A 1,116,842-nucleotide genomic window follows, 5' to 3' on the forward strand; every position below is an offset into this window, starting at 1 on the left:
AGTGCTGGACAATGGAGAGACAGCAGAGCCCTCTGAAAAATTAGCTTAAGATTGTGTGAGCAGTTAGATATAGATATGTTCAAATCTGTGCTGGTTTGAGCTTGGGAGTGTTCATTAGTGCAGGGTGGATAAAAGCAAATGCTTTTCTTTCCCAGTTCTGGGAATCAAGTGCTTCCAGGAGGTACAGCAGACACCCTCTGTGCTCCGGCATGCAAAGGTTGCTCAGCAGCACGTGAAATCAGAGCCTTGGACAAGCTTCCAAACTGCCTGAGTGTATTGATTCTGGCACCTGCTTTCATAAGCAGGTGCTCAGGTTTATGTGTCCAGATGAAGTTACCTCTTAACATCTTAATTGCATGTCAGACTAGCTGTATCTGTTGTGTGAGTAGCACTGGGTGTTGACAATGGAAGCATGCCAAGAAAACTGCAACAAAATTAAAAACAAACAAACCAAAACCAAGTGCTTTTTTTCTAAAAGCATATATCACAAATTTCTTAGTCTGTGATAAAATAACATTTGCATAACATTATCTACTGAATGGAACCAGAATTGCAAGTCCACCAGCAGATGAGGGCATCCCTCAGTACAGCTCATGTCATATGCAAGGGGTTTCACTTCTCCTATTGCCTCATAGTGCTGGAGCAAGGCTTTGTGAACTGGCACTCTGTTAGGGTGTATTGGCAATATGTGTTTCATTCTGTGCGAATTAAATGAAGAGTTGGCATTTGAAAATTGTATTGACTAATCTGGCCTTTAAAATCATGATGAGATTTTACAGGGCAAGTTTTGGCCTGTTTATTAACACCCATCTGACATCCTGCACATTGCGAGACAAAAGACATGTAATAATTTTCACTATACCATTATGAAGGTGGTTGTAGTACCTTTGACAAGGCTGGTAAATGAGACTGCCTTGATGATATTCTGGAAAATCAGTGAGAACAGGACTTTTCTTGGGTTGAGTGATTTATTATTGAGGTAGGAGGGGTTGGGCTGTGGTTATTGAAGCTGCACGGAACTCTCTGCAAGAAATTTCATGTCCAGTATCTCTCTCCTCAGAGCTGCTGTTGTGATTTAACTGGATAGGTGGGTTAACACCACACAAGTGGACACCCACCCCTGTGGGATGGTGGAGAGAACAGGGGCAAGAAAAAATAGTAAAAATTGTGGACTGAGATAAAGACGGTTTAATAGGACAGAAATTGAGGGGATATCAATAATAATAGTGACATAGAAATTAGAATGCACAAATCAAGTGATGCTCAATGTGATTACTGCCCAGCCAGTTCCCAAGCAGCAGCCCCAGGCCAGCTTTCCCCCAGTTTATATACTGGGCATAATGCCATATGGTCTGGAATATCTCTTTGGCCACTTGGAGTCAGCTGTCTCAGCTGTGCTCCCTCTCAGCTTCTTGTGCCCCTCTCAGCCTCCTCCCTGGTGGAGTGGGATGAGAAGCAGAAGTCTTTGAATTAGTGCAAACACTGCTTAGCATCAGCTAAACCACTGGTGTGTTATCAACATTATTCTCATCCTGAATCCAAAACCTGGCACTGCACCAGCCTGCAGGAAGAAAAGTAGCTCTATCCCAGCTGAAAGCAGGACAGATACGCTGAATTTACTATAACTGATTTGTTTTGTGAGCCTTTGGTTTGTCTGTCTGTACTTTGGCCAATATCCACCATTCAGGTAGAAACTTTTCTTCCTTTGGCAGATGCCCATTCAAATGGCAGGAAACTAGTGGTGGTGGGAGAATAGAGGCAAAAGGGGATCAAGAAAGGTGCTAGTGCCACTTGGGCACCTCAAGAGCCAAATTTAACACCCCTTCCCAAGGTCATGCTGCTTGATGAAGCTCAGGCCTCATGGATTACTTCCTGCCACTTCCCAAAAGTCATGGGTCTGTGGTTTCTCTGCAGATTTCCAATGACATTCCATTCCTCTGGTTCCTTTGCCCAAGCCCTTTTGAAAGTGAAACACGTTTCAGTTGTGGTTGTTTTGGTGATTAAATGCATGTGTCATGCTGATCTCTTTTCCCTGCCTTGTGCAATTTGTTTATTGTTCCCTTAGACATTGCAGAGATGGGGGGAATGAGGGGGGAGAAAAAAGGAACCTGAAGTACCCATTTATTTTTGTATTTCCTCTCTGTTCCTCCAGCTTTATGATGTTCAAACCTCTGTTTTCACCTTCACATAGAAATGCACCTTCAAGGACAATTTTACACTCTGGTTGGTCTCCAGGTAACCTAAATTTTTCATTCCCTTATTATTAAACCTAAGCTTGTAACTGGAACTGAACTCTTATCCCTTTTCAAATTAACCCCTTGGTGCAAAATGTCAAGGATTTTCCAACTCTATCAAGTAGAAGTCACTGAAGCTGGAAACCTATTGACACATCAAGGGGTTAAATCTACAGCTAACGCTGGAGATTATTGTGACTTACTGACCCCACCACAGAAATGTCCAAGAGCTGAGGTTATTAGGTCTTTTACTCAGAGACATACTTGGGGAGAAAACCAAACAACTTCATAGCTATAAAGGAAAAGGAAAAAAGGGCCTGGGAGTGGAAACCAGCAGTAACCAGAGAGAATGCATCCCATGTTAACAGCCCATAGGGCAAACCCCACTACAAATTATAAAGAATTCCTCCAGTTCTCCAATCTCAGTGCAGCTGCAATGGGATGGTGCCTGTTGGCACCACAGGGCTGGAGTGGACTGGGCAGACTGGTGTGGTAAGGCTGTTGGGTTTGGAGACATCTCCCAGCTCTGGGCACATGTTGCCCAACAGCCAGTCTGGCCATGTATTTGTGTGTCCATGGGGCCCGCAGGACGAGGGCAGGTGCCAGGGTCAGTGAGAGCACATGGATGCTCCAGAGGGCCAAGCCAGGACACAAGAGCAGCAGAGGGCTCCAAGGGGACAGAGTGGCTGGAGAGCAGCCAGGCAGAAAGAAACCTGGGGGTACTAATTGACAGGAGGCTGAACAAGAGCCAACAGTGTTCCCAGGTGGCCAAGAAGGTCAATGGCATCCTGTCCTGGATCAAAAATAGCGTGGCCAGCAGCACCAGGGCAGTGATCCTTCCCCTGTACTCTTGTGTTGGTGAGGCCACACCTTGAGTGTTGTGTTCAGTTCTGGGCCCCTCAGTTCAGAAAGGATATTGAGGGGCTGGAGCAGGTCCAGAGAAGAGCAATGAGGCTGGTGAAGGGACTGAAGCACAAGTCCTGTGGGGAGAGGCTGAGGGAGCTGGGGTTGCTTAGCCTGGAGAAGAGGAGTCTCAGAGGTGACCTCATCACTGTCTAGAACTACCTGAAGGGAAGTTCTAGCCAGGTGGGGGTTGGTCTCTTTTCCCAGCCAGTCAGTAATAGGACAAAGGGGCACGGGCTCAAGCTCTGCCAGGGGAAATTTAAGTTGGAGATCAGGAAAAAATTCTTTTCAGAGAGAGTAATCAGGCATTGGAATGGGCTGCCCAGAGAGGTGGTGGATTCACCACCCCGGAGGCTTTTCAGCTGAGATTGGACGTGGCACTGAGTGCCATGATCTGGTAAAGGGACTGGAGTTGGACCAAGGGCTGGACTTGATCTTGGAGGTCTTTTCCAACCCAACTGATCCTTTGATTCCATGATTTTATGATTCTATGATTCTGTCTCTGTGCCCTTGCTCCCAGCACAGGAGCTGCTGACAGATGGTTGCATGTCTGAGAAATCCACGCCAGGATCTCTGCAGCTGCGCAGGGCACCCCTGAGAGAGCCCCTCCTTGCCAGCTCTTAGCTCAGGTAACACAAACAAGGCCAGGAAGCAGAAAAACAAGCTTTTCATCTGATTCCACCACCATGTGCTCCTTCCCCATGACGCATGGGGTGGAAAGAAGAGCCGTGGCCAGATGGTAGGGAGGACCCCAAGGGTGCAGGCAGCTCTGGGACAAGCACTGCCCACCCCTGCTCCCAGCTCTGCACCACGATTTGACTCCTTCCCTGCACTGCTCATATATGGACTGGGAACACAGCATCATTCCCTGGCTACACAAATCACACATCAGTTTAAAAAGCAAACTGTGAATGTGATGTAGCACAGAGAGATGGGCAGGGGAAGGGAGGGAATGTGGCAGTGAGTTTGGATTTGCAGGGAATGGTAAATCCTTAGGCATCCAGGTTTTTGGAGGAGGAGCAGGCTCAAAGAAGATTTACATGTATTTTTTCCTCCTCTGTGAAACACGGATTACAAGTAATTCTATGGTCTGTAAAGCTGGAGACTGGCAGTCTTGCCTTATGTTATTCAAAATATGTTGTTTTCCTCTTATTGTTGCCCAGTTTTCCTTCTACAGAAATGCCTTGACAAGATCCTGCAGCAATTTTCCCAACAGATCTGATAGCTCATCTCTACCGGATTTAGAAGATATTTGCTCAAGGAGGGAGCATTCCCTGTACCACCAATTCTGTGAAAGTACTAAATTAGAGTATTAGTTATTAAATCCGACTACACAAATTACCATTCCTATAATTGTAAATCCGTCTCTACTGAGCAACCATTTTTATGGTGATGATCTTAATATTTACATAAAAATTGCAGTACACAAAGTAAATTATGTATTTCAACCTGCAAATTTTGCCAAGGATTTACACATGCAGAATAACTTATTTTCTCCTTCTTAAGCAACAGTAATCATAAGTAATGTGCAGAAACATTCATAACCATGGTCTCGCATGAAAGCTGCACTTTTCCCCCTCTGTAACCTGCTGTAAATTACAGTGTACATCAATTCCACCATAGGTAGATACACCAGATTTTGTTTTCCCCTTTTCCTCATGCAATTTTAATGACCATCCTTGCTTAGAATACAACATTTTAAATTAAAAAATTAAAAATTTAGAAGTAGATTGTTTCCCTGACAACAGCGACAGCAACATTTAATTCCCCCCTGTGTCATTTGTAAATAAATATATACAGTTGCTGATACTGGTGAGATAAACACGCCTGAGGCTAATTGTGCCATTACAAATATTTGAAGCCTGAGCTTGATAATGCAGGTCATGGAACTTAAATATGTATGAACTGAACTAATTTAACCTTCTTGCTGTTTACCAGCATATTGAGAGAACCTTTGGTAACGTGCTCATCATGCAGCTGAGTTGTGGTTGGTTGGGCATTGGGGAGTTTGGGATTTCTTTGGACTTGTAGTGGCAGCTCAAGGGAAGAGGCTCACAGGGGACCATGGGGGTTGTAGATCAGATCCTGCCATCTTTCTTCAGGCTCATGGATGTCTTCTCCTGGGTTCCACTTGTGAAACACTCCAGTTCAGCACGAGAGGTATGTAACAGAGCTTTGCCTGAGTAAGCCCTCAGTAAAGATGGCAGGCTTCACTCTGATTTATCATCCTCTGGCATTGGTCCCAAGAGAAACTCTATGTGTGGGTTTTGCTCAGATCCACGAGTGGGAATGCACACAGGTTGCATCTGCAGACTGGGACTCTACAGTACAGCTGTGTCATCACGTTGTGCTCATCCCCTGATGGTGAGGTTGGCCTGGACATGGCCAGAGGCAGGGATCCTGCAGGGTGTCTGACAAAAGCCCAGCTGCTGATGGTGAAGCTGGCCTGGACATGGCCAGAGGCAGGGATTCTGCAGGATGTCTGACAAAAGCCCAGCTGCTGATGGTGAAGCTAGCCTGGATATGGCCAGAGGCAGGGTCCCTATAGGGGGTCTGGCTGGAGTTTTGGCATTGCACATTAATGGTTTATTAAGAGAGAAAAAGGTGAGGGGAAAATGCCAAGCTATTTGGTCTAATCCCTGAGTCTTGCCCTGTGGCTATATGTGAAATCACTGAAGTTTACAAGCTCTCTGTATGAAAGTTGTTCTGCTTGCTGTGAACTCAGCTCTCAGTTGTGTCCTACTAAGCATCGAGCTCAGCTCTAGTGGAAAAAAGCCCTTTAAACCCATCGATGAGCATTGCTCTTAAGCTCAGGACTGCTGGTTTAGCCTGTAAAGAGCTTTGGCCAGGCTCAGGGGTGCTTTGCCTCTCAAAGCAGATTGCAGCTGGAGGAGAGCAAAGAAGATTCCTTGGATCTGATCCTCTGATCTCCAGGTTGGGGCTTGCTGGGGAGTGCATTTCCTGCAGGGCTTTGACTCGGTGCATTCCCTCGGGCTGGTGGCAAATGAACCCTTGCAACATCACTGAGAATCGAGTTTGGATATGGATACAGTGAAACGTTTAAGCGTCTTTTAGATTCTTATCTCCAGTTGTCAAGTTCTTTCATAGCCAATTAAGCAGGTGCTGAACCAAGTTAAAATTTACTGGTGGTGCAGCTAGTGCTAACCTCAACTCCAGCATTAGCAAGTCTCGGAGACAAAATTGTGGTCACCTCCCTTTCCATGTGGCATCAGCTCATCTGCCCTAAGGCTTCTATGTGTCAGCTGAAGGCTGTACCAGCACAGCATTCATGAATTTGTTTGGAGGCTTTGGTGGCTCGACAGGTCTGTTGTTGCCAAAATCTTCAACTGGGGTGTCGAGGCTGGCTCTCATCCTCAACTTGCCCCTGCTGCTGGAGCTTGGGCACAGTCAGCAGCTCTGGGGTGTTTTATAGAGTCTGAGGCACTCGCCGTGTGCTGTGGGGAAATATAATCCTGAAAGTGGCATGTTTTAGGGGATGCAATTTCAGCAGCGCAGAGCGCGGCTCCTGCAGGGCTCTTAGCTGGGAAATGCGCTGCCACAAGTCACCTAATACAGCTCGGGGCGGCGTGCTGTGATGAACCGTGATGGCAAGGAGGAAAAGCAGACATAAAGGCAGAAGGAGTAATGAGTGAGAAAAGGCTTGGAAACCCGACCATCATGGTTCGAGTCACACTAAAAGGATTATTTGGTCATGAGTAACGGGGTCAGAAATTCTGTATCTCGCTGGAAGAACCATGCGCTGTCCTATTAGAGCAAGCTCTGCTTAAAACTTTTTAGATTTAACGTGTTGAAATAATGTTACACGTAGCCAGCTTTGGTCCAAGCCAGCAACTAATGTGATGCAATTAATCCATGTAGAGATGACACCTTTTGTCAGCAACAGGTAATCCTTCGCTACCAAAGGTAAAGCTGAGCAAGCAGTTGAAAGGGAAATCATTAGTGACATTCCTCTGCTACCGCAGTTTGTCTTCACAGCCTGTTACTCCCCTGGATGGATGAGCTAAAGGCAGAGAATAACAAAACAAGAAAAAGCCCTTTGAGACCTTCTGAAGCTGTTCTTGCTGGAAAGGAAAAGCTTTCCTTTGTATATGTTTGTATTGCTTAAATGAGATGCTTTGATGGTCCCTGGGGGATTCAGCTCGTCTCACAAGGAAAGTGGAAATTAAAGGAATTATATGATTTGTAAGACAATCGTATTGTTTGAAGCAAGATTGGTTACAAGAGCCTTTGCTCAGTTTTAGCACATTTAGGCATGTTTATGTCCATGACTTCTTTGCTGAGTCTCTGTCAGAAATATGGCCCCCATTTGTGTATCACACAGGATGCAGCATTAGACTGTTTTCCACAGCCTGGGCAGCCAGCACTGCTGGAGACTGTCTAGGGACCTCTGCAGAAACGTCAATTAGCCATAAAAGTTCTGCAAACAAGCATTATGCCACCTCCTTATGCCTCCCCTGCTGCTGCTCACAGTCACATAGTAATGTCCAGAGCTAAAAGATGGATGTCAGGGGCTTCTGCGGCTCCTCCGATGCTCCAAGTTCCGTGTGGTACTTTCTGGACAGGTTCTCACATGGAAATTGGGTTGTCAAACTGAAAATAGAGGATTTAGCCACTGGTATCCTTTCTCAAGGGATGCTTTTCAGATTGGAGTGGCTGTAGTTTGCATTTAATTCCTCTTGAGGCAAACACCTTTGCTTTCAGTTCCTGTCTCTGCTTTTCTCTAGGATGGCGTTTCTGCAAATGATTTGGGAATTCCTCTGCTCCTGGGGATCAGCAGGCATTACTTACCATTTCTGTCCTCAATTCCTCCATGTATTTATTTATTACTGCAATCCCCTTGATTTTAAAAAGGAAAGCCCAGATGTCTGAGCAGTGCCTGTCGTTTCTCTGCTATAATTAATTATCTATTCAGAGTGCTGCACAGATTGCTCCATCAGGGGCTGTGTAACTCAGGGAGGTTTTCCCAAGTGGAAATCCCTTCCCTGAGAGGTATGAGGGAAAGAGCTATGGATCTTTCCTACCTATCTGAGGTGGAAAGAGAAGTTCAGAAGCCTTCCCAGCACTGCCAGCATGCTCATAGCGCTGGGGTCAGAAAAAACATACACCACCAATTACCACGTCGGGGACAGCCTTGCAAAGGAGATGAAAATTAACAGAACAATTAAGTCAGGGACTGAGGGTGTTCCTGCTCACTGCTCTGAAGCACCACCTGGAAAACACGTCCTGCTGTTGAGGGTCAAGCCGAGGACTTGGGGTAAACCTTTCCTCCACTGGGCAAGTGCTTTGGTACCAGATGTTGGGATGCTTCCCGCGAGTCTGAGATAAGTCTGTAGGTGACTTTTCCTACCCATCTCCTAACGGAGGGCTACAAATCTGACGCATGCCATCCACCTGGCACTGAGTTTCTCAGGTCACATGGTGGTTGGGTTGCAAGCTGAGAAGGGCTTTTCTGAGCATTGTCAGCACTCAGGGATGTGCAGATCTGGTATCTCGTGCTCCTTGGCATGGAGCTGCTTCCTCCCTTTTGAAACACTCCGTGCGCTCCACAGATAAAGGGTGCTCTGGGCACACCCATGCTTGTTACTTAGCTTAGCTCATTTGTTCTTTTAATCGTTCATTATCCAGATGGGAGCAACTTCAAAGTGCTGTTCCCAGCAAGACGCGTTCACCCCTATCAGCTGAATATGCCCAAAGCCAGTTTCCTGTAGGATTTAGCTTTTTTTTTTTTTTTAAGGTGTAGTATTTCAAAGCTGCTTTATGGTTCGACCAGGATCGCTAGCAGTCGAATCTGTCACGATCCAAATGCTATAAACGATCACCCAAATAGCCAATCATTTGGTATAAAGGGTAGTTTAATCTTATAAATAATGAAAGCTACAGAGTAAACAGCGCGGCGCTGGGTGCACTGGGAGTCTCCGCTCCATCAGTGACACCCATTTGAGCTCGCAGGCTCCTTTTTTACACAGTCAAAGCAGGTTTATTTTTAACCAGTTCCAATAAATGATTTCCTTTTTGAGATCCTTTCATCTGATTCTTCCTGTTGCTTCTCCATGGTCGTGGGGGCTGGGTTCTTCTTTGGTGTGATTCTTAACTTAAAATTTAACTAGAGACAATCTTGCTAGTTAAGCCTTATCTGTTGTTTTGAGATGTTTCTTCCTTGTCTTGATTGGGTTTACTTCTCCATTGTATTTAGGTATTCTTGGATTATCTTTGGTCTGCACTGTATTTATTTTACTTCAAAAGGCTGATTAGTTATTAACTTGAGTTCCTTTCTTTTTCTACTTTTTATACATTATTTGATAAACTCATAGACATTTTGTTGATAATCTTTACTGCATCAAGCTAAACAGAATTCTTGTTATGTTCTTGACACAAATTAAGTCCTATATTTATTACTCAAAGGTGTCTGAGGGCATATTTTTCCTAAGCCTGGGTGCAGGCAAAAAGTCCTCAGCTGCAGAAGGCCTCCAGGTGCACCTCTGCTCCACATAAAAAATAATAATGAATGTTTTCATTAATAAAAGTGCAGACCATCTTTTATGCACTTTTAATCCTGGAGTAATTAAATGGCTGGAGAGAAGGATGATTCATACCAACACTCGCTGTGCTCAAGGGGTTCCTCTTCTGCGTGTTTGACTGTGTCTCTAAGAACAAATTTGTTATATCTTGTAAATAATTTATTATTCCCTTTTTAAAAAGCTGCTTTCTGGGGATTAAAAAAAAAAATCCCTGTATTTGGTGGTGTATGTCGTGGTGTATCACACAAACCTAAGGGTGACTGGTGAGCGTTCAAAGGGAGCAGCGTGAGATCTTGCAGAAGAGCATTCCTGGGAGAAGCAATCCAAGGGTGAGGGATCTGCTTGCAATGAAGACACAGCCTTGGAGAGGTTCTGCTTCTGGGAGCTCCTACTGTGTCTCTTTGGATGTTGGGGGTTACTAAACACCTCAGCATAAGGAATTTTTCAGTTCTCTGTGAATATCAGCTTTCATCAAAAAAGCATTTTATTTCTTACTTTGGTCCTCATGACTTAAGAAAAATGGTCACAAATGTGGCCCTGCAGGCTCAAAACTCCAGCAAAAAGAACTGAGGTTGACTCAACATTTATCTCGTGATTAATATTGGGGCTGACTTGCCAATTTATACTACTTGAAAGGCCAACTTAAATAACCTGTAGCATTTATATACTACCCTTCAGATGTGGATTGAAAAGCCCTTTCAGATGTGAAACTCTGTCCCCTGTGATATACTGGTGATAGAATGTTGCTGTGAATTTGGGCTAATTTGGGCTCATTTTTCTATGGTGATTTTTCTTAATTCTGTCTCACTTTTCTGTGAGCGATGGGCTGTACAAACAAGTTGCTCTCACTGGGATCTATAGAACCCTGCAATATCTAGTGATTTCACCACAAAATTATCTGGCTGGGGATTTCACCTGCCTGAAAGCTAATCTGGAGAAGGGTATGTGTACAGAAAAGGACTGAAAAATGAGAGGTGATATTAAGAAAACTGAGCCAGGAAATCCCCCAGGAAGAAGAGCAGCTCCATGTATTCCCCAGCTGAATTAGCTCATAGGTCTTCAAGAATATATCCAGCTTGGGAGCAAAACAGAGTGCCTTTCTCCTGCTACCTTTTTAAAATGATTTTTGCTTGAGTAATGCCAAGCTGCTTTGAGCTAAACATGTATAGGAATAAAATCACAGAATCAGCATAAAGTGGGTTGGGTTGGAAGGGACCTTAGAGATCATCTAGTTCCAGAGAGGCCACCTACTAGATCACATTGCTCAGAGCCCCTGGCCTTGAACATTCCCAGGGATGTCTACCATGATTCTATGATTTGTGAATAAACACGCACCTATTGGGAAAGGTTGGGGTGGTCACCACGAGTTAGCTGGCCCAGAAAGGCTTGGAAGTGATCAAACACAACCTCCAAGCTAATCCTGTGGCCAGATTCCCTCAGCATCTCATCCCATAGCTATTCTTTCCCCACTTTCTCAGAAATAACAGTCATAATTTTCCACTGAGAGATAATTTATAGGGCAGCAGTAAGAACTAAGCAGTACAGCCCAGGAGCCTCACTGCTGCATGGGAAATGTAGCACCAACTGCTGCTGTGCACTGATGTTGGCATCTCTGGCTCCACTGTAAATATATTTTCCTACCACCATTTAGGAGGGTATTTTCTCTGAGCTTCTGGCAGCTCAGCACAGTTCCCTTACAAAAATCCTGTCACTTTTTGCTTTGCATTACAATCCCCCAATGCACACTCACCTTGTGCACCCCTAAACAGGGTAAATGTTTCGGTGATCCTCATGTGCCTGACCCTCTCCTTGCAATACTGAGCTTCTTTCTGCTTCAATTTTCCTCAGCTCCTCAAGGTTTTCTAGTTCATAGAATCATAGAATCATAGAATCGATTGGGTTGGAAAAGACCTCCAAGATCATCGAGTCCAATCCTTGGTCCAACTCCAGTCCCTTTACCAGATCATGGCACTCAGCGCCACGGCCAATCTGCGTTTAAAAATCTCTAGGGATGGGGAATCCACCACCTCTCTGGGCAGCCCATTCCAATGCCTGATTACTCTCTCTGGAAAGAAGTTTTTTCTGATCTCCAACTTAAATTTCCCCTGGCAGAGCTTGAGCCTGTGCCCCCTTGTCCTATTGCTGAGTGCCTGGGAGAAGAGACCAACCCCCACCTGGCCAGAACTTCCCTTCAGGTAGTTCTAGACAGTGATGAGGTCACCTCTGAGCCTCCTCTCCTCTTCTCCAGGCTAAACAACCCCAGCTCCTTCAGCCTCTCCCCACAGGGCTTGTGCTCCAGTCCCTTCACCAGCCTTGTTGCTCTCCTCTGGACCTGCTCCAGCCCCTCAATATCCTTTCTGAACTGAGTTCTTCATGTTTAGGGCTGTGATCCACCTCTGTGCTGATAAAGCCCCTGATTTTCAGTTCATATCTTACTTCCCAATGGATATTATGTGTCTGTTTGAGCAATCACTGTTGACTCCACCTGTCCTTCAAGTGTCCCAGACAGAGGTGCTGGGGAAGGGATAAAGGGAATATGCTCTGGGAAGCTGCCAGGGGATTTATGTGGCGATGCTCTGAGCACGTGTTTGAGAAGCATAAAGTGTGTTTGTCGGGTTTCAGGGCTATGCTTAGAACCAGCCACCTCAGAGCATGTGAAAAATAAAAGGCTGATTTATGAGAACAAGCATTTTAAAAGCAAAGCAGAACACGTGTGTATGTGTGAGATACGTGGCTTGGGAATGTCAAGTGCTCCCTGGGTTCTGCCTCGGGAATGCCAGCCTGTTCCTAGATGTGTGTGGGAAAGGGAGTTGTGTGCCAAGGCTTTGCAGGGGCACAAGGTGTTTCCCTGTGCAGCCCAACGTGAGTCACACTGTAATCGGCTGCAAAGGATGTGCTTGGGGAAGGGGTGATATTTAATTCATGCGTGAGCATAATTAAAGCAGATTCAGTCTGCAAAATCAACTTGGGAGAGCGCTCTGATTTGCCACCTCTCTGCTCCTTCCTGAACCTCCTCCTGGATAAAGGCACAAGGTAGAGATGGTGGGAGCTCTCCCTTCATCTGCTGAGATTAAGGTGTGATTTGCCCCCGCAGCCCAGGTGAAAAGTATCACTACCCAAATCAGATTAGAGAAAACAGCAGAGCAAGCAGCACAGCTGCAGGAAAGGTGGGAGCAGGGGAGTTTTGAAGTCTGGAGTTCTCCTCCCAGGGAGTGAACGGGACGAGATGAAAGGATGAGATCAGTGAACAGATGAAGTGCAGAAGTTGATCAAATCCTCAGACTTTACAAGATTGACCTGAGCCTATTAAAATGCAGCAGGTCTCCCTCACCGGGACCACGGGAATGAAAGCGTGATTGGCAGCGCAGTCAAGCCTTTCACCTGAAAGCAAAATTAGGAGGGCATGGAAAATAAGCAATGCTGGGCCTTGGAAAACCCTTGCAAATGACTCTGAGGCAAGAACAGGAGCAGGGATATTCAGTGTGAATGCCAAATCAGCGTTATTCACTGTGAGGGTGGTAAAGGGCTTGGCTGTCCTGCTCAAAACCGAGTGCTGCAGGCAGGGTCTGCTTTGTCACAACAGCCTTGGAACTGGGAGCCGTGCGGATGCATCCCACGGAATATTTCCTAATGCCTTGGTCAGAAACCTGGCTCAGGTTTATAGAGACGCTCTGAATCCATTCTTAGCCCTGCAGACAGGAGCCAGGACTTTTCACAGCTGTGCTGTCAGCTTTGCTCACCTCCAGGGATGTAACTGTGTCCTTGCTCTGTAGGGCAGGACTGTAAATCACTACAGTGCAGTCACACTGCCAGGGCTGGAAAGCATTGCAGTCCCTTGTCTTTTCTCCTGTCCTGTTGGATCTGCTAGGCTTTCTTTATATTGATTTTTAAAAAGATATTTTTAATTTCTTGGCTCATCTCCTTATTGCAGTATGTACGTTTAACTCAAAAATAATGCTTTGGAATTAGTGTCAAGAGAATTAACCACACTCTTGTGAGAAAACCATTAGCACAAACAGTGAGGAATCCAGCACAGGGACTGATAAAAATCAGGAGTCAGAGAGCTCAGGAGAGGAGGCTTAATTAGCCGTGAGGGTTTTCTTTAAAATTCTTTAAAAATTAGAGATCTTTTCCATGCATTTATTACAAGCCCCTGGATGACTTTCATTTAGGGGCTTAAGGGTTTGACCTAAATCTTGTCCTTGTCACACACCAGGGGGATTGAGGTGTTAAGCACAAGTAAGCCTGAAGATGAATTTTCCAAGAAGTTGACCCAACTCCAAAGACAACACAGTCAGAATCTCTTCCCTTGCAGGAACAGGGGGGCTCTGAAGCCAAGTTTTTGGTTTAGGAGTTCTGAAAGGGGAAAAACAAGACTAGAGGCTGCTTTCCCAAGTTTACATGTTGAAGGCGATTTAACTGGAGGCTGCAGATGAAAGGCTGGATTTGCTTAGTCCCTGTCTCCTGGGAAATTGCTGGAGTCTTTGAGGAGCACTGCAAACCTCTAGGCAGGCACTCTTTGTCCATCTGGACACTTGGCAAATCTGCGTTTTAGACTTTCAGGTTGTTCCTAAGAACCTAAATAGGAGAAAATCATGTTTATGAGAATGTAACACTTCCTCAGAGCAGAGGGGTAGCTGAAACGTTGAACACCAGCCAGGGGAGTGGAGAACAGGCAAACACCTTGAGCCTGGTGGTATCAGCAGCATTTTCTTTCTTATTTTGTGTGCATGTGAAGAAATTAATTACTTAACCCAACTGCACTGCAATTTGATTCCTTTAGATAATGTCATTGAAATTGAAACAGGGGGCATTAATTTTTGCTTGCTGTGAGTATTTTTCAACACAAACACAATAAAGTCATGTCATATCATGTGGCACAGAACAGCCAGTTTCTACTGGTTGACTAAGTTGGCCCTTGATAGGAGCTGACAGGGCAAAACCAGTCCAAAACAGCCCAGCAGTGACCTGTGGTGCTCAGTGACCCCTCTGTCACAGCAAGACACTGTGTCAGTCACTGCCCTGTGAAGGATGCTCTGCTCTGTCTCCCACCCTAAGTGGTTTGTTCATTTTGGTTAATTAGGCGTCTGGGCACAGTGAGCTCCTCAGTTAATTCTCTACATGCTGAAGGATGTTTATCACTGGGCAGCATATGCTCAAATTTCCCAAATATGCCTTTTTTTTTTTTTAGCAGCAGGGGCTTTACATATCCTTCCTGGTTTTCTGATTTTCCAAGTGGCTTTCTCAAAATGGAGTTTTTTAGGGACATTCGTGGAACCTTGGTGATGGTACCACTTTTCTCCCTCTTTTACAAATGCTTTCTCATTTTGTTTATTCCTACCATTACTCTCTTTTTCTGGAATCTTTTTGGAAGACATCTTTTTTTCACCAAAATCCTTCTTTTTTTTTCTCTTTCACACACTGACAGTAGGAGGCCTTTCTGCTTCTTTGTCTCTTGTAAAGTTCATGAGCACTGAGCAGGTTGGCTTTCTTTTGATTTCAGTTGTAAAAACCTGATCTTGCATTTATACAAAGGGGGAAAATGTGTCAGTCTGGTTGTTAGAGATCAGGGAGCTGATTGATTAACACCCAATGCAAGAGCTGCACTGAAGTGTTAGCACTAAGCACTTACCACTAATTATTCATCCCAGGCAAACTTTACCTCTGGCTCAACATCCCAAGATACAGGGAAGATACAGAGTCCCCTGTGGGTGGAGGAGGTGGGGAGAGTTGAAGAATGAGGCAGCATCTCATGTTTTACTCTATCCTGCTGCCCTGGAGGATCTGAACAGGATTTGATTCTGCACTCTCAAGGCATTTTACTGCAGGAAAACATTTCCCATCAGCCTCCTCTGCCATCCCTGGGCTTTGTTGGAATTTGCTGGGATGCTGCTTTTCTCTCCTCTGTTAAGACACTGATGTGTGAATAGAGAAATTCACATTGAGGAAAGACAACACTCATAGAATCATAGAATGGTTTGGGTTGGAAGGGACCTTCAGGCTCATTCTCCCTGCATGGGTAGGGACACCTTCCATCTAGAGGGGCCAGGGGAAGGAAGCCAGAATGGTGGTTTGGGACCTAAATGCAAACAAAATATACTTTATTTTTATTCTAGTGCTCTAACACTGAAGATAGTCTGTGCTGTTGGTGTCCTTTCTCCTGGCCACTGAGTTGGCCACTGCCCATGTGACAACCAGAAGTTCTTTAGTGAATAAAAGCCTGCAGCTGCCAGCAATATCTCCGTGTCAAATATAAATACAAGATGTACAGTCACCTGGGTTTCACGTACTTTGTTATACAGCTCTGACCCATTCCCCTCATGCCAGCTGTGCACATCTGCTCCCAGATCCACAGTTACATCAGACAGGGCTGCACCAAGCTGATGAAGGCTATGGAAGGATGAAGTGGCATCTAGAAGAGTCAGAAAGAGGGGATCAGATCCTGGGGATTTTGAAGGAGCTCACCTCCAGCTCTCTTGCACCAACAGCACCTCTCAGCTCCTCAGAAATCTCACGTCATATCTGGTACAGATTCCCTCTGGATGTGCCCTAGGCTGATGGTACCTCACAATTTTTTTAGTGTGTTAAGTTGTTTGTACCACCTTTATTAATATCTTTGACCTTATCTCGTGGTCTGCTCTGTAAGAGTTTGAAAAAAAAGTTTAAAATAGTCTAACCCATCTAATGGATGAGATGGAAACTTCATTGACTGACTTACCCAGGAGAGATGTGTGAAGCTCATCACACCTAAATTAAATTATATCTTGAGCACCTTTCCTTTGAGCACTGTCATTTTCCTCCAAGAGGCTGTATAAATTGCTTTTTCATTTTATTTGATGTGGCAAAAAGCCAGGACTGGAATCTATCATTCTCCAAATCCTGAGCAGTGGTGATGGGTCAAAGCAATCTAACATGAAGGTTATTATCACAGGGTGTGTGGGTTAGCACGATTGGAGAAAATAATGTATTTGCCTGAATTAACACCTAAGTGTGTCCTGACACAGAAACTCTGTTCTCTTAAGAACTTTTTGATTCAGGAACTCCTGTGAACTTCATTGATTATCTCAGCCCTTGATTTCCCATGAGTGACAGGGAAGGCAAATTAAGTTTATGGCAGAAAGTCTTCTAAAGATTGTGTAAATCTTTATACTAATTCTGTTAATGAAATAGGTGGGATAAGCTCAAGCAGTGCATACTGGGTGAAAGTGAGTCAAACCTTATGAGGGAGGTATTTTGACTCACTTATAAAAACATGAGCATTAACATCAGAATTTGTGGAAGACTAGGTGGAAGAAAAATGCTAGTCTGTTATTTCTGTGGTGATCAAAGCTCTTCCATCACAGGCTGCACATCAAGTGCCACACTCCAGATCTGCTGCCCCACCAACCTGGAGATCTCCCACTGCCACAGATTTGCCTGGCATCTTCCTGGGGGCAATGGGTGCATTAATGTTTATTTTAGTGACCCTTAGTTGTACCTACCTGAGCCAGGGTACACAGTGCAGATCCCTCTTCCAGAGCCTCTTTGAGCATGGCAGCAGCTTCATGGGCTGAAGTGAAAAAGAGGCAGGAAATGATTCTGCTCCCATCTGAATGCCTTGCTGCTCCAGAGAAAGAATGCACCTAAATCTGTGTGCTCTGGGGATCCCAGGGCAGGCAATAAGAGACACTCAGGGCTCACTCTGCCAGTGGATGATCAGTAATTGCACTTGCACGGGTGCAAATTCAGAAGGAAATCAAGCCATTGCTATTAATGCAAAAGGGCTTTGACTAGCTGGTTAGGATTTTAGTTTCTTTTGTCATATGTGTATTTTTATACATATGTATTCACCCAGAGAAACACACACACATATGTATGACTCCTGCATCAATCTGACGTACTAAGAAGGTTGGGACCTTCTAGTTTGAACTGAAAGAGGTGAGAGTTACAGAAATGCAAATTATTTCTGATGTTCAAGTATTTTTATTAATAGTACTTTATAGTTAAAACACAGCTTATGTCTTTTAAAGCACCAAAAATACTAAAAAATGCTGAAAATAAAATACTGAAAACCCCCACAACAGCTATGGAGTCACTGACCATTATTGTCCTATTGTTGTTTAAAACTAATGGATTTTTTATAGTTTTCTATGTTGGCAAGAAATGAACAAGATATGTTACAGAGTGATCAGATCCAAAGGCCTTTAAGAACAGTGAAAAGATGACCACTGACTGCTGAGCCTTGGATCAGACCCTAATATTTTCTTGGAGACAATTTGTGTGGCACTTCAATCCCATTTATGTTACGTTGCTTCTGGTTTATGGTCCTTCTGGGGTTTGATTCAGTAAAGGAACCTGCTAAGGATCAGAGTTGTGGCTGCTCATCCCACTCTGTATCCTCACAACCATCAGAACCTCACAACCATCAGCAGATAAATCCATGTGAGTTGTCTCCCAAGATGTTAACAACATGGACATCACCTACCACTGGGTTTTGTGGTGTGGATGGAGCTGATGGACAACCCATGAGTTTTCCAGTCCATTTTGAAGCATCACTGAATTTTGAGGCTTTTCTTTCATATTACTCCTGCCCGTCTCCTGGCAAGCTTTTCCAAGGCTGACTGCAGAGTGGAAGGAGGTTTTCTTCTGGGCCTCTCTTAATTTTTAACTAATCAGTGAGGTTTCTTTCTGGCTTGTGTTCTTTCTAGCTCCAGTGCTGCCATCTCATTAATTGCAGCCAGTTAGCACAGTGGCCATGCAGCCAAGTGTCAGCTGGTGTGTGCTTTTAGTCTCTTTTTTTTCAGCATAATTAGAGAGCATTCACTGACTCTCATGTTGCTCAAACACACTCCTTTGTGGTGTTTCCTCTATTCTGGAGCTGTATCTGATGGCCCTTTGGCTGAACTTTGGTTGCTGCAGTGGGGAACGGCGTCTGGGAGGAGGGTTTGTTCTTGGTGCTAAATGAAATCATGGCTTAGGATATAAAAGGGAAAGATTGCAGACATGAGATTGATGCCTTAGGATTTTAATATTTTTCATATATTTGTAGATTTTAGTATAGATGTATAGTTTCTCATGCTTGAAGTAGGAGGTAACAGTTTCTAGCTGTTTCTAAGCCTCTTTCTCGTGGTTTGTGGTTTGTGTTACGTTCCTGAATTTCTCTTTAATAGTCTTTTCAAGGAACAAGATTTCAGCAAGGACAACTTGTTTGGGACATGTGCGCCTGGACTGGAACAATAAGACACATATATAAGGCCCAGAACTCTTGGGGCAGTTCTGAGTGTGCTACCAAGGACAAAAGATTTGGGGGTTGGATGTACCCATTAGATATGATAATTAAGCAGTGTTATAAATTTGTAAGAACCCTATCCTGGGTGTGTGCCTATGTACTCCGTGCACCTGAAAGCTGTTATTAAAGAACTGCTCTCTACTTATCTATACTACTATTGTTTGGAAGTCTTTTTCCTCAATTTTAGGCAACAAGATTGTTGCTGGGAAGCATTTTCAGGCAGAGGACAGCTGTTTCCTTTGCAATGCAGGACCTGCTCACCCAGTTTCATAATGGCAAGGCATTGTCCTGATACTGGGAGCAGTACTGGGGTATTTGGGGTATTTTATTAGTGCCCAGGGTGGCCTTCTCTGGTCTCCCCAAGGCATGTCAGGGACCGCTTGAGGGTTAAGAGGGGCTGAGCACTTGCCTAACAGGAGAAACCCCAAATCCAGGTTGTGACTGGGTGGTGGCTTCGCCCTTTGCCTTTATTGAGTAGTGGCCTGGGAATGGCCAGCAGGGAGGAACAGCCCAGGAGGCTTTGCATGAAATGTATCATGCTCCCAGTTCTGGTGAATAATTTTAATCATATTTCCCAAAGTCTCAAAGGCAAGTGGCTAATTTCTTGTTGCATGAAATATTTCATTCATATCAATTATGCAGCAAAATAAGTGAGGTGGGGTTTCTTAGGTAGCCTGTGACCTCCCAAAATGCTGGTACCTTGTGCATTGGATCCAGTCCCATTTCTTCTCCCAATCTGTACATAAAACAAGAGCAATCCCTGCTCATTATAAACCAAAACTGAGACAAGGGAAAATGCAAACCATCCGAGCTCTTCCCTCCTCCAGCACCAAATCCTGGAGCTCCTGGACTGCTCACATCCCTCTGCCCTGTCAGGCATCTGCTCACCACTCCAAACTCTACTTTTGGTGCACAGTCCTAATTATATTTTCCTCCTTTTTCTTCCTTAATTCAGAAGTGGTGCCTCTTCCAAGGTTGTGAGTTACACTTCATCTCCACCACGTGCTTCTCTCTATTCTCTCCTTGATCAAAGGGAGCAGATGGAAAACTTTGCAAAGAGAACAGACATCTCTTCTCCCCACTGCAAGGCAGGAGGAGGCTCAGGTGTTATCCCTCATACTGTGAGCTGCAGTTAAATAAGTTTGTCCAGGGGATTTGGGAAGAAAAGGTGCCATTGCCAGGCATCTGCATGTGGGTAATTTGTCTTGATATGTTTTCGGTGTTAGTGATGAGAGAGGGAGATGAATGCTTAATTAGGGAATTAACTGTCTTTTAAAAGATTAAGTTTTCTGTGAACACATTTATCAAAAAGAGAAGAAGAAAGTGCTGCAAACTGTTTGACAGAAATCTCTTTTCTCAATGTGAGTGAAAGGATGAACAGTTAGAATAAAAGATGAGCATAATTCCTAGATAAACCTAGGACTACACCTGCCCTAGGGAAGTACTGCTTTCCTTCACTGTGCCAGTTCCCTGTGCTGGACCTGTTTTTGTTCCCAGACAAACCCCTGGGAAAGGAGAGTACATGCAGGTAATCCTGATTCTCCCCCATCACATCACACAGTGTTTGCCTTTGCTCCCCAAATCCTTCTTCCCTATCCAATACCTGTTACCTGGACTGGTCCATATAGTGTTACGGCACCCAAATACTTTTGAGGGAAAATGGGAGCTTGAGCACGTGCAGTCACAAAAGATGTTGCAGGTACCTCAGGGTGACATGCAAACCATTTATCTGATGCAGAGCTGCTACTTCTCACAGCCATATCCTATGTTACGCCTCAAATCTTGAAGTCAATCAAAAGTTAATTAATCCCTCTGCTATTAATGTGGATGAATCCAGTTTGATATGTGAGAGAGGAATAACCTTTTTCCCCTGGGATGAGCACCAGGAGCAGATAGGTGTGCACACACCCAATACTCCTCTGTGCATTCCTCTGGGTGAACTTTAGGATTTTGGGTGATTAAAAATGTTTACCTTTTACAAGCAGAAAATAACATCGTACAAAGTGTGACAAGGTTTTTTTCCCCCTCTGTGAGCTAATCCTGTGTATCAGTGGATTTTTTCTCTTAAATTCCTGCTTGGCACTTTGTGGAGATTCTCTAATTCAAATTGACAGGTGCTTGTACAGCGGCCTGAAACGCCACATAACAACATACATTTTACATCTTTATGCATGTATGAGTGGAATATGAATTATTTCAGATTTATTGGGGGAATGGCAGAGAGACAGACAACGTGGGCTACCCTTTTCTTTGTGTTTCTGATGTGCTTCATCTGCCCCTGGCGAACCTCAAAGAGCTCACAGCTATTAGTGGTTTCCATTTGCAGCAAGGCGACAACTCTGATGTATCTAATATTTGCCAGCATTTGGCTGGAGAGTGGGAATGATTTTTGCCACTCAAATGCCACAATCAAACTGTGCCCCAGGCCTTGCTTGGAGGCTTCATGTAGCAGAGTGATGGCACGCAGCCGCCCGCCCGCGGAGCCTCACTGGCCCTGGGGCGATCCCTCAGTCTCATCTCCCGTGTGTCTCAAGTGATGATTTCATTTTGCTCTTGGCAGGAAAGGCTGCTCTCGGTGGCTTGCAGGAATTCTGCAAGCCCACCCCACGTGGGTGCTCCTGCCCACCGTGTCCATGCGTAGGTGGGTCTGTCATGGTGGCACTTTGGGGGTCCCCCAAGGGCTGTGGGTGAGACTGGGGGTGCTGTGCAAATTTGGGGTGTATGGGCAGGTTTAACAAGGCCAAGTGCCAGGTCCTGCACTTTGCCCACAACAACCCCATGCAGCACTACATGCTGGAGACAGAGCGGATGAAGAGCAGCCAGGCAGAAAGGAACCTGGGGGTACTAATTGACAGGAAGTTCAACAAGAGCCAACAGTGTGCCCAGGTGGCCAAGAAGGCCAATGGGATCCTGGCCTGTATCAAAAATAGCGTGGCCAGCAGGACCAGGGCAGTGATCCTTCCCCTGTACTCTGCGTTGGTGAGGCCACACCTTGAGTATTGTGTTCAGTTCTGGGCCCCTCAGTTCAGAAAGGATATTGAGGGGCTGGAGCGGGTCCAGAGAAGAGCAACAAGGCTGGTGAAGGGACTGGAGCACAAGTCCTGTGGGGAGAGGCTGAGGGAGCTGGGGGTGTTTAGCCTGGAGAAGAGGAGGCTCAGAGGTGACCTCATCACTGTCTAGAACTACCTGAAGGGAAGTTCTGGCCAGGTGGGGGTTGGTCTCTTCTCCCAGGCACTCAGCAATAGGACAAGGGGCCACGGGCTCAAGCTCTGCCAGGGGAAATTTAAGTTGGAGATCAGAAAAAACTTCTTTGCAGAGAGAGTGCTCAGGCATTGGAATGGGCTGCCCAGAGAGGTGGTGGATTCACCTTCCCTGGAGATTTTTAAACGCAGATTGTCGGTGGCACTGAGTGCCATGATCTGGTAAAGGGACTGGAGTTGGACCAAGGGTTGGACTTGATGATCTCGGAGGTCTCTTCCAACCCAACTGATTCTACGATTCTATGATTTTATGAAAGGAATCACCCTGGACATGTTTGGATGAGTGAGTGTGTAAGCAGATGCCCATCAGATCATGAGCAATCTCACCATGGAGTTCTACTTTGGGAAAACCCCATTTGAGCCCCTAACTCCAGGGACTCCCTCATGGGACAGTCTGGTGGAGCCCAGCAGAGAAGACCCACAAGCACATCTGTGCCAGACCTCCCTTCTCTCCTGAAAGCGTTTTTCAGGCAAACAACCATTGCCTGCACCAGAATGGCAACCGGGAGGTATTTGCAGGCCAAACCCCAAATGTTTGCAAGCGTGCTGGGAGTTGTCTTAGGAGTCCTTGCCACTTGCCTGCAGAAAAAAACCCCCACCAATGTAAAAAGAAAAATCAGCATAGCTTCACTGCAACCCAACAAAGCAGCTATATTTGGCTGGAAAATTGGAGCAATCACTGGCAAAAATAGCTTTTTAACCTGATTCAGTGCTTGTGAACACCTTTGTAAAATAGAGATAGGGCCATGAGTTTTCTTGGATGTGGCACTGGAATTAAACCCTTTGTGACTACTCCTTAAGCTAACAGAGCAACCTCAGTAACCCTTGGGCATACTAAGAGAGCTGAAAGCAGAACTGTCCCCAAAACAGGGAGGTGATGCTCATGTACAGCAGCTGGGCCTCATCTCCTGAAGGCCATATCCTTCGGGGCATATGATTATTTTAGGATCATTGCAGTCATATATGTTATTTAACAGGAATAAATTAGGCTGTTTTCAATCTGTATTCATCAGCATTGGAGCATTGAAGGGAGCCACAGCTGGAGTTTATTCTTTGGTGAAAGCTGTTAACAAGGTGTCCCTGTTGAGTGAGGGCTGCTCCGCTGCTAGAAATCCCTCACCTCAGTGGGAATGACGCTTTCATCTCTCCTCCCCAAAAAGTTACAGCCAAGACTGTGTTTCCCATGGAATAATAATGTGGAATCATTTAAATGAGCCTTAAAATGAAAGGTCTGTCTGGGAAATGCAGGCTGTTGACAAGGTTGCTGGACTGATGGAAAATGGCTCTTTCTGGCTGTAAAATGGGGCTTAGGCAAGTCAGAGCCTCTGTCCTCATACGTAGCCCAGAGTAGGCTGAAACTAAAGGTGTTTGGGTGATATCTGAGCTGGCCTTTTGAGTGAGCTGTGAGCTCATCCTCACTCCAGCTCCTGCAGAAGGCTAATCCCAAGTCTTTTTCCCATTTAGGAAAACCAAAATCAATGGGACAGATCTATCAGACAGCTAATCCATAGCGGTGGTCCCAGCTCCAATTCTCTGTGGGCAACACAGTGATGATTAATTAAAACACCCTGACCCTTTCAATTAAAGTTTTCAAAGTGCTTGCTAAGCATGAATTTCAGTAATGCCAGGAGAGAGAGCAAATTATCAATCCCAATTTGCAGGCAAGAAAGCCCCAGTTTGGTAAAGGAGCTTGATTTTAAAACCAGAGCAAAAATCTTCATCTTGTGCAAATCAGTGTTCAAAGTCCCTTGAAGTTCAGTAGAACCAAATTTGTACTTAAGGGACTTTCTGTCCTCTGTAACCACCTCAAACAAACATCTAGTTCCAAATGTGAAGCAGAAGAAAATTTGGTATTTGCTTCAACATTTTGAATAATTTTCCAATAACTAGTGATGAGGCACCTGTAATTACTGTCTGGGTTTAATTTAGAGTAGGTATTTACCAATCAAATTATACCTGACACAGTTCTTGAAGGGATGGAAGTTATCTGAAAAAAATAAAATCACTATGTGCATCAGTAATATTCCAAAAATCAATGTGGTTTAGCAAGCCATATTGACCTTCTTAGAAGCTGAGGTTTTTTAATTACATCTCTGAAATAAGATGAAAACCTTTCATTATACCTGTAGGATTGCCTTAAAATAAATAAATAAAAAGCACTAAAGCATTTCTTATTGATTTAAAAGTATCTTGAGTCTCATAATAACAGTCTTTAAAACCAAACAAATCCAAATGAAAAAAAACCCAAACAGCCAAACAACAAACCCAGGAAAACTCCATTATCTTCTGCATAGGGGGGGAATGTTAAAATTTCACTATATTTTATAGGGGACATTAAAATTTCATATATTTTGCAAATGCTTAATTAATGGTGCTTTTTTGTTCTTTCTCCTTTAGATGTGCCAGTTGTAAAACCTGCCCTTGAGCTCCTGAGGCCCCAGCAGAGATGGCTAATAAATGTTATTCTGGCACCTGAAATGATACAGCAAGTAATGCAGCTCTGTCAGCACCGTTGCTGACATCTGTTGCTCATGAATCATCGCTCATCGTTAGAATGCAGAGCTGAGGATTTGTTTAAATAATAATTAAAAAAAAACTATTGCACTGTGCCCCGTAGTTCAACAGCAGCCCACCCTGGGGCCCAAGAGGTGTGAATGTGCTCAGAGAAAGCAGGCAAAGAGAGAATAAATGACCCAGGGAAACTGAGCTGGCTTGCAGGTTTTCTTTAGAGGTTTTAGCTGCTCTGAACCAATCTGGCTGTTTAGGCTTCTCTTTGCCCCTGGGGCAGACCATGGCTGTGGTGTAAATGCTGCTCCTCTGTGTGGCTGGGAAAGCTACAAATATCAAAGAGATGATGTTAAAATAAGTCATACAAGCAGACAGATTTGTGTGTGGTTTTCCCCCCAGGGTGATTGTTGGGGAAAAGCAGGAATATTTTCAGGAACGCTGAAAATGTTCACATTCAGCAGTCACTTGACAAGTAACTGAGGATGAAGAAATGCTTAAGTTTTTACATTAATATTTTTTGCTTTGTTTCAAAATGACTTTTTTTTTTCCTACTTAAATACTGACTTAAAATCTGTTTTCTGATACTAGCTCTAAAAGAGCATGAACAGGCTAAATGAAGGAAAGAGCACAGGGAAAAATATCCTGGAGATAATGGGAAGATGTGCACATGTGGCATTTGGGGACAAGGTTCAGTGGTGGGCTTGGTAGTTGTGTGTTAGTGGTTGTACTTGATGATCTTAAAGGTCTTTTCCATCCTAAATGATTTTATGATTCTCAGATGCAAACAGTAAGAAAAAACACGCAAGAGAGAGATGAAACTGCTGTTCCAGGGATGGAGGTTCACTGAGGAGTCAGGAGGCATCAAAAGGCTTCACCAAGAGATAGGTTTTGAGGTTTCTCCTTTACTCTTGCAGCACCAAATGTTTCCCACTTCTTCAATGCTTTGGTTTGGAATTCCTGCGCCAATGCAGGTGCAAAGTATGGTGAAGAGCAAGGCATCCTGATGTTCCTCCTCACAAGCTAAAGAAAGATAAAGCCATTTCTGGACAGCAATTCTGAGCCTTTGGTCTTCTCTCAGCATCTTCCCCCTCCTTTCACTTGAAATATCACCAAAAATGTAGTGTGTGTGCTGGTGTTGCAGATGGTGAAGACACCCTTCTCATCCGAGCCAGCAGGGTGAGTGCTTGTCCTTCCTTTTTGTTGGAATCTGGTCCACACGAGTGAAGGAGGAAGGTGCTGGTGCTGGTGCTGCAAATGCAAGAACAGACTAAAGAAGCTGAAGAATTACTTTGAGGATCCTTTGTCCTTGACACATAGCTGGTTTTAAGGGCAGTGTCTGTTCATTTCTCAACTCTCTGAGTTTTGCTTTCTGTTTCTACATCTCAGTGTAGTGGAAAACATCTTTAAAGTTCTTTTTCACGTGTGTGCATGTGCATGCTGTTGAGGTAAATGGTGCACTTGCAGAAATTAGCTTGGAGTCTTGAACCAGGATTATTCTTACCAGCACTGGTGGCACCAAGGTCACTGTGCTGGGACTGGTCTTGGCCAGGGTAGCATAAGAGTAACACCAACACTGTTTGCTGGCAGCTTAGAAGCACAAAGTGTGAGAAGGAAGATCTTCAGGTAGCAAACTTGTGTGCTGGAGAAGGATGGTTTGAGACTTTTCACCAGAAAGCTGTGTAGAAATTGCTTCTTGTGTTGGGAACTTACCTGGATCCTCAGGACCATGTTGGTGCCTCCAGAAGGAAGTGAGAAAGCATGATGTTTTCTTCTTTGTGCTGTTCATCACAGCACATCAGCCAAGGACAGCTTATGCCAGCGTTGCACAGAGCTTTCCCTCTGGACCTGCTGGAGGATGCTGAGCTTAGTACTCTCTTTGCATTTCACAACAAAGCATTGGTTTGTGCTTCAGGAGAAGCACACTTGATAGCAAAACTCATCTTTGTTCCAAGGTGTTGAAATATTTGGGCAGTAGCTCATCCCAAAGACTGTAAGTTTCTTGCTGCTGGAATAACTCTTTGTTTTTTATGCAGGAGAGGACTCACATAACAGAGTCCTGCTCCTCAGGGCTTAGAGACACTGAGACAGCACGAATACAAATAATAAGGAGTAATAAGTGATCCCTGTGAGAAATGCCACTGCCATTTTATGGTCCCATCTTCTGGAAAGCAGATGTGAAATGAATTATTTGAAGGACAGATTAGCACAGTTTGTAGTCTCTGCACAGCTTCCCTGGCCCCCTCCATGGCCTCATCACATCTGGCACTGCACCCACAGCACTGAGACTTGTCTCCAACCACAGGGTGCTGTGCCAGGTGCAGATCTCAGATCTCTTGCACCTTTCTTTGTCTGTCATTTTACCTGTGGTGTCTGGACATGCTGTGGCAGCCCCATCACACAGCTCCTTCTGGTTTGCTCCCTCACCTCATAGCACAGCTTGTGCCAGGTGACATCCCTGCAAACAGCAGAGGGTGAAGTCAGGCCACCTCCTTTCCCTCCTCAGAAGAGCACACGCAGTTCCTGTCTGTATTTAAGCACCCTTCAGTGAACCCAATGCAGTATTCATACCCCAGACTGCTCCCGCACAAGGATGAGCAGACACTGTCCTTGTTTGGAACGTGGTCAGTGGTCTGTGGACACTGCAGGGCCTGGCATGGTGGCTGAGATACACAATGACCATCACCACAGGGGCCAAGTTCATCTGCAGAGAAGCCAACACTGCCTTCTCTGGGCTCGCCTCTCTCATAATCACAGTGCCACACATGCACAGAAACAAACACAAATCTGCCAAAAAGGAATCCCAAGGTGAACAGGCAAGTGCCAAATGTTCCTGACAAATGTTGTTGATGTTGTCATGACCTTAAATGGAGCTACATTATGTAAGGGAACAACTGATTCTTATCCCGCGGTTTTGTTTTGCCAATATTCGGATTTGCACAGCAGCTTTTGAGCACATAGAAAATGTAATAATTTTGGATTTGCAGGCAGATTGTAAAGGTTAAAAGGTGTAGAAGTCAGGAACTTGTAGCCCTTTTTCACTGCAAGGGATGTCTCTGTCTTTGGACGTTTCAACAGGAGTCCCAGTTTTCATCCTTGCAAAACATATCCTCTCATCATTTCTCTCCTTCACCCAGTTTGTCACAAATACCTCTGCCCTCAGCCCTGTAACCTTCTTGTTTCTCTGAAGCTGCTTTAACAGTTTATTCCTCCTTTTGCTCCCCCCAATGTAACTCCATTAATTGCTGGAAACACCATTAATGTCCTCTGCTATACAGCAGCATAAAATAAGACCAAGGACCTGAATTGTGCTGAACACAGCTTACAAATCAATACATTGTCTGGCTTTGAGTCTTACCTACACCCCTCAAGTCTACCTTGGTGTTTCATGGTTTCAGATGGGCCAAATTGGCTCTAGGAACCTTTTTGTTTTAGTGGAGAATCCCAACGGTTCAGAAAAGTCAACATTTTTCTGAGGAAACATCCCGCATCTTAAAGAAATTGCATATTTGATGGAGACATAAAAAAGCATGTACAATTTTCAAACAGCTGCAGCAATTTTAGGAACCTCACAATATGTTGTTTTTTCTTCCCAAGAGGGGCCCTTATTGGTTTGAAAAAGGAGCCTGTAATTTGATTATCTCCTAGTAATTTTCCTGTCTTCCATTTCATACCTTTAAAGATGTAGGAGGATGTGTGCGAATCTGTTCGTTTGCAGTTATGGTTTGTTTTGGTAGTTTAATTTAAGCAGTACTGAAACTCCAATAGAAATTGGTGTGAAAATGCTGTAGCATTGTAGAGACAGTCTTGAAGGGGGGAAAAAAATCCTTTCCATGTTGCTAACTTCACTAGGGAATTTCCTCTTGTGTTCTGAGCTAATCTTCTTTAGATTATGCCTCCATTGTTAAACATTTAAGGACCCAGGCTGCAAAGAATTGATTAAAAATCTTGGCAGTTGCTGCGTGCCATTAAACTTCATTTTTTTGCTGTAACATACTTTGCTAATTTGCTATGATGTGTTTGATTTAGTAGTTCATTTAGCCATTGCCAGAAGCGTTAGAGGAAAAGGTAAATTTTCAGCTTGTTGACTTGTTTAATAAGTTGATTTAGTCCTTCTTTGACAAGTTTACACGATGGCAGAAAGAGCTGTTACTACTCAGTCAATACTTGAGTTTGCCCTGCACTAAGAAGTACTTTGGGTCAGGCTTGTTTGTGACCAAAGCTTTCTGAACAAATGTTGCAGCAACATAATGAGTTCCTCAATTTTATTTTTTTAAATTAATTCAGTACTTGTAAGCTTCTTTGCAGAAACAATCACACACACTAGGTCCATATTAATTACTTTATTTTCCTTATTACACACAGGCACAGCTTTAGTGAATTGCAGAGGTGAGGGTTTAAAAGGCAGTGTTCCTTCAGAGGGGCCATGGGGAGGACACACTGTGAACAAGGCTTGGGGGAAAAGGACCTTTTCTTAGGTTAAGTTAGGTACACGCAGCTGGAAATTGCCTCTTTGCCTAAAGTAAAAATAGATCTGTTTCCAGCCTTTTGCAGTTCACTTGCCATGAATGTTAGAGCAATTGAGTCTGGGAAAGAGAAAATTTCAGCACTCAAATATTTATGAATTTTAGATATGCATCTAGAAGTGCTCCTAGTAGACATGGTGGGTTTTTCTCCAACAAAATGGTTACAAATTACTAGATGAGTGCATTTATAAGTGCTTTACAGAAGGCTAATGGTTGGTAGGTGTTTTATGCCACAGCTAATCAGCTGTTACAAGCAACCTAGCCAAGTGATAATCCATTGTGGGGTAAAAAGCACCAAACCCCTCTGGATTGAAGGGAATGCCAGTGAATGACTGTAGGATTCACTATGTCTGACAGAACCACAAAGAAACCACTGTGTCATTTTGGTTTGTACCCAGGATGTTGCTCGTGCCTATATAATTCTGTAATTCTGTAACATATATATAATAGATATATCTGTTTGTTTCATTATTTAGCAGTAACTACATCATGAGCAGTAGAAAAGTGGAGATTGATAAAAGTGCTGGAGTTGATGAGGGGAAAAACTGTGACCTGGATCTAGTGCAGGCATCTAATTTGTGATTTGAAGTCCCTGTTGGAGAGACACCTTGGTGTTTTGAAGGTGTGCAGAAGGAGATCCTAATTTAAGCCTTTTTCCTGAAGATGACAAGCTGCCACTTTGAGGTCCATATTTCTCTCTGTTGACTACCTAAGACCCTGCTTCTCTGTGTCAAAGGAGCTTTTTCTCCCCTCACGTGGTACTTCTCATCACTGGCCCTTCCATTTGGTTGCTATAGCTGGCTGGAAGACATAAAATCCATTTTTAAAAAAATGAAGAAATCAGGCTCTGCTGAAAATCCCTGCTGGACAGGTTCTCCAGGGATGTCCCAGTCCAATGCTGGAGGCAGGTGATGCCAGAAACACCAGGATACACCAGATCCCTCTGCAAGCAGTCCTTTTAATTATGGAAGGTTCATTTTCTTTAAGTAAAACATTGGGTATCCAATTATAGAATCAGATAACGTGCACAGAAGAAAATCAGGAAAACAGACCAAGCTTGCACAGATACTTGAGATTTCGCCTGTGGCCCTGTGGTCTCACAACACCAATTTTACTCCATGGCCCTGTGGTGTTCTGTGGAGAGAAATCCTGTCTGTGGGCTCCTCACTTCCGTTTATATTCTGGAATTCCACTGCTTTTTCAGAGTTGTTGCCATGTTTCAAACACACTGTTATTTATCTCCTGATTCAGGTGCTCTTTCTTTGGTGAAGTTCCTCTTTGATGTCTCAACATCCAGAAGATGTTGAAGACCCTTCTGCACTTATGTGAATACTCCTTTCATTAGCAAAGGTGGATCCTGAGGGCCACAGAGCCATAGGCATATACTGGAGAGGTTTAGATTGGACATTAGGGAGCATTTCTTTACCAAGAGGGTGGTCAAACACTGGAACAGGCTTCCTAGAGAGGTGGTATCTCCATGCAGCACTACAGGCTGGGGACAGAGTGGCTGGACAGAGGCCAAGCAGAAAGGGACCTGAGGGTACTGATGGACAGCAAGCAGAACATAAGCCAGCAGTCTGCCCTCGTGACCAAGAAGGCCAATGGCATTCTGGCCTGTATCAGGAATAGTGTGTCCAGCAGGAATTGATTCTTCCCCTCTTTGTCCAGTTCTGGGCCCCTCAGCTTAGGAGGGACACTGAGGTGCTGGAGTCAGTCCAGAAAAGAGCAACAAGGCTGCTGAGGGTCTGGAGCAAAAGTCCTATGAAGAGTGGCTGAGGGAGCTGAAGGTGTTTAGTCTGGAGAAGAGGAGTCTTAGGGGAGACCTTATCACTCTCTACAACTCCCTGATAAGAGGTTGTAGCCTGATGGGCAGCAGGTTCCTCTCCCAGGGAACCAGCAACAGGACAAGAGGACACAGTCTTAAGCTGGACCAGGGGAGGTTTAGGTTTGACATTAGAGAGAATTTTTCACAGAAAGAGTGATTGGGCATTGGAATGGGCTTCCTGGGGAGGTGGTGAAGTGACTGTCCCTGGAGGAGTTTAAGGAAAGACTGGACGTGGCACTCACGGTGGTGTTCAGTCATAGGTCGGACTCAATGATCTTGGAAGTCTTTTCCAATCTGGCTGATTCTGTGATTCTGTCTCAAGCCTGTCAGTTGTAGTTAGACCTGAAGTGGGTAGTTGTAGGTCATTTCCAACTGAAAATATTCTGTTCCATTCCATTCCATTCCCTTCCATTCCCTTCCATTCCATTCCATTCCATCTATGCTATGCTATGCTGTGCTGTGCTGTGCTGTGCTGTGCTGTGCCATCCCATCCCATCCCATCCCATCCCATCCCATCCCATCCCATCCCATCCCATCCCATCCATGGCATGCTCTGGATGTCATTAGGGAGAAAGCATTACTGACACGACCTTTTCCCAGCCTCTCAATCCAAGCCCCGCTGTGGAGTTTCCAAATAGTGCCCGTAAAATATTCGGATCAGTTACTGACTTGGCGCACGAGTGCCTCAGGTTTCCCATTGGTGAGATTTAGGGCATTCTGCCACCACCCATTAAAAAGCTGTGGGACAGAGTCCTTTCCAGAGCCATTCTCTCAGGCTCTCTGAGAGAATTACAAAATCATCATTGCATTGATGACTCCTGGGCCACGTTTTCAATCTTTTTTCCGCTTTAGCTCAGTAAAGCCTGGAAAACCATTTTCCTTAACACTTCATTGAGTCTCCCTGACATTTTCTTTAGTGCGATGTAATTATTACAGCTGCATATGTTCATCTGATATCCATCCTTTCCCATTCTCCACCTTGATGTTCCTCTGCACGCAGTCACTGCCGTTTCGTGCTGACTGGGTACGGCACTGGCGCCAACAGCTTGGTGCATTCAGTGGTTCACAGGCTTTTTTTTGGAAGATAATGCCTGAAAGCACTTTCAGATACACTTGAGAAACTGAATGAGATCCTCTATTTCCAGCCTCAGAAGGGAGGCAGGGCAGTCTTTAAATCTTTATGAATAAGCTGGGAGCAAACAAGCAATTAACAGGACGCCGGCGTGCCGAGAACGCGACGCTGAGCAGGCTGTGCTGGGGCACATCACAGCGCCAGGGCTGGTGGCAAGGAAGGCTCTGGAGGAATGAAAGACCCTCAGAGGTGTTGGTTGCTGCCAACAGCCTCTGCTAGACCTGGCCTTGGGGCAAAACCATTCAGAGAAAGAGCCAATGGATTAGATGTTACCATCACTGAGTGTTTCACTTACGTGAAAAAGCAGTTTGGAAAGCAACCCAGATTTTGCATCTCTTCTTCTAGCAGAGGTGATCAGCTAAAAGAGGAGGAAGGATGGCAGAGAAATGTCTTAAAACCCCTAGAAAACTGTGGCTAGCTCACCTCCCATGAACTTCTGGCCACCAAAAAATAATTGTCCACATGCCCTGTACCTTCCAGTCTTGTATGCTCCACCTTTGGAGAGAAAAACTTGGAAATAGCACTGAAATAAACTCTAAAAGTCAAAAATCATGTGGCAACCCTAGCCCCTGTTGTCTTTTTTTATTAATTTTTTTAAATTTTAACTTTTTTGACTCGTCTTATGATAAAAATATGACTTACAGGTTTTGGAATTAGCTATGCTCCTCCACTGGGCAGACTATAAAAGCAAGCCACACAGAACTAGTCAGACTTTTCTTCTGCAGAAAATACTTGTGAGGAAACATACTATAAAGACACCTGGTAATTTGTTTTAAAATACAGTTTCAGTGGGCAATGGTGATTTTATTTAATCCAAACTCAAAGCACAGTTTTCCCTCACCTATGAAGTGAGAACATCCTTCAGAAAAATAGATAAACCCATACCATGTTCCAGCATATTTGTGCTTAAAAGAAAAAATGAGAAAAATCTCATGCTGACCCTGGGGAAATATGGCAAATTCTCTGGGGAATCTGGGAACTTCCTTTTCAATGAGTTTTTTAAATGGGGTATGAGTTATTGAAGGTTCTTGCTTAAATTCACTGCCTTCTTCACCTTTTTTTTTTTTTCTGCAGATCAATGTTGGAGAAGCTTTGAAGGGAGTTGGAATAGGAATCAAGGGAAGTGACAAATTTCTCTGAAGGGGAGCAAGGGAAGAAGCCCCAGGAGAACATCTGCTGGCACAAACACTGCTCTAAAAAACTTGCTGACACCTTTTTTTGTGGGCTACAGCCTTTCATGGAGCATCCTTGGAGCCTGGCTGGACCATTGCTCTGGTCCTCCCTGCCTAGGGCTATGCTGCAGCCCCTCTGCATGGTCAGGCCTGTATTTCAGTTGTAGTTCCTTCAATGAGCTGCCACTGTTGCTATGACAATTCTTCTGCAGCTTATTAATAAGGGAAGAGTCACAGTTAATTCAGGGAAAATGAAAACATGAAATATTTATGGCTGACTTCTGTTTTTGTTATTGCCAAATTTCTTTTTTTTTTCCTATTTTTTTTTTTTGTTTCCTATAAACAGCAAAAAGAATACCTAGTTTGTGAAAGGACAGACTGGATTTCTGCTTGGGGACTGCCTTATGTAATTAATTCATAGTCACAGAGCAAAAAAAAAATCTAAAAATTATGAATCCAACCTTCCAAAAAAGAACAACACAGAGGATCAGCTGAAGCCCAACTTATATGATGTTTTGCGTTGCGTAACCGTACAATGCTCCTACTGAAAGGGTTTATTGATCACTCAATAATGAAGGAACAAGACTAAGCTTCCAAAAACGCAGCACACAATCTATATGGACTGATAGACATAATTGATTCCTTTCAGCGTGGAGGTGTTAACGTAGGAGAAGATTAGGTTATCTGAGAGGAGCAGTCTGAATGTTTAGATTGCTATTCAATAAAGGCTTTGTACGGTCCCGGCACTTCGAGGGGCTGTTTCATATTTTCAGTCTTATCTGTCAACAGCTGTGCATAATCCGCCACGGGTGGATCAATGCGAGCCAAAGGTATTGCGTTACAGGGTGCTAATTCCTCCAAAAAGAGAGCGTGCATTCAGGCTCCTTTGATAACACTGACGGCAGCGGGCAAGCTAAAAGCTGCTAATTATCCCTCCCTCAAACAATGATTATTTCAAAGTTCCCCTGGCTTAGCGATAGGCGAGGCACAGGCTGCGTGGAGGCGACAGGCGGAGGAGCAGGTGCCTGGCACGGTCCGCTTGGGGCCAGTGTGCCCCATCGTGGCCAAAGTGACCGCTGGCGTGCACGCGCCTCAATTCCGTGTGCTGGGGAAGGAAACCTCACTCCACACTGACCTCTGATGGGCATCGTGTCACAGGTCTACATGCTGCTGGAAGAACTCTCACCCTGCACACGGCGATGCTCGACATCAAGGGGATCCAACAGCATGACCTGTACCCTCTGGGCTCTCTGCCTTCAGAGCTGGCGTGATAGTGCCTAATAGAAGGGGTGGGTTTGATGCTTGGTGTCTCTTTCGTGGGCGAGTAAACACTGCTGCCAGAGTTTTGCCATCTGCCCATTGGTTTTCAACCCCAAAAAGGGCGCAGTGTCAATCCTGCTGTGAGGCAGAGGAGGGGGAAGCAGCGTTATTTGCATGCTGTCTCTGAACCAGCTGTGGCTGAACTCAGCCCCCTGTGACCACCAACATCAGCAAAACAACCCAGACGTTACTTTTGAATCCTCTTCTCTGCAAAGTCTTACTCCATCCATCTCTGCCAGTATCCTGGATCCCCTTCCCCAGTGGTTGAGCTGGAGTGGATGGTGCTTTCTGGCTGTAGCAGAGGTAAAATATTCACTTGCATTGATCCACCCATCGATTTTTTAGGCTTATCTCAAATATTCACGTGTCCAAGCCCTCTCATGAGGAGTCATGTAATCCACAGCCTCACTCAGGAGCAGCAGTGTGCTGTAGTGTAAAGCATCGAGTTTGCTGCTAAATTATAGGTATTGTGAACTAAAGAGGACTTGCATTTAAATGCATGTGTTTATTTTATGACACGAGGTTTTATTCATAAGAATTGTGAGGTTGCCCCTGCTCTTACTTAAGCAAAGAAGGCAGCTTCCAAATGAAATTCTTTTTCAGTGGTGACCACAAAAAATAATGAAATAACAGCAAAGCCAGTGCCTAGGTTTTTCAGACTGGGGCTCCAAACAAGATCTGAGCAAGAGTGTTCAACTTCAGAGAGCCAGCAAAGCAAGGGCAGCAATATTCTAATGCCTTGCAAAGGCCACAACACTGCCCTGAAAAGCTTGGGGACAAAACCATACAATCTGAAAAGAGCTGAGCTGCAGTGGCTGAAAGGAGACAGTTTTTTAAAAAAAATCCATTTCTGCAAGATCCAAAGTCCAAGATGGAGTGATTCTGGCATCTTACTCCCTGCCAGGGGCGAGGCAGCAACGAAAGACCTGGCCATGAGCCAGTGCTGGCACAATGAGAGGAAAGCCAGCTGCCTCTCCTAACCCTGAGCAGGGATCCCTTCTGGCATCCTGCTTTCTCATCCATCAGCTGCTGGGGAATCTTTTGCATCCTAAATCAGCTGTTAGGGGGGATTAGGTGCTGGGCCTTCTGCAGCAGCAGGGAAGGAGCATGTCCCCGGTGGGATGTCAGGTGAGGGTTTATGGTAATAACTCTTTGGCACTGCACATTTTTTATCCATTTTTTTCAACATTATTCTTCAAGCTGCTTAGTTTAATTAAAGCTCCCCAGCATGGGATTCTCCCTGCAAGTATTCAGTGCTGCCTTGAGGTCTTTTGGTGAGCTCACTATTAATTTCTCTAAGTTAATCTGTGTGCCTGCCTGCTCTTTTGCCTCAGGGGACGGGAGGTTTCTGTGCTCCCTGCTGTCCCATCAGTCACTCGATATCCCTCTGTGGACAGAACTGCCATCATCAAACCTTCATCTGTTCCTTGGTGCCCAAGGGCTGCACCCAGAGGTGCTGCTGGAGAAGGTACAAGTCTTCCATTCCTCTTTCTAAGGAGCTGAGAGGTGACCAAGAGCCCAAACGATAATTTATTTGTCTACCTGTTGTTTTAAAAAGCAAACACACAAAGGAAAAGCCTTTCCCTGGTTATATGTAACTATTTACAGATTTAAAACAGCCAGCAAGGCAAGTGAGCACCCACTCCAAGGTCAGAGCCAGCCTGTTCACTTCTCCCTGCCTCTTTCTTCTGAAGTTTTCCTCATTTCCATATTTATAAGTCCCACTGAAGAAGAACAGAGCTGCCTCCTTCTGTCATCGAAATGTCAGAAAAAGCCTTTATCTCCTCAAAAACTAATAACCAATATGCCGGGATTGTTTCGCTCCCCATCCCTCCTCAGCAGCACATTAAGCAGATGTCACAGCATGCACCAGCGAGACACACAGGGGTAAGTGGTGACTCTTTGGAGTTTTGCAAAACCGGGAGAAGGAAAAAGAAGCATGTGGAGGAGCTAGTCAAGACCTGACACCAGGCTGTGTTTGGGACACCTGCCCTTTCAACAGCAAAATTAACTGAAGCCTCAGAGGCACTTGAGTAGGGTCTTGAATATAACCTTTGAAGAAAGCTAGACCTGGTTTCAGAGGAGTCTACTCTCTCTAGGCACACATCTGGGTTGAGAGGGATGGAACCAGTTTGCTTAACTGCAGAAAGGAGTCTTTGATAGCAGTGTTTCTGACTGAGTGCCTCTTCTGGAAAATAATCTGTAGAGATCATCTTCAAAACTTGACACAAACCTCTCCCCCTGCCCTTCATCCTGAAGATCTCAATGCAACAGGTCTAACAAAAGGAAATGATAGGTGAATGAATGAATGAATGAATGAATGAATGAATGAATGAATGAATGAATCATCAGGTTGCACCCCTGGCTAGAAAGTGCAGAGGTGTTGATTAGAGGTTCATATTTTGATTTGAGATGCTGTGATTGTGATCTGATTGAGAGTTCGGGATGTATTTTGGCCAAGAGAACGTGTCCACATGAGGATACGGATTTGATGTAAAGGAGCTATAATATGGATGGTCTACTCTACATCACATTTAGCACTTACCATTTCTGGGACATCTCTTCATGAACTTGAGCTCATCTCAAGAAAACCATGGCTGTGTCACTGAACTAATAGTGGTAAAGGCAGTTGTCCTAATGAGATATCAGATCAAACTCTTTCAGATCAAACTTCCAAGCTCCTTCAGCTGGCCAGGCCACTGGGGTTGCATACTTGGCAAAGACTCTCCCTGCCAGTGGTGAGCTCCTGGTGGCCAACTCCCATGCTTGGACTCTTCTGTTTAAGGGCTTTGCCATTCAGGTAGGATTTCACCAGAAAAGCAAGAATTTGCTGGAAGCTGATTCTGCCTTCAGCTATAGTATTGTGCTCTTGTGTCCACACAATAAAAATTCTTGAGTGGTCCCTTATATGCCTTTTCTGGAAGCCATGATATGTAACATCATTGTTGACAGGCCATTACTCTTTTCTATAAGACCTTTGATGGTAGTTCTGCCATACAAAGAAAGGCTTATGGTTGTAGCCACAAACCTCAAGGCTGCTTTTCGCATCCCACAGGCACCCGCTGGCTGAAGCACTCTGTCTACAGGCTTTGCTCACTCTTAAATCTCTTTTTTGGCCTAATTTGAACTGATGGTCCAAGTAATGAGCTTTTTCAGAAAGCCTTGAAAAGCTCTGGAAGCAATGTCAGCACTGGTGGGAGAGACCAAAAGAAAGGTGCATACTATAGGCAACCTGAGAGCAAGAAGTGACACAGCTCTGCCTCTTTATAATGAAAAAAATGCCTCTTTATAATGAAAAAAATGTTAATCTAAATCCTAGAAAGGGTGGTTTCAAAAATTAATTACCTATTTTGTCACAAATTGAGGACAAGAAGCAATATTTTGCAAAGGCTGAAGATCTGTGCCATCATCTGCTTGCTGGGTTTGTGGCAATCTCTTTTGAAACTAGAAAACAAATTCCTCTAATTCCCCCTTAAATGAGAGAGTTTTCTGCCTGTTTTTATTTGCTGCTGCTGCTGGATTGCCATCGCTTTAATGTATCCTGAGGTGAGAGAGAAAATGGCTCAGGTTTGTCAAGGTGGTGATGGCAAAGCCTGACGTGGCCACACTGCAGCCTGTTTGAGCTCCTTAATGCTTCAGAGCCTTGCACGTGGAGTGAGGCACGCCAGAATAATAATGCCACATCTTGCAATTCATTCTCATCAGTTTTAATGAAGATAAAGGGGCTCACTTTATGAATCCACTTGGGCTTAACAAATTAAACATGCTGCTGAAAGGGTACATGTGAACAGAATATTTGTCCTTATAATGTTCATTTAGGTGGACAAAGTTAACTAATGTTATTCCATATATTTTTGTTTTCTTCTTGCTGCCTGAGGAAGGCCTCACAGCTACACAGTTGGCTCTGATCTTGTTCCCTGCTCACTAAACGAGTTGTTTTAATTATCATTTTACTCCTGTTCTTGAGGCTGCAGCATCATTTTGCTGTGAAGAAGTACTTTGGGTGCTCACCAGTCAGAGGGAAAGCCTGGCAGGGAGAAGGGAAGAGGGGAAAGCATCACAAGAAAATCTCCCTTGTATTCCACAGCAGCAAAATTCACAACCAACCAACTAGTCCCATCTGCAGACAGTTCTCCAGCTTGTCTGTGAAGCTTCATTTCATGGTCCTGTGTCTATTGATCGCTGCCAGACTGCAGCAGCCACCTGGAAGGGAGAGCACAACCCTCCCACCTTGCAGGGGAGGTTGGATTTGGTCTGCAAGTTGCTCGGGTTTGTTACGAGCAGATGCTACAGGGGCAGCTTATGAATGACACCAGCTTTGCCTCCAGGAACTTGAAAGTAAAGCAAGCAATATCTGGTCATAGAACACCTCCTTTCTGCAAACCACGGAAAAGAATAAGTTAATGAATACAAGAAAGGAGGTCAATTAACACCCTGACAAGATTTATTTCCAGCAATAAACAATCTCCTGCAAATAGCCATGGAAAGGTTGCAAATACTCATTCGCCTGGAGCTGTGACCTTGGATAAAACACAGAGCAGAAATGGAGAAGCCAATGGGAAATAACTCTGAGTTGTGCTGGGAAATAGCATTTATTACTGCAATCTGGGCAGCAGGGCAGGCTGTGCACAGGTGGGACCAACAGCAACATCGGGATGAGTCCCCAGAGAAGCTGTGTCATGAAGCAGGTACAGTCCCCATGATGTCACTCCTCACATGCTTCATTTATATGCTCTGGGGAGTAAGTGGCTATGGGGAGTCACAAGTAATCACTTGGCTTTGGCACTAAGCAATACCATTTGGCTAAACAGGATCTGTGACCAGCTTTGACCTCTCACAGACACTCAACAGCATTAAAAAAATTATTTTCTTTTTCTTTTTTTTTTTTAAGGAAAGGAAATGCCCTTGACTCAGCCATCTGTTGACTCAAAAGGATGGCCCAAATATCTCCTGGAGAACAGGAGATAAAGTTAGAATCATAGAATATCCTGAGTTGGAAGGGACCCATATGGATCATTGAGTCCAGCTCCTGGCTCTGCACAGGACAACCCCAAAATCCCACCATGTACCTGAGAGTGTTGTCCAAATACTTCTTGAAGTCCGTCAGACTTGGTTCCATGACCACTTCCCTGAGGAGCCTGTTCCAGTGACCAACCACTCTCTGGTTGAAAAACTTTTTTCTTATTTTGAAACCAAACCTGCCCTGATACAGCTTCCTGCCATTCCCTCAGGTCCTGTCACTGACCACCACAGAGAAGAGATCAGTGCCTGCCCTTCCACTTCCCCTCACAAGAAGCTGTAGATTGTTGAGAGCTCTTCCTTCAGTCTCCTCTTCTCCAGGTTGAACAAGCCAAGTGACCTCTGCCACTCCTCGTAAGGCCTCCCTTCCAGACCCTTCACCATCTTTTGGATGTTCAAGTTACTTGACCAGCTCAGCAATGAGTTGCTTTGTTATTAAGGGCAGATCCTATATTCTTGAAAAAAAGCCACCACATGCAAGTGCCAAAAGGAGAGATGAGAACACTGACACCAGAAAATGCAGCTTCCCTCTCCACTGCTGTCTTTTCCTTGCAGTTTTGTTGCTGAAGAAAAATAAGCACAGTGTGTGGTATTATCAATCACTAAAACCCTTGGTCAACATGTACCAGCATCTGTCTGTTCAAAATACTTCAAGACTTGGTTTTGGTCAGCGCAGTTGATAGAAAAAAAAAGCCCTGACTGGACTGGCAGAGTGAGACTGCTACAGGAAGGAGGTGAGGATGAGGAGAGGGAGGAGGAAGAAGGGAAAGCAAAGGACATGCAGAGCAGCAACGGGACCACAAGCGCCCCCCACAAACCGACTTCAAAGATTGAAATTAATTCAGTGGCACTGACTCACAGCAACTCACACTTCTTTATAGGGGATGCCTTAAAACACCATCTACCACCAGCACAGGCTGCTCCCAGTGCTACAGGGTGAATTGCCTTGAGATTTTCAAAACTAAAATCAACACCCTGTGGAGCACAGACAGATTTCTGTGGCCACAGCACTAGAGGCAATGGTATTAAAGTCAGTAGCTCATAAAGGAGCAACCAGACTAGAAGTTAAAGTACTTATTATCCCAGCAGTTATTTAGTTATTTCTTCTAGGAAGCAGCAAAGATTTTGAGGCCATTATTTAAGAAAACCTGTCTGTGTCTCTTAAGAAGCAACCTTTGAGAAGAGATGACAGTGATTATTTTTGAAGATCTGTAATTTCTCACCAGTCATCCACTCGCAAAGAGAACAAAGTTTTCTTCTTTTATTGTTGCCAGTCTTGTCTTTTCAATTATAAAATACTCCCTTTTTTTTTTTTTTTTGTCTGGTGAAAGCTTTTATCAGCAGGAATTTCTTATTAACTTGATAAGACAGCTGTCCCCTTCCTGAACCATTTCAAATGTCCCTGCCCAGTTTCTGAGGTGCCTTCAATCTTTAGGTCACACCACAGCATTTCATCTTGTAGGCATGACCATCCAATTCAGGAATAAGAAAATAAAACATCATGAATAATAATAATAATAATAACAAAAAAATACATAAATCTGACTGATGCCAGAAAGAAGTCCCAATATTCTGTGCCTGGTGGGGTTAATCACAGTGCAGATCAACCTGACCAGCGTGATGCCTTCCTTTTCATTTCCCTTTCCCCAGAATCGTCTCTGAAAGGACATCAGACAAACACAGCACAGTTGTTTGCGTGCTGTGTGCTCTGGCTATTTTTGATTTGCTTCACCATCTTTGACCTTTCAATATGCAGTGGTCATGTCTGAACAGATTTTGCCTGGCGAACCATTGCAGGAAGGAATTGGCTCCCGTACCCCTTCCGACATTTCTGAGCCAGGGTGGAGGTGCTTTTATTGCCCTCCATGGGGTGATAACACATTAAAACCCCTCTTTTGGCATCTCATTTATTACCTGAAATGGCATTGCACCGAAACATTAGAAGATCCAGCATCCACTGAGATAGGCTAATTTTAATGATTAACTGAGGAACTGTTAAATTTTACTTCAGTGCTCTACTGTCATTATGGAATTAGTATTAACGGCCATGTACTGTGAGAGATGTAATGAGACTGGCTGGAAATGACAGTGCCAGGGAGCTGGAGCTCTATAATTATAAACTTAGCACATATCATAAAAAAAAAAAAAAAAAGACTTAAAAAACCCTCAAGAGCCTCACTTCATTGCCAAATTGTACTTGGGTCCCTAGAATGTGAAGTCCAATAACTTTATTTTTCACCCCCCCTTCCTCCTCCCTCTGTCTCTCTTGCTCTCTCTAGTTGCTTTTAATTAAGCCTGGATAAAATTAGCAGACAGAAAATCAACACTTGTAAAAATGTCTCATTACATGATGATGCCGGGACAGCTTCCTGAAAACTCCAGCAGTTTTTCACTGCTGTGGCCATAAAGTCTGCAGTGGTGCCAGGCCTCCTGGAACGCCTGGCATGGCCTCTTGGGAAAGCAGGTGAGCAGAAGAGACAAGTACACACTAAATCCAAGACTTCTGGTGTTGCCTTTTCCCCTATCCCTGCTGTCCATTGATCCATTAATGGGCACCTTGCTTTGGTGTCGCTCGCTGCTCCCGCACATGAAACGCGGCTCCCTCTGGTCTGCACCAGTGCTGGACTCTGTGTCATTTTAGTCTGGCCCTTGGCTTCATCTCTGTCTCCTTCCCGCTCTCTCCCCAGCCCCCTTTTGAACACCTTCCTGCCTGTATCCTTTGCTTCAAAGCATCTCAATCCTCCAGTGAATAGCCTGGTACTCTTTGAAGATCTAAGCTCCCCCTTCATCACTTGTTTTGGCTGTTGTCACATTTCTGTCATGAGCATCTGATCCACCCACTGGAGCTTCCTATTCTCTGACAGCCATTTATGCCTCATTATCTCCTTGACAGTTGCATTTTTCACTCCGTCTTCTCTACTTGATCTTCCCAATCCTTTTAAAACATTTGTTTTCAAAGTTATTTCAACTTTCTCCATTTGTTTTCATGTGCTAATATCTCATGCCCTTACACCATCTTCAGGGCAACCTTTAAGGGCTCACCTTTAAGGGATAATCTGCCTCTCATCTGAAGAACCCCCTAGCAGGCTCTCATACATCCAAGAGCAGAGCAAGTGACCCTCTGGACAGATTAATCAGGTAGGAACAATGTTTCCATGGTGAGTCCTGGTTCTTTTCTGCCCAAAAGAACATCCTCTGGATGGCAGATGATATAAAATGGAGGTTCTTCCAATACAGAGGATATCTCAGGGCTTTTTTGTTTTTCTCTCCAATTCCTTTTTCCAGCAAGATGCACAAACATAACCCTTATTGTTACTATCAGTTCATAACACCCATAGGGGCTGATGTGCCACTTTCTGTCCAAAATTCATTTTTATCTCTAGTCCTGCATGTTTTCTGCTATCTTCAACACAGGAGTTATTTATCACTGACCTTGAATAGCAGCTCTTGCACCAAAAAATTGCTTCCTGCAACTTTACTTAAATTTCAGGATTTTCTTTGGCACTATTGCAGTGCAAATTCCTGCTCTGTATACCACGTTTGGGTTTTTTTAAACACTCTTCTTCTTTGGCAAGGTGCAGTCCATGCAGTACTTGGTTACCTGCAGGGAATGCCTTTGGGATGCTCTTGCTTTCCTAACTGCCCTCTAACATTTACAACAACCACATCTGATACTGGTTTAAGCTTTTTTTTTTTTTAATATTTTAAACAAAAAACATGGGAAAGTATTTTTAATCATAGAATCGATTGGGTTGGAAAAGACCTCTGAGATCATCAAGTCCAACCCTTGGTCCAACTCCAGTCCATTTACTAGATCATGGCACTCAGTGCCACGGCCAATCTCAGCTGAAAAACCTCCAGGGATGGTGAATCCACCACCTCTCTGGGCAGCCCATTCCAATGCCTGAGCACTCTCTCTGGAAAGAATAATGTTTTCTGATCTCCAACTTAAATTTTCCCTGGCAGAGCTTGAGCCCGTGCCCCCTTGTCCTATTGCTGAGTGCCTGGGAGAAGAGACCAGCCCCCACCTGGCTATAACTTCCCTTCAGGTAGTTCTAGACAGTGATGAGGTCACCTCTGAGCCTCCTCTTCTCCAGGCTAAACAACCCCCAGCTCCCTCAGCCTCTCCCCATAGCACTTGTGCTCCAGTCCCTTCACCAGCCTTGTTGCTCTTCTCTGGCCCCACTCCAGCCCCTCAATATCTTTCCTGAACTGAGGGGCCCAGAACTGAACACAACACTCAAGGTGTGGCCTCACCAACGCAGAGTACAGGGGAAGGATCACTGCCCTGGTCCTGCTGGCCACGCTATTTTTGATCCAGGCCAGGATCCCATTGGCCTTCTTGGCCACCTGGGCACACTGTTGGCTCATGTTGAACTTCCTGTCAATTAGTACCCCCAGGTCCCTTTCTGCCTGGCTGCCCTCCAGCTGCTCTTACCAAGTACTTCTCTGTGGCTCCTCTTCATGGAGACATCTTTTCTGGGTGGACAGTGTCTATAGTGCATCTTGGTAAAGATGTCCTGAGCTGTCCCAGAGCATGCAGGAGGTGCCACTGTGAATGTGTTAAAACTGATTCGAGAGATGCCCTTCAAGTGGCCACACTGGCAAAGCTGTTGTCAGGAGAGCTGGCAGCAAACCACAGCTCCAATTGTGTAATTGTTGTGGGTGTTTCTGTGGCTCTTACAGAACCTTTGCATCAAAACAGAGGCAGAACTGCACAAGGCAATGCAGTTCAACAGCTGTGTACTTCATCTCTGGACTAGGAAGGGATTAACAGACTTTTCTTAGATGAATCTGACCTGTGCCTTCTCAGAGACAAAGTTATGACTCTTTTTTAAGTCAAATAGCTCTGGGACTTCAAATAGTAAATTGGCAGTGATATCATAATGACAGCATAAAACACCACAAGGACTGAAATGGCTGCTGGGATTCATGAATTTGGGCCCTCCCCTCCTTCTTAGCTACAAATGTCTTCCTTACACAGAAAAATAAAAAGTAATAATACCTCTTGACCCTTTTCATAAAGATCCATTTTCTGTCAAATGCACCTTAGATTTATCCTGTTCCTGTTGCTCCTTATAGAACCAAGATATTGCTACATTAATGCTTTAAATGCTGCAATTGAACCTGAGGATTCAAATGCCTTAAAATCCTCATTAAAACTAATTTGAAAACCCAGCTTTAGGTCACAGGCACTTATTGATTTTTTTTCCTATACAACCTCCCCCTCGTGTTCCTTCCGTTAGAGGAATTTTTCTGAAACAGTAATATCTTGCCACCATAATTAAGCAGACCTTTAAATTTCTGCAGGTATTGCAAACTTTCAAACCAATCTCATGGTAATCATTTATCCTAATAACCTGCTGGCTTTCCAGGGTATTGATCTGTTGTCTCATCCTCCTGGGGTTCCTGTTACATTCTGTGGCACTCCTGTTGTCTCTCAGACTTGTGTTGGCACACCCTTGCCTAAATGTGACACTGTTAAAACTGACTTCATAAAAATGATATGAATATTGCAACCAAAAAAAAAGTGAATTAAAACACAATCCTACACCTCCAAAAGTTGAGCTGCCTTTCAGGAATGCAAAGGAACTCAATTTGCCCAATTTTTACCTTTGGAAATTTCCCTTTGACTGTGGCACTTACCTCCCAACCTGCAATAATCACAACAGCTGATAACAATGGGAGGTTTGCATTTCATGTCATCTTTTGTTCACTGCATCTGCAGGAAGACAGGCTTATTGCAGTCTCTGGGAACTTCCCTCCCTCAGCTTTTCTGGAGTGATTTCTTTTCCCAGTGCTGCCTGCCAGAAGCTCTGGGTTGCATCCCAATGAAATGTCTCCTGTGCAATTTTTCATGCTAAAGGTGGGTAAGCACTTTCTAAGACAAAGCTGCCTGTGCTATTTCCTGGAAAGTCCTGTGTTTTCCAAAAATTTGAGTTCTCTTTCTAAACCCATTGATGTATTTTAGCAGTATATGTTCACTAAAATCTCTTCCTTTCAGAAAACTGTGGATGCACTGCACCAACTTCCTTCTGAGGGCAGTGGCTTTTAGACACCACCAAGCATTGCTCCAGTGCTCCAGAATAAATTAGCCAGTTGAAAGAATGTGGGAAAGTTGTAGAAAAAGAGCTGATTTGAGACCTTGCTGAGTCACTGGATAACTTTTATCCATGTACAGCCATGACATAGTTTATGACTACAGACCTCAAAGATTTACCTTTTTTATTTTACTAATACTGTGGCCTCTCACCCAGAGGCCTCTCACCTCACAGGGATGTGAGAATTGGGTTCATCTTGATAAGCAGTGACACTCTGAGCAAGGGACAGTATTTGGACCACAATAACAATTTTATGGATTATCTTGTTTGTCACTGAGCTTTCCAAAGTCAATTCAAACAGGGTCCGACTTGCCCAAATCGTTGCTGTGGGATTTACTATATTGTTTATACAGTGATCAAAATATCATCTGGAATGAAGAAAAGCCCAGATCATTATGATCTAGAGCTTAATATCCAACAGGAGGAAAAAGAAAGAGAGGCAGATGTCTGGCTGAGATACTCTGAGTGGTAAAAGAAAGAAAGGATGGCTTAGGAGGGATGTCTGCATCTTTATGTGTTGTGCTGTAGACAGATCAAATGGGTTGGAAAGGAGCACAGTGGGAATAAAAAGATGTATCTGTGTGAATGAGAGTAAGACATTGACTATTTCTATGTAACAATTAGGGAAAAAATAAAAGAGTGGGCTCAAGATTTAAAAAATTACTTTCAGAGTGGTTGCACATTCCATAAGACTCCAGAAATTCAAGATGTCTGGCCTCACTGATACCACGAGTTGCTTTGCCTTCAGTGGCAAGAGAGCCAGAGTTTCTCCCCTGAATGTTGGGTGAAGTGTGCCTGAAGCAGGTACAGTCTTGACCACATTGTTCATCTTCTGACATGTTGACTCAATCACCAAATCAGGAGGAAAACATGACAGCTCTGTCATTGTTTAGTGTACATTGGATTGTACATATGCTGTCTCCAAAGAATCTGTATTGTTGCTGAATCTGATGTACTTTGCACAGAAAACAGAAGTACAAATAAGACCCGATTACTATAACTGATCCAAAACGGATCACCAGATAGTTTTATAATGCTTTGGCAGCTTTCTGTGGAACCAAAGGAGCAAGTTCCTAGTCTGAGGATTAACATATTTATAAAAAAGTCTGTGCTCATGCCTTTGGAGTTCAGAGGAACCCCCCTACTCAAAGGTCCCAGTGGGGCTTTGACCTCAATTAAAAATGAAATGTGTTTTCTCATGTGGCAAGTTATTATACCTTGTCCAAAATCAGGCTGTTAATGGAAGGCATAGAAATGATAGGAGAATCTCTTTCTAAAGACCATGAAAAACTGAGTCCATTTCCCAATATTTTAAAGATTAACCATACACCTTCTTACAGTTTTGTGGTTTTATTTGAACATTGACTTTCCCAACATTAAGTCATTCATTAAATCATTGCAGGGTATGTCATTTCAGCACACCAACAGCTACTCCTTTTCCCAAATGAAAAATATAAAGGAATTTTCTAAGAAGTTAGAAGTTTTCTGGAACTAAGTCACATTTTCAAGAAGTTTTCTCAGGGGCTTTATCCAGCAGGGATGAAGTCCAGATAAGTCTGTCAGTTCCTTCTCAGCTGCTCTGAATTAGGTCTGTCTTGCAGGATACCTTCCAGCACATCTCAAGCTTGGTGATAATTTCTGTCTGTGGAGTCAATACTTCCAAGAGCTTTCTTCCAAAACAAGCACATTTATCCAGTTTTTGTTTCCTGTTGATTTTTTGAATGCATATTGCTTGGATCTCAAGCTTGGTTAGCATTGAAGGCCTCGGTTGTCTTCGCTGCCCACTTGTCCAGCCCACTGGCTTTGCCCCTTGCTAGCACAAGCAGGAGGGCTCTGTAGAGAGGACCCTCTTTGGGGAGCTGCCATTTTATCACTTGGCCTTCTCCCTCCCTTGTTCTGCTACAGTCTCACACGCCAAGTATTTGAGGACCAGCTTTGGCTGAAAACAAGGCTCAAAAGTTAAAGAAAGCTGAGAAAGCATCCAATTTGTACCAGAGGGAGCCTCTGCAAATCGTTTTGTTGGAAGAGGCATCCAATCAGCAGTACACATATGGCGTAAGTGTTCGAAAAGTTCTTAGCCTGGCAAGCAGAGCCACACCACTCTCTTCCAAGCTGGTGGCAAAGAGACTGGTCCATCTGTGAGCAAAGACCGTGGGCTGGGGGCTGTTCTCATCTTCCATTTCTGTTTAGTTTGTTCTTTTTTCCCCCCCTTCCTTCATTGTCATTTTTTAAAAGGAGTAACAGCATTTCAAGAAGATGGTGCAGAAAGCACAATTGGGTTTATAGCATTTCCACTATCTGCTTCTCATTAATATTGATTTTTTTATATATATTTCATCACTGGCAGCAAGCACAACTCTTACAAAAAAAATTTAAAAACCTACTCTTCAGTTCCCAGCTTTTCATGAATGGGAGATAACGTGCCATACTCGCTCTGAGAAAAACGTTTACTGCTTCTCTATATGGTTAATTACAGTTTTTCACTTTATTGCCTGACACTCCTAAACAATTGCTGAAAGTTTCTCACCGAAGTCTGCAACTGAGAAAATAATTTCTTGAGAGAGAACTGTGTTCACCAAGATAAATCATAACATGGTGCTCATTTTTGTAGGCTGCAAGTCTTGTGTAATGCTGGTGCATTATAACATGCATCATGATTAAAAAGATTGAGGAATCCTTGGAAATGAGCTATAGAATTGTGGGTGGCCCATCTCTGGAAGTGTTGAAGGCCAGGCTGGATGTAGGGGAAAAGGGTATGTACATGCCTGTTCTTAATGCCCAGTAGATATTTTTAAATAACAGAGATTTGGGGAGGAAGGGAGAAATCAGATGGGAAACACTGAACTTACCAGTCTGTTTTTTCCCCACTCCAGGGCAGATAAATGTGTGTTCAGAGAACTACGATGAGTCTGTGATCCTATCTCTCCAAGAAATAAGGTCCAATGAATTGAAATAGAAACTCACTTTTATTGACTGTTTAAGACTCTTCCTTTTCCTGTCACAGGCCAAACAAAATACAGACTAGGCTACCGTCAGTAAGACAGTTCTCTTCTTGCTTAAAAAAAAAATCCCCAGCATACCCAAATTAAAAATGTCAATCCTTCTTCATAGGCCTTCCCATTCCCACAAATGGGCATGTCCTTTAGAGAAGTTCTGTGTCCCCTCTTACTTCAGGTTGGGGGGCAAGGAGTGTCTACTCCCCAAAGCAGATTGAAAACCTCTGAGTACAGATCCACTGCTTGCAGCCATAGCTGAAAAGTGCATTTAAGTGCCATTCAAACATCCACACAGCCGAGCAGACATAGTGGGGTTTTCTCACCACGTTTCAGGCTGATTAACCAGTGACCACTCTGCAAATCCCCCCAAATAAGGGTGAGCAGGGAGGACAGGAAGAGAGATGCAGAAACTGGAAGGAGCATGTGGTGTTACAGTGCCGGCAGGATGGGATTGACTCCTCGTTGGTCTCTGGCTGTTTGAAAAGGGGTTTGAACAGGTGTGAAGTTACCAGTAGCTGTCAGGAAGTGTTGCCTGTGTTTGTTGCTTCACTTCTGGCTTGGTACTTGACAAGGAGAGATGGATTGGTTTCAGCACACGCTGTAATCGATACAGCATGTTTGGACAAATATTCCAGCTTTCCACTTTAATTAGAGGTGACTCGATTGTTTAGTATTTCAAATCAGGAAAAGGATCATGTCAGCGCTCTGATTTCCTAAGAAGAGAAATATTGCCTTATTTTTCTGGTATTTGCTTTGCTTTATGCATATGCATCCTTATTTCTGCATTTGCTCGTGCTATTTGCTTTAGCGAATATGCTTTAGTGTTTTTGCAGGCTAAGACTGAGCAGAATTTGTCTTTGAGCAGAGATTGACAGAAAAAGTTTAATTTGCAGCCAAACCCTGTATTTTTTCTTTTTTCTCATAGTGGTGTAAACAGAGAGCAGAGTAATTGCACAAAGCATGGTCATTTTACTCTGGCAGCAGCGAGAGGTGCTGCCAGCTGGCTTTTGGCAGCGTCTTTGCAAGGGTCTGTGGAGCCTCCAGCTCTTTCACTGACTGTCACCATTCACAGCAGTACAGAGACAACATCTCAAAGCCCAGGGCAACCCTTAGTTAGGGCTTCATTTGTGCCATGATGTTTTAATGCCACTATAAAATGCCAAATGATGCTCTAGAGCAGAGTGATTGATGTGCACATGTCTTGTGCCCTGAGTGATCCTGGCATTCCTGGGGCTGTCCTGTGGCCTCTCCAAGAGTGGCCTCTCCAGTTAGATGACTCTCCAGCACACACTGAGGATGCCTGAAGGGAGTTTGTGCCTGCTAAAGCTGTCCTTGCAGGGAGATGTGTTAGTGAATTAATCGGGCAGGACTCAAGTACACTGGCAGAAAGGAGAAGGTAAGGACCCTGCCCTCACAGGGACTTTCAGGCTTAGGGGTAGAGGTAAATGCCCCAAATCAGAACTTTAACAGATTTTAAGTGCCTAAACCCCATAAAAACCAGGTCAGGACAATGTGATCTAGAATCAGGAGAACACAGTGTCTCTGACTGCCCAAGTGCACACCAGCAATACTGGGACCACCAAGGCTGTGCACGGTCATGCTCATGCCACCCCACCTAATTTCATCTACCCTGTGGGAACAAGGAGGCAGGGAGTATGATCCTTGTCTTGCAGGGACTGGAGAGGGTATAGATACCTGAGGGGAGTTTTGCTGCCACACCAAGATGAAGCTGCCTAAAGATTCATCCTGGAAGCTCTCATATCATCATGTGGATGACACAAACAGAGAATATGCTGAGTTAGAAGGGTACAACAAGGATCGAGTCCAACTCCTAGCCCTGCACAGGATTATCCCCCAAGAATCCCACTGGGTGCCTGAGAGCATTGTCCAAACGCTTCATGAATTCTGTCTGGCTTGGTGCTGTGACCACTTCTCTGGGGAGCTTGTTCAGTGCCCATCCACCCTCTGGGTGAAGAATTTCTTTCTAATACCCAACCTAAACCTCCCCTGACACAACTCCAGGTCATTCCTTTGGGTTCCATCACTGTTCACCCCAGAGAAGAGACCAGTGCCTGCTGCAGCCCTTCCTCTCCTGAAGAACTAGATCTTACCCTTTCACAGTTACTGGAAACCAGAAGGTCCTGGCATGGCTGAAGATCATCTCGCCCAGATGCCAAGATGGATATGGCTTTGCCTTGCCTGAGTGCAGGGAGCATTTGCAGAGGCACTGTGCAAGAGAGCAACTGATGAATGGACCCAGGGAGGCGTGCAAAGATAAATGAGCTCCATAATCCTTGGCTTTGTCCACACTTCTAGTCTTTAATAACACTCCAGATGAGTGTTGATGCAGATGAGGTTAATCTGCATCAAATGCCTCCAGAGCATGCTGAGACAGTCTGTCTGGTAGCACACCTCATCACAGGTTTTTTCCTGTCACAAAACTATTTAAGCTTGATGCCTGGCAATTAGCTGCCAATCAGTTTGTGTGTGTGTGCATATATATATATATATATATATATATATATATATATATATATATATATATATATATTTAAACCTAAATACAGTCTTACCCTCTCTATACAGTTGGGTCTGTCCAGCTGTGCCCTGGCTATGAGTGCTTCCAGGCTCTCCCCTGGTGTACCCAAACCCCTAAAGGGGTATATTTCCCCCAAAGGGAATTAAAAAAGGTAACAATCCCTGGCTAAGCTGTAATGGAGCCTGCCTGGTGTCACTGAGCAGCAGCCAGCACAAAATGCCTAAGCAAGTATCCTGAGCTGCTTGCTGGCTTCTGCCTTTGGCTTCACAGCAGAAGCTTCCAGTCCTCCCCAAATTGTACTCTGTGAGAGGACTCAGAAAAGGAAAAGGGAAAGTAGGAAAGAAAATTACAAGCAGAGTTTTAATTGCTGATATGTCAAAATTTGAGATACTTCAATTACTTCTCAGCAGCGCATTGGAGATTTTGAGTGGCCCCTGTTGGCATTTAAATGTGCATCAGGGTGTCAGTGGAATCTAATTAGGGGCTTTTTAATTGTGATGATGTTGTCCTGAGAAGCAGCGATCACTCAGAGACCACAACAATCTTTGGGGCAAGCAAAGAGAGGGGCTTGCAATCAGAAAGGGGCTGCAATTGCTCTCTGAGAAGAGAGAGATGAAATTGGACCATCCCTCATTTCAAAATGTGATTCCGTCACCCACAGGTTACCAGGACCAGGCCTGAAAGTGGTGAGCACTGGAGATGGGCCATGATGAGATGATGGCAACTTCCAAATGTTTCTTTCATTGTAATGGCTTGAAAATCCTGTGAAGCTGTGAAAAGCTTTTTTCCTTTTTCTATTTTTTTTTTCCTCTGAGTGATTCAGACTTCAAACCAGGCTTTTCCAAGAGGATTTTTTTTATATAGGATTGGCCTCTTTTTCATCCCTTCTTCTCCTCTCTCTCTTGTCCCCTCTATAACCCCTCTTCTGTGCCTGTATGATCAGCATGTTATGTTTCCCACACCATATGTAAGGCAACAGGGAGGAGAGAGCATGTGTTTTTTCAAGGGCAGAAGTTGCCAGGCATTGCCCACCAGCAGGACCAGATCTCACTGGCTGTCCCTGTGGAGACCCAGGTGAATTCCACAGCCCCCAGTTCCTGCTGTGTCTGGAGGAAAGCATAGAAAGAGAAATTAAATTCAACTTTGAATCCCCCTTAACCCTATAGGTCTGCTTGCTTTCCCTAAATCATAAGACTTAAGCTGTCATCAACAAAATCTGTAAAACCATCATGAAACATCTCTCCAGAGCACGGCAGGTGAGCCTGTGCTTGGCTTTCATCATAGAATCATGGGTTGGTTTGAGTTGGAAAGGACCTTAAAGATGAGGTAGTTCAACCCCCCTGCCATGACCAGGGACACCTTGACACCTTGCTCAAAGCCCTCTCGAAACTTTCCTCTCAACATCTTTCTGATCTCTGTGGTTTTGATAAGAATTAAATCATCTAAATTCCCTTGTGGTTTTATTTCCATGTATTGATTCCTGGACAGGTATGAAGTTTAAATTGGAGTGATGGATTGGCACCGCATTAGCTCTGTTCGATATGGCACCTTTAAATGAATGTAGTCATCTTGCACTTAATTAAGGATGACTTGGTTATTTCTCTGAGCATTTCATGTCAGGACAGGTCCCCAGTGCAGCTGTTCAGCTCACTGCAAAGGAGAACGTGGCCAGAGGGTGGTTCTGATTTGCCTGTGGATGTACAAAAACAGATGGAGAGAGAGTAACAGTAGTTTGGAAGGGAGGATGTCCTGGATATTTGGAAGGGAGGCAGGAGAGCAGAGCAGGATTAAGAAGGGTACCAACCCACAGCCTCTGTGGTGTGGTTGGTTAGTGCGATAACTGCCAACCAGACCTCTGCCTCATTTGTTGTGCAAACAGCTTTTAGAAGATGGTGTGTTTTTCAAGGAAACAAAAATTTATTTGGCCCACACTTAAATGATTTTTTTAAGTGAAAAAATAGGGTAAGATGCCCGTGTGGTTATTAATTTCCACTTAATCTATTTGGCAGCATTTGTGAATGTTCTGTTTCCTCATCCTTGTGATCTGAGGATTATTGATGTTGGGGGAATAAGTGTAGGAGCTGTATCCCAACATACAGCTGGGCACCAGGACAGATATCCCCAGTGCTCTAGAAGCACTGTGGTCCCTGACCCAGAGGACTGCAGAGAACCTTGGAACTGTTACCCCTTCTCCAAGCAAAGGACCAGGTTGTCCATACACCTCCAGGTGGCACAGACACCTCCAGAGGAGCTTTCTGGACACTGGCATCCCTTATTTTGGGGGTTTACCCAAGGTGATGGGAGGAAAGGCTGGGTCCAAGGCCAGGCTGGGTCCAAACCTAGGCCAGGTCCTTCTGGGATCAGTTTAATTCCTCTATCACTTAGCACTGGATATTTAGTCACATATTCCCTAGTTATGCACAGGCAAAGCACAGCTGAGCACTCGTCAGGCATCATTATTAAAATTTTATTATGTAAATTAATTGCACACAGAAGCACTGGCACAGCACACTGGAGCGCAGGCTCTGCAGGCTCAGTAACTGCCTGCAAATTCTCTGGCTTTACGCAGTTTGAAAATGTTTCCTTTCCCTTCCAGAAGCACCAAAGCACACAAATGGGTTTTTCTTACCCTGGGGCAAGGAGATAAATCACCCAGCACAGAAAAAGGGCATCCTCCATAAGGCTGGAAGGTGCTCGCAGCTCCTGGGGGCAGTACTGTGAAGTCCCACCACGCCATCCCATTGCCAGTGTGCTTTCTGAGGCATATTCCCCAGGTTCAGACCAAATAGCTGAAAGTCTCCCTGGACCCTCATGAATTATTTCCAAGTGAATCTTCTCTGTAGCTTGGCCATATTTATTAATGTTAAAATGTTTTGCCACATTTGCTCATGCCATTTGTTTTCAGCTCCCCCACGGTGACTGGGGGGATGTTTCTCTGCTGGTGTTGGGTGGGCAGCTGTTCTCCCTCCTGGACCACATGTCACAGGGAAAGGCTCAATCTTGATATCTGTTGGACTGAAAACTCCTCAGGAATCAGCTCCAGAATGCATTTTTTTCCCTCTGCAGATGTAATCCCATGTCAGGTGGAAACAGTCCAACTGTGCCAGGGCATCTCCAATGTCAGCTTGATTGTGACTTAACTCTCTGGGAGCCTTTCGTCAATGCAGGGGCATGCAATGGTATAGACCTTCCAGTGGAGTAACTGCAACCTGTCTGCATCTTCCTTTTGCTCTGTGTCAAAAGAAATTATTGTGGTAGGAGCATTCCTTCCCAGTTCATGGAGTTCATGAACTGGCTAACGTGATTCATGTAAATAAAATAGAATAGAATAAAATAAAATAAAATGGAGTAAAATAAAATTAAATGAAAATAAATTTTAAAAAATAAAATAAATAAAACAAAACAAAAAATGAAATTAAATAAATAAAAGAAACCAAACTATAAAATAAAATAGAATTAGTAAAATAAAGTAAAGTAAAATAAAGTAAAATAAAATAAAATAAAATAATAAAATAAAATAAAATAAAATAAAATAAAATAAATAAAGTGGAGGTGGAGGGCAAACCAGGGCAAGAGGATGGGAGATGAGCTGAGGACATGCAGGCTCACAGGTGGGAAAAGAGCCCCTGTGTGGGCACCAGCGCCAAGGGAGGTAGGAAATGAGGGACCCCTGCACAATGAGGAGCCAATTGTTTGATAAATTACTAGGCAAATTAAAACAATTAAGCTACCCTTCCTGTCATCTGCTTTCAGTAATGAAGTTTGACACTAACAAAATCAGCTATCCAATTTTCCCCTACCCTGTCCTGGAGGAAAAGCTGTGGGAAGGCACAATGAGGGAACCAGGATAAAAATTAACTCCATGCACGGCTTCATCCCATGGTGCCAAATTCCCCTCTCAGTGGTTGGGGTTTATTTTTTTAACTTATTTCTCACATGTTTTGTCAGAGTGCCACCCACCTCACCTTTGTGCAACCCAAATACAGGAACAAAAGGAGCACGTGTTGGTAATTTGGGATAAGTAAATTTAGGATATGGGAAAAGTGGAATAAATGTAGTCAAATGTGTTTGGTGTGATGGGGTTGGGAATGTCTTGCAAGGTCATATAGACCTGTACCAGTGATTCTGTGGTGCTATAGAGGATGGCAGATGGGGGACGGGCCCAAGACATGTTTGTTCTGTGACACATCCCTTCTTAATCCTACCCAGGTCCCTCGGCGCTCCTGGGAAAAAAAAAAAGAAAAGTTTAACGCAAAATCATGAGAATAAAAATAAATAAATAAATTTGAAGCGTGTCAAAAGCCAGGCAATAAATAAAGCACCTCCTCCTGCACTCCTCCTGAGAGCTGGCATTTGTATGCTGGGACATGAAACCTGCCTGTACCGCTCCTTGCACACCCTCACCCTTCAAGGTCAAGTATTCCCTCTTGAGTGTATGAAATACTCAGACACATGCCTGAGAAGTGGCTAGAGGCTGTCAGCTTTCATGAGTGATACAGTAGGAGCAGTAAAAGGGACTCCAATATTGTGATTCTCAGGAATAAGGAGTTCCTTGCTGCTCTGGGACAGCAATTTCAGGTTCCCTTCCTAAAGAATCCCAGTCCTCCCACGTATTCTTTTGTCCCATGATCTGAAGTCTTCTCCCAGGCACTCAGCAATAGGACAAGGGGGCACAGGTTCAAGCTCTGCCAGGGGAAATTTAAGTTGGAGATTAGAAAAAAATTCTTTGCAGAGAGAGTAATCAGGCATTGGAATGGGCTGCCCAGAGAGGTGGTGAATTCCCCATCCCTGGAGGTTTTTCAGCTGAGATTGGCCGTGGCGCCGAGTGCCATGATCTGGTAAATGGAGTGGAGTTGGACCAAGGGTTGGACTTGATGATCTCAGAGGTCTTTTCCAACCCAATTGATTCTGTGATTCTATGGCAGCAAAATCTAACTCAAAGGATGAGATAGATGGATGCCTGTCTTGTCTGATGTCCTGGGCTGCTGCTGACCATAGCCTGGAGGGTGACCTGAGGAGGTTGAGCTGCAGATGGAAGCTGCTGTGAATCAAGGGGACTCAAAGCTAAGATGCTCCTGGCTGGAGGTAATGTGTCCATTGTGAGACCAGGAAACCATGGGGGAGAGGAAGGCGGGAGGAGGAGGTGCAGTCAGGAATGCTGTGGGAATGTCTGGGTCCATCCTAGGGATGAAAAAGCCATCCTGTCACTTTGGTCAAGTAATCCCCTACAGTGGCACTGCCACTATGGTTTCCCAGCACATGCTGGGATAGGTTAAGTAAGCAGCAGATGGACTCTAACAGAAGTTAGAGTCAAGAGGGTTTTTTCGGTATATCTTTATTTTTAATCTTCTTTTAAGCGGAGCCACTCAAAGAAAGCCATAATAATTTTAGTATCTTTTTTCCCCTTTCTACTCTGCTAATGCACTTGGCTTTGCAAGTCTCAGGTGCAATTCTTTGGCATGAACTTTTAAAATATTTATTTTAGATACATACTTAACAATGTATTTGCCAAACAACAGGTTTTTTGTTTTTTTTTTTTTTCATTTTTGTTCTTTGTTTTCTTGTGAGAGATACAAAGGCTGCCATAGGCTATTATGGATCAGTGAGATCTGGCATGTAATTCCAACCCTAACTCTGCTTTTCACAACCCTGACTGCCCTTGGCCATGGCAGCAGACGGTACTGAGATCTCCATCCATTGGTTCTGCCTTCTCCCTCAAAGGCCAAACCCATCCTCTGTGGGCACCCATTCAGTATAATCTGGCAGGGTTTGGGGGAGTTCCCTGCAGTTCCTGCAGGATTTCATGCCCTTCCTGAAGCAATGAGACATTTCTGAAGGAGCCTGAGATCTCTTGACCCCATGGATACTCCTCCAACCTTCCCTGCTGAACATGTTTGAATCATTTTTGTTCTGGTTGCTGCTGAGTAATGCCATAAAGATAACATCTTCCTCCCAAGAGTAGGGAAAACCTAAACCTCAACCCCTCGCCTGTTTCTGCTGGGAGAGCTCATGCCCCACAGGTGCAAGCAGTTCCCTAAAATGAGTAGCACCTGGCAGGGCAGGGTGGGGCTAAGTGGCCACAGCTGAGTGAGGCAGTGGAAGTGCAAGTTTGGGTTGTGTCTGTTCTAGTACGGCTTTGGAGGAGGACATTAGCCTGGGAGAACAGTTCTGTCTTGGTGAGCTAGACTGAGAGCTGCTGTGGGAACTGTGTTGATGCTTCATCTCCTGCCAGCCTCAGGTAAGTGTGGTGTGGCTGATTTTTAGTGGGTTGTGGGTGTTAAGGCCAGTTAGAGTAGCATGTAATAAGTGCTGTGGGGGTGTGGGAGGTGTTTGTGCAGCTTTGTGTGTCCACAGATGGATGTTAGACTTCTAGTAAAGTGTCTGAAGTAAAAGGCCTCAAACCCATTCCTCAGAAAATGTGACTTCTCTGAGCAGTTTACAAACTTGATTCTTTTCCCAAAGATGGAGGGAGATAGAGGAAAGAACCTGTGTGTGATTTGAGGGTGAGAGAATTGTGGTCCTGGTCACCTAAGTTGCATATTTATTCCTCCACCTGGGCATCAGGTACAAAGGTTCCTTTCTTTCTAGACAAGCTGCTGGTTGTTAGAAACAGGAGGAGCAGAAGTAATGAAGAAGGGATGCTGTGGCGTAGCTACAGGAGACACCTGGCTGCTCATATGTGAGCTCACCCAGGCTGCTGTGAGGAGAGGTGCTTCAGGGAGCCCTGCAGGAGTCATGGGCAAACTAGTGATGGTCTCTGTAGCCAGCCCTGCTTCTTGCTCATGTCAGCACAGCCCAGAGCATTCTGGCCCTTCCAGAGAGCTGATATGGGGCTTGGAGCAGTGGAGTCCCCCTGCTCTGGCTCTCACTCGTGATTCATTTTAACACTGCATTGATGGTGCTCTTGAGTGCTGGTTTTGGCTGGGGTAGAGTTAATTTTCTTGATGGTGGCTAATAGGGATCTGTTTTGGATTTGTGCTGAAAATCATCAACAGTGTTGATAATAAGTTTTTGTTATTGCTGAGCAGTGCTTGTATAGCATCAAGGCCCCTTGTGCTTCTCATATTGCTGATAAGGTGACTGAGGGTGCACAAGAAGTTGGGAGGAGACGCAGATGGGACAGCTGATCCCATCTGACCAAAGGGATGTTCCAGACGACCTGGCATCATGCTCAGCATATAAAGTGGGAGGAAGAAGTGGGGGGGATGGTGTTTGTAGTTTGCTGTTTGTCTTCTTAAGTAATATTACATGTAATGGAGCCCTGCTTTCCCAGGAATGGCTGACCACTTGCCTGTCCATGGGAAACAGTGAATGAATTCCTTGTTTTGCTTTGCTTGCATGTGCAGATTTTGCTTTCCCTATCAAACTGTCTTTATCTCAACCCACAAGTTTTCTCACTTTTACCCTTCCAATTCTCTCCCCCATCCCACTGCTGGGGGAGTGAGAGGGTGGCTACATGGTGCTTAGTGACTGGCTGGCTTTAAACCATGACATCTTGTAGATGTGCCTGCCAAGCACTTAGAGCAGTTTACTGAAGAGAAGTGCCTGGTGTGACCTTCAGCTGTAGGGAATATGTTAAAGCCAAGACATGAGTGCTTCCCCCTTCCTGGTGCTTTGCTGCTTGTCTGGATGAGTGGCAGCAGCAGTGACCAGAGGAGAACACATGGTGTGCCAGGGGAAAGGAGACTGACCACCAGCCGAGCTCTTCTCCAGTTTTCACCTCTCTTGCTAACTATCTATATAAAGGTTTTTACCTTCTCCTGAAATTTATGCTTTTTTATATCCAAGGGCATGTGGTAGACTTGCTTGACAGACCACAGCTCTGTTTTGTGCCCAGCACATCAATCTGTGCTAAGTTCAAAGGTTGACATCCAGGCTGTAATTTTCAGCCACTGTGTGTGTTGGTATGATTTGTATTTGTTTTTCCTTCTCCTCTTTGTGTCTCCTCTCATGCTTGCAGTCCATAAGATGCCTCACCCCAAGGAATAAATAAGATATTTTCAAGTCCTTCTCCCCCCTGACAACTGATGCTATGAGAGACCCAACAAATCAAGAATCTGAGTCAAGTTAGTGTGGGATAAGACAAAAAGTGAGAGTCCTTTAATATCAGGCCTAGGGCCCACAGGAATACATATTGACATGCTCTGAACACTGATTTCTATGGTTTTTTTAATATGGTCCACTCAATCCCCAGATCACACATCTCTCAGTCCAGCCCCATCCTGCCCCTGGTCACACCTCCTCAGGATTTGAGTTAGGGGTCAGTGGGACCCTGTCTTCATCATTTTCCTCTTCCGCAGCACACATAGGACTTGGAGGTTTTCCAGTGTTCTTAGACCCAAGGTTGTTGGCTTATGTTTATTTTTCATTCTGCAGGCTTTTCTGATAGTCTTCAGTTTTCTGCTTTGAAGAGAGTCTAAACAACTATAAGAATTTGAGCTACTGATATATGGCAGAGGTTAGCATGTATAAACATTGAACTTAAGCTTCTAGAAATATTAACACATTAAATTTGCCTTTTACTACAGTTACAAGTACTTCTAAAATCTATAAAAATGAAAAAATCAAAAACCTCTTCAGTATCACAACAATGATGAATTTGGCCCAAGGTACAGATATCAAACCAGGTGGGAAACAAAATTCAAACAAAGACATCACATCCTTTGTGAAGGCATACTGAGCCTATGGCACTGACTGCTCCAAGGAAGCAGGGAGGACAAGAGCTTAACATGACTTAAGCTAAATACCTTCAAATTTTGGTGGTTTTATGTGAAAATAAGGAGTGTCAAAGTATACAGTCATATACTTCTTGCTTGTTTAGATTTTTGTGTGTAAGAAGTGGGGAGGCAAAAAACATCACCTCCCTGAAATCCTGCCCTTGTCTTGTTTTCTTTGTTCCCATCGTTCCCAACCCCACCTGTGCTGGAGGGAGGCAACTCAGCCTCCTCCCTTATCAGGCTCTGCACTGATGTGTATGCTGAGGTCACCATTTCAGCCAGATTTTGGGACTGCTGTTTGCTGCTCCCCTCTTAGCTCTGCTGTGTTGAGGCTCATGGGAAGGCTGGGGGAGTGATGCTGGGTCACTAGAACTGGTGCTTATCATGTCCTGTGCTCCTTTCCCAACTCTGTTGCTCTTTCTTTAGTCCCAGGGCTGCAAATCCCGGTATCTCTGCTTTCTGCAGTCTTGCATGAACATGTACCTTTTCACAGGTGCCAGGGACACCTACTTGTGCTTGACCTGTCCCTAACAAGGGTGCCTTTGATTTATTTAATGATTGACACTACTCCAAACATCTTTATTTATGGTTTTATGGGATCAAGGGTTGCTCCTGACCCCACATGTTTTCTGGATTTTTCATGCCCCTGGAATGCCCCGCATTACAGACTGTAAAGGCAGAATCAGGAAAATCAAAAGACAGGGTGGGGTCTATTTTTTCAGTGTGAGGTGATGCAGCTTCACGGAAACAAGTGGTTGGTTTAAGGTTGGTTTTTAAGTTGTTGGTTTATGTTTGAGATGGCTGTAGACAGACAAGTGTTGGGTTATGCCAACTGAATGTCTGCAACATGGACTTTTGTCTCTTTTCATACTGGCTTGAACACTGTGGCACTACAATCCTTTTTGACATTTTTGGGGACTTGTGACTTAGGGTACCAAGCCTGAAACCATAACCCTTTTCTAAGTCTCTCTTTCCCAGGAGTTCAGCAATGCAAATCAGAGCTTTAGCAAAAATAATTTCAATTATAGTGTCTCCCTTGCTTGACACACAAAAGGTCACTCATTGCAGAGAGGGTCTAGCAGGTTGTCTTCACCAGCAGAAGAAATTGCTGGATAATTTTGTTGAAGCAAAGGAAGAAATGATTAATCTTCGTCCTGTTCTCTCCATCCACAGCCAGGCTAAAACAGCAGGAGGCATTTTCATTGCTCACAGCTCCAGATCTCTTTTTGGCTAACTGGTAATGAAAAGCACTTTGATTTCTTTTTTCTTTTTTTTTTCATTTTTTTTCTTCTTTCTTTGGGGTCACACTGCTGGGGCTGCCATGTGCTCTCCATATCTGGATCAATGTCTGTCTGCCACTGTCAGAAGTCCACCATCCCCTCCCCATCCCAGGCACACAGCTATCCCTATCTGCCTCCCACTCCAATTCTCCAGCCTCCTGCTGAACCTTTGGCCTGAATTTTGGACGAGGGATGTTGTTTCAGAGCCTTTGGCACTGTAATGGAGTTAGAGGCTGGCTGGCTTGAGCTCCAGAGCTGCTGCAGTGCCTAACAGGCTAAAGAATTTTAGCTGCCCCCAAGTCTAATACAGCCAAGGGGAAAAAACAAACCAAAACACACTCCAGGGCCCCCTTTGCATCAGGAGAAGAAATAAGTGTGCAGCTTTGTCAGACTGTTTTTCCTGTATCACAGGTTTTGTCAGACTTGCTCTGTATGGCAGGGTAAAACCAGAGGGGATTGCAGATTTTATTTTGTTGGTTTTTAAATTAAATTCTACTTTTAATCTTTTACATTTGTCAGCAGGCTTGACTGGAAACAACAACAAAACAACAACACTCAGAAGTGCTGCTTGTTATCATGGTTTTTAAAACTTCAGTTTCTGTCTTTAGATCATGATAGAAATAACAAACAGGAGTCTGTGAAGTTTCTCTGATTCCTGTTCTCATGCAGCACACGCTGTATTATATAGCTATGCCATATATCATCTAATAATACTGTTCTGACAAAAAATTCCTTAATAATATTTAGTGTACACTGTATAGTCTATAAGATACATGTGGATTGCATATATAAATAGGGAAGTATTCGTAGAGAGATCGTAGATGTTACATAAGACATTTTATACAGAATTTTTTTTTAATTTTATTAAATGGATATACTACAGAAAAAGTCTACAAGGACATAATTCATGTGCCATAGAGACATGCAACATACAATGTATTTCATATACTAAGAACTATATAATTACTGCTGTATTGTATGGTATAAACATGTAATATGTTCATACTAAATAGTATGTGTAGTGTAAGCTTTTTTATAGCTCATATATCATTGTGTAATGTATCTTGCTAATGAAATTTATTAGACAAAGTAGTATGAGATCAGTCTTAATATGGTATGATACCAATATAATGATACATAGCAGTATTACACTTATCAGATTATAGCATAGGGATTATAAACTACATGACATTGACTGTCCTGTTGTGTGCAGTTACATTTATGCTACATAACATACCACTATTGTGTTGGAGTATAAGTAGTTACATACATATTGACTATTAAATAGTATATGGTTATCAAGAATATGTGGTCTAAAACACAGTAGTTGTAGTAGATTGCTGGTATTTATTATCTCCACAGTAGAAGGTAGCTGGAGTGTTTAGTTTACATAATATACAGTACATTGTATGTAAATATTTACTTTATAGTGCAGTTTTTACTTGTGTTTACAATGTATAAAACCAAGTCTTATCCAACACATTTTCTGTACAGTACACAGTTTAATCAAATTAGATGTAGGACATGTACAGTGTTTACTAATACACACTACATGGTCTCAAACACATTAACTACACATCATAAGATAGATAAATACAGAATATATGCATGCAATGTTTTCCATGAGACAGTATATACTTTCTAAATCATGCACGTTAAACTAATTGTCTTACATAAATGTGTATCTATCTAAATGCATTAAACTAGAAGGCCAGAGGTGAGGGTGGGGCAGAAGGTGCCTCTTTGTCTTGATGGATCCTTTGCTTGGTCTGGATCCTTCCCAGGCCAAGGTGTTCTTGTGGTGCAAAGGTTCAGCACAGTCCTTGGGTCTGTTCAGGCACCACCTGTCCCAGCACAGAGGCAGCACTTTGGGTGCTCACCATTCAGAAGGCAAACCCCTCCCCATCCAAATGGCTTTGACTGGGGGAAAGTGCTAATTGGTCTCTTCAGTTTAGCCTTTCCTGTGAAAAAAATAAATACACACCCTGCTCTGGTGTGGAGGTGCTGTGAGTCATATGGCAGAGAAGGGAGTTTTCATTTTAGGATGCCCTTTGGTTTGCTTCTGGGTTTGTGGATCTTTGCTGCTTGTTTCACGTGTTTTGTGATTTGATCTGTTCTCTGTTTCCACTTTTATTTCTACACTAATTTCCTGCCTTGTTGGGGTAAAGCTAAAAAAAAAAAAAAAATTGAAGTTTAGGCTTACATTTCCCATCCCTAAGGGCACTTTCAGGAAGCAGGTGCTTGGGAGTTGGTGTGAAATGAGTAGGAGTGGGAAGTACATGGCACGGAGCAAACTGGCTCTTTGGCCTCTGCAATATATAGTGGCAGCACTGCTTCCCAGACTTACACTGAAAAATATTAATAAAAGATGTTCCATCCTTGCCTACATTGTGCTACTCTGTGACACCAAAGTAGTTCTCATTGGATTTGGCCTCCTTGCCCTTTTATGTGAGCATTCCTATTACCTAAGCACCATTTCTAAGGGACAGGGGGAGCTTTTCTTAACAGTGCTGAACACCCTTTCTTTCTGGTGAAAACCAGTCTTGATCTTGGTGGCATTGTATATAGGTGAGATGCCTCCAGTGGCAAATGCTACACCTGTTTTCCAGCATCAACCAAGTGCACATAGTATGTTCTTCTACTATGGAGAGGGTGATGCTCAGCAGCTTTGAACTGGAGGAAAAATCTCAGCGAAGTCATGCAATGGGAAGTGCCCCCCCAAGCTACAAGCCCTGAGCTGCCACCAGATGGAGCAGCTTCCCCAAGTACCTCCTACACCAGCTGTGTTTTCATTGGGAATCCTTTTTATTCCTCTTCCCCCCCCCCCCCTTTTTTTTTTATTCTGAAGGAATTCATTATGATAAATGTTTTATCAGTGAATTCTGAAGCAATTAATAGTGGTTTGCCATTTACTTTAAGGGGTTGCAGATAATTCTAGTGGAATGAGAAATTAGGATATTTAAATGTCTCTGGACAATTTTACTTCTGTTTTAAAAAAAAAAAAGTAAAGAAAAGCCCAACCCCAAGGCAACTTAAAATCCCAAAGCACAGTTTTCACCTTACAAGACAGACTGAGGTCATAATGACTCCTTTGGAAGCAGATGTGTGAGGGGGGCTGGGGGAAGGAATCAAAGCCAATATGAAGCATGAGCATAACCCTCAGAGGAGGTTCACATGGAAATCCTAAAAGAGAACTCAGTAAAAAATTAGTATCTAGGCCTCTGTTTCTGTTGTCTTAGAGTGACATCCAATGTTATCAGCTCCACAAAAGACTTCCCCAGGAACAAATCCACCACCTGGACACCTTCCCTTCTGGTCTGTCTCACCTTGAGGTTGGCTCGCTGCTACTAAGACCATACATACAGCAAAAAGGAAGCCATTCGCTCCTATCACATGTCTCCTGTGCCTTGCTCTCTTCCATTCAGGAGTCCAAAGGTTGTGTACAAGAAAAAGTTAATTTTCAGAGAGGGAGTCCATTTGTTGGAAAGCTTTGAAACCACAGAGCCAGCCTTGCAGCTGCAGTTAGTGACAAATCCTTGGCCTTGGAGCACAATAAGGCAGGATCTGTACACACATTTTCATCCATGCTGGTGTTAACAGACTAAAAAGCCACCTTTATGATTTTTGCAGTATCTTCTACCTATCTGTTTCTGGAATTAATGATGGCAGAAAGGGCAGATAACATCTAACATACACAATTTTCTATTGTACCTGTGGATTGCATATACATGGAGTATTCTTTGACAGACAGTAGATGCCAGGATGGGTTCTGTAATATCTTTGGTGCAGCAATGGGACCGACAGAGAGACTTTTCCCCTCTGAGCTGTAAAATCCCTCTCCTTACCTCTTGGTGATGGAGTCCAGTAATCCCCCTCATCTCAAGGTATCCTGTTCTCACAAGACTCCACCATAAAGTGAATGATAAATTTAAATGATGATCCAGCTGCACACACCGGTGATGGTCCATCCAAACCAAAATGACCTTCACTGACAACCAAAATGCTGCACCATCACCACAGTGAGGAGGGAATAAACACAGGAGCAGCATCGCCATGTTTTCAGGACAAGCTTTATTGACATTTGGCTTTCACATGGTGGTATGAAGGAATCGGTTCTTTACGTTTTCCAATGAGTGGCACAGACAAAAGGAAAAATAACATGGCAGACAAATTCAGCATGTAAATGACAAAGTAACAGAAAAGGCATGTGTTAACCCATATAGCTGCTAGACCATCTATTAGAAGACATTTTGCAAGCAACAGTCTACATTTCTTTGCATTGAAGTAAAAACTTTTTAATTTTTTTGGTCAAGAAAACTACCTTTTATAATTTTTATATTTTTTAAACTTTATATTATATCAGAAATGTCAGGGTAAGGCAAATCCTGGATGAATCATGGTAAAAATCCCTATTCCCCGAGAAAATAGATCCACATACTCTGTTAAAGTTTGCAATTTTAAAAGCAAAGCCAGCATGCACTGCATATAGAGAAAAACTCTTTTTTTTTTCTTTTTTAAATATAATTTCATTCAAATGCCTAAAGCAGAACAATGTTAATTCACAGAAAGGCTTTCTCAGTGCTTTATAGAAAGATTGACAATTAGCTGCAGTGAATGTGTGACCCATTATTACAGACTATGTCTCAAGCGTTGCCTTTGGATGGAAACAAACTCATTCATCATGGGAGCACTCACCAGCCCGAGGAATGTCGTGTCTAATGGTAGGGATGAGCACTTTCAGACACAGGAGAAACAACGAGCAAGCAGAGCCTCATACTTTGAATGCAAACATCAGCACCCAAGGGCTCCTACTCCCTTTGTGCCACCTCTTGCAAATGCATTTTGGATTTAAACCAAAATCCTTGACATAAATCCCAGTGGGGCGATTCTCCATCTGATGCTTGCTCTTCCACAGAACCAGCTCCCTGCCTTTCTGCAGCTCCAGCAAGAACAACAGAGGGGCATGGCTTCAACCACGACTACAAACGCAGCTCAGAACTCACACTGCCAAACTATACTGACTTTATGAGTGGTGAAAAGCTCCAACAACTCAAACCAAAAACCCACACAAAGAAAGACAGACACAGACATGGCTGCAAATTGTCCAGTAAGGACTTAATCAATTCCTGCATTTCCTCACTTTACACTTCACGCTTTGCCGCCGCATCCTTGGCCAAATGGTTTGTGGTTGCAAAGACTCACTGCTGTCAGAGGATCAAGGTTAAAGGAAAAGCACAATGAAATTACTGTCAGGGGTTAGAGGGTGTCTAAATGTGATACATCTTTGCAGTTAATTTTTTTTCTTTAACTAGCAGTCAGTCTTCACAAGGCGTTCAAGGAGTCTTTGTCTCCTTCTGAACCATCACACCTCAACAGCCTCCTGTGGAGCTATTCCTTTGGCTCCCTTGCTAAAACCAAGGCTGGCAATGGAAGAGGGACATCTAATAGGTGGCTAATGGCAGCTAACACCCCTGTTCATGTTGTCCATGGGCAAGCACAATGGAAACAGGTACAGAACTATATTCAGAGGACTGGATACTGTGTTGACTGAAGTTATGGCAGTTATACTATCCTCCCGCGGTGTTTATCCATTTCTGACCCACCTATTATGACAGCCTGCTTCAATCAAAATGACCCAGTATGGAAAATAAACAGAAACATACAGGATGGATGTGCACCATGTAGAGGTACTGCCCACAAGGCCTCTCACTGCAAAACTGCTGAAAACCAGGTGAAGGAACTGCAGGGGAAAAAAAGCCCACATCCCAGAAGACATGTTCTGTCAAGCATGACCCCAAGGATGGGAAAGAAAAGCAGCAGAGGCACCTCAAGGAATCCCTTCAAGGGCACTGAGAGAGAACAAGGGCCACAGAAAGTCCTTAGCAAATTTAGGTAAACTTAGCAAGGTTATCAGCCCAAATCACAGGCTTACATCTGCTCATTTGCTCCTTCCACAATAGACCCCATTCAGAATTATGCACCCACTGACCTCCAGGACAACCAGATGATGAAGAAACTCCTCGAGATCCTCTCTGGTGCCAGTGTCAGCTGGGTGAACAAACCAACTGGAGCTGGCACAGGGAAATACTCTTCTGATTCCACCTCAAGCAAACATACTGGAGGCCCACAAAGAGAGAGAAATGGGGGGCTGCTTTTCTAGGGCCTTTACTGTCCAGGTGAAATCTGGGGCTTTTCTGATTTTCCTTTGTAATCCTTGTTTCTCCTTGACACCCTTTTGAATTAATGGCAGCCACCGACTGCCGTAGCCTGTGTTGGTGCATTGGGGCACACCAGCACATGATTTATCATCAAAACTACTCTAGCTGGCATGAACCCACATCACGGGAAGACAGAGATACATCTTACCTTGGTTTTTACTTTATTTTCATTTTTTTTCTTTGGCCAGATTTTAGATACATATTTTGGGATTCATGCGTACTTTGGGTGAAGAAAAAAACCCCACAATCAACTATTTTGCTTATAATGATCAAATTAGAATCAGTTAATTTGCTCAAAATGATCAAATTATTCTTAGCAGCATTTTAAAATACAGTCAGTAGCACATCCTACCCTGGACATGGGTTGTGTGCTCTTCCATCCGGTGTATTGTCCATTGGTTTTGGTTACAGCACAGTTGGGAAATGTATGTGCAACCCTTTTGTTAGTTTTCTACAAATTTCAGCGCAGCATTTGCTGGCAGAACAATTGACATATGGTGAGACATTCTTATCCAAATAACTCTTAATTGCTTTAAAAAAAAAGAAAAAAAATCATGCATATGCAGTGGAAAATCTAATGAGGGCTCACACAAGGTACAGTGTGAAGCTGTTAAAGCCAAGAGCTGTATTTAAAGATGCCTCGAATGCAGAGCATCTGCAGGACTGAGGAAATGTCTGTTGCCTACCTGTACCCAAAGGTCATACTTACGGCACTGGTTTTGGGATGTGCAGAGCTAACTGGAAAAAAGCAGGATGGATTTGGGGTGCCGGCAGTTTGAGGCCATGTGTGCTATTCACATGTAGGGACATGGCACAGCATAGGCTGCTCATGGGAAAGAAGATAAAGATGCTAGAATAGGGATGGGCCTGGAAATAGGCTACTGATGATATGATGCAGGAGAAAAAGAGACCCAATATAAGACAGGGACTCAAGTTCAGAAGAAACTGTTGTAATTGCAAGGATAACTGCAAAACATTGTTAGAACTGGGAAGTTATGATTCTTTCCAACAGGCTTACAGAACAAAATGCAATGAAGAACAAAGAGAAATTAAAGCAAAGAGTCATTCCCCCAAAGCTCCCTCCCTCCCAACCCGTGGAGCATCTCTGTGTGCTCTTTTCTGCCAAGAATGATGCTGTAGGATGTCAGCGCCTGCCCGTCGCATTTCCTCGGGTCTCTCCTCTCCTGCATCCTTCCTTTGCCACAGCGGCGGAGAGAAGAGGAAAAGAAAAGGCAAAATTTCAAATATCTGCACAGAACCCAGGTCTCATGTCTCCAGCACAGATGCCTACAGTTTCTGTCACGTGTGTATGTGTCACACAGCTTATAGATAATAGCCACTATTATTTGATGAGTTTATTGACTGTGCTTATCATGGTTTCTGGGTTTTCCATTGCACCATGGTACCCAGCTTGATATCACAGAACCCCAGCTCTGATGGGTCCTTTGGTGCTAAAAACAACACATTAAAGTGCTAAACATAGTAAGCAAAGGGATCTCCTTGGCTCCAGAAGACCCTTGTGAGATCCTCTGAAGTTTAATCCTCCCTGGGGACTTGCTCCTTGAAATTAAAACAGCAGCAGTGGGGTTGGGAGATTTTGATAGAGAGATGCAATGAATTCAATGCCTGCTTCTAATCCTGTGCATCCCATTGAAATGCTGGGAGACACATGGTGCACCCTGAATTGGGTCCCTTTGCTTCAGAAGGGTGCCTGCAGAAACAGGTTTTGCAGTGGAAGTGAAGAAATTTATTAATTAATTGCTAATCTGTGAGCAAAAATTACTTTGGCCTTGAACATTTTCAGATATTCATTTCTATGGGAAAATGCAGCATGAAACACAGACTTCTTAAGGGCCACATGAAAGCTGTAATAATCATCAAATACATTTTGTTAAACTGAGGAAGGGTATTAACCTTTCCATGTATTTGTAACAGTGAGGGTTTCATTAGTTCCTCCTCTTTTTTCAATGAACAACATATAACCAGAAGCTAGAGGAGGGTAAGGAAGAGTTGTGGACACTATTTTAGTAGTGAGGGTGCATCCTATTTTTACTTCAGTACTTTTTACCAGGGACCCCGTCAGGGCTATTTGTCACTCTGACAGAACGGCAGCACATTGCCTATATGCTGACAAGGATCAAGGGCCAGGCTCAGTAATAAGACCTTGTATTTTAGATCTCTGTGATTTAAATCTCTGTAAATGGCTGCTGCTCTTGTACAGCCGCTATATTTGCTCTTGAGCTACATGAAACCCCATTACAAGTGTAAACAGAGCATCTTGCTGTCGATGATATTGGTATTCCTCGACAACCCTACAGCAAAGGAAGCAATGTGCACTAAAGACTAATTCTAAGGGAGAATTGGAAAATGCTTCTTTTAACTGGGGATGAGCCTTGGATGTTTCACTTCCCAGCAAATTATTCATTTTTCTCTAAGGGCAGTGCTGTTTATGACAGACTCTGCCGCAACAACCACCACTGCCTGCTGCAGCCACAGCACCATCATTTAGTGTATAAAACAAAAACAAAGCTCCAGAAGGCAGCTTTCTAACTTTGCCTTCTTTTTCAGTGGTACTGCTACAAGTGACGTTAGGCATTGGAGAGCCAAGGGCAACAAACCCCTCGTGACGTGAACCTGTTGTTGCCAGAATACAGCTCGGACAGAAGTGAGCTCAGTTCCAACCAGTATGAATTATCTGTCATTTTCCTAAGCAATGCCAAAAATTGTTCTCTCAGTTACTCTTCTGTTCCTTATCTCAGCGCTGTTTTGCCTGGGTATTTGCTTTTTTTGATGTAATATGGGCCATATTACACAATTTCTTTTCCTTTGTATTGTTTTCCTTTTTTTTTTAATTTTTTTGGTAAATTCTAACTTCAAGTAATTTTTAAAGCAAGTTTTCAAACAGAAACTGACTGGAAAATAGGAGAGGAAAAATAGTCATGAAGGTCTTACCTGTTACTTAAGCTTTCCGCTCTGTTTCCATAGGATCATTTATATTTTCAACTTGACTATTCATTTCAGCTGAAAAAAAACCAAGACAGTCAGCAAACTCTATTCGTGATATTTGATAAGTTTAACACATGGAATAATAACCACTTCTGACCCAAAGGAGACATTTAATGAATTAAAGAAGTCTCTTTTGCCATCAAAAAGGTCTCTTAAGGCAACCATTCTGACCTGCAGTTCCATGGAGACCCTGACAAACAGTCCTGCAAGGTTTTAGCATCACTAGAAATGCAATTCTCTGGCTCTAGATTTTCCCTTTTACCCACATCCATCCAGTCTGGCTTTGGCACCCAACCAAGGTGCCCAGATCAAGATCTCAATGCCTCTCCTCTGTTTCTTTGCTGGAACCTAGGGGAGGATCCAGAGGCAATGTCATTATACTTCTACACATAACAGTTTGCTGGCATACTATCCATTTACAAAACCAACCTTATTTTTATTTAAAATTACTACAATAATATTTTAAATAGAAGGCTTAAACTCATTTCACTGTGACCTTTGTAAAAAATATCATCTAAAGTATGGCAGGTGTGATTGGCCATATCTGGGCTAAACATAAGTACCTCAGCACCTGCATTTTTAAGATTAGTATCTAGTATTTGTTCTGCTATGAATTTGAATGAAGACATTGTATTAAGAACTTTTTTTTCTTTCTTTAACCTTGCTGTGTGTTGTGGTATCAACAGCAGATTATGAGTCATTTGACATGGGTGACAGGGAAAAACCTCAAATCTGAAGGGAGATTTGGAAACTAAGGAAAAATGGGAGAGGGGAGGGGGAAAAAAGCCAAAAATCAATAACGATGCTACTTCCCGCAAGGCAGCATGATCTCTTTTCTGAATCAATACCATGTCAATACACCTGGTTAGGATTTTGATGAATTATTTGTAAATTATTCATCATCCATATGCAGAACAGATACTGTAATGGCTTCCTGGATGTATGTGATGAATAATAAGAAAAGTATCCACTCCTGATTATGGCGCTCTGATGCGCATCGCAAAGTTGTGTTCTTTATCCACATTTGCACAGCAAAGACAGGATGCTTAATAAATCACTCAGTGTAGCTGCAGACTGACAGCTACAGCCTCTCCCTGCCTCATTATGCTGGCCAGCTTCACTGGCTGCCTTTGCTGAAAATACCATCAGCCTTCACTCACGTTTTACAAAGACCTCCTGCAAAATAAATCTGGATTTGAAACCAGTGGTTAGGCTCTATCAGCATCCCAGACGAACCTTTTCCTACGTATTACTAAGCTCAGCTCTTAGCAGCAGCTCTGGTAGACATAGGAAGATCTGACTGAAGGATAAGTTTCTACAGACCACTGAGTTAACCCCAACAGATGTCACTATGAGGCCACCTACACAATCCTCTCTGTTTAGCCAGAAAATAACACAGCAATTGTCGGGTTCTGAAATTCAACTTCCAAAACCAAGAAAACTGACAAACTTAAACAGTAAAATGTGGTCAACAGAGGCTGAGACAAAAATCCCATCACTACAGACAACAAGGGTGTTGATGTTCAACCATACTGATTACCTGCCTCCGGTTCCAAGACAAAGATGGACTTTAAGATGAATATTATCAATTCATGTTGAAACCCTTTGTTTCTCTCTTCCTCTCATGTAAATCCCTGAGATAATAGAACAGTGACTGTTTCTGTAACTTAGCAAAGTATTGTGTAATTCTCTAATTGAAATAAGCTCTCCCTGGATTACCATAACCCTTCTTCCCTATTAGCATGTGCTGTACAGAAACCTTAAATTGCATGTTGCATGTTCAAGAAAGGATTCCAGTTTTCTTCCCCATGACTGGGGTCATAGTTATTACTGACCTTCACAATGAGTGAAGCACAGACTGCAAGAGCAGACAGAAGAGCTGTCACCGGGTAAGGGGGGATGTGACTCGCAGCCTTTGGTGCCTCCAAGTAGGAGGTGGTGTCAGAATGGCATCATTAGCCCTGAGTGCTCTACACCCAAGCCAAAACTGGCCTTCTCCCTGCTAAACAAGGTTTTTAGAGGTGTTATACTGATAACTTGCTTTACCAGTCTTGTGGCACCTCCCATAATATGCTACGTCAACCAGCAGCTCAGCAAAGCACCTGGACTTCAAGGAGGTCCATGTCTCCTAAATTCAGTTTTACCTGCACCTCCTTCTGCACCTTCATGCAGGGCTTTTTGTGCCAGAAATGAACATCTCCATGCAATGGAAATGCGTGCTTTCTCTTAAATTTTGGCCTGTTGGGGGCCAAAATGAGCAGCTCTCAAGTGATGACCAGGGACGATGACCCCAAGAGAAGAAGAAACAACCCAGCAAATAGTTCCCATCCATCACAGCACAGCAGTTGCTGCTGACCTGGGGGATATGCAGCGTCCCTCCTCATCCCAGCAAGAAAGCTACGTGCTTAAAGGTCAGCTAGCCAGGAGTTACAGCACAGCATGTAAGTAGAGAAGACAGGCAGACAGGAGACTGGAGAGCCAAGTTTAGAGTCGTCTGCGAGAGAACGAGTGCATCTCCCCACCCCCAGGATATTATGCTGTAGACCTGGATGGCAGATGACATCAAAATATTACTGTCTTGATTTGAATAGGAACTTGGTCAGGCTTTTTCTTGCAAACTATAACTATTCCTTCAGTCACTTCCTAAACAATGCACGCCCCTTGCATCCACATAGTTATAGCACATTCAGCTATAACTAACTCCACATTGCCTAGAAAGAAAACCATCCACCTCGACCCACAGCGCAGTGATGAAACACATGCAGCTCTTTCCTTGACAGATAACTTGTTTCTTGGATATTACACTAACACCATAAATAAAAGCATGAGGGTGTTAGCTGTTGAGGTTGTGCTTTTATATAGCTTTGGGGAACCACGTGAAGGTCAGGTTGCTGACAGTGCATTCGTCAGCACAAGCTTTAAAAAAAAAAAGAGGGAAATTTCAGGTTTGACACTGCCCTCATCTTTTTCTTTTCTTCTGTTGGGTCAGTAAGTCAGGATGCAGCTTTCCACTGGATTGAAATAAAGAAGGAGAAAGAGCAACCCCATTGTGAAAGGAGTGAAGAGTTTGATATGCCTAATGCTGGCTGGAAACGAACAACTACTATAGCAAACTACACAGCTTTGGTGGCAAAAATAAAACAAACAAAAGAAAACAGAGAAGAAGTAATAAAAAAAAGGGCTGCTGGCAGGGAAACACCATTTAGGAAACCAATCACCAAAACTGGGGTTTGTCATCATTACAAAATTCTAATTAGCAAATATCTGTCCTGGGTAACAGAAATTTCATACCCAGAGGTCTTTGCTCTGGTGGTTGATGGAGAGTGCCAGGACAAACCTGTGTCTATATACATGTCTTTATCCAGGCTTACAGACACACCTTCTCACAGCTTTCATGATGGAGGATCACACCCAGCTTTCAAATAATAGTCATTTCTGAAATGTATCACTATCACCGCCCTGCCCACCGGCTGAACCAATATCAAGAACCATCTAAACTATCTAAGCTCCCTGCATCTCTAAAGTACTTTTTGCTGTGCCATGGTACATGAAATTAAAGCACAAGGGCTGGGCTGCCAAGGGCGAGCTGGTGATAGATGCTTGTGCTTTCAACTGTGAAGCAATGAGCTCTTCTGGGGCGGAAGGAAGGGGACCAGAGAAAAAATAGGCAATTTACATAAAAATTACTGTCAAAGGGAATGAGTTTGATCTTTCCTCTGTTCTTTCTTTTTTTAAACAAGCAATATATGTCCACAAGAAGAAACACCCGGTAATATAATCCTAATGGCAACTTAAGCTGTATAGAAACAAAGGCTTCCCTGACTAGTGAAGTCCTTTTCTGCAGCCTTAGCAAACACCCTTTTCCTGTCTTTTCATACAACTTGGAAAGTTCAAAGAAAAGGAAGTTATAAGATGAGTCATATGTAGACCATATAAGATAAGACCATATAAGATAAGCAAGATTTGAAATGGAGAAACCTATCAAGATCCTCATTTCAGAAGCAGCCACCTGATCCAGCTGTGCTGTGCTACAGCACACATTAAAAAAGCTACATGATCACTTTTCATTCCGGCTGGAAATCCCTGAAGATATTCCTTTAGTAAATTTGGATTTGTTCTCACTAAGTAACCCAGACTATTGAAGGGATTCACAATTTAAATATTTTAATGTGACCATGACTTTTTGGTTTGTTTGTTCACAGGATGAGGAGAGAAGGCTGCTTTGGCTTTATTCTGCACATCTACTAGGAATAGCATAATCTCTAGTATCTTTTAAAAAAGGAAAATTCATTATGCACGCTTGCTTTTCCTGTGCTTGCAAAACCTTCCCTACAGGCCAGTATCTAAATCAGTCACCGACTCAAATGCTACAGCACAATCTGACATCAGAGAAAGGAAATCAGCATTAGATTCTTTATGTAACTAATGGCAAAAATATATATAATTGGTTTGTTTTTGAGATGTAAAAAAGTGTGCCTTGAATTTATGTTATGTCAATGCTGAAGAGGTTAAAGAGTTAAAAAACAGCCTCCAGTACAGAGAGGAGTCCAAGGAAATAAAATTGATCTCCAATCCCAAACCCACTGCTGTTTGGAGCAATAAAAAAGACCTGTGTAAAAACCAACAAAACACTGCATGTAGCTCTAGTATGCTACAAGAGCTGATCCAGAGGAGGGATAAAGGGTCTGCCTCACCAAAGCCTAAGCACCAGGATGATGATTCCATACCTTATTTCTTTACGCACAGGATGAGTGAAGAAGGACAAATTTTTTTTGTTGACAAGGATGTTACGCCTTGCAGAGCTCAAGCAGCTTCCTCGTACTCAGCCTGTGCTGGGATTACCACACAACTGGGTCATTGGCTCACTGAGGTCAAAGTCAAAAGAATCTCATTTCCAGGTCAGGAGACTCGGGTTGATAATGTCTACAGACCTGACTGGAACTGCTGTTGGGTCAGCCAAATTGGGATTGTTTTATTAACAGTAAATGTCCTAGTGAGAGAACTTTCATCTGCTACCAGATAGCTACATATGGATGCTGAAGAAGGAGCAAGGGGAATCAGCTCTGAGCTAGTACAAGGCAACACACAAGTTCAGAGTGGCTATACAGCCAACACTTTCCCCTTGATGGAGTTGGGCACCAGCACAGAAATTTTCAGACATGTCTTCTGACTCCTGTATGAGACTCATTATTGGCCAATTCCATATCAAAATAAAAATTACAGTGGGTCTAAAATACTACTTAGTTAAAAGGCAGGCAGAGTGAGCACATAAACCCAGTCAACTCAAAGAGCAGGGCTACAACAGTGAAATGTACATCCACCAGACTCCCAAGACAACAGAGATGGTGTCAACTCTTGAGAAGAACCAGTTGAAGAGATTATAAATCTAACTCAAATATTTTAGGGGAAGGTGTACAAACCAACCCCAGAAAGGCAGGTTACGCATCCACTTCAGGACAATTCTCAGAATCATAGACTGGTTTGCATTGGAAAGGACCTTAAAGACTAACCAGTTCCAAACCCCATTCACCAGATCACGTTGCTCAGAGCCCCATCCAACCTGGCCTTGAACATTTCCAAGTATGGGGCATCCACAGCTTCTCTAGGCAACCTGTGCCAGGTCCTTACCACCCTCATAGGGGAAAATTTCTTACTAATATCTAATCTAAACTGGCTCTCTGTCAGTTTAAAGCCATTATGCTAAAAAATGAATCTAAAATATTAGAACAACATACCATCCTTATTTGAAACATCTGCTGCTTCACTTGCGAGGTCAATTTTCATAGGCTCCACAGAAGTTTCCTCTTGCCCTTGCATCCCTATAAGACAAGCCAAAGAAGGAGAAAAATCAATATTACAGTACCCGATTAATATATAATTCTCAGACTCCATATGCCTGGGTTTTTTTACTTTTCTTCTGGTGTGCTTTTACCTTTAGAGACTCCACTGCTGCACAGTGGCACCCAATACAGAAGAGGACAGAGGATATAGAGAGGAACATGGTTTGAAAATAATTGCCTAACTATTTGTAGCATTTTGTGTTCTTTTCTAACTGGGATTGTTAAAACCACATCCCGGTGTGTGCTTCTGCCTCCCTGCCATTCTTTTCTCATCACTTTTAAAGAATCCCTTCTGCTTATAAAATTCAACATATGACAGGGACCTAATCACACTTATAAAGTTTCTCTAGCCAGCAGAAAAGAAATAAATACAGTGAGAGTTCAAATACACCAGGTAGTCAGACACAAACTAGAATTTGAATGTAGGAAAACGCATTTTATCACTATAACTCAATGTATTTATCTCTTCTGCCTCAGGCTTGTCTGGAAGTTTAGATTCAATCTCCTAACAATATTAGAAATGGAAAAAAAAGTGGGCTTGCTGTTTTGTACACAATTCTCCTAATATTCTGATATTTTGGGTGCTGAGAAGCCAATTTTTTGTTAAATTTCATCATGCTACTTTCCTACTTTTGTGGTTGCTGGAAAGCCTGTTGTGCCCATCCTGCAGTTGAACTACAGGATGTCAGGCCACTATGTGATCCAGGCATTGGGTGGTTTCTATGAGACAGTGTAGTAAGGCCTCAGACATTTCAAAAATGTTTTATTCTGAAACTGAACTAATTTACCTCTTCAGCAACAGAGATGAAACATTCACCATTCCTCAAATGCCTTCTTTCCCTTCCTACAGAAGTCTGAAGTGGGGCTTTTAAGTGCACTGGAGTGCACTACGTTTATTTTGTCCATAAAAATGTATCTATTACTGACATTTTCAGCCAGGTTTTCCTCCTAACTGTATCTGCAAGCCAATACAGTGCCATGGAGTTTCCTCTGTGCTTGCTGTGATTCTCAGTGTTGACTTCCAGCACACTACCTATAGAACCACAGAATCATGGAATTGTTAAGTAGGAAAAACCCCTAAGATTCAGTCCAATTGTTAACCCAGCACTGCCAAGTCCACCACTAAACCATGTGGTCCACTTTGTGGTCCTCAAGTGCCACATGCACTCATCCTTTTGAACAACTCCAAGGATGGTGATTCCATCATTTCCCTGGGCAGCCTATTCCTATGCCTGGCCTATGGTCCTACTAAGCATTAAAATGCTAAAACAAGGACCCAGCACATACAGAAACCAACAAAAAGTATGCACCAGAAAGCTCAATTAGCCAACTCAGTGAGCATGGGGGATGGAAGACTTTACAGTGATGGAAATGTTACCCATCATTTTAACAGATCTTTTTTCTCATGCAGAAGTCTTTCAGTGGATTGTTGTAACCCCACTGCATCTCTTCCTCACTGGTTTAACATCATCTCCCCGTAGAAACAAACAAAATGCCTGCAAACATCTGTGACTGAGAACCCTGCATGTCAGTGAATGCCTGAGAAAGCCCCTTTGCGGCTGCATCAAACTCCGGATGCTTCTCCAGGGAATTCAGGAGAGTGAGAGTGGTTTTCTCCTGAGATTTCTTATGCACCAACGTGCCCAAGCTTTCAGGTGCTCACTCTGGGAAAAATGCTCTTTTTGGCTCACACAAAGGATAAACTCAGGTCACTACAACACAAACCCACACGTATATGGTAGGAATCTGTCAAGTACAAAGCAGAGCAGTTATGTTCAAAATCTCTGTCTGACTCCTCCTGGCAAAATCAATATGAAATTTGAGGGACTGTGAAAGCACTGATTAGTCAAAGAAAATACAGCAATATTCAGGTTGTGCTACATTTTGATTAGCTGAGGTAAGAAGCTCTATGAAAAGTAAAATCACAGAATCATAGAACGCTTTGGGTTGGAAGTGACCTTAAAGACCATCTAGTTCTAACCACCCTGCCATGGGCAGGGCCACCTTCCATTACATAAGAGTGCTCAAAGCCCTGTTCAACCCAGCTAGGAACAATTCCGCGAGTAAGGCATCCACAGCTTCTCGGGGCAACCTGTTCAGGTGCCTCACCACCCTCTCTGAATAAAGAATTTCTTCTTAATATCCAATCTAAACCTACTCTCTTTCAGTTTAAAGCCATCCCTTATTGACTGTCCCTCCATGAGTGCAGCCTGCAATTGATGCAGCTCTTCCCACCAAGACACTCTGATGTCAGGATTTGGGATCCCAACGGGCTCCGACTGGCAGCTGATGTGTCTGAATCTGACTTACCCCCTCCAAACCACCATGAATTACCCCAAAAAAGCAGATATGACATGACAGGTTCAGTCTTGGCTCCCAGTTTCTCCTGTTGTTAGTGCCTGAAGATGCTGACGAGAAGTTCCCAGGCCTTACCCCAAAGTTTCCCATTAAGTAGCTGGCATGCCTGACTTCACCACACTGCTGAAAGGTCCCTCACTTTCCATTTCAGACATCTCTCACGCAGCTGGCAAGTGCAAAGGATTGCTGGCACGGTGCTAGGTGATGACAGAGGCTAATTAAAGAGATGGCATTTTGTGGACACATGTGCGTGTGTAACTGTGTGCAAATGTGCTAATTTGGGCTTTGTCCTAATTTTGTCCCATTTTCCCAATCCCATTAGGGATGAAATCAGGGGAGGCAGCTCTAGAGAAAGGCTGAAAAGAGTAACAACAGCATCAGCAAATCTGCAAAATTACTTTTTCAGAGATATAGGGTCATAAATATTGTGAGAAGAGTTGCTTTTGTTCTGCTTTTTCACCTTCTTTCCAAGTTTGAAGTGCTGATTCCCCATCCCTTCTGGGAGGGAACACTGCAGGATCGGTGTTTTTTTACACTTCAAGTAGATTGCTGGATATCGTCAGCAAGAAAATGATAGTGGGAAACAACATTCAGGGACAAACAAAGCAGAAGGTATTTTAAACCTTTACAAAGCCAAGCACTGCTGCAAACCTTGGGTGAAGGCTTACAAATTATACCATCCCATTTTTGGGAAGATTTACAAATTCAGTTAATATAAATCTTAATTTCTTCCCTCGCTGTTACTGTGGGAGGGAGGCAGGAACATTCCCTATACTGCCATGCATGTGGAAAGCTTCTCCAAAAAAGCTTCTCCCCCGCTGTGCAGTCAATCTGAGTGCCACGCTGAAATGAGCCCATTTCACACAAACAGCAGAACTTGATCAATACCAGAACCACCTTGACAACCAATTTATTCTCGAGGCCTCTCCCTTGTTTTGATTGCTTCAGGTTAGAGCACAAACAAGCGAAAGATTTCAGGTCTCGGCGCAGGAGCTGAGAGTTCCCAAAGGGGAGGGAGCTTGGGAGATACCACTTTCAATTTCAATTCCCATTTCCAACTGCACTTCTGCCAGAGCTCATTACCTGAACCTTTTGCCGACTGGTTACACAACCAGCACTAGCAAAAAGCAGGTTGCTGGCACAGGCAAGAAGGGCTCCCAGCTTTTTCAAATGCGTAAGAGAAGTGGATATCAGGAAGACAGAAATCTCTGTACTGTTATTGCACCTTTTAATTTCTTTTTTACCCTTATAGTCACAATCTGTCATTAGTTCCATGCGCTTACAGCCAATACATTATTTTCTCTAGAGAAATGTGATCCTTTTTCCCTCTAGATTCATGAACAAGACTTCACAAGACTTCACAAGACTAACAGAAGATGTGGTAGTTGTTGGTACCTTAGCATCAGTTTTGAAAGTGCCCAAGTACAGAGGTCAGACATCTATTCTCCACATCCCTGATAAATCCTAACAAGTAAGAAGTGTAACCCTTGTCCTCCTCATTGTCCTCCTCTTCCCTTTGCACGAAGTTTATATCCATCTCAAGCGATGAAAGCAGGCAACGATGCAGGTTAGAAGCTGTAACACAGAGCAATCCATAAAACTCATTTTTACCTGATCATCAGTAAGGCTTTGCTATGCACTGAAGAGCACTTTTGTAATCAGGAGAGAGAAGCAAGCTCCTCTCCCAGGTAATTCAAAGCAGAATCCCAATAGAGTCTTCCTAAAATCAATGAATCATTCCTGGAAAGTGCCTGAACTGAGTTTCTAGTCTGGACTGCCCACTTTAAGGGAGTTTATTTCTCTTTGATGACCATCAAGGGGGAGTTCTCTTGGCAGAGCCCAGCCTTCAAGACCAGCCTTGTCTCGGGTGTGGTTAAGGCATCATTGAGTAGGCTCAGAACCAGGAATCTGGGTTCCTGCTATTAGTTTCTAGCTTCTTATAAGGCCATAGACCAGCTTTAAAACAAACAGAAAAACAAATTTCATGTGTATATGAGTTCTGTCTGTGCAATTACACAACACCAAGACAACTTAAATCTTAAAATATTTCCCAATTTTAGAAGTTTTGCGTAAGTGGGAAATTCTGGCCCTACGATCCTTCTGGATATTTCAGGAAGAAAAGGGTTATCAGTACTACAATGATCTAGAAAACTAACTACTTTGAAGGTGAAATGGCAAGGCCATTATTCCCATAACATGTCTGCCTAGCAATTTCGGGTGTTGCCACAGCAATTTCAATAAAACACTGACCTGCCCATGGACAATTTTCAAGCAGAGGAAGTTCATTAGTTGTAAATTAGTCATAGAGCAGTTGCTTCTACTCATGTTATAAATACTTTGAAAAAATCACCTCTGTCATTATGCAATAGGAAAACCACATTACAGTTATTCTGAACAAACCAGATTTCCCTGATTCATATTCACTGAATAAAATCTATTATTTTGAGTTCAGCTGTAAATACGCTTCCCCTAACTGGAAGACTCTACGAGACAGAGGCTTGTTAAAATCCAAATTTCTCTGTTTAAAAGTTGAAGGCACCATTTTTCATTTGCAGCAACGAAAACAAAAGACAAAGCTCTTCTGACCCACAGCTCCGCTGTCTTATCTGTCAAAACCAGTTCCATTTTTCTTGCTCTGCAAATAGCCAGAGCTGGTTTTTTTCCTTCTTTCCAGTCATTTCATTGTAGCTTTTTGCTAATGTGACTGTCAAGCCTTCATGTACTTTGTTTACCACTGAATTTTAGTAGCATTATAAATGCTGCCTTACTTAGAAACTTCCTGTGATATAAGGGTTCTGTTTGACTTCTGTCTGACACCTCCATCTGGGATGACTGACCCTTTTAACCAGACCGGATTTTACCACATAAAAGGTTTATGCTTTCTTCTTGTATGGCTCTACGTGCAAAACCACCCAACCTGCTGCTCTCAGGGCTGTAAGAAAAAACCCAGCAGTCATTGTCCATCTGTACTTTGTACTTTTTGGAGGGCAGTTTTCCCCCTTGTTATCCTTTTGCAATGTGCAGGTTGAGCACAACAGCTCCAAACCTGCAGGAATGGCACTGCCACCACAGTGCTTCTTGCTATTCAGCTCAGCTTAGTTAACAGCAAACACCTCCATCTGTTAAATCAGGAATATTCCACCTTGATCACTCCCCCCCCCCGCAGCCATTAGGCACCACAGAGATGAAAGAAAACTCGAGGATGCAGATTTCGGAGTAGGGTGTGCTGGCCAGGGCACCAAGCTCTGCAGGGCTTTTGAAGGCTCTGGGAGAGCATAATTCCTTAATGCCACACGTGGGCTGTCAGGATTCACGTTGCAGTCCCTTCATTGTTAAATGGAGTGTTTACCCTCCCTTTTGGCATTTTGGCTTTGTCTCCCAGAGTAACCCAGCACGATGAATCTCCCCATCCCTCCAGTGCACCGTGTATCAGCTCAGCGCTCTGTGTTTGTGCACGCAACTGTACCTAAAGGTATCGTGCTGCTCCCAGCCACTGTTATTTCCAGCTCAAGCTGAACTGCAATTTTTTAACGCGATTTAAAGGTGTCTAAGATCCGCTTATCCCTATCCCCTTCCAGCCCTTTATTAAACATACTGTTAGTAAATCTCATTATGCCTCCTTTTCCCCAAAGGTGGGAATGGGAGGGTAGTGAGGGTTGCAGCTCAGCAATATGGCCCGTAAGAGCCATACAAATTGGGCGTATCTAAAATCACTAATGCCCATCAGGAGCTCTTTGTCTCTTTTGTCTCTCTGTAACAACAGGATAAACCTGCACACAGCAGGCTTTTGATGAATACAAGGGCACATCGTTTTAAGAAAAGCCTTTTGATTTTTTTTTTTTAAATTCTGGAAAAGGCTTAGCTGTGTAAAAGGCCACTTTGCTGTTTTCCAGACACTCTTTCTGCAAAAATTCTCATCAGAGAAGAAGTCTGCAGCATGGAATGTCTGAAATGGAGTACCCAGGAGCTTTCATCTCATCCCTCAATCGCCGGCTGTTAACACAACTAAAATGTGTTGCCTGCTTGTATGCAAACTAGTAGATCACCTGTCCTGAATGGCTTCCAAAGCACTTCTGATCCATCCCTGCCTACAAATAAGACATGCTCAGTGGCAAAATGAGAAGTGAAGGGTTTCTGCATGAACTCTCTTTGACATTTGGTCATTTTTCCTGCCATTTATGAAACTCATCAGCAATTTGTTTCAGTTCCTGATCACCACCTGCCTGATCCCAAAAAATTGCACAGGTGTGAGGAATTAGAGCACTAGTGGATCCTTTTATGTAAGCTTCAGGACATCTCCAGACCTCCTCTAAGGCTCACCTTTCACTAGAAGGTGAATGTTTTCTGAATTCCATGGCCATGGGACCTGGCCTTCTGAACAATTTCTGGCTGCCAGAACGATCCCTGCACCTTCACTTCCATCACAACATCATGTTCTCAGCACACACACCTGGCTCATTACCACGTACCTCGTACCACGCCAGTTCCCTCCAGCTGTCCTCAAACAGCAGCTTTAATTCCTCTTTGCACCACTAACCTGCACTGAGGACTCTTGCCCTTAATTTTGAAGAACTGTTGAGGGAGCCCAATGGCTTTAATAGGACTTTCCCTTGGGTCAACCCACTAAACCCATGAACAACTTAATAGCTCTTGCTGCTGCTGGATTTTCCATCAGCACATACTGTGCCCCCATTCTATTTCAATCTTGCATCCATTGTATTTTCCGAGCACTTCAAATGATCTTGAGGCAACTGCAGAAAAGCAACAGACTGTGAAAGCAAAGATGTCCTGGATCTCCCAAGCAGGACAGATTTGTCAGAATGTCACACTGTTTGTTTCAAAAAAGGCAAAGTAACTTTCCTTTTTGCTCCAAAAGAGTCACTTCAAACATTAGAGACCATGCCAGTTCTCAGCCCTGAGCAGCTGCATAAGAACGAGATGGGTGTTGGAAGGGAACAGAAATTATATTTATAAATGAAATTAGAGGAAAACATGGGGAAAAACCTGAGAGGGCACAAATAGCAAACTACCCAAGAGCTAGAAGTTTGAAAAGTTCTTTTCAGACAAGCACAGTCATCTTTCACAGAGCCTCCACTCCATCCATGCAGGGCAAAGGGAGGCTTTGCCTGAGTTTCTGATAACATATAAATGGGGCTGCTCACCCTTCTGGCTGCAGCCATTTATTTCTGGGGTCACTGCTTCTGAAAGAGGTTACTGCTGAGCCAAAGAGTAGCCTTGGAAAATATTTTGCTCAATTCTTTTTCAAGGAGACTATTGCCAAGTATATGAAGAATGAGCTTCAAAGTAGCAGGGGACAACAGCAGAGGTGCATGGATCTACCTGAAAGGCAGTAATAATATACAACATAACAGAAAGATTCTTTCCTGTTATTTATGTGGGGACCCAAACCTAAATTTTGCATCTTAAAAAAATAGAATATTTACAACAAGGAGAGGCACATGAAGTTTAACGAAGTTCTGCTAATAGATGGAATAGGTAGGAGTAGGTGTGCTGAAATTCTCAAACATTTCATGATATAAGGATACAAAAGCCAGAATGCAAAATAAAATCAATTTAAAAAACCCAAACCAAATAAAATCCATCACAAACCTAAATAAAATTTGGACATAATAAAATTTTGAACATAAAGCACATTCAACTGAAATATCTTGCTCTATGGAAAGAGCACTTGCCTTTCTGAAGGCTCATCACCTCCTGACCAAGCACTCTGTTTTAATTTTAGCAAAGTGTTGGCTTCTTAAAACCAAGCTGGACATTATTTCATAGAACCACAGAATCAGCAAGGCTGGAAATTACCTTCAAGATCATGTAGTCCAACTGTCAGCCCAGGACCACCATAATCACCTCTAAACAATGTCCCCAAGTGTCACATCCAGATTCCTCTTGAACACTTCCAGAGACAGTGACTTCATCATGTCCCTGGGCAACATATTCCAATGCCTAACCACGCCTTTCAGTGACTTTTTTTTTCTAATATCTAATCTGAACCTCCCCCTGGCACATTTTAAGGCCATTTCATCCTGTTCTTTCACCTGAGATATGGTAGAAGAGACTGATCCCCACCTCAATACAACCCCCTTTCAGGTAGGTGGTCCCCCCTGAACCTCCTTTACTCCAGGTTAGACAACCCCTGTTCCCTCAGCTGCACCTCACAGGACCAGACCCTTCACCAGCTTCTTTGCTCTTCTCTGGACTCACTGCAGCTCCTAATGTCCTTTTGAAGTGAAACTCCTGTGCTGGTAAAGAAGCAGTTAATTGACAGCACTGAATAACAAAGACCTTACAGATGATCCTATCACATCTTTTCCCCCTACCAAGACATGTTCAATCATGGTCATTTTTCAAAAACAATTAAAGAAATGTACTCATTTTTTTCCTTAACTGAACCCTGCTCTGACTCCTTCAAAGCCAAAATTTTACAATCAGCTATAAAATATGGTGATAAGCACAAATCTGCTCTGAAGGACTCATTTTCCTACTGAGGTCCTCACCTCTTCCAGTTCTCGGGGCTGTTTTTTTCGGATCTGGATGGTGACTCATCAAAATAGAACAGATGTTTAAATAAAGCACACAGAGAGGCACATTTGTGTGTATGTGTGTGTGTTCAAGGGCAGTAAGCAATTTTTCATAAATAAATGGCTGGAAGTTGCTTTCTCTCCTTAAAGAAGGGAATAGCTGAGTGATGGATGGTCATGCTAGATGTGTTATCTGAGGTGATGCTTCCCATTCTGCTCTAGAAGCACCATGGACAGAAGCCTTGGATGAAATCTGGCTCGGGGACATCTGTGTGGCTTTTGCTGTCAGAGGATGTCATTAATGCTGATTGCTGCCCCCATTTCTCCCGTGAATGCCTGGCATCCTCCTCCACAGCAGTGAGCCAGACCACATCAGTCAGCCTCCGAGGAATGGGAGGGAAAGCAAACATATTGCAAGTGCTGTATTACCTCCTAAGCGTTGGATGCTGTTTTTAATTTCTGCTGATAACTGGATGAATGTGAGAGCAAAATTTTACAACGTTGACAGGGAGTGAGATGTTTCCCCAGGAAATAACAGGACTATATCAGAGCAAGGGGGGCTCTAACTGCCAGCTGCTCTATGCCAGAAGGGAATAACTACATCCTGCTTTGAACACAGACCATATATCAGTGAGCCATGAGAGGACCAAAATCTTGAGTAGTAATCTGAGTCACCAAATCAAGTGTGGTGAGGCAGAGGCACAGCTTACCCAGAGCAGTGATGGACACCCCATCCCTGGTAGTGTTCAAGGCCAGTTTGGATGAGACTCTAAGAAACCTGGTCTAGTGGAAAGTGTCCCAGCCTGTGGCAGGGGAGTTGGAACTAGATGGTCTTTAAGATCCCTTCCGACCCAAACCTCTCTATGATCACAGCACTTCCAGAGAGAATCACATGCCACTTATTCCAAAGAGACAAGCCTAAAAGAACAACTTAGATTCTATGGTGGGTGTTTCAGCTCCATGATGACAGTCATGCTCTTCTGCCCATTTTAGTGCTGTATCTCAAGAATCAGATTTTACCACTGACATTTCGGGGAGTGAGGGAGGTGGAAAGCACAGCAGTGATAGAGTAGCTGGTGCTTAACACTTGAAACACCCACCTGTCCTTCTGACACTCATCTCCTCACATGAATACAAGAGTATTTCAAAAACACTGAAAAGCACAATGGAGAAGATAACTCCTGTGGGTTGCTTTAGAATCAAGTCATCCACCAGCCTGGGTGTTAACATCTGCACCACAGGAGCATATTGCCACAGGACAGGCTTGGCTAGTATTTCCTGGCCAGGCTAAAGACTGGATTTAGATTAGCAAGTCAGTGAGGTTTATTTTCTCTGTTTCTTGGAGAAAACTTTAAGACCAAATTCAAAATTCCCAGTGTGAAATAGAAAATATTTGCCCATAACAGAGCTTCCAAAGTAGCAGGCCAGGAAAACCCAAGTATCAGTGCTGGCAGTCACATACTTGCTTCTTTTCCTTGCAGAGAGCCATTATGCAGTGTTTTCTAAAATTGTAAATGTTCTTTCTGGCTCACAATAGGAAACAACACTAATATGCATCACAGGGTGTGAGATAAAATGTGCGGTGCTATTGTTGCCTTTGATTTGCCTTCCATTTATATCAGCTCTCAGTAAGAATTACGCAAAGACAGAGCTGCAGATTTTTTCTTCTCAACTTTTTCATGTTTCATCCTTTGTTTGGTTCATAAATTCTAGGGTCTAACTAGGCCGTTACATCAGAGACAGGAATTTACATTTAGATAACATAATGCAAAGAATACTAACAACCATAATCCCCCTGCTATGAACAGCTCCAGCGTACTTGCCAACTGACCTCAACTTTGTAAAACAGGGATCTGACTTATTTGCTTGAAAAATAAATGAAACTGAACATTTCTCTCTCCTTCTCCAATAACCTAACAATTGGTTGATTTTTTGGGGGGTTATTTTTATTAGTGTTTATTTGGTTTTGTCCTGTCCCTCCCCGCTTTTTTCTTGATTTTAAGGAGTCTCACTCCATGTGCTGCTGCTGACTTAGTCTCTAGCTATGGACCTGGCTCCAGTTTGTAGTCTGGGAAAAAGCCTGGCAAAAGAACCTGAGCACAGTGGTAGCTACGAGAGGAAGGCCACTGTGTTTTTGAGAGTCACCCAAAAAAATCAGGTAGCAGACACCTCCAAGAACAGCTTACTGATTGCAGGATGCTTAAGAGAGGCAATTTTTCCTCTTCCCAGCCCCTGTGCAAGGACTCAAGTAGTAGTGGGCAAGCAAAAAGCCAGCAAAGTGCATCAGAGACACACTGAATTGCTACAGAGAAGTCCTCAATCAGGTGCATCAGCTCTGACATTTACCAGTGTTGACATCCAGGCCCTGTGATTTATGAGATTTATAGCTCAGTTTAGGTGGAGGGATCAAGTACTGTGGGCTTTTTGTTTCCCAAACAGCTTTCTTCCTAATAACACTTCCCCTTGCACAAGCTTGTTCCCACCATTTGAAGAGGTCCATCCTGCTGTTCCTGGTCATTCTGGCAACTTTGTAAGGAGGAGAACATGGGGTCAGAAATTTCCACTAAGTTTCACTTACACCAGACACTTCCTTGTATCAAAAGTAAATTCACACAGCAAGTTAGACCCAAGACTGGCTAGACCATTACTGTGATGTTGGGTAAAAATTGGAGCAACTTGTTTGGAAAGCTTAAGCACATTTTTCCTCAGCCATCCTGCCTTCTCTCCAAGTTATTGAAGATTCTTCAAAGTTCTGTTACATCTCCAGGCACCAAATAGAAACTGGAGGCCAAAACCACATAACAGAGTCTGAACAAATGTGTCTTTAAGAAAAAAAAGGAGGGGAGGAAACTGTCTCAATATGTTTCTTATCAGAGGATACACATTCAAAAAGACCAGGATTTTTCCCTTTAGCACAGGAGATCATAGCCCCTCTTTCCATCAAACATTCTTTTAAAAGAGGTTGTTCCAGATGTCAGCAGACATAGGTCAGTATTTTCAAAAACAGGTGACTAACTTTAGGAGCACTTTAAAAGGGAGTTTAGATCCTGGCTTTCAAAAGCTCCAAACTCTGAGCAGCTCCAGATGGCTTCAAAGGGGCTCAATTCATAAGGTGTTTTGGATGGGCTCAGCATTTTTGAAATTCAGGGCACTCATTTGGAATCCTAAACGTGGACTTAAAAATTCCATGCCAATTCTCACTGCACTAAGGATGACACCACCTCTCTAATCTGTGCTTAGAAAGCTCAGTGACATTATAACCAACACTATGGCTTGCCCCTTCTTTTTCCCACTATAGAATTTACAGAACTGCTAATAAAACTGGTGTCTACCATGAAAACTGGCAGACTTGAGTCTAACAAGATAACTGTAATTTTCCTTGAAGCTATTGTGCAAGTCAATAACACCTCCCCAAATCTTCTTAATAATTGGTGATTAACACGGGTTTCTTACAAGGAGGTGTCCTGAAGGTCAGCCAGAACACATCAGCCAGGGCTGTGGGATACTCAGAAATGCCACAGGTCATAGAAAAGCACTGAACCCCAGGCTGGCACACTGCAGTATTTAGCCCTTCCTGTAATTCCAGCCCTCTGCTAGAGTGCCAGAAAACGTCAATACTTATACTTTGGCATCTTAGCACCAAAGTCAAGACCTCTAACAATTAAGCCAGAAGAGAATAATTGTATTAGCAGTTGATAGCAGCAGCCTTCTGTCCTGCTAAAGGAGAATGACACACACACATTAAAAGCATTTCCTCAAGCTAAACTTCTTCATATTGCTGGATTCGGACAACGTTTTATGATTTATTCATAACGAAGAGCTTCTTAGCTCATGAACTTGCAGATGCCCAAAGCCTTTTCATTATACAGATTTCAACTATTCTGGGCTTTAAAAATAAAAAGAAATTGATATAGTGGATCCACCTTTGGGTGGATCAGCAGCAACATCACACCTCTTCTTCTCCCCTGGGGTACCCACAGCAGGACAATAGAGAGCTTTTAAGGGTCAGACTTAGAGGCTACAGATGTGCACTGTACAGATGTGCACACGGTCCAAGTCTGCAAGAATTTATATGACATTGTTCACAGTCTCCACAAATACCTTGGCATCTGTTACTTCATGGGAACTACTGAAGCTTTCAAAAGAATGCAAAAAGTGCTAATCCCCTGGTGCGAGTGACTTCAGCCCTGACAGACACCTTCTCAGTCACAGATAAAACTGAAGGATTCAGCCATAAAGGATTAGGAGTGGTGTCACCCAGAATTAAGTCACTGGCCTTGAACCATGTTTTTGTTCAGTGCTGTCAATAGCAAATTTCACCATCCTAAACCCAAGCTTTATGGAGTTTCTTTAAATATATATGTATACATATATATATATATATTTCCTAAGTAGGTTTCTCTACACTTTTGTGCACTAAAAACCATCAATCTGGCAATCCAATGAGACCAAATTCTTTTCACAACTGCACACAGAATATTTATGTACATAAGGAAAGACAGGAAATAAAATAAACACTTTGCATGGCTCTCTTCATATAGAATCTATTTTAAATAGTACAGACCCTTGAAGAACCCTTTTTCTGTGACACAGAAAATTTGCCTTTGCCTAAAAAGTTTATAGCTCACAGAAAATCTAGAGAAATAGCTTGCCTACTTAGCTGCCCTGTTATTCTGATGTAAGCACCCAAAACTGGTCTCTACATGAGATGTGCTCCAAGTCAAAAGCCTCTGGCCTTTCAGCGGGTGTTGAGATTATTTGGGCTGTTAGAGAAGAAATAAGGCTTGCGCCTTAAAGGGTTGTTTCAGTCCACCTTGAATACCTATGACAGTACTGAACACTGACTGAAAATCTTATGAGGGTCCCAAACACTGATCCTCAGCCTGCTAAAACCTGCCAGAATTTGGGAGTCTTGTGCCTGGCTCAAGCTGGAGTCTGACCAGGCAGTTGGCAAGAGCCCCGACACCGCAGGCAATGGGGTGGTCCTGCTGCACAGAGAACCAACTCCAAAGGCACATGTGAAGTCCATCAAAATATCTCTAACAAAACCTTTTCCTGAATCAAATTACAATTTTTCCCCCTGTTTTAAAAGAACAGATAGTTTTATGGGAAATATTGTTTTCAGGGAGTCACACAAATGTATCCTGTGCAGACTGAGATTTCCAGAGAAATGTTGGTGGCTCTTGCCAAAACTATGAACTGAAGCTATCAGATTGCCTTTAAAAAAATTGAAGAAAAGTGAAAACCCTCCCAAATTTAAAATGAGTATTTAAATGAGTATTTTTGATACTGTAAAATATTTTCATGGAAACACGAGCAAGAGGGAAGGGCTTCTGACTAACCAGCAGAAAGAACCTTTGGGTGTGTGTACTGGGCATTCATGCCACAAATACTTCTGGCAGAGCCAAGCAAGCTATTCTTTCAGCAGCAGGAGCTGGAGGAAGCCTGTTGATGACAAAGGATCCATGTACAATACAGTGATGCAACTGTGCTGGCAGTCCATGAAAGGGATGCTCCAATTAGAGTGATGAACATGCAAAGCCATGGAATTTAGGCTGTGCATTCCTAGAGTAGAGACAACTGTGTGTGGCACTTTGCATGGTGCTCCCAGTTCAAGTTTAGAGACTGTACAGCAGGGCTATATGGCAGTAATGATTAATGATGATAGTAACAATACTAATGAGCAAAAAGATCCTGTTTATCCTTCTGTATGTTCCCTGACAGCAAAATTCTTCGCTTAAGTTTCATTTCCTTAATACAGAGTAATTCATACACCAAGAGCTGACTTAATAGTGTACCTATTACTGTACTATATATCTAATGATAATAGACCCAAGTTAAAGCTTGCTAAGTTCAGTTTACCAACCCTTCACTCTCATGGCACATTTGCTACAGCATCCTGAAGAGTTCAGATCCATTTTATTTCTGCCTGCTCTCAAGGTTTACAAACACAATTAATTTCCACAGCCCAAACATGAAAGAACTCTGCAAATAGCTGAACGAAATGATAAGGACCCAAGGAGCCACAGATCACACACTGTCCACAGAATGACTTCCCCAGAGAAGGCCCACATAGCAGTGCTTTGCTGCATCCATCATTACAGCTGAGTCCTCAGAGCGCTGCCTTTGTGGCTCTCCACTCACAGAGCAGTGCTTCTAACCAAAGGCCATCATCCCTCCCAAGGGGAACATAGCAGTGATTTGAATATCAGGTCTCAGGAAAGGTGGTTTTGTTTCAAACACTTTACAAAGGGCTGCTATTTGGCCAATCAGTTTAAGCATGTGATGGTTTGTAGCAACAGAACTGTGAAGTCTCCAGAAATTAGAAACTGGTAAAATGTGGGGGGGAAAAAAGATGCCTTCTTGCCAAAACAAAATTCCTGGTGATATAGAGTATCGGATCAAAGACAAAGTATTTTGCAGAAACGTGGAACTTGCAGACACCTCATCACGGAGGCTTTGGGGATGCTGGGTGGCAGCATCTCTGGTGTCCTTGGCCACCCTGGATGAGCAGAGCCAAGGCTGGATCAGCTGCCTGCCCCTTCCTCCAGTTTCCTTATGGACATATCATCCAAATTCTGATTTTTTTCCCCATGTGGGGACACAAATCACCAGCAGCAGGGCTGTTCAGTGAGAAACTGGAGAGCCTCTGCTGCTCCTGGCAATGCCTCTTTGGCAACTCCCAGAAGTGAGAGGACAAGTGACATAGCAATTCCAAAGGGTGCCTGTCAATTTGTACCTGCTGTAGCTGCTCTCAGGGGATTGGAGCTCACTCCTTCATTCCCAAAGCCTGCAGCAGGCCTGACTATTTCACAGGGATACAGCAAAGCATGGAGCAGCTTCAAGCTTTCTGCATATGTGTCCCTTGGGTCCTGGGGTCACAGAATAGCTTGGGTCAGAAGGGACCTTAAAGATCATTTAGTTCCAACTCCCCTGCCATGGGGCTTTGCCCAAAGATTCTTCCACTTCCCAATCAATTAAAAGAGATTGCAAAAACCCAGAGAAATGGCATTTCCTAGCGATTCTGATAAACAAAGTATATAACCAGCTACTTTAAAAGCAGGCTTTGAAATGCCACTGGCTTGCTTTGTTCTGAGCACATTCCCAGGGAGAATGTCAGGTCGCATAACTCATTTGTTATCTTTACACAGAGGAGCTCCGCTAAGCGCCAGCCATCATAAAAATACTAACATTCCTTTTTGTGGAAAACAAATAGAAAAGAAAAACGCAGCATCTCTCTTAAAAAAAAAAAAAAGAAGAAAAAAAAAAGCCAGTTAGCACTTCAAAGATTGCCACACGGTGTGTAAATAGCGATGTCAATACACGGGGGAGCAGCGCTCCTCTTCAACGACAGCCTGAGTTACTCAAACGGAGGGAGCATCCTTACAGGGATAACACTTCCCAGCGACACAAAACTACATCGTGCATTCATTTAGACACACTCTTTGCATTTTATTTCCCTCGATGGCTTAAAAAAAATACCAAGAATCAGAATAGCATAGGAATAGCATTGCAATGTAGCCTTGCATGAAGCACTGCTCTCCTCTGGGCAGCGAGCACCCAGTAACAACAACTTCATGTATGCCACTAAGGGGAGTGTCAGGGAGAAAACTGCACTAATTGAGGTCACAGTGTCTGTGTTTGCAAAGAAAACCCCTCCCTCCCACGTTTTTCCCCATCATCCAAGGACATTTCCATGTATTTACAGCTAGCCATTTTAATGACATCTAAATATTAATCTCCCAAGTGGCTAAATTAGTAGGCATTTAATTCTAGTGATGTAAACACCTGATGGCAGGGTGATCTCATTTGCCTCTAAACACACAACATCAACCACTCAGTTCAATTATGTGGCAAACGTCCACAGGTACCTATGAGGTATCGGAAATCCCAGACAAAATCTGCGCTTCACGTGCTTAAGCATATCATGCTTTATAGGGAGGGAGGGAAGAAGGGAAAGAGCTGTGTGTTGGGTCTTTTTTTATCTCATTTGCAGTTGTATAGCTAAAGCTTGGAGATTAATAATAAAAGTGGCTATGTGACAATGCGGAAACAAATGCTGTTCAATGTCAAACACAAAGCAAGATGCAAATTTGTTTTTCTGTTAATTAACCAGGCTTTCATCTCAACTGCTCTGATCTTGTAAATAAAGCTCACAAGCTAGTTTCAAGCAAGTGTGGGAATTAAGCAAACAAAAAACACCCTCAAACCCTCAACCAAAACACCCCGACTCAACCGCCTCCTAGCACTGGTTGGCTAATTATGTTTGCCATTTTTCATTCAGGGAGATATAAACAGATTAAAACAGGTTAAAAGCAACAGTACTCAGGCACTGGCCCAAGCGTGACAGCCCTCTGAATACCACCAGCCAGTTGCTGTCAACCACTGCCAAGAACCAAGGGGCATCCCTGAATGTTCTGAGAGGTAAGAATGGGAAATACAGACAGAAGGATGGATGGATAAGAGGATAGACAGAAGGAAGGGAGAGAAGAAAGAACAAACAACTTGTCCCCAACACTAAGTAACATGGCATTCTCCTGCCTAACCTCTAAGGATTTGCTTTCCAAGCTGTTTATTGAAATTGTTCAGGTCCTTAACTGATCTCCTAGGGGGCAAATCAGGGGGGCTGAAAAGCCCTGAGCTAATTAAGCATGGCTGAGACATGCTTGATGAGATGGGAAAAATACAAAGCTTTTGAAAGGGTGAAAAATCTCCGACCATCTGGTAGTGGCATTGAGGAGAGAAGAAAGCAGAAGGACAAAGGGGCAGCTCTCTGCAGCAAGGAGGTACAGGACTCCTTAATTACTGGGTCACCGAGACCATTACTGCTCCAAATGCCTGTGAAAGCCCACAAAACAAGCTTAGGAGGCTCAGCAAAAACAACAGCTCTTAGCAAGAATAGCATCTTCAGGAAAGCAAATGGGAGCAGCTTTCCCCAAGATACATCTGCTAATTAGAAATGATGGGTAATGGATGGGGGTGGCAAGGCCTCCAGATCAGAACAAGAATTTTCCCAGCGACCTCTCTACCTGTCTCCTCTGACTGCTGCTCTCCAAGGTCCCAGAGATGGTGCTCTCTTTAAATTAATACCACCCCAACAGCCAGAAGGAAGCTTCTGCTGTACTTGGCAATACAGGTGAACAGCCTGCATTTAGGTTTCAAAGTGAATGCCCCAGGTGTTCCAGCAATATGGCAAGCAGCTGATGTGCTCCAGCCTCTTCAGGCCTGGATAAGGCTCAGCTGTGTTTTCCTGTCTCTAAGACCAGCTAGAGAAAAATCACAGCATTCAGGGGGCAAACTTCGCACACTGGAGCAAAATCTGAGCTATCTTTGCTCTAAGTGGCTTTGTCAGCCATGAGCTGCAAAAGTGCTGGTGCCATCCAAATGAAGAGCTCTGCCTTGCCTTCTCCTCTTGGGGGAGCTGGATATGGCTCTGGCTGATTACAGGTGCAGCCTTGCAAGGAGCAAGCTGGCTTTGACACCCAAAGCTGCAACCAAACCCTTGCCAAAACTCAGTGCTGTGCTCGCTCTCCCTTCGGGATGTGAATATGTGCAGCTGATTTCCTCCCCTCCCACACGCAGATCCTTCTCCAGTTATTTCAGCTGTGTGCTGTGATCCAGTCACAGTCACAAGATGGGCAAGAACAGGCTATATCTATCTCTGAATGGGAGACCTCATTAAGAGAAGGAAGTGGTTCTGGCAACCTAATGCCCTGCACAGCACTGCTGTTTCCCGCATCAGATATAAACCCCAGGTCTTGGCTACCTGTGATTGTTAAATATCCAATAGCCGTTGTGATAAGAACAAATGGCATGGACCATATTTTCTGGCCAAATCTTGACATGAATATATCTCCCCTAGGCTTCCCTTGAAGGTTCATTTGGAAAGATTTCCTGTGCCTTAAACTATCACACCTCTAATTCAGTACTGTAAAACATTGGCTGCGTTTAATGCCAGAGGGAACAGTTTCATGAGCAGATTCTGTGATCTCTGTATATATCAGTTTCTAAGATAACTTGGGTTCCTTTAGATAGGTACCAGATATATATGTATTTCTTATCATCTGCTTTTCATGCTCACACACTTCAAGAGCCAGCTGGATCTGCAAGCAGAACTGTATCCAGGAAATCTATTCCCTTTCTTGTCCTACGTCATGCTGGAAGGAGGCAATATTAGAAATATTGTCTGAAGACTTTTACTTTCTTTTCTTTTCTAAGTAAACTTGTCCATGTTGCAGGGCCAGAAGGTTCACAAGCATCCAAACTTTTGGACACTTCCCTGAAAAGCAGCTGTGTTTCAGCTGCAGGGGCCTGCAGTACCACTGTGTGGTTGCTGAGACATCTCAGTAACCTCCCAGTAACCTCAGCCATCTGCAATTCAAGACTCAGGTTTCTATGTGCAAGCAGATTTATGATGAGACAGGCATTAAAACACTGACAATGGTTTAAAGGGACCACAATAGCTGTACCTACCACACACTGCTTTGGAAGACACAGAGATAAACCAAATCCACAGAGGATGCCAGTTTTGCCAGTCCGATACCAGTTAGCAACACTCACGAGAGCGGAATTGTAAAATATCTGCTGTCCCAAGGAGGAAGTCCCAGAAAATGAGAGCACAACTCTGGTTCTCTTTTGGAGATCCACCTTTGAAGACTAACATGACCACCAGAGATAAGCTGCTGATATCAAAGGAAGAACTGGGTGTGCTGGTAAGGATCACACCGAAACACCATGAATGTGTGAGGTGAGATGACAAGAGGCAGGGCCAGGGCTGAACAGAAATGTGATAGCAACACCAGCTTGGAGCCACAGGGTGTCAAAGCATCCAAACCCATGTGAGGGAGTGGGACCATGTGCTTACTATGGGCCTCATACTCTGTTGATCAGAGCATGCTGGAAACAAACCTGAATTAATGCTGGAAGGGCTCAAGCCCTAATCTTCATGTCCTAGAGATCCATGGAAGGCAGACATGAGGGAAACTCCTTCCATCCTTTCCATGCGTGCTGGGACAGCATTGACGAGAATACGTGACGTGCAGAGACCTTTCAATGCTCAGAAAAGAGCAAAATATAAAGCAGTGAAGCTGTTGTACACTCAAACCAGAAAATCCTGCTCAATTTTCTGACCTCTCCAGACCAGCTGGGCTGATGGAGGCACCACCCAGAGTGAGGGTGATACTCAGACCCAGCCCTTCTGACTACCTCCCTGTGAACTTCCTGCTAATCTTCTCTCTAAGCTTGGACTGCTGGAAGAAGCAGCCAATTTAATTTCCTTGACTCGAGCTGCTGGAGTTAGGTAGTGATTTTTCAGCACATTGACATCTTATTTTGAAGCACCTGAGGTATCTCCATTTGTGCTCATTTGACGCCTTTGTGCTACATTTCAGGCTGACAGACCACACAAACACATCCAGCGGATGTGCTCCAACTGATGAAACACCCTGTAGCCGTGATAGCATATTGGCCACAAATTGGGAATCTCAATGTTTTCCAGGCCCTGAGACAGTGATTTTGCCATCCTGACCTCCTGACTATATACCATTGTTAGCTGTAACCAGGGGGCAATGGAGAAAAGATTATTGACTTTTTCTGCTCAGAATCCACAACACAGTTTAACTGATTCTCTATCCAGGTAAGAATGGTACAGCCTGTAAGTGACTGCTTATTTCCTCCGCAGAGAAAATGCTGAACGTGTAAACACGCTGCCTTTCAAGGGCTGTCAAGTAATGTAGGTATTGAGTGGTTTTTGACAGGATGCTGTAAATGGAATAAAGACAGTTTTGGCCTCTGTGGTAGCTATGATTACTGGCACAGCTATGCCCTTCACACTAGTGACTGGAGCACAAACAAACAAACAATAAAGGCTGTAAATCCACAAAGCAGAATAATGAGACAAATGGCTCACGTGTCTCAAAATTTCAGGGTAAAGGCTCTGCACCAGTGAAACAATAACAAAGGGCATCTTGTGGTTGAAGTTTGCTGGCTACAGAAAGCAATGGATTTTAGAAGTCACAAGGAAAGGCTGAACCCGGGAGGAAAAATCCTTAATAACTGTTTGAGCAAAGCACAGTGCTACTCACGTATGGAACAATTACATTATGAGTATCCAAGCATGTGTGCGGGTAAGTAAAAAATACCATTCCATATTCTTCATATTTCTCTTGCATCTCTAAAATAAAACCAAGTGCTTTTACAGTTGCCTGTAGACTGTCTGCAGCTGCAACTCAAAGTGCATCATTCAGAGCACAGCTGCAAACACATGCACAGCACACAGGAGTGCCCTGGGAAAGGACCTTCAGATTGCATGAAAGACCCCAAAAAGGAGATGCTGAGCTTTGTGTGAAATACCAGAAAGTCCCAACTAGCTGCACTTCTGCACCAACACGTTGAGATGACACTCCTGTACGATTTAAGGTGCAGGTGCAGTCACAGAGATGCAGGAGGCGACAGCTTTCTCCCTGGCAGGTCCCTCACAGTGACTAGAGACAGGGTCAGCGTGGGCTGTTGGGCTACCACTGTGGGCCAGGAATGCTGGTGGTGACCTTGCACGCTCATCTGGAGGCAAAATGTGATGAAAGCCAACCAAGCGGAGGAAAACCGTTCCAGACGGCAAGATCTGCTCGAGAGAACACTCACCTGTCAACCACATTAGGGAAAGGTGAGGGGACAGAAAACCTGCTGCCAAAACATTGTGGGTAATGGGCAGAAGAAAAGAAAGAGAAAATACAGTGGTATGAGAGAAGCATTATGCTTCAAAGATCTGAATGAGATTGGGTGAGATTTTTCCTGCTCTGGGTCTGCAGCAGTGAGAAGTAGATTTAATCTCAGTTGGGGTCATGCCCTATCAAGGCAACTTCCATTTTACAAGTTGTACACACATTTCCCTTCATGATGTAGCAGTCCCTCCTTGTACAGCTCTGGCTTCCCTGACCAAATGCCAGAAGCAAGGGCACATATTAAGGCCTGATATGCCTCCCTGGCAGAGCCAAGAGTGGCAATGCACAGAAGAGAAAAAGAACAGAACTGAATAAAAAAATGTGCCTCTTGACCCACCTGACAGCACACAGAGTGAATAAATGCCACCCTTCTCATGTGAGAACAAGGTTCACTCCTCACCACACCACTGGGCAAAACTACAGAAATAAACCTACTGACAGCAAAGTGACAATCTTTTCCCCCTGCTTCCCCAAACAACAAGCAAGTGAATCTTTTAACTGTAAGACAAATGATGTTTTCTTTGAATTTGTTCCTGTTCTGTACTTGAAGCAAAAGACAGTTGTCCCAAACCATCCCTTCTCCACTCTCACTGCTTGTGGTTTCCCCACACCTAGTTATGACTGGATTCCACTCTATCTTATGAAAATCCCTGGCTAAGAGCAGTTTGTCTCTCTGCTGCTCTAAGTGTGTGGCCATTTGAGTTTCTGAAACAGCTGTAAAATAGTGCTACAACCTGTGCATTGTGATACATCCATCCATAACCTAAGCAAGTGGGAGCACAGAATTTCCAGTTCCAGAGCTGGCTCAGTTGGATCTGTGCACATTCCATCATATTCAGACTTTATTGAAAGAGGTAAGATTCCAAAATCAATCAGTGCTTAACAAAATCAACCCTCCTGTTTCAGCAGACAGGGCACAAGAACATAACATCTGTCCATGAGGGATTAAATTCCTTCCTGGTGAAACTGCTTGCTCTCCTTTGCTCTGCTGGACCTGTTCTAATTTAAGACCAAAGTTCTTACTGTGGCAAACAGGAGCTAAACTCACTGATCAAACAGATGCCTCTGTAGCTGTACAGTATATTTAAAAATGGTGCCATATCTCTGGAAGTGCTAAAGCTAATTTCCAGATATACTGTTGACTATGATGCCATCTGTAACAGTGCAGTCCTTGGCCAGTGAGCCCTATTTTTTCAAGATGTTACAGGAAAAATTTCTAACAAGTCAGCCTCTCTCCCATAGTCCTTTAATTCATTCCTTGAGTGCTATTTGAGATGCAGAAGGCACTGTTGCCTCTCTGGAGAGGTGAGCTAAAGCTTGGTAGATTTGGACCCCACCACATGGAATATGGATTCCATTATTTTCCCAGTGATGTTTATATGTGAAAAGGGTGTTATCAGTATCTTAAAGCTCCTCAACCCTTGTAGCTCGCAAGTAAAAAATATGTAACATCATGTCATACTATTATAAACATGTGAGGGCTTAGAATGACTTCAGAGCATCTGATTTTCAGTGGGATTTCCTGACTCTATATTTTTTGGCATTCTCACCATGGAAAATCAAAATTAAAAAGGCACTTCAAAATATTCCATTAAAAATATCCAGTTTCTCCTCCAGCTGCTCAGAAGATTTAATTTCTTTTCTTTTTTTTTTATTTTCTGGATATGGAAAAGAGTTCTAAAACTTCTTTTACTTGATTTAATGCTGAGTGTGTTTCAATTCAGTGCTGTAACATGAGTTAATTAAACTAAACAAAGGCCACATTGTCAACACTTTCAGCAGGAACAAAGAGATGATATTTTTTAAATGAAATAAAAATCGCCAATTCATAATTTCTATTGTGCTTACTGAAAATGAAATGAAGAAAGCAATCAAATACAGACAATAATCCTTAAACACTATCATTGCTGCAGTGTTCCCTTTTGTTTTTTCTTGTTTTCTTTCCTTTTGGTTTTCTGTCTTGTACCCTTACCATCAAGTCTGATAACACAAAGTGACCGTGACAGCAAGCAAAACATTTAAGCTGAAGAATTCCTTACATTTTCTACCTTTTTTATTAGAAAAGCACATAGGAAAAAAAAATAAATCGTTTGTCCTTGCAAGAGATGAAAAATAATTAAAACTTAAAATTGATCTTGCGCCACCTATTCTTTACATACGTTCAGGCTGGACTCTGATATATGGAGAGTAATGAAAAGAAACAGATTCCTTCTGTGGCAGGAAAAAAATATGACTTTTTCCCCCTCAGGAGACTGAAATCAATATCTAGAGCAGAGTACTGACAGTGTAATAACCACCCTGACTGCCAATGCACAGGGCTGGGCAGCATCCTTAGGGAAGCACCCTCAGGAAAGCCCTGCAGGGGGTCTGCATTCCATTTGCTGCCCCATCTTGCTGAGACTGCACCATCAGTGAAGCCCCCTTGCTGATGGAAGAGTCTGGAGACCTCCCAGTTTTGAGATGACAAAGCCAACACACCACAAACATAAACCCACAGACAGTGGGACCAAAAACCCCACTCCTCTTCTGCAGGCTGCAACATGCAAGTGGAGCAGAGAAGATGCTCACACAGTCACTCACAGGCAGCTCAGCCTCACTCGGCTACTTCCACAAGGCACAGGAATTACCTGGATATCATTTACTGCCACAGCTATGATGCCTTCAGAAGGGAATGTGGTTTGCACTGGCATTTATAGACCAAACAGCCCTTGGACCACCACAAAGTGACCACAAGCAGAATCTGCTCACAAAACCTCTTCATCCAACTGATACTGCAACTGCAAAGTTCACTGGAGTTTCCTGCAGATCTCCAGAAAATAAAGGCATGGAAAGCAAGGCTTCTTCAATCTGAAAGGTATTCCCTGGATAAAGGCATTTCTTTGGCTTCTCAGTTTCAGTCTTTCTCCACATCTCCAGCTACTCCCACCTACTTGCTTCCCAACAGTCCACCTCTCTGTGTAGCAAATCTTTCTTTGACAAAAACCAATATCTGTCAGAAGCAGATTTTAAAGCTCCACTTCATTTTTAGCATCAGAATGTGCTGTAACAACCCCCCAAAATGGCATCTGATCTGTTCAGTATGGGCTGCTATCAAAAACCAAACACACTGCACCTGGTTCAGGGTACTTAGTCCTCTCTTCGTTGGGTGACTGAATAAAAGAAGTTGGAGGTTTACAGCAATTCTTCAGAAGCCACAACACTCCAAAACACTTTTGTATTCTTTTCTTTCCAAACACAAAGAAATTATCTTTTTAGAGATACATAAGGAAGATTTTTTAAACCTCTTTTTTTTTCTTTCTTTCTCTCATCTCTCTTCACTTGAAGCCAAAAAGAAGTTTGGTTGAGCAATAAAAGGTAGCTACAATTGCCATGAGTCAAGAACAAAAATGTCACATTTGTCCAAAAAGATCTTTCTCAAGAACTGTTTCATTTCTTTGTAGCCACAATGTCATATCAAACAAAGTCATTATTTTGACATTATTTATGACTGTACCAATGCATAAAAAAATCCAATAAATGCCTGAGACTGAAACGATAAAAATTAGAGCTCTTTTCCTCAGGTTTTATAATATTTAATTCTCTCCAAGATTATGCCTTAAAATTTTCACTCTTGCTAAAGTACAATGGGCACATGAAAGATGGACAAAATTATGACCACAGAGTTATTCATGTAACAAAGACTGTTGACCAAAACTTGAGCTCAGCTAAAACAGAAATTAAGCAAAATTCAAATTTACAGTAAACAAACACTGATCAGAAGATTGACAAAGGAAATCACATGTACTTCAAATGGTTTAAATTGTGAAACTCCAGCCTGCTCCCAAGGCAGCCTTAACACTGCATGGTTAAGGTGAGGGCCCTCCCCAACCACTCTAATTTGTTTCTTGGGTGGAGAAACATCCCAGGTCAAGCTCAAACCATGTTCCAAACAGCACAGCAAGATAAAATAATTTAGCCTAAATTCAGAAGACAGAAAACAGAGAAATAACAGAAATAACTTAATTTTCTAGGGCTCTGACAGAAATCTATCCCTCCAAAGAGTGAAGCAACTTCTAAGGATGATCAGTGAGGGAAATTATCATATTTTGATGTCTTGATGAGGAGAGATAGAAAGAGATGGGAAATAAGATGACAGAGGGAAGAGCGGGCTTGGAGGAGGAATTGGCTGCTTATTCACACAAATAAACATGGAGTTTATTTCCATGTGCTGCAAATTGTGTTGTGGAATAGGAGTGCTGATTAAAACTATGGCTAAATGCTGAATGCATGGTCATTACAACACACCAGGACTATTTCCAAGTGTACATGTAAAGGGACTGCCAAATGGTCTATTAAAAGCATGTACACTTACCTAGTCAGCAAATAGGTCAGTGATCACCACTTACTCTGCTTTTTAATAAAGGGATTTGACAATATTCCCTAATCTTATAAGGAACACAGATTTTCATTATTCTTTTGTGAACCAGAATGAGTGCATTATAGTAGCTGGGAAAAAAAAATTAAAAAGGCATCTTAGTTTGCCTTTCTTCTTCAGCTGCTCCCTAGTAATATATAACTTTAAGTTACAGTAGGGGAAAAAAGGGAATAAATTGGCACATGTGATATTTTATTACTGATTTTGGAAAAAAGCAACAGCAGGCTTTTTATGAAACACACACAGTGCCTTACATTGTTATATTCTTCAGGGTAATCTGGCTTGGTTCTTACTGCTGGCAGTGGGAAACAGTGGTGAGACTGCCAAGACTTTGATTCTTCATCCCTCTGGGCTCCTGGTGCCCCAGAACCTTGAGAGCTCCAGGATCTGGGATTCCGTGGAAACACACACTACTGCATGACCCTGGAGTTGTGAAGCCAAATGAGCTACATAGAAAGGACCCTGAAAACCCTAAAATCCCCCAAACCACAGAGATAAGCTGGTAGTAGAACTTGCACAATTCAATCAGGAGCCAACCTATGGTTTGTCAGGAGTTTGCAAAAATTGAGACACATCTCAAATGCAAGAAACAATCATTTTTTCCACAGAAAACCATGTCACTGAAAAGATTCCTAGCACACTTCAAAGCCACAGTCAGCAGCTGAGCAGAAATCCAACTTTAGGTTGACCTTTGCTGGTCATTTAGTGGCTTACATAGCTCCAGTGTTGACCACATGGTTCAGTTGATTCCCATGAATCTACTGGTTCCCAGTGAGAAAAAGAGGGGAAAGAGGCAGTTGTGCTACCCTCTGCTCCAAGATGAGCTTGATACAAAAAAAAAAAAGTCAGATGTAGAAAAGAAAGATCAGGTAGTTTGCAGTTTAGTAGTCACTACATTTCCCTATGCATAGAGATCCAGAAACAACTCAAAACAATTCAAAACAACTTAAAATTTGTGTACTTCTATTTAACAGGACTAGCAGTCCTGTTAGCTTTCCCCCCACATGTTCCTAGACAAAAATATGCCATTTGTGTCTGCTGCTGAGAAACTATTCAACAGAATTAGTTTATGAGGTAGCACTTGGATTACATAAAATAATATTACTTATTAAATCTCTTTCATGCTAGGTAATCTCTTTCCATTAAGAGAAGTCTCTCATTGGGGAATATCTTATTTTATCAGGCCGAACTTCAGCTGATGTTATTTTTTTGCCTCTTTTTGTCCAGACCCACCTCACTTTTCAAAACTTATGTGGCAGAGTATGTGCCCACCAGAACAGGAAGCATCTAGTGAGATGCTTACACCCATAACAATGAAACAAAGCAAGGGAAAGCCTTAATTTCCCTCTCAAAACCCTGAAAAAACATCCATTTATTCTTCCTGATTAAAACACAATGTGTTTGGAAGAAGCTGAAAAGAATATCTATGCTGTTATCCCATACTTAAACTCAACACATCATCTCCTCTCACCATGGAACTTACCAAAAGCTCACTTTAATTGATGAGAGTCCTTCTGCGTGAGGAATCCTGCACAGGAGCAAAGCCTGAGCCCCCAGGTAGGAACATGTTCCAAAATATTTAGAAAGAACTTTTTACTTACTTAAGTATTTGAACCTTTTAAATCAGGGGCAGGAAAAGGAAAAGTGCCAAGAACAACTGTATTCTGACATTACCTTCTTTCTCTTAATGTTATGTATTTTAATAGTAGGTAGAACAGATGGTGAAATATAATCTCTCTGCTGAGATCTAAATGACAGTCACTAGCTGCTGGAGGGGACACAAAAGTGGTAAAGAGGAGAAAATGTACAAATAATGAAAGTACATTTTGTCCAACTTGCTTATGATGAGGCATAAAATGAAATGTAAATAATTCCTATTCAGAGGAAATTAGCATAAAGACATTGGTATTTGCAATCAGAGTGAGCCTGTATTGTATAACCTGGATTTGCAACTGAGGTAGTGAGGTACCATTTACCTGGACTTGAAAGGAAGGATTATATCAATTCTACCTTTATCATCATTAATACAGCACAAACCCCATACCATTAACATGAACAATAATAAGGAGATGTGATTAGTCTCAACTTGGATAGGCAATTAAAATTAAAAAAAAAAAAAAGGGAGGGGAAATGTTGCTTAGCAGTATATGAACAAAGAGGTTCTATTAACCTGGCTTTGCAGTGAAGAAAAATGTCAATATTGCTAACACAGGTTTGCAATTAAGCTGGTGTCAATGTGGCTGGGAAAAGGAGTTCATAATTAGGACAACACAGTTAGTATTGACCTGAATTTTCAATAAAAATCATGTCTGCGTTTTAATTTGGAACCGTAAAATTCATCCCCACGCTCTACAAATGACCATATAATTATTAACTTGCAGTTACTTCAAAATTAGAGAATTATTTACATAATACATGATTTTTTTATATAACCATGTGCCTGTTGCAAGTGGGGAGCTGAATGCAGGCTTCCCAAAAGCATCCAACACTTAGGATTAAACTTTTACATTCCCTTGCGAAAGCATTCCTAAGGATTTAAAGACTTTACTCCCAGAAAAAATTACTGCTTTAGCAAGACTGCATTCCCACTCCAAATATTGGTTTCTTCATTAGAATTACTGGTTTTAGTTAATTGCTAGTTGAATCTCTATTAATGACCTCACAAATAATCACCATACCCATTTATTTTAAATACTCTCGATGCTTCGAGCAAATGTGATCAAGAGTGTACCTAAATGGACATAAATTGGGTGTTTAATCAGCCTTATGCACTTAAAAGCAGAAAACCAACAGTAAGAAGAGTATTTATTTTAAAGTCATTTTTGAACCCGAGTGTGCACTTTTTTGCACTTATTTTCATATGCAAATTCAAGTCCAGTATATCAAAACAACACTCAAAGATAAGACAAAAAAAGAGTTTTTCTTAGAAGAAAAAAGCTTTTATGTCCTCTTTTCATGTTTTCTCACAATAGAAAACATGAGTCCAGCAGCATTCTCTGTCTCAATCTGTTTTGTAAGTAGACTCACCTTCTTCTTTTCCTTCTTCCTTTTCCTCTGCACCAGGAATCAAAGGTGTCTCAACTTCTGTTGTGTCTTCTTGGTTCAACAGTGTCTCTGAATAAATTGGATAAAAAGAAGACGAACAGTGAGGCTTTTCAGAACAGACATAAAAGGATTAACATCCACCAGAGACCTTGCCATTAAAAACTCTGGCAGAGGAAAAGGATCCTTTTCCCCAAGGGTACAAAGACAAAAGCTGTCCAAGGAAATCCAAGGGGCTGCAGTTGACAGCAAAGCCTCGACCCTTCAAGATGCTCAACTTTCTGGGGTTTAGCACAAAACCACCATGTGCCTAGGGCCAAGCATGGCTCGTCACTGGGACTCATAGCAAGCCCAGAGACACACATACTCCACGCTCCATCGCTGGAAGTATTGACAGCCAGGTTGGATGGGGTTTGGAGCAACCTGGTCTAGTGAAAAGTGTCCCTGCCCATGGCAGAGGGGTTGGAACTTCCAACCCAAGACATTCTATGATTCTGTGATTCCATAACAGTGTTTTTGTCTGTGAATCTTGCTCTTTGCTTTCAAGACACATGCAGTACCTTCTATTTCCATGCAGGAGCTTTGGGAATCTGCCCCAGTTTTCATCTCCTCTTTTGCAGAAACCTCCTGTTGTCCTGTTAACACAACAAACAAGAAATGGCATTAGGATGATGCTCTGTGCAGGCAATGCTAAGTTCATCAAAACAGGACATAAGCCTAACACACATCATGGTACTTCTCAACCAAACACTGCTGGTTTTCTATTAGGTGAAATGTTGGACTTATTTTATATATGAAAAATATCACTTGGCAAACTCTAAGCATTAAGTTTGTTAAGTGGCTGATCAAAACTGACCCTGCATCACTTAGATTTTTCCTTCTTTTGTAGCTCAGCCTTGACACCGTTTCTCATAGGAGCTGTTGTAAAGCGCTTGCTACTTGACAGCAAAAGGAACAGAAACAGCCCACAGGCTTTTAGAACAACAACAACAACACAGAAGGACAATAATAACAATGCTATGCACCCAGGATCAATATGGCTAAACCCACACATTTGGAGACTTGTCTTTTCCAGTAACACCAGGGATTTCCACCCCACAACCGGCTGACACACAACCTCTACCAGCCAACAGCATTTCCTTCAGGGGCCAGAGGTCAGCCTGAAGCCCACTGGATGCTGCAACTGGAAGAGCTCAAGTTCTCAACTGGTTCATTATCTCTGCCTTAAAAAAATTGGATATCAAACTTTACCTTCGGCTTGATCTTGTTCACAGGGCACAGGATGCGCCAGATCGCTCTCCCATGTGCCTTTGGAGCCTTTCAGGGAGTCTGAGGGAAGAGCAAACAAACAAACAATTCCTGAAGTGGTTTTCATGCTGGAAAAGCCTGGTAGCTACTGGAGTTAGAGGTAGCCCTTAGGTCCCAGCTTCCTATTTGGCATTCTGATACTCTGACAGATTTTCTATCTGTTTAACCACAGCCCTATAAACTATAGAAGTGTACTCGTGGGTTTCAATTATTCAAATTGATTTCAGAACCTGTGCACTTACTGAGCAGTTTTTTGCCTGCAGTAGTAACCTTAAACAAGGAGCTGGCAAGGAAGGATGCCTAAGAATAATCAGCAGCAATACCAAGATTTTTATTTCTAACAAATGGATTGGCACAAAGGTATGAGAAACAGCAGAAACCACCTACTTGCTAAATAAAGTGATTTATTATTTATTTAGAACAACATTTTTTCAGGGTTGGATTTTCACAAGCTTGACAAACATTAAATCCCATAAATCCCAGTGCAAATCCTAGCCTCATGTCACTTGATGACAGAACTCCCAAGGTCATTATCGTGGTCCAGACTGCTTTTCTTTTTTGGGGCAGACCATCAAAATGAACTGCCCAAAGCCATCCTCTAAAACAGTGGCAAAGTGAGGCTTAAATTAGATGACATAAAGTCCAATTGCTGTGCTAACTGGGATCTTAATAAACACGGGGCATTATTTTGTGGTGTCAGACAGCATTTTCTGACAACAGCCACATAGTCTGGGGGAATGGAGAAATACATAATGCATAATTCCATTGAATTCAGGTAATACAGCAACACAGACACCCGTTTCAGCTCTGTTCATCCCCTTAACACGCAGCTTTCCCTGGATAAAGAGCTCTCTTTGAGCCTCGTTAAAAACCACCACTGATCTAAGTGGACATTTCTGCAAACTACAGGGATTAAGTCCACACCAGGTCATAACAGTGGCAACAGATAATCAGGATTTGTGTTCCTGAGTGAGATGCTTTCTAAAATGCTCCTCGATGGAAAACGTGACGGTGCCAGAAGATCTACAGGGTGTGATAAAAAACTATGTTATGACAGCCTTGATAAGGCTCAGCTTCAGGAAGGTCCCTTTCTGCAACACAGCCAAGCAAATCTTACAATATACCCAAGGATACCCCAGTAAAACTCTGTTCCTGAAACTTTCCAACTATAATCTCTGATGGATAAGTGAGAAAGCTGGGTTGTTAACATCTGATCCAAATTTAATAATCTGTAGGAAAGGTATGCACTGAAAGTGTGTGGCTTTAATTAACTGCAAATAATCCCCCAAGGCAAATATTTAATTACCTGCACAGCTTCTCGCCTCTTTCGTGGCATGACAATAAGTTTATAAATCCAAGTTTGAAAGTAAAATAACTCACTGATGTACAATTTGCTAAACTTTGCCCTTGTTGTCCTTTTTTTTCACCCTACTGTGGACTTAAAACACTACTCACTGTTCTCAGGTGGACCACGGCATCAGTCTTTCATACTAGGATGCCACTTCGTACTATAAAGTACAAGGGATCACCCTATCAGCCTAAATCAGAGCAAAACTAAATTAGAATTTCATCAATTGCAAGTTTAATCAAAAAGCCAGTGGAAGGATCTCTTGGTATAAATGCAAATAGCACTAAAAATCTGTAGGGAATTTTTCAAGCAAACTTCAAATCCATTGAGCAACATTCTGGCTTTGCTGAAGTTCTGGATAAAGCCAAGACTTGTAGCCCATACCTTCAATTAATATATGTTTTTTATGCTTGTAGAAGAAACTGTACTACCAAAGCTGGAATTAGAAGTCCTCTGCCATAAGTACCGTGAAGCCAAGACCCAAATACAGCGTTTTAGGCAGTCAAAAGTGATGATAAGTGTGATATCACCTGCTAGGGGAGGGAGAACTGCATGTGGCTCTGCCTCATCAGACCCTTAGAGCCACCTTATCCCACATGTATTGCACAGTGCTTCAAAGTCCCAGACCGGTGCCTTTAATCTCAGTTCACACACGCCACCTTCTTTAGCCCAGAATGAGGGATGACTCCAATTTCATGCAAAAATCAATCCGCAGCATCAGAGGCCCAATTACAGGCTGTGGTCAATGATAACAAATGGAGTTTAAGGAGCCTCGTGCCTGGCTGATGTATGTGCCCCACCAGGCTCCATTTAGGCAGAGCTTATGAAATACTGCAGTTATCCCACAGTGTGGGTGTCATTGCTATTCCCACCTGCTGGCACAGCTGCCAGTCTGTCCCCACAGGCTTTATCCTTACGGGATTGCAATTTTCTGTTAAACTTTCATTTTTGTCATAAACAGTTTTCCTATTGCTCCAGGGTTTGAGAAAGCAATTTAGCTGCACAGAATTCCAAGTCATCCCAGGCAATACACAATAATAGTTTTACACAAGTTGTTTTTGGGGTTTTTTTTGGCAAAGTCTATTTCTGAAAAGAACAGACCATGGGCAAGAGCTACTGCCTAGCTGGAAGAGTCTGCTGCTCTTATTCCAGCAGTAGGAAATCAGTCTTGATTGGTGTCACTGTGTAGATTCTGAGTTTCAAAATCCTTGAGGTCAAGACCATGTCAAAGATTCCTTCTTTTCAAATGCAAATACTGCATCAAATATTCAAGCCAAAAGCTCCAAAGACAGTTTTACTTCCAGGATTAATGACAATGAAATAAAGCAAAGGAGTAAACCTGGATTTATCAAGAAAATCTGAGCCAAGCAAGAGTGAAGTGTAAAACCAAAAGCAGTGGTCAGTAAAAATGCTGATGAAACACTATTTCCTGCATGCAAGTTTTCAGTAGGATAAGTGGTATTTCTATGACTCAGCTGGTCCTCTGCACTCCTTCAGAGCCTTTTGGAACTGGGCATAAGCCCAGTATTGTCGTCCTAAAGGATTCCAGGGTCTACAAGAGCTCTGGCCATTCCTAATGCCTTTGGTCACCTCTGATCACTAGGGAATTAACTCCTGATGTTTTTAAATGGCATAAAGCAGAGTTAGCCTTCTTCTAACACAGCTACCTATCTGTTCAGTCATACCAGGGAATCCAAGTCAGGATGTTATTACACAGCACAATATTGCTTAGTTTTTTGATAACACACATGCTGGGCACTATTTACCTCGGGTAACTACAAATTGGAACAGCAAAGGTTAACACTCCTCCAGACAGGACTGAAAAAAAATCAGTGTTTCTGACACCACACTGGAGCACAGTTCTTAATGCCACCACTGATCACACGTGAATGAACCAAACACGACATTTAAAGACATAAATGAACCAAAGATAGGCCACTTTTATCTAGTGCACATCAAGCACTGAAGTGCTCATTGAAGACTGAGCATCCCTTAGTCCCCTCAAAACTCTTCCTTGCTGGCTGAAGAGGCAGTGTCCCTGTCAGGATTGCTCATCTTTGCACTGAAACCAGTGTCTTGTGGGACTGTGTGCTTGAATCCACCTGGGAATTAGCCCCAGCCTTTAACAACCCTTGAACAAAACATTTAGACCTTAAATAAGCTGATCAGAATACTCCCCAAGTATATTCACTCCTCCAACGTATCAGCTCTGTGTTGAATTCATCTCCAAGAAAAGCATGTAGCTTGCAATAAACGATCAATCCTTCCCTTCCTGCCAATAATCAGACACTATTTTGTCTAAATCCTGCATAAATCCCTGCGCTTTTCCATGCCATTCATAATTTCTTTTGACTGCATAAGGCGATGCTGCTCAAATAAAATTTTGCAAACGCTAAGGAAGAGGGGAAATGGTAAGAACTGAATGTTAAGTGGTTTTAATGATCTTTTAAAATTCACTTCCCCAGCTACACTCTGCATGGCTTATTTACTGAGTCGTTTCTAATGTGCAACACACCTGGGTCCTGCACACAGCATAGATAAATCACCATGTTTTAGGGGGCTGTAAGAAGATTAAAGAGGGAAAAGCTGGTCATTAGGAAAGAAACAGGTTCAGTGCATTTTATTTTTTAAGCATGATACTGTGAAAAATGACTGGAATAGTTCCAGACTGAAAGAAATCAAGCAGGCGTCTAAAATTACAGGTAATGGTGTGCACAGAGGCTGCCACATGATTAGGGTATTCTTTTGCCTCATAAACCGAGGAAAATGTGTTAAAATGAAGTACTATAAAATGGTGATTTATGAGAAGTTGGGGAGAGATTCTTGAGCTTTGACTTTAAAATGTTATTTTTATATCCACCAAGATTTCATTTTAATCTATCTTTATGACAGATTAGATTTATTGGAGCCCAAGTTTATATGGATTGGTGAAACAGACCCTTTAAGGTGCAACAACCTGTAGAGATATTTTTGCAAGTTTTTAGGTAGACCAGTCAGTTCCTCTCTGCAGGTGAGGTCCCAGTGAGTACCTCTCAGCCATTTGTGCTTTGAGCTGACAGAAGGGCATCTCCTTTAACCTCACCTTCTGTCCACCTGAGAAATTCCAGGCACAGCTGGTGTAACAACCGAGGGCATCCTGCTGCTGCCATAAGGGGCAGGACCTGTTGTACAGGGCTCTGGGAAAGGAAAAAACTGAGCAAAACCTGACTGCCTTGGTTACAGCCTCCCCAGGAGAAGATACTGAGAACAAAGGTTGGAGGGGGGAGATGGAAAGAGCAGGATCTCGCACTGGACTGACAGGAGCGCAGCTGGATGGCTCCAGGTCAGCTAATATTTAAAAATAAGTAGGATTTAAATAAACCAGCTAAGTAGATTAGTGTTCGCTGTTGCAGCTGCCTGTACTGGCGAAGGGTAGAGCAGAAATATCTGAGTAGTTCAGGGGCTGGACCCCATCTGGATGTGCAACTCAGGTCGGATTAAATGTGAAAAAGTGAATAACCCACATTATGTGCAGCTCGAAGTGACCCTTGTGGAGGATGTTAAAAGAACAAGTGGCTGGTTGGATGGTGGTGGTTGTGTCCCTGGTTAAAAACCCCCAATCCCCCAAAATTAGCTTGTGTTAGCCTGTTTGCTTTCCTGGCAAGCCTTCCATCCAAGGGACAGAAAAATGTTATCACCATAGGGGGCAAGCAGAGCCACAGCTATGGCTGGGGGGGCTGAAACTCTTCCATTAGAAAAGGTTTCTTTTTCAGTTACCTATAATTGAAATTTTTCAGGCTGAAATTTTCCAGGTCTAATCATAGCCCAAGGGTGAAGTAAAAACATTTCATTGGTAGCTGCTGAGCGCTCAGCACTTCTGAAAATCAGGTCATTCATTTAGATGTCTTAATATATACTTAAGAGCTGATTTTAAACACTTCTTTCTGAGCATATTGGCCTTCCAGTCAATCTTTTTCACCCACTTATCAATGACTAATTTACGTTGATTTGCACAGCTCCCCTGCATTTAAAATGCTCTATCTTTCAGTTTGTCCCTTCTCAATCATTTACGTCTTTAGGACATCAAGATTTTTTCAACAGTGAGAGCTACATCTGGCCAACCAGGAATTTATACCCATTATGGTTCACAGGCAAGATACTTACAGGCTTCTGGGTTGCCCAAAGCCAGGTTTTAGGGCTAACCCCCAGCCAAGGTATGTCCCTAATTCTGTTCCTGACAAGCCCTCCAGCTGACTGAATCTGACTCCATCTCAGAGAACAGAGAAAAATAGTGACTTGCTTTAAATGGCGTTCCCACAGGAGCCAGACTTTGGTGCACACCTGGAAATAATTAATAGCTCCTTTATTTTTAAAATTAATTAGCATATGATTTAATTTAGTTGACCTTCAAATGAAAATTCAGTTCTTTTTAAGTGGTAATGAATTAAAATCAATGTATTGTGCACAGAAACTCTGCTGTGATTGCATAATGGGGAGTTCTGCTTTACCTGTACTAAATCCAGTTCCTTTATACATTTGCCTGACAGAAAGTCCTATCATTAAATCAGGTTAAATAGTAAAGAGGCAACTGAGATGAAGATGCAGAACACTCTCACACACACACATGTGCATGCACACATACTTTATTTAGCCAAGAGTAATCACAGGTTCAAACCAATCTACACATAGTATATGGTCCATTTAAAACGAGTCTGTAGCTCCAGCACAATCTTGTACAGGCAGGCACAGCAGACTGAGTGCAGCCTGCCTGATACGTGCTTTATCTGCTGCATAAACATTAATGGCTTTAATCACTTTGCTCTGCCCTTACACTTCATAAAGAGAAGCATCTCTCACTTGAAACGCGCCGTGGATAAAGGATCTACTTCCATATGCACAGTAATGAAGCGCCGTGAAGGTGCTGCCTGGAGATGTCAGCTCTCCCCCCAAGAGATCATAGTTAAGCATGAGACTTTTCAAGGGTAAAATTGCAACAGTTCTCTGCAGGCAGTGGAAAGAGAAACTTGGCACAGACTGGAATAGGAGGATACTTCAACAGCACAACACCAAACATCGTGATATTCTTGGAATATGGCTGTTCTTTTTTCTTTTTTTTTTTTCTTCTGACAAGCAGTCAAAAAATTCAGTTTGCTCAAAGGCCATGTACAAACTGGGCCTTTGTGTATTTTTTCTCTTCTATTGCAACACAAGAGAGATAATTTTACATTAATGTGAGATTTGTAATCTCACAGGAGGTTTTCATTTGAACCCCTCAAAACGTGACTCCTGCACTGTCCCACACTCTTTATCATGAAAATCCTCTTCCCCTCTCCTTTAAAAAAACCCCAAAAGATAAAGATGACTCAGGCACAACAAAAATACCAGATCTTCATGGTAGCAGAAATGCATGTGTTCTGTTTTGAATATCACCACATTTCAGAGCAATAAATAACTATGTCAATATGTTTGCTATATTCTGATCCCAAAAATATGAAGGGAAAAAAAAATCAGAAAAATCAGTAGTCAACTCTAATCAGACTCAAAATACTTGTTTTGGTGCACTTACCAGAGCTGACATTTGAAAGACTGTTATACTTCCATGGCAGGCATGGAAACCTCCCATTATGAGTGGTTTAAACTATGCATTTTGGGAATATGCAGCCTAAACTTATTTGTCACAAAACTCCCTTCATAGTGATTAGGTGGAAGGATTGGGAAAACATAATTTCTCTCAATGCTGTACATTCAGTTCATTTAGTTGCAGATAAACTACAGAAATGAGTATGTTCCAGAACCTGGCAGGTTTTAGCTGTGTTAACTCAGTGGGCAAACAATTTGAAGGCTGAAATTTATTTTGGGAGCAGCAGGTGTTTTCAGAAATGCCAGGATTTTGTAAAAGTGCCACTTCCCAAGCGGTAGCAAGTTTTTTTGTAACACTAAATGTTCATTTAAAAATAACTCAAAGCCTAAAATCATAGAATCATCGAAAAACCACAAAATGGTTTGAGTTGGAAGGGATCTTGAAGATCATCTCATTTCAGCTCCCCAACAGGGACACCTTCACTAGACCAGGTTGCTCAAAGCCTTAAAGCCTGGCTTTGAACACTTCCAGGGGTGGGGCATCCACAGCTCCTCTGAGCAACCTCTTCTAGTGCCTCACCACCCTCAGAGTGAAAATCTGCAAAGGTTAAAGTCTACTGATGGAAATAAGGATTAAAACCATGGTCTGGTGCATTCAGTGCCCTTATTGTCCAAAATTCTTGGTTCCATTAAACAAACCAGTAAGCACATCCCAAAACATTGTCTTCTCTTTTCTTTTTTCTTCCTACTTGTATAGTTTATAAATAAAATATACCAAGGAGAGTCTGTCTTGCTCCGTTTTCCTTACCAGATGCTTTCCATCTTACTTACAAGGAGAGGTAGGACATCAAAGAGATAATGCTCTTTGGATCTCTCAGGGCACTATCTCTCCATCAGACTCCCAAAAGAAGTGAGTGAAACACTATTTATATTCTTAATATATCATAGCAAAGTGAGACCTATAGTGCCAACATGACTTCTTTCCTGAGAAGAGACTATAATACAATGGGGCAAAAACCTGGAGGGGTTACACATTGCAATAGCCACTGAAAAGCATATCAGAAGACAGTCATCTTTTTAGTCAAGAACAAGCACTCAAAGCAATACCAGTTTGTTGGAATCTTCAGTAGGACTGCAGACAGCAAAGGAAAACCCAAACCCAAAGCCTCACTGTGACCCTCATGCTGCAAAACATACCAATACTCCCATCTGATGGGGAGTCTTACAGATACAGGATACATAAACAGGCCAAATGTCATCAAGACAAGAGAAATTAATGGCAGGCAGTCACCAGCCATGCTGGGATTGAATCCATCACTATTTCTGCCTTCCTCTAGCCTTGCCACAAACTTCAATCTGTGAAGCAGCAAAAGCCAGTGCTCCAGCAAGGGTTTGTGGGTTCTTTTTTTTCCCCCTTGCAGGATCAATCAATCAGTTAAAAGAGCACTTAAATCAACCTGCACAAGGCTTTGAACTCATAATCAGGTAAGTATGTGGGCTCTCCAGCACGTGGCTTTGGAACAAAAGGGCAGGATCTCACACCCCATCACACTTATCTAGAAAAATGAGAAGAGAGTCAAGCAGCGACGCTGAATTAAACATTAAGTCTTTTAAAATAAATAAGTTAATGGACGTTAATAATTATGTTATCTCAGTAAAATGCATTAAATCTTCTGCTGGTCTTTCTTGTAGGTTCTACTGAAGGACTGTATTTATTATAGATAGCATAACTCCTGTTTTGCATTACCAGTAGCCAACATTTTATATATCACCCAGGCTTTTTCCTGACGTACCCCCACAAAAATGCCAAATAATGTAGACTGGCACAGCAATTAATAGTGTGATTATCACAGGGTATCAAAAACAGTACAGCTGTGCACTGGTTCCTATCTGTAAACCAACAACTCCACAGGAAAAATCTCAGCTTGAAACATTTAAATTAGATCATCTCTCTTGTTTCCTAAACTCCCTGTCATTTGGCCCTGTGACACTTTTAAATATTTATCACAAACTAAATGATCTGAGTGCCCAGCACAGTCTGCACAAGATAAACATTACTTGCTCCCTCTCCATTATGACTTCATCTCCTCCTGTCTCCTCCTGATGTGTTTATAGCTATTGTGTTTTTCTTTTTGTGCATGAGGAGAGCCCTGAACAGGGAGCTGATTTTCCTGAGATAGACACGCACACTTAACTCCACGCCTGTGATTTGCCCCAGTGAGCCCAAGCTTTGGGCTGATTTTGGATATGTCATGTATGATATTTTAGTATTAATTCCATAACAAGGGGACTTAGGAATTCACTGCATCACTCCTGCCAGCACAACAGCTGGTGCCAAGTACTTCATTACAAAGACTTTCCTAAATGGAAATCCAAGCATTTACCTATTTCTAAATTGTTTAACTGCGATTTGGGCAATTTCCACACAAAAGAAAATAAGACCTCATGAAATGTCCTCTTGGGAGAGGTTATTTCAAAACACAATTTCCAATCTGTACCTTTATCCTCGCTCAGTTCTGTGTCTTCTGGCGATGATAGGCTGGCTACAGCTGAAGGTTTTGTCTCATCTATAAGAATAAAGGAAATGAAAGAGAAGTTATTCATTAGATAGCAAACTGATGGACCACTTTACTGAAAAAAGGTGTTATGCCTTATTGAGGCAAGATATTAGACCTGAATTTCATTTACTGGGCTTCCATCCATTCACTGGCCATTACTGGTCTGATTGTCTTCCCTAAACAAGAGGTAAACTTACATTCCAATACTGCCAGATCAAGTCTGTATTTCAATTTCTCACAATACAGAGAGAGAAACAGCTATTGGTTTCAAGGGTAGGCTGGTGTTGCTATTTGGTCTGAAACTCCATTTTTCATTTAATCCATCTCTTTTGAGAAAAAACAATTATGCCATTCTTAACTTTAACCATGTCCATGAGTCCCACTGGAATCCAAATGATTAAATGCAAATGCTTTCCTGAAAATAGAAGCTTTCATGAATCAGGACTGAAATCTAGCAAGTTCCTAAAAACCTCTGGCTGGGAGTTTTTTAATGGTAGAGAGAGCAGGTAAAACTACTATAGATAACAGATACAAGTGGTACCTGAACTTAAAAGACTTTTTAAACTTTCACTGTTGCATTTTCTTGGTAATTTTTATAGTTCTAAAACATTTATAAGCTTTTGTTTTCATTTCTAGACTTCCATTTCTTTCAAAAGACTTGCCTCTTATGATTCTGACATTTTTTTTCCTAATATAGCCATCAAGTATTTTTAACTACCTTGAAACAAGAACTCAGAGCCACCTGCCATGCTGTTTTTCCATGTGTTAAGTTCATCGATGATAGACTGGAGGCCAGACTTTACAAAAACCCCACACAGTAACAGCTGAAGATTTAAGTCTTTTCAGACCACTACTGGTTTTTCCACTAATATAGTTTTCTATACAATATATATTTTATTTTTCTCTATAATATTACTATATTTTTCACTATATCAAGAATACATAAATCTTTATGTAATGGATGGGGTAAGCATACAGTGTCAATTTTTTTGTCCTATATTTTCTTTCACAATATCAAAGTATATGATTTGCCACATTCAGATGAAAGTTATGCCTTTTGATGTAGAAAATACAAATAAGAACTTTAACATTTAATGGGACTGCTCCTAACAGCGATCACTCCTAGTGTTCAGAAATGTTTTAGATGTACACTGGGTATCCTGGAAAACCAGATAATTTCCTACTGCCAAGACAGGGCACAGAAGCAGCAACCTCAAAGTTCCTGGTGATGCTTTGTCTCCGCAGTGCACAGAGCAGAAAGCAGCAATGACTCATTAGGTGGATGTAACTAACTCGAGGTAATTGTGCCCCTCTGTTCCTGTCACTATGTCAACCAGGAGGGATAAGTGTTAAGCCAAATTATTTTTTTCCTGTAACACCATGTGCCTGTGGTCAAGGAGGTGACTAATGGGCTGTGCGTGGGCACAACACTCTCTTTAGACGTGTACCTAAACCACGTTCCTGAGGTATGACATTTTCTGGACCTGGGACCTTAAATGTCTGGATCTTTTCCATGACAGTCTCCATGAGAGTAACCAAACATGACTACCAGTGTAAGATAGCACAAGAATGTACCTCATGGCTCTGATAAACCAGCTCTGGCAGCTCGTATCACTACAAGTTGTTTTGGAAAAAACACAATGCATTGAAGACGCCTACAGTAGCACAGCAATAATTTGGAGGGGTAAATATTCCTTAATTCTCTTGGGAAAAATGAAATGCATTTCATTCAAACTGTTTTGTGAACCAAAACACCAGGGAAATACACACCCCATCAGAGTGACTATCCCTGACAAGCACAGTGGGTTGTATTGGGCATCTGCGGATGCTGTAACTGGGTTTAATAGGAACCTGTACGACTGCAGACAGGAGCTCTGGGCAGTATCAGCTTTTAGGTGAGCTGGCAGACAAGCAGGACTTGGTTTTGGTTAAAAGCTCAATATTTCTTGGAAAAATATATGCCCCAGACTACTCAGAGATTCAAAACAGAGCCTCGATTCAGACAGAACAACTCATTTTTCTCCCTGGTCCCCTTTGCCTGTTTAAAATATGACCAGCACGAAAGTGAAAAACCCAGGAAAGGAAATGTGGTTGCCCTCCAGCACTCACAAAACACCACTGCATGCTTATCTCATGGAGGATAAAGTTTGCTAAGGTCTCTGAGAATCCAGTTTATTCTGTAATACTGTGTGCCTGAGGCTTCACCTCCCACTGCCTGCCCCATGCAGGGATATACAGAAGAGGTGATAAAGAGGACATGAAGCATAGAAGGACTTCAAGTATGTGTGGACAGCATCAGATGTTAGCACTCAGCTGCAGAAGTGTGACCTGTGGAGGGCACTTCCACATAACACAGTGTCCAATTCACAGGACAAAAAGGAGGACCCTCATCCACTGGATTCCTCGTTACCCCAGTGAAGAAAGCAAACCACGTAAGTCAAGAATCTAGGCCTTCTAAACTTACCTGCTGTGTTTGCTGACTGGCCTTCTTCCACTCTATTTCCCCATATATTGAAAACAATCTGATTAAAACAATCTGGATAAAACAATCTGACTAAAACAATCTGATTCAAAAGAAGTTCCAAAGAAAACCATTTCAGTCTCCCTGTATTAAGTATGTTTAAGCAACATTCTGCACTACAGTGAGGAAAAAACCCAACCAAATGAGAAAAGCATTGTGTTTCATGTAATATTATGCTAAAAGAAATAAAGAAATAAGGGGATATATAGAGATTTTGATTGCCACTTTTGGTAACTGATTCATTCTAGCTGTCTCTTGCACTGAACAGAGGTGGGTAGGATGAAAAAACCATAAAGAGAAAACCAGAAAATCTATTGTGAGCACAGAGAGACACTGTATTTCAATATACTGAGCTCACTATAATTTATAAATATGTCACCTGCAAAACCCCCTGCTCGTGAACTCTGACATTCACTCATGGCATATGCAATATCTTTCTGTATGAATTTAAATCTTCATAATCATTGAGAATTGTGCAGAGATTGTTTAAAATCTAGAAGATACCTCTTAAAATCTTCCAAAGTTGAGTTTGCATCAAAAGGAGCCTTCTGCCTGCTTTCCTATTTCTCCAGATTTCCTATTCCCTCCCTCATTTCTATTCTATGCAGAGGGAAAAAAATATTTCTTGCTAGTGAGAAGATTAGACAGAGGTTCACCTTAAAGGGAGAATGTGGAGCTGGTAAGCTGGAGAGGGAAGTCTACATTCCTGCACTGCAACACATTCATTCATAATGAATGAAGTTTCGGTCTCTAATGGGAGGATTGCCAGAGACCTGAACTAATCTGGTGAAAGTGTACAAACATTCCTCTTCAACAGCACTGACTATAGTTATTGTTCACTCAGGTGGATAAAGCCTAAGGTAGTCCTTTAAGGGGCTGGGCACAAACCTGCTTCTTGGATCTGGGCCTCAGTTTCATCGGTCTTTTGCTTCTCCGCTGTGCCATTACCACCTATTGAGAAAAACACATCAAAATTATTTACAATATATCTTTTTATCGGGAACAGCAGCAGCAATTTTAATTGTAACCAATTCAGCACAAGCTGCTAATTTACAGCAAGGCACTGGGATAAAAGAGGAGAGATGTAAACTGAAAAACCCTCCCAACAGGTCCAGTTCCATTAAACCAGTCACGTTTTCATATCTCAAGCTGAGGATTATAGATTTTTATCTCAATAGGCTCACTGGAAATAATGATACCAAATAAAGGGATGCTTCCATAAACACTGTCTGCAATAAATGAAATTCTTGCTTGAACTTCATCTATGTATTTTATAAAGAGGTTTTTTCCTAGGATTATTTTCCTCCAGTAACATTTCCACCGGATTCTTGAAGGGGCTGTGTTTCTGACTTGCAAAACTTACTTTAATGCCCATGGAAGGTAAGAATCACCTGAACTGAATTTTAAAGCAAAAACCACAATGCCACTTAACATAAAGTATAAAAATGCATCACAAATGGCTGTAAAGAAGAGAGCAAATCAAACCAAAGTAAGATTGCTAGGACTGAATGCATTTCCCCCCTTTTTTTACATTCACATTCATTCCCAGTTTTCTCCACTACCTCGCATTCATTATCCATTTTCTACCCTCCAGCTCCCTTTTGGAAGGCAGGTACCAAACAGCGAATTACCACTGAGAACAGTAATACCCTGGGGAATGTCTATGGCTCTCCTAACCTTTGCTTGCCCTGGTGAGAAATATATCTGGAATTCTGTATTTTCAACCATGGAGAAGGCTCTTTTAGCTTCATAATAATACGAGAGGCTGCAGTGCAGCACATGGGATCTGATGCTATGGCCACGCTCCCTCCTTTCCAGCATGACAAGAACAGCTGAGTACCAGCCTTAATGAGGCATTTGAAAAACTGACTGCTGAGCATATACACTGGGAGAGAGGAAATTCATTCCCAGGCCTGGAAATAGCTTGATAATGATACACATATTTTTTTTCTGTGATCTTTGCTGGCTCCTGGGTTTTTCTGATTAGAGCTTCTCTAAAGCAACACGGCTGAAGTTGCTCGTGTCGCCGCCTCGCTTTTACTTAACACGTGGAACCTGGGGAAGGGAACAGCAGTGGCCCAAAAGCCATCAGGTGGATGGAAGGGAAACAGAGAGAGCAGGCAGCACAGAGAGGCAGATGTACATCTGGTGGCACGCCGCATCCAGCTCACATTTCAAGGCTGAGGTATGATGCTTTCCCTCTTTCCAGCAGGCAATTCATCCTGGTATCCAGCAGATGGGACTAGTGGAGAAGTATTTCCAAGGCTGACCCTACACAGAGCTGCTCTCAGGAGGAGAGGAGATGGAGCAGGAGTTTGACACCCCTCGTCTGGGAGGGGGGAGGTGGGCAGGGGGCAGCTGATGGCCATCAGTGGGAACTCAGGTCTCCTGCTCTGCTGGTAACTCTTTGTCCTGGTTCTAACCAGCCTTAATGGATGACTCACTAGAGTGATTTCTTAGCATATTAGTGAGCTCTAACCTGTAAAAAATTGCATTACATGGATGACCAAAATGGCTTGATAAAACCTGCTGGGTTTTTCCTTCCCCTGCTTGTAATCAAAAAGTTATTTTCAAAAGCAGGGTTTTGCCTGTCCACACACAAGAGAAGGGCCTCATGCAAAATAGAAATGTAGCTGCACTAGAAGGTAAACTTTTCTGTCCCCCTCCTCTTTTCTCTTAAAACACTGGCTTAGCACTCTGCAAGCTACGCAGCATTCAATTCATAAATAAGGAAAAAAAAATCTTTTTCATCACCAGGATATGTTTGAAAGAGATAAAGTCACCCACCTCAGCAGCTGCAGAAAGGAAAAGTGTGCTTTAACACAACCCTGTAACACAACAGTGCAGTGGCACCGGAAAAATCTTTACCCAAAGAGATTATTGCATCACTGTGAAACGAGCAGTGCCAAAGCATAAAGGATTTAATTATGGTCAAGTGCACCATGTTTCACTCTGTGCAGAAAGACTTTACATTCAGAAAAAGCAGATCAGGCATAAATGGTAACTACTAATACATCACTGAAAATCATTTCAGCCATTACCCTTCTGCATTCACAAGGCAAAGCTCCATTTCCAGATGATACTTGTTTCTAAATCCATTGTAACAAGTATGGCTGTAGCCACGAGTTATTTGACTAAAACTATTTATTTCAAGAGTTCATTTAGGTTTATTGCCAGTGGACTGTATCTCTTGTATAAGTCACTTACTCAGAGAAAACTTTAAATATAAGAGAAAGCTTAAATGATCATCTGGTCCAGCAGACCATCAGATAAACCACATTTTTGTCAGTCCTAAATCTACTGTTTCACTGGACATTCACTGTTTAAAGCTGGTCTAAGAGAACACTAATTACAGGATTCTCAACATGCTTCCATCTAACACTTTATTTTGTTCCTTTAGAAAGAAAACTGTAAAAGACTTTAAGCAAAAAGTTCACCTCTTGTACTCTGACCCAGTCCAACAGACTGACTGGATTGTGACATGAAAATTCATGTCAGTCAGCACACTGAAACTACATATTGTGCCTGTGAAGTGATTTTGACAGAAATAGAGAGAAGAAAATGCTAAAAAATTTAAGAGTGGACAAGCAATGCTCAAGTAAATGACTTACAGAAGGAAGGGTTAAACTCTGCTTGGCCTGGAGAATCTCTTTATCTCAGCAGAAAGGGACAAAGCAGAGCACCAATACCCTGATAAGAAAGTGAACTATAGGGTGGAGAAGTGACTGTTCCCAAAGCCTCTGACAAACAGTTTTTCCCACTTTTAAAAAATTCTTCTAATGAATCTCTCTCTGAGTGTCTTCTACTGATGAAGAGTCTTTCTTTAATTATTGCTATCCTTTGGAGCTGGGTGCAGAGCAAATGGAAAGGCTTTAAGTAGCACATGCTCAAGGCAAGGCTAAGAGCTGGAAATATATTTTACAAGAGTAGCCAGCCAATTTTTTCCACCATATTTTTATTCACCCCTGGCTCTCCTTTTCTCCAGGCAGAAAAGCCACAGCCAGTGCATTTCCCTTGAGTCTTCCCCATGACATTATTTATAATAAAAATGTCTTTTCCACTGGATGGCTTCTAGAGTATCTGCCATCCTTCTCTTTCCCTACTGCAGCAACTGGCAATGGCATTTCCTTTAGGTGAAAGCTGTCCTCACAATATCTGCTTTTCTATTATGCTGGTAATTGAACAGCAATCTGTCACTCACTCCAAAGGAGATACAAAAAGTGGCGAATGACACATCGTGTCATTTTAGGCCAGCAAATGTAAATGATTTTGAGCCACATCACAAGACAAATGGGAACATCTGTTTCTTTTCCCTTGGCATGACAGTCAGTTGGAAAAAAAAACAAACGCAAACCAGGAGATTGAGAATTACAGTAGCACTGTACAAACCAAATAAGCACATCAGACACTCAAATACCTACTTCTGGCCATATATTTTGCTTTCTCTTGCCAAGCTGACTACAGCCTGAGAGAGGCTTGCTCCATCCCCTGGGCATTTTCTTTGAGATCATCAAGACAATCCATGCCTGTGTCCCTCCCCCTCCCCCAAATTATGTATTTGGTAGAAAAGAGGCTAAACAAGGATCAATCAGCACGCTCAGCAAGCTGGCAGAGCGAGCAGCACTTCTAACTCAACCAGAAAAGCGGATACTCCGGGAGTGCCTGCCCATTTTCTGTAAAGGAAAGGCATTTAGCATGCACAGTGAGGTGCCAGCTGCAGTAGCAGCCCCCAAACGAGGCAGATAATATGATAAATAATAGGCCAGCAGTCAGATGGGAGAGAGCTGGGACAAGATCCCAGTGAAAGGCCAGAGGACAAACTTTCAGAGCAGGTTTTAGTATTCTTCCCATCTTCTTTGCAAGAGCATGAAGGTACGTGGCTTTTTACATCTTCCACTGTTCTTGTAACAAACATGGGAAGCCAAAAATATTAATAGGCTGCTGGCCTTTTGGCTCTGCCCATTTCAGAGCTAAGTAAGTGCTCGGTTTGCTCATACACCTACTCCTCCTCGGCAGCACCTTTCTTCACAAGCAGTGATGACATACTTAGAGCCAAGGCTGAAGACAAAAACTAGTGCAAAAAGATATTTTTTGGAAGAAAACAAAATTGCAAATAATGGGGTTTTTTTGTTTAAAAGGAGAAAATCTGAAAAACCAGAACAAACCTGTCTATTTGTACCACTCCGGCATAGAATCATAGGCTATCCTGATTTGGAAGGGATCCACAAAGACCATTGAATCCAACCAAACATAGATGTTGTTAATAATAAAATTCTTTTCACTACTGAGAAAGCTGTATTTATACCATCCATAGGGTGTCAACTCCCAGAGGAAGGTTTCTTCAAACCTTCCCAGAGTAGAAATAAAAGTGACAGAGGGCCAGCAACTCAGGTTCACATCTTTATCTGTGCAGGGACCACATCCTGGAACACCAGGTTTGATCCTGCTCTGCCATACAAGTCTGGGAGCATCCTCTGGTTCTCCATGTGCCCAGCAACCATGGCACAGGACAAGGGGGCACAGGCTTAAGCTCTAACTGGGGAAATTTAAGTTGGATATCAGAAAAAAATTCTTTCCAGAGAGAGTAATCAGGCATTGGAATGGGCTGCCCAGAGAGGTGGTGGATTCCCCATTCCTGGAGGTTTTTAAACTGAGAGTGGACATGGCACTGAGTGCCATGATCTGATAAAGGGACTGGAGTTGGACCAAGGGTTGGACTTGATGATCTTAGAGCTCTTTTCCAACTCAGCTGATTCTATAACTCCATTATCTCTCCATTGGTCTAGCCTGTGCTTCTCTCTTCTATGACAAATACAAACTCAAACCAAGATCTGGCAGAAAAGGGATGCCAGTTTTGAATTATCTGTTGTGCAGTACAAAAATATTGCCACGGTAATCATACTAATGGCATAAAGGTCCTTATTGGATAATGGGGAAACTAATTAATGGGAAAATTAAAAGTATAGGCCTTGCTCTTACATCTGTTACGTTCTGCACACAAGCAAACATGCTGGCATCAGTGAAACTCCTAAAATGTGAGAAGACAGCACATGTGTATCTGTATAGACACTTAAGATTATACAGCCTGCAACCACTTTCAAACTGTTCCAGTGGCAAAATGATATCAAACATAAACCAAGAAGCACATACACACAAAGGCTGTTATTGCAGAACTACAAACACATTAAAATGAATCATTAGGGTGGTGGCCTGAGGTTACCGAACACTTACAGTTTGCATTTTAATTTCTTTTAATTAAATTATGATTTAGGTCAGTTTTAATCACTGCTTGTATATAACCCCTTTGGGGTAAATTTTAAGAAGGGTTAGTAACGAGTTATCTGCAGTAATTGTTTAATGGAGTTATGAGACTTCTTCCCTCTGCGCTGCCTCAACAATTCACCTCGCAGCAGACGCAGCCCTGTGAGTGCACCCAGCCCAGAGAAGCTGTCAGCCCAATAAATAACAGGGTCTCATTTCCATGCAGCATTTAGTCCAGGAGTGTGGGAAAAGAATGACAAAACTGTAGCTTGAGTGGATTATCTCAGAGGTTAAAAATAACACTATTGTGTTTCACCTATTTAACAGCCTGAGAAATATAGGAGTGTCAGCTAAAGCCCACTGAAGTCACCAGGCGTGTTCCCTCTTTGCTTCACTCCTCCATGGGTCACACACAAGGCAAGTAACTTGGCTTTGCTACCCCTTTCCTGGCTCGGGGAGAATCAGGGGACAACAGCTACAGCAACAAATTAGGTGCTTGGGAGACCTGAGTGCTCTGATTTATCCCAACCCACTTCACACCTACAGTGGGAACACCGTGCTTGTCTGGGTTTCACAGGGTGGAATTCTCCATTGGCTCCAATAGTGCAATACAGGCACCAGGCAGGGGACGTTGAACATTTCATTGCCAAAGATGCTGAGCATCACTAATTCTGTGACTGTTTAAAGCATTTATAAAAGCAGATATCTCCTGGACATTCAAGCTGACCACCATAACCAGAATAGGGATGGACAACACACCCCAGATGTCATAGGCAGCCCGTGTAGAGGGCAAAGATAGAATTGCTGTTTGGATGCAAAAAAATACAGACACTGTGCTGCACAGGTATTATCACTGTTATTGTGGCGTATAAAAGAGGACAGAAATCACCCATGTGAGTTGCTATATGTTCAAGAGCAGGTTGAGGTGGTGCTCAGAGCAGTATGGAGGAGCCCTGACTCCTGGTCCCACAGCCAGTCCTATCCAAGAGACAGAGAAAGAAAGGGACCCCCTATGTGAGGGTGCACAATCACAAATGTTATCATTACTGTATCAATTTACTCTTTGTTCAGTGCCTAAGGACTGCCTAACTGCACACCACAAAGGACAGCCACACAGCTTCTTTTCCAAGCTGTCAAAATAAAACATGAGACCTATTACAATTTTTCACAAAATGAAGAAATAGACAGAGAAGCCACAGAGGAGACTACACTCATTAAAAACAGCATAAAATGAGGACCAAAACATGGATTACTTTGCATCAGTATTTCGGAATGAAGGGACCAGCTCCACCTCCTGCACTGGGCCTGAACAATCATGATGGTTTACTGTTATTCACATCATGCTTAGAAATGAGCAATGAATTCCTTGACAGATGAGGCCCCTGCAGGTACGCTGGTGTGTGTCACCGTGCAGAATTCTCCTCTGACAACATTGCATTAGTCACTTTAGTAACTTAGTATTTTTCACCTTAGCTCATCTCAGGAGGAAGAAAATCTACTTTGAAGCATCCGGGGCGAAAACAGGAATTGCAACTGTTTGCCTGGTGTGGTTACACAGACGTACATTCGGTTGCTAAAAGAAACCCAAATGGGTAAATGGCCAACACAACAGGACTGCACATCACCTGCAGAGGCCAAAATAAGCTGCATTTCCCAAGTCATCTTGTGCAGCCACTGCACGGCAATTTAATGGAACAGCAGCAGCCACTTCAGCGATGAAAAGAATCTTCTAAGAGGTGTTTGCTCAGAGAGCAAATACAACTGAAAATACAGATAACATCCTGTTTTACCCCTGGCTAAGTGGAAGGTGACCACCCAATATTCTGAAAGCTGTAATCAGTCAAGACAGATGGTGGACTTCAAACCAGAAGTGAAAAGAGAAGTTATCAACCACAGTGGACAGGGGTTAATAGCCACCCTTTAAATATAAGCCATCTGCATTAAGGTGAAACATTTCACAGACATGTTTGATACACATGCTTCCCAGGAAATTTCTTCTGTAGCACTTTATCTTCATTTAACATTTTATTTAAGGATTAGGTTTGGTGGCAAAAAGAAGACAGCAACTTCTAAGCTATCTTAATAAGAAGGAGCACTTTTAAGGCTGAATAAGTGACTGTGTGCTTTTTGAAGTATAATTATGTGTCTCGATGTTCATTTTTAGTAGATTATGAAATTTACTGAAGAATATGACTGCCCCGTGGGATGTGAAGAAGGAACGTAGCTACAATTTATCAAATTATAAAAGACTTGCTTGCTATAAACTGTAGAACATTTTAAAACTAATCAGAAGTCGCATCGAGTTAATATTAATTCATACCTTAAAGAGAGAGACAATCAGGCCTGCACAGTGTCAGAAAAGCCTAAAAACAGATGCTTTGAACATCCCTGTGTAATGGCAACACAGAGCAGCTGCTTTACACATGCCCCCAGCCCCAGGGAGGATGGAGCCCACCTCGGAGGAATGCAGCACGAGCCAAGTGCTGTGGGCTCTGGTGGGTGCATACACTGTACCCCTCTCTCTGAACCTGGGGAGTGAGCAGCATAGCTGCCAAATTCATGGAGTATAAAGAAGCAGCAAGAGGAGGCCTTATGTTAATCCCACATTTAAAGGACTAAGCCATGTACTGAGTTTTATTTTCTAGCCCCAAGACCACATGCTTTTTATCTTTGCACAAAAGCTTTTTTGGGAGAAGGGATGAGGAGGTCAGGGTGTCTCCCTCTTGGTGAGTATCACACTGAATGGCCATGACCTGCTGGACCCAAAGAGTTGTCAAGATAAGATGCAGTTTTGTTTCACCTCATTTTTGCTGTGTACACCAATCACCAGACTGACATCTCTCAGGGACAGAGCATCCACCAAGTCAGGCAGGTGTGTCTGCTGATGAGCCTGGACTCCCGACACTGCCAAGCAACTTTTCAGACATGTCACGTTACCCGTGAAAGACAAGAGCACAAAGTGTGATGACCCCATCAGGCAAAGGAACCAACTCTATCAACTCGCTTAAAGGTGATTTGTGTTCATTTTGACCTTCTTGCTTTGGCTTATCCATCAAACTCTTTTCCTTCCCACCAACTCAGTGGAAAGCAGGCAAAGTTGATCCTGGATGAACAACTCCAACAGACCAGCTCTTCACACAGACGCTGAGCCTCAGCACAGGTGATCATGGGAGACCAACAGCCTATCAATCTGTCAAGAGGAATCTGGGCATCCATCTGGGGACCAGCTTATGACAAAAGCTGAAGCAAGACAACTTACAGAGACTAAGTTCTGTCTTCACATCCCTTCAAGGAGGCCAAGGAGGATCATAATCTCAGGAGGCACAGAAATAGCTTTTGCTGCGTGGATTGGCTATATTTCTGCTGGAGAAGGAGAAAGGCACTTGTGCTGCTGTTACTAGATGTATTACTCATCTTTGATACACTATTGATCCCCCACAGACCATGTGAGAATGAATGGGACAGTTCTTGGGAAGACTCCGTTTTATATCTGAGAAATCCCATAAGGAAGAAAGGGGCAAACAGTTTTGCTTATGCCACTATTGGGAAAATTTATTGCACACCCCGTGCTATTCATTACACACCAGGTCATGTGGGGAGGTAGGGAAGAGAAACAAGGAACACTTTAAATTTTTGTTTTGTTAGGCCTTTGTAAAAATGATTTGCTTTTGCTTAGTGAAAACAAATACGATGAGAATGGGTGACCTGTGGCATTTGTGCCAAGTTGTGGCTGCTATGTTTGTTACAAGCACTGCCATCTTGTCTACCTAACTATTTCAGGATTGTGTTATGAAGTTACTGAAGTAAGACATGCTCAGTTTTTTTTCAGTGCCAAACATATTTTGCTCACCTGAGACTTTACAATCACTCAATCACTGAAAGCACCTGACCGAGGGAAAGGTAAAATTATCTCTGGCTGCTTTTACTCTCCCAGGATGCAGGAAAGGAGAGGGAGGAAAAAAAACTAGAAAATTACACTGCATGTTTGCACATGTCAAACCTGAAATACTGCAGGGAACCTGGGAGTTAAGGATGTTTCTCCAAGTATCCAGTCTATCCATTTCCCCAGACAATATCCCTACAATGAAAAACTACTCAATACAACCAGTGACATGAGAATCTGCTGTGCAGCTCACACTTGCTTTTCTCTATCAACAGTCTGGAGGAAGAGAACAATATATCTAATAGCATAATAACAGACACCATTAATACTTTAGAGGTTCAATATAAAATTGCTTTCATTAGCATGTCAAGTGTTTATTTTAGCTTACTGCAAAACAAGCTCCGTGCATACAGCCACTTACTCAACTTTTCTTGGTTGCAAGGAGGGTAATAATGAAGGGACCTACTTTTCCTGATCTTCTGTGGAGGTTTTCACATGCATTGAAAAGATATTGCTCTATTACCTCTGGCCAATGAACCAGCCTGGCATGCTGGAGAAAAATATTACAGTAGAAATATTACTGAACTCGGTGGAATAGGTTTTAGAGACTGTCACGAGGGCAGGCCTGAGGCTGGTAAAATTGCAAGTTGTATTCCCATCCTCAGCCTAAAAGGACACTGTCAGCCAAGCAGAGAAAAATATATTGGGTTCTGCCTGTGCCTAAGTGTATATTTGTTAAATATTTTATAGCTGGTCATGTTACCAAGGGGAAAATAATATGTTAAATGTAAATACCTTTGGACTTGCTTTTATTGCTAAAATCTATGGGTTGGGGTTGTGTGGGGTTTTTGGCTTCATTGTTTTTTTGTTTTCTGTGGGGTTTTCGGTTTGTGATTTTGGATGGGTTTTTGTTCTCTCTCTATTTTATTGTTTTCTTTTATACTTGGGGTGCCTAAAGCATGTGAACCTTCCCAAAGTCAAAACACACTGAACCACAAAGCACTTCAGTTTTACTATGAAGGAAATTCAACCAAGTTGACTTCAGGAAGAGTTTGGCTTTATTGTGTTTTATTCAAGACTGTTTATATGCATTAGCTACTCAATTTTCTTTTAAAAAAAAAAAAAAGAAAAAGGTAGCCTTTTGGAAGTGAAGACATACTTCTACCTAAACAAAATTATTCAGACATGTAGTTGTGGTTCAAGTCACATAGTCAGAGCTTTCATAATCTCCAAGGCTCCCCATTAAAAGTTCTTTTAATTAGTCAAAACCAACAGCTAATAATTAGACGAGGAGAAACTAAATCCTCTTCTCAGACAAATGTGTGCAAATCCCATTTACTTCAATGGAAATGGCTCACAGGTGTGATACATTAGACTCCAGCCACCCGGCAACTTTATAGGAATTCAGTGTCTGGAGCCCAACTGCTTTGTCTCCTCTTCCAGAGGCACAGGTAATGCCACAGAAATCCAATCCAGGTTTCTCCCCGAGCCCCTCAGCAAACACTTTAATTACCTATTTCTCGCACATTACAACAACTCTCGAGTCTAAATTTAGACTTTCAATCCCAACCATTACATGTCTGGTTCCTGCCTAAGGAGATGAGGGCTCCATCACTGGCTAGATTAAATCCTGCAGCAGTGATTATGTTTTACAGACCTCAATTCTGCATCAGCAAAATCTACTGTATGGCATCAAATTCAAGGAGTTCAGGCATTTTACAGCTCGAGGGGAATGCAATCATTCTATTGCCATACTATTCACTTCGCCCTTCCAATGCATTTATGTGTGCTCCACAAAGTGAACTGGAGGTCACCAGGAAAGATGGACAGGCACAGGAAAATAGGAAACTGTATTTAGTGAGCCACAGAAACAGTGTTAATTTTCAAATGGAAGGGAGACCTTACAGTTTTGCAAAACTTTTTTTTCTCTTCCTTTTTTTTTTTCTCAAAGACGCTGATACAATGAAAAGTTTTAGCCACACTCCATGTAAGAATATATCATAAAACGATTATTGTTTTGCCTGTTTAAGAATATTGGAAGTGACACCACGATCCCACCCGCTGGTTAGCCTGCATACAAATGGACATGTGGTTTGTCATCACTGAATTCTCTAATCCAAACAGAAAATTGCTATTTTAATATCATCTGGGGTTGATGCAGCATGAAAGGAAAGACGCCCAGGCGGGATGAAATTTCTTGGGTCCCCCACACCTTCCAGGCGATGACAGCTATTGCTTTAAGTACTTGCCATTAACAACCAGTCACAATGTTAGTGACAGGATGTTACTAGCAGTTACTTAAAGTGATAGATGTTAACATTTTTCTGCTCTTTATGACTCACACTATACCCCAGTCAGAATATTTTAGGAGCTGAACACACGGGGCTAGGTCAAAACGCTGAAGGTTGTGGAGCCACTGGTTGAGGTGCAAAATGAGATGTGCCATTTGAGGAACATTAGGTCAAAGAGAATCCATGATAAGGAACTGTCATGGATTAAAGATTAAGGTTCATCCTTTTAACTATTTCACAGAAAGGGAATTGCTCCAGCACTGGGGCGTTTTGCTCTTCCATATTTCTGAGAGCAACGTGAAACTGTGCATTCTGAAATTGTCTTTGATGTTAACGTTTTTTAACAACTCCAGCAATGAGATACAGATTAGGAAAAGACACTTTGATCCCATTTTAGAACAACACAGACCACATTTACTGCTGTACACATGGACAAGCTGCCCTGTGAAGACCCAAGTGCAGGAAGTAGTTTTAGAAGAACAATGATATAGGCATAATGTTAAGCACCTGTGACTTCTGACCATGGATAGATGTACTGCACTGCATAAGGTCAAGAGAAATAAACACTATGCAAAGGAAAAGGATCCAGTAAAAATTTCTTGTGGAAAAGGAAAGCAGGAATTATATTGCTCTGTGTTTTGCAGCAGGTACCTCACCAACTTAACAAACCAGATTATGATTCAAGCCCTGCACAATATGCATTACATTTGGTTTTATTAATTACATAAAGTCAGAACAGGTCAGAGATAAAGCAGGAGCAATTTGTCAAGATGTATCAGCAATAATCAGTAGCCCATCACATAAAAACAGCATTTGTAATTGTGAATCTTCCTTGGGATGAAATACACTTCAGAAGGTTTATAATCTCATGATCTAGGCCAGGAAGAACTTTACAAGTGTATGCAAACAGGATTCTTAACTGAAAGTTTTCCAGTTCTTGCCCAAGAATTCAAAGTAAACTTTTCCTTCAAATGTGAAATTGATTAATAGCTCTGAAAAGATGTCAGACCACCTACCTTCAGCATCGTCCTGCAGGTCCTCAGGCTGCTCTGCTTTGCTCTTTGTGGGAGATGGAGTCTGGCTTTTCTGTTCCAGTCCTTATTTAAACATAAAAAATTATACATTTGTATATATAATTTTGAAACTGTTTTATTATATCAGACATTACCATGTGTGATAGCACAACTCTGAGTATATTTTATGTCAGCACTCCATTCACTCTCCAATGCATATCTTTCTCTTATTAAAATTAATTACTTCATCATCTGTTACAAAAGTCATAATAGGTATCTTTCAGTTGGACTTGACTTTCCCTGACTTTCATATGACAGCAGTGAAGAAAGGTCACACTGAAATAACACACTCCTTCACAAGCTCTTAATCTCTTCAGAAATAGCAAAAAAAAAGAATAACGTTTTTATTTGTAATTCTAAACATAGTATTTATTTTACTGCATTGTGGAATTGTGGAGAAATAATTTGAACAAAATGATTTTTCCCTCCATTCACTGTTGTAACATGGTAACAAGTGACCATTGAGCGAAAGTATTAATGAAATGAATGGTAGGGAAGCAAGTTTGATTGTGCAGTAAAGTTAAGGAAATGAAAGTTTTACAAGATAAAAATGTTCTGCCTGAAAAAATCCACTCCACCCTTTCAGCCAATAAGCAATGGAGGAAAAGGAGTAAAAATAAGTAATTGAGGCCAGTTGAGTGTGAGATGTCCCTTATTTGTAGGGGGCTAAAGTTCACAGTGTTTAATGTAATATCATTAAACTTTAAAAATGATGACATTTTTCTACAACACTTTCAAAATATCCTGTCATCTCAACATAAAGGATGAAATTACTGTTTGTTTGCTACGATAGACCTCGAGGCACAAACTGGTAGCACAGAAACCCTGTTAGCAAAAAGAGAGGCCACGCTGGAAATTAAGCATAAAAGGTATTCAGAAATGAAGACATTTAATGAAAGCACGTTCCCTAATTAAAACATTCTTCAAACACTGTTGCTTAACCAGGAAAGCAGTGACTGGCAGACAATTAAAACTCAATTCATTGCACCTACTGAACGTATTCAACTGTGACGAGAAAATGACTTTCTGTCATTTGACTTTCTGTCAAACCTCATGACTCCTGGTGGCCAAGAGAGGGCTTGGGTGAAGGAGAAGCCAAAAGAAAGCGTTGTTTTGTGCGTGCTGGAAAGAAACCTTGACCACTTGTGACTGGAAAGTGTATGAAGCCGTGTGACCTTGCTTGACTCACCCTTACTGCCACACTATGAGGCAATAAGAACCATGGCATTACTTCAAACTGATTGGCTAATTAACAACTGGGAAAAACTATCTACACTTGCATTATAAATTGCTTAAGTGTTCTGACAACTCCCAGGGTCTCTTCTGCTGCCACACACAGCCCACACAATCATCCACTCTTTATGTTGTTGGAGTTTTAAACAGCTCTTGGCAATCAGATGTCCTGTTGTCCTAGAGGACTTGGCTCTAAGAGCTGTAGATTCTTCCCTTTTATCCTCTACCCTTCCACACATACATATATCTAGAACCAAACTACTGAAAGTTTCCAAACAAGAGGTATGAAAGTAGTAAGTGAGGATGTGGAAGGGAAACTTGCAGAGTCAAGGGGTAGTTGGACTCAATGATCCCCTTTGGGTCCCTTTCAAATCAGGATTATTTTATATAATTCCATGAAAATTTTGTTCATTCAAGAGACAAAAAGGGAGTTAATTGTTGCCTTTGCATGGAGCCCAGAGAAGAAAGAAACATCCTCTGGCTGCCTTATTGCAAAATTGATTATTCTACTGCACTTCTGCCCAAAAAACCCAGAAGAACCATGGATTGGGAAGGTGACAGGGCAAACTGAGCATTGGTATTACAAACTTCTATTGCAGTGGAATTTCTCTTTCTTTCTAGAACTCCATATAGCTCACAGGGCCCTTAGCAATTGGTAAATAAAGCCAGTTACTGCACAGCAGAACCAGGTTTGAGGTTTGGCTTGGTACCAGGTGGTAGAGTGTTCCTGACAGCACCTAAGATAGGACAATGTCATGTGTCATGTCATCATGTTTGCCCATCTGAATCTGAAATTCAAACACAACATTTTGAGGAAAACAGAGTTTTCAAGTGCTAAGAGAAGTTTCTTTCTGGAGTGGTGAGAATGAAGAAGCAACCACTGGAAATACTGTGTGGAGAAAAAAGGGCAAAACCTGCCAAATAAAGACACGCTTTGTCAACTCTTTAAAGGGGTTGCTCAGGAGTAACATTGATAGAGCTCAACAAGAACTTCAATACAAAAGAGAGATCATGAAAATAACCAGAATTGTAAAGACTGATTCCTGCCAACACTCTCTTTTAAAAAATAACTTGAATATTTACAGTGGACCATACTAACATATGGCTTCTTTGGTTGCAATGGCATACTGAACTACCTGCTATGCTCCCTTTTTTGGTTGAGAATGATTCACACCAGGGGACTGAATCAATAGAAATGCTTCAATCAATGCTTGCCCCTCAAGTTATGAATTTTATCATCTAACTGATCTGTGAAGCTTCCTCCAGTCCCACATGTCAAATGTCAATCAAGTTTAAGTGCAAATGTCCAGCCAGGTCTTTCAGGACTATCTGAATACTTTAGATAATATAACCAACATCTTAATTGACAGCACAAAGACGAAGAGGGAGGAGGTGTACAGTCAGAACTGTTACTATCTCAAAAGAAATGATCTTTCTGCACTCTCTAAAGAACCTTTAAAATGCTCACAAAAGGATGTAAAGGCAGTGTCCCAGGAGAAGAAGATTTCAATCGCAATTGCACTTCTTTTTAGCAGATACCCCTCATTCCAGCGACAGAAAAGGGTTTGTGTGGGCTTCAAAACAAAATTTTTTACCGTGCTCAAAATATAACTCTTAACTCTTTCAGCTTCCCAACAGTATTTATGTCCTTCAAAACTGTTAGCCAAGTATTACAGCAGTTTTGCCTGCAAATTTGTGTCTGAAAAGAGCACACCAAACAGGTGTCTGCACTGATCATATTCAAAGCTTTCCTAATTGTGATCACTTGTGCAAAAAGGTTTCTGAGCTCTATCATTTGGAGAAATGTTTCTTCTTTATAGGCTAATTCAGAGTGTCAACGAGTCACTTAAATCTCACTGTCTGTCTCCAGTTAACCGATTCCCAAAATCCCTCACAACCTGCAAATTCGCCTGCTTGCAAGTGATTCTATTTTCATCTCAGGAAAAAGAAGAGTCTTCCTCCAAAAAACAATATCCAAGTGTAAGAGTGTGAACACAGTGGAAGAAACAAAGATATTCTGTATTTATACAGTGATTATAATAGGGCTTCCCTCATCAGAGTGAATGAGATCCTTCATCTGGCTGTGGCTTCTCAGTGATAATAGGTGGTTAATTAGGATGCTCAGGATAGGAGCAGGATAAGCAGCAGGGCATTTACTAGGAACAACTATTTGATGGGAAATGACAGCAGTGTGGCAACAGACATGCAGATGAGGTCAAAAGGTTTTGGCACCCAATAGAGAGTGAAGCTGAACAGTTGAGGGAGAATACAAATTCAGAACTGAAACTCCTTCCTGCATATTTTTAAAATTTTTTTTAACAGTAAGAGAATTAACTGATGTCAGCGCATAACAATGTGATACTATTGTGTAAGAGTCTCCTAAATAGCACATGCTCCTGTAATTTCCCCTTGCAACTGCTGCAATTCTGGCAGTATTGGGCTTATTTTGCATGTTTCTGGGCATGGATATGTGAATCTATGGGTACAAAAGCAGAGTCCTTCAGAAGTTAAAGTTTAGAATAATCTTCCCTTAACAGAGCTTAAACCATTAAGCATCATGACTCTGCAGTGTTAAATCACTGAAGGGAAAGGAAGACAAGACTATTGGGTCATCTGGTCCTTCTCTTGGCTCACATAGGAAATCATTTACAAAGGAAAGCCAAGATGTAGAACTGCACAGCTCTGTACCCACTATGACTATATCTGCCCTTTTGACTCAAACCATTCTAACAGTAACTGCATGACATATGATAACGTCAAAGCACTTGGAATTAAACGGTGCCATTAAATCAGCAGCTGCTCCAAGACACAGCATCCAGAATAACAGACTGATGGGTTAAAATCCCGTGAGTCAAACCCCATTAAAAAAGTGGTCTTGAGTGTGTATATTTAATAAGACTGGATTATTTGTATTTTTAAATGTTTTTCTTATTCTAGTATGTCCAATACAGGCAGTGACGTTATGTGATTAACTCGCTAAAATGATTATTTGTGCTTGTTGATTTTATAGCATTAATGCAGATATTAATGGATATTATCTGGCACATGTAATTAAGATACTCTCTTATTTATTTTTAAGAAGAATCATAGAAAGAAAGGCCTTTCTGTGTGTAATGAGATATTTGCACTTCAGGGTGGCAGAAACACAAGATAGATTACTCTCATAATGTATCTATCACTCAATAATACACACATTTGGTCATCTGTTATTCCTTACTCCCAGTTAATTCTCTATTCCTAAAGCATAATCCGGCGTGCACTGAAGCCAATGGACATATTCCCACTGCCTTCAGCTGTCACCAAACTAGGATCGGGTTTTTTATCCCTCTAGTATTTGCCACTGGGTTTAAACTAGGACTGATCCTGTAACCTCCACCTCACCATTCTGGTACCAAAAGGTGTTTGATACACACGCAATGAGACTTCACCTCCTTTATGTCCCTGTATTTCTGTTTTCTCTTGGTTTGATATCAGCCCTCATAAACACCCAAAAGGAAGTTGAAGGCACAGGAATTTAGGTAAGATTTAGAAGATTTCAATCTCTGCCAAAGGTCCTACACATGTGTGTAGTCTGCTACGTGTGCTCTCCAGGAATCCAACATTTCTTTTTCACTGTAAGCACAAGAATTGGAGAAAAAAACCCCAAAGCAGATTGGCTATAGGCAGCTCAAAAAACCAGGGTCATCAATATTGGTGCCAACTGCTGACTCCATCTGCTGCAGTCATGAACCATGAAGTCAAGTGGAATGAAGAATGATTATTCAATTAATATCTTGAAGTGGTGACTAGAAGTTACTACTCTATTTTCCTCTTTGAACAGTAAAAAGTAGATATCCTTCAAACTGGTAAAAATCTGAGTATAAAAATGAAAACTTCCCTCAATGCAGAAATTATGCATGTATTTATAGTTCCAGTAAATGCAACCTACAGTCATTAAGAAGTCCATACAGAAATAGGTCAAATTGGAATAACTTTTGTGTATCTGCCACACTACTGGAGCAGATACACAAGAGACACTTATTTTTAGCCATATAGGCATTGATTGCTGACAGCCAATGCACTGATTCCCAAAATACCTCCAACTGATAAAGAAATAACCAAAGACATGCTGACAAAGCTCACAGCAGACCTGTGAGGACAGTTTTGATCTCATCTATCTCATACACACAAAGAAAAGAGACAGGTAGGGAAATATGTTCCTCAAATGACTTAATTCAGTGATAATTTCCCAAAGTAGCGATGTAGTTTCACCTAAATTAATGAAGCTGTGAAGCATACAAGGCAAAAAAAGAAGAGACTGGCTATTAGTGGAATTGCACTTCCTTTTAATTCTAATTTGAAATGGTTGAAAAAAAAAATCTCCACCACTGTAATTTGCATAATCTCCATAAAAACAAGGCAGCAAAAATGCAAAATAATTCAACTTATAAAAGTATACATGCCATGATAACTACAAAAAATTAATTTGGAAATGTTAGATGAATGCTGAAAATTTAACTGTAGGATTATCTTTGGCAAATGTTTGTTGTTTAATGACGGTCTTTATTTTTCTACTTTTATGTATGTACGTACAACTAGATCAATTACACTAATTGTATTAAAATTTCTCAAAGTTCCTATCCAGTAATCTTGACACCAAAAAGTCATTATAATTATATGTAATAAAATCAACAGGCTAGAACAGCCATAAAAGGATGTGCTAATCCATCAGCATAACACAGATCTATCCGCGTATATCCATGTTTTCACATCTATGCATATGCACCATTCTTCAAGTATTTCTAATTTCTCAGCTAATTAACTGGTTGCATAAATCATCATAATCCATTTGTCTTTAGGACAATCTTAAACAGCCAGCTTACAGCTTCAAAGGCTTTCACCTCTGTTTTCTGGCTGGTGTATGATGCAGGGAAGACTTTTGATTTTTGATTTTCACATTTTATATATTTTAAGAACACAGTAGCTGCAGCAAAGTAGATCTAGTGTGTTAATATTTCTAGCAGCTTGAGTTTAATGTCTTTCTATCGCTACCCCTTGTCCCAGAACACTGAACTGAGCTCAAATTCCTCAGCTGTTTAGTCTTTTTTTCGAAGGTAGAAGGTTGAAGAATATCCAAAAGGAGACATAAACACGGGGCAGAGTGACCCAGAAGTCAGAACACTGGAAGAACTCTAGAAGCCAGAGGAAGAGTAGAACTGATGAAGAGGAGGTCTCACTGGCCTCAGACTCAAATCCTGAGAGGGTGGAACCAGGGTGGGACCAGAGCGGGGAAAAAGTTGAACTGGAGATGTGTAAAATAATGATTGGATGGATCATTTTATAAAAACCATGGAAATCAGAGCTTGCCCATGCGGGCATCGATGTATTCCTGGGTGAGCCTGGGTGCTCATTAAAGTCACTACCCTCTTATCTCCTACCAAAATTTGGCTTGGAGTCTTTTTAGGCATCATGTATCTCTGTCTTTCTCCGTGGGGTTCTCCTTTCTGATCCTGTATTTTTTCCAGATGTTCCAGCACAGTCATTGTACTACAATGGGATGAGGGTCACAGAGACCAAGGGGATGGTGCACATGGTTGGTGCTGCCACACTGGGTACTAGCTGGTTTTGAAGGAGAGGCAGAGGAGTGCAGGGAGCTACACTGCACATAAAAGGAGGTCCTTCAGTGCTCAAAAGTCCATCTGGAACAAGAGATGTTCCCAGAGAAGCTCTAGGTAAGGTCAGAAGGGAAAGTAACACAGGATGCTGTGGTGGAAGCATGTTACAAAAAGCCTGATCAAGAAGATTAAGTGGATGAAGCTCTCTTGAAAAAACTAGCAGAAGGCTCTTGAATGGAAGCTTTTGTCCTCATAGGAATTGCCTAATCCTCTGTCCTCTTCTTTTCCTTAGGCCTTTCTTCCCCTTATACCACCAATCATTTCTATTTCAAGTCTCTCTACATCCACAAAGCCTAAACACTGACACTCATTTTAAACAGCAAACCAGGAGGACCAGGAAAAAACCCCTCTGAAATGTTGACCGATCGAGTTCAATGTACTTTAGAGTTTGCAGGAGAGTCTTGCTACTGTTTTCATTGCAAACAAATCATGGCCACTAATCAGAATGGCAAATGAGTCAAGAATTGCTCAATTCACCGCTTTCCACAGAGACTGAAGAATTGTAATTTTTTCCCATTCATTCTCAAACTAGTTATTGATAAAAAGCTTTGAGCATCACCCAGAGGCTCATAACAGATGATGACACTAAAAAGGTAATCTCAGCCATTCTTACCATGCACTATTTATTGTCGGGAGTGGTTTACTCTTATGTTGTGTTAAACCCCAGAGATGTCTGCTGTAACATTGGCAATAAATGATTAGCACTGCTTATCTCAACCAAGGCAATTAGTTTCTAGATTTTTTTCCAGTTTGGTTCATGCTTTGGAGAAGTGATACATATTTTAGCATAAAATACTTTTTACTCACCGGTCTCTTCACTTAGCTCAGTCCCTTCTTCATTAGCATCATCTGTCCAAAAAATTGAAAGAAAATGGTGACTAAAAATACCAACAAACATCTAAAATGAAATAACCCATGTTTCAAATTGTCCATATCTCAATTTGCTACCCGCCATTTAACATTTTGCAGTGAAATCTGGAGGTGAATGGGAAAAGAAGGTTTTGATACTAGACTAGTTACTACTAGATACAAGAGATGCAGAGGATAAAGACAGGGAATAAAATTCTGCCTCATTTACAGAATTGTGCAAATTAAGACACATATAATATTAAATTCTATTTTCTTTCCTAGCAGAGGTTTTGGTTTACTTTGTAAGTTTCAGTTTTCTTTGTTTCCTTGGAACAGCTGGTTTTGTTAAGAAGAGAACTAACTACCCAGAAGTTATACCACATCAATTTGCCAGACAGGACTTTGGTTTAAGACCAAAATGATTCTGTGAAGACCAAACTGGCTAGCCAGGAACAGATCACTTCTAATCATTAAGCTGACAGAAAAAGAAAGCAGATTCTTTTTGCAAAAAAAAGTATTTTGGTAATAATTTTTTTACCACAAGTTGTTTTGCAGAGAGAAAGAAAACAATTAGCCTTAGTTAACATCTTAGTAGTTTGATGTTCTAGAGCCTTAAACATCTAATGGAGAGCTCACTGACCACAGAAGTTTATGTCAAATATGCCCCTGATTCATGTAGACTCCATTTACAGCCTTTTAAATGGAGGTGGTGCAGGACTTTTTACCAGGACAAGAAGGAATGGCTTTAAACTGACAGAAGGCAAGTTTAGATCAGATATTAGGAACAAATTCTTCCCTGTGAGGGTGGTGAGGCACTGGGACAGGTTGCCCAGAGAAGCTGTGGATGCCTCATCCCTGGAAGTGTCCAAGGCCAGGTTGGATGGGGCTTGGAGCACCCTGGTCTAGTGGAAGGTGTCCTTGCCCATGGCAGGGGGTTGGAACCAGATGGTTTTTAATGTCCCGTCCAACCATTCTGATTCTATAGTTTGGGGACATGCAAATTCTGTAGTGAGCCTACAGTTTCTGTCTAAATCTTAACATCTTTCAGACTTGCATATGTGCATATTATGACCGACCACCATGTGAGCCCAAAGGAGCTTTGCAATCTTATGAGCAATGCTAATGGAAACAAACAGCAGGACTTAGGTCCCAGTTTACAGGGTCAGATCTTTACACCATAAACTCTGCTAAGATCCAAATGGCTGTGACACAGGCTATGAGGATTAAGCTTTGCTTGCATCAAGACTTAGAGCCTGAAATTTTATTTTAAGCAGCACAAGAAAAGAACAATTGGTTAATAGCAGAGACCTCCACTGGGAATTATGTTTGCCATAAGGATTGAAATCATGAGCATGAGAATTTTCATGGATGCTTGTGAATCCACAGTAGATGGATCTGCATCCATCCTTCCCCTGCTTCTGTCTCATTCCAACTCATGATCTGGAGGGCAGAACTTTCAGAAGTCACTAAATGACAGCAGATTATATTTCTCTTGAGTACACTTTAGTCTAGCCCAAAGGATCAGGACCCAAAAAAGTCACTGCATATCTTACTTCCTTTTTCCTTATGCTGCAAACAATTGTTTTGGAGGTGAAAAAGGTACACGGGCATATGTAAATTTGTACACAGAAACCTTAAGGACCTTTGACACATAATTTTTAAGATAAGAAAATGAAAACTCGTGTTAAAGCCTATGGGAATTCTGCCATTGACTTCAAGGGAGCCAGGATGTTCAACTGGAGTCCTGACATTCTCCAACAAATCACTGAGAAAACATTTGGTTAACACAGAGATTATTAATTATTCAGTTTCCAATAACATGTTCTTTCCATGGAAGTGTTTATAATGAAACCAGCATGATAAAATTTCAAATTAATCTAAGACTTGATACTAAATCAGCAGAATATAATATCTTAACATACATATATCACCTGATCTTCTGTGGAAGTTCTTAATTATAGTTCTGTAAGTGACTTGGAATACGAAATTCCCAAAGCAACAGAATAGCTTCTAAGCTGGTGATAATGGACACAGACAAGAAATCTGATGTTATTAAAAAGCAGGGAAGTCATTATGCAATGTAATTACGCAGAGGCAAAGACTGCTTTTGTGAACTAATTGTGAATTAAAGGCTGCTTTTTTCCCTGGGAAAAGGAACCCTAGGCTCTCTGAAAGGCAGTGAAGTCCTTACATCATTTCTGAAAATGGAAGTTGGGCTCCCAATCACTTGGTGATGTGATCTCTGGGTCATTGTGATGTCTTTGAAAAATTTACCCCAATCCAGATCTGAATCTGAGTTTCATTTTGGCACACAGCAGTCCCCAGTCACTTCATGTGTCTATAATTCTTACTCTTTCACTATTAATGCATCTGGTGGAAGCATTTCCCTGTTAAATATAAAGCAGTCTCTTTCACTGACCTTGGTGTGGCTGACTGAAGTGATAAACACCGTGTTTAGCTGACAGAGCTCTATGCCAAAACCAATTATTTCTGATAAAAAACAGTGTTTTACAAATCTATATTCAAAATTCCTTTACCTCCCCCCTAAAAAAACATGGTATTACAGGCAGTTTCTTAGTTACTGGTTCTGAAGCAAAAGCAAGTAGAAATAATTTTACTGATGTTCTACATGATTAATATAAAGCAAAATCAGTACCAAGATTGCTACAAATTAGGCTTGTTATACCTAGTTTTGTTTGTTTGAGGGTTTTTTTATGCTTCCTATACATTTTCTTACCCCATCTAGAAGAAGCCTTCTAGAGTTTTGATATATGCACCACAGACAATCCCAAAGCAAAACTGAGTAAAACCACAGAAGAACACAAGAGTGAATCTTTGACAGCAACAAACATTTCTTTAAAGACATATTGTCAATATTTCTTGTCCAAAATCCCCCACTGAAAAGACCAGGGGTGAGATTTCTCTGTACCTCTCACACTTCAAAAACTAAGTGACTAGGAAAACATACTGTACTGTGTGCACACATCTCCCCATTCTTGGTTATTCTTCTGGCTGGAGAAGCAGAACACTGACTTTCCACATGGCTTCCCCATTAAATCCCTGGATTTTGGGAAGACCTACCAAGATGACCTTGCTGGAAAAAGAATGACAGGCTGTGCAGTCTGGAGCAAGAAGAAAACTGACACTGATTCCCAGCAAGGGTCAGTCCATCCCCAAGAAAAGTCAAATCAGTATTTAGAAGGCTTAGGATACCAGGAAACCTTCTCATCCAAAATGTGTCCTATGGCTGAGAGCACAAAGTTTTCCAGCTTATAAATTGAGTTACAGCACATAAAATTAAGGTATGAGATGGGTAATGCATGGGAGAACAGTTTCCACTCAAGTACAAAATAATTTACAGTTGAAAATCAACTTCTGACTGAAACTCGCCCTCTAACCCCCAGGGCAGTTATCTGGGGTACCTGTAGCTCTAAAGATCAGAGAGCTTTGCATTTGGGAGCAAGTTGCTCAGAGCACACACATTTGTGTAAGTCACAGACTCCCTGGTGGGGTCATGTACCAAGTGGTGCCCGTGACTTTTTCATTGCCCTCTCCCTTGTTACCTGCTGAGCTCTGGGAGACAGAAGAATTGCACCATATCTGCTCTTACTGACACTGGAGAAGAGGATGCCTTTTTTTGACAGATCCTTTCTTTTTCCTTTTGCCTTGCTGGTCAGGTTCTTTCTCTGTCTCCCTAGTCGTGCCATACAAGCAAACACAAGCCAGATGGCTAAAACCATCAATCTGTGTTAAGATTTATGTTAGGAACAGAGAGGTGAAAGGCTCTAAATACCACTGCTAATCCCCAAAGCCACTAAACCGCCTCCTCCTTGTTGCTCACGCTTCCATTTGCATTCTCCTTCATGTTAGCACGCGGAGAGCCAGCGCTGTACAAACACCTTTTATTTTTAACTGTGCATGCATTGAGGAGCTCTTACACCAGAGCCAGCTCCACGTTGCAGGAGGCTGCTGCTTCATCTGCATTCAGGTCCTGCATCCCGGGCTGCCGGAGCTCCCCAGCAGCACTGCATGCTGCTGGCTCCTCCCTGCCTTCCTCTAACCTTTCCTCGGTCGCCTAGTCGCATCCTTCAGGATTTGTGCCTTTTCTCAGCATTTTCTGCTGTTTCACGATGTACAGATATTTCCCTGTTTCCAGCCACCCCATGTGTCTCAGTCTGCTCCTCCTTGCAAGCGTGGCTCTGTGTACTGACCATAACCAGGGGAGAACTGGGAGGGCACTGTGGGACTGGACCAAAAACCCCTCTGCAGCCTGTATGAACATGCTCCGGCAAACAGAGCAATGAGATGGGCGGAGCTGTACAGGAGGCTGAAGGGACAAGTTAATGATCATACTGCTGATGCCTTAAAAAAACCCAAACAAACAAAAAAAACCCTAAACCCTTTCCACGCTGAGATCTACAGCCATTGCCTTGAGCCTATTTGCTATGCAAAAATATGGGTCTGGCCAGAAAAGTTCCTGCTGGTAAGTATTTCCCTAGCAGGTATTCCATGACCTGCTGATAGAGTTCCTTCAGAATAACAGAGGATGAGCAGTGCAACAATCTCACACCTTTGAGGAAAATGAATCCCACTTGGAGTCATTCTCAAAAGGTTTCTGATGTCCAGCCTCAGAGCAGCAGCAGTGGGGTGGACCAGGGTACCCACCTGATGCAAACCATCTAAACATCAGGTTTTCAGCAGATGAAAGGACCAAGCAGATTCTCACTCTCCACATTTCTGCCTAACACCAGTCTTTCCCAAACTTTATCCCAAAGTTTCACCTACCTGACTACATCATCATCTTCACAGCTTTAGGGAGCTTTATAATCATGTGTCTTAGGTCTATTTACAATCCCTAGTAGTTGAAACCCACTTCTTTTTGGTTGCTTACAACCACAGCTGATACTCAAAAGGAGTTTCATGACAGTGTACAGGCTCTGTGTCTACCTCAACCTAAGAGACAATGTTGTTGTAGCACAATAAACCCCACAAGAACACATGAAGGTTCCATGAAGCCCAAACCTAAGAGTCAATGCTGTTGTAGCACAAAAAACCCCACAAGAACACATGAAGGTTCCATGAAGCCCAAATCTACACATGTGAGGCTTGCAATAACTTAGGATCTCACAAGCTCTTTATGTTGTTTTGATTCCTCCAATTCAGTACTCCACTGGGAGAATGTAATAGACAATCATAGCACAGAAAAAGGCAATGTTTTCTTTGAGGAAAAGCAGATTTGGAAATGTCGGGAAGATGAGATCAACTAAACCCAGGCCTGACTCTTTTCTCCTTTACCGGTCAAAAGTTCTATTTTCTATAAAGCTTTCCCTCATCCTCAGTGCTTCTAAGATGAGGGAAAAAAGGAAAAGGTAAAACAAAAAGACCCTTAAGAAAAAAGTGTTTCTTCTGCTTCGGAAGAAAAAAATAGGACTTCTTTTGGCTCTGAACATTTGTATCCTTTAATCATGAAATCCAGGCACTATATAAGCCCCTACCTGACACTGAGTTTAATCAATTTTTTTAGACTAATTATAAAGAAACTTCCACTGCTACACTCTGTGCATCCTGGACATACTGCAGCACTAGTGGTGTTTTCCTTCCCGTGTTGCTTAGTTACACCAGTCCCCCAACACCGGAGCCTCACGGAATGTAAATGCGTTTGTAGCTTTTGAAGCCATATCAAATAGAGATCCTTAGTACCAATCTCCTAAGAAGTTAGGCACTAGTGTTGTTTTTTTTTTTTTTGTCACCACATAGATGGCCTCTTTTATGTATCATATCACTTGATCTGCTGCAAAATACATATACCCATATGAGGCTCAGCTGCACATAAAGGCTACACAGTAGCTGCTGATCCCACTGTGAGGGAACTGGACAACATTGTTCCAGAGCAGGAAACGGTGCTCACAGCCAGGATCAGATTTGGATTTCTATTTCCCAGATGATTCTACCTTACAAAAAAGGAATGAGGCACGCCTTGGGAAAATAGGTATCAGATTTAAAAAAAGGAACTTATTACAAAACTTCCTTACTTCCTCTATGCCCTAAAATACTGGATATCACAAGGTTTTGTTTACAGTGCTAAAGTGCTAAATTGGATGCTTATGTAGTAGTCACACACAAAATGGTATATTTTGCATGTGGTGATACATTTCCAAATACAACCTTCTAACAAAATCTCATTAGTAACATAAGGCAGAGCAATGAAAGGGAACAACCCCAAATTTAACTGCATCCTTTGGAATCAGAAGCACTTGAGCACATGAAGGCACTCCATGTCTGTGGCCAGAGAGGACAGGTTATTTTTTATGATGACATAAAATGCATTTGGAACACTTTACATGAGATGCCACAACATACAACAAAGCAGGAAGAAAAGATCCCTGATCAAAGATGTATTCACAGAAGGTATTAAACCGAAAAAGCTTCTGCTTGTTCATTTTCTGGTGCCAGGCACCGATGTGTGAAGGGCTGAGGACAGAAAACAACAGTAATACACTTCCCTCTCCCTGCACCAGTCTCTCCCTGAGCCCAAGGTTAGACACAGGCCATGGTGATTAACATCTGTCATTAGACCAGTCCTCTTTTTAACTGCATTTAAGATCTACAGGCTCCACAGCACCTCATAGCAAACATTCTTAGATCTAACTGTGTGTTAGGAGAAAAACTACTTCCTTTTGCTTGTTTCCATTCTGTTTTATCATTTCCTGGGACATCCTGCACTTCTTGTGTTACAAGAGATGGTAAATAACTGCTCCATATTCACCTTTCTATTTACCATGCTCATCATCTTGCCTGGACTCTCCCACACTTTTATCACACAAAGCAGCCTGGTACTTGCATCTGCATGACCCCTGTGTTTTCAAAGGCATCCTCATCCACCTGCCACTTTGCTGTTTCAAAGCAGACCTTATCCAGGTGTCTCCCAGGGGCTGGAAAGCTCAGGGATTTGGAGTGAGTGGAGAAATACACAGAAACAGCCGATTCCCCAGACTTCTGGATTGAATGCAAACAGTTGTCAGTCTCACAAAAGAAGACAAGGAAAATGTCTACAAAATGCTACTGGAGCAAAGAAGAGGAGGCTCCATTTAGCAAAGCAAAAGCTCTTGAAAACAGCACTTTTATAGATTATGGCCCCATTGCCCATCCATACCCTGCTCCAAGCTGTGACATTGATGCCATCAGGAATGAGGAGGCAAACAATTTTCCAGGTCATAGTGCAAACAATATCACAAGTCTCTGTCAAACCATGCTTTGAGGTGACCAATACCTGCAACCCGCAAAGTCTAAAGCAGTGCTCTGTCAGCAGGTGGCCAGGAAATAATTCTGATGGCATCATACCAGGAAGTTTCATTGTGATTCAAAAGGAAGCAGGAAACTGCCCATTAACTTTTTATTAGGTACTGGAAACCCACTGCCATGTTAGAAGGCCCTGGGAACCATCTCTTCATCTGCATATCTCCTAAGGTGCTGCAAACAGTGTCTGAGCCATCAATTACCTACTCTGTCTCCCCAGCACCCCTCCTGAGCTGGTGCTGGATCATCTCCCTGCACTACACTGAGACATTGGCAAAAAGGACAAAACAGACAACCCAGTGAGTGGTAGGATTGGCATAGTCATTGTCATGGCAAATAGAGACAAAAAGCCATAGCAAACTTTTGTTTCACCATTTTACAAAGACTTTTAGCTTTTAGTGACTTTGAGATTTTCTGAGGCAAGTTGTTGCAGAAGCATTTTGACATGGACAGGTGTTTCAAGCATTGTGGCTATGACTGAGAACAACTTTTACAGCATCCTATTTACATTGGGAGGGTACTTTATCAGGATCCATAGGTGCTGTGAGAGAGAACTAGAGCAAAGCCAGCACTCTATTCTGGTGTGCAGGCTCCTCCAGTTCCACCAGCTGGGCAGTGCTTTCCTTGAAGCCTCCACTGCTGAGGGGCAAGGAAACATCATAGGAAGCAGCAGGGCTGTGCTTCTCCCCAACAGTTTGGAATTAATTCCTTCAGCAACAGGTCTAGCAGAAGCCATCTGAGGATGATATCCTTCAATGTAGAGAGCATTTTGCACTGATCTAAAACCATCACTGTGCCACAGCTCCTCCCAAACCACTGTTGCCTTCCACCCCACTGAAACACTCTCACTCGTCTCTGCCTCTAACAAGATTTCCTCCCCAGACTTTCAATCTTCAAAGGCTGGCATGGAGTCCAGAGCAGGCAAGATGGCTGTGAATGCATAAAATACTGAGTGGTACCCTGGCATGCTTTCAGTGGCTTCATACATATGATGATCATACACCATCTCATTGCATATTCACCACCTGAAGAGCCAAGCAGGATCTCCAAGAGACAAGACAAAACTTTCACAAGGCAGAGAAATCAGAGAGTCCCCTGACCATCCCAATACAACAGCAAAGGGACTGCAGCTCCATCAGAACTCCAGGGTCAGACAAGTGAGATCCATTCAGCTCCTTCCAGCAAACAGCACCTTGCAAGCTGTGAGGGAAAGCAGTGAAGTGAGGAAGATGATGGTCTGACTGACAGTTTCAGCCTGCAAAAGTACAGGCCATTATCAGCTCTGGAAAACCTGCATGGAACGGGAACAGGAGCTGCAACCAAAACCTTCAGGATGGCCCTGATGGATCAGGAGCAGGAGGTCAAAGTGATATCAAACTCCCTCATACCTCACTTCCTAAGGTCCACTTCCAGGGGACTTTGAGCCCTGGTGGTCTTTGCATACCAGCCCTAAACCAGTTGGAAAACCCAGAGACTCCTGACTTATGAGGCAAATGACTGCCCAGGTGAAACCTCCCATAAAGGATATTGGGCACTTCCAGTAAACTGCCTGGCCCTTATCCACAGAGTAAAATAAAGCCCATGAGAAATATTTTGTGGAATGCATTCAGGTGATGAATTAGGGAAACGAATCGGCTCATGAACGCTGCAAATGCAAATAGAGAGGCTAAATTTATCAAACGAATTACCCATTTGATACAGGATTACTTACTAAGGGCTAACTTACGACTCCTTTGCTCACAGGGAGGACTGCTCCAGCCCCAGTGCAGTCTGCCATGGCAAGCTGAGAGGGAGATGCTTCTCAATACCAGTACAGAAATTACAATCCCTGCTTAGGAGTTCACTCACGTATTAGTGCAGGGATCTGCCTTTTTAATACAAAGCCCTTCATTCAGCCATTTAGACAGTTTCCAATTTGATTCCAAGCCTGGGAGATCTCTTAACAATGAATTTCCTCTGCAATTGTAATATATTTGCACATTTATGCACAAGCAGGATGCTGTGTATCCTCCTGAAGTAGCAGAAGAATTAATATAAGGCAGTAGCTCTTATCCATATGGTTTGGGTAGGGGGGCCAGTGTTTTCATCAACCAGGATGAAAGCAGAAAACGCATTAAATGTCATAACCTGGAAGAGAGGGGAAAGAAAGTTTTCTCAAGATGAAGCAATTTCTCTCTCTTTTTTCTAACACCAACTGATATGGCTCAAAAGAGACAAAAAAAGAATAAAAAAGAACAAGCTCTTGTGCTCAGCATCCTTTCATTAGCTCTGAAAGGACAAGAGTCTGAAAGCATATCTTCCATCTATCAACTGGTCTAATCAAAGTGCAAACCTCTCTCCAACAATTTTTGTGATGCTTTAGTGAAGTAATTTTGTTACTCTGTTTAAAGTAGCAAGAAGTAATATAACCTTGAGGGCTGCAGCTTCACAAGGCGTCCCCTTTATAGCATTATTTTTGTCTAAAGAATATTTTCAGAAAAAATGGTTCTCCTCTCCAATCCACTGATAACAGGTGGTAGATTTAGAAATACTTTAAGCATTACAATTGAAGATAAACCTTTCATAATATACAACAGCCACCATGAAAAATAAGCATTTGCCAAAGGTCCTTACAAGATTATCTGTCTGACATATTAAGTAGCTTGGTGTACACAGTATACAGTAGGAAAAAAAAAGGTATCTTTGCCTCCAGCTGGCAGCTGTTTACAAATACTCCTAATTTTCCTCCTACAAATAGTATCCTAGAAGTAGGTATCACTGTAAGCTAAATGTTGGTAAATCTTGCTTTTCAAGGGGGATTGGTTTTATATCATTTGCTGGTCAGTCTTATAAATATATATATTTAGCAATAAAAGTAACGGCTAGTGTCTGGGCTCCATGTAGAATTCTATTGGAAGAAACAATGCATTCCAAGAGAAAAAAATGGTCTGAGTAGCAGCTCCTTTCCCGGAAAGCTCATTCATACTACTAGTAGCAATGAATCCAGAGATGTAAGAACTACATGTCTGAGCCAGAACTGCAGGCAAGGATATTTCATTTGCCTGAAAGATATGTAGCAAGACATTCTCTCAGAATAAGCAGAGAGAATGTTCCAACACAGCTGAAGGGAGAATGGCTGGGCTATTTCATTTCACAAGGAGATAGGACTCAGTTTGTAAAAAGAAAAAAACCCACCACTGTTTGCTGCATCTAATATGTTAAAACAGTGATCCATTTTAAGCAAAGAAGATTGGTTTTTCTACTGCAACAGTCTTTCAGCCTTGCTCTTTTCCTACTAGAACATACAAAAACTTCTCAGCAAAACCCCAGAGGTTCAACAGCAAATTCTGCCTGGACCAGGATACTTTACTTTCCAAAACAGGACTTTTCTGGATAACCAGTGGGATGAGATTGGACGTCTGAGTTAAAGACAAGTGGTGCTCTGCTTCCCCTTGGAGTGTGCTGGCTCTGGCTTGGGTTCTGTACAGGCTACTGATCACTGAGATTGAATCAGAAATGCCGAGACAGTGACAATTGCTCTGTTACTGCACAGCTTTGCTACACTCCTAAGACACAACATTACTTTGAAGTCTGTCTCTTCCCCCTATATATTTAAAGTTTGCAAATGGCAAGGCTCTTGGCAGTTGTCTTAATATCAATATTATTACTTGACTAATTTCTTTGGCATTCCACTTGCAAAATAGGCCTAATGATATGTTCAACTAATGGAACAATTTCCCTATATCTATATTCCACTTACTCTAATGCACTGAGGTGTAACTCCAGCTTCATTTCATTATCACTCGACTAGCTCAAGCACTTGCATGTCTTTTTGGATTTATTAATGCTCTAGGTTTAAAGTAATAACTATTTATGTATATAACTCCATGAATATATTCTTCTTTCTAAGCATTTTTGTCCACATCTATTAAAGCAGATATATTTCATAATGTTTCTGAATGTGAGATGCACTTTTAAAATGCCTTGATGTTTTTTCTCTAAGCTTAAAGCAATACTTTAGTGTTATTCTCTCCTGGGAGCATTGAGGTAGTGTCCTATCAATTTAATTTTAGGGCAAGTCTATCCTTAAAGACTTTCATTTCCCTACATTAATAGTTTCACTTAAAAACAAAACCAAATCACCAGTTTCATCTCTTCCATGGTCTAAATATCATGAATTCATTGCCAAAGGTGGAGGCAGTTGCTAACTCCTTCACTAAATCCTCTGTGCAAGAAACCAGTCCTGCAGAGAGATGGGATAGCTCCACAGTGGGAGAGTCTGCTGATAACTTGTCCAAGTCTGCTTTGTTAAATGCAGATGGCAATTCACAAGAGACCCCAAAAGAGGAGCAAACAGCAGATATGATGGTCGTCTGGTGACCTCCATCCAGACCTTCAGCTGATGTTCTCACCTGGAGGCATTTTAGAATGGGGCTGACTTCAGCTGACATCTGTTAAAGGGGTGGTACCCTGTGGAAAAGTGTCAATTCAAGACAGCAAAGTAAGTCTGGAATTGAATAGTAATTCCTAGGGCACTCTTTCAGGAGGGAGACCCAGATCCTGATCATTTCTCCAGGGACACTACAGGAGAGTCATTTGGGAAGCATGTTTCTGTCCTGCCTTTCCCTGTCTCCTCACAAGTTGAAGATCTAAGTGACTCCTATAAGAGCATACCAGACTTGTATCTTGGTGACATAAGACACTAAAATAAGACCTCTGGAATCCCTACCCACAAAAAATCCTTCACTGAGTCAGTAATAAAGTTTTAGATGCTAAACTGATTCCTTTTAATGCTCTGGCTCCCCAAACAGTAGGTGCTCAGGTCCTTCTGGTAACTAGCAACATTGAGGCGTATCAAATCAGAATCGTTAGTGAGGAGAAAATGGCAGCAAGGAGTCTATGAAATGGGTCCTAGGGTCTTTTAACAATCCACACCAAATTATGGATGCTGAGAACTAAACCATCTTTCTCTGGACAGCTGTAAGCTTTGGATCAACCTTTTGCATAGTCACATACCTGGAATACACTGGATTTAGAGGGTCCTCCACCACAACCACTCTATGGTCACATAATCCCACTTTTAGTTAGAGTAAAAAAACTGTTCAACCTTTCCATGCATGAGAATGAACATTTAAAACTATGATATGACTGATCATCTATATAATATGGTGTAAGGCAGTTATGGTTTTCTGTAACATGAGATCAACCACACAGGTTCTCTGCAGAGAGAATTTCAACAATGTCAGGTTTTTTAAAAAAACAGAAAATAAATAAATCTTCCACCTTCCTTTCTTATTGCCTTTGGGCTTGTCATACTTCAGCTCGGAAGCATCTTCTTGTCTCACAAACTTTCAAGCCCAAGTAGGTTTTACATTTAGAACAACAATACAAGGCTTTAAAGCATGATTTCAAAGGCCTTGATGATGAAGGTGAGCATTAATACTCTTGATTTGTTGACAAATTGACATTGTGTTCTACTCTTGCTTAATCTGAAGGGCAGGGACAGAGCCAGCAACAGTAGGCAGGGCACTGCCACTTTATCCTATGGGTTGGGGTATGCTGCCAAAAAAATAAAATCACACAATGAATGGATTAGACATGAATGCAGCCTTTGAAATGCATGTTCAATGTGCTCCAGACAAAAATATTATTAAGCGGTTAGACACCACTCGATGCTACCTGAATAATTCAATAGGTCTTTAAGTTTCAGCTGCCAATCATTGCAAACTGGAGATTACAAAGTCATCTACAAAAAGCTTTGTTCTAGTGAGATGAGACAGAAATATCACAATTTCCATGCAACCAGCCAAAACAAAAGGAAAAAACCACTGTGGCTACTGTGACAACACATTCCTGTAGAATTAATAGAGACTTAGAATACAGCAAAGCTCTGCTTCCTATTACTCCAAGGCCCTTACCAGGAGGCAGACAGACAGCATGGGGAGTATTTAAGCAACTGCCACATCTGAAATGGGTGATAAAACAAAATACTAAAACCTGGATCTTGTCACACAATAGTTGGACTGATGTCAGTGCAAAGGAAAATAAAATGAGAGAAGGTTTAGGGTTGATAAAATGAAGGAACACATATTTCTAACGATATATGATAAAAATAAATCACGGGCTTACTGGGGGGAGGAGGATTAACAAATATACTATCCACCAGGTTTTCTTAAATTCTAGAAAGCAACCTCCTGTGTGAAATCTAAGATGAATGGCTAACATTTCCCAAGTGCTCCAGTGAGAGCCATCTTTCTCCCATTCATTCTTGCACAGGGACAGCTCAAGTTTAAAGTCCTCGTTCAGACACAGTTGGGCTCTAACCCCTGCGGTATCTTTTCAGACCCAGAGAAACCCTACCAGCATTGTTAATGAAAGAGCAAAGTGTGTACAAAGTGTATGGAAAAGCACTATACACTGGGAGTTATATACATTAGTGCAAATCATTCTCTTCTCAAGAGTCAGGAGAGCCAGTGCCACGCACCAGGTTTGGGGAGGAGATACAGATACAGCTGTACAGAGCACACAAAAGCTGCACCACAAGTAGTTTGAATGGTTCACACATTTTAAATGTCTGCATTTGTCCAGGATCTGAGCCTCGAAGTGCAGCTGATCTTTAAAGAAAGTTCACATTTCAATATTTGGCTTTGGAAAGAAGAAAGGATGCCAGCTGTTGTCTTTTTGCTGCATCCTTTTTTGAAGTCAGATGGTACTTGATTGCTACACCTACCTAGAGGGAAAAACTCGCCCATTTTCTTCTTGAAAATTTTGTAGTCAATCTCCAAAAAGACGCAGAAAATGATACGATCCACCTGTAAGAAACAAAATGATTCACAGTGAAACAATTGCAATCATCCATATTGGTAATAATAGTCCATAAAGGCAAAGAAACTTTTCAGCCAACACACTTTTATGCTCCAGGCAAACAAGGAAACATCACAGGGATGCATGTTTTGACTTTATTGTGCATCTGTGTTGTAATTTATAAAATAACCTTTGCAATTGCAGCTCACAACTGTATTCTTTGTTAACTGCCTCCTGTTTATGCAAACTGCTCTTGAGCACAGTATAAATGACTTCTGGCATTCCAGATGAGTACTGGGATGCAATGTTTGATGAAAGAGTCACATGGGGGGCTTCTAATAAGCATACAAAAGAGTAAATGGGTAAGCAAAGAGCTCTTTTTCCAATCCTTGTCCGACAAACCTATTTGCAAACCCATTTAGTATTTTAAAATGGCTTTAAAAGGTTTCATGCAGTTTTAATTTACATGAAACCACTTACTCTCACTATAATACAAGCAGAATGCAGCAAAAAACAAAAGCTGATTAGATGACAGGTAGCACACGGGGTAAATAAAACATTTAATATGCCATCTACTTTAGTGAGGCTGAGCATATCAATGAAACCACAGCCCATAATGTATGCACCACCCACCAATGAGTTCAAATAAATTCTTTGGGAGATCACTGTATGTGAAAAGCTTTTCTAAAAGAGACAAAAAAAAAGGAAGCTAAACAAAACAGAAAAATGAGAATTCTAAAGCCTTTAAGTCTGCAAAACACCCACACTGGACTTCAGCCTTGTAATTTCTTTGTGTTATCTGTTTGCATTGCCCAGCACAAACTGTCACTGCAGCCAAAACCCAGCTCAGAGGGGGGCTGAGGAAGGCAAAAAGACCCTCCCACAGCTGAGCTGAGGGACCTGCAACCCAGTAATCATCTTTTTCTCTGAAGTGCATAAGAGCTTAAGCAGAAACGGATGAAGCCCAAGCAACAGGAAATTCAGCATCTTGTCCTGGTGTTCTCCATGGGCAATAAGACAATCTGTCATAGCAGAACTCCTCAAGAGCGCCTTTGCACTTGCTAGAAAAAGCATCAGCCTCCCCCTGCAGGGAAACAGTGGGAGGAACACTCTCAAAAAATGCTTTCTTTCCCTTATCTTCAGCAAAAAATGCTGTCTTTTTGGAGGAGCTGCTCTTAGAAGCCAAGTCCAAGCCTTGGCTTCAAAGACACCGTTATGCTGAACAGCTCCGGACGTCATTTCAGAGCCCATTTTGGAGCATCCCAGGAGAATAGAGGAGGGGATGAGAGCAGGCAAACACCAGTTAAGCTGGAAAATGCCAGTAGCTACTAACGAGGACATCTCTGAAACAAAGGTAACTACAAAACCTGAACGACCAAACTAGGTAGGAAATGTCACAACTAGTGATAGGACAAGGAGAAACAGCCTCAAGTTGCTCCAGGGAAGGTTCAGGTTGGATATTTGGAAAAATTTCATCACTAAAAGAGTGGTTAAGCATTAGAACAGGTTCCCCGGGGATGTGGCGGAGTCACCATTCCTGGAAATGATCAAAATAAGAGTGGTGTGGCATTTTGTGATATGGTTTAGTGGGCATGGTGGCATTAACTCAAAGGCTGGACTTTCACTCAAAGGCTGATCTTGGAGATCTCTTCCAACCTTACTAATTCAGTGATAACTATATGAGACTGAAGGTACAGGCTCTGTAGGTGTTAAGGGAGAAAGAAGCTTGTGAGCAGAAGAGAAAGCAGCAGGGCAGAGAAGGGAAACCTGTTGGCAGATTTGTCAGCAAGAATACTGCCTGTTGCTGTCTGCTCATCTGATGCTCATAGAACCAAGCTGTTCTGTGCAGCCCTCATAAACAAACCAGGCTAGACCTTAAAAATATGCTGGACTGTGGCATCAGCTACTCTTCACAAAGTATATAATAAAGAACTCCACTAGTTATGTGCTCAAATCAAAAAGCCATATCCATCTTTGCACCCATAAATTCATAACATAAATCATCATTGGACAGACGTGCTGCATTCCACCGGCATGAAAGTTTAGATGATATTTCAGGTCCCTACCAACCCAAACCATTCTATGACTCCATGATTCTACCCAAGCTGGGTGTTTTCAGGAAGGAGGCTTTAGTCAGTGAGTGCTTAGATTACATTTAATGTGAAAACTGGATTAGGATAGTGCTGGGGCAATGCTAGATTGTCATCTTCTATCTCTGCCTTGTGAGTAGAGCAGATATTCAAGAGTTACAAGTGATAGGCCCAATAGATGAACCAGAGCAGACAAAAGAGCAAGGATGGAAATGTATAAAGCAGAGGAGGAATGATATTCCCACGCAGAGAAGCTCTGAGCCTCATATAGTCTCATATTCTGTGCTGTAAATCCTACAGACATGTGCCTCATTCTATACAGTCCAACTTCTCAAGGTGTTCCCTTCACTTTATTTATTCAGTACAGCTGACAATGATAAAACTTCTGCAAATGAGAATTTCTACTCCTTCTAATATAATTCCTTAATTTAAAGATAGGGAATCTCTCCAGAAACAGCAGACTATTTCAAAATTTCTAGCCTCCTGACTATACACATCCTATATATAAACCTGTTCCATTTCTTCTTGGTGTGAGAAAAAGTGCTCTATTTTTAAGTATGCATAAGATATTGTGATGACAGCTGAAATCCTGTGTTTATCTGATTGAATGGCATGTGTTGGCAGATAGTAAATCTGAAATTAAACCATATTCTATCATCCTGCCAGTCATTGACTATTTTATCTAACATCCCCAGCTAAAATAACTTGAGATTAGGTAGGGAAAGTAACCCTTGTCCTCACTGCTCCCATTCCAGCTACAATAGGGAGAAGTTTAATCCAAGTGGCTACCAGCCTGCTTTGCCTGCTGGCCCACAAAAGCTCAGCAGGACTTTTGGATGCGCACTTAGGAAAGCTGCTCCTTATTCAAAGAGGAAATCTCTCCTCTCACGTGGCTTGGAAATGCCATCGTGAGTCGAGTGTCACACCACCCCTTTAGAGAGGGCAAGGAATAACCCCCAGGAACTCCCCCGATTGTGTCCAGGGAGCCCCCAGTGCCTGCTGTAGATGCCCCACTCCTCCACAGCTTCTCCACAGTTGACCAAGCACCACTCAGCTGCAGCAGGAGTGCAAAAGAGCTCCAAGCTGAAGGTATTAAAGCTCTTCCTTGATTGACAGCTCTTTTTTGAAGGCCAGTATTAAAACCAACCATCCTCTGTCAGAGCCTGATTAAATTCTGGTCGCTTCACGGCTATGAATAGGTGGATCAAAGAACCCCAAAATTAAGTGCACTGCAGCACAGGAAGAAGGGAGTTAAAATGCATGAGCTGTTCATTTAGAAGGCAGCTTCACAGCTCAAGGCTGTGAGTACATTTGATTTCTTCTTTCTTTTTTTTTTTTAAATATATATTTCTTTTCCTTGGGACCTGCTCTCCTTGCCAGGCTGTATTTCATTTTGATGGGGATACCTTCCAGGTGGTTTTGTTAGCTACATCTGATAAGAATTAGTAAACTTCTGCATGGCTTACAGGGCTCAGGCTGTTTTCATAGAATCACAGAATGGTTTGGGTTGGAAAAGACCTTAAAGATTATCTAGTTCCAATCCCCCATCATGGGATACCCCATCAAGCAATACCTTCCACTAGACCTGGCTGCTCCAAGCCCCTTTCAACCTCATCTTGAACAGATTTTTTGCAGTAGAATGGACCTTAAGATCAGGGTTTTAAAAGGATACAGACAAATCTCATGAACTGAAAACCACTCCACTGGGTATAAAAGCACTGTTGGTCTAATAGCAGCAGCACTGACCTTAATGTAAAGAAAGCAGCAAAAATATTTCCTCCTGGTTTCTGCTCATTGGGGTTTTGTTTGTTTGTATTTTGCCTGGTGACTTTGAGAGCACTTTGCATCTTGTGAGTTTTGAGTTTATTGGCAAGTTTCTGCACTTTGGGACAGTTCACTCATAGACCACTAAGGGTTTACAAGAGCTCCAGGGGAGGCTCAGTGGGTGCTCTGGGACTAAACCATCACTGCAGCACAGGAGTGATGAAAAGCTGTTGAGGGTTCCACAAACCCTTCCTAAAGGGCCCTTCCCTCTCCTGCAATGTGTGGGAGGACACTGCATGCACATCTCTCCATGCAGCTGCTGCTATAGGAGGAATTCATCTTCTACAGATGTATCTATATAAAAAAGATGGAGAGGGATTTGTTACATGGGCATATAGCAAGGGGGAATGGTTTTAAACTAAAAGAGATTTAGATTAAATGTTAGGAAGAAATTCTCTACTATGAGGGTGATGAGACACTGGCACAGGTTGCCCAGAGAAGCTGTGGATATCCTGTCCCTAGAAGTGTTCAAGGCCAGATTGGATGGGACTTTAAGCAAACTGGTCTAGTGGGAGTTGTCCCTGCCCATGGCAGGAAAGTTGGAACAAGATGGTCTTTCCAACCCAAGCCTTTATATGATTCTATACATATTTTAGCATCAAAATTGTCTATGTTTTTATCTCAGCTCTTTTGCTGTGCCTTCAGGCAGGCTGTCTGATTCCTCTGACTTAATTTCCCTATGTAGGGGACAGGAATACCTAGTTGTGCAGTTATGCATTGCTTCAAAGAGCTATTGCCAAGCACAATCCACAGGATGTGCCAAATGTTGTCATAGGTATAGCTGTATGTATGCCCATTGCCAAGCTGGATATATCAAGCACAAATCTGAAGCAGAAAACTGATCAAAAGGCATTCTAGACTATTTCATCTAATGAGTGTTTCCATGTCATTGCCACCCTGAGTCCTAACAAAACAACAGCTCACAATGAAAACAAACCCAACTGTGTTGCAGCACTCCCAAGTATTTCATGCTTGTCCCCAGTAGCACAACATTTACCCAGAAGGCAGTGACTGCTTTTTATTATATGTGACAAGAAGTTTCATCATCATTTAAATCTTACCAGAAAATACACAGTAGAAAAACAATGTGAACTTGTTAAAAATGTTCCCCAATCCCAAATCATATGAATGGTAACAAACAAAGAAAAGAAAGCAGCTTTTTGCTCTTCGTATGCATAGCAAATCCTTTTTATGAAACACCCCTGCCTGATCCCATCAGAACCTACTGTCATAATGTAATGGTGAACACCAGAAGCTTGCTTAAACCTTTTTAGTTTATCAAAATTCCATACAGTTAATTCAAAACTCAGTGAAGCCAGAGATTTTTTTATTGACTTGAGTGTGCTTGGATGGGCATCTATACTCCGTAACACCAGACAGAACATTTTCCTCCTTAAGAATTCAAGTTCTTCTGATAAAGACATTTCATCACCCTAAATGTTAGATACTTTCTCAAAGATATCCTTGAAAGTCACAGTTGACTGAACCCATTAATACACCTTGACCACAGTGCCTGTATAGAAGGAGCCCTGAATCTTCAAGGCCAGGCTGGATGAGGCTTTCAGCAACCTGGTCTAGTGGAAGATGTCCCTGTGCGTGGGAGGAGGGTTGGAACCAGATGGTCTTTAAGGTCCCTTCCAACCCAAACCATTCTATGATTGAACCATGCTGCAATCTCCCATTTTGCTTCCATTTGGATTGTGACTGCTCAGGCAGCCCTGCTGGCTTTAACTGCCTGACAAGACTTCCCTTGTGGGAACAAAGCCACCTAAGACAGGTTTCCAAGGCACACTCTCACACAATCAAAATCTCAATTGTAGGAAGCACAGAATAAAGAGCAAGAGATTTTTAATGCACCACAGGATCTGGCTAGGAGTGTCCTAGCTGGTCCCTGCACACCACGTAAAATGTCTTCAATTTGTGTTACAAGGGCTTAGTTTGATGTTCTGAAAGCCACATCTCTGTCTTGCTTATCATCAGGGACGCCATTTGCCATCTCTTTCTTTTCTGTTTTTCTGATAGAGTTCCTCCCTGCTGATGCACTGAACTGATTATGTGCAGAAGTACACTTCAAGGAGACCAGCATGTGTTTCTGCTCCCATAAAGAACTGGTAAGTGATGCTCTTGGTGCTGACAGTCTCCCCTTCAGTGTGGTCTGATCCTCTAGTAATCCTATTGCAACCAACTAACAGATGGAAATACCAGCTTTGCAAAATAGCACAGGCATCTGCCATATACCTCACAGCAGCTGTGATCCACTTTGCCAGAGGTGCTGCCTTTCCTGTGCACCATGCACATCTGGCCAACTGTCCAGACAGCAGCCTGGCTGACCAAACAGAGCAGAGAGGACTGCATGTCTCCTTGGAAACCAGTCCTGGTCGAGTCCAGAAGTTTTCACACACTCCTTCCGAAGGTGAGTGCTTCAGACCCTATAAAAACTACTCCTTTCATAACACTTTAAATTAAAATTCAGCCTCCTGGTATTATTACTAATATCACAAAAACCATTAGAGCATAGAGCCTAGCCGACTGTCTGCTCCTTCTGGCATGACATCATGGTCTATGATTGCAGAATTACTCTCAAAAAGAACTTCAGTCAAGTATTAATGGCAAATACAAAGCTTTGGCACTGCCTCCACCCTCAGAACAAGATTTAAGCAGGGCAGAGGTGTCAGACTGGAGATACGGTGAATTTGACAACCAATGAACTGTGTGATGATGTTCACAAAGCTATTCACCTAGTCTTAAGAGCTTTACTCTTGGCCCAGATTCAAATCCACTGCAGACCTGAGCCAAAACACCCCGTGTTTACTTGACCTTGCAGTCATCCAAATGAGCCCAGCTTCAGGCAAACAGGACATCTCTGGATCACCCTTCAATCCAGGGAGAGAGAAATGTATTCTCTTTGGTTTCCATGGATTTGAGTTTTGAGAGTCCTTGGAATCCAAAGCAAAACCCTAAATAAAAATCTACTTTACTGCAAACCTCCTGCAAGTAATGGTATTAATGGAGCGTTATGATATCACATCAAGAGCAAATACCCATTGAGGAGTAGCTGTGAAGAAGCAACCCTTACTTAAATCAACATATTACTTAGGCAGCCATTGGAGGAAAAAATAATACAAACCACATGTATTATAAAATGATTTATGCTTATCACAAATAGAGTGGAATGGTTTCTAGGGTGGTCCTACTGTAGTTAAAAAACAGAAACAGAAAGTTATTATGAGTGCTTTAATATCCTACTTCCATGATGGAATGCATACTTTGTTTGGAGTGAAAGATAATTAAAAGTCCAAAGGCAATTTAAAGAAAAAAATCACAAAGCAAAACAAAAAACCCAACCAAAAACCCACCAGAAATTTATTACCAGTTTAAAATATTAATACAAACAACATCCCAGTACATAAGGCTTTGCAGCAATCCCTGCCTCTAAAACAAAATGCAGTAGCAATGCATTTAGCAATGAAACTCAAGATAAATTAAAAATACAGTCAGAATGTCTCTCCTTGTCTTTTGTGCCTGTTCCTACAGCTCTGTTCATATGCAACAGCTGAGGGCAAATTACTCCCTGTATCACACTGGTACCAGGCACACCAGTGCAGTTATCACTGTGGCCCAAGCCCATCCCCATATTACTGAAACACATTAAACCCCATAATACTTCTCAGTGGAGAACCACTTTTACCCACAGGCCTCAAGCACAGGCCAGCATTCCAGTTTTGTGATACCTTTGATAGAGGTGGAGATTTGATGTGCCCAAGGTCACACAGAACAAGAGCAGCAAAACTAGACCAGGACCCTGGTTTTTTTTTTCCCCTCCTGTTCTCTCTCGACCAAAGATGTTAGAGATGAAAAAAAAAATACCATCAATGGTCACAAGCAAAGTTCACAAGCTTCACTGCACACCACTGGTTTCCCTCTGGTGGAAATATCCTTTCAATGTGCCCATATATTGTGAGAATCAATAACGTTAACTCTTTTTCCCTAATGCATTGGTTGTTTTTTAAAGGTTACTTATTCTCCATGAAAGAATTCACTCTGTGAATACCTTCAATACCTTTTTAATACAGTGTATTATTCAAGGGCAGGTAGAGTTTTCCCTTTTGGAACTCTTTGTGCTGAGCTGTTACCTTTTTGTGTGAACAAAGCACCTGCCTGACAAGCAGAATGGTTGTCTTAAAGAACGAACCTGGATCTAAAATAGGAAATTACAACAACATTTTTTGAGAAATTCACAATTTTTTTTGCTGATCATTTGTATATGTCCCAGTTACTTATATATTGCATGGTTATATGACAAATAAGATGTGATAGTCCTGCAGTGCCAATATAAACACAGACAGGCTATAAAATAACCAGTCCTTAATATTCCACATGTGGTTTCTTTCTCAACGACAAAAAGTTTTTCAGTTTCCTAAAGGTGAAAAAACCTGTAAAACCAGCCTAGAATTTAAGGGAATGTCTCAGTATATTTCTCTTGATGGTCACTAAAACTTGTCAGGGAAGGGGCAGGAGAGTAGTTTAAAAATGCATTTATTTTTACCAAGATATCCATCAATCAGCACAACTCACTTTTATGCCACACAAACATGATGACATAAAGCCCATTAATCTTTTCCAGCTTAATACCTACTGTCCTTTGAAGATACATGTTTGGAATATCTGAAGGCGACCTCCATTTTTCACAGTTCCCAGTCATAGGGTAGCTGACACAGCCAAGATAATCCTGTATTCAGCGAAACCAGGGGAATGAATGGATTCTGATGAATGTAATTTGCTATCTCAGTGACAAATGGCAAATGGGAAGAGAGGGTGTGCATGCAAATATAACTGTGTTAAATAAGGGCTTGTGAAGGATAGTACTCTGAAAATATCTGATAGGCAGTTTTACAACAACCATGCCTTTTGGAGGAGATAAATCATCAGCTTACTTAGAGTTATCATTATATCCTCATTGTGGAGCTTCGCTGAATAAGATGGAATTGTGGCATACAATCAAGCAGGGCGTTGTGATCCCATAAGCCAAGTTTTTACATCACGTTTTACCTTACAACATCAGTTTTTCAGTATCCTTTTGGTACAGCTTGGACTGAAATACCCCAAAGTTCCCAATGATTATGAGCATCATAAACCTGCCTGGGCATCCAAACTGTAATGTTACGTTCCACTAACACCAAAAGCTCTTTGCTGGATTGAGGTGTCACTGCAGAAAATTCTTGTGTCTTGATGGTTTGACCTGTTCCATTGTAGTACCCATAATATCTACCAATACAATTTCCACTCCTTCCCAGGACCAAAAGGAGAATCAGCACCATTTGTTCAGAGTTCACCACTGAAAAACCAGAATACGCTTGAAAGCAGAAACATAATCTCTGCCTTGCCATCACCTTAATGGCTGCTGCAAGATTCTGAACAGAAAATAGCCACAGGTTTTAAAACCACAGAGAGACCAAGTCCTGGTATCTCCTGCCCTTCAGATAGGTATGAGCATCACAGAATCATAGACTAGTCTGGCTTGGAAGGGTCCTTAAAAGACTTTCACCTCCCTGCCATGGACAGGAACACCTCTCACTGTCCCAGGTTGCTCAAAGCCTCATCCAAGCCTGGTCTTGAACACTTCCAGGGATGGGGCATCCAAAGTTATGAGTAATTTAAGTTTGGATGCTACAGCCAGCACCAGGAGCCCAAAGAACTGCCCAAAGCTGGGAACCAGCAGGGACAGCAATGGGGGTTCATGTCCTGGAAAGAAAAGCTCCCTACTTCTGTGCTACTGAGGGATGGCAGCCACTTCCAAGCATGACAAGTCACCAGGTCCTTGAGCAGTGGGAACCACATGTCTGCCAACAGCTCTGCCTCCCATTCTCTTCCTTGTGACAGGGGTGGGCATCCTCTCCTGCCCCAGGAATGGCAGCACATTGGTGTCTTGTGCCTGGGATGAGAACATTGCTTTTTGGCTGTGATGCTGAGAAGTCCTGAGCAGGCTCCTGAGGGCACACAATAAATGTTTGAACTGCAGAAAAAGGACAGGAGAAAGAGTTCTTGGAAGCAGCAGACGATGGCTTAAACAATTTTTTAACTGTGCTGTTACATGCAGGGTAAAATGGTAGTCATGATAAAATCTGCAACAATTTTCTCACTGAGGTCAAGCAAAGGTTTGACCTCACCTCAGGGGCTGGGGTGTATTCCAGCTGCTGACTGCTGTCACTTGGGCTTTCCATGTTATTTTCTAAATTATTGACAGAGGAAAAAAATCTGGCTGGATCTTACAAAGTTAGTTTCAAATTCACCTTGTTTAGGTATTTCCATTTAGAGAGGCCAGATGACCCCCACATACAAAATTATACAAGGATCTAAACCTTGAAGGTTTTACTTCAGAAGGTTTTGCATAACATACAATTTGATGAAGTTGCCCCTCAAACCTAATGCATTTGAGATCAGTCCCCGAAGAAAAGTCCCAGTGAAAATTCCTCTTATTTGTAACCACTTCTTTAATCATCTTACCTTCTTCCTACTTTAATGTTCACATCAGTCACTCTTTATCCAAAACCCAATGACTTCTGAAGGGTTTTGGACCAGTGCAGCCAATTTTTCCCACCCTGCTGGGAAGATGACAGGAGGACATTGGACACCAATTTTGTCTGACTACATCTAGGTTACCAAAAATTCAACAAGTGTCATAAAACCTGCACTGTTAGAGGATGAAGAGCGCTCACTTGACCCATATCAGCAGCAATGTACTGCAAGTTCTCCTCCCAGCAAATCCATATAGCCTCTGTTTGAGGGAGAACATGGGTAGAGAGAACACTGATGCAGAAAGTTAATACCTCCCCAATGAGGAAAGTTAAAATCCCGCAGCAGAAGTCAAGAGAATGGGTAACAGATCTGCTACCCAGGTTATAAAGCAAAAATATACACACACAGTTTGCAAAACTCTTATTCAGAAAGTTTTAGGGAAAAAAGAGCCCTTCTAAACTACAGAAAAAAAATAATTAAAAATGCCTTCCCAAGAATATAGGCCACATAGCGTAACTTGAAACAGCTCTGAAACCACTGCTCTTACTAAAACCTGTACTGAAACTCATTTATGTAAATATTACCTTATCTCTCTCCTTGAAGAAAATGTTTTACGATTAAGTTATCTGTCATTTAGAGATCAAATTAAACTCATTAATGCAAGCTATTAAAGACCATTTTCCAAGGACAAAAGCTGATTTTCTCAAATACTGTATGTGTCTCATTCTAATGCTGAAGACAATCTCTTTCCCACCAGAAAAAGACAGAACCAGGCAGAAGAGGAAGCTATTAAATTTACAGTACTGCTAGAAAAAACACTTCCACTCCCAGGATGCTCACTCTAGTGTCTCTTCCAAAAAAGCAGATTGATTCAGGATCATTTCCTTACTGCATGTCCCCAGTCAAACCCAAGACACTTGGGTAGGTTCAACTAAATAATGTGGGTTTTGTTAGATAATGATGACTGTAAAATGAGTTATTTTCATAATGGTTGATTCCCAGCATCCTGAAAGAAACCCCAGTCAAAAAAAAGTCAGGAGTCTGCATGACCTAAATGCAACCTCTGCATGTTTCTTGCTAATCAGAAAGGAGATCAGGAGGAACAATGAGCAGCGAGACAGGAAAGGTGGATTGAAAATACTTATTCCCAAAAAACTCAAGGACTCGAGCTGGCAGCTGGTTCAGCTCATGGAATGCCTGCACTTCCGAGACTGTTTTTGGGATATCTGCACCTGTGAGAGGGTGGGACCAATAAGGAAGATCTATGTGACCTGGGACAGCAACCCAGCCCAAAAGCCCTCACGTAAAAGGTCATTAAGTCAGCTTGATAAGATTGAGGAATGCCTTCCACAGAGGATACTGCAACTCTAACACAGGTTGTTTAAGAAGAAAAAAAATCCAGTGGGATATAAATGTCGATTGTATGCCAACATTTTTCATAAGGATCGAAAAGAGAAAAACGAGACTCGTCTCTAAGGGATCACTCTTAAATTAATTTTAATAGATGGTAATAGGCTGACAGTCCTCTGAAAATAGCCAGCAGATGTTCCAGTGCTTTACCAAGTCCCGGTGCCTAACCTTGGGTACACCAATTCCACAAAATCCATCTTCTGGGCGGACCTTTGCTTCTGCAGTTGGAATACTAATGATCGCTCAGTGGTTTTTGACTTCTACCAGTGTGTTTAGTTCTGTTGTGGATTGCAGGGCGTGAGCCACAGAGGTGAGCAAGATTTATGCTCTATTAGATTTATGCTCTATTAGAAAGGACAAGAAGTTACCTTATTTATGGTATGCTGCTATCTACAGATAACCTTCACTCTATCTGTTCATCATATGGTAAAAAGCATCTAAATTACTAAGATGCTGCTCAAACACAATTGAGAGCATCAGCACAATTTATACGATGCTGCTCAAACACACTGATGCATATAAAGTCTACAAAACCATTTATTGTCAAAATGTCAATGCTAAATGCACAAAAATGTAACTTATTTTATTTCATTAATTAACTAATGTGTGCACAGCACTTTGAAAATGTAAAAGCACTTTGAGCACTGAGAGCTAAGCAGTATTATTTTTACTCGTGTGGATGCACTGTATGAATCATACATAATAATCACCTCTTGTGGAAAGTATTTTTGGTCCACAGCCAAAACCTAACCTAGAGATTTGGCACTTTTGTTCAGTAAAGCATCTCTAAATGGTCCTGTTTGGGTTCCAGCTGGAAATTTTCTGCAACACATTCATTACTGGGTCCTTCAGAATGTATACCAGGTAAAAAGTGCCTTCACAACTCTAATTAACATTGTATAGCAAGACAGCAAACATGGCATTCTCCTTATTTGCCTAAAACATTTGAGAAGAGTGGCTCACTAGTGCTAGCTGTGATTTGACTCATTCTCTTTGATCTGCACAAGATCTAACAGGCGTAATGGATATAACATAGGACTGGGATTCCCTTTCACCTTCATGAGAGCTGTAGCTCTCAGATCATTTTGTGATCTCCTGGTGAAAAGCATTATGTAGGAACTCAATGGTATCATCATTATCCATCCCCATGCTGAGACTTCTTCCTCTCTGATCTGCCTCTGTCTGGGCTTTGTTTTTCCCTCTTACCCTTTGTGATTGAGAAGATTCCATGACCTTGAGTTTCCCTTCCCAAATGAGAGCACAGAGAGCTTTCACAAGGTCACATTTCATACCTATAAACACATCTGCTGCATGAGCCTTGAAAGAAAAAAATACACACAGCTATCCCATCCTTGCACAAAATTGCTTCTCCATGATCACATTCATGGGGGAGAGTCTAAAATAACCAGAAACCAACAAAACTTCACCATTCTCCTGTTGTGATTAGTTAACAGGAACAGTGATGACTTACAGCTGGCCTGAGTACCACCTGTGGTCAGGTTGGCCTCATGTTTCCAGAGGTTTTGGCTTTCTGGCTGACCTGGTGGTGATACACTCCATCCTTGTTATAGCTTTCAAATCAGGACATATTTTATGCATGCCTTGTATTTGTTTAAACACATGCCTATCCATAATATAAATTAGTCTGTGTGGAATTAAACTAGCCAAGAATTTCTCTTTACAAATATGTCCGGATGTTCAGATTTAAAGAGTTTTAAAGAACCTTGTCTGTAACACAACGCACCCATCCCTATTAACAGCTCCCCTACCATACCCTTGATAGCTGATAGGTATATTTATTCAGCACCGGTTTTTACTTTCCAATTAATGGAGAAAGAAAAACAAGAGTGGGAAATATCTGATGTGGTTAACATTGATCTATAAAGCTTGGTCCGATTTGCTCCACTTGAAACGGAGCAACCAATTTGGAGATTTTTTAAAAGAAATAAAAGAAAGGAAAGCTATTTGAACTGACTGACTTTGAACAGATGAAACCTTTTACAGTGTTTACAGTGTCAGCTTACAAACCTTTCCCGGGGCAGCTACACTGCATATCTTATCCATAAGGTAAACACAGTGAGATCCCACACCGGCTCCCAGCGTGGCTGTGCAGGATCCGCACGGCAAAGCTCGGCTCTGGGGGGCCCCACACTCAAAGCAAGGGGTGCCCTGAGCCCATTGCATTGCTCAGCACCTGCTCTCATTCTGCCTGGCTCCGTGGCAAACTCTCAGTCTCCCACTCCCAAAGCAACATCTTTATCTCATTTTAGCCAGACAGAGACAGGGAAAGAGCAGGGGAGGCAGAGGGGAGTCTGTGACAGAGCTGGCCCTGGGACAAGTCAGCGCCACTGCTGGAGGACTACAGCGCTCTCCAACAGCAAAGCCTCTCACCTGGCACCTCACTTTCATGCAGTTCCTCCACAGGTTCAGTAATACTTGGTGTTAAAAATCCATATGGCACAGGCAGGATTCCAGAGATATACATGATTCAGTAGTAATAAGCTACGGACTTATGTAATACTCTCCACTGGTTTTAAAGCTGCTGTTAGGTGGAGGGGGAACAAAAGAAAGAATAAAAGCATATCTCATGCAAATGTTGTAAAATAAGCCATTTCAACTTAAATATCCAACTCCCATGACAGACATGAGTCTACCTGGCACCTCTTTTTAGTGACTTCCACCTATTTGCAGTTCTCTGCAACCTCAAGTTGCAGAGGACAGGGAGTGTCTAATCTCACAGAAGGGATAATTTACGGCCCTTTTCCCCATCACACAGCCAGGACCTGACTGTAACACCTATGGAGCCAAGCAGCTCCATCCAGATTCATTACTTCTGACTTCACCTGTAAGTTCAAATAGAGCATCCACAAAGCTGATCTCGGAGATGACTCCAACTGATTTAGCTTCTGACTCCAACGTTCAGTAGTCCCATGTTAAACCCCACACAGCATGTCCCTGCATTTACATTATTCATCATTATCAAAACCAAATTACTACTTGCTGTGGATCCCATCACACCCACCCAAAGCTCCATATTCTTGTATCTGGTAACTCACTCAGATTTCACTTCTGGAAGTCTAATGTGCTGAGTGATAACTTGAACACGTCTAAATCTCTGAAAAGTCAAATCAATTTTCTCACATATTTTCTGTTACAAAAGTATCTGCTCCAGGGTTGTGATTTTTATGCCAAGTTTCAAAGCACAACCACTGTATACAGTTAAATTACAGCCCTCTAAAATGTGGATTTATAATACATATAATGGAAGTACTATAACTGCAGCATTTCAAATGTGACATCTCTACAAATGTCAGTTTTCAAGGGATGTTATATGATGGTTTGAACTGCCTCTTGTTCCACAGCAAGATGATGCTTTCCTGGGGGAGGAAGACTTTCCTTATGTGTTTATTACTGTACAGGATGAAGATGTACAGGATACCTTCCTCCTTAGAAGGCAACTCTGCCTACTCACATGAGTTTCTGTTGGAATGATTGAGCTTCTGTGGGACTAATACAGCATTCAGTTCATTCTGCCTCATTCTGTCTGCAGAACTGAAAACATACTGTTGCTGTAAACACCATATTTAAATCCTTAACCATCCTAAATCATGACAGCTTAAAATAATCACAGCATTTCACAAACTAATAAATGTGGGCATTTCTCCTGCCTTGACATTTCTGAGCTTTTGAGAGCTCAAGTCATGCTTTCACCTGTGTTTCCTAACTACAAAACACCAGAACACATTAAAAGCATGCACACAAAATAGCTTTAAAAACATAAATTCTGTGTCTTGAATGCCTTCAAAACTCAGGCTTTGAGGAAAACATCAAATATCACAAGAAGTGCCAACATTAAGACTGATATCCATTCTTCAGAAGCAGAGGAACACCAGAAAAACACCAAAGCAGAGGCACATGGCCTGGTTCAAACTCCCTGATATGATTTGCAAGGTTGCTCTGGCTCTGACCTGTTCACACTGAACTCGGTCGGCATCTTTGATTGTGAGGGGACTGAGGTCAGGCCCACCTGTGATGGCCCTTGCACACTTCTGCCTCCATGGAAGAGGACAACAGGTCACATCCCTCCTGCCACTAGCTGTACATAAGTGTCTCTGCATGGATATTTTCTCTTTACTGTGCTGAAAAGGGAGGCGGTGTCTTCTTTTGTAGAACGGGCCATTTTCTCCTGCAGCATCCAAGAAGGGGCTCTGATGATTTGAAACAGCAGCAGAAGGAACAGCTCTGGGAATGACCCTTTTTTTCTGCTGCACTTTTCTTGCCATGTGCCTCGGGATGTGCTGTCACTTGGATCTGTGTTTCTAGGCTTCATTTCCCTGCAGAGCTCTTCCACTGGAGCCTGGAATGTGGCACTGGGGAATAACCCCAATGATATGGAGGACCTGCTGGAGCATTGCTGCCAGAGGCATGGAGATATAGCTGGCTGAAGCTCACAGGCACAGGGCTACCACTATCCTAACCCTTCCTTCACACATTAAAAAAGGGACAAAAAAACTCAAAACCAATTGAGAGGCTCTTGCCTGCGGACTTAGAAGCCTCTGTGGGGCTTCCCATGTATAAGGTTTCAATCTGACCTATCAGGTTTATCTGGAAAGTTAATTACTCCAACAGTATTGCCTCTTGCCAAGTCCTGTGAGCGTGAGTTGGTTGATCTGAGGGTCCAAGACATGAGGTGATGAGTGGGGAGGTGCTGCAGACAGGATTCCTTCAGTGAGCATCAGTACAACTTGAAAAGAAAATACTGTTTTCAATGAAGAGTATACCCATGGACAGGTTTTAAAACCTAAAAACTAAAGAAAGTAGCCATTAAAAATATTTTCAATCAGAGGAATCAAAATGTGCTCTCTGTTGAAATGAGGCAAGTATACAAATCACAATTTTTAGGAGTTTTTATGGGGTTTTTACACCAGCATAACATTCAGAACTATCTACTTCCTTTATATTCATGTTGTGTTTATTTAAAAGGTTCAATCTGCCTTAATTCAGAGCAATTTTGATTGAATTTTTTTTTCATCCTTCTTTTATGTGCTATTCTTTTTCTTTTCTTTCTTTCCTTTTTTTCCCCCTCCTGTGAAGCCAGGCTACAGCAGCTCATCAAAAGGAAGCAAGGCAGCCTAAATTTTCTCTTACTTGTTATTGTGATACAGCTACAGTGGGCAATCTGATCTCATCATGAAACAATTGCAGTAAAGATATCTAAGTGGATGTCACAGCTCTGCTGAAAGATAATAAAGTGAAATGAACCAAAAAAACAATCTTTCCAATACAAATCACATAGTTAAGTTGTAGTGAGTTGCAAACAGAATATGAGTGCGGGAGGAGGGAGATAGAGCCAGAAAAGCCCAACTAACACTTTTATATTATTTTTATATTATTTTATATTACATTATTTTATATTATTTTAACACATTTGGGGAGTGCACAATTAAGGGATTTACAGCATTAAAACCTGGAGATGTTGCAGAGCACTGCATTGAGACGATCAGTAACAAAGGAAAGAGTGAATTACACCACCTTCCACTGCAGTTTGAACTACTGTCTCGTAAGATAAACACTATTGATTGCTTTTAAGCCACCTCTCTATTAGAAAGAGACTTCTAATTTTGGGAAATCAATAATAAAAGATAGTGGAAACCCCCCAGATTCTCTCCACATAAACCTGCAAACAGGAAAGGGCAGAACCTCACAATAAATTGGAAGATCATCCCTGATGTGCAGGGTGGAGGAATGGTCCCTTGGGCTGCATTCTTCTTCAGTCTTGAATCTGCAGCAGCATCCACATACTATTGTTTTAATTTTCTGACAGAAAAAAATATCTTTCCATGAATGTTTTAGTATTTTTATTATTATTTTTTATCTCAGCTCTGCCTTCAGTGCCTGAAAATTAACTCCTTAAGTAGTTTAACTAATATCTTTCCTTTTCTAAAGCAAAGACTTTTGTTTGAGACCAAAATAGCATCAGCTTTCAAGCTGTGGGGTCTTTTCTACTTCTTTTGTCTATTTAACAGCAAAGGAACGGGTAGTGGTATTGAATTACCAAAGCTGATGTGCTGGGAGGCAGTTTGGATCTCTGCTTTCTGGTGGGGATTTTTTTTGGAGGAGGGCTGTTTTTAAAGGCCTATACTATGTAAGCCCAACAGACAATGCCAAACGTCTAAGAACAGATATACACAGAACACTTCATAAAGCATATTTAGGCAGACATTGTGCATTTTATACCATGCAAGATGCCCAATGCTCCTTCCAAGAAAAACACCAACACCGACTGAACCCAGGCCAAGGATTTTCTCATTAGCATGAGCAGAGGTTAGACAGGCACACAGAGTTTCCCCCGTCTGGTTCCATTTACAGAGGCAACCACTCCTAGGAATATTATACCTAATACACAGCTGGATAGTCTACAAAGAAATAGTTGTGGGTTTTGCCTGACTTCTGCCACTAAACTCCTGTCTGCTTGGAATTCACATGATTTCCTCTGAAACTGGTGAGGTTTACCCTAATGTGACACCGCTTTTCTTACAGTCTAAGAGGAAATGGTCATCCCAGGTTGGTATTAAAACAGCAATTTCTCTGGTGACTCTTGTTAAAGCAATTACCTGTGGCCATTATCTGGATGCACCACTTAAGTCTTTAATGGCAAAATGTTTAAATAAATAAGAGGAAACAAAAATAGCTAGCAAATACCAGGAGATAATTGTGTGGTTAACCCTATAAATGACAGTGTCATGAGAACAGTAGAGGAATTTCTAATAGAGTAATCACAAACAGATTAATAGCTTGGAAAGAAACAGGGGATTTTCTCTTCTACAGCAATGGGATTTTTAGCAGACTCTAACCAGTTCTTGTCTAAGCAGAAATGTGCTTATCTATATCCATCTCCCCTGATCGCCTCAGTCCTCACCATAAAGGGAAATCAATACGAGGACTTGTTATTCAGAGGAGTCTCAAGAGTCAGGCACCACGATCACACCTCTAATCCTGCAGGAATCTATTTCCAACAGCTACATCATCTCCAGTGCAACAGGCACATTGTTTACAGCTGCTCTGCAATGCCTGTGGTACAGGGAAGGGAATAAAACCAGACATGGGGTATCCACACTGACCTCCTGCCTCTGGGTCTGACTCAGTACCAAGGGTGGTTGCACTAAAACAATTCTTTTGATTGCTTGCATTTCCAGGATGGAGAGAAAACTCCTTGATTCTCTTCACACTGCCTGTGGATGGATTTCTCTCATGCTCATTGGGCTGACCAATTAGGAAAACAAGGGCAGCAGAAGGGTTAAACATCGATCTCCGGGTTCCCTTGGCATGCCAGGGAGCTGCTGCTAATAACACTGGTGGCAGTTTCCTGAGCTGTAACTCCCAGCGTGATGAGAACAACTTCTGATCTGATGAAAATTCCTCCCTCGCTGCAGCAAAACACCCCATCGTTTAAAAGTTTTGAATGTGCTAACAGCTAATTTATTAAAGGAACTCCTGCCGTGTCCATGTTTACAAGGCACAGGCTGCATACAAAGGGAAAGCCTATTCCAGGCACATAAGGGGAGCAGGAGTGAGCTGTATTTTTGGAAAGGCAGCACAGTGTGCCAGAAGAAGGGCTGGACTGATGAAAGGAACAGCTATGATGTTGCATGGAGACCTTTTTCAGCCTTGACTAAAAATGAGCCCAGTTAGGGTTTGGAAAAGGAGAATAAATGAGAATAAGATGTAGTTTACAAACAGCGAAATAAAGTGAAGGCTACAAGTCCTGAAAAATGTAAAAGTTTCCTAGATGCTCACATATGGTAATGAAGGTAAATGTGCATTTTGAGCAGACATTTTAACCACTATCTTGTAGAGCATTTTCTCTTTTTCGGAAGGTTAATACTATAAATCCATATACATCTCAAAGTCTATGTCTTCAAACCACTGGCATAAAAGGAATGAAGAAAAAGGGAGGCTGCATCTTCCAAAGACTTCTGCTTTTAACCAAGAAAATAAGACACATTCCACAAATTTTGAACAAGACAAATCCCCCATCTTCTGCCCAAAAACCCCTGTAAGAGACATTTTCAGCCATCTCCAATAACAATCACATTCCAGGTGTCTCTTTGACAAGCTGTTAGACTGCCAAAGCCTGAAAATGGAAGAAGGCCAAGAAAGAATGAGGTGTCCTCCACATCTAACAACATTACCTCATTACCTGCAAGTAAATATTAGGCAATAGCCTGGGTTAGAAAATAAGGCTAAGTGCAAGGAGCACCTGGTTAACAAGCTAATGGGCTAAATAATTCTGTATAATTTCCAGACACTAACACTTATGTGTTAGATTTCCTCCTCCCAGCTGTGTCCTTTGGCTGAGAAGTATTCATAAAATAATCTTAACAACTTTACAGTATTCATTCAATTTAAATATACACACTTCAGCTTTCACTAAAATCCCATTGTTGTAAGTCAACCCACTCGATGTGTTGTCAAGTGACACTCTAATGAGGACGGTTTTTAATGGGCTTTAAGTAGCGGAGGGGAAAGAAGTAAAAGCATGGATGGAACACCAGGCTGAAGGTACGTGTGTTTGTTTGAGGCACTGCCTCTTCCCTGGGCCTCTGATGTATGCTCTGTGAAAATACATGTTTCTGTAATCAGCATGCATAAATATGCTGACATTACCTTTTCCTTACTTCATTCCGCCTATTTTTGAAGTATCAACTTAGAATATATTCACAGTATTTTTGGCTCTGTGAATAAATTTACATATTAAGCAGCACTAATTGTAAGCAGCAATGTTCTGCTCCTTGCTGTGCAGTCCATAGGATCCACATATGTCTAGATTAACAACTACCTGCTTTGGTGGGACCCCAAAACAAATGGCATGTGGTCCTTCCAGCACAGCACAGAGACATGTGTGATGGGCTGCTCTGTGCACAAGGTCTTCCTCATTCGACTTTACCTTTTACCTATACCAAAACATTCTAGCCCCCAAAATCTCTTTGAAAGATACAGTGTTCCTAAATCCTTGCCAGCGTTCCTAAATCCTTGCATGTGTACTATGTTTAAGCCTTTCTCTCTTCCAAGGAAGTTGTTCACAGCACTGCTCCAGCTGCTGAAGTTTTGGTCCTTCTCCATTTGCCCAGGCTGTGATCCTGCCACTGCCTAGTGCTTCCCCTGCCTTTTGAACTAGTCAGGTCTCAGGGTGTTTTATTCTCTGAATTCCTGTTAATACATCCATTTACCTCAGAATGCTTAATAGCCATCGTCCATCCATGATTTTCCTCCAAACTCACCTTATAAACAGATACATATCCAACTTCTCCACCAGGGGCTCACTTATCTCCTGAAGTTGATCATCAGTCTTTCCAGTGCTTTAGCTCCCTACACCGGAGAGGTGCTTAAACAACATTTCCCACCACCACTGTTCTCAGGGAGGCACAGTGAGACAGTTTTAAGGGACCCACGAGGGATGCCAAGCTTTGGATTTTGTGCTTGCTAAGCTTCACCAGTCCCTGGTATGATCATCAGATGTGGCTCCACATCACCATCAGGAAAGCCGAGTGGTGATAGCCACTGTGGGGATACTGGAAAAAAACTTAAAAATCGAATAAAAGTAAAAGGGACAAGGAAAAACTAACCTTGGGGAACACACAGAAGAGGATTAAACCTCAGTGTCTGATTGGTAGGAGACCAGCACTCTTCTTACTGCAGTGCCAGGGCTGTGAAGTCACTTCAGGGGTTATTTTGATGCCCAACCTATGGATCACTGTGCTTTGGCAGCTATGAATGCACATATCTTTCTCACCTTGTCTGCAGCTTGTTCACTGTGATACTGGCTGGTAGCACTACTGGGCTCATCATCTCATTAGTCATCACATTACTCTCTCTATTAAAAAGCATCCTACATCATCATTCTTCTGAGGTTTCTTAGTTTGCTCCAAATATTTTCCTTATAAACAACTCTGTGACATTTGATGTGAAGTTACCCATAATTATAAGGTACTGAAAATACATAAAAATAACCCAACATATTTTTGGTGTCTGTACTCTTGCAAGGGTGATAATATGGATGCACTCGGCTGAGAGGCCAAAATATTTTAATATCCATTTGCAACGGGCCAGAAAACATCCCTTATGAAGGTTAGGTATTAAATTAAATGAAGAAAAATTCCTTATTTATGGATGATACTGGCATAGAAGTCACTACAAGGCCAGAGAAAGAGGTAAAAAATATTTTCTACATCACCCTTCTAGACTGTAAAAAGGGAAAAAGTTGTGATGTGTCATGAAAAAAGCTGTGTATGCAGCAATTCTGCTGTCCCCTCCCAATGCAGAATTTCTGAGGACTGTGGTAATTTCACCTGATAATGCATGCATCAATCTGAGATATTCAAAAGAGCCTGAATTATTTTGAAGCACCTTTCTGATGTGCTTTCAGAAGCTCTGCCACTAACAAGCTGCTTCCTTCGGTGCTTTTGATTATTTTTCCTAACCTGCTGGAGGTTTTGATGGCAGCCATGAACCAGTTTCCACAACCAATTTCAGTCCATAAAAGCAAATTAGGCAGAGAAAAATTCTCACTGTTTACTGGTATTGCATTTTCCTGTTATATATTCCAGGAAATTCTGGTCATCCTATGGATCATAAAGGCTAAGCCTGTCACTGTATGAGGATGTAGACATCAGCCTTCAGTGCTGATGAGGAGTCATAATTATTGAATCCAAATTGGGGGTTGTGGTTATTGGAGTTTTTTTGGCTATTTTAAGTTCTACCTTTTGTTGACAAAAAGGGAAAGCTTCAGTAGAAATCAGTTATTTCCAAAGGTATATTTAAGTTCAGGAGTCAAAGCACTGATTTTTGACAGTCTCAAAAAATGATACTGCAAACAGAAACAGCAGAAGCAATATCCAGGGCAGTGTCTCTGAAGAGACACGTCAGATTTGTTCACCAGCTAAGTCCAGCAAATTCTGCCATCCTTTGGTACAACAGAGATGTCTGTCTGCCTTCTCCCAATAGTTAAAGAATATTTAAAGACCCGTTACTTATGCTCTCTCTAATCGCCTACTCTGTGGCTGGGGACTAATTACAGTAACTACTAAAAACCCCAAACCATATATTATGCTGTGTATTTTCCTGAAAATACACTATAATGAATTTCAATGGGAGAAGAAAAACAGGGTATTTAAATTTCCTGGCAGAAATGTGGTTTTATGAAAATCAGCCCCCAGGATAAGGTGAGGAGAAGAAAGTATCGGTACCTATATGGTAACAAAATTTCTGACAGATGCACTCCTGTGGATCAAATTACTGGCCAAAAACCTCTCAGACCTGGGACTGAACTTGCCCTTTAACATTTGGGGAATTGCTGACTAGTTTTAACCTGACAAGTAGTGTACAAGACTGGGATGGGGCTCTGAGAAACCTGGTCTAGTGGAAGGTGTCCTGCTCACGGGAGGAGGGTTGGAACTAGATGATCTTTGGGATCCCTTCCAACCCAAACCATTCCATGCCTCTATAAGTACAAGCTGATGGAAAAATTATTCTCAGAGAACAAACAGAACTTATGAAGTTTCACGCTGCTTTAAAGGACCCATGTGAGGATTAGATAGGAGTTTCTGTTTTCTCCAATTCTTTTTCATTCCTTTTTATTTTTCCTAAAATAAAAGCAGGATGTATTCCCCCATTTCCTCTGGTTTTAGACAGCTATAGTTTTCTCTTGGACCTGATGGAGGGAAGAGAACTTGTAATTCATAACATATTGTTGTCAAAATCTTCATGTCATACCTGGCAGATGGCTTGATAAACAAACTAGGAACATCAATAAACAGAGAAAAGAGCTGTTCTTTAAAGGGGGAAGTATGGTCCCAGTCCTTGCTAGTGTACACAGTGCAGCTCTGGCATATGCAGAGGACAACCCTGAGATGCTCTTGCTTGCCCCAGTGAGGAGCTTGGCTTGCTCATGCATCCCTTCACTTTATCAGCTGAGCTGCCTCCAGTGTATGCAAGGAGAAAACTCTCATGCAAGAGGGATCCTGGGGAGCTTTGAATCCCTATCTTTCCATACAGGAATGTGCTTGTGAAGAATTGAGTCCGATATGGGTCCCTGAAACCGCTGGGGACTCAACTGATGTGACTCACACTGCCCCTATTGCTCCATTTCCCAGAGCAGCTTCTCTAGATTAACAGGGTTTCTTTGCTTCTCTTTGAGCACTAACAGCCCCAACCTGTATTGAACTTTGACCATGCAAACTGAGGAAACACTTTCCTCAGCCTCTATGCCAAGCTGCGCAGAAAGAGAGGAAAATGTGCGCCGGTGTCAGCCGGATGCGAATGTGAAAAGACCAGGTGATTCTGAAGCGTGGATTTACAATCAGAAAATTCCGTCCTTTTACCTTACACGTTAGAGAAAAAAAGAAAATCTGAGAACGAAGAAGGAATCATTTCAGCTTTCCTGCACAGAAGGGTAAAAAGCAGCTTTACCTACCAACTTCATTATTTTTGCAGCCTTCCAAATTACGGCTCAAACAAACTGCTCTCAGTTCTAACATTTGTTTCTGGTTTCAGACTAGTAGAAATCTAATTTCCTTCTCCCCAAGAGCAAATGTCAGCACAAGCGGGATCTGAAATTTGTTGCTTGACACCTGCAGCAAAGAGCTAAATTGAGAGTAATATTTCAAAGAGGTACTTGGGAGGTATGCGCTTAAATTTGGTTAAAGAGCAAGCAGGCTTGGGTACGGTCCTCCTGCACACTGTCTCTAAAACTTAGGCCCCATCCTCCTGGACTGATCCAAGGCAAAGGAAAGGGAGCTGCTAGAACCTCATTGATTGGAACCATGTGGGCCAAATGTGGTGGTTTAGGAAATTTCATAAGTCTAGCTCAGAAATAAGTATTACAATTTTACACTTCTAAACACACAGGCCAAAAGAGCCTGCCCAGTTTTCACACAGAATCAAATGGTTTGGGTTGGAAGGGACCTTGCAGACCATCTGGTTCCAACTCCCCTGCCATGGGCAGGGACACCTTCCACTAGACCAGATTACTCAGAGTCCTATCCAGCCTGGCCTAGTACACTTGCAGGGACAGGGTAGCCACTACTTCTCATCATCCTACGTAATTTGCAGGGTTAACAGTGAAAACAGTTGTCAACTAAAATGAATGTCTGATATTTGTGATTCAGGATCATTCCAAAGCCAAATTCTGATGGTGACACACAGTCAGCATCCTCAGTCCTCCTAGCCCTGCTGTGGTGTCCAGATTTCTACGCCACCACATGCAACCTCCCTCTTGAGCTTCCAAGAAGAAATCAGCAGCCAGGTTGTGAGTTACTAAATGCAATCCAGGGATTTCTGGAGAGTTTATGACACTCAGTGCCCTATAAATAACTGTTCAGAAATCCAGTATTTAAATGGGGCAAATCAGAATATACCTGTAATGATAAGTACTGATATTCACTCTAGTTCATCTGCAAAATACACTATCCCAACCCGATGCCTGGGCAGTGCAACACATGAGCTACCTTGTAGTTTGGTAGTCCAGACTGACAGAGAAGGCCAAGTCCTAGCCAGTTGTGATTTCAAGTAACAAAGCTCCCAAATTAACTGTGTTTTACCACTCAGCTGGTGTGGCTTGTGCAATCCTCGTGGTTCAATTGCTTGGCACAATTCTGAAGTTTGCGGGGCAGCTTTCTCATTTTGGGAACAGGTGCCTGAGCTTTAAGCCACACTGGCAACTTCTGTTTGAAGAGGTCAAAGTGCATTTTCAGTTGCCACATAAGTCTAAATAGACACGCATTTTATTAATGTATAAACAAATGCACAGTCAGGACAACCGAGCCACGGAAATATAACCAGGGAACCAGGTAAGATTAAAAATCAAATGCAAATCAAATTGTCTGCCTTTTTGTCCTCTGCTACAAACACAGGATTATAAGAATGTACGAAGCATTTTGACTTACTAGAGCAGAAACGATGCAAATTAACATTGCTTCCACAACGCAGAAGGACAAACCAAAACTAAAAGGATGCGACAGATCTTAAATGGATCTAAAATGGCACAGCTCTGCTAAAGTCGGGAGACCAAGGCTGGAATTCAGTCATCATCCACAGAGAAACAGTAATATTTGGATAGGCTAATAGTTATAAGAAATTCCACTGGCATGGAGTTGCTTTAATCTTCAAATCAAGCGGTGTCTCAAAGGCGCTAACTGGAAGATTGCCATTACTTTCAGCACCCTCTTCTAAAGCCGCTACAGAACCAATAATTAATGCAAAGGGCAGATTATGCACATGCAGTAGTACAAACATATTAAAAGTTCTGATTTAAGTAAGAAAAAAAAAGATTGCCTGTGGCCTGCCACCCACAGGGACCATTCTACTATTTTTAAGTCAATTAGTTCAACTTCTCTCAAAAGTCAGCCCTCTCTATCCTCGTTAATGGTGACAAACACAGTTTACCACACTTATTATTCCTTTAACAGCTCATTAGAACTGGAATACATCAGTGCCAAAGGATCTAAAGGTCATTTATCATCCATTTCTTCAAACAGAAAACAAAAGACAAAAGCCATTCAAAATATGCAGAAGGATTGCAATTATTGTAAATAGGATACATCAGAAAATTGAGGGAAAAACCCAGTGACATCTGTATTTGTGGATCATTATTACCGAACTAAAAGAAATGGGGAATCACTTTTTCCTACCTCCAACAGAGAAAAAAACAAATTATATTTTCTTAACTTTCAAAAGAGGAAACATATTCAAAACCCAGTAGGATGATTCTTAGACACTGTATTGATGAGGAGCACTGATGTACCAACAACAGGGAGCATCTGACCCATGGATACTTTGTGATGCATTACATCCTCTTACAAGAAGCATCATTCAGAAAATGCCATATTCACCATAAAATCTGGTTGTTTTCCAGGACAGCAACTTCACAGATCTAGTAAATGTCCACAGAAACCACATAGTTCATTATTACTCACTTGTATTTGTCTTTTCCATAAATGTCGTATTATGATAAGAATTATCAGATGCATTTTAGGAAAAACAGTTAAGCTTTCTGCATGAAAAATTAATCATTATGTATAATTACAACATAATAATAGGAATTACCGGATAAATAATCTCATCAATTCCTATAAGGAAAATGCCTCTAGATGCCTTTAGCTGAAACTAATTGAGTTGAACAGGAAAATAGTCTGAAAAGCTGAAGAATTTATCAGAGAATGACAAGCTTTTTATATAGTTTTGAACCATCTTATGATTTCTATCCCATGGGCATAACACTCTGTGCTTCATTTTTTAAAAATACTTCTGCAGAAATATTATCATTACTTCTTATATTTTATGGTAATTTTTCATAAGGGAAACAGTTTCACATTTGGGGAAATATTTAGTACATAAAAAAGACTTAAAAGTGTATGCATTACTCTGGGAAAAAGAAATGAAATGGGCATTTAAAAAACAGGAAAATCAAACCAAATGGAAGTTCTTAAAGACACAGTGGAACAAAAATCCTACCCAAAATGGATCAAGGAAAATTGCCTGTAGCCTGAGATAACAGCCCGGGAGGCTATTAAAAACACAGATATAATGACTAGACAAATACGCTTTTAGATATCCATGCAGACTAGTTCTAGTCTGGCTTTGCATCAGGAGTATTGCCAAGGTCAGAAGGGAGAGCAAAGGGAGGAATCCCAAATGCCAGCCCTGAGAGCATCGAGTGCTCCCTCCCCTCAGACAGCAGGAGCAGTGGCAGCTCAAGGTTCACAGCCAGCCTGTGAAAACCTGGCAGAGGGTTGAAGTGGAGCAGACAGATGTCCTCTGAGAATCTGGAGACTTTGGAGAGCACCCCTGTGTCCTGCTGAAAGCGTCCTCTGCAGGTCAGAGGTGATTTACTATCGAGCTTCTCTTAGTCATAAAACACGATACTTTTTGCCGAGGCTGAGATTTTACAGTTGAGAATTTAAGTTAGAAGCAAAGGAAGGTGATCAAGTTAAGGCAAGTTAATGATTTCCAGCTCCTCACCAGAGCACAGCTGCCCATCACTCTCAGCACCACACATTTGTGAGTGAAACACTAACTGGCAGCACAAGAACCCCATAACTTTAATTCAGGCACATTTATTGTGGATTTAAAATGGAGCATTACGGAAACAGCCGCATTTTTTTTAATATGGACAAATTAGATCCATTGACAGGATCTTATTTTACCCGAACCTGTGCAGGTCAAAAAGACAGTTTTGTAAAAGCATTAATGGTTTAATGCTCTGAATTAATACGGAGAAGCCTCAATTAGTCAACTTCTTCCCTTAGGGAAATCTCTCCTATGTTTATTTTAATTAAATACCAAACGATGTCACTAAAACACATCCCTGGCACTGTGCAAGAAACAATGTAGTTAATCTGATTTTTTTCCCCTCTTTGAGGATATAAAGACAAATGCATTCAGAGGAGGAGATAGCTGCTTTTAAAATGCAGCACTGATATTCCTTACCTAACATAATAAATTGGAAAACGCGAATGCAACTAATGCATATTTATGAAAGCCAGCATTTAACTGCTCTATAATATTCTGAATAAAACACTGTGGAAGGTCTGTGAGGCGGCACCACATGTATGCAAGAGCAGAGGTGCAGACATCACAGGTCAGGTGTCAGGCACGAACCAACAAACCTCTCTGCCTGTTATGGAGTAACAATAAAGGATGGCAAAGGTCCCTGTGTGGGCACCTGCTCCTGCACGCACATGCTCCCAGCCCTGCGTGCCCAGCGCCACACACAGATGAGACCATCGGTGTATACAACAACAGGTACATTATGTTCTTCTGTCCTTCAGTATTCCCTCCAACTTCATAAAAAAGTGAGCTTGTTGTTCTCAAAAACGGTTTGAAAAAGCCACTTTTCAAGACAAGTAGCCTGAGACATTTCACAGGGCCCAAGTGTTCGGCATTATTAATGTTCTATAAGCTTTTTCATCATGTCGTTACTAAATAAAACATCAGCTGAACCCTCTTACAGCTCTACAGATATATGAGGCAGTTGTTAACTATATTTATATGGGACATTTCTGCCTTGCTGCTATAAACTATTCTGACTACAGCAGCTTCCGAATCAGCACTTTCAGGTGTAAAATTCATGCAAAAAAGAGAAAATCTGGTTTGTTAGTTTCCTGTGGAAACAGTAAGGAAAGTCATGCTTAATTAGCTTGGGCATAAACACATTAATATGTAAGAGCACACATCCACACCTGAGAAATAGCTGTGCAGCAGTACCAGCCAATGAAAGGGGAAAAAAAAGCCAAAAATCTTTTTCACTAATACACAGAGTTAGTAATAAGGGTCTCTTGTAATTAAACCAAAATTACTAAAAGAGTTGCAAAGACAGCTACTATTCCCCATATATAGGTATATATAACTTAAAATGTATATTCTAATATAAAACAGTATGTTCTATTTAATATATATTTTAATCGTATTTTATATATATTTATAACAAAGTCAAATTTTATATTTATTATTATTTTATTTTATATCTATCTGTCTGTCTATCTATCTCCGTGTATTATTACCCATGTCCAGCTTGTCCACCCACTGCTGGACACTGCAAGTGTTTGAGGAAATGAAGATGATGCTTCAGGTTTTTAAACTGAGATTGGCCGTGGCACTGAGTGCCATGATCTGGTAAAGGGACTGGAGCTGGACCAAGGGTTGGACTTGATGATCTCAGAGGTCTTTTCCAACCCAACTGATTCTATGATTCTATGCTTAGTACTCTGCAGTGGCAGCTTTGGCTGGAGAGGATGCAGTTCCCATCCAACCTGTGCTTTCTCTGCAAGGGCATCAGGAAAGATTTCTTTCCCCTTTGCTTCTCTTCTCCAGGCTTTGAGCAACCTCGTCTAGGGCAAGATGAGCTTTAAGGTCCCTTCCAACCCAAATCATTCTATGATACTAAAAAATCCCAAACTCTGAATTCTTCAATTCCCTGAGTTTAGTTCAAACCAGTTTTAGAATTAAGGCAGTTTTGCATTTAGCAGCAATCTCACTAATAGGTGGCCCCTGACCATGGGCTCGTGTCCAAAGTATGTGAACTTCAGCTCTGAAACACAGGAGCTGCTACGTCAGAGCAGACCAAGAGTCCAGCATCCTTGTCAGTGCCAGATGCTTCAAAACAACTTAGATTCAATTTTGCTGCTAGCAAGATTAATTCACATACTAATCAACTCAGCTGCAACGATGGCAGTGGTGAGCCCCAGACCAGATTCTGACCCTTACTGTACAATTTCCGGCATGAGAAATAAGAAAGATTTCTTCTGAACACAACAGATGATGCCCTGGAGCAAAAGTGACTGAGAGAAGATTGGCACGTAGCGGTAATTCCATTTAAGCTACTGTAACCAATTTGGGGTTTTGATCTTTGAGAATAATGGCACAGGATAACATTTGCAGAAGTGCCCCCACAACCTTAGCCCTTTGGCTCTGCTGGCTTTCGGCAGGTTAATACACTAAATCACCCAGAGGCATTTGAAAACTTTGCCAATTCTACATGGAAACCAAGAGAGGCAGCCTAGCTTTGCACTGTGAGGTCCATGGGTCTTTTTCTGAGGGAAAAGAAGCACTTTTTACTTCCATCCCTGGTCCACACCAATTTTTCCCAGCCAGCAGAGCAGCAGTTGTCACACCTCCATGGCTTTACCACACTGCATCAGGAGACACATGGGAAATGGGAGTCTGCTGGAGGAAAGATGGACAAGTCCCCGGTTTGTGCTCATCTGGCCAGTTCCAGAATGGACCAAACACATTCCTGCTTTCTAAAAGTTAATGGGAATTTTCCCTGGGGCAACCTGATTTTTGTTTTCCCATCTCCTCTTCTGGCATGAAGAGATTTTAACAGGCACATTGCAAAGAGGCAGAGTATGCCATGCTTAGTGCAAGGGTAAGAAATGCATCAGAAATGCAAGGCAGTTAATTTCCAACACTTTTTAATTACAGACATTTCATTATTTATTTTGCACTCTGAACAGCTTATCAGGATGATCCATTCCTCATATCATTAATTAAATTCCTTTGGCATAACGTAACATTTCAGATCTCTCTGTCTGCTCATTGTGTGGCCACAGATATCACCTCATCTCTTTGAATCTTCATTTCCTTGGAATTACAGGCTGTTTGTTTTCTTTAATTCACCCAGATTCTGCACCCTGAGTTTTCTTTTCACACTGAATGTTGAAGTGACATACCCAGAACAACACGGTGTATCACTCCTGGTTTGCAAAGCATATTCCCAGTTTGATGGATTGGGCAAAACTCTCTTTCAGGTGGGAATGTACTGCAGATGGACCATTTTTCCTGTGGTAAAGCAACATGAATATGGATATCCAGCTGTAGTGCTTAGGTGTAATCAGGGAGGGAGATGCAAAACCACAATGACAAGAAGGTCAATATGTTTTGCCTAATAACAAATCCTACTGTTGGTGCAGCTGAAGGGAAAGGCAGGCATTAAGAGAAATATATTTCAATAATTACTTCTTTCTGGGAAATGTGATAATTGCATATACACACAGTAGCCACCGGAGACCAATGGCAGAGGATATGTTGGTTGGAAATGCATTAAAAAAACAGATTAATACACATCAGATAGTGAAAAGATGTATTAAACGATGCATCAATTACAAGAAATATATAATTTATGTGTATCTAAGTATTCTTAAAATCGGGGAAAGCCTTGCATGTTCACACACACATACACCTCTGGCTGCAAGTATAGTCACACCCAGCCTGGGTATGCTGACAGGTTAAATATTAAACGAGGCACTAGAAAAGCTCAGCACAGGAAGATTCAGCTGGGAACAGCCAAATCCTGGGATTGTGTAGCCAATGTAATGGTATGCCCATTGCCGTGACCGGCAGGTGCTCCTGGAATCAGCCTCATCTTTCCCCTGCCTTGGCCAAGATGTCACCAGACAACTCCGTGGTCTGTGGAGGACACAGGGAGCTCAGTCCTACATCCTTCTTGCTGCAGCATCATACTCAACCCTGCAGGTTCCCACACAGCAGAACTGAGCGGATGGGGCAGCAATCCTGAATGTCCATCACACATGGAGGTGTAGGGAGCCTGTGCCACTGCTCTTTGCATCAGGGCTGAATAGCACCGTGGCCACACGGTAAGAACAGAAGACTTAAAGCAAACAAACATCTTATTTGTCTTTCTCCATGACTATCACCACAACAAAAGTAAAAATGGAAACACTACAAAGCACAAAAAAGCTACATAAAGCCTCTTCTCTGGGCCTGCAGAGTCAATGAGAACAATACCATGGCACCACATTTCACGTGTTTAACAATTTCTATGCTGTATCTGAATCCGGAGAGCCAAAAAATATTAAAAGATCCCACCAAAAGAACAATCTGTTTTAAAACACTGAACTAGCAGCACGACTGGCCCTGTGTGAACCTCCATGCTTTTTGATACCCCACTAGCCACAAACTCTGCCTACTAAGTGCAGCAAAAGGCAAAACTGGTGACAGTGATTTACAATAAATCAATTCACCGTTTAACTAACATATATCTCCATACAACTTCAATTAGCCCTGTGAACAAACTGACACCTGGCAAACAGAACCATAAACGACCCTTTGATGTTATCACATCCTAAGCTGAAGGACACAGGGGGTGTTTATTTTACTACAGGGTCCACATTCCTGGGTATACTTTACAAGAAAAAAGGAAGGAAAGGCATTATTACCACCTTTGTCTAAGGGACACTTCCCAAGCTGTTAGAAAGTCCCTAGTCCTTTCTTCCTTAGAAAGGAAGAGAGCAATAAGGAGGTGTCACCTGAGAAGCCTACCACTGGAAGAGGCATGGCAAATACTTTAACATCATAAAGTAACAGAGAATATGGAAGTGTGGAGATGTTTTCTCAGCACCCCTTATACTCACAGCAAATACATAATGAAATGGAAAACAAAACAACAACAAAAAATAACAAGAAAACAAACAACAACAACAAAAACATAAAAAAAAAATCTGAGTGTGAAGTGTTTGAAATGATGAAAGGCAATGAAGCCTCACAGCCAGGATAGTCCTGGATTCCACCACTTAATTGTTCTTGGGGAAAACAGTACTTAAGAGTCCATCTCTTAATTTGCAAACCCTCATAAGAGCAATTCGATTGAGTTTGGAGCAAAACACTTCATATTTAAGAGATATAAAGTTCTTTAACAATGTGAAGGAATCCTATAAAATATCATGGTTGCTCAAACAAATCAATAACCTGAGTAAGGCAGAACAGCCAAGGACTGAATCAGGGAGATGAGAGATGGCAGTCCAACACAACAAAATACAACACTCTATTGATATTTCTGAAGCTCTTCCATTGTGACAAAGGCCTAGAAGGTCTAAAAGTTCAGAGTTGACTTTTGAGGCTTTCACACTGAATGCTAAGCAAGCAAAGAAGTGACAAAGCCATGACTCAGCTTTTATGATGACAGAAAGTTTCATCTGTGTTGAACACTCTCGAAGTTGCTTCCTAAATCATCCATGGCAATTGCTCCCTAACCAACCTTTAATAACAGAAAGTCATTTGGAGCAATTTTTAAAAAGAATTTAAGTGTTAGATATTCCTGAGCTATATCCAGGCTTTTGTCCTCTTTCTGCTTTGTTTGGTCAAGTTCACTGCCAAAGAGCCTGAGACATCAGAGACTGAGATGTCCTGGATAGATTTTGCGTTTCTCCCTCTCAATCAAAACATCTTCTGGGATAGTTTAGCATTAGATTAAGTGTATCTTGCAAGTTAAACATAATGCACTCAATAATTTATAGCATGTTACGCTAAATCTGTTAAAAGAAAAACAAGCAACTAAAGCATTAAACCCCACAACATACATTGAAGATGAATAAACAGAGAGAGTAATTAACAGCATACTCTGCTAGATAATTCCAAGTTTAATCGACCCAGAGGACAAAATGACAGACACAGTATTTCACCCACACTTCACAACCAGAATTTCTCCTCCAGGGCAGCATATTCTGCAAAACTCAGCACCAGAGAAAAATATAACCTCTCTGACTTTGAAGACTTGAACTCAACTCTCCAACCCCCTTGTTTTTTAAAAGCCCCACTCTTTTTCAGCCTCCAGCTGAAGCGGGGCAGGCCAGTCCCTCAGCTGCAGTTAATCAGCATGGCTCCCCCAAAATCAACAAATCTGTGCTATTTAACACTAGCCCAAGAACTGACCCTCTGTTATTTCCCAGTGTAGTGTCCTCAGTTGGGACTGCAGATGTAATTATTTTGATTCCAGCATCTGAAATATTTGATCAAGGGTGAGTTAATTAGGTTACTGCCAGTAGAGTGTCTTAAACTCCCATCATTTTTGATGTTCCCTAAAACAATACATATTCTGCAGCTGAGTAAATATTTCTTTGGGGAATGTAACGTAACATAGGAATTAGTTCTCACTCCAGATGTAGATTGGATTTATATAAATTTGCACTGTGGCTTTGATGTGAATCCTCTCATCCTGTGTCTGGTCTGTGACAACTGAATGCCTGCAGACTCACAGCTATATCAGTAGGAATATTCCAAACTTCTATAGTGCCTTTTTCTCCCATTAATGAACTAAGCCACAAGGATCCCTGTGGGGTAAGAATTATTCTATTCATTTTACATATGGGAAATTTATGATGTAGAAAGATGAAGCCACTTGCCAAGGTTGTGTGAGAAACCCGGAGTAAAACTAGACAGAACTGCAATCAACACTTAGGAAAAGTTCCAGCCTCACTGAACAGGGATAAATGTTTTCAGAATTCAAGCCACATTTTTAAAATATTGCAAGGTAGAAAAGTGTCATCCAATAAAAAATTAAAAAAAAAAGAGTGAAAAAAAACTCGTGCCATTTTGCTGAAGGAGAATTAAATGCTGTGCATATTTACTGAATAGGAGAAGTTGGGTTTTTTTCCTCCAGGAAATCATTTTCCTAAAAGACTTCAACTTATATATATTGGAATTTCCTTTGCTGGGGAAAAAGTCTCCCTGACTGCATTCAGCAATAAAACAGCACAAGAAATAATGATTCTGGGTGGAACTTGCTGGCATTCATTAACAGCATTGGCTCAGATGTGTGACATTTCTGGAAGTGCTGGAAAAGCAAAAGGGCGTTTCAACCCTGACTTCCCTGACAGCAAAGGTAGAGCAGTTCTGAGCTATTTTTAAAATCCTGTCATGACATGCTGAGGAACAACAAAAACATGCTTTGCTGATCACCCCACAAGAAATCAAATTCTGATGCCTGGATTGTATTCTCAAATTAAATAGTGCAAAAGGATTGCATACAGATCTTCAAGAGGGTACTACAGATCACACAGCTCAAGTCAGGCAATGTTTCCAAATAACAATGGTTAAGTTGACAGTCAGTGAGACAAATAACTACCCGTGGCATCAATGGCTGTGGCTGCAGAATGAAATGCTTGGGGACCAAACAACCCTTGACCTCAGCGTGGCCCTGACTTCAGAGATGAGTATTACAGAGTGTTTGAGAATTGCTGTAGGAAGGACTCCCCTATCATTAGCCATACAGGCTCAGGCTCAGTGGTTATAAGGATGGCAAGGGAGATGCTGGTTCAGGAAAACTTCCTCCTTCAGAAGGGAAAAAAAACAAGTCGCACTTATTTAAGTCAGTGGATTTCATCTTGTGCCTTCGAGGAGCTTTTGGTGGGGAGGTACGAGGTGTCCTATGTCATCTTATAACAATACAGAAGAAAATGGCATCGCCTATTTAAGGAGTGATGAGATTAAACAAAACAAACTTTCTAACAACTATCTTTGCTCTGCCATATGTAAAAAAAAACAAAAACAACTCAGCCCGTATATCAGGTTGAAGTAAAAAACCATTGAACATTTTAATTACTAGATAATAGTCTCTCTTTAGCATGGAACTCTCTCTTTTCCTAGCTAATGTTCTCTATTTCCAGTAGAAATAAGACAATTTATTGAAAATGAGATTCTGGTCTTGTACATTTTCCTATTTCAGAGGTCAATTTGCATACTAATCATACTCCTCTCCTCTTCCATATTCCACAACACAAACAAGTTCATTCACAAAATGTGGTACAAATTGACAAAGCATAACAGCTTCTATTAAAAATACCAATACATGAGCACTGTCAAGTTACAGCTTAAAGCAGGTCTTTCTTTTTGGAAATGTCAATTTTCAAATAGGGTAGTCACGGAACTGCTGGAATTCATGGTCCAGATAGGATTAGAAGAGGAAAAATTTGTGAAGTGGAGAAATAAAGATGCCAGGCAGCACAAGAAAACAGGGAATGGCACTGAGAGAAAAAGATGGAGAGGAAAAAGACGTAGAAAGATGCAGAGAGATGAAATGAAATGAAATGAAGGGGAATGGGATTAGAAGCAAGGCTGGTGTTAAGCACAGAAGGAAGCATCTCAGAAATAAAAGCTATTTTTTGACTGCTAAGACAGAACCAAATAATTCATTAGTATTGTCTGCTCCATAAAGAACTACTTTCAAATGTGTCCTTTCATTTTATTTATTTATTTATTTTAATAGCTCTTCCACTGGTGATAAACACTGGATAAACCTGACTTTTCTAATGCTCTTTTCTGACAAAAATAAACAAAAGAAGAAAATTTCAGGGTTTTTTCTTTACTCACTCTTCAGTGACAAAAAGACTAACTGCTCATAAAACACTAAAAGGAAAGCATCACAGGAGAGTTCCTGCATGGCTGAAAATAAAACCTAAAATCACATCAAAAGTGTTGGCCCAAAGTCATTTTCAGTGAACCACAACTGTTATTTCTCATGCCAGCTGGGAACATAAAGAGATTTTATTAATGCATGATTTCTGCGTTTACCTCATATTTCTAACTTGGAATAAATTAGAAACAGACTTAAAGGCCCCATTCCCCAGCATGAAGTAAACAAATGTGTTTTACTATATCTGCTTTTCAGAATGAATTAAATTCACGTGGCATTTGTTCAGCCTGCTCGCAGCAGACACCTTTCATTCTGCACAACAGCCTGTAAGAAGAACAGACAACATAGGGGAGGCTGCACTTAACCTTCAAACAACAAGCAGCCCCATCCACTTGTGCCTCCTTCCCACCTCTGCTGGGTCACTGCACTCAACAGCAATGGAGCTCACTGGATTTTTTCAACAGTAAATGCATGTCTGTGACTGCCACCTGAAAATACAACTTCTATTCAGCACCACGTTGCTAGGCAGGAACAATGATATCTCATAATTTCATAATAATTGGATGCAGGGAGAAAGATGGGAATTAAAACTCCTCGCTCATCTCTACCACAAGTTATGCGGTAAATGGGAGCAGCAGGAGACTTGGGATACAGTGGCTCTGCAAGGCTGGTGGGTGCCCACAACTGGTTCCACCTCATCCTTAAGTTTCATATCATCGCTTGTTCCCAGAAGAGCAACCCAGGGATCAACAGATCACATGTGATCTGTTAACAACACTAACAAGAACCTCCACTCCTATAAGCAAGCTGAAATAGCTCTTGAGGAGGTTTTTTTGTGGGTGGTTTTCTAAGTTGAAGATAAAGAACATTGCTGTTTCCAAACTCGACTCATGAGATTCTTTTTCCTTTGTTGAAAGAGGAACACCAAATTCTCCTCCAAATTCAACCCCATGGACCTGAGGTTGAACATAAAGGAATGAAAACCAGATCAGGATCAGGCTGAAGCTTCAGCCTTCACTTGGAAGAGAACCCAAAGCATCCCTGCACATGCTCCTCGGGCCACTGTTAGCAGGCTCTGCATTCACTATGGGACAAGTGCTGCATGAAAACATAGCTCAGAAATGCAATAACTACCTTATAATAACATCTGAATTGCTTCTGTGAATGAGAAAAGCAGGTTATGCTACATCAACTACATTTTTTCCCCAACCCAGACTTTCAAAACATATTTCTATCAGAGAGACTAACTGATGATGCCAACCTCTCACTGCAATTGAAAGCAACTGCTGCAGTTCATATGCACAGGACGTCCAGCTATCAATCAGGTAAATAACTTGAACAAAATTTCATCATTGGAATGGAGTTTGGATTAAACCTTCAGAAGTGAACCAGCAAATCACTACTGTACAAACCATTTTTGTATTTTTGCTGAGCAGCACTTTGCTCTTCCAAAAGACCCCAAAAAGTCAATAAAGGTGAACTAAACAAGTTTTTAAAATAAACTCATAATCTTCCAGCTGGGCCAACACCACTAAAGCTAAGTAATGTCTCTGGAACAGCATTTATGTGAAAAGAGAGGGTAAATCAGCCATCAGTGCTCAATTCTTTTCTCATTTGGTGTGGTGGACACCTAAAATATCTTGGTGTCTCTCCAGTAGAAATAAAGGGGTAACTCTTACTTAAGCTAAGCATGAGAATTAGCTTAAATTCAGAATTTCCACACTAATTATGGCTTACCATAAGACCTCAAAAATACCCACCATGATATGTTGCTTAGATGTCAGGTACTATTAAGGAAAAAAAGTATGGAAAATTAATAATTCTGCGACACAGAGATGTTGGAAGGTAAATGCATAAGCAGTCCTTACAAAATATATTGTCCAAGCTGCTTTCATGACAATTTTTACAGACATATGGGCATTTTAGTAGCATAAGCACAGACTTCCATAAAGCAATTCTTAATCAGATTTACAGCACCTTCATTTGTGTTTCCTATCAGCTTTTAACATCGATGAAAATAATCTGGCTGTACTGGTTAAAGACTGGGTTCATACACTGGGGTGTCTCAATGTGAGTTATTAACTTATTGACAGCAGTTTATGGTCCAAAGGAGATGCACAACACATAATAAATACAATGACAGGAGGTAAAATAAGACAAAACATTAAATCGTGGGTAAGTCCCTCTGGAATAAATATATTCAGACGTTCTCAACGATTAATGAATCGTATCGTCCGTATAAATCGCTCCTTTCTTAAGTGGAGTGTCTGTTTAGGTCCCATGGATTCTGCATTTATGAATAAGGAAAAGGGTTGTACATTTTGTCCCTCAACACTGTGTCTGACCTGGTGTTTTCATGGAAAATAAGATACATCCCAAATGCAAAAGCAAACCCAGAACAAAACTCCACTTGAAGGTACAACAATCACATTAAGGTCACTGAATTCAGCTGTTAAACAAACGTTTTAAGCAACCTTTCATTGCCCTGTCGCACATATCCCCCCAGTCATCACTGGCAGTGGCAAGCTCCTAAGAGGGTTTAAGTAATCTGCCCATCACTATTAAAAGTATTGTGAAAGCCTAATGCCACTCATTCCCTGCTTTTATGATCCATTCCAATCAATATCAGTTCCCGTACAGTTTGCAGGCAGTGCTGTTTTTCATGGAGCAAAGGAGATGGCATCTTGCAGGTGTACATAACCTTTTGGTAGCTGTGTATGTTAAAACAACCTGCTCAGCAGTGCAATTATATTAGTGAAAAACGCTGTCAATCAGAGATCATTTCTATATATGACCTAAGGGCAAGAGGAACAAGGGGGTTTTGGGTAAAAATTCTGGCTCCTGTTCAGGAGAGCACTTTAGCAAAGCCCTGAGCTAAGCACTGAGGGTCTTTAAAGCCACTGGACCGTAAGCAAATGCTTAATTACAGAATTAACTATGTTCAGAATTGAGTCCAAACAGCTTGATCTTGCAGTAGCTAAACACCATCAGCTGCCACTACACTGAGAGTTGTTAATGCTTGGTGCTGAGGTGACTGAAAAGTTTGGGTGTTCACATATAGCTAGAATCCATCTCCAGCATCATGGAAAAGAGGCAGAGCTGTGCTAAGGCTGAAGATCAGATGATCTTCCCTTAAAACAAATTCAGCACTTTGGAACGTGGTACATCCCTTTTTTATCCCACGAGTAAAGAAATATAAATAACCTCCAGGCTGTATTTATTTATATATATATAGATTTTCTTTAAACCTACAGAAGGATGAAAAACTCAGAGAGAAATCCAAAAAAGAGGCAAAAAAGGTTTAGGATGGCAAAGTAGGTTTGAAAACATTATCCTCTGTGGCCAGGGCAGTTTGTCTGTAGTGACTTCTGCAAGCTAAATGGATTTTAAGTGTTTTAAGTGAATTCTAATGAAAGCCTCCTTTTCAGCCCTACTTTGCTTTTAACAGTATTATTTCATTCTTATTAGTATTCAAGTTTATTAATTGTCCATTGCATGCCTAAAAGTACTTTTGGGGAGTGATAATGGCAGCACATTCGGTGATGGAGGGAAGACACTGTTGGCACTTAAGCACTTGAAACGTGTGAAGTGGTTTGAGAGTGAAGGAACTTCAGCCCTGAGTGAAAGTGTAAGTGGATTCCAGAATATCTGACAAGTGGGATTTAGAGGCACAAGTTTAACAAGTGTACACTAATGCAGCTGAATGTCAAAACAGAAAGAAGATATGTCACCCTCAAAATGGCTTTTCTTTTTTAACTGCTTGAAACTTCAGAAATGCATATTTGATTGCTCATTAAAGTGATTATTGTTACAGAGTTTCTTAAGCGCATAATGTTTCTTCACAAGATTTTCTATTTTCTCTTTGTTTTCTGTTGAAATAACATTTAAATTATTTAACAGACAACTGGCACGGTCTGGTGGCCAAAAGTTCAGAAAAACAAGCAGAACTTCTAATGAATAAATTGTAGAAGCAATTTGAAAATTGCAGGGCTTAAAGAACATCACAAGTCTCATCTGAGGAAAAAAAAATCTCCTCAAAGAATACTATTTATCATTTCAAACACATTTTCTTGCCTGCTGAGGAAGGAAGGAGGGAAGGAAGGAAGAAGTCTGAGATCTCTAAGACTGAGCAAGTGGATGAGATTTTGTTATAAGAATAGATTGCACAATTGCAGGAGCCCCAGCCTCAGCTTTCAAAGCTCAAATGTTTCCTGTTGACAATTTTTGTACATCACAGAGGCCAAAAACTTAATACACAAGAAATGGGCCCAAAAATCCTTTCTTAAAAGAGTACATATATGTCTTTCTCTCCTTCTTTATATATGTTGATTATGCCACAAATGCATTAAGCTGTAAGAAGATGCAATCTCTACCCTAATTGTACCCTAACTGCCTATAGAAATAATGGCAGTAATGAGTTACATACCCAAGAACCCCCAAATTAACAGTTTATCTTCCACAGCTTGCCTAAATAGGAATCCTTATAAAAAACTGTCTAACTGTGGAAACCAAACTGTAAGAATTGGGTTCTTTGTGGCTTACACACAGACAAGTCAAGGGGAAGGTAAGGAACAACTGAAAGCAATCTGAGGATACTAATTTACAGAAGGTGGTTTCTCTCTGTTTTCTCTTATGGATTTCTTGTTAATAATTTACAGGAGCTACAGCTGAAGTTCAGTGGGCAGTATATTACACACAGGTCCACCACATCAAAAAATCTGCTTCTATCATAAGTAGTATTAATGAGGCCAGCAAGGGTCGCTCATTTTACATGCAAAGATTACTCTCACATTACTGGCAAGTTTCAAAATAGAAGAAGCTTTTGCAATATGTTTACGTCTTCCTTCTAAAAATGCAGAATTACTTTTCCACACAAGTGTACTATCTTGAGCACTCCTGTGAAATTCAGCCACGGTGCTGAGATAGCTTTGCTAGTCAAGGAAAGGTTATAATTTTTCAAAAAATGGCATTCACACAGATGGCAAGAAATAAGAAAACTGCTTCTAGATTCCTAGTTATCATGAGCACTGCAGACTTGGATTCACAAAGACACTCAGCTTTTCCTAATATTTCCCAAGGATATACCAAACAGGCACCGAGGCAATATTGTTAACACTACCCATCAAGACTTCTGCAATGATAAAGTTTACTGTTTCCTCTGCTTGTACAAACTAATATTACACCCAAAATGTTTATCCAAAACTGTTATCTTCCTCATAAATAGACTGTGATTACAGGAAATTGACATCTACAGTTCTTTAAGTTGACCAACAGCCACATGCTGAGCTTCATAATATCTTTCTTAGCCCTTATTCTCAGCAGATTGTATGGATACAGCTCTGGGAAGACTTATAGCACCTAAGGATTTGTTGCTCACAAATTAATATTTACTTTAAGTTTCTTCAGCTTTTACTCCATTATCATTTATAGGTTGGAAAAGAAATCACTATGTTATTAAGTGTAGAGACCACAGTCACCCATTCTAGTAGAGTCACTATTACAACCAGAATGACATCATCAGATTAATAGTAAAAGTACTGTATGAAATCATCATTGTAATTATTTTAAACTATTTATGACTGGAAAGAAAGGGAAGTGAATAAAGCCCTTCTATGTCTATGTGCTATCCAGGTCTGTCCCTTTGGTGATGACAAGCCAAGACACAGACATGACAACTAATGGCACTGAGTCCCCATCCTCATTGTTTCTGCTCTTCCTTGTCTGTGAAACAGCCATGCCATTAACATCAGCCTTTTGTGAGCCTCCTGACTATTCAACTTTGTGTCTTACAGGAGTTATTTACTATTGCTGAGCTAGTCACTGCTGGGGGCAGTGTTCCCCCAAGTCTCCCTGTCTGCCTCCCAGCCCTGCCCTACTCTCTGCAGCCAGACCAGGCGATGAGCACAGCGAACAGCAGCGAGGAACTTATCCATCACGAGACAGATCCAGCAAAAAACTGTGCTTTCTCAGCTGCCAGACATGCAAAGTGTCTGTCACAAGAGGCTGTGCTGGCCAAATGGGTTTTCCCTTCGGTTGGAAAGGTGAGCTCTGCGTCCAAAGTGGAAACCTCTGTGGGGTATTCCCTGCAGACTGCTGGCAGCTGCACTCAGCCAGCTCTTTCCCTTGGTAATATGTCCAATCTGGACAGCTGGCTTTGAAGGAATAAAGGAAACTTGCCTAGCTACAATCTGGCCTTTTCTTTCTTTACGCCATGCACCGTACAACAATAGCAGTTTTCACTATCTGCCGCCCTCAGCCAGGGCTTAAACCTTGGCAGTAGCCAGCAAATCTTCCTGAATTTCACTTCCACAGGAACTGCAGCAGCCAACAATCCTACTAAAGCTCGTTACACATTTCCTGGAGATAACTTATGAACACCACCAGAAGCTGCACGTGTGTGTTGGAAAGGAGCTGCATCCCACTGCCCGCTCTCCATCCAGTTGCCCATGGCAGGGAGGGTCCCCACGGGGAGCTCCGATACCCACCGGACACACAGCAGGCAGTGGGGCAGAAATAGCACCAACCCATTCCCTCCTTTGCCTCTTTGCAGCTCATTTCCTTTTCACAGCTGTTAAATTCAAGCAAGGAACAGACTTGTTGAAACTTTGGGTGACTCTGTCAAACAAACTATTTAAAGACTTGCTAGTGTACAGCGTGATACCAATTCCATAATTCTCCCCCAGCTCCTGGAGTTTACCTGTTTGAGTAAACAAGACAGACTACCCACAGCTTCCCAACACAAATCCCAATCTCCTTCAAAGCCTAGTCTTGGAATGATAAAATACACACATGGTATGTGCTGCTCATCTGGGGAAAGTCCCATAGACCCACTTGCTTGAAGGAACGTGTGTTACTCCAATAACAAGAACCAGGCAATAATCAACAGTTATCAGAAGTGATGTCTCCTTGTTATTGCTCTTTGATGTTTTTTGCAGGCACCTGGGTTTATGTTTTATATGATACCATCAGCTGTAGAGAAAGTCACAGCACTTACAGGCACCTTTACTCTCCCTGGACATGAATACGCACTAATAGCTTAAAACCCCTCAGATCCTAGATAAACCTGGGCCCTTGGAGCATCCTTCTGTGCTCTTATCTATGGTCTATCACATGGCTAAAACCTGCCTCAAAGCAGGTACGACACTTCTGCCTAACAACACTCTCCTGCTGCTTTTAAAAGTGAATTTATGTGAATTTGGGAATGCGCTGGTGAAGATGGCATGGTGGGGACGAGCAGCTCAGCTCCTTCCCAGAGACTGGGGCTGAGCTGCACTGTGATTTTTGGGAAATCAGCTCTGCTAAAGCTGCATAGCAAGAAATGGAAAGTAATAAAAGCATATTAAAAACCAGGGGGAAAGGTGGCATTTGGAGCAATTCACAGTCTCCCGAATGGTGGCCTTGGTTAACAGTTCGAGAAAGGTCACATATGGAGATACAGAACCTGCCAGCCCACAAAGCAGGTTTAAAATGGCTGGGGATTCCCAAAAATCCCACCTTTCAACCCCAGAAGTGCTGCCTCAAGCCTGCAGCTCTCTAGGCAGAGCAAATTACAGAGGGGACATTTTAGGGCATGGGGTCTCCTCTCATCCCTCTGGTCCTGCACACTCCAACTAGAAGCAACACTGATTCCTTTTCTCCTGGGTAATTCCAATGAAGACAGAGAAATCATTAGAAGATGAGAGGATGAGGGGAGTAAATACATGTTATTACCCAACTCTATTTAGCAGTAAAGGAAAAAAGATGAGTAAATCTGAAGGTTTTATGCATCTTTAAAGCCAATACTGGTGTCCTCCAGACTCTCATAAGCCAACGGTGGTGTTTTAAACATAATTATGATATACTTATATATCATCTCTCTGTCGCTCCATCTGAATCATTAATGTCACAATGAAAAAAACAGTCTTACTTCCTAGGTAATTACTGTATATCTATTAAAATGAGTTAAGTCACTATTGAAAAGGCTTGTTTGTTCCATATCCATCCTGATAATGTGTATCTTTTCCTTCATTATATCTGGTAAAATGTCAAGCCTGCTATGTTGGGGAAATCAATAATTAAAGAGCTTTACAGTAATTACTCCAATAACACACATTCCTGCCACTTAACAATACAAATTAAATCCACTAAATTAAAATTTACACTCACAACAGACAAAGATGGGCATGTCAAGCACTAGGACCTCAAAGAGTATCTACACTGCTCAGAAAGTCATTAGACTCAGCGACAAGTTGCCTGCAGAATATTTTATGGAGTATTTTATTTGCTCATTTGTCTTTATCGTCAGCATGTTTCAAGATATGAGAGGCAAGTCAATACAGAACCACGGCAAACAAGGAAAAGAGCATGATTTTCTCATCCAGCACAAACAAATTAGTGTCATTTGCAAGTCATTTCAGTGTAACTGACCTGCCTGCATCTGATCCAGAATTTACAGCAAATGCCTATGTGGCCACATATGAATTATGAATACAATTTTTAATGTATACATGCAAATAAAATACTTTTCTACATTTATTCATAAGTGTATATTCACTGGTTTGATGACATGCATGATCAGATGCATAAGATACCAGGCATTTTTCTTATTTCAGGGGGGTTCTTTTAAAATGAACTGAATATTGCTCTGAGAAATAATATTTTGGCATCCTCTAACTGAATAAAATCTACATATAGATGGGACATACATACACATTCATACCAGGTTAAGCTAAATGCTTAAGCTGCAATAGCTGACCTCACATTATTAATCCCCTAATTACAGGGGAGATGGATCGCAAATTTTAATACTATGGGTTCAGGGACACAAGAGTTGCCAGCTAAAATATGAAAGCCTGTCCTCTCTTGCCCATCCCAATCACTTTCCTATTCCTGAGTCACTTCCACCCCGACACAACCTTATTGCAAAATTGATTTGGGATCAGAAAGGTTAACTTTTATCATTCACATTCACCATTTTCCAAGGGCTGGAGTGAGGATGAATCACCATCCCTGGAAGTGTTCAAAAGGCATATGGTTGTGCAATTTGGGGGCATGGTTTAGTGGTGAACACTGTGGTTAATGGTTGGCCTCAAAGATCTTAGAGGTCCAATGTTCTCCAACATTAATGACTGTGATTCTGTGAAGGGTGGGCAGGAGCCAGGAATGAGTGTCAAACTGCTGCTTTGCAGGGTGGTAGAGACAGAAATCCTGTCCTGACAATCCGAATGCTCCAGACATTGTGTTTTCCTTTAGGCCAAATTCTCTACCCAAGCAGTAATTTTAATGGCTTAGGCATATCTGCTGAGATATGAACACTTCTTATTTTCGGTTGTTATTTTAGAATAACCAATATTTTGGTCTCACCTACCTCAGGGAAAAAGACTTATTTTTTCTACAAGGGGAAAAAAAAAGCAATCTGAAAACCCAGCTGAAGTCATGGCATGGGCAAGAATCCTGCAATTACTTAAAAAAACCCAAGAAACCTTGACATGAGTATGCTATATTCAAATCTACTCTCATTTTAAGTATCACTTCTTCATAGTTTGCAACAGGTGTCTGTGCCCCACATGTGGAATTAACCAGCAAATCCCAACTGCACTGCAGTATATATTAACATGATCTTCATTTTCCTATTATCATATATATAGCACAATATTCCTCACTGAACATCACTACCCAGGCTTGAAGCACAGAGGGATGTAGCAGAGACTTCAAGGTCTCTGGTTGGTGCAATGCTGCTTGCTGGGAGGCTTTGTGACATGCTCCTACAACGAATTGGAGATCAGGGCCCACAGAGTTATTTAGGCTCTTCTCTCATTTACGGAAAATAGGAGATTTTCTCTCTTTTTTTCTTTTTTATTTTTTTCCACTCAGCTAAGCCATTGATATTCAATTTTTGCTGAGACGTTTAAAAAATAATCACTTGACATTTCACAAAATATCACAGTATTCTTCCTTCGAAAATAAGCTTTGCTCATATCTCAGACAGAAGAAATGGATGGACTAGACTAGTGTCACCAAAAGACCAAAGCCTTCAGTCCAGTGCATGTACCCTTTGAGGGGGCAACGACAACTCCTTTTAGTCTTATTGACACGACTCCTGGCCTTATTGATTGAACCTTGACCACTGACAATGGAACTAATTTCATGGCTGTATTACACAAGCCTATACAGGATTATTTTAGCTACTGACATGCAAAATCTTTAAGTGGGACACAGAGGGAACAGGTGCTATTTTATCAAAGATTTATAGAATTCTTTGGGTTGGAAAGGACCTTAAAGAACATCTAGTTCCAACTCTCCTGTCATGGGCAGGGACACCACCCATTAGACCAAGTGACTCAGTTCTATCTAAACTAGCCTTGGGAACTTCCAGGCATCCACAACTTCTCTGTTCCAGTGTCTCATCACCCTCATAGTAAAGAATTTCTTCCTAATATCCAAACTAAAACTATTCTGTTTCAGCTTGAAGCCATCTTGTCACCACCCCAGCTTGGCTCTCCTGTATGTTTCTATTTTCACTCTGCCTTGGGCTACTGCTCATACTTCCAAAGTGTGTTTTGTCAGCAGGGAAGTGATTCTCTGGAAGAGCCTGAGCGTGAGCTCTGCTGCCACTGAACCCGAAGGAAGTGCTTTGCATTAAGGTGAACGAACTTGGGATGAGGTCATTCCACATGCTCAAAGTACTTTCAATATCACATGGGTCAGGAAAGGCTAAGAGGTGTGGAAGAGACCAGAGAGGGAGTGAAGTGCAATCACAGGAAGAAAGGGAGGGGAAATAACCCAAAAAGGCAGCCAAGGGGTCAGTGACATCTCCTGTGAAAAATGCTGTTATCTGTTGATGCTCAACATAGAGCACTGCTTGCCTCTTTTTTATAATACATGTACTTTCTTCTTTGTATGCTCCAATTTATATTTAAGAAGACCTTTCATTCCCCTTTTCTGCACCCAAATAATAAAATAAAAAATCAAAAATGAAAAAGGAAAGCCCCACTGAGACTCAAATGAGCAGCCAACACTTACACGCTCCTGATGGTAAAGAGACCAACAGCACCATAGTCTCTTGACCTACATGGGAAGCACTGCTATTGCGCTGAGGCAGCACAGAAAAAGAGATAAAATGCTTTCCCTTGAAACAGCTATGAAATAATGCAGACTTTGCTGTGTGCTAAGTGTACAGCTACTGCTGCTCTGGCAAATGCTGGAGTGTTTTTCCCCACGCATTGCTTCAGGAAATAAAAATTTAAAAATCCAAGAAAACACTTGAAATAGAGCTGAAGTTGATTTTTTTCTGCCTTTTCAGTTTTGATGCTAGGTACATGTTTGACATCTCCCTTGACTGCATCTGTGTTCCTCTAATCCATTATTCTCACCCAGATTTTAAATTGTACATTAATTAAGAGGATATGGCAGCAGCTCCTGAACTGGTGCCCTGCTTGTATTACAGCTGGGAAACGTGATTGTATCAGCCTTCAAAAATATAAATAGTGTGTGAGATTTGTAAGTTATGAATTATCCATGGCTACTAAATTAACAACAGATAAATGAAATGTACCCTTTTCATCATATTCATCCAAAACCCTTAAAAACGAGTGCCAAGCTGCCATCAGTGGCATGATTTTCAAAACAAAGCCATACTTTCTGAATGTCTCATATTTGTGTCACATCATGCTACTTGTAAGCTGTCTGTCATTTTGGGCCATGTTCTCCACAGACTGGAATCTCCTCTGCCCTCTCCACACATACTCACTTATTCTCCACAGAATGGTCATTACTTAAGGAGGGCAAGAATATCTTGTTGAATGTTGTTAGAGCCAAAATAAGAGATGTAGTCATGGACAAGCATTTACAGTAGCAGAGAGCTGATGATAGAGATTGCCCTGTGCATGTACAGGACAGAATTGATGGTGGGGTTTTGTCCTTTGCAGGATTAATGAGACTCCTGGAATCATTATTTTGCCAACTTGAGAACAGTTTACTCAGTCACTGAAGAACTATTTGATATTTCCCTAGTGAACAAAGACAACAATTAGCTCTTTAGATAATGTTAGTTCCAGAGCTGGGAATAAACATGTGTTAGTCAGCCCATTTCCCAACTTTGTACCCAAATCTCAATCACTGAGTGCTGGAGACCACAGTGCACCTCCTCTCTTTGACTTAAAAGAACTTTTTTTAGCACTTTTAAAAATACTATGAAAACTATAAAAAAACAGAAATATACCTTGAAATATGAAGCATAGTAGTGAATGTCAAATTTCTTTAAAAATATAATCCAGATTTTCTGTGAATTTAGTTAGGGTATGGATTTTCCAGGTGTCAACCCAAATATTAAATATAAATCATAATTAAACATTGTGATGGTCCTGCAAGACATAACAAATACCTGACATGGCATGTTCTCAGTTTTTACATTGGTAAAGAAAACATTCATTTTTTTTAATTACACCATGTCACTTATTTCACTTGCAAAAGAAGAGGAGAATAATGAGTGCTCACAGAAGCACACCAAATTTATACCTTTTCAATGCCTGAGCTGGTGGTTATGGCAGCTTCCCAATAAAGGGGATTTGTGGGGTGACAGCCTCCATAGCCACAACATACAGCTATAAAGACCAATGAAAGAAATCCTTTGTTCAAGCCAGTTCTTAAAAGTAACGATTACAGAAAACGCAACCTTGCTTTTTATATTATGAAGTGGCCCCTTCAAGCAGTGGGATGGAGCTGTAATTTTTCTAATTAAAATATCATTATTATCCTATGCCTACTGCTTAGAGGAGCTTGAAAATGTCAAGGTTTCTGAAGAGAATTTCTTACTCTTTTTGCCTACTTACATTTTATACCTGCCTACATACCTTTTATACCACCAGTGAATACCCAGAAGTCATTCAGTCCTCATGAGCAGCAGCCTTACACCGACTGCCCAATTTTTATAGTTAGATGAATATTTGGGTAATAGAGTTTGCCTGAAGCCAAATTAGAAATCAAATAAATGATAATATGACATGCAATAATTTTCAGTGTCTGATAGCTTAATAGGAAGGACCCATTTTAATGCTATGCCAACTCCATAATCCCACAAAATTGCATACATCAGAATGCATACCTCCTCTATTATATTTAGCTAGCAACTTGCTAATATTGTTCATCTGTTCCAGTATTTCCCTAAAATCCTCTGCTTGGAACAGGACATTATTTTATGATTGAAAAAATCAGCAAAAATGAAATGAGCAGCTGTTAACCTCAGCAATCACAGACCAGATGCAACTATAAATGCATAAAGCACTCGGTTTTTTAAAATTACCTATTTTTTTCATTTCTCTCCGTTTGCTGGAATCCAAGTTTGGATATACCAAGATGTTGCCAATTAATCTAACACATACAGCAGAATGATCACTTAGCTCTAAGCAAATTGTTCATATTGCACATTACATCCCTGCTCATATTTACTGTACAGCTTTACATTTGGCCATAGCCAATAACCTCCTCAGTAGCATTAATGGCTCTGATATTTATAAATCCAGATCAAGCAGAATGGACTGCAGTGGGAATCCACAGAACCATTGAAAAACCACTGGGCTTCACACTTCTCCCATCAAATCCCTGCCAAGAACATTACTTCTAAATGTCGATTACTGAAGAAGGTTTATCCAGTGTCAGAGTCACTGGCACATAAATCATTCTAAAATAACTACTTGGCTCTCGTTTTAAAGAGTACTAAAAAAAGAAAGAAAGAAAGAAAGAAAGAAAGGAAAGCATGCTGATGAGAAACTGAAATAGCATGTGGAAATGGCTCCATGAAAGAGGAAGGGGGAGGCAGATCTGTCAGGATGGCAGCTCGGAGAAGTGGGCTGGCCTTGCTCTGCATAAACATGTAGGCACTCCATGGGTAAATGTAAACTGGGAGAGGAGAAAAGCAGCTGATACAGACTGGTAGCACATGAAAAAGGTGGCTACAAACATGAGGCTGAAGAACAAGACTAGGATTGTGGGTGCAAAGCTCATGAAGGGAGTTGGGAAACTCAGAAACAAAGACCTGGCTGCAGTAGGCATCAGGAAAAACAACAGGGTGGGAATAATCATGGGACACCACAAATGACCAAGTTAGGGGATAGAGCAGTTTCTCCTGCAAGATGCCTGGAGGAAGAGTCACTGTGGCATCTCACCACGCTTGTCTACCAGCAAACATCCCTGAAAGACTCCATGGTGCCTCTGACAGCAACTTCTGCCACCAACTCCTCTCTCAGCAAAGTACAGAGGGCCCTGATGAGTAACAAAAGGCATCAAGTGGATGCCTCATCCCAAGTTCTTATTTTAAAACTGTAGGCAGCTGCAATTCAAGACCTACACAAAAGAACATCAGAAAGGCTGTCATCACCAAAAATTTAAGAAATGCATGACACAAATGGCCCATACAACCTTCCTTCAGCTCCCTCCTCCATATGCAGGTGTCGTGACAAGAACACCAGGGACACAAGGCAGCTGGACTCAAACTGGAGAAACACTTTCAGTGTGGCCATATCTTAATTTCTGACTGCTTTGCAACCAGAATAAAATTGCTTCTTTCAAACACTGGGTGCCATAATTACAGCGGGGTCCTCTGAATGCCATAATTACAGTGGGGCACGAGCAGGATCACATTCTTTGTACCTGCTCTCTGAGGTCCAGTATCGAAATGGAAGCCCCTTGAGATCTTCAACCTTTTTGTTCAGTGTATGTAATCTTTTCTAATATGAACTTTTACGTAGGTTTTGTAGCATAAAATTCCTTCAGGCACACACTAATGCTTTTTCCTCCTGGACTAAACATTTGGAATGAGCTGCTTTGAAAGCTGTCATGATGACATAAAACACTCTATCTGCCTCTTCCTTCACTGCCAGTGGGCAATATTATTTCATAAACAGTCTAGTTCTGGGCTGATGTTGCCCACAGTAAAAGCAAAAAAGCCACAAAGCCAAAAGGTAGTCTTTTCAAAACATACATTTTAAGCATCCCGTAAGGTCTAACCACATGTACAGTGTCACATAAAAATAAATGGGAATATTTTCACGCTACAAATGAAGTAGCTGGTGGGAGCAGAGGAGAAATGGTGGCAGAAGAGTTATGGAATCTGGCTAAAGAGGCAGAGGGGTTTTCCAGACTTGTGGCAAAAGTTTCTCCCTGCTGACACAGCCATAATGGGCACACACGTTCCTGGCCTCAGGGAAATTGTAGTTTCACCAAGTGAAATGGTCTAATGCCAGCCACCTCAGACACTTTGACTTTCTGATCAACAATGCAGTCAGGGAGTATTTGTATTTCAGGCAGGACTCATCTTCAAATAGGAAAAATAGTTTTATGCCAAGTCAATACTTCTCCAAAAAGTAACCACTTTGTAGATATGCTCCACTTTTGTTTTGTGAAAAAGACTCTCTTCTGAGAGTGGAAAGAGTCAACCCGTACCAGCCATGGAGCACCGATCACACCAGGGCCTTGGAGGAGGAGCTGCTCATCATCTCCTGCTCTCAATTCTTTGTGCTCTGGACTCCCAAACCAGAATACAGCAGCCCATTTTTAATAACACCTTATTATAATGATGGGCCCATAGCATACAGAGACAAATGAAGAAAACTTGCTATGAAAAGCATCAGCAAACTTTTGGACACAAAGCCTTTTTCCCTGAGATGTTGACTCCTTCCCCAGAGAAAAGGAACAAAAGAAGAACATAAAAACCAAATAATACAAACTGCCATTCACTGAGGTCTTTTCCAGCTTTAACAACTCTATCATTCTACACTTTCTCAGTAAATTTTACAGACGGATCTTTAACCAGATCATCTGAAATGGTAAATCACAACTGAACTTCAAACTTTTTATGATGATATACCTTTCTTCAACCTCTTGCTCATCAATGTAGTATCTACCTGCCTGCAACTGCACAGAAACAACTTAAAAAGCCAGTAATATCTTGATCCTGCTTTAGTCAAATGACTGCTGCAATTGAAAGGAAAGCCAGAGGTAGATGAAAACCTATTTTCACTAATGCAATAACAATAATTCTATAAACATATTAACAATTTCCTGCCTCACTCTTAATTTTATTTTCTCTCCATTACATTCATTTAGAAGGATAATGATACCATTTGTTATTCTGTCTAATCTTTGTTGAGCATCCAGGCTAGGAGAAAGACAAATGAGATTGTTGGCATTTAGACAAAAAGGCAGCTACTGTGGGACATAATTTGGGTATAACAAATTATTGGGCAGGTACGTACCTGTAATTGGCACTTAGTTCTGCAAGTTTATTAAAAATGGGGTTGCATTTGTAATGGGTTCACAATGTGCTTCCAGCTATTACTTGAGAGAGTAAATCTTACTCAGGCAAGTTCAACAGGATTCAAGGCAACTCCTTGAAAGCTCAGAGAAGCCAGTGCTGCACGAGTCAGGATTGATCAATATGTTCAGAGTAATTTATGGGTGTTTTTGTTTGTTTGTTTGTTTGCTGAGTGGTGTTTGTTTGGGTTTTTTGTTTGCTTGTTTTAACTTTATTACTTCAAATTGAATTTATCTGTAATTTCGTTTGTAAAAATTGGAGACAAACCATTAAACCAGCATGCTTTCAAATAAATCCTAATTATGTACAAATGCAAATGCATCAGCGAGGCTTGGACATGCAATTAGATAGCTAATTATTATAAAAAAATTACTACTGCAGATGGTAATACAGGTCCTGTGTTATCAAAACATAGTCTCTTCTTTGAGTGGTCTGGGAAGATGCTTTTGCTGTTTTTCATGGGATATAAGTGATGGATGGAGTCACCAGGGGGATCAATAGGAGCCCGCACAGTGGGAGGTGGTGATGTGTCAACTTGTGCTTTCCCCTGGCAGGAGCTTACAAGAGGAATGAAAGAACTGGGATGATGGTTAGAAACATTGCTAAGTTGCAGCTTTCTCCTGGGTGCTGACAGCTGCTCCTGGGCTCCCATGGGAGTGACAGTGAGATCATAAGGACAGGGCAAGAGGCACATTTGCCCAGTGCACCATTTCAGTATTCTCTTGGCTTAGAGATTTTGAATGAGGAGCTCCACTGAAATTAATGTATTTTTACAGTTGTGCTTGTCTTCTCTATGAAATCTTTCCTGGATAAGTCTCGGTCAGGTCTGCTCGTAATCCTTTGAAAGTCTCATGTCTCTCCTTACAGACACATAGAATGACCCAGCAGCACCACCCCAACAACCACCCAAAGCTGGGACAAAGGGAAACCAAAGTGTTCCAGAGTAATTTCCATCCTCAGACTGCTAAAAGAGCACAGAGCTGACAGAAAGGTAATAAAGAAGAAACCTTCTCTGCATGAGCCACCAATCAGCAGAACATGATTAGACCAAGATCATGATAAAAACAGATTTGCCAAACAAAGGATCTCCAGAAGCAATAACTCACTAATGGTACACCTCACGAGTTGCTCACTTGCTGAAGTGAGGAGCATCTTATTCCTCCTAGAAAAATCAGCAGAATTTAATAAAAAGCTATGTTTAGAAGGTTTTTTAAGCCTTTTCCTGCTGATAATGTCTCCCCGTTTCCAGATGTTTTTGAGACTTTATATATCACGGCTCTGATAGCAATTAAGAGAATGCAACACAAATCCATCTGACATAAGTTATCTTTTTGTGCCAGGATTTTGCCACATGATATTTCCAGCTGCATTCTTTTTGAATTGCTATTACTGCTTACAGAAAAGCAAAACAAATCTGTCATTTACCTTTTTTCCCCACTGTACCAAACACACAGAAAGAATAAAAAGCCTGAAAGAGTTTTAAAGCATTCCTAATTCGCTTTGCCTGCAAGGAGCTAAAACAGTTTTCCAGATCAGCCCATGAATCGAGCACCAAAATGAATGCAGATGGCAGCACTACTCAGTGTGCGTCCATCCACACCAGCCAACTTCCCTGCTGGACCACTCCACTCACTGGCATGAGATTGCTTCAGCTGACAGATTCGGCTCATTCCTCGAGTTACACATAACAGTAAAAAGCCTGAGCAGAGATGGAGGCAGGAGAAGACAGGAGCCAGATGAGCCTTGCTTTAAGTTTAGCCTATCAACCTCAGCAGAGGCAAGACAGGATTTGTCATAAATACCTTTAAATCCCATATGACTGGTGTGAGTGCACTCAGGAGAGAGAAAGGCTAATGCTGGCACCTGACCTAGGTGGCACTTGATGTACCCAACTCTGCTTCTGCCCCCTGGGATTTTTTAAAAGCCCTCTCCGGGATTTCCATGCCTACATAAACCCCTCACAACTCACTTGCCTTTTTTGAAGGCTGTGCTTTGAAGCAGCTGCTCAAAATAAATAATACCCTACTGTGTGAGTTGCCCTGTTGTATGCAAGGACACCATACCTAAAGTGAAGCTGATCACAGGGATTAAAGGATTGCAGCACTTTCTCCTTAATCAGCCCTTCCCAGTCCTTTTTCTTTCCAGGTATTCAGTACGATGGTTACTTTAACTACAGACTGAGACACTTTTCCTCTCAACAGCTCCTTTACTTCTGTTTCCCCTTTTTTCTCACACTTTCACATTATTTCTGTTTTCACAAAGTTCAGTTTGGCTATGAGACCAACTTCTGTTCCTATTCCAATATCCTGGGGTGTCATATGATTTTTTGTTTCTCAACAGACGAACAGAGTCAAGTCATACCAATTACAGTCACCAAAAACATAGACTAGAAAAATGCTTATAGTTGGGATCCACAGGGAAAAAGTTTGAAATGCTATATAGACTGGATATATACACTATATATCCAATGTCCCACCCCTGCTGAAATCTTTGATTGTTTAGGCAGCAGTCTATGTCAAAATCCATTTCAATAATACCCTAACTGGCTCAGCGGCCTCCTCTCATTTAGCAGATTCAATCACTACTTGCTGATGGAAGGCAGAAATCACAGCTAAAAGATGCCATTTACAGTACATTTCTCTTATGACTGTAATGTTTTATCACTTACAATCTTTTGGACAAGATTCCATATCTTGCTCAATGTGTCATGAAAAGGGAAAACAAACGTGAGGCGGCAGAAGCGGCAGCTTTGTCACATCTTTACTGAACTCATTAATCAATGTTTGTACTGTTAGTGAACCAAAAACCAGGCAGGCCACCAAAGACCCAGAATGCTGCTTGCAGCCTTGGGGCTTTTTTTCCCCTCAATGCAAATAATTTGCCTTTTCATACTCTATTATTCAATTATTCAAAATACTTTGGCATAAGCAATTCATATTTTATGAGCCTGGAGTAAAACCAGGTTAATTGGATTGTGTCAGATTATAAATCTAATCCAGGTACTCCAAGCAATCAGGTCAGATTAGCAATATTTCACTCCTTTCTCAGAAAAATGCATTACATTGAAAGGTCCTGATCCTGTACAGTTGAAAAGTGTGGGAACACTGTCAATAAACTGAATGAGAACATTTTCAGATAATAAAACCCATCCAATCTTCATTGTAGAAGGAAATAAATTTATATAATCAAGAGTAATTTAAACATCTCACATATCTCTTTTCCTACAAAACAAAATAAAAACTCTGAAAATATTTGGAAAGCGTTCATTTACAACAGAAAACATTCATTTTGAGAGTCCTTTGGGGTTATATGTATTTCTGGCTGCTTACATAGATTATTGAAACTAATTTTCTTTCCCTGCACATTCTGTACACTGAATGGAGGAGGAGGCAGATCTGGTGGGTTTTTGCAGTAAGAAGCAGTCGCTTGAGAGCGCCCTCAGATGTGTTTATGGCAACATCACTAATGACTATTCATTACATCAAGTGAGCATCTTTTACAGATTGCTCCCCAGGTCTGCTGAAAAGATCAACAACAAAGCCATTAGGAAGAGTCTAAAATCATGTAAGTACAACCCTCTCTGGAAAGCCCCAAATGACCTAGACTTCCCAGATAGACTCCTTATTTCTCATAGGGAAAAGCCCTGGTTGTCAGAGGTGTTAAATATCTATATATCAGTCAATAAAATTAATGCTGTAGGCTCAAAACTGAGAACAGGTTCTGTAAAACTATTACAAATCCCGCAATATTCAAACTGCAAAGGTTGCTCTTCTTGTTATCTTGTTATATCTTCAATTTCCATGACAAAAATGCAAACAAGACATGAAGGATGGAACAGATTTAGGGCATATCTTCCAAGGACTCTACCTGGCAGTAAAATGCAGAGCTGGATGTTGCTTAATCCATGGAGTGTGCACAGTGGCTGGAGTTGGCTTCCTTTGACCTCCCCTTTCCAACTTCATCTCAGCTCTGCTTTCCCCTTTTTGCAGCTGATTTCTCACTTACCTCTTACACTACCTATGGACTTCACACTAAGGCTGAAAAAGCCCAAGAAGGGGTCTTTTAAAGGAACTGTCTTCAACATTTTCTTGCAAGAAAGATGAGAAGTCCCTAATCCCTCTACATAAAGACTGAGTGCTTATTCTGTGAGAGACTGGAAAGACACCGAAAACTCCCAAGGAAAGATCAGACTCTCATTACTGCTGTGAACTTTATTGAAGCTCAGATTTAGATAAGTAATTAAGACAGAAATAGCAATTATCATAATCTATTTTTCTACTCACACCTAAGGCAAAAACCATTGGATCACTGATGGTCCTCAGTATCCCCATCCCTTCCTTAGTCTGACTCTTTCAATGACTAAATCTATTTGTTCACATCATCAAGAGTCTCAGAGAACATTATTTACTACTATTTCATCAACTGTACCTGATTTTTTATCACCTTCCTAGATCAAGTAAACCAAATAATAAGTACTCAACAAAGGCTGATGGTCATGAAGGAACAGCCATTTCCAAACAGAACTCCAGTATCACTTATATTGTTAATTGTCATATATGAAAACACAATCAACTGCTTGACGTACAGCCACTCTTTCAGAAGGGAAAAAGAAGGATCTTGCCATCTCTCCATTTTGGTGATGCCAAATGAAAGGGCACAGGCTCCCAGTAACAGCCAAATACACACCCTGTATTTGCCACAAGCAAATAATTGGCATGCAGATGTGACACACTCAAATCAGTAAGTGCCCCTGTAGGGATTCTGCAATTCCTCCTGCTGCAAGACAGGGCAACTGCTTATCCACACAGGGTGTGATTACCCAGCAGGAAAAGGAATTTAATGACCTTGCAGTGCCCTCTCTTTGATAACCACTTGCTCTCTGTGATCAGGAGTACGAGGCTGCATACCACACCACAGAGTTAATAAACAGTTTCTCCAGGAAATCTCTTTCCAAGCACCCGGAGACTACAAATTTCAACGCATACAGTTGACCTTTACATAACACTAGATTCCCCAGGTGGTACCTGAAAATGATGGACCCATCTGTAAGGTCGTTCTTTCACCAAATTGAATGTTTGACAGCATCCAGCAGATTTAACTTTGGTCTAAACAGAGATATAGCAACCTGCCCCGTTTTCAGCAGGCTGAAATTTGAAGGTGAACACACTGATTAATTATCTCTTTTCTGAAGCCATTGCCATTTTTAAGATGGAGCTTCAGCTATCTAGTGAGGAATATGCCTATAAAGTAAGGATTAAAAGAAGCCTCAGAATTGAGTAGATGCTTTATTTGAGATCAAAAGATAGGCAGGTGTCAAAATTCATCTTTGATAACGCACCATCCATCAACTTGGAGTCTCCTCCTAAAGTTTACATTTTTCTTTCCAGTGCTACCGTAATGACATTTCACACATCATGCTACACTTTATATTCTCCTATAAAAGTGATTTCCAGTCTTGTTTCTCAGTTTGTATCCAAGCTTAAACTTTGCATTTTTGATAAAGTAAATCACATAAAAGGTACACAATTGGCAAAAACACGTTATTTCCTATTTAAACTCCCCAGTGATTACTAGCAAGAGGCACTGCATACCCCATTAAGAAGTATTATGCTTCTGTATACAAACTTTCCTCCTAATGGCTTGTTCTTTCAGAATAAGATTACCTCATTAGCATGGTGGAATGAGTTTGGGTAAATGAATGGTACCTATATTGTCAGTAAAGCTGAAATACTATTACATACTTACTTCTCTAGGGACATTCAAGTAAGATTTAAATCAATTCACAGCACATTTTTTATTATATAAAAGGGGGAAGAAAACTGGTACATCTGGTGTGAGCTGACCTTCCCTCAGGACACAAAACTATTGATCCCGTTTTCTCCAGCATCTGTTAGATGTCATGGTAAATGCAATTAAATATGTGGTATGTTGTAATTCTCATTTGTCATGCCTTCCTGCAGGCAGAAAGCACCTTTCCAAATTCTAATATTTTGCCCTTATAATATCTGTGCCCACTGTCAAGTAACAACAGCTGGACCCCACTAATCATGAGGAAAGTTCACTTTACATTCCCTTCTCAACTCAGACCTCTGATGTTTCTCTAGTGAACAGATGACAAATTCTTCTCTTCTTCATCATCATCTGATTTCTTTATCATCTAGAGGGCACTGACCAGCTACACCATCAAGTTCACAAGGGCTATTAGAACAAACTCAAACCATCTAATCCATATAGAACATCACAACAGAACAATTTGAATTAAAAAAAAATCATACCAACACAGAGAAAAAGTTGTTATTAATATGTTGGAGGAATACCTGCATTCACTAACATTTCATAGGCTGCTTTTCCAGATTTAAAATAGACTTGGTATCACAGCTCCAAAGGATTTTAAATGCAAACTTTGCTTCTCTAACCATTTCGATGCTGTGTGCATTATACAGATAACAGTGGGTCTTTAATCTGAATTCCAAACAGAGATCATGCTCCAGATAACTTCATTATTAGCCAACAATACTCACACTGAGCTTTCTGTCTTGTCTACACAGATGAAAGACTTCAGACCTGTGCTATATATCCATGCCATTCAGAGACCATAACCTCCATTAATCCATGAAAAACTCCACTCACTTCTTAGTATTTGGTAGCCATGAAGCTCCGAATGGACTGAAAATCAACCTGTATCAGCCACATTATCACCAATTAATAAGCCTTTTATTAAAATGTCTGATTTGGGGTTTTTTTGGAGGTGCAATTTTGAAGTCATTCACGTAACAGTAGAAAAGAAAGTCAAGAGGAGGATGTTTCAAAAGGGTCACAGTCTGGCTGGTTTTTGAAAGAGTTGTTAGTCACTGCGAAGAACTAGAGCTCAGAAAAAATGTGTTGTTTTCAAATAAAAAAAAAAAATGGGGGTTTTTTTGGGTCTATATAACACACATATCGCTCCCACAAGGGTTTAGCAATATCTGTATTGAATTTTGACTGCAGAGATTACAAAGTAATTACCTGTAGAGGTGACTTGCTTAAGGTTCATGTCTAAACACATTCCATACTCCTCCTAGAAGCCCAGAGCCTCCAAAAGTTCTTTCCAGAAGGTCTGTGCTTTGGTGCCACCACTGGGTTACAAGCTGAGAAACAGATTCCTCACCACTTAACAAAGGATCCCACCTCTGACATTTCATCAGGAACCTCAGTCTGCATTTCTTTGAGCACTGGAGCAAAGGTGGAAAGGCCTGGCCATGTAGGTGGCATATGGAATCTTTCAAAATACACTGACCTGCTCCAGGGCAACCTCCAAGTAAAACACCATAATTCTGTCTTAGCAAGAGCTGTTATTCACAACAGCTTCGCTCAACTTCAGGATGAACTTTCAGAGAGATTTACCTATGGAGAAAATCTGAAGGTTGAAAGAAGCCAGACTTCAACATAAACATTCCAGTTCCCAAACGCGCTGGATTTTAAGATGCACCCTTCCTTCATATTTTAATAGAACCTCAGTTAGATTTAATAAATCTCAGACAGATTTCTGAACGACTGCATGTGAAGTAGAGCACCACACAGCAGGAATAAAGCTCTGACACTGAGTGATCTGTAATGTAAAAACTGTCAGACTTTGCAGGTTTTTACTAAATCTTCAGCCTAAATTACTTTGTTCATCAGAGCTACAGAGAGATTAATATGGCCTTAGAGCCCTAGAGCAAACGGAATTTGATACTACCAACTGTCCTGTCTAGTGAAATGTTTTTGTGTAGTTTTTTTTCTTTTCCCATCCCTTGCAGATGTTGAGACCACTACAGGAACCTAAGCAGGATTACCACTTCTGTCAATCCAAAGTGCAGAAAATCTTTGCATTTCTTTTTGGTGAATATGAAAACCAGAATTCATCATTAAGAAGAAATTCTTCACAAGGAGGCTTGTGAAGCACTGGCACTGGTTGCTCATAGAAACTGTGGATGCCCCATGCCTGGAAATATTTAAGGCCAGGCTGGATTGGGCTTGGAGCAACACTGTCTAGTGAAAGGTGTCCCTGCCCATAGTAAGGGGACTGGAATCAGATGATCTTTAAGGTCCCTTCCAATCCAAACTATTCTACGATTCTATGATTTGAGAAAACATTTCCATCATCCCAATCAAGCCTTGCCCATTTCTCATTATTTTTGGGGCAAAGATACAAAAGTGGGCTCAAATTACTCCTTTACGAGAGAGGTTGCAAATAAAGAATTCTGGTGCTGGGGTAGCTGATTATACCCATCTGACCAGTACAATGCAATGACCACACATTTAATACATGAGCTAGAACTAAATTTCTCATATAAAGAGCCATCCTTCTGTTCTCTCTCCTTTTGCAGAGAAAGGGTTTGGGAACTTGGCACATTTGCAGCACACATTGGAGCAACTTCTTGGCAGTCACACAGGTTCTGAGATCCAGCTTGAAGATGATGAAGGAGTGGTTGCTGACCCAAGAAAGCACTTACATGTGCAGCAATCTGAGTAGGTTGGTTTCAGTGAGCTATGACTTTACCACTAAACCCCATCTATTTCAGAATATGCAAAAATACTGGAGGTGCCTTCATGCAGCTCAGCTGTGCTTTGCAAGGGGTTGGGGACTTTTTCCCTTTGCTGATTTCCCAGTTGAGGACAAGGAGGGACACAACTTTGCTTCCTGACTGAAGATGATGACTGGCAACTTTGCACATAGAAAAACACAATTTGCTCTTTGCTGCTCAAAATGAGTTTTGAAAAGAAGTGAAAAGACTGGGAAAAGATGGTTTGGTATGAAACATTAAGGTTTTATTCTCAGTCATCAAGTTGGTTTTTGACAGGAAAGGCAAAGGGTAGCCTAGCAGACCCAAAAGTGATAAACAAGTGAGAAACTCCTCAGGACAGCTGACTTTCTGTTTAAGTAGAAACACCGGCTTGACTGTAAACTCTGGGGATCCTGATCAAAGCAGGTCACCCGCCTTTGCCAAACAGACCATCTGATCCCCATTTTATATCAACAATAGATGAACTGACAAACTGGCCACAAGTCTGACATAATAAAGGCAAAAAGCTTTCAGCCTACAAAAAACTTACCTTGAGGCTACGAGAATGTTGTCTTTGAATGTTTTCTGGCATTACTTGATCTGTCTCACCCAATTAATACTAATACACTACCCCAGCTAATACAAGGACTTCAAGGATTTGTAGCCTGTCATCATGATGCTAACGAAGCATTCAGCACAAGATAAGAGTGGTAAGGTGGTTTTGTTCTGGTTTTAGAAACATATTCAGTGGAGAAAAATCCCAATATTATGCTGCAATATGATTTTATTATGTGGAGGTTTGTAAGTTCTTCTCCTGCATTCTGTTGCTCAGAGCTCCTTAAAAACATTATTAAAAAAAAAAAATTAAGCATTCATCTGCCATTCACTCTCAGCACCTTTTTTTTAAAGAAACTCAGTTTTAGATACACAGACATATATATCTATGCATAAAGGGATATACCCATAAATATTTATTCAATTGGTTTATAATTGCCAGTATTGCTATCAGCACTATCTCAAGGAAAACATTCTGAACAGATTTATTCTGGAAAGAAAAAGACCTTCATTTCTTCTGTATGAGAGAATGTGAGATTTTCAAAGTTCTTCCAGAAACGTGCATGCACGAGCAGTCCTTGCTGCATCAGCATGAAGGTTCATTTACCTTGATGAAAACCAGGGCAGGGGAATCTAAGCAGAGTCTCCATACACTTCCAGGGCTAAATAGCTCCTCTAAAGCTTTTATCTACACTGAACTCCCACTGGGAGTGTCAACATACCTTGATCTCTTTGTACTCTATTCCCCATCTATAAAATGAAGATTAGTCAATGCCAAAAAGGGGCTCTGTAATATATTAGAGAGTGTCAGGTTCTTCCATCACATGAACCACAAATTCCTAAGTACCACTGCACAAATAAGCTCACTTCTGAGTCCAGAGCAAAAAGTTTTGGGCTTTAACTCAGTGTTGTGTTTTAACATCTCTTTTTAAAAACACAGTATCTATCTTCCCTATAGCATCTGATCAAAAATAATTTCCTGAGCTAGCTGCAATCTCAGCACAGTAATTGCTGCATCTTTTAATATGCTGATTTTAAAAGGTACACTTAGTGAGAAAGGAACTGTGTGATCCCTTGTGTTTGGCAGTACCATAAAGTGAAAAATAGTGATAAGAAGACTACAAATGCATTTTATGGCCAGAAAGAAACATAGTCTACAAAACTTTATCTTATTATTTTGCATATCTCTAGACACTGGATCCGCTCTGTCATAAATGCTCTTACCGCCAGCTAACCTTTGATTTTAACAGGCAGCCCATGCCTGACATTTAATTAGTGACCCAATTAAATCTTTTGCTGTTCTCAGCTTATTTTATCATTTAGAAGCAACAGAAAGAAATCAAGACAGGCTTCCACGAGGAAGAAATTCCAACTGACTTTATTAGCTGTTGGAACAGTCATTCCGGCAGTACAGCGAGATAAGGGCTTTGACCATTTCCTCGATATTGGAATGTTTGTCTTAGATCCTCAAAACCACTCCCAGGGATCCTTTCACTAGTTTTATGGGAACGAGGCAATTGTACAAAATGAAGTATCAACATATTATGTTCTGGCTGTAATACTACTACAATATTAACACATGGTTCACCTGTCAAGTTATGAGAAAAATTGTCCATCAGGACAAAGGGCTGTTGTGAACGCAGAGTGAGTACCTAAATGCTGATCTGTAGAGTTCTGTGTCCTCTTTTCAGTTGAATTTTACTCACCCTACAAAGATTTTACCATTAGCCACCTACACACTGTGGTTTCTCCTCAGGGTGGTTTCACTGTGCTTATACAGTTAACTAATAAACCTGCATATCTGCAATAAGTACTAAGCTCCTTTCCCCTTCTCAGACCAGGAGGGGAAGTTTTTTGTCCAACTGTCCTCTTTTTGGATACCTTTTCCATGGTGTTTTGTTTCTGGAAAGATGCAAAGAGAGGAAAAGTTTTCTGGAAGTCACATCTTTTATGGAGAAGTCATGGGAGAAGGTGTCGATGCAATGTCCATGTGAGCAGCAGCATCCTGAGCTGGCTGCCTGCTGCCTGCCTGAACACACTTTTCTAACAGTCTTGAGACCCACTCCATGCAAATGGATGAACTGAAGCCTAATTCCATGAAATCTCTCCAGTCATTATTGTTTTGTCCCATCCTTGTATATCATCCTTTATACGGATTTCAGCATTCAGTGGCACCACAGGGTTGGCCCAGAATGCAGTGGACACCAACGACCAAGAACTGAACCCCTCTGCTTTTTCAGGCTAATGGGGGCAAACTGAAAACCCCCAAGGCAACTCAGAAGATCCAGCAAGCCACATCACCCAGTTTTACTCTTGGTGTGCATCAAATGTGTTCACGTGAGAGCTAAAGCAAAGCAGGTAACATTCTGTTCCCACCATGAGTTACTGCACACAGCCATCCCACACAGACCAATCCAATTAAGGCCAACTGAAATCAATCATTCCCCTCTTGCTAGCAGGGATCTGGGATCTGAGACTGATGTGCATCTTCAGCAGGGAGGGAATCTGGGCAGGATTCCCCACTAACTTCAGGTTTTATTTATGCCATTACATTTATTTAGAAATCAAAAAGAATTTTCTTTTTTTTTTAAATAACTAATTACAGAATTGTTGAGGCAACAGCCAGAAATGTCATCAGTAAAAGTCTGTGGTAAGGGTGTCTTATTAGAAGATCTGTTTATAGATTTTTGAAAATTATTTATCGTTCTTTAAATCAATTTCAAAGTGACTAGCACCACATAATTTTCTATTTGTACTAATTACAACTAAAGAGCAGTATTAGGATGAGATGGTTATAAATAAAGCTTGTTGAGCAGCATGTTGACATTATTTTATAAAGCTCAAGTTGTGCCAAGTTAATAGATGGAACTTGGAGCACATGTGGAAAGACACAGATTTAGTTAACCCTTGCTGTGCCAGTAGCTGAAGACCATTTCTATTTCATGAAAAAATGCTGTGCTACACCAGTATTTACATCATTCTTTTGATGGTGGTCAAGGAGTTAACCAACATCTGGAATGTGCCTCTTTAAAGATCATGAACACATTCAACCCACTTTTATCTTGGAAGTGATTCCGTGTATCTGATCTACCGCGGGATAAAACTGGAGGGGCTGTCACACACAGCAACTAAATGGTTTGAAGGGAAAAACACTTCCAGCTGTATCATACAACAGTTTCCATATAACTTGAAATACATTCAGTAAATGATCTTTTTCATGAGAAAGGGGATAAGATGTATCACAGAATTGAAGGACAGCCAATGAATATGCACTAAAAGTGGGATTTAAAATTTTTTATTGGGGATTTGACAACTGGATTTTATGAATTATGAGCACTGTCCTTCATTTACTGAACTACTTTTCCTTTCTTTACCATGAGCAGTAATAAAGCTTTGAGGGGAAGGGTTTGTTCAAATAGTTTTTCTGTCACCTACACCATCTATACTTAACATGCTTTGAGCAGAATCCAACAGGCAACTCGCTGGTGATGGTAAATTCTCACACCTACACAAGTTAATAAGATCTGAGAAAAGAACAAGAGGCCCAGCACTGCAATGAGTTCTATGGTGCAGAAATCCATCAGTAGACTCACAGCACTGCAGATCCCTTGAATCACAGCCCGCTGAAGTTCTGGCTGTCAGACTTGCCCGTGGTTAAACACTGCAGACTTTGACAGAGTGTCAATGCATTTTCACTACATATTGATCCATACACATGCTCTCTTTTGCCTACCAGGCATATTTACAATCCACAGCTGAGTTGCAAAACCATAAAGTGATGCTGGGGTATAGGAAGATGGTCCTGTCACTTGGGGTTGGGGAAATTAACAGCTGCCCATCAGGATGATGTGGAATTTTGCTGAAGCAGAGTGATAAGCAAACACCTTGCTAGGGAAACACTGGGGTCCTTCCTTTACTTGGGGGAAAAGAGGGGTGACCCACTTGGTGGATTTGTGTCACAGCAGGCTATCGTTGCACCTGCTGTTTACAGTTAATTTACAAATAATTAATATTTGTGATATTCTACAATGTACAAAGGAAAGTGTTTTCTGCTGGACTTGGCAACTTTCTCATCTGTGTTTTAGGACATTAAAAACCTCACACTGCAATGAAATGAAACTGTAAATAATGTCACATGGTTTCTAATTGAATACACACATGGCCAGAAAAGCTGTGCCCCTTTTGTTTTCTTCTGAAGAACGTAACCTGTGTCCCAAAATACTTCTACCTGAAGCTAATCTGCTTTATTCCCCTGCATAACAACTGCATATTATTTTCTCCAAAATAATTTGGAACTGCTTACTGCTGGTCATGCAGTATTATGTTATACCTGGAATTAGCAGGTTTGACAGTCCTCTTCCTCCCAGTTTTCAAAACACGACAGTAAAGATTCTTGAAAAGCATTTCACCACCCTGATCCAATATTAGGCAACTGATCCATTTGAGTTTGTCCTCAATGGATAAACTTGCAGAATTTTCAGTAAAAAAACTACACAACACTTATTAAGAGGTTTTTGTGATATGACTTCTTTTGTAAGCCACTTCCTCTGTCATGCTGTGTGATCTTACCTGCTGCAAGTCCCCGCTTCAATTGACTATGCCATATTTCTGCCTATTGATTCTTAGTTCTGTGCAGCTGATGAAACATGTTTATCTTCTGGGATGAAACAGCTTTTTTCTAGTACTTTTTCTATGTGAGGAAAATAAATGATAACTTTGTCGCTAAAGACACTCATAGCATTCTTTATGACTAATCACTGTGTATTTTCTCCCACTCTTTATTATATGCCAAATTATTCCATTATTTATCACTTTTTCCTTCCTTCTAGAGATTGCACCCTTTGATTTGCCATATTCTTTATTTTCATTGTTCCCTTCTTCCTTCAAATCCCTGTTAATCTGCATATTCAGAAGTCCCTGTTGGTCCTTTGTCCTCATCATTTACTTTCTCACATCTGCCAGTCCCAGTCCTGCTGCCCAAATTTTCCTCCCTTTCTCAGATACTTCCTGCAGACCAGCAGAGTTCACTTATAAATCCAACTCTAAGAGGAAAAATGTCTTCAATTCAAAAATAAGATATCTGTACATTGATTAATTCCTTCTTAGCTATCATTTATTAAGCCTTGAGTTATACTCTTCCAAAGTTCTATTTGTTCTCCAGAACACAGAAAATATTCTCAGTGATTTCCTAGAATTTCACTTCATTTTCCTCCAGACTGCTTCAACTTTCCCTGAAGAGGGAGAGGAAGAGGGGAGCCAGCCTGTCAGCCCCTCCATGCTGGGAAATCATCTGCCACCTGCCTTTTTGGTTGCTGGAGCTTTGCTCAGTTAATCAAGCACAGAGTAAGCTCTGAAACCCCAAGATAGCAGCTGCCATATCTAGAGAACATCCTTCTCTGGCTGACATGTAAAACAAGCTGCCAAGTCCACCAGAGCAATGAAAAAGATCTTGAGCAAGTTTTGGCCCATGCCCTCTAGTAATTAAAGTCATGGTGCACTTTCCCATTTGCTCTCCAGAGTTATTAAGAAAGCAGCAGAATCACTTGCTGGTTCACAAGGCTGCAAGATGCACAGGGAGGAAATACTAACTTCAGTTTACCTCATAGCAGCATTTTTACTCTTTATTCCTCACTAAAGGTGAGGAATATTCTTTTAAACAGAACTTCTCTGCACTCTGTACACACAGAATTGACACGGAAATGAGGCTGCAACACACTCGAGGTTGGCAGAGCAAAAAGCAGGTCTCTGTTCCCATCAGTCTGCCAACACCAAAAAGAACCTTCCATATTTCAATTTTAAATAAAAACTTTAAATGGTCCACAGGCTTGCTCCAAAACTCTTCTAAAGAAGAGCAAAATTTTATCTTTCAAAGGTTATTTGTTTTTCAAGTCACTCTATAATAATAAAAAGTCATTCAAATCTATGCCTGAAATTAAATTTCCCTGACAAAGGAAATAAAAAGAAATAGTTGATTTTTAGAAATGCTCCCATTTCTGGCTGGCCTGATTTCTAAATGGTGCTTGTACCACAGATGCATTTCACTGTCTGAATTTGGACATGAAAAGCTCTCTGGCTGTTTCCAGGAACCAGCTGCCTCACAGGTCTTATAGAGCTCCATTGCATGACTCTTTTACACCCTTGAGAAACATTTCTCAGTTGCCAGGTCTCTCCCTTTTCCTCCTCATCATCATGAAGAAACCAATGCTAAGCCAAGGTCCTTCTAATGTTAAGGATTCTTAAAGTTATGATCTGCCACAAAAACAAAATATTTGTTGAGGAATCAGCAATGCTGCCACTAATAGACATTTTTAATTACATTTGAAACAATTTATAGGTACTAAGGAAATTAAAGCTAAATGCAGACAGTCTAAAAGTAAGGGTAGAAATGAAAGTAAATTAATATCCAACATAAAATGCCACAGACACAAGATTTACCCAGGACATGCTTACACTGCAGTTCTTTGGGTCAACTTTGCACCTATGTACTATTGACACCATTAACATTAGGAACCAGGCAAAATAAAATGGGGACAATTAATGTATATTAAAAAAAATTGAAGAGCTTGGATTAAACAGCACTTTCTAAGCACCTGCTTGAAGGATTGATCAAAAACATTTACCATTTCAAGGCAGACAGTGCCAAAAAATACCATTAGTCTCTTTTGGGAAATACTTGATATACAACTTGTCAGATGTCACAATCAATAAGCTATCTTTCATTTTAACATGTTACACTAGTGTTTACAAATGTAATCTTTTTACTGCCTCTTTGGAAAGAGACTTGACAGAGATAACATTACACTGTAATGCAGAAACCGGTATAAACTGGGTCTTGAGATCCAGCTGAAATGAAAACACTGGAAAAAACATCCTTTATGAAAAAAAAAACAAAAAGAAAAAACAAACCAAACAACAATGTGCAAGTCCACCCACAGAATAAACACTCAAATGCCTTATTGTCTTTGAGAGGAACAGCAAGTCTGCATACATAAAGCTAATGAAAGGATTGCTCAATTTATCCGAGCAGAAGTGCCTTTAAAACCTTGATAGAACGTGCAGATACTCATTAAACACTGCGAGCAGCTCACAGGCAAATGGGCAGAACTTTCTCCCATGGGAACAGGCAGCAGATGATCAAAGACAAGCAATGAAGAATAAAACTGGCTAATATGACAGTCAAGGCTGGAAGGATTTGCTGAGATAAGAAATGGTTCTCAGCGTTCTGGCAAGGGTATTGTTGTCAGACGTTCGGCGCGTTCCATTTACACAGAGTTTCATTGCTCTTTTTTATTTCCAGAATTAGCATATCAGAAGATGAAGCCCGAAGCTTTATGGTGTTTTTTTTTGCTTATTAACTAATCAAAAGCATGTGTTTCTATACCTTTTAATTTGGAGTACAAAGAAAAAAAAATGAAGAATTCTACCCATCTTTCAAATTTCTTGCTACCCTGAAAAATACTTACAGGCTACCTCGGCTGAGGAAATGACATAAACCCTGCTCAGGTGATCAGAGAAGGTGGAATGGTGAGCATTAAGTGAATGTAGTTTCACAATTAATATCACACAGTGGATTTGTGATAATTTTTTCAATGCAGCCATAAATTATAGGGGCAGTTTCCCCAGAATTTTCAAAAACTGAAAAACTCTGGAAGTTTATACAATGGTAAATTCAGCATTAGATATTAACAGGAAAAATAAAGATAGACTGAGCACATTTCAAAAATCTTGAGTGCCTTCATGGAAACAATCTAGACATGGTTATTTTTGTTGTACAAAGAAAATAATCTGTAATAGTTTGAGGCTTTTTAAGAAGAATGATTTCACCAAAACTGAAAATGTTTATGTACTAAGAAGTGACAAATAAGGAGACTGAGTATGAAATATGTCAAATAATTAAAAACTGTTTAAATACATCACCAAGGGCCTCATAACTCAAAATCAAGAAAGATGGCTATCTATACACAGGGGGAAAAATGGCACAAGGAAGAGGGAAAACAGCTCTCCGTGAATAAAGAGACTTGGGTATTCAGAATGACTTCAGCAGTGAACAAAAGGTGTGGCCACTAAAATCATGAAGGAAAAAAAAAATGATTCCGTCTGTGGATATGTACAAGCCCTGCATCACCCTCCAGTGTAAAGGTGTGGAGATAAACACAGAAATAAATTCCATTTTTCTACATGATGCATCAGTAAGGCACTTCACAGAGGTAGTGATGCACTGCAAGTAGGAATTAAAGGGAAAGGAAGAGAAGACAGAAGAAATTGGCAATTATTAGATACAGGAGTAATAAAAGGGTGTTTTTTTTTTAAGCTGTGCTAGGAACAAAACGAGTCACAGCAATTTTGCTCCTTGATTAGTGAACAAAAATGATTAGTTGTTAATAATTATGTAAAAGGTAGAATCTCTCTCTCCTGTGTCTGGAAAATAAGGCAGAAGACATAATCGTACCATTTAATGATGACAACATTTATCTTTTGTTCTCAAAGTAATCGAGGGCAATGTTAAAAAGAAGCTTCTAAAGTTAGACCTTTTAAATGCAGCAGGTCTGCTCAAGCTTCAGGGCAACACCTTCAAAGACTACTTTTCAAGGAGTCATTTTTACCATCAACATCAATTTTGAATAACTCTTTGAACACTGAGGAAATTCAAGAGGTTTGGAAAAAATGTAAACATGCTAATATAGCAAAAAGTAAGTAGGTAGAGACCTGCCACCTGAAATGAGTCCTGAGCAAAATTATGGAACAAGCAACGCAGCTGGTTTTTAAGTAAGTAATTAAAGAAAGTCTATATAAATCAAAAGTGTTTATGGCCTTGTCAATCTAACTGGAGATCTGTGCTGATGACATTACTCAACATAAGGTTAATAAAGTTAAAGGTGCTGAGATGATAAACTTCCCTGAGGTATGCAATTCAGCACTGTGTAGTATTTTGTTTCAGAAATAAGAACACTACAAATTTAATGTAATACATTAAATATATGAAAGATCAGCTAACAGTCAGGTTTTAAAATTGAATTGGATGTTTTCCAAACAGAGGCCAAAAAGGACCAAACCTCTTACCCAGCTGCTACTGAACATAAATCCAGAAACAAAGAAAAAAGCCCATATTTAAAGAGTAAGGACGTTATGCTAGAAAGCAGCAAGTGAGAAGGACATGCTGCTCATCATCAGTAAGGGTGTTGCTAGTGCACCTTCAAAAACTTATGACAACTGTCTCCACCTCCAAGGGAGAGAAGAAGGTTACAAGAAACTACAGACCAGACAGCCTCACCTCATTTCCTGGGGAAATTATGGAACTAATCCTCCCCCAGCCACCTCCAAACACAGAAAGGACAAGAAAGGGCCAGGAGAAACCATCAGAGGATCACCAAGATCAAATCTGGCCTGGCATACCCGGTTGTTTTCTATGACTCAGAGGACAAAGAAGGACTATTAAGATGACTGGTGGCCTCTATTTCAGTAAAGCTTTCAGCACTGTCACTCACTATAGTATCCTGTGTAATTGGATAAATGCTCTTTAATGTGGGATCTTGATCCTTGGAAAGATTCAAAACTCAACTGGACACAGCTTAGAGCAGGACTTTGAGCAAGGAACTTGGATAGCATGTCTCCAGAGCTCCTTTCCCATCTGAATTACTCTGATTCTGTTCTATAATCAGCCAAGCATGAACTCCTAATACAACATTGTAGAGTCTTTAACCTTGCAGATTAAAGTGAATGGGTAAAAGAAGAAGTTCACTAAGTTCAGGGCTGGGCTAGAAGTAAGGGGCAAAAGTTAACAGCAAAGTAACTAGAACTTTAGTGCCCTTACCAATGATGGATTTTCTCAGAAGTATTCAAAAATTAAGAATTAAAGTCAGAGTACTTCCATGTCTTGTCTCTTCCAGAAGGCCTATGAGTTCATCACGACCCTCTTCTCCAGCCTTATAATCTGTGCATCTTTGACAAGAAAGCAATATTTTCCCCCCATTTTAATTCTTAGGAGAATTATATTCTATTATCCCAGTGATGGAAGGAAGAAATAAGGGAAGGTGAAACAACTGGAGTGCAAATAAACCAAGAGTAATGTTCCAGCATCCCAGAATTCAAACACTGAAATTAGTCCCGGCAGAACATTAAATCACTGCTCCAGGATGCCATCAGAAGTATAAAACTGGGTAAACTATTAGGAACTCTACAATTACAAGTATCACTTGGGGAGAAATTGTGACAAAAAGAAGTGATAGACACATCATGATGTGAATATACAGCATTACTTCTTTAATGTTTATATGCCCACAGTGTTTTGAAAACAAATGCTTTGTGCATAAAGAGACATAATAAAAATTCTTACTACTTCGTGAGACCTCATTTTTTGTGAAAATATTTATCCCAATAAACGTTTGATGTACACATCTGCTAGAGCTAAAAAAGTTAGAAACTTAAAAAAAAAAAAGTCACGGGTAGTAAAACCTTCTAAAACACAGAATGCACTCAGGGAGTAAAACTTTGCCTGTTGTGTTTATACAGACCCCAAATTACAAGATTTCCAGGATTCCTTTTGTAACCCTCTCCATTGAAAACAATATTTTGGAAATTTTATTTTTAATTATGTTATTCAATGCACTGAAGTGCATGGATGCAATTTTCAAAATAAAATTAATTATGATTGGTCATAGCTACAGAGGCAATTTGAAGAAGTTAATTACACATTCAAAGTGCCTCTTTCTCTCTTCAAATTAAAAACAGAACTGACACCAGCATTACTTAACAGTTTATATAACATAATTATATCCTTTTATTCATGCATAGACTACATTTTTGTATCACTGATTTTGACCAGTGTGGAAATAAGTTCCTGTGATCAAGACAGTTCCACCATAAGATTCTGATGGGGTTTTTTTCCCAAATAACAGAAGCAAAGCTCAGTGGATTTGAAGTATAAAAACCCAAGATGCTGCCAGATTTTTAGAAAAGAGCCACGGAAACTGATGCAGCATCAGCAGCTCATCCCTATTTGGATCTGCCCTCTCTTACACTCAACACTTAGAAATACAGTTTCCACTTTAAATATAGTTAAAAACTCAACTGCCACTTGCACTTATCTTTTATCCCCTCTCTGCTATCGGATCCTCCTTTCATCTCTGACCACCCACACAGCCTGACAGTTTGGATTGCAAGAGAACAGACATTCTGTAATGTCCACAATATATATAGTTCCTGCCATATGCACTTCTGTTACCACTTCGTAAGGACTTTTCTAACACCACTTCATGACAATAGGCCAAATGTTTCCCCTCCTGCAGAGAAAAAGCAAAGAGGAGATGGGAGAAAAACAGATCCCAAATCCCCTTCCTTGATGAAATGGAAATGATTTCCCTGTAACAAGTAGCAAATCAGCCAACTGAAGACTGATAAACCCAAAGCAAATGTGGAAACTGTGGCCCAGACATGAAAACATCTGGAATGCCACAGGGAAAAACACACATGCCATTATATGCTCTAGGTCCTCACAGGAGGATGTATGAGCACAGCAAAGCACACAGAGTTTGATCCAAGCAGAGTCTTCCACAGGGAAATTCTGCCAAATGTTCTGCTAGAATTCCAAGATGAGAAACATATTTCCCAGATTTTTTTTTAAATTTGCTTTCTATCATACTCATAGAAAAAAACACCAAGCCAACAAATAACAGAGAGGTAGAGAGCATATTCCACATACCTATTGGATTTTCCTGACTATCATGCAGAAAAAACAAGTTATTGCGTGGCTACAATTCCTGAAAAATGGGTTATGAGCCTGACAGGGATCTGGTGTGAGGATATAAAATGCTGCAAGAAAAGATGCAATAAGAAAAGAGCTTGTATATGTGTGAGATGGAATAAAAGTGAAGCAAAGCAAAGATCCTTTACTTATAAATACTTTAGTAATGGAGAAATAGAGACGCACTCAATGCATTTTTGCTTCACCCTTTCCACTGTGAGCAAATCCTTAAACATAACCCATTTCAACAAAGAAAAGGGATGAAAAAAACTGAAAAAGTCCATCTAGACATGTGCAAGTAAAAGAACTGACAGTGAAGCTTGCTGAAATCACTCCAGAGAGTCCAGGGGAATATTGACCACTCTCCTGAAAAATTCACGGATGATGGGAGAAATCCCAAAGGACAGGTAGGAAACAAGGAAGGGAAAAATGAAGAGAAGGAGGGGTTAGGTAATTACAGAGCAATACATTAAATTAGAAACATTGTAATCTAGAGACATTTAAGCATCCCCAAGTAAACATCTAGAGAATAACAAAATGCCTGAGGATGGCCAGCACAGAGCTGCTAAAGACAAACCAACCTAATTTCCTAAAGTGGGCCAGAGGGAAAGCATTGAATGGGATCTACCTTGGCTTTAGTCAGGCTCGTGACATATTCCACATGACATGCTCCTAAGCAAACCACAGAAATGTAGGTTAACATGAAACCACAACAGAACAGATGCAGGACTATCTGAAAACATGCTCCCAGGGACAATTACCAGCAATTTCTGGCAAAACTAAAATAAAATAGATCAACACAGGCATCAGTGGCTGTGTTCTGGGCTTTGATGCCTGACTGTTGATACCTTTAATGATGGAATGAACACACATACAGAACTGGAGGCTGAAAAAATAGAGAGGAAGAGCAGTTTACTTTGAGGATGAAGCTAGAAACCAAATCTTGCTGAACTGGAGAAGCAATCTGAGATCAAAGACAAGCAAGAAGCACTTTGCCTACAACACACAAATGAGAAATACAAACGGTCAGTGCCAGCTTATGAAAACAGGATTTGAGGAACTTAACATGCATCACGGGGTAAGTGACTAAACAACATTTTTCTAGGAATGCACTAAAAGGAGTAATTTGCCATATCCAGAACAATTTGTGCATTGCTATCACTGGTCCAGCAATGAGGAGGTCTCAGGTAGAGCATGAGAAAGATAACACCAGGTAACCTGGTGACAGTGCAGAGAACACCATAAAGGAAATTTTTAGAAAGGCTTGGATAAATAAATGTGTGTTTTCAACCTATGAAAAGATGACTGAACACGCTCCAGCAACACAGAGACATGGCTGAGAGGACAGTGACCATCAGATGTTCTGTGCATCTGCTCTGGGGAAACAGCAGCTCATCAGCTGAACGTGCAGCAACATAAATTGAAGGTACTAGAGCAAATTACCTCACTGTGCATTAGGCTCAGCATTGGAATCTAAAGAAACAGCAGAATCCACATCAGTGGAGTGTTGTTTGCAGATCCAGGTTAGATCAGAGTCTCATGATTAAGTGCCATTTCTAGGACTTAGTATTTACTAATACTCTGCTTTCTGCTTGAAGCTGTTACTGGGATTTACCAGTTTATTTCCCACTTCAATGGGACAAACACATTAATCACAACACACAACTGGCAAGAGCTCAGCATCAACAAGGCTGATCAAAAGAAAAAAGTCTGAAAGGAAGATATGGGGCTGTCAGTGTGAATGTGTGGCACTTTCAGTAAGTACCGGATTGAATTTTTGGGTTGATTTTATTCAGTTTGAGTTACAAATTCAGCCAGCAAAATCAGAGTACAGATCTTAGCCTGTCTCCTAAGGGTGAGAGCAGTAAACTCTGCCTGCTTGGGCAAAAGGTAGCAATAGAGAGCAATGCTTCTTTCTACTCAACTTTTGAAGGCTTTTTTTTTAAAGATTCCAGAACTAGAAAGCTAAAATGAGCATGTGCCTAAAGCAAGTACAGAAATAGGATCTCTCAACCAGTAATTTATATCATACCAATCTTCTGCAAGGGATGTAAACAAAATATAAAGTGCTATTTTAGCATACATGCAGCCTCTAGGGTTTGTTTGTAAAACGTTCTGGATCAGATTTCCAGTATCAGATGCATAAGTTATGCCAGGGAATATAAAAAAACAGAGTGCAAAGCAGACTGCACTGCATGTAGTTGTCCCTTCCAGGCACGAAGTGGATTCTGCCACACTCAGCGACCTGTCTTCAGAGTGTCACTCTCTATTTCTCACAATTAGCAGGGCATCAGGCCAGGGAAACACAAAAATATGTCCTTTATCCCATTGCCTTTGTATTTTTAGATACTTGGCTGGTGAATTTGAAAATCTGCATGCTAATTCTAAATGCATGCTGCCATAGATAAACTGGCCAAGGAATAAAATGCAAAGCAAACCCCCCCCCAAGCCCCAGAAATGACAAAGATGCACACTGACTGTATCTTTCAAACAGAAGAACAATTGTAATTAATTCTTCTTCCTCCATGAAAAATTATGTTTGAACAGATCTTAAACACCAAACTGCTGATCCTTTGTGAGAGGGGTAAGTATCCCACTTCATTTTATAGAAGCAAGCAGAGACACTTCAAGGTCCAAGCTGGAAGTATTTACTCACCAGAGTCATCACATTGTTTCAGCACTAATTTTGTGAAATAGGTGCTCTGATATGGAAGGAAAGGTTCACAGGTGGGCTTGAAATGATTCTCTTAAGTTCACAGTGCAAACCATTATCAGAAATTCAATTTAATCACCGGAGCTCCCGAGGGTGTTTTATATGCTCAGACCATTAGTGTGAGCTACTGTGAGGAACAATGATAAGGTAATAAAGGGGCACCTGAAAAACTTATTAAATGTGCTTTTTGTATTACTGATACCCACGGAGATGACTGAGTTTTTCAAGATCAGCATGGCCTTCTACAGATTGCTTTACACAGACAGGGTCACAAATCTACTTTTGCCCTTTAACTGAAGGTCTATAAACAATTTGAAGTGAAAAAGTTTCATTCTGGTATTATGGTCATCAGGGACAGGGATATATAGGATGAACACAAGGCCTGCAGAAAGCAAAGGAGAAGGGCACAAGCTGAGAATACAAGGGGAAAGGACTGCCTCAGAGGGACCACATTATGTGCATGCACCATATGAGGTCCATTTGGAAAACAGAGCAGGCTAAAGGAAAGCCAAATTGCAGCAGATGTGGAAAGATACACGAGAAGACTTGTGGTCCAACCAAAATTCCGACAGAGTTCTGGTGCTGGCATTTAGATGAGATGTGATGGTTCCTCCCGAGCCAGAAAACCCTGAAGAGGTCAGATGTGCAAAACAGAAAGACCTGTTATATATTCACAAGCAACTGCTTCATATTTTCATAGCCTTCAGAGATGCACATGCCTGAACAACATCCCCAACCTTTAGTGCTACCGCTGGGGAGGGCAGCCTCCCTTCTTCTCCCTCTGTAGCTGCATGTCTCATTTTTAACACCATCTTCATATTAATTTCAGCTTATTACACCCTGGCATGTGTTCAGAACCTGGGCAACCAGGCAAGGTAATGGTTCCTGAGAGCCACCTGAATTCCCAAGTTTACAAATATCTATCTTTTTCCACTTGAAAACCTGTTACTTCTTTGGATGCAGCTCTTGGCAATTCTCTTTCCAACATTGCTGCACCCAGAAAAAGGGCTTTCATCAGGCTGTGTTGCACTAACCAAAAGAAAAAGGTTGCCAACAATTTACTCAGTTTGCATAGCTACTGGAAATAGTGCTTAAAATAATTAGCTACAAAGTTATGAAAAAAATTATCACTACAGCTCAGGCAGAAATTGGGCAGTAGTTCAGCACATGCTATTTCACACCCATCCCAGCGTGGCTATTTTCTGTCAGTGTCACAGGTGTAGATCAACGTGTTTGAGAACAGGCCAAGCACTGGAAGTGCCTGGATTTACACAGGTAGTTGGATCTGAGGAGCTGAGACTCCACAAGAGCTAATTTTAGGCATCCAGAGTCTTTTTCAGCAATCTGTACCCAGCTGGGATATTCCCTTGCAGAGAAGACACCCACAGAAGAGCTCAGGGCAGGTCCTTGCTCTCAACCACCATAAAAACCTCACTGGCTGCTAAAAAAAGCACCTGGGCAAGGAGGTCCACACCCTGGAGCAGTGGAGAATCCACAAATTCACATTTGCAGTCCGACCCTCTTTACACCCTTGGGCAAAAAAATCCATTAGAATAAAACAGTTTTCAGGCAAATAAAAGCCCCTCACAGAGAGAGGACCATGGTCTGATGTCTTACTGACATCACGCTGCCTTGTCTGTGCTGTGTATGCCTCTAAAGGTACCCATAATATTTAAGTCTTGCAATAAGAACTGTGAAACAGGGATTCCAGATGTTATTATTTCTTAAATCCTGGGTAGCATCCTCCCCCCAAACATTGGAACAATTCATTCTCAAGTTATGCATGCACTAAAACAACTTCAATCTGTTGTCAACCGTTACAATACAAAATTACTCTGCACTTTATGATAAATGCTGAGAGGAGATTAAGTAACTGTGCCGCTGCAGCATCACTCCTGCCTGAAAAATCGTGGAGAAAACCATTTATTTATTGTTGTCACTCTAACTAATGTTTATCCATGGTGTTCAATAAATTCAATACAAGTTTTGAAGGCAAGCAAAGCCTGTGACTTCTAAGTATTACACAAGCTATCAATTAAAATATTGGGGATAAGCTGTTAATTAATAAGGTTTATTGTTACACTCCAAAACCAACTAATTTTTGTCTCTACTGGTCACTTTTAGAAGGAAAGATGCAATATATTAGTAATAGGGCATCAAGATGCTGACAAGAAAGCTGCGATTTATGGGCTTTAAATAAGATGAATAATGAGAATTAGCACCAAGATTTAGAACAGTTGGCAATGACAGAGCTTGAAAAATTTAATACCTTTCATTTTAGATGTGCTTATTACAAAATAATGATCTCTTCTGAAAACTTCACCAGATACAAGTGCCAACAAGCACTCCACTACACAAACTCCACTAACGCAACCAGGGAAGGCTACACAAGAAAGGTTTCTGACAGTAAAATATGATGAGGAAATGTTTCAGCTTATTGTTTACAGTAACTCAAAACTGTCACGGACAGTGAAGTCTCAGGAGGAATTAATGAGATGTCAGTCCTTGGACTGCAAATGGTAAAAGTCAGACAGGCACTTGCAGTTTCTTACAAATTTGTTGCAGGTAAAGCAGACATCTTACAGTTTAGACAACTCCTTTTGCTGTGTTGCTACTAGCAACCCTATATATCTCTATCTATACGTTCTTGAATCCCATCCCATATGAACACGGGAGATTTAGTCAATAAAATTTTATGAATCTGAAAGCCTTATGCCGGACATGATGCCACTAAATCTTATGTTGCTCCCTAAACCAGACTATGAGGTACAGTAGTAACTGTTGGGAGTGTCAAGCTGAGAAAATAACATACTTTCTGTTGTTAAAATGTCAAAACCCCAAAGCAGACAACATTCTCCTCCATCATTAATATAATCGGTCTGCACGAGTCAGGCAGAAGGAGATTTTATTAGTTTTCCCTATTTCAGATCCTACTCCCAATAAAACCAGTGCATGTACATGCCTGCAAAAAATTCATTGTCTGTAACAAATCCAGATGACTTTCTGATTATTTTGTACTTTTCTGTATTCACCCATCTTTATTTAAAAGAAAGTAAAGACATAATTTTCAGTCATTGTACCCTGGAAACCTCAGGGTGGGAGATGTTGGTTGAAAACATTATTTTTGTGACACAAATCATTGCTGCAAACTGTTGCCAGTTATTTTCCCTCTCCTCCCTTTCTTCAAACTGCAGTTAATCCTCCACATCATTTCCTACATCCATCCATTCCCTCTTCCTGCCCTGAGGATAAATCTCTCAATCTGCTTCTAATCATTCATCATCAAACTCCTTCGCTTGGCTATTTTGTACCGAACCATCCCCTACACAAAATGATTTCATCCAATTTTTCACTTCTGCTCAAGACTTCATAGACATTGATCTCAAGTTCTCTATTTATATTTTATAACTCTAAGCAAAGCTATGGATGGTCAAAAATTAAATTTTGTTTTGTTGTCTCAATTTACTACCCAAAATGGTGAGCAGAACTTTGAAATAAATAAATTCAATGGGTTGGGGTTTATTTTTTCCCCTCCCTCCATCTTTAACATCTCTGCTGGTGTCATAAATGGTGGCAGACACCCATGTAATGGGGAAATCAGGGAAAAATACAAAGAGTGCAGCTCTAGAAACAATGATAAGCAATGGCAAGATGAGATCCTACCATTGTACTGAGGTCCCGCTGACCTTTTGTGCTCTGATGTGAACAGTGGATTGCTGGGGGTAAGGGCACCATTCCACTGGTGCCCTCCTGTCAGCCACGTGGCAGCAGTGGCAAAGCCACTTCACTTCTCTCAATCTGCCTCATCTGTCAACAGGCACTTTAGCAAATTCACCTCCAGTTACCTTTTATTCTCCCTTTCAGATACTCAAAAATTATGAAGCGGCTTTAGACAGCAGAGTATTTTCCATATAAACTGTGTCCATGACCACTTAATGGAATTAATACAATCCAGTGACCAATCCTCAGCCCTGTCCAAACTGCAGAAAAGAGTAGAAAGACACATGGCCCTATCATGCCATTGATTTTTAAAATGAACTCTCAACTGGAGTCAATAATGAAATATGCTTAAAAATCAATGAGATGCCTACTATGTGGTGATTAAATCTGTAAAATGAAGAAAATCCATTAAAACTTTGATACTTAAACACTCCCTAGTCACTCACATCTCTGTTTCTGAAATTCATCTTGATTGCATGCCAAGACAATATATTTGACTCAACTGCAGCAGTAGAAATTCATATTACAACTTGCAAAAAAAGTCCCCTAAAGCAATTTTTTCCAAAATATGTAACATAGAAAGGTAGTGCATAAGTGGCCTCAAAGTGCCTCAAGGCCACCATTCATACTTCAAAAAAACCCTCTTGTTGCAATGCTAAAATGCAAGGGCAGATGATGTCTGGAATGATTTCTCAGGATGAAACTGCTGACTGATTAATATTAGCTGCACTTCTCTGTCTAATCATCCATTTTTTATTTCATCATGACAAAAATTCACAGCAACCTTCAGCCTTGCCCCGGGAGGTTGTTGGTACAAATTGTTGATGTCAGACTGAAATGGCACACAAAACACTTGTAACTGAGATAAAACCAGGTCCTGGCTAAACCACCTGCAGGAAAGCAGCACTGAGAAACATTGGATATTAGCCAAAATTAGAAATGGAGTGATTAGTTTGCACTGATGTCCCAGTGCTTAAAAGAGAAACAATCTTTAGTTTCAGGTTGTGCAGCTGTCAGGGATGAAAGTGAGATAAGCTGGATAACTGCTTTGGTCCAGATTGCAATCTCTGTTCCTATGGTTTTTGGAATGCCACTAAAAACAATGCTGCATTGTTCTCTTCTTAACAAAGAGGTAGGTAAAAAGCATGGCCCAACAATGATTTACTGTACACAAGTGTACAGCAACCCTCAATTACCATTATCTCTGGTTTTTCCAGGTGTAGCCAGTAGCAAAAAGAACCATTTTCAATTATCCACGGATTCTTCCTTACAAGTCAAATACCACCACCCAAGTCCCCACCCAGAAATGTGAGAAACGTTGATAACTTCCCCTGAGCAATCTTTATAGGTAACACTTTACTGAATTGTAGGGTTGCTTCATTGAATTGCAGGGTTTAAAACACTAAGAGTTCTGCTGGTAGGTGGGAAAGGAAGAAACATGAGGAAAAGAGAGGAAAATTAGTAAGTAATAAATCAGCATAACTCTTTCAAGTGAGTTTCCAGTCCCCAAGGGAATCTGGCAATTGTCTGTAGCTTCAGCTCTCCACCCATGACTTGGGGTGGTTGAGGATGCAAAACTTGTCAGTGTCAGTTGCTCTTCACCACTTTTTCCATGCCCAGGTGCACATACAGAAGCCAAGACTGTTGGAGGAGCCCAGAATTTAAGAAAATAACTCTGGCCCTAAAGGATGTGCAGCTTGGGCAGGTCCTTTACCATCCCACCTAGGGAAGCAGCTGCAGGATTGAGCATCCCCTGCCAGAACAATTCAGATACACCTTTATTTGTAGATCTAGCCCTGTAATTCAGAGAATGCTTCAGTATTTTACTACACTTTATCCTAAACTCCAAGCTACATCACCACTTTGTCCTCCCCTGCTGGGCCTGAAAACAGGGGAATTTCTGGAAACAAAAATGCAACAGGTGAAAGCACTGACAATGGGAGCCCTTGCCACCATGGAAACCATCTCCATCAAATAGTATGTGTCCTCTTAGTCAGCCATTTGCTTGCCATTCTTTCTGGCTTGCAGTGGTTACAATCATGACCATCCAACCTTGGATCTTGGATCTTCACCTACCAATGACCAGTGTCCTCTCTAGGGTTTGTTACTTCCAAAGGATTTTGAATCCGCTTCACCAAGAACACCAGAAACTGATTCTGCACTTACAAAGCCATTGAATCCTTTCCAGGTCATAGAAAATTGAAGATGGACAGAAAATTAGGCCCTGACTTGATTTTCATTCAAACCTAAGAGATTTGTGTATTTCTATAAACAGCACACTCTTAACCAACCAACAGCAGCATCCAAAATATTGCCACCAACAGAGCACCATTTGACTTGGCTGCAATGGTTTCTTCTCATGTTGCTGGAAAAGAAAAGGGAGCTTGTACTTTTAGAGTAATTCTAAGACTTCACATGGACTCAATGGCTGATTGGAGATTGGAACTAGATGATCTAAAGGTCTCTTCCAACTGCATCCTCCTCTTCCAGTCACAGCAGACAGGTCTACTTACCACAAAGTGGCCCTGAAAAGAAATGCCTTTGCAATGTGCCCCCAAGGCCAATGTAGTAGGTAACAGGAGGTGAATTTTAAATGACATGCTTTACAATAAGCTACTAAAGCACCTGCTCACCACTTACTTCTCCTAACTTAGTTTAAATGATTTGTGGGGTCTCTAATGTTAAAACATATATAAATGTTATCTCTATTAATGTTAAAGCATATATATTCAAAACTGAGCATCAAACTTGGGGGATTGTCAGGAATAGTGTTCTTTTCCCTTTGACCATTCTAAAAGTTTGGCACAAACTAATAGTTCAGTTATGCAAATACTGAGCAGAGGTATTTTTATATTTATGTATTTTATAATCAAGTTAATTTACCTCTGATCTTTGTAACTCAGGTATATATTTGGGATACATCAGCTGACTTGGAAACCACCCAGAGTTCAGAGGTTTTGTTGGCATTGACCAAAAAGATTGGGTAAATTATAGAATCAATAAAACTGCAGAGATTTGTACTTTTCCAAACTAGTTGCTGCATTCCTGATTTATTAGTGAGAACTTCAAAGGTTTGTCATAAAGATAAATAAAAGAGCATGAACAGGAGCATAATACACAGTCTCGACAGCTCTAAAATACACTGTTTACAGTGAACCGGGAAAGAGCAACATTTCAGGTCATACTTTATACCTTGCAGAGCAAACCATCAGAACTGGTATAACTGATAACTGCTGTAAAGAGTGCAAAACCATTTTCCCCAAGATGGAAAACCTTTAGATACAGCTGACCAGTGTCCAGCTTTAAAATAATCTAATGTTCGCTGTGATCCCAGACCCTTCCCAACAAAAATCAATAGCCCTTTGGGAAGGGCAAGGAAGCAAGATTTCCCTCTTAGAAATAACCTTAGCAGAATGTAAAAATGCAAAAAGTAGGACAGCAAAATCATTAGGAGTATTAGTGCATCAGAAAAAAAATGCCCCTTGGCCATCATCTCGATAAATTCGGGACAACAAAGACGAGGATACTTTATCCTTCAAAACTCTCTGTCTGTGACCCACACGCTGCGATAGATGGAACTGACAAAGCTGTGTGAGCAGGGAACAGACACGCAGAACAAGAGAAGCAGTTCAGCCAATTCTACTCCACAAAGAACAGAATCAAAGCAGACAGTGGCTCACAAATGACATTCTGGCACCCTGGTAAGGTCAGCGCCGACTCTGCCTTCAATTTGCTGCGGTCAGGCTTTCGCCATGTCCCATCACATCGCTTCTTGGCCACACATGCCAAATACTTTTTCACTTTGAGGACCAAGCTGTCATTTTTCACTTTGTTACCCTGCCCTTTAACTGTCACTAAAGTGACACTGATGTATATCCCAGGAAACAGAAGGGCAATTTTTTAAATTATGATGTGCCAGGAACTTGTTCTCTTTTAAATATTACAGTTGCCAAGTTGCTATTGCCTTGTACCTTATTAAGGCTAACACTGACAGTGTTGGCAGGTACACAGTACACTCATTAACTGGTTTTGCAGTTATCAAGTTTGAAGTTAGTATTTAATTGCCTGGAAACACTGTTTTTGAATTCAAGTTCTCCTCTATTCATACTACTCAGACTTAAAAATTAGTATATCCAGTTTCACAAGCATAAGCTTTTGTTTTGTTTTGTTTTGTTTTTTTTGAATCACTAAAACCAATTAACTGAGGATATATAAACCAATACTCAATTTTAAAATTATTGATGAAAAGTGACTTTTCCCCAAACTTAAAAAAAAAGGCTTCACATGAAACACATCTGTGATATAACAGAAAAACTATCGCTAAACACAGTGAAGTCTTGGTCTGCCACAGTTGATTTCTGGATAGAAATAACAAACAATGCTCCCGAAATCATGAAAATCATTGGCAGATAAAGTACATATCAATTAATTTAGGGGATGTTTACCTTTTAAGGGATAAGATTCCAAGCAGGACAGCCTTGTCTTGAGAGCAGAGGGGCACAAAGCTCTTGCAGCCTGGATGGGTGCAATGGCCAGGGCAGCAGATGTTGGTGGCTGCAGGGGATGCTCCTCATCAGCACCTGCACGGAGCTTCCCATTTGCATCCCCACAAACCAAGACTTTATCCAGCTCTTTAAGCTCAGTCCCCAGTTAGCCATTCCCTACCAGGTGTGACACACCATTAATGAAGATGCTAATAAAACAGCAAAGGTCAGATCCCAGAATTCATGCTCTAGGGGATCTAACCTCTAAATTCCCTGGCACCACACCAGTTATTTTCCTGGAGAGCAGTGCTCCCTACCTGCTTTTAGGCATCAGCAAAGACTCCTATACCTCTCACAGAAGGTTCAACAGCTGTCAGCAACTTGGTGGTCTTTCAAAAAACATTTCCATTCTCTTGAAAATCTTTTTGTGCCCTCCATTTTCAAATTGCTATATGTCCTTTTTCTTAATCTAAAGACAGGACTCTCCAAACTGAGAGGAAATGGCCTTGTGTTGCCCATGGAGATGTTTATATTGGATACTAGAGAAAATTTCCTCGCTACAAGGGTGGTCAGGCATTGAAAGAGGCTGCCCAGGGAAGTGGTGGAAACACCATCCCTGCAAGTGTTCAAAAGGTGTGTGGATATGGCACTTTGGGACAGGGTTTGGTGGTGGCTTTGGGTTAACGGTTAGACCTGAGGATCTCAGAGGTCTTTTCCAGCCTTAGCAACTCCATGATTCTGTGACAGACCCTCAATACTTAATGCATGGAGAATTTTTACACCTGTTATTGCCATATATCAGCAAAAACCCTGGTGGGGTGGGTTCCTCTCACTGGTGACCACAAAGTTCCTGTGTGTGGCTCAGACCTCCAGCACAGAGAAGAACAGGCTCCAAGCCCTGGTCCTGGGAAGGCCAGTTGCTTTCAGCTCCTCCAGTCAGAGCCACGTAATTAGGAAGCGCCCACAATAATTAGGAACATTCCTGGGGAAATTCAGTCCCTCCCTATACTGCAGGCACCGAAGAGTGACATTCCCTCAGGCTCCCTCCTAATTTCCTCCCCTTCTATCAAGTACATTTTGGGCTCTAGAAAGGAAAACCAACCTCCTGGCTCCAACCTATGTTCTAACAGTTCATTTCAACAACGGTTTTGACAATTCACCAGGAGATGTGGAATCCACTACTACACACTTCCTATATTCTCCAAATTTTACTTCAATGGGGACTTTTTTTATTAAAATAAAAGAAGCTTTCAATGGCTCTTCTATTTGAATAACGATGGAAGTGGCATATTATGATTCTGGCTAATATTTGGAATGAATAATGGTGTATTTACTTGGCCAGAATTTCCCCACAACCCAGAGATCTGATGTTTTCAAACTTCAGAGCCCATAAATATGCACTGATGTTCTCAAAGCCTCTAGAGTAGCCAGGCTGAGCTCACGGAGCAAAGTCAAAGCTCAAAAAGTTTAATGCAATTGTTCAGATACTAAAAACTCTGTAACACCCCTCCCCCCCCCAGCTTGTTTGAGAACAATGCCTCAATTTGAAAAGTTCAGCTGATGAGAAATTCTATGAAAACTAAAAGTCTTCCAGCTAAGTCCTGCCTTTTCCCTCCTCCTTTCCCTAAATACTTTTTAACAGTCACTGCTCAGAAAAGCCAACACGGCCCCAGGTTCAGAAATCTGCCCAAACCCTCTACAAAAGCCACCACATTTCAGAGCAAAACCAACTACCAGACTGTCTGCCCATTTCACCACTGACCTCTGTCAAACCTGTGCAGAAGAGAAACACGAAATAGCAGCAAAAATCATGTGCCCACTCTCTGACAAACTGTTCACTTCATAAAATTGGCCAGCAACAATATAACAATTTTCTCTAATTTCCTGTCTGCTCTCAAGTTCAAGTGGTCGGGTCTAAAGCTTTTAAACTTTTTCAGTTATTTCCCCTGCATGACTAAGACTAAACATACCATACAAAACAAACTTTTAGGACTCAAAGCTGAAGCTAATCTTTGGCCATGATTAAGAAAACAAAACAAATATTTTCTGAATGACCCAATATAGTAAGTGCAATGGTCCCAACTGAACCTTTCATTAAAAATCTGAAATGTCTCTTTGTAATTTTTTTTTCATGTAACAGTGAACAGTCAATGACAAGTTCTTTGCTACAATAAAATTAACACTCTCCAGAACCATTACAATTTTGCTTGTGCCAGCATTCTCACCAGCCTGAGGTGTTCTGTGACATGGAAACGTGTTGCTCCCACCTGAATGCTCTACTGAGGACCACAGGCATTTTAGAAAAAGCAGAAAAGAAGCTAAATTAAAAAAAAAGATATCTTCAATTTGAAAACTTGCCTTTTTCCACTCAGACAAAAGGATAGAAGAAGGTAGTGAAGAAATCCAGTGCTGGGAAACCAGGATAAGCAATACCAAAACTGCAGTCACATCTCAGCTTCTAAGAGACTTTATCTCTGGATACGTAGTCCAATATTCTGTACTTATTCCACTCAGAAAAGCCAGAAACAGAAGAAATTGAAGAAAAAAACCCCTTGATAATTGAATAGAAGCCCTATATCATTTTCTCCTGTAGCTTTGTGCTCAGGTAATGAAGTGGGATGACACCACTATGGTTTCCTGCCTGTCACTATTGCTGAGCAACACGTTGCTCTCCTAATGGCTAATGCGCCTGAGTCCCTAAAGATAGTGAATATAGTGACACTCATTGCAGAAATATACATTTTCATGAAATTGAGCCATTTTGCTGTCTCTCAGCCTTGCATTCTGTATCATTAGTTATTTTCAAAGCCACAGGACTTAGAGATTTAGGTAACTTGCAGAAACTTGAACTAGAAGATGATGCATATTTGGAGGAATTGCCCTCTGTGCCATTCTCCTCTCGGTAAGCAATACTCATCAAAGTTCTACTTCATGACATCTCTAGCACATTCCCTCCAGTAGACTGGAAGATTGAAATATTCCTAAAGACCCAATTCTCAGACAAAAAAATTACATTCTGCTTCAAAGTTAAATGCAGCAAAAATATGATATGAAGACGTTGAGAACATTTATGTCGCCAGGCAAAGGCACTTGGACTTTGGATCAGCTAAACCCAGTAAGGTTCACTTGCTGCCTCCTCTGAAGGCAATCCTGCTGCAGTCTGAAATGATGCTACACAATCAAGTTGCCTATGCAAATTAGCACCCCCTAATTGTCAGAAGCTGAGCTTAACTTCTAATGAGCCAATCCCATCGTTTATGTCTGCTGGGATTGAATGTTGGAGCTAACAGTGTTTGGAGTTTGGGTGGCTTGTTTGCCTCCCCCTGCCCAGAGAGATTTAAGGTGGCCTCAAAGTAAAAAAAACTCAGCTAAATTTGTCTACAAGGTATTTGTCTCTAACCTTGATTTTAGAAATGTTTTATTTGAACACTTTATAATTATATTTTTTAAAATAGAATTTTAAAAATCACTCATTCTCAAGAATCACTCATTCTTACACCCAAATTGCCTATTTGTCCTTATTCAGGATCTTTCTCATTTTCTCTGAATCAGATTAAATAAAGCATCAGAATTTCTGTCTTCTGTGCCATGGCCCACAGTCTAGCCTGGAGCACGTGGCTTCTGTACCCAGTGGCACTGCAGTGAACAAAGCAATTATTATTTGTGGCAACTTTGGCCTCTTAACCTGTGTTGACCAGCAGTTATCAATACAGAGCTCAGAGTGGGATCAGTCTTCAGCAAAACATTACAACTGGTTTTTCAAAGTGTCCTAAAATAGGACCAATACATGTAAAAAAATGGCTTTAATATGTGTATTTGTATTTGTAGCTATGTTCTATATAAATACATAGATAAATTTACACACATATAAAAGTAAGACTGATTGAAACTATTCAGAATTTTGATTTTATCCATTTTGGCATTACCCTGTACTGATGTCTTTGCAAATAAATCCACCAATTCAATATAACAGCAGTTACACTGGACCAAGACAAAGGTCTACCAAGGACCCAAATTCACTGCATGCATCACCAGCCAGTAATGGATGCTCATAAGAGAGAGGATGAACTCCCATGAAAAATCATGGTACATCCCCTGAACAGCATTTCATTAGCAGCAAAAAAGCATTTCTAAAGACCAACAACCTTGTGGTGATTTGGCAGCAGTGGAATGTGCCAGCAGGCAAAGTGGTGACAACTCATCTGTGGAAAAGTTCATCTGTAACCACATCTTGACACCACCAAACTTTGATTTCTTCCTTCTGGAACACACTACATACCGCAATCTGCACATCAAATCTTTCCACTAAATAGTATTTTACTGCCTTCCCAGGACCCAAAATGAACCTGTTCCCATGTGCTTCCCCACAAGTGGGAAGGATTTTGCAATCTGCTGGGTGGCACTGCGTCAATCCAAATAACGTCATCTACACAGCACTTGGAAGCTCCACAGCAAAACGAGTCATTCATTCTTTCAGGAAGGAATTTCACACTCAAAAGCTCTGTTTGTTATGAACATTTGCTTTCTGATGCTAAGAATTTGGAATCATGGAAAAGTCAGATTGACTGGTCCCTGGAAGAGAAAAAATGCCTTAATGCAACGCTGGTAAATGGACCGTGGGTATGGGTAGAAACATCTGTTACTTGAGCAACTTGGGCTTTATTTTTCTTTCAATGTGGTAATATGAAGCACCAAAGAGAAACGACATCTGGCACTGAATTTCACTGTCAGCGAGACCTTTTGTGACTTGCAAATGCACTTATACTGGGAAAGCAGAAAACAAAACTAACAAATAGTTTCTGGAGTGAAAAGCACTGAGTGGAAAACAGATTAAGATACAGATATTATTATTTTATTTTCCTCTTTTTACCCTTTAAAAAGTACAATGTCTTTCTCCTTTCATACCCCAAATGAGGACTTTAAAATACTCTGAAAATCAAAACATTCCTGATGAATTTGTTTGTGGAAGGAGAGTAGGCAAACATCAAGTGACAGCTGGCACCTGAAATTTTGTAGAAAATACCAATACTATCAGTCTTCTATATTGTTACTGACCAGATGGTTATTTCCAGGCCTTTTGACCTCAATTTCTTTTAAACTGGGAGTAGTAGAGTTGAACAGAATAGAAGATAAGGGTAATTATTTTTAAAGAACTGCAATGTAAAACCAGAGCATTATTTTCTTCCAGACTGACATCAACTTCAATACAAACCAAAGGCAAATTGTCTGGCAGGAAATGAGACCATTTCAACTGCCGATTCCAACTTTTACTTCACATTTTTTATTTCCCTAGGTAGAATATATCAACTGTGTAAATCATCACCAAATTTTGCTAGAAATTACCCCAGAGAGTGCTCAGTCTATATAGAGGAGTAAAAGATTTATCTTGGTATTATTTTGAAACCACATGGAAGTGATATTGGTTAAATGCAACTTCTGTTAAAGGTGAGTTTTAAATCACCTCCAAGCAATAGATATTCAAATAACAGAATGTAACTATGTTTTCTCATCTAACTAAGGCAGTGTGGAGGTTATAGTACTTCTAAATGCATCTTTTCAGACCCACTCAAAGCCTGGTGCTTTTATAAAAGGAGAAATATTAGTTCAAAATGGATAGTACCAAAGCTAGATAGTAAAATCTGACTGGATAGCTTATCTTTTTCAGCAAGAAAGGAAAAAAACTGGCCCTGAACACACACTGCCACTAGAATTACAAATATGAACACCTACACAGCTAGAGCTCCACTAAGACCACGCATATTTTACTAGAAGGAGATGTATCTTATGCCATTTCACCTTTTCTTTTGAAGAATTCCAGACTTTACTGTATTCCCTACAGCCTTATCCCAGAGTCTTTTCAGTGTTGTCTACAGTGGTATTTTGCTATTTGTTCTGTAAATCCAGCAGAGAAGGCCTGTTCGCTTCCAGCTCCCTGCAGATGTTACTCTGGATGATCATATTCTTTAAAAAAATTGATGTATATTTATACTGATCACACCCATTCTAAAGGAGGCCAAAACTCTTGTTTCTGGTTCATTCTGAGAGAAGAGGGATTGAAACTGAAATTTTATCAGCATTGCAAAATCCCTATTGTAACTGAACGGTTTCTTGTATCATATCATGGAACCATAAAGTGGTTTGGGTTGGAAAGGACCTTAAAGGGGGGACCTTCCAACCCTACTGCCCTGAGCAGGGACACCTCCTACTAGACCAGGTTGCTCAGAGCCCCATCTAGCCTGCCCTTGAACACTTCCAGGGATGGGGTATCTGCATTTTCTCTGGACAACATCTTCCAGTGCCTCACCGTTGTCACAGCAAAGAATTCCTGATATCTAATCTAAATCTTCCCTCCTTCAGCTTAAAGCCATTCCCTCTTGCCCCATCACTGCATGTTTTGTAAAAAGTCTCTCTCCATCTTTCTTGTTTAGTCAAAAGAATTTAGCATTGTAAGGCCTTTTAAGATGTTGAGAAATGAAAGCTTGATGGATGAAGGCACTGCCTGTGATCTGCACACGTTCACATGTGCCTTTGTAGGTCACACACACTCCTGTTTGCTGCTTGAAAGTGGCAGTGTAGAACAGGATCCAAAGAGCGGGAATAATTCCACTGGCACTCCTCTCCTACAACCTGCTGGATGAGCAGGAATAGACACATGTGGGAGAAGATACCCAGTATTTCACTCACAGAAGTAACAGTGAAATAGCTAGGGAGGGGATAACACGCATTGCCCGTGTCTATGGAGCAGTTTGTGGCGGGAATGGGTGCACTGGAGCTGGAATGGCAACTACAGCAAACACATCCACTGAAACAACCCAGGACCCTGCCTTATGGTGGCTCCATTCCCTATGTTGTCAGGGAGAGAAAAGCTACTCCATCTGACATGCCATAAAGAAGAGGGCACAACATGAGGAAACAGGGCCTATAAATAAGCATCCCTCAAAATTTTGTCAGCATTGCAAAAACCCCATTGAAAGCAAACACTAAATGGAATCACAGAGATATGGATAAAACAAGGGAAAGTTGTTGATATGATAAGTAATAAAACCAACCTCCAGAGGCAGGAAGAAACAGAGCAACAAAGAAAAAAAAGCCCAATATAAGACCACGAATTCTTGCTCCCCCATAAAACTGCCGTGGCTAACTTTATCATGTTTACATGGGATGTTGGCTGGAGTTTAAAGGAAGCATTCACTATACTATATATAGTTGGCAAGAAAAAGGGTTCTCTCCAAAGCTTCTGGGAGCATATGTTTTCCTGAATACACGGAATAAAAGTAGTGATTTGTACCATTAGAATATATACTCTTTTAAAATGTGCCTGCATGGCTCAATCAGATTTCTTCATTTAAAAATATAATGCAATGTAATTTTATTCAACTTTTTAGAAGTGAAACACAACCCATGAATAACCCCTTTCAAATCTCTGCCATGAGAGCAAGTTCTCAAAATGTTATTCTGAAGCACCAGATAATGACTCCCAGCATCTAAACCCCAAACCACTTGTGAAAATTCAGCCTTTCAAAGTGCTCTAACTCTATTACTTCCAGCTGCTTGCATCTGCCCAAATGTACTGAATCTCACACACAAAGCCTGTAAATCAAAGGAGGAAAGTGGTGGAAAACGAGAGTAACAGAACTCTAAAAGACACGGACTGCAAAATAATTTGCTGCTATTAGGGTCTACTGAATTGGACATATTTTCAAAAACGCCACCAGCACTGAAGTTCCTAGACAGCTCTTTCCACAAAAGAAGCCATTTCAATCTTAAACGTGCCTGATACTTCAAAGTAATTTTTCCTCTAAAACCTGCCCATTACCACAGTCAAGAATGATTCTCAGAGAGATCTCACAGTAAACATATATCCTCATGTGTGACGCTTTGAACGTCTTTATATACACAGCAAGTAGCATAAGGCACCTGAAACTTTTACACTGCAAGACAATATGCTTTATAAAAGAACCTAAACTACTTACAGAGCCAGTTCCAGTAATCTGCACACTCCTCATCAGATTCAAAGGGCTCAGTAAAAATTAATGTCAGGTTTTAGTAACTTTGAAGACAAATAGCTTAACAAATGGGTGCGAGTTCTGATGCTTCATGATTTTAAGTATCACACAACAGACTGGCAAATGCTCGTGAATCTGTTAGAACATTTAACAAAGGTTTTTTGAAATGTTACAGCACTCTTGGTTTCTTTTCTTTAAAATATTTTTCTAGCCCTCCTGCTTATTTGAAACACAAGAAATTGGGATGGCAGGATTTCTTCAGTCACTTTCATCAGATTTCTTTTAAACAAGTATGTAACAAAGCTCATATATGGAATCACCAAGCAGGTCACCGTGACTGGACACTTTACCTTTTACCTCTAAAACATTGGTCTGTCCATCACCAGAGCTAAAAGTCATTTGTTCCATGTGGCAAGAATAGCAGTACCCTCATTGTTGGCCACTGGAGAACAACCTCATTCACACTTTAGAGCTCAGAATGCCTCTTCCTACCACCAAACTGTGCAGTCCTTTTTGTACAACTTTTCTGTTTTACAGGGGAATTTCATCTCGGACTTTTCTCAAAGGAAAACCTCAAATACAGTAAAATTCAAGGCTGGAAAGAGCTTTTTAAGATAAGTATCTCATAGGTCTAATTTAAAAAATCTTAATTGTACCATTTACTAACCCAAATTAATTAGTCATTTTAATTATATAACTGTCTTCAGACGGGAGGCATGTATGTCCATTATCTAGATAAATCATACACATGGCCTAGTTTCCCCTGTACTTTTAATTTCACTGTATTTTGCCAAATCTGGCACAATGCTTTGAAGCACAGCTAAACACAGGAAATAAAACCACAGTTTCACTGAAACCAGAAAATTCTCTATAAAACTCCATGGGAATAAGATTTCAGTTTAAGGGCAGGCCTTGAACCAAGAACAAATTAAAACCACAGACTAAACCAAGTTGGAAACAAAACAGAATATGCTTCAAATGACCAACCTCCTTTTAAAATACACCACCAGACTGCCAGACCTCACTGCTGCAGCTTCTGTGCCTCTGTATACAGTGTGTACACATGAGCACAGTATCTCTTTCAGATGCTCCTCTCGGTTAGAAATAGGATCATCTCACTCACAAAAGGTAATTGGTGAGGTGAGGGGCTTTTATGGTGGAATTTGTAATAAAAAAAATAAGTGTCTCACCGAGGTAGACTAGACAGTAAAGCCAAAGTAATTTAGACAAGAGGTGAAAACAAAGTTTCAAAGAAGCATTTTGACTGTGTGCAATCCACATTGACTTAAATAACTGAATCAGCACTTGATTGGTTTTGAAAAAAGCTGACATATTTAAGCTGAAGAATTTTTTCCTCTTCAAAGGTGCATTTGGTCTTGTCAAGTGGTGTCTTACCCTTGCTAACATTCAAAAAATAGAGAAGTCCAGTCTAAACAAAAAAAGACAAATGGCATCAAATGAAGCCTAAAATGTCAGTGTGAAACACTTCTTCTTCACACAACTTTGACCATCTCGACATTTGCAAAACTTGCTGTTTCCAATAGAAAAAAAAAAGAAGGATTAGAGCCACAAGATAGCCAGCTAAATTCCTGCACTTGCAATCTGCTTCTCTGCTTGGAATCTCAGGCTTCAAGCGCCTACGTGGGCAACATAAACAAGCTCCTACAGGGAGGGAAATGCCCACATTGCACTGCAGAGTGTGATAAGAAAATGTTCTTTATTTAGCTTCAAATGTAAGGCAGATAAATATTTACGAGATGAACTCAGCACAGTTAGCACAAGACTTGCGGAAATTTTTTTACATTTAAAGTTACAGTCATCACTCTGGACAAGGAATTTCTGAAGTGGAGGAGAATTAAGAGTGTCTTCTCACTCTCCATTAGCAGATTTCATCATGTGCTTAAGTGCTTTAAGTTTTGGATTCATTCTAAGAGTTAAACTACTGCTTTATTCAGACTTTATTCAGCCTCTAAAATCCTTTTCAACCATATACATATGCAGCCAAACATCTAATTATATTTTGCCATACAAAGTAGAATGAAATAAACACTCACTTTAAATGTCATTATCTTAATTAGGGTAATGGCTTCAGGAGAAACCCACAGAATTATGGCTGATGATATTAGTCTGCTTAGTCTTCGAAAATAATACACACCCAACAGCTACATAAATCTCATAATGACAAGAAACAGCAGAGCAGAAAGGTAACTGTGGCTGAAACCATGCAAACAATTTAGTGAATTCTGCTAAAATCAGTGGATAAAGATGGATAAAGATGCCCTGTTTTCAAAGGAATCAGAGTTCAGCCTAGCTTTCCAAGTTAAGCTAAGAGAAGAGTTCTCACTTTTATCATGATAATAAGAATGTCGGTTTTCCTGCTCCTGACACTCCCTGCCTGACCAGCATAACTCAGTGAGGAATGAAGCAGATTCCAAGAGAATAGAAATCCAGAAATGCTTTCCAGCCTATGAAAACAGGCTGCACTCCACCAGGGAAGATGATGGAGGAGGAAACCAAAACAGGAGAGGCAGGAGATGGAAAGATGGTGTGGTGATAAACATAAAGGATCTATGACTAGAGGAAAGAGAAGAAAAAGAGATTTAGGAATGCCTTTACTCTGTGTTGATGCTGTTACTTTGCCCCTAATCTAGTGCCATTGCGCTGTGCCTCTGGCAGATGTCCCCTTGGCATAACAAAGCATAAACACCATGAATGATGCAACCACATCTTGTTTTAGACTCCAGTTTAAGACTTGATTTCTTTCCTTGTAAGAACTACGATAGAACGGGCTGCAGAAATAGGTCTTAATAAATCAGTTCCAGTTCACTTTAAATTCCTGATGGTTTCTTTGCTGCAGTGATACAGGAACCACTGTCTGTGCACCAGCGAGGGACATGCACTGGACAGCAGGACATGTCCAGCCCTGTTGTCCCACACCTGTTGAGTAAATCTGATTTCCTCAGGATGCCTCAGAGGAACTACACTGTTCATGCAAAAGTCCCTCGAGTGTGTGCTGTTATTGGGAATTAATGAAAAGATGCAGATGTGGCTCTTCCTAGTAAATGGAAAAGGCTTTTGATCATAGTGTACAAACGGATGGCACTGTTGTCACATCTTAGAGAAAGACATCAGCAGCTCTGGTGCCATTCAGCTTTCTGAATCTGAGAGAATCATCACCTCTCTGTAAATACCTTGATTTCGGTGTCACCTTCAACTGCTAAATGCCTGCTTAGCATTAAAAGGGCACAACAGCCGCTAAATACACCTAAAAATTGCGGGGGTTTGTTTACACAATGATGATTATCCCATAAAAGCACACTTCTTCCTTCTCTTCCTTCCAACGACTTACACTGAAATGCACAGAGCAGATTAGACCTCATACAGTTAATGATGAGATTTGATACTTCCAGCTGCAAATCTCAGCCTGTTGTTCTCAGAATGAAGAACAGCTGTTTATCTACGAGGTGTACTTTGTGGATTGCCAGGGATGTTATGTATTGTATGCTCCAGCAAAGCATAAGGAGATACAGTCTTCTCACCATCTGGGAACCTCCCTCTGGTGCCATTTAAAAATAGGTTACACAAAGAGGGTGCTAAGGGCAAAGACCTGATAACAATGCACGGGGAGAAACCCCTTCAGTTATCAACAGCCTGTCTGGCCCCGACAACAGAGGTCACTGCAATGGGCAGGTCTGGCTTAAGAAATATTGTGTGAACTCAAAAAAAAAATAGCCCTGAATTTTACAGCCTCATTATAAAAGACAACAGATGGATGCAGGGAGATGTCAACTACTTGGCGAGTATTATGCCAAAGGATATTTTAAGGAAGGACTTCAAGGGTTTAACAAATTTTAACAAATGTTTTCAGGGAGAACAAGGGGAATAATTTGCAGGGTGCACAAAAGGTCTTATCTCAGAACATAACTGAGAGGCTGGCCCAGCTGAGGAGGTGACTTCCCAGCCTGGAATCATAAGGAAAAAGGCCACAGAAGGGAACACATCCATCTGTTGTGCTAGAAAAGGGCAGTACAAAGCAAAATAAGAAAAAACTTAAAAAAGGAGTAAGATGGCCAAGGCAAGAGATAAGGATATGACCTTTACAGTAGCATCCCAAACAGATAAGAAGAGGCCACAACTGAATTTATGAGATCCACAATAAAAGATAAAGGTTGCTGGAAACAAAATGTTAGATGATGTTGGACCAGAGTTTCAGCTCTGTGGCCAGCTGAGGGGCAGCAATTTAGGCTGCAGTGACCAGTGAAAGAGACAGAGGGAATTATTTTGGGAAATGTGACTCTTTAGGAGCTGAGACAAGGACTGAGAAACAGTTAAAGCTCATGCTTGGGTAAGAGAGCTCACCCTCAGTTCTGAAGTATGTGATTTAAACAGGTTTCTGAGTAACAGACAGAAATCACCCAACCTCAAAACAGCAGAAAACTGCTGCTCCCTCTCCCTCAAAAACTAATTGGGCTGACAGCACTGGTGCAGCTTTGTAACTAGACAGAATTCTAATAGTTTATTGCTAGGAGAAATGCTTTCCTGAAACTCCCTGAATGCATTAAGCCTTATGTGTTTCAATCATAAAGATGCACAAAGACCATGAGGGGAGAGCAATGTATTTTAGGCAATTAGACACGAGATGACATCGCTGTCATTGCTCATTGACTGCCTTTGACAATATCTACTGTGAATGGCACGGATCCCTGTGGAAGTCTTTCAAAAGCTCACAGTATTTAATCTGCAGGCATTTTAATTAGAAATAGAAGTGATATTTTCTTCAAACAGTCTGAGAATAGGGTGAACAACAACGATTCAGACAGCCTTAAAGCATTGCAGGATAAGGTGATACACTCGGTGCATGTTCACAAGCCATGTACATAGCTAGAATTTCAAAAGAGTGAATGGGAAAATCAGGAATAAGCATCTAATGGCATGAGAAGAGGGTGTTGCTTGATTCCTTCTCCAAAGAATCTGAATATCTTGTTTAGCTCAGAGACAAAAAACAGAGGGGGAAAAAAATCAACTGAAAAACTCCAAACCAAAAAAACACTCTGTTCCAGGACATGTCTAGAACAAGTCCTGTCTGGCACATGTTAAGGCGTGTTATTGAGTAGAAACACACTGTGCCCACATGCTGCTTACAGAGATGACCCAACCAGTAATTTTGGAGTAATTTTGCCATCCTGTGGAAGAGCTCTGAGAAATCAGCTTTGAGGGAACATCTATAACAGGAGGGGAGGATGGAAACAACGGGGAGAAAGCTCTAGCCTACAGTCCTTGGTACTCAGTAAGCAGGTTTTCTAGGCTGAGGATGAAAGAAACCCTCATCTTCCTCCCACACCAGTAGTCACAGTCCAGTGCTGTGGTGTTGATGACACAGAGCACAAGCCTTGGGTGTTCAGCTTTCTGCTCAGTCAGCCCTCCTGCCTGCAGAAATCAGCTGCCAGGACTTCAAAGAGGGATGTCCTGATTGTGTTCCATTTCCACATTCATCCAGGTTTTCTTTATCCAGGCTACCCCATCCCGCTACCTCTGGAGAGCACAGTGGTGATTGTCTTGGGTGGATTCTCCCAACAACTCTCAGTTTGGACATCTGCTGGTAATTGGCAGCCCAGCAGCAACAAAGAGGGTGCTGCTCTGTCATAGTGAGCTATTCGTCCTTTAGCATCACTTGCCACGTTCCCCCCATTTTGTAACAAATTCCAGACAAATTCCAAATTCTGTCTCAAGAAGAGACACAATTTACAAAAGTCACTCTGTTTCTATTCCAGCTGTGCCTCCTCTAGGGAAGGAAATTCCTTGCTTCTGATCAAGGCATCAAACACTGAGCCCCTGAGAGTGTCTGGGTTATGGAAGCAAACAATATGCATAAACATGCATGGAAACAGGAGGGGATTGTCACACTGATTCGGAATCAAATTTCCATCTGGAATCAACTGAGTGCTGCAGGATGAACCAAGGGAACCACATAGTTTTCATAAAGAGGGGATTTTCAATAAAGCCACAAGGCTGCTGCCCCTTCTGTGGTTTAGGATGCTAAGATACAACTTCTGACATGGGCTTTTCACAGTTAAGCAATCCTTTCATAACTTACATATTGAGAAAATGAGGCACACGGATAAGCCAAAGTCCAAGCAGATGAGAAGCTTTGTGGTAGACTAGAATTTAAATTAAAAAAAGACCAGGATTTCCCATAACAGGCCCAGGTGTCAAATTTTTGCAGACTCCACTTCTAGCATAGCAAAATATTAATTTCTAACAGAAAGGCACTGCAGTGAGGGATGCAGGCTGGGCAGCAGAATCGCAGGCACAGCAGAAATCTTTGGGATTGGTTTTTGTCTTAAGCCCAGTAGAGGTTCTGCTTCTCCAACAATTTTCAGTTCACCACTCTATGCTGTGTTTCTGAGCAGCACAAGCCTCAAGATTTTTCCTCTGGAGAAATCTTGCACAGATTGCTCGTACCAGTCCAGCCACAGGCTGAGCAATCTGTTCTGGGTTTTTGTTTTGTTTTGTTTTTTTCTTTCTTGGCTTTATCGCAATGAGCTCTTTAAAGGTACCACAAGCTGTTTCCTTCTACAGCAGGAAAAAAAAATAAATTGTCCTGAAATTTTAAGTTCACCCTTTGAATTTTTATGTTTCCCACCAAGAAATACATGCTCTAAGTGGATGTTTAGCTAAGCAGAAATACACTAGCAAACATAGATTGCTACCAGCAATTTGAGCATTTATCATTTTTGACACAAGACCTTGCAGAAGTTACAGCCATACAAGAGTGTAATTTTGATAATAAATTGCAAAGTGAGTTCCTAAAAACATCTTTTCCCCTGTTATAGACCTCGGGCATTTTAGCTGCTTTAGGAACTTGCACCAGGAATCTTCATGAAATCCGATGACAAGTATGCTTAGGTCATGTATTTTCCCAGATCCACCAACACAAGTCTGGAAGCCTATTGGTACTGCTGAGGGATCAACAAAGAGGTTTGCCCTCCTGCAGCAGTCCAAATTACTGGCTCATGGCATGACATGGGATGCAGAGAACTTCCCAGTCATTCTCATAAAAGGGTGTCAAAAACAGCCTTGGAGACTTCTAGAAAAGAAGACTTTAAACTCGATGCATCCCAATTTTCTGATGGATGATCAGTACAACACTGATGAGAGAGGAAAGGATCCAGAACACCTTTGGTTTGTCCCAGTCTATACTATGTCCCCACTTTACAGACAAGAATGATTATTTCATTTAGAAACCCCAACAAAGCTGAGTCAGAAAGGACACGAGCCTGCTGGCATCACTGCCCCACACACTGACCATGAACATTCTCCTGCCATCACCTGCTGTCTCTCAGGACTGAGCTCTTCACACATAGTCACAGAATCCTTTTTCATGCCTCATAAAATGCAAATTGCTTTTTTCAGGGATTACCTGCTTTTAAAAAAATGTAAGGATGAAACTAGGGAGCAAGAGAACAAACATTTCTAAGTATAGATGGCTTGTTCCTACTCCCATGTACTGTAGGACAATCTAACACTGATCTGTGCCAAACGTAGGGAGGAAGCTGTTCCACTTTTGCTGACAATAAGCATGAACTGTTTTTCCAACAATAGTTTGGGTTCAAAGGGGCCTTTAAGACCACCTACTTCCAACCTCCTGCAATGGACACGGACACCTTCCACCAAACCAGGTTGCTCAAAGCCCTGGCCTCCAGTTTTTAATGTAAAACCACAGGGGGGAAAAAGGGAGTTGTCTTGACTAAATTAGATTAACTTCAGATAACAACATGTGCTCATCAGGCAATCTTCAAAGCCACAAATAATACTCTTCTCTAATTCTTTTTATGTTTATTGATACATCTGAGCATGCAGTTAAAGCACTTTTCATGCCATATGTTGTAAATGGGACATTACCTCACAAGAAAAATTTTCTTTCTTTTTCTCATGTGAGAGGGCAGGGCCAGTGATCAAACATCATCCCAGATTAGGAAGATAAGATATAAAGCTTATTTGTTAAAAGGGGGTTTCTTGGTGGGTTTTTTGGGTGGCTTTTTATTATTTTTGCTCCCTCCTCGAGGCACAAAAATATATGCTTTTAATGGAAATGAAATTAAAGAGAACATGGATTTAATAATGGGAGAGAGCAGAGGGAGAAATTCACATAATTCAAAACTCATTTTGTGATATCCAAAACGTTTGGAACATGTTTTATCTGCATTACAGAACTTCAAGCTGTACTAAGTTCCCCTATCCCTAACTCTAATTGTTAGCTCACTAAATATTTTCCCAGAAGGAATATGAATTAAACATTAAAGGAAAAATTCCACTAAATACAGCCTAGAGAAAGCAGGTGCAGTTCTTAGAGAAGTGCCTGGCCCCAGTTCAACTCAATGGTGTAAATTACATCTCCAAAATCCACGTTGCTGGCATTGAGTAAATTACGAGCGGATTCTACGAAACCTAAAAAGTTTGCTGATGTAAAATTACGATAAGAGAAGGAGAGCTGGGAGTGGGGAAAGAATGATGAGAAAATGTGAATGAGCATGGCAGAATAATCTGATGTATATGAACAAACAAAACCAGTATGAGTTATAGGCTCCATTAATTCCTTTCCTGCCTATATTTACTTTTTTTGCCTAGAGGGAATGTAACATAAAGGAGAACTCCTTGTTTCAGATTATTCTTCTGCTACCCAAAACAAAAATTCCAGAACCAACGTGAGTCTGGAGACTTCAGTAATTGGACCCATACATCACAACGGGTTGTCAAAACAAACTTTCACTCTGCTTTGCCGAGCTGGTTGTTTCAGAAGTGAAGACCTAGGAAGGGACCGATAGTAAACAGTGCCGAATGCCCCCCTGCAAGGTGTTAAGTGCCTCGAATGTCCATTAAACAAGTGCGAATTGAGAGCAGCCCGCGATTCACAAGAGATGCTAAAACGCTTTGGAACACCGAGCTACGAATATGTCAGATCCCGAAAGCTTTTTTTTTGTTGGCAGTTTGTTTGGGTTTTTTGTCCTTTCTAACAAGGTCTGCACGATACCACTTTCATCTGTGTTCTTTAGAGGTGAAGACAGCACTGGAAATGTGCTTGTAACAGCACTTTGGCATCTCATATCCCCTCCGGTTTAGTTGTAACCGGTGTGCAGGAGCAGGGCCCCCATTTCGGCACCACATGCACCCGGAGCAGAGTTGGAACCTCTATTCTCCCCAGGGCCAGTGTTTTGGCGTTTTAGAATGAGCTCAGGCACATTTCTTGGCTTCCAAATTCCAGCGGGTGCGTAAGACATCCCGCGGGAGCCAAGGGCACCCTCCACGCTGCAAATGGCACCAGCCACACTCTCTCCCTCTCCCTGCACAAGCCGCAAGTGGCGCTGACTTGCTGCCTCCATCCATCGGTTCCAGGCTGAGAGGAACTTCACTGGAACACATCTGGGACGTACCCATCCTACGTGCACAATGGCAAACAGCACGAGAAGGGAGATCTGCATTAAACCCCAGACATCCAGGCACAGCCGACAAGGGAGTAAGTCCCTCTTTGTGACACGGGACAACTTAAATTGCTGGATGGTGACAGTTAACAGTCCAAACATACAAACCATCAAATACATGAATTTGCTATAATCTGACATTTCCAAATGCCTAGCTATGATGGAGTGGGGGATTTTTCCAAGGAAATGCAGAAACAGACATTGGCTGTGGTGGATGGCATAATGCAGGGCACTTTCATCTTGTATTATCACAGCTTGTCACATTAACACAAGTACTTATTTCAATTTCCATGGTTTGGAGCAGCCAAAGAGAAACTTGCAGCTAATCTAAACCCATGATGTAGCCTGAATAGCTTTAGAGCAGGCACAGCATTTTCAAAAAGCAAGTACAAGTGTTTTCTGTGAATAGAAAAAACACTGTTGTGACATGACAGACCCAATCCTTAATTGCCTCTGCTCAGGACATGAGAGTTTGTCTGACATCATGAACATCAGGAATAAAGCAAAGAGGAGATCCTCTGAAACCAGGGGTAGACACAAAAACTACTTCAATGGACTCTGAACAATTTCTTGCCCACTGCTATTACAACGATCAATTAGACATTTCCTGTAGGATGCTGTACTACACAAAACAAACACAGCAGCAGTCAGGGCTCACTAAAAGAAACAGACCTTTAAAAAAAGAAGCAACACAATCCATTCCCTGAAAATGCAGGAGAAGGAGGGAGAAGGAAGAGAAAGGAAGGGGAAAAGAGGATGATCTCTCTTCAATTTGACATATTATTTACATAAAGTTAGATCTAAGGCAAATGTAGAACGGGATGATTTCAACATGTGATTCCAAATCATAAGCTGCCTGATATATCGTGATGGGGCTTTGAAAATATCCCTTTCTAAAGCACTGGTTCTAATTAATTGACTTCCATTTAGTGCTTGCTGACACAAAGCTTTCTTAACTCTTTTCCCCCTTCAAACATCTGTCAAGGAACAGAAATCTGCTCTTATGCTTTTGTTTCTCTAGAAACTATCTGACTTAGAGTAGAAAACGGGAATTGGTGAGAGAAGTGCAGATATAATTGGGACCTGCATGATCTCTGTTGGTACGAACATCCCAAACCACAACCCAGACATTAATAATGTAAACTGCAAGGTTTGGAAGGCCGAGAGCATCTCCTAGGATATCTCCTGGCATACAGTCATGACCATTTCAGCGATGAGCACCACCGGGACCATCTGCTTTTGGGAGGGCTACGAGCATGAGGCTGCTTGAGATTGCGAGTGACGTGAGGCAAGTGCAAACTTGCAAAGAGAAAAAGATGGTGCAGAGAGAAGCTGAACAGGATTGGATGGGAACAGGTTCATAACGCCTGACTGTCTTAGTAAAAACACATGCCAGAAAATTGGGTGGTTAAAGCAAAGACATTGAACATTCATTGTCAGGCTGGAAAAAGATGATCTATCATAGAATTATTTTATTTGATAACCAGGTTTTAAATAGCTGGAATGTAATCGCCTACAACACATCAACCCTACTGGCTTACCTACAATGCTTTATTCAAAGTACTAACATGCTTTTAACAACATTTATCTACTAAAATTAATTCCCTGAATTTCTTTAAGTCAGAATTTGGCACCTGGCATCACACCTGTAAAGGTGATCACACCTGTAAATGGGACTGTGAACTCTTGGAAAGGCAGGTGCAGCTCTGCAGCACAACTTGGCTAATGTAACTCCTTTCTCCCCCACAGCTAAGTGTGATAGGCACAGCTCTCTAAACCTACACTATCAGATTAAATTAAAGCTCTAGAGGGCAATTCAGCAGCCAGATTCTGGCCAAGCAGTTGGAGATGGACAGATGATGGGGGAAAAAAAGGCCCCAACCTTACTGCCTGACTTTCTCCACGAACCCAAAGCAGGATGGGGAGAGTTCCAATAAATAAAATAAAAATGAGAGAGAAATTATCTAGCTGTACGGTCTTAAGAAATGTATTTCACAGAGCTTTACAACAGCCTTGAGCACTGGGAACTGAAGAAACAGGAAGGATTTGCAGGAGTAAACACAGTGCCATGCTGTGGAAGACGAGGAGGTGTTCTGCAAACCTGGTGGTGTTACCTGTGGTTTTAAGGATAAATACTCAGCAGCTGCCTAAACAGGGGATCATATCCCATCTCAGTCATAATGCAGCACAAGAAAGAAAACTTCTCTCAGACTCTGAAGAAGAACTAATACAAATGAAAGCACAAACCCCCTCTGTGATTTATTTTTAATTACTCTAAAGGCAGACTACCTACAGATGTGTGAAAAAATCCAGGTATAAGACACACAGGATGAATGTATGGAGCCCTCCACACACGGAGTCTGTTTATGACAACTTGCATAAGAAAAAAGCATTTTAAGCAATTGCTGCCATACCCAAGTCAATCAGAGACTGCATTTACTGTCACGAAGCAGATGTCCTCATATCAGCATGGTAGACATAAATTGTGACCACATGTGTACAGCAGAAGCACAGACATTTCTACATATTGGTATAGAATTATTGAAATTACACTGTTAAACAGGGGTTTTTCAGCACAGCACACTATTAGTTGAGGCCACAAAAATAGCAAAGGTTAAGAAATAAATCCTGACCTAAGGAAGCCACTGACACCATTCCCATTGGAGGCAACAGAGCTGGAGTCAGCCTAAAATCCCTGCTGGAAACAGCTTTCAAATTTAGATTCTTAGCAACAGCAGAGATAGAGCAGCATAACAATGGTTGGACAGTCAGATGAGTTGAATGCAAAATACATCTGCATAAAACAATGGGAAGCTAAACAGACTGAACTCACAATTTTCAAAGTACTAGTATTTTATAAATCTTCCAGGTGAGTCAAGCTCAATGGGTATATTTTACCTCCTAAGCAAGGAAAGATAAGTAAAAGATTATGATGATATAAGAGATTTTCAATTCACTACAGTTCTTCATGTGATAAGGTTAAAGAAAGAGTTCAATTACAGTACAACATTCCAGTTAACATGGAGATAACAATGGGCCGGTACTTGTTACCTGATTAGCTGAACAAAAGAAAAATTAGTATTTGCAAAGAGGGGGGGAAGGATTTGGTAAAAAATAATTAATCTTGAATACCTACGCAAGCGTAGGTGACACTTCATAAGCTTAGTCATTAGAACTGCAGAAACATTCTTTTTTAAGGAATTTACTTTGTTGGGATTTCTAGACTCACACGTTCCTTATTCTCCCTTTCCCTTAAAAGAAATGTGAGATTTTTCCCAATGATTTGCTCAGTAATGAGAATTTAATGATTTAATATTATTTTGAGACTGCTCTAGTAAAGTGAAAGATAGCAGTGAATATAGCATAGAAAATAGCTGATAAATTCTTTTGCATGTTCCCTGTCAGTCTTTTCACTTTGATCAGTAGGAAATAAGAAAAGGTAATTAATTCTCACAATCTATACCTACATATAAATGATGTATTGCCTAAGGGCAGTTAAAGAAAGAATTTATAGTGGGAGTTTGTATTTCCCTGATCATGCAAAAGGCAAATGTCTCATTGCAGGATGGCCATGAAGCAGTAAAACAGAGTAATCACTACTATTTACCACAAAAAATAGAAATACCTCTGACATAGAATCACATTGTTCCTAATGAATAGTAGTTTCATTTCTCAAATAAGTGCAGGAGTGTGTCCCATTCCGTTGGGTATTTAAGGAAATGTATGTGATGTGCAAACAAACCCATTGTTGATAAATATGGTTCAACAGGAAAGGGCATTTTTAGAAAACTGTTTTACTCAAATTATTGTCTCTCACTGTAGACCTGACTGGGAGATAATTCTGATCATGCAGTATAATTTAAACTTTTTAGCAGAAAGGAATGCTACAAAACCAGCATAGTAGCCCTTCAATCCAGTGCTCAGGTTCCTGCAAAGCTCAACATATTCCCACAGTTACAAGTTGCCGGATTCTTAAAATTGGATGCTCTTGTCAGGTGACAATATCAGGGGAATTAAAGCTCAATCAGGCAGAGCTGGGGAGCAGGAAACTGTGCCAACTATTGGCTTATCATCAGAGAGAAAAAGCTTGTGTGTCCTGTTCACAGAAAGCAACATTGGCCATTGCCTCTGCAGGCTTTTGTCAGGCTTAAAACTTGCTAGAGATTTCCAGCATTCATTTACAACAATCTTCCTCCTTAAAAAGCAGGACAATAAAATTCTAGCATCAGAGTCATCATCCACCAACACATTTTTTAAAATGGCAGTTTCAGAGGCTGCTGTTTCTGGGGGTGATGTCAAAGAGCACAATTTCCGAAATACATCCGAGTTTTCCGTTCTCTACACTTTGGGTGTCAGAGTGCTGCCTTGCAAAAACTCAGGGATTCAGGAGTCTCTGACCACTGAGCAGCCACTGAAACCTCCACTTCTATTTGGTTCACCTCTATTTGCTAAATTTTGGGGTAGAACAATAAGGATGGAATATCAATCACATTTATTGTTGCCTCCCTTCATCAGCAGAGGAAAACCAGCTAATAAAAGAAGGTCACTTCTAATGGCTTGACTTTGAAAGGATTTCCTCAAGGGCAGTGGCCCTGTACTGATGTAAAACACCTTCAATATTAAGGATCACTCCTGAATAAATACCTGGGAAGCCATTCCAGCTCAAGTGATATGATACTCAGCTGAAATTTATTTGATATTATCTTCTCAGTTCTTGGTGCTGCTAAGGGTGCCCGTGATGGGATCTGCTGAGCTAACCCTGCTCACAAAATTAACTGATAATTCCAAACATGGGTAGGATAGAGAGCTAATTGGAAAGTCCCCCAGCATTAAATAATTCCCATCTGTCTTCAAAAGCATAGTATCAATCACAGCGACTGCCGCACTGGCCTTCCTTTTCTGGCATTCTCCAAAGAGGAAATGGGAAAAGTACAGAACATATAAATCATTTTGATATAAAAAGAAAAGTGCTTAGGCAGCCATGTAATGAATCCCAAGCACTGTCATCTAGGTTAAAGGCCATGAAAAGTTTTGTAAGGTCTTGAGTATAAACAGCACAGAATAATGGAAAACTGGTTTACAGCTTCACAGAGCAATATGAAACTCTATCTTAAGCAAACACACAAGCTGAAATATAAATAAACCCATAAACCAATAAGCAAGGTAAGATAAGGACTAAGCTGTATGTCTTATTCAGAATCTTACTTTGGTTTTTACATTTTAGCGGCAAATATTGGATTGCCTCTCAGATTAGCCATTTGTGATTATTTCTGTATTTTGAAAGATGCCTGGGTTGTTTTCAAATAGTCCTTCTTGCTTTCCCACTTATTTTAGAAAGCAGCAACTCAAGCATTCAGTGGAACTCAGAATCCAAAGGTGATGCTATCTCCCCCAGCACAGGACTGCAGGTTAGCATTAATCATGGAAACCATACAGAAGAACCATCAGATAAAGAATGAAATGGCTTGTACCTTGTTCAGAACAAAAGCATGCTCCTCCCTGCTAATAAAATAAAACAAAATAAAAACCAGGTAGGGCTGTTTTTAGAAATGAACAGATTTTCTCCATCCTACTCAACACATGCCATCCTGGACAACTTCTGAGTTGTTTGCTGTGGACTCTGCAGTGCACCGTCTGTGTGTTCCATCGCATCCCGATTATTTGTGTTTGGGCTGTTTGTGGTTTCTATACTTATGTTTATCTAGAACCAGCACCTTTTAATGTGAACTTAGAGATGACACATACACTAAAATATGCTTGCCCTTCAAGAAAAAAAATTCCAAAAAAAGTTTTGTTTGAGGCTTGGGTGAAGAAAAAGAGCTGATGTCAAATGAGGTTCTGAAGGGATGTGCAGATTCCAGGTGGGTTTTGCCCTCCCATCTGCAGCCCCCCTGCTATTCCTGCCCCCAGGGACTGAAGAAATGGGCATCTTCATCTGCCCACTCTGGTGGCTTGCCCTGTATGCATCAAGCTGAACATATGGCAGAGGGCGTGGAATAGATGGTGTTTAAGGTCCCTTTCCACCAAAACCATTCTATGATAATGAGATATATTCATATATTTGCACCTATGATGTCCTCAGTAATAATGGTTTGTTATTTGCCAATTAGATTACAATGTAAGTTTGCATATTAGTAATAAAGTAACATAAAGGAATATTTGGATGTTGGCTTTTAGGAGCCCAAAGTATGATGCAAACAATAGACAATTTCAATAAACATGAATATATTAAGCAGAGCATTTTAAAAGATACAAGAATTTGACTTTACATAAAATTATCATGAGAGTAAGTACTGATTAATTTTTTAAATTCAATATAACGATGCTGATTTCTAATATACTTTCCATCAAGCTGATAAATATTCATGTTACTTTAACGCTGTCACAGAGAGATGAACGCACATGACATGCAGCTCACCAAGATGCAAAGTCTGAGCATTAAATGTATGCATTAGAGAAAGGGCATTCAACTATGACTGTATAACTCTCAGCTCCATTTAGTGTGGTTTAAGAAGAGATAGGCAAAGAGCCAAGGATATTTAATAACAACATTAACAAGGGCAACAAATTTTATTTCTGTTTCCTGCAACCTGGCAGCCAATTCCATATTTTAGAAGTTATAAAGATCCCTCTGTCTAAGCTGTGGACATCAGTGGAGTGCTTACAAACCTGCAGATTACTTACATCAGCTTGTAAACTTACATTTTCATCAGCCCTTCTGAAATTATAGATATTTTTATGTACCTACTATTCTTGCCTGATTCCTCCCTGTAGGATTTTCAGTGATTGACCTTTAGCATATTCAAGTATACTTTTGTAATATACTAAGTGGATTTCTCCAGCACTTCAGGAATTTCTTTGCTCCTTTGTCAGACAAGTGAAAATAGCCTTAAAGCATTTCTGCTATTGACACCGTGTTGACGTTCAAGTGGGACAATCTGATTCAGTTCCTGGGACACAAATCAAAATAATATCAGTAATGAGGGATTAGAAACTGATGTACATTGGAATCTGAGAATATCCTGAGCTGGATAGTTGTTGGGTAGACAGATCCCTGAGACCTGTGGGATAAATAATATAGAAAATCCCACCCAGCGTTAAGTTAGGAAAGCAACACCATGATACAAAGATTAATTGAAATAAATTTACTCCACAAGATCCCACTAGTCAAAAAAAAATTTCATGGATTAACAGTTCCACAGAAGGCATTAAGCTGTATTAAGAATTAGCTGTGTTTTCACCTTCATTCCTAATAATTTAAGCTATCATAAGCTCCATATCACATAAATCTACACCAGACCAGATAAAATCTGTGCTTCTATCTGATGCAGTAATGCACAGATCTAACATTTACAGGCATAAAATTGTGGTCAAAATTTAGTTCTAATTGTTAAACACCATTTAAATCTAGTTCCAATAGTTATTTATCCAGGCAGCAATTTCTCTTGTTTTTCCTTATTTTTTCAGAATTATATTGATAATTCCCATTGACATCATCAAAGATGATTCTGAGCTCCATCAATGTTCATGTAACACAGGTGTCCACACAGTCAGCCTCAGGAAGGCTCAGTGCCAGGTAATCCTTCAGTACAGGTCCCAAAGATGCTCAGAGGGCTGGAACACCTATCCTATGAAGAGAGGCTGTGGGAGCTGGGATTATTCAGCCTGGAGAAGAGAAAGCTCCTGGAAGACCTTACAACACCCTCCCAGTACCTAAAGAGGGCTTATAAAAACATGGAGAGTGACTTTTTACATGATCAGATAGCAACAGGACAAGGGGGGAATAGTTTTAACTTAGAAGAGGAGAGATTCGTATTAGACGTTAGGAAGAAATTCTTTATTCAAAGAGTAAAGAGGTCCTGGCACAGGTTTGCTGGAGAAGCTGTGGATGTTCCATCCCTGGAAGTGTTCAAGGCCAGGCTGGATGGGGCTTGAAGCAACCTGGGATAGTGGGAGGTGTCCCTGCCCATGGCAGTGGGGCTGGAACTAGATGGGACTTTAAATGCCTTCCAACCCAACCATTCTTTAGTTCCGTAACTATGGAGAGACAGGTCTACATAGAAATCTTTTTCTAAACTCTCAGGCTGAGGAACACTGAACTAAATGCACAATAAGTACATGGAATATTTGAGTATTTAAGACAATTTTCAGTCAGGCTGGTTTAAAATTAACACACAGCATGCCTTTCAAAGGCATAGGCCAAAAATACTGTATCTCACTTGGAGGGGACTTCCTAAAGAATGAGCAATAACTTTCACTATTAAATGAAACCTCTAGTCTATAAAGCTTTTGCTATACCTTTCAAAATGTAATTTTTCTATGAGTGCACTGCATCAGCAGCTACTCATTGTTGTGGTTCCTTTCACCTAACTCAAAGTGGTACTGCCCTTCTCTGCCGGTATTAAAGGCCCCACAGTAATTGCTGTAGCTGCTTGGGATAAACATGAGAATTGTCCTCAATTTTTATTGCCTCTTACTTGCATTCACTTTTAAATTTGGCTTTTGATCACAGCGTTGCTAACTATCATTTTCACTGCTGCTGGAATCTTAAAATTACTATGTTTTCTTTTATTTTCATTCTAATTTCCACTATGAAATTTAAATTTCGAGATTGATGAGACTTAAAAAGAAGCAATCCCAATCTTGGAACTGCTCGACTGAGGTGAATAGAAGTGGTAATACACTTGCAGTTCAGGGATACATTTCAGTGTGTACACTTGTGGGCTGTGATGGTTTCACTCACTGGGACATTTGACTAATCAGGAAAGAAAAATGGACTTAGGACTGTCACACAGAGTTGTTATTCTTCCCCTGATACTCAGGATCCCAGTAAAGAGACCAGGTGAAAGGAGACAAGCAGAAAGGCTTGTAACTCCCCTGAGCAATCATCAGTCTTTAACTGCTCTTGACCATGTTGAGGGCAAATAGGAGCTTGGAACTGGCTGGTTGTAGTTGTAGGGCCCATGAACAATTTTTCCAGAAAAAGAGCTGTCTTTTCCCAAAGCAAGGAAGGTATCTCACGTTCTTCTTATGACAAAAGACATCACACAGGGCAAGTAAGCTTCATGTGTACTCACAGCTCAAGAGGAAAGAGGGCTTAGGGCAGCCAGGAGTCAAAAGTCAGAGGTAAAAGAGAGCAGTGCTAGTTGTCTCTTTCCTCAAGAAAAGTACCAGAGAACTCAGCTTCTCTCCATTGCAGAGTATGTACTAAGCCCTTCCAAGCCCTGCAGAGCACAAAGCTCATGCCAAGTTATGGCCATGTAATATCCAATCAAGCCTGACATTTAATCCCACATGAGAGACTCGTGTAAGCCTCACCTGAGCACCCGAACCAGCAGTGCCCGAACATCTGGCTCAGCGTGGCTGATGTTACTGCAATGCACACAAACCACAGCAAAGCTCAGTTCCTTTGGGTCAGGGGGTCACTGGCATTTGGCAAACACTACACTGAGTGTTATTGATCATACACAGGGAAAGTGGTACAACACAGGGACGATGAAAAGGAATTTGGCAACCTGACAAATGCACTGTTTTATTTGAGTTGGGCCCCTCATCCATACGTGACATCTCCACACACCAATACCTGAAGGCAGGATGGCAACAGCCTTGTAAAGAATAATACCAGTATTTTTGCCAGATCTTTTCTTTCTCAAAAACCATATAAAACACACAAGAGAACCTGAAACTACAATTACTGCACTAAAAGCCTACAAATTCCTACTGTATAGAGCCTTTGGCACCATTTCTCATCTTTTATGTGTTACTTTAACTAATTTAAAGCCCATGTTTAAAATACTCTGAAACAGGCAATCAGCACTCTGCATTTCAGTTGTCCTACTGAATGTGTTACCTGAAGAATGTCCTCCTACTTATATTGTTCATCTTTGTACCAGCTGTGAGAAAAAACCAGCACTGACAGCTTATTTTAAGATTTAGAGGTTTGGTATTAAATGAAGCTGGGTTTAGAAAGAGATAAAATTATGGAAAAAGTTTATAAACTATGTGTTAGCAATTATTAAACAAGTAATTTCTGTTTGCTATACTACTTCTGATAATAATCTGAAATATGGGAAAACCTCCTGAAACCATGAAAAGTCATGAAATTGTCATTGTGCCATAAATCCCTGTTCTCAAGTAAGTTTTTCAATTGCCAGCTTTGCCAAGTGGAAGATATATTATTTGTTCTCACAGCAGGATTAGAAAGCTATATCAAAACACTTATTATCTGTGGGGTTTCTTATCCACATTCTTTTACTGTATCTTAAAACATCATCTTATACCAAATGGTTGTTGCTTAAAACTAAATTATTGTGTGTCACGACAATTTCAGGTTTCTTCTTGTTGGCTGGAGATTCAGATCCAGTTTCTGTAAATGCACAGATGAACTGAAAATACTGAGATTAATCAGAATCATTAAGCTTGGAAATAATGAGGGGCATTCACCAAATCATTAATCTTCATTGGTTTGGGAGCTACAAGGGAAGAATTATTTAAGATTCATTTTGCGTGTGCAGGGCTTTGAAGACTAATGTGGTTTACCCACATCTGAGAACTGTACATACTCCAAGGCACTGCTTGATGCTTATGTAGTCATCAAATCTGAGCTGTCTTACATTTGCAAAAATGGTCAGAAAGATTTTTAAATTTTGTCATGTATCTCCAATTGAACAAGTTCAGTAGCTTCATATGAGTTTTATTGCAAAGAACATGATTACAGGGATACTTTTAAGTCAAAAAATGCACTGGCATACCAAAAATTCTCACAGCACTGTGTTAGCTCTGTGATCCTCAAGAGATGCACATAGTTCTATACTACATCTGTTGCACAAGTGTAGCTCTAAATCACTTGATCTGCCAGAGTTACAGTAATGCAAGTGACTTAGCGAAGCCCAGGTAAGAGGTGACTTAGCAAAGCCCAGGTAAGAGGTGACTTAGCAAAGCCCAGGTAAGAGGTGACTTAGCAAAGCCCAGGTAAGAGGTGACTTAGCAAAGCCCAGGTAAGAGGTGACTTAGCAAAGCCCAGGTAAGAGGTGACTTAGCAAAGCCCAGGTAAGAGGTGACTTAGCAAAGCCCAGGTAAGAGGTGACTTAGCAAAGCCCAGGTAAGAGGTGACTTAGCAAAGCCCTGGTAAGAGGTGACTTAGCAAAGCCCTGGTAAGAGGTGACTTAGCAAAGCCCTGGTAAGAGGTGACTTAGCAAAGCCCTGGTAAGAGGTGACTTAGCAAAGCCCTGGTAAGAGGTGACTTAGCGAAGCCCAGGTAAGAGGTGACTTAGCAAAGCCCAGGTAAGAGGTGACTTAGCAAAGCCCTGGTAAGAGGTGACTTAGCGAAGCCCAGGTCAGAGGTGACTTAGCGAAGCCCTGGTCAGAGGTGACTTAGCGAAGCCCTGGTCAGAGGTGACTTAGCGAAGCCCAGGTAAGAGGTGACTTAGCAAAGCCCTGGTCAGAGGTGACTTAGCAAAGCCCTGGTCAGAGGTGACTTAGCAAAGCCCTGGTCAGAGGTGACTTAGCAAAGCCCTGGTCAGAGGTGACTTAGCAAAGCCCAGGTCAGAGGTGACTTAGCAAAGCCCAGGTAGCTACAACATGGCAGGGTCAGCCTGCCTCTCTGTTGCCCTTGGTATTCAGATTTTTTGGCCCTAAAAGTAACTCTCTGGTCTTCAGTGAGGTTCCCAGGGCTGGCAGCAGCAGACAGTGCTCTTGAGCCATGGTCCTTAACAGCATGGAGAGAACTGTGGTGGGTGCCACCACCAGCAAGGCAACATCACAGAATCATAAAAGTTGGAAAAGACCTCTAAGATGGTCGAGTCCAACCATTAATAAACAGCTGAAGAGGCACAGCTATTTCAGTAAACCCAACTGGAGGAAAGGGAAAAGGTTTTCTTCTCCAATTCACTGAGGGCAAATCGTACTTTTGTTCCTCCACTTGACTGTTGACACGACAGAGGGAGTGCTATGAGAGGAACAGCACGTGTGAAGTGCCTTCTATCAGTAGAGGAGAAACAGCAGAGACCTGAAGAAAAAGGCTTTTCTTCTCAGTAATGAAGATGGTGACAGAACTAGCACAGCATAGTTCGGCAGCTTCTCTAGAGTAGCTTCAGGAGTCCTGCTGCCATAGAAATCAGGGCACAAATCAATCTTGGGAATGACAGGACAAAAGTCCCATCAGGACATGTATTTAACAGCAGCTGTAAATATCAGAGATGCTCTTTCTAACACAGAGAAGATTAAAAAAAGCCTATGCTATCAATCTGCCTGGAGAGACCCAGTGTGAGAGAACTGGGTGGTGCTCTCTCTCTGCATGAGATGATGATAACATGCAAAGACAACCTGGACATAAGTATTTTAAAATAAAACTAAAAAAAATTTCTTTCTCTTAAATAGACAAGGAGATGAGGAACACCAGACTAATTCCACAAGGAACTCCAGCTACTTGGTGCTGCCCTTGTGCCCTTTTGCTGCAGCAAAGACTGATGGACCCACATGCCCTGGTACTGGGATGCAGGACACTCCACTGCAGCTCCCAAATCCTGCCCTAAGTTCAATGAAACTGCTGAACTGTCAGAGATGTAGCAGGACAAAAAGAAGTAGTTTTGTCCTTTCCTCATCCTGTTTTTTCCCGTTTTAAAATTGGAACCTCCAGGACAGGGTTTATGTTATCGAGACTGTTTGGGCAGTACCTGATGCTTTTGGTAGGAAGAGCAAGTACTACTGTAAACTAAATAGTAAGAAATTACATAAATATACCCTTAGAAATGCTATACCCCAGCTTGCTGATTTGGCCCTGAGGATTCAAAATCCATTACAAACCTTCCTCTTCTTTTGCTTTGCAAGCACCCATTTAACAGTAGTCACAATCTAATTTTTACTGTAAAAATAGACCAGCAAAATTTGTCATGGATTCAACTGAGAACCATGTTTTAATATGAATCATACATTTTCTAATCCCCCCCACATTAAATTATTCTCTGGGTAACAAATCAGACATTCTTTTATTAGCATATTTCATTTCTAAGCCTTTCAATACATAGAAATAATATTTTTTAGCAAAAGACAGCTCTTAGACAATGAAAAGATATTAAATTGTAGATTTAAAAATTCCCTTTTTACTGAAAGTCCATATATATATTGAGAGGGTAACAGAACAATTGTGCTACCTCAAGATTCATTAACTGCTGATCTCGCTCACAGACAGGCAAGAGAGAAAACCAGGAAGGGAACCTTTTGAATATTTCATTAACTCTGATATTCAATTATTATAACAATGCCACTCAGGAGGGCTTGCACTGAATTTCTGTTAGAGATGGGGATTTTAAGAAAATGATAACTGACCAATTTGAAGACTCACCAAATAGTTTTTTGGTTTCATTAATAACATATATTACTCATCCTCCCTTCAGAAACCAGGAAAAAAAATGTTTAGATTGCATTAAAATCTGTACAATTTGAAGCAAGGTCACTTCGAAACACAATTGGAAACTTCCCTGTTTTGACATGAATAATGACAGATGTATATACAATTTCTGTAGTTTTCCATAATGGAATTTATATGAAAAAAGGACTAATATTTTTTCTTTCTTTCTTTAAACTTACCAGAACCTACTTAGATGATACGGTGGCTTTTTTTCATGTTGTTCCTATTTTTCACATTATTATATTTCTTCTCAACATTTTTGACATTCAACTATTGACATTCAACTATTATCCTGTAGATTTTGGTAGCTTGCAGCAAGTCTTTTAATTATTAACAGGCTCATTTTTATTTTTCATTAACTAGGCATCTACAATATAAGCAGGTCCCATGACATACATGCTGGCCATGTCATTAAAAGCCCTTGGCAGAAGTCATCTTTAAATGGCTCTTGTAGAGTGATGCTGCAGTTTCCCCTTCTCTACTTCCCACCCTCCTTAATATCTAGAACTTCAAAGGAAAAAAATGCTGGTTTAATGACTTTCCATTGAGCTAATTAAAAGAAGAACTGTTAATGAATGTAAATTAAGAATAACAGCTAAACAATAGACCCAAAGAAAGAAATCCTGTATCTCAGCTGATGGAAAAGCACTGGTTAGTCAGAGGCACAGCAACTGAGTTGGAAAAAATTTACACTTTCATTTTTGTAAGTGAATATCAGTAAGGGGTTCCCAAAGCATGTGAATGCTTAATATCCACTGGAATCCACAACTGTTTGGCACAGGACTTTGAGCAACCCGGTCTAGTGGGAGATGTCCCTGCCCATGGCAGGGGGCTGGAACTGGATGATCTTTATGGTCCCTCCCAACCCAAGCCATTCCATGATTTTAGGAAGACTCTGTAGCTTGTCACATTTACATTTCCACAGTTACACTCAGAGTTTAATGTGCATATGAGAAAAGACAGGAGGTTGGTGTTCTCCACATTAATCTTTACATCTCAAATGCTAATTATTCTGCAGTCTCCTATCACATCTTTGATAAAAAGATCAGATGTCACAGCCACGAGTGCTGGTTATCCAATTACACACAAAGCACATCTCTCTCTGTTTGGAAAAACAAAGTTAATGCACATATTTCACTCACTGAAAGTCAATTCTCCTCAGATTCACTGACTTCAGCAACAGTGCATGAGAGAAACTGCCCTTAAAGCACAAGCAGACAAAACCAGCCCAAGACAATGCTTTTATCTGCAGCTAACAGTTATGTGCCATTAATGTCCTCTGAAAAAAATTCACCCAAATCCCACACTGAAGCTCACGTGAGACACAATTATGTTCAGCAGAAGTGAACCCACACATGAAAAATGTGTCTCTCCTGCACACAGCTCTAAATTGAGCCCAGGCTGCCATTTATGAAATTGCTGCTAACATTTCAAAGGGTTTAGAACAAGCTTTATTCCAACATTCTGACAATACTCCTGAAGTCTCTCCAAAAAAACCCATCCCAAACCAAAAAAAAACCCCAAACCCAAGCACAGGTGAGTTCAGATGCTCAGACAGCTTTAAGCAAAGTCTTAAGCTATTTGTAAATCTAAGATGAAAATACCCATGTCACCTACCAGGGCTGTCAGAAATTTCGTGGCTAGTATTTGTGAAGAGCCAAGTGCCAAAGTTGCCCTTTGATGCTGATTTTGTCAACATTCTTACTGTCCAAGGCCACAGCCCAATAAGGCTTGAAAACAAACTGCCCACTGCCAGACAGGACACAATGAGACAGACTGCACTTGAAAAACAGCTTTAAAGAAACTTTTACATTTGCAGGTAACAGGATTTCTCTCCATAGAATGATTGTGCTTAATTCCTGTTAATGTAATAGACTTTTACTGAAAGAATTAAATAGATACAAATTCATCTGCTTTTGTCACAGAAAAAGTTTTGCATGTGACATTGAAAAGACAATTTTTTAATTATTTTTTTTCCTTAACACTGTTATTGGAAAGATATTTAGTGCAAAAATTAGATACCTATTCCAGTTTTTCTCCCAATAGATAAAACCAACACACAAACCTATAAATTCCCTTTACTTTATTTTCAATATAACCCTTTTACTTCAGCTAAAAACATGTTTATTAAAGGTTCAATGATTGAAGATAAACCAATCTTTAACTACTGTTGACAAACGGTTGCTCAGGGACTCTTGCTCATCTAATAAAGTGAATCTGCGCTCCCCACATTTCTCCTTGCCATCGCACCATAAACCATCTTTATAGCATCTCCTATGCAATGCATCACCAGGCACTTTACATTATAAGACTAATCAGCAGATAAAACACCACTGGAGCTTATAACACTGGCATAAAATTCAACATTGAGTAAAGGCTAAATCAAAAAGATAAGTTTTCTGCATCGATTTGCAAACTAAGAGAAACACGCACTGCTTGCACTTGAGGATGGAACAGAAGTCCAGGGATGTGGAGCAGGGCAATTCAAAGCTTACATTCCAAACAGATTGCACCCAAGCACTTAGAAGTCACTTTGAGAGATTTCAAAGAGCTCAGCTCACAAAGAGTGAAGGTGTTGGATGCCAAGCCCATGTAATGCACATTCAGCACCCTAAGAACACAGGTTTTACGTGTGCATTAGAGCCTTGGCCAAAAGAAATTACAGTTCTTTCAAAGCTGCCTGACAATTGCTCGTATTATCTCTGTTTTGGAAAGTAATAAGCAGCTGTTTCTCTCACTACAGGAGTGGTCAAACTATTTTATTGAACCACTGAGAAAGCAGAGAGGTAAAAATGGCTTGGAAGGTGAATTTCACTTAGCAAAACCTGATGAGAAACAAAACCACCCAACCTTTAAGGTGTCTTGAAAATAACTATCTATTGTCATGGTTTATTTCAGAAATATTTATCAGGTTCCCAGTATTCCTGCCCTCACTTATCAGGATTTGTGTCTATAATTACACAAAGTCAAACCAATCACAGACAGCAGTGAAGTATAGAGAAAAAAATTACCTGTGTCAACTTACAGTAGAAAGAGATTGCAATACTTGTCTCAGGGTCAGTAAAAATCCTCATCTATAGGAATAACACTCCTGCAGTAGTGATTACCGGCCAGGTTATATGGGCAGAATTAAAACCACATATCAATCAATCTTTAGTGTATTTCAGGGAAGAAGGACCTTTAAGAGCTCATCAGCAATAAAATAAAAGTCAGGACTTGTGAAAGTCCAAGACACAAAACAACTCTATTCCATAGTTGAGAAAAGAAGAGACTTTTAGCTATAATACCCTGAACTATACAAGATTTTAAAATAAACAGTAGCAAAAGATTCACTTCATGTTGAAAAACAACAGCGTAGCAAGTTCCCCAGTGTGGGATGAGGATGCATCACAGGCATCATCACAGGACTTTATATAGAGCAAACATCATTAGGTGGGCTGGATGTGTTAACAAAACCAGCCTGGAGAGTTTCCATACAAATTGGCACATGGGAATATTTTTAACTTGCAAAGTCAAATGAAAAGACTTCCCCCCAGGAACAAGTAATAAAGGATCAGAGAGGGAGAAGGGATTTGAGACAGTGTAGTTAAAGGATGGCCAAGCTTATTATCAGTGATAGAGCCTGCAATAACAAGAACTTCTGAGGTCTACCTTCAATTCTAATTTATTAAGCCACTGAGAAGGCAGAAAGGGAACAATAGTTTTGAAGGCAAATTAACTCAGCCAAAACCTGATGCAAAACATAATTATTCAATAAATTATTTTTAATAATAATTATTGAATTATTTAACAACCTGATATTTATAATTAAATAAAATTATTCCATTATTAAAGTATTATAACTGAATTTACAACTCGACAAGTCAACATCTATTCAGTCATACACTGCAAAATTATAATTTTATACTATAAATTTTATTCTTCATAATTTTATAATTATAATACAATTTTATTCTTCTAAATCCAACTAAAAAGTTGCAGGTACCAGTCAGTCCCAGTGAAGTAAAGGTCTGTAATTACTGCAGTCACTGTAGTGCTTGGTTTATAATAAAATTCCAAATCATACTTGCAATACAAAAAAAAAAGTATTAGCCCATCTAATACACATATATCTCACTAGAATTTAAAAAGCAGAAATTTTTGCACAAAACCCAGTCTGCCTTGACTGTGCTTCCCATTCCTCTGGTGGAGAGGGGTGATACAGTGAAAAACAGGATTCTGCAGCCAGCAAGGGAAGATGAAACTCCAGAGTAATGTTTGAGCATTTGACCCTATTCTGGGCAGCTACTCCATAAGCGCACTTTGAAATGAAAACCAAGAAAGTCTCAATAAAAAAAAAAGATGCCTTGATACATGGTTTAAAATCCTTGCAAAATAATCCCCAGTCCTTTTGTATTTCCTAGATTTAATCCATACCGATCACAAAGACAACAACATCAAGGGAGTAACCTTGGATGTGGCCAAACAATCTTGCAAGACACAGCAAGGATATTCCCACTGCAGTTTATAACCTTGAGAGGTCAAAAATAAATGAAGCTAAAAAAATGCTTCAAGGTATGGCTCTGCACCAATCTTAAACAATGGAGGCAGCAGACATGGTGACTGCAGCATCATCTGCAACAGATGGGGTGAACTGGATTGCTGGGACGAGTTTCCTCATAAAGAGACAAAATAGGGCTGTGAATAATTATAGGGGAACAAGTCACTATTAGAGGGAGCGTGGCCTGGAAGTTGAACACCAGCAACAAAGAGCTAGATTGCAAGGCTTTGTGCTCAAGAGCGACTCAAAACCCCTGCCTGCAAGGGGGAACGTGGTTTGAAAAGCTCTGCCTGAATTGGCCAGAAATTTGCATGATGATCAAAGGTAAAATGAGTTGAGCTGAAGAACAGCAGAGACCTGCTTCCATTTTTATGGGCAGGGTGGGAAAGGGAGGCACACTGCGGGCAAAATGATGGGAAGCAGCCAGGGTGTTGCAAATCAGGGTTGAGATATTTGTCATTGGATCAAAAATACAGCTGCACTTAAGGTTCTTATTGATATGCACGTGTTCAGTCACTGTCACATCAAGGCTTGGGATGTCAAGCAATGACAGGACTGTGGTCATGACCCTTGTACAGAGGATACAGGATGCAGAAGCAGCAGGAGAGCCCAGCTAGAGATCCCACTTACAGAACTGGAGGGCAACGGGTCCAGAGAGTACTCCTGCTGCACAACTCTCTCTATTATTGCCAAAAAAATTGACTTAATTGGTGCTTCAACAGCACAAATACAGAGATCTGTACATGCAAAAACATGTGGGTGTGAAGGGTCCGAATCAGCTGCTCCAACATTAGCCACTCCTGCCCCACTCCTCTCCACAGTCAGAACTCGCCTTGCTCTGCTCAGTAGGACATTTCCATTAATAGGCAGAGATACCACATTCAAGAATTCACTGTACCTTCCACCAAACAAAGAGACCAGAATTTTAATACCTCAGGGACAGCCCCAACCCTTAAGTGTCTCCTTGGTAATGCAGAATGAAAACAAGACTCTGTTGCTGACATAGACCTGGTTGTCTTTTACATATTCCAGATCCCATGTTCACTAATTAATTAAGTGCTGAACTTTCATTCAAGCTGGTGTTCAGTTGTGTTAGGTTAACTAGGAATAGGTGGTCACTCAGCTCACGCATGCTCAATAAACTGAACACCAGCAGAATGTGGAACAGATATACACAACCACATGGCAAGAATATACTTGGAAGGCTTTAATGGTTTTGGGAGAGGCAGGAGGGTGCCAAGAGATTGTCCTAAACTCTGTGTCCTTGAACAGCTTTCCATTGAAGGCCTTAAATGACTTTACAAGTGAAAATAGTAAATCATCACATATCTGAGGAGCAGAAGTACCTAAACACACTCGCTTCCTTAATTATGATCTAGTCAGAGAAGTACATTTTTAGGTATCAAAAAAAGTCTATAGTGAGGAGAGTCATTATCCGGAAGTGCACTGGGAAATGGGAGGTGGCAGCCAATAGCTGCATGCATAATTCAAATTGAGAGCTGGGATTACTCACTGGTTCACATCCTCCTGGGCCCGAAACATTCACTCTAACAGTCATCAAAATGGCAAGGCAACAATACAAGTTGATGAACTCACAAAGGAAAATCATCTCACAACTGTGAATAGCCATTTACTAATAATAAAACATAAAGAAATGTAAACTCAGGACAGTGTTCAGTCTAAAATTTCTAGGGAACGTAGATGTGGGAGAGGAAGCATCTCCAACAATTCTATTCTCAGAGACCAAAAGTTCTTTGACAAAGATTGTTTCTAATTTCAGCTGCTACCTTGTTCCCAGTATTTGGCACACTCTGAGCAGATGATGAGGAGCAGACATACGACCCTAGGTCAGTACTGAAGAATACAGCAGTTACAAAAGAGTCACATTTCCTGCAAACCCCAGTTATTCCTGCCTGCAAACCTGCAACGTTTTTGACGGAGTGAAAAATGTCTTTCCAGTGTAGATGGAGGAGCTCTGACCTATGACTATCAAATATAACATTTCCCTACTCTGACAAAGACAGCAGAATAGAAAACATGAAATTAGATTCTGATTTCAGTCACAAGAGTAAAACCAGAACAATTCCACCAATGTACAGATAGCGTTTGGTCCTTTGAGTACAGAAATAAAACCTGACATGAGAGTAGCATCCTTCTGAAAATCACAGCCTCAGTCTCTTTTTAAATGAGCCAATGCTGACTGAAGCCAAAGAGGATCCGTAGTTACAGCAGATTTTCTGATGGAATCTGACGGAAATGTGATGCACCTGATGGGAATTCCTCTACTTGTGTGTGACATCCGTACAGACAGTAACATGCTCTCTCTGTTCGTGCTTCAGTTAATACTCTTTCTCAGTTAATGACTTTAAATTCAGAGTAGGTTTAGACTAGATATTAAGAAGAAAGTCTTTACTGTGAGGGTGGTGAGGCAGTGGAACAGGTTGCCCAGAGTTGTAGATGTCCCATTGCTGGAAGTGTTCAAGACCAGGTTGGATGTGGCTCTGAGCAACCTGGGACAGTGGGAGGTGTCCCTGACAATGGCAGGGGGGTTGGAACTGGATGATCTTTACCAGTCCCTTCCGGCTGAAGCAATTCTATGCTTTGCAAGGCATTTGGGTTCTCAGAGTTACTTAGACTAAGAAAGAATACTAGAAAGCTGTAAAAGACGACATGGACAACAGAGTGTACTCTTAGTGAAAGAGCAGAACCAATATTTAAAGCAACTGAGAGTGAGCAGTTAGTAAAAAAAGAAGCAGTGAAGAAAAATCCAAATTAAAGCATTCAGTGCAACGTGAGCTGCCTCTCAGCTGGATTGGAAGGCTATAAAGAGGAGGACTCAGCTTCCAAACTGCAATGCAAGTGTTTCACCAGGTTCTTTCTCAGAAAAGATAATTTTACTCTTGCAAAGGGACATAAAAATTGAACTGTGGTGTTTGAAGAGACATTTCATAGTCCAGACAATCTACAGGCAAGGCCACCTTCATCTGAGATCAGAGAAATATTTACAGGCAAGGAAAAGGGAAAAAAAAAAAAGGCAGCATCTCATATTATCGAATCCCTGATTCAACTAACATTTCATTTTAAGAGCATGGAGTTTAATTACATGCTAGGCTGAAGAAAGTTTAAAATAAGTTATTGTATGAACTTAATGAAGAAAACAAGCCTGGTTTGATGAGGAGATGGAAATCTGGAAGGTTGGCTAACTGTTATATCATGAACAACTAAATTCTTCCATGCCCTTCAGCTGCATTTGCCAGCAATGAAAATAATTTCATTCCAGATTTTAAGCACGACATCCTGGAGAGCTTGATCTGTCCCTCACAAGACGTTAGAGGCCACTAACTGCATCATGTATGCAACATTAGGCAAAATGCAGGAGGGGAAAAAGTGCAGACTTAGGGTAGTTCACAACTCCTTTAGCTTCAGATGCTTCCAAGGAGAAACAATGCAAATAGTTTTTAAAAAAAAGTCCCATGTCAATTTAGAGGATCATTTTTTTAAAGTCATGTCTTTCACTCCTTCCATGACTTGAGGCATACGTCGACACCTTCCTGTAAAATCCACTTAAAAATCCATGCTCTGCACCCAAAACCTGCCAGAGGTTAGGGAAAGTAATCTTCAGAAAATAGAAAATAATTTTAAAATAGGTTCCCTCTGTAGAACTCTTTGTAAAAGAAAACAGACTGAAAAATGAATTTGTGAGATTTCCCTTAAAAAGTAGGAAAATTAGGGTCTTTCATTACTTCAGCCTTTGCTCCTTCACAGGCTTTCTGCACTGTTAGTCTTTGCTGCCTTGGGGAATGGTAACCATGATTATACAGTGCAAAATAACTAGCATTAGCCCCAAGGTCAGCTGGAACACCTAAAAATCTCTGACTCCTTTCAGGGTTATGAAAATGTACACTGACTTTCCCACTCCTCCCTTAATAAAATGAGTAAGTTGTGCCTGAGGCCACTCAAGTTCCAAGCAGCTTAACTAAGGAGCCTCGCTACAAGTGCCATTACCCATTGGCTTCTCCTGGATGGCCATTTGGAGCTGCTCTGCACATATCAAATATGCTCTAAAAATGTGCATGTGTTGTTGGTTCTTCCAATAAACCTGTCCTTAAGCTCACACTGCAACACTGCAGGTGCTAATTTGTTAGGCTGCATCACATTTTGGGGGAAAACCTGACCTTTTCTATTTTTCAAATCTCTCCATTATCAACAAACAGACATCCAAAACCAACCAACCAACCAAATAACACCCCAAATGAGTATCCAAACTTCACCCCATCTTTCAGCATCACAGAACATGCTGAGAGGACCCACATGTGGAAGGGACACAAAAAGATCATCAAGTCCAACTCCTGGCCCTGCACAGGAACAAGCAGTGTAAATCTATGGAATAATGAATGCTGACTGTCCTTTTAAAAAATGAAACATGGAGAAGCAAAGGAAGACTTAATGATAGGTTTGACTGCACAGGTTGGTAAAAGATTAATATTATAAAGAAACAATAAGAGTTGCCCAAAATACTACTAATTTGGTGTAAATGCTCTGTGTGTATCGATCTATATAAGTGGTTTTGGCAGGCACTCATTGCTGTAACATAAAAAAAAGTGTTACTGTCTCCTCCCACAACTTAATATCACACTGCAGGGAGCATCTGCACAGTGGAAGCCCAAATCCTGATCTGCTTTACTGCCAGAAAAGACAGTTTTAGCAGAGGAGGTTCATGAGTTATCTCATCTATACCTGTTCCAAACCTGGGCACGCATGGTGCAGTGAAGACAAGAGATATTTGCAAGTCCCATTGTAGGTTTGGCATGTCCACAAGCACCTGATGACATTGCTCAGCTTCTTTGGATATTGTATATCATGCACTTAAATAAATACATGAGGATGGTCCACAGCATTCACCTAACACTGTGTGTAATGTATGTATTATTTTACAGAGCCACTCAATTTAAATTAAGCATTAGTTTCAATGATACTTCTCTTTGCCCTAGGGAGGGAACTTGCAACATTTTAGGAGGTTATCAGAATAAGTAAAAATGAAATATTTGACAGGCAATTATTACAAACACTTTTTTCAATAGAACTAAAAATGCCCTGCAAGTAAAGAAGAAAACATATTTTATCACATTAATTTTTACAGCTTCACAAGATAATGCTCAGATCAATGGAGGAACAGTGTAAATTTTGGCTAATACAGATAAAATGAGGAAAGGACAGCTGGTTTTGGCAAACCTGAGAAAGAAAGCGAGGCTTGCAGATCCTGAAAGCTTTGAACAGAAAGCCATCACACACACACAAAGTGAGCTCTGACAAGGCAAGAGTGGAAAACAATCAGCAGCTTGTCTCAGCCTCTCTAGGCTGGATGAATTCAAACAGAAAACAGCACAATAAGATTCTGCCCATGTATATATTTTTCACTTCAAGGTCCTACCAAACCCTCTCTAACAAACTGTGAATTGTAGGTTATGGCTCTCTCAGTGGAACAAGGCTCCCAGGTAAAAGCAGAGCTTGCCTTTTACTACATTCAATTCAAAGTTCTGTAATGAAACTATAATAGAATCAGGCCAAAAGCTCAGTCCATTTAATCATCTTTAAGTCACACTTGCTGGAACCAAATCCAGATAAATCACAGAATATCCCTCAGCTCAGTGGTTTGGCCATACTGTGCTCTCAAAGTACAAGAAAAAGATGAGTAAAATAACATTTAGACTAGCAGCATGTGCAACGTGCTCCCTGAAGGCTTTGGATTCGTGCAGGCACCCTGATATTTTACCAAGATGTGCCAGGCTCATCTTGTGATAGTCCTTTCTCTCCTGACCCCCGTGGTGCCAGGCTTTCCCATCTGGCTCACGGAGCTAAAATGGTGCTCCAGTTTGAGGACAATTTAACACAAACAAAAATAAAAGCATTTTATTTAGAATATCCAAAATAAGCAGCACAGTTACATGAGTCTATAAAAGACAAAGGTAAAGAAATGAAAGGAGAGCAATGCTTTAATAATTCTGTCTCCTTTATACATCTCTCTGCTCACTGTAGAGTTCCACTCTCTGTGCATAGTTTATGCCTGAGGTTGTATCTGATACACAGTGCCTACACCTGAGTTTTGTCAGAAAATTTCCCTGTAAGGGATTGTTTCCCCATGGAGAGCTTCCAATAAAAGAAAACCCTTGGAAGCACCTGTCAGAGTTCAACCTCATGTGACTCCATCTTCCCTTCAAACTTTTACAGCAAATCTCTCCTTTGAAGTTTCCCAGTGTCAAGGCAGATCTGATCTTTCATTCCAAACTGCACTCTAATCTCTCCTTAACCAGAAGGTGGTCTTACTATTTTTCTTCTAATAAAATAATCATTGCTTTCGTCTCTTAGAGATGCAAATGTCTTTGTAAGACACAATGCCAGCTCTGAGTGGTTATTGAGCAACTCTCTCTTTTTACAAAGGAAGGAAACCTTTCTCTGCTTTCCTGACTTACTGCAGTGCTCCTGTATTAACCAGTACAACTACATCAGATACAAACACTTAACATGTACACAAGCATATGCAACCCTTAACTTGACTCTGGAAAAACATGATGCTAATAAATTTCTTTGGGGTTATAAAGAGCTTTATGTGACCTTTTAGAGGGTTTTGTTCGTGGTTTTTGTAATACTACATTGTGTCTTTATTCTTGTATTTAGAGCTATACTCGTGTTGTGCCCACATGGTCAGAAACGTGTCCTCCCACATCCAATCTTGTATTACCCATTGCCTTTCTCAAATTTTGGGAACAGCACTAAAATGTATCCCACTTATCTCAGGAGCCATCCACTTGATCCTTCTGAATAAAACATACTTCTGAGGTAAACACCCTGGAAATTCACCACATTTTCAGACACTTCTTCAAGCACTTCCAAGGACTAAAGAGAAGAATGTTCAGTGTGGACACCTAGTGGGTAGAGATGTTTAACTACCTGTATATGCAATGCTGTCTGATGGGCAGTAAGGGCTACAACACATGATACTCACTCCATTCTTCTTCCCTTGGATCATACCAGTCCTGCAGTTTGAGAAATAGGACTCAATGCTCATTCAGTATCCAGGAAAAGATTTCTGTAGTTGAATAGACAGATGATAATTGGAGCCATTCTGAACTCAGACCAGGAAAAGCGAGAAGAGGTACTAAATACACAAAGCCCTTCTTATTGTGCTCGTGTGCAAGCACAGGCTTTGCTGCTGTTAATGAACCTCTGCACGTCACATGGACTCTCCCCAAGGTGAGGGAGGGAATGACTCATTCTTGCAGCAAATCTTTTCGATTGCCTGGGAGTTTTAATGCAGCCACACAGTTCTTGTGTGTGTCCTGTCCTTTGGTAAGCCCATAACATTCATTTGGCAGCCCACACTCCATAGCACAGCAAGATGATCCACCCCTTGCCTTCAAGAATGCACCTACACAAACCTTTGCTAACTTCCTCTTGACATTGTCCTCCCTGTGGTGTATCCCCACGTAGGAAGTTTCCAGTTTGATTTGTTTACTGCCTTAAACACACACTAAGTCTATGAAAACAAGATAAATAGGTTAGATTATACACTTATACAATAACATAACTGTTTTTCCACATTCTTCACCCTTTACCTAGAACCCAGAATATTAATGTTCACAAAACAAGTACAGGTTGAATATTCTGTACCTCTGAACAAGCTGAAGAACTGAAGAGGTGAAGTACCCTTTCCCCACACTCCCACCTTGCCAACTGCATGCTATGAAAAATATTCTTGAATGAAGCTAATATCCAAGTATGGTGTTTCTCCAGGCTTTAGGGACATTCATGGACTGAAGGCAGCGGGGTGAACAAGCAACTCTGCAATACAACCTACAAGCAGTGAACTGGGGACAGCAAGAAGGATGAGCTAAAGAAATGTCCCCTATTTTTGAGAGACTTATTTGGGGTAAGTTAGATTCTCACTAGTGCTGACTCTAGTCGTTCAGCTGTTGAAAGCCAGACCTTAATATTTCTCCTTGGACACGTCAAAGAGTTCTGTTGAAGTCATGCAGGATGACTCATTCACAGGCCCAGACAGGCACCAGTTCTCAAGGCAGCTTTCTTGGCCACCATACGATCCTTCCTCTCTTTTACAAGCATCCATAATTTTTTTTTTCATCTTCTCGATTCTGCCACATATGGTGTGACACAACATCCTTATGAGGCTCCTTGAAACAACAGCATCTTTTTCTACTTAGCTGTGATTTGTCCAAAGCACATGCCATCTGTTCATCCTGGAGAGAAAAAAAAACCTGCAGCTAAGCGAATGCCTGGCAAAATTTTAAGCAATGGAAAGCAGGTCATAAAATGGGACATAATGGGCTACGTTGACTATGTATCTTGAAACCAGCCCTCCCTAAATTATCCATGCTAGGACATTATATGTTAATTTTGCTGTTGCATATTGATGTGATGCACAAATATAACCACAGATATAGCCAACGAGCCACCACCATCACTACTGGTTTTTGCTCTGCTGGAGATTTGGAAAGGCATACGAACAAAGTCCAATCCCTTTCACAGCACCCAAACTATCCACCACAGATCCAGAGGGTCTGGCCCTTGTTCCTTAATGAGTACAGAGGGACTTCCATGTAAAACACAAGTAATTTCACTCACTGAGATTAAAGGAAAGAGAGGGGAAAAAGAATCCCCCTAACACTGAAAGTTAGAGACAGGTTTCCAGGATGCAAATGGACCCCAGTTAACATTAAAGCCATCTCAAGGTTTTTATTTTCTATGCCTCTTAAAAAATTAAAGTGGCTAAAAATAAATGACAAAAGCCTGGTAAAGAAACACAATTCATCCACTTTTATGACATGGAGCTTAACGCTCTGCCAACATGCCTCTCCACAGAGACCTCCAGGGGTGACCATTCCCCCCCTGACCATTCAATCCTTCACATCTCCTGCTGCGCTGCCGACAGGCACGTTAATTGCTGCCAACAACGATAATGCTTTCTGTGTTGTGAAATGGATACCTGGCATGGGACTATTCAGCTCATTTCACAGAGGCCAACAGTTGTCTAATGATCGTGATTTCTGGCCACTACAGAAAGAGCCTCTATGGAAAGCTCTGAAAAAAAAGAGGCATAAGACAGCGACATAAAGAGAATGACATAAAACGTGACATCTTCTTGTCACCCTGTTCTGCCTCTTTTCTCCTCTCCTCTATTAAATATGTAGCCTCACAAAAACCCAATCACTCCAACCATTTTGCTGTGCTGCTGCCTGGGGCTCACAAGAACACAGCTGGTTGTGCTGCCACCTCAGCTGAAAGCAGAGGCCTTGGAAGCAGCAGCCTCTAGACCCTCCCAATCTCCTTGTTTTCCTGATGCTAGACCTGAAAGTGAAAGGGGAAGGGATGGGATTACACAAAAGTTATCTATAACAGCTGTGAGGATTTGAGGAATCACTATGGTCTTTTTTTTTTTTCCTTGATTATTATGGAAGCATTTTTTTTTGGGAGTGAGTCCCTAAGAACCAAGGAACAGAGCGGAGCATATGTCTAAAAGGTGACGAGTACTGTATTTTTACCACCAGACTGCAGAAATTCGGCCCTTTTCCAACAGAAATGGTTTAAACACAATGACTTTTCAAAGTTTTACTTTATCAAAACCCCTGCATATGAGCAGAGTTTGCCCTCATTAATGCTGCTTAAGTGTACATACGTCCTTGACATTTTGCCACGTTTGTGCAGTAACATTTATTTTTTATTAAACTCTCGATTCCATTTTTCAAATATTTGAGCCACAGAAAACCCGCTTCAACATTACCATGCAAGATGATTCACTTAGAGCACCGTCTTCTGTTAAAATTATTCAATTCTGCACAAACAAAACAAGCAAATAAAATCCCTCTAGAACACCACCCGAGCTATCAGCTGGCATAATAGAAATGTTTTAATGAGGACATCTCCATTTCTCTTCAGAAGAGTTGATTATAGAATCCCACATTCGGTTCCTAGAGCATTTAGCACATTTACGAGTTGTCCTGGAAGACTCTTTTATCATTCTTTCAGTGTTCACCTATAGGCAACCTCCCTTGGGAATGCTGAAAGGAAATTTGCATTTGTTAAGCCTTCTGCTCAGAAACCTTTATTAAGGAGGTTACAGGTTAACTGACAGGTTAAGTGGAGCTGCTGACAACTGGAAAACATTGAATCATTTATAAAAAGAACTGTAAAAATACTATGTGTAAATAAAGCTTTTATCACAACAGCAATCTACTCTTTGTTCCTGTGATCTGCAGCTCTGCTAACCAAGGATTATGGTACCATTCACCAGCCTTTTACCAGCTTTATCAGCAGTGCAACGTCCTTAGCACCTGGAGTGGTTTAGAGCTTTATTCTGTGGGATATAGTGATGTGCAGGAGCAGCCGCTGCAGGAGCAGGAGGATGTCTAAAATAAAAATACAGTTCGATATGCAGACAGTGAAATGGCACTGGGGAAAAGAAGGCAGACTCATTCATATCTGCTCTGGTGGGATAAGACACATTCGTTTCATCATTTCTAATTTTTTTACATATTCTACAGCCTGGAACAATAGAGGACCTGCAGGCACTGTCTGTCAATGCCTGTCACAGTCAGGTTGTGTGTAGCAACCTAGAAGGAGAGCTACTCAAATGTTCTAACACTTCTTAGTGCATTTTTTCAAGCTGTTACTGCTTTGGGGCTGTATTTTAATATACTAACTGAATACCTTTATTGCTATGATTTAAAGTGATAGCAAAGGACAGAGCAACTAGTGGAGCAAATACTCTTTCAGTGTCACTCACTGAGCTGAGAGCATCTGGAATAAATGTGTGTACAAGGTGGTTTGGGGAATCCAGTTCAAGCAAAAGTGTTGGCTGATATAAGTTAATTTATTAAAATCTCTTTTTTAATACCAAGAAATTGTGTAAAAACAAAAGAATGGGGGAGAAAACCCCCAAACCAAACTAACCAAACAAACAAAAAAACCCCAAAACAAAACAAACCCCTGTTCTTTCTTTTGGCAATGATCAAACCAGACCAGTGGGATGGGGCATAAACTTCCCTTCCCACATCCAGCCCAGGATATACACATGGAAGTGCAACCTCTTCCAAGCTAACTACCCTCTAAATGGTTGATTGAGATTCTACTCCAGTCCAGCATAATGCTCATTTTTAAACTCTGGAGAATGATAAAGTATATTATCTTATCTGTATAATCACTTCATATTTCTTCCACTCTAGGAAGAAAAATTCTATTTTGTTTGGTTTGTTTTTCTTCTGGGGGAAGGAGGTGAGTGCTTGATTTTTTTATGGGAAGGGGTGGGGGAATGATGAAAAATATTTTGATTTATCAGTTTGATATTATTTTACTACAAAAGTCATTAATTCTGTCAAGATTCAGAAGTTGTGTTTTGTAAGGCTGATTGAAACAGCATATTAAAAAAACTAACCCAGAATGTAGAATATGACCATTCAGAACATTCAGAAATGTCAGTGTGTACTTGCCACCAGTCCTCAGAAAATTACAATCCTGTACCAGTACGCTGTATAGGTGGAACAACACTGGGGATCTGACATACCCATTCTAGTAACTGTAGAGATCCTAGCAATGTGTTTATCTATAAATATTACCTAAAGAAAATTAGATAGAACAGTTTTATTTCTGTTAAAAAACCGAGGTCAGGTTCTGAAGCCCCATATTTGGCTTCTGTGGATTTATGATGCTTAATTATTTTGCTGCAGCAGCAGCAGCAGCTTTTATCGGTGTTAACCCCTTCTTTGTGTCTATATACAAGAAAACTCCATTTTTATATGTATCTCTCTAAACCCAAGCAGGTGCCAGTACTTTCCAGAGAAATGAAAACCCAAAACTCCTGATGATCTCTAAGGTCCCTTCCAACCCAAACCATTCCATGATCCTTACAATATTACCATCTTACAATCAATCACAATGGTGTGCTGATTTTAAGATCAGGTTTCTCCAGTGTTCTTCACATTATGACTGTGTCCCTATTTTTACTGGAATATTTCATACCATCCCTCCTAAGACTCCATTTGCCTTGGCTCTGGCTTCATCACATTGCTCATTCTCAGCCATTATGTGATTTAATAATCCTGAGTCCTTTTCCTCTGTCATTTCCAATTGATGAACCTACCTCATATAGCAGAAAATTTTATTAACCACAGTGTCTATTACCTTACAACTGCCCTGCAAATTTAATCATGTTTCTGTTAGTCAGTTTTCAATGTTATCTCTTATTGTTATGGACAGGAAAGCCCCACAATTTTCATCAACAAATACCATCTAACTCTCATGCAGAAGCCTTCACTGGAAATAACACAGAAAATCAAAGCCAAAGTTTGAGAACTGTGGCCTTTCTCTGCCTCACTAACTGCTGTAGGCATCTCATCACCTTCACAGCTTGGGTTATCATACAATTTTCTACAGATCTTCACCTTCTTCAGCTAATGAAAATGTCCTACTTAGTATTGGATCATGTGTTTTATCAAAATGCAGGTAAGAGTTAACATTTTCCCTTCAAACAGGACATCAAGCCCCCTACCAAAGAAAGAAGGTCAGTAATATCTGAAACAATATTTTTGTCCAAGTCACAATTGTATTTTATCCCAGTTTTCCATTAACCTCTGTGCCTTTCATTACTTTTCATTTTCTTTTTCCTCAAAAGATCTGCATGTTGTTCAGAACAGATTCACAGGTTTCTATTTGGCCAGATCACTTCCTCTTCCTCTGTTGATTGGGCATCTCTGATTTGAAGGATTTCTCACCAACCCTTGCTCTTAGAGAGGCCATTTCATATTACCAGGTCTTTCTGAATTCTGGAAAGGAGATTATGTTGATTCCTATGACTTCAGGGCATTTATGTAAGGCCTTTAGAGCCTGGCTTCCACCTTCATTATGATAATATTCATTTCCATATATGAATTCCTGTGAGGCACCCTGTCTCTGCCCTACTTTCTCAGGGAATGTCTTTATTTGAAGAGGATCTGTGCCAGCTGTAATTTTGCAGAGAAGAGTATTTCCATGATGTGGTCAACATTAATGAGTGCAATGATGCTGTGCATGGGCATGCCGAGGATGTGTTACCTTCAAAGTGATGGGGACATCAGTGGAGCTTCTCACAGAAATGACTTGGTGTGAGGAGAGATAGGAAAAGGCTTTTAAGATTTACTCTGAGAAAAAGACCAACTGAAAAGCATCTGTAGGACTAGAAGGAAAAGAAAATAGTCTCTGGAAGAAAAAATAAAAGCAGAAGTGTAATTGCTTCCACACCTCTGGGACAAGCACAAGTAGAAATGGGGATCCTTCTGCCAGGTTGTTGGAAGGAAGGGTCAGGACAAGAGACACTTACCTAAATCAAAGCCTGCACCTCTCAGAGATAGGAAATAGCTCAGGGCACCTGTCAGGCTGCATCGCACAGGGAAAAAAATGCTGCATTGCCAGTGCCTTCCTGTGGTCTCCCATTCTTCTCCCAGGAGGGAGGAGAGCAGGGAGTGTGACAGCAGCCAGGGACAGGCAGCGTCTTGCTGGGTCACAAATATGAAACTAATCTATACTTAAGCCGAGAATGTGAAACTAATCTATAGCAGGAGGAGAGCTGCCGACTCGGGCAGCTACAAGTGACAGTTTAAGATTCGGCTTCTGAAGGTGTGAACTAAGCCGGGATGAGCAGCACTTTTATAGCCAAAGGTGTGATCAGCCACTGCTGGGAAAGGAAGGCTGGAATGAGGAACAGGGAACACCAACCCGTTAGGGCAAGAAAAAGCTGTTCAGGATGTAGGAAGGCTGAGAGCTCCTGCTGTCCGAGAGGGAGTGCAAAGCTTGGTGATGGCACCGAAGACACAGAGTGAGAAGAACAAGAGTGAAGGAGCAAAGGCAGAAAGGAGAGAAACTGCTCCTACTAATTAAGGCAATATAACCACAGTGGTGGGAGATAGAGTATATCTGGAACGGAACAAATTCTCAAAGAGGTTTTATTTTCCTGGCCTTGGTCATTAAGCTTTTCCCATGTCCATGTCATTGAAAAACCAAGGTATCAAAACACACAAAAGGACAACTGCATCTATATTCTAACCAGAACACAGCAAACAGTGATGGCATGGTGCAGCACAGATCTCCAGATGGGTTTAGACTGCATACTAGGAAAATATTCTTCCCTGAAGGGGTGGTTAGGCATTGAACAGGTTCCTCAGGGAAGCAGTGGAATCACCATCTCCAGAAGTGTTCAAAAAATGTGTAGATGTGGTGCTTTGGGACAAAGGTTTAGTGATGAGATTGGCAGTGCTGGGTTAATGGTTGGACTCCATGGTCTTAGAGGTCTTTCCAACCTTTGAGATTCTATGACTCTTTCCAAAGCATTGCTGGCCAAAAGAGAAAATTGCCTTGAAACTGAACCAAGCTGCACTCTCTCTCTCCCCCACTTCAAATCCATCCTCAAGACTCATCTCTCCTTTGAAGCCAGAAAGAAAAGCCCAAAACAAACCCAACCCAGATAACCAATTATGGCAAAGCTGTACTTTGGAACAGCTGATTAAAAAAATTAAGCTTTTTGCAAAAAATGATGCTACAAATTGCCAGTGTAACAGTGCAATTTCTGTTTGCACTATTTGCTGGTTTCCCTTTCTGCTCCTTTCATTTGTCACAACTTGCACTTCAAACCAGGCTGTTACTTCTTTACAAGGAGACGTCTAGCTCTACAGCACGATGATCTAAATGGTGAGCATTTTGAAATAAAATATAATACGTGCTCATGGCATTAAACAGGTACTTGTTAAACATAAAGATGTCAGGAAAAGATTCTGCAATATCTCTTACTACACCATGTCTTGATATTTCTTTTAATCCCTTCAACATTGCCCTGGGTATATATTGTTACAAAGGAAAAAGCACCTCAAAGCCCCTGTATGTGCCAGTTTAATGATAACTGCTGCTAAATAATTTAGTGCAAACAACAAAGGCTAGAGAGTTATCCGAAGATGCCACAGGAGCATTCTGTGCACCTTCACCAGCTTAATTTCAGTGCCAAAAGATCTTGTTTGATTTTTATCCAAAAGCCAAAGGCAAAACCCTGTCACTGACAAAGAGGTGCAAAAACCCGCTGATTTCAGAAAACAAAGCAACCCTGGTGATGACAGCACTTAGCTTTGGTCTAGTGGTGGCAGACATGTCACTTTTATACAACTTCATGTAGAATACACTAATAAAACATGATAAAAGTCTGCTCTACTTATGGTGGCATGCAGCTGATGATAACCCCTAGTGGAAAGTTCAGTCTTAAAAGTCAGCATTTTAATTCTGCTATCTCCTTTTTAAGAAGTGCATCTTCAGAAAAAATATGATTAGTAAAACTGTGTGCTCTGTGTTGTCACTTGTGTTCCAAAATACACTGTTATTTCCAGCCAAATTAAAACTTGCTGAACATTATCAATCATATTATAATTTATTTGTGAAAAAGCAGCATACACTGAAACAACACTGTTGAAGGGAAGTTTGTCAATACAGTTTAGTGTATCCTGCCTGACACAAAATATGAGCACCAAAACATTCCAAACTTCTTCAAAGAAAATGACCAGAAGTTGGAACTTACCCCATTTTCTGCCCTGAATGAAACAGGCCTGATAATCTGACAAGAAAAGCTCTTCTTATGTAGTTTGGAGCTCTAGTTGGATTCCAGCAATAAAGAAATTCAAGACATGTAGGATAATGACATACTTTGATGGTGAGAGTGACTGAACGCTTTCCTGTTCCCCCAATGTTCCTTTTTATTTCAGGGATTGAATTGAAAGGCTATTCTTATTCCATGTGAATCGCACCTCTCACATTTGCCTATCCACGGGAGAGGAAAAAAATATATAAAATCTAGTGGTTTGGGGACCACTATCTGGCAGAATTCTCTAGCTGGCAGAATTCTGGCAACCAAAAGTGGATCATGCACACTTACATCTTATATAAAAGAGCCCACATGCCTCCTCACACTAAAATAACAGCTCTGCTACACTCAGCATAGTGTTCATCCTTGTCTTTTCAGCAAAGCCACGGCTGCGGGAACAAGCTGAGCATGGGGTGTTTTAATTGATTTATAGGGACTAAATGGGTTTTTTGGCCACAGCAATAGAGAAAACATTCTTCTAATGCATCTAGGCAAATGCTTTAAACAAATAAATAGCTTGCCAAAGCCTTTAGATCACCTCAAATATCAACTCCAACTCTGAAAATAGTAAAGGAACAAACCGCTGATTTCTTAAAGGCGAGCAGGTATTTGTGATCATTATAAACACAGCACTTAACATTCTTCATTCACTTCTGTGCTGTTTGTTCTCTCCCCAGATCCAATCCAATTTCCCAGAAAAGTTGTGCTTTTCCTGTCTCATTCATGTCCACACTGCAGCATTCAGAAGGCAGGAACATACACTACCCAGCATATGCTGATACTTGCAAATACCAGCGCTGAAAGCCGTGTACTACAGAGCACGCTGCTGAAAGAGGCTGCAGTGAATCACTCCAGCATCCTCATTAGCATTTTTACTACTTTAAAATTTCAACTTTCATTTTTTTACTTCATCTTAATGCACTGCTCTTTCCCACTTTGGCTGCCTGAACACCACTGTAACTAAAGAATTCTTTTTCTGCCTTATCTCTGACTGTAAAGTAGTTTATGATGTTCTGCATGGTGAACAGAATATATAAAAATAAATTGTATGCTAAATATGCTCAGGAGGTAATGTGATAGCAAATCAAGAAACAGGAAGATTTAAACCTCCCTTGCTGCCCAAAGGACAAAGAGCTTAGCAGAGATGAGGGATATCAGCTTTGCTTCAATATTCCACTTCTCCTCTAGGATAAATATTTACATTATATCTGTGGATATTATGTATTATGACAATAAATAGTGTTTCATGCCACTCCAGAATACCAAAAAAGATAAAAGACTGGACAGGCAGCAGAATTCTGATTCTATTTTGTTTGATTTCAGCTCTTCCTGCCATCCAACATCTAAAGGAATGAGGCAAGGCTCAAATGACATTGTGCAATGGGCTCCATCACATGTTCAGAGGGGCTAGCAAGGGCTACAGGCACATGTAGAAGTTTTGCACGTGCTTTAGGACTTTGCTGGGTGGAGGACACAACTGTGGAGCAAGGCCACTGCAAACACTGACCTTCCAATAGTTATTCCCAGAGCTTGATGATGGCTCAAGCATCAGGTGCTCTCCCCCCACCTCATCATCCTCTCCCAAATCCAAACCACTGAAGAAAAACTCTCCATTCTCTAAGAAACGACTTTCTGGAGTGTATAATATGCAGAGGGTTAGAAAGTGTTTGTGTATCTGTGCACACACTATTTAGCAAACTAATTACAGCAAGATAAAAGAGCATTAACTTTGAACCAGGTCTTCTGAAGTTAAAAATAGCTATTACACTGTGCTACACACTTCACTACTCAAGATCACTGAGGAGGAAACATATAACCGTAAATAACACCCTACATTTAATAGGGAAACTGTAAGACAGCAGTATATCAAAACCTGCTATTTACTTGACACAACTCGCACAGTAAGCTCATTTTTGTTGCAAGTAAATCACCTCAATATAAACAAGGACCTCAGAAAAACAAGCAGGAATTCATAGTCTAACTCAGGAGAATCATAAATCTGAATGTTTCTGTATGAAAAAAAAATGACACCAACCCACAGCCTGCATCAAATTTTCAGCATCTCAGGAATTCACCTTGTTCTCATGCATCATGTCATTACAGTGCTATTCAGCGAGATGCCAGAACTGAAGACTCCCCAAACGGTTCAAACTGGACAGATGGGTAAAGCTTTTATCATGTTCCCAGAATGGCTGTTTTCATGACATGCCTGAAAGAAAACACAGAGTTCTGTGACCCTGTTTAATTTGCCTCCTTGGAGTCTGTGTGAACGAGACCGAGTTCAGCAGCAGGTCTGAGGGAGTGATGAAAGTGAGTGTTCTGTCCATGACTCCCGAGAAAGAAAGATCAGGGCAGTGGATCCCAGGGAAACCACCTTCCCTCAGATACTTGTTCTCCATCTGAACACTCTGCAGAGCTGGAAATATCACACTTGTACACCCAAATTAATTTGCAGAATTGCTTCAGGTGAAGGATCCAAGATAAGCGTAGGCCATAAACCTGAAATGTCAACGGTTCTCATCAGCATCTCGCTGGACCTTGCGATGCTCACAGTAATTTATTTTTAGCTAACTAAGAAGAGCAAACCTTCCTGCTTATGATACCATCTCCATGCCACCATCCAGTAGGCTACTTCACTGCAATGACTTCTAGATTAAACTGTATCGATAAGGCGTGGAATTGTTAATAAGATCACAAAACGAATTTATATTCTCAATAGCTGAAACCACAGAAGCAGAGAACTCCAAGCCTGCATTACATAATTTTACTTATCTTCCTCCAGTTGGAACTGTTATTCAAAGCAATCCAACCCAAATTCTTACAGCCAAAGGAGGAAATCAGTAATGATGGAAAACACACTCTGCAAATACTCATTTCACAATACATTTCTGAACATCTATTTTGTGCTCATTACCAACAAAAATCCGAGGCACATGAGTTTACTCACTGTGCTACTCACCAACAGCACATTTTGATCTTACAAAAAACATTCAGAAGAATATAATCTACAGTACATTCACGTGCTGACTCTGATTCATGCTGAGATGGCTGTTCATTCAACCCTGGAACATCAACATTGCCACGTGACTTATAAGTCTAATTAGCACTTCACAAATTATGAATGGCAAATATTCCCAGTAAACTGTTCCCATGCACTCTGAGGACTCAGATATAAACACAGAAGAAGTTTTTTATGACTTTTCATATTTAAGAAATGGCTTATCGGGGGGAAAAAAGGATTCTCTGCTATTTATCAGCTGAAACAGTAGCTCTGGCTACATTAACAAGTACAAAACCCCAAAGAATAAGCAATGAGATGAAGAGATTTCCGTTTATCTCTTTAGGTTTGTGACTGTACCACTTTGCCTTCCCATCAATGTGTCCTGTTGGGCACTAAAGAAAGACAAGTCAGAGCATTAAAACTTGGAGCTGAAGATTTTGCAATGTCTAAGGATTAGGAAACTACAGAAGAGCATCTACTTTCCAAGCAAGACAACTCCATCTGAAAGCACCATTGCCAAGGCTACCAGGCTGATGGGATTAGCATTTGGGTTTTTTCTTAAATTGTATAAGCACTTGTTCTCTCCTCTTGCCCTCAGTGCTCCTTAAGCAAAACTTCAAAGAATGAAACCTGAAGGCTGAGAAATTTGTGTGAGGACTGTTCTTCAGCTGATACATAAGCAAATGTCCAGTTTAGGACTGAAGCATGAGCAGCTTCAGCGAGGCATTTGATCATTTCATAACATCATTAAACAAGCAAACCCCAGCACACTGAGTAAACCAGAATAAAATTCTATTTACCCATGTAAGTGCAAAAACTCCTATACAGCTCCTGTTGATGCTGGAGGATCTATTAGTGTGAAGGGCTGCTTGGAAAATAAATATTCATAGATGCTCTTGCCACTACTTGGTATTCCCTGAGTAAAATCCCCTACAAATTGAATAAGGGATAGCAGGAGACCCTCATCCACACTGTGTGAAGTGTGTATTTCCTGGTTCTTCTATACAAGTTCACATTTAGCTTCCCTGTGTCAAAACTCTGTGATTGCTCTGGCACATGCACAAGTGAATACTTAATAGTCAGTTTACATCAAAGAAGCTTCATTAGAGCCACTGACCGGCGACAAATAAATTTCACGCTGCCAACACAATCCAAATATGTATCAATCTCTGGGTTTTGCAGGCAGGATTGGACCATGACAAAGGACTCAAGGACAATCTTAAATCTAATACAAAACATCCAGTACTTTGGTGAAAGTTGATTATCTTGTGTTGCCAGTCCAACAAAAATAAATCTGGGAGTACCAAAAAGAATGACTACGAGAATCTGGCAGAATAAAACAGGGAGCTGGGGGGGAACACTTTGTATTTACCCCATTATTTCCTTTTTTCTTTTAATCCCCTTTTTTATTTTCTCCCTCTCCAAGTACCTAGCATTGGTCACACAGAGAAACAGAATGGGACCAGTCTGACATTTGGGTTTAATAATTGTGATCATTTCCCGTGACTGGTGTTTCTTTTCTCTGTCTCTGTGTTCCTTTTACCCTGAGTCTTCGGTGTCCTTCAAGTCACCAGATAAGAAAGACTCTTTCCTTTTTAAGAATCACATAGGAATCTTAGCTTTTATTATGTGATGCCAGGATCCGAGGCTTTAAGGTGAGCAAACAATGCAAAATTCATAATAAAATCAAGTTAGCAAAAACCTGAAATTACCAGAAGCAACAATTAAAGTATTTTTCCTGAGATATCAAGGTCACTTGGCATGTCTGGGTAACATTTATTGCTGTGCAGAGGGGCAGCATAAAGCCTGTGAACCACTTCAGTCTCATTTAAGACTTTAAATTAGGACTTAAGTGATGCATAGGTTTTCAACTGGCCACGAGCAGGGAGCTGCATCTTACCCACAATGGATATTGATCTCATCAAAACTGGTGCTTCTCTTACATTAGGTGTAAATTCATGCATAATTCATTTTAGATAAACAAAGTGATTCTACAGCTACCAGGCATTAACTGTCTTGCTGAATAAGCCACGAGAAAATTCCATAAAAAAATGAAGCCAATTTTTCAAACCCTTCCACATATAGTGGAAACAAAGTGCTCTGTACTACATGAGCTTCATCTTGTGATTCCTTAAAAATCCCTGTCTATTAGCACATGCCAAGGCAATAAAGCCAGAATTAGATATTTCCCATTGTTATGCCTATAGCAACTAAGCAAGCATTCCATAAAAGAAAGCCTTTGCTGCCACAACTAACACTGATGTGTGATAGGGATATCCAAGAGTAGCTCGAGACCCTTTGCACGTATTATAGATCACTTAAGGATTTATTGGGGCAGTGGAGAAAAAAAAAAAGTACTGTTTTTATCAGGCAGCAACACCATGTGAAAGCAATGCAGGAATTCTGATGGCATTCCCTTGGTTCTGAATAGATCCTTCTATTTACTTTGCACAACAATGTGGGACCCGAACTGCTGCACTGTGCGATGTGACAGGTGAAAAGGGAGGATCCACCTTCAAAACTGGACTCTCAAAAACTCACAGGGACTACAGTTTATGCCAAATTGAAAAGTTGCCTTTGGAAACTGCCAGCCAAGTGCCCAGCAGTGGAGAGGGCTAATGGAAGACAGCGATGTGTTAACTGTGTGATATATACAGAGGCGAGTTCAAAGCTGCAAGTAAAGTGCCTGAGGAGAGTGGCAAAGAGCCAGATGCTGCTCCTGGCAGAACGTCTGGGAACCATGGCACTGACATCCATCAGGAGAGGACAGCATGTCAGGAGATAGGGATGCAAGCTGAGCTTCCTCACATCAAACACCTGAAGCTGATTTTGCCTTCCAGAAAGATTCATTAAGGAAAGGCTAATATTTGGACAAAGAAAAAGATAAACAGAGGAAATACTGGTATGAAATTCCACAAAATGGCACTGTAAACAATGGGGCAGGGACTGCTCATGTCAATGAATGCCAAGTTGGATGGGCCCCATTCAACCTTGGCTAGGCTGGATGCTGCCCTGAGCAACCTGGTCTAGTGGGTGGCATCCCTGCCCACGGCAGAGGGGATGGAACTAGAGATGATCTTTAAGGTCTCTTCCAACTCAAACTATTCTATAAAACTCTTACCAGTAAACCTTGTGGTGGCCAACTCCACCTGAGAATGAAGTCTGGCTTCATAAAACCAGAGATACTGAACCAATACAGTTGCTTGCCACTGAATTTGGATTCAGCAAAGGAACAGCCATGAGGCCATGGAGAGCTCACATATTTATGGCAGTGCAGACAGAAGTGGCCCTGTAAATAGATACACCCTAATTAGGTTCCTGATTAGAAATAGCTGCTAATTTCCTTTCTGGGAACAGGATGGTGTTTCCATTGATGGTTCAGGCTAAAAATTATTCCAATCCCCTTCAGCAATAGGGGATGGGCAGGAAAAGGTATTACAGTGATATCGCCTCGTAGAGCAGCTCTGCTGGTTGACTCTGCAGGGGACTGGGGATGGCAGGGTGTTCACCCAAAACAGTAGAGGAATATCCTTTGCATTTATTCTAAAAAGAATGGGGACATTTTAGAAGGGTTTTTTCTGGCTAAAGCTAAGAATTTCTGGGTTCTTCCATCCAAGAATCTGACTCATTTTTGCAGTCTGGGGAAAGGCACAAGTATGAACATTTGTAGCTCCTCTTCCTCTGTGACAAGATCTGTAGTTGACTCTTCCTAGTGGCAAGAAACATTTGGCTGGAAGACTGCCTGGGAGGAAGGAAGTGAACATTATCTAGTCTGAGCTTTCTGTACCAGCCCTTAAAAGGGGGAAGAAGGAAAAAAATCCCAACCATATCCAGGGTTTAGTTCAAGACTCCAGAATCAAATTTAATGATGTGGATTTTTTTTTGTAATGCTATAACTTAACTTCAATTCAAGATCTGTAATGGCTTAGAGGTAGCAAAGGAAAAGGAACTTAATACCAAAGTGAAAGATCTACTCTGAATATGTTCAGATAAAAGCAAAACAGAGAGTGAGAGAAACAAGCTTAGATGAAGACAGGAATGCAGCTATCCTAACACAAAGCAAATTCTATCCTAACACAAAGCAAATTCAGTAACAATAAAACTCATTTACTGAAGAGAATAAGATAGGATACCTTCTAAAAAACAATACCTAAAAATGAAATGGCAGAGGAAACTCAGAAGACAAAGACTAATGCAAAAATCTATGGTCTATATCAAGCATTTTGGTCCACAATAACTGACAGCTTTGGTATGAACTCTCAGAAAGAAAAAGGAACAGTTTCTGACAAGTTGTTTACAGCAAAACACTGGAGATGGTCACATTTTGACACAGGAACTCTTGGTGCAGCTATTAAACTTACAGAGAGCTAAGAAAAGCTACAGGCTATTTAGTTCCCAAGGTAGCTCCCATAATTTCACTTCTACTGGTAATATTTAAGACTGTAAAAATTTCTTTAACAAAGCAATCATTAAAAAACCCTAACTTTACTTTGTATGTTAACATTTTTGAACTGGCATTAAACACTAGAGAATCAGTTATTCAGAGCGAATCTTTATGACAGTGACATCACAAATCAATCAAATCCTTCTTTCCGTGCCAAATCCATAGAAACTATCAGTTGGAAGCACAGATAACACACAAAGGCATAATCCAAATATTTCACAAACACACATCCCAAAGTTACGAGCACATTTACAAAGACTAGCAAAGCAATTTTTTTACTTCAGTGCAGGCAATGGGGCACAGATTGCTAAATCATGATATTCCATCATGTCCTCTGATGCTAACTCCCAAAAGAGAGCCAACCCACATTTAATATAAAATATGATGAGAACTGTAATAACTTTATAAAATGTTTATCCAGCTATGCACACACACTTCTCTCTCCCCAGTGAAACCCATTCAGCAGATGGCTTCATCTAAGCTTAAAAGACCACTGCGGGGTGATGGATTCCAGCACAAAATTAGAGAAGTAAGAGTTAAACAGATGTAAAAGGCTGGCCACTTTTGCCAGCCTGAAGGGTTTGATCCTACTGAGAGAGACAAGTACTCCATGGATTCATAAAGGCAAGAGATTTATTCCCCCAAGCTGCTGTGCATGTGCCCAGCGACCCTGGGGGGCCCATTCTCTGAGCAACCCAACTTAGGAAAAAATACCTTTTGGTTTTCTTTCTTCTGGAAGCTCAGGAAGAAGAGGAGCTTGGATGACAGTCTAGGAGAGAGATCTGCTTACAACGGAGAACTAAACTGTTTGTCAGGATTACATTAGATGCTCAACAGGAGTCTCACGTAACCAATTTGCAGCTTAATATTTACCTTGTACCACTGATTTACGGGCACACAGGTATTAAGTAGACTGTGAGCATCCCATGCAATTCTTTCATCTTTCAATGTGCTTCTTGTATGTTTGCCAAAAGTCATCATTTTCCAGCATCCTGGATAGCTGCAGTGTCAAATGATAAATGCTTTCTCAATGAAGAGAACGTAATTTGATTGGATTTCTCCTTAAGCTCAAGCCTCCCTAATAATAAATATATTGATTAAAATTCTGCCTGCTTGGAAACAAAGGATAAATTAAATAAGTGCTTCACTGTGAGAATGTATGTGTGTGGGAACCTCCACCTGTATATGCAGCTTCATTGGATTTGGTGAGACTTGGTTCAAAAAAAATGGACAATACCCACAGATGATGCCTCTGCAATTCAGGAAACCATAAATCATGAAACTTGGGAGAGACAGAGCACGATGGCAATATGCTTTAGTTGGTTAAAAGGTGTATCAGCTGTCAAATATTTAGCATGTATTCTGCTGAAGAGACACTGTTTTACAATAAGGAGGTTTTTAGATATAGCTCAGTGAGCTGTCCTGCTCTGTAAGTCACATAATTTGCTTTGGTTGAGGCAAATCTCCAGTCACATTTCACTGTTATGCACAAAAAGCCACAATATGCTGCTTCAGAGGGCCTTTACTCTGAAAATGGGATATATTTGAATGAGTTGCTTCATGTAAACAATGTTGATTGTTCCAGTACTGGAAATGGGCTGTGGGCAGCCTGGACACAAACCTGACATAACAGATTTACACTAAGATTCCTCTGAGACAATCCATGAGCCAGTCATTAGTCCAGACCTATCTACTAATACCAGCTTCATGCCAGCCCACAGCATTCATCCATCAACCATGGACATCGACCACTGCACCAACCAAAATTCCCCAATGGGGCAATGTGTACCTGGCACCCCAAAACCTGCACAGTAAGTTACAACTGTTTTAGGAAAAGCACTTACTAAACCCCAGCATTAGTTCAAAGATTTGGAAAAATCTGTCTTCAGAGCACCACAAAATGATGACTTCCAACTTGTCTTTAGTGGAAGGCCTGAATTTCTGACTCTGATGATTTTGTAATATCAGGTCTTAAATGTCAGTGATCCCACAGCAAAGCACTGATGTGCTCTGGCACCGGTTCAGCTCTGTATGGGTATGTACCAGGCCTCACACTGCCTTAGTTTTCATTACCTAAAATGTCATTTTGAAGGGTTCCCCATTTAATATATAAATGCCAGGTGCCAAAAAGATGCTCAGTGACCTTCCGAAATCAGAGTGCTATCATTTTGCTTTAAGGTACATTGGTTTTCTCCTGGGCACGGTGCCCACAAACCAGCCTACGACACCACAGCACCAGTACAGGATGATATTGGTGGAAGCAACCTTAGACTGGAAGTGACAGTGGCCATACGGTGACAATTACTCTGAGGCACAGTCTTGGCAGCTCAGGAGCATTTGTATTTCTATGAGAGGAATCTGAGTCCAACAGAAATAAAACTGTCAGAAGTACTTCCCTGTCTGGGAGCTTCGGTTACATTTCCAAAGGTTACTTAGGCATTCAGGACACCACCTCTGATGGAAAGCTTTGGAGATTTCTCACCGAAAGTTAACGAGACTTTGGCTTCTATAAGTACATGAGTTATGCTTGACAGAAGACTTGAAAATTTGAGTAACATAAGCATATGTAAAATATTTACCTGCATTCATTCAGAACTTAGGAGCTTAATGGCAAAGTTTCAAAACATCTGGTAAAACACCCCAAATTTAGTCAGTTTTACTGGGTCACTGAATCACTGTTTTTTATAGATGTTACTCCCTGCATCTGGAAAATGATGACAGTATTATAAAAGCATTTCAAGCTGATACGAGAATGAACATAAAATAAAACCAGTATGAAGGTACTCAACGTAGTGTTGATGCTGGATGATACCTGAACCTCCACCCAAGAGATTTCGCTCTGGCTGAAATTCTTATAGAGTTCATGCTAGTCTCAACATGCAGATGATAAAGTCTTTAAAAAAAATCTTGTGAAGAAGAAACAGTATTTTAAAGTAAATCATCCCATGACATGATAACCTGACACACTGCTTCTAAACAGAGGTGAAAGAAGGCACTGCAGGAACACTTTTATTTCATTATCCTCCAACTGCTTGCATGTCCATCTTGCATAGCTCAATTCAGGATGACTTCTAAAGTGGCCCCAGTGTTCAGGAAAAAAGGAGTTTTTCTGCACTAGGCAATTCAGTACAATCCTCCCCAGTAAAAGGGAAAGGTCTGAGACACAGAGCATCGCCCCTTCTACCTGTGAAAAAAGTTTCTTTATCTGCAGGAAAAGGGAGATCTCTGTGCAGCTGGACAATAGTTAACCCCTCCCCACCGAGTCAGTGGTTTGGGGAAGAAATAGTGGGGAAAATAGTGCTGAAACAGCTACTGATTTCAACTAAACTATGTCTAGTAAAACCACTCTCTATCTCTGGAGCATCATGCTTGTACACATATGTTCTCAATGTTCTCAGAAGAATGTGGTGACCAGTGACAGGATGCAAAGAAAAGGCCTGAAGTTCTGTCAGGGGAGGTTTAGTTTGGATATTAGGAAAAGGTTCTTCATCCAGAGAGTGGTTGGGCACTGAACAGGCTCCCCAGGGAAGTGGTCACAGCACCAACCCTGACAGAGGTCAAGAAATGTTTGGACGATACACTCAGGCACATGGTGGGACTCTTGGGGATGGTCCTGTTGCAGGACCAGGAGTTGGACTCAATGATCCCAATGGGTCCCTTCCAGCTCAGCATGTTCTGTGATCTCAAAACCCAAGAATATACAACTTCCAGGGTTATCAAAACATATACATGACACACACAGATCCGTGGAGACTTTCAGCACAGAAAACTGAACTATTTTTAAACAAAGAACTGAAACCACAACATCCTCCACCCTATACAATCCAGTTTTATCTGTGTTTTTCAGATAGACTTACAAGCTGTATCCGCCTGAAATGATGAAGAAAAAAGGGATAGAGGACTACCCCAAAACTTCAGCAGTTTCCTCTACATCTCAACAGACATTTTAGTAATCCTTTGGGAAATTATAAAAATAGTATGACATACTTATAGCTGGAAAAGAATAATTCACTCATGACACCACTCTATTGTCCACTTATGACCTTTTGTTACATTGATGGGATATAAGTGCCAAGAGGAAGAAAATATTTAGAGACAACATCCTCGCCAACATCAGCCTAGCAGTGGAAAAGGTCTTGGATGCCTTGTCTGGGAGCATGGAAAAATTCCTACAACACAGCAGAAATAGCTACAGTACAAGTGAAGTTGGCAGATTTGTCAGTGTTATGTCCAGATTCCAGGGGCTGTCCCTCAAACCCACACTCTTAACGTTCACCATCATCACCAAAAACAGAGACGATGTGCTAAGCTCTACAAATTCACATTTTTAAATTTACTCAGCTGTTCATTAGCTTAAAATAGAACCAATGTTGCTTTTGAACTCTGACTTTTTGATTAGGAAAACTCATTAAGGAAGATAAAATGGATCAGATGAAATTCATAAACCCTGTTGAAGAATCACCCTGGACACCTAAATATGTCTCTTGTTAGAAGTAAAAGAAAAAAATCTTATGGGAATATAAAAAAGTACTTAGATTTCTCATTCTAATTTTATATTTGAGATGAGAAATGTTAAATTATGTGTCCTGAGTAGGGCCAGGTCTTCGGGTATGATAAAGTTTCCAAGATTCACTGATAGAGCTGGAAAGCAGCACTGATATTGCCATCATGTTTCAGTGGAACTGCCTTCAATTTTGTTTTGTCTCCATATATTTTCCAAAATTATTATTTCAGAGATAATACATTTCATACGTTCATATATTTTTATTCTGTTTTTTTTTTATATTTTTTTAATCCCACAATTCAAGTTTCAAGTCAACTTCTTCCACTGTTTGGCAAATCTACTTTTCTATTACAAAAGGTAGATTGGGTACATCTAGATTGAAATAACTTCCCTGTCAACATCTCTCTGAGATCTTTGATGTTACTCAAAAGGACATATCCAGCATCATGTTTTTTCATGGTAAGGCTCGGTCTCAAGGTATGTTTCCAAATTAGCATCTGCTAGAAATATTTTCTGTGTCACTTTCAAAAGAATCAGCATAAGAATTAAATTATAAATCTGCCTGGACAAGTAATTATCAGTTTGTTGTAGAATCCTTCCATAATAATGACAGTACAGGAGGACTTAATTTGGGATTTCATCAGAAGGGAGATTGCATTTAGGTCACTTACAGCTAACACATTTTTTTGAATCTTTTATCATGCAAGTGTTACTGCTGCAAAATGGGGAAGGTATCTTTCCCTACATCAAAAATAATTAGAATTATACAGAATCAATAAGCTTCATAACTTTGCACCACACAATTCATAGCTTGTTCCCTAAAATAAATTTTAATTCAAGAATGAAAAAACTTTGCATTGCTTAGAGCAGAAAACAAAGTTTTGAGATATAGAAGTAGTCACTACACACTCCCCAGATATATTTAGCCAGAAGTAATTAGGAGTGCTTTATGAAATAAAATATTGATTCCAAAATCAAGTGAACACTCTTGATGTGTTCTTCCCCTCACTTGCTGACCCTGCACTCTACTTAACCATATTAATAATGTACCATTTTCAAAAAGCCAAAATGGTTAATACATTCCTCCTAATCTCCCAGTCCTGGAAGCTAAAGATAGTATAATTAATGTTTGTGATGAATGTCAGAAAGCTGCTGCTTTGTTTCTCTACTTCTATGGAGGAAAACGAGACAGGAGGGAGGTATAGAAAAACACTGAAGAAAAGCCATTGAGCCCTTTAATATGTACTCATTTTCTTCTTTTTCAAGCATCTGTACAGAAGACCAGCCTCTGAAGCACAGGAAATAATTGACTCTCTTCAGTGTTTCACAGAACAAGAAATGAGTGCCTGGTCTTGCAGGGCTGTCACTGCACAGCAGAGACAACCCCTGTGCAAGAGATAAAGAGCCTGTGCGTTCCCAGTTCACCTCCATGTGAATGAGGGAGAGCAGAACCAGAGGCTGAGGCATCTTTATCAACCCCTGCCAGTCACTGCTGCTTTGCCATATGCAAATGCAGCATTTGCTGAGCTTGTTCCTCGGTGCACAATTCTTGTGGAATCAGAACTGGGGCTGAGAGAAGGAGCTGTCATGTGGAGCACTTTGGAAAACTGCCTTAAACTGGCTGCCTAGTGTTGTTTTTATTTGCAATAATAAACAATACCTTGTGTTCTTCCATTCTCATTCTGGAGAGGCAAATTGCTATTAACATTCTGAATTCCAGAGAATAGCTTTTGATCTAATTTTCAAGGGCTGTCTTCTCTTAAACATTAAGGTTTTTGCCATATGGTGCACATTGCAAATTGTAATTTTTGTATTTTTTCCCTTTAAATTGCAAAATTTGTAGGTGTTTTGGCAATACCAGATGTAAAAATCCTGACACCATCACCCAGAGACTCAGTACAAAAAAAAAAAATTACATAACTCTGTGTTCATGCAAATCCACTCAAAACTGCAGGCCTCTGACTCCAGGACTTTATCATATGTAACCACCAGTATTCCTTTGTGAACAAGCCTCTGACCTCTTTATTGACATATTCTCACTGAAAGTGAAGCTGCAATATAGCTAATCAATATCTTCTGTATTCTAAAGAATAGCTGAATATCACTGGTCTCAGAAAACACAGGGAGTTTCACAGGGGTGGGGTGGGGGGAAGCCATAGAAATAATCATATTTTAGTATTATTTATAATATTTTCTCTTTGCCATAGTAATGTCTCTAATCATTCAAACATACATCTACAATTGGTCCTTGCAGAAGTATTTTTTTTGCAGCTGACAAAAGTATCTTCAGCAAAGAGGCGAGACATAAACTAAAGACTTGGGTCAAGAATGTATTTCCACTTGGATCCTGAACTGCATTTTATATTTGTTCAGACACCTCCCGAACTCGTGAAGGTTGAACAAAATGTCCTGCAGACATTGTTTTAAGCCCAACTTGATATCATTTGAAGCAAAATGACAAGAACTAGAACCAGCCAAGGCACAAAGCTCGACAACCCATTTTTTTTTCATGCCACTTTCTGCATTGCTTTTGTTTTTAACTGAAACGTGATTTGCCAGCAAATGAACAGCCAAACAGTTATTGTCACCAGATCTCTGAAGTGACAAGTCTTTAATAAGGCTGCCTTCTGCAATAAGCCCTTTTTGTAAGAAGAGATGAAAATTGTCCCTCAAAACGTATTAGATAGATTGGATTGATGTATAAAACAGCACAATAGAAAAACGAGTGACAAAGGATCAAATAATTATCTTAATAATGTCCACTACAGCGAGGAACTGAAGCAGTCTGTACATTAGTAGGCTATTTATGTAGCCTGTGATTGCATTAGGTTTCACTGCCAGTAGGCACCTCAGGAATGCACCACCAGTTCTGGAATCCACATCACTTTGTGATTTGTTACTGAGAGTGCAGCAACTAATATTTCACTTTCTTCCCAAATTTTAATACAAACATTATTTTTTGGCTTTAGTAATCACTAGTCAAAGTATGACAGAAGGAAGCAGGTAATCTATATTATTTTTTTCTATAATATTTTTATATGTATGACAAAATATTTTTTGATGTTTTGTTTTTCAACCCTTCCCAGATGGGTCATTTCCAGACACAGCTACATCCCATCCTCTTTCCCACTGCCAAAAAAACCTCCAAAAGTAATTCATGGCAAGCACAGACCACATCTGGACTCATAGAATTACTGGAACATGGAGATGCCATGTTGTCCACTTTCCAAACTGCTGATGGACACCCACTGTTAGCCTGGGTGGCCAAGAATATGAAATAAGGGGAATAATGTCAAAATCCCACAGCAAAGGGCATTCCCAAGCAAATGGTTCTTCTAGCATTGATAACAGCTGAGTACAGGCAGCAAAAACAAGCAGTGCTTCCCTTTCAAAATCAAACTTGGCAAGAGAAGTAAAACCAGAAATAATTGTTTCCTCTCCTGGATGATCTGCAGCACTAGAAGAGCATTGGAACACCTCTCCTTTGGAATAAGGCTGACAGAATTGGGATTGTTCAGCCTGGGAAAGAGAAGCTTTAGGGTGACCTAATTGTGGCCTTCCAGTACCTGAAGGGAGCCCACAAGAAACATGGAAAGAAACTATTTACAAGGGCCTGGAGTGACAGGACAAGGGGGAATGGCTTAAAACTGACAGAAATAAGGTTTAGATTGGATATTAGGAAAAAACTTTTCCCTGTGAGACTGATGAAACACTGGCAGAGGTTGCCCAGAGAAGCTGTGGATGTCCCATCTTTGGAAGTGTTTAGAATCATAGAACTGACTGGGTTGGAAAAGACCTTCGAGATCATCAAGTCCAACCCTTAGTCCAACTCCAGTCCCTTCACCAGATCATGGCACTCAGTGCCACATCCAATCTCAGTTTAAAAACCTCCAGGGATGGTGAATCCACCACCTCTCTGGGCAGCCCATTCCAATACCTGATTACTCTCTCTGTAAAGAAATTTTTTCTGATCTCCAACTTAAATTTCCCCTGGCAGAGCTTAAGCCCCTGCCCCCTTGTCCTGTTGCTGAGTGCCTGGGAGAAGAGACCAACCCCCACCTGGCTAGAACTTCCCTTCAGGTAATTCTAGACAGTGATGAGGTCACTGGATGGGGCTCTGAAGAACCTGGTCTAGTGAAAATCCCAAGGCAAGGGGTTGGAACACTGTGGTCTTTACAGTTCCTTCCAAACCAATCCACTGTATCACTCTATGATTAACAGAGACATACTGAGGTCCCCAGAATGAGGACAGATATGCAGGGTGAACTGTTGGATTCACAGAGCCTTTTGGTGGCGTTTTCTGTTCGGTTAGTTTTTTGGGGTTGATGTTCTGTGGGTTTCTGTGATGTGGGTGATTGGGGGGTTTTGTTGTCTTTGCGTTTTTTTAACGAAGAAAAGCACTGCCATCCAAAGCTGCAATCTAGAAACGCTCCTGAATAACAGTGCAGATGATGAATGCGGAGCACTCTGAAGAAATGGAGGTATAAACAGGTTAGACTGAAACCACTGCCTGTGTCCTTCAGTGGTCATTCAAGAGTGCCTATTGCAGCTTCAAGTTTCCCAGTGTATCTCATTCTCCATCCAAAATGAACTGCCTCTTTTTACAGCCTACAAATGTACCTCAACACATGGAAGTCTCTTGTAAAAGGCATTAAGGTGCATTTAGCAATATTTTAATATATCTATCAAGGCATCTTGTATTCCACTGACACCACAGAAAAATGAATTGATATGTTTTGTTTAAAATAGATATATTTTCTTTGTCATGGTTTTATAATTATCTCCCCATTTGTTTTCACTTAGATACTGTTAAACTTGTTTGGTTTTAGACAGCCTTTGAGAAATGATTAGTGATAAAAACATTTAGATAATGGTTCATCTGGTTTTGTTCACACTGATAGCAGACAGATATGCCATTCTAGGCTGGATTCTGGAAGGACAAGAACCAGTGTTGCACAATATCCACCACCCCCCAGTCTTTTTGTTAATCATCCCTAATCAGCTGTTGCTTCACAAATCAAATTTTTTAGTCCTTTTAGGCATGCAGTGTGATGCTAATGTGTGGCAACAGAATGTTGATTATAGACCACTGGGTAGCACTGGCTGCCCCATTAGTGGCATCCAGCTGTCCAGATTCATGCATGAGCAGGAAGGATTTAATAAGTTAAAAGATGAAGAGCAGCGAAATGCCTGTGATGCAAATAAGGGCAATACAGAAATAATTAGTGTGAGACAAAGCATCTTTTTAAAGCTTAAGGTAAATGACTGTAACTTCATTAATCACTAGATTAGACATTGGTATTTTCTACAGTATTTTTAATGCTTCTTTTAACTCTGTTCCTGGCAACGATGAACATAAAAAAGCAGTGTGCAAGAAACTGGGCATTCCAAGGCCTACAGAGCCAAAAATATCCATGAACAGCTTGAGCACAATTTGAAGGATTAACTGTATTAAAATCATTTAATTAATATAGAGAGTGCTATTCATTTGGGACCCCTGTGTTTTCAGCTGTGGGAAGCATAAGAGTAACACTGACCTCAAACTTAAATGCTTGATAGCACGGGAAAGTTGGTATTTTTAGTGTCATCTTTTAGAATCAGAATCTGGAAGCTTGCGTATGGAGAGTTTCTGTATTTTTCAAATTTAAAACTTCTCCATGCCTTCTATTTTTCACCCTCTGACCATAGATTACAAAGGCCAAAATCCCCCTCCACAAGTTTTTCTCCAAATTGCAATTCCATCCCCCAAACATCATGGCAATTCTTTTCCTTCTGCACGTAATTGATCCAAGTTCTAACAAGCTTCAAACAGAAGTGCTGAAGGTTGAAATTAGCCCATCATTACTTAAAAAGTGAGCACGGTACCATTTTTCTTACTTTATACATCTTGGCCTAAATTTCCTCAGGGTACAGAACTTGGCTGTGTGTTACTTTGGTATAATAAACAGTCAATGGTTCCATAAACACCAGGGTCCAGCTTCTGAACTGATGCAAATTGACTTAAATAGAGCTAAGCAGCCTGACACCAGCTGAGGAAACAGCTCTGTAGATCTAATTATACACACAGCAAAAAAGTCACTAAGAGCTCTATCTCGGTTCAGCCTATTTGACGTAATTAACTGTACAATAAAACGTACCGTGATCAAATAGCTCGGCTCCTTTGAAGTACTCACTTTCCATTTCCTTCAATAAGCACATCTAAGAAGAAATTCCTTCATATGTCCATGAACATTTGAAACTATCCACACCAGAGCCTGCCGGTTTCTATTTCGTGCCTAATCCCAAACACTCGAGAATGAAAAGCAAACTCCAGCTGGGTGCTGTGACAGCAGAATAAGACTCTTTAAAACCATAATGTCCATCAGCACAACTCGAGTCATGTCAGCTGTGATCAGGACCAAAGCCACGTTCTCCAGTTCATTCTACAGGGGCCAGACTAGTGCAAAGGCTGGAAAGCTCTTAGGCATGGACAAAATGGTCTGGATTGGATTGGTGACCTGGGGGTGAAGGACTTGCTAAGTCCCCTCCACGGCTTCAACTCTGCCTCTCTTCTCTAGTCCTCACTCTGAAAACAAAGATGCCTTTATTTGAAGCTCTGTTAACCTTGGGAGGGGGGGAAGGCAGTAATTAGCATGCCTCAGTTACATAGTGGGTTCATTCCTTTAACTCCTTGTCAATTCATTACTCCAATTTTTGACAAAGAAGCCTGGATTAAATCCATAAGTAAATGGATTTATGTCGTTTAGTCACTCAGGTTTTAAAACACTCTGGAGCTTCGCTGCATTGCCCTACTCCTACAAGAGCTGATGTGCCATTCCCACAGACAAAATTTATTAAACCCATTATATCATTATTGTCTAAATCAAAATTCTCCATGTATTTTAGTAATTTGCCTCCTAGAATCAGGGAATACAGAGCTGGAGAACTGTTAAGTTAAACAACTTCTCCTTGGTTATCTCTGCTTTATTCCTCCCTAGAAGCCTTTAAGCCATTCACAGCAGTCCCTGACAGAATGTGCTGGAATACAATAATATGTCAATTAACTACAGTCAACCAGCTGCTAATACTATTTCTCCAAAATGTCTTCATTATTAATGGCAGGCACTGTGGTGTGGCAACATGCTCGAAGACAGACTGAAAAAGAAATTATGACCCAGTTCTATGAATAATTATATTGCATTTCCTAACGTTTTCCTATCACATTAATTAGTACAGTTGTGGTTTTAAGTTCACAGAACCAATTTGACCTCTTTTAGCAAAAGCCCACAGAGGCCACCCAAGCCAGCAAAACCTTGTACTTGTCATATATTTCCATTTGATAAAGCTTTATAAAATATAAACAATCTACAGCTTCACATTCATAGATGTTTTCATTTAACCACTGAATATTTGTTCCAAACCACTTTCTGGAGCATTTAGAAGAAAATAATCTGGAAGAGAGTTCACAGTTCTAAATGTCTGTGTATGGAATTACTCACATGGGTGCTAATTAATCCAGCTGAAAACTGGGACATGACAGCTCTGGAGGCTGCTATAACATATAGAGCTCTTATTGCTTGTCCATCACGAGGTCACAAAGGCAGCGCAGGTGCCACATATCTGGGAGGGGACGGCAGCTGGGGCTGCTTGGTGGCCCTGAGAGTGTCGGTGCAGTTCCAAAGCGACACGTGTCATCAGCACAAAGCCACCCCTGGGCCGACACGGCGCTGGCAGCCCTGGCAGTGGGGCACGGGTGGAATGGGGGCTGGGATTGCTCTGCTCCTTCGCTCCCAGACGTTGTCATCTCAGATAACACTGACATCTCAACACACCCACAAGCCCAGCAGACTCTTCATCCCTGCACCCTGCTGGGCAGCATCATTACCTTGGACAGCAAGGAAATTACTAAAATACCTTAGATGGAGTCTGTTTTCAGAGAAACGCTCCAATTGCATTTAAATCCCATTACTTTTCTAAACAAGTTTAAGTTTGGGCAGCAATGCAGTGCATAATAAACCACAATATATCATTAAAACACAGAATCACTGCATTATAGTTCAGAGATAGGGAATGGTTTGATAACATTTCATGTTCAATTTTGTTTTAAATAACAGCTGTCTGTGCTTCTTGCTGTCCCTGCAGGAGGAAAAATCAAAGCTAATGCAGGAAAAAAAATACTACCCCCCTCCTTCTTTCCGAAAGGAATTCTTAAACTATTCAGTCAATTCAAATCTAAAAATAAGTCAAAAAAATACTTGGAAAGAAAAAAGAATGCCTTCCTAATTGCATATTAATTGCTATACCCAATTGTAACTTTATTTTTGCACTAGCAAGTAACATCATTTGTGCCATTACAAGGCTCTGGAGAATCCTGCCAACAGAGGATGTGCATGTCAAATAATTGATTCAACCTGCCACTTCCCCGCAGGGTCAATAAGAAGCAGCTGGACTTGAAATCCCTACCTCAAAACAACAGCTGCAGCACATGAGATAGACCCAGAGCAGAGGTACAGCCTTTGTTTTCCACCTCCTGATCCAAAGCGCTCCATTAAATGCCCAGGCAATAAAGCAGAATATGAAGAGACAAGTTCCCCAGTCACTCAGAGGGCAGAACAGGGATAAGTTGGAAGGATAAAAACTGCAGATAGAAGGAAGCTACAAAGGAGAAGAGAGTAAGGTGTTCTGGAACCTGCCAGATCCCTGTACCAGCAGCTCATTTTTACTCCATGAGACTGCTCTGGATACGTAGGACACCCAAACCTCAGAAAATTCACTAGATAATGGTGCACTTACAAGGTCTATTGCAGCTCTCCCTTTCAACTAGGATCTGGGAACTAAAAATCCAGATCAAACGGCTTCTCAGCACTTCACTCCTTGTGTCCTGGGAACACACTGGGTAAGAGTCCGTGTCAGCCTACCTTGTTCCTGCTTACCCCCAGTCCTGGCCAAAGGGATAAAACCATGCATGCTCTTCATGGTTATCCACAGCCCAACACCTGCTCCTCTTTGGCCAACAACAGCAGGATCCCTTTTTCCCCACATACACAACAGAGGAGGTGACTATAAATTGCCAGGCAAAGCAGGTTACTGACCATTTCAGTGAAAATCCCAGTTCACTGAGCAATCTGACATTGAAGCAGTATTTATACTTGGTATTATATGCCTGTAAAGAATTCTTTATTCTCGTAATAGTCTCTGAAAATTTTTACAGTTACTTATTTCCCCTCTCAACTTCTGCTATTTGGAGGCATCATACGAGCTAGATTTATTTTTGTAGTGCCATGGCTATAAATTGCATGTGATGGGATTGTCCCTCAAAGACATCTCTGTCTCAAAGCGAGCCTTGCAGAATCTGAAATGCCATTCTCACACCACCACAAGCTCTAGTAAATATACCACTGCTTTTCCTGCATATACTTGTGCTTCCAGCATGGGAGCTAATTCAGGTTTTTCCTCTACCTCCTGGAACCAACACTATCATTGGCATCCTGGCTGGGTTTGATGGTCCTTGTGGACCCCTTCTGACTCACAGGTTCTGTGATTCTATGATACTAATGCTCATCCTTCCTCATTAGCAGCTGTGATGCAAAAGTTCTTTCACTGTAAAAATTCCATCTCTGCTAAAATTTAGGAGGGCTTTGAGGACTAATGTTAGTCTATAGAAGCTTACCCTCTGGATTTACACTCAGAGGTTTGAATTACAACTATCTTTGATCATCTCTGGTGCTGCAGTTTCTTATATACACAACTTCACCTTGCTAATAGGGCCTGCAGTACCAACAGCACACCAGGCACTTCCCAAATTCCCATGAAGACCCAGACCCCATGCTGAGGAGCATGCACACATAAGCAACCTGTAGTTATAATGAGATTTTATTCTCTTATGATATGCCCCATAAAAGTCACACTGGAAAAAGAAATGCCCAGGGTATTCTACAAATCCAAATATGCATACTAATGAGATCTTGCACTTTTGCTATATAAAGCTGTGCCAATGTTCATGGAATCCCACAAAAATCAAGGGCAGTGGTGCCTCAACTGTCCGAAGGGAAATATATTTGCTTTGTAAATATTAATGAACTTAATATGATGTCTGTGGGGAGAGGTTTTAACAGGGAACACAGTCAGCAGGACTAAAGCACGTCGTTTCTGCTGTCCCTTCCGAAACATTTCTCACCAGGAGGTCATCATGATACAGATCAGACATTATGAGCATGCAGTCCCAAAGGGAGAGGTTTGTTTCAATGTCCACAGGGAAGAGGTTATCATCCAACAGGCCTCAGGATTGGACTCAGGGGAGTCAGAGTGCTGTGTGATAAGTTGGTTTCATATTAGGGCCAGGTTTCGGCATTCACTTCAGAACACTACACAGTGCAAGTTCAAAGGCTCTCTCCACACACAGAGGAGATTATCTGACATGCACTTTTGCAAAACAAAGTGAAAGCAAAAAGAATTAATGAAATTAATCAAGTAGACTGTATTTAATCTATAAAACAATAGCCATACATCACTATCTCAGTTGAAAGATAAAACTATCAATATGCAAATAGAAGACTAAGAATTTTTAACCTTTTGGCTCACAAAACCCACAGGGACTTTAAATCAAAGGTGAAATTTCCAGCAGAAGAGGCTGAAAATCACATATAAAACCTTTTCCCCCAACCTGAGAATATGTAAGTGGATTGAGGCTTAAATACTCAGTCTCTCCTAAGTGTGTGGAAAAGCTGAATGAAAGAAGCCAGAAGAGAATACAGAAGCTGAAAAATCCCTTCCTCGCACAACATCAAATCCAGGACATTTGGAGACAGTCTCCTGAAAGGCCCTAGTTTCTGTGCAAGGGGGAGACCGACTCCTATCCCCTGGATTTATTGTGCATTGATCATGGGGATGAACATGTAGCAACTGGTTCTCAGGATTTCATTTCAGCCTGCAGTGCTGAAGAGTCCAGCAGTGTCCAACCATGCAGAGCCTTAAGTCTAACAGTAAAGACAAGACAAGCACCCTGGCTCAGAGAAATTCAATATTTCTGGTTCAGAAAAGCATCCTAAATTCACTTTTGGTAATCTGAAAATGTACTACTGAATCAGGATAAAGACAGAAAAGCAGAGAGACACAGGCAATGCCAACCAACCTTGTTATTTACAAGGCATAACTGTAAGTCAAAGCTGTGCTCTGTGCCACGATGACTTCCATTTCAGCTGTAAAATTACACTACTTTTAAAGCTACTTAATTCTGCTTTTACTCTCAGCCAGTATTTATCATGTAACCACTCGCTGTTTTCCAGTTTTTACTAGTCCCAAAGCATATTCATCCTTACTCTTTTTTTATGTAAGAAAAGATAAAATAAGGCTTCAGTAACTTAATTCTATTTAGATTTAGTAGCTGGTCAAAGTTACTCTTTACTCTGTTATCTCATGAGAGATCAGGTTAGACGTAAAGTGAGAACCTGAGTAAGTCGTTGCACGGTGTTTGTTCAGTAACTCCTCCCAGGAAGCACTGTTTATTCCTATGGAAAAATTTCATAGCTCACCTAATTTATTTTCTATTTTTTCATTAATCCCAAATAAATGAAAGAATGGTGTAATCTGTCCTGAAACCTAAGTAGGAAGGTGATATGCACTCTTAAACTGTGCTCACATTTGAATTTAAGCAAGTTGTTCTGTATTAATTATCAGGTATTTTATCTTGGAAGCCAGCCAGTCAATTCCCACGTCTCCACAGGTCCTCATTGTCAATGCTCCCCACATCCAAAGTGCTCTTCTCATCTATTCCGTCATTTCATGTATAATAGACAGACCCATTTTTCACCTTCCCAGGAATACAGTAGGATACAGAACCTATGAAGTATGTGGCCAATATCATCTAACCTATTAAATGTCAGAATCATATATCTCAAACTATATGTCAAGATGCCAAAGTCTAGCAGCCATAAACTCATTTTGTTCCTCTCAGGGAATGCACTCTGGCCATAAGGATCCATGTGGATTTCCTTCTGTGTAAGTTTGACTGTGACCTACTGTTGATGGCTAATGTGGTTGGAGATGATGATGGGAGTTTGCCAGTTAAAATCTCAGATGGGAAAACAGAATAAAACTTAATATTCCCTTCACAATTACCTAGCTCGTACTAGTTTGGTCCTTTGTAGGGTGAGCCAATGCTTGCTCCAGTATAAGACTCACCTCATGTATTTTTTTATATTTTAGTATATTATTTCACCTTCACATGCCAGGCTGGACATTCTGCTTTGGGGGAAATTGTAGGCGACAGAACTGAATTTAAATCCAACCAAAGTGGCAGCTTTCCAGAGGCAAAGCAGCGCCGTGAGTTTATTGGAAACACAACACTCAGAGAAGCCATCACACGCTCTGCAGGATGCCAGGCAAGTGCCAGCAAAACCAAGCACGTGCTCTTGGCTCCTGTGGAAGAGCTGCTGCCCATGCCAGCAAAGTGGCTTTTCTCTCACTGGGGACTGTGGCTGGGCCGGCAGCTGGTACTCGCCTGTCCCACCTGGGTTATTTCTGCTGGTGCCTGCCAGCCAAACCCACCCTTGGCATGCAGCTTCAGCTGTAAGTGGCCCAAAACAGTGTCTCCACAATAGGAGTCTCCTTGCAAACCTCCACAGAGCAGAAGGCAAACCTTCTCCAGCCTCTCCTCCCTCTTACTCCATCTCAGCACAATTCCTGCTAAGATCCAGCTATAATTCACTGCTACAAACACCAAAGTATAGCCCAACATAAGTCACAACATCTTTACTAATGTGAAAAGCTCAGAAGAAAAACAAAGAATTCTAACAGCAATTTCTCTGTTACTCAAGAAATATTTTATCCATGAATCTCACTCGAGTTACATGGATTGCTATTCCTCATTTATTTGTCTGTTTATTCCTATGTACACACAGGGGGGAAATCACAAAATGATTTAATGTTCCAGAAGGGTAGCAACACTAACTGAATCTTTCCAAAATGAAGGCTGGACACCTTCTGCATTGGGCTGATTTGACAAGCCAGATGAAATTATCAGATTCCTGGCTGAAAGCCAGTACTGAAATAAAGGGATGTTATTCTGATCTTTTTTTGTCATGCAAGAAGTAACAGAAAAGAGAAAACTCCATAGTTTGTATTTACTTTAAAGGTTGGAGTTTTTTTCCCCACACAGCTTGCTACAGTAGCAAGACCCCTTCAAATACAGAGAAATCAGGAGGAAAAAAATAAATCAAAGAAACAAGACAAATTCTCAACCCTGCAGTAGAGACAATTCTGCTAATTTAGCTACACTCCTGTAGAATTTTCAAGCTATTCAGGCTCCTGTTATCATAACTGCTATTAAATTGTAAGGATAAAAGGAATAAACACTTTGACAAATTTCAATTATTAGATAGTTAACTGCTGTAAACACGAAAGAACCCATGCAGAGCCCTTCTTGTATTAGTGACACTCATTAGCTGTAACGGAGTTACAGGAGGTGTTATTGATGCAGCACACTAAAGTTAGATAAACCTTTCCATGTTTTCCCTGAGTACATCTACATTATGCATAGGAATGGAATTCCTTGATCCTCCACAAATTTTAGAGGGAAGAGGTGACAGAAAGACACGTTTCCAACCCCTTCTTCCCAGTTTTATCTGGGTCACAAGTGAGTATGTCAGAAACCATCACACAGGACCAACAGTCACCTGGGACATTCCGAGCCATCACCAGCTCCAACATTTCTTACCAAAAGGGATGCTTCCCACCTTTCTCTCAAGAGCTGTAGCAAAAATACCAAAACCTGGTTTTAAGTTTAATAAATAAAGTATCATGTGCAATGAAGACAGGCTTTGTCCGCTTCGCTTTATCAGCCTTCTACCTTAACAGCAGCCTGAAGAACATATAGGAAAGCGTCGCTGCCTTGGCAGCAGGCTTATCATTTCAGAAAATGACTTGTCTGTTGGGATGATAGTTAGATTTGGGCTTTGGGGGCAGCACTGAATCTCTCTGAGCCCGGTGAGAGAGCAGCTACACAGAGCAAGTAAATCATTTTAATTTGGTACCAAGTTGAAAAGCATTTTTTCCTCGACTTCAGCGAGATGACAGTGGCATGATGGCTGATTTTCATTTCAATCAGAGCAGCATATGATTACCACCTAATTAGAATGTAGAAATAGAAAGGAGATCATTTTTTAACCTACCCAAGAGAACGGTGCTGGGGGAGGGGAGGAGATTATGTTAATCAACTGATACCAGCATATCAGAGAGACCAAAATAGCCGCCGGAATTTTTATCGGCACCCTCACTGTCCTTGAGGATCTGTCAGGGGCTTCAATCGAAACCTGTATTTTCAGGGCTTTATCTCTGAGTAATAAATATACTTTAAAATAAATACATGTCACTGCAGGCCCAGACTTGTCGTAAAAGATATCACCTTAGGCATCAATACATATATTTTTTTGTTAGAATTTCACATGGTTTTGTTGACAGCTGTAAAACTGTAAGCACGAAAACCAGCCAAGCAAAACTAAAAGTAATGTTATCTTAGGGGGAGTTGTTTGCATTAATATATAGTTTGGGTTTTTTTTAAATTTGTTTTCATTAATTAAATATTGTCAGCTATCTACTCCACTCCTTTCTGGAATAAATGTAGAAAGTTAGTTCCTCTGTCCTAGGGGAATCTCACTGAGGTTACATTAAATGAAACTGCATCAGACAACATTTTCCAAGACACATTGACTCCATCTGCATCCTTCTGGACAGATAAAGACAAGACCTCATCTCAAGATGCCACTTTGTTTAATTGTCTCTGAAGAATGACGAGCCAAAATTAGATTGCTGAGACCACCAGAGGGAGGGGGAAAGAGAAATTAAAAACAAAATTAATAATGAAATGATCTTTCAGGCAAGTCTGCCTTGTGCAATAGAGAGCAGTCCCTCTGCTCTGTCCTCCCAGGCAGTGGCTGTCCATCATAACATTTCTCTCCAAATTAGGCACCAATACCTAGCACATAAAACACAGTTCCACTAATTCCCACCTCACCAGGATTTTGCTCATCCTGTTTTGCTGAAAAATCTTTTTTTTTGGCTGAGCGATGATACATAACTACCTGCTAAAACACAGGGACCTAAATCTCATGTACTTCAGGAAAACTAAGAAAACATCTCTCTTTGGCAGTGAGTGCAATGAAAAGGAATCAGGAATGTGTTGATTTATTTCCCATTTATGTGCTTTTAATTTGCATCAGTTATTTCAATGGCACATATATTGCCATCGCACTCTCCTGGCTGTTGTTCTACCGGGGCGAGTAATAAATGTTTTGAGATATTGTGCAAGAGAAAGAACAATAGTTTGAACTAAATGTGCTGTTAAATTAAAGTCTTTTCTTGAGCAGTGAAAAAGTCCTGAGGCTTTTCTGTCAGTGACATAAGGTAAGGCATACACTGAGCCTTTTTATTTTTCACCCTTTTGAGAAGCACAGCAACGTAAAAGATAATTTCTATCATTGCCAACATTCAAAGACACCAGCTACAAACCCCCAAAGATAATTCTCTCCACATCATCCTCAAAAATGTAAGGGGGTCCAAGTATTTAAAGGTGTCACAATTTTTTTGTGATACCATTATGGGGGAAATCTGGTGGCAACACCTCAAAGCTTACCAAAATCATCACAGAAAGAAACATTCTGACCTGTTCAAAGAGCTTAATGTGCATTTTTAAATTAATCTCAGTATATAATTTCATAAAGGATGGACTCCAACTCTATTTTGTGCTCTGAAGAATTCTATTAAAGCTCTAGAGTGCTTTCTGAAATGTGAAAACACAGTTTGCTAAGGAGATAGCCTAGGTGGTCTGCAGTAAATTAACCACTACTGCTGACTGTGGCCATTCCAGGGAGTTTGCTCCAAGGGATTTCTACACTTACAGCATAACACCATTTACCAGCTTCTAAACTAGATTTGCCCTCTGGCTGCAAGTCAGCAGACCTTGGTGTAAAGCATGGCCAGAGATTAGTTTGACTAAGGGCTGCATTTCAAGACCAGAGCAGTGCTGCTGTTACACACAACTGAGTCCAAACCACTGCTGGTTGTTTTCCCCAGTGGACTTTATGTAGTTAAATTTTAAGCTGCTGGACTAAGATGGCTGTAGGTTCACTAAATTACAATAGATTTCCCTCCCTCTCTGTTGCTTTGTAACAATTAACCTCAGAAAGGAGCTAACTCCATTTGCATGGTAATGAGACATTCGTCTGAGTGACATCAGAGTTAAGCATGCTAATAAGTTTTTATACAAACACCTGAGGGGTCAAGCACAACCATGGGCTTGGATAAGAAAACCTTTTATTAAATGCAAATCACTTGTCTTGTAAATACTATGACAGAGAAATTCACAGGACTCCAACACAGCCTGCAAGACAGGAGTCATTCAGGTTATATTTTCAGGCCCCCAGGCTGACTAAGGAATGTAGCAACTGGTTTATTTATATTTTGAATTAATATCAGTGTGGATAAAATCTTCATTATAGCATCAAAGGAAAGAAGTACTACAGGAAGGCAGAGAGGAGAAAACAACAATATTGCCTTATCTTTCACAAATTTGTCACAGATTCCTGGCATGCAGGAAGGCAGAGGAGACACGGCTGCTGTAGAGCACAACAAAAGACTTGGAAAATTGTCAGCTTTGGATCTTACTCACCTGCCTGGCTCTGCCAGGTGTATTGCCATGGAAGCAGATTCCCTAGTGAGCACACTATCATTCTGCTCTCTACCTTGCACTAAAACTTCTCCAATTCATTCAATCAATTCCCATTCTACAATCCAAGGGTTTGAGACCTCAGTGAGTGGTTGGGCCCATGGGCATAACTGGCTGCCAGACACCTTTGGGACTAAAGGAGCAGAAAAGAACCTTCTCAGAGGCAGGCGGATTGCACAAGAAGTTGACTTTAATTCATTCAACTCTGGCAGAGCCAAGTGCAGGAAGCCCTCTTGCTCAGGAGAGGCTGTTAGCAGGACACACTGAGTGGTCCTGACAGCACAGGCAGTGTCAGGGGAGCAGTCTGGCCAGTGATAACAGGAGTGAGACGTGGGCAGCACTCTGAAGAGCTGCCCTCGTGCCAAATCGTTAGAGGTTTTGCTCCCGGACTAGAATATGTGCATTTAAATATCCCATGGGTGTAGTGGGAATTGCTCTGTCTTTATGACAGACGTTTATAGGAAGGACTCTATCACAGGCCTGTCTGCACTAAGAGGAGACCATAATGCTGAAACAAAGAAAGTCCTTTTCGTTCTGTTGCTGCTTGATGGGCTACTTGGGGGAGAAGTTTGAGTGATGTATAATATTACTACTCAAAGCCCACAATCTAATTCAAGAGACCAAGTGTATACATTGCCAGAAGTGTTCAAGGCCTGGATGGATGGAGCCCAGAGCAACCTGGTCTAGTGGGTGGCATCCTTATCCCCAGGGCTGTTCGAATGAGGTTCCTTCCAACCCAAACCATTCCACAATCCTGTGTTGGTATAAAACGGATCAGACTGATATCTGGCACAGAGCTACATCAGCTCTTTTAAACCAGATGAACTATGCTGACCTTGCTATACACATTAAACAACAGCATCCCAGCAATGGTATGCTTCCCAAAGTTCCCTTTTACTGCTGTCTTCAATAAAATTAGCCATCTTTATTTTGCTGCTGTCCTGTTTATGATATGTAAAACTTGCTGGTATGCCATAGTCTAAAATTCAAGCAAATAGATTGTGGAAAAACCTTACAAAGAGGGAAAGCTTCGTATGTGAAAGTATAAAGCCATGGATAACTGAAGCCTTTAAATATATCTTGGCTAAAAACTAGTACCTTCCTTCAAAAACCAACAAAAGCTCTTGGGGATTAGCTCTGAATTGCCATATTCACTGCTATGCAATAATTTCATCAAATGCATCACACAGATGTTTTCAAGTGCATCAAACAGTGTGAGAGCTCAGCTTGGTGAAGTTGGGATTCAGGGTGTTAGGAAATACTTAAGACAACTATGAGCTATGCTAGTCCAAACTGAACTAACAGCTGTGGTGTAAGCTCAGTAGGATAATTTTTAACAATTGCTTTGTAGTCAGGACAGCTTGGACTCCTTTCACTGTGCAAACATTGTAAACCACAGCTACTTATTTAAAAATAATTCTGGTTAAATTGGAGTTTGTAGGGAGCAAGGCAGGAGGTGTATATACAATGCAGAGTCAGCTTTTGAGGAAGAAAAGCTTATTTCCAGAGGGAAAAAAATGTCCTGTTTTTTAAAATTATGTGGTAAAAATCCAACTAGGAATAATTATAAGATGATAAAGCAGCACAAACACAGAGTTTCTATCCTCATACTTTAAGGACAAAATTACAAATTAACAGACAAGATCCCCAAAAATACAGGTCTAGAGCTAAGATGATGACATTTAGGCACCTATAGTGTTAACAAAGCCTGTCCATCCAAAACTCCTGCTTCACTGCTCAGATCCCTAAGTCACAGGAAGTGACTGTGACAGCAATGAAAGCCACAGCAACCAAGTACTCAGAGCTATAAAGAACCAGTGTCCTAAGATGTTTGCACCCCTTAGTGAACCTCCACTTTGGAAAACCTCAATGTACTGTTCAAACCTCAATGTATTATTTCCTTCCAGTTCAAAGTTGGCAAAACCCAAACCAAACAGCATAAAACTGTTAAATTCATACCCTCAACATATCAGATGCTTGGGGAAAAAAGGCCTCCTGAATACATTGCTAGAGGAAAAATACTACTAATTATGTCCCTGTATGCAGTGCTCCTCCACTGGATGCTTTGTTCAATGTTTTCAGACAAAATACTGAACAACTCTAGCTGTCTGAAATCTGCTGCCTGTCATCATGGGGAAACAGGCAGATCGTCAGTTTAAGACATGATTATTTTATTTGTTTTGTCATTTCTTTGCTGCACTTCTCCAATCCAGCACCAGGCACTCTCAGCCTGCTAAGAACTCAAACCACACAAAGACAAAAACTAGAAAGGGGAGGGATGGAGATCACTCTACTGAAAGCATTCTTGTTTTTTTGTCTCGTACAGATAATCACTATCCAATGTTGCCACTGGAAGACGACCTGTCCTGTTAAAAATCCACATATTTAGAGAGTGTTTCAGCGAAAACAAACAATTTACTGTAAACAAACCGAAAATTAATAAAAATAGAAAATATCCTACAGCTCTTTACTGTAAAGTGACCCCTGGCACACCACTGACCTTTGGTGGCTGTTTCTACTGACAACTGGCATACACACTTCCTTTCCAAGAATCTCCTCATTATTGCCCGAAAACTCTGACACTCACAAACAGCTTAGGAAGAGAATAGTCTTTTGCTTTGCCAGCAAAGATTACAATGCACAGGAAATGCACAGTATGGTTTCAAACAAAAGTATTTCCTTTCAACTCCAGTGTAGCTTTTAGATACAACAATCTTCCCCCGGCTACATTGTCCTGACCTGCCTTCACTGGTCTCAAGACTAAATAATAGAAGACTTTGAGGCTCAAGACTATGTTTACTCTTTTCACAGTTTCAGAGTCAAAGACCATAATCTTAACCAGAAATTTGAAAAAAGAAAAGTAAATTTATTTTATTCCATACCTCATTGTGATTCTTGCTTAACCATTCCTTAATAGTGTTAAGGGCAATGACAGCAGCAGGCTCGTTTGGAAAACCTAAAGAGAGAAGAAATGAGTGATAAATAAAAGGCATACTTTTTTTTTTAGATATAAGAAAACAAAAATCTGGATTTTTTTTTCCTTCCAATTTTTTTGAAAGGTTTTGAAACTACTGCTGATCAACTCTCTTCTTCACAGATTTTTTTATAAAGGTTTTAGGTAACATCAATTTTTTTTTCTGCCCAGTGAAATAAATTGAAAATAGGCCCAGTGATGTTTTATTGGATTTATTTTTATTAGTTTACTTAACTCTAGTTAGGAAAGCTCCAGCACTCAAGAGAAGAAACAATAGAGAGCTATACATGTGTCATACTAGGCAGGCAACCATATACCACATATATCACAGTAACAAATACTGGGCTTACATTGCATGGCAGGCAAGAAAAATTTACATGTTCCTTAAGGCACAAGGGCTTTCTTAAGGCTTTCTTTCTTTAGTCCATCTGTCAGCAAAACTATACCACACTGACCCCAATGCCACAGGCTTTATAAAGATAGAAAGGTTTGAGTTGGAAACCTCTCAATTTATGACCTAAATCATAACAAACAATGTTGGAAATTAAAAAATTCATGGAGCATAAGTGTATGAATTTAAGGCCTGATATTCCATAATATACCAGCAATAGTAACTTCCCCCAGCATTAAACAATATCAGAAATTTTTCCAGGAACACAGAACTTTTTGCTTTGATGGTCTCTATCTATCAAATCCAAAGATACTTTCATTACTTAGGCAGCCTTAATTTAATTTTCCTTTAAATTCCTAACTTAAGGGCAGCAAATCATTTATGTGAGGATTTAAAAATAAAAAGCCATAAGCTCTATGAATGGCTCTCAGTAGGTTAGATTAATAGAACAGGCTTTGAAGAGGTGGAGCTGCAGGCACAGTGGACAAGTAAGCAACAAGGCTAGAAAGAAAGTCACGAAATTTGCTGTACAGCTGTGTAGATACAGCCTTTCTCACATCACACCTCACCCCCGCACCATAAACTGAAATGCAGACGCTGCAAAAATTAGAATTGGCCAACTTTTTCACTCATGTCCTCTTTTACCCTTTTTCAGAACTTGTGCATTGCAAGAGTAGGAAAAAACCAAACCAAAGTCCTTCTACTGTGTCACATCCTGAAAACATCACTCCCTGCAACTGGACTCCACAAGGATTTGGTCCAGCAGCACAGGTACTGTTTTGAAGTGAGAGATGACAACCGTCCAGCAAGAACAGCAAGTAAAATAGTTAATGACAACCATCCAACAAGAACAGCAAGTAAACCAGTCAATCTTTAGCATGTGCTTCCTTTGTGCACGTTTTTCAGTAAAGAATATTTTTACATTTAAAAAATATTTTTACAAAGTCCATGATGGAAAAATTAGCTTAGACCCTACAAATGTTACAGTAGATGTGCTTCCATTGCTGCTGGGAAAATATATTTTTGTGACATTTAACAATGCTGCTGATATCACCAAGGCATATGTTTCGTGACAAAACCTAATGACCATTAACAAAACCCAAAAGCAGGGACTTCCAGCAGCCTCATTTTCACCATATAAAATAAGAGAGCTCGAAGGAGACTGTCTGCTCAAATTAGTAATATCCTACCTAAGAAACTGGGACTTTTTCACACAGAAACTCTCTTACCCCGAGCGTGGTAGCTCAGCCTGAACATACAATGAACACCATGCAGAGGGACAAATGCGTATTTCAGACAACTGATATACCATTGTTTATGCACTGAATGGTTTATTTTCAGAACAATTCTCCCTCCAGCAAGATTAACTTTTCAGGCTTGTTTTTCACTCCCTTGCAGCAGGGTATTTGCCCAAAACTGTGATAAAGCACTGGTGATTGTATAGAACCTCTCCATAAATTGTATACTATTCAGAAAATGGCTGCCATACTAACCAGTCTTAAATAGAAGCTTATCTAGAAAACTGGTGTTCAATTACTAAGTCACCACAATGTAGAGGAAGCGGTTCAGCAACCAAAATAGAGGACCTTGAATTCTGTATATGATTCCAGAAAACATGTTGAAATCCCTAAGAGTCTTTTATGATCAGTTACCACCCCAAAAATAACAATCTAATTAGCATTTTACACACATTTCTGGTAATGTTAAAGAAAGGATTATCTTACTGGCTCTATGCAGAAGCAGGATGAAATTCAGCCTCCTGTTCTATACCCTGCACCAGCACAAAAGACCCTATGTCTCTGATTCTTGAACAGAAAAACATTTTGGTCTATAGGACTGGGTTAAAGGAAGATAAAGTAAGATGGGATCTTTTAAAACATGTTTTTTGCATTGCTTTTATCTCTAAGCTACATTTGCCTGCCACAACATTTCTGGTCTGCTCCCATCCACACCCCCAGCTCCCCTCTCAGCGAGAAAGCAATCTCAGGGAGCACGTGGGAATCAAATTACTTGAGAGAAATGAGCTCAAGGAGCCTCACAGTTAACCGACTGCTGGAGCAGCAGCTCAGGCAATTCTGGCTAAAGGCTCAATTTCACAAAAGATAAAACAGGTAAAGTAATGAGTGACACTGGCCCATGTTACTGCAGTGAGTGCTCCTCCAGCATACTGAAAAGGACAAGGGCACAAAAGGCACACATTAGCCATGAGTGGTGCCTCCACAGGACATCACTGGGTTTATCTGGCTGGAGAAAAAGAGATGGTTATAAGTCCTGCTTGTATGTCTTGGGCAAGTGTGTGGTGAAGTCTTCCTACCCACAGACACAGGTCTCCAACTTGGACTGGGTTTCTACATCCTCTATTGGCAGAGCAAAAATCTTGGCAACAAACCTCGTCATACCACAAAACCAGCACGGGCTTTGACTGGTTCCTAAAGAGCTGCTTCAGCAAGTGAGAATTTTACTGCCCACCCTATCATTTTGCAGTGCCTGCTGTTCACATCTGACTATCCATTACCAGGATTCCAACCCAAGGCATTGCCTCTGGGACCTTCCAGTTCAGGAGCCCTGCTCTAAAGTACAGCTTTACTCCTCATAGAATCATAGAATCCATTGGGTTGGAAAAGATCTCCAAGATCATCAAGTCCAACCCTTGGTCCAGCTCCAGTCCCTTCACCAGATCATGGCACTCAGTGCCACGGCCAATCTCAGTTTAAAAATCTCCAGGGATGGTGAATCCACCACCTCTCTGGGCAGCCCATTCCAATGCCTGAGCACTCTCTCTGGAAAGTATTTTTTTCTGATCTCCAACTTCAATTGCCCCTGGCAGAGCTTGAGCCCGTGCCCCCTTGTCCTTTTGCTGAGTGCCTGGGAGAAGAGACCAGCCCCCACCTGGCTAGAACTTCCCTTCAGGTAGTTCTAGACAGTGCTGAGGTCACCTCTGAACCTCCTCTTCTCCAGGCTAAACACTCCCAGCTCCCTGAGCCTCACAGCAGATGCCACAGTAGGTGCAAGCCTGCTAAGTCAGTAGAAAAGGGGATGTGTGGAAAGCCCTGCATGGTTTGCGAGATATGGTGAAGCCCTTAGAAAAGTGACCACCATCTTTAACACCAGCATCAGCAAGCCATGGCTGAACTTGGAAACTTCCTCTGCTGCTCTTTGCACGCTGTTGATGTATATACTGTGACACCCCCTAAGCTGAATGGCTGTGCCTTCACACTACAAAAACCTCACCCAACTACTGCCACATAAGTAGACTTCATCTGAACTCTACTGCTTTTAGTATGTCCTTGCACAGGTACTACCCATAGTGACAGCCTAGGAAAGCTTTAAGAGGCCTCCAAACTTAGGAGCTTTTGCAACTCCTAGCAGGGCTTTACCACCTTGTTCCTGGAAATTGTAACCCTGACCTGTGAAATGGCTGCCAAAACAAGCTTTGTGCTGTGCGAGTTCTTGGAGTCATCACGGCTATAACTTTCCAGAGAAGGCATGATAAGACCTGGCAGAATTATTTTGACATATTTTATAGGAAATAAATGTGCTGTTTTAGAGAAGAGTGTGGAGGAGAACTAAGATAGTAGCTAGAGATACACATTGACGTTCCCATTACATTTTGTATTTATTCCCAGGAAAGAAACTGGTAAGAACCTAAGTCCCCCTGTTTCATCAACGTACAGAAAATATGCAATGAATTCCCTGTTGTTAGGCACTCTAGTGCAAATGCTGAGCCTTTTGTGCTTGGGGAATTCAGCAGAGAAACATTCACTCTAATGTGAGTTTCTCTTACTCTATGCCTAATTTGTCTGTGCAGTATCTGAAAAATGTACACATGTAGTTCATAGAATAAGAGAATATCCTGATTTGGAAGGGACTCACAAGGATCATAACAGTCCAGCTCCTGGCCCTGCACAATGTTCTTCAATGAATAACTGTGCAACAAGGATTTTGTGACACAAAACTAACAGAAATCCATTTCAGGGACTCCTAAATTCTATGGAGGTGCTGGGAGCTTTATCTGCCTCTTTTACTGCGCTCGATCCAGTGCTACATCTTACTAAAAATGTCTAACTTACAATCAGGTAAGTGCCACCTCCCCATGAAATGCCCATTAACAAAATATAGGTACTAAATAATCAACCTTTAATATGATCTAGCCGAGGATGATGATAACAGATTATAATAGGAAGGTTATAATAGTAACAAGCAAATGTCAATCCAGAAAATCACTTCAGTAGCTGCAGGGGTAAGTGTTGTAATTTGTCAGTTTAACTGAGAAGCCTAATGTTTTCTGTAAATCAGCTCATCCTGGTTAAAAAAAAGGTCTATCATTTTTTGTTAGCATAGCCTAAGTGTTAGACAGGATATTTTTCATTTAAAACATGCTCCCTTTTCCATGGATTCTAAAAGGCTCATCGCAGGCTTAATACTCTCATTTGCCAGTTTTAATGGTTTCATTTTGAAGAAAATCATGAAAAGAACCAAATGCACATCAACACAAATACTCATTATGTGTTTTCATATTTTCTCAGAAAAATATCTACCCTGGCATACTTGTGCATATATCAAGATGTAACAGTTTGCAGACTGTTCCTGTGTGCTACAATCAACCCCGAGCCCCACTGCTTAATCAACATGACTGTTAAAGTGGAATAAATTCCATGTATTAAGTTTATAAATTTCCCAATATGTTTATTGATCTATAAATGATGCTCTTCAAATAGTAGCTTGTCACATTTTTAAACCGTGGAACTGTACTGAAGGCCGTCTCTGCAGTCAGCATGACAGGGTATCTCCTCCATGCATCGAGCACTTGCTATGTGGGAATCAGCAGCACCAGATGGCATGGACTATAAAGATGTTTCAAGGCAAAGAAGAGGGGGAAAGAAGATGGAAAGAAGAAGGGGGAAGGAAAAGAAAAAAAAAGCTTAAGTATGTATTCCATACATGTTCTGAAACCCAGTATTATCACTTGTGCTGCAAATGCTTTCTGAATCACAGGAGACATGTAAATAACTGCTTCATTGTGGCCATGTGGGTTAAGGCCACCCATTAACAACACACCGATCACAGTCCTTCAACCTTAGCGCTTTATGACAATGAAAGGGAACAAAGAAAAGGAACCAAATGAGATGCACAGCCCAGCACGCCTGAGGTAGGGTTAACTCAATACATCCACTTGTCCTTCAGCTGTGAAACGAGCAGTATAATCTTGCAACTGATCCCATATAATCATCTTGTCAAAGATGTATTTTAGTAGTCAAAATGAATTCACTCATGCTAGGTTGATTCCCATTAACATGGCAAATCCGGCCCATTTGGAAGCAGAGATGGTTATACTCTACCAAAAAGCTTGTTGTGTTGCTATTCTTGAGTTTTTTTCTTTTTTTCCCCCCCTCTCTCTGTTTTTTCCTTTTTAATAACCACAGACACATAGTGATTGGACAAACAAGCTAAGTTGCAAGCTTGATCATTTTGTGGATACTGGTAACCGAGAAAGAAAGGGCCTTCATTTGGATCAGCTACACTGAAGTGTAAACAGAAGAGCCATGAATCTTCTGCTAAACAGCCCACCTTGCCTTATTGAACTCATTCAGCCAGAGAAAACCTTATTTGCTGTCCAATGAAAAAGTAACTCTAGGAAAGGCAGTGAAATTAAGCACTGTGAAGAGCCAGTAACCTTTCTGCTACCCCAAGAAACCTTTTCACTGTATCCTTGGTGGACTGTGCTGGAATAATTAATTAGGATCAAGGGATAACCAGAAATTTCCAAAATGCATAAACAAAACATTCTTCTGAAGAAAGCCTGATATGTTTCTCAATTCCTCCCAAACAAGGAACAAGTCTTTTCATTCTCAAATGAAAAATTCAGCAGCAATAGAAAACTGCATGCAGTTCCTGAAGAGAATAATTTCCAGTTGCATTCAACTGACATGACAGAGGCAGCTGGTGGAAGGTTTCAATAAAGAAACTCAAAATAAGCATCTAATGCAAGAAACAGAATGCCTCTGCTCTGAAACAGTGACACAAAGCAGGGAGAGAACTGAAATAACAGAGAGCTCTTCTTCATTCACCAAAGTGCATTGGGTAACTCGGTGATACACTGAAATTATTTAGGTCATGTGAGGAGAAGCTTTAGATTCCAATGAAGAAAATCTAGATGTCAAGCACACTGAATTGTTTGATATTTAGTAGCATTGAAGTTTTAGTAAAAATGCATGAACACTTGGACTGCTGAGAAGGAACAGAGCTTCCCCATGAGTGCTCTGCTGAAGGATTTATCATCGTGCCATTCTGCAAGAGACCTGCATGCGTGCAAGATATCACTTTTCTGCAGCAGTCAGTACATTATTAGAAGTCAAAGTTTTGGGTTCATTTTCCCAGCATTTATAAAAGAGTAGGCTTATAGGGGAACCACATCATGGATAAATGGATTCTCCAACAGTCTAGTGAAAAAACAACATAGCAAGCAATACTCAGTGACTCTGAGAAGCAAACTGCATCATAGCTGTGCTGTTTGCTGTGTGATGGAGCTTTTCTGTCTGTCAGGGTATTTCTAATGCCCATGTGGAACATTAAGGCTTCAAGCCGAGCATAGTAGGGGAAACAGCAGAAAGACACCAGCACAACACTGAAAAGATCTCACTGGTCTGCTAATTAGCATTCTCCTCTGGTAAGAGAAAGTATACACAATGCAAAAGCAAGTGGAAGTGTACTCACACAGGTAGCTTTGCAATTATAAAATCTACCTAAGAGAGATGCAATGTCTGTGTAAATTACACAGCTGTTCAGACACGCGTGCAGCTGTTCCTGGGCTCAAGCACATCATTCTCCTTAAAACACGCTCTACACCGTATCCAGAATTGCTATTCCTGAAACAAGGGTTGTACAGTGAAATGTTAATTGAAAGAGGTTTCAAAGTGTACATGAGCTCCCTAACGCACAGTATTTCATCTTCTACTTAGCCATATACAGCAAGCAAGTTGGGTTTTTAGGGTGGCAACACAATACAGGCAAAGTAATTTGAAACAAAGTGTAAAGCACTAGTCAACTGTGAAATCTCCCATCATACACTGAATTGCACAGCAATGGGATATTGGCTTCAGTGTAGTTACAATTCCAACAAGGTTAAACATTTATTCTACCCACTGATTTAAATAAAAATGCCTTGTTGTTCTCAAGTGAAGCAAAGTGTAGGGAATAAATCCTCCCTTCCTGAAGTGCCTTGATAATGCCACAAGAGATAAAAAACAACACCCACACAACCACGCAACTCTGGATACCACTTGAAACTGGTACTTTCTCCTACAAAACGTGGTCCAGCGCAGTGATGTTTAACTTTCATTGTGACTATCCCAGGCCCTCCTTGACACACACTGCCTCTAAGCACTGTGGGAAGATCTGCTATTCAGCAGTGGAAAGAAACTTCTGATCCTGGACCTCTCAAAGCCTAGTTCCCTATGGAAATGCATTTTCCTATTGATTTCAGGCTCTAATTGAAGGCTCCCCTGAAGGTGAGATATTCTTGACGTGGCTCTCCTTGTTGGGTCCCTGATGTCTCCAATACATCTGCCACCAGTTTAGGCAGGGGAACAAGGGGAGGAGTTGCTATGAGAGTCTTTTTCTTCTTGCTGACAGGATCTTTGTGCAGGCAACAGGAGTAGGGAAATACCCTGAAGTGTGGCAGGTTGGGGTGGAGGAAGAGGAGGAGAGGGAGGGAGCACAAGAAGGGGTTCAGGATTTTGGGGGGCTGAATCTGACAGAGACAATATCAGGACTGTTGGCTTTGCTGGACCTCTCAGCACTTTGAGTAGAATAGGCAGCACATGGTGACAGGAGTTAGAGGAACCTGAGGATACAGAGGTAATGGACATGAGCCACCACAGCAAATTGAAGGGAGAGGGCAGTGTAAAAAGCCTGAGAAACTTCAGAGGAATCAAACCTACACAGGCAACAGAAAAAACCCCAAAGTCACAAAGAACACAGACAGCGTTGCCAGCCCAGTTCTAGCCTTTAAATCACTTCCACCATGTTCAATTGCTGTGACAGATGCAACCCAAAGACCTCGCTGGATTATCTAAAACCAACAGAGTACTTGGGGAAGGCCATCCACGTACAAGAACAAACAAAGCAATCTGACATTATTTCTACTGAAGCTCTGTTCTTATCTCCTCTCTGAGGGAAATCAAAGATTTCCGAGGAGCACATAAAGAAAATCAGCTGAAACAACATATATTTACTCCTTGTGAAAGAGAAAAAAAGGGAAAAAAAAAGGTAATAAAGATGTTCTTTTATCTTTTCCCCCAAGAGACATATGTGGAAGAAAGTTAGAGGGCAGGTTGGGTGAAAAAGCAAGATACTGTGTCTGGCATATTTAATCTACTTAAGTTTAGTCTTTTTAACAAATACATTATTGATTCTTGGTTTGTGTTTATTATTCACACTGGGGATTTTTTTTCCATTCTTGCCTCAGGCAGCGATAAACCATCCTAGAGGGTCACAGAGACCAGCAGAGATTGTATTCAGGAACTCTACAAGAGCTCAAAACTGAAATATTTCCAGCCAATCTGGAGTTCAAAAATGCCAGTACATTTGGGAGGAACTGAGAGGGGGGCTGCATTTTATATTTGATGCTTAATGGCTTGTTCCTCATTGTACAGAAAGGCACTTCATGCTACTTGAACACCCACAATGTGTGTGCTGCTAAAACAAGTGCTTGTGCAGGATGTTGGGCTTGACACATCATTGCACTATCTTAACAATTTTATGCATTAATTTTTTAAGCAGCAGTATTTTTTTCCTCCATGCCTAGATGCTGCTTCATTTCTGTAGCAGTCATTCACCTGGCAAGAGGTGAGCTCCTCACAATCCTTCTTTTTGTCCAGCAAAAAAAGGTCATAGTGGGCCTTATTTGATTTTATGCTCCTGTTCTATCAGCAACCAGCCAATCTACTCTACTCAACTTCATTTCAGGATGTATTGCACCAATGTGGTCAATAAAAACTATGTGGAAGCCACCAGCAGCTCTAGAACCTTTCTCCCAGTGCTTGTTCTGAGATCACAGCAACATACACAAAAGGAGAAACGTCATTAGAAAAGGTTTTAGGATGGGATTAAGGGGAAAACTGTTTTAAAACAAGTGTGAGGAAAAATTTAAAACTCTCCTTGCAGCGAATCTGCCTGGTTGCAACAGTTCCAATGCTCTTAGCAAGACCTCAGATGCTAAAGAGTAGAAAATGAAACATTAATGAGTAAAGTACAAAAATATCCTAATCTCTTGTAAAACCTTGGCTCTTCTTCCACCTTCTTTCTGTTTTTAAGGACTCATTTACTCACATGCTGAATATATAAACCCACACTGGCACCCCTTCACTGCAGCACTTCTTTTGACTGACAATTCCCCCCCCAGAATCTGTTGATTTTAAACCCAACACCCTGAGTGGATCAGCAAAGTATCCTAGATCTCATCAGGTTCTTCAGTGTGGCAAAAGACCATGGTGTTAATTGTCAAACAAGTATTTGTTAAAAATACGATTTCTACTAACTACTGTAATTTGCATTTCACTCACAATTATGCATTTACTGAGTCTTGAGTACTTCAATCAAAAAGGAAATTAAGTAACTAGTTAATGCCACTTCCAGTCCCAGAAATTCAAATCCAATTTAGTCTTGATATGAACTTCAGGTCTTATTAACACTTGTTTTAAATAGCATTTTCAACATGTACTCTGATAAGTTGTCAGTATGTTGGGGGTTTTGAATTTATTTTTAAATCACTATATGAGGAAATGTGTTCTGTTTAAGCAAGGAATGGGAATTCCTAAAGTTTAACAAACATTAACATTTCTGGTTAGACCAACATGGGTAAATCCACCCTTAAAGTAAAATGATTTCATTTTCCAAAATGCTACTCTTCAGAGGGAAACAGAAAACATAAACACACATGTTTCCCAAGGAATCTGGAACAATATTCAAATTGAGATGGAAGAAAAAGCAATGACAATTACTGTAGGCAGAAGCAATGCCCAGATTTCAAACAAAGGAGCCGATGCTATGGTTGGTCAGATTGGGCAGTGAAGGATTTGGAAGACTAAGAAATTTCTTTTCTCCAGCAACGCAGTACAAATCAGAAGCTGATCTGGACAATTTAAATGTAAATTTCTTACCACCCGTCAGACAAGTGAGATTTAAAGGCTTCCACTTAAAAATCCAGACATCTCCAACCCTAGTCTTCAAGTGAAAATTGACCTCCCACCTCAATTTCCTTGTAAAAGTGGCCCTGTGGCAGCAAAGGGGGGGTTTGTTCCAGTGCTTTATTAAATTTGGGTTATGTGTACGGTGGGCATGAGATGACCCACACTATGCCTGGGCAAAATGACCCATTTGAGATAGATCTCTGGGCTCCACACCACAGCCAAACACAACTAATCCTACTGGAAACAAGACATCCCAGGCAGATTAGCAGAAGGTGTATGGAAAAACTTTAAATGTATTGCACAGAGAAACCTCATTGATTGCTAAGCAATGAGGCAAATGAGGGAAAAGATCTTTAATCGAGGGATACATAAAAAAGAAGGTGGGTAAATTCAAAAGAACTTGTTACATAATCAAAACTAAATCTAGGCATTAGGAAGCAGCTTTAGACAATGTGATTTCCATTTATTTTATCAAAGGATCCCTTCTACATGTACAATTACTCTCAATATAGTTTGCATTATAAAGACAGGTGCACATCTCCAGACTCTGAAAAATACCACTGCAATAGTGAGTCAGGCTGGGATTATTTCAGAGAATTATCAATATGCAAACACCAACCTCTACAGCATATCTCTGGGGACAGAAACCAGTAAAAAACCCCATAACTACATGAAAGAGGGAAAGTTATCACTGTATGGGTCAGAATCTAGAAAGGGCAAAACAGTGCCTGTGAGTGAGGGGGGGGAAAGGAGTGAAAACCAGTCCTGCAATCTATTTCTTAATTATTTAAAAGGCAGGGAATGGAAAATTAAGGCATGAGAGTACTTATGATGGAGACACCAGTGTAAGGTATTTGGGAACACACACTCCAATTCTAATTAGACTTTTCCAGTTAGATTTACAAAACTAAGAAACCGTCATTCTACAAGAAACAAGGTTGATTTTTATAGATCAGTTGCTGAAGAAAGGACTTCCCCTGCAAAACAGCAAAACTCACAGCACTGATGAGTCAAACCCAATGAAATCAATACCTAGGCCTATTTGAATTATCCATATTTATATGTGAGCTTTTCAAAATAATCTCATGCAGGTTGGTCCTGATGCAAATAAAAGCTGCTGAACTTCCAGTAACTACCTGGAGACAGAAAAAGAATGAGAGACTGAAAGTTTGTGGTGTTATGTCACTGAAAGTCTGAATATTACTACTTGAAGTTATTTCAAAAAGCAAAAGTGCAGTTGTTATAAAAGCCAGTTAAGAATAAATCAAAATAAATTACACTAGCACTGTGATAGATGCTAATCAAGCCTTGTTGAAACTACAAAATAACCAGCACTCAATACATAAAATATTCTAGGAATAGAGAAATAAAGTGGTGGACATTGAGAGAAGCATATCCAAAATTCAGAAGGGTCAAAGAAGAAGGATTTATATTCCTTAGAAATAAAGAGATCACAAGTAAACTTCTAAGACACAATTTGAACAAATAGAAAGACTAATTGCAGCAGGTTATCTGAGTTCATGCAAACACCAAAAGAAGGGAAATTAAGTCAAATTAAGAAACCCCCTCTCCAGTAGGGATTTGGAAAAAAATCCTCTATTATACAGATTGAAAGAGCAGGAAAAAGGAAAAAAATGCAAAGGTTAACAGTCAGACTAACTTTTTTAAACAGTTTCAAAAATGCTTAGAACAAATTTCAAAGAGTTAGTGTGCAAAGGTAGTGCTAAGTTAAAGGAGGAAACAATGAATGTGGGACCTTCTGAGATGTTTCTTGTGCTGAAATTTTAATATGACTCTTGTTTCCTATCAGTTCCCATCAGATTCCACATCTACCTGTCTCGTGTGTTGTGTATGTAAAAGTGGGATAATACCACCAGGAACACACTGAAAAAGAACTGATGCTTCAAAAGGATTGAGGTACCTTTGAACATCCAGTAAACAAATGAAAAACTCACAAACAAGTTTTAACAAAGCAAGTCCAGAGTGTGGAAAAACATCACCTTCTAAACCCAGTTTTAACAAATGAAGATGCTGCTGCCACCTCCTTGTCCCCCAGGAATTATGGCATGCTCAGATCTGGTGGCTGGAATATTTCTGTGGACATCCTTTGTGTTTTGGTGCAGATCAGTGGGAAGGGCTGGCTTCAATAGCTTCAACCCAGTGGGGTTTTTCAATCCAGCCACACTCCCTGGGATTGAAACTGATGCAGGAAGGATTTTTGATTTTTTTTAAATTTTCACATTTTGTAGATTTTAGGAACACAAAAGTAGCAAAGTAGATTTTTAGTGGGTTAATATTTCTAGCAGCTTAAGTTTAATGTCTTTTTATCGCTACCCCTGACCCAGAACATGGAGCTAAAATTCTTTAGCTGTTTAGTCTCTGTTTCAGGGTACAAGTTTGAAGGGTATCAGAAGACATAAACATGGGGCAGAGTGACCCAGCGGCAAAAACACTGGAAAACCTCCAAGAGCCTTTTGTGTGCTGAAGAAGAGGAGGCTGATGAAGAGGGGGTCTCATTGACCCCAGACCCAATTTCTAGAGGGGTGGGACTGGGGCAGGACAGAGTGGAACTGGACATGTGTAAAGTGATGACTGGATGGATCATATTATAAAAGCCATGGAAATTAAAGCTTGCTGACATGTGCATCGATGTATTCCTGGGTGAGCCTGGATGCTCATTAAAGTAGCTACCCTTTATCTTATCTCCTGCTAAAATTTGGCTTGGAGTCTTTTTTACAGACTTTTAAGGCATCAAAATGATGAGCAAGGAGGTGGACTGACAGACCTGGGGAGGCTGTGAGTCCTGGATTGGGAGGAACAACCTCACAGCACATGGAACTGGAGGGGCCGCATATTGCCGAGATAGGGCTGTCTGGGTGTTTCTGTGGTGGTGGCTTTGGTGGTTTTTTATAGAGCAAAGTATCTTTTAAACAACTGCAGTGATGATACTGTCTGAAGTGCTGAAAATTATAGACAGATAACTCAGGATTGGATTGAAGCCCATGATTATCTCCCAGTGTTTACTAAGTGGATATTTAGATTTGTTGGGAAGGAATAGGAAGAGTTTCATCATCAGTCCTGACATTTTAAGGGAAGAGAGGAGCCTTATAATTTAGAGATTCTCCGACATTAATGTATTTAGTAGGCAGTGACAAAAACAAGCAATAAAGTTACCTAAATAGCAGGGATCGTACATTAAAAGTTACAAAATTAAAGCTACACATGAAATTCAGGCAGAACCATTTTGTTTAGTAAGTAGAAAACCAGTGAAATATGTTGACAGTAAGAGTCATAAAAACAAATAATAAAAATAAGTAGATTAAAAAAAATTGTGGAGGTAAGAGAAAATTTAAGACATCAAGAATGATAAAATGTGGAGCCAAGACTGAAATATATTCAGTGCAAATATCAAGGTGACCTCTTCTTAGCAAAAAGCTTTGATACCATGGAACTTAAATGATTTGTGAAACTGATATATGAAGTAAACATAATTTGTTATCAAATGCAATTTTTTGAAGTAGATAATTTCTTGAAATCATATGTAATTTAAACTTAATATATGTTTATGAACTTCAAGTCTGTGTTTTATCGGCATTAGTGCTGATGGAGAAATGTTTCTATCAGTTCCTTTTCAGAAAGTGTTCAGCTTAGTTAAGGTCAGCATAAATGCCATGTAATCATCATGGGAAACTCAGAAGGTCAATGACTAGGAAAGAGTATCTTGAAAACATGAATCAAGTTAAGAAAGGATGTGGAAGTTCATTCTTTACCACCAAATGCATCAAATTCCACAACCAGAACATCACTGACTGTCCTTGGTGAATATGTTGGAATTATAAAAGAAATTATTAAAGATATTTGATAGCAGAGCAGTTAAATATTTTCATGTCACTTGTCCATAATTTTGAAAAAAATAGGAACTGAAAATATATATGGGGAGCTGCTAAAACCTTGTGTCTACACATAAACTAAACAGTTAGAGATTCTTGTAAATTCAAGTTTGTCAGTTGTACATTCTCTGCCTGTGCTGCCAATCAGGGTAAATACAGTCACTGCTTCTGATTACCTATAGTCAATAAAGTGGTGACAACTCATTAATCAAGCCACAAAATAGAGAGACAGGTATCAGGTTCCACAACATGAAATCCTCCTTAGCAATGACACAGAAGCGCTGCCAATATGCACCCTCATTACCTGCATCCTGGCTGGCAGCCTCACTTAGAAGGGAGCTTTGAATCTCACACCTTCTTTTTGGAATCAGGAAATCATTGCTTTACTGAAAACTAGTAAAATTTAACTTACCATGTTGACAGCAAAATAAAACACAAGGTTCTTAGAGTGCTTACCAGCATGGTCAGCACTTAAGTAGAGTCAGTTTTCTTCTATATTGTATTTAGTGGAGCGGAAAATGTATCAACTTTCTGCTTGCTTTCTCACTTTTCAAACCAGACCAAAAGGGAGAAAAATCATCTCTTAATTAAGCAATGCTTGCTTAGCAATGGAATTGTTCTTTTCTTTCATTCCCAAAGACAGAAAAAAAATCCCCCAAAGAAGACTACAACCAGCCAGCAAATACAGCTCAAAATGTCATTGGACTTACAGTAATGTTCCTAATGGCACTCAGCTAAAAAATATGTTCTGGGCTCCTAAGGGTCTGCTACAGCGTGTTTACTGCTGCAACAAAAAGAATGGTTAAAAACCTATCAGTGGCAGAATGTTTAGCACCTATTACGGACACGAGTGTAACTACCTACAGTAATTAAGGGCATAAGAGAATGATTAATGTTCTGGAGCCATAAAACTGCATCAGTTCAAAAGCTATTATGATTGCACTGTCTGCAGCTCACAGCCTACACTGGGCAATTTAGCCTGATACACATTCTGCATAAAAGTGATACTCCATTTTGTCCAACGTTGGATAATGAGCTGGTACATAAAGCTTAAACTACACACCACACACTGGTCACTGCTGGAACAGTCAATTTACTCTCATCCTGTCTCAATCTCAAATTTAGATGTTCCTATTCTCTATTTTTCTCATCAAAATGCCAAGCAGTTCACGCTGTCATCTCCTCCAATTTAGAAAGATGCTTTTGATCATCAAAACTGAGAAAGAGGAAAATGGATGCAGAGAATACCCTACTAAAACAATGTGCTCACATTTATACTGGCTCTTGTTTAGCTCAGGGGTGCCTGAACCATATTCTTCCCAAGCAGGATCAGCATAAAATTAGTCACATTGAAGAGTACCTTCATCAATGAGCAACGTGCAAGTGCTACTCAATTGGACTGAGCGAGCCAAAAGTTGTTTGTTAACAACAGCAAGTCACAATGTGTGCTGAAAGATTGTATTTTCCATATGGGATACTTCCAGCTCCCTGAAAATGAAGGTTTAATATTTGTATCCCAAAGAGCAATGAAAACAGAAGGGGACAGAAAGTCTTTTCCTGTTGCAGTGAATTATCACCCTTTAAACAGTATAATACATTATTTCTGTTAAAGGGTTCTTTCAAACATCATGCAGAGAAGGGAAGAGGGGGATGGAAGTGATATGTTGCATTGTTCAAAACTAAATTGGAAAATTATAGATACAATTTATCATCTAGTAATATATAGGAAAGCAAGCACTTCCATTCTCTCATATGCAAGCAATATATTGAACAGAATAAAAAGAGACACAAATCGTTTACAAATCAGACTTTAAAGCAATGTTCTTTTCAAGGGGCTAGATACTCTTTCAAAAAAAAAGTAAGATAACAAAGTCTTCGCTGCCCAAAATGAACATTTTAAGAAAGGTATGATACATTGGGCCAGATTTCTCCTCTGCTGAGCTCAATTCAGTTGGAGTTAAAGTGAATCAGGTCAATTACAAACAACTACATTTATTTCTCAGTGCACTGGAATATTTCACAGCTGGTGCAAACCACCATAGTTTCTCTGAAACCAACATACTCCAGCTCTGTTTCCATTTTAGTAACCAGATGAAAGCCCAAAAAACATTATTATGTAAAGAATGTTATTATGAGTAGGCCAGTTAAAATAGGGTCTCATATTCCTAATATCACCCTAGGAACCACACAAAGCCTGCACCATTCCAAGAAATAGGTAAGAAGAAAGCTAACTAAACATCTACCAAAAGATCTCAAGTTCTCTACATAGCTGACAGAGTAAATCAAGTTCTTTAGGCTGCTGTTTTTACCTTTCCATTGGAACCAACCTATATGCTGGGAGAAATTTAGAGTCTGTCTGAAGCTATCACTGCTCAGACCTGTTAGCAATAATAATGGAACCACAGAAAGGTTTGGGTTGGAAAGAACCTTAAATATCATCTAAGTTCCAACCCTCTCCAATCTTTGCTCTTGTACAGAAGCCATAACACATCCACCCAAACGAAGGAGGCATTTCGGTTCCAACAGGATTAGACACAAATTCCCTCCTCAAACACCTTCTAGGCTGCTCTGTCTCCAGGGCAGGATCGTGCAAACCACCGCACAGCGACTCTTCCTCCCGAAGACTAATCCAGGAGATCACCATCCCACACCAGTGATGGACGAGGCGTCGGGATGCTCTCAATAACCTTTATTGCACCCGCCAAGCCCCATCACTGAGACTGAGCAGTTTGTTTATGGGCAGTGCAGGTGACAGGCACACCAACAAGTCCCCTCGCTCAGCCTAACGGGGTGAATTGAAGGATTAGTCTGTCACGCTGGCACAGGGCTTCATTTTTCTTCAGCACTACGTGGGTCACCCCCTTCCCGCAGCCTCTATTTGATGGTGATTAATTCGTCAAGGCTGCCTATAGCATGGAAATGAAGAAATGGATTGCCAATTACAGTTAGTCTTCTCACAGAACACCCCTTGAACTGCTGCTATTCTGCAGCACTGACTGCTCAGAAATAAACCCAATGCAGCTCTATTGAGCAGAAACCTGACCCCAAGAGTGTTTGAAAACAGAAGGTGACTTCCCCCCTGCCCAAACCAAGCTCTTCAGTAAGTGGTTGACTTCTATCCTGGCAGGTACACAAAAAGCCCATCCACATTTATTTTCTCAGTCACCCTGTTAAGACGGACTGCACTTCTGACTTAACACTCCTCAACAAGGTGCTCATTTGTTTCTGCTTGCCTCACCCTGGGTAAGCCTGAAGGGGAATTTAATATGTATACCATTACTGCCAAGTAAACAAACCCAGCAATGACTCTACTCTGTACAGAAGCTCTGAAAAGCAGTCAAACTTTCTCTCCGATGGTACTCACAGAAAGGTAGACTTTGACTCCTTCTGCATTTCTCTGCAGTAAACAAACCTCATGTGTTCCCACAAGCTGTGTAATATTTCACTGATAGAGGCAACTAGCTTAAATTGAATAATCAGATTCTGATAGATTAATCAAACTGGAATTAATTCCACAACAGCCTGGTTTTTTATTAATAGTTATTAATATGGGATTTGAGAAATAACACCTCAGTCCCAGTAACACATGCATGTAATTCATTTTATGCACTGCATCGGCAAATTACTCAAGTTGCATAAATTCAAAGCATGTGTACAAAACTAACTTCTTATTACCTCAGAAATTACCAGTTAAAAAGAAAACCCCTTTTCCCACAAGAAAATTCAGACCACTGTAATAGATGGTTCCTTCCATTGTTGAAATCCACTGTATTTTATACTGCTGTCCTGGGCATCGCCCCTCCACACCGAGGAAAGGTGAATGTTTTTCCAACAGCTGGTGGCACAAAACAGCTTGAAATGCATTCCCAAGACAAAAAGGCACAACTAAGTCTCTTCCAGGCCCAAAGTAGCCTTCCATTAACCCAACCACCAGCAAGCCCTGCGGTGTGCAGGACTGCACAACACGTTTTACAAACAGGATTCTGGCTTAGAAATAGAGCAGTCATTCATCACACTGCATCATCCAGCTCTGCTGTTCTCCTGCCTCAGTGGCAGTCGCCCTTTCCAATGATATATGGCAGTATTCCTGTCTAAAAAAGATGCAGGAAAAAGGACAACACTATGAACGACCCTCGGAGGCAGAGACACCTTTAGCTTGTCTTTCAGGTACTTTAATGAGACTCAGAATAGAACATCTGTTTGGTTGGTATTTCCTTCCAGTTCAGAAGACAGAGAAAGTTACTTGCCCCAACAGCATTACATTTTTACCTTTCCCAGCCCATCTAAAAGCCCCAATATTCTCATATGTGCTTCCTCCAAACTTCTTGGAGTGAACGAAGATAAGAATGAGGGATGGCATTGGCAATGTAAATTTATGTCTATGGGGACTTAATTTTTATAGTGCAGTAGCATTAAGGGTCTCCAACACTGACTAGGATCATTACAACAGATATCATATAAATAAACAGTAAGAGACAATATCCACTATGGAGAATAAAAAAATAGGACAAATAAGGGCAAGCACCATAATATTCTGTGGCCAGACATATCACTCTGCGCTAACAATAAGGAAAGAATGAGAAAAAGAAAAAACAGTCAACACCTTTGTGGTAAAACTATTTGATATACATGACACCACAAATACTGTTCCTACCCAACTTCAGTGTGCCAGGACTTTTAAAATCTCCTTAAGGACATTCAAGCATGGACTAGTATGACTATTCTGTTCTCAGAGAAGGAGTTTGAAGCTGTGAGTGAGACTCAACCAAATAGACTCAGAGTCACAGAATATCTCAAATGAGAAGGGAACTACAAGGATCATTGAGTCTGATCTCTGCTCCTCACAGGACCACCTAAAACTAAGTCATAGGACTAACGGTGCCATGTTCATCTGGCTTCATTACAGCTTCCTTCTGTTAACAGTCTACATTTGTAAACTCCAGATAAAATGATTTTACTGTATTAAAATGATTGTGGGTGATGAACTAAGACTAAAAATCTTACTCTAGGCACTTTTTTGATCTTTTTCTAGCTATTAGAGTATACAGAATGTGCATTGTATAACTAAGATTGAAGACTGGTTATGTTGCAGTGCACAGGTAAATGAAATCACTGCTAACATGACACACATCACCTCTAGTGCAAGTTTTGAAACCCAGGAGTAGTTTTACAGCTGCCAAGATGATAGCTATTCTTCTCTAACTAGATTAATTTTATATTAAGTTCTTCCTTTCAAGGAAGCTCAGTTGCATCCTGAAATTTGACTGAAACCATTAAACTAGCTGTCTGTCTTTTCACAATGTGTTTAAAACTCGGAGGCAACATACTTCAAATACATTTTCTGTAGAAATGAGGAAGGCACAAAAAAGATCTTCTTATAATGACTATGTTTTCATACTACATCTAATAATGAGTATGGTTAAAAGACACCCACGACAACACAGTGGAGTTCACTAATGGATTGGGCTTCCAGTTAAGTTTTAGAGACGTGCTCTTTCCTGGGGGAAGGGGCAAAATGACATCAAAGAAAAAATTTGGATAGCGATAATTGGGCCTTTTACCAAGAAATATTTTATACTTCATGTATCATGTTAATGTAATGTCTCGAGGACAAGGTCTGTATAGCTTTATTTTCTTACTTCAATTCATTTCTTAACAAATTAGCTTCAAAGAGCTTTAGCTTTTCCGGAGTGTAAAGCCACAGAACAAACACATCAGATTATCTTGTTGACATCAGCCAGGAAATTTTAGAAAAGGTAATTAAGTGATTCTGGTGGTATACAGCAATATAGAGTTCTAACTTTCATCATGGTAATTGAGACATTCCTAATTCTTTGAATGGAAAACCACTAATAGGAAAACAAATAATACATCTGACCAGTTCAAGCCCTGTTTATGAGACCTGCAATGTGCTTTCTGAATACCAGAGAACTTTTTCAACTCTTTTATGCTTTGCAGAATAGTTTGCCTGACAAAAAATAATAATACAAAAAGTGAAAGGAGAAAGGGGGAAAGTGCCCAAAGTGAGAAGTGTTTTTGATGTCTTTGGAGATGTTACTGGCTTTTCCTCAACAGTCTGGAGATACTTATAAAGCTCATTGCAAAAGCAACTAGAGCCATGCTAGGAGCTTCAAGATGTAAGACACGATGAAATGAGAGCAAAACAGCACAGAAACAATTGTTTCTTGCAGAGTAGAACCCAGAGAGTGAGGTTAAAGAGCGTGGGCAGACATTGCAGGATTGAAGGGGCAATTAATATAATAATATATATCTAGTATAAATAGGTATGAAATATAAATAAAATTTAAAAAGAAAAAAGTAGCTACATAGACTTCCTGTCTCTTCCTAAAGAGAAAATGGAAAAGACAAAAAGAAAGGCCATGAGGCAAGTGAGTATTCAGGGTTCAACAGTCTAAGCATTCAAAAGGAAATTTTTAAGGACAGTCACTAAATGCCATTTTAATGAAGGACAGGATTTGTCCTCCAGTGTTCAGGGGACATGCTCTAAGTTGGACTAGTCAGCAAGAACTTTAGAAGAGATAAAATTCTAGATAGTCTAACTACATTATCCATAAAATGCCAATTTCCCCTGAAAAAAGAGCTTATTAAGTCTCTCATCTGGAATCAAGGCAGAGCTTCTCCTTGCTAAATACATCATATGAATGTTAATTTCAGACTGTTGAAAGCTCATCGATTTACATGTTCCTATAATAATTTTTTTAGTATTTAAATTATGGGAAGAGACCAATTAGTACCATGGACACTACACTAAAATAAGAACACTGTTAAATAATGAACGCAACAAATTTTTATACAAGTAGTAATTAGATTTTTAGGATTACTTGAATATTATAATAGTCATTCCGTAGCTGTTACTATTATTAATTTTAATAATAATATCAGTTAACTGGTGATCAGTCCCACAAGAAGCTTCAAAGAATGAGTTCTCATATATCTTCATTTCTGCTAAAATATTACATTATGCCAATTATAGAGTGAAAAACAAAATGCAATTAACTCCCCAATGAGTTACAAAAAGTGTCTGTTAAAACCACATGGTGTCACAAATTTGATGTGTCTGAGTTGAGGGATGAGGAACTGCTGATCAAGTTAAAAACCTGGCTTAGTTATGAAAATCATCTTAATGGGAACTTTCCTCATGTGACCTACGGGATTATTTTTCTTTTTCATCAGAGAGAATTTATCTGATAATATCCATTTTCCTAGGTCACCTTAATTGACATCCCAATATCCAAATGCTGATGATCACGTACAGCACATCAGGCCTTTTTGATGGTGACAGGGACTCAAACACCAGGCTGGAGATAAATACAAGACTTCTTCATGGTTTCTTATTATACATTTGTGTGGAGTGGCTCTGAAAATGTTGCAGCTACCTCCCTTCCTGGGAAAGATGACAGTGCAACCCTTATTAGAACTGCTCATTAAAGAAATATCTATCCTAGAAATGAAACGCCAACAGAGAAATGAGGAAAAAACGCTGATGAGAAAGATGGAAATAGATGGCCTCAACCTTTAGCCCTGTGTCAGGAATTTATTCTGCCTTTGAAAACATTTGGTTTAGTCTTCTGACTCAGATTTTCAGAGGGCTTTTATAATCCTTCAGCAGCGCACCTGTCGGGTAATCCCTTGTTATAATCTATCTTGGATCACCTCACGGGGAGAGGAGCTCATGGATATGCTCCCAGCCCTCGATGAATCATCCTTTAGACACTGAGCAGGATGCACTGGGGGTCAGGACAGTGGGGACATGAGCCAACACTACACCAAGGGACCATATGCTTGTATTTTTTATCCACACTCCCTACTTTACTCTATTTTTATTTTTTTCCCTTTTCAGTCTCTCCTTTAGCAACACATAGTAAATTAAACCTTGCAATGTTCTGCCACGACCAGGCCAAAAGCTAAAAGTGACCTGATTCTACAAGAAACAAGGCTTACTCCAGTGTAATAAAAGTGTTCAAAACGTGGTGAAACCGTGTGCTTCCACCACCTAAATCACCCCAGACATTCTGCACTTTCATGGCATTTAGTCTTTTTCTTTCTTGCTCTCTGTGTTTTATTTCAAAGAAATACAAATATAAATTCATAGCAAAACTAAAAGCTGCCATTATTTTTTTTTCTCAGAAAGGATAGATGATATAGTTTTCATGAAATCTAGCTAAGGTAAAACATACAGCTATATTGATGTTGAGACAAAAATACACACCAACTGGAGAATTCGCCTAAATTACATCTTTTTACCCTCACTTTTTTTTTTTACCTCCTATGTTTAAAATAACACTTAAATACTTGTTTATGTTGCCAGAGAGCAGCTATGTTGCCAACATGAGTATCTAGAAACAGAAGCCAAACTATTACTGTAAAATAACAGTAAGGAGGTAACAAATAGGTGTGTATAGACTGCAACATCTTCAATCCCTTCCATATGTAGCCTATCCCATAATTATCTCTCAACAGAGTATTGTGACAAACATGAAAATTCTTGTCTCCTCATACCCATCTGTGGAGCCTTGTTTTAATTTTGTGGCTCAGAAGGTTTGTAGCACCATATCAGACATCCTTGTTCACTTTGCAGGCTGCAAACACCAGGATTTCTGGATACCTTCTTAAAGGCATTATAATGAGGTGTTTTTCCATAAAACCTACTAAAGAAAGTGGCTTTTTTTTCCCCCCTCTCTTCTGGCAGTAGCTCAGACATAACAAGACGGTAATTACGGGGAAAGTGGACATGTAAATGGTGATCCACTGGAGTAACATGAAAATCTGACACACTACAGCCTAAAATAACATACAGATTTGTCTGTAGATTCTTTTTTTATCCCTTTTCATTTTTTTTTTCAAACAGATAGTGAAATTGTGTAAAAAGAGAAGAAAATTCCTAAACATCTAGCTGGCCTAGGGAAAAAAAAAGTGTGATAAGGTTAAGATTTCACTGTGGCTCCTGTGTGGGTATTAATAAACAGCTACTAAGAATGTGCAGCTTGATACTCCAGTGCCTCCCTAATGCCATGGAAGTGAAGCAGATCTTCAGTCCTCCTCTTGAAGCACTTTTATTTAGGAAACTTCACTCTCTCGATAGAAATGAAAACATTTGTTGCAACAGAAAAGAGTAACAGAGGGATCCAGGGGGATGTGAGTCTTCACAACCTTTGCTTTCTTAGACTGATAAGCAGTTTATAAGCTTATTAAAGGTGACATGGATCTCTTAGGAAAATATATTGAGAATTAGGGATCTTGTAGGGAATTCTTTTTTTCTCAAAGGGCCTGTGGGTAGACCCTCATTTGTTTTGTAACCCTTACAAACACTCAGCACTGGCTGCTTTCTATGTCATTTTTTAAAGAAGCAGCCCCTCATTTGATGCTATCAGGTTTCTAAAACAAAGATCCCATGTGAGTGAACTTGTTGCCAGTGCTCTTTGAATAGGAGCACGTTAAAATCAGGGATTTGACTCCTGGCATGGGGCCTCAATGGCAAATGGTCCTCTCTGAGCTGTAACTTGTTCAAGCTGGAACATCCACAGGGCAGTGAGTGGAGACAGAGCATCAGGAAAGTGTTTGGGGAGGAAACGCAGACACCTTTCCCATGAAAAGCAATCTGCCCTTGGCCAAGACCTCAGAAAGAGCCTTGCTTGCTTATTTTCTTCCCAGTTCTCTTTTTATGGGAGTAAAGGAGTGCTCTGCAGTGATGCAAACAGGAAAGGAGTGCTCTCCAGAGAAGTGTGACCACTCTCCTAACGATAAGAGGAAAGGTGAGCAATCTAAACATTTACAAGAGTCTGGGGCAGAACTCAATCCAGATTCTCAAACTGGACACGCTCAGTTGATCCCTTCCAAATGTCTCCATTTCCATTTGGAGGAGAAACTCCAGCATGAGCCAAGGGTTTCTGAGGGGACAGCATTTGTTCATATGGAACTGAGGTTAGGAATCAACACTGGGTTCCTTCAAAAACACTTTATTGGGAGAGTCCAGTGTTACGTGTACGGCACAAAGATACCCTAATCAGCTTGGCCACCAGGAATGAGGTTGATCCACTTGCTTGTCTAGACGCTGCCTTGATCTAAAAGAATGTGCCTGGGTAAAGGGGAAAGCCCCAACCAAACCCAGAAAGATGAAAGCATAGTTTTGTGGGGTTTGGGTGTACTTTGCACTGCAAATACACCACACACAGCACAACTTTAGCAATGCAACTCCTATCAAACATGCTTGAAAATACTGACACCTGAAGCCTGATGCAGAGCTGCCTGTTTAATTACTACTCTCGGACAGTGCATCTGAGAGTCTGGAAAGAAGGAAAGCTTTTTTTTTTTTCAACTGAGGAATAGAAAGTATTTATTAAAACATAAACAGCACCATTGATCAGAGACTGTATTCCCAAAACAACCAAACAAAAAAAGCAACCTCAGAAAAACAGTATTTTAGCAGAAATGCATCTTAATTCATTTCCAGTGGTGGAACAAGCAAACAATTACAAAAAAAAAAGCATCTGCCACACTATATAATGTTCCAGTAATGCCACAGCTACCTTCAAAAAAAGCCTCCAATAAAACACATAAACTCACTATTCCAACCAGAGATCCTTTCCAATTTTCTTAACTAGTTTCAGGGAACCATATTCCTCACCTGCTGAGACCTTTTCTATTAACTAGACCAATTCTAAAATAAACTATTATTATTTGTACATCCCACTTACTAATAATTTACAGATATTTACACCCTGTCTAGCTTGGGGTTCTAAAATAAAAACAAAAATGAGTCTATGTAAAAGATCAAGATTTAAGCCAATGAGTCAAGGACTCAAATGCAGAGCTCCCCTCAAAGTTCAAGAGGGGGATCAGAGCTGAGAACAAAGGTAGAGCTTTATCTGAAACCAGAGTCACGTTCAGCCAATTTTAGTGTTTGTGGAAATGGCATCTGCACGTTCTGCTGCAACAATGAAAGTGCAGTTCAAGTAGAAAAGAACACAGCACCCAAAGTAAATTAGATTCTACCTTCTGAAGCCTAATTCAGATTTACAATCATCAAAAAATTTTAAATAAGAGGTCCTTGTAAAGAAGAAACAACCCGAAATATTCCTGTCCCCCTTACTCCACCTCTTGCATCTGCAGTATCTAATTAGTCAAAGCTCAAATCACTTTATGTAAAAATTACTCTGTTAATTTTCATGCTGCAGCAGTTATGTCATGCAGCATTGTTACATGATGACTGATTTTTTTTTTAAATTTATTTATTACTGCTTAGCATAGAATCACAGAATGGTTTGAGGTGGAAAGGACCTTCACCCAGTTCCAACCCTCCTGTTGTGGGCAGGGACACCTTCACTAGTGCAGGTTGCTCAAAGTCCCATCCAACCTGGCCTTGAACACTTTCGAGGATGGAACATCCACATATTTCTTTAAAAAAACCCCTTATTTAAAAACTTTAAATTGTATAAGTAATCAAATCTACAACCATTTCTATGCATTTACTGAACCTAAATGAAAGGAAAAGCAGCTTAAATTGTTAAATTAAAAGAAAATCTATTTGCCCCTTAGGTAACTTGCATGTCCTCTCAAATTTCTCCATTTTTTCCTAAACATTAACCTGCTTGTCTTCTTCCTCCTTCAAATATCATGCCCACTTCTTTCACAATGTCAACCAAAAACCAGTTGACTATCAGTGATGGATTACTTTAAGATTACAACAAAGCAAGTGACAAACTTTTATAATAACCCTTTCCTTCCAGTTCCTTCAGGCAATATTAATTTGCATGTAAATTAATAAACTAAAAGCGTGGAAGCAGAACTCAAGGGAGCTAAGACAATCTAGCAAGTTGGCTTGAGAAAAACATCTTTTTTCCTTCCCCTCCCAGTCTTGGGCATTGTGGCATGTTGTTTTCCTTGAGGATGGAAAATTGTGCCAGACCCTATTTTTCCCTGCTGAAGCCACAACAATGTTTTTAAGAGTTACTGCAGAAGTGTAATCACAGTTGCAGGTCTTGGCTCACGGGCTCTGAGGGTTTTGCTAAGGGTTGCACAACACTATCCCACTTCCCAGTACACCAGTATCCAGCCACAGCCAAAGGCTTTGGGCCTCTGTTATTTAACACAGGATAAATAGACTGGCGAGACATCTGATATGAAATATCACTGTTTGAAACAGCAATAAGAGGAAAAACCGAGTAAGAATAAGCGACATCTAAGGTCTTACTTACCATAAATTCCAGTTGAAATACAGGGAAAGGCCTGTAAAACAAATGAAAGGGAAAAAAAAAAATCAGTGGGATTTCTGTTTGCTGAACTTTTTATCAAAACCAAGAGCGTTTGTAAACGTCTATTTTTCAACACCCAAAGATTACATGTTGTAGCATTCACTGTTATGGCACTCAAATCACAGGCATTCTCATGTCATTATGTGAAACATATTCCATATGTTTTCCTTGCTGCCATGTTAATAAAGCTGCATTCTTTTTCTCATCTTGAGCTATGAGCAACATTTGAACTCAGAATCATTCTTAAAACTGCTTTTTGAGCTAAAAATTAATGCCATGAGCTAAAAAATTAATGCCATAAGCTACTATAGTAGAAAAAAAAAGTCATATTATCTGGGTAGAGTTAGACAATGTTTCTTCAGCAGTAAAATAAGCTTGGCCAGCTTAAACCCTGCCCTGCCTCTTTGCCATGCCCTCATTTACTGTAACCTCCTTTTTTGATCCAGAGCCTTTCATTTTTAACCTCAGTTCTTTCAGACATGTGGTTTATGGTGTGGCCCAACACAGCTGGACTGCCACAAGCCAAAGGCTTGCAAACTGGTGCAGGGGGAGGAACTAGAAGATGCTGGGTGAAAAGAAAGGGTACATTTTTGAGTCAGTCTGGACACCAAAGAAAATGCATCACAAGAGGTATTACAGTCCGGGTGCCAGCAAGAACAGTAATTTACATTTTTTCTAGCTGTACATGTTGTCTCCAGATTTGCATTTCTCTGAGCCAGAGTCAGTTTTCCACCAGGAGAAACCAAAGCTGTGGTTTCACAAGAGAGACAATTTTCTTTGTGTTCAGCTGATATGTGATATCACCTTTGCCTCCCACCTCTGAACTGACAGCAAACACAGCTCAAAGGTATGAGAGCACCTGGGACCAAAGTCTCAAATATCCACCCTGAGGCTCCTTCCAGATCCCCCAGCCATGAGTCATCATACAAAAGAAAGGAATTCTTCTTTACTTAATCACACAGGAAAACATTATTCAAAGCTAATGCTTGCTTTATATTTAACCAGGGAATTAATTAGGGAATGGTGATTAAGAAAAGAGAGGTCTAATGGAAAGAATACATCCTACCCTCCCCTCTGAAAATACTTAAATAAAATAAAGTGGAGGAGAATTATAGTCTCATTCCTTCTCACAACCCACTACAACTTACATCCTGAAAAATACTTAGCTTTGTAGTTTGTACCCAATAAATCACAGTGAATCAACTCTTTAAGGAAATGAGGAATGAAGAAGGAAAAAAACGCCAACACAACCACAACACAGTTCCAGAGCTCAGGCTGAGGTGCCAACAGATGCTCCAGCAATAAGAGAGAGGGATAAAGGACGATTTTGTCTGGTTTAGAAACAGATTCACCACTGTTTAAGTTTCAAAGTTAAGAGGTAATTGCTCCAAACAAGTGTTTTGTTTTCCATTTTTTTGCAGAATTTGAGCAACAGCACAGTATTTAGTTACCCATTTGCCTCAGGACTGTTCAAGCCTCCTTCTCTTACTGGTTCCACAACTCTGGTAAGGGGAAAATACTCCTTTGACACCTCCAAAACTCCATCAATCTTGTGGCTCCTTGGGCAACACCCCACATGGTGCCTACAGGAAGCAGCACCACTACTAATTTTGTATCCCCACCTGTGGCAAAGCAACCCACTTGTGGGGGGACTTGGGCCCGGGTGGCTCTGCAGCCCCTGGGGCAGCAAAGGGCACCGTGCACCAGCTGTGCCCACACCAAAGGGTGCCAGGCTGACACGGCATCCAAGCAAGATAATGAATCATTAAGGTTGGAAAAGACCTCTAAGATCATGGAGCATCATCCTGGCTAGGCTTCATGAACGAAGATTTTGGAAGGGCTCTCCCCACATGGGTGTACCCTTTTAATTAATCTACTTAAAGCCCTGATGGTGATCTTGAAGGGATTTACAGGACAGGCGGCTGCACTGCAGGACAGGAGCAGCACACACTGCCAACATCTGGCACCACAGCTGGGTGTTGGGGTGCCTGGAGCTGAGTGCCTGTGGGCTCCAGGGGACCAGGCTTTGCTTGGAGAAGATGAGACAATGCATTTCCAGCACTGCATGGCAGACACTTGCCAGACACTTGCCGTGTTCGTTCATCTCCACTCACAGAACGCATCGCCCCGAGGCTGCCCAGCAAGCACTGGGTGGCAATTTGTGCGTCTCACGTGTTTCTTAATACTTTGAAATTACTGTGCAGACACATCACAATCATTACTTTGCTTTCGGTTTCTCTCGTGCAGCTGAAATGCATCTGGAATGGAGCTAGAAGAATGTATAAAATCCCATCAAGCTCCTTTGGAATACGGGTCTGTGCCATAACTCAGATGAGCTCTGCCCTCTCCCTCGTTCAGAGATGATCACAGCACATAACCAGCAGATGTAATTTCGTAAAATGTGACAGTGCTTTTATTCATTCAAGAAAGACCCGTGCCCAAGATCACATATCAACTGTGTTTCCTCTTGGCTCCTAGGGAGACAATTTAGTCTAGATGCCAGGTTGAAATTACTGGCAGAGCAGTAATGGGGAATTCACAGCATGGATATCAACATACTACAATATTTGGCTTATGGACAAAAGATGTTAAGGTTTCTAACCTTTTCTGTGCATAATAACTTAATTATATATCTGATTTCAATAAAAAAAAATTCAGTTTCACAGTAGGAGACATTCATTCCTATTTCCACAATAAAATCAACTCTCATCTTAATTGTTGCTGGTAACTGCTATTTATTGGTGAACCTTTAATTTCTTTGCCTCTGAAATAGCATGTTTGCTTCACTTGGGGACAAATATTAAAGCTACCCTGACAGCACCCAAGCCAGACACAACTCTGGAGTTAAACATAAGTAAAAAAGGCAAGAGCTTCCTACTACTGCTATGGTTCTGCAATCGTCTAGAGAGAGAGGCCAAATTAAATCAGCTCTGTGAATACTGTAAGACTGGAATTGATTTAATTCCTGTAGGAGAGGATGTGGGCTCTCAGCCTCTGGTTCTTTTTAATCCAATGTTTCTTTACTAAGGCTACAGCAGCAGTGCTAATTAGGATGAAATGTAATGTAGCTTCATGAGGAACATTTACAATAGTCACCATGCGGAGGCCAAGTTGGACTCTAAGACATTTCAGTAAGAAGGGCCTGGGTATTTAAATACTTAAGGGCTTATCCACATCAAGGGGTTCTAGTTCACACTGAGCTGCAATGTATTAACTGTTATACATTAGATGAATACAATTGCTATGTCTACATGACCAGATGCCTCCTACTGCAGCCCTAATAATTGCTTCCACAGAGCAAGGACTTTCTTCAAATTAAGTGCTCGATGTTCCCAGTGTCGTTTTTGCCACAACCAAGCCACATGCACAGTAAGTGATTCTCTTCCAGCATGTAACACAGCAGACAAAAATTATATCAAACTCAAATGAGTCCTCTCTGATTTCACTGCATCATCTCACAAAGAGGACTAATTCTCATGTTTGAGAGCCATTCCTTCATGCAACTTGCATTACTGATATTCCTGTTTATCAGCCAAGGCTGAAACACTTGAGTGACTTCGATCCTTTCCAAAATAACAAGCTCTATAAAAACACCTAACTCCAAAAAAACCACAGTAAACATAAACTTCAGGGCCTATTGTACCTCTTTAGCTGCACAAAGTATTCATAGAATATATACATATATACTTAAAATATCAGTAACATCAAGCAATTCAGAGTCAAGTTTTGCTGCTTTTACTAAATTAAAACTTATAAACAAAATTATGTTATAAACCACTAAATATCCTGTTCTCTTTTAAAAATCCTTATACTAGTAGCTGGAAGAACAATCAATTAAAAACTAATTTTCCAGTCCATCTCCTAACATTAATTCTATATTTGTCATCATTCTGAACTGTATTTTAACAAACACTAAATTTTGCAAATAACTATCGCTCAAAGTTATGAATAGAAAATTCCAACACAATTCCCTACACTGAAAGAGGAAAAAAAAAAATCACATGGAAGAATTGAGTATGAGGATGTTTAAACTCAGCTTTCATTACAGACAATATTAGCTTGTTTATTAATGTGCCTTTAAAGAATGCAGAAGTAATTATCGCCTCAAAAATGAGTCAATGTCTCGAGCACAGCAGGTCACACACGAGCCTTGAGGCATTTGTAGGAGCTCCCTTTTTCACACACTGGCAGGTTCTCTTCATCAGAGTCAAATACTGGGCATGCAAGTGCCAAAAAAAAAAAGTTGGAGAGAATTTTGTGGTTGAAACATAAGCACCCAGCTATTTTACCAAGTAGAAGTTTACACAGCAGCAATAGGGATGTTCCCAAAGGATGCTGACAGCTGACAAAGCGCCGGTCCAGCAACTACAGTTGAAGTTGAGATCAGACCCAACATGAAAGATTCCCTCTGGATTGTGGCTCAGGGCTCCTCTGTGCACCTTTATTTAATCTAAGTTCATATTGCACAAAAGGACAATGGGTTTAGAAAGTGATCAGAACAATAACCAAATTTGAAATAAAAATCCAACAGCTGTGTGGTAAGTCGTTATTGAAAGAGCAAACCTGCCACAAAGATACTGACAACTGACTGAAGGGCTCCCGTTTAGTTAAAATGATTTGCAAAAAGCACATAGAGGACTTCACCATAACTCAGAAAACACACAAATCCAAAACAAGTATCTGTCAGGTTTTCAGAGGATCTCCCCAAGTTTCCCCTCCTTGCTGGTGACACCTTTCCAGGTAAGTATTTACTGCAAAGGCTGCAGTTTTTCTGTTTATTTACACAAATGGACAGCTACTGAAAGAGGCAGCTTGAGAGGTTAAACGGGCAAAAAGAATATTTTTAATCTTTCCTGTTAGTCAAACTAAACAGACCAGGGGCCTGCAGGGGAGGCTCTTCCTTTGATAATTCTTTGCCACTCCTCATTATCAAATTATGTATCTCATCTCACACAATGAAGGACAATTTTGTTCAGATTTTTTAGGTTTTTTTATCGAAATAATCAACATTTTCAGCTAAACAATGAATGTTCAAAAATGAATATGGGGAAAAAATATCAAAGGTATCACTGCCAAGATTTACAAAGTATTTTTAGCATGTTTGTATTCCAACTTTGTGTGTTGAAGACACCAAAACCAGCTGCAACAGTAACCTATGGAAGACAGTATAGCACTGTAGTACGGAATTAAGACAATCCACTATTTGGGGGATCTCACCAAAATTTTATTTTAAAATTTTCAAATTTATCATCTTTCAGTAATTATAAGTAACAGCTCAATTAACTGCCTGGATAAAGGTCTGGACTGAAAGCTGGTCAAATAATTTGATTTCCCCACATACAACCTCAGTGGTGGGGTGGGAGTTGCCTGGGCTTTTTTTCTAAACTATTTGAATACTTATAGTTAGAATGAAAAGCTTATAAGGCAGCTACAAGTAACTATCAGTTTAGCACACATTTTTTAAAATCATCATCCTTTATATTTAGGAATACTTAGATATGAAGCGCAAACACTCAAAACGGGGCCACCTAAAGTCAGTCACCCAGAACCATGGCCAGCAAGGCTGGAATATATCCAAGGATGGAGACACTACAATGTCTGTGGGCAACCTCTTCAGCTCTTTGACCAACCAAAGATTAAGTGATTTCTTATGTTTAAACACTGGTTCTCCCAGCTCTGTATTGTCTGAAGACTCCCCAGGTTTGTAAGACAGTGTCTGTGTAGAATGTTCAGAAGCCACTGCAGTTGAAGCACCAATTAAAGTAGAAAAAAACCACAGATGATAAGGAAAGAATAAAACATCAAATGAGAACTTAGAAGAGATTTATTTTTTCTTTCCATAGCAGCCCATGCCAAAGCAGGTTTGAAACCAATTGCAAACTGATTCTGAACCACATCTGTGATATGCTTTTAGTCCCAGTAAAGAACACGATGAAGAGCAAGAAACTAAAATTCCCCTTGACTTTTTCCAGAAGAGAAAGGAATATTCACCTTTGTGCCCCACATTGCATCAACCCACAGAGCACAGAGAAGTTGCCTTTATAGTCCCTGAACTCTGTGTCTAATTACTCTGGGAAGAGCAGCTTGAAAATGCAACTTCCTTCACAAGAACACCACAGATACAGCCTTTATTACTTTTTTTCCCCCTAAATGAAGGTTATAGACCATTTTCAGAAGACTAATAATACTGTTTAATCACACTCACTTTGAAAACACTTGTTGGATTAAGGGATTCCATCCCTTCAGGCCCCCTGCACAGCAGTATTTGGGCGTATCACTCCCACTGGAATATTTCTACTGACAAGATCCCATGGGATCCACAGACCTCATCTTCTGTGTGTATCACTGAGAGGAAAGCTGGGATCCAGCTCCATCTCTACTGAGCCATTTTGAGGCTGGACTTCTGGTCTGAGGTTCTCTGTCTCCAGTTAATAAAGAGAGTAATTCAGCTGTTTCAGGTCAAATAAATGGCTCTCGTGGGGAACTGCTGACTACAGAGCGAAGCTGGATACCCAAGCTAAATTTAGGTGAAACAAATCTTCCCCTGAGCACAGGAAATCATATGTGCTTGCCAGAAAGCAGATTCAGGAACTCTCTCTTCTCTCCTGAGTCCTAACCACAGGAATATTATTCCCATTGATCCAATATAAATTTACTTTTAATGAAAAACGTTGAGCCAGACTCCAGTTTTGTGAGATGATCCTGTATGGTAGTCAGCCTCACAGGTGTGATGGCAAAGGAGAGCTTAAAAACGCCCAGGAAAAGACCTGTCTGGCACAATCCTGCCTCAGACAGGGATACTCACATGCCAGCACTGAGCAGGCACCTCCAGGCCAGAAAACCCACTCTGTTTCTCCGCAGGGCTAAGGAAGAGCTACACAGCATCCTCAGTTCTGTGCACTGGTCTCAACTCCAGGGGCACAGCTGAGAGAACCAGATCTGCTATCCCCAGGGCAGGCTTCTCATAGTCCAGGGAGATTCCACTCCAGGAGATGCCAGTGCTGGGCCATACACTGTGCTCAGAAAACACAGGCATTGCAAGCCTGGCTGGTATGGGTAGGTAGGAGAGGACACACCTAGTGCAGCATCAGCACTGCCAGCATGCAGGTCATTAATACTTACAAATACCTTCTTAATGAGCTCAGTTACAGTGTCTAGGTTTTGTCTCATTCAAATCAATATTGTGCCACAGCTACAGAGCAGTACTAGCTTTACATTTATAGTATTTCCAAAGGAAAAGAAAAAGAAATAAGAACCCACAAGACTATATTAATATAAAAGCATTAGAAAGGAAATATTCAGTGACAAAAGTATTTACTGATCACAGTGACAATAACTGCTTCATCCTCGACAGCAGGTTAGCCTTACTGATTCATATAAACTAACATACCCTGAGAAATACTGCTGCACCTTTACTGTGGTTTGATTCAGATCTGAGCCAACCTTGCAAGAAAAAGTCATTAAATGACATTAACATAGTACTGAGATCATACCCTGACAACCAAGAATAATGAGGTAAATTAAGGGCAGATGGATGTTGAGGCTTTCCTCTAAATGTCCTTAATTTTGTAGGTTTTAGACATACTGTCTCCTGAACCTCAGTGCAATTTTAGTTTTACTATTTGCGATATTTATAGCTCCCATTTATATAAGTAATATGTAATTTTAATGCAGGTCTAATAGTTCCAACTGCCATTGACACAGATTGTAAAATGAAAAAGGGAGAATACCTCCTTGGGTAAGATGCTATTTTATATCCTCCCTGCCACCTTAACCACTGCAATACAGTGGGTTAATGTCTTATTTGGATTCCAACCTTGTCAACACATCAAAGATGCTCCCAGGTGAAGAGGAGCAGGGCTGTGCAATTGATCTCTCCCAACCTGCAACGTCTGTGTCACTCTGGTCCAGGGTGAGCGACTGAAATGTGTGTTGCTTTTTGAGAGAGGGAAGAGAGATGCCTTGAAGAAGTACACGATGATGAAAGGTATGAGACAGGAGTAGACCTTGGGAAATGTCAAGGGAGATCACAGTCAAAATTGTCTTCTTTATCCCGAATAAATAACAGCAGTTGTGGATAACGCGACTGTAATTCAGTGGAGGAGGTCTGGTAACATAAATCACGATACTGACGACTTGAGACTCTTTTTTGAAGACCAAGGAGGTTATTCCTATTTTTTAACTTATTTTCTACTGTTCCCAGGCACACTCCCTACAGATGTTTCTATGGCTATTGTGAGTCCTCTCATCCCAGTATTTTCCCCCTCCCTATTTATTTTCTGCTGTCACCCCACTCCAGAGTTTTTTTCCTTTCCATCCTTCCGCTCGCTCCCTCCCGATGACAGATTGCCGCCATCCGCCCCGTTCCAAATTCACTGCTTCCATTATCACTTCCCTTACAGCTGGGGCACATCTGCTCTCAGATCCACTTTATGATTTTTCCTAAGGCCCTGCCTTGCTCTCAGCATTGCTGGAATGCCTGTGCAAGGAGAGCAGCAGCTCCAGGAACCTCGCCACCATCTGCGGCTTGATTCAGAGCCATTGCAGGCAGCAAGAAACCCTCAGCTGCAACTGCCATCCAAATCCTATACCCACTGATTTTCCTCTTTCAAACTGCTGTTGAATGATACAAATAAACAAGTCAAGCTGCACCAGTATTGCCAAAATATGGGTCAGCAACTCTGGATACCTCGTTTCTGGTATGAGAAGGTTGGTTCAGAAAAAAACGGTGAAAAAAGGCTTTGGAAAAATCACTGACACTCAGAAAATGAGGAGTCCTGAAGAGAGGCCAAACCAGGTTTGCAGGTTCTGACACGTTTCCTCATTCTGAGTAACCCCAACAGTGTTCCTATCAAGCTGAATGAATCTGCATAATGCTTCGCTTGGCACCAGTAAAGTGTGTCAGGATTTGTCTCAATAAAACTTCAATGTCAATGCAAGAAAGGCCACCACACATATGGGAAAAGTAGGAAGAAAAAACCAAAATATGAAAAAAATATGTCTATTTTCTCCAAGTTTTTTCAGCTTTCATTCTCTTACACACATTTGTTTCTTCTCTTGAAAGGTGCTGCTGTAAAAATACAAGGTTAACAATTTTAAATGGAAGTGCGACTTTAATTTTCCCTTTTCTACTGTTTAATATAATGATCCAGACAGGTTTTTGTATTGGATTCAAGTAACACTTAATGCCTTGTCAAATTCTTCCTATTTTCAAGTGTTTTGTATGGAAACAACTAGTAGATGTATTTTTAAAATAGCAGAAACAGCAAAGTGGAGAAAAGGCATAAAGACTTCTCTCTCTTTTAAAATATATATTTCCCAAATGAAGAAAACTGCAAAGCATAATCAAAATGAAACAGAGAAATACAGTTATCACTTTGATTTCCCTGTCTTTTCTGGTTGAGTTACCCCCACATGCCCTTTTCAATTTTTTTTAAAAAAGCATATTGAGATCCTTGTGCCGTTGCTTTGAATTCCTTTTTTTTTTTTTAAAGCAAAGACAGACATGTAAAAGTCTAAAGCAGAGACACATTATTCTTATTCAAGAAATGTTACAAGGAACAACCACTTGCATTACTAATAGTTTATGATTTATGCAAACGATTTAACATGAGAGACAAAAGCAGCCTATATATGTAGATAGAGGTAGATTAGATTAGATCAGATTAGATCAGATTAGATTAGGATAGATAGATAGATAGATAGATAGATAGATAGATAGATAGATCGATCAAATACAGTCCACAATGGGGGGGGGGAAACCAACAAAAGACCAAACAGAAAAACAACCAGACAAAAAAAAAATCAACTCACACCAAAAAGTCTCAAAGCAGGAAGGAAAATGAATGAAATTAAAAACTTGCATCTGAGGATGGTAAAGGTTTAACACAGTTAAATGTTTTTGCAGTGTTTTCCTTTCAAGTACCTTGAAGAGAGTTAAAAAATAACAGAAAGGTTCCATACCAAGTGTTATGGTAAAAATTGTATAAAAACAAAGGGGAAATGTTAGTGTAACATTAAGGCCCCACTTCTTTCTGTGTTTTCTCAAGCACCCATTGATTTCAGTTTTCTGCACATGCAGTGACTCCAGGATGGGGCTCTAATTGCTTGTTTTCAGACTGATGCAAAGGCACTAACATGAATTAATTTCCATTTGTGTTAATGGGATCTGTATGGCCAATGCTGCTTGTTTTTCCCCCCCAGAACCCTCCCCTGGTTCTCGTTCTTTTGAGGTCTGCTCCAACAGAACGCTTCTGTCTTGCATTAAAACGCAGTTATGAAATTCATAACTAAACAGTACTTTAAACCATATTGTTTAATCTATGACTTTTCCTCTGACAAGTGTGAAAACGTGTGCAATGTGACAGAAGGTTTGCTATAGTAATTGCATGTTGTGATTGAATGGGAGAGTAACAACCACCGAAATAACTGTCTTGCTGAAATTGCTGCAGAAGGTAAGTTGCTCCTGTACAGTTTTAAGTTATGCACCATCTGTTTCCCTGGTCCTTTAAATGTTCCTTCAACTAGTTAAGGGATTTTATTGTTGTTCCTATAGGCATTGCCACATTTTCTCTGACCTTTTGCACGTTGTTCTTTGGAAAGAGTGTCTCTCCATCCCTTTCTGTCCCTCTCTCCCCTCAAACCCTACTCGCTGGGACTCATTCATGCACCACCCACATCTGACAGACCTCCCACCCATGTTTTCTAAAATCCTGCCACATTAGCTAGCAAGGAGGAGATTATATACGGGCAAAATGCGTAGGTCCCTTTGTGTATTTTTCCAGTAGATGGAGACACAGTGTTTATTTCCCTAGAAGCTGACATTATTAACTATCAGTTCAAGAATCAAGTAATATTCAAAAATTACTGTTATAGTCAAGATTTACCCAGTTGCAAAAAAAGAAAATATATTTGCATAATAATCCGACTGTAGCCTTGAATTACAGTTCTAAATCATTTGCAATATAGCACTAAGTAGAACTACATTAAACTCATCAGTTTATCAAGATTCTAATTCTATATAAAGTTTTAAAAGCTGAAGTTTTAAAAATAAAAAAAGAACAACAACAAAAAATTCTCAGCTAAATAATGTGCATTGTCCCCTTTACACATTAGCAAAGCACTACAATAAAATGCCCAGCACAATAAAACTGTGTTATTATAGTGTGGCACGCAGTGACAGTCAGTACATTATAACAGTGCAAACTAAGGTTCCTTCAACTCAGACTTGGGGATGGACAACAAAAATAGGGGCTATCCAGATGAAGTCAGTGAGTTGAAAGTTCAAAAGGAGATGCTTGCTCAAATAAAGCAGTGTGGGTGCCACACAAATGAGAAAAGGGGAGTTGAAAACTCAATATTACAAATTCACCTTAGAAAAAGCCAATGAGGGATTTAAGGTAAGATGATAAAATTTGTGGATCAAAAAGTCCCTGAGTGGTGAAGTGTTCTGACAACTGCCATTAAATCCTTGCCCTGCCCTTACACTTCTCACTGAGCATCATCTCTTGGCCAAAGCCAAGGCAAACAGGCGAAAAGGAATGTGTCTCACACTAGCCAATGCTGATTATAAAAGGAACTACAAATCCTCCTTATCCCTGTGAGATTTGCCCCAGACACCAGGCAGCCTTTCTCACTACTCTTGTGCAGCCTCTCTCCCTGGTCTCTGTTGCTACTTCCAATGTGCTGCTGGGGGAGGCTTTAGGAAAGACTTCATCCTTGCACAGTGAACAGCTCTCCCAATCCATAGATCTTGCTTTATGACAAAAGAGGTGCATTTTATATATTGTTCATTTCATATATTTCATATATTGTTCATAATATTTTAAATATTTGGCCAATCTCTACTACACTTCTGCTGTATCCTTTTGGTAACTCACTGTTCCATTCGATAGCAGCATTCACATTATCTATTCCCCTAAAGAACATATCACCCAGCTGAGCATTTGATTTGCCTTTCCAGCCTGCACTGTTTCCAAGAAGTCATCCAAAATCACTTTCAGAAAATTTTTCCCTGAGGAGTTACAACTAATTAAGAACCCAGGCATAGTTTAGTCATTTACATGATTCCATTGTGGATTCTGCAATTTTTATCTAAAGTCTTTGAAGTTTATATATAATGTCAGTCATTCTGAGTCATCAGCAAATTATAACCCTCTTTACTGCAGTGCTGGAAATGCTGTTAAATATATGGAGCAAAACTGGCCCCGACACTGTTCCCCTTAATACTACTGTTAACCTCTTTCATCAAGAGAATGGCTTTTTTATTCTTTGTATTCATTTCCCATTTGCTAATTGATTTTTAATCCATAACTTCCAAAGGCTATCAACTTCTCCATCCCATGAATCTTTTCCGGTCTATTATTCGGTCAATAAACAACGCTGCTCATTTTCTCAACAATACCCGGGAAGGAATGGAAGGGCAATTGCAGCACAAGCCTTCCTGGTCTGGTTGGTGACAGAAATAAAGTAGGAGACTTTCTGGAGCTTCCAGACTAGACAGTCAAGACTTTCATCCTTAGCTCAGTAAAGGGGGCACACACTGCCCTGGACAGATGGGTAGAGCTGGGCAAAAATAGCAATGCCAAGTGGAAGCAAACAGAAAACAGGGAGGCCAGTAAATGTGGCTTTTCAGTCAGGTCTTGAGCTGTTCTAATAATAAACAAGAGAAAAAGCTTGAACATGTCATTGAGCAGAGGTCCTTGACCTTTCTCAGTCCATACACCACAAGTAACATCAGCCCTTGCTTTCCCTGCTACATGGGGCACTCTGAGAGCAATTTCAGCTCACTGGGTCCTGTGGGCACAGGATGGAGAGCATTGCTGAAGGTTTTGGTGTTTCTTCTCCTGAAGAAAACGGTTTATTTTACAAATGTTGTGACAGTAAGCAGCACTCGTAAAAAGAGGCAGCACATTGACTAATGATACATCAAAATACTGTGGTTTAAGCTGAACGTGGAATATATTTGAGGTGATTTGGCTGACTACCAGCGAGGGAGGCACAAAGCTGTCTCATTTCTCTCCTCCAAATTATTCCTTCAAAACCAGTGCCTGAAACACTTGACAAAACATAACCTGGTGTTATGCTGTGTCCACCTCAAACCACAACAGTTAACAATACCTCTTCAGTGGGACCTGGTCTTTAAGCAGAAATCTTAAATACACCAGCAATAAAAAAGCATCAGAGCTATGACTGATTTTGTCTCTTCAGCTGCTGGGGTCAGTCCAGACAACCCATAAATTCTTTATGAACTAAAAAGCAGAACATTAAAATACACAGATTAAGCTAAACCCACTTTAATACAGTTCAGGATTTTGGCTGCCACTTCACCTGTAATTATTATCAAGACTAGTATGTTTGACTCTATTAGAACCAGTATGGCCTTAAGTCCAGCATTATGATATGGAATAAAAAGTGGGCAGCTCCGTAATGAGACTCAGAGAAAATCTACATGTGATCTGGCAGAAAGTGTAGTCCTTTCCCCATGCCCATCCCTGCAGCTGCAAAACCCACCCCTTCAGGGGGTCTCAAGCCCCCAGAGTTCCATGATATGGCTGTGCCATCACTCAGGATAGTGAAGGACATTTGGAATGGTTTGCCATCTATTGAAAAACCTTGTCTGAGAATTGGAATGTTATGCAAAATTACGGAAAACTGGGGGAAATGGAGGGTAGGAGGGGAAAAGGACACAAGTTTTACTTTTAGTTTCACCTGTCAGATCAAAGAGTTTCAGAGAGCATTTCACTGCAATTGCAGACACTGTAAAGCATAAATTTATCAGTGTTTTATTTTAATGTGGAAATTTCAAGAACAAACAAGTAGCAAACTTACTTCATAAAATACTAACACTTCCTTCCTGCAAAACAATCTTCCTCATTACATGTAGCTGTGTGGACAAGTAAGAGAAGGAGGAAGGAAAGGATCCATGCCCAACTTAAATTTTTAGGAAATTCCCAGAAAGCAATATGATTAGAAGCATGTAGAGGGAAAAGATAACTTGTTTCAAGTTTTACTTATTTCCTTGTGCAAGCTTCACTCTGATATAAAGCCCCATTTCCATTTTAACTATCAAAAAAGTTTACTCTTAAAGCAACATTAACTATTGCAAAAATCTGCAATCCACAGTATTTTATTCTAATGACTTAGATGAAAAAAATAAACTAACAAATGAAGAAAATTTACTCCACAAAAACAACTGCTAGGCAATACTTGACACCACAGTGTAGATCCTACATTTCACAATGAAATCCGTATATAATGGTCCAAATTCTGGTCCTAGGCTATGAATTATTATGAAAACCAGCATAAATTAAGTTCTGTCATCATAAATTAGAATAAGGCAACTCTTTGCTCTTAAAAAAAAAACCAACAACATAAAAACAACAAAAAAAAGCAACAGCCCCCTCTTATTGCACAAGTCATGAAGGGAAAATCCATCTGTGATAGAGACTGGTAGTATATTTGACAGGCTGTGCCCAGAGTCCAGTGCTGAAAGGCAATACAGCACTCAGAGATGGACTCCAAATCTTTGCCAAAATGGAATAGGCTGCAGGATCAGCAACAAAATGCCTGGGGATGCAGAGGGATGGCATTCCCAGCACTTGCCTCTGCTGACACTGAGTTTGCTCAGACTTGAGTGGTCAAGTTTGGCAAAATTGGCTTTTGTGTAGTAGAAAGAGTGATCTCCTCAAAAAATACCAGGATTGCACATTATTCTCTGTAATTGTCCCTGTTGTGGGGGTGAAGTCAATCCTGTCACACGTGGGACTGTCAGTGGCTGTGTCTAGTGTGGTCTACTCTGTTCTCATGTCATTGAAACACTTTACTGGAGCTGCCTTTCTATCAATACCTGTTCATTCACATAAATTGAATACACAGAGGTAGTTTAGGCACAGAAAATAAGATTTTCCATCTCACTAATATATTCAGTTCTCTCCTGATAGAGAAAAACTGAGGAGGAAATAACGTTGAATGTGGATGATACATACTACATGAAGATCAGCTTCACGTGAGCTTTGTTCTATATTCAACCAAAATTTAAGGACAAAAAGCTAAGGTTTTGTCAAAATACCATAGTAGACTCATAATAAACAGAGCAGGTTAGGCATTTGGAAACCCTTCAGAAAGAGCACACAAAAACCTTTGCCTGAAATAAGTACTTTCAACAGAGGTACCTCAGATATTGCTTATCTTCTTTCAACTCTGATATATAAAAATCTGATCCTGACCCAGGAAGTAGTCCTTGAAATGTTAAAGCTAGTGGCCTGTTCAAGAAAATCATATTTCTGTTTCTACCAGAACTGTAGCAACAGACTTCAGTGAACATACCTTGATCTAGGAGCCATTTTCCCATGGAGATACTGCAGGCAGCAACATCAACATTGCTTTGTCTGGGATAGAGTTAATTTTCTTCATAGTAGCTGGTATGAGGCTGTGCTTTGGATTTGAGCTGTTTTGATGACATAGGGATGTTTCAGTTATTGCCAAGAAGGGGTTAAACAGAGCCAAGGCCATTGGTGCTCCTCATCCCACCCCACCAGCGAGGAGGCTGGGGGTACACGAGGACTTGGGAGGGAACACAGCCAGGACAGCTGCCCCCCACTGTCCAAGGAGATATTCCAAGATTTTATGGCATATAAAGCTGTGGGAAGAAGGACGATAGAGGGGACATTGGGAGTGAAGATGTTTGGCTTTCCAAGCAACATTACATGTGATGGTGTTCTGTTTTTCTGAGGGTGGCTGAATACCTGTCTGCCCACCAGGAGCAGTGACTGAACTACTTCTTTGCTTTGCTTGTGTGTGCAGCTTTTGATTTCCCTGTTAAGCTGTGCTTATCTGACCCCACGAGTTGTCTCACTTCACTCTCCTGATTCTCTCCCCCAGCCTGCTGGTGGGGAGTGAGCGAGTGGCTCTGCAGGGCTCAGTCACTGGCTGGGGTTACATCACGACAATTTTCAAGGATTGAAAATATTACAAATACGCCACTCAAACAAGCCTATCTGCAGCATACCACAATAAGGGATTTTACTGGCTCTGTAAAACCTGCGAGCCCCAGGAAGGCTGCAGCACATTGACTAAGCCCATTTCTCCATCAAGGATCTATTTACATATAAACAGGCTTTGCTACAAAGGCATGCCATGACAAAGATAGAGGGAGGGGAGAGAACAAGTGTTGGTGAGACCAATTCCAAATACAAGCATGGCGAAATATTTCTATCACCAAACAACATAATTTTTGTTCAGCCATCTCTATCTCTTACACATTTTTAGAAAGATAAGCTCTCTGCGCTACCAATTACATCATTTAGTTCCTGGGATGTTATGTAATAATACTCTGTATATAAAGACAGGTTTAAAAGTCTTTTTTAGGGCTGCCAATGCATTCAGAAGTCATAAAACTCTAAAATTCAGATTGTTTCATATCTCTCATGTATTTACTCTCCCATGGATACACTTTTTACAGGTTAATGTCTTTCTTTCTGCTGAGCCCCAACTCATTCAGTTCATAAAAGCACAATTCACGTTATCAGCATGAGTTAGGTCACTTTAAGCATTTTCTGAAGTGTGTACCTCAGCTCCCTGGGCCTTCCTGACTCTCCAAACCACACCTACAGCCAAACAACAGACTCTAGGAAAGGCTTTGTGAGCATCTGGATCCATCAGTGGCATAAACTCAACTGTGATTCTGATGGACTCAGCACTGCGTTTCAGCTGAAGGAGCCAGAACACCACATACAAAGTTGCTGTTGGCTTTCAGCTGGCTGTACTATAGCAGACAACCTTTAATCCAGCACAAAATTAGTGAGGTGCAGAGAGGTAACACCTAATATGACAAGGTTTCAGAAATTGAGCCACAGCATAATGATTTTATGCCAGACCAGTGCTGTTGAACATGTGGCTGTGGCAGTCTTACCGCAGCAGTTAGAGCCCCCAAATAGATTTACTGTATCATCAAACCACAGCTGAAAATGAAACAACTTCATTTCCTAGCATGGAATACTCAAACGTGAAAAAGAGAATCAGTATCAAAGTTAAAAGTGGAGCTGCCTGACCCATCTCCCTCTTGGTTTAGATTTTTATTTTCACATGAGATTTGTATCTGGGGAGCAAATTTTGTTGGTTTTTTTTTTTTGATTGTTGATGAACTCCCCTTATATCCAGCACTGTAGAGTTAGATCAGAAGAATAAATTGTGGAAAGAGCAAATGTCTGTCCTTCAGTTTGGCTGAGCAGGAAGGCAACCCTGCAGCACATCACACAACTGCACTGCTCCATCACCAGTGCAGCCAACCTCTCTGCTCCCAGCAGCGATGGAATGGAATCTGTACCTGCGTATCAACAGCAGTGATGCAGAGGAAACACTTCTTGACAAGCCTTAGGTTTTATTTCCAGACTCACAGCCTGAGCACTGACCTATCACCACCTGGCTCATGAAACCCGGCTGTAGCCCACAGTCTGAGGTGCTCAGCCTCCAAACCACAGTGACACTGCTCCCCTCAGCCCTGCTTGCTCAGTGTGTCTCCTACAGCTGCCTCCCAACGACACCAGTTTTCCCACTGAAATAAATTCCTCCTTTACAATTCCAAAGTGGTGACTTCAAAACTGTTGTCAAAAGAATCTGATTTTTCAGAGCAAAAGTGAATTCATGAGACACAAAGAGAACAAAAAGCACAAGAAACATGTCACTGCTGGATTTCTAAAGTTCAACACACATTACCTCCTCCAGGATTTGCTTCTCTAATTGTGGGAAGTCCCACTTCCAAATGTCCAGTGCCTGTTGCTTCTCAAGAAGCAGCTCATGGGGCATGGGCTGGAATTCTGGTAGTTCTGGTGACTTCAAACACCAATAACCTAATTGATCAGACACATCTTCCAAAGTCTGCAAAGTTCTATAATCTTCCTGTTTTTTAGTGGTAAAATGATGTCCATCAGCTGCTCATTATAAAAAACTGACACACATTATCTGCCTTTCTATATTAACAATGTAATACAAGGAGCACTCAGAGTGAGAAATACTTTTGGACAGACAATGTCTGGTTATAGAGCACTAAAAGAAAACATTCAGCTACTCAACAAACAAACCAAACCAACCAACCAAGAGAAAGGCAAAAATCTTCTCATCAATAGCAGAATACAGAGGCAAGAAATGTTAAAATTAACTTACATTTTGGTACACTCCTAAATTCCAAATTAAATTGCTTTTGTTACCCTGATCTTTATTAAATATTCCATTTTCATTCTTGAATTGAGGACATCTTATTGTATATCAACCTTTGGCTGGAGACAAATTTAAAAAACAGAACTTGTCCTACTGGGATCTAATTACCACAGCTGGATTATGTTTTATCAAACAGACACTTGTAGATTTTTCTCCTTCGCTGTTTCTTTCTGGGAAAGACCTCTAATATCCTTTTGGAAGTTTCCCACGCTAGGTGTACTCTGCTAATCAAACCTCACAGAGTGCAGAAATAGCCTTGCATGCTCTACCTGCGAAAGAGTTTTCTGAGTTTATATATTTTGGAAATGTATAAAAGGTCTCTGAGCAGCTTTTTCAGACACTCCTTGCTCTCTGCAGTCTGCCCTCAGCTCAAAGCAAGGCTAGGGCTTCACAGAGTCATTTTCATGATGCCATAAATTAGCAACATGAATCAGGTACATCATTACCATAATCTTGTTAGTTTACAAAAAAAATCCACACATTAAAATCCTGTTTCCCTAACAAAGCAGAAACACACAGCCCCAGGCAGCTCCTCAGCCAGCAGTCCCAGGCCTGCAGAGGCAGCCAAGGCTGCAAGGCTGAGCTGGTGACTGGCTCTCACCCCACAGCAGATGGGGGCTCCTGTCCTAGAGCAAAGCCAGAGTCATGGGCCAAGGACTAAATGGCGACGTGGCAACACTGCACAGTGGCTTCTGCTGGAGAGATGACTATTAGAAGTTCTTCACACTATCCCAGTGCCACTCTGGGAAACTATCACCAAAAATTCCACCTGTCTAGTTCCACTTTTGGTCACATCCACAAGCTTTTCTTTTTTAGGTCTCATCACCAAGTACATTCAAGTTACCATCAGTAAATCACCTCTTGCATTTGCCAACAGCACTTCTCATCTTTTAACAATACTGAGTAAAGACAAATTTCCAGAAGAACATCATCTCTGCAGGATGAATTCCCCTGCCACATCTCTTTTGCCCCTCCGGTTGTGAAGCCCCATGATGTAAAGCTTCCCCTCTCTACTCTCAGGAGGCATCAAGCAATTCTCCCAGGCTTTGCTGGATCCTGAACTACAACACTGAATGCTAGAGAGCCACCAAAATCCATGTATTCCTTCTACTCCTCCTTGCAGAGGTTGTGGCCAGGTGAAATACCAGTAAAAGCTTTCTCAGAACAGATGTGTTCTTCAGTTTTAGGTGTGGGATCAATACGCAGCTGCATCATGGCAAGCATTTCCTGTGCAGGGTATGTGAACCAGCTGACACACCAAAGCTGAAGCTGATGTGTTGCTGACTGGTCCACAGGGAAAACCAGAAGACCCCAATAAAAAAAAAAGCTGAGAGAAAAATGGCAAAATGATTCTTTATCTCCCACTGTTCTCTTTCCTTTGAGCTCAGTCAGATTGGGCTGCCTAGGCTTGACAGTAACTGCTTTTCCCTCTTCTGATCTGTTATTAATGGGTTCAAATATAAAGACAAGCATAAAGATCACTAATCTTATATCAGCAGCTGAAGTTTACAGGCTCCATATCCATCAACACCCTCCAGCTTCAACCATTAAAAGCAAAATACCTCAGAAAAAAATAACAATGAATAGGGTAAAATGGGAACAGCTCCAAAATGCTGACATTCCTCCCAAAATATTTTCCCATTGTCTAGTTACAGACACAGCAGGTTTCACCAGACCCATCTTTGTAATCTGACTGTTGTATGTGACAAAATTTCCCATAACAACAGATATATCCATTTTAAAATCTTGACAGTAATCAGAAATTCCTGCAGTTATAATTGTGCAATGCACTATTATTAAACATACATATATATAGTTACCATCCCAAAAGGCTTTGTGCTGGGGAATGGGATGGGACATGGATTCACATCAGCTGACCTACAACTCTCTGCACTCCTGAATTATCATTTTTTAACCTTGGGGAAAAATTGAATTCCGCTACTGAATAAATTTAGCATAGAGTCAACTTAATGATCACATTAGTCCCTGTCTGTTCTCCCAATGCCCATTCACTATTTAATTAACCTATTTTTGTAGGTTACTTTTTGGAGCTATTTTTAGGTAGTTTAATCTAAGTTGTTCCTTCTCTGAAGATGGTTACATGAGTTACCTTTCTTCTACCAACCATGTCATCACCATTTGGATGTCAGCAGGAACATGGCTATGCTCTGACTTCATTTGTCAGTATATCACTGCCCAAAATTCATGAGGGTTTTTTTTTCTGGTTCATTCCTGGGACAACAGAAATCATTCCTGCTACTTCACCAACCTGCAAGAAGATGGATTTTCTTCAGTGAGACTAATAATGCAATCATCATCATCACGGGCTGATTTAATTATAGGAGGGTGGAAAAAGAACCTATACATCATTTTTCTGAAAGCAAGACCCACTCACCAGAGGTCTTATGACAAAGCCCTGGTGTGCCAACCCACACATAGACTGCAGCTGGAGCAGCCACAGGAGTGTCTGGTGGGGAATACACTGACAGAAAAACCTCATTAACCAGACTGGGGAAGTGACGTGTATATTCCCTTTATCTGCAAAGGGTGGACATGACTAACAACCAGAGGGTTGCTATTGTGGTCTGTTTGCCACAGTGCACAATTAAATGTAAAGCTAGAAAGCAGGCAGCTAAAAAAGGCTGAAATAACCACTAGGGCAGGAGCCCAGCAAAGGCTTGGAAATGGACAGAATTGCCATTTGGAGCCTCAGATTTGCCTGAACTGTTTGGAAAGGGAACCTCAAAAAACGAGATCCTACTGGCCCAGCTGATCCCTAGAGAGACTGGGCATCTTTTGGAAGGAATTTATAACTACCAGGGTAACATTTTCAGAGACTGTGATACTGGCTGTCAAGATCCCACGTGTCTTTAGCTGTAACAGATTGCTGTAGACTACTCTTTGCCTTTGCTGAAAGTATGTCTGAGATTTTATCTGGGAATAACAAACCTGTTTTGTTCTGTATTCTTAGTGCAGTTTTGACCAACCTGCTGGCAAATCAGCCTTTCCAGCCTTCAATCTCTGCCTATTGAAAACACATCAAACAATTCCTTATACCTCTAATGGGTAAGAGATGATGGCTGAGGCTTTCAAGTTCCTTTTCCAAAATATTCCATCTATGTTTTAGTGGAAAAGCAAGCTCTTGGGACTTGGGGGAAGGGGGTGTCCCTGCAGGAGACCTCAGATGTCTCAGTTATTCTAATAAAGTCAGCCCAAGTCCCTTAAAAGTTAAGGGGGGAATACAATGCACTCTGTGTAGTGGAGAATCAAGCTCCATATTCTCTTTGCTCTTCCAGCACATCCTTGAAGCAAAAAGCAAAAAACAAAAGATCATTTCTAAAAAGTTAAGAGGATTAAAAAAGTTTTCAGGTAAGAGCCAGAATCATGGTTGACAAAGATGAAAAAATAACACAGACAAGGAAACAATAACAAAAAAGACTAAGCAATGGAAGAGATTATTAATGATCACAAAGCCTGACCTACAACTAAATGTCTTCAAGTTAACTCAGCATAAACATCAAACATTTGCCTTTTCTAGCCTTCATCTAGCAAAAAGGAAGTTCTTCTGAAGTGTTCTTATACATACAATAACAATCATATATAATTGTTAATAAAATAATTGCTGTTTTATATTACAGCTATTGATTATATGCCATTGCTAATAATATCTAATTGTTCTTTCATATGAATCTTACATATCATGTTAGCAAACAATCATTTATGGTTAACCTTGCTCTGCCTAAATTTATCACTACACCACTGCCCATTTTTAATGAAATAATATAAACTGCTAAAATGACAATTATTTATTAACAATGATATATAATTGGTATTTCTAATACTGTATATGTGTGTATAAAACCATGCTTCTAATATAGCACTTTTTTTTCACCTTATGTGTGTTTTCAACAACACTGGGCTCTGTAAGATACAGAATTTCACAACAAACATCTTATCAAGGAAGCGTAACACCAGCTATGAAGTTTTCTTTAACTATCTGCAATGTTTTGGTCAATAACAACATGAAAAAGTTAAATACAAAGTAAATGTAGTATAAATAATTAAATTAAAATGCTCAGTTTACTCAGGATGGGACGTTTACAGGAGGAAAACAAGAGTGTGCATACCACAACCATCCTATTTTTTTTTTGTATTTACTTAGTTTCCAGTATTCTGCCAGGATCTTTTTAGATGTCACCCAATTCATCTTAGGAGACAATGTAATCATTAATATCCATGATGGATCCAGGATTTGTTATGCTGTTATTATACTTAGCAACTGCACAAAGCAAGAACCTGGGCACTACCTGGAAAGTGCTCAGTAATTGCTCTGAGGTGTTTTTTTTCCCAGTGTACAGTGGAACACGTGGCTGGCTGCAACCCCTCAGGTGTCTGACTGCACCAAGAATGCTTTGCAGTAGAAAGTGCCCTATTGATACACGAACTGCCCGCAGATGTGATCCTGGATGATTTTTTTGTTTCATCTAGGAATAAAATTAGGTGTTCAAAACGATGCCTGCAAGAATGAAGAAAAGTTGAAGCAAAACAGAAGCCAAAACCAGTACTGAAAAATGGAAGGAAATCCTGAACTTCAGGGTCTCAAATTTCATGTTATCAGGAATACTGTCTCTAAAAGAATTACTACCTTCCCTCTCCAAAAAAAAAAAATCATACCAACTTCACCAAAGACAACAAATTAAAGGAAATTAAATAGCACCCAATTTAGGAACACAGTTGTTTTTTACCTTTTCCAATTTTTGCCCTGAATACCTTTCTCTTTTAAACATATATTTCTTCCTGATAACGGCCTTAAAATACTGTAAATATCTTTTAAAATCCCCATTGAGCTGTAAGATTACCTTTCAGCTCTGCTGCAAGTTGATATGCTAACAACCAGCAAGCAGTAAGCTTTCTTGACCTTGAAGGGACAAGCTGCTGCAATGAAGTGAAGGGCTGTATTTCACCAGAACTGCGAAAACAACTCCAAATCTTCATTTTCCCATCCCCAGCCCGGGTCTGAGGTGTTGTCTCAATGAAATTTGGAAATTACATGTCACAGGAGCTTTGCTAAGCCTAACACAAAGACAAATTTCTCTTCTGTAGGAGCTGACAGAGAAAAGATACGGTGCCTGCAGTGCCCACAGTGATAGTGCTTTTACCAGTCTGAAAATCAGTTCAGAACTACTTGTTGCTCCTACGATCTGAGCTCTCCCAAAGGGACTTCTGGGAAAGAAGATCTTTAGAAAGGGGGAATCCTGAAAAACAGTGCTTGGAGGTCCATCTGAGAATGGCAGAGACGGCGATATTTTCATTGCTCTCACTGAAAGTGTTGATCAAAACCCCCTAAATTCACAGTCTGCCTAATGACTGGGGAGGTTAATGGGACTGGGGCTAAATCTGTCATGGCCATGCCAAAGCCATGTTCAGTATGCTCCTAGAATAACTGGGAGAGCTCTGGCTTTGTTAGGTGCTACTTCTATTAGGGGTTAGGAGAGAGTTTAAGGGGATTACTGGGGCTGGTTGATTGGAAATATTGATTTTTGTCTATGGGGCACAAGTTGTTGGACATAGCACTGCCTGGTCCTTACTCAGAACAGTATTCTGAAGCCCTACTGCTGGCTATCTTTTTTTCTTATTCAGATTATGGAGAAAGGGTACAGAGAGAACAGCAAGCCCTCACATCCTCACCTGATACCACGTGAAAGTGCTGGTTCTCCTCCCTCCTGGCAGCACCCAGAGGTCAGTTTTATTTTCTTCAGTGCTCACTGCCATATGCCTGCACACACCTTTATGGCATTAAGGAAAACATGCTCCCATGCTCCAGAGCTGGATTAATACCACAATTGCAGCAATGATTCTGCCACCCTGACCAACCAGAACCAGGCACCCCCTGCTCCCTGAGGCACCCCGTGCAGAGCTCCCTGCAGCTGCTCTGTCACACCACGGTTCTGTATCCACATGGGATGCCAAAAGGAACTCCTTGGATACTTTGGGTGCTGATCCATGCAGCATCCACAGCACAAACTGTGGGGTTTTATGGGGAAACCTAGAGCTGCTGAAGTAACCACACATTTGAATTTCTTCCTTTTTCCATGCCCTCAAGGCAAAATACTTTTATAAAGTTACCAGCGGTCCAAACCCAGAAACAACCACTGCAATAAAGTATTCTGGCCACACTGCAACACATCTACAGCATTTTGTTGAATAATATTTATGATGCAGTCAGGAACTGTAATTTCCCAGAAGACATTTCTGGAAAGATATTGCATCTTCCTTTAAAACTTCACTAGACAGAGCTTAGAGAAACCCAAAAGTTAATTTTTTAAAAGCAAAGCAAACCCCAACTTTTGCAGGAAGCCATCCAAATTAACTGTTTGTCCCTCTGATTCCCTACCCACCAATCTGTGGCTTCCAGTTATTCCAGGTATTTAAGTGGCAGGGGGCTGGTGTTTATAGCTCACAACTGGACAGTTGAATGGGCATCAATTTCATCCCATAGGATTTCTTGGTTTCAGGTTTGTTCTTAAAGAAGAATTGAATTGAACAATCTAAATTTTTCCACCCTGCTGCCTCCAGTGATTCAGGCTCCTGTAATGGATGAGGGCTTAGCCTGTAAAATCTATCACAACAATTTGCAATCTCTGTGTCAACCAATTTGCCCTATCATCTAAAAGCATCAGCACGCAGATTAGAATGACATCGTGCTCTTATGATGAGAGTTTTGCCTCTAACTTTAAGAGGGGTGGGTTGTACCTCTTGTTCTCATTTTTTTCTCAGCTTCCCCCAGGGATAAAACTCAAAGCCATGTAAAATTTCAGACAACTGGCTCATGTAGACAGCTACAAGAGAGAGACAGAGGGAACACAGATGTTATACAGAAAACCAAATTCAGCCTTAGTAAAGCAGAAGCAAACACAGCCCTTAAATTTAAAAACAGGTGGGTGAATTTGCAGAACCCTCTGCTGAGATGAAAACTTTTACATTTAACAAACTTCCAAAACCACACTAGTTACAAAAAAGCATGAAAAACAAAGTCTGTCCACAGGATGCATGCATGACCCATGCACTGAATCATGAGAACCATTCATCACAGGACAAAACCAAATTATGGGGCCTTTTATTCTGTTTGAATAAGACTTTACTCCACCAACAGTCCTTCCAATGTCCAAAAGAGGGAGAATGATGGAATCAGTCCCCCAAATGGCATGTAAAGCATTGAATTTCCAGTCTGAATAGCTCACTACATGCATTGTCTATTCTTCAGGATAATTGCTACAGGATTTCTCTGTAAGATCACTGCAAGAAGCCTTTAGAAAGCTGACCAACTCTGACCAATACATTAGCTACAGTTTCAATTACGCTGTTAATGTGAAATGTTTTTCAGCATGCAGCCTCACAGAAACCAGTTAGCAGTACTATTAACTTCACACTTAGTGGGTGAAGAATTGAGAAAGATTAACATTCAAGCAAAGTAATGTTTAGCTGACTTATGCAGGTAATAATCATGAGCACATAATTATGCCAAATGGAAAAGAAAGGAAAAACACACACACAAAAGTAATGAAAATGCCAAATCTTAAAAACAATCCTATAATGAATAGTAAGGCACAAGATATACTATTTGTAAGCAATGCTGGCATACAAATGAAACACACTGAAAGAAAACTATCCAACACAGAGTGCAATTGGGAATGTTGGTAAAGTGCACTCCATAAATTCAGGCAAACAAAAGAAATCATTACAATAACTTTGTTTGCCAAAATCAACACACAACAATACATCTTTGTTTAGACAAATTCTCCTTTGCTATAATAAATAGCTGTGTAGCCAGCAATGCACTGAGGAAAAGAACACGGTAATCACTGCAACCCAAACCTCACAGTTCCTGCAGTAGTAAATGTCCCTTTAGAATGTATCTTATTTGCTCTCCATATTTAAAATATAAATGCTTTTTATCAACTGCAGTATTCTTATAATAAGTCTTTTGAAACGGTTATATTTACTCCAGCAACTGAATAACTGTGAATTAACAGAAGTTTCTGCTGCTAGTTTTCTTCTTTTGTTAAGAAACAACACGAGCTCTGATTGGGAAAATGACTTAAATTCCTGCATTGTGGCCCAACCCTGAACAAGGCATTGAGGTTCTTGTGTGTTTTGCTAAATCACGATGAAGTTAAGCACATATTTAAATACTTTGCAGAGTCTGAATACGGCGTTTTGCTAAGCCCAACTGCACAAGACCGTGTCTGCTGCCAAGCTCCTACAAGCTGGCCTGAAAAACTTTGTTCGTGTGCCAGGGAAGGTTTGCCACAGTGTGAGCCTTAGACATTTATTTAGCAAACTTTGTGTACCAAAGACTAGGTCCTGCTGGCTGCACAAGGTCTTTGCTCTGTCCAAAGTAAACAGGAACAGAATATGTTTGAAAGACAGTCAGTAGCCTGCAGCCTTTGTTGAGCACAAGAACCTCTTCAAAGATGTTACACCAGAAACCCAGAGCACCAGCCAGCTCAGGGGACCTTCATTCAAGTCGTCATTCTGCCTGGACACTTCACCTGTCTTGCTTATCATCATCCTCCCTATGACAGGTAGGACATGTCCCTTGAGCTATAGCTTTGATGTAGAGGGATGGGCATCAAAATAAAAGATAAGAGTGCTTCCTACAACAAAGTATGAATTGCTAGAATATGCTTGGAGAAACCTCCTTCTCTAAAAACCATTTTGGACTCATGGCATCACCTGACATTTAAAGATCATAGAATACCATTATAAAAGATAACAGAGGACTGAAATCCCTTTACCACTAAAGCAAAAACTTTCCAGTCTTTGACCTCATGGGATTTCCCAGTTTCCAGAATGACCCACCTTCTGCAGAACATGCTGGCTGGATGATACTACACAGCTTTCATCTTCTGTTACCACTTCCTTATCTCTCTACATTCATGTTCTCTTTACCTCATTTTCTTAGCTCATCTGCCTGCCAAAAATACTCAATTCATCTAGAATTCAATCTGCTTTCTTGTTAGTCAGTGCAACTCTGAGCTATTCTATCCCAGAAAACCCAAGCCTGGCATGCTGTGCAAACCTGCTGCCCATACAGCTGGGGGGACAGACAGACTCCAGAGGAACAAGGGCCACCTACCAAACCATCCAACCCACTCTCCATGTGCCTGCAAGTACACAGATTTTTTTCCTTGGAGGGCTTCCATCGAGGCCTCCTTAGCTCACATTGCTTAAATCACTGCTTTGCACTCCACTGCCGTGTAGGAAACTACTGCACATTCCTGGGAGGCAGAAATCAAACAGAACTGCATTTCTTCACAAAACAAAAAAAAGATTCTTTTCCTGTCAGTGAAACAGTTTCAAAATGTCTTCAATGCTCCTCTCCTCCCATCTGCAGCTCTGTTGTTTTTGTTTTTGTTTTGTTTTTTTTAATTGGACTTTCCAGATAATTTGGATGCCAGCAGAAATTATTTGGCAAAGGCTGGGCTGCTGGCAGGTGGGCTGCTACTCTGGCAATTTCAACTTGGACAGGAAAAAAAAAAAGAAAAAAATTAAATCAATCTACAAAACACAAAGCAGCCAAACAGATTACTCATTGGCTGGTAAGCCACATCCCCTCGAGGCTGTTGATCAGGCTCTATCCCTGGCTGCCAGCCTGCTGGAGTACAGATGGAAGAACTGGCTGCCGAAACGCTTCTCTCGCCCACAGCTCAGCAGGAGAAGGGATCCCAAGCCCTGCTGGAGAATATTTCCTTGGTAACTTATCTTCTACTTATCAGTGCCTTTCCACTGCAGAAGTGGTATTTCTTTTCCTTAAGCGAAATCCATAGGAAATTATTAGCTATTTTCAGTATTTCTTTCAAATCAGTTACTCCTTGCAGAACACTGAGCACAGTTAATTGAAATTATTTCCTTGCTCAAAGATTTCATCTTCACTGCAACACAACTGGAGACATTAAAGATAACAATTTTGCAGCTGCTATTTTGTGGGCTCAACTTATTCATTTCCAAATATCATGTCGTTCTCTTCTGGTAGTTTTGACAAGGTCCTACCTGTGTTTATACTGAATTTGCAGTGTTTATATCTTACATATTACCTGTATATTTCTGTAATAAACAATATGCTCAAACCTAAATAGGTTCTATATTACATCATAATGAATCAATGGATTCAAATGTAATTTTATTCCACAATTCCCTGTGTGTATTTAGAAAATGCATTATGGTTGGTTTCAATCATAAAGATTTGTTTACAAGAGCACTGGTACCATATCGTGTACACCCTGCATATGCCTGGGAAAGGAGCAAATCCAACCCCCTGTTATGACATGCCCAAATGTTATGACATAGAGATTAATCAGTATTTTTCCAATTTTAAGAAAGCCTGCAAATGTAAGCAAAAAGGGAAAAAGAAATTTGTAAGTGGTCAAGATTGATGCAAATAACACTCAAAAATATGCACTCATAAGTGAATTCCCCAAGCACCAGAAGTAAAAACTCTCAGACTTCAAGAATTACATGTGACAAGGCTTTGCTTTTTTACTTAATTTGTATTGATAGAATCGCACAATGGCTTGGGTTGGAAGGGACCTCAAAGATCATTCAGTTCCACTCCCTCTACCACAGGCAGGGACACCTCCCACTATCCCAGAGTGCTCAGAGCTCCATCCAACCCGGCCTTGAACATTTCCCAGGATGGGACATCCACAGCTTTTCTGGGGAGCCTATTACAGTGCTTCACAGTAAAGAATTTCTTCCCAGTGTCTCGCCTAACCCTGCCCTCAGTCAGTCTGAAGCCATTCCCTCTTGTCCTGTCACTCCATGCCCGTGTCAAAAGTCCCTCCTTCAGCTCTCTTGGAACCCGTATAGGTACTGCAAGATGTTAAGAGGTCTCCCTGGAGCTTTCTCTTCTGCAGACTCAACAAGGTTGTATTGTCCCACATCTCTCTCTAGCACACAGTATATAACACACAAAGAAGAGTTTGGTTTTAATTTTCCAGTTTAGTGAGTTTTCCTAACAACCTCCTGCTCTCTCATCTCCACCAGCTTGTCTCTCATCCACTCTTTGATGGTGTCCCATGGATCCAGCACAGAGGGAGCATTTCACAGGTCAAAATCCCTTCTCCCAGCCCCATCATTTGTTCCAGTTAACTGTCATGTCTAATCTCTGTGCAGAGCCAAAGGCATTACATTAATCAGCCGTTTGTTACATCTCTTTCTTCTTAAATTCTATTCTCTGCCTTACCCAGACCTGCTCTGAGCTGGCAGATTGAAGAGATGACAGCTGGGGGTCTCTCACAAGTGATGTGCCTCTGAGAGCCCCTCATCCCATGCTTTGGCAGTGGGGATGTGCCAGGATGCAGGCACAGCCAGCGAAGCAGCAGGACGCCCTCCAGACCTGGAGGGACGTGCCAGTTACTGAGCTGGCAGCAGCACCACATCACGTTGATGTCGTCTTGCAACTTTATTCCCAATCTCCTACCAAGTATTTAATTCTCACTGTAATCAAATCAACTTCATTTGGCCTTGACTCCCAAATCCTGGATGGCAGAGATGTCCAGGAGCAGGGGCAGGTGGGGAGACCTCAGATCCCACAGGAGTTGTCACAGCTCTTTTTCCTAAGGACAAAGGGGCAGAGCCTATGGTGCCACCACTCCACACATGTTGTGTGGCTCTCCAGAGCCACAGGCACAGCCTTCCCAGGAGCTGCTAAGCTCACCCCGGGGACTGCTGGGACCAAGTGCCAAGTGTGTGAAGAGCAGCATCCCAGCACAGATGTCAGGCTGGTCTTCCCTGACAGAGAGCTGAAGAAAGGAAGTTCAGAGGTCCAGGAATAGTCTCATTTCAGATGAGTTTCTCCCTGCCAAGAGTTATGAAGGACAGTTGGTAGCAAAAGGGAAAACACTTTGATGTCTCGGGTAACATCGGCACAGCAGAAGAAAACAAGCAAACCTACCAGAAATTCCTGAGGCAGTGATATTGGAGCACAACACAGTCCATGTTTTCAAAGGGCAAGTAGAAGGCAGAGAAAACAAGGGACTGTCATAACCAGAAAGGTGATGGAGATCATAAAACACCCAAGAAAGCTGTTTCTGTACTACAGCCAAAACTAAACCCAGGCTGTAATAAATCTTTGGGGAAGGTGCCCAGGGGAAAAAAAAAACAGTAAAAGCACTTTCTCAATCATTTTCATTAGGAAAGGCAACCTCAGGACTGGATAAGGGTATGTTTAATATTATTTTTAGCCAAACAGAGTCAACTGTAAGCTGTAGAGTGAAAGTAGTATAAGAAAGGAAAAAATAAAATTCCTTAAAAATTGTGAGGAAGTGTAAACAGAAGACCAAATTATCAGCACAAGAAGAGTTTTGTCAACAGACAAACTCATTAATCCCCTGACTAATATTTGTAAAGGCACAAACCCACCGTAAACAGAGGGTCTACCAACATAATCTGATCCCTTTCTAAGTGGCAGCTTCACACTGAACTCCCAGACTGGGTCTCTTGCTCCTTGCTCTTTTCCCCCAGCACCACATTTGACTCAAGTTATTACAGTGAGCCCATGGCAAGTATTTTTGGCACCAAATGTCCGTTGCAGGTACTTGGCAGGCACAGCAGAAAGCGGCACTGATTGTCTCGGTGTTGCCTCTGTCACCGAGTAGAGACAGTGATGGATTTGGCCGAGCTGCTCCATCCTCCTAACGCTCGCCATCCATTCATTCTTAAAAGCAGCATATTCAAAAGCAATGTGTGAGACAAAATGTATCACCTTGGGATCTCCACACAATGTGCTCTCGCTGCTGAGCACAAATGTGCTCCGCCATAAAGCAGCAACGAGCGGCGGCTCTCGGTGTGCCACGCGATTGAAACGCTGGGGCCGAAAATGAAGTGCTGAAGGAAAAGCAGTTAGAGAAAAGGCAGGAATGCAATGGGACTGTTATTATGAAGCTCTTTTAAAATAACTTGTAAACCATAAATAATAAAGAACCAAGCTGGTTTAGCAGCAGCATGCTGTTACTGCTGATTAGGAAGCTGGAAATGTATCTGTTAAGTCTGTCCTCGTCTTATGCTCCAGATGTCAAAAGCTTTTCCTCTCCAACTACTTTTAAAGCTTTCAAGTTTTCCAGGTTACCCTTTACCTTCACTGCATCACCACTCAGACACAATACAAGCAGGAGAAACAGCTGTAAAAAAAAGAACCCCAAACTTCACCAAACTGTTCCATACACTGCCATTTCCCCTCCATTTTTTACAGAGGAAAAAGGCCCAGTAAAGCATTACACAACCATGTGCTGAGATGCACCCAGGGCAGCAGAGCTCAAGAACAGGCTCCTTCATCATTTTAACACCTATAATGAGAACAAAACATAGCTGGCCACCATGGGCTTGACTTTTGGAAAATACATGCAGAGGATATTGCAGAATTTAATAGTGGCAAGTGGGGTAAGCAGGAATGTCGAGTTCAAAGAGAAAATAAAAGATTTATGTTCATCCTAATGTATAGCAGCATTCCAAGAGGGCTCAATATGTATCATAAATCAAACTGAGCTATAAGTTAGACAACATAGGTGCTTTATGGTATAAAATAATTACAGCAAGTGACCAACTCTACTTTCATAATAGTAACCAACTCTATATGCTCTTCAACCTTCTCTTTTTCTCTTGCCAATAGTAATCATTTGTAAGACACTGTTGATGAGAAAGATACCACTTAAAAGAAAAATCCATATATCAGGCCCACATCAATTCCACAATTAGAAAATTCATTATATCATTGTTCCCTGTCTGTTCATGGGAAGTGATACCACGTGGGAAAAGTTTGTACCTTTTACATCTCAGAAGCAGCAAACGCAACCAAATGTGCTGCAGGGAACAGGCAGAACGTTGTGTTTTAATGGAACTGAATGGAGCACAAGCATTTTCCTGCCTTAGAGATCTGCCTGCAAGTGGCTCCTGCTGTTGTTTTTGGCTTGCCCACGTGATGCAAAGCTGCATGCCAGGCCAGGAATCGCCTTCACTGCTTCAACCTGGGATGACCCCTCTCTGATCACTATCCTGCCGGACAGCACAGGAGGCATGGAGGAGGAGGAAGGCACGCAAACAGTGGGGAATATAAGAACAAATCACATAAATATATACTAAGAATTTCTAGTCCCTCTCAGAGATCAAAGTGGCAGCAAATAAAATATGAAAAACAGTCCAAAACACAAAACGAATCGGTGCTCATTTGGTTGGTTTTTATGCAGCAGATAAACAGCGTACAAAAATATCAACTAATAAATTTGAATGCAAGATAGCTGGCATTATTGCAGAGGAGATGCCGTGTCCTTGTGCATGAGAGCTGAAGCTAGACACTTCTAAAAAGGGATTAACAGTAGGGCAGGGGCAGGATATCCCTTAACTGTGCGCCCCAGGCTTTTTAACTTGCTCTTCTGAAGCGGCTGTCAGGACTAACCTTGAAATTAGATGGACTTTCACTCTGATCTGTGAGGGCAATTCTTGCCCAGCCCCAGGCACAGTGCCAGGAGCTACAGGCCCTTTGTAGAGCCTTGCTGATACATAGAAATCTTGATCTAAAGCACACCCATTACTCCAGTTCTAAACTGCTCCCAAATCATGTCAGACTGGGTGGTGGTTCTGCAATGTCAACAAATGCCAACTTCAGGCTGGCATTGCTGAATTAACCATCTCTTTTCATCAAAGGATTTAGTTTTTTGTAGTGAAAGACTAACAACTAACCTAAAGTTTCTGGCAAACCTGGCAGCACTGCATGTCATTTGGTAGCTCAATCTCCTCTCTCCTGCTCTCTGAGGATCAAAATTAGGCTAAATAAGATGTGAGCAAACTGCCAAGAGCACTACACACAGTGATTTTAAATGGAAAGCAGAAACCTGAACTAGGTTATTTCTGCATGTTGCACAAGTCTCACTGCAATTCCACCTAAAAAGTGCTTCTGTCTATATAAAATATAAATCGATTAATACATAAAAATCCAGGTATGTGTGGATTTATAGCTCCACAGTAACTGGAAGGCCTTGGATTGATGCAAATGAGGAATGCAGGAGTTATTTTAATTATGTGCACTTCTCCGTCTGGTTTCAACAGATTAAGTCTTAAAAGAAAAAAAAAAGTAAAATTCTTTAACCAGCACATAAAAAAAATTTTAAAAAATAGTCTTTTTTGGCCATAAAAAAGCCATTAAAACTCTTCTTCTAATTCAATCAAAACTTTCAGCTCTGACAATGCTAAGAACAGCACACTTCAGATCTTTTCCAATTTCCTAAGCTATCACAATCAATTACTTTAAGACCTGGAACTTATCCTAATTAAGATCTTTGCTTTGATATGACTGAGAATGACCTCAAGGATTCATTCTAATAAACAGCAATGATTCCTGGTAGTCTGCAGTCCTCAAAAGCTTGGCAGCAGAAATCAGTTAACTCATTCTGTGATAAAATAACTGCGTGGCTCATTCTGTCCCAAACAGTGTCTCTAACGCACTGACATCATCCTGAAAAGCAAGATGTGGGTTGCTCAACTGAAATGAAAGTTTCTCAGGGGGAACCATTTTCATGTTTTCCTCTTTCAATGTAATTTTGACAAATAAAATGAATCAGCCTCATCAGTGGAGAGGAAAAAAGAACACATTCTAAATGAAATGACACCTTGCAGAAGGAGGTATCCTGATTCATGCCCTCAAAAGGTGCAGTGACTCAGTCATCTCCATGGGCTCAAGACTTCTGATCTCACTCAAGCTGACAGGGGGATTTTCACAGGTTTCATCTCAAAGTACCTTAATTACTACAGCCAAGATGATATACAGCTCTGAACAGTTACTCATAAACGCCTTTCCTTGTGTTCAATAAAGCCAATGTTGTCTTCCCACCCTAAATTAACACTTCCCGAAACTGTAAACTTTGCATAAAAAAATCACTGGTTACCTGCTGTAACAACATTTACTGAGAGGCTGGTCAAACACCAAAGAAGTTGGTCAAGAAGGTCATGGGTACCCAGTCTTTCTAGACATTCGTACCCCAGCAGGACATCATCCTGAGCCACCTGCTCCAGTGGCCATGCTTTGAGTAGGGACCTCCACAACCCCTGGCCAACCTCAGCTCTTCTGTGATTGTGTGAAAAATATTCATGAATTATAGACAACACTGCACTGCAGTCTACAAAAGATCACATTAATTTTAGTCTGCATGTGGCTCATTAATAAGTAACTGCAATTCAAAATATAGGCAGATTTCATAGGGAAGAAAATCCACGGTCACAGAAACATTTTCACACACACATCCCCAAACAATTCTTTATATCAAGAAGTTGCTCCAAACTTCAGTTTGTTCTTTATGCATGCAGGAAAAAAAGTCAACACCGAACAAGGCTTTGTCAAACATCTTTCATATGTCACTGGAAAGGATAAGGTCATATTATTAAATAATAAATCGTATCTGCTTTTACAGATTCTACAGATTCCAATATATTACTGAAAACTCATATGAAAATGAGAGACCTTTGAGCCTCTGTTAATGAACCACACTCCAGCACCATTCTACATTTTACTGAGGTGATTTTTTCCCCCTCCACTTTAAAAAATAAACCTCAAATAGTCTTATTTTAGAAAAGAAAGACAAGACAGCACTAAGAAATCAGGTTTTCATGTAATCCCCAACTCCCAGATTACCACCAGGGGAGCCTACAAATGTGCTAATATGAAAAATCACCTCCATTTTCTGCTGCCTCACAGAGAAAAGCAATTTTATTCTGAATATTCACTCAACTCTGGACATGTCCAAGTGCACAAAGGGACAACAGTATATTCATCGATTGAGAAAAAGTGCCAGAACTGCTTCTGGATGATACCACAAACCTTCTGGTTATAATTAATGGATTGGGGAACAAGGGGATTGGAAGGCTTTTATTCACTATTGCTTATTTCTTATGTCTATCTCAACAACAAACAGGTTTGTTTGCAATTTTCTGTTTGGTCGCTGAATTCCCATTTGTAATCAACCCCTTTCATTGGCTCTTAAAGAAAGAGATCATTCAAATAGCCCTGCAGATACTTCTTCAAACTTGCAAGCCATTGACCTCAATAATGATCTGTATAAAAATTTGTTATAAAGTGGAGAAATGATTCCATTAAGCATGAGCCTCTAATGAACACAGAAACCCACCAATTCCATGCATGTGTTTGAGGCAGTTTATCCAGAGATCAGAGTTGTGATCTTCAGGCTCATTTCACATTGTAATATATATTAAGACACAAACCACAAATACATCATTGAGATATGGTGTCATACCACCCCATTCATATTTGTGTCTCTCGGGGGCAGTTCAGTCAGTGCAGCTTTCCCACGTCCATGTAGGTGTGCCTGACAACAGGAATGGGAGAAACCAGCACCTGCTTAGATAATAAAAAGCTCAAGCCACCAACCAAGCCAAAAATGAAGTATAGATTTCCTTCCCACACTCCAGCAGATTAAAACTCAGATTTGCTCAAATCTATTTTGAGATTTCAGTAAATCCAGTTATCTCTGTTATGCATCCCTGCTGTCTTCCCATCATACCTCCTCCATGGCCTAAAGACTGGGTGAGGAAAGGGCAGATGGGTTTAGATCTCCAAGGAGGACACAGCGGGTCACGTAGAGCCCTGCAAGGGAAACTGCACATCTGGGGGTCCAGCAGCAACACCAAGGGGAGATTTACTTTCACAGCCATATGGGAATTTCTGAAAAACACCATATTCCCCATTGGCCACAAAAACATTAAGAGAAGGAACTTTCAGTACCTTCTCAGCCCTACTCTACCCATTTGTTATGAAGTCAGGGTAGAACTGCAATCAACTTCAGTGAACTTAACATATTTAACATACTCCTTCAACTGGACCCTTGACTAAAACTATTTTTAACACTGGTCTAAGATAAATTACCATCCACTGACAGCAGAATAAACCATGCAATGTACAATAACATTTATGCATGTTTTTCCCTCGTTCCAGGCATATTATGTTGTATTTTTAAGCTCCTTTCACTGCATCTGTAGTGTCTGCAACACTTTGACCACAACAGTTATACAAAAGCTAACTAGCATCAAACACAACTCGAGTATTTGGGGATGGATACATGCCAAGCACAAAATGTAAATGCAATTTGTTGTCACTATTGCAGTCACAGCTAAACCTGACGGAAAACAATAACATGGTGCTATGACATCTGAAAGGTAAAAACTTCACCAGCACCTTTTATTCTCCCCATTTGCCATAAACACTTCTCTCACACACAGAGTACACATGCACAACTAACCTCATTTCAAAGGAAAGGGCACTGTTCATAAAAATACCTGTGTTTTTACTTTCAACACCACCACACACAGTCAAACAAATAGTCCTGCACTCAATGCAGCACAGCACGTGCGAGGCTCCGAGGTAAGTGCTTCATGTCTATCAGACTGTTTAGAAATTGCTTTGATATTAATGGGATTCTGACATTTCTAGAACTCTGGAGGAAAGTCTTTAACTAAGAAAGCTACTGCCAAAATTAGAGAGAAAGGAGGCTGACTGGTGGGAACTGTCACAACTGCATGGAAATGGGATGGTGTGTCTCCACCACTCATTTCCAAAGAAGTTTCACAACACAAAGGTATGGGTATTTCCCTATCCCTGGAAGTGTACAAGGACAGGTTGGAGGGAGCTTGGAGCAACCTGATCTACTGGCAGATGTCCCTGCCCTGCCCCTGCCAGGAGATTGGAACAAAATGATCCTTAACGTCCCTTCCAACCCAAACCATCTATGATTCTTTTTCCAACCCACTATCAATTCAGAGCTTAAGTCAGTCCAGCATTTCATCTATCTGGGAAGTATCATTTCCTCAGACGGTAAGATTGACAAAGAGATAGACAACAGGCTAGCAAAGGCATACAAAGCCTTTGGAAAACTCCATAAAAGAGTCTGGTCCAATAAACACCTGAAGAAAAGCACAAAGATCAGTGTCTACAGAGCCATTGTACTCTCTACTCTTTTATATGGGTCTGAATCATGGGCCATCTACCCCCACCACCTGTGGCTTCTCGGACACTTCCATCAGCGCTGCCTCCATTCAATCCTAAACATCCACTGGTCTGATTACGTGACCAATGTGTCTGTTCTTGAACAGGCAGGGGTCAGCAGTATCGAGGCCATGCTGATGAGAACGCAGCTGCGCTGGGCAGGGCACGTCTCCAGGATGGAGGATCACCGCCTTCCGAAGATTGTGCTCTATGGTGAACTCGCCACTGACTGCCGCAAGAGAGGAGCCCCGAAGAAGAGATACAAGGACTCCCTGAAACAACACCTCAGCCTTGGCCATATTGACTGCCACCAATGGTCCACTCTGGCCTCCAATCGGGATTCATGGAGACACACCATTCACGACGCTGCTGCTTCCTTTGAGAATGCACGGAGAGTCAGTCTGGAGGAGAAAAGACAACGCAGAAAGAACCGTTCCTTGCCAATGTCACTTAGGGAGACGTTCCGCTGTGCCTTCTGTGACCGGACCCGCCTATCCCGTATCGGCCTTTTTAGCCACCAGCACGCTTGCAGCAAGCGTGGGTAGTGCCCTTCTCAAATCTTCGTTCGCGAAGCCTAGCCATGATGATGATGATGATGATCATAACAGAGTGATGAGATAGCTTAAAATCCTTACCTTATGTGAAATTTGCTTAAAGTCTAGGATATACTTTTTTTATGTAATAGTGTTTTAATACTTCAGGAGTCACCTTTCATTTGTCAGAATGGCACATTAGTAAAACACTGTTTTAAAAAAAATCCATCCATCAGGCACAATCTCTTTCATGTTATATATAAATTCATATTCATATATCACACATAATGATGTAGGGATACATAGACATCCTTTCAGCCTGAAGAGACTAAAGGAGAAGAGAAAATGCAGCCTTTGCTAATTCTGTGTTCACATTGAGCTTCGTAAGTAAAAAGGAACAGAAGAAAAGTTACAGCAACCTTGGCAGAGAAATTCTCAAAATGGATGAGGAAGATCTGGAACCAATTTTACTTTTGAAATGTTCTGCTTTAAATAGCATTATGTCCCCCCACAGCATTAATGAAGCTGAATTTATGGGTACTCCTTACGCAAATTTTAGCTCACCTCTCTTTCAGGTTATTTGGTCAAGATTTGTCTTATTAGATAATGGCTAATAATAAAAGGTCTTGTCAAGGCAAAAAAAAAAAAGCCCTTGTAGTTAACAGAGACTTGGTGATTTAAGTAATGCGATACAATTATGCATCTGATTCACGGTGTTAAGGTCGGAGCCAAGATATACAGTAAGTAAAGACAGAGAAAAAGATGTTTGGCCTTAGAAACAGGTGCAGGAGCATCAGCAAAGTTGGCTCTGCAGACACAGTAACATGAAATGCAACAGCCAGCCCAAACACAACTGGGCAAGAGGAAAAAACCTTATATATCTGTTTGTCAAAGACTAATTGCAGGCATGCAATGGTTAAAACAGTTCTTAGCTATTCCAATTAATATTTATTTGGGCACTAAATACAGAGGAACTAAAAAAAATGTATAATACCTTATTTCAACTCTGATTTATATTAAGTGATTTCACAAATAAAGTGGAACAAAGAAACCCAGTGAAATGGAGGATATGAATTGGTGAATGCACTGGCAGAGAGCAGCACTTGAATACACACTGTATGAGCTAGATTTTCATTTATAAAGGACAGTATGGAAGAACTCCCTCCAATCCCAGAGCTCCTCATGTGCTGGGTCAGTCCTGGTCAATGGGAAGTGAGGCACCACAAATAACTTGCAGATGCTCCAGCAAATCACATGAATCGGTGACACTGACACATCCGGGCTCCAAAATGTTCCACAAAGAAGGATGAAATTTTTCCTCAAACTATCACACCCATTTCCTCATGAAGGTTTGTGAATTACCATCTTGGATGTCTATCAAATGAGTTACATCAAAAGTAAAGGGAATTCATGGGCTTGCTTTAGTTGAGTCTCAACTTCAGTGCTACCATCACTCCAAATTCGAACTGTAGCACTTCAGCCTAACAAAAACTTTGTTCCAAAACAAAGGTTTAATGCCTCAAATGAAGGTCATAACTATTTGCCCGTCTCTAAACTCAATTCAATATTTTCTCCATGTGATTTGAAAAGATCAGAACAAAGGTTTTAGGGTATATCATAAAAAAAAAAAGCCAGACATCACTAAGACACCTGCCCTTTACCCAAGCCTATCTAATCCTCACTTGTGTACAATAATATCTTAGGGAATTAATATTCTGTGTTAACCAAAACAGAATCCTACCTTAATTGTTTGACAATAATCTGAAAATATTTGCCTGGAACCAAAAGCAAATGAAAGAATAAACGGAAATTGGATTCACTCTTTCCCTGAAGAAAAGGTTTTCTTAAATGTCATCAAAACTGCTTACTGCAGTCAAGATAAAACACCAGCTCCTCCCAAATTATTAAAACAATTAAGCATCACATAATTTTTAGTAATTAGACTCATTAACATTCCTTAGAGACTGATTTGATTCATTATAAGAAATACACTCTCATCTTACAAAGCTTGTTTTTTGAGCCCAAAGGAAAACTCTAAACAAGTACCAGAGATAGTGAATTCTGCCTTTCAGCATCTTGGATCTAACTTCCAGGGAAAGAGCAAAACAGTGCCATTAATATGCAATAGTCTTCAATTAAATCCAGATTAAAAGCAGCTCAACATCTAACAAAAAACCTTATGCATATTTGATTGACACCGCACTGAGCTCAGCACACTAAAAGAAAGTGAAGCTGTTGTGGAGCAAACAATCGAATTATATCCAATCTTGCACAAAACTCAGACTCCTTCCCAGCCACAGGAACAGCTGGAAGGGCAGCACAAAGCAGATCAATAAAGGGGTGACCTATTTGACATCTCTCTCCAAATCATACAAGTTTCTTCTTCTGTCACACAGAACATAAAGCTTCCTGCTATGATTGACTGGAATCTTTAGATACACAAATCAAAACAAGGGGAGGGTCTTCTAAAACCTGGTGAGAACCCACAGATATTTTTTGCACGTTCTCTTTGTAAACATTCTTTCGGTATGACAGAAGAGCACATATCATGTAAGGTGAAGAAAACAGTTAAATTCCTTTTCCCACATATTTCAAGAACACTTCCTACCTAGCAGATTGAGGAGTTGGTGTCTCTCACTCAGTCTGTCCTGTTGAAGCTGCTCCAGTTTATACAGACAGCTCAGAGAGGGTTGGACAGACTGTTACAGGGAACCTGAGTCTCCCACATGCTGAAAAAAAATCAGTCTCTCTCTCCGTATCAAATATTCAGCCAAATGAATATTTAATTATCTGAAATAAGTAAAACAGGGACATCAGGAGAAGCTGAGGAAGAGGCTGACAAAGCCACCTGAGCTTTAGGGGACAGCTGTGGTGCCAGGGAAGCATGGATTGCTCACAGTTCAGGAGATTAGCCTGTCTATGAGGCTCTTGCAAGCCTCAAGCAGGGTTCCTACATCTTGCTTTGTTTAGGGAGAAAGGTTTTGGTCACAAACACATTTTTATTCAATTTGCAATCTAGAAATCATTCACAAAACTGGTCTCTTGAGCAGTTCAATTATTAACAGCATTTCATTATCTAAGAGTTTTAATTAAGCAACCTTCAAAATTAGAGGAAAAAAGAAGTAATAGCCCAACCTTAGAGCTTGTAATTGTTGGCAGAGAGATCTGACAAATTGTTAATAGATTTATTAGGAGTTTGTCAGAGATCAGCTGCTTAGTTATCTGTATATTAAATAGCATCAAATTTCAAGAAAATGTCCCTGCTTCTTTATTTACAAATAAAAAGTAAAGAAGCATAAGGATCTTCAACATCATGACCCAAATCATTAGCAAAGGCTTTTACTTCTTTTTAAATAGCTCAGTAGTAGAACTGTTACTCGGTAGCACCAGACACAGCAGTGTTAGGGCTGGGGTGACATCAAGTGATGCAGTTGGGCAAGTCCCATCTCAGTACTGAATCCAGAGAAAGGGACAACAACAGAGCTGTGAAAGCCTGGTTGTATTTTAGTAATAAAAATGATATTTAAAATCTCTCAGACATTAAGAGGTCAAAGGTTGGTAAAAAGAAACAAGATCAGAAAGAAGCTAAAGAATGGCAGAAGAGACATGAACAATATGGGCTGGAAGATTGCCTGAAATATCAACTCCAAGCCATTTACAAGTTATGCCAAGACAGGTTTAGTGCAGTATCAGCAAGGTAGTGCTGCTCTGAAGAGCTGCAATGCATTTTTGTTACTGACACTCCATAAAACAGGTATCATCCTCTGCTGAGACCCTGGAAAGGCACTTTTGTGAGGACGAGCCCACAAACACAGACAACAGGCAGGTCTACTAAACAGGCTCTGCTTCCTTTCAAATGGACCTCACAGTAATATCTGCACTGAAGTGATTCAGGACTGAAACCGCATGGAGAGAACTGAGAGATGCATTTCATAAACACACTGATAGTACAATGCACCAGGCAGCAGAGCTGAGTCTGCAGCTCCTGCTCCTGGAAGCACATGTCAGTCTTCTTTTTTTCCTAAATAAAGGTTTCTTGCAGTTCCAAGGAGAAATGGTCAACCAACAGTGCCCAAGCAATGACCTTGTGTGAGTGCAGATCCCCTCACTGGAAAATATTTCTGGGGCTCAACCTACATATGTCCAAAAGGTTGTTAACATCCCAAACTACTGCACTGCTGGGTCCTCTTCTAATCACATGTCAGGCAGCAAGCAAGGATTAATTCAGTTTGAGTTACCCACTGAAGTGGTTTTATCTCTAAAGGTGAGGATAAACAGCCCAGGAGCAGGAACCTCTCCTGCAGACTGGAGTGAAAACAAAACAAAACCCAAAAAGAGTATTTTGCTTTTCTAGTGGTTGAAGAGATGCAGGGTGTAAAATCTGGATGTACCAACAGCATTCCAGCTTTAGAGATGCAGGATCCCTTCCCACTGTCCAGCTGACTCACTACGGGTGCATCAATCAGATTAGTGACAGCAAAACTATCAGCTACCAAAATGGCTGTAAAATTTAGAAAATGTGAGTGAGTCTGTAGGGCCCACAGAACCATGTCCCAAAGAGACACTGGCAGCTTCATGGCAGAAAGGGAAAATGGAAAAAAAACATTAAAAATTTGAGTCTAAAAGTTTCCCCTGCATCACATACTACCCTTGTTCAGTTTTACATGTATAAGTTAAAAGAGATTTTTACTTAATGTTTGAGTCCTGATTTAGCAAGTTATTTAGCTTGATACAATCTCTTCACCAACGTATGCTCTTGCTAAATGGAACTTTACAGATTAATATTACACCAAACTCACTCAGATCTTTATTATGGATGGAGGAGCATGCAGAGAAGTAGCTTTAAGATTGTGTAAAACCCCAGCATTTCTATTTAAGACAATTTCAGTTTCAATACAGTCTGAAATTTCCACCTATTGGGCTATGTCCTAAGATGAATTCTTCTAGGTACTTGAAAGAAATTGATTCAACCACTTTTGCATGAACAGTCAAAACACATTTTTCAAGAAAAAAATATAATTAAAAAATCCTTTTGTTCAACTTCTTCAGTACAGAAACAGCTGGGAGTTAAAAAATTACATTTATCTGCAAAGTATCCTTCAGCGATAAGTAATTAAGTTTTCCAGTGAACAGTATTTTGATTTCAGGGAGCTTTTTGAAACTATTCACAGAGGATGTACATAACTCTTAAGAACAGTGACAAATTAAATCAAGTCATTTTTCTCCAGGAAACCATAGCCTACTGCACGGGCAGGTATTTGATAACCTAAGGTACCTCGTGCTCCCTCCTACCTCCAAGCCTCATTGTCTCACTCCTTATATGCAGAGAAGATGTCACTGACTGGAAATCATTCAATGCCCAATTTAACACAGGAAAAAAATGCCACCAGGAACATGGCTGGGAGGGTTTGGGGTTGTTTGGTGAGGTTTTTTGGAGTTACTGTTTTATTTTTAACCCTTGGAGAGAAGGAACTTCCACAGTGCAGACATTCCTGTTTTCTAGATCAGCAGACAACAATATTTAGTTTTATGTCTCCAATCACTTTATTTTGCTTACTGTGTTTGTATTTATACACATTAGATAGGAAGACACTTCCTCTCTTGCTCTTCTTTCACCCCTCCAAAAGGTTGAGAACATACCTACCCCCTAAGAATTTATCCACTGCATACCCAGAGGCACCACCTGTGCTGAAAAGCAGCCACACAACCATCACATGGCTTTGGCCATGTCCAGATGTGTCACTGTGGAAAAGTTGCCAGTTACAGCAAACCAGCATGAATCTAAGCTTTTATTTCTGAATTAACAAATACAGCATGTTAGAGGGAGCTCCCCCAAGAGGCTAAATCATTGCTCACTTCCCAACAGCACTGCAACCTTTTAAGCACTTAATTTGATTCAAGCAAGACTTTGAGCAAAGGCTTGGGGGGCATGACAAACATCAGCCTTGGGTTCCTGCTGTTCTTGTTCCATTTATGTGTGACACCAGAACTTAAAACATGACCTAGATCATGCAGCATTTATCAAGAATAGGGGTTTTTAAATCTCACTGGGTTTGATTACCTAGGAGACTTGGTGACATGAAAATGTGAACTAGAACTGGGAGGGAAAGATTTTTCTCTTGGCTCACAGCTTCTTCAGATGTCCTCCCATGTCACAGCAACCACTCATCCTGTCCTCCTGTATCATCTCACGCTGTGCAGTGTTGGTGTAGCTAATGAAGAGAATGACCCCTCCCTTCCAACGTGCATCATCAATAACACGATGCCAATGCAACCCCTGTGTTTATCATATTGTTAAGTGGCCACAAATCACCATGAGAAGGGTAATCCTTCCAAGCTATCTGTTCAGGCTGAACACTCCACAACTTAGGACAAACAATCCTTCAAACCTACATGTTAACATTTTACATTGTTCTTTTATACTTATTTAATGGTTCTGAATAGAAAAATCTATAAAATGGTTTTGGCCATAGGATGTGCTTTACAGCATTTTAAATAACCTCATTTGCCTCACTTAGAAAGCAGTTAGAATATTGAAATTGCTCTGACACAAATATTTTACACCTCCCCATACAAAATGCTCTCTGATAATTCAACTGTACTGTCATAAGTATAAAAAATGGTATTTTCTGAGTAACAGTCAACATATTGTGATGACTATATACAAAAAAGTAAGTAGGTGAACCATCTGCTTGGTTACTTTGCTGTCCCTTTTGCCCAGTGCAAAAGCCCGTTACATTTTAAGTACATTTACATACAGACCTAAACAGACAATTAATCTGTGCTATGATTTTTAAAGGACAAGGTAGCTCAACAGCATATGCCACCACTGTACAAACCAAGAGGGATGGTATTTTTGAAAGAGTTTTGCTTTGGCAATTCTGTCCTCATCTTAAATCATAGTTCCACTGAGGAAATCCCATTCTAGAAATACAGCACATTGTGACAAAGGCTTCCTCCATATTTCAAATTTCTCTAAATCATAAAAAAAAAATCTATCTTGAAAAAGATCTTTCTTTTGTTTCCAGTCCCACCTTGCAGATTTTTGTGTGAGTACACACTGACCTCACAGCATAGGAGAGGATCAGACTTCTCTGGACACAGCAGAATAGGAAAGTGAGAACATTCAGCTTTAAGGAAGGGGGAGAAAGTAGAGGAACAAGCCATCTAAAGATATTAGACCACATTAAGCATTCCACTAAAGTTCATGGACTGACATTAATAAAATCAAGTTAACCCAGCGTTAAAGATAACAAATATTTCATAACAGTTCCTATGTATTTTGATATTGCAAAAATGTTAACAAGGATCGCTGCCACGGGGAAAGCTCTGGAAACATCGGGGCCTGCAGCACGCAGGTGTCAGCATGGGTGATTTGAGAGGTTATGAGCAACCAAGCACCACCAAAAGCATTTTGTAGAATTAGAGAGGGTTCAAAGCCTCCTGAACTGCCCAGAAAAGCTCTTGTGGAAAGAGCCATTTCCCTCGGGCTGCATCGACACCACGTGGGGCTCCGTGCAATGAGGCAAAGCCAATCCAGCTGTGTCAATGCCCACTCACTTCAATAATCCCTGCACTCATTTGCCAGAAAGGAAGATGCATAACAAGGAGAAAGACTGAAGTGTAGAGATTAATATAGAGAAAAAGTAAATTATGACTTTATTTTCCTTTTTTCTTTTCATATTGCTGCAAACACTCATCTGTGGAACTCTCAACTGTGGAACTCCCCACTACAGGACAGTTCAAAAACAAATTTCCATGACTTAGCCTTCTTGCCAAAGGTTTGAACACACCTTGAATTTCCTTAGTATTAAATAAAAGAGAATATTCACATTGATTCGAAGTTTAGAGGGGAGTTCTGGGGATGAATCGGGGATGGGGGTCTCTTGTGGAGGTTAAAGAATCAGAAATCTCTGATGCACTAATGGCAAGGAACAATAAAGCCAATGACATCTCTGAACAGAAACGGGACAGAGTGATGACTGTTTCTCTTTCACATTGGAACAAGACAAACACATCCATATGGGCTTTCCCATTATTAGGAAAGACTATTTCTTCTGTGATGCTTATTCATGAAGTTGCACCAGGCAGCATTTTCATTAAGCCTTTCTTACTCTGCTTGACAACCACTTTCATTCTCCATATTTTTTCACTAAGGCACCTCACTGGACTAGCATGACATTTTCAATCATCATTGAATGAGAACTCGAAGTAGTTGATTTTTAAAAGAAATAACGAGGCTTGCATAAACTTAACCCCTCCCAAATCTTTTAACACAGAATTGCAAATCTATCCATCACTGGAATCACAATGCTGTTAAAACTCCCAAAGCTTTCAGCTGGACCAAAATATTAACTGTTAACACCCAAGTCCAGCAAAATGGAAGCCTGTAGTGCCAAAAGAAGCAGGACACCTCTGACTACCCTAATTCTAATGGGTAAAACAGCAGTAAAGTGTGATTAATAAGGCAGCTAAACTGCAGCATCTTTCTGTGGTCCTTCAAAAATCATTCCGAAATAAAGAACAGCTTTTCCCTGCCTGCGAGATCAGATTTTGAGATTTTTAATGAATTTTCCAAAATCCAATATTCCTGCCAACTGCTTTGTCACAACCTGTTTCTACTTCAAAACCTTCTGTCTATCACTTTCCAGCAGTGAGCAAGGATTTATATGCATCAGAGAAAGCTGCCCAGTCATTGGGTTTGTAAGATTTCTATGACACAGACAGATTTAAAACTGTGTGTCCTTGACTATGAGCATTACAACAACTTCCCAACTCTCTCACATCATTTCGGGACAAATTAAAAGTGGTAAGATTATGAAACTTGCATTTAATTATCAAGAAATGTAACTGCTAATGATTAAAAAAATCTTTATTAAAAGTTCCCAGTAACAGGAATAAAACTAGAGAAATTATTAAAGCTATTATTTAAAAACTGACATTTTAATTGTGTTCTGTGGCAAAAGATAAATTGTCAAAAAAAATTGTGTCATAATTATTGAGAAAATAAGCTGTCCCATGGTAGTCACTTAAATGACTAAAGCATTCAGTAAGTTTTTTTCCTTCCAAATAAATCCCCTGTTAAACCTTTCTTTGTATTTCTTTATCAATTTATGAACATATAAAATCTCACATGAGACCTTGATAGTGTTTTGAAGCACCACTTAGCCAGGGAGGAGAGAGGACAGGGCTTTGGTTTTTATTTGAATTAGCTGTTTAAGAGCAGGAAATGATCAGAAAAACACAGCTCCACATCTCAGTAACATCCTTCCTTATTGGTTTGTGCTTGATGTCCATTAATGAGTTTCCTTAACACCCACTGTACAACACTCTTCTAGGAGAAAGTTTATTTCGAAGGCACATAATAAAATAATTAATAACACAAATACTCCTCACAGTCCTCATCAGATTAACAGAATTGTCTCTAAGGAGGTAGAAAAGTGTTGCTTCTTCCCAGGCACACTCTGATCAAACCAGATACATCTGGCCAGAAGATTTACACAAAACATCTACACTACCTAATGGGAGATACTTAAAATTAATTAAAAAACCCCAACAAGCCAAGCAGCCAAAACCAACTCTTCCCCACAAAGCCAACACAATCCAAATTAATGATGCTGCCTAAGATGTGTAGTTCCATTTTTCCCCCCTCCTGAGAATACCCCACCACCAATGTGTGGCATTTCTTCCCAGGAGACAAATAATCTTTTGACAGTAATGTTCTTTAGACATTCAGAAAGACAAAGAAGTAAATGTTAAGCAAAGCTCACTTATTATTTCCCACCAGCATTCATTTGTTGAGTCACACTCCCCACTGGGAGTCAGGCAGCCCAATGTGTCTCATCAGCATCCATCTACAAAAGCTGACAGCAGTTCAGCTCAGTTCCCCACGACCAAACTCCACAGCCTGGTTGCTACGAGCAGCTCACCAGAGATGCCTTTAGCCAGTGGCATGGAAGAGGGATGTGATGAGAAACTCTTCTTGGAAATCCAGTGAGAAGGGAACAATTATGGAACAAGCATGGCCAACAATAACAGCACAAGCAGTGATATGAGCAGAAAAGGCAGGCTGGTCTCAGAGCCAACAGCACTGTGCTAAATTATAAACTCTGGCAGATTTAGGCTATGACCTATCAAAAGGGGTGTCTTGTAGCAGAAGCTTTAACTCCAACCAAAACACCTCCAACATCTGCAAGGGGGTATTGTCCCTGATCCTAAAGGTATTTCTATAAAAAGTGAAACCACATGACAGTTCAGATGGGCCTGGCAAACGGTGAGGACTTTGTGGAGCCAGAAAGCCACTTCTAACTCTGTTAGAAAGCTCCAGTGAACTCCTTCAAAAACTTCAGCCAAGAAATAAAAGGAAGGCAAGGAAGCTCGGCCAAAGCTCAAAAGCCTTTCTAACAGTGAGAGATGCAGCTCAGCCCTTAGGGAAATATTCTGAAGAACTACAACACTTAAAACTGATGCCCTGGGACAGTCACACCACTGTCACCTCAGCCCCAAGGCTCTGCAAGGACATCCAGCAGCCACAGAGAGAACATCCATAGGCCCACCACCAACTCTGCCCTGGGGCAGGGACCTGTGCCTGGGCACAGCTATTCAGGATGGCTGAGAAACAAATCCCACTGCAAACAGTCGTGAAAAGATGCCACAATAATTGACTGCTTAGGTGATGAAATGGCAGATGAAATGCTATGTTGACAAATGTGAATTAACATGCATTGGAAAAACATTCCTGACTTTACTTACACAATGATAAGCTGTAATTTAGCTATTAGAAACAAGAGCTTGGAGTTATACGTGATTCTGAAAAAACATCAGCTCAGTGCTTAGCAGAGATTAAGAAAAGCAAACAAAGATTAAAAAAAAATCATACTGCTGCATGCTTTTCTCCTTTGCTCATACTTTTCTCCAAGTATTTGCTCTTGGCCACTCCTCGAGAGCAGAGTTAGCAAGATCCATGATCTGACTCAGCAACACATTTCTGGTGCTCCTGCTACAAGAACAGCACAATTTGATAAAGGGACTATGAATTAAAACATTATTAAATTTACAAGAACCTCAATTTAATAGCATCAGCACTAGATAGGCTATAAAATGCTTTCCTGATTGTTACATGTTTTATTTACAGGATGAGCCAGATGGCTCAACAAAAACAGAAACAAATTTGGAAAGGTTTATTATTGTATATTGCCATTGCAGGCCTAAAGGAAGCAAAACACAACACGTTAATTTTCAAGGTGCCTCAACACTCTCTCTAACATCATGCTTATTAAATGTGACCAAAAAAAGGAATATATAATGAGGACAGTTACAAATCTCTTTAAAAGGACTTTTAGCTCAATATGGACTTGTATCAAATCCCCCTGAAGTCAACAGGGTGGGGAAACTTTTACCTGCATAAAAAATTCAGAACACACAAAATGGTTACAGAGAACCAGCCACAAAAACTTTGAAAAAATAGAGCAATTATTAACTCAGTTGTTGAATTAAGTGTTAAATGAGTTTTCCTTACATTTACCACTCCCCCAAATATTTTCCATCAGGTTATCGAAGGAAATGCATATGAAGCAACAGTCCTCTTAAGAAACCTTCCCAATTGATCTGATATAAAAAAAATCTCTTGGGAACTGAGTTTGTGATGGATCTCTAAAAAAAAAAATCAGCATTTTAAAGATAACATGGCAAATAGCTTGCAGTCATCATGTTGCTACAGGTGCTGTTATGTTATTTGTTTGCTCAAGAAATTCTTTTCTGGCTTCCAATTTTACGGCACACAAATTTCAAATTACGAACCTGAGATTCTACTTTCTAATGTAACAAGAACAAAGGCTCTGCAGCTTCACATGAGTGTTTTGACTGGTTGCAATATTTTCCCTTCACCACATCCAAACAGTTGCAGAGAATGATAACTAAAGTCTATCAGGAGCTACTACTGTCAAGACTGAATGAAGCGGAGAAAGACAAGTTTAGTCCTATGATATTGTCCAGGGGAAAAACAAAATGAAAAAGGTCCTGGAAATCTTCTTCTCGCGTTCTTTAACAGCAGAGTTGTTCTGAAAAGCCATTAGTTTAGATAATCTTGCATGAAACCACAAAACTGCAGCTCTTGTAGCATATGTAGAACCAAGCAAAATTGCCAGGCAGAAGTTAGTCATTCAAAGAGTGTGACTAAGCTTTATTAGCTTTTTGCTGAAGTCACTTCAAAGTGTACACTTTTTTTGGTAAGCAATACTGCCAGTGGATTACTCCAACCGATCCCTTAGATGTGCTGCTATTTGTATGGCCAAACTTCGCAAACGAAGATTTGGGAAGGGCTGTCCCCACGTGGGTGTGCCCTTCCAGCCTGCGCAGTGGATTTTGAATGCCATTGCAGCCTCTACTAAACATGGAGCTGCTCTGAACAGTCAAGTTAATTTCAAGCAAAAATTATACAGACCTATGGGTTAGGACAATTTTTAAAACTTTAAGCTTTTTAACCTGAAAAGTCAAAACTCTTCCTTTTCAAAAAAACCCCAAAACCCAAAAATAACACAACATACCACTGTTGTCCAGAGACAGTTAAATTTAAATACTTAACGTTTAGGGAGTCACAGTCACATGGAAAGTCTTTACTCAAATTTCACACACCACAAAACATCAAGGAGCCCAGAAGGTTCCTCAGTCAGATAAAACATGAGAATTTGTAGATATGGCACTTGGTGACAGGGTTTAGTGGTGGAACTTGACATTTTCAGGTTAATGTTGTAGCCCATGACCTCAGAGGTCTTTTCCAACCTAAATGATTCTGTGACATCAGAATTCCCTTGCATGGGTGTTGATGCTCCGATATCCATCCAGGTGGTCCATTTTGTCTTGGAAGGGCCTCTCCTTGCAGCCTTCCTCAGTCTCATTGCTCACCCAGACACATCTGCAAAGTTAATCGCCCTTCTATGATGCAGAATTAAGCCAGCCAAGGCTGCAGCCATCAAAAAGGGGATTTTTGAGCAGGGTTTTTGGGTTTTATCTAGACAAAGAGAATCAGAGCTGGGGTAACACAATACCCTGGCAGCCCAAACAGACACCCCGTCTCCCAGATTGGGATTTACAGCTAGACTTGACTGGAACCATCCCTTGCTGAGTGCAGAAAGCAGAGTTCCTTAAATAGCTGATCTGGCAAGCACCACTCATTCAGGCTCATCTGGCACAAACAGCATCTGCAAAATCACTGGGAGTTAATAACGCATTCATCGGCACTGAGAATGAGTGAAAACTCCCTTTTCACTTATTATCCTACCTCTGTACCATGTTTTAAAAGGAGTTGTAATTACCATTGTGCACTGTTGTCAGGAAAGAGGAGATCAAAGCCGCCCTAAAGCAGCAGCAACAGCCCCATCTCTCCTTTGCTCTTCGCTAAACAACAAAAAACAAACGTGTGCCTTGAAGTGATTGCTCCGCAGCGAGGAGCGACTCCCGGCAATGAATTGCAATGACCTTGTGTTGTTTACCGGGGAACTTATCAGAGCCACCACTTAGGCGAGTGCAAGAGAGATGTGATGGCAGCAAACTCAAAGGGTTATATCCACAACAAATAGCTCTGTACCTTCTGAAACGTCCATGGCAGTGAGGCCTTAAAAGTCTGTAAAAAAGACTCCAAGCCAAATTTTAGCAGGAGATAAGATAAAGGGTGGCGACTTTAATGAGCATCCAGGCTCACCCAGGAACACATCAATGCACATGTCAGCAACATTTAATTTCCATAACTTTTATAATATGATCCATCCAATCATCACTTTACACATGTCCAGTTCCACTCTGTCCTGCCCCAGTCCCACCCCCCCCTAGGAACTGGGTCTGGGGTCAATGAGACCCCCTCTTCATCAGTCTCCTCTTCTTCAGCACACCAAGGGCTCTTGGAGGTTTTCCAGTGTTCTTAGTTCTGGGTCACTCTGCCCCATGTTTATGTCTTCTTCTGATACCCTTCAAACTTGTACCTTGAAACAGAGACTAAACAGCTAAGGAACTTGAGTTCCCTGTTCTGGGACAGGGGTAGTGATAAAAAGACATTAAATTTAAGCTGCTAGAAATATTAACCCACTAAAAATCTGCTTTGCTACAGCTACTTGTGTTCCTGAAATCTACAAAATGTGAAAATTAAAAAAATCAAAAATCCTTCCTGCATCAGCAGCCTGGCAAAGGCAATCCCTGCTCCCAAACTTTGTTATGTTTGGAGTGATGCTTGTTTGATGCAGTTCACATCTGATCAGAGAACATTTCTCCTTTCCTAGGAGAAATGGTAATGTTAAGCCTACTTCAAATTTTCAAGAGCAATAAAATAAATGTAATAAAACCACCCAAACTGACCACTCCCCGCAGGTTTTTGCCGTCAAGACTTCGAATAAAGTGGGTAAAACATGGAGAAAACACACAGCAACACAAGATTCTGCCACTGGAAGGCTTTAAAGAACGCTGAGCAAGTCACCTATTTGCAAAAATTTAACAATACTGTTGTGGGTAAGTGGCTATAAATATAAAAGAGTAATGGGACATAAAGAAGAGCTCTAAACAAAACCAGAAACGTTGCCTGACTGGATTAGTAACCACAGCTAAATGTGGTTTTGATTCACTGGTAACTTATGGGTCTTTTATCTTTATGAATATAATAACTAATAGGAGCCAGAAAAAAGATAACAAATGCTAAATACATATTACTGTACAATAATGGTAAATTTTCCATATGCCAAAAATACTTAAAGTGTCTAGGAGCATTTAAAAACACCACCAATTTCTCCTTTTCTTGTAACCACATTTAACCTTCAGAGGGAATTAAGGCAAGACTAAATCACAGTTTCCTTGCTGAAAAAATATGGGAAAAACAAACCTTTGAAGAATGAATGCTTTATGCAATTCAGGTACTGAAAAAATGAATATGGTATTATTATAAAATTAATAGCAGGGAAAGTATCAATAAGGAAATTTTATATGCAGCAATTTTTTAATTTCCTCTTATGCCAGAGGGTAGAGGAGCAAAATGGATCCCATTTTCACTGTTTAATAATAAAGTAGCAAAGCACAGCTCAAACAAGCTTCATTAAGGTGAGTAACTTATGTGCTCTCTTTTATCCTTTGGTAGCCTGTGTGGTCTGTTCCTAAATCAAATTACCAGACACTGTGTGAATTACAGATTACTGTAACATATGCTTATGCCAAGGTTGGCCCCACTATGGACAATCAGAGCAGTGACTCACAGCCCAAAAGTGGAAAGATGATGGTTTGGGAGTTGGTTAGTAATTAATGACTTCTAATCAGCCAGATGGATCACTTATTTGATGCCCCTAACTAGCCTTTTCCTGAAGATGAAATAGCTAAGAACATCGCTATATACTACATTTCCTATACAACATGTCTGCATTGACTGCCTGTGAGATATAGAGATATATGCCCCTTCACCTCGACTCTGTTCACCAAGAAACACATTCAGAAATGTGGCTCCACATGACTCAGGAGCTGTGTTTTCCTGGAGGAATAAATTGGTACTAGCATCTCCCCATCTGATAATTCTCCTCCATCCAGCTCTGCCTGGCTTACCTGGAATTACAAACTGCTGAGACTCAGCATGTTATTTTCCCTGCAGTATTCAGCTGTCAAAGATACTGATCTAGAACATGCTTTGTTATTTAGCCTTTTAAAACGTTCTACAGTCCTCCTTCCCCCTGAAAAACAAAGCTTTCTTTTCTAACAGGAGCCTTCTGCTGCTGAGCACGTAACCAGGCTTTGTGCTGTGAGTGGCAGGTGGTCCTGGAGCAGTGTGGGGACAGGAGGCAACCTGAGCCCCCAGCAAAGGGAAAAACCCACTCAAGAACCCAAATGGCCATCCCAATGGCAGAGCAGGACCCCTAAAAGATGCTTCCCACCCTGCCACAAGCCATTCCCAGAGCTTGCCCTAGCCTTGCATTTTCAAACTTAGGGCTGTTCAAAGGCACCTCATAAAATCACGTTCTGTAAATGCTTCCAGTCTGTCATCTCTGTTGAAAAATTGCAACCTCTAGTATTTAAATATACATGGAGTAAACCAGCATTTCATGCCCCAGTGGTCAGCAGTTTAGATGGCATTGAATCGTTTCAACACAGCAAAGCTTCCTGCATAATAAGGAAACCTGAGAGATGCTAAAAAACCCATTGGTGGGTTCCTTTCAGCCTCACCTGTCAGAGCACAAGCTCAAAGTTGTTTTGCTCTCTATGAAACAATAAAAAAATAAGACACTATTACATTAAATTTTTTTACATATACCTCCAGAAAGTACCTATTCTAATTGCTTCAAGGTTTGTGGAAGAGGGAACTGCTTCAAAAATTAATAGTCCCAAAAGAGAAAACTTTCAAGTGTATGCAAAAGTACTAACGTCAAGTGAAATGTTCTAAACATTTTTCCCCCCACTATATAGATGTTCTGTGGAAACTTTTTACTTCTTTGAAACAAAAGCTGCTTTTTAAAACACACAAACTATTAAAGAACAGCAAGAGAAGTCACTAATGGTTCCATTGAGAGTGAAATAAAAAGCATTGCAGGGGCTGAGCATTATAAGCTTTTTCTCTTTTTCCCTTACACCTCTTTTGTTGTCTCCGAATGTGAAAGGAAATGTCCAACACCATCACATACAGGTAGACATCAGCTCATTCTGTGAGAAAAATCATCAGTTGATAGTTATGGGAAGTTCTATTATTCAGATGTCAAGCAACTGAATTCTATATTGCAACCATACAACTGCTCTTAGAACAATATTAAAAAAATATTGGCAGTGTAAGCCTTAAAGGCAATTGTCTCATATATTCTCATACCATCCTGCAGCAAACAGCAGCTATACCAATTTATAAGGATTTCAATCCTTGCAGTGACTGGAACTGACAGAATGTATGGCATGCAAAATGAAATGGTTGTGCTTGATGAAGGCTGCACCTTCTTTGAACAGTGAACCAACTGGGATTAAATATTCTAATTCTCAATCATATAAAACACTGTGATGGACAGCTCTGTCAAGCTCATTAATACTAAAGCAACTGCTGATAATTGCTCCAGGTTTCAACCTCTAATTAAAGCTAAGTGGCTCCATTTGCATATAGTAAACAATAGAAGTTTCTTGCAATCACACTCCCAGAGGCCTTATCAGCTTCACAAATACAATATCATTAAAACTTGAATGCTAATTACAGTTAATTTCTCAATGCAAATAGGAGTAATTCACTGGATATTTAGGTCTTTCTTGCTCAGACTTAGCACTGTAGTTTATCTAAATGCACCCCAGACACTTACCAAAAATAACACACCAGGAAGAACAAAACATTCCACCACTCTCCCTTCTCCATCACGTTTAATGAAATGATGTCAAATGTTATCAAAAGCATTACCATAAATTGAGCAAGGTAAATCAATTAGCCTTTCTCCATTTGTTCCATTTATCTGGATAACAATGTAGAAAAAACAAAGCACTGCTAATTAAAAATAGTTCAGGATAAGCTACGTTGCTCACATTACAGACTTTGGTAGTATTATAAAAAGACTTCCCCAAACTATCCTTATTTTAAACATTGTCTATTTAATGACAAAAATAACAACAATGCTGAAATCTGCATCTGTTGGGAAAACATGTGAGACACATTAAACCATCCAACAATAACATGCTTCTAATGCATTTGTAATCTCTCCTTCAGCCTCCTGTGTCAACTCTAAGTGGAGGGAGCAGGGGAATTAGAAATGATTAGAAAGCAGCAGGCTCAGAACGGAGATTTGTGTGCCACCTGCACAGTCCTGTGGGTGCAGAGGGTGGGGATGCCCACGCACCCCGCGGGAGCAGCACCAAGAGCTGAGTCCCTCTTCCTCAAAGAGCAGCCCCACTGCTCGGCAGCACAGCAGTGGTTGATGTTCAGGATGTGCCAGCCTGTTACCTCAGGGGTTTCCTATTCATCTGCTGCAGCAAAGTCTCGGATTCCCTCCCCTCTGCTGTACTTCAAAACTCGGCGTGGACTAAAGCGCAAGTTTCTACAGTGGAGCGACAAGTCAGTGAAGAGAAGCTCATCCACAGCCTCTCTAAAAACACCAGTGCAATGCTGACACTGTCACTGGCTAATTACTGCCTCCAAATGTGCCAGGGAAAAGGTACAGTCTCCTGCCTGCTGCTCCCAAGGCTGCATTAATGAGCCAGGTTATGATTTCAATTGACAGTCCCTACTATTTTTACAGGCATCCCTGTGGGCTTCCACACTCCTTCAGCCCACAAGAGTTAAGGAACAGGTGGGAAGGGAGTAATTAGGACTCAGAGATACCTATTTCCCAACAGCTGCACCATACAGAGAGAAGTAAACTTCACTTTCCATGTAAATATTTATGTAGGTGTTTAAGTGGCCTCTAACAGGGTCACCAAAGCACTCCTGCATTGCTTTGCATGGAACCATCTTCTGCTCCAGCCTGTCCATGTCTACACCTGCCTGTCTGCTTTTCCAAGAGAAAAGAAAATGAACTTCCAACTTGTACCATGAAAATATTACTTGGTAAAACCTCATTATCTTTTCACCTTTTCCTTTTAGAGAGCTCCCCTTTTAATTCTTTCTTCACTAGCCTCTTCCCCTGGCCTTCGTTATAGAGGATTTAACCTTCAAGTCACCTCCCAAAACAACCAAGATTTTGTTTTACTTTGACTCAAAAGTCGTTTAAAAAAAATCCAATACTTGCTATCAATTCTGCCTCCTTCCTGTTTCAAGGTACTGTGACTCAAACTATGTTCTGCAACCAAATAATTTTTTAAATTACATTATTTTTTACTCTTTCTGTTGCCATCATTGATTCCATAATCAGACTCCCTCTACATTTAATTTCCTATGCTCTTAAGTGTGTCTTTTCCCATGCTGGACATTACTACAGGAATGTCTCTAAGTTCAAAGTGTGCCAAGGTTTTTAACCCACTCTCAGTCACTCCAAGCATGACACAAACCACCCTCCACAAGGCTCTCACACTCTGCTCTGTCAACCAAACATACACATTCACGTTGCTTTGCTTGGAAAAAAGATTAAAACCAAGGCACGGAAAACAGAGCAATCATAAGATCAGCCTTGGTTCTCTGGGCACAGTCTTACCTGCTAGAGGTTATGAACCCAAAATGTACCCATGTCAAACATTTCCCTGCAGCCAGGACGTGTCTTAGGAGGCAGGTTTAGTGCTGCTCCCAACTCTGCAACTCCTCCACTGCTGGGGCTGTGTCCATCACTCTCTTTAAGGCACACATCACCTATTAACTTTCAAAATATACCAGAACTTCGGCCTTTTAAATTATTACTTGCCCTAAGTCTTTGGTCATTTTTGTTCCATTGAAATGATTGGAAGGCAAGGGACCATGATCTGGGATAAGCACATTTAAATGGGTTGCAGCAACAGCTGAAGTACTTCTGAAGTGAAACCCCAAGTATATCATGGCTGAGGTCATAACAGATATGAAAATTTATAGGAAATGGGGTAAGTCTCTGCAGAAACTTAATTTTTTGTCACTGTAGAATATTGCCCCACTGATAATTTCCACTGGTGCTGTTTTCTGACATCAACACTTGACATGTAATGCACCACAGATTCCAGAGCTTTCCCTTCTCTAGTTTCAGACCTGATTATTACTTATTGATGGCAGTCATTATCCCAGCTGAAGTCATTTTAGGTGCTGAGAGTTCAGGAGAGATTTATTTCAGATACACAATGTGGGAGCTTGACGCCAATAGCTTCAGCTGAGTCCAAATGTTTCATCCCCAATAGCTGGGAAAAAGCACAGTTCCAATTAATCAATTTGAAGTCAAATGATTTTATATTTGGGGTGGGAGTTTTGGTTGGATTTAATTTGTAAAAACAAGCATTTTTCAAATGTATATATGCAATTAATGCCATTGTGTGCAAGAGCCTTTGACAGATTTTATTTCTTCTGATGTTTATTTCTTCTCAGAAGAGGACAGTGGTGTAGCTGCAAGCCTAATTTTCACCACTAAGAGAACCTGCTGCATTCAAGGTGTCTCAATTTTGTTCTTCAGGCTAAAAAGTCACAACAATATATTCTGGAAAAACTTAATAAACATACTTGGAAAATCATGGGAGAAGTAGGAAAGTGGTCCATTGGACACCTAACCCTTCTATTTACAGATTCCATGCCTTCCAAAATTTTAGAGAAAACAGCATTCTTATTCCAAGTGAGATGCCATTTAACATGAACTTAGCTCATTTACTCTAATTCTCAGTCTTTTAAGACAGTGCTTTCCTTGGTGTTCACAGAACCCAGAGGATTTACACAAAACATCACCTGAGCCATTCAAAAAGAAAAAAAACCCAAACAGTACAACTTAGAGTATAAAGGCACAGAAAGTTTCCTGATACCTTTATAAGGCAAAAATCTTGACATAAGTTCATAAAAGTTTTTTATCAACATAAACCAGCTCTTCCTACTGATTGAGAAACCTTTGCACTGTTAACAGTGCCACTATGGCTTACTAATTTTTAGAGGAGCACTTCACTTTGATCAGCTGCCATTTCTCTAATGAAATTCAAGCTCTTTTGCATGCCAGAAGACACTAAAATGAGGCACACAAACATCTCAGTGAAAACTTCCCTGCTGACATTGGCACTGTCATGCTCTCAGAAGAAACCAAGGTGAAAAACAGAAGCACCACCAGGAAGCACCAGGAATCTCTCCCTAAGAACAGTTTAATTAAACACCATCACTTGTATGTCCATAATTCCACAAGAAATGGAAAGGTTATATGGCTGATTTTTTAAGGAGATAAATATATGCTTTTAGGAAGTCTTTGACTTCAGCCTTCCCAACGCCTGCCCCCAGTCCTGCTGGAACTCCAAAGGACTAAGCATCTGCTTCTCATTAGCCTCTCCACAAGTGTTCATCCAATTTGCAAGTTTGCCTTGGGTAGGATTTTTCAAGCTCCTCCTGACCTATACTTAAGCTGCATTCACGCCTGAGTATTCCTGCCTATTTGCTATTCTCCCTTCTGGGTTTTGCTGCTGAAATAGGTACTATTCACAAGGCAGAATTACAAGGGAGTTGTTATCCTTAACTAACAAAACCTTTCACAATTCAGCCCAAACCACCTAAAGCTTTATTTGGCTGAAAATGCTTTTATTAAGTCCAGGCTGTTATTTAGGTACTAGTGAGATTTTAACTTTGCATTTTCTACTCCAAAGCCTTTTCTGGAGCCCATCATTTAACCAAAATCTCCCTGGCTCTTTTGTAGCATTCCATTATTTTCCCCAAACTGCCTCATAAAGGCTTGCAAGGTGCACACATTTGTTTTATAACCATCTCAGCTCTCCCTCCTCTGGCAGGACTAAGTACAAAGGGATTCAGGAGAATGTCATTTTGTGAAAAGATACTTTGCATATTTATTCAGAGAAGCCCTTCACTTGGGGAAAATGCAAGGGCTGGTTCTCTTTAACAAGGAGATAATAAAGAAAAATGGTTTCATTTACTCAAAGTACATCTGCAGTGCAAAAAAAAAAAAAGGTTTGATGATAAATCGTACTAACACATCCAAGCTACTCAGTTCAGAGATGGTGCAGCTGTGACAGAGCTCTTTTTGGTTCAAATTCAGGAGGATTTAGCCAGAATACGATCAATTATTTCAGTTGTCTCTTGTACCTACAGAAACCCTTCGGATGACGTTGGTAACACTGGATTAGGACTTCCAAAAAAAGAAAAAGATAAAAATTCAACTTAGGCCAAATACATGAGAACAGCAAAATATTTTCCCCACTCCCAGCTATAAATGAAGAAAGCAGATGTACCACTGAAATGATGCACAATAAATGGTGATGAACAACACCAGCAGCTCCTGCTTTTAAAAACATCGATCACGAGCAATTTTAATTAAAGTCAACACTGAAGTAGGTGATTTGGCTCAGCATCCTTGAATTTATCAAGTGGGATGTTTCTAACGACTGATTACAAGCTGTAGTCACTGCCACCATCAGACCTGAGCAGAATTAGCCATCATTAACGTCATTAGCTTGTGGGGGTGAAGGTCTGGGATGAAATATGATGGATATACATCATTTCAAATGGCAGCTCATTCAACTGAACCAGTTTCAGGCAGCATCGCCACCTGCCAGGTTTTGAGCAATATGGTTCTTGGACAACCAGATGGTTGGTGGTCTAATGAAACTATATTTTTCTTTTAAGAGCACCATTTTTTAGCAGAATTGTTGTATATTATTTCAAATATAACTGGATATGGTGCTATAGGCTTGCTTGCCTTTCAAAGAAAACAGGGAACTGAACTAGGGAATTATGAGCATTCAGATAATAATGCTACAGCAAGAATTCAGCTTGTGTGTCACGTTCCTCATCTCTGTGCCAGGCCAGTGGAGAAGAGACATGTTAGGGAGATAATCAAATAATCATCTTCCCACATCTGCTGTTTTACTTAGGCCTGGATACAACTTTGCTTCTATTTAACTCAGCAGCTCTGATAGTCAAAGACCCTTAAAAATACGAATGACTCAAAAGGGGTGAAATAATGAAGACACATGAGAGTAAAGAATAAAAGGGAGGAGGAAAGAGATTGGAAAAACCAGATAAATAAACGTCCTATGGAATTCAAACACTATGAAACACACTTCAAGGGATCAAAGAAGGGAAGTTCATAAAGACTTAAATGAAACAAACAGACAATAACATAATGACTCAAGACTGCAGTAAGTAATAATACCATGTTTGGAACAATGTGTTTCTGTGTTAAAGGAAGAAAATATGGCACCATGGTACGTAAGCAGGGGAATTAGAATGCAAGGGAGAGATTAATTCAACAGCAAGAAAGAAAAAGCAGCAGTTTGATGAATTAATTTGTCTTGAGCTTGTACTTGTCATCAAACTTAGTCCTGGTGTATTCAGAAACGGAAGAAGGAAAGGTCAGATGGGAATGCTGACATGTAACAGAGGTGTGGAGAATGCTTTGGACCATGGTGTATTTTGCTTTGAAAACCAAATTTCTGATCTGCAAGTATCTGATTGGAAAAAACACACTCGCACAAGGACTTGGGAAGGACATGAATGAGAACATGCCAGTGATCCAGAATCACTAATGGCAGCGTTTCTGCCTTGTGCAGGAGAAAGGACATGAATGAGAACATGCCAGTGATCCAGAATCACTAATGGCAGCGTTTCTGCCTTGTGCAGGAGAAAGGACATGAATGAGAACATGCCAGTGATCCAGAATCATTAATGGCAGCGTTTCTGCCTTGTGCAGGAGAAAGGACATGAATGAGAACATGCCAGTGATCCAGAATCATTAATGGCAGCGTTTCTGCCTTGTGCAGGAGAAAGGACATGAATGAGAACATGTCAGTGATCCAGAATCATTAATGGCAGCGTTTCTGCCTTGTGCAGGAGAAAGGACATGAATGAGAACATGTCAGTGATCCAGAATCATTAATGGCAGCGTTTCTGCCTTGTGCAGGAGAAAGGACATGAATGAGAACATGTCAGTGATCCAGAATCATTAATGGCAGCGTTTCTGCCTTGTGCAGGAGAAAGGACATGAATGAGAACATGTCAGTGATCCAGAATCATTAATGGCAGCGTTTCTGCCTTGTGCAGGAGAAAGGACATGAATGAGAACATGTCAGTGATCCAGAATCATTAATGGCAGCGTTTCTGCCTTGTGCAGGAGAAAAAAACATGAATGAGAACATGTCAGTGATCCAGAATCATTAATGGCAGCGTTTCTGCCTTGTGCAGGAGAAAGGACATGAATGAGAACATGTCAGTGATCCAGAATCATTAATGGCAGCGTTTCTGCCTTGTGCAGGAGAAAGGACATGAATGAGAACATGTCAGTGATCCAGAATCATTAATGGCAGCGTTTCTGCCTTGTGCAGGAGAAAAAAACATGAATGAGAACATGTCAGTGATCCAGAATCATTAATGGCAGCATTTCTTCCTTGTGCAGGAGAAAGGACATGAATGAGAACATGTCAGTGATCCAGAATCATTACTGGCAGCGTTTCTTCCTTGTGCAGGAGAAAGGACATGAATGAGAACATGTCAGTGATCCAGAATCATTAATGGCAGCGTTTCTTCCTTGTGCAGGAGAAAAAAACATGAATGAGAACATGTCAGTGATCCAGAATCATTAATGGCAGCGTTTCTTCCTTGTGCAGGAGAAAAAAACATGAATGAGAACATGCCAGTGATCCAGAATCATTAATGGCAGCGTTTCTTCCTTGTGCAGGAGAAAAGGACATGAATGAGAACATGTCAGTGATTCAGAATCATTAATGGCAGCGTTTCTTCCTTGTGCAGGAGAAAAGGACATGAATGAGAACATGTCAGTGATCCAGAATCATTAATGGCAGCGTTTCTGCCTTGTGCAGGAGAAAAGGACATGAATGAGAACATGTCAGTGATCCAGAATCATTAATGGCAGCATTTCTGCCTTGTGCAGGAGAAAAGGACATGAATGAGAACATGTCAGTGATCCAGAATCATTAATGGCAGCATTTCTGCCTTGTGCAGGAGAAAAGGACATGAATGAGAACATTTCAGTGATCCAGAATCAGGTGGGTACAAAGCTTTCTGTATTGTGCAAGCACTCAGATGTGGAGCTTCAGGGATGTGACAATCAGGGGCACATCTCAGTTCCAACATGCCAGAAACACAAAGAAGCACATTTATAAAGGTGGCCAGAGACAAATCCAGGGCAGGCAAAAGTAACAAGCACAGAGAAGTTGTACTGAAACAGCACCATCTGCTTACAAAGTAGGAGGATTAATCCCATCACTCTCATGCTGGCAAAATTCCCTGCACAAAGTCTGACTGTCTCTGCTTGACTCGGGGAGGGATGCATTCCACAATAAATAAGGAATACCAACAGGTAACAAACACAAAAACTTGTTGGGCTTATGCTCTCTCACCTTTCATGGGGGCTCTGACACACTTTCAGCTTTCCTTTTTCACACAGGCAGGGAAAAAACTGTCCTGTGTTTATGGAAGTGTGGACTCAGATCAGCTGCTCAAGGACATATTAGTGGGTAATCCTGCCCCACCACAAGACCCAAAAATCATGGGTTCTGTCCAAACTACATCAACCAGCATGAAGAAAACCCACTGTCTCCTGTCTGCTCCTCTTTAGAAATGCACCGTTCTGTGGTCAAGAGCTAATTCATAAAGATTTCATTCAGCCAGTATATGTCAAAGAAAGTTCAGAAAGGTAGGACAGCTCATAAAAACCAGCAATACACTGATTTAGCTCCTTAGGAAAAGTTTTGCATAGAACCCATTTCCTATCTCAATGCGAATAGAACAAATAATAATTTTTAGTAAGATCACTGGTAAACTAAATGCACTCAAGCCAACTAAAGTCCACAGAAATGTGTGTTCTTGGCTTACAGATTTCACTTAGTCATCTTTTAGGAAAGGCATAATGAGAAAATGAAAAATTCATTTACCTGTGACTTTCCCAATTTAAAAGAATTCTCACCCCAGCAGTGATGTCCTTCCATGACAAACCACAGGAAGTCATACTACAATAACCCATCTTTTAGATCTTATTTTCCTTTACCAAAGCTACTAACTCTATTTGTTATATTTGTTTTCCTCTGCTATGCATAAACCTCTAAATCCTAAGTGACTGACATCACTAGGAGTTGGTAAGTGAGTCGGCTTTGAAAAAATGAGGCTGTTAAACTGTTTACTTGGATATTGCCCACATGTCATTTATATTTGGTGAGAACAGTTTTCCAGGTGAAAGAAATGAATATTTCATCAGGATAAACACTCAAGTACCAGTCATATTACTTGAATTATATTATTCCAATTACAGTGGTTTTACACTGTAGAGGCTTTAAAAGATAACGTGACATCATCATACTGAAATAATATTAAAAAACCTCTCAGGTGAGGGTATAAATTTTGCAGCTGATGACTGAACATTGCTGTTTCTTTATATGCAACTAGGACTTCATATATCATTTCTCCATAATGTAAATGGCTCCAAGCAACTACTAGCAATTCAAGAAAAAACATATTTAATGAGCTGGCAAATAAGGCTCACAAAAGCATGCCCCTCCTGATTATTCCTCAAAACTACTTTCCAATATATTTACTCTGATCCTAAATACATATTATGCTGTAATAAATTACTTTTTTTTAACCTAGTTAAGTATTATGATGCCCATCTGACACACAGAATCATTTTTGCTTTTAATTGCTCATTTCTTTGCTTCACCTTAGCTATGGCAATATAAAAAGAATGTTCAAAATCCTCAATTTTTTAATTTGTTGTTTGAAAAACAGGCTGATTTCAAGTAAAAAAAAAAAGGCAGATACAAGTTTCATACTATAGTTTGTTCTTCACATAGATAAATTAAGGTGATGTTTAAAAGATGCAAAGGGGATGTACAGAAGTGTCTCAAACTTATCAGATGAAAAAAGCCAAGTGACAGGGACCTTCTAAGCACCACAAAGTGCTAAAATGCAGCATCACGTGTTCTCCTCCTCACCATCAAATTGTGATGGGGGAAAAAAACCTTGTAGTGACAAATCACTATCTGCCAGATAGCCCTTCATACATTTTTAGGCATCACAGAGGTACCTCCAGCAGGACAACCTGTGAATAAGCAATTTCTAATTTCAGCACAGTTTACCTCCACTTCTGGTGATGGGAAGAGTCACTGCAGTGAGTGACAAAAAAAAGAAAAAAAAACAAAACCACCCAAACAAACCAACCTTGTTTCAACTACTATTTTCCATTACTACTCTTGCTGTGAATCCCGTGAGTGTTAACAGGGATTGCACTGACTGCTCTTACAGAGCAAATACAAGCGCTCCCCAGGAGCCTACGAACTGCCAACAAGGTGACAGGGCAGTGAAAGAAAGCACTGCACAAGGACAACAGTGGCTTTGCACAGAGCCTGAGGGCCTCAAGCCCACTGGTTCTCGGGATTTGATAGGAATTTGTATCTGCCATCAACTTTTCCTATGAGTTTCCATTACAAAAACCTGCTATTCAAATAATGACAAGCACCTTCCAGGCTTGGCTCTGCACAGCTGAGATCTGCACGCAACTCCTCTAGTCCATTTTTACTACTTATTTTTCCCTTTTAATCCAAATGAAGTACAATTTCCTCTGCTCAAAAACATCAAACATTCCCTTCCTCTGCATTTTATGGTGTAGACTTTCCAGCAATCCCTGGCTTTTATGAGCTGTCTCTTATAACCACCATTGTGGTCCACTGTCTGACAGATCTGTGCTTTGTCCTTCCCTAATGAGACAGTTCCCCAATTATCGAGCCAACAGGCAGTGTTTCTAGAAGGTTTCACCCTTTTAAGCACAGAATCCCCACAGGGTGATTGGCAAATTATCACACATTAAACCCATCACATACACAAACTTTCAGAATTTATTCCTGAGCAAACCATTTCCTTTTTTATTCCACCACTTCCCTTTCTATCCCACCAGTTCAGGGTGTTTTTTGTTTTAATTTTCCAAAGTGTAGAGTCTCATTAAACCCAACAAAAATAACTCACCTTTCTCCCTCTTCCCATCACAAAAATCACAATCTTGCACAACAGCTACAAAAGTAACATCACAGAACAACCAAAGGGAGCATTGAGACTGCCTGGTAACACAGTTTACTAAAGCACCACTGTTACTTCTTTATACCAACCAGACAATTGTTTGTGGTCAGGCAGAAGATAAACCAGGTGGGTGGAAGGGCTACAGTGACTTCTGTCTTGTGTTAATGTCCCTTGTACCAGGAAATAAGCCCCAGTATCCCGAGAACCATCTGTCAGGAAACGTTCAAGCATTTGCTCAGTTTGGGGCTGTTCCTGTCCCTGTCTGTACTCAAAACACTTGTGAACACCTAAGTTGGAGGGATGTGGGTATTCCCTATTCAGGAGGCATCGTATCATACTTAACAAAGGAAGAATCACATCAGGTCATACCCTCATCACTGTTACCACAAATAATTTCTATCTGATGCTTTGCTATAAAATGTATTTACAACTAATCAGTGTATCCCTCCGAGCTGTTTCTGCCACTCTTGGCCATAGAAAGAAAACACTGTAAAACATTGCAAGCATCAAATAAAATAAATTCACTTCCTCCTAGGAAATACATACCCCATGTATAACCATACAGTGGTAGAAACAAAATTCAAGTGCTAGTGATGGCCCACCTACACACATCAGTGGAGCCACAACTTTCCTAAACAATTTTCCCAGTGCTCTACTGTCCTTTCAGCAAGGAAATTCCTCATCTTCTCTAATCTAAAACTCCATTCCTGTAAATTCAGACTGTTCCTTCTTGTCCTGTCCCCAGCTAGACAACAATTTATTAACTTTTATTCCTCAACAGCTGTTTCTGGATTAGAGTTTTCTTCCTTCTTCCTCTCCTCACCTTTAGTCTTCCATTCTTTGGACTTTGATCCCCCCCTATTTTTTATGCAATTCTAACTCCATAACAATCCCTGACCCAAACACTGTCTTCTCCCAGTTCCCCAGGCTGGACAGAGTGGCACAACAGGAAAATCCACAGATCTTCCCTGTTTAATTGTCACTCTATAGCTGCTCCTTTCTTGGCTTTCCCACCACAGGGTAAGCTTGTTCAACTCATCCCCAGTGCATGATCCACTACAAACTCCAGCTTAATCTCTGAGGAATCTCTGCCTAGTGCTTCAATCATTCCTCAGCCTTTCTCAGCTGAATGAGCATCTCTGTTTAGGTGTAACGATTTACCCTTGATCTCACTGAAGAAATCTCATTTAATGAAATCCTTATTGAAGAAACAGGGTTGCAATTCAATCTACCAAGATCATTTTGGAAGAAATGATTGGGAGCACATCCAACATAAAGCAGCAAGCCCTGGGTTAAGAAAAGAATGGCCAGCTATAACAACTTCTGGAACCACAAGGAAAGATCACAACCCTCCTCATATGATGCTGATGTAAAAAGCCAACACGATGATTAAGGAAAATTAACATAGATTAATTTTTAAGGATATTATCTGTAAAATATCTAAGAGAGGAGGAAAGAAAAAGAAAAAAAAAAGAAAGGCTAAGTTGGAGAGAAAACTGAGTCTGAAAATGTAACATCAGTCATATCACAGCTTACAAGTTAAACAAGTGTTTCCAAGAAACAAATTAAGTGGATTTATGATACTGCGGAAATTTCCTTCCAAAGCAGCTCTTCTGATTGATGGATATGAATCTCTATCAGAAAACCAGATGATAGAATAAAGTCAACCTTTAGGAATTTCAGATTTATAACTCATTGCTATGGCAACATTCTCAGAGAGAAATAAGCTTCCTTGAAAATAAAAAATAAAAAAATCACTTTTCCCTAAAACATAACTCTGGGGCATGAGAGAACAAGGCAGGTAAAGGTATGACTGCAAACCAAACTGTCAGGCCAATACACTACAGTGCACCTTTTTAAGGCCCTTTCTCTAATTTCAGATAAAACTCCTCTGTCATGAATTTCATAATTTAGAACAGGAGGAGCTGAGAACACTCTGGGCTTGAAATTGATATTAAAAATTTCAGCCCATGAGTTACAGTTGATTGAGGCATCCCAAGGGCTAATTATGTCTCCACTCAAAGCTCAATGAAACTGTGCAGCCTATCAGAAGTACAGCTTCCTAGAAAAGGGGGATGCAAATACCAGGAATATCAGTGCATTCCTGCACAGTCTATTTTTAAAATCCCCAATTACAGGCAGAGACAAATATCTTAGGCAATTACAAAAAATTGTTTCTTTCTTAAGTACTATTAACAGGTAAGTGGCAGGTACCTTCCCTGATGTATTTTTATATGCTGCTTTGAAATGTTATTAGTTTGTGCTTCTGCACAAGCAAATTATATTAGCATTTGTATTAACATTGCTAATACACAGAAAATCAATATAACTGAATGACCCTTGTTTATGAAAAACAACTACAAAAAGGATACGAGTTGAGACTCCGTGTTGATTAAATTAATATTTACATAGAAGGAATGTTTATCTAGCAAAGCCCCAACTAATACTTGAATTTCAAAGCACTGCAAATGCACAGCCAGCAGCATGCATTGTGCACACCGACTGAAGAGCCCAGAATGGGTGGCAAAACTTGCATTTCAAACAGCATGGCCTGATCCTGTTTAACATACTTTTGTAATAACCCTCCCCAAAAAAAGCTCTGTGCACAGGAGGGACACACTTTAGTCTGGGTTCAAAGAGACAAGCTACTCTCCCAGAAATATCCCATCATTACAGGTCACTGGCCATCCCAGCACCAAGTGGTGGCTTTTCCACTCGACCTGATGATGAGCAAGTCAGCCCTTCAATGGGCCTCTCACTGCTGAGTTATTTCTAGATGGCCTTTTGCCTTTATGTACTTCAGACAGAAGGAGCAGCGTGTTGTGCTGAGGAGTAAAGTCCAGCTAAGAGGCTTTCCCTGGAGCAGGACTTCTTTTTGCATCCATAGCACAAACACCCAGGCAGAAAAAGACTGATATTTTTGATGTGTGTTTTCTATGCCACAGCAAGCTAATCTAGTGATGCTCTAGAACAGCATAAACTCTTCCCATCCTGAGTCTAGGGAACCAATAGAGAAATTTCTGTATTTTGTGTATAGTGTATAATACATTTGTTGGTGATAAGCAGAGCTCCTTCTGGAACTCACAAAGCCACATTCTTTGAGGATTTCCTCCTGACCCCCAAGAGCCATAATTCTCCCTCGAGGTGAAGGTCAGAGAGCACAGACTGAAAGAAATGCTTCTTGTTAAAGCTTTAAAATTCACCCCCTGCCAACAAGAAGTGTTCCTGAAGGCTGCAAATCTGAACAGTCCTGAACAACAGCAGAGCTACGGTCCCAAATAAAACTCCTCCAGTTCCACAACCACGGCAAAGGAAAGCTGTCCTGCCTTCTGGGTGAGGGACCAGCACCAGCTTCCCTTCCCTGCAAACACACTGAAACCTTTTTGGCTTGGATCTCACCTACAGCAGCAAACAGCATCTTTTTTCATGTCCTGTATAGTTCAGAAAGTGCCTGCCTAACTGCAATCCTGCCTCTGACTGACAGCAATTGATGGAGATTGTTTTAACCACAAGCAAAACCTGAATGAAGTAGGTGGCAGGGAAGTGCTTGATGTTCAGAAAAGTTCCAGGGTATCAGATGGCTTCAAAGCTGTGTATGCAAAGGAAAAGAGGACAAGAGGTCCCACGAAAAAGTCAGAGCACACAGAGTAAATAATTTCCAAGACTGTGTAAACAGAAGACCAATTTAATCGCTGAAAACAGTGACTACAACTACCCCAGTCTTCCTGATAACCTAAGAATTAACTGGGCTGTAAGACTCCTATTTTGAAAATCAGTACAGAAAAAACAGAGGGAAAAAGCAACTATTTTTTTGTATCATTTCTTCTTTCAGTGAAGATTTGGTGCCCATGTCATATTTTCAGTGTTTCAGACAGCAGAGATGTAATTGATGCAGGGTAGCAATCCCTAGTACTGTGCTAAACAAGACCAACATCAAAATATTACTCTTTTATTACAGGAAATGATCCTGAACATTTAAGAAACTTAATTTTATCAAGCGCCAACTATTGACTCTCCTTGTATTCCCTTAAACATTTTTTTCTTTCAATTTGTACCAACTTCAGTGGAGATAAACAGAAACAAGCCTCAAGTATCCTCTTAAGCAGACAGCATTGTATAAATAAGACTCATCCAACACAAAAGGTTCACTCAGCACCACCCACCACACAAATAGCCACAGAGCAGCTCAAGTGTCCTCCAGTGGGCACAGCTACATAAACAAGAGCTGAGGGAAAAGCAATGCAGGGGTTTGGGCATGCAAGATCACAGGGACAAACATAAACCTTGGGAGCCTAAAAGGCAGATGGAGTAGATGACCTGAGAGGGACTAATTGTGTACAAAATAGCTGATACGGCATTTGAAACCTCATATTGAAAATAAAAGGTTGGAAAAAACAGGCTCAGGAGACAAATGTCAGGGGCTGTGTGAATGCTCTGAACAATCCTGCACACGATCAGATTTGTTCCCGAGGCTTTTCTTCCTGCCTTAATGACTATGCAGATCCTCACCCACAGCTGGGCTGCTGGTGGATTATGAAGCTTGGCAATCACACTGACTGGCATTTCATTACATCCCCTCATCTCATTTTTGGTTGTACCCATCGCTTTTTCTTTTGATCCAGAGGTGATAACATGTTCAGATGAGATGCCAGTGCTCCCTCAGGAGTTAGCACAGAGTTGCTCTCATCCATGCCTGGACACCTTGGACATGAGCACAACCCAAATCAGCCACACCACATAATTGCCTTTTTGTCATACACACACTGACATTGTTCTCTCTCCCCCTCCATAACACTGCATCTCACAATTTGCTTCCTTTCCTCAGTGTGTAGAACAACTACATACACATGTGTATAAGAGAATTTCAGTCTACTTTGAATCCTATTCCTGTTCTCCCCAGTCCACTATGAACTACCACTTCTTCTATGGCATCCACCATCTCTCTCAACTCAACAATATTTCTTTCAGCTCAACAATATGGAGTAGTGAAACAAATGACTGCTGTTAAGTATATCTAATTTGAGGCTTAATATTCAAGACCACTTCCTCATTGTGCTGGTTTTCCAACACACTTCTCTCTTTGACTGCTTGTGAACTGGGTTATTTTTCCCCACAATATGCTACTTCATCATTTCCCGTGCTGAGTTCCACTGTAGCTGTCAGCTCCAGTTCTGACCTCTCTTCCACTGCAACCAAGGCAGAAACTTCCTTCTGGTGTGGAGTGGATGCTGGATGAGGTTATATTTGCAGTCTCTAATCAATTGTCATCATATATCTCTGTCCTTTTCTAGTGTTTGCAACACTGCTTAATGTAGTATCATTTGTAAATGTAATTAATGAGCTGTTTATGTACTCTTCAAAAATCATTAAGATGTTAAATTAAACTGTGTTTAGTGGTGCACCCTGAGTCACCCTGCCTGCTTCGGTCCAACTCGATACGTTGCCATTCATCATTACTCTCCATTCACAATGCCTCCAGCAATTCCAACTCCTATGACACAACTCAGGCTCAAAACAATTTGAATTGTGGGGTTTTTTTCCTCTTTTTGCATTAATTTCTAGACTTGTTGCCCTTTCTGATTTGAAGGTAATGCATTTGTACTGTTACAATCCTTCAATGTCTTCCTTCTCACTTGCTACAACTGCTAACACTCCAATGCTGTCTGGTTCAGTTAATTCTTTTAGTGTACTACAACTTGCTAACATCAATATCTATTTATTTATGTACCAGAAACATACTGCTTTTCCTAATCATCTGTTTTAAAAGTCCTAATTTTTCTCTTTCACATACTTATTTCATTTTCTTGTTAAAGAGGCAATCAAAATACACTGTCCACCAGCACAGCTAATTTTCTCCTCCTTTTTTTACACAGGTAACCCTTTTCTCTTTTCCCCATTTGTTGTCTATCTTCTCCCTACTGCAAATATATCTGTTGCCATAATTCAGTCCACACTTAGATGCTATTTGAGCAAAACCGAGTCTTTCTGCTCTCTGAAAGCCTCAGAAATACATAGATATTTTTATTAATTTTCATTCTTTTCCCTCTCTGCCCACTTTACTGGATCTTGGGAAACCCTCTTACACATTGTGTTCTTTTCCTTCAGACTCACAGTAATCTACCACTCCCTAATTGAATGAATTATACATTTTACTTTGCTCCAGGCTTGATTTGTTCATTAGGACAGACACTCAAGTAGCCTCTCCTTCCCAAGGCATCCCTGAAATCACAGGACTTAGGGCTTTTCAGAACAGTCCACGATCTGTCATGTGGACTTTAAAATCCATATTGCTTGCTGAGCTTCTTAATACTGGTATGAATGAATGGCTCTTGGCTGCTGTTCAGCTTGTGCAGCTGTGTCCTGCAAGTCTGGGTGTTGAGGATTTTTTATCTCAAACAGGTGCACAGTCAACAGCTCTTAACCAGCAAGGAAATAACCCATGGATGATTTCTCCTGTGGTCATCTCATTAAAATATCAGGCCAGTTTTCATGACACCCATGAGTAAGCCCCCCCCTTTATTATTCCATGTTAAATACCAAGCTCCCACCTAGAATGTCCTAAAAGTTACAGACTCCCTACAGATACAAACATCAGCACATGAGCAATGCCCACCAAAGTTTTCCCTTTGTTATTTCAATATTCTTTTTTTCACCCTTTGATATTATTTTATTTTTTCCCTCATCATGTTAGGCACGTCACTGTCATGCTCCAGAAGCAGCTCCTGCCCAGAGCAGGCACAACAAGGAGCGATGTAGGAGCAACAGCACAGAGATCTTACAGGCTCTGATGAGAACCACATATGAAGTCAGGAGAAGGTATCAAATTCCTTGTTGAACCTATAGGGAACTCACCTATGGATAACTAAAGAGTTTAGCTGCAACAGTTTGAGCTACAGAATCAAAGCTTCAGAGCCAGAGAGAGAAAAGCTCCTTTTCTTTGTGGACCTTGAAAATGTGGCTTTTAGAGGTACAAAACTGTAGCATATTTCAAACCATCAAAGAACCCTTATAGTTCAATGAAATACCATCTAACAGGCTATTTCATGATTGATTTTGGTAAGGGTGCTATAAACAGCAACACTTGACCAATATCTTTATTTTTGGGAACATTCAAGGGCAGAAAAGGCAACAAATTAATCACTTCTCAGCTATTTAGGAAGTCATTCTGCATGCAGTTATCCTCCTGACCAGTGGCTTCTTAGATATTTTTTAATAAATAATACAGTATAAGACTCAGCCATGGGACCAGCTCCCTCCCTTCCCTAAGAAGAGAGCTGCTTGTACTCCTATGACCAAACACACTTGTTAACTCCTACAATAACCTTATTCCTTTCCTTCAGCAACTCTTTAGGCCAAATCATGTTTAATTTCTTGCTTTTTCACATCACAGACAGCAAGAAATACTTCTGGTAGCTTACAGTTATAATTATTGCACATCAAGGAAACAAAGATCCAAATGAGACAAAGAAATAACCCATTTTCACACAAATACTTACAATTGATCTGATGTTGTTTTCCTTTGCCAGCTTCAGAGAGGATTTATAGCAACTTGCTAAGTTTTCTTTATGAGTGTCAGTGAGGTGACCTCTTGCAATCGGCCCAACAGTGTGGATCACATCTGCAGGAAATAAAAATAAAGAAACATTAGAGATCATACTATATCACACACCAACCCAATCTGGACTTGTACCTTGACACAAAGGTAGGAATTACAATGGAAGAAAATGTTTCTAACTGCAAATCATATAATGAGCTACACGTGTGCTAATTAAAAGCAAAAAGAGTAAAGGCTAAATCTTGAAGTATTTGGACTAAAGGAAAAAATGAGAAGGATGCACTAAACACTTATCAAATGTCTACTGCAATGCACATGCAGGAGAGATGAAATGTTTTCACGAATCCTCTGAATCTTTCGGCCTCTATAATGGTAAATACTATAAACTTTGAAACAGTTGTTCTCACTCCTTGAAATCCACTCCCTGGGAAAGTTGACCACACAGAGCCTCAGCACTTCAGGTTGTCTTTGCTTTTTCTCAGCAACTGTTTTAAGAGAAGAAAAGTTGTGACCTATGAATGTGCTAGTCCTTCAAAGGATGTGCTTTCCTCTCACCTCAGACAAAATGGAGACGCCACGCAATAAAACAAAATTTTCTGTTGGAAGGAATTTATAATGAACAAAAAGAGAAAGCACAGTCCGGGAATATCTCAGGTATGATGCCTCTGGACTCATCAAAATCAGACACTGCAATCAATCAAAGTCTCTCAAGTGATACAAGGAAAATGAATTTACAAGCCTGGGGTAAAAAAGCCTTTAAAAGAAATCTACAAACTAAAAGATATCATGATTTTATTATCAGGAAGCACATTTATTTTTTCAATATTATTCTTCTATAGTATATGTGAGCACAGTACAATGAGTAATGGTGGTAGCTACACTTTTTTTTCCCTACCTTTCCTTATCACTCCCTGCAATATACAGATGCAATAAACAGTGGCACTACTTTTATTTGCAATGTTGCACAAACAGGGAATAGGGCAATGCTTTCAATTGCAGTCCCCCTGTTCCCATTGGTTTGGTTGTGTTTCTCTCCCATATGGGACAGGTTTCCAAGCAACATCTGCTGTTGCTACACTCCAGAATACTTTAATTTACTCTCAAATCCTACAGAATTCACACCATTATTCTTCCTCCAAGCTGCCTTTGATTATGTCCATCCAACCTATACCAAAGCATAAGGGAAAATGGGCAAACTAACATTAAAACATGCACCTATTTTAAATCCAGACACCATCTGCCAAATCCTGCTCTCTGCTACTTAATAGGTGGCTTATATGCTGAGGCATAATGTTTTGAGCAATCCCAAAATTTTTCTTTACATTAGCCACAAAGTATTGATAAATCAACAAATAAAAGCACATCCCAAACCCAGAAACACCGAGGAATCAGCTGTGATGGAAACTGAAACCTACAGAAGCTAAACTTCCCCAACTGCTACAGAAACCTCCCCTCCTGAGAAGTAAATCAAAGGTTGATTTTGATCACAGTAATTTTCTCCAGTTGTGGGAGCAAGATGGACAGATTGGATAATTTCTGTTGAACGTCACAGCTGCCAGACAGAGACTCCAGCGAAGCCTCCCTGCAGCTGAACCATCACGGAGGTGCCGAGCCCGAGGATGATAGCAGGGGACTAAAACAACCCGGGATTTCAACAAAGAGTTATGTTTTCACACATGTTTTAAGCTGCTATCATAAACTGAGAACTATTAAGACCTAGAGAAAAAGAGTAAGCTAGTTTAAAACTTGCTTCTGTGCGCAGAGATAATGTTCTACGAGTACTTCCATTAGGAAAGACCATAATTACAGCAGGTCCCTTCAAGGTCGAAACTTTCCAAGGAATGTTTTTATTTGGAAGTGTTGGCAACTTAGAAGGAAGACAAAAAACTTCCCTTGACTTTTTTTTCTTGTTCTATATTGTTGGAAGAGGCAAACTGCAACTAAAGAGCAAGGGATTTGGTTTAATAGTGGACTTGGCAGTGCTGGATTAATGGTTGGACTCAATGGCTTTAGAGGTCTTTTCCAACCTAAATTATTCTCTGGTTCTGCATGGGAAGGAATATACTCAGGAATCTGATCTCAAGTTCATTCTACATTTATAGAAAGCAAGATAAGAGGTATCGTGATGCATTTCAAATTCACAACACCCACCAGCCAACAAGCAAATAAAGGAATGACTATAAAATCAACTTAAAAAGAACATGCAATGGATGAAAAATAAAAAAAAAAAGAGTCATAAACATTCCCTCTTTCTGCTAAGGCTGAGTTTTCTTGCACTTCAAGGTGCAGTTGCTTGAAAGCTGAAGTATAATGGCTAAAATTATTAATTTATTACTTAAAGACAAGAAGGAGTTTTGGGGAACAGCCCAAGTACTAAACTTTTGCTCATGCCTTTCTGCATAAAACTCGCACAGTAACATTTCCAGGCACATTTCACTCATTAAATGTTTAACTCCATTCCTTTAGTCTTTCATTATTAAACACAAGTTTTAAGAATTCTCAGCTCAATAAATGCAAAATGTTTTTCTTGTCATCTTTTTTCCAGAACTTCCCAAGTTAGTATTTTCATGGGGCCTTGTTAGAACCCTCTATTGCTGCATCAGACACTTCATGTAAATAAGTAACATGTAAAACAGTTAGGAGCTTTTATATTTTTATTTTTCCAAGTCCATCATAGGTGGCTCTTTGGACAGGACCCTGAAAATGGTGAATGGGCCTTGACAACCTGACCTAGTGGAAGAAGCCCTGCCCATGGCTGGGGCACTGGAACCAGATGATCTTTAAGGTTGCTTCCAACACAAAGCATTCTATGATTCTGTGAATTCTTTTACAAAATATCACACCTATTGTAATAGTTTACAGCATATTACTGGCAAAAAAAGAAGTTTTTCTTAGGCACATTATTATTGTGAAACACGTGATAAAGACTTTACTAGCAGGGTAGCATTAATAATATGCCAGTGCTTCATGGTCAGCACACAAACAAGGAAATAATAATATTATTGTTGTGCTTTGTCAATAAAGTCAATGTATACACACATTTCCTAAACTACACATTATTCCGCTCAAGCTATTTCACACCACCTTAAGGTTTGCAGGCAGGAAAAACCCTTTGAGATTATACAGACATAAAAAGCAAACCAGAAAATAAAACAGCTCTCCCCCCTCCTTCAGCCCATGCAGTTACTACATCAGGATCAGACTTCACAGGCTGAAGCAGAGCCATTTATTTTTAATGTATCGACCAAGACTCTGTCAATCTTCAAGCCTGCCTGTCACAATAAAGTTTCCTTTCTGCTCATACATTTTACCTGTACAGAGAAAGAGAAATATGTATTCTATGGAGCTGGAGGATGGAGGGTGTGATGTAGGGGAGAGGCATTTGTCTGCAAGAAAATTTGGGGCAGAACTGCTGCCCTGCTGCTCTGACCACACACCACAGCAGCCAGTCTCAAATGCAAACCTCCAGCACTGCTGGAAAGGACAAACCACGGATGTGCAAACCATGACTGGCATCTTCCACACCGGTCCGTAACAAGTATCCACTCTGGAGTAGAGGGCAGCCTTCCTGAAGCAAACACCATGGTAAAGGACCACCACAGGACACGGGCACAGGGTTGAGCTTCACCACAGGAGACAACAAATTGACTGCCCAGGGCAACACAGATGGGAGCACAACAACAAGCTGAAGACACTCTGCGCATGCAAGGCATGAAACAGAAGCGGTCTCATCACCTAAAGACTTTTAAACGGGGGAAAATATGGAGAAACTCCAAAAATATTTAGTTTGTCTGGAAAAGCCTGGTAGAGATCCCTGATGTCAACCAGCTCCTGTTCTTTTTGCTGTCTGAGCAGTTGTTAATGAGGTCAAAGAGGAGCAAACATTTCCCAAAAACCAAAACACAGTTTTTTGGTCTTCAACACCAGGCAAACAGAGCAAACCTGGGACCAGTCAGTGCTCAGAGAATGCCCCACTCGCCATTTGTAGTATTTTAACTTTTATGTCGAGTGAAGCTGCCAGCACTGCTGTGAGGCTGCTGATTTACTGTGGTCAGTCCTCTAGCCAAGCACACTGATAGGAAACTTCATTAAAAAGAAAGCTGCAATCCATGGGTTCGTAAATCACTTTGTGTACACAGAGCAGGGATGTTTGCTTACATTTTTAATAGTACACCGAGGTGGAGAGCCCCCGAGGAAGGTATATTCTCATCTGGGACTCGGGCCACAGCAATGGATCAAACTGCTTTTAATGCTAATGAAGCCGTTTAGGTTTAAAGCACTGTTTATAGGGAAAGCAGATATTTCAAAAATGAAGCTACATCTGCTGTAGAGTACAAACTAGGTGTAAAAAGGCCAATGAGGCTTGTTTTCTCTGGTCTTTTTTATTAAAGAAGTCAGCCCATACATCTTAACATGCTGTTTGCAAGCTGGGTTTTTATCTGCACTGCTATTGAGAAAGGGCAAAGCAGCATGGGCAAAGATGGAACACAACTTCCAGTTGGAAAAGAAGAAAGACAAGTGACTGTGCTTCAAAAAACCAACCAGGAGGACAAATGTAAATTACTTTTGTAACAATGTCATTTACTCTTCCCTTTGATGCCGTGAGAGACTCCCGCAAAGCAGGACTCTGAGCCAAGTTAATGTGGGATAAGATAAAATGTGAGTGTCCTTTAATGTCAGTCCTAGGGCCCACAGACATATATATTGACATGTTCTGAACACTGATTTCCATGGTTTTTATAATATGGTCCACCCAATCCCCAGTTCACACATCTCTCAGTCCAGCCCCATCCTGCCCCTGGTCACACCTCCTCAGGATTTGAGGTAGGGGTCAGTGGGACCCTGTCTTCATCATTTTCCTCTTCCTCAGCACACATAGGGCCCTTGGAGCTTTTCCAGTGTTCTTAGACCCAAGGTTGTTGGCTTATGTTTATTTTTCATTCTGCAGGCTTTTCTGATAGTCTTCAGCTTTTTCTACCTTGGAGAGCGTCTAAACAACTAAAAGAATTTGAGTTACTCATATGCAGCAGAAGTTGGCATGTATAAACATTGAACTTAAGGTGTTAGAAATATTAGCACGCTAAAGTTGCCTTTTACTAAAGTTATAAGTACTTCTAAAATCTATAAAAATGAAAAAAATCAAAAACCCTTCCTGCATCACCTTAATCTTTGTAAACGTGATACTAGATGCTAAAAATACTAGTGCAGTGACTTTTTCCAAACAACTGGAAAAGTACAACTAAGGTCCTCTCTTTCCCTTACAGACACACGGTTAATGAACCACGGCCACAATCAATGACACATTTCTCTCCTTCACCCCATTCCCACATTCTGAGCCACAATCAACCCATCTCCCCAGCCGCATAATGAAGCTGCGCCCGCCAATCACAGCCCGAACCGCCGGAATGTTAAGGAGGAAGAGACCGCACTGCGTGTGCCGCTGAATTAAACAAAAAATAATCTGACAAAAGCTCAGACCATTAAGGGCTCCATTTGTGAATCTTACCAGTTCATTTACACAATAAGCACCCACCATATTGGTGCTGGAAAGGGATAAGATGAGGTTGAGTTGGTGGGAAACGGAATTACCTCCTGTTATTCTTATCTCCTGACTCTCCCTACTGTTCAGGAAGGAGCACAGCCCAACACTTTGGTATACAAATTGCTCAGCTTGCTCATTTTCTATTTCTAGTTACATGCACTTGCACATAAAATGTGCATTTTCGGTGGGTAACAACTGTTAATTCAAGTTCAGCTTAAATGAATCCCACAGGACCACGGTCTAATTTAACTTATTTACTAATATGTGCCTCCAAAACTAGATTAGGAGAGTCAAATATTTTAAATGTAAGACACCTTTTATAGATCACGGCTTGCTCTTTATGACTTTGTATGACACAGTTACTCGGTTCAGAAGCATTTCTTTACTATATATACATGTATATTGCCTTTATCAGCAGTTAAAGACGCAGTCTCAGGTTTTTAAGCTCAAGGCAATAAGCACAGCTCAATCTGAACTTTGTACCTTTTATAGCTGCCTTCAGTGATTAATTAGCTGTTTTGGGTGAACTAAAAAAAAAGTTTCATTAGCTGCAAAGGCTATGATATCAAGAAGTCATTCGTGTGAAATATTTCAGCCATTTTTCACCTAAATGGCATTGTCTGCCAAGAAAAAGTAAAGAATACGTTTATTGTAAATGATTAACCAGCATCCCTTGTAGTGGGTTAGGTGTATATCCTAACCACGAGACAGCACAGTCAGAAAACAATATTCCCAAAGGGAGAGGCGAAGGATTTGCTGAGCCTGAGAGCTCCTTCGGGGAGCCCCAGGAGGCTGCGCTCAATAGGCTGCATTTAGCGGAGCGCGGCCGCTCGGCATCCGTGGGAAGCTGGAGAAACACAGGGAGCTTGTTCCCGATGGTTACACCACTGCCTCGACAGCCAGCCAAGAGAATTAAGTCACACAAGTCGAAGCCCAAGCCTTTCTGGCACTCGTGCCTGTCATAAAATACAGGGCCTGAGTATGTCTGTGTAATCCCAGAGCAGTGCCCCTCCCAGCAATGAACTTACAGCATCGCTCTGCCATCAGGGCCTCGCCATTAACGGCGGAAACAAAAGTAGGCTCTGTTCAGGCAGGAGAAGCAAGTGGTGCAATTAAGAGACACTACACTAGATCCCAAAGTAATAGGTTTTACAAAGCAATTTAGTGCCACGATGACAGATGTCAAAGCAGCGGCGAGACAGACGGCCCCACAACCTCCATGGAAATAATTGCCTACGTGTAAAGTTAAAAGGCAATGGCTCCACTTGGGATATTCACAGTGTGAGATGAATGAACATGAGATGAACACAACATGACTTAACATGAAATCATGACACCCATGACTTGTTATTTCTGGTTCCTCTTTAAATCTGGACGGGAAGAATTTGCAGCAGAAACGCTTGGATGTTATCCTTGTTGCCTTCTACACATCAACCACCCAAATATAGACTTCAATATACTCAGGAAAATGGAACAGATGAAATTATGCTGCCTCAAGCAGATTTTGTCCTCAGCACACTGGAGCACACCTCACTCTGCTGCAGCAGCAGAGGAGCTCAGCCAAGCACTGTCCTCATCGAGCAGCTCGTGAAACACATACCAAGTGACCCCCTTGACTCAAGCAATGCTCTCCACCTTTCACTGACTCCTATTCTTTGCAAGGGGACAAAGCTACAGAAAAAAATGCCTTAATCTGTCTTTTGGTTTATGTTTGCTACATGTAGGAAAGCATGAGCCATAAAAATTCTCTGTTTTCACTAGGTTGAACAGCAAAAGAAGTTATCATCTGATAAGTCAAAAGGCTTTTCAGCACTCAAAAATAAACTTGCTTGCCTTAAACTGAGAGTGCTCATTCTTAAGACATTAAGACACAGTTTTAGTTCTGTTCCACAAAAATTTTACACCAAAGTACACAGCATGGTGAAGGATATAACAGCAGCAATGTAAATTCAAGCTATATTTAACCCCACTTGATTCTGAATTCAAAGAGAAGCTTGCAAATGTTATCCACAAAAGCGTGCAACACAAGTTCTAAAATTGCAAATGGGCTTTAAGTCAACTCCAGTTCTAGTTTTGGAATTGGATTAATTACAGGGGCACCGAAATCAGAAATGAGCTAATTAGCGCTCTCAGCTTCTCAAAGCACGGACCCCTTGTCACACTTGGGCTGTTCTCAGTGTCCAACATGGTTCAGTTAAAGCTGACACAGTTACCTCTGCTGGTCTATAACACAATCAAAGCATAAAATGCCCTTTAGGAGAGGAGGAAAACAAAAAACACCCCAAAACAACCCAATCCCCAAAAAGCCTCACTACAAAACATAGTACCACACTATTTTTATCCAGAAAAGATTAACACACAGAACCTGAATTTTTTCACTTTCCTCTGAGTGTTGAACAGTGCTCTGATAATTTAAAAAGTTATAGCAAAAGCTCTTTATTTCCTATTTTAAGGATTATTCCTGTGCAAATTGTTTCAATAACTTTATTAGCATTACTTATTAAACTGCTCTTTATTATTTGGTCAGGATCATTGTAGGGACAATCAAAACCAAAGAAGGCATCCCAGGAGTAAGAAAATAATCCCACACATCATGTTTGCCATGGCCAAGGCACATTTGAACACAAGCAGGTCCCCTGATCTCTGTGCCAATACTCCAAGGCTTTCTTGCCCTTCATGAAATTATTGAATCACTCGAATTATTTGCCCTTCACATGGGATTTAAGAATGTCAGCATGAAAGTTTACAAAACACTGATCTTCATTTGAAAGGACTGGTGATGATAGCAGAAAGCTTTCAGAAGAACAAACCAAACAACCCTTAATTACACAGCAGAATGACCTCAGGTGAGAAGGGAAACTGCCAGCACTGGTTTTATCTGCCCAGTGAAGGGATACACATTTTTTTAATCAGATCCCTTCAGGTAAAAGGGCTTTTAAAAATCAAACTGAAAAAAGTGTTTCTTTAATAGGAAGTTTTATTGGCTTCTTCAAGAGGCAATAAAGAATGACTTAAAGTTTCAAGGAAAAATGTATTATATTCATAGCTCACTGGTGCATCTATTCCTTGAGGGCAGCACATTACAAAAAGTTACCAAATGCATTTTTTCATTTGCTATTTCTATATGTTTTCTTGAGGATAAACAACTTTTTTCACCTCAAAAACAGGAGCACATCTTTTTCATTTGACACTTCTCTAATCTACATATCACCCACAGCGGAAAATAGATACTTTGCTAAGGATTTTGTATGTCTTCCTCAAGAAAAAAAAAAAAGTGATAAAATTACAGGTCCTCCACATATCTTCTAAAGAAACCAGGGGCAGCTAAAGCAGCCTGATTAACTTTCAAGTTTAAACACTTAAAATCAAGCTAAAGTTTAGTATTTCCCTTGACACAAACACAATGTTCTTGCAATACAGATAGGAGGGACCTGTACAGTCTCTTGGTACCATTTATCACCTCAAAGCCAAGTGGATGCAGAAGGAGGAGAAAGTTAGAAATTGGGAAACTGAAATCATGAAATATTTCTGTAAATACGTGTTCCCAGTTTAAAAAGACAGAGTTGAGGAGATGTGTGGGCCAAGCTACTTGACTCCATTCTATAATGGGAATACTGTATTTTCCTCACAGCAATAAATACAGTGTTTATAGCTCCAAATGGGAGAATTCCCTTCCAGCCTGGGAGCAGTCCCGCTGAAATCAGTGAAACCAACCACTGCTTAGAGATAACAAGGATCCAAACACCAGCAAAGGAAGCGAGAGCACATCTCCAGCATGCAGGAATGCACATTTATCATTTTATCTTTTAAAGGGCATCACTGAAAAATCTCACTCTTACTTCCTTTTTACTTTCACAAAAAACACATACAGAGTCTCTCTAATTTACTTGACCTTAAGTATTTCTCTTCTGTACTTTTCACAAGTCTTTGTATACAGTCAGCTCCTTCAGAGACAGTTTTCCCTGCTACACCCTATGAGCCCATCACAAAACAACAAAAAGAGGAAAAAATTCAATTTACTAACACCACCTCTCTCTCCCAGACTCAGGGAGACACAGTCAAAGGAAAAAAGGGACATACAATGCAGCACCCAAAAGTAAGCCCAGCTCATTTTTAAAAGCTGACTAGATTTCAAGTTGGCAGTGCCACTGTAATTGCTTCATAGAAGTGTGATAAGCAAAATAACTGGACAGCTCTTTGAACCGTAGCATGAGACTTCATGCCTAGAAGAGGAATCTCACTTCCTATCATCAATTGTATTTTAATTTTAGGTGGCTGAAACCACAGCAAAGCCCCCTCTCCTGATATCAACATATTCCAGACACCAAGTTGTGGGAATGCACTGCATGCCAAGCACCCGTGATAAATTCCTTGGGCTGTTTCCTCCCTGCCTCTTTCCCCACAGACACTCTCTAGTTTGAAAGACAGTTTAGTTTCATCAGCTGGCAATGAGACAAATATTAGCACTTGGAATCCACTGCTCTGCAATCCATCCTAAAAGCAAACCCAGCAGATGATGGGGGCAGGGCATGAGCAAGCCTGATCCTAAAAAGCAGGGAGGGAAATAAAGACATGTGTCTGCACAGACTGTGCTATAGATACAGAACAGAGAAAAAAATAACAGATTTAGAGAAGAACTTCAGGGCTTCAACCCTGCTACCTGCACACTTTGTTGTTAAGCTGCTGCTACTTACACAAATACTTTAAACAATATGAGCAAAGAGGCTGAATTATGTTGGATATAGAATTTCTATATACACCCTCTCAGGGGCTGTGACCAGCTCAGCCAGGCTGCTGTGGCAGAGGAGCTGCCCTTGGCTCACCAACACCATGGGTGAGCACCAGTGAGGTGGAAAGGAGCTAAAAGTCTCCAGCAAACGTGCTCAGAATCGCTGGCAGCCACAAAAGCTAAACAGAAACATGAAATGCATCCAATGAGGATATTTAGAGAAAATTGTGGTATGATATTTTGCACAATATGTAATGCTCCTGTGGTTCCAAGTCAAAAACAAGCTTTGACAAACATCTTGAGAGTGTTTTGCATCAGTGAAAGTTGTAAACAGTTGAATTTGCAGCAGGAGCAAACGCTACAAAATAAAAAACAGAGAAACTACTCTTTTTTTTTTCCCCAAGATAAAAAAAAATGTATTGCAAAGTGAACTGTTAGCAACTTGCTGAGGCTTATTGCACTGCTAATGTTCTCCATGTCAAAGTCGCTAGGAAGAGCCCTTGGAGAAACACTGGTGTCACCTCTTGTTCAGCTCAATTGAGAAAAATGTACTTAAACAACCTTCTGGAAAGTCATGTAATGAGCTAAAAGAGCTGCTGAAGGACAAGTCTTGAGCTTCGACTTTCTGTAAAAGAAACACAGACGTAAAAAACGTCAACTTATGCTCTCAGTTACATCGTAGCATCTCACTAACCTGTCACAAGCACTTCACAGTAATCCAAGTGGAGAATTTCCTACTCAAGTATCTCAAACAAGGCAATCAGGGTTTTTAGGAACCAGAAAGAGTGGGGATAGAAAAGGCAGCAATAATTTGTAAACGCAGCAATGCCTTTGAAAAACATGAATGTGGAGATGGCAAAGCTCAGCAGGGTGCCCAGTGGCAGAACAACATGCCATTTCCAAACACAAGACTGTCCCTTGCTGAGGGGAACTCCTCAGTGTCTGAGAAACCATACTGAGAGAAAAAAATGTAAAATTTTATTGCACTTCTTATTGAAGCAAAATGGTTATTTTGCCACCCATGGTGTCCACAAGTCCAACAGCATAATTTCTTCAGGAAAAGAGGAAATGTCTGCAAAATCACATTATCCACTTGACTGCCAGCTTGAGGATGAGGTGGAATTTCTAGGAGTCCATGTGCAAAGTTGTACTTCACAGCACTGTCTCCCCTTCCGTGGGTTGTTGGAAAGACAATAGTGGTATTTTCAGAATGAAAGCAATTGCTTAGAGAATCATGTCAGCATTTACTGTTCACAAAGAGCCAGAATGGGAGCACGTGAAGCAGCAAACCACTTGGCTGACCTTGCAGCTGAGCAATATAAAACAGCCAAGCGAGCAAAAACATGTTGGGCAAGACAGCAGGAAGGAAAACCAAACACAGGCATGTGCTTTCATATGTTCCTAGGAAACCACTGCACCTTTTTTTTTTGTCCAAAGCAAGCCAAATGCCTGATCCCAACCAAGGCAAACCATCCCACCTGCACACATGTGAGTGTTTTCAGTGTGGATCCTGTGCCTGAAGGTGACAGATTGGCAAAAGTAGATCCCAGCGCTTCCCTGGTGCCATTTCCATGGTCAAGTGTAAAATCCACCCAGGCCATGGTGTGACCTGGAAAATCACTTTGCTGTTGGTGCTTTAGGGAGTTTCAAAGAGACAGTACCTGTGCTGCTGCAGCAGATGGAAGAGGCCAAGGACGAGGAATTTGGGGCAATGACCTCACTACATTTGTGAAGTTTCAGAAAAAAGCAAAGCTTCTGCGTAAGCACAAAGGCATCTTTTCATTTTTAAGGAAACTCTAGAGGAAACTTTTTTATCCCATATTTGTGCTGACAGCGTTCATGGTTTTTAATTTCAATATTTGGCTCAGTAGAAATGTCATGTTTCAGAGAAGACAGGTTTCTTCTGCATATTCACACTAAACCCTATTAAAAATTACTAATTCAAAACCTCACAACCTCTAGTTAAAATATTGTGCTTTCCTCTATAGTTACTTTTGGCTACTTTCAAGATTTTCTAAACTGATATCCTTGGCTTTAGAGGAATAAAACAAGGGCAAAGAAAAGAAAAAAAAAAAGAAAAAGACACCCCACAAAAGTAATCCCCCTTCCCAAATTCCCACAGAATAAAATTCTAATATATCCAAACACTCCTTTTCTCCTGCTTCTCTTCTCAACAATGAAAGTTCCATTGGGAACTTTACCTCATTAGAGTCCCCACCATCTAACTAACTAACATTCAGCAATAACAAAGAACCCTGTCATAAAGCTTTTGATGGATGTTTCGCAGCCAACACACTACGGTCAGGATTTATGGGAACGATTTAGAAAAGGAAAAAAAAAATAGGACTGACTATCATTTAGCAGAGAAATTACAAATGCAAATTCAGAGGAAGACAGTATCCTTTTCTTCATGGAGACAAATTTTAAACTAGTTTCTGGAAAGGGGTACTGTATAATAAACTTCTAATTTCAATAGTAACATTAGGTAAGGGAAGGAAAATTACAATAGGCCAGGTACCATGTCAGCCTTGATATACTACTACACTTCTTTATGAGCACATTACAATTCAGAGAGCTAATAATAAAAAGTGATGCTGAGATGATGAATTGATGCTATGCAATTAGACCTATTAGAATTCACAAGAGTCGACAGGCAATAATCAAACCACTTTCATGCTGCCCATTGCAATTATCTTTGCACTTAAGAATCAACAAAGCACATAATGACTTGCTCTCGATTAAGGAATTCATGAGAAATGGAATTTTAATTAGTGTGTAGAAAATTTGGGCCATTTATTACTTTACAGGACAACAGTTTGTAAAAACTAGTTGAGTGGCTCTAAGTGTTCAACAAACGTTCAGGTCCAAGAAGAACTCACTGATGCTTCCAAAAAGAAGTTCTTAATCACATGCCTCGAAATGGGATTGCCAAAGTGCGAGCACATTCACTTCTGCTGAAAACTGGAGGAAAAATCCCAAAAAGAAAAAACCCACAAACAAAATTGTTGGAGCTCAAGACTAAAAGGAAAACCATTGCTGATGTTTCCAATAACCAGCTGATGAACAAGAGTTGGGTAGAATTACACTTGTTTGTGGTATGAACCACAGATACCAGAAGGTCTAATTCTACATTCTCATCACAACATGAGTAGGACAAGACAGTTACAATGCACCATCAGTTAAAATAAACAGAGTCTGAATAGCAATTTGAGTGCAGATTTAAGTTTTACCAGTCCTTGTATAGGAAGATTAGTTAGTTTCAAACAAAATTATTCTCAGCATTTGCTGATCTTACAACAAAACAATTTTCTAATAATTTGAACAAATGCATGAATTAAATTCTGGAAGTGGAGCTCCTCAATAGTATGAAATAGAGCTTGATGGGGAAGTTGAACAATTATGCTGAACTCAAATGTTATGAAATGTGCATTTTTAAAAAAATACAAATAAAAATCCCCAATTGAAGTGTGAATGCTGGCAATACAGACATGGCTATAATGTTATGTGCCCACAGAAAGGAATGGCAAGTCTGTATGATATTAAATAATACATCAATTTCCTAAAAACATAGTACTTATTTCCTGCACGTGGGTTAGCACAACCCCAGGCACAAGACTGGGCAGAGAACGGATTGAGAGCAGCCCTGAAGAGAAGGAACTGGGGATGCTGTGAAGCAGGAACTCAACATGACAGCAGAGAAAGCCACCCATGTCCAGGGCTGCATCCAGAGCAGGGTGGGCAGCAGGGGAGGGAGGGGATTCTGTCCCTCTGCTCTGGTGAGACCCCACCTGGAATGCTGTATCCAACTCTAGGGTCCCAACATAACAACATGAACTTTCTGGAGCAAGACCAGAGGTGGCCACAAAGATGCTAAGAGAGCTGGAGCTCCTTTCCTTTGAAGACAGGCTGAGAGAGCTGGGGTTGTTCAGCCTGAAGAGAGAAAGCTCCAGTGAGACCTTAGAGCACCTTCTAGTACCTAAAGGGGCTCCAAGGAGGCACAGCATGATAGGACAAAGGGGAATGACTTCAAACTGAGAGGACAGGGTTAGATTAGATATGGGGAAGAAATTCTTTATTGTGAGGCACCAGAACAGGTGTCTCAGAGAAGCTGTGGATGCCTCATCCCTAGAAGTGTTCAAGGCCAGGCTGGATGGGGCCCTGAGCAAACTGGTCTAGTGGAAGGTGTCCCTAGTAGGGTTGAAAATGTTGAGGGTTTAAAATGTTGAGGGTTTAAGGTCCTTTCCAAGCTTAAATCATTCTGTGATTCTATTCTGACTTTTTAAAAAATACTACTAGAGGCCCAGAATAGTTTAAAAAATCCCAACAAATACTGGGTCATTTGGATTATTCACAATGAAGTAATAAAAAAAGAATAATGTGTGATTGTTATCTGAAAAACTGTGCCCCATGCTTTGAGCCTTCAGAATTTCCTATTTTGCTATGGATAAGCAACTGGGTATTTAGTGCTCAAAAATCTATGAGAATGACCCTCTTTTTCCATTGTCAGGGAACTACTTCAATGTTTCTGGTTCTTGGTTCTGTGGGGGAGCCCTGTCTTTATAATGTCCCCATTAAAAAAACAAAACAAAACAAAAAAACAACCAAAAAACCCCCAAAACATTCACAACTACCTGAATGGCTTCTTATAAGTGATAATACTTCAAAAGAAGGAAGAAAATAATTCACACAGGGATTCATTCTTAAATTCCCCTACGTGCTCTACCTAGCGAGAGCCCTGGGAAACAGCAGGGAAAGCAGCAGGCATTGCTGCCCCAGGGCCATCCCTCCCACTAAGGCAACATTTGCACACTGCTGCAGAGCCACCATCTTCACTCCACGCTGCATTTGCAGGGAAAGGGATCTTGTAGACATGCCCTTCTGTCTCCAGCACGCTGGAATTGCCCCTGGGGAGCAGGGAGAGCTCGGCACAGGTTAAAGCAGCTCAATGTGCTGCTGTCACTTCGCATCAGTCGAGGACCAACCATGGGCTGGCTCAGACATGAGGGTAACAGAAAGCTGGCACTGAACCCTCCCTGACTCACTCCCCACCTTCTGGTCTGGTGTCAAGCAGAGGCTGTTTCAGTCAGTGCATCTCAACCACGACACCAAGTACCTCCTGCCCAGCACTCATTCCTGCAGCCACAGGAGAAGGACCTTGGGGAAGTGGCAGAACTCACTGCAGTTGCTAAACACGAGTGGTTTCTGTGAAAATAATACCTGCCCTGGCCTAGGGACTGCAGCAAAGATGCTTTTGGAAAGGATTTGAGAGCAGTGAATCCCCTTGGAGGCCCAGGGTGAAGAGTTCAGACATACCGGGAATTTTTTTATCAGAAAGGCAAGTAACAGTATCGTTGCTTCAAAAACATAACATAATTAATTCAAAATATGCTTACAAGGTAAAGAACACTGGTACTCCAGAAAGGGCTCCTAGATTAACATCAAAATCTGTTAAACAGTCATAAAACACACCGTGCTGCTGAGGATTGTTACAACTGAACCTGAACTAAGTGATTCTCTGTGCTGTAGAATTTACAAGACCATGGCTCGGTACCTCATTAAAATTAGGGTTCTGTTAATTAAAGCCTGCCTTCAAGTGATAGATGGCTACTGTGGATATAAGCTGTGCACACTGCTAAAACTTCATATTAAGAAGAGATAACACACATAAAGCACATAGCTCTGGGTGGAAATAAAGTTGGGGTCTGCTCCTATGGCAGCAAAGATTTCTGACACTGCAATACACAAAGAGGGGGTACATGTAGAAGGTTCTGCAAAATTCAGGAAAGTCGTGATAACACTCAACTTTGTTTGAAAGTCTCTGAACTAACAGTACCCTTTTCACAGGTTTCCAGTCCTGCCAAAAGTCACAGAAAGGTTTTATGAAGAGATAAAGCCCCATGAGTAAACTTTTTTGCATCCCTGGCAATACTTTAAACTGAAACTTTAGTAACTGTGTATTCATAAAAAGGCACAATGATGAAAAAGAAGAAAGGATAGAGGTGTGGTTGACATAGTTATGAAGACACAGAACAACTTATTTTATCCTGAAAACTCACCTAAAACCTCCTTGATTTCAAGGAAAACCTAACACTATTTTTTAATGCTGAAGAGGACTTCTGGCAGTGGAAGGTTCAGAGAATGAACCCAACACTCCTTAAAAAAAGCACAGAATGTCTTAGGACTTCTAGAGATTGATCACACAAAGTCCACTTACAGCAAGGAAGTCAATGAGGCACCTCTAAGGTCAGGGAAATGATAAGAAAATATGCAGCACATTTTAAAAGCTTATTTTTTTAATGAATAAATTATAAAATCACCAAGTATATCTTCTCGTTATACAGGCTTTTTTTTTTCCATTTTAGTAATTTCTTAAAGAGAGCATTTGATAAGACTGTTCTGTGCTATTTGGATATTCAAAACTAGTTTTCATCCAGCTGACCCTTCCAAACACCATATTTGATTCTTTAACGATTTTTTGGTTTCAGAGAATTCAAACTTCTTCCTTATTTCCATGACTGAAAGAAAAGTTCAAACCCCAAAATTTGGATTACTAAGAAATTTAGCATGTGTAGTTTGCAGCAGCAAAACATAGAGATGTTTTTCCCTTCCATTTCAGAATGAGAAAACAATGAGCCATGAACCATATTCATAGTCACTAACAGCTCTGAGCCAAGAGAAACCAATGCCCCTTCCACAAATACTGTGAGCTGGATGTCTGGAGAGAGTTCCCAGAATTAGCTACAACTGATGGGACAACCCCTGGGTCTTATTCGTGTTTTGACCCAGTAAATGCCAAAGGTGAAAGGTGCTGCAGACCTACCTTATTTTTAGAATTTACTCAGTTTTCACCCTTTGAAGTGTCAGTACTTGCATGTGGAGCAACTAACACAGCCATCGCAATAATTAGCATGGCAAACCCACAGCAAACAGCCTGATGAAGCAGTTATTATGTGAATTCCTGCCTAATGCACAGAGAGCTGGACTTCCCAGATGGGACTTGGAAGTTTCTGTACCTTCACCTGGTATCATCATGATGAGAAGCTGTTCCTCCCCTGCTTCCCCACAAAGGAAGCCATGCTGGCTCTGGGGAGCTAATTCCCTGCCATAGCTCAGGGCTGTGCAGAAAGAAGTCCCAGCAATTAGACACAGCTATATGAGCCTTTTCAAAGAGTCGATGCTTTCAGGAAAGTGAAGAGCCAATTGGGTCTTGTTGACCAGAAACCAGGACAGTAAAACCCTGGAGAGTTGGTACTGATTGACTTTTTATTTTTGTGTTTTATTACAAGGAAACCAGATGAATGAAATGCAGCCAGACATGTCCCGACCACAAAACAAATTCATTTAAACACAAAATCTCTACCTTGTGTTTATCTCTCTTCTGTATAATGGCATCTCTTCCTTTTTCATTCTGCCCCTACCCTTCTTCAATAATAAGCTTGTGCATGATAATAACTTCCTGAAATACAGAATTAAATCAAACCATATCATAATGAAAATAAATGGAGCAGAAGATAAATAAATCAATACCGAGTAGCATTTTTTACAACTTTCCCAGAAATAAAACAATTAGCACATTAGCAGTGAAAGCAATAATAAAATTAGCCAATTAGGATATTTAAGTGATTACCACATTGAATCAAAAGATTAGCTGAAATAAATATGGATAAGCTCTGCTGAGATAGGGAAGAGCCTGCACTGTCCTCTCCTGTGTCAAGTAGAGCGTTTATGCATCACAGTGGATTTATTGCCATACAGGCAACCTGAGCTGATCTTTTACTCTTGCTGCTCTGCTGTCTGAAGAAGAAACCTTAAAAGCAAACGAGATTATAGTTATGCCCATGTTAATTGTTGCTGTCATGCTATTTGCAGCATCCTTTGACACCAACTAGAGTTGCAATCAGTTCTTTAGGAATGCTACCAATTCTAAAAAAAACCAAAAAAACCCAACAAAAAATAAAAAATCTAGGAGGTTTACATATTAATAGCACTTCAATGCTCCTCTCCCAGATGGCAACACAGCTGACTGCCATTCCCTCCTATAGCACAGCGCTGTTTATCCCCTGAATGTCCCCAATATAAAACCATTTTAATCTTTTGTTGCTGTTGTAAAACTTGATCTACTGTGGGACAACATAATTAAATGTCAACTTTTGGATATATGTTACAAAAAGTAGATGGAAGGATCCACCCTGTACATCACCACCAATTCACCTCACGGCTCGGCGATAATGGCACTGCAGATTATTTGCTGAAAGGTGAATTTTACCCCTCACAGCTCAGGATAAAGGTGCAGTTCTGTTGCACTTGGTGCATTCCCTCGCTGCTCCCTCTCCTCTTCCATTAGGCTGCTCAAAGCTCTGTGGCTGAGCTGTGCAGTCAACTGGAATGAAACAGCACTTTGATTACAAGTGCCTGACGATCTGTTAGTTCTTGTAGAAGTTATGGAGCCGTTACGAAATCTAATATATGATGTGGAGGGAGATTAGCAGAGGAATGGGATTTTGATTCAGTAATTTAAGGAAGATGAAGGAAGGAGAGTGAGCAATTAAAGCACTTGTTCCTGTCTGGAGTATGAACACCCATACAAATCTGGACATCCACATTATGCCTCTCTGCAAACATGCACACAGAGTGCCTAAGGAGTGCCATAAAAAGCCATTATTTACCATCTATTTGCTATCCCTACAATAAGGAGTGGGAATTAATCATACACTGTGTTAGAAAATATGCAAGAGTATCTACTACATGGCTATTACTAGATAGTTATAAACGCATGCAACTATAATAAGGCTACATTAAAGTGAGAGAACAAGGGGAGTGGGAGATTAAGGACAAGTAGAAAAATTGAAAAAGAACATCAGTACAGAATAATATATTTGTTGAAGCAAGCCATTACATACTGTAGGCAAATTACTGCAAAACAGCAGCATGCTGAAAAAGTACACGGCCATCAGAATAGTCATCCCCTGCCATTACAGAAGGGTTTGGGCAACCTCACTGCCATGGGCAGGGACATCTCCCAATAGACCAGGTTGCTCCAAGTCTCATTGAACCTGGCCTCAAACTCTTCCAGGGATGGGACATCCACATCTTCTCAGGGCAACCTGTTCCAGTGTCCCACCACCCTCACAGTAAAGAATTTCTTCATAATATCTAATTTAAACCTGCCCTCTGTCAGTTTAAAGCCATTCCCCCTTATCCCATCACTCCATGCCGTTGTAAACAGTCTCTGGCTCTCTTGTAGCCCCTTCAGGTACTGGAAGGTGCTATAAAGTCTCTCTAGAACCTTCTCTTCTCCAGGCTGAACAATCCCAACTCTCCTACCCTGTCTCCATAGAGGAAGGCATCCACCACTATGGATCTGCCACAATCACCTGGTACCCTGTGAGAAGAACCATGTGGTCACAGTGACACTTTTCTTCCCTTTACACCTGAAAGATGAACCTCTGATCCTGAGGGCATTGACGCAGCAGGATTGCATCCATCAGCCTGTGCCACATAAATAAGTTACAGGAAGGACAGAAGGATTTGCTTCACTGGCACATAACCTCCACCTAGAGCAGTTAACCTAATGTGTTTGCTTTATTACCCACAATATGCATCTGTCCAAAGATGCTGCAGTGTGCTATTTAAACAGAGACCGTTATGAATATTTTTACAGCCCTGCTATTCCCCCTCCCTGCCCCAGCACGTATTATTTCCATTTCAGCTGGGTAGTTTTCTCAAGGAAGGCTCCTTGATGTGGGTCCACATGGGAACACCAAATGGTAAGACTTTAAATCAAGCTCCTTGTTAGTGGAAGTATACAGCACTATCATCCAGTGACTTGATATTCCTTCTGAAGAGCAGGAGGTCAGTTCTCTGTGCTGAGTTAATACCTCCACAGAATAATTCCCCCCGGCTGGCATGTCAAGAGGAAAATCACCTCACTCCGTGTCTCAGCCCAGGCCATGGGGACTCTGAGTGACCCTTTGGCAGCTCCCACCACACTCAGATCTGGGCCTGATGCTCCATCACATTTCACCAGCTCTTTCCACACATTAGCCCAAAAAGCTGTTGCAGAGAAAATAAAGCTGACTATGCCAGAACAAAAAGCAGGGCAGTGTACCAAGGAACCAGGCAGGATACTGTTTTCTTTGATGCTTTGAATCCAGCAGGGTTATGCATCTTAAAACACTGTTTCTTTGCATAGATCTGGTATTTAAACAATAAAGCCAATTAGTTTAAAACAGTTTCTGTACACAAAAACAACAAAAGGGAAAAATATTTTACTTTCTTCTGTGTAAGAAAAACCCCAAAATTAGACACAGAGCAACACAGAAGCTGCTCAGTTCTACAGATTTCTTCCCTGTATTGAAATAGATGCTCAAACTGTAAATACACCTGTACATCCAGCAGAGCACAAAACCATGTCTTTTTATTTCAATTCTACCAGAATCAATCAGCTGCAATTACAAGAATTTGACAGTGCCACTGTTTAGTATTGAACTGGATTTTAACCTTAATATTGAATTCATTTTTGCATTGGTTTCACACAGTTCTAAAATAAAATAAACCATAGTCCATATCCTTGTAGAGAAAAGCATTGTTGTACCAGATTTTGAGCAGTACAACAGTAGCAAAATAAGGGTAAGTCATTCAAATTCATCCAGTAATTTTATAGCCACCCTTGGACCATTGTGCTTTTGAACAGATTATTAGCCTTATAACAAAAAGGTCTTAACACTAAGTATAAATCTGAGAAGCTTGACATGATTAACAACACTGGGCCCCTCACACTGATAAAAGGTAAACTGCCATTATTAGATCCAGTAACAAATGACACATTTTCTCTTCTCAGACACTAACTAGTGAAAGAGCCTTCTCACCAGAAACCTCAATTTTCATCTAAATGAACTGAAATCAATGCATCACCCACCATCTGATTTATTGGACCAGATATACTGATGATACTTACAAAACACCCCTTTTTTAAAGACTTCAAAACAATACTGTAGAATCCTATTATTATGGATAATTACATTGCCAATTAATGAGAAACAGCCTTATACAGTTAGAAGGGTGAGATTTAAAGATAAAATATTTGGAACACATGGAAAAGAATGCCAGCCTACACATGATGACACGGGTAGAGGGTTGGCAGATGCTTAATTGTAGGGTTCAGACACCAGAGATTGACCATGTCACACACATGAAAAGCTTCCAGGATAGTAAACACAGAAAGCTTTTGAAAATACCATTTTATAAAATGATATGCTGCAAATAAAAGAGTAATTTCTTTCCCTTCTTTTTAAGGCAGATTTGCAACCCTGAACTTCAGTGCTTGCAAAAGGACTGAGGCATTTTGCTGAATCACAGAACCAATGCCCAGTGACAGAACATGTTTTGCCCACGTTCCAGCTGGGATCACTCGAAGCTCTGGAGTCTCTGCTCAATCCTGTATCAATTCCTCCTTGGCTTTCTGGCAGCACTGGTTTTGAGGGCTCTGCACCAGTTCACATATTGTGAACATGTGCCACTTGGAAACCAAGCTGGATTTCCCCCTCTTCAACTTCAGTTGGGCCTCTGCAAAAACATCTGGTACTGAGGAAGAGCTAAACATCTGTTGACCTTCAGTAGAGAAAGGTATTTATACTATCATGTCTCTGAAGATGTAACTTTTTTCCCCCCACCATCTGACCATCCCTTTGAAAGAACCTGACTGGTATTCTGGGAAAAGAAATCATTCCTCCTACAAAAATAAGCCCAATAGGATAATCTTTCAGTACAAGACTAGTAGTTTCTGACTGGGTTTATATTACATTAAAGTGAACTCCCGTGCACCCAAAGCTCCAGTCTGAGCAGAACTGTTTAGAAACACCCCCATGCCCCATCCACGGACTCCAGAACTTCCAAAGTTGTGACCAGAGAACACCCTGCCAACTCTCAGGAGCAGACTTTGCATTTTCATTTCAGAACTCAAAGCACTGAATGAAAGGCAAACTTCGAGGACCAGCTGCCTCGGTGCAAATGCAGAGCGTGTTGTTCTGTCCACATTGGAGCAAGTTTTTTGGACATTTCCAGCACAGATGGATTGAAGCTAAGATAATTTATTTTGTGAATAAATGGAACCAAAAAAAATGAGGATAGCAAGCCCCTGACAGCACTGCCATGAGTCAGATGCAGAGCTCACAATTACAGATTGCTCGTGTCTTGCACTCTATTTCTGCTCAGCACAGAGCACTGCTCAATGCCAAAATTATTGGGAAGAGTTAGACAACAGATGTTAAGATCCCCAAAACCCTGTCAGCGGAGCTTAGAGGGATGATTATGATCTTTGACTACAATGCTGTTTTACTCTGAAAGATCTCCACATGAGGAGGCATTGCTGTGTCTATGAGCCCTGCATTTAAATCCTGACCCCATTCTCTTACAGGCTGCATGCCACAGGTGGGTAAACATCACGTTAGGAACAATCTAGACCCAAAATTAGGAACTGACAGTCAAAGAAATTGCATCTAACTAAATTCATACCCAGTGTAAATTGCTGTGATATCACACTCTGCAATTATTTGATTTTTAGTTTTTATTTTTTAACTGGAATACTGAAGTCTCGCATGGGATTGTTGTCTGCAAATGTCTCTTACTGGCAGATTCCATTATTTTCACATATATTATCAGCAAAAACTATAATTTTCAGGCATAAAGTCAATACACTAGATAAATAAAATCATTTCAACAGAAATGAATATGACTGACAATTACAATGCTTAAGACAAACTGTGGCTAATGTTTTTGAATACCTAATGACATGTATATTCTCCTCTCTTTCTCAGCAGCCAGTATCTTCATAGCAAGCTGTTTGGGCTTTTTTTTTTGGTTTGTTTTGAGAGCAAATCTCCCATATTTTGAATAAAGGATTTTATTTTTATTTCAAGCACAAGGATCTATGTGTTTGTGACCTCTTCTGCTACATTGCCAAATGCAAAGCAGAGAATTGAAATGGTAAGTCCAATTGCTACATATCTTAAAACAGACACTTCATTTGCACTTACAATATATTAAGATGTGTTAATATGATAAGCAAGAAACAGTTAATTGTGTCACAAATATGTAGTTTTGTACAAAATAACTGCTTTTTAATAAAAAAAATCCTTAAGTATCTTGCATGTCCAAGTACAGTAAGACATAAAAGGTTTTACAAGTGTGTCTTGCACAGAACAGCAGCTCTTCTTCCTCAACGCAAACGCCATTCAAAGTTATAATAAAGGTGCAAAAGAGAAAAAAAATGAGAATAGGGATCATTGCAGAACACAATCCACACCAAACCTATCAACACACAACTTCCAAAAGGAACTTTCCACTGGCAGACCCTGGAGTAATATCTCACAAAGAGGAATTGCAATTCCTGTGCTGATGAAGGATTACAGTCTCAGCGCAGAATCAGACGCTGAGGTGCAGAGCAAGGGGAAGTCTCATGCCAGAGAGAAATCCATCATTTTAAAAAACACCAAAATCACCAAGGTAATAAGCTGGCCACCCCTATCTCCCTGAAGATTATGTTTCAAGGAGTCCCAACAATTCCTTGCCAAGGGACACCTGGTGAAAGGAGAATATGAGTCTTAAAGGGTCCAGAGTGATTCAGAGGAGCCTTCGCCCAGTTGGAGGGGAAATGAGGGAACAGCAAACGACTCTCTGTAAACCCACCCCATGCCACCACCTTATTCCTTTCATTTGTTCTACCTGTCTGCTCAGATTACCTAATGTGAATCTCAAGCTGTAATTACACTGCTGGCCAAGCCACTGCGTAAATGACTTTTGACGGAATTAGGAAAATTGTGCTGTAATTGGGTGTTCCTTGGTGATCCATGTGGGACTTTGCCTGATAACCACACTGAGCTGGAAAGGAGATTTCAGGCCTGCTGGGTATTCTGTGCCAAGACGAGAAGATTCCTGCAGCTCCTGGGAGCTAGAAGCAAAATTCCTTCCTCACACCATTAACTAAGCTGCTTCCTAGAAAATAGATGTAGTACTGGCTACAGCCATTGGGGATCTCTGCCAAAGGTCTCAGTGGGATGAATAAAAGTGATAAAAAAGATTGGTTCAATTTAAAACTATATACCCACAGAGACCACAAAAGGTAAAGATGCTTCCCAGCCTGGGGGTAACCAGGAGACAGAAGCAGAAGGGGTAGCAAGAACCCACCCAGTGTAGGTTATTCACAACCTGCCACTGCTCTTCCTGCCAAGAATCATAGAATATCCTCAGCTGGATCATTGAGTCCAAATCCTGATCCTGCATAGGACAAGCCCATAATTACACCACATGCCTGAGAGTGTTGTCCAAATGCTTCTGGAACTCTGGCAGGCTTGGTGCTGTGACCACTTCCCTGGGGAGCCTGTTCCAGTGCCCAACCTCCCTCTGTGTAAAGAGCTTTTTCTTGATATCCAGCCCACCCCCTCCTCCCTGACACAGCTTCAGGCCATTCCCTTGGGTCCTGGCACTGGTCACCACAGAGAAGAGATCAGTGTGTGACTCTTCTCCTCCCCTCAGGAGGAGGTTGCAGACTGCTGTGAGGTCTCTCCTCAGTCTCCTCCAGGCTGAACACACCAAGTGACCTCAGCCACGGTTCTTGTGGCTTCCCCTCCAGACCCTTCACCATCTTTGTAGCCTTTCTTTGGCTGCTGCCTAATAGTTTTATATCCTCCTTATCTTGTGGTCCCCAAAACTGCACATGGAAAGTGAGTCCATCCATGGAAATGCCCATCAGTGTATATTTTCCTACCTACTTGCCACACAAATTTCAGAGCAATATGCTCCTCCCTGAGATTGCATCTGAGTTCACAGAGACCAGGGCAGAGTTTGGGCCATGTTTTCCTCACAGAAGGACAACAAGAATATTGGGAGACAGCTAAAAACGGGATTGCAGAGCCTGCAAGTGGACTCTTGAGCTTTTTCAGGTGATTTGTTGCTGATCTCCTGAAGGAGCAGAAACTAATGAGAAAAACAAAGTCCCTCTAATCTGCCTTTGCTTGCAAATTCTTTCCTATAATCCCCATCTTTGTTCCCTCCCGGTAGGCCGTTCACTAAATTTACATTTCAGAGTCTTCCCAAACATTCCTTTAGTGCTGCTACTGACACAACATATAATCACCCTACCTGAGCCTACTACTTATAAACAAACAAAAGGATTGCCAGCTTTTTTGTGTGCCTTTGAAAAACCTAATTGATTAAATATTGAGAACATTCAAATATTTAACTACACACTCAGCACACAAGAAACGTCGATATTTACTTTTCCAACAGGGAGTGTCTCCCATTTCAAGTGACTTGGATGGCAAAGTGCTACAGGTGGATTTTCGCTGCTTAAAGTACATTTACAGATTAAAGAGCAAGCAGTAGGAGGTGACAAAAAGCATTAACTACCATATAAGTATTAAAAAGTAAAGGGAATAACCAGATCTGCCCTGAACTGAGGCACTGAGATTGGTTTAGAAAGGGAGGTGACCCAAAGGTGAAAACTCAGTAATTTACATTCCTGCATCAGATGTGAAATTCCAGATATGTTATAGGGATGAAAATTACTTAAGACAATGTAAAAAAAAAACATGGATATGCACGGAGGGCAAAAGGAAGCAGGATGTTTTGATACTAAAGCATTATAGCTGTCATCACTTGAGCTAAATATTGCTATTAAATTCACAGAATAGTCTGAGTTGGAAAGGACCCACAAAGAGCATCGAGTCCAGCTCTAAGGTGAATGGCCCATACATCACCTCATCTCACAAATTAAAGAGCTGAGATCACAACAGTCCATAAAAGAGCTATAAATCAGTTAAGGACCAGAATTACTTTCATGCCTATAGATACACGAAGCAAAATTAACCCATCTAGTCCGATCCCAAGTGAAAAGGAGCAAACAAACACAGTGTTCATGTGCTGGGCTCCTCTCTGGGACAGGTCACTGAGCACATCTATCCCCCAAGCCCCTCAGGGGCTGTCTGAAAACACACAGACCAGAAAACATCTCCTCAAAATAGCAACACTCAGCAAACAGCTTGTGTCCTTTTGTCTCGCCTCTGCTTCAGCATCAGCCTTTAAAAAGGGGAGAGGGAAAGAAAAAAACAAAAAAAAAGCACATTTTTCTCTGTGTAGTAACTGCTGCAGCAGAGCTGCACTTGAAATTCTGCCTGAGATACCTTGAAGATTGAGGGGGCTGGAAGAGGTCACGGAGATGAACCTTGGATAACCAGTTCAAATGCAACACAGAGAAAGCCATGGATGGATTGCAAAACCTGACCCCTGCTGCAAAAAAGAAATTTCCCTCACACTATGACTGTATTAATTTTCTAAATTCACTATTTAGGACTTTCCCCCTTGTCCTGGGGGTCAGGTACATTAGGGCCAAAAGGAAGAGTTTCCCAGACATGTGGCCCAGCAAACTTTATGGACACAGCACCAGTTATTTCACTTTTTGTGACCTACAAATGCTGACCTCTTTTTCAGCACCTAAAGTCTCTGTACAAGAGCCATTGACAAAGAAGAGTTACTGATTAAAAGAATCTCTTAATAAAACCGATGACTTATTAGGGGGAACTGTTAATTTTAAGGTGGTAGGAAACAAGACTTTCAAGGAACACTCTTGTTATTTGAAAAATATGGCTTTGAAGGACACATTTATCACACACTAGAGGTTCACTTCCCATTGCTGGGCAGCAGAAGAAATGATCACTAGGGAATAAACATTAGGTCTGTTTGCCAGGATGAATATTTAGATTCAGTAAGAGCACTAAGGGCTACTGGGGTTGTGCCACAGTCCCAAATTAAATCTATTAAATCTTTATAACAACTGGCATTAGCAGAAGCATTTGATTAATAGGCTAATGAATACATTGGTATTCTCTGGTACTACAGTTTTTAATCATCAAAAGGTGATTCTTATCCCAATTCCCAAACTCGGAGATATCTCTTTGTTTGAATATTAGTGCTGGTGATCATAGCAATATCAAACAAACTCAGACAGCACCATAATCTTTCAGGGTGAAACCAGAATAAAGAGGATTTACGGCAGTGTTTCTCACAACGGTTTCAATTAAAAGAATGCAACAGTGATACCATCAAACTAGAAATTGGTTCTGCATGACTGGAATGAAGGCCTACTGCACTCACTGTATTTATACTCAGTTATTGAGCACTGACCCTTGACTTTCTGAGGAGGCAGACAGCCAAAAAATTGCATTAAAACATGGCTTGAAATCCAGCCAGTTTCCAAAATTCTCCTGAAAGGGAATGAACTCTGTGTTGTGCAGAATTAGATTAATTTGATGATGGTCTTTTCACCCATACTCAGTAATTGTGGCCCTTTTTTCTGCTGGAAGTTCATTCTCCCAGTTGCCAGGTCTAGTAAGGCACCGCCTGGCATGAAAGAAGCAGAGAAAACACAAATCAGTTTAATCAGAAATCACCCCACCTCACTTCAACATTTTTCCCCCTTCTCCCTCCCCAGACTCGGAAGATTTTCCACCTGCCTCTCAGTTTACTTTTCCCTCAGCAGGTTACTGTTGGGTTTTAAAAAAGCCACACGTACAGAACACATTTTTATCCCTACACAGGTGTGATTCAGGAATTAATATCCAGGTTCCCAGTGCAGCCAGGGCCCGACAAAGATTTAAGGCACAAAGCACACACTCGATTTGTTATCGTCATCCCGACAATTTGTACCCGAACCAGGCCTTGAACTCGGACATAATTCATGGGAATGGTGTCCCAGGATTATAATTTACCTGCTGCAATATAAATGAAATTAGCACCCACCACTAAAAATGTCTTTGACTAAGAAAGCACATGCAGGTTACACATCCTGTCAAAGCAGAATAATAGCATTGTTATTAAGCACATTTAACACTTAAGTTTACAGAGCTTAAAAAGAAATTAGATTGTTTTTTCAAAAGCATTCCATAGTCCTGAAATGTTTCAGATTTTTATTACTGCCAGAAATACAATATTTCTGTAGTAGCAAAGACATCTAATTTTAAGATTGCAAACAACAAAATTCTACACTTGTAAAATAAAATGGCTACAAACTGTTAGAAACCAATGGAAACATGCTGTGTCTATTGCTATTAGAGACAAGATGTACTTAAATAGCATCAGAATTAAATGGTTTTTTGTCATATTCATATTTAATTCTTACACTGAACATGGGGATGGGATGCTTGCATTTCATTAGAAATTGTCAACTGAAGTCAGTGGGAGGATTGGGGAAAAAAAACCAGCACTTTTCTAACACCACAAGATTTTCAAATTTAATTTTTTAACTCCTCACTTTTCTTGTAAAGAAATAGCCAAGCAGATATAGTTGGAAAAGTGCCATTAAAAGAGTCTAGCACATAAAATGCTGGCAAACACACAAATAAATACTTAAATATAATTTTAAAATATACTTCACTGGCTACGTTTACAAATATGCTTAGAACATTAGCAAAAAAGAAAGTATTTTGTCCAGAGCCATGTAAGTATCTCATCCAAAAATATATCATGATGATATCACAATATAAAATAAAGTATATGCATATACCTGTGTGTGTATATATATATTTATGTATATATATATATGTGTGTGTTTTTCAATGTGTGTTCCTTCTTCATCACACACACAAACACATTTATTTTGAAGATACACAAAACTTTTCTTCCCCTAAGCCTTGTTGCATATGACTGAGCAAACACAATGCAAGAAGTTCACACTAAATGTTTCCCATTAAAGTTCTGCAGAAACAGCAATAAAACATCAGGCTGCCAAACTGTCTGAGCAGAGCCTTGAGCAGCCCAGGGCGCTGGAAGGGTTTAACCATTGCAGGTAAGACCTGCAGTGGGCTTGGTACAGAAGTGACAGCCTTAGATGTGGCTGGAGGTGGCCAAGTCTCAGCTCAGCTGCTCCTTTGATGCAAGCCTGGGGTCTGGGCCATGATCCTGCAGGTTTGATGGGATAAATAGCCCAGAAATTTCATGATGGAGAGCATGATCTGGACCAGGTTGCTCAAGGCCCCATCCAGCCTGGCCTTGGACTCTTGCAGGGATGGCAACTTTATCCCCTCAGAAAAGCATTTGTTTACAGAAACTACCTGACACTGGTTGTGAGACCCTGATATTTTGAGCTCCTTCAAACTGTGTCTAAAGCCACAAGAATACCCAGGGATTTACAGCTGAGATTGGAGGGCTCTTGCTCAAATGGACATGCAAATTATCCCAACCTGGATTACGACCACAGCTGCAGGTCATTCCTTTGAGTCACTCCCATGCTGTATTTGGCCTGGCATCAGAAAAGAGCACGACTACAGCTGCTTTCTTCTCAATTACCTCCCATACTAAAAGATGCAGCTGAATGGCAGCCTGTTTATCTTGTGATACAGAGTTAGAAATACCTAAATTTCACTCTCCCAGATCATAGAACTTTTTTGCTGAAACAAGGTCAGCAAAGTTTTTGCCAGCAGCCCCTATAGTTCATTAGGACTGTTCCCAGTCTCCATAGGGTTGGTGGCAGGCACAGGGCTCTTGGGCAAAGCAAGCCCAGTCATGAGGCTTGCAGGGGATGGGTTAAGTCTGCTCAAGCTTCTGTTGGCAAAAGCAACTCTCACCCAATCAGCTTTAAAATTGAAACACCCACTTAAATGATGCTACTGGCAGTTATAATATTTTCATAAATTTCAAACCAGATCCATTTATCCTATTAATGCTGATCCAGCTTTTTTTTTTTCCAATGTACGTCAGCAAACATAAATCATTTCCTGCTAATGTGGTACATAGGTAATAATAGAACAATTATAGCTGCATTATTGCCAATGAACACAAATCTTATTACACCTTTTTCTAATCATATATTACCTTATTCAAAGAAAACACAGGTATCTCTACAGCAGACACAGCTATCACTGTTAACCTTGCACCTTAACTGCTCTCTGGTTTATATCCTCTTCCCCATCTGCTTTTTGTTTCTGTGAAATAAAGCAGATGACTCTCACAAAGTTTAAATCTTCTTAGCCAAAACACAGAAGCCAATCAAGTCTAGTCCTTTCTCCCTCCTTCCCTCTCCACCCCAATCCCCTGATGATAATAGCTGCAGATGGAGCCCACAGAGATAAAACACCAGATGCTGGTCCAAATGACTTGTGGTTACCTGACTGCAATTGAGTGCATATTATTCTTCTCCTACATGGAGAACATGCCCCCTTCCCCTTGGCACACTTTACTTGGACAATTTATTCTAATATTTGTCTGTGAAAGGGGGATGGAAATACTGCAGACCTCTTTGGAGACTTCCAGTCCAAGCTCTGAAGATCCTGGGTTTGATCCTCTGTTACTGTTGTATCTTGTTGCACTTATCTTACCTTATTCAATAAGGTCAGTCTGTGTTCAACAAGGAGGCAAAGGACTGTGCTGGTAAATAATAGGGCTGCTCTCAAAACAAACAAACAAAGCCAGATTTGGCAAAATTTCGCTCAGACTGAACAGAAATCACAATAGAGTTTTCCTGTGACGCCTGGACATCTGTGATTCCTCTGCAAATATCACAGGACAAATTTTGTATCCTAAATATTGTCCAAAATCATCCTGCTATGGAGGTTTATGTCTTTCCTTCCACAGCCAGTTTCTAAACTGTTTCCCAAAGTTTACAAATGGTTTCAGACATGATTAAAATATGAAGGGGAAAAAAATTCATATACTAAACATTTCAGCTCTAAATTGCCTGTGCAAAATCAAACCCCATGTATACTTCAGAGACAAATTAAGGAACCAAAAATATTGTAAGTGCTGCACATTTTACCACGCGTGTCAGCTAAAACTGCTCTCTGATTTGCCCTGAGTGTGATGTAAATTACCATGTAACATCCTTTTGACCACCGATATATTGCAATTTCATCAAGCAAGCATACAAATCGAATAGCCTCCAGACTTCCTCAGCATTAATGAAAAAGCATTTGTTTCCAGGCACACAGAGTATTAACTTATTAGTATTAACAGTGAAACACACAAGTGACAGATGATTCTGAGGAAAGCTTACATCTCTAAAACCCCTCGACTTTCTTTAGAAGCTTTAAAGCAAGTCCCTGTGCTCTGTGGCAACATTGATAAGGAAAAGCTTTGCCTCTGGAGCTAAGCCCTCCATGGGCAGCAAATAGCAGTGACTGACAGACCCAAAATGCTGAGGAGCCCAGACAGGCTTTTCGTTTTCTTTCCAACCTGTCTTGGGGTTGAGTTTGAACTTCTCTTCCCCTTCTCTGATATCACCTTTTGGTGAGGGAAGGGGGATGAGGGGGGTGCCTCGTGTGACTGACCCCAGGCAATGCTGACCCACCAGCTGGATCCAATCAAAGCACCAGGCACACCAACCAAGATTTCAGATACAGGGGGCAAACATGAGGATTCACAATCAAAAAAAGAGACTATCTGTAGGACGCCCACTGAATTCACAGGAGAGCTAACAAACACTCATCTGAAAGCAGGAGAGTGAGGGGAGACCTCACTGCAGTCTACAACTTCCTCATGAGGGGAAGAGGAGGGGCAGGAACTGACCTCTTCTCTATGGTGATCCAAGGGAATAGCCTGAACTTGTGTCAGGGGAGGTTTAGGCTGGATATTAGAAGAAGGTTCTTCATTCAGAGGGTGGTTGGGCACTGAACAGGCTCTTCAGGGCAGTGGGCACAGCACCAAGCCTGACAGAGCTCAAGAAGCATTTGGACAATGCTCAGGCACAGGGTGTGACTCTTGGGAATGGTCCTGTGCAGGGCCAGAAGTTCACACTTGATAATCCTTGTGGGTCCTTTCCAACTCAGCATATTCCGTGATTCCTGCTATGGGTTCAGGGAGTTCAGATCTTGAATGTTTTCTCAGCATCAGTAAAGCAACCCAAAACCCACCAACTAAACAAATAAAAAAAAAAGCCTACACAATGACCCCCACAAACACCTTACAGCAAGACACACAAGCCTAAGCACTTATGTGGAGTCCAACAATCAGGAATCATAGTTAATTTCTTGCAGAGCATCCCATACACTGGAAGGAAGAGGGTAAGATCCCACCCCTTCTTTCTGTTCCCATTCTCTGGCTCTGTTTCCTGAATGGAAACAAACACTCCACAAACAGATCTGATGCCATCTGGGGCACTGGTAAGTCATGTCCACCAACCCCAGGTGGGAAGCTTGCCCCGGGGCAGCAAGTGCAACACTTGCCCTCTCCAGTGGTCCTCGGCATTAATTATTCACCCTGCAACTGAAAGACCTTTCACCGCCTGTCCCAGTTGGCTCCTCTCTTTTGAATCCTCAACAGAACATCTCCTCCCACCCCCCAAGAAGATTGTCATGGTTAATCCTCCACTTGCAGAACAGCATTATCCCTTTGATGAAGCAAACTTCTTCCAGCCCAAACAGTGATGCGATTGTTTAATTTCCTGTTCGCTCAAAGCTGATTCTCTCAGGTCCTGGGCGTGTGAGCTAATTGAAAATTTTAATGAAAATAACATGTTTCATTGAAGCTGAATCATTTCAGAGACACTTTTTCAAACTAACTTTCAGGGCTAGACCAGAAGTATTTGAGTTGACAGGTGAATTGCTAAGAAGATGTCTGGGCTGGATTCAATCCTATATATTGTCTAATTTTGCAACTTTTGATGAAAAAAAACCTTTGCCTGCTTGACACAGATCAGGGACTTGATTTTTCCTGCCCAGCTCAGTAGTGGAACCATCCATCCGTCTGTGGGGCTTAGACATCTTCTGCACACACAGACTTTTGCAGCTCAGCAGGGGATGAAAGCCAATTGTGAAAGTTGGAGAGGTTCCATTAGGAATCCTCGGAGCACCCTGGATTCCAGGTGTATTCCTTTACAGCCGGAAGGGCTCCGTTACCGTCTCGAGTGACATCCTGCACGACACAGGTCACGACGTTCCTCCCTGCCAAAGCCTCTCTGTCTGGCCCAACCACTTGTGATGGCAACAGAGCGTAAGATGCAATTTAAATGCTTGCAGTGATGGACAGTTTCACAATGTCTGCCGGCAAGTTGTTCCAAGGACTAATTACCCTCTCTTAAAAATACAGCTTGCATTTCCCGTTTGATCTTTGCTGACTTCAACTCGCAGCCGCTGCGTCCCGTGGCTGTGCCTGCTCGCTTAAAGAGTCCTTTGCTCCAGACATCTTATCCCTCAGTGGGTACTTACAGACCATGATTAAATAGCCACTTAACCTTCTCTCCAGAAAGGTGAGTCCTAGGAGAGCAGATGGTGCTGAGCACCTCTAAAAATTAGCACTGCAGCTATTTCTGTCGGTAAATTGCCAGCTGATTGTTGCGTTAAGGCTGGTTATGGAGGGAGAGCTGCTGGCACCACTGACAGAAATAGCAGGTGCTCAGCATGGGCCAGAATTTGCTTTTCATACCACAGCTCCTAAAGGGCAAAGGACACCATCTCCTGATGTTCCCCTAGTCCAGTCCAACCTCTGCACAGGAGACACATGTCAGAGAGGACTTAGTGCCTCAGGACTGACACAACTTTACCTCCATGGTCTCTGCAGTGTTGGTAGTGAATAAATGCCAAAACCAAACCTGCTGCCTGTTTTTGGCACTCTGGGGAAAAAAGTATGATCTTGTATCACTAAAGGGAGAAACTGAAGCTGCTCAGCATTAAGGGAGAAACCTGAAGTGACTCTACTTCACAGAGGCTTTCCTGTTTCCCCTTGCCTTGACTGTGGTACCACAGCAAGCACATCCTTTATTGGGACACTAAGTAACAAGACAATTACCTGTATCTTCTCCCCAGGGACTTTAGGAGCAAGATTCAACTGTTGCAATTCCTCTATAAATAGGCTGGTGGTATTGGTGTCAAATCTATGAAAATATCTCCAAATTCCTTTGCTACTGCTGCTGGCCCAAACACACCTTGCAGCTTCAGCACCTCAAAACCTCCGTAAGAGGAATACGAAAATGGCTTTGGAAAAAAACCCTCTTCATTCACATAATACTAAAAAGATGGCCTTCTTACTAAGTAATAAAGGAAATTGCATGAATTCATGGGCATAAAGGGATAGGACATGGGAAGAATTTTGGGATATCAGAAACCTACAGCTTTGGTCCAGATGGAACATGCAACTTCCCAGTCATGGCAAACTTCAAACCTTAAAATATTTTAAACAATAAATAAAACCCAATCCATCATCACACTGAGCCCCCAGTCATTCCTCATTCTGCTATTTTTAGCTTCTTGCAATTTCTGATTAAGTGCCTTAATGAGGAAGTTGAAAAGAAAGGACCCAAACATCACATACTTTAAACTGAGAAGTGCCCCCCTTTCCCTGCCATTTAAACCACAGGTAACCAAAGGCACAGAAAGCACATGAAATGTCAGAAGAGAGACTGTATTATTCTCATAATTGACAGTTAATTCTAATGAACTGCATTCAGCTCTAATCTGGATGAAACAATCTTTTTATATCCAGTGAAAGGAGAAAGAGGGTTGCAGCTTTTTAAACCTACCCCTCCCCAAGCAAATATGCACACAAGTGTGCACAGATGAAAGGTTCAAACAGGACCAGAGGACAGAGAAGAGAGAAAATGTAAATAAGGAGGAGGCAGGCTATAGGCCTCTGAAATACTCCCCAGATTTCCTGCCAGTAAACATCAACTGAATACGAAGCTACTGAAGTATAATTACCTCCTTGTCAACCCTGACATTAACATTTTCCTAACTCTTCAATGACAATCACTTCTTTCAACACTCCTTAATAACAATTCATTTACTGATCCTTTCACGGATGTGTAGGATTGTCAATAACTTCACATCTTTAAAGCCAAACTGGAAAGCTGTGGATCAGAGAGGGCTGCTGACACTGAACCGGATTTCTCCATAGCCAGGATTTTTCAGAGGGGACTTTGCACTTCTTTCAAACACCAAATACAGGAAAAACACTTTTTACAAAGTTACTTTATTCGTTATTTTCTCTTTGATTAAGGAAAATCTAGAAAACTAGTATTCAAAAGGCAAACATTATTATGGATAAACAAGCCTGTAAGATCCATCCCTTGCATTTCCTTTCAAGCAGCTTAGGAAGTATTTATTTCTTATATATGCAATAAAGAACACAAGACAATCCATTTACTGTTCAAGCCTTTAGCACTGACAGGTTGCACGTCTTGGACAAGTCACATAGCACACACCTGCTGGCTTTTCCCAATCCATGAAACACTAGAATGGCATTCACCTTCTCCAAAATACCAGCAAGAGTAGGAAAGGAAATTCAATATAGTGCTTTACAGGGCATCAACTCCTACTGATCAGGTCACAGCAGCAATAGGATATAACGCTTATTAATGTTTTCCACAGTCCTTCTAAGCCACAAAAATGTGATTAATTTTTCTTATTCAAAGTAGTTGGCTTTAACATCCCATTCTTTGCACATCATATCTGTGGGACTTGCCTTCCCATCTTCCCTTTACTTTTTGTTAAAATAAAGTTCTAGTCCTTCTGACAACATATGTTCAAAATACAAACCCAATTAATAGACTGTATAAAGCAGAAGAGCTGACTTTTCCCTGGTTTTTCCTCTGGAGTTATCCTTAAAGATTGCAGAAGCTCCTATGTCCACGCCACAGGAAAAGGTATTTGATCACAGAACATGTTGTTCACCGAGGAGCTGCCACAGTTGGGTGTGAAAGCAGTAGAAGGGGCACACCAAGTAACCAAATGAAACAAAGGTGAAGCAAGATCCAGAGGAGACTGCATATTTAACCGCTTCTTGTGATCACCACCAACTTAGAAAGTAAGTCTGTATGCACCCAAATAGACTATAGAAATATGAATTTCATCCAAAAAAGAAAAATACCATGATATGAACAACATTCGCAAGTGTGAATCTCAGCCCATGAATTAGTCATACGTGGCCCCACTCTTAACAACAAGATATGGACCTTGGTTGCATCGTGATCTTCTTATAATTATCCTGCTCTCCATTCTATCAACTCTCAGGTGGCATATTTAGCCAGTATAGCTAGAGAAATATAAAAACACCTAAGCCAGCTCTCAGCTCCTCTCAGTGGATCATATCTCTGCCAGGGGCTTATCAGGAAAAAAATAATCTGGATTCTTGTTGCTTAACAGGCGCCTGCAGGGTCATGTGGGAGAACTCCCACGTTAACTGGTTAGGAGGTTTGCCCAGGATTGCAGGGAGAAATTTCTGGGAGTAAGCCTGTCCTCATAAAGCAAAAACAACTTCCAAAATCCCCTCCAGAAAATGATTTCTGCTCTTGATGCCCATCTCCAGTGCACAGCAGCTGCAGGGTCTTAGCTCTGATTCATCTGGCTGCTTCTTTGCCAGAGCCATGGGCCTGATTATCAGGAACTCTAAGCAACCATCAGTGCTCAGCATCTTTAAAACTACAACTAATACTATGCTGTTGGGAAAAAAGGCTTTCAGTAAATCTCCCAATTTCACTGCATCTTTCATTTATTACACATAAAATAATAATGCCAATTAATAAAAGCCTTATGAGAGCAGCTGAGCAATGTTGTGCAGCAGTATAAAACTTCAGCATTAATCCTGCAATGAACCCCCACAGGGAAGAACTCCCTTTTCTGTGTAGATGTCAGAGAGAAATCTAAACAGTTAAATATTATCCAAAAGAAAGAAGTGTTAGGTGTTTTCTATTAAAGATCTGCAGCCAGCTCTCTCACCTTGGACTCCTTGTTGAAGTCAACAGTAAAACTCCCATTGACTTCAGCAAGAACAAGGTCATGGTCCTTCTATGCTGCTGACTGGGTGATAGCATGGTCATAGGGCCTGAATTTAAAGAAGAAAGAAATCAATACACAGCCTACAGCTGTCTGGTTACATCTCCCCAGCTACCTACAGACTCACACCGGGGACTACCACAGGTTTTTACTCTCTGGACCAAAGGTTCTTATGACACTGTGCGACACATGAGGTTTTATCTGGACTCTCAGAGGGGTTGTAATCAAAAGACCACTGAGATAAACACGACTTGCCAGTGTCTGGGTGCCCTGCTGAGGAGGCTGTTCCTTGTATATTATCTGCAACCCACTGGGAACACAGAGACAAACATAAAGCTCTCTTTTATGGAGCAGCTAACGTCAACAGTGCTGCCTGCACCACATGATTCGATACAGCAGGGGAATCCAGCCCAAACACTTCCTACGTGGCACAGAAGAGGTATAAAAAGTCAGACCAGATGACTACAGATATTTTGCTATCTGCTTCCATTCATGCAAAACTAAGCACAAAGCTTGCCCTCAATATGTCCAAATACAGAACTACCTTGTGTTTTGAAAGAAAAAATAAGAAAAATATAAAGGAAATAAAGGCCATCTGTACGAGCATGCATAGAAAAAATGCAGGCCCTCTCAATAAATATACATTCACACATATAGAAATATACATATAGTAAGGGGATCTCCATCTTCTGATTTACAGAGAACTGATTCTAATTCACAGAAACTTCTGTTGCTCTCAAATACTTTTTAAAATGCCTCATTACATTTAGTGTTTCCTTTGCTTGGCATCAGAATATTATAAAACCAATAAAACCAACAGCATAAGAACGGTGATAACTGCAATCTAGAGATACAAATGAATCTTCTAAATTGCCAGCATCAACTATTCTTTTGCCTAAAAAACCCAACTGTTTAACAAATGAGCACTTAAATGTGCTTTTACTAAACTTCAGCATAAACTGTGCAGTGTGCACGAGGTAAACTTTGCACTGGGGTTTTAATTAAAGCCCCCAGCCGTATAAACTGCACTGTTTCTGCTGCTTTTCCCCCCCCCCTCCTGTATTTGTCAGCTTTCTCTCGCCCCAGCTTTAAGTGAAGAGGCAGATTTGTCTGAAGCTCTGGCCAAAGCCAAAGCAATCAAAGCCAGTTGCATTTCCTGGGCTGGCTGCGAACACGGTTTCCAGCGAGGAAATCCACCCCCGCGCATTCTGGATGACCTTGGGAGCATCCGCGCCTTGGCTGCGCTCCTGGCAGCGGAGAGAGCTGCATCATCACAAATCCTCCCGAACACGGAGCCACACGCGGGGCTGGCAGGGAGACAGCGATCCAGCACGCCCGGCAAAGGCAGGTTCAGGCAAGGAACAAAAAGGAAAGCTCGTGCTTACAGTCTCCAAAGCTGCCAATCCTCTCTCGTTTCAGCCTTGCGAACTGGCAGGAGCAATACAGCATTTCCCTGCTGCATTTTGCCTTTCCAAGAAAACTTTCCCCCAGTAATCCTGCAGGTATTAATACAGCTACACAATCCATGAAAGCTGGTGGAGGGCAGTTTCACAGAAACAGACTGGCTTATCTGGAGAACTCTTACCAAGAAAAACTGATTGTTTTTTTTCCCCTAACCATAACAATGACATTCTTATAGTTCAAATATGTCAATACTATGCAAATGTTTGCAAAACATTATCCACTAGATAATTCATGGCAGATCAACAGAGAAGCGAAACTTAAATTGGAATATACTGATTGCAAAAGGCAACATCCATAATTTTAAATAAGCAGCTACAGAGGTGACTTGGGAAAAATCTATCATGTTGTGATGCACTAAGCATACAACCCTTTACTGAATGAAAACTAACACATTTGACTCTTTTGCAAAGCTGTTTATGAAATGCTGATCACCCAACTAGCAAACTGTTTGCATTTTTGTCAAAACCTGTAATATATTGCCCAAAACTTTAAAAATTCCGTATTAGCAATCCCCATCAAAAGACCTGAACTTTCAATCAAACACTGTCTACAAAGGAGCAATGAGGTAAATTAGGCAACGGTAATTTAACGATCAATCCTTGTCATTTCAGCATGACAGTAATATTTGGAAAAAAGTGAAAGAAAAATGGATTAAAGTGCTAAAATAAAGACGCTTTGTTCATCTGAATAAAACATTTGTAACTGTGGTCTGAGAGGTTACTTTCATTTGCAGCCAGTTTGATTTGCCACTCATCTTCCTTTGGGAATCATTCTGTTTCAAGTGCATTAAGAGATGATTTATTTGCATAAGCCAACAGAGGGTTATTCTTTCCTCAAAAAAATCAGAGAATGACATTGCTGTACAAATGAAAGAAAATGTTAACAACTCCTGAAAGTTCTCATAGGTGATTAAAGGCATCATGCCACATAGCACAAAGTGATTAGCACTGACGTGGCATATATTACATTTTAAGCATAGTTGAGCTTCTGCACTGTTTCCCCAGCTACTAATAAACTTCTTTTTGAAGACACATTAGAAATATCTGATTTTCAGAGGCATGTTTTAAACTAAGGGAAGAAATTACTATTCATCACTGAAACCTTTTTTTCTATATTTTTAGGAAATAAGTAGCATCCCTACCTATTTATTTTGACATTTGTCTTGAGAGAGAAGACGGTGAAGGTGAAGCTGGTCTTTAGTAATATCATGTTGTTCCCTATTTCTGGGGACAGAGCAGTGTCACAGCACAGAGGCAGCTGCCACCAACCTACTGTTGCCAGGCCTCCTGTCTGTGGATGTCACTATTGCACTTTGTAATTACAGATATTAAGGGTGACACTGTCTCGGGTGGCAGAGGATACTCCCACAGGAGTCTCCAGAGCATGCTGGTTTACTGAAGCAGCCCTGGGCACGCTCAACCAGCACCTGCTGCAATAATGGAAGCATCAGGCACTCTCTCACACCAAAGCCCATTTAACAAAAACATTGACCCAAGGCCTTCTGTCCCTCTGCCTCTGACCTCGCTGGAACATTCATTGCTTCCTACAAACCTTTTCATGAGCTTCAGCTCCTTTTGGCTTACAATCACATTGGTTACTGCACAGCTGGAGTCCAATTTGAACATTAGCTTTATCACTATGCCATCCATTCCCTTATTCCTATCCCATACTCCTCAAAAAAATCTCAACAAACACTCCCCAGCCTCAGAGCAAGGCAGCTTTTCAAGCACATCCAGAAGGATCATGAGTTTGAAAGTTCAAGGTTTTGGCAGAGTGTTGTATTTATGGAGCCCTCACGTGCTCAGAACAACACCCAAACCCCCCCCTCCAGCTGAGGTACTTCTGCTGAACAACAAATAATAAATGTAGTAATTTTCTGAGGGATTCCAACACAGTTGAAGCACTCTTTGTTTGTTGGGAGCTGAGACCAGCTCCTTGAATTCCACTGGGTGGTCTCTGAACACAACACTGAAGGACAGTGCTATTGAGAGGCATCTCCCACAGATAACTGAACCTCTCTCATTTACAAAGGTGCTGGCAATTCTTTTTCATTTTTTTCACATCATCCAGACTGTCATTCCCCTCCTGGCAAGCCCAAGGAATTGGGCTGCTCCTTTCAAGTACGGATTTTTTCAGACAGTAAACCTCAAAGTAATACTTCCCCACTTTTATGTTCCTGACTGGAGAGGTATCATTACTGTTCTTTGGATTTTGTAGGAAAAAAGTGTGGCAGTCACTCACTAATTTCTCTAGAGATGTTTTTCCATACTGGAAAAAATAAAACTTAGAATTTATATTGTTTTCCCTCTCTATCACCAGGTCATATTACATCAAAAAAGCTGCAAGACAGTAGGGTACAAGTATGAGCTTAGTCTAAACATCTTTAAAGCATCACTTCTTTGCAACTAAGAATCAAATATATTAAGAAAAAAAAAGAGGCAGGGGGATGAGAATATTAAAAGTCATGGTTCCACCTCATAACTCACCCAGGGCATAAGCCCAAACAATTATGGAGAGACATATGTTGATGGTAGTAAAACATTTACTTTCATTCTGTGCCTATTTTAAATATTAAGTGTTAGCAGCATGTTACTTAGAAAATTAAAAGCCCCCAAATTTTAGTTTCAGAATGTGTGAATAAAGCATCACACATGGAGCAAAGTTAAACCCAAACATTTCTTTGTTTGCATATTGAATACCTATAATATCATGTAATCAAAAAATTATGAGCCTAATACTGTAACCCATGAGCAAAATTTGGCATTGAGGATGACCATTTATATGCTAAAGTCTGATTGTACACTAAAATATGTAGATGCATAACAGCTTATCTTTTAAACATCATACACTACACACATAAATGCAAGTGCTGGATCTAATTTAATGAATTTGTGGTTATGAACACATGGACACCAAAAATCCAGCATGAATGGCAAGTTACAGTCCAATGCAGTTCCAGCTGGCTAAATAGAAATATTCCTCCCCAAATTGCAGTTGCCAGTAAACTCTGTACAGAAAATTTAATTGTACCTACAGCAAATGCTAGTTTAATACTATACTCTTTCCTAAAGCAATGCAGCTCTGCCCCAGAAATAGGGAACAAGATAATACCAAAGTACAGCTTCACTCCCTCCTTTTTCAAGCTGAATGACAAAATAAATGTGTAGGGACGCTACTTATTTCCTAATCATATATAAAAGAAGATTTAAATGAGAGATAGTGATTGTTGCTCTCAGTCTGAAATGTGCTCCTGATAATTAAATATTTCTATTGTGTCTTCCCAAAAACAGTGGGCTGACTCAGAAGATGGTGAGTGTGGAGGTCAGGTCTGTGGCTGGATTTGATCTCACTTTTATTCTTTAGCACAAGAAGCATGTATGTAAAACAGAGGTGGAAAACTACTGCAAGAGGAACTCAGGTAAGAGAAGGATGTGCTGTTGTAGCAATAACAGCACATTAAGGGAGTAACAAAAGCAGCACCAGTTCCTCGTGTATGGAACAGACATAACATACACTTAATTGTCTTGGTGTAATGAATAATAATTAATTTGCACATTGGCGCCCACGTTTAGGCAAAATGCAAAGCATTACGTAAGACAGCTTGCCCAGCAAAATTGATGTCATGGTGATTTTCTATTAGGAGCACCTTCTTAGGAAAAGCAATAACTCTTCAGTTCCCAGCAAACATTTCTGACTGTGTTGTTGTCACTACAGCTGTAAATTGTAGCACATTGAACGTCAAGTTAAGCACAGCAACACAGGTGAAGTCCCAAGGACTGATCTTTGGTATTAACTTTTGGGTGTTTCAATGTGTATTTAAAACCAAACCCCACTGCCTTGTTTTAGAAGCCTTGTGGCATCACTGCAAACCATCCACACTGACAAACCACCAACAGCTCAAGGATTTGGTACCTAGGAAACAAATCCATTTGTTTCCCCCTTATAAAAGAGACCTTGTGAAATATTGCCTAACCCAAATTTGAGAAACAAAAAGTTAAATATTTATAAACAAGACACACTGAAAAGCCAAGGAAATCCTCACAGAGGACACACTCCAACGTGATTGACTATTCATGTGCAGAGTGTGACATATGATGGAAATGAATAAAAAGTAAACAACATACTCCATTACTCCCAACATCTGCAAAGCCTATTTTAAACTTCCGAAATGACACAGATGTAGCAGCGTGGAGCTCTTAAGCCTCGAGTCCATATTGATGGGATCGCATTTCTGTTCCTGTGATCCTGAAGTGAACAATTAAGGAACATACATTCTGTACCGCAACTGAACAAATCCAGGAGGTTGCTGTTTCCATTTGCAAGGCTGTCTGACGTGTACAAACTGCAGCTTGCCAGCATTTCACCAGGGTAGGTTTAATACCCCTCTTAAAAATATAGATTTTTAATAAAATTAAGCATATTGTGGCAGAGACCTTACAGCAAATGCTGAAATTCTTCTTTAAAACACACAACATCTCACACTAATGGGGGATAAGAGAAACCCACATAAACATGTAATAGCAGAAATAAAACAAATGGCACCAAATACAAAGGTGACTTACTCCCCTTGGGGGAAAAAAAAAAATCCCAGGTTTTACCATCTCATTTCAACCTCCAGGTTTTTCTCTCTCCAAACGTTGTTCTGCATCATCCTGTCCACAGTCCTTCAAGACCAAATCTCACACTCCTGCCCAATCTGAGGCATGAGAGAGGTGAGACTGGATGATCTTTGCAAACTCTTGAATTATCCCACTTGCACAGGTGAAAAGGTGAACCCTGCAGCTAAAAACCAAGGCAGACCTTTATCAAAAAACAACAGTCAAGCAAGAGCACGCAAACACACTGACCCCAATATGCATCCTCTGATTGAGGTCATTAAAATCTGAGGACTCCAGAAAAATGCTGTTATCACAAAGACATTATTTCACACAAGTCACTTTTTTTTTTAAATTTTGGTTCTCACAATGTTCAAAATAAGAGGCTTTCTTCATTACCTCCTCTTTTGCAATTCCCCTGATGTGAAGTCTAAAAAAAAAAAAAAAAGAGTGCTATTGAAAGACAGGGCAACATGAAAGCAAATCAACAGGAAAAAGAGAGAAAATGCTGCCAATTTATGTGTTCCTCCATAATAATCCAGAGCCAAGCAGTAGACACGCTATCCCACCAGGAATAGAGCACTCTCTGGAAGGAGGAAAGGAAGTTCCTCAGTGGAAACAAGTTTTTGCAAAGCCCCGAGTTCGAGACCACACAGTAGAAGTTAGACATGCCTGGAAGTCTTGATGAAACAATCTCCTGGAGGAAAGGCAAAAATTCCCATCTGTCACAAGTTTGAGGCTCTGGGGGGTTTGTGTTGCTCTAGAAAGTGGCACCATTGTTGATCCACTGGCATCAGCTGCCAAGTCAAGTGCTCCAGGAGTACTACCACAAATGAGTGATATTATGCATTACAGAAAATTCAGTGCAACAGCTTTGTAATACTTTTATAACTGAGGCCAAATGACAACTTTGATAGGCAACACAACCAAATCTTTCTTTTTTAACCTAAGTAATCCTTTTTCCACCACAGTTATCAATTCAGCTCAATGTTGCTCCAAATATAGATCACACCAATGTAAAGAGATGAAGTGGGAATGTTATTATTATTTACCTTTGTAAGACTTTTCACTTACAAGGAAACAACAAACACTCCCCAAAGTTAATCCTCTTTTTCCTCAAGCATCACTCTAAACCCAAATGTTAAATTCAGTAAGAAAACTCAGTATTTTTTCATATTAAACAACCAAGACTGAAAGTGAAAGTTATTTCTCAAAAATCACTGGAATTCTTCCTTACAAAGTATATTGGGGGGGTTGAAACCAGATGATCTTTAAGGTTCCTTCCAACCCAAGCCATTCTATGATTTATGACAACTTAGTGCTACAGACAGGATTTGATGCCCATAGAATGCTACAGGACTCTGCAATCCAAGTGCAGGGCAGTGAAAAGATCAAACATCCTTTAAAACCAGTGAAAATGAGTTTCTCCAATGCAGAGTCTTTGTTCTACGCTCTGTGTGCTGCCTCCAAAATGCAACGCTGCTATGATGTCATTCTAAGCATCAGAGCCCTAAAAGCCCGACAGAAACACTGGTTTCAATTTCTTTGTGGATTATTATTTGGAAAACATTTTGGAAAATATAATGGGCCCAACAGGAGGCTAAAAATCCAACAGATCCTGTTGTCTGCCTTTGTGAGAAACCACAAAATCTTTAGCTCGAAGCTACTTGCATTACACTTTCCAGCCTTTCTTTGGAATGGCTTCTCATTTTCCATACCCTGCTTCTATCGATAGATTTTTCCATTCAGTAAACTAGGAAGCTCCTGCTCACTTAGAAAGTGACCTTCAAAGGCTAACAAGAAAATCTACAGCCACCAGACACAAAAAAAGCAACATAATCCAAGCATAAGAGCACACATGGGAATGGTGTTTTCCCTAAGAGACATCTCAACACTGTAAATACCAGTCACAGCTGTGACAAGGCTTAACAGGAGCCAACATGTAGGTTTGACAAACCATTCTCAAAAATCCAATACTGTATTATTGCTGCTCTATATCTCTCATCTCCATGGGGGATGAGACAGCCCTCCGGGAAGAGGCATCACCATCAAGTTCATGTTTTATACTTCAAGCAGTTTTCAAGTGTTCCAGGCCAGGCTGGATGGGAGTTGGAGCAACATGGTCTAGTGGAAAGTGTCCCTGCCCACAGCAAGGGGATTAAGTGATCTTTAAGGTCCCTTCCAAAACTAATCATTCTATGAATTAGAGGGCAGGTGACCATCTTGCAAGCAGGAGCCAAAGACAGCATGAAAGGAGGCATCTGTTAAATATTCCAAGTGAAAAACCTGATCATAAAACACAACAGCTTTTCTATTCTTTCTTCTCACAACTGTTTCATGGAAGTTTTTCTAAGTCTTTTCTGGGTGACTTGATACCAAGCACATTGTTTTAACACATGTGGTGAAGGCAGATTGATCTTTCTGCTTCACAAACCCACCATGTCTACATGCTCCTGAATAATAACGTGCTCTGACATATGAGAACAGACTTGGTCATATTTCCAAGGTCTGCACTAAGTTAATGAACAGCAAGATCACTTGCAACAACAGGGAAATGAAAATGCAAGAGGAATGATTCAATATACAGAACTAATAGTCAGCACTCAGAAAGTGTTGTTAGCCCTATAACATTACTGTCATAGGAAATGACAAAATCAAAAGATACAAGTGGACTTGCTAATTTAAAAGGAATTAAAATTCCTGGCTGGAGCAGACAGGGAGAAGCAATGTTTTATTTGTCTTCTTTTTATTTATTTTACAAATTTGATTACATGAGTGGGAGCCTATAATTGAAATAGTTTCCGTGGGCAAATTAAACAATAACATTTTGTTCTATAAATCAAGCATCACACATTAATGTGGAAATTACTTTTATATTTTAAAACAATCTGTAGTGCAAAACAAGTATCTCCTTGCAAGAAATTCTGGGGCCACACAGCCAGTGCTGCTGACAAAGTAATGTCTGTTAGTCTTCAGCAATTAATTACATCTGTATACATTGCTCCAAAAATCCCAAACCTAAAACTTTTAGTGCAGAATGTCCACTGGAAATATCTGCCAGGAACCACAAACAATTACTTTAAAAGGCATAACTGAGGCAGGGAGTTGGAATAGTTTAAAATACAAACATGGATGATAATGTCCTGCACTGCGATAGCATGAGGTGCCACAGTGGTTTTGTTGAGTTTGGCTTCATTTTTTTTTTAGGGAATACATTATTATGGATTCCCAGAGGAACCCATGTAAGACCAGACATCTCAGTACACTTTTGGAGATGTAATTACAGGATTTCCTCATGTAACAAGACAGGCAGTATCCCTTCCAAAAACAAAGCCAGCCTTGGCACCCTGTAGCCAACTTGCTAAAAAAAGCAAACAAACCCCCCACAGTTTGTTACAGACCAATTCCTGCTCCCCTGAAAACACCCAGTTACTGGAATCAAAACCAAACAAAGATGCATCCAAAACATCAGTTTTGAAGTGCCACCAATCTGCTCCTGGGGAGCTCCAGGGGCTCCCCAGGCTGGTGAGAAACCAGCACAGGGCTGACCCCCCCAGGCTCACCCAGTGCCATGGATGCTCCTGCCCCAGTGCTGCTGCTGGGCTCGCATCTTTCCCTTTGCGAGTACAACACTGCTCGCCCACTGGCAACACATCTGTCATGGAACCAACCCCAAAATGCAGCAACAGCAACTTTCTGTGCACTTACTGATCCCAGGGGTGATAAATCTGTTTATTTACTCCTGCCGGGCAGAGCTGGTGGGAAAAGGGAAACCGATCAGACTGTTAAGTGGCTCAAACTCCCATTAAAAATCCAATGATAACATAATCCCAGGAATTGCCAGGATATAGAGATCGAAAGCGCCGTAGTGCCCAGGGCCACGCTGGCATCGCGCCAACAGCCCGAGGGTCAAAGCCATTACTCTGCATGTAAATCTACATAAATTTACATCTATTTTGCATAACAAGTAAGCACAGTATTAAATGCACCTTCTAGAGGACCATCCTGGACTAGCTTATCCACCCTTGCAAGAGCAATTCCCCTTAGTTTTAACTTCCTATATAATATTTAATTCAGTTTTACAAAGCAGCACATCAGTAGACTCGGGTCCTCACCACAGGAAAGTTACTCCTTGGCTAACAAGAGGATGAGTGTAACCAACAGGGATACACTACTTAGTTATTTCACTGGAAGGGCAGATCCCTTTCTCCTGTGAGGAACAGTAGGAAAATTTTTAACTGTCTTTCTGCTTTACACTTATGGCTCATCCCAAATTCAAGTTGTGGATTCAGGTACAGAAAGGGTCAAGAATCTTCCTATCAATATTCAGGATGAGGGAAAGGAAAAAAAAAAGAAAAAATAAAATCAGAGAACTTTGTATCTATTCCCCTATGGACAGAAACATAATCTTTACTATGGTATAAATGGTTATATACAATCACTTCTACGTGTTCTGCAGAGCCAGAAAGCATTTCCACAGCAAGAGATGAAAAAAGTAATCACAAACACACTTTCCTGGAATAAAAATGTGGATGTGCCCTCACATTACGACACATAAGCTCAATCAACTCCTCTGCAGCTACAATCTGAGTAATTGCTTTCAACTGGTTTCGTGGGATGTTTCACTTTTTGAAACTATCAGAGTTCAAATATGTCAAACTGCAAACCATGCAAAAATGTGAGTTCCATTATTGTTTGCAGAATGTTGTACAATTTCAGAAAGCAACTAAACCTGAGCTATGCATAATATTTTCTTTAAAAAAAGTATTACTTTGTGCCACATTTCGAGACTTTAATCTCAATTTATCTCTCGTATAATACCCTTCAGTCAGAGATTCAGGATTGGTTGTTTCATAAAGCTGTCCAACTCACTCAGACATTTCAAATGTATAAAAGTAACCCAATGCTTTCTGATATTATTGCAAAATAGGAAGTAATTATCTGGCATCAGAGAGGGCAGACTTGCACAAACAGCAGAAAACAGCAGGGGAGCTACAGACAATGTGCTTTGGACTGCACATGTGAAAAATCTGGATTGAAACTATTATCCCTTCCTAGTTTAATTATTTGGGGAACTTCTTCAAATGCTAGAATATCACAAATTTCTAATTATGATTATAAAGAGCAATCCTGAAAAAGGAGCAGACTATTTTTACAGTACATAACTCTGATTCCCCAGTTCCAGATCTGCCCTCTCTGAACCCATCCTGCCTTCCATCCTGCAGAAACAGACACCAAATGCCAAACAGGCATTACAGCCTTCAGGACATTAAGCCTAGGCTATCATTTTTCCCTTCTTTCTTCTTTTTTTCCCCGGGAAGTCTGTCTCATTTTGTTTAGAGATTCTTTTGAAAAGCTCATGTTTTCACAGCACCTCTCACTTTGCAAAACAGCCAAGCAATGAAATCTCTTCAGAAATCCTACAATAACAAACTATGAGGACAGGAAAGAGGTTGGGAAATTTGGTAGAGTAACAGATTTCCCATTTAAGCTTCCAGGGAATTAGACTAAAGCAATCAGGTTGGTTTTTTCTTAATTTCTAATGACAGTTTCAGACATCATCTGTAATAAGAGTAATTGAAACACTTTGCTTCTCTGAACCAATTGCTGCTGGGAAATGAAACCGATGCATCTCTTTAGAAAACCACACGCTTTGCCACACTGCCATGCATTTCCCTCATCCCTCCACTCATTTTCTTCTCATCTCTCCAGTTCTATGTCTCATCAGCATCAACTGCCAATTTGTACCATCCCAAACTCAAGCTGTATTACTTCAGTGAAGTTTATAAATTCCTTATGCCTTCTTATACTCTCTGCAAAGAATTAAAATGACATTTGTCTGGACAACCATCACATTTAGCATGTTAGCACAGTTCTGCTCTAGCAGGCAGTTCATCTTTTCACTTCCAGGCCTGTATTTTAAACAGGAGGAGATGTCTTAATGCAACTGCAGAGTCTCACAGATGCAGCAGCAGCAAAGGCTTTATTTTCCTTTATGTCAACCTATGTAAATAATACATAATCTGGGTACTTAGTTTTCTTCTGAATGCTGCCACTGAATGCAATGCAAGGAGGGGAAGGGAGGGGATAAATCCTTGAAGGCTGATGGCTTGTGATTTCTTCTGCTACTTGTACGTACATGGCAAGAGACACAAAAGGCAAGCTCGGTGGAATTTAATCTTATTATGGTCCCTTTCCACTCTAACTTCATAGCCCTGGATGTAAACCAGACACTTATCTGAGCTGTGTCAGTCCTTTGCAGCCCATCTGCACTTCCAGAAGCAGCAAATTTGGCGTCAGCATCGAAGGCAGCGCTGCCTGAACCGCCCCGGTGCAACAGGGACCCTTTATCCCTCCACAACCTGAGCTGCTGAACCACCTGAAATATTTCTATCACTATCTGGGGGAGTTATCAGAGAATTACAGACCATACTCAGGAATGAAATACGGTGCAGCCTGATTGGCATAAAAGCCCAACAGACTGTTTGGGGAATAGTTTGTTCTTCTAATGTTGACATTATATCATTTGTTGTTGGCAGCTCAACACCACAGACAAGTTTCATCTTCTTCAAATTGTCTTGAAAAGCTTAATAACTCTCTTTATTTGGCATATCTTTTAGAAGAAAAAGAAAATAGATACATTATTTGTAAAGCAGCATATGCCTGATGACTTTGATCTGTGCTGATGCAATACCCTTCAAGGATAAAAGCGGAGCTGTTTAAGAGGAGGAGTCATCAGATAAATATTCTCTTTCTAGCAGCTTTTTGAAAACACATTTCTACTCAATTAGCACGTACAGTGATAGCTAATTTTAGATATTAAAGCACTGAACTTTCTGTTGTCATTCTTTCAGGCTACAATCCTCTCCAATTAAAGCAGAATTTATCCAAAATGTTTCCCTAACACATTTTATGTATTTTTCTCTGCTTAAAGCTGTCAGCTTGACTACATTAATACACAAGCCAGAGGCTGAAATACAGGTTAACAATTCAGCTGTTACATTCCTACAGAAAAGTGAAATTAGGGAATGGCATGGGTTAATACACACTGCAGAGCTACAGCATCATGGGGGACACATTATTGCTCTTTATTTGTCTGTCTTGAGCCAAGAACTTGTTGTGATTCAGTCTCAGGCATTACAATACCTGTTTCAGGATTTCTGACTATTTTTAATCTGATGTCAACTTTGAATTCCCCATTAAGCAAACATATTTATGCCATTTAAAAATGAGAGATTCAGGGTTAAAGGGTTCTCAGGGCTGTTTTTTGGGGGGTTTTAAAGTGCTGTAAACCCCATGACAAATAACATATCCTCCTGCAGAGGATACAACGCAGCTACACATGTGCTCAGCATTCAAGTTTACACAGATGCTGACCCTTCATCTGGGTTATGCTTTGTCTTTCATTTTGATCATCCCAGACTGTTTATATGAAAACTGAAAAGCATTTTTAAAAATAAATCCTGCCACATTTCTCTGCCCTCCATGGCTGTGCAGTTTATGTACAGTACAAACCAAGTTCATTATGAATACATACACCATCGAGAAGTGCTTATGAAAAACAGAAGCGGTTCAGCCCTTAAAAAAAACCCTGAGGGATTTTGCGCTGGTCAGAAGATGGGTGCACTGAACCCTTCAGAACAATGATTTCTTTCCCAACTACAATAAAGTTCTCCCCTTAAAATTAAAACTTCAGTCACAAAGCCACCTAAAATCTGTGTAACAGTCTAAATCCCAATCCTAGATATAGTTGGCTTCCCTGACTGTACTGGCTGGATGTGACTTGAAAACAAGATCCAGACTCTCTAAACAGCTCACAAAAGAAGTGATTTATATCACATCCTTTTTCCATGCACTGTGTATTTATGCAATTTTATGAGTCTGTGTGACATTAGCCTTTTAGCAATTGGGTACAGATACATCACTATCTTTATTTTGGGGAAGGTGGTTTTTTTGTTGTTGATAACTCTGGGTATCATCTTTCCTATCTCTCTTTATCTCCATATTTTGTTACCTGTCATATTAAGTCAGAAAATTCAGCAGCCTTATGGGACACCAGCTATGTTGAGATCGATTTGAGAGAAAATGGATACATCACTTTTTGAATTTTTATGCTGAAAATAAAAATGCTCTTCTGACTGTTCCATGCACTTGGCCAAGTTCTTCTAAAAAGCCACCTTAATGTGCCCTTTGTGGCCACAGTTACATGATGGGCATCTTCTCTGGACTTCAATCCCTGTTCTCAGAATCATCCTCTGATTGTTCAGTCAAGTTTTTAGGAAAACTACCCCACCCTTTTGGATCTATGGTGAGACACTGAACTGAAAAGTGCAACTCTGAGGAAGCACAAGTGATTCACTCACCAGTATAACTGACTTGCCTGAAACTGTGAGATGCCATGTCAGATTTTTCTACATCTCATTCCAGGAAAGTCAATTATATTTTTGAAGGGCATCCTTCCCATAGTCAAAATCTTTTACACTGTGTAAGCCACATGTTGACAAGTGCATAACAAGGAACAGGAATTTGCGTCCCCTCTACAGCTGCCTTTCAGCTATTTGCAAAATGTCTTTGGAGTTGACATTGTTTTACTGTACCCAGGGATACACTGAAATGGACTTTGATTGCATTTCTCTTTCAATACACATTATGATCAAGCAACACGTTCATAGTTTTCCCTTAAAAACACTTGGGAAGTTTTGGTCTTCTGGTCATTACATCCTCAAGAGTGGGGTTTGCAGGCAAACCTTTAGGTATTCCATTCCTGCCTCCACAGACATCACAGAACACTTTGGTTTATTTGAATAACCACTAACACTTCTTTTTCCATATAAAACTGTGTCTTATGTATACTCAAGAAGTGACAATACTGGAGGCATTTTTTCCCCATTTTGGTTTCTTCTGCACTGTTTGCATTAGCATTTCTTTCACATGAATGTTCACAGCCAGGCAGTTCATTTGAATCAGTTGTGCAGCTTGTCTTTTTGTGCTCTGCTACTTTTTCCATCAGCTTTTCCACTGAACTTTCATTTAGAGATCAATAGACTTAGTTTACTGCAACGCAAGACTTTCCACCTACTGCCACTGTCATTTTAGTCACCTTTAGTGGCTTACAAATTCAGTCTCATTTGATGAAACTCAAATGGGTTAACAGGTAATGCATGAATGCAAAGTGTCATTTTCTTTTTAATGATATATTATGAATGCAAAGACTTGAAGGGGGCAGTTAGTAGCTGTGCCCTACAGTAGGAAAATGGATTTATCTGATACATTCCATTATGCTTCACAGTCCCAACACAGTAGCCTTGAGTTTATTTGACTAAATCTAATCAGGACTGGTGCTACTGCCAGAATAGCAGTAAAATTCAAATGTAAAATTTGAGACCCTTCTTCCTCTTCTAACACTTTATATGGGAGCACTCAGCATCATCAAAATGATGCAGCACAATTTTCAGGAAGCAAATATGATTGTAGTATAAACTTCCCAAGAAATCCAAATCTAATCATGAAAAGCAATGGCTCCGGGGTGGGAAAAAAAATCAAAATATTACAAAAGCCATTTGTAACAATGGCCTAACAGGAAAATTCTGCCTTCACTTGGACCAGAAAAAGGCCCCCTCACCCCTTGTGTGAAAGGCAGCCAATGCCAAAACATGCCTGGCAAATCGTTGGCAGTTAAAAACCTAATGCCACCCCCCTCCCAGCAGCACAACAGTTAACACACACAAATGCCCACTAAAAATCAATCGCCTGGAAACTAAGAGGGATCCATTTAGTTACCGGAATGGTTTTGCATCGATTTCTTCCCTTATCATCTTTTGTATGTTAGTGTGTGAGCAAAATTGAGACAGCACTGCATATCCAAAATTGATATTTCTTCTGTTATCTAGAAAACCTGCTGAAAACTTTTTTTTTTTTTTTTTGTGAAGCAAAACCAGACTGAATTCCATCTTTGGATATGGATAGATCTGGGTGCTTTGTTTGGGTTTTTTAAGACTGCATTAATGTGAAAAAAGTAATCCACACACACATCAAAAGCAGCCCTGGCTTCTTTCACATGAGTTTCCATTAAAGCTGATGTTTGCTGGCCTAAAATCCAAAGGCCCTGTCAGTTCTGGGCAGTGTGATTTAATTTGCTGGCTGCAGCACTACAGGTGGAGTGGCACACACGACTGAGTGATCAGCTGCCACCAGCCCACGTCTGAGTCAGCACAGGGGGGGACTTCACCTTGCACTTGCAAGGTCAGCAGCCAACAGTCCCCTCTTCCCCCTCACCACAGCAGCAATCATTGCACAGAGATGTTGAGCAGTTGAACTCGCTGGAATGTCACAACTTCAACCTTCTCCGACATGCGCTGGGTTTGCTCGACATTGCACAGACATGACATTTCTGTGCTTTCCCCAGCAACTCTCTTTCAATAATCATCAAGACACAGAATAGAATAAGGAAATGGGGGGGAAAAACCCCCCTCTACCACAGAACAATGGGATGTTATGGCTCCCTTTTAACTCATAAGCATAGGACAAGGTGATGCATTTAACCATTAAGGCAAGTAAACCTTTTCTAAGTCAATTATACAATTAATCACATTTGTAATGAAAATAAGAAACATAAAACTTTCCTATTTAAAAACAAAAATTGCAGGAAAAAGCTGACAACATAACTGCAATGGTCAATCCATCATAAATTTGAAAAGAAAATAAAAACATGAAAGAGGAAGAAGGAGAAGCTACCAACTTGAAACTACCCTAATCCCTTAAGATGCAAAATGACTTTGTTCCTATTACCACAAACAGAATTCTTGCCTGAAAGACACGATGGGAACCATAACTGAACGAGGCACGTTGTGCAGTTAAGCAATCACAAATGACACTGAATTTTGATTTTAGTGGAATGTCTTGAAAATAGAAATTAAACATCCACAGCTCCACAGAGCTTGCAGCCAGATTTCATTTCAAATAATGTTTGGAGCTAAGGAAAACAGTCATGACAAATGTCATTTCGTAGAAAAATGTATCTCAAAGTTTACAAGTTTTAAGCACATCTCTCAATATATTTTACAAACCTTGTATGGTTGCTTAGGAAAAATAAAGAAACAGCACAGACCAAAGGACAGTTTTCTGTTCAAATTGTATTTGAGTTACAAAGAAATTCTGTGTCATGTTCGTGGATAGCAGGTAATGGTGATATTTCAGTGTCTTAATTTGGAATTGGAATAGGAGAGCACCTCCCAGGGCTGTGCAGAGTAAGGCTATGGGGGAGCTGAACCTGAAACCCTCTTTTGGGGGGAGCCATTTAGTGAGTCCCCTGTGGCTCTGCCTCCTCAAACTGGGACCCACCAACAGCCAGAAACCACCCAGAGCTCCTTCCTAAGCAGCAACCACAACGGTTTCCTAATGAGCCCTTGCAAAATAAGGACTATTCAGCTGAAGAACAGACTAGTACAACCCCCCCTCCAGCTGAGGAGCAATCCAAGCCACTGCATTTGAGAATTTCCAATTGTGTAACTTTAACACCAGCTCAGAGGTGTAACAGAAGAGCATTTAGCATCTGTTGGCTCAAATCTCATAACCATTCCATGATTTTCACTTCCCCCCAGTCCTAGCTGAGGTACCTGATCCTTCACACTGAATGGCTTCCCTTGGTGTCAAAATTTCTCAGAAATCAGTCACCTTAACACAATACTCTCCAAAGCTTAGACAGGCCAAGGCAGTGAACTGCATGAAAAACACTAAGTAAAATTTCAGCTCCTACCATTAATCCACCAACCACTATAGACAGCTACAAGGAAACAGATCTGGAACCACGAAATCCCAGTGTCCTGTCTCAGCCCATACCACCACCTTTCCATGGTCCTTGCACACAGCTGCAAGCACGGACTGTTCTGATCACCTCCCACTCTGTGACTCTTGAAGATCTTCACATACTTTCCCTCCCCACAGAAAGTGGATAATCTAACCTATAACTGACTTAAACTCCAGTACAAAAGCATGTTCACTGTTTGAAATCCTACTGGAATTCAGCACTGGTAGATACAGGGAGATGAAAGCCATAGAGCTCCCAAGTTGTGTATGTAACCCACCCACTGTGGGCATAATCCCTAAACTATGAATAAAGAGCTGGCTGCTTCAAAATCCTTTTCCCATTCTCCCTTGGCTCTGGGAGGGGCTCTGTGCTTGAAGGGGTAACTCATGCACACAGAGTGGCAAGGAAGCAGCAGCTTCTAGACCCAAAATGTCCCTTCTGGATTCACACACAGCAGCTGCAAAAACACATGTTGGCCAACCCCACTGGATGTCCTGCACTTGGCAGACAATCACAGACACACGGAGCCACCGGGGAGTAGGGAACAGCCGAAGGAAATGCAACAAAACAGGGGAAAACAAATCCTCAGAAGAGAAAGGAACAATGGAAAAGGGTGAGAGGGGGAAGATGAGAGGGTCGCTCCAAGGCAAAGAAAGAAAAGGGCAAGAGAGTCTGGGAAAGTGGTGAGATAAGTGAAGCATAAGAGGAAATGGGCTGTGAGGAAGATGTCCCACCACCAGCACATAAAACAAGGCTCCTGCTGGAAGATAGTTGGGAACAAATGACCAGCAGCAACAAAAGAAACCCAACAAAAACAATTCTGCAAGACACAAAATTGCTCAGTCACATGTCAGTAACCAGAAAGGCTTTCCAGCCCACAGCTACTTCTGTGCTGATAACTGAGAAAGCAACACATGGAAAGGTTTGGACATTGTTGATGGCTGAGTAAGTAGGTTAGGTTTGAGAAGAGATGATGCATATTGAATGCAAAATGGATAAAATTGAACATTTATTGACAACACAAACAAAGTTAGCCTTAGCTTCCAAAAATACTGAGCAGTATCAAAATACAACTCAACTCCTGAGATGGAGAGAAAGCCAACTGAGCCTCCTACAGCTTTTAGCTTCAGTGCTATTCCTTCAGGTCTTTCATGGAGCCAAATTAGCTCTTCAGTTCCTGCTGACTGCTAGAACTGCTGCAGTGGTGACTGTTTCAATTTGCCCCAGCTGGGCTGCTGCCAGCACAATGGGTGTCTCCTCCAGGAAGGGCCTGGTTCAGAACAGGGCACAGCTCCTCAGGTCGGGGAGGAGAGAAACACAATGTTGTTTCCCCAACAGGTAGGAGAGCATTTATATCCATGTGCTCCTGCTCGGAGAAGGCAAATAAGTGACAGCTTTTCTCTCTTTCACTAAGAGACACCCATCTGGCTGCTTAAACCCAGCAAGCTTCAAGCTGAACAGGGCAAATAAAGAACTGAGGAGAAGGCAGAGGAACAAGGCACTGCTTTTCCCTGCTGGAGAGGGAGATGCAGAGCTTTATATAGTGAGGTGAAAAAACAGGTGAGAAAAGACTCTTTTGTAAGTTGGATTCACTCACTGTTCATGTTACATTCTTTTCCACATTTACAGCAACTTGGAGTCACAAAAAATGTAAACTCAAACTGCAAATTTCCTGGGCCCTAGAAAACAGATCAGCTGTTCCCCAGCCCCCACAGTGCAGAGTTATTCCTGCTCCCAAGCTACACAGCACTCACAGGCACACAAACCCCATTGTGGGTAGGAGGGAGAACTGCATTTTTATTTGCTCAGGATAATCTGTTGCTGGATTCCCCCCACATCCCCCAGCTGCTTTTGTCTTTGTCTCCAGGTTAATAGATGTGGTTGTGCTGTAAAGGTACATTACAGTGACACAGCTCACACCCCCTCCTGCCAGCACTTACCCTCCCAGCACAAGTCTGGAATGGTGACATGGTTGTCACCATGCTAACTTAGCAAACAGATACCCCTTTTTTCTTTTTATTTTTTCTTTTTTTTTTAAACATAGACAAGGCTTCATCTCTAAAGGAAAAACAACCAACATTTATTTTTATTTTAATTTGTGAGAGAGGATTTCATGCTACACGATTTTTTAAACTGTGTGATTTAAGCTTACTTACAGTTAATCCATTTTTCTAATTACATTGTTTCTCTCACTTTAGAGCAACAGTTGATTAATCAGACTCTTCAGCAAAGCAGCAAGGTGTCTGACCTTCTTACTGGCTGTATTTGTAATGAACCTCATCTCATATCCTTCAATGAAATAGAAAAACCTCACCATCTCCTTCCAGCTATCTTTAGGATGTCTGAGTGACTACAGGGAGCTCATCAGGAGCTCACCTATGGGCCAGGCTATCAACTTTATTCTCTATCATCTTCTTGACAAGTCCTGCATCATCCTACACCCTCTTGGTGTTAGCAAAGAAAGATTTCAAAAGCCAGTTTCTCATAACTTCATCTGCATTTTCATGTGACAATTTCGTAGCTCCCCTGCTACAAAACCCCCTGGAGCACAAGGGTTTCCTAGGAAGCTGAAAAAGACCTCCTTTAGTTATGGAAAAAGCTGTCACCACTTCTAAGAGATGCAAGAACTTGCATTTCTTCCATGTGGAATGGCTGGACTCGATAATCTTAAAGGTCTTTTCCAACCTAAATGATTCTGTGATTCTAACCTGCAAAGTGATTAAATACACAAAATTTCAGCAAGTCTAAGCCCAATGATTTTGTCACATTCCCAGGCATTTGCCAGTGCAGAAATTCCCATCCACACAAAACAGAGACAGAATAAAGGACCCAATCAGAGAGCAGGGCTGTCAAGGACTTTGGGAAGTTATTTCCCAGCTTTAAAATAAAAGTCAACTAAACAAGATGCCCCTAAAGACTCAAAGAAAGAACTCCACCACCTTCCCATGTTACTTTATTTTACCACTTTGCTACTTTTATAAACAGGAAGTTTTTCTGAGACTTGAACTATCTTTTACCATGTTGCTGCTCTTAGTCTTCACAAAGACAAACCAGGTTATTCCATTTTTCTTTCTCACAGAATCACAGACTATTCTGAGTTGGAAGGGACCCACAAGGATCATCGAGTCCAACTCTTAAGTCAATGGCCCATACAGGGGGTTGAACCCATGACCTTGGCATTATTACAACCAAGTTTTAACCAACTGCATATTTTAAAAAGAATTCTTACACCTCCTTTATTTTTTTCTTAATCTCCTCCTGTTTATCCCAAATGGAGTCACATTTTCTAGATCTCCAATCAGTAACCTAGGAATGTATTACAGCTTTCAACTGTATTACATCTTTCAACACCTCAGAACACCACAGAATTGGGGCATCATAATCAACACCTTTTCATGTTTACCCTATGTAGTCCCATAAAACAATAAGAAAACAGGATATTGGATCAGTATCCACCCAAAAGATGCACATGTGGAATTCAAACCCCTTTCTCCCCATCTTAAAAACACTTCAAAATTGGCAAGTACCAACACTAGCAGGGTAAAGTTCCTGTAAACTACCATGGTTTGAGCTAATAACTGAGGTTATAAGTTAAAAAGCCTGCAATTAGAGGAAATTCTCTTAATTCTGCTTTTGGAAAAAGCTATATTGAAGTAGCTCTTTGTTTTGGCAGACTTATTTCCTAACATACTAAAGGACCACTAATACAGAAGAACTGAGGTTTGGTTTTTGGGGCTTTTTTGTTCCCAAAAGAAGATAATGCATGTGTAAGGAACAAGCACACTGGGGAAGGAATACTCTGGGCTAGCCCTAACCTGCTGCTTCATTTGTAAAAGCTGCTTTATTTGAAAGCTCTGCTCTTCCCAGGGCTCTGCACTGACATTTGGCTAACTGACTCATTGAACATCCCCTTTAAACTTACATCCTATCAATTAATAGATTATGGAAGCCATTGATTTACCTTTAAAGTTCTTTATGATCTCTGATCCTCTAGGAGGTGAGTGGGTAACTGTGTAGTGACAGCTCACATCTTCATCAGCCTACAGCAAAGGCTTCCTCTGCAGTCACTGGGGTAAGACTGAGGGAAAACAGGACTTGAGCTTCAAATACCTAGTTTTCCAACAAGGAGTTTGGCTCACCTAAAAACCACCTGATTCTTGTTTCTATTGGTCCAGTATTTCAAACTCAAAATCACATCAGTGTAAGAACGTGGCATGTTCTGCAAATAAACTAAAGCACCACTAAATGGAACAACTGGTGGACTATGTCCAAATTGTACCCAGGTTCAAACCAAAGGCACTCTCAGATATCCAGTCCATTGAAGGGACTCCAGCATGATCCTGCTGCTTTCCCACTCATTGCCTGACTTTGGGATGATCAGGGGCTCCTGGTCTGGACCTTCATGCACTCTCCAAGGCTCACAGCAGATACTGAGCTTTGCTACCACAGCAGAACAAAATCTCACTGCCCTTTGCCAGACAAAGTAATGCCTGAAAATTACAGAGTGGCCATGGGGAAGTGGGAGCAATATGAATGCTAAAATGTAAAATAATTAAATGGGTATTCTAAATGATGCTCTTTATTGATTTTCTTCACTTACTAAGCACCTGTGCAATCTGCATATTGGCCTTCACCCACCCTTACAACTCCAGCTTCTTGAGCCAGGCGTGGCAATGGCAAACTCAAAGCACCAGTTGGCACCAAATCCAACCAGGACACAAAGCAACATATCTGAATATTTAGTCACTTATTACAGCACTTAGATCGTTGCTCCAGCTCACATGCCATAGTTTCTTCCATAACAGTGAGCATTCCCTAACTGCAGATTCCTGAAAAACTTTCTAAAATGCTATGTTTATTAACTAGAAGACTGATATTTTCAAAAGCTTTGTTCTTTAACTGTAAGTTAGAGAACTTAATGAAGCACCTAAAGGGATGTTATTTAGAAGGGAAAGGCACCACTGCAGTATTAGCACAGCAGCTGAAGGAACCTCACTGGACTGAGTGTTACTAAAGTCACCAAGTTATTTTTAAAACTCTTGAAAGATACAGACAGGGTGATTATCCTTCCCTTCCAAATCCCATCTGCTTTGAATTCTTACAGCTTCAAAATAAGCACACAGTTCTAATTAATTTTAATGATCCGTGCTGAATTACTTACCATCTAAACAAAACTGTTTAATTTGTTAGTGGGTTTGAATTTTATTGTTTCATCTTTGCTAATTTAGAAATGCTATTCATAAAGGGAAGCTACAGTTCACCTTGAAGGAGGCACTTTCAAGTGTGATGTGTGGCTCTGCACAGGCCTACTGCGTTCAGGCATCCTGGCAGGGCCATGCTGAACCCAAATTAATGCACAGGGTTTAAATACACATCACTTGGTGCTCTCTTTTATATGATATTTGGAGGAATTCAGGTCTCCAAGTCAGAGCAGGGATAGCCCAGTTAAAAGACCAAACCACATTCAAGTGAACTGAGAGCAAGCAAAGAGAAAATCACCATCTAGCAAACTTATATGTCTCAGTTAATTTAATCATATCTCATTAAGGAGAGCTTGCAAGTAAAATGTTATTCAAGGATTTTGGTTTAAGATACACTGTATTCAACAACCCAGTTTTCTATGGTTGTAGAGGGATACAAGGAAAATAAAAAGATTTAATTCTGACTCCAGACTTGACATGAATTTTGCCATTTAACTCACCAGGACCAGGGTCACTCCCTGGAACATGCCTGGGTAAACAAGGAAGTAGCCCATGACCTTTAAGAGTTCCTTTTATATCCCTGACCTTAAATAATACATATACTGCTCAACTCCAATGTTTCTCCCCATTTTAAGTTAATATTCTGAATATTACAAGCAGAATATTGGCAGTGCAATCACTAACAAACCACTGCCTTACTGGTCTGGGCAAACATTGAATTTTGACCTAAACATCTACCTCCAGGATAATTCTTACAGAGTTCTACCAAACCCATGTTGAGATAAGGTACATAAGGAGTTCCCAAATCCACATCATCATTTTCCCCCACCTCACATCCCTCCCTTTTTTCCTCTCAATCCCCTCTTTTGCACTAAAACACACCACAGGGCATAACTCAATTCTGTGAATTTAAATCAATGTTAAAACACGATCAAACAATGGGTTTGTTCCCCCACCACTACCACCCCCTTTCAACTCAGGGTTAACTCTGAAACATCTGTCAGGTCCTGCTTTGCGTTTTATATTAAAACCTTGTTCCTCTTGCTGTCTTTCAGTTTGCAGCAATGACAACTTGCAGTTAATAATTAGTTTCCCAATTTCCACGAAAGCACTCAGACTGCAGAGAATCTGACCTGTGGGTAGTTTGCATACAGACACTTCACCCTCACTGAAGCTTTCTGGGAAAGGAATGGCTCATTACTATGCAAATTAAGCTAACCCATGTCATGGGCTATTATAAATTATTTAAAAAAAGTAAATCCCAAACAACCACCAAAATATTCTGCTCATGAGTCTCTATGATTTAATGTAATGGATATACTACAGTGAAGTCTTAGGTATGATATGAACATCATGGTTTTTTCTGGCTCTAAAATCTAAAAGTTTCCAAGCACTATTGACACAACTTCTTCCCCAGCTCCCCCAAGCAAACCTATTTACTTTCAGAAATATTTCTTCTTCCAAAATCAGCTTCAGTGTTTGGCCCATCCACACCAGAAAATGTAGACATTGCTTCGCTGAAAACATACAACAAACCCTAAAAGGGCTACACTTCTCTTATTTCTCCATGTTTATTTGTATGATGCAAAGGAAAAAATCATCTGCATACTAAACTAAGAAGATCAGAATACTGGGGGAAGAGGTTGCATTTGTATAATAAAGTGTTCGTCTGCTTTCAAAATATTCTATATTAATAATACATTATGCCATTAATAATATATTAATGACCCCCCTCTTCCCTCTCCTGGAAGCTTCAGCTACTGAAGACAACAGGCAGAACGTGGCAGGAGTCAGCAATGTGTTCTCCATAATTTCAGTTGACTATGCCAAGAACTGTGTAAATGTGGGTGATCTCTTATTCATAGAAGTTATTCTTTAGCATATTTACAAGGGAAAAGAGATTTGTTGCAATTTGTTTGTTATCTGGACCACATCCCCTCAGCTCCACAGATGGGATTTGCTCTGCCTCAGATCAGCTGAAACACTCGGTATTTCTGCTGGTAGCAGAAGAAAAATGGATTATTTCTCTGCAACTCATTTGACAAGACCATCACTATTCATCTTCTCCCTTGCAGGTGCCAAGGCTATGTGGACTTGCTAAGAATGATTTTGAACTTGACATTGTAGCATTAGAGATTACAGAATAAGTCTATTAAGGGCCTGCATTTTTCTCTTTTCCAGAGGGCTACGAAGTAGCTCTGAAAACAGATCCAGGGCCAACAAATAAAAACCTGAGCAGAACTTCATGCTGTATTCAATGAACTTCACTCACAGAGCATGTGCCCGTTCCAGAATCAAAAGTACTGTCCCACTTCCTTCCTTATGTTGTTTTTTTTGTGAGGGTTTTGCGTTGCTTTTTTTCTTCTGTTTTATTTTCTAAAAGGCTTCTCAAAGCTGGAACCATGATCAATTGACTATTATTTCTCTGGTGACTCGTGCTGCTCAATTATGACATTTCATTTCAACCTTCCTCTCCCAACACCTTGCATTAATCCACCCAAATAACTACTGGCGACGTTTTCAAGATGATTGATTCTTCACATCTGAAAGACATTTGTTCTGGTATGCTAACAGTAATAAATGAGAGAGGGGCCTTCAGGAGTACAGAATGAAGCTGAATGCCAAGATAAATGTTACATTTCAAAGTATAATGACTGAAAAATTTCAGATAAACATCCTGCTTTTTGTGAAGAGACTTCTTGTTTTCTCCCACAATGTGTGTGTCTGTTTGTTTGTCAGCAAGGATTTGAATATGGCATTATCAGCATGATTAGAAACACAAATTGATCTATTTGTCATATCAATAGCAGCTATAGCCAGAGGATCAAATATCTGAATTTGCCCTTGCTCATCAGAGAAACCTCAAGAAAGCAAACCAATATTTCAAGAACTCCATAGGGAATACATGACAAATTAAGTCTACAAAATAATTACAACATCCCAAAGGGAAAATGTGCTTCTCTTGCAAATTACTCCTAGACTTTTACATATCTTTTAAAACCCATTTTAAAAGGGCAATACTACCATAATTTACAATAGATCATGTTTCCAGGATCTCAGGGTTCATGTTTTGAAGACCTGAAATAAATCCCCAGCTCAGGATGTACTTGGAAGTACGATCAGGATTCTTTACTCTAAAAGGCCACTCACCTTCCCAGGAAAGTTACCTTCTATGGACTTTATTTTAAAAGCCATGGTCTTGGTATTTGTAGTCTTTTATACTTGTGTTTATGTTGATAATTAATAAACCTGGGGACCTAAAATATGGGGTGCAGAAATGTCCTTGTGTGCACATGGAATTCACACACTGGGTACAAAGCTGCATGAGCAGCTCCCAGGGACTAACTGTGCAAACAGGAAAATAGGTGCTGGTCAGGAAGGGAAGATAAGGGTATAGAAAATACTGAAATAATGGCTGAAATTCCTGGAAATCACTCCTACTTCGGAGGGTGGCAGAACCACATTAAATGATGATGAGCTCACTCTCTTCCCAGCCCTCCAGTGAACTGTGGCTTAGATCTGTTGCTTAATATTTACCTGGGGGAGCTGCATACATTTTTCAAAAGAGAACCATTAATTTCTCTGCAAGAGAGGCCAAGCAGTATTCTCATTTCTTAAAAATGAATCCAGGATAAAGAACAGAGAAGCCCAAAATAAAATGTGTTGGTCTTTTAAACCAATCCTATAGGTTTAGTGTCTATATATACACCTGCAAACTGTTTTCTCTTATTCAAGTTATAAAGGTCTGTTGTCTCAACCTTAATCAGAAGTCCAACACATGAACAAATTTTCAGTCAATTACTTCTCCAGCTTTATATTATTTTCACTTCAGTATAGAAAGGAAGGAAGGGAAAAAAGATCATTTGGCAGTGCCAGAGGCACCTTCACATCCAAAAGTAGTTAGATTTGAAAATATCTTTTTCTACAAGTCAAGGAAGAAAAGCTAAAGAAAAACCTCTGTAAATCCCACTGGCGAAATACTAAAAGCAAGGAGTAGGACTGAAGTCCATTAGCTGGTAGCAGGAATGCCCCAACAGAAAAAGGGTTGCTGGAGCTTTTCTATGTTGTTCTATGAAGAGACTTTAAACACTCTTGTGGTGCCAGCTTATAAAGCACAGTGAGACTGAATTTTTGGAAGCCAAAAAAACCCCAAACCCAACAACAACAAAAAAAAAAACAACAACAAAAAACCCCCATGAAGTAGGTGAAGCAAGAAAAACATCACATCGTTCAAGGTTTTTAATATAAAGAGATCTGATGACTGTCAGGAAGAGGAGGGGGGTTAAAAAAGCAATGTAACTAAAAAAGCCATACCGATTTTTCCATGTACTCTATGGCTGTTCTCTCTCTCCCCATTCCCTTTAATGGCTGTGTGCTTTCAAAGAAAACACTTCTCATACAAGGATCAAGGATGAGCACAACACTCACCCAAAACAGCAGGTTTATGAATGGATTGTTTAGGTATCACAACTATATGTGTGTCTTATGAAGGCCCGAGAAGCTTCTGTATAGCTCGAGTGCAATAACAAAGCCTTTAAGGAGACCAGAATTGATACCAATCTGCATCCCAGGATGCAAATTCAGCATCAGAGTGTTCAATAAAGGCACTCCAAGCATCCCTGGTATCCAAAAAGTCTGGAACTGGATGGAGCCTTAGGGATTCTGTCTTGTTTCCACACAGGACAATCCACAGCATTTCCACACAACCCAAACCACAGCACTGCCAGCAAAGCAACAAAACCCTACTAAACCCAAGCAGCTTAGCTATGAATTTAGGAAAGCCTCCTATTAAACCACAGGTGCATTTTCCCAAAAGGACAGAGGCAGACTTCACAACGTGAATCAGAATAAATTTTGGCATGCATTTTACTATTTTTAAATGAAAAAACTCCAAAAGTTATAAACCCCATAGTAATTATTCACATTTTCTGACATCTACTTCCATTCTACCATTTAAATACCCTTTAAAATTCGGAAACTCAACTTCAGCAGACTTCCAATGCTCTCAGCACAGAAGTATTTTCTAACTACTCTTGAGCTACAGCCATCCAAGTTCCTTACAGCTCATATTGTCTTAACAACCCCACAGACTTATGAAATTTACATCACAAAGTGATCCAAGCGAATATTGTGTATAAGGCTGAAAAAGTCAAAGTGTGTCAACTCTAGCACTGTTCTATTTTCTATTCATGGCTCAAAGGTTCATGCATTTCTTTTATATCAGCCTAATTTCATTCACTCAAGCACTTTTGGAAGAACAGCACCCCATGGCTGGATGCAAGAAAAGGCCAGTCCCATATTTAAAATAAACTGCCTCCTTTCGCCAGTTCAAAGCTGCTTCTGCACACAGGCATCACTGCCTTGAAGCACACTGAGGTATTTGAGAAGGGCAGCACTGAATCTGATTGGCACAGCAGTGCTTCTAGATAAGCTTTTTATTTATTTTTGGTCATTAAACACACAGACCATCAGCAGCAAAGCACAGCCTGATGGAGACACTCAGAGATGCGATTGTATTTCACAGTTCTCAGCCAGAACTGCATCAAGCCCTCGGCAGGTCGGTTATCCTCTACCTTAACTTCTGCTCTATTAACAAATGAACTAAGAAATAATACTTATACACGTCCCAAGCCTTCTTCAGGAATGGATGTCCTCATTTTCTTCCAGATACCACATCTCCAGGGTCATGAAATTGAGACAAAAGAGCCAGAACTTGTAACATTGCAACTGCTGCACTGCTTTTGAGCTTATAAACTTCCTAATGCTACTATAAATACTGCTTTGTTTGTCATGATGTGTATTCCTACCACAAAGCTCAGTCAGCCTGGGGGGAAAAGGAGAGTATCAGCAGTGAACATCATCTATTCTGTTTGTGAAAGACTTGGTTGCAGCCTCAGAGGCCATACACGTGCTTAATTCCCATCAGCATTAGGGTAGCTTAATGCAGAATTTATAGAGAAAAATGAAGGGTTTGTATTAGCCCCAGTAAATGGGTTGCTCTGTCTTTTGGTCCCTCTTAATGAAAAATAGCAGTTGCTTTTAAGCATGCTTTGTAGTTAGACAAGTCCTTGTTGCTGCAGAGAAATGTAAATTTATGGCAGTAACAAAACAAATTGATTAGTGACATGGAAACCACTTAATTCTTCCTTCCCAGATGGGAGACTGTTAAGCAACCATTTAACCTATTTGTATTTAGTGAGGAAGAGGCAAGTCTTTAGCTGAGATGCTGAACATTCCAAACTATCCTCTTTCATTTAAACCTGCCTGCAGAACTGCAGCCTCCTTGGAGCTCCACATGGGGTGAGCCCTCCAACTCTGAGTTCTTAGAGCACAACTGGACTGTGCTAGAAAGCAGGGAAGAGGGCCAAGAGTCTAATTTAAAACAGCTACTAATTGTTGTTTTACATTACACAGCCAACTCAAGGCAGACAAAACGATCCCTTTGGAGTACAGCCTATCCAGATCCAAATATCTGAGAGTCCAAAAGCAGACTCACATATAAACCATGTTATCTTTAACTATGCTGTGTACAATAACATGCACATTTACCTGCTCCCCTGGTTTTACATACAAAAATCACACACTGGAAACTCCCCCTAAATGCCACATACACATAATTCCCAGTGATCAGAAAGGGTTTCATTCACATCCATATCCAAACACTTTTCCCAACACATCTCAATGTGATCAACAAGCATCAGACACTTTGCTTCCTCAGTTCTGCCATTTCATAAAAGCAAATTAAGCAGATTGAATCCACAGGCATTTCAGAGCAGAATGTAGAATTAGAGATGTTACAAAATGCCAATATGAAACTGGCCCTTCCTGCCCAAACTGCCACACGTTTATCACTCCCCTACAAAAAGCTCAGTATTTTAAACCAGAAATACAATAGCAAAATATTGAATTGACACTTATGATAAAATGCATTTGATTAAGACTTAATAAAGTAGTCTGTATATTACCAGTGAATAATGTACCATAAGATAAAGGTAGACACAAAGCAAATAAGAGTGTCAAACCTAATTCCAATGTGCATTTTTCAGACATATTACTTATTTTATTACTGGATTTTAAAATGCACAGGGAGATTTCAGTAAGTTGTTTTGACTTTTTTTTTAACCAAATAAAACAAATCCCTTGAAGGAATTTACCTGATTTAGTCATGTTGCTAAATTAAAATCAAGGCAAAATTTCCAGGAAATTAGTTATGTTCCTTGTCTGATTTCATATTCTGAATAGCATGGCTTAGGAAACAGAACATTCAAGAAAACTTTCGGAAATAAAGGTGGAACATTTGGTTTTTTCCCCCCCTCCTGTACATCAGGAAAAACAGAATAATAAGAAAGAGCATCATAAGATGCCACTGATTAAGTTTTTTAGCTGAAATAAAGTTTCCCAAAATCTTTTCTTAATATTCCACATGAGCCTTCCCAAACTGACAAGCCATAAACTAATTGTCTCGATAGATGATATTGCACATGCTGGATGTTGAAGCACACAAGCAAACACTTGAGGCTTATGTAAATGTATCTTTTTCCATATTGGTAGCAGGGCTGGTCTTAACTGAACCACAGCAGTAAAGCCAAAAAAATACCTTTCCAATAATTAAAGTTTAAAGATATTTGCAAAGGCAAATATTTGTATGCAAAGTCAACAGCGCATTGCTTGGAAAATACACTTTATATTCAGGTTGGGAGTTTCAGAAGTGAGGTGCCCAGAGCATCTCCGATTTCCCCAGGTCCCTCATGCAATTCTCTGCTGAAATTTTCACTAGAACTTTAACCCAAAGTTGACTATAGCATATAGAAAAATGGCTGTTAAATGAAAAAATTACTGACCCACTGTCTCCTACAAGCCAACTAAGTTCAGGAACCCCCTCCCAGGGCAGCAAAGCAACACCAAAAAGGCTGAACAAAGATCTGCTTGGTCCAAACCCTGCCCTGCTGCTTTCACTACTTTGCAAACTCTGCAGGAACAAATCATAGAATTGATTGGGTTGGAAAAGACTCCAAGATCATCAAGTTCAACCCTTAACCCAAATCCAGTCTGTTTCCAACATAAGGAAGGATCTCTGTGGCATGTGACAGTTCTGTTTCACCTTTAGGTCCTCAAGGGCTGGGAATAGGGGCAAGATAAACATGCCCGAGAGGGAACTCAGCCTTGGATCAGGTATCAGAGAAAAGCAAGACAAAGCACTGACACTCTCAGGCAGTAACACTGGTAACAAGGCTTCAAATTGCTTCCCAATGTTTTCATTCTGGAGAAGTTTCCCTTAGTTTTCCAGCACAGCAGGCTCTCTCCCTGTCGTTTTCCATCAGCGAAACTCCATCCCTGCCTTTCATCTTCCTTTTCATTTGCAAAGTTAAAATTTCCCTCTCCCACACGTACAGATAAATACAGACAGTAACAGCAAACACCACTCTCTGCTGGCACAGTAAAGCCCTTGATTTCACCCTGTGTTTTTCTTACTCTGGAGATACTGCCACCACATATATATATTATCATCCTCCTGAAGTCATGAAGAGCAGTTTAGAATTCAAAATGTCACAGAATTTCAGGATAAGCCACCAGGCCTGTCTATGTTGCCACTGAATTCAGTGACTCTGGTTATTTATTTTACAACTCTAATCATTGCATTTGATGTCATGGTAGAAAAGGTTCTGATGCACAGCAATATGTCATTTCTAGAAACCTTACTCACAATAACCCCAAGAGCTTTAAAAATGGAACATTTTAAATACTGATTGTTCAATAGGTTATGTTGTCTCACAAGATGTTAACTTGGTTTTTCCTCTGAATAAATCCCAGAATATTAAAGGCAGATTACTGAGAACAAAAAAAAAAAGGCATTCTCTCTGCTTCTTGCCTTTGTTTCTTTGCTTTTTATTTTAAGCATTCTGTAATACAATGTGTTTCTAGACTTTCATGGTACAAGGAAACATTTTCTCATATCCAAGACAAACTGGGAAACATTTTTGCTCAGAGCCTGAGGCTTCCAGGGACTGGGCCCCTTGGTGAGCACAGGTCACTCCTCATCCCTGAGCCCTCTGCATATTCCATATTGCCAGCTTGCCTTTGATTCCATGTACAGCTGCAGGGAAAGCCCCAATACAACACTTTTCCCTCCCACACTGTGCTGAAATGGAGCTTTTTAGTGATGAGCAAAGATGATACATTTTAGTAAAAAAAAAAATCTATTGTTTCTCTCTAGTCTATGTAACAGAGGGGTAAGAACAGCCCCAAAGTATTATTAACAAACTTAGTCCTGTAAAACCCCAAAGGAGCAACAAAAGCATCCTTGTTTATAATTATTAACTCTGGAACAAGCACAGGAAGATTTGCTTCTGTCTATTTGCAAGGAGTGGAGGGAGGACTACACACACCTCCAGCCCACTGAGTCACCGAGCCACATCCTGGGAAGTCCTGCTGAAATGGATACTGCCTGATTTGAATCAAAATGTAAATTTGTTGTCTGAAAACCAGACCAAAAACAAAAAAAACCAAAACCAAAATACATAGAATCATAGAATCAATTAGGCTGGAAAAGACCTCCGAGATCATCAGGTCCAACCCTTGGTCCAACTCCAGTCCCTTTACCAGATCATGGCACTCAGTGCCACTGCCAATCTCAGTTTAAAAACCTCCAGGGATGGTGAATCCACCACCTCTCTGGGCAGCCCATTCCAATACCTGATTACTCTCTCTGGAAAGAATTTTTTTCTGATACCCAACTTAAATTTCCCCTGGCAGAGCTTGAGCCCGTGCCCCCCTTGTCCTATTGCTGAATGCCTGGGAGAAGAGACCAACCCCCACCTGGCCAGAACTTCCCTTCAGGTAGTTCTAGACAGTGCTGAGGTCACCTCTGAGCCTCCTCTTCTCCAGGCTAAACAATCCCAGCTCCCTCAGCCTCTCCCCATAGCACTTGTGCTCCAGTCCCTTCACCAGCCTTGTTGTTCTTCTCTGGACCCGCTCCAGCCCCTCAATATCTTTCCTGAACTGAGGGGCCCAGAACTGAACACAACACTCAAGGTGTGGCCTCACCAGTGCAGAGCACAGGGGAAGGGTCACTGCCCTGGTCCTGCTGGCCACGCTATTCTTGATACAGACCAGGATACCATTGGCCTTCTTGGCCACCTGGGCACACTGTTGGCTCATGTTGAGATTCCTGTCACTAAGTCTCCCCACATCCCTTTCTGCCTGGCTGCTCTCCAGCCACTCTGTCCCCAGCCTGTAACACTTCATGGGGTTGTTGTGGTCAAAGTGCAGGACCCAAAGGGCAAATATACCTCTTTTTAAGAGAGCTCCTATTAAAAATAAGACCCCAAACACTCTGAAGAAAAGAATATCAAAGAGTTGCAAATTTAATCACAGAATGGTTTGGGCTTGAAGGAACCCTAAAGACCGTCTAGTCCCAACCCCTGCACTGAGCAGAGATACCTCCCACTAGAGCAAGAATCTTCCTGACACTATTTCCCCCAAGTACATGATCTTGTTGTGAAACAGTGATGTGTTGTGTTTTGATCACTAAACCCCAGCCTAGGAAATAGTAAACAGAGTTTATGAAAACAGCTTTGTTCTCCCCATCTCCAAAGCAGGGAGCAGCAGCCCAGGAGAGCAGGAGCAGGGAGCCTGAGGCTTCCCTGCCATTTCCATGCACAGCCCTTTGCACAACCTCAGTCTCCAGGGCAGGAATTACAACAGACTTACAGAGTGCCTGCAGCTGAAAGTGAATTTCAGTGCATTTTCTCAAGGACCTACCACAAGAAGTAACTACTAATGCACATTTAAGTAGCTCTCTTGGTAAAAGCAAGAAAAAAAAAGCACCAGAGGATCAGAGAAACAGAGCTGGAAGAGATTATGTAGTCCCAAGCTTTCTATGGAAATACATTTCCATATAACTTCTACAGAAATATATTTGCATATCTACAAGGCTTCTTTAGATCACCAGATATGTATATGTGAATTCTCTTCTAGAAAGGAAATTCCATTAAAAATTATTTTAAGTCTATGACTTCGAATAAAGTTCTCTTACATGCAAGGAAAACCATCTTTCCTTCAAATTAAGCCAACTGCTTCTTGAGCTCTCCCCAAAAGGCACAGAAAATTAATGATGACTATATTTGAAAAATGGAAACCTTTCAAAATGAAATGCCTGCTTTTTCCATGTCCATCACACTGATGACACTGTGCTCAGCAAAACATAACTCCAAAACCACTGTTGATTTTAGGAGCCTTTCCACTCTCTCTCCCTGACCATGGGCAGCCCATGACAACTTCATGCCGCAGTGACCAGCTGAGTGTTTGCTGCACATTTCTACACTTCACATCCTTGTTGCTTTTGTCCTCCCAGCAGCTGCTCTGCAGTTCTGCAGCTCAGCTAAAAGTACTGCTTAATAAATATTACTTGATATTTGCAACAAAGTCACAAGGAGATCTTACTTTCTTCCCAAGCCTGTCTTTAGATGTATTATTTGAGGTCTCAAAGGCCGCAGCTTTGATGTTTTCTGAGTTTAAACTTATTTATGTGTAGTTTTTTATATCAAGTGATCTGACCATGGCATATTACTTGCTGGACAAGATGTATGCTAACCCATAGAAAATTCCCTCAATTTGGGCATTTTATTCCCAACTGCAAACCTTATAACTTGCCACTACCATACAAGATGACAAACACCCCTCAGCACTCACCCAGCTCATTCACCTTAGAAACCCAATAAAGAAAAGTTGTCCAAGTAGAAATATATATGTATTTTAACTCCAGAAAAGAGAGATTGTACTATTTGGTTCACTTGCAACTGTAATAATTTCCAACAGGCCAACCAATCTGCTTAGCAGAAACCTATCAGAAAATTATACACTATTTTCCCTTCAATCTCACACATAAATATGAAAAAAAAATAACCTGGCGCTTCTAATCTCACCCACTTTCATCACAAAAGAGTAATTTTTTTAGATAAAGATCATTAAACACTTTAAGCCAACAATTCAGGACTGTCCCAGGAGCTTGAGCAGCAGAGCTGCTTCAATTCCCAATGCTTTACAATGGAGCTGGACCTGACAGGGCACATGGAGACCCTGAGGATCTTTAAAAGAAGTAATCTGGAAGGGCAGTAAAGCTGGCCATTGATTCAAAACCTTGTCGTATAATTTACACTTAATATTTCAAACCCTCACTAACGCAATCAGATAAACAGAATATTTAATTAATCCCTCCCCTAACACAATTTCTTCTGAGTTGTCAGGAACAATCAGCAAATGACAAGTTCTACATCGTTAGTCTTTCTCGTGATTGTTTTCAAAACAACTAAATTGTGATCACCAGAGGCTCTAAAATACTGCTGGTCTTATTGATTATTGCTGTGCAAAGACATTTTTCTTTCCTGTGCTCTCTTTACAGCTTTGCACACAAAGATAATTAAGCAGTAAGACAGAGGAGTGCTGATAATGCACATCCCCAGTCAGGCAGCTGAGAGAGAACCTTGAGCTCACACAAGTGTGAGTTCATCAGCTCTTGGCTACCACAGAGTCCAGCACTTGTCTCAGAGTGCAGCAGCTCCTCCTGAATCATAATGACACAAACTCATGCTATTATGGAAAATAAAAAACCCCAACAAATAGATTAAAAGACTTCTACTGGAAACAGCACTCTACACCACCAAAGTGTTTTATCAGTACTAATTTGTCGGGCTGTCAATTAGATTTTTTAAATTTAATTATGTTTTCTCAAACAAACATTGTTTAAAATGGTAATTAATGAACTGGGTTTGAACATTCTGTGAACTTGCAGTTTCCAGCCTGAAATGCCATTTTGGGTTAGGTATAGCCATGTTCCTACTCCTTTGACTACTAGTTAAAAAAATGTTGATTAACTGCACAGAAATGTCATTGGGATGTTCCTCATGCACAACAAATAAAAATAATTACAGTGCAATAATCCAGGCTTTCTGTGAGTGGAGAGAGAACAAGGAGTAGCAAGATGAAAGAATGGCTTTCTGTAGGAAACATTCTGCTGCTTTGTTTTGGTTTTTCTTCTGTTTTAATAACGAGCTGGGCTACATTTATCCAACTTATCTGCTCTTTTCCATTGCAAATCCATGGGGGAACTGCTTAATGCTGCTGCAGCCCATGGGGTGGAAAACGAGGGGCCAACTCAGCAGTTCCTCAGGTGGAGGAGACACCAGGCTCACCCCCAGGTATTCCTGCTGAAGGTCAACCAGCTGTTTGTTCTCCACCATTCCAGAGTTAATTGGGAGGAACTCCAGTAAGATGCCCAGGAAGGGCTCTCCTTCAAAGCTGGCATCAGACAAAACACTAATAGGTCTGTGCATTGTGTGAACTGAACAAAAAATAGTAATAGTAATAATAATGATGCTTTAAATATTTCCCCTCCACTTTGCAAACACAGACCCAAAACAGACAGGAAATCTCTCCTGCAATTCAACTCACACTGGATCAGGGAACCTCACACGGATCTGCTATGGGGAACATTCCTATAGTGTAGAATAACTACAGTGGAATAGAATCCCTATTTCCTATGGTGAAATAACTGCCTGACCCTCTCCATTTTAACTAGGAGTTGAGCTAGAAATGTATTTCTGTTGGCAACACTAATTCTCCTTGGAATCTGTGTGCATGAGCTATTAAAAGTTTAGATAATTTACAAAAAAATATTCTCCTGTGCATTCAACAAGCAAATAATGTGGATGAACAGGGAATAAATGTGATTAAGTGTAAAACTGAAAAAATCCCAGCTACTTAGCAGACCTGATTTGTAATTTTCCAACCTCCACAACTAAACAGATTTCAGTACAATTTCAACTCCGTTTTATTTAAATTTCATACCAGCTTTAATAAGTTATGAGCATAATTGTATGCACAAATGCTCTTCAGTATGGCGTGCCATCACCAGGAAAAATTCTGCTACTTTCAGATTGCTGTAAACATCATTAAATTTCAGCTTCCTATACTGTTTTATAAAGTAATATGCAAATTTCACTAGTGATACTGAAAGTTTCATATGATGTATAAAACAGTAAAAGGATTTGCTTTTACCTTTAAGGATAGCAACTTGTTAACATGTCATGATACAGCATTAAAAATTAAGCAAATGTACATTTTGCAAGACTTGCTCATCTACAAAGTAAGTTCATATGCTAAAAATATGTTTTTTTTTCATAACAAGTTATAGAGATATTATTTGCAGTATCTCAACTTATGTCAAGAAACAGTTCCCACGTAATGCCTTTCTTTAAATACAACAGCCATTCCATAGGACATCCATGAAAGCTGATGAAGCCAAGAGAAAGCCAGAATAAAGCATCGTGCATTTATTGGAAATGAAATGCGTATTGGATATCTTACACACTTCCACATACTTCTGGCACTAAACATCAAACCCAAGCCAGAACACAGCGTGGCCTCTGTAACAGAGAATCACAGAGTGGTTTGGGTTGGAAGGGGACACTGATTATGGGCAGGGACACCTTCAACTAGACCATGTTGGTCAGATCCCCATCCAGCCTGGCCTTGAACACCTCCTGGGATTGGATAATATGCCAATCCAGTGTCATCATTCCTGCTGGACAACAGTGTTAATTCCTATTATTCCATGCATATTCTGCAACAGGACAAGTGCAAAAACCTCCACCATTTGAATCAGAGGCAGCAATGGAAAGTGCTGGCTCAGTGATAAATGTGAAGGGAATACATGCAAGATATAAATTCCTTATTATAAGATAAATCTCTGCTCAAATGACCAGGAACTTCTGCAAATGGACAGGGCCCTGTTTAGTAGATGATACAAAGGATTAAGAACATTCTCTGCCTCCCTTTTAGCTATTTATTTCCTTCCTTGGCTCAATACTATCTCCATATGAAAGGGCCGAAAAATACACAACTAAGGCAATATATGTACAATCTTTCAGGGAAACAACATTCAGTAATGGCAACGTGCTCAGCCCTCCTGGCAGCACAGACCCAGACATTCTTCCTGTTGTTTTTACTGTGTACAAATAACTACTGGACACAGCTCATCTTTTCCATATATTTATACATATGGGTTTAACAGCTTAGCAACACTCCTTTTAAAAAAAACCCAACCGAACAACAACTTTAGGAAATTAAAAGGATGAAGAAACGTGAAACAATGTCTTGATGTAAAAATGAAAACAAGATCATCCAGTAAAAGGCAGATCTACATATGAAGGCACAGAAAATGAATGCTGAGAAGGGAAATGGAAAACAGGGCAGTGAAGAAGGAAACAGAATTCCCTTTGGTAACAGAACATCCATGGAATCAGGGGAAGTTGGACTACTTTGTACCACACAACCAGCATTGCTGATACCCTCCACGATACGTACATCTGCATTAGCTAACAAATCATCCCCAAAACTTGCAGGAAAGCAAAAAAAGAAGCTCAGAAGAGAATCCCATCTTAAGTTAGAAACATCTCATGAGGCCCATTGGACAACATTAGGGATGCAAAGTTACACAGCAATTTTTGCATTATTCTATTTAAATTATTTTCGGTGGTTTTCAGAACCTTAAATTGAATTTGAGTGTTTTACTACCAAAACAGGATCTTACAAAGCAGTAAAATGCAATCTACCTTTCCTCAGTTCTTGGCTTTTAAAATCTGTTCCGAGGGAAGCTGCAAAGCAATTGACTCCAATTCACATGCAGGGGAGTCAAGAGCCATGTGCAGGCTGGCTCACACTGCCAGTCAGCAGCAATCATATGCTGCACACTTCAATTATCAGCCCTGCCCTGAAAAGTGCAACTAGCAAGAAAAAAGAAGAAAGGAGCAGTGGAGAGAAGAAAAGGGACGAAATTCATTTGCTTTCTGTCAATAAGCCTATAAACCCAGCAGCCTTGTTAGCACCTCTTTAAAAGTGCATTTGGAAGCAACAGAGCTGATATCACCTGTTTTTCTTTTTTTTTAATTTTCATTCCTTATGCAAACGACTGAAATAAGCCTCCTTTGTAGCAAAAGAATATAAAAGACGTTGTTACAAATAAAATTTATTAACTCCATTTCGTTTTCCTGTGATACAAACACAGAGAAACGAGAAACAAAACACTTGAGACGCAAAAAAATAACAATCAACAACTTGAAGCTCCTTACTTCAAGGTTAATGTGAATGAAATTTACTCAAGTTGAACATCACACCAATTACAAAAGAAAAAAAAAACCGGTAAGCTCTGATTTCTAACAGTAGAGGTAGACACACTGTTTCCAGAATGCTCATTATAAACAGATTTAGGTTGCTCCAGGGACTGATTAAGGCTAGAGATGTTCTATCAATACCATTAAGCTCACTAAGATGCAGTTCTGCACTCTCAATGCATTTATCCCTTCAAAAATGAGGACACAGCTACAAATGTTTGAAAGTATCACATAATGCCATGATTGCTCTTTCATCCTAAAACTTCAGGGTAAACCATTTTAGGTATCAACTATAACAGACACAAAATGATCTCACCTGGATTAAAAAAACAGCAACACACAGAACCAAGTCCTTGGCAGGTTGCTGGCGCAGTTGGTCCATTATTTTAAAGGTTGGGTCAGAAACCAAGAAAAATACATCAAATTGAACAGTATCTCGAAATGACATCTTCAACAAGGCTGTGCTCTTTGAGAATGTTACTCAGCCCAAAGCTGGGTTTTTAATGATTATTTCATTCTACACCGATAAAATGACTTTTATACCCAGATTGACTATTACAAGATTGGCCTGTGAAGAGGCACTTTAGATTAAAAAGGAAACCCTCACAAATATGACCTTATGCAATTTGAGATTAGTTCACCTTCATGTGAAATGTTCTCATTGCTCCTTTGCAATGAAAAAGCACTATCTAAGTTTTTCCCTCCCGAGGGATAACCACAACACAGTTGAAGACCATTCTGCTGGTGACAAAAACTATTTGCCTTTATAAAAACAATCCCATAACACACAACTTTAATTTAGGAGTGTTGTTCACAAGCCAGGGCATCATCTCAGCTGCCCTCCTGGCCAGATATATTGAAAAACTGGGTTAAACCCATTTGCCAAGAACAATTCCATTTATCCAAGAGTAAATTTTACTTTTTTTAAGTACAGCAAGTAACTTACACACCTGAGAATAAAGCTTTCTTAATAAAGAAATTCTGTGATGATACCCCTTCAAAAGAACCTTCACACCTCTGTATGAAAGATTCAAAGTTCAAGTTACTTTCTGTATTAACCAGATTGCACTATTAGAATTGCCAAATTTGGATTCACTTCCTTGCATTTCAATGAGAAGATGCTGCCATCAATTTAGGACTAACAGGAAAAGTTATTTGAACTCATCTTTCAGAGATGACCTCTCCACAGCATTTCTCTCAATAATTTCCAGGTGCCAGCACAGGCAAGAGCAACAAATTATATGTTTATTTGTTCATCCACCACAAACTATTATCCACCTACATCAAGTTCAGACACATCCTTGACACAGCAAGCACTAGGAAAGGATTTTTAATTTACACAACTGGAAACATCTGCAGCTCTGAGCTGATGTTTACACACCTCACAAGGGCTGTCTGTGCAAACTGCACAGCTTCCAACGATGGGCCAACCAACCAGAAACAAACAAACTGTTTGGGTTTTTTATTTATGTAGAGTAACATTTCCCAGTTATTCTACAAAAAAACAAGGCCATTTTCATCTTTACAGCATGCCTGTGACAAAAATACATTACAATGCCACACAATACCAAAGCAGCACTGCCCTGGGATCCCTTCCAAGCCAAAGTGTTTGCACAGGGGGAAAGCAGAAGGGGAAAATTCATTAAAGAAAATTAAAATATTTTAAGCCTGGAGAATGGGGAAGTTAAGTCTTTCAGTTTAAGCAAATTGTGTGTATTCTTAGAGGAAATCAAAGTTCTCAGATAAGCTGTTTCCCATTATCCTTGAGAAAAATAAAATAGGATCACCTTTTAGTTCCTGCTATTACTACTATCTGCTTGGGAATGTTTAGTTTCTTGAATGAAATCAGATGTCTTCTTGGATCCCAAAATCACTTTAAAGACATGCAGATGGTCTAAATGCTTGCTTTGCTTTTAACCCTCCTGTCAGCTAAGAAATGTTAGCCCTGTGATGGCCAGACCATTATTAACAGTATCAAGCACTTAATTCCTGTGCATTTAGAGAGTCTTTCCTGGCTACCAGTTTTCTTTTTCTTATTTTTTTTAAGAGCCACAGGGTTTAGATAATAATTTGATAAATTATCTGCTCACTAATCATGGGGGGGTGAGCAGTTTGACCAGGGCTGTGGCTACTTTCAGGAATGAAGGTAATTAAAACCCTTGTGTCACCAGCTCCACAGCCTCCTTCATAGAATCATAGAATCAATTGGGTTGGAAAAGACCTCCAAGACCATCAAGTCCAACCCTTGGTCCAACTCCAGTTCATTTACTGATCATGGCACTCAGTGCCACATCCAATCTCAGTTTAAAAACCTCCAGGGATGGGGAATCCACCACCTCTCTGGGCAGCCCATTCCAGTGCCTGATTACTCTCTCTGGAAAGTATTTTTTTCTGATACCCAACTTAAATTTCCCCTGGCAGAGCTTGAGCCCGTGCCCCCTTGTCCTATTGCTGAGTGCCTGGGAGAAGAGACCAGCCCCCACCTGGTTAGAACTTCCCTTCAGGTAGTTCTAGACAGTGCTGAGGTCACCTCTGAGCCTCCTCTTCTCCAGGCTAAACAACCCCAGCTCCCTCAGCCTCTCCCCACAGCACTTGTGCTCCAGTCCCTTCTCCAGCCTTGTTGCTCTTCTCTGGAGACTCTTCTTCAGACTGCCAGGTTTCCATTACACATAAGGTGAGGTAGCTGGAGAACGGCAGAGTTTACTATATTTAAATAAAAATTGCATGATTTTTAAGTTGCATACAGTAAATATACTCATTTTCTTCAACCTTCACTGGTTAGCAGATGACCTTCCAGCACATCAGGAGGGGCCATTCCCACTAAGAAGAGAGAAAAGCTGGTCCATTAACTACTCTTGTAAACAACCAATTAAGAAATCCTGAAAAGCATGGAAAACATTCTGAGCAGTGCTTGGTGCCACAGACATCACAAACACAGCAGCCAGAAGGCTTTTTACCCCCACACAACTTTCCCCACCAACAGAGGAAAGACTCTCCTTCTGCAGGAGATTACCATTAACTCACATAAAAACTACTGCAAAATGCTGATGCAGCCAAAGAAAATTATACAATAATTATTTTCTTATTAAGCAACAAATATATTCTTTTTGGCCTCTTCCCAAAAACACTAATTAATGTAGATGCTACAGAACATTATGAGAACTGGAGAGGCAGCTCAGCCTTGCAGGGGTTTTAAGAGCTGGATGAGCAGATGAATTAAGATGGGTGTTTTCTGTTCTTCACCTCTCTATCTGCTGACTAATATGAAGCAATCCATTAGTCATCCAACTGCCAGTCCACACAACATGCTAAATGAAATTTAACACATCAGGGGCTACCACCCCTGCCTTTTTTCATTGTGAAAAAGTCACTTTTCCATTTTTGACTTGCCAGGATCACTTGGCTCTCAAGGCTGTTCTTTCAGAGCAATAAAACTGCAAAAGAGCAGTCAGTGATGTGTATTAAAAAACGCACAGCCTACAGTTTCACCCTGCATTTGTTTAAAGCACAGGTGACTAAAACAGGCACATGCACTGAGCTTCAGAACTGAAATTCTCTGAATCCCCATGGCCTTGAGGGAAGTGGCAAGGAAGAACTTTCTTATGACTTTGTCTCCAAAATGCATCCCATTCACCATCTGATCATTACAGTCATGTTGACCACTTGGATGCAGATGACAAACTCAAGCATGTAAAATCCAACACATTTTATGCAGAATTCAGCACTTCATTTTTACATACAAGTGGAATGTACACTAAACAAATCAGAATTTCTGTTTTCACTGTCTAATAGCAAAGCATTCCATTAAGCTGCTATGAGTAGACTGGGATCACATGCCTTGTTTCCATTAGTTTAGGATAGCAAACAAGTCTAAACCCTAAAAGGTTTTTATTTCTCCTTTCTGGCTTGGTGTTTTTACTAAGAAACCCACAGGGGAGCACGTACTTTATAAGTTTACTCACAAACAGAAATGTTTCATCTATTACTACATCGGAAGGAGAATTTCAAGGTAAAAAAAAAAAGAAAATATTCTTACTAAAGTACTTAATCTTCTCTTCTGGCACATCCTCAGAAGAAAAGAACCAGGGAGCAGAGTATCTGACCCCTAACATTACTTGTCTTTACAAATATCTAGAATTTTTAATATATTGCAGGGCATGGAAAATTAAATTATTCTAATGCATCCCCCACTTTAAACCGATTTTAACTGGGGGAATTTCCAAAGCCTTGTAAAGTCAACGGAAGGAAGGAAAAAAAAATGTTGGAAGTGATCACCGGCTTCCAATGGACTTCATATTAAGCCAAAGAATCATTAGTATAGGTTATTATCAAGTCAAATCTTATTTATAAATTAAATGCTACTGACTTTTCCATAAACTTCAGCATATTTTAAAACAGCATTCCCTAAAAATACATCTAAAGACAGTGATTCTGTTCAAAATTGAACTGATGATGAATAAAACTGAAGGGTCACATGATAAACGTTTTGCCCGAATAATTTTTTAAGCCAGGTGGCTTCTTAAACAGAAAACCAGCTTATATTCAGCTTCATGAGAACATTTATCTGTAGATCCTCCTGGGAATTCCCATTCGAGTTTTATTTTCATTTATTGTAAGGAGCAGAACATCAAACAGCATCCTATGGACAATACCACTGGTGTTCTGAAAACACTGCAAAATCAGGAGTTGAGAAATTCAGATTTACACAGAAATTTTCCCAAGAACAGCAGGGGAAAGCACTCCTAAATTACAGCATGCTTGTAAAGCTGTAACACTGCTAACGTGGGACATAAACCTTTGGGAGAGAAATGAGCAGCATGACAGAAAAGCACATACTTGATCATATATGCCTGAAAGCAACTATATAAAGTAATTTGGAATAATTAAAGATACAATAACCTCTGACAGCTGTGCTGCTGTGTAGGAGGAAACAGAGAGAACACTGTCTGGATTTGGCCCCCATGACATAAAAGCTTTATTCCACAGTCATAGAATGGTTTGGTTGGAAAGGGATATTAAAGCTCAACCAGTTCCAATTGCTCTGCTGTGGGCAGGGACTATCCCAGGTTGCTCAGAGCCCCATCCAACCTGGCCTTAAACACTTCCAGGGATGGGGAACCCACAGCTTCTCTGGGCAACCTGTGCCAGGGCTTATCCACCCTCACAACAAAGAATGTCCTCCTGATACCTAATCTAAACCTACTTTCTTTTAGTTTGGATCCCGTCTCCCTTGTGCTGTCACTCCATGCTCTTGCAAAACATCCCTCTCCGTCTTTCTTGTAGGCTCCTGTTAAGGAAAGTTCCTGGGCTGACCATTCACAAGACTCTCTGGCCATCACACTGGCATCAGAGACTTTCACTGCTGGGACTAAAGCCCCTTCACTGCAGGCAGCTCCAGTGAGCTCATGGCACCTCCTCTTGACACCCCACACATCCCACACTCAGACCAGGTCTTCTCACCAGTTCAGCCCCAGGTTTCCCTGAGCAGTCTCAGATGTTTAGTTCCATAAAGCAATTTAGTCCTGGCACAGTAATACAGCAACAGCTCAACCCGGTGCCTCTGAGGAAGGATCCCAAAACAAGGAACCCCTGGGCTTTTATATCCTCCCAGTCCCACAGAGTCCCCAGCTCCTGCTGTGTCTCCGTGTCCATTCCCTGGCTGTGCCACCGCTCCCCATGCCCTTTGTCATCCAAAGGGTTGGCAGTTCACAGCCTCTTGTCTCAGAGTCACCTCCGGGCTCAACCTGCAGCTGCACCCTGAGCTACCTGCACCAGCTCGACACTCTCTCTGGGTACTGGAAAGGCCACCCCTGAGCCATTTCTTTTCCAGGCTGAACAAACCCAGTTCTTTCAGCCTCTCAAACCCACTTCTCTCAGGACTTAAAACAGAAATAGGCCTGCAACATTTTTTGGCATTGTTTCACTTTAGCCAAGAGCCTCAAGGAGGAGCAGCAGATTTACATCATTTTGGTTGGAGGACACAGACCAGCCCAGGCTGCACTGAGTGTCACCAGGCACAGCCAACACTCACCTCATGCTGAACCAGCTTTAATAAGCATTCACCTAGAAATCAGTTGGGGAACTGCCTTTTCCCTCTCCCCACGGGAAGCTCGAGGTACTAAGTCTGGTAAAAGCCTCCTGGCAGAACAGAGATGTAGTTGAGCCACCATGCTGCCATCAGCAGAGCAGGGTGGCACTGGCACAGCTCTGTCTGCCAAACAACAGCCACAGGAACCGACCTGACACCTTTGTTAGCAAGAACTTTTCTAAACAGAAGCCAAAGACTATTTTTCCTTCTTTAATAAATATGAGCTAGCCTGATTCTTCCCAGCTGTTATCACAAGAAACAGCAATTTTTTCCTGGGAGAGCCTCTCTCTCCACTGCAGGAACAACAAAAGCTGAAGTGTTTTGGTTTAGATCCTAACAGCTCATGAGAGCTGTATTTTCTTAGCTCTTTCTCCTCTATTTATCCTTCATCTCTCCCCATACACTGGAGAGGACCTTTGTGATCCCAGCTGACTGAATCACTTGTGCTGACACTCCCTTCATCCTGAGGTACTCCCTACACATACTAAATGGAGATGGTGAACATTAAGAGGCAAAAAGAAGATGATCTGGAAAAAGCAAAAAGCCAACAAGTCAATATGCCACCTTTGCTCCACCTTCCCAGGCAAGCCAGGTCATTCAGAACACATCAGAGCCTCCCCATCAGCCTGATGGACTCAGCTCTCTTAGAAGTGGCCAACAAAGTAACAACATTGGAAAGGAGCTTAACATCATCTTTAAACTTAAAAAAAAAAGAAAAAAAGCATTTTCTTTTGAATTTCAAATACCAGTAATACCTCAGACTTAAAGAATGCACTCTACTCACATGAGGATGGCCATAATTAGTAGGAGCAATCATTTACTGTCAGAAACTAATATCTCCAACAAAGCATATTAAATTTAATATATTTTCATTAGTTTCAATAGACAGAGACTTGGCTTTTAACTGACATGGACTGTATATTTATTGTTTTTGCCAGCACCATAGAAGATAATGGAAAAGTGGGTGGGGAGAAATGGAACATTTAAAAACCACCATGAAAGGAAGGTCTCGTTTTTTCTCTGCCCAAAAGCTCTGTAAATCACCTCTCTCAGTCTGACAAGCTCTCTGCATTTTTAATCAGGCCTCCTATTAGCTGCTATGAACATACAAGGAACCTGAATACACTGTAAGCCAGAAGACTTATGTTTTAATGAAAAAATGTTATATTCAGCAGCTTACAGAAGTAAACCTACTTCAAAGAATTCTCATATAACTGTGATTTCAAAGAGAAGTGAAAATAATAAAAAGCCAAATTCATTTGTGACTTGAACCCAGTAAGCTCCAAAACCATAAATAAAAGTACACCCAGACTCAAAGCATGAGTTCTTTGGCACTGCTGATACAGACCTGCTGGAAAAAGCCCCATGCTGCTTCCTCACAGAGCAGGCAGCACTTCATCTGCTTATTCCCCCTGCAAAAAGTTATTCCTGTGTGGATCTATCTCTTTAAAGAGCTGGAGAATTAGCCATTTGCAATTTCCAGCCACCATACAGAGTATTCATCTTCTCGTGTGATACTGTATTACATAGGAAGGCAATTATTGGAAATTAATTATATGAAATGGCTCCCATGAGAATTACTCCACACATCCCACAATTATGAATATTTTTGTAGTGCCACTAAATATGGAAGATACTCTGTGTATGCTGATGTATTTTAGATAATAATCCCCTGCCACAACCCATTTCTTTCTAAAAAATCTCTTTATAAAGGACAACTCTGCGCTTAGAGTGTTTCAGCTCCCTTCCATTACACCCCATAATGATTGCCAAATAATAGAAATGATTGCATGCAGAAAGAAAAATACAGAATTAAGGGCATAACAACACACTTAACTCTGCTGGAGTGGTTGTTGGGTTTTGGTTTTTCTTCTTTAAATCAACACTTGTTATATTTCATGATTTGATGACATCTCCAAGTACAGTATGAAAAAGCAAATAAATCTGCATAACTGCACAGAACTAGACTGTATATAATTTACTTCCACCACTGCATCAGAAAACAATAATCAGTACTCTAACAAAATAAACAAATGACCATTTGTTATTTTTAGTACACATTTTTGCCTCATGTTTTGCTCTTTTAACTCAGCCCATGGCACTACAGCAGCCAAACAAATTCAACCTAAAGTTCCCTCAACAAAAGTAACAGCAGCAAAAGCATACCTGAAGAACACACTCATTAAATATTTTGCAGTATATAAAAGGCTTCTTCCTTGAAAAGGAGTTTTCCCTTAACATAGTAACTAGTAGAAGTAAGTACTAAATTCTAATGTTAAGTACTAATGTTAGAACATTAAAAGTGGCCTCTAAAAACATGACAATTCAAAGACAACATCACATAACTCCTTTCACAAACTTGTCATGTTCCATCTTCCCTCCCTCCCCAGCACACCAAGCCAACACCAGACCCAAATTTTGGAAACGTTTTTGTGTTCAGACAAACAGGGACATGAGCATTTATCTCCCTACCTGACATCTGTCCATCCTGCACTGGGGGACAGCTCCTTCCTCCAGCAGTCCAAGCACTCTTTGCTGTCCCCAAGAACTCTCAGGTGAGACTCCCAGAAGGTTCCAGAAGTTGCCCTGGGGCTCTCTGGGGTGGCACTGCCCCTTACCAACTGTGCCCAGCTGTGCCTCGTCAGCTCTGATGAGCACCTGCTCTCCAGGGGCCATTGGGAAGCAAGAACACCTGGGGCTCTTCTGCCCTATTAGCACCAATCAGCAGCTGCCTTATTGTTCTTCCACCCTTTAGCTCTTCTTACTCATGGAACTCTGGAGCAGATTTTGCTGAGTCACCCATGTATTTAATTTGTCTCATGTGACTCGGGACAATTCCAGGCTCCTACACCCACCTTCCAAAACTTCCAGGAAGCTGGAATGGGGCTATGAACCCAAAGTAACACAATAAAATCTGGTTTATCCCTGATTTCTTTATATATTAATTTTATATATATATTTCAATTAAATAATTCTATGATTTTATATAAAAATTAATTTATATATAATAGATATTTATATAGTATATATAATATATAGATTAATTTATATATTAAAGAAAAAACTTGTGATAAATGCAAAAAAAAGCTCTCAGTATTCTCTGATTTCACCATGCCACTCTTTTCATTCATTTTACATAAGGGGAAAAACTCACTGCTGATCTTTTAAGATCTATTTTTAAAGAAACACTGAAAATGAGCTCATTTAATGACCTTAAAAAGTGGGACTTCCACTATGAAAGCCCTACAATTCTTCCCAACTGTTCTTCCCTCATAAGAATAGCAGTGACTGTACTAACTCAATACACATGCAATGAAGAAAACAAACTTCTTTATGTGCTGGTAGTTAAAGCATTTTCCTCTAAATTATCAGAGTTTAAAAGGCCCAAGCTGCAAAAGGAAGGACTTCTATTACCATGAATGGGGTGTGATAAACGATGATGTCTCTCTGGTCTTGGAACAATGTCCCAATTGGATGCATTTCTGGGGCAAAACCAAAACCAGACTCCAAAATAACAATGCTGGGGCCACAAATGAAAGTAAAAAATTACCTGGCCCACCACTCAGGAGCGGGTGCTGGGCTGGACATGGACCAGCCTGTACCTGTGGAGCCCAAAAAGCTGCCTACAGAGAGAGCACAAAGCCACAGAGTCCAGTTCAGGTGCTGATTGTGCAACAGGAATGTGGGAAAATGTCCACAGTTCTGCTCTGAACAGGAATTCTTTGTACCACCTCCTTCTTGTTGATCTGTGAGTATGGAGGGGGGCACACAGGGAACAAAATACCCCTACTGAGAAAACATCTGAGCAAGAAGCTAAGCAGAGACACACTTCCCTGCAATCACTGACTAGGAGCCATTGCTCAATTTAGCAAAGCAATTAAAGTCAGGATTATTCCGAACTGAACTTCTATTCGAACCATCTGAACTTCCCTTCTGCTTATCGTTATAAGCAGAGCCTAAAGAAAGCAGGCTGAAAGAAGTCATATGGATGGGGTTTTTGGAAATTATTGACGAGCAAATTTGTAGGGCTATCTGTCACAACAAGGGACACAAACATGTCACATGGAAATGAATCTAAACAGTCACCGATTTGCAAAATCTTTGCCGTTTTTGCATTCAGAACGTAACAAAATTCAAATCACGAGCCAGGATGATGAAGTTTCACAGGAAGAGCGAGATCAGCTTTTGTCATTCACAAACTTGTCATCCACATGGGATCTTATTTTCAATCTCCTAAGGATTTTGCTGTAGCCCGAGTGGTTTGCTCACTGTGCAACACCACCAGGTGGCAATTTGAAGCACTGATGGTTGGATTGTCTTCATGTGCACATTATTATTCCCCAAACAAGGCACCCTGAAAATTCCTTGCACCAGAAACAAATCAGCTCCTTACTGCTAGAACTATTACCTCAGAAAAATCTGTATTTCTATTTTAGACAATGTTTTTCATACAGGAACTTTTATTGCTATTGGTAACCATTTCTGACAGTTCCTTTAAAATGGGTGCAAAAGATGTTCAAAATCTTTTACATATGGAGAGTTTGAAAGATGAGGAACCCAGTTTGGATCCAACAGAAAATGGATTTTGCTACTAATATATCATTCAACTTGGAAGCCTCTTTTCTGAAGGTGGGGGGAAGCAGGACATGGAGACCTTTGTGAAAAATCTGTTTACAGTTCTACCCCCAGGTGTCTTGCTCTTTTAAAAAGTCACTGAGCTGGGTATGGGCATGAAGACCTGCCAAAAAGGGAAAGAGCAGCATCATTCTCCAGATTCAGTAGGGTGACTTAGCTGGAGAGTTTCAGGAGTCTTTTTATTTATTATTCCCTCTGTATTTATTTGGAGAAAACATTCTGTCATTTTCTTATCACAGATTTCAAGCCTGTGTTGTCTGTCAGGTAATTTTACAGCCCTAATGGCTCGAGTCAGTTGGAATCTTTAGTGATAGGAAGTGAAAATGTAGCAACAACAGGTTCCTTGTTTTACTTTAACACTTCATCTCAAAGGCACAGAAAATCTGTTCACATTAGAAATTTCACTACATCAAGCAATAGAACACACAGGGTTTATGCTGCATGCCTCCTAAAATTAAAGGCATTTCTACAGGGAGGTCACTTTTAAAAGAACTAAAAAAAAAAAAGGAGTTAAAATTAACTTTCTTTGCCCCCCTCCAAAAGCCTTTGTGAAAATTTGGTCAGGAGAGTTTCACTGAGGACCATCGACTGGCATAAGCTGACTTGAGTTCAAGACCTGGTCATATTAATTGAGAGAAAGCATTTAAAGTTAAAAAGCCAAAGTCACTTCAATTTTAAAAGTGCCAATAACTGTTAGATGTCAAATGGAGTCAAACAGAATAGAGAGGACTTGGCCATCGCTATGCAATGGAGGCCTCTTCAAAAGCTTCCTTTAAATTCATTTTCATGCAGTGCTTTGTACTGCAAGACCCAACTGGAACCAGGGACTGCACTGGGAAAAAGGGCATTTTGGAACTCCCTCCTTCTGTATCTTCACTCCACAGGAAGGACAACCCTGAAATACTCCAAGCATTTGCTTGTGTGGAACACTGCTTGTTTCTGAAGTATTTTTAATGATGCTTTAACAATTAAGGCATTTTAGTGTTATTTAAGTGTTACTAGAGGTAAGAACAGGCCATGAAAGACAAAAGAATATCACAGAATCATAGAATCGATTGGGTTGGAAAAGACCTCCAAGATCATCAAGTCCAACCCTTCGTCCAACTCCACTCCCTTTACCAGATCATGGCACTCAGTGCCACAGCCAATCTCAGTTTAAAAACCTCCAGGGATGGGGAATCCACCACCTCTCTGGGCAGCCCATTCCAATGCCTGATTACTCTCTCTGCAAAGAATTTTTTTCTGATATCCTACTTAAATTTCCCCTGGCAGAGCTTGAGCCTGTGCCCCCTTGTCCTATTGCTGAGTGCCTGGGAGAAGAGACCAACCCCCACCTGGCCAGAACTTCCCTTCAGGTAGTTCTAGACAGTGCTGAGGTCACCTCTGAGCCTCCTCTTCTCCAGGCTAAACACCCCCAGCTCCCTCAGCCTCTCCCCACAGGGCTTGTGCTCCAGTCCCTTCACCAGCCTTGTTGCTCTTCTCTGGACTCGCTCCAGCACCTCAAAAGTATGTGGAGACCAGACTAATTGATTCATTTGAAAAGGAAAATCCTGAGTGTGTAGTTTAAAGCTGGCAGACCAAAATCCCTACAGAGGGCTGAGCAAATAAGCCACAAAAACACTTGGACAACAAGCAAAAGACAACAGTGTGCAAGAGAGTCCAGAGGCAAGCAAAAGAATGGCATCAAGAGAGAAACAGTTACTTTTCAAAGCAGTCGAAATATGGAGAGTAGGAAAGACAGGAGGCAAAGTAAAAATTAAAGTAAGGCAAGAAAAATCAAATGTTAGGAAATGGATAAACATAAGGGAGAGGAAATACAAGTAAGCAAGCTATGCTGCAAACAGAATTACGTATAAATGAGGAATTTTTTAGGACCAGTGCTGAGTGTTACCTGAACTTTGGCACGTTTGGGTTCTTGGAACAGTTTAAGGGAGCAATGGCACACTTTCACCCCTGGATTCTGGTTTACATTGGATCCCTACAAAGCTCACCCACATGAGCAGCATTTCTTTAGCAGACTTCAGCTGATAGCACTCTCCAGTTTATAGAGAAGCCAAGTGCACTGGGATATTCCAGCTCTCTGCCACTAGACATGTAGGTCACAGCAACACAGTATCAGACTAAAGGAGCTAAGCCTGATCTCTCCTTTGTCTCACAGATTACAAGCTATTCCAGAGCCTGAAAGAAGATGTGTAAATCCTGATTAGTCAGGACTGCCAGGAGTATCGGTTTCTTGCACAAAGGAACACCTGGCACAAAATAAACCTGAACAGGGCTGATGTGAATATTGTGTTTAAAGGACTTTGTGGGGAATATCTTCTGTCTCCAGCCAGTACCTTCCCCACCCAACCTTCCAGAGCTATGGGGAGCTTAAAATATCATTTAATGAAGGTGGTAGATTAGAATAATTGTCTACAGAAAGCTACTCTCCAGCTTGCACATGGCTTAAAACCTGATTCTTTGCTCCCTCACTGGTGATCTGGACACTGATTCTCCTGCCAGAGAGGGACCTCTAGAATTAATACAAAGCTTGTGCAAAACGTGGCTGCTCGGAAACATTCAGTAGCATTTCTTCAACTAGAAGGGATTAATTTGTTTCACAGTCCATTGTGAATATTATTTTATGCTTCTGGTGGTTTCCAGCCCACATTTATTCAAGCTGAAAGCCTCGATCCTGATCTCCAAGGCCATCCAACAGAACTAGTCCTACCTGTATCAATCCAGGGCTGCACTCCTTGGGAACTGAGCAGCCCAAAGAGCACTTGGGGGGCTGCACATCCCATTCTTGTTTGAAAGGATTCACCAAATGTATTTTTTGAGTCTGAACTGCTTCACAGCTTTCCTATTCAAAAGAGTCCTTTCACAGTACGTGGCACATAGAAAATCATTGCTCTCCAAGCTTGGATTTCCTTACCTAGGGGACAGACCAGACTGAAATACTAACAGCAACTGAGAAAATGTAATTTCCTTAAGTAATACTTAAATACTGTTTTGCAAGAATAAAATCAAATTATAATATTCTAAGTTATACTAAAATAATCAACCCATTGGCACATTTAGTTTACAGAAAAAACTTGTAATTTTTGCTGCTCTCTTTCAACTGCCTGGATATAGAAATCCAAGAGACCTTGACACAAAGTGTGATTTCCAACAAAACATGATTTACCAAACAACAAGAGCTGCTAAATTCAAAGGAAACATCCAACCACATGATTGGCTTAAATACTCTATGCAATTTCCCTTCCTAAATTTTGGCTTGAATACCATTTGACAGATTTCCAGCAAAAGGCAACAAAATGAATTCTCCACTCGTGCCCTGTCCAAGCTCTGTGATTTACTCAGAGGAAATAAAAGTTTTCCCAAAGTGTTTGATAATGGACCCCCTCCATCAATCACTCTGGCATTCCCCTCCCTGACTTCCTGAGAAGTCTCTCCATGATCCTGTTGCCTCTCCATCCCAAAGGCAACGGGAGTTTTGTTTAACCATAAAACACAGCTCTTCTGGTGATCTGTCATCTACTAATCAAGGCTCCATCCGGATGGGCCCTGAACATCCATTAGCAGCTGGAATGTTGCATCCAAATCCTGCTTCCTAGCAGAGAAATGACAGAGTTTGGAACTATTACTGGGCTGGGATAATTCTTCTTCTGCAGATGCAGGTGTTTGTGTGAGTGATTTTTAAATACAGCAGAAATCCCAGGAGGGTTAATGTAGAACCATCCCATTCAGTGCTCTGCCAGGAGAAGCTTCCAGAACTTTGCAAGGAGTTTCAAGGGTATTTATAACAATGTTTCTGGCATAACAGTTGAAAACATGGTACCTTCTACTTACCAATACAATGCTTTTGGCAAAGAAAATCAGTTTGGTTTGTGATGGTTACAGGTAAAATATTGGTAAATACAAGTAAAATGCTGCTGTTCCTGTCTAAAATGATAGATAAACCTTATCATGAGAAATGATAGTTCACCATGTAAACAAGAAGGTTTACCATATTTTTTGGAAGAAAGTGGTCCTTCCTAGGGCAGATCAGCAACTACACAACTTATTCTCAAAATCTCCACATGGCACAAACTAGGTTATCTTACATAACCTTTATTACCAGCACCTTATTCACAAGGGACTAATTTTGCTCTATCCTGACATACAAGTTTTGCTCAATTCTGACTTTTTTCGTCATTTGTCAAGTGAATTCAGATCTTCTCTGCTCTCAGTGTTTTAAAGAGGGAACAATGAAATTTTACATAGAACTTTATCTCATTTATGCTGTGCTCTCTATACATTTTAAACCCATTTTTTGACAGTATGATTTTTTTCCAAACTTGTTTCCCAGAGCTATCCTGACAGTTCATGCTACTTCACAATGGAAGAGCAGTTGGGCACAGTTATTTTACTACCTGACATAAATGACCATGAAATGATGGCATATAATATAATGACAAGGATGCAGTAAATGTCTCTTAACTTTCAAAGCATAAAAAAGTCCACCCAATACACACACACTCCCAAACACCTGCAATTTCATCAGCAGGTAATGGGCTAAAGAACAGAATATGTAACAAAGTACATGTAACAACTACATTTCAGGCATTTTACGAATATGAAGATTTATGACTGTCACTTTACCCCAGAATTCTCCAACATCAAAGTGTGGTGTTAAAGCTCGAGTGACAGCCAAGGCAAGAGCTGGATGGATAAAATATGGTTGCTGTAACACCTCTCCTCTTGAAGTAAAGAAGGTCAAGGGATGCTGCTTTCATACCAGGGAGTTCTGGGTGGCCACAAGTTCATCAGCAAAGCCACCTTCAGGCAGGGGGGTTTGAATAGTCACTGTTAACTGCGTGGAAAATAAGCATTTTAGGAGTGACACAGGGGGGAAAAATCAAATCTCAGCTTTCCTTCCCTGGCACCGTGAAGATTAAATATTGGGAAAAGCTGCCGTCAGAAGTTCCTGCTCATTGGGATTCCACACATGAAAATCAGGAGCTTTCTGGAACTCTGGAAGCTTAGTCCCCAGTTCATAGACAAGCAGCACACAATATTGCAGATGAAAGACTGCTGACTGCTGTGCAGCTAAACCCACTAATTTACTTAGCATATTCTCCCTTTCTGAGATCTCCTTGCAGCTGTTCGTGGCAAATGATCCAAGGCAACATTCCCATGCTTGAGACAAGCATGGCAAATTTGAACTAAGGGAACACTTTTAGGAAGAGGTGAAAAAGCATCTGAACTCGAGAGGAAAAGATGAACGCCCCCTGGTTCTAAAGCATTCAAAATGTATGTGCTGATTTTGTAGTTTCTACTAAAGATAAAAGCTGGGGCACGAAACTTGAAATTAGAGGGATTAAAGGGTAAAGAAATTATGCTTTTCTTCTAGAAACCAAGGGCAAATGTGAGCCAGGGAATTTACACATATTATTTTGTCCCTGTTGCATTTGCATTACAGTTACACTGAGCTCAATTTTCCTTTGGGGAGTAAAATTAAATAAAGGTGAGTGCCATTATTAGGTGGGTGAACAATTACTGAATCTGGTCTAGAGAAAGTGAATTAACAGTGGATTAAAATACCCAAATTAAAGGAATTTGAGAGAGGAAGATACTAGGAAGTCATCTGGGAGCACACTCTCATTTTTGCAGTTCCTGGTCAAAGGTTTGGAGATCTCCAAGCCCACCTGGCACCAGGGAATTTACTTGCAAAATGGGACTAGGAGGTGGTCAGGTCACTGGGGCACAACTTGGTGAACTACAATTGGTATTCCCAGAGCTCACCAACCTGCAGTGACTTGGAGGATCCTGTTTTCTGGCACCCTCAAACCTCTGCAAATTGTTTGGATTACTAAAGTTTTGGGAACCGAGTTCTGTTTAATTTTGCTTTCGTGAGCTACAATTCAGAGACTTGAGAGGCAAAGTAATTAATAATGAAGATTTTAAGACTTGAATTCTCTTTGAATTTTGCTCGTTTCATACTGTATAATTTACCTTCCTCCTTTAAAAGCAGTTTGTGCCTTCTTGCTTCCAACTAAGCCCGTTTGCCTGAACGGAACATGAAATGAAACCCAGCATGTTGAATATTAGGGCATGCTTCACATAGGGATTGCTCTCATCATTTTATTTAAATATAAACCCTAGAAACCTTCAGAAGAAAGAGCTGTTATTGTTAGTGGCACCTCACAAGACGCTGATATGCCATCAGATGTGCCCACATGCTCCAGAGCCTTGGTGCACGTCTCGTGGTGAGGACTCGCTGCCATCAAGGCACTGATGCAATCAGCCCTGCAGCTCTGTGTACAATATTTCTTTCCACTCTTTTCCTAAGTCTCCCACTGTTATTTCAACCTGCCAAGCTGTCAGGGAAATAGTGTCAGCTGCAGTTTTTTATGTTATAACTAGTCATGGTATGTACCCAGGTGCTCTCGAGTTTCCTTCTGTATAAGTTAGTACCAGCTCAACCTCTTTCTTCTGGCAGGAGTTGCTGAGGGAGATAATCCCCAGATTTCCTACCCCTTACAACACCTCACATAAAAAATTAATAACCTGGTTGCTTAAATCTGCTCGTTTCTCACAGCTCCTTCCTTCTGGGCACCCTGGGTTACAAGGCCTTGAGTCTCCATGGATGACACATGTACCATACAGCTTTGTGATATCAGTCTCTACTTTAGACATTCCAAGAGGTAAAAGAACCTAGAAAAAAAAAACCCTGAACATCCCTCCATCCCAAAGCCGCACTTTTCTCACTCCTGAATGACTTTAGAATTTAGCAGAACCTTCTAGTGATGTCCTTTGGCACATTGTTTTCTGTCTGGGCAACAGTTTCCTTCTGCCCTCCAGCAGTGTTGCTCCATCTCTCCAAGTGCTTCTGAACTATTTTGCTTCTACCACTAACTCTGATTTCTTTGCTCCAGTTTAATAAATTCCCTTTCTTCTCAAGACTCCCAACTCTGCAGCGGAAGAGGACACAGGAATCTCTAGTTTTAAGTACAGTCCACCTTTTTTTTCTTTTTGTTTTAGGTAGAATTATTGCCAGCATTTGAGAAGACACCTGTGAGCAGTAAACAGCTCAGAGGTGACAGCTCAGACCTGCTCTCTGAAGGGGCAGAGAAACAGAGGTCAGTTTAAAAGCAGTCACTCAGCCCAAATTAATTATACACAAGGCAAGGAGCGAGGAGCAGAGTGATCTGCTGGGAGCTCCTGAAGGCAGCCTGGCTGACCCAAGAAGCAACACTGCTACATTTTCCCCTGTCCTTGCCCTTTCCTTCTGGCCAGGCCATAATTGCCAATGATGCAGTGCAATTAAGTGCCAAGCACCTGGTCAGTGCCATTGGAAAGGTGTAAGGGAGAGGAGAGACACAGGTTTTAACACTTGTCCCCAAGTTCACTTACCCACATACCCCACTTTCCCTGTGTAAAGTAATCTCATAAAACCAAAATTTCATCCTTTTAAACACCATGTTCTAAATAAATAAATAAATAGATTCTATGCAGAACAAACACGTTCTCAGAGATGCCAATGGAAAAAAAGGAAAATTGATTTTCAGAGTTTCATGCTACTCTGCTATTGGTCCTGCACCTAAACATGATATTGTTCAAATGTACACCAAGCTAACGCTGAAGGGCAGCTCCCTACTCAGCAGATGCCCTGATTTCCATATTATTTTCTCCTAAAATACTTCTCCCAAATCTCACAAATCTCATAGAGATATCAGGCCTGTATCAGTGAGCCAACTGCCTGCTGCAAACATGACTCACTCACCGTGTGGAGCAAAGCCCTGCTCTCTTACAAAATTCACAAACAGGAAGAAAAAGGAGGTAAACTCAGAGTTCCCACCATGGTAACACACAACCTGTTTGCTCTGTACCTGTTGGGTAGTCTGTGAAGTCACTGCACAGGATTCTCCTCTGTGCATATTGAAGACACACATCTAACCCCATCTCATTATTGGCAACAATTAATTGACAGCAGAGAGTTCACTGTAGATGCCAAATCTCTCTCCATAACTTGGCCTGGGGGAAGATTCTCAGAGAGAGACCTGTCACTCTCTGACCTGTAAAAGCAGCTGCAAAAGCTGCCAAAAAGAGGTTCTTTGGTGATTCATAAACGTCTGAAGTTTTGTTATGTTTTCCTGTGCTAAGTGCTCTTTTGCTCAGCAGATCATCTTTACTTTCCCCCTCTGCCCCTTCCCTTCAATTCAGTTTCAGTGTTTATTCACGTCTCCCTCGTCAGTGTCATATTTCCTTTCAACTATCTTGCATCTTCAGAATGAATTTTTCTTCTCCCTGTTCTCTTCTCTCTCCTCTCTTCAAACTGCAGCTAGTCTGATATTTGCTGACATCAACTCTTTGTGGATTTTAACATAAAATTCTACCAATGTCATCCAGTCAGAATATAAAACCCTCCCTATGTGTTTCTATGTCACCAATAAAAGCTGCTCTTTAGGCATCACCAAAATAAACAGTATTAGCAACAATTAGATCTGCTTGGTTCAAACCCTTCCAGGTGTGGTCACATCATAGATTTGCTCAAATCACATATGCAAAAGAGCATGTAAAGTTTCATTATTTTAACTGACTCAAAACCTCACACTTTTTGAAAGGCCATTGAGGAAAAATCCCACAAACGCATTTCTGAGGTTAAATAATATTGCTGTTAAAAGTAAACCAGGCTTAAAATAAAAAGTTGGCATTTTAAAGACCTGCAAAAGGGATTAGATGTGCCCAGTCTGTACAAACATTAATAAGTGGGGCTCCATTCACAGCTGATGTGTCTCTGAGTCACGTGAGGAGCAGCAGAACTCTCCTTAATTTGCAAGGAGAAGGTCTGGAGGTTGGAAGAGGTAAAACAACTCAGCAGAAAGGTTCACCAGGACACAGATTAGGATCTTACACTTTCAAACCTCTGTTTCTGTTGGCTGCAGCTCTGTCTGATCTCTGCTGAGCTTGAGCGCTTGCCCACTTTACATTTTTTGCGCTATAAAGGCATAAAAAAATGGAATTTTTTATCCAAGCTGGTTCTCAGCCTGGCACATCCTAAGCAGCGGGTTTCTGGGCTAGGATATTTCCTCCCTCCCCACCCACTCTCAACCCCCACCAGTGCTGAAAAATGACATGATAGTAGTGATTTAAATGACACTCTTGTGCAACTGTTCCTATTTTTCAGTACTATAGACTGTTTCTACTGAGTAGTCCTGGCTCATGTTTTCTACAATTCCCTGCTGATATTCTCTGGAATGTTATCCTGCTGTAAGCTACTCGTGTGAGAAGCCTCTGCTCCTCCGTGGGAGCCACTGGCACCGTAGATCACTGGATTCTGGGAAGAAAGCCACTCCTGGTGGAGAGCTTTGTGCTGAAGGACGTGGGGGAGTGGATGCATTTTAGACACATCTCTGCCCCTCAGCACAGCAGAGCAGAGATAAAAATCAAGAACAAGGAAAGTTTCTTTTGGATCTTGGGTTTGTTTGTCTGGGACTTTGCCCTTATCCGTGCTAACCAGTGAGAAAACCTGCAGCAAAGATCAAAATCCCATCTCTGGGTTTCAACAGGGATTCATCCATACGAAAAAAACAAAACCAAAGTGCAAAAGTTTAGGAGTTAAAAATTTAGTGAAAGTTTAGAAATGCCTAAATGTAGCCTGCAAGATATATAATGTAAAAACTGACAAAGAGATGGTAGCAATACACCAGCAAATCCATTGCCAAAGTAAATGAAAAAGTCACCCGGGCAGATAACATCTGGATATGTGCAACCTCAATTTAGTCAAAATCCTAATGTAAACAAGTCCACTGATAGCAGAAGGGTAGTTAAACATTCCTCTAGCTTTGGATAATCGAAACCATCTTCCTCTCCTAAAAAAAAAACCAAAAACCAAACTTTTCAATTATCAAACTCGGAGGAAGAAAGTGACAGCTATTGGAAGGATGCCATTAAAATTTCAGCTTTTCCCTTTGCACACAAACAGCTCTGCAAATAAATTTTTGTTTGTAGAGAAACTGCAATAGCTCTCAGAGGGCTTAATAATGGTAAATACTAGTCATATACAGTATAATCATTATAAATAATATAAACACATTGTATTTTGATCTGGTTTATTACACTGAGGCAGAGCTACACGTTCTGCTAACTCTAATAATGGTATTATTATTTCCTGTGATACCAATATTAAAATAAAAGTTGAAGGGAAATGTATTTGCAGCTGAGTAACGTGGAATTTTTTTAACATATGCATGTCCTCTGCAAGAATCCTAAAAAAAAATAGTAGCTGTCACTCTGGGAATGGTAACAATGCAACAAGGGAATTCAGTCTCAAACAGATTTCATTTAAAGGCTGTGGAGGATCAGTGGAAACGTCTCACGTTACACCAACCTCATTCTATATTGCAATAGTCATTCAGTCAACCCCTATGTCAACCTACTGCATTAGTACATTCTCACTGATAATGAAGTTTTGACAGTAATCTGAAACATCTGCAACAAGTACCATCAAAGCCATTGAATGCAGAATGGCATTAACAAAATAATTCTTTTTTTTTTCCCAGAGCTAACAACTTAATATAGTTCTGGGGCGAATGCCACATTAGAAATAATTGTAATCATGTATGAATCACCTTGCTTGAATGCATATGAAATGGAATAATCTATACAATCCAGCAGAATCCAAGCAGTTTCACTGCAGCAAAGCTGAAGCTGATACAGGAGGTCAAAATCAAATGCTCAGGAGCACTAACAGGGTTAGGAAGCACCAAGGGGTTACAAGAAGAAAAAATTTCACTAAGTTCCCTTGAAAACGATAACAATTATGACGAAAATATCATTCATGTATTCCCCAGCAAATCCTAATGGCAACAAATTAAATAATAAATTCTAAAAAAACTAAAATTCCGTTCTCCTGTAGCTAACAAAGCTAAAAAGCTCATTTTTAAAAATAGGTCAAGTCTCTCATCTCCATGCAACAGTGACAGAAGTATTAAACTGGTTGATTTAAAAAGAAAGGGATTATCAGAACCCTTATTTGCACACAGTTATGCAGAAAAAAATCACCTAAAATGAAATTCCACAGAGCCACATTATGCTGAGTAGAATACACAAGTAAACCTGACAAACAACCCAGACAACCTGAAAATAGGCTATGAAGTTTCATAAAAAACCAAAAACCAAACAAACAAACAAAAAAAACCCCCAAAAAATCAAAGAGAAAACTGTATATTTCAAAAGTTAAAATGTGCAGAACTGAACAGCTTTCTCACCAACAACTGTCTGGTTTACATGGAAATAAAAATGCTACATGGTGCATAAGATGCTCATTGATAACTTCATTTTAAGACATATCACACCCTGACTGAGGGATCAACTGGCTTACTCAGCTCTCATGTAGTGCAGCAGGTAAAACAAATATGAACTAGCTTTTGGATTAGGGCTGGAGATGAATTTCAAAATACGGAACCCCGAAATCGATTGGCACAGCACAAATCACATCGCAGTCCCATTTAATAATGAAGGAATCTGGAAGGGATTATCTGACTTTTCCTGCCCCAATACATGGACAACATTTTCATAAGTGCAAAGATGCAGGGATTTAGCTTTCAAGACAGTCACCAAGACAGCCTCAAAATTAACCATTTTGAAGGTGTTATTCTATTGCTTTGTATGAAGCACAGCCAGGGCACGTTCTGAATTTCAGCACTGGTGAGATGTGAGGGTGTGAACAGTGCTGCACCAGACATCAATGACATAGGTCCATCAGTCAAAGTCTTTGTGCTTTGATCCCATTTTTTCTCTTATTCTCTAATGTTGGGATGCTTAAATCTTATCATTCTAACCACCAGGAGACACCAAGCAAGAGGACTCAAGGTGTGCATGTTCCAGCCCTTCACACTCCTGCTACATTTTGGCAAGGCATTGCTCGTCCCCTGCCACTGACTGTGGCTGTACCAGGGAATGTTGTATTGATTTTAAATGACTTTCCTTCTACTGAAGGAAATAAAATTCGTTCTAAAGTTATTTGATTGTTCACAATGATGCTGGCCATTAAAAAAGGGATTACTTATTTCTGCTGGAATGTTCAGTTTCCAAGACAAAAACCTAAACCAGAAGCTCATTAGTAGACCTACTGATCTCAGGTTTTGAGAAAGAGGGCATGTGCAGAGTCCCTGCTTTTATCAGATATCACAATTCAGATCTTTGAATTAAAGTACTGTGTGCATTCATCCTTAGTTTTATGTTAATACAAAGGCAGGTTGGGGCTGTTAAGCTGCTGCATCCTTAATTCAGCCAGTTCATTTAAGTGGCACTACCAAAATAATACCACAGTGTCCCACTTGAGGGGTTCCAGCTTTGGAGAGTGCTCAGAGTTCTCTTTTGAATGAACATGGTGAAAAAAATACTTCCTAACATCACCCAAAGTAAATGCCTCCAGCTCAGAGAGTGAAAACTCCAGAAGGGGAACTTCACATCCCATCAATGGTCACTCCCCCTCTCCTTGCCTTGAAATATTCCAGGAAAAAAAAATAAAAACCCCCAGTGAAATGAAACACATGTCATATTTGAGAAACACCAGTCTGGAGGACATTCATGTACCACAGAGCTCATTAACATCTCTGTGATTACTCTTCAATAGTCGCAGTGCCCCATTTCACAAATAACATTTCTGGAAAAGTATTTATACAATGTTGAACTTGGATCCCCTGAGCCATGCACTGAAGGTAATCACCACTACATCTGTTTCTGTCATATTTAAATTCATAGCCTAATTCAATTGCAAATAATTAGCTATTTATCACCATAAAGTTCACATTATAAAATCAAAGAGGGTCGATAGGCTTCTAACCATTTAACAAAAGATACAGCCCTTAAAAGAAGGCAAGGGGAGAAAAACAAAACAAACCCCAGTAATGAATCCCCCAGTAAATCAAATACAATCAGTTCTGCTTGCCCGGGACAACCCAAATCCCTTTGGTTTTTTCACAGACTTACAGAATATATTGCCACACATATCAGTTAAGCCCATCTTTCACTTTTATAGCCTGAAGAGGAAAATTATTTAGTCAAAATAACATGAGTACACAGCTCTCGTAATACTGTTGTGACCTCGGTTTCTAACACCTACATGGGAGCATTACTATAACTCAAGAACTTCTTTTTTCACTTGCAAGGACATCTTAATTATCCCACCCGTGACATGAATGTTTTTGGAAGATAAAGTCTGTAATTAACTTGTTGCCAAATAATATGTTTACTGTCCCTGAAGGTCAGTTCTGGTATAAAGACATAAGGACACTTAACTTTGGGAGATGTGTGTTGGAACTGCTGTCAAACATTAACCAAGTGGTCATCCATTATCTGGAGCAGGAAAATATTCCAAGCACCATAAAATGACTGTGTTAAAATAAACCTCTACTGAGGCTTGCAACAAATAAATACACCCAGAGAGACAGTGCTTCACCCATTGTAACAGGACTTGCTAGAAATTCCACGCTGTCTCAGGAGTCAGTCAAAAGTGGGAGAATTGGCTCAAGACAGTCAAACAATATTGCTCATGTATTGTCAAAATCTGTGCTGACCGCCCTTGTCAGGAGAAATGAGGTTTGGAAACTGCTTTTAAAGATTTTATCAAAACAATTGTAAGGAATCCTTGCTTTGTTTAGCTCTGAATTTAAATTAGAAATTTGCATACGCAAGTTTGAATAAGAAATCCGTGATGTGCAAAGGGCAGAGGTAGGAGGACACACAAGAGTAGGTATAACAAGGGGTTTCGCTGGCTCTGCAAAGCCATGAAGGGCAACTCAGCACTCCTGGGACAATTCCTGTACCAAAGGAGTCCCCTGTTGCAGGCAAATGAGAAGATAACCATCTTTGATTAAAGATCTCCTTTAATACATCAATTAGTTGTATACATAAACTGGGAGAGGTACAAAGAGAAAAAAAAAGGACAAACAATGGAATACAATAGAGGAAAATGACAAAAAATATATATAAAGTACTTCTGTGCTGTTGTGCCCGGTGTTAGTCTCTGACTCACATCCCTCCTCATTATCCTGCATTTCAGCAGGAAAACTAACAGACACTTGGCCCTTCTTTGCTTTAAGCTCTGCTTACAGTCAGAAACAGATGGAAGGAATGGAAGGGAAAGAAAAGCAGCTAAGAACATCAAGGAGGAATAAAATCATCTTTGCCCAACAAGGCACACTCTGCTCATCCTACGCTGACAGCACGCACTCCTTCGCGTGGAGGGATAGGTAACAACTGAGAACGTGTGTTTGCCTCAAAGTATCGGACAATATGGGAACAACTTGTGAAGAAATGGCATATGGAGGAACCTAAACATGGCAAACAGGCAAGAGTGAAAGGAGTAAACAGGGAAAAGAAATCTGGATGAGAAAGTAGAAAATCTGAAAATGTTGACTATTCAGGCAAAGGAGAGGAAGATTCAGCTACAGAAGGGAAAATAATAAGAATTTTGAAGGGGAAAGAAATGAGAAATCTGGAATGGCAAAATCACTGAATATGAGAACTGGAGGATGAAGAGGAGTTGGGAGACATTCCCATCCAAGTGTGGCCATCAGCACTGCAGTGAACTAGTAAATAAAGAATTTCTTTTAGCATATCACAGGCCATTAAATAAGGTACTTTGCATTTGTTCTTTTGTGCAGAAATAGTTGATTCAAGCCTGTTTTCTTTGAAAAACTCTTCTATGTCAGCACTTAGATGCTGGAATAGCTTGTTCGTGTTGAAACATGGAATATTTGCTGTTTCTCCGTTGAGAATAGATTAGATTTCAAATCCCCCCCCAGGTTACCAAAAGCTCTTCCATCAGCTGGAAACACTTTTCAATCCATCTTGCCAACTTTTGACCTATGCTAGTTTCTTTTGGAAGGTGAAACCCGCCAGGATCAGGCATGGATAAGCAATTCTCCACTGAGAGCATGTCAAACAGACACACAGCCTGCCCTGAGCCAGAATATAGCAAATGTGCATTTCTTGAGAGTGGACACTTCCTCAGAGCTGCTCATGTGGAGGCAAATCACAAGAATCTGTGTCACTCTGCAGTTTCTCTTGTAGATGAGCACAGGCATCACACGTGCTGCTCATTTTCTGGAATAACATTGGAGAGTGCTGTTTATATGCTGCCTGTAGACCAGCTAATTTAAAGAACAGAGCATATTAAAGCAATTGAAGAAGTCATTTGTTTCTGCAGCACAAAATGAAGACACTGATTGCCAGAGAAGATAATTGACATACTGTTACACTACACACATTTGCCTGAATACAATGGTATAATAAGCCATTATATGATAAGAGAAGGATTCAGCTCATCTCAGCCCAGGAACATTCCATCTCCTTCCTTCACTGCTGTCAGGGATGCCCCTGAAGTGCCAGCCAGGTGCAAGTTGATTTTTGACTGAGTTCTCCCCTTTGCGTGTGAAATGGCAGACAAAGATCTGTCCCTGTGGCTGGTTGGCAGCTCATGGCACCTGATACCACTGCAGTACCATCCCTACAGTGCTGCAGATGGAAGTACACCCAAGACTTTCCTCACATTCTTCCCATCATTCCCCTTCAATATCCATCCACAATTTCATTTTTTCTTTTCAAAAACAGGTCACCACAAGTCCAGGTCTGGTGTGTCTCTAATTTCCCAGATGATGTGCTGACTTACTTGTTGCTTGCAGAAGGGAAAGCTTCCTGCAGGCTGGTTGCACCCAGCAGAGAATACAGATGCTTTGTTGCAGCAGGAGGAAGAAAATCAGAGCCGAAGTCATTATCCCCTTCCCCACCACCACTCTCCATCCTCTGTGTAAACTCCCTGACAGCATTCCCCTCTTATCTTCTTCTACAGTGTCAAGCAAAATGAAAAGGTTAAACTTGAAGGCTTGTACGTGGCCTTTGGGTTAGACATCCAAGTTTTTTTTTAAAAAAAGCCCTACACACAGCAAAATATTTTTAAAGTCATGGAAACATGAAGGTTCAAGGACTAAATTTGCTACCTTAGCTGAATTACATGTACTCTAATACTGCTGCCCAGGGAAATACTTAGCATTATGCTTCCTAAACTGACTAGTGGAAGCCAAGCTCAGAACCAAAACCCCATTCTAGTAACCAACAACATGTCACGGTTGTAAATCCCCACACTTTGGGGATTTCCATGCATGAAGCCCCCACCATGCTCCTTCATGTTCCTCTCTTCATACAAAAATGCTAAAAATGGAAGAGATGATTATCCTCATCTTCAAACTGGCCAAGGTTTTCCTTTTTATTTTCTGTATTTAGTATTTCCCTGTTCAATCCTCTTTGCCCCTGTCAAATACTCAGTGCCTTTAGTGGAGGCTGTTTGGACAATCAGGCAGTAAGAAGTGCAGACAGTGCTGTGAAACCCTCTTAAAAGCCTGGTGTGAATCAGACTCGTGGGGATCACAGGCTACCACTCAACTCCACTCACAGCAAGAGCCTGAGCAAGGTGAAAAAAAAAAAGAATGTTACTAAATATTCACCTCCAGTGCGATGTGCCAGCACAAGTCCACTGGATGATGGATTGCCCTGCAGACTCCTCCACAGCAGCCACCCATGGATCAGCAGTGGGTTGTTACCCCAGACTGGAGCCTGCTAAATGGAGCAACTTTTAAGAGTGGTTTGTAAGCCTCTGCACAACATCAGCTTTTAGGCTTTCAGTCTTCTACAGATAATTCAGAGGTACAGCATCAAAATATATGAGCCTGGGTTTTGCATTAACACCATAAATGATCAAACCAACTCGTTATCTAAGATTCATCTGTTTGTCTAGAAAATAAATGTCAGTACTGTCAGGAAAGGGAAAAGTTTATGATTAAGCTCCAGCAATATCATTTCTCATAATATCAGCCTGAAGATGGCAATCAGAAGCATTTTTAAAAGATTCAGCACTTGATTTTTCATCCACCTCATGGAAATGGTACTGCAGAGAATTCATACAAAAGAACACTGATGTAGAAACACACACCTTTACAGTCAATATTGGTATGTGCAACCATTTTTGCAATTAGATTAATTTAAGGTAGAAAAATAACTCAACAGAAAATGACTCAGGATGACCAGACTAAGCACAGAAAGCAATTTTGTTTAAACACATGTAGACATCAAGCCAACAATCTGCTGCAGCTCCATGCAAAGCTTGTGCACCTCTCTGTTGTCTTAATGGACTGTTTCAAACACTGAGAGCCTTGACCATTTCTTCTGTGTGAATTTTTGACGTCCCCTCAAAGAAACCACCCAGTTCTCCAGCATGTACAGAGGAACTACGCAATTCACATCATGACCCCACTGATAAAACCTCCCAAAAGGTGAGGATCACTGAGGGAACCCAGAACTAGAGTCACTGTGGGATCCTTCATCTACCTCATGTTCCTCTTCATTAGTTCAAGGCACAGCACAGAGAGAGCAGGAACCCAGGTAGGTCCCAGTGCAGAGACCACATTCCTGCCTCATGAGAAAAGCTCTCAAATGAGGAAAGAGCTGTTACACTATCGCAATCTAAGCTAAAAATAACAATAATAAAATACTATACCTTTGGGTATTTTGAACATGGAATTAAGTTATTTATTTAAAGTATCACGTAACAGCACTAGAAACAATAGGCACAGGCACTTTGTTTTTTTTTTTCCATGTACAAATGAGTTTTGCACAGAGACACTGAGTGTCTTGCCATGTCCTGACTGCAGAACGACAGCAGATACTTATCCGCTCAGCCTTAATTAATTTACTCCCAAATGAACACTGCATTTAGAAAGAAATAAATTGTAATTTTATCCTGGAGGACCATTTCACACAAATGGGACAAACTGTTACCTCATCTGATTTGTATCTACTCTCTAATCACACGGAGACTTATCATAAAGGAATTTAAAATTATTCTAAAAATACACAGCTGATATTGCATATAAATGTTGCATCTTCCTCTCTGGATAAAATCCTTCTGAGGGGAACAGCAAAGTTGCTTTAGGCTTGTTTTTCTTGCATATCTCACATGGACATGCCTCAAGCAGTCATATCACTGTTCCATCAAATTTTACATCACCTATGTGGAAAGATCTACAAGTTCAACAATGTTTCACTGCTCATGTTCTGCTATTCTGGTGTTTTAATTATGTTACTTCACACAGCAGAACCAAGTTTGACATTCCTATTGAATCTCATAAATCGTCACTTTAAGAAAATGCATTCCCTTGAGGAGAGGTAATACAGGCCATATGAAAGTCCCTGTTTGAGCTTAAAACCTTCTCAAACAATCTTAATTGTTTTCAGAAAGTCAATGGCAGGATTGTGCCTTCTGAGGCACAGAAGAAGTAAGGTATAAGTTAGCTCATTTTTGTTTGTTTTTTTATCGAGGTGAAGGGTTTTTTTAAAAACAGCATCAAGAGTCAAAAATAAAAAATGAAATGAAATGTGAATTCAACATTAATTCAATAGTACTGACTCTGGAACAAAAGCATGATAACACCCTGCTGGAGATGTACAGTGCTAGAGGTGCACAACCTCTAACATTTTCTTATCCTTTTCCATTTTTCTTTGTTTCTTCAAAACATTCTAGGAAGGAAATGGCCAATGCTGTAACACAAACACCACTGTACAACAGAAAAACATTAAAAAGTAGTTTCACACTGATATCCAGTAATTCAGAAGCTTACACACACTCTAGAGGTACCAAAGCTTGACATGTTGAAATAAACTCCACTAAGCTCATTCTTTAGAAAGCTAATTGTTGCTTTTGTTATAGTAAAATCAAGACCCTGTAGGTTTCACTCTCCAAAGGGAACTCATCGATATGGTCTGACTGCTAATTGATTATTTGAAGTTAAATCTTAACTTGGGACAGCAGAAATTTTGCACTTGCATGACACAATTCCCACAGTAACATGGGCTTGAATCCTGCATGTGGACACAGATTGGGATCAAACACTGTGACAGCAGCAGGCACATGTGGTCATCTGCAAAATTTCTGTGTCTTAAGAGAGGTGCAATGAGAAGGAAGTGGAAATGTGCAATTCTTCAAAGAAATCTGTCCAACCCTCTGTTGTTCTTGCCAGTTCTTTCAGTTTGTGTATCAAGGATATGTTACTGAGCCCCTTTCCAAGGATTCCCCCAGTCAGCTGAGGAGTGGCAATAGCAGTGGATGCTCAGTTTTGCAAACATATTCTCATGCATTACCTTGACACTGCATTCTCCTTCCTTGCTTTAAGCCTATTTAAAAAGGGAAGGCTTCACTATTGCCAACCTCTCTCCCTTTTCCCCAGTGCACTGTGCAAAGGATTTCTTGGTCCCTTGGTCTCAGCTAGACCACCTGGGTTTAGAGTCCAGAGCCACACTAGAAGGGAAGGTGGACAGGAATGAAGGCAAAGAGCAGCTACTACTTTTTGGCTAGAAAAGAAGCCTGTGATCCTATTTCTAGAGCCTCATGAATGGCTATTTGATACAGCGGCCCATGATTTCTCCCTTGCTCTCCAAAAGCACCAGCATGTATGTGCTGACCTGGGGGTAATGAAGCAACTTCTTGAATGTGACCTTTGTCACAGGTTTAAGTAGCCTGAGAGGTCCTGAGCTGCCCTTACCTCACCTGGGTGCATAAAACTCACACTAAATTAATTTTCTCAGAGAGATAAAAGAGAGAATCAATATTTATCCCAGGATCAAAATGCCTTTTGCCTAAAGAACTCAGGGGTCTAGAAAAATGAGGAGCAATCATTTTGTTCCCATGACAAACAAAAGCTTCCTTGCCAGTAGACACTGTATATTGACAATAACCTGGAAGCATCATAGCATGCATAGTAATAAGATGGCATTTTGCTGCAGTGGATTTTTATCATGTAGATACTCCTTTTTTTTTTTTTTGGTTCTAAACAGAAATACTAAAGAATCAAAACATGGTATTTTTCATCAAATAGTAACATTAAAATAGTGAGAATCAACAAACACTTAATGCCACCCCGCCAACATCAGCTTTACTTAAATACTGAGGCCATAAATAATGACTTATAAAATCATCAACCAGCTCAAAAAGCAAGGAATGTAAAGTTTCGGGGGTTCAGGGGAAACTATTATTTTATTTCACTGCAATTAAGTTGGTAGTACACCCAGCTACCACCAAAAATGTCATACCAAATTAACTCTCCTCTTATTAACCATGGCAGGTCAAATAATTAAAAAAGTGAAGGTGTCTTAGTAATGAGACTTAACTCAAGGACACTAATTTACAATGACACAGGTTCCCTCTTTCTGTGTTACCTCACGTACTTATTAAAAAATCCTCAAAGGGTCAAACTCTTATGTCATCCAGAAATGATTGTGATCACTCTCTATCTGAACTGTATTCATTTGGCTTCTAATACAACTCCCAGTTTTCCCCCTGTCACATCAACTTGGCCTTTGGTGGCTTGATTCTGTTTCAGAAGATGTCATGAACCACCCTCGTCGTCACCTGCTGCTTTCCATGGACCTCGGCGGTAACTCTGTCACAGGCCAAAGAAAACCAGCTCCCATTGGCCACCCACTGACTGTGCCATGTATGAGCAGCTCTGGACCTCCAGTTTATAGAATGGACTAAGCTGGTATTTAATCAAGCAAAAATGTTCAAGTGAACAGCAGCTTTCCACAGTTTTTGGCCTATTTCTGTATTTGAAACGCTTGTGTCTACAAACAACAGTGTTTCCTCAAAGGTACCCATCACATTTGGTCTTTGATCAAACCAAATCAAATCCTGTATGTACCCTTTCACTATCTTGCAGTACATTTCTTCTCTTTCAGACTCTGCAGTTATTTCTGATTGCTGTTCTACGGCATTTTTCAGAAAAACAGCACCTGGAGTGGTCAATCAAAATAAAGAATACCAGTGATGCAAGAACTTGCTCTTCAACACAGACGAGATCGAGTGTAGCCTCACAGTAAGTACAAAGTATTGCCCACTAGGGTAGTCCTGAGGGTGGTAATCTGATGTTTTAATACTGGACATTGCAAAATGGATATTAATATGGATTGAGAAGACACTGAAAACAAGATTAAAATGCAATCAGAAGTGTTATTTTCTTTTATTTTTACAGGGGGTTTATGGAGGCCTGGGAACCCCCTGAGCTGAAAATTGGTGGGGATTAAGAGAACACTGTGGAGAGGCATAATCTTGTTCTGTTCCTGCTCTTCCCTTTGCACTCTTTTATGGTCATTAGGGGACTTGTTGCTTTTTTTCCTCCTTCTTTTCACACCATTCTAGAAAACACGGCTTCATGCACAGAGAGGATGGCGTGAGCTCCGAGAACATTTCCCAGTCCCCGATCTCATTTAATATAAAATCCTCCAGTTGAGGACATAACAGATATTAAACTGATAAAAACATATGCTGCACTTGATCTTTGCCAAAAGGTCAAGAGGCAAACACGAATCAGCAGAGTCGGTGGTTTCTGGGTCTGACTCAGTGCACACGCTGGGACTGAATCATCCCAAGATTTTAACGCCGCGGTAGCAACAATTACGGAGCATCAGCACTCAGATTTATTTCAAGAAGCTGCAGACAGACAGCAGACCCCAAGAAACTCACTCCAGGACCTCAATGAGCTCGTGATTTTGCACATGCAGGAATTGTTCCAGAACAGGAATTTGGCAGAGCTAACAATGCCATGTCCAGCCTCTCAAAATATTGATCTGAGTATTTCTTCTATGGGAAAATAAATAAAAAGAAAAAACACCCAACTTTTCCCTCTAACCCCCAAATTCCTGCTGTCCCCATATTCCCTGCTCTAAACAATTAGGGAATTTACTTTCTGAATCCTAACAGGGTTATTTTAGAAACACAGTCCCACTACAGATAGTATTTCACAAAACTCTAAGCAGTTGAGGGACTTCTTAATAAATAGCAAATTAAAACCAGAACTAAACACTGCAGTGCATTTTACTAATCCTTGCTGGACTCATTAGAGCATCTTGCACGCTAATTCAAAGACTACATCTCAGTCCTGCTAAAGCGTGATTTTTAATTACTCTGTATCAAACTCCACCATAAATTAACATAGAAAATGTCCACACACAAAGAGCACTAAATCAATACTGCTAAAGCTTCAAAAAAAATCATCCCTGTGCATGGAAAATAAAAACGCCTTTTGAAGTCCACACATAATAACAAAAGATACTTGAGTAACTCAGAACGAGACAACAATTTCTTAAAAGTTATTCTCATTTTCAAGAACACTCGGTAAACAAGTTTGGAAACCTTTTTATTTCTAATAGTATTTTCAAAATGTCATTATAATCACTAATTATGGGTAAGAATACAACAGTAGGTCAAAAGTAAAAGGAAAAGGATTGTCAGAGCAGAAATACCCAGCTCATATCCTGATGTTGGGGCTCCAAGGTGCACAAGAGAGTCAGCCAACTATAAGATAATCCTTTTGCTCTTAATACAGAGCATTCAGTGGATCAGTATCAGCAAATCTACTGGATTTTAATGAGTTAAAATATTTTAATAGCATAGCTTTGTTCTTTAGTTTAATCACCTCTCCCTAAGGCTCGGAACAACATTTAAGCATGTGTTTAATTTGCTATTGAAGTCAACAGAACTATCAGGGAATGCTGAAGTTAAACATGTGCCTAATGAGATTTACTGAATCAGAATGCGGAAAACACGATGTGAGCAAAATCAAAGCCCAGAGGCTTTAGCCAAGTCCACCCCCAGTTTCCCTAAAGACACAGGGCCCCCAAAATGCAAAAGAAAATGTGATATTAGTGTGACCTTCTACTGCACATCCGTAATTCTGAAATGCTTACGTAGCAAAACACACACCAGACTTTGAAGTAAGAAAAGAAAAACCTTTGGATTTGCCCTAAAATCTTAACTGGAAGCTTTTGTGGAAGTTTGTTTGGTGTCAGTAGTTCAGCAATACCCTTTGACATGAGACAACTGTTGACTTGTCTCATGTTTCCTTCGAAAAGAAAATGTAGTCTAATTAAAGTGTTTTGATTTGGGGCAGGAGGGAATGGAGCGATGGAGCCAACATATATATTTCAGCTCCCCATTCCTCTGTGAAAAAGAAGGAACCTAATCCCATATTAGTATCTCACTTCCTCAGTCACTCAGGCAAACTCTGTAATCCTCTCAAACCTGCATATGAACATCTGCATTGTACCAGTCGATACTTTTTTCCAGATTAAATTAAATGAAAATAAATTACCTGCATGCTTTTAAACCTTCTTCTTTACTACCAAAGACAACCCCTTCTTCCTAGTGTGGGGGAGTTTAGTTCAACAAAGAACAACTCAATGAGCTTTGAATGGAGCATATAAAACATAAAACTGTTCTTTACTTTTTCGTGTGACATTTAAATGGCATAAGTGAACATTTAATTGAATTGCAACTAATAAATATTTTCTTGACAGCAAATATTATAAAAACCGATTTGACTCCAAGAGAAAAATTCTTCAGATTCCGCACTCACTATAAATGTTCAAATCTGAGTTAACAATATTTTAATTCTTTCTCTTTTGGCCTACATGGAGTATCTTGTTTATTTTTTTTCCTCTGCCCAGAAAAGCTAACAGTGTATTGGAGAAATATTTAGCACTTTCTCTTAAAGAAATATAGTCACCAAGTCTTTCTCTAATACGCTGTCAAAATCAGCAAATTTCTTAAAGAAAAAAAATTAAATTGAAATGGTGAACATAATTATTACTTAAATATGGCAGCCATTAGCATAGAAGGAGTTAATCTTTCCCACTCCTTTTTTAAGAGTAAAAAAGGCTAGGAACAGCTGTCACTCAGGTGATGAATACAAGCTGCCAGCCTTTTAAACAGCAGGTACAGCATTTGAGCTCGGAATTAATTAGCATTCAGAAAGCCTAAACACCGCTTGATAACTCGGCAAGATGATTTTTGTCCCTTCCTGCAAATTAATACTGCTATTAAGATGAGCAAGGGCACAATGCAGATCGTAATTGTACCCATTAAACAAAGTTTCACAAGTAACAAATTGGAGGCTCTTGCCAAGAATGCATCAAGTCAAATCCAGCCTCGCTGCAAAGAACGTGCAGGGATCCATCTCCACTTTGCCATGGCAGTCCCAGGATGGATTCCTGGGTGGATGCATGAAATGTTTGCTGCACATAACCACAGGCTTCTCAAAAGTTCATGTTTCTAAACGTTTAAATAGTGGCTTTGTCTCACAAACGTTCAGGCCCCTTCCATACAAGAGCTGCTTTTAACATGCCCATTTACACTGAAATGACAAGTTAACAAGGCCTTGGAGATTATACTTCTAATGTCTTAAAAAACAAGGCCTCCCTCCACCAAATGCTCCTGCACCTTTGCATCAAAGTCTACACAACCCGTGTGGAAAATCTCCCTCCTATATATGTCACTTCCTTTAAATGATCAGCATATTTTATAAAGCACAGAAATGATTGATATCAGAATTTAATGATGTTTAATAAGTAGCCATCTGTCAACAGTCAAGGAGTAAAAAGGAAGCACATTATTATTTCCCGAAAGACTAGAAATATTGATGCTAATTAAAAGGCACATTATCATTATCTCAAAGCAATGTCTAAACACTAATCAAACTTCAGGTTCAGGGAAGGGGGGAGAAGGGGGATATGAGCACTCCCCAAAAGGGTCACTGGATTTGACAGCCTCCAAAGTGCTGTTATGGTAGTGCAAGATCAGAACTTGGCAAGGAGCTGGTAACTCCTGACTGGGTGGGCAAGCAATCAAACCCCAAGCTGATGGAGGAAAGGTTAATTACTTTAAACCCAACTCTTCAGAAGAGATCTTTGGTACATTTTCACAAGGAATTGTGAAAGAAGAGAACTATGCCAAATGTGGCATTTCATTCTTTTTTCTGATTTTCCATCCACTATATTTCAAAACAAAATAAAACTTGGCCTCTTGGTGCCCAAACATGACTGATTTTACCATCCTGAACTGCAACATGCTCTGTGCTGTCAGCTGAGAAATGGATCGATGTCACATACACATGAGGGACTTACATGGCCAGAGAGAACTGAAACCTACCCACAAAGGAACAAAGCCTAAGAACATGGTGTCTGTAAAGCACTTTTGACTCTTTGGGCTTTTAAGAAACTCCTCTGGGGTTTGGGGCTGCTTTAGCTCCTCATGCTGAGTGCTAAGGAGGAAGAAGGTCCATAAAGGTGGGTGGTTCAGCCTGCTGCTAATGTTTGCTAAAGCTCAGCCTTCAACATTAATTTCAGTTTATTACCTTTTAAAATGTGGTATTTATTGCCATTTTAATAATTCATCTTGATCACAACCTCTCTTAAGCAAGCAGACCTCTACTAACCTCAAAATCCATGCTTCATGTTTGCACTGAGGCAGCCAACAGCCCATAACATGCTTTTTGCCTTAATATGTAAAAAGCTGACGAGACTCTTGGCATTTATTGCTTGCAGAGAGGCACAGTCAGAGGCCACTGGCAAATGTTTTCCTGCCCTTGGGATACAGGAGATGTGTGAGCAAGATATGACTGATCCCACCTCCCACGTGGTGGAAACTGTATGTGCAGTCCCAGGTTTAGCAATACTGACTCTGTGAGCCAGTTCAGCCACTTTCTGAGGTCAGTGGGTGAGTTTTGTGATGTCAGAGGAAAGATGAGGGTGAGCAATGCACAAGATTCCAACACTGAAGACAAGCAAAGTGTAGGGAAAAGAAAAGGCGTGCTGGGAACAGGTGGAAAAAACAGGGATGGGAGAATCACACCAAATGTATGGAAAAATGGCCCACTTAAAGCTTTCCAGCCGTGGCTGCAGGAAACCACAGCTACTCCAACAATCGAGGCCCAGGGGCATGAGCACCATACCTAATTAAGACCAGTCATTTTTTTCCACCTTATTTTTACCGGTTAACTCTTTCACCTGTAATTGCCACTATCAAATTACCGCCTCCACAGCGCAAAGCCACCTCTACTCTTCCTCCTCAGGTCAAGGAACCCATTCATCACCGTCAAGTGAAGCATATTTCTATTTTTACCTGTCATTTTCAAACCATCACTTCACACAGGTGTGACCTCTGATCCCGATTTTCCTTCCAACACTCCCCTCGCTAAACTCTCATAGTCCTCCATTATCTCTTCCCTGAGAAATATTAAAAATCTTAAAGAGAGATGTCCCTGGCTTTGATTACCCTACTCCAATCTAACTCCTTGATCTTCAGCATAAACACTTCAATCATCCTGGCATTTTCATTGACTCAAATTAAATGCAGAGCCAGTAATTATTTCACAATCCCCTTGCCCTTTCATACACAGGTCTTCTGCCTTGTACAATGACAAAGTATTACCTCCCAGACTCTTAAATGGTTTAGATACTTCCAGATACGCTTTGGATATGAATTTGACATGAGGGGACTCTTAAGTAAACCTTGTGAGGCTTACCCAGTACTAATCGTTAGCAATTACAGTGCTTTTCTCATGTTGAGCCCCAATGCTCAGACATGATGTGAGCCATAGAACTGTACAATAGTTGCACTGATTAACAGGTTCCTCGGGGTGAGCATGAGGTGCAAGATCCCCTGCATTTTGCAGCCTGCTTAACAGAAATTCAGCAAAGCTGACATGAACATGGACATTTACAGTCCCGTGCAGGTAAACTGGAGACAGAAATTAAAACCCCACCACCACTATCCAGTTTTACTTATGTTATTTACTTCCACACTCACTGCATTTGTTTTACATTGGCACCAAATTCTCTTTGTGCCTCACAGATTTGCCTTCTGACTCTGTGCAACTGTTGTATATTGTATAGCTGTCAGAGCAGAAGTGGAATGTATGAAAAGCTGGATAATTGTAAGTTAGGGCATATGGTGCTGCAGAGAATGTAGGGGTTAGTAGGAAGAAGGGGGTTTTGTTTTGATTTTTTCAAGAGCCCGGATATGACTAAAGCTTTTTCCGGTGGGCAAAGAAAATATCCCTTGTTTCTCTCTGTGTCTCCACAATTTGAAAAGTTCCTTGCTGTTTTTCTACCCCTTTTTTTTTTTTTGTGTGTGTGTGTGTGGGTAGAGGAAAAAAGAAGAGAGGAAGGTATGTTTAACATTAATACTTACTTACATGACAAATAATAGACCTTCCCTCTGATTCTTTTTTTCTCTCCCAAGGAAACACATTCTCCAACAGCATGCATAACATTGAGGTTTTCACAAAAAAAGCCCCAAAACGAGCAGGCTGCTGTGTAAACACATCAGGCTTTGGAGCTCACATGCATTGAAATGACCAGCACAGTTCATTCTTCTTAAAGGTATTGCTTCAAGCTGATTGCTGACTCAAGACAAGAACACAACCCTGGTCACAGTGAGTTTCTGAGTATTTTCTCTGCAGCTGCAGGGTATAGAGGGTTTTCTGTTTGTTTTGCTTTTTTCCCCCCCTTTTTCATATGAAACCTCAGATTCTGGAGTACAGTTTGGCAGCACCAGGCTGAAAGCACTGCCAGTTTCCTTGGGTACAGAATCTCTAACAACACAAAGCCCTGACTATCTTCTTGCCCAATAAATAATCAAAATTTCGCGCCATGATCGTCCTCAAAAAATATGACTTCTTTTTATCTCCCTGTTGCAGCTAATCCTTCCTGTCAATGGGGTTTCATCCATAACAACTCATATTTAGTCCCAATGCATCTCTTAACAAATCCACCTCCCATCTCAGACCGCACAGGTTGCAAAAAGGACCACGGAGACAAAGCCTCTCTCCTCCAATGGGATGGGAAAGGCTGCATTTCCCATGGAAGATGCTCAGCAGATGGGAGGATGGGAGAGACAGCACCGGCGGGGAAGTCCCTGCTCACAGATCACATTTCTGGTGCATGAGCAGAACAGAGCATTCCCAGGATTTGTATTCCTGAACGGCTCTTCTGCCAGGTTGGATTAGTGGCCGCTTGTTTATTGCTGTCACGCTGACCCAAGCGAGGTTTGCTTCATACTCAGCGATTTTAAACAGTGTTTTTCTTGTCTTTTAGGGCTGGCATTGCATGACTTGCTCCCTAGGACTTGCCCTTCCTTTTCTCCTCTCCTCTTCTGTCCCTGCCTCAATTTGACTGCTTCATTTTGCCCAACGTAGCACAAGGTGGTAAAAACTGGACATAATGTTTTTGCCAGCAGTGAATTATCAGAGGCTCTCCTTGGTCTCGCAGAAGGATAATGGGAATAAACTCAGTAAGAGCTGTTTGTTCACCCCACTTGGTGCCTGCCCCACTATTCACAGCAGTCTGTGCTTGAGGAGCAGCTGTGGAGGGGAGCAAGGTGACAAACACCAGCTTTGCCCTCCTGATTCCTGTGGGAGAGGACCTCACCTCTCCTGCAAAATGCTGTCAGGGGCCCCTTTCTTCCACTTTCTCAGGGAAAGGGCTCCATTTTCATCCCCCTGACAAGGAAATGAAAAGTGCGCTCAAATTCACGGGAGGGACACTTGACACCTTGGGGGTCGTTTCTTCATTTTATCTGGAATTTTAGACCAGTTCCCACAGGGCTTTCTGGACTTCTCTGAAATCTGCTGTCAAGCCAAGAGTTTCAGTTCACTCAGCAACCCAAAGTGCTGCAAAAGCTGCTCTTGATGGGTGTCAAACTGGTAATAACCGGGGGGATTACAATGGCCATGAAATCAAAAATTACAGGGACTCTGGTTTTGTCTTCTGAGATGTCTGAGAAACAGAGTGGGCCTCTGTCTGCGTCCCAGATTCTCGAGTAGAGTGAAACCATCTAAGGAGGACACTTTGAAAGAGATCTGTTATTCAAAACATAATCTCTTCTTGGAGCAATTTGAGGGTGCAGCAAAACAACAAAACCCAGAGACTGACTGTCAGCTCACAAGCTGCACCCCCTTAAACCCTTTCAGATCCAGCATCTCCTATCCCCTCAACAAATACTAATTATAACAACTACTTATCTGTAGTAACTTCTCAAATAATTCTAGTACTTGTACTGTGTTTGATGCAGTTAGTTCATGGTTGAGACTGGTTGAGACACACTCCAGATAACTCACAAAATTTCACCGTGGGCTCTCTGCTGAAGTGTTGGCACTGCCAAATCTCCATGGGACATCTGCACTAAAGTAAATACTGTTGCAGGCACTTTAGACAAATTCACACACACCAGTCAATTAATATTGTTTCCTACATAGAAAAACCCAAATGAGGCATTCATTAATAATGTGCATTAATGGGCAGAAATTTCTTCTTGTGGACTCAATAAATCTTCAAATACTTTCAAGATGAAGACTTTGCTTTTGCATAATGATAAATGACAAAATTTTGGGGTTGATGAAACACTTGGACCAAATTTTCATTAGAAGTATATCAAAGCTTGTACCAAGCATAAATGGGAATAAGTATGAATTTATTTAATGGTCCCTTTCCTGTGTTCATCGCAATATAAATTTAGATTTATTGTATTATTGTAACTAAATTTGAGAACCATTCATCTGGGCAAAACATGCAAGGAACACCCACATTCCTGAATGGATGTTAATTGTTTGGGTAAAAGCAATTAGGCCACAGCCACCCTACACACCTTGTAATTAGGTGAGACAAAACTCTTCCTCTCATCCGAGCAGAGGTGCCAACATATGCTATTACTTCAGGGGGATACTTTTCTCTCTGAACAATAACCCTGCCCCACCTAATAGCTGGGTTTCTGTGCTTATATGCAGTAACTGCAGCTGAATTTAGACACCTGTTTAACTTTTTTTATTTTTTTTTAAACTGAATTTGAAAGTCAAAAGCCCTCCTTAAAGGCACCTTACAAGTGAATCAGATCTATTAGAGGAAGACAACGGCACAAAGGACAAACAGGAAAATTGCACAAATTCCTTGTAACAGTCAAAACCTTCAGCTTTTCAAGGCATCTGGTGATCTAAGCAAGTCCACTGGGACCACATGGCACGTCAACAAATTCACATTTTGTCTAAATGTCAATCAACAAGATCTTTCCATTCAAACCCAGTTCAGCTGCACTGGCAGCTGTTAAAGTGGTGACACTCCTGGCTTACACGGATGCTTGGGAGTGGGTGGAAGCACCACTCTGCTTTTAAAGCACCTTCTAGAAGCTTACACTTTACACTGTTCAAAATTGATGCCAAAAAAAGTTACAGCAAAATTTCTGGGGGTAAATCGTTTCCTCCATCCGCTTCTCATTCAAAATGTTGGAGGTTAAAAACCCAAATCTTTTAATTCTGAACTGCAACCAGTGCCATTTTCATACATCACTGTGCACTGCTCATCATCACTGCAGTAAAACACTTTAGACACAGTTTTACAGGGCAGTGACATCAGGCAAACCCTAGATAAGAGGGAAAACACTGGCATAAAGCACCCACCACCAGATCAGACGGTGCTTGCAAAGAACCCTGTTAGATGACCCTCTTTAAATTCTTGGAATTTGCAGAAGGGTAGCACCTCGCCACTGGGGCAGGCAGGGAATTCCAAGAAATTCTGGCAGGTAATTCCAGCGAGGGCCATTCAGTGAATCTCCAAAATCCTTTGCTGAGGGTGGCACATACATATAAAGGCTGAAATATGCTCTGAGGGCATACTTGGAAGGGGTGGGGAAAGGTGGTGGGGTGAAACCAGGGAGAAAGCAAGCCACTCCCCAAACCAAGGTAAATAATTTTCTCTTTTTTTTTTTTCTGTTACTGTTTATAAAAATTTTAAGTATTTTTTTAAATGAGGTTTCTTTCAGTCTGAACAAACACAACTTTGCTAAGAACAGTTTAGATTTGTTATGAACTGCAAAGAACACACTCACAAAGACACTGATTCTTCCTCTTAGCCACATAAATAGACACGATCAAGTTGCAGGTGATAAACAGGAAAGAACAACAAAATCTGGTCTACTTCACTGTGAGTGAACAAGTTATGCTGATAATCCCCTTCCCAGATATCCTGTAGCACACTGTACAAGAATTTTAAAATGTGTCACACATGACGGTTCTCCTAATACCGTTAATTAAAACAGTACCAGAAGTTATAATGAAAAGGGATTACTTCTTTTTTAATACACTAAAACCTCAAGCTCCTGTTATTTTACATTCTGGTAAAAAGGAAATGAACAACGAAGCCACATTTTGGGATTTAAGATAACCATAAGATTTTAAGTTGAAGGGCAGGAAAGAGGCTTCATTTTGAAATTTGCTTTTAAATTTGCCTTATGTTCCTTTAGTATGACAACGACTCTAATTTAAAATGTCACCCTTTGAAACTCCCATTTATTCACAAGCTGCATCTTCCTTCTGCCCCAATATAAATGACAAACATGGGGTTTCACTGAATGAAAGGAAACCAGTTAATAATTAGCCTTATTGTGATTTCTGGCTGTCTTGTAACACCCTTCTGGATTTCGCTCTGAATGCAAAAGGCTTAATGTAATCAAGTTTTCCTGGTGCTCAGCACAACTAGCATGTGACTGCTTAAAACAGAGCTATTGACTGTTTGCAAACTCTCCCACTCCCATCTGACAAAGACATTTTCTTGTTTCTGGGATAAAAGCTGGAATATGGGGGCACGGTAAGAGGAAGGCGAATTGACTCCAAGATTCCTGCCTGACCATGTGAAAAGCCACCAGGTCCACCCACTAAGGGCATTCAGCTCTTGTTAGCATTTTATGAGGTTCAGAGCATCCCTCCCTTGATTTCAATGTCAGCTGGAGGAACTGTGGCTGCCCAGGCCTCTGCCTCTTCCCTCTGGGAATGGGGATGGCAGGAGAAGAGGATGGTGGCCATGCAATAAGACAAGCATTGGGCTTACCTCTTCTCTCACACAACTCCCACCTCATGACTTCAGCGACTAAATGAGACACAGAGCTCCTTCACAACACAAGGCTGATTCCTGGAGCCCATCACTTCCTGCAACCAAAAAATCCTGTGGGCTCTGTGATCACATTATTAAAAACTAAGACAGACAATAGAAAAGAACTAAGCAAAAGTATGCAAGTGATTATAACTCTCTGAGCTTCTTTTAAGTGTAGCTTAAGTATGCAATTTCTGGGATTTGGAGGCTGCAAAAAGTATTGAAATTGGTTCGTTTGGATTATTATTTTTTTTAAATGTAAACTGGTTGGTTGGATTTGTGTTTGTTTCTGTCAACCAGAAAGCCAAACTGATATCCCACTGCAGAGCAGCACATTGATGCCAACAGGCATGGCATCAATTACAAGATTCTCTTATCAAAAACCTGGTCCCTAAACTATTGAAGTAAAAGACAGAGGTAGCAGATTATCTTTTGTGATAACAGGACGATGGCACACATATCTGCTCCTGTGTTTCATAAAGTATTTGCTAACAGCAGAGAAAAATCATGAGTTCAATTGCAGATTCTTGATAAAGGTGCACTTATTACAGATCCACCCCATCAGCTCCATCCCTCCTGTGGAGCACAGCTCATCTCTGCTGAGCATGAGACAACAGGGGCCTCACTTTGGGCAACTTAGGCAGATTTTTACAACAAAACCCCAAAACCTAATTCCTTAAGAATTTTCATACTCTTGCTCAAAGCATGAGCTCTGCTCCTTAATAAAATAATGAAAGAAAAGCCTATGGGACAACAAAGTCCGTGTTCTGAAGGCATTTCATGAATGTTGGCCTTGAAATCATACCTAGATAATACCGCAGTGCAGCTCCAAAGAGAGCTTGAGTGCAACTCTGACACATGAAGCACTAACATGCCACTTAGAGACACAAAACCTGATTTAAGATTTAGCAGATTGAAATAAATTTGGGATGTAACTGCAGTTATGATGTGAGACAGCATATAAATTCATTGCCACTGCCAATACATTTTGCCCAATCGCTCTGAAAAAGCAGCGTGCACGTGTGTGCATGTGTGTGCACATCTGAGTGCATTCCACATGCTCCTCGTGGAGCAAGAACACCTCTGCAGGATTGATGGCCACGGACAGTATTTCTAATGGCCTTTTTAATTGGCACTATGATGATTAATTGGGGCCTTCACACGACTCCAGGAGTGCTCATTACCAAGCAGCGTGGTGTCCTGGCACAGTGTGGGTGACCGTTATTGCTAAATAGTCATCAGATCATGAGGCACTGATAAGATGAATTTTATACAAGACTATGAACCCCAGAAATTGAAGCCTACTACTGAGGCAGCGGGAAAATTCTGTTTGCCCCTTAATATATTATTTCAGCAGTGCCCATATGCTCCAAGAGAGCAGAAGATGCCTTGGGAAAGGTATTGAAAACATGTTCTGTGTGTAATAAGGATTAAATACTCTGTGCAGTACTTCTTGCCATTGCAGGAGTTTGTGTTTGCTCACAGCTACACATGGGATATTGCAATTACCTCCTCAGACAGGAGCTGCACATGTGAGATTGGTGGGAGAGGAGCAGGAGTGTGCAGGAATGGCCATCAAATACCTCAACTACACTGTACCTGAAGGACACTGTGCTGCTGTCATTGCCTTTCCCTGAGGGAATTGCTGATGGGCTGCTCAGTGCTCAGGACCCAAGGCAGGGGTTGGCTGAGGCTGTGACCCACCACTGTCTGTCCTGAGAGCCATGAAACAACAGCAGAAGGTGTGTGGGGCCACCTGGGAGGCAGAAGGTGTGTGGGGCCACCTGGGAGGCAGCAACATGGAAGGAATCTCAGTGGTATCTGCTTCCCCCCTTTAGGTTCAGACAGTTCTCACCTGGCCACAGAGAGGGACCTGGGGGTCTGGGGGATGGCAAGTTCAGTATGAGCCAGCAGTGCCCTGGCAGTGTGTCCTGGGGGGCATCAGGCACAATATTTCCAGCCAGGCAAGGGAAGGGATTGTCCTGCTCTTCCCTGCACTGGGGCCGCCTCACCTTGAATTTTGTGTGCAGCTTTTGGCATCACAATATAAGGAAGATAAATAAGAAAGGTATTAAGCTATTAAAGAATGTCTATCTCTTGAAGAGAAGCCATATCAGGAGTGGCTGAGCGCACTTTGTCTGTTCAGCCTGGAGGAGAGGAGACCTCATTGCAGTTACAGCTTCCTCGTGATGGGGAGAGGAGGGGTGGGCCCTGATCTCTTCTCTGTGGTGACCAGTGACAGGATCCAAGGGAATGGCCTGAAGTTGTGTCAGGGGAGGTTTAGGTGGGATGCAAGGGAAAGGTTCTTCACCCAGAGGGTGATTGGGCTCCCCAAGGAAGTGGTCACTGCACCAAGCCTGACAGAGTTCAAGAAGTATTTGGACAATGCTCTCAGGCACCTGCTGTGATTCTTTGGGTATTGGACTCAATGACCCCGATGGGTCTCCTTACACTCAGAATATTCTCTGATTCCTTCACCTGCACAGCCCCAGCACAGAGTGCAGCACCCACCTCTGCCCCACACAGCCCTCCCCTGCTCCTGCCAGATTACTGACAGTCTATTCACTCATCCAGACCACAAATGTCACCAATACACAACAAGAAACATTTAGCCATTTAAAAATATTCTGTAAATAATCTTGGATAACACTAACACCATCTTAAATTCTGTGAATGATTCAGGATTTTGCCGTGTGCTGACAAAGGGCTCATTCTCATTAGAATTCTGTAAAATCTTCTTACACAAATCTCCTGTCAGCTTCAATCCATTAAAAATAATAAAGGTATGCTCAAAAATTGGGGACCAAAGCAAATGTTGTTTAGGCTTAACAGATTCAATTTACTGTGCTGTTAATTGGATAGCACTGGTACCCTCCTCCCTTTGCCTTGACAACAGGATCTAACAGGACGTTTGGATCCATCTCCATCACACTACAGGTCTGCATAACACTGGTCACAACACAGCACAGATTCAGCCCCTCTGCAGGTCACAGGGGGAGTTCCCAGGCAAGAGGTGCTCCCAAAGCACTACCCAACCTGTGTTCATACCCCTAAAATACCCTCTCCAAACCCAGAACCTGCGGTAATGATCGTCCATCAGCCAGTGCAGAAGAAAAGTCTTGATATGTATTCACAGACTATTCTGAGCTGGAAGGGACCCACAAGGATCATCAAGTCCAACTCTTAAGCCTGTAACATCCCCTGCCCAATTAGCTGGCTCTTCATTCTCTTCCTTTCTCAGTCCCATTTCAAAATAAATGAAGGGTTTGCTGCAGCTGAAAAGGCTCTCTTCCTAACTGGAAGAGGTCAGGTAATAGATATGATGTCCAGCCAAATATAAGCCCCATGAAGAGATGGGAACAGATGCCAAGAGGACATTTCTTAAAAAGATATAAAAAACCACTTAGGGGCCAGGTACTGTGGCACACCCCAAACAGGTGTGTGGCACACAGGTTTGCTCTTAGTTGCAGTGTTAGAAAGCACACCAATTCTCTGAGGAATCCATCTCCCCCAGCGCAGCTCCAGCTGATTTGAACCAAAAGGATGTATTGCATTAAAGCATTTGGCCATCTCAGTTTGTGAGCTAAGTAAAGGCAATATCGAGAAAAAAAAAAAAAAGAAAAAACAAACCAAGCTGACCAAACAGTTTTCAGGAAACTGGGCTTTTTCAGCTGTGACAGTAATGCTGGAGTAAAGTGGCTTTGAAAGATTTCTGAGTGTTGTGTTTTCGATTGAGGATTTTATGAACCAGTTTTAAATGTATTTGGATCATTAAGAATTAGTTTAAGTTGTACTTCCCTGGGAAAGTAACTAGTGTAAATCAACCTTGTTCTAAATACACATGAACAGCTTAAAATTGCATCGTATGCCGTTGCTAACATGCATTAGCTTCCAACTCCAAAGCAGATTTAAGTTTTGCTACAGAGCTGAGGATATCATGTGGAAACAGATGTTAAAGTGTCAGGAAAAGCAACTGTCTCACTGAATAAATGAACCTCTTTACAGCATTTAAAGAAAAATTAGACAGGTTAAATAATAGATGTCCTATTCAACATTTTTAGCTGGTGTAAATAGCCAACTCTGTGAATCACAAATCATAAGAAATTGCCATGTTTCTGGAAATGGATATTAATCTCCTGGAAACATGGGCCCTTGCACTCATGATGCACAGCAAACTTTCCCAGTAGAGGCTTGTGGTAAAAAAGAAAAAAAAAATCAGAACTGACACACATAACACATTTGTAAGAACAACTGAATGGGTGAATCACAAATCCCAGCCTTTTTCCCCAAGAGCACAGGAAAAAAAAACAAGAAAAAAGAAAACAAAAACCTACACAAAAAACATCCCAATAAAATACCTCTGTTTTGAAGCTCTTTTAGATTTTCTTTTGGACTCTTTTTAAACTTGAAAATGATTTTATATTGGCATTCTAAAGAAATAAGGCTAATAGCACACTATCTGTGCTTAAAATGAATCTTTACTTGCACTCTGATTTAATAAGGTGTTTGCAAAAATACTGTGACACAAATGAACTCAATATGTTCTCTTCCTTGGCCTCCAGTAGACAGAAAATTATATTTCCAACATCCATTGACATGACTCAAATTGTCTTGCCTCTAGAACTGTTATGGTTTCAGACATATCTGACACATCAGTTTTGCTCCCCTCCTGTTCACTCCCTCCAATCATTAGCGGCATCTCCGTGTACAGGAGGAAAACGCTAAATTAAAGAGTCGATCTCAGTTTTTAAGCCCCAGGGCAGAGAAGGTTGAGCACATAACAGGGAAAATGCATTTTACTTCCAACTTGGATTGCCTGTGCTCTCATTACACCACCTCAGCGCCCCTTCAGCTGCTGTGTGAAGCAGAGGTCTATTAAGCTCTGAAGGGAGCTCATTCTTCTGTCCTATGAGCTAGAGAAAGACATTTCTGGAGCAATGAGAACGGCTTGAGCAGGATGGAGAAGACATTTGAAAATGCCCCATGGGGTTCCAGCCCAAGCAGAATAGCACTGAAAGAAGGCCAATGGGATCCTGGCCTGGATCAAAAATAGCGTGGCCAGCAGGACCAGGGCAGTGACCTGTACTCGGTGTTGGTGAGGCCACACCTTGAGTGTTGTGTTCAGTTCTGGGCCCCTCAGTTCAGGAAAGATATTGAGGGGTTGGAGCAGGGCCAGAGAAGAACAACAAGGCTGGTGAAGGGACTGAAGCACAAGTCCTGTGGGGAGAGGCTGAGGGAGCTGGGGGTGTTTAGCCTGGAGAAGAGGAGGCTCAGAGGTGACCTCAGCACTGTCTGGAACTACCTGAAGGGAAGTTCTGGCCAGGTGGGGGCTGGTCTCTTCTCCCAGGCACTCAGCAACAGGACAAGGGGGCACGGGCTCAAGCTCTGCCAGGGCAAATTTAAGTCAGAGATCAGAAAAAAATTCTTTCCAGAGAATAATCAGGCATTGGAATGGGCTGCCCAGAGAGGTGGTGGATTCCCCATCCCTGGAGGTTTTTAAACTGAGATTGGACGTGGCACTGAGTGCCATGATCTCGTAAAGGGAGTGGAGTTGGACCAAGGGTTGGACTTGATGATCTCGGAGGTCTTTTCCAACCCAATCGATTCTATAATTCTAAGAGGTGTAAGAAGAGCCCCAGTGTGGGATTGGTGCCAGTCACGAGAGGTGTGAGAGGCATTTGGCACAGACAGCAAAAACACAACAGGAAAATTAAAGTGAACCTCTATCTTTTCCCACTGTCTCTAAAACTACAGAACCCAAAACTACTTAAACTCAATCAGGACAAATCCTACATACCAAACCAACCAACCCCGTTCCCACTCCCATCTCTCTTTCCCTCTTCCAGCCACTCTACAATGAAAGGAAAAAAGCATCAGATCAGGTACATGGAGGCTGGGGCAGAGGGAAAAACTTTGAAAATGGTGAAATAAGAGTTACCTCTCCTCATTCTGTACCAGCTGAAGATACACTGTGCAATTTCTTTGGAGATTGATACATTACAAGAGGGGGCAGTGAAAGAAGGCTGCCCAAGGTATTTCAAATTCATTTTGAAAAATCCACTCAATACACCCTGCTTTACAAAATACTGGCTTTTCATGCAGCATTTTCTAGTCTAACTCCTCTGACGAAATAAATTCAATTTAAGAGGGAGAAAAGGTATAATTTTCTGCAACTGGAAAAGGCAAATCAATGCTTCCTAAGTACAGTATGTGCTAAGATAATTAATTTTCCACAATATGCTCAAATCTCAGCAGTGAAAACAGTATAAAACCAAATTAATGACTAAATATTCTACATTCTAAGAGCAAGAAAACACCCTCTCATTCTTGTTAAATAGATTAAATAGGAAATGGTTTCTCTGGCTGTCAAACTGCAGCTGGTCTGAACACCCTGGATTCTGAACCCTATGGATAGTACCATAATTGTCTTTTCTTAAGGGTTTGTTAGAAGCTTCATATTGTATCAAAAACCTTTTTGAAGGGAAAGGCAACCTTTAAAGGTCTCCTCCATTTGGGCTGGGCCTCATTTCCATTATTCCCAAAGCTCACGTAGATTTTATTCCTCTCATTCTTTGCAAGGTCATATTTTTCTGTCATTTTCCTCGTTACATCCCGAGCTTCGAGATCAGCAAACACAGCCTTAAATGCACTTCACCCTCACTCTTAAAAAAAAAAAAAAAGAAAGAAAAAAAAAAGAAAAATCCTTTAGAAAAGGCGATTTTGACATTGGCTGCCTGCAGTTTGACTCCCCACCGCTTCGCAGTGAGATCAAGAATAATACTTCACTTTCTAATGCTCACCTCGAGATTGCGTCAGTAATGAAACACTCCAAGCAGGGATCAGTTAGAACAGCAAATGGCTTTAACATTTCCAGGGAGCAAAGGAATTGAAACATACCACACTCCATTTCTGCAGAACAAACAGGGGACTAAAAGATACAGAGATTAAAAAAAATAAAATAAAAATAATGACAACAACAAAAAAATCCTTTGTGGTGGAATGCCTTGAAAAGAGGGAATGTGTGTGGCTGGAGGAGCTGCAGTGATGCATAAGGCACTATGGTTTTGTTAACCAGAGCTTAAATCTACACTAAGTGCAAGATAAACTCTCACTGGAGTATTTTCTCTCAAGTATTTCAGCCTATTTCCACATTTTCATAAAAGCAAAGGCATGACCAAAAAGGAAAGTGTTGCACTGCAATGATTTCTTCGAGATTAGTTGCAAATTTATTCCCAAATTTCCAGCACGGTACACACAGATGTACACAGGGAGTTCAAAACTACAGAGAGCAAGTGCACAAGTAGAAGCAATAAAGTAAAACCCAGTCATAAAACCTGCCCCCCTCTGAGTGGGATTTCACAGGATCTCAATTGGAGGAAAGGAAGCAATAAAAGCAGATCCGTGGGTGTTCTCACTGTACACAAGAATTTATGCAGGTGGATCTCACTGCATGATATACAAGTTATTTCCCTGGGAATGTCACATCTTCTGATGAGTCACCCTCACAGACCAAGAATGATCTAATTTGGGTCATTTCTGACAAGGTATTTTTATATAGTGATGCAAAGGTAGAGTCCAATACCAGCCTTGCATCACTGGAGGGCAGGGGAGAAAGTGTCACCTGAGGCCACGTTCTCTTTGAGCGACATGGGACTTCTCCCCTCATTTGAACCAAAGCAGAAGCAGCAATTTGATTATCTGGAAGTTCTAGCCAGGTGGGGGCTGGTCTCTTCTCCCAGGCACTCAGCAATAGGAGAAGGGGGCACGGGCTCAAGCTCTGCCAGGGCAAATTTAAGTTGGATATCAGGAAAAAATTCTTTGCAGAGAGAGTAATCAGGCATTGGAATGGGCTGCCCAGAGAGGGGGTGGATTCACTATCCCTGGAGGTTTTTGAACTGAGATTGGCCGTGGCACTGAGTGCCATGATCTGGTAAAGGGAGTGGAGTTGGACCAAGGGTTGGACCTGATGATCTTGGAGGTCTTTTCCAACCCAATCAATTCTATAAATCTATGACTCTATGATTATCAGTTTTAAAAATTCTCAAGTGCAATTTTATTCTGGAGGGTGACAAGTTGAAGTTCCTTCCTCCTATCTTGAGATCTCCTGAACGTGCCTTCAGCATTTAGTCTGAAGCCAGACAGGGAGATAAGGGAGAAAGGACAAAGCCTGACTCTGCAACTCTTGGAAGAACAGCCAGTTACAGACAAATATTTGGATTTGTGTGCACGACATTTAATCTGAGCCACTGAGACCAACGAAATGCAAAAATTTTACATCTACAATTGACTTTTCAAAGCATGAGCACGTCCCTAAAAGAAGAGGGTTTAGGACTGTGCTCTGCCATGCAGGGAGTTGTCATCAAGCTAAAATGGGGCTGCAGGGATGATAATCTGGGGGTGTGAAACAGCTGCTCATCAGGACCAGGCCAAAGCAGATCATAAAATGCTGCTGGTGATGTCCCTGATGACATCCCTCCTCCAGCTCAGGGGCTTTGGCACTGCCAGTCTCTAACTCAGTCCTTGCTGAATTTGCATTGGTTTGAACTTTAAAGTTTCCATGTGCATTTTAAGACTACTTAAGGAGAAAACTATAGTATTAAGGTTTGGAGTTTTTATTTAAAAGTATCAACCCATTTTCTGACAAACTGAGTTTGAAGTCATTCAGAGTAATCACTGGAAACTGGAAAAAAAAAAAGCAAAACCCAAACCCTAATTCTTGATTTTGGTATTTGCAAACTCGAGCTAACACAAGGACCACTACCCACTGTCAGCCACTCAGACTTGTCAGTATTCTTAAAAGGCATATAAATATTTTAAATTGTAACATAATGATTTAATATAGATATATTTTCCATCCTTTGTATACATTTCTGTTCTGTAGTTAGAGCAGATGTTTTGCCACATGTTAGTTTTCAGACAAGACTGAATGTATACTAGCAGGAGGGAAAGTTTTCCATTAAAAAACATAATATTGCAAAATCTAATAAAAATACCTTCAGAAAGTCCACAAGGATTTTAGTTCAAGGCTTTCTTATTACACTATTAAATGATTTAATGTCCACTCTGTGTATGAAGCAACGTTATTTATTGCATACCTTCTTCCAGAGGAGCACTTGAATATTTGCAGAGAAGTACAAATACATCATAAATTTTCCTGTAACTAACATTAAAAATGAAAACAACTGCTTTGTATTAAAGAATTACCCACTGCCAAACAATGAATTTGGAAGAAGAACAGCAACATCACTTAAACTGGATCTTTACTGGTATGCTTCAGTTGCATTTTGTCCCAGGGTTAATGTCAACCATCTCAGATTATTTAAAAGTGATGAAAAGCTACATTATTTTCTACTGATTCTGTGTTTCTGTTCCCATTGTTGGATGCAGCTACCAAAAGTTTCTCTGTCTGCTGAAAATAATATGTCAGGCTCCCAGCCCACTATCTTGGGGCAGGTGAACACAAAGCTGGTTAAAGGAATTTATATTTCTTCAAAGGCATCTTGGGAGTTAATTTCCCAATCAAAAGTGACCTTCAGCATAATAAAATCTATCAATGCACACACTGAATCACACCAGGGCACTGCTGAATCACACCAGCTCTGCTTCAGAGTTAAAACTCAGCTTCCTACAACCCAGATATGGTATAATTTAAGAAGAAAGAGGAAGTCATAACAGTATAAAAGAATGATTAGAACAAAAAAAGAAATAACAGGAATGTCTTAAGTGTCAGAACTGTGTATTACAAGCTGAAAATCTAAAGCATCACATGCCACCTTCCCACAGAACTGCCTCCTTGGGAAATGATTTGTAGTGTTGTGTGACACCAGGAAAGAGGAAGGGATAAAGAGCATTCCCGGAGGGCAGAGATGGGATGCAGCTACCAGGGACTTCAGTGGGAGACATCAGACTTTCCCAGACTTCAGGCTGGTAGTGGAGTATTCCCATCCCATCAGAAAGTCTTCTGGGGAGACTCAGAAAGGACAAACTTGCTGTGAGGGAAGGTGGATTTGGGGGCTGAGCAGGAGCCCAACCTGATCCCCAGAGAGTGGTTTGAGTTGACTGATTCCACTTGGAAGGGCAACGCTGTTGGGAAGAGGGACAACTTCAGCAACGGGAGCCTGAACTGAGACTTTCCAGCATATAAATGAACACCAGGGACTGCAACAAATAGTTCTCAATAAAGCAGATTAAGAAAAGCCACAGCTCTCTCTCAACCTCTGTGGGCAGAGCCCAGGAAATTGTATTATGATACATGGGGAGCTGTGAATGTTGTGCTGTTGTTGGGAAATGTAGAACTGTAACTTCCTAAAAGGGCTCTGCCTGGTCTCAGGGCTTATCCTGCTTAGCCTAAGGGATTATTTTACCACTCCGAACAGTCCTCATTCATAGAATTAACTCCTGATTTTTTAAGAGGGTCAGGTACTTGACTATGGGAGGTTATCTCTGGGGTGGGAAATTACAAGCTGGGATCACTTAAGGAGGTTGCTGAGACTCCTCCCAGCAGAGCTGTCAGCACACAAACCCACGGTCAAACACAGGCTGAAGAGTAATATTTGCTTACAGCTGGAAATATTTACCAATAAGGGCTGGGGATCCTTGACAATGAAGATTTTTGGACACTTGGAGTTTGTTCTCAGTTTACCACCTTTTACTCTGATTTTCATAAAGACGAATTATAAACCAAGTTTGTGAAGAACTCTCAGAATACACTGAGTCACTGGAAGGAATCTTTTTATAATTAATTAAAAAAAAAGGCATGAAACTTGAACTGAGGATTTGATTGGGCTGCAATTATCCTCTTGAAACTCAATTCTGCCGGCATCCCACCTCAGAGATGAGCAAAACACACCGTCACTCTGTGATTGAAACCTGTCCGACATCAATCCACATAACTGCCTTATACTTCACATGGACCTGCTCATCTTGTCAAGCAAAGAAAAAACATCTCATAATCAGTTTTAGCACCCCAGAGCCCTTCCAACTCTCCAAGTAATATTCCAAACAGCTCAAGTAGAGCACAGCAACACACAACTCGGCAGCCAAGCCATTGTAATGCTATGAAAGAGCAGAACTTTGGGTGACAGAGGCCATAAATTTACAAAATCCTTTTAAGGCCATCCATGCTGCAATATGAAACTCAAATGAGTATTTCTCCCAGCTGTTTGTTATGGGTTTGGGTTTTTTTTTTTCTGGGAAGAACTGAAAAGGACAGGCAGAACCTGGCATTGTAAATCTGTATGTTAGAAAAATATATCATGTACTCCTTTAGTCTGTGCAGCAAGATAGAGGATGGGCCATAAACAACTACAGGCAGCTCTCAAATCCTGCTTTACCTGTGTGTGAACAAGCACAGGAGCACAAAGGTGTCCTTGGAGTGGGGAGACACCTGATTTCCTACTAACCAATCCCCAGAACAGCATCAAAAGAAGGATATCATAACCTATAATTATGCTGTGAAAGTCGTATATTTCCATTGTTTTGAGGAACATCTTCTGGGTAATAAATGCCACCTGACTGCAATGTAATGTATTTATTATTAAATATAAGCATTTCTAATACTTAATGATAATTAATAATTATTAATATAATTTCATTACAGTCTGCAAATTAAATCAGCATCAAATACAAGCAAAGAACAACTGATCCACAGGTTTGGGAGAACCTGCAACTGGGAAAAATGCAAAATACCTGCTTTTGGATTTGTTTGATACTTCTTAAATCAGCCTGTTCTGCATTTTTTTAATTGATGTTCAATAACATCGCTATGGTAGAAGCCCTAAAGGCACCTTTTGTTTGAAGTGTAGGGTTCAAATTGCTAAAGAACTGTTAATCTTCAGTATAATTATACCAAAATTAGGGTGCAATGGTTACTCCTGATGATGTTTCTGAATCCATAAATCACATCTTAGAGCAGGAGATGGAGCACAAAAGATAAAGAACTGAAACTTCATGGGATAGGAAAGAAGCAACGCTGTTTTAACACATTCTTTTCCACATCTGGAATGCAGCACTGGGAGCCTGAGGAAGGGATTAGGAATTAATAATTCCAGATCAATATTTCAGCGTGACAACGAGCTGTATCATCTGGCTAAAGAATGCCTCATTTAGGGAAAGCTTAAACATCTGTCACTAACATTAATTTCTGCACATATCTTGTAAAGCTCCTTTAAACTTTCATCTGAAAGGAAGTTCAGCACCAAATACTTTGGCTATTTTTCTAGAAAACAAGCTAGCAGCTCTCAGGCAGAGGGAGGTGAGGGCTTGGGGGCTGGGTTTTTGTGAAGGGGGTTTTTGGTTTCCTTTTCTTCTTCTATTCAAAATAAGGCCATAAAGTTGTGCCAAACTGTGGCCTGGAGGATGAATATTCTGGTCCTTCTTGTCTCACTTGGGTTTCTCTGCAGCTGAACCCTTCCAGCTCTTTGCACGCTGCAGGAAGAACTGGATTTGCTTCTGTGAGCTTTGCACATGAAAGGGGTGGTGCAAGGAACTACTGAAGTGGTGGTGGAAATGATGGTCAATGCCCTTCCCAGGGCCTTTGTCATGTGTGGAGTAAGGTGGAGTTGCACATCAGAGTGCAAATATGCAAGTGCAGAATGGGGTGGAAACACCAGCACAGGAGATTCACTGCTCAATGTTTTACTGTTACAACACTGGTGCAATCAAGGCAGCAAATTCAAAAGAGACAGCAGGAAAGGGGCAAAAGAGCAAAAGAGAGACCAAAAACTCAACACAAGCGAGGGAATTAGAAAAAAGCTTGCAAAATTCCATTTCTAGAGGACATGCAGCTAATAAGACGTAAAAAACATTTCCAAATATTTAGCTGCCTATTTGAAAGCATCCATGTTCTAGAAATCTGCATTTCATTCTTAATAAGATACAGTAAATCTGGCTCAGAGACTTACAGAGAGTGTGGAAAAGGAGGTGAAGGAGACACAGTGGGGAAATGAAAGCTGAACATTCCTGTGGTCCTCACAGGGAGCCACAGCATTTTCCTATGGAGAAACCCTGAAAGCACAGGTTATCTTTATCCAAATAACTCAGCATGTGCTTAGTTCTTAATATAGGTGCCATTTCAATGCCATTTGGTAAATAATTATACTTCACCTTTGTTAGAAGTGCCAAACTCTAGATTAAACTCTGAATCAAGGCTCTTGCCAGAGAATGAATTTGAATCACATGCTTTAAACCAATTCCCACCACTAAACTTTCCTCTTAGTAAAATCAAAGACAAGGACTCAGTTCAAATACCTGGAGGGCAATGTTTCAACTTACTTTTAGAGTTCAAATTAAAAGTGTGCTTTTCTGCCTTTACGACACGATGCTAAATTTAAGTTTACCACAATAAAACGAGAACGACACAAATCTTACACAGCCGTGGTATCTCTCCAAAGAATTACTGTTTACATGTTAAATTAATTGCCTGCACTTTGGAAATGAAAAGCCTTCTGCACTATTTCACAGCTGAGCTACTAAATGAGCATTACCCGGTCTTGCAGGTATGTCATTGAGCCACAACATCAGCGTGTTTTTAAACGTGAGTGCAAAAGGCTCCCTAGGCCAGTTCATAGCGAGGAAATCGCTTCAACCAGTAAGGCAAACCTGTCCTGACTGGAGACAAGCCCTCATTAGGCTCTATTGCATTCTAACAAATTCCTAACAGTTCCTAATGAAACACTTGCCATCCAGCAAAGGAAGGCGATGGAGTAAACAGCGCTGCAGCAAATAAAATGCCACGAGGAAGGGCTTAATTGCAGGAGCTTGCACTGAGCGCTGAGCCCCAGGCGAGCTGATCGGAATCCGGAGCCATAGGAGAAGAAATGGAGCATTCTTAAGTATTCCTGCACTGTACATCTAATTGCTTGTGGATGGCAGCTAATGAAGTCCAAAGTACACACAGCAAGCTGATGGTGGGTCTGTGGATGTGTGCTGGCAGTTTTCTTAACCCATATAAAAACCACATCCCAGGGTTGCACAGAGTGTGCATACATTAGGTCATAAGCTGATATATTTTCACAGCTGCTGCCCTTCAGGTCTCCTGTTTGCATATGCAAATGTGATGAAAACCTGCACCCAAACAAATAGTGGGCCAGCCCTGCTAATCAGGGAGGAAGGAAGCTCACATCATCTTTGGGTGCACACGGGCTCAATAGAATCATAGAATCAACTGAACTGGAAAAGGCCTCTGAGATCATCAAGTCCAATCCCTGGTCCAACTCCAGTCCCTTTATCAGATCATGGCACTCAGTGCCACGGCCAATCTCAGTTGAAAAACCTCCAGGGATGGGGAATCCACCACCTCTCTGGGCAGCCCAATCCAATGACTGATTACTCTCTCTGGAAAGAATTTTTTTCTGATCTCTGACTTAAATGTCCCCTGGCAGAGCTTGAGCCCGTGCCCCCTTGTCCTATTGCTGAGTGCCTGGGAGAAGAGACCAATCCCCACCTGGCTAGAACTTCCCTTCAGGAAACACACCAACTGTTGTCTTCCCATCCTGGTCTCCACCCACAGCAGGTCCATGTGGGCACACTGAAGCTTCGAGGTGGAATTTTCCTAACAGTCTAAATACTTTGGTCCCATCTCTCAAAGATGCCAACAGAACCTCAGGGTCCATGAGCTGCAGTCATAATGCACTTCAAAAGATTTGAACGTTTTTCTTGTTGGATAAGAACAACTTTCTCGTTTTCAAGTCGTTTGATGACTTAAAAAACTAGAGAGTTCATTGATCTCACCAACAAACTTCTCCTTAGCTCAGCAAAACATCAGAGCATCTGCTGTTCTATGAGACTTTGCAGAGCACATTTTCCAAGTGACAGCTCAGCTACTGTAGGTGCTGCAGATCAGCAGCCAAGCTCTGGGATTGTTTTCCCTGGAATGCAGAGCCAGACTTCCAGACAGACTCGGCCCTTGATGCATGCAGTAAAGGAAACTGCTCCTTGTGGAATGAAACAACACAGCTTGAGAGGGATGTTTTAAAAATAAACAAAAGACTGAAGGCTTGAAGAGGCACTGTGGTTTTGGAGGGTTATCCTCTTCACTTTGGATAATGACAAGGTGGAAAACCTGCCCCACCTGCCTGCCCTGCTGACAGTCCACCTCAGCCAGGGCGAGCTGGAGGGGTTTGAAGCACTGGCTGCAGCAACATCTGAACAGGAGCTGTGGAAGAGTCCCCATGAGATGTGTGGACTGAGCACCTCCAGACCACCCAGGCAGGGCCTGGTGAGATAAATCTGTGCTGTCCAAGCTCCTCCTTCTGCTCTTCCAATTGCCACGGACACCGGAGTTTCTGCAGCAGAGCAGGGCCCCGCTTGGCTGAGCTCTGCTTCTTTTCCAGCATTCCCTGGGAGAACAAAACATGCCACAAGCTAAACAATTATCCTTCCAAGACAAATGGAATGGGCTGGGCTGATATTCCAGGGTGGCTTCTGATCTGCCAATGAAAGTGAGCTGTAGTTGCAAGTCACTCCACCAGAGTGAAAAGAGATGAACTGAATACATAAACTGCCTGATCCTTCTGTGGAACTGAGCAGGGGGATTTGTGGGATCTGTAATCCTGGGATTCAGGTCTTTCCTTGCGCCTGGCAGAGATGTCTGACTCTGTTTCAGGCATGTCACACAGCTATTTCCAGCTGACTTCTTCAATGCTGGAGATTTTTAACAATTTCTTTGCAGGCAATATTCAGGTTCTCTGGACATTAAAGATCACAAGTGTTATAGGCACATGCCTATAGACATTCCATTCCCCTGGGAGGAGAATATTTACAGCACAGTAAATACTGGATTCCATCCTTTGTGGAGATTGTACAATTGTGATATTACTGTTTTCTGAAAGTCTCCCATGTTTGTCTATAAATCAAAACTGCCAATATTATAGGAAAAATTACATAATTTAGGGCTGTCACTTTGATGTTGAAAATACAGGTATTATCTCCATATAGAATGTAATGTGAATAATATACATGGTATGTGTGTACATAAGTATGAAGGTTCATGTTTAAAAAGTCACTAAAATAATGGTTTTGGCCCAGAAATTAGGTTGGAATTTTGCAAATATTTCACTCAATCTAACCAATCAATCTACAAATACATATAAAAGAGCAAAAAGCCAACATCACAGAACTCTTCAGTTGGTAAAGGTGCTTGAGGAACCTACAGCTGGTGGCTTAAGCCCTGGAACCCAAAGCAGAGCTCCAGGTCGTCCTGCAAGGAGGGCAGCAAAGGTTGTGAGAGGCTCCCTAAAGTTGGATGAAGTTCTAAAATACATATTCTTTTAGCCATGGATATTGTCACTGAAGCAGAGAATCACTTAAATAGTATTCTTGAAGAGAACTACCTCATCAGAATGGTTACCCAAACAAGTCTTGCTACTATCAAAGTGAGTTTTCTTATATATAAATAACATGAAATCATCAAAAAATCAGATTAAACTCACAATATTTAAACCATGTTAGACATATCTGTTCTTTTATCAAAATTCTCCGTTAATAGTCCAAAATGCTCTCCTGGACCTTATAGAGAAAGCAAAATTACTCATACAATAAAAATAATTTACAAAAAAACCTCTATTTCCTTGAAGCACAACTTTATTAAGTACAACATTAACTCTTGGAAAACTATTATCTAGCCTGTTACTATTGATATTCATGAATGTGCAATTTATTAATGCATAGGAAATGCAGTTCATATTGGTAAATGACTATTTGAAAGTTTCAACGCAAAAATCAGCATTTGGGGCAGATTTTACCAATTCTTTTGCATTTCAAAACCTGGAGACTGGTTAAGACCAAACCCAACACTTGTAAGTGACAAGCTCTAGATTTTTCTTACACTGTTACCTTTCAGTAATATTATGCTCCAGTTTCAAAAGCAATAGATAAAAATGTGCATGAGAATCTGCAAAGAGACTGAGATTTTCTCTGAAGAAATAAGGAATAATTACATTATCATAAGGAAGTGACAGTTTTGAAAGCATCTTTGTCAAGTTATTTTGAAAAGTGTCATTTCCAGCTCACTGTCAGGAGAGGGAGCATATACTTATGTGAGAGTGAGGGAATGCAAAATATTTAAATATTTCACAGGACACCTTAGACCTCCTGCCTCTTTGCTCCAAATCTGTGCATCAGAGAGCCTGGTGTTAGCCCATAATATAAGATCAATGTTGTTTGGGGAAGTAATTATGAGTAAGTCCAGGAAATTAAACAATTAAAATCTAAGCACCAACCTGGCACTTCCAACAGACACAGGTACCTCAATTATTGGTATAAATCAACCATTCTCTTGGGTTTCCCATGAAAGAACTCCTTTAAGTCCATTGCTTCCCCATCAAACTCCCAGCTTTACTCATTTTGTTACACAAAACAACAACTTCCTGATTTAAAGGAGAATTGTAGACAAGCACAGTTTAGGAATTCAGAATTCTGTCATGCCATGGGAACATTTGTTCTTTCTTTGAAGGGTAGATAGATAGATAGATAGATAGATAGATAGATAGATAGATAGATAGATAGATAATAGATAGATAGATGATAGATAGATAGATAGATAGATAGATGATAGATAGATAGATAGATTGATTGATAGATAGATGATAGATAGATGATAGATAGATGATAGATAGATAATACATAGATAAATAATAGATAGATGATAGATAGATAGATGATAGATAGATAGATAGATAGATAGATAGATAGATAGATAGATAGATAGATAGATAGAGTCCACATTCATGGAATATTTCCTTCTCTCCCATTTCCATGATGTTGCCAATACATTCAAACAGGGCATTTTGCTGTGAAAAGGACTCATTTGCTTTTTTCCACTTAATGCCTCACCCTGCCCCTCCCAAGCCCTTTTCTGTAGTTTTCCAATGAGTCTTTTCCCCTCACTGAATTCCCTCCCTCCCAACAGGACCCCAGCAGGACTCGCAGAAGTTATTTGACCAGTCAAAGTCATGAGGGTTATTTGATCTGCCATGGATGTCCAAGTAAACACATTCCTTTTGCTTTGTTCTGGAAAATGTTTGTGTCAGGAACAAAAGTGAGATGGTGGATTCCCAATATCCTGTGGCCTCATCTAAGACATAACCAAATCCCTAACTAAAATCCCTACCTCATCCCTATAGAGCATCTCCAGTTTGAGGTCCAGCTTCCCATCTGAAGCATCCCAGTATGAAAAGTCATTCCTTACCAGTTGCTTATGGACATTTCAAAAGAATGAAAAAATACCCCTGAAATACCTTCATTGCAAACTATCACTTCATTGGATGCATTTCCTCATTCTCTGTACCTTTTCAGAAAACTGAACAAAACAAATACCCCACAAAAACCAAATTGGAAAAAAACAGTCTTACTGAGCAGCTTCTCATCTGGAAGCCCAACCCAACCTCTCTCAGATCTGTAACTTGGGCAAGGAAGTCTCATGTAGTCCAAAAGGAAAAAGAAAAGTCAGTACAGCTCCAGAGATAACCAAGTCCTGCACAAAATACTAATGAGGTTTTCAAAAGTTTTTGGGGTCCACCTAAACCAGAAATCATTTCAGATTATGGATATGTGAAATTTTTTTTGTTTGTTTCTGCTTACTGGAAGGATTCAGATAATCAAGCACAGGAAAAGCTCTTATTCCTAAAGCCTAAGTAAAACTGTAAATCAAACACTGTGTGAAAGCACTGCTACCATAGTACAGCAAAACTACAGGCAGGAACCATGGGCACAGACATGAAAATGTACACATTTCTTTGGCTAAAGTGGATCCTGTTCTTTTCTAAGGATGATACTGATACCACAAGTCCATCTGCTTCCTATAGGACTTGCATGTCAAACCAAAATTATAAAATAAAAAATCTGTGAAACTGGTACACATTTCACCTTGAAAACTCCTATTCTGTCTGAACCAAACCCAGCACTTGTGCATTCAGAAGATTTTCCAGCCCAGTTTCATATTTTTCAAACTATTTTTGGTTGATCCTTTGCACAACATACAGGAATGGTGTGTGTATCTCCATTTTGTATCAGATATGGGAAAGCATTAAAATAATATTTCCTCAGTTTTTAGTAAGCCTGCAGTAACTACAGTAAATAAAACCTTATTCCTTGTGAAACACAAGGTCAACAGCTCTGGTCTCAAACAGTCACTCTCCATTTTCAGGCAAGTTTAGTGGAAGTGAACATGTCACTTCTTAAAATATAAATGGCCACCAAGAGGCTTCATCCACAGAAAATATGTAGAGTTTCACATAGGGCACATTTTGCTTTTTGCCCAGACCTCTGCCCAGTTGGCTCCTGCCACGTGCAACCTGTGGGATGTGCTTTAAATCAAGCCAGCTATGCCCACCTTCATTCTGCTTCAAAGCCTCTGAATTCACTGATTATTCATCATCTATACCCTTAGAAATACAACTTTCCCATAGATGCTTTTGTGCACACACACCTTTTCTGTTCCAAAAAGTTGCCAAAACACCTTCAATCCCTGCTAGTAGCAGTTACTGTAATGCTTTCCTCTGCTCCTTCATCCAATCTGACATCCGAAGCCTGACATCTGTTTGCATACAATACTTGCTAAATAGTTGCACAAAATCTCTTATGCTTTAAAAAAAAAAAGCTAATTTATACAATTATTACCACTCAGCAGACAACTTCTCAACAAGAAGGTACTTCCTTGTAAGTGGGACAGTTTATTCCAATGACCCCAAGATCACTGCAAGTGCCTGTTTATTCCCCTGACCCCAAGATCACTGCAGGTCCCAGTTTATTCCCCTGACCCCAAGATCACTGCAGGTCCCAGTTTATTCCCCTGGCCCCAAGATCACTGCAGATCCCTGTTTATTCCCCTGACCCCAAGATCACTGCAGGTCCCAGTTTATTCCTCTGGCCCCAAGATCACTGCAGGTCCCTGTTTATTCCCCTGACTCCAAGATCACTGCAGGTCCCTGTTTATTCCCCTGACTCCAAGATCACTGCAGGTCCCAGTTTATTCCCCTGACTCCAAGATCACTGCAGGTCCCTGTTTATTCCCCTGACTCCAAGATCACTGCAGGTCCCAGTTTATTCCCCTGGCCCCAAGATCACTGCAGGTCCCAGTTTATTCCCCTGACTCCAAGATCACTGCAGGTCCCAGTTTATTCCTCTGGCCCCAAGATCACTGCAGGTCCCTCTTTATTCCCCTGACCCCAAGATCACTGCAGGTCCCAGTTTATTCCCCTGACCCCAAGATCACTGCAGGTCCCAGTTTACTCCCCTGGCCCCAAGATCACTGCAGGTCCCAGTTTATTCCCCTGGCCCCAAGACCATTGCAGGTCCCAGCTTTCAATAACTGACCCTCAGCACACACCAAAGCCATTCAGGATGAGGTTCCTACACACAAGGGACCTGCTGGTAACTCTGCAAAGATCTGAGACTGCAGCAAGTCATGTCCAAAAAGTGGAGTTGTGAGGAAATGTCAACTCATGCTGTTGGAGAGGGAGGTGTTTACAATGGTCCCATCCCTAGATGGGATCCCAAGCCTGGATTCATTCCTGTAATGCACAGATGGGCTCTGCTTTGATCCTGCCCCCCTAGAATAAACAAGGTCCAGGCAATCTCCTCCTATCTACCTGCATCTCCACCCTTTTCTATGGAAATTGTCTTCCATGGCATTTGGAGGCCCTTAGTCAGCCTCAAGCAGACCTGGAAGAGTGATGGAAAATGGCAGGCAATTAATTGCCCTTGGGAAATCAGCAGATGGACAGAGGGGAGGAGTGAGCTGATCCTGCCATTGCAGATCCCACAGAGGCCACACAACTGCCCCAGGCTTGGAACTAGGTGTGGAATGCCCAAGAAATTTGAGAAAAATCAAGGTTTTTTCTTTTTTTTCCCTGCTATCCACAAGAATCTCTCTTTTCCAGTTGCTGTCATGGTTAGGGATGCTTTCTCAAGCTGGAGGTTATGGATCATATTGAGCACAAGCAGCCACTTCATCTGCCCATGGCCACCATTCATCACAGTCATTCCAAGGGGGGCCATGTATGTGACATGCCAATCCATTGCCAGTTATTTCATTAACTTACTTTCTGTCTCTCCCTATAAATTATACACCAAACAAAGCAGATTGCTAGAAGAGAAACCACCTTCTTTCTCACAGCACATCCTACCTGCAACATCCAAACAAAGGGCCTTTCTGCCAAATGGTTCAACAGAAAGAGGAAAGGCAAATAATTCAAATTGTAAAAACACTTTTCATAAAAATTCTTCTAAAGATGGTGTGCTGGTGCTTTGTTGCCTTTATTCTTAATTGGGAAAAAAAAATCAATTCTGATTTGGCAACTCTGGCTTGGGGCTGGAGTCCAAGTTTTATAGTTAAATAACTGTTCCATTGCACACGTGTGCATCTGTGAAAAAGGACAGCTGTATATCAGGAGAGATAACAATAGCAGATGACTGATTAACTTTCACATCAAAAGGCATAAGACAGATTAAATATTTGAAAACATGTTGAGTATTGAATAAAAACTTTTAAAAGTGCATTTTGACAGTAGTCCAATACGGACTTTGCAACATTAAAGCATGAATTTTGGCTGTTAAAAATAAAAAAAAATCCAAGTCTTTACATATTGTACACATTTGTCAATGGAAACTTCAGCTTTTGCCAGTGGGCACAGAATCAGTTTAGTTTTGCATTGAGAACACAAAATTCTTTAATAAGCTTCTGTATCTGAGTGATATGGATGCAGTCCTTATAGCAAATCTCTGTAATGTCATAATCAAATATATTGAAATATATTGTCAGCTATTGCCTCCAGACAGAAGATGCTGGAGAGCCATTCACATTTCCCCCTTTTCATTACACTTTGTTGTGGTGCAAGCTTATTTCAAGTAAATAAATCAAAAATAAGACTTTAAAATTTCAGAGTATTGTGTAAAAAAACCCAAAACATGACAACTCACCCACAGCATTCACCAACATATCACATTGCACAGACTTCCCAACAACTTCACTGCCATTAGCTGGGCTTGTATAATTACTGTTATTTTAGTAAACACTTCACATTCCAACTACTTAATACATTATTCACTGCAAATGGCTCCTTTCTGCTCTAAGTATCAGCAACTATCTGGAATTGAGATTATACTTGAAGAATAGTTTTGTATCATTTTCTACATATGAATTTTTCTATCTGTGCTTCTCTCTAGAATATTTTTAGATGGAAAAGAGTATGGGGGCTTTCCCTAAATTCATCTGCACAACAGTTCTCAGGAGGTAGGGAACCACAGAAGAGAGATTTGTAGTCCCGGATCCCCGTGATTCCCAAATTAGGATTGCAGTTCAAGTATGGGGTAAGAAAATGACAGAAACTTCATCTTGCCACAAGATTTAAGATACTTTTTCTTTCCCCTTGATCTGAATTGTTTCAAAGTTATCACACCTGTGTGTTCCAGAGCAACCAAAGCACCACATCTTTGCAAAATTCACAGGCCATTTGCTGTCTCAGTGCATTAGACTCTTCTCCAGTGCCAGTTTTTATCCTTCCACATGTTTCCTTTCCCAATTCCCTTATTTTGTCCTTCACTCTGCTTTTTTTTCTCCTTCAAACTGACATTCTTGGTCAGTGCTTGTCTCCACTTTGCCTTGCACTGAACCATCTCAGGATTGGGAAGTTTCGAAGGGAAAAATCTCTTTCCATGGTTTTGTGAATGCAAATTAAGATTATTTTAATTCTTCTATTTACCTCCAGATGTTCAGTGTTGATCTTTTATTTTCTTTTATTTTCTTTCCCCACTTTAAAATTTATTTTCTGTTTGTCTGGCATATCTGTAGCATTTCCAGTTTTGTGGAAGTGAAAAGCACAGGATGGAGAAAGGGGGAGGGTTTGAGCACTCCCAAATGTCTACCTACACCAACTGAGAGCAAAATAAACTCTTTACTTACAAAACCTCTGCCTCCCCACACATAAATCAAACTGCATCTGTGGGAAAACACTGAACTTTCCTTTAGAAAGGCTCATTTTCAACAGAACTAGACATCTTGGAAATGTTGCACGTGTTAGCAAAAGCTTTGAGAGGAATATGGAAACACGTGTGATGTGGGAACATTTTGGGGGAAGAGCAGAGGGATCCTAACTGGAAAACATCACACCTTTCCCAAGCTCTGCTGGAGGCTTCCAACTCAACAGGAGACCATGGAACTTCCTCCAAATCAGGCCACAACACTTACCACTCCCTACATGCATTCAAAAAAGAGTTATTCACCTCCTTTAACGACACTTCCCTGTTTCACTATCCTCTTCCAGCAGGCCAGTACAAATCAAACCAGGTCAAGTATTCTAGACTGGCAGAGCAATTTCAGTGTTGATGTTGTGGACACTGGGAGTTTATTTAGTGGGGATTTATTTTGGGTGGGGTTTTTTTTCTCTGTTTGGGTAGGTTACAAGTAAAGAAATATGGGAGCCATCTGCTTGTGGATGTTTGATGATAATCTCCCAAATGGAAGCCTCCACAGGCCTAACCCTAGGAAGATAAATTCATTTGATTCTAATTGAAAACTTAATTTCCTAAGAAATTGATGAAATGGATCCCACTTCCTATGATGCACTTGCAGATATAATTTCATCCTCTCCAGTAGCAAACTGATCATCCAGTGCCGACATCAGCCCAGACGTAACTCCTTTGGAAAATTTAATCTGAATGAATCATGGTGGAAACTAATTGGAGGAGTTTATTTTGCTTACCAAAGTCTTTTCTTAGCATGAATTTGCTATCCATGTTCAAAATATTCCTGTAACTTCAGGATCAAACCCATGGCTACAGTTTCATGCTGTCTTTTCCCTTTGGTTATTGCTTTCTTTTACTAAATCCCTGTCCAGCTCTGCTAAGAGCACTGTCAGGGTAAAAGAAGTATTTCAGATCCTTTTTGGGGTATGATCACAATATGACATCTGTCTTCCCCTTCCCACCAGTCCCAGGCTGCAAAGGACACAGTGCCTAGGGCCAAACTCCATGGCAGCATCAGACACTGGGGGGATAATATTAGGAATATATGGGAACTGTCTGACTTTCCTTAGCCTTTATACCTGGAAGCAAAGCAAGTGCTCCCAGGAGGACAGCTAACATAAATCAAATTAGTCCTGTTTCTGACCACTTAAGTTTCTGAAATTTCACCTTCATCAAACCATGTGAGCACAATTTTGAATGTGTTTTAACTTAAGAATGAAAGAATAAGGGAAGGAAAAGTAATTGGAAACTTAAAGTGATGAAAAAAAAAAAGAAGGCCTGTTTCTGCTCTATTACTGACAAAGGGCACTGGGCTTTACTCGTTACCAAACACCCTCTGTTTTCCTTTATTCATTGAAGATTTATTAAAAATAAACCATTTCTGAAGGTGAATGTTAATAAACAGGCTAAGCTGCTGTCCTCTCAGGCCCAGAGTAAACTTGTCATATTTACACCTTTTCCTTTTTTCGTTTCCCCTTCATACAACTAAAAAGCCATTTGGAGTCAAGTTCTGAACACCTAATAGGAATGCAGAGTTTGAATTTGTTGAGTGCCTCAATGTATCAGATTCCAGGCTGACCATTTTCTGTTTCTCCACTGGCTTTAAGGGCAGGCAGGAAAACTTCCTAGCTCTGACTCTCAGCAACACCATCGTGGATTTATAGCACATTCCTGACTGAATTAATTTTTAATTGTTATAATAAATTACTGCAACTGCCTAAGAAAAAGTGAAGTTGATTTTTCCCTTTATTACAACTGCCTGTGCCAGCATTCTTTCTAGCTGCTCTTCCCTGATTACATTGTATTGAGTCTGGCTTGTGATATGGAAAAAGATCCCATTAGGAACTGACCTAATCCAATCATGCAAAGAGCCCACAGGCTCAACAGAGAGGTTGGCCCTGTATCATCCATCTATCAAAAGCCCTGTTTAACCACTGTCAAGTGATACAAGGCACCAAGAGAGCCACAGAGTCTCAAAGCAGTTCAGGTATAAAGCACTTCATGATCGATAATAACTGCAACCATTCTTAAAAAATATAAAATAATCCTTTGTGGAGTTTTAGCTTCATGTTGGAAAGCTGGCCAGCCACCTGCCAACACATCCAGCTGTCAGGCTTTGAGTGTAAAGACAGGAGGGAGCAGAACCTCCATCACTGCTCCTTCTTGTGTTGGGCTGGGCAGCCCTTCCGTCCCAAACTCCTGCTCTGAGCCAGCTTATCCTCCCACAGCAATTCCAGCTGGTTTGCCTTAACTTTGCAGGCAGCACAGCCCCGTTTCCACCGAACAAATGAATTCCACTGACAGCTCAGTAAGTGATCAGAATTTTGGCAGGGCTCACCCAGAACGTAATTGTTGACAGAGCTACACAAAGGCTGAGTTTGCTGCCTCTGTGACCCAAGAAAATCATAGAATCATAGAATCAATTGGGTTGGAAAAGACCTTAGAGACCATCAAGTCCCACCCTTGGTCCAACTCCAGTCCCTTTACCAGATCATGGCACTCAGTGCCACGGCCAATCTCAGTTTAAAAACCTCCAGGGATGGGGAATCCACCACCTCTGTGGGCAGCCCATTCCAATACCTGATTACTCTCTCTGTGCAAAGAATTCTTTTCTGATCTCCAACTTAAATTTCCCCTGGCAGAGCTTGAGCCCGTGCCCCCTTGTCCCATTGCTGAGTGCCTGGGAGAAGAGACCAACCCCCACCTGGCCAGAACTTCCCTTCAGGTAGTTCTAGACAGTGATGAGGTCACCTCTGAGCCTCCTCTTCTCCAGGATAAACACCCCCACCTCCCTCAGCCTCTCCCCATAGGACTTGTGCTCCAGTCCCTTCTCCAGCCTTGTTGCTCTTCTCTGGACCTGCTTTGGAAAGGGATGCAGCAGGATGAATAAAGCCCACAGGGTGGCTGGGGAGGCTGTGCTACACATCCTCTCTCCTTCTCCTCTCTTTGTGCCTCACTAGGCAGAGCCCTGTGGGAAGTACATGTTTTTCACAACAGACTGGAGAGCACTTGATGCTCCAGCCCAGGTGGGCCTGGAAGCCACTGCACTGAGCCCTTGAGCCCTGCTGAGGAAGGTCATACTCACACAGCCCTTTGCCTCTGGATTTGGAGCTGGACTCTGGATGCCTCTCTTGGAGAGCAAAGTGATCAGGTCAGCTTGCACAAGAGAGAGAAAAAAGGCAGACAAGGATGAGAGCCTGGCAAGTTCCATGTCCTGCAGACAGTGCTTGCAGGGGTGTCTGAGGCCAGGCAGGCATCTTTAAACAATGCAGAAACAGTTCATACTGTTACAGTATCTTTCTGATCAGAAACCAGATTGCTGCTGTAGGCATAAAGAAATTAAAACACCAGTTCCCTTCCATTAGTAGCAGTAATTCCCTCCCAGCACCTCTCGCTGCAAGAGTTGGGATCCAACAGCACTCAAACTAAACAGGCTGATTTAGGGATGTACAACCTGGACATAAATAAGTCCATAAAACAGTTCTGCTGTAAAGCACTTGGGAATGTGGGCAGGTGGAGATGTGGATGTGAGTCAGCAGGGCACCTTTGAGGTAACAGGCCCAAGTTGCTGTAGGGGAAAGTATAGGTGGACATACAAAAAAAATATTATGAGAACAACTGAACTTTGGGAAAGATTGCTTGAAGAAGTGGTGGAATCTCCTTGTTGGAAAAAATCAAGGCTCAGCTTGATCATGTCCTGGATAATCAAATATAAGTCCTGCAACAAAACATCAGACCAGATGATCTCTACAAGTCCCTTCCAAACCAGACTTTGCTGTGGTTCCCATTCAAAACCTAAAGCCAAGGGGAAGAAAACAAAGCAACATTTTTCTAAAAATGAAGGTAGTTCCACAAATTAATTTCCTTCACCCAATTAATGTAGCAACAATGATTTTTAAATAATCTCTCTCTCTCTGAAATCAAATTAAAAAGACAGCAAAAGCCATCACAAGGTAAACTGTTGCACTTTATGCAGCTTCTTGGAGCTGCATTTGTTTTTAGAACAGTCAAGATCCAACTCAATATCAACAGTAGAGAGCTTAAGAAATCATCAGTGGCACAAATAATGGTTTTATCCCAAACGCCAAATTCAGGTGACTCTGTTACAGGAAAAGGAAAATTCCACATGACTTCCCTGCAGTATTGTGAGGGAAATCAGAGGATGGAGCTGCCAGGCCTGGCTTGACTGCTGAGCTGTAATCCACAATGAGCTAAAGTGGCAAAAGGCCTAAGAAGTGGCTTATAACAGGCTTTTGATAAATTACCTCATCAAAATCAACACACACGAAAGGGAGAAGATTGTCAAGATGATTTACTAACAAAGAGGAGACTCCAGGACCATCTTGATACATTATTTCTACATTCATATTTGGAGGGAAAAAAAATCCCCTGTAGAATCTTAGAAGGATGTTGAGATCACAACCACACAGCCCCGTGCCAAGAGAGCAGGAAACACAAAAATTAGAGCAGATGAAAGTATCCCTAACACTTCTCCAGGGACACCAGGAGCTTCAGTTTGTCCTCTGAGCAACCTGATCTAGTCGAAGATGCAACTTCATCGCAGGGGGCTGAGCTACAGGGCCTTTAAAGGTCTAACCCAAACTGCTCTGTGGGTCCATGATTCTATTCCACAGCTTTTATATTTCCAGCTTTATCTGTGCAATCTGAATGCTTACCAAAAGCTGCACATTATCCTTTAAATACTGTACCTGGAAACTCAGTTTGCCTTGTGCAGTCAGGAAAATACCTTGACCAGCAAAGTGATGCTCAACTGGAATCCAAACTGGGCAGAGAGTTATGCTCTGAACTGAAAGCTCACACAATGTCACTCCTGTTTCTCCTCTGAAATCAAAGCAGCACAACAAGCATTTCATTCTCTAAAGTCTCTCTAATGAGAACAAAAAAGGGCAGCAGGTAACTCCTCACAGGTGTCTGGCAGGGGAGGACAGGCAAGATCATTTATTTGGGCTCCCAGTGGGAAACAAGAGAGGAAAAGCAGCCTGAAAACCACACACTGGGCAAAGGCAAGATTTGGGAGATGAGGAAGAGAATCAATCGCTTAAAAACTGAAAGAAAGGACAAGAGGGAACAAAGGGAATCTTTGGCAATTAAAAGGATGACAAAATTAATTAGGAAAACGCCTAAATGACACATAGGAAGGAGAAGCCGCTCGTTTGCTCCAGGGGCTGTGCTGCCAAACCTCCCTCCCAGGAGCCTGGGAAGGGAGGGAGAGCAGAGCCCAGCACATCCCCAGGGATGGGGAACACTCCTGCTGGCTGATACCTGCTGAGGGAGGAACCACACAGCAGCTCTGCATTCCCCCAGGTCTGATCTCTGGAAAAACAGCACTAAAGTAAATATATGCTCCTGTGGAGGTTCAGCAGCGTCCCTGGAGCTCATTCATCCTCTAACCTTTTCCCAGCTGCTGGCCTGCCATGGCAGGAGTTCACTGGAAGGCAGGCTGGATTTCAAAGGAAGGGTCCCAGAGGTGACAAGCAGCTCATTAATTCACTGTAATGCTTTAGTGCTGCAGGAACCGCTTTAAACGCACGATCTGAAAGTATTTAGAGCCACCAAATAATTATATCACGAGAAGCCACCACACACTTCACATTCACTAATGCTAAAAATCTAGCTATGTAATCTGCTGATAGAATTAATGAAGAAAAAAGGAGGAGATGGGCAATTTATTAAGAAATGCTAATCAACCTGTTTTTGAAGTGTCCCTCATTTGCATTACAAACATTATTATGAAAATTCAGCATTATGCTTCTCTGTGCTGCATTGTACTGCTCTGCTGAACATCAAAAATATTCCCTTCCTCAGAGCAGGGGAAAAAAGGGAATGAAAAATCATGATCAAAGATAACTTCAATTACTTGTTAATTTTACCTTAATTCCACTCCTGGGATAATAAGCCTCCCTCCTAAGTTCCCTTCCCTGGAACAAATTCTGATATATGCTTAGAGGCCCCCAAATATATTCCCACAAGAAGGCCATGGATAAATATGCATGGCTGGGATTTCCATAGCCTTCACCACAGCCAGGGTAGGCCTGTTCATAAAAAACTCACTGCTGTTTGCTGTGTGAAAAACTCATTAAACTCCCCTTTGAATACAGGAAGGAAACTTATTTTTTAACTTACAAGACGTATTCTCGTTGGGTCTTCCATCCAACAGCATTGTGAGGGATGCTCAGAGACACTGTTGTTCTCCAGTAAAAATTAAAAAAAAAAGTGAAGAAAACTCAGAAATATATAATTTCGATCATGTATCAAAACTCCCAATGCTCATTCCTAAATAAAATACTTCTTTTCCTGCTGCATAGATTTGATAACTTGATATAAAGAAAACCTAAATAATTTTAAGTTGGTGTATCTATCCACAATTTATTGCTGAATACACATTCTTCCCTGCAGAGCACTGAAATTTTAACTGCAAAGACTCATGAAACACACCTCAACAACTCCATAAATAGGCAGAAAATGAAGAAATTATTAAACTTTAAAAAGCAGGCAGTACATTGGTAGATCTCAGTTACTCTTCCAGGTCCATCGGCTGCATATAAAATAAATTTCCTGAAAACATTTCTTTTTTGAGGAACTGGTGAGCTCTGAAGAGAAAAATAGATCCTGGAAAATCCTTGACCAACTCTGCCTAAAAACACAGACTTGTATAATGAGGTTTCCAGAATTTTCAGTGAGGTCAGACAAACTCAGACTGGAGGAAGTTTTTTAAAAGATACCTGACCATCAACATGATGTACCTTCTGTGGCTCTTTGAAAAATAATTGATCAGATGAAATGAGAAAACAGCTGAAAGCCAACAAACCACGCAACTGCTTTTAAAAACACAAACCTTTGGAAAGGAAAAGTGATCTCACCTCAACTTCTGAATAGAGAAACTTCTGAATAGAGAAATACCTGTTAATCTCTCTTTTTTTGTGTGTGTGTGCTTGTTTAGAAAGCACAACCTGAGGACCAAAGGTTGCCACAGCCTGCTGAGAAATGAGGGCCGTCAAATGTGGGGTATCAAAGTAGGAACAAAAGCCTCTTTTTACAGACACATGAGATAATGAGAACAAGCTCTCTCAGGAAAAAGAGAGACTATTAGTCACATATTTTCCTTCTTTCTTTGGAAATAAGGTTAATCTCAGGGATAAGAAAATAAACCTGTATTAGATTCCATTTTATCAGTTTGGGAGAATAGGACTTTGTGTCCATTAGGCCAAAATGTGGATGTTTCTGTGGGCCATGGGACCCACACTCCAGTGTATCATCATTTGGAAAGCATATACATGCACTAAAATAGCATCTCACATTGGCCCTTCCCATGAGCAGGAAAGAATTTTAAACCTAAAATACGTATTTTGAAGATATGGATGGTGATTTGAGGGTACTTAAGGGTGCAGAACTTCTCCCTCTTTTTCTCTCTGTGCCCTCAAACTCTGTTTCTCCACCATTTTAATTTCGCCAGTGGAATGGTTGGCTTAATGAAAAGCCAAAACACATGGTCTTCTGCTTTCTACAGATGCTTTCTCTCCACACTGAGAGTCTTCAAAACCTTCTCCGTACCTGAACAGCAGGTCAAGGATTGTTTGGCCTCAGTGGGTTGGGAAGGGTCTCCTTGAAGCCTAATGAAGTCATCGATTCAGCAGCAGTTGCTTCTCACTCAAAAGGATTATGGATATTCCTTACACAAGGAAAAAGGTAGACAGGGAAAAGACTGTGTTGTGTAAGAGAGGGAGGTCTAATCATCCCCAGGAGTACATCCCTGAAATGTATCCTTCTCTTCTGTGTTCCTGGCTCTTCAGCAAACCCTGACCGTATCCCCAGTGAGCAGGGCTGTGACGAATGATACCCTCATTACTCCTCTTTCTACCTGGGCTGCAGTCCTGCATGTGCTTCAAATTTGCTTTTATTTTACTCATCTGGATGGTAAAGAGCTCAAACACCTTAAAGAATATATAAAACATCATTTGCTCAACTGTAATTTAGTTTCAAACTACAAGCAGAGGTCTGTCAAATCAACACGACTTGAAACAGAGCAGGTTTGCACAACCAAGTTCTGCCTTGGGTTTTCTGGATTTATATTATTTTTTGAGTTGTTTTCTCTGCTATATAATCCTCCCAAGGATATAAAAACCCAGGTAAATCAGCATATGATTTGTCAGACAGATTGCACTCATTTTATTCAGTGGTTTTCATTCACAGTATTTAGACATGGCAGACCTCAGGGAGCTGTTTGAGAAACTACTTCATTCTCTTTTCCCCTTTGTTTTTAAACACATGCATTTGTATCATTGAGGACTGTGATTTAGGAAAGATAGGAATACAGCAGACACTTGGAATGAAATGAACAAAAAATTCTCCTTTTCCCTCCTAGACTACCAGATTTTAAGTGACAAGGCTGGTTCTCCCAGTGGGCACTTCATCTTTTATTGGGGTGCTCGACAATCTTCACTGCTAAAGTATTTTGTCTTCTAAGGTTCAAGAACTGCAGCAGCTCTTAATTAAGTCTACTCTGATCATATTTTTTACTGCAGAGCAATCTAATAAATACCAGGAAAACAAAATCTATTAAAAGGCAGAGTTATCAGAAAAAGAATGAAGAGAAGAAAACCAAGCATGGATAGGAACAGACAAAGCCACCACTCAGATGCCTCCTGAATAAGGACCTGGAAGCAGATCCATCAAATCAGAGGAACAAATTACCTTTGTGGATAAAGTCTTTTGGGAGCTGCTTTTCTGGTGTTTGTTTTTTCCTTTCTGCTAATTCACCACATTTGCTGTATCAATTCTCTTGGCTTTCCATTCAGATTGAGTTTCTCTCTTAATCAATACTTTAAAGCAAGAACTTGATCCAAAGCCAAAAGGGACCAATGAAAAGTTTCTTTGACTTCAGTGGAGCCCAAGCACCAGAATTACATTAAGTAACTAGTCTTCACTGTAGATGCACTACATGTGAAACAAAGCATAAAATATTTGAAATTACAGCTTTTTAATAATGCTTCAATACCACTTTAATCACACAGACATTTGCTCTGGGACTCTGACTTCATATACCAAACCTCAGACAGAAGTTCTCATTTTTGTCTCATTTACCCAACAGTATAAACAGAAAAACATACATTATAGCAACTATATTAAACTGTTCTACAGCACTTCAAAAGACAAGTCTCAATTTAAACCTCCATTTCTTACAGTCTGGATTTCAACCAGGATACCTGGGGCTAATAATTAAACTCCACAGAAATTACAGAAAGGGAACACTGGAAAAAAAAAGTCAATAAAGAAACCTTTTAGAGGAATATACCTCTGGAACAAATGGGTGCAGTTTTCATCCTATTAAATGGTACCTGAAGGAGAGAAGACCTTAAGCCAGTCCTTAGCATAATGCTGCAGGTGCTACAGAACAGTTCCCTATCACTTGGCAGAGGCAGTTTCATTGTGAGGAGCTTTACTGCCTTTTAAAAGACAAAAAAAAAACAAACCAGTAAGACAAAGCTCAGGTTTACTGAAAATTGTGGCACTAACTCTCCCTCCCACCACTGCACTGCAGTAACCAGCAGTGATGGATGCTGAGGCTGAAACAAGGAGACTTCCCTGCCCTGTGTGCCCAGAAAGGTCCCAATACATTGTCATTCAGGGATCTAACACAAGGCAAGTGCTGCCTCATTTTCACTCTTTTTCCAGTCTAAAAATAACTCTTCAAATGATAATCTCGGGGCGGTACCTCAGAGTTGCATGAAGCTGCATGGAGCTGGGATAACTGTTCCCCCCATTTATCATCCCTTTGTTTCTTGCCTGACAGGGATGATAGCCCAATTTTTCCTCTGCATTAATAGAACATTCATGTCACATCAAATTCCAAAGTCATTAGTTAGTATATTCACCGAATCTACATTAATAAAGCAATAACTTGATCACTGGCTTTTAAAGTGCCAATTCAAAAGAGGGAGAAAAAAAAACCCAACCAGGTGCTGTTTAAACAGCATAATCATTATTTTAATTGATACCTTAGAGTTATCACTGGAGATGAGGGACTAACTGTGAGCACTGAACTCCCACATACACTTCAGTTCAAGCAAGTGTCTCTCAGTCTGAGTTTAAGGCAGGGGAACAAGAACTTCTCCCGCTGATGCCTGTGGCTCTCCATGCCCCTGGATTTGTGCTATTGATTTTGCTTCCAAACGTTAAACTCTTTGCCTGCCTCGCTGTGGGAGAGTTGTAGAGGAGCAGGAACTCCAGCCAGAGACAGGATCATTAAATGAACCACCTCTAAAGGGACCTGTTGCTAAAAATACAAGATTCTTTTCTCCTTGGGTCTAAAGCTCCGTGAGATTCAAACCCCTCTTTGATTGTAAGGAATGTTGCTGTAAATCCCAGAGTCTGTGAGGCAGAGAGATATGGAGAGGACTGGGGCTAAGGAGAGGCTTCACGGTGTGCCCTGGAAGCTGGAGGATTGCAGAAAATGTCCAAATCTTGAGAGAAGAGCTTAACTGACTTTTCCAGTAATCTCTGCTGGAGTCTGTTGATTAAACCTGCAGCTCCTGACAGGCTCTGGACTTGAGGGAAACATTTCTCCAGTTTCTATCAGGGACAGTATGGGGAGCAGACCCAAAAAAATGAAATCTGAAGTTGTCTAGCAGTGGGGACAGGGAAAAAAACCCCAAAACAGGCAATCTATTTCACAGTAACATCCTGGCTGTACATCCTCTTTACTGAGTGACCAGGAACAGGGATGTTTTCGCCTGCAAACCTCATAGGCATCATTAGTGTACTTAAAATAGGCATAACCCTCATTAGATTAATCTCCTTACAACTTACAAATATTTGGAATAATTTATTCTATCATTACAAAAATAAATACAGGGAGAAGAGCCCCAGACTTATTTAAAAATACCCTTGAAAGATGGTAGTTCATGCCCCCAGGAAAATTAACAAAAAAACCCCAAATCTTATGGGTTTGTTATTTTAAAAATCTATTATGGAAAATAAATGTGCAAATAAAAAAAACAAACAGTGATACTCAACTTTCAAGCATATTCCTTTTCAAAAACTGTTTTTCCATCTGTCTTTTACATAATCCCTGTGACAGGCACTCACAGAGGAACATAAAATTTGTTCACTGATGATACAACTGCACAAACAGTTGTCTTGAAGTAGTTCAGGTGCACAGGTTCCTCTGCTCTACCTCAAAACTTAAGAGGTTTTACTTTGTTTAATAATACAGGTGTATTTGTAAGGAGGTAATTGAACAACTTACTGTTCCCTAACTGAGAATATAACACAATTTTCTAGAGGTGCTTCTTAAACCAACACAAAAAGGCTAAGTAAAAGAAAAAAGCACAAGTAGAATATATGAAAGGGCACCATTGCTTCGAACCTTTAGACAGAGATTTAACTGAAAACTAACAGAGGAGAAACACCAAAAATAAAACCCACCAAAGAACTGCAGCACAATGAAAGGTTCTAGAAGACTTTCCAAGAGCAGAGTTTAAGGATGACCCACACGGTGGCACATCATGAGCCAGAGAGTGTCACCCTCCACTCTGGGCAAAATGGGTAGTGGCCACTGAGGGAGAAAAGTGAGGCAAAAAGAGACACCAAACACAAAGTTCACTGTGAAGACAAAAAAGGAAAACATACAGAAGAAGATACACCAGTAGAGAAATAGGTGGAAGAGCTCTCAAACATTTAAACTTTACAGTGCCTCTGAGGTAAGTAAATATTACCTCTTTTTGCTCCATAATTGAGGCAATAAGGGTAAATGATTTATCAAGATCACACAGGAAGGCTGAGCCAGAGCCAGGAACCCAGATTTATTACCTAACCTCCACACCACACTGACTCCTGCAAACGATGGAGACAAACTGCAGGGAGTTCAGAGAGAATAAAAGACTAAGGCTCTGGGCTGGCAAGATACAGACACAAAATGAGATTAAAAAAAAAACAACAAAGGGGTTGGCACAGGTTTTCCATGATGAAATGACCAAACTCCTGACTGCACACCAAACCTTGCACTTAATTAGAGGCACAGCAGCTCATACACACTGAGGAAAAGCAGCACAAGACCCAGCAGAAACAAAATCTGGTCACCACTCTTTTCTCCCACTGGTGACAGTGTCAGGAATTAGTCACATGGGTCAGTTCAATGCTTGATGAAATGCTGGACATTTCTGACATACTTTGGTGTAGCACAGGACCCATCCAGAACACTCCATCTTGAATAAATTCCACCCATTCCTTGGCTAAGGAATGACTAAGCATTCATGTTTCCATACTGTAAAGGTTATCAGTGGAAAGGACAAAGATAAGATGAGTTTATCTGAGGGTACCTATTATTGAGTGCCATGGGTTGAACAAAGAACCATAAAAATTAGGCCTAATAAGAAGTAACAAATCCCCCATGGATAGAAGCATTCCTCATATACCTACTGAGAAAAACAAACATACTGCACAAAAATCTTGTTCTCCTAATAGTCTAAGCATCTATCCCAGCTCCAACGTGGGTCTTTGCTGGGAAATGGACTGTTTAGGGGGACCCAGTTTGACTCCTCCAGAAGCTGAAAGTCAACAGCCCTATAAATTCCACTGTGAATGAAGATTTTTACGAGGCAGGTGAGTGTTACAGAGAAGGGAAAACTCCTGCTGAAGCCACGAGCTTCACTTGAGCAGGCCTGTCAACACATGAAACATCTGAACATCAAACGCCTTTAAGGTCAACTTTAGCTGTAACCTTTTAACTATTCCTTGAGCTTTAACACACAGAACTGAGATCACAGAATTGACATCTGTCCGGCAGCAAAACTGATGAAAACAAGCCTAAGTTGAGCAAAATACCCTGGAGAATTCTATTCCTGAGATACCACTTCTAAGGAGTTATTTTCCCTATTTATTTTTAATTAAAACAGCATTTAACACAATGCAAAGCTGAAATGAGAAAGTGTAATTAGTGCAGCCTCGGAGACAGGGCAGCACTCGCTGGTCAAGCAGAATGAAAGAGGTCATGGACCTTTCTTGGTTTATGATTCATGTCCTCAGGTCCTGTTTAAGTTGGTTGGGTTTGAATGAGGTCTGTGTAAGGCAGAGCATCCTCTGTCTCAGCTAACAAGGTATATAGTGCACAGATATATTTTTTTTCAAGTCCAACCCACTTTTGTAGCCACAGGCTCACAGTAAGATAAAATATCCTTATGTTTGATGGCCTTGTCAGGAGAGGGAATGATCCTCTCTTGCATATCCAAATTCTTTTCCCAACCAGAAGCAGCACCAGCACTGCTTTCAGCATCTCTCCAGGCACATCAGGATGTTGCTGCTCTAACTAAACCAATTAGCAAGCAGCAGATGTCCAGGGCAAGTATCTTTTCCATGGAAGTCTGGTTCCTTGAAATCAGTTGAAAGGTGAAGACAACCAAAGTTAAGGACTCTGGCTGGGCTTTAATTCCTGCCACAGGGAGGAGATGAACCACAGACAGCAATCAGAGCAGGAAGGCAGAGCAGATGAAGGCAGCCCTACAAAAACTGTCAGATACAAACAGGGACCTGCAGTGCACTCTCCAACTTTTTGCCAGATACGTCTCTAAACAAATTAGTTTAGCAAAACTGACATCTAATTAAGTCTACTCTTTATTGCATGTCGTTCTTCTTGTAAGTCCATGCAAAAAGGGTTATAGGAAACTTTTTGATGGCATTAATTGCCAGCTGGATTCTTAGATCATTATTCCAGCTTACCAGCTCCTTAAATCAAAATTCAGGGCATGCACAGAAAAATCCTTTACAGCACATGTGATCGCACCAGGATCTTGTGTGGTAAGCAAATCTAAAAGCAAATCTATAAAGATCTAGCACAGCTTGGGAAAAAACCCATAATTTCAAACTAAGGGGGGAAGGATCAAGACCTATTCTCCTGTTGAGGAATGTGTGGGCACTGAGGGATTTGAAACCATTCTGTGTTATGCTCCACACACCCTGCTGACAGCCAAAACTCACAAGGAAACCTCTCCTAGTGCTTTTGATGACTGACAATCTCCATGTGGCAGTATTTTCATTGGCAGAAAAGGAACATAAAAGGGACAGACAAGACAACCTTAAATTTCCATTGATCTGTCAGACTAAGTTAGAATCCTCATATTATCAAGTAGGCTTTTTTAAAAAGCTGAATGTGGAGTAAAAAAAGGAGGCTTCAAACTTCACAGGGGCTAAATCCATTCACAGTAAGAAAATTTTAACAAATGATTCTTGACATCACACAATGAAGACATGATATAGTGGGAAATTGTCACCTTAAGCTGTTATTATACATCTCTGTACATCTATCTTTTTATCTATAAGCTTTGCTAAAATTTTTTAAAAGTGCATTTTTAAAAGGACCTGGAAACACAAGGCTGTGAAGATGAACACTCAGCTAGAATTTCTCCAGCTCAGCAGAGAGTAGAGCACTCATTGTGGCAGTGGTTTATTTGGACACTGTGTGACTACTCTTCCATGGAAACCATGTCCACACAAAGGTAACAAAAAGATAAATATATCTGAGGAAATGAGACCTTTACAGTGTTTGTAATTGCCAAAGTGGCTGCCTGGCACACAAACCTCAGGGCAGCTGGAGGTCTGAGTGTTTGATGGAGTTTGTAACATGTGTGTCCCTACTGCTGTTGCATCTTCCTTCAATTTACAATCACTTACTGGTCAAAACCCACTATGAACACCCTTAATTGCATCAAGATTATCTTCTCAGGAGGCTGCCACTATCATGTACTGTGACAGATTTATGTTTTGCTGTATTTATGGCTTCCAAACTTCACTAAAAAGCAGCTCATGAAATTGCTCATCGTGACACAGCCAAGCACAGAGCCTGCCATGCTTGTGCTGTTGATGGGGTTGACTCTAGATGGAGATTTTTCCAGCCACAGGGAATGTCGCACCTGAGTTTTTTCCAGTGTTGGGAATATTTAAGTGCTGGATAATAAAAATGTATTTCTTTAGAAAAAACATTTATAGAATATAAAACCTCAATAGGATCACATACATGAAATTTAAGGTCCGTGACTTCACTGACACTCGACAAGCCATTGCAGATCTATTTACCTGTTTCCTAAAATATCACATTAAGACACACAACAAATATCACAAAACCCACTGGGTTCAAATAGTTCTTAAAATATACCCCAAAATGTGTCTTTATGGAGCACATGATGGAATGGTTGTCCTGAAAACAGTGTGTGGGCAGCTCTGTGAGCAACAGCTGAGGAGCCACTTCCCATGTCAAACCAAACTGAGAATCTCTTTCCCTACCTTGCTGTTTCCACACCCAGAAAAAAAACAACCATCTCTTCTGCACTTCTTTAGGTTATTTTCATAAAACTAAGGTGGTTCTTGGTCCCTTTTGTAGCACAGGGGGTGTCAGATCCCTCCTTGCCCAGCCACGTCAATCAGATCTGCTCAGTGCCCATTCAAACAGCAGAGGGTTTAATAAGATGTGGCAGCAGACAGTCCATCTTTATTGCTGTTTTCTAAGCTATTAGCACCAGGGAAATCAAAATGAAGCCAGCAAGACCAGGTGCACAACACTGCAAATGTATGCTGGTACTTCTCCTCTCCATAGGCTAACACAGGAGTTTCTCATTCCTTCAGCAAGTTGGTTTCCACATTAATGAAAGCAGATCAAAAAACCCATAAGTGACTCCTAGCTGGCTTTCCCTTCTTTTGTTTAAATCACTTTTCCTCTTTTCCCCATTTCATATTCCTGACAATTATCTTCTTGCTATTATTGCTTCCTTTATTTTCTTCCCCTTACTAATGCCCCCGGTAGGAACGTGAAAACGCCAGTGTCGCTTGTAAAAAATGGGTTTGGCTGAAATAAATAGAAGGATTCCTCTGACTCATGGATTTGGCCAGAAGTAACTGGGTCCCAGCTGAATGTCACAAGATATGAAGTTAGTGGATCTCAAACCAGGCAAATTCAGACCAGGAGTCTAAGTCAGCATGTCAAAAGTTCACCCTTCACTCTGCAAAAAGCAGGAACCATAAGTTTTCCTGGCTGCTGCCTGTTTGTTATGCAACCTCCAACTTAAAATGTTATGGTCTTCAGGGAAATTTTATATTTAATTTTGGGGTTTTTGTACTTCCTACTTATTACCTTAGTTACACAAGTCACATTTTAAACTGCTGCCGTTGATGGAAATAATCACAGCTCCAGATGACACACTTGTTATTTGTGCTGCTCTGATTGTAAAATTGATTAATGAGCCCTGAATTTAGAAGCTTCTATACTAATAATCCTGGGTTTTGAACAGCCTCACCTTCCTCAGCTCAAACAGAAGAGGTTGTTACTTCCTGACAGTGAAATATTTATGTGTTCACGTGCACGTATGAAATATGTTTTAGCAGTCAGGGATTTTAGGTCTTGTTTAACAAGAACACTGTAACCTCCTGTCACACATTTAAGGTAAAGATGTTCTACAGACACACTGACTGTCTAATATCTGGAACATCCAGAAAATAAAACCTCCCCACGGTTAAGCCTAAGGTCAACAATAAGTGTTTGATGCTCAAAAATTGAAGAGTGGAACTAATTTAAACTCTCGTTCAGGAGATGTCACTCTTATTCAGGCAAGAACATTTCTGCTGGCTCCAGTTGCTAAATGATGAATTGTTTACTAGCAAACACATGGTTGTTTTTTTTATATTACCCCAAAAGCCACATCAGCAGGTACCAAAAAAACCCATGACAAATCTCTGATGAAATAAAAGTGGCAGAACTCAAATATATTTATCAACATATTCTAAGTTTCTTCTGCACACTGAAAACCAAATAATCACTGTATTTACATACAGATGTAATGGCCCGTACATGCAAAGCAAACTCATTAGTTTACAAACCATAACTTTAAGAGCAAAAATAGACTTTACCAGCACTCAACCAGCATCTCTCTAAGCAGAATTCTGTCAGCAGGGAAAGCAACAGCAGGAAGCTGTGAACTTTCAGCACTTGACTGCTCAGCCATGAGCACCAGCATCTCTCAGCATTACAAGGAAGGAGAAAGTCCATCACAGGGAGATGGGGCTCTCACTACAAAATGGACATCAGAAAATGAAGAGAAACCAGCAATATTAATCAAAACTAATACATGCAATTAATAATTCAAGCCCAACATGAGGCAAGACTCACAAAATAACGTTGAAAAAAGAATGTGTGTTTCTGACAACAAATGCATGGACGCCTCGGTACCGCAATTCCCAGATATGCCGCAATGCAGCATTCCCAGAAAAACCAGGAGTCACCCCAGCAGTCTTGGAGTCACTCACGAGGCAGCAGAGATGAAACTACAAATCCAATACTTTGTTTTACCCCTAACTGAGGGCTGAGCAAAGAAGGAGTTTTTCCTTTTTCCAAGAAGAGCTGACCCTTCACCCCTGCTCAGGTCTGTGGGAATGGGAATCTTTAAGCCTGGCCATGATTTATTAATAGGGCAGGATCAATTAAAAACTCATATTTCTAGCTGACCATTTTATTACCAGTAAGTCTTAAGATATTATCATTACCAAGGGGTAATAAAAACTTCTCCTGCTGTGTTTTTTCTCTCCAGTTCTCTGACTGTGTGCACATGCCAGTCAAGGCAGGTAGTTCCAAATTCCTCATGTGAGTCTTTCATCTTTCAGAATGGCAAAAACAAGCCATAACCATGTTGTTTTGAGACTAGAATTTTTCAGGAAGATGTCAGCAGTGAAACAGCTGAAACTACTCAATCTCCCTTTAGCAAATTTGAAATATATAACCCGTGTTTAAAGATAGTAAATACACAGGCAATCTAAATTCTACCTAATTACAGAGATTATCTACAGCATAACATATTGCACAAAAATACAGTTACTTAAAGTTTTAAGTATAGCAAGCTTCTCTTCAAGTATTAGTGTCTTTTAAGTGTCTTTCAGGTTGTGCATTTTCCACGTGTCTCTCCCCTCTACTGTGTTATTTCTAAGGCAGCAAACCCCTGTAGAGAGGAGGTTCTTTAACAAATAAGTGAAAATCTTGCTGCCACTCTTGACAGCTCAGAAGATGATGCAGGTGACATCTCAGAGGCAGTTCTCAGAAGGTAACGTGGTGTTATTTTTTACACACACTTGGAAGTGTGTGACTCCCAGCAAAAATTCCCTCAAGAACTTGGGACACAGACTGGTTTTAGCTTGAGTCTCACCTGAAATGCCATCACAGGATGGGACAGTGACTTCTCCTTTAACACTGCCTGCCCCACACTGGAGCTGGCAGAGAAGTTACAGCTGTATCATCATCTTTCATCTTTCCTCTCACACGTCAAGAGGAGAATGGGAAAAGCAATCTTAAAGTTTGCACTCGATGCAAAATGATGTGAGAATTAAGTGTGAGCCCCCAACCAGGCAGTGCAGTACAAGCACCACTTGCTCCAGAGAGGAAAGCACAGCTGAGTCTGGAGGTACCAGCGACAGGTGACCAACATCCCACCCACCAGCACTGAGAAGGCAGAAAGAAAAACAAGCTTCAAGTCCAACCTGAACCCTTGAGACGCTTTGGTGTAGCTCCAAAGCTGGAATATGAGTTTGTGCATCGCCAACACACAATGAAAAGGTTCCAACTCTCAGGTTCGTGTTGAGCTGAACCACAGGCCCATGAAAAGCATAAACTTCTTGGATGTCTCATGCACACACTGAGAAATGTGTGTGCTCTGAGAGAACAGAGATTAAAGGTGAGCATTGGTGCTTTGCTGTGGTATTTTCTTAGTCAGATTCCTTGAATTTATCAAGTAATCCCCTTCAGGAGACTCTATGGTGGCTGTGCTTAGAGACCAAACACCTATTTAAAACTACAAAAAGCACAGAACAGCTTGATAAAGACCAAACATGTGCAAATAGATGGAAATAAAGCAGAACCTGAGAGCTAGTTTTAGCATTTTACTGATTTATAGTATTTTCACTTTTTTTTTTTTAGTGCCTTATTCCAAGTCCTAAAAACAAAACAAAAATCCACTTGAGTCAGGACAGAGGTCAGCAATCACCATTTCAACTTAAAATATCTCCATTTAAATGCAAATACTAGCCTTTCTTCCTGACCTTTAAATGCTCATTTCATAGAAATGGAATAGAAAGTGTAAATTTTCTGTCTTGGTATCTCTGAGCAGTTCCCGTGTCATTTAGTCACAGTTTTTGACACATAATTCCTTCTTATTAAACATATTCCTTCTGATTAAATATGTCATTGTATCAGTGTGCTCGAGCTCTTCAGAGACAAAACCCAGTAATTTTGCATGATGTTTCATTTCACAGAGTACACAGATTAAAATGGAGATTATCATTGCTTCTTGCTCTCTATAATTTGAGATAAACCCAAGTTTCTGTGATACCAACAATAACGCTACAATGCTCTTGCTGAGGCTTGATAATAAATTGAAACAATACTGATACAACAGAGGCTTGAAAAGAATCCTCAAACCACTTCATCTGACTCAAAACCTCCCCTGTGTAACTCCTATGTATTACCCTTAAATTTCTTGGCAATTAATACATGATTATACGCATGAAAATAAGAAAATTAATTAATTTATATTTCATTAAACACAAACAGTCCAAAGAGATTCCTCCCTGCTCCTAAAAGAGCCATCCCACGTTTCTCCTCTTCCAACTCCTCTGCACCTCCACACTGACACAGGGAAGACCTTGTTCCTTGAAAGGACATTTTTCTGCCTCTTTGAAAAACCTGACACTGCCACTTAAAGGAGCAATAATTTGTAAAATGTCAGATTTTCAGCTGGAGGGCAAAAAGGTACTGGTTCCTGGGTCAAATATAGTCACATCATCATCTCTGCAGAGCAGAGGTCCACCATTAGCTGGACCATCATTTCACATGTCATGGGGCTGCTCTCCCTGTTTCACCAGCAAACCATTTTGTAGGTGCAGGTGCCCTCTCAGAGGGGCCAGTAGGATCATTCCCTGTGCCTGCACATGCAAAAATGTTTCTGTTGGTGCTGTTTTTACCCCCTGCAGTCATTGGTTTCTTAAATTACAGCCCATCCCTTGCCATGTATTTTATTTCACGATTCAAAGCAGGACAGACTTAATTTTACTGTCAATGAATTACACATGCAAATCAGACTGGTGTTCTGACAAACATGACTCTAATTTTGATTTTAAAAAAAGCCCCATAATTATGCTTTATTATACCATTTATGGGGGGATGGGGAGAAACATTTTAAAGCCTGATGGCACTTGTTCCTCTGACTATCCATTGGGCAAATGGTAACAGCAAGTCTAAGGAATTGTCAGAGACTCATCTCTCAAACCAAAAATAATGAAGAAAAGCCAAGTGTGACAATTGGTGCTTTGTACAGATTATCAGAGTAATTTCTGGAAAACATTTCAGAATCAAGGATCATTGCTTATATTTTTTGACATCGTACAGAAAGTTTCTCTATCAATTCTGTAATTCAGAGTGTAAATATTAAACAAATTAACTCTTTACCACCAAATGCTATGGAGTTGGGAAGGATTTAATGCAGGCAGAAGACAGAGCATAACGTCAGATGATTCCTAATGGCAGCAGCCAGAGAATCACAGCACAGTCAATTCAATTGCCAGCAATGCCTCTTTAAGCTCTAACGAACCATGGGGCCCTAATGAGAGGTTTCACTGAATCCTGACCAATCAAGCAGAAATTTCACGGAGAAAAGGTAAAAGCCAAGAAGCAAAACCACTCAATAGCTGTATTTTACAGCAATGTATTCAACCATGGCTTAATGGTTACCCTTTAAATCTCTAAAACCCATCAGGACAGAATTTTAACTCTGCAGTGCAGGTTTGGCTTCTTTCTTCACCCTCTTTGCCTCCACCACAAGTGGGAGAGAGTGAGTTGTATGGGGAGAAGAAATAAATGCTGAAAACCAGTGACAGGAATCACAGCACCCTGATTTGTACCCTGGCACTGCCTTAGGCTGGTTTGTACCCTGGCACTGCCTTAGGCTGCCCTCCTGGTTTGAGCCACTTTGATTTATTGGACCATTAAAGTTCTAGCAGTAATTCCAGTGCACTGCAACAACTCATGGTTACTGACAGGAGGACTTTGTGGCTTAAAAAATACTGGACCTGACTGAATTCAACACCAAAACTTCCACTCTGACAGGTTCTGTTTGACCAGTGGAGTTTTACACAGATGTGTCTTCCAAGCTGTAAAATGGTTTTCCAAAAGAGAAATCAAAATATCATTAGCTGGCAAAAAAAAAAAAAAAGACAACCCAACTCTGATCAGAGGGATGGGCAGACCTTTACAATGCAAAGGACAAAATAAGTGTTTGTCTTCCAAAATATTCTTGGGCTAGCCCAGGTTGCAGGATGAGATCTGATTCCAGAGTAACACCAGAATCTGCTGAGGAAACACAAGCCTTAGGAACAGATTTAATTTTTCTTACTAGAGCAAGTCAGAGGAAAAAGAAAGGAAGAAAAGTGATCAATACCTCTGAGTTCTTTCTTTTTGAAAGGTAAGAATGTGGATGCTGCTGACTTAGCAAAGGTTGTTCTCCTTAGAAGAGTTCAAGTTGGGATGAAGGAAAGGACTAGCTCTTCACGAATTTCAAGACCACAGAAGCTTTTTCTTCAAAGGATGATGATGAAGGACAACACAGAAAAAAATCTTTCCTTTCTGGCTTTAAGAATTACAGTGAGGATTAGTGTGTCAGCAGATCTCTCTCCCCCTTAAGTGGGACATGTCATACTTACTCAAGCTCAAAACCAAATTAATGGATTTGGGGCCTTATTCTTTACAGAGTCCTAGAAAAACCCTGTGCTATGGGGAAAATATCTCCTACAAAGCACTTCACTGAGGTTTCATGAGCAAACTGGCACAGGAAATTTTCACAGGAAAGGATAAAAAGAACCTAATCTAATTTGCTTGGCACTGGAATAAATGAAGAAAAGTCACGTAGTGGTCAATGATAGGCTGCATTTCACCTTTGTGTAAGTCTGGCAGGACAAACTTGCTTTCCATTCTTCATCTATAAAATAGGAATGATATCAAGAGAGTAATATTGATGAGCTCAGAGGTCTTTTCCAACCCAATTGATTCTATGATCATGGAATAATATTCGTGAATAATAATAGTATAATACCAAGGAAATTGTGAGTCTTTAGGTTCATTCTCTCACAAAAGAAAGGTAGATCCTTTCTGGATATAAATGCAAACCTTCACTCTTAAAACACATTTCACTCTGAAGCTCCAATATCTCTGCTCCTCAGCAGAGATTGTCATGGGGCTGTGCTGCTTCTAAACCACAGAACCTCATCTTTTAAACTATGCCCAAAAAGATTCTAGTGCTTCCAATTCTAGACTAACCAGAGACAAATGTGAGAACCAGAGCCGCAAAACTGTTTCTGCTGCTTTTACACGAGGAGCTAATGAAAATTTAACCAAAAAAACATTGTTTCATAAAGGTCCGGAAAGTTAATTGTATCGATGAATTTTACCAGACAAATGTAATTATACAATCTATAGGCTTGGAATCGTTAAAAGGAAGAACTGAACTGAAAGTCGTTTTATCGGGGTTTGTGCCACAAAGGAATGGATCAGATCCTTCCCTTTTCAATGGCATGTGTCAAATTTCTCAGTCTTTTATATTAATTTCCATGAGTTTTGCTAAATATATATATATATACACATACACATATATATACACTATATAGATGTTCTAAGTCAATGATTTTCTCTCAAAAGCTGAGTTGTTTGGTGGACACCTAAGTCCATATACCCTGAAAAAAAGATAGGATTTAACAACAGCTCAGTTCAGTATGGTCTGGCCAGTCTAAAGGATTGACATCCAAATACAGAATTTTTCACTTCTATACCTTCATCCTGCCTCTGACCCGAGCTCATAATTACCTTTATGTCAGTGAATCAATTCAGCTGCGCTGCTCGAATTCATAAGTACTGACCTTTGATAAATGTGAAACCAGATGGCTTTGTTGGATCACTGGGAATTTGGCACATAGCACACACCACAAAAGCTATGCTGGTCTGTCAGCATCTCTTGTAGCTCCCCCTTTTTTGTAAGGGTAGGGAGCTGGAGCAACATATGTTACACTCAAACGTCAGTGGCTGCTGCTCCAGTTTGCTCTCCAGGCACGTTCACGAGGAGAGGCAGCGAGGTGGCACTTTCTCATCCCTTCACAACCCACTCCTGAGCATCTTTGGGTTTAAAATTTACCTTTTAGCATCTTTTGGATGGAATAAAGGTGTTTTAAATTATCAGCACATATAATTAGAGAAAAAAGAATATTTGCAAGCTGTATTAACCAGGATAACGAGGTTGATGAATGACTTAGCAGTCTAGGAATTGCCAGACAAGATCATCTCAGTGATTCAACTTCTTCAGTATCACTTCACCAACTCTGGCCAACACCAGATGTTTCTGAGGAAGACATAAGAAATCCAGATGGACACAGTTAAAGGATAAAATAATGCTTCAAGATAAATGTCTTCTCTCCACGCTGTGAACGTAACCCGAGTTCCTCTTTTGCCCTGAAGCAGGGTCATTTAAATTACTTCCAAATCCCAGGTTTTCTCATTTAGGTCTGGTTTCACATAGCAAAGAGGCTTATGTGACTGCTCTGGCCATGATGGTTTCCCTTCTTCCACCACCAGAACGTGACTTCTGGACCTTTTGGCCAACTCCGTCAAAACTAAACCGAAAGGGCACCAAAGTCCACGAGACAATTAAATTCCCAGAGTATCATGAACACCAGCTGACAGACCTAAAGAAACACCTTCCTTCACACATGTGCTGAGGGACAGACAGGCCATGGCCTGGAGCTACACATCCCGTCTGGCAGCGCCTGCACAATCCATCACCTCACACTTCGGGGCCCATCAGCCACATCAGACCTCACCCAAGCCAAAGCCTTTTGACCCAGCAGAAGGAAGGATCTCCCGGGCAGTGCAGGGGAGCAGAAAGAAAAGGAGCTGCTGTTAATTCCTTGGGGATATTCAGGTGACAAAGGACACGTCCCCGGAGGAAACATGGTTTCATTCATTTGACTCAACACCGAGTAACTTGAGAAGCTTTTCCCCTCCATGTGGAAGTATTGACCTACAAAGGTCTAATCCCAGCACCTCCCCTCCCACCTTTTGCTTCTTTTAAAGACTTGGCTTAATGTTTTAGAGCTGTAACTCACCTAACATTACACAATTTTATATCAGCTGTTGCTTTCTGTAGCTTGTTCAGTTCCATTAAACTTCTCCCCTCTTTTTCCTCACAAAGTTCTCACCTCCATGGTTTTGTATATAACAATTATTCAATATTTTCTACACCCTCATCTACAGGGAAAACAATCTTTTGAGTCTTTCTGTAAAAAAAACAAAAAAACCAACAACAATTCTTTCTGTGCCCCTAAATTATTTTCACTGCTTAAATATGGTTCACTTTATGTTGTGACAGGTTTTCTCTGAGAAAACATGTCTAGAAGCATCCCAAGTGCAAACACTCAATTAATTGATTCTTACATTCTCTTCTGCACACACAGTCCACACCTTAGACAAGGTAACATTTGGTTCAGTTTTTTAGCTGTAATCATACACTGGTCAACAGTCAATGATAACAAACATTTTTTAAAAGGAGATTCAGCATGTTTACATAGAAAGGGACTATATCAACAACACAAGCCTGTGCAGGAAAAGGAATTCAGAGATGTCTGAAGTTCTGAGATTAATTTCATCTGCATTCCCTTGTAGGTGCTAAAATGACAGATGTAATACTATAATATAATACCAGGAATATACACTGCCTGTTAACAAGCACAATAAAAATCTTTACTACAAATTGGACTGAATTTTCAAGGATGCCATAATCAATGCAAACCTGTTTTATCACAGGAGATGTGCAAGTACAAAGTTTGCACAGCAACAGGCAGTAAGGAAAAGCAATTTCAAAAGTATAACCAGAAGTGAACAACAATGCCACAGCATTTCAGTGTCACCGATTCTACCCTGTGAAATTGCTACTAACACACCTAGGGAAAATTTAAGGTGGAGATCAGAAAAAAAATCTTTCCAGAGAGTAATCAGGCATTGGAATGGCCTGCCCAGAGAGGGGGTGGATTCCCCATCCCTGGAGGTTTTTAAACTGAGATTGGACATGGCACTGAGTGCCATGATCTGCTAAAGGGACTGGAGTTGGACCAAGGATTGGACTTGATGATCTCGGAGGTCTTTTCCAACCCAAACGATTCTATGATTCTAGAGACAGAAAAAACCTTGGATCAGGAGGAAACAGCTCACCCATAGCAGAACATAAGCTGGGTTTCTCATGTAAGCTTCCTGGTGTGCATGTCAGGGCCTGGGGAACAACTTCAGGCAGCACCTGGATGATCCCTGTCACTGGGACACATCCACTGGGAATACAATCCATTTCGGAAGGGAAGGGCCACTGAGCCTCCTGGCCATGGAACAAAGGCCTGAGAAGCACATCCTAGAAAAACTAATTTTTGCCAGCCTTCAGCTTTGACATTATTTTATCCTTAAGAGGCTAAATAATGAGCATTGATGCCTTAATTTGTTCATTAGAACATTAGAGGCTTCCAGATCTATTAATTTGACGCTCTATTTAAATAGTCTACTGAATCGCTAAACTTGACTACATTAAATTTGAATTTTAAGTGATTAATTTAAAACAACTTTCCTCCCGGAACAGCAAATGGTATTTAAGCTTTTCAACTGCTGTCAACATTTAAATTAGTCATATGTAAGTGTTTCAACCTGAAGGGGCAATAAATCAATTAGAATTCATTTACTGTGCCATATCATGAGCACATGTCACAAATGTAACCTGGCAGTCCCAGGGCAGCATTTTAAATATTTTAAGGGGGAAAAGGAGTGCCTGCAAAGCAGGGTGTGGTGGAGGCACATCAGCACAACTAATAACATGCAGATCAGCAAAGATTAGTGCTATGAAATAGCTGAACACTGACCATTGCTTATGAGACTGTGCACAAGACTCAGCAAGCTGTGCTTTGTTTTCTCATTTGTTATTTTCTGTCAGTGGATTTATTTATATGAGGCAGAGAGTGATGTTACTGCAGCTTCTAGTCAGGGGAGGAAGCAGGGACAATAATTTTAACGTGTCCAGGAGTAAGTTCTGGCAGCTTTTGTTCTGTTCCTGAAGCCCTGGTGACAGAAATCACTGATGACTCAAGTGACTGAGCAAGTACCTGCAACCGACCCCACTGTGGGGCTCTCTGCAACAGAAAACTGATTTTAAATACATTTTTAAAAGAAAAAACAAAGACTGATAAGCAAAATAAATCCACACAGCAAATACTTGGAAGCCAAACTAACCCCTGCTAGTATCCCAAAATTCATCTTGGTCCATTTGATTTGTTTCTGCCAGGAAATTATTGTGAGAACCACCTGCCAAAGTAGTACCAAAACCCTTTTCACGTGATTGCCATTTCTACAGGAAATTTGTTGAGGAATATTAAGGAAAAACAAACATTCTGCCAGAGTAAGAAAACAGTGTGGACAAAAAGCAATATTGAGGGAGGAATGAGTGACACCACCAGTTTTGGATGGCTGGTCTGAACTGGCTCTTTCAAGGCAATGAGATGGAATAACCAAAGGTCACAAAAGAAGTGAGTGGAATGGCAAATCTGATTTCCTCTAATCAAATTTCGTGCATACAGGTATGTGTAATCTAATACCAGGCTGCCAGATTAAGTTATTAACCCAATTATGTTCATTTTATCACCTTGTAAAAATGAGCCATCATTTTATTTAAATTTGTTCAACTGTTAAAGGCTAAGAGAGTAATATATTCCAATGTCAATACAGTGCCAAAATGCATTTCATATAGAAAGCATCTATTTATATGAATCTTAATCAGTCTAGACAAGTGCAGAAGCATTTCTTAGAGAAGACCCAGAGGCACAGTGGGTAACAAATTGAGTGGGCATAGAGAAAATTTACATTAGTGGAACTCAAAACTCTCATTTCTTAGGCCCATTCATAATGGGGAAATTATTGTCCCATTCCCTACAGACTTTCCATTATCCCATTATAGGGAAGCCAGAACTTCTCTCTGTGCTTCCACACCCATGCACATATTGCATCAGGAGGGCTTCATTTGGTCCAGGGCCATAAATTCACCGTGAAAGGCAAAAGAAGATCCTCTCAATCTGGTCACCAAGGCATGACATCCTCAAATCCAAGTAGGATTCAGAAGCCTTGTTGAATGCACTTGTCCTACCTGGGTGGTGAAGCCCAGCTGTGCTCTAACAACGTGGCAGTCCCCAAAATTAGCAGAGTAAATACATACAGAGATTCTCAGGGCCCAATGGCCAATTTGCAAACTGCTAAGCACAAGCAAATTGAGAAGCAAAGTGAACAGTTCTGCAGCTCAGTGGCACTAATTTCTTCCAAATTGTACCCTGCAAAGCCAGCCCAAACAGCAATTCTTCTAATCCTACAATGGTACGGTAAAGGAAAAAAAAAAGACAATTTGCAGGGAAATGGGATACCAGCAAAAGGAAAAACAGATTTTTAAATCAGACAACTAAAAAAGTTCCTTTATTAGCCATTTGCTCACCAGGGCTCTTCAGTCTGTGCTTAAATGCTTTGGTGAACTGCAGCCACATCACCTTATCAATCATGATCACATTAAAAAAATATTAAAAATATGTACTTTAAATTTTGAAAAAAGGTAATCTATGAAATAGCACATGATCCTCTTGTCAGGGGCAATCTGTTATGTCCAGAGAAGCATTGCAAGACGAGGAAGACAACTCTGAGAACTTCTGAGGTCTGTTTTATGAACTGTAGACCAGCATCCCCTTTCCTCAGGGTGGTTTTTTCCCTTTCCCATTTTACCTGCCATCCTTCTTAACTAAACCACCACCACCTGTTATGAAGATTTGATGAAAACCACTCTTTTATCATGTCTTGTTGCCTGTTACCTGTTCTTACAAAACCAGCCAGGTGGAGTCACCTACAGGTGACTGAAGTTCACTCTCCAGAGAGGAGTTCTGAGGAGGAACTGGAGTTTGTATCAACACTGTCCAAACTCATTGGGCAGGAGAGGGAAGCAGGAAGAGGCACTGATCTCTGTTATCACTCCTGGTTAATGTACTTATTAAGGTTTTGGGAGAGCTCTTCAAGGCCAGCTAGAAAGCACAGCTCCTCCTGCAGGGGAGGGTTTGGGAAGTGCCACAACTGCCCCATCTCACATCACATACAAGGCAGAATTTGAGTTTACTACCCCAAGGGATGAGTCTGAATCGCTTCAGGAGGGACCTGATTCTCTTACACCCAACACATCAAGGCAAATGCAAAGCAAATGACACTAAGGCAGATGTAAAGCCAAACATGCAAGATGCAAAATAGATGGCAATGAGCTACACTGCATTGCCCTTTGAAAAATGAGTTATCTGACCACAAGCAGCAGTGCTGCATTAAGGGAAAAAGGGCTGCTTGCCATAGAGATGCTGCACCTCCCTCCCAAGAGCAACACAAGTAAAGCTCAACCAGAGAACAGAGCAGTGGGTGCAACACAAACCACGAGAGCAGATCAAAGGTGTTACCTTGGAGAGGTAAAAATAGACAAATGCAAAGAAAATGCAGCTCTCCACACCCCTGCAGCAGCCTAGTAATTACCTGTGTTTACATGAACACATGGACAACACCCTCTTCTCATAAGAGAACTCCTTTCCTTCAAACCCTGCTGAGGGCTCCAGGAGCTCAGCACGTAGCCCTGACCAACACACAGACACCAGTAATTAACATAAAATATTTTAAAATATCAACTCCACTAATTACTCCTTGAAAAAATTGTGATGAGTGGCATGAATGGCCTGTGGAAGGTGATATAGAAGCACCTCTTCACAGAAGTCAAATGAAAGTGGCAACAGGGAGGTTGGGGAAAAAATCACAACAGAAAAACAAGGGGACAGTTCTTCAAAAGGCATTCAATAAAAGAATGAATAAATGTGACAGAGTGCTTCAATGTGAAGCATTATCCAAGTTCAAAAGCAACAAGAGACATTCAGGAAACTAAAATCTTCTGAGAGTTATTTTAAGAAAAATAACACTGCTGTTGGCTGAGGAAGTCTCTGTTACAAACACCTGGAAAATGAGGAAATAATCTAAGATTGAGGAATATTCTCATGGGCCCCTGATACAAATCTAGGCTAAACACATCCTCAGTTTGATCCAGTGCAGCCAGAATCATTTCTTTGGGAAAAAAAAAAAAAGTTAATTTGGAGGTGGCTGTGGGGCACTTCACTTTAAACTCCACTTCCCAAACTCTGATCCAGGTGCTTTGATAGAAAGGGTTACAGGATTTGGGTGAGTTGCTCACTTGTAGCTGTCAGTTTTTCAGGCTCCTTCCCAAATCAAAGTTGCCTTCCTGTACACTGGTGTCCTCTATCAAACATCTTAAAATAAAAACCAACTCAACTCTGGATTTTCCATTTAACCAGTCAGAACACACTTCTCCTTGTTTACACCCTGCAATTACTCATTTGAAGGCACTTTTGTTTTATCAGAAGGCATAATAGAAAGATCTCTTTAAGGCCAGCACCCCCTGTAATGTCATTTCCCTCCATTACCCAGTTTGCTTAAAACATTTAGCCTGGGAATGGTCAGTAATAAAAAGCACTTCAATCGATCTCATCCTTGAGCTGTGCCATAAATTTTCAATTCAGGGTATCAGCACCACACATGGAAAGGTAAGTTAGAGTCTGTTAAAAAAATATCAAGCATATTAAAAAAAATTGGTGAAAGAACTTTGGGGATCATTCTCTTTCTTCTTCAATCATGCTGAATTTCAGTCTGAATCCTAATTGAACATACTAATACCTACATGTAGAATATCATATCAAACAACATCAAAATTGTTCAAGGTTTCATTTTCAAATGCACAAGTCCAACTGACTTTCAACAAAGTTCATATTCTGATCTCAAATAGAAGATGGGGAGGTGAGGGCTTAAGCTTTAACCTCAGGACAAGAGCCTTCAAAAGGCTTTCTCTCCTCTTTGCTGCTCCAGTGAAGATCTTAACTGTTTTATTAAGAGTTACCTGGGTTTCATGCTACCACAAACAATTCTGTTTGACATCTCAAAGATTCTACAAGAGAACATTTGCCCTTTACTATTTTCTGACAAACTCGGATTTTCTTACAAGGTGTAAATTGTAGCTGTGTATAAATGAGAGAGATCTCTTATTTAAAAAATTACTTTAATAAGCAAAACAAGGAGATAAGGACTGTGCTGCAGACTCTGCAGAGCAACATTGTCCAACAGCAGCTTCATCCTCCATCAGAGCAGAGTCTGAATTGATCAAATCCACTTGTGATGCTCCCAGAGCATCTTCCTACTACCCAACATGAACATTTTGAAACCCTGAGATGGATGAAATGTGTGAGGATACTCAAAGGTGATTTAAAAATCTTTTTGCCGATGCAGGGAGACACAGCATTCCTTGACCCCTCAGAAAATAAAAAATAATGGATCCACTGATGTATGTTCAAAATAATGGAGCTCGATGAGAAGGTGTGAAAATAAAAGTGTAGGGATAAAGAAAAGGTAACCAAAGTAATGAAGTGCAAGACAGGCAACAATGAGAAAAGGGCAGGTTTGCTGCATACTGTACACGTCAAACAATCCCTGTTATCCACCCCTTTCCTTCCCATCTCTACAAGACCACTCATGGGGTATAAAGTTACATCGGCAGATGAAGGAAAATCCAAACACAGGTTGGTTGTTTTTCTGTATAGACCTAAACTCACACAGAGACCATCCAAGATTGTAAACAAACATTCTTTCAAAGCAGATAAGAAAAAAAAAAGGAAAGTTGAAGTACTGTGCACCTCCATGGAGGAAAGACTTGATTCAGCAAATAATTATGAGCACACATCTGTGAAGATTTACCTCAACAGCACATTCCATGTCCTTTAAATACTAATCTCAGAAAATGTTATTAATCAGCCCAGTATTTTCCTCTAATTTATCAAAAAAACAACTTATTCTAATTCTTTTCCTCATGTTGTTTTCTTGCCCTGAGGTGAGAGCTCTTGCAATAATTCAAAACTATATTTAAAACCAATCTGCAGGCAGTAATATTGGTGGCTTGGTACCTGTCAGAGCATCACAGTTAAATCCACGGAGTTATGTAACAACAATAAATTGTCTGAAAAACCTTTGACAGCCTGTGGAGAGCCAACCCAACCAGCAGCAAAACCCTGGCAGATCTGCTAAGGAGTCATTAGCCATGTGAAAGTGGATTATTCATTGCTAAGTTGTTTGCTCTCCTCCTCTCTTTTTCCCCAAAGTCAATATGTCGTATTTCGCTCAAGAAGCCATTTTCTTTTCCTCTAATTCTTCTTCTGTCTCTAATAATTAATTCATTTTGCTTACACTGCAGCAGCCTCAAAGCCACAGTTTGAGTTTCTCAGCAACAGAACTCTGCCAGAGGCAATGTGGATGCCATAACCTCAATTACATCTCACACAGGAGAAGGCTCCACTTATTTGCTGCAGGAGTCACTCTTTTGTCTTAAACAAAATTCTTCACAGGTTATTGGGTGCCAAAGATCTACAAAAAAGAAATCCAAAACAGATAATGTGAAAAACAAATCCATCTCAGAGACAAGATGAAAGATCCATGTCAGAAAACACAGATTAGAGAAGTACATCACTATTAGTGGTTATTCTGTCAGATGATTTCACTACTACAAAATACAACATCAACAAAATATTTGTGATGGAGCTACAAAAACACAACAGGCTGATCTTTCTCACTGACTGAAATTCAATCTCAGCACTGGCTTTTCCACCCCTCAGTTCTCCCCCTCATTGCCCAAGAAAGGTTCTCTTTGGTGGCCACACAAAAATAATTCTGACTTTACAGGTGTTGTTCCTTCACTTATGCATCACTCACAGAGGTCACTGCTCCCTATGGAAGAAAAAGCAAGTTATTGGAGACTCATGAGACAGTGCCATTGATGTAGGTGGGATTAACTGTGCACCCTTCAGAGAAAAGCCTAAATGTTATTTATTGTCACAACCCCTGAAGTAGAGCAAAAAGAAATGTGGGTTCCCTGAAGTCTTTTTAGAGATGTGATATTCCAACAGACATTCAAAGTCCTTCCACGAAGTGAAAAATCAAATAGAAGACTTTGAAACGTGAACGAAGAAATGCTTTGTCCAATTAACCTCCAACCCTGAAAGAAGACAAAGTCTGCTGGCTTAGGATCACAGAAGCCAAAACAAGTGAGAAAAGATCTTTTACAGAGGAATGGAGGAAATGTTTAAAATCTCTTAAAGAGTCAAGAATGACTTGGCACAAATTTTATTTATGAGATCACCAATGGTAACAACATGAAATTAATTTTTCTTCCCTTGCAATGAATAACTGCAAGTTAATAATTTATCTTAATGAACTCTTTTTATTCACAGAAAAGACAGAAAACTACCTATTTAGTTAAGTTTATGTAACTTCTATTGGGTATGCATAGCAAGATGTAACTCCTGGATACGAATATGGCAAGAAAACCTCAAGTCTGTCTTTCCCTTTTACAATTAAAGTTGGTAGAAAACCTACCTGGTTTTACTGACTACCTGGATGCAGCTCTCTGTCCAAAGCAGCATTATGAATAAACTACTGAGAGAAAAGGACTAACATTCAGTTATAACTAAAATAAAACAAAACAGAACCAGCAGCAAACAAAATAAGAAAACTGTTGGAAGAATTTGCAGTGACTTTTAAATATGCCCAATTGTTTAGAAGGACTCACAACTAATTCTGGCTTAGTGCAATGAAATAAGAAATCATATGATGAGGGTCAAACTGAAGGGAGGGTTTTCAACAACTGTTCAAGTTCTGCAATTTTAGTGTTATCTCTTAATTGCAATTGGGAACAGTCTAATGCTTTTCTCCAAAGTGTCTTCTGTGCTTAGCATAAGTGTAACATGTGTGGCAAGTCCCTTTAATCACCATATTCACTGTGCAGGCATAAAATGGTTGAGGCAATTGCAATTTTAAGAGCTGGAGTGTGTAATATAAGGAAAGTGAAAAGAAATAGTGCAATTTGGAAAAAAACCCAAACAAACCTGAAAGAACAACTGACAGGTGACAAAGACAATAGCACAGGGAGCACCTTGAACCACAAGGATTCAAAGGATGCTTGCACTTCATTCCACTCAGAGCATGGCTCTGGGAACAAGGTCATCAGTGATGACTCTGACCTGCTTTAGGGTCAAAAAAACCCCAAAGGACACGCTCAGCTTTTAGGCTGCTCTTGGAAATGTGCTTTAGATAAACTCTCTCTACATATACATGTGTGAATATATGTAATTTAAAATAATGCATTACCATCTGCTTTTGCATATGCATTCTAATCTGAAGTCACAATCAGTTAATTTACTCCAGTTCTAAACCAGTTTTAAAATAATACAGAGACAAGTGCAGGAAATGCAGATTGGAAGCTGAACTGAGGCCATTAAGACTCTCTTGATGTGTAGCAGAGTATTAAAAAAAATCCATTAAGAAGTGCTACTTTGGACTAAGAAACTTTATCTTCATGCATCAATTCAACTGTCCACATCCACACTGGGTCTTTCTCATGTGGCTAACAGCTCAGTTCCCATTGACGCTCACAAACCTAATCCAATTTACAAGATTAAATGAAGAATTAAAATAAAAAGCCACCCCAAAGTATCAGCATCATCTCCTTAAACCTTCAGTGTGGACTCTCCCCTTTGTTATGTTTTGCTCTGTCAGTGAGTGACTTTTTTTATACAATGTATCATGGACTATCTTTAAGACTTGTATTTGTTTTTCCTTTTCGAAGACTATCCAAGCCTCAAAATTGAGGTTTTAGAAAGCATTAATAATTTACAAAAATTTATGACACATAAACAGCTTCTCAATACCTCTGAACAGAAATCTTCCACAGAACATATTCCTGTTCTATTTAATGATCCACCTTGAAGAAAGCTACACATTTTGTTTTTCTTTCAGCTATTTTGGGGGCCATTTTTAAACACTCTGAAAAATTGTTTAGTAATGATATCAGTGAAATGACCCTAACCTGAAGTTTTGCTTTTATCTTGTCTCCATGTTCTACCTTCCAGGTCCCAGGGAGAGTGAGTGCTCTTCTCCTGGAACATAAGGAAGGATAAGAGCAGGGAGTACAAAGAGAAAGAAAAGCAATTAAGCAACACAATCTCCACAACCTTTACTCATCTAAGAAGTATTTGACCTGATGCCACCAAAGTGGCCCCATAATGGAGCTCAGCTCTCCGTTAGCAGTTGGAGCAAGTTCATTTCTGTTGGCCTCTATTTGCATCTAATCTCTTATTTAGTCACAGAACGCTGAGGTCACCTTTTTAGAAACCACCTACAGAAGGAAGGCAGCAAGTGTCACGTTTCCCTGGTTGCCGCGGAACGTTTTGGAGATAATGGCAGGTGGAGAATATTTCTTCCATTAACACTTTGACCCTTCCAGTTAATGGCCTTTTGGTTCACAGGGATACAACAAACAGAGCTCCCTCTGAGATCCTGAGCTACAGGTAACCTAAGGAAGGAAAACTGGATGTGGAACATGGACATGGACACACCAAACTGCCAAGATGGAGGTTCACAAGTTGGCCCGTTGGTTTAATCATCTCATGTACCAAACCATTCCTAAAGAAAGAAAACATCTTAGTTTTGTACATTAAATAAACAATCAGCAGTTTTTTTATTAATAGATATAAATTCTTGTTTATCACAGGGATGTTACTTTGTAGCACTTTCTGCAGGTGTTTAACCATGTGTTGTTCTGGGGTGAGAAGGGACTACCTCCGTTTCTGAACCATTGCTTTGAAGACTTTTCATTGAAAGCTGTGTTGATCTGACTGTGTATATAACAACACTGAGTTAAGGCATGTCAATATTCCTGCCACCACCTTCCCTAAAATCTAACTCAAGTGCCTAAATAGAACAACTTGGCTTCCAGTATATTATTCTCATATATTTTCCACAGGAATTATAAAGTTCTGGGATTCCATAACCCAATACCTGGAATTCCCATTGATTTGGAACTAAAATTTAAATATATATCTTTTCCAAATGTTAAAGAAATCTGTGGAAGCAAGCCCGTAGAATTTTGGCTTCTATAATGATTACACAAATAATAATATCCCATTTGAAACAAAGCCACACAAATCCATTGGACAAATACAGAGCCAAACCCCACCTGAGAATGGAAAGAGTCCTTTAAGTGTCAGATTTAAAAAGCACAGGGAGAAGAAAGCAAAGACACTCTATTCTGACTCCCTTTATATATCTCCATCTTCCTAAACTTTTCCAGCTCATTGCACATCATCACTAAATGAGTTTATTCTTTTCCATACACGACTGATGAGTAGAATTTGTGATCACAGCTAAGCCCAGCTTTGCTGACCTGCCTCATATTCCACCTGCATAACCTTTGGATGCATCAGGATGTGACACAGGGACCTATTCCCACACTTTCAATCTTAGGCTCACCTCATGGGATGGGAACGGGAATTTGCCATGGAAGACAAAGCTGAGAAAAACAACACAAATTTCCTAATTAAAATGTTTTTCTGTGGCACACAAGGAAATGAATTTCACCCCAAAAATCAACATAAAAATCAGTAAAATAAGATGGACACCAGACTCAAATTTCACAACTCAGTAAGAGCTCTGTGGGCTTGGGATTAGTTTCTACATGAGGCCAAAGCAGATGCTCAGGCCCAGCATTATGCCTGAGAATGAATCAGGGCAGAATTTCTAAGTGGACAGAAAAACACATTAAAGCTCAGTAGCATTTTCAGCATTACAGTTGATGACAGAGTTTGTGTAGCAGTTCATTTATATTTTAATTTACGCAGAAATGGTTATTATTTGTAGACATTCCCATGGTGATTTTCAAAATAGCATCAGGGTTCTTGATTAGCAGCTCTGCAATTCAGGTCCTTGGGACTGCCTTTTAAATTGAGGCTGCACATGATGCACTCAAAACTCAGCCACTTTTCCAGGGAAAAACTTTGCTAATAGATTAAGAACAGTGAGTGGCCAAAAATCCTAAAGAGTCCCAAAGGAGATGATATTTCCTTGATCATAAAGACACTGGTAAAGGTGGGAGCTGTGGCACAACCAGCTGTGGCACAATCCCTTGGTTTGGGGCAGGCAGCTCTTGGCATCCTCTGTGGGACACACGATGCTGAACCACTTGAGTGCTACTGAAACAGTATTGGATTATCATTTGCTCAATGAAAAGCACTTGTGAGACATATCACCTCCCATGTTTTAAAAGCTGGATCAATTTTCTCTCATGGATTCCAGTTGTTTCAGGATCAGAACACTCCCCAGAGCCACGGGGATCTAACACTGCACTTAAACCGAAGATGAGGCATCCCAGCAGATGATTCACCTCATCCAGAAATACGGGTTACTTTTACTCTTTTTTTTGTTTCATTTTGGCAACTGGCACTCACAAAATATCTGAGAAGAGCACGGCTACATATTGTTTTAAAAGGAAAAAAACCCCAACCACAACACTTATAAAGAATCAGACCTTTAGGAGACAGCAAATTCCTCCCAGAGCCAGGAGAAAAGCAGAGTGCCTCAGGCAAGATGTCATCTTCTTAGTTAACACACAGCTCTTTTTCCCCACCCTTTCAAGTGAACTGCTGGAACCGTTTTAGATCTTGTCTAGAGATAAAAGTTAATTTTACATGGTGCATCAGAGACGCAGTAGAAATTCATAAATGAAATAATATTTTTCCATGAGGCTCCGCTGGCGACGCAAGAGCTCGACTTTGCACTGTTGCAGACTTTCCTACAAAGCAAGTTGCTACATATAAAGGTTTAAGTTCCTTGTCTGTCAGCAGGATTCAATAAAGCAAGATCAGATTTATTAAGTGAAACTCATGTTTAATACCAAATGTTGTTCCCCTCCACTAAAAAGGCATGTAAAGTTTTAAAACTATCAAAATCAGCTTCTATTGCGTGAGTAGAACACTTATTTTCCTCTCTTGCACTGAGAGCAAAACATGCACAAACACAAAATGAACTACTAAATAATAGCCAGTCTTACTATTCATTTTGTTATACAGCCAGTGTCTTACTATTAATTTTGTTGTTATTTAATTATACACCTAAATTAGTCATTATATTTTTTTCCCTTGCTCTAGTAGGTTGTTTTTAATTCTTTGCTTTCCCTTGCCCAAAAGATTAAAAACAAACAAACGTAAAAAGAGGAATGCATCTTTTGTAGCACTTTCTGCATTCATTATCAGTTTGCTTTGATTGAATTACAGAAACATAGAATTGATTGGGTTAGAAAAAACCTCTGAGATCGTCAAGTCCAACCCTTGGTCCAACTCCAGTCCATTTACCAGATCATGGCACTCAGTGCCACAGCCAATCTCAGTTTAAAAACCTCCAGGGATGGTGAAGTTATAACTTTGGATAACTCAGTCCCAGAAGATGATGAATGTGGCATCATATGTAGCTCAGCTTAACCAGTAAGAACAACCAGTTACCATGCCCTGAATGAGAGAGTCCTTAATCAGCTGAACAGGAAAGCCATGAAAAGAAAGTCCCAAACAAGCTCTTGATGATGTGTTTGTGACACGATAAGGAACAATGTTAACATGACCTCAAGGACTGAAATACAGATGTTTAATATGTCCACCCAAGCATCTGGTACAGACCAGGTAAGCCAAGAGTTCAGAGGTGCGGGTGTCCCAAAATAATGACTTCCTGCACGCAAGGTAAGTGCACAGAAAGCCTCTTTATCTGAGTGGTTCCTTGGCTTGACAGCAAAACCTCCCCTTACTACAAGAGCGCTCTGGCAGATTACCAAGTGATTCTTTCATACCCAGATAAACAGTTCTAATCCTTAGAGGCCGTCCTGGCCAATCCTCTGCCAACTATGATGAATGCAATTAAAGCCTTACCCTACAGGACTAAAGTGATAACCTCTGGCTGTGAGAAAAAGCCAGCTGAATGCATGAAATAAATGTCTTCATCTGCACATATTAAAAACTGAGGCAACCTTCCCAAGCAAGTCAGCATTTCTGCTCTCTCTTTTTTTTGAATATGCTATAAATATGAAACCATTGCAAAGAAAAGTACACAAACTAAATTGTATTAGTCATTATAAATACAGGGCAATATGAGAGGGTGATGAACTCACCAGTATGACATAATAATACCAGCAAATTGAGCATAGAAAACATCATGACAGTAGTACTTAAATATTTCCCCTGTGCCTGAGCAATTTGTGCATTAGCAGCCTATTGCCTCATCACTTACCACAAAACAATCTGAACTGGTAACTCTTTCTGACAAAGCCTGCCATTTATTATCCATTCCTACAGTGCCCAGCATGGTGTTATTCAATTTATATCGGTAATAACGAAAATGAAAGCATCCAGTTTGCAGAAATAGTGTCCAGGAGGCTGCACTTTGCAGCCACTGAAGACGCACAGAAGGACCTACAGTGGCCACTGCAGCCTCATACTGGCACAGGAAAGGGCACGTGGAGAAGAGGCCTGGAGCACCCAGGGCCATGGAGATGATGGTCTTCCCTTTCTTGGTAGAGACCCTTTGTGATTTAACCTCTTAACCTCGGGATTGTGAGCAGGTGACCTGCCCCAGAGGGGGTCACAGCCATGGGGCAGAGCAGGCAGCAGATGTGCTGGCATCTGCAGTGAACTCAGGGCAGGCAAACAAGTCGTGCCAAGCTTTGGTTGTGCTCACACCCTGCTCTCCTTGCCCTGAGCTCCACACAAGACAATAACAAAGGAAGGACATCACAGTGATGCCGAAGGGGGTTTTGATTTTTCATTTTTATAGATTTTAGAAGTATTTGTAGCTGTAGCAAAGTAGATTTTTATTAAGTTAATACTGGCAGCCTAAGTTCATTGTTCATATATCCTAACCCCTAACACAGATTAGTAGCTCAAATTCTTTTAGCTATTTAGGCTCTCTTCAAGGCAGAAAAGCTGAAGACTATCAGAAAGGCCTGCAAAACAAGACCAAACATAAGCCAACAACCTTGAGACTAAGAACACTGGAAGAACTCCAAAGCCCAAGGAAGAGGAAAATGTAGAACAGAGGGTTCCACGACCCCAGACCAAATTCCTGGGGTGGGACTGGGTCTGGACTGAGAAATGTGTAAAGTAATGATTAGGTGGGCAATATTATAAAAGCCATGGAAACCAGTGTTTGGGGGAGCACAGAGATGTCATCATGTCCTAAAAGCCCTAAGCCTGGACATTAAAGAATGTACCTTTTTATCATATCCCACATTAACTTGGCTCAGAGTCTTGTTTTTGGGTTCCCTCACGGCATCAACAGCCTGATCCACATGGACAAGACATGGACATACATGCAAGACTGACATCACCACCCAGGAATATTTTTTCTCCATCCCTCTCTTCCCCTTGCTTCTGTCTCATGCTCACCTTTCATTACAAAATGGCAGCAACAGAGACAAGACCTTCCTCCAAAAGGGTAGTTTTAGGGTGTTTTTCCAAATAAGTATTTTCTTTTATAGAGCAAAAACAAGCTGATAATAGAGACAGATATAATAACTTTGTTGTAAACACAATTATGGAACCAAATGATGGCAAGCTGAAAAGAAGACTGAACCAGGCTGCTAAGCAAATAAATACCTTGTAAAAAATACAGAAATAGCCCATCATTAACAAAGTCTGAAGAACCATTTGCACAAAACATCACCGAGTCAATTAATGGACAATAACCGGTTCAGCTTTGAAGCATCTCGAATTCACGTTTAATTACGCCTAATGCATCATTTTGTTCTCCTCCCATAACGGGTTAGCATAAGCACACAAAGTGCTGACAGTGACCTTTCTGTCTCAAATATGCTATTCACAGCTCTTTAATTAATCCCTTACGTGGAGAGCAGGACATACAGCCCAGTGTCCTACAGAAGGGCACTGAATTGGCCTTATTGTCACCACATGAGCTGGCATTCATCTCCAAATGCCAAGGCGGGCACAAGGAATGCGGCGTAAGAATAGGAAGTATTGAAAAGGCCAAGGGGAGAAGAAACTCTTGAATAGCTGCTCTTTGATTATCATTTACAGATCCACTTCTTCAAGGAAAAATATCCAAGAGATTGTTTTCCCACTTGTGCTGCCCAACTCTTTAAACCAGTGACTGCTTTTGCACTTCAAAGGGGTGTTTCTTCACTAACCAGCAACTAAGAGCCCAAGGTCACTCGAGGCAATATTCACCCTCTCCAGTTTTCTCAAACTGTGGATGTGCACGAAGCAGGGGCTGCAACAGCTCTCACAAAACAGTTTCGGAAGAAAAGAGAAAGTGAACTGTATTTGGCTGCTGTGGCTCAAGCATTACTGGAAATTTTAAGAGATTCTACTTCTTTTTCTGATCAATAAGACTGTCAAAAAGTAAGAGTTTCAGCATGGGAATTATTTTTATTATTCTATATTTTTGTTTTAGTTTTGGCCTGCATAAGGGCACATTAAAAATATACTTTTAATACTTGCAGGTAAAAATTGAAGAAAATAAATATAAAACTCCCACATCAGCAAGTTGTGCTTAGGGTTAATAACATTATATTTAACACAAAGTTGTGATTTTAATGTATTTTCTTGTCCAGCTAAAAGTGTTAATGCTTCTTCACCCACCAAACCCCCTGCAGCCTGCCCTCCTAGAGCAGTCCATCAAAATTCCTACCACATCTCACAACCTGAACTGTAAACTTGCAACTTTATCAAGAAAAATAACTTACTAGTTACATATTTCCTAATAATGACAGTCATTTACAGCTGCAAATCTCTACAGGCAAATCTGCAGTTATTCAAAGTCCTATTGAAAAGAGGGACACTGTTCCTGGATCTTGTTTTGCTCCAGGTCTTAAGCAAACTTGTTTCCATGGGGCAGTAGGTAAACAAAATTAAACCAAACAAATCAAATGTCTTTTACACTGAAAATTTAAAGTAGATAAAAAATACCACAAGAGTTATAAAAATGCAATTGTATAATCTTTAAACACCTCTACTCAAGTAGTTCTACCAAATACAATTCCCCAGATCTCTTTCTACTTCATAGTTACTACCAAGAGCATCTTCTTATACACAGAGTAAGCCATAAAACAACCGTGTGTTGTCTGCAAAATCAATTCTTAGTGGTTTTGAAAAGCAAAAATACCCCAAAATGTTTATATTACTTTCTTCTTTGTATAAGAAAACAAACCCCTTCATGTCTCAGGACAAAAATCCAGCCTACACTTCTAAGTTAAACTCTCCTTCCTGACTGTCAGCCCTACCCCTGCAGAGAACCAAAAGGTAAGAAGTGGTGGGGCTTTTATAGTTTTGGAGGTTTTTAGGAGTTGCAGTTAGGTTAGTTCCAAAGTCAAACACACCTCCATTGCTGTTTGAACCCATCAAGGAAAGGGATGGATATTTAATCTGCAGTCTTTCCAGACTCCAAAGTATCTTTTCAGCTTAACAGAACCTGTGACATCTCTGAAGTTCACATGGAATGTCCCACCTATGACACTGCACCATCAGACTAAAGAAATTGAGAGGAAAGCATTTTATGGTTTTATTGTCCACTGCAAAAATGATGGGATAAATAACTAGAGAAAGGTCAGTAGAACTTCATCCTTTTGCACATACACGGTACAAATTAGACAACCAGCACCACCTCACATAAACCTGAAGAGTACAGACAGATATTGATTGGCATTTCTTATCCCTGCATGGTCCCTACTTCAGTATTTTGCTACTCTTCTGCAAAACACCTGCTGATGTTTCCAACCCATTTAAATTCAGAATTGCACTATCCAGAAAGCCCATTCTGTTCCTAAAATGGAAGGATACTCTGAAAAGCCAAACAGTTCTTTCAAAAAACTATATGAAAAAAGTGGTGAGACACACACACAAAAAAAAAAGATGTTTGTGCAGGCCTTTGTCTCAATGGCAGGAGGAAGAGCTGCCAATCAGCAGGTTTGTTCAGACAGCTGAGATGTCATGAACTGCACTCACTCAGTGCTGTGGGGATGCACAATCAGACACTTTGTCAGGAGCAACCTCAAAATGCTGTCATGTTAAAGCACAGGAGCACAGGGCACACCTCACACGATTATTCATATTGTAATAAACATTTCAAGCGGCTCACGTGCACTCACACAGAGGGATCTTCCCGGCATTTCTGGATAGCTGCCTTTCAGATCTGACAGTTCATACTCTATTAATCAACACTGGAAATCCCAACAGCCCCTTGTCACCCCCTGAGGGCACAAAATGTAATTTTTTAGTATTTTATCAGAATGACTGCAGAAACTCAAGGCAGGAGAGAAGCAGAGGTGTGTCACTGAGAATTGCAATCTACTCCATGTAATAAAATCGAGTTTCTGTTTCAGAGCAGCAAAGCTTCTGCAACTCCCTTTTCTCTTCTGAATCAATTATCTTGTACTTTTTTCTTCTTCCAGCTCCTGCTGATGTTTCTGTTTGGGCCATTTTTACCTTTAAATGGCCATGATGCCTGGCTGGCAAGAGCTTGCACAAGGACAGCATGAAAACCCTCAGGATGGCCAGGGATGGGATCCTGGTCTGTATCAAGAACAGCGTAGCCAGCAGGACCAGGACAGTGACCCTTCCCCTGTACTCTGCGTTGGTGAGGCCACACCTTGAGTGTTGTGTTCAGTTCAGGAAAGATATTGAGGTGCTGGAGCAGGACCAGAGAAGAGCAACAAGGCTGGTGAAGGGACTGGAGCACAAGTCCTGTGGGGAGAGGCTGAGGGAGCTGGGGGTTGTTCAGCCTGGAGAAGAGGAGGCTCAGGGGAGACCTTATCACTCTCTCTACAACTACCTGAAAGGATGTTGCAGTTAGGTGGGGATTGGTCTCTTCTCTCAGGCAACCAACATTAGGACAAGGGGGCACAGGCTTAAGCTTGCCAGGGGAGGTTTAAGTTGGATATCAGGAAGAAGTTCTTTACAGGGAGGGTAGTCAGGCATTGGAATGGCCTGCCCAGGGAGTGGGTGGATTCTCCGACCCTGGAGGTTTTTAAGGTGAGACTGGACGTGGCACTGAGTGCCGTGATCTGGTAATCAAAGTGGGGTTGGATTAAGGGTTGGACTTGATGATCTCGGAGGTCTCTTCCAACCCAACTGATTCTATGATTCTATCACTCCTGTCAAACTGCACAGCTCTTCAAAGCCTGCCATTCCCTGCTCACACATCCCTTCAGTGCTCCTCTTTCTGCTCCAGCCTCGATTTTGACAGTAATTAAAGCCCTCTCTCAAAGGCTATGGATATTGATTCTAGATCAGTCTTCCATTGTCAAATAGCTCCATAATCTCTATTTATTTTCCTAAATTAAAACCAGCATGCTTTTCTCTGAGTTACTATGCTTTTATTGTTTCCAGTGGAAATTGGAAGTGCCTGGCTCCTCCAGACTGGGCTGTACAGTGGGAAAGGCCTGGCTCGGGGGACCCTGAAGATGCTTCAATAAGGAGCCCATACCAGGGACAAAAGCAGCCCTTTGTTCTCTCCATGCCACAAAGTCTCCACTCCCTGTGGAAGAGATTCCACTGGTGTTTTCCAAGCAAGACTGCTCAGTTCCAGACTGTAAGAAACTCAGAGCAGCTCCTGGACCACCACCCATCACGGATGGTCTGTTCACTTCCTGTGTGGCCAGCAGGGAAGTGGGAAAAACAGAGTGGGTGTCCTGCACTGCTAACAACTGGTCCCTTCTAGAAAATGAACTCTGAACCCCAAAACACATCTTATACTTATTCTTTACACCAAAGGCTTCCAAACTAATGAAAGGATGAGATTTCTCCTACCTTTTTTTTTTCTCCTTTTTTTTGGAGCATAGGTAACAGATGCTCCCTGATATTTCCCATGTTGGCTCAATTAGTGGCCCACAAATCCTGGGTTTTAGATTCCCATTGAATTCCCTCTCTACTAGCCTTGCAATCTGGCACTCAGCAGGCACCAAAGAAAATGAGTAGAGTGGATAGGAATGCAGCAGAGATCAGAAATGCTCTACCTGTCCATTCAAGCAGTGTGTGTTTCCAATATCCAGGCATTCAAGTCTCACATTCATCACGCTCAGGGGCAAGACAGAATCCTTGCTTTTACGTGGCCCTATTCGGTGTACAGGGAATCTATCCCCACATCCATCACACTCAGTGAAATAGAGTCTATTTGCAAATGTTGAGCTCCCATTTCCCTGCAGTGATCTGAATTACAATAGGCTGCAGGTGAACATGTTAAATCTCCGAACTGGGAGACATGGAAAAAAAAAGTTCTGCTGGAGTCATTAATAAATGTGGAAAAAGGCTCATTTCAGAATGGAGCTGTGCACCATAAAGGGTACTGGGAAAAGCTCTTTTTCAGCAAGAAAAAATATAATGGTTGTGGCAGATGTCAGTGTGTGTAACAGAGATAAAGATGGAGCAACTGCATTTATTACTATAACATGCAAAATGCTGGTATCCACAGCGTAATCTACCCAGAAAATGCTGCTTCTAAGCCAACATCACGCATTTCCAAATTCATTCATCACAGCCACGTTGAACTCTTCCTTTGCCCACTGACAACCCGTCAGCAATGCCAAGCACCAAATGATGGAAACCTGGTTTTGGAGGAAAAGTCTATATCCCATATAAACCAGTGAACACCTGGCAGGCACTTGAAATATTGTTATTGTTCTCAGGCAGAGCTGGTCACAGGGAAAAGGAGGAGGGACCAAGTGAAGCTCATTCCCAGCACACCCTCACCATAAGTTATGCAAATACAGCTCAGGAAAGAAGAAAAATGGGACTCCATACAAAGAATAATTCAATTCACAAGTCGTGATAACGCCCATAAGCCATCTGGGGTATGTGAATACCTTTTAACTGCAACCTTGAAGGAAGAGATTTTGTTTTCTAGAAAAGAACAGGATTAATGGTTGAATACTGATTAGTCAAGTAACAGCACCTTGGTCCCTCAGCAAGGTACTGGTTTGTCTTCTTTTTAATCTCTCCTGCTGTACTGTTGGGAAATGGAGAATCTACTGGTTTCAGTGTCAGAAATTAGTTTTTAGAGGAAAGTAAAAAATCCTAATGTATAGAGCATTACAAACAATTGAATCTGTAAAGGTGAGAATCAAAATAATCTCTGTACAATGGATAGAGGGCTAACAGAGAACCTCAGGAAAAAAAAATCCCATCCTCACTGCCATAACCATGTGCTATTCCTGAGCAATGGTCAGAGAAAGGGTAATAGGAATTGATTGAGAAATTGGAAAAATCTCTATTATAGAAAAAAAAAAGAAGAAGAAGAAGAAAACCACCAACCAATGCCCGAACTATAATCTGAGTACCAAAAAAGAGGATTCAGGGATTATCTCAGTTTCCATCTGCTGACTCTTGAATCCTTCCCAGATGAAACCCCCACAAAGCTACATCATCTTTCCCCAAACGAGAGATTTCTGGTGAAGCCCTCCTGGCCCCCACCCTTGACTCTTAAATAAACCTCAATGGCTTTCAGGTGGGGCAGCACAGCTGCTGCTCCTCCTGATTATTCCCCACTGAGAAGCTGCTGATGAGTCAGGGATGGGAACTGGCCCCATCCTACTGACAAGCTCCACACACTCCCAGCACAGGCAGCTGCAAACTGTTAGAAAATCACCTTCATCCTGCCTTGTTCCAGGCCGGAAGCTAAATGGTTAAATCAAACACACTGTCTATCACAGCAAAGCTATCAGATGCAAGACATGAGATGCTTCTCTTCACTGCTGGAGTCAGAGAAAAGTAATAAATAACTGCAACAGCCCCTTTTTGAGGTGGTCTGGGAATCTGATAAATTCAAGTCTACTAATCCTGAGGAAAAGTATGGATGCACCCAACTTCTATTAGGCTTTGCTTGACAACCCTCTTAACCATGAAATAATGAAGCTAAGATAGCACAGTACTGAAATTGTATCAAATGGAGTGTGGAATGAGCATTGTATAAGAACAATTTTCTCATAATAACAAACCTGACTCATTTTTACAGGACTCTAAATAATTTCTTTCTCGACTTTCTATGTGGCTTTTCACTGCTGCCTAAATGAATCTCAAACAGCTATTTAAGGTCTTTTCCATTTCTTTTCCAGTTGCCTCCTGGCAACTAGACTTCTTTAATAGGAAAATATTTGATACTTATTTGATAGAGCATTTCAGTGATTTGGAAATAACTGAAAACCATGAGCCTAACAAGAGAATGGGGTGTGAAAACACACACACTCCTGAAACAACCTTTTCTACACTTCCATACAAGCTTTTCTCATTAAGTTTTTATGTTTGGAAGAGGCATTACTAAACACTGTGTTTTAGTCCACAAGCTGCCCAATAAGAACATCCCTTTTTAATATTCCCTGAACTCCCACTGGTGCCACTTAAATTAGTGTTCCTGTTAACCAAGATGTTTTTTGTATTTGTGTGGTCTAAATAAGTCCCTTCCATATTTTTTCATATGTTACTAAGACTGCTTTTATTATTATTTTCTAAAGTATTCAGCTGTCACAGGCTAGCATTAAAATGTCACCTGCAAAACAGCAGGAGAAATGGATCACTTAATATCTGCTTCAGCAAATAACTAAGCAGACAATATTTCTTGTGCTCCCCTGGAATCCAGGGCAAGTCCCATTTGTTTGTCAGCGGTTTATTATTACAACACTGACATTTCTGTCGTGAGGAGCAAAAGATTTCTATCCTTCAAAGACAAAAAGGAGAGAACATTCTTTCTGTTAGGGCTGAAGATGGAGGATTTCAAGTTTTCCTCCAATTCATAACTGTGCAATTTTTAACTTGTATTTCAGAGATTGCACGTTTGGGCATTCAAGTTTTGCCATCCCCTGCACTCCTCTCCTGAGCCTGGTTTTTAGAGTGGTGCTCTGTTTTTCAGTATGTTCCTTCAGTCTCTGTGGGTATTTGATATTTATTTTAGTGTGTCTGATGCTACAATTTGACAGATTCTCGCCTCTGTGTTTTCACTCTTCAAGAACAGTTAAGGTTTCCATCTAGTGTTTGCTGAAGACACTCAGTGTCATGACTGACAAATCTAAGATTGCAGGTAGCCCTGAGAAATGTGGGCTTTTTCCATCAAAAACGTTCTGTTGTCCCTCCCTTCCCACCTTGGTCCCTCCAGTTCACCCCTTCCCCTCCTGCTCACCCCTTTCCCTCCTCCTGCTGCCCCGCCCTGATCCCTCTTCCCCATGGCCATGTCCCTCTGAACCCAAACTGATGGCATTTGTTGGGATATGCTCCAAAATGAACTGCTTCCTGCTGCTCTCTGAGTGTGCTGGAACCTTTGAACCTGTCATTATTTTCACTTTGGAAGAAGTGGCTTGTAAGGAAAATTGCTGGGCTCATCCAGAGCAGAAGGGAAGAGTTTTTCTGTTCCCTAGCAGAAGTTGGTATTATTACCCAGGCAAACCTAACCTGCCATTTTCATCAATATCAGCACTACAGACATGCCTTTGGTATTTCTGCACCTATTGCTCCATCCTCTCTCTTGCATGATTTCCTGTTTTTCACTGAATGTGTGACGACTTCTAACTATTTTCTTTCACAGAATCACAGACTATTCTGAGTTGGAAGGGACCCACAAGGATCAATTGAGTCCAACTCTTAAGTCAATGGCCCACACAGGGGATTGAACCCATGACCTTGGCATTATTACAACCAGGTTTTAACCAACTGAGCTAATCTCAGGGTCCTTGCCTTTTGACCAATTATTCTAACAGAATGTCCTTAATGCTCATGGAGTCTCCTTTCTTCCCTCCCTCTCCAGGTTTCCACATGACCTCTGCCAGAGAAGGTGCATTTTTAATTCAGTGTATCATATGAATACCTCTTCATTCCTGCATTTACCTGCCTGTCTTTCTGTCTCTTTTCTTCAGGCTGCCTTCTGATTCTGACACACACAAACCAACAACTTCCTCGAGGTTTCTCCACACACCCAACACACATTTTCTGGATTTTTGGTTCTCATTCACTGCCTGTTGGATTTTCCCAGCCTTGGCACAGCCCAGCTCTGCCCCTCCTTCACACTGGCTGCCATCACAGTCAGGAGGTGCCCTTTATGCCCTGGAGGGAAGGGTTTTTCTCCCACTGCTGGCAGCCAGCCGTGTGCTTCCCAAAGCTCCCTCCCTCCTGCAGCCACAGCCACTTGCTCAGCTCAGTCACTTCTGCTTCCTCAATTCCACTTCACCTGTCCACCCAAAAGGGAAAGCAACTGGTGAAGAACCCAAGTGAGAAAACACCATTCAGAAAATCACTATTGCTGAAGGACCTGTGGAGTTTTTTATGCCAAAGTGAGAGAGTGCATGAGCATTTCTGCAAAGGCTGTGACTGAGAATTAAAATATTTATTTGAGAGACAAGGAACTCTCAGAGGCTCAATCCTCATACTTAACAACTCACAATGACTCTTAAATTTCATCACAAAGTTTTGTGCTACCCTTTTGTTGTTCTGTTGGTTTGAGGTTTTTTTAGTTACATTCTTTCTCCCTTTCTTTAAGTATTCATAGCATATGTAAAACACGTTATAATCACATCCTTCTTCTTTATTCCATTCAGAAGAGATACAAATCTAAACAGAAACATTATTATGTAGATATTAAAATATACATCCTTGGATCAGATATGAAAATCTGAGGAAGAAAGATCCTACTTGCATTCAAAAGCAAATAAATGCTGGTTCCTTATAACACAGAAGGAAATTCCAAGCTTTTCTGCAATAAAACCCAACACTTAATGAACCAGTGCATGAGGATAATTTGTACAATGAATAGTAAGTGAACCTCAGCTGTACACATGCTTTGAAATTTGAAATTTTTCTTTGCCAAGTAATACCCTGTATAGATGTGAATCTAATTTGAATTTTAGGTTTAAGGAGGATTCTAAGGCACATTCATTCCAAAACCACCTTTGCCTTACTTAGCACGTAGTAAAATAGTACAAATGCAGAAAAATCCAAATTTTAGGCAGAGGATCTGCTTAATCTCTAGGATATAAATTAATAGAAAGGAGAGGTTTGCAAACCAAGGAGCAGGTCCCATCCTGGATCCAGCAGAGTAATTGGTGTGAACACAGCGTGTCATGTTTGAATGCTGAAAGTGTGAAAACATTTATCTCTCCTTAGATGTCAAACAGCTTTTAAAATTATGCACAATTAGCTCTAATAAACATCACACTTCTTTTTTCAAGCTCCTGAACTTTGACTGGAGGCTGCACACACTCTAATGCCAGAAGTGTTGGAGAGATATTTTATAATGCCATTGCATGGAGAGACAAAATCATTATGAACTAACATCTCTGAATGTTACAGATGGTTGGAACACACATTCCAACTGTAGATGTCATATTAATAAATTGCATTAATCTGAAATACAGAAAGACTGTCATCCCTGAAAAGAATTCTACTTCCATTTGCATATTGTTGGTGCACTTTACTCTGCCATTTACCCAGAGTTTATATTGGACCTCTGATAGAGTTATTCACACTCTTAACTGAAACACATGGTACATTCATGTCTGGGTAGAGCTTTGACTAGACACTCACTCTCTTTTTATTCCTAAGACACTAATGCATCTAATTCTCACTGCAGACAGCACTCAGCTCCTCCAAGGAAACTTTCTTTCTCTCTCTTCATTTCATTGCAAGAGGTAAAATCAGACCCCCTCAAAAAAAAATCATTCCTATTCACTTAAAATTCTTAACAAAGCAAAGAACGTGGTTTGTGTCGATGTTTGAAATCAATTCCCTTGCCTTTGTTGTTAAAGGTTCTTTTTGAGATCAATATTTAGTGATATAGCAGGGACTCAAAGAAATCAAACAAAACCCCCTTTTGAATGCACTTAGCAGCAGTTCCCCCATGTGAAGAACAAGTGAGCAGGTAAGCCCAGCTCTAATTCATTTCCAGGAGCAAGAGAGACTCACATGAGACTGTGCTCTGACCCCTCTTGTAGGTAACTCAGTTCAAAGGATACTCTGAAGAGCAGCCAAGGTGTGGGAGTCGTGAGAAGAGACATCACGAAATGGACATTAAGATAAAACTCCTGATAGTGACAACTGAAGTTGATATCTCTTGAGGTTTTTTTGTCCAAGTGTTCTGTTGCCTCATCCCAGTGCATACGGATGCTCCAGTGAACTGGATTCACATGGACAGACTTTCTGGGGACATGCACTTGCTGTTTTCTGCCCAGTTAAGGAGATGGTTGTAGAAATAATATTTATAAATGACACTTTAAACAACATTCCAAGTCAGCAAAGAGTTATTAAAATGTTGGTAAATTCATCTTGATCAGTGAAAAAAAAAATAACATACCTTGTTTTCAAAAACAACAGTGTAGCAGCCTGTGGTACTGATTTGGTTAAGACCACAAACTCATAATATTCATAGGTGAAGTTTAATGCTTCTTTTTAAGAAATATTCAAGCATTATTTTTTTCCTGCCAAAAATGATTTCACGCTTTCAAATAGGTGACAAAATAAGAACCACGTTGCCAATTTAATGAAGCTGTGAATTTTCTTTTCTACCAAAGCCCAGAAAGGGCCCTAAATGACAGGTACATTGCAAAAATAAAGCACTGTGGAGCTACAAAAACAACAAAAAGTGAAGTCATCAAGTTTTCCTGTGAAACCACAGAAGTCCAAACACCCACTGGGTCTTTGATTTTATTGAACATTTTGTTTTTGAACTGAACCGGGCAAAGCCTTTCTGGAAAATGTTGCCGTGAAAAACTCAAGAAATTTTCCATTGGAAATTTTCTTTTCAAAAAATGGAGTGAAATGCTAAAGAATTACGCTCAGTTGCCATTAAAATCAACTGGTTATTTTCCATTCAGGACTCTGGCAAAATGTGTCAAAGACAGAGCCCTCAGCTTTACAAAGCCAAGTATTTCCAGGGCTGTGAAGAGCCCAGAGTGTACCAGTGGCAGCACGTACAGTTCTTACCTGGTGATTAAGGGGGGATTATAAAAATAGGGGAGAAAAGTCTCCACCTACCTTTCAAAATTTGATTTGAGTGTTTGATGCTGCCCAGCAGGGGCCTGGGAGAACTGAAGGCATTGCAGTGGGAATAGTCACACCTTCTCTTCTCCTCCCTGTTCCCCCAGGCACTGGGGACAAGGAGCTGGGACACCACGCCAGCCGATGTGCAATCAAGCCAGTCACATGTGTTATTGAGGCATAAAGTTAAGAGCCACTTCAGGCTGCTCAGATCATAAGGATAACAGACAATTTGGCAGGTGTCCATTTGTGCTGGAGACAATGTCTGTGGCATGGGAAAGAAGAGCTCTGTCAGGGGAACCCATTTATTTTTCTCCTGAAACAAAAATCGTAGAGAATGTCTGTGAGGCTCCAAAGAGAACTCTCTGCAAGGAAGGAGGCACAGGCCAAAATGGAATGATTGTAGGTACAGCATGATTATTAATGAGCAACACACTACATCTATACATTTCCTTCCTGGTTTAATATGTTCTGCTTCAGAAAAAGATCTCAGCACTGGGTTAGTATGGAGAGAAAATGAGCGTTTATCAAAAAAGTACATCAGGCCAAATATTTGAATATCCTGTTGCTCCAACAGCAAACCAGCTGTGCATCCTGGGTGTGGGCAGGCAGAGTGCCCAGCAAACCACCTCAGGTGGTGTCAGTGCTGTACCTGGGGCTGCCACCAGAAGTAGCTTTTGAACCAGAAAATGTGCAACCACAGGAGCCCTCGCTGGGTATTCTTTGGAGGCTCATTAGCGCATTTCAACAACATACCTGGGAAAGTAAGGCTTGCTACAGAGAATAACAGTCAAGCCAAGAATGGGAGATGCTTCCCCAATTCCTGCTTGCAAAACAGCCAGGAATGAAGCCTGTCATGGCCAAGCAAGCCCCAACCTGCCTGTTCCCAGAGCTGAGGCAGCAGCACTGCTCACACACAGCTGGCAGCCAGGTAATGACATGCAAATGCTGAGCACGGGAGATTTCCTTCCAAAGCAAAGGGAATATTTATGGATAACACACTCTGCCTTAAAGTCTTGGGGTAGCCCGGCCTCTGCAAAGCTGTGAGCCTGTGAAAACCATCACAGAGGGCAAGTTTGATGGAAATTATGTTCATATCACAGCTGATTAGCAGGCGACCAAATTTACGGCAGTGCACCCAAGTCATGGAAGACAAACTCTCTTCCAGAAATTCTCAAAGGATTCTGTTGGGAGAATGGCGGTTTTGGTTCACACAATCATTTTACTTTGAAACAATAATAACCAAGAAGTTTTATGCTTTAGTAGACAGGATTCTTTAAGCAGAGGATGATAGGAAATCTTTTCTAAAGTCGTGCAACATTTCATAGGACTCGGTGCCCTGTGCTTCTTCCCCGCTCAAAACTATTCTCATGTTTTATCCAAAAGGGGAGAAATGAAGAAAAGAAAACCTTTATCTGTGCTTGACAGTAGGCTTGCAATAATGGATTCTGAATGCTGATACTCCTGCTCTAGACTTCTACTCATGCCACAGCCTCAGAGAGAAGTCCACAGGAGGGAAGATGTTCACTGTAATATATGCAAGCCATATGCTGGCACACTCAGAGCATCTACCTCTTTTAACAAGGAGTTGCACCATGTGATTACATAAACTACATTTGGGAAATTTAGTGGCAGAACTCGGCCATATCTGCCAAATAAGATAAAAGATTGCTTTTCAAAACATTTTTTCCCCATTTCAGTGAAGCAATAAAGCAGAAATGACAGGATTTCTCCACAGCTTAGATAAAACTTGGGCCATGCTTTGTTGAGTCAAAGATAGGTGGTGCAGGATTTCCCTTTCTTTCAGAGCCAGATGGGACTCTGTCAAGCTCCTTTCCTTGCCCACAAACCACATTCAGGGATAAATACTTTGGAGGGGGTCTTTTCAACCATGTCAAGTCAAGGTATCACCCTTCAGAGAGCCTTCCTAAAATTTCTTTTCTACACTTGGAAAAAAAATTCCACATCATGAATTTTACTGGCCATGCTTGACGAAGTCAGGGCTGGCATGGTTCTGTTGTCTTGCCCATGCAGAAAAGTGTCAGGTTTTAATCTAGGCAGACATGCAATATAAAATTAACACAGGCAAAACGTTGTGGTTTTTCTTACACAGAAGTTCACGCCTTTGATGACTTTAGACAGCCAAAGAGATTACAAAGGCATCTGCTCAGCTACTCAAGGGGTGTCTCCTCAGTCAAGGACTTCATGATTGGATCTCAAAGCAAATGTGTGGGTAGTCTTCAAGGAACAGAGTCCCCAGTGATATCCCTTCAATTAGAGAGGATCTGATGCTGCAGCTCCGGTCCTTTGTGATGCTATCTGATGAAGGTGATGTGAGGTGCATGTAATTTCAGGGCCTTCCCCATTCCACTGCAGCATAAGGCCTATTTGTGGAACGCATCTCATTTGCCCTCTACCCCAAAAATACCTCAAGAGGGCACGTCACAGGGCAGGAACTGAAAGACTTGGTAGTGTCTGTGCTTGGCAGAGTTGAAAGAAAAAGTAGTAATGCAAAGATAATCATACCCAGTCATAAGTCAGGCACAGCCTGCAACACCCTGATGCAACGTGATGACTGAGACCCAGACTGAAAATAGGTAACACACGTCTGGAGAGGTCAGAACGGAGCAGCACTCTCTGGCAACAGCCCTCTGGTCACAATGGAAAAGACTGGTCCTGACCTATGAAAGAGGATGTAATCCCTTGGCTGAGCCTGGTCCCAGTGTGTGGAATTAGTGTATATAAACCCCAGTGGAGGCTGGGGAAGAAAAGTGTCACCCACTGCCTTTCCTCGTGCTGAGCCAGCAGGACCTCAGGAATGAAGAGCCATCACAGCCTGCAGCCAGCAGAGCCCACAGCGCAGCATCAGGTGTGTGATGCTGTGTGATACAGCATCACTGTACAGCCAAGGCTTGACTAATCTGTTGGATCTTTTGTTAAGTGAGAAACAGCACAGTATCAGAGGATAAGTAAATGCTCCTTTGTGCTTCTGGAAATTTGCCAAAATATTCCCATCACAGTGGTCCCCAATTTCCTAATCCAAATAGCTGCTACGCTTCCTAAATCACCCATATCTGAGCCACCCGTTTGCACAGCAACTCTAACAAATTACAAAACTTGTCTTGGATTATTTCCAAAGTTGAGCCCAGCCTAGTGTTTCACAAATCCCAAATTCCTTGTTGCTGAAAAGAACTGAAAAGAAATTCATTTCCTTTGGAGACAGGCAGGATCAGTTCACTATCTCTGGCAAACATGCTTGGATGTTGGATACAGACTATCTGCAAACCTCCTATCTCGCCCAGGCAATCAGACAAACACGTCCACCAAGAACACAAACATACCTGCTAGTCTGGATTGTACTACAGGACAAGCTTTCCAACTCTTGTGTTCTCTCAGAGCAACTCTGTGCACAGATAAAGACTATGGATCAATGCCCACGGGATCTCCCGAGCGCAAAGAATCCCTTTCATGTGGTAAGTTCACAAAACTGAAGGCAGCAGAGGAAAGCTTCCTATTTAAGGCATGAATTAAACACCCAAGACACAGAAGTGTGTGCTGCAGAGGGCTATGATTTCCAGCTGCACAAGATCTGAGCAGCAGCACCAGCCTGCCTGCCTGAGCAAGAGCTCACTGATCTCAGCCACAAGCAGCATAAACACCTCCTGTCTCAAGGGGCTGGAGGCAGCCCAGGGGACAGCAAGGCAAAGCAAGCTGTGTCACCAAGACATAGTTAGAGGTGCACAGGATACTTGGCTGTGCAGGAGCACACAGAAAAAGAGGCTGTGGAGAGAACAGAGCTGTAAACAAGAAAAACTGAGACAAACTATGCAGGCTTGTGTCACAGCCTTCCAAGGAAAGACTAAGCGATGCAGTTGGTTGACTACAGGGAAGCAAGATGTTATGCAGCACATGTTCTTTGATAATGCCCTACTTCAGAACCAAAGAGCAGTTTGATTATGTTTTGAAAGCTACATGATCAAAGGAATTCAGAAAAAGCCCTTTGAATCATTTTCCTAGATGCTTCTATCAAACTGTATTAGGCCAAATCCTTCCTTTCAGTTTGAACAGTTTGAGCCATAGCATTAGTCTTCTGCTCTTTAAATCTATTCATAAACAAAAAATAAAATCCTTCCCCAAAGAAATGACCACACTAACCCATTATCTTGTGTAACCGAGTGCAATCAAAGAGCTTCATTTACTTTATGTAAATGCCCTCTCCCTTTCCCAGGCCTAATGTTTTCTTATTCTCTGTTGTGTCACCTCATATCTAAACTAGATACTGAGATCATCTGGGTGGAGACTCTGGCTAAAAAAAGTCACTACAGACTAAAAAAAATAATACAGCCCCATAGTAACTCAAGATACTTTTGAAGTAAATACACTGGTTTCTTCTCTATCTAAAATATTTTTTAAAATACAACAAAATATTTCCATATTAATCACAATCTATCTTCTGTCAATGGAAAGGTACCAGTTCTTGATGACTCAAAATCAAGAGTGATTTTCAGCAGCCTGAGATGTTTCAATCAGACATGCACACAGGATGGTATTATTAAATATGGAATTCCTTGATGCTTAACAGTAGTTCCCGTGCTACTGTTACTAATCTAGGCCCAGGAGTCAGGACTGTCTCCTCCAAAGGGATCTCTCAGCCTACCATTGTTGCCACTGACGAGTCTGACTCAAAGGCTGGCAGCAGAGAGCCAGCAAAGGCAGCTGCTCCATTGTCAGCACCTCCTACAGTACAAAACCTCGAGTCGTGGCATAAAGGGGTTAAAGAGTGATGGCAGTGACAGCATTTTGGGAGGACATTAAAGCCCTCAGAGGCCTTGGAGGCTCATTGCTGAAGGGTAACATTCCCATGTTCTGGCCCCTGGCTGGTGTGAGGCATTCACTTGTATGGGCACTTACTTCCACTCCACTTCTCCCCTGAAAACCACAGGACAGTGTTGGCAAAAATAAAGGGTGACAACATTTTGTGGGCCAAGGTCGCCTCTAAGATCCAGATGCCAACACTCACTAACCAACTGGGAAGGGAAGATTTGTCTTGTGTGCCTTTATGCAGGAGAGTTTGATGGAAGAGATTTTATCTCTGTTTTCCCTTGTTCTGTTTTCACTTAACAGGAAATCTTTATGCATTGGCAGTCTGATTTCACAGCTACAAAAAATAATACCTGCCTTGGAAATTCGAGTCTTTCATCTATTTTCTTTTAGTGCATATCAATGAGTGTTTCATCTGAGACGCATCAGGATATACACTAAGCTCTTAAACACATTAAACCAACTGGATCAAGTCTTTAAAACGTGTTAACTTATGTCTGCCTTGCTCTTTCATTTTACATCATGATTGCCTTTTAGTTTACTAATGCTACATGTATTGTACTAAAGCAGAATAAACTAGAATGATTTTTTTTTCCCAGGCCATTTTCTCCTTCATTCTCTTGCCACATGACAAGCTCCCAGTAATCACACCCTAGATAGGTGAGCAGTATCTCAAATACACAAGCAGGAAAAAATACAGTTGTTCCTCTTTCTTGTTGAATCCCTTCTGGTTTAAACAATCAGTGACATTGCCACTGAAATTCATATTTCTTGGTTCTCATTACTTTTTCTTCTTCTTCCCAATAGCCTCCTCATTATTTTATTTTGCTTTTCCACTGCAGAATTTATAATAGTTCTCTCTTCAGCCCTTCAAAGTTTCCTATTCAAGCCCTAAATATTTTAATTGAGATGAAAGGATCCTCCTATTCCTGGGCTTCCATGCACTGCTACAATTCCTTTTCTACACATCCAGAACATTGCTGTCCAAGGCATTCCACCTCTCCTGTCACTTTGGCTGTGTCCAGCTTATGCTTAGCCATACTTAGCTATTAACCTTTATTTAAACAAAGTACAGCTAATGATTTTACTCATCCATGTAATATTAAATTAACCCATAGTATTATTACAGGTGAAAGACAGAGATTAACTGCGCCATCAACTTTAGCATCGCTGTAGTATTCAAGCCTTGGACTGGAAGTTGATATTATTATTACTGATGTTATCATTATTTTTATTATTATTCTTTCACTCTGGCATCCAGCAAACATTGTGCTGCAGCAGCAGCAGCATGTCCTGATTACAGCAGGGCATGGGAGGTCACAACCTACATCTCCTCCATGCCAAATTTTGGCTGACTTTAGGGAAATGCATCTTTCCTGCTCTAAACTCCAGCAAAGGTGATGCAACACATGCTTCCAACAAAAGGAAACTGTGAATCCAAACAAACAGAAGATGGAGGTTAAGTTCATATTCTAATTTGCACTGGTAGCTGCCAGAGGCTTTCAGCTTTCAACATTCCAAGAGGTCACAGAGCTGGCTCTGGCTGTGACCTGGGTGACACACTCTGTGATATCTTTATTTCATGGGTCCATACTAAACTTCACCAAAATACCAAGGAAGAGGAGCCTCCACTCTGCCATGGCACAGCCAAGTATTTCAGAGTCATGTTCTACCCTTCCAAGAGCCAGAAGAACCATCTGTAGGATTTCTGAAGCTATTCCAACACCACCGTGTCGGTAGCGCTGTGGCCGAGCACAAACAGCACTTGAAATAAGTAGAAGGAGGCAATTTCTTTACATACATTGGTTACATAATTTGGTCTGTTTGTTGAAAGAGAGGAGGTGCCGACAGGGCCATCACTGCTGTGATGTTTTACATATGTAACTCATCTCAGAAGCTCCTCATCTCTCTGGCTCCCTGCAAGCTTCAACCATGCTAGAAAAAAACAGCAGGGAACGGGCAGAAATCTTAAATCCCAAGGCACTAAACAAGAATCCTGCTGAAGAGAAACAGTAAGAAAACACACAGGTATGGCCAACCTTCAGGCAAGACGTCAATAGCCTCGTGCTCCACAGTGGCCCATCTGTAGCAGAGGAATAGATCTGAATCTCAGATCCGTTCCTGATTTAATCATTAAACCCTCTGCCACTGGCATACAGACTGCACGAGCCCAAAGGATGGAAAGGCTGATTTTTTTTAAATATTTTTTGCTTCTAGGAATGATTTGTATCAGGTTTTTTTTCAGGTCAGCATAAATAACATCAAAACATGTTTTTCCTGTAACTACACACACACTGTATTTGTATATTCACCTTTCCCTGTGCTCAGTTCTTCAAGGCCTCCCTTTTCATTTCAGTCCTAGATGTCACCAGAGACAAACCACTGGATTTCCCTACTCAAAATAAATAACTGAAAGAACAAGAAACTACCTGAATCTGTAACCTCTGTTCCAGTTTTAATTAGCTTTCCTAGAAGTGGTGTTAGAAACTTCGAGTGCAGCTCAAAAAATCTAAAGGTCAATAGTTTTCCAATCTGCTGCATTCCATTGTGAGCAGGACCAAGTGAGTTTGGGATTTTAAAAGCCATCCACCCTCTGCCCCAAGGAAAGCCATGGATGGGCCTGGGTTGTACAAATGACAGGATGTGCCTGTGCTGCTCCAACAGGAACGTGTTCCATGAATGCAAATTGCACATGGAGAAAACCACGCAAAAGGACGGGGGGAAGGAGGGTAAATCTCTACGAGGGAAATACATTATTAAAGGATATCTTTGTAATATATGCAAAGCTGTCTTTTTGACTAAGCTATTGACCAGGGAAAAAGGACTACAGGTCTCTGCTATTATAGTGCACTGCCAGCCTTCAGCTTTATATACTCACTTCTCCGGCGAGATTTGAATATCCTCGTCCTTTGCCACTTTTACCCTCTCTCCCCAGCATTTGCCTGAATTTTAAACGTCTAACACATTGAGATTCAGTGAATGAGATGGAATAAAAGTGTGCAGTGAATAATCAGCAGTGAATAACATCCCGAAAGCACTTGTGTATTTCTTTCCTACCGAGAAAAACGTCCTAAACAACATTTGATTTATCTACCCCGATGTTCTCCTTACAGGGCCTGACATTGCTGTTGACTGGGCATTTATTTATGATCACTTGGTACCAGGCTCTGTGGGTTTCATAGCAGGAAAAGTGAAATTCATTACTCTTGCCACACTACACCATCCATCTTTTATGTATTATACAGTGCAGCGATTTACTGCAGGTGTAGACTTGAAAACCTGAAAAATGAATATTTAATGATTATAGTATTATATATGCCTGTATTTTGTTGTAAGGCAAAGGTAGCCGTGTATTTTGCTGCACATATTTTGTTATGTTTTTCTAACAGGTCAGTCAGTCTCTGCAATGGCACTGCCCAGCTGTTGGTGCCAGACACTCATTGCTGCTTTGCCTGGCATCACTTCTGCCAATTCTTTCTAGTAAAAGAGGTTCCACTAAAAATAGGAAGGCCAAGATGACACCTTTGCAAAGAGGAAAGATATTGAATGTGATAAAACAAAAGCCACTTGCCTTGAATCAGAACTAGTCTATTTTCATATCTGTGCCCAGGAACCAAGCTGTCGTCTTGCCTAAATTAAATGACCACTGGATCCAGAATATGAATTTAACAGCTGAGTTCTGACAGGAATCTTTTGCAATAAGATGCATTCAAACAGATTTATCTCCAAAATAAGTTAGTTTCTCATTAAATTTTCCTGCACAGTTAACAGATGATGCAATATTGTGTTGCTGCCCTCAAATGCAACGTGCATGTATTTCTATTTATAAGCTACATAAATATGACACACAAATACAGTAAATGCTTCAGCTTATACTCTAAACTCCATCATATTAACTCTGCTTAATTCGCTTGTGTGTTATCACATGTTATTAAGATACATAAAACTTGTGTAACAAAAGTGAGTAGACTAACACTTCACATACCAGACTTGATGTCAAGCATATAATGGCACAGCCAACCCAGCATTCTTAATTTGCTAATCTATAGCAATGAAATGAAGCATAAAGGAGGGGGGAAAAAAGAAAAAAAGAAAAGGGGGGAAAGGGGAAGAACACACAAAACCTCAAAAGAAAATAGCAATTCAGTAATAAGATTTTCTATGAACCCATGAATATTTATGAAAAAGCAAGGAGGGTATTTTTTCACTTAACTTCAAATGTCTCCTTTAAAAAGTCTTCTGAAATATTAGACATGTATTAAAAAAATAAACTGTGCATATAAAAGAATGAAAGACATGCAGCTTTTAAGATAAGCACGTTTTCAGTGCAAGCATCTGCACTCAGAGGAGCATTTACACAAATTAACATATTTTATCCACTGTAAGGACCATAAAGCATTCCCAATTCAGCATATAATTTTTATTTGAATTGGTATGACAAATCTTTAAGTGCAGCACTAGTAGAAGATACAAGAAGCTGCAATGACCAAAGGCAACAGTGGATTTCCATGCATAAAGAAATGAATAACAATCAAAATAAGAAGGTTTGGATGTTTGAGGCAGAGAGAGGATGTTATTCTCAAATTTACAGAATCAGCCTCTTGTTACTATGATGTTTTGAAGCAAATATAATCTCCTTCTGAGTGAAGACAGAGAAAAAGATTACATGATACAGTGCAATCCCTTCTCCAGAAACATGGCAATTTTGTCATCAATACACGGGTGAGAGATGTCATTACTCTTGGAAAAGAATTAGAAACCTCCTCTCCAGCTCTCAGGAACGATGCCTTGCCTGGCAAACAAGGTCACTCCACACTCAAAGCTCGATACCCTCTGCAGAGGAAGGTTTCTAACACCCCAGCTAGTTCCTTCATCTCTCAAAATTCCACCTGCAGGGCTCTGGGACAGGATTGCTACGGCACAGCACTCACAAAGGCAGTAACTGCTTCCAGCACTTTGCCCCATGGCTGCAAGGACTTGTCTGCCTTGATTAATTTGAAGTTAGTGATGAAAATACTAATAAGACTGAAACAGGAAAAGCAAATTTAGGGAGCTACATTGGCTCTTGGACTGTGCTGTGATCTACTCCTCTGCAGTAAAACTTACAAAAGAGACTGTTGTTTCTCAGGTAGATGAAGGAAAAATATTAATGTACCTCCTAAAGATACAGGATGTGTAAAGTATCAATAGAGGGGATAAGAAGTTACTTCTATATCAGCTTTTCCACTTTATTTGCACTTTTCAAGGTGGATTCTGTATCAGAGAAAGATCTTTTATTCCACATTAATGATTACAGAAAACAGACTTGATTAAATACATGATGCCCAACACGTACTGCCATCCTCTAAAAAGAAATAACAAACTGTCTTTTGCCCATGGGTGGCATTTACCCATCAGATCCTTCCCAAATATGGCTGAACCATCAACTTCTGTGTCCCTCCTCAGGAAGGAGCAGGGTGGATGTACCTCCCTCACCCCCATCTACAGACACCTAAACTCAGATCCCTCAGTTCAGCACCCAAGGACAGGGAGCAGGAATCTGCCCCTCACCAGGCCACATGTCCCCAGCAGACTCCACGTCCTCTCCTGAACATTATTAAGGAATTGAGATTTTGTTTGCCCCAGGCAGGCTGTGGCAGAGCTTCCTTTCCCAACCGTGTTTCCCAAAGGATTCTTAGTCACTCCTGAATTTTTTAATAACACAGGTGCAAGCAATATGGCATATGCACAGTAATCTAAAATCTATTGCAAATTATTCTGATGTATATTACTTTCAGTTTATTTCATTCCTTCACAACCTTACAGATTTAGGAATTTTTATTTGAATTTACAAACTGAGACCCAGATCCAAGTAAAAGCAAAACCTGCCCCAAAGCAGATGAAAACACTGTGGAGAAACTGCCATTACTGACACGTTTGAACTTCCACCTGGAACCTCAAGTTAGAATTCCACAGCCTGGACCAAGGCAAGAACTGTCAAATAAAAATCTCACTGAAATGTGTCTGAAAGGACAGCAGTCATTTGTCACCCTTGCTCAGACAATGTGTAGGAGAGAGAAGGCTCCTGGTGACTCAACGTGCAGGAGAACTGGCACCGTGTTTACCCGTTGTCACTATCTGGAACTCCAGAGTAATAAATGGATGAAATGCAGCTCATAAAAATATTCATATGATGAAATTTATGGCTTACATTAAAGCATGTTTAACTTGAAAAATGACTGTGTAAAGCTCAACTGATCTGCTCCCTGTGTATATTCACAGTCATATCTGTTTACTTTGGGGCTTCATGTTTAAATTTATTTCCACTTGTGCATATCCAAACTGTGTGCACTTCCCAAACGGTGAAACTTTTCGTCTCCTTTTTTTTTTTTTTGTTCTATTTTAAAAGCTACACCCAGGTATTTAAAACAGAGCCTGGTCCAATCCAGTCTTCTAGGCCATGGATACAGCCAGACCCTGAGGTGGAAAGAGAAGTCCTGCCCCTTTCCCTGTGCAAAGCCAAGGCAGGAAGGATGGGTGAGCATCACCACTCATGGTGGAGGTAACCAGACCTGTAAAGCCCAGCTTGCCAAGGGCTGTATCCAAAGCACACATCCCCATATTATTTTAACATAACATTCACATGGGAAGAGATACAGGATTATGCTGTGTTCCCAACACAGCTGCCTGGGACCATGGGGAGAACATGCCTGCCATGCAGCCCTCCCTGCCCACCTCAAAGGCTGCTGGGGCAGGAGGAGGTTTGGCCACATGAATCGACCTGCGCGGGCAGAGCCAGGTTGGGCAACGCAGCCTAAAGCTGCTCCACAGATGCCAGTATAGATTGCATAGGTCTCCTTAGTTATGCCTCTATTATCATAACTAACAAGGAGTAAGCAGGATTCTCTTCCAGTCCATAAGGAAAACAAGTATCTCCTTGAAGTCTTTTTCACCATAGATACAGAGTGGGAAAACGCTCTTAAGCTTCTCAATTTCCAGCAGCAGCAACACACTATTTCTTTTTTGGTGGGCAACAGAAATATATTTCTCAATACTTCTCAGTATAACATCCTCTGTGCTCTTTTCTGTGGTATCTAAATTTGTAATATACTGAGGGAAAATAAACCCGAAATGCATTCTGCATGGTTTTCAAACAACACAGCATGTTCACATGACACAGAACCATGACGGAGTCATCCCAGATTCCTTGCCAACTCACTCAGAAAAGCAGCTGGCAGTAAAACACCTATGGACAATGTAATTCCTTGGACACATTGCAATGCATATGGGAAAATTTTAAAAAAAGTTATAATTTTAAACATACTTATGGGTGGTAAGAGGATAGATGGTTTGCAAGTGGACTTGCACTTGTAAGGACAGCACTGAACCAGGTTTTAGGTACAGAATTGTTTTCCCTCTGTTTCACTCCCAAACACAGGTCAGTGTGATGGAAGTAATCCTTCAAAGACAGAAGTACAATTTCCAGTACGTACAAATCAATTCGTGCCACAGTGCAATTCGTGCTACTCATGTATTGAACTGCTCTCGGATGATTTGTTGTGTAAAGAACTGCTTTTCCTTCTGTCTCAAACAGAACCTATCCCTTCCCTCAAATATATATATATAAACAGATATATAAATTTGAGTGCATTTTTTTTTCTGTTTGTTTTTTTTTTGAGATAAAACCCTCCAACAAACTGCAAACCAAACCATCACATGCAGAGGACAGTCAGACATGGAGGCTTGGGAGCAACCAGATGATTCCTCAAAACTGTGGTGGTTTTAGATGTGACCCTTTGCAAGTCAAGGCTATTGGAAAGGAACAGCACCTGCAACCATTCCAAACCCTGATTCCACACCATCCAGTTTAAGGAGCAGTCAGAGTGACCTGCCATTCCCACAATGAGCATTCCCCAGAGACAGGCACATTTAATTGGGGGTGGTGAAAGACATAACTCAGAGGAGACATGTGGACTGAGAACCAAGCTCTTCTTAAATCTTTCCTGAACTGTCTTTTATTGCTCAGTTGAAAGGAATTTGCAGCGCAAAACGATAAGAAATACAAACCACCTTCTTAATCCATATGACAAAACATTTACTTTTCTTTTTAATGCCACTTTAATTTCTGGTAAAATTCCAAACCAAGGGTTTGTATTTCATGATATTGTCAACTTTGCATAAAACCACTGGTACTACTCATGACTTATACAGCCTCAGGGAGAATATTGATTTTTTTCCCCTTCATAAATCTGAAAATGCTCTGTCTCTTCCCAGTGGACCCATTATATTTATTGGTGTCTATCCCAAAACAACTGCTCAAGGTTATAGCTATAAAAACATTTGGGGTTTTAATTCACTACACAGAGGCCAGAGAAGCCCATGGATTTTGGCTCAGAACCCAAATTTGCCCTGAATACAAAAGATACATATTTTTTTTATTGTGTGTCAGGATCACAAGGTAAAAGCTTTTCCCTGGGCAGGGCTTATACCCTCTCTGATAGAATATGAAGCAAATTTTAAAGGAAAGAAACAAGTGAAACAAGACCTTCTTTATGCAGTAGAGATCAGACAATTACAGTTAACATTAAATATTGGTATTAATAAACACTTTAAATACTTATGGCATAAACATTTTCCTGAAACTCAAATTTCCTTATGGACCAGTTAAAATAAAGAAATGCTTTCCCCCAAGAGTAGATGCCCGACTTTTGAAAACCATTTGAATGTCTGACATCTCAGATGGAAATAAAATACGTGGTCAAAAATGAAAAAAAAGAGATTTAAGCTCTTTGGTTCATTAAAATACATTAATACTATAATGATTGATTATGGTGCTGTTGCTTTAATTGCTGTTTGAATCTTCAAAGATAACTTTGCATCAACTTTCAAGCTAATTTATGAAGGAAGAAGGCATCACGTAAGAGTCTTCTACTCCTTCTACATGTACCGAATCCAAATGGAAGATTTGCATGGGAATATTATAAAAAACTGCACTAAGCCTCATATCCTGTGCTATAATGATCTTCCAAGAGAGTCTGTGCCTGTGGGATGTTCCTCTCAACACAAGGAAACTGCTGCCAACATACACTGAGCACTTCAAACTGAGCCGTGGGACTGCTTAAGAACTTATCCATGGCCACCCCTGGAGCAGGTGCTGGAAATGTGTGGAAGAGCATTAGAGAAATGATTTCCATTTCTCTCCCTGTTATTAGTGAGGACCTGAAAGGTGGGGGTAGCACCAGGCTTAGCACATTCCCTGCTCCACAAAGCAGCTGTGCAGGGAACAGAGCTCTGCCTCCCAAAGCAGCAGCTACAGCAACACCACTCAGCTTTAAGACATGTAAAAATATAGTCATCACAATAAAAACTGCAGCCTTTGCCAACGGATTTCACTAAGTGGTATCTGAGACACCATCATTTTGATTACATTTAGAACAAAAGCATATGCCTACTGTGCAGTCAGAGGACACAAATGCTGACTATATATTGCTTTGCGCTGTACTTTAATAAATTAAACACAGGAATTGCAGTATGTTCTCCATATTCTACATGAAAATACCTACAGCATAATTTATAACTGGCAGCTGACCAGCTGGCAAGGCAGGCCTAGGCTTTTGCATATCACATGAGTACATAGGCTTTCATTTGTAATCCAGCTTGCAGAAAATGAGCAGTAGCAAATTTTCAAGTCTGTAAATTCTGTGCTGAACCAACACACTCAGCTCTAAAATCTGCTGTCCCCAGAGTACGACCTGCTCCAGGAAAAAAACTGGGTTTATTTCAGATCATTTTACAGTGCCAGCTTTTATCAGCATGTTTGCTAAATATGTATCAAGGCACACACTTCTAGTTCTGATATAAAATTTTGATAGCAAAAAACTTCCAAAAACAACCCAAAAAATGAGGGGTATTTCCAATAACACAAGACTGAAACATTAACACCACAGGTTTACTTTGCTTTCATGATGTGCTGATTATTTGTGTAACGGTGGTATCTCGTAATATTGCTCTTTTCCTTTACTCTTCCTAATATTAAAGTTATTATCCCTCAATTATTGCAGCAAGAGATTTATCACAAATCTTCCCTGCTTTGCTGGAGGAATATTTAACAAATTCAAAATGAGAATAAATGTTCCATGTGTATGTTCCACAAACTGTACATGGAGTTTGTTATAGACACACAGTAATGATGGAAAATGTAGCTTTCAAAACTTATTTACTAATACCTTATCAATAAAAGTGGTCACATTTACAACTTAAAAACTCATAGTAGGAAACATTCCTAACCTGCAACCACAGAACAACTGAACCCCCTAAAATTTATTGAGTAATTTATACACTATATTTTGTTCCAAATTATATCTATAGAATTAGCTTTTTAGAGAGCAATTTGTGACAGGAAAATACGGAATTCAAATGTACAGGTCATTAAAATCTCTTCATATTTAAACACAAAATCTTTACGTAAATTGCTGAGCTCGGGGGTAGGGAGAAAACACAGAGAGATTCCAGGCTTGTTTCAGGATTCAAGCAAGCAACTTCAAAGTAAGTAAAAACACCTCTGACAAGCACAAAACATGATAAAATGCACCTTTTTTCTTTTCTAAACAGAACTGATTATTAAATAAAACCTCTCTCTCCAGAGGAAAGCAACATGTTAAAAGGGCTGCAAAGCACCACACGTGGGCTGGAAGACACACACTCTGTGGCTTTTTCACATTACATTTTTTACATATATCTGTGCAGCAAAATTAACCCATGATGTAGCCTTTTCTGGACTTATTTTAAGTGCTACATAAATTAGACTATTCTTCCATTTCCTCTGCTGAGCAATGAAACAATGAGGTGACCTCAGGACTGTCTATAACTACCTGAAGGGAAGTTCTAGCCAGGTGGGGGTTGGTCTCTTCTCCCAGGCACTCAGCAATAGGACAAGGGGGCACGATGGGCTCAAGCTCTGCCAGGGGAAATTGAAGTTGGAGATCAGAAAAAAATTCTTTCCAGAGAGAGTAATCAGGCACTGGAATGGGCTGCCCAGAGAGGTGGTGGATTCATCACCCCTGGAGGTTTTTAAACTGAGATTGGACGTGGCACTGAGTGCCATGATCTGGTAAAGGGACTGAAGTTGGACCAAGGGTTGGACTTGATGATCTCGGAGGCCTTTTCCAACCCAATCGATTCTATGATTCTGTGAATGAGCAGTGGGGCTAACCAGGAAGGCAGCTACCTTTTGGAATCACACTCCCTGAAAGAAATATGACATTACAAGTTAGAAATACCTAAAATTTCAAACAGAATCATCCACAAAATAGGTATTGTCTTCATATTTACTATGTTTTCAACTGCAGAGACAAAGACTGTCTCCCCTCTCTCTAAGTACAGTTAGTACTCTAAGCAGAAAATACCACTACAAACTCAACCCATTTTCCAGGGAATACTTTTTCCAGGGAAAAGACTCAACTACAGCATGTTTAGATCACTCAGAAGTTGTTGCTATTGTAAGAAAGGGCCCCAAGAGGCCAGGAAGTGAGTGGTGACACTGATTTTGCATTGATTTGATGGAGAGGATGTCTGAGCAGGGCAACAGTGGGTGGGACGTTCATCTCCTCCAGGCCACAGGACAAAAAGCAAGGGGTGAGTTACTGAAGGCAATTCACTGCAGAAAGAGAATTTGAAAATGGGATTTAAAAACAAAATTCGTGAGGAGAAACAAGAGATTTCTAGCAAAGACAGCAATTACTGTGCATGTAAGAGGTTGCCTTTCCTGGGGTATTTCTCCAAATTACATTTCATACTCTCCTGCCTCTGTTTACTGCAGTTTCAAAAGAATGTGTGTGAGTACTGCAGGAACAGCAGCAGGAAATAAAATCTGCTTTTAATGGGAACTACTTAAATAAAGTTTAAAAATAAAGTACTTATTTTCAAAACTCGACTGCTTAATTTTTTAAGGGCTTCAGCTCTGCACTGTTACAAGGGTGCTCTAAGATGCAGATACCCAAACCCCCGATTCACTTTCAAATTAGTGCTCTCTCAGAAGTATGAATTGCTCCATCTGGAAGTGATTAGGGTTCCAAGGATGTGCAGCATTAAGTAATTTAACTTACTGAAGTGCTTCTTTTTTAATAAGCTCTTCAATTTAAAAATAAGAATAGGGTTTTTTTAAAAAAAAAAAAACCTCCTTCCTAGTACAGCTGTTGGAGTCACATGAACCACTTTATTCTTTTAATATCCTGGAAAAGGTGGGGGAAGGCATTATTTGAGGGCAACAGTAGCAAATGTATTAGCAACAACCTGGAGGTGCAACTGTAGAGGGAAAAAAAGTCAAATATTCAACGTAAAATGTTTGTCTGTGACAGTCAGCAGGTTACTGCCACCCTCTTCTCTTCTGGCAGGAGCTTCTTCCTCATCTGTCCTCGAAATTGTTTTGATGAATATTTCTCAGATGTTTTCAGGGTGTTTTAACAGAAGGAAAGTTAAAGGTTGGCATTTGACAACATTAATGTCGGCATTTTTCAGGTTAAAATCTCGATGTAATTTTGAAGGGTTGAAAAGTTGAAGTAAGAGATGCTAATTGCTCTGGGGAACACGAAAATTAAAATATATTTCCAACTTGAATGAACTGACATGCATCATCGGTTGTATTTTCAATTAAGGTTCTGCAATGTTGATTAATTCACTCATTTGAAAACAATTTACATACAAGATGGTCAGGGAAGTGGAATGTTGCCCTGGGGGAACTCGAGAGAAGAGTTGGGGATCAAAGTCTGAAAGCAAATTGTCATATTTGGGGAGCTTTCCGTGGCCTGATAGCAGTGGCTGAAGATCAGAGCAGGCAGATGAATGCTGGCTGCTCACATCATCATTACTGCCATCACTGGAAATTGAAGCCTTCAGATTTTTCATAAACACACAGCCATGTACTTCATATTATTAAGAAAATGCCAGCCATCAGTCTGAGGAAATATCTGAACACTGAGATGGAAATTAGCTTTAGAATTTGCATTTAGGAATGTGCAAGCGTGTGGACAGGCTTTTATGTTATGAAATTATTTCCTTGTTTAAAGAACTGTACACCATTTGCCAGCTGACTCCAGAAAACCCTGACTTTCCCTCTGTGCCTGGCTGCTTGGATTAACTAGGAATAGGAACAGGATACTGACTTATTTATAAAGAAATTTAATAAGAAATATTACCAATAATTGCTACTGTATTTCAATGGGATGCCCCAAGTTGGATTTCAATTGTCTGAAGTTTAAATTGCAAAAACCATTCAAATTCTGACCAACTGGTCTCTTTGAACTATAGAGAAAACACAGACATGGAGCATCTGAGGAAATTAATGTAGCTAAAGTTTTAAAAGCAATTTCAACCAATTATGAAATTTACTCACAAGGCTGACACACCATGCCAAGACTGTTGACTTCACACTTCCCACGTAAGGAAATGTTTAGTAAAGTGAAAAGCACATTTTCTATATAAGCTAAATCAATGTCAGGCAAAATCAAAAAAAATCAGTAAATACCAGTTTGAACCTGGAGACAAAGCAGGAAATATGAAACTATGTGCTTTTTTTTTTTTTAGTCCATTTCATAGTGAACAGCAAGAAGTGCCCTCCACCAGCTGTCGTTGGAAAGCTGTCGGTTCATTTTTAAATAAAGATGTCAAAGGTCTGCAAACCTGTTATTGAACAAGACTGAAAAGCATATGACTAGGAACAATTGAAAACGACTGGGGTGATGGGGTTAGGTGCAGGGACACATGATTTTAGGCAACCTTTTGGCTTGCCATGTTCTTAGAAACTCGGTTCTCTGGAGCTTTCAAGGCTCTGCGGTTACCCAAGTGATACATAAATTCAGGACCACAAAGCATACCTGAGCCTCGCTGCTCTGGGGACTCCCAATGAGTTAAAAAGGGGAATGTCAGCACAGATGAACTCTCAGAAGTGAAAACTTATGCCATACATCTCTAGAGGTAAAAAGCACACGTAAGCCTAAAGCAAAATGCAGCGTACTCCTGCTCTAAGGATACATGCTGCAAGCAGAAAGCATCCATGTGAAATACCATCCTGTCAGTGCCAGATACAGACAAAGGTGTTTCAAGCTCTTGGCCTTTACGTGGAAAAAGAGTTTTTTATTGTTTAGGTAATTTTCCTTATGATAGTATATAGGTACTTACTTTTACTGATGCAATTGTGTAACCCAATGGTGATGTGGACACTGTAAGCAGAAAGTCATATTTGTGGCCCTTCATGTCTGACCCAAAGAGAGAATTTTTTGTTCATGTTTTGTATCATATATCGGCACAGGTAGAACTTTTACCCTGTGCCAATATATGATACAAAACATGAACAAAAATTTCTCTCTTTGGGTCAGACATCTAGGGCCACAAAAATTACTGTCCTTGAGCAACACTGAGCATCCAGTCTGGAGGCAACATATCTATATCTATATCTATATCTATCTATCTATCTATCTATCTATCTATCTATCTATCTATCTATCTATATATATATATGTATAGAGAGATATATCTATAGATTAAGATATAGATTATAGATATATAAATATAGATTAGATATAGATATAGATTAGATATAGATATAGATATAGATATAGATATAGATATAGATATAGATCTCAACAGGTCATCTTTAAATGAGAAATTAATAATCTGTATACAGTCATCAAAAGAAACAAAGGATAAGTTGCCCCCACTTGCTACATTTAGCAATGTCATCAAAGACTCATTATTGCAAACAGTGAGGAACAGATGCTTCCTTTTGTGGTGGAGGGTGGGGAAAGGATGGAAAAGACAAATGTATGAAATGAGGGGGAAAAAATGTTACATTTCCTGCCATGGGTATCATGCAGACAAAGCTAAAAAGCAAGACCAGAGAGGTGTGGATGAACCAGATGATTGCTGAGGTCCTCCTGTACAGGCCTTGGATTAGAGAGTGCCAGGCACTTTATGCAGCATCCAAAGAGCACAGGAAACACAGCATCATGTTTTTAAAGATAAAACCCCAGAATATGGCCAAACACAAGAAAGTAACACCATTCAATATTGGGGTCACCCTTTCTTGGAGTAATGTAGATCAGCTTTGCAGCAGTCGAGGAGGCAGAGACACTCAGGCACTCTGTGATCAGAAGGCTCACCCAAGACAAAGGACTTTATTTTTAGTAACAGCTTCACTTTTATCTACTCCTACATACAACATACCAGCACACTATTGGTCAGTAGTTCACCTCACATACATGGAGAGATTCTACTGGCTACAAGGCATCCACATTCTACAGGTGGCTCTCTGGTCCTTCAGGATGCATTCAGCAGTCACCTCAGACCTTAAGAGATCCAGAGAGCCCGGAACCGCAGCCCAGAACCTCAGCCTAGAACCGCAGCCTGGTGTTGGGGTCAATCACCTCAGACCTTAAGAGATCCACACACACACTGTCATCCCCACAATTCCCCCTCTCTGTAATTGTGCCACAAAAATTGCTGCAGCATCTTCTGCAGGGCTCTTAGCAGAAGACCACCTGATAGATGATTAATCTCTGTTGTAAATCACACAGTTCGTCGTTTGCTGGTTCTTCGGCACGTCGAGGGGTCACCATTTATTGGGGTCACCCTTTCTTGGGGTAATGTAGATCAGCTTTGCAGTGGTCAAGGAGGCAGAGACACTCAGGCTGCAGCGTGATCAGAAGGCTCACCCAAGACAAAGGACTTTATTTTTAGTAACAGCTTCACTTTTATCTACTCCTACATACAACATGCCAGCACACTATTGGTCAGCAGTTCACTTCACATATATGGAGAGATTCTACTGGCTACAAGGCATCCACATTCCACAGGTGGCTCTCTGGTCCTTAAGGATGCACTCATCAGTCACCTCAGAATTTGAGAGATCCAGACAGCCTAGAACCGCAGCCCGGGACCACAACCCGGAACCCCAGTCTAGAACCGCAGCCTAGAACTGCAGCCTGGTGTTGGGGTCAATCACCTTAGACCTTAAGAGGTACACACACACACTGCCATCCCCACAATTCAACACATTTGTTTGTACGATGAAGACTCCACCACTCCATGGGTGCACAGAGACCAATAGACTGGCCAAAACATCAAAGGGATGAAGGCACAAAGAGTGTGCACATTAAGAAAACCCCCCCTAGAGATGGCAGGTTATGGAACAAACCCTGCTGGTGTTACCAGTGGCTGGCATTTCCCAGCCTCCTCGCAGGCAGCACTGAGCCCTTCCCCGGACGGTGATGGATGACTCCAGAGAGCCCTGTGGGAGCGATGCTGTCCCAGGTGTTGTCACAAGGACCTCAGTCACTGAGCAAAAACAGCAGGAGCTCAGGACACGAGCTCTTGAACTGCCTGGTTGGGATGAGAGTGTGCCAGCTGAAAACACAGCCATCAGGCATCTGGAAAAGCCACTGCTCTGAGTCAGCCTCCTGTGCAAGCAAAGGGCTCCACGAGCTGACAAAGCCAATTCAGCACAAACCCAAAAGCAAAACATTTGTCTCGTTTTTAAAAAATCGGAGCTGACAGAGGTGTCCATCCATTGGCAGCTCTGACTCTGCAACCTGTGTGTGCTTCATTTTTAATGCTGTTTACACCAAACAGTTGACAGCACCAGCAATAATCATTGCTCCTGCTTTTCCACAGGCAGCATTGAGGGATCAGGGTCTGTGCTGTTCGTGCTCCCCAGGCACGGATCGTGAGAGGAAATGAAACAACAAACAGGAAAACACAATCATTACAAAGTTCTAGAAGAAAAATGTGGAGGACACTTTACAAGTGAAGATATTTTAACCATTCTTATTTAATGAAGACAAAGAGACTCTAAAAGACAGAAACAAGAGAGAGCAGATCGTGAAATTACACATAAACAAAAAGGGGAAACAGATGTTGTATACCTGGGTATAAACCTGAACTAAGGCAATGAAACGTGGCTACTTTTTCAATTTTGCCAGGTTATTTATTTCCAGGGAAAGAGTTAAAGGCTATTTAACAAAAAATCCTGTGTAACTGGAGGACTGTAAGGATCCTTCTGTTAAAACATCAGAAACATCCAACTACTTGAAGAGTGTACATGCAACAAAAGTCTTATTAGGCAATGAAAAGAATACGTCCTTTTCCCTTCAGCAGGCCTATTTATATGCCTAAAATTAAACACATGCCTAATAATTAAGCGTGATTAGGTTCCAATTACTTCGTTTGTGCTTCTTTAGTGCTCTTTTCGTTCCATTCGAGCTGCATCAAAATGTGAAAGCCAGAGATGTGAATGGCTGAGATTGACTGCCATCAGTTTCAGACACATTTCAGCCCACCCTGGAAAATATAAGCTTCCTGTCATAGGCTGTCAGTAAAACTCATGTCTTCCAAACAAAGGTTCTGAGAATGGAGCTTACATGGCACCTTTAGATTTTACATTTTGTTTGACATCAACCATTTGCGAGAAATGGCATTTTATAACCACTTTCCCTCCTGTCTGTCCCCATCACCACCACCCCCACCAAACATAATTGCTTTTGCTATAAATATCTGACAGTGCTACTGGAAGTAATAGAGTGAGATTTAGAAAGCTCCTCTTGACTGTCTGATGGATTTCATAGAATCACAGAATGGTTTGTGTTTGAAGGGACCTTAAAGCTCCTCTAGTTCCAAACCCTTCCTGCCATGGGCAGGGACACTTTGGCCCAGACCAGGTTGCTCCAAACCCTGCCCAGCCTGGCCTTGACCACTTCCAGAGATGAGGAGTCCACAACCTCTCAGGGGAAGAATTTCCTCCCAATATCTAATTTAACCCTGCCCTCTGTCAGTTTAAAGCCATCATCCCTTGTCATCTGCTAGTATTACTGTTGTTTCTTTTCTACCAAAAAAAAAAAAGACTAAATCATCTTTTACAAGTGGAGAACACTCTGACTAGGAAAAGAAAACAATTCTTGTACCTACAGCACATCTGAAAAGTCAGCTTATTGTATCAGGCAGAGCACTACACACCTGCAAGGTTCATCTCAGAGACTCAATATTATTAATGTCTTTTTTAATCAGTTCCTAACTTGAACATACTCTAAGTTTGGTAGGTACAGTGCATTGTACTAAGCAAAGGAAAAGGGGTCAGGCTTGCCCAGGTAAATCCCACTATTTTCTGACTCAAATACACATTAAAGTAGGAAATAACTGAGATGACACACTGTATTAGCTGCTATGGGAAACAATCCTTGATGAATGTTCAGTTTACTGAACATCAGAATTGTTCCAGAGCTGCCAGTAATAACAGAGAGGGGAGTTTTGACAGAGGAAAAGCAATGGCACACACAGAAAGCAATCTGGTATTGAAAAGAAACTTAAACAAATCAAGCAGATGTTCACTTTAAAAGATAAAGATGATTCCAACCCTGTTAAAATTTAGAGGTATAATTCAGATTATATGTGTTATTCAGAGCACCGAAAACCTCCCAAATTGAAATTGCAGGAATGTCTCGCTACAGAAATCGTTCTGGTCGCATTAAAAGAGGAGATGAGGATCTATATCATTTTGTGTGCTTCTCTTACCACTCAAGTAATTCTGTAAGCTGAGACAGCAAATCTAGGGAAGTGCTATTTTGAAGACACAGCCTTAAATATGAAACCCAGAAGACTTTTCCCAAAGGGCTTTTCACACGTTTCTTGCAGGGAGCACAAGGCCTGGGGTTTGGGGTGGCTGCTCACAAACAGCCAACACTTGCTCCTTTGTGCTTTTGCAAAATTTCCCCCATGTAACACATATTTTGCTAAACTTGGTGACGAGCACGATCTCAGCCAGAGGGTCCCACCTTCTCCCCAGGATCCTGGGAAATGATGAGGTCCTGAAGCAGCACCAGGATTGATGCATATCTGGCGATTTCTCACGTGATTACGCAAAAGGCGCAGGGAGGCGGAAATGCCGTTTCACAATTGGTGGCAAAGTTCAGGAGCAGATTGTGGCAACCACAGCCCGAGGAAAAACCACCCTTCCAGCAGTACCCCTGCATGGAAGTGACCCCCTTGCCCCAGGCTACCTCTTCAGAGCCCCTGCCTGGTACCCACACCCTGCCCCAGCAGCATCCTCCAATGGATTCCGTGTTCCCAGACCATCCAAGGCAGGGAGTTACAGGAGGAACCAGCCCGGACGTGACAGCAACTCGCTCCTGAAGCACCTGGGACAGCTTGTACCTCTCAGAGCTGCCATTTCCTAACATCAAGAAGTAATTAATCTAAGCTGACTTCCATCATGGAGTGAACAGTTTGCCAACAGTTACCACATAATATTATGTTAGGAATTATACATGTTCCCTGTGCTGGAGACGTGCCTGAGGCATTAACTGTAAATGGTATTTTTCAGCAGGGATGTGGGCATGCACACTGGAGCAAGAAAAGCCGTGGCAGTCATGGATTGCACAACTGTTTCCATAAACAGAATCTTCTGTTGAGAGCTTTTCCCCCTACTGTGCTAAAGTTTTCCATGTTTAGCCTCAGAAAAAAAAAGCAGAATTGCTTTAAGTACTTTGGGAATGAAAGAACCGTGCCCATCTCAAATCCTCTGCTGGGGAGGGAAACAGGAGTCTGCTTTCACTGGGTTTGTTCTCATCAAGATTTACTTCAACACGTGGTTCTTCCTCCATTTTCATCTTTAACTTTACTTCCATTCCAAAAATGTTAACTGAGGCGATGGATAAACATATCTCAGCAGCAGGAAGCTTGGAATGAGTTGGCACATCTGACAGCAAAGTGGGGACCTGTGGGCAGCAACTCATGCCCCACTTTCTGTATGGCTTAGATGTCACAGAATCACAGACTATTCTGAGTTGGAAGGGACCCACAGGGATCATCGAGTCCAACTCTTAAGTCAATGGCCCATACAGGGGATTGAACCCATGACCTTGGCATTATTACAACCAATGTTGGAGCCTGGAAAGGCACTGAAAATCTGTAGCAGGCCTTAAACTACACGGCATGTAGATGTGCCACGGGGAATAGAAGAGCAGCAGTGGCAAAATTCCTAAGTATGTAAAAATCGTGGTAATCAGGCTAAAGCATTAAGAGCTAAATTCAGTGCTGTGGATGAAATTCATTCATGGAACCAACTCCTGCCCGACCTGTCACATAAAAGCTTTTATTTCCTCAGGTAGTGCATAAACCCCGGGATGGCATTTTAAGCAGGGTGATTTCACACTGAAGCATTTCCAGAAGTCCTGTGAGGTATGAAGATCTACTGGGCTGTTTGGATATGTTATGATCACGGGGAAGCTTTCTCCACAAAAGACTCCTGACATCAGGATGATAAGCCACAAGCAAGGAAAAGTATTAGTCTCATGTACAGAATAAAGTTTTCCCTTTAAAGTTTTCCCAGTCTGACTCTATCTGCTTAGGATGAAATATAATCTGTGCTATAATCTGTCTGAAGCATTAGGAAAACAAAAGCCCAAGCACACACGTTAAATTGCTATCAAGAGGAAAATCCATATTATACAGGTGACAGGTTTTTCTAACAAAGCATTTAAAAGAGCAAAAGCCACTCCAAATACCTGCAGAAAAGGTTAAGGAATATAAAAGGCAAAAGTGGAAGAAATATTAGCACACAACAGCATAAGCTAAGAGCGCAAAGAGTGTTAATTAGTGTATTATAATGACTTCTGACAGCTTCACATAATGCCTTTTCATCAGCATACTGTTTCAATTACACATCCTCCTCTTCCCACATTAGAACCAGCTTCACCATTATTTTTCACCTGCTGCTTCACTATTAGGTTTTAGCCCTTATGTCTTCCAAGAAAATAATTCTATTTTCTGGAGGGTACTCACTGATTCCCTCAATAAACACCAGGGAAAACATTTCTCTGCTCTGGGAAAGCCTAAAGGAAAAGGAAGGGAAATGCTCTCCTGTTTTCTGCTTTGCTGTGTCGATACACCACAATCCTCAACGCTGCACAAAGCCCTTGATTAGAAGCAAATCAGGCAGTTCAGAGCTGGAGCACATTGGAACAGACATCTTTCATCTGGACTACCTTTCCCCAAATGCATTAAGGCAAATATATCTGCAAGTCCGATCTACTAAGAATATAATTTCAAATATGAAGTTTTCTATGTCATTGCTGAGAGGGAAATATGTACTTTCTGATCTATTTTTTTAAAACTGGGCCTTGAGGAACGGCCAGTAAGGAAATTCCAAATAAATGTACAACTGAGTCTAAATCCTTTTCAATCTTTAAAATGATGATTAGTCCATTACTGACATGGAATTGGGGCACAAGGAGGACTGGACACTTGCTCATCATTGCAAGGCCAAGCAGCGCTCCACTATGTCAAGCACAAAGACTGCATCCTGTGGGACAGAATGGATGAAAAATATCCTGTATCAAAAAAGCGTGGCCAGCAGGACCAGGGCAGTGACCCTTCCCCTGTACTCTGTGTTGGTGAGGCCACACCTTGGGTACTGTGTTCAGTTCTGGGCCCCTCAGTTCAGGAAAGATACTGAGGGGCTGGAGCGGGGCCAGAGAAGAGAAACAAGGCTGGTGAAGGGACTGGAGCACAAGTGCTGTGGGGAGAGGCTGAGGGAGCTGGGGGTGTTTAGCCTGGAGAAGAGGAGGCTCAGAGGTGACCTCATCACTGTCTAGAACTACCTGAAGGGAAGTTCTAGCCAGGTGGGGGTTGGTCTCTTCTCCCAGGCACTCAGCAATAGGACAAGGGGGCACAGGCTTAAGCTCTGCCAGGGGAAATTTAAGTTGGAGATCAGAAGAAAATTCTTTCCAGAGAGAGTAATCAGCAATTGGAATGGCCTGCCCAGAGAGGGGGTGGATTCACCATCCCTGGAGGTTTTTCAGCTGAGATTGGACGTGGCACTGAGTGCCATGATCTGGTAAAGGGACTGGAGTTGGACCAAGGGTTGGACTTGATGATCTCGGAGGTCTTTTCCAACCCAATTGATTCTATGAGTCTATGATTCTATGAAAGGAACCCAAATCCATGGCAGATTCCTGCAGCCAGGCACAGGAGCAGGCTGTGCCAGCAGAGCTGGGCCATAATGGACAGGTCTCCTCCCACACACTCCTCTGAGCTCACTCTGGGGAGAGGCAGCAGCAGCAGCAGCACAGCCATTGCCTCCAGGGAACAATCTTTCCCAGCCCAAGCTGCTCGGCACACACCCTCTCTCCAGTCATGGAAAGGGTGGAAAAATTTTTTCCATGCACTCATAGACCACTCTGTTCCAACAAGTCTGGTGCATTCTTCCTCTCTCCCCTGCTGAAAGGTGCCAAAAAACCTGTAAAGCAAGTTGGGATTTTCAGCAGCGCTCCGGAGGAACCCAGAGCCCGACAGGATTTGATGGTGAGGGATCCACCATGGGCAGAGCAACATTAAAAGGGCAAACAATCATTTAATGACAGTTTACTGTTGGAAGCTTCAATAGACCCACATTTTCATGGGACAATCACGTAGTAAGAAAGCTCTTGACACAGAGACACAAAACAGAAACTCCTCCTTGATATTTGCATGCAGCAACTCATCACTCAGTTACTCCTCTTCCTTTTATACCTCACTGAATTTTCACAAGGAAAACAGGATGGTGCTAAGAGGTACCTTTCGGGCCTAAATTCTGTATTTGGTCAAAGTTCTCAGTTCTTCTTCTCCTCTGCCCTCTCTTCCTCCATAACATAAAGCTCTAAGCCCTTAATTAAAGTTTAAATGGTCAGGGTGACACTTCAAGGCAATGAAAATGCACACGTGGAGGTCTGACAGCAGCACCTTCCACCAAAGCAACACACCCCATGAAGTAGCAGCAACTTTTTTTTTAAGGCATTTGGATGCTTGTAGCAATCATAAAGTGCTGGACTGAATTTTTAACCCCAGGCACTTTTCAAGCAAGACTCTTTAGGCTCCACAGTGCCTTTTGTTTGTTTGTTTGTTTTAAATCTAAAGAATTATTTAATGGCCAGACTTTCCCATGTGCTTGGTACCCACACACTCATTCTGCAATCTCTCTGAAAAGGTGTCGAGTAAGATCTTCAAACAGCACTGGAGTGCTTAGAATTAGTACGTATTAACAGATTTAGGCAATGAAATTTTAAGCTACTGAAGCTTATTATTTTCATCCTCAAAATCTATTCATGTAAGTGCAGTCACCTTTTAATTCAGAGCAGAAGATTTGAGATTTAAATGTAGGTTCACTTGAAGTGAGTTTAGCACACAAAAAGTGACAGGAGTTGGAATACAGATCTTTTGTGAACTGAAGAAAAAGAAAGAATAGAAGCAGCAAACAAATTGCAAGACCTGTCAACCTTGTTAGATATTGTGTTGAGAGCAGGAGGGATGAATGGGGACTTCCCACTTCTATGCCTATCACAAACAAATGAAAATATATGCACAGTTTTGAATAAGGTATTTAGGAAGTGACAGATAAGCCTTGGGAAGGCACATTTGCCTTCCCTGCTGAGAAAATAACATATCTCAATAACACTACTTTCTTTCAGATTCCTCGGGACAATGATTCACTGAGGGCAATTTTAATTTATTTTGACTGTTTACTCTCTCTTCACAATGTGAACTGGTAACTTCTGATATTCTCCTGCAGGAAAGAGTCTGGAACGCGACAGCTGAAAAGAATTAATACCTCCAAAATTACACATCTCTTAACAAACTGCCTTTCTTCCCAGCTATCCCAATTCCAGCTTTGAGTTTGTTTTGTCCAGCAGGAGGCCATTTCATCCCAGGATGTTATTCCTTCAATTATTTTAGAATTACATGCAGCAACCACATCTGGGTAAGCCCAGAAAAAAAAAAAAAGAGAGAGAGAGAAAACAAATTGGAAAATGATTTAACTGTCAGAAATTGCTGTCCTCCAGAAAGATCTGTGCTCATTTATGGACTTGAGAAATTTCTTCTCTTCAGATTTCCCTTCCTTGAGAACAAGCCCGTATGCTACAGGAACATCCAGACTCAGTGCTACCCACACAACCAAAACAGATTCACACAGGCAGATTTATTTCCCTCTACAGCAACAACCTTTACGTGAAGGGCACAAGCCAGAGTAAGAAATCCACCTCTGATGCACAAATAGGGATTGTGCCACTGTCACAACCCAATCAATTGTTTTCCATTGGCACAGGAAAACCTGCAAACTACATTAAACTCCCCAAAAGGCTTCATAAGCAAAAATTTTCATCCAGCACTTTGCTCTGGTTGCTGAAATGATGCCTTCAACAGAGGGTAAACTGCAATGTCTTGGTCATGGAAGTCTCAAACAACAAACATTCCTTCTCTCAAGTAAGAAACCCTTTTTTTCTTTTTTTTTAATTGTTCCATTCCTTTCTCTAAGTAGAAAAAGCACACCCTACTATTAGCTTGCTATTGTCAAGTAATTTGAAATGTATAGGAATGTAAAATTAAAGCTCTCACAAAACTGACATAAGCTTCAAAAATCATTCCACATCACTTGAAGACTCCTGCTCAGTTTTATTGTTCTCCAGTCTAGTTAATCATCTGATAGGCAAAGGTCATTGTTCCATGTATTTTGTAGGTTTATACTTATGCAGGAATGTGGGAATGGCTGTGTAGGTAACTCCAAAATCAATCCCATTAAGGTAGAAAAGAGAACAGACGCCAGAACTCCTTTTGTACAAAGATAAAATGTAAATGCTCCACAGAAAGTGAAAACAGCTCCTCGGGGAATTGTTTGGAACTGGGCAAAAGAGCAATGGGTAGTCAAGTAGGAACTTGAAGGGAAAGAACTGGGAGTGCTGGTGAGAACAACACGGCCCAGAGACACCCACTGACCTTGGGCAGGGATGGAGCGAAAGAGATAAAAATCTGTGCGTATAAAGTATATCCCATCTTTATTCCTTACAGGATTCAATAAATTCCATAAGTCTCCAGGAACATAAAGATAAGCTGCTGCTCAGGAAGGGCAGAGCGCTATCAGTTTGCAAACCAACTCCACCGAGCTTAGGAAGGACTTTGGGGGGAAATGGTGTTTAATAATAACATCTCTCGCTGCTCCTAAAACACAGAGCCACCTAAATGGGAGCCATAATTCAACCTTCTTCCCTGCTCAAGAAAACACTTCAAAATGAAGGAAGAAAACCAATTTAACTCATGTCTTTCTCAGCTTGTTAGCTAAGACTGAATTCTCCATACACTACAATTACGTTCTGAATGCATTAAGCACAACTGATATGCAGAGGTAAACCAGCAGGAAATATTAAGGATGCACCTTAATTTCTTTAATTTTCAAAATTTTTAATACAAGAAAATATGAAAATGTTCAGGGTGTTCAGCTGGGAGAGGAAATTAGAATGATAAATATATCACAGTCTCTTTAATCCAAATATTTTCTTTAAAATAAATTCCACTTTCAAGCTTCATTTACAACCTCATTTGCACAGAGTTGTCAATCCTGATTAGCCCGAATGAACTCCCTAAACATGAAGGTGAAATCTCCCAGACAGTGATATAGAAGGAGATTAGAACACCTGCAGACATCCACTGTGCCACCAGAGACTTTCTTTTACCTTGGAATTACCCTCAGATGAATTCCTTCAAACAGAAAGATACGAAAGGAGGGATCCCACAGTCTGTGGTTACGCAGAAACCTCTCGTTTGAGAGCTGGAGAAATACATCCTGTATCAGACCTAAGCTGAGAAACAGAGTCTCTCCAGCTTTCAAAAACAATCATCATGTAAAAGGGAGAAAACGTGATTTTTAATGGAGTCTCATGACATTTTTAATAGCAATTAGTCATGAGTGATGTTACACTAGGAAAGGTAAGGAAATACTTGCTCAGCCCATCACTGGAATACATAATCCTCCATGAAGATCCAAAATACAACCACCTGAAAAGCCACAGTTTCTTTAAAAAAACCCTAAACAACTGATAATTTTAAAGATATAACGTATACTATGAGAATGATCACAGCTAAAAGTCAGGTCGTGAAAGTAAGAAAAAGTTAATAAAGGAGGATTTTCACACCCAGCAAATCATCACATGCCATCTCTTCCAGTTGATTATGGCATTTATTTGGTCAAGTATTCACAAGTTACAACTCTGTGTGTTTAATCATAGTCTGGCCTGTTATAAGGCATTATGTCTTAAGAGTTTATTTGATCAGGAGGCAAGCTCGGGCTGGTTCTTGCAACTTGGAGAAATTGCAGGCAACCATTTCTCAATATCTGATAGGAAGGCAGCAGAAGAAGTGCATTTTAAACCGGGTTTGATCAATGATATACAAGCAATATTCCAACAGCTGTGACTGAACAATGAAGGAGCATTCTCTGTATATGTGAAAGAAAATATGGCACGTAGGACACCCCATGAAATGTCAATCATCTTTTAAATGAATATATTAAAACAAGGTGCATAACTGAGATGAAAAATAAATTATCCATGACCAGACACAATAACAATACAGAGAGAGATCACACTGAAAGTGACTGCCCAAGAAAGAGGGAGGGAAGTTTGAAGAAGCAGAAAGAGGTAGGAGAGGGATAATACCCTTGCCAGGAGAAGCATTTCAAGAAGAGACTCTGCAGTTAATTGAACACTGTTAATTGCACGCCTGCCATTTTATCAATTTGGAGGCTAAAGGTGCAGGGTATAATGGATGCTGGGCTTGGAGCCAAGTCCCAGCTCCTGCTGTTGCAACATCCAGCTACTGGAGGCCAGTGGGGTGCTTTTATGTTTTAAAACACTGGCAGGTAAATACATTGTTTACCAAACACAACAACACATCTCCCCTACCATTTCTCCAATAAAACACACAATAATTCAAATGAGCATTAGCACTGCTTTGTGTAAAGGACAGGCTGCAGGGAATAGTTACATGCAAGGCCCGCTTTCAATGAAACACAGTGAATTCCTCTGCCATAGGCTGGGAGATGCATTTGGTGGTTGGAAAAGTGAGGAGAAGTGTGGGAGGAGGACAAATGTGTCACAGAACCACAGAATCACAGACTATTCTGAGTTGGAAGGAACCCACAAGGATCATCGAGTCCAACTCTTAAGTCAATGGCCCATACAGGAGATTGAACCCATGACCTTGGCATTATTACAATGTCCTGCACATGTGGCCAAAAAGGGCACTACCAAGAGGTGACCACTAATTTCAGAGCAGGGCTCAGTGCAACTGGCCCTGCCCAAAGCCTTCCCACTTTAAAAGACATCAATTCACCCCCCAAAAAACTGGGCAAGATTAGGAAACAATTCATTCCCCCTACAGGGATAAGTCGAAATCTTGGGCTGATGGAAAAACACATGACAGGGACTTCCCACACCTGTGTCTAATTGGGATCACCATTTATTCCATAAAATAGGATTCTTAGGAGGAAGCAGATTGGATAATGGGGCACAGAGCCACTGCTTACACTCTCCTGCTTCAAACCCAACAATGAGTAGCAGTGACAGAACATTATTACCAACAGATTCAATGGATACCTGAAGTGTTCTGATCCATTCAGTTTGTTCTCACTGGGTAAGTTACTTCAATATAAAAGTCATGTCCACAGTTGGAATTAATTCAAAGAATAGTTTTTAAGCCCAGAAAATAAAAATAAAAAATAAAAAAAAGAAAAAGAATTATGTTCCTTTTCTACTAAAAGACAGTCAACCTAAATCAGACCAGGAAATTTTCTCCTTCTTGTTAAAAAAGGGGGGTATTTTTTATTTTCCAACAAGCACTTAAAATCTGCATCCCTGCAGGCAGGAGCACAGCTTGGAGATGCTTGGGAGGAGGAGAGGAGCAGCAGTGGAAAGAGTTCTGCAGCTACAATTTCTTCATAAGCCAAAGCCAGCCATAACACACCAAAGAGCATCATGAGGTGTAAAAAAGGCCAAACTCCCCCAAGCTCTCTGGGACAGGAGGCAAAGCTTGTTCCACCTTAGAGGATTTCCTTTTAGAACATGCTGTGTCTGTCATGCAGGGGCTTTGCTCACTGCCCTGATTTCTCATTCATGGTCATGGGGCCTCTAAAATATTGCTAAAAAAAAAAAAAAAAAGAAAAAAGACCAAAGGAGTTCTCTCTCATTTTCAGCCTCACCCTCTGAGTACGATCACAAGGGATTCTCTGACCCGTGAACTAACTGCTCTTTTGGATAAAACCATCTGGTAGGAAAGCTAAATAAAGTATTGTCTAAACTCAACGACAGAAAGACAGGAGGAAAAAAAAATAATGGGAAATCTTACTGTGGTTTTAGAGATCTTAAAGTGCTAGGAACATTAATTTGACCAAAAAGTGGCTGGGGAATTTAGTAGGAGAAAAAAATAGATACTCTAATTGCCAAATGAAGACTCTCTATGGAAAAAGGACTCATGGATCTGTAGCTGCAATGGGACATCCTGGTATCTGTAAGACTCACAGACCTCCAACATGGATCTTCTGCCTCTTCCTCGGCCTTTGAATTCCCCAGGGGGGGAAATCTGTGCAATCCAAGTTTCCTTTACTCCTCCCCTAATTATTCCCACGCTAAGACAGTGGCAGTCCCTAAGCAGAACAGGTAATAAATACTCTTTAGCAATAAATCACAACAAGGGGGCAGTTTTTTTGTCCCTTGGAAAACAAGCCATGAGGAGGGATCTGGTACTCAGGAAGGCAGTTTTATCCTTCAGTTCTGGCCAAACACTCAAAGCCAAAACTCGCTCTCTGAAGTTGCCTTTCCTTGCCAAGTGTAAGATTGTGATTTAAAGCGACTTGTTTTCCATATTTGTTTATGTTCAACTCTCTAAAGTGAAAGGAATCCAACAATATTTATGGCTTCCCAGTCAATTTTGCATGAACTTCACTTTCAGCTTTCTCATGAACAGGGCTGTGTTGCAACAAATTAATTTTAAATGAACACTCTGCCCTGGGACCATTTCTGCTTCATTTTTATGGGGGAAAAAAGGTTGTTTTAAACAAGATTACACCTCTGACAGGATTACACCCGACACAAATGCAATCTTTTACTTGAATGAATTGTGATTTTCAAAACTCTGGGCTTTCAGAGCATATTACACAACGTTACTTTGTTGCCCATGACACCTCCAAAAATCTCAAGGTTTTTCCCCCCCTCCCTCTCTGCAACACGTAAAAAAGTGTGGAGCTTCCCCAGTTCTCCTGAAGGGTTAAAACTGAATAATGCAGCCGTTAAAACAAAAAAGCTTCAATAGAAATCGTTTTCTATGTTGTGTTCATGGGTACTTTAAACAGTTTAGTCTTGTCTTGATGACCTGCTGTTTAGAGCCTGTGCAGGCTACAAGCCATTTAAACACTACTCTTATTGTGTTCTTACTTTCTCAGAACCAACCCACGTGTTTTAATTCTAATGCCAACCCTGTCTGAAATTATACTGAAAGCAAAGGAATAAATATGATCCAGACAGACAGACATGTAATCAGATATCAAAGGGGTTATTTTTAGTTGTTGCAAAGCATTTCTCATTTATGTATTTATTTATTTATAAGCCTTGGAAAGCTACCAGCTATTTTTATTGAAAAAGTAAATAGGAGGCATATTTAGGAGTGTGAAGTGATGTCTCAAACACATTCTTTTTGCCACGTTGAAACATTAAAGTGATCAGACATTTCTCCATCCATCTCCCTGAAACATCACTAGAAAATACAAGAATTCAGCCCACTGTGTCTGAGGTTAAAGGGAACTCAGGGTAACTCACTTCACCAAGGAACCAGAGAAGAGATTTGTAGCATGACAAATAGCTAAGAAAGGCTATGTAAGAAGATGTAATTCAAAGTTGGTGACAGTTGTTTAATTAACACTTTCTTCTGGCTTCTTACTGCATAAATTATATTATACAAATTATAGTTACCTACAAACCAATGTGGGCAGAAACAGCCATAAAAAGTTTACACTGAGAGTATTATATCTTTCATTAATGTAATTCCCTCCTAAACCTGGTCCTAGAACTCCCATCAGTCACTCTGAGCACTGCTGGGTCTCAGATATATAGGGATGTAAATGTATCCCCTCCATCACTTGGTTTCCCCTTTTCATGTTTGGAAAAGGTACAAAATCACTGCTGATAACTCAAAAATCCTCATAAACATGGCTGAAAATTCACAAATACCAAAAGAGGAAGGAATGAATCTGAGAATTTTAAGAAATGAAACAATAAAACCTAATGTATGCTCTTGGTCTTGTATGAAACATTTAAAAAAAATTAAAAAGTAAAAATCTGAGTGTGAAGGAAATGTTAAGAAAAGGGGGTGCTATTGGAAAGCTAAAATAAAGGCAGAACTAATTTCTAGGGTTGCACAACAACAAAAATCCACGTGATTTTGATCCCCATACTTGAAGGCAAAACACCCTGGACAATGTTATCTTTTCACCAGTAGTGAAACTGCACCTTCAGCATGTACAGTAACACCAATTTTATTTCTTTTTACTGTCTGCTTAATCAGTATTTAGATGCTTTCCTGTGGCAATTAAAGCATTATTTACACCTCACAGTCTCACACCTGATTTCTTTTTCCATGTTTCAAATGTTGGACCTCAGTTTTTACATAAAACCCCCAAGTTTTGGTCTATAACCTTAGTTTATGTGAAAGAGCCTCAAATGTTCCTGTGCTGGGTGAAACAAAGATCTTTTTTAAACCAATAACCTCCCCATGCTCTGCACTTCAGACTGGTCTAAAGCAATTACATTACAGGTAAAGAACTCCCTCTTTTCATCTGTATGAGTCTTTCAAAATATACCCAGAGAAAAAAAAACACAAATCAAATTAGCAGCTTTGAACCTCTTCTGAACAGAGAGGTTTGTGGGTGAGTGGAGAACCCCCTCAAAAAAAGAAATTACAGCACCTTTTCACATTCATATTATTCCTTCTGCTTTATCTCGAAGTAGTAGAAAGAAAATGTCCTTATTTATTACTTATGATCTGATTATTTGCATTTGCAAATAATTCCTCATATTGTTGGCTGGGTAACGTGCAGATTCAGCACAAAAAGGAACCCCATCCTTGGCTTGCAAGAACAAAAATTAGGCTGTACTGTTTTTAAAACATTCCAGCTCCAATCATATAATTATTATTAATCTGAAGAAATGATATGAAGTTAATGACCTCCGAGAGGCTCCAATTTTAAACCTTTTTCCTACCCTAGGGAGATGGAGGATCAGCAATTCAAGCCCCAAGCCTGTGCCAACACATTTCCTAAGCTAAATCCAGGTTTGGGAGACAGGCTGCATATTTTTTCAGAGACTAAACCAGCATAAATCACCAAGTGCCAACACACTATGAGGTTAATGTTGTGTTTTACTACAGTAAGCAATTTCTATCACCATTTAAAATGAGACAAGCAAAATTCAGGCAGACAAAATCTCATGCATCAAAGATTCATTTTCAAGTACTGAGCGTTGGCTTTGGCTTCTGAGGGAACATATTAGAGCAGGAGCAGCAGCAACCACTGCAGTTAAAGGAGCATAAACATCTCCATTATAACCCACTCCAACCCCTTCTCCTCGTCAGCTGATTGCAGCCAGGAGAATTCTGTTTATTTTCATGCCACACATCAGACTTTTAATTTTTTTTATTATTATTTGAGTAAAAGGGACCAACTATATCCAGCTATGGAGGGAATCAAATATATGAGCCTTAAGGGGCACAACACCCTGCTCCTGTGCCAACATACCTGAGCAGTGATTCTACTCCACTGGTGTGCAAAGGCAGATTCCAGCCCAAATTGGGAGGTTTTAAATAGCACCTTACACATCAGTTAGGCATTAGGAGGGTGTTCACACCCCGTAACTGGCTCTGTCTCACCCAGGGGGTTTCCAGCATGGTGGATGCCCACGCCAGGGATCTGTGGCACAAACAGCGTGGGTGCCATCCCCTCCCTGCACAGCACCCTGCAAACTCAGCCCTGGGACTGCTTCCAGGAACACCAAGAATGAGGCTTTTGCAGAAATTAGAGATGTCCAGAATTACACAAATAAGGCCATGGAGAGACATTCCTGGCACTGGGTTTGCAGCTCCTGCCATTGCAGTGCATTAACACACACAGCACAAGCCACTGGTGGTCCCAATTCCTGAGCAGAGGGGTTAGTCCTCCTCTGAAAGGTCTCTGTGCCCACTTCTGCCCTGAGTTCAGTGTTCAGGGTCAGATTGCAACAAGTGATGCCCAGAAGAGGAGCATCAAGGGCAAAGCCTTTCCTATTGGGGCACGTTGGGGGATCACCATTTGCCGGGGTCCTCTTGTCCCGATTAAGGGGGCAGCGTGAATGACGGACAGAAGAGCTCAGGCACAGCAGGCATCGGAAGGCTTTGATCAGAAGGCTTACAAGAGTTTATTCAAGATAGCTTCACAGAAAGTTTCCTCATAGCTCATAGAGCATAGTAGTAGTAGAAGTAGTTCCTAGTAGTAAATAGATCTATTCTCAGTACCATCCACACCTTTGATATCCTCTCACATCCAACATGTCATGACATTCTTGGCTAGCCCATTCACCTCACATTCACCAAAGCATCTCATTGGTCACAAGACACAACACACACCCCAGGTAGCTCTTTTCTCTTTAAGGGAGAACTCTAAACTACTTTCCTTAAGGGATGCACTTACTGTCACCCTTACTTTTCCTTTAGCCACAGACCTCTGTAATGGAACCACTGGATGTGGAATGATGGCTCCCAGCAGTGCCTGCCAGGAGCTTGGAATGCACTGACACACACACACATTGGGGCCACCCACAAATTACACTTTAAAAACCTATCCATCAAAAATGTGTGTATGAGCTCGGCTCAAAGCCAAGGACAAAGACCACATCCTCTTGTGATGGAAGATTCTTGCTCATTCACAACCACTTGTCCCTTTTCTACCCAACTGATGGCAGACCCTGAGCAGACTTGGAAGGGAAGGAGATGGTTGAACTTGTTTAGCTAAAGTTGATAAATTCATTTCCCATCATCCCCACGAGTCCTCTTCTCCCTTTGTGTGTGTGGGAGGAACATGGGGGATACCATAAAGCTTTACAATATCCCATAAACCCCTCTCTAAAATCTAAGCAGGTTTTAGGACTAAAGAAATAATCATTAATATTTCCCTTCCAACACATTTACAGAATATGCAATGGCTGTGAGAGCTCATGGTGAATACAGCAGGTCATTAAGATGACTGCAGCCAATTAGATCAAATTAAAACACAATAAAGACATGACTGCACTTATTTTCAAAATGGCCATAAAATACATAATATGAGCTTCTAAAAAAAAAAACACCTTTGAAACCTAGACACTACTCAGAGGAAAAACATAAATATGTGGTAAGTGGTTTTGTTAACCATAAAGAAAACCTTCCCCAAAGGAATCTGAACAACAATAATATCGCTCAAGAAAAAGGGGTCTTGGGCCTTTGATTGGCATTAACTTGCTTTGCTTAATGTTCAAATTAGTTTTAAATATTTAAGCAATGATAAAGATTTAAAGGGATGGCAAACAGCTGCTGCAGCTCAGTGCTGCTTCAGGAAACACCTCCCCAGGGTTTTTCCAGCTATATATTTATTTTTCCAGGAGGTGTCCCACGGTTTGGGCACAATGCTGACAATAATGTGATGCTGCTCAGCTCAGATAAAGAGGAGAAAGACATCACTCCTGGCAAACCATCAGAACATTCATGAGTTTGCATTCTATTAATGACTGTGTCACCTTTAGTCTTATCAGCAGCATTTTTCAACTGAAATTTGATCAAACTTTAGTCTGGTTATGCCTCAGTTGTGGGAGAAGATCAAGAATCTTTACTAACTGGGAGTGAATAGCCAAGTTAGTCTTCTCTAAGCAATCCTGTCTTGTCCACATACTTTTAATATTTTCCTTTCCAATTCCCAGATGTATTTTCCAATTCTCAGGCTTACCTTTTCCCAGAATAAATAGGGAGGTATCAAACTGAACAACCATCTGAACCATGCAGAAGAAAGCAACTTTCCAACTCTCACATATCAGAAATTTAGTATAATTGGAAACATAATTTATGCATCATTTTATAAACCAAGGTTATAAAACTAAGCAACTAAACAAAGTTTTATGAAATAATATCCTTGAATGTTATGCCCCATTTATCCAACTGGTCAAGTTTTGGAGTACAATAGAGTTTTGGTGTTCCATTTCTTCATAATCAACCTTTTAATTACAGCTCTGTGATCAATCTCCAAGAAAATAAGGAGAGATTTAAAAACCACTACCCTTGCAGTCTTACTTTAAAATAATATCCTGCAAATATTCATCTTTTAAATACTGGAAATTATGTCTATGTAACAGTAGCACACTTTTTAATCTCTCACTTTTTAATCTCCACTTTCTAATCTCCACTTTTTAATCTGATTAAACAAATTTAAAAGCTGATTCCTCCTACTGTGTTTAATACTAGCACTCCTCCTAACTACTTATTTCACAGCAGGAACTGTCTCTGAGAGCACATTCACATTATTACTCCAGGCTGATCTACACAGTGACTTTGGACCAGAAGACTTGCTATATATGGTATTTACTCAGGGACAGTGCTTAAAGCACTAAAAATATCAAGCAAACAAGAAAAATATATTCCAAATATTACAGATTTATTAGGAACATAAACCACTGCATTAGAAACTGCCCAGCATTTCCACTGCAAGTCCACCTTTCAGATTTACACATAGTTGGTTCTCTCCCATATTAGAGGCTGTAAGGTTTTATTTTCTCAGGTTTAGGGGTTTTATTTTCAAACATTTCTCAGAAAAAAAAAAGAAAGGAACTCTTACTAGACTTAGCAACAATAGGAAAAAAAATGAGTTTGGGGGTCCTTTCCTGCCAAGGTCAGGGTACCACTTCCCTGTGCTGGTTTTCAGTGGGGTTTCAGCCTGTTAAATACCAGGGAACTCCATTCTCTGATGTGTCTTTTTTTTTATAGTGAACCTCTGCAAGCAGATAACAAGTCACAAAGTTGTTATGGACCCCTCATTCCAGCCATAAACACAATTTACATCCAGACCATTTTCTGCCAGGAGAGCCAACTGAGACTATTAATCAAATGAGAAAGAAAACAAGCATTTGTAGAGCTTTAAGCAGATAATGTTCATCTGTTATTTAAGGCGTGACAGTATCAGAGCTCTGCTCACTGTTTGAAGAGCAGTTGTACAATATTTAGAATGAACTGTTCTTTAAAAGGAACAACAATATGAAGTACAGGAGTTAAATAATTGATGATGGGTTTGGGACAGCATTAAAGGAAACTGTCTCAGAGCAGAAAGGCACTGCCTTTTCCAGCCCTGGGAAAAACTTGGGTGCCTGCCTAGGTGTTTGCTGCAAAACAACAATAGATGACATCAACCAAATTAGGTATTCAGCAAATAACTCTGTTGGCATTTGGGGGGGCTTTGTGGAGGCTTTTGCAGCACAGGAGGCAGATGGTGATTACACTGACTTGTGTAAAACTGTACTGAATGTTACATTAACTGGTAATTAGAAAACTCAATTTCACTTCACTTCTATTTTCAAACAGAATACTTTTTGGCATAAAAAAACCCAAATGTATCTCTTGAAAAGTTCATAGAGCAACATCTCCAGGCTGTAAACACGTTAATCTTGGTCTGCTCACATTAGTAGAATAAAAAGCTGGGGGAAAAGATAAACTATTTTATGTATTCTCTCCCTGAACATTTGCTGTTGCTTGTGTATTTCCCAAACTGATCTCTGACTCAGACCCACCAAGAACAATTCAGACAGAGCCAGACTATACCCTAAATCTTTGCATTTTTCACTCAGATATTATTTTTCAATTTTTCCACCGCAAAGAAATTATTTGTCAGACCTGTTCTTATTTAACCTAAGTAAATACAGCAAAGTATTCAATAAAAATGCAATAGATCCTAAAGGAGATTGCCAGAGTGGGTTTTATTTACCAACTACCAGCTTCCTAAGAAAGCAAACCTTCCCTTCAGTGCCAAATTTAATTCCAGCTTCCTCCAAGTCTTCTATAAAACAAAGCAATATGCTGCATGAACTTTGAATATCAAATCTTCTTTAATATGGAGGCCTCAGCTTAAGCTCCAGTCCTGCATCACAAAGTACACACAGGCTGCTCCATCCCAGGGCAGCCTTGCTGAATTCAGCAAGCTGTTTCCAAGCAAAGCATTCCAGGATCAAGAACTTGAGATGGGGAAAATCCCAGGGGTGGGGAATACAATTGTTAACATTTGCAATTCTCTTAAATAACAGAGAAAACCCCCAACAATTCACCATGTTATAAAATGCATTTCAGTTTTATTATAATTGTTTATCCAAGTGGAGTCACAAGAAGAGCAGAGGCAACAGAATGAACAGCTCACTACTCAAAAAACTGTTAGTGGAGTATTGTAGTTGGTCTCCTGTACACAAACAGATAAATTTCATTTTCTAATAATACTGATTAAGCAGAATATTGACTTTTCTCCATGTTTGTTTACAGGTTTTATTTCCACCTTCAACTGATAATGGGTTTTCTCATTGTTTTGTTTATTATTCCTCCATGAAGAACAAAAATGTTCCTAGAGCCTCCAAACAGGATCCCATTCTTCAAACCTGATTTAAGCAACCCCCGGAACTGCTATAAAATTTAAAGGGAGGTCACACCTCTGACATCCCCTTTCCTCTTTCTAACACAATCAGTTGCTTCATTATCTTGTATTTCATTTCCCCCACTAAAATACATGGGAGGAACTATGCACCTGTGGATGAGCAGCTTTTCTGTCCCTCCCAAGATATTATTTTGTTAAAGGGGAAGAATTAAATATCAAAAATCCCCTGTGGAGCAAATTACAACATGCCATTCAACCATCCTACCCCTTTTATGAGAAGCTGGTGAAGAATTGGGCCATACACAAACTCAATTTAACCACCACATTGAATCTTTCTCAACAATTTCCCTGACCTCTGGTCAAATCAACCATTAACATGTGGTAAAACTACATATAAAATACAGCAAAGTTTTCCTGCACATTGAAATTACCACTGTTGAGGAAATAATTGAAAGCTCTCATCATCGTCATCACCACAGAAGGTGCCAAAAATGACTGGGAATTCAGTTTTCTTGGGTACCCAAGGCATTGAAGGCCACAGGAACCTACAGAGAACCTGCATTGGGTTTCACATGGCAATTCAGAGACATCTAAATATTTCTGAATGAGCCCCAATTCTAATGCAGTCTGCATATAAAAAAGAGCAAAAGAGCTTGAATTCAACTTATATCTATGCTGCTTGCAATGTTTTTCTGCTTTTTCTATCCTCAGATCTTAATGTTCTATTCTGTAAGAGTACAACCTGCAAAGATTTTCTACCTTTTGTTTCTCGCTTTCTGACCAATGTGATGTCAACATGGGAGTGTTTCCCAAACCAAGCTCAACATCCACACAACACAGTCAAACACCCTGTTGGAAACGGGCTGGGAATTCTGACAATTCCACTTCCAAAGTGCAAAAAAACATTCCAGCTCTGAGCTGCACTCTGTTGAAAGCTAAAGTGTGACAGATGCCTTTGCCCTAATTGCCAATCAGATGCCATGGAGCAGCTGAGAACACAATGCCTGGCTTTGATCTCCCGGGCTCTCTGAGTATTCCCAATCAAGGAATCCACACAAGGAATACAAAATATGTCACATTTCAAACGCCGTCTCCGCGGAGCTTAAATATGATAATGTACATTTTGTTCATCCTTCAGAAAGCATTTCCAATCCTTTATTATTGCATATGAAAGGATATGTTTTAGTTTGCAGTAAAAAAAATAAGAAAAGAAACATGAAAGATGCTTTATGTTTTAGGGACATGTGAGTTTCCATCGGATAGCACAGGTGGAACAATCGCTGTGAAAAGCCTGAATTGCTTTGAGGGGAAGCACATCATTGCAGAACACGCTTAATTAAGTCTCACTGCTAATTTTCTCAAATGAATACCTTGCTGGATTAGGCTGGAACCTGCAAACACACGTGCAGAGAGGGAAGGATGACTTACATTTCGCAGGCAGGTCGTAGCCACAGGTGATCTTGGCCTGTCCTGTCTCGCAGCCGCTCAGGTTGCGACACTCGGCCACCAGGCAGGGTCCAGCAGCTCTGTGTATGCAGCCATCCACTGCAAGGCAAAGCCACACTGCACTTAGAACAGCCACTTTTTATTTTACTTTCACTTAAATATATCATCACAAACATCTAATGCTCCATTTCTGATCTGCAAGTCAACATTCAAATTTTTTTTTATTTTTTTCAGCCGATATTAGTCAATGCGTTTTTCAAAAACAGAACGTTCAGTCAACTTCTGTTAATTGGAAAGAAAACACTTAGCAAAGGTAATGCAGGAAAAACTTCAGTGTTAGAAAGGGGGTGATGCCGTGAGAGACCCCATAAAACAGACTCCGAGCCAAGTTAGTGTGGGACAAGATGAAAAGGTAGATTCTTTAATGTCTGGGCTTAGGGCTTTTAGGAATACATGATGACATCCCCCCTGAACACTGACTTCCATGGGTTTTATAACAATGTCCACCCAATCCCCAGTTCACACATCTCTCGGTCCAGCTTTTGGTCACACCCCCTCAGGATTTGAGTCTGGGGTCAGTGGGACCCTGTTCCTCATTTTTGTCTTCCTCAGCACACATAGGGGCTCTTGGAGGTTTTCCAGTGTTCTTAGACCCAAAGTTGTTGGTTTATGTTTATGTCTTGTTCTGCAGGCCTTTGGATGTTCTTTAGCCTTCTACCTTGAAAAGATGTCTAGACACTAAAAGAATTTGAGCTACTGATGAATGGCATGGGTTAGGATACATAAACAATGAACTTAAGCTGCCAGAAATATTGACACACTACATTTGCTTTTTTACTACAGTTACAAGTACTTCTAAATTCTATAAAAATGAAAAAATTTAAGAAAACAGGCATCAGGGGGGTATTAAGAAATTATAAAAACAAGTGTGATCCTCATCTACACACCAAATTCTCTTTTACTACTTACCTTTGACACTGCTACAACCGTGCAAATCATTTAATGTCATTGCCCCACTAATACCTCATATAAAAATTCCAAGGAATGATGCTTATGGACTGGAAATTTTTTAAAAAATGCCCAATTTCCACCTTTTTTCCTTTTTGCACTTTTTCCAAAATTTTGCATTATTCATGCAATACTTTGGAGTTAATTAAAAAATCATTACTAAAGGTTGCAATTGCAGCTAAGTATGCAAGAAAATTAGTAGAGTGCATAGATCTTATTACCCTCAGGAGCCAGCAAAAGAATAAACCAAGGCTGCTGGCACAGCAATCCTGCCCTCTCAACATGCAATCCAAGAAATCATTTACTGTAATTATAGCAAAAAGTTGCAGAAACAGGATACAAAATAATAAGGGAAATGGTGTCTGCATGAACATATTAACTACAGAAAGGCCCTAAATCAGCAGCAACGATGGAGTTCAGCTGGGGGAAATAATCATCAGATAAACTACAATAGCATCTCAGAAAGGTTGAGCTCAAGCATAAAGGCTGAACAAACAGTCATGGAGAAAAGCAAGAAAGATTCTGCATGGGTATCATTCAATCTTTATTTCAGATTTTATTTCAGGTTTAACCAGTTCAAAGTTAAAGCAGTGCCCAACAGCAGGTTGGAAGCATTTAAACCAAAACAGGTTTGAAAAGCCAAGTGTGGAGGGGCTTTCAAGAGAGGCACAGAATAAACTGTAGGTTTTTACAGGCTCAGATCTGGGCAATCCAAAGCTTGGGCACTCAGCATCCCTGATAACCACTCACTGCCCACCAGGATGCAGGGACAGAAGGAAAACCCCTCGGCATGAGATGGTTTTTGAAGCTGGAATGGAAATGACTATTGGCCTTCCTGTAGTAAGGGCACAACTGGTTTCCTAAGGTGTTGAGTATTTCCTGAAGCCACATATCCCCAAGTGGAGAGGCAGAGAACATCCTCAAGTTGATGAAACCCTCTTTTACTAAGTGTTAAAAACCTGATTGCCTTTTCTAAGGAGTTCTACACTGCAGTTCAGGTGACACAGTAACAGTGGATAAGCACGTCCTGGCGATGCTCCATCCTCACCCTGGACACAGTGCCACTGATTTCAAACTATCATTTTGAAACACCTTGGACAATTACAGAATCATGTGATGTTGCACTTCCAATGGAGTTTTCTAAAACTTTCTCATAGAAAAGAAACGTGGATGCCAAGCCATGAGCTCTAAGCTCACTGTGCACCATCTCTTCCTGCTCTACCTTAGCTGAACTTGGTTTTAACTTCCCCAAAATCTCTGCTGAACAGATGCTAATGCAAGAATAATATTTTGTAACCTCGAGGGGGAAGAAAGAATGTTTGAAATCCCTCCTGTGCTCATAATATCCTATTTAATTATTTTAACTTAATTACTAAATGGTTTCCTGACCTGAGCAGGTGAGGAAAACCTGGATGCGCTGAAACCAACCTCAAGTACAGTTTTATAAGCACCACCACCACAATCTTTCCCAACTTTAGTATTTCCTGAGACATCAACATAAAAACAGCACAGATGTTTAGGACTGGAATTTTCTGCAGGATCCTTTTCAGAGGAAGAAATATTTCACCTCCAGGAGTACCAGACAAAGGAAACCATGAAAAAGAAACCATGAAAAAAATGGTATTTCAGTAGTTTCCTGGAGCTGCTTCCACACAGGTCTGTGCCCAACCTTTATAATCCAAAGAGCCTTCAGGAAGATGAAAGAATTTTTGGGAAAAAAATGAATTCTTAACAGGAAAATCAATTCTATCACAATCAATCCTGACATGTGATAAGGAAAAGGGAAGACATCTGCCAAAGCCAAACAAATAGACAGAAAATGATTGAATATTCCAAACAGGCATGGATGGAAAAGTAGAAATCAGCATTTGAGGTACTTCAGTGACTGACAAAGGAATGGGAGAACACCACCAATGGAAAGAAAACCCACCCACCAAACAACCCCAAATGTTCAGACCAACCTCCTTTTTCTACCATACCTTATTAAATACATGAACAGAATTGACCTCTGATCTACATGCTCATTTTTTATTTAATATGATAACTCAATAAAACATGTAAGAAATACTCTGTGTTTCCAATAACATAATATACACTCCAGAACACAAGTTTGATAGTTCTTAAAGCAAAAGCCAAGCAGTGAAATACATTGCCAAATCCAAGCACTCTGCATAACACAAAGAAGGTAATTGGCAAAGGTAGAGTGGATTAACAAATCTAAATGTGATCCTTCAGCCTCTGCTAAAACATGTCTTAGCTGCATTAATTACAAAAAATATATAGAACAGGCATTCACAAAACATTTACATGAGCTCTTTTGTTTTCTGGAAGTGTGCACCAACCAGAAGCACTTCTAACATGGAAACTTTGTGGAAACTACAGATAATGGCAACAACCTCAGGAGTGAAAAATGACGGCCAAAGATATTGTTATTGTGCAGTAAGGGAGGGAGAGATTTCCATGATAATAATGGCAAGCTGCCAAATTAATAGGACAGTGAAGAACCTTTGATATATTGGTGGCAGATATCTCATCTCTATCATGAGTTGGCTGAACAGATGCTCATCTGTATTTTTCTAAGGAGACCTGGAAAACATTCCACCATATCCCACTGCTCCTTCCCCAGTACTTCTTTGTGTGAAAAACAGCTCGAGAACCTTCAGACTCAGCTCCGTAGTTCGAGCTGTTCATGTCTGTGTAAAGCCATTAAAAGTACTACTCCAAATCTTTTCCATGAAAAATAATATTAGCAATTTCCTTGCATGCTTCCATTAGTTTTAGGAGCCACCAGGGACAGCATTTTGTTCTCCCAACAATTCAGCAGAAGCCATTAATGAAGAAAAACTCTTTTCAAAACTAGTGCAGTCAATGGCATTGGTTGCACAATGAAGTCACATGGAAGTAATTGCTTAAAATACATTAATAAAATCATGGATCAAAATAAAACTCCTCTGCAAAAGGACAGGGCATTAATAACAATGTGTTAAACAAAAACATGGAACCTTTGACACCATCCATCTCACTGCACAATGTAGGGTATAACAGGTTAAATCCTTTCTTATTTAACTTGTTGTGCAGCAATTGCATTTGTTCTCTAGAATTAAAGGGTTAAAGTTATATAGCAAAAAAACCCCTAGTTAATTTACTGGTGTACAACACAGAACAAACCCATTTCTTACAGAAAATCTCTTAAAATTGCAAATGAAGCAAAAGCGCAGGAAACCCAGAATTAGGGGTATCATGGGATGCTGCTTAACAAAAAAAATAACCTCAGCAAAACTAGCCTTGCATTGCAGATGGTAATAAAAAAAGGGTAAGGTAATCAAACACCACAGCAAAAAAATGCCAACTCCCCCAGGAATAATAAGGCCCAAATTTCTTTTGTGACCTTGTGTGAGAGTCTGAACAAAGAGATGTAAACAACATATGCAGATTTACTCTGTTACATCTCAAGATTCTATATAGTCTTTTTTTCCATAGTAATTCCTGTTCTTCGGTGCTTTCCTAGATTTTTATTTCTCGTTTTCAGGAGGTTTAGTCCTTTAAGAAAGTCACCTGTGCATGATTTCTGTGGGAGGTGGTGCTGTTCCTTCACATGGTGAATGCCAGGAGGGAATAAATCCAGAATAATGTCCTTATCTCAGAGACACTGCTGGGGACACACAGGAGGAAGCTGCTTTGCCCAGATTGAGGTGTCTCTGGTCCACATGTCCTGGAGGACTTTCAAAAACACGCATTGCAAAGATGTGGGTGACCAAAAAAACCCCAACACTCGCCCAAAACAACAACAAAAAACCAACTGGCAGAGAAAAAAAAAAGAAAAAACCCACAAAAAAACTCCCACCACAAAACAAAACAAAACAAAACAAAAAAAACAACAAGCAAAACCACCTCTAAGAAGTTCACTGTAATCAAGTGCTGCTAAAATTGCAACTGCACTTTTGGGAGCGATGTCAGGGGGAAATAAATCCTGCCCAGCAAGAGACAACAGCTGCTGGTCTAATGAACAAAGGTGGGCATCTTAAAAAGATCCCAACACAGATGCCAGGCTGAGCTGGGGTGGCACTTTATATCCCAGAGATGGCCTCTGCCACTGGGAAGCTTAATGAACTGGAGATTTTTAATCAATGCACTGGTTTATAGGCCTCCAACATAATTAATTTTAAATACTTAGCAATTATACAGCACTTCCTGGCCAAGATCTCATAAGAGTTTAAAAGCATCATCTGCTTTAGCCTTAAAATTCTCCCTTTTAAACACAAAAAGCACAGATGAACCATTTATTTTGAGCTGGCTGGTCCTCTGCATGAGGTTCACATTTCATCACAGACAATCTACATTTACAGTTCCTTAAACATTCGTATTTTTAGAAACTCTCAGTGCCTACACCTGACTTAAATCAAGACCAAAATGAGAGCTGGAAGCCTTGATGCTTAAGTGACTGATTACCTAATGTGGCATTCCACAATCTCTGTTGAGTGCCTTCTTTTCTGAAGAATCAACATTCTGAGGCTGCACAAGGGGCCTCGGTGCAGCCAGGATTCAAATTTGGGGTGCTCCCAACCAGCCATGCTGCAGAGGGAGCTGAATGAAAATTGATAATAAAGACATAATAAAGTCATTATTCTGCTGCAAAGAACCAAACTGCTCCTTATTGCAAAGTCTGACGTGGGCAACTTGTATTTTATAGAACTGTTTAGCTGAGAACCTCCAAATTTAGCATTAAAAAGCACCAGGAATCGCTCGCCTGCCACGGTGAAAAGTGCTGGGAATTAAATTTTAAAACCTGGTTGTTTGAGGAGAAGGTTGTCCTTAGCTGGATGTACTTCACAGTCAAGCAGAACAAAAGCAGCTGATGGATCCAACACAATCAATGTCCATGCTATAAACAGGCAAAAAACCCACATGGATAAAGGAATCAACAGTGATTCAAAACAAAGTTCACTTACCCACGGACCTGTTAAGTTTTAAGTGCCCCACCTTTACTGCACACAGCCAATTATTCTTGCTTTGACAAAAACACAAACCAGCAGTAAACTCCCAAAATTTGGCAGCTTTTTTATTTTTGTTAAATATCTCAGGATCCCTGAGCCTCGTGTTGAAAACAAAGGAAAAGCCAAGTAAAAGTTGATCTGTCACAACTGGCCAATTCCTCCCATAAACGACCCAACAATAAAGAAGGTGTTCATTTTCTCTCACACTTCTGACATCATCTTTTGTAGTCTCCAAGTGCTCCGCTCCAATTTGGGGGATGGATTTATAATGTCAGGAGGATTCACACTTTTTGTCAGCCCACTCAGGCAGCATAAGGGCTCAGAGAAACACGGGGCTGATAAACCTGTCTGAATGTCACACTTTTGGCAGGCAAAAAAAAGTAGGAAAAGCTCCAATAGTGTTTTTCCCGGGTTTTTTTTCCCAGTCCAAACTGCTGACATTAAGGCATGTGTGAAGGAACCATCCCCTCCCTTTTAACTGTGTTAGTGCTGAGACACCTGACACGCCACACTCCTCTCCAGATGGAGGGGAGACAGCTCAGCCCCAAACACCTCCCTGCAGCGAGCACCAAACTTGCTGTTGTTTACAAGGAGGGAATTGATGAGCTGAATTCAGGCTGGGGGAATTCAGGCTGCTCTGCGCTCTCAAACCAAACTCAGCTCCTCTTCCTCTCAGCTTACTCCCGTGGCTTCCCAAACTATTAAGAACTTTCAAGGTATCACCCCAAAGAAGTGGGTTTGGCCACTCCAAAATCCTTCCCTCACAGCACTTTGTTTCCAGCTGGATAAACTGAATTAAAGATGTAGATACATTTCATTGCTGGGATAGAATCAGAGAATGATAGAATCGATTGGGTTGGAAAAGACCTTCAAGATCATCAAGTCCAACCCTTGGTCCAACTCCAGCGCCTTTACCAGATCATGGCACTCAGTGCCACGGCCAAGCTCAGTTTAAAAATCTCCAGGGATGGGGAATCCACCACCTCTCTGGGCAGCCCATTCCAATGCCTCATTACTCTCTCTGTGCAAAGAATTCGTTTCTGATCTCCAACTTAAATTTCCCCTGGCAGAGCTTGAGCCCGTGCCCTCTTGTCCTATTGTTGAGTGCCTGGGAGAAGAGACCAACCCCTACCTGGCTAGAACTTCCTTCAGGTTCCTTCACCTCTGAGCCTCCTCTTCTCCAGGCTAAACAACCCCAGCTCCCTCAGCCTCTCCCCACAGGACTTGTGCTCCAGTCCCTTCACCAGCCTTGTTGCTCTTCTCTGGACTCACTCCAGCACCTCAATATCCTTTCTGAACTGAGGGGCCCAGAATTGAACAAAATACTCAAGGTGTGGCCTCACCAACACAGAGTACAGGGGAAGGGTCACTTCCCTGGTTCTGCTGGCCTCCTTTGTCCTGGATTTTTGTTTATGTCACTGTGCTATTATTCCGGGACTCTCATTCTTCAGTAAATACCACACTATTGCCTTTAAAATCTCCCTGAAATTCTCTCTAGCCACAATGGCTATTAAGCCACTGAAGACATCAGGCTACTACCATCATACCAACATCTGTCTAGTGTATTTTAGTCTATTTTTCCTCCTATGTTGTTTGGAAATATTAAGTTAAATACTGAGAAATAGTGAAGGAATAAGTATTTAATAACTAGACAAAAAGCAGGCCTGAAAGGGCAATGAAAATCAGATCTCATTTTTAAAAAGCTATTTGCAAATGTTCTGCAATAAAGAACACAGAAATGGGCAAACTGGTGAGACTCATTGTCCATCTGTCTCAGCAACCAATCTCATGTGAGGGACAAAGAAAATGCTTAAAAGAGGAGGGCAAGATCAGAGAAAAAAATTACTGATATTCCACAGGATATTCCTCCAACTCTTCAGCACTGGAAAATCCCAAAGCTGAGCAAGACGTCTTTTCTGTATCACTCTGGATCTGCATTTCCCCTTGGTGTTTTGTGTTTTGGGGTTTTTTTGGTCAGCATTTTGTGAGCATCTCAGACTCATCACAGCATTTGAATTTGTATCTCCCGATTTTAGGCAGCTCCCTGTGTAATGCAGACAGCATCATTAGGAAGGAAATAAATACTGCAGGTTATTCTGAGGAAAGGCAGGCTCCTAACCTAGAAAAACAGGATGAAAATAGAAATACCTTCTATAGTCTTTAAAGAAGCTTTGGGGTTTTTTCGCCCCTATTTATAACACACACAGACAGAACCATAGAATGGTTTGGGTTGGAAGAGGCCTTAAAGACCATCCAGTTCCAACGCCCTGCCATGGGCAGGGACACTTTCCACTCTCCCAGGTTGCTCCAAGCCCTGTCCAGCCTGACCTTGGACACTTCCAGGGATTGGGCAGCCAAAACTTCCCTGGGCAAGCTGTGCCAGGGCCTCTCCACCCTCAAAGCAAAGAACTTCCTCCTGATGTCAAATCTAAACTACTCTCTTTCAGTTTGGATCCATCCTCCTTGTCCTGTCGCTGCAGGCCCTTGAGGAAAGTTTCTCCATCTTTCCTGTGGGCTCCCTTCAGGTACTGGAAAGCCACCCCTCAGTCATCCCAAAGCCTTCCCTTTTCCAGGCTGAACAATCTCAGTTTTTTTAGCCTTTCCTCTGTTGTTAGATGTGTCTTTTTCTTGTGGTTTTGTTTGTTTGTTCTGTAATTACATCTTTTCCTTCCCTGTAGCTTCCAGTCCTTTAGGGCTCAGCATGGAAGGACAGGACACCACAATGGTGTGTTCTGTTACTTGCAAATGTTTCAAAACCACCAAGTTGAGGGGCTGGTCACAGCAGATGAATGGTATTAAGCCAGAAGATGTATTTGCATATTTGGAGTGCAGTTATTAAGCAGCCATCACGCAGTGATTATACAAATTTATTCACTATGATCAGCCAGCAGTTGACAGGCAGAGGTCAAGGATTTAGACAGAGCAAGGCTACCAAGTAATAATTGTAAAATGACTGTATAAAAGGGAGCCTCATAACAGTGGTGCATCCTCACAGCCCAAAAGGCTCCTGGCATGTCATTCTGAAGACTTTTAAAGGTACAGTGAAAATTTAAAACAAAATTTCCCCATGGAAATGCAAGGGGATGTGATCCAAGCCCTTCTTGCCAGAGAACATGGAAGGAAAGGTGTTCTCACATAGGTCTTTGTGGATTTGAAGCCTTCCAGAAGGAAAAATACTTCTAAGTAAATAAAACCAATCCAGACATGGGAGAAAGGTGATTTTTCTCTTTTAGCCATAGGGTGCACCAAGCACCAGAACACTAAATGTCATTGCTGGATTAAAAGAATTCATTCAAGCTTTTGAGAAAACCTGAGAGAAGACGCTGAGCCTGAGCCAGACAAAGGAGGTATGTGGTGCAAGGTGAATAGCTCCACTTCCCTGAAAAATCCTGCAGATCCGCCAAGAAAAAGCTTCTGTGACTTACAACTTCAAATATTATAGTTCAAGCAGTTTTTTAAGCAATTTCTTTGTTTGTTTTCAAGAGTCATCTCTTCCCTTCCCCTCTAACCCAGATAGGTTCAACCTGAACATGCAGCAGCACGGAATCTGCATGGAGATTTCCATGATACTCCTCCTGTGAGAGAGAGAGAGGATGGAGGAAGCACCAGAGGAAAGGTCAGTGACAGAGGCAAAGCACACCCAGTGCTGGGCACACTTCAAAAGGGACTTAAAAAAGCACAGGGATTGGAGGAATTCTGCATTAGGGAAGCAGCTGGAATGAGCAAAGGAGTATCAACACGGAGATACTCTGGCCTGCAGCAAGGCTGAAAGGTCACAGGAATACTCCAGGTTATTTACTGAGGAGCAGAGGCTTTTCCTATTTCCTGGACCATTTTCATTTATACTTATTTACTTTTATCATGAACCACTGAAGGGAGAAAAACTCGGTGGAGATACTTCTCAGTCTGCAATCACAGAAACATCCTCTCAATTTGGAGTGCTGTTTCAAGCCAGATTAATTAACAGTATTAATTATACAGAAATTGCTTTGCAATAGGTAAATCCAATTGAACACATTACAATGTATTCTAATGGAATAAATACAAAGGAAGCAAAAGGTAAACACTAGATTAGCCAGAAAATGATGTATGAAGAAGGTTCTTTCAGACAGCATTTTAACACAAGCCTGAGAACTAATTACCCATAAAAAGTCTCAAATATTCCTTCCTTTTGTTGAGAGGCTGTGACAAATCATATGTGCAACACGAGCAAGACAAAGATAACTTAGGAGATCTTGCCAAAAGATAACTTAAGAGATCTGGGACACAATCAACACTCAGCAACGCTAAAATGTCAACTGTTTTCCAGCCACACGCAAGAAAAACACATACACAAAGTACAACATCCCCTATAAAAACACTCTCGTGCCCTGGTACAGACTCACAATGCAAATCAAATGCAGAAGAGAAGCCATTTACCCTCACTAATATGTCAGGTTGCATCGCAGAATCTGACAAACCTATAAAAATATTAGAGGCACGAGCACAACCTTCACACATAATTAAGTGGACGTGCAGCAAAGGGGGAAGCTGCCACCAGCAGCCCAGGCCTTCCCTTCCCACTCCTGCACAGATTGCCTCTGACAGGGAAGTTCTGCTTCCAAGGCAAGTGGAAAAAGCCTTATACTAACTTAAAATTGTCAGATATATTCACAATGATCAAGTGGAAATTAAGCGACCCATGAATAAAACCAAAAGGAATTAAGACCCTTGAGTGTTTTGCTTATTTATTTATTTATTTAATGTCAGAATTAAAACCAAGATAATGGCAAGAATGTGAGATTGCAGAGCTTCCACATTGTCCTTTACTTGGCTTTTTTTGCAGTGTAATCACTTTGGACCAAAATAATATAAAAAAAGGAGAAGGACACAAAGCCTGACAAGAGCAAGTGACCTTTAGAGGGAATGGAAGCCTCTGATTGCAGAAGTTGCATGAGGAGCTTCTTCCCCGAGCTGTTCCCTCCCCAGCCACACCACAACAGCTTGTTTAATCAAGTCCCACACAAGCTTTTTTAACCTACAAGAAAGGCAAGCCTGTAATTAATGAACTTATTACTTATCTGAGCTGGCTGCAACCCCTCCTTACACTCCATGAGTTGTGGGAAGGGAAATTAAAGTCCTAAACAGAGCTTGAATTTACAATCTAATATTTTTTGGAGTAAGAAACAAGACATCCCACTCAGATGGCTATATTTACCAGTTTGGCAATTCTGGTAATTCCCTCCCAAATAACTTTATGTTTGTCCTAAAACACCATGAAAGGATAGATAAGGAACAGAAGAACTAAAGAGCTGGTTAATCTGTGCAGCATCATTATGTATTATTTAGTTTAATATCTTCTTGTAGTAAATACAAAATCATTATGTGCCATTTTCTTCAAGAGAACATTGTAGTAAATTTGGTGTTGCAACAGAACCATTAAAGTATAATAGTGTACACAGAAAAATTCTACTGATTAGCAAGCAAAAATATGTAATTATAGCCACAGTGTGGGACTCGGTTGGCTGGTGTTTTATTGCATACAGCTTTGTAAGACTACTCTGCTGCCAAAAATAATGAGGAAAACACTGAGTCGCTACTTCCAGTTGTACTGGAGGGTTTTGTCTTGATTTTATTGACATTTATAAAGTGATGGTCACATGCAACAAACAAGCCGCGGTGCCAGCACCGTGAGCTGCAGTGATTAACGAGCAAACAGCAGCCATTCCACGGCAACATTCCACAGATATGGATCGATAGCCACTGATTTCTGAGAGAGGTAATTCTGAGCAACACTTTGGCCAAAGCATCTCGAGTGCTCTGCAGCCTGAGCAACATTAGTGAAATGATACAGGAGCACCGAGTCGCGGCTTTAAAATGGAAAAGCAGCTCAACATGAGCCCATAAAAGTTGCAGTAAACATATTCAAATGTGCATATTTCCAATATGTAAAAATACAGCTTTTAAAGACAGCACTTACAATCATGAGTAGACTGAACATTATCTATCCTATGATATTTGGTATCATACTTAAGCCTCCAGATTTTCCTTCCCAGCTTTCCTTAAAGCGAGGAGGGGGAAATGAGGTACATTTATAGCATTGTACTAAAGAGATGGAAAGTCCCAGTTTAAAAAGCTTGCAGAGAAATTAAAATCGCAAGGAGCTGATCTGTTTCTGCAAACTTACATTGGAATGTTTCAAAGATATTACACTGACTGGGTTTTCACTCACAGGTGGTTCATATCCAACCTGCAGCCCAATACCATTAGAAAGAAGCAAATACTCTGATATGCCAAAGAATAAAGTGAAAGGAAAGGCAACACTGGCTTTCCATAGCTGCAAAAACCTGTGATGGACCCTGGGAAACAATTCCACTTCAATAATTGACAGGAAGCTCAACATGAGCCAACAGAGTGCCCAGGTGGCCAAGAAGGCCAATGGGATCCTGGCCTGGATCAAAAATAGCGTGGCCAGCAGGACCAGGGCAGTGACCCTTCCCCTGTACTCTGCGTTGGTGAGACCACACCTTGAGTGTTGTGTTCAGTTCTGGGCCCCTCAGTTCAGAAAGGATATTGAGGGGCTGGAACAGGTCCAGAGAAGAGCAACAAGGCTGGAGAAGGGACTGGAGCACAAGTCCTGTGGGGAGAGGCTGAGGGAGCTGGGGGTGTTTAGCCTGGAGAAGAGGAGGCTCAGAGGTGACCTCAGCACTGTCTAGAACTACCTGAAGGGAAGTTCTAGCCAGGGGGGGGTTGGTCTCTTCTCCCAGGCACTCAGCAATAGGGCAAGGGGGCACAGGCTCAAGCTCTGCCAGGGGAAATTTAAGTTGGAGATCAGAAAAGAATTCTTTGCACAGAGAGAGTAATCAGGCATTGGAATGGGCTGCCCAGAGAGGGGGTGGACTCACCATCCCTGGAGGTTTTTAAACGCAGATTGGCTGTGGCACTGAGTGCCATGATCTGGTAAAGAGACTGGAGTTGGACCAAGGATTGGACTTGATGGTCTCTAAGGTCTTTTCCAACCCAATTGATTCTATGATTCTATGAATATCATCCTCCTTTCTGGAAACATTCATAGCACAGAATCTTCATTCATATTTGGAAAACAACAAAACCAAGTTTAATAGCTTGTGTCAATGGTGTCAAATGCAGAACAAATCTCAGCATAATTCCTAATATTAATCCACCCACTGTCAGAAAGTAAACTTTGAAAAACAGCTTTAACTACTTTCACAGTAGCCAAAGGCTGGCAAATAGTAAGTTGTACTCTGGGTTATGAAGAGACCACAGGGAATTGGGCAGGGCATTGTAAGCTGCCACCTATACAAAGGGCCCATTAAGCCTCATCTGCATTTTTCCATTAAAATTTACCACTTTGGGTACATCTTCATTAGCAAACACAGGGAACCAATAAGAGCACACCTGTGGATTAGCACAGCTGGTGGGGAGAAGCCGTTGTACAAATACCATGCAGGATTTGGGTGCTTTTTGGTGGTGGAGAGGGTTTTTGTTTGTTTGAGCTGTTTTATTTATTTTTATTTGGGGCTAGGGCTTATCTGGTCCTAGGGTTGAATGCCAGATTTCCAGTGGAATGTATGAGGGACACTCTCCAGCCTACTTTTCCCAAAGAAACCCAGTTCAAGTGCTCCAAGGTACCTGATAATGCTGAACACCAAAGCATTGAGGAGAGTCAGGGGATTTCCTTCAAAAGCACATTCAAGGCCCTAACAATAAACAACAAGGTAAATGCACCCTTTAAGTATTGGTTTGGGTTGGCATTTATTTCATTTATTTGAATTTTTCAGGATTTTTAGCAATGCCTGCAAACAAAGGGGGAAAACCCCATTCTCATGCTCAAATAAACCCAAATCCTGCAATTTATTACTGAGCCCCACAACCTGCATGAATCAAAGTTTTACAAGACAGTCTCCAGCAGACCTGTGGTTAACTTATGGTCCCACAGCAGAAATATTCCAGGATCACACTGTAAAGACAAGCTGGTCAAGGTCCCATGGAAAGATGATGTCTTTCACTCCAGTAAAACATCATAGATTTACTGGCTTTAATACTATTAATGCACTTTGTTTTCAAAACACATCCTTTCACAGAGTCAGAGAGTAAATCAGGCTGGACAGGACCTTGCAGGTTATGCAGTCCCACCTCCTGCTCAGGTTTCCCTCACAAAACAAATCCCTGGTTGCACCAGATCTGCTTTCCGTCCTCCTGAAGTGATGAAAACCTCCCAAAAAAGTTGAGGAGCACTTCTACCATCTCAACTCTGTTTATTGTTATTATTTTTACTAATTATGTTGATGCTCCGGGGTAAAACAGCACCCAACACCTACATGTTATTGAAAATAAATGTTTTTCAATTATTAAGATGGAAGAGAGAGAGCCAAACAATAACTGGCTCAAAAGGCTCACAAGAAAACAGTCCCAAGATGACACCTCTCCAGGCTGGCAAAGGGCCTGTTTGTGGTGATAGCAGCAACCACAAAAATAGGTGTAGCTGAAGCATCAGGGAGGATGAAAGGTCTCAGCTGACAGCAAATACAACCCAGATGTGGATTCTCCATGTGGGGAGCCCAGGCTGGTGTTTGTTCTCTGGGGATTGAGGGATGCACAGCCTGGGCAGGAGCTGCCACCACAGGGATGAGCCCAACCACCCTTAATGAGGGACCATCTGAAGCCTCAACTCTCTCACTACGTAACTCATTGGGTGAGGCAAAAAAAGAAAGGGCTCATTTTTAACTCAGATTTCAGCAGACAGCCAGGGCTCTGATTTCTTTTCCTCACATCTAGATTCTTTTTCCTAATTTTGCTATTTCTTTCCAAAAAGAATAGGGTTTTTTATATATCTGTATCTTCTAATTAAAAGGCCAACTTCCTGATCCATTGACCTGTTGCACAATATGATTTTAATTAGTTCACACTGACATGCAAGGTCTGGACTAGCATTGCTTTGTCTGAACAAACCTACTTGCCCACTGAAATAATTTATATAAACAACCCAACAAAAGATTTTTTTTTAAAGTTTTTTAAAATATTAAGGTACAAAATTCAGTGAGATAAAGTTGATGTTGTAAAAAGTGACATTCACAACCTTCTGAAAGACAGTTTTCTCTATTGAACTGCACTCCCTACATGATTTTTTTGTTGAAAATACTTAGGAATTTTTTTGTTGAGCACCAATATATCATTCCTTCTCCATTATTGCCTTGTGTGCATATCAGCACAGATACAGATATTACAAGAATATTTGTTTTGAATAAAGATCTCACTGAGCACAGTTTTTAAGACCAGACATCACTTGAAAGCAAGAGTTTTTATCACATGAAAAAAATTCCTCACAGCTTCACACAGTAGGGTTTTTTTGTATCAGAGGATTTTATGTGCTTCATACTTCATAAAGGAGATGGACAAGAAATAGGAAAATGCAGGGAGGGAAACCAAAAGTAAAATGATGGGTGGTATTTTCAATACTTTTCAGACCCTCCCTGCATCTCCAGAAAGCCCCAGAATTCTGGTCTCCCATCACTTACTCTACACTCAGTTCTTCCCCACCTCCAACCCAGACCTTTGGGATTTGATGGCAGGGTAAAAGCCACACGTCTTATTCTGATCTAAAATACTGCCAGGCAAAGGATTCCAACAAAATATGGAATGGCTGAGTCTCCCTGGATTTCCCCACCCTCACATAGGCCTTTGGCTTCTCTCTGGACGTGAGTTTTCACAAATGTGCACAAACCTACTTGTTTTGAAACTTACAACTCTCTATCAAACACATCTGCAAGTAACCCTTGGGTTAAATAATGTGTTGGGAATTAATAGCAGGTAACAGCACGAGGAAAACAGGGTTTCAAAATCTGCAGACTGCTCATTTAGGATGGGGCATAACCAAAGCACAAAGGGATACCATCACATATTTGCTTTCCAGTTGGACAAGAAATCCCTGACAAAACTGTCTTGGGCTTCAAGGAGCCCCAGGTTTCACTCCAACGATCTGCCCATCTGGGAGTGAGTAAGAGGAGTGTGTGCTCCTGTGGTCAGGACACTTATGAAACACAGGAAAGATCATGGACATGACTGAGGAGATGACTCAGAGAACATCAGGGCTTGAACTTCCCCGTTTAGCATTTATTGGTGGAATATTGACCATCATTCCATGGGAACATTTTCCCATGTTCAGCAGATTCCCTATCAAATATGAGACGGGGTGGTGTTGCAAACCTACAGACCTTAAAGCAGCAAAACAGCTCCACGAGACAGCATTTGCACTTCTTTTATATGCCATAGTGTTAATCACTGTGAAACTAATGATGCTCCCTTGATGCTTCAAACAGATACCCCAGGAAGGCACAGAAGAAAAAGTGAAAAGAAAAAAAAATTAGATAGCCACGCTCAGTCTTCCCCTTCTATTATTCATAAACCTGCGGGTTTTAAGGGAGAAGGCAGTTGTTAGGGGTTCTCAGAGAAATCTGGCCTAATTAAGTTTTAATTCCAGCAAATCAGGAGGTGTACTTTGTCCCTGTCAAACACAGAGCCACATTTTAGCAGCGTTTTCCAAAAAGACAACGTTCCTCGGTAATTCCGCAATGGATTTAGTCCAAAATTTGGCACCATCTGTGAATCATAAAAGGTCTTTGTGATTCAGGAGTCCCATCAGCCTCCTTGTCTGTAAGACTCCAGATAGTCACTCTGGCCACATCTGCCTCCAGAATCCTGGGAAGAATTAAAAATCATTGCAGAGCAGCTCCAAAAGAGCCCCTTCTTTCCTCTTAAATCCCTTTCTACTTACTGGCTTAGGATATGCTTAAACTTAAAGTGCTTTCCTAGTAAAATTGTATTATCCAAAGATCAATCCCTTCAAAAAACAACAAAACAGCAAAACAAGTCAGAGGGAATGCTGCAGGGGGAAGGAAGAAGGGTAGGGATTGGGATGCAAGGTTTTTGGAGAATATCACTGCTAGGACAAGCCAGAAGATCCAACAGTCAGTGTCACTATTCCCATTTCCATCCATGCATTCCTGAACTACCCTCAAGGACGAGATAAACTGTTCCCACAATGCAGAAGGCAGTAGGGAGAGCAATTCCTTGCAGTACACAAGACTCCTTGACTCAGATGAAAAACTTCACCCCTGTTGCCATCACCCTCTTTAATGGCCCTTTCTAAACACATTCTGGTCTGGAGCTTTCGGAAAGAGTTAAAATCAAAGCCTTGCTAAAACACACTCAAACAATGTCCAGGCAGAGCCATCACTCCAGTCACAATTAGGTATTCCTGGGCCTGCTCCCATTCCTGCTGTAATAGGTGGGATTGTAGGACTTTACTCTTCTCTCAGTTCCTGCATTCCATTTAGTGACGCTGGGCCAGGCACACCCAGACAAACCCAGGATGGAGCGAGGCAGAAATGGGTTTGCACTGCATAAGACAAGGCACCATTTTTTCAAAAAAAACCCCCAAATTGTAGACAATGCACATGGTGCAGCACAGAGGGGAAATGTGGGTGTCTGCAAGGTCTCAAAAACAGGATTCTGGGAGGATTCTCCCCTGGGATGGATGCACAAAGCACCTCACTGATGGCAGCACTCCTTGGCACAAATAGGGGAAAACAACAATTAAGCTTTTGTCAAATATCCTTTTTCCAACAAACAAACAAATTCTTTCTAAGCACCTGTGCTGCCAATGTCTCTCTCTCCTGTATAATTACAGGGTCTTTCTTAAAAGACTCCAAACAATCAAATGGTGTTGTTAAATAACCAAATGTGTTTTCTTTACCTTGCTTTCGATTACTCAACATTAGCACAGAAATTGACAGTTATTAGGCAAATGATAAATGTTATCTGTTCATACAAAAAGTGCTTTACTGAATCAAACCCATTACCAGTTCCCAAGAGCATAAATGTAATTCTTTTATACTACTGAAAAGGAAAAACAAAACAAAAGGAAAGGATGTTTTTACACTCAGGAACATATGCAGAGATTCCCCAGAAGAAGCAAGTAACAGAGCTGACCTAACGCTGTACAGCTTAAAAATCATTGTAAAAAGAATTTAATGGGTGTTAGAAAACATGAAATCTGATTTCTTTTCCTTATGCCTCAGAGCTTCTGTTATGTTTCCAGTCGATTTTACCAAGCTGAAGAAACACTACAAATTTTAAGCATAAATCTACTCTTGTACCATTTTTTTGTTACATAATAAGTATATCCTTTGTCAAGCACAATGACCACATTGAAGGGTGGAAACACAACAGAAAGTTCTTTCTGTTCAAATACCCTTCATTTAACTCAGAAGATTCAGAACCAAGGCAGAAACTGGAGGGATGGACTTTGGAATTCTACCAGGACAGGTGTTGGTGAGAAATAATTGAAGTTACAAGCTGGAAGAGACCCCATGCCCTTCTTGGTTTTCAAACCCAGAATTGTGGTGTTACTCTGGTGTCTGCCAGAGAAAGGAATGGAAAATATGCCAGAAAAGGATGGGCACTGTTTTCCTTCTTGGAGAAAAATACATCTCCTCGTAGCTCTGAGATATCCCTGGCCCTCAGATGACTCTGACCCAGCAACACCAAAGTTTACAAAATGCCCATCAGCAAAAATCAGCAAAGCCACAGAGAAAACCCTTTCATTGGTTTGGCTCCATCACACCTTCGATGCAAACGAGCGACACGAGGTCCCAGACCGTAAAGTGAATATCCTACAAGTGTATGGTTCTCCCTGAGAAAGAGAACAGAGGTACTTCTGGATAATGAGAGGGGAAATGTGTAAATCCCATCCCACTTTCTCGTTGGGGGAGTTTAATAAAGCAGCCCTGTCTTGTGGCACACCAATGCATTTTGGCAGCTTTTGGAAAGATAGCACCTCCTGAGCTGCGAGCCCCACATTTCACTGCACCCTGTCAGGTTAGATAAAAGCTGTCTGCAACTTTTATATTTTTCCTAGACAGAAGAGTTACACAATATTGCCAAGAAGCTTTAGAACCATACAGGGCAGCCTAGCACTGCTGCCAAACAATTTTTTTTAAGATTCCATTTCTCTGTCTCTGCTTTAAAGGTGCTCTGGCAACTCCACAAACATTCAAGAAAGCAGCATGTTCTCCAACTACTCTGCAAGATGCATTGAGACAGGGCCTGAGAGAGCCTGGCTTTGCAGACTGACCTCTTACAAACTCTTTATTTATAAAACAACCTTCCTATGAAATGATCTTTTTTTTCAGTTTCACAGTTAGACAACAAACATTCTTTAAAAACAAATTCCCTCTTCCAAAACTGTCCTAAAGGAGTAAGGTATGAAATAAAAGGAACAGGGGAAATAAGGATATAAGAGCACACAGTAAATATGTCGATTATTTCAGCATGTTAGAAAGGAGTGAAACTTCAGTTAATAACAGCCTGATTATTCCAGTAGGGCCACTTAGTCGTAGTGATGGAAAGATAACACTTTTTTTAACTAATGTTTGTAGAGTGCTTTACATTCCTCAGATAGATCTGCCAAACACCATCATCATTACACGGCTGCTCCTCTGACTCCTGTAAATAATTAAAGGCTTGGACATTATTCTTGGTAAGCACATCCTGATGTAACATCTGGGGGTGGGAGGGGCAGCCATGACCAATCCCTCTGTCCTATATTTTATGCATGAGGAGTAAATACTTCATGGTGTGGTCAGAGCACAACCCCAAGAGGGACAGCCTGGAGCTGGTAATGCTTCCTGGAGAACCTGAGGAGTTCCTTTTGGGAAGACAAGGAGGAATCCATAAATGCGAGAGAAAAGCTGCAGTGATACAGGTTGTCTTTTCCTTCTAAAGAAATTTGTTTTGTTTACTTTGTTGGAAGCTCTTAAAAAAAAATCTTCCAGCTCATTGTTCGATACCTTCAGGGCACAATTACACCTTTACCAGAAGCATTAATTAATTTTAATTACTCCTTCTGACAAATATTTCGTACAGAGAGTAACGCAGGTATGTTTTATTAATGATCCAGGAATTTCACTTTTTACATTAGGAAAAAACCCATCTGTTCTATTATTGTAACAACAATAATTAAAGCAGGGAAGATACAAAACAACGTGTGAAATTCTGACTTTCAAACTAGGGAGGCAACTTTGTGCAACTCTTTTTTCAGTTCATTTACAGTAAATACAATTTAAATGGACTTGTTCCTGCCCAAATGACTTTTGCTGTTCATTTATCAGATCCCAGGCAACAGGAGCATCCGGTGGCAACAATAATGGTGCAGTGAGGATGGAAAGGCATGAAGTAAGGAAAAGTTCCAGCACAAAGACAGACAGAAGTGTTACAGGACACTTTAGTTATGGGAGATGGCCATTATTTTCAATGCTGAGGTGATTAATAAAATGGTCCCGGGCAGACACATCTGTCAATACTGGAACAAAGCTACACACAAACCCATCATTTTAATTAAGGACTCCGAGGATGGCCAGTGAGTTAACTGCTCTTAAATCATGTACAAAGAATGTTCTTATTTCATCTGACGTGTTTTCTTACAGACATTTGTCTCACCGGAGGAATGCTAAACACAATGATAAAATGCTTTCTGTCTTTCTGTGTAGGAAGAGATTACCAGCAAAGAAGGAATTCACTTCCTCTGGGTAATCACTGCACAGTAGCTAATTTTATATGGTCCATATGTGGCTGTATTCCAATTAAATACATATTTCATTCCTCTAGAAATCCCAACATTAAGATGCTGCTTTAAAACATCTAAAAACAGGCATGGTATGAAATGCCATAAGACAGGCTCAAAAAGCACCTTGTTAATTGTATCAAGCACCTACTTTCCACTTAGGTAATGAGGAACATTCATCAAAACTTCTTGTCTTCTTTGGAAAACTGATGCTCGCTCTGCAAATACATTTTCTTCACCTTGCCACAACATTTGTACATTATTCATTAACGTGGTGTTTGTAGAAAGTTTTCTTTTGGAATTAGCAAGACCTGAGCATCAGTATCCAGAGAAGAGCAACAAGGCTGGTGAAGGGACTGGAGCACAAGTGCTATGGGGAGAGGCTGAGGGAGCTGGGGGTGTTTAGCCTGGAGAAGAGGAGGCTCAGAGGTGACCTCAGCACTGTCTAGAACTACCTGAAGGGAAGTTCTAGCCAGGTGGGGGTTGGTCTCTTCTCCCAGGCACTCAGCAATAGGACAAGGGGGCACGGACTCAAGCTCTGCCAGGGGAAATTTAAGTTGGAGATCAGAAAAAAATTCTTTCCAGAGAGAGTAATCAGGCATTGGAATGGGCTGCCCAGAGAGGTGGTGGATTCACCATCCCTGGAGATTTTTAAACGCAGATTGGCCATGGCACTGAGTGCCATGATCTGGTAAATGGACTGGAGTTGGACCAAGGGTTGGACTTGATGGTCTCAGAGGTCTTTTCCAACCCAATCGATTCTATGATTCTATGATTCTATATAATGTCAGAGGAGTTTTGCACACATTTAGATAGTTTCTAAAGACCTGATTCAGTGTTTTACTGATTCAAGGCCAAACTCCTTCTTGTACACGCATCCTTCAGAATTAGTCATGAGCTCATTTAAACACAGGTATCACCTCGTTTCAATGAACAGCCTGAAATGAGGACAAAGATAATAATTTAATACCAGCTGCTATAATATGATGAATAGGACATTTTAGAAGAGCATGCTAGGAAAATAATTTATATTGTATACTAAATAAAAAGGATCATACTCTCAAGAGCTTTTGAAATGTTCCTTTCCCCTTGATGAATTACAATGCAATTTTCTAGCCAACTAATTTCACTAAAGAAGATAATGACTTGAGCAAAAGGCTAATCAACTGCCAATCAGGATTCCTTGAAGCACAGAATGTCAAACATTGAAGCAAGTTTTTTTACAAGTCATAAAAGCACTTAAGTTCCATGATATGTCATAAAGCCTGTGATGAAAATCTGAAGTTGATGAAGCATTCTTATTTCTCCAGTGATATTCCTAAACAAACACGTTTCAACTTTAACCAAATCTGCCATTAATATTCAGACCTATTAAGGAAGCATCATCACTACACAATTAGCTGTGTAAATGTCAGTCAGAGAACTAAACAGATTAATCATCCACCTTGTTTTCTCTACCAAGTGTCTGAACTGTCAATGTTATTTAATTTCTTCAGGAGTGGAGTGTGAGGAAGGAAATATCTTTTTCTTTCTAAATCTTCACTTATTAGAGTAGATTTCTAACACGATAGTGAGTGCTAATTGAGCACGACAATTTATTGTTAATTTAAATCCACTTTGTTTTTGTGTTCTGTAATATTCCACTTACACCTTTTTTTGTAATTCAGCAGAAAATGTTTCAGAACAAAACCTTTGTAGAAAAACATTAATTGCCATCGTCTTTTCTTCACAAGAATCACAGGTCACTACTCTTTTATGTGGGGATGAATAGTATTCTCCAAAGGCAGGACTTAATTATTTTTATGTAGCTTGTCTCTTTCCTGCTATTTTTAAAGTCAATAATTAATTATTTCTCTGGGCTTCTATTTCCCCATCTTGTGTATTTTTGGGGGAAGAAAGAAAGGCAGCTTGAACTGCCATTACCCACTTGATCTTGTTGTGATGTTTTGAGCTGGATAAGTATTGCACAAGCAGAGTATTATCATTGATAAATACAGAGGAATGGAAAAAAAACCATCTTTATCCAATCTAAGTCAACAGTGTTTTCAAACTCCAAAACTTTTGGACACCAAGAGGGAGGAAAGCAGGCAGTTCAGTCTTACTTCCTTATATCCTAAAAATCTATTTCCAAAAATCAGGTACACTGCATAATCTCAGAAGACACTGGGGAAAAAAGGGGGTTCTTTATTATAGATTATATCCAACATTTTGTGTGCCAGCTAAAAGTATTTGGTTCATTTTTGGTCCTTACGCAATTAAAGGCCATACCTAAATATGAGAAATTAAAGTCATCAATTGTTAATTATTAGAAACCATTATTACACCTGCTACAGTACAATGCCTGTATTGACTTAGACAAACTGAACTGGTGCAATTGCTGTGCTGAGCTTAAAACCCAGATATGATGCACATCATGTAAACAAAGCCCATCTTGGGTACAGACACCTCCCAGCCACAGCAGGAGTTATTTAGGCAAAGACAAGAAAATTTGAGGCTCTCTAAGGCAATGGACAACTCCTCAGCCAATACACTATGAACAGAAAAAAAACATTTCCTTTTTAATAGATCTTAAATATATATATACTCATTCATATACAAGGCAACACACAAAATATCCAGGAAGAAAAAGACATTCAAAAAAGTCTTTGGCAAGACCTTAGGTCTTCCTTAGGCCTCCATCTGTTCCTAGAAAAATTATCTCTCGACAAAACCACTTAATGTCTTGTTAAGATTTCCCCTCCTTTCCATCTATCAATTACTTTGGAAACAATCTGCCAATTTCAGGGAGGGAGGAGGAAGAATTAAGCTCAGATTTGCTGAGCAGCCCTTCCACTTTCCGATGGCCCTCCCAAATAATCCCCCAGGCCTGGGGAAAGCTATCAGGTGATGACAGAGTCAATCAGCTCAGCAACCAGGCAAAGGAAGTGTCTCAGTACAAATTCTCACTGCCAAACCAGCACAGAGAGCACAGCTGGAGAAAGCCACTTCTGAGCGCTGACCTGCCCCATGAACATGCTCGTACCTCTGGAATTCAGATCATGGATTGAGGGGAAAAAAATAACTCTACAGGCAGCAAACTATAAAATGAGTTGCAGCACTGAGTGCAGTAAGACACGACGTGTTCTATGGCCTTTGGATATGAAGTCCAAGAACATCCTTTGTCTCGCCAAACACTTGTTGAGTACTGAAGTATTTTAACATATCAGGTTTATTAGATCACAGTTTGGAAGTCTTTCCAAGAACACTGATCTGGCAAAGCAATCACTGTTTCAGGGAGCGTAGCTGAGCTGTGGAAAGCCACATGTGCTAGAAAAGCTTGTTTTAAGGCAGTCAGTGGAAGGGCAGGGTGGAAGAATGGGATAGAAATAACTTCCACAAAAATCCAGATGTAAGGACATCAGAAGAGAAGCAAAAAGGTTCACAAAGGCCCATTGAACAAAGGCTGATCAGACCTAATAAAATTACACTCCATAAGACTTGAATCATTTTCTAATCATATATGTGGACACTGTAGACAAAACCAGGCTTGTTCTTTGATGGGAACATTTGAACAAAATAGTTGTAACAAATATCTAATCTGTGTCACAGAACCACAGGATCAATCAGGTTGGAAAAGACCTCTAAGCACATCAACTTTTGACCAAACACTCCCATGTCAACTAGACCATGGCATTGATTGCCATGTCCAGTCTTTCCTTAACACCTCCAAGGGATGGCAACTCCAGGACCATTCAAAAGTCTTTTTGAGAAGAAATTCCTTCTAATGTCCAACCTGAACCTCCCCTCCATACAGAAATAAAAAAACATGTGAAGTTTAAACTGCAAATTGCTGTCTCCCCTCTCACCACCTTTGGGGTTTGTAGCACTTCCATATCACTGACTGACCTCCTGACCTGCTCAAGTGTGTCCCTGGGTGGCCCAGAAGGAATCAGAGTGAAACAGGAACGTGAAATCTTTCTTGAAAGACAGAAGTGTATATAAAAAAAAAGAGACAATCCAAAACCGTTTTGCAATCGACTGTCAGAACACAGTGAACCCCAGCTCAGGTTTTCCAATATCCCTGCTGAAAATCACTTGCACACAAACAAATTAGGACTGTGCTGAGACTGGTTATTAGGGAATCACTGAGCATGTTTCCTTCTGTGTCTATATAACTGCTTTGTTCCTGGATTATTTTATAAAGAAGTGATTCTTGAGCGAAATCACACCCAGGAGTGATGGAGTGGGAAGCTGTGGTGAGGACTGGGATGGGATGGACTTTGTTGTCCATGACGGCAAAAAAAGCAGTCCAAGTGTAATTTGCCTGAGTTTATATAACCATGTATATGGTGTCTCACTTTCTGACTGCTTTTTCCATGTCTGAGGAAAATGCTCCAGGCTCCCTAGAAAACTAAGGGCTGATGTTGGAGCAAGCTTTATGCACCAGAACACAGCAACCTCACATGCTGGAAATTTTGGCTTGGAAGGCTGGAAAGAAACAGAGATGGTGAGAATAATACCATCAGTCACCTGCCTTAAGGAAAAAGAGCAAAGAAAAACTATTTGCAGTAGAGATCTTCTGAACCAATGGGATATATTAACCAAGAAACAGGACACTGATTTTTCCTGCTTTCTTAACCCCTGTAAGCTGTTTTTTTCTGGTTTCACACATTTATATTGACACTTTCTCCTTCCATTTTCCTGTCTCCACCTCAGCTTTTCCAACAAAAGAATGGCTTTTGCCATCTATCTCGGTCTGCTTCTGCCACCAGGGAACAATGTCACTGAGTAAGCCTCGTATAAAAGGCCATAAAGATGTAGAGAGACCTGGGACCTCATTGATTTGGGGACCTGCAGCCCGTTAGCGCTGCCTGGCCCCACAATAAAGCCATGCAAAAAGGGCACAAATGCCCCAAAGCCACATTTTTGGATGCCCTGTGTCCTGTGACTCCGCTTGACAAGCTTCCACACCAGTGTGGAGTGATGGGCTGTCATAAATAAACAGCATTCAATGAAGTGGTTTGATTTCAGTCTTAATATCACATTGTTAGTGATTTGTAAGGCTCCTTCTCTCTGCATGGAAGTTGTGACCATGGCACAAACACAGTCCCTGTTGTGGACTCTGTTAGGATTCCTGTCGGTGTCCCAGGGCTGTCAAAGCCAAGGCTGCAGGATGCACCTTTGCCCCAGGGAGAAGTGGACACAGGCACATTGGCTAAACAAACGGGAGACAACTCTTGATAACAACCGCACCAGCAAAACCCTAAGAGGCAAATTCAACATCAGGCAATAAATGGTAACTAATACAATTTCAATTTATTACTGTTTTTTCCATGCTATGACTTCCAATTTCTCCTGGTTTGAGGTGTAAGTTAACTCTGTCTTTAATCAATACCTAACGACGTTATACAGAGACACAAAACTTGTTACAATGGCCCACCACTGAGAATTAAACACTTAATAACTGAGCACGGCATTAATTTGTGCTTAAACTGATTTCCTCTTGATGATCAAACATCTGGGCAGACAGTTTTAACCAAAAAGCTCCATAAACAGGGTGAAATGGTGAACGAACCTAATGTGCTTTTGAGTTTAGTTTCAAAGGTATAAAAGCAACAGTCACATGAAACCGGAATGGGGGAAAACCTGGACCGGATTTTGGCCAGAAACTGGAATGGAGGAAAACCCCGATGGGATCAGGGCTGGAAACTGGCATTGAGCAAAACCCGGACTGGATCACAGCTAGAAACTGGAATGGGGCAAAACCAAGACCAGATCAGGGCCTGAAACTGGAATGGGGCAAAACCAAGACCAGATCAGTGCCTGAAACTGGAATGGTGGAAAACCCGGACCAGATCAGGGTTGGAAACCAGAATGGGGGAAAACCCGGACCGGATCAGGGTTGGAAACCAGAGTGGGGGAAAACCCGGACCGGATCAGGGTTGGAAACCAGAGTGGGGGAAAACCCGGACCGGATCAGGGTTGGAAACCAGAATGGGGGAAAACCCGGACCGGATCAGGATTGGAAACCAGAATGGGGGAAAGCCTAGACCAGATTTTGGTCAGAAACTGGAATGGGGGAAAACCTAGACCAGATATTGGCCAGAAATTGGAATGGGGGAAAAGCCGAACCGGATCAGGGTTGGAAACCAGAATGGGGGAAAACACGGACCGGATCACGGTTGGAAACCAGAATGGGGGAAAACCTGGACTGGATTTTGGCCAGAAACTGGAATGGATGAAAACCCAGACTGGATTTTGGCCAGAAACTGGAATGGGGGAAAACTCAGATTGGATTGTGGCCAGAAACTGGAATGGGGGGAAACTCGGATGGGAGTTTGGCCAGAAACTGGAATGGGTTAAAACCAGAATCGGATTTTGGCCCAACACCGGAATGGGGGAAAACCTGGGCCGGATTACAACCAGAAACTGGGATGAGGGAAAACCCAGACCGGATCAGGGCCAGAAACTGGAATGGGGGAAAACCCAGACTGGATTTTGGCTGGAAACTGGAATAGGGGAAAACTTGGACCGGATTATGGCCCAAGAGCCCATGAGTGCAATCCTTTCTGCTTTTTAAAAAAATCATTCATTGAGTTTATGATTCAAAGTCTAGATAAGTGCCTGATCATTCTGTCTCACAACTCCACTCCTCATTTTAAAATGCAGGCAATTTAGGAATAATGAAAATTTGTTAAGTACTCAAAACATATGGTGTATAACAAATCAAAACCCTTGGGATCAGCGTTGGGTTCATTCTGAGAAGCTCGATAAGGCTGTCTTACAACATAACAGGAGAGAAATGCTCTGTGAGGCCAAGCAGAGGCCAGGGCATGGCAACAGTTAAATTTTGAACTTACAATAAGTAGAAATGTCCCAACTGTTCTCTCTCCCTTTCACACATGCACTTGGTAGGTGAAGAACAGACAACCAATATGAAATTTGGAATTCACAGTGCTGAATTCACCCAACATTGTACAGGTTGGAACCACAGGGATTGGGGCAGGTGGGAGGGAGGCCATGCTGGGTCTGCAGAAGGCTCTTAGAGGAGGATATTTGATAAAAGGGACCTGCAAATGGGCACTGGGAAACTCAAAGCCGAAACAACCAAGAAAAGCAGAGACTGGGACTTCATAAGGAGCCAACTTGTGCTGCTGTACCTGAGTTGGACTGCACAGATACTGATGCCAGCCTTAAAATGCCAATGGCAGCACAGAGCTGGGCCTAAATTACCCAGTCTGGGGTTTATTCTTCAGAGGATTTTCCAGGCTGCACTGGACTCTGGGCTCCAGCAGCTCTTGGCTATTGCTAATACCCAGACAAGATCTCAAGAAACCACAGCCCACGTGTATCCTCAGAAGGAGGCAAGAACAGCAGATTTAGAGCAGAAAGAGAAACCGCAACCATGTTATGAGAAGAAACTGATTCAGACATACATCTCAGTATCTAATCCAAACCTGAAGAGCAATTCTGCTGCAGAACAATTCAGCCAAGCTGTTGCAATCTGAAAGCAGTTTTACACCACAAAGAGTACCATTTTCCCGCTCTTCCATTTGACCTGAAAGGAATCTCCTTTGAGAGGCAGCATTTTATTTTGGTTAGCTCCTTGGTAGCACATCTTGTCCCCACAAAGGGGCCTGGGGAGGGGGAGAGATGGGATCTCTGCTGGAAGGAACTGGCCCTTGTCCAGAAAGTCTCCCTAGATGATTGTGGCAGACAGGAAAGGGGGGACCCCCAGCAAGACTTGAGGAACCCACGCTCCGACAGCGGCGGCTGCAGGAGGCACAGGGTCGGCATCCTGCTCCACAAAACCTTCTTCCCATCACCCTGCTGCTATCCCGGGGCACTGAGCTGACTGAAACAGAGTCTGAAAGCAGGAAGCTGCCAGCCAGGACAAAGGGGGAGATTGTCTGTAAAACCTCTTTATTTTTGTTCTGTCCTGCCTAATCACTTCAAGTTTTCCCTGGGTAAGATGTGAGATATTGTAGTTCACGTCCAAATACAATGTGGCTTTTTGAGTTTAAAGGCTCTGCCGCTGGGCAGATCCCCTTCCCAGCTCTGGCCAGCCCAACTTGCAACAATTCTGCCTCTCCCTTCCTCCCAGGGTTAACCCAGCTTATATCCCCACAGTATTATTTAGGGTATTTTGCCACCTTTAAAGGTACTGTTCTTTCTGTCAGCTTTTCTTTTATTCCAGACAACACTTACTTAAGGCAAGTGCCTTTCTCTCTTCCCTGAAACCAGCACACACCATTTGCCACCAGTCTGGAAATTCCAGGTGGGTACAGGAGTTGGGATCCATTTGTAATGGGAAGGGCACCTTCAAATTAAATGTTGGCCAGCGGGTGAAACTTTTGGCTAACAGGAAAATGGAGAATTGTCAGGAGCAAAGAGACTTTTGCAACCCAAGAAAACCTGCTTTGCACCTGTACTTTGTTGTCCAAGGAGCTGTTGTGCCTTAAAGACTGGAAAAGAGAAGGAGCCTCACCCTATGAGGGGAAGGAGAAGGGCAACAGCATCAGATGTTCCAAGGCCCAAAGACATCCTGCCCCTGAAAAGAACAAGCCCAGCTAACACTCAGAATGCCCTGTCAGGGGAAGATCAGGAGTCTGGGAAAAGGAAATACATTTTGCATCTTTCAGAGTAAAGACATTAATAAAAAAATCACACTTTTCAGGCTGAAAAAAGACTGTAAAAAAATCCATTTATCTCTGAAAAAATGTATGTAACCCTTGCTTCAAATAAATAGCAATCACCACCCATTTTGATTTTATTGTTAAGAGGAACAGGGCAGCATAACAATATTTTAATGCCATAACATATTCAGAAGACTTCTGCAAATATTATATTTATAAGTTGGAGCTCACCTCATTACTGCCCGCGGCTTTGCTTCAGTTCATTACGTGACACAAACAGAACAAATTTATAGAACTGCATCTAAAATTACAAACAGGTACTTCTACACTTCCCTGACTACTTCTTAGGCAGTGGTATTTATGCAGCCATGAATAAAGTCCTGCCAGCATTTTGATTATAAAACTGTACTTGCAGGATTTATTTTTTTAAGTTGGTTGGAAAAGTGTGATTTCACTTCAAAGTTGCTATTAAGATTTTGTCTTTAGTGACTTTGTACAACTAATAAGTCCTTATTATCCAGAATAATTTTCCATAGACTCAAATTAAAGAAAGGCAGGAATACAGGAAAGAGATTATTTCTCACAGAGGTATTGACAAGTTCACTAGGACAGAAATTCTAACTAGTCACAGATTTTCCAAATCTAAAATGGTCTGTGGTGGAGCTGAGTGCCTTTTTTTGGAAATGGCAATGGATGCAAGGGTGAGAATCCTTACAGAAATATGGGAACAATAGAAACAAATGCTACTAAAATACCAAGAGATTAAAGGCTGGGGTTAAATACACACAGAAAAATATTTATATCTGCAGATGTTGACACCAGATCAGTTCACAGCTGTGCTCCTTTGTTGTCTTAAAAGAAAAGAAAAAGACAATAAAAAGAATCAGACCCTACAACTACTTTTTGCTTTCCCAACAACAATCCCTTTTGTCTTGGACACAGAAGCAGCAGTAGGGGGTACAGTTTAGTGAGGTTATAATTCATCTCCTCTAAGAGTTTTCTGACAGAAACAGTGTGAGGTGTCATTCTTCCCTTCCTCTGGGAGCTGGGGAAAGCGTTTCTGTCTTGGGTTTTGTTTTGTCCCTTACATTATAAAGGTGTCAGGAGCTTCCAGTCTATTCCTCAGCTTTTTCTGGCATCTTTTGTCCATCTTTATCACTTGGCATTGCACCCTCCTCTGAGTTTATAAATCTTGGATGAGATCATACGCTGCTGCTGGCTGGAGGTCTGTGTCAGGGAGGTGCCAAGGGTGCAGCATCCTGTGATACTCTCGTGTCAAAAGCTCCCCAAACATCACTTAACCCTCGCGCCACTGCCATTTACTGACTCCTGTGGGGCTGGACCACAACATGGTGACAAAAACACTGAATTAACTGCCATGAACACGCACCCAGAAACCTCCCTGCCCCTTCCCTCTCCTCTTAAACATAATTCAAATATTTTAGGTAAATATTAAAATAAATACTAGGTAGTTTTGCAGTATCTTGCCAAGAAAAGGGAAAAAATAAAATAGGAATATACACCTGGGAGCTGAGGGCTGACTGTAGGACAGTCTCAGATGTCCAGTTGTTCCTCCTTGGGATAGAATATAGAATCAATTGGGTTGGAAAAGACCTCCGAGATCATCAAGTCCAACCCTTGGTCCAACTCCAGTCCATTTACCAGATCATGGCACTCAGTGCCACGTCCAATCTCAGTTTAAAAACCTTCAGGGAAGGTGAATCCACCACCTCTCTGGGCAGGCCATTCCAATGCCTGATTACTCTCTCTGGAAAGAATTTTTTTCTGATCTCCAACTTAAATTTCCCCTGGCAGAGCTTGAGCTAATGTAACAAACCAAGTGTGGCTTCCCAGAGGATCCATCACCCTAAGCATGAGCCCACCATGAGACCACTGCCTGGAAACCACCACGTCTGGAGCTGAGAGAGGAGTGAGCAGCAATCTGTGAAACCTTCTTCCCCAAAGGGAATGAAAACATTAAAGAAACAAAGAGCAAACTGCCTTCCCTCAGTGCCTGCAACACACAGTAGCACAGAGACCTGACAGGAAAAACATTCCCAGCACAGGAAGGACAGGGACCTGCTGGAGCAAGTCCACAGGAGGACATCAAGTTGATTAGAGGGATGGAGCACCTCCCCAATGGGGAAAGGCTGAGAGGACTGGGATTGTTCAGCCTTGAGAACAGAAGGCTCCAGAGTGAGCTAATTGTGGTGTTTCAGTACCTGAAAGGAGCCCACAAGAAACATGGGGAGAGGCCTGGAGTGACAGGGCAATGGGAAGTGGATTCAAAGTGACAGACAGCAGGTTTGGATTAAATAGCAGGAAGAAATTCTTCCCTGTGAGGGTGATGAGGCCCTGGCACAGATTGCCCAGAGAAGTTGTGGGTGCCCTGTCCCTGGAAGTGTCCAAGGCCAGGCTGGATGGGGCTCTGGGCAACCTGGGATAGTGGGAGATGTCCCCGCCCATGGCAGGGAGTTGGAACTGGATGAACTTTAAGGTTATTTCCAATCCAGGCCATTCTGTGATTCTATATTATCAAAAACAATCAAAGGTCCAGCAGTTAAAATCCAAGTCCAGAAAAGTTCTAACAGAAATAAGGTTCATAATTAACCTATATATAATTGCAGAAGCTCTAAGGGAAACTGAGCAAAATCAGTCCAGACTCCATCAATCTGTTCATGCCCTGGAAATTGTTCCAACAAGATACACAACAATAGATTACTAAAGAGGGTTGTTTTTTGCTTTTTAAATTGTTATTACTCATACAGGTGAAGTGTTTTAAATATGAATCATAAACTGACGCAGTGCATTAAAATCCAGGCACTTACATGGCACAGCTCACAAAGTAGCTGCCACTGAGATGCATTACAGCATCATCTGAAGTCTCCTCTCCAGGGGGAAGTGAAGCACTAAATTGGACAAAAAGCTATCATTGCTTTTGTGGGACAACCCTGAACATGCCAGGAGATGGAAGAGATGACCTAACATGTTTCATCTTCAAAGTGAGAACCTCAAGGGATTTAAAAAAGAGGAGAAAAAAAATAAAAACTTAACATTTACTGTTTGAAAATTGTAAATAAGTGTTTGTTTGTGGAAGGTAAAGGTTAATGGGAGAAACACAGCAGGAGCTGCTTCCAGGAAGGGTGATGGACAGATTTATCAGGGAATTATGGTTTTCTCATGTTAGCTGTCCTTGTCACAGAGGGGAGAGGGCACAGCTGCCAGAGGCTGCTCAGGGCATGAGGAATCAGCCCTTCCTCCCAGACAGGTGTCCAGCTGAGGAGCAAAATGGGCAGTTCCTGCTTCTGTCCATGGTGAAGATCCCCCAAACAGAGACACCCCAGAGGAGGCTTCCATTCACACCCTCAGGAGCCCTTGCCTTGCCCAAATTTTCACCAGAAGGACTCCTGTCCCACATTAACTGCAAAGCTGATTTCTAAGGGCAATGTGGCCTAAGTGGGCATCCAGCACCGAGGGAGCGCTGGAAATGTGTCCCCAGGTAAATGTGCAATGTCATGGAAAAATGCCACCCTCAGCAGCCATGAATGGGCAAGCAAGAAGCACTTGAACACATTTTAAACATCAAAAGTTTAAAATCAAACCAAGCCTGAAGACTAAGCAATATACCATAGAATCAGAGGATGGTTTAAGTTGGAAAGGACATTCAAGATCACAGAATCACAGAATAGGCCAAGCTGGAAGAGACCCACAAGGCTCATCGAGTCCAACCCTTGGCCCTTCACAGGAACCACCACATAGCATGTTCCAAACTCCCTGCCATGGGCAGGGACACCTTCCACTAAACCAGGCTGCTCCAAGCTCCATTCAACCTGGCCTTGAACACTTCCAGGAATGGGTGCCCATAGCCTCTCTGGGAAACTTGTTCCTGTGCCTCACCACCCTCACAGTGAAGGATTTTTTCCTAATGTCTAATCTAAACCTGCTCTCTGTCAGTTTGAACCCATTCCCCCTTGTCCTGTCACTCCAGGCCCTTGTAAATAGTCTCTCTCCATCTTTCTTATCTTATGGGCTCCCTTCAGCTACTGGAAGGCAGCAACTGGGTCTCCCCACAGCCAGGTTGAAAAGCCCCACTTCTCTCAGCCCTTCCCCACAGCAGAGTTGCTCCATCCCTCTGATCCCCTTGGTGTTCTCCTCCAGACTGGCTCCAACAGGTCCATGAGCTGGGGAACCCAGACCTGGAGGCAGCACTGCAGGTGGGGCAGGGGCAGAATCCCCTTCTTGGACCTGCTGCCCACTCTGCTTCGGACACAGCCCAGGATACAGGGCTGGGGTTAGTTCATGTGCATATGAAGTTTCAAATGAGTGCCAGGGATAAGTCTGACCACATTTCTCATCCTCTTCAGACCACAATTGTCATTTCTGCCTGGAAGGGAGATTTTTTTCCCCATTCCAACCTACCCTGAAGAGGTAACAAGGGCCTGTAAACAGAGTTTTCTGGTTACAGTTCCCTTTGGAAAGCAAAGGACACTTTGATGCTGCTGTGGGCTCTGTTAGCAGAAGTTTGGATTTACCCACCACAAAGTCAGTGATGTTTGGATTTTTCCAGGCTTACAGGAGAGGCTGCACTCAGCTTGATTTAACAAAGCTTTTCCAACAATGAGGCAACATTTGGCTCCAAGTCTACCATTCAAACAGCAGCTTACCTTTGGGAATGAGGAGTACATTTCTTTCCCAGAGTCAGATTTTCATGATGATGAAAAAGTTCCTGTTAAGCATTGATGCATATAACTAATTTAGACAAGTTAGGAAGCTCACTCTTTGCCCATTACCTGGAATTTACAGTTATCTGTGGGAAAAACATCAGATTCTCATAATGTCATCTGTGTTTCACCAGTGCTGAGCTAAGAAGTTTTTAGATAAGCCTGCTATTATCTGATAGCAATGGGTCCTCTTCCACTGTTGAACTGCATTAAGAGGCACAAAATACTCCTGCAATATTTATTTTCCTCCTGAGCAGTGGTTGGAATATTGACAAAGCAGAAAGGTGGCACACAAAGGCAGAAGGGGAAGGCACGGGATGGAGCACAGAGAGAACGTGGGCCACGCTCTGAAAACATTCACAAACGCTTGACTTGAAGCACTTAGAGAGCAACAGGATGTTCACAGCCATGTTTTATAAGGGCAAACACTTACATAGAGAGTGGTTGAGGGAAAAAAAAAGGACTGAGGTTATGAACAGGGGCAGAGCAGCTAAAGATGTGTAATAGCAGCAAATTATTCTGCACACTTTCAGATCCAGATCCTCTCAGCACAGAGGCTGAGAGCGATATCATTAGCCATGTTTCTTCTACAGCAAGTGTATGTTTAAGATAATTACTGCATGGAGAGCCACTAGAGAGTTAGGAAATGTTAGTTTGAACTTTATAGCCTTAATTTGGCCTGTTCTATTCTACCAAATGGGTGGCTGCTCCTCCCCAGAGAACTCCTGCCTGACTACAAAGAATGAACAACACTCCAACTTACTAAAAATTTTAATTCTTGCTGTTCAGCATGAGGCCACTTCTTGTTTACTTTTTGCTCAGGTGTTGCTCAAGACCAGCCACGAAAACCAATTTATAAAAATACCTTGGCAGGAGTCATGACATTTGACATGGAATTATCTGTGTGCTTAATAATGTTCCCCAGCTTATTTTCATACTAATAAACAGCACCATTATCTGCATTTGAGAACTGCACAGAAACATATTTGCCTAAAATGTCTCTTTTATCTCTGAAGCAGCCCAAGTTCCACATCGATGCACTCTTTACTGAATGTGTTTGTTAAAATATCAAGAAGTTGAAAATTCCACTATTGGTTACAACTTGTCCAAATAGTAAAATACTACCAGATGAGGGCAAATGCTCATCCTGTGGCCTTAATATAAAATCTGAACTCCAAAACTCAGGGGTGTTAGAGCTATTTTAGGAAAAGAACGAACCCAGTCTTATTCTTGGGAAGTGGAAAGCCATTTTACCTGAAAAATATGAAAAATGAATACGCTTGGCAAATATCCAGTGATGAATATTTCATTTTGCACAAATAAGTGGGCAACTTTACAAGCTGTAAAGAGATGGTTGTTGCAAAGGATCAATCCATCTCCAAAGTATCCAGCTGTGATGGTTTGCCCCTGGCTGGATGCCAGGTACCCACCAGAGCTTCTTTATCACTGCTCCCCTCAGCTGAACAGGGGAGAGAAAATTAATGACAGGCTCATGGAGATAAGGACAGGGAGAGATCACTCACCAATTACCATCTAGGGCAAAACAGACTCACCTTGGGGAAATGTAATTTCTTACCAATCAAATCAGGGTATAGTAATGAGAGAAAATAACCCTAAATCTTAAAACACCTTCCCCCCATCCTTTGCTTCTGCCTGGGCTCAACTTCATTCCTGGTTTCTCTCCCTCCTCTAGATGAGTGTGCAGGGGGATAGGGAATGGGAGGAAAGGAGAAGGGGAGTGGCCTGTGGTCAGGTCATCACACATATGTTGTTCCTGCTGCTCCTTCCTCCTCAGGGGGAGAATTCCTCACACTCCTCTCTGCTCCAGTGTGGGTCCCTCTCATGGGGTAAGTCCTTCAGGAACAGGCTGCTCCAGTGTGGGTCCCTCTCATGGGGTAAGTCCTTCAGGAACAGGCTGCTCCAGTGTGGGTCGCTCCCATGGGGTCAGTCCTTCAGGAACAGGCTGCTCCAGTGTGTCCCTCCCATGGGGTCAGTCCTTCAGGAACAGGCTGCTCCAGTGTGTCCCTCCCATGGGGTCAGTCCTTCAGGAACTGCTCCACTGTGGGTCCCCCCCATGGGGTCAGCCCTTCAGGAACTGCTCCACTGTGGGTCCCTCTATGGGGTCAGTCCCTCAGGAACAGACTGCTTCAGTGTGGGTCCCTCCCATGGGGTCAGTCCCTCAGGAACAGACTGCTTCAGTGTGGGTCCCTCCCTTGGGCTCAGTCCTTCAGGAACAGGCTGCTCCACTGTGGGTCGCTCCCATGGGGTCAGCCCTTCAGGAACAGGCTGCTCCAGTGTGGGTCCCCCCATGGGGTCAGTCCTTCAGGAACAGGCTGCTCCACTGTGGGTCCCCCCATGGGGTCAGTCCTTCAGGAACTGCTCCACTGTGGGTCCCCCCCATGGGGTCAGCCCTTCAGGAACTGCTCCACTGTGGGTCCCTCTATGGGGTCAGTCCCTCAGGAACAGACTGCTTCAGTGTGGGTCCCCCCCATGGGGTCAGTCCCTCAGGAACAGGCTGCTCCACTGTGGGTCGCTCCCATGGGATCAGTCCTTCAGGAACAGGCTGCTCCAGTGTGGGTCCCCCCATGGGGTCAGTCCTTCAGGAACAGGCTGCTCCAGTGTGGGTCCCCCCTATGGGATCAGTCCTTCAGGAACTGCTCCAGTGAGGGTCCCCCCATGGGGTCAGTCCTTCAGGAATAGGCTGCTCCAGTGTGGGTCCCCCCATGGGGTCAGTCCTTCAGGAACAGGCTGCTCCAGTGTGGGTCCCTCCCATGGGGTCAGTCCTTCAGGAACAGGCTGCTCCAGTGTGGGTCCCTCCCATGGGGTCAGTCCTTCAGGAACAGGCTGCTCCAGTGTGGGTCCCCCCATGGGGTCAGTCCTTCAGGAACAGGCTGCTCCAGTGTGGGTCCCCCCCATGGGATCAGTCCTTCAGGAACTGCTCCAGTGAGGGTCACCCCCATGGGATCAGTCCTTCAGGAACTGCTCCAGTGAGGGTCCCCCCATGGGGTCAGTCCTTCAGGAACAGGCTGCTCCAGTGTGGGTCCCTCCATGGGGTCAGTCCTTCAGTAACAGGCTGCTCCACTGTGGGTCCCCCCCATGGGGTCAGTCCTTCAGGAACAGGCTGCTCCAGTGTGGGTCCCCCATGGGGTCAGAAGTCCTGACAGCAAACCTGCTCCAGTGTGGGATCCTCCCTTCATGAGTCTACAGGTCTTGCCAGGAGCCTGTTCCAGCACAGGCTTCCTATGGCGTCACAGCTTCCTTTGGGCATCCAGCTGCTCCAGTGTGGGCTCCTCCATGGGCTGCAGGTCCATATCTGCATCCCCATGGATCCCCAAGAGGCACAGTTGCCTCCCCAAAGTCTGCACCATGGGCTGTGGGGCAGCCTCAGCTCCTGCCCCTGGAGCACCTTCTGCCCCTCCTTCTGCCCTGGCCTTGGTGACTGCAGGGCTGATCCTCTCCCACATTCTCACCCCTCTCTCCATCTCCAGCTACTCTTTTTCCCTTCTCAAATACATCATCCCAGAGACTCAGCCATTGTTCCTGAAGGGCTCCTGCAGGTCCATCCTACAGCTGGCTGGCAGTGGCTCTGCTGGACATGGGGAAAGCTTCTGGAACCTTCAGAGGAGCCAGCCCTGTACCCCCCACTACCAACACCTTGCCACACAAGCCCTTTACCTATAAACACAACTGCAAAGGTTTTAACCATTTTCCCTTTAGCATCACAAAGGAGGGAGGACCCTTCCTTAGTGATGAGAGAAGCAGGTTTAAGTCTCCTCAGATAAGACAATCCTTGACCTTGTCCTTCAGTTCCCAGTGCAAGAGATGAACACATCCAAGGCACTGACATTCCACCAGTCTGGGCTGGGAGCCACAGGGGGACCTCAGACAGTTAGAGATGCTCTAAGTTTTACCAAATGTATTTTTAAAATAATTCGTAATACACCAAGAGGAGCTTCTTCCTTTAAAGAGAATATGAATGATTTAATGCCCCCCAAAATCCATTACTTTCACGCACTGTAGCAAAATAAATATTTTACAAACAATGAACTTCCACCTCTCTGCCTCTGAATTCCTTCTCGGCTCCAGTTCCAAATGGTTTAAGTCTGGTTTCCTCTCTTACAGAACTAGAAAAGGCAGAAAGTTTCAACACAAATGATCTTTTCACAGTGTGCTTGTTGTTTAAATTCACTTAATTGAATATGTAAATCTAATTATTTGTCTCCAAAGTTTCTTCATATGCATTTTAAAAATCCAATACACAGAAGTCTATTTGCACTGCTGAAACCAAACTCTACATTCCCACAGAAGAACCCACGACCAAATAAACTGACATGTGGAACAACTAATTCAGAGAGTGAGATCTGCTTAATTAGGCCATTAAAACAATGTATCCAGTTGTGAAATCTGTGTCATTAGAAACCTTTTGCTCTAATCTATGCTGAACCATGTCTCAAATCTTTTCCAAGAGGTATCAGGTCTTTAAGATCAAGTATTGTTAGCAAATGTTCTCCTGATACAACCCATCTGTTGGGTGTTAGTGTTGATCTTTTCTCAACATTCATAAAGCACTCTTTTCTCTATTGTAGATTATAAATATCAGCAGCCATGAAGAAACAGCTTGGCTGAAATTTGCCAAGACCCTCATCCCTGCAAATTATTCACTATTAATTTCCAGTAAAAATAAATTCCTTTTAATTAGTGTGCACTCTCTAATATCATTACAAGTATAATCAGCAGGACGCTTGTCAGGTAAACATTACAATTTCTGTACTTTGAGAACAAACATAAAATTTCTGTTTCATAATATTAATAAATCTGGAGATGTTGAACTTATCAGGAAAGCTGCCAATTTGCATTTTAGACACTGGCAGTCTTTAAATCTTACACAGAATCTCCTCAGACATAAACTGTTAAACACTGAAAAATGAAGCTAAAATAGCCATAAAAAGGACAAAGGAGGAGGAGGAAGCACATTTTCTACATCTGAGGCAAAGCAAACAATTGCAGCAGTAATTATAGCCCTTTTCTTTAAAGGAGACTTTAGACCAATTGTCCTGAGGCCACTGAAGGAAGAACAAGATTTAGTTACAGTGGCCATTTGATACTGCAATTTATTGCTTGCAGTATTTTCCTTGAAACAAGATATTTGAGAGAGCCAGTTGCTTGGTGTTAAAAGCTTAATTTTCAAAGCAAATTTGAAGAATGATTCCAGATTTTGACATGGCCAGTCTTCTTATTACTGCTCACATATTTTCCTTGGGCTATGAAAACAATTCCTGATTCTTTTTTTCATTTTGACCATAGCAAATGAACAATGTGGCCATGCAAGTGATACAGTTAGAAAATCAGGGTCAGGCAATTCTGCTCGTAGGTTCTTTCCTGCTACCCTATATTAACATTGGTTTATTATTAAATTACATGCCTAAATAAGCCTATTTTAATGTGTCTTTTATACGCTTTGTAAAATATTATAATTAGAATATTTTCCCGTTATTAGTTCTACAGATAATAACTTAAAATGACCCAGAAGGTTGTGATTTTTTTTTTCAAATATGCTGTTTATGTAATGAATAGACAAAAAGAAGGCCAAGTCAGGACTATCTTTAGGTACAGCACAAACTCACATTTTTAAAGACTCAGTATTTAGACATTGAGACCAAGATTAGCATTGGGAACCCAAAGCTACTGAAAATACATATTTAAAACTTTATGATTAATACTGATTTGACTTTAAACCTGTGGAAATAAATGGCCACCGTGAAGTGATCTGGTGTGGCCAAGTCTAACCTGCCTCCTGCCCTCCAGTCAGGGAGAGCTGGGACTGCTCAGAGGCTTTGTAGGGAATGACTTGGCACTGCATAGGATGGAATTTTTTGAGCGCTTTTGCGACAGAGGATTCTGACTAGGCAAATACACCCTGATGGGTAAAGCCTTTTTCAAAATGATAGCTCCCTTCTCTAAGTGTTCAAGATAGAACAGTCAGCCCTGCTCCCAGGTGCTGACAGAACCACCAAGGATTTACTAATATCATGGAAGCAGCGGGAATATTGAGTAAGTTCTGCATGTTCCCTCCCTGCAGCTTTGCAAGGAAATTATTAGGAAACAGCAACGACGACATAAGAAAGGGCATGATCAGAAGGCCGAGCTAAATGAAAAGAAAATAAGGAAACAAGGACAGGAAGAGAGTAAAGGAAAATAGCAGTGAAGTTCATATTAGACCAGAAAGGAGTACTTGAGAGAGGACAGATGAGCACACAGCTGCAGATCCCATAGGCTGGAACAGAACATGGTGGGAATGGGGAGCCCAGGAACATCTCCAGCATCTGAGAGCTTCACATGCAACTGGTTTTACAGGCTCCTGCCAAGTCACTCTCCCTCCTGAGCCTGTTTCATCTCAGTGACATTGCTCTTCCCAAAGCCACACCACCCAGGGCCAGGCAGCAGGCAAAGCCTCCTGCTCTCCTCTCCTCCTGCTGCCTGATCTCTGCTCCAACTGGTCCTGTGCCACCTCCTGCCCAATCCACACCCAGCAGCCTGCTGGGGGTCTGGGAATACATGAGTGCTGCATTGTCCTCCTTTCATCCATCCCTGCTCTCCACCCACAACTGGGGGCAAGAGAAAAATACACACACACAGAGCTGCTCGAGGAACAGATGAGAAAGAAGAGAACTGATGAAGCAAACGCCAGCTCCCCAAACATCTCATCACTAAAAATGCAGCAAAAATTGTTGTACTTAGTTTTTCTTTCCTGTACACTGGGATTAATGTTTCCAACCTGTTCGTGCACAGTCTGCTGAGATATGATGATGGAAATTCCTTTAGCAAGGCTAAATATAAGTGCCATTAATGTCACAGCGTGGTTGGGAGTAAAGGTATTATTCAGTTATGAGCATTTGTGAAGTTCCCACCTCACTCAACCTTCTGAAATACTGGAATGGGAAAATCCCTGAAAAATAGAAGGAAATGCTGATGCTGCTCATTAGAATAATATGAACAGCTAAGTATTAGTGATCTCAGCTCATGTTCTGAATATTAGTGATCCCAGCTCAGTTTTTGAGAGCCATTCCCAGAATGTGCAGCTGCTCTTGATTTTCCTTACTGTTCATTACTAATAGGAAATGTCTTGAATGTATCAGATGAAGACATAAAATAAATTAAAATCTAATTTTCCCATCAAAAGTAATTAGCACAGTTTTTTTACATCCCAGCAAGGTACTTCTCTTATTACTGGTTATTCTCTTTGGCACACACATTGACTGGAGAGAAGATGTTTGTATTTCTCACTGCCTGACAAGACAGATTTAATCTTCAAGGACTACAAGCTAAACCATTTCATGTATTTGTTAAGAAAAAAAGAAAACAGCAAAAATAAATATGCAAAATCATCATGTAACTGGCCATGAGACATTCCAATGCAAGTATTTTTGGCAGAATCACCACTTTCTGAAATAAGAAAATTAAAATACACTGCTGACATCAATACTATCTAAAAAAAAAAAAAAAAAAAAAAAAAAAAAGTGGAAATAAATTTCCAAAGTGATGCTGTAATTAACACGGCCCTTGGGGTCTTGAGCTGATGTTCTGCCCAACTGCAGAAAAGAGTGGAGAAATTTAAAAGTCTCCCAAAAGCAATTTCAGCCTGATACAGCACTATCTCCACCAGCAATGATTTGTGTCGATGGCTTCAGAATTACTGGTGCTGAGCTGGACTTTACTGTGTTGCACCTCTCCTTCAGCAGCCTCTGAGTGCTGTGGAGCAGAAGAGGAGCTGGGTCAGAAGCAACAACTCCCTACACAAAAACTTCATCTTGATAATGCCAAAAAAAAATAAAGCAGTTACCATTTCAGTCTTTGGAAAAACTCAAGGAATAGTTTGGTATGTAGGATTCACTCCTCCTAATATCATTAAGACAGAAAGGCGAGGAAAATCACTGAATCACAGAATCAGTTGGGTTGGAAGAGACCTCCGAGATCATCAAGTCCAATCCTTAATCCAACCCTACTTTGATTACCAGATCATGGCACTCAGTGCCCTGTCCAGTCTCACCTTAAAAACCTCCTGGGTCAGAGAATCCACCACCTCCCTGGGCAGGCCATTCCAATGCCTGAGCACTCTCTCTGTAAAGAACTTCTTCCTGATATCCAACCTAAAGCTCCCCTGGCAGAGCTTGAGCCCGTGCCCTCTTGTCCTACTGCTGGTTGTCTGAGGGAAGAGACCAATGCCCACCTGGCTACAACCTCCTTTCAGGTAGTTGTAGACAGTGATAAGGTCTCCCCTGAGCCTCCTCTTCTCCAGGCTAAACACCCCCAGCTCCCTCAGCCTCTCCCCACAGCACTTGTGCTCCAGTCCCTTCTCCAGCCTTGTTGCTCTTCTCTGGACCCACTCCAGCCCCTCAATATCTTTCCTGAACTGAGGGGCCCAGAATTGAACACAACACTCAAGGTCAGTAATGATCCAGTTCATATCTCCACTTCCTGAATCATACAAGACTTTTGGTTTCAAGGAGTATTCCAGATTTTTCCACATTTTTTTTCAGCATCTACAGCTTGGTTGCTTTTTCAGCTTTATTCCACCATCCATCCAAAGCAGCTACACCCCAAACTGAGAGCAGGCTAGTCATAAACATTTGTTTACTCCTGCCTCCTTCCTCTATACTTAATTTATGTTACATTTTAGAAGTTTTTAATTAGGGAGCATCTACTGATAACAGGAAGGAAGTGGTTTAAAAGTGCCAGAAAAAACTCGTAGATAGGAATCAAGTTAAAATAAAAAGAACACATGAAAATGTTTTTTTCATTCTAACAGCTGTGACTTCTTGTACTTTGTATCACTGACTACAATTTCAGAAGAAACGTGGACTACAAGGAGATAAAATCTTTTATTCCACCAAACAAAGCCTTTGCTTGATATATGAGAAAATAGTAAGATTGCAAGTTAATTTGTATGCTAAAAGGTTTTTCCACATTGCTTCAGCATTGTTCGAAACCCTCCCTGAAAATGACAGTTTTGCCACGTGAGTTTTTCAAACACAGTTGAGTCCCGGTTATTTCACACAGGATAAGGGCAGAAATCCAAATTAAAATATCAAAAAGGACCATTTGTGCCCAGATCCAAGAAACGAGAGGTTGGAGCAAGGGCTGTGGACTTGGAGCTCAGGCTGGGGAAGTTCCTCCCTGCAGCTCCGGATCCAGTGGACACTCCACTCGGAATGGATCCCAGAAAACCACTTCTCACTGTTGCACATGGAGCTGGTCCACAGCCCAGAACAGCCATTTGGAAGAAATCCAAAGCTCTTGGCTCTCCCATCTGCTTTCTAGAGAGTGGTCTTGCCCTTGTTTGAATATATTTATGATGTCTGTAAATTAAGGAGAAGGTCAAGAATATGCCGTCCTTAATAATGGGCTTTCATAATTATCTTCAGAATAGATTATTATAAAATTAGCATTATTTCCTGCAACAAAATAAATCAAACACTCCTAAACCACAAAACATACAAACAAGTAGAAAACTGCCCTCCACACTTGTGAAAATGTCTCTGAGATTTCCAGCTGTACTTTTGTGTCCTCCCCGTCTCCCCTCGCTGCGTTATTTGCTGTTTTCCACCACGGCTGTGATTTCTCTGAGCCCGAGAAGCTCCTGGGACTCAGCCTGACCTCTCAAACGAGATTCCCAGGACGCAGCCGTCACGAGAAATCAAAATAGTGCAGCCACAACAAACTAGCTCAGAAGTTGGGCTTATCACAAGCCTTTTTAATTATCTCACATGGCTTTGATTCCTTTCCTTAGGGTACTAATTACACGAGCGTGTTCTTTTGCTTTTAATGTTACGAAATAACATTCACTCTTCCCAAATTTTCAAGCAATATTCTGAGTGCAGGCCACTTTTAAATGCACAGCATTGAATTCAAGCCTTAGTAGGTTGGCTTTAATCATCTCGAACATGCAATGCCATCTCTCCAGTGTCAGAGGGAAGCCTGACTTTCTGGATAACCTAAATCACTCTATAGCAGGTCTGGTACATCAATTTACCACTTACTTTTCAAGTTCAATTGCTGCTATAAAAATGTAAAATGATGCAAACCAGGTTGTAAGATGCAAAGTGCGTGCTAGGTGTGACAGATTGGAGTTTTCATAATTTACATAATTTGTCATTATTTTTTGTCTGCAAATCAATGATTAAGTAAAGCCAAATCAGCCACCAGAGTTTTACTGGAGACAGACCCTTCACTGTCAGAAGTTGTTATAAATGCTTTTTGTTACACAGATTTTTATTTTCTTTAGGAGCTCCCAGATTTATTTACATGAGATTAGGGAGGTTTCTGTTCAGCTCATAACCACAAAATAAGCCAATACTAGTTGTCAAAATCCACAGTTGCAGACAAAGTGATAGAACTAAAGAGATTAAGGAGTTACCATGTGTGCATAAGTTCTACTCCAGGCTCCCTGTTCTTGTGTTCTCACTCTGTTCACAAAACAAAAAAGTCCAATCCTAATAAATGTTCAAACTACATCTGCTTAATTTTTTTTTCACCTTCATCTGAAAAAAAAATCTAATACTAATTAGAAAACAAGATGTATATGTTAGAGAACTGGAGTGTATATTTAAACTGAAGGTTCCTTATGTTAACCAACTGTATCTTTAGTTTGAATCCTTTGCAAAGCCAGGTTTTACCCCCACAGAAATGTTTGCAGATTGTCCAGGGAACTGAACACCAACCCTTCAGGATGTGCAGAAACTTTTCTGGATGATGATTTAATCCAGATATTTTACATATGGTTGTGAAGCATCTGCTTTTATCAAAATGAGTATTTTCACTCTGATAATACAAAACAACTTTGGCTTTATTATTCTTCTCAAACCTCTCTTAAAATGACAGGCAAAGGAACACATTTGCCAAGCATCAAGCACCTTAAAAATCTCTGGCTTATACAGAATGCACAGTGTGCCCCCCACAAATACATCCCCCTCCATTTTCCTGTGATATTCTCCAGTCAATGGAAAAGGTTGTGTAGGAACAAATGTTTTCCTCAAGAATACTTCACAAAACCAACGAAGAAAACTGTTATCTTGGATGAAGTGTTTTCCTTTGTTCTTTCACCACAATAGTAAGAGAGGAAGAGAGGAATCCCCTATCCTGTTTATACTTCAGACAACAACAAAGAAAAATGAAGGGAATTGAGTAAAGTTGGATCATTCTACACTGCACTGAGAACATTTATAGGCAAGTCTAATGGTAGTTTGGCAGGTAGAAGTGGTCCAATATTTAGCCATAATAAGGGAAAGACAGAATGACATAAAATCAGTAGCAGCACAATGCAGGGAGAGGTTCAAATGTGACATTCCAGGAATCAGATCCACAGGGTGTTGGATGCCCTCAACTCCTGTGCCCTTAGAACAGTCACAGGAATCCAAGAACTTACCAGACTGGCCCCAGAAAGAGTGAAACAGAACATTTCAATATCACTTATTTTTCAGTTTAAAAATAAAACCAAACAAAAAGCAACAACAACAACAACAAAGAAATGACCACCCTGAATCCATCCACCATCCATCACTGGATCCATACAAGCAGGAGAACAACCTTCCCGGCCCTTGTAGAATGTCAGAAGCACACTTTAAAGCTTCACACTCCTCAGTACAGCAAAAGTGCTGCCTAAAGAGGGAATTTTTCATTGAGCCACTGAATGTAGGAACATGGAATTCTCACAGAAAGTACATGGCTCATTTCCCTCAGAAAAGAAATGTATTGTTACAGACATTAAATACGAACTACCTGAATGCATTGCATAGTTAGATCCAACTGCTGTTCTTACTCCTTCATAAGCAATGCCAGCTAAAAGGATGAAGCCAGGGTTAAGACCTTCATTTAAACTAATCAGAATAAATGTCAACATAAGCATCAGCAGAGGAAGGCCTGCCAAAAATAATACAAAAACAGTAAAGCCATAACAAACAAGAAAGCTAGTTAAAACCTTACACACTGATTTATCCTACGATGCAGCACAAAATACTCCAAGGCAAAATAAAAATTTGACTTGACTTTCATTTATTTAAAGGATCTAAATATAAACACTGTTTTTCACTGTTCCTGATGTTCCTGAAAAAAAAAAAAAAAACAATTTTGAAAGAAGTTCTTCGAGTTTCTTTTAAGGAGCTGTCTGTGCTGAGCTGAAACATTTCTGAAAACAGAAATGTGTTCATTTCTGTCAGGGTGAAATGGAGGAATGATACAACAGGAGAGGGTCTTGGTGCCCAGCTCCCCTTGGGCATGGAGGCTGAGGGGACTTTATGGACACAGATCAGGTGATGCTGCTGGGAAAGGCACCTGCATTAGTGAGAGGCTGCATTTAGATGACCATTTCCAAACCCAGCAACTCAGCATCCTCTGATAATTCTTATTTGTCTTGCATATTCAGGGCTATGGAGACAACACCGTGTCTGGCAAACCTGTAGAATTAGTACTGAAAAAATACAAGCTAGAATGCAAGTGAAGTGTGATGGAGACAGAAAGCTGGAAACACATGATACACATTAGTCACTATAAAAAACTCAGTCTTATTTGCATCAATAAGTAACAAATCACAACTTTCAACACACATCATATGTACCTCATCCTTCCATTTTTTTCTTATTTTTAAATATAGTCAGTGATAAAAATATGTCCAGATATAACGCTAACCTTAATAAAAAAATTTTTAGTATTTGATTTGGAGTGTTCTTTGATTGTGAGAAGTGAATAGAAGTAAAACTCTTACAACTATTTTGCATTAGATTTTGAAAACTATCCTGCACTGTTCTAAGTCTGCTCCCATGCAAATATATAAGAAAACATCAGAACTTCTCCAAAAACTTAGTTAAACTGTCATGAGAGCTGTCAAAAATCCCACTTTTTATTAATCAGAAAAATAGAATGTAGGCTCTGTAAAAGCCAATTGTGCAGGTCTACATGGACAAAATGAGGCAAGTGATAAGGAAAGCTCTGATCAGCTCAAGTTGTTCCAGACTCTGGCTGGCCCTTTGTAAACATTCCTGCCAGGACTCCTGGCCCATTCCCTAAGGATGCAGTTGGCATTGCTCAGGTGTTGCCCTTGACTCAAGGTGTCCCCCACAGCTGGACATGACCCACCTGGGGTCACCAGCCCGAGGCATTATGAGCTGCCTAATGCACTCCTTCTCCTCAAACAAAGCAAGTGAAACACTAATAGGCACTTATTAAAGCAAGGAATAAAAGCAAAGAGGATGACTCGAAGATGATTATGAAGTCTGACCAAAAAATGATGCTTTCTTCACAAGGTCTGCAGTATTAACAAACTGATGTCCTGTATGTCTGACTGCACTGGCTGTTGGGAATCACTGCCCAGCTCCAGGATGTCATGATGCATTTAATCATTTCCTTTAAGCACCCAGCACTCATTATTGAATATGATGACACAAACTTGGACTGTAAAGTGACCTACTCATTAGTCATGTTTCTCCTCTGCTCAAAGATGCAGGGAATGACTCTGCACACAGATTCAAAGCAGCTGCTTTTAGGAACTGTTCAAACACACTGCAAAGCCTTTCCCTCTCTGCTTTCACAGCTATCAGTGGTCTTGCCATTCCTTAACAAAACTAACCTTCATCTAAGGCACTTGTTGGTACTGCAAGTGACTTACCAAACCTTAATATCACATGCAAGATGTATAAAACATATTGAATTTGTGCTGCTAATGGTAAAAATGAGGCATTTTCTCTCTGTCTATAATAGCAGAATAAAGTTGAATTAAATGAAGCAAGAGACATGAAGCCTCTAACATATTTCTGCAAATTCCACAAAGGCATTCAACTCTTTAAACCAAGACTGCTTCAATTCCACACCTACAACAAATTTCTGAAGCAGAGCATTGCACCTGTTTGGAAAGTCCTTCTATTTGGGAATAATCAATGGCAGGATCAATAACTCAATTTACAAACTGGAAAAGCCAGCACTGTTCCATTTTCTTTAGAAGTTGTGCATACGAGAGGTAACGCACAGAGCAGTAAAAGACTTCTGGAGTTCCGGTGATGCAGAAATAACAGAGAACGTTCTCAGGCAAGTGTCTGTGCTCACCCACTTCCTTCTATTCACCACCAAGCCAATTGACTTGAAGAGGGACGTGTATTGGGGCCAGTTTGAGTGCAGGGGATTTTAACAGCACAACGAAGGGGATAAAACACGTGTTGTCACCAAGGGAAGTCAAGAAATACAACCTTGAATGACAAAACATTTCCCCAAGGAGAAAAAGGACCGTGTACAACTCCAGCAAAGTGGTACAAATTAAAATATAATCACCTAGCACTTTGGAAAGCAAAGCACAAGTGAGAATGAAGGGCTTTAGGTGGTCTAATGCTGATCATTCACCAACACCTCGAAGGGCTTTGGGCAATTACAGAGATTTCAAATATGAACAAGCACCTTTTTTCTAAACTGCTGAGCACGTACAAATGGGAATTAACCATTTAGTGAGACAAGCAATTAAGACAAATTAGAAAACAGTTTCATGTGCTTTCTGCACCACAAATACCTTATAAATGCCTTTCAGTGACCCAAAAAGGGAACAATGAGACTATGTTAAAGGCTACTGTCAGAGAGACAAAGAGCAGAGACATGCCAGCTTTGTCTACACTCATCCAGAGAAACTCAGCAAATTGCTCTGTCATGCATCTTGTCCCCTCCCCAGCAATCAGGAGAACCTTTGCCCTCTGGCCCTGGCAGATTAAATCGAAGCATGAAGGAGTGGGATCGTAGCCAAAGAATATTACATTTTAAAAGCTGACCTAAGCTCTTTTTCTTTGCCCTTTCATTTTGATCTCATGACGATGTTTCAGTACTTCCCTCAGATACTGAGTTCATCAATCTCTAACCCTCTCCTGATGTATTTTAGGTTTGTGCATATCTCCCATTTCAGGGAAGGGTGAGGTGGTTTGCAGTTTAGAGACCAACTGCAATGAAAGGGCCTTTATGATTCAGGACATCTACAAAACTAGTCTGGAAAAAAAATCTGTGATCTGGATACCTCTCCAATTAGGAATATTCTGATGCACTAAGAATAGTAAAAGAATTATTACTTATTTCAATACTTATTTATCCCAAGGGACAGGATCTGTGCACCCATCCAGCCTTAAACCGCTGCCTTTAGTCCCCTGTAAGAACTTTGCAATGGAGTGTTGGGCTTTTCTTAAACCTCTGGAACTGACACAAAGATTAATGACATTTAACACCGTGAGTGAATAACAGCACAAACTATCATACTATTTGATCTGAAATTAAAAACCCTCTAGGCTGCTACAGTTACCTTTTTATCCTAAAAAACCCATAAAGCTTTCAGACCTGAAAACAGAGGGTCCAACCTACACAGCTCAGGACCAGGCAATGGAACACTGAATCTTCTACTGCATCCCTCCCACGTTTTTTGAAAGACTTAAAGCACCTTGCAGAGGTTAAAGAAATCTGGTTTGCCTCAGTGAAATAGATGTATCACTCTTATTAATAGAACAAAAGCTCATCACTGTTATTAATAAGAACAAAAGCTCAGGGACATTAGAACTCCTCTAAAGTTTTAAAAACATAGTCCTGAGACTGAAGTTTGCAACTCCACTGTATGAGCTCCCAAAATACTTGCCCGGGCACTTTGACTTGTGGAAACATGTTCAATTCATATAAAGCAAATGAAAACACTATTATGGAGAATAACATTATAACAATGAAAAAAAATAATCTCAATTTATGAAGCAGCAGAGAATACCAGCTCTGAATTTTTATGTGGGACACACTCCACACCAAGCACAGAGACTGAATTTATGTAATCCCTGATGACTAAGAAGCCAATGTCTCCTTTTTGTACACAATGATCTAATATTGCACTCATCATCCAAGTCTTCCTGACAATGTAGGAGAAAAAGCACAATATTTGTACACAAAGGATCAATATTTAGAGACTGCATAATTTTTCAGCACTTTAAATGAAGCATCCTAGAAATTAGTCATCTTTAAATATGATATTCCCACAGAAAAAGACCTTTTCTTTTTTTTCAGATTGTTGTGATGAATACAGAACATGCAAGACCTCTAGATACACTGTGCTTTTTATTTTTTAATTAGAAAACCCAATTATTTCTATACCATTTTTCACAGCTAACAGTATAGAAAAGTGGTAAAGTAATATTCCAGATAACAGAGGAGTAAAAATTGAGTCTGAGAAAAACAACATTCATACAGATTGTTCATTATTTAGTAATATTTTATGGCAAACTCTCTTTTAATTCAAATATTCAATGAAAGCTGCAGGACACTGCTCAGCTGTTAATGAACTTCTACTCCTGCATTTAAAGGCTGAGAAAGTTCAGAACAGAAGCCCAGAGAAGACAAGGCTTATACTTACTAACACTTAAGCCTAACAATCATAAAGAAAACACAAAAATGAAAGATAAAAAAGAGAAGAGGGGAGGATGAATTGTAGGCAGGACACAAACCATAGATGTCGACTGTCTGTCAACATGTTTTATACCTTGACTTTATTCATTTTATACAGAAAATTAGCTTGCTGATAACTTATAAAAATTTCTATTTTATATTTAAATTTACATTTTTTTGGTGGGCCTGTAGGTATTTCCTTAGATTTCCTGGGAAAAACACACTGAGGATGTGGATGGCTCCAGGGATGTTCCCAGACAAAGCGCTCCAAGGTGGCTGCACTTCAAATGGTTAATGTAATTCTGGCAATCTCTGCATTTCCCTCCTTATCCAGCAGAAATAAGGCTCAGTTATATAATCTGGCACTTCCTGTGCTTGGATGCCCAATTAAATGAATTCAAATAAGTCAAGAACTCCTCAGAAACTGTGGGTTTTCTACACAAAAAAAAGTTTCTCTTGATATGCTGATGTAAATAAGGAGATATTTCTGCAGACAGAACACACAGAAATTAAGAACAGACTTCAAGAAGTCACAAATTCCAACATCTCCTGCTCTCTGATGCTAAAATATCCATGCCACCCCTGCCAAGGCTTTACCTAGCTGATATTTAAGAAGCCTTTCTGCCTATTTACCATTTCATGGTTATGTAGCTGAGATTTTCTCCCAGTTTTCGGAGGAAATCTCCCTCCCTTACTGCAGCTTTAAGCTGTTATTTCTGCTAAATGTAGCCCACAGGCATAGAAAACAATTGATTGCTATTCCCTCTTACCCAAATCCAAGCCTGCCAATCTTGCCTCGAAGATCAGGTTTTAAATATATTTGGGTTTGCCACATTTCTCTGGACTCGAAAGGTGATTGCATGAGAAATATGGTGTGAGAAAAGTATTTCACTTTAATCATCCAGACCTTCTGTATCTTTAAAAACCTGGGCCAAATCTTCTGTAGCTGCTGGATGAGAGGAGGTTCTAAAATATTCCAGATCACAGGAAAACTTTCAATAGCCAATAAAGCTCCATATCCCTCTTGGACTGGGGAGCCCAGAACCGGACAGGGAATTCTGGATGTTTCTATATTTGTTCCTAAGCAAAGACATGAACTAGACAGCACAGCACTAATTCTGTATTTTTTTTAAACTCCATGTGAAACCTTGACGTTGTAGGTGCAATTTCTGCAACGCCAAGTGTTTGAGTGACTTTGTCCTAGTTCATCCATTTGGCAAGGGCAGAGAAAGCTTTTTAATTGTCACTGAGAGACCAAAGGCAATTCCTGTCATGGAAACACGACACACACACAAAGCACCTTACAAATACTTCCTTCTGGTAGGATTATGGAGCTAATCTAAATATGCTGCTCACGGATTAGGTCTAGGCCATTTTATTAGATTTGAAACCAAAGAGAATCTCTCTTCTATTTTTTTCCAAATGCAGGAACTAAAAATAAAAGTCAGGCTGAGGGGTGTTTGATGGAGTGAACAGGCTCTTTAGTTGTCAAACCTCAACCCACAGAACTGCCCAAAGGAAGAGTGATAAAAACATGAAATAACATAATTCTGAAATCCCAGTATTGTATGATAATATATGGAGAGGGAGATTGGTCAGAACTGACAGGAATTAAGTATTCAAAGGCAAGGCAAACAGACCAGAGATACAAATCTCTTCATTTCTGGAGCTCTAATGCAAAGAAGGATGGAAAGCACCAGTAAAAATGAAAAAAAAAGTATTTAAGTCTGTTAGAAGGTCCAGAGTTTTGTCCATAACTTCACCATATTTTAAACTTTACACTTCAGAGTTTAGGAAAAAAAAAAGAAGAAGTTTCAGCCAAAAAAATTCAATATTTTTAAGAACATGTCTGGACTATTTATTTAATCTATGGACTGAATCACAACAGCTTGGGGGCAGGGGAGAGAAACTAGACAGAAACAAGAACTTGTGGAACTCCAGGTTGGAAGGGTGGGAAAATAACCTGGGACAAAAGAGCTAAGAATTAGAGAAGAAGGTACAAGTGGGGGGGCCTGAGCACTGATTTACATTTTTTTTGTGTTATGTTTAAGTTATTTTATTCTCAGTTTGTTTTACCTACATACAGCACATGCAACCAGAACACACCCTCACAGTGAAATCTGATATGCCTAAATTTAAATTGTCCCTATCTCAACGTTAACAAGCATCAAGAGATTGATGAGTGGAGACTGGAGACTGATGAGACTCAAAAAAGGAGAAAACCTTTTTTTTCGTTATTTTTTTAAACGTGCAAAAGTCAGCAGAGAATAAAGCACCTTGATGTTTACAGTATGAAATACTGTATTTCATAAAAACTTGCTGTCTAAATAATGGAGGCACTGCAGGCTTAGCCAGGCCTGAGTTAAGAGTCTGGATGCAATAATTAGGTTTTTACAAAACAAAGCCCTCATTTCATTTCAGCAAAACCACAGAAATATTGTGTGTTTACATTATCTCCTCCAAAGTCTCATTTCCTTTTCACTTATTACATACATGAGACATGAACTCCAAATAACAAGGCATTAATGAAATGGAGAATGACTTGCTCTTTGTTATTTACAGCACTTATGGAGGAGGTATGTGCCTGTGCCAGGGAAATTTGGGTGAGCATCAGCACTCTTTACCTTTTAGGATTGAAAATAAATTCCTCCAACATGGATTATCGTGTGTTCCATGAAGTGTCAAACACTAAATTAACGAAACAGCTGCATAACTGATGCAAAAAACCCACACAGAAACTCTGTATCTGCTTTGGTCATCGAAATATCTGTATGGAGGAAAGGAACAAGTTCTATCCCTTGCCTGTTTTCAAGGGCTATTTTCATTTTTGCAAGTTAAGAGACTTATTTCTTTCTATTTTAAAAACTCCACTTTCTAATCTGGCAACAATGTCTGTCATACCCTCAATACATCGTATTTATTTCAAGAAATGTCCTGTACTACACAAAAGAAGTTCACAGCCAAAGCAGAGAGGAATTCTCACACACAGAAACAGGCAGAGGCTGGTTTTGGTTTGCCTGTTCTTGTTTGTGAGTGCCATTAGGGAGCCACAGATCTCTCCAAAAGCACCACGTTTGAGCCAGGGCTGTGCAGCAACACCCTCTGCAACCAACAGTTTGCCAACAGAGCCCAATGAAAACATGGATCGCTTCAACACCTCGGTGATGCTTAAGGGAAGTTTAAAAATTACTTGCTGAAATGGATTTTCAGGGATCATTCCAACCACGAGACAATGATCTCGTGCCCAGAAAGGCTGTATTGTCTCACAGCTTCCTCCCCAAGTCCTCCCTTTCACGCCATGATCCAGCAGTAATGTTGAAGTACCAAACATACTCCCTTTCATCTTATTCAGGCCTTTCTTCTAATATGAATCCCATTTCCTCTCAGACGATGCAGAGATCTCCCCTTTTCCCTTCTCTATCCATGAAGCAGGAAAGGGAAGACACACGATCCTCCTTCGCTCTGTCTTGGGGAAATCAGAGCAGTAAAATATCCTTTAGTATTCCCTGGTATTCATCCATAACTTATCCTCACTTCCTAAGCAGTGAACAGTGATATATGGGCACCACCAAGTCCATCTGGAAGGAATCTGGTTTTTTTATTACCACTGGTATTCCAAAAGGTACTAAGAGGGATTGTTACAAAACTCTGGCAGAACAGACCAGAATTCTGCTTTCCATGTGGGTTCATTGCCAGCCCTGAGAACACAACCCACTGAGGATCTGGGGAATTTTGCCCTAAGAGGAGTTGAAAGTGGCCTTTTGAACTCTCACAGAAACCCAGAAACTTGGCTTCTAGAGAGGGAAGAGACAAAACAAAAAGGACCCATCCCAAAAGCTGCATTGTTCTGGACTTCAGAAGACCAGGCCCATCCTGAGCTGCTTGTCAATCATTTTCTTGCCCATCCATCACCTCGAAACACTCCCCAAGTGTTCTGTTGGATTGTGTTTGTCACTTCTGCAAGCCCCAGAAGTTTAGCTACTTTTACTCAACAGTTCTCAATTTTTTTAATGATGTTTAATTTGTGGTAACTCATCTTTCATGCAGGACTGCAAACACCACAACAATTCTTTGCCACTGTAACAGTCAAAAAAGTGAAGGCCCGAAAACTGAACTGAAATCTGCTAAATTCTTCTATTTGTATCTATATTTATGACACATATATAGAGAAAGAAAGATATAGATATACACACAACCACATTCAGATGGATAGATATTCCTTACTCCATTTGCAGTTTCCATCTGGGAATATCCAAGCAGATCTCTGCCAAACAAATAATGGTTAGTCATTATTTCTCAGGTTTCAGATGCCCAACTGAAACTGTGAGCTGTGGTTGAGCTCACAATCAACTCAAGCCCACAATTTCAAAGGAACTAGAGGTTTTATGAGTTCTAGCATGTCTAAAATAACTTATTTTTACTGGTGGGTTGATGGCAATAAAACTTACAAAACTATTATTTGTCTTCTGGAAAAGCAATGTCCTCAATCAGAGAGTCACTTGTTATGAACATGTGTGATTAATGTGCAATACAAAACAAAAAAAAACCATCCTTTCCACTCCCTGCTTTCACCAAAGCAAAGAATTGATGCTTAGAAATGCAACTATTACACAAAAATTGTTTCAAATAGCTTCAAATTTCTAAAACAAACTCCAAGATTAGCTCAGAAATCACCATGTATCCACTTCACATCATAACAACTACTTTTTAAGATTCTCTTATGCCAAAAAATCCTCTTCTGATTTAAAAGGGGGAAAAAATTACTCATATGTCTCATTATGTCTCAAATATTGAGAACCACTTTTCAAGAAACACAAGTCTGTTAGGAAACAGCAACAGCAGAAAATAGCACTCAGGTATTGCTGAAAATTTTAACAAATGCCACCTCTTTTTTAGGTTTCAAAGCTTAAAATTGTGGAAAGCAGCTTTGTCCTAAGGGATTTTACAGATTCCCCAACAATGTGAGTTTGACCCTGTAAATAAAATGATGATGTCAGACAGGGGATGGCAGCCCAAAATGGGCAGCCAGGAATGAACTATGAGTAGTTGGGTCTTCTGGGATTTATTTTGAGAGAGAATGATGATATTTATGCAGGAAGAAGACCTGGCAGGATTCATTTGCACAAGAGCAACACCTTCCACAGGATAAACATGCCACCCAACCAAAATATTTGTGTAAAGCTCTGCTTGAGAAGTTGAAATCTCATGGCTTAGGTACATATTAGGGCCTCTGAGGTTGGCCAGGACAGAGGTGCCCACCAAATGCAATTAACTCCAGCACACTCCGGGATTGTTTATCCAGAAACAGCTCCTTCTGGCCAACATTTAAACAGCAGCATCCTGCAAGGTCAGAAAACTCTGCCTAAGGAAAACAAACCACGAGATGCAAGGCTGAAGAAGGTTCTAAAAGACATTCAGAGAGGTGATTTCTGTGTGCCCATCCTCCTGCAATGACTCCAATCCTCTTTGTGCCGCAGGAGGCTCCGCCAGGGCATCGCTGTGGTGCTGAATACGAATCAAACTGCGCATCCCACTGTCTCATCTGAGCGTGTAATCACTTGGCAAATCACTCAGCACTCACTTCACTCAGCAACACAAAGGGACAGATTCACCTCTGAGTTCCAGGGGAATCTGCAATCAGAGACTGTGATGGGAAGAGCCCAGGACTTGGCCTGTGCCTGTTGTGCTTCAGGCAGTTCCTGCAGGATACTGTGCCAAAGCTGCTCACCCACTAAAAGGGGGCACAGGCAAACCTCTCCCTCGTGTGGCTTTTGAAAAACTCCAAAAACAACGTGGGAATGGGAAAAGAACTGGAGTCAAACTTGGTGCTCAGGTCCTTCTCAGGTACCTTTCCCTTCCACTCTCCAGTAGTGGACGAGGCTCCAAAGCCAAGGAGGAACCTCATTCCTGCCTGTTGGGATTGCAAGAGAGAAGTAGGACAGAACTGCCAAAGGGAGAAACACTTTTCCCACAGGCAGTCCTGAGGGAAGACTCTGCCTTGTGGATGACCCAGACACAAAGCAAAGCTTCCAGAAACATGAAATGGTGCTGGAGAAGAAAGAGAAGTGACAAAATCCTGTACAATGGAGATGGAGTTTCCACTTGTGCTCCCCAAAACTGAGGGGCTTCAGCCCAGAGAGGAGACCAACCTTGCTGCACAACTCAAGAATTTAGGCAATACACCTAAAATTCCTTTTCACATTGGAATGGGAGCAAAAGCATTTCTATTCTCAGCAATACATTTTCACAGGGCACAGACTGGCTTGTGCCAACACCAAAGCAATCATTAAAGGACCTGCAGGGACCCTGCCACCTCCCTGCGTGTTTCAAAGCCACTGTCTGGATCCAAAGCACTCCCAGTCCTTCCCAGAGGAATTCCGTAGCAGGTGGTGTTAATAATCCCTGAAACAGGATTCTCTTTGCTGCACCAGCTAAAAGTTCGGGGAAAAGGGATTATGCCAAAGACTTCACCTGACCCAGTAATGCCTCTGTCATTTGTCACCTCTCATGTCAGTTTTAGAATAAGCAGGTATAACATTTCAATCATAACAGTGCAGATTTACTCCTGCACTTGCCAAGGTTGAAGGCTAATGTGCTCTTAGACAGCCATTCTCCTGCAGGAAAATATATGGAAATGAGAAAGACCTACAATTCTGCAGGGAACTGTCAGTTTTCTGGAGGGCTTTTACAAACCCCTTCTCTGCTTAATCATAGAGGTAAAAAAAAAAATTAAAAAGTATTAAACAAAAAAAAATAAAGAAGAAAAGAGAAGGCATGGTGAGAGAGAGGTCAAAGCAGAATGTCTCCAGTGAAATATCTGTGTGACAGTTTTCTGAAGTCACCTTATTGAAGGTAACACTGCCTCTTGTCTTAACATGAATGCTTTCTGGTTTTCATTTATGTTGATTGCTCATGCATTAAAAAATGTCTGGGGCAGCAATGTAACATCACATAAGGAAGAGTTGAAAGATATGAAACCTTTCTAATATCTAATCCCAATGTTGCACATACATCAGAGCCATTATTTTGTCATTAAAGTCCTATCTTTATAATAATTTAAAGACCTTTGGACCCGTATTATACACCGGAGTTATGTAAGTACATAAGCAAAGCGTTCCACTATTAAATATGTACTTTTCTAAAATGCAATAAAAATAATTTATTTCACAAGGGACATTCACCAGACACATTTTAAATATACCATACAAATTCTTGGATGTTTTCCCATAAATATTTGAGGTGTAGATGAAAAATCGTAACATTAATTGGGTCTTTTTTATTCATTTTAAACTATTCAATGAATTTTCAGACTTCTTTCATCTTTTAAATGGCAATTTAGCACTTTAAAACGCTACAAGATAGGTATATTCACATATTTGAAAACAACTGCAAGAGGTAAAATAACTGATTTAACAGCAAATTTAGAAAATCAGTGCCTAGAGAGCTAATTTACTGTTTTGTTTGGGGTTTTTTAAGGAAAACCAACATGTTCAGGAGCTGAGTCATATTAGAAATTTCATCTTCTACTGCCACTGGCCAGAGCCAGAAACATTAATCTAAAATACCCTTATTTTGATTTGACAACAATAACCTGTTAGAAGACCAAGGCACCACTCTTTACATGTGTCAAAAACCCCAATCAGCACATATTCAGTTTAAATAAGAGTAAAATGACTGAGGAGAACTATACAAATTATACACAATTGTATAGGACTTTTTAAACCCTTAATCCTTCAGCACTTGAGGGAAATGTTTGTTTAAAATACTAAGCTATTGAGAAAGTACCTCTTGGTGCTTTAGCTCTTCATGGAAAAGTGTACTAATGTATGTCAGTGCTTGTTTTAAGCAGATTCAGTGTGCCAAGATGTGAGTGAAGCAGCGGCTCTTACTGTAACAAGACAGTTGTCCTTAAAGAAAACAACATCTTTCGGGAGATTCCTTCCCCCCATCCCATTTATTCCTGCCCACAACTCCCCATGCTCCCAATCCCACACTCAGATTTCCCGTTTTTCCCACTCCCTGTCGACCATCTGGAACTATTATTTTTCCTTCCTTTTCAGCCCATCTCCTTTTGTCCTTCCAGCTCCATTGCTCCCATGAATCCACCTCTCCTCCTCCCACTTTCTGCTACCTCCATATTTCTTTTAAAAGAAAACAAAACAAAAAGAAGTCCACAAAGAAATTCCCCCTCCAAAAAGAAAAATAACCCTCAAAATACCTCTCAGGAAACCAATGAACAACCCTGTGACTGCACTGAGCTCCACTGAGCTGGGGATGCAACATTAGACTCCATTATCTCTTGCCTTTTTATTTATTTAGACTCTAAACCAAACAAGGTAAGATCAGAGATTTAATTCAGTAGGTCACTTATTAGATTTAAGGATGCAAAGATGGTTGGCTGGAGGACTTTAGGTGGCTTAAGCAACTACTGCACAAAAAAATGAAGCAAGAGAAAATTAAGCTTCCATCAAGGAGATACAAGATCCTTCCTAAACTCATCGTCTTAACAGCATCCTGGCTGCATCAACAGGATTACTTACATCTTGCACTACAACCAGCAGCAACCTGGAGGGCCCTGCAGAGCCTGGTTGCCATGTAACTATCACCTACATCCAAAGATACAGTCATGTCTGGAATAAGAACTAAGCTTTCCCCATGTTATTGGTTTAACCGGAGTGTGGCTTCCCCTTTATCCTCTCCTCTCTGGCTTCTCCACTTGTGCTCTCCAGGCACTGAGATTAAGTGCCTATATATCAAAGAGTGATTGCCAAGGAAAGCAAAAGTTAGATTCTAATCAACACAGAGCTGGAGCCTCAGCCCTCACACTCCTCCTCTGGCTGCTCTCAGCACAATCAGTGCTCCACAGGCCTGGAGGGCACATTCAGCCTCACGTCCTCCTGTCCCTGCTGGTGTCACCAGCCTGCAAGGAACAGCTCAAATGCACCTGCACACATCTCAAAATTGAACCTGAAGTTCACATTAATAATGAAGCACTCCAGGTGGTCCAAGAGCTGGGGCCGTAATGAGGAGCTTTCGGTGACACACTGGTTATTAAATGTTGAGCCAGGTCACTACACATGAATAAAGTGATCTCCCCAGAAAGATGAAAGGGGAATTATTTTTTCCTTTTTAAGAAGGATTACACTTGCCTTCTGTAAAAAGTCTGAAGAAAGACAATGTGCTAAAACAGTTAACTTGATTAGACTGGAACTGAATAAAACACATCAAGAGCTATCAAAGGAGCAGAAAATTATTCTGAACTGTATATGCAACAGTGGCTGAACCCTGCTTGGTGCCCTCTGAGCCCTGCTGACAGCAGAGCTCTGAGCTGGGGCTGCAGGGCCTGCAAAACCAGTGCAGGGATGATGCTGGGCTCAAGTGAGGCTGCTGGAGGCACAGGCAATGGCAGGGGTGAGAGCACCAGCCCTGGGAACCAGGAGCGCCTTTCCCACAGCCCTGTGTCTGCCTCTGCTCATCCCTTACCCAGCCCAGGCAGCTCTGCAGGGACAACCTTCAGGCAGAGGAAGGGAAATGAGAGTCTCCTTCCTGAGCCCATTTGCCCTGCTTCCCATCTTGCAAGCAGGAGGGATGTGGAAACAGCATGGGATGCTTCCCAGGGAACTTGCTCAGGTTGGAGGATGAGGGACAAAAACTGTCTGCAGGGGATCATTCCGACTTCCAAGGGCCCAGGCTGTGTATGTCCATGGAAGAACAAACCAGGACACAAAGCTGATGTCCCAGGACACAAAGTTGATGCCCCAAGATACTGAGATGATGTCCCAGGAGACAGAGCTGATGTCCCAGATACAGAGATGATGTCCCAGGATAGAACTGATGTCCCGGGATACAGAGCTGGTGTCCCAGGATACAGAGCTGATGTCCCGGGATACAGAGCTGGTGTCCCAGGCTGTCCATGCAGCACAAGCCCTTCCCACAGCCCTGGCTGGGGGACCATCCCAGCAGACCCCACCTGAACAGCCACACAACAGCTGTGGCTGTGGCACATCCTGTACAAACCAATCACTGTTTGCTCTTGGCTCAAACAAGGCTCTGCCCCTGCTAAGGAATAGCAGGAGGAAGGGACAGGGCACAGGAAGCAGCTCATTCATGCAGCCACCTTAGGCATCCCCTTTCCTCCCACAAGGAGCAAAGAGAACCAGGATACAGAAATGAGAAAGCTCAGAAGCAGGATGGTCCCCAAAAACTTAGCAACACTGGGTCTGTTCGAAGTCCTCTACTGTAATATTTCTGTGGCTAAGCACTAAAACAATACAAGTATGCTATAAACCAAGTTCAGTTTAGACTAGGAAAGCTCTTCATTTATTTCACAGATGGGCATAGTACAAGGACATGGAAAATAAAAGGAGTGAAATCTCTGCATTTTGTTTGTACCTGATCCTGTAATCAAAAGCAATAAAGCTTTTTCTGCTCTGCTTCTTCGTGAGACATCCATACAATCCAAAATATCACCAAATACAGAATAGATCAGTTAGTTGTTCTTCTGATAATTAAAGCACTATACAGAAAATAAGTGTAAGTGTCCTTGCCAATGTGCACAATTCAAAATCAACAGCATTCAAACATCTTCAGGAAGATGAACACATGTGAAATCATACCAGGTTGAAACAAAAAGGCACCAAAAACCCCCAAACCCAAGTCTATTTACTGCATTACTCTGGAAACTCAAGGCAAAGCTTTCCCTGGGAGAAAGGCGGCCGAATCTTAGGAAGCTGTTTTAGCTTAATTGTTTTGAGATGTAAATGTAAACAGTGCAGAGTGACATTCTTCAATTGGGAGAAACACCAAACCCAAGGAATAAACACACTTGCTAGATCTGAAGCAAGCTGTTCACTGTCCTGAAATAATATAACTTCCTTAGACATGTTTTCATGCTGAGAAGCTGGAGAAGCCAAAGTGCTGCTTAAGGGCCATTGGAGACACTTTGGACACTAACGAGGCCAGCAGATTTTTTGTAAGATAGTCTTATTTCCTTTTTTTTTCAAGCATCCCTACATGGAAACAGATAACAACTTCTGAAATTATGCAGCCTGTGTGTTATCACCCAAATAACTCATTGCATTTTGAGGGAAGAAAACACCACCTGGAATAGGAATAATGGCAAAATGAATCCAAAAGCCAAAAGCAAAAAGGAACTAAGTGACAAGTTGTTATTCCCATCAGTGTGCAGGCCTTGCTGCCAGAAAGAATTAATCCTGATACTAATTTAGAGACTTCTGTGAACTAATACTAAACATACCTATTTGAATGTTTTTTAAATTCATTTTTAATAAAGCCTGACCACCGACTCCAGCAAGCTGCTCTCACAAGCCAAGCTTAGTGTTTTTCACACCACCTGAAGTGTGGTCTCCTGTCCCCAAAGGGCTCTTTCTGAAGAAACACTGTGTTAGCATTCATTACAGTAACCCATTGATGTATATTTTATTTTTTACTTTTATTATTGTGGTTTTAAAGTTTTCCACCACTTTTCTTTGATGCAATGCATAATCAGTAGCAGTTAAAAGACTACCTTAAAAAAGTGGAAGCCTCTGAACAAATTTTTGTGATAAACCATCAAAGGAGTGGGGATGGAATTAACGGCCTGAAGGGTAAGAAACAAACCAAACTTGAAACAACTGAGGTCTCTAAGAAACATGTCAGGAATGGGGGAAATCTCTGCCATTAACAAGACTTGAAAGCTTAATTTAAAAAAAAATAATTATCAGACACAGGTTATTTATTTACATGGATCTGGAATTAAAACAATGGATGCTGTCAGTGCTGCAGCAGAATAAATGTGAACTTTTATGTTTCTATACTGAAAATGGTTCAGCTGTAAAAGCATTTTCAGAGCCCAAGGCAAAGTGACCACACAAAGGCAGCATATTTTGGATAACTACCACTGACTTGTGATCCATGGTGGGCTTAAAATCCTTCTTTAGATGTATCCTTGGATGGTAACTAAGAGAAAAAGGGATGCTTAAACTCATGGTACACACAGACCATCCTTCTACTAAGAATGTATAGTTCATGAATTCCAGAAGGCTGAAAAATGCTTCTTTTCCTTCATCAGCAATAGGAATGTTGCATGAGTACCTTAAAACACACCTCAATCATTTCTGTAATTTTTATGTTACACTTAAGGCCAAATTTATGCAAATAGAGATGACTAATGAATGACTAGAAGCTAGAAAATACAAGCTTCACTTATTTTTACTTCATTGATTAAACCAATAATCTGCAGGTGGAAAAGTTTACTGCAACTCCTGTTCACTTTGTTTAAAAATGAATGTTCTGATTTCCCAACGTTTTGAGAGTCTCTGAGCAGCCTTTTGCATCATTTCAAAGCTCAGCTCCTCCAGCTCCAAAAATAATACTTGCAGGCAAAGGATTCTACCCAAAATGTTTGAACAAGCACTGATGAAATGGTGGCAAAAAGTTCCCAGAGCCAGGCTGGCAGTCACACAAGCAGCTTTACCAGTGCCCCATGAAATTCAGAACCAGACAAGAGACCCCTGAGTGGCTGAGACCTTTTCAACCAGACAGGAGCAGATCTGACGTGGAGGGTGGGAAGTCTGCCAAGCCTCCAAATCAGCAGTGTAGCTGGGAAAAGGAGCCCTGAACTATTGCAACACCTGAAATCAAAAAATGTGGAGCTCAGAGACGGTTCTGAACACACCTAAAGTAGGAGCAATGTAAGTGTTCAGTCCTCATTAGTGTTTCCTAAGCAGATCAATCAGGAATGTTCATGTAATTCCTTGGAACAAGCAAGCACTGTAAGTACTTTTTAAACTCCAAAATTAAAGATACAGGGGAAAAAAAGGTCTTGCATAGCATGAAGATAAAAGGTTTCCTTCAGAATTCAGCTACTATTAACACTTGCACCTGGTGCTTACATAATTAAATGCAGAAAACAATTGTACCCTAAGAAAACTTAATTAGATTAGGCATGTAGTAACAAATGCAAAATCACCATCATTAGTACGTTGGTGTACTACAAATGGAAATGCTGAACTGCCAAGCCCACAACTCTCATGTCTGATTTATTCCCACAGATGAGGAGGAGAAAAACATTTGCTCCCTTTTGTCATTTCAGGACAACTGCACCCAGGTGAGATTTACTCACTGGCATCAGACTGGAGTTGGACCAAGGGTTGGACTTGATGATCTCGGAGGTCTTTTCCAACCCAATCCATTCTATGATCTCTCTCCTCAGAAATTTGGAAGGTGTACTTTGTTTACAGATGTTTTGTGCCACAAAAGCAAAAGCAGGTTGGGTGGTGTGGAACAAAGTCATGAGTCTACAAAGGTCTTGAGTGTCCTGAGCCTTTCACAGGCACCTGCTTTGCTCACAGATGAGACACTGAATGACACGACAGCTTCCCCCTCCCCACCCCAAAGCAACAGGAATCTTTTAATATCAGGCTTAAAGCTCTAACAACAGCCACAAAAAATAAATTAGGATTCCAGGGGAAATGTTTCAGTGGTATAGATAGTGATGGACTGGAAAAGATTACCGACAGAAGCTGCAAAGTAACAAGCAAGAGCACAAGGGAGAGTTTGACAAGCATCCACCAGGACTGATCTAAGCAAAAGCGATACTGTCTGATCCAGCTTTGCTTTCTCCTGGTTATATATAGAACAATCTAAAATAGCTGGAATTCTCTTTCCCAGACCTGCTAGGACCAGCAGCTGTGATGCTTGTATTGCAGAGTCACATGAGGGAAAGAAAAGATCCCCATGGCTGCAATCAAACAAGGGCTTTTCCAGTTGTCTCCTACCATCTTAGGGGGGACTATACTCCCAAAATCAGATCCCATCACCAGGAGAGATCAGAACTAAGGGTTCTATTTCCCATGAAATGCACACACTGCTCTAAGGTCCAAATTCAATTTACCACCATGTGTTTGTAGTTCTCAAAATGCCAAGATACTTCAATTTGTCAGGAATTACTGTGAGCTTAAAATGGGTCTTTAAACGCTTTGTATATTTAATCAACTTTCCTCAATTATTAAATTATAAATGTTCCTTGAGTCTTAGGGCATTAATTCGCTCTAAGAAGCTCCCAGAGACCACAGCAGCCTTCCTGGAGAGTTCCTGCCTGCAAAGTTACTCAAACATTACCACTGAAATTGTAAAGCCAAACAAGTCTTGCTCACAGTGTCTCCCCTGGCAAGGCAGATATTTAACTAAAGCTCACACCTAAAGCTACATAATATTTAAACGGGTCTTTGGTAAGAGCTCCAGAGGAGACCTGAAACAACTCGTTCAATAAGAAGTATCAGGTTTTAAAGAGCATTAACGATAAAGACACATGGTTAAGAATTCAGGTTGTTTGTGGAGAACACGGAGACCTGTGTTGATGGCAGAGCTGTCACCCACCAGCGTGGGCTCTGCCTGCCCTGTGCTGCCACACCAAGAGCCTGTGACCACAGCTGGCCTTGCAAAAGGGAAAAAGCCTTCCCTTTATGAACCAAACCCAGGGAATGACCAGGTCTGACCTTAAAACAGCACATAGGCAAGAAACAAAAAACTAAAAGCAGCCTGGTTTGTGACTTTTGAAGGAAAATCCCCATTGAGGCGGGATGGGGTGTGGAGAGGATTGTTGCTTGAGGAAACTACAGATACAGAAGGTTACCCAGCTGTGCAGCCATGAAACATATTTTTCTTGATTAAATAAGATGCTATGGCAACCAAGGGTACCATGGCCTCACATATGCTGTAATAATGAGACATAATGAAGGGTCTTCTGGGAGCTCTCCTGCTACTGTTAAAATTTTATAGCATCAAATTTGGGAACTAATTTTGAAAAAGAGAGAATCCTATTTAATATTTGATGTGCATTGGTACTTCTCTCCTTTATAATGAAACAATTTCCTCTAAACATCCACATTCTTTATGTTTAAAAAAATAAAAAATCGACTGCTCCTGCTGAATCAACTCTCCAGGGAGAAGATAATAATATCACACATGAACTTTACAGTATTTGCTTAGTATATCCCATTTGCAGATACCATCTCATTTGAATAATCATATGTTTGCAATTTGCCAGCTTCTGATGAAAAACTGACCTGTCATCGGAGCAAATTTCCTTCAAAACTCACGCATGACTCTTATCTGCACCTGGTGTTATTAAGAATATCCATTTTTTTGACACTCTTTCCACTAGTTATCTACAGATAAACTTACACATATAAGAGCTCCCATCTCAGTCCATGGTGAGCACATGTGACTTTTCTTTGCTGTAAAAATGACTCGAAATAATTGTCTGATAAACCTGCCAATTCTTTGTCCAGCTGCCATTTGAAGGGAAAAGTTTTCCTGCTGCCTCCTTTGTTCCCTGGGAGGGCAGGCAGTGCTGCCTGCAGCGCTAATTGCTTGTCAGCCCAGGGAAGGGGCCAAATTCCACCGCAGCTGGGTTATATCTGGATTGAACAGAGGCCCCAGCCCTGGACAAATAATCCCTGCGGAGAAATTATTGCCCAGTCATCAAGGGTGAAGAAATACAAAGAAGGCAGTAACACCAGGGGTTTTATCCTTTTACAGCAACAATTCCACCTCCATTCCTAAGAGCAGTGGAACAGCAGAGGGGTGACCACCACGGGATGGCTGGGCTGGGCTTAACGGCTTAAACCAACCCTGTGATGAGAAGATGAACAAAGATGACAACCATAACTGTAGGTAAACTTTCCCTTCACTTCCAGCAGCTCTGAAATTGGCAGTTCTTTTTCTTTCATTTGCTTGAGTAATGAATTCATTTGGCTTGACAAATTACTGCCTGCCCAGAACACTTTTCCCTTCATCCCAGCACAAACCAGTGAGAGGAAGGAGAAGCAGCACTACCTGCACGTAGGGCCCACAGTGTGAATGGAGATCAGAGGCACTGGTGACCAAAGCTGTGATTAGCATGTGGCACAGGAATAAAGCTGGCAATGAAAGGGCAAAGGCATTCAAATTCAGAGAGAGAATCTGGGAAACTGGTTTGGGACAAAAAGTAAACCCTTTCCCGTTTCCCTTTCAAACTGGACAGTGAGCCAGGAGCAGAGAAACTGTGACTGGCTTGATACAGAGACCAGTTTTGAGAAGTGAACACTGAGGTAAGAAGTTAGAAAGGGGACACTCAGCCTCCACACCCCAAATGTCTGAGAACAGGTCTCACATTCCCATCTGCCCAGCAGCAGAGGAAGGTATCACTCATCTCTTCCCCTCCTCACTTGTTTCCTCACCCATCACTCCTCTCCCCATCCGCTCTCTGCTCCTCAATCACATCAAAGCAAACCTTTTCAAAACCACAGTTTGAAACTGTCTAAGTGAAAACAGCTCCCTAAAACCAAACCCTCTTTAATATGGAAATTTAGGCCAGCAGACTTGGGAATGGATGACAATAAAGGAGCAATAAACTGTGACACGCAGGTAGTGGGACTGGGAACAAGAATTAGAGAAGAAGGTGGAAACCTTCAGGTGCATTTCAGGCTGGCAATTTATAATGTTGTCTTACATCCTGAGCTGAAAGACAAGTTCCAGTTTGCAGAATTGCTTGGAATTTATCAGACCTACTTTTAGAAACCTAAGGACTTCCATTTCTTAGGAGAAATCAGGTCCCTGTTGCACAGCCCTGGCCTTAAAACCAGAATTCTGACCTAAATCTCAGCTTTTTTCCCCCTTTTTATTCTTTTGGTGGCAATAATGCCATTGTTTTGGGAAAGACAAATAAACTGCCTATCATAATTAACTTACTTATGAAATCTCTAGTATTTACTCTCCTTATGAAATCATACACCCAAGTGATAAGTGCCACAGCAAATCCTGGTTTGCAGAGCAGAGTTGAATGACACAAATAAACCTGAGGTTTGCCTTGAGAGAGGAGGATGACTGGGATGAGGTTCCAGCTGGAAGAGCAGTGCTGTTGGGACACTCACAGGAAATATCATATCCATCCATCCATCCATCCATTCAGAGAGACTGTGAGCCTCCAGGCAACTTTAATTCTGGCACTTCCTAACTATAAGTACTTGGGTTTGCACCTTAATAACGTGCTTTTACCATTGTGTGTGCATAATACACCCAGGATCACTCAGCCAAGACATAATTGATTTAATCATCCCCATTTGTGAATGGTTTGTGAAGATCACGAGTTTGCTGAGTTGCAGCCCTGCCCAATAAAAATTAAAGCAGATTTCTCTGTGAAGCCCAGAGAAATAAAGCTGATAATGGAAAAGGAACAGACTGAACTGGAACAGAAGTGTGACAAAAAATATTTTGTTCTTTGCTACTGTAGATGTAGCCAAAACTACAACACTACAGATCTGTCAGTCCAAATGGCAAAACAATCATTTGGAATTTTAAAAAAGACAATTAGCTTGAAAAGGAAGTCGAATTATAAACCCCACACATTACAAGGCATTTACATAAGAACAAGGGAAAAGATGTAAATTAGATGACTTTGTAAAGAAAAAAACCCAACTATTCTGCATATAATCATAAGGTAGTATTTTAAATGGGAGAATCATTGAAATTCTGTTGCTGTTGAAAGAGACTAGATTTGATTGATAATAAAATTAGATATTTTCTTAATCCAGAAGACTCTCTTTATGTCATCAAAGATTTTGAAACACTTTGTTACTAATACTATACAAATTCAAATTAGAAGCAAACAGCCTTTCTCTAAGTGAATGAAGAAAAGGCCCAAGTGAGAACAGTGAGCTGCTGTGTATTTAGAATTATTAATGGTGGTAGCCTCAGATACATCCCATTTTCCCTATATTCTAATTTAATCCCCATTAGTGTAAAACTGGTTACCCAGCAGTATCTAATTTCCAGTTGGTTGTCCTGCCATCCCCTCAGAGAATTTGCTCTATCACCAATTAAGGTCTAATTGTTAGAAAGTTGCTCTCAGTAGAGTCTGTTTTCTCTTCCAAATATCATCCTGTTTCTACCCATGACACTGGTACAAAAACTAAAATTCCTCTTTCTTCCAAATAGGAATTAAAACTCCTATTTGCAAAACTGATCTAAACATTCTGAAACCTCAATGAGTTTTGCTTTGCCTTCAGAGAACTGATTTTTGCCCTTTTCTTTGGACCTTTGGCAAAACACAAAGTTTCCCACATAGGAGTTTTAATCCTTTGTTGACAATCACATTTCATTTTTTGCATTACGCCAAAAGCTCGATCCAATTAACGCTGTCTAATATGGGGTTCCTGCAGCTGGAAGCAAGACATGCACATGGAAAACAAGGAGGACAGACCTTTCCAAGGCTCAGCCATCCTGCCATCTACTCTGCTGGAGATTTTCTTGGCTTTTGAAAAGCTGCACGTTATAATCTGCAAGCGTTTTGCGCAGGAAAAAGAACTTTGGGGAAATGTGATGAGCAAAGAGCGCCTCGTAAATGAGTAGTGAAGCTCTGGGGAAAGAGCAGAAAATCTGAAATAGGAGGTGAGAGGTGAATGCAGACCTGATTTCATATTCCTTCATTCTGTGCAGCAAGAAGAGAGTTGTAAACTCTTTCTGTAATATCTGTAATTTCGATACTTGGGCTTTGCTTGCCTCTATAGTTTAATCCTGGGTCTTATTCAAGATTTTCTTTGAAAATGTAGTGACTAAGAAGTAATTACTTTCATTAGGAACAGAAAGAAGAAACTATTGTGAATTCTTCCCATTACAGGAGGTGGGGAATTGAGGACTGTGCCAATCTCCAGTGCCTGCCCTGTGGGGTCAGTGCATCAGCAGAGAGTGGTGCAGAGATCTCCTCCCTCCCTGGGGGAGCTGAGAGTGTTCTGCAATGTCCAGATTCTCATCTTATTGGACATGGGCACGTTTTAAAGGAATAACCAGTGAGAATCAGCAGATAGTCGATGCCATTTTTCCATGCCTTGCTGCTCACACCTGTATACACATTTGATGTAGAAATTAATGAGCTTGGGGCCCAGAGATACTTTAACTCTCCACTGGTTAAGGTCTTTGTTTTGGTTTTGGGCATAACAACACGAAAGCTTCAGTAAACAGGCTGATATTCCAAAGGGCCTCTATGTCTGCAAGTCAAGTACCTCCACCACTCCTTTATTTAATTTCTTCTATTTCTTTTAATACCCATTTCAGAAACAATTAAAACAACTCTAAATGTTTTAAATTGCTGTTGGCATTTTCCTCCTACCAAAGCCTGGTCCTCCTGCAGGACCTTCTGTCCTGGTTCTCCTTGGCATGAAGAAAACAGCTGTAGATCTTAAATCCGAGTAACAGATTTAAAACCACCCCACCCCCTGTTTGAGCCTAACAAAACATGTCTTTCTCCAGTGCTCCTTCATTCTCTCCTCATCAAAAGGGGCACTGCTGCCATTGCTGGGCATGGAACTGAACCACTGTGACAGGTATCCCAATTTACAGACTGTTCTTGAAGGAGATCAACCAAACACTTCATTTTAAACACCATCTTCTGTAGACTGGCAGAGATGGATGGATGAATGGATGGATGGATGGATATAGATATAAAAATATACGGATGGTGTCACTTCCTGCACTCCCAGACTGGTTTCCCCTTCACCTTCAGCTGCAGGTGGAAAGCACCAACAGAAGGGTCTTCAGAGGATTGAGCAGCACCTTGGTCAATGAAAAAATTGTTTTCTGCAGACAAGACACATGAGACATACCCACTTGTCCACATGTGGAAAGAGTGTTCAACATTTTTAAGTGTCCAGTACATGTAACAAACAGACTGAGTTACCTTATACATGGTGTGATATCTGCCCATCAGGGAAGGGCTGGGATCTCCCACCCCAACTTGCAGCTCTGTCTCACAACAGCAAACAAAAAGGAAACAAGAAAGAAATGCATTCCTTCCATAACTGAGTTTTTTATCAAGAGCACCTTGTATTTTCAGTGAACTAAAAGGTCTTCCCCAATCTGAGAAAATTGATGCCTTATTTTATGCATTTATTTATATACACACATAACTAGATCTGACTTTCTGAAGAGAAGATCCAGTCACAGTGGCCTGCATATATATATTATGTACACATATGGAAGTCATGTGTGGATGGATAGCAGAAGGAGTGTGTGCTCATGTTTTAGCTGTGTGTACATGACACTGCAATTAGCTCATAACGAAATCAAACCAAACGAGGACAGTCAGTGCCATGGTCTGTCTGAGGCAGAAAAAGACCTCACAATTAAGTGGGAGCTCAATTAAGTGGACTCAGCACTCAGCAGCTGATGAGTGAAAAATAAAACATCACTTTCTAATGCCTAATTAAGTCAACACTTAACAGCAGCGATGCTAAAAGGCTGAGGACAGCAGTGAGCAAGTTTGCCCGGACAGCCCAAATTTTGGATTATTTCCCTGACCAAAACAGGCAGTCATGTTCCTGTATCCCTGCCTGGAACACGAGCACCACTTCAAAAAATTAGAGACTGAACACAGATTTACCAAAAAAAACCCCAAACTGATCACATATCTTGTATCAGTTCCTGTAAATAGCAAAACATAATTTATTTATTTTTAAAGTAACTGCTGGGAAAGTGTAATTAACAGGATACAATTAGGCAACAACTAAGAAATACTTACAATCAATCCAGAGACTTCCTGTTTATGATTATTACCTATAAGAATGTATAAAAAGACTGGAGAAAAGAAGGTGGCACCTTATATAGCCAAAGAGAAAACATTATACCATGTTTTAATGAAAGTAAAAAAAACAAACTAGAGTAGAGCATATATTTTAAATACAACCATGGCAGTTTATATTAAGGGTCCTTTGAAATAAACTATGCTTATTTATTTATGGAGCTTTCATCATTACATCTCAAGATGCACTACAAAATGAGAAAACCCACCACTTTTAATTATAGCTGAACTAAAACTCCACTGCAGTAACAGAAGGCAAAAGCAAACACATAGACATAGATTGAAGAAAGAAAGAAAAAAATATTTCAAGAACAACTGACCTGTAAAGAAAGACTTTGCTTGCATAGAGGAAGTTTGAATAAATTCTATAAAAGATGTTAAATTACAGAGAAATCTTTTTGCTTTGATCTGATACAACAAAAAGCTCATGAATAAGAAGATTTTGGGCTGAACCAAACACCTGGGAAGGGTTACAGTCTACCCTGAGCTACTGGGCTACCAGTGGAACTAATATTAGGGCAAAAAAAATACATAAATATTAACATTTTAATTGGCTGATGCACTGTCACAGTGGGGGAACTTGTGGGTACAGCCCTCTCAAACCCACTGTATTTACAGAGATGAAAAAGAACAGCATGCAAATAGTGGAAGGAGATAAAACACTTTAACAACCCTACAGAATTGCAGCAGCAATCTTGGAGCAGAAAGGGATTAATTAGCAACAAAGGCAAATGGCCCTTTGCCTTAAATTATCAGTTCTTCCCATGATCATTATTGGCTCAGAAAATCTTTGTACCTCCATAGCTATTATCTAAATACCTAAGAAATGCTCTGTACAAAGCCACCCAAAGCTTTTGAAGGTGGTTGAGATCCCAGAAGCAGCACTTTTGTTCCGTGGAGCCATTTGTTGGGAGTACACCCCAATCCCACAAATGCATCTGACGTGACACAAGAACATGCCAACAGACTGACATAAAAAACCTCCAACAAAATAATAATAATGATGCTGACTTTCTTGATGAAAGAATCCTGTCAGTGCTCCTTTCCCAAGCTCTTCCTTCTCCCTCCCAAGGGAGGCATTTCATGTCGTGTGCACGTCATGCACAAATTTGAACTTTGGATTTAAACCCTTGCTTCACTTGCATTTAAATTATGTAAATATCAAACCCAAGCCCTGTGAAATCCAAAACAGAGAGCATCTCGTCCTGGTTCAGGATAAACCAGGCTTGTCTTCTTCCTCTTATACATTTTGAATGGGCCAGTGCAGGGCCAGGCTGGTATTTAAAGCGTTTTCCCTACAGGGAGCTCTGCAACTTGTCTCCTTCCTGCCTCCAATTCTCTCTTGTACAACTTGCACTTCTTGGTGTCATGAATATTTATTTGCCAGGTAAATTGATGTCAAGTTACTATTCAGACAGTGCAAAACCTCTTTTTTTTTTGTTATCAGAAGGTGGCTGGACATGGTGAGTCCAGTACCTAAGGCTCAACTTTATCCCTGGCCAAGGACGGCAATATATTTGTGTCAGCTGCTCCTTCCTGCCACTACTAACTGGATAATCACCTGCTTTTGGAGCTCATTAGCCTGCAATTAATTGACAAATAGACAGGGTGGCTGAAGCAGCAGTGACTTTGCAGCAGCACCTCCCCAGCAGTTTCCCTCTATTCCTTCAGCATTAGCACAGCAAGGCTGGCTGTGGGGAAACAAATCCAGGAGAGAAGTCAGTTTATGATGATTTCCTTCTATTGGGAGAAAACACTTTTTTTGCTGCTATTATAAAGTAACACAGATATCAAGGCAGCAAAACCCACATTCAAAATGGAGTCTACAGAATAAGACACAGAGAAAGCCAGTTCCCTGCTGTGACCATGAGCACAAGTTCCCCATGATGTAAGAGTTACTTAAACTCCTGCCTACAATCCATATGTTGGGAGAGTGGAGAGGTAGGGCTGGTCTGCATTTGAGATATCAAAACATAGTCATGGCTATATAGGAATTCATTTTTTCCATGCCAGTCAAAGCCCTAGAAAAAACATGGCCAAAAAAGAGAGACACAGAAACAGAAAAGCAGACAGATCTTTTGGGGCAACCAGCTTAAATTTGGTCCAAACAATGCTCCCAAGAAAGATAACCTGTCTTCTCTCTGAGTTTGTAAAGGCAAAATTACCAGTTTCAAGGACACTGCTGGGAAAAAACTACACTCCTAACAGGACACACTAAAACATGATGTCACCTCCCCCAATTCCATCATAGGCAACAAAACCTTATGGGGGAAAATGATCCAAAATTAAAAACACCCTCAATATAAGGTCAAAGAAATCAAGCCAATCCAGAAATCAGCATGCAACAAGAACTTGATTACAGTCAGCAAATGAAGTAAAGATGAACCATGAGAAAAATAACTGAAAACGAGGTTGGAGAGATGGGTAAAAGAAACCACAGACTACCCTGGAGATAAGGGAGGAGAAATCTCAGCTCTTGCTCATTTTGCTTTAACAAAGTGCATAAAATCACCTGCTTTCACTGCTTGACACAACTGTAAAAGAACGTAAAGAAAATAAGATCACCTTGCAAAATGGGGCATTTCCCATTTCTCAAGTCAAAACTTCATGACACATTTTTTAAAAGGGGTCAGTTTTCTTCAAAATACCAAGTGTTTTTTCTTCCAAATGAAGGTAATTTTCTTAATAATTTTCACCTTTGAACTGGTGACCATAATGGGAGGAATAATACACGATGCACAAATAAGTCATAATGCTCCACATAAGTTATTAGCAGGGAAATGCTGAATGTGTGATAAATCTACTCCTGAAAGTGAAATATGCCTCCTAATTAAAAATCAATTATTAAAACCAGTAACGAATGGAAAAGAAAAAAGGCTCCCTCACCAAACTCATAATGAAATCCTGGAAACTTCAGAGTTATTTGAAAAGCACAGAGAAACCTCCAACATCTATATTTAACTAAAGACTCTATTGTGGGTTTCTCGATTTTCTGATTAAACAGCTCAGTGAAAAATTGTTTCTGGTATCTTTTGTGCTTTTATCTCTTCATTCCAAATGGTCAGGAACGTGAACAGACAGCATTTACATGGGGAATGCAAGAACAAACCATTCCTCTGGTTCTGGGAAATCAAAGGACACACATGCCCTGATGTGGCTCTGAGGTGACACAGGGATGAGAAGCCCAAACCCACCAGCCCCTGAACTTAAAAAGCAAGATATTTGCCCACAGTGTGGTTCAGCAACAGCTCTCTTCCAGGAGATGGTTTTAACACACACAGTGAGCAATTTGCAAATGTTAAAGCCAGGGTGTGCAAATAACAATTTCCAACTGATTTGTGTTCCGTTCTGGAAAGATTTCAAGCACAGAACAGCTCAGAAGCAGCTCCAAATCACAACACCTGTTGCACCAGCTCGGACAAGAGGAAATTTCCAGTTTTCTTTTTCTGTAAATCTAAGAGATGTATTCATACCCCCAGCAGTGACAGAGGGATTACATTAACGAGCATTACTGAAGAGATCTGAATGCCATTATTGGAGAAACTACACTGGTATTATGCATCATCATAAATATTCAGCATCTGCAATCAAAAGAAGGCTTTGGTGTTTACGTATATAATAAAGTTTTAATAATTCACCATCAATATTTCACGCCGAGTGCTGCCACCTCTTCCTTCTGGATAAAGGAAAAAACACATCCAGCATTTAAAATCCACAACCATTCAAGTGGGAATGGAAAACACCTTCTGCAGAGAAATGCCTGTGGCCAGTAACAAGCCATTCTTCCAAGAGCTGAAGGCTCCATCCTCCCGTGGGTGGCCAGGGCTGCCCCCTCTGAGCCTGTAGATTCCTTTCTCCAAAACGTGCACTCCGTGGTGCCTGCCCAAAATCTGGAGCACTCTGGCAAATAAATTCCTCAGAAAACTGGGAAAACTCAAGCAAGTGTGCTCTGAGGAGGTGTCATCCACCCCACCCAAGGGTGGCTCGTGGCCCCTGCAGGGTGCAAACACAGCTCCTCAGCCACCAGCACCCAAACTGGTCAAATCTGGTGTTTTATCTGTTTCACAACCAAGGGGGGGACGTTGTTGTCTGTCCACAAGAGATTCAAGGATGTGGGATTGGGGTTCTGGCCATGGGGGCTGCAGCAGGTTCTTCTGTAGTCACCCCCATCCCATTGCAGCTGGTTCTCCAAGGAACCCAACCCAACCTTCCCAACAGCCCTGAGGACGCCGGTGTTAAAAATGGTGGTAAAAGCCCCCGAGGATGTCAGGGAAGGAGGAGGGAAGCACAACCAGCCTCCTGGGCTGCCATCACCTCAGCCTGCCCCAAAGGGTGGGACACCAAAGAGTCTGGGCAGGGGAGAGGTGGGAATGGGCTGGTGAAGGGACTGGAGCACAAGCCCTGTGGGGAGAGGCTGAGGGAGCTGGGGGTGTTTAGCCTGGAGAAGAGGAGGCTCAGAGGTGACCTCATCACTGTCTAGAACTACCTGAAGGGAAGTTTTAGCCAGGTGGGGGCTGGTCTCTTCTCCCAGGCACTCAGCAATAGGACAAGGGGGCACGGGCTCAAGCTCTGCCAGGGCAAATTTAAGTTGGAGATCAGAAAAAAATTCTTTCCAGAGAGAGTAATCAGGGATTGGAATGGGCTCCCCAGAGAGGGGGTGGATTCCCCATCCCTGGAGGTTTTTAAACTGAGATTGGACGTAGCACTGAGTGCCATGATCTGGTAAACAGACTGGAGTTGGACCAAGGCTTGGACTTGATGGTCTCAGAGGTCTTTTCCATCCCAATCAATTCTATGATTCTATGAATTTCAACTGCCAATATATTACTTTCAACACGTAAAATACAGGGAAAAATCCCAACTTGACCCCCAGCACAAGTTCATCCCATCTGCTGCAGAGGGACAGCCACATTATCAAGTGCCACACTGAGCAGACATCAACTTGTGAAGTGCAGTCCAGCTGAACAAATACCACGGCAAGTTAATAGCCAAATCCTTTCAGGAGCAGCAGTGCTCTGGGAACCTGATTGGAATTTGAACATTTGTACTGATTTATAGGGGGGGGGGGGTTTGACGTTACCAGCTGGGAGCAAGTGCTGGAGAGGAGGCACAGGAACAGGAACAGCAAGGGAAGGATTACCTCCAAAAGGATTATCTTTTAAACAAAGAAAAATTTGGTATACTGCAAACAACGAACTGCAATCCAAAGAAAGAGATTAATCCAACAGGATTAACAGGTGAGGCTGCCCTGTGCTGCAATGCCCAGACACACAACTCAGGAACAGGCAGGGGTTTATTCAGGGTGGACTTATGGAGCACCTTTTCATGGTCCTAACCAAGGGCTGCCTGTTTGTTAACTTAAAACAAAAGCTTTGACAACTTCTCCTGCAGCCTCCCAAGCAACAGAGATCTCCTGTCTTTTTCCAGAGCCCTTTCCTTTTACCCTTACATGTGTAAGCTCTGATCATCCAGTCCTTTCAACTCCCGCCAGGAAGGAGGATTAGTCGCTGCCTGTCCTGCTCCTGTGCTGGGAAGTTTCCAGAACTGAGCTCTTGTGCTTCCCTCTGGGAAGCAGGAGAAGTAACACAGAACTGTCATCGAGCTCCTCATGGCTTTTTCTTTCCTCAGTTGTTAATACTCTTGTAAGCTTTTATGGCCACTACAGTATTTAAAAAAGCAAAATTGCATCAATCTACTCAAATAAAACAGCATATTTGGGAACAACACACACTCTATGAACTCGTAGGCATGTTGGTGGTATCTCTTACCTGCACCAGAGATTTGTTTTGAAAACTATTTGAGTATTCTGGCAAACAAAAGTGAACATTTTTTTTAAAGCACAAAGCCTTATTCATTTGCTAAAATTATTTTTACTGTGTTTTAATAATTTCTTTTAAAATTGTTTATTTAACATACATGCAAACTCCTAGATAGTTAAAAACACAACATAACACAGGGCAGTTCAGTTTCTTTACATCGACAGGTGAGCCCCCACTCTAATCCAGAGGTAAAATGGAATTCAGTAGCAGCACAAACCTGAAAGATTATCGAATTTGGTATGTTTTCCCATCTAATGTTTACATTTTCTACTTTTGAATTTGTCACCTGTTATTTTATAACCAACTCCAGCATGTATTTCCCAGGTATTTAGAAGTGAATTCAGCATTAAGCAAAGACTCACCTCCTCCACCTCCAAGAAGGCTGGAATTAGCTGCAAGAAAAACAAAAGGAGAATCATTAGCATTGAGCTTCCAAAGTATAGGTAGAACCAAACCAGAAGATGTTTCATGTGAGATTTTCCATTGTTTCAGTAACTTTGCGACTCTTCACTTACCCAAAAACATTTAATGCAAACCAAATGTGCCTGGTCCTGCACTTTGGCCACAACAACCCCCTGCACCGCTCCAGGCTGGGCACAGAGTGGCTGGAGAGCAGCCAGGCAGAAAGGGACCTGGGGGTGCTGATTGACAGGAAGCTCAACATGAGCCAACAGTGTGCCCAGGTGGCCAAGAAGGCCAATGGGATCCTGTCCTGCATCAAAAACAGCATGGCCAGCAGGACCAGGGCAGTGATCCTTCCCCTGTACTCTGCATTGGTGAGGCCACACCTTGAGTGTTGTGTTCAGTTCTGGGCCCCTCAGTTCAGGAAAGAGACTGAGGTGCTGGAGTGGGTCCAGAGAAGAGCAACAAGGCTGGTGAAGGGACTGCAGCACAAGTCCTATGGGGAGAGGCTGAGGGAGCTGGGGTTGTTTAGCCTGGAGAAGAGGAGGCTCAGAGGTGACCTCAGCACTGTCTAGAACTACCTGAAGGGAAGTTCTAGCCAGGTGGGGGCTGGTCTCTTCTCCCAGGCACTCAGCAACAGGACAAGGGGGCACGGGCTCAAAGCTCTGCCAGGGGAAATTTAAGTTGGAGATCAGGAAAAAATTCTTTCCAGAGAGAGTAATCAGGCATTGGAATGGGCTGCCCAGAGAGGGGGTGGATTCCCCATCCCTGGAGATTTTTAAATGCAGATTGGCCGTGGCACTGAGTGCCATGATCTGGTAAAGGGACTGGAGTTGGACCAAGGGTTGGACTTGATGATCTCGGAGGTCTTTTCCAACCCAATCGATTCTATGATTCTAAGTCATTTCTGTGAATTGCAATCTTCACCCTTCCCTTTGCAGCATCTCTGAATGTAATACATCAATAAAACAACAATACAATTCCTAAAGCTAAGGTGTTGAATAGCTTAGGAAGTTGCCACCTTGCATTTATAATTCTATAACCCATATTCCTTCGTGATCACCAAAAGAACTAAGAAAATTCCATTGCAGAGAAACTTAAATAGACTCTGAGGCAACCTGTGATTTGTTCTCCTTGTTCCCGATGCCATGGGACCCTTGAGGATGACAAACTGTATTATCCTGTTGGTATAAAAGGGTGTTTCACCACTGTGGACAATTAAATTGGGATTTCCCTCAGCCTCCTTCATTGCCTCTGAACTGCAACCATCCAGCTGCCCAGGCCACAACGTGAGAAATCACTTATGGAAAGCAATTTTCAGAGCATGGTGATACAAGATGGTCCTTCAAATTAATCTTGCACAACTGGAGCCATGTCCAACGCTCTCCTTTCACTGCCTGGATAGGGACAGAAGGAAAGCTTGAGCTTCCAAACCTGCCAATTTTAGATGTGTGGGAAAGACTTAAGACTTTTATTAACATAAAATCCACAGTTATCTTTGTCTTCTTCATTTCTTTTTCAGATATTCTACAAACACCTTTGAATTAACACCCAGCTTCAGCTCAACCATTTGCAGCCACCCTTCCCTGACACTGCAGCAAAAATGTCCTCACCAGAAAGCTCCAATTTCCACCAAAGCACCAGACCAAGATGCATGATTTTTAAAAGCAACAGACACCATTAGTACTATTATCTTGCAGTGACTCCAAAAGCACCTCTGTGTTACTGAAAATTCAGTGTTGTTTAAAGAAATTAATAAGCAGTTTTATATCCACCACAGCAAGGCAAAGTAAACTGTGAGCTAAGTTGGTTACTCATCCTGTATTAGTTGTTCCTACACTCACTGAGGGAATCAATCATCAAATTGAGGATCTAGAGAGATGCTCTTGTGCATTCTTCCTGATCCAAACCTGGTTCTAACACTCTGGAAGATTAGATGGGAGGAAAATGGGGCAAAGTGTGAAAGGAACAAAGTAGTTTGGAGCCATTTTCAAAGAAGAGCCTGTTTGGGGAAACAGAAAAGTTGGAGCAACAGGCACAGGCATGAAATGAGAAATTTTTGAAAAGAGCAACACATCTCTTGGCTTTCCTCTCTAAAGTGCTAGCAGGGAACAAATATTGCCATATAGAAACTACCTTTGACAAAGATATAACGCCAGCAGTGATAAATGTGAGCAGACATACAGCAAAGAAGGCCACTGAATGCCAACCTGCCTGTATTTACCTGCTCTTGCCCTCACTGAAATTCGCTATTATGCAAAGAAACAAATTAAAAACAACCCCGTGTATTTCTAAAGCAGCTTCCAAAGGCCTCCTGCAACAGGTAACATCCCCTTCCCTGCAGTAAAAGGTGTTTATCTGTGATAAAGATCAACACAGTTCTTATCAAAAGAAAATGAAAGTAACAAAGTGTCATCTGCTGTCCCAAACCTGCAATTCCATGGGCCTGCTCTTCCAGCTTATTTTTTTGGCATTGTAGAATACACCTACAATTACCATTCTAATTCTTGCATGAGTCAGATTCTAGGATTTCAGTTATTATGGTTGAGAGGCTTGAGACACAAAACTCAAACCTGTTATACCTCACTGGAACCAAAGTTTCCACTGCTAAAAAAGTTTCTTGGGATACCCAGCCAACATCTCCATTGCAAACTCTCATTCAATGGCTTCTCAGAGAATTATGTTTCTCTCATTAAGTTCTCCTGACAATGTTCATCTTTCCAATACATTCTAAAACTTCTTAATAGGGTATAATATAAGTCAGCACCACACACTTCTCTATAGAAACAGCAAAAACAGTTCAAACAGATTTTTGGCTGCAGTGTCTTTACTACAGCTATTGAAATTGCAGTAATAATTCACAGGCACTTCTTTCTTTAAAGAATTCTGCTTGCATAATAGAGAGAAAATCAACCCATTTTCCTACGATTCCAGGAAAGAACAAATTATATTTACAGCTTCTTTCCTAGAAAGATAATGTGTCACTGAAAAAGCAAGAACTTTCATTATCAGGTTTTTCACACTGAGAAGTTCAGTAAAACACACCTCTCTTTCCAGCTTTGGGAAAGCCTTCCCATGACAGAAGCAACTTATCCCTTCTCACCTCATGAATATTCCCCCAGCCAGAGCTGCTCCAGGAGGTCAGGACAGCCCCATGGCTGTGACCACATCCCATTTTGCTGGAGCAAGACCAGACCCTCCTCTCAGTCCCTCTGTGTTTATCCACAGCTGCAGCTTGTCCATCAGTGCTCCCAAATGACCCAGCTTTGGAAAACCCTTTGGAAGCAGCTCCTGCTGTAGAGGCTCAGCTGTGGGTTGACTCTGAGCAACCTGGTCTATGGAAGTTGTCCCTGCCCACAGCAGGGCGTTGGAATGAGATGATCTTTAAGGTCCCTTCCAACCCAAACCATTCCATGACTCTACGACTGTACATTGAAAATTCATCTTGACTAACCTCTTGTCCTTTTTTCCCTATTCCAGATTCTCAAGTTAGAGGAGACTTTAGGATGGGAGGAAACAGGAAAATTGAATTGCCACCAAGTTACCAAGGCAAATAAGTGAAAGAAATTCTCCAAAGAAACATGAGGCAAAGACTTCTTGCCCCTCATTTCATTCTCTGTGTCTCCCTTCCAGACTGACCTGCCCAACCTTTCTGAAACTGCCTCCTCATAAACCACAGTCCACAACAGATTCCTGGGCATTCACTCTGCAAATCCACCTTGAAATATTATTTTAATATGGACACAGAGTGGTCAGGCAGCCCTGCCAGACTGAAACACAACACACTGATAAAGCCCCATCCAAAACATCTCCCTTGCAGATGGACCACAAGAAGCAGCAGAGGTGAGAGCTCATCCAATGTGAAATCATTTTGCCTGCACCAGTACCATTGGCTTCACCAAAAAGTAATAATAATTCATATTTTTTTATTAAAAAGCCATATTTGGGGACCTGTGGTGTGTTTTAAACGAGACAAATCACAGCCTCAGAGATGCTGCACAGCAACACTACTTTAGAAGGAGTGTTGAAAGCTGCATTTTGAGAGGCAGATCTCACCTTCACAGTCTGCATCAGCACAGCCCATGGAAATACACCTACAATACATCTAATATGGCTTTCAGCCCTGTAGTTCTGGTTTCCTTTTAACAGGGACATTAGAACCATTCATAGAAGAAGTGTTTCTACAAAGTTCAGGCTCCTCTCTAAGAAAAAAAAATCCATGAATGCTGGTCTGCTGTACCCAGAGAACTCAATTCTTGCTTTAAAGAACCAAAATTCCTTCCAAAATGCTTCAAAGAAAAGACCTGGAAGGAAAGAATTTAAACTAAGCTTAGTTGCTCATTATGAAATACCCACAATAAAAGCTCATGTTGGTAAAATGTACCAATTTTAATAATGAATACACCAATCTATTTGACAAATAAGAACTAGACATGAATGTTTTAAATCTCTGCCTTCTTAATGAGTTACATCATAGACCTTTCCAATACTTTTTTTGACTGAATAAGCACAGCAGAAACTCTGGCACAGGTATGAACATTTTCCCTCACTATTCTCTTTACAATGTTCTTTGCCAAAAATTAAGGCTATTTGAAATATTGTGGAAAGCAGGAAAGTGCTGAAGACGTTCCCCTCCAATGAAACTGAGAATCTTTTCTGTGCTGATAACCAAAAATCACAATAAAGTGAAGAAGGGATGGGTATGGGTTGGTTAAACAGACACTTGCAGACACAATTAGGTTTTTTCTGCTGTCAGTTCTGTGGAATTTAGAGAATAGAGAAGATGTGAATAGCAATTTTTGTGATGTCTCTGGAGACAACACACTTCTAGCTTTGTTAACAACATCTCTGAATAACTCTGGTTACTTTTTGTTGGCATCTACTCATCTGACAACATTTTAAAAACGTAAATTCTTCTGGGAGCTTTGTCTTTGTCAAGCATTAATGGCACTAGTAACTTAAATTGACATCTATGTCATGCAGCCATGCATCTGTCAGTATAATAAAAATATACTCTTAAAAGATTACTTGATATTGTCTGACTTTGGCAGCAGATGTTTGAGCTTATTTTGATGTAAAAAAGATTGAATATTTTTGTCAATACTTTCTAATTGTGAAATTTATTCAAGGAGACATCTTTATAACTGGCAGTATTGTAAGATGCAAGACATTCTATTGCCTCAGACACCATTTTTATTCATCAATAAAACATCATAACAGGCAGCTGGTGAGCAGAGTACCAGTAATTTATGGAATGGGAAGCTACATTTCTTCTATGTGTTTTGTGAGACACCCTTACCTGTCACTGCATTTTGTTTCATCTTCTCTCAAGAAAGCAGAGAGAACAAAGAGGAGCGAGATAACAACCGCACCTTGTACTCCAACCATCTCAAACAGGAGATGTGTTTGGCTGCCTGAAAGTAAAAAGCTTTAGGCTCAAGGAACATGAAGAAATGTGGAAGGATGTATAGTAAGACTGGCTTAAAACATTCAGGCACATCAGCAAGTGCCACCACGAGCATCTTCTGACACCCACATGACTCCCCTAAATATGTTCAGGGTATTTTCAACACACAGTCAAAGACTTGAGCTTCATGTACTAAGAACTCTCCTGCTCTGCCCATAGAACCCCTCCCTGAACTGGACACCTACCCAGCCTTATTTTATTGTGAATAAAAGGTACCAGCTTCAAGCTCTGTCTGGAAAAAGCCAAGAACTCCAGAAGCACGACCAAACAATTCAGCTTATCAAGCTTCCATCACCTCCATGTTGGCAAAACTGAGGGTGTGGGAGACAAGTGAAAGGACTGGATTTTCCACACCTCACCTTTTCTCCCTCCCCAGATACTGAAAGTCCACAGCACAAGTTTTCCCACTTTAAAGATAAATAAAACTTACTGGAAAAGGCCCTGTGCAATTAGAAGAACAGGTTTTGTATTTGGATCCAATAAAATGGCTGTGTGGCTCACTTGTCACACAACCTGTGCTGTTCTGGTCCCCCCTCACAATTCCTACGTGGAGAACAAATCATTCAAACAAAGTTCTGACTCTGCAAATAAAGTTGTCATTATCTCCAATTTCAAGCTTGTAAAGGGTATTTCATAGGTAGATTAAGGGGAAAAAAAATAATCAGCACACCAGTAAGTGCTCTGGAGTTGATCCTGTCAAGGAAATTGCCTTCACAACATTCTGAATTCAATAAGGAAACAATAACTGTCATAACTTCTCAGTTATTTTTCTTCTTCTAATACATTACCAACTCAATACATAATGTGCTTTTATGCAACAAAGCTATTTTTGAAAGTTATGCATTACATCCATTAAGCTTAATCAGTCATATGCAAAGCATGTCAGAAATCTGATATGAAGAGTAAAAAAAAAAGAACAAAACCCACCAAACCCAAGGCAAGGCAGCCCAGGAATTCACAATTTCCAGCACACTGGAGGCATAACTTCAAAGCAGAGGGAACAACATGACAGGGTTTTTACCATACAGTGAAATACAGTAATTGCTTTTATGCAGGGTGAGGGAAAATTAACAAAAATTGAGGTTGACTAACACATCCTGAGAAAAACTCACAAGAGGAGGGGTTTGGCCCAGGGTACTTCCTAAATGTTGCTGTAGAAACTTCCACATGGAGTGGAGTTTTGGCTCCAGCTTTAAAAGAAGACTAAACTCTGCAGTAGCCTTTTGCCCAACCACTTACAAGTTGCCTTGCAGATCATGAAGGTATTTTACAATCTTGCTGAGCTGAAATGTAAAGCAACAGGAACTTCTTTCAGGGCAGAATAATGAGGAAAAAAAATATTCAGGTGTACAACAGCCAATTCTTCATCTCACAGTTTGGGCCACTTGTGTGGTTTGTAAATGTAACTCTAAAAGGAATCAAAGTGCTGCAGTATTTAATTAATCCATTTAAGAAGAATCATCATCAATATTTAAAAGCCTATGCAAAAGAGAGCAAGAGGTGGTCTTTGGTTCTATCTGCACATTAGAATAGCAATTTTGGGAGTAATTATTTCATAATAATTAGTGAAATTTATATCACTCGTGTATCTTTCCAGTGTCCCAAAAATTATTTTATCCGAACAGCAGAAAAAAATCAGAGTGAAGTTGTTTGAGTTTTCTTTGCTTTTGCCTTTTCAGAATTCTACCCAGCTCTGAACCTCCCGAAGTCTGTCTGTACACAAGAACTTTACTTGACGAGCTTTTTCTTTTATTTTTAACTTAAAAAACATTGGTGTGGTACTTCTGGTGCAGCTAATCCCAAGATTTCATTTCAATTTCCTTCACTAGGAAATAACAGCCTAATATTTGACTTCTCGAAGGAAAATGTCAGATTGCAAGAAAGTTTTAATAAAAGCAACAATTACTCTCTGAAAACCCAAACAAAATCAAAAGGTGATGGTCCTGAAACATGAATATTCAACACTCAGGCTTCAAAACAATTAAAAAAACCTTCTAGTTTGTTATGAAATCCACAGCTGAAAAGAAGCTCCCTGGGGCCTCAGCCTGTGATTTTTCCATGGGGTCACCAGCAGGAAGAGTTTCCCTTTGGGGCAGACACACCCTGAGCTGCTCCTGCTTCACTCCCAGGCAAACCCAGGAAACATATTTGCACCTCCTACGTGTCCCCACCGCTGCTTTTTCTTAGAGCATTGACACCTGTGAACAATATTCACTTAAATAAAAAATAAGAGAAAAATTAAAAAAGGCACACCTGATGCCCTACCGAAAAAAAACAACCCTGGTGGGTTTTTCCCTACACAGACAAGACTTCACTTGCAAATTTTGCTGCAAGGTTAGAGGAAGGCAAGGTGTTATTGCACTGTTTTTGCAAGAGCAGCCTGGAAGGGAGAGTCTGACAATGAATTACAAGCTCCTGCGAGCAACGAGCGCAGACACGCCGGGTCTGAAGACGCTGCAAAGCACAGGAGGAGGAGGAAGGGCTGCTCTAAAATGTGTCCAAGTGGGTGAGCACAACATGCTCTGCATACAAAAAAATGTTGCATCACCTCTCTAATGAGCCTTTCTTTATATAGCCTGAAAGGTGAAGCAGCTCCCACCGTGGTCAGTGGGAGCCACATGACAGAAGAAACAGGGAATCTGTTTATGTATTTGACTTCTTTCTGTTTCCAAACTGTTGCTATAGGGCTAAATATTTATAAAACTATGGTCATGTATTGTTTTGTAAAGGAAAGTGGATCTTAATAACCTCAGTATTTCAGTCAGACCAGCAAGAATGCATTACAGCAAAATATGGACTGGGCATTGCACACTGTCCCTGAGAATATTGTCCCAAATATTTCCCTATACTGCTGTCAAATATACTGTCCATACTTTATCTTAACTGTCTGTTTCAAAAAGTTATAGCCTAAAAAAAAAAAGTTTCTCAAGAAACCATGAAAGACAGAAAGCATAAAATGTAGCTATCAACTCACTCTATCAGAGACATCAGAAATTGCCCCTTTTATGATAAAAGTCAACTTAGTCCGAGGGGCATCGATTATCCCCTCCATTTTACAGTTCCTGGAACAGACAGTCCATGACATGGCTTAAAATGGAGAAACATAAACTAAAGTTTGAAAAAATATAGGAAAAAAAATTACTGTCAGCTTACCATTTTCACATGCTCTGAAAACTTTAAAAACTCTATTCAGGGATTTAAAAAAAAGGGAGATCACAAATAATCGAAATGATGTGAAGGCCTATAGATACTTTCAAAGGCGTGACAGAGCCCAGAGTGTGGCTGAAATCCCTGGCAATAACAGATTTCGGATGCTGTGGGACAATTCTTTGTTCCTGTCTGCTTGGGAAGGGTTTCTAATCTTTCTACCAAGCTCATGGTTCAGGATTCGCCTCACTAAGCACCAGGTCACATCTGTGCTGCAGTTACTTCCCTACCAAACAGTGCCCTGCACCTCATATCCCTACTCCTTGGGATAGAAATAAAGAAATAAAGCAAGGAGTCAACTTGTTAAACTCTCAAGGCCCCTCTTTAACATTAAGATTACAACAGGCACTTCTTAATGATGAAGGAGATTAAAGCCATTACCCAAAAAACTCGCAGCAAACAGGTACTGTTGTTATAAGGCTGTGCATTCAAGCAGGTAACATCTCTCTACAACTACCTGAAAGGAGGTTGTAGCCAGGTGGGCATTGGTCTCTTCTCTCAGGCAACCAACAGTAGGACAAGAGGGCAGGGGATTAAGCTCTGCCAGGGGAGGTTTAGGCTGGATATCAGGAAGAAGTTCTTTACAGAGAGAGTGCTCAGGCATTGGAATGGCCTGCCCAGAGAGGTGGTGGATTCTCCGACCCTGGAGGTTTTTAAGGTGAGACTGGACGTGGCACTCAGTGCCGTGATCTGGTAATCAAAGTGGGGTTGGATTAAGGGTTGGACTTGATGATCTTGGAGGTCTCCTCCAACCCAACTGATTCTATGATTCCATGATCTGGCAGGAGCAGCATTAAGGTTTGGATGAAAAATTCACTGGGGTCAGGCTGGTCAAGGAGCTTTGAGTTTCTGGGAAGCACAACAGGAGGGTGGGATGTCATGGTGTCCCACACCAAGAATGCCAAGCAGACAAAGGACCATCCAGCTGCAGCACCCGATGAATAACATCATCCTTTATGGACTGCTGTGACATCCTTATAATTTCCCACCCTTGCTTCCTGCTAATTGCACTGCTCAACTTAGATCTGGGAATGCTGCCCATGTCCAGCAGGACTCCTGTTGGGCTATTCCACTGAGGCAACACTCCAGCAGACAGGACTTTTGGATGCAGACAGAACACCACCCATGGAAGGCTGATTTCCCTGCACAGTGCCCAGAGTCAGACACTGCCCGGTGCCAACGTGGCCCATCCATGTTTTGTGAGCCCCGGAGGGATGATGGGAACTCACCCTCCAGTGGCCAAGATGCTTGTGGTGATTCCCCATCCCCACCACAAGCACCTCCACCACAAACCCTCTGAGCTGGAACCACTTCCCAAAACCTCAAGAACTGCTCCAACTTGCCGGTTTTTTGCTAATATTTTCTTTCATTGCCTCTGGGCACAGTTTGCCCACTGACTCCAGGGCAGCATCACTATGTGAAACCAAATAAACCAACACATTTGCCCCCTTTGCCTGGGCCACAACTCCATCACAAATTATTTTGTGCATTGTAAAAAATTTTCTCACTGAAAGCTTCAATAAAAAAGGACTCACAAATCAAAGATTAGGACTGAGAAAACAAAAAGGTGAAAAATCCTGCAAACAATTTCTACAGACAAATAGACCAAAGATAAATTTGGGAAAGCCAATTAATCACTTCAAAGTATGCTGCTCATTTTTTTCCTATTTCTGATCATTTTAAAGTGTTGCTCAAGTAAAGACTTCTATGTTTTTTGACTTACCAATCTTTCTGTCAGGCAAACAGGGAGACAAACACATGTAGCACAAAAACCACACTGGGATGAATGTTTGCAGTCCAAGTTGAATAATTTTTCTCCCAAATGTTGCACTTCCTGAGATCATGCACCCAGTGAATTAATATTTTAGGGAGTTATTATTCCTTCTATACATTAACTCGAGAAATATTCAAAACCTTAAGAAGCTCCAAACTTTCACATGGACCTTTTGAATCCACAGTGTAACTCCCAGTGATGTATTCCACATCCAGGGAGCACAATCAGGGATGCAATAATCCAATCTGTGCAGAGCAAACACTTCATTTCATTATTCCAATAGTGCTGGGGTGATTTATGGGGCAGCCGAGTCCTTCTGAAAAATGTACTAAGAAAACAAAGACAAAATTAGGCAAAGTCCCAATGCTGTTTATATGAATACAGAGAGTAGTAATGTCTGAGGATATTACAGGCATCTTAGGCCATATATAAGCACATCTGTGAGGCAGGTAAAGTAAGTTTTTATAGCTGCTCAGAAGAGAAAAAGATGAATCACCTTTTAAAGCTCTATATAAAATTACTTCTGTAGTGGCAATTAATAGAGAGAGGCCCCAGAACACCAGTCACATGCTCTAATCATCAGGGACAATAAATTAAATGACAATAACCCCCCTAAAACTTTACTTAATATGGAAAATTGCGTTTTCTCTTTAAAAGCAGCTACAGCAATCTCATAGTCTATAAGCACATCAGCACAGAAATGGTTCAGTGGAGCTGCAGAAGATCCTCTGTCCCTGAAGCATCAGGTGGGCAGATCACAACCCAAAACCCACAAGACTGTATTGCATAAGTTGTGGTCATTATTAAAATGTTAATTGATCTCTAGCAGTGCTGTGATCCAAGAATATCCCTCCTCCCAATGTGTGTAAACCCCACAAAGAGCCCAGACATGTCACCAGGAAATGTCAGAGGCAGCAAACCCACAGGGCTGCAATAAGGAAAGGGCTGCACAGCTTTTTTTCCTCCCCTGAAGTCTCAGGCAGTCTTTTCTTTAGACTTCCAACAAATTAAATCTACTGCAATTAATGACTATAGTTTTTCCCTTCAATCAGCCCATACTCCTTTAGGAAATTAACTTAGCTATTAAAAGCCTAAAGGCTGGAAAGGAACCTAGTTAGATGAGGTTTACCTCCTCTGTATTGCCTGTGTAATCAAATGCAGTTTCCCCACCAGTTTAATTCTAATCAGTTTAATTACTGAAAATTACAGAAAAAAAAAAAAGGATTTTACTCCTCACAGCAGAACAAAGGAGAAAAGCTACACGTGGTAGCACAAGAGAACTGGGTGGGAACACTTTGATACTGCATGTGAGGGAGAGGAAATGATCAAAAATAAAGACAAATTCTAATATTCCTTAGACAACAGCTATCAGACTGTGGAGGTGGAGATGGAGCTGCAAGCCAGGAATAAAACTCAGCACAGACAACTTCCAAGGTGTGAAACTGGGGGAAGAGTTTTATTACTTCAATGTTACTTCAGTGTTGCAACACCTTGATAAGACAGGACTTGTGGAGATCCACTGAGTCCTAAAATCTGTATTTCCTACTCGCTCTTTTGGCCCAATAAAAAAGTCTTTTTGCTGCAATATAAAAATAGTGAGATGAAAGGTGTCTTAAGCAAGTCTGTTAATCAGACACAGTGCTATACAGAAATATTTAAAGAGTAAGGACATTTCCTTCACTTGATTTCCACAGCAAAATGATTTCTTACTGTTATGAAACTCCCTGTTCATGGTATGTTTCTCTTACCTTTTGCCACAAGGAACTTCCATGTTGATCAGAGCAACGGAAGGCAATATCATGCCTTTATTTCTTCTGAAACACCCAAAACATAAAATAAATCCATTCTTTCGTTGGGTCTAATTTCCATTTATCATTTCTCCTCTTTGGTCATAATGGCTTTGCTGTCTACTTCACAATTCTAAGGATCTCAATCAAGGCCATTTCAGATCTTCTCCATCCAGCTGACTAATCCCAGTAATCCCATTTAAACTGCTAGTTTATATTCCACTAATACTGCAAAGCCTCTGATCTGTGCAAGGAAGGGGTAGGAACATGCTGGTCACTCTTACTAGGAGACACTGTGCTCCCTGTCCAAGCAGAACTGCCATAAATCAAGGACTGGTGCTAGTAAAGAGATCTTAAAAAGCACTTAAGAGTCTAAAAATATTTAGAACTAATTGCTTTATTTCTGTTGAATTCACCCCTCAACCAGCTTTGCATTTTGTACCGTGTGCTGCCGAAAATGGGAATTCTGGCTTACCACAAAAACTGCAATCCTTCAAAAAAAGGAAACCTCTTAAATTCAAGGCAAGTTTTGAACTAATTACGCTCACAAACTTTTAATAATGGAAGCTGGGGGAAGCTGGGGGTGGAGGGAATGCCACAGCAGTACTTAGAATCATCCTGGAATCCACACAGGAACATGGAAAGGTGAACTATCCAGACTTTGCCACCAGGCAAACCATGTGTGTTCAGAGAGAAATACATCAACACACGTGGCTCTTGACAAGGTCCCCTCCTGTGCCAAGAAGTCTGAAGCCATGAATGCTTTAAAACTTCCCTCAGTTTGTCAATAACTGCAGAAAGCAGCAGGATCTTGCTGAGCAAACACACCCAGCCTGTGTCTGGAGCGACTATTTAAACAAGGAACTCCCAGGGTGGAGAATCCTCCTGCTTACCCGAAATGCAAGTCACTTATTCACCACCTTGGTTCCAAAATACCTGGCTTGGAACATTTTAAAGGCTCTAGTGTTAATCTGATCAAATATATCTAAAAGGACAATATGTCTCATCAAAGTTTTTAAAAGTTCCAGGCTTAGATAAGATGTCCTCAGGTATCCTCACCCACTCCAAAATGCTTTATCACAATCAATTAAGAGGATATTTTATAAAACTCTTTCCCAACTTTTTTTCCTAGACTTTCTTCTTGGAGGAGGTGGGGAAAGCTGCAGCGAAGTGCCTTGCAAATCCCAAAGATCCTGACTTTTGAAGCACTAATAAAAACCTGCACTGGATAAAGCAGGAAAGGAATTTCAGTATTCCAGAAACATGGATCTATTAGTGGTAAGTCCTTACTAGCCAAGGACTTTTTTTTCTGCTCCATTCATGATAAAATTTGGTTTTCCTCTGCAAGATCAGCAAAAACAGAGTAAGAAGAGAGGAACAGAGGAGAAAAAAAACTAACACCAAACAAACAAACAAACAAAAAGAAACACATAAAGGCAAGATTGTGACATCAGAAGACTTGCCCCAAACCCTTTTCTTCCGTCACTTTTTCTTTCCCCTAGAAAATACAATAATGTATCTGTATGTTCAACTCACATTACACATTTTAAGTACACCTCTATGAAACAATTTATAAAATAACTGTAGTTAAAAAATCTGCAGGAAATTTTATAAAACTCAGTTGTCTGTGTTGTTGGGGATACTCCAAGGGCACCTTTCCTATGACAAACTGCAGAAGGCTCCACCAAGACCCACCCTGAGTGCCCCTCACACAGCAGGATGAAATCAGCTGTTAGAAATGAAACCACATGGTGTGTTCCACCATTACCACTGAAAAATTAACCTTTAAAAGAAGAAAACTGCATTGGTTTGAAGCAGCTGAGATAGTTCTTTAAAATGAAGACTAAGGAGCTGAACTGGAATTGAAACAGCCCGTGTTAGTTTTATGACAGAGTATTACCATCTCCTCTAGCACTGCCATCTCACTGAAGCTGAGAGTTGAAGTGCATCTCCTCAGTGTGCAAAACAGCCTTTCACAAAGATAAATTCACTCACTGGTGGGCCCAAAGGACCCTTGAGAAGAATAAATGCACTTAACCTGCATTTCCTGTTCTTCACAATCAATAATTCCAGAGGATGTCCATTTGGAGATTGGAGTCCCTTTCATGCAACCTACAAAGCTCCTGTGGGATCCAACCAAAGCTCAGAGCTGCATGGAAAGCTCTCCTGCCACAACCACCACGAGGGTCAGCACTGACTAAACAGCCAGGCTTAAAAAGATTAAATTCCCTAATCTGAGCAATACTGTTGAAGCAGAAGACCGGATAAGTCCTAAGTATAGTTTCAGAAAACAAATCTTGCAGCTCAGCAATTCTACTTTTTACTGTAAGGGATGTTATGACAGCTCCACAGTGGATTCATATTTAAATAGAACTTTAGGCCCCTCTTGCATCCTCCAAAACATCCATCACTGTAACTTCAGCCTTTTCATAATTTAAATGAATAATCTTCAGCTCCTAAGTACTGCTTTAGTCTGCTTTGACAGACAGAATTAATACCTCTTGCAGTTACTGCTGGAAAGTACTGGAAGCTCCAGCTATCAGATGCTTTGACCTTCCCCCTCCAGCCAGTTATTCACGTTGCCAGCCAACTTCCATGGGTCTCCATCCCCAGAAACCTTTCTGGGAGCACCCAGCCCCCCTTGGGATCTCGGATCTGTAGGGACAGCCTGGCCTAGGACTCAGCCAATGCTGAACTTTTGGAAACCAGTCTTGTTTTTGGCTCCACAGCACAAGAGGGTTTATACTTTTAGAAACTGTGTCTATCAAGGAGGTGTTTTTACAACCTCTACATGGAAAAATGTCTCAATGCCCCCAGTGGGCTGAATTTAACCTGCTATGAGGGAGAACTGTAGAGCTACTATTGAGGAGACAGACGTTCTGTGTATCTTTCTGTCAAAGCTGGGTTATTTTAGGGGTTTGCTTATTTATTTAGGGGCAGTTTGTGTGATTCTTGGGGCTTTCATAGAACTTTGATGATCCTTAAGAGTCCCTTCCAACTCAGGATATGCTATGATTCTATGAGTTCCAGTTGTCCCAGTAAATTTTAATCTATGCATAATTTGTGTCTTGGGACTTTTGACCTACAAGTGAAGTTAAAAAAAAAAGACAAACCCAACAAGGCTCAATTCTCTCCTTTCACAGGTCTCTCCAAGTCCCCAATCCCAAACTGCTTTTGTGGCCAGGAGAAGAAAATGAGTGCAGGAAGAGCAGGGATGTTTTGGTACCGTTGCCATGGTGCAAAGTATTATTCCATACAGGAACTTTCACTACATTTGTCATCAAACCCATATTCAACAGGTAAAGCTGAATTACAGGCACAGGAGGGGCGAGACCCTGATGGCCAAGAGCTTAAATGGGGTTGGTAAAGAGCCAGCAACTGGAACTGAATCGTGCCCGACTTCCCAAGGGAATTGGGAAAACTGGCAAAATTGGAAATATTGGTAATCAGATATTAATTAAGATGCTTGTTGACTGCATTAAGAATCCTTTATGAACATCACCTATTTAATAATGGACAAGAGCCATCTATGAGTGGCACTGAATTCACATGTAAAAACGTTTTGTTAAAAAAATACAGCGACAAAGGATGGCACGTCCTACCTTAGCACTTCATTTCAAAACCTCACCAGAAGGAATAAAATCCATGAGAAAAGATGCAAAGCATTCTTTATTCATGGGACATCTAGTCGCGAAACTATTAAAAAACTCTCTCCATCCCAAAGGAATCTTTTTAAAATATAAATTATCAGTTTTCATTTTGTTAAACAAGAAATACTTTGAGCATTTACTCAGCTGCAGTTTAAAAAACCTGTAACTATAAATTCTGTGTAATATCACCTACTTAATAAATTCATCAAGTTGAAAAAAATATTAGTTTCTTTTGGTAAAAAAAAAAACTATTAAAACTTAGAGCAGCTTTAAAAACTGCCAGGAACATGTAATATTTTCCCCATCTGATATTCCTTTCTTCTTCCTTCCATTTTATTCTCTTTTTATAAATGCCTGTAGAGATACCATCTCTACAACACGGGGCTGAGATATTTTTATTACTATTCAACGTCCTTAATGATTTTCCTTTTCCATGATTTACCCTTGGAAGAATGTAATAGCAAATACACATCATGACAAAAACTGGCCTCTAAACCAGCCAACTGGAACTATTGCTGCTGGAACCACACGAATTGGGAATAGGGAAATGACAGTGTTTGGAATATTGGATTTCACAGGGTGTTCACAAATAATAATTTACCATAATGTGCTGCTCCCCTTGGCTCCCCAGACAGTCATCAGGCCTTCTAGAAAGCAGGTTGGAGCATGCAGTGGATGCAGCCACTGAGCTGAACTTCCCATCCTTCTTTCCCAATGATTGCAGATGGATCCAAGTTAGTTTTCTTTAGGTTCAGAAACAGCATTTGAACCTACAGGCTTTACAGCACTCCCATCATGCATATTCAGGGCTGGAAATGCAGGAAATCTGCACTCTGGAGGAGATGAAGGGGCAGCTGAGAGTGATTTTCAAACTCTTGGAGCATCAGAGGTTTGGGAGCTCATCAGCCCCTTCCCTTTGGAATGATAATCCATCAACACCGGGGGAAAGACAAGTAGAAATGCATCAGAGACTGACTCAGAGCAGGTTTTCACCCCCAAACACGAGTTCAGGTCAGGCTGTACCATCTCAGAGTCAGCAGCTGTGCTTTGACTTTCCTCATGACATCCCTCTGGTCTGGGACTCCTGAGAGGGACTGTCTCCTACCACCACTTCACCCTGCCAGGACTGCACACATGTTAAAATAGAGGCAGGAGCCCTCAAAATCCAGGATGTGTAGTACTTAATGGAAAGCAATCCTTTGGGAACTGCTGCTCCTGAGCACAGACATAACCTTGAGCTCCAGTGAGACACTGTTATCAGGGCCAATTAGCACTGTTTGTCCAAGCTTTTCTCTCAGAGACAGACTTTGTCTCCCTGATCTTCTTTCATCTCTGATGCCTCTGATGTCCCACTCGTGGCTCCCTCTCCCTGATCTGATCCCTACATTTCTCCTCTTTCCAAGGCTGTACACATGACGTTTTCTCACAACCACATCATCTACAGGTTCTTTTTCCTTTTTTTGGTTCCTCTCTCTGGTGTTTTCTCCCTCCCCAGCTCCATGTTATCCCACCACTTTGCTTTCCCACACCCTTCTGCCCCACCTGCTGCCCTCTAGAGCTGCCCCTGTGTCCGTTTGCTGTCCAGCTTTCCGCTGCCAGATGACATTTTCCCTTCCCATTTCGGCATATGCCGCTTCCAGCAACCGGATTAAAGGGACTTAAGTTAGAAAGAAGGCAAATCTGTAAACAAGCAGCTGTGAGATACAAGTGCCTAAAGCAGGTTTCACTCAAGCAATGTTCACATTTGAGAAAATAACCCTTTTTTTTCCATTACCCCAATTAAATACTTCCTGAAACTTCCCGACTACTTTCTGTCTTTCGGGGTCATCCTTTAATAGAGACACCTCCAACAGATCCCTGGGTAAGTCCAGGAAAATTTCGGATTCAAATTAATTTATCAGGGCTTTCTCTCCAGAGGGAATGCAGCTGCTAACTAGAAAACCTTATCTGATAGCCTGGGAGTTAGAAGGTCACAGGAGACCAGAAAGGAGCTGATTGAAGAATAGCCATTATCTTTTCCTATGCATTATGGTAATTTTTCCCTCTCAAAAAACAAAGCTCTTAAGAATAATTTACTGGACACCATATTGATCATTTAAAGTTTGTCCCTCAGTGTCTCATAAACGTTGGCAATATAATTGTGAAACTGTAAACAAACATGTGCTGCAGAATCACATTGTTTAGTGAAAACCAAGTATGTAGGATATAAATGTATATACACAGTCTTAAGATCAGATATTAAGGCATTTTTCAACAACTCAGACGCAGAAGCAAAAAGTTTCACTTACCAAGATTCATCACGAATATTGAATTATTAAACAAACAACCTAAATTGGATATTGAATACCAATCATTACCACAATGCAGGAAAAAACCCTCTTCCCTTGAGAACAGACAATTTAATCAGCCTACAGGAAAGAAATACTGGAAAAGTTAAATTTAGTGCTCAGTGAGTACTATTTTAACCTCCCTGCTTCAGCAAGATTTAAGATTTGTCTCAGAAGAGTTATCTCTTCTCAAATTAACTTTACTCTTCCCATCTTTTCTTCCACTTGCTTATGCAATTAACAACAAATAACCCCCCAAAATCCTATATTGCAATTACATTCCCACTGTAGCAGGTCAAACAACAACACTGCTCCTGCCATTGACTGAAAACTAACTTTTAAATTAAAGCCCCAAGTTTTCTTACTTATGACCATTTGTCTTGATTTTTATCCTATATTTCCATGATGAAATGCCAGTGGCAAAGTCAAGTTTCTGGCCACAGAAGCAAGCAGTGAAAACCTGAATTAATGATGGAATTGGAGGCTTTACTACATAAATTAACCTGCCAGAATCCTGTCACCTGCTCCCCAGGAGCTCCTCAGGGGTGAAGTTGGGCTCTGGAACCATGTGCAGTTAAGATTATAAGTGATGTGTAAAACAGGAATTTAACACTGTAATAGGTCATCTGGAAAGCAGAGGCTGAGCAGTTAGATCTGAAAAATAATTCCATTTAATAGTCCTTAAAGAGGGAGGCAAAGAAAACACAGAGCACTTCACAGTGCAGATCAAATCCTGCCGAAAATGGCACACACAGTTCAGCTCCAGGAAGGAATATGGTCTTGACAGCCATTTAGCTCCTCTCTAAATGTCCCAGCAGATCTGGACTCCCTTCAGATGCCCCAGCAGATCTGGCGTGTGGGTGCAGGTAGAGCTTGGATACTCAAGGGCCCAGAAGCTCTTCTGAAGGAAAACATGAGCAGCTCTTACCAAGAGGAGCTTACAAATTCGGATCTGGGGAGAGGCAACCTGTCTTGGAAGGGAAGTCCTATGGAGGTGCAGTTCAAATCCACCAAAGTAGTTTTATCCAGTCTGGGTGGACATAAACCCGCTATTTTCTCTACAATGGGGAGGATAAAGCTATTTTTCCCTAAACCATCCAGAAATTAAAGTGTTGGGATACTCTCCACAAAAGGGCACTTGACACAAAGAAGGGCAAACTTGGCATCTTGTGGTACGTGCCATGAGTGCCCTCACAGCTTTCTTGCTGGCAGGCAAGTCCCAGAACAACTCCTGAGTCAATCATTTCCAGAGCTTGCTCCTTCCTCAACCCTGCTCTCCAATGGTAATTTGTTCCCTTGATATTGTTTTCATGTTGTCCATCTGGGAGCAGGACATGGAAAAGGTGGTTAGAGCATCTCAAAACTAAAAAGACAAATTATTGGTGAACTCACTTATCATAGAAACATAGAATTGATTGGGTTGGAAAAGACCTCTGAGATCATCAAGTCCAACCCTTGGTCCAGCTCCAGTCCCTTTACCAGCTCATGGCACTCAGTGCCACGGCCAATCTCATTTCTTCACTCTGTTTTCTCCTTCTTGATCTTATTATTTTAATGAATTTTACGTAGCAAAACATGGCAATATCCAGCACCTTTGCCTCTGAAACACCAGCAATGCTCAGAGCCACACAGAGCCATAATGAGGAGTAATCCATGGACACAAATGTGATCAGAAAAAAGTCCACCCAGCATTCAGCTCCTTCTCCAGCACCCAAAAGCACCACGTTTAGTCGCGTACACAACAAAGAACAAGCTTCAATTATTTTCACCTACAAACAAACAAGCAAACAAAAAACCTCAAAACGTTATGGGAGGGGGGAAAAAAAAAGCTTTAAAGTTCTGCTGTAGTTATTTTTGTTGTTGTTTTATAGGATTAAAAGGGGAAACTTTTGGAGCACTTGAAGCACAGTCATCACTGCCCATTGAACCAACACAAAAAGATGCCTCTTGCATCTGGCACCAGCAATGAAACAACCTAGTTGGTTTGAAACAAAGGTTAAGTAAGTGGGAAGCAAAAGCAAAGCATTAACTAAACACGGGGCTTCCCGAATGAAAACACAAACAATAAAAGATTAGCTGGGTGGATTCCAGGCTGAGATTTTGACTCTCAAAAAGCCTGACTTTGAAGGCTTTCGATATCTAACCCACTCCTTCTGAAAGGCTCAGAAGGTTAAGGACCAAGCTCTCTCAAGCTCTCACACTGCCTCACCATCCTTGGTGTCCATGGAAAACCTGCCTGCGGAATAGGCAGGTTAAGGAAGAGATGCACAGGAGCAAAACTGCCCTCGCTCATTTTTCCACCAAAAAATATATCATGGATCAAAACAGTATCTTTTTTTTAAATTTAGATGAGAGATTTAGATGCAAATATGATGAAGGTGCATTTCTCCAGGTTGCTTAACCAAATAATGATCCTATGCTAATATCCCAGCAGGCAATTCCAAAGGGAATATAATTCCTAAGAACTTGCAAGCATCTTGACCTCAGCAGGCACACAGCCCTTCCTAGGAAACTGCCACTGCATATGTTGGGGGGGTTGGTTATTCATTTATATCTTTCCTTTCTCCTTTGACAAGGAGAGAGAAAACTTCTTACTCCAAGGCTGGTATTCCTCCCTTCATGGAATACTGGAAGCAATGAAGGATATATTCCAGAAGCCATGCCCCTCACACAGGTCAAAGGCCAGCTATTTAGAAGTATTTACAATATTATTTAAGAAGGATTCTGTTCTTATTGACATATTGTACATACATAAAACTAGACAATGAAATCCAATTTAGGTCCTTAAAGAATCAATTAGCTTCAGTGACTCAATATTTAAGAGTCACTACATGAGTTACCAGCCAAGTCCTGTCACATTCAGTGAAACTTTGTCAAGGAAACCTCAGGATTACCTAAAGTGAAGTTCAGAAATCAGACAGACAGAAATTAAAAGTGCAACTTATGCTCATAAACTGTTAGAGTTTTCTACAGTTCAACATATGATATGGAAAATATGCCAGTCAATCTTAAACTCTCTCTAATTAAAATGAGTAAACACTGATTGCCAGAGTATGAGCAACTTTTATAAACAGACATTCCTCCGTACTTTTACAGCCACTGAGGATGATTATTCACACACACAATAGTAGGAAATCTATTTCAGCATCGTTTATTATGGACTAAAACTGAATCCACAATGGAAAAATGGTTAACAATATTGTCTCTAGAGAGGGCTGGGCTTGGGTTTTGCTTTAAGACCCTAATTACTTGCTTTTCCATGGTACTGGGTTTTTGCTGTTGGCTTCAGTGCTATCAGTTGTAATTAAAAACATAAACTATTATAGCCCAGCTTCCAACCCGCCTCTGCAAACAATCATCAATTCCTAAATCATTGCAATGCAAGCCATTGTCCAAGTACATATATCTTCAATATTACAAGTGTTATCTGGGCTTCACTGGCAATCATAATTCTCCTCTGATTTTCCTTTCTAAAGCATCCCTGCCTTCCCAGTCCTGGAAATAAAATACTTAATTGCCTGTGTCAGACTCAACGTCGCTGCTGCTTCTGCCACTAACTAGAGGTCTAAACAACTTAATAGTCCTAACAGAGTGACAAAAATTGATGTGGGAAAAAATCCCACCCAAAACTAGTGCTTACAATTAAGAGAATCACAGCCCTCTAACTGTGACCATATTGCCTGCTCCTCCACCAAGAAGGTGTGTGACAGAATCTGGGGACAAAGCAGATGACATTTGCATCCTTGGCCAATGCCACTGGACCACTGTGGGATGTCTCCAAGCTGTAGTGGCCTTGAACAGAGAGCTTGGCTCCATTAATTCAGTATGGTGAGGACCTAAATAAATGTGAACCCTCCTGTCCCATCCTGCTTATTCAGACAGTAAGGTAAGGGCCAGGTCAGGCTGCACTGTGCCTGTGCAAGGAACTGTGGGTTCTGGGTTCTGTAAAAAATTCTGAGTATGACCTAAAAATTTGCAAAACTTTGCACATTTTGATATGGTTTGATAAGATTTTTCCAAATCATGCTGTTTCAGTACTCCAGTGGCTGGACAAATGGAAGTTAAAGGCCTCCACATTCCAACTCCATCCAACAGTTCTCTGATTTATAGCTTCAGAATTGAAAAATAAAAAGATCCAAAAACCAGCCCATTGTTGCGAGAAGAGAAGAAAGGAAATCAATATCTATCCTGCCTCTACGAATTCAGGTCCTCCCAGACAGAGGGTCAGTATCATCAAGCAACTGCCTGAAGGAAAGATGAGGCTCCATGTGCCAGTTACTCCCAAAGGATGATCCCATGTGTGTATTTCATACTTTACTTTGTACTTTTTAGTAAGGCTTGTTCTGGACATGGAGGTTCATGGAGAGTTTGAAGTCCACGTTGGTTTTTCTACACAACTTCTCCCTGGGTCGTGGTTTATCCTGCCCCTGCAACTGCCTTTTCCATGTCCTGCTCCTGCTGACAAGCTCGTACCTCTGCTCATCTCAGCAAAAAAAAGACAGGCTGCCACTTCCTACAGAGGCAGCCAAACAAGATGTGAAAGGTCCTGCCCTCAGGAGAAGCTCTTGTTCCTCCCCTTTCCCTACACCAGCCTGGGAACGGAGCAGAGTAACCCCAAGAGCAGGGAAAGAGCTGACACTGGCACAGGGCACGGAGAGCAGCAATGCCTGAACTCTGGGAATAAGGACAGGTAAGCAGGAGCAAGGAATGCAGAACCAAACAGTGCTCTGCGCCCTCTCACTCCCCTCCAGACATTCCCACCCGTGCCTTTTGTGCTGTGAGCCGGAGCAGGGGATGAGGAACAGACTGTGGGATTCCTTTCACGCCTCCAGATGAGCATGGATTCGGAGGCCCTGCCCTGATCTTCCTTCCAGCATTTCTTTGCCTTCTTGCTGGTAACTCAGCCTTGTTCTGCAGGGAGGAGGAGACAACAGCCAGGCAACAGGATGGAGACATGACTGCTCCACTGACCTTTTCCCGCAGAACTCCATGGGATTTTCCCAACAGGCTGTTTTCTGCCATTTGCTGATTTGGTTTTGTCCTTTCATGCATGGCAGGTGGTGTTCTGGAAGGAAAGACCAGGAGCAAAGATCAACCTGGCCTGAGATCCTCCTTCTAAGACAGGCCATGAGAAGATGATGGAGACAAAGCACGAGAACAGGATAATCAGCACAATATTCTCAAATACAGTTATTCTTGCTAATATTCCAAATGCTTTCAAGCTGAGGGAATTCCTCAGTTGCCTTTACTTTCTAAATAATCTCCAGTGACTTTCTTGTCCATGAATTCATCCAGCCTCTCCTGAAACCATAAGCATCTGCAATACCCTTTGGCAACAAGTTTCACGTGCCTTGTGCTTGCCATGGCTCCTGCACTGCGAGCCTGGCGCTGCCTCTGTTTGTGCAGCTGTTGGAAGCTTTATTTTTTATTGCACTTCTTAATAACTCACTCAGAACATACAAGGCTTACAATCCTCAGCTTTCCCAAGCTGTGTTCCAGGTGATGATGTTACAACTGCCACCCCACACACCAAAGCTGTTCCAGCCAACAGTTGAGACAATTCGTAATTCACCTTTTTCATTCTTAGGCAACATTTTTTATCTTCTTTTGATTTTGTATCCAACAAGAAAGTTTTCTGCAGCACTGAACTCTCCACTTGAGAGAGATGGGGGGCATCACATCATTTACAGAGAGAGTAATCAGGCATTGGAATGGGCTGCCCAGAGAGGTGGTGGATTCACCATCCCTAGAGATTTTTAAACTGAGATTGGACACGGCACTGAGTGCCATGATCTGGTAAATGGACTGGAGTGGACCAAGGGTTGGACTCGATGATCTCGGAGGTCTTTTCCAACCCAATCGATTCTATGATTCTATGATCTTGTATATCCCCACCCAAAATTCCACAGGAATGGTCAATGACCTTTCCATCCACAGACTATTTTGCTATGTACCTTATTTCTAACAATTACAATAAAGATCTTTTCACATTCTTTCCAGCTCCAGCTTTGACATAAGAGTTTGCTTTTGCTTTATTAATTTGCAGACCTTCAATGGCACAGGCCTTATCCTGGAAGGCATCACATGCAAAGTGTGCAGATGGAAAAACCTCCAGATACGCTCCACTTAAAGAAAGACGAGTGAGCCTGAGACACCTCTAGAAGAAAAAAAGGCACTAAATGTGATCAGCTTAAATTCTTTTGGCATTTTTAAATTCATTAGTATTTGCAGGTAATGTTATCAGTAATGCTGAAGGGCTCTTGGGGAACAGAGGATGTTGGGTAAGGCAAGTATTTGCTATGATTTGATTCTGATGAGAATGAAATGGATGGAATTGTCTGCAATATATTTGTGACAAAAAGACTTTATTAGTCCAGCATTTTGACCTGATTATGTTGGCACACGGGTTTGCAACTCGTCTCTACAAGCTCTTCTTTAACTGATGGCACAATGAAACAAATGAATTTGAATAAGAATGTACTCAGACAAAACTTTAGTTAATTAAGAAAACTCCTGCTCTTTTCCTTTTGCAGGAAACACATTTCAGCTGACAAATAAGAGGTAAGAGTTTCAGATACATAAAATTTTGACATATTGAAGAACCTTAGTTGAATATTCATGCTAAATTTTAAACATAAGACTTGCAAAATAATATATAAAGACAACCACTTTTTTTCAATAGAAAGTATTATATTTCAATCTGTACAACTCTTCTTTGTGCATAACTGAGGCCATTAATATACAATTTATTTAGAGTATATTAAATATTCGGTATATTCATCTGTAAAAAACCCCAAGATTCTTTGTTTAATCTTTAAAAAAAAGATTATGATGATTTGTCCTTCCCTGATATTTCAGGTCTATCACCCTCTCTGGCAAAGCCAAGGTGACAAATACAATTAAAAAATCCATTTCCACTCACGCCATCTACACTTTTCCAAAGCAAAAATACTCTAATCATCAGTTGAACTAATAAGAAACAGAAAAAACCCAGGTTAATAATTAAAATTAGTCCTGCGAGTTAAACCAATGCAATCTAATCAACTAGGAAGAAGTAAATAAGAATGACAAAAGGACTTTAAGGTACAGTTTGGGACTTTCAGGTTAATGTTCTGCTCAGGAAAATAAAGAACTCAACCCAGTGGTCACAGCTCCATCCCCCAGTCGTTTGCACAACACTGAAACTCAGACAAAGCCAAGACTAAGATTGCAAAGGAGCAGATTTCTCCTGTGCTGTCAACACTTTTACATTTGTGTTGCTTCCCTCCACTCCTTGATCTCCAAGGATTCCTCCCGAAGATCACAGGCAGATACAGAACCAGAAGAGCAAAGAATATTTAAGCAGCAGAATTGCTCAGTGGGAACATGTAGGTGTTTGTCAGCAAATACATTAAGATTCTGGTGTTGTTTTATTTTCAAGCTCCTTTCCAGCCTAAACAGGTTGGATTTAAAAACAGCCCTTAAACCAGCAAGGTGATTTCAACTGAACTGACTATTCCAATCATTAAATGATTGATCAGGTAAAGTTTTACTTTTGGCATTTGCCTGGAAGTAAACAAAGCAAATCAGATAATTTTATGCTGCACTTTTTCTTTTTTGGTTTTGTTTTTGGTATTTGGGTTTTTTTCAGTATCTCCTTTATGAGAGTAGGAGAGGTGTTGATTTGATCTCAAGTCACACAGGCACAAAGCAATACTCAGTTAATATATGGTCAGGTTGGCACTTCTTCCCTAAAACCTGTGCTGGACACTCTCTGATAATGGAAATTAGGAGAGGACAATTCTTTGCTCTTTGTGGTTCCCAGCACTTCAGTGCAAATCCCTTCTGGATTATACCACAGCAACATCATTCCACATAGAATCATAGAATGGATGGGGTTGGAAAAGACCTCCGAGATCATCAAGTCCAACCCTTGGTCCAACTCCAGTCCCTTTACCAGATCATGGCACGCAGTGCCACGTCCAATCTCAGTTTAAAAAACCCCCAGGGATGGGGAATCCACACCTTCTCTGGGCAGCCCATTCCAATGCCTGATTATTCTCTCTGCAAAGATTTTTTTCCTGATATCCAACTTAAATTTCCCCTGGCAGAGCTTGAGCCTGTTCTACCAAAAGTCTCCATGACACCCTCCCAGAGATGGGAGCAGACAAGCTTTGCTACCAGAACATTCACCTGAAAACTGATTCCTGATAACAACATAAATTTCTGCTACTACAGTTGGGACTTAATAAACAAACAGGGAAAAATACTGCATCACTTTGGAAATCATCCCAGCTCAGTGCAAGGGTCTCTTACTAGAGATGAAATACTTTTTTTTTTCAATATACCCTGGTCTGACCCTATTGCCTGTCCCTTCCTGTTGGTATAAAGGGTCTCTGTGTCACTCTGCACATTTCAGCCATTTTCACCACCACAGAGTTTACAGATATTCTCAGATTTGCCAAGAAGCCAAAAGAGAGTTCAGAGTGTTTGCTTATGGTAGATTCAATGTCCAGTTAAGAGAAAGGACGTTCTCCACCTGAAGTGGAAACCCCAGCAAGACCTGTAGGAGCCCAAGGAATGGCATTACACACCTACAACATTTGGACAGATGCAGTCACCAATATTTTTCTTCCTTCTTGAGTCAGTTCCATCATTAAAAAGCACTCTGAGAAACTGACTTGTTTCCTAAATTAATTCTTCAAAAGATTCAGCACAACAGACGGTTTGTTCACTCTCAAATGTCAGGCAAAGCAAAGACAAACAGCAACAGTGAGCAATAATAGTTAAAACATCTTGGAGCAGCTCCTGAGTTGGGAAACCAGGACAGACAAAAGTACCACAATAACAGTGCTGAACCAACCACTGGTAGAATCCAGCAAACCCATCATATCACCTTCAAAACACATTATTTTCCTTAGAATCCAAAGCTTCTCTAAGTTACACAATGTATTGCCTCAAATCCTAATTAAAGACCCAACCAGCAGATGCTTCTATGACGCTTTGTAACATGCACCTTACAAGGTCTGGAATACAAAAGCTTGAAATAAAATCACAATCATTTATCTGACTGCTTTGCAGAGACTGGAATCCAGCTGGAATGATATTTTCTGTTGTGCCAAATATTCCACATCTAAACCCCTTCATATTCTGAGGTGGAAAAACAGCCAAAAGACAGTCAATCAGAAGCTTCTGCAACTCATTGCTGGAAAAAAAAAGAACTTTTTACTGGTTTTAGTTTCAGGGTAACATTTTATTCTAGATACAGATACATATATATATTTAATATGAGCTTTTGCTGGCAAAAATCAGAACTAGGAAGCTGGTTTAGATCCAAACATGCCATGCTAAGAAAGTCTGGGGTTTTTTCCTCCAGAAGCAAAAATTCCCCATCAGCACCAACTTTTTTCCATCAGAACTCAGTATTTGATCACACAACATTTTCCTGAAGGAAAAGGAGTCCTTCAGTCTTTGTAACTGCAAACAGGCCACTGGAAAACCTGTTGGTGCTACTGCTGAAGAAAAAAATAATCCACTTTTCCTATCTAATATCACCTATTCCGTTGGATTTCTATGCAGGGCATTCTGGAATTCAGCAAAATAGTTTCCATACGAATGCCAACATCAAAATGAATATTTGTGCCTCGAAATTGCACCTTCTATTATTACTTAGGATGCACAGATTTGACAGATCCTGCAGCCTGGTCCCAATAGGATCAGCCATTATACTTGTATTAACCCACTACAGCATTGCTTTCCATCTGTAATTCAGTGCATTAGGTAATGAGCTCTGGCAATTTACAAAATGTTTTTTAAAACTGCTCTAAATCACATCAGAGACTACAGACAAAACTGAGTAACCTGCTTATTATTTTGCAAAGCATTTCCATAAAATTATGAGCCCAACAACCATTTCACAGCTTTGGTAAAAATAAAAAATGATGCAGTCACAGAATAAAACCCAAGACCATTAAATTCTACTGCATTTTATATTTTTTTTTCAGAGAGATTAACAAGAGCTACACAATTTAAAGCTACTTAAACACAACTACCACTGCATAAATAGTCAACATCACAGTTTCACACCGCTGACAATAATTTCTGTATGCAAGAGATATGATCCAATCTGCCAGGATTTGCCATTCCAAGGATTTGTCATACCACAATGTCTATAATGATCCTGAAAATGAAAAAAAAAAAAAGAAGAAAAGCAACAAAAAAAGCAAAGCTGAAACTGTTTTATGGTGGGTTTTTGTTTGTTTGTTTACAAAGCTGGGAAGAGTCCTGAGTTTCCAAAGCACTTTCAAAGGAATCCATCACACAGTAACTGCTTCCCACGAGGCCATTTGGAAAAATCCCTCAAAACCTTCCTGCTCCCTGAATTCTCCTTTTCCTCATGGCTGTTTATAATACACAACCCAGCAGCATTCCCAGGGATGCCCCTTTAGCCAAAGACACGTCACCTGCAGGAACATGAGACACAACCTAAGGAGGGATTACACAGAATTCCTGTTCAGTTATTTCTCCCCCACAGCATTAGGGATTTTTGGAATGGCTGGAGTTACTTTTGCAGCCTCAGTTTATCTCTGATCAACCTCTCTGGTCTGTTACAGGGAATTTGTCCCATGGTGCTGTCACAGCGTCACCCCAGGGCAAAGCTGAGCTGTCACTCTCACTCCCAGTTTTACTCTCCCAGGGATGCAACCAATGGGACCCTCACTCACAGCACACACCAGGAATTTTACACTCATTTATATGGAGAACCACTTTTTAACAGCCTAATAATATTTTGAAAACTCCTTTTGTGCCAAGATCCTTCAAGTAGAACAGAAGTTCCTTTCTGGTACACAAGGGCTTTGGTTTGTGTTTTACAGCGGTTGTGCCTGAATTTTCATCTTTATAAGCCTTGCTATGAAATGTCTGTTCATCTGCACTGCATGGACCTTTGTTTCCCCTTTTTGGAAACCACACTCCAGCTCATCTGCAGCAATGAGGGCACCCATCAGAATTCCTCCCCTCCAGCCTCCTCAGTGCAGCTTTCCAAGTTCCCACCTCTCCTTTCCTCTATTCCCTGAGAAGGTGACAGGCTCTGCAATAACAAACTTCAAGCTCAAGCTCTGTAAACTTCACCAACTTCCCAAAACCTGCAACTGATACAGATTTCTCTGAGAAGTAAATGCCAATGCAAACATAACTCTCCATTAAAATACTCTTCACAATGTTTTTGTTTGCAGAATTATTTCCAACTTCAAGATTATGGTGTGTGAAAGGCTTGAGGTACCTGAAATTCTTGAGTGGTACTTGCCTCTTTGTCAGACAGGCAGAGCTTTAGAAAAAACACCGAAAATGGGGGAAAGAAAACCTTAGTCTGGAGTAAACCTTCTTGCAACTCCAACCCAACTTCCTCTCTCGTGCCTGGTGCTGAGGGTACAGTACCAGGTGCACTGACTACACTCCTGCCAGACTGGAGCACTCTCACTTTCCATTACAAGCTCCACAAAAAACATGATGGACCACCAGCAGCTCCTCCCTTCTCTCTCCTCTGTCCCCATCCAGGCCATACCCATCTTGTTTTACTTTCCTTTCTAGTTCCGTATTTTCCACTACTGAGCAAACTTTTCCAACTCTGAAGGAGCTCCCCCTTCTCATCCAAGAAAAAGGGAAGCAAACTTGATAGTTGATGGATTTTGAAACATCTTATTTGACAGAAATATGTTATTTCCAACCATCCCATTCTTATTGTTCATTAGTACACAACCAGCTTTTTTTTAATTGCAAAATAACACTTAGTGAGAAATAGTCCTTTTGCAGATCTCATTCTTTTGCTATTTCTCGCCCAGCCCCAATGCATACACACAATAAAGAAGCTATAATTTTGGTTCTAAAACAGCTGTCATCTCTCATAAAAACTTGCTGCTCACAAGCAATGTCTGTTGCACATTCAATCCTATAAGGATATAATACCCATAATTATGCTATTGTTATTAAGGCAATCATAACAGATACCATATGGACTTTAAAGTGGCTTTGAGAACCATTAATAAATGCAACACATTTAGCAAGAAAAATCCATGCCCCAAACTGCACATTGTTGGTAACATATAGAACTCCCTCTGTTTGGGGTGGTTTTGTGCTGTATGTACCGAGGCAACAATACAACTCCCAGCTTCTATTGAGATCTCACTTTCAAAGGCTCTCCAGACTCGCTGCACATCATGTTTTTAATACAACAGTGACTGCGTGCCAGAATTCAATGCTCCTGCAAATATGCCAACTTGTAGCTACTTTCAAAATGAGCTACTCACTAGGAATTAGTGCCAGGGTAAATCAATGGCACATTCAGCTGGATGTCCCAGCTCTACAAAATGAATTATACGCTATATACAGTCCTTTTGTGCACGTCTGTCTTTTTTGCATCTTTATCAGCGAAGGCTGAAAAGGCTCGAAATGAAGTTCCAGAAGGCTGTCAATTATCCAGCCAAGGATTAGCAGAACAGGAAGCAATTTTGTCTACCTGCACGTTTAAACACTTGCATTCATGTATTAGAATAAATTCTCCACTGTCTAAACCATTTCACCCCTTCTCAAAAGGCGCCGCTTTCTTTGGATTGTTCCCGCTGTGACACACACACAGAGCAGTGGGATGCTCAGAGCTGCACCAGCAGCCTACTAATAGCTGAGGGCTGGGGTGCTGTTGGCCAAAAAAATAAAAAAATCACTTAAATTGAAAAAGCTGATGACTGGGGGGAGAAAAACTGAACTTTGGAATGCTGGGACACAAACCTGCTACTTGCCAGCAGCAGCTGTATGGACACAGGGAATCATGGCAAACTAGGAGGTGGATCACATGTGTTTCTGCACACGGGACGGTTAGACCAGGAAAATGGGGGGCCTGGGGAGCTGGGAGAAGGAGGGGAAGGTGCTGGGGGCAGATATCAGGAGCTACCTGGGAACCTGACTTTGGTCCCACGCCCTGTGGCAGCCTCACCCCTAGTGGGGAAGGAGCAGAACACCCAACAGGGTAAAGCCCTTCATCTCCTTGGTTCTTAAATAAACCACAGCGCACACACCTACTATGGCCTGTAGGGTTTTCACCCTACCTTTCTTTTTTTCAGTTTCTCATTCATGTCATGGAGCCCATTTTCTTTCTATTTTTTTCTTTAAAAAAGTCCCTTTTCCAATCCTTGGTGCTCTTACTGCAAATTCCCATAAGCCTGAGGGCTGTCCACTCTTGCAGCCAACACCCCTGAGCAAACAGCAGGTAAATTTTAGAAATAACTGAAGATTGTGGAGTTGTGTTTGTGATGGAGCAGAGGGTAGCCTTCTCCACAAGGCTAAACATCCATTTGCAGAAGAAGTTTCAGCAGCCTGACTGGGCCTCATTTATAAAACCTTCTTACTCACTACCCTTTCATTCTGTTCAGACACCCAATCAATTTTCCATCCACATCTCAAAAACGTGCAACTGCCTTATAAGTTTTGTGCATTTGTACCATGTGTTAATTGTCTCCTCCTACAGAACCAGCTTCCTTTATCTACTACAACCTCAGAGGAACACATCTAATTTCACCTGACCACCATTCAGAGACAGCACATTGCATTTATTTTCGTATGGATTATGCACAGCGCCTTAGGTGCTCATGCTATGGGCATTTTAGAAGTGTAAACTTGATTGATTGGTCACAAGACTGTTTTGGAGAGCTGTAAAATGGATTTGGCCCCCAGCCACGGTTTGCTCAGCACAGATACACTGTAGGACTGAGACAGCTTCAAGAATTCATAACACACATGCTAAGAAATCTTACACGCCCCTATTTGTACGGTCCGCATTATTCATGCACCACTAAACACTTCTCAATAGCAATGCACACTACAACATGGAAGAGAATTCTGGCTGGTATTTATCAGGAAAGGAGCCTTCTGAAAATGTGTTTTCAATAACTGGTGTGAAGTCGGCCCACTCTCTGCTGATTAGATGCAGTTGCAGTTCAGGAACAGCCTTATTCAGCAGAGGAGGAAGCAATCACTCGCTGTGCACGGGCTTGAATTGGGAGCTTCATGCTTTATGCTGAGTGACTAAATGCAAAAAGATCAAGATGACTGCATTAATTGCCATCTTCAACTGGAACGGCAAAAAGAAACCCAAAATTTAACTGCACATCTTCACCTGGATTCTTTTTCCATGGCTTTTTCAAGTGCTGTTTCAGAAAGTCCCCTTGTAAGATTTACCCACTGTAGTGACGCTGTTTTATCAAAGCACAAAGGTACCACCGGCCATGGTTTTCATACAAACTATACAAGCTTGGTATCAAGATTTTTTCTTTACATACAGAATAGTATCTTCATACCATTTTACACTTCCCTTTGAAGTTACTGACTGGAGTTTTCAGTTCTAGTAGTTACCAGGGAGCCCTCGTGTAAGATGTTGTTTCTATTCTTGAAACCTGATCTTTAAGATTATTAGTCTTGAGAGAAGAACTGGAGTATCTTCAAAGCAGTTAAGTCATCAGCACAACCACTTCACACACGAGATTAAGCGAGATAAAATACTCCTATATTCCTAAAGCCATAACTTTCTAGAGCTCTGGAGTTTCCCAGTATTGAACTAATAATGGAAAAGGCTGCAGCCACTACAGCCAACCTGGCAATGGATCGTCCATTATTCTATTTCTGCACCACCTTCAAATAATAGTCAAACCAATAAATTTCACTTTACATGTGTAATTCCCTTGTTTTAATGTATTTCCATACTAACATCTGTAACATGTGGCAGCATTACAGCTACCTTGAGATGTATGGTCTGGGTTCTTATAAACATTTGAGAAGGAATTTATTTTTAGTCTTTATGCTTTGAATAATCCTTTCTGTATCAACTCACACATACAACTTTATTGCTAGTATGAAGCAAAATATTTCATTCATTAATCTTTTCTGCATGAAAATAGGTAAGATTTTTTTTTCCCTCCCCATAATAAAACCTGAAATAATTTCCACTGGACACCACCAAAGCAGCACTGCTAAGGAAAAAGCACCTTTTTCCTTTTCATGACAGCCCTGATAATAACTTCTGAATGTCCTTGCAGGCTGATTCACTGCAGCACCAAGCATATGTTCACCTTTAAGAACACACATAGCCACGACTGACGTCAGGGAATGAGGCCCATGGTAATGCTTTGCTGGATCAAGTCCTAGCCCACAGTTGGTTACCCACTTAATCTGCTGCTCATCATCTGTGTGCTCACAGGGCCTTGGAAGATGGCACAGGAAAACAAGGGAAAAAAAGATACAGAGACAAGATGGACTATTATGACAGTTCACTGAATCATTGAAAGCGTGGCTTCCCAACCACAGACAACAGTTAAATCAAAACAGTGCTTGGGGATCAATAAAAACAGATTGTCAAGATCATGCTGTTAACGGGAACCTGAACATAAACTAACACAATCCAGCTACCACAGTTCAGGCTGTCATTAAGGTTAAATTTCACTCCTTGGACTGCAGAGCTTTTATGCCTGTCTTCTTTTTGACTTCCTTAAATTACGTTGATTTTTAAGACAATCCATTAAACTGTTGAAGTTGGAAAGCATACTGCTCTCTCCCCAACAAAGAACATCCTTTAGTGGCATGGCAATGTCACATCTCCAACAATTAAACAGGCATAATTTACACAGCCTTTAGGATCAGTGCAAGGGACAATGAAACACTTCCAGAAAATTGCAGGATTTTGTCTTTTCTGTCTCCAGGGAAAGCCAGTGAGACATGGGCCAACACAGTTATATGTCAGTTACTAAATGGAACATGGCACTTGACAGGAAAAGATCTTCTAGGTGAGGTGCTTGCTAAGTAGGTCCCAGCTGTCAAAGCATCAAAGACATCACCTCCTCCTCTTGTCACTCAGAGCTCTGGCAACCCAAGCATTCCCACGCTAAGAGATACCACTGGAGTTTAAAACCAAAACACTGGAATCTCTTGGCTTCTGCACTACAAAAGAGTCCATCAACAGGAGCACACCAAGGTTAACCTGCTTACTTGTGAAACTAATAATGAGAAAAACAGTTTTTAAAAATTCAAATCAGATGTATAGAATCATGGAGTTGGTTAGGTGGGAAGAGATCTCTAAGATCCCTCCAGTGAATTCCCCATTTAAGCAACCTTTGATAGCTTGGCAACTACCAAATTTCATAGAACCACGGAATGGCTTGGCTGGAAGGCACCCTGAAGTCCATCTCAATCCAACCCCCCCTGCCATGGGCAGGGACACCTCCCACTATGTTGCTCAGGGCCCCATCCAGCCAGGCCTTGAACACTTCCAAGGATTCCATCTTTCCTTCCCCAGCCAATTCTCTCTGGCTCCTGCCAGCCACCTCTCACAGCACGTATCTTACAGGGCTCAAAACACTCCTCCTCCTTTTGAGAATAAACCTCCTGTAAGTCTTAAAACACACACTCTGATAGACCTGGTGTGGTTAATGCAGTTAAATGCCATAGCCTGGGGGGAAGCAGCTGCCCTGGACCAGAGGAGCAGCACCACAGTCTCTCTTCAGCTCCCACGTTTGTTTTGGCCCGACACCGTCACCTTTGGTACAAGTACAGAGATCCTGTAACTCCAGACTGGCTGCTCTGGCGTGGGCTGCAGTCACAATTCAGATTTCTTTTTTAAACTTGGGCTCAAACCTGTCATCCTTTCAGGGAATGCAGTGGCAAACACATCAAAATGTTCATGGTCCTCTGGTAACTTTCCTGCTATTTGCCCTAAAGGACATGCCTGCTCCAAAACTGTCATGATTAACACGGGCGAGGGGGAGAGCTGAAGGATCTCACGAGAAAGAAACCCATGATCTGTCCCAGGATGCTCCTGTGGGAGCACAGAAAGTGTGCTAACAGCAGCAGGGGTGTAGCCCAGCTCCCAGTGCCAGCACACGGCACTCAGCTCCGGGTTCCTCAGCTCCTCCAGGGAAATCCACCCGCCTGGTGCTTCAGGCAGCGCCTGCAAGGCAAAGCCCTGACTGGAATACAGCCATACTGCTCAACACCAAGTTTAAATTAGGAACCAGTTTAGCATTTCAGTTCAGCTCTATCAGTGAGGTTGATGGACTGAGAAGAATTCGCACAAAGCTGCTGTCTCCAAGCCATGGCACTTGTAGGATGGAGGTAATTTTATTGACAAAATTGTTCCACGAGCCGAGTAAACTGTGCTTTAGGTGAGCATTGCTTACTGCAGCTGTTTTCTCCCCTGGGATTATCAGAAAGCAAGTCACTCGTCCCCTGTGATAAGCATTTTAATGCCAGCATCCTAATTCTGCAGCCACTGAGATAGCAAAGGAAACCTATTCCCAAAAAGCCATCACCTAAGACAGAAAGATATTTATATGGAAGTTTGCTAGTTTACAATAAAACAGAAATATATTGGCAAAACTCTTTTTTCCAAATCAAGTTACTGAATACCAAAAAGTGTGAGGAAAATGGGTTACCTGTGGAGGAAAGTGTGGGAACAGAGGGCATTTAGGAACTGAGTTGCAGGGATAGCACACAAGGATGCTTCTGCAGCTAAAGATTTTCAAAACAACTGGTGGGACAAACAGTAACCCAGCTAATCCTTGGGACTGGCACGCTGCCTATTTCGGGAGAGCAGCAGCTGGTGAATCTGACGTAAGTCTCTGCATCCAAAGCAGGAACTTACTGTAATGAAACCACAGCCCACATTGGAGAAGAGTCTGTAAACTCGACCAAAAAAAAATAAAAAAAAAATCAGGATCTCAATACATTCTGTGCTACATCGAATTATTTCCATGCAAGTAAAATTAATCGCAGAATGTCCCAATTAAGCTGATTCAAAAAAAAAATCAAAACCATCACTTGGACTGAATCTACTATGTAAAAATAAACAAAATTTTTAAAAGGGTGAGGATGAAGAAATTGCAAAACTCGTCGTCTTTGCTTCAAAAAGTACAGATCTAAGACCTTAAGTGGCACACAAACACCGTTCCAGAAGCCCGAGGCACCAGGCAGAACTACTTGGACTGGAAAAAATAGGCACATTAGTGAACCACCTAATTCAGGATCCAGTTACTCTTCCACCTCCATTAGAGCACTGCAAGAATGTCAGTCCCTTTATCTTGGACACCGTGAGAAAAGCACCTTCTGATAAAATATCCACACCTCTCTTTCCCCCTCCTTCCCTCCCTCTGCCTGTCCTTGGAGGAGGGACAGGTTCACCAGACGCTCTGAGCCTCGGGAGATACCAACTCTCTGCAATTCCCTGACCAACCGGTTTCCAGGATTATTTTTTCCATTCTTTCAGAGAATATAAGAAGAGAGGGGGAAGGAAGGATTTGGAGCACTCCCTTTTAATCTCTCAGTTGTTTGGCAATAATTAGCATGGGAACAAATGACCATCTGCATAATGGCAGGAGCGGCCACACAACAGCCCTGAATCTCATTTCAGGAATTCCAGTTGCTGCACCTGGCAAGGGTAATGGAAGGTGAGGATTTCATGGACAACAAAAATCCTTAAGGGGTTTTTGGATGAAGGGATGGGCTGAGAGGCACATGAAGGGGTGAAGAGGTTTATATTTCATTTAGGGATGATAGAACAGGAAGTCACCACGTCATTAACTCATTTAATTTGCTCCATAAGCAAATGTGGGCACAAATACCAACATTCTAGTTGTATTATCTCTCATTGACCTTAAGTGTCACATATGCTCAGATTGGAAAGAAAATGTTTTCTTTTGTCTTTACCAGCCAGCCTTGTAAAAATAGCTCCAAAGCTCAAAGTCAAGCTGTGCTCTTCTTTGTTCATGCATCACCATAGAAATTGGTGATGGAAAACTTAATAGAAATTGTCACTGGAGTCAGCAGATACTGCCTTCCAATAATCTTTGGCAGCACTGCAGAGTAAGGAAGGGGATGTTTTCCAGAGCACAACTCTTGAAACAACCACACTGTGTCTCCAGGGCTGCACGTGAGGGGCTGTGTGAGATCAGGGACTGATGTCAGTCACTCTTCCAGCAGTTCCCTCCCTTCCAGCGCCAGCCTCAGTGGTGGGAATGTGGCTTCGAAAACACAAGAAGTGCTATGAAAATTTTAGCTGTTCTCATCAGCTGCTTCTTCACCCTTTGCTAAATCCCTCCTGCACCACAGGCTGTGCTGCACATTTCTGGGAGATAAACCTCAGTTTGTGGAAGGGAACTTGGTTGAAACCAGATGAGAGTGTCCTGATGCCCAGTCCAATTCTGCTCAGTGTTCAAAACCTTCACAGATCTCTCCATGCAGCCACAAGAACGGGGTTCAACTCAGAAACTAAATCTGCTCTAGTTTCTTAAGATTAAGATCTTTCATTTCCAGCATTTAATTCCCAGCTTTTAATGCATGAGAACTAACACTTATCTGAATGAGCTTCTCCATTGCTTTTACAGCCCATCTCACATTGATCCAGGCTTGCCCAATGCCATTTGCTTTGGGATCACCATCATCCAAAGGGCAAGTTTTCTGTGGGTACTCTTCAAACAGGAGTTTCAGGAAGCATGACAGATCCAGCCCAGACCCTTCTCCTCCTGTGTAACACAGTAACTTGCTCAGGTGTAAGGAAAATTGATGCAGCTACCAAAGGAGACTCTTCTTTCCCTGGAGAAAAGGCAGTTGGACGTCTCCATTTAAATTCTGGAGTGCTTTACATACCACTGCTGTTATGCATCTCTCATTTTTCCTTCAGTAAGCTACTATATCATCATGGAAAAACATTATAAATAATATGTTGAAAACAAACTTGGAAGTATAAATTATAATCACTGACTCTGAAATAGCTGCCTCAGAAGTCCCAGGCCATGGGCCACCACTTGTCTCTGCTCACTGTCCTCTCAATTTTGTCTTGCACAAGTGTCATCACAGGGAAAATGGGGTGATACTCAGAATCTCACCAAGCTTCTCGTTAATGAAGTTCTTTAGCATGAATGAAAGTATTTCATATTACAGCAATTACAGAAATCTCACATAAAATAATTTCTTGGCTTAATATTCACAGAATTTCAGCATTCTTTACACAGGCTTTGCTTTAATTATCTCTAATGATTAACTCTTACCATTTAAATGGTAATTTGAATCATTTCTGGCACTATGAGAAGGGAAGAAGCTTTATACTGATGTAATAGGTCAATGAAACATAATAAATGTAACATATTGGGCTAAAAGTTGTCATTATATTATTCAAATATTTAATTCTGCTTTATAGATTGACACAAAGATGCACTGAAATAACACTTGTGTTGTCCCTCACACAAGGATTACAAACAGAGTTATCTCCCTGGTCTATAACAGGAGCTGGAAGATGCTCTGAGAGGCTGGACACGCCAGGACACTCAACACTGTTCTACATTTTGGAATATTGTCCTCCTAAGGAAGGAGTAGGTTGCTAAATATTACACTCAGTAATGGATGGCCTCCTTCTGTTGCCATTTTTCAATCAAATGATTTTTCTTCCAAGACATCTGCTGGGAAGGTTTCCTGGAAGGTAGCAGGGGGTGGTTGGGGATTTGATTTCTGCAGCAGGCTTTGAAGTCACACATTTCTGGAATAGAAACCTGGAGACAAAATTTGCTTCATAATGAAAAATTTGGGGAGGGGGGAAAAGGGAGCACAGTGGGGATTTTTGAAGGTGTTTCAGTGTTTCTACTGAAAAGAAAAAGATCAAAAATATGTTTTGCCTCATTCTGAAAAGCAAGAGCAGGTCTCAAAGAACAGAGAGATGTCTAACAATAAAAGTAAAGTGCACATGTATAAAAGCACAGCAAGGAGATGGCAGACTTTTGGCAGACACTTCTTCTGGACTTCCCCACTCCTTCCCCTTTGCAGGGCTTTTTCAGAGCCACATGCCAGTCCACAGGCTTCCCATGGCAGTGGGAATTTCCCAGGGCACAGAAGAGCAGGAGCTCCACACACTGTCACATCCTTCAGACTCCTCCTTCCTCTGCTGAGTTGGAGCCAAGCTGGGTGTCCAGCAGCACAAATTCCCTGGGCTATCACCAGGGACTGGCCTGAGCACTAGCAGATAATTTGCCAAGGTGTTTTGCTGCTCCTGAAGCCAATCTGTAATTTGACAGCAGCTTATTTGATTTTCATAGGAAGGCTTCTGTTAACAAAGAGAAGTCTAAACTCCAGCCTGGAAGAAGCTCAGCTGCAGGTTCAGGAGAGGAGAGGAATCCGCCGGGCCAACATTTCTGAAGGAGTTTATGAAATCATGCCCAGAATGTACACAGAAAGAAGTTTAAAGCCTTTCAAACCATCCTGTATTTCACCCCAATTTCACAGTTGTCCTTTTCCTGCAGTGTAATGGCCCAAGTTTTCGATCTTGCCGAAGGGTTTCAGTTCGTTCTGTGCAGTAAAACCACGAGTTTCTCTGTAATAGGCCACTCAGGATCCTCAGTGAGAGCATTTCCAAAAGCTCTGAAATCCTTTCATTAAAATAGGTTGTGTCCCTGGTAGACTAAACGTTAAACTTGAGAAGTCTAAACAGATGCTGTACAAGAAATACATTTTTTGTTGGAGGCACATGTTGAAATTGTGGCGCTGCTGAAACCAATTGATCCTGTGACATTACAGGGAGAAGCTGCTGCAGCTGAGAGAAACGTCAACTCCATTTCAGCCCCAAACAAGTTATAACAGCAGCAATGTTGGCTCAGGGCATTTTTAAGGAATTAATAACCAGCCAGGGTTAGTAGCCTGAGGCAAAGTCAAGGATTAAGCACTACGAGGATAAACACATAGAGCAGCTTCAAATAATGTACTTGACTTCAGTTTAATCATTTTGTTTCGCTTTCAGAAAAACTTACGATCTCCAGACAGAAAATATAATTCATATCAGCAAAAGAATATACACATATACACAGCCCCCCCAGGCAAGAGCTGAAGAGATAAATGGAAACACTGTAAAAAGTAAATATTTTCCTCTCAGCAATACAAGGAGAAAGCTTCCATTGGATACAATTAAAACAAACAAGAACTCTAGAAAATAGGCAAACACTCCCAAAGGAAGTTACAAGAGAGCTGGAGAGGGACTTTTTGCAAGGGCATGGAGCAACAGGACAAAAGGGGAAATGGCTTCAAACTGAAAGGGAATAGGTTTAGATTTGACATTTGTATGAAATTCTTGTCTGTGAGGGTGGTGAGGCCCTGGCACAGGTTGCCCAGAGAAGCTGTGGCTGCCCCATCCCAAAGCCAGGTTAGATGGGGCTCTGAGCAACCTGGGACAGTGGGAGGTGTCCTTGTCCATGGCAGGGCGGTTGGACTGAATGAGCTTTAAGGTCACTTCCAACTGGATTCTGTGAAAAAATAACCAAACAATATTAACGACTGTATGGGAGAGAGAAAAGGTGACTTAGGTGGTGCCAGAGCTCAATATTTTCCCCCAAGAAGAATCATGGACCAACCTCCTAGCTCAGCCTGCACCACCCAGAACTGTTTGCAAAACTGAGCAAATGTTTTATGTTTTCTTCTCCTGCACAGCTAGTAAACAAAAAAAATCATCTTTGCTACTTCTGTTGTTTGAAAGGACTACATCACTCTTTTCTCTAAAATAAATCAGCCTGATAAACTTCAGACCAACCTGTAGTCAGAACAAGATTAAGATTTCACTAATAGGTAAATGAAAAGCAACTTAAAGGCATTGCCATGAGCTCTAAGGTTGCAAGGTAAGTTCTACTAAAGAAACTAAATGATAAAACCAACACTTTTTATAAAAATATTTTCTTGCATGATTCAAAGTTGGGAGGGAATAACTGTAAGATAAGATGCTTCAGCATCTTTCTATTTGAGAACCAGCCTCTACCCTAACTCAGAGAGCCTACACTTAGAAAGTTTACATTTATTTACCTTTACAGACCAAGAGGAGAAAGAAGGCCCTTCTACCTGGGTGACTTTTTAACACCTCACATCTAAACACAGTATGTGGCATTTGCTCTCCTGTGCAAGGTACTTTTTTCCTCTCTCTTTTTTTTAGTTTTTTTGGTGGGTTTTTTAAGCAGGAAAAGGTCACTCTTACATCACTGAAGACGTTTAAAGGACACAGCAAAATTCTCATGCCACTTAAAACTACTTTAAGACTCTTCTTTCAGTATTAAGTAGAGTATAGAAAATTCACAGTCAGTAACTATGAAGACTTCAAGTTGGACCTTTCAGACAAAAATCTCTGGAGTCAGTTAAACATTAACATACAATGGAAGAGTTATTTGTCTTTTGAATATCTATACTGATATGCTGATAGAAATGCATTTATTATTATCAACTTACTGTTTAAAATGTACAGAAAGGGAGGGGTTTTCAGACAGCTTTTCAATACTCAGAATGCAATGTGACCTCAGTGAAGCCAGAGGATGCTTTGTCATGGGCTGAATTAAGACCTCACTGTAAGCTTTTATTTGGCCATTCTTTGTTCAGCAACATGACAGTTCCATCCTCAGAGATTTGTTTGATTGGAGTTGTTTCTAGTCAAAACACTTCTCATGCGAACAGCACTTCTTGCCTCGCCCCAAAAATCCTGTCACTGCCTGGAACAGCATCATCCACCTCCCTGAGCACGAGCTTTATAACAAGGGACTCAGGGGCTTTCCTCCGAGTTCCTACAGTATCTTCCTGTAGCTCCAGGGGGATAACATCCCTGAAGGCTCAGACAGTATTCAAGCATGAATATCTGCTGGGATGCTGGAAAGGTTAACAGTTTGAGAGCACAACACTCTCATCTTGGTGAAAAGAAAACATGCACGAGGGAAAGAGACAAAACTTCTTGTAAGTTATTGAAGACAGAATGGAAAACAACAAAAACAAAACAAAGTGATATAAAATTTTGAGAGGTCTTACACTCTAATATGGGAAAAAAATCAGAGTATTTTACTAAAAGTTCCTTTCACAATTGCTGGTGATGGAGTAGGAATGGGTGCAATTCCGAGCACTGAGTTTTCATTGCCTCATACAGAGGGTATACTTGTGAATATTGGGCTATATTCTTGCAATGCTTTTCCATCTATAAATTCCACACTTAGTGCAGGGTTATCCATTTGGTGAATTGCAAAAGCATGTAATAAAATGCATTTTATCATGTATATGTGACAGCCTCACTTGCCATTAAAGTATCTTCCAAATACTATCGTGCTCTTGAAGGGCTCTAAAATAAACATCAACTCCCAACCACAAGTCAGAAACTCCTTCCTCCTGAACAATTGAGTATTCCCACAATTTTACCCCAATCTCAAAGTATTCAGTTCGAGTCCAGCATTCTGAGGGAATTATCTCATAAATTATCAGTGTCAGGTGCATCTTCTTTTCACCTCTGAGGAACAAGTGGTCATCTCATTTTTCACTCCTTTAACAGAACAGTTGCTGTGCCATCAATTCACAGAGTTGATAATACTATGAAAAAAACCAATAAACCGAACAACAAACCCAACAAACTTGTAATTAGATTCAGGCTCCTCCATGAGGTTTTATTTCTGCCTTTCCTCCTGACTCCCAACACTGGCCAGTCTCCGTGTTTCAAACAAGCGTTTTCTGACAGCTCGTGCCAGCAGTTCAGACGGTTTAGCTGCCTAAAAGAAAAGAGCAAAACCCACAAACCACCAAACAAACACAAACCCCCGTGTCTTCTCTTTGCAGGTCATCTGGAATCTGCCCACACACTTGAGTTCTGGCCCCCAGGGGAACAGCTTGGCTAAAACTGGTCTTATTACTATCCAGACCGAGTACAATATTTCACAAGTACTTATTTTTATATCTTGTTGACATTTGCATAGTCTTTGTGTCTGGAAATTCCAGCTACCTTTGTGCAGTGCTGCCTCCTTCTCCAGAACTCATAAAACACCGATTTCTAGGTAGACAATGTATCTGTCAGATCACAACACACTCCATCATTTGAATCGCTACACGTCGCTCACCCCAAAATCTCTTTCCAAAGCGGATCTGGCACTGAATTTGTGACATTAAACAGAAGGAAGTGCTGCCTGCTCAAAGCAGCATCCATAATTAAGCAGGCAGAGCATATGAAGTGTGGGACAACAACAGGAAAGTGGGATTTCAGTCACCTCAGGTAAGGTTTCCACGGGTTAATGCAACCAGCTCACATTTAACTGTCAAAGCTTCCTATAGACAATGGGAAGGAATAAATGGCTTAGGACAGCAATTACTCTAACTTATCTTCAATTCCTAATTTAATCAAGCTGAATCTCTTCCTGGGATTTATTTCTCCCCATTGATTGTAACAGAAACCTGAGAGAGGTGTAGCTCACATTTAGGTGTTTAAAGGTTAGACATATGAGAGGAAGTAAGATGGATCTTACCTTGAACTAACATGTTTCATCCTAAAGCATGAGTTTCAGATTAGAGGTCTTCTCCACAGCAACCTCAAGGGGTTTAAGAACTGTGGAAAAGTAGTTTCAAGAAAACACACAGTGGATAAAAAGCAAGGTCTTGCCATAAGCACATGCACAGAAATGGTCTGGGCTTGAAAAATAAGAGTGTGGAGAAGCAGCATCTGCAGCAGGAACAGGATCTGATCTGACAAATGATGGCTGTCAGTACAGGCAGCAAAATCACTCGGACTGATGGTCAGCAGATCCTACCACACAACCCCCAAAAGTCTTGCAGGCACATGTCAAGGACCTGATGCAGGATCCATGAGCCTCAATGGTCATGGCTCTAGGAATAAAAAGAACAGGATGTTTCTGGTCAGCTTAGCTGGAGTCCAATCTTTCCTCCCTTAATGAAAGAAGCCAAAAGAGCAGATGCAGAACGTGGAATGTCAAAGTAGTTCCCTCACTGCTTTGACAAGAAATGTCACACATGGCACACAACGTAACTGGACTGGTAAGAAACACCCTGGTGTGAGTTTATCCATCCTCTGCATCATGTCCTGGCACCTGCCATCTTAGATTGCCATTAACTCCAAATCCCAACGAGACATGAGGCAAAACTTTGCATCATTTGGGCAGTGAAGTACTAGAAAAGGTGGCCCAGAAAGACTGAAGAATCTCCATTCTTAGAGCCTTGAAAGCTGGACTGGACTTTTGTCCTGAGCAACCTGAACTAACTGGACCTGCTTTGAACACGGGGCTGGACTGGAATGCTCCAGAATTCCATTTCAACTCCTTGTATTCTTTGCCTGTCCTTTCAGTAAGTAATATCAGGGATTGGAAAACCATTCATAGCCACATACAGGAAAGCAATCCCAGTGATGCACCAGCCTGGGTTTGACAATTCTCACACAGAGAGAAAAACCTCCTTTTACCCTCAAATAAACATGTTGGAAAAAATTCGCAAAACTACCACACTTTTGGCCAAACTACCATTTTGATTATATTTTTGAAGGTGTGAACATCTTTTATTATTGAGTTTATAAACCTGAATTTAGCACCTCTCCTCCTCCCCACCATCACACCACCCCCAGGAAAAGAAAGAGTCATCACTACACACAGATCAACCACAAACAAAATCATTTAGAGGAACTCTGAAAATTCATCTTTTATCTGTGCCACCTAGCAACACACGAGGCTGGATCCAACACATTTGCAAATCTGACAGAGGAACACATGAGCATCAAAATAGGAGAGAGAAAATCTCCTTTCCCATTTCAAAGCTGCTCCAGGAACAAGAGCTTCCCATTAATTTGGAAATATTGTCACACTTACAAAAGAATCCAAACATTATTTTTAAACTGAATACTCAAGTTCTGAGTAAAGACAGAGTTTGGAGGGGAGGGGCTTTGGTGTGGCTGATAATTTCATCTTCTATAAATCAAAACCAGGCCAGGTATTTCTGAGATCTGAAAAACTTTGCTGGACTTCAAAATAAATGTTAACAGACTGCACAAAAGAGATCACAAAACTGCAGCACATCTGGGACGGGCTCGAGGCCTCCGGCCCTCAGTGTTCTACCCCTGGAGTAAACCTATTTCAGTTTTAAAATGCATTTAATATTTCAGTAGCATTACCTATACAAGCAATGCATTTGACTTTCAGTTCAATAAATGGCATGATATATGTAATTTTAATTCTTTTTAAAAATTGCAATATTAGTTGACTACAGTACTTTGAGAGTCAGTCTAAAAGAAATGAAGTATTAAACATCTCTAATTTCAGTCAATAGTCTGGAAACTATTGGAGCTTTCCACTTTTGAGGCATTCCTATTCATAATTCACTACTGGATACAACAAAACCAATACTTTATTTATAAGCTGCAGGGCAGGTTCTGTGATTTGTGTGTACAAAAAATTTAATTCAGGCTGCTTTCAAAGACATCCCTCTCCTGTTTCTTTTTTATCCCCTAGAAAAAAATTTCAGTAAAACTCACTTCATGAGGTGGTCAAAGCACATTTAAGAATTTCTTTGGACAGCTACGTGCACATTCATTGTGACAATATCATCCTAATTTTCAACCAGCCTTTTCCCAGCTGAGGTATCTTTTGTATCTCTCTAACTTATCTTCGCTATTCTGGACAAAGAGAACTTCATAATTCATCTTTGGACTGCTTTTTCCAGGTTTTAAAATATAACATCTTGCCTGCAGACTCTGTATTTAAAAAAAAAAATTAGAATGTAAAACCAGCAGCCTGTTTTTATCTTTGCACACGGAGGGGACTCCAGGAAAGCCATGAAAGGTTTGCCATTCCAAAGGAAGAGGCAACACAGAGACTGAAACTCAAACAAGCGCAGCAGACGAAGACAAAAAAATGGAAAAGAAAATCAGAGATTAAGATGACTGAGGGAAAACAGAAGGAAACATCAAGATTGACAACTGTCAAGAACTGAGCCACCTATTCAATCAACTCAGCAGCTCCTCATGGGCAGAAGCTCCTCCAGAGCACTTCATCAGCTTCCCTCAGATGTGACTGAGCTGTTTCACTAAACCTCAGCCTTCCACATGGAGGGGACTCCAGGAAAGCCATGAAAGGTTTGCCATTCCAAAGGAAGCAGCAACACAGAGAAGACTGGAACGTGAATGAGCACAGGAGATGAAGCCAAAAAAATGGAAAAGAAAATCAGAGATGAAGATGACTGAGGGAAAACATAAGGAAAAATCAAGATTGACAACTGTCAAGAACTGAGCCACCTATTCAATCAACTCAACAACTCCTCATGGGCAGCAGAAGCTCCTCCAGAGCTCTTCATCAGCCTCCCTTGGATATGACTGAGCTGTTCTACTGAACCTCAGCCTTGCACACGGAGGGGACTCCAGGAAAGCCATGAAAGGTTTGCCATTCCAAAGGAAGCAGCAGCACAGAGACTGGAACTCAAATGAGTGCAGGAGACGAAGCCAAAAAAATGGAAAAGAAAATCAGAGATGAAGATGACTGAGGGAAAACAGAAGGAAAAATCAAGACTGACAACTGTCAAGAATTGAGCCACCTATTCAATCAACTAAGCAGCTCCTCATGGGCAGCAAAAGCTCCTCCAGAGCTCTTCATCAGCCTCCCTCAGATGTGACTGAGCTGTTCCACTGAACCTCAGCCTTGCACACGGAGGGGACTCCAGGAAAGCCATGAAAGGTTTGCCATTCTAAAGGAAGAGGCAACATGGAGACTGAAACTCAAACAAGCAGAGGAGACGAAGCCAAAAAAATGGAAAAGAAAATCAGAGAGGAAGATGACTGAGGGAAAACAGAAGGAAACATCAAGACTGACAACTGTCAAGAACTGAGCTACCTATTCAATCAACTAAGCAGCTCCTCATGGGCAAAAGCTCCTCCAGAGCACTTCATCAGCCTCCCTCAGATGTGACCAAGCTGTTCCACTGAACCTCAGCCTTGCATTGTTTCTTCTTAAAATTCTGCTCTCCAAAGCAACAATCAGCACTGACTGGTGATCCAGGATAAATCAAAAATCCATGAAACTCAGACAGATCGTGGCTTCCATTCCCAGCCTGTCACAGGACAGCAATTACTGTGCTGAACCACCACTCAAAGGACCCATACGGCACCTTGTCACCCAAATCAGGAGTGTTTGTTTCTGCTTCAACAGGGGGAGAAGGTCAGCCAGATGTCTGTAAAAAACTGCAATCTGCTACAAGTTCCTATCACAATTCCAAAGGTAAAGCTGAAAACATGAGCTTTGCACAGGTAGAAAGACTGGGGGGTCAACCATCCCCAGTGGGGCTTCAAGGGCCACATAGAAAGTCCCTCCAAACACCGCTTTAGAGGAGAGAGAGAAAATTATTCCATTTTTAAAAGCTTCTTAGAAGTAGAATGAAATTCTTTAAGACTGTAATAGGAAATATGCATAGATTTGTCAAATAAAAGCTCACTTCACTTTTTTTAAAATAAAGAAACTTGGCCTATTAATTTTTGGTACCTTGAGATTTGCAAATAATTTCACAAGTCAGAAAGGTGTGAGGACCAAGTAACTCCTGTTCAGGTTTTGCTACCACATATACAGCCTCACTATCTCCACTCCTGCACACTTCAAAATGCCCTCACACCCCTCTACTTAATCAATATTTGCTTAAGCATAGAGGAAAAAAACCATCTGTCCTTTGTTTAGGAAGCTGATTCTTGGATTTCAATTATCAAGAGATCTGTGCTGGTTAAAGAACTTGGAGAGGATTTTAATACAGTGAGGCAATAACACAAGTTATAAACCAAAGAACCCAGCACTCTGCATTAGTTCATTTCAAAGTAAACATAGAAATGAAATGATTTCTCTGCAACGTCTCAGAGACTGCAAAAACAATGATAAAAGGGTAACTACCATAGTGATGTAAATGTTTTTATAGGCTCCAATTAAGACACTGCAGTGTTGTTTTGCCTTTTAAGTTCTGTTCAATGCTCTATCCATGTCTCACATCTTTCCCCTTCTCACTTCTAAAGAAAAATTCATATTAGTTTGTTGTAGTTCTTGACACAAGAACTTCCATTTTCAGCTGAAGGGCTGAAGCTTTTTGAGACAGGGCTTCACCAACTTTTAATTCTTCATAGAAAAACCAAGTTGTGGCACTACACCCATAATTTTTATTACTTAAGTTTCTTCTCACCATAACCACTTGCTGCCCTGTTTTTTTATTTAGCAGGCTTTTCTTTTTCCCCTGGATACACAAAACACTTCCCACAAAGGCAAATATTTATTTTTTTCCCTTTCCTTAACTTCATTTCATACACTGGCTTTCTCTGAACTCCTCAAACTAAGTATTATCTCCAAAGTACATAAGTTTATTTATCATCCATCATTTCAGCCTGATGCCCTGAAACCACATATATATACTGATAAATCTCCATAAAATGCAAATGGCCCACTGATTCATCGACTGACTGCATCGCTCTGTTCGTGATTCTTTAACCAGTTCTCAATACATTGTGCAGTGTCAAACAGTACTTAACAGTAATTTATTTTTCAGGATGCTCACTCCGTGTGACGCATACAAAAGGCTGGGATTTATTTAGACCAGCCCAATTTCTTTGTGCAAAACTTCTGTAATAAACTCAAAAAGTATTTTTGGGGTTTTTTTCGCAGCAATGCCTAATTATTTCAAGCTCACCACACTGACTGCTCACAGCTCTGTTATCCTCAGCCTTCTTGGTTTTTCCTTCTCCAAAGCTGTTATACTTAGTTGGGTACTAAAGACAGTTTTCACTCAATAAATACATTATTTTCTTCACTGTTCACCAAACTTGAAATGCTAATCCCTGTCGTTCCCTTTGCTCTCCCCTGACAGGATCAGCCTGAGATGTGGTTCTGCAGGTTACTGCCATAATTGCATGAAATAAACTAATTTCTTACCCAGCTGATGATATTTTGTCACCCAAAAAGTCATTTATTACGTAGAATAATTTTTCCCCTTGGCAAAGCCTTGTAGAGGTGTATTGACAGGCCCTTCATCGCTTTCTAATTGCCTTTGGTTCCTTCTTGCTAAAGGCTGATCCCATCCAACCCCAATCCCAGCTCCACACCAAGCCCTTCCATGGCACTGGGTAAAGCACCTTTGCCTCTTCAGTTGGGAAATGAAGATAAAACACCCCCCACACCTCATGTCTGTGTGTGCAGCACCTGCACCCTTGCCTGTTCCTGAGCTGGCCTCCTGCTCCGTTCCTGGCACTACTCGTGTATTTGTGTTCTACTCTAAAAAGCCTTTTCTTTTCTCCTTGAGGTTTGTTGGTTTGGGCTTTTTTAGCTCCTTTGCATTAATTTGTTTTGCTTCTAAAATAGAATGTAGCAGCTGGTTAGTAGTTCATAGCTCATTTATAGTTTATTCACCTTTTGTTGCTCTACATTTTCTTTCTCCTTATTTAAATGAGCATTATGGGCTGGGATTTCTGCATTAAATAAATGCTTTTCTGCTCAGTTTCACCTCTTACGGGCTCCAAACCCATGAAATATGTTATAAACAAAGACCTCCAACAGAACATATAAAGCGGCGCTTAGAAATCCCGTTTGCCAGTGATGGATTAGGGATTTACATTCCCAAACTACCAAATACAGTGGTCTCCTTGACCACCCAGCTCCAGTGATTTATACGCAGTGACAGATTAAGCAGTCTTCCTGGTTACATATCATTAGTGGAAATCAAAGTCATGTCAGATATTGATGGTAATACCTTTCAAAGGTACATTACTGGCCAAGCTTTATGAGCAGCTCTCACATGAATTATTCAGTGAACAACAATTCTTAAAATATATGCATATATATACTCTGGGATCCTTGTATTCATCACTGATGGTTTTAAAAGAATGGAAAACATGCTCAAACTCAAGGCTAACCTGAACGTGGAAGCAGCAACTTCAGGCCTTCCAAATTATAGATTTACTGTTGCAAGTGCATTACATTAAAGAGCAAAAGCAAACCCTCCTAAACATCTAAATTCCAGCATTCCATAAACACAGCTCCTTTTCTTCATGTGCTGCAAACCTACTGGAATCACTGACCAAAATCAAAAAGCAAACTTTTAAACTCCCATTTAAAGGCATTAAGTCGTTCTGGGTTACGTCACTGCACGTTATCAATATGCTATTGATTAAAACTAACCAATTATAGGCACAGAGTCACCCAGTGTTGATGCTTATTTTAAAATCGAGAAGTGATGAAAGCAATTTTCATAGTCCATTTTAAACTTTCACTCCAAACATGTAGGTTAATGGAAGTTAATGTAAACAGCACGGAACAGAAGGACTAAAATCTGATGAGGAACAATCAGAATAATTTGGTCTGCCAGTTGAAAGGATACACATGCACAACTAAATTGAACTTTGTTTATGCATTTTGATTTTCAAGCCTTCTCCAGGATGATTACCCTATCTCCAGTTCTATCAGGGGAAAAACGCCTCCCTCTTTCTCAATCTGCTTCTAAACCAACTTCTTAAATGTTGTTTTAACAGTACTGGGAATGTCACACTATTTAGCTCCTATAAACATCTGCAAAGAAAACGTACCTACCGCAACTCCTCGCCACCTCCTGATTTTCTCTGCATCTGCCACTATTTTTACAGTCTCTGATTTGCTTTTTGCCATTCTTTGATGTAAACAAGATGAGGGGAAGCCCCTTTTTGTTTCTCCTCTCATTTACACCTTTGAGAAAAGGGATCATAATTACAGTGCCAAACCATTCATGCAGCTGCGAGTTGGACTCCTGGGCACTTCAAAGGAGTTCTTGACCAACCAGGAATCTCAGATGCTTTATAAAAATGAGGATGTTCACTACAAATGGAATGAAAATGAAACAATACCTGAGTAGAGGTACACAGTAAACTATAGGATTTAAGACAGAAAATAAAGAGAGGCCTCCCCAAGCAGAGCCTGCATTTTGCTGCGGCGCTTCCTCCCCTTAAGCGCTTGTTTCGTACACAAATTACATCCACTCTGCCAGACACCATTTATAATGGCACACAATCAGATCAGACACGACACTCAAGGGGTTTTATAAACTTCACATTAAAAAAGCAGCATGTCAGCAGGTTTGGCTACCACGGGTTTCCCCTGTCATTTAATTCCCATTTGTCTTAAATCTCTAAGGGGCTTAAAAATCACTGCACAGTCACCCACACTGCACATGGAACAGAACAAGCCTCAGTTTTCAGGAAACCACTTTGAAAAAGCTACTTTTGTGCCACTTTTAAAGCCCAGGGAATGTGCTTCACGTTGAAGTTTTCATTACAAACTTCCAAAAAAAAATGGTGAAACTTTCAGTTCTGCAGGTTTATTTTGATGCAGTGCTGAGGACATGAAGGGTTTGTCACATAAGCTGATTGGCTTCACTGTGGTGAAAAAAATCACAGCACTTGATAGCACAGAGATATCAGAAGTTACTTAATTACCAGACATGAAAATTGTTCCTCAGAAGTAGACTAAAATTCACTGTGCTTGGACGATCCCATTTCGCACAGTAAGATTAGTATAAAACAAATTATGCTGAAAAAATAATTATATTATTCAGTAATTTTTAACAGTTCCCTTTCTGAGTCTTCATGTTGAGCCTCCCCTTAACCACGTTTTTTATTAAGAAAATGGACACCTAATCTAATAATACCCCAGACACCAGCGGCTTCATGAATTGTAAAAGTTAAAACTAGAAGAATCAGATCTCTCATAAATCAGAGCTCCTCTATTAACATCAGGAAAGGATTGTGGAAATTTCCATGCCTATCAAGCACTGCCCTGAAAGAAACCAGACCTTTGAAGTGACTGGCACGGCCTGCCCTCGAAATCATGGGGAAGAAGAATTATTTTCAGACAGGGAAAGACATGTTGGGTTTGTGTGGTAGGTTTTGGTAGGGGGGAAGACAAGTGGCAAAACATATGAATTAAAATTTAGGAAAGCTTCCTATTAAGTTAGAAAATTTCCTTGATTTTAGTCATTATCTTGGAAGGACATGGAGTGTAAATCTGCAGCCAGCAATCGCTAACAGTTTTTTTCTCTTCTAGTGTTTGTTTTATCAGGTTGACAATTCTTTTATTATATCCCAATAGTCCGCACCCAGCAGAGAATTCAACAGTTAAGGAGATGCAAACCCCTCTAATACACTTTACCACTGGGATGTGGAAACTAATTCTTACCTTACTCTGCTTCAGTATCTCAGAAGAATAATACAATTCCAAATGTGGCTCCTAACACAGATCCTAACAAGCTAGTGAAGCACAGGCTTCTAGAAATCAAGAGATATTAGGTTACTTTGTCACTGTCTAAATCATTCCACATACAAAAGAACATAAAGCTTACATTTTCCCACATCATGAGCACATTTTGGGAGCTGCCCAACGCTTAAAGTTTGGGATAGGGGTTTTTTTTCCCCTTTCTTAATTATGTGATTCTGCCAATCACATAAAATTCATTCAAAATAATGACCATAAAGAAAAAGTGCCATTAGTAATCACTGAATGATCACAGCCACATCAAACTCCAGGAACAGTGTCTGACAACTCCCAGAGGTCACAAGTGGTGCCAGTTTGGAACTTGCAACATTAAGAAGTCCCTTCGTTGTGCTGTTCTACTCGTAAAGAACTGAGAGGTGCACAGAGCTGTGAGGAAACAAGGGCAACAAGAGTTTGCAGCAGCTACTTTTTCATCTTGCACAGGAAGTCAATACTGAAAACAGCTCTCCTTGTCCCAGAAGGCACCAGTACAAGGACCAGCAGTTCCTCACTCTGTCCACACAGTGCTCCACCAACAATTTACCACTGATGTGAACTGCTGGCAGTTCTGCCCCTGCTCTGCTACATTTAGACACTTCTCCCAGCTGGTTGCACACCACAGGCTCAGTCACATTTAGTACATCCAGGTATGACACACATATATGGAAATACATACAACCTCAGCTGTCTCAAGGGCAAGACAAATTACTCTTTAGGAGAAACTCTCTTCAAAAACATCCACTAACTTCTTAAGCTCAGCTGACATAGGGAAGTCTTCAAAACACTAATAAGATTGCATGAATTTATACAACAGAAGAAGGCCTAGGGATGAGGTAATTGCAGTCTCCCAGTATCTGAGGGGAGCCTACGAGAAAAAAGTAAAGGGACTGTTTACAAGAGCGTGGAGTGACAGGACAAGGGGGAATGAATTCAAAGTGAAAGAGAGCAGGCTTAGATTAGATAACAGGAAAACATTCTTTGCTGTGAGGATGGTGAGGCTCTGGCACAGGTTGCCCGGAGAAGCTGTGGGTGCTCCATCCTTGGAAAAAGAGTTCAGGGCCAGGTTGGATGGAGCTCTGAGCAGCCTGCGATAGAGGATGATGTCCCTGCCCATGGCAGGGGATTTGGAACTAGATTACCTCTAGGATCCCTTCCAACCCAGCCCATTCTATGATTCTGTGAATTGAAGGAATCAAACTTACTTAAGGTGAAAAAGTAGGTGCTAAAGCAGCAGGGTCTCACAGGGGAGGGTGTGAGAGGATCAGTGAAACAATTTGGGCTGGGGGACAAGGGCACTGTGAACACAAGAAACGAGGGGCACCACTTACCTCTCAAGTACTACATTAGTGTTCTGAGAAAGAAAAGGAAACTTTACACTGGACCAAGTCAATGAGGGAGCCATAAAGAAAGAGGATGTAATATATCCTACAAGGCTCAAAAAGTAATGCAGGAGAATAAAGAAGCCTCTTCTTTCCCCTCGTGGAAACAAAAAAAAAAATATTTAAACTTGATTAGAATGGTCTATTCTTCATCAGCATTAGAATGAAGACAACTTTGCATTCCTGGAACTTCAGATTGAAAGGAACAGAGTCTGTTAAATGACAAATATTAAGATAAAAAAGGTTTAGGAAAATGACCCAAAACACTAACAGTACACCTTTCAGAGGCATAAGCAATGACTCTTCATTTTAGAGAGCACAAATATTTGTTTGTTATTCCCCTGATACAGTGCAATGGAGTAAGCCCTGACAGAACAGCATTTATTCTGCTGACCATCAGGTTTCCAAATTCTTCTCCTACAATTAATTCCAGTGCATTGAAAAGGAAATACTACACAGTTCTGCCAATAGCAATCCAAGGCTGTGACACACCCACAGGTAACCAAGGCCTTCCCAGAATTGACAATGTTCTTCCATTCAGCAGCATCAGCACACCCCGTTGAGGAGAGGTTCTGACCCCACTCTTCATCTAAATTAGTTTTATATCAACAGTTCCTACTTTCCTGCTGTCAACTACCCCAATGATGAATTGATAATGCATTTTGAAGCAGGACAGAATATATATGTAACAAAAATCTATTGATTTTGCTTACATACTTCGTGATAAACTTTTCCATTGTTTTTACTCAGTTTGCAGACTTACATGATTTCCATTTTAAGAGTAAATTCATGGCTCACATAGGAGGTGTTTCAGAGTCAGGGGGTTGATGAAGGTGCACATGAAAGTGCTCTTGCTTGGGTTTGTGGGGATTTTTGGCTCTTTTAAAAGAAAACTGACACAGTGATGACGTAAAGTCATCCACAGCTTTTCATTTTTGTGCAACATGCATCATTCTCTGGAAAAGCACAACAGTGCAGGTGTGTAATGAGATCTTATAAAGGAGAAGGACTCTTGCTCATAAATTAAAGTGATCGCATAGTCCTGTTGAATTCTGATACAAACAGGCTATGTGAGACCAAATCTCCAAAGCCTATTCCATGAGGAACCCTGTGAGTCATCGAGAGAGCCCTATTTCCTTTTTCAATTTCAAAAGTTTCACTATCTAGAGGAAGAACCTAGATATGTTTTTCGTATCTCAGTGACTGTTAGATATGTTTTTAATATCTCTGTGACTATTACACATATGAAGAAGCTTTCATTAATAACTACCAGGCAACAGGCACATAAACCACAGGACTCTTGGCTTGCCTACCCTACTGCAAAGGACAGAGCGTGTCTCCCATCAGCAATGCTAATTTATTCTTCCAGCTCACTATTTTACATCCTCCCCGAGGCTTTTAACCACTGGACCGAGTCCTGGACAAAGGAATCGGATGCCCAGAACGAAAGGCTTGGCGGAGCAGTGGTTATTTATCCACTCCCTGCAATCCTCTCCCGACAGCGCGAGTGCCCACGGCTGCTGGATATTGAAGGCGGGAAGGGTCTTTCCATCAGATGTCTCCAAGGATCCTCCTATTAGCAGGGCTTAAGAAGGCCTTTGTCATGCCAAAGATGCTCAGCTGCTTCACGGCACGGCGGAGCGGTGTAAGAACCATTTAAAGATGTGTCTGACATCATTAATCTATTTGCCCCCTGACCCGCAGAGCTCAACTGTAACTATGGCGACTAAAGCCTGACCTTACAACGCTGAGAAACTTCCAAGCTCCGTAGTATTTTGGGTCACATTGTTAGGCTGGACAAAGGAATAAAGAAGAAATGTGACAGTTTCCTGGGAATTAAGGTCAGCAGGTCAATTGCCCTAAAGGTTTATTGTTATATGATAAGCAAGGTTGGGTGAAATAATTTTTGTGCGATTAGAATTTAAAACAAAAACACAACAACAAAAACAAGAGCTTTTGTCAGCTGAAAGAGAAAATTAGTCACTGTAAAAACAATATAGAGCCCATCAGGGAGGAAAATTACTCAACAGCCGTCTCTGTACCATTCACAACACAAACACTGGAAAAAATGGGCACTAAGTATCAATTTCATATTCTCGCGTTGGGTTTATTGTTAATTCAAGCTTTTGGGGGCGTTTGAAAAGTATTTATTAATGTGGTTTTGGGTATTGCATTTGCTAAAATTGTCAGTGTTTTCCACCCTCCTTTCTCAAATGATTCATGGAAGTAAGTGGGAATAAGCAGCCTGAATACACAGATTTGGAACATCTGTGTAAAAGCAGCAAACGTCTTGGGCTGAGAATAAATACAGTAGGGGAACTTGTCCTAACTAAATGCTATGACAAATACCAATCCAAATATTTACAGTCTATAAAATTAGGCTTGTTAACACAGCTTATGCAATTGTGTAGTGTGAAGGAGTGTTCACTTTCATCATGCGTCAGCAAAATTCACAGGCATCTCCATTTTAAAGTCATTTATAATTTAGTCAATGAAATTAATTCTACATCAGAATTAACTGATTTACCACCATATTTTTTTAAGTCTAAAAACTTTTCAAAATGGAGGTATTCCAGCCCATATACAGGACCACAAATGTAACATCCAACACCAGCTAAAACCAAATAAATAGAAAATATTTAAGTTGTGTATTGATTTATCGTTTTGTTTTTTTAAATTTCTCACATCATTGCTGAAAAACTGTTGCAATGCAAAAGTGCAGCACAGAACATGCATAACATGCCAGTTTAGCTGAGCATATTGCCCTCAAATGTATAAAGTTTGTGAAGGGAAAAGTGTGAAAGGGTAAGTTGGTGAAGCAGTGTCTTCTTTCACAGCAGGTACATTATATCAACTTAGGGTTTGGGGGTTCTCCACAATTAGTATATTTTATTTAATTATCTAATAACTACCATGGCCTGTGAAGTGGATGTTGAAAGAGTGGTGCTTGCTCATTAATAAAGATGCAGAAGTGCCAGTTCAAGCTTCTGAGAAATTCTTGTGACTATTAAAGGCCACAATAGTAAAATTCCAGTCCTTTTTCACTGTCTCCGAGGAACAGATTTCCACAAAACTGGCTTCACAAGGTCCGCAGACTGCCAGCCTGACAAGGAAGGATGGCAAAGATGATGCCAGAGTGGGCATGCTGTCAGTAAAGAATGCAAATGGCCCACTAGTCGAGTGCAACCTCAAGTGATCACTGTTACAGCTGGATCCATCCTGGGGAAAAAAATGTTAATGGCTCTAGAAAGCACAGGGAAAGCTCTACAGAAGGGATTAAAAACCTAGAAAATCTGTTTCAGTGTGGGCAGTCGAAGGAATGTAATTAATACAAGTATCCAGCAGCAAGGTAAGAGGGATTTCCCCACAGCCACCAAAACCCAGAATGTGTGGGAATTCTTATGGGTAGATTACTCGTCTTGTGGAGAATGTCCAAAGTCAAGGAAATCCCAAACAGGAGCAGGTTTTAACAGTGAAAGGCAGTTTGGAGGACAAGCATGCAACAGTTAATATTTAAGACACACAGTGGACTCTTCATTTCACCTTGGGAGATGGAATGGCTTTTGAAGTTGTGCCCGTGACAGCTGTGATTCCAAAAAATGGTGTCGAGAGGTTATTTGGGCTCCATTATACGAAAGGTCACACTAAATGTCATAGTGGCACACCAGGTTATTTTCATCCTCTCTCAACCTGACACAAAACATTTAAGAGTCAAAAAGCACTGGCTCTAAATAAACTATCCTTTCGAAATCACTATATTTGAACATTATTTTAAAAACAATGACAAACTAACAAACTTGCCAACTTACTGTGCTGAATTTTGGCACAGAAGGGGGGGCATTCCCAGGTGCCACATTCTCCTTACCCACTCAGGTACAAATAATTACTCTGGGAGTCAAAAGAGACCCTGAAAAACTCCTAAAACCTCACCAGTTATTACTTTCTATACAAGTGAATCCCATCTGAAGTCATATTGAAGTGCTACTGAGCTGGCAGAGAAATGGATAAAAGCCAGGAAATTCTAAGTTTAAGCTGACTCTCCATCCTTAGCACACCCTATTGTCCTTTATCCCTAAAATTTAATTAAACCCCAGTCCTGACCAGTTGTAAAAAGTAGTACAGAAAACTGATTATCGGAATTGCTTTCCTCTGACCGTCTATTGTGCTACACTTCCTCTCTGCAAAATACAAAAGGCTCTATGTACATTTTTCTTTCTCTGTGAAAAGAGGTTTGGAGGGGAAAAAAATCCAGTTTGAACTTTTATTTAGTTGCCAATTGTGCTGTGGAATGAAACTAAGCATTTTCTTTTAAAAGCTGATTCAAATTCAGTACTTAATCATGCCATAGCAGAGCAAGAGCAGCAACAAATTATGTTACAATTACATTAGAAATTCTTTTACAAGATTTTGTTTTCAGTCACTTCTAATCTTTCAATAGCTGCTGGTTCCAGAGTTGATATTTCCCTAACAACATTTGTGCCTGAAAGTAGCTGCTCTGAGCAGAAACATTTGGGATGTAAGGAAAATATATATATGCATGTGTGCAGAGCACAGACAGGGAGAAAAGCACTCACATTCCATTACAAAAACATTCTAGTAGCCATAAAATATTTCCTTTATTCTTCTAAATGTTTTTTTCCTTATTCTAGCAGATTATTGACTTCTGTACTCCTAACCAATTTGTTTTCTCTGCTGCAATATACAATTACAAAGTAATTGTTTTAAAATTTTAAAAGGCATATGCTATGAACTCCACTTCAAACAACAGACCCAAAACACAGGCCTCAAGTGCCTACATTAAAGCAGACTCACCACTAATTATGTGGATGACTAAGCCATCCAGAAAGAGGTAAAAGAGCTGGCAGGCCACGGGACACACAAATTGTGAGCACAAGTTTTAAAAGTGCTCTTTGTCTCCAGTGCTCTCCCTCTTAACCCAGAAAAAGTCAGGTGATTTGAAGATATCAAGTAACATCTGTTTTCTAAACAACACACCAATACCTGCAAAATTTACAACACCCACTTATGAGACAATCCCCAAAAGACTCAGCTCCATCTGCAAATCCAAAAACTTTGGAGGAACCTTGATTAGAAATTTCAAAATAATGCCCATAATCCAGGCAAGCATATCACAGGAGATGAAATGAAAAAATACATGTAAAGCTATCTAAGGTATTATACAGATATTCAACAGAATTTGAAAGCGTTTAGGTTAAACTGTTAAACTTGTAGAGCTTCAAAGAGGAAAGGTAGAACCCTGGGCAGGCCAGAGACAGGTCAGTGCCTGTTCTGGTGATGCCTCATCATTACTCCTGTAAGTGGCTCCTGGTTTGGCTCCACGGTTGCTCCGTTCCCATCCACCTCTGCCTCCTGCCACAAACACAACACAGCAATGTCTGCTCACCAAAATGATGCACAGCCACACCGTGGCCTCCTGGCTCTCTGGCCCTGGAGATGTAAACATGCTTTCCTAGTACACAATCTTCTACAGACTGGGGTCCCACAGCAAAGGACAAAGTGCCCATTCCCTGCGTTCCTCCACAGCACTCCTGGGTTCACACAGTTGTAGTGATGTTTTCCCAGGAGTCACTCCAAAAGCAGCTAATGGTCAGTGTCAGTAACTTCTCTTCATCTGCAAGAAGGGAACAGCCCAAAACCACCTCTGGGTGAGAAGGTAGGTGGATTTCAGAGTGGGCTACAAAGGATTAATCATAGAATATGCTGAGTTGGAAGGGACCCATCAGGATCATGGAGTCCAACACCTGGCCCTGCACAGGACACCCCAAGAATCCCACCATGTGCCTGAGAGCATTGTCCAAAAGCTTCTTGAAGTCAGACAGGCTTGGTGCTGTGACCATTTCCCTGGGGAGGCTGTTCCAGTGCCCAACCACCCTCTGGGTGAAAAACCCTTTCCTGAAATGCAACTTAAACCTCTCCCAACTCAGTTTTATGCCACCTGCTCGAGCCCTGTCCCTGGTTATGAGAATGAAAAGATGGTACCTGCCCTGCCTTTAGCAGGCACCCCTGCTCAGGGGACTCCCAGAGTAACCACTGCACATTTCAGCAACAGTTACACGGGACTGTTTCTACTTGAAACCTTAAGTAACACAAGCACCGCATTGCAAGAGGGCAAAGGGTTGCCACAGTCGTGACAAAATGAACAGCTGCCACACAATTTGATGAAAGTGCCAGTTTTCATGCCAATACCACAATCCTTTCGTGAGGCATTTGGCCAACGTATTAAAATCCTTAAGACCATCAGGAAAACAACAAAGTAATTCCCCAGGAACAGCCCCAGCATGTTACGGCTATTAAAAATACAGTACAGGTTGGAGAAAGAGCTGAGGATTTCTTAGTTTCAGAAATTAAAAAGCAAAGAAGAGCACTGTTTTCATAGCAATACAAGAGGTGACATAAACCATAAGAAGTTTGACAGCTGCATATGCCAAACTCGCACGTTCACCCAGAACAAGCCTGTACGAGACCTCTGAGGCACAAGTTCACAGATGCAGCGTCGAAGTCAGTTTTGAGCAGCGCTGGTGGGTGGAAAACCATAACTAGCAGGCAGCAGGGCTCTGCAGTTGTTTTGCAGGCAGCTCAGAATGGTGAAGTAAATAAACAAATAAGTGAAAGCGAGCCAGCAGCAATTTGTGATGTGCAGTGTGATTGGCTGTCATTCAGAGCTGGCTCATCTGTGCTTCCAGTGGACGGATTCTTCTTGAAACCATTCCATGCACACAGAGAGTTTCCATTAAATCTGTGGAGACTACATAGGGCCTCTAATGAGGCTTAAAGCTTGACTTTTCCCCTCTCTGAAAAGCAGACCTGCAGTACTGTTAAAGCTGACCACAAAAGCCCACTTCAGCTTGCCGGACCCAACCATCAAAGCGCAGTGGAACAGGATGGTCCCACAGGCACCAGCACTTGTCTGGCTCCACCAGGAGCTGGATGGAAAAGCAGCACCAGCAGAACATATTTTATTCTGGGAGGAAATCTGCATTTCTGGCAGCTGAGCTAAGTAAAGGACTGGCCAAACACGAGCTGAAGCAGAAGCGGAGACAGGGCTGCCCTCTGCGGCAGCAGCCAGCCAGATGTATTGTGCAAACCCATTTTTAGATGATCTTGCCTGGAGTATGAGGGACCTGAACTCAATAACCCAAATCCCTTCTGTTCTGTGCTTCCAGGCTCCACTGTGAGCACAGAGCACTGAGCTGACCCGGCACAGGCCTGAAATGATTGTGGTTGAACAATCCATAGCAATCACGACTTGTTCGCTCAAGAATTTACAATTGCAATCAGAGCCTCTCTGCATCCCCTGGGAAAAATGATCAAGGAGGAATGAAACAGGCTTTGTTATATCCATGAACAATAATGTAAAATAACATCAACTAGAAATAAAGACAAATGCTAGGCAGGCTAACAACAAATGGAGTTTTCATTTCTCACTGGGGTTATTTTTAGATGCGTTCATATTTAAATACGAAGGTAATTTCCCAGTGCAGCTGTTAACAGCTCTTCCTGAGCTTCTCTTGGAGTTTGGGTGTTGCATCTGCTGGCATTTGCAAGGCAAACTTCTGGTTTCAGTGCTTTACAACTACAAAAGCAAATGTTTCAAGCATAACTTACAAAAATCATACTTTGCATCCCAGGGGATACTATGGTCAATTTATTTGTGAAGGGTTTGAGGTTTTATGTACAAACCTCTGTTGCTGTTCTAACCAGCATCTTGCGTGGGTTTGAATCTATCGAAAGGCACACTGAGGTACATCTGAGGTGAGCAACACCTATAAATAATGTGCTAGTTTAGGCACTGCTGGTGGTTTGAGAAATGCATGATTTTAAGGAACTGTTGCTAAGGTCAAGAACTACTCCAGTTTTAATGAGGGACTCGCTCTGCTTCTCCCATTCAAATGAAGAGTTTTATTATTTTGGTCAATACATGGATATTAAATATTTTTGCCACGTTACAGTATCTGAAAGGCTGCTTATGTGGAAAGAGATACATTATTAATGTTTTAGTTAGGACTACAGACACACCATATTTGTTTCAGACCATGGGTCCGACTAGCCCTGTCACAACACCACGGAGTTTCTGCTTTCACAGCAACGGGCAAAACTGAGTTTTGCGCCTACAAGTTTTGTCATAATACCTGAAGATTAGAAATTGATTTATATCCTGGTTTTATAACCCATCTAGACTACCAGCAAAGAAATGAAAAGCCAAACCACCTAAGAGCATATATCACTGATCTCTCTATCCCATGGCATCGCTTACACTGAAATGACTGCACCACAGGCCTTGTGCTTTACATGCTTGGTTGGCAGAGCTGGGCCTGCCTTTGACCTTCTTTCCAACTCCTCCTCAAGGGGAATGAAGATGAAGCCTCTGGTATTGATGCCACAAGTCTCCAATGGAGAGCTGTGGGTGGAGGAGCAAGTGGGAGAGAGATTGATGCAGCTTTGAAAATCCTTTTCCCCACCAATAAGTTGGATACAAGGCAACTGCAGTGTACACCACTCTTAGGGGAGACAAAAACACACTTGGCTCTGTATGTGAAAACCAGTAGTTTGTTTTTCTTACTGTTTAAGGTGAGAGGAGAAACAAGGAGCTCCAAGAAACACAAGACCTTGATGAAAGTGTTCATCTGTGCGCAGCTGCCATACCTCAAAATTTCCATCCTGCCTTCTGCAATCTCTTTCTCCTCTGAACCACCAAGAGTCAGACTCTGTTCTTCAATAACAAAGTTTTCACCACCTCAGACAAGTCAACTCTCTTACGTGCTGCCCATCATGCACAGCCACATCCATCAGGCGGGCAGCCAAAATGCCTTTGTTTTCCTGAGTCACAGAGCTGAAGGTTTTATGGATTCCTACAGGTTATTTCTCCTCAGGATTCCCAACACTTCCCCCAAGGCCCTGGGATTGGCAGCAGCAATTAGTGAGTGTTCACAAAGGGCCAAAGAACAAAAACTTTGAGGAAGGAGAATAAAGATGGATTAAGGAAGGAAGAATAAAAAAAGAAAATGTAGAACACTGCTCCAGATATTAAGTTGGAAATGAATTTCAGATCCCATTTCCCATGAAAATTCAGCCTCTTACCACTTCAAGGAACTCCATCCTCAGCAGCAGCAAGGCATACCCACTAAATAATGCGTACCCATCACCTGTTCAAAGGAATTCCCAGGTCTCAGGCCTTCTCCTCACTTCCCTGCTTACCAGCGAGCTCTGCACAGACACCTGGCAGGGCAGAGGTTCTCTCCACTCATCAGTGCTCCCAGTCATTCTCTCCAGGTGTTGCAACTGGGACACTGGTGAAAACTGGAGAGAGATCAGTTTAGGAATACCCAGGAAACCCTCCAGCATGAATGTACTTTTAAGACTCAAAGGAAACAGTACACCTTTGCTGTGCATTCCAGCACTTTAGGAATGAGATCTTTGTATTTGAGGTAAACTCGAGAGCAAATTTCACTGGTACAAAGTAAAATCAGCATTAATAATGTATAACTAGAAAAAGCAAATGTGAAAGAACACACATATGCCTTTACAACTGCTTTTTTTCCTGTTTAGCTTCAAGGATCTTCCCACAGCACTCAGCCAGCAGATGCTGAAGACACAGCAGCTTCCACACCGATTCACGCAGATGGTGCTGGTGGGGTTGACTCTCATACAAAAGCAACTTGACTTCCCAACTGAGAAAAAGTTCCTGCATGCAGGTCCTTTCCCTGAGTCAGAATCCCATCAAACGTAACTACATGGCCAGGGAAATTTCCAAATTCCTGTTAACTCACTCTTAATGACCATATCAACTCCCAGCTTTGTGCCAGCGCCATTAACTGCTGTTGAGCAAAGCCATTCCTGAAACGCCCTCTCTTGCTGAGCAGACGAAGCCAGAATAATCACCCCTCCTTAGGACTAAACAAATCTGTTCAGACAATGTAAACTTGGTCCTTCCTGAGAATAAACACTTTAGAGTTATTCATATATTCAACGCTGGCACTGTTTCGTAATTTCAAACCCAGGTATTACACAAGCAAATCAGCGAAGGCACAGACTGGGGCTCATTGCTGGATGTTAACACAGACTAGACACAAACAACCAGGGTGGTGCATTTGGCCAAAATATTGTGCTAATGCCTTGATTTGCCTGCAAAGCAGGGGGTGTACGTTTTTTTAGAGATTACAGAACACCACCTGATGCCTTCAGCAGTACCATATCCCCAACACTTGCTTTGAGCTTGCACAGAATGCTAAATATTCAAATTGGCAAACTCATACATTATACAACTGCACAGAACTTGGCCACTGTAATTTTACCAGATTAAACCAAAGCAAAACTGCTCACATAATACAAGGAGGAAAGAAAATAGGAAGCTCTCTGACATGTCAAAGCAGAGGAGCAAAGGAAAAGGACAATGAGGGGGAGAAGAGAGTTCAGCAGAAGCAGCTTCTCCCAGCAGATGATCAATGCACAAAGAGCTGGAATGTGAATGCTCCCGTGTGGGTTGGTGTGCAGAGGAGCAGCTATTGGGCATGGCAGGAGGAGGAGGAGAGGAGCTGAGTAAGAGGCAGGGCATATGCAGGAAGCCTGGCACAGACAGGCTGGGAATACTGAGAGAAAAGACAGAGGCGGAAAATCCTCCGGGGCTGTCAGGAAGTAAAAACAAAGAGAAGGGACCAGAAGAGCCATTTTCATGGCCTGAAAATACACTTGAGAGAAAGCATGTGACTGTCAAGCTTTCAATATAAACATGCGAAGTACTGAGATTTATGAAAACTGCATATGGAAATGGAACAAGAAACATGAATTTTCCCCAAACTGTTGCCTGCTCAGTATCTAAACAGGCAACATCAGGAGCAGCAAAGAGCTCCCACATCAACAGGCAAAACAGGAGCATGGACAGAAAGGAGTCATCCACCCCAAGCGCCTTCTTAGCAAGCCCCAAATCACCACTGTCTTGCAGATCTCTCCTCAAAGGCTGGCTCTGGGCAGTTGGTGCATAAACAGCAATTAAATCTCCAAGAAAGAGCCAAGACCAAAATTGCACCACAATTTTTCTTTTTCCTGTTGTTTCAGAAGGTTTAGGCTTTTTATTTGTTTAAGTATTTCTGTACTACTGGAACCCTTTTTATAGAGGCAGGTGTAAAAATGCATTTACCACTTTGTTCGGAGTGGTATAGGCTGCATCCATAAAAATGTGAATTTGCAAATGTAAGAACTACCCTGAGGGCAGAACAGCAGTTTTTTTTTTCCTTTACAGGATTCTTCCTCGCACACACTACACATTACTAACAATCTCAGTTAAGGCTTTCAAGGTTGTTTTGGCGGAACACTATTTTTTCCTTCCTTTAACACACTTTCAAAGCCACGTCAAGCGTAGGGAAAGTCTATTCTGTTCTGACAGCACCGCTTACTTTGTCAAGCAAGCAAGGAAAAGCTCCACGTTCCTCATAGCTGTGAAGGAGTTAGCTCTGTTTCTCCTTAAAATGCTGTTGTGGTGGTGGCTTCAGGGTTTGACATCTAACAAATAGAGGAAACTGCCTTCTAAATACAAAAAACAACCCTAAGCATCAGGAACAAACTTTCTTGGTATGAACTTTACGTAGTCAGCTTTCCTTACCCATTTCAGTATGTTCTGGAAATAATAAAAAATAAATACCTTACTCAAAGGCTGTGCAATTTCAAGTACCCCATTAAGTTAGTTCATTTTGTTATCCATAGCACATGATCTCACAAGCAAAGCTGTTTATTTGCCTTAGGGAAAATACAGACATGGTTGCATCACGGGTGTTTCTGAGTTGACAAGGCTTTTCCCTGTTCAGGAGAGTTGGAAGGACGAACAGGGAGAAAGCATGGAGAGAAGGAGAGGAATGGCAGAAAATACAGGTGCAATGGTCTGACCTCCTGGCCTTTACAGACAGACAAAATAACCACAATTACAACTATTATCTCTCACATTCCTCTAGCAGGGGAAAAGAAAGGAGCTCTCTTGAGCCCACCTAATTTTAAACAAGTATTTCATTTTAGACTCTTCATACCTTTTTAGCTCTACTATGGACTGTCTTGCATGATTATATTCTCATTTCTGTTGCATTTGATACAGAGCTGCTGGACCAACTTTGACAAGGTACTCTACGCACATACACAATGCTGGAAGCTGAATTTGACAGGTATTTATATCTGGAAGGAATAGATCCAAAATTGGATTCTAATTTTGAAATGGTTCAGATCATTTAAAGATTAAACTCTAATACAAAATACAATAAGTGTTTGCTGAGAAACTATACTTAGTCAATATCAGGAAACCCTACAGGACATGTATCAAACCAAAGTTCATATATTATGGTGTCCTCTTTCCTTAGATGTCTCTACAAATCAGCCAATGCCCAGCTTGGATTTAGGACAGCTTGCTTTGAAAAATCAATATAACCTGATAAAAGCCTAAAGCTAAAACCCACTAACATTCATTTCAGCTTATTCCATTGAATATCAAACTATTACTCTTGGCTTTACCTGACAGAAATCTGTCCTTGGGACGCCCAAAGAAACAAGGCTTCAGTTTTGGTGCTTGAAAACAGGTCTATCCCTCTGCACTGAGGCTGAATGATCTCAGGTTCTATTTCACTGCCCAGTCAATCTGTTTGGTTTCTCATCATTTCATAAATGTCCTGCCCAGAAACGTTTCTGACTGGAACTGGATCTACAGCAGGACAAAGTATACCCAAAATTCCTGGCAAGTCACAGTGGGAGTCACTCAGGTCAAACTTTGGCTGAGGGAGTTCCCAGAACTTTGATTCTTATCATACCATCAGGATACTCAGGAAAAAGAAACAAACATCATTATTATCACATTGACCTAATATCACCCTTCAAGTGTGTATTATAAACTTGCATTAACATTGTGTGAAATGCATTATGTAGTGTGAGTACTCTGCATTTCCCACCCAACACCTTTCAAACTCTCTCAGCCCATGCAGCGTTAACGAGATGCCATGTCTTCCAAAAGGTAATTTCCCTATAGGTCTGACAAGAACTTTAATCTCAGTGTCGTGAGCATTAATTAATTCTATAAACAAAATACAGGTAAAAGAACATTTTAACTTAGAAATTCAATTAAACTATCTCATTATATTCCTAGGCTTCAGCATGTCTGTGTTAAATATTCATATTTTTATTCCCAACATATGAGTAATTCCATCTGTATTAACTGAGTTTCTCCATTCTCCTGGAATTCAAGAGGCCTTGAATTTCTACATTTTAAGGAGAAGAGGGAGAACGTGGTCAAGCCCTTCACGTACAACAGGTTTTTTGTGGAGAGTGTTTGAAAGGCTATCCACGTCCTTAAGAAGTATATTTAGGGAGTTTACATAAAAGAACGCAGTCAAAAATCTGCTTGCAACAGCATATTAAAGACCTTTCAGTGCTCCAGAGCAGCTGTGACCTGGTAAAATCTAATTATTTCTCACATGCCCTTTAGAATTCTCCAGGAATATGTACTGTAATTTCTAAACTATGCCATAAGCACTGGGCCAGCCTTGGAATTAAGCAGAGAGATAGACCATGTACATCTTTTATGAGTATCCCACAGATCTATGTTAAGGCTTAACAATGTGGCACAGCAACGTAACCCCAGAATCTGTTAACTGATACAACTAAGTCAGGCGTGAGAAATACCAAATACACAACATTTTTGTAAAAACACTCCTATAATCTTTAAAGAATCTCGGTTTAAAAAAAAAATCCCCAGGATATCTGCAGCATTTCAAAAGAGCTCCTGCACTTCCACAGCTCCCTGTTCTGCCCCACACGATAAAACACAGGCATGTAGTACCAGTCACAATGTTGTCTGTATAATACATGTACATATGTATGCCCATTTAACATACATGTAACACATTATACATGAATTAAGATGTACATGCAACACAGCTAATTACACAGAGCTGGTTAGGGCACAGCTCACTGCCAGGACTATCAACACAGACAATTGTACCTTAACCTGAAGTCAATTTATTATTAGTTCTTACGCTCCTCAGGGAAAGATTAGAATTGAAGTGACAGAGAAAAAAAATCCTTTTCCCTCATTGTCAAGGAAAATCAACCCAGACCTATTTTTTCCTAATTAGCTGAGTGAAGACAGCATGCATATAACATTTCAAACACCTAAATACCAAATCCATCAAGTGGCATTGAAAAATTTATTAAAATTCCTCTTGGGAAAGGATGAAGTTTGATACATTAGAGGTTGTCTGCCTGGATTTAGGTTTGCCAAAAGACAAACAATGGGAACTGAAGTATTCAAACTTTATACATAAATTGCAACTATCTGGCAATTTCCACAGGATTTTTGGAAGTTGAGTCCTAACAGAGCTCAGCCTTGTCATCTTCTAACAGCAGCAAAAACCACAACTGGAGGATAACTGAGATCATAGAATCATAGAATCAATTGGGCTGGAAAAGACCTCCGAGTTCATCAAGTCCAACCCTTGGTCCAACTCCAGTGCCTTTACCACATCATGGCACTCAGTGCCATGTCCAATCTCAGTTTAAAAACCTCCAGGGATGGTGAATCCACCACCTCTCTGGGCAGCCCATTCCAATGCCTGATTACTCTCTCTGGAAAGAATTTTTTCCTGATCTCCAACTTAAATTTCCCCTGGCAGAGCTTGAGCCCGTGCCCCCTTGTCCTATTACTGAGTGCCTGGGAGAAGAGACCAGCCCCCACCTGGCCAGAACTTCCCTTCAGGTAGTTCTAGACAGTGATGAAGTCACCTCTGAGCCTCCTCTTCTCCAGGCTAAACACCCCCAGCTCCCTCAGCCTCTCCCCATAGGGCTTGTGCTCCAGTCCCTTCACCAGCCTTGTTGCTCTTCTCTGGACTCGCTCCAGCACCTCAATCTCTTTCCTGAACTGAGGGGCCCAGAACTGAACACAACACTCAAGGTGCGGCCTCACCAACACAGAGTACAGGGGAAGGATCACTGCCCTGGTCCTGCTGGCCATGCTGTTTTTGATACAGGACAGGATCCCATTGGCCTTCTTGGCCACCTGGGCACACTGTTGGCTCATATTGAGCTTCTTGTCAATTAGTACCCTCAGGATCAGTGGAGTTTTTGGGAGCCTCCCTTCCCCTGGACATCAGCACTTTGTGCTGGCCAATGCACGGGTCAAAACCCCACAGGGGTGGCCAAGATCACCTGTGTGCCTTCGCCAAAGAGAATGCCCACAAAGTCACTGGCTGTTTGCCATGAAGGAAACCCCATTTTGATGGAATATTTGGAGAGAACCCAATAGAAGCACCAACTGCATCTGCCAAAGCCAATGCTACTTGTGTCCTTGTAAGCTACGGACAACAGGAAACAAGGCTTTAGGAAAAAACACCCAGGGGAAGATGTTTTCCAGGCTGCTCTATGACTACCATACATTTCTGGCAGTGTTGGAAGGGCATAAAGTTTGTTTTCTAAGGAAAAAGTCTATGGCCAGGCCTCAATCCCTGCCAATCTCAGTCCCGCCAGGCACAGTAAGGTATCTCCTGGGCTGAGCATAGAACCACACAGCTCTGATCCTCAACCTGATCCCAAACGGGAGCAAATGCTGTCGCCTGGAGAAATCCCTGGGGACACCCTGAAGCCGATGCCTACAGACCCTCACACCGCACAGGGAAACCAGAGCAGCCACGATGCTCACGGTCACCTGCCCGCAAGGGCTGAGAAAATGTATGAATTCATTTGTACTTATTAATTTATTAATACGTTTCCTTCAAGCGCAACTCGTGACCTGCCCGTGGGCCCTTGAACCCAATCCGGCTGGGGCGTGGAGGGGAGCGCAGCGGGGGCCACCTGCCCAGTGACAACACCGGGCGCTGACGGACGCCCTGGGGGACGAAGAGGCGCTAAGGGATGCCCTGGGGGCGCCGCCTCGCCCCCGACATGGCCAACAGCGGCACCACCGAGACAAAAAAACTTTAACAAGGGCGCAGAACGCAGCGACGCTCCCGCAGCGCCGCGGGCTGAGGCGCCGAGCCCCGACCCGCCCGTGCCGCCGCCTCGCGCGCCCCCTGGCGGCGGCGCCGCGCCCGCCCCGCCCCCGGCCGAGGCCCCGCCCCGGGTGACGCGCGGCCCCGCCCCCGCCGCTCCGCCGCTGCCGCCGCGACTTGAGGGGCGCGCGCCCGGCTCGGTGCGCGGACAGCGCAGATCCCGCTCCGCTCCGGCACCGCCACCGCTCCCGTCCCGACATCCAACCCGCCAGCCCAGCCCGGCACCGCCGCCGGCATCGCTCCCCTTGCCCCGCGCACATCCGCAGGTAAGCGCGGGAGAACCGCTTTTCTTCTCCGCGGGTTGCAGAGAAGGAGGAGGAGGAGGAGGAGGATGCGGCGGGACGCTCGGGCGCGCTCCCGCATCCCACCCCGCGCTCCCCGGCTCTGCGGCGGCAGCGCCAGCCCGGCTGGGTGCGCGGCGGGGCGCGCAGGACCCGCGGCACTGCCCGGCCCTCCGGGGCGCTCCCCGAGCCGCGGGTGCGGTGGCTGCGCTGCCCCAGCCCCGGCCCCGCGGGAAGGAGCCCCCGCAAACCCGCCGGGCACCGCCAGCTCCCCGCGGTGCGGGACCCCCGCGGTGCGGCGCGGCGCGGATCCTCCTGCCCCTAACCTGCGTCTCTTCCCCCGGTTTGGAAACTTCCCCCTCCATCCCTCTCTCTCCGTGCTGCATCTATTTAGGGAGGGGGGGAAAAAAGCGGTCAAAAAAAGCGGGCGAGGCGCGGCGTTCGCGCCCCTGCGCAGCGCTGTCCCCCCGCACCACCAAGTCTGCGGGCGAGGAGGAGATGGGCAGCAAAATGGTTGCACTGGAAGAATGCAACAGGCCTGGATTCCCGGCCCCGAAGCCCCCCTTTCTATGGGAAGAAGAGCTGGCTGCCATTCCCTAGGTCCGCGCCTAGTTTTAATCAACTTTTCGGCTGTTTTCGGTGTATTAAGTGATTGCCTGCCCTCGTAGGAGCGCAGCAAATTTCGTTTTTAGGTGGCTCGCAAATAAATAGTTCACCTCTCGCTCCTTTGCACGAATCATCTCTACGTGATTCTGACCCCAAAAAGCATTTCGCGACTGCTGGATGTGTCAGACCCTTTTGTTTGAACCCATTTCCTCGAACGCAATTAGGAGCTGCAACTTAGTTGCTCAGGCGAAGCCCGAGTATCCATCCCTGCATTTCCCAGCGCAGCCGTCCTGCTTCCCAGCATCTGCCATAGCTCTCAGCATCCAGGCACAGCTTTCTCATTTTGGGGTTGGTTGGTTGGGTTGGTTTTTTTCTGTTGTTTTTTTTTTTTTTTTTGGTTGCTGCTTAGTTTCCAAGCTCATCCCCTCGGTGAATAAAAGCTCAGCTCTTGCACAGACAGCTGCCTTGCTGGCTCAGCCCTGCTCTTTGAGGTCGCCTCAATTTTAATCTCTCTGACCGCAAAGGGGTTTGAGCTCAACCCTGGCACATCCAGGCAAAGTTGAGAGGAGTGTTGCAAACGCGAGGACCAGTGTCTGTAATTAACTAATTCGTGGAATGCTCTTAGCGACGGGTTATTAATTCGGGCTGAAGGCAAGTCGCTCCCCTTCTGCAAGGGATCAATTCTGGCCAGTTCACAGAGTACAGTGGAGTATTTTCGACACCAGATTCACACCGAAATGCAGAACTACTTCACAATTAAACCTTATTCCTGTGGAAGAGCAGCTCAGCAGCTTGAATGCGTTTTCTCACTGCCTCTTAGAAAAAAGAAGATTCGCGTTTTGCATTTCCATGTAAAACGTTTATGCGGAGAAAAAGTGTAAAAAGAAGAGGCTGAAAATGTTCAGGCTTTAAAAAAACAGTTCATTATCCTGACCCCAATTTCCCCGTCTAAAATATACTGCCCAAAAAGATAGAAGCATCAATTATGCTCACCATCCATTGCCTGGGGATACGGCGTCTTAATGAACATTTCTTTGAATTAGACTGAAAAATGCATTTGTCAATTCAAGTGTACAAAGAAAAGAATTATTTGCTATAAAACAGAAAGATCAGTATGTGTTTTCCTTGTCAATATATGCCACGCATTAGGTCATACTTGAGAGGTTTCAGTGCTCTTCCCTCCCCTCAATTGGAAACCCACCCTCAAGTTTCCTTTAATTTATTCCAAAACCATACAATACAGCCCTGTTTAAGATCGGGTTTCAAATATTTCATAAACAAAAGGTATACCTGGGTTTATAGAAAGCCAATTATCTTAAAATATACTGAGGTTATTCTAATCCTTCTATTCATGTTTCTATCAAGCTTTTCTATTTTTCCATCCACATTTAATCACTTTGAAAAGCTGTATTTTTTCCTGCCTTCTGTGCTCCTCTGATACACCAGAAACAGTGACAGCCCTTGGCATATATTTAAAATGCTAATTCTCTTTCTTTTTTTCTGGTACATTTATACCATTTTTACTGGAGAACAACCAGATAAATACTGCAGTTAATGCAATCAGCATGGGAAAATCTGTAAACTCTGTGAAAGAGTGATTTATTTTATTCTTTTTTTTTTTAATTCCCTTCTTTGGAGGCTGCCTCTGTTTTTCTCAACAGGAGACTTTGTTGTAATTAAAGGAGAGAAAACTGGACAGCAGCAAAAAACATCTGACTTGTGGCTCTTAAAAGCGCAGGTTTTGTAGCATGTACCACCCCCCAGTGGGCAAAAAACTCTGTAGTAAACTCGCTGCAAGCTTTAATCTCCAGAAATAAAGTGGATACATTTTGCAGCATGAACAGAAGTAAAGATGAGTTTCTGGGTTGAAGATTGGAAATTTTTTTTTAATTTTTTTTAATTTTTTCTCTATTACCAATAGCTGAAAGTTGTCAGACTGTGTAAGGGTGGTGACTAATCCAAGCAACTGCTGGAGTTTGGGAACTTTGTGCTGCAGTTGTTTGAAGTGGCTTCAGTTGGGAATGGCCACCTTTGTCTTCTCCTTCTAGCAGGAAACATGGATGCTAAAGGCTAGTTAGCCCTCAAGTTTTGGGGTTTTTCCTTCATCACTTCAAAGCTCAGGAATGGAGCTTTGGAAGGATTAATATGTGATTGCTTACATTTATTTTTAATGAGCAGCCAAATCCCACTCAGGGCAGGAATCTAAAAAGTGTTCAGTAAATATATCATCACTAATTCTGCTCTGCCTTTCACGAGCTGTTAAGAATCCAAACATTCTTACAGTTTCATATTTTTTCTAATTTTTGGGAGGAGCAAATTTAGTAATCAGGAGATGAGCAAAGAACTGTTTTAAAAGGGAAAGAAACAAAACTAGTCAAACTTTATCCAGTGTTTGAGTAACGTTTTGCACGTCTGGGGTTTTGTGCCAGGAAATCCCTATCAGGTATAATTCTACCTAAACTTGTCAAAGGGGGAAAAATAGATTTTACCCCTTGAAACAATGGCAACATTTGTTCTCTATTCTTTTCTTTAAAGCCTGGGTGAGTTACCTCAGCAGCAGCTCTCAAAAGAAAACCTCGAAGCCATAATTGGCTAAACCCAAAGAGCACTAAAACACAAAACAAAAAGCCATTGCAAAAGACTCCCCCTTAAAGTGCTTTTTTAACATACAACCTTTGCAGCAGCAGAGTAGTCAAAACAAGAGAGTGAGTAGGAATAGAGTAATCGTCTGGGTCTTTTCAACCCAGCATCTTCAAAACTAGGAAAGGTTTTAGAAGTAAACTTCAGAAGAGAAGCACTCGTAGTTCATTTCCATCCTCTGCAGCAAATACTGGTTTGGCTGATCTTAGGTGTGGAGTCAAGCTTTAACTCAGAATCCATTTCTAAGTCAGATTCACTTGCATTTGAGGGAAGATCACATAAAAATTTGCATTTTTTAAGACACTTGAGTTAGACCTAGACAAGCTCAGTATTATATTCCTACTGCACAAGAGAGGGGAGCAAATTTTTTGCAAGTAAATAAAACCTTCTCCAACAAAAAAAAACCCTCCCGTATTTTCACCAACACACAGAGACACAACCTGACTGCAGGGCTCACTCTCACTTTAACAAACTCCTTTGCATTCTTTGCCCCTTGGAAAGACAGCTAGAGGACCTTCTGCTTGCCCAGCACCAAACAAAAGACTGGGGCACCTTCCTGAAATATGATGATCGTGGAAATTGCAGCTCCTAGACAGGGTGCTTAGAAAGCATTTTGCTGTCACTATCAACTAACCCTGAGTAACACACTTAAAGAAAACAAAGCATGGGCATTGTTTTAAGTCTAGATTAGCAGTGTGGAACTTCTTTAAAAAAAAGAAAACAAGTAGGTGAAGGTATTGAAGCAGCAGCATGACCTCTGTAAGCACAACTGGCATTAGAAGCAGTACAGAGACTTCACAAATATTTTAAAACATAAGGACATTTTGTGTTTCTGATACATTTCAGATTCTAAACAAATGCAGAGGTAACTGTGGAATAGAAGTCCACTGATTAAGCAAATTGTTAGGCTTATCAAGTATGTATATTCTAGTGGTGACTTTAAATGCTACTTTTGTAATTTATAACCTAAAAAAATACCGAGTTGTTTCCCTTCCCCCTGTTACTTTGATGGTAAGAAAGGAGCCACTGAACTACCAGAGTTCCTGCTGGAGAACACAGAGGTAGATTAGAAATTCAAATAAGCATTGTGTGACCTCGAGTGAGGCAGGTCTTGATTTTATTCACGTTTTATCACAGCTGGGAAAGAAAAGATATCTTTGACGCTGCTTTTAGAAAAAAATCTCAACTTGTCAAATAAACCAAAACTATTTATTTTGTTATGCCTTGGCCTGCCTACAGGACAGGGAGTGCAGCTGGGCTCCAGACCTTGGTAAATGCAATGTTCTTCTTAGGTACATTTTCCTGGCATAGCACAAATTACTTTGAACATTTTCAAATGAGATGCCCCCCTGCTTGGCTGTACCACAGCGATAAGTCCTCGTGCAAGGCTCACACATTACCACTATCTCTAGTAATTCACTTGCTTTCACAGTCCCAGGAAAAGTAATTTAACCATGTGGTTCAGCAAAGTTCGGGAAAACATTCAACTCATAACAAAGATAAGCAAAAAAAAAAAAAAAAGCTGCTATTCAGTTATTCTGATGGTACTTTTGTTAGCAAAAAAAAAAAAAAGGAGTGATTTTTTGCATTTAAAAATTGATTTTAGCCCAGACTTTCTAAAACCTGCTCTGTTCCAAAGTAATGGCTTCTTTCAAAACCATGTGGCCATGAAACCTCCCAGTCTGATGTTGCAGAAACCTGGACACAGTGTCTGTACCAGTGGGGGTCACTTTTCTTTTCATCCCGCCGGATCAGCTATAATGACTCGGTGTCAGGGAATATTTAGAGACAGCTCAAGAAGGGGAAAGTTGGAGCATGGCAGCAGGATTCCCTTCTTCTCTGTAGACAGATCACTGGAGCCTTTGATATGCAAAAACATTGTTTTCAGCCATGGCTTGAGATATGAAAGGGAAGTGCGAGATATCAAACAATCAAGACCTGAAGAAAACTATTCCAAGTTTAGAAAGGGGAGTGGGGGGTATAGTCTTAATCCACATTTTTGAAACAGTGTCGTCTTCTCCAGAGAGACCTTTTCTTTTTCTCTGTCTTGTTTTCATGTAATTTTGAGAGGAGGGATAAAAAAAATTCCAGGAACTTAATGAGCTTTAGTGCTTTCATTTTAATCCTCCACATTACTGCTATTATAATAGCGGTAATAAATGAAGAGATGACTATCAAATGGAGCACAGAGGAAACAGTTTATGTGCTAGAAAGGTAAAACAAATGAACTTTCTGTGTGTGCATGGACCTATGCAATGTGTGCATACTGGAGCCAACGTTTTACTTAATACAAGTTTCTTACAGCTCAGAGTTCTAAAGGAAATTTATGATTTTAAGTACTTAAAAGTTACTGTAGCCTTCAAAGGCCTATTTAAGGAATTTATATTCCTACTTCACAATACCCTTCCAGAAAATACCTTCTATCACGACTTCACATTAGTTCCTAAGAGATACAATTTTTTTTTCCTACAGCTGTTAAGCAGCTGTTTATTTCCAAGTTTCAAGAATAAGGCCTGGACTTCTCTCCCCAAGCACTTCAGTAATACAGACCAAGAAAACTGGACCCTGGTAGAATACAGAGCTTTTTGTTCTATTTTGTAATGATTATATAATTTACCCAAATTACATAAGTTACCAACAAACATGCATTCCCTTCTACTCTAAAACGTGGCCACACAGATTGAGGTTTTTTTGCTTTAGATAAAGCATATGTTACAATATTTATGCCACAGTGGGGGTCTCTCATTTTGAGTTCCTATTTTCATTGCACAACTGCTGAAAACAAGGAGCAGAAAACAAAGCTCAGGGGAGCTGCAGCAGGAGAGCAAAGGCTTTGCTATTCCCTCCCTGGGCACTCACAGCATCTCTGAAATGGGGGGGATTTTGTTTTTAAAACGGTTCATGCTTTTTCTATAAAAAAGAGCAGCATAATTTCTGTGTCACTAATTTTGTCTCACTGCGTTTTTCCTGTCGCTGATCTGCTCTCATGATGGACCTGCCACAAATCGCAAAAAGCAGTTTTAAAACGGCCACTGTTTGTGTTTAGGTTTAATGTTTTATGAAGGACCAGAAGCTGCTCTAGTTTTGCTCCCAGGAAGAGCAGCTCAGCAAGCCTTACTCAGCAAGCTGCTCCTGACGAGCATTTTGGTTCCAGGGGTTGTGCTTTGAACAAACATGCAGACACGAAAGGGGGAATCAAGGAAACATGAAGGATTTCTTTTCATTTCAGATTTAACCATTTCTCTTTCAGACAGGTTACCTACAGGCTCTCAGGGCACAAAGACTTGCCATCTCACTGGATACCTTCTCCAGTACTGATATGAGGCATCCCAAGTTAAAATAACCAAATAATTAGAGTGCTTTAAGAAGCACAAACAAACAAAAGAGTTAATATTTTTCTTATTTTCTGAAATTTTACAGACTAAACCCACGTATGTATCTCTGTTGCCAAAGAGCTGATGCAGATGCCTGGCTGGTTCCAGCTCAGAATGAGCATGGTGCAAATGGGAAATATTCATACCGTATTTTAGCAAAAATGTGTCCCCTTTCACCCAGTCACTAATTAACAGTAATTAGCTCCCTTTACTTTTAAAACCAAGGAGAGGATCATCATCATCTATCTCTGTTTACCAGGAACACAAAGCAAGTAACTGGTGTTGCCTCCTCCAAGGAGGCAACAATGGCATTTGTCTTCAGGGCGGAAACATCTTTTCCAAAGATTTTGTTAGTCTCTGCCTTTATTTTCATACTGAAACAAGGCAAAATACAGTTCCAGAAAAACTTCATGAGACTAAACAGCACAATGTTTTCTGAAAGAGCTCTGTGTGTTTGGCTGAAACACCAATGTTTTGGGAAAACAAGGTGTGCAAGTCACATGTTCAAGGGATGCAGCTCTTAATACCAGTGTCCACTGGTTGTTACTAATTCCAGTTCTTTTGTTTTTACTTTTGCAGGAAATTAAGAGTTCGAGGAAAGCTTTCCAAAGGGAGTTTTCTGGGAAGAAAATCCTATTTTTATGGGGGTTTGTTTTTTTTTAAATGAAGAAAACCACCTGAATTGCCTAACATTTCTCTGGTAGAGTAACTTGCAGGAGGAATCCTTTTCCTGCATTACAAATTTGGAGGAGCGAGAGTCGGAAAATGGTCCTCCCAAAGAGGTGTGGATGTATCGGGATGTAACTACTGCACAAAGGTCATACTTGGATAACTCTGGATAGGAAAAAGCATCCCTTCCTTCCCTGACCTCCTGAAGAGGCTGCCACCCCTCGAGCCCCAGCATAATGAATGGGTTCCATCACGGGGTGCTGAAGTTGCCTCCTCCGACTACTCCACTGCACAGAAGGGTTTGTAAGAGTTACAAAGGAAGTAACTCCTGCTAAAGGCATTAAACCAAACAAAAGAGGCTCTTCATTCACAGACTTTACACGAGGACACAAATAGAGGGGAGCTGAAGCTTTTCTACGCCCCGGCCTGGTGTGCTTATGTACCATGATAAATCTTGGTTGGAATGCTCATTGAGTGTTGTGCCAGGAAACACCCACCACCGACAGGGACCATCTGAGTAAACACCTCTGAGGAACACCCTGCTCCATGGAGTAAACCATAAGAGTGACTGCAGAGAAAGACATTCCTTGACTGGATATCCTCAAGCACAAAATTTACTCGTACCTTTACATACGGTAGGATCAATATTAATTTATTTTCCCTTTCGTGCCTCAGAGAATAAAGTTCAATTAATATATGAACCCACAAGAGGAAAGGTCATGACACTGCTTAATGCATAGGTCATCTTGCAAGAGTTCTCACAACCCTAATTACAATGGTAATTGAATTATGTTGTCTTAAAAGCTATAAAAATGCTAATTACCTGAGCTCGGTGTACAAACACGCTACCAATGCAAAGTAAAATCTCAGTCTCAAGAGTTAATTTATATTATGCTACTTATAAGATGGGAAAACGTGGTTAAACCCGCTAAATAGTCTCTTATTAGTGTGCTGCTTAGTAAGAAGACTTTTGAGAATGACAAATATTTAAACATGAAATTAAGTATGTAATGAAATACTTCATCCAGTCAACTAGAAAGCCATAGCTCTACCAGCTGCCTACCAATTGTAGCATTCACCTTTCGAAACACTCCGGCTTGAACACCAAGCAAGCAGGCCAGAGTGTTTGTGAGTTGCACAATGTGGCATTGGGTACCTCAGAAGGCCTTGAGGAGAAGTCCTTACTGGCCCTTCCTCAGTCATGTGCATTTTATGCTTTGCCATTAGGGCTTTTTTTGAACCTCCAAAATAGCTACTGCTGACTCGTGGGTTTGGTAAGGGTTTTACAGTTCACTTAAGGGCTCCTGGGGTAGTTAGCTGGCTTAGGAATTACTTCTTATCTTTCAGATATACAATGATTTACTTGAACTCTGATGTGACTTTAGCTCTGTACTTATCTGGTATCTGTGAACAAAGATTGTACCCATGAAATGTGAAGGAATCCTTAGAAAGCACCTCCTTCCTTAACAAAGCAACTCACAGATCAGACAAACTCCATTATATTATTTTCAATCACTATGCAGAATAACCTATTAAGTTAATTGAATTGCTACAAGAAGTAGTAGAATTATTGATGTAAGAAAAAGAAAGTAAAATGTGTCTATGAGCTTGAATTTTGGTTTATTATGTGTATTTCAGATGTCTTCTGTAATGTTGAAGTTGAATTTTCATTGCAGTTTCTTCACTGATGATCTGGATAATTTTGTTTGTTTGGTTTTTTTAGATTTGTGGAAGATCAGAACTGTATACAAATCTCATCATTCCTGACCATGATTAGTGTAACCTGGAGCATCTTCCTAGTTTGGACTAAAATAGGGCTGTTACTTGACATGGCACCTTGTTCTGTTAGTGCCAAACCCTGCCCTTCAGTTTGTCGCTGTGATGTGGGTTTCATATATTGTAATGATCGCGATTTGACGTCTATTCCTACAGGAATCCCAGAGGATGCAACTACCCTCTTCCTTCAGAACAATCAAATAAATAATGCTGGGATTCCTTCAGAACTGAAGAACTTGCTTAGGGTGGAAAGAATATATTTATACCACAACAGCCTAGATGAATTCCCCACTAACCTCCCTAAGTATGTTAAGGAACTGCATTTGCAGGAGAATAATATAAGGACCATTACTTATGATTCGCTTTCAAAAATTCCTTATCTGGAAGAACTGCATTTGGATGATAATTCCGTTTCCGCCGTCAGCATTGAGGACGGAGCTTTCCGGGACAACATCTATCTCAGACTTCTTTTTCTCTCTCGAAATCACCTTAGCACCATTCCCTGGGGTTTGCCTAAAACCATAGAAGAGCTACGCTTGGATGATAATCGCATTTCCACAATTTCTGAGCCGTCCCTTCAAGACCTTACAAATCTAAAACGCCTTGTTTTAGACGGAAATCTTCTAAATAATCACGGATTAGGAGACAAAGTCTTCATGAATCTAGTCAATCTTACAGAGCTGTCATTGGTCCGCAACTCCCTCACAGCTGCACCAGTAAATTTGCCGGGAACAAACCTAAGGAAGCTTTATCTCCAAGAAAACCACATCAACCGTGTGCCACCCAACGCGTTCTCTTACCTACGGCAGCTCTATCGACTAGACATGTCCAACAACAATCTCAGCAATTTACCTCAGGGTGTCTTCGATGACCTGGACAACATCACTCAACTTTTCCTTCGCAACAACCCTTGGCACTGCGGGTGCAAAATGAAGTGGGTACGCGACTGGTTACAGTCATTGCCTTTAAAAGTGAACGTGCGTGGACTGATGTGCCAGGCCCCCGAGAAAGTGCGCGGGATGGCCATCAAGGACCTCAGTGCGGAGCTGTTTGATTGTAAGGACGATGGTGTCATAAGCACCATCCAAAGCACCACCACGGTACCAAACACTCTGTACCCGGCCCAGGGGCACTGGCCGGTTTCTGTGACCAAACAACCAGACATCAAGACTCCGAACCTAAATAAAAACTACAGAACCACGGCGAGTCCGGTACGCAAAATCATCACGATCTTTGTGAAATCCGTAAGCACCGAGACCATCCACATCTCCTGGAAAGTTGCACTGCCCATGACTGCTCTGAGACTGAGCTGGCTCAAGATGGGCCACAGCCCTGCCTTTGGATCTATAACTGAAACAATAGTTACGGGTGACAGAAGCGACTATTTGCTGACGGCTCTCGAGCCAGAGTCGCCCTACCGTGTGTGCATGGTTCCCATGGAAACCAGCAACCTCTATCTCTCCGACGAAACGCCCGAGTGCATCGAGACCGAGACGGCTCCTCTCAAGATGTACAACCCCACCACCACCCTCAACCGGGAGCAGGAGAAAGAACCTTACAAAAACTCCAGCCTGCCCTTGGCTGCCATCATCGGTGGCGCGGTGGCGCTGGTGGCCATCGCGCTGCTGGCCCTGGTCTGCTGGTACGTCCACAGAAACGGGTCCCTGTTCTCCCGGAACTGCGCCTACAGCAAGGGACGCCGGAGAAAAGACGACTACGCCGAAGCAGGAACCAAGAAAGACAACTCCATCCTGGAAATCAGGGAGACTTCTTTCCAGATGATACCAATAACCAATGACCAAGTGTCCAAGGAGGAGTTTGTAATACACACCATTTTCCCACCCAACGGCATGAATCTGTACAAGAACAGCCACAGTGAAAGCAGTAGTAACAGGAGCTACAGAGACAGTGGTATTCCAGATTCAGATCATTCACACTCATGATACTGAGGGGGCACAAAAGACTGGTTTGGGTTTTGTTGGTTTTTTTGGGTTTGTTTTGTTTTTTAAAGAAAACCAGAAAAGACTGACTTAACAGTTGCTGTTCTACTGCAAAACACTGGAATAAAAGACTGACAAAGCAATGTACTGTACATTTGCCATATAATTTATATTTAAGAACTTTTTATTAAAAGTTTCAAATTTCAGGCTACTGCTGCGATTAAAGTAGTGGGGAAACCTGACCACAATTCTATATTTTAGTATTTTTTAGTAATTTGTACTGTATTTTCCTTGCTAATATTGAAGTTACAGACCATTTAACTTTTGTGTTCTACTGAGTAAGATGACTTGTTGACTGTGAAAGTGAATTTTCTTGCCGTGTTGAGCAGTCAGAACATTCATCTGAGATCCTTGTAAGTGTAAGCACAGGCCATTTTTCACTTTGGTATCAATAAAATAACGTTGAACCTGGCAAATCAGGAAGATCAAGAAGTGGTTGCAAAAACTGACAGAACTTTCAATGTTGGGTCTATTAAATCTGTAAACCACAACAATATTCAATAAACAAAAATGTGTGTAGTAATGGGCAATATCAGCTGTCTGGATATATCCATTCAACAATGGTGAAATCCAATTTAAAAGCAAATAACCAAATCGATGACGTGCTTGAGACTGAAGCTTTTGACACGTGTTAGGAAAAAAATTGATCCCTAGAAGAAAAACAATCAAATTCCTAACAAGGAATTTAAAAAAAAAAGTGCTAGGCTCTACAAACCAAGGGAGTAGATAGAGTTTAGGGATAGATTTTGGTTACAAACCAGTGGTCTGTGTATTACAGAGAAAATAGTGATGGTGCTCACAGGCATTTGGGAGAAAAAGGCAGGAAAGGAGACAGCACTTTGAAACTGCTTTGAACAGAAAAAGGGCTGAAAGTGCAGTTTCACAAGGAAAGAGAGCAGGATAAAAACCAAGGCAATATAAGCAAGGTCTCAGAAACTGCAGTCCCAAAGGTGAGCAGAGCTGGGGAATGCAGCTCTTCCAAAGCATATGCAGGTCTGTGCTCAGTACGCTGCCTTTACAGTCAGGAATACTGCCCATTACTGTCACAGTTTGCCAGAAATTCCTTGATGAAATCTGTAAGGTAACATGTTTCTTTCTGCCTTCCTGCTGGACTATGAGCTATTTCATGTTGAAACCCCAAGCCACTCTTTGTTGCCATAATCACTGTTTCTTCAACTAAAAACCAAAGTGCTTTGTACGCCCTTTGGCCAGTCTTGTGTGTGCCTTGATCCAAACGCTACCATGTATCAAGCTTTTAAAAACTAAGAGAAAAAGGAAATAATAAAATACCCACTTTTTCATACATAACTTACCTATGAAAAATACTGGTCTTATTCATATGAATGAAGTTGAAAAATTAGGTCAAAATCAAGCTGCACCTCTGCAGTGCACTGATAAGAAACCCACTCAGAAGCTACTACTTTTCAGGTCATGAGCTTCACCTTTTTCTGTGTTCAACTTGACAGCATTACACTTACAGGTTTTCTTTATTATTAACTACTTGGAAAACAAGTTTTCACCACTGTGAGCAGTGTGAACAATGAAAGGGAGGGAAGGCATGGAGTTACAAACCTCTGAGAAACAGGTTTTTTTCAACAGAAACAGCAAATAAGAAGAAAAATACTTCAGTTTTCAGACAACATCTCAGACAATAAGAAATGTATAACAAATGAGAGAATTTTAGCAGTGCGTGGCCTGTCTGTTCCCTAAAAGCAGTAAAGGATGGAAGATGACCAGAACAGTGACAAACACTGAGACTGATGGTTTGAGCCTACAAATTATTCTCCTGCCAGGGATCCATTTAACTGCATAGACCCAAAATTGCCAGTAACAGGAATTTTTTTCATGCTCATTTTCCAGATGTGCCCAGGGAAGTTCCTTTCCAAACTCCCTATGCCATGGTACTGTTGCCTCAACCTCGCCTTCAGAAAAGCCTCCTGCAGTTCCTGAGCAGGGGAGGGAGGGATCCCAGCTGGAGGAGCAGCCCTGTGCTTCCCTGTTGACCTTCCCCAATCCATTTCTTCTGCTCCCCATGGAGCACAGGTTGGATCTTTGGGAAGGGGCTAAATGCTAAACAAGGATGTGCTCAGCTCAGTGTAACACACTAAATGAGATTGTTCCACTCTGTTTTCCCATCAGGTGCCAACCTAGGGAAGGGCAGCAAAGCCAATACTGAGCATGTGGAGCCCTGTTATGTTCATGTGCCAAAGGCTTCCTGAGCAGTGAGTGGGGAAGGAAAACAGCACAGATGGACTGGAGGGACCTGTTCTTTGTCTAAGCCACCACAGAGGGACCCTCTATGTGAGACATGCTCAGTGGCAAGAGATAAGAGTTCTTTGCCAGCAGTTCTCCACTAACACAATTAAATAGCTCTTGCTGGGTTTTCAAACTAGTTACATGAAAACGTCTCTTCCAGTTGGCTCAAAGTTGTCCTGAAAAGGGTAAAAAAGCACTCAGCAAATATTCTCCCAGCCAGAGGTGCCTGGTCATGGCATGCACCTCTCCAGTGATGCCATGCAGAGGTCATAAAGGGCTATAAAAAAGTTGGCATTTGAGGAGATAATGGCATGAGAATCTTAAATACAGTGACTTTCCACGTGACACTTATGTCTGTCAGGCAGTGGGGTGCAAATCCAAAGCAAATTCAGTAAGTTGGCCCCATTGTTCCTGCTTCACCCTCCACCAGGAGAGTGAAAACCTGGAAGGGATCCTGTCTTCCACAGGGAACCAGCTCAGAGAGCCACTGTCATCCTGCCACGAGTGATGTCAATGGACAAAATGGCACATCCACGTGTGCAAGACCTTCCCTGGGTTCTACAGCAACTTTTACACAACACACACAATACCAAGATTACTCTGACAAGTGAAATATTGCTTTCCAACAAAACTGCCTTTTTTCCTTTGGATATTTATCCCAGTTTCTGTTCTGCTCCCTGTCATGCCTGCCTGCCCAGACTCTGCTTCCCACAGTGGTTCCTGCATGCAGTGCTCTCCAGCACCAGGCACAAATCCCTGCTGGGAGACAGGTATATGTGCTGGCAAATCCCATTACCACCTTGAGCAGTTTACTCCTCACATTTATCGAAATAACATTAATCCACATTAAATTTATCTCAGTTTTCAAATTCTGGGTTATTTCAGTGCACTGTTCCATTTTTATTGGTGGAGCAAGGAGTGGAATTTTTTTCAGTGTTGCTTAAACTTGTGTGCAGAGTTCACTTGAACAGCACCCTCCATATTCAAATACCATGACAAGTATGTTTTGCATTCTTTATTACCAGTTCTTTTTTTATTTATATTGCTATCCTGAATTGCTCACAGTTCTGTTCTAATGCAAAAGCTGCCTCCAAAAACACCCTGGTGCTTTGGAAAACACATTAATTTTGTCTCATCTTGGTACCCTCCAGAACAAAATTTGCTTCATTTATAAGCTGTTATCTCCTGGCTTTCTACAAGCGCCTGATGTGCAACAACTGTTGGGGGTTTTTGTTTGAGTTTTTGTTTGTTTTTTTCTTTTCTTCTGGCTTTAACAGTACCAAATTCAAAGTATTATGGTCTTGGAACACAGTTCCCATTTCTCCTGCTAATGCACTGGTGAGCATGCAAGTTATCTTGTGCCAATGCTGTACATATTGAATGTAGAGCAGCAAATGCAATAAAGCAAGAGCAAAAGTAATAAAGCCTTATTTGCTATTAAAATAATTTACTGATGACATAACGCACCCGAGCACATATATAGACTTCTCTGCTAACCAAGAGGATGCAATTCTGCACGTTCACCTGCAGCTGAAGTGGGATAACATCTTCAGACATGAGCTGGCAGATGCCATCTGCCTGGATTTATCCAAACCACATTTGTTTGGGATAGCTTTGGATGGAACCATAATTCACATGGATTCCCTCTGCTTTCAAAACACCTTAACCTTCTTTCCAAATCCATATATTGTTTCAGCATCACCCTGGGACTGATCTCTGTTTAATTAATGTTTCTGTACTGATACCAGAACAACAAGAGCTTCAAGCCACAAGCCAGGATTTACCGCCAGTGATTTTTTTTTCCTCTAATGAAGCATGAAGTTACTCCATACCTGGGGAGTGTCTTTGTCCAAACTAGCCTAGAGTGCTTTTGGCCAGAAAAGCTCACTGGCTGAATTCAGACATGGAATTTTTACTTTTCTGTTTTCTCTTTTTTCTTTGCAAAGGAATTTCATTTGGGGGGGATGGCAGAGTGAGAGTCCCACTCCTGTGATGAAATCAGAGCCCTTTCAAACACTGGAGGTGTAACCAAGACACACTATCAGATTCTGGATACAGTTGCTTAAAAAGTGTATTCTGTTGGTAAACATGAATGTTTGCTTTCATTTTAATAGCTACTTCATCAAATCATTTCCTGCTCCTCTCAAAAAGTCCAGATAGAACCACAGAACGTGGATCTCTCTAAAACAGTGACAGAGCAGGTGCTCAAATGAGCATCAACTTGTTTGCTCAGCACTGGACATGGAGCTGCATGGTCACTGCATGGTGGTCTTTAAATGATGGCTGAGGAACCTTCCCTTTGGGGGAATCCAAAACACTTCAAATGGGTGCAAAATAGTGATTCTCTGGAGTTTTGGTGGTTTAAGGCAAAGATGTACCACACACATTTTGGCAACTGGGCAAACATCCATGGTGCATGGACACCACAACCTCCCTGGGCTTGAAACCTGCAGGAGTGAATTACCCAACTTAACTGCTTTTCAGAGCCTCTTTGTGTTTTCTTAGGATGAGAATGTTGAGGAGTCAGGGTATAAAACCCCTCCAGATTAACCACTTGAGCTGAAAACATCCTTTTGAAATCTGAAGCTGGACCTTCTAAGCTTAGCAAGAACACTCATAAATAAGTTATAAAAATAGAAGGGTCCTAAATAGGGCTAATTAAATAATCTGACTTGTTCAGGCTGGTTGATAGTGTTCATATAGGCTGATACTCTGTCCTGTACAGCCCTCTTAAGCCATCAAAAACAGGGAGGGGATTGGAGCCAAGTGTGAGCTCCGGGCCCTCTGCTGAGCTTAAGGAATATCTATCTATAGACAGAGCCCTGGCAGGTCTAACTGTTCAAACTCCAGGGGCTGCACCACGTTCTTTAATCCTTAACTGGGGGAACATCATTTACAAAAGGAGGAAACTATGCACATCATGCATAATTTAACTTCTTTAATTTATGCAAAATATTTAAAAAATTTATTTAGATGAAAACGGCACATCTGATTTATGTAACACTGATTTCCTCCAGTGGCCTCAGTCCCTGATAAAAGTCTGCTTGGAAACTGCCTTGCCACATGAAAACACAGTTTTTCTTAGGGTGTAGGGCTTGGCTTTATTTATTCTAATTTTTTTCTTGCCCTTTTTTTTAATTGAGAGCTATAAATAATTTTAATGTAAATATTTTGGTTTTCATGGGATATACAAGTGGACTGATTGACACTTTTAAGTGAACGCCTTCAACACACAGGAGAGGCAGGTGCTGGTGGGATAAAAGATCTCCCCACAAACTTCCCCTTTCCCAATAACACTTGCCAGGATTTTAACTTGAAGTTTTGCTTTTAATGCAAGAATTCCACTAAGGTAATGAAATCTGTTTTCACTGTAAGATCTTATTTAAAATTGGGGAGTTTTTAATTTGCACACAGGCAGCTGCATTAACACACACAGGTATGGCTTAGAAGCAGAGCCTTTCAGGATGGGTAACACACTGCAAATCCAAGCCTGTGTCCAACTCTGAGCCTGCTGCATTAATGTAATTTCCTAAATTGCCAGAACAAGCATCAACAGCTCAAAGAGGGAGTGAGAGAAAGCCTCATCATCCTCAGCCGCCCCTCTTGTGTGTGTAAAGTGGAGTTAATTTGGCTTCCTTAAGTGTTGTTTTTCCATGGACTCAATGGTAAAGTTGTGATGTTTTCTAAAATGTTAAACCCTTTCTACTCCAGGTGTTCTGACAGAGAAGAGGATTTTAGAAGTGATGTTAATTTTAACTTTTACTCCAGAATTACATCCCAAATCCAAGCCCGTGTTAACCCTACACACTCCCTGAGTGTGTGATTTGCTCTCCCCCTGCTTAAGCCACAATAACAAGTTACTTGCACTGCACTCCTCGAAAAGGAAACAAACTTAAACTGTTTCCATTTTCTACCCAGTAGGAGCAACAAGGTAAGAACGTGGAGGCTGCAGAATCCGTGGTGGTTTGTTTGCTTACCTGGTTTCAATGATCTTCCCAAGACACGGTAAAACACTTATTTCTGAATCCTGACAGAATAAATTACTGCCCATGAAGAACAAGAGCTCATTACCAGAAAGAAAGCCATGTACAGGGAATGCTAACCCAGCGAGTAAATACAATTTTAGGGCATTAGCTGATAACACAGAACCTCTGCCTAATGTCTTTCAAGCAATTATTTTACAGAAGAACTCCTTAATGGCATGTTACCTCCTTCAGCCACTAAAAACCTTTTCATTTCTCCCCGATACAGGAACGACACACAACACACTAAAGGAAAAATGAAGGAAAAAAAAACAGTTCTGGTTGCTGAAATTCAGCATTTAGCAGCCAAATGAAGTGAGGAAAATATTGCTGGGGGAGCTGAATTGCTGACCTCATGCCATTTCCCTGTGTAAATGAGAAAAGGCAGGGATGGAACTGCCTGTAGGACTCACCAGCTCGACCAGACAGACCCTCAGCTCTCCCAGTAACACACCTTGGTGTTTTTGGCTACAAGGAAATTTGTCAGTGCCTTGAAGGGTCAGGAAGGTTGAGCACTTCTAGGACAACCACCACCTCTAAGCTCTGCTTTCTATTCCTTTCATTTTTCCTTTTCAATTAAGTAAAGCTCATTGAAAGAGTTTGTTCAGCAAACATGACTGATACACATGCAATAACCTCTGATAATAGTGCTGAACCTTCCTTAAAGAGTTTGCCATCAAATCCAGGGTTGGCACATCACAAAATACTTACCCTGGAAATCTCCCCTATTCCCTGAACTTATAAACACATGAGTTAAGGGGAGGGGGAAGAAGACAATCATATATTCCTAAGAAGTTCCCAACACTGTTGCTTTCCCCCTCCCCACATTTGAATAAACAAGATGAATTGAAGTGAATTTTTGGAGAGAGAGGCAAGACCACAAAATAACATTTCTACTACTGAGAACTGAATTATACTGAAAGAAAGAAAGAATAACTACTTGTTTTTCATCACTTATGTGTGTCAGGAAGTGCTTAGATCTTGTATTATCTGCTGGCCTGGGGCCAGGGTTGCACTGCACTGCTCTGTCCATTCCTTGGGTGCAGACAGAAGCATTAAGAAGAGCCAAATGCACCAAAAAACTAGTTATTGGGACTGGTTTTGTCAAAAAAATTAGCTGTTCCAAATTTCTGGGGTTTGTCTAAAAAATGTTGTCCCAAACTCTGAAATCTATTACTATCCTATGCTAGTCTTGTAAAATAACAGAAAAGAAAAGAAAAGAAAAGAAAAGAAAAGAAAAGAAAAGAAAAGAAAAGAAAAGAAAAGAAAAGAAAAGAAAAGAAAAGAAAAGAAAAGAAAAAAGAAAGAAAAGAAAAATAAGTAAAATAAATAAGGCATATCCTTCAAGATTTGATGTAATGCTCAGTTTTGCCTGTAAAATAAATTCTAAATATTTGGTCTGTATGAATTCATACCCAATGCTATGATGAGCATGTGTTAATTAAGCCCCTCCCAGTATTTTTCAATGCATATTCTGCACAGAAGTAAATGGCACTTTCTGCAGCATCTCCCCATTTTCCCTTTGCTGTTTCAAGTGATTTTTTTTAACATTTGTATCATTTTAGTAATTAAATATTAAAAATGCAAAAAGCTGCTTGCCAAATTTTTTTTAGGGTCTTGGGAGAGGGGAAAGGACAGAGAGACATTACACCAGGATGCTAATTAGGGAAAAAAGGGTGCTAAAATGCTGCAGGGAGATTCCTTGTTTTACTGAAAGGGAACAAAACAAACAACCAAACATGCACAAACTCAGCTATTTGGACAAAAGGATCTATGGAGCTGCTCATGCAAGAAATGCATCTTGTTCCCAGAGCAACCACCTCCCTTTGGGAAGGGAGGGGCAGGGATTCTGCCTTTGATGTGGATTTGAAGGTGCTATCCCGTGTCCCATGAAGGAGCCCCCCCGCTGGTACGGTCAGTACAGGCTTCATTGTCTTAATATCCATTTTAAACTCAAAATGCTGCTGCAAAACCAGAGGGCGAAGCAACCCAGTCACAGGGGCTTCAAAAAAAAAAACCCAAACAAATCCAAAAACAACCAACCCTGTGAAATCCTCCAGAAGCACCTATCAAAGTGATTTCAACCCAGTGATCCAGTGCAAAGTCAAAGGATGTAAGCTTTTCTAATCCCACACTTTGAGCTCTTCCAGGCTCCAGCCAGCACTGCCATGGCCTGGCTGACACCTCCTCCAAAGGACAGGAGTCCTGCTGCTCCCTTGAGACCTGACAGCCCTTGGAGTTGGGTTTACACGCTGCAAAAACAATTCAGGAGGTGAAGAGCATGAACAGCATCCCCTGCTCTGGGCCAGGAGAGGTTTCATTACCACAATCAGCACATTTCTGACAGGTGTTTTCCTCCTTGGAATACTGAATGCTACTGAAAGCACTGCCACAGTAAATACTGCTGGTTAGTTTAAATAAAATAAAAAACTAAAAGTTACCTACTGTTCTCCTCCTCCTAATAATGACCAACTTTATCCTTCAGTATAATCCCTCCAAATCAATTACAACACATTCAGTCAGTTGAAAGGATATCAGTGAAGTATTAACAAAAGCCTGGTTTGGATTATGCAGAACTTCCTGCAGCAACTGACTGATGCAAAGATTTCAGTGGCAAAATACTTTGAAGGGAGGAAAAATAAATCTAGCTCTTGAAAATATTTCTTGTTCTGTTTTGCTCAGTAGTTCTAGGAAGACTACAGGTCAAATCCCCACGTCACCAGCCTGTTTCTAAGGTTTGCAAGTCAATCTGTGAGTAATGTGTTGGCTCACAGAAATTCATGGAAATCCCTACAGTGCTTAAAGATGATAAATAGGAAAATGCCTTAAAACACAAGCAGCTCCTGTCTGGGTACACTGAGGTCCATCCCCATCAGAGATGAACCCACCCAGGACATGCTGGAGCCTTCCTGGGAACGAAGTGACATTCTGACTTGTCTCACAACCTCCTAAAATGCCATTATGGGGGGGAAATATTGCTGAGAAGATGGTCCAGCAGGTGCTGAATTACCTGTGCTGGGACGGTCAGTGGACAGTCAGAATTTCTTCCTTTGTGAAAAAATAAAGAATGGGATAAACTTTTGCCTGTCAGGGCAGGGACCATGTTTTCCAGTCCTTCTGCGTTCGTAGGAAGCTGCCTCTGACATCTCCCCCTGGGGCTTGATCAGACAAGGAAGGAAAAGTAGAGAATTTTAAAGACACTGGCAAACGTCTGGTCTTTCAAAATGTCATCGCTAATCTTCACATCACCCACTAATCAAGAGAGAGCAACTGTACAAGTGCAAATTAGTGTCACTTATGTCCTGAAAACAAGTAAGAAAGAGGATCTGGAATAAGTATGCCCAAAAGCAACAGCAATTTCTTTCTCCATGATCAGATGAGGGATTTACTGGAGTTTACTTCACCTCACACAGAAAAGAAAACCCCCAACAAACATGAAGGCATCTCCGTGACATTTACCATTTGGCTGAGCAGGTTAAAAGGACACTGTACAGGCTCAATGGCAGCGAGGACAGGAAGGCAAGGAATGCTCCTCAGCTCCCAGAACACTGCCAAGATACAAAACCTGACTTCTGCAGGACCCAATTTTTTTTTCTTTTGGGTCCATTAGCAGGAAAAATTAACAGGAGCACCAACGTTACTTTAGGACATAACACATCCAAATCACTTAATATGAGCAAACAGGATAAATTTATTGGGAGTCACCCCTTCAGGGGCAGAACTGACATCGGAAAGCAGCTCTGTCATCAATCCCAAGATCTCTCTCTTTCCAAGGAGGACAGGAGCCCATGGACAAGCAACCTCAGCACAGGACTCAGAGAGCACATGGAAATCTGCCAGCATTTCCCTGAGCCGCTGAAGCACGACGGGGAAGCGGCGATTCATACACGGCTCTAGGAAGTTGTCCAAGACCTTTAAACTCTTTTTCTTCTGGGAGTTGACCCAGATTTGACTATTCCTCTAATGGCAGAGCTGCTCGCTACTTAATACCCGTGGTACATGATTATATGCTGATGGTGCAGGTTCCCTGAGCACTACAAAGTGCTGGGGGTATTTGTTGTTCTATCGACAGTTTTGCAGCACTAATCATTGTACCTGCCTGGAAAAAAGAGCCATTTCCTATGTGGTGAAAGGCAACGGTGATAATTGCAGGTATTCAGCATTAGAAGAAAAGTAGCAGGAAATTAAATGGGAAATAAAAAAAACCAAAAAACACTCCTGACCATCATACTGACCAACTTCCATATTCCAATTTGATTTTAAAAACACTGAAAATGTTCTGTGTCAAGAAAAGTATTTTTAAAAAATGTGTTTCATAAGGCCTTTTTTGTAGTATTCTTAATTTACTAATAATTTTTAAAAGTTCTTGCAATCAGCTTCAAAGAGACCAGTAATTCTTGGCTCAGCTGTAGCAGCAATAGAAGGAATCACCACAACATGCCAGAGGAATGTAAAATGTACTAACCAGATAGGAAAACAGCTAAAAAACACTGGAATCCCTGCAAGTCCACATCAGATTGTCTGTTTAACACTGCAAAATTCACGATATTTACTTTGCCATTCAAGAATGCTCTTGACATGACACTAACCCTGTATGCTCAAAAGTACATATCACACACAGCCAGAGTGCAAATGGGAATATTAATGCTCTAAATCCATCTATTCTCTGTTTTCTTCAAAAGCATAATGTATAATAATAAATTATTTCTCCCTTTAAATTAAATTTCATCAGTCTTTGTCCTTTAAAATAAAGATAAAAGCATATGGTCAGATATTTTTCTGTGTACAGCATCATCATTCTTCTGGTAGAATTAATAGGTCTTCCAAGCAATTTCTGCTAAGTAGCCAAAACCCAAAAACAGAGACTGAGCAAATTACAATTCTAATACTAATTTATTAAGCTACTTTCAAATGTCTTCAGCTTCCCCTTTTCCTTCTTTGCAGCATTACAGGACCATTTGATAAAGCCAAACTGCAAATATTCAGCACTTGGTTCCCTAAGATAATTATGGCTGAAAATGAGATGAAGTGACAGCACTTGGGCTACCTTGTCCTACCAACAGAAACACTGTGCTGGAGTGGTTGTTGCAGGAGGAAATTGAATGGTATAAACCCTGATGGGTAACATTTCTGGAGAGCTCTGCCAGTCAGGGAGGCAGAGTGTGAGCCTTGGAGAGCCACCACCACCCTTTTTTATGAACCACTCGTGTCCCTTTCCCACTATGCTGATTTCTGGGCTATGCAATGTTGTTTCCTTAGAGCTGCCACCCATATGGAGACTTGGACCCGGCACACCCAGTCAGTCATTCTGGGCACTCCTGGTATAAGCCAAGCCTGCCACGTTTATACCTCTGTCAACACTAATTCTGCTCCCTTTTGGGTTGGGGCAAAACTGCCACAAGCAGAGATTCATCACAGCCAAGCAGTTCAGAACGTACTGTGGGGCCACACGACAAATAAAACCTCCCAACTTTTATCTGCAGGTTGTCCTGCAAAATTCTCTTGTTACAGGTACATCTGTCTCACAGCAACTTCAGATTTTCAACTTGCCTAAAGCAGGTGCTTCTCAAGGCAGCACCACAATGCTTAGTCCTTGGGACTGCATTTTAAATGACAAAGGCTAAAAGGCTTTGCTTAATCAAAGCTGGTTTTTTAAATCAGAAAATAAACTGATTAAAAATGTGTTTCACACATCTACTGTTGGAAATAAGAGAACAAATCCAGGCAATATTTTCTATTCCCCACTCATACTCTTAAGAAATGTGTGACATTTATAACCACTGTGTAAAAGCTCATTAATACTATACACTGTCCTATTAAAAAGGGTTATTGGCTTAACATAATAGGAGAGACTCTCATGGAAAACGGGCAAGCAAAGGAGAGGACAGCTCAAGATAAGCCATCTCTGCACAAACACTGGCTCAAAGGATGAGATCATTAAATGACAGTGTTAAAAGCGGCCAACACTTTTCACCTCCTCTCTGCTCATTTCAAAACTGGCTTAAAACTGCAGAATAAAAGCCCAGCGAACACCCCAGTACGTTTTAAAAAGCAATTCTCTCTCAAAGGGCTGATAGCAGGCAGCGAGTGGGAGAAAGGTTTATTTTAGTTGAGCTAATCTGACAGACTGGCACCTACTCAGAGGTGTTGGAAGAAGTCTGGCGCATCCACACACCCACCAAGAGCAGCAGTAAATCCTTAAAGGAAGACAGCGCTTGCCTGTGCCTCACATTCGCTTTGTAAATACTTCTCCCAAGCAGCTTTGTTCTTTCTTTTCAAAGGAATCGATTAAAGCAAGCTCCCCAATAAACGTGCTCTGAGGAGAGGCGCTTCCAACACTCGACCTTGGGGTTTGCCAAGACTGGTTAAGGCTCAGGGTGCCGTGCCCAGGGTGGAGGACCAAGTCGGGTGAGCAATCCTGCCAGCCCAAGTGGATTCCAGACTCATACCCAGTGCATCCTCCTAAAACCAGCCTTTAGCTTAAATAACTGTGGTTTGATTGGGATTTTTATTTCCATAGACTTCCACAGAGCAATCCTATGTCCTCTCAGCTTACATTTTTCCAGGCTGAAGCCAAGCTCTTCCAGGCTGCTGGTAAAAAGGCTGGATGATCCTCCCCCCATTATCCTAATTACCCTTCCCTGACCTGTGGATGTTTAAACTCATCTTCCTAAGTACAAGTAGGACACCTTCATTCTTTGCTGCTCCCAAATGATGAGGCTGAGCTTATAGAAGAAATTAATATCATCCGTCCTTAAGCACATGACATTCTCCTGAAACCAATTAACGGCAGAGGAAAGTGGTTCCTCTCACACAATAATCCAGTCCTCCCCCACCTTCCCAGTGCCTCCCGGTCTTGGAGTTGGCAAATTTATTTAGCATGCTTGTAATTCTTCTGCAAAGGCTGCTAATGAAAATATTAAATAAGGCACGATTTGATCTTTGAGGAACTCCAGCAGCACCTTCGTACAAACCCACGGCGATAAAAGGTTATCGAGAGCGACAGCGGTTGAAAGACTCCAGTCTTTAAAGGTATTTCAACCACCTTAAAAGCCTTTCTTGTAGGAGACAGGATTACTGTGATGCAATCAAATTATGCCCAATTATCTCAAGCATTTTGAGCATTTGTGCCAGCCACCCACCCTAAAGAAAAACAGAAACTGAAACAAGACTGTTTGACACGCACAGATGCAGCAAGAGCAGCACCTTCTTTTACTCAAACTAACCCAGAAAGAAGGTCATCGTCATCATCTCCTGGTTCTCCCAAGAGCTCCCTCTGATCCTCACGGAGACGCTTTTTAGTATCACAAAACAGCTTGCAGTGCACAGATTCCTTATGATACCGCAGTTAACTAATTTCCTATACTGAAATCTCTTATACAGCAAACAGCATTTTAATTAATTCTTTAAATATATATTCCTCCAATAGGTTGAACCTTAATTAAAATTAGAAGTGCCTGATAGCATCATCTTATCTGGTTCCAGATGCATTTTTTTAAAAATTTGTGGTGATGATATAGCAACCACATTAAAAGGAATCCATATTTAAATTCACATTTTTTCCATTCAGCATAACACTAAGAAAATTAATTCAATCTGCATTTACACTCCCAGAATCTGTCTCCTGTTTCTGTAATAAATATTTTTCCTTTGTTTCAAACACAAAATCTACAAAACTGTTTTAAACTTTGCCTTGGGCACATCTCCGACCACCAGAGATTTGCTGATGCTTAATCTCATATTTCATTAGTTATTGCTTAATTAGAACCCCATTCGAAAGAAGTCGAATAAAAATGGACCATTTAATTATCGTGAGACATGAAAGAGGCAGAAAGTCCTTTGCAATCCAAGCTGCTCCTCAGCAAGTTTTTATCGTGTTTATCACAGACATCATACGTGGCTTTACCTTCTATCTCCGTTTCACTCCTCAGTCAGCACATCTGCCTCTACTCCCACATCCACCTTCGCACACTCCCCTGGCACCGGGAATGCCGCGATCCCAGCACTGGGAGCCAGATCTCCATGCACCTGGTCCATCAGTAGCACCACCACCAAATGCTTCCCAGGCCCCACCTCGAGCTTTGTCATCCTTTTAAACCGAGAGAGTGGCACAGTAACCACAGGAGAAGCTCCAGCAAAATTTTTCAAGCCTACCAGGGTTTCTTACAGCTCCAAAGTGAGCAGGGCTTCTCCAGTACTAGCACTACCCTTAAATATTGATTAAAAAAACCAAAAAGGTTTGTTTTGAGTCACTCTGAACAGCAGCCTTTTCTCTTTACAGTCACCCAATTAACAAAAGCAGCAAGTTAACAAGGCAGGCAGAGAATGACCAGGTTTATCTATTACATGCACAACTAAACACCGAATTCTATCAGCACTTTCCCAACGCCCTTGTTCAGGAACCATTTATGCCAAATTCAGTTCTGTTTTCAGGCTTGGTCATCTGAGGATAATTTGGGCTTCCTGATACATAACAAAATGTGCTCAAAACCTGCAATTTGCTTGAGAAATGTTCCCAAATTTCAGTGGTGTCTGAAACCACTGTCTGAAAGGCTTATTCATGGATTGTAAATTGAAGTGTTACTGTTCTATATTATGCAAATAGCCAAAATCTAGCATTGTAACAGAAGCAGTGAGCTTGTTATCCTGTCAGTCTCACAAGCAGACACCTTCTTAGCACGTCATTTCCAAAACTGCTTGTGTGTTACCTTAACTATACTAGTTTAATACTAATGAAGGATTTACCAGCAACTTAAATGAGAGTCACCAAACAAAAGGCACTTCTAAAAAGCCAACCATTTAGCTGTAACTTGGAATGCCAACAATATCGTCATACTTAATAAAAATCCCTCTAAGAACATTTCTGTTAAAAAACACAAGATGTCCAGTGGGACTGAGCATAAGATAGCAGATATGAGGCCCTTCATTAAATAAAGCATCACACAATGCATTCTCAAAAGCAACAGTTTCACTTGGCTGCTCCACAATTACTTCGGTTAATAAATTATATAACTAAACAGCTCCATGTAAAAACAAGAGTACGAGCAACTGTCTTAATGTGAGATCATATATATCCCGACGGTCATGCTTTATGGAAAGATTATGCATATGGTGGTGTGTGGGTGGATTGAAACCACGATGGGATGCGCGTTCTGTAACTGCATCTCCATCACGCAGGGCAGGGCGGGGGTTCAAAGGGGGCTGGGTGCTTGTCAGACCCATCAGTGCACCAATCAGTGCATCGCCATCAGCAACGCCAGTCACATGGATCCCATTAGATCCTACAGAGTTCCCTCATCCCTACGCAGAGGCGTTCCCAGACAGACGCTGCCTCCCACCGGGACAGGTGACACCAGGACGGGCTGTGTCACTGTGACCGCCGTGCTGGGACACGGCATCCCCATCTCCCCCGGTCTGGAATGGTCTGGTACCTGCTCTGTGCAGGATGCAGCCCTGGAGACAGCACAGGGGTGCCTTCAGCACAGGACAAGGGGGTTACAGATGTCAGACACCACCGGGGACAAGGGGATGTGCTAATTGCTTTGCCTGGCTGGAGAGCAAGGCACAAAGCAATCCAAGGACGGGGCTGGAAGCAAACAGGATTCTGAATGCAGGAACACACCTGAGCCCCCATTCCATCCCATTTCGATCCTATGTTCAATCCTCTTGCTTGCCTTAAATTGATTACACTTTACAAAGAAACACTCGATTTTAATGCATTTCTTCCATCTTTCCCACTGCATTACGCCACTTTCTTTACAGCTTGCTCGACAGCAGCTTCCCATATCCACGTATTTGGTTCTGGAGAGGCTTCAAACACCTCGGTCATGTTGAATGGCAATAGGGAAGAGCTAAACTCTGGTGTCTCGGGATACTAAACCACTGACCCTATTCCCAGGCTACAGCTAAGAATACACTGATGAAGCACCAAGTGGTGTTTCTATCAGCAGATGGAGCAGGGAGCAGAAACACGGAAAGGAACTGATATGGAACTTGATAAGCTGCTTCTGTTTCCTTTTTCACGGCTATCAATTAGACATCCATCTCAACTGACTGGGGGGTCTGCACAGCTTGCAGGGTCACACACGTTACACCTGGACAAAGCAGCCCACATCGTTAGACCCACAGCTCATCAGAGGCACCATCAGCAATGATGCCAGGGGAAAAAACGGGGTATTTGCACATATTTTGTTTTCTGAAATACCAACACATGCAAAGCTCTGGCCTGCAATCGAAATGAGATGGGGGAAATGCTTCCTCTTAAAATGCATTGATGCTGCTCGAGTGAAAAGTTTGCTGCTGATGGGTTTTATGAGCATCTCAGCAGAGCCAAGTGAGCTCCAGACAATCAAGCAATCCCACCCTTTCCCACGCTGCAGTAAAATAAGGCCTTTTGCTTCTCCCTAATTATATTCTCAGACAGCACAACAGACTTATCTATTCCCAGTACCCTATAACTGACAACGCTGTTATAATATTTAGTAATGTATTTCCAAATGTTAAAAAAAGAAATACCAAAAAGGAGAGGCAAAAGCAGAACAAGAGGCTCCTGTCTGTGCTTCCAAAAACATTTGAGCTGAGCCTACTTACACACCAACATAAATCAAACAGGCACAATCCAATTTAAATATGAGTCCTGCAAGGCTTTTTCATTAGAGCATAGTTTATGCTTTTGTCATATTTTGACTAATTCTATTACATAATACTGAAAGATTTACTATACTACATTACAGCTCAGCTAGTCATAACAGAATTTTAAAAGTTAATTTTGTTCCTCTATTTCAGAAGCTGAAGAGTATATTATGTCTTGCTGGTTTTCAATCAGAACATTTTTCTGAAATTCCTCTTTTGATCCCATTGTACATTAAGAAATACATGTCCTACATACTATTGCTATTTCCAAAAGTGTATCTGAGAAAGCTCCCACCCTTGTGCTTGCTGTCTCCCAAAAATCAGAGCTTTACATATTTTGGTTTCTTCTCTGTTTTGCCACAACTTATTTTTTCAGGATCTCTGGTCAAGCAGTGGGACCTTGCAGAAAAAAAATACATAAGGCCACACTGCCTTTGTATTTCCCTGACTCCAAATAGCACAGATAATTCCACTGAGATTGGGGAGATACATTTACAGCCAGTTTTTGAAGATGGGAACATAATTCTGCTGAGCTGGTTTTTGCCTTTTTTTATTGCCTTCCTCAAACAGCTGCTCCTGAGCACCATCAGAGGCTTGGGAGTGAATCACCACATGTCCCATCACAGACAGGGCTGCCCCACAAGGGATAAACCCACTGCTGAACATTATATATGCACTTATCTCCATTTCACCCTTCAATTGTTTTCTTTTGTGGTTTTTATTCATGAGTGTTTCATCCAAATTTCTCAGTTTCTCAGCAGCAAGACACAAAAACAACCAGCCAGGGTCCAGAAAATTGCACACAGCAAAGGCTCCTGTGTGGCTTCTGTGTCCACATCACCAGACTAGAGCCTTGCCTAGAAATTCAAGCCTGGTGTCCCAGATGTTAATGTTTGGCCCAAAAGACTCTGCAATGTGCATTAAATGCAGAAGAACAGGACAAAACAATCGCATAGGAACACAACCACTATTGCACAACACGCTGAACATACAGCTTTTGATGCAGACAAAAAAAAAAGGCCATTAAAAAACCCTAGAAGCCAAGTTACTGATAAAAATACCTTGCAGTGTGAATAATACACCCATTATTAGGGATTTTCTAGCCTTTGTATTTGCAACTCATTTAAAAGGACCGCTCAGGGGGTGCTGTTGGTTCCAGACTAATTGCTTCCAGACTGAACTGCATTTTCCCCACATACAGAACAAGTGGCACTCTGAACTTGGTCAGATCAAGGCGTTTCCTCCAGCTGCTTCAACACCACTTGGAGAAACTCATCTGGATGCAATTAGGACTTGACTGCAAAGTTTGGGGTGTTTTTTTTAAACACTGGACCACAAAATCATGTTCCTCATTCAATTCCCATTGAAGTAAATAGGATGGTTTCTACAGACTTTGATGACTTTTGGATAAGGTCCCATAAAATAATGGAAAATAAGAACTCTTTGTCTACCAGGAAGAGAGGTTAATCTCTTATCCTTGGAGTCTGCACATCAAAGAACTCTGGGGCTGCACACTAAGTCAAATATGTATGGACATATCATAGTCAGAGTTTAAAATGAAAAAATACTTCTATAAAACATTTCCAAGACAAAGGACTTGGATTCAGAAAGACTAAGCTCTTGTCAGTGAGGTTGCAAGTTATCAATTTGAAGAGATTAATCTTTAAGCTAGAAAAAAAAAACCCAAACCCACTAATTTCATTCATGGATTTTCTTTTAATTTCCCTATAACCAAGATATAGCAAATCCTTATCTGAGTAGGGTTTACTTTTATACCTTCAATTTGTCACAGAGCATAGCAAGAGATACCCATACATATTTTATCTCCAGATGGCATAGTTAAAGGCAAAACTATTTAAATGCCACTAGAAATGGGGGAATCCATGAAACCCTTTCCCAAGGTGTGAGTTACAGTCACCACACAGAAGGTGTTCAGCACAGTCCTCTTCAGAAAATACCCATCCCAAGAAGCACTTTGAAAGAAAATACCCATTTGCCTGAAAGTTCTTTACAGAAACCTCAGTCCCAAACTCCCACTCAAGTTGTGCCTCCTGTGGCAGAGGTGTCTTTGCAGCAGAGTGTGTAACAATCACAGCTGAATATTAAACAAGATATTTCTTCTTTGCTCAAGCACCTACAACCAACAAACCCATGAGCAAAGTGAGAGAGCTGTGGGTTTGCAGCAGCCATTAGTTAAGGGTGTCAATAATCTACTGACTTCACAGCCTTGCTTTGCCCTGGAACATCTGAAGCCTCTTCTGGGTTTGTGGAAAGCCATGATTACAGAAAAGCAGCTGCCTTAATGAGCCACAGAAAGTGTGCTGGGGATGAGACCTTGTTCTGCCTTCCAACAGGTTTCTTGGCCACTGTTTTCCCTCCTTGTCACATACTCGGTCTCTGAAGTAAACACGCATTGCACCTATTCACTTATAATGAATTGTGTAACAACACTACCTTTGTTAGAACTCTGCTGGCAGTGTTTATTTAAACTTTCTGTTAAAAATGAAGACTAAGTAAGTTCAAACAAATAGCCTTAGCAAAGCAGTTTTACTTTGAAGTTTAAAAACCAACAAGTGAGAGAAGGTCCTTAGCAGCCTTTTAGTAAAACTAGAATTCTGCCCATTTCTTTCATTAGGGATGGACCAATTCCCAGAGTATTCCCAGGCTGAAATACAAAATGCTGGCATTCTTCTCTGGCAGGCCAGCAAGGATGTGGCTGTTTCATTCCAAATATGACAATTAATGTTTTGCATATACTGAATAATCCTATACATAATTGTTCCTTTTTATGTGGCTTGTTCAAATCAGGCCACACTGAAAGTTATCAGATTATGGAAAATTAGATCATGCTTTCATTCCTGGTTAACAATTAACATCTTTTACTCTAAAAACCAGAGACTGGTACCTGAAACTTTCCTCTGTGTTCTTCCAACTCTGAAAAATAAAAAGCACTTTTGCATACTCTAAACTTAAACCAGAGCCCAGAAACAGATGTAGAACAGCAGAGGAAAGACCAGTTGGACTGGCACAGACTGCACTGCAGGCTGGGAGGAGAGCAGGGAAGGAAAAAAGGAGTTTTGGATAAGCTGCTGTTGGATTATCCTAAAGGAAAGCTCCACCTCCCACCACCAGCAATTACTCAATCATCTTCAATAGCCATTTGTAGGATATGCTTTAATTTGTGGAACTTAAGTCTGTTGTTTATCATGTCATAATCTGGAAATAATTAGATTAGAATGTATTGAAATTGTTTTTTTCTGATAGTTGGCAAGACTAATTATGTATTTACAGCACTAAGTAATTTCCTACATGTCTTTCCTAAAAATGTTCCAGTAGTTGTTCTTTTTTTCCAGTGGGCAAAAGACAGAATCACACAAATACAATAAAAAAAGGATGTGGCAAATTTGTCACGGAGCAAACGTTTTAAAATGCATCAAGTGAATAAAATGTCATTAAAACAACAGATTTTAAGAGATGGAAATGAGAAAATGCAAAATTGTTCAATATCCAAGGAAGCATCAGTGTAAGAGAAGCCTTAATGAATGCAGTCACACCAGGGTTTATTTCCTTGTTTCTCTGCTGGCAGCATTGTAATAACATTGATGAGGTTCAATATTATATAATTTTTTCCCCACCTGCATATCATATCTGAAACAAAACCCTTTCCCACCCAAATTTGCTCCCAACAGTTTTCACTGCATTTGTCCCCAGAGCACACACGTTTTGTTCTGACTCAGTTATTTTACTTTTTAGTGGTTACTCAGACCAAATTCTGCTTGTGTTTCTCTCCAGATAAGCAGCTCCAGCCACCGCCAGGAATTACTGATGGTAGAAATCAAGCAGAACTTGCCCCAGTTTCCTTAACTGGCTAGATTGAAAATCTGTCCAATTAATCCTCTTTAAAAAAAGAAAAGAAAAAAAGAAAAAGCCTAGTAATGCACTGAAAGTCACAGCTCCATTGCATGTAACTCTGAAAGCCCCCTGGCCACCGGTTGTCAAAGATCCTTTAAGAAATTGTACTCAGGGTTGGGTTTTGTCATTTACTTCTGGTCCCTTTACTCACAGTGTGTGTGGGGTTTTTTGGTACTTCTTTTTTCTGTGAGAAAATGAAGAGCTGCATCCCTTCAGGATAAATAAAGAACTGCTGGGAAAACTCCCACCAAAGGACAAAACTTACTGTTAAAGAATGTACCTTACTGCTAAGCATCAATTTATCTGTTAACTGGAACAGCACCTTTGCAACACAGAAATTGTGCAAAACCACAACCACCATCATCCCAAATGGCTCTTTCCCTGCACAGGATGGGGTCCAGTGTTCAAATATCCTCACTGAAGTGTGTCAGGTGAAGAAAATCTTGTTTTCTGTCTGTAAGCAGAAGATACTGAACAATTTTTCTCTATTCAAATTATCCAAATTCTCTGATGTCTTTATACTTGAGTCCCAACAGGTTGCTTAGTTTTGGGAAAGAAAGGAAGAAGAGGGGAGGGAAGGGAGAGGGGAGGGAGAGGGAGAGGGTAGTAAATTGATAAGAAAATCTTAAATAGAAAATCTTAAACAGAGAATGCAAAAAGCCAGAAGATCGATTGAGCCGAGCAAAACCAACTTGAACAGACTGTCAGGGAAATAATAAAAGCTGGCAAGCTGCTCCTCGACTTCAGCTGCCCCTTGGTGACTCCAGAGTGTTTTCATCTCTTCTCAAGACAGCACCAGTCACACATCAATGCTTTTGAGTGCCAGCCTCATTAAAGTCTACATTGGTACCAGCTTCTATAGCCAGCACAAAATTAATATTCCAACTTCAGCTGAGAAGGCTGTCACAGTTGCTCCACCAGAGTTTGCATACAAGGAAAACAAGTGTTACAGAACAGGCAAATCACATTAACTGGGTGCTCAAATTGCAGCTCTGAGCATTGAATACTAATGCATTAATATTTGTTTTTAAAATAAGCATCTGCTGCTGAAGAGGAGGTAAAAGCAGATGTTCCCCAGAGCACCACAAAGTTTGGGACAGGGAAGGCTGCAGGTCACTGGAGGCAACTGGGATGTTAAAGCCAAGCTCAGTTAGGGCAAGACCAAAGGAAAGACTTTCCACAAGTGACTACACAGAAACAAAGAGGGAAACTGTTCCATAGGCAAACTTTTGTGCAAGGATTTACAATGCTGATCAAAGCCAGCTCGATTCCATAGAGCCACTGACTCTGAGTGCACAGGGAGGAGAGAGAGTTTCCTTCTCTTTCCTTGGCCACCTGAAGTCAGGCAGTGGCTGACATAGAGATGGAGACAATTGGGAATTAATTGATATTTTAAGGGCCTCCCATTCTCCCCCCTCGGGCTTTCCTGTGCCTCAGGCCCAGTGGCAAAAGCAGCAAACCCCTGCACAGAGCTGTAAGCTGATAAAAAGCTGCTAAGCCAACTGATGGCAAATCTGACCTTGCTAAACCGCTTGGCAGGAATTTAAGGAGATAAATATTATTATTTCAAGGAGCAGGGTTCTCCTGGATACCCCAGGAAACTTTAGGAATAGCAAGCCACAACAGCATCTGTGAGATCCATGGCAGAGTTATTCAGAGGGAACAGGTGCACACAAAATAGGAACCACCTTCTTCATTTTTAATAACATATAGAATGCTCCCCAAGTTCTCTGAGTAAAAAGCCCTTCAAAATCATTGTACTTCACTCCTCCTAATGCCTCCCCTTAACTGCATTATTACTTCTTGTGCCAAGACACATCCAGGTGCCGCTTCCACACCTGACACCACCTCCATCACGAAATGTAAAGCTCGGAGCCAATATGAGGAGGGAAAAGCAATCTGATTTCCACACGAGATGATTCTGTCCTAGGCTGTATTTACTTTAGGAGCCTCATTTTTAAATATATGAAATTACACAAGCAATAAAATAGTTTGCACAGAGCAGTGCTAAATTCTTCAGCACCACCTGTCCTAACTTCAGGACAGCACTATAATTCAGCCAAGCAAAAAATCAGTTCTGTTACAATACAAAGTCTTAAATCTTTTTTTATTTAATAAGTCATTTATGACTAAGTGGAACAAGAGATGGCTAATTTGAATGATTCACATATATTAGTGTATATTATTCAAAACAGTAATATTTTATCTAAAAATAGGTTAAAAATTACCTTCCAGAATTCTAAGCTAAATACTGAAATCTGCTCAATTTCCTCCTTGCGAGAAATACAATTCAGCTGCTGTTTCAATTTTATTTAAAAGCTATAATTAAACCTTTTGCAAGGCCGAAAGAAATACATCACTTAAAGCAGCAGGACCATGAATTTACCTGTCATCCCTAAAAAAATTACACCAGCACATTAAATTCTATTATTGATAAAGCAGGAAAGATCTTTTTATTAATGACAAGCAACGAGGTCAGTAACCCACCACCCCACTATTCCCACCAAATGGAGAGATGGAGAACAGCACTGGAAATCCTAACTCTGGGACCAGACTCCAGGGAATTTACAGTAGCACGAGCAAGTTTCCCATTATTCTGAATCCATTCTATTTTTCTTAGGGATGATTCTGTATATAAATCCAGGAACAGAGAAGGCAGAGCCATAATTATGCTCTCCAAGGGAAGGAATGCTCTGTAACTGAGACAGATGGCTCATGCTGCACTCCCTCTTTTTCCCAAGTTCTGCAATCTTATTGTATGCCCTTTGTAACTTGCTTGTTTGCATCTGTTGTCATATTTTGTGAGCTGTGTGGTTACTGAATAGGGAAAAAAAGTGCTGGTTTTGAGATGGGAGCAGATTTTGCCCATTTATCATAGTAATTCCCTCAACTGGGATCTGGCTATTTTCTCATTAAGAAAAACTCAAAGTGTAACATGGTTTTATTGCTCTGCAGTCAAAAAAAGCAAAATGGAGCATTTTTTAAAAATGGAATAATGCCTCTGGATCAATAAAGGTCACAGCTACACTGGCAAACCACCTTGAAAATGTGTTAGGTGGCCTTTTGTCTCTTAATATGCTTGTCCATATTCACGGCTAATTGGAATAACATGGTCTCAGCCAAATAAAACAACCTTTTAGCACTGTGTAAGAGCTGCAAGACCCAGGCTGAACATCACATTAGTATTTCCCATAATGGTCCTGTCGTGTATCTGACTCTTATTTGCTTTAAAGTAACCCCAGTTTATTTTGCCTGTGCACTCCATGTGTGTCATTTGTGCCCACAGGCCACTTTTAACTTGCACTGACAATAGGAGGATTGTCTTCTCCCAAATTTATGATGCTGAAACACTTGGAAATATGAAATATTTTGTTGAAGTCAGTCCAGAGGAGGTCACGAAGATGCTCAGAGTGCTGGAGCACCTCTCCTGTGGAGACAGGCTGAGAGAGCTGGGGTTGCTCTGGAGAGACCTCAGAGCACCTTCCGCTGTCTAATAGGGCTCCAAGAGAGCTGGACTTTTCATGGGGGCATGGAGTGACAGGACAAGGGGGAATGGCTTCAAACAGAGGGCAGGATTACATAGACATGAGGAAGAAATTCCTCCCTGAGAGGGTGGGCAGGCCCTGGCACAGGCTGCCCAGAGAAGCTGTGGCTGCCCCTTCCCTGGAAGTGTCCAAGGCCAGGTTGGATGGGGCATGGACCACCCCGGTCTAGTGAAACGTGTCCCTGTCCACAACAGGGGGGTTGGAACGAGACGACCCTTAAGGTTCCTTCCAACCCAAACCATTCCAGGATTCTGTGATTCTAAACACTGTCACATCCCATAATCACCTCCCATCCATCATGTCTCAAAATAAGCTCCATGAGTGGTTTCAGTGCTAGCAGAGAGAAACATTTTGGGGCCAGGAGAGGTGTAGAAACCCCACTGGGTGTAACAAGAACTGATGTGGTGCAACAGCAGTGACTCCCACAAGCTGCAGGAGCAGCTCACCTTGTCCAGCCAAGCCAGGAAACTCTGACAATCTGATGCAATTTAGAAATGGAAATGTTCCTCAGATACATCAACAACATAAGCGACACCTTTGCATATCATGCAATGGAAATGTATCCTTTAGAACTGGCAAAGTAAAAACTTACTGCAAAGAAAGAGGAGAACTTTGATTTTACAGCAAGTCCCACAACAACGAGGTATTAAAGTTGCACAGAATACCCCAGGATATTCACATTTGTAGTCACTATTGCAGCTACCAGGACAAAAAGCACAAAAATCACACGTGTCTTTCTCCCTCTCCATATATATCCATCCATATAAAAATGTTGTGGATAACACAAAGTTGCCAGTAATGCTGCAGTCCCACTTTGACAATTTTATTTTTAATCTCTTTCCACCTCGCTCTCTCAAATTGAATGGAGGACATGTCAACTACCAGGCTTAATTTCTGTTCTCATTAGCTTCTACATTATGCAGATGTCAGGTCAGGAAGAACTGTATCAGATAACCAAAAATTAGTAATAATTAACCAATAGCAGTGCAGATTGCCTGAAGAGACCTATTCCTTCCAAGTGGTAAATTATTTTTTAATTATCCCATTGAGATGGAGACTTCTAATTGCAAATACTCTAAGCAAGGAAAAAATATACACTGGGGAAATCCCAGATTATTAGCAACTGTGTAACTTTCTGCACAGGTTTTGCAAGTAATAATAGATCTTTTCCAGTTAAAAAAAAAATTAAAATTCCTGGAACACTTCTTCACCGATGCAGATAAGCCTGAAATTGAAGTGCACGAGGAGGATAATGGAATTGATAATTCAATTTTTAATGTCCAAACAATATTTCTTTTTTTAAGTCAACAAAATAAATTGAAGCCAGACCTATTCAAAATGTGCAGATATAAGAAAATGAAACGGTTTTTGAACAGCAGACATATTTTATTGCTTAACATTAGATGACGTCAATATATACCTATTTATTTGGCACTTGAGAGGCACTTAATTTGTTCCAATACAATTTTCCAGATCCAGGATCACTCCTGAGCCCTTTACCCCATCTTTCCATTACAGGGAGAAAAGGTGAGATGTTATTTAGTACCTGGGAACTTCAAGATTTTTCCCCTATTCACAACCATCAGATTCAGCTTCTCATACACTCAAAGAAAGGAGCTAAAGTCCCAAAATTACCACTGGATCTCCACCAGGACCACAGCAATCAACATTCTGGAAACCACAAGATTAGAAGTAGAGACTGATGTCCTGAGCATCCTTTTAAGATGCTGCATCTAATTAGATGATCATTAATATTTTCCTTGCTGTCCAAAAAATAACCTTCTCTGGTGGCCTGAGCCAGCAGCAGCATCACCCTCTCAACACATCAACTTCTGAGGCCCAAACACCCTGCAATAGGCATTTAATAAAAACTCTGGCTTATCAAATCCTAATGGCTCATTTGTCACTTCCAGATTTCATAACAAGCATTATCAGCCTCTCCCAGGATCACAACGAGCGAGCTCGGTGCTAATGTGGTTCAGCCACAAACATTCCTATTAATATGGCTCAGGCTCACATTTACTGCCTAATCAGCCATCTGTCCCCCACTGGAGAACTCCCTCCAAGTTTGAAGGGTAGAGGAGAAAATTGTGCACTAAAGGTACAAAACTCCAAAAGCCTCTTTCATGGCTGCACTGAATTTTTTATTTTTTTTTAAACCAATGTCTTTGCTGCTGAGAGTTGGAAGCAGTACCTGGTGCAGAAGGTGCACAGATTTCTGCTCTGTGGGTGCAAAATATAGTTTATAGGCCAAGTGAAATCCATAGTCAGCATCCAGTGAACTGCTGGCCTTGCAAACAGGGAAGGGAAAGTCACGTTGGTGTCTCCTGAGAGGAGCCTTTGGGTGAGGCAGGATGCACAATAAATGGGAGCAGATTAATAGCCCTGATTTTGGGCTCCCAGAGAGAGTTTGAGAGGACAATGGTTTGCTAAGCAAAGCCAATAAGGTATAGAAAGATTTTCACTCAACTTTCTTATCACTCTCGTTCATGTTATTTTAAATTTCACACCCAAAGCTGGGCTGAAATAGCTGAGAGTAAATCCCACACCTCCAAAAAATTGGGGGATTCTACTCTAAATTATCAACATTATCAAAGCTCAGCTATTTTTGAGGTGACAATAGGTAGGGTAGCACAGCTGCTACACCATTTGGCAACTCTTCCACCCAAAAGTTATTAAAATAAAAAATAATAAATACAAAGTTCTCAGTGAGGAGAAATAATCATCAACTACCCTTGGCAGAATTTTTTCAAAGCCACTTCAACATGCAGATTTTTACCTGTCCTCGCTCAATGTTTCAAACCTTCGTGCACAAGAGAGACAAGGTCACTGCAGAGCAAACCCCTCCTGCCCCACCAGGGTCTCTGTGGTGCCACCACACTCAAAGTGTGACATTGAAACCCAAAGCACTCCCCAACCTGCCCCCCTCTCACTGCAGTGCTGATTTCCTCATTAGGCTCCTCGAGGAGAGAAAACCACCCCGAGGTACATGAGCCCCATCTCTGCTCTGACCTAAAACATCTGTAATTAATTGGCTATTCCGGGTATTGTCCGACACGTTAATTGCCGAGGTCCTTTCAGCTCCAATTTGTCCAGTCCTGTGCTCAGAAAAGACCCCTGAAGTCAGAGCCATTTTTTCTTCTTTGCCATTACTGCTATTCCAGTTCAAACACTGCCCCCAGAAAGCCCATAAAATGAAAAAATTTGATTTCATCTGCATCAGATTTTTCCCCTTTTATATAAGCTTTAATGCAGCTCATAATGAGGCACCACTAGTTAAGGGGAAATTAATGAAATAAGAACAGGCCTCCAGATGAAGATTTTAAAGCCTGTGTCAGTGACACAAAGGGGTTTTGCCATGTTAACATATTTAATTGAGAGAAGAGTGGCAGAAACTGGCTAGAAATACAGATGACCTCTTGCTCTGCTTCAATGCATCTGAGATTTTGTGATCAGACATCCTGATATAGTGAATATACCCCAGTTCTTTTTCTCTTCTTTCCCAAATTCAGATCAGAGAGGAAAAAAATGCCTCCAGAATAGAGGGGTTTTATTTCTTTTAAAGGAAAACTAAGATGTTATCTGTTCTTCTTTTAAAATGTATCATTGATGAAAAGACAAACTTTTCCATCAAGGAGCACAGAAGATTAAAATATGCAGTAAAGTGCAAAGTCAGTGAGCCCATTTCAGAATAGGAAAGGCTCTATTTGTATTTATAAAGAATGTGGTGTATTTGCCATATAAAAACAGAGTTATTCCCTCCACATTTTCAAAAAATAAACAGACATTTCCTCAAAGAAAGACACTTCCTTCCCATAGCACTTCAAGATTCAAATATTCAATAAAACCCTTTTGAGAGAGTTTTAAATTATGTTCACCTAATGAACTCTTTACTCAGCCCTCCACTTGTCCTCCGAATTCAGCAGTTCTGTGATGAAGCACTTCTCAGACTGCTATGGACAAAAAGACACATTACAGTATTGTCACTGCAGTAAATCCAACAAAACAGATTGTTTTTTCTGAGCACAGACACTGCTGATCAGTAATTGCAAAGCTGCCTGTAAGGCTGCCATTTCACACACACACAAAGAAAAGGCTAAATGCACAATGATTTTTATAAGAATGAAACACTCCACTGCAAATACACACACAGCAGCCTGCACTTGACAGAGAAGGGATCAAGTCTCTCAGAGAAGTCTTATAATAATTTCCTATTAGGTTTGTGCCACTTGCATTGCTGCTGTGACACCACACCATTCCAAATTGTAATTTGAATGAGCTATTTACAAAAATAATTATAATTTCATCCACTAGTTTTCCTCTCTTCTAGTGTTGCTGCCCTACTTGGACATTGGTTTGGCAGTTTCCTACTGAAATAAAAAGCTGAGTCGAGAAGGAGAAGAAACAGTTCCCAGTCTCCTTTCTTCCTGCCTCAATGTGGTAAGTTTTCTCCATTTCAGTCCTTTCAAATGGCTGCATTTCCCAATCAACTCATGTTGAACACTCACCAAAACCAAACTACCTTTCAGAAGCTCAAGAGCAAAGCAAAGAAAGATCTCTCCAAAGAAAATAAACCAAAACCCCAAAGGAACACAATTAGCTGCTTGTACTAATATTTACTCTTTTCTCAGGGTATCAAAGTGGTTCAAAAGATGGACTGCAGAAATACAGAGCATGTGGCCAGTTCGTAAGGCCAAAGAAGCACCACTGGTGAAATCCCAAAGGCAGGAGAGCCAGGGCTTGTCTCCTTCTCCATGACCTGGGGAGGAGCAAAAACAGGGATGTGCTGAAGGTTAGCTCAGTTGGTTAAAACTTGGTTGTAATAATGCCAAGGTCATGGGTTCAATCCCCTGTGTGGGCCATTGACTTAAGAGTTGGACTCGATGATCCTTGCAGGTCCCTTCCAACTCAGAACAGTCTGTGATCTCTCACAGCAGCCATCTCCATCTCTGTGAAGTTCCCTGACTGTTTTCAGCACCCAGCACTAGAGCAAGTTCAAAACAAACCACTGGGTATATGGTTAATCTACAACAGAGCCTGAACAGGCTCAAAAAGTGACTGGATAAATTCACAGCATGAAGTGGGAAGCACTAAAAGCAGAGAGACCCCCCTGTACTCCAGCAGGCTCTGAGCGACTCATCAGAGGAGGCTGAAAGCACTGCAGGAAAATACATCACTGCAGCATCTTCACTGCTCAGCATCCCACCCCAGACAGGCCACTACAACCCTTCCCACATCCTTATTAAAAACTGGAAGGCTAAAACAAAGAAAAACACCATATCTCAAGGTAAGGACTTGCCATCACAGAGCCAGGCAGCGACTGAAACCAAGGTTGGGAGAATGAATCCACTCTCTGGGGCACAACGATCAGGGAGCGGCCTGGATGTGAACCTCTTCATTTCTTTTACACCTTCCCATAGCATTTGACTTCTGTCTGGACAGTCACTTATTCTAGTTTATAGAATAATAAAACCTGCCTTTTTTTCCCTCTGATTCAAAGATTCCAACATTCACTGGAGTCCTCACAGACTCACCTTGAAGCTCTGCCTTGCAGATCCTAAAATCTACTTCTAAAACCAACATGCCCACAATATCTTTAGTTCAAAAAAAGCCCACAGACATTAATGATAAATTCTAAATGCATCTCAACTTCCCTTTAATAGGTTTTCCAGAAAGATAAAATTAGTCACAGTTTCTGCCATATGCAAACCAGCCTGTCCCTCAGTGTCACTGTCTCCAAAAATCTCAGCAGTTCATCCTCATGAATGAAAAACCATGATGGAAAACCGTGACAAAAATAAGAAAGGAAAAGCAATTAAAAGAACTTTAGAACTTGATTACTTAGTGATGAATACATAAAGTTTATCTAGATCTGTAATTCCTATCCCGTATTAGAACAAGGGATAATAAATAGTAGCAGATTGAATCTTCTCCTCAAGTTTCTGTTTTATCTTTATCAAAATCATCCAGTCCTTTGTCTTCATTATGTAAAATAAGTCTTTGTGGCAAAGTGTGCCACGTTTTCCTGCACTGGGCATGTCTGGGAAAGGCCTCACCTGACAGACCCAGTGAGGAGCAGAGCAAGGTGCTCAATCTGGGGATCCAGCGGCACCTCCGTGACAAGTCCTGAAGCTGAGCCAGTTTTCCCACAGTTCAGAGTTCCTGGGGAGGCTGGAGGCACTTTCTGCTCTTCCCCATTTTTCTTGGGAAGAAATCAGAGGAAGGAGCTGGCATGGAAAGGCAATCTGAGACAGCTGCTCCGTGAGATTGGAGGGAAGCAGAGCAGAGCAGAGAGGAACCAGAGCACAACAGGAGTACTTGGAGGTGGAAAATCGACAGCACTATCGATACACAGGAGAGGATGTGAGTGCATCCAAGGCTGATGGACAGGGAAAGGAGCACAGACCAGGCTAAGAGGTTTAGCAAACACATATTTGGGGAAAGTTGCAGAATGTGAAATATAAATTGCCAGATTGTAAAGGAACAGAGATGGAAAGTTTGATTAAAATAACTTGGAAGGGAGGAAAACTGAAGAAGTCACTGCCAGAGAAAAAGAACGTGAAGGGGGAAATAAGTACACAGAAAGACAAGAGTGGAAGTAGAAACAAATAGAAAACAGTATAAAAAACAAGGATTGGATATAAAATTCAGGAGTGTGCTTGTTAATCTGCTCAAATCAAACATTACTGTAAACACTTATGCACTACAATGGCAACCCCTAAGACAGTCACGGCTCCAGAACTCTGCCAGAAGCTGAGATGATGTGACTTGGATGACACAGAAACCTTGCTCAAAACAGTTAAATATCCCTGTTCCAGAAACCTGGCAACTCTCCTCATGCAGCCTCTACCCAGTCACACCCATCAGCCACCTGGTTATTGGGATATAATGGACAAAAATGTAACAAAACAAACACTGGAGATGAGCTATAAGAGAAGGAGCACAAAAATCCATTTCTCAAGTAAAGCTGGTTGTGAGATGGATACAAACCTGTCCAAAAGGCAGGAATGCTTCACACTGAAACAGAACTAATGACTTCAACCCCAGTGGTGCAACAGGGACACACTCACACAGGCTGTCTGCCTTCAGCAGACAGAGGGAGAACGCCCATAAAAGCTTTCTGGCTTTTCCTGTGCTCACAGTAACACCATGGCTGATGCACAAGGGGCATAATCACTGTGTGGCCAAGTTGGGGTGGGGAAAATGACAGAAATTCCAGATGGTTTAATGCCAAACCCAACCACTTCCCTTAATTTCAGGGTTTGGTTTTTCCTTTCTCAAGAACTCCAGTGCCACAGAAGAATTTTTTTTTTTGAGAATAACTCAAGAAACACAAACACACAGTGGCTTCGCCTCACTCTTACATTATGTTTTCATCATCTGCAGTATCTTGAGAACTTCCATTAAAAGCACTTTTTAACTCTTTCCAAATCCCTCAAGCACAGTTCTAGGAGGGCATTTATTCTCACAGGTGAAGAGGTTTGGTCTGACTGCAGATGGAGATGCTGCTCAGGTCCTGCAGGTTACAGAGCAAGCTGCAATCCCAAAACTGCACAGCTGAAAACAAACTTGTGTAGGAGGAGGAGACTGGGCAGGCTGGGACTCCCCAAACCAAAAGGGAAAAGTGGAGACGAGCCACAATCCAGTTCTACAAACAGCACCCACCAGGGAGAGGCTGCAAACACCACAGGGAACAGAAAGGAATGAGGGAAAGTCCATTTAAAACAGGTGAGGTAATTTTTCACCCAGAGCTTGCTGGCAGCAGAGCCAGGCTGCAGCAGCAGGTCAGAGACACTCACAGCTTCCTTTGTGCAAACTTCTCTCTTCACTTGCCAAAAAGAAAAGCAACTAAGGAATTCAAGCTAAGAAGACCTCCCTGTGATGGTGTGGGGGAGGCAAAAGCCATCAGAGATGGGTTTGCATCCCACCTTGCACATCCAGAGCTCGGCACCTCTCCCCAGCTGAGGCCCAGGAGAGCCATATGTCCCACCATATGTCCAGAGAACTTCCCCACAGAGCACTCCTGCTCCTGCATCAACACACTTGCACTAAGCCCTCAGGAACAGCAGGATTTCAGCTTTCACTCCCTGTGCAGAGATGGAACTGGGTTACTTTAGTTCTGTTCAGACTCAGATTCCCCCCAGCTTTCTGGCTCCTTGCATTTGTATTTCCCAGAGCAGCCTGGTGAGTACAGGACCAGGTTAACAGATGAGAGGGAAGACAATTGATGATCTTGGATCCATTTCTGCTAAATTGACAAGCCCATTTCTACAAACCAGGTATTATATCCATCACACAGCCACCAAATGAAGTGCTTGACTCCCTGAGCTACCTACCAAAGCTACCCAGAGAAATTAGACGTGTTATCTTTGAATGCCCCAGGGGCTGAAACAACGGGAAATTCATGAGCTTATTCATAACCACCAATCTTATTTATAACCACCTATTTTACAGCATTACAGACACAAAACCTTGGATTTTTACAGTCTCAGTCAGTAGTTCTCATAGGTGATAAATCAGCCTCAGCAGTTTGGTAAAGGAGTTAATTCATAAAGCCACGAGTTCCCCCAACACATGAACGCACTGCAGCTGTTTTATATTCAGGGCTTTGTGTAATACTGTCAATTCTCCTCCACTTTGTTTCTTCTCCTTGTTCCCTCAGAAGAACAAAAGTTACTGTGAAGTGAAAAAAAGAGAGAAATCATTCCTTAACTACCCTGAGAAATATGTTGCATGACTAAGAAAGCCAAGCAAGCTTGAGGGATTCAGGGTCTTGAGAGAGAAAAACTGGCACAGCTGTTGCAAAAGCCCAAAGATTCTCCTCAGGAGGAGAGATGATTCCCCACAAAATTTGATGATACTGGAAAAAACAATTTGGTGCAGTAACTATCAGAAATTTCCCTAAATGGAGACAGAAAACAACTGATAAACTTAGCCCTGAGAAAGGGAAATGGAAATTTTCCTGCATGCACAGGAGTGCAGCCACAGCCAGTGCTGTACCTGCCATTCCCTTGGGAATTACTGAACATTACAGGGAAATGAGACATGTTCATGAATGACAAAATGTAACAGTGAAAGAGCCTGAAAACCAGGAGGACAGATCATGAACTTCACAGCATTAAACTCTCTAAAAATCTCATCCTCCTGCAAAACACACACACACAATCAGATATTCAGCAGATTTTTTGTAATACTCATTCTCTGACACATTTGCAACTGTGATGATTTTTTTCTCCAGAAATCACTTGCACAAGCAGCAACTGTGTTCTTAAATGCACAATTAACAACTATTGGTAATGAAAGCATTTTGCTTTTAGGAAGTACAGTATGAAATCCATATTATTTTTGCATTCTGCAGCTACTGACAGTCTTTGAGGCCCATCCTCTAAAGTTACTCCAGGGTGAGAAGGGGAAAGTATTGCCAGGACAGCTCAGGAGCCAAGAACAGCTGGTTTTCATTGCAAATGGTTGTCTCAAGAGATATTAGTCAGGCCTAAGAATCAACCTTCTTCATTTTATTCACTTTGGAAGCAGATACACCACACAAGAGCAGCAGCAATCAATGAGCCTTCACATTCAGAAGTTCAGCTGCATCCAGGGTCAAAAAGAGCAGAAAAAGAGTATTTGAATAGTACAGTGACCCATGAAACTCAGCTCGGGGTGGTAAATAACATCTGTGCCCAAGTGAGCTGTAATTCTGTATAAACCAACAGCAAATGGCTACACTTCTGAAGGATGGAAAAGTATTACATCATCCACCAGGCAAAGGTGTTGCCACAGTCATCTTTTTGCCTAAGGAAAGGGATTTTTGTGATCACTGCACTGACTTTCAAGCTTGCTAAGCAACTTCAGAGGCACAGATTAAAAATAGCTGTTTGGCAACAAATCAGTGAGTGGCTGTGGATTGCAGAGACCTGGTTAACACCTTGCCAGTCTCACAAAGCAGGATCTGTGTCCTGGAATCAGCCAGGGAACAAAGACTGTGTCCCAGCCAGCAGCCAGGTGGGACATTAAACAGAATTTTAAACAAGGAAATATGTAAAAGTGTCTTTTGAAAGGGAGGGAGGGAAATATGTACTCTGACATCTGGTACAAGAAGTTATTTACCTCAATGCACATCTGCATAGACACTCCAGAGGAAAAATCCTGGCCATCTCAGACCATTAAGAATAAGAAAATTGCTTTCACTCTTGCAGTAATGTATGGACACAGTTCTACTGAACTTATATTGAAGGCAGATGTTCAGATTGTTACTCCTGGTCAGTGCCTATTGAAGGGGGTGAAAACAGTCAGTAAAAAAAAAAAAATCTGCTGACTCTCCTGTGCTTTGTAAAACTTGAAATATCCAAGTTTCCTCATTTTGTGGCACAGCAAAACTGGAAAACAATACTGCTCTTCATGCATGAGGGATCTTTCCTTAGGGTGAATAGCAGAAGAACAGATTCAAACAATTTAGCCAAGATATTTATTAAGAATTTTGACATTTAATCAAGATCCAGATTTCACAAAGTTTTGGCTTAATTTCCATATAAAGCACCATGAGAATGAATCCATTTCAAGTGTGGCCACCTAAAGTTCAATCCAAACTTAGTGACTACAGAAGAGGAGAACCCTCAATCTCTACAATTTCTTTCCCTTCCTTCCTCTCCAAACCCAAACATTTTATATCACCCATCACACCTTGATTTCACCATTTGTTTTCCACACCACAAACTGTTGACTGACTGGCTTTGAAAGTTATAGAACAAGCTGACTCGATATATAGAAACCCCCAAAGATTTGAAAACTAAAAGCACACACACAAACAACAATCTCTCTCATGTTTGAGAGCCCAGGAAACATCAAACAAGCACAAACTCCAGGTGCTGCTACACAGGAAGGTGTGAGACAGCTCAAAGGGTAATTTAGATAAAACTGCTGAGAAAATTAAAATATCACAGGTTTTCAGGGTGGGTTTTATGAAATTTATGTTCAAACTCGTAAGGTAACTGATTGTTCTTCAACTTGTGCAGGAGCAGCAACACAAATGAGCACCATGTACCACCTGAAGGGAAAAGCTTCAGAGAATTTATTAACTTAGAGCAGTAACAAATTAGCTGCTGCATTTGACAACACTTTATATAAGTGTTATCAAAATGCCTCATTTAATTGAGATCAGTGTGTGCTGGTGATCCTGGGACTTCATGGATACAGGAGGCAACAGCTCTGACCAGTCAATCAATAGTTATTTACCCTATTAATGAACTCCAAAATTAACTTGCATTGTCTGTAATTCATTATGGAGGCTAAAAAAAATATATCACATTTATATCGAGGGAAATTATTCACCTTTATTTCAAAAAATAGTGTCAAGATTGTAAAAAATGCAACTGAAGTTACATGTGGTAGGAAAGCTACTCCTTTTCCCTTGTGGTAATACCAAGAAAAGAGTAATTACAGATTTGTGTGCTACCTTAAACATGAACACTGACATCAGATTGCTGTTTCAATTTGTACTCATGCACTTGGTGTGAGAACAAAATTCCAGTGACCTGCTCTTGGAAATACCAAATTTAGACATTTACATTGCAGAGGTGATAAAAACCAAACAATTAACTGAGATTCATACCCTAAATGTGATTTCTGCCTATTGTCACTGTTGGGTTATGTAATTTTTATATACACACTCACATATATGAATAATTAATTCTAAGACAAGCATTCCATAGGCTGTCACTTGTGTGTTGCTGATTTTTCTTCCTTTTCCTCTAAGAGTTTCACTTTACTCTGTTCATTTGTTTCATGCAACCATTTCATGCTCCTCTCAGAATTTCAGCACTTTTACTGCAACTGCAGCATCATCTATTACACAACACATTTTTTTTATTTCCCCTGACTCGATTTCTTTCAGAATCTTTCTTTCTGCTGTACTATTTTAACTTCTTGATTGCTAATGAATCATCCTTTCTCTCCCCTACTGGTTTTGTTCCATAGGATTTGCTGGAATTTCTCTTTGGCACCAAGCACTGTCAGCTGCTTTTATGCAAAAACAGTGACTACTTTTATATTTTATTAAAATACAAACCAAACATTTTCATAACAAATGTGATTTAGTCACCAACACTTTTTCTTCACTCCCCTCCTTTTTCTTTTTCTTTCAAGAAGTAACAAAACCAATCACTAGGATTCCTTAATCAAAGTTTAACCATCAGGTATCTGGGATGTTCCTCCTCCTTCCTCAGGTAAATTCTACCTGAAGAAAGTTCAGCAAAGAGAATTATTGCCACAATTTCCTGTCCTATTATGGACATGAGTAAGTGTTCAGAACAGGGAGAGGTTTTTGCCAAAAAATACATAATACTTGGTAGTTTTGAAGTGCCACAATCACCACTGAAAGGCTCCAGCAGTTCCTCATGTCCTGCCACCCACAGAAAAGTTTTCTGCCCCCAGAAAAATCCTTTACTAACTTTTATACTTACTTGGCAACCCAAGATACATGAGAAAAGAACTTGGTTTCATCACAGCTCTAGGAAACAAAACGTCCAAACAAACCTGCACTCAATCTGTGAAAATCACCACAACTAAGAAAAATGCCACTAAAAGCACCAAAATCCAAACCAAGAGGCTAAAAAAAAAAAAAAATCCCTATTTCACATCCAATACCAAACCCCATGTAAATTAGAGTTGAGCAGAACTGAAGCTTCTCATTTCCTTGGACAACCTTTTTCAGTTCCAGCACTTGGAGGTTTTCAGTTCTTTAAACAAATGTTGCTTACATTTAATGCAATATACAGTGAGCACGTGGGAGGAGGGAAAACCAAAACCCACACCAGAAACCTCATTCTCTTGCAACACTGAAGGAAAATTTAAGTTTCATGGAGAATTTATTCATTGTGAGTTTGCAAGTGCATACATTTGTTTAACAGAGGAAACTGAAAACTTAGTGAGGTTTTTTCCTCCCTCATAACTGGCAGCTCCAATATAATCCTAACCATTGTATCTAAAATTTACAGGTGGATTTTAGCTCTTAATAAACTGGAAATAGCAATTAAGTCAGAGCTGCCAATTCCAGGCGTAGATACACCTGGGCAAAGCAGGGCAAGAGAACTGAACTGGTGACAGCTAAAGGTGAAAGTTGGAAGCAAACCCATGGAAGAAAAAAAAAAGGTTTTACTTTCTCAGTGTTTAAACTTTCCAGAAAATATATCTCCATTTAACTACATCAAAAATAGCTTTAGTTTCTTATAAAGCAAGAAAAAAGTTGAACATCAACTATAGTGCTGTGCTTCCCTGTTCAGAACTTTTACTTACCCAGATTTTGGGTTATAAAAGCAGAGATACAAGTGTTTTGTTGCCTTTCAAGAAGCCACTGCAACCCAATCTTTCATCCTCTAACACATCAGACACACACATTGCTGCTCTCCTACTTTTTCCCCCCACTTCTAAAAAATTTAAATGCAAAAAACTTCCTCTTGCATTATTTCATTTGTATGGTAACACCAAACAGGAAGCATTTTAGTGGAGAGAAGAATTTTTCCACAGCCCTTCAGAGCAGCAATAGACTGAATTAAGTTAAATCAGTGGCACAAAGATGTGCTAAAAGCATCCACCAGAATAGATTATTACTGAGGGTTTCTAAGTGAGAATATTGTCCACTGCAAGAGTGTCTCAAACAGCAACTTTCATTTAAGAGGGATGATAAGTTAAAATATCTGAATGTATTTTTGGCCAGGAAAATAGAAAGGGGTGTAATAAAGAGATGTGTCTTAAATTCTAGTTAATGGAAGCTCAGTGAAGAACTGAAGTAATTTTAACTACCTGTATGTGGTATTTATAGGCCAAAACTCTGAAAACTCAATGTGTGAGGTGTTAAATAATGACTGGAAATATAATGAGTTTCCAAGTAAGGCCTCACTAAAATTCCACATTACTTCAAACACAAGTTTTTAGGGAAAAAAAACCCAAACCATTGTATCTTACTTGTTAGCACACACTGTTCAGCCATGGTCCAAAGTGAGGAGAGACTGGGATTTATTTATTCACAGAGGTGGAGCTGACAATTCCATAGTTAACAGCTGAAAATATTTTCACCTGGCAATAAACCCAGCATTTACTACAGGTTGTAGAATTGGGATTACAACATTTACTACAGTTGTAGAATCAAAATTACACCCAGCTTTTGATTGCTGTGTGAAGGAGTTTCCACACCTATGCAAGATAGGAAGGTCATCTCCTGCTTCCCAGCACTGCCATTCCCACTCCACGGAAAGAATCACACAGACTCCAGCAGATGCATGCTGGGGGTGCATTCCCTCCAGCAAGGCAAGGAAAACACCCCAATTATCCTGCAATTACAGCCCAATATCTGAGTGTTGCAAATGCTGCTGCTCTCCCAGCACCAAACAAGGTGTCATCGTGACCTGCAACTTGGGACAGTCACCAAAGCCAAGCAGGTGGGAGACTGGGAATTACCAGCTGGAATTCAGTCCCAGGGGATGCCTGAAAAGTCTGTCAAACACTCCAAGACAAATTTTGGCAGGAGATAAGAGGGTAGTGACTTTAATGAGCACCCAGGCTCACCCAGGAATACATCAACATGCACGTGGGCAAGCTCTGATTTCCATGACTTTTATAATATATCCATCCAATCATTATTTTACACATCTCCAGTTCAACCTTTTTCCCACCCTGGTCCCATCCCTGTTCCACCCCCTCAGGATGTGAGTCTGGGGTCGGTGAGACCTCCTCTTCATCAGTCCTCCTCTTCCTCTGGCTTCTAGAGTTCTTCCAGTGTTCTGACTTGTGGGTCACTCTGCCCTGTGTTTATCTCCTTTTGATATTCTTCAACCTTCTACCTTCGAAAAAAAGACTAAACAGCTGAGGAATTTGAGCTCAGTGTTCTTCTGATGTGAAATACCAGGGACCTACTTGGAGAGGACCTGTCATTTATATTCTTCTGACTGTTCAGGAATGCAGGGGAAAAAAACACCCCAAACAAATTATAGTGCTGGTAGAATTAGGCTTTTTTCAGCTGGTCAAAAGTCGAGTGTTATGGTCAACTTGCCCCATGGCTTAACAGTTTTATCTCACTCAAGAAGCAATGTAGGGAGTTCAGAAATTTAAACCTAAAACACTTCACACAAAAAAAAAAAAAACAAGAAGAAAAAAGAAGCAATTTTTGCTTTGGTTTATGCTTCAAACTGGTATTAATTGGGCAACATTCAAAAGGAACCCACTGCTGCTCAAATTATGGTTCTAAGTCCATTTATTTGGTGGCTTTTCTTCCTGCATAATAGATGCTTGATATTTTAAATAGCATGGGCTGCCCCATGAACTAAAATGAAATAAAAATGTTATTTCTCAGCTTACTGTTGTTTTTGTTTAATTCCTGCTAAAAGAAAGGTAATAGAAAAGATGATAAAATCATTAAGCTTAATCCAAGCTACAAATTAAATTACTTTATGTCAGATGATGTGGCTGAGCATCTCTGTGACAGTTCCATACCTGCTCAGCCAAGTCTGCCTGGGAGCCACCTGGATACTCAGAGAACAATTTGGGAAGCACCTCTTAAGGTGTCCCAGGTCAAAGCCTGTCCATGTGCCTGAACAAGAAGCCACTTAACTTGACAGAAACAGGTAATTAACATCCTAAACTATAGAAATAACTAAAGCCCAGCCCAACCAACTGGAAGTGAGTCTGAAACAGAGAGTTGTTGTAAACACCCACTAGAACTGATGAAAAAGTGAAAGATGCTAAATTTAATGTATTTGAACTAAGACAAAGGCCCAAATTAGACATTTTCCTTAGGTTAACCACTTTCCAACACTCTTCATAGGGAATGGAGAGACATCAGTAACTCCAAAAGAGAATCTACCTCAGGTGTGGGCACCTGTCTTAGGAAAGGCTGGATTGCTCTTGCTCCACTGCCTGTGGAAGAAGCAAAGGAGCAACCTGGACAGTGGAAATGGAGGCAAATTCCATGCAGAGATGGAAGAAATAAAGAAGATACACGTTATTACAAAAACATCATGCCTTTAGCCCATTTAAATCAAAGAGAAAATGAAAATGTTCCATTGAGAAATGTCTCTTTCCAGCATTCAGACAACTGAAATTCCACTGCTCCGTGTTTGAGACAAAAAGGTTTTCCCCCAGAAGCTGGGAGTCAATCCCTGCCCATGCCAGGGGGCTTGGAACTGTGGTCTTTAGGGACCCTTCTAACCCAAATCATTCTGGGATTGCCAAGTGGGCACAAAGTGGACAAGACCTTGCACCACTTGCTCTGGCAACACCACTCACAGTCCAACTCCTCCCTGAGGACTTGCTGAACTGCAGCACTGTGCAATTACACGGGTATATTAAATCTGAGAACTACAAGCCCAGAGCATCTTGTAGAAGGGAAAAAAAATCAATTTTGTTGTTACTTGGTTAGTTATTGCATGGTATAATTAGCCCAGCTCATTAAACCTAAGACAATGAATACAGAGCATCTTGTATAAACTTTATTGGCAATACGACATATATAATTTGCATCTTGCTGAAAGGAGTAATAACTGCATCAATTTTCTTTTTGAATGGAAGCTTCATATTGCTTAATGCTAAAAGAAATTAAGATTTCTGCTGAAATCTATGTTTCTAGTCACTGCCTGAAAGAGAAATTATACTAAAAATGGGCTTTTACATCTCTGGCTGGAGTAACCCCATCCTGAAGAATCAAGTAATCATTAATTTGTTGTCTTCTCTGAACCTGCACACCAACATTGCTCCTCTCAGTTCTGCCAGTCTCCCCTTTGCCCTCCCTCCACATCACACAGGAGGTTTTTGTCCCCCTATTCACTTACAGCTTCTCAAAACTATCTAATCCTTACCAGGAGAAAAAGTAGTAAAAACTTACTCTCTGCTGTCATCACACTACTCCCTCAGTACTTAAAAATTTCTCTGCAGAGGTTCCTACTCTCTGCTGTTTAAAATATACTTTTGAGAAGAGAGCTGCCTGCTACTGCAGCTCTGAGAGGACTGGATTTCTAAGCACTTCCCCCTCATTTTTCACTTTTACATATACTTTTCCTCTGAAAGTAAATAAAAAATGAGCATAAAAAGAATAGTAAGTAACTGCCATAAGTCCCATGCCTCTTACTTATAAGAGTAGCTTTACAACAACTACCAAGCTATTTGGGGTGGAAGAAACCTTCCTTCCTTTGCTACTGATCATTTACTAAATGCTGGGTCTAAGTATTTTTTTCCAGAAATTGCAGCAGAGAAAGTCCTGGTTACTGAGGGAGAACATCAGTCTCAGATTTCCAAGGTAGGGAGTTCAACCAGTGATTTAAAGTGTCCCCAAAAGAACTGGGAAGTAACTAATACGACTTCTGAAAAACAAATAAAACAAGCAGCATTCAGAAGAGTGGTTAGAGTTGCAAATGGGAATTGTTAGTTTATTAAAAATAAATTGCATCTTAGACATTAACAGTCTGTGTGTCCTATCATGCATAAAATTTCAATCCTGTTTTATTTGTCTCCCAGTTATATGAATTGTTTACGATATTCACTGATTAGAGTTATATTAGAAAATAATAAAACAAAGAGGGTGAAAAACAAGTCCATTATTTAAACCTAATGTTTAATTTTGCTTTGCATCGACATTCAACAATACCAATTGGGTGCAAATAGGTTTTGTGCATGATATTTAAGTAGCAAGAACAAAGAAACTTGATCAACAACAGGAAAAGCGTAGCGGAACGAAGGGAATACATTAAAAGTCATAAAGCATTTTTAAAAGCTTCATTAGATTTAGAAATGTATCAAAAAACCCCCAACAAACCCAAACTACCTCTTCTGGAAAAATCCATAAAATTACACAATTGAAATTACAAAGCATGAGATTTCCTGTACCGGGGGAGAAGAATGGAATGGGATGGAATGTGAACCTTCCCTGTGCAGCCCCAGCTGTGCCTGGGTGAGAGAGACAGGCACTCCAGCTCCAGGCTGGGCTCACACACACAGAGCACAGGGCAGGTACAAAGAGATTTCCCTCCCACGAGAGGCATTAAACCCTCCAGACAGGGTTAAAGCTCCCGCTGTGGAATTACAGTAATGGAACCGTCCTGGGACTCAGAGCTCTGACCACAAGTGTCTTTTGTTAAGGAAACCTCCGAGGTTTCCATTTCCATTGAGTATCAGCTTTCTACAAAAATACAGATAGCCTATCTAAAACATATGGACAAATATGTGTTTTGACATTCATCTTTTGGGGAAATGATTTCTTTAATTAACCCTTTAAGCACATCTCCAAGTGCTTCGCTTCTCTCATTGGGGTGGGACATCAGGAAAGCATTTCCTGCTGGTTTTGGGGTTTGGGCACTACCATTTACAAATCATAATACCTGTTCTCTGAGAACATTAAACATATGCACATGAAATCACTTTGCCAAGCTAACTAAAGAAACAACAGCTAGATCATCTCAGACTGATAACACTGCAAGGCACTTTTTAGAGTATTTGCATATGGAGAGAAAATGCAGATAACTTGTCCTATAATTCTATAGGGTACTATGAAAGCAAAAGCTTGCTAAGATATGGAAAAGAGAGGCTTTATGCCCATCTTTCAACTGAACAGAGTTGAAAGGAATGAAAAGTTCTCCTGGAGTGACTGTTAGAGATGGAGGCCAAGCATCTTACAATACCATCAGCTGCCCTGGTTGTTGTTTGCTCCCATCAGGCTCCTGAGTGAGCAGCTCACCTGCCTCTAACACAGGAATCTTAAAAACAGATTAAAATAAAAGTTTTCTGCAAAAGAAAGCTCAGCAGCTCCTGTTTTCATTTGCATCATATTCGCCAACTAAGCTGAGTCTTGCTGTAACCCAGGAGTGAGCTTGGCTGTCCTTAGGCCAAGCTGACTGATCTAAAAGAGCATGTCCGTGTATATAAATATAAATACATGTAAAACCTCTCCACATCTCAGGACTGCCTGGTGTTGACATGGAAGGTAACATCTAAGGGAGTATTGTTTTACTTCCATGCAAGCTTGCCCTGAATGCTCTCTCCAGATGTTGCCTTCCTCAAAATCCTCTAAGAGACTTCCATTAAAACTAAACATCTGGGAAAAATTAAATCAGAGACTAGTTAAGATGGGACATTAATTAAACTATCAGTTGATTATAAACCTATCCCATAAAATCCTTCAGCACTGTCCTGTTTCAAGAGTTATTCAAGAACCTGGTTATTCACAAGTGACCTGGAAAGGGACACTGTCCCTGCTCAGGATACACAAAACTTCTCTTGTTGTTAAAGCTTTATAAAGACCAGGCTCAGGAACACCTCACCTGCTGAATGAACCAAGACAGAGCTCAGGTCTGCAACAGGTGAACTGCTTGGGCAATGCAAAGTCTTGCCTTTGAATTGCCTTCCTCAGAACGGCAGCGCTGCCCTGAAAACTTCATTCCATGCAGCAGTTTTGACTCTGCTGCTATTACATCCTCCAGAATTATGCATGTATGTGTTGAATAACTCGCTATTCCAGGCAGAAAATGCAAATGCCCTCAGCCTTGCTGGCTGCTTTGGAGGCAGGAGCTGTGCAAGGTCGGGCATCCCTCACCTTGGAGCACGTTGCATTTTCCCTCCCATTCCTGAGTTCGGCTGCTGTGCCTGTTCTGCACAGGAGAAAGCTCCAAACCCTTCCCCATCATCCAACTGATATTTTTTTACTCTCTCCAATTTATTCCAGTTTCCAAAGCGTGGCTTCTCCTGGCTGAAGGGATTGGATGTGTGCTCTGGCTCTGCACACCTGCAGCACAGGCTCACCCTCCTGCTCCCATCCAGGGGCGCCTCTCCAGACTGTCACCCAGACAACGGCATATTTTAGGAACGGAACTACCGCAGCGATTCCCAAACGCTTGGAATTCAAAACGCAGGTGTTGCTAAAGAATTTGGTTACTTGTATGAAACGGCTGAGGAACAAAGAGGTGAACAGAACCTGACAGAGGGGAATTTATCACCACCAAGGCAAGGGGGAGCCTCAGCCCGAGGCTGGGGACCGACGCAGCCCAGCAAGCTCCGGGTTGCAGCTTCCAGCTGCTGACACGCACCTGAAAGCCACAGTTCTGCTGTTACCAGCTCAGAAACCTTACTTAACAAAAGCTTTCCAAGAGCCCGGCAGGAGATTTCAAGGAGAATCAAGGAGCTCCTTTAGCTTCATTTTAATCAAGCTCAAATGTTTAAGCACGAAGCAGCTACAAGAAAAATTAATGTCATTAAATAAGACCAAGCTTTACCTCTCTTCCCATCTCTCTTCATTACACTGCAATCTCAAACCTAAATTCAATCTTGCAGGAATTTTATCCTTTGTATTTACATTCCAAAACAATGCTGGCTCTATAAAAATGTACCACTTTATCATTTCTGCAGCAAGAGACCAAGAAGAAAACTCTAGATCTGTGAATGAGAAAAAAACTGGTCTGTGTACAGCTTATCAAACAAGCTCAGCGAAATTGCTGTATCAAGGTATTTACGCTTGAAACACCAACAGATACTTTCTTGAGTATATTAGGACAACATCATAGAATGGTTTGGGTCAGAAGGAATCTTAAGGATCACCTCCTTCCAACCCTCCCTGTTGTGGGTAGGGACACTTTACAGCAGGACCAGGATGGTCCGTGCCCCATCCAACCTGGCCTTGGACACTCCCAGGGATGGGGCAGCCACAGCTTCTCTGGGCAGCCTGGGCCAGGGCCTCACCACCCCCACAGCAAAGAATGTTTTCCTAACATCCAAACCTGCTCTCTGTCAGTGTGAATCCATCCCCCTTGTCCTGTCACTCCAGACCCTTGTAAATAATCCCTTCTCCATCTTTCTTGTGGGCTCCCTTCAGGTACTGAAAGGCCAAAATTAGGTCATCCTGAAGCTCTCTTTTTTCCAGGCTGAACATTCCCAATTCTTCTCTGCCTTTCCTCATAGGAGAGATGCTCCATCCATCCCTCTAATAACCATGGTGGCCTCCCCCTTGGTGGCTCATGCCCAGCATCTCACCCACCAGCACCCCCAGGTCCTTCCTGGCAGGGCTGCTCTCAATCCCTTCATCCCCCAGCCTGGACTGATAAAGGGCAGTTGTCCCAGCCCAGGTGTCAGTAACAACATTCAAGCTTGACATGAATAACCTTCCCCCCCCCCCCCCCCCCGGATTTTTGTATCTCGAGAAAAGTGAAAAAAAATAAAAATTAACAAAAAAACAAGTGTTCTGTTCACAGTGAGCTCTAAGGCTTTTCAGGAGGCTCACAAAAGAAAAACAAAGGTGCCCATATGGCCAAAAGCACAGAGAACACCAGAACAGATTCAGCATAACTTGAATCCCACACGTCTGGATTCAGAGCGTGTACAAAGCTTAAAGGATGGGGATGAAAAAAAAAAGTTACACAAATTAAAAGCAATTAAGAAGAGCCTGATACAAAGATAAGATTCAAGAAGTAGTCATTGTACCAGAAGCAAATTTTAAATAATTCTTCAATTCAATAATAAGCTTAATGAATTAAAATGCCTGCCATTTGTTTTCTTGCCTGTCAACTTCATTAGCAATCCAAGGGAAATTATTTATGCATATTCAAATTTCTTATTTGTACATATGGCATAATCGAATACATTCTTGAATTTGTTGATAATTTTTCCTTCTCGAGGAAAACAATTTATTCAAAGTATCTGGCAATGATACTTCAATGACTAGTTGAGCATTCCTATTGTGAGGCAAGGAAAAACAAAGAGTTTCCATGAGAAAGAACAGGAAATATTTCTGTAACTTTTAATAGTGACACAACAAAAGTACTGCCTGGTGCTGCCTTTCTGATTCCATACACTGCAATGGCATCTTGATATCCCACTGAGCTACAGTTCTAAGAGAAAGATCTTGCCTTGCCACAGAAATTTTTAAAAGGAAGTTGTCATAACATATTGCTCTAAAGACGGTTTTAAATTATTCAGACATTTCTGTTGTTGTTTCCTTCCAAAAACACCAAGAAGGCTCAATTTGAAAAGATGTGACTACGAGAAACCCAAGCATGTGCACTCACAAATCCTGTTCTCATTCGGAAATATAAATTCTTAATTAAGTCACATGAAACTTTTAAGTAGAAAGTCCTTCTTAAGTCATTCCACCAAAATATCTCAAACTGCATTGTTTAGACACAAAACAAATTTGGGGCAGCCACTTTTCAGAGTTAGTAGCCAAACCCAGCCCCCTGCTTTTCCTAAAAGGAGGGAGAAAGACAAGGAAAGCAGAGGTTTAAACCATATTTCTCCTTCATTTTAGTGAGCAGCCTGCACTGGCAGGGGAGCAGAGAGAGCAGCTCCAGCATAAAGAAATTTCCGAGAACTTCAGTGGATGCTTCTGCTACTACATTTCTCCTTGTCTGTCTCATTAACTTCTCCCCTACAAAGGATTTCTGCTTCCAAAACCCTGGCTCCCTGTCTCACTTCCAGAGAAATCCCATTAATTATGACACTCAACAACACCAAGGAATCATTCCAAGGAATTCTGCTGAGCTAAAGCTACCACCCCCAGAAGGAAGGTTATAAGGGACATCAGGAGAACCTACAGTACTACCTTGGATTTTTATTTTTTTTAATGAAGTGACTGAAAGAAAAAAAAGTGAGAAAGTTAAAGCATACAAATTAATTCATGCCTGGATAGAGCCAATCTTTTCCTTTACTCTTCCCTCCCATGCTGAAAGCTATATATATATAAATAAGTGTGACATCTGTCTTGAAGATTGGCACAAGACTGATCAAAACCACAATGCAGCCTGACACCCAAACCCAAAGGAGTCCGCAAGGCTGGAAAGAAAAAGGGGACTGGGGGGAACAGGGGTTCACTGAACACACTTATTTTGTCATGGAGCCAGTTAATAAGTTGTAAAGGTAAGAAACAAAGAATGCTCCATTGAAACATGTCTCTTAAAAACCCAGATTAGACTTGCGTTCCCTCAGGTGTCCTTATGACTGTGTATGTAATTTTACATATATATATACACACAGAGTTAATGGGTCTAACACCATGAAACAGTTTGTTGTATAGTGTAAGTGAAGAATTAGCCAGAAAGGCCATTTCTCCTACTGCAAGAGCACGTGCAGCCCAGCTCTGTGGGTGGCTGGGGCGACAGGAGCAGCAGTGACACCGCACGTGTGTCACAGGAACCGACTGAGCCACCACACTCTGTGCCTCATCTCAGCAAGAACAGCAACACCAAGGACAGCTCTGAGCTGCCAGTGCTGCTGTGCAAAGCCCAGAGCCACAAAAAGCCCTCAAATAACACATTCTGGCAGCTCAAACTGAATCCATTCCATGGCAGGATCAGAAGTTGTTCCACTTACAGATATGTCAGAGGGCAGGTTCTGGAACCAGGTGGGCACAAAGCCTTAGGCCACACCACCCTGCCCATTCCCTGAGCCTGAACTCCACCAGTCCACAGAAAGCAAATGATGGGGGTGATGTTAAAACAAAGTCCATGCTAGGAAACTTGCAAAACCCACTTTCTCAGCTGCACTCACTCCAAAGCTTCCTAAATAACACTCTTCCCTTCACAAAGTAATAAACACAATTTGACTCCTGACCATATTTACTGAAACCCGTGTGGCAAACCCACTTTTGCTTTATTTGTTTAAATACCAGCAGCAAGTGAGAGGTGCCTTCTCCATCCCTCAGCCCACGGAACAGTTTGCAGAACAGCAGCCTGGAGAATGAAATCCATGTGAAGGGGGGAGGGAGGATGAGAGCAAACCTAAACCACACCAAGCTCATATATTTTCTTTTATATTTTTTTAATATGGTCTTTACTACTGTATTTTAGCTCTTGCCATCACTAAAACAATGCTGGTAGGAGCTGTAGCACAGCCTGCCATGGCAGGACATAAGCTGTTAAGGTTACGTGTTTAAAGAGTTATTGGTTTAATTCACTCACTCGCTTGTGATGTGCTACTTACTGGTGGTTTATGTATTTTAATTATTTTAGAGACTTCCAAGATCTCTACTTTTTAATAACCTTCTGTCACATTCTCAGCTATCAAGACACTGAGAAAACAGCTTAGTTTTAGGGTAAATGTTACATGAAACACAGATAAAGGTAATGCAGGAGGTTACTGTCCAGCACAAAGACACTGCTGGTAAAAGATCAAAAGACATTGCTCAGGTGATTGAAACCATTCCCTGCCTTTTCCCTTCCAATCTTTTTTCTTTTTTAGTGACAAAGATACTGCCATACTCCTACTCTTATGTTCAGTTTTTTCCTGAAGCACCCAAGACTAGTTTCTTCAGACTTCTGCTTTCATAATCTGCTCTTAAAAAATGACAAAGGCTTATATAATGAAAAGATTAAACCAAAAATAAAGTTATGTAACTATAAAGATGCAGACAGAACAGCTGAAGGGTGTAGTATTAATAGCCAAAAATCAGAGACCTCAGCTTAGTTTTCCAGTAGTAACTGCTCAGGTTATAAAAATACATTTTAACCTTTAAGAAAAACAAGCAACAACACAGGTGACATCAGAATGTTACAGAAAGTGTGTTAGTTATTGTGGAATGGCAAAGTAAAATCCATGGACAACACACACATGGAGGTAAGTCCATGACCGGTTTTCCACAGACAGCCCATGTGGAAGGGCAGCTTTGGCTCAGGTGATCGTGAAAACCCCCCAAGGCCAATGACAAACCCACATCCCTTCCAAAACCTGCCAACACTGCACTGGTGAAGTTTTACAGAGCCATCATTCATCATCTCCTCTATGAATAATAAAGGAGATTATTGAATTGTGGAGGACAGCCACAAGCAGAGAGGTGGACACCAGGCTGGTCACTGTATGGATTGGACATTCATACATAGCCTGACTATGCAAGATAAACTTTTTAAAAAGCACTTTGTCTTGAGCTTCATCCATAATGCATCCAAAGACCTTTTTCAAAAGAACTGAGGGTTGCATACAGATGCATCTCCTTCCCAACTCCTAAAATAATGCAGAATTACGAGGGACCTGCTGCAGACCCCTCATCATTTTAAGTTCTAGAAGTTCATGTTCTAAAACCAAACGCTACATTTACCACAAGCCCACAAAATAAAAAGATCTTCAAGCACAAAACAATAAATAAAGAATTTGATCAAAACTAACCATGAATCAAGTCCTAAATTCTCAGAGATTAAGGCAGACAATACACAATGCACTTAGAGAGGGAGAGAGAGGGGAACCAGCCGGCAATTTGGAGAACACAAACAAGTTTTAAAGGCAGGTTTAATTCCATGCTGTATCCAGGAATACTTTAAGTCTCAAAGTAGTAAGTCTCTGCATTTCCCATATGTTTTCCAAAAACAACAGCCCTCCTTCACTCAGGGAGGCTGTGACCCTACTCTGTGAGTACCAGAGCCACAGTGGGAAAGCTGCCTGGGCATTTGGCAGAGAATTCTCCAAGTGTGTGTGTGTGTTAACCAGCCCTTGACATGGGAGCAGCTTCCTATCAGCATGGGGAAAGCAGACCTGGAGAGGAAGAGCTAAATGTACGAAGAAAATTAAAAAGAAAGAACAAAAAAACCCAAAAGTATGCTGGCAGCATTTCCTTCCAAGGTTGTGACTGGCACTGCTGTAAAACATGTAAGTTATGACAGTATCTCCACATATAATCACAAAGAAATTAGGGAGGTGACTTTTTCAGCCATTCAAGGAATGAAGTGTTTTAATCATTAAACTCTCTTTCCTGTAAGCACAGCCAGATGTAGGTACACGGAAGGCACTTCCAACACTGCTTGACAGAGACCTTTGCAGGTCACCAGATAAAATTTCTCCCATACAACAGGACAAGGAGCTACCCTTGAGAAAAACCTTCACTCTGTTTCCTGGAGGTACCCAGTGCTGAGCACAAAGTAATCAAGCAGTATATTCTCAGCGCTTTCATCTTTCCAGTGGCTTTGCTACAGAGAGCAGAGGGACAGAGGGGGTGCGTGATTGCTGAGCACTCCTCATGGAAACAAGGAGAGGGGATCTGTGTTCAGTTCAGGCTGTGCAGCAAACAAAATAACTCGAGGTAACTTTTGTTCCTATAGGAATCCAGAAGGTACCAGGGGCACATCTCACCCACCATCAGCAACTTGGACAGCTGAGAGAGAGGAGGAAGTTTCTGATGCACAACGAAGGCATCTGCCCCTAACCCTCATTAAAAGTCAATGGGATTTCAGCTCCTGATTCTCATTATGGCTTTTCAAAGTCTCCCCTTTTGTCCTTCCACTGGAGACCACAGATGAAAGCAAAAGCTTTTCTGTTCCAGACAGGCAGCAGCCACTTGAGTTCCAGCTGACTGGGGAAAGCCGGAGTTTTCCTCCCACCTCAGCCTGGGGGTTTGTATTTGCAGGGTATTGATCAGGGATAGGCAATAACCAAATTACAGCAGAGCCAGCGGGTGTGATCAATGTCTGCTCACACACAAACCTGGCCTCTCTCACCACCTGCAACCTGCAGGCTTAGGGAGGTTCACCAGAAAGGGCAGACACTTATTTGTTCATGTGCTGGTATGAAACAAAGGGCATATTCACTCTCTACCCGTAGTAAACAAAAAAAAATACCCTTTGTTTTTCAGTGTGAAGTACTCAATACTTACACTGAAGGGCTCTGTGGTCAAAACCATCAGGTATGTGTACACAGGATCACTCAAATTATCTTCTGACACACAAGTACTGAAAGTTCATTAATTTTACTGATTAAACAAGACATGTAACTTAAACACTACAGTTACTGTTCTGGCACTGTTTGAAGACCTGTCTCCTTCATAATCATGGTTTAATCCTAGAATTCAAACAAAAAAAATTACAAACTCCCACTGTGCAGTTTCTGCTCCAAAAGTCTTTTATTTCCTACCTGGCACTGGTAGCCATCACAAAACTTTAAATAAATCCAAAGCAAACAAGGAAGGTATTACAAGCTTTAGTACCCTCATAAACAGATAGTCACATTCTTTTTAATTGTTCCATGATAAACAATAAAGAGTTGTTTTAGAAAAGGAGATTTAGTAGCTTTTCCCACCAAACTTCTGTGCTGCAACAGGATTAAATAACTGGTGAGCAGCAGAAAGCAATCCCCACATGCACACTGCAAAACAAGCCATCCAGGACAGCCTAACAAGCTAATCCATGACTTCTTTGATTTGTTTGCTTGTTCAGGGGCTTGTGGGCTTTAGTGATTAACATAAGGTTTCTTGGTACCATCAGCACTTGAGAGCAGCAAGTGCAGTTTGCTGGGGTGTAGTTTTGAAAGGAAATGTGAAAACATCTGGTAATCAACAGAGAACTTCGCAAGAAAATACTCCAGACTTACCTGTGCTGTGTGCACAGACAACAAAATACTTTCTCCTACATATTCCATACTTGTGGGGTAAGAAACACATGTGTGTGTGTGTGGCTGCACGTCTCCATTTCAAATGGTTGTTGCTTATTAATGCACCCAACAGCAAATCCCAACAGGTAACACATTCCAATGACTCTCTCACAGCCACTTGGATATTCCTGTTTCTAGGAATACAGGGCACCACTTCATGTCTACAGCACTGCCTTGGCTGGGCTTAACTACCAGAGTGCATATATATAAATATATGTGCCACCCCATGGCATCCCAAATAGCTCCATGTTGCTGAAATAATTGAACTGTCACTCATTACAAGGCAGAGGGAAAAGAATTATCTCAAGAAGGTGGACTTGGCTTACAGCACTTATTTTCCTACAAGGGAAAAATGGCTCCAGGCACCAGTGCTACTGGAAAAAATAAATGCAGACGCATTTTCTCCATATTTTATGAAAATTTAAACTTACTTCTGATGACAGGGACAACAAGGGAAAATTACTCCATCCTGAGAAGCCTGAGCAGTTTGGGGTTTAAGAGCAAGAAACACCTACTCCATGTTACATTAAGGAGAAGAAATGTCTCACCAGGCAGGACCAACGGGCTGTTTAACCAGGATCTTCTCCCTGGTGGGAGCAACAGGGGCTGATGTCCAGGGAGAACACGCCAGCCTGGCATTCGCCTGCAGCCCCTTCCCCTTCCATTCCCCTGCAGCCACAACTGCTCCATTAAGGAAGTTAGAACACACATTTATGTCCAGTCCTTTTACTGTCCATTTGTGACCTGTTGACTGTGAATCTGTCTAATCACAAGCAGATTTAGAGGTTGGGAAGAGAAGTTCAACACTGAAGCTCCTTGTGTTCCGAAACTCATCCAGTCCTTCCTCCCACAGGGAGTGAGATGGCCAAAACAGAGGAGTTTGGTAACAGAACTGGTCAAGGAATTTTACAGCAATAGCAGCAAACAATGTAAGATTTGGCATGAAGAAAGTTGGCATTTAGAGGTGGCTGCTTGATGTAGAGCTCAAGCTCTCACAGCCATGAAAACAATGCCTTCCCTCCTGCAAGGGGAACCCCCAAGAAGCACAAACTGCCATGGCCAAGCAGCAGGTGACTTTCTCAGCAGGGTAACACCTCAAGGCAGCATTCAGTCTAACATAACTTTTTTTTACTGTTCATAAATAGTTTTAAGACTCTTTCACCCCAAACCAAAGCCCAGCAATTGCACTTCCTCTCTTTTCTCAAAGCGCTTAACACTTTTTTTCCCCATCTTAATAAAGAGGTTTTGTGAAATTTCTTAGCCCTGACCACTCTGAAAGTTTCATAAACTGGCATTCCAGTCAGACAGGTTGCCTTCATCACAGTTTGAGGCAACAAATTGCTGAAGCCCAGCTTGGAGAGCACCTGCTGTAGGTGTGAGTTCTCCCAATCCCACGGGGTTCGTTAGCGGCGCTTTGGATTGTCCCTCCAGTCAGGTTAAATGAGTCTCCTCTGTGCTGGTGCTGCTGCTGAGAGCTTGTTGTGAACAGCTCCAGACACAGGAACTCGCTGGAAGAGGGAAGGCTCCAGCACCAAACATTCACAGGAAGGGATAAAGTATTATTTCATAATTGTGCTTGAATCTTATTACTGAAATTATACACAGACACTATAAAGTCAAAGCAAGTCTTACACAACCTGTTTGATCTCTTAGGTGTACAATTTTCATATATGAAAAATATTTTGGCAACATAGTCAGTCACCATAGAAGTGCCTCTTTTCAACCTGCAATATCCACTAAGCTTTTTTACTTCCTAAGATTCACATGCAAAGTCAATTGAACCCAACACTTTTAATGAAATTATCAGGGCTGAGACACCCAAAAGCACAGATGGGCAACCAACATCCAACCCCAACTTACGCTTTCGAGCTCATCTCCTCAATTCTCCTCATTATCTTCACACTTAAAGGACATCAGTAGTAAAAAATATATATACACACATGGTCTATCTGAAAGTATCACTTTGAAGTTGTTCAGGTAAAATAAAACAGTAAGAATTAAAAAAAAATTTTTAAAAATTGCAAGGGCAGATTATTCATTACTCCAGCTGGAATTTAGCCAGGCAAGTCTGACATAAATTTCATGGTACAGCTTAGTGAAATTTTACAGGTAAAAGCTTATTTATTGCTAGTGGTTTATACAACTGGTATCAGACTCTACTGTGCATCATCTCAGATTTCTTTTTCATCCCTATGCACCAACAGATCTAGCTGATTATACAAATAAAACTTTAAATTTGTTTTTAAACATTATCAACATTATTTTTTTAGTGTTTTTTTATGAGGAAGAACATTTGGACTGATAAGTAAGGCAAAAAAATGTATTTCTAGATATTTCTTCAGCCAAAACCATCCATTTCACCCAGACATTGGCCCAGCACCACTCCTGGGCCCTACTGTCATACAAGGAAAACAAACAGTACCTGAATTTTACAGCTTATCCATAAGAAAAGCATGAAAGCTCGACCTGCTTGGCTGTTTTTTCAACACAAGTGTGTGTGCACATGTGCATAAGCGAAGCAGCTTCCAAACTTGTGTCACAGAAAGCCAGAACTGAGCATGGAAAATATCAAAACACATTTGCAAACCTTCCCCCTCCAAAATGCAAGACTGCAAAAGTTCAGCTTTAACATGCCAAGGTCAAACCTTGAGTACATACACCTACCTCCACACCACAGAGAAACAAAAGCACAACAAATAATCCCCCCAATCCTTTCTGATTTTTAGGAACACATGGACAATACATTCTTGTTATATATAATGTTATTTCCTACACAGATTCTCACAAAAACCTACTACTGACAGAAAGTATAAACTCTCCATTCCTCAAAATGCCAGAAGTATATTTTGATTTGATTGCCTAACAGTGTTTACTTGAAACATGACTATCTCCATGATCAACAACTCCTCATTAAACAGAAGTTGAGATGAATTGTGTTTGGCATAAGACATCTGAAAAATTTACAGTTCTAGAATCACAGAATGGTTTGTGTTTGAAGGAACCTTAAAGATCATTTATTTCCAACCCCCTGCCACGGGCAGGGACACCTCCTACTATCCCAGGTTGCTCAGAGCCCCCTCCAGCCTGGCCTTGGATACTTCCAGGGGTGGGGTATCCACAGCTTCTCTGGGAAACCTGTTCGGTGCCTCACCACGCTCACAGCAAAGAATGTTTTCCTGATATCTAATCTAAGCCTCCTCTCTCTCACTTTGACTCCACTCCCCCTTGTTCTGTCCCTCCATGCTCCTGTAAAAAGTCCCTCTCCATCTTTCTTGAAGGCTCCCCTTCAAGCACTGGAATAATTTAGAAAATCTAATATTCTATCAGACTGACATTCTAAGAACCTTTATTTGTCCTCCTGAGTCTTGTACAGCTGTGTTCAATATACAGAATAAGCCAAAGCAATTTTTCTGAATCAGAAAGTGTTAAAGCAGCCTCATGAGGAAGTTTTTCCACAAGAATTCCACCCCAGAACTAACATAAAATCACAAAGGAGAAGGTGGACATAGACAAAAAGACTAGTTAAAGTACAGCTGGCGAGACAGGTAACTGCATATTTTGGATACACTATTTGACAGGCTAAACTAGATATACACAAAGGTAAACACACACACACACAAGAACTACAAGAACTGGAAGGTTCTTGGAGCTCTCTTTGTTCTGAGACAGCTGTGAGAGTTACTGACTGAGGAAAAGATTCATTTATTTCAAGTAGCAGCTAAGCAACCTTTGACCACTGTAAGACCTGACAACTTTAATTAGTTTTAGCTTAAAACGGAACCAAACTTGGCTTTGGCGTCTCTCCAAATAATTTTATCCCAGACTGCTCTCTGTTGCTAGTGGAGCATTGCAGTATAATTACTTTAATCTCTTCATAGGCATGTTCCATTTGCTAGCTTTCCAAGGAAATGTACTGCCTTAACATACAGCTCAAAAATAACAAAAAAAATTATTTCTCCTATTAGTGAAACAAAAATTAACAAGAAACTTCCATCCCTCACTGGCGTGTAAAGAGAATTTTTCTTTTCCAGCAGTTGGTGTGCCAAACCCACGTTCATCATGTTCAATTAAAGACACAGGACACAACAGCTCCGTGCACTGTATGCACAGGGAAGCTGCTAAACCTGTTTGGAGGGTTGGGGTTTTTTTCAGGTTTAGCCTGTATCATTCTAGACAAGAAAATGACCATCTGGTACAAATTCCAGACGTATCAGCAGCCGTAACTATTTCCAGATTAAATAATGTTATCACGTTGCTATAAAACACTAATACCTCTTAAAGATTGTGCCGCTCTGGTTTGGCTGCTTCACCCACAACCTCGGTGGAGAAAAAGGCTGGACAACCATAAAGTCAAAATTATCAGAGAGGGCAGGAAAGGGGGCCCTTCAGCAGAGTGTTTTTATCTAACTATCCTAATCCACGCTCCTATTTCCCACAGTTCTCTGCTGAATTTCACAAGGTGGCCTTTCTGCTCCATGAACAAGTGACGAGATGAATCCTGGAGCACACTGAGCTGAGAGGGAAAGAGATGGCGCTGAGTTCTCATAACTGCAGGTAATCCTGTGGTATATTCAGGGTGCTCAGGTGGGCTCTGCCCTTGTGTTAGATCACCTTCCAGCAGAGCTTTAAGCAGTGGGTTCACCCTTTGTTTGAATGCACAGGTATAGAAATGCCCATGTAACACAGAGGGAATGCAACTCCTCGTTCCTGTGGGAAGCCTCCCAACTTCAGCCCTGTGCCTACACAAATTCCCTGCACAGCTGAGCTTGGCTGCTGAGGGCAGAAACTCACGGTTTGCCCGCAGAGCAGAATTGTCAACCGTCATCTCCATCCAAGGAGAAGAGACGACATTATGGATTTCCCACTATAATTCAGAGTGCAATTTTCATCAGTGGATGAACTTAATTAAAATAGGACAGGACAGCAGAAGTAATAAAAAACCCTTTAATTACATTTCTACAGTTTTGGATTTGTCCTCAAGCTAGACATCCAGACTGCCTCAGCCTTCACCAAAAATATGAAAGGAATTCAACTGTACAAAGTTTTCCTGACCAAGCAGAAAAGCACTGAATGTCAAAAAAAATTACTATTTTCAATTTTTGCATCTCTATCAAAGAATAACGTGCAGGAACATGGAAAACAGATCACATTTATTCTAAAAAGGCAGAACTGAGACATTTTGATAAAGAAAACAAATACATTTACGAGCTCTGCTGTGCTTTCTTCCAAACACAGCCCTGTGCAGCAGGTCTGTATTTTCTTTCCCACAATCACCACCACAAAGCTGCAAAGCCCAGCTCCATAAACATTACCACCTATAAATGGTTTAATTAAACACTGTTGATACCAACTCTTCATGAGCCATCAGCGTGGCAACCTCGCACGGGGCTCCTCCGTGGGCCAAATAAAAGCAGCCGTGGGGATTTGGTGGTGCTTAACAACATGATGCTCTCCCAGGGCTCACAGGTACCGAGCTAACGAGCCACCAGGTCACCCACTGGCAGGGAAGCAGGGTGGAACACAAGGGAATCACAAGAGAATTCGCTCAAGTTGCCCAGGCGACAGCAAAGCGACGTGATGAAAAATTCCCGGTTGCCCAAGTGGCAGGGAAAGTGCCGGGGCAAGCCCAGGGCTGGGACTGCAGCACACTCTAGTGACCCAAAACCTCCAAGGTGAAAACTAAATTAATTCAGTGCTGTGCTCCCCCAAAAAACCTGAAGAGCAGTGATTTGAACTCTGCCTCCATTTATAAAACATTGGGATGCTTGTTAAGAGGCAAAGGATAGACCAGCAGTGGTCTGGGAGCAAAGACCTTTAGCCCCTTTTGGCCTGTGAAAGGAACTGTGGTTATTATACAGTTTGCCACTTCTTTGGGTCAGATTTAAACATTGATAATTAACCATTTGCACCTTGCCTTACTGGTTGAGAGCAGACCTGCAGCAGACAAGAGTGTGGGCACCTCGGCTCCAGCAGGACTGCACCAGGACTCCCCTCCCCAAAACGCACCACATTCCAGGGATCTGTGCACACCACAGCATCATCTTCCTGCACAGTTTCTGGGTTCATAAGTGAAAATCAGCAGCTTTTCAACAGGTGGTTCAGCTACTGAAACAAACACTCAGCTTGCAACACCAAAAATAACTAAAAACACAACTTCTCCCCCTCCCCACCTCCTGTAAGCATTTCACAGTTACCTGGCACATACTGGCATGAAAAACTAAGTGTGTACAGCCACAAGCCAAACTGCTTCCCTAAGGTTGGAAAAGCAAAAGGAATTTCATGGAATGGCTGACTTCCACACTTCCATGCACTTGCCCAGGACAGTCCTGGCTTGGCAGGTCCCAGGGGAGGAGTTCAAGCACAGACAGACCCATCATCACACTCAGGGTAAATTATGACTCATTTTTATTGCTAAGCAGCTTCCAAATTGCCACATAATTACAGACCCAACTCCACACCTTGGGTTAAGTGACCCTCTCCCACTCACGCCTTTAGCACATCTGAACATTCCCTCATCTTCTCACAAATTAAAAACATCTATTTTTTCACATCCTATGGTCTTACTGACCAAACCTCACAATGTGGAGGGGTGTTGTCTTAGTCACTGATTCCATGGAGTCACAAGATAAGCTCCAACAATTCAAACCCATCAAATCACTAATTTTTTTTCTCCATGTGCCCACCTGTATTTCAGTGCCAACTCCCTTCTCTTACTTATCTATAGCATCTCAGTTCTTGTTCTCCCCTTTCTCTGTTTTTCCCAGTGTCTGCTGTGCATTTGTTTCTCCTTCTCTTCTTTCAATTTGCTCCAAAGTGCTTAATTTAAAGAAGCTTTTCCAATCATTCTGCCATTTCTACAGTTGTTCTTAAACATGAATTATTGGTACACCCAGAGCCACAAACACACAATGTCTGACATTCCTCCCATTATGACTCTGCACAACAATTACTGCTACACAGACACATGGAATTCCATTTGGTACACCTGGCAGCACCACTTCAGTTGGGAATATATATCCCAAAAAATCATTCTGGAGAGTGGAAGTTTCAGACTGTTAAGAACATCATGACTACAGCAAGTACTTACAATGGATCATTGTACTTACTAATGAACAAAGCCTGTTGAAACACTAAACTACATGATCATTGCTTAATTTCTAGATGTGGATACACCTCATTGCCTCCCTGTACAGACTGCACTTTGAAGCTGAAATAATGAACTACAGTGATTAGAGAGCAGCTTTTAAAGAGAACAAAACTTAGTGCCTTTTTATTAAATACCAGGGGAAAAAAAAACTTCAATGAGAAATAATCCTTTAACACATCATTTTTCAAGACTTTTATATGTCCTTAAATTATGTATGAACAATCCTTCCCAAGTGAACGTGACTATGCCTGCACTAGAATTTAAGAACTTGTGCAGCTTTTTCCAGGTCCAAGTTTAAACCCAAATCTATCCAGAAACATGAGTGCCTTATTTAAAAACAGCATTTTCATCAAACTTGCAAACTATTATAGAGGATGCTTAAGCATCAGAAAAATAATGTGTTGGTACCCAAAAGAGTCACTTGTGCACTCTGAAAAGTAAATGTTTTGCACAAAGGAGAAGAAAGAGGTTTTAGAAGAAGTTGAGACTTCTGATTCTTGAGATGAAACAGTTGACATGAGTTGAGAATGGAAATCCTACATCCATTAACAAATCAGCCTCTCCCAGCAAGGTTTTCAAGAGAAAAAAAGTCACCAGTTGCACCAGAAAAAAAAAACAATCCACAAACAATCCCTTCAAACAGCTACCTTGCCATTCCCTTCTCTCACCAGCTGAGAATGAAATATTAAGATAAAAGTGTATAAATATCAAGTAGAAAGAGCCCATGTCTAAAAAACATAACAACCCCAAGCAAAAAAGCATAATCTAATTCATAAACTGATTTCACTACAACCAGAAAGCATCCAAAATTCCATTTCTGAAGGTGAAATCATCCTCCATTTCACCCGACTAACTGCACATTTGCAGCACTGTGGTCTTGCCAGCACTGGAGAAAAATTAGACCCAAGCTGGAATGGTTATAATTGCTAAATTATATATTTAGCAAAACTATGTAAGATAATGTTGTTTAACAGAAGTAAAAAAAAAATAAAATAAATAAAAGCAAAAAAATGAAAGCCAAAGCGATATTACTAGCAGGAGAAATGTAGCATTTAGCCAAGGAATTTAAAAAAGAATCCACTGATCCAGGAGACCATGCTGGGGAAGAGAGAGACTACTTTGTTTGCACAGATTCCAAGGCCTGTCCACTTTTCCTAAAGCCCTATGTCCTGAAAATATGTCCTTCCCATGCTCCTAGAGAAAGCTCTTTCCATAGATTCCAGGGGCCTCAGCTCACAGTTGGATCCCTTCTTACAGAGGAGTGATGCTTTACCATGTTCTGCACCAAAAATCAAGGCCTGCTTGCCTTGATTCCTCCTCCCACTAAACAAATAAAACAGGAAAATACATTCATGAGCAAAAAGTCCAGCGAGGATGGAAATGCCACTGCTAAATCCAGGGCTCACTCCAAGATATACCAGGGACAGGTAACGATATCCTTTGGTTTTCAACTTGTCCAAAGCACAAGAGCGAGCTTTTCACTCTGTATCTTGGCTAAAAAAAGGAACATGTCCTAGCTTAGCTCCATCATGTCTGCACCAGCAAATTGACTTAATTGTCAGCAGGGAATTATGAAATGTGAAGTGACTCCAGCGGCGCTCGGGGCAGACTCCCAAGGCACAGTGTCCATGGCAGAGACACCGAAGAGCCATCCAGCTCAGCCGCGCCCCCGGGCACGGCACACAGCCTTGGCTCTCTCCAAGGGTTCAACGAGGAATCACAACCAAAAACTCAGCTTTCCTGCATCATTAGCACTGGCCCAAAGAAGAAAAAGTGGTTTTAAATCCATGGGCACAGGTCATGGTTTGAGACACTGACTTGTAGTTACAAGGCTACACCCAGTAACAGCTCATGGGGGCAACACTGGGTATTGATGCCTATGGGGCTTTTGATCCTTTCATTTTTATAGATTTTTAGAAGTACTTGTAACTGTAGTAAAAAAGCAAATGTAGTCTGTTAATATTTCTGGCAGCTTCATTGTTTATGTATCCTAACCCATACCATTCATCAGTAGCTCAAATTCTATTAGTTTAGTCTTGTTTAGACTCTCTTCAAGGTAAACAGCTGAAGACTATCAAAAAGGCCTGAAGAACAAGATAAACACAGGGCAGAGAGACCCAGAAATCAGAACACTGGAAGAACTCCAAAAGCCCGAAGAAGAGAAGGAATGATGAAGAGGAGGTCTCAACAACCCCAGACACGAATCCTAAGGGGGTTGGAACAGGGGCGGAACCAGGGCTGGACTGAGAGATGTGTAAAGTAATGATTGGGTGGACCACATTAAAAAAACCATAGAAATCAGTGTTCAGGACGTGCACATCATCAGGTATTCCTAAAAACCCTAAGCCTGGACATTAAAGAATTTAACTTTTTTTATCTTACCCCACATTAACTTGGCTTGGAGTCCTGTTTTTGAGATCTCTCACGGCATCAGTATGATCCTCCTCTCACATCCTTCTCCCCAAGGATAAGGGTGGAAAGGGAGGCTGCAGCCAACACAAGCTGCCCTACTGGGTGTTGGCACTGGAGGACAGGAGAGGAAGGCAGCAGAGATATTGCTAAGCTATAATTTCTGGCTCAAATCCTGCTTTCAGTCTGATGATGCCAGCATGATCATGATAGAAGAGGAGAAGCCAGATGTAACTCAACCCCTGGGACACAGGCACTAAAGAAAGGAGTAGGGAACCAAAACCTCCTGTTCTGTCTTTGATAAGAGTTACAGAGAGAAGTACTCCCACCTGAAAACACCCCTTGGCCTGTCTGTTGGGCGATTCACTTGGAATTTAAGAAATAGTTTTTATTTTAATCTAATCTATTACTGGTGTTGGGGACTAGTCTGAACTAGAGCTGCAGCCTCTGAAGCTGTAAACTCCTGACCTAAAGAGCCTTTGGGCTCTAAGCCCTGCCAAAACTCCAAGTTTGGGCCTCCTAAGCAAGTTCTTTTTTTACCAGAAAGGCGGGGAAAGGTAGAGAAATCACTCCCTGTGGTGAAACAGCCCTAACACTGATCACTCAGCTCCCTGAAATGCTGCATTTGTCATCTAGCATTGGAGAAAAAAGAAAAAAAACCAAAAGCAAACTATAATTAGCTGGACTGTGGCCAGGACTAGAATGACTGGTTGGCAAAGTTCTGCTGTGACACAAGGCAAAAATCCTCTGGCCTCCAGCACTGGGAGATGCCTTCATCCAAGGAATCAAAGGAAAACTAAGAAATAATTGTCCTGGTCCACCCTTCCTCCAGGGTAGATTCAGTAAGGGTTGGGTTTTTTTTTAAGGTAATGGACAACCTAAAATGAAAATTGTTTCAGAACCTTACAAGTAAGAAGCTGTGAATAAATTCTGTATTTCTGCGAGTTTCCCTGATATGGTTCAGTGAACTCTGCAAGTAAAATGCACCACTCTTCACTGACTGGCTGTTCTGGAAATCATTCTGAAAGTTGATTTTAATTTCAGAAAGAGTAATACCAGGACTCAGATTTGCAGAAATTCAGAATTAGTCAATAGTGACCTGGATCACACTGTTCAGCATAATCACTCCAAAGTGGGCTAAAGATGACAGGATAAGAAGAAGAGTACCTCTGAAATAGCCTATACACCACAAATTCTGAGAAATGTAAAGGGAATGGGCTGCCAGTTAGTATTATCTGGCATATCAAGTCACTGGGCAGACTTACATTCCTCTATAACCTGGTTTCATAGAGTTGAAAGCAATACCACCTTTCTTAAATAAAAAGTTATTTCACATGACACAAGAATGCAGTTCCCTTGAAAAAGCAATATGGTTCACACTTTAAATTTAAAAAGCATTTCTACCATGGATTTGCAATGCAAAACATTCTAAACACAAATCAAATGTAGCTGACAGAACCACCTTTTTGAGGCAGCCTACAACGAGGCATACCAGATATTAACTATTTCTATTTATTACTCTACAGAAACCAGCTTTAAAGCATAAAATGAAGGTGCTACAGAGACATGTTTAAGTGATTCATGCTGCACACCAGATTAAAGTTACTGCAGCACAGACACGCAAGTGATAAAAGAGAGAAGGAGCAATAACCCTAAAAAGTTTACCAAACCCGTGTCTTTCCCACAAATTTCAACGGCTCAGACACAATAGGCAATAAAAGCCGCAGGCACCAAGGCATCCCTGGTGAAACCATCTGAGAACAAGGGTCATTACAATATCACAGAGTTGTACAATCACAGAATCACACACCATTCTGAGTTGGAAGGGACCCACAAGGATCATCAAGTCCAACTCTTAAGTCAATGGCACTCCTGCAAGAGCAAAGTCTCTGCTTTGTCAGGCTGGCTGTGCTTGGGCACGGCTTGGGGGAGAAGCTGCAGAGCTCCAGACGGCTCCTCTGCAGCCAGGAGGGCACCATTTGGGACAGGGAGGAAGGAACACAACCATCATGTGCCTTCCTGGCCATTCCAGCACATTGTGCAAGGGACAATCCAGGCAGGAGATGCTCAAAGGAGCCTTGGATGCTGCTGTCAGTGCTGAGCGAGCAGGAGGTGTAGGGGAGCTGTGAGCAAAGCACAGGGCACCCTCACTTCCATAATTAATTCCCAAGCACATCCAAACCACTCTGCCCAATGGTACATAAACATACAAGTGAGTATTCCTTGCACATGATGCAAACACCCCTTGCCATTGTGCCTGGATTCACAAGTAAACGCCCCTTTCACAGCCCTCCCCCGTGCTTTGATGTGTATTTGGCTGCCATTACTAATTTTTATGACTGTGACAGCAGGTCACACAAAGGGGTTTGGAGCCCAGATTTCTAAAGCCAAGCCATACCCTCAATACTGATTTCCAAGTGAGAGGCATTCTGAATTCCTAAAGAAAGCGACTTGTGGTTTTGCAACAGAAATGTTTTCCTTTTGCCAGAGAAGTCAGTTGCTAACAGCCACAGGTCAAAACAAAACCTAAACTGCATTTCACAGTCCATAATTATTTATGTAACAAGCAATGGAAACTGTATTTCAAGGGACTGCATTTCTCAAAAGCTTTCCCAAGACCCGCAGCAAATGGCAAAGCATTAGGCAAAACTGAAATGCTAAAAAAAGGGTGGAAGACACAACCATCAGTCTTCTGCTCAGCAGCTCCGGGAGGCCAGCAAAAGCAATGCCTCCTGCCCAAGGAGAAGGCAGAGGAGACAGACAGGGTCAGCCAGTCAACAGCAGTTTGGAACATCAACTCTCACCACCACTTTGGTGAGTAGTTACCTCATTTTCTGTGTCTAGGAACTTAGATAAGAGTATCCTAAAGCTTGATCGCCCCAATCAAAGGAGACCTTCCTTTCCTAGTCAATACTTAGCTGAATATATTTAATGGGATAAATGCTGATTCCCCTGCTGACCTTATTGTACTAACAACAGTGACTGAGATCACGTTGAGTTGATGCCCATGGAGTTTTTGATTTTTTCATTTTTATAGATTTTAGAAGTACTTGTAACTGTAGTAAAAAAGCAAATGTAGTGTGTCAGTATTTCTGGCAGCTTAAGTTCATTGTTTATGTATCCTAACCCCTACCACATACCAGTAGCTCAAATTCTTTTAGTGTTAGATGTCTTTTCAAGGCAGAAGGCTAAAGAACATCCAAAGGCCTGCAGAACAAGACATAAACATAAACCAACAACTTTGGGTCTAAGAACACTGGAAAACCTCCAAGAGCCCCTACGTGTGCTGAGGAAGACAAAAATGAGGAACAGGGTCCCACTGACCCCAGACTCAAATCCTGAGGGGGTGGAAAAAGGGTGAGACCACAGGCAGGACGGGGCTAGACCAAGAGATGTGTGAACTGGGGATTGGGTGGACATTGTTACAAAAAACATGGAAATCAGTGTTCAGGGGGGATGTCATCATGTATTCCTAAAAGCCCTATGCCTATACATTAAACAATCTATGCTTTTTATCTTATCCCACACTAACTGGGCTCAGAGTCTGTTTTTTGGGGTCTCTCACAGCATCAGAGTCAACATTTGAACAAACCCAGAACAACCCAATGTGCTCATGGTTACAACATAAAGTGAGGAAAGGGCCAAGGTCCATCCAGTCACAGGCGTGTGAGGGGGCAGCAGGAACACTACAGGGATAATCTCAACCTATCAGCTGACCTCTCACTGTCAAGATTCTCTAAAAGTGTTGCAGAGAGAGGCAACTTCAAATCATTTCTTGACTGGTTTAGGTTTTCTAAAATATGAAAGCTTGAAAAAAAAATCACAACATTGCATGCCTGTCTTGACTGAGAATACACTGTTTCAACTATCAGCTTAGAAAACCCCCAGTCCTTCAGATAATCCCCCACAAGTCCTGATTAAAAGTGGATTTAACATTATGAAACAAAGCATAATTGTTCAAGGCGACCTTGAGCAGCTCCTCACACTGTGCTGCTCCGAGAGCGCACTCAAGGCGACAGCTGCACTGTCAAATGTCTGATCAGACAGGCTGATAGCAAGGTCCTGCCGAAATATTTTCCTCTGTGAAGGCAAACAGATGCTCCCAGTTCTTGCAGACCACGCCTGACTCCTGTTCTGTTTCAAACAGGCGCTGAGCACACGGAATGAAATGGAGTCGGCGTTTAATAGACACGGGCTGTATCGACGGCCCATCCAACAGGCACGCCTGGAATACACGCATTTTGTTTCCTCTGCTTAAGTCATTACTGATTTTATGTCCAGGAAAATTAAGGTATACAGACCCAAAAGTGGTTTCACGATAACAGGGGCACTATTGCCACCTGCTGTCAGAAAGCACTCGTGGCATCCCACATCACCTCGCACTTCCCAGCCCAGGGAAGTCACACACTTCTAAAAAATCCAACTTTGCAGGTGTTTTCCTCTTATCCTGCTGGTTTTCTCTGGAAAGGGCACATAGAAAAAAAGGTCCACAATAACCATGGCAGGAAGGATCAATAGTTAAATCAGCCCATAATAAATGGGTTCAACAATGGATGCACAAAGAAATAAGGAGAATATATCAGCCCGGGTAAAACAGTGTTCTGAAGGCATCTATACTGAAGACAGACTAGCAAATAAATAGAGGTATCACAGACTCTTGGGTTAGATCAGGTTACTAAAATGTCTACCTTGCCCATTTCACATCAGATTTTTACAGACTGCTGAATCCTGGCAGAGGAAAGAGTTGCCATTAACTTTGTATCAGGATATTTCCTAAAAATCACAGAATAGTCTGTACTGGAAGGGACCTTCAAAGACCATCTAGTTCAACACCTCCCTCCATGGGCAGGGATACCTTCACTAGACCAGAGCTCCATCCAATCTGAACTTGAACACTTCCAGGGATGGGGCAGCCACAACTTCTCTGGGCGATATTAGATACTTAAGGATCCCGAATGTCCGTTTCATTCCACTCAGACTTCTACAACACCATGGAATAACAGGAGAAGTCAAAAAGCTTTGCTCTGAACCTCAGTGTGTTATGTCTGGTGACTAAGCCCACAATGTTAGTTTAAGGAGCCTTTCAAGTTCATTGTTCCAGTGGAAAGTGTATTTTCTTCTCTACTGCTTTTTTTATGGCTTCTCAGTAAGTCACTGAACGCTCACATCCCACTGCTTGAAATCATCACTTGATTATCATTAACATGAAGTGCCTTCCTGTTTGCAGAGTCTGGCCATATGGCAGGCTGATGGGCAGAGCTCTCCTTGAGGCAATGCAAGGCTTAGGTCTTCATTCCATCACCCAGACTCAGCTCCTGGCACCACACTGATGTGGCAGGTTCATGTCCAGCCTATGTCTGAGGCTCTCACCCCTCCAGGAGCCACCTCTGAGCTGCACGACATGGCTGTGATGGAATATATCACAATATTGAAAGCCTTTCACCACAGTCCCTTTCCCCCTCCCAAAGCACTGCAGAACAAGGGACCAGTTCACTCCTGCCATGTGTCTGCAGCACTACTGACCCTTTCTTTATTTAATCTTTGAGTTATCCTAATGATACCCGAGATATTTTCAGAGTGCATTGCAGCCATCCTTGCTGCAGGGCAGTCCCAAATGAACCTCCTCAGCCTTAAGCCTTGGCCCCATCCTTAAAGCAAATGCTGTTTGTCTGAGGCAGAAGTTCCCTAATCCCCAAATAAATTAAACCACACCTCTGCCTGCACTTCTCTTCCCTTTCAGTCCCCATACCCAGATTTTTAGTTTTCATCCAAATTAGTATTACACTGTAGGGAAGAACAGCATTGCAATGAAATGAGGCCAAAAGCAGAGGGCAGGTTTAACCATGTCTGATGCTCTGCAGCCATGCTCAAAGCACTTCCCACAGAACACAGCAATTCACTCACTCACTCACAGATGTCACGACTGAGAATGACCGATTCCCTCAACTATTAACATTGACTTTCCTGATGAATAAGTGAGGACTATATTTAAATTAGTCTGGGGCTTTACACACAAGTGTAATTGCACCAACTGTAAATTAACTTGAGAAACCTTTGATTAACACCACAGTCTGCTCACAGTAAAGATGAAAACCGAATTAACAACAATTTGTTAGCAATATTGGTTCTATTCCTAAAGGAAATTACAACAGTGTAAGTTACATAGGCAGATGCCAGATGACTCCATACAAGAGATTTCAATACAAGTTTTCAGTTTCCCTGTCTGTAAACTGGAGATAAAACATTTAAAATACTTTTACAAAATATGCTACTGCACAGCAAACTCACTAAGAAGCTCCCACGCACAAGCAACCATTTATGTTTGGCTCAACTAGGAAAGAAAATGACAAAACCCCCACAAAATCAATGTTAATAGATGCAAACATGCCATGTCAAAATCCTATAAGCAACTTAAGGGCAGATTTTACGTTTTGTTCATTCCACTTGCAATAGCAGGAACATTTAAGTTAAGGGTTTATTTTTACAGTGAATTACTGAATGATAATCTCAAATGAGCTCCAGAGCAAGAACTACTGGTCACTGTAGAATAATAATGTGGAGAACAAGTATATACACAGCACTAGGTCAGGCTCAGTGAGTGACTCAAATACCTTCATAACATTCAGACAGGCCACTTCTCAAGTAATTTTTACTTCAGAAGCTCCAAGATGAAAATTCCGTGTGATAAATTAAGTTGCCAAATGAAATGGATTAGCAATCAGTGAAATTGCCTGATGTCAGATCTGTTCCAGATTAGAATCCATCCTTTTTCCCCACCTGTTCATTAAGCACCAAGTTCAAGGCAAACTGCAGTGACTGATTGCACATTAACAAGCTGTTTGTGTGGAAAGGCAGAGTTCAGCCATACCTGCACACTTAGACACTCTACAAGTAATTCCCTCATAATATATTCAGCTCCCAGTACCAATACAGAGCATCTCAATGTGTAATTTTGGACATGAGAAAAATGGGATGCCTCATAAACAATCAGATTATAATTCAAGGTCAAGACCAAGAAAGGAAGAGTCAGGAAGAAAATCTGTTGGCTCTCTCCAGTTAGGAAAACTGGTTAAGGATGTTGCTGTGACACTAAAATACTGACACACAGTTGTGAATCAGAAGCCTGAGGGAGGAAAGGCATATTTCTTTAGCAGTGTGAGTTTCTAAACTAAATTCCAGCATCAGAGTGGAAAAGGGACATAAAAAGTTTTTTACTTATTTTCTTCACTAACACTTTTTGCCACTTACCAAAGGAAGATTTTACTTCATTTGTTTTCTCATATGAAAAAGACACTCCCTTTAAAAAGTGGTATTCTCTTTCCCCAAATTTGGGAGTATTAGGGATGACTCCAGCATTAAAGTGCAGTTCAAAGGGAGCCAATTACTTGCTATAATTAGCAACCCCCTAACTGCAAACTTAGAAGAAATATCTAATTGAATAGAACTGATCATCTCCCCTTTTCCTCAAGATTAGATATTTCTGTTCTCAGTACCACACTTCTGTAAAGATATCCACAAAATTTTTCAAAGAAGAAATGTCATTTGTGTTTGAACACTGTCACATGTTCTTGAGTTCTGCAAGTCATCCTCCTCCTCTTCCCAATCAAATAAAAATAAGGAGAATCCTTCTTTGTCCCCAGATAATCGTTACCTCTCCATCTTGCTTGTAGTAAAAATTCCCTCCTAAGCATATTAGTAAATGCCTCCTTATCTTACAACTGGGCATAAGGTTTATTAACAAGCAGGAAGTGAATGAATACTTGAGGTCAGCAGTGATAAAGTGCCACGTAAGGTATACCAGGTACATCCACATCAGATCCACTCTGAAAATCCACTCCTTTACCTAGTTCAGATAGTCACTGCTACAAACAGCAACACAATTTTCCCTATATTTATTAAAAATGCCAAGGAAATTTACTCTTTACTGCTTAGTTGATGCTATAAATATTGCACAGTCTATCTTTCAAACCTTCCTGAGGCTTTCACTGCTTATTTCTGTATTTGGGATTGTCAGAGGGACTAAACGACCCCTCTCTCCCTCCCCAAAACACAGACACACACTCCGAGCTCAGTTCCCACGAGTTACTTGGAAGTGGCCAGTTGTGGTTATTTGTCTTCCAGGTGCCATCAGGATGAAGAGATATCCAGGACTATTTAACTTGTTAAAAAGCCCAGTTATCACAGATTTATGCAGTAAGTACATGCCTCAAGGAGAGCCTGTTCACATTCTTAGGGTGTAATACCGAAACAGCAGAAGAGGATACGGGAGTGAAAATAAGGTTTTTGTACAAATCTTAACTGAATGCTCAAAAAAAAGCAGGAAGAACACGCCATAACAGGATACTTTAGGCAAAACATCAAGTTAAACTAACACTGTCTGCAATGCAATCAGCAGCAATGAAGTTTGAGGAAACCATTCTGTAAGGAAAAGGGATTTACAGGGGTAGACAATTTACATTGATTTTAGGGACAGGGCACATCAGCTCCTTTTTCAGCTGCCATTTCCCTGGCACTGCATCTCAGATCCTCACTCAGATCCTGAACGGTTTCAAAGCAGCTGTTTTGATGTGGTTCCTTTGACAAGGAGCAACAACACAAAGCGACTTCCACTGTTCCCACAGTTGCCTTCTTTTAGCATTAAAAAATATATAAAATATCTTTGGGAAGGAAGTACCATTCAGTTTGTCTGTTAAAATTCTAGGAGAAAAGGGGATCCTTTTGTAGCAGAGCTCATCAGTGATATCCTGATATTTAGTTACATAAGATCATCATTTATACCCATTTATGTCTCATTTCCTCCCCACAGGCAGGTATATGAGAATATACATTTTTTTGCATCCAAATCTGGAGACAGTTTTGAACCACCTGGAACCCTTCCCCAGACCTGGAATTTGCCAGACTATTCCCGTAACTTCAGGCATGCTTAGTTGTTCACGTAAGTCAACATAAACACTCAAACTGTATGTCTCTTCCTATGGCTTTAATTTGGATATGACTTGCTTTATCTTAAACTCTTTATTACAAGATACACCAAAGTATCACTGCATAAATATGGTCCTCTTTATAAGTTCTGCCAAAATCTAATCTGAGTCTCTCACTGTGCCCAAATCCAATTTACAAAAGGGCAGCAGTAGAAAAAACTTTTCCCTTTTTGCCAAAAGCTTTCAGAGTGTTATGTCCCTTTTTAGGTTTTTCAACATCAGTTGGTATTGGTTTGAGTGGTTTTTAAACCTTTTCTCAAAACTGTGTATTAGTGGGCGTTGATATGATTCTATTTTTTTATTTCTACTCAGAAAGATGGATTTCTCACCAGGATGGCAGGCAAGCTTACAGGCAGATGATGCCATTGGCAGTCTGGGATATAGTTTTGGACATTTCAGGAGAAAGGGATAAAACCCCTTTAAATCAAGCAAAGCAAATTATTCCTATTCCAAAGCTCATCTGCAACTCATTCCAGCCTGTAATTCAGGCCCATGAACAAAGGGAAGCAAAATATAAATGGAGAGAAGTGTGCTAATATTGACTTACTGGAAAGCAATAAAGTGAGGAAGTCAGCAAAGGCACTACCGGACAAATCATCTTAAAAAAAGAACAAGGGAAAAAGTCAAAATAGTAAAGCTCTAGAAGGGAGCTGTTCCTAGGAAGGGACAGTGTTACATGGATGCTACTGTATTGTTTGTAATTTAGGAAGGCTTTTGTGCATCAGTGAACTAGAAGATTAATTAAAAACTTTTCCATGGGAATCCCAGCCTAGGCACTTGTTGGAGTGCAAACCTGCATTTTGAAATGACTAAGGATTCCACCTAAAACCCACCAGCAGATCAACACTGTTAAAGTGGGGAGTCACACAGAGAGAAACAACATCAAACAATGCCAGACAGTCTCTTCACAAACCCCTCCACCGTGTGAGCAAACATTCCTGTGCTCTTTACAGAGCCAGTATCTCCACAAAGCTTTCTACAAACACATCTATTTCTGCCAAAGCAGCCTTGGGAATCTCTGCACTTTATTCCATGGCAGAGAAGATATTACAGGATGTTTCCTTCCAATAAATGAATACCACCAGAAATGAGTTCTTGAAAATTAATCAGTGCCACCCAAATACTAAGGGGGGAAAAACATTTCCCATCTCAGGACACACAAACCACATTCTTTCTGGGGTGGGGAGTGCAGCCAATGTGGGTTGGGGGAAATCTTCCCACAGTCTTTCCCAAAACCACCAAATTAGCTGACTATAACCTAAGACACAGATAAATTAATTGCACAGGCATGTCCCTCCTTTTGTCACAAGATGCTGCACACAATTCTTCACCTCAGGTGACACACGGGGACACAGACACCAAGCAAGAGGAGGTGCCAAAACAGTTACAACTCTGGAGATCACAACCAAAAATTTGAAAAGTAGACTCTCCCAACAATAAAGCAAATACACAAACCACATAAAACAGAAAGTCAGATTTCATATCACTTTGTTGTTAAGGATTCTGTCTTAGCCAGCCCACAAATAGCTGGATTTATAAAAACAGACTGGAAGGTACTACACTAGCTTGGCATCAAAATTGAGCCTCCTACATTATGAAGTGTGAAGTCCCAGCTACTCAAGTCAAAAGATGGATATGAGAGAATTCAGTTTTTCATGGTGACCACATTAATAAAGTTTCTCAATATCCCTGTCACAGTAAAGGCACCCTGGATGAAGAGATGCAATATAAAAGAATTGAGGAAAAAGGCTTATTTTCCAACAGATTTCCACAGGACACACCAATTTTAGGCAACTTTTCAGAGTTCACACTTGCAATGTGCAGCTATAAAGGATTTTCAAGACAAAACAATGTTAAATATTGAACCACCTACCAGCATTAACAATGGCATCAACCTCAAGCAGTGTGATGTCACCTCTGTAGAGAGAAACCTTCTCACTCAGACTTTTCTTCCCTTGCAGATCTTCTTTGGTGCTTTCACCTACAAACCAAGAAAGCAGTAAAATCAGGTTACAAACGTGGGTCTGAGAGGATCAGTTCGAAGTCCCAAGCAGGGAGCAGTCCAGTCACACTGTTGCTGTCAGACTGCAGCAGCTTTCCTTTTCACCTGGAGAGGGCAGTGGCAGCCCAGAGACATCACAGCGCCCTGAAATCACACTGCTTGCCTGCTGTTTCCAAACACAAGCCAGTAGGAAGCACTGAATCCTTGTCCACATACCATTTGATTACAAAAATATATAAACAAACACGTTTTTTGAAGCGCATCCATCAAATGTTATTTGGTAATCACAAAGGAGTGAATGACAAAAACAAACTGAGGAATTAGTTAAGATAACCCTTCTGCTAGAGCAATAATTTCTCCAAATAAACACAAAAATATACAAGCACATCGTTTGCCAACAGCCCCAAAACTCAGAATAACTCCTGATGACAGTCAGAGAAGCCTGAAAAAAAAACCCCATACCCATGCAAATTTAAAACTTGGAGCTTTCTCACCTGAAACTGCTCAGCTAGAAAAAGGCAGGTGGTGAAGACACAACAGACATTAGCTTTCAACAACTTGTTAATAAACAATGTTACAATTAACACCTAAGGTCTGTGATTCTGGTAAACTCTCTAATTTCTGCATCACCAAATCACTCCATTTGCATCCCACTCAGTCCAGAGAACAGCTCAGGTACCTCCAACCCTTTTACAAATATATTGCCCGAAGTTTCACCAAGTCTTGCACTTTTAGACATGCACATCATCAGCGATAAAATGAGGAGGGAAGATTATAAATTTACTTTTATTGTTACTTTCTTAACATTCTTTCCAACAGTCTCAAGAGGCTCGAGTTCATCTATTGGTCAGAGACAGAATTAATTTGCTAAAGTAACAATTAAAGTGGGAAACAGTTCCAATATTCAGAACAAGTAAAATTTGTTTGTAAGCAAAAAGCCTTCAATATTTAGTAAGCAAGTAGAAGCAGTCCAAACGAATTTGCCCCATTAGTCTTATCCTCTAACTCCATGAATCTGAGAATACCCAGTCAAACCTGTGAGCACCCCCACACTGTCCCAGCCCTGGGGAGCTCATTTTCAAAAGCGATGGCAGGGCAAGACAGAGCAGCTGAGATAGCCCCATGCTCAGACCCTCTGGCCTTGCCTTGCCATTCCCAGCTCTCTGGCTGCCAGGAAACAGCCTTGTGACATCCCAGCACATTTGGTGTCCCCTCTGTGATGCCACCACCTTCACGTTTCACATTCCAGTGCTCTGAGCTGGGCTCGGGGTGACCGACGGGCATCGCAGCTCCTCAGGGATCCCCGCCATGCTCCGCTCAGGGCTGTCCCTGCTCCTGGGACTGTCCCTGCTCCTGGGACTCTGTGTGGCCTCGCCGCTGCCCAGCACCCCTATCAGGGACAGCAGCGGGCTGGATGTGCCTGCCCAGCTCCTGCAGCAGCAGCCGGGCACTGGCACAGGCAATGCCAGCCTGTGGTGCCACAGCTGCACTTGCTTGGCCCTGTCCCTGCTAGTGGCCATGCTGTGGCTTGGATGTCACCTCTGGAGAAAAGCCAGGAGGTCACAGAGAGAGGTGAGGGCTGTGGTCAGGCAGCTGGGATGGAGCCAGGACACACCATGGCTAGGGGTGTGTGTAGGGTGAGCACTGACAGCCCTGTGGAGAGCACAGCCTGGGCAGGCACCAGGGGCTCTCTGCCTCTCCCTGCACCCAAGCCCAGAAGCAAGTGGGGCTCTGCCTCCTTCCTCCCAGCGGGAAACAAGGATGGGCAGAGCCTGCTGAGACCTTCTGCAGCCAACCTGGGGCAGCCCAGCCAGGTTCCAGCTCGGTCAGAATGGTCTCAGCCCCTTTCACTGTGCTCTCCCTCCCTGTGTCTTCCAGGAGAGGGGCTGGACCCCCTCAGCGTGGCGCAGGCCCTGCTGCCTGGTGGAATGCTCCAAGGATGACAGGATGGGCCAGCAGAAGGAAAGCTCCATGTCCATCACGAGCTGCCTGAGGCACCTGCACCGGCACGGGCTCCAGGGTGGCAGGAACAAGAAAGCCTTGGATGAGGAGGCAGCACTTTGCTGACTGAGAAAACAACACATGCTGGGCAAAAGGAGCAATGTACTGCAAGATTTCTAATGCAGCTTTTTTATTATTATTAAAATTGGTTATGAAAAAGACAGCTTTTTAATATGGTTTTAACTTTAGTCTTCCTAACAAGTTGACTGTAACTCCTGTGAGAAAGTGAAGTCAATGATCACTGAATTATCTTTCTATACACACACACAAAGGATAGAGCTGATCCTGGTGCATCCTTTCTAAAATGTTTTGTTTAGGCTGTTCATTTGAAGACACATAGGAGTGGAAACACCCTGAATGTTCCACCTTCTCTTTTCCCCTCTGCCCCAGTCTCAGGAGTACATTAGACTTGAAAATCCTCACCAGAAAGAGTTGAACATTCAAGTCCCACTCCCACTTTTTCCACTCTAGATCCACCCTATCATGTTCCATCTCTTTGCCTATGCACTCCAATTTCATTTAGTTCTCCCTCCTACATCACCCTGGAGCCCTTCAGTCACCTTCCAAACATCTCAGAGTCCAGAGCCACAGCTTGAAGCAGGATGAGATGGATTAGCTGAGCTCTTCACATCAAATACAGCAAATAGGCAGTCCTAGTCCTCAGCTTTTTACAAATCCTTTCAGCTCACCCCAAAAGAAAAGGGCCTTTACAACTTACACGTGGGTAGAAAAACATTAGATTTAGTCAACCAATACTGTGCTTGAAAAGAAAACATGTAAAGTTCTTCCAAACTAAGAGGAAAAAGGACTGTCAAAACATCTCACTAGAGGGAGCCCCCACCCAGGACATGAACATGCTCAGCTGGTGTAGTGGCCAAGGATGGCACAAACTTCCAGCGCTGGAATATGAGCCCTGAAACTCAGTCACTGCTCAAACAGCCACAGTTCTAAAGTCTAGCATAAAATATCTTAATGTTTTGAAATTGAGGTCTCAAGCATCCAATTACAGAAATCCCTACAGCAATAACCAAAGAGCTCACAACCAGAGGGAGGAGAAAAACCTACAGCTAGAAGAGGATCTGTTATAAAAAACTCTTATATTTGCATTTTAAAACTACTTGTTAATGAAAGTAGAGCACATACATAGTAGTAAAAAAAGGTACCAAAGCCCCATAGTATAAAGGAATACCTATGGCAAAGTAAAAAGCTCTTGGCACTCTGAGCAAAAGCCAACAAGATAAGAAATCCAAGAAAGTACAAGTGAAAAGGATTGATGGCAACAAGGCTCCCAGGCTCTCACTGTTACAATAAAAGTTTGCTAAGGGAGTCAGATGACTCCACTCCCCCCCCCCCAGTTCATAAGAACAAGTAACAGACTGAATTGCAAGAAATAAGCTGAAAATGGGACAGTTTCATCATTTCTAGTCAGCTTTAGAATTCACAGCTGAAGGAAGTAAATTAATTTGAAGTTAAAAATAAGTAAGTTTGCCCACTCTCTCATTCCTGCTACAGCAGTAACAGTAGGGATGTGTATCCCCCCCAAAAGGAAAGCTTCCCTAAAGGGATCTGGAAACAGTGCTGGAAAAAGAATCTGAGCAAGGGACGAGAATCACATCATCATCCCCAGGCAAGAGCCAGCCCTTCCACTCCTGGCAAAATCCTCAGCAAATACCGGACTGGGACAGTGCTCCCTTTTCCTGGGGTCACTCCAAAAACAAAAAGAGTTGAGTAAGATTTAGGAGTGCATCTGACCACAGGGGAATGTGAGGCAACAATTTTGCTACACCCTCTGCCCCTTTGCCCTTCAGTGCTTTACTTTTCTTTTTTAATTTAAGGCTTGGTTTTCACAAGTGCCCTGTCCTGTACAGACTAAAAATTACAAGCCATTAACGATTATTAACCTCACATCTAATACAGCTTCCCATTCCATTTGTTTCTGTACAGCCTTAAGGAGCATTGGAAAAGACAGATTGTAAGACCTGTTATATTCCATGTCTGCTTCCACTCCTACTAAGTGTGGATGATTGTAGAGGAAAGGCAGTTGCTTATCTAAATCAAGATAAGCATTATTTCCATATGTTCCATCAGCAGGGGGAAAGCATTCACAGATGCACTGTTGTACTTCAGATTTGTAGCACAGATTTGTTCTATCACTTCTTGGACTTAAACGAGATCAGAACCTGAGCACAAGGAAGAAACATCTGTTGCAGACAAATCACTTCCTACCTAGCCAAAAACACACCACAACGTGCAAGTCAAAGGCACTTGATGATGAACACCAACACCTTCTCTCTGACTGCACATTCTGCCAATAAGTTCTGTGTTTCAGCTAATTACAAAGTGGCGTAATTGGATTAGCTGAGGACTGCAGCCAAGTACCAAACTCCCGAGGCAAAGAGACACCACGAATCACAGAACAGATGAGGCTGGGTGGCATCTTTAGAGACTGTCAAGCCCAACCTCCCCAGGCAAAGCAGAGCCACTCACAGCAAATTGCCCAAGACCCTGGCCCAGCTGAATTTTGAGTATCTCCAAAAACAGACTCCACAACCTCCCCAAGAAACTTGTTCCAGCATTCAGACACCCTCACACTAAATGTGTGGTTTTCTTCTCTAATGCTTAGAAAGAATTTCCTCCTTTAACTTGTGCCTACTGCCTCTTGGCCTGTCACTGCAGCACTGAGAACAGTCATCTCCTTTACATCCTCCATTCTGTGTTTATAAACACTGATCCCATCTGGGGTGTCTCTTCTTCAGGCTAAACCCCAGCTCTCTCAGCCTCTCCAAGGCCCCTGATCATCTTTTAATCATCACTGTGGCACATTGGTGCATCAACCACAGTCCTGCACCACTGACCATTTTTCCTGAGGCTGCACTTTGCGCCCCATCTTCCAGCTTAGGAGGTCATGGTATCTCCCATTCAAGGTTTTTCAGGAATTATGAAATATCCCCCATCTGAGGTACAAGGGGCTACAACACACCCCTCTACAACTTTTGCAAAACCCCAGACCTCACTCCCTTGGGCCAAGTTAAATGTAGTGATGTGACTACCAGCAGCCCTCAAACAGGGTTGTAAGTACAAGCCTTGAGGTTTTAGCTCCATGTTTGCACAGGAACCACTGAAGACATTTACACATTACAGAGAGAAAGAGGGGTGTACCATGAGAACTGATCAAACAGCCAGGCAGTCTGAACAACCCACACAGTGCCCATGCAAAATGCAATTTTTGTGTGTTACAGAGGTCTTGCACAGTCCTTACAGTGTAATGTTCCAACCTTTTCCTCAGTCTGTCCCACACAGCTATTTATATCCCCAAAACACAAAGTTGAGAGGCAAAAAAACCCTTTTAGCCTGGGAGAAGAAGAAGTAGAAAGAAAGGAGGAGTTGGCCTTTTTTCTAAAGTTTTTGTAAACCAAGGGAACACTTGGTATGGAATTCAAAAGTTCCAAACACTGAAGTTTGAGAAAGGAGTAACAACAAATGAGGACAACAAGAACAGGAATACATCCTCAATTCTCATTTGTGATGCAACCTGGTCTGCAGGGACACGCAATTGTCAATTCATAAATCAAAGTCTTCTCACTTTGGCCTCATGCACAGTGACAGCAAAGACAACACAAGTAGGCTGAGGCCCCTGGGTATTCGTGTGTTTACTTGCAGAGTCAGCATCCAGCTGCTGTGGTTGCTCCTGCCTGCACTGCTGCCTTGGGATTTCATGATTTAGGGTCCACAGGAATGGCTGCTGGTTTAGCTGTGACCCAGAAGGAGCTGTGCTTTTGTACTCAAAGAAACTCATTCAATCACTGTCTTGTTTGGTTGGTCCTTTAGGTGAATGTTCAGAGAGCTTCCAGGCTTTGTAATGATATACTGGAATAAAAATGCTGTTGGGTACTGTCTTTGCTAAGTTCTTGCCCAAGCCTGATCATCAGTGCCTCACTCCCAGTGTTACCAAGAATTACAATATGCAGATTCTCCTTCCCAAGTGGCAGCCTGAGTTATACTGAAGTACATTAAAAGGTCAGCCAAGGTCACATGGAGGCAAGAACTACACTCCATTTCCTCTGACTCAATCCCTACTTTATAACCTCCTTCTACTACACAGTTTGTGACTAATAGCAGTCAAAAACAGAGAGACAAACATACTACATTGCTTTAGACCCCTGTCCATTGCTCCGTGAATCTGCTGACACTGGTCTATAAAGCTGGAGGGCTGCAGGTGGTGTCACTTCACTGGACTCCCTCACTGCCAAGGCACATCACCTTCACTGCAAGAGCTGAGTCTGGGCAGCATCACAGCATTCATACAACTATTCCTGGTGTGTTCAAATCGATCCAGCACCTCTTGGGATAACTGTGAGCCTTCATCCAAAACACACAACCAGCAGTGCAGCTTCAAAGCGGTCTGGAAAAAAATGACTTTTCACAAACAACCAGGTGTATGTTCTTCAGCAGCACCTGTTTTATTTACCAAAACATGAAACCCCATTTCTAATAGGCAAGCACATACAGCATCAAGCAGGATTAAAATAAGCCTATAGTGGGGAACCACAAATTCATCAGTTTTCATTCATTAGCTTACTAAGCAGTCAGACAATTTATATTCTACGTTTTTTGCTTTTTTAATTCCCTACACCATTGCTAAGCAACAACTTCTCTAGCTGAGCATTGCAGGCTTTTGTAGTACTTGCAGTGGAGCTTGGAAATAAAATGTTACTACCAGAAAACTATGCAAAACTACTGCAAAACCATCAGCAAATGTTTCACAACATTGTCATTTATGAACCACTCTGCATGAGATACAGTGACAACTGTTTACCAGGTGGGAGTAGGAACTTGATTTTTCTAGTATTAGAGGACACAGGTAAGTTCTTGTGCAAGTGCAAAAGATGTTTTCTCCATGAAAACATTAGGCTTGGTGGTAGCTCTTACCTTCCCCTACTCCCTGAGATACCAAGTGTAATTAGATACCCTAAGGAACAGCGAGGCTTCAACCCAAACAGCAAGGACCAGAGGAAATCTGCAATATTTGAAGAGAACTCTACTATTATTATCATTAGCTTTGTGAGTCATACTTGCTTAATTTAAAGCCCTTGGAAATGGAAATTAATACAAACTCACAAGCAGTTACAAACTCACTTGGAGTGTGTAGAAAGATTCAGCTCTATCTTTTTCTGCATTTCTATATAAAAATAAGATGCACCAAATCTCAGAGCTGCATGTCTGACTCTACCTTTGTAACTGCAGGCCCAACATGTTACTAATTTAAGACACCACAATATTTATTAAGAAATCCACTATTAAAAATCAAATATATCAATTAAATAACAAGGTAACTAATAAACACACTAAACTAATAAATACTGTGCATACACTCAGAGATGTCTCTACATCAGTTATAATGCCTGGATTTAGTCATTTGTGATATACTTACAATCCTTTTCCTGTAAGAACACTGGTGAGAATACAGAAACGGGAAAAAACAATGAAACTCCACTTTTTCTTTAAATGTAACTGATCTATACCCTCAGTGACAGTCACAGTGGGGTTTGCTTTCAGTGGATGGAGATTCATTAAGAAATCCCACCAAAGGACAGCACTGCAACACACAGTGCATCGGTGGGTGAGCAGTAGAGTACCTTATTCATACAGAAAAGTTTACATTGAGCACATGGGAATAAACCCAGTGCAGGCTGAACTTCAACTACAAATCATACCTGTGCAACTTTGAACACCTTTCCAGTCTAACCATCGTACCAAAGAGACCATCAGAAAGGCCCATCGTTGCATAAAAACACCACTGAAAAAGCAAAGGGCAGGATAAGGCAGGGAAATGTTTTAAAGCAAGACACAAGTGCAACCAGTCTCCTCATATCAACACTTTCTTCATATCTGCACTAGAGATGGACCAAGGCCTGTGGACAGGAGGCTCTTGGTAAACTCTAGAACAGACTTTTCTGAGTGTTTGACCATGAACTCACAGAGGTGCTGTCAGTGCAAAGGTGCTTGCACAGAACCACTTCCACTCGCTGAAATAAACACATTGGCTGCAACAGCACAAGGCTGAGCAGCTTCATTGTGCAAGATGTGCATTCTGTAGCATCCTATCCCCAAAACAAACATCTGGAACTTTGATAAGGACTCCTGTGACACGTCTGCAAACATGCCAAGCCAACATGCAATGGCCACAAGTCTCAGCATTTTCTGTGCACAAACATTACGCTTCACCCTTGCACCACACACTGAAGCAGGAAATATTTCTTAGTGAGAAGGAGCCATGCATAAAAGTATAATTTTAATGGGTTTGAAGGCTGTGCAAAATCCAAGTTTCTTTCTCAACTGGATTGTTAAGCCTTCTCTCCAGCAAATAAGAGCATTTTCTGGGCATCATAACTAACACATCTGTACACAGCACTTCCTACAGGGCTGAGGAATTTTCTCTCCACTGGAGTTTCCCAGAGCACATCAGCCCACACACACAGAGAAAGCCACATATCACTTCACAGAGTAAGTATGGCCATTTAATGGTTGGCCTCAATGACCTCGGAGCTCTTTCACAACCTTAATGATTCTGTGATTCTATACTACAACTTATTCAGACATTATTAGCTGGTTTGTTACACACTTGTACATGTTGAGCAGTTCAGCTCCAGTGAATCAGAAGTTTATCTGGTTTCCAGTGATTGGGTTTTTAACACGTGTAGTCAAGTATTTAACTGTGCATGAAGCAAATGTAACTATGCATGAAAGTTGGTTAATGTGATCCAAAGAGAGAGCTCAGTGAGCTTAAACTCCATCAGTGATCCCCCAACCTCACCAAGGCAGTACCCTCACCTAGTCTGAGTGTGAGGTTGGTTTCAAGCACCCAGAGAGCAGCAGCTGAGTAGCCTACCCTGTGTGATCACTAATTATCATTAGTCCCAGGCAGCAAATCCTAGCTGAGGCAATAGTCCAGCACCTTCATAAATGTCCATCACATTTAAGCTACCGAGAATTAATTAAGCCAAGTCATAAGTCTCTTACTGTCTTACCAAAAGAGGCTCCTGTCTCCTGCAGAAGGACATCAGCATTTTCCACCTACACTTGAAAACAACCCAAACTCACAGAGCCAGGCAACAGGTCTACATTACTAAGCCATGACAAGGGTACAATTTAACAGCTTGATTTTTGGCCTCAACCTAATCACAAGCACAAGGCTCCTAAGCAGGCTGGCACATTGGCTCACATCTGTCTGCAAAAGACTGTGAGGACATATGCCACAATCCATCATAAATTATAGATGAGGGCACTAGCCAAGCTACCCCACTGAGCAAAGCTACATGACTTCCTGAAACTGGCTTGGCAGAGCATTAATTTGGAGATATAATCTTGCAATCCTCCATGCTCAAAGACGCTCATCCTTTATACATAAAAAGGGGTGTGAAAAAAATGATAATCAAAGAACAGACATAAGCCAAAATACATAACTTTTCCCCTGCATATATTATACTATCTTACTCAACAAGTTACCATTATTCTTTCTCTCAGTAGTCTTGCACACAAGACAAGTCAGCCACCAAAATATTCCAGGCTAGAACCTACAATTTTTCGGAGCAATTCCTGAGGAACAGCACATGCTGACTTTCAGCATCACTGCTGCTGACCCACCCTCCCGCCCTCACACCCTGAACGAGCAGAGCCTTCCAGCTCCCAGCACCTGTATCAGCTCCACCTTCTAACTCTGCTTAGCCCTTCCTTAGGGACCTCAGTGCAAAACTTCAGTGCAGCAGCTACAGAAAAAAAGGATTGTATCACATATTGCCCAGCACAGAAACTTGGAAATTATTAATCTGGTCAAGACTCATGTCACTAGTAACTAAACATTGGAAATATTCTTTCTGGAAAAGATGTGCCTGACTTCCCTTGGCACCTCCAGCTACTGAAACCCACTGAGAGCCTGCAGAGCCTCGGTAAGGACACCAATTTATTGTTGAGAGCAACATCCTTTCCTGCAGTTAACTCTTGCCCCTCAAGGAGCTGTCTGCCACTGTAGATAAAGAGGGTTTTCTCAGCTGCCTGCAGAAAGGCCACAAAATGATTACTCTACCCAGGACCAGGACAAGCTTATTGCCGTGGAAGCTAACTTGTTAAAAAAAATCACCAAGCAGCAGCTTAAAAAGAGAAGTCACTGTTTTAATTACATCAAAGACAAGTGCTATTACTTTCTTAGAGAGAGGATTAGCCACACTGGATTTTGTGTTTTTAATCTATATAAACAAATCTGAACTTCTAATTTTTAATAATCATCTCACGTTTGCTGAAAGCAAGATTTTTTTTTTGTTTCTTCCCGAGAACACTTTAAAGAAAACTGTAGCACAAGCATCACTTGTTTGACAGCTAATCCATCCTATAGAGGTCACATGCATGCAGCTCACCAGGGAATTACAAGGCCAATTGAATACATATTCATTCTTTCTCTTTGCTGTAGTTTCACTCCCTGCATTAAACACACTCATTTATCCACTTATATCCGGGTTATCACTAATTAGACAGGAATATTTGCCTCCAAAAACCAACCAACACATACGCACAGATTATTGCTCTCGAGCAATAAGCAAACTTGCACCTGAGGAGTCATTCCCATCTCTGTCCTGTGCAAGGCTACCTTTGGAAATCAACAGCCAAAGGGGTATTTGAGGAAGGCAGAAAGGTGTGTGGGGCCAGCAGATCACATGGTCAGATTTGCACCACTCTGCAGCTCTGCATCTGCTCAGGACACGTCCCCAAAGAGCAGCCAAGAGCCCGAGTGAGGCAGAGCACACAGGGCTCTGGTTACTCCCCACTGCCCTGGCAGCCTTTGAGATCTGTTGCAGCAAACAAAAAACAGCTCAGCCTTAAAGTCCCCCTGTACAAGGGCACGGCCACACAGACCCCTGGACACCTCCAGAACAAACCGGGAAGCGGTAAACACGATTTGCTGTTGTTACCCCTCCAGTTCCTTTGCTGCTTTCTTAACACACATGGACAGCGCAGAAATGAGCAGACAGATTCACAGTCACTTCCACAAAAAGCACATCATTTCCCAAGTATTCAAATTACTTCATTCTCACGATCTGCACACAATTCACACAAACCACAGCTGCTGGTCTTTCCGTGGTGCTCCCCCAGGGATTACACACAGCACTTCACACACAGTGATCTCCAAGTGACACAGCTTTCTAACCTTAAACACACCAATCCTGAAGAGACCTTGTGATCAGACATTCAGTCTGAGTAACAGTGGGGTGACAAGACATGAAGAGTAAGGACAAAACCAAATCCAGCGTGAGTTTAAGCAAAGCTGGAATTCACATTCAAGGCCACAATAACAGCAGAGATCCTGAGTGGTGGCACACAAGTTATTGCTGTTTCTGTGTGAGCTCAGCAGAAAAACTGCTGCACTGTGAACTTCACCAAACCAAGAGTGGAAGGAGCAAAAGCACCATTTTCTTCAACAGATAGAAAGCATCACACTGAGCTAAAATGTCTCGCTTTGCTTTCATCCTTGTCACTCAGCTAAAAATGTGTTATAAAGACAGTTGTTAAAGTCACTGTAAGAAAATCCCCACAATGGCAAGCTGATGGACTTGTATTCTTGGTGGGAGGATGGTCTTGAAGCACACTGGCTTCACACAGCTATTACAGACAACTCATTGTCATAACTCGCCCAACAATCAATCTTTATGTTCTGGTTGTGCACAATTTCCTTTTCTGTGTAAGTCACTGAAAATAATGAGTGGTTTAGAGAAATGTTATTTCTCCCTTGCAGTGGGCTGAATTTCACAGCATCATAGTAGTCGTGTCACTTCCCAAGGTCAGTTTGAGAATATTCACCTGGATTCCTGTTTCCTGCAGGACAGACACATCAAACAGAGCCACACGCAGGGACTGGTCTCTTGGGAGCATCTCCTGTGCTTAGTTACCCATTTCAGGACATGCTGGTCAGGATTGTCACACATTTTCTTTCCACCATGAAGCACTCTGTGTGGCTTACCTGGATGGTTTGTCTCTGCACTGTTGTGTCAACCTACTGTGAATATTTAGAAAGCTACACATTCACAGTACAAAGATGCTTTTACTAAATGCAAATCTAATTATTATACATAAAACCATCAGTGTTAAAGTAGATTAAAATTTGAATACACTTGGAACCATGTAATTTTCTTTAAAAATTGCAGATTAAAAAGATCCAGAAGCTGCCAAAACATCTAAACATATTTCAAGACAAGCTTAAAAACAACTGCAGAACTTTTATGCGATTTAATCTTAAACAAAAATAAAAAAGTCTGTTGTTTCCTTCCATTTTAACTTCATCCAATCAAAATTAGTTCTTACCATTAGCAAAGATCTTTAAACCACCACCCGAATTTGCTGTTTTCTTGGCAGCACTGCCATGCCAATGAATTCCAGAGGGTGTGAGAGTCAGCAGGACTGTCAGCTGCCTGGAGTTAAACTGTATCATTTATTCAATTTTTTGAATTGCCCAATTAACGCAACAAAATGTTTTTCTACCAGTGGCACACAAAACCCAGCAACAACTAAATTCCCAAGACCCTGATTTTTCAAAAAGCTTTCAGGAAAAAGTTTTCTGAAGTCATCTCTCACATTCAGCCCCGCAGAGAATCTTTGGGAATTAGTGTGTACCTGACAAAAAGCTAATGTTGTACTTAACTTCAAAACCTACTCTAGTTGTTATTCTACATGGTGGTGTTTTATTCACTGAGCAACAGCAGCTCCTGTTGCTGTACAAGATGAGTGCCCAGCATAAAATACTGTGTAATAAATATCATTGAAACAAAGGGATATAAATTCTAGAGCTTCAGAAAACAAGTCCATTATTCACATGTTGTCAAGGAGGAACTCTGCTTCAAAGTGCATAAGAAAACAGATGAAATGTCTCCTTTTGGGGTATCTGAGGGATAAGAAGCAGGAAGAATGATGGATTTCAGTATATTCATACCATCCAGCCCTCTACAACACACTCATTTTTGTTTCCAAGTGGGCAAGGGCTTATTTCCTTAGTAAATAAATAAAACAAACAAAGCTTATGTTTACAGAACTACTTCAAGAACAAAAATTGTGCCTTCTAACCGCCCCCTCAGATATTAAAGAGGTTCACTTGTCACTAATTGTCTACTTGATCTCCAAGATCCACTTGTGCATCCTGGCACACCAATATCCAGGGATGGCACAGGGCAGTCCTTCTGGCAATGCACATGCCCACCCCAGCTTGCTTCCCTCAGCTCAGAGAAGTGGGCACCAGGCTGTGTCCCTGCATTCCACACTGCACCACCCTGCTCCCAAAACCGAGCATTAACACAAACATGCACCAAATTCCATGCCAAAACACACACCAGCTGAACTTCTTATGGTTAGTTGTGTCCATATGAGGAGACCTGCAAAAAACGTGGGCTATTGTTTTAGTCACAGTTGAGTATTTTAACAAAGACACTGATGCTTTCCAACATTTTTGCTGTGACAGAGACAAAGCCCTAGTCAGGTGCCATTCAGAACCCTCTTTACATAGTTACACATCCCTCTGTTACTCACAAAGACTTCCAGGCCTTGCCAAAACACCAACTTACTCCAAGCTTTACTGGTTTTCTTCAGAATTTAGTTCTGAGCACAACTCTGTGTTACAGGGTGAAGGAGGAAGGGTAAGAAAAAACCTTATTTGCATCAACTAGGGTATGTTCTCCAAACTTGCCAATAAAAAGGACCCAGGAGTACCCCAGCAGTGAGGTTGGTTCCTTCCCAACATGAATGTTTTAAGTCATTTCAATTTGAGGAGTTCCACACACACACTTTACAAAATAAACCTCCATATGACAAAAGTGTATGTCTACCTGGAATATCCCAACACCCTCCAGTGAGTCACATTTAAAAATGGGCACCATGAAGGTTTTATGTTGTTCATGCCATTTTTCCACTCAGCCAGTACACAAATCTGTGCAGCACTGAACAGTCTTAATCTCCAGTTGAGTACTGAGTATCTACAGGGACCATTGCCAGCCCAGATGCTCTGCCCTTCTCCTGCAGCTTCTCACTCCAGCAGCTGATTGATTGCTCCTGCTTCACTTGATTTGTTCTTGGTTGCTTTCTTGATTTCTCTTCATCACTCTTCCTGAACAGCCACTCCACGCTTTACTAATCAATCTGTCATTTATTCACTGGATACAGTGTTGGAAGTAAATGGTAAAGAATTTTTTTCCACTTTTCCCATCAGTTGCTGTTTTGGCTTGACAAGTATACAAAGGATTTTATTTTTTTTCCCCCTCTTCAGTTTGTCAGTGCAAGCAGCCACCTTTCACTTGAAGAAAATATGAGAACTTGGACATGGCATTGTCAAATCATCACCAATTCCATCACATCTGGGGCTTCACTTGTTCTCTCCAGAGCCTCCTTCAGGCTGTACCTGTTGCCTCCACATGTCCCAGTATACAGAGCAGAAGTTCCCATCACCAACAGTTCAATTTTAGTTTTCCAGCATTTCAGCTCAAAGGGACAGTTCTTGCAAACTCTCAATACCTTCAGAGTGGGGTCAACATTTAGGGGAAGTTTGAGACACAGTCACATTAACACACATATATTTTCTAATTGTATTGAACAGCTGGAATGTGGAAGCACTTCAGCAGTCCAGCCTTCCAGAAGTTCACTATTCCACATGGCTTATTTACAACAAATACATGAAAGAAAACAAGTGACTACAGATATTTTCTCCTGAATGTACAGTATAACAAAAGCTTCAAGTAGCAGAGAAGTGTTTCAGCACAACTTGTGCCTTCCAGCAATTTTTTTTTGGAATGTACTGGGTACTAACAGAAAGAATGCAAGAGCAGCTACAAGAAAATAAATTCACCACTGCCATGATTCAATACCCACGTATTAGACACTGACATTTTGCTTCTGTGAAGTGTAACACCAATCACAAGGTAAATCCACACCTTGTCACCTTCAGCAGCCCAAGTAATACAAGCTCTGTGAATTTCAGCACTTTACAGAGAATGTGAGAGTAGCTGGAATAAAAACAGAGTTTGGGCTAGAACAGATAAAGAGTCTCCCAGTTAAACCTCTTGACATGCTGCATATTCCCACATACCCTGAAATGAATTCAGGAGAACTCAGGTAATATTTTTTATTTTTATGCAGCCTTTGTTTTCTAGATGGAAAGGCTTCCTGATGGTGAAAGATATAAAAGGGAGAAAGGGGTCTATGGGTACTGATGTAATTCAGCTACTCAGCAGCGCTGAAGAGCTCAGCAACCTCTGACATATTTTCACTGCAAAAGTCATTCCAGATGCTTTTAGGAGTAGAGGAGAGCTTTAGCTAGCTGTTTATGACAAGGACATCTGCAAATCTGTCAGCTCCTCCAGATTGTGCTAAAATAAGTGTTACAGCCTTCCCATTTTATTAAAAGCAGCTGATTAGCTCCAGGCCTCATCTCACCTGGAGTATTACCATAAAGACCACGTTCACCTGCAGCCACAAGATAACTTAACACACCTGTTCACACAGGCCAGTCTTTGCCCTTAATAATAACAACAGGGTCAGAAAACTAGTCCTGTATCAGCAGAGGCAAGAAACACTTCAGGTCTCACAGTTAGATGCTTCTCCAAAATAACAAAGGCTTCAGCCAAACAGGGTAACAAGACACAGACAGAAAAGAGGAGGAGAACACCAGCTCAAAAGTCATCCTTGTTCTTCCACACCCTTGTGTGGATGAAAGGGAAGTAGACAAAGAAAAAGGCACTGTTACAGAATTACTTACAGAGTACAGAACTCTCTAAGTGAAGAGGATTCTCATTTTTGGTCAGTCCTCACTGCAAGTATTTAGACAACTCTACTGGTGATCACAGTCATGACAAGGCTGCACACACTGAGAGAATGGGAGTTAATCAGGCCAGGCTGGTGTTCCTCAGCCCAAGAAAACAGGCAGGACCAAAAGTAAGAGAGGCTTCAAAGCCTGTCTTCTCCCATTTCTGGATTTCTAGAAAACAACACAACTTGTGCACTTCCCCTCTGCTTTTCAGTCACCTACAATACAGTTTTGTCCACATTCCCCATATCATTATGCTCACTAAGTTGCAAAGACAAAGCTCCTTAAGCATGGAATATCTGAAAAGTTAGACTCATGCAGAGAACAGTTATTTTACACAATTAAGGGTTATTGACTCCACCTGGGGATACCTGCAGAGTTAGGGGACACCAGTGAGGCTTTAAGAAATTCTGTTGGGTTTTTCCTCCCTGCCCCCATTTTAGGCTCTTGCTGTTTGCACCAACACAGGTTCTATGCCTTGGCCTTCCTGAAAGTAACTTCAGACTGAGAAAACAGAGTGGTCTATATTTTAAGACTGCCTCGTTTTACTTACCATCACTTTCACTCTTGCTTTTTAGGTCTTCCATCCATGTTGGAATAGCTTTCAATGCAACGTAGTCCCCCGCATACTCCTTGCGTCTCTCTTCCAAGGTCATCTTCAGCAGACGCTCTGGACAGGGGAAAGAGAGGTGAAAAAAGTTCTGTGAACTTCCACATGTAGTGACCACTGCAGTGCCCTCGATGCACTGAAATGCCACTTGGGAGAACTAAGCACAAGTGATGTGGTGAGTTACAGTAACAGGAGCTGAACATGGTGCATCTAAACAACTGCCTGTGCCTGGATAACCCAGTTCAGCAAAATGAAATATCTCTTCCTCATACTCTGGGCTGTCCAGGCTTCCTTCCTTCCCACATCACAGATTCTGGGCTGTCCAGGCTTCCTTCCTCCACACATCACTGCTTTCTCCTGCCACTTTAATCCTAGGATCAGAGCACAGAGCAACTTAAGTAGGGAATTGTTGTTTTAAAGGGATTTTCAGGTATGAAAGTCTGCTCTGTGTGTTCTGAATTTGTAAACCAGAACAAAAAAAGTTAGAAAGGTCAAAATTGAAACATTTTTACTGAAAACAAGTCCAGTGTCAGCATGTAGAGGTTGGGAGAATGGCAGCGAAATTAATAAAGCGCTAGCACCTCACCAAAGAGGCCAGAGCTGAAGCAAACATTCTGTTACTTTGTAGGTGACTTGGGTGGTAAGAAAGGCACCTTTAGCTTTAGAGACTTCCCATTTGAACATTAACAGGACACACTTGTTACCACACTGAAACAGGTGTGGATGGTTCTTCTTGTTTTCTCCTGGGAAAAAGTCACCACCTCTTTTCTCCAGGCATTTAGTGAAAGGTGAAGCCTCAGACTGTGCAGCTGTGATTGCTGCTGCCAGCTTCACTCTTCTTCAGACCCCTCTATAAATGCACTAAATTCTACAGTAAGGAAAATAATCCTAATGGGCCAACACTGCAAACAAGCCCAGCACTTTTTTGCAGCCACATCCTCCTCTCCCTCCCTACCTCATAAATGCTTAATATTAGCTCAGCACAAGATGCAAAGCTTTTCCCCTCCCAAAAGGAGAAGGGGGGGGAAACCAACAAAAAAACCCTCTAGAGCACATCCTAACACCCATCTACTACTCAAGTTTCTGGTGTTTTTACCAGTGTCATTATTACTACTGTTACCACACTTAACAGCTTTTTTTGACACGTTAATCAGTAATAAATGCTCTTTGAGGATTCAAGGGCTTTTAGGAGTGCTGGGGAAGGCTAGACCCATATTGGTTGCCTTTGATATAAAGGACTAGATGGACATGAAAAGAACATTTTCTTCTCAAGTTGAAGAAGCAGCAAAAGAGTTGGACATGGAAACTGCTTATCAGATGAAACATGGAAAAAATAAGAAAGAAAATCACTTTCACTGTGGTTTTGGTTTTTCTGTTGGGTTGGTTTTGGGGTGTTTGGGTTGTTTTTTTCAATAAAGTTTCCTAATTATGTAGGCTGCAATCAGCACAGCCTAATAGCAAAAACCAACTTTTGGCTACAGACTCCCTTAAAGTAAGTCCACTTTGATATTTTTGACAGTATCACCAATTTCTTCAGTTGACAAAAACATTTCTCTCCTGTTACTCAGGCTGGGTATACCTTAATTGGATATTTACATCTGCCAAAGCAGAACTGATGTGACCAGGGTCACCATTATGCACAACAGATACGCACTTAACTCCATTACTTGAACTTCAAGCAGACAAAATTCCAAGTATTTGGCATGAACAATGAAGTGCTATAGGAAGGCAGACCCGAGCGAGTGTGGGCCTGTGTGTGTCAGGTTTGAGGGACTCACAAGCAGAGCAGTTTCTGGGTACCTTTTGCTGAAGAGGTGACAGAGCCAGTCCTGTGCCTTCAAAACACAAGTTCCTCTCTACAGAAAGGTTTTATAAAACTGTACTCTTGTGAGTCAGCAGCAAGAACTTAAACTGAGTCTTAATTATACACAAATCTCCCAAAAGATGCTCCCAACAGCCTTCACCACAAGAACAATTGGCAAGTTTGCAGGCAGCCCAGTCCTGTGTCTAAGACTCTGAAATCAACTCCAGTCCCATTCCTGCTCCCTTTCAGCTGTCCTCAAACAAGACCTCCCCTGGGAGGACACGGACCAACCCTTAATTATCAAGAAAGTAATTAAGAAAAGCAAGTGTATTGTCAGTGGGTTTGAACTCAATATTCAGTAATCGGTGCTTTCTTCTTTTCAAGAGGTGCTTCAGAATATAAAAGGCTGAGAGCAATTGCACTCAGAGTGTCATGGGAAGAGCAGAACCAGACAGCACAGACAGCTTGGCAGGGATTCAGGATACCTGTGAAAGGTAAAGGCAGTCCTAACAAAAGATTGGATTTCCAAAGTAACAGTCTGGGTAGGAAGAAAAGAAGTTGGGCTTCTGTAGTTTTCCTCTCTAATAAAGAAGGTACTCAGTAAATCCCACAGGGTTACAGGCTGAACAGCAATACCAGCAATGAGCAGAAAGGTTTTTTCCTGCTCTCCTCACTCAAAATACCCAGGGCCAGCACCATCAGCATGGTGTTGGAAAGCAGCTACTGGTGCAGAAGTCTGGCAAATGCTGTTTGTTCTCACTAGGCAAAGACAATGAGTTCTGGCCAGCCAGCACTCAAATATGATTCCTGGATGGAAAAACCTCACCAGCAGTCTGGAAATCTGGTTTGCACTCAGTAACTTCACCATGCTGATGGAGACACGGAGACCACCATCCTCAGAGCTGACTGTGACAAGGAAAGTGTGTCAGCAGCTCTGATTTCCAGTTCACCCTCCAGCCCCTTCACCCAGCCCTCCTTACCAAGGGCCTGAGTTCACTCACCAGGTTATGAACTCACACAGACAGCAGCAGAGCTGGAAGAGACAAGGGGGAGTAACAGAAGCATTCACCAGAACCTTCCAGAAACCTTTCCCCCTCTACCCCTTGCCCAGAACCAGTGCTTTTTGAAGGTAACGACATCCAGCATTAAGGCAAATCAGTTACAGCTGAGCCCAGCTAATCAGCAACACCTGAGAATAATTAGCTGTAGCTTCTTCGTTGAAAACAAACTTTTCTCAGGTAGAAATTTGCTGCCTTACTTTCCCTACAGAAACATGGATTGTAAGGCAGAAAAAAAGCTTGGAACAAAAGTCACCTCATTTGAGAAGAGTTCAACAGAGAGATCCCTTCAGTTGTGTTTTAATTGTTTTTCCTTACAAACGTGCACTTGATTTCTGGCACAGACAGGAAGGATGAACCCTATCCCTTGAATTGGTCTTGACTTGAAACACACACAGAGTCACAGGAAGAAAGAGAACTTAAAACATGAGCCTCTGGTATATTTCCCATCCTCTCCTCGGGTATTACTACATTATTTGTAAACACAACAGGCAACAAGCTTTCCTCCCAGCAGATATAAACACTGCACTTCCACTGTGAATGTTTTTCTTAATGTTTACGTTGCTCTCCACGGGATTGACATAAAGTACCCCAACAGCAAGGTCTGCATCAAATGCTTGGCCCACAGTTCTCATGCCCTGGAGTTTGACTTTGGGGATCTTTAAACCGCGAATACACAGGTGAGGGGTCCTTAAAAAATAGGAAAGGAGTGAATAGGTGGAATGCGGGGTGGGTGCTTTGGGAGCCTCATCCTCAACACTTCCCCGCAGCTGCGGGCGCTGGAGTCGACCTGCAGCCCGGTGCGCCAGCAATCCACACGAACCGTGTGTTCCCTTGGGAAACAAGGAGGAAAGGCACGTTTTGGGGGCATGTGCTCAACTTTTCGGCCTGAGACACTCCCCCAAGGTGACTCGGGGGCGGGAGCGCGGTGTGCCCCGCCCGGCCCCCCCGCGCCCCGCACGGACCGCTCCGCGCCGGGGGGACAGCCCCGACCGTCACCCCGAGCCCGGGGGCACCGCGGGTGTGTGCAGCTCGGCTGGTCCGGCCAGGAGACCGCCGGACACGGAGCGCTCGGAGAGCAGAGCGCTCGGATCCTGCCCAGCCTCCCCACGCCGTGCCCTGCGCCGCGGGAAGCGCTGCGGGACCCCGAGCCCGCCCGTGCCTCCCTCCCTGCCCGCTCAGCGCGGGGTCAGCGGCGGCAGCGGCGGGCCCGGTAGCGGGCAGGGCGAGAATACCTTTCTCCTCCCGCCAGGGCTTTTTCCGCTTGTTGCCGGGGTACATGGTGGCGTGGCTGGCGGCGGCTTTGAGCTGCAGGTTCCCCAGGCTCACGAGGGGGTGGAGGAGACGCCGCGCCAGAGCCAGAGCCGAGCGATACGGACGCCCCGCGCCGCTGCTGCTGCTGCTCCCGCCGGGTCCGGCTCCGCGCCCGCCGCACGGTGCCCGTCAGCGGGTCACGCCTCGCTCTACCCCGACACCCCCGCAGCGCCCGCCCCGCTCCGCGCCGCCCGTTGGCTCCGCCACACGCCGCTCAGCAGCCGCCGCCGCCTCCTCCCCCCGCGCCGGACAGGAGGAGCCTGAGCGCGGCGGCCCCGCTGGGTCGGCAGGATGCGGCGGCGGGGAAGGGGGTGCTGTGCACAGTGCGGTGCGGGTGCTCGGTGCCACAGCCCGCGCCGGGCTCGGTGCCCCGCGGGCAGCAGGGGGGCAGTGGGGGCAGCCCCGCACCGCCCCGCGCCCGCCCCTCCGCCCCTCTGCTTCCGGGTTGCGGCGGCTCCGGCCGTGCCGGCACCGTGGGGTTGTTGCCGAGAGACCGCGGCGGGACCGGCCCGGCCCCGGAGCCTCCGGGACGCAGCAAAGAACAGCCCCGGCCGGCGCACAGACAGGTGCGGAGCTGCCGAGCTGAGCGCACCGGGAGCGGCGGCTCCGCGGGCGTGTCCAGAGAGGGCAGCGGAGCCGGGGAAGGGGCTGGAGAACAAGCGTGGTGAGGACCGGCTGAGCGAGCTGGGGATGTTCAGCCCGCAGAGAGGGAGGCTCAGGGGAGACCTGAGCACTCCCGAGAGGAGCTTGTAGCCAGGTGGGGATCAGCCTCTTCTTCCGGGCAACCAGCGACAGGACGAGAACAGAGCCTTAAGCTGCACCAAGGCAGGCTGAGGTTGGACATCGGGGAGAATTTTTTTCCCCGAAACGGTGATAAGACATTGGAATGGGCTGCCCAGGGAAGTGGTGGAGTCACCGTCCCTGGAAGTGTTTAAGGAAAGGCTGGATGTGGGGCTCAGTGCCACGGTCTGGTTGACAGAGTGGTGTGTTCGGTCACAGGTTGAACTTAATGATTTTAGAGGGCTTTTCCAACCTAATTGATTCGGTCAGTCTGGGACTCGCTGGGATCTCCACCGCTCCCCTCCCTGCTGCAGCACAGGCCAAGGTCTGTCTGGGACAGAAGGTCAGGAATGGCACCTTGGCCCCTGTGCCCTTGCCCTTCTCCTGACTGAGAGCCACTTCTGCCTTCACACAAACTTCCATGGATTAAGCCATATAAAAGCTTCTCTGCAGCTGTGTGGATCCTCTTAGCTTCACTGACATCCCCATGGGAAGAAGGGCCCTTCCCTGTGCAGGTGAATGGCTTCAGCCCTAGACACAGCAGGTGCTCAACTTGGAGCAGGAGTGACAGGTGACAAAGGACACCTCACAGTGTCACAGTGTTCATGATCTGATCACTGAGACATAACACTCCACCATAGGGCGGAGATGTCTGCCTGAAGTCAAGCACAGGGAGTCCCCCTATGTCCACATGCAAAATGGAATTTGAGCTAAATCCTAACAGAGTGTCCTGTGTGCAGCACCTGGCCAAGAACTGGCTTTTCACTGCTGATACTCTCTTGTGCATCACCTGTATCAGGGAAAGGTGAGACACAACAAAGCAACATCTTGCCTGCTTGTCTCATACTTTCTCCTAAACAAAGGCATGAGCATCTCTACTATTACCAGTATTCTTGGTACAGTTCTTTACAGTGAAATCATTAGTCTTATCCCACCCAGGGATGCAAGGAGCCACTCAGTTTATCTTTTAGCAAATCAGACTAACAATGTCCTCATCCTCTTTACAAAGCATACTTAAACACTCATTTTAGATCACCTCCTGAGGGGATGTTATCATCTTCCATCTTTACCTGGCTTTTTCTTCACTTTGCCCAGGTGAGGTGCTTTGGTAGCTCAAGCACAGTTTTCTGATAATAAAAATGAGAGACGCCAACAGGTAATAAAAAGAAAAAAAAAGATATATTTTAGTTTAAATCATGCTTGCTTCCATGATGTGGAGCAAATATTTGAATGCATATCCTAGATCATTGCATATTTACCAAGCTACTGAATATTCTAGTGTCCTGTGGGATCTGTTCCACATTTTATAAATCAATGTTTATTGGACTAGAAGGGGAAAGAGAACTTAACTCTTCCTGTAGTGGCCATTTGCACTCATTCTGCAGGTTCATTTATAAAAACAGATATAATAGCCATAATTTTGGAAAGTATCTAAAGAAAGTATGTACATATATATGGGGAAAAAAACTTATGAATCCTGATGTTTACACCAGCATCAAAATGGAAGACAAAATAAAAGGAATAAAACTTTATTCGACATAAAAATAGACATGTTCACATGTTAGAACTCCAGTAGAAAAATATTGTTGCATTTTATATTTTTTCCCTCAGATGCTGGTGATACAATTGATCCCCCTGAAGCAGTAAGAAATCATACTACTGACTCTGATGTGAGCATGACCTGTCCTTCACTTCTTACACTTGTTGATTCTGGAGGCCTGGTACCAGAGAAACCTTTGGCAGTGTCACATTTGGTGGGAAGATTTACCTAAAAATCAGCATTTCAGTACATGGATGAAAACCAATCAGGCTGCAAAAATTAGGAGATTATTTTCTGAGAAAACTGTAGCAAACTGTACACATGGCAGGCTAAAGCAATGCTCAGAAGGACTTTAAAATGTTCAGTTGAAACAATGAGCATGAAAATGGCACCAGTAGGAAATTTTTGTTTGTCTAATGAGCTGGATGTATTTACCCCATCCCAGGCCTACTGAACAGACTGGTGACATTGTATAGAGGAAGGCAGGAAAACTGGGAAATGTCCAAAATTAGCATTTAAGAGATATATTGCCTGGGCAGAATACTAATAGCTGTAAAATGAACATTTAACATATGGGTAAAGTAATGATGGGTTAGAGAGTTCCCATTAGAGATATAATAGGAAATGTAAATTAATATGAGAGCTAATACTAAGCTATAGAAGTAAATTAATGTACCAAAGGAGAGCTAGAGGCTCCATCCAAACTGCTGGATCATCCAACTGAACTAGCATTAAGGCACCTACATGCAGCATTACCGTGGGCATCAACCAGCCTGACCAAAGGCTCTGCAGGTCCTGCAATGAGTGGAGCAAAGCTGAGCAGATCCGGGACCCTAGAGGAGGCAGGGGATGAGCAGTGGATCAGCTGTGGTGTGGGATACACCCAGAGAGAGGGAGGAGAGGGTTGATCCTAAAGAAAAAATCAAAATATCAGTTGTTGGAGAAGATGGGAATGGAAGTTGGTTGTTCCAGATCTTGTCTTAAAAACAGTGGAAAAATTCTGTGCCAAAATGGGAAGAGCACTTGGACATGGCAGACTGGTGCCACCTTCACAACTACTACACACTGCAGGGTCAGGGCCTGCATTGGTGGATGATGAATCACAGAATCATAGAATCGATTGGGTTGGAAAAGACCTCTGAGATCATCAAGTCCAACCCTTGGTCCAACTCCACTTCCTCTACCAGATCATGGCACTCAGTGCCACGCCCAGTCTCAGTTTAAAAACCTCCAGGGATGGTGAATCCACCCCCTCTCTGGGCAGCCCATTCCAATTGCTGATTACTCTCTGTGGAAAGAATTCTTTTCTGATCTCCAACTTAACTTTCCCCTGGCAGAGCTTGAGCCCGGGCCCCCCTTGTCCTATTGCTGAGTGCCTGGGAGAAGGGACCAGCCCCCACCTGGCTAGAACTTCCCTTCAGGTAGTTCTAGACAGTGATGAGGTCACTTCTGACCCTCCTCCAGGCTAAACACCCCAGCTCCCTCAGCCTCTCCCCACAGGACTTGTGCTTCAGTCCCTTCTCCAGCCTTGTTGCTCTTCTCTGGACTCGCTCCAGCCCCTCAATATCTTTCCTGAACTGAGGGGCCCAGAACAGAACACAACACTCAAGGTGAACCAAGGGCAGAACTGAGCAGTTGTGTGAGAAAAGCCCTCAGTGTTTAGCAAGAACAACATTTAAATGAAAATGACAGCAAACAGCTCTTCTCATTGTTTACAATGGAAAGCAGTCCTTTATTTGTTATTTACACTGTTTATTCAATTCTTCCTTGAATACTATGAAAAATGTAAAGGTGAAATTAAAATGTCTTGAAAATGTTTAAATATTTTGAATTTTCATATGTCAATTTTAGTGTATCAATATAGATCAACATAATATCAATTTTATTGATAAAATTTTTAAATGCAAATCTATATTAAGATTATTTCCTCAATTTCTACCTCACTTAAAAAAAAAGCAACAGAACACTATGGGCAGTTTTACACATAAAGAGAAAATTCCTTCCTCATGCATGTGAAGGTGTACTTTTAAATGAAACAAAATTGACTTATTACACCAATAACAGCAATATAATAATATAAAGTGTGTTTGTGAATGATTTATATTTAATAAAAATGTATTTCAGCTGTCATTCTCTGAAGCCTTACTTGTGTAGCAAACTGTGTCCTACGCACGGTCTTGTTGATCCTGATAATCCCTGTGCACGTTTCCACTGCAGGAAAATCAAATGCAAACTTGCAGCCCCTGTACATTAACCATGAAGTGTCTCCTCCTGTCCATTCCTATCACATGCTACAACTGTTCCCAGTTCTTTTCCCAAGGCTTCCCCAGTATCGTTGGCGAGATGTCACCTTTTATTAGCACACTCACTCTCGGATACACTAATGTGCATTGAAAACATAAAATGCACATCATCCATCTTTCATGTGACTGCTGCATCCCACCCTCTGAACTTCCAGGCTTGTGGCACACCTGGGTCAAGGCTCTGTTAATAAAATGATGCTGAGTGACAGGAAGAGAGGGAGTCCACTGACTACAAGCACTTGGTAAACTGTTACCTGCAATTTCTTTGGTTTGTTGCCTTGGGCAAGTGAGCTAAGGAGGAAACGAGAGACTACAAGTCCCATTTGTCCAACTGAGTGAGTGGAGAGGGAGATGAAAGGCAATATACTCATGTTTCTTACAGCTTGATGATTTTAATCCATTTTGTCAGGGAAATGCCTTTTGGTCTATCAGATAATGTGATAGCTGAACTATTTAAACAAATGGGAAATCAATGTTTCTGTACTGTTCATGTGTTTGTTACTATGATTTTATGGTTCTGTGATTCTACTCTTTCATGAGTAATCAGATGGACAGTGTTTCAGTTTAACCACTAAGGTTATACTTGTATCTAGCTAGAAATGGTAATTTTTTATAGCAAATAAATAATACATTAAACACATAAATAATTTGATATAATTATGCAAATAATCTAATAAATAGGCATTACTAAGTGACTCATGACAATAATAATTGTGCTATAAACTTGTCTTATTTTGATTTGTTAGAGCATCACAAACTTTTAGAAGAGAAATCTGTGGATCCTTTGAAGTCAGACCCATGTTAAGTCAACTCCTTTGGAAAACATTGTTCCAACATAGTAGTATCCTAACACAGTTCACTCTGGTGATGTGAATGAGTAAAGCATTTTCCCAAAACTTAATTACAGTTCAAAAGTATCAGGTGTGATTATGTACATGGTGTGAGACTGATGCATGTTTTAATTACTGCAGTGGTTACTGTGGTCAAAACCCATGTTTGGAAAGGCAAAGGAGGAAGAACTTTTCAGAATTTCCACAAGAAACTCACAGACCTGAATTCATATATGCAGCAGAAGACACAGAAAAAAAGACGGGAATGTTCAACTTAGGCTGTTCTCTGCGATCAGCATCATATGGAAGAGATAAAAATACAAGCTGAAAAAACCAGCAGCTGATGCAGACTGAAACTGTCTTGTGCTCCTGGAACTATTCCTGGCTCACAGAGGAAAATAGAAGTGTCCCACCTTGGAGATGACTCAACGGAGAAGGGAGTGGAATGCCCCACTGGCTCCGGGGGCCAGGGAGTTTGCCACAGCTCTGGTGTTTGTAGGTATGATGGTGGTGCTTGCCCAATCTCTTTCTGGCCTCTGCCACTGGCTGCTGCAAACAGAAGTACCTTTTAGCCTCAGTCATATTATTCCACAAAGTACTCAATAGAGAGGAAAACTTTTAAGTAGGAAATTACTTTTCAGTATGCCACTTGAAAATATGGAATTCCTATTCAGCCTGCAATGTCCTCAGCAAAAATTAGAGACTGAAAGCACAAACAGGATGAAACAGCAGTCAAAGTGACCTCAATAGAGAAGAACAGATTTGGTTTTTTTTTTTAAAAAAAAAAAAGCAGGACTTAACAATGTGCTCACACTTGAAGTACATAAAAGTAACACTGACGTACTCAGTGACCGCTGGGAACTTGACCTCAGCAGGCTCTGCACAACCTTCTCATCATCAGCAGAGTCACATCATCAAGTGGCTTTGCAAGGACAGAAGATAATTAAATGTGATCACATCTAGCAGAGCAAAGCACAGTGTAGTAGTAAAAATGCAGCAGTAGTAAAAATATTTCCTAATTATAAAATTCCTCAAATGATTGCTCCTTTCTTTCCAGAAAAACAAATCCTGTCATTAGAAGAGTTCAAGCAGGGTGACCGTAAGAAGAGGCAAACAGATGCATTTTCTTATTTTGGTTCTTCCCTTGTCACTGCACACATCTATGCTTGGATTTGAATTTTGAGACTGCAAGGGGCAGAAGGAGAGTGACTTATTCCAACACGCTGTGCCAAATCCCCAGTACAAAGCTGGGCAACTGGGACCAGTCACACTGGGAACTAATTGGTGGCTAAACCCAATCAAAGATAGGATTACTTTTACAAGGCATCTAACATGCTGACTGTATAAAATTAGGCTGAAATGACACTATTAAAGAAAGCTTTCAAGTGTCAAGAATGAAAGAAGGTCAGACATTTTCCACTGAGGAAATCTAGATCTCACCAGAGGGGACATCCACTGTCATTATTCTGCTGTTTTATCTGCTTTATCTTTTATAACAACTTCGTAGCCAGACAGAAAAAAAAATGCCAAGAGATACGACTGAGAGTTGAAGGACTGAGTAGATAAATGGTATAAAAATTGGAAAGACAAGTTAAATTTTTAAAATCACATATAGTGAAAGCTGGTACGAAACAGTTACTGATGAAAAGCAAGGCTATTTTGAATGAAATGTTTTCCATCTTAATATTTTTGTTTCAACAGGTATCATCCATCACCAAAATCCATGGAATTACACTACTACAAACATATATTTAGTTCATACAAAACAAGAAACAACTGATTTAATTTTTCAAGTCTACTTTTCCACCTCTCTCTTTTGTTCAGTTATTTAGTTTGGTTTGGCTTCAGTGAAGGAATCCCAGACTCGCTATGTCTCTAGTCCAAAGCAAGGTTGCCCCGAATTCCCATCAGGGTGCTCAGGGCTTTCACAGATTAGGGGTGAACACCCCCAGGGACAGCTCACCCACAGCCTCTGCTGTATTTGCTGCAGTTTATCACCACCCTGCTTAGGTTTTCATCTGGAGTCAAGCTTTAAAGGATTAGTCTGAGCAATTTCAGCTCGATGGACTGAGGTACCACAATTCCTAAAGCTGAACAAGGGCATCACCACCCCCTGTGTCTTCCTTGCACTACATTCCCCTGCCTGTACCCTGGGACCTCACTCTGGATTCCATGGCTTTTGGGCAAGGAATTTTATCTTTATACTTGTATGGAGTCCAACCCAAAAAAGGGGCTGGGGTGGAGGGTGTCTTTGAACTTTGCTGAAGCAATAGCATGGTTATTTTCCAGGTGATTTTACTTTACTCTTTTGTCTGCTCTTCCATTTTATTTGCTTCACCTAACATTTCACGTTGTTTATTGCTCATCTTTTCATTAGTAGCTCTCTGCATTTTTATGCCCTGTAAATACAACACATGCTCCTGCTCCTTTTCTTGTAATGCTTCCAGCACTGCTCAAGCATATCTACATTTCCCTTATCTTTTTCTCTCATCTCGATGCAATACATGCTGTATCCACTTGACTACTTTCTTCTCAACTGAATTGTTCGAAATTATTTGCTTGTTGTGAAGGGAGAAAAGTACTGTGATAGAAATAACTGCTTTGCCTTTGATTACCTGGGCATTGTGGCATTGTGTGTATTGTTTTCAGTTTAATTATATTATTTTACTTGGCAAAAATTAGTGTGTATTGTTTTCAGTTTAATTGTATTATTTCACTTGGCAAAAATCAGTTCAAAATTTGGGAGTTCAGGTTATATAGGAGATAAAATGAAAAATATTATTATATAGAGAATAATACTCAAATGTTGGTAATTAAAATTACCTCCCAATGAATTGGAATTAATTGCTTTGTGCATGGTGTGTTACTGTAGCAGTGACATAGTACATGATACATAACTAATATATACACAAGTAAGAGATTTATATCACAATTCTTACAAGATGTTTTAATTCTGACTTTCATTTTTTATAGTACTCATCAGCATTAACTGTAATGTTTTGCCTCATTACAGTGTTTTTAGTTCCTGGTATGTTAATAGCTTTTCCTAATGTGCTCAAATCAGTTAAAATCTTTTTATTAGTCATCCATAATCCACAAGTACTTCTTGACCCGTAGGAATGAGGTTTGTTTTTATTCCCCCTCTCAAGGTGGTCAAGAATTGTATTATGAGCTCTATTCTGCTCTTATTGAACTCCCCATGAAACTTTTTATTTTCACTGTGTGAATTATTTACTGTGGATACAGAATGTCCTTTAGGACAGTGAATCCCAATCCATGTACAAGAATTAGTACAGTTAAGGCTGATAAACAGCAAAGTCTCCAAATCATCCATTCCAGGCAAAATGAAGATTTTCTGCCTGCTCATGCACAGCAGTCTAAGGGATAACCAGCTGGCTAAAACACCACTTAATTTATGGGTATTCATATAGGTGTTAGAGCTATGTACTATGTGCTACATGCTGCCTTTTGTTATAGGTTGGAAAATGAATTTAATCTTTTTTCTTACAGCAATCCCTTCCTGGGAGCCCTTTCAAGAAGAGGTCTGTCATGTGCTCATTAGAATTTAATCTCTTATATTTTAATAAGTATCCTACAGAGTTATTAAGGTGTTAGAATTATCTCTAAAAAAAAAAAAAGAATGACATCATTAGCTAGAAAATTAAGAAAATTTGTCTCCCAAATGCATTCTGTTTGAATAGAAACAAAACAATTTTATAATAGAATGAACCCTTTTACTGGTAACTTATTTATTTTCAGAAGCAGAATACATTTCTTTTTTTGAAAACCACAGAGAAATAATGTTTCAAAACAAGTAAATGCATTTCAAAGCATAATTGTATAATTTATCAGGATGAAGGTTTAGCCCCTCCAACACAGTCACACACTGTGTTGCACTGTCATTATAAATGGGGACATTACTTCTCCTAATAAAGCTGAAATATTGTCTGAAGTACCAATATTTTTTACTAACACCCAAACTGCATCCAGCCCATTCTTTAAAGGCAGCCTGGATAGGCAGCAGTCCCACACACTCACTGTGAAGAGAACCTCTGGAGCTGGAGCACTCCTGGGAAGCAGCTTTCAGGAGGCTCTGGCAGGCTGTGGTGGGCTCTGCTCCCTGATGTGGGTGATGCAGGAGCTGAGAACCTGCTTCCATTGCCCACTGAGTGCTGTGGTGATGAGGATGGCCAAGCCTGGCAAAAATCAGCATCAACCCTCCAACAGAACTGAGGAATAACTAGAAGTGAGGGTAAGTCCCTGTGTGCAGCCCAAGATTCTGAGAGGTGGGAATACTTCAAACAGAGCCATTAATATTTGATTGTGTGAACAACGCAGAGCCTGCCAGGGCTGGAAGAGGACAAACAATGAAAGGAATTCAAGCTACTCACAGGGGCTCACTGTAGGGACTCGTGTTTCTTGCTGAGCCCTGACTCAGAGGGTCACCATTCCAACTGGGCACTGGGATGACACCTGGGGGGACAGCAGACAGGATCAAGATCAGATGACAGCCCCTGAGACACCCACAGCCCTCACGAATGACTAGAGCAGCGAGAGACGGTTTAAACAAGTCTCTGGAGGGCACCTGGTGCTAAAGGAAAGAGCCTCTGCACTCAGCTGCCGGCCCCTGCAATCTGGCTGTCCAACCCTGGCCACCAGAGATGTCAAGGCCACATGTTCCCAAGTCACTTGTCACCGGCATTTGCTGGAGATGTCAGGTCTGCAGTGCACAGAGCAGTTAAGTCCAGCCACTGTGTCTTGTGCTCAGAGGAGCGAGACCATCACTGGGATGCATTTCTCCCCAGGACAAATGGTGGTGAACAGCCATCAATTCACAGAAATTGTTCTCCCTCTCCCAACCACACATCATGCTACAGATGGACTTATTGGTAATTTTCTGAGCCACAAATGTCCCTCATCATCTATCCCTCTCTCTGGTCATCACTGCAGAACCAGGCAGTGGAATACACTTCACCACAGAGCACCTGAATTGGGCAGAGCAAATAAGAGCTCATTTTTAACCTGAGTCCTAAAAGCTGTTTCTTACAGTAAGTGCTCTCTCAAGTAATGGCTAAAAACTGCAATTTTCAATAAACTCTTCAAATATAATATCATTACTGCGGTAAAAGGTATCATTATTACAGGAAAAATTAAATAGCAATAGGCTGCTGTTATATATAACAGCATATACTGTCAGTGTCTTGTATCTTGCTGCTGATAAGGCAGGAAACTGCAAAGTACTTCCAAGACTGATGAATCAGTCCAGGTTCTTAAACTAGGAATCAGATGGGAATGGAAATTCACCACATACAGCCAGAGTTGCGCCACAATATTTGAGTACAAGCACATTTTGCAAAGTGGTCATTAATTCTGGATCTGCTCATTTTTAGTATCCCAATCAATACCTCAGAGATGTGATTTGTGAAGATGGCACTTATTAAATGAGTTCAATTTCAAGTGTGAAGCTACAGCTGTGATGTATGTAAGAAGTGCTTATCAAATATTTGCTTCCAGATGCAATTATTTTAGTGGTAAATTTTTGAAACATTATCTCACTTTATGCCTAAATCCAGTTGCATTTCAATGCTTTTATTGGAAATAAGCTATATCAGAGGAAGTCCTTATCTAAGAGCAGTATTGTCAGAGGCTGCTCTCCATAAGCTTTTTATTGCTAATCTTTTCCTGCTGGAGACCAGCACATATTTTAGACTGAACTTGTTATTGTGGTGATGCTTTGCATGTGGAGTAATAAACAGGTTTATCAATATACAATCCATCTGAAACCAGTGTGTATTTATTAAATAATTGACTTAGTTCTTCAGGCCTTGCTTCAGCTGCATCTGAAAACAAGGTTAACTTTTCAGGATTGGTAAATAGCACAGTAAAGAGAAAGAAAACTGCTGTGTTCATCATGTAGGACTTCCGTGGTTTGTGAAATAGTAACAGCTTTTTCTGTACAAAATATGTATTCCAGTTTCTAAAAATGTTACCATTATAGACTGCCTCTGTAAAGGCACAAAACAGTTTTATGATGATTTCTAGTTTTGACACTCATTTGTTGATAATCTCCCACATTTAATATCACCCTAAATATTAAGTAATGTGAGATGTTACCAAAAAATATTATTTAATCATAACAGATATAAACCCACAGAAACCCCATCTCAAATATGCCTTCTCAGACCCTAATAATAAAATGCTCCTTCTGACAAGCTAATTGGACAATTTAGTGAGTTCCTTGTACAAGGAAATTCAGCTCCTTAGACAAAAAAAAGGAGACATGAATTAGTAGTTCATGTCATAGACTCAAGTCGGCAAAAGTTCAGTCTCTTCATGTTGCTCTAGTTGTACAAAATGGGGTAGAAATTGCCTCGGGGAGGAACGCAGGAGTAATGAGGTTAGTTCAAGTGGAGCTGACAGAACAACTCTCTCTGTCCCCACCACCAACCACACACAGATACAGCAGGAAAATTCACCTTAAACAATCACAAGAGCAGCTGTAGTTTACCTGTGGTTTCTACTTCTGTCTTTCTGGTCAAACACAGAACTCAAGACAGAGTCAGAAGGTACACACACAACATTTATGAGAGTTAAAGTGCCAGATTAACAGTGAGTTTGGAAATATATGAGCACTTGTGCCTTAGCAGAGCCCTGCAGTGAGTTTGCACAGCTTTCCCTGTTTTATAATAACAATATCTGCTTAAGTTCAACATAGTTTCTGTATGAAATATGGAATAACACAATGCATTTTAGCTCACCCTGGCCATTTGATGGCAATATACATGTCAGATCTACAGTGGCACAAGGATAATTAATTGTGACATTGCCAAAGGGACACAACACTTTTGCTGATAAATTCTTTACATCTTTCCAAAGGGTCACAGTCAGTATTTCAGCTTCAGGCTGGTTTATTGCCTGGAGCAAATTTGATTTTAATAGACTTACACAAGCTATGGAAAAGGTGATCTAGAATGGTTACATGTTTCAACTGTGAAAAATGTTTCAGGGAAAATAGAAAAGCTGCCGTGCTTGAACTTCTTCATGCAAATAAAGTCTTACCTGAATATCAATGATGTGCATTCTTGAACAAGACTGCCAAGCTGAAAAAAAACAAAGCATACTGATATTATAATATCAAGGTGAGACAGTTTGATAATCATTTAAGACATAGATTAAGGAGGTCAGCAGAATGCAAATCATGAATAGGAGGAGGAAAAGGAAAACCAGAAAACAGAAATCCTAGCATGAGTAACTTAAAAAAAATAAACCCACTCTAAAAACAGTTCTAACTTAAAAACACTAGTGAGCTTTATTTTTTTTCATTAATCCTCCCCTGTCCTTCCAGCACAGACACAACAAGGATGATACCAAACTGCTTTTGTTAGCACATCTGACTTTGCTTGATGAATCAGTTCTTGCCAAAATGTTCATTTATTGGTATAACTCTGCCTGCAGACTTTTTGGTATGTATTATCCAACCTCACACAGGATCTGCCTCTGCCTTTCTTTCTGTCCTTAATTGGCCATTACCCTCCCTATGCAGTTTCACATCCTGCAGCCCAGATGAAGCCCTGCAGTGATTCAGCAGTGAGAGCTACAGGTTTCAAACGTTTGCATCTGACCTTTTTTTATATGCAATCCTAATGTAAGTAAACTGTATAAAACTGTCAGAGCTGGGCTGATGGCAGAGTCTTGTTGGATTCTCCTGCTACGTTCCTGCATTTTCATTCCCAAAGGGCAGACAGAAGTGCCCACTGCCTTTAATGATGGTTGAACATTCTCTGTGGTCACAAATGCCATTTCAGAAGTGATGTCAAGTTCCAGTTGAAAAATTTACACCCAGAAAGAGAAAACTAAAATGGGAAATATCTGAACACCAGAATCCAAATTCTGAAGAAATTACAATGGTACTGCTGAAATGTGATTTATTTGAAGACTTTCAAGATTTTGTCTTTATAGGAAAGATGATTATTATTATAAGAGTTTTCTTTGGGAAGAAAAGGTAGATCAAGAATAGCTCCAGATAGGAAATAACAGGGAGCGGCATTAACAAGACTTATATCAATAGTCATGGAGAGTATTTTTGTGGGTGGAAATGGGGTTTTGTTGGAGTTTCCTTGTTTGCTTTAGGAAAAATATAGGGAAAACCAGAATTTGGGTTCCTTGGCTTAACAAACAGCTTCAGCAGGATAAAAATGGAAGCAAGCTTTCTTCTTATAAGTCAAATTCCAGCAATAATAAAACAAGGCTGTAGCTACTTGCATTAGATCTGGATATATCCCCAGGCTCTCCAAGAGGCTACACTGACTTATAGGGAGTGAAGCCTGGCATGGCCTTTGAAATGTGGGTAAATTAGGTCAGGCTAATGTGAAACACAGTCAGGCAAACACTCAGAAAAATGTTTAAGTGATTGTGATGCCCATGGCACTCGCACTCAATGAAACAATAGTTTTTTGAGAATTCCTGTGAATTTTTATGTGCTTTAATCAGGACTGTAAGACTCATAGTATATAGTGAATGATGTCACCAAAAAGTGGGCAATGTTAGCATTGGACAGAACAATCACCCCTAAGGAAAAAGGCTTTCTCACTGTGCCTGTCACACCTGTAAGGACTGGCTTAAGTCCATGACAATAGACTAGATCTCAGTTATTCTGTCAGATATTACACTTGGAAAGAGTCTGGCAGGTTTACTTACCTATGGAGACACGTGCCTTGGCTCCAGGTTTGTAAATTCTAGAAACATGTTGGTTTGGGTGAAATCATTGGGGTACACATCTAAGCAAAGGCATCAAACAGTAACAACTGGAAGACTAAAACATTTACTACACAGAGGTTTCTTCTTTTACTTTTTACGTTCTGCAACATCTAACAAACATGAAATATCATTAAATAGGAGATTGCATAAGTAACAGTGGAGTTCTGATATCTATTATTAAAATCATAGTGCTAATAAAGCAGAATGTTTAAGGACTTATTGAGGTGTTTTCAGTTCCTGTTTATTAAAAGTCAATACATACAGTGTACATTTTCTTAATGATCACACAGTTTGCAGTTGCCAATTATAACCTGTTTTCCTTCAGTCCACAGACCCCAAACTCCTTGAGCTCACACAATATATGAACATATTCAAAAGCAGATAAGCTGAATTCTTAGTTCTTTTATTTATGGGATGTCAATCTTAACAAATGTGGCAAATACAGCTCAGTAGCTCACAGCAGCATAACAACACTGTTTAAGGCCTATATATTAAGAATAAAAGCAGAGAGTTGAGTGACATTTTATTTCAGTTATTGCTAATGTGAATGATGTAGGATATCTAGAAATACACAAATGTGTGTATGCACTTCAAAAATGAAAACAGTTTTGAAAGAAATGGTGCATCATTTCTTTTCTTCTTCTCATATCCAGGACACACTGAATGAATTTCAAAGATTAAGAATGGGAGACATCACCTCACAGCAAGTTACCAGCCCTGGCTGGAAGTACCTGCTTGGCCCACATGCTGTTTGCCCTGAGAGATAAAGGAACTGCAAAGCTGTTCTGAAGCAGAGGTGTCTCAACAATTTAAAGCACAATCTTCAACAAAATTTCACTTTCTTCTACTTGTTAGATCATGTCCACTTCAGATGTTCCTTGTATAATATTAATGAACAGTTTCATGGCATCAAAATGAGGATTGTCACCATGGAAATCATGGTAAAAGGTCATTTCTGGCTCTCATTTCCCACATAAAGTATAAAAAATTTTTCATGCACGTATCAAAAGCATACAGGGTGCAAGTAAATCTCAGGTGTAGGTGGGAATAGCTCTGTCTGCAGACTGGGGTGGAGGACTGCATTCCCCCATCCCATCTTCCTGGATATTGTCCTGCATTCCCCCATCCCATCTTCCTGGATATTGTCCTGCATTCCCCCGTCCCATCTTCCTGGATATTGTCCTGCATTCCCCCGTCCCACCTTCCTGGATATTGTCCTGCATTCCCCCGTCCCACCTTCATGAACATTGCCATGAAAGAGGACAGTGACTCAGTCAGGGAATACAAGTGTTACACTTGATTTCTGGGTGCTCACATGACCTCCCTTCCCAGTTCACCACATAAATCCCACACAGGGTTGATTTGGAATTCTTGCTCTGAAGTGCTTCCATATGGTGAAATGTTTGAGCATTTGGTTTAACTTTTAATTGAATGCGAGCCCAACTCATCATTGTTCACTTAATTTGCATTTGGGAGTAGATTATTATTTTATGAAAACCTTTCTGTAAAATACAGATTATAGATTGTTTGATGATCCAAGACAGTGACTCAGTGGGGGGAAGTGTACAGTGAGTACACTGAAATGAAAAAAGAGTCACAGAGGAAAAACATGAAGTTCTCTTAAACTCTTAAATGTTTGGTGTATTTTAACTGAAATACACAGACTTTAGATCTATATTGTGGTCAGCAGAGATTTTCAGTGCTGTAGCAGGTGTCAGAGGGATCTGTGAGACAAAGAAATTTTCTAACCTAATGCTTTAAGAGCACTGAACCACCTAGACAAAATATTTTTTACCACCTACTCAGAAATCAATTAGATACCTATAATTAGCAGCAAAGTTTATATTAACTACAGGCTAATTCTAGCAAGCTACCAGTTTTACATAAGCTCCAGGGAAGCAAAGCAACAAAGACATTTTGGATCCTCAGCAAAACACTCTTTTAAGGACAAAGTACAGAGAAGGGCAAAAACCAGAGGCAGACAGTTGGAACAAAACAACAGGTTACTTCAATTTCATATGGGCCATTCCATTCCTAAATGCAGTCTAAGCTACACCAAGCTCAGCAGAGACACGAAAGAGAGTAAAGTACTTGATGCCTTCATTTCAGTCTGACCTTCAGGGAAGAAAACTGCCACTCTCAGTGGTATCTAGACAGGACAAGAGGCATATTAAAATACAGGAAACTCCAGCTAAATATAAGAAAATACTTATTTATGTAAAGGTGATCACTAGTACAGGTTGCCCAGAGAGGTTGCAGAGGCTCCAGCCTTGGAGATATTCAAAAGCAAAGAAAGCCAATTGCTTCTACCACAAAAGACAAAAGCCAGAATCATGGTATTTTTCCCTTGATGTAATTTAATCTACATTGAAGTACCCTCAAAAAACTAAAAATGTCTCCTCTAAATTAATGGCTGGATTTTTTCAAGTAGTGCATTGCCAGTGGAATCCTTCTGATTGTTTCAAGCTGATGTTGTCTGATTGCAGATGGAATTACATTACCTTCATTGTGATTGACAGTCCTTTTTAGAAAGACATTGAAAAGTCTGCTCCTGTTAGCTATTATTTTCTGTTAACTATTTATTACTACAGCTGTTTCAGTAAGTTAATAGGGAAAATAAAATGTGCCTTACCTGTGACTGGTACTATAATTTATCTGGGTGGTTCTGCAGAAGAGCCTGGCAGAGCACAGCAAACCCCACCAAGGGAGGGATTGCCACCCTGCAAGTAAATCCCTTGCTAGTGATGATAAAGGCATAACAACCATAAAATCAGACAGCTCAGCCATCTATTAATCATGGAGGAAAGCAGAACACTGCCCTTCAGCCTACAGAATGGATGGTGTCGTTCATAGGCAACAGTGTTTTCTCAAAGTCTTAAAAATTGGTTTGTTTTGGTTTTTCTTCGACTTGTCCAATAAATTTTTTTTCTCTAGTCTGAAAAAGGGATGACTAAAAAGGGGAATGACAAAGATGTGCAAAACTATGAGTGGTACAGAGAAGTTGGATAGAAAACAAGTATTCATTGCCTCTTCCAAAACAAAAACTGTGGGGGATCAAATTAAGTTATTAGGAGCCATACTGGAAACAAATGAAAGTTTTCTTCATGTAGCAGAGAGCAGAGTTAAGGAACTACATGCCAAAAGGTACAGTGAGTGCTGGACAACTTCACAGAAAATAAAACCACTGAGGGTTATGAAATACTCAGGCACTGTATCTAGAACAAGAAGGCTCCAAGCTACTCAGTAGCTGGAGGCCAGAAAGTATCCTGTGTACTTAACAGAAACAATCCCACGTGGTCCCTCTTCCTGTGGGTCTCCTCTTAAGGACAGCAGAAATCTGTCCCAAGGCTGAAGTGTTCTCCCTGAGCAATGCAGGAAAAACAACTCATTACAGAAAGCAGGAAACAGAAAAAGTGGAGGGGAAGATCAAAAATTAAAGAAGAAAAAAAAAACCCATGAAGGGATCCAGACCAGCCCTGCCAGCACTTACTGCTCTCTCTGAATCTACAAGCTCTGGTGAACACTGACAGTGCTCTGGGGCCACACGATCTGTGGCCTGAGCTGAGTGACCTCTGTCAAATGTCAAGCACAGCAGAAGCCTCACAGTAACTGTGATAATGAGATGTACCCTTTTACAGTGTTATTGCAATAAGATAATGTCACTTCATGCAGTTATATTAACGTGATTACCCAAATGATAAATGGTATTAATTTGTATCACATCAGTGTCTTACTGTTACAAGTTAAATAGCTCTATAAAGATAATATATATAGTATCTTAGAGATATTATGTCAAAGAGATTATGTATTGAAATAAAGCTTTTGAAAACCAGTGACATTCAATCAGAATGCAGCTTAGATAAGAACAGCAATACCTGAATAAAATACATTTACACTTAACAGATTTTATAAGCATCTCCTTAAAGGAGTTGTAGGTTTTAAATTAGCAAATCAAAGGAAGAAATATTCAAGATAATATTAATTTTCAATCCTTAAAAACACACACAAAAATAGGTGAAAACCTAAATTAGAACTTGAAGATGAGGGAAGGTAGATAGACAAGGAAGTGTGTTTTTCATGAGGCAGCAGCAATTTGTACTTTCTCTGGCAGCCATTCAGAGCACAAAATTCTACCGAAGAATTCAAGAAATAACTTGTGTTGGTGTTCCCTGTCTCATCTTTATTACAGAAAAACAATCATCCAGCATTATTCTCAATAAAAATGTAAGACATTAAAAGATTGGCAGATTTTTCTCTTCTGCTTAATCTTAAGCAGAATTTCCTTTACACCAAAGACAACTATCTTACAGTTGCACACAAAGTTTAAGTTGGAAGTGCACTGGCACCAAAATAAACAATCATCTCTTCCTCAGTCTCCTTCCTTATCCCATGCCAACTTCTCCTTTCCCTGGCACAAGTGTTGATCCAGGGGGAAAAGCTGATCTGGGTTATCAGTGATGTGACAGTATTTTACTGGCCCTTCTGGTTGCCTCCTTTAGGTTTATGCAGCTTTCAGTGTAAATCCAGCTCTGGCTTTAACAAATGCAAAGGGCTTTATGAGTCCTGTCTCTCACCAGAGGCTTTATCTGAGTCTGAACTAGAGATTTTTTCTCTAAAGGTTAACTTCCAGGTCATCTTTTTACTCCTTTAATGTTATTAACCCTAACCTGACTTTAATAATAATGTTACCAAGTAATAGTCAGATAAAGTTAAAACTACTGCTCTGGGAGTGTGGGAGGAGAAACAGAGCTCAAGAGACTTCTGTTGCCAAAAAAATGTATTGTAGTTAGCCCAGAGAGGGGGAATAACAGCCCTGCACTCTCTGTAACTACTCCTAAAGCCCTGGGGAAACATTCAAATTCAATCTGCACCCCTCAGTTCTGATTTAGAGTCTATCAATGCCAAGAAAACAACAGCCACAGGAATCCTGAATGCAAAAGGAACGGTAGCTCCTGGTTTACTCAGTGCTCATGGCCTCCTGCACACAATGGCTCTACTGCTCTGCGACATCTTGGTGGAGGGAAACAGAGGGTTTTATAAAAGCCAAGCTAAAAGCATTATTTTAAATTTTGCTTTTAAGTGTATAAAGCTTTAATTAGCACAACCCAGCTAGAAAGCTTATAAATATAAGAATAGCAGTAAGATGTAGTTTACTTTTACATATGTCTTGGTATAAATTGGGGCCATATGTAATTATCCAAATGACAGTATCCGCTTTGAGATTGTTTCAAGAGGATCACATTTCCTGATCAGTGTTGGGAATAACTAATATTAATGAGTGCCACTGGACCTTTAATGTACTTCCTTTCTGTTCTTTAAAAAGGATTACTTATGTTCAGAGCTTTATTCATATTGGAATAGGCTGTTCCATGTCACTTTTCGTGACAAGTACTGGAATTCTGTTTTATTCTGTGGTTCCAAAGATATTTGGCAATGTTTAACTAAATATTAAATATGATTCCCCGTGAAGGTTTTAAACCTGAATTTTGAGTGTATAAATGTGAGAGATGTTTTGACTATTTTACTTGAGATGTTCTTACACCATGACTGAAAACTATATTTAGCTGTGGAAGTTATAGGTTCATCTAAAAATGCTACCAAGGTCAAAATGTTTTCCTGGGGAAAAACATTAGCTATTACTCAAAAATAGAAAATACTTGAACTTATCACACTGGAGTCTTTCTGATTTGCTCAAGAGTCTCAAATATGAGACATAATTTAGAAGAATTTTAGTCTGAGTGAAACTCCTTTGTAATACACAGACAATAAGGACATGGGTTATAAGTCTTGCCTTAAAAATACTACATTATTCCCAGTTGCTGTTTCCTGGTGGTTCATACCAGATTCACTTCCCATTACAACTCATTGTCATTTAATGCTCCTTCAAGTCAGAGCCAGCCAGAGCTACCACTGTGAACTCCCCCCTGGGGATCTCATTGTGAAATCAGGTGCTCCAGATCCTATTCCTCTCATTCATAATTATCAGAGGATGAGATCCTCAGCCTTGGATGTCCGTTAACAGCTGCTTGGATGTTTCTCACTGTATTGTTTACACAGACTAATATTTAGTCCAGCCTAAGCTAGAGTGTTTTAATTGATGTCTGATTTCAAGGGGGATCCCCAATGCCATATATTTACCTGTCTAAACATGTTTGCTTCCTGTAAGACACAGAGTGAAATAAATGTGAATTAAACTTGTCACTCAGGAGGGCATTTCAATTGACCCTACTGTGTATTCCTGTTATAGAATCAATCAAAGAATCAATTGGGTTGGAAAAGACCTCTGAGATCATCAAGTTCCAACCCTTGGTCCAACTCCAGTCTCTTTACCAGATCATGGCACTCAGTGCCACAGCCAATCTCAGTTGAAAAACCTCCAGGGATGGGGAATCTACCACCTCTCTGGGCAGCCCATTTCAATGCCTGAGCACTCTCTCTAGAAAGAATTTTTTTTCTGATCTCCAATTTCCCCTGGCAGAGCTTGAGCCCGTGCCCCCTTGTCCTATTGCTGAGTGCCTGGGAGAAGAGACTAACCCCCACCTGGCCAGAACTTCCCTTCAGGTAGTTCTAGACAGTGCTGAGGTCACCTCTGAGCCTCCTCTTCTCCAGGCTAAACACCCCCAGCTCCCTCAGCCTCTCCCCACAGCACTTGTGCTCCAGTCCCTTCACCAACCTCGTTGCTCTTCTCTGGACCCGCTCCAGCCCCTCAATATCTTTCCTGAACTGAGGGGTCCAGAACTGAACACAGTACTCAAGGTGTGGCCTCACCAATGCAGAGTACAGGGGAAGGGTCACTGCCCTGGTCCTGCTGGCCACGCTATTTTTGATCCAGGCCAGGATCCCATTGGCCTTCTTGGCCACCTGGGCACACTGTTGGCTCATGTTGAGCTTCCTGTCAATTAGTACCCCCAGGTCCCTTTCTGCCTGGCTGCTCTCCAGCCACTCTGTGCCCAGCCTGTAGTGCTGCAGGGTGTTACTGTGGCCAAAGTGCCTTAGTGTTGTTCTTACCAAGGTTTTCCATCTTGGTTGCATGAATTTCTTTGGGAAGAGTACTTTTTAAATTTTCTTCCGATCCCATGGCAACTATAGGAAGAACAGACAGAGTTTCCAGTTCAAACCAAGCACAATCTCAAATTTGATATCCACCCAGCAGGTAGACATTTGAAAAAAATGCTTCATGCAGAGGAATTATATCCTACATTGGACAACCTCCAACTTCTACTGAGGCAACACTTCTGTTCTTTAAAATATTCTTCACAAAATAGTTAAGAAACACCAGGCTGATCCAGCAGGAATTCACTGCACAAATGTTGAGATTTTTACATCACTGGTCTAAAGAAATAAGTTCACTACAGACATGAACATCACTGTGTATTACAGATACCTTCCCCTTCTGCTTGTTTAACACCCTCACACACCCAACAGTGCTGTGGAAGCCACTTCAGTTCAGTAATTAGAAGCTTACTCCAAACATTCAGTTAGACCAGAATTTCTGTATTCCTAAGCAATGATAATTGTTGAAATAAACAGCTAGGAACTGCAAACAACTTGGTATGCTAGAAACCCTTCAAAACAGTAGGTAGATGCCATAATGCAGAATTTGTTCACATCTCTTAGATGGAGATAGTTGAATTTAGAATGAAATTTATACTGAAGCATAAAGACAATCCATTTACCAGTTTTGGCATCTGGTGCTTTGTTTGTGACTCCAGAAGCTCCATAAGCCTTTGGTAAGCTCATTATGCATTGTCTGTTTTGCTTCTTTTCTGGTTTGAAATGTCTGTTTTCCTGTTGAGGAAAAAGGAAAGGATTGGCATATACAGAATCACAGACTATTTTTAGTTGGAAGGGACCCACAAGGATCATCAAGTCCAACTCTTAAGTCAATGGCCCATACAGGGGATTGAACCCATGACCTTGGCATTATTACAATCAAGTTTTAACCAACTGAGCTAATCTCAGGATCCTACAATGTTCTACTACTTATTGCATCCTAAGTTTAGGACAGAAGGTCTTATACCAAGGAAGTATCTGTGCTGTGCTGCTTTCCCATTTGGATTTAAACAGCATATTCCTCAGTGTTACTTTGGGAACCATGTCCTGGGAGTTCGGGACAGGTCTTGGTCTTGTAACACTTGGCTGGGAGTTCTGGTGCCGTCACACACAGGTGTTCCCATTGTATCCAAACCAACGTTGGTACTGCAGTTACAAACCTCTGCCCCATAGAATACTATGGATTTAATTCCAGTCTGTTGGAGCAGACAGTTTGCATCAGTATCTCCTATCCAAGCCTCCACTGCAAAATCACCACTACCTACAATATGGAAAGTAATTTATGACAGAGACACCAAATCCCAGGACAAAACTCCTCCTCTTCCAGCAGGCACAGGATATATTATTAGCTGAAGAAGAGTCTTCTTTATTGTGGCTACCAATGCTTAAATAAGACTTGATCCATTGGAATCTTACTCAGGATGGATTAAGTTGAATTTTTTCCTGTTTGTTTAATTTCTAGTCATAGTAACCATGGCAATAAGCTGTGCAGGAATTAACGTAATAATTTGAAATATATTGAATAATGTCACCCCATGTCCATTTTAATGTGTGACATCCTTCAGATACTAACTCAGAACACTGAGTGTTGAGGTCCAGTGGACTTCCATAAATACTGCTAAAGCAATTGATCCAGCTCCCAGCTTTAGCAAGAGGCATCTGCTACCACTTAAAGTACAGTATTTCACTTATCTGGACCAGTTCCAAAGTACAGTATCACATATGGGCAAGTCCCAGAGCTTTCTATTTATTTATTTAAGAGAGGAATTAAAGCACAGAACTAGAGCATTATTCACGGTTATTAGCAATGCACTTGTGCTGAAAAGGTTTTAAGGATTTATGCAGCAGTATCAGGAGCAGTTCTATAGGCTGCTTCTCCATTTTATGTTCTTTGCATTACTGTACAGTGTGGGTTTTTCATAATACTATTGTGCTATTTGCATTCACTCGATTAAGTGACTGTGGGGAATTTTAAAGATAAAATGCTTCAAGGAACATATATATATATCCTTGCTAAATTTGGAATGAAAAATGAGGAAAAGAGTTTGCAAACAAGACAATAAGTAAGCTAGATATATCATAAACAGAATACAGGAAAAATCATTCTTTAATCACAGGCAGAAAGACATCATTATCTTGGAGTTAGGGTTGCTAAGCAACTTAGCTGGTACAGAACCTACAGCACAGAAACCTTACTGTTAATGAACTCTAAGTGTGGTAATGTCCAAAGTAACAGGGTTTAAACTGATAACATTATATTTCATATACTCCCTTATCTGTACAGACCAGGCAGGTTGTAGCCTCATTCCCATTTTTCATTCTATTAATTTTTCATTTTGTTGAACCCTTTATGACTGCGCAATAATATGGTATAGAAAATGCAGTTTAAAGGACACTGCACAATGGACAGCAGAATAAAAACCAAGGGAGGGCAGGATCTTCAAGACCTATTTGCACTTACTACACAAACTGTGGAAAGTGTCTTACCTGAAGACCTCTTGTGTGCTGCTCCTTACTTCATTCATAAAAATCCCATAGCTGCAGAATGTGAAAACCTTTTAGGAATTTTGGTCTTAAAGACAAAAACTCTGGAAACTATTAGCACAAGGATAAAACAAGTAGGTAACAGCAAATCTCCTTTAAAGCACTCTGTAGACACACTGAACGTGTCTTAGTGATTACAAATGGCCCTCCAGGTATTTACTAAATAAGCCTTTGATGTGAGAAGAGGTTGAACACTCCAAAATTATGACTAGAATTCATCATGTAGCTCCTTATTTATAAGAAAATAAGTCAGGATATGTGAACCACAGAACTGGTGTGGGGAACAAAGATCACACTAAAATTTTACTTTTCCCAGGAGAGGCAAAAGCTGGAAACCTTCTCATTCCCATCACAACAAAATCCTGGAATTTCAGGAGCCACCTCCCTGGGTTCTTTCAGGGAGTTCCTCTGGAGCTGACAATGGTGTCTCCAGAGCTTGAATGTGACCCCTCGGTCACAATGGGGCTGAGCTCCTCTCTGTGACCAACCATTCCTTGTCCTGGAGTGGAGCTGGGTGGGCTGTGGCTGGACACTGCCCTTCCTTGTACAAGGTACTCCTCCTGCTTCTGTTCCTTACCTGTATTCCAAGTTACTGTTATAAGTATTGTGGGAAAACAAGGCAAATTCAAGGCAGTGTTATCTAATGAAGGTTATGTCTCAAGCAAAGAGTTCCAAAAGTTCAAACAATGGCACTTGAAACTTCCAAATTCAATTGCTTTACCTGAAGAAATATGAAGATTTATTGGGTCACTGGTGAGCTTCTTGGGCATTCTGTTCTGCAGTTCAGACTATAGGGAGAAGTGTAATAAAAGTTAGAATAAATGCATTTAAAGTTGATTTAGAACTTGAGTTAAACAAGTTTCCCATATACCTCTGAACCATCAAGGCTGCAACAGTCCTTACACTAACACTGTCTCTTAACTCTAGGCCTACAATTACTTATAATATATGAACTATGTTACTCTTCAGATTATTTTTTTCTGGATCCTCACTGCCTCCATACTCACCCCAAGGGCTTTTAATCTCAAGCATTTTTTCCTCAGTTGCTCCACTGACCATAAAGCATCACAGCCAGACATGGAGGGGAAGACATTAAACACCTAGTGAAAGATTTCTGCTGACTTCAGTAAACATTAGATCAAGCAAATAACCATGCATCAAACTCTGCTTCGATTAATGGCCTTCACTGAGAACATATTTCATAAGCAAAGCTAACAGAAAGCAAACATTCATCCTTGTTTCTCTGAACTGTTAGTGGATGGAGCATGGAGTTAGAGCACCGTGGCAGTGATCTTTTCTCTCAGTTATCAGCACGTGACTTTAGCAAAATAATTATTACACCAATTTCTTATACAGGAACCACAGAAGAAGTTGGATAACCAACTGTCCAGGGAGCATAGGCTGTCTTCATAAATTCTGAAATAGAGTACAAGTCTTCTACATCCCAGGCAAATGTCTAAGCCAACAGATCAGTTTTACCAACACTGGACAGCTCTGCCATTAATGAGCATCAGCTGCCTGGCCTCTCTAACCTATGCTCTTTAACCACACACCTTTGAATAACTTGTTCTGACTGTCTGGCGAGCTTGTGCCTCACTCAGTTTGAACTTCCAGATTTTTTTGGCAGGAATTCACCTTTCACTGGATGACACCGACTTAAAGTCCATCTTCTTTCACTCCTGCACTCAAAAGAGAAGAATGTCAACCTCTTGTGACATTTACTCTCTCCTTTGTAGAATGTTTGGTTGGTTTGGACCAAGAATTTTGCAAACCTATGAGTGGAAATAATTTGTGTCAATAGGATTGTTCTTTGTGTATTTTTTTCTCGTTCAGTACCATTTATAAACACTACTTATAACCATGATCATTGTTTCACCTTATTTAAGAGCTGTTCAATATAATGGCTTTCCTGTTCTGCTCTCAATGTGCTCAGGGAATGGAAGGAAAGCCCAAGAAGAAAAGGAAAAAAGAGAGTCATCATTTTGATAGCTCTGCAGTAATGAATAGTTATTGCTATTTCCAGACTCCTTAGGTAAATGACCCATCTACCACATCCCTGGAGTGATTGAACTTGTGATCCCTGTGTGGTCTCTGCTCAAGGGCACCTGTTTAACTTCCAGGCAGAGGCAGTTATCTCTGATCAGACCCTGTTCCTTCTCATCCTCAGCAGGGTGTTGACCTGAAGCCTCCTTGTAAATCATGGCAATGTTCTCCACTGCTGGGAGTGCAATCTAGCAGCTGCAGAATGCTCCCCTCAGAGGATAAGAGAAAAGCTGCTGAAAACTGCCTCTCTTGGAAGCGCAAAATAAAAAGTTTTAAGGACAAAAGCGCTGGGGAAAAGCAAAAAAGTGACTGCGAATGACTCATATAAATGATAAACCAACAGAGATTCGCATCAACTTTACCCACTCCTGGAATGAGCAAGAATTTATTTTCCAAAGGGTGTGGGGTAGGGCTCTCTCCACTCATTTTCCAGGGTTTTTTTAACTCCTGAAGATAGAATAAACAAGTATTTGAGGCTGAACTGAATCCACCGAGTACTCTGGCAGGATCCCTGATTGCTCTTCCCCGTGAAGTTCGATCCCTGATTGCTCTTCCCCATGAAGTTCGCACTTCAAAGGAGTGAGATACCTCACCTGGCACAGTTTGCTACCCACCTCATGGCTGCACCCCACTGCAGAGGAGCTGATGGAAACTGCCTTGGATGGCACCAAGTGGAGAGAAGGAACCCCTTGGCCCCAGCACCCTTTGCCTCCTTTCTTCTCCCTACAAACCAGGTCTGCTCATTCCACTTTGTGTGTGGCAGGTTTTTTATCTGTAAAGCAATTTCACTCACCTCTGTTTCATTTGATGCACCCCACAGACAGATCCCTGGGCAGGTGCCCCTCTGGGGTTCATCCTGCCTGAGCTCTGACACTGGACACCTTGTTTTTTCCCACTGGGCTGTGACACTTTGTCACGCATTGTAGGGATTTGTGTTGGCTCGTGAGCTCAGTTTCTACAAGAAACCTGTCTTGTTCCAGCAGGAGCTAGAAGGCTTATATAACAGTAATTCCCTGCTCCTCAGCTGCTCCACGCTCCCATAGCATCTCACATGGCAAGACTCCTTTTGAAACTTCTCCCTGGCAGCCTGCTCCGGTCTCCCGCAGAGAACCTGAAAAATAACATTTCTCCTCCCGTAATGTTCCTTTGCAACGTTGCCTGCAGTTTTAAAGCAGAACAAGATTAAAAAGCAACAAAATGCCATGACCAACAAGGAGTTCTGCACTGGGTGACACTTTGAGGTGCAATTGTGCAATAAGGGATTGTTAGAGTGTGTTTATTACAGCTTTGCAAGGAACAGCGTGTGACGATGCAGTTACATTTAGATTGTCACTCAGCTGTGAAACCTCCACTGCCTTGGTCAGAAGTCTCCCCAGTGCTCCAGCATGTTTTTCCTTTATATTTAACTCACATTTCAGAGTCAAACTGCAGAAGAGAAGTTCTATTTCTTCCTTATTTAACACTCCAGCAATTTCTTTTAAACTCTACAGGTGTTTGGGTTTAGTTTTTTCCTCTGAACTTTCCCCCTTGTGCAGGAGGGTGGGCTGCAAATGATACACAAATTATGGACTTATCTTCTCCCATCATCGATTTGAAAGGCTATGAAGAACTCACAAAAACACATTAATACATAAAATGAACATCAATTCAATCAAAATAATAAAAATAATTTAACTCTGAGATAATGATTATCTCTAAGAATTATTATCTCTATTTTAAGTATGGAACAGTATTATTTCCTTGGGTACAAAAAGAAGCTTTGCTGTAATATCTGCAGGAGCTGCTGTAGATTTTTATCCTTCTAATCATAATCATCATTAATGTTTTTAATTCCAGATTGTAGCTACCAAAAATCTGGGAATACACAACAAAACTCACATATCTCAGATTCTGTATCAGTTTCCATTGGCCTGATTTGTGGGATTCCAGCCCTTGTGATCCTGTGCATTTCTGAGCCACTGGCACTGGTTTCCTGGACTATGTCCACTTCCCAGTAGCCTACCCTGGAAATATCAAAGATACTGAGAACACAAACATTTGTATTCTAAAGTCTATACAAAACTTAAGGTTTTGAGGTGGGTTTTTTGATTATTTTAGTTGATTTTTTAATGAAAAATGTGACTTAAGAGAGGGGAAGCTTGGACTTCACAACAAGCCAATGAACTCTTTTCCCATTTTTCATGAGAATTTCCAAAGCGTGCCTATGAAACCTTAACTAAATCAAACAGGTAATACTTATTCCTGAAAAACATTTCAGGTTTCATCAGCTGACATATTCTAAGAAAGAAAACCACCTTGCAGAGCTTCCACCAGATAAAGCTTCATGCATTTTGTGCCTCTGTAGACTTGCATCTCAAATTTCAACTGTGTGCTAGTGCTTCGAGCCAAGAAATGAACCTGACTGCACAGCTTTGCAGCTTTAATGGCTTCACATTTGATTATATTCACACCCCAGTTAGTCCTACAAAGCAAGAGAAAACTGTGTTTAAGATTTCTTAGAAACCAAGCTGAGCCAGCAGAGCTGGAGCTCACGAGACCTGTGCTGCTTCACTGGTGTTACAGGCAAAACCTGCTCAGCCCTTTGAGTTATGAGTCCCCCAAATCCCCAATTCTCTACAAATGACTGTACCCTACATTAACTGCAAGAGTAGGTGGTGAGTTTTATCATACAATTTAAAACCATACTATTGCAATTTATTTAAGTGAGCTGACTAAGCTTCCTGTGGGAACTAGTGCCAAGCAAGGTGTGTAGGGAAAGCAGCAGTGCTGACCCCATCGCACCATTAACTAAAAGTTTCCCTAATTCACAAGATTGCACTATAGCCAGGTTGTACTTTAAGTCAGAAATTTTTACTTGCAGCTCTGTTTCTGAAGTACATTGAGCTTGAAGAGAAATTCTATTTGTAATGGCTGAAACCATATTTTGCCATTTGAAGTTAATAGAATGAATTTGAGTTTTCTTATATTACTCTGCTTTTGCCAAAGATAATTCTATCCTTAATGCATCACCAGTAGAACATCCAGTTCATATGAGTGATGGCAAAATTAAAATACCTTGTTTTGCAGGCCAATAGTTTTGAAATAAATCAGTGTAGCAACAGCAAATACGGAGCTCACAGAAACATCCTGTTTTGGTAAACATGATCATTATTTCTTATTGCTCTTATATCTGCAGCCACATGAAGGCTGAACTGTTGATAAGTTCCAGTGTAAGCCCTGGCAGTGACTCTTGTTCCAGCTACTATTCTTTTTTTACTGAGCCATCTAATAATTACTAAGAGGATAAACAAAGAGCATTGGAAATATTTTCTTGTGTATGTTTATTCCAGTTACCCAACATGTTCACGCAGTTTCATTAGATTTAACAGAAGCTGGCTGGTTTTATATCACTGGTTTGCTCTCTGCTGCTCTTTCATCTCAACTTTAAGTCTTACAGTTTAATAACAACTGGTATGAGGTTAAAAAGATGGAAGATATACAGAAGTTGAGCCTTTAGCAACTAAGTTATGTGTTGGGTAACAGAGCATCCATTCAAATACATGGATTCATTGGGCAATCAGACCGTGTATTTGCATGGCTAGAACAAAAAGTTTCATACAAAACCTCTTGAGTTTGCTAATTTTGTTCAAGAATGCACTTTCAAAGCAAATCTCCTCATTGTCCCCATTTACCTGCCTTGGTTCCCTTGTGGACTAGTTTTGGTGTGCACTGACTACATTAGTTTAAGGTGAAACTAAATTGCAAGTGGGCGTCAACTGTTCATGAGCATTTAGAATGAGATCTTAACCAGTCTGATTTAAACCCAGCCCTCAGCCCTTCAAACCCAAACAGTGAGTACCTTCAGCCTGTTTCTCAGATCCAACATCCACTGCTTCACACCACTGGCTAACACAGACACAGCCCACAGAATGGAAAAGAGCAGATTGCACCTTAAGACCTCTCAGGGCAGAAGCTGGTACTTGTTTTCACCTTGCCCAGAATAATAAGACTCCAGTCTAGATCCTAAGATCTAACATTGCAATAGCCATAAAACCTGGCAACATGACAAGAAGATAACAGGCTGCAAATCTGGAATTGCACTGGGTTCTGGGTCTCCAGCAAAAGGGAGACTGAGGCTGCCACACAGATTGAAAGTAGGAGAGAGTTCTCCCTGCTTCAGAGCTGTAGGGAAAGCAATACAATCAGAAGGTGTTCCTTCTGTTTCTGTACTCACTGAGAGAAGAGAAGGAACAATCCTGACTTACAAGGTCAGCACAGTCTGCAAGGCTTTGCAAAACAACAAAGATGCAAGCACTTACCTGTGCCTAAGGCCTGCCCTCTCAAAAAGACATAAATATAAACCATACACACATGAATATACATATTCATTAATTTCATACTTTGCTGAGCACTTTCAGAGTTACAATCAACAGCTGGGCAGCGCAAGGAATGTATTTTCAGTGATAATACTTTTGAACACCATTTCATCTTTTCACAAAAAGTAATGCATCTTCCATGTAAACCAATGCACTACAACAAATATTTCAGATTGCTGGTTTGTCTAGTTTGAGCAGAGTTAACCTGACCTTGTTCTTTGGAGGGAATTCTTTCCAGCTGAAATATCTAACTCTTCTCATATAACCTCAAATTCAGCCATTTTCCACCTCCCACACTAAACTGTGGCTATTTCGTCATGACAAAACAATAATCACTTTTTGCAAGAAATCAGATTAAGAAGCTAATCAGGGAAACCATTTTTGTGTGTTTTAATACTTTTGAATTCATGAGAAACAAAGTGAAAATGGAGAATATATCAGGCTCATGTCAGCTTAAGGGGTTGAGTATAATTCTATCTTTAAAGAAAGCTTTCTACTGTTTCAGAAAGACAGTCAAAATAGGGCATGTTAATGATATGGCATTTGGGAAAAGGTATGTATTATTTTAAGGCTAATTTTAAAAATTGCTATCATTAAGGCCTTTATAATTACTAGGTCTAATGCAGCTGCTCAGGTATATAATAATAGTATGATGTCTGCTCTTTGGTTTTTTCAAGAAAACACTGTAGTTTGACTCAAGCACTGGTGACAGAATGGGCTGACTGTCACTACACCCAGACGTGGGGGACAGAATTTAGCTCTTAGAAATCATGTAATTGGTGATTTGGTTTGAAAGCACAGAAATTAGAATTAGGTATTAACCAAAGAGATCTCTGTAGGGTACAGATTGAGATAATTAATAACATAGACTGACTTTATACTTAAATCATTCCTGAACCCAACTTGGAGCAGAGCAGGAGGCAAACGTGGAGCTGAACTCCAAAGACACAGGACCAAGTGCCACTGAGCCTTTTGCTTACCCTGGGATCAAATCCATTGAAGATCTAACCCCTCTTTTATTTCTCGAGAGAGTCTTAACTGACTGATGTTAAATGGGTTTAATTTAGATTTGGGACTCTGCAAGCTCATGAAGAAAAGTTTGGGTCCATAATGCTTGTCCTGATCAAATTTCAAAGCATGCAAGAGAATTTTTACAAGTAATTTTCATAGATAGATTTGACCCTACGTAGACACTGGAAATAGAAATGCCATTTTATTATCAGACAAAGTAAATAGTTATCAAATTAATACACAAACCCCTATTAGATTTCCCTTTTTTCTCTTTCCCCTGAACACTACTAATATTTAAGTTTGCTGGTGTCCAGATAACCCATATCCAACAGAAATTGTTGAAGGAAGTCATTATTACCCAGAGCATGAAAGGATAAAAGAGGCAAAAAATTAATTCTCTTTAAATGGATTTCAAGTGGGAAAGAGCAGAGCACATTTCATCTTGATATTTCTGATTCTACCACCACATCAGTAAGAAGATGCATTTCTTATATTGACCAACATTTCTGGAGAAAAAACTCATCAGCATCAGAGTAGCTCTTTTGTCTTTAAAAATTTCATTATGGCAGTTGAAAAGGTGTAATTTCTTCAGTTTTTAATAAAATATTTAACCCACACTTAATTATGAAAGGAAAGCATGTAATCCACTTAATGAGATGGAGTTAAAAATAGCAAAAAGAGGTACTAAACTATATAATGAATTTTGGCAGCTGCTTATATTTAGGGAATAATAAATTCTATCCAAGAAGTTGAAGAATTGAAAGGGGAAGCAAATTCTCATTGTATGCCTGAAGTCTGAGGGGCTGTTCACCAGGGCACTAAAAACCTTCAGAGCCAACAGCTCAAGACCAGAGAACAATTTATGCATATTAAAACACTAAGGTCTGGCTTATTGCTTAATGTGCTGCAGAAGTGTAAAATCTCACGTAGTTCTACTGCAACTTTCCTGTCCAGCTTTACCAAAGTGCTTTTGAACTGGAACTAAGAACTTCTGTACTGCATATTTCCCTTCTCAGTTTGGGGAAATCAATCCACATTTAGTTTGGTCCAGAGGACTGCAGTTATTCTGTCATCAGAGGATTTATTATGATCAGTTCACAAAATAACATGTGCTGTAAAGCCTTAAGCATATTAAAAATGATGGGCAGATTGCAGGTTTTCACATCCTCAGGTTGTGCAATACTTCTCATTTACATAATCATCATATATGAATATTCTTTGCACCAAAAATTATCTACTGTGTACAGTCTGTTTATCTACAATCAGTAAAACTGAAAAAAATTGTCTTTAGCTAAATGAATCCCTTCTAGAAAAAATTGTCATCTTGTTTCCTCAAAAAAATGGAAAGAAATGAAGCATAAAAATTGAGGGAAACAGGTAAAAAGATGTTAAATATACAGTACTTAGTTCAATTAAATGCTATTTAAAGAATAAGCAGTTCTAAAGACATTAACTTGATTCTTCATCCAAGTGTGTTAAAACATAATTTGATCACCATCCACCTTTGGGTTTGCTTTGACCCTGAGGGGCTGCAGTCTTATAGAGCAACCCATAACCAATTCAACAGCTGGAACCTCCAGATTTAAGGCTAAAAGTAAAGCCCACCTTTTTAAAAAGTGAAAATAATTAACCACTGCAAATAGGGCCTGTGGTAGCTTTTCAGGCACTTGAGCTCTCCAATCTTCAATGTCTTTTGTGTCCTTCACTGAAGCCACCAAGGCTTCTTCAGTGTTCTTAAGGATGTCCCCAAGAGGTGATGCCCCAAATACAGATGTTGAACCACTGATGGAGTTAAGACTGACCCCAGGCACAGAAAGATTTACCAATCAACATGAAAATTCCAAGATATTTTCAAGCCAACAGGACTGGAGCCTTCAAAAACTAATGGACTGCATCGTATGAAGCTGCCAACATGAAGCAAACAGAGATCCTTAAATACATCCTCCCCTGTATCCAAAAATCAATCTGTAATAACAGCTCCTGCTGCTGGACTGAACTTTTCCTTCTATACACTGAGATATTTACTCGGAAAACAAATATGCTTTCTCATCTGCCCCTTAAAAACAATCAGTGTTATTGATGCCTTCTCAGGGGATTTAATCCCTGGCTCTGTTCTTGCCTTTATTCAACAATTTTTATGACATCTTTCCTCATTTTTATTCACTTATTAGCAAAGCAAACAATTACTGGGGGAAGAGGGATAAAAGAAAAACAACCTCAGACCAGTGGGGATGGAAAAAGCTTAACATACAGTGGCAAGAAGAGGCAGACTTGCTTGGTCTCAGAGCAGTTGCCATGGCACTGCATCTGACTCCTTGTCTAAACAGCTGCAGATTTACTCTCTGGCAGGTAACAACAGGCACAGGAGTCAGTTTTCATCCTCTCTAGGAGAGGAAATATATTTTTCCCTCACCTCTTGGGCACTAAAACTCAGCCTTGCTCACAGTGCCAAGAAATACTGAGCTGACCCTGAGCATCACATACAACAGGATCAACCTATACTGACTTCTCATTTTCAGCCTCTCACCTTCACCACTAAACCTGTTCCAGTGAACCACTCCCCAAAACTTTTTCAGTGTTTGTATAGCAAAGCAATTCTATTTGCTCCACTGGTTTTAATCCTTTTGAATCTACAACATACTTTTTCCTCCTTTCTTCACTGAAATTTGACTTAGATAAGTGACCAAGAAGTATCTGAAAAGTTCAAATATTACCTTCATAATGATTTGTAAAATTATTTTCAATGATTGCACCTGTCAAACTATATAATGTCAAAGAAGAAGGAAAAAGCAATAACTTCTCCTCCTACAATTTAACCTCACTGAATAAGCTGATAAAGAGACAGATTTCCTTTTCCTGCAACCTCAAGGGAGCACTTTGGGTGCACTTTGTCTCTTTCACCTAAATGACACCACCTATTCTCAGTATCTCCAAAAGTCATTTCTGCCTTTGAGTGATTTAAACCTCTGCTGGCTGTACTCCCAGCTCTCATTTTAGCACCACAGTCAAAGGTATGCCTTGTCACCTCCAGCTAACAAAAAAATAAAGTTTCAAGTTTGTCAGAACTTTCCTCTCTGTCAAACTTTTCTTCTCTTACATCATTAGAACACTCAAACCTATTTTTCTTTTAGCTAAGCTGTTGCTAAATCCTATCTGCCTTCCTTTCACATTGTTCTATAAACCCGTTTTCCTCTCTCTGATCATGAAACCATAGTAGATAGTTTTGACATTACCCCTTTTCCTGCCTGTCACCCCAAGTTGTTTGGTTTATTGGGAATACAGCTGCCAACCACCCTACCCTTGGCACCTGCCCATGCCATTCCTTTGATATCACATTTAGGCTTTTCATTTGCAGCTTCAGAAGTCTCCAGCTCCCACCTGAATTGATATCTGGGGCTTTAGTTTAGCCTGTGGTGCCCTCCGAGCTCTCCACTCTGAGTGCTCTGTGTTTCCAGGTCCTTTTCAGAGTGTTCTCTGTCCATACCCTGTGCAAACACAAGGAAGCAATGCAGCCTCCGTGGCACAGCTGCAAACATCATTAGCTTAGCAATACTTGATATTTTTGGTAACAAGAAGATGAAGCAAAAATGCTACCTTGAGTCAGGTCCCAAAACAAGGGCTTGGCTCTTGGAAGTCCCTCTGCTTTCCAGCTGAACACACAACTGTAACAGAAGTGCTGCTCTGAACTGCTTCCATTCCAACTGAGAAAAAGAAATAAAAACCTCAGAAGCTTTCAAGCCACTCTGCAACCTTGGCATTTCAGGGCCTGAGCAACGAGAGGCAAATAGAAATTATGAGTGAGATTGTACTTTAATTCTTTGTGCCCCCTGCTCTCCTTTGCAGAGGCTCCCTCATCAGGAGCCTGCTGCCTAAAACTGGAACTTGCAGCCCTGCAACTATCTCAGACTGCTTAGAACAATGACCTTGTTTATAAGCTGGCCATAAAAGCCAACTTACTGTTTGCAGTAGACCCTTTATTCCCTTTCAGAGCAGCACATGATAATAATCGCCAGCTTTACAACCCAGTAACAGATACAGCAAAGGGAAACTAACTGATTGCAATCCAGAGGTCAAAGTTCCAGAGCTGTCCCAGCCAGGCTGTGTGACCTTCTGTCAGACTACACCTGAGCTCAAGCCAGCTACAAGGCTTTGCTCCATGTCTAACCACACTCCAGTTCAGCAGCCTCACATCTGCACTTTATACCTTTCTGCTTCTTACATTTTTCAGTGAATTTGCTTTAGTCACACCAGGGCACTTCTTGCATTTACTTTCTATGAGTGCTCAAACAATTGAGTTTTCCTGACATAACTGCCTGTGGAGAAGGAATGAATGTCAAGGTCTTAAGCCAAAGCATTTGTGTCAACCTAACATATGATTCAATGCAGGGATGATGTGCACTCTGTCACTCAGCAAATGGAAAGAAACACACCATTGTGATTTATGATTGAGCACCTCTAAGCAACACAGCTTGGAAATGAGAACCTAGCAGAGAGCTGCCTGCAGTGTATAAAGGGGAAGGCAGGGCAGGAAAAGGGGAAATGGAAAAATACATATGAAATCTGAATTATTAAATAAGGTTAATGAAAAATGTGATACTATACTTTTCAAAATCTTGAGCTGGTAATATCTTTCATTCTCTCATTGGTTTTGAGTGTGAATTTCAATAGAAAAGTTGTGAGCCATCTTTCTTTCCAGAGTTTCCTTCTCTTGTCTTTGCTATTCCAGTTCCTGCTGAAAGAGGGAGGTCACATGTTCATCTGCTACAGCTGTACATTTCCAAATTACATTTCTATTCCATCACAAACTTCATTCTCCTGTGGTCAATTTATACTGCACTGTTGAGTAAACTTTACCAGAATAGGGATTTTCATACCTTCTTTTATAAATATTTATGCCTTTGAAGAAAAAAGTTAACCACAGCCAGTGACATACAGTGAGCTGCATCCCAGAGCTGGGCAAGCTGCAAAACAGCTTAATATAAATGACAATAACTGCAAATATAGACAAGAAAGAGTAATCACATTCAATATTTATGCAAAATACATTATAAAAAAATTAAATGTGCATGTTTTACTAAAATACAAATCATATATGGCCCATGGAATGCTGATTTTAATGTCCTCATTACTGTTAAATGATTTGCTTCTTGTGTGCCATTTAGGAAAAATAGTCAGTCAATGGCACTATACTGGAGCTAAAATTACTATTTTTTTAATTAAGTGTGCTCACAAAGTCTGTTCTGTAAGAAGACTGCTGAGAATATGATTACTAGAAAAATATCAGGGTGACAAGTGCCCTTCCCCAGCAGTATCTCCACAATACCGCACCCCCATTTTCATTTAAAAGTGAAACCTGTACATAGGATTTAGTAATTTTTCCCCATTTTAGCTTCAGTTTCTCTGTTATGTAAGAGAAGTGGAAGACAGTTCTGACACAGCACAGACCTATAACAGATACTTCAACAGCTATTTATTCATTGCAGAGCACAAGTGCTCTGCTTCCAATAGGTGGTGAAAAGCTGTGCTGGAAAAAAATACGGAAGAGAAAAATCAAGCACTGGACTGCAATGCAAATATTCTTACAAACAATGATGTTGCTTTACTTACTCAGCCTTGCAGCCAACTGCTAAACTTGCCCACATGTCCATTTTTTACACCTAAAGCTCTTGGTAAACAGGGCTTTGCTTTGTGCTCACATCTAGTTCTACTTTGTCCATCCCAAAGCATTTTACAGGAGAAATACACGTTATAATTTTCATGTTAATAAGAATCCTGGATGGCCTTGGGTTGAAAGGGCCCTTTAAAGGCCATGCAGTCCAACCTCCCTGCAGTGAGCAGGGACATCTTCATCTACATCAGACTGCTCAGAGCCCCATCCAACACTTTCAGGGATGGGAACTTGTTTTTTATTTTGTTTTGCCTGCAGAGGTGAGGGCAGCCCTGAAGTGCTGCTGGGGCTGAGGGGCAGCCACCCATGTGCCAGCAGAGTGACAAAAACCAGACACCTCCTGCACTGCCTGTGAGTGACTTTATTCCTGTAATTAGGATTAAGTGAGGCTGCTCTCACATCCTGAGGCAAGCACAAATTCCTGCACAGACCAACAGGACACTTTGCTCTTTACTAGTTCTACTGCCAGAATATCCTAATGATGGAATCAGATCTTTACTCTTCAGCTCCTAGTGAGGGGAGATGCACTGATTTACTGGGTAAGATATGAATACACTCCCTCAAGAGATTTATTTAAAACTTTGACCTACCTTTTCTGTGGCTCCCTCTGAACAAAAGACCTGAGAACACTTTTCCTGCATAAGAACTTCTATTTTAGCAGAGTACAGCTCAGTTTGAGGGAGGCCAGCAATGGATTTCTCCCTGCTTTTCTCCCCTCACTGTAGGGTTCACATTCACTTCAGACACTTAAAAACCAAATTTAAAAAAAAAAAGTTATTACCTGCTTTTAAATACTATTTCTTGAATAAACTACAGAAATCTCACAAAATTAACATGCCTTGGGTCTAACCTGCAATGCAATTGGTAATCTTAGACCAGCATGGAAGACCCAGCATTATGTACTCAAAAAAGTCAAAGATATTTCTTTCTATAGTATATGCAAATGATATATTTTAATAAAATAATTTACATTGCCCTGAGTTAAATCCTACAAATGCAAAGATACATCTTCTAATGGCCCTAGAAACAAGTAAATTGAACACACTGCCTGGGTTTTTTTGGCAGGCTGCTGCTCAGGGAACACACAGTGGCACAGCAGCCCCCAAAGCAGCCCAGGGCCAGCCAGTCTATTCCATTTGCTGTTCCAAGGCAAAAGAAGAAGGCAGGCAATTGTGCTGCACAAAATTATCTGGGAAGAGTGTGGTAGGGCATAAATCCCTAAGGAAGTCTGTGTTCTAATGCACAAGAAATAACTTGCTACTTCCATAGTCACAGTTATTTTATTCATTGTACTTATCAGAATGACGCAATAAAAGTACTGTCAAAGGGGATGTACTCATGAAGTAATTAAAGTATGTTCATGATCCATAGGTTTGTTGCAGAGAAAAGTCCTTTACATTTATCTCTCATTCTAGTAATGCCAGCTTGCATTGAGGTGAAATCAAAAATCCATCATGAAAACCTACTTTGAAGAACTTGGTTCTAATCTTTAAGCCTCAGGGTTTGTTTCTTTGTTTGTTTATTCAGTCTCCAGGGAAGTTTTACAAAGTATCTCTGTTCTCATGGCCTCAATTTTCACCACTTCAGTCTCAGCAGGTCACTGCAGCTTCACTGCGAGTTTCTCAGTTCACTGTACTGTACAAAAATATGGTCACAAAGAGAATTTCCTATCACAAACAAATCAGCTGTAGAAGGGAGGGAAAATTGTACTTTGGATTCCATCAGCTGGAACTTCTGAAGTGCCCCCCAGCTGGGATTACATCCCACCAACTGCACAACTGCTGGCACCTCTGTGCCTGAACCATGGCTGGACGATCTCTGTATCACCTGTGGGGGACTCCAGCACCCTTTCCCCTTTCAATACTATGTTAAATCATATTTTATGATACTTACCATCTGTATGTATATTCTACATATGGAAGAACTGATCCAGCTGTGCTTATGAGGCTGCACATGCAGAACTGGCCACATCCTGACTTTTATCACAAGTTTGAATTTATAGTCACAACAACATATTTAAAAAGTAAAAAAACCCCTCTACTGCTAACCCAGATTTAAAAATCCTCTTCTTGAAGGGACTTTCAATGCTACTGACATGCCTGTTTGGGCCAATACTTTAAAAATTCCTTGTGCTGAACAGATTTGAGTGATATTTTATAGTAATGCCTTCTGTCAAGGAAGCATCCAATGGGAGCCAGTTACTATATGGATCTAACAGAGCCTGCCACATTTTTACTACTGTTTTCAATGTCCACACAAGAAATTGTCCATTAAATTTATAGACCAATTTTATGCTAACTGTACTCATTACAGTCTGTGAAGAAACTAGGTAATTGGGTTGTTGTACTTCTATCTTTAGAAATAAATTAGAATTCCTGTTTAGTTAGAATAATGTAAAGTGTCTGACTGTGCCTGTTCAAAGCACCCATTAACAAATGCTGGCTGCTACTCGACTTCCCACTGCATTAAACAGGCCATTTCTGTACACAAGACAAAGCAGCTAATCAGCTGGAAGTTGAAAATAAATATGCAGGGAGCAGGCATACAAACCACAGTGTTAAAATACATTTGCCTTATGCCAAGATTCATTTGTAAATTCATCAAGTGTTATACTTACTAAGCCATGTTGATGTGTTTTCAAGATGGTTAACTGCTCGAAAACAAATAATATTTACAGTACAGTTAAATGGATTTATTCAGCAATACTCCAAGGCACAAACTGAACAAGTGGGTGCACAGCAGCATTTGTATTGCTGCAGCACTCAGGGAAAGCTCTGGTGAAAGGTGTCCCTGCCACAGAGGCAAGGCTGGAACCACATGAGCTTTAAGATCCCTTTCACCCAAACTATTCCATGGTTCTGTGTTCTAAGCCTCAGATCCTTTTACAGCAAAGGGGCTCTGATTTGAATTCTCAAGACTTCAAATTATGTACAGTCTCTATGTGACTGTTCAGAGATCCAGGAGAGCCAGTACAGCAACGCCAAACTGAACAGCAGAAAATGCCAGAAAGGAGTGCAGAGACTGAGTATTTCTGTATTTGTGAAGATACACTAACCCTCTGCAGGGAATCACTTCCCTGCATTTGAGAAGCCTTCAGGTTCATAAGCCTGAAACCCTTCCCAAAGAGGAACAAATAAGTCTACTCCAATATATCTCACAAGCTAATATATAATCATACTATTATCTTCTAATTCCATACCTTTTTGGGATAGCTGATCAGAGTTATAAATTAAATACTATCTTCTAAGGGATAATGAACTTTTAGCTACCAAAAAGTACCTGTCAAACCTACCATGCAAAATGCAGAAGTACCAATGCCCTGAACAGGGATGCAATTGCCCAATCCATCCATTGTCCAAAGTTTCACTTTCCATACAATAAAGATTCAGTGAGTCAGGAGAAAAAAAAACCAAACACAAACACACAATCAAAAAGACCCAAATCCAAACTGTGAGCTCCTACTTGGAAAGCTCATATATACAAATAGAAGAACAGATGTTTTAGTTTGTTTTGTGAAAGGTGGTAATCGAGGATCAGTCATCCGTGCATCAAACAAGTGCTCTACGTCTGTTGAGTCAACAGTGCTGTGACAGCTCCACAGCTCCTCCTGGGAATGCCTTCCAAGCTGAATCCTGGAAGCAAAATCATCTGAGGAATGCTTTGTTTGAGATGTGATTAACAAAACCTCTTGGCAGTAGCTCTGCTATCTTTTGGAATTCCAGAAAGAATGATAGGTAAAAGAAATTCAGACAGAAAAACCAGGCACGGACAGGATGCAACACAAAGTATTGAGCTGACACTGAATTATGACTTTGCCTTTTACTTTGAATTTGGCTACCCACGAAGTTCAGCACTACTTAGCCAACTACATCTTGCTACAGCTGCTGCCCCAGAACAGCAACACTCCTCTAAGATTGGACATTCTGCTGTTGAGTCAGAAAAGATACTGACTGGGAATATGATCATCAAATCTGAAGTGGTACTTGATGGGAATTACATTATTAATTAAAAAAGTGAAAGCGACACTGACATTAGGAAATAACTGCAAGAGTTCTGTGACAGGTACAAGTTCTGCATCAAATTAAAGCAACCAATAGTTCTAGAACTGGAACAAAGCAATAGATCTTCACAAAAATAAAAACAGAATACACAGTAGGAAAGAAGTGGGAGACCTTTCAAACATTCCTTAAGCAGTTTTTGGGAAGAACTGATGCTCCTGACACCTGGATGCTACAGCAGGATGTACTTGGTGGAGATGAGATGATGGAGGAGCTGAAAAAGGGCTGTTACAAAGAACTATCTGTGGCTTAGGAAGACAAAATAGCAATTCCAGTATCCACATAAACTTCAAGTTACTAGTTATTCAACCTGTTACCCATTAGATTCCCTTAGTAAATTGTTCAGTTTGCATAGTATTTCCACAGAATAAGTAATATTTTAATATTAGGGCGTTTTACCTTAAAAAATTTAAGGTTAGAGATTCAAACCATTTAAATAGTCACTTATTTTAGGTTGTTAATTTGGCTAAAAAGGTGGCATTTTATACATAGGATCATAGAATGGTTTGGTTGGGAGGGATGTTTAAGCTCATCTTGTTCCAGCCCCCTGCCATGGGCAGGGACACCTTCACTGTCCCAGGTTGCTCAGAGCCCCATCCAACCTGGCCTTGGGCACTTCCAGGGATGGGGCAGCCACAGCTTCTCTGGACAACCTGTGCCAGGGCCTCACACCCTCATAGGGAAGAACTTCCTCCTAATATCCAATCTAATCCTGCCATCTGTCAGTTTGAAGACATCACCTCTGGTTCTGTTGCTCCTTGCCCTGGTAAAAATCCCTCACCAGCTCTCCCTGTAGTCCCTTTAGGTACTGAAGGCTGTCAAAATATCCAGCTGAAATGTATCCAACTCCAGCTTATCCCAAACACTTCAAGGCCAAATAAAAGTCCCTTGAATTCATCATTCACTGCTCCAAAACAAGGTTCCAAACAAGAACATTTTTTCCAAGAAGGACTTGGTCTCTTCTTTTTATCAATTTAACTTGTACCCCAAGAAACATCTCCACATCATAGGGAAAATGCACATTGACTATACCTTGGCTAAAAATCCTGGACATCAGCTGCTATGCTAGAAATACAAGTGCCATGGGTGTCAACAGAATATCCAAAACTGAGAGGGTGTCTGCTCAAAATCTCATAAGATTGTCTGAAAATGAAGACACGGAACAGTAACCAGGCAGTTACCAAGAGACATCAGGTGGGAAAGAAGAATCAGCTTCAAAATCAAATATAAAAAGCACTAACATTTCTACCAGTGAGAGGAGACCAGTGAAAAGCTGCTCTGACACCAGAAAGGTGTTCCCTGGCTCTGCTGAAGCCCAGGGGAGCCCCCTCTCCTGCAGGCCTGTCAGTGGGCTGGGGGCACAGGGAGCCACAGGCACAGGCTGCTCCCGGGCTGTCCCCTCCTGGTAGAGGGACAGAGGTGAGCCTGTACCTGCAGACTCAGTGGAGGAGGTTGCTGTAGGAGGGTGTTTAGGTACCTGAAGGTTTTGTGAGGGTCTAGCAGCCATTAATTAACCTGTTATATTGCTGCTATTAATCCTGCATGTATAGTTCATGGCCTAACAGTTAATTACAAGCCACCAATAAATCACCAACTACTTCAATCCTAACTTGATTTAAGCCATGAGTTGTTTTTCCCTACAACAAGCACATGCACTCCCTCCAGTGTTTTCTGCTTCACATTGACATGTGGCCTCCAGCTAAACTTAACTATCTCAGGTTTTTATTTTTCTTTTTTATGCTCTTTTTCTTTTTCCTTCTCGTGAGAGCAGCCAAGATATTCAGGAAATCAACCCAAGAGCTACACAGGCCACATTTGCTTCACTACTCACACTGGCTCCAATCAAACTACTACAATAATTGCATTCCCACAGAACCAGGGCTCCAAAACCTGGGCCAAAACAGGTCATGTCTTTGAAAAGTGGATATTAAGTTCTTGGGCTAGACAACTGAAAATTTAAGGGGTTTAACATACATGTTAGCTTTCTAAATGTGGCTTCTTAAACAGGATGCTCTAATGAATTTATTCCACTAGATCAAGTTTTTGCTTCAGGAAATTCCAATTAAACACCACGTGAAAGTTTGGAGTGTTTCTCCCCCTGCAACTGACAAAGTTCAGTGTTACCTCTTGGTTTTTCTAGAAAACGTTAAAAGAGTGTCTCATATTCCCTTTTTAAGCAGATTGAAAAAAATACAGTTACATTTAATTTTCTATGGTTCACTTCTGTACTTCTATTGATGACATTTTTATAAATTAGACGTAATGAAGGAGCCTTTCCCATGTTTTAACTTCACAAATTCTCAGAGCCTTTTGAAATCTTAGGGTTTCATCCCTATATCCTAAACAGACTTGCTTAAAACTGTACATTGATAGATCTTGTAATCAAAGGCACAGCCCAAGCAGGCTCAGTGATCTGTGACTCAGACCCTGAAATAAAACACTAATATTCATTAAGTGTACACATGCTTCTTCTAAACTTATTTTAGTTATGGCTCCTATCTTTTCATTAGTCAAAATTATTTTCTTTTTCATTATTCTACAATCAGGAGAAAAAGATTCTGTATTATGCACAAAGATTTTTAAAATTAACTAAGCTTACAGAGATGTTATATCACCTTAGCAACTACTTTTTAGAAGTTACTTACTCTGCAAAAGCTGACTCTTAGCATGCACTTAGAGTTTAAAATAATTTCTAGGCTAGCAACTGGCAACCACTCTTCTTCATTACAATTTTAGAAAGCCATAAAGACTCACATCTGAAAAAGAGAATTAAAATGAAGCAGAGCCTTTATGTGACAGAAACATCTTTTCATAGTAAAATAAGTGTTTTCAAAGTTATTCATTCAAGTGACTAGTGGAAAACCTGGAATTTCACAAAGAAATACTGCAGAAAAACAACATAATTGCACTTAAATTTTCATAAAAGGCAGTTACTCAAATGCATTTAGACAGGGAAATAACACCTTACCTGCCACTTCCACATCCAGCCAACACTGCTCCAGTGCCGTATTTATTACTCCTCACTTCGACTACTCCCCAACCCTTCCAATCTCACAGAATATTTAACTTTTTTCTTCCCCCAAGAGCTAGGAGCAAAAATACTCCTCTCTTTCTCCCTGTTCAGAAGGTACTTTTCCCTATTAACAAACCACTTTGCTAGTTACATAGTCCATCCGTGAAATATGGAATTAAGAACTGGAAATCCTTCCTTTACTCCATAACTCCACCGAGCACTTCAAACGAGCACAGTAGGAGCACTTCTCCAATTAACATTTACCCAGCACATTCCACCTCCTCATTCCCTCAACACATCTGAGTCACAACCAGCAGCTCAAGTGACTGGAAATTAACCTACTAAAGCAAAAAAAAATGTATAAAGTTATATTAATTTGGCACAGAACTTCACAGAAACCTACATCTGGGAAAGCAGAGAGATTTCCCCAGAAATAAGGGAATTTTATTTAAGCCAGAGAAGATCTGAAGAGAGATGCAGTGTCTGGTATTGAGTCCACTGATGTAATAAAAAAATAGACATAGAAGCTTTCTATCTTAACAAGTCCTTGTTTAAGATTTAGTCTTTAGAGGACTATAAATATTATCAAACCACTTAGAGCCTCTCCCTCTTTTTCCAGGAGGGTTGTTTTTCTTTTCTAGGGAAAACAAAAGCTGAACTTACTGCCCTTGAATAATTAGGGACTGGGCTTGTAAGCAAAAACAGGAAAAAATACTCCTGCCCTCCTTATCATGTTTAGTACTTTTAGTTCTCACTCAGAGGGAAAGCCTGCCAGCTAAACTAATCCCCACATCAGGACCTTACAGACAGGAAGGCTTGTGCCTACTTTGCCTGCTGGCTTTGTGCCACACGCAAGTCCTGTCAAACTCCACCTGCCGGATAACCTTAAACAAGACTAGGAAAAAAACTTTCAAAAGGCTTCAGGAACTCCTTTTGTTCCACCAGTATTGGTACACCACCCAGATACTGTGATAAAACTGACTGAGCTGTGTATTTGATTATATATTCTTGAACCTTTTCTACTGATCTCTATCTGTGTTGAAATCATGTAAAAACTCTGGATAGATAATTTTTCTAAATACCTCAGTGAAAGGGCTGTATTTGTAATTAATATTAATTAATGTAGTGCAGTTACAGACAGGAAAAACCATAGGTCCATGTCACAGCTAAGTGGAAAACTAGACTTCTTATTTTTCAGCCTCTGATAGAAGAAAAGCATAAAGTAATGTATAAATGTTGTCATGAATTATGATTTATCTAAAGTATCACCTTAATTATTCAAATCTCAAACAATACTGACAGTAGTTTTTACCCACACTTTCCACACCACAAAATCCATAATGACTCACAACTTTGTATTTGCTGGTATTTTCACCAATAGGATGTCTTATAAATACACATCATCAGTTTTTACTTTTACAACACATCACTCCTCATTATGATTTACAATCCTTGAGGAATAATTAAAAAAATAAGGCAGGGTGGGAGACCCCCAAGACTTGCAAATCATCCCTGAAGCAATCTTTGATAGAGAAATGCTGGAAGAGATGGTACTTTTCAAAACAGTGATTTAATCAGAAGCTGGCAGAGCATGTATTCACTTAGAAAACTGCTCAAATATTTCTCTAGAAACAAAAAGTGAACACCACTTTACACAGACGATGCTGTGGCATAGGCAGTACAAAGCCTATGTGTGTACATTATTACCATTTCAGAATGTCATCACTAAAGCAGCACAAGTGAAAACTATCTGCAATAAGAAGTTTCATAGAAGCTTCAAGACAATTATTATCTCTGGTGAACAACTATTTTTTTCCTCTTGAAATAAGTCCTTCGATTTTTGCCAGATCTCCAAATGACACTGTTGCAGAACCTCTTGGAGCTGGTTTGGCCTAAGGACATAAAAAGAAGAAAAAAAAATACATATAGGGCTAATTCTAAGTTAAAATGTTTTGTAAAAAGCTTTTAAAGCATAAGTTATTGAAAAAGTACCTTCAAACAGAAAATAGCTGAGCTTCACATTACCTGTGATTCATGGTATTTCTAGCCAATCATGTAGTAGATCTGAAATGTGGCAGGTACTGAGCCATCACTATTTCCATACATTTCTGTTAGGGCAGGAAGGGAGAGAGAAAAGGGACACAGAACATCAGGTTTAGGAAACACTCAGTTCTCAGAACATTAGAACTAAGTGTGACATATTCATCATACTGACTCCTGGTGAAAGATTTGGGACAATAAAAATATCTCCTACTGCTGCATCAACATAGTTCAAATCCTGTCATTATGATTAAGGGTAAAAATAGCTTATGATAATGGTATTTTGTTCTATTCCAAAGTGTCTGGGATTTAGAGGGGGGAAAGGGTTGGTTTGGGGTTTTTTTACACAAAGGTCAGAGAAAAAGAGGTAGGAAAAATGTTGTTCAAGTCATTTCAGGTGAAGTCGTCCCCTCCCAAACACTGACCTCGGTATATTGCAGCAGCTGCCAACATTGTCTCCCTGTGTAGCAGAGGCTTTCTATTCCAAGAGCAATTACTCTCCCCCATACCTAAAAATATGGTTTAGCTTTAAGGAAAAGAAGATACAGCATATGCCATGAGTGAAGTGTCATGCAACAAGGACAGATTCTTACTAAACCAGAATAAGGACAGAATCGTCTGCAAGCCATTGTAACAGAGAACATACCACAAATAATTGAGTTTCTTACCTGTAAGAATCCAAAAGTTTCAATTCCAATGCTTTGCAATTTACAATTTGCATTGCTAGGAAGGATTTCACCTAATTCCTTTTTCAGTGTGAGTCTTGAAACATTCAGGCTTTCTAGTATAACTTATTTTAAGAATGAGTATAAAGTGTTTATTCAGACACATCACTGTATCTACTTTTTTACACATAAGCCTTTAAATTACTATCCCATGAAATTTTTAATAAGAACTAAAACAACCACAATTGTGCTCTCTTGAATCACTTACTGCATCTGAATGTTTCTGATAAGTTTCATTTTCATTAGGGAATTACTCCAAACAGCAGCTGATACAGAGAAGAAATGCCCTGCATTGCTCTCTAAGTAACAACTGACTGTGTAGGAGCGAGTGCTTTCCAGTCCATGACAAGTGCAATAGAATATTAACAAAATCGTTACTCAACTGTCTGTTAGTCCTCAGCAGACTCCAAACGGAGGATCTGTTTATTCTCATTCCAAAGCCCTGACAATTAGAAGGGCTCCCAGGAAGAGACAGTGTGTGGGATACAGGCTGCTGTCTCCCTTTCAGGGCTTTTCTGCCTGACAATGAACAGGCTCACCCAGAACAGGAATTCAAGGGAAGCAGAAAATTCACAGCAGGACATGAAGCAGCACATCCTTGACTTTTTATCACAAAGAGAAAGTCACAGGTAAAAACAGACTGAAACAAAATGACAAACATTAGTTGCAGTTTCCATGGGCTGTAACTGACTGAGTCCCCAGTGTGTTTATTTAGGATGCACTCTAGTGGACATACACAGAACAAAATCAAACAGACACAACAACTATGAAAAGATGGAAAAAAAGAAGGCCACATGTTATTAGAATTATTTTCTAGCATGTTTTAAAGCACTGTCTTACAATTTGAAGGCTGCATAAAGGCTGAAATTGAATTTCAGAGTCAACACAATTGGACATAAAATGTAAATGGATGTCAGTTAGTTACCAATTTTTAAAATTTTGATCTAAATAACAAGATTCAGATATAAATATTGGCTAAAAAGAGAAGCTTCATCTATTTATCCAATTCCTCCGTCCCTTTGAAACTGGCACAAGAAGCTGTTGTGCACACAGTGTTAAAAGCTGTAATTACAACTGTAGTGTCTTAAAGCATGTCCTTAAAATGATACTATTGTAACTGTTAGTAATAAATATAATCATAAACTGTGACAAATTAGTTTACTGCAATATCAACCATAAGGGCATATTCATGCCACAGAAAAGGTTCTTCACTATCATAGAAACTGCAAACCTCTATCAATGCAGAATAAAGGCAGAGAGCAAAGCCTGAGCACCGAGTCACAAAAGTAGTTCCATTTTTCATTAATTCAAAGGTTACACAAATATTTTAAAGTATTTATTACTGGCAAACAACATTTTCCCCTTTGATTTTAAGGTTGTTTATTTAAGATATTTTAGTTAACAGCATCTAAAAAGCAATGTAGCAATAAAAAGGGCACGGGATTATATTAATAAATGTACTTTAGGGGAAAAATAATATATTACTATACTCAAAATAATTAGTGCTTATGCTTTTAAAAATTGATAGGATTAGGCCTAGTATGAGCTGCATCAACCAAAGTTATTCAGAGAAGAAAAATATTTGTTATACACTTGACCTTTGCCTGTTGAGATACTTTTGAGTTTGCCAGATTGCAAAACCCTTAGAACCAGCAATAATATAGAAAATTTAAAGTGAAATTATCACCAAAATCTACTTCATCCCCTAAACTGAAGAATGCTGTGAATGCATTAATTATGCACTGAATTTGTAATGAAAGATATTTTCATTATACAATCTTGGCAATGACTTAATGTTAATTGTCCAACTAACCTGTATTAGAAGACACTGGGATGCAAAGGCAAACTTTACTGAAGCAGCAGAGAATTTCCTAATGCTGATGTTTTTTTCAGTTAAAACAAAGACACAGAACCTTCTTGACAAGATATACCAAGATATCAGTGATTACAGACATCTGTTCTTAGAAAAATGAAGGCATCTTTAAGTATTATAAAAACCTATCTTTATTGATAACTATTGATCAAGCTGAATATTGGTCTTACTTTTTTCAGAAGTGAAGTTTTGAGAAACAATGATGGTATTTAGTAAAGACAACATAATTTGTTGATTTACAAATTCAAGATGAATGCAGAAAAGATTTGAAAACTTGACTAATCAAAGCTGACATGCAGACACTTGCAGCTCACCTACAATCACACAATACCCAGAAGAGGTTATTATAAAGCCTAGAGCAAATACCTACTGGTAAAAAGTCACTTCATGCTTTCTAAGAGAACAGACCTTCTAGTACATCTGTCAACAGAGTCAGAGTTAAATTCATCTCTTCCAAATACATTAGAAAATATTCTGATTGGATTTTGCATCTAGTTTGATATACAGAACTCGGTCTTCTCATCTGTAAAGCATTCCCTTTTTCTACCAGAAACCATACAAATTCTTGAAAAAGCTTTCTTTCAAATATATTCTTTTAATATGGATTCAAATTATCATATTGGATAACCTACCCTTAAATAATACTGATCCATTAATTATGTCTGCATTTATTATGGTTACACTTCAAGTGCAATAAGCAGAAAATTTATCTGCTGCTTTCATTTCAATTGCAGTTTTCTTCCTCCAAGTCAGCCATGGTTTAAGAGCAAAATGAAGAATCAATGCCAGAATTAACAGACTTTATACAAACACCCTGAAAACAGACACACTGAAACAGCAGGTATGTAAATCAGTTCTCTATATAAAATAGATAAATCACCATACTAGACTTCCAGATCAGCAAATAATGAGGAGAGAATTTATTTATGGCTTTCAGGTCAGTTAGAAACTTTCTTCTGCTTCTGCTGTGAGATCTGTTTCACTCTAAAAGACAACAACAACAAAAAAACCTGTCATTTACCAGAATTCACTGGAGTTTGTAAACGGGAAACAACTGCACATGACAGAAAAGTTGGTACTGATAGTAGAATCCTGTATTCTTCCATTCAGGGGAATACAATGAACATTGTCACCAGACTTTTATTACAGAATCCAGCAAATCTGGAAGAAGCATTGAGACTCTGAAGACAAACTAGTTTCAGCAGCACAAGTCTATCTATTTTCTTCTATCAACCTGTTCTTAATTTGTAGCTTAATTCAACAAACATATCAATGTAAAACCTCAGTTAACACTAGCAAGGGCTAATGTAATTTAACTGTGAATTACTTCATGCATGACAACTTGGAAGATGGCACATGTATGAAGCAGCAGGTATGTTAACTAGTAATTTTTACTTCTGGTTTTGCAATTTGCATATTCAAGAACACATACCTGAAGCCTCAAGAATACTTTTTCATATTAATTATCAGAAAATCATAAAAATTGGGGCTACACAAGATACTGAGAATTCATCTTAGTGGAAAAAACGCCTTCTAAAACCTGACCATAAAAATAGTCATAAGTATTGTAATAATATATTTAGAGAACACTCATAAAACAGACTGTTAATAAAGCAGTCTTAAGCACAAAGCATACTAATATCACAACATAAATTCTGAGCTAGAATTACACTACTGATACCAGAAATAAAGTGAGCAAACTATTCAAGTTAATAAAGGAAAAAGCTTTCTGACTATGATGCACTAAAACTACTACATCAAACTCTCAAGTTATCATACCTGGAATACTCTAACTAGAAAATGTCAGACAGGTGTCAGTAACTTTATGACCAGTGAATACCCAGAACGCCGAGTGATTTTGCAGCAATTGGCTTCACTTGTTAAAAGCACTGCCTTGCCTTACCTGACATGAAGGCTGATTCGTGTTCTCTCATTTCCATGGACTATCAAGTATAAAAGAAAGTTAAAAATGAGAACAGCTTAACTTGTACTAGAAAACAGGCTATGGGCAGTTTAAGGTTGTGGCCAAAACACCGTCCTTGAAAGCCACAGGAGAGAAGCAGCAACAGTTTTAACCTTTGATAGGTCAGCACAGAAAAGCAAATCTGGAAGCATCAAGCACTCTTAATCTCTTGCTAAACACTCACCTCAGGCTGCCCACTCTGATCTGGCTCCTCAGCTTTGGCCAAATCAGGCGTTCCAGGTCCATCCGCAAGTTCAGAGACTGCCTTTTCATTTTCCTATGGTAATGAAAACCACTTTTCAGTTAAAAATACTCCATGTCACGAACTCCAAAGAGAATATTGTAGGTGTATTAACCAGACATTATGTATCAATAGAAGGAGAACACTTTAGGTAAGCACTCCAGTATTTGTAAATATGGTCTTTGTATGCTCAAGACTATCTTACCTGTTTTCTTTAACAGCAGCAATTTTAGTTTAAATTTCTCCATATTCATTTTTTCTGTCACTTTCCTACTCACTTTTCTACAAGTATGTCCTGTCAGTATTTTAAGAGTGCTCTAAAAACTTATACATTTCTAAAATATGTGCTCCACAGAAATCTAAGAGATATTTACATTTAATAGCTTTGAGATAAACACATCAGTTATCAGTGTATGTTTTTACTGAAATAGCATTAAAAGACCATATGAAAACACTCACACATCTGTACACACTCTCCTCTGTTACTATAAATTCCCATGCACCAAGATCTCAGAATCAAGAGGCATCACAATTCCAAACCACAGTTCCTTTTCCAGGTACAGCCAATGGCCTTTGCACTAACACCCTGTAAAGGATTACTGCCTCAATAGTTAAGTTAGACATGCTTATGTAATAATACTTCCTCATAAATGTCAGGAGCCAATGTGGAAGCATCAGCTAAAATGGCTCTGTGATACATTTTGTAATGAATTTATGGGCTGTTCTGAATAGAAACTAAATAAATCTAATAGACCAGACCAAAATTCAAGTAAAAAATACAAACTACAAAAAAAAGGTATTGGATATTTTTACCCCATTTACACTTTTTTTTTTTCAGACTCTGTGTTCATTCAAGACTCATGGACTTCTGGCTTGTGTTTTATAATTGGTGCCTCTATCTGGAAAATATGGCAGATTAAGGGTATTTTCAAACTACCAACTAAGCTTTGGCTTAAACCTTTTGATCTTCCTGCTGCAACTGCATGTTGTCTTCTTTGTTCTGCAGTTCCAACTTCTCATGCTCTTGCTCCAGCTCAGCCTGCAGTTTAAGAAAAGACAAATTAGAAAGAAAAAAATCCCACATTCATATTTCCACCACATTGTTTACAATGTATTTCATAATGGAAATCTTGTTCATAATTCACCAGCTGCTCCTCATAGACATATTAAATTCAGTTTTATTCACCTTAAGTACCTTCATTTTTTAATAACATTTTACTATATAGTAAGTTTTCCTACTCATGTGGTGACTAATAACTTCAGTTATTCAGAAAAGTGAAATTAAAATCCCTTTTTTATGCCACCTTAATCAAAATCATTCTAGATTAGAAGTATACAAAAGGCTACAAGATACCACAGCACCACATGCTATTTAGAATTATCTATTATTAAGTATTATTAACCTGATGCTGCTCCTCAAGTTTCTGCTGGATCCTTTGCTCTTCCTCCTGTTTTCTTAATATTTCAAGTTCTTCTCTTGCTGCCTCCCGTATTTGTTCCAGCTTTGCCCTCTGCAACATTCTCTATTTCAGAGAGAACACAGAATCAATTTTAAAAAAAGAAAAAAGAAAAAGGTATTCTATAACATCAATTATATTACAAGGATATTTTTTAGCTATGTTGGATCCACCTCTTTTTCTTCATCTAAGTTTCTTCTGTAACTGTAAATCCAAAGTGCAAGATACTCTATTGGATCTGCTGGCCGGTGCTCCACAACCTCTGCCAGACCCTTCTTCAAGCAGTTTCCAAGGCATTGCTTCAGATACTGAGACTCCATCCCAATCTACTAACAATAAACAGACAATATTAACCATCAACAAGAGAACTAAATTAAGGACTTTAAAAATTGTTGCCTCAAACAGCCAACACTGAATACGACATTACTTTTTTTTATTAATCTTGCAATTTTATACAAGAAACTTACTTAATATTGGTTTAGTTTTCCAAAGCTCCAACGGCAGGTCAGTTATACCAATCACCACAGAAAAAAGGCTGAACTCCTCCCTCCCTTATTATTTAGACATATGTAGTTCACAAACTATTTGGAAATACAGTGGTAAATCTAGGTCTGCGTGATAGCATAAAAACCTTGAAAGGACAACAGGACATTGAATACCTGCACATAAATCTTGTAAGAAGAGGGAAGTATTGCAAATGATTAAGGGCAGGTTTTAGTTTGAACTAACACAGCTATCGTTAGAATATGCATGCGAGACCAGGGCCAAGAGCAATCATTCTGTACAGTTACAGAAGCTACACAGCCCATTGCACACACAAAGTTTTACTTGCTCTGTTTAAAGAAACACGTCCCTTTCTTTACTGCCCATGGGCCTCACTCCGAGGCGCAGCCCTGGCCGGAGCAGAGTAGCCGGGCAGGAGGCACTGCCTGGGGGCAATGTGGATCCCGGCCGGGGCAGAGGAGCCGGGCAGGAGGCACTGCCTGGGGGCAATGTGGATCCCGGCCGGGGCAGAGGAGCCGGGCAGGAGGTACTGCCTGGGGGCAATGTGGATCCCGGCCGGGGCAGAGAAGGCGGGCAGCAGGCACTGCCTGGGGTGAGGTGAAACCCGGCCGGCCAGAGCAGAGGAACCGAGCAGGAGGCACTGCCCTGGGCAACGGGAATCCCGGCCGGGGCAGAGGAGTCGGGCAAGCGGCACTGCCCTGGGGCGACAGAGATCCCAGCCCGGCCGGGACAGAAGAGCCGGGCAGCAGGCACTGCCCTGGACAACGTGGATCCCAGTCCGGGGCAGAGGAGCCGGGCAGCAGGCACTGGTCTGGGCAGTGTGGATCCCGGCCCAGCCGGGGCGAGGTGAATCCGAACATCACCCTCCACCCTCGCGGGGGCCAGTGGGGACCAAGTTACCGGACTGAGGGCTAGGATAGCCGTGCGGGCCATTTTCAGCGGCAGCCGCGCCCACGCCCTCCGCCCCGGGCTCCATTAAACACACCTGGGCCTCTCCCGCTCCTCTGCGCCACACGCGGGGCGGGCTCCCTCCTTATCCCTACCCTTGGCGTTCGGATTTCCAGGGAGGACCTGACCCGTTACCTGTAGAACGTTACAAGGGAACCAGTGGTGGTACTTCTTTATTTCTGCCCGCACTAGAGCTGCTCCCCTTGCTTCGAAGACCAGCCCCGGCCCGGCCCGCCCACCACGCCCCGACGCGCGGGGTTGCCCCGCAACAGCGCCCGGTCCCGCGGACAGACCCACGGAAAACGGGCCTGGCGGCGGCTCTCACTGAGCGGACTCCTCAGCAGAAAGGGTGTCCACAAAGCTGGAAACATCCTCCGCCAGCCGCGGCTGCAGCCAATGGGCAGCGCACTGCTCCTTCCCGATAATTTAGGGGTTATTCGCTTGTGTGTATAAGTGCATATGCACACGTAGATAAAGACTAGAAAGCAGCTCAGGGAAGAAAACGTTTTTGGGGTTTTAGGAGAAGGAACCTGAGCTAACACAGAATAAGGATTTTGTAGCCGAGTACATGGTACGTTTTTCAAGAAACGCTTTGTTATGGAACTTAAGCTTTCAGCTGTAGAGTGACAAACTCCTTGGCTGACATTCCCCTCAAATTTGACCAGCTGTTTGTTTTCCTTGAAACTTCTAATCGGGTATAAAAACCCCCTGTGAACAACAGGAAGAATGAGTCCAATGAATTGATGCGAAGCTTAACTGAGCTGACGTTATGTTGGCAGCTCCCTGGCAAAAATGGAAGGCTGCGGAAGGACCGGTTTCCTGGAGAAAGGGCTGCGGCAGACGATGGATGGGTTCCTGGGGCGAGGAGCCACTGCTGGAGGCGCTGCCCGGGCGCGGCCGTGCCTGGCGGGGGTGGTCGCTGTGGCCCCGCACAGCCCAGCACGGCCGAGGCCTGCGTGGGGCAGGAGGTGCTGCCCGGGGGGGACGCGGAGGGCAAGCGGATGGGGCTGAGTGCGGGCGGGGCGGCTGCTGTGCGGGCCGGGGCTGAGGCGCAGCGTGGCCGGGCTGCTCCTGACCAAGTGCGGGCTCTGCAGCTCCGACCATGGGCGGCGGCGCCTTCGGGGGGGGCTCGCAGCAGAAGCGGCTGAGGGCGTGGGGGCACCGGAGACGGGTATGCGTGTGCGCCTCCGTGCGTCTTTCTGCGCCTCCGTGGAGAGATGCCCGCGCACGCACGGAGGCGCAGAAAGGCTCAAAAAGGCACAGAAAGATGCACGAAGGCGCTCGGAGGCGCAGGCAGGTGCACAAAGGCGCACGCAAGCGCACAAAAGAGTACGCAGGTGCACGAAGGCGCACGCAGAGACGCACAAAGATGCACAAAGGTGCACACGCACCTTTGTACGCCTTTCTGCATCTGCCTGCGCCTCCCACCCCTCTGTGCATCTTTGTGTGCCTGTTTGAGCCTTTGTACGCCCTTCTGCGCCTCCGTGCACGCAGACACACAAAGGCGCAGACTGAGGCACGGAGGCGCAGAAATCCACAGAAAGACACACAAAAGCGCACGGAGGTGCAAAGACACACAAAGGTGCACAGAAGAGAAGGTACGTGCACAAAGGCGCTCACACACCTTTCTGCGCCTCGCTGCACCTCTGAGCGCCTTTCCGTGCCTCCGTGCACGGAGGCAGACAAAGGTGTATGAAGTCGCAGGCATGCTCAAAAAGGCACAGAAAGATTCACAAAGGCGCACAAAACTATGCAAGTGCACAGCGGCGCTCGGAGCCTCATGCACACGCACAGTGATGCACAAAGGGTGCACACGCACGCACTTTTGTGCGCCTCCGTTCACTTGTGTGTGTGAGTGAGACAGCCCTGTCCCGGCTGTGCCCCTGCCCTGGTGCAGGGTGTGCCACTGAAGGGTGACATGACATTGGCACCCTGACGGCCAAAGTGGGGCACGTGTTCAAGCTGCACGTGGGCGGCAGAGCCAGAGGCCCGACCCTGCCCTGCCCTGCCCACCTTCGAGGGCACCACGAAGAGCAACAGGCCGAACATGCAGGTGGGTGGTTAAGGCAAATGATTAGATCTGACCAAACACATGCTTAGTGTCCTCAATCACTGTCCCGAAAAGATAACCTGCCTAGTATTAAAAAGAGAGTGATTAGGACAAAATAATAGCCATGTGTTTCTTGATTCTAGACCCTAGATTTATTTTCTTTAGTTGCAGCACGAAGACACCACACAGCTTTGCTTAATGTTTTAACAAAATTGGCCTTTTAGAAAAAAAATGTATTGGGCTTCTTTGTGTAGTACTTCCTCACATGCATCTAGAGTAGATGCTGTCCTAAGGGAGGGTAAGCTCTCAATCAATTTTTATATGTGAATAGTTTGCTACTATTCTTCTGAGAGAGAATATTTCTCTAGAAACAAAAAGTGAACACCACTTTACACAGATGATGCTGTGGCATAGGCAGTACAAAGCCTATGTGTGTACATTATTACCATTTCAGAATGTCATCACTAAAGCAGCACAAGTGAAGACTGTCTGCAATAAGAAGTTTCATAGAAGCTTCAAGACAATTATTATCTCTGGTGAACAACTATTTTTTTCCTCTTGAAATAAGTCCTTCGATTTTTGCCAGATCTCCAAATGACACTGTTGCAGAACCTCTTGGAGCTGGTTTGGCCTAAGGACATAAAAAGGAGAAAAAAATAAATACATATAGGGCTAATTCTAAGTTAAAACGTTTTGTAAAAAGCTTTTAAAGCATAAGTTATTGAAAAAGTACCTTCAAACAGAAAATAGCTGAGCTTCACATTACCTGTGATTCATGGTATTTCCAGCCAATCATGTAGTAGATCTGAAATGTGGCAGGTACTGAGCCATCACTATTTCCATACATTTCTGTTAGGGCAGGAAGGGAGAGAGAAAAGGGACACAGAACTTCAGGTTTAGGAAACACTCAGTTCTCAGAACATTAGAACTAAGTGTGACATATTCATCATACTGACTCCTGGTGAAAGATTTGGGACAATAAAAATATCTCCTACTGCTGCATCAACATAGTTCAAATCCTGTCATTATAATTAAGGGTAAAAATAGCTTATGATAATGGTATTTTGTTCTATTCCAAAGTGTTTGGGATTTAGAGCGGGGAAAGGGTTGGTTTGGGGTTTTTTTACACGAAGGTCAGAGAAAAAGAGGTAGGAAAAATGTTGTTCAAGTCATTTCAGGTGAGGTCGTCCCCTCCCAAGCACTGACCTCGGTATATTGCAGCAGCTGCCAACATTGTCTCCCTGTGTAGCAGAGGCTTTCTATTCCAAGAGCAATTACTCTCCCCCATACCTAAAAATATGGTTTAGCTTTAAGGAAAAGAAGATACAGCATATGCCATGAGTGAAGTGTCATGCAACAAGGACAGATTCTTACTAAACCAGAATAAGGACAGAATCGTCTGCAAGTCACTGTAACAGAGAACATACCACAAATACTTAAGTGGGTTTCTTACCTGTAAAAATCCAAAGCTTTCAATTCCAATGCTTTGCAATTTACAATTTGCATTGCTAGGAAGGATTTCACCTAATTCCTTTTGCAGTGTGAGTCTTGAAACATTGAGGCTTTCTAGTATAAGTTATTTTAAGAATGAGTATAAAGTGTTTATTCAGACACATCACTGTATTTATTTTTTTGCACCTAAGCATTAAAATTACTATCCTAAGAGATTTTTAGTAAGAACTAAACCACAATTGTGCTCTCTTTACTGCATCTGAATGTTTCTGATAAGTTTCATTTTCATTAGGGAATTACTCCAAACAGCAGCTGATCAAGGGAAGAAATGCCCTGCATTGCTCTCTAAGTAACAACTGACTGTGTAGGAGCGAGTGCTTTCCAGTCCATGACAAGTGCAATAGAATATTAACAAAATCGTTACTCAACTGTCTGTTAGCCCTCAGCAGACTCCAAACGGAGGATCTGTTTATTCTCATTCCAAAGCCCTGACAATTAGAAGGGCTCCCAGGAAGAGACAGTGTGTGGGATACAGGCTGCTGTCTCCCTTTCAGGGCTTTTCTGCCTGACACTGAACAGGCTCACCCAGAACAGGAATTCAAGGGAAGCAGAAAATTCACAGCAGGACATGAAGCAGCACATCCTTGACTTCTGCTTCCCAACATAAACCTGCTGAGAGGCATCATCTCCTGACTCACTGGAGAGCAGGAAAACAGTAATGCTTCCAGTATAAATCATTTATTATTTATTTATATTGCTTTAGGAAAGAAATTTTTCATGATGGGGTGGTAAGGCACTGGCACAAGTTTCCCAGAGAAGTGGTATATGCCCCATATCTGAAAACATTCAAGGCCAGGTTAGACAAGGCTCTGAGCAACCTGATCTAGGTCAGGATGTCCCTGCTCACCACAGGGGGTTGCACTAGATGGCCTTTAAAGATCCCTTCCAACCCATATGATTTGGAGTTAAGAAACACAACAGTGCAACTCTTCTGTATCTGCACAACTGACAAATATAACATTTATGTTTCCACAAAGAATGTACTTGCCTTGCAAGTCTTCCATCACCTCAAACAACCCTGGGTAGTTGACTTGGATTTCATCAGTATCCTGAAAGAATTGAGAAGGTCAGTTTTAGGGCATATCAAGCTAAACCAGTAGCATTATGCCAACCTTCAGAGCTGCTGAAGGACTATTCCCTGCCCATGGCAGGGGGGTTGGACTTGAATGATCTTTAAAGGTCCCTTCCAACATAAACCATTCTCTGATTCTATTCATCTGCCTCTTCTGCTCAGAAAAATGCAGTCTTGACATTCGTAAAAACTTTTGCTTTGCAGCCCAAATACAACCAAATTTGAATTGAAATGCTTTTATTTTCTTCTTGATTCCAGAAGAAACAGGAAGTGTCTAAACACTTTTCAAGCAGGTCTAACATTCTCTGAGACTTCTTCAAGAACATACTAATTCTACTGGGCCATGAGCCAAAGACACACTTCAGCTGGTTCCATTAATCACCACAAAGCCAAGAAGAGCAGCAGTCCAAGCCACTTTAGAATCTTATTCAGTGAGGTGCACAACATGAAGAAGGAAGCAGTTCCTTATACACTGGTAAACAGTGATTTTTATATTCCAGCAACTCTGATGTTCTGGGTTGTTCAGTCTGATTGTTCTAATTACCACAGTGAGGGTGTTAAAGCCAGCCCTGGCCAGCAGGTGTCCCAGATCGGCGACGGCGGTGAAGGGGGACACGTGTGGGGAAAAGCCTCCCTCCCTCTCGAGCTCGGCCAGCTGCAGAGAGCAGCGCAGCTCGTACAGCGTGTCCCCCCCGAACATGGCCCCGATGAACACGCCATTCGGCTTCAGAACGTGGTGAATCTGCAACGCACGAAGAACAGGTTTATGGGCTTTCACATTAGGTTTATGTCATTAAGTTCTTAAGTTCTCACTGTTTAATCAACTCAAAAGCAGTCGTTTTAATAAGATCTTTGACTGTATTGGACAGGGCAAGCTGTGCCCCAGCTCTTGGTAATACTGCAAACAAATGCTCTGTCTGAAGAGACACTCATTTTTCCATAAGAAAGAGCAAATCCCCAGAAATTACACTTAAAGTCAGGAAACTGTGGAATTTGAGGGTAAAACTATTTCCAGCAGTACACTCATAAAATATCCTCAATTAATTTACTTCTGAAGATAGTAAAAGTAAGCAGAATCTTTCTCAGATGAGAGCAATAAAAGCACTTTTTAATGGCTTAATGGGGGCCTTAGTGTTCAGTATTGATCTCTCCCCTTCTCAGAGACAATACAGTAATGCAGTTTTTATTATGTCTCTCCCCACTTATTTTTAACCAGCCAGAACAGTAACATCACAACTCCAAGCTGTTTTTCTGCCTCCCAAGTCCTTGCCCCCTTCCTAGTGAGAAGGCCAATCAAGTCATGCCTTCTTTTTCCTTAAGAATTGCCACTGATCCCTGGCTTAGATATCCAGCAGAGCCCTATTAGATAATCAGGCTAAAAAGACAGCAAAAGCTTACAGCAGTTTTGAAACAGAAATATTTTCAATTGTTTTTTAATTGAGTATTCATCAACCTATCTCTTTTATGCTAGTAAAAAAGTCTTTAATTGATAGGGAAGAAAATCAAGCACTTAGAGGGAGTTTCCATTAGTTAAATCCAGTGGTACCAACACAGGAAAGGAGCATCCATGAGGAAAGTTGGCCAAGAATCCCAGTTCCCTCCTCTGTGTGGGACATTATAATCTATCAGTTGTATTTACTGTGAGGCTAAAAATATTTGACACTCTCTAGAACACTTAAACTCCAGTAAAAATTATATATTTCCTTCAATATTTTGAAGTACTAAAGGCATTCCAATTTATTTTTATTATTTCCATAACAGTGGGGGACTCCTATTACTACTAACAGCTGATGGAATGGTACTGTAATGACTGATCAATTTGAAATAAATTAAAACCCAACAAACTCGTGGAAACATTGCTTGCTCTTACTCTTGCTCCAAGGTTTTGATTAGACTAAAGTTTACACCTGCAGTAAAGAGAGGAAGTAATCTAAAATAAGACTTGTTTTTTTCAGTAACAGTTTTGGTTTTCTGTCCTTGACAAATATTTGCTTCATTTCAAAATCAAAAAGCCTTTCTCTGTGTTACCCCAGGTATCATAACTTATCTCCATCACAGCTGTTGAGAATCAAAACATTATTCAAACATGTTCGTTCACTTATCTATTCCAAATTGATTTGAGGCAGTAAATTAGTAGCAACATCAACTGATGCTCCTCAAACTGGCAAAAATATTGCAAAAGATACTTGTGTGCAACATCAGCTATTTCTGTGCCTCTTATTTAAAGATCTGGAAATGCAGAGTGCTCTCAATGTAAGTTATGGCAAGTGCTGACTTTGAGTATTTATAAACAGTTTCTTACCTCTTTAAAAGCTTTAGGAAGGTCATTCACCCAGTGCAAACTGAAATAACAGAAGCAAACATTTCATAAGAATACATTTAATAAAATGTGGGGAATGCACCTGTTTCATTAACTAAGGAAGTTTAAAAGCCAAAGCCACAAACTAGTTTCTCAAACTGTAGTAGTTCTGAAATGCCTGCTTAAGAGTGATAGGAAACAAACCCAAAAGTTGGTAAAAATAGGTTAGTTTTTGTCTTTTAGGTTTTTTAATTAAATTGAGAAGGTGCCAGTCCTGGAGACCAGTTTGTGAAAATGCAGGAAAGAGAGAAATTACAAGTGTTTTGAAGGAAAACAAACTAACCAACCAGAAAGAAGCACCAGGACACCAATTTTTCCTAATACATACTCATATTAACTATGCAAATATACCTTTTATTGCTCTTGAATGGTCTATTAATATTTTTTGTTTCATTTTCTTAAAGCTACTCTGGAAAGAACATTATTTAACATTTTTAACAAAATAAATAAATAGATGATTAATGCATACCTTAAGCTGCTAACAACAAGATCAAATGTGTCTTCTTTGAAAGGAAGGAATTCCTCATCAGCAACAACCCTGACTGTGGGGATTTCAGTTTCTACAGCATTTTTCTAACAGTGGATTAGAAGAAACACAACGTCAGGAACTAATTTCTTCTGCTTTCCTATGTTACAGAACTGAAGCACATTCAATGGCATTCAAAAAGCTACTTACCAAAGCATTCTCTGCCACATCCACTTGGATAAGTTTTTCAACTGTTTCCTGAAATGTAATTTTAAAAGTCTGTTAGATATTTAAGTTGTTTTCTCAGCGGACATAAATAATCTTTTGGAACATTCACACCTCCTCATATTAAGTTAAAAAGAGTCTTTTCAATTCTTGCTGAAAATTTACATAAAGCAGAAAACATTTTTCCTCAGCCAACATGGCACTTTCTCCCAGGGAGAGCAGCTGAGGCAGAAGTGGTAACAGAAAACACACTCTGTATTTGTAAGCACAAGTTTATTTAAATACAAACCAGGGATGAACAGCCCAGGAAGCTCTTTTACTTACAGTATGGTTCATGAAGGGGAAGCTGCTCATGGCTTAAGTTTTCATAATTATACTTAAGAACTGTGCCCAATAGATTGGTCAAAAACATCCATATTCCTACTCAAAACTAAAAGTTAACTGTTATGTAACAGAGAGTTTCCCTTGCACTACCATTGGGCAAGTGTTCAGTGGCAATAAATATTGAACAGCCTGCACAACACACAGCTTTGGATTATAATGTGGATTGGGGAAGATTTAACTCATCAAGACTCATAAAATTGATTTAAATTACAATAAAGCCCTATTTGAGAACAGAGGAATATAAATGCACTCATTTTAAGAACAAAGAGCCAGTACCTTGGTTAAATGCTGAGCTATGTAACCTCTTCCAGAGCCAACATCCAAAGCGAGAGGAAACGTTCTAAAGAATGAGATCAGCAACACGAAACATAACCAAGGCTTAAGAACGTTTTTAGTTTTAGACTACATTAAGTTTCACCTGCAAATTTCCACAGGCCTTATGGAAGGGCCCATGGCGCATCCTCGCGTGGACTGCGGGAAAGGCACTGCCCATCCAGCGGTTCTTTCTCCCTGCAATGTGCGGGACTCGGCGGGGCTCACCTGGTGATGTCAAACACCCTGTCCGCGATCCTGCCGCCGACCTGCGGGGAGAGCCCGCGGTCAGAGCCGCAGGATTAGTAAGGCTGGAAAAGACCTCTGAGATTATCAAGCCCAAACTGTGACCGAACACCACCTGGTTAACCAGATCGTGGCACTGAGCGCCACGTCCAGGCTTTGCTTAAACACCCCCAGGGACAGTGACCCCACCACCTCCCTGGGCAGCCCAATGCAGTGTCTAATCCATCTTTCTGTGAAGAAATTCCTCCTAATGTCCAACTTAAACCTCCCCTGGCGCAGACTAAGGCTATGACCTCTCGTCCTGTTGTTACTTATCTGGGAAAAGAGTCCACCTCCCACCTGGCCAAAACCTCCTGCCAGGTAGTTGTAGGAGTGATAAGGTCACCCCTGAGCCTCCCCTTCTCCAGGGCAAACACCTGCAGCTCCCTCAGCCGCTCCTCAAAGGACTCGCACTCTAAATCCTCCGGACCCGCTCCAGCCCCGCGAAGTCCCTCCCGAACCGAGGAGGCCCAGAACGGGACATGACACCGCAAGTGCCCCGCACCTCCTCCCGCAGGTAATCGCACTTGGCGGGCTCGGCCTGCAGCGCCGCCCAGTTCTTCTGCTTCCGCTTCAGCCGCCGGTCGAAGGGGCTGAGCGCGCCGGGCGAGGGACCGGCGGGAGGAGAAGGAGAAGCGGCCCCAGCCCGCAGGGGCAGCGCCCAAAGCCGGACCCGCCGCGCCGCCCTCAGCGCCGGCCGGGACAGGCCCCTCATGGCCCGCGCCCGCCGCGCATGCGCACTGACGGCCCCCAGGGCCCACGGCGGCTCCCGTAGAGCCGCCGGAAGAGGCGGAAGTGGCGGCAGCGGCAGGGGCAGCGTGGTGGGAGTGGAGCGGCGGGACTCGGCTCGGCTCGGCTCGGCACGGCAGAGCACGGTGGGTGCGAGTGAGGCTCCGTCAGAGCTCCTGCCGGAACTGCGTCTGCCGCTGGGATCGGGGAGGGAGCGGGAGCTGCAGCGGGGTCGGCGCACCCGGTGCTGCCGCTGGGCCGAGCTCGGCAAAGGTCTGTGCGTGGGGTGGGTGCGGAGGCACGGAGGGCTCTGTCTGGGGGCTCTTTGTGGTGTGTCCGCTGTCGCCGAATCACAGAATGGTTTGGGTTGGAAGGGTTTTTAAAAATCATAGAATAGAATCGATTGGGTTGGAAAAGACCTCTGAGATCATCAAGTCCAACCCTTGGTCCAACTCCAGTCCCTTTACCAGATCATGGCACTCAGTGCCACGGCCAATCTCAGTTTAAAAATCTCTAGGGATGGTGAATCCACCACCTCTCTGGGCAGCCCATTCCAATGCCTGATTACTCTCTCTGGAAAGTATTTTTTTCTGATATCCAACTTCAATTTCCCCTGGCAGAGCTTGAGCCTGTGCCCCCTTGTCCTATTGCTGAGTGCCTGGGAGAAGAGACCAGCCCCCACCTGGTTAGAACTTCCCTTCAGGTAGTTCTAGATAGTGATGAGGTCACCTCTGAGCCTCCTCTTCTTCAGGCTAAACAACCCCAGCTCCCTCAGCCTCTCCCCACAGGACTTGTGCTCCAGTCCCTTCACCAGCCTTGTAGCTCTTCTCTGGACCCAGTTCATCCAGTTCCAACCCCCTGCCATGGGCAGGGACACTTTCACTGTCCCAGATTGCTCAGAGCCCCATCCAACCTGGCCTTGAACACTTCAGGGATGGGGCAGTCACAGCTTCTCTGGGAAACCTGTGCCAGGGCCTCACCACCCTCACAGGGAAGAATTCCTTCCTAATCTAATCCAAACTTGCTCTTTGTCCATTTGAAGCCATTCCCCCTTGTCCTGTCACTCCAGGCCCTTGTAAATAGTCCCTCTCCATCTTTTTTGTGGGTTCCCTTCAGGTACTGGAAGGCCACAAATGGGTGACCCGAAGCTTTCTCTTCTCCAGGCTGAACAATCCCAGTTCTCTCAGCCCTCCCCCACAGCTGAGGTTGCTGTGAGAGGAATGGCTAAGAGAGCTGGGCTTGTTCAGCCTTGAGAAAAAAAGACTCAGGGGAGTCCTTATCCCCATGTTCCAGCATTTAAAATTAAAAAAGGTGGAGACTCCCTTTTTATAGGGAGCTACATGCAAAAGACAAGGGGCAATGAGTATCAAGTTACTCCTGGGGAGATTCTGATTAGATACAGGACAAAAATTTTCCTCAATGAGGGCAACCAGCCATTGGAATAATCTCCTCAGGGGAGTGGTGGATTCCCCAGCAATGGATCCTTGTGAGATCCATTGGGTAGGATGCTGGAACATCTTGTCTAGACTGAGCTTTTGCCAAGAAAGGTTGGCCCAGATGATCCTTGAGGTCTCTTCCAGCCTGGTGGTCTGTGATGCCATGAAATTGCCATTTGTGCCTTTGGAAGGAACTTTTTAGGTATAGGTTAAAAATCCAACTTTGCTTAATCCTTTAAATTTTTTTTTCTGTGTATCTAAATCTACGATAATCAAGGTTTTCTTAATCAGAAATATTTGGATTTCTTTCCATATTCTAGATGGCCAAGTCTTCAACAAGATCAAAAATGTCATCCCAGGAGGAAATCCTGAGCGATGGGCGGTTCAGCCGCGTCGCGAGGGATCCCAGGTTTTGGGAGATGCCTGAGAAAGAGCGGAAAGTCAAGATTGACAAGCGGTTCCGAGCCATGTTCCACGACAAGAAGTTTAAGATGAGATACACTGTGGATAAAAGAGGCCGTCCCGTTAACTTTTCCACCACAGAGAACCTCAAGAAGTTTTACGCCCTGTCGGAATCTGACTCTGATCTTTCAGAAAGTGAGGAACACGCTGAAAAGCAGAAAAAGAAAAAAAAGAAAAAGAAAGGTAAAGGAGAAGCAGATTCTGCAGAGGTACCTGCTGGTGATCTCTCAGGGGAGGAGAAGAAAATAAAGAAAAAAGGAGTGGAGCAAACATGTGAAGCGGAGACAGAACTAAGTGACCTTAAAAAGGAAGGGAAAAAAAGCAAATCTAAATTCAGCTTGAAAGAGGACTCAGAGAAAACTGCAGTGGAAGCTGATTCCTCTCAGGGAAACAAGGGCCTTTTACCCAAAGGGGGAAACAAGCAAGGAGATGCATCAGGAGGAAGACTGACTTCAAATCAAAACAAGCAGAAGTCTTCACAGCCAAGTGGTATTGAATCAGCTAAAGCTCCCAGGAGGGACCATTCCCTGGGAGGGAAAACAAAAGACTCAGGTTAGTTGTTCAAATAATAGGTAGCATTCATCTCTGTTTACCTGGATGTTGTGATCTTCATAGAAGATCATCTGCAAGATCAGTTATAAGAAAGCTGCCTGGCTCAGATTCAGTGTTGCTGAAGGATTGGAGTTGGTCAGCTCTGTATAGAATCAGTGCTCATTTTTCGGTGAGATTGTGAACATCCCTGTCCTTTTGATTGCTGGAGGTGCAATTGTTGGTTGGAAAAGTAATATATTTAATAGCATATAAACTAAGGCTTCAGCACATCAGTGTGTTGGCTGAAAGTGTAAAGATGACAGGACTGAGCCATTAATATTAGAGAGGGCATTAGAGAGAGGAGGTGACTCGAAGCAAAACTCCCTTTAGGTTGTTTATGCATGTCTGTAGCCAACATTACTGAAATCTGGTTTTTGCATGTTAATTCTATACATACAAATATAATACAAGAATATTTTATTAGGGTTAGGATTGTTAATACAATTGTGGGTTTAAAGAGCATTTGATTTAGATTAGACCAGACTAGACAAGCTGAAGAAGCAATACTGATGTTTTATGTTATTTGCACTTCCCTGGTGTTATTTGTTCTTGCATCACTGCACCTTTCAGGGTCCTGTAAATATGCAAACCTGTTGTTTTCCTTTTTGTAAAGGATCATGTGCAATTCCACCATAAATATAGGTATCTAATGTTTATTTCTCTGTGCACAGATACCTGTGATCAAAGTGTAAAAAGTAAAAGCCAAGTAGAGGAAGAAACTTCTGCAAGTGAGGGTGCAGAATCGGGAGAAGAAGAGCCAGAAGAAGAGGAGGAAACAGGTGAGGAAGAGGAGCCAGAAGATGATGGAGAAACAGGGGAGGAAGACAGTGATTCAGAAGATGATGAAGACAGTGATAGTGGTCCTGATCTAGCCAGAGGCATAGGAAACATCGAGACCAGCTCAGAGGATGATGAGGATTTAAACGACCTGTTTCCGACGGAGCCGGAGATCGAACATTCCTGGCGCGAGCTGGACAAGGATGCCCCTCGCGGAGAGGAGGTAACAGCACTTTGCACTTGGGAAGCTGCTACATGAGAAACTCAGAAGTGTTATGAGTTCATCATGAAACAGTTTGTGGAAGTATTTTTCGTAAAGGTTTTTCAGCCTTTTGGTTACAGAATGCAAGTGATGATGAAAGTGTCTGAGTTTGAGTTTTCAGTGGTGTCTCCCTGTCCCTCTGAGCACACTTACCTGTAGGTAACCTGTCTACAAGTGGAAAAACCAAAGAAAATCGAGCTTTTCAGAAATTCCAGAATTTAAATAGTACTGCCTTTGTTCACTGCTGATTTTTTTCTCTTTTTAAGTCTAGTTATTTAACTCACACTGTAAGAAATTATGACTTCATTAGACAGGGAAGAATGACTTTACAATTAGTGTATAAATAATGGCAGTGCTGCAGTGCTGTCACAATACCTTGATGCTGGTTGCTGTTGTGACTAACAGTATAAGATGAAAACAAAATTCTACGTGTTGTTGTTGTCACTGGAGTCCTGAATTGTGATTGGTGCAGTCTCTTTTGTGGTGTTTCACTATTTATGTCCTTTTTATCTGCTCTGGTAGTTGCTGCTTCTGGCCTTCGCTAGTTTAAGTGATAAAAGGTCTTGGGGAAAATGCTTCTGTTATTTTTTCAGTCAAGTTTATTGCTGACTTTGATTTTTACCACAGAGTTCTGCCACAGAATTGTGTATTCCCCATAAAAGTCAGGAATTAAACCTATGAACTTTATGTCCTTCTTTTTCTCAGATTACAAGTCGATTGGCAGTTTGTAATATGGACTGGGATAGGTTGAAGGCAAAGGATTTGCTGGCTCTATTTAGTTCCTTCACACCCAAAGGAGGAACAGTATTTTCTGTTAAGGTAAGACCTGGTTTCAAAAAGACTTTCACTGTTTAAAAAAAAAAGAAAAATTCAAAAGAAGAACAATGTAAGACAGTTCTGTGGAGAATCAAAAGAGATGAATGTGTTAAATGAGAAATTATGTTGCAATTTAACTTGCTGTGTTAGAATTAAATGTGCTGCTTTTCAGTAATGGGTATATATTTGGTAGAGTTCAAGGCCAAAGCATTTCTCATGTTTATAAGCTTGGTTCTAAGTGCTCTTTTTCTGAGACTAATAGTAAAGTTCTCAAAGTCTAGGAGGAGGAGATTACATTTCCTTGGTTAGTTTAATTTTCAGTGGTCCTTATGGTACACATAACCTCACCTGAAATCTGGCTATTTCTAAATGCATTCCAACCCCTCTTACCACTGCACAACACTTACTTGTTTTCACCACTTTAAAGTTATTAATGAACTGGTTGTTTTCTGGTCAATTAAGTTACACTTTTCCATGTTAGTGTTTACCTCCAGCTTTCTGAGAAACATTGGTCATGATACCCCTTTCTGAAAAGGGCCACAGTGGAACAAACAAAGTCAGGGTTCCTGTTGTTTTTCATCTCTCTCAAAATAATTTTAGCAGGCAGTTTGGTTATTCTACTGTCTTTTCCATACATTAAAATTAGGATGGTGTTAAAGCTTATGGAATTAATCCCTTAACTGATTTTAAATAAAAAACCAAGTCTAAAAGCCTGGTGAGGTATTTTTCCCTAGTTGGTCTACGTTACATCACTACAGTTAAAAATCTAGTTTTGTGTTGTTGTATTTGTAGATTTATCCTTCAGAGTTTGGAAAAGAGAGATTGAAAGAAGAAGAACAGAAAGGACCTGTGGAACTGTTTGAGCTTCCAGAGAATACCACAGAGGATGATGGGTATTTATATCTTCAAATGAGAGATACAACATGTTTAATTCTCAGGGAAAATCCCAATTACTCCTGTTTCCAGAAGTTTGTATGTGGAAGTCTCCTGTGGACACCTTAATTTTTAGGTTTTTCCAGTGATGTTTTACAACTGGCCCTGGTTCATTTTCAGTGTCTTTGATAAATGCATTGTGATGAAACTTGAAGAGGTTTGCTTGTTCATAAGCAAGTTCAAAATTCTTATAATGCAGCTCATTGGAATAACCACTGGAATGAATTAGAGCTTAGCACAGCATTTCTGCTTGACAAATTGATGCAGTAAACTCCCTTTGGTGCTCACTGTCAAAATTCTGATCTGTGAATCCACAGGGACCTTAATTTAGGCCAAGAATTCCCAGACTGAGGTTTCCTGAGTGCTGTGAACAGCAGTCCTGGCTTACCAGGCTGAGCTCCTCAGTCCTACCATTCTCCAGGCATGTCTTCTGTCACTTTTTTTTTCAGCTTTTGTTAAAGGTTTTGCTTTCATATTTTCCCAGAATTTCCAGGTGTTTGGCAGCCTGACTGGGGCCACATTTGTCCAGTACATCCTGCTGGACTGCCCTGCATTTAGAAAATCTGGTTGCTTTTAAAATAGAAGGCAGATCCTTTTGAAGAAATGTGCAACAGGGGATAGTATGATGGACTTAGAGCACAGTCTGAAGTCACCTTCACTGTGTGCATCAAGGTGCATCCTGAAGCAAAGTCATATATAAATGTACACTTAATAAAACTTGAGTATTTTATATTATAGACACCAGTGGAACGTCGTGCTGCTCAACATTTAGTGTCATCGTAGGATTGGGACAGTGTTTGATTAGTGCCTGGTTTTAATGAGTTGAATTAAAAAGTTTGCAAATGAAAAGTTGCAAAAGCCAGCTCACCTGACTGTGGTGTTTTCTCCCCTTTTGCAGGATTTATAGGGAAAAACTGCGGGAATATCAGTTTAAGCGCCTGAAATACTTCTATGCAGTTGTGGAATGTGATTCTCCTGAGACAGCCAATAAAATTTATGAGGAATGTGATGGACTGGAATTCGAAAGTAGCTGTTCTTTCATAGACCTGAGGTAACTCCACTGGTGATGTTCTCACATGTTGGGCTGGAGAGGGAGAATTAAAGGCAGTTTTCAATAATTCTGAGTAAATTGCATTGACTTTATTCTGTAACCAAAGTGAGATATGAAGATAAATTGGTCATGTGGTGAGTTGTTAGGTTTCCCTTTGGTTCTTTTTTCTCCTTTTTGGCTTTTTTTTATTGGAATATGGAAAGTTTGAGAGTTTCTGTGCACAGAGATTATTTTCAGAAAAGCCAGATAAAATGTTCTGGTTGCATCTTCAACCTTTTGGTAAGGAAAGTGGTAGGATTTATAAAAAACCCAACATACTGTTGCCTTTTTCTTTTTCTCTTTTCTTTCCCCAAGGATCCAGAAGAGGCATTTTTTCAGGCTTGCTTCCCACAGGGCAGGAATATTGGTGCTGTTGCCATGAAGCTGCAATAGATAAGTTGGTCCCTGTGAAGGAGCTGAAGTTCTAATATTTCAGAAGTCACGTTTGGGGAAGAGAGGATTCAAACTTATTACTTGCTTCATTGTTAATGTGTCCTTTTGTTGCAAAAAAGCTTTTCAGTCTGAGCAGAAAAGTTCCTAAATCACAAAAAGCTGTGACAGAAGCCCTGTTTGTGCACTGGGGCCCCTGTTGTGGGCACTCTTGGAAGTCAGTGAAAGTTGAGTTTTTTGCTTTGAATCATTTTCTAGAGGAACTTAATTCATTTGCTTTGAACCATTTTGGAGAAGATGATCTTTGCCAAGTGAACATGTAACTTTTCACCATTTTAAACATAGAAAGATAATGTGTTACAACAGGCACAGCTGTTTGCAATTCTGCAGTGATTTTCCTAATCTTCTGCTTTGTTAAATTTTAATCTCTAGAGTGTACCATGTTTTTTGGGTTTTTTTAAAGCAAGTCTTTCAATTGTTACCCATGACTTTGGTCTTTTGAGCATTTTTTTCCCTACTAATTATGATTTTGAAGCTGTACCAGGCTTTCCTAAAATGTTTTGATTTTTTTTTTAAATATATCTGTTTCCAAATTCTATTTTACTCACTTTTTTCTTTTTTGATTTTTAATACTAAGCTTCCTGAAAAGATGACTCTTATAACAAAGGAAACCACTCAAAAAACCACCCCTGCCCCTGTTTATACTAGAGTGAAAATTGATTTACTTCCCAACAGAGTGTTGTTACACATGGAAGACCTGTGGAATAGCTGTGCAGAAGCCAGGCAGTTCATCTTACATGTGTGGAATATTTGTCCATTAGTTCCCTTTTCAGACTTACCTACTTCTTATTGTAGCAAATTCTCTCATGCTGGTGTCCCAAACTCATGAAAAGCTTAGACTGTTTATACCATGAAATTTCCCAATGTATTTGAAGAATAAGATGTTTTGTTTGCCCTTAAGATTTATTCCAGACAATGTTACATTTGATGAGAAGCCAAAAGATGCAGCCTCAGAAGTGAATGTAGCTGCTTATAAGCCAAAGTACTTCACATCTGCTGCTATGGGGACATCAAAGGTATCTTTACAATGTTTTTCTAATGTTTTTCTAATTTGTTTCGTCTTGCTGTCAGCTTGTAAATTATATATGTAGCAGGGAAAAGATTCCTGATTATCTCCACTATTTCAAAATAAAGACATCAAACACATTAAAAGATTTAAGTGTCTAACAGACCTACAAGTTGCAGCCCTGTCTTGGAATTCAAATGAGAGTCAGCTTCTGGGTTACAAATTAAATACTATGTTTTAATCTAACACAAGTTGCTCATGAAATCACTTTGTTACTTACTGTAAAATCTTTTAATTTGCCAAAAATGGGTGTTTATGGGTAAGTCCTTAAGGCCTTTCTGGTGGTAATGCCAGGCTTAAACAGTTGCTTCCCCTCCTGGTAGCAATTCACCCCTACCCTGTCTTACTGACAGCCAGAACTTCCATCTGGCCATGAAGGGAACCAGATTGGAGAAGGGATTAGTTGAGAAATGAGTCCTTTGTGCTGGATCATTTCTCACTCAGATCTGTTCCATGTCCCAGCTGATGGTGCAGTTGTGCAAACGCTTTCATTGTCCACGCTGCAATCTCTGCGTGATTCCAGGAGTGGGTTGGGTTGGAAGAGGAAAAGAGAGGAGCTGGTGGCTGCTTCAGCACCAATATCTGCTGCCACAAAGGAAATTTGGCTTGCAGAGGTTTTGTGGTTACAGAACTCTTCAGTGCATGAGGAGATTTTTTATGCATCTCAAACTCCTTGAAACTCACCGTGAAATAAATTCATAAAAGTTAAAGTTATTTTAATAAATGGTTATTATAGCTAATTATTGTAGAGAGCTTTACTAACAGGTTTATATTGCTGGTATCAAATCATTTTCCCTAAAATTCAGTGTTACAATGTTTAGTGTTCCAGCTTCTACAACTGGCATTGTTGTTTTTAAGGTAGATATCACATGGGACGAGACAGACCACGAACGAGTAACATCCCTCAGCAGAACTTTCAACAAAGAGGAACTTCTTGACATGGATTTCCAAGCCTATTTGGCTTCATCAAGTGAAGAAGAGGAAGAACAGCAGCAAGGTACTTTGGTAATGAAAGCTGCCCACAGAGTCATTGGTTCCAGTGTTTTGAACATGAATTATAAAGATTTAAATTCTATATCTCCAGAAAATGCTTTGAATGTCATCTTTTACAGGGACAATATTATTCTTGTGGTATAAAAGCTGTGGTCAGGTTCTGCTGTGAAAATTACCTGCCTTTCCTCCAGAGCTAAACAGCTCTGAAACTGGTGTGTGTGGCCTAAAGGTGGAGAGAAACTGGGGGGAGCATGTTGGCATTTTTTCCTCCCTCTTTTCAATTAGGAAATAAGTGGCTTAATGACAGAAAATTGACTAATTGACAGATGCTAAACATTTTTGGAAAGATTTTTAAGTTTGGCCTGTTAACATGGAAACTGGAGTTTCTTAAATTTCCTGGCCCTTGACATTCTTTTTTTCTTTCTTTCTTTTTGTTTATTCGAGATAAATACACTTTTCCAGTGTTGTTTATACATAATAGGAAAAATCACAGCTGAGTTTTTAAAATGGTATCTCTAAAGCCACCATTGGTATTCATTATGCAAACCTGATTCTGATTCTCCAGGTGAACCATATGATTATTTTGACCTGGAAATTGTGACATTGTTTTTCAAGATAGAGTATGTTAGCTGAATTTGGAGTTTCATCTTACTTCGAAGATTGTTAGTGAGAGTTTGACTTCAGGATTGTCACCCCAGCTTTAAACCAGCTCTCTGGTTTTCATTTCTCTACTGCAGAATCTCTTTATCTGGTGTAATTAGTGTTTGTATAACAATTACAGATTGAGGCATTTCAAACATCCCTCAAAATGCCTCAATAAGGTGTATTTTCCTTATTGTTGATATGATAAATCTATTTAGAAAAAAGGTTACTTTTTTTTCATCATACATTTGAATGGTTATGTAGAGAAAGTGGTGACTGTTCTGTTCATTCAGTGCTGAGTGAATGAAGATCTGTTGCCTTTCTGTGAACTGAGTAACACTCATCAAAAATGACCACCTGGTAGGTGATCTGGAGTGATCCTAATACTGAGCTCCTGAATAGCTGCTTTCTGAACCTCTGAGTGTAAAATAATATTATTCCTTTTTATTTCTCCTTCTACCCTCTTTGTCTTTTTTCAGGGTACATTGACATTTCTTTGTCAAGTTTGGCAATACCTGCTTTAATCTCTTCATTTCTGAGATGAAATTATAGAACCATAGGACTTGAAGTACTTCCTTTTCAAAGGAAAAGTTGTAGTTTGAAATAAGTGGTTAAGGATTAAACGAACAGTACCATCTTTCAAATTCTTTTTGATTCATGTACTTCTTAAGAATATAAAGAGAATTTCATCTAACTTTGTAAGGTACATAAATCTCCCGTGTGTGGTGCACCAGTGTGTAAATTCCCAATTTAACTTGCTTGTTTTCATTCTAAAATTCATCATGCTTTTAGTGAGACATATAGCCTAAATTACAAGGCAAATAAAATTTCATTAAGCCTTAATCAGGTCTTTCAAGCAGAGTTAAAAATGATTTATCCTGCTTTAAAGCAGGTTGTTGCAATCAGAGATGAGCTTGGAGCATGGAAAAGAACAGTACAGATTTTTCTGGTTATAGAGTCTTTTGGCAGCAAACTCAGCTTGGCAGTATCTTGGCAGGGTTCAAGTCCATTTGTTTCTTGTCTTACACAAAAACTCACAAACTGTCCCATTGTGAGCTTCAGTGAAGTCTGGAAATGGGAGCAGGAGGTGCAGGGGAAGAATTCCCATCTTCTATCACATACAGAATGACCATGATGTTAAAGAACAGCATCTGTGACAGGGCAGTGAGGAAAGCAAATACCCCTGTGAGCAACACCTCAGAAATGTTAAAGAGCAAAACTCCACTGTTGGGAAGGAAAAATTACTGACCTTAAAGTGATCTTACCACAGTAATAAATGTTAAACCTGGAAATGTCTGGATTCTAAGCATGTTTGGAAAAGTAAGTTATCAATAGAGGAATTATGTTGTCATGTCTTTAATGTGTTCCTGACGTTTTCTCCATCCAGTTGTGTGATACAAAACAGGATCCCATCTGTCAGGATTTCATCCAGCAGAATTATGTGGCACTGTGCACAAATGGGAAAAATCAATGTCAGCTGCTTGAATGGAAATGTAGGAGTGTGATAAGGAGGGAAAAAATGTCCTGGACTTTTTATTCATATTTTTTAATCTTACCAAAATGTTTTATTTATCATCAGGTTTTTGTTGGCCTGTTCTAATCTGGGCTTTATATGGAATTTTTCAACTTAAAATATGTGCATCTTGAATGTTAGTGTTACTGTTACACAACAGTTTTGTAATGTCAAGTGTTTCGGTGACCTGGACTGTTGTGGTTCATAGCACAAAGTCTCTCCTTTACATTGAGCCTCCTGAATTTTCTGTTCCTTGAGTGCATTCATTCCAGTCAGGAAGTGTTTGTGGCATTCACCCAATCCAGCCCATAACTGCTGTGGTGACCAGGAGCACCAGTGGCATTTGAAACATACTTCAAATTAAGCATTATGAGCTTTTAATTTTTGCAAGAGTTTTTTTTAGTCTTTGCAAGAGCACCATCTTTTCTGCTGTGCTGCTTTGCACAGCACACAGATTCTGGAACAGACCATATGACAAAATACCTTTATTAGGTGTATTTTTAATTAGCTGGTCTTGATATTGTGATCACAGAATCATAGAATATCCTGAGTTGGAAGGGACCTACCATTAGTGCTTAATGTTAAATAAAATCAGACCATTTATTAAATCTTGTTACAATCCTGAAATATACTTGGTGCAATAACTGACTATATATATAAATTTAAATGCATATATAGCATTTTATCAGGTGACAGTACAGCCTTCCTTTCTCTCTTAATAATGAACAGTGTTCATATGAGTTTATATTTGCTATAACTATTACAAAAGGCTAAGACATGGAAGTAGAACATGCAATTATATAATATTATCTCTGGAAAGAAGAAGCAATAGATTTTAGCAGTTTGTGAGTTGGAATTTCGTGGGAATTTCAGCATAGAAATACCACAACTTGATTATTTTCTTTCTGTGAATTATCAGAAACTTTATACAACTACCGCAGGCATTGAATACTTTTCCAAAACACCTTTGCAGGAGTCTGTTGTGTGGGGTTTAGTTTTTAGTTAAGAGTTCTTGGAATGCCAGGAAGAAGGGGCACCTCGGCATTCCTTCTGAGCAGTCCATACAAGCTGTTGGAGGTGTCCAGTGGCTTAGAACCAATGAACACACCCCCTGTGCTTTTGCAGGCCAGGGGGTTCCTATTCAGGACTAACGAGTCATTACAAGAGTCTGGCTGGCTCAGAGGGCTGGTTTTAGTCCTGCCCAGTCCCCTTCCCTGCAGGTGCTTAAAGGCTGCAGGACAACGGGCACCTGGTTTGCAAAGGGAGTTTTAAAACCTGCAGCCACTGCACACCACTCAAGTGGTTAACTACAGATTTGAAGGGAAATGCAAAAACAACCCTAAAAAAGCCATAATTTAATGGTTGCCATCCATTTACTGTTTGCAGTCTCTTCTTCCACTCTCTTTTCTCCGTGAAAAATATGTTACAAAAAGGCATCTACTCTGATGTGCTTTCAGTAAGCTTATCTTGATTACCTTGAATTGTAAATTTTTCTAATTGTCATTGGGATGAACTAATGGAATTTGCACAGCTTCTTGTTGAGGGCATGCTGAGAATGTGGGGAAAATAGGGTTAAACCCCCAGAATTTTCTTCGTCATTATTTTTTGGCACAAGACTGAGGTCAGCACGTGTAATTTTTCACATCATGCTGTACTACAGTGCAATAACCTCTACCTCAGACTTGCTTCTTAACTGCTGGAGTGTAGAACTTTTTAATTTTAATTATGTGGATCTACATACAAAGGTTTGTTTGGGTTTTTTAATTTCTGTATCTCTGAATTTGAGTGACTATCCTGGACAGAATTGAGCCATTTAATACTTTTTCATGGTATGGCCATCAGCATCCAAATCAGTAGCTGAATTTTCTGCTGTGCCATTAAATCATGAGGGGGAATTTTATCTTTCCATCTTTAAAAGTAACTCAGCTTTGCAGCTGACCAAATGTTGTGTCTGCCATAAGTTTTCTACTCTGTTTAGTTTCTACAGCTGAGTTTAGAAAATAAAAGGAATCATCTACTCAGCTATTGTAAGATAATCTTCTTAAATTTAGAATACAATCTCTTCAGAGTCCTGTGATTACAAGAACTGCCAATCACCAATTTAACATATCAAACCTCTGCATTTGGTTATAGTTTTTATTAATTACAGCTGTTAAAAACAAACATGCCCCCATGTCTTGGAGTATTTCTGACCAGCCTTACAATTTTAACCTTCTTTTTAAATCTTTTAGCACTTCTGTTACTACTTTCCCTTGAAAACAGTAAGATTATACTTGTATTTTATACTCTAAATTTCATCAGCTTTTGCCTTTTTCTCCTGCCCAGGTTGATTGTGTTCCTCTTGCAGTGCAGCTGTTAATGCAGCACAACTTTGTGTTTTGTTTGTGTGTTTTGTTCAGAAAGCCTTTGAACAAGCTGCTGGCAGAAAGCATTGCTGCCTTAATTTCCAGCAGAAAGTGGTTCCTGATGTTGTGCAATAGAGTGTGATGCTTGAAAGGTGCTGACAGGGTTATTTGAACTCTGAACAAACTTGGGAAACACGCTCAGCTCACTTTCCTTTCTCGCAGCTGTTGTCCAATGGGCTCTGTTTGCCTACAGAGTTAAAAGCTCTCACAGTTCCTTTGAAGGCCACGTTGGGCATTTATTTGAAAACTCAGTTTTGACAAAAGAAATGCAAGTTGTATCTAAATGAGAGAGAATGCCTCTTTAATTTCTCCTGGCAAACCAGTGATAAATACAAACCAGTAGCCAGTGCTTATCCAGTGTTAAGGGAGCCTGTCTCAGCTTAAGGATTTCTTCAGTTCCCATCCATGATAGATTCTCATTTCACAGGACACCAGGAGGAAGAAACAACAAAATGGTTTATTTTTCTTCTAATCTTCAAAGCAGAGTTGCATTTTGCTTTCTGTGTGAGCAGATGCTTCCCTCTTAGATCTGAGCTGCTGAGGAGGACAGTGGAGAAGCAGCTGCAGGGGAGACAGAGCCTGGCCTGGCTGGACCTCAGGAAAGACAGGAGGGTTTGTGAACTTGGCAAGAAGGGCAGGCAGTTCAGAGGGACTGCAAGGTTGTCACGAGGGGAAAATTAGAAGGGCAAAGCCCAGCTATAACTTAATTTGGTTACTGCTGTAAAACACAATAAAAACTCTTTCTATGAATGCAGTAGCAGTAAGAGGAGAGCAGAGAGGAAACTCCATCCTTTGTTGGAGGGAGGGGAAGGTTTCATTAAATACTTAAATGCCTTCTTTGCCTCAGTAAGACCAGTTGTTCTCTGGGTACCTGGGCTGGTACCAGGGACGGGGAGCAGAGTGGAGCCTCCACAGTCCAAGGGGGGATGGTCAGGGACCTGCTGCTCCACTTGACACATAAAGTCAACGATAAATAACACAGAGGAATAAGGACACCACACACCAGACCAATGTGGTCAAGGGAATACCATTTATTACACACTGCACATGGTTTAAATGGGGTTAAGGCTATGTTCAGTTGGCTAAACTGAACCTCACACGATCTAATTGCAAATCCTAATTGGTTATAGTCAATATCTCCCAAGTCTAGTGTTTTGGTGAAATCATCCTGACTGTTTTCAGGAACACCTCTGGAGTCCTGTGGGAAACCTGAGGAGTTCTCCTGAGAAACTTCTGGGGAGTTGCTAAGAGCTCTTAAGGAGTGATTTCTCCTTTAACGATCTGCAGCAGCTGTGGCCTTGATTATTCTTAGCTGCTTTCAGTCTCACAGGGTCTGTATAGATCTGAATTGCCCACCTTTGATTGTTCTGTCCCAACAGACACACCCAGGGCTGTAGGGCCGGGTGGGATCCACTGAAGTTGAAGGCATTGAGTAATTGTCTCTGTTGTAGAATCTTGCAAAGTTTGTTTGTTAAAATGTAGCCTTCTATTTCCAAAATAGTGATAGTTTTCCTTTCTCTTTCTAGATGGTGATGTAAATAATGAAATAGAAGATAACAAACCAAGGAAAAGCCAAAAAGATGATGAAGAGCAAATTGCCAAGTACAGAGAACTTTTGCAAAGTATCAAAGAAAAAGAGAAAAAACAGGAAGAGAAGGATATAGGAATGGAGATTAAATGGGTTCCAGGTAAGCTTTATTTTGTTTTCCTGCCTTGAAGGGTATGCAGTATTGGCCTGCTAACAGGTGTAAGGTGCAGAATTTATAGTAGGAGAAGAAACCTTTTTTTTCTTCTCATTAATTGAAATCCAGATTGTTTAGAATGAGAGAAGTAGAAGAAATAAATAATATGACTGAACTCTGTTCCTCAGCTCTAAGTTTCTTTTCGTAGATTATTTTTGTTCCAGGTTTTATTTTTGTAATTACTTTTTCATTCATCACTTTATACACTTTTTTAAGATAGAATTCATGTGTTTACCAGAGTCATGAAACATACCTACACTTTTCAAAATGAAAACCAATGTGATTTGTTAACATTGCATAAAATTAGAATAGAATGGTTTGAAAGTCTTGCTTCCATTATGATAAAGATTTGGGGGAATAGAGAAGGAAGGAGTCTGACCTTCCAGTGAGACTGCTCTGGAATAAAGAAAGCACCAGGAAGATAAATTGAGGGATAGTGACATCCAGATGGTCATATGGAAGTTTAGAAAGGGAATTTCACCATAGGGCATCCCAGCAGAACTCACCCTGAGACCCAAAACCTGGAGTTTTTTCTTTTATGATGGTAAAACATTGAGGCAGATTTTTGTGTGCTGTCTGTGGGTGGGTGCTTTCCATGAGGTGTAAGGAACCAGTGTACACTGGCTCACTACATCCACAAAGGGATCCCTGTGCCTCTTCCTCCTTGGTCCTAGCCCAGAGCTCCTTCTGACTGCCTGAACTGGCACTTGGTAGGTGTCCTTGCAGGCTTCATTTGTTTGCTGAAATGACAGAGCTACTCTGGAAAAGAAGTAAAAGTATAAATGCTTACTTTTTAAAAATTCTGGTCTGTAGCAATTCACCGAAATGGATTGAACTGAATGAAACAGTTTTACTCCTATTTCTTTATAAGATCTGTAACTGAAAGGATAAACTGGCATTAAAAATAGTTGTGTGCTTTCAATGATTATAATTGAAATGTATAATTCCAGTACCTTCTGGCATGAATTCTCCCAAAACCTTTTAGAAGGAGCTGTATCATGCACAGCAGGACAAGTGTTTGCTGACACAGCGTCATTCTCCATCTGTCCACAGCGTGTCACTGCTTGTATTTGTGCTGGTGTTTGCTCAGTAGTTAATTCATCCTGTCACTGAGCATTCAAAGCCAAAGAGGTTTCATACACAGGTAACTGTTACAAGATTTTCATAAAGATTTTTTGTTTCCACCTTCCAGATTGAAGGTAGAAACCACAGTAGAACTAATTACTGCTACAAAGGTGTTCTGTAATTATATGTATTTTTATTAACATGTAGTTTTAAGCTGCCATCTTTTGTGTTGGTTTGGAAAGCACTTTTGGGGTTGGTTTTTGTTTGTTACACATTCTGCCTTCTGAAGAATCTTGCAAATTGTATGAAAGAAGTTTCGTAAATTCAAAAAAGTGTAAGCAACTTAATGTGGTGACTTAGTCAGGAATCTGGAGCATACCATTCATTTTGGGAGAAGGGAAATTGCTTTAAGGGAGACAGGAAACTTTTTTTAGTCTCTCTTGCCTAGGGAGAGCAAGAAGTTTTCTGAGAGACTCTCCCTCTTAACTCTGTGCCTTGCATGTTACAATTAAATCACATTCACATTCAGTAGAAATGGAGTTTTCACTGTAGTATGAATGGAATCCAGTTCTCTGATCCATGGGCTCCCTGTTTTTCTGCAATGGAACTTGACTTCAGAAAATTGGATTTGTTCCTTACCACATGTAGTTCAATCCCTTCCTTACTGCACCTTCATGTGGGGCTCCTGGGACAGTTGCTGTATCCATGGTAAAAATCCCCAAACAAACCAAAGGGAATCTCCCTATCCTGATAAATTTGACTGACATTGTCCAAATTCAGCTGGATGTCCGTGCACTGGCTCAGGTTTGTTCATATGATACTGGGCTTCAATGGGCATGGAGGCACAATGAAGTTTACATGGGTAGTTTGTAGTATTTTATATTAATTCAACAACTATGATTTTGCACTAAATGCCAATGTTTCCTCATTTCTAACCCTGAAAAAAATCAGGTGATTATCCAGGAGCAGGTTCTGGAAGTCATAGAAGAGTTCACTTGCCTTTGGTAGAGACTGTTCACCTGCTTGAGGTCAGCAGTACCACTCCTGGCTCTGAACCCCTGCAGTGAAACACAAGTCCTGAAAGTGAAGATGAGTGTTTGAATTTTGCTTTTGAGTCAAAAGTTCAGCCCTTACTGACTTCAGGCAGCATTTGGAGAGGAGGTCCTGCACACCCCTGAAAGGAATACTTATTTTTATATATATCTATCTGTCTGTCTGTCTGTCTGTCTATCTATGTCTTTACGGTGCAGCACAGTCAGCACATGCTCAACAGTAGTTCATAGCTCTGGCACAATCAGGGCTGTGCTTCCTTATGGCAGGGAGGCACCTTAGTTATTACCTCACTTTTTCTTGGACAAATGTGCTTCTTTAAATTCCAAACAATTTAATTATGTTCAATTGGAACATTCTGAGCATGCAAAAATAGTTGTTGTTGTAATCTCTTAAGGCTCCTTAATTTTTTTTTTCAGAACTAGTTTATGTCTGTTGAAATATTTTTATTATCAAGCTCTGCTTTAATGTGCTTGACTTATTGCAAAATCATTTTCCTGCCCAAATGTTGAATACACAGAAGAATTAGAACAGTTAAATCTCGGAAGTTTTTCAATCGAAAGGCAGAGATTTGAATTAATTTTAAAAATTGAGTTTTGGCACAGATATTTACACATGGTTATAGAAAGCATACTTTGTGAATGATTCAGTTATTCTTGAATCATAATAGTTTTAAATAAACTCCAGTGCCAAGAAAAATAAATTAGATGTAGCTCCAGCTCTCTTTGGTCTGTTTCTTCTAGGCACAAAATCAGTGTTACATTGAAGCATCCATCTGTTTTCTTAATCATATCTGATTTAAGCAACAACTACTATGAATCCTTATCCAGCTCCCAAAGCTCCCTTTAGAAAAGACCACAACTGCATTTCTTGATGATATTCAGCCAAGGGTTTGTTTTTTTTATTTGACTTAAATATTTGTGAAGAAGGAGATGTAAATATTTAGCTGGGCTTAAAGGAAATTTTCAGATTTGTTTTCATCTGAAACAGAATAGAGGGCAATGGTGTCTCTGTCAAGTGCAACTGTGTATTACTGGAGGTTATGTAGAGCACAGGAATGCTCATATGGAAGGTGTAGCTCCACCTGGATCATTGTTTAGTGGCTCAGAGCAGCCAGTGCTGGGCTGTGTGGGGGCTCAGCACCACAGCCCTTCACACCTGGCAGCAGCTCCACATGCTGAGCTCTCTCAGGGACTTGCACTGTCTTAGGAAAACTATGTTGACTTAACATTTTATCCTTGGGAGTGACAAATTGGAATGTTAGCAGAGTATTTACCTGCCATTCCTTTTACCCACCTGCAACAAGGTGAGACATTACACACAAGATGAATTTCCTCTTTGGGTTTCCTGAGAACAGGAATTTATCTTCTTAGCCCCTCATAACTGTGACACTTCCACAGGTTTTCAAAACTAAGTGTTTGGAGAACTGAAAAGTCCTGCCTGCCCACCCTCCCTCTCTGGGAGCAAAGTGTACTTAGCTTTTTTAAGTATTTACCACACATTTACCTTTAGCTCATGCATGATTTAGTTGCATGCTAATATAGATGACCTTTTCCTCTATTTTCTTGCCCTTCTTTGTGTGATTCATTTATTAAAAAACATATATATTGATGAAGGTATAAATTAGCCCTTTCTATAGGAAGCTAATAATTCTACCTAAAGTAGACAATTCCTTTCCCCTTCTGCAATGAAAATCCTTTTGACCACTTAAATGCACTCTCATTCTCGGGAAGTGGTCTGGACAGTAGTTTCTAAGCCATTCTAATCTGTGGAGAAACTCTAATGCCTTTCATGAGGCTGCCAAATACCACAAGAAAGGGCTGGATTTTCCCCCAAGTCCTTCAGTGCCAGATGGATCAAATGATTCCATTTTCCAGGCAAATAAATCAGAAATATTGTAACCACCTTTGAGATCTCTCTCAAGGGTCTCTCTTTTTCTAGAGATGTGACATCTACTTTTTAATTCTTTCTTATTACCTTCAGAGAGAATCTACAAAGTTGCCACCTGACCAGTAGTTTTTTCCATAAACATGCTCCCAAAGACTATCCAAAGTTATAGTAGTTCAGTTTCTGGGAAGCTGCTGACTCTGCTTTCATTGACTTTGGAGATAACTAAATGTTTGTTCTTGTTGTACAAGAGGGTTTCTTAATGGCACGTTTTTAGTGAACCTATGCAATATCCTTCCTTTATTGTGGCTCTGATTTGTTTGCTGGTTTAGCACCAAATTTTTGTGGTTGTAACAGTTTTCCACTTACAGTTATTTCTGTCATCTTTCCAGGGGAGTGGAAGGACCCTCTATCTTGTTTTTGCTCCTCTTTTCTTCCTATGATTTTGTGGTTTAATATGATTTTAGATCTTGTCCAGACTTTGTATTTCAGATATGTAGTAACCAGCTCTGCAGCCTTGGAATCACTTTTGGAGTGTCAGCAAGCACAGGGACAGGGATTGGTGTTTGCAGTTTTCCAGAAAAATGCCCTGCCTGCCCTTCTGTGGACTCTCCATGAAAGCTGCCCATTTTCTCCATTATGATCTCTGTTTTCAGTTCTTTCATATGGAAGAGAACTGGAAGGAATGAGGAGGAGCAGTGCCTGAAAACCTGAGAAAGAATGGGATCTAGTCTAGGACATCTGGAGAGGTCCAGGTGTGATTCCTGAGCAGTAAAAGTGGAATGAGGGGTGGGAGAGTAGGATGTGGTCAGGTGAGGGCTGGACTGGGGTGGCAAGAAGGGAATGCTGGAGGGAGATAATGAGAACAAGAAGAATTGAAGAAGAGCTGGCAAATACCAGAATTGGAGAAGGAAGCAGAAACATGATTCCTCCAAACTCCCAAGATATTCAGTCACTTCATAGGAGAGGATGTTCCTTATAGAACAGCTGGAAAAAAAAGTGTAGTGGATGAAGCAAGGAATTGCATGTAGGAGAAAAATCCTTTGCTCAGTTGTTGCCTCTTTCCAGGGCAGTGGATTCTGTTCCTGCCACTGAATTCTGCCCCAGTGCATTGCAAGGCAAGTCAGTTCATCTCTTTCCACTGCGAAATTTTGCTCTTGCAAGTGCCCATCATGTGAGGAAGGGGCTGAAAGTGTATAAACTGCATCTGAAATCAGTATTTGTCCTCTGACATCCAAGTGCTGTGTGAGGTGGTGACTTTTGAAAAAGCTTTCCTGAAATGTATTCAATTTTTCACCAGACAACTGAGGTTGCTTTTAATTAAAGTACTGGTGCTGGATTTAAGTATTCTAAATGTCAAATGGGGATGTTCCACTTATTTAATATATTTATTTTTAAGATGATGACTTTACACCACTGAATTTCATAATGATCTATGTTACAGAAAACTTCATTCTGTTTCTATTTACAAAAAAGCTAAATTAAAGGATACACTTGTGCATGCAGTGCTGGGCATAGTGTGTCTATGCTGAATGATGGAATTTCATGTCCAAACTTAACTGTCTGATCCTGTTAGGCCAGAAGTTTTCAGAGCCAGATATGTTGCACTTCTGTGGGGTTTGCTTTTCCAGGACCCTCGAAAACTTACCAAACTCGAGGGCTTCTCTTATGCCATATCCAAAGCAAAAGGATATGGCAGAGGTGCAGATCTGAGCTAATGGTTTAATAGTTACTAATCTGCTGAGAGAATGGTACTTTTCTCCTTCCATCTTTCAGTTCACTCAGCTGCCAGGTTCACAAATTACTTTTGCTCACTTGGTGTGCTAATAAATAAGTGGTTTATTTCAAATAAATGGTTTATTTCTCTTGCTGCTTTTTTCTTTTCCTTTTAGTTTTTAATTTTTTTTTATCTTGAGTTACTATAATTTTCAACTGGCAATCAGTGCTAACAGAAAACATTCTTCCAAATATATGTTTTGCTTCTTTGAGAGGCTGCTGTGCTTCAAGCAGTCTGTGCCCTTAATCTCAGCTTCTTGTCAACAAATGCTTTAAAAAACAAAAGCATTGAATCTAAATCTAGATTTCCTGTCATACCAGGCATGTATTGTTTTCTTGTTTTCAATAATTTTCTGTTGTTAAAGCAGACTAGTAATAAGTGCCTTAAAAGACTAGATGACTTGAGGATAATTTGTCTACTTTAATTTAATGCCTGTCATGTCATGACATCAGTACATAATGCAAAAAATTGAGGAGCTTTATTCACGTTTTTTCTGAGCTTTCTAACTGCAGATTTATTTATCCTTTAAATTCATTCACATAATATCTTATTGTTCTTGTTTGTAAAGATGAACCAGACATACACTGGTCAGCAGAGATCCTGCAGGATTGTCACAGTATTGTCACAAAGTTTCAGCACCTTCACTAATTCAGAATCTTAACTAATTATAGAGTGGTACATTAAACAGAATAGCTCTCTGTATTCTGTTGTTATTTTTATTTTGTTACTCAGATAGTGGCACCTGTAGACTGCACAGTCTGATGTGTGGAGAGGAGACCTTTCCAAGGAACAGCAAGACTGTTGGGAATCAGATATCTCATAAGGAAGCTCCTCTTTTGACTCTTGTAGTTTTTATTGAAGGAGTGTTTTATGTGGAAAAACACATCCTGTAAAGTGACCTTCTTTATAAAGATGTTCTTTAAACAATATTCATGTTGTTTTCACAGTCTTGTTAAAGGCAAACTAGATTATTCACATACAAAGGAGAGAAGAATTGATTAAAAAATTCAGATTCATCTCAATTTATTATGATTTTTTTTCTAGGCCTCAAAGAAACTGCTGAAGAAATGGTCAAAAACAGGTTGGAAGGAAAGGATAACCTGACTCCATGGCAGAAATATCTAGAGAAGAAGAAAGAAAAAAGAATGCTTAAAAAGAAGAGAAAGGTGATGTTTATATTGGCCATTTGGGGTGGGGGGAGTTGCTTGTTTGTTTGTTTTCTGAAGTTGCTGGTGTTGTTTTGGATAAACTAAATAAAAATTTGTATAACTGCCAGTGCTATTTTAAGGTTCAACTGTACAGTGGCCACTCCTGTGGAAAGACTGAGAGCTCCTCATCAAACCTACAGAGCAAATGATATTCAGGATGTTTACACAAAGCTTCATTTATCTCCTTGTGCTGCTTTAAAGATAAATTAGTCATAATAACAGTTGGCTTTAGTCTGCATTTTGGAAGCATTAGGAAGGGTGTTTTTGATACTCTGTGCATATCAGTTCAAAGCTGTGATGGGAACGATAATTGTAGTTTTGGAAATTTCAAGGCTAAAATAAGACAGGCTTGTTTGCCAAAGCTGTAATGGCAAAGAATTAATAGCCACAAAGAACTGTTCACATTTCAAATTACAAGAGCAAATTTGGTAAATGGCTCTGTGTACAAGTAACAAAACACTCTTAAACTGATGTGAAAATTGCTGTGGCCTTGGATTCTCACACGTGGAAAGTAATGGAGAAGTAACGGCCTCCCGTGGTGGGATGGGCAGAAACAGGCCATCAGATAAAGGAAACATCTGTGCATGTCCTAGGGACAGAAGGGCATGTGGCACACAGAATCTAACTTCCCTAAGTTCTTAAACCACTCTGAATATAACTCATACTACAGAATAATATTTTTCAGAGCAATCTCAACACCTTGACTTCCTCTGTGCCTTCCCATTAGTTTTAACTGGCATTTGATGAGTAACTTCTTAAACCTGATGGCTGCTCTGAGTACAAAGTTGCACTGTTAGTAGCAGAGCAGCTTTTTCTAGCATAATATTCTTGTTCAGTCAGATAAATTAAGTGAAGGGGAAATAAAATCTGTTATTTAAATCCAAGCTCAGTCTTTTTGGAATTCAGACCACGAAACAAAGCTCCTTGCTCAACATTTTGCCCAGGCAGAACTTCTGTGGAACATAAAGTGAGGATATAACAGTGCTGTGATCTTCTAATTTCTTGGAATGGTTAGCTGGTGCATCATAGTTTGGAGCTACACTTCATAAAAAGCTTAAAATGTGTGAAAGAGGTTTAAAATTGTTGATTGGTCTTTACTAGCAATTTTTAGTGTGTTCTAGTTTTATAACATTCCACACAGAGTATTTTGGTTTTCATCTTCATAGTTATTAACAGAAGGGACATCAAATTCCAGGGAAACTGTAGTGGTAGTTCTGATGTTGATTGAAATAATCTTTGTGCTGTGTCACAGGCTGCTGCTGAGAGAGAAGAGAGTGAAGATGAACTTCCACCTGATGTTGATCTCAACGACCCATATTTTGCTGAAGAATTTGAGAAAACAGGTGGGTCAAGACAGGTGACTTCTGGAATCAATCTGCCCTTTTGGTAAATACTGAGCTTTCAAAACATAGCCAGGCTGGAGTAAACGCAGAGGTAGAATGTTCAGAATTAAATAAAGTAGGTGTCATTTGCCTAAAATTGCTGTTCTTGTAAAATGATGCCTATTGTGGTATGTGGAATGCTCTCTTGGCTTTCACCGGAGACCTCTTCTGGGGATGGCTGTTAAAAACAAGCTGCTCCCCTAAATATTCCAGAGGAAAGAACTCCATTGCTTTTGGAGTCTTGTTTCCCTTCATATAGGAAGAGCCAGATATATATGGGTCTCTTTAAATGTGGGTCAATTACAAAGACATCGAATGTTTTTGCATCATAATCAAAGTTTTCTTTCAGGAGAAATTCCTTTTCTCTTAGTCTTGATGCACATTTTCACTGCTGTACTCTTTGCTGCTTAGAAGCCCAAATAGAGAAATGCAGTATTTTAGGAGATAACTTTCTCAATTTTGATTTTGAAGATACCTTTTTTACAAGCTTTTTAGTCTGATGTGTAAATTAACTTTTGCTATGCTAACAGCAAGTTTATTTTGAGTTTGATTTTGCTGATTAAAATCAATAACGGTGAGTTCTTGGGATTCCATGTTTTTGGGAACCAAAACCTAAGGATGGTTCATACAAAAGTGCATTAAAAGAAATAAAAGAGACAGAAGAAAACAGATAAAAAGCAGATAGCAACGGATTTACAAATATTGCCAGTCTGTTGTTTTGATGGGGTTTTTTTGAGCATAGCAATGCAGATCCAAGTTCCATTTAAAAAGTGTAAACTCCTTTTAGTTTGATACCAGCCAGCACAGGCTTCTGACCTGACTGCTTGAAATTTATGTTAGGAGGAAGTAAATAATTAAAAAACAAAACTTGGATGACTTTGTGCCTATGTGTATGTCTTAATAGTCTTAAATATAGAACAACAGAGTGAGTCCTGTCCAAGTTTTAGAAAAAACACCACAATCTGAGGTGTCTGCAATGCTGGGTCTTATTCCCAGGCTTTTCTGATGACCTATGCATAGGCTCTGAAATAACTCCTTGTAAAGATAGCATTCCCTCCATCAATTTTTAAAATTTTTCTTCAATAATAAGAGTATCTAAGTACTTTCATATGGTATTTGATAGTCTGTGTGAAATCTCTGATTAAACATTTCCTTCTGCATTATGTTAGAAGTTCTTTGTGCCATGGAGGGCCTCAGCAGAGAAAAGTTCTTAAATCTTGTCCATAATCTGGAGAATAGATTTTAATCTTTGTAGAGTCTGTAAGGATAATAAAATAGGCATAAAGGTTAAGGAAAGTGAAGCTTTTGGCTCTAAGATTACTGATAATCTACTGAGATACTGGAGAAAACCAGAACCTGGAGAGGTTTTAAAGGGAGGGTGCAGTGGTTGGCTGCAAGCCAAGTGATGTTTTGATGGTAATTACACAGCACAACAGCTTGGCTTTCCCCAAGTTTACCCAGAACAGCCTCTGTCTCATAGCTGGGGTTGCTTTTAAGGCAATTTATCCAGTGGGGGAAAATGGCTTACAATCATCTTTGAACTGGGCTGTAACTCTGCCAGCTTTATATCTGGGGTTCAGGCAGCAATAGCGTGAATGATCATCATTTTTCACAAGCCTTCCACAATTCCCCTGAAAGATTGAAGTTCCTCCCTTAAACTGACTGCCAGATTATTTTAGATGATGCTGGAAAAGCACATGGCAGGGTGTGTTTGGAGACTCCTGAGCACCAGAGCAGGAGCTGAGGAGGCACTGGGGGTTTGCAGGAGTGCTGGATTCACCCACTGGCTGTAACATGCGAAGGGCACAACACCTTTGAGTGCTGTGAAAAGGGAACTGGAAATTGTGGGAAGTCTACTCAAGCCCAAATTCCTCATAAATTCCTTTGTTCCTGATAACTTGGCAAAGCAGGCAGTGATCCCTACACTGTGGGTGCTTCACCTTGACAGAGACCAGGCAGAGTGAATTCTTTGTGTCCAAAGGGTGTCTGTGCAGGTGGGTGCACGTGACCCTGGAATTCATGACACTGCCTGCTTTGCAGAGTTTTCATATGGTTTTTTAATAGTACCACAGGCTAAAATGTCATATATAAAAACATACATATATAGATAAGCCTTGATGTTGCATTGCAGAGGCTTGATTTTGGCTTTATATTACCAAGAAAAAAATAATTTGTCACTTCCATGGAGTGATGTCCATACTGCGTCAAAAAGCACTGGAAAATTGGATTTGGCTTGGCCATCCTCAGTCTCACTGTATCAGTTTCTGTGGGGTCTCAGAAAAGGTTCATGGGAGACAGAATGACTCCTGCAGCTTAAACTGTTGGAAAATTAATAGCTGAATAGTGTAATTGCTTATTAACATGAGAGCAATGTCCTGCTTTTGGAGCTCACTGAGTAGTTTCAGAACACATTAGACTATTAAACATAATTTCTGTTGATCCTTCTTTGAGGAAAAGGTCTTCACACATTATTGTAACTCCTATAGGTTCCAAACCATTTGATTGCCCTCTCATGATCTAATTTATGATACATGTAGGAATTAATGGCTTTTTAAAGCTGGAAGGTAGGACTGTGGGGACATTAGAGGTTAACAGCAAAATCTCACTATGGTTGTAGAACCTGTACTTGGCAGATAAAATAAATTAAAAGATTCATTAACTGTGTGTCTTTGACAGGCTTTTGACAGAGAAAAAGTGGAGGGAGGGACATTCCAGACTGTGTGTGGGAAGAGGGACTGTGGCAGAAGTGTGTGACAAACACAGAAAATTGTGTAGTTTGGGAATTCTGAAACCAAACTTTTCAATATGATGCAAATTTTTGAGCGCTGAGAGTTGAATTTTAGGTCCAAAGCTGGTTTTCTTGGCTGCATATTGTCATAGTAAGAAATAAAGATTTTATTCATTCATTTATTGTCATGGAGAAGAGCTGAGTTGGGTACCAGCTCCTGGTTCAGCCCCCTCTGCAGCCACAGAAAGCTTTGAAGCCATAAAGATAAGCTCTGTTCACTTCTGTGATTCCACATGTAGTGAAGGATGAGGGAAGGTGACTTTTGAGGGGCCTTTCTTTGGGGGATGTGTGGAAAGACAAAGTGATTTACTGATTTAACTTCTCATATCATTGTCTCCAATTCCTATCTCTTTATCCTGTTTCCTTTTCCCTAGTTTAGCCACTTCTGGGAAGATTAAAAGTTGAAGTTGCTGAAGTCTTACAGAAGACTTTTTTTTTCCTCCCTTCTCCACACTTACTTAAATTGTGTAGTTTAGGTAACAATAGTATATCTAATTCTGATTTTCCTGCATGTTTTCTGGAATTACTAAATCAAGAGGTTAGTTTTTGAGCCGATGACATTGCACCTCTGCATAGTTTGTTTTTTGGTGGTGGTGGTGGTTTGTTTCCTCTGGAAATTCATTTCCAGCTTGGAATCCATGTCAAAATGATCAAAATAATAGCCAAGGGAGAGGAAGATCTTCCTTAAGAAATGTGTCCTGTTCCAAAGTATCCTTAGTGATATAACTTGACATGGTTTTGGCATCTAGTCTGAGTACAAACCTGGCTTAGCAAAATGAAGCCAAATATCTTCCTTAAGAACATCCCCAGTGGACTGCAGGGAATTGCCTGGGAATGTAATTCCAAGCTCAAAGGTCAGAGTATGTGGTTCAGGTCAGGAAACTTTCTGCTTTTCCTGCTCCTTCTTGATCAAGATCTACAGGCATTCCAAAGAGAATAATTTCGTTCTGCAGGATTTCTGAATGAGTCTGTTTCCATTGAATGTTACGTTTGACTCATGTCTTGTGCTGTTCTGTTCATTGTGTCTGTCTAATCACTGTGTATCTGAATGCTGAGAGAGTAGGAGGCTTTCATCAGGGCAATACTCAGGCTGAGCAGAGCCAATCATATCTTAATTTCCCTGATAAAACACCCTGGGAGTGGGGTGATGTCACATGTTTGCCTGCACTGTTGTGATACTTCTCTCTAGAGCTCTGTGAAAAATACCATGAAAAAGCATGTTTTCTACCTGGTTTTTTTTTTTTAATTTTTTTTATGCCATTTGAATATTTGCTGCTTCCTTACACCAAACAAATACTCAGTTGGTTTTTATTGCTTTAAGCTACTTGTTTTTTCTAGACTTTTCAGCCTATTTCCACATCTGACCTTTAAATATTAAATATTGGCTGCAACAAAATGAGCTGTACTGAGGTTGTAGCCACAGGTAAGTGATGCCCTTGTGCATAAACCTGTATAAATGTTGCATGTCCTGTATTTGCACTCAGGTTTAAAGAAGAAGCCAGAATCAGTAGCAAGTACCTCAGAAGATGAAGATGAAGTTGAAAAGCAGAAGGTAAAGTGGTTTATAATGTTAAGAATTACAGATGTTGCCTTGCTGGAATTCTGCAAATATGTGAGTGCAGAGGATAGCAATAGGATAAAACTGGATAATTTTAATAAAACTGTATAATTTTAATAGTGAGAGCTTTTGGAAGACAAACTACCCAAGAAGAAGTTTCTGTTGGGCAGTTCTAAACCTTTACTTTTTAACATCAGTATTTTATGGAACATTTGTATATTCAAACTTTGTCCTGTAGATTCCCAGCCTTGAAGATTGAGTTGTTTGCTTTTCATTCCTTCTCAGAACAAGTTAACTAAATAAATGTACCAAATCCAGATATGTTAATTTTTATTCTATTCTATAAATATCAATATTAAATTGTATCCTTTAGCAATTTATAAATTATGGTCAGGTTAGATTGTTAGTATTAGGTTGTTATTATATAGTAATCATAAGAATTAAAATAATAATATAAATATATAATATATAAATAAAATAGAAATCTAAATAATATAAATATATAATGAATAGAAGTGTTTTATTATTTCTGTTATTAGTATTATATTATTAAATATAAAATTATTTTTAATCTAATAAGAAGGAAATATTTTCAATCTAATTTATATATAATAAAAAGGAAATTACTGTATTAATATTACACCTCAAAATATTAAAAGCATGTTGTTATGGATGAAAAATAACTGCCCTGACAACCCTATTTCAATGCATTTATATAAATGTACACTCATGCAGGCTTTATTAACAAGGGGCTTATTCTTTATAGAAAACTTAATTCCATTGTGTGAATGGACTTTCTTGGTTTGTAACAGGCTGAAATGGCCCTGCTCATGATGGATGATGAGGATGACACCAGAAAACACTTTAATTACAAAAAGATTGTGGAACAACAGAATCTGAGCAAGAAGAAGAAGAAACTTCTCATAAAAAGGAAAGAATTACTAGAAGATGACTTCCAGGTAATGGTGTCCTCTCGATTCTGTGACTGGAGCAGCTCCAGGAATGACAAACAGTCTCATGACTGTCATGGGAAATGGTTACCTAAAATAAATGCTCCTTTTCTGCCCTCAGGTAAATGTTGCTGACACGAGATTCCAAGCCATGTTTACTTCTCCCCTGTTTAATTTGGATCCTTCAGATCCAAATTTCAAGAAGACAAAGGCAGTAGAAAAGATCCTGGAAGAGAAAGCTCGCCGAAGAGAGGAAAAGGAGCAGGATCTCAAGGAGGCAGACAAGGGCCAGGAGAACAAGATGGCAAAGAAAGGAGAGGTTGCCAAGAAAGCCATAGATCCTGCTTTATCCATGCTAATAAAGTCTGTAAAAAGTAAAACTGAAGAGTTTCAGGCAAGGAAAAAGCAGAAATTCAAATAACTGAACTTTGGGTTTACTTGGACTTTACTTAAGTCTCAGCTTTTCTAACTGGTGGCATCTACCGAAGTTACTGCAGCCTGTTCTGATTCCTGTCCACCTAAAATTCCCCAGAAGTCAATTATGGTGGCGAGTTTCAAAGTAATTAGAGTAATTAGACTAATTATCACTCTGTTCCTCTATTACAGCAGTTAATGTTTTGTACTATTATTGAAAAACTACACCTTGAAAACGTGTAAGTGAGGAATTGATGGGTTTGGGGGAGTTTGTTTTCTATCATGTCAGTCTTTAATTGAAGGCCTGGAGATGGCTACAAAAAGTAGTCCTAATTATGGATGTATTTATAAATAATAAAACCACTTCTGGAGAGGTTTATTGCTGAGATTAAGTGATCTTAAGGTTTTTAATTCCATAGAAATCTGTGAAACATTATCTCTCTTGATAACAAAAGTAGTAATATGAGTAAAAATTGAAGAAATTTTGTATACAAGTTTTTTTGTATATTTTTAAAAGATTATATATATGGTTTATTAATTTCTCCCTTAAATACTTGAAGACTTCCTGGATAATAGAACTCATTAATGGAAATACTGCCATTTAGAAGTATTTCATTAACATCCATTGGAAATAAATGGTTTAAGTTGGCCCAAAGGAATTTTAGGCATTCGCTGTGTTTGCTTCTTCTGTGCCTCAATCAAATTGTGTCAAAATTAACCTTTTTGCTATTAATATTACATTCCCATGAGTATGGTTACACTTAGACAAAGACTTTCAGCATTGCAAGTGTTAAAAGAAAAGAGAGAAAAAAACCCAAGGCAGATCCAGATGATACAATTTTAGAATTCCTGTTGTTTGGCCATGGTAGTGTAGGTGATGAAGGCATCAGTGGAGCAGGGAAAATAGCAAGAAAATTCTTGCCCTTCCCTGGAGTGTGGCCACTGATTTGTCTTAAGGTTTGAGTTGAGCTGAGATTTCTTTAAGGGTTTACTGTATCAGCTCTAAGGGAAACACAACATTGCATAAAAAAGAGACTGGAAACTATAAAAAACGAGGAGCTGAAAGTTAATTTGCAATTTGAAATAAGTATTGTTAATTTCCAAATTGGTCTAATTTAAACTAAGAATTACGTTTGAGGTTAAAAATATAGATGATGAAAACTAGTGTTTATATCAAGTAAATTTATCTCAATGTGTAAAGGATATTTCAGAGTTGGATTGAGCATGAGAGCCTGGATAGTGTCCAAAATGGCCAAAGGAATTAAGGAACACTCTATGGAAATACAGGTGAAGATGGATCTTACAAGAGTGCTTTGCAGTGATGGACCTGAAGAATACTTGCAAACCTCAAGTGTTTTAAATATAATTGCTTGCTCTTCATGAACTTTTGAACATCTTCAGATGGATTTTGGTTTAATGCTGTGTCCGTGGAGAGTCTCCCATTACTCTGTTTAGTAATTTATATGGGAAAGCAAATTTGGTGGGGCATGAAAGGCAACAAACTGCATTGTCTCCTTAATCCTCTAACCCTGGTGAGATCTACCAAACATTTCTGTGCTATCAGTGCTTTATAACTTCACTGGAGATCAGTGAGTGGCATCAGTGACTCTCTGCTCCTCTGGAATGCCTGGATACACTGAGTGACTCACTGCTGCAAAACTCCAGCAGAACTTCAGGACTCCTGCAATCCTCTGTCCTTGGCACTGACTTTGCTGGATGAGTAATTTGAAAAAAAGTGGTTATAAAATTAGAGAAGTCATGGATAGTGAGGACTTTTTATTGAAATCAAATGGTATAAGTTACATTTTGTCTTCTCTTCATGTGTGCTGGCCACCTTCTCTCTCCCAGGTAGGAAGTCTGGCCTCTGCTTGGAAATCATAGGAAGACAACATGCACAGAAAGATGAAGGAAGACTTGACAGTGATTTTTAACTGTTGGCTAAAATAATTATTTTGCTGTATGGTAATGTGTTTTGGGTAGCCTGAAATGCTTAATGTATGTTGTTGGTGTTGGTTTTGTTCTCAAGCTGCCAAGTCCTGGCAGAGCGTTTTGGTTGGGAAGAACTTCAGCATCTGTCCCAGTATGCATCTTAGGTGGGAATTTTTTTGTTAGCTCTAAATCCTCTTTTTCTTCCCCCCCTTGCAATTCATATCCCTTGGTGTAAACAAATTATAGTTTTGACCATTTCATCTTTTCAAACATGAAAATAGGGTCGAGAAGTTCTAACCTCTGTAGTTTAAAATATGATTTTATTTTTCCCTTTCACTAAATGTCATGTAACCAGCAAAATGATGGCAATGAAGAGAAATGACACATTCAGTATTAGGGCTGTTAAAAGTGAGACAGAACTAATTTTTGTAGCAGCTTAGGGAGGTCTGGTATAAAGTAGTTTGTCTCCAAGCTGGCAGCCAGCAGAGCTCATGCTATAGTAGTCTAAGCCAGGCATTTATAGCTCTAATATTACAAGTGGAAATCACAAGAGGGTTTATTTCAAAACCAAGAAAGATCAGACAACCAGAGATGAAGAGCCACGTATGTTTTCAATTATCCCTTCTCAAAATTAAAGGTATTATTTCCAATTAATAGCAAGTTGGCTCTGTTCTTTTTATATTTTGGTAGGGTCCAAAAATAACAGTAAGTTGTGCCATCACGTACGTTTTTAGCAAACCAACCAACCAAAATACTGTGGTGTTTTTTAAATAAAGTTTTAGAAACATATATATTACAGTAATTAAGTTGGTTTGAACTTGTCTTAAATCATGAGTTAAATGCCTCAGTCTCAGTTTTGTAGCTGTGATAAAAACCACTTGTACTTCTGATGACACAGTAATTCTCATTTTTCCTAGAATATTTAAAAAAACCCTTCAACTTTGTACAAGTGAAAATGGACCTTGTCATGCAGAGGACTATGTTACTGCATTCCTGTAAAGTGCAAGACAAGGTGACAGAAAGGTCCAATGTGTATTTTTGCTGTCCTTAACATACAGTATGATAAATGGGAGTATTTTTGTCGGGGTTCTGGACCCAGTCTAGATTAATGTCCTGTAAGGTCATTATTAATTTCTATCCCCCTCATCACTAGGATATGACTAATCCCCACTCGGGGCTGTTCCAGCTCTGTATTTCAGCCATGCAAGGCTATGAGTTTTAAACAACACTGTAGCCTCCAGTGAGTCCCCTGGCAAACTCAGCTCCTCTCCCATCCTCAGAGACTCCATCCAAAGGCTGGTTGCCACATTTTCATGGGTAAATTTTCTTGGACTGCGTCCCATAATCTTCTTGGCATTGCACAAAACCCTTGGCTTTGCACCAAAATCCTGCCCAGTGCACTTAGACCTTTCCCTTTTTGTACTGGGACAAGGAAGGAAGGAAGGAGAGGACAACTGAGGCAGTCAGGGTTTGGGTTTGTGGTGATTTGCAATGGTGTAAGTCAAAGAGGCACATTCTAAGTCTGAACACAAAAAGCTGCTACAGGTGATTAAAATAATTTCTGTGGAATGCAAAGCCCTCATGCATAAACTGCTTCCCTGCCTTATTCCCCTGTCTTCTTTTCCCCTTAGGTTAAAGGCTGGGCACTCAAAGAGATGCAGGAGCTGCACTAAGAATGGATGCCTTGGGTTTAGCAGGGTTTGGGGACAGGTTAGTCCTTGTCTTTAGAGAGTTCTGAACATCATCAGTGGGGAGAAAGCCTGAGAGGATGCACTGAGATGAGCAGAGTCCTTAAAGAGTTCTGAACATCATTAATGGCGAGAAAGCCTGAGAGGATGCACATTGATGGGCAATGCTGCTGGTGTTGGCCCAGAGTTGGCCTGAAGAGTGTCCTTGCAGCCAGAGGGGGGAAAGAAGGTCCACAGTTCCCAAACCAACCAGAAGGTAGGCATTTTTTTTTGCATATTTTTCATTTGATGAAGTTTAGAGCTGCATATGAGGAAACTAAATACAAGTGCCCATGAGCCAAAATCATATCGCAGAGGAATTCAAGCATGGTATGTTGTGAAATCAGCTCTGGCATTTGTTGCAGTTACCCGAACAGATGCTCTTCTTTAGGCTGGAGTCTGACATGAAAATGCCATGTTAAGAGAAGCAATTTTCATTATTCTATATTTTGGTGTCCAAGTGCTTGACTTGGCAAAACTATTTTTAATTTCTTTTTCTTTCATTTCTTTTAATAAAAGCCCCAACCTTTATGCTCTGTGGGAGCCCATCTGTCACAGATGGATCATTGCCTCAATCCAGAAGGGCAGAGTGGTCACTTCAGTGAACATCCTGTTAGCAGGGAATAGTTCTGTGCTCCATGGCCCTCTGTGGAGTGGTAGAAATGCTGCTCAAGGTGGTGGTCATGCAGCTATTTGCAACACTCATACATCAATATCAAATTTAATAGCAGACCACATTTAAAAGGAATATAAATCTGTCATATTTGGCCTTCTTAAGAGGTCCACAATTTACATTTGACAGCAAAGGAAGTTGCTTTGGTCGAGCAAAGAAGATTGTGTCACAGACAATCTGCCTTATTTTGCTGTGAGTTAATTTTTTTTCAAAGACGGAAGGTATAAAATGCAGAAAAAGGGTAACAATAATGGATTTAGTCATGTAGTAGAAGATGTAGTTTAAAAGTGCACATTTTGTCCTGAAATAAACCCGCACTGATTTTTGTACTGCTCTCAATCTCACCAAAATGTGAATTTGCTGACAGAGCTCTTGGGCTTGTCTGAGGGATGACAGTGGATTTTTTTTCACCTTATTTTACATCTTGAAGATCAGAACTTCCCCAGTAAGCGAATAATTCTGCCAATTTTTCTTAAAGCTTCACATTCAGCTTAGGAATCCTGGAGTCCCTCTGTTGCAATTGGATCAGTATCACAGAATCTGAAGAGGAGAATGTTGTGAAAACTGCCCTACTGAAATTGTATCATACCTTGAGTGCAATAAACCAGCTCTGGTTTGGACTAAGCATTACCCACGGTGAGCAGAAACCAACTGTGCAAGTCAAACCCCATAAAAATAATGAGATGACCAAACCTGTGGAGAAAGCCCAGTTCAGGAGTTACTTAGTCACTAACTTGGCCTATTTGGCCCAAATATGTATTTTTAAAGGGTCAGATTTAAACCTGTGCCATGCTTTAGGGGGACATCAAGAGAAATGATCTCTGGGTCTGTCAGCCTCTTTTCTGTGAGTCCTGTCCTCCAGATTTCCCATGTCCTGCTGCAGCGACCAGTGTGTACCCGGTACAGCCACAACTCGCTTTTTAAGGAATAAAGACAAAAACCTTGCAAGGATTTGGCAACAGTTGATGAACTCATACTTGAAGTTTCATTTCTCAGAAGCCCCTTGTCTTCTGAGTTGTCCCCCAGGCAGTCAGAACCCCAGAGCTGGCTGATGGATCACAGTCACACTGTGTTGGAGCTGCTTGGGATGCCATGGAATGACTTGGAAATAACCCTGTGTGGGTGTGGAGTGGCCGGGAGTGCATGGAATGCTGCACAGACAGGTCCAGGATGCTGGAGTGTTCTCCTCATGTGAAGTGGCTCATTATCCGGAAAAGACATTATTTTACTGGCTGGGAGTCAAAGAAGGGGCCTCTTTATATGCAGAGGAAACAACAAGCATTCCTGGCAGAGAATTGCAGGCTTATTTATGCTACCTGCAAAGATCAGCCAGTCTTTCAGAGGGATTAATGGTGTGGTATTTGAGGGGATTGATTCCAGCCTTCAGTAGCTATTCTCCTTTTACATGCAGTCATTCAGATGACAGTTCCTGTTTGTTTTTATTAGTTTATTCAGCCTCTTTTTATGTTGTCTATAGATATGAGCTGCAAAGTTCCTAAATTAAACTGGAATGGTTGATATAGGACTGTATTTCTCTGTGCTTGCCTATTTTTTTCTGTTCCATGTGGCCACTTCCCAGACAAACTCTTCCTTAAACCATTAAAATTGCCTTGAATTGATTGTTTAAGGGTGTCCTCCCATCTAGATTAACAGGCATAGGAAAGGGATATGAGTCTTCTCCTCTTCTACTGCCTTTTCCCAACATCCATGTCCTTTAGCAGGTGTCCAAAAGCACTGAAACCTCCCAAACCAAATGTTCAGCTGGAAAATCTTTTGTAAAGCCTCACTGAAGTCTCTGGACTTCAACAGCCGCTTTTATCCAAAATAAATGAAAGCAGCTGATAAGCTTTTATCAATTAGGAAGTAAAACCAGTAGAGTCTGTTCAAAGAAATCTAAGATAAACAACAAGAAATAGAACAAAAACAAAACCAGGCATTTAAACACAGCTGGAATCTTTGTAAAGGGAATAAAGAAAGCCTTTCACTTCAAACCTGTACACTGAGGAATGATTTATAGAATGAGATCACATTTTTATTGGGTTAGCACCACAAATCTAGAGAAGAGCAAGGACCAGAAGATAGGAAAAAACCAATAAATGGTTGGCCAGTTTGGAAACTGTCCCCAGCAGGAAAGGACAAGTTAAGTAAAGGCATCAAAAAAACAAGTGAAAACAGACATTTGGATTTGAAATCCAGTTCTCCTGGAGAACAGCATCAGACCAAACATTGATAAGGTTTTAGCTTCCCCTCCTAAAGAAAGAAGGGCTCCATGATCAGGCTGTTCATCCATCAGCCTGACAGCGCTATCTCAGTAATTTGAACCTGCTGCCAACTTCAAGGAGGTTTGACAGAAGGGTCAAGTCAAAATATGTGTAGCTGAGAGTCAGCCACATGTTTTGCTGCCTTTTACTTGGCTGACAGATGAAGATCTGGACAGGGAAAGGGAAAATAGGGATAGAAGGTGCATATTACTTTGTGGAATCTTTGTTGGTTCACTTCAGCAGCACTGTCAAGAACAAGGAGGATTTTAAAGAAACAAAAAGCTGGCAAAGGAGCAACTCGCAACTGGGATTTGGAGCTCATGTTAAAACCTGTGAAAGGAGGCCAAAGATTTTCTAAGGGTTTGAGGACTTCACATGGTTTCCTTGTAGTTTTATCCAACAGAAGAGGAAGCACCTGGTAATATGGAAGACAAAAGCCGCTCTCCATAAGCCGCATAGTTTTGTATGCCAAAAACTTGTGTTGAAAAAGACTTGCATTTGTTCCTGACATTCTTTTTTTTTGCATTGTTAAAAAACTTTCAGGCTGGTCTTTGGGGAACAAACAAAAAACCCCATCAATAATGCAAAAGTTAGTGGTATTGTATTTTTATTGCTGAAAAAAAAGCTATCAAAGGAGTTTCTGTGATTATGAGGCAAGCCAGGAAGGAGCCTCCTGAATTCCTGGCCAAGATGCTATGGTAGAAGATTAGGATGTGGTGGAGATAGAGTAAAATCCAGGGGTGAAAATGTTAGTTTCCAGGTGTCCCTGTCCATGGTACAGGGGATGGAACTAGATGACCTTTAAAGTCCCTTCCAACCCAAACCATTCTATGATTTTTTTTGTGTGCGTGTTTCTTGCCGGGTCAGTGCTCAAGTTCCTGTTGTTGTTTAACACACAATATAACCTGTGATTTGGTAAAATCACAGAATTGTGGAATCACTTAGGTTGGAAGGGACGTTACAGAGTCTCCTTTACAGCAAATTATCATAAATTAATAGGAATTGAGGCTTTCTCTGGCAGCACACGTTACTCAAAAGCCCATTGAAGCAGCACATAAAATATCTGAATGGTGCGAGAATTTCTTGGCAGGTCTATAATGAAATACATTTATTTGCAATCAGTAAGTGCAGTTTTGGGCAGCTATCAGAAGTCACACGTGTGTATATGATGTGATACATATATGTATGTTGCACATTGATATGTATGTATATCGATATGGAGTATATATTTCTATATGTGTATATTGTATTAGATATATGCAGATTGCATATTTCTATACGTGTATATTACATATTGTATTATATCTATATGTCGATATGACATGTATATTGAATATTTATGTCTATTGCATATTGTATTACATATATTATGATATATATGCACATTATAGATACAAGTACATTTATATATGCATATTGCATATAAATATGTATAGTGCAAGATATATAGTGATATGATATATATGTATATTACATATTGTTATTATATAGATCTACAGTGATTTAGATCTATATTGTATGATATCTATGTCTATTGATATATATGCATATTGAGTAATTATGTCTATTGCATATTGGATGACATATATATAATTATATCCATGCATATTGTTATTATATATATGTATCTTTATGTGACATATGTTGCATATTGATATGCTATATATGTACATTGCATATGAATATAGTTTGAAATATATTGCCATGATATATACATATATTACATATTTATATAATATGTATGTTCATATGGTTCAGATCTATATTTGTATGATATATAGGTATATTCATATATATTGATACATACTTATGTATATGTATATGCTATATATCTATATTGGGATTTTTTATTTATGTATGTGTGACATATGCATATATTGATGGTGTATGTATATTAATATATGTATATTGATATATTGATTGCAGTATTTGGATGTGGAGCACGTCTGAGTGAGCCATTTAGTTACCTGTCTTTCTACTTCTGCAGGCTTTAGGTATGATTTTAGAGGGGAAAGGAGGTAAAAATAGTCCCTACAGTCCCTTTATCTTTATTATCAAGTGTTTATATTTTTCCTGCTCTAGTGAAAGTTGTCCCTGCCCATGGTAGGGGGTTGGAGACATGATCTCTAAGGTCCCTTCCAACCCAAATCACTCTATGTCTCTATATAAGTATATTGATATGATATATATGTATATTACTATAGACCTATATTGGTATAATATACATGTATATTGATATGTATGTATATTGATATGACAGATGTGTGTTGATACAGCTCTATATGGACACGATATATATAGATCTGGGGCGCCCCGTAACCGGACCGGAGGCCGCTTTGCCCGCCCCGCGGTGGGGCCGAGCGGTCTATGGCGGGTGGTCTGTGTCGGGCAGTCTATATCGCGCCGGTCTGTGCCGAGGCCCCTCCGACGGAGGCGGCGCCGATGCCACCGGGCCGGGGCTGTGCCGAGGCCGCTCCCGCGGAGGCAGCGCCGGTTCCCCGGGGCCGGGCCCGCCCCGCTGCGCCATTGGCGGCTCGGGACGCCGCTCAGCGGGGCCGCCCTTTCCGGCCGCGGTCGCGGCTCGGCCAATGCCGGCGGGGCGGGGGCGGGCCGCCTCATGCTCACCGGGGCAACGGGCTGTGCGGGCGGGCCCGGATGGCGGCTGTGCAGGGTGAGTGAGTGAGGGGGTGAGTGAGTGAGGGGGTGAGTGAGTGAGTGCAGCGAGTGCCGCACCGCGGGGCCGCTCCCGCCTGCCCCGGCCCGGCCCGGCCCGGCCCGGCCCGGCCCGGCCTCCCTCCCTCCCTCCCTCCCTCCCTCTCTCCCTCCCCGCCGGGTCCGGGGCCGCGCCGCGAGGCGACCTCGCGTGCGCTCGCGGGGGCTCGGGCCGTCCGCGCTTCGCCGCCGCCGCCACCACCGGGGGCTGCCCCCCCCGCGTGACGTCACGGCCGTGGGACTGCGTGACGTCATAGCCCGGGACATCGGGATGGGGACGCGGGAGCGGAGCGCGGGATGTGCCCGTGCCGGGGCTCCGGGCCCGGCCCTGCGGCGGGGCGGGACACCCGAGGGGGTTGGTGGTGTGTTCCCGGAGCGCCCGCGCAGCACCAGAGTCGGTTACGCCGTGCCGGGAGCGCTGTGGGTGCTCTGAACAGTCCCTGCGGTTCGTGCTCCGCGGGAGCCCCGCGGGCTGCGCTGCTCGGCGTGTCCGGAGCTGTGCAGGGTAGGGCGGTGAGCGGAGGGGTGGGAGTGGGACAGCCAGGAAGGAGCACTGGGGCACCCCAGAAGGAAAGGGAAAGAATGGATCCAACGTGGTCTGACAAAGTGGAAACAGGAGGTTCGTCAGTGTCAAAGGGGTTGAAGAAATTCTGCACTGGAAAGTGGTTGAGAAAACTTGAGTTGGTGTGCACTTAATAACTGCAGGAAATGATTGAGAGAGGCTGTGTTGTCTGGTAAAAATAAAGGCACCCTCAGACCCAAAGACTCAAACCTCTTTCAAAAATCCTGTCTGAAATTACTTATTTGAAATTAATTTCTTCAACTCTGTGTCTAATCAGGGTTCTCAGCCTGCAGTTGTGCTGTTAGTAAGTCTCTAATTCACATCCCCATCTCCATTTTCAAACCCATCATTATTACTTTCTTTACCACCACACTATTTCTCCCATTTCTGCTACAATGTAAATTCCTTGCTTGCTCCTCTGTCACTTCACTGAAGTCTGTGCAGTGCCCTTGTTGCTTCAGTGACTTTCTGTGAGGTGTGACAAGGTGCAGCCAAGAGGAGTGTGTAGCAAACACACTTGCCTGCAGCAGTGGTTGGTGGAGGTTGCTTCACTACTATTAGCAAAAAGGAAGTAAATACAGTGATTAGTACTTCCATTTTGGCACTGAAGTTTATACAGGAGACCTTTACAGTTGGATGTAGTCCATAAATGCTTTTTCCTCTCTAGAGTCCATATGTTATAGTGGTCTTTCATTTTGTATCAATACATATATAATAATATATAAATGTATGTAGATACCTATGTATGTTTAGCATTTAAGAAACAGTGAGGGTAAATAAATACCTTCCTCCAAAGCTGTGCTAATTCTTGCTATTGAAGGGATAGTTGTGGTAAACCAGCCAGTTTGTTCTGTGCCAGCGCTGAGTCTTGCATAGTTTTGGTCGCCCCAATGGAGTGGTGTTTAATTACTGGAGGAAGCTGCGTAGCATTTGCAAAGTCAGTGGTTTAAGTCTTATGTATCAAACATCTCATTTTTTCCACTTCTGTTTACTTTCCAGTGTTCTTGAGTTACAAAGTCCTTTTCAGAGTGGTGGGGGTGATGCACATCATGCTGGAATGTAAAGTTATAGAGTCATAGAATTGTTTGAGTTGGAAGGGACTGTGAAATTCATCTAGTTCTTAATATAGAACATATTTTAACATGTTTTAGGGGTTTTCTATATTAATGCTTTACACTGCATGCGTTTTCACTCCCTGAATTAATTCAACACTGAGAATGTCCCTGTTTTGCTTTTCTTACCTGCTGAACTAGACAAATGGTTTTGTGTCAGGATTAACATGTATCAGCCTGTGGCTTAAGAGGAGCAGCAAATACAGTGAGTTTGTTTGGTGACTCGGGATAAATGCATCATTCTGCATTTTAACTGTTTTGTTTGGTGTGCTGGGAAATACTGACAATGTTTCAATTAGCTTTTTGTAAACGTTACATTCTGTAAACATCACAAGGGTAAAGGTCAAAAGCATAAAGACTGAAAAAATCATTTCAGCTTGATTTAAGCTGTTGTTCACTGGTAATCATGGCAGCTCTACTTACATGGGCAAACATTACATTATTTCACTGTTTTAGGCTTACTTGGCTTTGATTTAGAGACACTTTGCCATTAAAAAAGTGTTAGTTTCTTTTTTCTTTTCCTGCTGCAAATGAGTGGGGAATGATAAGGAGATGGGATGAAAAAGTATAGAAGGAGTTCATTGTAGGATCTTAATCAGCTATTCCCTGCAAAAGAAAGAAAAAGGTACAGCATTTTAAAGGGTTGCTCATGTGCTAGTTAGACATGATGGGAGGGGAAATATTTTGTGTTGTTGAATAAAAGCACACCATGGAAAGCAAAACTTATATTAACAATTCCTTCCAAGTGTCTGGAAAGGTTATTAGGTTCAATTTACATCATAGTGAAAAGGTTGATTTGAGCTTGAAACTTTGATTATTTCAAGTTTCCTGAAGGCAATTAACTAGGGAAAAAGCTGAAGTTTTGAGAGCCACACTCTGAGTTTCAAACCTCTCTTCCCAAAGTTCTTCCTGAGGTTATTTGTGTGAAATTCATCTCTTGAAATCGTTGTCTAACATATGCATGGGATTTGTTTTTAGGATGATTCCCCTCCAGAGTTTATTTGTGCATGGGAGTGTGCTCCTTTCCGGTGGAAGATGGTGATCCTCACGGATGATCATGGAGAAGGGGATAAGCTCAGGAGAAGTGTTACCTTCCGAATCATCTCAGGTTACAGCTGTCGAAGTGCTGGTTAAAGAGCCCGAAGCAAAGCAAACCCAAAGAGGGAAACGAGTGGGATTTGTGCTTGTCCATGCAGGTGAGATGTGGAAGCAGAACAGCTGGAAAGGAAACAGTGCAGGCTTTGATATCAAACTAGGTATCAACAAAAATTTATAGTGTCTTTGGACAATTGATGTGTTAATGGAGTGACATTAACTTTGTGTGCAAATCTGGGTGTGGAGAGTTGAACTGGAAGTTGCATTAGAAACTGCTAATAAAAATGTAGCTATTTGGGTGTTCTGAATGGTATTTTGTTCTCCTTGACAAAGAAAACCCCTAAATTTAAATGGTTATAAACCATCAAATTATGCACTTGTCTGCTAAGCTTGTGAAAGCTACAAAATGGAAGAGATCTTTCAGTGTTTCTTTACCCTACAGAAAGATCAAACAGGTGTTTCATTACATTGCTTGCTTCTTGTCTAACTTGTCCCTGAGGACACTCTACCTTAGACTTTCTGAAACATCTTTAGGCTGTTTGTTGCAGAGCTTCACTTGTTTTACCCTTTTGAAATCTTTCCTCCAAGTCTAATTTTTGGTCTTATGCATATTTGAGTTACTGTTTATTGTTTCCATGTGTAATGCAGTGGTCCTCTAATCACAGCTGATGCAAAAAGGACATGTGCTAGTATGTCTTGCTCATCATTTATTTTCTAATCTTTCTTAAATTCTATTAATCATGAAAATATTAGTGGTGCTTATACCTGTCTGTGTATTTGTTTTTACCATTTGTGTGATGACATGAGGTGAAACTAAGCAAAGTAGCCTAAAATATTTGGAAAACCAACATGCTCTTTGCTTCATAACATCATTAAGGTTAAAAAAAGCCCCAAAAAATTAAAAACCTCAGATAATTTATTCTGTGATGGTATTTGGTGACCCTCCTATTCTAGACCAAATAGATATATTTTGGTATATTGTCTTAGTAGAGTTTAAACTTATTTTATTAGAGTTTCTCAAAACTAATATTTCTGCTGTTGGAAAAAGTGAAATTGAGATGCATGTTTTTAAATGCAAAACCCAGGAAAAAAGAAGTAGAGTTTAAATATCAGCTAGACAGTTATGTCTCTTGTTTTTCTGATGCTGCATTTAGTCCAGTAGTGGGCATTGATAAATTTTTCAGGTATGGCATTAAAGGCAGTGGCTACAAAATAGGGCAGAATAGTTTGATGCAATGGGACAGACATAAAGACTGAAAATCAGACAAAAAATTTATATCATCTCCATTTCAAGCAACTCTCCTGGCTCTAAAACAGGAGTAACAAGCTCTACAAATGTGGCATAAACATGGGAAGATGAGCAGGATGGTGATTGCAAACCTGCACATCAGTGGTGAAAGCAAAATCTGGGGGTGGCTTTAAACCAAAACTCTTGCCCAATAATGGACAGCAAATAAAAAAAAGCTGCCAGGGGAAATTTAAGTTGGAGATCAGAAAAAAATTATTTCCAGAGAGAGTAATCAGGCATTGGAATGGGCTGCCCAGAGAGGTGGTGGATTCTCCATCCCTGGAGGTTTTTAAACTGAGATTGGATGTGGCACTGAGTGCCATGATCTGGTAAAGGGACTGGAGTTGGATCAAGGGTTGGACTTGATGACCTCAGAGGTCTTTTCCAACCCAATCGATTCTATCATTCTGTTCTATGATTCTATGCTGAAAATCCTCCAAGAATGAGTGAAACTGGAATCTCTTGTAAAGTGTTCATAGGAAGAGATGGTTTGATGCTGAGATTTATCCCTGTGTGCTTCTGATATATCCTGTATTTTACTGAGTGTGCCTGAATCGGTGTTGGGATGCATAAAGTTGTCAATCATTGATACAGCAAGGAAATGCCAATGCAATCCAGAATCAGGAAGGCTCTGTCTGACTGTGTCTTAAATCTCCACGTGGCTGTAGTTTGACAGGCACTGTAACATTTTTTTTTCTTTTCCCTGAACTGTAGGTGCAGGTTATCATTCCGAATCCAAAGCTAAAGAGTACAAGCATGTGTGCAAAAGAGCCTGTCAGAAGGTATGTCCTGCAGCTTCCTGCACTGGTCCTAAGCCCCTGGGATTTCTGGAGCTAAATATGGTCTCTGTGTTTTGATTTCATCCATGGCCACTGTCCTTGGAATTTATTTAAACTCAGGTTGCTCCATGAACGCAGGAGTTCCCAGAATTATTTTCTTCTTGATAGCTCTTAACATTTTAATAGGAAGGGAGGAAACAGGAAAAACAAAACAAAATCCAACCATCAAAAAATGAAAGCTGGAAAGGGAGAAATGGCAAGACTTTCATTCCCAGTGAAGCTGATATTTTTTAATCTCTTTCAAGAATTTAGCTTTGGAACTGGCAAAGTTCTGAGTACTTTATGTTGAATGAGTAGCTGGAAGACCTCTCTCCAAAATTTTTAATGTCTTTTGCTTTCTCCAGGGGGAAGGAGCTTGGGATCTTGGCAGGCTTTTTAGAGGAGTCTCAAAACTGGCCTCTGATAATTATCACTTTGTATTAGAGTTCTGTTGCTCAATCCTAATACCAATCCAATTTTGTAATGGGAAGCCTCACAAATCATCCACACTTAGCACTGGCGTCATTAAAGTTGTGCATTAGCCTCGGTGAAAGTCATTTTCCAGCTAATTATGTGAGAAAAAAGGGCTATTTGCTGGTGAATTCAGGTCTAATTGGAGATTCTGTGTGGCTCCTTAGGCTGAGTAGCCAACATAAATAACTTATGGGAAGAACAAACCCTTGCAGGTTTGCCTTGCAACCCAAGATTCAGCCAGATTGTTCTCTGGGCTTCCCTGAGAGAGCTTGACTGTCAGGTCTTGTTGAGTATGGAGCTAATAAATGCTTTTAGAAGGTCATTGTTGTGTGTGCATGTAACTTGAAGATAATACTGTCTTAGTTGATTTTTTGTGTGGTTTGGCTTTTAAATGAGCTTGTAAATTCAGTTTGACTGTAATTGAAATAAATGGTACTAGGAATTTCTGTTGAATTTTGGAAGGAAAATTTGAAACTTGTTGACTGGAACATGAAGTTTTTAAGAACTTACATATTATATAATGTAATACAATTATTTTGATCTAAATTTGACCATGCAGGAATCATGCAGTGGCTCAGTGTCAGAGGAGTGAAATCCTGCCTTAGATCTGCCCCTGCGTGGTTCATACTGACTTAGTCCCAGTGCCTCTTGTTTTTGTGCCCTCTTACATTTAAAACTAATTTGGTGGAGATTTGGTTTTGTACAGGAGTTGGAAAATGTAGGACTCAGGCATAGAATGTTAGAATTTCCTAATCATCAGCTGAAAATTCTGTTTTACAGGCAATTGAAAAGCTACAGGCTGGTGCTCTTGCCACAGATGCAGTGACTGCAGCACTTATAGAATTAGAGGTATGAATTTCTGACTAGTAGTAAATATGTCTCCTGGGTGCATTGCCAGAGTTTTCTGTAGGAAGGTGTTAAGTGGGAAACTTACTGAGATTTCCATTTTTGTGGTGCACTCATTTCATATTTTGCTTTTTCCACTGTATTTTGGAGTAAACGTATTTAAATACTTTCTAAAAATGCAAACTGAGTAAAAGTCTGGTTGGTGCAATTTGGTTGTTGTCTTAGTCTTCACCCTTTAAGAATGAATGCAGTAATTGAAGATTTATTCAGCACTTTGTAGGGAACTTTGTTTTTCTGAGCTACAGATGGACAGTTCTGGCTCTGCTTCTTAGAGAGGGAAAAAAATCATGCTACTGGTTCTGATTTTTATGACAAAATCTATGCAGAGGAACAGGACAAGTAATGCTTTTATTTCAAAACTGCATTTGTTAATTAAGACAGAAAGTTTTGATGAGCAACTGTTTGTGAGGTTTTTAGAAAAGTATCTTTCTGGAGTAGTGAGATTTTTATAGCATCTGACTCCAGCGAAAGTCCCTATGAAATAATGTGGAAGTGAGGAAAGCTGAACATTTCTGGGATATGAATGAGGCAGTTTGATTATTGGCCCAGGTCCACTGATCCCTGAGGACAGTAATGATGGAAACAGGTACTCCTCTCCTGTAAGCAGTAATTCCTTTTATTGGTAAAGGAGGAAGGCAAGGTGAGTGTAGTGCTGTAAAACTAATTTCCTGGGTATGGAATTTATGGTAGTATTCCAAGAGGATTAGCAGTGGATTTGCTTCCCCCTGTGTTGGGAAGGGGTTATGGTGTCCCTGGTGGGGTCAGTGGGCAGGCAGAGCACACACTTAGTCTGTGTTGGACAGGCTGACTGGCAGCCAAGGCTGCAGTCTCTGTTCACTTGGTAAAGTTCTTGGCTTTCAGCACCACTGTTGGTCCCCACTGGGCTGTTCAAAGATGCTTCCATGTGTCATCTCACACACCAGAATGTAGTGAAAACAACAGGTATGTCCCTCATGGGATTATTTCCAAGGCACTTCCCTGAGCTGGCTGAGGCTGTTTCATGTCTCAGCTCCCTCCTCAGTGGAAAACAAAAGTGAAAAGCTACTTTGTGTTTTGAGTTTTATCTGAGCTACACAGAAGAAAACATATTTTAAGAAGCTTAACTCAACAGTTATGTATCTATTTGCAGCTGTGCCTGGGGTAAATATTTTATCTGGTTTTGTTATCCCCAGGAGACTTTTGCTTTACTGTATTTAAATACTCTGAAGTAGCATCTGTGGAAGAAGTTATGGCTTTAAGATGAAATTAAAACCATTTTATGAAATGACTGCAATCAGAAACCTTTTCCTGCTTATCTCTCTTGCTGCTGCTGTTCTCATGCCTGCCATCATTCCACTTTCTGGTTTTATAATTGTCTTTGAGAGTATTTTTATACGTATTGTTGCACAAACCCTATTTTTTTCCCTTTTTCCTGTTTTTAAGATGAAATGCTAATTTGTTCAGGTTGTACTGCTGTCATTAATGAAGTTTTTTGCTTTCATTAAGGAATTTATATAACCTTAATTAGGGGTTGTTCTGTCTGTTATGGGAATAGAGAATATTGGGTTTGGGATTTGGGCTTCTTTTGGATTGAAGTTTGTAACTATGCAGTTAGATTGAGGAAAAATGAAATTTATACTCCAAACAGAAAAGGGACTGGCTTGCAGTGACAATCTTTGCATCTGGTATGGGAACCTCCAAAGTGTTAGAGTGTCATATTCCAAAATATGGAAAGGTTTGTATCTCCTCATCTCATTCTGAACACACCTCCAGACATGTCTGTCATTTCTGGAGCTGCATCTTGTGGTTTAGTTCTGGTGGTTTTTCTGTTGCTTTATGGAAAACATAACCTGCACCTGGCCAGTCAGCAAAGCAAACAGAATAGTTTTTCTCATCAATTGCAACATTTTATTGGTAAATATAAAGGTTTATTTTGACACTCTCTACAATGAGCTATCACTGTCTTTTGTTTATGCTTTAGCATTTTAAGTTGGCAAATACATAACAAAAAATCTGCATGAAACTGTGTTTGTTTTCTTGTGTCCCTGTAATGCAATTTAAGATACAGAACAACAAGAGTTTGTATAATGTGATAACAGATTCCATTGTTTGTAACTGCTTGGTATTTGGGTTTCTGTAGAACACACTGCTATGAGTTTATCTAAATATTTAATCACTTTTACAGTTATCTCAGGCTTTTAATGCTGTAGTCCAAAAATTTGTAGCCTTTGCAATGCACAAGTATCTTTTTTGTGGAAGCCTCACAAAAGATGAATTTCTTTCCTTGGTTCTGCTCAATGACACAACTCCTGTTACACAGAATTTCAGCTGATCCAAGAGGCATCACTTCAAAGACTTGTGGAGACTCAAGATTTGCTCTTGATCTTTTATGAGCCAAGTTGACAGTTTGCTTGTGGTTTGCTGCCTGTGTTTTGTTTCTTTTCAGGCTCCAAGTGGAGAAGGAACAGCCTTGCTTTGTTGGACTGTGTGAATCTCAGGCTAAATGCTGTTCTGTGATTAAGATAATATTGCTAGTAATTAACTGGAGAAAAGGTGCAGTTCTTTTGCAAAGTAGCAAGACTGACCCAGAAAACTGTTAAAATAACTGTATTGGCCTTCATAACCATCAGCTCTATTTCATAAATTGATTAAAGGCAGTTATGTTTTCCACTTTATGAACTCTGTCATTGCAGAGAAACAAATGAACATTTTACCTTTTGCAGTTCCTGATAATAAAATGGGTCTGGACAAGGTACTTGTTAAGACTCATCGTTTGCACTGGGTACTTCTGCAGAGACATTATTGCATACCATTAATTTGAGCTCAGCCACCATATGAAGCCTGAGTTTCTCTAGAAACACCAAGGGACTGTTTGGGTAGTGTTTTTTGGGGGGGAGAAGGTCCCTCTCCACACACCCCACTTCAAACTTGCTGTTTTCAGGAAAACCATGTGCTGATTTGCATAAGAAAATGTGAGAAAAATGTCCAATTTCTGTCTTTTCCTGAGCACTTCAGAAGGTACTGATCAGGTACTGGAGACAGCACCAGCAGCTGATTGTAAAGATGGGTGAAGATTTCACATTTTTTCTAAATTTAGTCTCATCCTTTATTCATATGTGTGTAAATCACTTGTTTCTTAGATATCTGACTTCAGTAGAACCTTCTTCATGAACATAAATTAGGTTGGAAAATTACTGTGACTGAGGAAGGAGGTGTCACATTTGGGGTTTCAATCTCTTTGCTACTGAAATGGCTCAGTTTATTTTACATGTTTTAGTTGTTGTGGATCAATGCAAAGGGTGTTTTGTACCTGTTGTTAAACTCAGGCAGTGGGTTGGTGTGACTGGCAGCAAGATCGTGCACTGAAAGAACTGGTTTCTTGATGAATTTATTTTCTTTGGGATTTTTTTGTTTATTTTCTATTTTTATGGTAATTTAGGTTTTTGAGTTTACAGTCTTAGTTCCAAGGACTTCTCTTGAAAGAAGCAGCAGAGCCTTGTTGCATTAAGGCAACCACAACAGAGGAACTTTTAATGGGTAATAAACTGGAAGTTGTTAATTGGAGTTAAAAGCAGTCATGTTTTGCAGCAGTGACTGACAGTAACCTGTGACAAAAGTGCTCTTTAAAAACATTTTAGCTGATGTAATTGAAAGGGACATGACTCATCCTTGTAGACTATTGATTGTTGTCACTAAATTCCCACAGGAAAATAAATTTGAAAACTCCAGTGTGTAAAAAGAAATGCCTGAAGACTTTGAAATTGTTTTTAAAGTCACAAATAAACCATGGCCCAAACGGTATCAAAGATGGGTGGAATGTTCTTTAATGTCTGTTGAAAACAGAGCAATTTAACTACTTTCCGAGATACGAGTGTTAGAGTTGAGGAACCTCTTCAAGCATTCCAGCTTGGACCACAGCTGGAAACTTCAGGATGCCTGTCCTTGCTGCCAGAACATTCATAAATGCATCTTGAAATAAAAAGGATTCTCAAAGTAAAAATTACATCCTCGGTAGCTTGAGAGTTTTTGCAAGATGGGTAATTTGGGAAAATGATGTCCTTAGAAATGCAAAGGCTGATCTCTGCTTGTAGTTTTAACTGAAAGTGTATTCCTGAAGATGCCTTTAGTGCCAAACCTTTTTCTCCTTCTTCTTAGACACATGCTTTGGTTAGTTCTTCACAGTTTTATGGTAGTCAACTCTTGCAGTGCTGCATTTTTCTCTCTCAGAGTATGAAGAGGCTGCTTCAGGTAGCTCAGTTTGTCTCTTCCCCCTCTTTGTTCTCTTTAATGTTTCTGCATTTCTTGAGGGCTTTGGATTTTCATTTTAAAATGCACCTTAAGTTTCCCAAGTTGTATTCCTCCATTTGTTTATCAGAGCCTTGAAATCTTTTGGTCAGACTTTGCAGAGGTTCACGTTTTCAAGAGAGGTTGTGTTTGTGTGGTGTGTTTCATCTCCTTGCCTATTCATAGAAGTAGGTGTGAATTTGTTTCCACTTTTTAGAAAGGTTTTTTCCTACCTCGTTTCAAAGGCTTTTATCTCACCTCAGAGACACTCAGCAAAAATTCCATGGGTTCACACCCAGTTCCTGCACTTTTAAAGCTGTTTTCAGATCGTCTTTCTGATGTGTGAAGTTGAACCATCTTCCCCTTGGTAATTCTGGGACTCTCTTAATTGAGTGCAGTCTGATTGAAAAGCTCAGTGAAACTGCACAGAAATTTTGAACAGGTGCTTGGAATTTGGTCTTTATTTCTTTTTACTGGAGAAGTTAGTCTTGTGGTGACTGTTTGCTCTGGTAAGATTCCTTCTGAGTCCTAATGAGAGGCCACCAAAGAGACATCTGCAATTTGGTGTAGAGTGGTTATTTATCAAAAATTCTGTAGTATTCTGTAGGGACAAAGTGGTGGTGTTTCCTTTCTCTTGAGATCCTCTTGTTACAAATATATTTGTAAATCTAATTGTGGAAGTAGTTATGCTAAGGTTTACGGGGTTTAACTGGGCCTGTGGTGAGGTAACTTGAAACAGTAGTGGGGGCCCAGAAACTATTGGGAACTTGCTAGGAACAGCAGGACAATAATTAAAGCAATCAGTGAAGTAAATAGAACCTGAGGAAGAAAACAAACTGTTGCTTAAAGATAAGATTAGAATCAACATATGTAAAAGGTTTGGTGATGGGGGCCTAATTAACCAGAATCCTGTGTTAGACGAGCGTGGTAGATTTTTAACCCTTGGAGACGGACATCAATTGTATACATATAACCTATGTAACTGATTTATGAACGAGACCGTGTGTCTTTGTGCACGTACAACGCTGTAGAAAAAGTATAAAAGCTGTCTTCAAGAATGGCTCGTTGGAACCCTGGCTTAGGACAATAGTCCCCAGGTTTCCCGGGCCCAGCAAATAAAGCACCGCATAAACTGATACTCTGTCGGTTTGTGTTTCTGTGAACGGGCAACAGTTTTCTGGCGCCCAACGTGGGGCTCCGAGGGCTGCTGGGGCGGTTCGCGTCCTGATCCACTCCAAGCCGGCACCGAGAATTTTCCTCGGGGAGTCATCAGTTCGTGCCCGGCCCCGCGCCCGTCGGACAACTACATAGAGGTGAGCCCGAAGGTGCTTTATTTTGAAAGGGGGGTGGCTTTATTCTGAAAGGGGGTGGTAAGATTGGTTGGTTGGTATTGGAAGCCTGGGCACCGGCCGTAAGACACGTACATAGGAATCGTGCAGGTCCGGTACTTGCCATTCGATAGCGACTAGAATTGGCAAGTTGGGGATATAGGTTGGTGGTTAGTCGCAGCGTCGTACGTGTTTCTGTTATATATGTTGTCATTCAGGAGCTGTGGGATAATGTCTTCTAACAATAAGGATATTCCTGAGGATTCCCCCCTCGGGTGTTTGTTGAAGCACTGGAAAACGGGGAATTTTGAACAAACTATGAAGAAAAAGAACTTGATTGATTACTGTAATCATGTTTGGCCAGAATATAAAACGGGGGAATGCAATGGCCATGGAATGGTACAATGACTATCATTTAAAAGGAAAAACTGAATGGTTTAAAGAATGTGGTATGCTGGTTTTGGAAACTATTAATAATGAATGTGTGGGTCGTAAAGAGCGAAAGTTGCGCTTTATTGAGCCCCCGGAGGACGATGTGTCGTTGTTGGTCTCCCCTAGTGCACCTCCGTGTCCCTCTCTTGAAAGCCTTAAAATAAGAAAAGACCTCTGCTCCCCCCTCTTCAGACGAAGAGTCGGAGCTAGATAATAGGGGTGATGTACAAAGAACCCCATTAGCTGGACGCACACGCTGGGGAAGGCAAAAGGGGAAGGAGGGGGACGTGCGACCTAAATTGACGGCACCTCTACGGGAGGCGGTGGGGGCAGATAGTGAAAGGGTTATAGTTAAGGTCCCGTTTTCACCTAGCGATTTGATGATTTGATGATGTTGGTTGAAGGAATTCGTGATGGTATTCCTAAAACTTTGAATTGGTCAAAGCTATACTCGGTGAGACAGGAGAAGGGGGAATCTCCGTCGGCACTTTTTGGAAAGGTTGAAGGATACTGCTCGAAAATATACTAACTTGGATGTAGAGTCAGAATCTGGTAAACTTCAGCTGGCCTTGATATTTATGGGACAATCGCAGGAGGATATTAGGAAGAAGTTGCAAAAGTTGGAAGGGGAGGAAAAGACATTCCTGCGGCCGCTTGATATTAAATTTGGGGGGAAGGAATTTGATCATCAATTTTTATATATGCCGAACAGCCCAGAGTCACTACTTGGAAGAGATTTGCTTTCGGTTTTACAAGCAAGAATAATATTTGATAAGGATAGGGTAAAATTGGAAATACCAGAAGAAAACTTAGCAAAATGTTTATGATTAAGGAAGTAGAACCAGAGACGATACCAGAGGTGACAGAGCAGGCTGTGGCTCCGTGGGTGTGGGAGACGGGATCCCTGGTAAATCGAAAGCGGCTGAGCCGGTAGTAGTAAAACTGAAGGAAGGAGCGCAACCGGTAAGGGTGAAACAATACCCAATAAGGCTTGAAGCAAGAAAGGGAATAGCTCCAATGATTGATCAGTTTGTGAAATTGGGAATATTAAGGGAATGTGAATCAGAATATAATACCCCTATTTTTCCAATAGTGAAGCCAAATGGAAAATACAGACTGGTGCAGGATTTAAGGGCAGTTAACGCAATCACTAAAGATATATATCCTGTGGTAGCTAGTCCGTATATGCTGTTAACATCTGTCTCTGAGAAATTTCAGTGGTTTACTGTAATTGACTTGAAAGACGCCTTTTTCTGCATACCCCTGGCACTTGAGACTCAGCACATCTTTGCATTCGAATGGGAAAATCCAGACACGGGACGGAAGTGCCAACTGGCTTGGACCAGACTGCCTCAAGGATTCAAATCGTCACCTACTATATTTGGTAATCAGCTAGCCAAAGAATTGGAAGAATGGAGAACTACTCAGGTAAAAGATTCACCTTTTTCATATGTAATTCTACAATACACAGACGATATATTCCTGGGAGCTACAGAACGAGAACTCTGTTGTAAACTGACTATTGATCTATTGAACATGTTGGGGCAAGCGGGATACCGAGTTTCTAGGGAAAAGGCACAGTTGGTAAAACAGAAAGTTATCTACCTGGGTTGTGAAATTTCCCAAGGGGTACTAGATTGGGAACGAACCGCATAAAAGCAATCTGTGACATTCCAGTGCCTCGTAATCACCATGAGTTAAGATCTTTCCTAGGAATGACTGGATGGTGCCGGCTGTGGATCCCTAACTATGGACTAATGGCTAAACCATTGTATGAGGCTGTAAAGAAGCAGGTGTTTACATGGGAGCCAGCAGAAGAAAAAGCGTTTCAAGAATTGAAACAAGCCCTTAAGGAAGCGTCGGCCTTGGGACTGCCCGACCTGACCAAGGATTTTCAATTATATGTGCATGAGAAACAGCAGCTGGCGTTGGGAGTCCTCACCCAGAAACTGGGGTCGTGGAAGAGGCCAGTGGGGTATTTCTCTAAACAGCTGGACGCAGTGAGTAGTGGTTGGCCGGGGTGCTTGAGGGCGGTAGCAGCTACCGTGATACTGATACAGGAAGCTCGCAAATTGACTTTGGGAAAACATATGACAGTCTATGTGCCCCACATGGTGATTACTGTGTTGGAACAAAAGGGGGGACATTGGCTCTCCTCAAGTCGTATGCTCCAATATCAGGCCCTGCTAAGGGAGCAGGACGATATCGAACTAAAGCTAACCAACCACCTTAACCCGGCAGAATTTTTATTGTCTACTCAGGAGGAAGGGAAATTGGAGCACGACTGTGTCGAAGTGATTGAACAGGTTTACGCTAGTCGCAAGGACTTAAAAGATGAACCATTACCGGACCCTGATTGGGAACTATTCACAGACGGATCCAGCTTTGTGGAAAACGGCACCAGGTATGCTGGATATGCAGTGGTCACCCTGCGACAGATAGTGGAAGCAAAAGCACTACCACCGGGTACCTCAGCGCAAAAAGCTGAAGTTTGGGCTTTGGTGCAAGCTCTAATTTTAAGCCAAGGAAAAAGGGTGAACATTTGGACCGATTCTAAGTATGCCTTTGGAGTAGTGCATGTGCATGGAGCCCTGTGGAAAGAGCGTGGACTGCTTAATTCACAGGGGTCTTCGATAAAACATCGAGAAGAAATCCTCCAGTTGTTGGAAGCTATTTATAAGCCTACCGCAGTAGCAATCATGCATGTTAAAGGGCATCAAAACGATTCGGGGAAAGAATTTCAAGGTAATCAACAAGCAGACCAGGTGGCGCGCCAGGTTGCCCGCGAAGTATGGGCTCAGATGGCATTATTACCAACCCGGGAAAACCCTGCTGCATCTTATATGGAGACAGTGCCTCATTATTCTCCAGTGGACGAGAAACTTGCACAAATGATGTGTGCACGGAAGAATATCAAAGGATGGTATGTAACCCCTGTTGGTCAAGTGATACTGCTGGTAAAAATCATGAAGCAGGTGCTTGAAGTGGAACACAATAAGTGCCATTGGGGTGCAGAGGCGTTAGTAAAATTTTTAAGGAATGAAATATTCTCAAACCAGATGTTAACATTAGCAAAGAGGATCAATGCCATGTGTGCGGTATGTATTAAAAACAATCCAGTGGTAAGGAAACAGGTAAAAATGGGTATAATTAAAGTGGGGCCACAGCCTGGGGATTGTTGGCAGGTGGATTTTTCTGAGTTTCCTAAAGCCCAACATTTTAAACATTTGTTGGTTTATGTGTGTACCTTTTCAGGATGGCCAGAGGCTTTTCCCTGCAGGACTAATCAGGCAAAGGAGGTGGTTAAAACGTTGTTAAAGGAGATTATTCCGAGGTTTGGAGTGCCTTTAGGAATTTCATCAGATGGGGGACCCCACTTTGTGGCTGGGATTGTTCAGGATCTTTCTAGAGTTTTGGGAATTTCCTGGGATTTACATACCCCTTGGAGGCCTCAGTCTAGCGGACAGGTAGAATGGATGAATCAAACATTGAAAAATCAAATTACAAAAATTTGCCAAGAAGCAGAAATCCAATGGCCGCAGGCATTGCCTTTAGCTCTGCTAAGAATCAGAATTAAACCCAGGGAAAGGGTGGGAGTTAGCCCATATGAGATTTTGTATGGGAAACCCTATCATGCTGCTACATATCAGGGGGACCCTCATTTAACTGGGGATCAAATGTTGCTTAATTATGTTTTGGCTCTGAATAAAACTCTTACAGCAATCAGAGGGATGTTGCAGTGGAATCGACCTTTACCCCTGGAGAATCCAGCACACGATATTCTTCCGGGTGACCAGGTGAATGTGCGAAAGTGGTCTGAGGAGCCGTTGAAGGAGAGATGGGACGGACCTCACCAAGTGATCATGACTACATATACCGCCGTCAAGGTTCAAGGGATCGACAACTGGATCCATTACACCAGGGTGAAAAAGGTTCCTCTGAAATGGACAGTAGAACCACTGTCACCCACCCGATTAATATTGCGAAGTCAGCCCTGATATTATGGTGGTGGATTGTTCCAGTGGGAGGGGTGGTAACGTTGAAGTTCCAAGATCTTATGTAACTGTACGTGAAGGGAACGCTGTCAATCTAACTTGTTTATTTATTTGCGATCAGAGAGTTGGTTTCCGAGAAATTAAAGCTAGATGGAAGGCTCGATGGGATGGGGCCGATGACGATCAAGAATTGACTTCAAAATTGACTTGGGATGAAAGGATGCGAAGGGGCACTTCTATCATGCATATACCAAATGCTACAAAAATGTGGACGGGACACTATACATGTACAATAACAGTTCAAAGTAGTAGGGACCAGGGAAATGTAGAGTTACGGGTGATAGGATCCTCTGATCAGGAACCTGTCACTGACTCCCCGAATTCAGGGGTAGGTTGGGAAAAGGAATATGGACATCGTGAAAACTTAGTGATAGGTCTAATTAGAGATTTTGGTTTGATACAAAATGTATCTCAGATTACCGCCTGTTTACCTATGCCCCGGACTGCAAGTGATCCTATTCCGTGGGGGATAATCCCCATAACCGTTATGCCATTATCAGGCAAGAATTTTTCATGGACATGTCATAAAGTATTTGGAAAAGTACCTCAACCAGAATCGAAAGGGGCTGATATATGTTTGACTAAACGGGTAATGACAGAAACAGAGTGCAAAAGGAAACCTACGTATTATGTATGGCTAAGGGACACAGGTAGATGTTATATCGAACCCCCTTTTGATGAACCCTGTGATCATGCCCGTACTGGGGCACCACGACAAAATATAAAATGGGAAAAACAATATACTATAGAATGCTGGAATGTTACTCATGATGTTGATATCTGGAAAAAAATGGAAAACTACTTGGGGTTCTAGTATCTCGGAGCATTATAGCTATATTGGCAAGGTGCAGTGGTGTATACAGTGGACGGGAACAGAAGATCAGTCACACCTAAAGGTTTTTACCACTGAAACCTCTTCCAGGTATTTTCATACGCAGCTAGAAGAATGGAATTGTACCCAAGTATTTACATGCGACACTCCAGAGGATCAGATAGGACTTGTTCCCGTAAAAATGGTATTGAAGTGGGGATGTGAGTGTAGAAGATATAAACATTATATTACTATAGAACAGGAAGAGAAGGCTGTTAATTGTAAATACTCAACTGTACATAGCCCAGGAAATTTAGTATGGGTACTAGGACACGGGCAATGGACAACTCACTTGCCCTTAGATAGACTGATTACACAAATTACTTTAGGAATTCCTACATTATGCCCTTTTTGGAAGGAATCAAAATTAACTAAGGAAGAAAAACAACTACGAAGTAGACGAAGTGTGGATCAGGATTTGCAGGACTTAGGATTAGATAAAGAAGGTTGGCATGAACCCTCAGGGGGAGTTAAATTTGGGTGGGCTCTAGAATCTTTGTTTGCACCAGTTGCCTCCTATCGGAATAGGGAGATGTTGTATAAATTAATGGGTCCAACTGAAAGATTGGCAGCGGTAACCAGGAAAGGATTCAAAGCTATAAATATCCAGTTGCAGGCTACTTCTAGGATGACTTTACAGAATAGAATGGCTTTGGACATGATACTTCTCAAAGAACACGGTGTTTGTGGGTATTTGCATGGTAGAAATGAGCACTGCTGTATACACATCCCTAATGTTACTCAAGATGTCGAGAATGACATTCGTCAATTGGGACAAATCGAAAATAAGGTATGTGAGGTAAAAGAAGAAGCAGAACATAACTGGATTGGACAAATCTTTAGTTCCCTAGGAATCCAGGTCTCTGGTTGGCTCTCCTCGATTATACAGTATGCAATATCAATCGTAATAATTGTTGTGGCAGTTTTAATTGTTTATAAGTGTCTTTTAGGAATGATTCTAAAAGAAAGCACACACGCCAAGTAATCAAGGCTGTCACTCGGAAAGAAATGATTATACCAGGAGCTTTGAAGCCTAATATGTCAGCTCCTCCGCCCTGTTCGGAGGCAACTATTTGAATGATTGAGCATCCTTGCGAAAAAGAAGCTCGAAGGATGCTCAAAAGGGGGGAGTTGTTACAAATATATTTGTAAATCTAATTGTGGAAGTAGTTATGCTAAGGTTTACGGGGTTTAACTGGGCCTGTGGTGAGGTAACTTGAAACAGTAGTGGGGGCCCAGAAACTATTGGGAACTTGCTAGGAACAGCAGGACAATAATTAAAGCAATCAGTGAAGTAAATAGAACCTGAGGAAGAAAACAAACTGTTGCTTAAAGATAAGATTAGAATCAACATATGTAAAAGGTTTGGTGATGGGGGCCTAATTAACCAGAATCCTGTGTTAGACGAGCGTGGTAGATTTTTAACCCTTGGAGACGGACATCAATTGTATACATATAACCTATGTAACTGATTTATGAACGAGACCGTGTGTCTTTGTGCACGTACAACGCTGTAGAAAAAGTATAAAAGCTGTCTTCAAGAATGGCTCGTTGGAACCCTGGCTTAGGACAATAGTCCCCAGGTTTCCCGGGCCCAGCAAATAAAGCACCGCATAAACTGATACTCTGTCGGTTTGTGTTTCTGTGAACGGGCAACACTCTGAGTAAATTCTCTCTTGGTGCATCCCTGATGTTGTGCCAGAGCATGTACTATGGAAAGCATAAGGCACATCTGGATTTTAGATGTAAAGTGAACTGGGCCCTTTCCATATCCTGTATTTCTTCCCTACTCTCTTTTGATTATTACCTTTATCAGGTGCTAGAGAGCTTTGTGTCTTGACTGCAGAAGAATTCCAGACTTCTCTCATGGGTCCTCATTCCCCTTATTTATCCATGACATCTCTACAGGTAAAGCTGTCTCTGCTTTGTGGCAGTGACAAATTGTGGAGCACAGAATTCTTCCCCATACTGATGTTTTTGAGTATAACACACTGAGTGAATGTCTTTGGAGTCTCCAGGCTGGCAAGTCTTTGCACTCTGATGACCCAGAGGCAGGAACTTGGACAAGCATTGTTCATCCTAAGCATTCCTGTTTTTATTGTGTTCTTCAAGTACCTTTCACTGTTCACTTGCAATTCTTTCCACCACTTCTCTGCTCCTGACTTGATTTTCTTTGTACTTGTAGAGCCTGGGGAGCACTGAAGTCACTTTAGCCAGTGGCTACTCTGAGTTTCCTGCCTTTTTAAGGCCATCATCTCTTTTTTAAACATATCCTCCCCCTCTGTCCCCCTTGTAAGGAAAGTTACTCCTGCACACTAAACTCCAAATGTTTCATTATCCTGAAATCTTTTCAAATTTGCTCATCTGCTGGGAGGCTCAGCTGTCAAAATGAACAACAAAATGAATATACACAGTGAATTGGAAGAACTGCTGTGCCTTAAAATAAGATGGGATAAAATGGGATAAAATCTTGTGCTGTTTCAGAAGGAAAAAGCAGAAAATAAAGGAGTTTCATGCTTATGTATTAATCATGTATTATGTGTTCATGATTCTTCAGGAAGGTAGTATTTTGGTGACTCAAACACTAAGAACTCTTTAAATGTCTCTGTAAATTAGAATCAACATCTTGCAAAACAGATTTTGAATTTACTCACTACTTGCTCATTTGAAAGCTTAACTGACATCAGATTTATTTTCCATTTCTGTGTGCTCATCTCTCTTTTGTTTCTTTGAATTCTTTGCAAATCAGTGTGTACAAAACCAAACCAGTTCACTTAACACTTAAGACAGAAATTGGAGCTGCTTCCAGGAATTTGTTTCCTGATTCAGCTTTTATTGCACATACTGTAGAAGTGTGACCCTTTCATTTCACTGACACGTTCAAGTGTGGTCTAGACAACCCTTTTTCTTTGTCACACCAGGTTTTTACACCAGTGCAGTTTAAACATGAAAGCTGAAAACATGCAGCATCTCTCTGAAATTGTACTGTTTGGCTGTTACCTTTCTTTGTCCTGTATTCCTTTTGTGCTTGGATGTAGAAAGAAGGGTTTCTCCTGAGCTGGCAGGGAGACTCCTGAGCTGTGCTCCTTGGAAATTTTGTGGTTTTAAAGTCGTGGGGATGCTCTGATGAAAGGGGTGGTTGAAAATGGAGTGTAATTTTAGCATGGAAAACTGATTGATTGAGAACCTTGGGTTTGTTATACACCCTATAGATGGTGAAATGTATCCATGTCAGTAATTTCAAATTGCCCTTGTTTGCGGTGTGGAAGATCAAACTGCTAAAAATGCCCTGCACCAAGATCAGGGTTGTCAGATCACAGATTGCTGTGGATGTGTCCTTACAGTGTTTTGTTCTTGTTTTTAGGATTCTCCTTTTACAAATGCAGGATTGGGATCGAACCTAAACCTTCTGGGTGAGATAGAATGTGATGCCAGTATAATGGATGGAAAGTCATTAAATTTTGGAGCAGTTGGAGCACTGAGTGGTATGTTAACTCTGTATTATAAAGCTAACTACTGGTTTAAGTGCAAAGATCAATTTTGTTCTTTTTTGTTACTATTTTAAAGGAGTAAATTCTGCCCTGTTATCAATTCTGCCTCTTTAAGAGAGGGGGAGGCATTTCTGCTCCCTGAAATGCTGGTTTGTGTTAATTTGCTTTGTGTAACGAGTTGTCTTAGTAGTTCTCTGACAATCCTTTGATGCAGAACTGTGATACCACACAGTATTCACAGTGGGGCTGACTTGCTCAGATGAAGTTGCAGAATGATAACTTCATAATAAAATTCAGTATTACAAGCATTTAAATTAGGCTTTATATTTGTTTTTGTTCTGTCTCCTCAAAGAACTTACTGGTATATAATTCAGTCATTTAATTTAATTCAGCATATGGGACTTATTTAATCTGAGAACTAATGTGTTTCTCTTTTTTTTTTGTATAGTTTTAGCTTTCTGTACAAAACAAATATAGATATACAGTCCCAAAAAGGATTGTTGAGGTTTTGTTGTAAGTACATGAACAGTCTTTGCTGTAACTTTGAAATAGCTTTTCTGACAAGATTTCAAGCTTTGTTCTTTATCCTAGAGTAGTTCTAAACTGTGGTAATAGCTTCCTCATGTAGATATAAATCTAAAATAAATAGTAAAATTAAGTGTTTCAAGGCCTGTTTATTCAAAATGTATCCTTCCAACCATGGGGAAGGAGGAAATGAGGGAGTAAGAGAAAGCTAAGCCTGAATCCTGTAATCCCTCTTCTGGCCTGATAGGTCCAAATGAAAACTCTTTCCATATTGAGAAATTAATGCTCATAAAACATCTTTAGCCTTTAGAACACAATAGATTTAACTTGAGATTTCTGTGGTAGGAGATCACTCCTACTATTTCAATATGGTTCTTTATTTGCATTAAATGTGGGGGAGGTGTTGACTAGAAGGCTTTGTCACTGCTGACAGAATGTGAAGGAAAGACTGAGAAAGTACTTACTACATTGAAACATAACATAAGGTGTCTCTTAATGGCTTGACAAACCCTTGGAAATTAAAGGAATCTGACTCCCATTGCCAAAATGAACACTGCAGTTCTATGTGGAAAACTGTTTTAATGTTTTGTTCCCATTTTTTGCTAACTTTTCAGGAATCAAGAATCCAGTTTCGGTTGCAAATAGATTGTTGTGTGAAGGGCAGAAGGGAAAACTCTCTGCTGGCAGAATTCCACCTTGGTAATTGCTTTGTTCTGCTTGACTTTTCTTTGGTCTTTGGTCTCCATGCATGCAATATTTGAAGGGTTTATCTTACCCCAGGAAGGCTGGTGCTGTTTTCCATATCAGTGATAGGGAGCCCTTAAAAGGAGATAAGCTTTGTTCTCTGATCTTCAAATATCTTGTGCACTTGATGAAGTTGTACCCATAAGGAAGTATTAGGAATAATGGCAACATCATTTGGTGGTAGTTTCTGTCTGTGTGATTATTTCCAGTTTTCATACTCAATTCTTAGGTTTATTAGTGTAGTATTTTGAAAAATCCTCAAATATATCAAGATTAAAGGGAAATTCTACTGTCTTTGCCCCTCTGTCTACCTTTAAAAAAAGGCAACAATTTTTAATAAGTATAGAAAAGAATCCTCCTTTGTTGCCTTTGTGGCTTTATTTTATATCTTTAGTGTGGAAAAGTGCAGTGTTTAGTAACTTCTTCTTATTTTAAAAATCGATTTAACAGTGTTTACAACAATGGAAAGAAGCACTCCCTTACTGAGATGGGGGTAATACTTAGATGGAAGAGGTAATTATTAAATGTGTATTTACTTTAAACATTATTGCATCATTTGGGGGAAAAAACCAAGAAACATCCCAACTGATTCCTCTAAAACACCCCTTATTTTCATTAGCAGTTTAAATTGACAGGTAGAGAACTTGAATAATTCATTCAGAATGATTGACTGCTCTTGTCTGTCATCATATCTGTGACAGAAGTATTAAACCAGCACTGATGTAGTTCAAGATATGTATGTTTAGATTCACAGATTTTCCTTTCCTCACTGTGTTATTCTCTAAAATTAGCCAAGTAGTCCATAGCTGGAGGGTGTGGAATTCCAGTTTAAACAGGGAGGAAAGGCACAATCTCAGTGTTCTCTCATGCTGCAAGGGAAGTTCATGGATCAGAAAACCCCACCCTGAAACCAAGCCATCAACAGAAAGATTTGACATTTAAACCTCTTTTCTTTAATGGAGAAAGAAAAGAGTAACTGCAAAAAGGTTTACTAAGGAATAGGAACTAATTTCATTTGCTGTTAGTAGCTCATTTCTTTAGTTGTCAGAGGAAAGTGAGTTAAGAGTGTCAAAGGTGGTGATTTTTTTGGTGGTCCAGAATTAGTATTGATGAGCTCACTACAAGAGCAAACACTTGGGATTGTTTTGCCTGTATCATCACAGTGTTCTAGATTATTATGAGGAAGAGCACTTGAGCATTTTAACATGCTTACTGTGACTTTGTGACCTCATTTATGCTGCTATAATATTAAAAATAACAATGGAAAGAATGCTATACCCTCTTTCCCTCCAAGAACAAAACTAAATCCGTCAAAGATTGTGCAAGGTCTTGGCTATCAAATACTCTTAAAGACAGAGGAGCTCAAGCTCTGGAGGTGAGACATGAGCTGTCTTTGGAGCCAACAGTCTGTTTTGCCCCTGGGTTGCCTAATAAATATTTTCATTTCCTTTTTCCCATTCAGGATTCTGAATGCATATTTTAGTAGAGGAAATTTTTTACCCTGGAAACAATCTGTACTAGTGGGGTATGATGGGTTGTGTTTTGGACTTGCTTTGTGCACAGAGTATCCCAAATTCAGATGGCAGAGCTCGTGTTCATTGAAGGGGATGCCCATGGATGGTTCCATGCCTTGCCTTCTGGCAGGGCTTGTTTTGGGACTGAAATATATTCCTGCATGAGCTGGGAACACACCTGGTCAAATGACAAGAGAGCAGCCCTATTTTGGCATTCCTGGCAAGTGTCAGGGGTTTAGTGCCTGCTTTTTATTTGTGAAGATGTGCAATTCTCATAAAATCTTGTTTGTCATCGGCAAAGTGTCCTGGGGAGCCTTCCAGGTACTGTTTGCCAAAGAAACCCATGGAAGAGACTGTTCCTATATCATGATCTAAGCTGGCTTCATGTTTTCTGGCCAGGATACTTGAACCATGACCACACAAGAAAAGGTCAAGAGCTGTGAGGTTTATGAAAGTGGCATTATGGAGGTTTGAACACATGAAGTCAGTTTGCTTGCCTTGCTCATACCTGTTCAGGGCCTGTTTTTAGAGTGGCAGTTCAAAACCAATTCAAAGTGATGTATTTCTAATTTTCAGTAGAAGAAAGTCTAATAAGTATGAATGAAGTTATTCAGAGGTGGCAAGGAGTGATCAAGTGTCTGAACTGATGTACCCAGTTTGCTGGGAACTCCTCCGTAGAATGTGTCCTTCTGGATCAATCTCTTGTTCTGTTGCTTAAAACACAGAATTATACTATCCAAATTAGAATTAAAAGAATTTAGAGAATCCCTGCTTGCATTTCTTGGAACCTCTAAGGTCCTTATATCTTTCTGTCGTATTTTATTCAGCTCGACATTGCCAGGATTTTCTCTCATGCAGCAACAGAAAATACACATAAATATTGCATATTCTCATCTAAGATATTCCTGTGTGTTGTATAACTTCACCAAAGAGAGCACTGTTTTAACTGAACAGTTACAAACTGGATGAAAGTTTGCAAATGGTCTTTGGTCACAGAATGTTCTGTAGTAGTAGGCTTGAAGATTTTCTATTTCTTACACTGCAACCTTGACCTTTCTAAGGAAAAAGCCTTGTTTGCACCTGTTTGCTATTAACTGTAGACTTGTAACGTTTGCACAAACACACCTAAATGTCTCCTTTCTTGGAACTCCTCAGTGGTACTGATGTGATGTCCATGTCCATATCCCAGTAGTAATCCATATGGGAAGGAATGTCTTCTTAGTTTGGTTTTTTCCCCTTTAAATATACAGAGATTTGTGATTGTTTCAGTTGTACAGAATACATAAATTGTGTAACTTGCAGGGCAGTGCATAGGCAAGAAGGTGCCTGGAGTGACTAAAGCCCTGCACCAGCTTTTCCCTCTCTTCTGTATTTCTTCAGAACAATTTCTTCTTTGTATCAGTAATTCCAGAGTGACTATTAATTTTATAATAAAATGTTACAAAGTGAGTTTGTTACATCCAGGATTCCTTGACCAATGAACCAAGTGTGTTTAATGAACCAAACCACCTCCTTCTGCCCCTTCAGCTCAGCTTGGCCTGGCCTGTCTCCCACAGTCCATGTTAAATGGTGCTGTTTGGAGTAATCAGCACCAGGACAGCCAAGTTCTTGGAGAAGATTCTCTTAAAAAGGCCATTTTAGAGACCTTTACTTGCATTTTCTATTAATGTGGTCCAGTGTGCCTGAAACTGGAAGGCAACCCAAGCACTGGCTCCTTGCTGGGAGGATGTTTCCATCCTCTGTGTGTTCTGAACCTGTAACAACTACAGAGTGCTCTGATACATTTTCAAGGAAGATCTTTGTATCTTGTTTGTGCAGAACTAACTTTCAGAGTAGCAGAGAACAAACTTGCTCATCCTTTGTTTGTTTTTGGGTTTTTCCCCCTTTGGAAAATTATATTTTGAATTAGCCTGAAGCCTTTGGAAGTTTGGGGTGGCTTTGACTGCTTTCTATGGTGCACTGGCTTTATTCCCTCTTTTCCCTCTCCCCCAATAAATTAAGCTTGTCTGTACGTTTGTTTTTATGTACAGACAACAAAGCACTGAGATCCTGATGTTATTTGTCTTGTAAACAGTTTATTTTAACTTTTCTATGATTGCACTGTCCTTTCATGACATCTGAACTGAGTAGTTTAAAAAAAGCTGGATGATCTCTGTGGTGTTACAGAGTCTCAAATAGTTTTCTGCTTCAACTAATTAACTCTTCTTTGGGATCAAAACTGGAAATACTTTGTGCCTATCTTAAAGAAGGAATCTAGAAAATAAGGGCTGAAGTGAGCAAAGTAAAATCACTTAATAAGACATTCTTGGGTACTTTTTTTGCACTGTCATAAATACTGTGACTTTCTCTGTGTTTTAAGTATTAAAAAGGCAATTGAGACTGCTTGTAAAACACTGTGTTTCAGAGTGACCTGTGCTATCCAAGTTACCAGGTATAAAACTCCTAATGTTTGAGCTTGATTATTTCTCCACCTAACCTTCACCTCTGTGCAAATTGTTTTACTGAGCTGGATTATTTACTTCCCAAGAATGTATTGTTGATAGAAAATTTTTATTCTAAAGTCCAAAACCACCTTCTTTTAGTCAGTGGAGAGTACTAATTAATTAGATTTGGCTACAGTTTGCCTTTCTCTCTTATGTTAATGAAAGTGCCAGGTTGTTTCTTGAGCACTCACTCACCTAACAGGAGGTACTTCAGTTCTCCCAAGGTACCCAATAACTTATTTTACAGTATCTTGCAACGTGAATAATTCTTATCTGGAGCTGCACTAACAGTGGTAAGAAGTGTGCATTTAACAACTCAAATTCTCATCTGGATAAGCCTTTTTTGATAGTTTTGGAAGAAAAGACTGGATACACCTCTTGTAGTGGTTAAATCATAGAGAAGATAGAAAGTACCACCACAAAACATCACTTACTGGAAGCTGCAGGTTTGAGATAGAGCACGGTCAAGAAAACTTCCAGCAGCATTAATGCCAACAAATTTGCTATATGAAAAATATTCTCAGAAATTAGAGAACTGTGTGGCCCCAGGGACTATTTTGTAGCTAGAATAAGCTTCTTTAGCTTCATGTTTATAAGTCTGACATTTCTGTTAAACTTTATCTAATTGCTATAAATCCCTAGTATTTACTTGTGATTTTTAACTCCATAGCCCACTTCTGAAATAAGATTGGAAATAGTTGTCCTTGTTATTGTGTTGTGCAGCAGCTTTCTGGAAGTGTCTGGTTTCCAGCTACTACATTGCCCTTCTCAGGCAGGAAGGGGAATTTCTTTAAGGGGAAACAGCACAGATAAATCGAGGCTTGCTTTTTTTTCCTCTCCCTGAAAGTTCCATGTCCCTGTGTATTTGTTGCTCTCCTTCATTGTCAGGGCAGTGTGTGCTCAGTACTGACTAGAAAAGGACTTCTCAGATGGTATGGGGTTTGTTACAAAGGTATTAGAAATTCAGTAGACTACTCTCATTTGCTTAATAAAACCCCATGAAACAGACCTTAATCCTTCTAAATAAGGTGTACTTTTAGCTTTTGTCATGCTTCCTGAAATACTTCTTGATATCCCTGTGGCACTGGCTGACTTTGCCTGGAAGTAGCTCACCATTCTCACCTCATTCATCCCATGCTGGTCTTTGGGATCTTGCCAAGTTGTTACAGGGAGCAAGACTCTTAGACAGGCTTTGTCCTGTTTTAGCTGCAGTTGAAAGCTGGTGCTATTTGGTAGTGAATTTCAAATTTAGTAGCACTTGTTTTTATCCAATAATAATGTCAGAGCTGCAGAGTGTTAATGAAACTACATGAGATTGCCAAGTGTAATTACAGCTGTCAGTTCTGTCAAATACAGAAAAATGACCAAACCAAATAGAGAAAATAATTGCAAGAAAAGGGGGATTTTGTTATATGGTTTTGTTTAAACTCCCTCTTCTGTGTCTCCTAGCTTTTTAGTTGGTGAAGGAGCTTACAGATGGGCAGTTGATCACGGGATACCAGCATGTCCTCCAGGTATCATGGCTACAAGTGAGTAAACTGGTGGTGTCAGTAGGAAGAACAGGGCAGAGTAATTTTAATGGTGCCTCATCTTTGAGGTGCACAGCACTTCACTGTTCCTAACATTCAACTAGCTTATGGTGTTACTGTATGTAAGGGTGGTTTAAGTCTACTAATTTAAGTATCTAAATAGAAAAAAATATAAACTATTACTTCAGCTGCACTTTAGCAACATCTAATTCAAGTGAATCCAGTGGTGGACTTATTTTTTTTCCCAAAAAGTGGGCTCTTTAACAGCTGAGTCCTGCAAGTCTCCCGTTGTGATTCATCTTGACTCTCAGATTCTATAGTTACACCCATCTCTGAGTCTTTATCCAGAACTGCTCTGGTCTAAACAGGCTGTCAAATTCATTTGCCTTTTGTTATTTTTTTTTAATAGGCCTCACTTTACCTAATATGGTAGAATAAGCCAATCCAGAAAACAGATTTGGATTATACTGTATCCTTATAGTAGTCTCTTAGGAAAGCTTTTTATCTTAAAATAATAGAAGTGATTATGTATATCTATAAACTAGGTTAAAAATTAGTGCACTGACCCATGGAAAGGAGGACATGGCTGCCCTTCCCTTCTTCAGCCCCACTCCCTTTTGGAAAGTGCTGTTATTATTATTCTGTAGTTTGTTGTAGATGCCTGTTGAGGATATGCAGGAAAGAAATCAGAGGCCATTACCCAAAGAAGGAGGACACAGAAGATTACAGAATGTTTCTTTATTTTACAGTAGACAATATTACTGCTTAAAATATTTGAGTAGTCCCTAAATCAGAGGTTGAAGCCCAGGGCTCCCATTAAGCCCTTTATTGAGTATATTTCTAAATGTATCTAGAAATGACAGTTCAACTCAATGCTTAAGTGTAACCCCTGAAAGAGTGGCACTGCTCTCCTTGATCATGCCAATTTTCATGCATATTCATGGCACATTTAATTTTCAACAGAAAGTTTTCATTTCTAGCTCCACATGCCTGAACTTTTGTCCCATCCACCTGCTGCCCAAAACAACTGTTGGGCTCTGTTAAGCAGAACGTCTTCATTTCTGTGGCTCTAGAAATAGTAAAAACACTTAAAGCTGTGGCATTTTTTGTGTGGGATTTTTGTGTTGTTTTTTTTTTTGCTTTTTAGAAAGTAGTTGCTAGTTATATATAGGAGATACTTCAGAAAGGAAATATCCTGACTGATTCTGTTTCCATGCACGAGTCTCCACTGTCTGTAGTAGCAGAGTGTTTCTGTTGTGGCGGAGATGATGAGATTGTGACACTGATTGCCAGATGATGCCTTTACTACTTAAAATGTACCCTGGTCAGAGCAAAACTACATGTTACAGTTTAAGAATTAGGGTGACCACTGCTGGTTTGATTTGCCTAACCTAGACAGCAGAAACATTAGAAGAATAATCCTGCTTCAAAACACCACTGATTTTTTTTATCTCCTCAGTACATTTCTAGTTAGCAAAACAATTTGCATTAGAACAGTTGAAACATCCAGGACTGACAAGTGAATTCTGCAGTATAATCATTAATGGTAGTGTATCAGATTTCTTTTTTCTTTGAAAAAACAACAGAACAGCAAGAGAGAGCAAAGAAAAGCCTGAAAAATCAGTTCCAGAAAATGTTATGCTGATTGTCATTGCAGTCCATAGCAAAGCTAGTCTTGTACCACATTGACCTCTGGTCAGTGGGACTAGAAAATAACCGTTAACACCACGTGTGACAACACTGGATTGTCAGAGCTGAAAAGAAATTGGAAATTACCTCACAGGTAACATGTAAGAAAGCCAAAATAGATTTATCCAATGTTACCATGGAAAGGAAAGTTAGATATGCTCAAGGAACAATTAAAGAGAATGCTGTTTCCAAGCAACCACAAAGAGATCTCATTTTAAGCAAGCTGTTGTGTTAAATAATGTAACAAACTTTAAGGAAAGGGAGGGCTTTTGATTCTGCTTTCTAAAACTGTGATGGTGGAGTTAGCATGGGGAATTGGAGGTAAATTAACTTGAAATTCCTTGACTGATGGACAGCTCAGTAAAATGAAGAGTTGAACTAATTGCCAGACATCAGAAGAATATATGCACTGACTGTCTTACAAAGAAACCAGTCCCAACCCTCCAAAAATCCCTAATCCAGACTTAGACATGTACTTACAGTAAGTATTAACAGGGAGAACCAAGTGCATGGTTTGGCTTCTCTGTGCTACACATGCAAAATATATTCTTGAAGTTGTATTGTTCTGTCTCACTTTTCCTGGAGGTGGGAAGATGCAGTTCCACATGCAGTGAGGCTGGGGATGGGTGGGTGCTCTGCATGGATGGGGCTCTCCCTGTGATCAGCACCAACCAGATTTGCCATCATGCTCCACAATTCCCTCAGAACTATCCAAGTAACTCAGCACCAAACTGGAAGCATGTTTTAAACCATGTTACTCGTCCAACTACATCAAGGTCATGTCAAGGCTCACCTGCTTTGCCTTCTTCAGTTTGCCAAGTTTGTGAGGAAATGGGATTTCTGCTGTCTGTAGAAAGCTGGTGGCTTTCCAGTGTATGGAGTGGGTGGTTTAAAAAAAACCCAGCCCCTGGAATGTGAGCTGCCTGTATTGCCCACAGCCTGCAAGGAAGCTGGATTTATTAATTCCTGCCTATACTAGAGCTTAATGCTTGCCAGTAAGGAGCCTATGCTGGCTTATCCCAGTGCTCTGTCACCCTGTGCTAGAGGGACTGCTTTGACAGTGTAATCTGAGTGTTAAGAGTGGAATTACAATTTAGAAATGCTGAATTGCTACATAATGCAGTCTCTTATAAATATTAAATATATTTTAAATATGCAGCCTTTATTTGAGGTACATCTTCAGCTGCCAGTATCTGTGCCTGCACTAGTAATAACCAAAACACTTTTATCTGAATTTATCCACTCAGCCTATAGTAGATGCCAGTTAATTGGGTTGAGAAATACAGTGTGGTGTGAGACAGCACCTTTCAGTTGCTTCCAGTGTGAAGCCTTCAGAGGGAAATAGAAGGAAGGTGAGTGCTCATGCAGCAAACTTGGAGCTGTGGAAATGACCATAAGCACTTCAGTGAATTATGTCATATAAGAAGAAAAATAGCTGCAGTGCATCCATGAAACTCGATAACTGGAATGCAAGAGGAGCCACAAATGGTGCTTAAGGAAGAATGTAAGAATAGAACAAATATGTCCTCCCCTTCCCTTATCCTTCATGTTAACCCAGTCGTGGCTCATGAGGGATTTCGGCATACATGGAAGTAAACACTGGCATTTTCTGCCGAGAAATCATTGTTTCCTCTTGAACCCAGAGTAGTTTCCAGCACCTCCAAAACCCCTTGCAACTATGAGTTGTTTGAAAAATTACCTCATTTTAATTACTTTGAGACTTCCTGAGCAAAAGCTGCTGCATTATTGTCAGGTCTCTACTCAGAATCCTTCTGTATGTCCTCTTAGTAGCTCAAATAACTCAGAGTCCTCAGTAAAATCCCATCTTGTTGTTGACCAGAGTCAGCGCCTCTCTTGACTGGTTTGGAATTCCACTTGGAACAGGCCATTTTTTACTCTGTGTTTTCATTGTGAACCAATTGTGTGCATGCAAGAAAATTTTATGTTACAGTTTGGAGCCCTTTCTAGATGAGTGTCATGCAGACTGGTACACATCTGGTGACACTGTGTATCTTCCTGCCCACCAGGTTTGCCAAGCTCTCCTCCAAAACCCCCCAAGACTCACCCCACTCCCAGTTCTCTCCTCACTTCATTATTACTGCATTAATTAAAACATGTCCCATATTGCTGGAACTGTGCTAAGAGTCAGTGGTTCAGAGCATATTTTGTTCCTTTGTCTTTAGGGGGAGAGCAAAAATGATCTGAGGAGAAACTCAGGGGTTTAGGGGATTTGATTAGGAAGCTTGGTTAATCTGGATACACGATGTAAATCCTCCCTGGATTTGTAGATAATGTTGTAGTTTCACTTGCCAATCTGAACAGCCAGAGAATCCTATAAGTTACCCAGGAAAAAAAGCTGGGCTAAAGTACCCAGAGGATACTTTGAATGAAAATTTCAGGGTGCAGAAAAGGCTGCTTGATGAATAAAAAAGAGATTTCTTCCAGGAAATAGGAAAAAATGGTGTGTCCAGCAACAGTTTACCCTGAATTCTTGTTCTGAAGCAGAGTAGTGCTCTGAGAGATTATTTTTTCAATATACTTTTGCTGCTAAGTGCCTTTTTGTGCTGTTCATGTTGCTGGCTCAATCAAAGTGTGGCAACATGGGCAGTAGCACTACTAGTCTGTTAGTTCCAACACAAGCCTAAGTGGTGTTAATTTGTCGTTTAAAATAGCTTTGTTAAACTGAAATTTATTTTCATCTGTCTGTTTATATTTGTGCCATTTATTTTTGCAACTGCTCAACAGAATTATTCACAGGATCCTTTGAATGCCTGTGGGTTAACTAATTTGCTAGTATATTCCTTTTTCATTTTCTTTTCTTCAGTAGTTGTATTCTCTTTTGATATGGAATAGAAGGATAAAATGCAGAGAGCTTTGCTCTCTGGCTCTTTCAGCTGACTCCAAGAACTGTCTGCCAGGGGGTGCTATATGATTGGTCTGTACCTCAAAGATTCAAAAATATTCTGGGGCTTTCCTTAGTATTTTCAATTTACAGTTTGCTTTTAAACAAGGACTGCTGAACAGCTTACAGGTTGCATAATAATTTGTAATGCCTGTAATAGAAACATTGGATTTGGTGTTTGTGTTCCCAGCTTGCTGTTCTACCACTGTAACCAAGAAGGTTTGAGTGCTGTCCTGAACTTGATCTACAGTTTAATGCTGCTAGAAATTTGCATTTGCTACATCTATTTGAAAACTTAATTGTCTCACTGAAATATTTTTTGGATTTTTAAGCTAGACTGAAAAAATGTAGGGGAATAGGTGTGGTGAATAAAAGCATGGGGATTTTAAGGAAACATGTGCATGAACTTTGAGGAAATGTGAGTGATAAAATAGTATTGTATAATAGTATAGTATAATAAACTCTCTGTATAGTATAATAAACTCTCTGTCAGCATCAGGCCTATTTAAACACACAGGGCTAGAATTAATTAGTAGATGTGTATCAGTTGAACCATTATTAGTAAAAAAGGTGCCTTAGTCTTGCATTTTGTTTTCTATGTACAGTTCAATAGTTCAAGGACTCCAAGAATAGGACAAGTCTCATTTTCTCTTCAATAAGTTTTCTCTTACCTCTCTTCTCTGGATCATTTCTAATGGGCTATGAAAGGTGACTAAGAACAAGTTCTGGAAAGCTCTGTCATGTCAGTTGTCTTTCATTTACTTAGTCACTGCATCATTGTCCAATAGAACTATCAAGACTTTTGATTAAATTTTTACTTGCATGTAGTGTAAGGGTAAAAGGGGTTTGAGGGAATGATCAGATGCCAACAGCATCAGCACCAGAGATGAGTAAATGATGTGCAAGTTTTATGGCAAGCAAGTGGCACACAGATGGCATCTCTGAATTGACTCAGACTAATCATCTCTTTCTGTTTCTCCCACTGACCTGCTTGGTAAAAATTCCTTTCTCATCTCCTTCTGCTATGTGGTGGTAACAATGAAAAAAGCCTGTGAAAAAGCTGCATTTGTTGTCTACCTGTGATAGTTCAGGAGATTAATATTCTGCTAATTAATTATGTAATGAAGGCCTTGTGATCATTTCAGGGTACCCAGGAACACCAGAACTTTTTGATAAAGGGGACATCTGTACCAGTCTTAGCTATGAGCACAATTTTCTTCTGCATCTATGGATAATACATAGTATTCTCAAGTGCACATTCTGACACCATGTCACCAATACCAACCTCTCCTGCAGGCCAGTGGTGTGAGCAGGAGCTGCTTCCTCCTGTTCCGGTCTCAGTCACTGATCCTTCTCCACAGGAGAGAATGTGGAGGACTGGGAAGGTGTTGTCAGGTCCTTGCTGATTATTCATTCATTTATTTATTAATTCATTCTTAGAGAGGCCCCCCCTGCTGCCTTGTAGGGACATGTGATAAATGCCATAAATATGAGACTGAGGTTCTGAGTTGTTAATAACATTTTAGTTCTGATGTGCTTCTCTTGTCTGGATGAGGCCTGAGCATGACACTTACACATGAACAGGCAGTCATTTTGTAAACCTGTGGGGTTTTCTTTCCTTTTTTTTCCTTTCCTCTCCCAGCAGCTCTGAAGTAGTTTTCTTTATGCCAGTAGGTGCAGAAATGAGGGAACAGAGCAGGACAGCTGGGTGTGTTCTGTGGCTCCCAAGTCTCAACTCTTCTAAGCATGAGTTGGAGTATCCAACTCTTCCTGGAAAGGGTAGTAATTGCCAGGGGTTTTTATCTGACAGCACTTATTTGATTTACAACTTAACTTTTAAATTCTAGAGCAAAATCAAAGCGTGCTTTGCTAAATACCTTTCCATAGATTCCAACAACTGTACCTCTGGGCTGTGATCCAAAAATTTCTCAAACTAAAATCCCATCTGCTCCCTTACCTCTCTGGTTTCCTCCCCAGTCAGTAAGATCTGCTTGTCTTAATTCCCTTCTCCTTGGCCCAAGTGACTTCAGGCTGGTGTAGCTGCATTGCATTTGTTTTAGGATAGCATCCCTGTCTTCCTCACTGTGTTGTGTCCCTTTCCTGTTCTCAAGCTTGGAACATGTCTTGTTGGAGAAGGTGAGAGTGGGTTTTATACTGTCATTAAGGACAAATGACATTTCTTAGCATCCTTGCACCACAAAGTGGAGGTTTTGTTTTACATTTAATGTAAGTTACGCACTCAAACTGTGCATAGGAATTTTTCTTCTCTGTGTAGTGCTTGTCTATTTTCAAAATAAATTTTCAGTGTGTTATTTTTCCATGTTGTGTGTGCATTGTTAACCAAGCACATTTGAATCCTGGATTGCATTTTAGTTTTAGTGAACTTAAAACCCAATAATAATGTTCTTTGTCAAGAACCAAACTTAAAGGATGTTTTCAGAAAACTAATTTCATCTTTGATTTGTTTGTTTGAAGCTTGCTTGGGTTTTTCAGTTTCTTTTGTCACAAGTAGAGCAAGACAAAGCAACCAGAGTACTGCTCATTTTAATGGCCTTTGTAGTGGTTTTACATAGATAGAACATCACAAGACAGGAATAAGCTGAGGGCAGGCAGCCTTTCACTTGTTTTGGTATTTATTCCCTGATTCTGGAGAGAAAAAATTCAAATTTAAGATGCAAGATACTTTATTTTTGATTGAGATTGGGTATAAAATTTTGTGAGAGGAAAAAATTGCTCAGTTGTGATTTATAAACTGATCCTTTATTTCACAGTTCTTTGGGCACTTTGGAGGTATTAGCTGGTTTATCCTGCTAAGAGGAGTTAATAATTAATGATAATTATTTTCCTTTAATATTGAAAGTCTGTTATTATCAGTCCTTGTTAAAACAAAATCCTCACCTTTCAGAAGAAAGTTAACCCAGTGACCGTTCTGGAGCTGAATGTGGTGTGGGCACAAGAATTCCCTTGCAGGGGTGTCTGATTAGACTGCTTTTCCCTCACAGAGTGGAAAGGGATGATGTTTCATGATCAACTGAATAAAACTGGAGTATGAATTAATATATTATTTGTTTAAACCTGAGGTTGATCAAATACTGGAGCAGAGGCCCAAAGTAGTCATGAAATCCCCATCATTGAAGATATTCAAACTTGACAGGTTCTTAAGCAGCCCTTTTAACTTGGATTGGGGTTTTTTAGGAGACTGGACTACACAACCTCTTCTTATCCCTTCCAGCCTATGTCATTGTATGTTACTAGAAAACCTTTTTCATCTGTCTGTCTGACATGGTCCAAAATAGATCTACTTTGTTAATAAATACATGTTTTCTGCCCTGTATTTCCCAACTTACTGATACCACTTCGAATCAACAATACAGATAAGAAGTTACTGTTCTCAGTTAGATCCTTCAAAGGAAATCTTCAGGTTTTTTTCTTGTTTTGACAAAACAATCAGAATGTGAAAAACAGAACTCTGAAAATGAATTGCTCAGCTAGGACTGAGGTGAGTGAACCAGGATAAATGTGCTGCTGAGGTGCAGTTGGCATGGAGGAGCTGAGAGCCCAAACAGGAGCCCTGCTGGGAGGGCAGCTTGGAACTACCCCTTGTGTGCTCTGTGTTTTGAACGGGTGAACATGCAAATACTGCAGGAGGTTCCAAGACACTGCTAATACTGGATTCAGGAGTGCAGGGAAAGCTGCTCCTGTTCAGGTTTGCTTGTATGGGCTCCTGCACCCTCCTGTTTGTTTTGCCTCTCCAGGGACACCTTGTTTGGGACTTGGCAGCAGCAAGTGAAGGCTCAGGTGTGTTTAGCTCTGTGCAGTCCCTGCTTTTGAGGAGTACCAGGGCCACACACCATTCCTGCTCACCGTGTGGCTCTGCCCACAGGCATTTGCTGTGCTTGGTGAACTCACATCAGCTTAGAAGTTCTCCTGTTTAAAAGTTCTGTTAAACACAATGGCCTGGCTTGGTTATTTTGGGGCTCTTCTGTTTAAAAGGTTCTTGACCTGGGTGAGGTTTGTTGTTTTATTTCTCCCCACCCCAGTTAGTACCTGACTAAAATGATTCTTTGCCTCCTCTCCCTTATCAAGTGTTCGGATTTTACCTCTTGGACCTCATTTCAAACACAGAAATGTGTTGTCCAAAGTAGCTGCATTAATCAGCTCTGTTTAGATTAGAACAAGTTCCTTTCTTGGTGATGGCAGATTAATATGTTTGCAGTTTTAAGAAACTGGTATTCATTAGGTTTTTGGGGAGAAATGCCAGCTTTCTCATTACTTTTACGTTATATACTTGAATAACTGTGGGTAGTTTAAGGTCCAGTTTTATATACTTAAAAACAGGTTTAAAGGAGAGTTCACTGGGTGAACTTGGCACCTGCATGGGGAAGTTTCAAAGTTTCTCACTGTCTCTTAGAGAATTGTAAATGAAAGCTTTGTGTTCTGTTGGCTGTGCAATATTGACTTTATTCCTAGACTGCTCATGCAGCTGTTCCAGTCTTCTGAATAATAGTGATGTAGCTATATTCAGAATTTCATTTAAAGTGCCATTTTTTTGGAGTTTATAGATTAAATAGAAACCTTCACTTGTGTAAGTCACAAATTCAAATTACTCTGCTCTCCCCATAGCTTGATTTGGTGTGATTAAACAAGTGACAAAAGACATTTTCCCCCCACCTCTTTACATTTTACAGAGGATGTTAAAACTGTGGATAATATTGAGTCAAAACTAATTTAAACTAAACATGTCAATATCTGCAATTTTTTCATGAACTGAAACTTCTAAAATGGGAACATGTCATTTTGGTCTCTTAAGCATAACAATGTTATTTTTTACTCCACTTTAGAGAACACTTCCTTTCTGAATGTGGGACTTAGATGTGGAAAATACATGTTTGCCTTTTCAAGACCTAGGTGGTCTTTAGACTGTGCTGGATTGTGGAACATAAAACTATTGCTGGACTATTGTGTGGCTTTAAATATATGGGTAAACATACACATATGCAATTAAGGTAATAGAATAGTAGCCTAAGTTTATGGATATCAGAGTGAGCTCACATGGTATCTATTTACTTGTCAGCAGTCAAAAACAATAATTTTAACACAAGCCACTTACTCTGTTCCTTTCTGTGCAGTGCTGCTTCTTTGCCAAACAGATACTTAGACCAACATAACTTCCATGTGTTCACCAATGTGTTCCTACAAGATGTCTCACTTATCACTGTTTCTGAATAATAGTAGAACTTCTTCATTTGGGAAAAGATGTAAACATCTTGTCCTGAAAATTAAATACTTAGTTGTTGGCTTTTTATTGATGCTTTTTACATCAGTGAAGAAGTGGGGGATGTGTCCTTCAAAATGTCAACTTATCAATATTTGCTTAAATTAACTAAATGTTACTTAGTTACATGCTTTTGAACTATTTTTATAGGGTTTAGTTTAGCAGCTTTTAAGAGGAACAAGAGGAAGCTGGAGTTGGCCGAAAAGGTGGAAACAGATCTCATTCAACTAAAGAAAAGAAGACAATCAAATGAAAAGGTTAGCTCCTGTTTCAGATTCTGTTGTGTCATCCTAAGCTTGTAGTTGATTGCTAATAAATCTCATGTCATATGTGGTAAGATTAATGTAGCCTCAGAATCCACTTGTCCTTGACCATCCCAGTGTTTGGATGATACAGTGATAACTCAGTGCAATTGAAACTTCCTGCCTTGCTCTCTGTAAACCAAACCATCACTTCGTGTCTTGTTTAGCTAACAAAAATATTTTGCTCATTTTGAACTGGAAATATGACAAGTGTAAACACAAGCAGATAATTATTTGCAGAAACATTTTCTTTAGCTTGGGACCTCTGTCAGTGTTTCCCACTTTTTGATGTTTCCTGAGCTGGAATTGATGAAATTTGAAATATCAGGTAGGTAACGATGTGCATCTGTGCATACACCTGGCATTGACCTGGCCCACATTACCTGTGCCCCAAAACTGCCAGGATTCCCTCTGTTCCCCTTCTGGCTGGGATGTAGAGCCTTTGTTACCTCTGAGACTGTCATTCACAATGTTTGTATTTACAGTTGAGTATCAAAGTGTAGCTCATTGAATTAAATGCCTGTGCTTTAATTGGGGCCTGTGGGCTTTTCAGATTGGCCACTTCTCTTTGCTTTGATAAGCTGTCTGACCACTGTGTAGTTGCATATATTGATATAAATAACACATAAATCCCAGAGAACTGGGAAAAAACTTTATTCTCTTTAGTCTGTGCAAGTGATGGAATTAGTCTGTGCAAGTGGTAAATTAATTAGGCAATTTTCTTCTGTGTTTTTAGTCAAGAAGTTTCCCCTAGTATGGTGCTAATTTTTCTATTTTCAAGGAGATAAGACCTGTAAAGAAAGTCAGGATTGTGAGGGATGGGGAAAATCAGACCTTTGTTTTGGAACATTTCCTGTTTGCAGGACTTCACACACCTCCCTGTGAAAATAAATGTTGGAGTGTAGCTGAGGGAGAAGGGCTCTCTGTGCAGTGCTGATGTTCATGGAATAAGGGGCAAGTCAGTGCTTGAAACAAATGCCAGTGCATGAGCTTACCCACCTACAGTTTGAAATTTCAAGGACTCCAGAGTCCTGTGCAGCACGTGGGGGAGATCCCCAGGGGTGGTAGGTCAAGGAGGTGATCAAATAGAGCTCCACTCACTGGTGAGTAATCCAGTAACACACCACACTGGGTTTGTCAGCTTGGTGGGCACAGCCTATTTTCCCCTTCAGAAAAGCAAATTAAAAAAAAAAAAAGTAGAGTAATTCTCTCCAAGCTAGTGGGAAAGGATTAGGCATATCCCAAAACTCACAGTGGCAAAGGTGAGTTCACCCAAATGGTTTTAAAGTAATTGGTTTAGAACCATTTAAATACATGGATAATTAAAAGTCAAAGCTAGCCTTTAGTTCATAGATAATCATGTAACTTTTTTATTTGCTGTGCCTTTGTGGGGCTGCAAAGACTATTCTTTCCAACACTGCCTTTTCAGGCTGTCCTCGCCAGCGCTGCCCTTTCAGGCTGTCCTTGCCAGCAGAACTTCAGAGCTGTTTTATTACCTGGTGTGGCTCAGCTTCAGCTGAGCTGATGTGCCTCTATTGCCAGCACTGCAAACTGGAAGAAGAGCAGGTAGAAAGGATGCTGAAGGTGAAGCTGAGTGGGGATCATAACTAAAAGGCTGGTGTGAAGAGATGGTATTGCAGAGCAAAAAGACTGAAATTATTTGAAGGTTTTAGATGATAAATGTCACTGCCTCAAAAGAAGAATGCACTTTGAAAAATTAGTTTTCAATAAAGTTGAAATGAGAGGCTGTTTAAATTTGTCAAAGTTTGTATGGAAAAACTTGGCAGTGTAACTTACTAAAGGACTTCTGTTTTTCCTGAGTAAATGCAATTTTGTGTTTGCTGTGGGTTTCACTGTTGACCCAACATGGGATTTGTATGGGGTCACACATTGTACTCAGGGAGAAGATCTATTAATATCTTCACCAAATTTTGAAGGTGCAAATATTTAGACTTTTTTAAGTTGTAGAGTCTTACTGATTTACACAGTTCAGAAATAATTGTTGTGTGTGAATTAAGTAAACATACTCTCAGGGGGAGTGACTGATGTGATCCTCCAGCCAGATGCTATTCTCAGGTTCTTGCCCCCAAGCACCAGTAAATACCAGAAGTAAATATTTGTCTTCTTACTCTCAGCCTGTCTTTTGCCAGAGGAAATTGTCATTGAAAATAACTTAGTAGAATTTGGCTAAAAGCCCTAATTTTAATTTGTCTTTGCTGTCACAAACTTCTTTTGTAGCTGTGCTGAAGTTGCTTGCAAGAGGAGTTGTCCTCCCCTTTGTTTCAATAAGTGGCACTAAGAACTTCAAGTACACATAAATTTTGTTGTATAGAATAGTGTTCATAAGTTAGTGTTTTATAGACTAGTTATTTAACTCCATAAATAACATTATATAGCTTGAGTTTTATTAAAACTGGGTTTTAAAATTTTTTTTATTGTACATGTGGAATCAACAGTTTCCTCTTCTTCAGCTACTGTAATTAAGACTGAACATATTTAGAAAATGTGTGTCTCTCTGTGCAGGTAACAGTAAGTGTAGCAGTCAACTATGGCAATCCTACTCTGTCTTATTTAGTGTTGCAGTTTGAACAGGAATTCAAATTTTATGTGTTTCCTATTCCTTAAAAAAGAAATAAATTTTCCATCCCCCATTTGTGCTGAAATGGCCTTTGATAATAATAGTTCATAGACTTCAAAAGTATACTCCAAAATCCGTTTAATATGGGAAAAAGAAACCTAAATACTTTTCATTCATTCTAGTTAAAATAAAACCAAACCAAACCAACCCAACTCATCTGTGGAAATGTGGTATGAGATAATTCCCTCATCTTGCATATGGAAGTCAGACAAAATGTTCTCTTTACACATCAAACTCCTGTTAAACTGGGAAGGCTGAGGTTATCCAGATCCGATGTTTGGGTGATATTATACAGATGTTAATTGCTTCAGTCTGATTAATTTTGTATTTTGTCAGTCATGATACTCACAGATAAGAGTTGATGGTAATTGTTCTGAAGTTCTGAGAGAAGGAATCTCAGACTGAGAGAGAAAAAGGCCTGTGTGTAGAATAGAATCTTCCAGTGGCACTGGGTAGAGCTCTGCTAAGCTGTTAATTCCTTCTTTAGGAGTTGTATAATGTTGACTGTTCAGGGGGTTTATGTGCAGAAGAAGGGAAGGATGAGATTTTTAAAACACTTGGTAGAACTGCATTTGTGCAGAGTGTGCATGTTCTTAACTAAGCTTGAGTATTTGGACCCTGGTTTCATGCAATTAACCTCCTCTCCTGTCACAAGGTGCAAACCAATTAAGTGATGTGAGGTCCTACTTTGTACATTGACCTCTGGTTGTTCCCATGCCAAATATTAATTATGTAATAGATTATTTTTAAGTTGCAATATTACATTGTTAAAACCTCCAAACTGCTTTTGCAGTGGACCTGGTAGTATAAATTATTAGCTGAAGTCAGGTATGGAATTTGTTAGCAGATATCATCAAGTAATAATCAAATTTCCCTAGGAAGTCAAATTTTAAATCTAAGGTGCTAAATTAATAAATCAAATATATAAAAAGATAAGGACAAGCAAGCTGGGTATTGTTGAGTCCCTGTTGGACCCATACAACATTTGGGCTTATTTTAGACTTTGTGAATTGTTTAACATACTTATTTTGGTTATCCTGATGGTGGCTTGACAGGATCCTGTATTTCAACATTCATGTGGTTTGAAGAGATGAAATGTGTGACACTGAAAGTCTCCTCACCACGTATGTTCTTCCTGGAACTCCTCAGGCACACGATGCCTTTTTGCGTGGAGATAGACAGAAATTTCCTGTGTTAAATTGGAGCTCTTCATTTACTGGTTCAGAAGTCACAGGGTAGTCAGTTGTTCACTCATGTAGAAGATTTTTAGTTCCAAACTCTAGAATTGATTCATGGTGTCACTTGTAAGTGTGTGAAGTCAGTAATGTTGAAATGGGAGCAAACAGAATAATCTAGAATAGATCTCACAATGTATTTTCCCCCCTGGATATGGGCTGGAACTGCTCATCACACTTTTTCAGTTTGCTGAGCAAGGATAAATATAACATCACCTGTATATCAGTGCATCTTTCTCTGATCACAGAAAAAGGGAAAACAACCAGACTGTTACTGAGAAGGAGAATATGGAATTCCTTCGCTTCAGTGATGCAGATTCTGTGGGCCAACACAACCTTCCCTTAGTAATGCTGCCCTTCAAAAAAGCTTTCCAGCCTCCTAAGTTGCCCCATTAAAAATAAAATAAGCCAAAGCAAGCAAACTACCACTGCATTGGTAGCATATACTGATGGGAAATAGATCCTGTTTGAAATTAAATAATGGTGAAGAAAGTTTCCATCTACCATATACTTGCAAATGCTTGTGGGTCTTTGATTAAAATACCTTTAAAAAAAGAAATTAGAAGTACTGAAGGCAAATATTTGCTGCATGTGGAGCTGAGGCAGGAGGTGGATGGCAGATTGAGCAGATAGTTTTACAGATGCTGCAAACATTTTTTCTAGGCTGTCAGATGATATGAAAAACTCACTGATCATCCTTCTAAGATGTATTTCTGTTCATTATAGGAGCCCTAAATGTTTGATTGAATGGGAATTAAGATTGCACAGGTGGCCTTAATTCTGGTGTTTCCTGGCTTTGACAGTCTTGGTTTTCATATCTGTAGTTGTCTATTAATCAGATTTCTTGCTGTGGGCATAATTTGCTTTGATAAAAGGGGGCAGGGAATGGACAACAAAACCTTTAGAATGTTAGTAGTTCTTTTCTATATAAAAATCATAGAAGAATTCATGTTGGGAAGAGCTTTGTCCAGCCTGACCTTGAAAACCTGCAGGGCTGGGAATCTGCCCCTCCAAAGAGCAGCCTGCTCTGCTGGTTAAGCCCTTTTCAACCCACTGATGAGTTTTGTTCAAACTGGTTAATATTGCCTCAGTTAGGCTGTGTCTGCAAGTCCTGGGAGTTGTGGAATACACTTCTACATGAGATGTTAAAGAAGAGTTCCTTAACTTTCTTTCATCTTTACAACTGGATGGGAACTGTCTCATTTCTTATCTTCTTTGTTCCAGTCCTCAGAATTCCTTTTGCCTCTCCTTCTCCTACCCTTCCTGACCCTGGTTTTTTAATTCCTCTGCTTTTCAACTTACTCTTCTTCCCAGTGCCAGTTGAGACCTTGAGGGCTGTAACTTTTCCTCCCTCTTTCTTTAAGCAGTTTCTCTGCTTTGCTATTAGGACATCCATCTGCTTTAATTTTAATTTAATATTAAATATGGTCAGTGCCAGCTTCTGAGTGTAGAACTTGCTAAGGAAGACACAGGTGTAGGTGCAGAGAAAAAACTTCCTGTTACTCTGGATGAAAGCCAAGAATGGTACCTCCTGCTCAGGAATCCCAGGTACTTGGAGATGCTGTGGAGCTGCATTGCGGATTTTTCCTTTTAATACTGGCACAGTATTAACTCAAGTGTTATCTCTTAAGTGTGGCCAGAGTATCATCAGTGTAGGAGGACTAAAATCCTGCTTGAAAAGTAACACTGTATGCCCAAGGAAGTTTTAATTAATGATGGGAACTTGATAATTTGGAGCTGAGTAGTTGCTGTATTTTTTTTTTAATCTTCCTCCCTCCGAATCTTAGTCCAGAAAAAATCTGGGTGAAAGAGTCTGTCCTAGTGGAGATTTCTTCTCACGGCTTCTGTTTGTCTTGTTCAGACTATCAGAATTTTCTCTTTACATGGTAAGCTGCTTCTTGGTTTTGTTTTGGTTTTTCTTGATGTTGTTTTGTTTGTTTGATTTTTTTAATCATACATCTTTAAAGATCAGAGCTTCTGAAGCTTCCACCTTGCAGCTTTTGGGAAAGGCCTTTGAATATGGCATCGTTGAATCACTACTTAGTGGATAAGTGGCCACCACTAAGAAAAGAGTATTTTTGGCACTTTTGTGAGTAAAGGCAAGTGATTTAAGCACTGGATCAATTCTGAGATGTTTATTACCTCCTTGTTTCCAGAGAAGTTTTCTTTGAGTCCTGTCTGAGGCAAGAGAGCATTTTGGGAGGATTTATGGCAGCACAGTGGGTACAACATGCATGATGATAACTCCATTTTGTTGCTAGGCCTGTCACTTGGTTTTGTGTAGTTTGCACACTCCGAACAAGTATAATCTGCCTTTAATATACTGTTTTCACTAATTGTTTCTGTCTGTGTGTCCTGCAGGAGAACGACTCAGGAACGTTGGATACAGTTGGGGCCGTTGTTGTTGACCAGGAAGGAAATGTGGCTGCTGCTGTTTCCAGTGGAGGTTTAGCACTGAAGCATCCTGGAAGAGTTGGCCAGGTGATTATGGCACAGATTTGGAGCTGGGAATGACCATTCAATGCCAGCAAACTGTTGTTCTCTCCACTGAAGGCATTTTTGCTTCATTGATATGCATGTTTTGATCTGAGTGTCCTGCATTGGTGTAATAAAACATTGATAGCTAAGAGGTGGTTCTCTAATTAGTTACCTTTTACCAGAGATATTAATAATTTAATTTCTTGGGTTTAAATACCTCTTTAATACCACAAATAGTCTCTTAAATGCCTAAAGTATTTTAAAATCAGATTTCCCTCAATATTTAGGAAAGTTGTCCTAATCCATTTTTAAAGGATCTTGTGAACTGGTGGAAATGATAAAGGTATTAGAGAACACATCAGGTATTGGTGAAATGCTATTTTAATTTATTATTATGTTTATGAATGATTTATATTTCTTATTAATGTTATTAATATTTGTAATATTTCTATTTCTGGTGTGTCACCTTATTGTTATTGGGTGAGGGAATTTTGAGGTGCATCAGAAATGATGTTGTTGTTCTTGTACAGCTGCATTTTTGGTTGACTTTTGCCACTGTCCTAAAAGCAGTTTATTTAAGAGTTTTGGGGGTTTTTTTGAATAGCAGAGTAAAAGAGATTTTATATTAACAGGAATATCTGTACCCTCATTTTCTGGTAAGTTAGGTTGGAATACACAGCTCTATGACAGACACTCAGATCTGAAGAACAACACAAGAGGATGTAGCCAAGTGGATTGGAATTGCAATACAATGATACTTTTATCTTTCATATTAATACTTGGATTTTTCATGGGTTTCTTTTTTTTTCTTCTTACTGATCTGAGATTTCTTGTTTTTTTTTTTTTTAAAGAAAGGAAACAAACCAAAATCTTGTATACTTAAAATTTACAAATGATGCACTTCTTTCCTTAGGCAGCTCTTTATGGTTGTGGCTGCTGGGCTGAAAATACAGGAGCTCATACCCCTTACTCCACTGCTGTGAGTACTTCAGGTATTTACTACTTTTATAAATATTTAACAAAATTGCTGTCTTTCTGCAATGGACTTAGTTTGCAAATTCCAAATAAAATATTTCTATGGGTGGTGGAGTTAAACACCAACATTATTTCCAGACTATATTCTACATTTGTATCATTTATTTGTTTATAAATATATATATACACACACACACACACACATATATATATATATACATACACACACATATGTGTCAGTACTGTCTTTAAATCCAGGATGGGCTCTATTTGTTATGTATTTAGGATGCAGGACTGTGAAGAAGCCCAATATTGTGATAAATGCAGAATTCCTCTGTGACTGGCAGAGGAATTCTGATTTATCACAGCCTTCTGTGAGGGACCAAGATAATTTGATGGTCCTTTGGATACAGAAATGCTGCAAACAACATTTTGTCCTCCAAAATATTTAATTCCTATTATAAGAAACTCTTAAGTAACTCATTCTTCTCTCTTTTTGCCTTTTCCCTTTCCTTTTGAAAGGAAACCAAGTTACTAGCATAAGTGTATCAGAAAATATTTGTTCAGAAATTGTGGAAGTAATGTAAGAATTAGGGTAGTTTCTCTTCTCTTTGGGACACACAGAAATGTTTTGTTTGTTTGATGCCTCTCAGCCAGCTGTCCAACAGAGTCAGTCACAGAATGTCCTTTTTAGCACTTACTCAAGGAAAAGTTACTGAATGCACAAGTGTCAGAGATGATTCTACTCAAGGAATTGATTTTTGTGTAATACTGGTTTTAGTTGAATAAACCCTTACTTATGTAAGTAAATATATTTGAATATTTGGGACCATACTAATTAGAAAGTGTAAGTGCAATATTAGAGCCGAGAAGGACACCTTTATATAAAGGTGTTCTTTACAAAGTCAACTGGATTTGAAGTCTGTGCAAATACTGACAAGGATCCTGACGCACTTAGAGGAGATCTCTGTGTTTAATGATGGCCTTAAATAGAAGCCTCCTCCCTTTTTGCTGGTACCAGTTTTATATAGTGGTAAATACTTTAATGTTATACTATTTATAACTATCACACCCCCCCACATATATATGCAACTCTTCCAGCTTCCATGACATTCCCCTGCTCCCAGTCCCAGTTAATTGAAGTGGCCTGGCACTATGGAGCGTGGCCATCTGTTTATTCCCTGATTTGAAATTCAGACTAGTGGTGTTTAATTAAACTCTTGTTTCTGGTTTCCCTTTAAAGTAAATGTGTGTATGTCTGTGAGAGAGAGGGAGATAGAAATGTTTACAGGAAGTGAGAACTCTTCTGTAATCAATACCATTCTTTTTTCCATTTTCAGAAGCTCATAATGTTTTATTTTATAATGTACTTTATGTTTAGTGCAGTTTGAAAATATATTGATGCCTGACTCTTGTTTAAAATATGAACATCCAACAATGTGAACCATGAATTTAATTAAGAAGTAAAGGGATGGAAAAATTAAGTTATAGGAGAAGTTGAAAGAATGAAACTTAGAACTTGGCTGGATCACAAGAGGGAATGGGAATGGGGGCAGAAACATCTGCAAATATTCAGGTGAAACTGCCATGGCTCAGCAAGAAAATAATACATACATCACCATTAAATGATATTTGTAGAAAATAAAAGTCCTGATGCCTTGTTTTGGAAAGCTCCAAGGTCAAGGGTGCTTGCTTAGGGAAGATCATCATTGTCACCTGGTGTAGCTCACATCAGACTAGACTGTATTTGTGGTAGTGGTTCCACCTCCTCCTCAGGTTTCTAAATAGGTTTTGTTTGGACATACATTTTTTTAATAAAAGCAACTAGTGAAACTTGCATGTTATGTATAAAAAACTTCCTGTGCTTTCTCTGTGCACATTCATTTCATGTTTCATTTTACACACAGATGTTTACACCTGTATGTAAATGTGCACATAAAGCAACAGAAGATTACAGTCAGTTTGGATTTCTGGGGCTTTCACAATATAATACTGTTTTAATTTCCCATGTATCTTCCTTTTAATTAAACCAAATAATTTAACTTCAGTCTTCTTTGGGAAATAAAAATTTTCACACTTTTTAGTGCTAGATGTGGATAGAAATTGAAGCTTTGAGAATTGATTATATTAAGCTCTATATTCAGTCTTGAAAGGGATGTTCTTTGGCTTTAGTCTCCTATTTTTTAAGGGCCAGGTTTTGTAAACTATTTTAATTCCTCACTTAAGAAATTGCTCATGTCTTTGGAGGTAAAATGATCAGCAAGTGCTTGATGAACAAGCTGGGGAAAGCCTGTGGTGTGGAGAAAGGAGAGTTTGGAATAGCAATCCAAGTGGTACAATCTCTTGCCTGTTGAAATCCCTGTGGAATGGACACAGTGGGGTTGAACCAGAGCTCCAGGTATTTTGGTGGCCTGTTTCAGACAGAGGGTGTTTGCAGGTCTCCAAGGAAAGGTCCAGGATTGGGAAAAGCACTTGCACTGGGTTATCCAAACTTGTAGCAATCTGTGCTACTGGGACTTGAGAAGCTGGAGATGGATTTGTTTGTAACAGGTCAGAGTGACTTCTCAAGATTTCTCACTTCTTTTTGCTCTTAGAAGACCAATTATTTAAGAAACAACTTGCAGTTATTTAAATTCTGCTGGGAATGTTTTTCTTACTCTGTGGTGGTTTACCTTTGTAGAGGCTTTCTTGGAAAAGGGAAAGTGTTAGTTGAAATGCCACAGTAAAAACACAGTAGGCTTTATTCCTGAATTTTTGTTAGTTTTGTTCTAAAATCTTTCTGTTGAAGCTTCACTTGGAGACATGTCTTTCAATACCTTCCTCATTAAAAAAAGGGGGAAGGAGGGAAGGCATTGCCACACAGCAACTTCATTTAAAGTCCTTCCAAGTTCCTGTAACTTTCTTTCAATGGTTGTGTATTATTTGAGGACCTCTTGGATCTTCTGTTGGCCCTGTGGCTGCTCTCACCCTTCTGCTTCTGCCTCTTCAGGGAGGATTTGGTATTAGTTCTTATGCCTTTTAGCAAGTTGTTTCTTAAATATTTTTGGCTATTTTTATCATGATTTTATATTGAATGTGCCAAAGGTGGTGGTTCTGAACTTGTTTGGGCATGACTTCAACTTCTTGAGCGGTAATTTTATACCTCTAACAGTCACTTGGCCTTGTTGTTTAACCACACTGTCTTTGGTTTTGTTTTTTTTGGCTTTTCAAAAGTTACTTCAAGGTTTATAAAACACAGGATATTGTAAAACTCATATTTTATGGTTATAGTTTAACAGGGCCCGGGACAAATGAAATCAAAAGATGAAGACTTTGTAAAGGCAGGATGGGGGAGATGGAGGAACTTAGGAATGAATATAAAGGGCCTGGAATTCAAGGTTTATTCTGTAACTCTCAGTCTAAAATTCAGTCTTTGTGTAAACAAGTAAAACCTTTCTGATTTTTTTTCTATCAGCTTTTGGAGACGTTTTGACGTATAAACTCTGAATTATATAAAAATTAATATTATTTTTTGAGGGGAAAAAGATGATTGTGGGACTTTATTGGCATAAACATTACAGTTATTCTCTAAGGGTCTCAAAACCAGGATTAAAATTCAAGAAATCCAGAGAATTTTGCAGTTGCCAGGATACCTGGGAAGTCTTAACTGTGACATGTAACAGCATAACACAAGTGCAAGAATGATGGTAGACACTGAGTGAAAGCTGCTTCAATGAGATGAGCATGACCAGTGGCCTTTATTTGGTATAAATGTAAGTAACATCTGAGCTGGTTTTTGGATCAACACAGTAGAAACCAAATCTCTGATGTTTCAAAGCTTTGGCATGCGTGTGTGCACACAGACACAAACAGAACAGCCTCCTCTTTGAGCACCCCCAGAAAAAGAGGCCAAACCCACACTTCTGAAGGCACTTGGAACTCTTTAGTGGCTGTTTTTTGTTGGTATATGAATGTAAACACAGGAAGATGGGTATTATTTGAAGGGAAAACATTTGTGAACAAAACCCAACCACAGGAGAAACAATAGTCCATTTTTTGGCTGTACTTTAAGAAAACATTTCCTATTTTTTCCTGAGCATAATAGGAATCAAAGACTGTGCATATTCTTCTCATTCAAAATAATCTCAAGTGTGACACTGAATCTCCTCCCCAGTTGGAATATCCGTGATGATTGTGAATATTCATCCACTAACTGTGCCAAAAGTAATACTATGGGGGTAGGAGGCTGTGTCTTCCCTGGGAGATGAGTTGAAAAGCAATAGTTCTGTCTGGATATACAGAACCTTAACTATAAATGTAAAGATAAATATAAAAGTTACAGTAACATGAGGCTTTGAAAGGCATCTATAAGTGGAATTTTTGAGTGGGAGTATAGAGAGTGAGAACAATATGTTGCATTTCTTTTTCCAGCTTTACAACAGTAGGTTGTAGAAATGTCCTTATCCATTCCTGTGCTTGGGTGTGTTCTTTGTGTCTAAGTACCAAACGTTTAATATTGCATTTCTGAAGGCAGACAGGAGGTCTTGCATTATTTACAGGATGCAGGAACTCTGTGACACAAAGCAAAGTCTCCAGCTTTTACTCAAATCCATTTGAGGAGACCATTGGGTACAGGAAAGGCACATAGGATGTCCTAGGGAGAATTTAAAAGAACCCAGCTATGGTTTATAATCCTAAAGAAGGATTAGAATCTTGCAGTGTATTGGGCTCATTCAGAAAAACTAAGACTGTTAACAAATTTAAATGGGCTTCATGACTGAGCCCAAAGTTGTGTTTGGTTGAGAAGGTAGCAGGGATATCAGATTTATGGAGACTTATTTGTGAGGTGTCCTTGAGGATTCAGTCTGGGAAAAGCCTTGCAGTGATACCTTGTTCTTCTCCCCTGCCCAGAGTCTGTTCCTGACTGACTGAATCACATCCAGGTAACAGCAATGTTTTAGAAATACATATACAGCCTGTGTTTATTCTGTGTAAAAAAGGAGAATGTGCCTTAACAGTGTCTTGTGTTGGTGAATTCACCAAAATCCTAAAGGACTGTTGAGGGTTTTGCTCCAAAGCTTTGCCCTCTGTTCTCATCAATGCATTTTACATTTTACATCAAAATAGCTTAAAAACTGTGTTGGATTTACATATGTATATGTGATGGATCATTGCTGAAGGACCAATAGCACACTTCGTGTTGTGAAGAGTCATGGAACTGCTAAGTTTGGAAGGAACCTCTGGAGATCTAGTCCAGCCCCTGCTTAAGGAGGGTTCTCTTGGTTTTGAAATCCACATCTATAAGGAAATAAGTATGTTCACTCTTCCTTCTCCTGCCTTTTCCTGCTCAAACCTGTTCATATCTGTTCTTTCTGGTGCACTGTGTGTCTCATGGATGCTTTTGCAGGCAAAATGGAGCAGGCAGTGACACCTGTGGATGGCCTGTGCTTGGTGGATAGCTTGCTGAGCTGTGCCCTCAGCAGCCTTTTGGTCTCTGCTTGTGGAACCCCTGCTCTGTAGACTCTTGAAAACTCATTCTTGACACAAACCACAGTGATGTGCAAATCCTTGGAGCAAATATTTTTCAGGCAATCTTTAATGCAAATAAATTGACCTGTAGTACAGGACTTGGGCTGTGTGATCTCCAGGTGTTAAGAGCGGTTATGGCTGTGCAAGGATCCAGTGATGGATACCTGGACAGTGTTGCTTTGTACAATCATAGAGTGTTGTTTTTGGGAGGGACCTTAAGGCCAATCTTGTTCCAACCCCCCTGACATGGGCAGGGCACCTCCCACTTGCCCAGAGCCCCATCCAAGTTAGCCTTGAACACTTCCAGGGATGGGCCAAGCATAGCTTCTCTGGGCAACCTGTGCCAGTGAATTACATTTAAAATGTTAATTATAAATCTTCTTTCAACCTCACACATGTTATTAGCCCTGAGATAGCACACAAGTGCAGCACTGTGTGTCTGGGCTGCGTCCTCCTGAGGCCATGCTCCAAATGCCCAGAGGAATTCCATGTGCAACCCTTGTGTCCTGAACAGCCTGTTTGAGCTACACTGTGTGAGATGGATATTATGATATAGTTAATCTCTTTGTAGAAATATGTATTATCTCTCAAAATCAGTCTGGTCCTGTAAGGTTTGGGGAATAGTAGGTAATGTAATGCATCACAGATGAAGCAGCTGCATTTGGAGAAGAGTTATGTCATTGTTCCTGTGAACCAGAGGGTAGAGGAAGAAGAGGTCTATCTCCAGACAGATCAGTATTTACCTCTGAAGCCTTTGCGTCCAGATGCCTTTTGGAGGCTTCAGTGCTGTAGCATGTGGTGTCTGAACTGACTCCCCTGCACCACGAGGCTGGGAAAAGGGAAAGGAGCCCCAGGCAGAGCTGATTTATGGGAATGGTGGCGTTGAAAAGCAGCCTATTGAACATCATGCCAGTGTCCAAAGGTGAGGGGTTTGTCCTCACAATGATCAGAATGGTGCTTGAATTGCCTTGGGGAGTGTTGGGAAGCAGACCTGGATGGATGCAATAATCAAAGAGTGCTTATTGCCTCTTGAAATTTGAATTGGACTTGAAATAGGTGCAGGGATATAAAATGAATTGGAGATGGTAGCAAACTGAACTCTTTTTATGTCTTAAACACTGTTCAGTGATTGGGAGTAAAAGGTTGAATATGTTGAGTTAACTAACACATAACTTACTGTCTTGCTTCTTTCCTTTAAGTTTTATATGACAAAAATGGTGTAGTTTGGAGAGATGTAATATTTTTACAAAGAGATCAGTAACAACAAAACTTCTGTAGAAGGCCTAGGCAAAAAAGTGTTTGCTTTTTCTTATTTAGTTGAACTGAAATGCATCTTCCAAAATATATTAAACATAAAGAAGAATGTAAAAAGCACATCCTCTTCAAGAGATTTTTTTTCTTCATCCTGACCTCCCTTGGAGGTGCATCTGAAATTCTCCTTCATAATAATTGAAACTAATTAATAGCTTTTTAAATAGAGTTATCTGCCATTTTCCACTATGTAGAAATAAAGGTTTCATGCTTTTGGCATATTGTATCTCTTTAACCTTTCTTTTGCTTATCTGTAAAATTGCAGAAAAGCTGAATGAATTGTTCTTCAGAGTGATTTTAGTTTATTTTGCCCATCTTAAAGCCAGAGCAAGCGTTTTCCTGCCTTTCCTTAGAGAAGATACTTTTGAGACAGTTTGTCTGGATGTTGAATTTGTCTTTTGTTATCTTTGAAACTTACCCAAATTTACTAAAGTTTCAACCTTTTGGATGGTTTCCATTGCATATTCTTCGTAGGTAAATCATCTAAGGATCCTGTCTGCAGCAGGAATGTGCTCCATTGATCCCTCTAGGATCAATGCTTTAGGAATTGGACACGACTCTGTTTGCAGGTGTTCTTCCTGGCAGCAGGTCAGTAAGTTAAAAATTTCCCCTGCTAGTATGAAGACAAGATGCAGCAGCTGATAGGAGTACAAAAAGCTGAAAGTTATGCAACTTTAATTTAATGCTGCAGTGCATTCTGCCAGACTGTAGCATTTTATGTCTTTTCAGAATTATACATTAAATTTTTATTTTAATATGTTACTTAACTGCATCAGTGTCTTGCCAGACAAATATTTTTATTGTACTGTATTTTGTTTTTTAAAGTCATTGGCTTGCAAGTTTTTAGTCAGCTCTTTCTAGAAATGTTGGAAGTGACTTAAAATACAGGTTTCACTGTGTTTCCATGAGGCATAAGTAGAAATTATTCAGGAAATAAGGCAGCAATCGTAGTTTTTAACTTGTTAACTGACAATTTAGCTACTACTGTTGAACTGAAAATATCAATATCAAAGCTGAAACAACAGCACCAGGTTCAGACTCTGCTGTATAGAATAGATAACAGAATACAGATAACCTGTAACTTGTATCTTTAGCTTCTGAAAAGAGAAGACTCATACTTTGGCAGTGGACTAAACCAGATGAATTTTTCCATTCTTGCCTGTGAGTAATGCAAGTTTCCATCCTGTGCTCCTTGAAGCCAAGCCCCAGCACTTTGTGTGGAGATCCCACCAGCTCCCAGGGCTCCAGCAGCTTGTCAGGGCTCCACCAGCTCCCAGCTTATGGCTCCCAGAAAGCAAGCTCCATTTTCCTGCCTCCTTCCATTCAACAGGAGCCTCTTTCATGTCTGCAAATTGGAACCACGTGTTCTCCAGTGTGGGGCAGGGCTGTGTGTGCCCTCTGGCACACCTGCTTCTCATTTCCTCACTTGAAAGCATCTGCCATCAAAAGGAGCAGAGCAACAATTCCTCTCTGACACGCTGCTCGGAGGCCCTCGCTCTGCACAGGACCTGCCTCTCCTTTGCCATCTTGGGCCCATTGGAGGAGCCTTATAAGATGCAGAGCACACATTGTATGGGATGTGCAGCTTATATTCTGCTGGGTTCTTTCTCCTCTTGTTGTGGTTATTTCAAGCATTAGAAATCTACTTGAGAAGTCACTGTGCTGAGGATAAAACAGTGATTTAATCCTTGATTTCTTTTGTGAAGCTCAAATGAAAGACCCAATTATAGCAAGATAAGGTTTGGATAACCTGTGAGCTGAGTATGAGTTACTGTTTGGTACAGAAAGATTGAAATTTAAAAATTAGAACTCACATTTCTTCCCTTTCCTTTAGATTAGTGTGCAGTGTATCCAATAGCTGAAAATTGAAGATGTTGATCTTAAAAAATAAATATAAAAACCTCACAAACCATCCTTCCATCTAGTAACTTGGTTTTTGTGGGAGCTGTGCATAGACTAACCAGGAAATTACTACAGAATAGAACTATTAGCTATGTGTTTGTGCTTAGGATTGCCCAACCCAGGGGCAGGATCTTGCCCATGACCTTGCTGAACTTCATGAACTTTGCATGGGCCCACCTCTCGTGCCTGTCCAGGTCCCTCTGGATCCATCCCTTGTCTCCAGCACCCACAGCTTTATGTCCTGGACAAACCTGCTGAGGGTGCCCTCGATCTGTGTCCGTGGCTCTGACAAAGGTTGAACAGCACCAGCCCCAGGGCACACCGCTCATCACTGGTGGCCACATCGAGCCGTGGACCACAACATGCAGCCAGTTCCTTATCCATCAAGCGGTCCATCCATCAAATCCATGTCTCTCCAGTGTAGAGACAAGGATGTTGTGTGGGGCAGCATCAAATACTTTTCACAAGCCCAGGCAGATCCCACCAGTTGGTCTTCTCTAATCCACCCCATTGCAGAAGGCCACCAAGTTTGTCAGGCATCATTTATCCAAATAAACTATATAGACTGTACATTTCCTGTAGGAACGTTGCTCCCTTTGCCAGTAGGGATCCCAGAGGAGGCCAGTTAATTATACTTAGCCCTGCAAACATGGACAACAGCAGTTTCAACAGTAGTGTTTTTGTCACTGTAGTGTTTGCAAAATATTACTGTGTTAGGAAAATCATTTGTTTGCTATATGAAACAGTTATTTCAGTGAGAAGCACTAATTTAACCCAGTAAATTTTTCCAGCTAGTCATCTCCATTTGAGTCACTCATGTGTGAAGTCTTAGGGAAGCCTTGGTCTGTCACTGTAAAATGTTTCTCAGAAATATAATGAGCTTCAGGTTACCAAAGAAGTCATCTTCATAACTGGGAGAGGACAGTGAAATGATTTAAACTCTGGTTACAGGGACATTACTAAAACAAATGTATTGGAGACTTTAATGCAGAATTGAAAAATTCTCATTGGGAGTCGCTGTTGGTTTGGGTTTAGTGTTGTTCAGTGAAAAACCTGCCAAGTATATTAACACACACAGTTAAATGTAATATAATGTGAGATAGTTATAAGCAAATGAAACAGATTTATGTTTTCATCAACTTGTGTGCACGATTTGGAAATGTGTTTAAGTGGCTTTCACTGTAGTTGGTGTCTTGAGTCATGTTAATGCAGCTTTTTGAGAAGCCTGGCTAGTGCTGGTGGTTACACTACCAAGGGACTGCAACTATAAATTTGAACCCACAGCTTTATATTGTAAGATATAAATCAGTTTTGGTTACTCTAGCAATGTGTACACTCACTTTGTGTCTAGTCCTAGAATTTTCTACAGTGTTTTTCAGTTTGAGGCTATAAAGACAGATAGATCTGCTAAACCGGCAAGACAGTTTGGTTCTGACTTCAGATAATGGAAAGGATAATTCCACTGGAATAATTAGGGTAATTCTTTTTCTCGGCCTTTATCTGGTCAAAGTATGTGAAACACTGCTTAGTTTTTGGTTCTTGTTCAAAAATAGATGTTTCCCCATCAAAAACTGCAGCAACAAATTTTTCTTTTCCAAATGGGGGAATTATTTTCCTCAGTTATCTGTCCCTGCAGATTGCCAGCATGTGATGTGTTGAAAGATTTTTCCATGCCCTGCCATCAGCAGTCTGTAAGTTTGCTGCCTTAAAGGTTGACATAAATATGACAAAAAGAAATGACTTTGTCTGTGGGGATGTCGAGTTGTGTGATGTGTTGGTAGGACTGCAAAGCTGCTTTCCCTGTGGTTGGTCCTGGCTCACATCACTGGGCTGCAGCTGCTCTTAACCCATATTAAGTTTTCTCTCTCTGAATTTTCTTTTTGGAGCAGACTTGATGTTATGGGAACTCTTCAATAAAGTCATTCTCTTGGGGGATAAATAACATTCGACGTCATGCTAAGAAATGGCCATTGTCTTTTGGATGCCAGTTTAGGAAATGCTTTAAAATTGTGAAGTAGGAACATCTGGGTTTATTCCTTGGGCTCCCTCTGGTTTCTGTGTCTCATTTGTTTGATTCCCATTCTAAGTCCCACACTTTTTGCCTCATACAGTGTATAAATGTTATATTTAAAGGTATTAGCAGGTTCTTTTGAATTTAAAATCAGCTTGCTCAGTTCTTGCTGGAGCATATGCTTATTTAGGTGTTTTCTTCACAGCAAAACTTCATAGCAATTAAAGTTTCTTAGTTTAAAAAAAAAGTGATATGCAGGTTGTGATGTCTGGGTAAAATACATCTCGTGGGTTTTGATTTTTTTCATGTTCTTCCTACATCAGTTTGTCTGGAATGAGTAGTAGATAACTCAGATTTATTGTGGACAGAGGGTGTTCTGAAGGGACAGACCCCTGTAAGCAGCTGCTGAGGATGCTCCATTGCATGAGCCTCTTGAAGATCATCTCCTAACCAGGACCCTTCTCTCAACAACTCAAGAGCTTCACAGTCTTGATAAAACCCCTTTTTTCCCCTTTGTGCTCTCAAGAACTGCCTCCCTTGGCTGTGTAATTGTTGTAGAGTTTCAGCTCTTTCGTTTTTCTCTAAGTTTGTAACTGGTTTTTACTCAATCTGTTTGCTATACACAGAGGTTTTTTTGTCTTTCTGTTGCTCCAATTATATGTAGACTCAATGCCAAAGTGCCCCACTTCAAACAATTCAGTTTAGCTGAGTTGTATTAATCAGGAGACACTGCCCATGAACAGGAGAACAGAACTGAAGACTGAGGTATTTTCAGGATTGAAAACTATTCTGATGATTGAACATAGCAAGATTTTGGGACACATGCACAGAGTTTTTCATCAATCTGATCCCTGGGGTGATTCTCTGATACTAAATGCATCCATAATGCTCCAGAGGGATTTTTTGTTTGTTTGTTTGTGGGTTTGTATTTTTGTGTGTGTGTGTGTGGTTGTTTTTTGGTTTTTTGTTATCCTGGAAATGAGTAGTGAGTGGGGTAAATTTTTTTCCCTTCTATATTAGCAAATTTGAAGAACAGTGTTTGTAAACTCACTGTGCATTTAAGGGGAAGGGTATAATTGTGTGACAAATAAGCAGAAAGAGAGATTCTTTGAGTAGCTTGCCATGTTAATTAGGGTTTAAAAGTGATGAGAAGAACAGGAAACCAGCCTGGAGTAGCTTCAAGACAGAGCTAAACCTGCCAACAGTGCTTGCATCACCTTGTTGTATTTAATGAGAAATATGCTAGAAATATTTATATATAATTGGGAACTGACTATACTTGATTTCTCTCTATATATTCTGGTGTCTCATGCAGTTTTAGGCCCTGATATGTTCTGAAGTTGCAAGTTTGATCAAACTGTAGTCACCTACATGTAGATAATTTGAAATCATATGTTCTGAAGTTGCAAGTCTGATCCAACTGTAGTCACTTAAATGTAGATAACCTGAAATCATCACTACATTATAGCTGTACATTAGTTGTGTTTCTCCTCCTTTCCTAACTGGATAACAGTCCAACTGGCTCTTGCTTAGACCTCTTCCAGCTGCTTTGGCAGCTGCTTTTTCCTTAGTGCATTTTGCCACTGAGGAAAAATGTCAGCAACCTGGAGGCATAATTAGTATAATGACCTTTGTCTGTATGCAGAAGGTGTCACCAGTGGGTTTGCCTGTCCAAAAAATGGTGTTGATCCAATAAAAATGCACAGTGCCATTTGGCCACAGCATGTCCCAAAGCAAAGTACAGGAATGGAAAAGAGCATAGGAATAAAAATAGCAGGTGTGAAACTGTTCCTACAGAGTAATGACCTGTTTGTCTTCATCCTCAGCAGGTTCCAGGGGGTACTTAGAGAAAGCAGAGGCAGTGAGTGGTTGTTTGCAGAAGTTTTTTAGTTTCTTAAACCTTTAAAAATTACAGGAATTTGTATTAGGAGTGCACTGAGGGCAAAAAATAGATGAGTGTATTCATGTATTCCTTTGCTGACAAAAGACTAAATCAGATGGATAAACAGAAGATTCTGTCATGCAAAAGGAGTTACTGTGGCATTCAGTGAAGATGTTCTTGGTTTGCAGAGCTGCATCCAAGGATTGTTCCTGAGAGAATGATTAGTGAGTGGATTCTGTCTGGATAAAGATGACAAGTCGGCCACAGACTTGCTGTTTCTTTTTTCTGTGCTTACACGTTTTAGTTTTTGTGCAGTAGAAATTTCAGGAAAGTTGGGAGAAGAAAAGCTGACACAGTGGAATTTTCATGTGACTCAGTGTCACTCTCTTCTCAAAAAATAAAAAAAATATGGCAGAAACTTGTCATATGCATCACTATGAAGAAACTGTTCTTATTTTACATAAACACAGCCAAATTAATGTAATGGTAAAATAATGACAGAGTTTCTTCCTAGTGATACTTACAATTTTGACTATTCCCAATCTTAATCTCTCTGTAGGTTGTGGAGAGCACCTTGTCCGAACCATACTGGCCAGAGAATGTTCTTGTGCTTTGCAGACAGAAGATGCCCACCAAGCTCTCCTAGAGACTATGCAAAACAAGTTTATTGGTAAGTGTATCCTCCTCATTCCCTAAAAGTTGCCTCACGTTGTTTAAAATTAACAATTCGACTATTAAACAAAATTAAGAGACTTATTTTTGTGATTTCTGGTGAAGTCTTACATTGCAGTTGGCTTCAGCTTTTGTGTTGTGTTACATCTGAAAAATGTTAAACTACAGAAGAATATTTTAGGAAATCTAAAGGAAAACCCTTGGAAGTATCTCAATTGTTATGTGAGTCATAGAAAACCCGGAGAGGTTTGAAGAAAGAATTTCCTGCCTGAATCATGGGCTGTGGTGTACAATTGCATAGTTTAGAACTGGTGGTTTAGGAGCATCAGTAAAAATTATTCATCATGTTAACCCTTTTAAAAGTAGTAGACTTCCAAACTATTTCATATTCTAATTAAATGCTTTAGACAGACAGATTCTGGTTTGCTATATACACAGTGAAATTAATTTCTTGAGAAAGTGAGGTGAACTTCATTCAAAAAAAGATTTTTTTCCTTGATTTTAGAGAGTTTCTTTTTAATACAGATCTTTTTCTTTCTTCAAGTCATAAACTATATGCAAATGTGGCATTTTAAAACGTCCATACAAGCTCAAACTTTTGAAGATTCCATCAGGGCTTCTGGCATATGTGTTCACTTACACTGTCTTTTTAGCCCTTAAAATTTTTGAATCTTTAGAATCCACAGGCAGTTTTCCCCTTCAGAATTTCTTGTGGACAACGTAGTAATTCTTGTGCACTGTGTTGCCAAAGCTCATTTTTATGGTATTTTAATTAGAGCTGAAAGAGGGACATGTGCACATCTTTTGGGGTCCCAGGGACTGATGATGCCTTAGGTCTTGGCAAGCAATTCATTGCAGTGTCTTTATTTCTGTTTATAATGTTGAATCCATGTTAAGCTCAGCTTCTGACAGCGTTACATTTGACTGTCTGAGGGGACCAGTCACCTTCACATTGGGAGGCAGCACTGTGAAAATGCAGAACAAATTAATCCTTTTGTGTTCCCCAAAATGGTTCTAATCCAAGCAGTAAAAATGTCACTTTTTGTATTTAATGACTCATTCCAGTGCATAGTGGCACAAAATTAGGAAGAGAAGCCCAAGAGAAGCCTTTAGGAAGGATGCTTGTGGTAACCTTCGTAATTTGCAACCTACTTTGCAGGAATTGTATGGAATTGGCCTAACTTCAGGCAGGTTAGATCCACACCCAAAATTTATTGTGGTGTTTGTGGTAAGAGTACTAAAAGCGGGCACAAATTGGACCTATCTTTATAAAATTTCATATTGGTGCTTGCACACACACGAAATGGAAAGCTATGGATGAAGTAATTCATAGAAACTGGCTGATAAAAAAACCAAAAAATCAAGCATTTTAGTTCAGGTGCCTTCTTTAAGTTGGTTTCAGTGTTCTGGGTTTAATTTGTTCTTTTTGGTGCCAGTGAGCCAAAATGCAATTCCTCTTTTGCTGTTTAATGCAAACATGTTTTGCCACCAGTTTGCATAGCAGATGTTTTCATTTTAAATGTTAACTGGCCACTATGTGATGTATACATTGTAGTCTTTACTGGAAATGTAAAAATATTTCTGTTGGAGATAAGAACATATTAAATGTGCTGAAGTTTTTGTTACACCTGAAGCTCTCACTTGCAGAGCAAGAGGAGCTGCACAGACACATACCAGGCTAACAGTGGGATGTCTCATTGCCTTGGGAAAGGAGACTGAACCAAACAAAACAAGGGAAAGTGAAAAGAATGAGAGACACGAGCACATAAATGCTTTTCATGATAAGAAAATTTGAAAAAACTGCTTCATAATTCCTTTTCCAATGTTTTAATTAGGGACGAGTCTGGCTTGTATTTTCAGAAACTTTTGTTGCCTGACAGCAGGAATGTGTGGTATCTCCTCACCTGTACTTTGGGGCAGTGCTGAGGTGGGGAAAAGAAAGATACACCAGCTTTGGTTTTGGGGAGAATGAGGTACTTGGAGGCTGTGTTGTGATTAAAAAGCATAAAATCTAGTTTGCCATCAGTTGTCCTGTGAGTGAAAAACTGATTGAGGGAAACTTCAAAATCCAGATGCATCTTGCACTTTACATGTGACACAGCACTGAGTTTGCAGCCAGTAGTGTAATTTGGGGGGATCTTGGCAATTCTGAAGATTCGTAGGCAAACTCAATGTGTATAAATATCTAAAGGGGGAGTGCCAGAGAAGATGGTCCAGGCCCTGCTGGGTGGTGCCAACCACTAGAACAGGGGCAGAAACATGGACAGAAAGTTCCACCTGAATATGAGGAAGGAAGGAATTCTTTACTGTGTGAGTGACGTGCACTGGAACAGATTCCTGGAGAGGTTGTGAAGCCTCCCTCACTGGAGATACTCCAGAAACATCCAGAGGCAATCCTGTGCCATGTGCTCCAACACAACCTTGCTTGAGCAGGGAGGTGGGACCAGATGACCCACTGTAGTCCTTTCCAGCCTGACCCATTCTGTGGATGCAAAGTTGTGTCTGGCAAATACAGCGCAGGAGTTGAAAACGTGCATTGTGCTTCAAACAATAGGCTTTTACTAAAAAAGGTTTTTTTCCTGTGAATTTTCATAGCCAAAGTGCTGGTTGATAGCTCAGGATGTGTGGTGTGATGCAGGATTTCTTGGTGTTGTGAAACAACAGGATCAAGTGGGCTAATGGGCTCCTTGCTGAAGGCATGGATTCTTTCCTTGCCATCCTTAAAGGCTTTCCCTGTTTTGTGCTCCTGTCAAACTTAAAATGGACTAAGGCTGGAAAACCCCGGCCTAGAACAAAGCTGAACTAGAATGTTTTGTCAGAAGTCAAAGTGTGCATTACTTGTATGGAAGGGATGAACAGCTGATTTTGGCAGTTGCCACCACATTGGTGCTTCCTGTTTACAGAACTCCCTGAGTCTCTGCAGAGCCCTGGGAATCCTTCCAGCTGGGGAATGCCTGGCTCAAGCAGTGAGTGCTGTTTAAACAGCAGGTGATGAGCAAACTCATGTCAGATGTGCTTCTCTCATCCTTTCTCCCAGCCAGCTTACTATGGATAATGCACAATTGGTGAGAGAAATTAAATTTAGATTTTTTGTAAGTCGAGTGGGCTCCATCTCTTTAGTCCCAGAGCACCAAAGGTTTGGTTCTCAGCTGAGGAATGGTGTTCTGTAAACATAAATACCTTCCAAACAGAAGAACAGAGGATTTGGTTACTCATCATTCCTTTCAAATGCAGCCAAGTTTGTGGAATGTAGACTTAGAGTAAATGTTTGTGTCATCTCACTGGCGGGAAATCTGGGCTTTTAACAATGAGAGTGTTACCAATTGGACTTTAAAGCTTCTTATAAAGTATTAGAAAATAATGAGCTGAAAGAAATAGTTGGAACCTGGTATTTGTTCTTTCCTTAACTGAAATATGTTTCTCTGCTCTTGTATTTTCAAGTTGACTTTCAGTTGCCAAATGAGCAGTCTGCAGAAGGGTAACAGCAGAAGGATAAACTGACACTTCCTCTTCTAGAAATTTAGTATCAAATTCCTCTCTTCTGAGCAAGAGTTTGGACAATTAGGAATCATAGAATATGAATTTCCTGATTATTAGTTATGCTTGTTGGGGAGGAAAAAGCCTGAAATGATCCTGAAGTTTCGTACAACCTGTTTTAGCCACTGCAAGTTTATATTTTCATAAGTTTGTATTTGATGGCAGACAATTGTTCTCTTTGTTATCTGTACAAGCTGAAAAACTTAACACAACATGGTGATGTTATACAAGGGTCTGTCAAGGTCCTGCCTGTGCTTCTCCATGTCAAGAGCATTGGGCTTCTATTGGTCAGTGGTATCCTCAGTTATTTAATTTCTTCAAATCTTGCCTGTAAAGTTTTAAAGTGCAGGTGTTTTCCCTTGCAGCTTCTTCAAAAATTCTAAATAGGTGTTTTAACTTATGGTGAAATATAAGGATCTCTGATTTCAGGCAGCTTGTGTTTAAGCATTTAGCAAATAAAGGTGCATGAAACTAAAAGCAGGCTTCATTTAGAGCTGACTGTATTCCTCTAATGTTTATTTCAGTTGTTAGCCTTGGAGTTTAGTGTGATACAGAGCAGAAGCAGAGTAGCAAACAGCTTCGCTTTCTGTACACAAAGCCTTCCAAGTGTAGGTGATCTATAGATTGTTGCCCTGATAAAGTCTGATTTTCCCTCTCATTGCAGCATAACAAGGTTTGGAACTGTTCAGCTGCCCCCTGTTAGAACTGGGGGTGCTGAATTGCTCACGCCACACCACAGGCAGGGTTGAGCCCAAAGTTTTAAGCCTTTGAAAGCCAAGGCAAACATTGAAGCTGGTAATGGTTTCTCTGCTGTGGTGGAAGGGTATGAATGCAAAACATGTGATGAACAGCTGGTTCCTCCCTCAGCTGGGGGAGTGTAAATAAAACACTTCTCTTCCAGCTTAGTGTCGAGTGTGTGCTGGAATGGGGCTGGGCAGCAGCTCCAAAGGGGGAAAAAGGCACAGGATCAGGAGGGAACTGCTCATGGATCACCTGCTCTGGGGGAAGCAACGGGAGAGGCTGAACTGGCAAAGAAAAAAACGTTCTTCCCTTGTAGCTTCTCCAGAGCAAGGCAGAATGTTGAGGCCATTATTTGCCTAAAGATTGTGAAATCTGTAATTCTGGTCAGCAGCAGAATTTGGGTTGTGGGGCTGAGCTCTGGTTGCTCTTGCAGAACTCGATGGGATCAGTGAATGTGAGGTTGCTATGAAGACTTTTTTTCGTATTCTTAAGAGACCATTGCTGCATATTAGTGAAGTACAAAATATATAAATAAAAACTTCTTAAGGTTTTCTGTGTGTCAGGTAGCAATAACAGAATCGTTGAACTTGGGAGGAAGGAAACGTGGTTTGTAATATAGAATTTTGTGACTGGGGGAGGTAAGGATTAAACCAAAATTGAGGAAATATGGATTTTATTTGCTTTTTTCCTACCCCTTTTCTCTGGTGTGGCCAGTCAGTGCTGACATTATTAGTTAATGCTGCAGCTGAAGTTTTACTTTGGATTTTTCATGCCACATTCCTCGTGTAAGTGGGAAAGGAACAACGACTTCCGGGAGACTTAAAATGGTATTAAATGCCCCAGGTTTTTGTAGTTTTTTTGATAGCAAGCTAATAGACCAAAGATTTGTCTAGCAATTCTATTTTATTGCAGTAGGAAACACTATTTTTGGCTAGTAGGCATATTTTTATTTTGTTTTACAAAATTTTTAATTTGTACAGCAAGATTTATTGTTCTGAAGAACACAGAGAGAGCAAAAATGGTGTGGGATGTGAGAGCCAGGTCACTTTTTCCTTCTAATGAGGAACCATCCTGCCTTTAATATGCATGGCAGTATTTCAGTGAACCTTTTCTCTTCCTCTTGAAATCCTAATTAAATGGGATGTATATGAAAAAATGTCATTACCTGTATTGTTACTTTGTACAGAACTCTGCACTATTATTCATTTTTTTCAATGGGTTGACTGTAGCAAAATGAGTTTTGGCACTAATTTAATGAAATATGTTCTTAACCTTTGAATTCACAATGTTTTGAGAATACTCAAATTAATTCCTGCATACAGCGCATGGATTCTGTTTAGAAATAAAGCATAATACTGCTTTTGTACTGTTATTTTTACAGATTTAATGATGGATGCTATGCATTCATCTGTCTGGAATTTTGCTTACCATAGACCCACTCATTTTTACTGTATTGCTGTGTTAAAATACACTTTTTAGCATAATTGTAATCCTCAGTAATAACTCAGAAAGATCTTTGTTTAAAAAATTAATATACTTGAACCCCTCTTTTAACATTTTTGAAAAATTGCTTTAATTGGAAAATAAAATACATTCTCTGTTTTACAGCATGTGCTGTTCAGTGTGTATTTAATTTGGCTTGGAGGCCGATTTTTAAAGAGAGGAGAAACAGCCTGAACTGACTGTAATGTGGAACAGTGTGAGGTTATTACTGTAGTGGAGTGGCTTTTCCTGGAGTTGTTTTCCCAGGAGAACAACCCACCATTGTTGCTGATCCTGCCTTGAGGTGGTTGAGCTGCAGTTGCTGGTGGAATTAGTTGGAATGGTGAGGGATTAGCACCCAGTTTGCTTCTGCTGACTCTGGGAATGGCAGGAGTGGGAACAGGAGACCCCTGGAAGGGGCTGGGTGGGCAGACCATGAGCCCTTGCAGGGGTTGTGCAGGTGACTTTGTGCCCATGTTTTCCTTTGCTGCTGGTGTTTGGAGATGGAAAGAAAAGATATGTTTTATTTTTAGGTGTCCTGCACCTTCCCAAAATAATGTTCATTCTGTAGATGGTGATAAAATGGTGTAGAAGATCCAGATGTGTAGAAGATCCCAAATGCTGCTGTGGTTTTGTCTTTAGGAGAGAGAATGCATCCCATCATCTTTGCTTTGTTTGCAGAACACAAATTTTAAGACATCTGGTTCAATACTCCCTTCAAATCACCCACTAAATTCACTTTAAGCCATTTTACTCATCTCTCAGTACCAGGAGTCCTGGTAAGGTCAAGTCTAACAAAGTTAGTGCAGCATGACCTGGTTTGATGTGTCATAACCATTATTTGTCCTTACTCCAACTTGTGTCATTCCTGAAGCAGTCACTGTCCTGCTCATCTGCTGTGACTGAACGTGGCACTGAGTGCCTTGATCTGGTAAAGGGACTGGAGTTGGACCAAGGGTTGGACTTGATGATCTTGGAGGTCTTTTCCAACCCAATCAATTCTATCATTCTGATTCCAAGTGCCGAAGTTAAAACTTTTCTCACACTTCTATCATGGGCAGTGCTATTAAATGAATCCTCTTTTGGGGTTTTCTGGTTGAAGCAATAGCAGGATGGCAAAGTCCTTCAGCAAAGGCTGAATGAACATAGCCAACTTTTCCTGCTTTTCAGCATGGATTTCCAAGCCTTTGACTTTTTGGGACTGATAATAAACCTTCCATGATGCATCATCATTGGAGGAAGTCTTGTTTGAGAAAACAACTGTGTGCATATTTAGGGCATTTATGTCAATAAATAAATGCTTTTAACTCTTGCAGATCTTGATTCTCATGACAATAGTTGTGCTTGTAGAGGTTGGATGAACTTGTAAGCTCAAGACTTCCTTATGTGCTTCAAGCTCAAGTTTTAAATTATTTATTTAACCCCCTTTTGAAATAAGTCTCACAAAACAGATGCTTTGAGGGATTGCTTGTTTTCATTCTGTTTTGCTGAAGATGAATGTTTTTGTTCTTGCAACGAAATCCCCGTAAAAATGAAAGAATTCTGGTGAAAATGTTGTGTTACAAGTTTTGCTGCAGACTCTCCAAATGGAAAGAATTTACTGCCAAGTCTTCTCTTAGGGCTTAACAAGATCCTTTGCAAGTCAGTCAGATTAGTGAAAATTTTTGGTGATGGCTCATAGTTGACAAAAATACTGGGAAAATACGTGATTAGGTTGTTTACAAACTTTTCTTTCGTCTGCTCTTTTCAAAGTGGGGGGAAAGAAAACCCCCTTCTTATTGAAAAACAAACCCAAACCTTTTCTTTCTCTTTGCAAGGACTTTTCACCACAGCATGGCTTGGAGCCGGAGCCATTTCTGCAAGTGAGTGTAAGATTAAATCTGCAGAGCAAGTTCAGGTTAAGCATTGTCTTTGAAGTACCTGAGTTTCTGAAGTAAAGATTAAAGAATGCAAATGTCCCATGAAGAAAACCACTGTCTATTTTTTTGCTCTTCATTTGCCTGCAGAAATCATATGACATCAGGCAGCACTTGGTTAGTGCAGTAAAAGTGTGAGACATAATTAGCACCTTGGAAAGCATGGAGTAAAAATTGTCATTTGAGTGATACTCTTCACAAGTTCCCAGGCCTTGCATTTCTGTTTTAACCAGAAATATTTTCCTGTTTTGTTATTTATTGCCTTATCATTGCCTGGATTCTTGGCTCGCAGGGATTTGGTCACAGTTCTGAAGGAGCAATACAGGAGGTGTAACTGGTACCTTGTAATAGTTCTTGTACAAAGCAAGTGGTGCTTTAAAGATAATATCTGTTTGTATTACATCAAATAAGACATTGCTTGTGTTTTTATTATTTGTTTATCATTTTCCTGCAGGGTGGGCTTCTGTTGTAATGACCACCTTGTATCAGTTTTGAATGTGGCTGCTCTTATGTTGAGAGAAAACGTGATAAAGCTTTTACTTTTCCTATGGCAAAGCTCGAAGTTGTTTTTTCTTGGGCTGTTTTGTTGTTGCTATTTGCATTAAAGGAGTAATTTTAATCCTACAAATAGCTGTGGGCAAGTGAAAGGAGTCTGATGAGTAGATAATGCTCTAAAGTTCTTGTGGCCAGCAAATTAGTGTCTGTACACTAGACATAGTATACTAATTTATTTTAAAAAGTAATTGAAAAGAATTATGTGAAATGCCTGTTGGAAATTGCCCATTCAATTTTGGATGCATTGCAAATTTGTCACTAAGATCTCTCTGGTGCAAGATCTTTGATTAATTTTGTTGCTCAGGACATTTTAAATTGTGTGCAAACTCAACACCACAAAACTATAGGAATCTTATTTCAAATTACAAAGCAGAGAAAGAATATTTAGACTTGATTCAGCTAACCTTAAACATTTTCCAGCTTATGGTAAATGTTTTGTATTGTATATCTTAAATTAACAACAGAAAAGCCACTCTAAAAAGTAGGATATGTTTTGGCTTTTTGTTAAAATTCCTGAAACAGGAAGCAGTTTGATGGGGTTTCTGTAGAAAGGGCTTTAAATTATTAAATGACCCAGATTTGCTTGATTTTTTTATGTGTGTCCATCCTTAATTAATTATAGTACATAAAGAACTAAATATTGAACTATTTTTTTCAACCTGACACTCCATTTTACATTGTTCTATCTTCCTTGATCCCTGAACAAATGGGTTTGCACTCAAAATTCCATTTCCAGGGTGTTTTCTTCCATGTAGCTCTTTTACCTTTTTTTCCTTTTGATTACTGATATATTAATAAATTATAATTTAGAAAATTATTCATTGGAAACACTTGGAAAAAATGAGAACTGATGATTCTTTTATGGTTCATCAGCCTTATCAACCCTTAGTGATGAAATTAAAGGGAGAAGGCAGAAAGCCAAATTAAAAAAAATACCCAAGAAACTCTTCTTATTGCCAATAATTCTCCTCCAAACTTTGCCCAGGTTCCCCTTTTCTAGCCAGTGAGGATGGTGTGCTCGGAGGGGTGATCGTGCTTCGCTCCTGCAGGTGTTCAGCAGAGCCTGAATCATCCCAGGAAAAGCCAACTTTACTAGGTAAGGAATTCTTCTCCCTCTTTCCTTGAGCTGGGTGCTGGCCCAAAGTGCAAGTGCATTGGATTTGAAACTCTAAAAATCTGGAAAGCGAAATAGGGGAAAAACCAGTGGAAAAGATCATTGTTGTGACTCAGAATTGTGATTCAGAGGGTTCTGTCAGATCCTTCTAAAGCCATGACATAGAAATAATAATTACTTGTGGCAAAGCAGGGTAAGTTCCCCATAGGAAAAATTGCATTTTTAGCTGGGGGTAATGCCTATGACTATTTACTGCTTTCTTTAGGTTAAAATGCTTTCTTATAAGTTCTTGTTGCTCATTTTGCAGGACAAAATGTGAAAATTTGGAGGATATACTTAAAATTTGGAAGGGAGGCTGTTTTATGGTCAGAAATCCTTTGTAATACCCAGGAAAATCTGTCCAGATAAGTCAGTTACTGTTTGCCTTTGCACCCAACAGGAGTATTTGCTGCTGATATTGAGATCAGCAGGAAACTCCTTTGCCTCCAGCAGTAAGAGGTGGTTAAAAAGGGCTTTACAGCCCTGTTTGTGACCTGGAATAGAACCCTCATCTCTCTTGTGCTTTACAGCACAACAAAGGTGTTATAGGAAAGTACCACGTGGCTCGTCTGGGACAAACAGCCAAAGCCCCAAAGGCTGCACAGTGTGAGCAGAGTGGGCAGGAATTCAGCCCAGAGACAGGGAAACCTCCTCAAGGGGAGCAATTTGGGAACTTGGGGCATGGCAGTAACTTCAGGGTGACACTTGTGCCATGTGTGGTGCCCATCAGAGGTGCCCACATGTGACTGGTCGTGCCTTTGGGTCACATCGACCTGTCTGGTTTGTATTTGTGTTCTGTAACCAGAATTGAAGTGTTGTCCTTTGTGTGATGCTCTGCTTTGTTATTATTTACCCAAGTGTGACATCAGTCCAGTGGAAAAGCATCCTAGAGCAGAATCTCTGTCCTTAAAAAAGAGTTAAGAAAATGAAAATACAAGTTTGATTGAGTCAGAACAAACAAGATCAACCTAACCTTCAGTTTCTTATGTTTGGAAGTGCGAGACCTATTTCTGTTAATTTATTTTTTGTCATTCACATAGGAGAATATGTTCTGTTAATGAAGGTTCAGCATTTTTTCCTCAGAAATTAATAAATAAAATCCCCGTATATCATGCATCATAAGTAAAGACTATTTGTGCATTGATTTTTGGTTTTCTTTCCACTGAAATCAGAGTCAGATAAACTGTAGCACAGCATTTCTTCTGTCCCATAGAGATTTCCTGCCCTGCAGTGTATGCTGAGTTAATGTATTATTGAACATATAGTATTTGTGTTGTTTGGACTGAAAGTAAGTTGGTTAATACTGAAAAACTTAGTTTATAACATAAAGAAATCTCTTGTGTTTATTGCAGGGGTCATATTTTTTATTTCTATTTTTTTAAAATACTGCAACAAGCTGCAAGGAAATGATTTAAAAATACACTTATCTGAAGACATTTCATATGTAATTTAGAATTTTCATTGTAATTCCACTTGTCATAGCTAACACTAACCATGGTCCATGCTAGTGCAGGCTATTTTTGGTGGATAGTGGGGAAGTAAAAAATTATTAAAATTGTTTAAAACTATATCTAGAGTTACCAAAGGCAACTATATAATATTTTGTGGTTTTTGGGGCAGAACTGTCCCTCAGCTTCTCAAAACTGAAAGATATGATTAAATTTATCTCAAAAAAATAGCCATTTTCACTGACAGCTGAACCTTTGGGGTTGGCCCCACTGAGTGGCCTTCCATTGCCCTGAATGTTTCACTCTCTGAAGGCTTTGGGATGACCTTTGGTGTATCAGCCACGAATCTCTTGAGGGGGGAGCAAAGCCCAAACCTCAGCGAGGTTCATTTCTCTTTTATGATGGTATCTACAGATCTGTCAGAACCTTCAAGTCTTGTTGGGACTGTCTTGCCTTTGATCTCCTGCTGGGGTTAATTGATGTGCCAGGAGAGGTTCAGAGGAGGAGTGTGCTCAGCACACTGTGACCTTCATCAGCCACTCTGGGCAACAGGAAGGAGTGAGAGTTTTAAACTCACCTAATGATGCTTTTTGCAGTCACTCTCAAAAGAAGGAGGTGGAAATATCTATTCATGGCATCTATTCATGTAAGACACCTCCTTTGAAGAATTTGTACTTCAATGCAATTTTTACAGAATTTTGTGTAATGCCCTTAATTCTGATCAGCTATTATTTTTCTTCCAAATTAAGTACTTAAGGAACACAGACAAAAATGACCATAGCATAAAGCAGGAAGAAGACAGTGTGGCAATTTATAAAGCTCCAGCGACTGAGAGCTGTATGTGTGAATAATGTGCTTTTAGCCTGAATTTTGGGTTGCAGCCAAGCAGCAGTGTGTGTGTGTATAAAGACACCTGTGTGTGTGTCAGGGAATTAAAGATCACTGGAATGAGCTGCTAAACAGTGGATTAATCAGGCCCCTTTCAGCCTTCAGGACAACACCTTACAAAGTGCATTAACAGGCATTAACAAGACGTGTGAGCAGTGATTAGTTTTCTTAATCATTATCACTGCAACCACAACAGTGGGTCTGTAACATTTATATCCTGAATTAGCTGGGAGTGCAGTGCCAGAGAGCTGAGCTGTGTAGCTGATGCTGGAATTCCAGGAGTCAGACCTGAGGGTGCTTTGATAGGGAAGACAAAACCAAAATGGTGCTGTTTTTTTCTCTTACCTTTGGTGCTCCTTACACTCTCCCCAAAGGAAAGGGGGGATTGAATCTGCTGTTGTAATTCAGGATACTTTAGGATCCAGGTCTTGCTGTAATATTGCCGGGAATCTTTCTTACTTACTGTGCAGTGTTACTCTGCTTCCATGGGATGCCTCTCCTGCTTTTTCTGCAGGATAATCTGTCTTTCACCAGATCCCTCTCCTGCCTGTTCTTTATCTTCATCCCCATATTACAGACTTTACTTCTGCCTGTTTTCCTGTGTTCTCCTTGTGCAGCTGAGCCACAGATCTCCATTTACCCACTGAGAGTTTCTCACCTTGGAGGTTCTACCTCAGTGCAGTAATGTTTTCATTTTGAGATTAGTTCTTGCAGTGTGTGACTGCAAACTGTGCAGGAAAATCTGGTTTGTCTGATAGCTGGTTTTTAAGGGATTTTATTATTCTGGTAAGTAGTTTTTATTCTTGGTTTGGTTTTTTTGTTCTTGCCCAAGCAATATTTTAAGTTGTATTTCTTCCTCAAGATTCCAGTCCTGTTAAATTACATCTTACATTTTAAACCAAGGCATTTTTGGTGACTTGTTGCGTTTTCCTTTGCAGTGGAATTTCTGTGGAGCCACACAACAGAGAGCATGTGTGTAGGATACATGTCTGCACAGGATGGCAAAGCTAAGGTAAGCCAAGAGGAGCAGGTAATACAGCACAAAGAGTGCAAAAGATAAGGAGAATTTGAATAAAAAATAATGAAATATATAAGAAATTTCTATCTTTCAGAGGATGGGAAAAATAATGGATGCATGAGCAGTTAAATGTATCTATTGATTGGGCATTTCTAATTCCTTTTTTTTTTGGATTGCAGCAGTGAACAACTCTATACTAACATATGTAATGTCAGGCTAAGGTGCCACAAACACATACCCATTCCCTCTGCTGACAGTCATTGTATTTTAATAACTTTATCCAGCTTGATTCAGTTTTACTGGCTGTTTAGGGTGGTGCTGTCTTTTTCTGTGGGCTTGTCTTCCTTCAGATAAAGCCATTGCATCATCAAGGAAGTTATAAAACAAACTTCAAACAATTTCCCAGGATAGCCTCTGTGATAAATAATTTAAATATCAGCATCCATGTTTTCAGTTTCTTGGGGCCTGAAATTCTATTTTTAATGAGAGAAATAATATGTTAACATTGAATTTAGCAATGGAAACTGGAAGATTCCTTAACATGAAGATCCAGGAGGAGGGATTAAGCAAGTGAATGAGCCATCTATTCTTAGGAATAGAGCACTGAAGGGAAAAAAGGGCAGGGCAGATACTGCAATGTAGCAAGTAGAGCATTTAGGAGAGGTGTTTGGATGGAAGGAGCTGCAAGCAGAGATAGGATCCTAATTTCTGTAGACATTTATACATGTACAGCCGTGAACATTCCAGAAGGAGAATGAACAGTCAGAACTAGTTAGAAGAGGATGTGACAGGAATGAGCTACAAGAAGTATCTGCTGAAGAAGAAAGTTCAGTTATCAGCCATGGAGGGGGAGAGGACCACAAAATCCGAGTACTTCTCTCTCTTAATTTTATATATTTTTTTCTATTTTCTGTGTTTTATGTGGGAGATAAATACAAAGCAGGATGTGAGCAATGTAACCAAAGAATATATAAATGAAGGAACTCAATGCTGGGTATTTAAACAACAAAAATGGTGTTTGCAGCACTGGGAATGGATGAGTTCATCCTCCAGGAGTGAGGTGTGTAGGGAAAAAAGAGAAGAATGACCCAGAAAGACAAGAGAGACAACAAGCAGCTGGTGAAAGAAGTGCTGGTAGAGGTGTTAGTGAAGTATTTGCTTTCATAGCTTACGTACAATTCTTTCCAGATAACTGTCCATGGAAGAGAGTCTGGTTTTACTTCTTTTCTTTATATGTATTTCAGATTTGTTTGAAAAAAGTCCAAATTGAGGCTTAAAAGTTCAGACTGAACTGAGAGAAACTAAAGCAAGCTCAGCTGCAGATGTTTTAAAACCACTGTCTTGTGTTTGCAGTGAAAGAAAACTGTGAGAGGCTGAATGATTCCAGTGTGCTCACCTGCCTCTGGCTTACACTGGGAGGCCCAAAATGCTCTTGTTTCTTCCTGGTAGTGTCTGTCTAATTAATAACTAAATGCTAAATATGAAATCTGTCTGGTAATGAGTACTAGCATGACAGTGCCATGCCCAGAGATGTTTCCCTACTCCCAGTTGCAACATTTGACATCTGGTGTGCATTGTTTTCATACTGCTGGTAAATTCTCCAGCTGGTAATCCTGATTGTGCTGACAGACACAGCTGCTCTTCTTGTTCACTTTTAAATTATGTTTTTGACCTTCATTGAAGAGTTAATCCTCCTCCCTTTCTTCCTCCTTTGAGTCTGTGGCCACAAATGCTTTCCAGAGAAAAACCACAAACGCTTTTGCTGCTGACTTCTATTGATCAAAAAAAGTCTTCTGTCATAAAAGCTGGGATTTTGTTCTGCTACAACTAGGACTAAGTTATAGATGGAAAACTGGGCTTGAAATAGAACACAATGTATTGCAAGTGAAAAAAAAATCTCTGTTCTTTAAGGGAGTAGCTGTTTTGGTACAATTAATTTTGAGCGCTTGCCGTGAAAGAATAATGGGATAAGAATCCATAAAAGTATAAAATATCACTTGTTTATGAGGACCATAACCAAATGATCAGGCAGCAACTTGTAAGGAAACATGTGCTTTCCTGTTTTTCTAGGGTGGTATAGAACTTCAGGTTTTATTTCTTTCATCAGCCTAGGACTCGAGTTTTATTCTTAAATTGAGAGATTGTCACAGTGGCTGATTTTGGACTGGTTTAATTTAATGAACAATTTAATGAGGATAAAAACAAAACCAAGACTTTCAGAAAGTGAGAAGGTGTTTTAGTGCCCACTGTTGTGAATTAGACTAATATTAGGATCTTAATTATATAAAGAGGTACATGCTAAGGGCAAAAGGGTCCTGCTTTATAAAAGTCTTAGTGTGGTTCTTTGGGCAGGGGAGGTTAATGCAATTCATAACAGAACCCAGCAAATGGTGGTGCTGAACCCCACATGAAGACTGTGGAGGTACAGGATGCCTTTCCTACAAGGCAAATACTTGTGAGCTGGATTCCAGCTCACCTGCAGGCCCTGGTGTGCTCAAGATATGGAGACACACTCAAGCAATTAACTATCAGCAACTCCTCAAAAGAACAGAGGGACAGGAAAGTGGAATGGGAGACTTGAAGTGGTTTGTACATCTGACCTGCTGGTGCTTCTGGATCTTGGCAGTGTGAGCTCTCCAGGTACTGATTTGGGAGCATCCTTGTCACAAGGGGTTGTCTCTTCCCAGTTTAGGGAAGGCTGGGTTCTGCAGCTGGGCACTCCCCTCCAGCCCACACAGCCTGCAGTTCCCTCACCAGCACCAAGTGGCTGCAAGAGCTGTGGCACAGCTTTGCACTGTGACTAAGTTGTTTGATGGGAAGCACACCTTCTGGCAAGGTTTCCAGCTGCCTGGGAAAGTCACCACTTCCTGTTGGTTTAAAATGCTTGGTTGAATGATACTGTAAGAATCCTGTGCAGACCTGCCAGATGAACTAGTTATACCTTTCTGCTGACACAGTCACGTCTGGTTGCGTGGCCTCTTTGCTTGTTCTTGATGCTGGAAGGATTCCAGCTCCTGCACCACTGATGGCTTTGGCAATGTCATCTTCAGCACCTGCACAGTGGATGTCCCATTGGCTTCCCTCAGATTCTGATGCCCTTGAGCCCTTATATCGCTGCCACCAGCAGCTCATCGAGGCATTGTCCTTGCTGGTTCAACTGGAGTCTTTATCTGTTCCTCCCGCTTGACACAACCAGCTTCATAATCACTCAGTGCCAGGGTTTGGCACATATTGGTTGTGGAAGGGCACAAGCTTTTGATCTGAGCAGCTCCGACTCTTTTCTGTGCTTCTTACAACTAACCTACATCACCTATTGCTTTTCTTCTCTTACTGTGTTGTTGTTTCATGAATTACTTTATCTGAATTTAAGATCTTTGACAAGCATTAGCCCTTTTTCATTTCCAGCCCAAACTTTCTTCTCTTTCTGAGACACTAGTCAGTCTTCAGAATAACCTTCCAGATACTTGGGTTGTTTTTTTTTATGAATCCATAATAGATCCAGTAACTGATGATCAGCTAAGAAGGTCATACTGTTACTGGACGTCTGACCTCTTCAAAGATACTCTGGCAGCATTCAGTTCATCAGTTCCTTTTTTCCTGGACTGAAGAGGTCTCATTCTGAGGGCTTAAGCATTTTTGTTGTCACAACTGGGAAAGTAGCTCTGCTCTGACTACTGTGCTGCTTCTTGGAGCTCTGTCCACACTGCCATGAGTGATGGGCGATAATTGAAGTCTTAACAGTTGATGTAGCATTTGGTAGAGCAGTTTCAGTGTCAGTTTGCACAGAGGGCTTGGACACCTTCTGCCCTGTCATTTGGGATGGAAAGAAACTGAATCCAAGTTCCTTGAATTCACCATAATGTGATTTTTAGACGTAAATAGGGAATGGGAAGGAAGGGGCATTAGTGGGTAGGCTGCACAAGTCAATTGGCCCAATGGAGGATGCTGCAAAGCAAAGCAAGTTCCTCAGTCTCAGATGGCAGTGCAGTGTGAGGTCACATACCCCCTGCATCTCCTGGAGGTTCTGGCCATGGGGAGGAGCCTTTCCTTGATTTAATGCTGTGGATCTGTGCATTATCTAGCCTTTCGTCTCAGGCAGGATCTGCAGAGTATTTGTGCCTTCAGGTCCTGCAGAAAGTATCAGTGGCCAAGATTGATCCTTATTTTTTCCTGGATCTCTGGTGATTGAGAGCAGTTGGTGGTGGTTGATGTTTTTGCTTGAAAATAGGCACTTCCTCACTGTTTCCCTTAGTATTTGAAGTCAGAGTGCTTTTTTTTTTCCAGTAAAAGATCCAATCTCAATACCAACAAAGTGCAATGTTGGTCATGTATTATGTGTAGGTATTTGAAATAATTTGTCAGCTCACTGAATTTCTTAGTATATATGAATTTGCTCTATGATCTGTGTATAAATGCTGCAAACTTTTGCAATTATAAACATTACAATAAATGTTTACAATAAATTGAGTATTACAATACTTTTGAGTATTAAGTATTACAATTCTTTTGAGATACCCTTGTAGTTCATCCTCATAAATTTTAGTTTTTCTAACACCTACATGACCCAGACAGTGAATTTCTGAAAATCTAGCTGCAATATTGAATGCAATCCAATCCAGTTGCCAGTTTAAATCTCCCTCTGGCAGATCTTACCACATGAATTGCTGAGGTTTATGTTACGGCAGGTTTTAATAATGCAAAGCTCCATATGCTGTGCTTGCCATTTTCTAACAAAATGGATTCAAATTGCTTTGCAAGATATGGTGTAAATGTCCAGACCGAGTGTGTGGGTGCAATGTGCAAACACAAACTTTTATCTTTGGCAGTTAATTTCATTTTCCATGTGAGGAAACATGGTGGACCATGGGAGACCATTTCCAGAGCCTTTTTCCTGTGGAGGTGTCAGCTGCCAACATCAGGTTTATTCTCCTTTCCTGATGCTGTAAAATGTGTCACAAATCCTCCCCCTGATTGTTGTTGACTTTCTGAGGATGAGCTGCTGTGTTTTGCTTTCTGAGGGAAAGGTCTATGAAGCTCTTTGTCAGGAGAAGGGCAGTCATCCAGTGCTCCTTGGGTGAAGAAACACATCTTGGAGGAATCCTAATTCCAATTTGAAAATGAGTGGAAAAATTTACCGACCCTGTTTGGTGAACAGAAATGTGAAGTCAATTCAGTCATTCATTTCAGACTACAGAGACAGTCTTTTAACTTCATGAGACAGGAAAAGTGTATGTCACTGTTCTACTTACTTGCTTTAATCTGCACTCTTGTCTGGAGACTGGGGGATCAGTCAGGGATTTTTGTTTGAAAAGAACTCTGTGCATACAGTGGAGCATCCAGTTTTCTCACAAAAATAAGCTTTTGCTGTTTGTGGGAAATAACCTTCAGTGCTAAGATACCAGTTGAAATATTTGGCTCATAGACCTTCATAGGAAATTATGGACTCTGAGATGAGAAGATAAGGTCATTTTTTTGTGTTTAGTTCTTGTATAAAGCCAATAGTTCTGGAACTCTCCTCAGAGTTGGCTGACACAATTTAGAACAGAGCAGGGAAGGTGGGATTGGGTATCCAGGTATGCAAATATAAGTGCAATAACCTGACCTGGCACCTGCAATTCAGGATGGTCCAAATCACATGTGAAGGTGCATGGCAGTATTTTAGAACACCTCTACCAAACCCTGGGACACTGAGCTGAATAGAGGTTGGGTTGGTACTGTCCTGATACATAAGTTGTATACATAAATAGTTTATAGTAATATACTTAACCCACAGAATGAATCTGAGCTTGGAAAACCATTAAATTCCTAAGCAACCTGAATGTAGAATCAATATTTTCAGTGCCTGACAGCCAGAAGCACCCTATCCCTATGTGTGTCTTTCTGCCAATAAAGACAAGATCCTGGAACTCCTCTTTCTTTTTTTTCCCCTTTTTTTCTTTATTAAAATTTCACCAAATGGGATATTGAGACAGCAGCAGCTTCCAGAGTTTTGCAGGACACTCCTCCTGTCACACTGCAGCTGTACATGTTGGAGAGGAGCTTCCCAGGAGACAGAGCTGCTGCCAAAATGGGTTGTCACTGCTTGGGCAATCCATGGAGACTACATGGCAGTTCTCATTGTGTCACTGTGCACCCAGCTGGGGAGCTCCACATTGCTGGGGAATATCTGGGTTTGGTGGTACTGCTGTTTTTAGGGAGCAGAGTTGCAGAAACCAATTTCCTTAAGGATATGATGTCCTTGGTCTTTCATTATATTTCATCTCAATAGTGTAATGAATGGAAAAAGTTTGTTTTTTAAATTATTCTGTCTAAAGCACATCCTGAGCATGTAATAAGAGAGCTAAACACATGAAATACTCCCTAGATTTGCTTAGGAACTGAATGTGCTGCCATCTGGTAGTTGTACTCTGTCCTCTTGGCAGCACTTGACTGACTTCACTTTTCTCATGCAGCTCTGTCTGTCTTTGGCTTGAATTTGATATTCATTTTACATTTTATTTATGCTTTTAATGAAAGAAAAATGTGATAAACTAATATTTTATGTGAATAAAGGGAGGAGACTAGCTCTTTAAAAAAGATCTTTCTGATACTAGTTGGTCTCAAGGTTGTTTCAGAATCCTTGTATATGAGAAGAGTAACAATAAAAGTCTTGGAACAACTTGTATTTATTTATTTGAAAAAAGGACCCACAAAAAATATGTAACTTGAAAAGTAGATGAGATGAAAAGGTGAAACCTTGTAGCAGTTCACATTTATTCCAAGGCAGAAAGACCTCTTAGTTTGGCAATTGAAGGGCCATGGGAACTGTGCAGTGAGGCACTGAGGGGTTGTACCATCCCAAACAGAATATTCTTGGGGCAGGGAAATGTCTGTTTATGGAGCTGAAGATACTGATAGTTCATCATTCCTGATTTACCTTTCCTTGGCATGTGGTTCCTTCAAAGAGAGGCTTCCATGGAGCTGAGTGGAGGATTAATTCAGGAAAACCATTTATTTTCCCTTTTTTTGTGCTCCCAGGCACAATTTCTTCCAGGTGTGGGTCCATTCAACATGTAAAGCTGACAGACCAATTGAGTTCAATTAAAACCTTTCCACTGTTGTTCTTTTTTGTTGACTTTTGTATTTTTATGATTTTAAAATCTAAACCTAACTGACTATACAATCTGGACTTAATGTAAAATATGGTGTTGGGATATAAAAATGTAACAAACTGCACAAATAAGTTCTGTGGTTCATTTAAAAATATTAAGTGTTCTTTGATGTTTCTTTTTGTTTACTGAAGTTTGTTCTTATGGTTAAGAACAAGGGAGATTTAATTGTAAGAATTCACTTGGGAGTTTTCTGAAGTTGTCTTGACATGGCAATGTTATCCTTTCAAATTACTTATTAAGTAACATATTTTAAACAGTATCATCTTAGATCTGTCTTGTTTTTTGTTCTACTTAAGGTGAAAGTAATAAAAAGTAGTCAGTGTAAACCAGCATCTGTATTTACTCCACTGTACAAATAAACAGGATGCAAGTAAAGGCCTTAAGAAAGGTTTTGTTCTGTGTGGTTTGGGTGTTTCTGTAAATCCAAGTGTACAGATGCTGGTGTACAGTGGTTTGGGGTCTTTTGTATGGGAAAATGTGTTTTTCCTCTTATGGGAAATGAGGTTTTGTGTAGGAAATGTGTTTTGAACAGCTATTTAAGCAGAACTACTTGCTAATTTATTGATAGTGACTACCTGCTTATCCCCCCTTGTTATTTTCCTTTCCTTGCTCAGAAGTTATTAGGATTAACTTACTGGTTTGCTTTAATTGCAGCATCTCACTAAGCAACCAGTGCCATTCTTCCTCTGAGGAAACTTGATCCCTGCCTATCAAACAGTGCTGCTTTTATACCCTCATCCTATCTCACTTTTAATTTAGAAATACACACCTGCAAAAATATCTTGGATCTATCAGTCATAAAAACTAAAAATATCTTTCTTCCACTTGATTTTCTTCCTTATTTTTTTCCTTTAAATCTATGAAATAACATTTACAAAAAATTGTCAGTTACATTTTGGGGAAAATTTGAAGAGAATATTTTCTTGTAGTGGTAAATCACAGTTGTAACTGAAATTGTTCTGAAAGTAGGAAGATGTTCATAGATCAAGCAGGAAGGCCAGAGATCAAAATTGTAGCAGTAAAATAAAACCACTGAAATGTTTTTAATTAAATCTCACTCTGTAATTTAACTGAAAACAAGACCACCTAAGAACAGACACCAGGACACCCTTATCAAGAAGGGAATTAAAAGGAGCTGCCTCTGAGGCACAAAATGTCTCTTCAATGCAATGAGCTGTGGTTAGTCTTAAATCACTTTCTCCTCCTCTGATGCAAGTTATTCTTACTGAACTTTTACATCTATCCTTTTTGTCACAACCCATTGCCTTGTTGTAAGTGACACATTTTGCAATACTTAAATCTTTTAAATGAGATAGTTTTATGTACAAACACTTAAATATGTGGTGCACTTAAAGGAAGCTGTAATTCCTGTCTCTGTTGTGAGCTTTGTACCATAGTAGGAATAATTTCTAGTTCCTAATTTAATGTGGCATCAACAGATTTCACAGTGTAAAAACACTTGCAAGTGGGGTAAAAAGTCATTAATTTAAGAATGAGTCAAAGTGTCTTTTCATAAGTGAATGCTTTTGCCCATCAGTAATAAAACACACCTCAGCATATAAAGGACCATTAACAGATTTTTAGGGTCACCGAGTTACAATTAAGGTACAAGTTGAAGTTCGTGTACACACACAGACACACAGAGAGACACACAGAGACACACACACACACACAGAGACACTTTCTGGCTAAAATATTGCAGAGCCTTCTGAAAAGCTTTTAAAACTTCTCCAAGTAAAACGTGACTATTGGCAGAAAACACAGTTGTTGTTCTTTGGGTCTATTTACTTGACAGTTGGTAACAGGAAGTATTTGGAGTTTCTGAGATGGATGAGTAGGTGTTTCATGCAGAGGAATTTCTTCTTTGCATCCTGATCATTGCAGTACCTGATGCTCTGAAGTGTTAGTTTATCTCTGTCCAGTAGTTCATTGTGCCTGAGGTTTCTGTAAGGTAAATTTGTCTATCCAGGACTAAACTCTTCTGAATCTCCATAAGAAACCACGAACTGCCAGAATTATTCTTTTGTCTCCACACTGGATATTTCTTTCTACTTTCAGTGCACTGGGTCATGCAGTTTACCTTTTCTCTGCATCTGTCATGGCCCTTCTCTTCGTGTGTTAAACATTAACGCAAACAAACCAGAAAAAGAATCTCAGTTGTTTGCAGCTTTTCAAGTTGCTTTGTAGTTTGTCCTCAGACTTCAGTGATGGAACAGCTTAATTATTCAATACTTACAGACTTACTTTGTCCTGCATAATTTTGCCTCTTCCCAGCCAATAATGATCTCTTGGCTTTTCCACAGACTCATATTTCAAGACTTCCTCCTGGAGCTGTGGCAGGACAGTCGGTGGCAATAGAAGGAGGGGTTTGCAGGTTGGAGAGTCCAGAAAGCAGCTGATTCCTCATTTCATTGCAAAGAATGTGACTGACTTTTTGTACTATAAGGGTTTGGGGTTTTTTTGGTGTTTTAACAGATGTTGGAAATTCTGCTCTTGTTTTATACTCTGTATTGCAACCATGTGCACCATAACTTGAGACAAGTGCTGCTGTAGTTGGTGTTCTCACTCTGTGAAGGGGGATGTGTGCATGTTCACTTTTCCCCCTGATAAAATAGGAACTCTCCCCAGTTGTGCAAAGATCATGTATGATTAATGATTCCAGTTTCATTGTTCTAGGTTTGAAAAGTAACCAAAAGTTTAAAAAATTTTTTTAAAGACATGGTCACAATTGCCATACATGTTCTAAATTTAAAAGTAACAGGCCTTTGAAGTGGCTCTGTAATTATGCAAAAAAAAATGATTATGGTTTCTTAGTTTCTCAGTGGTCTAAGGAAATCCAGAGGTGATTTAAACATGAGTTGATTTTTTCCTCCCCAATAAGGAGGATTCTTTTTTTTTTGGTCAAAAAGTGGTTTCAGTGAAACAAACTAGAGCAAAATTAAGGCTCAAATTGTTTTTTTAAAATAGTCTTATAGGTCATATCTCTTGTTCCCAAACGAAGATGTTAATAGCTCCAAGCTGTATGTATTACAAAAAGCTATATGAAGATAATGTAATGCAGTCTTTATGTATAATGGAATATTACAGTGTAAATAAGAAAAAGCAAAGTTTATGGAAAGATTCAATATTATTCTTCGCTTCTGTTTTAAATCTATTTTTAAGAGAGGTACAGAAATGAACATATTCCTGGATGCAAAGTGCAATGTGTATGAAGTGGCTGCTGCTGAGCTTTGGTGTTGGCAAAGCAAAGCTTCCTCAAGTGCAGCCACAGCATGGGTATTTATATAACTGTGTGTAATATGTATGTACTGTGCATAAAGTTACTGTAACTCTTTTGATACCTTCAACAAAACTGCAGTTTTCAAACAAGTGATCCTTGTCTGCCTGGTGAAGCACCGTGACACGTGAGCCCTGAAATGAGTTCTGACCTCCAGCCCTCACTCAGTCCTTCTTCCTTCACAGCACTGGCAGCAGGAGAAGACTTCTGTGATTAATTCATTGTCCTGATAAGTATGCCAAAGAGAAATTAAAACAGTTCATCTTTTTCCCTGGTGGATATTTGATACTTCTGTTTTCAGAAATAATGGGTGCACAGATACTCCGACTGCAGTCGCTTATGGGGCATTGTACTTGCCTGTCCTGTAATGTTGTGCCTGCCTCTAACAGACATACTTGACTGATGAAATGGTTATATTGATTGTAGTACCAATCTTTCATGGAAAAGAATAAATTTTTTTTAACAGCCTGAGTCAATTTTCACTGTTACACTATAGCATACATTGAGGTACTGTCATCTCTGTGTGGGTTTTTAATTGTGCCACCAAAGGAGTCCTGCAGCTGAAGATATTTTGATGCAGTTCTGTAAATAACACAAACCAGACACTTTCCAAGAAGCAACAAGGTGAAATGCACCTGTCTTGTAATAGTTTGTGCTGAATTAGATCCTCAGTGGTACATTCCCAGTGTGATGGAATGAAACTGTCTTACAGCACTTCAGGAATGTTGCAGCAAAGCTGCTGTGCTGCCCCAGCCATTGGAACTGCTCTGACAGCATTAAGTGATTGATTGTGGGGACACTTCACTGTGGAGCGAGTGAAAAACTCATGACGTGCATGAGTTTGTACAAACCCCCACTGGAAAATGGCCTTGTCACTGGGAAAGCTACAGGAACAGTGTTAGCCTGCTCTCCTGCTCAAAGTGCTCTTCCATGCTGATGTCATGGAAACTTGGGTGGGAATCTGCTTTTTCATGCAGTAAGTGTGGCAGAATGGCTTATAAAATATGTGTCAGTTGTTTCTTCCCCTTACTTGCTTTATGGAGATTTGTATTCCAGCACAGGATTTTTATCTTTGTGTTTTGCTTTTACTTTGTATAATAATCCAATCAATTTTGTATTTTTTTGGGGGGGCAAAAGTGCCAGGCTTCTTCAGGAAGCCACTTAGGAGTCATTGTTTGAAACAGAGCAGTTTGCCTTTTCATAGTCAAACTCTCCCTTCTGTCTAAGTAGAGGAAAAATGGAAAAAAAGATTCTTTATCTGGAGGATCACAAGCAAGGGGTGCAGAGCACAAACTGGGTACAGAGCTGACTTTCTCCCTGAGGTGCTTAGGAAAAGAAAACTGTCTTGGTACATGGAAAGGTCAGTACCACTCATCATGAAGACTGACTGGAACAGAATTTTCTATCATTCAACTCCTACTTAAGCCAACCAGAGATCTTACACTACTTTAATTACGGGTCTAATTCTGCTGCTGGTTCTATTTTAAGCTTGAAAAAGCTTATGAAAAATAAATGGTGAGGATGGACACACTGCAATGACGTGCTCTGCAAACGCCTGTCCGTGATGAGTAACCATTGCCACTGGCGTGAGCAAATACAGCCCAGGAGGAAATGACACACTTGACAGCAAGAGCTGGCTAAAATTATAAAGGAAGGGCAAGCAGATGAAATGCATATAAATACAAACAAGCTGAATGCTGTTGATTTTGTGCTCAAGCACACAATTACGTGTCCTGGAGTATTTCGTAGCAGACAGGTTGGTGCCAGAGTAGTCAGGTCTTCAGACATAATAAATTTTGCTGCTTAAAGCTTTTAACAGCCTCAACCAAACCTGACATACAACCCATTTTGTGTTTTCCTTTGCTTCAGGACCTTTATCTTTGTTCCTGTACCCAGACAGCGTGGCCCTGCAGTGCATGACTTCGGAGGGCTGCAGCTGAGCAAGTCACAGAGGAGTGCCCTGTTACACTGAAACAGTTGAGAGGTGATGGGAATTCCATTTTGTGTGTTCTCTGGAAACACTGTGATGTGAGAGACTTGAGGAGGAGGAGGAGGAGGCCTGATTTAAGGAAACTGCAGCCACTCTCCTGTAAAGGACAATATGGAAGATGCTGTGAAAAGGAGGAGGAAGCCTAAGAGGAAATAAAGCTGGTAATAAATCGAGGGTTATTAGCAAGGTCGGGGTAACTGCTAACTTTGAATCAGCAATGTGTACCAAGAGCTCTGGTCATTCAGTGGGAGGAGGATTCATCTGCTCAAAGACACAATTGCATGGCCAGTTTTTAGAGTGTTATGTGTGCAAATAACTGGGCTCCCTCTGCAGTCCATGGGCAGCCCCATTTCAAAAGCATCTCCAGGTTTGCCATCCTAATGTGTTGGGATCAGTGGAATAGTGTGGGGCTGCAATCCCACTCTGATGCAATAGAGAGTCACCTTTCAGGTTAAAATGTGGCTTAGGGAAAGCACCTGGTTTTCAGGTCAGCTTCATTGGCAGGAGAACGTTTAGGACAGACCTGGAGAGTTGAAGGGAAGTGTATACTGTGGCTGGGTAAGGGAATAAAGGCTCTTGTTGGCAGAGCATGCAAAGAAAGTTCTGCAACAGGGGAGAACTGGAATCAATGTAAAGTGGCTGGAGGGAAAATAAAATTATTTTGAAGGAGAAAAAGAGACAGACTAAGTGAAACGAAGAAACCTGGGTAAGAGTTGATACATCCTTCACAGTGCTATTAATTATCTTCCAAGGGGTATTTGAAGAGATGAAGTGTGAACAGTTCTCTTACACCTGCTCAGGGTTTTCATGTGAAAGACTCGTTTTTGGTTACAGCAAAGTGAGGACAAACACAGAATTTGTGTGGCTTTTAGCCTGCATGGAGTGTCATCAGAGGGTTCTATAGACACCTTGCAGGTGAGTTGACAAAGGGCTGCTGCCTCATTTCAGAGTTTGGGTCTGGCAAGGAATGCTGAGAACCTGTAACTTGCAGGGTAACTCCTGAGATTTGATACGGAAACTTGTGGCAAAGGACTCCTGTAGAGGATCTAAGGACAGCACTACTGATGAATTAAACTTGCCTCTTATCATTTTGCTCATTTTTCACAGGAAAGCTGGGGGAGGTTGTGCTGCTCTAACAGCCCCGTGCTGGATTAGTCACTCCGTTGTGAGACAGCACAGAGAGAAGGAGCACTTGGACTCTTTAATTGTTTTAGATCCTACAGTGACACAGCATTTATCTCCCACAGAACCTGGGTGATAAATCCCCATAAAGACCATTAGCATCATTTAATTGTGATTTGAACATAATAAATGTCTGTCTTGTTACCCACTCCTGCCTGCCTAATGAACCAAAAAACATGTTGAAGAGCAGCAGATACAGTGACCTGCTTTCCTATGGCTTTGTGCCTTCACCATCACTACCTCCTTTCCCTTACAATTCTCAGTGATACTCATTTATGTGGCTGTAAATATCTACAAAAGCAGAGACCAACTGAGCTCACCTTTCTGAAACAAAAAGCCTTTCAAAGTTTGGTACAGTTTTCAGAAGGCATTGCAGGAAGGGAAGTGTTTGAGATCCTGTCCCCAGTGAGGTCACTTGGAGCTGGGCCACGAGCTTCAGTGGAGCCAGGATGTCACCCTTGGGGGTATCAGAGGACTCAAACATTATGAGTCCCTCAATGCCAGCACTGGAGGCTTCAGAAATGAGGTGGTATGAGATGTTTTGATGACTCATACTTATTTTTTGGATTATCTGGGAATATCTGGTGGGTGTGCAGGGCTCAAACAAGCCAAGTGGAGGAACCAAACCACAGACTCCTCTGGACAAATAATCTGCTGCAGCCAAGCCATGACTCCTCCAAAAGGAGCTCTTCACCAGCCAAGGGCTCTAAGTATCATTTTATAATTTACAGTTTTCCTAAAGCTGATAATTTATTTTCACTTTAGGTATCTCTAAAGTTGCATAAATTAATTTAAAACAAAGATGCTTTTACTTCTGTGGAGATGCCAAGGCCAGGAAAGGTGATGAGTAAGGACTAACCCTGTAGGGAATGGCACCCAAATGCATCCAAGTGTCTGAAGAAAAGGGGTAGGTTTTCAACACTCTTCCTGTGCTTTATTTTCAAACTAGTTAAAATTCCAGTCCTTCAGCTACTTAAGCACAGTAGAATGAGCCATGGACATGTTAGGCAGTCTCACAAATGGCACACACAAAAAGATGAAAGACTTCCTTTTACCCTCCGTGGAGAGGTAATGAAGAAAACAAGACCTGCTGATTTAATTTTCCTCCAAAACTGAACTATACACTCACCTTGTCCAAACCCTGCCCTGGGGATGTGTCACAACCCCTTCAGATGCTTTCTGAAAGCCACAGCTTGGTGATTTGCTCTCACAGTACTGGAAGTACCAAAGCCTGTTTCCATCACTCTGGTGTTACCCTCCTGAATTACTGCCATTTGGTGCCTGGGAAAACCCTTGAAGCCCCTATTTTTACAAAGTCAAAAGCCTCCAAAACCTACATTTTAATGGGGTTTTTTAGTAATAACAGTGGCCAGGCTGGCCAGTTAGTGTGATCAGCTATTCAGTTGGGAATCCCAGGTGCAGGTTTGTTCAGGCCAGTGTGCTCCTGAATTACATGTGCATGTGCTGTCTTTGTTCATGTTCATCTTTATGTCCTGTTCTCTCCACTCTTTTTTTATTCCTCTTCCTCCAATACCATCACTTGTTTCAGTTCAATATTATTAACAGAGAGCAAATAATTAAATCTCCCCAGTGAAATGAATGTATGTGTCTAGAAAGAACAAGGGAATACATTAAGTTCCTAAATTGAAAGGAGACTGGTGAGTCTCTTGAGGATCCATGCCTGAGAAAAAGCCTTTATCCAGGACTTTTTTGCCCATTTTGGGTTAAAATGGAGGTTGCTGTGAGCTCCAGTTGGTACAAACCTGAAAGAATTGTTTGAGCCAGTGGTTACAGGACAGGTTGATTCACAAACAAGCACCTTTTAGGTTGGTGCAAAAATTTGGGGGCTTTATTTATTTGCACCAGTTTACTTGCCTTTTTTGTTTCTCAGATTTTTCACAAGTGATCAAACCACCTGCACACCAATGTAGTGCCAGGCTTACACTGAATGTCACCTAAAGAAGGTGGTGCATCCCTGCTGGCACCAGGGCAGCTGCTGAAAGGGACAGAGGATCCATACCTGCTTTTTGTACTGGTGAGTTGATTTTTTCTGGCCTGCAAATTCTTCATCAAAGATGTTGCTCCATGCAGTCCTTTTGCAAAGACTAATGTAATGTTCAGGTAATTTTGCCATGAGAAATCCTGTATCCGTGATATAAAAGCAGATACAGTGGCTTTTTGGAACAGGGCTTGAAACAGAAATACCACATAACTTTTTGCTGCTTCTTTGCTGAAACCTTTCATGTGGTTGGAGAGAAGCCACAAGCCCTTTCCCCTGCCTGCTAATTGATTAATTTTCCTTACCTGAAAATAACAAAAAGGCAAAAGTCCTTCAAATGAGAGCTGACATTACTTCCTTATTTTAAATATTCTAATTATTTCTATTTCACAGGCAGATAGGCTGCAAGACATTGTTCTTTTAAGTCATGTGCCAATAAGGATACCAAGTACATTTGGTTTCAGTCCATCTTGCCAGGGAAACAAATGCAGTAATACTTGACACTGGACTTTTCCTCCTAGTTTGCTTCCTCCTAGTTTGCTCCCTGGTGCTGATCTTGAATTCACTGTCCATACATGTGTATGACAAATCCAAGAAGGGTCGCCAGTTCCTTACTGTCCTCTTTCCTGTCCTCCTGATTTCCTGCTGCTCCTGCATCCCTGCTTTCCTGGTGGCTGGGGAGCTTCACACTGCCCTTGTGGCCTCGGGTTAGGGAAGAGGGTTGAGGACTTTGATCCAACTCCAAGGAGATGATGGGTGGAAGCTCCGTGACATGGCAATGTGTCCTGGCTTTGAAGTCCAGGATTAGACTGAGGGGAAGGAAGAAGTCCTGCATGAAGTCCTGCACGATATATCCTTTTGATGTGAAGCTCTGGGGAGTGATGATGTGAGTGCAGCTCAGGATTGCTGAAGGGCTGTGATGAGCCCTTCCTCTCCTCTGGGACAGAACATCATCCTCACATGCAGGGATGGAGAAATCCTGGGATTCCCCCCTTCTGGGCTATAGCTTTGTTGACAGACTTGTTTTTCACTTTAGCGTAGTAGTAAATAGAGTTTGTCTCTTGCTTGGAGATGATTCATCTCTCATTATGCTTAATAATTAGAATTCCTTGCTCGGCCGCTGCTTCCTCCGTGCTCTGCCAGAGCGAGCACTCTCTGCTCCGCACAGCTCCATCTGTTGGCACCGCGTTGCCACATCGGGAAAAGCTAAAAAAAAAAAGTAATTCCCGCCCCCAAGCAACAAGACCAGCCTTTCTGCTTGGGCTGTACCTTGTGCCGGGGCAGATTTGGCCCCGCGGAGCTCAGAAAGCCGCGGCCAAGGGCGGGGTGGGGATTCTGCGAGTGGCTTGGAAGTCGCTTTGGATGAGCGCACGGGATGGAGATCGTAGGGGTGAAGAACTATTGCAGTCATGTGAGCGAGGTTTTTTACAAGGAGGGTGGTGAGACACTGGCACAGGTTGCCCAGGGAGGCGCCCCATCCCTGGAAACGTTCAAGCTCAGACTGGATGGGGCTCTGAGCAACGTGATCTGGTTAAGGCGTCCCCTCTCATTGCAGGGGGACTGAACTCAGTGACCTGTAAAAGTCCCTTCCCACCCAAACCATTCCCTGATCCTACGATTCCCAGCGCGCTGGAATAAGCGTGGCAGGTGGCACTGCTGCTATGTCAGACCTGGCCACAGGAGGGTACCACAGACAGTGACACGCGTTCAGCCTCGGAACGAACACATGTAGGAAACGTTATCACATCTCGTACTCCATTACCCGCTACCGCAGCAAGTGTGGGAGCCAAAGCGTCCGAGCTGGGCAGAGCAGCAGCCTGTTGTGCCTCTGTATATAAATCCTCTGCAGTGTTTCTCCCCCCTTGGGAATGCACCCGCAGGATTAGCCCTCCATGCTGTTCTGGAGGTGTCAGCCGGGAGCTGTGGCTGCTGCGACTCCTGGCACAGCATCCCTGGGCAGCGAGGCTGCTCCCACCTTGCCTTCCTAAGACACCGACAGTGAAGTGCTCTGTGCAAAAACCGTGTTACTTTGGGGAGGTTGACATTCAACACATGCTTCTTTCTGCTTTCAAGGGCCTGAGCCCTCTGCTGAGTGCCAGGACATCTCCCTGGTGGCTCCAGACATGCCAGGCTCAGCTCCGTGGCTGCATGGATTGCACCAGGCAGGAATGAGACTGGCATCAACCAGGGTGGCTTCGGTTGCCCGGAATTGTCCAAAAGCTGGAGCGATGTGAAAAATGAAGGTTACAAACACACTCACAAGGAAATAGTTTTCCCTTGTATGGTTTGTGTGAGTCTGCTTCCAAAATCTGCCTTCTTGAAAGTGCTGTCTTCTCCCTGCTGCTTGTGGTGTGGGGATGAACAGGCTGACAGAGCATCTAGTGCTTGGCATCAAATATTGGATGTTTTCAGTATTGATACCTCTTACATGTGGTCTGGCCCTAATGCAAGAAGGAGAGTTTATTTATTTTAATCTTTATATTACATATTTATATAAATATATATATATATTTCCCATATGTGTTGTATATATATTTTATCTAAATATTCATTTATCCTTTTTCATGGTTATTATTTGATTTTAAAGTGCCTTCTGTAAGGGACATCAGATATTCAGAATATCAGCAATCAGTACTCTTTATGATAAAAGTAAATATCCTGATTTTTTGATAGAGACCTTTTTCCCCTCCACAAAAGGCAACAGCAGTCTGCCAGCAAAATAAATGCAAACATTTTGTTTCTCATGCTCTCAAATGCAGCATGCAATGTGATCCAGCCTCAGTTGTGAAGGAAAAGTTCTAGTTACCCAGACAAAAAATTATACTTAAAAGGCAAACCCAAACAAAACTGTGTAGCTTGTTTGCTTATCTTCAGCTGTGATTGTCCTTTGGAGACCAAAGCCTGGCCCAGGGCTGACATAACACAAGATAGATTGCTTCCATGGACTTCAGTGGGAGTTTGGCTTGGATGGTGTGAGGTTGCAAAACTATAAATGCCTCTCAGAAGCACTTGAGTATAACTTACTCATCGTGGAAAAAGTAGGAAATGAACACTGTGGTGATTGCTTCAGTTTCCCAGATTTCTCTACCTTTATCTGCTGACTTGTGTTGATGATTGCCACTCCCAGAGGAGGATAGACAAGCAGGATTTGAGGTTTCCCTACCAAGGAGAATACCTCCAGGTGCTCTGCTATCAGAGAATCATAGAGTGTTTTGGCTTGAAAGGGACCTTTAAAGGCCATCTAGTCCAACCCCTTTGCAATGAGCAGGGACACCTTCCGCTAGACCAGGTTGCTCAAAGCCCCATCCTTCTTTGGCAAATGGATCTGGCAATGGCAGATCATCAGATCATCCACTGAGGTCCAGCAAAGTCAGACAGAGAAAATGAAACTGAAGTTAGCTGGGTGCCCCAAGAACAACATCCTGGGATTTTTTTATATGCCTTGTCACAAAACTGGGACAAAGAAAGCATCCATGTCCCCCAAAACAGCCCCAAATTCTGCCTCTTTGCTGAGCTGTCCCAAGCAATCTGCAGCAGCCCTGAGATGTCTTCACAGTTTGAAGCAAAGCCACTACCAGGGCTTGGGAAATGTGAGTGAGCCTGACTCTGGTTATGGAAAACCTACTAGGCAGAAGTATGAAAAGCTTGCTGGTAAATCATTTACAAGAAAATATCTTGCTCAGCATGGGATTTGCAATGAGGGGGTCATATTTAATGACCTGCCTCTAATGTTATTATAAATCATTGCTTCCTCACCAGCTAAATCACAGCTGCCTCATGCTCTGTGTGCTCTCCCCTAGAAGTGTCACTGACTTGGGAACATGCTGGAGTTTGGAGCGATGTGGGATGAGGGAAGCACAGGAAAGGTGAGGGACTCTCAGGCATCCCAGGGGGTGATGCCCATCCTTGGCTTGGCTGTGCAGCTCCTGTGTTTTCATAGCACCACCCACCTCTGCAAAATGCAGGACCTTTGGGAGCTTTTTGACAGGTCACTAAACTCAAGTGACCCAAATGAACCCATGTCGCTGGTGCAGGAGCAGGATCAGTGTTCAGGAGGTTAAAGGCAAGTGCTTGGCTTTGCCTGAATGATGCCTGTGAGTTATGCAGGGAAACTTCTTTCCAACTCCCCAGTGGATTCCTCATGCCCACCTGGGACAGTCAGCAGAGCTTCCCAATGGAGCCCTCCAGGCAAAACCTCACAGCAGTTGGAGGTGCAGGGTGATGGCACCCACGAGTGCAGGGCCAGAGGAATGTCTGTGCCTGGAAGGGGAAACTCCCTCCCACTGGAAAACAAACATCACACCTTTGAAAGGCAACAGCCACTGCAAACATCGGGGAGCGAAAGCTCCACATCTATTTCTTAACTGTGGATCCACTTCATGATGGAAGGAGGCTTTGGGCTGCTTTCATCTGTTTATTTTACATAAAGAAGTGTGGGAGAAAAACCTCAGGATGTCAACAAAAAGCTGTTGGCTTGTTACTTTCCTTCTACCTTTAGATCATGACTTAATAAGATAAATCCCTGTGCATGGCATACTCTTTGTCCTTGTTGCCTGTGTGGGAATCTGTCAGCAGTTCTGTAGGTCATTCACAGACATTTTATGGTAACAATATGCCAGTGAAAGCAGTTATTGCTTTGGCTGGTTATATTTAATGCAATTATGCTTTTGCACTTTAAAAAATGAAAAGAAAGAGCTTTAATCTCTCCAGTCCATAGTAAATATTAAAAAAAATTGTATTCAAGGGTTTACTCTTTTTTAACAGAACTATCTTAGCCAAGGAGGGGAAAAGGGCTTGGGATCTGCCTTCAAAGTAAATGCACAATTTTGGACAAAGATGGAGTAAGAAGGTGTGGAATGTTGTGTGACTGGGAAAACAAAATCTTCAGCAGAATCACAGTACCATAAATACAGCTGTAAGATTGCTCAGGGACTCACCCTGGCTGGGCTGTCCTGTTCCCCACGCAGGAACCAGACAGGTGTTTGCCAAGTCTGTGTACATCGTGCTGTATTTTCCTCAGTCTCCTTTCCCCCCCCTTCTTTATGCATGAGTAAGATTTTAATTTTAGCAGAAATTCTGGTAGGCATTTGTGGGCATATTGGAGGAAAGAGCTGGTATTTTTATTTCTCCATAGGAGTGCAGGGAGGTTTGTCTGAGTTCAGCTGGTGAGGCCACTGTCAGAGGGGTGGCACAAGCCTGGTTTGCACTTCTCAGGGAAGTTACTGAGAAGGGAATACTGGGAGTCACCGTGCATGGACAGACCCAGAGCTCACCCCATTCACACAGGGTGATCTGTATGTGAGTTGGACACTGGTACAATCACCCAGGTTTGTCTGCCCATGCCAGTGGTTGGATGGGAAGGCTCCCAGATCCAGCTCCTGCTGGATGTGATGTGGTTCTGTGCAAGCAATACTTGGTAAGAAGAACGAAACAATACTTATATGTTTTGCATTTCTGATGGGCTGGCATCTGTCTGGATTGAAGAGGAATCTCACTGACCAGAGTAACTCATCCAGAGGCCAAAGTTCCTTCAAGTTGTGCTTCTTCAATACTACTGCAAGTGGCTCCTCTATGAGCAGGATGATGTTTGGATGGCTTTAACAACAGTGGAACAGGCAACTAAGCTGATCTCACCAGTCCTAATAAGGAGCCCAGGCACCCATTCCAGTGTGTGGTGTGAAAGCAGAGAGAAAATAGCCCAGGGTTTCTCTTGACTCCTACGCCACTGACCTATGCAGGAGTCCAAAAGACACTCCTGCCCACTCTGTTTACTTGTTTGTTCAGCCCTCCCACACCTCTTTACTCACCAGCACTGGCTTATTTGGCAGCCTCGACTGACAGCTTAAGGCTCACCACCCTGTACTAATTCTGTGGTGTTAAAAATACACATTTTTCCAAGAAAGGCAGCAAGCAAATACAGGGAATGGCTCTCCTCTAATTCCCAGCATGTTTGCTCTGTCCCACACCTTTGTTTTGGGAGATGCTGTTTTCGTAGAAAATGAGTGCAGAGCTGGGGAAGTCTAACTCAGCTCTTTCTAAGTATATTTTCTGGGGATTATCATGTTGGCTGCAAAACAGGCTGCTTCTCACAGCCAAAAAGCGTGAGCTGAAAATGAGGTCAAGAACCAGTGATTATGAAGTGAGCAGAGGCCTTTCACTTGAGATTGGCCACAGTGCTGTAGGATGGATATTACTGGTCAGACACTTCCTGAAAGTCTCAGCAACTCCCAGACAGTGCTGTCAGCAGCTAAAATTACCAACATTTCTGTGGGGTTTTTAAAGTAATTCTTACTCTGCTCCATCAACCTTTGGATCGGTGGTGACCAATATTTTTCCCTATATTGGTACAAGTGGAAATAACCAGAAGAACAGGCAAGGAGCTATTTATAAAGATGTACTGCAATGCACACTCATCTGCTCCTGATGAGACAGTCTGCCTATCAGCAAAACAATGAGGGATTAGAGGAGAAAATGGCTTTGTGTTTTATTTTGTACTTTGACTGTTCTCTACAACATTTGACTTAATGCTGTTCCAACATCTGTGGGCTGCAGGAAGTTCAGTCACTATGCACTGATCTCCTGTTTTCAGTTGATATCTGCTTTATTGGTGTGGTGGTCTTCTAACACTTTGAAAATATTTGGGAATATTTAGAGGGGTTTTTTAAATGGAAATAAATATTGCTTTCAGTAGGAATAGAAAACCCTTTGTGCTGCCTGGAGGTGAAAATCCCTCACAACACTAAACTAATGGTGTGTTTGCACTCCTCTCTCTGATTTATCTTAGGCAGTCACTTCATTTTGCATCCTTGTTGGGTAGTTCAATTTATATCCATCTTTAAAAGGAACTCTTTTATTCATTCAGGTGGGAACTGGTTAAACCAGGTAGACATTGCCATGGTGCTGATAAAGAAGCAGTGTCAGGTCCTGGCCATGGCTGGGACCTCTCTAAGTGGGGGATCTGGCTAATGAGGGCCCTGCTGTGCTTCGTGTTTGTGCACACTCAGATTTATCGAAGAACAAATAAAAGTGCCATTTGGCCTCCAGCATATCGTGCTCTGGTGATTAGTATGTGGTTGTATTTGAGCTTGGGATGAATAAGCACCTAGAGCAACTTGCTGCCTCTCACTGAAGAATTTCCAGCCTCAGGTGTGTCTGTGCCAAAGCTCAACTGAGATGGGCTTATGGTGGCTTTGTGGTCTCCAGGTCCTCATGATGAGGTGGAGAGGCACAGGTGGTCACTGGGGTTTGCTATGGGATACACACAGAAAGTGTCATCTTGTGTCTCTAGGTCAGTAATCAGGGCTGCCTGTTATCTCTGCTTTTGGGGAATACACGATCAACCAAAGCTGTTGTGACCAAAACCCAAAACGAGGTCCCTCTGTCTCACTCACTCTTCCTCAGCTGGGACATGGGGCTGAGAATGATTGCAGTTCTGTCAGCCCACAAAGCACGTATGCACACATGTCAATTATAGGGTGCTCCAGATGCCCTCCCCCAGACAGCCTCCTGAAAAAATGACTTCATATAGGAAAGGTGTATTTTTCACGTCTGGCTCTCCAACATTGTTTTTCAGTTACACGGTATTTTCTGTAATTAGCAACAAAAATTCAGGCACAAGAATATAGTGTGTGTTTGTTCCATGAAGAGCTGGGACCATTTTGATATTTTGCAAAAAAAAAAAAATGAAAAGCTCATTTAATACCAGCCCAGCTATTTATACTTCTTGCACAAACTTAAACATAACAAAAAGTGCAACATAACTCATGAAGCAAAGGAGCGTCTCTGCCAAGTGTAATATTTGTGTTTGGAAACATGGTCTATATTGTATGAAGCAGTAGCTTTCTAACTGCCTCCAAGGTTTCTTTTGGCTGATGTTTATCCAAACAGCCTTGCTCTTCATTCATTTTCATGGCTGAAAGGGAGCTGAGTGTTTTTACACGGTGGGACCAGCCCGGCTCAGCCCCTGCTCCTTTGGCCGGCGCCGATGGCGATCCCGGGCACGGGGTGATGTGCACGGCCCCTGTGCTGCCACTCCTCTAGTGCACCCCAGCCCTCTGTCAAGGGATGCTCCTCACCTTTGCTTTTGCCCTCTGTGTCCTGCAGATCAGCACGGTGGGAACGAGTCGCAGCACCCTTGTCTGAAGGAGACACAGCCCTTTGCCAGCGTGAGCAGCAGCAGTGCCAGCAGGAAGGCTGGAATTGGGAAACATCCATGGGGTCCTGCTCTGAAGATGACAGTGGTCAGGTGGAGAGTGGCAAAAGTGTTCTCCTTGCTCTTTAACTGCCTGATCCTGTAAAATCTGGGCACTGCCTCGCCTCATATGTGAAGCTGATATCCGTGTTGCTCTTTTCCCCTCTAGAAGAGCTTAGTGAATATTCCCAGCTCTTTATTCCCCTCTTCGAGTTATCTCTTAAAAATAATAATTAAAACTAATTATGAATATTGCTAATAATATTAATCTTCATCAAATCCAATAGAGATATTGTCTAGACTACCAGACTACATTTAAACCATATCCCTTGGGCAAACTGAATTAATTTGGGAACACAGAGATAAAATTAAGTACACACCTAAATGCCTGCAGGACAAGCTTTCCAAATCCATGCCCTGAGGAGCCCAACACATCAGGATGATTCGAAGAAGCCTCTAAAACATAAAATAGCAAAACTTTTGGTAATGGTGCATTTAGGAACAAGGTGCAATTGCTACACAAAACAGCAGGAGCAGGGAGTGAAGAAGATGCAAGTCATTCAAATGTGAGCTGAAGAAGAATGTTAATAATGGAAACTTTGGAATAAACAAGGGCTAAGTCATGTTATTCTCTCTGCTTTTCCCCTCTGACAGTTCTATAGCACGTTGCTGTTGGGCTCACTGTCAGGACACTATCACAGCAGCCATTCCTTCATGTGGATGAGTTGTTTCTAAAATATGCATTGGCACAGACCACTCTTATTTTTCACACAAGGAATGCAGGTCTTCCTGTTCCACATATTTTTCTTCAATGAGCGTAGTTATTGTTGTCACTGGGAGGAAAATCCTCCGTCTGTCTGCTAAAATACTTGAGAGGGGGAGATAAAGCATGAAATCTTTTTGTTGTGGCTGAGGATTTCCTCTGCAAGGCTCCACTTCAGTGATTCACGGCTCTTTTCCAGAAGAAATGCAAAGCTGGGATGAGTATTACTTATGATTTGCAGTCCTGGGCTAAATCCATGGCTGGTGTAACTCAGATATTCTCCAGCAACTCGGAGGGAGATTTAGGCTGGATTGATGATCAGAGCTCCATTCTGTGCCACCTCATCATTCTGCTTCGGGCTCAGGGATGTGCCCTCCTGCTGCCCTGGGAGGGCTGCTGGGTGCTGTTGGTGCTGAGGGGCATTGCCAGGTAAAGGGGCATCATTTGTGCCATCCCGTTGGGAGTTTCCGTGGCAAAGCTCAAGGCATTACCTGGAAAACTCTCTTCAGAAGTCACCTGCCAATGTGTATCATGGCATGGAGTCTGCTTCTGTATTTTTCTCTTTTAGTTCAAGAAAACTATGCAGCTGATTGAATACTAATAAACTTTGCCAGGGCTGAAGCAGAAAAACAGAGGCAAGTGTTCTGACTTTTCTCTAAAGTTAGAGCTATTGTTCATCTGGGCAGTTTTTGTGTATGAAATGAAGGCAGCGTTTTGGGGGACAGCCACGCTGTGGATAAGTGCAAAGGAATTCTGCCACAGCTTCACCATGAATTATATGTTGTCTGGAGGATTTAACAATATCCCAAAGTTCATGGAGAACAGGAACACTCATTTTCCTATCCTTCCCTGCCAGCAAAATGAACAAGCAATTGAGCTTCCTTAAAGAAATTCCAGCCGGTAGCTGTGCCAGCTCTGCCTTCCTCATGTTCGTGTGCCTTTGCTTTGTTCCTGAGTCCCAGATGGATCTCTGAAAATGGCACAGCGTTGCCAAAACGCATCTGAAGACACATATCATCAGTATGCACAAATTGTAAAGAATGCAGCCCCTGGAGCGATGGGTGATTTCATCAAAAGTGACTTTCCAGCTACGCTGAAACCTTTCATGTCTCTTGTGCAATCTGCAATGCTAAAGCAAACAATTCCAGTGCCAGATTGTCATAAGGATTGGAATACTTCAGCTTATTAAAGGGCCACAATCTTATCAAATCGGAGAAGATATGAAGTCTCAAAGAAGATTAAGCTGCTATAAATACACCCAGGTAGATATAATTGGGTTTTCGCCCTTACAGATAAAACCCCAAAACACTCTAATACTTTTATACTTCTCAAGGATTTTTAATTAAAGAACCAAGGTCTACTTGCCAAATCTTTGGTTTTCTGGAGCCCTTGAGCCACATTTTTTGGTATAGTGCTGTGCCTCTGGTGGCATCGCGGCAGTTTTTTCACCTGGGAAGGAGCAAGTAGGTTTGGGATTTTTGATGGAGCCTTATAGTGTTATTACCTACTTTTTTTTTTTTTTTTTGTGGAAATTGCAGCCTGTATACAGTGTCAGATGATGAAAATAATAAGGAAAAAAACAGAGGAAAGTGGATTCTGGGTGAGTTATGGATAATTTTCCAAAGGGTGTATTGGCACCAGGAGTGTTTGCTCTGAGGTATGCACTGAACCTGGAACAAGTGCAGGACTGTTGGAGCTGGTGTGCACTGGGACAAAAATGTGTCCCCAAAAAGTGCAAAGAAATGAGGAAGTGAGGGGAGAGCAAGGGAGAAAGAGCAAGGAGACAGAAGAGTAAGAGCTTGGAGCAGTGACAACCTCCAGGTCCATTGAGGATGGTTGCAAAGAGAAAGGGAAGGCATCCATGTCTGTCATCCATAGAGAAGTAGCAGGAAGTTGAAAGAGAGGAGCCTTATGCAAAATCTTAGTGGTGAGAAAGGTGGAGGAAAACCTCCATCAGCAGAAACTTCTCAATATATATGGAAAAAAATCTCTGCTAGAAACAGTGTTTGACCTGCTTTAAGGCAGGACAATGCCCCAGACCTCCTTGTGAGGGCCACTGGAGCCCAGTTCTCCTCTTCTCAGCAGCACTGCTGCAGCCCGTGACTCCTGTCATGGTGTAATGTCTGCGAGAAGACACCACTCAACACAGGGATTTGGAGATGGTTGGTGCCTGCATTTTTCCCTGCTCTGTCCTTTTCCAGGCTTGGGGAACAAATCTTAATTTGTTGCCTCAAAACTTGACGAGCATTTAAGTAGGTCATGTCATAACTTTTCCAGCCTATTTATTTTAAAAGAGTAAAGCAGTGATGAATTCCATACAGCCTGTCTCTTTCAGTAAGGGCAGCATCTCCTCTCCAACTCAATTTATGGTGTTAGAAGGTCGATATTTTCATGGCACTTCTCTTTGACTTAAAAGGAGATTTTTATGAAGACACTTCAGTCACTTTCTTTCTTCTATGTTTTTTTTTAAACAAATTAGGAAGGTTTTTTGTGTTCAAAGGCAGCGCTTACATTCTGTTTGGAAACTTCTTTTTTTACTTCTTGCTGAGGATTTCAGCTGGATCAGCTTCCCGAACTGCATTGCTGAATTGACACCAGGGTGAAGGCAAAGGCTGGCAGGAGAGAGGCAGTGAGCACATCTGGCTGGAGGCAGGGGGTAAGGAAAAGAGACAGTCTGAGCGAGGAGAACAAAGAGTATCCAAGCCCTGGTCCCTTTCCCAAGGGTCTACCTACACCACCAAAGGCACTCACAGCCGTGGAGTGGAAACTTGTGAGTGATTGCAACGCAAAGGCACAGCTGTCCCTGGATCCGATTTTAAATTGCAGCCTTTGTTTTCCTTCCAGATCCTGTGGGGATATGAGCAGGTTCCTCTCTGAGATCGAGACATCTCTGCCACAGCAGCAGCAGCAGCAGCAGCACCCGCTGGTGTTTGCTCCCCCTTCCCTCTACCCTGGTGCTGCTCCATGGGCATCCCTGTTTTTCCCAAGCACAGGCCAGTTGGGCAGGGTTGGTGCAGAGCAGAGGCAGGACCCGTCCTAGCGAGTGCTGTGGGTCCTGCGGTCAGGCAGGTGTTTACTCCCAGCGAAGGCTTTGCAGGCTGCTGAGCAGAGGGGTCAGGAAAGCACTGCCCAGCAGGGGCCAGGACACGCTGCAGGCCTTGCTTCCGTGTGCTCTGCATCCCACTGTTCACAGGCTGCCCACTGGGATGGTGTCCTGTGCCAGCAGCTTCTGTTGGGGGAGCTTTAGGGATTCTCATCCCTCTTCCTTTTCCATTTCCTGATTTATCTTTTAAAAGGGGCTGGGGGGGGACAGGCTGTCTGCCTGCCTGGCACCAGGTGGGAAGTGGTGGATGGGGCTATGCCCCAACCTGTGCCCATCCAAAGGGCTTTGCCAGCCCCCAGCAATACCCCCATGAAGGAAGTGCATGTCCCGTGTGCTTTCATCATACGTGTGCTTACACAACTGGTTTTGTGACTCACCCTTTTGGCTTCTGCAATTGCATTTAATAAACTGAAGGCTGAGGTTTCACCCCACAGAGAACAAAGCCCTCCTGGATGCAGGACGAGTATCATGTGCGAGCGGCACATTCCCGAGAGCTGCCGAGAGGCTGCTCTGGCTGCATCCACCCCGTTCCAGGCTCTCTGGGGCACAGAGGATCTGTCTGGGTGCTGCTCTGAGGTGTGCACAGCAGTGAATGTGGCTCAGGCTTCCTTCTGCCTCGCACTACCTGGTGGCTCCTCAGTTTCTGTCTAAACTGCTGGTGAATATGAGGCACAACCACTGAAATCTTACAAAATACCAGCAATTAAACCCACTTATGTTTCGGTGATCTTCCCTAGTAGGGCTTAAGCCTCAAGAAGTGAGATGGAGACCTGTGTGAAAAGGGATTTACAGTCAGGACCCATTCATGCCACAGCCCTTCCTCTCTGACTTTAGCCAGGTAAATTCCCATGACATCATGAATTTGCCTAAAAATTGTGGGGATAATACTAATTTACATGCTTTAAAAGGATGGGGAAATTAGCTGAGATCTCCAAGAGGGACTTAGAGAGGTTTTGCAGTGCAGCATATAAATGTTCTGAGGATGGACAGTATTGCAAACCACACTGGGTATGGCTGTGGTACTGCTGCCCAAGCCTTCTGGTCCCACCCAAGGATGTGTAAGGCCTGATAGTGGCTCATAAGAAGCATCAGTAGATCACTGATTTTGGTTTTAACATAATGAAAAAGGCTGTGCTAGTGGAAAGGCCCCAGCTCCTTCCCCAGTTTGTCTGGAAATTCTGCCCGTGGTGAAGGATATGGTTTGGTGGGTGTGGTTATAGTTGGTCAAAGGTTGGACTTGATGATCTTGGAGGTCTTTTCCAGCCTTAATGATTCTAGGATTCTACGAATGCTCTCAGGAAGGGCTTTGCTGGATGGGTATAGTTAGGCTATAGCAGCTCATAGTTCCCTGAAGCCCTTTAGTTAGTGCTGATAACCTGATGAATTTGAGTTACCATGGCCTGCGGTTGTGGGCAAGTTCCTCTGCATCAAAGCATTAAAAGCCTCACCCATATGTGAACAAAAAGCAGCACAGCCTTCCTGTCTGCTCAGGCTTTGGGCTCTTTGTCTACAGCACCAGTTACAGCTGACTTTGGCAGTGGGGCTGCTTGTCCATGGGAATTGAAGTGGGATGCTCAAATGGTCCCAGTTAGCTACGGTCTGGTTAGCAGTGGTGCCAAGAGAGCCGATGCTGTTCTCTGCCCAGGGAGAATATGGGACACAGCAAAATGTGCAATGTTTCCAAAGTTTCCCTCCCTCAATGAACCTGTCTCACCTTCCTTTTTGAATTTGTTTCATTCTCAGGGCAGAGTGCAGTGTGGCCATGCAGGTGAGGAGCTCCAGCTCCAGGGGAAAGGGACAGCAGACATCTGCCCAAGGAGGGCATGGGCCCAGGGAGGCCAGATACTGCTTTGGTTTTGTTATAGGCTCCTCTGTGACCACCAACAGCTCTGGAAACTACCCTCTATTTCCAGTTCATTGCCTCCTAAACCATTTGCTTTGCAAAACCATTGCAGAGTTTGATTCACAAAAGTGCTCTGAGGCCTTGGGTGTGAAATATTATGACAAAAGAAGGCCTTCCAGCTCTTTATTGCATCGCACATTTTAAATCATGGAAAATTGGACTAAAGTACAGTAAATTTAGCATAAAAAGGACCACTTTCCAATTGCCTGTCAGGATCCCTTCAGCCTTATAACTATTTTCGTGTGAAGCAATGAGTGTAATGCCTGTTGATAGTTGTTTGTTCCCTTGTTGTCCTGAAGTTGCTGGAAGCAATTTACAAGTTACTCTTGCTTAATGTCTAGGAAGAGAAGGGGATGGAAAATGTTTACTTGTTTCTTCTTGGTAAAGAGTTGGTTCATGAAACAACAGGCTGGGATGATTTGAGCGGTGCCATTGGCTTTGGGGGGTGAAGGCTCTGGCCCTTTGTGTCCCCTGTGCTTGCAGTGGGAGGCACAGAGCAGAAATGGGGGTGTCAGGCCCAAGTTCCCATTGCTGTGACTTTGTGCTTGTGCTATTCCCATTAAGGAAAAGGTTATTGTGAAAGAGACAGTATCTGAAGGACAGGGTCATTTACTCTTTGATACCATGTGTTAGGACAGAGGATCTTTCCCTTTAGTCCCACTCATCCAACCCCCTCTCGCTCTGGCTGAGCCACTCTCCCTTTACTGCCAAACTCAGCATTTTGCTCACCTTGTGAAAATCTGGAGACAATATTCAAACATATTTTGATCATCCAGGGTCTGTTTTGTTCATTATCTTCATGTGTGCATGTCTCTTCATTGACTGGCCAGGCTGGAAGGAGCCCTGAGCAACCTGGTCTGCGGGTGCCATCCCTGCCCATGACAGGAGGATTGGAACTGGATTATCTCTAAAGTCCTTTCCAACCCAAACCATCCTGTGATTCTGTGACTGAGGAATGGCATTTGGAGCTGCAATGACAGAGTTTCTGAGAGGTTTTTAAACCACATGCTCCCTTCACAAACCTGCCCAGTCATGACAAGTAGAGCTGTGGGGAAGACATGATCATCTCCTGGGGACTGCACAGTTCCCACAGCACTGAAAGCATCACAATTTGTTTGTTCTGACTTCCTGCAGACGGTCTAATTATATGAAAGAGCATCGCCCTCCATTTGGTCAGAAGATGTATTTTGAGCTAGGTTTACCTAATGCTTTCCTGATTTGTGTGGGTTTTGTTCTTTTTTTTCTCCCCCCTTAAGCTGGACAACAATGTGATCTTAGTCCAGCAATCAAACATGAAAGAGAGCCCATATGTATAAAGTACCCTCCTCATGCTGGAACTTATCCAAAACAGAAAAATTGTCTTCATACAGGAGGTCTGGATTTGCCTATTCCCATTAAAAAAATTAAAATCTGGTATGAGAAGTGTCTTGGGCTAAGTCAGGGCAATGCAATGGCCATTGTCAGGGATGCTGAGCTGTGCTGCCAGACCTGAGAGCTCAGGGGTGAATGAAACCTGTGCCATGTGTGACTGTGTGCAAAGCTGACAGGGGACAATTCAGTGGTGGGATGGGGGCTGTCCCTTGTCCCCAGTGCCCCAGGGTGAGCAGCAAACATACTGGGTTCTTCTCTCTCAGAGAAGGCTTTCAAACCTTGTCACTGAAGTCCAAACTTGGTTTGACCTGGAAATCTCAGCCAATGGGTAGGAAATCTGGGAGTGTTGGCACAAAGAAGGACCTGTCAGCTCCTGGTAATTTGGGGGGGTGCAGTGAGATGGTGGATGTCACTGAGCTGGGGGGGATCACAGTGCTGCTGTTTCCCTTCTATGTTTTGCTTCCAGGCAATGAACCTCTCAAGGCTAGGCTGCAATGGAGCTCTGAGCAGCCTGGTCTAGTGGAAGGTGTCTGTGCCTGTGGGATTGTGTGTGGAACCAGATGATCTTTAAGGTCCCTTCCAACCCAAACCACTCTATGACATCTGTGTGATGCTGTGACTCTCTGGAGGGCTCTGGATTTGAAGAGGTTGGAGAGCTGCTATACATCTGCTGAAAGTGATGGAAAATTTTACAGAAGGCAACCTGTGGGAGAAATAGATGGATATTCTCAGGAGGAAAAATCTCACAGTTTCTGTCAAATTTGCTGTTCCCTGTTTAAAGAGGCTTTTGCAGCTCCCAGTAGAATTGCCAGATGGAGTAGGTAATCCTGTGGGACTTCTGGCCTTGCAGATCTCCTCCTCTAAAGCCAGTTATCTGGCCTCACCTCCTTCCTAATGCAGACCAAACACTCCCAACACTGACTTAGACATCAAAGCTGGGCTCTCTGTGTGTCCGTCTGGTGTGGGTGAGCCCCAGATCCCTGTGTGGCTGGCTGGGTGCAGAGCTCCTGGGGCTTCCCACTGCCCATCCATGCTGGTGACCATCAGACATGGAGCATGCAGCCGCTTTCCCTTTGGCTCACGGACTGAATCCATGGGGCATTCCCACCGGCTGCAAAAACAATTCTGTGTTCCTAACCAGGCCACCCAACCCGGCAGTGATGGACGTGGTTGTGTTTGAGGTTGAGACGGCTCCCTCCCACATCTCCAGCCTCTGTCTCCTGTCTGTGTGCTGGGAAGGTGAAGCCAGGACTCCCTTTCCCTGTGGGAAGGGAGACCCAAGCCAGCACTGCGTTGTGCTGTTGGTGGTGCTGGAGTGGGGCAAACCCCTGTCCTGGGTGGCTGATTTGGGGGTGAGAGGAAGGGGATTGACCTTTGGAGAGAAAGCCACACTAAATTACAGGAGTGCTGGTGGCTGTGCCACTATGGGCAAGGGCAAAACACAGTTATTTGTCAAGGTTAACCACTGCCATCGACCTCTTGCGGGCAGCTAAAAGCTGTGGTGCAGCCACCGCTGCGCCGCGGCCCCAGCCAGCACGTGGTCATGTGTGTTTTAGTCAGGAAAACAGGCTCAGGAGTGTTTCCTCCCCTTACACCTACAGGCTGTGCCTTTTAATTTGGCTTTGCTGGTATTGTGTACCTAGTGGTGATTAAACATGCGGTGAAATGTTTGGGGAATGGGTCAGTGAGTGGATGGCCAGGCAAGGGAAGTCCTTGTAGATGCTGTATTTCCTTTGCTCAGCTCCTTTTCATGATTTGCTTTGTTTCTTCTGACTTTCCCCTCTCCCAGACCATCCTCCTTCAGGGTATCATTACCCACATGCTGATTTAAATTTTAACGACCCTTCATGAGGCCATTTTACAACTCAACGCACTGTTCTGTCCTCCCCACACTGGCCAGAGGTCCTTTCCATTTCTGTTACTGCATTCTCTCAACCCAAAGAGGCTGCTCCTGTTTCCACACTCTTTTCCTGGGTGTTTCCCAGGCAGGCAGTAAGAGGGCTGTGCAGAGAACTGATGCAGAGTTCAAGGTGTTCAGAGGTGGTTCCTGCTGCAGAGGTGGCTGCAGACCTTGCTGTGTCTCCAAGCTGTCACTTGCTGGATGTGCTGGAATAGCCAGGATAATTGCACAGGAGATGGAGCTATGCTGTTGGGTGTACAAAGTCAGGCTGTGCCATGGTTTGAAGGTGCTCCCCACTGACTGCCAGGGACAGCAGGACAGAGGAATCCCTGTCTGCATGACCCAGTACATTCACACCTTTCCTGTTTCCTTACCTGACTCGGGGAGCCCCACTCAGACAGACAGGACTTTTCCAAGGCCAGCAGTGCCACGTGGCTGAGCAACATTCCCTCAGGAGCTGTCCCTGGGAAGTGGGGTGGCTGCAGCTCAGATTTGGGCACAAAGGAATGGGCTAAGCACAGCAAATGAGTTAAGCACAGCTGTGCAGGGGAAGGAGCCAGCCTGGAAAATGGTGACTGGAGTGGGAGCTCATTCCCAAGCCTTCTCTGCTCCCCAAACTTTCTGACTCACACCCTGCAGCTGCCACCATGGTGTGCAGATGGTGCCCCTTGCTTCAGGCGTTTCAGAGCCATAGCAGAGCCCTCCTGAAATCCAGAGAGCAAAGCACTGCTCTGCAAGGGAAGCATTGCTCAGGCCCATAATAAAGACCAAGCTCTGACATTTAACACATGTTTGCCCAGCTTTAAAAAGGAAGTATTATCTAAGCACTCCTCTGAAGACTAGAGCCACCCACACTTAGTTGTGTTAGGTTTGGCCAGTTTGACCTGTGTAATATTGCTATCACTTCCAGAATATAACATTCTGAACCCCTTATAAATTGTGCAGTGTCCTGAATGAAAAGTTTCTCTGTACATTTAAAAATCCCCCCTGATCCTTCTTGAGATAGAGAACAGACAAGGAAAAAATGTGTAACTCCTTAAACTGATAGAAAATTAGCAGAGTCATAAAAGGTGTCTGTGGCTTTAGCAGTGCAGCTGAAAAGGAAAAATGAATAAACCTGCCACTCAGAAAGTAAGAGGCAGAGATGAAGAATGAGCCTCCTGGCCCTTCTCTCTGTGCCAGTGCAGAACCAGCCTTGTCCCCCTGTGCAGGCAGCAAGGAAGTGCTGTGCTGTGGGACCCTTCCTGCAGACACTGCTGCACAGAGCATGACTGGAGGATATCCTAAATTAATTTGCATAGAATTATAAATATATGCATGTGTGTGTATTTTGTATGAAACATGAAACCAGCGATTTCTTAGCCAACCCCTTAATTTGTCTGAAACAGCACAGGCATAATGGAAACTGCCCACACATTTTTCCATTAAAAGTTACAAAGGGAAGGGAGGGGGAAAAACTGGTGATAGAAAAACACATGCTTTCTCAGCTGGCACAGAAATGCCACGCAGCCAGCCAGTTTCCTGGGAAAAGTGTCATCTTTATTCCAGTGCTTACTGGTGGTCTTCCTGCTGATGCCCTCCCTCCTCAGCATGCTGGGCCCTGTGTGTTTGGAGGGGAGGGATGTGGCTGTGCTGGTGCCTGTGCAGGTGCATGCAGAGACCATAAAGAACTCCAAGCTTGTCCATATCTGTTTTGGAGGTTTCTTCTGGCTCTTCTTAGAGCCTTGCCAGGACACTGCCCCTCATGTGATGTCTGATGGTTGTGTGGATGACCTTGAACCTGCAGCGTGTCTGGGTGGGTTATGAACAGGCTCCCTGCCCTGGCAGCTTCTTGTCCCTGCTAGGAATGGCACACACCAGGTTTTGGTGTAGTCTATCCAGCCTGAAGGTGAGTAACTTTCTCCTGAGATGGATGAATGCTGCTGGGTGTAAGCTGGGTGTAAGCCAAGCTGCTGGGCAGTTCCAGGGATACCATGATGGAGAACACAGGAATGGAAGCAAGGGAAGGCGTGGGGTATCACCAGCAGCTCCTTAGCAGCAGCAGCTCCCAGGGCCATCACCCAGCACTCCCTCATTGCCTTCCTGCTGCCAACCAGAGAGACCACCACAGGTAATACACTGTGCCATTAAGGCTCTTTATGTTCTGGCAGGAGCAGGTTCTTCAGCGGGAAATTTTCTCTTTTGCTGCCTTTGACTGGTCTGACCCCACTGTGCTAAAAGTGTCAGGTGCACCAGTGACTCACTGCAACCATCCCAACGACCTCAGCACAAAGCCCTGTATCTGGAACAGGCAGCCCGATGAGCTCACCAGCCTTTTTCCAAGGAATGCCTTGTGCTGACAGTGCTAACCAGTCTGCACAGCAGGAGGGGGGAAATGCAGCTGGTAACTAGTGCAGGGCTGTGGGGACTCGTGGGTGTGTGCATGGTTCTGTTTCTTGCTGTATTGTCCTACAACCCATCTGCATCACTGCGGGTTGTTAGTGGAATTCTGCTGCTCAGCAGCTGTCCAGGCAATGTGAAGCCAGGCCCACTCGTCCTTGGAGCCACAAAAGGTAGGATCCAGTCCATTTATGGCTGTCTTGGGGCACTGCTCCACACATCTTTCACAGCAGCAGTGCCAGCTTAAGGCGTTCCCACCAACTCTAAAGCCATGCCATAATCTGTATCTGACTGGGGGTTAAAAATAAATTGAATGACTTGACTGCTTCCTTGTTTCAGTTGTCCTGTTCAGTTCTGTTTGTTTCAATCCCTTCATATCTTTGGTTGAGTGTTCCAATATGCCTGTTGCGTGGTAATTTAGAAAAAATGACATCTTCTCCCAACCACTGACCTGTGCCTGTAAACCACAAACCCTTCCTCAGGTCTTGTTCTAATATGAAGAGTTCTGTATTTCAGAGACTGAGCCAACTTTGGCCATGGTAAACTCCAGCACCTTGCTAAGGTCTACTGCACAAAGTCATTCCGGGTACAATTTTTATCACTGGAAAGGAGATAAACAAACCAGAAAAGAAATAAAAGCAGCCCAGCCCTGAATAGATCATAGATTGTTATGAAGCAGGAAAGCTTTTGTTTTTAATGAAGGTCATTGCTTAAGACTGCAGAAGTGTGGATACTCTCTTGACCTGCACTCCAGAACTCATCCTGTGAAAAACCTAGTGGGTCCTATCAGAGATTATTAGGCTCCCTCAGAGTTTCCAGCCTTGGCAAATTACAAGTGGTAAGACTTTGTGCGTCATTTCGTTTATTAGAATAATTTTTCCTCTTCCCTGACACTTGATGTGTTATGTTCTGTATTAACAGTGCAGAGCATTTCTCAATAGCACCACAATTTACTAATCCACGAAGTGTAGGGATGAGTTTTATGTTTCAAGAACTGTGATTGCCCTCTCATCTCCCTCCCAGAGAAACCTGAGAATGTTGTTCCCCCACACTGCTAAGCAAAGTAAGAAGCAGAGTTTTCTCCCCCATGCTGCAGAAAATACCTGTCTTTCCCAAGAAGTGACTGATCCTGGAGTTCCTTGTGCCTTTCATCCATCTGCTGTCAATTTAACTGGCTCCACTTGCTAGTGGCGTCTTCT

The 1,116,842-nt window shown here is 41.1% G+C and overlaps 6 protein-coding genes and 1 non-coding gene across 13 annotated transcripts; 3 read left to right on the plus strand and 4 right to left on the minus strand.

The window, feature by feature from the left end:
* Positions 1–65,386: 65,386 nt before the first annotated feature.
* MACROD2 (mono-ADP ribosylhydrolase 2) lies at positions 65,387–907,961 on the minus strand. 2 transcript variants are annotated; one of them, XM_071582106.1, is made up of 19 exons: positions 907,689–907,961; positions 903,535–903,651; positions 887,021–887,128; positions 733,797–733,826; positions 656,586–656,702; positions 420,999–421,120; positions 348,060–348,090; positions 321,282–321,355; positions 154,013–154,094; positions 139,966–140,007; positions 132,215–132,295; positions 119,652–119,714; positions 116,183–116,251; positions 106,721–106,798; positions 106,030–106,104; positions 105,455–105,541; positions 76,296–76,379; positions 70,507–70,575; positions 65,387–68,745 (listed from the first exon to the last, which is right to left on the minus strand). In XM_071582106.1, the coding sequence occupies exons 1-18, from the start codon at positions 907,732–907,734 to the stop codon at positions 70,514–70,516; spliced, it is 1,368 nt and encodes a 455-aa protein (XP_071438207.1). In that variant the 5' UTR covers positions 907,735–907,961; the 3' UTR covers positions 65,387–68,745; positions 70,507–70,513. The 2 variants fall into 2 exon arrangements, with proteins under 2 accessions (XP_071438207.1, XP_071438206.1); XM_071582105.1 differs by having other exon boundaries at positions 65,387–68,749; positions 907,689–907,960.
* LOC139669131 (U2 spliceosomal RNA) lies at positions 529,296–529,415 on the minus strand. Its single transcript, XR_011697187.1, has one exon. It is a non-coding gene; the product is annotated as a U2 spliceosomal RNA (small nuclear RNA).
* FLRT3 (fibronectin leucine rich transmembrane protein 3) lies at positions 803,641–818,548 on the plus strand. Its single transcript, XM_071582104.1, has 3 exons — positions 803,641–803,794; positions 811,009–811,733; positions 812,822–818,548. The coding sequence occupies exon 3, from the start codon at positions 812,868–812,870 to the stop codon at positions 814,815–814,817; it is 1,950 nt and encodes a 649-aa protein (XP_071438205.1). The 5' UTR covers positions 803,641–803,794; positions 811,009–811,733; positions 812,822–812,867; the 3' UTR covers positions 814,818–818,548.
* A 45,109-nt stretch (positions 907,962–953,070) lies between the features above and the next one.
* LOC139668498 (DPY30 domain-containing protein 1-like) lies at positions 953,071–961,694 on the minus strand. Its single transcript, XM_071548098.1, has 9 exons — positions 961,609–961,694; positions 960,195–960,347; positions 959,968–960,087; positions 959,523–959,603; positions 958,508–958,600; positions 958,264–958,303; positions 954,188–957,344; positions 953,748–953,830; positions 953,071–953,614 (listed from the first exon to the last, which is right to left on the minus strand). The coding sequence occupies exons 2-7, from the start codon at positions 960,339–960,341 to the stop codon at positions 957,340–957,342; spliced, it is 486 nt and encodes a 161-aa protein (XP_071404199.1). The 5' UTR covers positions 960,342–960,347; positions 961,609–961,694; the 3' UTR covers positions 953,071–953,614; positions 953,748–953,830; positions 954,188–957,339.
* A 2,128-nt stretch (positions 961,695–963,822) lies between these two features.
* Positions 963,823–970,877, minus strand: NDUFAF5 (NADH:ubiquinone oxidoreductase complex assembly factor 5). Of its 3 annotated transcripts, XM_071582107.1 has the most exons (11): positions 970,644–970,877; positions 970,082–970,122; positions 969,818–969,881; positions 969,143–969,190; positions 968,936–969,039; positions 968,410–968,449; positions 966,652–966,849; positions 966,024–966,084; positions 964,730–964,813; positions 964,290–964,372; positions 963,823–964,154 (listed from the first exon to the last, which is right to left on the minus strand). In XM_071582107.1, exons 1-11 carry the CDS (start codon positions 970,851–970,853, stop codon positions 964,068–964,070), a joined length of 1,020 nt encoding a protein of 339 aa, XP_071438208.1. In that variant the 5' UTR covers positions 970,854–970,877; the 3' UTR covers positions 963,823–964,067. The 3 variants fall into 3 exon arrangements, with proteins under 3 accessions (XP_071438208.1, XP_071438209.1, XP_071438210.1); XM_071582108.1 differs by lacking the exon at positions 964,730–964,813; XM_071582109.1 differs by lacking the exon at positions 970,082–970,122 and having other exon boundaries at positions 970,644–970,663.
* A 45-nt stretch (positions 970,878–970,922) lies between these two features.
* Positions 970,923–1,000,510, plus strand: ESF1 (ESF1 nucleolar pre-rRNA processing protein homolog). 2 transcript variants are annotated; one of them, XM_071582110.1, is made up of 14 exons: positions 970,923–971,013; positions 972,624–973,317; positions 974,028–974,356; positions 975,101–975,214; positions 976,004–976,104; positions 977,043–977,195; positions 978,586–978,700; positions 979,609–979,747; positions 985,830–985,991; positions 992,869–992,990; positions 994,285–994,375; positions 998,687–998,754; positions 999,573–999,719; positions 999,832–1,000,510. In XM_071582110.1, exons 2-14 carry the CDS (start codon positions 972,624–972,626, stop codon positions 1,000,129–1,000,131), a joined length of 2,535 nt encoding a protein of 844 aa, XP_071438211.1. In that variant the 5' UTR covers positions 970,923–971,013; the 3' UTR covers positions 1,000,132–1,000,510. The 2 variants fall into 2 exon arrangements, with proteins under 2 accessions (XP_071438211.1, XP_071438212.1); XM_071582111.1 differs by lacking the exon at positions 970,923–971,013 and adding an exon at positions 971,070–971,140.
* An 8,789-nt stretch (positions 1,000,511–1,009,299) lies between these two features.
* TASP1 (taspase 1) lies at positions 1,009,300–1,090,075 on the plus strand. Of its 3 annotated transcripts, none has more exons than XM_071582112.1 (14): positions 1,009,300–1,009,385; positions 1,012,079–1,012,296; positions 1,014,198–1,014,265; positions 1,015,556–1,015,624; positions 1,029,995–1,030,115; positions 1,031,261–1,031,345; positions 1,036,837–1,036,916; positions 1,046,933–1,047,039; positions 1,053,319–1,053,438; positions 1,054,349–1,054,427; positions 1,067,584–1,067,694; positions 1,076,913–1,077,023; positions 1,080,355–1,080,428; positions 1,089,889–1,090,075. In XM_071582112.1, exons 2-14 carry the CDS (start codon positions 1,012,152–1,012,154, stop codon positions 1,089,982–1,089,984), a joined length of 1,266 nt encoding a protein of 421 aa, XP_071438213.1. In that variant the 5' UTR covers positions 1,009,300–1,009,385; positions 1,012,079–1,012,151; the 3' UTR covers positions 1,089,985–1,090,075. The 3 variants fall into 3 exon arrangements, with proteins under 3 accessions (XP_071438213.1, XP_071438215.1, XP_071438216.1); XM_071582114.1 differs by having other exon boundaries at positions 1,036,837–1,036,901; XM_071582115.1 differs by lacking the exons at positions 1,031,261–1,031,345; positions 1,036,837–1,036,916.
* The last annotated feature ends 26,767 nt before the right edge of the window (positions 1,090,076–1,116,842 follow it).

This window comes from Pithys albifrons, chromosome 2 (genome assembly GCF_047495875.1).
Source record: "Pithys albifrons albifrons isolate INPA30051 chromosome 2, PitAlb_v1, whole genome shotgun sequence".
Lineage (NCBI taxonomy): Eukaryota > Metazoa > Chordata > Aves > Passeriformes > Thamnophilidae > Pithys > Pithys albifrons.

What these genes read in the sequence shown, in the direction of transcription:
- FLRT3 (XM_071582104.1), top strand. Translation starts at nt 812,868, where the DNA reads ATGATTAGTGTAACCTGGAGCATCTTCCTAGTTTGGACTAAAATAGGG.
- MACROD2 (XM_071582106.1), bottom strand. Translation starts at nt 907,734, where the DNA reads ATGTACCCCGGCAACAAGCGGAAAAAGCCCTGGCGGGAGGAGAAAG. An exon ending in GGGCGAGTTTTTCCCTCTAG is followed by an intron (nt 140,008 to 154,012) that starts GTAGGTGTAGCA and finishes TTTTTTGGACAG; the next exon opens with ATGATGCTAATGAAGAAGGG. An exon ending in GGAAGAAGGAAAAGAAGAAG is followed by an intron (nt 76,380 to 105,454) that starts GTGAGTCTACTT and finishes CTTGTCTTATAG; the next exon opens with GGATGCAAGGGCAAGAGGAA.
- LOC139668498 (XM_071548098.1), bottom strand. Translation starts at nt 960,341, where the DNA reads ATGGAGTCTCAGTATCTGAAGCAATGCCTTGGAAACTGCTTGAAGAAG. An exon ending in AACTTGAGGAGCAGCATCAG is followed by an intron (nt 959,604 to 959,967) that starts GTTAATAATACT and finishes CTTAAACTGCAG; the next exon opens with GCTGAGCTGGAGCAAGAGCA. An exon ending in TGCAGCAGGAAGATCAAAAG is followed by an intron (nt 958,601 to 959,522) that starts GTTTAAGCCAAA and finishes TCATTACCATAG; the next exon opens with GAAAATGAAAAGGCAGTCTC.
- NDUFAF5 (XM_071582107.1), bottom strand. Translation starts at nt 970,853, where the DNA reads ATGAGGGGCCTGTCCCGGCCGGCGCTGAGGGCGGCGCGGCGGGTCCGG. An exon ending in TAGCTCAGCATTTAACCAAG is followed by an intron (nt 969,191 to 969,817) that starts GTACTGGCTCTT and finishes ATTACATTTCAG; the next exon opens with GAAACAGTTGAAAAACTTAT. An exon ending in GCTTTAACACCCTCACTGTG is followed by an intron (nt 966,085 to 966,651) that starts GTAATTAGAACA and finishes CAATTCTTTCAG; the next exon opens with GATACTGATGAAATCCAAGT.
- ESF1 (XM_071582110.1), top strand. Translation starts at nt 972,624, where the DNA reads ATGGCCAAGTCTTCAACAAGATCAAAAATGTCATCCCAGGAGGAAATC. An exon ending in AGAGGAAGAACAGCAGCAAG is followed by an intron (nt 979,748 to 985,829) that starts GTACTTTGGTAA and finishes TTCTCTTTCTAG; the next exon opens with ATGGTGATGTAAATAATGAA. An exon ending in GGAGATTAAATGGGTTCCAG is followed by an intron (nt 985,992 to 992,868) that starts GTAAGCTTTATT and finishes TTTTTTTTCTAG; the next exon opens with GCCTCAAAGAAACTGCTGAA.
- TASP1 (XM_071582112.1), top strand. Translation starts at nt 1,012,152, where the DNA reads ATGATCATGGAGAAGGGGATAAGCTCAGGAGAAGTGTTACCTTCCGAA. An exon ending in AGCAGTTGGAGCACTGAGTG is followed by an intron (nt 1,030,116 to 1,031,260) that starts GTATGTTAACTC and finishes CTAACTTTTCAG; the next exon opens with GAATCAAGAATCCAGTTTCG. An exon ending in TATGCAAAACAAGTTTATTG is followed by an intron (nt 1,067,695 to 1,076,912) that starts GTAAGTGTATCC and finishes AACTTTGCCCAG; the next exon opens with GTTCCCCTTTTCTAGCCAGT.